This window comes from Eschrichtius robustus, chromosome 5, assembly GCF_028021215.1.
Source record: "Eschrichtius robustus isolate mEscRob2 chromosome 5, mEscRob2.pri, whole genome shotgun sequence".
Classification (NCBI taxonomy): Eukaryota; Metazoa; Chordata; class Mammalia; order Artiodactyla; family Eschrichtiidae; genus Eschrichtius; species Eschrichtius robustus.
In genome coordinates this window covers 76,669,722-77,823,154 of record NC_090828.1, presented here as the reverse complement: position 1 = coordinate 77,823,154, position 1,153,433 = coordinate 76,669,722, and the positions used below count along the sequence as shown (strand labels likewise).

General features: G+C 36.2%; 2 protein-coding genes, 2 non-coding genes and 1 pseudogene across 5 annotated transcripts; 2 read left to right on the top strand and 3 right to left on the bottom strand.

The window, feature by feature from the left end:
- Positions 1–79,307: 79,307 nt before the first annotated feature.
- RPRM (reprimo, TP53 dependent G2 arrest mediator homolog) lies at positions 79,308–79,637 on the bottom strand. Its single transcript, XM_068543986.1, has one exon. It carries the CDS (start codon positions 79,635–79,637, stop codon positions 79,308–79,310), a length of 330 nt encoding a protein of 109 aa, XP_068400087.1.
- A 72,033-nt stretch (positions 79,638–151,670) lies between these two features.
- LOC137765549 (U6atac minor spliceosomal RNA) lies at positions 151,671–151,796 on the bottom strand. The gene has a single exon (XR_011074198.1). It is a non-coding gene; the product is annotated as a U6atac minor spliceosomal RNA (small nuclear RNA).
- Positions 151,797–356,541: 204,745 nt separating this feature from the next.
- GALNT13 (polypeptide N-acetylgalactosaminyltransferase 13) lies at positions 356,542–925,567 on the top strand. 2 transcript variants are annotated; one of them, XM_068543984.1, is made up of 13 exons: positions 356,542–356,615; positions 391,357–391,427; positions 430,342–430,587; positions 579,005–579,173; positions 685,807–685,973; positions 686,596–686,803; positions 689,541–689,711; positions 710,459–710,576; positions 745,464–745,644; positions 854,156–854,295; positions 874,374–874,472; positions 905,626–905,760; positions 925,366–925,567. In XM_068543984.1, the coding sequence occupies exons 3-13, from the start codon at positions 430,446–430,448 to the stop codon at positions 925,504–925,506; spliced, it is 1,671 nt and encodes a 556-aa protein (XP_068400085.1). In that variant the 5' UTR covers positions 356,542–356,615; positions 391,357–391,427; positions 430,342–430,445; the 3' UTR covers positions 925,507–925,567. The 2 variants fall into 2 exon arrangements, with proteins under 2 accessions (XP_068400085.1, XP_068400086.1); XM_068543985.1 differs by lacking the exon at positions 874,374–874,472.
- Positions 925,568–979,035: 53,468 nt separating this feature from the next.
- LOC137764921 (lysocardiolipin acyltransferase 1 pseudogene) lies at positions 979,036–979,792 on the top strand (annotated as a pseudogene).
- A 90,601-nt stretch (positions 979,793–1,070,393) lies between these two features.
- LOC137765518 (small nucleolar RNA SNORA72) lies at positions 1,070,394–1,070,527 on the bottom strand. The gene has a single exon (XR_011074172.1). It is a non-coding gene; the product is annotated as a small nucleolar RNA SNORA72 (small nucleolar RNA).
- Positions 1,070,528–1,153,433: the final 82,906 nt, after the last annotated feature.

Below are 1,153,433 nucleotides of genomic sequence, written 5' to 3'. Positions count from 1 at the left end.
AGATGAAGAATACAATAACTAAAATGAAAAAACACATTGGAAGGAATCAATAGTGGACTAAATGATACAGAGGAATGGATCATTGAGCTGGAAGACAGAGTAGTGGAAATCACTGAAGGTGAATACCAAAAAGAAAAAAGAATTAAAAGAAATAAGGACAATTTAAGAGACCACTATGACAACATTAAGCTATAATGCAAATGGATCCAAAGGAGAAGAGAGAGAGAAAGAGCCTGAGAACATATTTGAAGACATAATAACTGAAAACTTCCCTAACCTGGGAAAAATAAAACAAATATCCAAGTCCAGGAGGCACAGAGAGTCTCAAACAAGGTAAACCCAAAGAAGAACACACCAAGACATACTGTAATTAAAATAGGAAAAATTGAAGATAAAGAGAGAATATGAAAAGCGGCAAGGGCAAAGCAACAAGTTACATGCAAGGGAACTCTCATAAGGCTATCAGCTGACTTTTCGTCAGAAACCCTGCAGGCCAGAATGGAGTGGTATGATATATTTAAAGTGAAGAAAGAGAAAAACCTGCAACAAGTACTCTATTGGGCAAAGCTCTCATTCAGATTTGATGGAGAGCTCAAGTTTTACAGATAAGTAAAAGCTAAAAGAGTTCAGCACCACCAAACCAGCTTTACCAGCAATGTTAAAGAGACTTCTCCAAGCAAAAAATAAAAGGACACAACTAGAAACATGAAAATTGCAAAAGGAAAAAGCTCATCAGTAAAGGAAAATATACAGTAAAGATAGTAAATCTTCCACATACAAAGCTAGTAGAAAGGTTAAAAGGCAAAAGTAGGCAAATCATTTATATCCACAACAAGCAGTTAAGGGATACACAAAACAATTCAATATATAATATGATGTCAAAAATAGTCATCATGAGGGGAGGAAAGTACAAACACAGGGTTGCTAAAATGTCTTTGAAATTAAGAGATTAGCAACTTAAAATAATCAAGAATATATATAGATTGCTATATATAAATTTCATGGTAACCACAAAGCAAAAATCTATAATAGATGCACATGCAAAAAAGGGAAAGGATTCCAAACATAACACTAAAGGTATTCATCAAATCACAAGGGAAGAGAACAAAAGAAGAAAGAAACAAAAAAGAATAACAAAAACAACCTCCCCAAATTAACAAAATGGCAATAAGTATATACTTATCAATAATTAATTTAAATGTAAATGGACTAAATGCTCCAATCAAAAGACTTAGAGTGGATGAATGCATACGAAAAACAAGGCCTGTATATATGCTGCCTATGAGAGACTCACATCAGATATAAAGACACACAAAGACTGAAAGTGAGGATGGAAAAAGGTATTCACGCACAAACATGCAAGCAGAAATCAAGAGAAAGGCAGGATAGCAATACTTATATGAGAAAAAATAGACTTTCAAACAAAGACTGTTCCAAGAGACAAAGAAGAACATTACATAATGATCAAGGGATCAAGCCTAGAAGAAGTAATAATAATTGTAAATATATATTCAACCAACATAGGACCACCTAAATACAGAAAGCAAATATTAACAGACATATAGGGAGAAACTGACAGTAACACAATAATAGTAGGAGACTTTAACATCCCACTTACATCAATGGACAGATCATTCAGATGGAGAATCAACAAGGAAACACTGGCCTTAAATAAAACATTAGATCAGATGAACTTAATAGATATATAGAGAACATTCCATCCAAAAGCAGTAGAATACACATTCTTTTCAAGTGCTCAATCTCCAGCATAGATCACGTGCTAGACTGACCACAAGACAAGCTCAGTAAGTTTAAGAAAACTGAAATCATATCAAGCATATATTGTGACTACAACGTATGACACTAGAAATCAACTATGAGAAAAAAACTGCAAAAAACCACACAAACAGGTGGAGGCTAAACAATATACTACTAAACAACCAATGGATCACTGAAGAGATCAAAGAAGAAATAAAAAAATACCAGTAAACAAATGAAAATGAAATCACAATGATCCAAAATGTATGGGAACAGCAAGAGCAATTCTAAGAGGGAAGTTTATAGCAATACAAGATTACCTCAGGAAACAAGAAAAACCTCAAATAAACAACCTAACTTTACAACTAAAAGGACAAGAAAAAGAAGACCAAAGAAAACTCAAAGTTAGTAGAAGGAAAAAAATCTTAAAAGATCAGACCCAAAATAAACAAAATAAAGACTAAACAAAACAGGGCTACCCTGGTGGTACAGTGGTTAAGAATCCACCTGCCAATGCAGGGGAGACGGGTTTGAGCCCTGGTCCGGGAAGATACCACATGCTGCAGAGCAACTAAGCCCGTGTGCCACAACTACTGAGCCTGCATGCCACAACTACTGAAGCCCATGCACCTAGAGCCTGTGCTCCACAACAAGAGAAGCTACCACAATGAGAAGGCCATGTACCGCAACGAAGAGTAACCCCCACTCACTGCAACTAGAGAAAGCCGCACACAGCAACGAAGAACCAAAGCAGCCAACAATAAATAAATAAAATAAATTTTAAAAAGACTAAAAAAGCAATAGAAAAGATCAATAAAACTCAGCGTTTGCTCTTTGAAAAGGAGCAAACTTGATAAACTTTTAGCCAGACTCATCAAGAAAAAAGAGGGCTCAAATCAATAAAATCAGAAAGGAAAAAGGGGAAGTTACAACTGATACCACAGAAATAAAAAGTATCATAAGAGATTACTATGAACAGTTATATACCAATAAAATGGACAACCTAGAAGAAATGGACAGATTCTTAGAAACGTACAATCTCCCAATACTGAACCAGGAAGAAATAGAAAGTATGAACAGACCAATTACCACTAATAAAACTGAATCAGTTAAAAAAAAAAACTCCCAACAAACAAAAGTCCAGGACCAGATGGCTTCATAGGTTAATTCTACCAAACGTTTAGAGAAGAGTTAAAATCTATTCTTTCAAACTATTTCTAAAAAATTGCAGAGGAAGGAATGCTTCTGAACTCATTCTATGAGGCCACCATCACCCTGATACAAAAACCAGACAAAGATATCACGAAAAAAGAAACTTACAGGCCAATATCACTGATGAACACGGATGAAAATCATCAACAGAATGTTAACTAACTGAATCCAACAGTATATTAAAAGGATCATATACCATGATCAAGTGGGATTTATCCTAGGGGTGAACGGATGGTTCAACATCTGCAAATCAATGTGACCACATTAACAAATTGAAGAAGAAAAACCATATGATCATCTCAACAGATGCAGAAAAAGCTTTTGACAAAGTTCAACATCCATTCATGATAAAAACTCTCCAGAAAGTGGGTATAGAGGTAACATACCTCAACATAATAAAGGCCACATATGATAAGCCCATAGCTAACGTCATACTCAACTGTGAAAAGTTGAACACATTTCCTTCAAGATCAGGAACAAGACAAAGATGCCCAATCTCACTACTTTTACTCAACATAGAAGTCCTAGCCACAACAATCAAACAAACAAACAAAAAAGAAATGAGAGGAATCCAAAATGAAAAGGAAGAAATAAAACTGTCGCTGTTTGCAGATGACATGATATTATATATAGAAAATCCCTAAAACATCACCAAAAAACTGTTAGAACTAATAAATCGATTAATGTGGCAGGATATAAAACTCTTATTCAAAAATCTGTTGTGTTTCTATACACTGATAATAAACTATCAGAAAGAGAAATTATGAAAACAGTCTCATTTACAATAGCATCAAAAAAGAATAAAATACCCAGGAATAAATTCACACATCAAGGTGGAAGATGTGTATACTGAAAATAACAAGACATTAAGAAAATAAATTTAAAAGACACAACTCAATGGAAAAATATTCTATATTCATAGATTGGAAGAATTTATATTGTTAAAATGTCCATACTACCCAAAGCAATTTACAAATTCAATTCAATCCCTCTCAAAATTCCAATGGCATTTTTCACAGAAATAGAACAAATAATCCTAAGATTTGTATGGAACTTCAAAAGACCCTTAGTAGCCAAAGCAATCCTGAGAAAGAACAAAGCTGGAAACATCATGCTCCCTGATTTCAAATTCTATTACAAAGCCATAGTATTTAAAACAGTATGGTATAGGCATAAAATGCACACATAAATCAATGGAACAGACAGAGAGCCAGAAATAAATTCATGCATATTTGGTCAATTAATTTTTGACAAAGTAGCCAAAAATAAACAATGGGGAAAGGACAGTCTCTTCAATCAGTGATGTTGGGAAAGATAGCTTCATGCAAAAGAATGAAACCAGACTACTGTCTTACACTGTACACAAAATTTGTCTCAAAATGTATTAAAGGCTTGAATGTAAGACCTGAAAAAATAAAACTCCTTGAAGAAAACCTAGGCAATAAGCTCTCTGACATAGGTATTGGCAATGATTTTTTGCATTTTATTCCAAAAGTCAAAGCAACAAAAGAAAATACAAGCAAGTGGGACTACATAAAACTTAAAGCTTCTGCACAGCAAAAGAAAACATCAACAAAATAAAAAGGCAACCTACTGAATGGGAGAAAGTATTTGTAAATTATATATCTGGTAAGGAGCTAATACCCAAAATACACAAAGAACACATACAATTTAATAGCAAAAAACATACAATCTGATTTAAAAATGGACAAAAGACTTGAATAGACAGTTTTCCAAACAAGACATACAGATGGCCAACAGGTACATGAAAAGATGTTCAAAATCATTAATCAACAGGGAAACGCAAATCAAAACTACAGTGAGATATCACCTCACACCCGTTAGGATGGCTATTATCAAAACAACAAGAGATAAGAAGTGTTGGTGAGGATGTGAAAAAAGGGAACACTTGTGCACTGTTAGTGGGAATATAAATCGTGCAGCCACTATGGAAAACAGTACAAAGTTTCCTGAAAAAATAAAAATAGAACTACCATATGATTCAGCAATTCCACTTCTAGGCATTTATCCAAATAAAACAAAAACACTAACAAAAAAAATGGATGCACCACCATGTTCACTGCAGAACTATTCATAATGTATGATATGGAAACTACCTAAGTATCCATTGATGGATGAATGGATAAAGAAATTGTGATACACACACGTGCAGGCACACACACACACACACAATGGAATATTACTCAGTTATAAAAAGAATGAAATCTTGCCATTTGAGACAGTTGGGTGGACTTTGAGGGCATTATGCTAAGTGAAATGTTTGACGGAGAAAAACAAATACCACATGATATTTCTTTTATGCAAAACAAAACAAAACAAAAAAGCTCATAGATACAAAGAGCAGATTGGTGGGGTTGGGGGGTGGAAGAAATGGTGAAGAAGATCAAAAAGTTTTAAAAAAATGTATTCAATGTCAGAAAAGAGAGAAAGAAAGCTAGGTATTTATCTTTAATCAGTGAGGAGTTATTGCAAGTATTGGTCTAGATAAATGGGATCACCAACGTTGTACAATTAATCAGCTAAAAGGCATAGAGTGACTTAGGTGGAGAATATTCTAAAGACAGGGATATAAGTTTAGCAAGTAAAATCGGCCGTCATATGGTCAAATTTTTTTTTAATTTTTAAATAAAAATAAAAAGATAAAGGCTCTAAAGTGTTGATTTTTGACTTAAAAGTTATGACTGACAATTTGGATGACTATCAACTTGAATTTATATTTTATTCCACTAATAGTATAAAGACAAGTACATTCTCTACTGTTTGACTTATTACAACAGTGTTGCTTTGAAGCTAGTCAGGTCTGTTTTAGTGATTTGTCAGCTATCTAGTGAAGGATTGCATAATCATTTTAAAATTTGAATTAAATTAAATTAAATTAAGGAATTTTTACTTTAAAAAGTGCATTAGAAGTCAAGCTACAAAGTGGGAGAATATATTTCAATACACACAGATGACAAAAGATCTGAATTTAGAATATATAAATAACTAAATTCAAATCAACAATAAAAAGCCAAAAGAACCCAACTTAAAAATGGGCTAAAGACCTGATAAAGGAGAGGATATTCAAATATCCAATAAACATAAGAATATGTGCTCAACTTTAACTGGTCATCAGAAACTACAAATTAAATGTGCACTGTGTCTTCTAGAGATTTGAGACTGTATTAACAAAACAAGAAACAGAATAAGAAATTTCATATATATGTAGACATTTCGTTTATGAAAGGTGACATTTCACTTATGAAAGGTGACATTTCAAATTAGTTTGAAAAGGAGAGACTATTCAGCACATGGTGTGGGGAAAATTGGCTATCCATTTAGAAAACATATATTTAGATCACTACCTCACATCATAAAGAAACTTAAATTCTTTTTTTTTTTTAATTATTTTTTAAGTTTTTTAACATCTTTATTGGAGTATAATTGCTTTACAATGGTGTGTTAGTTTCTGCTTTATAACAAAGTGAATCAGTTATATATATATACATATGTCCCCATATCTCTTCCCTCTTGTGTCTCCCTCCCACCCTCCCTATCCCACCCCTCTAGGTGGTCACAAAGCACCGAGCTGATCTCCCTGTGCTATGCGGCTGCTTCCCACTAGCGAGCTATTTTATGAAGAAACTTAAATTCTTGACTGATTAAAGACCTAAGTGTAACATTAAAATTATTAAAAGAAAATATAGAAGAATATATTTTATTTTTCTACTGCGCAAAGTTTTCCTATATAAAGCAAAAAAAAAAGTATAAAAGAATAAATTTTAATAAATTTAACTAATTAAAAGTATAAAGCTTTCCTATGCAATACAAAGTGTAAAGACAAGTGATAGACTGGAAAGGAAAACATTACAATATATAATAGACAAAGAGATTTTATCAATAATATATAAAATTAATTTATAATCAGTAAGAAAAACACTGATACAGAAACAGGCAAACACTAGAAATAATAAACAGGAAATGAAATGCAAATGACATCTAAAAATATGAAAAGACACTCAAACTCATTAACGTTCAGAAATGCAAATTCAAACAACAATGAAATATGATTTGTTATAATTTGGGTAAAATTTAACAAATAAATGATAGCCCATATTGGTGATGATGTAAGGAAACAAGTACTCTCATAAACTCTTTTTTTTTTTAACATCTTTATTGGAGTATAATTGCTTTACAGTGGTGTGTTAGTTTCTGCTGTATGACAAAGGGAATCAGCTACACATATACATATGTCCCCATGTCTCCTCCCTCTTGCATCTCCCTCCTGCCCTCCCTATCCCACCTAGGTGGATACAAAGCACCGAGCTGATCTCCCTGTGCTATGCGGCTGCTTCCCACTAGCTATTTATTTTACATTTGGTCGTGTATATATATCCATGCCACTTGGTAGGAATATGATTGACACTTTGGCAACTTCAGTGTTTCAATTTCAATGGGAAAGATCAATAAAAAAATTTTGTCTGTATTTTAGCCCCAAGTTTCACTTCCTGGAATCTACCTTACAGAAACACTGACACATGTATATAAAAGTATGCTATTTGTAATGCCAAAAAACTAGAACAAACTCACACACTTATTAATAAATCAGGATATAGCCTCATCATGGAATACCTTCTCTCCATTAAAAAGAATGATGTAGCCAGAAGACAAAAGGATATCCTTTTGTTCTATTTACTTTGGGTAGATACTATCTGCCAGATTTCTCCACTGTTAAAGTAATTACTGTTCCCTTTGCAATTAATAAATATCTTGTGGGGAGGTACTCTGAGACTATATGTATTCTGTTTCCCATCAAACTTTTACTCATTAAAAGTTTCGATTTTGAAAAAAAAAATGATGTAGCAATATCTATTGAGACATGAGAGAGAGAGATGTGAAGTAATCTCCAAGACATATTGTTATAATCAAAGAGAAAGTTGTAAAGGAATAGTTTGCTGTGATGCCCTTTATGACATTTTAAAAATCCCTAAGTTAAATGTGTGTGTTTCTATTAAAAAGGCCTGAAGAAATGCACTCCAAACTATTACCAGTAATTACTTTTGAGGAACCGGGGTAGGAGGAGTATCAGAAGTTAGAGAGAACTTGATTTTAAATTTCTTACTATTTGACTTGTTTATCTCTATCAGGTATTTCATATATTGCATTTATAATTTAAAAAAGAACATACTTGCAGTTAGAAATTTGTAATTTACCAAATGATTAATGATAGAAAGAAAAGAATGCTAACATGCCAAGTCTGGTTGACCACAGTGTTGGTAACACCTACAGTCTTTGGAAAGATGGAATGTGGGCAACATTTGTGAGACAGTCTTCATAGTGTATACCTTAAAAATCCATTGACCTGAAGGCAACAAGAGGTGGAAGTGGATAAGATGCTGAGAGTAAGTGGAAGTAGAGGACATGAGGTCTTTAATATTATTCAAACCTCTGGTAGCAAATGAAAGACCAGGGAGGTGAGAGCAAGGAGAATGCGTCCATACCTAGAAAACCAGGAGGTTTTGACAGGAAGAGGAAAGGTTCCAAATGCAGAGTCTACCAAATACAGGAATTTGGATTCCCAGCCCCAAGCTGTAGAGAAGCCAGTATATGGAGCAGTTACAACTGACGTCTGGTACTGAGGTCCCAGATTTATTTTATCACCACATCTCCCCCCGGCATCTCCTCTTCAGCAGTTGTCTACAGAACTCCCCCACCGTAAACATCTCCTTCTCCTTTGCAGTTACTCACTCTGCCCACTTCTGCCTGTTAGAAGCAAAATGGAGTTGGCTAGAGAATGTCCTGGTACAAAACAGCAAGAACAGAAGAAAGGTCGTACCCATTTCTAGCTGACCACTGCTTCAATCTCATAGTGCCCACCCCCAGTGTGGTGTTCTTACAGTGAAAGACCCAGTGGGCCAGGTCTCAAATAATGGCAGGCAGGCCATGATTGAAAGATATAAATTATCTTAACAACATTTATGAGAATTACCAGAGCTACTCCTGCTGAACATCCCCAAGGGGTCCTCCTAGATGCTTGCTATGGTAAACAATAAATAATAAACTGAGCTAAAAAGGAAAACAGTCTAATCTTCATGCTATTTCTGACCTTTATTTCAGAAACTAATTAGAAATATAAAAAGGATGAAATTTAGTTTCAAATATTATATAAAATTAAGAATCTGAAAAATTTATGTAATCACACATACACAGTATATTTGACCAACAACCATGACATTTGTTTGTTCTCCAGTTGAGACAACTAAATGAAAAACTCACCCTCCTGTGACCATCCTTGAAAACCAGCAGTAGCTTAATATAATCCTCCATGTTACGTCTTCATGAGCAAGGCCATTTTAATTCCCAAATTTGATCATGAGCAATATATAAATATTTCTGCACCAACCATGACTCTTCAGACACTTTTTAATTATCATAGTTAATTATAATAACTATGACCATCATCAATATCACCTTCAGTTCACAGCATTACATCAGCAGATGACAAATCCAGCCATCATGGAGGGCCATTCTTCGGACTCCAGTAAGTAAGAAGTATAGGGTAAGAAGCATTATACTGGAGACAATTTAATTAAAACCATAAAGATGACTCTATGCAAAGGACAAAGAAGCAGCACTTCTTACCAAATTTCTACCTAGTACCATTTAAATCAGTTATTTTTACCTCATATAATCTAATCTCTTTCTCTTTGTTTTTTGCACGTGTTCACTTTTTAACAATCATGACTGTGTGTCTCTGCAATTTAAATTGCATTTGGAACCAAAGCAAAGGAAACTGGCTAAGAGGTAGACACTACATATAGTAGGTGAGAGTTTAGGCACTGAAGTCAAACTGCCTAGTTTTGATCTCAGCTCTATCACTTGCTAGTTCAGAATCTTAAGAAAAGTTACTAAAACTCTAACTACCATCTAGGACATGGGGTTGATGCTGGAATTAAGTGAGCTGATTTGTGGGGAGAACTGAGTTAAATGCCTGGCATTAGACTGTTAGCCCATGGGAATAGAAGTGCTGTGTTACTCAGCGTGATCTTTTCAGTACCTAACATGTCTGACACAGAGAAGGTGCCCAGAAAGTATATAACATGTTGGAATGTTTTTGTGGAAACCCAGTTTGCGTACATGTGCAGATAACTATATATGGACTGCAGATTACTTGCATCAGGAGTTGAAAATCAGCTTTCAAAACCAAATTCTAGATCTCAAAAACTGGGTCTTTTGAAACAATCATGTGAATAAATAAGGTTTTCCAACCCTAGAGACCCATACTCCAGTGTAATTAGCTTAAGCTTCCTTCTAAAGATCCCTATCTCTCTGATTCAGAGTTACATTTGGGGGCTGTAAGACTGAGTAAGGGAAAGAACTTGATTAGTGGTGTAGAGACGTGTCTTTTCCTAACTTGGTCAAATATCTCAAATCAACATTCCAGTTGAAAATCTCACATTTCATTGAAGCACCGCTATCATTCGTTTTCAAATAGATATCAGACAATAATATCAAAGTCACGGATTTCATTATTTCATATAATTGAAATTTAGCTTTATATGCCTTGATTGGGCAACTATGAGATAGGATTATTCTGGATCCCAGTGACCTTTCAAAATTAGATGTGAAGAGGAATGCCCAACCTCAGGACAGTGTGCTGTGCTCTCTGAAAACCCAGGTAGGCCTCCTTAGGAAGCATGAGAGCACATTATGAAAATGAGGCTCAAGTAGACCCATGTTAAGGACAGATGAAAAATCCCTTGTGTAGATGACACTAAGGTAATACATTGGGATGCTTATTAATATAATTCCTGGAGCTTTAAGTTAGTTCCTTTGAAGAATTACTCCTAATGAACCTGTTAGCACCATTGTTGCTATTTACCCAGCTCAGATATTTTTTAACCAGACTGCTCCAGCCACGTAGCACTCTTCTTATGCCATAAAAGTGGAACCTCAAATACCACCTAGTATTCAGAACAGTTGCTCAGGATGCTGCGGCCCTGCCCTCACTGACTGACTTTCACCTGACCTAGATCCTGAACTTAGCTCTGATTTATCATCACTTCTGCTCCTCCCGCCTCAATTTGGCACTCAGCAATACTCTCCTCATGCACCTGGAGCTTACTCTGCAGCTAGCCCCTCTCTTTCTCCTGGACTGTGTTCCAAGGTAGAGACCCAAATCCATGGAATGAAACCCCCTCTCAAGGCAAGCAAGCCAAAACCTGATCCTACATAAAAAGAAGAAAAATTTTCAAAGCAGAATTTTTCAAATTTGAGCATTAAATGGATGCTATTCAAGGAAAATATTTATTTTCCTGAATCGTAACTTAAAGTATTTTTAAATAGAATGTGACTTTAAAAAGTACGGACATGAGGGTTTCCCTTGTGGCTCAGTGGTTAAGAATCCACCTGCCAATGCAGGGGACATGGGTTCGAGCCCTGGTCCGGAAAGATCCCACATGCCGTGGAGCAACTAAGCCCATGCATCACAACTACTGAGCCCGCAAGCTGCAACTACTGAAGCCCGCGGGCCTAGAGCCATGCTCCACAACAAGAGAAGCCACCACAATGAGAAGCCCGTGCACCACAACAAAGAGTAGACCCCGCTCGCCACAACTAGAGAAAGCCCGTGTGCAGTAACGAAGGCCCAACGCAGCCAAAAATAATAAATAAATAAATTAATTAATTAAATAAATAAATTGTTTTAAAAAGTACAGACATGAAATTAGGTATATGCTTCTTTTATACCTTTTTGTAGCTATTCCTCAACATCTATAAAACCAAATTAAGTAGAAACTACAAAACAAATACAATTCAGATTAACAAAATTAATATAATGTGACTTAATATTGTTTGGCTGAAAACAAATTTTTTGCTTTTGGTATGAATATAACACTGACTGCTTCAAGGCAGATTTTCTTGGGATCTTCCACAATCCTAATGCCATGTGATGATTCAACTCTATCATCCCCTCTTCCAGATTAAGTTATTATAAAACCTTTTGCATAGAGCACCATATGACATTTGGCCTTCATTTCATACAAATATATCATTTACCTCTGAGTCTGCGTATATTTTTTTATGTTAACTCATAGAATTTAAAGTAGTTTTGGAATAGTAGGTAAGTATTAAAGGCATCATCCAGGTAATTTCACAGATAGATCAATAGATCAATCGATAAATAATCATTGAACTAAAAGAAAACAAATTAAGCTCCTGCCACAGGTTGAATATTTGTATCCTCCAAAATTCATATGTTGAAACCTAACCCCCAATGTGATGATATTAGGAGGTGGGACCTTTGGGAGGTGATTAGGTAATGAGGGCAGAAGCCTCATGAATGGGTTTAGTGCCCTTATAAAAAGCTTCCAAGAAAGATCCCTTGCCCCTTGTGAGGATACAGTGAGACAATGGCTGTCAGTGAGGAAGCAGGCCAGACACTGAATCTGTTGGTGCCTTGATCTTGGACATCCCAGACCCCAGGACTGTGAGAAATAGATTTTTGTTGTTTTATAGCCACCCAGTTTATAGTATTCTGTTATACCATATACACAGCCTGAACAGACTAAAACAGTTCCCATCATAAATTCATATGCCACTGAGAATAAGTCCAAGGGCACTGAATGGGTCCACAGACTCCCATTTGAGATCCTGTGAACTTCCCTTTAGAGACAGAATTTTGGTAAGAATCCTACATAGATTTGAGTACTTACAGGAATCAAAAATATTGACACAAGTAGCATTAGCTCAGAAGTAATCCTAAGGGGTGTGTGATCTATCACACACTAGAGAGACAAAGACCTGCCTAAAGAAGAAATTGCCACTCACCACCAGAATATGGTGGCCATGTAAGAACCATGCCATCTTTTAATTTTGCATGGATTTCAATTTTTTTAAAAAAAGGAGAAATGGAAATCAAGGTTTTTATGTGAAACCTTCTAACTCTAAATCTTGTAAAGTAGTTAAAAAATGTTAAGCCCTCTATGGGCCAAACAAATTTATATTTGTAGGCCAGATGTGCCCTGAGAACCATAGTTTGTAATCTCTGATTAGTGCTGACCGGACACTATTCAGAACTGTTCTGCAGGTCAAGGGTTAAAGGTGACCCCATGGGAGTCATAAAGGAAAGGTTTTTAGACGCAGCTACTTTGGAGAGACATAACCAATGCTAGCCAGTAGGAGAGACCACTGTGACCTATGGCACTAAGCTGGTAAGAACTTGAGTTAAGAAGAGTCTCTAGAAGCCATTGGTTCAGAGTGAGCCTCCTGGGCAGAGAGTAGCTGCCAGTACTACCAAGAAAGATGATCTGCTCTGGGAGAGGCAGATAAGAGGGTTAGGTGGGGGAAACACAGTCCAAGTATTGAGGGTCTTACAACGAACCCTTTCATGTGCTACTCCCACACCTATCTCCAGCATCTCAGAATGAGTTACCATTGATAGCTGAAAGCTGTGAGCTTTGCCGTTTTTCCAATATACAGCTCACTGTGGAGATTAATGAATTTTTTTATGAGAAAACAAGTAGAATAAGATTCTCTGGAATTATGAAGAAACCTTAAATGATAGGGACTTTCATTGTGGTGGATGTGGCCTAAGAGAAGAGCTCTATATATAAAACAAGCAAATTCACTTTATTAGAGTTTCTACCCAGGAAGTAACAGAAATGAAACACTCTAACCTAGGAGGTACCATGTGACCAATGACAATTATACACTCTCTAGGCAGCCTCTGATGTTTTTAAACAGAGAATCTGTGGTTTTAAAATAGCTTGCTTTGTTCAGCTCTGAATTTAAGGTTTAGGTTTGTGCCCTTGCAACACACATCCTGTGCTATGAATGAAGTATCACGTCCTATGTCTTTACCACAGATTATTTTACTACAATCTGTTAATTCCTGAACATATCAAAGCATGTGTTTGTGTTGCTTTGAAATTGATTTAAAAAAAAAAAAAACAGGTGCTGAAGTTGGAATTAAAGGTTAATGTTATTCTGACATCCTTCCCGAGCATTGACAAGGGGCAGTGCATGTTTTGGCATTTCCTTTTCCAGCAGTTGAAAACCACCACTCAGCACCATAGAAAATAACAGGACATATGCAACTAGGGAAGGAGATCTTTTCTGAGAGTCAGGTCCTTAAGAATCACAAGTACAGCTGCTGAAACCAATCTAATTTAACCCTAAATTAAATATTCCCTTGCTAGTGGGACCTCTGCATAAAGAAGAGGTAAATTGTCCTTTCTTTCTCATCTAGGAAAAATACACCTTGTTTTGAAGTTCAGGACAATAATAGCCAGAAATAAAATTTGCTATGTCTATATTTCTAAATAATCCTTCTTATGAACTACTTCTTTGTGATTTCTTCAACAAGAGAAAAATTCTGAAAAGGGAGAATAATAGAGGTAATAGCTGATAATTGATGAGTTTGTGTCATTTATTTCACAAGATAGCTTAAAGGAACCATATTTGCGCAACTGAAAAGTATCTACCCTATTGTTAGTGTACATGTTTAGGCTAGAATCCTAAGAGTCTACTCTGATGTTTATTTAAAAAAAAACAAAAAACTTTCTATGAATTCAACCATTAAGCTGTTCTGTTTGCCTCTCATGAATAAGATGCAAATGCAATGCAGAATCTTAAAAGAACATGACTTTATCATGTCCAAATGAGAGCCCTATTCCATACTAACAGCACTATCACATCACTTCACCATCTGCAAATTCTTCCCTGAAGAAGAGAGATGTGAGAAACCAAGGAAGACGTGAACTCTCTGTGCCCTAGAGCTAATTTGCCTCTATTTTTTTTAACTGAGTTCAAATTTCAAAATTCTCATTTAAAAACTTCAGACAATTGGTTTGGGGTGGGAGAAGAAACCTAATGCGTCTGCTGGCATTGTTCCAGCCTCAGTATCATTGGCCTACATTCCTGGGAGTATCTCCATTAGCTAGAGGTGAAAAAGCTAAAGTGCAGTTTAAACCAAAGAAAGAGATTGGAGAAGGAAAATGCCTAACATGCAAAGCAGTGGAGGAACATTAATCAATCTCTCCCGCCAGCCACAGGTTAGGACAATCAAGAAAAGCATCATGAGTTTCCATGCCCAGATCTAAAAGAAATTTGGATGAGCCTAAAGCAAATCAGGAAAGAAGATTTTAAAAGCTGGGGCTTTCCTTAGATAAGTTAATAAGGTCTATAGCTTATCTTGTAGACTTCATGGTACTGTATACATGGGGAAACCCTCCAAATTCAAATCCTGAAGACTGAAAGCCTGTATTCTTCCTTTCTAAGTCTAGAATCAAAAGGGAAAATTGAAGAGGAAAATAAAGAGGATGTGGGAGTGGCCTGTCAACTTGCTAGGGGGAAGATGGATATAGTTTCTTAATTTTGAAAATATTCCTAGATGTGTATGTATCTATTTAAATCATGAGTTGTAATCATTCTCGGAGAAGGTTGCTTTACTGCAGTCCTGAGTATCTGACTGCCCTCTATCAGCCATTGTGAGCAACATAAAATAAATTAGTCATAACATCACGATGAATTATTTGGGGCTCCTCTGTGTCACAGCTAATAAGATTGTGGCTTCGTGCCATTATTAAGTCAGCATCAGGCAGAAGCTGATTTAAGGCAGCAAGATACATCTTTGTCATAAGAGGAGCTGCTTAAGAATGGTGTAGAGTGCAGGAAAATATTCACCACTGTTGGCCTGAAAGGTAAAATTGTTCTCTAAATCCTAATGCTTCTATATTTCTGAGTATGTCAGATTGATTAACCCAAAAAGAGAATCATACCCAAGGTTCTTTATCTACTTACAAGGAAATTTTTAAAAGAGTAATAATAAGAGCAACTCTTCCCCAAATTCCACTAGAGACCTTGATTCATCCCTATTCCAAAATTACATTAATCTTCAGCACATAGAAATAAAATTAGCAGGTCTGATAATTTATTGCTTAAGTCAATCCCTCCCGACACCCACTTCCTCATAACCACCCAGCGTGTACTCAGAGGCTTCTGGAGAGAAACCACATATGAATTCATTTGACCAAATATTTAATGTCTCTATCAAATTTCTTAGAATAGAGAGTCCAAAGCTTTCTAATATCATCCGACAACTGGAACATACTTTAGTGGGCATCGTGGTACCAAAGTGCTGAGTGAACGAATGTATAGCAATGAAACTCCATTAAGAAAAGAGTTTAGCAAGTGTTCTCTGCTCTCTTACCATTTAAGACTGTCTTCTCCCTCTGCTATGCTATAAAACTGCGATAGTGTTGACATCTGTCAAATGTCATGGCAACTTGTGAAATGGAGGAGAGATCAAAAGACTTTCCAGGGAATTTAAGTGCTTTCTGGGCAGATAGAAATTTGGAGGTACTATTTCCTGACTGAACACTACTAAATGGATACTTTTCAGACTACTATCAAGTCATCAGAAGAAAAAATATATATATACCAGTCTAGAAATACTATTCATGCTTATAATAAAAGGAACAACTAAAAATGAGTGACAAAATTAAGTGTATCATGTACAGACCCATTCAACCAATGATTATTTTCAGGAAATAGAATTGGTTTTGCCTCAAAAATGGTAGATGATTGCTCCAGATAAGTGGTCGGCAATTTACTTGCACTTTACAAAAGGCTGCTGATTAAACACCACATAAAGAATTTACCCAGAAGGTTAATAAATATGAACTCAAGAAAAAGATCATTTGGCATGATAGGAGGCAGCCTGGCTAAGGTACAGAGAGGGTAATGAAGAAGTTTAGCCTGGAGATGAGTGACCAGCCAAATGTCACAAGCTTCAATATTAGAACCAGTTTGCTTATTTACTTGGAAGATTAAAGTCTTGAAGAAGAAAGGTGTGAGAGTGATGACATTTCTGATATAAAGCTGGAGAACTCTCAAATTCAAGTTCCCTTTCATGGAGAATAAGATGAAGAAGGAGGAAAGCTATGCTTTAAAGTGCGTGCACCACTCACATCTGAAAATTAGATCTGGTACAAAAAGCATGAACAGAAAGAACCATAACCTTGTAGAATGGACTCACTCAGAGAAAGCAGTGGGTAGAATGAAAAAAAAAAACCAAAATGTCAGTTCACACTCTTTAACTATATTAGAGAGCCTTTGGACCCTTGTTCCCTGTATTTTACTGAAAACAAAGTTGGTCAAAGTAGTTTTCTGCCTCAAGTATCTGGATTTGTATACAAGGTAATTAATTACAAGTCATTTCTACATCCTTAACCATCTCTTACTCAGAAATTCCTAGCACTGGTCAAAGAATTTAATTTTTCTACCTAAACACAGAGAACTTTTAGAGATGGAATAAAATAAGTGCAAGTATATGTTGGAATTGAAAGCTGATAAAGATTAGTATAATTGTGCTTTGCTGATATCCTGGTATTATCTCCATTCATGGAGGTACCCAAAATAATTAAATGCAGGCATTTTCAATATTAAAAAAAAAAAAACTAATCTATGCCCTTGACATAGGACAGTAATAGAATTTCAAAGTTAGAAAAGATCTAAGATATATATATATATTTAACATCTTTATTAGAGTATGATTGCTTTACAATGGTGTGTCAGTTTCTGCATGATAACAAAGTGAATCAGTTATACATATACATATGTCCCCATATCTCTTCCCTCTTGCATCTCCCTCCCTCCCACCCTCCCTATCCCACCCCTCTAGGTGGTCACAAAGCACCGAGCTGATCTCCCTGTGCTATGCGGCTGCTTCCCACTAGCTATCTATTTTACGTTTGGTAGTGTATATATATCCATGCAACTCTCTTACTTTGTCCCAGCTTACCCTTCCCCTCCCCGTATCCTCAAGTCCATTCTCTAGTAGGTCTGCATCTTTATTCCCGTCTTGCCCCTAGGTTCTTCTGACCATTTTCGTTTTATTCTTTTTCTTTTTTTTTTAGATTCCATATATGTGTGTTAGCATACAGTATTTGTTTTTCTCTTTCTGACTTACTTCACTCTGTATGGCAGTCTCTAGGTCCATCCACCTCACTACAAATAACTTAGTTTCATTCCTTTTTATGGCTGAGTAATATTCCATTGTATATATGTGCCACATCTTCTTTATCCATTCATCTGTTGTTGGACACGTAGGTTGCTTCCATGTCCTGGCTATTGTAAATAGAGCTGCAATGAATATTTTGGTACATGACTCTTTCTGAATTATGGTTTTCCCAGGGTATATGCCCAGTAGTGGGATTGCTGGGTCATATGGTAGTTCTATTTTTAGTTTTTTAAGGAACCTCCATAGTGTTCTCCATAGGGGCTGTATCAATTGACATTCCCACCAACAGTGCAAGAGGGTTCCCTTTTCTCCACACCCTCTCCCGCATTTACTGTTTGTAGATTTTTTTGATGATGGCCATTCTAACCAGTGTGAGGTGATACCTCACTGTAGTTTTGATTTACATTTCTCTAATGATTAGTGATGTTGAGCATCCTTTCATGTGTTTGTTGGCAATCTGTATATCTTCTTTAGAGAAATGTCTATTTAGGTCTTCTGCCCATATTTGGATTGGGTTGTTTGTTTTTATGATATTGAGCTGCATGAGCTGCTTGTATATTTTGGAAATTAATCCTTTGTCAGCGGCTTCGTTTGCAAATATTTTCTTCCATTCTGAGAGTTGTCTTTTCATCTTGTTTAGGGTTTCCTTTGCTGTGCAAAAGATTTTAAGCTTCATTAGGTCCCATTTGTTTATTTTTGTTTTTATTTCCATTTCTCTAGGAGCTGGGTCAAAAAGGATCTTGCTGTGATTTATGTCATAGAGTGTTCTAAGTTTTCCTCTAAGAGTTTGATAGTGTCTGGCCTTACATTTAGGTCTTTAATCCATTTTGAGTTTCTTTTTGCGTATGGTGTTAGGAAGTGTTCTAATTTCATTCTTTTACATGTAGCTGTCCAGTTTTCCCAGCACCACTTATCGAAGAGGCTGTCTTTTCTCCACTGTATATTCTTGCCTCCTTTATCAAAGATAACCATATGTACATGGGTTTATCTCTGGGCTTTCTGTCCTGTTCCATTGATGTATATTTCTGTGTTTGTGCCAATACCATACTATCTTGATTACTGTAGCTTTGTAGTATAGTCTGAAGTCAGGGAGCCTGATTCCTCCAGCTCTGTTTTTCTTTCTCAAGATTGCTTTGGCTATTCGGGGTCTTTTGTGTTTCCATACAAATTGTGAAATTTTTTGTTCTAGTTCTGTGAAAAATGCCATTGGTAGTTTGATAGGGATTGCATTGAATCTGTAGATTGCTTTGGGTAGTAGAGTCATTTTCACAACGTTGATTCTTCCAATCCAAGAACATGGTATACCTCTCCATCTGTTTGTATCATATTTAATTTCTTTCATCAGTGTCTTATAGTTTTCTGCATACAGGTCTTTTGTCTCCTTAGGTAGGTTTATTCCTAGGTATTTTATTCTTTTTGTTGCAGTGATAAATGGGACTATTTCCTTAATTTCTCTTTCAGATTTTTCATCATTAGTGTATAGGAATGCAAGAGATTTCTGTGCATTAATTTTGTATTCTGCTACTTTACCAAATTCATTGATTAGCTCTAGTAGTTTTCTGGTAGCATCTTTAGGATTCTCTATGTATACTATCATGTCATCTGCAAACAGTGACAGTTTTACTTCTTCTTGTCTGATTTGGATTCCTTTTATTTCTTTTGTGTTTTCTTTTTGCTTTGCATCCTTCGGCAACTCTAGGTACTGTATCTTAAAGCTCAGTATTCTATGTTACATTACTGACTGTCTGAGAGCTTTGTTGGACATTATATCAATCCACATCCAGGTCCAATTTGTAAGAAATATAGCAACTTGAGTCTTTGTTGAAATTTTTGTCATTCCTATAACTGGCCTTAATTATGCTTAGGCTATGAATAGAAATAATGAATTTTAAATTTCTCAGATTCTGAATTTATTCTACATGAGCCAAAAGAATATGCCCATTTACTCTAGGATTCACCAATAATTCTGTCAAAGCATAATATGTAGGAAAATGGATCATCCAGCAATTTTTCATTATCTTGTTTTAGCCAAAATCCCCACAAAGTCAGGACTATCTTTTATTACAGTCCTTGAATCCTATTGGATTCCTAGAAAAACTAGAATATGAGTACATCATCTAAAGATGCAGCCAAGCATATATTAAAGTATAAGAAGAAGTTGAAGGCTTTTACATACAGATTTAGTTACTGTATTTAAGTGAGGTTGGGGAAAATTTAAACAAATTTTTAAAAACTAGCAATGGGATTAAACCATATCAGCTCTCACCCATGTTAACATAATTCTTTGCCAACTCCTGACATCACCCTAAGCAATTACAGCAACCATGTGGTCTATTCATTCAAGTCCTTATTGTTCCTTTACCTCATCAACTCTAATGGTCTTCATCTCCACTCCAAGTACCATGGCTGATTCTCTAAAAAATTCTCTAAAAAGCAATCTCACCTTCCTTACCCTCTCTCCTCTACTTCATTGGCCCTAAAAATTCCCAGTCAGAGGTCAGTCCTATAATTTGCCTGCTCATATTCATCTACCTAGGTGTCTTAGCAAATACGATACAATCACTTGAGTCAATGCCATGACAGATTTGAGAATTATAATTTTGGTGGCCCACTCAAATCTCTTTTGTCCCCATCTGGCAAATTTCATTCTCATTTCTTTGATGTCTTTCCTAAAACTTTACCAGTTTATTCAAGTATCTTTCTCATCAAATGATACGATCTCCTACTTCACAAAGATAGCATAGATGAATCAGCGTAATCAGGTATGAATTGTCCAAATGCACATTCTTAAGAAAAAAAGCAGACCTCTATTTGTACTTGTATTATTCTCCAGTTTCAATGGATGAAATAGCCATGTTGCTGCTCGAAACTACCTCTGATCCCAAGATTCTTCACTGCTCCCCCTTTCTCTTCTGAGACCTTCCTACATGAGTTATCCCTTCCCTTTGTATATCTTCATCCCCTCCCTGTCAACTGATCCTTTCCCTCAGCTTGTAAAACTGCCCATATTCTCTTGAACTTTTTAAAAACAAAGCCATCCTTTGATTCTGTGAAGCTCCTCTTTTCTCTTCTTCCTATAATGGACAGACTTCTTAAAATTGTCTTCACTTATTATCTTCATTTCCTTCATCTCCTTATACCCATTCCCTTAACTAGACTCAGGTTCTGCTCCCTCTGTACTTCAAGGCAAAGGTCATAAATCACTTCCTTATTACCCTCACTTGAAACTGCCCTTTTTGAGATTAGCAAAGTCATAATGTCCAAATCCAATGGGCATTTTTCAATCCTAATCTTACTAGCCTTCCCCCCAACCTTAATTTCTGTTATTGACAACCACCTTGTTCTTGAAATTCCCTCTTCTCTTGATTTCTACAACCTCCATCTATTCCTGGTTTTCCCTCAATCTCTCTGACCATTTACTCTTAGGCTTCATAATAGACTCTTTTTAATCTGTCCCTTCTTTATATGTTGCTCCACCCCAGGAGACTGTCACCTCCCCACTTATTTCCTCATTGTACTTTGTATCTCCAAAGGCATCTTCTCTATTCTCTTGATTTTACTGCACTTTACCTGCTTATGACTTATACTCCTAACTTAGATTTGCTATCTACCTGGGCCTTTCTCTGTTTCCCTAAGGTGAAAACTTAGGTTATGGATTTTAGGTCTCTTTTCTAACATATCTATTTAGTACTATAAATTTCACTCTGAGCTCTGCTTTCATGTTATGCCACAAATTTTAATAAGTTTCATATTCACTTAAATTTAGTTGACAATATTTTTAAATTCCTTTTGAGACTTCTTCTTTGACCCATGTGTTCTTAAAAGTGTTTTGTGTGATTTCCAGAGATGTGGGGATTTTCCAGCATTCTTAATAGTATTGATTTCTAGTTTAATTCTGTTAAGATCTTTGTATGATTTCTATTCTTCTACATTTTTATGGTGTAAATGGTGTATTTTATGTTCAGATTGTGTTGTATCTTGGTGAATGTTCTATATGAGCCTGAGAAAATTTTGTATTGTTACTGTTAGGTGGAATATTCTATAATGTCAATTAGATCAAGTTGATTAGTAGTGACGTTCAGGTCCTCCATATGCTTACTTGTTATCTGCTTGGTCTATGAATTACTGACTGAGAGCTATTGAAGTCTTCCACTATACCATTGGATTTGTCTGTTTTTCCTTTCAGTTTTATCAGTTTTTGCCTCCTGTATCTTGATGCTCTTATGTTAGAGGCATACACATTCATGATTGTTTTATCTTCTTGTAGAGTTTACCCCTTTATCATTATGTCATGACCTTCTTTATCTTTGAAGTCTGTTCTGAAGTCTGCTTTGTCTAAAATTAATATAACTACTCCAACTTTCTTTTGATTAGTGTTGTCATGGTGTATTTTTATCCATTCCTATGCTTCTAACCTATCTGAGTCTTCATATTTTTAGTGGTTTATTTGTAGGCAACATAGAGTTGCATCTTGTTTTTTTAATCATACTGACAATGTCTTTTTATTGGCTTATTTAGACCATTCACTTATAAAGTGATTATTAATACAGTTGTATTAATATCTATCATGGTTGTTACTGTTTTCTATTTGTCATTTTTTTCTTTTCCCCCTCATATTTTCCTTCTCTGTTTTAAATCGAATAGTATATATAATTCTATTTTATCTCTTTTCTTAGTCTATCAAGTATACTTCTTTTCAAAATTACTTTATAGTCATTGTCCTAGAGTTTACAATATATATTTAAACTAGTCTGGTTCACTTTCAAATAACATTATACTGCCTCACGTGTAGTTCAGGTACCTTACAACAGGATATTCCCAATTCCTCCCTTTGATCTATTATCACATGGCTGACATTGATTTCTCTTATCCACATCCTTTAATCACCAATCCACTATTATCATTATTGCTTTAAATAGTTATCTTTTATCCTATGAATGAAAAAAATATATATATAGTTTATTTAACCTTCACTCATTACTTCTCTGATGCAGACTTTTTAAATGTAGATTCATGTTTCTGACCCATATTATTTTCCTTATGCCTGAAGAACTTCTTTTAACATTTCTTGCAGGAAAGGTCTATTGGTGATGAGTTCCCTCAGTTTCTGCTTGTCTGAGAAAGTTCTTATTTCTTGTTTGCTTCTAAAGAATAATTTCACTGAATGTTGAATGCTAGGTTGGTGATCTTTCTCTTCCAACACTTAAAATATTTCACTCCTCTGTCTTCTTACTGGCATGATTTCTGATTAGAGGTCTGCTTTAATTCTTATCCTTGCACCTCTATAGATAAGATATATTTCCCCTTCTGCCTTCTTTCAATATTTTTCTTTTGTCTTTAGTTTTCTGCCGTTTGAATACGAGATAGCTGCATATGTTTGATTTAGGTTGATATTTGTCCTGTTTGGTGTTCTCTGAGCTTCTTGGATCTGTGGTTTGTTGGCTGTCATTAATTTTGGAAATCTCTCAACTATTATTACTTCAAATATTTCTTCTGTTCCATTCTCTCTTCTATTTCTGGTTTTCCAATCACACATACGTTACACCTTTTTATACTGTCCCTAAATTCCTAGATGTTCTGTTTTGTTTGTTTTTGTTCTATTTTCTCTTTGCATTTAAGTTTGGGAAATTTCTACTGCCGTATCTTCAAGCTCACTGAAGTCTGCATCGTACAGCTCTTCCAGCTGTAATCCACTCTTTCTACACTAGGGCCTTGTTGGTATAATGGTAAGGTGTGGCGGAAGTGAGCATTCTGTAATCTTCAGATTAAATCTCAGTATTGAATCAGCCCTGTATCTCTGGCCTGTGAATTTCACATGGGTTTCTCCAATGCCAGCCCTACCCCCTTCCCTGGCAGCAGTGTTCACAATCCATTTCCTTGAAGCCCTAACCCATGTTGACTTTTTCTTCCCTTAACTTAAAGAGGAAAGCTGGAAAGGCCTGGCATTGAAAAAAACTCCCTTCCCTGAGGTGGAATAAAACTTAAAGAGCAGATTTTGTTATGGAGAATGCTCTAGATGTGTAGCATAACTACTCATTAGCTCCCCTTGTCAGAGCCATGAAAGGATATTTCTCAGATCTTCACCATGAATTCCTGACAGTAGAACCCACAAAAATGTGTGTGTGGGGGTCTCCCTAAAACTTTGTGCCCCAGGAGTTTAAACTGTCTCCCAAAGTAGTTGAAAGCATTATATACGATAATGTACCTAAACCACTGAGCTTATTGCTGAAACATAATACTCAATAAATGGTCAGTTTTACTCTTATAGTAATAACAGCTCTAGGTTCTACATTATAGTTAAGGAATACAAGAATAATTAAACTGCCCTCAAGGAGCTAACTATCTAGAAGGAAAAAAAGAGTTGTAGACAGATGATTAATATATATTACAATAATTGCTATAATATGTACTAGCTGCATCTAACTGCAAGAAAAGTTATATTGGGGATATGTTATATGCTATTTCCTAATAAAGTTATTAATAAATTAGCCAACCAATATTTATTTAGCACCTGCTACTTGGCTAGCACTGGATTAAGGCTTTGTTAATACTCAGCCAAGGTCCTAACTTGATTTTTTGATCTTCAAAAGCAGAAAGAGCAAGTAGTGTTTTCATTCAAAAACTGGGTGTCAAAGAGAACAAGTGACTTCCCCAAGTTTTCACAACAAGCTAGTGTTATAAGACAGACCATAATTCAGGACACATAAATTTTGGAGCAACCCCTATCAATTATACCAGACTAAATATATTTACTCCTATATAAAAGAAATGAGGCATTCTGTATTATTTTTCTCTCAGGTTCAGCAATTACTCAGCTTAGAGCACTTTCAAACAGAAAAGGATGAGATTTTTCCGTATCAATGATATGTTTTGAAACAGATTTGTTATCTAGAGCTTTCTACATCAGCTAAAAAGTTTCAGTTGAGAAATGATCATATTGCACAAACTAGTTGTTCTAGTATATTTTTCCCAATCCTAAACTGAATCATACCTAAAGTAGAGACTAGACTGTACACTGTAAAATGAATGGGTAACTTGATATCACAGGAGTCAAAATACCAAAACAGTCTAAAGTGGGTATAAAATTGGAAAATTGGTACTCACTAGGCTCAGCACTTAAATCACCTACAGTGCAGAAAAGGCAGTTCTAAAATCCTTGAGACAGCTGCTCAGCTGAGAAATAATGGATTAAATCACCGGTTGGTTTCTCTGTATTGAGGATCATAATACCCTATATACAACACAGAAATGGCTTATAGATCTGCCTTGAAGTGAGTGAGAAAAATGGTCTGAATTTCAAATGGAAGTTTCCCATTTTCTGCCAATGAACCAGAGCATATTCAGTGCTCAGGGAGATTACCAAAAACATTTTCTTCAAAACTTATTTTATAAGTTTCCATTTGTGCATAGTAATATTTACTATCAACTCAGAGCCCTAGCTTCCTGCTGGTTTCTTGAAGAAAATTCAGAGATAATGACTGAATAGGTAAAGGATAAATTCTTCATTGGATTGGATGCTTTGGGACACACAGTTTATTATTTATCCTATTAGGTGGCCATCCCAGAAAGAGACTCTGAGATTAAATCTGATTGAAACTGCAACTGTTCTGTTGTATGTACACGTAAACTGAAATTAAGGTATATTTCTAGTTTCTTCTTGGAATGTAGAGAGCTGTAAAGAGTGTCACTCCCTTCCCCTTACAACAACAGTAAGAAAGACAAAAGCCAAAGAAGCTGCACATTTTTTACTTTTTTGAACTTATCAGAGAGTCGAGGTCACAGGGCAAGCAACTAGCCCAAAATCTAAGGAGATAAAATACAGAACATGTGTACTTTCTTACCAGAGGACAGTTAGAAGAATTTAGTCAGAATTGTTAACAAATTGGTAGAGGTCAAGTGTGTGCTGGAGAAAGTGTGGACTCTCTGGGGACTGGAGATACAGCATTTCACAGATACTTGTAAGCTCTTCTCCATGGACCTCATAAAAAAAGAGAAAAAAAAGAAGAAAAAACAAACTGGGTGATTCCAAAGAGGGCATCCCTCGTGGTGTAGGTCTTGCAGAGGGGAACATAAGCCACTGTGGGAAGAGAATGAAGCCTCACTCAGATCCTTCTTCCTTATTTTCCTTATCACGTCTAAGGAACAAAAGTCTAAGCGTGGGAGGGAGGACAAATACTGTTGCCCTCAGCATTCTGGTGAAAACCCTTTCCGTCTGGGAAAGAAAATAGGAAAAAGCTGTTAAGAGAGTGGATCTTAAATGAGACTACCACAAAAAAAAAAAGATAATTACTTGAGGGGATGGAGGTGTTAACTATCCTTACTGTGTTAATCATTTTACAATATATACATGTATCTAACCATCACATTGTATATCTTAAACTTACATATGTTATATGTCCATAATACCTCAATAAAGCTGGGGAAGAAAATAATAAAATAAAATTATTGAATTAGAATCTGGAAGAAAAGATAAACAAACGGATCAATGAAACAAAACAGATTCCAGAATACATGGGCATATTGATTTGGGTCAAAAGTACAAAAGGCAATTGAGTGGATAAAGATAGTCTCTTCAACAAATGGTGTTGAACAGTTGGATATTTGTATGCAAAATAATAAGAAACAAAAGAAAATTTGATCCTTTTCTCACTCTATATACAAAAATTAACTCAAATTGTAGCTCTAAATGTAAAGCCTAAAACTGTAAGATGTCTATAAGAAAACATACCAGAGTAATTATTATGACAGTGGATCAGGCAAAATTTACTTAGATATTATATTTCATCAAAGTATTAGCCATAGAAGAAAAAAATTGAACTTTACCAAAATCAAAACTTTTGCTCTGTGAAAAACAATATTAAGAGAATTAAAAAAATAAGGGCTTCCCTGGTGGCACAGTGGTTGAGAATCTGCCTGCCAAGGCAGGGGACACGGGTTCAAGCCCTGGTCTGGGAAGATCCCACATGCCGCGGAGCAACTGGGCCCGTGAGCCACAATTACTGAGCCTGCACGTCTGGAGCCTGTGTTCTGCAACAAGAGAGGCCGCGATAGTGAGAGGCGCGTGCACCGCGATGAAGAGTGGCCCCCACTTGCCACAACTAGAGAAAGCCCTCGCACAGAAACGAAGACCCAACACAGCCATAAATAAAAATAAATAAATAAATAAAAATTAAAAAAAATAAGCCGTAGACTAGTAAAAAATATTTACAAGTCACAAACTAGATACTAGACATTTGTATCTAGAATACATAAAGAACTCTAAAGCACAACAATTAGGAAACAACCCAAAATAAAAATGGTCAAAAAATTCGGACATTTCAATGAAGACATTATATATTGTAAAGCAATTATACTGCAATAAAGATGTTAAAAAAAAAAAAAAAGATGTTATACAGATGGTAAATAAACACATGAACAAAATGTTGAACTTCATTAGTAATTAGGGACATGTAAATTTAAAACACAATGAGATACTACTACACACCTGTTAGAATGGGTAAAATTTTAAATTATAAAAAGACTTACAATACCACACACCAGTGAGGATACAGAGCAACTGTAGGTCTTACTTACTGCTAATAGAGATATAAAATGGTACAGCTGCTTTGGCAAACAGTTTGGAAGTTTCTTACCAAGGAAGACAAATACCTACTCTATGACCCAGCAGTCTCACTCCTAGATATTTACCCATGAGAAATAAAAACGATGCTCTCACAAAAACCTATATAGAAATGTTTATAGCAGCTTTATACGTAATCACTAAAAACTGATACAACTGGTAAATGGATCAACAAACTGGGGAACAGTGATACAATGGAATATTACTCATCAATTAAAAAGGAATGAAATATTGATACATGAAACAATATGGGTGAATTTCAATGCATTTGCTAATTTCTAAGAAGCCCAACCAAAATACATAGTGTGATATCTGATTTATATGACACTCTGGGAAAGATAGAACATAATGGATGGAAAATATTGCTGGTTGCCAGGGGTTGGGGTAGAGGGAAGTGCTTACTTCAAGGGGGAAGCCTGAAGAAATTTTAGGGGTTGATGGAACTCTTCTGTATCATGATCATGATGTAAATACAGTACTCAAAGTATTTGTCAAAATCTGTGGAATGGTACATCACAAAGTGTGAGTTTTACTGTTTTGTAAATTAAAAAATATTTAAAACTATGTTGAAATAAAATTAGATAAAGCACTTTTTAAAACCCCATGGGGTGGAAAAAAATGCTAAAAAGAGTTATTTTGAATTTTCAATCTAATGGAAAAACAGGACATACAGAAATTAACACATACCAACAGAAAATTAAATATCTAAACAGACTGCATGATGTAATAGAAATAACATTAGAGAAAACATCAGAAGATTGTCTTTTTTTTTTTTTTAGAAGATTCAGTCTTAATCCTGAACCTGCGCCATCTTCCTATATGTCCTGGGAAAGGTCACGACCTTCTCAGTTTCATCCACGGTAAAGTAAGATGTTAGTATTTTGTAGCGGAACGACATGGATTTTTCTTTTAGACAAACAGGCCTCATTTCAAATCCCCTCACTTTCAATTTTATGTTATATGATATTGAGTAAGTTATGAAACTTTATGGAGTGACAGTTTTATCTATAAAATGACAATAAAAACACTAACGCGTAAATTGTTTTACATTTAATAAGGCACTGTATTTGGTGCGGCTGTGTGGAATATGCACCTTCTACATTTGATTGCATTTTTAAAAAATCTCTGATGGATAATGAGAAACTAATTACAGTGACTACTTCTGTGGGAATTTGGGGAAAAGGAGCAAAGAACAAGAGGGACACTTTTCAGAAAACTTTGGTAATAAATCATGTGAATGAACTCATTATCTAAAATACAAATTTAAAAAATTAAATAGACAAGATATAAAGAACCCATCTCGGGACTTGGCACTCAGAAGGCCTGTATAAGATATTCCAGGAATAGCGGTGGTGACTTCTGGCATTGCTGTAATAAAGCTAGCTTAGAAAGGATTCGAGAGGATGGTGTTTGTTCCAACATGTAAATACTTTCACAAGAGATAAGCATAGTCTCATTGGTGGATGGTATTTGGGGACTCAATATCTTTAGGTAACTTTCAGGGATATTTACAAATTAAGACTTCCCTAATAAAACATCCTTATTAATCAAACACTTTCATTTTTCTAATATCTCATTTTACAAATCTAGCAGGCACATTACGTACCTTAATTAAAAGTTTTTCACAAATCAACTTCTAAGTCTTATTCTTAAATGATCAAACTATGCTATTCTAAATATTAAGATACTGGCCTTACTATTTAAAATTTTGAGCAAATGTTTGAAGTCCCATTTACTTAAAAGTAAAAACCCGACTTTATATAGTAGCTATTAAAAGAGAACATTTCAGCATGGTGGCCTGTCATATAACACAGGACAAGGCAGTTTAAAGTCACCTGCTGTAATTCCTTGTGACAACAGTATGCAATCTGCTTTTCATAACAATTGATTTCACAAAAAGTGGGTAAATTTATGCAATAGGAATTACAATGATTGAATATCTGTTTTCTTATAACCTCCTGGCAAATGTTCCTTTTTCCATTTCAAGTTGTCATTGAGTCATCATAAATGTGCTCCCATACAGAAGGGCTGCATAGGATGCTGTCATTCATCAGCTACTGTCAGCTGCCCTAAAAGGCAGATGTTTCCCTGGTTTAGCTTTGCCAATATAGAATTCATCACTGGAGTCTACTATCACCAATACCATTCATGAGTATGATATGCTGTGTGGCGTTCCATTATCCAGGGCCCTGTTCAACATTTTACAGGATTCCTAACCACTATTTAGGACAAATGACTCTTTTAAAACACTTCATTCATTCAAAACTTGGTGGACAAAAGAGAAAAAATTAAATTAAACCAATAAATATTTTTAGTGCATACAATTCTAGAGACCTTCTCTCACTAGAAAAGAACACATGGATTCATTCTTGTCTGACATCAGTGTTGCATCATGACTCTGAGATTTCCTTCCTTCAAAGATAAACTGAGTTATGTCCAGCATAGGGTCTTATCTTCTTCTCTGTTTTTATTTATATGAAAGCACTACTCTTTTTAATGAACAGTAGCTCTCATTAGCATCTCAATACTTCCATTGTCTGCTGATAAATGCTCCACAGTTCACTGTATATTTATTTCATTTCATCCTCAAAGAAATCCCAGAAAACAGATATTGTGTCCACTTTACAGATGAGAGAACTGAGGCGCAGAGAATAAAGAAATTTGACCAAAATCACACAGCTGTAAATAGCAGAAATTGGATTGGAACCTCCATCTGTGTGATTCTCCAAATATGCTCTTTCCAATACATTATGTTTTCTCCCCTCAAGACCAAGTCACATAATTGGTATCTTCTCCCTTCTCTTACACCCTTACAGCACCTGTGTAATAAGTACATAATGCTGAGAGACAGTTCTTCATGGCATTTCTGCACATCCTTGGACTATCTTTCTGACGTTTGTCTAGCAAACAGCCTTGGAAGATACAGGTAGTGTCTCCTTCTGAGGCAGAGGAAGATTTGTTTCCTGTCCAGAATAATAAAGATCATGTGTCCCTGTGTAGCAAAGGCAGTTTTGCTAACAAGTCTCTTTACAAGAATGAAGGGAGTGGGGTTTCGAAGCTCAGCGTCCTCAACTATGACACAAACCCACTGTGTGTGCTTCATCCATTTGGGCTGCTTTCCACACCCACGTGGGACTTGTGAGGTGGGGCAGAACCGATCCAATGAAAATATAACCTATGGAAACAAACCAATGATAGAAGCTCATGCTTCCTGCTGTGCTGAATGACGAAATCCCAGTGGTCTGGCATGGCTGGCTAACTTGTGAGCTTGCAAGCAGGGCAGAATTACAGCCCCTCACAGTTCTTGACTATAACAGGTACTCTATGTATACCTGCTGAATTTTTAAAGTACCTAAGGCAGTATTCAAATATTTTTCAGTTTAGTGAATCATGGATGTATAAAAACTCTGCTCTGAGTAATATTTCACTAAAGAATATTTTACTTAGACAGGTAACCTATTTTCTGACACAGTAACAGAACTTGATATAACCAACTGAGCAGTCACACAAATGCCTTATCTCTTTTATAATACTAAAGAGTCATTTCTGTAAGAATAAATAAATCAGGTAAGTAAGTAAGTAAGTAAGTCCATTTTCTATTCTGAGCAGCCAGACTACAGTGTAATCTAATTAATGTTATCAGATTAATAATTATAATAATAAATAAAAAGAATCTTTGATTCCCACTGTCCAAAGCCAATGAGATTAAGTTTCAGATTCTATTTTGTTTAATTATGAAAAGACAGTATGTAATATTTTGCTCTGAAAAAAAAAATGTTTTTTCTAACATCATTTCAAATGTACTTTTTGCCTAGTGAAGATTCTCATATCAGCTGAGTCACAAGTTACCTGACATTGTTTTTAGGAAATTTAAACTGCAAATACCAGCAAGAATTAATCATCCTCTCTTTTCTTTTGCTCTCAGATTATCTTCCTAAATTAGAGCCTTCTTATTTTTAAACTCCCTTAACTTAATTTATGAGCTTAATGATGCAATGTGTGCAATGAGGTGAGCACACTGTGCTTTAGAAGACGATACAGAGTGATAAAAATATTAGAAAAGGTTAAGGTAAGCTAAGATGGGGTTTGAGCAGAGGGGAGATAAAATCAAATCAAGAAGCTGGTATTAAAAGATTTTTGCATGGTTCATGTTTTCCTTACTAGGTTAGGTTTTGAACTATTACCATGTTTGTAAATTCTACTAGACTAGTAATTTGAAGAGGATTGGAGAAGGAAGTGTACCTAGAAAGAAAAGAATAGGCCCATTAAATACTGGCAAGTTTTTGAATGTTCTTCGGCATTTGACAGTTGAATATGCCGGCTGTTCGGGAAACTACAGGATAGGCACAGCACCCAGATTCCTGAATACCTGGTTTTGGAGCAAATTTCTCTATTCTCTCCATAAAGTCTGTTTTTTCCCTCAGGGTCACTTTCTGCAGATGGCATAAGTGGGGAAAGAAGAAGCGGGAAGATGTTCTTGAGCGTGTTACCTGTTGTAAGTAACCTCTATCTTTTTCTATGGTTCAGACTGCAGCTGACAACACAGTGTATTTTAAATCAATAGAGGGGAACCAGCCCTCTTCTTAGTGTACCATGTTTAACTCTTACTGTTTTCCGCCACCTCACACCCTGCCAGCAGTCTGCTCAGCCAGTGCTCCTAAGCTCTAGTGAACGTCAGAAACACCCGGAGAGCCTGTTAAATCACAGGCTCGCTCCTCTGCCCCTTGATTTATGCAGGGTGGGGAGGGGACGTGGATTTGCTTCAGGAACAGCTCCTAAGTGATGCCAATGCTGCTGATTCTGCAAGCACCACTGGGGCACACAACCTTATCAAGAATGCAGAGTAGGAAATGTACCAGACTTGAGGCTTTTCGCTTCTACATTTTTCTCCTTATGAAGATTAATGTTAAGGTTGGGGGAGAGGGGAAACTATGGCTTTTATGCTATCTTATCACTCTGATGGCCATAGAGAAAAATGTTGCATTTTGGAAGTTTTAAAAAGAATTGTTAATGTTAGAATTCCAAGGGCTATACTAAAGTTATTTTTTACCTTTAAAATTCCATTAAAGCCAAAATGATTATTGCCACATAACTGAGTATAAATGTGTTGTGTCTGGTCTCTGAGAAGTTCTATATAAAACCATTTTCTGCATAGCCTAAGGTTCAAAGTATGGTAGTTAGTTCACTGTAATTATTTATTATTATCATTATCAGTACCTAAGATTTATCAAGCATCTACTAAGGATGAAGGGCCAGAATGAGTGCTTTCTCAAATATTATATAATATAATGTCACTAAATATCATCACAGTAGAAATAGAAGACGCAATTTTTATTTTGGTCATATGATATGGTCTGGTTCTCTACAGGTATAAAGTTGCCTACTAAACCTACAGAACTCTATTTAATTGTGTGTAGACATAGCCTTTGAAAAATTATTACATTCTGAACCCATTTTTTTAGGCCGGCATTATCCTGATACCAAAACTAGACGAAGACTTCACCACAAAAAAATTACAGACCGTGTTCCTGAACATAGACACAAAAGTCCTTAACTATAAAACTTCTGAAAAAAAAACATAGAAAAAAATCTCTTATAACTCAACACAACAAAGAGATACCACTGCGAACCTAATAAAATCACAAAAATTGAAAAGACTGTACCAAGTGCTGCTGAGGAGGCAAAGCATAGAACCCTCATATATTTCTGATGGAAATGCAAAATAGTACAACCACTTTGGAAAATAGTTTGATAGTTACCTATAAAATTAAATACACATTTATATAACCCACTAATCTCACTTCTAGATATGTACTCAAGAGAAATGCAAATGAATTCTCACATAAAGACTCACATTCAAATGTTTACAGCAGCTTTATTCATAATTGCCAAAAACTGGAATCAGGTAAAATGCTCACCAGTTGAATAAAGAAAGTACGCTGCAGCAGCGCAATGGAAGCTTACTCAGCAGTGAAAATAACAGCCTACTGATGCATGCAACATCCTGGATGAATCTAAAAAGTATTATGCTAGATAAAAGGATCCAGACATGAGAGGCAACAAAAATATTCTATGTTTCCATTTATGTATTTTATTTATATGACCTTTTGGAAAAGGCAAAACTGTAGGCACAGAAATTAGATCAGTGGTTGCCAGAGACTGGGAATGTGGGCAAGTGATTGATTGTAAATGAGTAGGGGAAAACTTATTGGAGCAATGGAAATATTTTATATTTTGTTTTTGGTGTGCTTATTACACAACTGTACAATTATTAAAGTCATTGATATATACATTAAAATGTGCACTAAATACAACTTTTAATATTTTTATGGTTTTTTATTTTGGTGGGGGAAAAGTGTTGTACTGAGAAGTGTTTTTGAGCGGCCCAGATGTTAGGGGTTTCCCCATCTCTTCTGGTCCTCCCAGAAATCTACATTTCAATTGTCAAGAGCCTAGTCATGGTCAAACAGTGCATTAACTTTAGTCACAAAAATCTAGTATGGCAAAGAATTTGGTATGGCCTAGAATTTGACAAGAAAAGGATTCATTCTCCTTAACCTAGCCTTAAGTATTTTCACATTACAGGAACAAAGTGTTTTCTCTAACAAAATTACATAACTGCACTGTTATTTTCCCTATGCCTTTTCATCAGAGAAACCTGGAACAAAATGATCTCTTTGGGGATTGTACATTTCCTAAGGCTCTAAAGAATAATCACCACACTGTACTATACTTCCATTTTTCTAACAGAGCCCCCAGAGCTTTACCCTCTCCTGGTTTGACTTTGTCACTGATGACTTCTCAATCAGGACTGGCTTACTCCATTCCAGCCAGTGTCACAGTTCCACTGACAGTCTGTGATTTGCAAACCCACTGTTAGTTATCAGTTTCTTTTCCAATTGTATAAATAGCCAAGGATCACTGAAGCTAGCTCACATAAGTGAGGACAGGAATTGAAATTTTAAAAATCTTTTTCTTTTTCTTTTTTGACTCCCTTCATCCATTTCTCCCACCTCGCGCCTTCTACCTCTGGCAATCACCAGTCTCTTCTCTGTATCTGTGAGCTTGGTTTGTTTGTTTTTTAGATTCCAATTATTAAAAAGACCATATGGTATTTGTCTTTCTCTGTCTGATTTGTTTCACTTAACATAATGTCCTGGAGGTCCATCCATGTTGTCACAAGTGGGAAGATTTTATTCTTTTTTTAAGGCTGAATAATATTCCATTGTGTGTGTATATATATCAAATTTTCTTTCTTTTTCTTTTCTTTTCTTTTCTTTTTTTTTTTTTTTGGCCATGCCATGCGGCTTGCAGGATCTCAGTTTCCCAAACAGGAATTGAACCTGGGCCACGGCAGTGAAAGTCTGGGATCCTAACCACTAGGCCACCAGGGAACCCCCAGTATATACCAAAATTTCTTTATCCATTCATCCATCAATGGACACTTAGGCTGTTTCCATAATTGGCTATTGTAAATAATGCTGCAATGAACATGGGAGTGTTTTTAAAAAGTAATTATAAAGAGTTTTCTTTTTTTGCCTACAGCCTTTATAATTCAGGAAAGCTTATAGGTATTCCTTCATTGAGACTGTGTGCTTGCTTAGGTATTTCAGTCCTTTGTCACAAGCAAAACATTCTCCAAAGTTCTAGAAGGAGCATGAATTTTGAAGGGGGAGGAAGGTTGCACCTTTTCTCATCTTAGATATACAAGTTGTACACAATCCTTGTTTAATAGTTGTTTAATATTTGTTGCTGCCAAATACCTGAATGACACATCAAAAGACAATAAAAGTCACATTCAAAACATATTTTTATTTGAGCATCAATAAGGATAATAATGCTAATGAACAAACACACTTCAAAAAAATTTAAATAAGAGTTTATAATTATACAAATAACCAGTCACCGTGGGAGCATACCTGTAAACCAAATTATCATTTTGAAATGAGTAAATAAATAAAAGAATTAGTCACTTATTCTGTATTTCCTATGTGAACAGTACCACTGGATAATTTAAAGGTAGATGAGAGGAAATTTAATAGAAGTATTGCAGCTGATAAATGAAGAAGAAATGATAGAATTAAAGTATCACCATTTAGCAATATGTTATGGATCTAGAAATTCGTCATCAATGGCTGTAACATCACCAAAAAAGATAGACAACAAGACTATCACTATCACTATTATGTGTGTTCTCAAGCAAGAAAGAAAACGTGTATTAAAAATAAATACACACACACACACCACACACAATCTGAACATGAATCAGATGCTTTGGTCACTACAAGGGACTGAGGAATACGTAAAACACACATGGAAAGGCAAACAACACAATTCAGGTTGTGGGAAATAACTTTCAGGAGAAAACTGTTCCATTTCTTTGACAAATTAGTTATAGGGGGAAAAAGAGAGTGGGAGCAGTCTATAGATTGAAAAAGCCTTAAGAAATATATCAGCCATTTGCAATGTGTAGTCCTTATCCAGATCATGATTCAAACTATAAATGAAATATGACATTTGCAACAGAATAATGTAAACAGTGGATATTAAGTATCCTTAATAATGTCTGACAACTGTATTGAATTTATGATTATAAAAAGGGTCTTGAGCCTCTGAGAGAGTAAGGCAGTGTTGAGACCGTCGGCACTGAATATGCAACTGAAACACAGTTAAAGCCTCTATATAAACTTTTAAGATTCTGGCGGGCAGGTGCAGAGAACTACTTGTCTTAACAGCTGCAGGAGACAAGTCTCTTACGTTTACAGGCCAGGAACATGCAAGAATCAAGAGCAAACGTACTTTCACCCGTGTGGCTGACAGGGTCTTGGTGCTCTGGCCTGGTGTCAGGCCTGAACCTCTGAGGTGGGAGAGCCGAATTCAGGACATTGGACCACCAGAGACCTTCCGGCCCCACATAAAATCAATAGCTGAGAGCTCTCCCAGAGATCTCCATCTCAATGCTAAGACCGAGCTCCACTCAACGGCCAGCAGACTCAAGAGCTAGACTCCCCATGCCAGACAATGAGCAGACAGGAACACGACCCCACCCATTAGCAGAGAGGCTGGCTAAAATCATACTAAGTTCACAGACACCTCAAAACACACCACTGGATGCGGCCCTGCCCACCAGGAAGACAAGAACCAGCCTCACCCACCAAAACACAGGCACCAGTCTCCTCCACCAAGAAGCCTACACAGGCCACTGATCCAAACTCACCCACTGGGGGCAGACACCAAAAACAACAGGAACTACAAACCAGCAGCCTGCGAAAAGGAGACCCCAAACACAGTAAGTTAAACAAAATGAAAAGACAGAGAAATATGCAACAGATGAAAGAGCAAGGTAAAAACCCAGAAGACCAAATAAATGAATAAAGGAAAAGAATGGAAAGAATTGGGGACAGTCTCAGAGACGTTTGGGACAACATTAAACGCACCAACATTCAAATTATAGGGGTCCCAGAAGAAGAAGAGAAAAAGAAAGGGTGTGAGAAAATATTTGAAGAGATTATAGTTGAAAACTTCCCTATTATGGGAAAGGAAATAGTCAAGTCCAGGAAGTGCAGAGAGTCTGATACAGGATAAATCCAAAGAGAAACACACCAGGACACATATTAGTCAAACTCTCAAAAATTAAATACAAAGAAAAAATATTAAAAGCAGCAAGGAAAAAGCAACAAATAACATACAAGGGAATCCCCATAAGGTTAACAGCTGAACTTTCGGCAGAAACTCTGCAAGCCAGAAGAGAGTGGCAGGACATATTTAAAGTGATGAAAGGGAAAAGCCTACAACCAAGATTACTCTACCCAGCAAGGATCTCATTCAGATTTGACGGAGAAATTAAAACCTTTACAGACAAGCAAAAGCTAAGAGACTTCAGCACCACCAAACCAGCTTTACAACAAATGCTAAAGGAACTTCTCTAGGCAGGAAACACAAGAGAAGGAAAAGACCTACAAAAACAAATCCAAAGCAACTAATAAAATGGTAATAGGAACATACATATCGATAATTACCTTAAATGTAAATGAAAATTAAATGCTCCAACCAAAAGACATAGACTGGCTGAATGGTACAAAAACAAGATCCATATATATGGTGTCTACAAGAGACCCACTTCAGACCTAGGGACACATATAGACTGAAAGTGAGGGGATGGAAAAAGATATTCCATGCAAATGGAAATCAAAAGAAAGCTGGAGTAGCAATTCTCATATCAGACAAAATAGACTTTAAAATAAAGACTATTACAAAAGACAAAGAAGGAAACATTATGTAGTTACATAATGATCAAGGGATCAATCCAAGAGGAAGATATAACAATTGTAAATATTTATGCACTCAGCATAGGAGCACCTCAATGCATAAGGCAACTGCTAACAGCCATAAAAGGGTAAATCGACAGTAACACAATCATAGTAGGGGGTCTTTAATACCCCACTTTCACCAATGGATAGATCATCCAAAATGAAAATAAAAAAGGAAACACAAGCTTTAAATGACACATTAAACAAGATGGAGTTAATTGATATTTATAGGACATTCCATCCAAAACCAACAGAATACACTTTCTTTTCAAGTGCTCATGGAACATTCTCCAGGATAGATCATATCTTGGGTCACAAATCAAGCCTTGGTAAATTTAAGAAAATTGAAATCGTATCAAGTATCTTTTCCAACATCAACGCTCTGAGACTAGGTATCAACTACAGGAAAAAAACTGGGTAAATCCAAACACATGGAGTCTAAACAATACACTACTAAATAACCAAGAGACCACTGAAGAAATCAAAAAAGAAATTAAAAAATACCTAGAAACAAATGACAATGAAAACACGACAACCCAAAACCTATGGGATGAAGCAAAACAGTTCTAAGAGGGAAGTTTATACCAATACAGTCCTACCTCAAGAAACAAGAAAAATCTCAAATAAACAACCTAACCTTACACATAATGCAATTAGAGAAAGAAGAACAAAGGAAACCCAAAGTTAGCAAAAGGAAAGAAATCATAAAGATCAGATCAGAAATAAATGAAAGAGAAATGAAGGAAACAATAGCCAAGATCAGTAAAACTAAAAGCTAGTTCTTTGAGAAGATAAACAAAATTGATAAACAACTAGCCAACAAAAAAAGGGAGAAGACTCAAATCAACAGAATTAAATGAAAAAGGAGAAGTAATAACTGACACTGCACAAATACAAAGGATCATGAGAGATTACTACAAGCAACTATATGCCAATAAAATGGACAACCTGGAAGAAATGGACAAATTCCTAGAAAAGTACAACCTTCCAAGACTGAACCAGGAAGAAATAGAAAATGTATACAGACCAATCACAAGCACTGAAATTGAAACTGTGATTAAAAATCTTCCAACAAACAAAAGCCCAAGAACCAGATGGCTTCACAGGCGAATTCTATCAAACAATTAGAGAAGAGTTAACACCTATCCTTCTTAAATCCTTCCAAAATATAGCAAGGGAGGAACACTCCCAAACTCATTCTACGAGGCCACCATCACCCTGATACCAAAACCAGATAAAGATGTCACAAAAAAGAAAACTACAGGCCAATATCACTGATGAACATAGATGAAAAATCCTCATCAAAATAATAGTAAACAGAATCCAACAGCACATTAAAAGGATCATACACCATGATCAAGTGGGGTTTCTCCCAGGTATGCAAGGATTCTTCAATATACGCAAATCAATCAATGTGATACACCATATTAACAAATTGAAGGATAAAAACCATCTGAAAATCTCAATAGATGCAGAAAAAGTTTCGACAAAATTCAACACCAATTTATGATACAGTCTCTCTAGAAAGTAGGCATAGAGGAAACCTACCTCTACATAATAAAGGCCATATATGACAAACCCACAGACAACATCATTCTCAATGGTGAAAAACTGAAAGCATTTCCTCTAAGATCAGGAACAAGACAAGGGTGCCCAGTCTCACCACTGTTATTCAACATAGTTTTGGAAGTTTTAGCCACAGCAATCAGAGAAGAAAAAGAAATAAAAGGAATCCAAATCAGAAAAGAAGAAGTAACACTGTCACTGTTTGCAGATGACATGATACTATGCATAGAGAATCCTAAAGATGCTACCAGAAAACTACTAGAGCTAATCAATGAATTTGGTAAAGTAGCAGGATACAAAATTAATGCACAGAAATCTCTTGCATTCCTATACACTAATGATGAAAAATCTGAAAGAGAAATTAAGGAAACAGTCCCACTTACCACTGCAACAAAAAGAATAAAATACCTAGGAATAAACCTACCTAAGGAGACAAAAGACCTGTATGCAGAAAACTATAAGACACTGATGAAAGAAATTAAAGATGATACAAACAGATGGAGAGATATACCGTATTCTTGGATTGGAAGAATCAACATTGTGAAAATGACTATACTACCCAAAGCAATGTGCAGATTCAATGCAATCCCTATCAAACCACCAATGGCATTTTCACAGAACTAGAACAAAAAATTTCACAATTTGTTTGGAAACACAAAAGACCCCGAATGGCCAAGGCAATCTTGAGAAAGAAAAACGGAGCTGGAGGAATCAGATTCCCTGACTTCAGACTATACTAAAAAGCTACAGGAATCAAGACAATGTGGTACTGGCACAAAAACAGAAATATAGGTTAATGGAACAGGATAGAAAGCCCAGAGATAAACCCACATACATATGGTCACCTTATCTTTGATAAAGGAGGCAAGAATATACAATGGAGAAAAGACAGCCTCTTCAATAAGTGGTGCTGGGAAAACTGGACAGCTACATGTAAAATAATAAAATTAGAACATTTCCTAACACCGTACACAAAAATAAACTCAAAATGGATCAATGACCTAAATGTAAGGTCAGATACTATAAAACTCTTAGAGGAAAACATAGGCAGAACACTCTATGATATATATCACAGCAAGATCCTTTTTGACCCACCTCCTAGAGAAATGAAAAAAAAACAAAAATAAACAAATGGGACATAATGAAACTTAAAAGCTTTTGCACAGCAAAGGAAACCATAAACAAGACGAAAGGACAATCCTCAGAATGGGAGAAAATATTTGCAAATGAAGCAACTGGCAAAAGATTACTCTCCAAAATATACAAGCAGCTCATGCAGCTCAATATCAAAAAAACAAATAACCCAATCCAAAAATGGGCAGAAAACCTAAACAGACATTTCTCCAAAGAAGATATACAGATTGCCAACAAACACATGAAAGGATGCTCAACATCACTAATCATTAGAGAAATGAAAATCAAAACTACAATGAGATATCACCTCACACCAGTCAGAATGGCCATTGTCAAAAAATCTAGAAACAATAAATACTGGAGAGGGTGTGGAGAAAAGGGAACCCTCTTGCCCTGTTGGTGGGAATGTGAATTGATACAGACACTGTGGAGAACAGTGTGGAGGTTCCTTAAAAAACTAAAAATAGAACTACCATATGACCCAGCAATCCCACTCCTGGGCATATACCCTGGGGAAACCAAAATTCCAAAAGAGTCATGTACCACATTGTTCATTGCAGCACTATTTACAATAGCCAGGACATGGAATCAACCTAAGTGTCCATCGACAGATGAATAGATAAAGAAGATGCGGCACATATATACAATGCGATATTACTCAGACATAAAAAGGAACGAAATTGAGTCATTTGTAGTGATGTGGATGGACCTAGAGTCTGTCATACAGAGTGAAGTAAGTCAGAAAGAGAAAAACAAATACCGTATATTAATGCATATATATGGAATCTAGAAAAATGGTACTGATGAACCTAGTGGCAGGGCAGGAATAGAGATGCAGAGGTAAAGAATGGACTCGTGGACACAGTGGGGGAAGGTGAGGGTGGGATAAATTAAGAGAGTAGCATTGACATATATACACTACCATGTGTAAAATAGATAGCTAGTGGGAAGCAGCTGAATAGCACAGGGAGATCGGCTCGGTGCTTTGTGATGACCTAGTGGGGTGGAATGGGGAGGAGGGGAGAGAGACTCAAGAGGGAGGCGATATAGGTATACATATAGCTGATTCACTTTGTTGCACGGCAGAAACTGACACAACATTGTAAAGCAATTATAATCCAATAAAGATGTTTAAAAAAAGGTAATATGCCAATAAAAAAAAAAGGATTACTTTTGCCAAAGAGACCCTCACTGAAACCAGGCAGCATGAATGTGAAGTAAACAAGATCTCTATATTTCTAGGATGATCTGAAGAAAAATTCTATTTTAAAATACTCTTTTATAAAATTCCAATGTTGAATGAAAAATTGAATTAGAGATGATTAATATGAAAAGGAATTGAGTAGTGTAGGAAACTGACAAAGAACAAGCAAAGTTTTCCAGTATAGCCAGAAGGCTAGTGAAGATGGTAGTCTGGGTAATCAGTTGACAATTGAGTCTAGTGAAAAAAAGAAGCTTCAGTGGGTCTGGGGAAGTAGAAAACTATGTTTAGAAAAGGGAAGAACTAAGTTTGATGAGGCATGGATGGTGATCAAATGGAGTTTGTCAGTAGACTCTAAAACAAGAAAGGTAATGTGCGTCTCCTTTACTGTGAGAGAACATTGCCTGTATTGTAAGAAGCTAGGTTCCATGGAAGTAATCAGTATTCTTTTCCAGTCATCAAACATTTTCTTCTTCCTGATGAGCGTAGCTACTGTGGTTTAGGTACATTTTTTTTTAGATTCTAGTAATCCTTACCCTGCTGTACACAGTGCCCACATAAATTATCTCATATGATCAATAGGATAATGTTTAAAAAAACAAAACAAAACACAATGGTCATCAAATATCTCCTGGAGTCCACTCATCACCGATTAAAAGAGTAAATGGAGGGACTTCCCAGGTGGTGCAGTGGTTAAGAATCCACCTGCCAATGCAAGGGACACGGGTTCGAGACCTGGTCTGGGAAGATCCCACATGCCACAGAGCAACTAAGCCTGTGCATCACAACTACTGAGCCAGTGCTCTAAAGCTGGCAAGCCACAACTACCGAGCCCACGTGCCACAACTACTGAAGCTCACGCGCCTAGAGTCGGTGCTCCTCAACAAGAGAATCCATGGCAATGAGAAGCTGGCACACTACAACGAAGAGTAGTCCCCTCTCGCTGCAACTAGAGAAAGCCTGCACGCAGCAATGAAGACCCAATGCAGCCAAAAATAAATAAATAATTAAAAAAAAAAAAAAGAGTAAATGGAAAAGTTGTTTTTCTTTTTATAGTGCAAGGATTTTAGCCTGAAAAATAGTTTAAATCATTATTATATATTTTTTTGTGGCAACATCAAAAATATGCAAGCAAAGCTTTGTTGGCCTAAAGTTCATTTTAGGAAGTCAGAGATGTCTATTTCTTTTGAATGTCCTGATTCCTCTCCTTTATTTGTTCGTATATCATACAGGCATAACAAACATAACTCCTGTGAATTACTGTGGACCCTTAGTGAACTGGAGAGATTTTAATGTGAGTTTTATCTACAAAAACAAACATAATTAATTTATAGAACTTTTATTTTGTATAAGTTTGGAGTTAATTTGACAAAAAAGACTTCTTTATATAAAATATGTTAAGTGATCAGAAAAGTAACTTTAAAAGAAAACATAGTGAATTTTATCTTAATTTAGTAGATGATAGTTATAGCATCTTGGCAATGCCATTTTACAATATCAACTACCTTACAAAAATGGAGGCAGCAGTATTAGTTAAAATCCCAGAGCAAAATTAATCTCAGACTTCAAAAACAAACAAAAAAAATATTAGTTTTCTTTATTTACCTGCTGCAGGTACTTATCTAAAGAAAACTAGATATTTTTTGTGTGCCTTCTATTTAATGGAATGACTTCATTTCATGTACTGTCTATTTCTTTTTGAAACTCAGCAATCTTTTAACATCATAAAATATTTAATAAACTTTGAAGTTTAAAATTTCTCTACCCCGTATTATTGCTACTATATCTTGCATTTATAAAACACATTTGCCTTCCTCATCCAAATGCTTTGACATGTATTACCTCACTCTGCCCTCACAATTATGTATTTTTTCAAAAGGTTTTACCCAGATTTCAAATATAAAAATGGTAACAATCACTTAATATTACTTTTAAAGTCATCACAACAAATGTAAATTGTATCCTCACGAAGAGAGTGAAATACTAATAGATACAAGAATATGTTCTGTGTACAAGGAATTTCATAGGAATTTCTTTGCATGCATTTATACTGCAAGTGGGAACTGCAGTCACTGGAATTGTGTGAATCATTAGGTTTTCACAGTATGAGAAGACTTGCCTTAATGTTGAGTGACAAGTTTTGGATTGGACTATTAAATGTGTAATTCTATAGAGAGACAGCAGTATGGATTATTGAGGTTTGAGAAACAAATTTACGTACTTTAAATCCTAGAGCACATGACTTCTAAGAAAAGACTGGAGCCATGATTTTCAAAATGAATAGCCAATTTCAGTCTGAGTTTTTCTGTAGGGGAAAATGATGTTTAAATATTATAGTGAAAGCTTGCTAAAAAATTATAGCTATTACTTTAAGGAAATAGTCTCTTAGTGATAGTGGTTATGATACTGTCTGCTGTTGTAAGCATCATGATTAGACATTGAAATAAGTAGCATTAATAATTGACTCTTTATGTATGTGATTCACAGAGTGTTGGGGTAATTGTATTCTCTTGAGATTCTCATGAAAACTAGGAGCCTCTTTCCCCTAAAATATAGGTGAAAGATAAACCGGTAGGTTGGTAGGTAGATACCTAGATACATAGATAGATACTATATCTAGTTTATATTTCTAGGGAGTCATAGACCACTTGAGTCTTTAAGTATCCATTGACCTCCTATGACCTTTGCTTCATATATTTGCATATGTCAGTAAACTGCTTAGACCCTGGGTATAGAGAACTCACCTGAAGATAGTTATATTATCTTGATATGAGACCCCTTGATTGACCTACTCAACCATTTAATATTTTATAAATGAAATATACTTATTTTAATCCAAATTCTCACCCGTTACTCTTATATTTTTATATAGAAGTTAAACCATTTATAAAGAGGAGCAATATTTAAAAGTCTTGATACACTTAGGAACATTCTGTTTTATTAGGACAGTTTTTATTGATGTTATTAACTTAAATTAGGCAACCCTAGGATTGCCTAGTTAAAGTTAATAACCTACTTTTACCCTTTCTTTTCTTATGCCTCAGGCATTGTTCCAGATTTTCTCTGTTGAGCTCCCCGTTATTTTGGCTTTGAGATTTAACATGTTAGAGATAAGCATGGGGGAGTCGTGTGTCGAAGTCTTCCAACTAATAAATGACAGTCCTCAAACTGAGCCTGTAAGTGGTGGCTGTGCTGATAATGGCACTGATTCAAATTGCAGTTGCACAGAAAGGTAAAGAAGATGGCAGTTGTTTTGTCCCTGGGTTGTCGAGGCCATGTTTTGTCCCATTAAAGGAGACACAGTATGTGTGAGTCATCCTCCGTTCCCCCTTGGGGCTTCTAGCCCCTTGGTTTTTGCTTTAGGTGAGAGCTCTGCTGAATAGACAAGTAGCAATGGGACTAGAGTAGGTGGTTCTCCAGTTTTCTGCTTCTGCCAAAGTCATGGGGAAGAGTTGCTTTTTCAGTTCTTTCTTAAAGGATATATTTTAAAGGGGTCACCCACTTATTTTGAACATCTAGTATATTCCACATGCAATGGCTATGAAAAACTAACCAGTTAACATGCATAACACTATTGTTTTCTTAACAATTGCTGAAGACAGTTGGAAATACAGCCAGAAGACAATCACATTATATTGAATGGCATTTGCATACTTCATTTATTTCCCCCTCAAGCACTGCAGCTGGAATAGCTGTTAAGAAGCTTTAAAAATATGCAAGAACATTTTAAACCTCCAGGAACACTCAAGACTTCAAACTACTTTTTCTTCTTGTATAACATCTTTAAATAATTAATTATTTCTTTTGTTTCTTTTTTAGTCTTCTGGTTTGGGAAACATTAAGGTAACTGGAAACGAAAGGAAAAATCACAGAGGAATTTATCTGTGATTTTTCAATTTCCAAAAAATCAACAACCTTGCTTTTGAGACTGCTGGAGCAGATTCTGACCGAGGTCAAGAGTACACTTATGTGTCACTGACATTTGTTAGCACTCCTACCTAAAAGCCACAGGACAGCATTCCGAAGCCTCTGCGAGCAACAGCACAATGGGTCCCCAGGATTCTCAGTTTCTATTACCATCCATGTGTTTCTTTCAGAAGCATTTTTGAGAAATGGTCATAAGCTAGCATCAAATGGTTTGGAACGAATCTGTTTTGTTGGAGGAAGGGGTTTAATTAACTTTTGAGCCACACGAATTAATCTGGACCTGAGTGAGCACTCAAAAATTGATTAAACTGGGAGCACCTATTCAGAAAGTATTTGACCAGTAAATAAATTCATTTCTTCAAGGTCAGTGACCCTACAAGTTGATGGGTAGCTTAGATTAACGCACAGGGAGTTTCCAGTTTCAACCACTGCTTGGCAGAGCTTCCCACCCCCTCACCCCCCCACTCCCCTGCCCTCCACCCCCACCCCATGCTGCTGGCCGTCTACCTGATCTTGCTGTCACTTTTTTCTCTGGACCAACATTTTCTCGCAGAAAGTTTTAGCACCGTTTTGTTTTATGGGAGCGGGGTGTGTGTGAAAAAGGCATTGCAATCAGTGCAGTGTTTCATTTTGATGTTTCACTTTATCCAAGGATGAATCATAACAGGTAATGATTAAAAATAAGGCAGAGAATGGTCTTACTCAGATTCATTTTTCCTTCTGAAAAATATTAAATGGACATCAAATAGAATGTGTTTATCAGACAGTTTCATAAAATCCCACTTGATTTAATGGTCTGCCTATTTTTCAGCAGTATCTTTTTTTTTTTTCCCTTGAGGCTAAACGTAAACAACACACACAGAAGCATTTGGAGACTCTCTGTATATTATCTAGTAATGCAAGCTGGCAGGTCAGGTATTAACTGTAAGAGAATATTGAAATAATTAGAGAAATTTTGTTTAAGGAATGAGTGAAAAGACTCACTGTTTATTCTAAGAGGAAAGGAAATGCCCACCGCCCCCGGAAAGTCTCATTAAGTTAAGAGAATTCGAAACACAGTTCAACCTTGCTACCCTCTTTTAAAAAATATTAAACTGTGGTCTTATAAGGTTCTCATCTACTATATTCTTCCATAGTTTACATGAAGTGGCAATGGGATGATTTAAGGTGTTTCTGTTTCCCCTTGATGTAATGTCAAGTATAATTTAGCGGACAGTTATATACAATACCTTTGATAATTAATTTCCCACACCAAATTAGGTTTGGCAACTCTTATCGTTGTATAATTTTTCTTGTAGAATAATATACACTTTCCTTTTTTTCTCTTTCTGTATATATTTTTAATTATTTTTGAAATAAACATTAACTACTCCACACAATTTCTAAGCAAATCTTCATATTTTAATAATAAATTTGTTTCTTAATACAGAGTGAAACATATTCTTTGCAAAAAATAGTTAGCAATACCTCAGAAGTAAGCCAGTTTAGTAAAACAAAGGTTTTCTTTTTTAAATTAAAAAGGTTAAATTAAAAAACTCTGTGTACTTTAACAATTTCTTGCTCTGCAGGGGGAAGAGTTTTAATATGGCTAAAACAAAAAATACATTTGAAAAAAGTAGAAATAATGTCCTTATCAGATTTTGATATTTATGCTTTTAAAACAATTCAAAAAATTCCTATGAATTAATGAAAGAAGTTATAACTTTGTTTTTCATAAAATAACTTCTGCTGTCAATAGTATCTCCAGTCTATGGCCCAAAGTGTCTGATTAAATGTTGTTTTACTTCCTAATTTTTATTCCAAATATATGACTTGTGTCCCCAGTCAAACTGTAAGTTTAAATCAGAGACATGGCATAACTCTTTGGATTTCCTATTGCGTTAACATGGTGCTCAGCAGATAGCAGATTCTCAATAGATTTGTGAATTTAATTGAAGAGGCTGGGATAGCACTGAGAAGCAGTGAGCAGCTGGCCAAATGGGTAGCTGAGGTCTCATAGCTTTGGGCTTCCAAACTACTGTGCCAAGTCAAGGAGACTGGTGAGATACCAAAAAAGATGAATGGCGTGGGGTACTAGCAATGATTAATTTTTTATAACCTTTTTTCCCTCGGAAGTATTAGATGGTCAATGTGAAAAATATACACCCCAGACAAAAGGAGAAAGGGGAAAAAGACATCCATAATCCCCAAACTCAAAGACAACCACTGTTAACATTTGTAACATTATAACCTAAATATTAACACTTGCTGCATTCCACCCTGTTTTTTCATATCACATTGCTCTGGTAGTACTTGTGCAGCACCATGTTATAAATTATCTTTATAATTACAGTTTTTATTGATTATATAATGGTCCGTTATCGTGGCTTCTTTAAGCACTCTCTTACTGTCAAAAGTGCTAGACTATTTCTAATTTGTAATATTATGAATAATGACTTAATGAACACTTCTATGTGTAAAGTTTTTCACACTTTTTATTTCCTTAGATTCCCAGAAATGAAATCAATGCATCAAAATATATGAACTTCTAAATATATGAACTTGGATCATTCATTGAGATCAAAGTTAAATGAGAAGGCACCATGTTCTAGGAAACCCCACTTAAAGGGCCACTGTACTTTTCATATGGATTGATTGTTGTTGGTTCTGATTAGCCATATGCATTGCCTCCTTTGTTACCTGAAACAGTATCTGCTGAGTGTAGTCTAAAACTGCCTTGACTGATCTACAGAGCAATTGTAGCTTCTCCTACTAAGGGTTTGCAAAGCCAGCATAACTGGAAGTTAGGTTTGTGCATTTGTATTTGGATTTTGTGTGACTTACCAGATTTAGAGTACTGATTGGGATAAAAGACAATTATAACAGACTTTCTTGTGTTTTGATCCTATTTAAGTGAGAAATATTGCTTTTCTATATTTGTCAATAGCATCTGCAACCATATGAGTGGGTGGGGTGGGGGGATTCATAAGGAAATCTTGAAATCAACCTATTTTATGTGTTTTCCAGCTTATTAGAATAGAATCCTATTTTTATTTTATTCCTATAATAGTTTATCGTTTTCATCAGGCAGACAAATCTTTGTTGTGTAGAAAGAAAATTTCTATAATGCTTCAGTAATCATAAAATTTCAGGTTTAGGGGGAGTTATTTTTAGTGATAAATTAGCCACTTTCTGTAGCTGAGATTTTGATCACAACTGTCAAATTTATGAGTGTATACTGATCTGCCATTTATAGTAATTAAGGAACACATATTTCACCAAATTATATTATGTCCACTCAATGCTACTATTTGTTTTTCTCCAAGTTTCATTAAAAATCAGATTAAAATAATTCTGAATGCAATTTTACAGGTTAACACCCTCAGATCTCTTCTGCCCCTCCCCTGTTTCTATATCTCAGAACATTTCCTAAGGTCCCTTGCCCACTGGCATCTCAGAAGATTCAGCCAGAAGCAGTATTATGGACTAAATGTCTCCCCCAAATTCATATTTTGAAGTCCTAACCCCTAATGCAGCTGTATTTGGAGATGGGGTGTCTAAGGAAGTAATTGCGATTAAGTGAGGTCACAAGGGTGAGGCCCTGATCTGATAGAATTAGTGTCCTTATAGTCAGAAGGCAACAGAGAGCTCGTTCTCTTTCTCTCTGCCTGTCCATGCCCTCTGAGGACACAGCAAGAAGGCGGTCTAACAAGCCAGGAAGAGCGATCTTACCAGAAACCTTGACCTTGTACTTCTAGCCTTCAGAACTGTGAGAAAATAAATTTGTTTTTTAAGCCACCCAGTCTATGGTATTTTGTTAAGGTATCCCAAGCAGACTTATACAGGCAGGCACTGCCCAAAGATTAGAGGGCAGAAGGAGGAGAGAAGTCTATCTGTTTCTGCCCCTTTCCTTCTGCTTCCTGTGGTATGTCTATCAGTGACTGCTTCTCCATAACTCCAGTTCCCTCCAGGAAGCCCTTCACTCTGAGGTTACAGTTCTGACCAAGACATTTCCACTGTGACTCTGGTTCCCACCAGGAGGATAACACTACCTGCCATGGTTCCTCCTGCTCTTGAGGTAGTAATGGCTTCCTGCTATTGCCTTACTTGCCTCTGTTTGCTCCTCAACAACTCTATCATCTGTGAAACAAGTTTCTATATAAATATTTCTGAATTAAAGACCTAGAGTGGCTTCCACTTTCTTGGATAGGGTTTGACTAATACCCTAATACCAGGGCCTTTTACTTAACAAAGCTTATTCTTTCAGGGGTTAGAATGAGTCTTTTAGGTAATACATCTTTCAGGCAATAATTGTTGGAAGGTCCTTGCAATCCACTTGGACTTGATTAGTTGGTAATGTGAAATATGTTTCTCATTTTCTGCTAAAGTCTCTCTCTCTCTTTTTTTCTCATAACTCATATGCATTAAAAGAGCAAAACAGCATAAATTATGGTGTTCACTTTTATTTTCTTTCATGTTCTTCCTCCTTCTTGCTCACTTATTTTTGTTATAAATATGTCAGTTTGAATAAAAAAATGATGGAACCAAAATGATCCATGATAAAATTTACTGCTAAGAGACTGAAAAATCATGAACTCAGACACTGATTTTGTCACTGTGATTGCTTCTCTAAACAATGGTCCTTTAGCTGTTGCACTAGGTGATGAGTTCTGATTCCCATAGATGGTTTAATTTTTTTTTTTTTTTGTCCACACTTTAAATGTACCTAGAAAATTCTCTGGATGGAATTTGATTGTAGATGTCTATTATATTCTGATGAATGCATATCCAGTCAGTCTTCTAAAGCTTTTTCTATTAGCATGAAGCTAACCTTGTAATATAACAGGCCACTGAAATGTCTCTCTTATGTAACAGTAGCCAGTCACAATTGACTAGGAGAAACTTTGATGGGGCTCTACTGGAAACTTGTCTGAATATGTTCTTCACTTTGATTTCTTTCTTCAGGACCTTGAGTTTTCTTTAGCATATTTCCAGTGAGGTCTGCAAGGAAATGTGATACAAGATTTTAAATAAGACCTAGCTGTCCAGTGTCCCACAGAAAATGTTTTCTATAGATTTTGGCTATAAATACAAAGCGTTTATTATACACAATTCATTATCATATTTCAATATTTATCAATACCCCTGAGAGATGTGGTGTGCTTTCTTCTCAGTTGCTATATATTTTTAGCCTCATTCAACCAAAAAGGCATTGTTTAATTATATAAATGTTAATAAACCAATACTTTAATTGAAACTATAAAAATAATCTAATTTATACCCTCATAAAATATATTTTGACCTAAAATTATTAGCATTTATTAACAAATTCTGTGCTCCTTTGTTCTTCCAAATTTTCATCTAAACAAATAGGATTCTTTTCTCAACTAGTACTGGAATTGGCATTAGCTTGGCCTCAATAACCTCTTCCAATCCATATGTGACACCATCTATTGTCACAAAGACCCAGTTAGCTAAACTATCAGAATTTTAAATATATAGAACTCTTTTCTTCTCAAGCTTGGGAAGAGGGTACCAATTTATCAATACCATTGATACCATCCATACCATTATCATTATCAAATAATACTTATTGCTCTCCCCCAAGTTCATGATGCTGGGCTGGAGACAACTAATTATGTTAACTGCCTCTGTCCCTTTTTTAGTAAGAGAAGTTTGCCCTACTGTTATGCAGTATAAACAGAGAAAGTGAGAGTTAAATATCAGATCCAGATCATGTGTTCTGATGTGCCCCACCACAACCAGTATTTTACAATAATTCAAGTATACGGTATGTTTTTATTTTGAGTTAAAACTGAGCTTGGGAGAAATTTTTACTTTCTACACTGTAAATTTGCTATGCAAGAAATGGGAAGGAATGTCCCCAGGCAGTGTCAGAATGACTGCTGTTTCCCTTCTCACTGCAATTAGAGCATTCTGGCCCCAGGTGACTAGGTAGGTACAGACACAGGTGACTCATTCTTGATTGACAGGCTCTTGAAGCCAGATGTTTGGGGGATTCCTGGGAGTAAGTGGAGGATTCCTTTGCCTTCAGGGCCAGTTTTGGAATAAGCCCTGGCTTCCTGACTAAATAAAAACTTGGATTCTCCTTCATATCAGTCAGCATTAGAGTTAGAGTTGGAAAGCACCTAAGTGACAACCTCTTAAAAAGCCAGCATCACTTATAAATCTTCTGTAGCAGATACTGATTCTGTCTCTGGCTGACATGGTTCTATGAGAATTTTAAAACTTTGGGTTTGCGGTTTCAGTACTTGATTCTTTTTTGCCTGCTTAGAAGTTTCCCTCCAACTGGTGCTGTGGACCAAACAACAAAACATATGGCATAAGAGTATGCCAATTTTCCTGAAATTAACATGTGGGTTTGTGACCAAATTGAAGAATTTAGGGTATAATCTTTCCATAATTTAAACGTAAAAGAATATAAGTATCAAAAAATATGAATTTAGGCTTAGTAAGTGAAATACATGACTACTATATAGCAGTAAATCTTTTCAAGTTGGAAGTAATCTCCTTTCATCTTATAAGTATTATTATTCAAACCATAATAGAACCACACTCTTCCTTTCTGACTCATCTAGAAGCCTACTTTAAGTAATTCCTAGACCAGGCTACTAATTTCTGACACTGTTCATTTTTACAGTCTGCTACAGAACAAACTTGGCAGCCAAGACCTATTTCTTGAATTTCAGGCAATTATATCTAATTACTTACTGGAAAGCTCAACTTGGACGTTCCATAGACTAACTGAAACTTAACCTGTAAAAAGTTGAAGCCATTATTTTCCCCTGTGAAAACTCTTTCTATGCTGGTATTCCTTAGTTCAGAGAGTGTCATCCCATATAAGATGGAACCTAAGAAAGAAATCTGGAAATTGCCCCTTTGTATATTTCCATCTCTCTTGCCATCTCCACTGTCAACAACTTAGTTCAGGTCTCCTGCATGTCTTTTTTTTTTTTTTTTTTAATTTATTTATTTATGGCTGTGTTGGGCCTTCGTTTCTGTGCGAGGGCTTTCTCTAGTTGTGGCAAGCGGGGGCCACTCTTCATCGCGGTGCGCGGGCCTCTCACTATGGCGGCCTCTCTTGTTGAGGAGCACAGGCTCCAGACGCGCAGGCTCAGTAATTGTGGCTCACGGGCCCAGCTGCTCCGCGGCATGTGGGATCCTCCCAGACCAGGGCTCGAACCCGTGTCCCCTGCAGTGGCAGGCAGATTCTCAACCACTGCGCCACCAGGGCAGCCCCATCCTCCTGCATGTCTTGAATGAAAAATATACCAAGATGCATGAATACACACACACACACACACACACACACACACACACACTGTAACATTATTTTAATGTCCAATAATAGAGGATTTGTTACATAAATCACGTACGCATGTCTCATTCAATTGAATACAGTGCAGCCATTAAAATGTTGATGTGTATATAACATTTACATGTAAAATTTTACAGAAAGAGATATGTGGTATAATTCCATTTGTAATTAAAAACGCATACACGGGGGCTTCCCTGGTGGCGCAGCAGTTGGGGGTCTGCCTGCCAATGCGGAGGACACGGGTTCGATCCCTGGTCTGGGGGGATCCCACATGCCGCAGAGCAACTAGGCCCATGCACCACAACTACTGAGCCTGCGCTCTAGAGCCCGCGAGCCACAGCTGCTGAGCCCGAGTGCCGCACCTGCTGAAGCCCGTGCGCCTGGAGCCTGTGCTCCGCAGCAAAGAGAGGGCGCCGCGGTGGGGGGCCCGCGCGCCGCGGTGAAGAGTAGTCCCCTCTCGCTCCAACTAGGGATAGCCCGTGCACAGCAAAGACCCAACACAGCCAAAAATAAATAAATAAATTTATGGGGAAAAAAAAAAAAACGCACACGTGTATAGTTGAATGAAGTTGATTTTTTGGGGGTGAAGAACATAACCTAAAACTGACAAAGTGGTTATATTGGAGAGCAGAATGAAGGATTGGGTGAGGAAGATTTTCCTTTTTCTTCTCTTTGTTTTAGGTGATGCTTGAATTTTTTTTCTTAATACAGTTCTTCCTTAAAAAACTATTTTAAAAATTCCAGTGGACTTATTCATATGATGATAATTTATAAGGGTTAACAAATAGGAAACAAAGTTTAGTCTCAAGGAACATAACTATAGGAGTAAAACACATTACATGGGATGAATGAGATAGGAGGGTGGCTGGTAATTATCAATATCTTTTCAGAAATACTGAAATTGCATCAAAGTGTTGGCCCCTTTTTCTAGAGTCACTAAAATGGGCTCTATCTAGGCTTTCACAGAGCCCAGATTTGAGTCATCCTCTGGAAGAAAAAACAGAAAACATGAGTTGCAAGTGCCAAAATCCAGATGTGCTGATAAGGTGTAGCTGAGTATTGATAAACCGTGGTTAAGGGAAGCTCCAGAAAGTGAGTGGTGTTTACTGGGAGTGGCTTTCTGAGAACAGTTGTACCTCTGAAAACATCCATTTGTATGTACTCTCAGAAGAACACCTAAGAAAAATATTACTCACTTCCTCACTACCCAGCCACGAGCAGTAATCTGTTGTCACATACTGTCCTATGGGCTTTATATATACATTATGCTTTTAATCCACATGACAACTTTTAAATTAAGTAATTAGGGTCCCTATGTTACAGATGAAAAAGATATAGTTTAGAAAGGTTAAATAACTTGCCTATGGTCAGATATGAAGAATCAGAGTCAGGATTTGAACCCAAGTGTTAGAGAAAGAAAAGTCTGGGTGACACACTTAGAAAAATGCAGGGTCCAGGCAGGTAGTACAAGTGAACACAAAGGACCAGGTGTAAGGTGTCAAGCAGGAACTGGTGGGAACTATGTGAACCAGAGAGCTGAAAGCAGATCTGGTGTTGTCAGATCTCCTATTTTCTATGAAAAGCCAGAACCCAGAATGATCCCCTTAGAGCTGTTATGTTCAGGCCTTATTGCCTTATTTTGGGCTGGTGCTTGCTTTCTTGGGTATTTTGACACAGGATAGCTAGGCAACTGGCTGTTTCTTTGGCATAAACCAATTTGCCACAGCCTGAAAACTTTCATTCCTCCTGAGTGCCATGTATTTGGATGTATTGTCAAAATGACAGCTATGTTTTGTGTGGAGACAGTTTGGACAACTTTCATAAAACAGGTCAATAATTTTTTAATCTCAGTCTCAAAATTTATGTTACTGCAGCACGTGCTAGGAAAATGCCAGCTTGCCTGCTGGACTAGTACTCAGAGAACATACTTAACTCACAAAGGTCTTTGGAGACAAATCATCTAATCTCCTTCTTTCTTTTCCCAAGCATCTGAAATAGAGACTGTGATAAGCAATATATAAGGTTGCAGGTCAGATTGAAAATGGGACCTCGTTTCTCTCTCCCTTTACTCTTAAGAAAAAAAAAAAGGTTATTAAGCACTATTGAACTAGACACTTCACCCATATTATCCCATTTAACCCTCATGAGGATCCTATGAGTGGATAGAACTTTATACTGTTAATGTGAGAAAACCAAGACTCTGAGAAGTAGTTGTGTATCTTAAAACATCACCAAGTATGTGTTCATACACAGCCTGGTTGTGCATGATTCTAAATATCACTGCCTGAATTACAGTCACTTTTTTTCTGCCTCTTCCCAACCCATTTAATTTTCATTTTTATCGCACCCATCTCCATTAGGCATTTTCAGCTGCTGCCACGTTGATATCATTGTCATCACCTGCATGTACAGTCCATTCTCAATGACTATGATAATGTCATGAACAGAACTCATGATCGACTTCTGCTCCATACCCTCCCCATCCTGTTGAAGAGGCCAGAAACCCTGGAGTACTTCCTTGACACATCCATCTCTTTCTCATCCCATATCCAATCCATCTTAAAGCCCTATTGATTTTGCCTCTTAAATATTGTTCCACTACAAATTGTTCTTTCCATTTCAATGCTACCATGGTAGACAAAACTACTGTGATCTCTCAGTTGCACTTCTGCAGCAGCCCCTTCCCCTATGGCTTCTCTCTATGCCTTGAATCCATTATCCATAGAGGGAGAGCCACGGAGATCCCTCCAGCTGGAGGGATACTCCTAAAATGCAAATATTGATCAAATCAATCAACATCATTCTACCCTCAAGTCCTCACTCTATTTAAATATTTCAGTAGTGTTTCCTATCCTTTTAAAGACAATGATCAAAATCTTTAACCTGACCTAAAATGCCTATCTTATCTCGCTCTAGTATACCTCTTACTGCTTCCCATGACATGTGACTCCTTTCTCTTTTCATTCAAGCTTCAAAGAGAGGTAGGACAGGCCAGGTGCCCCCTGCCTTGGAGCCTGAGCCCACACTGTTCCTCTGCCTCATAAGTACCCTCCCACCACTCTTAATTTTGACCTCAGTTTAATATTTGTACTTTGGGAAAGCCTTTCCCGCCTGCCTAACCAGATTTTCCCTCCTACTGATGATCCAGCACTTCACTTTTTGGGTACAAAACTTAATTTTATACCTGCTCAGATGATATAATCTCCTGATAGACTCTAAGCTTCATTTTATGGAACCATTGTTGTACACTATTGTATTTCCAACACATCTCAATTCTTGGAAAAAGTAGTCGCTCAGTCAGTGTTTGTTGAATTGAATGAATTGTTGAACGAATGTTTTCGTTTATGTTATTCCCCATAAAAAAAACAAAATGGTCTTCCTTTCATTCATTAACTAAAAAGGTCCATGTAGTTCATTCTGACTATTCCAGTAAGCATTATCTTCCTTCTTTGAATGTCACACATATTATAAATTTCTATTGGCATTTACTTGTTTTTCTTTTTCTCTAGGAGATATGCCCCTTAAAATCAAGGGTCATATTTTACACTTTTTTTGATTCACCCCCTCCACTGCCTCTCTCCATATTATGCTACTTCTTGTTGCACAAATACTGCTAATTTAGATTTGGTATTAAATAAATACTAATTGATGTGAGGTTTCATGAAACTCATTAGGAAATGGATGGAGGGAGTATGAGGGAAACAACTTTGGCAAATTAACATGACTCTCTTTTTGGAATTTTATGTGTACCCGACTTTGGAAGTTTAAAAAAATAATATGGCAAAATGCAAAGATTTATTGAAAAGAGAAAAATGGAAAACTACATAATAGACAAATGCCAACAAACAAATTAAGGGTAGAAATATGAAAGTTATACAGAATGGAACTTAAGGGAAAATTTATCTTTAAATAAAAAGGAATAGTTTATATTGATTAAGAGCCAATCCATTAAGTACTTTTTGTATGTAAACTCATATGCACTGAATATAAAATCAACATAAATATAGTACAGACTGACAGAAGTACAATGAGAAACTGAACTAGCAATAATTCTAGGAAGCTTTAACCTATCCTAAAAATGGTCATGCACACACACAGACACACAGGAACACACACCTTCTCGCATACAACATTGAACCAAATAAGTAGGGACCTCACATCATTTGCTAATGCTTTCATGGTACTTATAGAAGTTTTTCATATGCTAGGGTCAAAGTAAATTCCCATAAATTGCTAAACCTAGATACTATTAAAGCTATGCTGTATGGAGATAGTGCAAAATAACTAGACAGTATAGTGAAAAGTTATCTAATCACTTGGAAAAAGCACAAATTAATTTCTTAAATCTTAAAGACGAAATCACAAAACCAAATGTGTGGAATATATAAGCAAATTATACTGGATGCAAAAAGGTGGTATTTAGAAGAAAATTTATTGTATCACATGAGGACTTTAAAATTAAAATAAATGTATTTAAATATATAAGATAAAATATACTGATATTTGGACTAATGTTGATACTTTGTGATATTTACTATAGATCTTTTTGTGATAAATAAACAACTTCAGATAAGGTTGAATTTCCCCCTGTTTCCTCCAAGGTCCATCACCCTCTATCACAAATTTGATGTGCTTAAAGTACTTATTTTTATACTTATAATAATTATTTATAGTATAAGAAACCATAGTATAATTTTGCTTTTAATTACATATATGGTGGGTAACAAAATTCAACTTGCTTTTATGCTTAACATTATATTTTCAGGATCAACACAACTGATAAATGCATATAGAGATCACATTCACTCATTTTAACTGCTCTACAATATCCCATTTAGTTTATTTAATCCATTTTTCTACTCTTAGTCTTATAGGTAGTTTTTATTGTTTTTGGTTAGAGACAACATGGAGAAAATGATCATTGTACTGATTCCTTTGTTTACTTGTGAAAGAATTTCTCTATACCTAGAAGTGGATTTATACTTAAGAATTGGCATTATTTAGGTATATATCATACTTAAAAAGTGAATTACAGTGTAATTACAGGATGGTGGAGTACACGTTCTTCCACTTTGCTAGTTATTGTGAAATTGCTCTCTAAAATAGTTGCAACAATTTATACTATAGTGTGCAGTTCCCATTTCCTCAAATCCTTAAGTCAATGTTTTTAACACATTTTTATTTTTGCCAATTTTATAGGTACACAACTATCTCATTGTTGTCTTAATTTGCATTTTCCCGTTTACTATATGTTGAAACGATTTTCTTGTGCATATTGTTTTTTTGTGTTTCCTCTTCATATACTTTCATCATTTTAAATCATATTATTTTTCTTATTCTTATGAGACTGTTAGTTACTATGGATTCTCATTTTTTGTTGTACAGATTGAAAACATCTTCTCCTAGATGGTGGTTTCTCTTTCACCTTTTATATGTTATTAAATATAAATCTCCATTTTAGTCTAGTAAATATGTTTACTACAAAAAGAAAAAGTCTGAAAACACTCTACTAAGTGTTCAATTAGAGAAACTATTTTTTAAGCCAAAAGGAAACTATAAGAATAAAACAAAATCAGAAGTGAATTAATCAGAAACTAGAAAACTTATACAGAGAACAAGAACTGCTTCTTTGAAGATACCGGTAAAACTGACAAACTTCTTGCATGCCTGAGTAATAAAGAAGAGGGCAAATACAAATGATATTAGAAAGAAAAATAAGATAATCATAGAAATAAAATTAACAGATAATGAAAGAAAAGCATATGTAATATTTTACTAATGTTTTTAAAACTATGAACTAAAGGGACAGAACTCTTCAAAAATATAAAGGATAAATTTGACTCAAAAGAGTGAGAAGACTCAAATAGATCAATAACCATAGAGGACACAGAAGAAAATAGACAAAACATAGGTATCCTCCATCTCCAAAGGCACCTGACACCAGTGGTGTACGCTGTTTTATCCCAGTCTTCAAGGAGCAGTTAATTATGTTATTTATGCTTCTCTCAATCACTGGAAAAAATATAGACATTCTCAAAATTGATTCTATGACTTTAACCCTGAAAAATTAATTCTAAAGTTCAAATCTAAGAGGAAATACAGTTGATCCTTGGACAATGTGGGGGATTAGGGACACCCACCCCCTGCATAGTCGAAAATCCACCTACTGCTGTCTCTGCCTCAGAAACAAAGGAATTAAAAAACCTAAGGGGAAGGAAGCTGAAACAGTTTGGATAGAATCAGGATTCAAATGCTAGTTCTTTAGATTCTACATACTGTGATCTCTAATCAAACACAAACTTTTCCCCACACTTAGTAACTTAAAGATCTGTAAAATAAAAATGCACGTACTGTATTTATTAAAAAAAATTCACAGACGTCCCTGGTGGCACAGTGGTTAAGAATACACCTGCCAGTGCAGGGGACACGGGTTCGATCCTTGGTCCGGGAAGATCCCACATGCCGCGGAGCAACTAAGCCCATGCGCCACAACTACTGAGCCCGCGTGCCACAACTACTGGAGCCTGCGTGCCTAGAGCCCATGCTCTGCAACAAGAGAAGCCACCGCAATGAGAAGCCCGCGCAATGCAATGAGGAGTAGCCCCTGCTCACTGCAACTAGAGAAAGCCCGTGCGCAACAAAAAAGACCCAACACAGCCAAAAATAAATAAATTTATAAAAAAAAAAAAAAGAAAAAAATTCACATATAAGTGAAACTGTGAAGTTCAAATCCTTGTTATTCAAGGGTCAACTGTACTCCAGAATTGTTAAGCATATTTAGAAAAAGTAATGAATTCTGACTTGCTCTAACCCATATCAGAGTATAAGAAATAGTTACAGTAATTTAAGCAGCTTGGTATTTTTCTTAAATAGACAAATATCTTCATTTGGAAGAATATGCTAATTATCATTTCAAATCAGTTGTGAAAATAGTATAAGATTTGAAAAACTATTGGGATAACTTGGGGGAAAACATGTTAGCATTCACTTCACACCATGTCCAAAAAGATCTGTCAAAATTCAAGATCTAAATTTAAGAACCAAATATTATAAAATAATTTTAAAATGAAAGATTTTTAACTAACACAGGAAATACAACAGTTAAATAGAAAAAAAAATAGATATGACCTTTCAGAAATATGAAAGTTTTATATGAGGCAAAACACATAAGTAATTGATAGACTCAGGGAAAATATTCCCACATATATAAGATTCCGATAAACTTATATCACTAACAGAGAGCATCTATAAATCAATAACAAAAGTCAAACAAACAGAATTTTAAAAATAAATAAATAAATAAAGCGGTAAGTTTGAGAAAAAGTGTCCAAGTGTCCAGAAAACACAAGCCCTGTCATACTAGAATAAAAATTAAAATAATAGCTAATATTCTTCACCTAAAAATTGGTGAACATTTAAAAAATTATAATATTCAGTGCTATCAAGGGTGTGGACAATGGGGCATACCCATTCTTTTGGTAGATAAGTAATTGGTAAAAATGTTGGAAGATTTTAAATGTGCGTACCATCTGACCTTCTGAGGTTCTGCAGGGAGGGACCTATATGAATCTACCACCCAGCACCGTATTAGACAAGAATCATCTCAATAGAAGCCACAGTGGAAAGATAAATTAGGATGAGAACAGGATGCCACCATTGCTCTTCCCAAAGCTTGGCATTTTGTAAGCTCACAGCTGTGGGCCCAACTCTGAGGAAAGAGGTGGGGTGTGATTGAGGGGAAGAAGTTATTCAGTAGTAGGGAAGCTCCTATTCTAAGTTAAGTGGTTGTAGGAAAAGAAAATTATCATTTTGATATACTTGAGTTTGTAGAGTGAAATTTGTGTCCGTCATCACCTGAATCGTTCTCTTTCTTCTCTCACTTTCTTTAAATGCCAAACTCTCACTGTAGTAGCGTTCCCCCACCAAGAGTTTTTATGGAGCAGGTGGAGATTTTCACTATTTTCCTTATAAACATCTATGTTGTGTTGAACTTTTTACAGCAGTACACATTTCTTCTGTAATTAAAAACCATAAAGAAAATAATAATTGACATTCTCCCACCCCCATACACATAAAACAGCAGGGTAAAATAAATCTCAAATGACCTGAAGGTTACATGTTTCCAAGGTAAGCATTCCTTTCATTATTAGCTGCAGTAATTGTTTGTATTTCTTCGTTTAAATGTAAGTTAATTGACCAAATAATATAGATGAAGCCTTTCAAAAAAAATGAATACTATGAAATGCTTTAGTTGGACCTTCTTCTTTTCGTAGCTTCAATTTTCACAGCAATTGAAGTAACTTTTAACTCTGCTCATGCCTGTTAATGACTGGATGCAGTCTTTCAGAATTTTCTCCCTAAGACAGCAGGGCAGAATTAATGGCAGTTTCAGCTCTCTTGAAGATTGATGCAGCATTGCAGTGCTTAGCAAAACATGTGATCTTTTAATCAATCACTGAAATAGATCTATGCAACTGGTGTCAGGAACGAAAGTCATTTTACACTCACCTTCCCAATTCCCTGGAATCAAAGGAAATGGAATCCAAATTAGACTCACTGAGCCACACTACTGAACCTCCACTCCCAAAAGGATTTCAAATTTGTCACTGTTCAGAAGACTTGTCTTGCAATGAAAAAATGGAGGTTGGCACATTTATCTATAAATACGAAAGTGATGGAGCATTCCCTTATGGTCCTGGCTTATAAATAGGCCAAGTCAGAATATTATTGCATGAATCCATACTTCCTAATCGCTGCCATGTAGACTGTATCTTTTCATAGGCTGCTAGAAATATTTTGCAGAAATCTTATCATTCATTCCACTCACGTAAGAGTTAATGAATACTTCTACACAGATTATTTTTTTACTTTTAAATATCTTGAGGAAAGAGGTTTCTCTGAAGGTATAATTTATCGCCTCACCCTCTTTACTTCTAGTAATTCCTTCCACATAAAATCAACTCTTGATTTAACCCAGGTAATGGAAAACATGAGTGAACCAGTGAGTACAGAAGATAAATACTTTAAAAAGTAATTTAACCTTGCCCTGCAGTGTGGTGGGACCATTACGTAGTGAAGAACAATGTAATATTATCTTAGTAATGTTTTTAAGAGCTTTATTAGTTGACCCACCCAAAATTCAAGTGTGTATTAAGGGAGTGGCCATATTCAGCGCTCTTCAAATTCAGGGCCAAAATAGCATCTTAAATCATCTTCTTGGCCTCTGTGTCTGAACACGTAGCCTCTCCCTGAACACTTTGTTATTTGCCTAGGATCTCACTGAATATGCAGGTAGAGAAAGCAGCACAAATGTATGGTTGACATGAGGAGATGTAGCTCTCAGGCTTACATTTGTCCTTTTTCTTTTGATTCATATCAGTCAGCATGGCATACATATAGACCCCAGGATGAAAAGCACACTGGGGTCTTCATAGCAGATCAGAGGAATGGAAAAGAAATAGGGAACAAGTGACCAAAGTTGGGAAGCTAATTCAACTGTAATTTTGGCTCCAGATGAGAGGAGCCATCAGCTGTCCAAATCCCTGTATACATAGAAATATGGGTAACTTGAATTTATCCTGACTATCATAAGTACCCAGAGCACATGCTGTAATTGTTGAGACATAATAGAAATAGTTTCAAAGGAACATTATGCTCTATGTAAAGAGCATTACAATACTAGATTGTCACAGCAACAGCTAGAAGTATATCCAAACAAAGTTCCAGCTTCCTGAGAGAAAAATTTTGGCTGGGTATCAGGATCAGTGCAATTCTGCAGCAGAAGCCAGGAAACTGGGCAGAAACCAGCTATGTAGACTAGACAAACAAGTGGACTTCAGGGGAAAAGCTGTGGTTCTCTGGAATCAGGATTGTCTGGGCATCACCTTGAACACACCAGATATTGTAAGATCCCACCAGCTAGTCCTCTGGGAGCTACTATGATATTCTCTAATCGTCTCAGAAACTGGGCAGAAATGAGCCTTTGGTGGAGGGCTTCAGGGCTAAAGATTCAGCATAGTTGAGAAAGTCAAGAGCATCAGTTATTTCTATTAGCCAGATGTTTAGAGTCCTCTCCCACCCAACCATTGTGCTTCCAGGTGCCCAAGAGACCTAGGACATGGATGAACCACAAGATTCTTTCTATGAAGCATGTCTCTCCCCATCGGAGTTTAACACCAAATCATCTGTTTTTTTTATGTCTAAGTTTGAAGGTGATTTATTGTCATTTCAAAGCATATGCTACTTTGTGTTTTATAAATGGACACTCGGTGAGATATATCCTTTGAAAGACATTCTTTAAGGCTATGTTTAATCAGACTCTAGCACTCAGAATGATGGTGTTCTTGGCAGAATTTCAAAATAAAGGCCACTCTGAGGACAGGGCATGATATTATATTATAGCAAGGAGTATCTAAGCAAGATCATAAAATGGCAATGCCAATTACAGCGACTTTGGAATACAGGAATGAGAGGGCACACGAGGCTGTAAAATTAGGTCATTTTTGATAATAAGGTATGTTTAAGAGCGGTGTCACTTAGAAACATAGGCAACTCAGGTTTTAGGATTAAATGATTTTTCTCCTTTTATCATAAAATGTAAAACATATGCCATTAAGAAGACATTTAACCAATGTTAAGTGTATAACATTTTCTTTATTGAAATAAATGATAAAAACCAGATGATATGTGGAGAATATTATAAACTTTCCCAAAACTATAATAGATATTTACATACTAGAAAACCCATAGCTAAGGCTTTTGTGCCAGGGATCAGACAAGCAGCACAGTGACACAATTCCAACAGGACTGATTTTAATTCAGGATGAATGAGTAGTCTCCTGCTCAGTGAAACTTATTACCGCCTCTCTTTCCAGTGAGATGAACAGAATCAATCTGTATTCAGAAAGGCAGTCTTCATGTCTCCACTGTGTCTGTATCAACTAAGAACATCTCTGCCATCTGGAAAGAAGTCTATCCGAAAACATTACTCTTGTTGGAAAAATATTTTTAAAAAAACTTTTAGGAGTCATGACAAACTAAACTATAGTATTGTGGAAAGGTATTTTGGAATTTGACAGCACACTGGCGAAAACCTCATATCTATTCTTCAGAGCAGTGACTGTGTCTTTGCAATGCTGTGCAGATTCTGAAATACAATGCTATAATTACAGGCGTGGATTCTGTGTGTGTTCTCAAGGCTTGAGACATAAAAGTATTAAATTTTCTTCTCTAGAAACAATGAAAGGTTTCTTAAATCTGATTATTTGGTGTGGCAGAGACCACATCTTATGCTGTATTAGAAAGAATGATTTATCCATTAACACCTTTCACCCATACAGTAAGGAAACAAAATCCTGCCAAATCTATTAGAGTCTGTACCTCAGGGATCCTTTTGTTTGGGATAAATAGGTGCCCCCAAGCCAGCTTAGTTTTTCTTTAGAGGCAGGGAGCTTAATGGAAGAATTAGCCTTTGAACTTGAAGAAAGCTGAGAGGCTATGTCTGCACCTGCCTCAGTAAAATAATCTCAAAGTCATTTTGAGTGTAACTTCTAGACGAACCAATTAGGAGTGATCCATTTAGAACTGAGGTCAGAAACTTATATTTATGGCCAAGATATAATGAAAGATGGTTTTAGCACAATGGGAGAGTTATGAGAAAATGCGGGCATGTGAGTGAGAAAGGAGGATTCAGCCTTCGTATTTGTACCTCAGGTCTGGTTACTTCTGCCAAAATCCTGTAACTCAGGCAGGCTTCCTCCCAAGTCCCTAAGCAGGCTGCTGCTTGTTTGAGCCGGACAGCAGAGCCACCTGCTAGGTGCCTGTGCTCTCCTGTCCCCCCCAAAAAAGAGTCGAGAATAATGAAAGCACAGGATTGGAAGGTGCCTCACCGATCTAGCCTAACCATCTAATTCTTGAACCTCCTGTAATATCCCTGCTGAATGGACATCCAGAAACAAGAAATTTATTCTTTCCAAAAGCGGTTCACTTCATATTTGTCCAGCTCCAATTATTAGAAAAATCTCGTCTGTTAAGAGTTGAATTCTCTTTGCGTGTAGCTTCCTCTACTCCTCACTGTTGCCAGTTTTACTACTTGAATTCATACTAAACAAAAGTAAGCCTTCTTGTTTGTGGCGGTTTCTCAGATGTTGAAGCACAGCTATCTTGTTATCCCCGAAGCTTTATTTATTTATTTTTCTTCAGTGGTAAACACTGCCAGCTCTTTTGACCATTTTTCATCTAACATGGTTTTAGAACCTTTCCCAGCATAGTTGTTTTCTTTTGAATACACTGACTCTGTTTACAACTTTTTAAAAATAAGGCATTAGGACCAGAACCACTCTAAAACTGGAAAAATCTAGAAACAAGAGAGTTGCCCTCTTGCTCCCCCTTATAAGATTTTTTGTTTCCATTAATGCAGATTAAGTTCACACTATATTTTTTTTTTCTTTTTTGGCAATCTCAATAATTCATTGGCCTGTCCAGAGATTCTTCTTGAACAAAACTCTACATCTCTTATATTTATGGTCTGTTGATAAGCCACATCTTCCCCCATTCTATACTTGCACAGTGGTTTTAGACCCAAGTACACGACCTTGTGTTTTTCCAGATTAAATTTTATCTTGCTAAGATCAGACTATTACTAAAATCTCTCAGAATCTTCTGGCACCCAGATTTAGTCAGTCAATATATTCTACTTCTACTCCTCAGTTTCCTCATAAATGAAAATACAAACTACCTCATAAGATGATTGTGAAGACTGTGTGATCCAACACATGGAGAGTGATTAGCATGGGGACAAATATATAGTAAGTGCTCATTAAAGCATATTATTATCATTTTGTAAGCAAGCCCAGTCTAAAAACAAGTCTTTTAACCTTAAAGTACACTTGTTGACATCATCCAAATAAGGCCCAACATTTTAGAATAAAATATTTTAGTCAAAACTATATTGTAGGCAGAGTTTGAATGAAAAAATTTTAGAGCAACATGAAATAAGTGAATTCTAGAGGCCTTTACAATTACAGAATTAGAAGAGAAAAAAAAAAATTAAATCTCTATGCATTTCCAAGTAAGAAGGCTACCTAACTGGATGAGTTGAGACTCATTTTGAATTGCCTCCTAAAATCTACATTTCCACCTCCTAGGGCCATCTGCTACTGGCAAACTCTAAATCTACCAAAATGATAAATTGCTTTGCATTTCCTCTATGTGAAATCATTACTCAAAGCTATAGGGGTGAGTTGTTAATGACAAATCTCCATGTGTGTGAGAAAGTTGAAATCTTCCTTACTGTCAATTCATTACCAGAAGAATTAGCAGGATGACATATTGAAAATGCTCTTGGCTTGTAATGCTTTCAGATCTGGGTTCACATCGTAGCACAAGATCATTTTAACTGTGTGACCTTGGAAAATTTACTAACCCTCAGTCCCTCCATTTTCTCATTTATGGGAATGGGGTAGCAGTAACTTCTAGAATCGTAAGGAATTTGAAGTAACATATGAAAAAGTAACAACTATGATTAATATTAGCAGTTTTATCAATCACTCATATGCATGATGATGACAACAATCAACTAGAATTTATGTGATGCCTACCCAGTTTCCATGAGCAGAATTTGAAGATCAGCCATGCCAATAATATAATCCAATAGAATATAATAGTAAGAGAATATTAAAAATAGGAATATATTGTATTGTGTTTAAGTGCTTTGGAATCGGTGTGAAAGTAAGATTCTCTTAAAATAATAACTTTTCTTAATTGAAAACACAGGATAGAAGAAAGCCAGATGAGCTTATAGAATGGCCTAATATTCTGGCACGTAATTTCATTAAAACATGGGAATACTAAAATTTCGTAACTTCACTCAACCTTTCTTAAGTGACTGCTTCATGCCAGGTAACCCACACTCTAAGAAGGCAGTGTCCTTGGTGGTCATAAAACCTTTCTCATAGCACTCTTCAAGGTCTAAAGCACTCTTTAGGAATCCATAGAATTGTAAATTGAAAATATTTTATCGGAAATCATTGAATCATGGAACACTGTTAACTTTTCCTTTCTTTTACTACATAGCACTTTAAGCATGAAATGAAACAATACCAATAGCAAATGTTCATCCTTTGAGTAGCTTTTCTTTATCTTAATAGTCAGTGAAGTCTTTATTTGCTTTGTAGAATGAAGTATGATGTTGGGAAATTAAAATACATTTAACAATTGCAAAGAATTCAATAAAATTTAATCTCTGTATTATACTATTTGAGGTGTACAATCTCATCCAAAAGATAAACATGGATTTAGTGTAATTTTTAAATAGATGTTTGTCCAAAAGCTAAAGGAATCCTTTAACAAATCTCCTTTAAAATGAAGAATACATTTCAATTGTAAATTTTCAAATTTGGTTCTTTATATATGATCATTTTAAAGTGAAACATCTCATATTTACCAGAGTTAATTGTTTTGCCAACTCTAAAAGTTTTTACTTATAAATATTCCAAATAGTAGGGAATTTTAATAAAGAAACATTAAAAAAATATATTTATTGGGGGTGTGGCCAAGATGGCAGAGTAGGAAGACTTTGAACTCACCTCCTCCTACGGGCACACCGTAATTACAACTACTTACAGAGCAACTATCTATGAGAATGACCTGGAGATGAGTAGAAAAGATTTTGCATAACTGAAGAGATAAGGAAGGAGCCACAGATAGACATATGGGGGGTGGGGGGTGGGGACACTGTATAGTTAGGACCCACCCTCCCAGAGTTGGTGACCCACAAACAGGAGGAATATCACAGCCACAGAGGTCCTCCCCAAGGAGGGAGGGATTTGAGTCCTACATTTGGCTTCCCAGCCCAGGGGTCCTGCACTGGGAAGACGAGCCTCCAGAATATCTGGCTTTAAAAACCAGCATGGCTTACACATGGGAGAGTTGGAGGGTTAAAGGAAACAGAGACTCTACTTTTAAAGGGCACATACAAAATCTCACATGCTCTGAGTCCCAGAACAGAGGTAGTAGTTTGAAAGGAGCCAGAGTCAGACCCATTTGCTGATCTTGGAGAGCCTCCTGGGGAGGCAAGAGGCAACTTCGACTCCCCCTGGGAATGGAGACACTAGCAGCAGACAGCTTTGGGAATTCTACTGCAATGACCCTGGTGCTGGCAAGTGCCATTTTGGAATCTTCCCTCTAGCCTATTAGTGCCAGGGGCTAGCCCTGCCCATCAGCGGGTCCGCGGCAGCTGTGCACCACTAAGCTATGCAGCTAGCCATGTAGGGATCCTGCTCTATGTGGCAGCAGGTCCAAGGTAGCTGCATGCTGCCAGACTGCACAGCCAGCCACGTGGGGAGTCGGGCCCATATACGAGCGAGCCCACAGCTACTGCACAAGGCAGGGCCTTGTAGCCAACCAGGCCAGGGGCCAGTCCCACCTGCCCCCACACCCACAGTAGTCAGCCCCACCACAAAAGAAGGGAGCATGCAGCCCACATACGGGGCATACCTAGAGGTGAGAATGCTACTTGGCCCCATAGGAAATCTCCTACATAATGCCACTTCTGCAAGATTGGGAAATGTAACCAGCCTACCAAATACATAGAAAGAAACACAGAGATTTTGCAAAATGAAGAGACACAGGAGTATGTTTCAAACAAGGAACAAGACAACACTTAAGAAAAAAAGAACTAAATGAGGTGGAGACAAGCAATCTACTTGATAAAAGAGTTCAAGGTAATAAAGATGTTTACCAAACTTGGGAGAAGAATGGATGGACACGGGGAGAATTTCAACAAAGAGTTAGAAAATATAAAGAAGAATCAAATAGAGCTGAAGAATACAATAACTGAAATAAAAAATACAATAGAAGGAATCAATAGTAGATTACATAATACAGAGGAACAGATCACTAAACTGGAAGATAGGGTCATGGAAATCACCCAAGATGAACAGAAAAAGATTTTTTAATGAGGATAGTTTGAGAAATCTCTGGACAACATCAAGTAGAGTAACATTCACATTATAGGGGTCTCAGAAGGAGAAGAGAGAGAGAAAGGGGCAGAGAACTTATCTGAAGAAATAATAGCTGAAAACTTTCCTAATCTGGGGAAGGAAACAGACATCTAGGTCCAGGAAGCACCGCAAGTGCAAAACAAGATAAACCCAAAGAGATCCACATCAAGATGCAATTGCAATTAAAATGGCAAAAGTTAAAGACAGAATCTTAAAAGCAGCAAGAGAAAAGCAACTAGTTAGGTATAAGAGTACTCTCATACTACAATCAGCTGACTTTTCAGCAGAAACTTTGCAGTCAGTCCATAAGAGAGTGGCTTGACATATACCGAGTGATGAAAGGAAAAAACCTACAACCAAGAATACTCCACCAGGCAAGGTTAGCATTCACATTTTAAGGAGAGAGAAAGAGATTTACAAGACGAGCAAAAGCTAAAAGAGTTCAGCACCATTAAACCAGCCTTATAAGAAATGTTAAAGGGACTTCTCTAAGTGGAAAAGAAAAGGCCACAAATAGAAAATTATAAAAAGAAAATTTCACTGTTAAAGGCAAATATGTAGTAAATGTACTGGATCAACCACTTATGAAGCTAGTTGGAAGGTTAAAAGTAAAAAGTAGTAGAATCATCTATATCCACAATAAGTAGTTAAGGGATACAGACAACAAAAACATGTAAAATATGATGTCAAAAACATTAAAGGGGAGAGGGTGGGCAGTAAAAATGTAGGGTTGTTAGAATGTGTTTTACCTTGAGATCATTGACTTAAAATTATATACTATAAAGACACAGTAATCTAAACATGTGGTACTGGCATGAAAATGGACACATTGATCAATGAAACAGGAAAAAAGAGCCCAAAAATGAACCCACACCCATATGGTCAATTAATCTATGACAAAGTATGCAAGAATATACAATGGGGAAAAGATACCCTCTTCAATAAATGGTGTAGGGAAAACGGGATAGCTACATGCAAAAGAATGAAACTGGACTATCTCTCACACCACATAAAAAATAAACTCAAAATGGATTAATGACTTAAACGTGGGACCTGAAACCATAAAACTCCTAGAACAGTGGTCCCCAACCTTTTTGGCACCAGGGACCGGTTTCGTGGAAGACAATTTTTCCTCAGACCAGGGTGGGGGGGTGAGGGGATGGTTCAGGTGGTAACGCGAGTGATGGGGAGCGGCAGATGAAGCTTCGCTCGCTCGCCCGCCACTCACCTCCTGCTGTGCGGCCGGGTTCCTAACAGGCTGTGGACCAGTGCTGGTCCATGGCCCTGGGGTTGAGGAACCCTGTCCTAGAAGAAAACATAGGCAGTGAGCTCTTTAACATCAGTCTTAGATGTCAAATATTTTTTTTTGAATCTGTCTCCTCAGGCAAGGGAAACAAAAGCAAAAATAAACAAACTAAAAAGCTTCTGCACACCAAAGGAAACTATCAACGAAATGAAAAGACAACCTACTGAGTGGGAGACGTTATTTGTCAATGCTGTATCTTATAAGGGGTTAATATCCAAAATATACAAAAAGCTCATACAACTCAGCATCAAAAAAAAAACTCAATTGAAAAATGGGACCTGAATAGACATTTTTCCAAAGAAGACAAACTTATGGCCAACAGTCACATGAAAAGATGCTCAACATCACTAATCACAAAGCAGCTGGAAACCCCCCCAAAATGAACAATGACAGTTCAATTTCTATACAGATAAGAAAGTTAAGCCAACTGTCTGGGCTAGACTGAATTTAGATGAGGGGCAGTTAAGGAACAGAGAATAAGGAAGGATTCAAAGAAAGGCAATAAAAATATCACATGTACCTATACGGCAGCAGCATTTCCAAGCAAGATGGGTCATGGCAGAGGCTTCATCAAAGTGAGTTTGTCAGCTCACCTTGGGAAATGCTAAATATTTTCTCTATCCCATGGAGAGTCATGAAGCCTAGAAGAGAGATCCTGCAGCAAATGAATCTGCCTAGTTTTGTCTAGTACTACTTTATCATATTAAAGACACATTTTAGCACAAAATTTACCATCTCATCTTGAAGACATTTTGATGCCTTGTCAGGTCTACGGAGGGGGGATGATTTTATCCTCACAAACGAACAGAGATGTCAGATAACTGGTAGAAATTCATATCACCAGGTACAAGGTGGTGGCAATGCCTGTCCTCCAAATCCAGGTTGTTGTCCGGGCTCCTAGAACATCAGCTCAGACACAGAGACTCTTGGAAGAAATTATAAAAGGCTGCTGAGCCTTGCTGAAAGACAGTTGACAGAATAAATAGAGTAAATAATTTTAAAAGGAATGCTAAATTAAGAGTCAAGAGATGCAGGTCCCATTACTGGCTTCACCACTGGCTGGCTGTGTAGAACCTTGGGGAAAAAATTTACCTTCTCCAGGCTTTGGTTTCCTTGAACGAAGTGACAATCATTTTAGGCCACGCAGCAACATCCCTACTGCTTCTTCTAATAATAGAATCTCTTTCTCATGTAAGGACTCGTGGCCTTGTGGTTTGACTCTTGTGGAAGTTGAACTGACTCTATTTCCCCTTGCTACCTCCGCTCTCACCACATGGGTGGTATTGGCTGAGCACACCCTTCTTCTGGCACCTACCTCAGTCACAGAGATTTGTTCAGGGATGGATACATGACCCAAACAGGCCAGAGTTTGCCCAGGAAAAGACAATTTCTTCCTGCTATGGTTGTTAAGCTGGTATATATGGTAAGATGTGAGTGTGAGCCTACAGGAATCACTTTTATTCTTTTCTTTTTCCTGCCATGTGGAAAGAGCTTTACTGAAATATGGAGAGAATGGAAGAATCTGGTAACATCATATATCAGCTTTTCAGACAGCTGAAGCACCTGTATCCTTGGACGTGGAAGTCACAGAAGTCAGTAAATTCAGTTTTGTTTTTCTTTTTTAATTAGCTTGAATTGGGTTTATGTTGGTTGCGACCCAAAGAATCTTAATTAATCCAGCCCATTCTCGCTTGAACATTTCATGAATTTAGAAGATACTTATGTTACTTAAAACAAGGAGAGATTGTTTCCTTAGAAAGTTCATCTATGAAGTTGGGGAGGGAATTTCACACTTGATCCTTTTGTTAATTATTCATTCACTGAAAATTCCTGGTAAGGGCAGTGAATAGAACACTCATTCCCAACCTGAATTTGTAGAAAAATATAAGTAGCCTCCAGAAATTCATTTGCAGCAGTTTCTTCCAGCTTCCACCTTCATGCTCATTTTGAGCTTGAGTATATAATGTACAGTGAGCCTTGTGTATGATACCTAAAGACAGGGAAAAGTCAAATTAAGCTGAGTAGGTCAGATCCCCCAAATCAATATAGAGAAGAATGGAGGATACTTCATGTGTAAGGGGAAAAGTCACAAGTGTGCATGGCTCATACAGCTGGATCTCCAAGGACACATGGGCACAAATCAAGCAGAAGATAGGATGGAAACGTAGAAGGCCCCTTTAAATTCCATGATATTTTGCAGTCAACTTCCAAGATCTAAGTTAGTACCCAGTGCAGAGTCATGCCATAATGGACACTAAATAATACATATTTATTGATGATAAAGATAAGAAGATCTGGCAAGTCCTCTTTGACCTCTGGGTATAAGAAAATTGAGCTGGCTAACAGGATGCTTGCAATTAGTCCAAGACTTTGCAGAGTAGAAGAGAGAAATGGAGAAGGAATTAGCAGTCTTCCACATTCTGCTCACATTGCTGAGCTCAGTAGTCTTTGATCCTTTTATTAAGTCCTCTAAATGTGAAATTTTTTAGTCACTGTTTTGAGAATTCAGAATCTGCCTGTCAATTTCTAGAGACTTAACTAGATAGGTTCTTTTTGTTTTCATCGATCTTCTTCAAATTTAGGGTCCCCTCTCATTTCTCTTAGCTTAGCTTTTAAAGATTTTCAAGCTTGTACAATATATTATCTTTGACTTTTCTGTTCCTTGGGGATTTAGCTTCTTTTTCTTTCCAATTCTTAGATGAAGATTGAAACATATATCTCAAAATATAGATGTATTGTAAGACTCCAGGCACCTTCTATAAATCTTATTTACTGAACATTTTGGGAGTATTTACTTGCAACTTTTTCTATGCATTGTTTTATTGTAAGCAAGTAAATAGTGTAAAACAAAGAACTGGGGAATATGTGATGCTTACATTTAGTCTGCAGCGAAATGGATGTGTTTCATCGGTATACAATACGAGAAACACAGAGTGTGAGTGTGCGCATGTGCGCCTGCCTCAATCAGTACTATTTAAAATATGAACTACAAGATCCCGCTCAATTTATAGGAAAATAAATAAAGCCAAAGAGACGCTCTGTATCCCAGAGGGATTCTTTTCCCAAAGCAATCAGACATCAAGAGTCTTGGTCTGATAAAAATCAATGACTCTTTCAGGGAAGTAGATCTTTAGATGTGGGTCAGGGAAGGAGTACATAATGAGAGAGGAATTGGTGAGGATAGAAGGCAAATACGAAAAAAAATTGGTAAGAGAAACTGTAACATTGTCTCACTGTAATTAACCGTGTCAGTGCATGGGCTATGGCATGATTACGTATGTATACTGATATCACTGTGACTTCCAGACATAGTAAATAGAAACAGTTTATTTATTATTTGACTTTGTGGGTAGATCATATGCCTTCCCTTATGTGTGTTTATCTGTGCCTGTGTTTCATGGCTCAAATGAATAGAAATCATCTCATTTTTTTTAGTAATAAGTTGTACCACATACACATGGGTGCTTGACAAATACTATCTAATTGTTTGAATTACAAGTTCAAAACATATTACTATCTAATAGAAACCACTTTTAAAATGGGGGCAGGGCAGACTTTGGTTCCAACATTATCACAGATCGTTTGACCTTCTATATATTGATCACTCTGTGCCTGCATTTACCCACACAGAAATATTCAGCAACTGAGCGCTTACATGTATTTAGGAAACTATTTACCCATAATCCCTTCAAAGTATATATAAACAGTCAAATAAATGAAAATATAACTTGTTTATTCTCATTTAGGATGGATTGTTATTTGAGTTGGCAGTAAGCCACTGTTTACAAGCTTACTGAGGAATATTTTAAAATGCATTTAGTTATCCTTACAATAATAGTCCTTGTAGAGCTCCCCTCCGATATATTCTGAATTTCTCAAATATAAGTAATAAAGTTAGATTATTCTATTATGATCACCAGAAATGTTACATGACTTGCTGGTAATATTATATACTTTATTTTTTCCTGAACTATACTTTGCAAGAATTTTTAAATCTAAGCTGATGCCATAAAATTAATCCTGGACTTTTAAACCTTTTAAGCATTTAAAACAATACAAAAATATCTGGAAAGAAGGACAGAGTGATATTGGCTATGAAAGCAGTTAACCATTGAGCCTTTAAATTCAGACATTAGGTAACTATTACTACTGTTGGAGCGGACATTAAAACACATCCCATTTGAGCTATCGTGCACATATCTAAGTGGAATTTGTCAGGTGGGTAAAAGATGTATTGTTTCCTGTTTGGGGTATTGCTGTAGACTTACTTCTTCAACAGGCTTTCAAAGTAGATTTGAGTCTTCCAGAACAAACTGAACCCTGGATTCCTTTCCTGGCATTGCAACCCCCAAAGTGACAAGTCTAATAAGCCAGGGCTAAGGAAGGCTATAAACTGCATGCGAAACAGCTGTTGTGTGCTCTTGCAGAAGCTCAAAGGGAAAAAAAATGCTTTGAGGGAGAAAAATTGGCTGTTAATTAATCTTCGAACACCCAAAAAGTTTCTATAAACAACAATGCATATTAGTCTAAATGTATATGGACCTAGAGGAATCATTTGTTGATTATGTGCTCCCCGGTTCACGGGGCTTTCCTTTCATTGCTTCGTCCAGTGACAACACAGAGATCTGGGATATTTAAGGCACCGGTTAGATGATGTGTGATCTGTCAGCATAGAAACTGCTGTCTACCTAGGCCTGGCTAGGTGTCTGAAATTTTGCTTTGGCTATTGTAAATAACATCCCGAGTTGAGGAGCACTTGACTTTAGCGGGAGGGTGTTTCCTACCTGAAGGACCAAGATTGGAATGACAAAATATATTCTAAGATACCTATTGAAATGAGCTAAGAAACCTCTTAAGAGACAAGGAAATATTAAACAAATTAATTCAATAGAATCGTTGAATAGGAGTATCCTTTTATAGATAGAATCTATCTTCCTCATTTTAGGGCTGATGCCACTCAGTTATTTAGAGACCAGAACCAAACTTTGTTACATCATAAGCCAGTATGCTTTTTCCTCCCTCACTCAGAATTAGTGTAAGAAGACACAGTAACAGACTGGCCCAGGATCCAATGAGAAGCCAGGGTGGCTTGAAAATCAGAAAACAGGCACAGGGAGGCTTAGACTTAATACAGTAGTGTGACCTTTATGCTTAGACTCCCTCAAGCAGACTTGAAGGTGTTCAACACTCAAGTCCTTATACATTTTCAGAGAAAGTGGGAAGATTCATAACAACAGTCTTAAGAAAAATAACATGTATTAACAATTGGCTAAGCTACTTATGTAGAGGCCACCCATTAGGCTCAGAGGCATCAGTGGCTATCTGCACAGCCTGAGAGGGGTTACAACCCTGCTAAGCCACTTGCTGTGTCTCACAAAAACCTCTCCCTGTTTCTGCTGTATTTCCAGAAGGTTTTCAGGAAGTATCAGATGCCTCCCCATGAACCACATGCCAGATCCAGCAAGCTTTTACAGGAAGCCATCTCTCTCTCTCTCTCTCTCTCTCTCTCTCTCTCAGGACTTCCCACTAATTACTGACCACATGGTGGACTTAAGTGTGGGATGATAAAATCTGCCTGTTTGCATCTATCCCTCTCAATTCCCAGTCTCTTAAGGCTGACATTGTTTTCTTATATGAAACCCAGAAAGTGACTTTTAAAATTTACTTTCCTTGTAGCACATCTGCGGGAAAGGATCAACGTGCCATAAACTCTAGGCAGGCTTTAAAAGTTTCATTTAATGCATTTGTTAGGATCAGGAATAAAGACAGTCAAAGGCAGAGTGAGACAGGGAGCGGTGTAGGGCCCGAGAAAGTGGTTGCCGTGTGGCCACTTGGGAATAGGGAATGTAAAAAGCTTCTTGCACACATCACCTCATCTATAAAAACCAGAACCACTTGGCATCTCTCTAAGTAACAAATGGATCTAAGGGCTGTCGAGAAGAGTTGGCAGGAAATGGTCCCCAGGGCTATGATATTTTCAGATCATGTGCATTTCCCTATAATGCATAGTTCATGGATTACAGAACTCTGTTCACATGTCTTTTCTATCTAAGGACTAAATTTTGCAGGTTATGATTTGTCTGACTATCACAGTTTCTGGTGGTAAGAGAATAAATCTGGATAGTTGAGATAAGGAGAAACTGTAAATTTTGCTTTCGAGGTGCAGGGAAGAGGAAAGCAGTGTGAAGAAGTATTAAGAGGAAAAAGGATGGAGAGTGATCGTAGTGATAGTGGAGATAAAGAGTATTAGTAGAGGAAAGAGTAGTAGGGGCCTTGGGCAAGCCCCTCTCTCAACTTTCAGGAATTTGGCTTTTAATGGAAACCTCTGTTCTATACGAACAAATACAAATTGACCTGTAGGTTTGAGACCTTTCTGTGTCTGACATTCACTGTAAGCAGGTACCTTGTACTCAGCAGAGCACAATGTAAGATTCCTACACACACACTCTAGCTGATTGGTTTTTGATCCTAAATCAGTTTCCACTAACAGCACTGTGGGCTAATAAATCTGTGGGAAGAAGAGATCCTCAGCAAGACATTGCAGCCACAAAACCCAAAAACTAAAACAAAAACAAAAAACTGAGTTCAATTTTAAAAGTCTGGTTTGTCCTTGAGTGAACTGGTTGTTCTGCTTTGTTTCTTTCTTTGAAATATGGAGGCCACAGAAACTGTCTACAAAATAAGAAGTCTCCGTTTCCTATCTTACTCATTAAAAAAGTAAACTGCTTTCCACGACTCACTCTTGACTACATGTTGACCCTGGTCCCCTGCCCAGACATAAGTAAACAAGCAAACGCTACCTGCTGAAAATACAGGAACAACAGGCAAAACTTCAAAATCCTTGCTTTTGCAAGCCTGATATCTATTAGCAGTCAAAAAACCATTCGAGGTCATAATTCCTGACAAGATTTACTTTGGGAGTGAAACAGACACTTTAGGCAGACAGGATGTCAAAGGACACTCAAACCTTTCGATCCCAACCCTTGATCACTGACATTGTTTATACCAGTTGTGCCTCTTCCCAATTAAATGGGACACTTCGTTGCTTTTTTTAAAATTTTAGTCCATCTTATTATCTGCTATTGTGAAGCCTTTAATTGCTATAGCATAGTAGAGGATTCTTTATATTCTTGAAAATAATAAGGATCCTACCCCAGGTGTAAAAATAAACTGCTCAAAACCTCTTGTCAAGTTTAAGCTGGAAGCTATTGTATCCTTTGGGTTATTTTCACATTCACGGTTTTCCAGGCTCTTCTTTCCAGATTCCCTTCAATTTCTGAGCCCAAAGACCATCTGTAGCTCCCTCCTGCCCAACTTTCCCAGTTTCCCAGTTTTAACACATCTCCTGTATTCAGGACCTCGGCTAACTCCTCTGAACCTTTTTGCCCGGCTTGGGGATGATAACCAGGCCGGGTTTCTCTTTTTATGCCCTTTAGCTAGAAACGTAATATGGCAAAGACAATGCATGTCTTGTTTTAGTAACAATGGTTTACCCCGGGGAGAATTAGCGTCACTATGTACTTTAGGACCTACTTTTCTTCGTTTTTTTTTTTTTTTTTTTTTTTTTTTTTTTTTTTTGATCAGCATCCTGACGCCGTCTTGCTGACGTTGGTCAGGGGAAAGATGCCCTCCCTGAAGGCTGGACAAGCCGTCTCTTCCTTTCATTAGCGGTGTAACCCTGTTCCCACCGGAGCCCTGCACGGAAGTGTAATCTTCCCGCGGGGGCATCCCGTCGTCTCGCCTGGCTCAGAGAGCTGAGCCTAAATGAAATATAAAATATTAACTGTAAAGGAAAACAAAGGATGCTGCCTCCAGGACGGCTCCTGTGCTGCGGCTTGGCCATGTCTCACTCGTCCCTGGGCCTCTCTGTCTCGCTCCCACCCTCGTCCCTGCGTAGGATCCACGAGTTGAATCGCAGCTCTCCAAAGCGAAATCCACCCCGGACCGGTAACCCGAGTCCTCACCGTCGCCCGTTCCCTTCTGCCGGGAGCGCAGAATGACCACCAGGAGGCCAGGAACAAAACACTTAAATGTTGCATTTATTAAGGAAATGTTAAATAAGGCGGGGGGGGGGGGGGGGGGAAGTCAGAACGGTGTCACGAATGTCAAGAGCACTTTTGTGGCGTAAACCGTGCGGTCACGAGCTTGGAGTTCTATTCCGAGTCTTTGTCCCGGGGCCAGCTGGAGGGCCAGCCCCTCCCCCCGCCCCCCAAAGACCCAGTTGGAAATGCATGAAAAGAAACAACTCACCCCATTCACATTCACAGGCTCCCCCTCCCCCCACCCCTTCTCCCAACACAAAACTCTAACCCCCAGGCAGGCAAACAGGCCACTAGGGCGGAAAAAGACTTATCAAATATTTGTATTCAAGCAAACAAACACAAAACCCCTTAAAACGGCACGTTACAATCAATCATAGGTATTTATCGCCCCTCCTGCCAGGGCTGGGAGCAGCGGGAGGGAATGGGCGCGAAGCCGGACACGGATTTGTGTGTCCCCGTTAGTTCGGTTAAGTGGAGTATACGCGGGTCACTTTTCCGGTCACCAGGCAAGCGGTGCCGTTGGTCTCTCCCTGCCCGCCCTCTCCACCTGCCCCCAGAGCTTGGCCCACCTGCGGGTGGAAAGGGGCCTTGGACCGGCCGGTGTCCCCGCATCCCGCGCCAGCGGCAGCTTCCAAAGTTCTGCGCCCCAATCGCCTTCTTCTTGCCACTTGCTGCTGGAGTCCAGAGTCAGGGCTCTCTTCTCCTATAGCCAGGCCTGGGGACTTTCAGAGAGCCAGCGAGCAACGGGTCGCTTCATCCCGAAAGGCAGAAGTCGAGAGAAATAATTGACTCCGACAGGTTTGCTTCGCCCAGTCTCGGATGGTGAGGGGGCGCGGCCCGGCTGGTGAAGTGGGGAGGCGTGGGGCGGCTGCCGCGGGGGCCGGGGGCCGGTCAGTAGGGCCCCACGACCACCGCCTCCACCTCCTTAGACGGTCTCCGGTCCTTCACTAGGAAGTTGATCATGCCCTCGGACTTGATGAGGAGGTTGCAGCCAAGGAAGAAGATACCGAAGACCACGGTGAGCGAGAGCACACACATGACGGCGATCTGCACCACGCGCATGATATACAGGCTACGCTCGTCCGGGCCGCCCTCCGCGAAGCCGTCGTCGGTCACCACGGATGCCTGGGTGCAGCAGCGCACGGCGCGCTCCAGCGCCTCACTGCTGTTGGCTAGGAACAGGCCGGCCACATCGGTCTGGTTGCCCAGCGCCGGATTCATCGCGGGAGCGGGCGGGCACCTCGGGAGGCGCGGGTCCGAGGGGTGGGAAGGCGGTGGCGCGGGAGAAACAGGTGAGCTGAGCGCTCACTTGCAGACTTGAGCGCGCGGGGACAGCTCGCTCTCTCCTTTCCAAAGTCCCCGGGGCCCTGGGAGTTTCCCCGGAGCCTTTCCGACGAGCGCCGCAACCTGGGCTGGTCTGCGCCGTCTGCTCCTGCCCGGGCGGCGCTCGTTCCCGGCGCTTGCTCGACTGGGGGCTGTTGGAACTTGGCGGGGCTGGGCCAGCGGGGCCGTGGGAGGTGCGGACGGCGGCGGTAGGGCGGCTGCTCTGAGCGAACAGCGGCCCCTTCCGGCCGTGCCGCAGCTCTGCGCCCGCCGCCGTTGGGCGGTGCGGGAAGCAAAGGGGCGAACCTCTTCCTGCTTTTCTTGCTTCGCCTATTTTCCAGCTCCAAAGGCTAGGCAGAGGTCACTGTACATTTCTGGGCTTGATGGATGATTGAAGCGTTTCGGGTGGGGGAAGGGTTGCGACCAGCTGAAAGTTTCCTAAGAACTGGGTCACACCAGCTCTGCGTGTCCTTTGCCTCCCGCCCCTCTCACCTCCAGGAGGTGGAAAGTGGCGATGAATCGCAGGTGCCAGATGGTGCTGGCGAATGCATGGACCCGCCGCCTGTGCCTGACTCTGTCTTGCATGCGACGTATGTCTAGTGGTGTAGGGGTGTATTTTTACAAAAGCAATGATTTTAGGAAGAAAGAAAGAAAAGCTGGGAGGGAAGGACGGAGAGAAAGAAAGGAAGAAAAGGAGGGAGAGAGGAAGCGATTGGAAGACAGAGTAAAGCAGGCTTTATAGTGACTTTTGAGGCAAAGGAAAGGGGATTAGGAGAAGGAGGGGTTCTTCCGTGGCCTTTGTGTGGAGGTGGTCGCCAGCAACAGGGTCACCTCTCTGGTGAGGGAGGGGAAGGTGGACAGAATGGCTACCCTTGTAATCTCAATTGCAAATGAGTTTTTGGATGTGCTTCCAATGTTTTTCTCTGTTGGCAGTAAATCAGTTGTTTAAGGGAATTGCTCATCAACATCCATCACCTAGAACACTAGCCAGCTGCTGGAAGCCCTCCCCATTTTCCGTAAGCTGATATATTTCACCTTAGTCATTTTAAACAAAGCTACATATGTTGTAGGGGCCTGATTGAGACTTCAGTCCGTTATGATTCTGCTTCTGGTTTCAGTGAAATGTTACGAACCTGTCAGATTGTTTCTTGAGCTCTAGAAGAATACTTCAGGTTTTTGTTTTATTTTTTTAAATCTTTTCTACTTTTTTTATTTTCTTCCCCCTCTCTTCTTCTTCCTCTCTCCCTTCCTTCCTTTTTTCTTTCAACTGTGACAGCTGGAAACCAGTAACTTGAAGCCCAGTCCAAATTTCTGATAGACTATATTTACTAAATTTCTATTAAAACAAAGCAGCCGTCTTGCCATTTTCAACTCTATTCTCAATTCCATTATATTTTCTTGTTAAACCCTGTGATTTTTGTCTCCCCAAACATTTACTCCATGTTCAAAGGTTTCCTTAAATGTTTTCATAGTACTTCGTGACCACAATAAAACAGTGAACTGTATTTTACTGAGGAGTTTTCAACTTTTGGATGTTGATTGTATATCAGCCTCAATAAGTTTAGACCCTTCCAAATAGCTGTTTTTGTTTTGAAGGGACGTTTAATAGCTGAAGACCCAGGCTTCTGGGCCTCATCCTCAATTCACCTGATTTATTGCTCTACTTTCCCATGGTTATAATTGCCTTGAAGAAGGCTTCCACTCCCAACAATTTCTTCTTTGGACAAATTTATTATTTATTGATTGGAAAAAAACCATTTAAATCTCACTATACAGACTATCTTAGTTAATATGGGTGATACTTAACAGTAAAACATAATGCATATGTGAAAAAAATTATAGGAGATTTTAAGATAATGTAAACCAATACTACCATGAATGGTAGAGGCAAGTAGTAGAAATTTAGAAAAACAAAAGGTGGAGAATAGAGGTCCACTTCCAGGGATATTAACTTGCACAGGATTGTATGTTTAGTAGAAGTTGGGTGCAGATGATTAGAGACAACAGCCCTCTCTTTATGTGACAAAAACAAAGAGAATTATAGTACATTTGTAAGGTCCGGTTACAAAAAGTTCCTATAAGTGTTAATTGAATCATTTCAGCATTTGAGTATATTTATTGATATTAACAGTACTACTGTTTTAGTCAGAAGTCATTGTTAAAAGGCTCAAATTTTGGCGTCCAGTAGAGGTTATATATCTTTAAACCTCTGGATTTGAGGGGTATGTTCTTAAAAGAAATAACGTAACACTCTGACTTCATTTTGTTTCAGCTTTACTCCCAGCAGCCTCAGAGCTGTGGGTAAGATAGCGCTCTTCCCATCAGCTAGTTCAGATCTCTCTTTCGTTTTCTTTACGCCTCCCGCCACCCCCACCCCACCCCAACCCCGCTCCCACCAACCTGATTTTGTTGGATAAGATTGCTTGGAGTATTTAGATGGAAATTAACTATAAACCTAGTGGTACAAAACTTACATTTATCACTCACTTATTACTGGATTTAAGGGGATATGGATGGCTAGAGCTTCTCTACAGAAATTGTTTATCTTTCTCTTGTATTTGGAAAATTTTTCTCTCAGCTTTACTCCAGTTATTCACCTATTTCCTAGAAAAATCTTAGAGATGTGGAAAAGAAATGTTGATATAGAAAAACTTAATTTCTAGAAAAACAGATGGTGATGTGAAATGAGGTAATGTATTGATAACTCACTTAAAATAAAAGGATTTTGATACATACAATGACTCACTGTTATATTTATTTAACTAATAACCTCTCCTACTTTATTGGAAAGAATGTTTGATTTCAAAAAAGTAAATATAGTACTCAGCATTTCACAATATACATGTTACACAAGGAAGGAAACATTTGTCTATTCTTTCCCAAAAATATATCTATGACATAATAAATTCTATAAAGATACTCCAGGCTGTTATTGATGGGCATCTGTGATCAGTAGACGTTGGATCTATAGTTTGAATAGTCTTGCTATAGGACCAGAAACTTTCAATATCAAAGGTCTTTTCCTTGATTCTCTCTCTGTGTATATCATGAAAATAGTAAGTAGACATTTTTAAAAAGAGAATATCAGATATTTAAAGGATCTTTATAACTTTGAAGCAAACTTTTTAAAAGATAAATTACGCTATATTACACAAGGTAAGTAGAAGTAAGAGTAAGCACTCATATTCATTCATAAAGGCAGACTCAGCACCTGGAACACAAGAAGAAAGCCAGAAATAAGCCAAATAGGTCATCGAACCACCAAAATAGATATCATGAAAGCCAAGTACCTAAGCTTGTATATTTTTCTCCTGAGGTTGATCCCTCAAATTCTCTCAAATCTATGCATTTTTACTTCTCACACAGTTTTAACTCTCTCTTTTATCTCTTTTTCTTGATGACAGGACATCAGTATCAACATGTGGGTTGGAGAGGAGGAAACAGCCAGAGGTAGGTGCTCTTACAGCCACAAGGAATAACAGCAACAACCAGAAGGAAAAACATTAAACAACATATACAAATTTTCCAAGAGTGTACAGTATTGGTTTGGGGACATTAAATATAGAGACAGACATTCTTAGATGGTTAGGAGTCTAGCAAAATGTGTAAAGACATGGACTTTGAATCCTGCTGTCTTCACTTACTAGCTGTGTGATCTTGGAAAAGTTCCTTTACTTCTTTGTACCTCATTTACTTATCTGTGAAATGGGGTTGATATTTCACAGGAGGTTGAAAGGATTGATCTAATCTATGGAAATATCTGAGAATAGTTATTAAAAAAAATAGTTATCAAACAAAATAGTTACCAAATAAAAATATATTGCAATAGCTCCCGAGGAGGCATCAATTGTATAGTTCTTTTAAAAAAGGCTGAATTTTGTTCAATATATTCTTTTTAAGAAGGCTGGAAAGTGAGTGATACATTTTAGAAATATTGCCATATGAAGTGATTGACCTTGTTAACGAAAAAAATTGCAAGGATGTGGAGAAATGAAAACTCTTGTGAGTTGCTGATGGGAATGTGAAATGGTGCAGCCTCTGTGGAAAATAGTATGGCGGTTCCTCAAAAAATTAAACATAGAATTTCCATATGATCCAGCCATTTGACTTTAGGTATATTCCCCCCAAAATTGAAAGCAAGGGCTTCAACAGGTATTTGTACACCAATGTTCATAGCAACATCATTCACAGTAGCCAAAAGGTGGAAACAATTCAGATGTCCATCAGTGGATGAAAGGATAAATGAGATGGTGGTATATACATACAGTGGACTATTATGCAGCCTTAAAAAGCAATACAGTTCTGATACATGCTGTAACATGGATAAATCTTGAAGGCATTGCGCTAAGTGAAATAAGCCAGACACAAAAGGACAAATATTGTATGATTCCATTTATATTAGGATAGTCAAATTCATAGAGACAGATAGTAGAGTACTGGTTACCAGAGGCTAGGGAGGGAGAGGAGGTAATGGAGAGTTATTGTTTAACTGAAATGTACAAAGTTTCAGTTGGGGAAGATGAAAAAGTTCTGTAGATAAATGATGGTGATGCTTGCACAACAGTGTGAATATGCTTAATGGCACTGAATTGTACACTTGAAAATTGTTAAAATGGTAAATTTTATGTTATGCATAACACAATAAAAATTCTAAATATTTTAATTAGATCTAACATAAATACTATATAAATTTCTGCAATTCAGGGAAGTTAGAAAATAACCCCCAGAAGTCACTATTCTTCTCCCCATAGCTCAAAGCCCTTAGAAATTTAGAGTATTTTCCTCCTGTCTTTTGCTATGGTTATTTTAACTTAGTCTTGACCATGCAGTAAATACAGTTTATACATTACTTTTTCCCCTTAACCCTATATTTTCCCATAGCATTAAAAAATTATTATACGCACATTTTTAATGAGTGTATAGCACTTCATTATTGAACATACCATTGTTTATAAACCATTACTTTGCAGCAGGGCAGTTATGTTCCTCTCACATATTGTTATTGAATCAATTACACACAGAGAAGTTCTTGCTCATTAATGTTTCTATATTTAGATTACATTGATAGGATAAATTTGCACAATTGAAATTTTTGGTGAAAACAATATTTTTTTTAAAAAAACAGCACACAGCCAAATCGTTTGTAAAAACGGTATTACCAATCTTCACTCTCATTTGAAAAGCATACAAACACACATTTTATCACGCCCTCTAGGTATTCTCAACTTCAGCTACTTTTAGAAACACCTAAAGTACTTAAGAAATTTTTGATATCCAAATCAAACCCACAAGGATTAAATCAGAATTTCTGAGGATAGGACCCGTGTCTGTATTTCTTAAAATTTCCCAGGTGATTCAATAGACCAGCTATAGCTGAAAACCACTGTTCAGAGCAGTGTTTTCAAATTTCCCCTATCTTAAGCTCACCTAGATTGGGCTGGGAAATGACTGATTCCCAGGTCCTACTGCAACCCAATTGAATTAGAATTTCCCTAACTTGATTTCTGGGTCCATCCACTGGGATTCTGCTTTGGTGGGCCTGAGATGGGCCCCATAAATTTGAATTCTTAGCAAGTACCGTTCGGAAATGCTGTTCTTGAACACCAAGTATGATTTTAAAAATTATCATTGCATGCTTGATAGGGAAAAAAACAGTACCTTGTTTGAAGTTGTGTATTATCAATTATAGTGGACTATGTTTCTACATATGTATTATAAAGCTGTATGTCCTACTTGGTAATCTTTTTATTCAGGTTCAGGTCCTTTGTCTATTTCTCATTTGACATTTTATTGTTCATATTGATTTATTGATTTATAATAAGTCTTTATCAAGTATATTAACCTTAAGTATGGCGTATTTATAAATATTTTTCCAGTTCATTTGCCTTTTAAGTTGGACTATATCCTTTTTGGGTACATGGAATTTTCTTACATATGTAAATACTTCAACATTTTCATCTGTGATTTCTTTCATTGCTTTTTTTTTTTTTTTTTTTTAAGGGGAAAGCACATATTTATTACATCAGAGAAAGTTCTTTCACATAAGACCCATCCTGGGGACACAGGTTCAGGCAAGTCTCTACCACAGCTGCTTTTGGCAGGTGACTCACTGGGGACATACACTTTGACCTGGCTCAGCTTTAATGATCTTGCAGAATGCTCCCGTAATATCTGCCAAGGCATCAAACTAGGATGTGAAAATGTTGCAAATTCATGTATGGGTTTTTCATCTTATGAACAATCTAGCATTGCTATCATAAAATTAATAGTTTCCCTAATAAAACACAATATCTACATTTTATATCCAACATCAGCTCCTTCATAGCCAGCATTTTGAGTTTGCTTCCTTACTAGGTGCCAGGTACAGGAAAGCCATTCTGAATCTCAGATTATATAGGTTATCCACAGCCATCCACCAGAAGACATTTAGAAATAACCCACCCTCGGAGACCTTTCACATCCACCTTGTAAATTGTTTGGCTGATCTTGGAAAAGAATGGTGAGCAGTGGATGATGTAGGCAGATGGTCCATTCACACCGGCAAACAGATCTATGGTCTCATTCTCCTGGTCAGCCATAAAACTTTAGCACAGAGATGAAAATAAAATGAAATAAAATGAATCCCTATGATGTACAAAGTTTAGCCAACGCTAGTAATACATAAAGCCCATCTCAACTAAGTGAAATAAGCCAGTCACAGAAAGACAAATACTGTATGATTCCATTTATATGGGGTATCTAAAATAGTAAAACTCATAGAAGCAGAGAAAACAATAGTGGTTGCCAGCCGCTGGGGGTGGGGAAAATGAGGAGTTATTCAATGAGTAGGAAGTTTCAGTTATGCCAAATGAGTAAGTTCTAGATATCTACTGTACAACATAGTGCCTATAGTCAGCAATATGGTAATGTGCACTTCAAAATTCATTAAGAGCATAGACTCACATTGTGTTCTCACCACAAAACAAACAAACAAAACCCAAAAAACAAAACTAAGGGATACAAGGGAACTCTGAGAGGTGTTAGATATGTCTGTCACCTAATTGTGGCAATGGTGGTATGGGTGTTTGCATATGTCCAAACTCATCAAATTGTACACATCAAATATATGCAATTCTTTGTATATAAGTTATACCACAATAAACCTGTTTTTTTAAAAAGAATTAATTAGTTGTCTAAGAGATAGAAAGAAGAGTGTCTCCCAGAATTCACTGAAGAAAGAAAAACAGGCTGAAGCATTTTGCAGAGATAGGTCCCTGACCCCATGCAGAAAAATTATCTGGTGAATTGTTACCATCAGCAAAGCTAGTGTGTGCTATGTATTTGGGAAGTTATGGATGGAGGGGGGATTTTTTTTATTGCTTCTAAACTTAGAAAATTTACCCTCATCCAGAATTTATTATTTATGTATTATTCTTTTATTTTTAAAACATTTTTTGTATTTGCATTGCTTTATATTTAACATAATGATCTATCTGGGAGGCATTTTGGTATAAGTTTGCTCCCACCCTAAAGGGACCATAATAGGTAAATAATAACACTGACAAAATGTTAAAGTTTAGAACTTAAGGGATTTCAGGTATCAGTTTCTTTATAATAGAAAATATGCAAACTCATTTTTTTTAATATCTTTATTGGAGTATAATTGCTTTACAATGGTGTGTTAGTTTCTGTTGTACAGCAAAGTGAATCAGCTATAAGTATACATATATCCCCATATCTCCTCCCTCTTGCGTCTCCCTCCCACCCTCCCTAGCCCACCCCTCTAGGTGGTCACAAAGCATCGAGCTGATCTCCCTGTGCTAATGAAAACTCATTTTTAGTGAAAATTTTAAACTTTAAGCTTCTAAAGTATAGAAACTATATCTGCTTAATTTATCTTTTGATTTTTGCATCTACTTTGTTCAGAGGAAATACAGCCAGCAAGTGAAGGAAACAGTAACAGTTAAACCAAGTGTCTTTCCCTTCCTCTTGTATTTAAATACACTCCCTGGATCTCTGACCTGAGGCCATCTGGTGACAGTCAACTTCTTTCTGTGGAAGGAGAGTGAACACTGTCCTTGTGTTACACAGGTGACCTCTTTGAGTCAGAGCGTTCTTTCAGTGCATGGGCACATGGAGTAATATGGTGAGTAGCGAGCGGCCACAATGTTCTCATCTGTTAATACCTTTTTACTGCTGTTGAGTTAAAGGGCCAAGAAAAGCATGCAATAACTCACCCCCAAGCTTGATTAAAAAACCCTGAGCACTGAACATGCTGAGAAGTTCTCAGAATGATACATCGTAGGCCTAAGGTATCCTATTTTTAGATGTGCAGCATAGACAACTTTGGTCTCCATGGAATTTTTTCATTATTTCATTCTGATTTTCTGTCCACTTTTTAAAGTCTGCATGATTTAGACTTTAAAGTGAAAAAGCTACTGAGCTGCTTAAAGCCTTTAGTGCCGCTGGTGCATCCCTTCCCACGTTAGAGAAACAGGACCTGTACCAGCCTCCAAATGGGGAGAAGCAGGTGGCTGCAAAGAGGCATGAAAAATGCAATTTCTCCAATTTCTAAGCTTCAGCTCAATCTGAGGCAGGATTATATCTCTCATTTCCATAGGACAAGTGTGTACTGTTTTCCGTGACTATATAAAAATATGAAGGAGAAATCAGACTGGAAGTAAAGGATGAAAACAAAATCTTTCCCATAGCATGTTGAATTTAGACTTACATATCTGAACTTATAAGGATTTATGTCTTCTGCAAATTTGTACACACAATGGAAGGAAACATTGAAAGTCACTTATTTTCAAATAACAAGTGGTGGTGTTTCTGTTATTCAGACACTGATAATAGTGGTAACAGTAGTCCAACATTTACTATATTCACATCTGTCACTTACCAATATCACTGCTCAATTTCCTTACCTGTCAACCATTTCTCTTTCCCCTCCCAAGACTTTTATGACAAGTAATTAGTGTACTTACTTGGGAAATAGTTATGGACTATTTTTTTTAACATCTTTATTGGAGCATAATTGCTTTACAATGGTGTGTTAGTTTCTGCTTTATAACAAAGTGAATCAGCTATACATATACACATATCCCCATATCTCCTCCCTCTTGCATCTCCCTCCCACCCTCCCTATCCCACCCCTCTAGATGGTCACAAAGCACTGAGCTGATCTCCCTGTGCCATGTGGCTGCTTCCCACTAGCTATCTATTTTACATTTGGTAGTATATATAAGTCCATGCCACTCTCTTACTTCGTCCCAGCTTACCCTCCCCCCTCCCCGTGTCCTGAAGTCCATTCTCTACGTCTGTGTCTTCGTCTTTACTCCTGTCCTGCCCCCAGGTTCTTCATAACCTTTTTTTTTTTTTTTTTTAGATTCCCTATATATGTGTTAGCATACGGTATTTGTTTTTCTCTTTCTGACTTACTTCACTCTGTATGACAGACTCTAGGTCCATCCACCTCACTACAAATAACTCAATTTCGTTTCTTTCCATGGCTGAGTAATATTCCATTGTATATATGTGCCACATCTTCTTTATCCATTCATCGGACTACTTAGGGTTATATAGCTGCTAGGGACTGAATGTGTCCCCCCAAAATCCATATGTTGAAATCCATATGTTGAAAACCATCATATGATGGTATTAGGAGGTGGGGCCTTTAGGACGTGACTAGGTTATGAGGGGTCCACCCTTATGAATGAGATTAGTGCCCTTATAAAAAAGACCCCAGAGGACTCCCTTGCCCTTTCCACCATGTGAGGTTATATGGAGAGTACAGCCATCTCTGAACCAGGGAGAGGGCCCTCGTCAGACACTGAACCTGTCAGCAACTTGATCTTGGACTTCCCAGCCTCCAGAATCATAAGAAATACATGTTTGCTGTTTAAGTCACCCAGTCTATGGTATTTTTGTTATAGCATCCTGAAAGGACAAAGACAAGAACTAAGAGATGCAGTCTCTGCCCTCCACTAATTGGGAAGGCAGGCCAACAGAGAGACCAATATTGTAGACTTTGGTTCTGTGGGAGATACATGAAGAGCACCTAATCCAGACTGGGGCATTGGGAAAGTGGTAGTGAGCTGAGCCTTGAAGGATGAGTAGAAGAGGGGTTAGCCGGGTGAAGTATGCTGAATACACCAAGGTTTGAGAGAAGGTGTATTTTACTGTTTTGTATCTTCAAGTAATTCTGTATTTTTGGAGTACTGACCACTGCAAGATGGAGAATGATTAAAGAGTTCAGAGAGGCCAGACTGTGGAGGGCTTTTATGTTATCTTATGGAATTTGGATTTCCACCTGAAAACCATGGGGGTACACTGAATGGTTTTTAGCAGCAGACAGAAAAAGTCATATTTGCAGTTTAGAAAGAATCTCTGCAGGCAGTGCTAAGGATTATTAAGGTAAATGAGTCTCCATGAAGAGCATACAGTCCTGTGATATTAAATAAATCACACCAAAGATGCCTGGTAGAACAATGACAGAGGTGGCTATTCCTTTTTAGAACTCATTTAGTAATTCACAGAAGATAGCATCCAGAAGATAAACATTCACTTTTGTGAATGTTTGTGCTGGACACTTTTGTGAAAGAGGACATTGTCTCCACAGCGAACCTGACTAAAATGACCAGAGAAGGCATTTTCACCCTGTGAACTTCAGTTCTTCCTCTGTCATGACTGCTCCTCTTCTTGCAGTTTGTCTGCATCCAGCATGTCACATACACTCACAGTGAGCAGTGACTCTGAGTCCTTCCTGCTAGGGTGTTCTTTTAGACGCTACTTGTCTCTGAGCAAACCAGAGCTGTAATACTCTGCTTCAAGTGGAGCTTCTGTGATGCTTTCCAAATCATTTTTTTTTCAGTCTGCTGTGTGACCCACTTTCACTGTGATAGTTACCAACCAGTTCCTTGTCCTGCTCAGCTAATGATGTCTTTGGTGGTTCATGAATCCATCTAGTGGTCTGACTGCATTCTGCAAAGCCATTGCTGGAGAGCCTGCCTTGTATTTAATCTCTATGGAGCTGATGTAGTAGCATTGTTGAAACTCATCCAAATTCTGGATGATGCATCTGTGATACATCCAAAGCTATTTTCAATATTAGAAGAGTTAGACAATTGAGAATCCCAAGAAAAAACATAATGGAGCCCCATCCCATCCCTCTTTTAAAATTGTTAATCCTTAAATGTTAAATACCTCTTCATGCCCCCTATTGTCCAAGGATTTTTTGGATAGCACTTAGACATTTAGAGAAAAATTGGTGGGGTATATTTACTTTTTCTTAATCCTAGCTTATATTTTATTGTTGCAGGGTAGACTGTCAGTAGTAATTACTACATACAAGTGGAATTACTAACCTCCAAACTTATTTTTTCCCAGCTTTGTTGAAGTATAAATGACAAATAAAAACGGTGTATATTTAAGGTGTACAACCAACATGATGTGTGGATATACACATACATTGTGTGATGATTACCACAATCAAGCTAATTAATATGTCTATCTCCTCATATAATTACCTTTTTTGGGGGGAGGGGGTAGTGAGAACATGTGAGATCTACTCTCTTAGTAAATACCAAGTCTTCAATACTTTATTATTAACTATAGTCACCATGCTGTACATTAGGTCTCCAGAATTTATAAACCTTATAACTAAAAATTTGTGCCTTTGGATGGATATTTCCCCATTTTCCTTACCCCACCAGCCCCTGGTAACCACTCTCTTACTCTGTGTCACTATGAGTTTGACTTTTAGTTTGCACATATAAGTGAGATCATGCAGTATTTGTGTTTCTCTGTCTGGCTGATTTCTCTTAACATAACATCCTCCAGGGTCATCCATTTTGTTGCAAATGACAAGATTTCCTTCTTTTCTTAGGCTGAATAATATTCCAATGTATGTATGTATATATCTGTGTATATTTAACAATTTATTTATCTATTCATCCATGGATGGGCACTTAGGTTGTTTCCATATCTTGGTAACTGTGACTAATGCTGCAATGAACATGGAAATGCGAATATCTCTTCAAGATAGTGATTTTATTTCCTTTGCATATACACCCAGAAGTAGGATTTCTGAATTATATGGTAGTTCTATTTTTCATTTTTTGAGGAACTTCCATACTGTTTTCCATAATGGCTGTACCAACTTAGATTTCCACTAACAGTGCACAAGGGTTCCCTTTTCTCTACATCCTTGCCAATACTTGTTATCTTTTGACTTTTTTGATAATAACCGTCGTAATAGGTGTGAGTGATATCTCATTGTGGTTCTGATTCGCATTTCTTTGGTGAATAGTGACGTTGAACACCTTTTCACATATCTGTCATCCATTTGTATGTTTTTTTTTTTTTTTTGTAAAGTGTCTAGTCAGGTCCTTTGTCCATTGTTTTTTATTAAATATGTGACAACGGGTTAATAGCTTTATTTTATTTTGTTAACTAATTAATTAAGTTATTTATTTTTGACTGCATTGGGTCTTCGTTGCTGCGCATGGTCTTTCTCTAGTTCCGGCGAGCCGGCGCTACTCTTGGTCACGGTAAGCGGGCTTCTCATTGTGGTGGCTTCTCTTGTTGTAGAGCACGGGCTTTAGGCATGCAGGCTTCAGTAGTTGTGGCACGCGGGTTCAGTAGTTGTGGCTTGCAGGCTCTAGAGCGCAGACTCAGTAGTTGTGGTGCACGGGCTTAGTTGCTCCATGGCATGTGGGATCTTCCCGGACCAGGGCTCGAACCCATGAGTCCCACAATGGCAGGTGGATTCTTAACCACTGTGCCATTAGGGAAGTCCCCCTTTGCCCATTTTTTAAAAGGTTATTTATTTATTTATTTGCTACTGAGTTGTATGAGTTCCTTGTATATTTTGAATATTAAACCCTAATCAGATATATGGTTTGCAAATATTTTCTCCCATTCCATAAATTGCCTTTTCATCTTGTTGATTGTTGCATTTATTGTGCAGAAGGTTTTTAGTTTGATGTAGTCCCACTTGTTTTTCCTTTTGTTGCCTTTGCTTTTGGTATCAAATACAAAAAAAAAAAAAAAAAAAAAAATCATTGCCCAGACAGATATCAAGGAGCTTAATGCTTACGTTTTCTTCTAGGAATTTAACAATTTCAGGTCTTTGTTCAAGTGTTTAATACATTTTGAGTTTATTTTTGTGTATGATGTAAGCTCATTCTCATTCAGAATAGACCACATGTCCTCTGGTGTACTTAAGAATTTAAGTGAGAAAATAGAACTATTACAAATCAATAGGAGAAAGGATGAGTTATAGAATAAATGGTGCTCTAATTTGGATTAAATTAAGTCTAATTAGATTTCTATTCCATGTCATATATCAAAATAAAACCCATTCCATAAATGAGTCATAATATCTAGACTAAAATAAAAGGGATTTCTCATAATAAAAGTAACAGAAACTGAACAAATAGCATTTGACTACATTGAAACTACAAAGAAACAAGCCGTCAGCACATTTTTTGACCACAGTGCAATGTAATTGCTCTAAAAGTTAATTTAAAAGAATAATTTTACAATCATAGTGTGGAAATTGAAATGCCCCTGCAAATTATGTCTGTGTCCTGATCCCCAGAGCCTTTTTTTTTTTTTAAAATTATTAGCACCTTTTTATTATTTATTTATTTAATTTATTTTTTGGCTGTGTTGGGTCTTCATTTCTGTGCGAGGGCTTCCTCTAGTTGCGGCAAGCGGGGACCACTCTTCATCACGGTGCGCGGGCCTCTCACTATCGTGACCTCTCGTTGCGGAGCACAGGCTCCAGACGCGCAGGCTCAGTAGTTGTGGCTCACGGGTCCAGTTGCTCCGCGGCATGTGGGATCTTCCCAGACCAGGGCTCGAACCCGTGTCCCCTGCATTAGCAGGCAGATTCTCAACCACTGCGCCACCAGGGAAACCCCCCCAGAGCCTTTGAACATGTTACCCTACATGGCAAAGGGGAAAGTTGCAGATGGAAGTAAGGTTCCTAAGCAGTTGACCTTAAAATAGTGAGGTTATCCTGAATTATCTGGATAGGATTAATGTAATCACAAGGGTCCTTAAATGGGGAAGAGCGAGGCAGAAGAGGCCAGAGTGATATGACATGAGAGGAACTTTAATCACTATTGCTGGCTTTGAAGATGGAGGAAGAGGGACATGAGCCAAGGAATGTGGATAGCCTTTAGAAGCTGAAAAAGTCAGGGAAATGGACTCTCCCCTGCAGCTTCTAGAAAGTAAAACAAGCCTGTCAACACCTTGATTTTAGCCCAGGGAACCCCATTTTGGACTCCAAGACTGTGAGATAACAAATTTGTATTGTTTTAAGCCACTAAGTTTGTTGTAATTTATTGCATCAGTCAAAGAAAACTATGATCTAGAGGTAGTTTTCAAACTTATAAGAGAATATTGTAGCAGTTTTATTCAAATACAGTTTAAAGCATTGTTGATTTGTTAGACAAATGTAAATTATCAAAATTGGCCCAAGAATAAGAAAACCTAGCAGGTCAAAACTCAGGTACTATATTTGAAAAGTAATCAAAATTTTCCATTCAAGAAAGATATCTGTTGCATTTTTATACACTAACAATGAAAGATCAGAAAGAGAAATTAAGGAAAAAATCACATTTACCATCACATCGAAAAGAATAAAATACCTTAGGAATAAGCCTACCTAAGGGGGCAAAAGACCTGTACTCTGAAAAGTATAAGACACTGATGAAAGAAATTGAAAATGACACAAACAGATGGAAAGAAATGCCATGATCTTGGATTGGAAGATCAATATTGTTAAAATGACCATATTACCCAAGAAAATTTATGGATTCAATACAATCCCTATCAAATTATCAATGGCATTTTTCACAGAACTAGGACAAAAGAATTTTTAATTTGTATGGAAACACAAAAGACCTCCAAATAGCTAAAGCAATCTTGAGCAAGAAGTATGGAGCCAGAAGAATCAGGCTTCCTGACTTCAGACTATACTACAAAGCTACAGTCACTCAAACAGAATGGTACTGACACAAAAACAGACAATAGATCTATGGAACAGTATAGAAAGTGTAGAAATAAATCCACACACCCATGGTCAATTAATCTATGACAAAGGAGGCAAGACTATATAGTGGAGAAAAGACAGTCTCTTCAACAAGTGGTGCTGTGAAAACTGGATAGCTACATGTAAAACAATTAAATTAGAACATGCTCTAACACCATATTCCAAAATTAAACTCAAAATGGATTAAAGACCTAAATGTAAGACAGGATACTATAAAAGTCCTAGAGGAAAACATAGGAAGGACACTCTTTGACATAAATTGCAGCAATATCTTTTTGGATCTGTCTCCTAGAGTAATGGGAAATAAAAACAAGAATAAACAAATGGGACCTAATTAAACTTTAAATCTTTTGCACAACAAAGGAAATTATAAACAAAATGAAAAGACAACCCTCAGAATGGGAAAAAATATTTGCAAACGAATCAATGGACAAGGATTAATCTCCAAAATATAAACAGCTTATGCAGCTCAATACTGAAAAAACAACCCAATCAAAAAGTAGGCAGAAGACCTAAATAGACATTTCTCCAAAGAAGACATACAGATGGCCAAGAAGCACATGAAAAGCTGCTCAACATCACTAATTATTAGAGAAATGCAAATCAAAACTACAATAAGGGGCTTCCCTGGTGGTGCAGTGGTTGAGAATCCGCCTGCCGATTCAGGGGACACGGGTTTGAGCCCTGGTCTGGGAAGATCCCACATGCCGCGGAGCAACTGGGCCCGTGAGCCACAACTACTGAGCCTGTGCGTCTGGAGCCTGTGCTCCACAACAAGAGAGGCTGCGATAGTGAGAGGCCTGCGCACCGCGATGAAGAGTGGCCCCCACTTGCCGCAACTAGAGAAAGCCCTCGCACAGAAATGAAGACCCAACACAGTCATAAATAAATAAATACATTTTTTTAAAAAAAGAAAAGATGACTACTGTCTTTAAAAAAAAAAGAAAAAAAACTACAATAAGGTATCACCTCACACCAGTTAGAATGGGCATCATCAGAAAATCTACAAACAATAGATGCTGGAGTGGGTGTGGAGAAAAGGGAACCCTCTTGCATTGTTGGTGGGAATGTAAATGGATACAGCCACTATGGAGAACAGTATGGAGGTTCCTTAAAAAACTAAAAATAGAATTACCATATGACCCAGCAATCCCACTCCTTCGCATATACCCAGAGAAAACCATAATTCAAAAATTCACATGCACCCCAATGTTCATTGCAGCAGTATTTACAATAGCCAGGTCGTGGAAGCAACCTAAATGCCCATCGACAGATGAATGGATAAAGAAGAGTGGTACATATATACAATGGAATATTACTCAGCCTTAAAAAGGAACGAAATTGGGTCATTTGTAGAGACGTGGATGAACCTAGAGATTGTCATACAGTGTGAAGTAAGTCAGAAAGAGAAAAACAAATATTGTATATTAACACATATATGTGGAATTGAGAAAAATGGTACAGATTAACCAGTTTGCAAGGCAGAAGTAGAGAGTCACAGATGTAGAGAACAAATGTATGGACACCAAGGTGGGAAAGCTGGCGGGGGTGGTGGTGGTGGTGGGATTAATTGGGAGATTGGGATTGACATATATACACTAATATGTATAAAATGGATAACTAATAAGAACCTGCTGTATAAAAACATAAATTAAAAAAAGAAATTGTTGCTGGGCAACTGGATAAATTTATGAGGAAAAATGAATATTGAACCTTACTTTATACTGTACAAAAAACTAACAAGAACTGGATTATTGACCTAAATGTAAGAAATATAATATTTTAAGAAGGAAACATCTCTGTGAACTTGATGTAGGCAAATAATTCTTTGACAAGACACAAAATACATAAGCCACAAAAGAAAAAAAAAGTTAAATTGGACTTTATACAAATTTAAAACTTTTGCTCTCTGCAAGATAACTTTAGCAAAACAGAGGTAAGCAAAATAATGGGAGAAAATATGCATGTCCAAAATATGTACAATACTCTTACAAATTAGCAATAAGGAGACTGGAAACCTAATAAAAATGGACAGAGGATTTAAATAGACATCTCCCCCCAAAAATGTATCAATGACCAATAAGTACAATGAAGAAGATTCTCAACATCTCAGCTGGCAAAATGAAAATGAAAACCACAATGAGATGTAACCATACAACCTAATCAATCGTGTCAAAAAATAGACACAGTTTTACTTCTTTTTCATGATTATTTGGCTTTGGTCTTTTTTTTTCTTCCCTTATTGTAATGGTTAAAATTTAAAAGGTGAAAATACTAAGTTCTGGTGAAGATGTGGAAAGGGACAACTAGAATTCCCATACACCACTGGTAGGACTGTACAATGCTACAGCTACTTTAGAAATCTATAAAATGTTAGACATTCACCTACTGTAGGACTAATCCCTTCTGCTCCTTGGAATTTACCCAAGAAAATAAAATATTTGTCCACAAAAAGACTTATCCAAGAATACTAGTAGTAGCTTACATCATGTTAGCCCAAACCTGGAAACAACCCTACTTTCCATCAAGATATAAAATGGGTAAATAATTCTTTTCTATGCATACAACAGAATACATCTCAGAAAAACAAAACAAAAAGCACAAAGAAACCTATTGATGCAAACAACAAATTGGACAAATCTCACAATGCTAAGTGAAAAAACCCATACACAAAAGAGTACATAATATTTGGTGTTATTTGTTTAAGATTCTAGAGAATGCAAACTAATTCATAGTACCAAAAAACAGAACAGTGATTTCCTGAGGCCAGGAGGGAGTGATGGAATGCAAAGGGGGCATCAGGAATTTTTTGTCTTGGTGTTGTTTGTGATGGTGGTTTTCTGTGTATATATAATACATGTGTCCAAACTTACTGAAGGCCGACCTGAGAGGAGCAATGACTTTCCACGGAGGGAAAAGTTAGCCTGAAGTAACCTTGCAGGGAAGGAGCCAGGAAAATAAATATCCTGACCTCACTCTTCTTCTTTCCTTCGTCTCTTGCCAGACAACACTCCCATTGACTAATAAGTGACAGGAAACTGGAGGTTATGGTAGCCCTGTTGATGTTGTCCGTACAGACCAGTCTTTGGCAGCAGAAAGCAGGGTGGCAAAGGGAGGAGTAGAAATGAATGGGGCAAATGAAAGATACCTGGCACTGATCGTTTACCAATGTTCAGACAAAATATTAGGACTTGACTCTCCCTAAGCCTCAGTAACAGACTCTGTTGCAATGTATTTTTTCATAGCACCGCCCCATTTTTCTTTAGGTCAACAAATTCACATCAACCATGGTTTCTCCGAAGACAATGCTTTTTGAATCTCTTCTTTTCAAGGATCCTTAATGGCAGAGGAGAATCAATATTTACCCCCAGGAAATCTGGGAGCATAGCTTAAAGTTTATTGTGCACGTGAAATTTCTTCTGTTTCTTTTTGTTTGTTTCGGTTAAATAATTGATGTGAGTTTTGAATTGTACTGCATAAAACATTTATTTGTTTTTATATCAAAGCTACTTACAAAAAGGAAGAAAAAATCAAACTAAAAAATACCCTAGCTTTTTTATATAGTCTTTTCAGATCTGTTAATTTCCAATAATTAAGTAAAATTAAGATCATGTTTTTTCTCAAATCTATAAAATATTAAAAGTCATAAATATTAAACCTTCACATTCCAAGCATCTACTGCCATTTCTTCTACTGCTTTTCAGCAGAACTCTGTTCAGTGAGAGACCAGTATTCCTTAAGATGGTATCATTTGTTAAATAAGACATGATAGGTACTGCATTCCCCTTTTAGAAATTTACAATCCATATTTAAATATTAGAAACTGAGAATTCCTAAAAATGTGCTTCAACAAAACCAACTTTTTAAATAGCCAAATGTTTCTCAAACTTATTTGATATTGTGATTCTTTTCTGCTGAACACCTATTAAAATCTCACAGAGCACTAAATATCATTGATAAATATTGCTATAAGCTAAGGAAGGACAAGTAATAAACCACTTCAAACATAGATGAGTTTTTTAAAATGAAGACTAGCTATATTTCTTTTGGGCCTGATGTCTATGGTTTAAATCCCTTATGAGCCTCTTCCTCTATGTTCCCACAGATTTTGTTTATACCTCCTTCATGTTTCGATCTCCTGCTGCCTATGATGTTTGTCATATAGAAGGCACTCAATCACTATATGTTGAATTAGCTAATTTTTACTTTCTTTAAGTCTTTCCCAATCCCAGCATTTTTTAGAACAGGGACCATTATTTACTCATCAAATGCAAACACTTCTATTTGATATTAGAATTTGAGAAGGAGGGAGTTGATGATGAATAGAAAAACTATAATGTTGTTTTGTAGTTTAATGTATAGAATTGCTGGGGAAGGTGAAAAGAATTTATTTTTATGGATACAATTGACCAGATACAAGCAACAGTGCCTGCTCTTTGGGAAATATACCTTGAGATTATTGTGTACCATGTGCTAATCTTGCCTATAAGGATAGTAAAGAAATAGATCAAATTACAGCCAATATTTCAGGTCATACAGTGACCCCTAGTGTGTGTAGGAGACAGTGTGCTGGATTCACATATCCATCTGACTCTCCAAAGATAGAACTTTTTATTTTTTAACCTTTAAAGATTTTACCCTGAAGTTGTAAAGTAAAGGTAGTGATAAGTTTTGCTAATATAAGAGCTTGAAACTGTTTGTCATAAATAATTAGAAAATTTTAATGCACAGGCAGTAAAGAAAAAGCCTGGATAAAATATTTAAAGAAGTTTTACAAATAAATTGAGTTGATGGAATTCGCTAAAAGTACTATTGTAGTGTCAGTTGTGCAACAGAAACTAACACAGTATTGTGAAGTAATTATACTCCAATAAAGATCTATTAAAGAAAAAAAAAGTATTATTGTAGATGGTCATTTAGTTGCTACCATGTAAATAGGAGGTATCAAATTTCAGAATTCAGCACTGTGTTTGGGTGTGTATGCGTGCGTGTGTGTGTGTGTGTGTGTGATCTTATTTTAGCCAAGGGAGTAGCTAACTCTAACAGTCACTAATTACAACTAATTACAACTAGTTTCTTCCTCTCTCAGGGTTATAACATGCAAATCTTTGGTCCCTAAGAGATTCTCAGAAGTGACTCTGGCAAAAGGTCTTTATTTTTTGGCTCAGTGGATTATAAAGTTTTTCTGGAAGAAGTCCAACTTCATTTCATTAATTGCAGGAGATGGAGGGGCAGATATAGGACTGATATATTTAGTGCAGATATAGGACTGAATTTGGTTTTTAGTGAGACTTATTTTTACTATCCAATATATTTTTATTTCATTTTTACCCTGCACTGTGTTATTTGATTTTACTTATTTGATGAATGTTTTGTACTAGTACCAAGACTTATCTCTCAGGAGCTGTGGTTCTTTGGGGTCTTAAAGAATTTCAGAAAAAGACAGAGTATTTAAATGCAAGCAGAAAATGTTCCAGCTCAAGCGTGACTCAGAGAATACAAATCTCACAATGATTTATTTTAAGCCACAGAAATGCAGTATCTTTTTTAGTCTTGTCCCAATCTCCCCACCCAAATCAAAGGGATAATCCTAATGAAAGGGGCAAGGGCAAAGGTTTCTGAGGTGTATCGTTTCCAGAAGCCATGTCTGGTCTTTTGGTGTTCCATGACTTACGATAGCACCACATAGGCTATGGCTAGAATCCTTAGCTTCCCAGCTGGACTCATTTGTTCAGAAAGTGATTACTGAATGTCTAGGAGAAGCCAAGAACCATTTCAGGCTTAGCCTCGAGGCTCCTGCCCTCGAGGAGCTTGTATTTTATTTGGAAAGACTGAAAACAAACACACATACAAAGCAAAGATGGATAATAGGGAGTATAGGTTGAGGAGATGCTATTTTATTTAGGGTGGCCAGGGAAGACCTTGGTGATAAAATGGCATTTGAGTGAGTCAGGGGAGATATTTGAGAGAAGGACGTTCCAGGGAGGTGGACCACCAAGTACAAAAGCAAGAGCGTACCTGTCATGCTTCAGGAATAGTACACATACCTAGTGTGCTTAGAGTGGAAGGTGTAAAAAGAGAGAGAGTGGAAGGAGATGAGTTCAGAGTGGTCACAGGGGCTCATATCATAAAGGAGTTTCGGTGATTGATGCCATTAGATGTTTCTAAGCGATGGCATGACATGGTCTAAATAATATAAAAAGATTACTCTTGGGCTTCCCTGGTGGCGCAGTGGTTGAGAGTCTGCCTGCTAATGCAGGGGACACGGGTTCGAGCCCTGGTCTGGGAGGATCCCACATGCCACGGAGCAACTAGGCCCGTGAGCCACAACTACTGAGCCTGCGCGTCTGGAGCCTGTGCTCCGCAACGAGAGAGGCCATGATAGTGAGAGGTCAGCTCACCGCGATGAAGAGTGGCCCCTGCTTGCTGCAACTAGAGAAAGCCCTCGCACAGAAACGAAGACCCAACACAGCCAAAAATAAAAAAAAAAAAATGATTACTCTTACTGCTGTCTTTGGTACAAGGATAGGATCAAGAAGACCAGCTATAAACTATAGCAATAATGCAGTAAAAGAAGATAAGGGCTAAAATCAGAGTTTAACATGGAAAGTGGTGAGAGAAGTAATCATAGTCTAAATTTATTTTGAAATAGAATTGGCTGACAGTTTGGAGATGAGACAGAAGAGTAAGAGAGGCATAAATGATGGCTCCAAGATAACAACATTTACCTCTGCATGGGTCCCTGTGGCTGGAAAGATGGAATTGCTAGTTACTTAGACAGGGATGAATGCAGAAGGACATGTTAACTTTGGGAACTATATTATACATCCAAATGTAGATGGCAACAGGGAGTCATATATAGAATTCCACAGTTCAGGAGAAAAGTTTGGGCTGCAGATATAAATTTAGAAGACACCAGGTATTTATGGTATTTGTAGCCAGGAGGTTGAATGAGATCACCTAGGGAAGTAGATGGAAAATACTCAAGGTCTGAGATGGAGCCCTGGGGGAACTCCAAAGTTTACAGCAGCAGGTCTCAGCCTGGCTGCACATCAGAATCACCTGGGAAACCTTTAACAAAATTGTCTATGCCTGTCACCTCGCCCTTAGAGACTCTGATTTAATTAGTCTGGTTGAGGCCTGGGCATCAATGTATTTTAAAAAACTTACCAGGTGATTCTTATGTGCAGCGGGAATTGAGAAGCCTTGGTTTAGAAGCTGGAGGGAGTAGAGTGTATCAGCAAAGGAAACGAAGATAGTGTGGTATCAGCAAAGGAAGAAGCAAATGACAGAGCTGCATTACAGGTTTCAACTGAAGAAAATGCTTCAAGAAAAAGAGGGTAAACAGTCAGATACTGCTGAGAGCAGAGAATTGACTGCTGCATGGTATGCAGCAACAGGAGGGCACTGCTGGAGGCACAGACTCGTCAGAGAGGTAAGGATGAAAGCTCGCTCTCTCTCCCCCTTCCTTCCTTTCTATCTCTTTTGACAGGAGATATTAAAGTATGTTTGTATGCTCATGGGAATGATCCAGTAGAAAGGAAGAAATTGATGAGACAGAACAAAGGAGACATTTTGAAGAGAATGTCCTTGCATGGGGAAGAGGGGCTGGGATCTGGTGCAAAAATAAAGGGAGTGGTTGTAGATGGGAGCCCAAGCAGATCATCCACAGGTAATAGGCAGAGTGTATGAGTGCAGATTCAGAGGGCTTGCAAGGGACAGTGGAACTTCTCTTCAGACTATTTCTTTTGTCTTAATGAAATAGAAAGCCAGAGAGTGGAATGTGTTAGATGTCTGAGGCAAGAGAATAACATAATTCTAGGAGAGAGGGAACGTGAATGGACCAGGACCACATGAGATTAGTGGTTACGAATTAAGTTTATGCCAGTTAGCATGGTTGTGTATTTTTCACTAGCCACTGTCAGCTACGTTAGTGTAGGTGCAGAGTAAATGAAGTAAGTGAATTTGTAAATGAAGTAAGTTGATTTTTACCAGGGTTGGGGTCTTGCCAAACACATACTACAAAATGAGGGAGGAGCCTGAGTTTCCTGCGTGAATACAAGAAGGTGTTTATAATGATGATCGTTTTAATCTCATATTGGTAAGAGAGAAGCTAAAACCGGAAGGAGAGGTGGGGTCAGGAATACGTGGTCAGTAAAATAAAGCAGATTCCAATGAAGATGAAGAGTAACTGGAGTCTGGGTGCTAAAATTAGTGTGCTGGAAAGATAAGAGGCTGTGGTCATAGAGGAGACTTCGTGGATATGAGATGATGGGGGAGATGGCAGTTATTGTTCATCTATGCATGACCTCTTGCATGACCTTGGGTGAGAGGGGCTGAGATATGTTGGGCACAGGGTGATTGGAGGAGTCGGGATAACTGAACTGAGAGGCCAGGGAGTTGGAAGGGTTATGCATACAGACACTGGGACCACTGAAACCCATGGCCGGGGGAGTATTGGTGAGACTGCAGTGGTCAGGCTCTCAGTTTTTGAGGAAGGGAGGAGGACAGAGTCTGGAGTTGACTGTGCAAAGCAAAGGAGCTTATGGTAGACACTGATACGTTTTGAACTTAAAACTGGGTTTGGGGGGAAGAAGGAGGGTCAGTTGTTTGGAAGTAATAATGAGGGACGTGAAGAACACCTATGCCACTTTCAGGCATAATGAATGAAGCCTGTGGAAGAAAAAACAGCCGCCACTTGAGAAGGCTACAGACTTTTTACACCAGATGAGAATAAAAGCAACCTTTGTGAATCCATTGACAGCAGGGATATGTAATGATGGTTAAGGGCATGAGCTCTGGAGCCTAATTGTTTTATTCCAGTCATAGCTGCTTTACTTATTAGCTTTGTGATATTAATGCCTTAGTGCCTTGACTTCATCTGTAAAACTGGGAGAATAACAGTATCTGTCTCATAGGGTTACTGTGTAGAGCAAATGAGTTAATAGACATTAAAAGACTTAGGATAACACCTGGCCTGTGTTAAGAGTATGCAGTTGATAAACAAACATAGTGATTATGACAATTACTCATTTTTAATTTGCCTTTGAGGAGCAAAAAAGATTATTATTGTTATTATTATTATTATTATTCATTCTTAATTTGCCACTGCGGAGAGAAAAACAGATGCCTGGCAAAGAAGAAGTGAAACAGTTTTCTGCCCAGCTGAGTTTACTCCAATGTTGTTTAAACATTTGGCCTCCATATGATATATATTAGGCATCTGTAGCATCAGACTTCTGTAATATTAATTAATAGTCCTCAACATGTTATTTGTTAATTTTTTAAAAAAATATTCTAAAATCTTCCAAGAAAAGAGATCCCAAAATAGTGGACCATCTGTTGGATGCCTGAGCCTCGGACATAGTATCGAATTTTAACCCATAGGATAAAGTAAATATCCACTGAATACATACTGATAAAGATAAATAATTGAACAAATATACTATTCCCCCTTTTTTATTTTCAGTCTCTCTGTCTTCTTTTGAGTTTAATATGTTTCCTACAGACAACGTATTCCTGGTCCTTTCCTCCTTCTAATTTGAGAGCTTCTAATCTTATTTAGTTACTTTTATAGATTTATATTTATTGAAATTGCTGCTCTCCTAGAACCTAATTTTGCCATTCTATTCAGGGAATTTATTTTCCATAATTTCTCTTTCTTGCCTTCCTCATTCCCTTGAACAAATCAAATTCCTCTGCTTCTTCCTAAATTTTTTGGTCTAAATTACTCAGACCAAAACTTTTGCTTATTTTCCTTATTAATCTCTAAAGATTATCAATACCTCTATCTAGTGAATAAGAAAGTAATCTGAGCAGATTTTCACTTCCCTCAGAAAATTTCCACCCTTTTTTTTAAAAAAACCACTTTATTGAGGTATAACTGACATGTAAAAAGCTGTACATATTTAATGTATACAACTCAATGAGTTTGGGAATAAGTATACACTCGTGAAACACTCACCATCAAGGCCATAAGTATATCACCTCCCAATGTTTCCTCTTACCCTTTTATTAACAGCATTCTTCTTTTGTCAGTTCGGTGCCTGAGTTTTGGTTGTGTTTATTTTCCCACTGGTTGTCATTCATCTAGAAAACAAAACACTTTATTAATTCAGTTACTGTACTTTCCAAATCTGTTTCTTCCTCCTGGACAATCCTTTCTTCTTGCTAGAGAGCAACCTCTAAATATGAGAGAAAAAAAAAGACAAAGGAGTTTACTTTGTAAATTGCCGAAGACCTTATTATGCCAGAGAATATCTTTGTTTTACTTTTAAGTGAAATTTTAACTCTAAATAAAGATGTAAATTCAAAGTCCTCTTCCTCCCAAGCTGTGAAAATAGTGTTCCATTAGCCTCTTGTATCCAGTTTTGTTATTGATAAATTTGGTGTCACTTTTCTTTATAAGTGATCTTCTTTATCCTGGAAGCTTTTATATTTTGTCTTTGTTTTGCGTGTGTGTGTTAACAGACTTTATAGTTTAGAGCAATTTTAGGTTCACAGCAAAATGTAGTGGAAGGTACAGGAAGTTCCCATACATATATTCTCTGCCCGCACACATGCATAGCCTCCCCCTTTGTCACCATCCTCTACCAGAGTGATATGTTTGTTACAACTGATGAACCTACGTTAACACATCATAATATCACAATCACCCAAAGTCCATAGTTTACATTAGGGTTCACTCTTAGTGCTGCACATTCTATGGGTCTGGATAAATGTACCATGACATATACTCACCAATATAGTATCATAGAGAGTAGTTTCACTGCCCTAAAACTCCTTTGCGTTCCACCTGTTCATCCCTCTCCCTTCCCAAGCCACTTGGGAAACACTTATCTTTTTACTCTCTCCATAGTTTTGCCTTTTCCAGAAGGTCATATAGTTGGAATCAGATAATATGTAGCCATTTTAGATTGGCTTTTGGTTAGTAAGGTGCATTTAACTATCCTCCATTTATTTTCATGGCTTGATAACTCATTTCCTTTTGGCATTGAATAATTTTCCATTGTCTGGATGTATCACAGTTTACTTATTCACCTACTGAAGAACATCTTGGTTGCTTACAAGTTTTGGCAGTTATTATGGATAAAGCTGCTGTATACCTCCATGTGCAGGTTCTTGTGCGGACATAAGTTTTCAGCCCCTTTGGGTAAATACCAAGGAATACATCTCTGGTGGTTTTAAAAATAGCTATACTATTTTATTTGGTGGTGCTAGGGTGGTGGAGAGGATGTCTTCTATCCAGCTGGCATTTGTATTGGCTCCAGTTTATGGACCTTCCCGGATTTGTTTGGCCCCTCCTGTCCACAGTTTTTGGCTACCTGCTTGTGGAACATCCTGGACTCCACTAAGGCTGATAGCTGTCTCAGCTTCCCCAGATTAAGGCCAGAGCTTCAGCACTGCCTGGATTATGCCAACTGATGTGGTTTTCTTGATCAGGGTTGACGTGATGGGATTCAGGTCGGCTATGAGTTTTCCCATTACTTTCAATCTCAGAGGAAGTGCAGAAGTGTAGGGTGAGGCATCCAGCTGCCCTAGAGGCAGCCTGGTTGGAGGGTAGGAGGAGCACATAACACAAACCAGAAGTTCAGGGAAGTTTATGCCTCGTGAGGCAATGAAGGACGGAAAATGGGAGGGGTTGGCAGATAAATCCTATTGCCTGAAACACTTGCTTGTCTGGAATACAATGTGTATACCCAAGCGCCAAGCTCTGATTTATTTTTGTGAAGCTGTGGTGAGCTTGGAAACACACCACCTTGTATTTGTTTTCCCTCTTTCCTTGCTTCACTTCCCTTTTTCACTCATTCTTGCCACCCTCGAATTGCAGTTGCCAAAAAATCTTCAGCCTATGAGTGTTGCTTTAAGCTCTGTTTTCTAGGGGATATTTATAACATTGCATTATTTCCAATCTAAGCTCTTTTATTTTTCTCTAATGCTGGGGAATTTTTTTCATTATCTTCAAATAATTCTGTTTATTCTTCTCACTCTGGAATTCCTAATGTTGACATTTTAACTTAATCCTCGTATTTTATCTCCATTTTTCCTCCCTCTATCTTTTGCTCATTTCTTTTTCAAGAGTTCCTTGCCCTAATCTTCCAGCTTATGAAATCATTTTTTAGGTCTATTAAATTATTAAATCTTTTTTTAAACACATTCATTGAGTTCCTTACTTCAAGGACTTTATTTTCTAAGCCCACCATCACCAATTTGTTGTTTTCTTGCTTCATGTTCCTTCTTTATCCTGCCCATATCTTCCCCAGCTCTCTGAAAGCAAATGGTTGTTTTATATTCTTACTTTTCTCTGTTCCATAGTTCTGCTACTCCTGTTTCAGACTTTTGTAGTGACTGGCCAACTTATCACCCACTTCTTGCTAATAATAGTAACTTTGGAAGAAGGAGGTAAAATCCTGGGCCCTGGCTTCTCCTCCTCTAGAAGAGTTGCAGGGTTTGGTGATGAGGGCCTTTTAATGGATGAGCATTTCTAGAGTTAGAATCTAGGTTCAAACCATCCCTTCTCTTCTCCTCCCCATCGTTCACCTCCTCTCCCTCCCAGGGAACTTACCAGGACTTCTACTTCAGTCCTTGCTGTTATCCATGGGCCACCATTCATGTTGCAATTGTCCATGGATTTGTAAAGAAGTCAGAATCCAGGACACTCAGATGCTTGTTTCTTTGTGCTATTAGCTTCTTCCTTCATGCTGTTAGATGTCTATGATTCTGCTGCCTCTAGAAGGTGCTATGCTTAGAATGTTGATTTCCTGCCCAATCATCCTGGTCAATAATCAGTCCAGGGCAACGTAGGAGAAGAAAAGTTCAGTTGACCCTTCAACAACGCAGAAGTTAGGGGCGCTGACCCTCCACTTAGTGGAAAATCTGGGATATCTGCAGTTCCTCCACATCCTCTGTTCCTCCGCATACGTGGATTCAACCCAGCTTGGTTCATGAAGCAGTGTAGCATTTACTACTTAAAAAGATGCACATATACGTGGACCTGCACAGTTCAAACCTGTGTTGTTCAGGGGTCAACTGTACACAGACAATGCTTTTCCTGTGGCTATTCACCCCCACGCCAATCTTTCTAGTCTCATGTCTCCTGGCCTTCTCTCAGAAGTAGACATCTTTTATCACCCCTCACCCCAAGATCTAGGGGTTTCTAAATGTTACAGTTAAATGCTAAGTATCACCCTAGGATCCATTGTCCTTCCCATCTTTCTGGTCCATTTCCAGGTTGGATTTTGGGGAAGGGATTGTAGCCCCAGCTTCTTCACTATCTTTTCTCCATTAGCAAAATTAAAGGGGTTTAAACCCTTCATGACTTCCTAAAGATACTCTCTAAAGTATAAATTGCTTAATAGATCATCATTTTTTCTGGTCTATCTTGTTGCCAGCCAAACACCCCCACTGCTCTGGCCTAGCGCCCTCTGCTCCAGCAGCAGGGAGTCCTTTGCAGTTCCTGGAACACATGCTGCTATTTCAGGCTTCGGTGCTTTGCACTTGCTAGCCCCTTTGCTGTGAAAGTCTTCCTCTTTTCTACAAAATTCTTAGAAAATATTTACCCTTCCTTTCACAGCCAGCAAGCAATGAACAATCTTGATCATTGATCAAGATAAATCAAATCAATCAAACGATCTTGATCATCAAATAAAAAGCATGTAATTTTCAAAAAAAAAAAAAAAAAACAATGAACCATCTTGATCATTCATTTAGTTAACAATATTTGCTAAGCAACAACCATGTACCAAAAACTGGGATATATGCTAAGACAACAAGGTGAGAAAGATGTTTCTTAGAACCTCATTTGGTGAAAAACGATAGCTCTTAATATAATGAATATAAAATCATAACACAATGTGACATGTGCTACGATCAGTATGTGATTCTGTAGGATCACTTAGTGCTGGTTCCCAGTGTAGCATAACCAGGGGAATTTAGGAACCCTTGCTGCTTGAAGTAACCTAAATATTGATTAGGAGTTAGCTGGACAAAAAAGATCCAGAGACAAAGGGACTACTATTTTATGTTCAAAGATCCTACAGTAAGAGGAAAAATAAGTGTCTGAGAAATTAAAAGGGCTCATTTTTTGTGGGAATGTATGCTGGAAGAGTGGCGAGAGGCTAAATAGATGGACCGGTGCCAAGTCACTGTGAACCCTGGTGGACACATGAAAGAGCTCTGCCTGTATCCTACCAAAGGGCCGTGACAGCAATTACATGATTACATTTATTATTGAGGAATCCCTCTGGCTACTGCATACAGAAAGAACTGTGGGGTCGGGGTGACTGTAAGGGAAAGACCAATTGTGAAACTGTTGCACTCTAGTCCAAATAAATGATATGACTTGAATTAGGGTAGGAAGGGCAAAGTTCTCCTTCCTCGATGCTGCTTCTGACTAGATATGTGCCATTATTATCATATTTAGAGCTCAGTATTTTAATTATCTGTTTAACACGTGTGTCTCTAAAATTTAGACTTGACCTGCTTAATGTAGCTATTATCTTTTTTTTTTGGACCATGAATTCTCGACGCCGAATATACAATAAATCCCCAAGAAATATTTGTAGAATGAGAGTGAATTACTTTACTGGATGATTAATTTGGCTGAATGGTTTAAGGAGGTGAAGGGTCTGAAGGCAGGGACCTAATCAATTAGGAGTTAGGGAATTTGCAGTAGTTGGGGGATGGAAGAGGTTGAGTGGTAGCCTTTTATAGGAACAGAGACACTTTATTCATAATAACAGGAGGAAATGAGAAGTGTGAATATAGCTTTGGGTAGATTGCAAGTTAGGTGGTGGGCAGAGGAGGGATTTCCTGTGTGGTTGCTTCTATTTTCTCAATGGAATATAAGGAGGAGGCATCAGATGGGTATGGGTGGACGTAGGATATTTGGGGTAAGAGAAGAAGACGTGAAATAGCCATTCTAGGCAGAACATCCTAGAAAATTATAGTAGAATTGCCGTGCATTGAGTCCTTTTTATGTTTGAGAAATTGTTAAATAACCTAAATATTTATAAATGAATTCCGTCATTTACTCATGTCTATAGAAGAACATAAAGGATCAAATTCAGGGCCCACAGAAATACTAATGGACTCCCTTGATTCTTACAATTTTCTTGTTCACAGTATTCAGGTGGGGGTCTTTTATTTTCTCCCCACAAATAAACAACTGGTCCTCTTATAAGGTGTAGTTGTATCTTCTACGCTTTTCTCAATTCTTTATTTTTTAAATTTAGTAATCATTCTTCTATTCTAGGTCCTTAGTATCTTCTGTCCCTGTGACTAGCCTTTTCTGCCCAGGCTTCGATTCTAGGTCAGAGGAGTAGCTGATCTGGATAAGAGGCTGGGAGAGTCTGGGAAGGGAGATACATTGGGTTTGCTATTAGAGGATTCTCTACCAGTGGGCTAGTGGTAGTAGATGGATAAGTCTATGAATATTTTCACCTTCATTTTTATTGTTATAAAAATTGCAGACACTTCCCATGCTGTTCAGGATCATGAATCTCAACCAGGAAAATGCACATACTTACCTGTATACCTTTTTAAAGATTCAGGTATCTTGGTTGCATCTTCAGAAATTCAGATTCAATAGACCTTCAGTTTCAAAAGCCCACAGGTGAATCTAATATGCACTCTGAGTTAAGAATTGCTTTTATTATCCAATAAAAGTAACCAGAGATTCTAGGCAAAGTGGTTGGTTTCAGGGCTGGGACAGGAAAAATATAAGTCTGGAACCCTTTGTGGTTCCAGATAACAAAGAAGTGCTCAAAAGAGATAGAGGCTTGTCAAAACAACACAGGAGGCAAAAATGAGGGAACTAATGGCCAAAGATGGAACAATTTGAGCAACAAAAACTGATAACAGTATTGAATTTTAACCCATAAAATAGAATAAATTTCCATGAATCCTTACTAATATAAATGAATAAGTAAATGGGAGTTAAGAGCATTTCCTCACAGTAGAATTTCAGTTAATGAATGTAGAAAGAAAAGAAAAATAGAAAATAACCATTAGGCAAGTACCACAATAATAAATATTGCAGACAAGATCCACCAATGGATGCTAAAATTAGTGGGCAAAGGCTGAAGAGAAATGGGATTTGTATCATCTCCAAGTATCTCCATCAAGATAACTATCAACTACGGAGGGAAAGTAATACATGTACATTGAAGTGATCCAGCACACCGCAACTTAATGATGTGATCAAGGTAAACATCACTAGTGATAAGACATATAGACATCATGAAACCTTTGATATGATACACTGAAAAGGACACATCATTTAAAGTTTTTTGACAGAAATGAGTATTTTTTCTACAGCCATGAGAAAACCTGATAGTTCTGCAGTCACACATGTTTTTTTCTTGAATGGACTGTCCTGTTTCCAGATCCCTGCCCAACACACATATTTTGTATTCTTGCTAAGGTTGGTTCTTTCTCATTTTTCAGTTCTTTTCTTCCATGATTCAGACATGTTCTCTGACTAAACAACCTAAATATCCCCTATTTTTTTTCATAGTTCTTTCTTTTTAGTTCTTATAATAATGAGACTCACCCTGTCTGTTTACTTATTTAGTGTCTACACTCTATGCTTCTTGATGGAAAGCACCATTTTAGTTTTATTCATCAAGGTACATGGCATACATTTTTCTGTGAAAAAATGCCATTAGAATTGTGATAGAGATTGCATTGTATCTATAGATGGATTTTCACAATATTAGTTCTTCCAGTTCATGAGCATGGAATACCTTTCCATTTATTTGTGTCTTCTTTAATTTCTTTCATCAAAGTCTTGTCATTTTCAGTGTGCAGATCTTTCATCTCCTTGATTAAATTTATTCCTAAGTATTTTAAATTATTTTTGATGCAACTGTGAATGGAATTGTTTTCTTTGTTTCTTTTTCAGATGTTTCCACGTTAGCATATATAAACACAACTGATTTCTGTATTTTGATTTTGTATCCTGCAACTTCAATGAATTTGTTTATTGGTTCTAACAGTTTTTAGTGGAGTTTTTAGTATTTTCTTGATAAAAGATCATATCATCTGCAAACCAAGGCAATTTTAATTCTTTCCACTTTGGATGCCTTTTATCTCTTTTTCTTGCCTGATTCCTTTGGCTTAGACTGCCATAACTATGTTGTGTAGGAGAGGTGAGAGTGGGTACTCTTATTGTCTTTCTTATCTTAGAGGAAAAGCTTTCAACCTCTCACCATTGAATATGATTTTAGCTGTGGGTTTATCATATATGGCCTTTATTATGGGCAGGTGCAGCTGTTAGAGAGAATGTTCTGTATATGTCTATTAGGTTTATTGGGTCTAAAGTACAGTTCAGTTCTAATGTTTTCTTGTTGATTTTCTGACTGGATGATCTATCTGTTGATGCAAATGGGGTATTGAAGCCCTCTACTGTTATTATATTGTTTATTTCTCCCCTCAGAGCTATCAGTATTTGCTTAATATATTTAGGTGCTCCAGTGTTGGGTGTATATATATTTTTGATTATTATATATGTTTAATGAACTGACCACTTTATCATTATATATTGACTCTGTCTCTTGTTTCTGTTTTTGGCTTAAAGTCTATTTGTCTGATACCCCAGCCCTCTTTTGGTTTCTACTTGCATGGAGTATCTTTTTCCATCCCTTCACTTTGAGCATATGAAGTCCTTAAAGCTGAAGTTAGTCTCTTGTAGGCTACATATAGTTGGGGGCTGTTTTTTTATCCATTCATCCACTATGCCTTTTGATTGGAGAATCCAATCCATTTACATTTTCAGTAATTATTGATAGGTAGGAACTTAAACAATATTTTAAATTGTTTTCTGGCTGTTTTGTAGTTCCCTTGTTACTTTCTTCCTCTGGGGCATTCCTTTGTGAATTTATGTATTTCCATAGTGGTATACTTTGATTCCCTTCTTTTAATCTTTTGTAAAAATACTGTATGTTTTTGCTTTGTGGTTATCATAGGCTTACATAACACATCTTACAGATAGAAGAGTTTATTTTACACTAACAATTTAACTTCAGTTGCACACAAAAACTCTATCCTTTTACTCCCTCCTTTTATATTTTTGATATCACAATTTATATCTTTCTATTTTTTATTCACAAATTATTGTAGCTATAGCTATTTTAATACCTTTGTCCTTTAACCCATAGAGTAAATTTAAGTAATTAACACACTACCATATTACAAGTGTTAGACTATTCTGAATCTGACTCTGTGCTTACCCTTACCAGTGTGTTGTATATTTTCATATGTTTTCATGTTACTAATCAGCATCCTTTCATTTCGGTTTGAAGAACTTCTTTCAGCATTTTTTGTAAGTCAGGTCTAGTGATGATGAACTCCTTCATCTTTTGTTTGTTTGGGAATGTCTTTGTCTCACTTCCTTTCTGAAGGACAACTTTCCTGGGTAAAGTGTTCTTGGTTGGCAGTTTCTTTTACCACCTTGAATATATCATCCTGCTCTCTCCTGGCTGACCAAGTTCTCTGCTGAGAAATCTGCTTATAGCCTTATGGGGGTTCGTTTGTATAAAAGATATTTTTTTTCTCTTGCTGCATTTAAAATTCTCTCTTTGTCTTTGATTTTAGACAGTTTTATTATAATGTCTCAGAGAAGGTCATTTTGAGTTGAAATTTTGGGGTAACCTTCATGTACTTGTATGTCCACATCTTTTTTTAGGTTTGGGAAGTTCTCAGCCATTATTTCTTTAAATAAGCTTTCTACCCTTTTCTCCTTCTGAGACTAGAGCCAGTTGTGTGCACACACCCAGCTCTGGGGTCCTGCTGCAGGTACCTGTGTAATGTCAGGGACAGACACATATGTAGTGGTGTGTGCCAGGGCAGATAGCAGGGGCTGGGGCCAACCATGGACTCACAAGCACCTGCAGGGGCCCTGGCTGTTGGCGTGCAGTCCTGTGGCTATTCGGTCTCACCAAGGATGCATGGTAGTGGAGGCTGGTGATGGGGTTCAGGCTGAAGGTGTGCAGATGCACAGCGGCAGGGACTAGCTGCAGGTGAGCACAGTGGTGCAAGCCAGTGACAGAAGACAGAGACTGATCTGGGCCCACAGGTAGCTGCACTGGTCCTGGCTATTGGTGCAATCTCCCATGGTTGCACAATCTCCCCTTGGGCAATGGCATGCAGTGGAGACCAGTGATGGGTGTCAGGACTTTGGCATACAAGTACTTTCAAGGGCTAGCCCCAAGCATGGTGATGGGGGTCAGCCAGAGGTGTCTAGGCTGGCGTCTTGCATTCACATAGCCACAGAAGTCTGGACTAGCTGTCAGTTCAGCTCCTGGGCTCCAGTGGTAGTGGTGGGGGTGGGGAGGGACTCGGGTGGCTGTTCTTAGTGAATGTGAACACCTGTGGGGTGAAAACTAGTGAAATCTGCAAAGGGTCATGGAGGCTGCTGGTCATTGGTTTCTTCGGTGTTGAAAGCTGCTGGGTGTATCTGTAGAGCAGGTCACTGTGAACCATGATTGTTCCTGCTGTGTGGCTGCTACTGGTAGCTCCTGCTTTTCTTCCTCATTCGTGTTTGTCCCTTTTTGTCTCGGTTTTGCCAGTCTAGGTGGAGGCAGGAGCTTTGTGCAGTGCCCTGAAAGGCTATGGGAGCTGGTCACTCTCCCTGCTCTTGTTTTCCTGGTGAGGGGAACACTTTGTAGCTGGGAAGTTCCCTGATGGCACTGAGCAGTGCCAGCCTGGGGATTGGATGATGCAGGCAAAATTAAGCTGTCTTCCTTCTCTTCTTGTACAGTTGTTCTCAGGCTTTTTGTTCCACCACATTGCTATAGTTCCTTAAGTGGACTCCAGAGCTCTCCCAGAGCTGTTTTTGTTCTTGGATAGCTGTCTAATTATTGATCTTTGTCAGGAGATGAAGACTGGGGTCTCTTATGTTGCCATTTTGGTGATATCACTCTGGGCCTTGTTTTTCTTATCAATCCTAGGGATGACAAATTGATTTCATCTTAATTAAGAACTGTATTGAAAAAAAGAGGCTTGATTTAGCTCAGCACAATACAGTGCTATAATTGGTTATTGATTTCTGCCTTAGACACATAAGGGTGCATAATATTCATATGTTAGCCAGATCATTTTGATCCTTGGACTAAATGACTTATGTTCCTTAATTTTCTGTTAATTATGTCATTCTATACATGTTAAATTGCTTACATCTATAAGTGTCCCTAAGGCATATACTTAGGAGTTAATGAGTGAGTCTATTGTGTCCCAGGCTCCTATGATTGTTAGCTACCCATTTAACCTAACTTTACACTGAAGTGGTGCTAGTTCATGCATGTTAACATCTAAATAGGATTCTTTTTATGAACTGTAAAATAGATATTTTCCAAAGTTTAAGTGGCTTTGCCTACTAACCCACAGGGCTGATAACATGTTTATTATAAAATATTGACAGTTGACTTTGTTAGCAGAGTTAATCGATCAGTCCTGGAGGTTTAACAATTTCCTTTGAGTTCTTTGCTTATTTGGAAAAAAATTGGGCACAGCATGACATAATGCCCCAAGTTAAAAAGATAGGAAAAATTCAAATAGGAAAGTAGACGTAAGTAAACAGGATCGTGAAAGTAGTTCATAAATCTCCAATGGCTAACAATGGTGGATTGCAGCGCCACCTGCTGGTCAGAAGTACTGTTTTATTACTGTTTCATGAGTTCGTTGCTCTCTTCCCAGGTTGTTCCAAGTACCTTATCTTGAAGGGTTTATTCACATAAAGTTTCTTTTTCAATTAATTGTAAAATCAAGCCATTCTATTGCCAGCTCTTTCTTGCTATAAATTATACAGCAATAGGCTTGAATGGGAAATATGTCTGTGACAAAAGTTCTAAAACCGATTTTTCCCCCACCTTATGCCACAAATAGAATGCCACTGTCAGAAGCTAAAGTTGTGGTAGTTAGAAAACGAAATGACAAGGCACTGACATAATCTATTACATTTAGTCGCTCTGGGTTTATTTTAGCACTTTTGTATTATTTCTTAGATGAATCTAGAATACCTAGAGTGTTCTGGATCTATCATAAATGATGACTAGCATCCCAGCATCACATAATGTGGCCTGAAGATCTTTGCTTTTTAGAGCATGACTGCTTTTGTGGCTATTAATAACTGCAGATGTGGTCAATCTTTAGCCTCTCTCCTTGTTGGGCTGCAAAAGCAGCAGATGCTAAATTGAATACGTAAACATATGATGATGTAAGTATGAGCTGGACACCCACCTGTATCACCAGAAAAAAAAACTCACTCATTTAAAAAATGATATGTAACAATGAATTTGAGCTATCATTTATATTAATTATTTTGTTAGGTATAGTGACTTTTATTTTAGGCAGTAAGTCACCTAAGGAATGGATAATTGTTGCATCTTTCTCTCCAGGGATCATAAAGATAAGATGCACACTAAGCAATCCAGACAGGTTGAGTTGCTGATTTGTTGGAAAGATTAGTGGCTGAATTTAGTGACCTCAGGAGAGTCATTGAACCTTATAATTCTCCAAAATTTTCTGGTGACTAAAGAATGAAGATCTTTTTTCAAGCTTAATTTGAGCTCTCAAAACTTTAGGGATTGTTAGCTTCGTTGAGGATCTAAGGATTTATACAAAAATGCAATATGAAGGAGTCTGAACTCAGTCTGTCCTCAGTAATGCTTCTTTTCTTTTTTTACTCTGTGGTAAGAGAAGGAGAACTCATTAGTGGTTCCAAGGATGGGTTTCATCTTGATGCTTGAGAAATAAAAGTAAACACTGAAGGGCTAGCATAGTGACTTTTCCCATTTCCTGGTACTGCTACCCTACTGCTTTTCATTTCTCTTATTAAAGACTCATTTTAAAGACATTTTCTCTTCTATTTTGATAATTTCCAAAACAGTTTAAGAGCACTTTTAGTGGCACGTTATTATCTTGATGGGAATTACTAGAATATAATCATCAAATCTGAGTAATTCCCTGGCTGTAGACAAAAGTATGTGGACAGAAGAGACCATGAGATATTATGTAAATCACAAATAGGTTATTTTATTGATAAATATGAGCTCATTGAGATAATTAAATGGAAATTGCTTTTAAACTGCACATTTTGTCAGTGGATTTTTATGACATCCATTATAGCTTCAAAACTTTCCTTTTGGTATACAACAGATTTAATTATAATCCTGTTTTATACTCTTAAATGTGCTTATTTTCTTTTAAAGGAGGACAGTGACGTTTAGGAAATATATCTAAAAATCACCATATAAAGGGTACTTGCAAAGAGTATTTGGTATAGATAGGTATCTCAGTGCATAGTGCTTCCTACGATGGAGCTCCAAGCATTTCTTAAAGCAGTCTAATTAATTTATGCAGGAACACTATGTAAAGTGGATGATAAACACTATTAGATAATTTTTCTAATGGAAAATTTACAGCATAAAATTTAAGTTCCCTGCTTAAGTTTATATAGTCTGAGGGCATAAAGAATATCAATTTTTAAATTGAACAAAACAGATATTTGCTTCTTATTTTTTTCACATTTTTATATATGTATCTTTAATTAGCAAACTGTTATCAAACTACAGTTGTAGAGTTTGAAAGCATTTTTAATAAAACCAAAATGTTTGATTAATAAATTTTATATTTAAAATTTTCTGCATACTATTTCCATTACCATGTTTGCATTAACTCTTAATACATAGGCTATCAAATAATTTTAACCATAAATAATAGAAGCAATAAAAACATCTAGATTTATGATAATATTTTTTTTTTAAAAGACTTTTTTTTTTTTTAATTAATTAATTTATTTTTGGCTGTGTTGGGTCTTCGTTTCGTGCGAGGGCTTTCTTTAGTTGCGGCAAGCGGGGGCCACTCTTCATCGCGGTGCACCGGCCTTTCACTATCGCGGCCTCTCTTGTTGCGGGGCACAGGATCCAGACGCGCAGGCTCAGTAGTTGTGGCTCACGGGCCTAGTTGCTCCATGGCGTGTGGGATCTTCCCAGACCAGGGCTCGAACCCGTGTCCCCTGCATTGGCAGGCAGATTCTCAACCACTGCGCCACCAGGGAAGCCCCTATGATAATATTGTAAATAAACTCTAAAGCCCATTTTTTTCAATTGAGAAGCTGAAAAAATTGTTACTCTCACCTATTAATTAGTTTAGATATATTCCTTTTTTCTCCAAACTCACAATATTCCCTGAAAGAATATGTTTACCAGTTCCGATATTTATTATTCTGGGTGTTCTTGCCTCTCCATATCTGTGTCTCTAGCTTCAGCCTTAGGTAAACTTCTGAGCCCTGTGTGATAGAGGAGTGGAACCAGCTTCCACTCTGCTTATCTCTCTTTTTCTTTTACTAAGGCACCTGTAGATCCAGAGTCTAGTCTGACTCTTTTTCTTCTAAAACATTCTCCTTTTTTTTTCTCTCTCTCTCTATTTTTTATTATTTTTTTATTGGAGTATGGTTGTTTTACAATGTTGTGTTAGTCTCCACTGCACAACAAAATGAATTAGCCAGACACATACAGATATCCCCTCCCTTTTGGACTTCCCTCCCATTTAGGTTACCACAGTGCATTAGGTAGAGTTCCCTGTGCTATACAGTATGTTCCCATCAGTTGTTTATACGTAGTAGCAATAATGTGTATGTGTCAATTCCAGTCTCCCAATTCCTCCCACCCCACCCCTTTCCCCTTGGTATCCATACATTTGTTCTCTACGTCTGTGTCTCTATTTCTGCTTTGCAAATAAGGTCATCTCTACCATTTTTCTAGATTGCACATATATGCGTTATTATATGATATTTGCTTTTCTCTTTCTGACTTACTTCACTCTGTATGACACTCTCTAGGTCCATCCATGTCTCTACAAATGACCCAATTTCATTCCTTTTTATGGCTGAGTAATATTCTAATATATATATGTACCACATCTTCTTTATCCATTTGTCTGTCGATGGACACTTAGGTTGCTTCCATGTCCTGGCTATTGTAAATAGTGCTGCTATGAACATCAGGGTGCATGTGTTTTTTTGAATTCTGGTTTTCTCTGGGTATATGCCCAGCAGTGGGATTGCTGGGTCATATGGTAGTTCTATTTTTAGTTTTTTAAGGAACCTCCATACTGTTTTCCATAGTGACTGTATCAACTTACATTCCCACCAACAGTGCAAGAGGGTTCCCTTTTCTCCACACCCTCTCCAGCATTTATTGTCTGTAGATTTTTTGATGATGGCCATTCTCACTGGTGTGAGGTGATACCTCATTGTGGTTTTGGTTTGCATTTCTCTAATAATTAGTGATGTTGAGCAGCTTTTCATGTGTTTGTTGGCCATCTGTATGTCTTCTTCAGAGAAATGGCTATTTAGGTCTCCCGACTATTTTTTGATTGGGTTGTTTGTTTTTTTGATATTGAGCTATATGAGCTGCTTGTATATTTTGGAGATTAATCCTTTGTCAGTTGCTTCATTTCCAAATACTTTCTCTTAGTCTGAGGGTTGTCTTTTCGTCTTGTTTATGGTTTCCTTTGCTGTGCAAAAGCTTTTAAGTTTCATTAGGTCCCATTTGTTTATTTTTGTTTTTATTTCCATTTCTCTAGGAGGTGGGTCAAAAAGGATCTTGCTATGATTTATGTCATAGAGTGTTCTGCCTATGTTTTCTTCTAAGAGTTTTATAGTGTCTGGCCTTACATTTAGGTCTTTAATCCATTTTGAATTTATTTTTGTATATGGTATTAGGGAGTGTTCTAATTTCATTCTTTTACATATAGCTGACCAGTTTTCCCAGCACCACTTATTGAAGAGGCTGTCTTTTCTCCATTGTATATTTTTGCCTCCTTTGTCATAGATTAGGTGACCATATGTGTGTGGGTTTATCTCTGGGCTTTCTGTCCTGTTCCATTGATCTATATTTCTGTTTTTGTGCCAGTACCATACTCTCTTGACTACTGTAGCTTTGTAGTATAGTCTGAAGTCAGGGAGCCTGATTCCTCCAGCTCCGTTTTTCGTTCTCAAGATTGCTTTGGCTATTTGGGGTCTTTTGTGTTTACATGCAAATTGTAAAAATTTTTGTTCTAGTTCTGTGAAAAATGCTTATTTTTCTTTTTGACTATGATAATCCTTTCCAATTTAGTTTGTCATTTGTTTATTCAATTAATATACACTGAGCATCTAATAGTATAGAACTCTTTATTATGAAATAAATGATGATTTCTACTCTTAAAGTACTTACACTTTGGTGGGAAGACACACAGACATGTAAATCAGGAATTTTAACAATGAGATAAAGGTTTTAGTCCAAAGATAATATATATAATTACAAAATTGTGCAAGTAAGACACACTTATAAAAGAATGTAAAGTAAAACATATTAAACTGTAAAAGACATTATATATAATAACCTATGAATAAATACATACTTATGAAACAGTGTAATTAAGGCTTTGACATTATTTTGCCTACAGTGCTATATGCATTTAGTTAAAAACTAACTACATCTGACTGGAAAATCACTACACACACCTTTTTTTCCAGCTTTGAGAGGTAATTGGTGTATAACATTGGAGGTGAATATTGAGCTGCCTTTTGAAGAAGTGTAGGATTTAGTAGGCACAGTAGGGAAAAGATAATCCAGTAAGAGAAATCAGTGTGTATGGATGCTTAGAGGTGTGTAATGTCTCCTGTGTTCAAGGAACCACAGCTGGTTATCTCTGGGTACATGAGAGGAAGAGATGAGGCTGCAGGAGCTGGCAGGACATGAAGATGAACACTAAACTTGGCCTTGGAAACTTGGGGGTGATCACTGAAGTATTTTTAAATGGTTCATAGTTGGGTTTTCCAAAGAGCACTCTGGACTCTGTTGAACACTGTCCCTACCACAAGGCAAGAGCCTGAATAAGGCTGTAGCTGTCAGAATGGGCGGCTGTCAGAATCTGTTCATAGGAAAAAAGTGTTCACATCTGTTTGTAGGATAGATTCTTCGGCAAGTGGGTGATTGTGCCAGAGGAGTGTGCCCTCTGTCTTGAGTGGCTGGTGAATACTGGTGTCATTTGCCAAGTTGGGGAAGTGATCAAGAGGAACAGATTTGATGAGAAAGGTTATGACTTGTACCCCACTGGGGAGGCAGCAGATATATTTTTTATTTTGCATATTTACCACCTCATCAATAAAAATACATATCCAATGAAATTCTGAGCTTGCATCCAACTTTATATATGTTTATCATGACTTAAATACCTATACATTTTGTGTGCAATGCACATTATAAATAGAAATTATAAAAGACTGAGATTGAAAAATATCCATAGATAGAAGTTCTGATATTTTCTTTCCACACTCCATTGATTGCCTTGAATATTGCAATTTGGAAGCCTCTGCTTTAAAACAAGTCTGTAGATGAGGTCCCCCAAGAATAATTGTTGAGTGAAAAGGCTAGAGAGGTGAAGGTGGATGCTTGGCAGTGCCCACATCTAAGAATTCAGTTAAGAATTGAACGGAAGGAAAGGAGACTGACTACCAAGGTGACTGAGATGGTGTGGCCAGAGGCTAACGCACAATCTCACAGAAGCTGAAGGGAGACAGTGCTTCTTGTGTTTATTGCACCAACCGACACTTTATTAATGAGTGCATGCTCTGTGGCAGAAACATTCGGAGGGTGAAGGGCTGGAGACTCAGTGTAAAATGAGACATTGTCTTTGCCTGAGAGAGGCAAAAAGTGAATCAATGATAATATTACAGGGTAATAAGTGCCTTAATTTAAAAAATACACATTCTGTATTCTTAATGGAGGTGTGCTTATGTGTGTTAGGGAGGTGAGATGCTTAAGAAAGTTTCTTAGAGGATGTAGTAGCTGAACTGAGTTGTTTTGTTGTATTGTAGTTGTTGAGCAGTAGTTAGGCAGAGAAAGCTTAAAACATCTGTGACTCTGATCTTCTCGAAGAACAAAATTTTCAATACAGTACAAGGAATCACCTTCCTCCTGTCTGTCATCATCGTGAATACATGCAAGTACTGGCTCATTTATATTCCTGAAGAGTATTACATTCTTGCAAATTGTTACAGATGACAGTACTCACATTTAAATGAGAACTTTTAAATACCTTTCTCTATTTATAGCAGGAAAGGAAAGAAGTTTCCTGGTTCTACTCCCTGGAGGCGTTCATTAGGGGAAGTTTAATGAAGCAGGCAAACAGGTGCTTTTTATGTGCCTCTTATAAAGGGCTGCAACCGTGCCTTTCCCATCCCTTCAGCTTCCAACTGAGAGCACACGTCATCCACTGAGCTAATAGCTCACAGCAGGGTCCTTTCCTGTGCTCCACATAAATATTCAGAGGTTTATCGTCCTCTGCCTGGTGATTGATCATATGCGCAATAGAGAGAGAAAGATGAAAAAAATAAATACAGAAATGTATGATTTCTGTAAAGAAGTTAGTTTTGGCACAGTATGATTTAAGAAATATATACTGAATATGGGGTTCATGTTTGAATTTAATTAATAAATGCTGATGATTAATATTAGAGTTCCCTAAATCCCCAATATCCAGGGGAAAGTAATTCTAGTTTGTGGCCCTCTCTCTCTTCCATTGCTTTTTGATCTCTTCCCCTTGCTAACAATTCATAAGTCTGTGGGCACTTGAACATTTACAACCATTCTTAGCAGGTTGGACATAATATAAACATTGCATAAACTCTTTATTGGTTTCACTTAAGTCAGGAAGTTATTTTAATCACTTGGATACTTGAAAACCTGTCAGTTTGCTAGTTCTGTTTCCTTATAACTTCCAGAGTGGAGAGTCACTTTAATTTGTTTCCCAAGCTCACTGAAGAAAAAGCCTGAATGAGGGAAATTAACAGAAATTATTGTCCAGTTTAGATAGCAACCCATGATTCAAGTGAGGTTTCTCATTATTTATTTAGGATTGACTTTGGAAAAATTTCCTAAACAATTTCTACTGGGTTACAAGAACGAAGTGTTCTGTAGCTGAAACTCAATTTCTCTATAATAGTGGAGACTGGAATATGTAGTTACTCCTAAATGGTCAGCATTGCTACTTCTTTTCAGGAAAGGAATCGAATCTTAATAAGAGCAATTACAATCCTGTTGAGTCATATAAGGTAAGATAAAGCTATGGCAAAATGCGAACATTGAAGAATATCCTTCTCAAATAGCTTAAAGAAAGACATTGATAAGGCAGGGGTAGAGGAGGGAAGAGGTCTTAACGGTTAGATGTTATCTTCCCAACAGGGGTCAGTGGTGAGCGCAGTAGCATAAAAAGCAGACTATATCTTTTATGCTATGCTTGGGATTACAGTTTGTCTGTGAGAAAGAGATCCAGAAAAGAAAGGCTTAAATGTTTAAGTTAGACATCTCTATCTCTTTTCCTTAAGATTGGTGGTGGGCAGTCCACAGCTGGTGAGGTGTCTTTGTGGCATGAAATCCTGAGAAACTCAAGTCCTTTGAGCTTCCTGCTCAGTCATCCCTGAAGTATGGCCCTTGCAGATACTGATTCCATTCACACATCATTAGCCATGACTTAGTCACACTGCATAATTATCTGCAAGGCTGACTGGAAAAATGCCTGCTTTACCCTAGGTGTCCTTCTGCCCAGCTAAAAGTCGAGGGGTCTGTAACTGTAGAAGAAGGGGAGAATGGATATCAGAGGGCAAACAGCAGTCCCTGCCCAGGCTGGAAACGATGCGTTAGTAAGCAGAGCTGTTTCATGGGTGTGGACCCGTGCAGTGCCTAAGCCCCCAGGGATGAGTTCCAGGTTGCTCACTTCTCCATGCTCTGGAACCCTGGACACCATCCGGCCTTCTCCTCTTTACCCCACCCAGTCACTGCTGCCACCCTGCCCTACAGAGAGGGCCTGGATATGGCTGTAACAAGGGCTGGGGTAATGACCCTGCATCTGCATCACGGTAGCAGCCATCCCCACCCTGGCCCGGCGTCACCACGGCAGCCTCTCCTCCACCCGACCCGGTACTCGGGTACTCAGCACTGATGTTGTGATGGCCTTGGCTGTGATGGATTGGAGCGGCAGCACTTGGGGAGAGCATATGCCTGACTCGACTTCCCCACCCTGGCCAAGGCAGGGCTTATCAGTGTGGTGGCTGGCAGGAAGCAGAGCCCAGCTGTGGTCGGGTCCCAACGTGTTAGCCCTGGGGTGTGAGCTGAGTCCCTGGCAGCTGTGGGGATCTGCACTTGCCCCATGAGTATTCAAGTTCGCCTTGGGGGATACTATCTTCCTGAAACTGTCTTAAGGTCTCTTCTGGTCAGCTCCAGGTACTCTCAAGGAATAAGCCACAAAATTAGTCTTAATTTCAGTCATTCCTCGTATGAGTTAAATGCTCTGTTAATTGCATTTAAAACCGGCATTTCCTCAAACTGTTAAATTTAGAGTGGATAAACAACAAGGTCCTACTGTATAGCCCAGGGGACTATATCCAGTCTCCTGGGATAAGCCATAACTGAAAAGAATATAGAAAAAGAATGTATATATGTGTATAACTGAGTCATTTTGCTGTACAACAGAAATTAGTGCAACGTTGTCAATCAACTATATTTCAATAAGAAAACTTAAATTAAAAAAACTGGCATTTCATCACATAAGGATGAATGGTAAAATCATGCTAATAATTAAAAATCTTAATATTCTTTACTAAGAGTGAAATTAAGCAGAAAATATAACAACAGCATGACAAATTGGAAGAGAGACTGCAGGAGAAAGGAAAAAGCCTTATATTTAAATGCCTTTAACGGCATTCTCTCCCCTACCTCGACCTCTGCATTTTTGAATAGGAAGCTCCACACTTTCACTTTGCACTTGGCCTCACACATCATGTAGGTGAGTTTCCCTACTGAAATATAAGAAAATTTTGCTTTTGAAGTTTTGGACGCAAGTTTGTAGAATTCTATGAAAGGACTAATTAGAACATCTACCCTTTGGCTGTGCAGGTGTGCCCTTCTTGTCAGGTGTCAAAAAAGATTATATGCTCACCTTCATCTCATTACCTACTTAGCCATTCACCATCCATGGCCAAATGAGATAGTCTCATTAATGCCAATGACTTGTGTGCAGATCAAATTTGATATTAGCATTAGATACAAAATAGCCTTGTCAATAAATCAGTGTGTATATTGCCTAGATAACCATAATGAAATTTCCAGCATGTCTGATATAGATTTATCTCCTTTTATTATATTAAAGAAATACTGAAGGTCTTCTGTGTTTTCCTAAGTATTTTTGAGTAATTGCACCCTTTCCTACCTCTCTCGGACTAATTCTGGCAGTTCCCATATGTATAAATGGAAAAGACAACTTCTGCTCTAAAAGATGAGATTACATAAATAAATTTATTCTCTTGTTTTCCTTGGGCTATGGCCCACCTATTCAGGGTTCTATTTATAAAGCTAGCTTGGCATGTAATTTGGTTACCTAATGAAATGGAGGTGAATAACAAGTGATCCCACTGTAAAATAATCATGTGTAAGATGGATGAAGTAGAATGTCTGGTTTCAAAAATTTCCTGCACTATTAGTCCCTTGGGTAATACATCATAACTTCTCCCAGTGCATATTGTACCACCAGTATGCTGCACATTTTCAGTTCTTGCAAAATGCACCAATGTGCCAGGTCCAGACTGACATTTACACATTGATGTTTTCTAAGAAAACAACAACTGACAAGATATATTTTCAGCCACAATACAGCTCCTTCAAGGTTGTACTGTGTCAACATTCTCTGCGATAAGACGGCATGGTGAGGAGTTACTGCCTATGTACAACACCATATTACTTCTGTTTTCATAGAGGATAAATGCATCAGTGCCACAACAAAACAGCCATTTGCATTCATGTTACAGGTAAAGTCGAAGGCTGAAAAATTGGAAAAGAAATAAGTAAAGATGAAATTTTGCTCATTTTAATAAGCCATAGGTGAGGTTTTGATGCATAAATTTGTTTGCTCATTCAACAAGTCTAGTGAGGACTTAATACATGTTAGGGTCTATTCTAGATACTGGCAGTGACAGGGACAAAAATTCCTACCTTTATAGCGCTTTAGTCCTCATGAATAGGTAAAAACACATGTAACTAGTTAAGGAAGTTTAGAAATTATATGGAAAGATCTTACTTATTTTTCTTCCTTTTTATGAATTAGACTCTGGAAATACTATTTGCAGGAATTACTGGGAAAGATAGGGTAATGGCGAGGAGCTTGAGCTCTAGAATTAGATAAACTGGAGTTTGACTGCTGGCTCTTTCTCTAAAAGCTGTGGCTTCTGGCAAGAAGCTTGAGGTCTCTGAGCCTTGATTTTGATATCTGTAAAACAGGGCAAAAGTAGTTGATTGCCATAAGGATGGAATAACAAAAGGCTGGGAAAGTACATGGCATAGTGACTGAAGCATAGTTGATAGTCAGTAATTATTCTCTGTATTATTGGTAATAATAGTATTTAATGTCTGTATTCTCACAGAAGACTTTGACTAGGAGACTGAGCCTCTAGCTCTTTTTTCTATAGGAGCTCGATGAATTAAGATTGCTATATGGCATTGCTTCTCAAACTTTGATGTGCATGCAAATTCATAGGGATCTTGTTCAAATGCACTTTCCTATTAAGTATATCTAGAGTGGGGCCTGCCATTCTGCATTTCTAAGAAGCTCACAGGTAATGCCTGTGCTGTGCCTACTGCTCTGTGGATCATACCTAGGTAGCAATGTTATAAAGCACCTTGATTTGACAATGATAAGAGAAATAATAAGACCTGACACTATAGGTTGATGTTAAGCAAAGTGTGTGCCTCCAAACAATAGGGGATATCAATGACCTCAGTTGATGAGGTATATTAATAACACCAAAGACAGTAAGGGAGATACCTTGTTTATTGTAATATATACATATGTGAGAGGTGGAGTATGCAGAGGATTGAGAGTCATGGGAACAGAGATCACTGTCCTCTGGCTTCTTCCTCTGGTGGATTGTCCTGTGCTAATTACCTTGGATCACACTAGTGAATTTGAACTTGCTGGGATAAGGGCCCGTACTAGAAACATATATCAACATGGACTTTTGTTCTCATCTCAGTATCTATAAGAATGTATAAAACACATTGGTATGCCTCAATCAAGCATCCATCTAGGAAAAACTACTGAGTATTACAGTATAGCAAGACCCAACAATCCCACTTCCTATGTATACTCCAGAGAATTGAAAACATATGTTCATATAAAAATTTGTAGGCAAATGTGTCCATAACAGCGTAATCATAATTATCCCAAAGTGGAAACAACCCAAATGTCCATCAATTGATGAATGGATGAACAAAATCTTTATATTAATACAATAGAATATTATTCAGCCAAAGAAAGGAATAAAATACTGATACATCCTACAATATGGATGAACTTTGAAAACATTGTGGTAAGCTAGACACAAAAGGCCACATATACGATTTAATTTATATAAAATCCAGAAAAGGCAAATCCTTAGAGACAGAGAATAGTTTAATGGTTGCCAGGGGCTGTGGGAAGGGGAGAATGTGGAATGACTGCTAATGGGCATAGGTTTCATTTTTTGGGTAATAAAAATCTTCTGGAATTAGATCATGATGATGGTTGTGGAACTCTGTGAAGATATTAATAACCACTGAATTGCACACCTTAAAATGGTGAATTTTATGATATGTGAATTATATATCAATAAAAATACAAAAAGTAAAAGTATATCAAGTGCTAGATGCCTCAACAGCTGGAGACCTACGAACAAAATACAGGAAGACTTTACCTATATTCTTTAATTCTGATTTAAAGGACCCAGTTTCATTATATAGGTCAATGGTAGAATGAAAATACAAATACGTTCTTTGCAATTCCTCAGCTCAAGAGGTGGAGTCTATTTCCCCACTCCTTGAAACTGGAATGGTCTCTTGGCTTGCCTTGTCCAGTAGAATTGACAGAAATTGATGTGTGAGATATTGATGGGCCTCAGGAGAACTGTGCTTTCACTCTTGTTTTCTTGGAAAACTACAGGCATGTGACCAAGCATAAGAAAGAGAGAACATGTGGGGAATAGCCTTAGCTTTCCCAGCCATCCCAGCTCTCTTAGCTGGTGGCCCAAATACAAAAATGAGATCAGCAGAGACAAACTATCCATGAAGAGCCCAGTCCTAATTGCCTATCCATGGAATCTTGAGCAAATAAATAGTAGTTGTTTGAAAACACTCAGTTCTGGGGTCATTAGTTACATAGCAAGTTCCTATTTGGTGGGATGGCTATCATTTCTTAACAGGACTTTGCTGAAAACCATACTAAAAATAAGAAAGACTAAAATATCTGGCAGCATCTGACTAGACATTTTTTTATATCTTTTTTATAACCTCCTTCTTCTCTCCAACCTTGGTTTTACAAGACCTTTCTAGCTCAGTCTTCTTCTGATTGAATAAAGGCCTGACCTCTAAAAGACCACAGCATCTTTAAGAGATTTCATGGGATAGGTCCAAATGGGCACCTGGTCTTATGCCAGAGAGAAGGATCTTGACTGAAAGACATGGAGGTCATTCCTTTTCTGCTCCTTGTTTCTTAGAATACCATTTGAGAGCCTGGCTCTACAAGATGCCAACTAGCTAGCAGCAAAATTATATATAAGTTTATTTTGGGCAGTTATTTCCATACATATTTGCATGCTGACAATATATAAAAGCAGTCTTGGTAACTGATTGGTCTCTTAACTTTTGATTTAGCCATTAAGATCTGCAGAGCAGTGTTCACTGGTCCTTGGGACATTCAGTAGGTACTACTGTAATGCCCGTCACTATTACCATCACTAAAAATAGGTATTTCATGAATGCCTAGTACATGTAATGAACCTTATCTACATCCAAGCTAGTCTCCAAATACTTCTATCATTGGTAATGCTCAACTTTATGCAATTTATAATTCTTTATCTTCAATGACAATTAACATTATCATTGAATATATGGAACAATGATTGTTATATAATTGAATAAATTATCTAATTTTTCAACCTATTTAACAAATATTTATTGAGTGACTACCAGGTTTAGCAATTTTCTAAATTTTCTAGGCACTAGGGATACGGCAGTGAGCAAAAAGTTACTGCCTTTCTGGAGAATATACTGTAGTTGGGGGTGGAAGGGGATTACAGATTAAATCTGTAGATTAGAAGATATGTCAGATAATGATAAATATTATGGAGAAAAATAAAACTGAGGTGGTTTAGAGAGGACTGCTGGGGGAGATGTTACAATTTTAAATGGAGAAATCAAATGGTGATGCAGGCTCAACAAAACCTTGACCAACCCAGTTAGGGTCTCCAGAGCAAATATGGTCCATCAGAGTTGTCCCACATCAGGCCAAAATGACCCTGCTTTGCTTAGTCATTGGATGCAGGTGAAGTTGAAGCAGATCCTGAGGGAGTGACAACTTGAAGCTGCCTTCTGACCACACTCTCTACATGTGGGCAACAATTTCCTCATTAAATGGGATCCTGGTGGTGCATCTTCATGTTTATCCCAGGAGCCAATAGAGCATTTGGGTAGAAGAGTAATGAGATATGACTAGTATCATAAAACAACGTGCTGGCTTCAGTGTTGTGAATAGTCTGTGAGGAGGCAAAGAAAGGATTAAGGAAGGCAATAACTGAGGGAAGGAGACAGGGTAGGGGACTGTTTAATACAGATGAGATGTGATTATGGCTTGAACCAAGGGAGTAGCAATGGGGGTGGTAAGGAGGAGTAAAATTCTAAATGTTTGTTAAAGTTTGTGCTGACAGTGTTCACTGACAAATGTCAGATATGAGAAAAAGAAAGCAATCAAAGATAACTTAAAATTTGGGGTGCTGAACAACTGGAAAAATGCAGTTTCCATTTACTGAGATAAGGAAGTTTGTGAGAGGGATATCAGGAATTCGGTTTAGGACACATTAAATTTGTGATGTCCATTCTATGTCAGAGTATAAACCTTGGATAGGTAGCTGGACATAGAAATCTGTAGATCAGGGCATAACTGTCGGCTGCAGATGTAAGTTTTGGAGTCATTAGCATATAGATGATAATTAAAGGCATGAATTGACTGAATCATCAAGTTAGTGAGCATAGATAGAGAAGAGAAGCATGAAGCCAGAGCACTGGGGTGCAGCACTACATAATGGTTATGGAGATGAGGAAGAATCAGCAATGGAGCCTCAAAAGGAGAGGCCACAGTAGTAGTAAAATATGTAGGACAGTGGGAGATCCTGAGAACCAAACAAAATGGTGTTGCAAGGAGGAATAGTCAGTTATGTCAAATGGTTCTGGTAGGTCAAATTCCAAAGTCATTTTCTATGGAAATAGATAAAACAGTTCCTAAATTCATATGGAATGACAAAATATCCCAATTGCCAAAACAATCTTGAGAAAGAAGAACAAAGCTGGAGATTTCATACTTCCTGATTACAAAGCTATAGTAATCAAAACAGTATAGTACTGGCATAAAAACAGACACATAGGACAATAGAACAGAATTGAGAGCCCAGAAATAAACCCATACATAAATGGTCAAAAAATATTTGACAGGGGAGCCAAGAATACTCAATGAGGAAAGGATGGTCTCTTCATTAAACGGTGCTGGGAAAACTGGATATTTACGTGAAAAATAATGAAACTGGCCCCCTATATTATACCACTCACAAAAAATGACTAGAAATGGATTAAATGTAAAACCTGAAACTGTAAAACTTCTAGAAGAAATCATAGGAAAAAGCTCCTTGACATCAGTCTTGGCAATGACTTTTGGGATATGACACCAAAAGTACAAGCAACAAATACAAGAATAAACATGTAGGACTGCATCAAACCAACAGCTTCTGCACAGCAACAGAAACAATCAACAAAATGAAAAGGCAACCTACAGAATAGGAGAAATATTTGCAAACCATATATCTGATAAGGGTTAATATTCAAAATATATAAGGAACCCATACAACTCAATAGCAAAAAAATAAATAAATAAATAAATAAACATATATCCTGATTTAAAAGATGGGCAAAGGACCTGAACATATTTTTTTTCCAAAGAAGATTTACAAGTGGCCAACAGGTACATGACAAGGTGTTCAACATCACTTAACCCTCAGGGAAATGCAAATCAAAACCACAATGAGATATCACCTCACATCTGGTAGGATGGCTATTGTCAAAAAAATAAGAGACAAATGCTGGTGAAGATGAAATAAATGGGAATTCTTGTAGGCTATTAGTGGGAATGTAAATTGGTATAGCCACTATGAAAAACAGTATGAGGGTACACAAACGATTAAAAATAGAACTACTATATGATTCAGCAATCGCACTTCTGGGTATATATCCAAGGGAAATAAAATCACTATCTCGAAGAGATATCTGCACCCCCATGTTTATTGCAGCATTATTTACAATAGTCAATACATGGAAACAACCTAAGTGTCCATGGATGGGTGAATAGATAAAGAAAATGTGGCATATATATACAATGGGATATTATTCAGCAGTAAAAAGAAGGAAATCCTGCCATTTGCAACAACATGGATAAACCTTGAGGGCACAATGCTAAGTGAAATAAATCAGAGAAAGACAGATAATGCATGATCTCACGTATAGGTAGACTCTTAAAAAATAAACTCATAGAAACATAGAGTAGATTGGTGATTGCCAGAGGGCAGGAGAGGGGGTAAGGTAAAGGATGAAGGTTGTCAAAGGGTTCAAACTTCCAGTTATAAGATGAATAAATTCTGGGGATCTAATGTACAGCATGGTGACTATAGTTAACAATACTGTATTGTATATTTGAGAGTTGCTAAGAGAGCTTAAAAGTTCTTAAAAGTACTTCTTAAAAGAAATAACTATGTGAAGTGATGTGTTAATAGATGTGTTAATTAATCTTACTGTTGTAATCATTTTGCAATATATATGTAATCAACATGTGCACAGTGAATTTACAAAATTTGACATGTCAATTATATCTCAATAAAGCTGGAAAAAGTGTTTCTTGTTAGGTCAAATGAAATGATGATCAAAAATTTACCTCTGGGTTTAACAACATGGATGTTATTTGTGGACCCTGAAAAAAGAGTCTACCTAATCTACCCAGGTTTCCCAAGTTGGGGAATGGGTGATAGTCCTGGGGATGAGGGTTGACCTGGGCATTGCGGGTTTCTTGTGATGTTTGGCATAAACAGGGATAGAGGAACTAGTGAGGGCTAGCTGCTGTGTCTTCTAAGAACAAGCTTGAATATCAAAGTTCTGTGATACTCTCAAATTAAAAAGAAGCAAAACTTGGTCATTTGCCTCTAATGTGGTGCTTTGTGCTACACAAGTGAGAAAGCCAGTGGTGACAGAAGCTGGGAAGTCCTCCAAGATAAGGCTCAGGCAGATTCAGTGTCTGATGAGGACCTGTTTCTGGTGCATTTTTGCTGTGTCCACACTTGGTGAAAGGGGAGAGGAGTTCTCTTCAGTCTTTTTTATAAAGGCCCTAATGCCACTCATGACCTAATCACCTCCTAAAGACTCCACCACAAAGTACCATCACAGTGCAATTTAGCCTTTCAACATACGAGTTTTCAGGGGACATAAACATTCAATCAGTAGCATCTCCCAAAAATATTCTGGTATCATCTTGATTATAGTTTTATTAATGGGAAACGGAAGCTTCAATTTTAAATAATAACAACAAAAGTAATAATAAAAGACACCAATTAGGGTTTATTATATCTAGGCATTATTCAAAGCACTTTACTTGTGGTGATTAATTTGATTCTTTGACAACCCCATGTGGTAGTTACCATTATTATCCCATTTTACATATGGGAAAACTGAGACATAAAATATTAACAATTAAACAGTTGGAAAGTGGCAGTATTGGACATTGGAACCCTGGCAGTCTGGACCTTTACTGTGCCTGCTTTTAACTGCTTTGTTACAGTGCTTCTGAATGATCGTTCTTAAGAACAGATTTAATTTTCTTCTTATTTATAATTCTACCAATTTACAGTATTAAAAATAATGGAGAAAAATGACTATTACATAAGAAGATTATTATTAGCATATAACTAATTTGAATATTTATTAATTCATTGCATTAAACACAGCATAATGCGTTTGCCTGAAGCTGGGGAAAATAAATTTATTGTGAAAGGACAAATGCCACTATAAATTTTTATTATAAAGGTTGCAGATGGATGATGATTGTCTGTCATTCTAATATCTCTTTCTATAATTATAGTGAAATAACTTTTTTCAGTCAAGTGCTTCCACACATTTCCAATATCTTTTATCCATTATTCTCTTTTCATAGATGGTGATGCTTGAAATTCTATAATGACTTTCCAGTTTTTTTAAATTAGACTATGCTGGAATAAAGAATTATATATGATATCCTAATGAAACAATTTCTATTATATTTAAAGTTTAGATTATTCTAATTAGAAAAAAATGACAGTAAGATGCAGTTTAAATTTTTAAAAAATTGTACATCATTTAAATGTCTGCTTCCCTATTAGACTACACATTTTATATCCTTTGCACATCAGAAAAAAAATCATATGAAATTTAAAATGAATATTTATAGTACATAAATGGTCATAGTTCAGATACTATAAAATACATCTTTAAGTAAAAATATCATGTTCATAATAAGATTTCTTGGCTAACCCTTCCCACTTCAGCCATTTTCTCAATCTCCTTTGCAGGCTTCATCTGTCTCTACCCAAATGTTCCATATATAACGAAATTGCTCAAGACTATCCTACATCCTTTTCTTTCTCAAGCCATATTGTGAAAACCCAAATGCCTTCAAAGCCAGCAGGTATTGCAAATGTGTTAAAATGGCAGAAGAGAGGGAAAATTGTTGAACTGGAAAATTCATGCAATATCTAAATACTATTAAATTCAGAAAAATTTAAAACATTTGGCTGGTAAAATTCAAACAGTTTAAAAAATTAAATAATTAACCCTCTCTGTTGGCTTGATTCAGCTCATTGAAGGCCTCCTCTACTCCCTCCCTTTAGGAAATCTCATGTCTGCCTCTGGCCTCATTTACCATTTGGCTAATGGCACTCAAATTTCTAGACCTTTTTTTGAGCTACATATTTTTATATCCATTTGCCCATTTGACATTTCCAGTAAGATATCCTATATTCAACATATCTCAGACCAAACCTCTCCAAATCTAGTTTTCTCCAAATGTTCCTTATCTCCACAAATTGGCTTCCACCCATTCAGCTGCACAAACAAGACATCATTAAAAAGTCTACAAATAACAAATGCTGGAGAGGATGTGGAGGAAAGGGAACCCCCCTACACTGACGGTGGGAATGTAAATCGGTGCAGCCACTATGGAGAACAGTATGGGGGTTCCTCAAAAAACTAAAAATATAGAGAGTTTCCATTTGATCCAGCAATCTCACTCCTGGGAGTATATCCAGAAAAATCTATAATCTGAAAAGATATACGCACCCCTATGTTCAATAGCAGCACTATTTCCAATAGCCAAGAAATGGAAACAACCTAAATGTCCATTGACAGATGAATAAAGAAGGTGTGGTACATATATACAATGGAATATTACTCAGCCATAAAAAGAAATGAAATAATGCCATTTGCAGCAACATGGATAGACCTAGAGATTATCATACTAAGTGAAGTAAGTCAAAAGCTTATATGTGGAATCTAAAATACGACACAGATGAACTTATCTATGACACAGAAGCAGGCTCACAGACATAGAGAACAGACTTGTGGTTGCCAAGGGGGAGGCGGATGGGGGTGGAATAGATTGGGAGTTTGGGGTTAGTAGATGCAAACTATTATATATAGAATGGATAAACAACAAGTTCCTATTGTATAGCGCAGGAAACTATATTAAATATCCTCTGATAAACTATAATAGAAAAGAAAAAAAAAGACAACTATGGGTTTCCTTGATGACTCCCTCTGCCTTACCTCACTTCCCTCCTTCTACTTTCCCCTATCTGATCCCTTACCAAGGCCTGTGAGTTACACCTTCTTAACATGTCTTTTCAGCCTTCTCTTCACCTCCACTGCCACCAACTTTGTTTCATTGTTTATAATCTCTTGCTTGGACTTTTGCGACACCCATTTACAATCTTTTCATCTATTCAGCTATTACTCAATCCAGTTCTCTACACTGAAACGAGAGTAGTCTTCTTAAAATATAAATCTGATCTTATTACCCCACTGCTTAATACCCTTCTATGGCTTCCCACTGCTCCTAAAACAAAATTCAAACTCCTTAACGTGGCTCCAGTGTTCTGTAAAGTTAGGTTTACCTCATCCTCAGACTTCATCATTCTCCTCTTAGTTCTTTGCACCATAGCCCAACTGGCCTCCTGTAGCGGCGACTTTACTCCTTCAGTCCCTTCTGCCTCAAAAGTTTCTGCTATACTAACCTTGCCCAGAGCACACTCTTCTTTCAACCCTCAGTTAAGTGTCATTCCCTATGAAAGCCTTTCCTGAAACTGCCCAGCCTAGAAAAGGATTCCTTTGATATATACTTATGAAGAAATATGTCTTTTCTTGTCACAGTTTGTGAGCATGTGTGTGATGATTTGGTGAAAGCATGTCTCTCTCAGTTAACTGGAAGATCCAGCAGGGCAGAGTTTTTCTGCTTTTGCTCAGAGATGACATGCATCGTAAGTATTTTTGAGTGAACATATGTTTAAATAAAGTATAACCTAATGCTCAGTACAACCAGTGATTAGAAAGACTTTCAACTTAGAAAGACCGTAGGAACACCTAACAAGCAGCCGAGCTTCTCAGGCATTTACCGTTAGGGGATGCTGTTATTTTCCACTGCTCTGCTTGAGCCTAAGGCAACTCCATATATCCTCAGTGAGCAGAGTTTGCAGATAGACCTAACTGGGGTTCTCTGAGAACAGAGCCAGCAGCAGCGTAGGAAGAGTTTTTCTGTTATTTGCAATAGCACCTTCAGCTGCAGCCCACGTATCTTAGAGATGGCATCGTAAACATCCAGTGCTGACCTCCTTACTGTGGTTTCCAACAGTGGTTTGTACTTTAAGTAGCAAATTGAGCTCTGCTGTCTTCCCCTTCCCAAGTTTGTTTGTAGGTTGGCATTTGTAAATCCACACCAAGTTCTATTGTTTTTAACAATAATCCTAAAACAGGTGTAGGAAAAATCAACTGCTTTCAGGCAATGACCCTCCCCAAATGGGAAATAATTCTACAGTATTCCTAAACATGCATACCTTCTGTTAAAATATATTGGTCGCATATTTCTCAAAGTATGTGTTATAGCTCCACTGAAAAATCATAAAATCTTACAGGTCAAGTGATCATCAATTTCACTTTCATTTCTTTTCCAACTGACAAATGCAGTGTTTTGAACACAGTGGAAATTTCATAAATATAGATAACTAAAACATCAGGAACACTGGACAATTATAACAACAAGATATGGTAGTCTGTCTGGGAAGCTGGATATTTTAGCATGTAGAAATTTCATTATATTTTGGTGGTGATAAAAATGAATATTAGCAACTCTGAAAACCCTACATGTATTACTTTGTTTTCAGGACTGTATTAAGGCAAATCCCAAGCATTATGCGAACTCACCCTTAAATATATGCGTATGCATCTCTAGTGAATAAAGGCATTTATTTTTGTAATATAACCAGCATTATTACAGCTAACAAAATTAACGATAATTCCCTAATGCTAGTTAGTACCTAATTTGTGTTGAAATTTTCCTAAGTGTCTTAAAGATGTCTTTTTACAGTTTGTTTGAATATGGATCCAAGCAAGATACCACATTTCTTTTCATTTTTATGTCTCTTAAGTGTCCTGTGCTCTAACAATCCCCCCTCCTTTTTTCCTCCATGCCACAGTGTAGTTGAAGAAATTGAGTCTTTTATCTTGTGGAATGTCCTATACCCTGACTTTGGCTGATTGTTTCTTTGGGATATCATTTACCTTGTCTTGCTATCCCCTGTATTTCTTGTAAAATCATAGTAATATAGAGAGAGATAGATTCAGATTCAGTTATGACAAGACATAGGTTGTGCTCTGTACTTCTAAATATATCACCTTAGGAGGCTTCACTTTCATTAATGCTTACAGTTAAGTAGTAAAAGCTTGACTCTTTCACAGCAATTTTTTACCTAGTAATTGAAATCCTTGATTATTGCCCATATACAGTATTTAATTAGTTTGTAAAATGGTGATGTTCTAATTTTATAATTTTATCTGCATTTACGAGCTGTAACTTCTCCAAAGAACTTACTTTATTTGGCTTTTATTTGACTAGGAGGTTTTTAATTTTTCTCTTTTCTTAAAAAGATCAATTTTGAAGCTAATAAGATGTATTCTAACAAGTTTTGTTATATCTAGTCAGTTTTAAAGATATTATTTCTTACAGGTTTTACTATATCAGGTGTTTCAATCCATTGCAATTTTTATACTGTCTGATGCTCAATCGCATGTAACTTAGACCAGTGGGATCCCATCACGTTGGCTCCTACAATGTTTAGACATGGTACCCTGGGATCATTTTCTACATTTCCCACCCCAGACCTGGTATCAGCTATTTCTCCCAAAGAGCGCTACTTCCTTTTAGTGAGAAACAATATTTAGAAACCACAATCTGGGCCTTGAAGGTATCCTTTGCTGGTGAGTTGATATTGCTCTTAGGCTTTCTCAATGGGCAGAGCTGGACAATGTAAATATATTAAGGGAAAATTTTTGAGTGTATATGAGGTTTTATATTCAAATGTACAATTACAAGGTTTATACATCTCTGTTTTTTTTTTTTAGTATCTAAGTCCTTGAATGCTGGGTGGGTGGATGAATGGATGGATAGATGAATGACAGATAAATAGATAGGTAGGTAGATAGACAGAAATGAAAATGTTTTCCTCTCCCAGGTTAAAAAACAATTTCAGGTTTTCTAGTAGTTTTATAACTTTATTTTTTATTTTGAAATTTCTGATCCATTTGGAATTTATCCTAGTATACTATATGTGGAATAGATACAATTTTATTAATTTCCATATGCTTATCCACTTGTCCCAATACCATTCACTAAAAATTGATCTCCCATTGACTTGAGATGACACTTTTATCATTACTAAATTCTATACATATCTGATCTTGTTTTGCATATTCTATTTATTTTCATTGGTCTTTCAGTTTATTAGTAAAATAACACCATGCTGCTTTAATTCTGGAGGCTTTGAAGTGTTGTAATATTAGGTATAAAATTCCTTCACTGCATACTTTTTCAGGATTTCCTTTGCTGACTTTGCTTATTTATTCTTTTTATGAACTTTATAATCAACCTGACTTTTTCCAAAGAACAATGTCATGGTATTTGGTGGGGTGTTGATTATATTTACACAATTAACTTAGAATTGACACCTATATGAAGTTGAATTTTCATACTCAAGAATAAGGTATACATTTCCATTTGATCATGTATCCTTTGCTTCTTTGATGAGTATATTTTTTCTCATATCTTTTACTGCACTTTTGAAAGTTTCTACCTAAATACATCATCATCATCATCATCATTATTTTATCTTAAATAGAGCCTTTCTTTCCATTATATCTTGAAAGTGGTCATTGCTATTGTTTGTAAATACTAAGGCTATTGTTTTAGGAATGTTAATTTTATATCCTGGCACGTTACTAAACTCATTTATGGTTTGTAGTAGATTCTAATTGATTCTTTGGGTTTTTTTTTTTATAATACAATAACTTCTGCATATAATCTTCTAGATTCTTATGAGATAAACACACACACCCCAACCGGGTTAGATAATAGCTCCAATTTAATGTGAAATACAACTGAAGATGCTAGGTACACTTGTCTTGTTGCAGACTTCATTGGTAATATTGTTGGAGTATTCCCATTGATTAAGTGTTAACTTTTGAATTGGAGTAATACAGATTTTATTATATTTAGGAAATTTCTTTTAACTATTCATTTAGTAAATTATGTTTTTCTTAGATCTATTAATATGTATTGTATTAAATTTCCAAATTTTGAATCAAACATATAGAACAATAATATTTTGGCCATTGTATAAGAAACTCCTATTTTCCCTTTATCAGTATTCATCAATTTTTTACACTTTTGCCCCTTTGTTTGTCATTCTTCCCCTTTCTCTCCCTCTCCATACATATGTATTGATATGTATATATGTGTGTGTGTGTGTGTGTGTGTGTGTGTGCATGCACACATGTGGATGCGTGCACAGGGCATATGTATATATATTTTTACTGAACCATTTGTAATTAAGTTGGAGGTACTATGCCCTTTATTCAGTGTGTACTGACGGCTAGTGTTTTTCCTTAATAGTTACCTTAATATGTACACTTAGTCCATTATTTTACCAATCTACCACTTACATAATGTAACAATAATGGAATTAGTGAGTAAATTCCTTTTCATTCTTCTCTCCCTTTCCCCCAGAATTGAATTAGACATGATAACCTCTAACACAAATTCACATCCTGTGAGCCAGCAAACTTGTATATTCCATACACTCTGCTTTTCTTACCCACTGTTTTTAGCTGTAATACATTTCTTTTGTCAGAAAGCATATTTATGCTCTCTTTGTCATATTATCCCTATTGATTGCTGTTAGCTTTACAGTTACGTATATTCAATTTATTTTAGTCATAATTTTGCAGTGAAAATGCTAAAACTTCACCTGAATTCGTGGTGGGCTCCTTCTCTAATACATTCTCAGGAATGGATCATGGGATCAATATTCCCTTGTCCTTTTGCAAATTTATAACAGTATGATTTAAAATGAGTTTGGCTCCATTTAAGACCTGAGCCCATACTTTTTCCTTGAGTATTTACATCTCCATTGTCTTATGTTATGAAGTGTTGCTGATGATGTCTGTTGCCAATCTCATTATCTTTCCCTTATACATGATTTGGTCTTTTTGCCTATATGCTCAAGAATTCTTTCTTTAACTTTAAACCCAATAGCTTTACTAGCAGTTGACTCAGTAGTGACCATTCACCAATAATTTTCCCAACTGCACGATGTACCCTTGTAAATATGTAGGTTCAAGCCTTTTATTATTCAAGATTATATGAATTATTAGTATTTGTGATATTTTTTCCTTCTTAGAATCACCTATTATATCTATATGACATCTTCTTGTATTCTTTATCTATCTAACCATCCATCCATCCATCCATACATACATATAATTTCTGTTTGTTATTTTTCCTCCTTTTTATCTTTTGTTTTCCTTACTTTACCTTCCATGGTATTCATTCAAGTTTATTCTAGTTGAGCTTTCCTTACTGAAAAAAATACTTTTCTTTTTTGTTCTAATTTTGTACTTAGCTCTGAAAACTCTATTTTCAAATCCTCCTCTTGTTTTATAATCTCATTTTTGAGATTTTTGAATTTGTACTTTCAATTAAGCACATTAGAGTTTTCTTAATTTACATGATTTACTTCTGATTTGTAGTCAGACTTTTTAGTGGACCTTCCTTCATGTTTGTGTATTTATAGTAAGTTCATTTTCTTTCTTTTTTTTCTTTCAACTTCTTTGTATAAAGTTTGATCATAATCCATTTCTGTTATTCATGTTAATTGACATGGGTTTTCTTGTACTTTAGAGGGATGTTTCTGTGATGGTGTGTGGGTCAGGGTAGCTTTATTTCTTGATAGCCCTCTTCCATCATAAAGCATTAAAAATATGTCTTCTTTGTGTGGCCATGTCCACAGTTCTAAGAACTACCTCCTTAGGACCTTCTCCCATCTACTACTCAGAATCTGAAACTTCTTGCACCTTTATGCCTGAGATTTTTGCCTCACTCAATTTTCCATCTAGTCACAGAAATTTTTTTAACCCCCTTGGGTCTCTGTTCTTCCATAAGAGAGTTTTTGTTCAATAATTCCAAACTCCTTCATGGGCGAACTTAACTAGCACCTTCTGATATTTTCCTTGTTTTGGAACTCACTCTCAAATTGGAGCCAGTGTATCCTTATTCAACTTTCATGAATATTCTTAGCTCTGAATGGCTAAGGATTCCAGAAAAAGAGAGTTCTTTCTTTTTGCACGTGAATCTTTTGGCTTACTTATTGTTTCTGAGCTCTTAGTACCACTGGAGCTCCCTTTCTGTATACTATCTTTGTCCTGTACAGATCATGCTACCGGTGATGGTTTGACACCACCAATTTGTATTCTCAAAAGTTGATAGGGATATTTTGTCACTAGATTTTTTTCAGCTGTTTATGGATTTTGTTTTTCTTTTCACTACTCTGATTATTTGTTTTATGAAAAGATTGAGGAGATTTGAAGACTACACTAATAAATCTCCTTTTTACACACTGCACTCTCAATTCTCTATCCTCTCCATTTTCACAACTTTCTGCAAATACTAATACTGTACTAAAATAATATTCATCTTGGCTTTTAAAAGAAGTGGAGAAGTATATCTTCATTGTCATTATAAAGAACAACTTTTCAGTATAAATTTTAAATAAAAAAGCAATATTCTCGTGAGATCCATGCTGTTTTTTGACAGCATAAATATTTTATAAAGTGCTTGTCAATCAAACTTGTGAATACAGTAGGTGTAAATATTTAAATGACCCTGTGGAGGTAAAGGTCAAGTGTGGTCAACATATTAGCATTAGTTTCTTTTTTGAAGTTAGAAACATTGTTTCTGATTTTAAAGAAAACTCAGTGGACCCTATTCTAAGGCTGAAGTTCAGCAGTGTGCGTTACTAGTGATCTTTGGAAAAGAATTCTAAGCAAATTACTATCATACAGTGTGGCAAACACACCCTAAGTGGACTCTCAGTGAATCACATCCTCGTGCCAAAGGGCATTCCCTTGATTAGGTTATATTATATTGCAAAGGTGTTGGAAAGTTCCTCCTATGGTTATGTTTATGTTGTGTAAGATTCTGTATTAGCAGAATTTGACCAGAGATTCTTCTGATGGCCTTGAAGAAATAAACAGCTAGGTTGTGAACTGCCTATGGAGAGGGCCCCACAGCAGGGACCTGTGGGCAGCTTTTAGGGCATGAGGGTGTCTTCCAATAGCCACAAGGAAATGCATTCTTCAAACAGCTGATGCTTGGATGCAGATTCTTACCTAGTTGAGCTTTCAGTTGAGAACCTGTGAAAGCCTGAGCAGTGGACCTACCTAAGCTGTTGTGCCTTGACTCCTGACCTACAGAAGCTGTGAGATAAAAGATGTGTGTTGTTTTAAAGTGCTAAGTTTTTGGTAATTTGTTCTCCATCAGTAGAAAACAAATACACAGAGCATTACGAAGAGAAAAGGTGAAGGGAGGAGAGAAGGGAAAAGAGAGAGGAGAAAGGAAATATACACTGACATGAATGTTTTGACTATGTGATCTCAGTAAGGGTTAGAACCTCTCAAATCCAGTGGCTTTTCTTCAAATACATTAGAAAATGATAGTGAACTTTCAGAATTACATTAATTACTAGGCAGATATGTTTTTTTCTTAGTGGTTGGCATATCTTGTGTGTACTATCTCTTTGCTTGCAGATTATTTTTTAGCAAGTTTTAGGGCCTAAAAATTGTGTGTGTGTGTGTGTGTGTGTGTGTGTATAGATAAGAGCATGGATTTATATCTCTATAATATATATAATATCTCTCTAATACATCTTGTGCATAACCAAGTATGCACATACACATACATATATATACACCTTTATACATATGCACACATAATTTAATCTGAAGTTACTTGACATTCAATTCCCTTATGGCTTCTAATGAGATTTCTTCTCTACAAGGTTTATTAATTACTTTAGGCAAAAACAACTGAGAAGAAAATACAAATTCAAAATAAAGACTGGTAGGTAAAAAATGTATAGTGAAATACATGCAACTATATTGTACTGACGCTTTTAATATAGTTTTATTTCTGCCTTTTTTATGCCCCTTGATTATATGGTTTCAAAGTTTATTCAGTACATCTTTAATAATAAAATACTTCTTTTGTTATTTTAAACAAAATTATTTAGTAAACCTGGCAGAAAGAACAGCATGATAAATATAAACTTCAACATATCATGGTAAATAATATTTTAAAACAGAATTCTTTATTTGGAAAATACATTTATTATAATATGGGTTCCTGGAGTTCTTATGATAAGTCTTGGTGCTGAACTACAGTAAGGTAAGATTCAGTCCCTACTGAGCCCCACAAATATTTAAAGACTTTTTCCAAAATAACAGGCTAGGTAATTATAGCACGTAGAATTGGAAGATACCTTAGAAGTTTCTATTCTAATCACGTTTCATAGAGGAGGAAGTGTCAGGTGAAGTCACTCATCCAAGGTACCACAGTGGCCAAGTAGCCAAAGTAGGATTTGAAACTGTGTCCTGATTTATTTGTACTTCACTGTTCTCAGCATTATTCTGAAACTTTTCTAGTTAGACTGGTAGATCTCAAAATAAAAATTTTTAGTGGCAAATATTTATTGAGTGCCTTTTATGTTCTAAGTCATAACCCAGTGGAGTCAACCCTAATATTATCTGTGTTTCATAGATGAGGAAACTGAGGCTGCTTGAATCTATGTCTGACTATCATGGTGAGTAAATGGGAAAGCAAGGATTCAACCTCTCTTTATCTGGCTCTGGAATCTGGAGTACTCACCATGGTTCTAGCAGTCAGTCCTCTGTCCCTCATTTCACTCCGACTAAGTCAGGGACACACCCTAATTATTCTCATGAACTTTATGACTTTAGTAAATAAAAGGAATTTTACTCTCCTAAATAAAGAGAACTCCTGATCTAATCCAAACAAGCCATTTTAAAATGAGGAAACCAACAAGAGTTAGTGATATTTCCAAAGTCATGTGGTTAGGTCTGAGGATAAGTCAAGGTCTAGGACAACTAAAGCCTGATCTTCGTAGTTAAAGAAAAAATGCAAAGTTGAATGGACACCCAGTGATTGATTAAACAGGGCAAAGCCAGAATAAGCAAATAGTGGAGAAAAAGGCTATAGCAGTAATGTCCTCTGTTGAGTTGGCTAAAAAGTTCGTCTGGGTTTTTCCATAAGACATTATGGAAAAACCCTAACGAACTTTTTGACCAACTCAATACAAAGGAGACTTCAAAGTAACAGCTGAATAAGTAACAGTGCACAAATTGCTCTGACATATTCTTCCTTTTATCTCATACTCTTCTTTTTGTTTCTTGCATCTTCTTTTGTTTTCTCAGCCTTTCCTGTCTTTTAGTTCCATCTCAATGCTCTGATGCATGCCCAAGTGGGGCAGGATTTGGTAAACATTGTTAAGGATGGAGAATTCCAGGCTGTTTCTTGTCTTGTCACATCCTGAGTCTGACTGAGTCAAAAATAAAAGTATTCTGTTCTTAATTTCTGCCACCTTCTTGCTGCAGTTTTCACAAAGGCCTGGTTGAGACGGTTGCAACTCAGAGGTGAGAAAGATCCACTGGGCTTGTCATGCCCCTCAGAAATCAGCACTGTGAGGGATTCTAGAGGGAGGAAGCATAATGCATGTCAGGCTTATGGCTACCTTAGGATACCTTCCCAGGTGAGGTGAGATGGTTGAAAAGGAGGTTTGGAAACTAGCATTGGTAAAAGTCCGTGCAGGGACACAGAGGTCTGGGTGAGGAGGAACAGGTGAATGTCCTGGCTTGCAGGCAAAGCAGGGTTTTGGTAAAGCTTGGGAACAGGCAACGGTTCATTGTCCAGGAACACACTGGCAATCAGCACCAAGCAAATCCAGTGAGAACCACACAGACTGCAGGCCACAGGAAAAATAGAAGCACAGTGAGACTTCTGTCTAGAAAGTGCTCTGAAGTGAGGCAGGACGTCAAGCAGGACACTCCACGGATCACTCAAAGCAGAAACCAGTGAACAGGAACTGGGTTACTAGGCAAGAACTGCTTAACAAGGAAAAGGCAAGAGCTGGTTATAAAAACATGTTATATAAAAGAAAACGAATTATAAAAAACAAATAATGCTAGTCTAGAGAAATATCGAGGACTACAAGACTGACATTATCAAACTACTGAATTCCTGGATAGGATTCTTTAAAGAGCTCCCTACATTTGATTCCAGAATCTGTGGCAGGGCGAGCATGTAGGTCACAGAGCTTAATTAGCTTTTGGTTTGGGCATCTGAGGAATGCAGGACAGAGAAATGCTTCAGCTTCCGTAAGGCTTCCATTGAATTGTTGCCACTTGTTCTAGCCAGGTGATTTCTGTTATTTCTAACTGCACCTAAGGAAATTTTCAAATGATAAATTGGGCCTGAAATTCTACTTTTGGGTTTAGTCTCATGAGGGGAAAGTTTGTTTAAATTTGAACTTCAAATCTTAAACATAGATTAATTTATGTCATGAGGCCAAATCATCATTTGTTTCTTTGAATATGCTATTTTATATATTAAAATTTAAATATTTTATCAAGGCTTTTATTAACAAGATATATCTCACAACAAAAAAACTAGCCCTTAATCTAATATAAAAATAAATGTATAATAATAAATACATATTCTTTATTACATATTTTTGTATTATATATTAATAGAATAAATTTTCCTTATTAATATATGTATTCTTTTGAGTCTAATTTTTTTCTCTCAGCATCATTTGAAATTCACCTATAATATCGAAACATGTTTAAAGTTCATTTATTCTCATTGTTGTGTAGTATTTCATTTGGCAAATGTGCCCGAATTCATTTATATTCATGAGCATTTGGGTAGTTTCTGACTTAGGGCTATTGTGAATAGTGCTGCTATGAACACTTCAGTGCATGTTTTTTTGGAAAATATGTAAATGTATTTCTGTCAAGTGGAGTGGAATTCTGGGCCATAGGTTATGCTCATGTCAGTTTTAGGGGAAGCTGACAAATAAGCAGTGCTTGAGAGTCTGAGTTTTTCTATGTCCTTGTCAACACTTATTTTCTGTTTTTATTATTTTAGCCATTCTGGAGCCTGTGTACTGATGTTTTGGGTTTTAACTTTTATTTCTTTGATGACTGGTGAGCTGAGCAGCTTTTTCTCTGTTTATTAAATAGTTGAATATAATCTTTTTTTTTAATTTGCTTCAGATTTTTTGCATTTTTATGTTTGGTTGCCTTTTTTGTTTGTTTTTTGATTTTGAGTTCTTTATGTAATTTTATATGAGTCTTTTGTTGAATATACATGGCATAAATGTATTCTCCCACTCTCTGTGGTTGCCTTTTCATCCTTAGTGGTCTTTTTTGATAAGCAAGAGTAATTAATTTTAACATAGTTAAATTTATCTATTTTTTTTGTCATTGTTGGTGTGTTTATATCCTATTTAAGAAATCTTTGTTTACTGTAAGGTTCAAAAGACGTTCCCTGTTTTTCTCTAAATGTTTCATTGATTTACTTCCCAAATTTACGTCTGAAAACCATTTTGTACTTTACTTTTTGTGAATGGTATGAGGTAGAGCATCAAGATATTTCCACACCACTCATATGGACATTAATTGCCCCAGAACTATTTATTAAAGACACCATCTTTGCCCCACTGTGTTGCAGTGATGTATTTTGACATGACATTTCTAGAGGAATTTTTAAAAGAAAGACATGTTCAAGGTACATGCCATTACCTTTCCCATTGTTACTTAAACTTTTTTTGACTTATCCTAAATTGTAGATTGCAACAAAAAAAACCTTAGCTAGTAATGTGTCAAAATTATAAGGCCATGGTGTCAAAGCGTTGCTGGATTGCTTAGCTTTTAGAAGCCAAACATCCTGTCTTTCTCAGACACAGTCTGTTTCCTTATCACTATTCTTCCAGTCAATTATCTAATTTCATTTAATTTGCCTTTCTAACTCGCAGAATAGCTACTTCCTTTATTTGAAGGAGAAAAAAAATTAAGAAATATATAAATATTCATATTAAGCCTTTGGAAACATTAAAAAAAAGAAAAGCTTGCTTTTTTTGTACTCCTTTCCTCAGTTTTCTTTGTTGGGTACTACAATCTCTCTCTCTCTTTCTCTCTCTCTCTCTATATACACGCATATATATGAATATATATATATATTTATTTATATATATACACACACATATATATGTATATGTATATATATGTATATATAAATATATATTTGCACAAGATGCTCTTGTTTTAATCACAGTCTTGGACAAAATTGGACTAGTGGCTTTAGGCCACTAACTATTTCAAACACAACATTTCTTTCATAAAAGACTGCAACCTTGTAATGGACAAAATATTTTTTTTAAAAGTCAAAATGTCTTAAATATAAAATATTGTGTTCCTATGTCTGACTGAAAGTTTTTACTTAAATATACTCAACAAATGTATATTGACTGAAATTTACTCTATACTCTAAAGATTGTGACAATCCATCTCTGTATGTATGTTTATAAACATACATACATATATATTCACATAAGCACATATAAAAGACTTTTATTCAAGGAAAATATAATCAAAATGTATTTCTGTGCATACATTTATATGCAATTTTATACACATGCATATTATTTTCTAAGTATTGATATGTGCTTAGAGTCTTTTTTTAATGTTTTAAACTCTAAATTCCTAAGGGAGCCTGGCTTTAAAATAGTTCTCTTTGCACATTTATCACAACACCAATATATGTAATAAATGATTTTTATGTCAATTCTTGAGGTTAAGCCTCAAGGTCTGATCCATAACTGAGTCGATAAAACATTTTTACTTTCATGCTAGATTGTTATAGTTTAATTTTATCTCCAGGAAAATAGTATATACAAAACTAATTTTAATCTTAAGTCTTATTCCACTGTATGACCTAAAATTTAAATTCATAAGCTGTAATGTCAACACTAAGAAAACACATTTGGCATAGAGTGATTTTAATAGCAGCCTAGGAGATTTGATAACATTAGACCATGAGGAAGTTAAATTACCCAGAGCAGAAAACGATGAATCACTTGTTAGGTCAAACCTCTTCTCCAGCTGAAAATTCACAAAGGGAAAATGAAGTGTATGAAGAAGACTGATTCTCAGCAACATTGACGGTAGACCTGTCAGAGTGGAAATAAAGACTTAACGATTCTGAAGACACAAAGGCAACAGCTTTAGCTGTTTAAACCTAGCCAGAAGACACAGGATGAGAACAAAAGGTGGCTGTTATTTCATCCCAGGGGATTAAAACCATTTCATCTGTGGATAGTAGAGATCCAGGGACTGTAAATCAGCAGAGCAGTATGTATGGTCTATTGCAATGGTCAGAAAGTAATATTTTATAGAGTTAAACTCATAAATGCTAAGATTGATCAGGTGTGTGAAACACATGGACATTACTCCTGGAATTATTAGCAGTCACCTGCAATTTGAAATGGAGTTTCACAGGAGACCATAAAATAGATGTAAATGCTATGAGCACTTACATGATAAAGTTTTCATTGCTAACATGACAATGAAATCAGACAATGAACAAAAGCCTTGGCTGTGCTAGTTATCTGGCTAATAAATTCTAGTCAGTCTCAAGTAACAACCTTAACCTTAAGGTTCTACTGTCTAGTAGGGTCTCTTAGGCATATTGGTTTGTATTGAGTGGGAAGCAGGAAAGCTGCAGCTTTCCCAGAGGTTTTAGCTCATGGCATGGGAAAACATAACATCCCTGTTAGGTGATGGATTTTTGTGCCACTCTCCCTGATCTGGGGATTAAGATCTATCCTGGGTGTGGTTGACCCCATATTTATTGGAAAATCTAACCAGGACATCAAAGGGGCTTTGCCCATGAGTATTCTGGCTTTAAAAACAAAAAGACATGGAAGACTTTTTTTCTAGCACAGAATTCCAAATTTTTATTTGCTCATATAGGCTTCCAAGTCTTATGGCTTTCTATTTACAATTAAGATGATTATGAAACATATTGTTAAGGCATCAATAGAAGTGAGGTCAATCAGATACAGAAAGTCGTACATCTTTCAGAGGAACCATATGGGGAGGGAATATGCTTCTGTTCTGACTGTAATGTTATTTTGAATAATTTTTTTATTTTTAATTTATAAAATAACCACATGTTAAAAATGATCTGTAAGGCATAATACAGAGATGATGGAGAGTATACTTTGAGACAAGGAGTAGAACGGCACTGATGCTTTCCTGTTCATTCTTTACAGGATTTTACATAATTCATTGACTTCAAGTGAATTGTAACCTACCTCCGTCTTTGTGATTTCTTGAGATAGGGAAAGCATCCTATCTAGAGCACCCAGGGAAAACGCCCATGAATTTTAGCTTAGCTCAGACACTCAAATTTAATTTTTGGTATTTTCTCATCTCTTCAGGGAAACAAAGTGTCATAGTCACATGAAACACAGAATGGGCGGTAAAATGAACCATTTACGTGAATCCTAACAGTTTTCTGCAAAGTAAGCCATCTTTACAGAGTACCTGAGTTGTCTGTAAGTTATTTCATTTTGTAGAAAATTTCATGGTTACAGAGCAATTTCTAGAATAGTCAACTTGAACAAACGCTTTCTAGCAGCAAACAAATTCATTTGACCAAGAAAAGTGCTGCTAGAGATAAGCCACACCATCTTGTTTCCAGTTCTCATTGGAGAACTGAGTGAATAATCCATAGGCCCACCTAGAAACTCAGCTTTAGCTGAGGGACTCCAACATATCCACTGATACACCAGGTAATAGAACCAAGACAATGAAGTATGGACAGTAAGTTTTTTGCTAGAAAAATCTAAACTTAAGTGGACAACTGATGCAGGAGGACTGAGAGGGGACAGAAAGGACCATGAGTTTAAAAAGACAATGCAGAGAAGAATAAAATGAAAATCTATTTTTTCTGGTTTTATTGCGATATAATGACATAATGTATTAGTTTAAGTTGTGCAACATAATTATTTGATATACATATATATTGCTAAATGATTACCACATAAGTTTAATTAACGTCTATCACCTCACACACCTTGCAAGTTTTTCTTGTAATGAGAACTTTTAAGATCTAAACTTAGAAAACTTCAAATATACAATACAATATTGCTAACTATAGTCACCATGCTATATATTACATCCCCAGAACTTATTTATCCTATAACTGGATTTTGTACTTTTTGAGCACCTTCACATATTTCTCCCACCTACCCCCTGCCTCTGGCAACCATCAGCTTGTTCACTTTTTCTGTGAGTTTAATTTTTCAGATTCCACATATAAGTGAGATCATACGATATTTGTTTATCTCTAACTTATTTCATTTAACATAATACCCTCAAGGTCCATCCATGTTGTTGCAAATGGCAGAATTCCTTCCTTATTATGGCTGAATAATATTCCATTGTATACATATATATACCACAATTTTTTAATCTATTCACATATCGATAGATAGTTGTTTCCATTCTGTGACTACAGTAAATAATACTGCAGTGAACATGGGGGAACAGAAAACTCTTTGAGATAGCGATTTTGTTTCCTTTGGCTATATACCCAGAAGTGGGATTGCTAGATCATGTGGTATTTTTAACTTTTTGAGTAACCTCTATACTGTTTTTCCTACTGGCTGCATCATGTTACATCCCAATCAACAGTGCACAAGGGTTTCCACTTCTCCACATCCTAACCAGCACTTGTTATCTCTTGTCTTTTTGATGATAGCTATTCCTACAAGTATAAGGTAATATCTCATTATGGTTTTGATTTGCATTCCGGGATGATTAGTGATGTTGAGCTCTTTTCATGTACCTGTTGGCCATTTGCATGTCTTATTTGGAAAAATGTTTATTCAAATCCTCTGCCCATGTTTTAAATCAGATTGCTTGGGGTTTTGTGCTGTTGAGTTGTCTGAGTTTCTTATATACTAACCCCTTGCCAGATATATAATTTGCAGATATTTCTCCCATTTCATATGTTGCCTTTGCACTTTGTTGATGGTTTCCTTTGTTGTGCAGAAGTTTTTTAGTTTGATGTCATCCCATATGTTTATTTTTTATTTTATTATCTCTGTTTTTGGTGTCTAAGCCAAAAAAGTCATTGCCAGGACTGATAATAAGGAATTTACCTCTGTTTTCTTCTAGGATTTTTATGGCTTCAGTTCTTATATTCAAGTCTTTAATCCATTTTAAGTTGATTTTGTGTATGGTGTAAGATAAGGATCCAATAACATTCCTTTGCATGTGACTGTCCAGTTTTCCCAACACCATTTATTGAAGAGATTATTCTTTCCCAATTGTATATTCTTGGCTACTTTGTTGAAAATTAATTGACCATATATATATGGATTTCTTTTTGGGCTCTGTATTCTGTCCCATTGATCTATGTGTCTGTTTTTTTAAATTCAAGTATAGTTTTTTACAATATTATATTAGTTTTAGGTGTACAACATAGTGATATATTTTTATAGATTATACTTCATATAAAATTATAAAATATTACCTATATTCCCAGCACTGTATATTACATCATTGTATCTTATTTTAGACCTAGTAATTTGTACCTCTTAATCCCTTTCCCCTATCTAGCTCCTTCCCCCACCCCTCTTTCCTGTGGTAAACACTAAGTTTGTTCTCTGTTTCTGTGAGTCTGTTTCTGTTTTGTTATATTCGTTCATTTGTTTTATTTTTTGATTCCACATATAAGTGAAAACATACAGTATTTGTCTTTCTCTGTATGACAGTTCACTAAGCATAATATCCTCTAGGTCCAGATATGTTGTTGCAAATGGCAAAATTTTATTCTTTTTTATGGCTGAGTAATATTCCATTGTATGTATGTGTATATATATATAATCTTCTTTATCTATTCATCTGTTGATACAAACTTAGGTTGCTTCCATATATTGGCTATTGCAAATAATGCTGCCATAAACATTGCTGTGCGTATATCTTTTCAAATTAGTGTTTTTGTTCCTTCAAAAACAGTGGTTAGAGGTCATGAAGTAGGTGGTAATGCCTTAACCACATGAATATTGTCAGGCCTGAGAGGCTCTGCCATTCTTGTCAGGGGCAGTGCTAATCTTCTCTCCTTTTATACAATACTCTATGTGTCTGTTTTTATGCCAATATCATACTGTTTACTATAGTTTTATAACATAATTTGAAATCAGGACGTGTGATGCCTCCTGCTTTGTTCTTTTTCAAGATTTCTTTAGCTATTTGGTGTGTTTTGTGGTTCAATAAGCTTTAAGATTATTTTTTTTTCAATTTCTGTGAAAAATCCTGTTGGAATTTTGTTAGGGATTGCATTGAATCTGTAGATTGCTTTGAGTAATATGGGCATTTTGACAATGTTATGAACATGGGATATCTTTCCATTTATTTGTGTCTTCTTCAATTTCTTTTATTAATGTCTTACAGTTTTAAATAAACAGACTTTTCACCTCCTTGGTTAAATTTATTTCTAGACATTTTATTCTTTTTGATGCAATTGTAAATGAGATAATTTTCTTAATTTCTCTTTCTGATAGTTGTTAGAGTATAGAAACACAACTAATTTTTGTATATTGATTTTGTATCCTGCAACTTTACTGAAATCATTTATTAGTTGCAGTAGTTTTTAGTGGAGTCTTTATGGTTTTCTGTATATAATATCATGTTATCTGCAAATAGAGACAGTTTTACTTCTTCCTCTCCAGTTGGATGCCTTTTATTTATTTTTCTTGCCTAATTGCTCTGACTAGGACTTCCAGTACTATGTTTTAATCAAAGTGGCAAGAGTGGGAATCCTTGTCTTGTTCCTTTTCTTAGAGGAAAAGCTTTCAGCTCTTCACCATTTAGTATGATGTTAGCTGTAGGCTTGTCATATATGGCCTTTATTATGTTGAGGTATGTCCCTCTATACCCACTTTGCTGAGAGTTTTTATCATGAATGGATGTTGAGTTTCATTAAATACTTTTTCTGCATCTATTGAGATGTTCATATGACTTTTATCCTTCATTGCCTATGGTGATATATCACATGGATTGATTTACAGATATTAAACCATCCTTGCATCCCTGGAATAAATTCCACTTGATCATGTTGTATGATCCTTTTAATGTGCTGTTGAATTTGGTCTGCTAATATTTTGTTGAGGATTTTTGCATCTGTGTTCATCAGGGATATTGGCCTATAATTTTCTTTTCTTGTGGAATCCTTTTCTGGCTTTGGACAGGGTAATGCTGGCCTAATAAAATGAGTTTGGAAGTATTCCCTCCTCTTCAGTTTTTTAGAAGAGTTTGAGAAGATTTGGTATTAGTTCTTCTTTAAATGTTTGGTAGAAGTCACCAGTGAAGGCATTTTGATCCTGGAGTTTTCTTTGTCAGTGGTTTTTGGTTACTAAATCAATCTCCTTACTGGAAATTTGTCTTTTCAGATTTTTTGTTATTACTTTCTGATTTCAATCTTGATAGATTGTATGCTTCTAGGGATGTATCCATTTCTTCTAGATTGTCCATTTTGATTGTCCATTTGTTGGTGTCCTTTTTCGTATTAACATCTATGATTTTTTGTATTTCTGTGATATAAATTGTAGTGTCTCTACTTTCATTTCTAATTTTATCTATTTTAGTTCCACCTCCTCCGCTTTGGTGACTCTAGCTAAAGGTTTGTCAATTTCTTCAAAAAAAACAGCTCTTAGTTTCACTGATCTTTTCTATGATCTTTTCTATTGTCTTTTCAGCCTCTATTTCATTAATTTCCACTCTGATTTTTTATGTGCTTCTTTATACTATCTTTGGGCTTTGTTTATTCTTCTTTTTCTAGTTCCTTGAGGGGTGAAGTTAGGTTTTTAATTTGAGCTCTTTCTTTTTTCTTAATGTAGGCCTTTACTGTTATGAATTTCTGTCTTAGAACTGCTTTTGTTGCATCCCATAATTTTTGGTATGTTGTGTTTCCATGTTCATTTGTCTCAATATCTCATTTGATATTTTGATATCTCTGTTTTGATTTTTTTCTTTGACCTATTGGTTGTTCATGTTGTTTAATCTCCACATATTTGTGAATATTCTACTTTTGTTTTAGTAATTGATTTCTAGTTTCATATCATTGTGTTTGGGAAAAAAATGCTTAATATGATTTCAATCTTTTTAAATTGACTTGTTTTATGGCCTGGCATAGGATCTATCATGGAAAATGTTCCATTTGTGCCTGAGAAGAATGTATATACTGCTGCTGTTGGGTGGAATGTTTTATAAATATCTCTTAAGTCCGTCTGGTCTAACGTGCAGTTTAAGTCTAATGTTTTCTTATTGCTTTTCTTTTTGGATGATGTACCCATCATTTAAAGTGGGGTATTGAAGTCCCCTACTAGTATTGTATTATTGTCTATTTCTCTCTTTAGGTCTGTTAGTATTTGCTTTATATATCTAGGTGTGTCTATGTTGGGTGCATTAATATTTACAAATGTTATGTCCTCTTATTGGATTAATCCCTTTAGCAATATATAATGACCTTTTTGCTTATTATTAGTCTTTGATTTAAAGCGTTGTTTTGTCTGATATAAGTTTGGCTATCTCTGCTCTCTTTTGGTTTCCATTTGGAAGAATATCTTTTTCCATCCCTTTACTTTCAGTCTATGTGTGTCCTTAAAGTGAAATGAGTATCTTGTAGGCAGCATATATTTGGGTCTTGATTTTTTATCCATTCAGCAAATCTGTGTACTTTGATTGAAGAAATAGCCCATTTACATTTAAAGTAATTATTGATAGGTATGTATTGCCGTTTTGTCAATTGTTTTCTGGCTGTTTTATTTCCTTTCTTCCTTTCTTCTTCCCTTGCTCTCTTACATGGTGATTTGATGATTTTCTGTAGTAGTATGCTTAGATTCTTTTCTATTTGTCTTTTGTGTACCTACTATAGGTTTTTCTTTGTGGTTACCATGTAGCTTATATAAAACATATTTCTAACAGTTTATTTTAAGCTGATAACAACTTAACTTCAGATGCATACACAAGGTCTACATTTTAACTCTCCCCCAGTGCATTTCATGTTTTGATGTCACAATTTACATCTTTTAGCTTGTGAACTCATTAACAAATTATTGTAGTTATGGTTATTTTTAATACTTTTGTATTTTAACCTTCATACTAGATTTATAATTTACCCACAACCATTGCACATTAGAGTATTTTGAATTCAACTTCATATTTACCTTTAGCAGTGAGATTTATACTTCCATGTGTTTTCCTGTTACTAATTAGCATCCTTTTGTTTCTGCTTGAAGAAGTCCCTTTAACATTTCTTGTAAGGTTGTTCTAGTGGTGATGAACTTCAGTTTTTGTCTGTCTGAACAACTCTTTACCTCGTTTTAAATTCTGAAGGACAACTTTTCTGGGTAGAGCCTTCTTGGTTGGTAGGGTTTTTTTTTTCAGCACTTTGAATTTATTCTGTGGTTATTCCCCTTAAATACATTAAAATCTCCTTCCTAATGACTCAAGAAGCACTCACACTTCACTCATACTCTGATCTGGTTGTTACCAGTTGGAAACAATATAAATGAACATCTCTTCTTCTCTCTCCCTAGTCTGTTCTCTCCTTTCTTCTTCCTGTGTGTTGTTTATAAGTAAGGACCTGATAGATATTACTGTTGCAGTTGTAACTAGTCTTTTCAAATCTATAATAATAAGGTTAAGGAGAGAATTTATTTCAAAACTTATACAATTAAATCAAGATTTCTATAGTAGGCATTGTGAAAGAAATTAAGTCATGTGTGGTTTTATACAAAGTTTTGAATATTTAAAGTATAGTACATGAGAAACTTAAAACAGGATCACAATATTTGTATTGTCATTTAACCCAGTTAAGGAAAATAATAAATATTTTGACTGCAAAAAAAAAACAAACAACTTTTTTTTGGGCTGTAAAGTTTCTGCTGAAAAATTTGGTGATAGTCTTTTGAGTATTCCCTTGTATATAAAAAGTTGCTTTTCACTTACTGCTTTTAAGATTCTCTCTTTGTTTTTAACTTTTGACAATTTAGTTATAATGTGTCTTGGTGTGGTTCTCTTTGGATTTTTCTTTTTGGGGACTTTCTGGGCTTCCTGGATCTGCATCTCTTTCTTCCCCCAGATTAGGGAAGTTTTCAGCCATTATTTCTTTGAATAAATGTTCTGCCCCGTTCTCTCTCTCTTCTCCTTCTGTGACCCCTATAAAGTGACTACTGGTCTATTTATGTTGTCCCATGTGTCCCTTGAGTGTCCCTATTGTCACTCTTTTCTTTTTGCTCCTCTGGATTAATTTCACTGCCCTGTCTTTGCATTCACTAATTCTTTCTTCAGCTTGATATAGTCTACTGTTGAACTCCTCTAATGAATTTTTCACTTTAGTTATTGTATTCTTCAGCTCTCTGATTTCTGTTTGGTACACTCTTATATTTTCTATCTCTTAGTCAAAATTCTCACTTTGTTCATGCATTGTTTTCCTGACCTCAGTGAGCATCCTTGTGACCATTATTTTGAACCCTTTATTGGGTAAATCACTTATCTCCATTTCATTAAAGTCTATTTTTGGAGTTTTATCTTGTTCTTTTATTGGTATAATATCTCTCTGTTTCTTTATTTTCCTTGACTCTCTTGTTGGCTTCTGCACATTAGATAAAACAGTCACCTCTTCCAGTCTTGATAGAAAGGTCTCATGCAGGAGATGAAATTTATTGCTTAGCCCAGTCCAAGTTCTTTGTTGTCTCTCAAACAATTGTGATTGTCCAGAATACCTTCTTTGTTCTTAGTAGGTCTCAGTAGTGGAGGGCATGCCAAAACCTGTCCATGTCCCAGTGGGGAGGATCTCAGACCTAGGTGTAGGCTGATCGGAAGCCAAAACCTCAGGCAGTAGCTTCTGAAGTAGGCCTGTTTCAGGGAAAGACTGAAGGATGGGCTTTTCTGTCTGTCGCCTATGTGCTGAGCTCAGGAGGAATAGCTGGTTAAGAACTCATCTGTTTGCTACAGTTGTATGAGGCCTGTGAACATAAGCCCCACTGGCCACCAGAGCCAGGTGATCAAGGTGCATCCCCTGGTAGTAGTTGCAAAAACCAGGGTGCCAGACATGTGATAATTTCCCTCTAAGGAGACACTGGTGTCCTATTGTAGGCCAGAGGGAAAATGCAGAGGTGGTGCCCCTCACCATGACCCCCAGTCTCCCAAGTCTCTGGGGAGGCTCACAGTCAGCCCCTATATATGTGCTAAATCAGAAGCTTGACCGTTAAACAGCAGCTTTTGAAGTACACAAATAGGCCTGTTTTAAGGAAAAACTGGGAGTAGGAGTTTTGGTCTGTTCCCTCTGTGCTGAGCTCTGGGAGGATAGCCTCAGCAAGGACTCGTGAGCCCATCAAGAATTGTTTCTTTCCGCTATGGTCTTATGGGTCTCATGGATGCAAGCAAGCCCTGTTGACTTTCAGAGCTAGGTGTTCTGAGGGCCCATCCTCCAGGTGGAAGTTTTAAAAATTGGGGCCCTGTATGTTGGTCCAAACCTTTCACTCTTCAGGAAGAAGCTGGCAGTTGGAAGTTCCCTCCTGATTGCATGTTGCTGTATTAGGGATGGGGTTTATGGCAAGAGTGTGTCTCAGCCTCTCCAACCATTTTGATGTGAGTATTTTCTTGTTTACCCAATGCATATGATATGAGTCTCTCAGCCAGGTTCTAGATTTCTTTCAAAGGGAATTGCTCCATGCGTAGCTGTAGATTTGGTGTGTCAATAGGAGAAAGAAAGTTCAGGAGTCTCCTATGTCGCTATTTTGGACCAGAACTCTGAAAATTTATAAAAATCAAAGAAAGGGGTTTTGTGGTATCTTATTAGAGAAATAAGAATGGAAATATAACCTTTCAGTAAAAATGCTTTTAAAATTATGGATTTTTTTGTGACAAATGCTTAAAAAGAAACAACTTTTGGCACAGAATTACTAATAATAAGACTAACAGCAAAAATGTACACTGTAGTAGTAATAGCAGTTCTGGCAGTAGCATATACTCCAGTCATTCCTGTTTAGGTATATACTTGGTTGCGTATAAAGGAATTATTTTGGTTACCTTTTTTCTGAACTATTAAATATTGTTGTCCATATGTAAAATTCCTGTCACCCTTCAAAGCCTAATTCCAAATGACACCTCCTCTCTTGCCTTTATTGATCTAATCCAGATCCTTCCCACTTAGAGATCCTTAGGCATCCTCTACGATAGTGTTCAACTTCTTATAAGTCATTGTTACATGTCTTTGTCTTCCTCATATCTTATGTCATGTTTATGACCTTTCTTAATGTCTTGTTTGTATCTTCAGTATTGGGCAGTGTATAGGACATTGAGTTGCCCAATAAATGTTCATTAGATTACTAAATAGATTGAAAAAGGTCTCTTCTCTAGACTGGCACCTAATTTTTTAAATAATTCTCTTTTTGACTCAGAGTAATTTGATCAGTGAATAAATATTAAGTACCTAGAATTTTCAGGCACTCTGCTACTCTAGTGTGTTCACCATAAGTATCTTTGACTTTTTTCTTACCTTTTCCATTTTTTTTTCTTCCATGTTTCTTTCATTGGCAAATACTGAACTGTTCATTTGTCCTTTGTCTTTATTCATATTCTCTTTACAAGCTGGCATAAAATAAGTACCCCAAAATGAAAATAAAAGCTAATACTTCTTTTCAAAAATAAGTATTAGTACCTAAAATTTCCATCTTCTCTGTGTGTGAATGTGTGTGTGTCTGTGTGTATGTTTTACTGTTTTCTCTTGTAATATCCCTAAAGACTGAATCTGCTGTAATTAAAAGTAAGATCCTGAATCTTCTTTATATAAAAGTAAAGCTTGGTGTATAAGAAAAAAGATACACAGCCTTCAATTCATTCATTTAACAAAGATATATTGATGACTTACTATTTGTAAGAAACTAGAAGCATGCAAAAGGCCTAGGTTTTATCCTTGGAGATCATTTGATTCCCTGTCTCTCCCTTTTTTTTGCAATAATGGAATATGCAAAAATTTTGGTTCCATTTATTTATTTTCTCATTCCTTTGGCCTTTATCTCTTCATACATGGAAAATATTTAGAATTTATCGTTTATAAAACTGAGTCCTGGAAGAACTTTAAGTCTTCTTTTCAGCTGTCACTTATAAGGCAAAGCAGAACCTCCAGTTCCTGTAAGGAGAGGGAAGTTTGTTCTATGTACCTTTTAGTATCTGTATGTTTATTTAGTGGGAACTCCTAAAATATTTGGGAAAGTGCTCAAAATTTCCTGGGTATTTGCCAAAATATTTCCAATTCCACTGCATGCTTACCACGCAATGCAGAATCAATCAGCCATTTTTCAGCTTAGTCAAGAGAATATTTGTAGTTCCTAAGCCATTAATCGCCTTCAGTTTTCACTTGACTTGATTAACGTTCTACATTGATGACCATCTCAGAAGTAAATACACACTTGCCTAGTTTGGCACATTGTCATTTCTAAGGGATTTTATTTATCCGTGTAAATAATTATTCTGCTATATGCTATTGAATTTTGAACCATTTGAATACCTGAACAGAGTGTTTTTAAATTAGTCTATTAGAATTGATTATAACTGAGTAATGAGTCAAACTCAGGTGATAACAGCAATTCAATAACTTCAGTTGCCAAAAACCATTTAAAGTTTTTGGCCAAAAGAAGTATACTTATCCTGTTTAAAATAAATCAAAAACTTATTTTAATAACTAAAATTCAATTAAAAATTTTTAACAAGCATTTTCTACCATTTTAATTATCTTAAAGATATTTATAAGAATATGGTTTAAAAATTATATGTCTAAAATTATTTGTGCCTGTAGAATTGCTATCTTTGATAAAGTATCTACAAATAACTCAGTCTTTTGAGTCAGATTAACTTTACATCTCCTTGAAATAAAAAATAATAGACTAGAAAAATAAAAATTCATTTTCCTATTACTAAGAAAGTTGAATGTATAAGGTACTTTAAGCTTTTTCTTTACTGTATTGTATTTTGTAACTTTAATGGGCATAAATTTTTCAGTGCAGAGTACATTTATTGAATATGAAAATAATTATTTTTAAGATTATTCATTTCATCCATCTCACAATTATTTGGCATATACTACATGCCAGGTGCAGTGCTGGGTACTGGAGATAAAATGCTAAACAAAACCAGACACGGTTTCTACTTTCATGTTGCTTAAATTCTGATGGGCAAGCTGGGCATTAATCAAATAATCACAAACACAATTTTAAAATTATAGCTGTGATACCTGCTAAAGGAATGTGTATGAGCATCCACAGTAGGGAGATTTAACTTATCATGGAGGATGCTATGGTCTGAATGTTTGTGTTCCCTCAAAATTCATATGTTGAAACCTAATCTCCAATATGAACATATTTTGAGGTGGGGATTTTGGAGGTGATTAGGCCATGAGACTGGAGCCCTCATGAATGGGATTAGTACCCTTATAAAAGAGTCTCCATAGAGAACCCTGCCCTTCTGCCATGTGAGGACACAGAGAGAAGACAAGAGTTAACGAAGAGGCAGGCTCTCACCAGACACTGAATCTGTCAGTCCCATGAACTTAAACTTCCCAACTTACAGAACTGTGAGAAATAAATGTTTGTTGTTTACAAGGCACCCAGTTTATGGTATTTTTTGTTATAGCTGTTCAAATGGATTAAGATAGAGGTCAAGGAAGGCTTCTAAGAGGAAGCATCACTTACACTGACATCCAAGAATTAATAGGCTTCATGGAGCTAGTAGCTCCATCTTTACGTTCTTCCAATCTTATACTCCCCAATAAGGGAGACTTTCTCAACTAAAATTTAAATATTAAGGCTTTAAGTCCTGGTGCCTTAACAAATTCAATGTTTCAAGACAGTGGATGTATCACTCATAAACAGTTAACTTTCTTATGCAACATCTTAGCTGGTAGTAGTGGGGTACTATTTTGGGGAGAACTGAGAAAGTAGACATTGAAATCATTTTCTATGCTGTGATTCAGAGAGGAATCCCAGCTGTGAAAGGCTGAGGGAATTCTAAAAATATCCAGATCTAACTCTTAATTGTTTGAGTTATGCCAGATAATCCTCCATGATTCAATCATTATGGCCGGAAGCATGAAATATACAGATTGGCCAGACCTAATGCATCTGAAGGTCATAGGCTGGGTGGCTTAAACTACAGAAATGTATTTCCTCACAGTTCTCGAGGCTTAAAGTTTAAGATCTGGATGCCAGCATGGTCAGGTTCTGGTGAGAGCTATCTTCCAGGCTTTCAGATGGCCACCTTCTCTTTGTGTTATCACATGGTGGGAGAGAGATGGCTCTGTCCCCTCCTCTTCTTATAAGGACACTAATCCCACATGGAGAACTCCACCCTCATGACATCATCTAAACTAATTACCTCCCAAAGGCTCTACTTCCAAATACTATCACCTTGGTGGTTAGGGCTTCAACATATAGATTTTGAAGGCACACAAACATTCAGTCTGTAACAATCAAGAAAGGAGTCAAAACTAGCCAATCATATACAAATTGTGAAAGGAGAAATAATGGTTCTGGGAAAGAAATACAAGGCATTGTTAACCACAGAACAGAAAAAGATGTTAGATGCTAAATAGAACAATAAATCTTTACCACACCATATTTAGATCTATTCCATGTCTTTTTTTTTTTTTAACATCTTTATTGGAGTATAATTGCTTTACAATGTTGTGTTAGTTACTGCTGTATAACAAAGTGAATCAGCTATGTGTATACATAGATCCCCATATCCCCTCCCTCTTGCATCTCCCTTCCGCCCTCCCTATCCCACCCCTCTAGGTGATCACAAAGCACTGAGCTGATCTCCCTGTGCTATGCAGCTGCTTCCCACTAGCTACCTATTTTACATTTGTTAGTGTATATATGTCAATGCTACTCTCTCACTTTGTTCCAGCTTACCCTTCCCCCTCCCCGTGTCCTCAAGTCCATTCTCTACATCTGCGTCTTTATTCCTGTCCTGCCCCTAGGTTCATCAGAACCTTTTTCTTTTTTTTTTTTATTCCGTATATATGTGTTAGTATACGGTATTTGTTTTTCTCTTTCTGATTTACTTCACTCTGTATGACAGACTCTAGGTCCATCCACCTCACTACAAATAACTCAGTTTCGTTTCTTTTTATGGCCGAGTAACATTCCATTGTATATATGTGCCACATCTTCTTTAACCATTCATCTGTTGATGGACACTTAGGTTGCTTCCATGTCCTGGCTATTGTAAATAGTGCTGCAATGAACATTGTGGTACATGACTCTTTTTGAATTGTGGTTTTCTCAGGGTACATGCCCAGTAGTGGGATTGCTGGGTCATATGGTAGTTCCATTTTTAGTTTTTTAAGGAACCTCCATACTGTTCTCCATAGTGGCTCTATCAAATTACATTCCCACCAACAGTGCAAGAGGGTTCCCTTTTCTCCATACCCTCTCCAGCATTTATTGTTCCGTCTTTAAACTTACTTCTTTTGTAAGGTTTTTTGTTCTGCCAATTTATAGTACAATGTTGGTTAGAAATTTATTTCTAAATCAAGAGCTGTTTTAAGTACCTTGCCCACAGTTGAGTTTTCCTACCATGATTTTAATAATACATATTCCTGAAACAGAGTTTATATTAGTAATGATGGCAAAATATTGTCTTTAGTGATTTGACACTATACAACTTGATAAATACACATTATACTTAAGTGAACTATAATAAATAACTTGCAAATGATGCTGACATTTTTAATTGGTAAAAAACATGATATATATGCTTTTTTCCTTGAGGAGAAGGCAAAGAATGGTATATTTTCTTTGAGAAAATTTCACTGTTTTTCTTTTCTCTCTCTCTCTTTTTTTTTTTTTTTGGTTTCAACCCTTCCACATATTTCCTTTCACTTCATGTCAGATGCAATTTTTCAAACTGAGCAGGAGTAAACTCTATTCATTTCCACAATGTCACTCCTGTTCAGTTTGGTTATAAATGAAATGAAAGCATATTGTACAATAGACCCTTACATGTGCTGTAATGCCAGAAAGTGATTTCAATGCACAGAAACAAATGTTACATATACTTAGGCCTTATATGACTTTTTAGTATCACATGGGCACACATAAGATGTTCCTTACTCTAAAGAAAAATGCAAAAAAGACTCCACCAAATAATAGAAGACAGAATATAAATTGAAGAAGAATATACACCAAATAATCTTAAGTATCTAGGCAAGGAAGAGTTCTAGAATGCTGCATGATTCCTATGTAATCAAGGGACTTAACCATGGTAAATTGCTTGATTCATTCAGCCATGTGTAATAGGTCAATTAAAATGCATACACTGGCAAATTCTCAAAAAAGCAAATATCCAACAGATCTGTTACTACTGCATAAATAAAACAAAAATAGGGAAAGGCAAAGAGCAAACCAAGGGAATTTATAGATCAGTAAGTCTCCATTAATTATGCATCTGGCTTAGCAAACAGAAGGGTAGATAGGCGGAGTCCGTACAGGTCGTTTTATGCTTTTTAAGCTAAGATATAACATGTTATTAATATTATAATGCATCTTCTATGTTATAAGTACTGCTCTAGGCACTAAAGATGAGTAAAAGCCCCCCCACCCTGAAATTCCTGCTTTCATGGTGATTATTGCTAGTTTGAGGAAACAGAAAATAAACCAAATACATCATGTCATAGTAGTTAGTTGGTGAAAAGGGCTTAGGAGAAAAATAAAGCAAGAAAGGTGGATTTAGATTATTGGATGGGTGAGGGAGCTAATTTTAAATAAGGGGTCAGATAATACCCTACCAGAAAGGTGACATTGGAGAAAGACTTGAAAAAGGTGAGGGGGTTAGCCGTGTGAATATATGGGGCAAGAAGTTTTGAGGAAAAGAGGATAGCAAATGCAAAATCCTTGAAGTAAGAGCATTCTTGATGTGCGTAAAGACTAGGAGTAAATAATTGTGGTTGACAGGAGTGAGCACGGGGAGACTACTAGGAAATACGAGGAAGTGATAATGGGCAACCTGATTTTATAATGTTTTGGAGATCATAGTGGAGACTAGTTATCTGAGTAAAAGAAGAAGGCATCAGAAAGTTACCATCATAGGACTGACATGATCTGATTATTAAATATTGTCTGGCTTCCGTGTGGAGTTAGACTGAAGAGCCCAAGTAATTTGCTATTGGATTGGATATGGAAGTGAAAAAAAAAGAGGATTGAAGGATGACTTTAAGACTTCTTGGCCTGAGACACTGAGAGATGGAGTTATTATTAATATAAACTAAAAAGACTATAGAGAAGTAGATTGGGATGAGGAGAGCCAAAGTCTTCATTTGGACATAATAACTTTGAGATGCCCATTTGACATCCAATAAAAATACTGAGAAGGCAGTTGGATATACAGGTCTGGAATTTAGGGGTAGATCTAGGTTGCAGATACAAATTTTGGAGTCACTAGCAGATTGTTCTTAAAGTCATAAAACTGGATGATATCACCAAGTGAACGGGTATAGATAAAGATAAGCAAAGATCCAAGAAATGAGCTCTGGACCACTCCAATGTTTTGTGGTCATGGAGACAGTGTATAACTAGCAAAGGAAAAAAAAAAAGGATAAGAGACCAGTGAACAAAAAGAATGACCAGGAGAATATGGAGTCATGGAAAACAAATGAAGAACGTTTCTAGAGGGAAAGAATAATCAACTTAATACATACTGCTGATATAGCGTGCTGTGATAGAATCTGACACATATTGTCCTTTTGAGTATAATGGACTTACTGATTCTCTGTTAGAAGAATATTAATTTTAAAATGGTTGATTTTGTGGTGTGCTAAATTTGAAATTCTGACCTGGTTTCCTTTATGATTAATGGAATGCATTTATGAGATGGATTTTGGGTATTGTTTGCTTTTAAAAATAGAACCAAAGAAACTGACACTTAAAGGGACATGATATCTGGGCATTAGTGTTATTAATGTCATCCTTTAATCAAGGAACTTAAGAATGGGTTCAGATGTTGGTAATTAAAAGACAGGTCTATATTCAATACAACTTGATTGTCATAGCTATGCAGTTATTATATCTTGGGTAGTTTAATAGCAGATTATATTTATGATTCATCTCAAAAATAAGTGTATTGTTATAGTCTTCTAGTTTTCCCCCTTACGTCACATGATTTACAGGGTCATATGACAACTTACAATAAAGACCATGTTTTCCAGCTATGTTTACTGTCAGGTGTAATCTTGTAATTAAGTTCTGACCAATGGAACATAAGAAGTAGTATGTATGCATCTTCTGGGAAGTATCTTCTAAAGAGGGGATGTATCCTTATCGTTCCTTTCCATAAGACATAATGACTGGAGAAAAAGAAGCATTTTTTAAACATCAGGTAACGTTGTGAATGCAAGCCACTAACGACACAAAAACATGAGGAAAATACCTGGAATCCTGAGGAATTTATGAATCAAAGCTGCCATATGTAGGTAGCCTACATCAAGATTAATTCTAACTTAGTTAGATCCATTTTGGAATGGATATCCAGATGTCACCATATGTTTGTGTGTATAGTGTGTTTAGAAAATAGTTATCTGACTCAAGATAATAATAACCCTAGTCTTTTACATTTTTGTATAGATGGGACCACAGTATTATCTACAGACTAAAATTTTTCAAGATTTCATTCATTTTCAGTTTTTGCTGGTTAAAACTACCATAGGCTTTGGTATGAAAATAAGTACCCCTCAATTTTTCCTATTAGCAAAGAGAAAAATATGTTGTAATGTCTTGAATCTTGACAACCGAAATTCTCCATTAGGCTATTTTATTAATAATATTTTAAAATCAAAAAGCTTGAGGTGAGATTATACTTGAAGTAGAAACAGTAAAACTCCATGTAAAAGAGCCTGAGGCTTAGGTCTCAAGAAAGTCACCAGGTGGTTTAGAGTCTTGTCTCAACTTCTAGACCCATATTTAAAACTCTGGATATAAGAAAATTCAAAAGAAGTCCTTAAGTCTTCTGTGTATTCATCATTATCTGTTGTATCTTTGTTAGGAGAGCTTCCTCTTCAACACAAATACCTTTTATGTTTGTCTTTAATATTCATTTCATTGGTAAAATGGTTTAATCACCATCACCATCAAATGAGTTACTTACAATGTAAGGATAGCCAGAAATCAAGATATTATTGACCAGGGAAAACACTTGGAGAAGGTGTAGCATTTGCAATGATTTTCCCCTTTCCTTCTGTCATTGTCTCCCCTTGTGTCTGACTGTCTCTGAGGCCATCACCCTATGTCTATAGCCCTTTGGTTATATTAAGTGTCACAAATGACAGCACCATACTCCATCTCTTTGAAAGGGACATCAGTATAAACTGAAAATTTGTGAAAATAAATGGCATACTATTATAGGCATGTGAAACTTTTATGCAAATATCGTTTTTACCAGTTCCCCTCTCTCTTGTATCTGGATGGGACCTACAGAAAAAAAATAATTGCTATTAGACTTCAGTGCAACCAATGATTTGGTCTCATCCTTCAGTTATTTGGCTTTTGACCATTTTTAACATTAAAGTCTCAGCTGAAACAAATTTCACCTCGTGAGCAAGATACCTATTTAAATTGATATCCAGACAAATCTGCTGGAAAATATTCATTACACTTACTAGTTAGAGCCTATGTCAAAGTGCTATTTCAATTAAGCTTAATATTTCAAATTATGTGTGGTTACTTCAGTTATGTAAATTGATATTCTAATAACTCAATGTATATTATCAATATATTTTAATAATTATTTTAATCTCTCTATATACAATACATGAATAAGCATGATGCCTTTCTCTGAGAAGAAATTTAACAAATAGTTTTTCTATTCACATAAGGAGTATTTATTGGGTGCCTATTGTGTGCCAGGCCCTTTGCTAGTTACAGAGGCTAAGAAGAAACACTTTGTCCTTGTTTTCCTGAAGCTCATATAGTTGAGCTTAGAGACTGTCTAGTTCAATTGTTCATTTTTATGGCTGAGAAATACAAGACCCAGGTAAGTTAAATGACTTTCTTAAGATCATACAATTAGCCAGGACCAAAAGTCAGGTCTTCCAACCATCTGTCTGCTCAGTGCAATTCTACTTCTACAATATTTTGACTCCCTTTGTCCAATCTGGGTGCTTTAAAGCACAGAAAAGAAAAACTCTATATGCTCAGTCCATTTTCCTCCATTCCTGAAATTCCAAATAGCTTTTTGGCAGCTGTCAATTCTGCTCAGTCTAAATCCCATTCTTTTTGCTGTCAGGTAGCAAGTAATAGATAGGCTCTTTACACAGAGCTGGTAATCACTTCTTGATTGACTCCAGACCAAAATTAAACTCTCTCTTGTTAAGCAAGCTCATCTGGCCTTATGGACATAGGCTTTTCAATTATCCAAGACCATCGTACCTGCTCTTAAAATTGTCTCGTTTTCTCTGTTGTTAAGAATTGCCTCAGCATACAGCAGTGAGCTATTAGCACTCAAAAAAAATTGAAAAAAACTTTGACTTCTTACGTATAAGGTTGTTCTTTGAGAGACCATGGCATATTTGATGAAAGTTTTTTAGTAGATTTTTTTTCCCTTGACTGGTCCAGATTCAAACAGTCTAAAATCAATTCCTCTGGAGGCACTTGTCATTTCTTGTCTTCACTTTAGCAATGTGGGTGAGCGTATGTCAGACTTTACTTTTACCAGAGTAAAAAAAAAAAAAATCGGTTATCAGTTCTTGGCCTCTCTTCTACTGCTGTATAAAAATAAATTGGCTTCTTTCCACACATTTAAGCAAAACTGTCTTCAAGAGAGGTTGGTCAGAGTTTTGAGGATAAGGTAAGTAAATATATTTCTATGTTTAGAGAATTCAGGAAATTTAAGCTGTTCTGAGTTAAACCACTTTGAAAGGAGAAGATCAGAGGAGAAGAGGAAGCCAAATTTGCATTCATGCTGAGATTTCATGCAGCATCCTTATATGTCATGGACTTCATGAATTCTAACAATAGAGGGTCTGTGATATGCTGTGAGGGTCCTCATAATTAGAACAATAGTGAGGAAGAGGAACATGAAAAGGAGGGGGAAAAGGCAGCCAGAAGGCCAGTTCTAAACCAGGCAGTATTCAATTTCTCATATTTATATTCTTACAACCATCTGTTGAGGGCAAAAATAGTGAAGGAGTTTCATGCAAGAGCAATGAGTACCCATTAGATCCAAAGCAGGACATGTTCATTCTATGTAGAAGCCACCAATAAATACTACCCAATGATGAAGGGATGAAGGCATGGAACTACCCTTAGATTTACTCTAGGGAGGTTGCCTAACCTCTGATGTCACTCACCAGAGATTATATGATATATATCATCAAACATACACACATAATATCTATCTATCTATCTATCTATCTATCTATCTATCTATCTATCTATCTATCTACTACTCTGCATGCAGTCAAAGCCTTGGGAGTCTATTGAAGACATTGTTTCCATAGGCTATTTCTGGCTATTAGAAACACAGACTTTTAAGAGAAGTCTGCTGCATCAGCCAATAAACCCTACTCTAAGATGATATTTTGGAGACTAAGAAGACATAACTTTGAACTCTCAGGCCAAACCAGATATCCCTAATGGATTTCCCACTGTGAACCCTGGACTAGTGACCTTCAAAGTGGTATGACTAGTCACATGGCCCAGACTTGAGGCTTCTATCTCTTCCTCAAGTTGGAGATCTGGTTCCTTCTCACCTCCGTAGTCTCCTCTTTCGCTTCTCTCCTCCTCACATTCTGCTCTCCAGACTTATTGAGCTGCTTAAATTACCCTAAACATCCTGTGTTATCTTTCTCCAAGTATTTTTCATATACCAGATGGGTTCTATCTCCATGCCCTCCATCAACCACTTCTGTTCTCTTTATCTCTTCACCTGAATAACACTTATGTAGGCTTCAAATTTCAATATATATACATCCACTTCCTCTGGCCCAGTGTGTGAGGTGCCGCTCAGTGTGCTCCCATAGCACTCAGTGCCGTCTATGTATGGGCAGTTACTGAAGTTGCTTGTCAGATTTTCATCCACTAGGACCCTGTGTTCCATGAAGCTACCATGGCTACTTTGCCATGAAAGTCTCAGAACACACACTGTAGGTGTCCAGTATTTATTGCTGAGTGACACCAGAAGTTAGGCAAGCCCTTAGAATAAGTTTAATGGTGTCTCCATTCCTTCATCATTGATATTTATTGGTGCCTTGTATATACGAAGAATCATTCTAGACACTGGGTAAACAATGACTGAATAAAAAGTAAAGTCAGACAGACAGTAAAACAGACTGCCTTCATGATATGTGTAGTCTTATTTTCTAAATACAGAAAATCATCAGAGAAAATTCATATTAAATGAATTATTCTGTGGTTTAAGGCAAAAATAAGAAAAAATACACAGCAAAGTTTCAAGTATGACTAAAGGCAGAAAATATTCAAGTAGGATGTCTTCTAATCACATCTCTTAGCACCACAAAAACAAGACTAACAAAATTATTGTTATTTTTTATTTCAACTGAAGTATTATAAATGTTATCTAAAATTTTTTAAAATTCCTAGAAACTACAAAATTGGGCACAAAGCCTAAGTTGAATATAAGTATATATTTGCATTAAAATAGACAAAACTCTGTTCTTCTGTTTATTTCTTTTAATTTAATGAACTCAGCTATCAGGTATTTTTAGCAGGAAAAGGTGGTGGTGTTTGGTATTAATAAAACTATCAAATGATTATTGGTAGTTTTGTAGCTATGATCTCCATAGCTCTTAGATATACCCCTATTTTTTTGGGAAATCTTCATAGATATTCCCATAATAATTTTTAAAAACTATATTATGGAATTGGGAATCAAGCATATGAAACAAATGCCCCTAGGAGGGTCTTCCAGAAAAAGAGTTATGAACACTTACCAGAAAGGGAAGACAAGTAGAATTTAATATCATTATCTCATTTTGATCAGGATAATATTAGTTTTTTTCAACTCATACATATATGAGCTCTTGTTTAAATTTAAGGTGCTTAGCACTTAACTAGAGCAAATAGCTACATGTACTTAAAGTATAACAGTTATTTAAAGGAAAAGCCACACATATTTAGCTAGATTCCCTAAAGTTTTCCTTTGTTTGTATCCAATATATATTTTTCTTCTTTAAAAATGTTTTCCTAAAGGAAACACTCCCATTAACCATTGCAACAAAAATAATAAATTACCTAGGAATAATCCTACCTAAGGAGACAAAAGACCTGTATGCAGAAAACTATAAGACACTGATGAAAGAAATTAAAGATGATACAAACAGATGGAGAGATATACCATGTTCTTGGATTGGAAGAATCAACATTGTGAAAATGACTATACTACCCAACACAATCTACTGATTCAGTGCAATCCCTATCAAACTACCAATGGCGTTTCTCACAGAACTAGAATAAAAAATTTCACAATTTGTATGGAAACACAAAAAACCCCGAGTAACCAAAGCAACCTTGAGAAAGAAAAACGGAGCTGGAGGAATCAGGCTCCCTGACTTCAGACTATACTACAAAGCTACAGTAATCAAGACAGTATGGTACTGGCACAAAAACAGAAATATAGATCAATGGAACAGGATAGAAAGCCCAGACATAAACCCACACACATATGGTCACCTTATCTTTGATAAAGGAGGCAAGAATATACAATGCAGAAAAGACAGCCTCTTCAATAGTGGTGCTGGGAAAACTGAACAGCTATATGTAAAAGAATGAAATTAGAACACTCCCTAACACCATACACAAAAATAAGCTCAAAATGGATTAAAAACCTAAATGTAAGGCCAGACACTATAAAAATCTTAGAGGAAAACATAGGCAGAACACTCTTTGACATAAATCATAGCAAGATCCTTTTTGAGCCACCTCCTAGAGAAATGGAAATAAAAACAAAAATAAACAAATGGGACCTACTGAAACTTAAGAGCTTTTGCACAGCAAAGGACACCATAAACAAGACGAAAAGACAACCCTCGGAATGGGAGAAAATATTTGCAAATGAAGCCACTGACAAAGGATTAATCTCCAAAATTTACAAGCAGCTCATGCAGCTCAATATCAAAAAAACAAACAACCCAATCCAAAAATGGGCAGAAGACCTAAATTGACATTTCTCCAAAGAAGATAGATTGCCAACAAACACATGAAAGAATGTTGAATATCACTAATCATTAGAGAAATACAAATCAAAACTACAATGAGGTATCACCTCACACCAGTCAGAATGGCCATGATCCAAAAATCTACAAACAGTAAATGCTGGAGAGGGTGAGGAGAAAAAGGAACCCTCTTGCACTGTTGGTGGGAATGTAAATTGAAACAGCCACTATGGAGAACAGAATGGAGGTTCCTTAAAAAACCAAAAATAGAACTACCATATGACCCAGAAATCCCACTCCTGGGCATATACCCTGAGAAAACCATAATTCAAAAAGAGACATGAACCACAATGTTCATTGCAGCACTATTTACAATAGCCAGGACATGGAAGCAACCTAAATGTCCATCGACAGATGAATGGATAAAGAAGATGTGGCACATATATACAATGGAATATTACTCAGCCATAAAAAGAAACGAAATTGAGTTATTTGTAGTGAGGTGGATGGACCTAGAGTCTGTCATACAGAGTGAAGTAAATCAGAAAGAGAAAAACAAATATCAAATACTAACACATATATATAGAACCTAAAAAAAAAAAAAGCTTCTGAAGAACCTAGGGGCAGGACAGGAATAAAGACACAGACATAGAGAATGGAATTGAGGACACGGGGAGGGGGAAGTGTAAGATGGGATGAAATGAAAAGTTGCATTGACATATATACACTACAAATGTAAAATAGATAGCTAGTGGGAAGCAGTTGCATAGCACAGGGAGATCAGCTCAGTGCTTTGTGACCACCTAGAGGGGTGGGATAGGGAGGGTGGGAGGGAGATGCAAGAGGGAGGAGATATGGGAATATATGTATACGTATAGCTGATTCACTTTGTTATACAGCAGAAACTAATACAACATTGTAAAGCAATTATACTCCAATAAAGATGTTAAAAAAATTTTTTTTTTCCTTTAGCAACCTATCATCAACTTTCTTTCTGTTCTTAAAGGGGAGAGGTGGCCCCTGGGTGGATCAAGACGTTTCTGAACAAGCACCAGCGTCTTTAATCTGAAATGTTTATAGCAGAAGTGTCAGATTCTAAAAGCCTTCTAGATTGTTCCTTGTTCGGTGACAGCATACTGCAGAGGAGGTTAAGAGATTAATAGCAGATGAATCACATTTTAAATATCTTCTAACAAGCTGTATTTAAGCTTGTATCTGGTTCTGTAACATATTTAAAGGTGTTTCATTTCTCTGAGGGATTAATAAAAGTAATGATGACAAGTGTTATTTTTTAAGTCCCACAACTTTTCTCTCTTACATCACACCCATGGTGGTGAAATGTATTGAACATAGATTGGGAAAGAAAGAAGATTATGTGGCAATTTCAAAACAGGTAGAAGATTAAAAGGGAAATATTTTGTTCGTTTTTAAAAAAACATATTCACACTCAGTGTTTGGTTTAGTTGCTTCTGAAATCTAAAATGATACCTGAGTACCCATAACAATGATAGTACTTTATGCTTTAGCAGCAGCTTTTGTCTGAAAAGACAGAAGGGTTTTGAAGATAATTATTTTTGTGCCTTCTTTTTCATATGTGTGTGTGTGTATATATGTGTATGTGCATATATATGTATATATATGTGTATATATGTGTGTATATGTGTATCTACATATATGTGTATATATATCTGAGACTATATATTTATATTGATATATTATTGATGTATAGATATAGGTATCTGAGAATCCCAGAGGTGCTTACAGGCTCAAAGAAATGTTCTTTAAGCCATGCTAATTTCTGGGTCTTGGGTCACTCTCCTTCACTGAGGAAAAAGTGTTAGCGTAAAGGGATGATGATTTTACTCATAACCAGATATACTGCCTGCACTTCTAAAGCTTCCCTGTGCTACAGTGTAGGAGTATAGCCAACCTTCTGCTCTGCTGTCTATTGTTGACTGCTGGGAGTGGGATGAAAGTCCCAGGGGATACGCTCATATTTTATCATTTGTAGTGAATATTAGTTAAAGAATATTATCAAAGTTGATGAAAAAATAAATAAGATTTTAAGTGTATTATATAAGGTTGGCACTATAGCCAGTAGAACTGAAACCAGATGAGAAAGTACCTAAAGTATCATACTAAACGTGCACATACAAACACATAAGGAACACAAAACAAAAATCTTCATTTATTAAAATAAAGAAAATAAAGGATTAGAAATAGGAAACTTGACATTAAAGAAAACATTTTAATATGTGTAAATAAACAGATTGGGTAAAAAATCAAAGCCCAATTGTAAGCTGCATGTAATAAATATAGCTAAATGAAATGTTTCAGACACATGGAAAGTAAAAGATTAAAGTGAGAATAATGATATACTAGGAAAATGCCAACAATAAGAAAATATGAATCGTATCGTTAATATTAAAAAATATCAATGCCAAGACAAACTTTTTCAATGAGAGAAAGAGGAAAAGGAACTTTTAAAAAGGTTACAGTCCACATTGGGCCTCAAGAATTTTTTTGGACCAAGATGCATAGTATTGAAATAAAGGGAAAACTACAGGAAATACAAGGAAATGTGACAAAATCGAAAGCCCAGAAACAAATCAGGTAAGGAATGTAATTATGATAAAGGTCACATTTTAAATCAGCAGAAAAGAATTATTATTTTACTTAAATGGTTTTGGGACAATTGGCTAACCATTTGAAAATATAAAGTTAACTCCCTAAGTTGTACTCTGTACAAAATTAAATCCAAATGGATTGAAACTTCACCTGTAACATATATAATAAAAGTACTGGAAGAATAGCCAAGTACTGTAGGTTCTAAGTGACTTGGTATTAAGTCAAAATGAATTTAATTGAATTGTCTTAAATGACACACCTAATATGTAGCTGACTGAGATTTGAACCTAGGCAAACTGGCTCCAGGGTCAATGCTTTTAAAGTACGCTTTGGGTAAAAACCATAGACAAAGAAACCATATATAATCCTAGGATGGAAAGTGCATTTTAAGAGTAACATGGAAGATTGGCCCTTTAAGGAAAACTTGATGAATTTGACTACATGAAACCTGCATTTCTTCTGATGTGAAAAAATGCATAACAAAATTGAAAGTCAACTGAGAAAATAGTTGCAATATATATGAAAAAAATTATTAATATCTTTAGTACATTAGAGGTCTTTTATCAATAAGAAAACAAACCTGAAGAAAAATAGGCAAAGAAAATGCAAGAAAATATACAAATGGTTAATAATTTTAGTAGTCACAAAATTAATAGCCAGTCAGTAAAAATGTTGTAAGAGTCTATTAATTTTCACGGAAAGATGAACAATCTACTGTTAAAAGAAAAATGACAGGCTATAGAAACAGTAGGATAATATTATATTTATGCATTATTGTCCATGCTATATAAACATATATACATATATGGCATAGAAAAATTGTGTATAGTTGTTTGTAACTTCATCTCTCCTTGTCTCCTTATAGAGGATTTCATTTGTAGGGTCTTTTCGTAGGACTGAATAGGAATAATGAATAGTGGGATATTGCAAGAGTGAGAGAGAAGCTGCGTAGAAAGGGCAGGTAATAGCGACTAATGGTTTCCTACTCAAAAATATGTCTCCTCTTCTTTCTGAACAAATCAGCATTTTGTCAGGTACTCCATGGGCTCCTCTCCAGCCTCGTGACTTGAGTTTTGATTAGACCAGCTAATAATAGTTATTCCATTCCTATTACCTGTGATTAATTTATCCATGAGCACATGATAAAATCCTAACCAATGAGACATTAGAGTATTAGTGGGTGTTTCTGAGAAAATGTTCTTCATTCTTATAAAGGGACATGACTAAGGGGCTTAGTCCTATTCTTGCCTTTAGATGCTTTGGGATAAGAGTGTGGTATTTGTAGTTGGTGCAACCATCTTACTGCCATGAAAGGAAAACAGAAACAAACAAAAAAAATTGCAGAACAACCAAACTGAAAGCCTCACATTGGTGAGCTGTTAAATAAGCACTGTGAACTTACCTTGCCTCCATTCTTCTTATGTAGGAAGATAAATTCCTCATTATTCATGTGATTTCTGTCAAAAAATATATTTATTTACCTGCAGCTGAAAGCATCCTGATACAGACAGGGAGAAACTTATGCAGAAAATTAATTTGGAAGTTGACAGGAAGGAGAAGGAGGGAGAAGAGAAGGGAATAGAATCAGGGCAGATCTGAGATTTTTCTAGAGCATTTTGAAGGCAAGAAAGCAAATAGATTTTTTTTTAGCAGATAGCATGGGAATTTGACAGAGTACACCAACAGGGTGTGGAGGTTTTAAACAAGCTTTGCTGTATGTAAATTTAATATAATTACCCCTCTGTTGTCAATTTTAGAGTTCCATAAAGATGTGCATTACTTTCTGAATATTAAGTTTGGATTTGTCTTTCTATGGGATGCAACACCATGCAAAGAGTGGCACTCAGATAATTCAGCCTATTCGGGTTATTATCTCTTAAGTGAGATGAGAAAGTATTTTCCTTTTAATATAAGCTTAAAATATTTTCTGGGGAGACAGATTTCATAACCAAATTAGTTCAGGAAAATATATATCCTGTTAACTTCTTAGAACTTCATAATGCTCATGTTTTAGAAAAAAATAAGAAATCCTGACATAAGAAAAGCGTTTAACCAGGCATTCCCAAACTGACAAATGGTTATCACTGAAGGAATTCCAGGAACTATTATCTGAGTGGTTCCTAAATGGGGATGAGGAATGAATGAAGGCATAATTATTCTTTTACAGTGATTTGTAAATACTCATTGTCTAGGACTGCTCTACAGATGACCAATGCCAAATCAATAATAACATTAGAGTGAAGTCCCGTCTCAGCTTTAAAGACGTTATGCATAAAATGAAATTCATACAATCCTTACTTGATAGGATTGTTGTGAGAGTTAAACTGGATTATTATGAAGATTAAAGGAAATATTTCATTTAGGAAGTACTTGGCCCATTATAAATATGCATCATAATTATTATTAATATGATTACTACTATTATAATTATCATTTGTGAAGAAACTAGTAAAACAATGTGGATTTCTCCAGCACTTTGGGGAAAGTGGTTTAGCATCCTCCAGAAGACTGGAGTTGATGCCACAAGTCAGAGGTCAGCTTCCTACTTTGAACTGAAGCATAGGCACAAGGACTTGAGTGGTGACTAGTGTTCCAAGGACATTTGGGAACTTTATTTCTACTTTACTTTTATGGCTATTTTCTCAAAATATTTTTGAATTTCTGTTTTGGAAATGCTATCAATGCTTAAACACATTGCTTTTGGTTTTTTTGTTGTTGTTGTTGGTTTTGCTTTTTACTTTTTATACTGGAGTATATTTGATTAAAAGTGTTGCATTAGTTTCAGGTGTACAGCAAAGTGATTCAGTTATACATATACATGTATCTATTCTTTTTCAAATTCTTTTCCCATTTAGGTTACTACAGAATACTGAGCAGCGTTCCCTGCCAGTATACAGTAGTTCCTTGTTGGTTATCTATTTTAAGTATAGCAGTGTGTACATGTCTATCCCAAACTCCCAATATATCCCTCCCCCCACCGGGTAACCATTAGTTAGTTCTCTAAGTCTGTTAGTCTGTTTCAGTTTTGTAAATAAGTTCATTTTTATCATTTTTTTTTAGATTCCACATATAAGTGATATCATATAGCCCCTCTTTTTGTGGATTTCCTTCCCATTTAGGTCACCGCAGAGCAATGAGTGGAGTTTCCTGTGCTATACAGTAGGTTCTCATTAGTTATCTATTTTATACATAGTAGTGTGTATATGTCAATCCCAATCTCCCAATTCATCTCACCCACCCTTTCCTCCTTGGTATCCATATGTTTGCTTTCTGCATCTGTGTCTCTATGTCTGCTCTATAAGAACATCTTTACCATTTTTCTAAATTTCACATATATGTGTTAGTGTACTATATTTGTTTTTCTCTTTCTGACTTCACTCTGTATGACAGTCTCTAGGTCCACCCACGTCTCTGCAAATGACACAATTTCATTCCTTTTTATGGCTGAGTAATATTCCATTGTATATATGTACCACATCTTCTTTATCCATTCCTCTGTTGATGGACATTTAGGTTGCTTCCATGTCCTGGCTATTGTAAATAGTGCTGCAGTGAACACTGGGGTGCATGTATCTTTCTGAATTATGGTTTTCTCTGTGTATATGCCTAATAGTGGGATTGCTGGGTCATAAGGTAGTTCTATTTTTAGTTTTTTAAGGAACCTCCATACTGTTCTCCATAGTGGCTGTATCAATTTACATTTCCACCAACAGTGTCAGAGGGTTCCCTTTTCTTCACACCCTCTCCAGCATTTATTGTTTGTACCTTTTTGATGATGGCCATTCTGAACGGTGTAAAGTGATACTTCATTGTACTTTTAATTTGCATTTCTCTAAAAATTAGTGATGTTGAGCATCTTTTCATGTGTTTGTTGGCAATCTGTATATCTTCGTTGGAGAAAGAAGGTCTAAAGAAGACCTAAAGAAGACTTTAGGTCTTCTGCCCAGTTTTTGACTGGGTTGTTTGTTTTTTTGATATTGAGCTGCATGAGCTGTTTGTATATTTTGGAGATTAATCCCTTGTCAGTTGCTTCATTTGCAAATATTTTCTCCCATTCTAAGTGTGGTCCTTTCATCTTGATTATGTTTTCCCTTACTGTACAAAAGCTTTTAAGTTTAATTAGGTCCCATTTGTTTATTTTTGTTTATATTTCCATTACTCTAGGAGGTGGCTCAAAAAAGGTCTTCTTCCTGCAATTTATGTCAAAGAGTATTCTGCCTATATTTTCCTCTAAGAGTTTTATAGTGTCTGGTCTTACATTTAGGCCTCTAATCCATTTTGAGTTTATTTTTGTGTATGGTGTTATGGAGTATTCTAATTTCATTCTTTTACATGTAGCTGTCCAGTTTCCCTAGCACCACTTATTGAAGAGACTGTCTTTTCTCCATTGTGTATTCTTGCCTCCTTTGTCATAGATTAGGTGACCACAGGTGTGTGGGTATGTCTCTGGGCTTTCTATCCTGTTCCATTGATCTATATTTCTGTTTTTGTGCCAGTACCATACTGTCTTGATTACTGTAGCTTTGTAGTATAGTCTGAAGTCAGGGCGCCTGATTACTCCAGTTCCGTTTTTCTTTCTCAAGACTGCTTTGGCTATTCAGGGTCTTTTGTGTTTCCATACAAATTGTGAACTTTTTTGTTCTAGTTCTGTGAAAAATGCCATTCATAGTTTAATAGGGATTGCATTGAATCTGTAGATTGCTTTGAATCGTGTAGTCATTTTCAGAATATTGATTCTTCTGATCCAAGAACATGGTACATCTCTCCACCTGTTTGTGTCATCTTTGATTTCTTTCATCAGTATCTTATAGTTTTCTGAGTACAGGTCTTTTGCCTCCTTAGGTAGGTTTATTCCTAGGTATTTTATTCTTTTTGTTGCAATGATAAATGGCATTGTTTCCTTAATTTCTCTTTCTGATCTTTTGTTGATAGTGTCTAGGAATGCAAGAGATTTGTATTAATTTTGTATACTGCAACTTTACTAAATTCATTGATTAGCTCTAGTAGCTTTCTGGTGGCATCTTTAGGATTTTCTATGTATAGTGTCATGTCATCTGCACACAGTGATGGTTTTACTTCTTCTTTTCCAATTTGTATTCTTTTTATTTCTTTTTCTTCTCTGATTGCCGTGGCTAGGACTTCCAAAACTATGTTGAATAATAGTGGCGAGAGTGGGCACCCTTGTCTTGTTTTTGATCTTAGAGGAAATGCTTTCAGTTTTTCACCATTGAGAATGATGTTTGATGTGAGTTTGCCATATGTGGCTTTTATTATGTTGAGGTCGGTTCCCTCTATGCCCACTTTCTGGAGAGTTTTGATCGTAAATGGGTGTTGAATTTTGTCAAAAGCTTTTTCTGCATCTATTGAGATGATCATATAGTTTTTATTCTTCAGTTTTTTAATATGGTGTATCACATTGATTGATTTGCATATATTGAAGAATCCTTGCATCGCTGGGATAAATCCCACTTGATCATGGGATATCGTCCTTTTAAAGTGTTGTTGGATTCTGTTTGCTAGTATTTTGTTGAGGTTTTTTGTGTCTATGTTCATCAGTGATACTGGCCTGTAATTTTCTTTTTTTGTGATATATTTGTCTGGTTTTGGTGTCAGGGTGATGGTGGCCTCATAGAATGTACTTGGGAGTTGTCCTCCCTCAGCAATTTTTTGGAAGAGTTTGGGAAGGATGGGTGTTAGCTCTTCTCTAAATGTTTCATAGAATTCACCTGTGAAGCCATCTGGTCTGGACTTTTGTTTGTTGGAAGATTTTTAATCACAGTTTCAATTTCATTACTTGTGATTGATTACTGTTCATATCTTCTATTTCTTCCTGGTTCTGTCTTGGAAGGTTGTACTTTTCTAAGAATTTGACCATTCCTTCCAGGTTGTCCATTTTATTGGTATATAGTTGCTTGTAGTAGTCTCTTAGGATCCTTTGTATTTCTGCATTGTCAGTTGTAACTTCTCCTTTTTCATTTCTAATTTTATTGATTTGGGTACTCTCCCTTTTTTTCTTGATGAATCTGGCTAAAGATTTATCAATTTTGTTTATCTTCTCAAAAAACTAACCTTTGGTTTCATTGATCTTTGCTATTATTTTCTTCATTTCTATTTCATTTATTTCTGCTCTGATTTTATGATTTCTTTCCTTCTACTAACTTTGGGGTTTTTTGTTCTTCTTCCTCTAGTTCCTTTAGAAAGTTAGGTTTGAACACATTGGTTTTGATGGTAATACAGAGTGAAACCTGCAGGGTGACCTTAATTTTTGGAAGCAGCTTAATATTAATTAGAAGAGAGTCTGGTAAAATGTGAGTGATAGATTGGACATACCATTTTTTTTAAAGTAAGGTATGACTATAAAGGGAGCCCATTACTGATGAGTATTTACACTGATATCTGCGGTGTTTTGAAAAAGGTAACATCATTGGAATTCACTTAAAGTGTTTAAGGTCACAACTTTGAATAATAGCATTTCATGGATATATAAGTTCTAACATATTAATTATGAATAACTATTGCTACTTTTCAATACTCTCACCCATACATACACTTGGATTTTATAGTGATATTAGAAATAAGATATATGATTTAACTTTCAGAGATCAAAAGGTCTTATTTACAAAGATTTTAAGTGATTTTGACAGGGAAGTGAGTCATACTAATTTATAACTAAGAGGCAAGATTAAGGTCATATCTTAAGATATTCCTGAGATATGCTGAAGTAGTTGCTTGAATCATGAAGCATTAAAATTGCCAGAGAAGCACATTTTATGGCATTTCTTTAGAAACAGAGTGAACATGCCCTCTCAAGGTTAAGGTGAGGCAAAGATGATTTGTGTATTTAATTTATGGTCTAGCCCGAGGGCCAAGGCACTATGATTACTGGTGCCACAGTCACACACAATAGATATGAAAATGGAGATATTCTATAAATTTTCCTAGAAAAAGTGTCCAAATGTCTCAGGAAAATCCAAGCACAATGTCCTTTATCATTCTGCTGGTGATCATATTCATATTTATTATGCATGCCCAGAATTGTACACAAAATTTTAAAGTTCTTGTTAATAAAAGTTATATCTTTAATATATAATGTTCAACAGTCTCATCCTTCATAAGTTTCCACAGTGAGCTCGTCAGTAAACTATATTTTGCTCTTATCTTTATCCCCAATATTAAAGTTACATTATATGGCAGATAAATAATAATAAGAATTTTTAACCTTATATATGAAATTAACACATATGTACTCTGGCCTTGGAATGACTTCTTGGTAAATAAATGAATGATGTGGCCATCCCTGTTGAAAATAGAAGAGCGTAGGCACATCGTGAGTTCTGTAATAATATAAATTTTCTAGTTTTTATGTTTAATATGTGCATTGAAGTGATGTGGGTATTGTGACTGTTCTCTATTAATTTTGAGGCTCAGCTACTTAAATTTGTACTCCCCATACAAATTAGATATGTTTAATTTAATCCCATGGATGAGGCTATTTATTCCTGCAATAGAAACACTATAATATGAGTGAGAGGTTTATAATTTCTATAATTGTCTTTTTTTCACTGTAATCTATTAGGGCCCTATTCCAAGATCTACTTCTGACTCCTTTGACATTGGGAAAATTACTTTGCACTCTTCCTCAGCCTTGCTTTCCCTCATCTGTAGAATGAGTATACTTAGCACTACTTATCTCAACAGGAAATGTGTTTTATTAAAGGCATATTAGCTTCTTGAAGTATAAAATTGTAGTTTTGGTGGAGTTTGCTTTACTATGGCACTTGACATCAGATTTTCTTTTGAAATCTTTATAAATGGCTTTCTCTGTAAATGTGCTTTCCAAGCACAAATGAGAAGTAGTTTGTTCTGCTACAAAAGAAGAAACCGCCTTTATTCTAACAACAGCTGAACCTAAGCAGGTTCCTTCCAAATGATGGCAATTATTTTTTAGGCCCTTAACATAAAATAAAAATGGAGCAGTTATATAGAGAGAATAGGGTTAAATATAATTGTTATAGAAATATATAACCTGTGTGATAAAGAATAATATGCTTTGGTTTATTTAAAATCTTGTGTAATGTGGAGAATTCATGAAAATGAGAAACAGTTGAATTTCTAGGGAGAGATATATATAAGGGATGATTTAAAGATCAGGGATAAAATTTTATATACCCTTAAAAGTGAATTTCCTACTTGTTTTTTTATATCTTTACTGATATAATTCTTATTTAGGGTCTAGTAAGGCAGGTACTTATTTGACAAGTGACGAACTGTAGAAATTTCTTTAGGGATGGTACTCTCCACAGAGCCCATACACAGATTGACCTAAATATAACACCTCTGCCTGTGTTATGTGGAAGTCATTTAGAAAAGCTCTTTCCCATTACAGGTCTTCAACTATCTGTTTTAATCATGAAAATGTTTTTATCTTCTCTAATGAAGATGGTGTAGAGAAGTTGGGTGAAGGAGATGGTTAGGAGAGGAGAAGAAGAATATGAGATATTTAACTTACTTCAGATACTATCTTGATTATTTGAGCACATTATCCCAAAGGATTACAAAGTTAAATGAAAAATGGAAAGTCTTATTGTGATTCTTTCTACCCTATTTCAGAGCTTTTCTTATGATCCAAATAGTTACTCATTCACGAAATGTATCTCACGAGGACCTTCCTGCTACACAGCATTTGTCTGAAACTGTATTACAGGCATATTGCTGCCTCTCTTTACCTCTCTGCCCATTGCCCTGTGACTTGGTGCCTCCCTCTAGTGGGAGATACTTCCCTGCCCTCTTTGGCCGATAGATATGAGCAAATGTGACAGATATTTTGAAAGAGCTTTTATGGTTCATCTCAGCCTCTTTTGCCCTCTGCCATAAAAACATGTCCCAGACAGGAACTGTACCTCCACAGTGAGGCCAGGAATGAGAAGGCTCACAGCAGAGCCAACCACAGTTAAACACTGTCAAAGCAGCCATAGCCAAACCCCAGTTTGCATGTAACGTGAGAGAAATAAAATGCTTCTGAGGTAATCCACTGAGCTATGGGGGTTGTTTGTTACAGCAGCAAAAATGTCCAGTTGAGAAAATAACTGCTAAACCTTGTGGGTTGATGTAACAAAAATGCCGAATATATGTGACAGAGATTTTTCTGGACGCCAGGAGATGGAGAAACTATTATGGGAAACTGGAAAAGTGTTATACAGTGGCAAAGTGTTTTGTAATATTTTTGTTTGAGATTGTTTGGAAGGCAGTTGATGTACAGTGAAGAGCTGTGGCTTTGGGCAAAAAGGTTTCAAAACAGTACATTACTAGCATGAGTCGGTTGTTATTAGGTGCATTTGAGAAAGCACTGTAAGAAAGCTGAGGTCGGAAAAGAATTGATGTGTTTGAAGGTGAGGATGAAAGGAAGTACAGATCTCAGCAATTCTGGAAATTGCAAAATTGGAAAATGGAATGATTCCTCAGTTCCAATCAGTAAAACATAAAATTAGGAAATCTTTTGAACTACAGTCTAAATACCAAACATGGCTGTCATACACCATGTTAAGATTTCTGAGTGGATTAAGGTGGTCTTTCAGTTGGACTCTGAAAATGGCTCTGGTAAAGAGAAGGGCATAATTCTACAAAAATCCGATAGGCTCAAAGTACCTGAAATTAAGTCAGGAGAAAGAGCTATGCTCAAAAGAAATTGTAGAGGTAGTGATTGCTTATGGAGCTGACTGTCATGAAATAGAACTTTAAAAAAGTAACCTGTTTTTGACAAATTGTATTGGCAAAAGTAAAAAGAGACTGGAACAAAGACCCTGTGACTGTTCAAGATATCAGTAAAGCTTGATCCTCCAACTTTTATCTTTATATCATTATTATTGTTATTGTTGTTGTTGTTATTATTATTATTCTCCTTGGTTACATCTAAAGAGAGCAATGGAGAATGTTTAGACATGATTGCTTGATTCATCTTGGTCTTTTTTTCAGTCCTCTGCCATAGGAACAAAATATCCCAGATAGGAGCTTTTTCTTCAGTCTGGATTTCAGACTGAAAAGTTGGCAGAGAACTGATCAGTCCCAACACAGACATAGCCTACCTACAGCCTGCATGTCACATGAGTGGAAAAAAATGATAATGTAGGACACCCACTGAAATCCTGGAGCTGTTTATTGTCCAAAACTGATTAAGGCATCATTCATCTCTTTTATTCACAAGCCGTTACTCGTTTCTATGTACTCCTTCAATTTTGCAAATTGGAAAACTTGTTCTAAAGTGAAATTATAAGCTTTCAAGGGTATGATATATACACCCTCATAAGAGATGTATACCATAGAGATAACCATCCCAATGCTCCACGAAGGTCACCAGCTTCCTAATTCCCACATAAGGAATTGGTTCCTAGCTGCAGATATAGAGGTTTTCCCAACCTGCTCAAAGGAGAGATATAAACGTACTCCTGGAGCATATAGAAGGTGAAAAGTGAAAAGAGGAAGAACCCAACAAAAAGATAAATGTTATCATAACGAAACACATAATTCTTCACACAGGCTTGCACATGAAGATAATCAAGGAATGCATGGTATTTGAAAAAAAGAGCTAAATAAGAAACATATTCTTCTGAATATGAGCTTTTCTTAAAAAAGCAAAATTTCTGAATGCTGCTTTCTCTTTTATAAGGGAGCCTCTGGAATCTAAAGATTCACTATATTCAGTGATTTCCTCTAATTATATAATTACTTTCTCAGTTCAGTACTTCTTTTTTTTTTTAACATTTTATTTATTTATTTATTTATGTATTGGCTGTGTTGGGTCTTCGTTGCTGTGCGCGGGCTTTCTCTAGTTACGCAGAGCGGGGGCTACTCTTTGTTGTGGTGCAAGGGCTTCTCATTGCAGTGGCTTCTCTTGTTGTGGAGTACGGGCTCTAGGTGCGCGGGATTCAGTAGTTGTGGCACACAGGCTTCAGTAGCTGTGTCTCATGGGCTCTAGAGCACAGGCTCAGTAGTTGTGGCGCACCAGCTTAGTTGCTCCGCGGCATGTGGGATCTTCCCTGACCAGGGCTTGAACCCATGTCCCCTGCATTGGCAGGCGGATTCTTAACCACTGTGTCACCAGGGAAGCCCTCAGTTCAGTACTTACTGTCTGAATAGGAACCTGGCTCACTTATGCATGGTTGCATTCTCAATGCCTGGCACATAGGAAGTGCTCAACAATTTGTTGAACTGAACTGTATTCATGATAAAAACATAAAACATTGTATAGTTTACCATCGTTATTGTTGAAAGCCAGTTTTTGCTCAGCCTTAAAGCTAAGAATAGCTTTTACATTTTTAAAGAGTTGTAAAGAAAAACAAAAACAAAACACAAGAATATGCAATAGAGACCCTATGTGGACCGCAAAGTCTAAAATTTTTACTCTCTTCCCTTCTACAGAAAATGTTTGCTGGCCCTTGGTCTAAATTCAAAGACTATTTCCTGGTCTTAGTCCCAGACATCAGGAACTTATGCAATGACACATGCAATTTTATTTAAGATTATGAAACAATATTACAAATAGAGGAATATGCATATGGAAAGAGGAAGTTGCTGGAAAGTTATTTTCAGTCTTAAAATGGGACAAAGAAGAGATGCAGTGTTTCTCCTTTATTCTTGTGTGGGGATATAATGCTTGAGGGTGCTTGCAGCCATCTTGAGACCATGAAGGGACAAGCCTATTGATAAAAGCTAACACACTAAGCATTGTAGAGCAAAAAGATGAAGAAAACCTGGATCCTTAATAATGTCATTAAACCTCAGAATTGACCATACCTAGAAGTATCATAATTATGTATCTTGCTATGACTGATAATAATTTTCCCCTATTGTTTAAGTCAGTCCATTCAAATTTTATGTTCCTTGCATCTGAGAGCATTCTGAATGATGCTATAATCGAAATCTGATTGTAAAGTAGAATAGTCAGATATTCTTTGAAATACCTTGTTGGGGTTTGTGAACTGCTTAGATAATAGAGGACAGCTAGGCAAGTGAGCATGTCAGGTACTTTAGTTCTACACCAAGCAAGACTTGGTGTGATTTATTCAGTTGTTGTCATGTTATTATAGTGAGCGAGTAAAAAACAGTCCCAGTAACATCTAAGCCACGATGGTCCCAATTAAAATAAATGATCATAAAATATAGACCATACTTGGGCAAGTCCTCTCTATAGCCATGTTTGGGAAGACAGACATGAGGCTTTAACATAACCCCCAGAATGACTTAAACATTCCCCTCTTTTGACTAACATAAGTGACTACTGCTTCTTTACTAATAATATCTGTAGACTAGCTTTAATCCCCCACCTCTTGGATTTAAAAATGATTAATATACCTGTTGTTCCCACCTCTGATAGCATTCAATCCAGAAGTGGCCCAAGATTCCCTAGTCCCTCTTTAAAATTATCAAGCTCAATCTTATAATAAGCCATTCCCGAGACCCTATTACTGATAATCTCTCAAAGTTTCTCTGGTTTATGTTTTTCTTGCTGTAAAAAGTTAATTCTAAAATTTTTTACTACAAATATTTTCCTGGTGACTTTTTTATTAGTTTTTAATCAATAGACTTTATTTTTTAGAGCATTTTTAGGTTTACAGAAAAACTGAGCAGAAAGTACAAAGAGTTCTCATATATTCTCCCTCACCCCTCTTCAGTTTCATCTTGCATTGGTGTGATATGTATGTTACAATTGTTGAACCAATATTGACATATTATAATAAACTAAAGTCCACAGTTACATGAGGGTTAACTCTTGTTGCATGTTTCTATAAATTTTGCCAAATGCATAATGTCATCTAGCCACCATTACATTATCATACAGAATAGGTTCACTGCCCTAAAAATTCCCTGTGTTCCACTTATTCACGCTCCCCCCCACACACCACATGCCCTGGAAACCGCCGACTGATGTTTTTACTGTTTCTATAGTTTTGCCTTTTCCAAAAGGTCATACAGTTGGAATCTTATAGCATGTAGCCTTTTCAGAATGGCTTATTTCACTTCATAATATGCATTTAGGATTCATCATGCCTTCTCATGACTTGGTAATTCATTTCTTTTTATCACTGAATAATATTCAATTTTCTGGACATACCACAGTTTATCCATTTACCTACCGAAAGGCATCCTGGTTGCTTCATATTTGGGCAATCATGAATAAAGTGACTGTAAATATTCTCATGTAGGTTTTTGTGTGAATATAGGTTTTCAACTTATTTGGGTAAACACCACGGAGTATGATTGCTGAATTGTATGGTAAGACTGTGTTTAGGTTTGTAAAACCTGTCAAGATGTTTTCCAAGGTGGCTGTACCATTTTGCATTCCATTTTGCAGTCCCAGTAGCAATGAGTAAGAGTTCTTGTTCCACATCCTCGCCGACATTTGGTGTGGTCAGTGTTCTGGAATCTAGTCATTCTAGAAAGTATGGAGTGGTATATCATTGTTTTACATCTGTACATGATTTTGGTGAGGTGTCTGTTCAGAAATTTTGTTCGCTTTTTAATTGGGTTGTTTGTTTTCTTACTGTTGAGTTTTAAAAGTTCTTTGTATATTTTGGATGCGAGTCCATTATCAGATATGTGCTTTGCACTTGGTGGTCTTTTGTTGTTGGGCTTTAACAACAGAGAGGAGACTTACCTTCTGAACAAGCAGATGCAACCAAAATTAGAAATTATGAAAGAGGATTGGTATTGGTGGTGAAGGACAAAGGATATTTTCAAACATTAAATCATCACAGTAACAAATCTAAAAATATCTCACTTCTTTATGTCTATATTTCTAATGGAGAGCTGCTTGAGTTCTTCCCAGGTGATAGTCTCTTGCTTAATGAAACCTCTTGAGAGGCTTTTAATTCTATCATTACTAGCACTTTCCTTGTCTGTCTGTTCTAGAATTGTAAGAAAATCAGCAGGGTATAGAATAGCTGTGTTGATATGAGAGAATGGTCATGCCTTTTGCTTCTCATCAAACCATCCAACCGAATTTCAAGGAAATTGCTAAGCATAGTTTTAATTTCCAACATATATAAAATAGGAAATACAAGCTCTGTCATCCCCCACAAGGTTGAAATTGTGTACAGTTCAATGCATATTTGTAAATTGCATAGCTGAGAACATAAAGCCTTCTTCTTAGAAGAAATAAATGTGCTTAAGCTAGAGGAAAAAAGGCATTGTCTCACCAAGCGGTCTTTTTTTTTTCTCATTCAATTTACTTCCTTTCATCATTGCAGATGATAATAAACTTGAGTAAATATTAGGTCTTTTTCCCTTGAAGGTTTTAAGAATGTTCCAATTATAAAGAGACTAGAAATATATTTAGAGAGTTTCTGTTATTTTTAGACACCCTAAAACCATAGCCTCTTCCAAGAAATGTCTTCTTTTTGTTTGCCTGCTACAATATTCCCCCTCTGCCCCCAGGAAACATTCATCACTTGGTGGTGAGTAACCTGCTACAGTTTCTTAAGAAGTTGGTCTTTACCAGGTTTTTAAGGAGTGACTAAGTAATGGGTCCAGTGGGTAATCTATTTATAAGTATAGTGTTCATTGCTTATTTGTAGAGTACACCAAGCTTTTGAATTCTGATGCTGGAGATTTGTGAAAGCCTTTAACATTTCCTTGGCATCCTATATAAAAACTCCTGAATTTTTCATAGCAAAATATTTATAGTACTTTTTTTTTCTAGTGTTGTGGTCTTATAAACATCTTATTGTAATCAATAAAGTCTGTAGACAGAACTGTCAGTCTCTTTTCTTTTAATAATTCCTGATGTCTGACTTTTCAATTCTATAGATCCTAAAGATTTAAAAATCTAATTAGTTATCTTTTGAGTGTTGTTGACGTAAAGATCATGATTTTCCATCATTTTATTGAAAGATGTCAGATGCAATGTAGAAGAATTTCCATAACTTTGTGTGGTATATTGACAAATTGTCAGGAAAATAAACAGAAGTTATATAGGGACTCAGTAGTCCAGAACCACTGGGGAAATTCTTAAGTAAAAGTCATACATAATTGTGAGTTTTATGATTTTACCCAGGAGAAACACATGTTGAGCATAAATAAGTAATTAAGTATAAATAATTAATCAAACTAGAATTTTTACCTTGTATGTTACCTACAATTATACATCTAGAAGGGCATTTTTGTTGAAAGTAGTATGAATGTTGCAAGTAATAGAATGTTGTAGCTGCCCATTCAATTCATACTCTTCTCTGATAATGAATATGCTGTTGGGGCATTTTTATAATTGTTCTTTATAATATCCACTCCAAGAGGTAAATACATAAAACCTCTACTCTTATAGACTCTCTTCGTCCATACATCCTTGAGAAAAGTCACATATTATGTCACTAACTTGTGAGTATGATTTAAGGATTGGAAAACGAAAAGATCTTTATTGAGCATAAATTACACACTAAGCACTGTGATAGATTTCTCACATGCATTATCTCATCTTCCTCTGGGAGGCAGGCATCTTTAGCTCCAATTTGGAAGTACGAAAATTGAAGTTGAGAGATATTAGGCGCTAAAGCAGTGTGATTTTGAAAATCAGATATTCTAGGAAGCATGAGACTGACAATTACTTTGGAGGAAAGTGGATGTTGAAAGAGAAGAAAAAATAATTTCTAAGAAAGGGAATGGAGGTGAGACTCTTGAAACAAAACATATGCTTTATTATTTTCCTTTGTCCTTTAGTCCTTTCCTTAGAGTCCTTTAAGTAGACCCAGTTCTGGGTGTCTACCCAGCCGAAAATTATTTTTTTTCTGAGAACTTTTACATTATTCAAGTGGTGGTCGTGGAGCACAATATCCTTCACAATACATTTCTTTTTCTTCAGGTAATTTGAAGTGAGTTCCTGGTATTTGTAATCAGAGGACCTTATACACATGATTTTTTTTCTACCCGTAGCATAGTTGAAAAAATTTTGTTTTCATTTTACCTTTTCAGCCTTCAAGATCAAACGAAACTATTATTTGGATGACTATAAGAAATTCCATGACACTAAAACTAAGCTAGGGAAAGAAGTTGGAAATGTAGATATTTAAAATCTTATACCAAGGTATTTAGCCTAAGGATGAATTTTGCAGAGTTAGAGGGGTACCTCTCACTCCCTTAAGAGTCATTCATGGGCTTCCCTGGTGGCGCAGTGCTTGAGAATCTGCCTGCCAATGCAGGGGACACGGGTTCGAGCCCTGGTCTGGGAAGATCCCACATGCCGCGGAGCAACTGGGCCTGTGAGCCACAACTACTGAGCCTGCACGTCTGGAGCCTGTGCTCCGCAACAAGAGAGGCCGCGATAGTGAGAGGCCCGCGCACCGCGATGAAGAGTGGCCCCCGCTTGCTGCAACTGGAGAAAGCCCTCGCACAGAAACGAAGACCCAACACAGCCATAAATTAATTAATTAATTAAAAAAAAAAAAAAAAGAAATACTGGCCTTCCATTGGACCTTCCCTTTAAAAAAAAAAAAAAAGTCATTCATATCTTTGCCATGAGGAGGTCTGGTGGTTCTGTGTCCATGCCTGCTCTCCCCAAGACTCTACTAATTTAATGCTACTGACTAGAGATCTATGAATTATATGCTTCTATATAGTTTCCATATTTTGTAGGTTAATGAACTTCAGTGGACTCAAAGGACTCACAGGTTATTTGGGGGTTCTAATTTGTTTCTAGTATCATATTCTCGTGCGCGTTTTAGAAAATGAGTTTTTAAATATCAGATGACTTGAGACAGGGAGAAAAAGAAACAAGAGAAATGCTTCATTTGAATAACATATTAAATAGAAACTAAATGTGTAACCATGAGAGGGGTGCGTGTGTGTGTGTGTGTGTGTGTGTGTGTACGCGTGTGCGTGTAAGATGGGAGGACTGTAAAGAGGAAATTCCAGACTGTGCGTTTCTATATCACATTTGGTGATTACATTTTTAGAGTGCTGGGAAGGAAATCAACCACAAAACACCCATTACATAAGAAGATTTTTTTCTAATTCCCCTGCACCCTGCTGAATACATACCCATTTATGTTTAACTCCACACAATCAAAACATAGTCACATCTTGAATGGGAAAAGAGTTTAAACCAAGACAAGCAGTTACCTAGTTATCTTTTTATATTCCTCTCTCCTCCCTATTATTGCCTTTAACAAAGACATGAACAGCACAATACACATTTTAAAAAATTAAATATGTCTTTGTAAATAGGTTCAAAGAGTCATATTTTATATGATAGTCTAAAGGGAAATTTTGCCAATTAAGTAAAAGCCACAGGAGGACTTTTTACACACTAATATCTGAGAGTACTAATTTTCTGTTTTTAGGAGAGTAGCAAACTATGTTTAGCCGGAAATATAACGGTATATTGTTACAAAATGCTTTATATTTCAGGAAGCATTTTCCTACCCCAAAGTCCCTATTAGATAAAATGGGATATTTCCCTGGTTTTTAAAACTTGGAGAAATTAGGGCTCAGGGTGGTAAGTGCTTTGCCTAAGGCAACTCTAGTGAATGATTGAAATTGAACTACAATCCAGGCCTTTCATCCCTTAGGTCAGGGCTCTTACTGCTTCTCATTGTGCATCATTTAAACCCTCTGAAATAATGTGTCCAGTTATTTGTTCCTAACTATCTAGAGATTTAAGAAAGAAGAAAAATTAGAACTTAAGGAAATTATTACAGTAAGAAAGCAAAATCTGTGAAGGAAAGATAGAGCAGTTGAGATAGTTTAGCCTGGAGAAGAGGAGGTTGAAAGGTGACTTGATATGTATCTTTAAGTAAAATGGTCCTGTGAAGAAGTGGTCTATATCTCTGTCAAGGAGATGGTGTAATACAGTGGTGAACTACTGGGTCACATGTAAGATAACATGGGGTGCATTAAATTCGAGAATAGGTGAGAAAAGGGGTGAAATTTCTGTTTACATTGAAGTAAAGAAAATAAACTCTTAGGATCCTTTTTACTTGATTATAACATTGTTTGTGGTTATTCAAGCTTGTCATATACCAAATTACCGAATTTCTAAAATGCTTAAATCTTATGTATAAAGATATTTATATGATGTGTTAATTTCCTTTGAAGTCGACATTGCCTCGTCCCAATTGAATGAGTATTCTAACTGGAAGGAAGCTCAAGATATTGCAATCTATCACGTGATGTTTAGTTAACCAACAGTACATCAGGGTAAATCCAAAAGATCTGCTCATGCAGTAGGAATTCCAATTCTGGTTTCCCTTCTGCCTTTTTTCTCCTTTTGCTTCAGTTATTCTTCTTCCACATTTCATCACTGATGAAATCCTCTCTGGATTATAGGATAGAACACAGAAGAACTGAGAATTTAAGATTTCCTAATGAGATTACTTCTTAGCTGACTTTGTTTAAAAAAATAGCAGGAGGGGGAAGAGGGAAATGACTTTGTTTAAAAAAAAATAGCAGGAGGGGGAGAAGGAAATGAAATTTGTCGCATTTTCTTGGAGCTTTTAGATCCATGCTATCAGTGAGTATTTTAATCTATACACAAGATTTTATGAGCAGCTATCAGTAATTGAGCAGTAATTAAAAGTACTGTGGAGAATGTAAGAGAAGTCTAAAATATGGTCTCTATACATGAGTTCTTAGTAGTAGCTATTGATAAAAATAACTTTATAATTAGATGCTACTGACATGATACAGACTTTATGTGTTATAAATGCTTACAGGAGAACAGGATTGATCACATTGTGCATTAATATTTGAGCACATACTATGTTCATTCACTCATTCAATAAACTTTTATAGAGTGCCTACTAAGTGTTATGCATAGAGGACAGAGCCATAAATTCCTGCCATCATGAAGCTATGGTTTTAAAGAGGGTTGAAGTGAGAAAACACATAATAAACATGTAAATAAATAATCAGATATTGGTGAATGTTATGAAGGAAACTAAAGCAAATTAAGAAGGCTAGGGAGTATTGGGGGGCATGAAAGAAGGGTGCCATTTTATGTAGGTGGCCAGGAAGGCCTCACTGATTCCTTGAAGAAGCTAAAGGAACAAGTCTTTTAGATACCTTGGTAGGGTCATTCCAGGTAGAAGGAGGGAAAAGGCTCGGAGACATCTGAGGTGACTGGAATGGAGTAAACTTGGGTCAGAGCAGTGCGGGGAAAGGGGAGGAAATGTGAGGAGTACTGATGGGCAGATCATCTGGGTCCTTGTAGATCATTGTAAAGACGTTGGCTTGATCTCTATGATGGGAAGTTATTGGAGGGATTTAAGCAGATAACTGAGATCATCCGACTTATATGTAATACAGTCCTTCTGGATGTCCATTGAGAATGGGCATCGGGAGGGTGAGAGGGAAGGCAAAGCAAGGAGACACATAAGGAGTTACTGTAATAACCAGACTGGAGAAAAGGGTTGCCTGGGCATTGAAGGTAGCAGTAACAATGGTGAAAAGTGGTTAGATTATATTTTAAAGTTAGAATGTGCATCAATGCTGATAGATTGACTGTGAAGTAGGAGAGAAACAATGAAATAAAAAATAAACTTCAAAGTTTTTCATATGGTCAAAAGAAAGATAATGTTTCAATTTGTTGTGTTTGGGATAGTGGTATGAGGATCAGATTTGTGGTGGGTGGAAAAATCAGAAATTGGATTTTTGGACATGTTTAGTTTACAACACCTACTAGCCATCCAAGGAAGCATATTGAATAAATATTTGTACATACAAGCCTTGAGTGCAGAGAGAGATCCAGGCTGGAAAAATAACTCTGAAAGCCATCAGCTTAAAAATAGCTTGGAAAACATAAGACAACATGATATTATCAAGGGCTTGAGTGTAGAAAGAGAAGAGGTCTATAGACTGATATCTTGGGAGAATCTACCATAATATGCAGACTGAGAGAAGAGCTCACTGAGGTAGGATGAAAATCAAGAGAGTGTGGCACCCAAGGGGAGAAAGTATTTTGGGAAAGATAAAGTAATTGATTATGTCCAATGTTTGCTGATAAGTACATAAGATGAGGACTGATCATCGAATTTAACACTATTAAGTTTATTGGTTACCTTAAAAATAGATATTTCAGTGAATCGGTAAGAACACATAATTTTTTGTTAGTAAGTTTGAAAGAGAATAAGGAGTGAGAAATTTGAAACATTAAATATAAATGTTTGAGGAGCTCTGATGACAAGGGGAACAGAGAAATGAGGCGGTACCTGGAGGAGAGTTGAGAGAGTTGAGATTATAATATTTTTGTCGATGGGAATAATCGCTAGAGGATGAACAACTGATGAAGTAGGGACAAGAAAGAAGAATTGCTGGAATAATAGGTCTTTGCATACGTGAGAGAGGATGAAATCTAGTACACAAGCGGAGGGTTGGTTATGAGCAGTTCTTCCATACTAAGAGCAAAGGAAGAGTAGCTTTCATAACCCTAATCCTAACCTTAAACCTAATTTATGTGGCCACAATGATAGTTAGGTGTATAGGTATGATAAGTATAGTGATGGGAATGGTAGAAGTTCTCTTCTGATGCCTCTGCTTTCTCAGTGGCATAGAAATAAATGTAATTGCCTAAGGGTAAAGACTGGCAAAAATCCCAGTGATTTGAAGAAAATGCAAAAAGTGCATTTTTCCTTAAAGGGAATGGGAGAATAAATGTACTGGTACAATGAAGCAGGATTGTTGAGCAACATTAAGAGTCACTTGAGGTTTTGGTCATGAAATGAATGTAAACTAGAGAACACATCTATGTGTTTTCCTCCAGTCATATTTAATTGCATGTGTCTAGATGAAGAGTATTTAGAGAATTAGATTTAATCAGAATTGTGTTTTTGCCAGGTACTATTGTGAAGAGAGGAATGCTGAAGGCAGCAATAAATAGAAGAGGGTGATTGTAATTATGGTACATGGTTTTTAATGGGTGAAAAGGAAGGACATGAAGGCTACTAAGGCCAATGAAAAGGAGCTTAGGATCAATAGGTCTGTATCTTGGTTTAATTAAACACTTACTGGAATTGAACAACAAAACTGAGGTAGCTAGAAGGCAAGGAGTTGATAGGTGGAAGAATTAAGATGCAAGAAATTACAATTTTGGAGGGAATAAAGTAATTGATAATGCCAAGATTTCTAAGAATATGATTGTGAAAAGCTCAATTTTTGGAAGAGAAAAATTCAAGGAACTGGATGGCCAAGAATTTGAATGACCACATACATGAACTTGGAACCACCAAGAAGGGGATACAAGGGGATAAAATTATCAAGGAGTGAGAGGAATTTACCATGACAGCTCTGGCAGGAGATTCAAAGCTAGGAGAGTATAGGGCTGAGGAAGAATGCTCTGAAAGTGGCAATGAGGAATAATCCACTCCATCCCAAACACTGGAGATAGGAGAGGTGTGAGGGTAAACTTTCCCTACTTGTGAGGATTATGGGCTTAAACTGATTTTGGTTAAAACAAGGAATGGAAGGAAGAGTTCAAAGAGGGGTTTGAGGATGTGGGAGATTCTGCTGATGACTGGCCACCAGTTCAGAGAGTACAGCTGTGAAAGTGTTTCAGGAGATGGACAGGTTTGGAAGATGGAGCCAGAGTTGGTGTACAAGGCAATCTGAGGGTTAGAGTTCTGAGGATGAGGGATGGTCTGGGAATTCTCAGCTTCTGCTAGTGATGATACATTCAGGGATAAAGAGCACAATGGGATTTGTCCTGATGATCTCAAGGCAGGCGCTGTTGGAGAGACTTGAGAGCTGATAGGAGGGTCGGTGAGGCAGTTTCAAATTACGCTGGGTTCTGGAGGCCTGACTTCACCTAGTAATGGTGTTTGAGAGAAGTAAACTGGTCTTAAATGTGACATCGAAAGCTCTGTGGCTTCCTCTTGTCTCTAGCTCTCAAAGATGAGGAAGCTGGAGAAAGGCAGTCCTTAGCAAAGCTCAAAGAGCACCAGTATTCCTTCTTGTCTCCTTCCAGTGGAGACCTGGTGGCCAGAGTAGGGTTATCACATCTTTAGCTCATGGACCACTCTAAATTTCAGGGATAGGAGGTGGTATGGGAAACATCCAAGAAAGAGTAGTGTTCCACCCTGTTTTTGAGAAAGTGTTCATTGTGGACTTGCTTACAACTGAGCTTAAGTATTGACTATATTTGGAAATAAAAAGTCAGTATAACTCAATGAGGAGACCAGAATCAAAGGCATTGTGGGGAACATGAGAAGTTTGTCAGATGCAAGGTGGTCTTTACTGCAGTGGAGGGCACATGTTGCCAAGTAGTGGAGAATGATGTTAGCTTAAAAAGTGGCAGCTTTCATATTAATCTTGAAAAATCATAATAGGTAGAGAGAGTAAAATAGCATTATTTCTTTCCAGCTCTTATCATCATGGCAGAAGACAAAAGACTGTAGGAATTCTCTTTGGTGCAGTCTAAATGGTAACCCTTTGTGTATTTCTAGTACAGGAAGAAAAGTGAAGTGTGTGAGATGGCAGTGCTTCAGATGTTCTTTCTCAAATAATCTTTTCTTGTATCTAAACTTGTATTCAAGTAATCATTCCTTACAAACTTAATAATGATAAGCACTTCAAATATTATCTACTTTAAATCTTACCTTAATGCTCTGAGTTATTGTACAGTTTGGGAAAGTAAGGATCTACTCTAATGTAAATATCATAAGAACTAGAACTCTCTTGTTCATGCTATATCTTATGTCTGATAGTGTCTCACAGTTAGTAAGTTCTTTATAAATATTTGTTAAATGAGTAGTTTTATTCAAACTTATCCAAACTGACACACAGATAGAAAATAAAAGAGCATACAACTTTACATGGGTAATAATCTAGATTTTCATGATTTATTAAAAAAATATTACTATCATGTTAACCTTGACCATATCATCTCTATGAGTATTGCTTCCTAATTCTCACTCATCCTCTCCACCCCATTTGGAACTGCCCAAATTAGGAAGGAAGAGTTAACAATTTTTGTTAGTTAAATGCAATGTTAGTGCTTGCTCTGTATTTACCTGTGATTGGGGACATTGCATGTTAAAAGATTATACTTATGGGTATAGCTCTCAGAGCAGCCCTGATAATTTATATGGGTCTCCTTTATTATTGCTTGCTTCTGTTGTCATGCTTAGAAAATACACACCTTTTCTTCTAGTTATATCATTTTCTTAATGATTACTTAGACACTCTAACAAATACAAAATCTACTTGGGAATATAGCATGAGAAAAAGTACAAATCAAACTGTGTATTTCTTTTCAATTCATTAAACAGTTATTCCTGTTAGTATATTCTATCATTTATAATATTCTAGTTATTAAATTTATATCACAATTATTCTATTTAATAACATTTCTGAAGGACTTAACATTTCACTTCAATCGTACATCAAATTCTTACACTTATTTAGGTGTTTGGGGATAGAGTTTCTGTTTTCTTCAATTGATTAGGTTGGTTATTCTGATGGGAATACTAAGCTATTTAAATTATTTTATCTTCATACTGCCATGGATTAAAGTCTGGATTTTAAAAGTCTGGATTTTCAAGCCCTCATTTATTGTTATTATTTTCCCATATTTTCTTGGCTATTCTAGCTGATTTATTTCTGGGCTTGTTGCCTTTTGATAATTTTTAATAAATTTTTGATGTTTTTCAAGTTTCTTCTTATTAAGTTGAGGTGACCTTATTTTGTGTATTTTTGTGTATATATGTTAATTGTGATAGAACACATTTTTACTCCAATTCTATATGTTGTTTACAAGAGACATTTAATATACAGGAATGTGGAAAGATTTAAATAAAAGAATGAAAATATATGTAGCAGGAACATACTACCCAAATAACAAGTACCAATTTTCATCAGATAAAATAAATGCCAACAACGAAGTCATTTCTAAAGAACAAAAGTCACTTCACCACAAAATGATGAAAGGTTTAATTCTCCTGTAAGATACAGCAATTCTAAAATTGTATGTACCTAATAATATATCTTCAAAAACATATACAGCAGAATTTTACAAGACTTCAGGGAGGAAAAGACAAATACACCATACAGCAGGAGATTTCTACAGCATTTTGTTAATTATTGAAAGGACAAATATTCAGTAATTATTGAGCAAAACAATAACAAGTTTGCCTTAATTGAACCTACAATTAAGACACATGATTTTACTGCATAACTGAAACCTTTACAAAAATTGCTCATGAACTAGGTAGTAAAGAGATTTTCACAAAATTCAAATATATTATCACGCCAGTTCTCCAATCAAATGCATTTGTATTAGAACTTGATAAAAAATATATAAAAACCCTCACATTTGTTAAGAAATGGATCTCAGTAATTGAGGCCAAGAAATTTAATAACAGAAATTTTAGAAATTATTAGAATTTACTAGTAATTTAAATACTACCTATTGTAACTTGTGGGGTGAAGCAGTCCTAAATTCCCAAATGTTAAACTTTATGTTAAAAAATTCAAATAAAGAAGTTAGAACAAATAAAGACGTTAAAAAAAAAAGAAAAAAAGGACAAAAAAAGAAGTTGGAACAATGTAAAGAAATATAAACACAAAGAAATTAGAAGTAAAGATACGCAAAATTTAACAGCAGAAATAATAAAATAGAAAATAAACATATGATCAAGTAGATCCACAAAGAAAAAAAATTCTCTGTAAAGACTGGTAAAATAGACAAATCTCTAGTAAGACTAATTTGGGAAAAGATGGAAAAGGCAAAACTAAGCAATTCATTAGGGTTTTTATTTTTTAAAGGGGTCATATCTATAAATAGAGCAGCAATTAAAGAGTCAATAGAAGAACATAAATAGCTATATAGCAGTAAATATTAAAACAGAATAACTGGAAAAGTTCTGAAAAAAATATAATTTAACAGAGGTGACTCTTGGTGAAAAAGAATGTCTATATAGTTTTATAAAAATTAAATACATTGAATTTATTTTCAAAATCTTAGCCCAAAGAAACCACCAGATCCATATTCTATCAAATTTTCAAAGAACAAGTAATTCCAATCTTATAGAAAATTTCCATATTATAGAAGAGTAAAATTCTAAAAACTACTGTAAGATATTAACACCACCTAGCAATGGTTAGAAAAAATAAAAGTGGGTGGAAATTTTAGTCTAATCTCACTCAGGAATATAGATGAAAACATTTAAAAATATTAGCAAACTGTGTCCAGAGTATATCAAAAGATAAATACATCACAATCAGTTTTGCTTTATCCTAACACTGGAATGGTAGTTTGATATTACAAAATCATTGAATATAATTCATTGTATTAGCATATCATCTCAATAGACACAAAAAAATGTTTGATAAAATTCAATAGACGCTTACTATAAAAGATCTGGCAAACTGGCAATAGAAGAGAATATTTTTAAACTTCATAAAAATATCTAACAAAAACCTAGAACAATTATTCTTAATAGTTTTCTGTACTGTTCTCTTCAATATCAGGAAGAAGGCAAGAACATCTATTGTCAACATTTCTTTTCAACGTTTTTGAGGAGATCTTGGCCAGTAAGGTAAGACCATAAAAGAAACAGAAACTATGAGGGTTGCAAATGAAGGAGAGACACTGTCATTATTTGTATATGATATGATTGTTTAAGTAGAAAACTAAAGTACCAACAAAAATTATTAAAATCAATGAAAAACTTCAGTAAGCTGCTGGATATAAGAAAATATATATAAGATATATTTCATTTTCATATATAATTAGTACGAATATTTTGTTAATGCAGAGAGCATCCTAATATATGCAAAATACAGGAAATAAACATATTCTGAATGACAGTTCCTTAACTTTTTCCCCTCCTGAACAATGAGAATGCATTCTTCTTTGGCCCTTTCACTGTTCAGTTTGATTTTATTAAAATCCTTTCCTCATCTCTGAAGCTTAAGGGCTGGATAATTATAAGATCAGTTCAGTTATCTCTCAAACTTAGGTAAGTGGGGAGGAAACTGGAACTGTGGGTAGTACTAGTAGGAGGATGTCCAGAATTTTGGGTTGGTTTGTTTGTTTCCTGTGATTGTTGATACCTAGGATCCAGGGACATTGTATATAATGGTTTATTTGTCTTGGTCTCCACTCTAGCTATGAGGTGTAAAACTACCTGACTTCCCTTCTTCCACTCCCATCTCCAAACCTGAACCTACTTCTTGACTCACTGGCTATACTCTCAGTCTTTCTGGTCCTGTACAGTTCTCCTACATTAGAATCCAACATGATGTATAAGTGCATTTTCAAGATCAGATAAAGTGTATAAAAATTCTACATTCAGATTGGGACCAAGCCAATGATAGTACCAATTTGTCACTATTAAGATTCACTTCTTGGGCTTTTAACAGTCTTTCTGTCCACTTTGCTTCATGAACAAATGTGTCCATGGGGCAAAATCTGTGGCCATGATATTCTATATGTCCCTTTGCTGTGCTTACATTCCGATTTTTACTATTTCAACACTGCTATGAAACATTTGTCAGTGTGCTTCTTTTAAAATTCATGTCAGAGGAAACTCTGTCTGCATGTGGCAAGTTCCCAGCTCCTTACTCTTGTGAAACATTTTCCCTAATTAAAAACATTCATAAAAATTAACTGTAAAGAGTTAGAGGCAAGGTTACTTCCGATTATATCCTATAAGAATATGAAGAAAAATGTGTGCTTCATGGTATAATGCTCTCTGCTGAGCAAGGGACCTGATGTGGCTTTGCTCAAAGCTTGAGTTATATACTTAATTTTACACAGTAAAATTTAATGATATTTTAAATGTAATATGCCTTTCCCAAACAGAATTTTTTTCTTTTTCAGTAGCCTAATTTCATAGTATTGCAGGAATAACATTTTGGAGTATAGTTGATAGGGTTTTCTTTCCCAGTATACATTTAACTATTTTTCATCGGTTTTAAAAAGCTTTTTCTTTAATAGCACTGCAAGTTTTTTCCAGTTCTGACAAAATTCTGAGGCAAAATTGTTTAAAGCAGGATATTATGCTTCTTTGGCTTGGAAAAAATTTTTAATCATGCAAGTACCTACTTTTCTTTGACTGATTAAATCTATCTTCATATGTACATACAAAGCTGGTTTTCACTCATCAAAATTTATGGGTTTTGGGGACTTCCCTGGTGGTGCAGTTGTTAAGAATCCGGCTGCCAGGGCTTCCGTGGTGGTGCAGTGGTTGAGAATCTGCCTGCTAATGCAGGGCACACGGGTTCGAGCCCTGGTCTGGGAAGATCCCACATGCCGCGGAGCAACTAGGCCCGTGAGCCACAACTACTGAGCCTGCGCGTCTGGAGCCTGTGCTCCGCAACAAGAGAGGCCGCGATAGTGAGAGGCCCGCGCATCGCATCGCGATGAAGAGTGGCCCCCGCTTGCCGCAACTAGAGAAAGCCCTCGCACAGAAACGAAGACCCAACACAGCCAAAAATAAATAAATAAATAAATAAAAAACAAACAAACAAACAAAAAGCTTAAAGAAAAAAAAAAGAATCCGGCTGCCAACGCAGGGGTCACGGGTTCGAGCTCTGGTCCGGGAAGATCCCACATGCCGCGGAGCAACTAAGCCCGTGCGCCACAACTACTGAAGCCCACGCACCTAGAGCCCGTGCTCCACAACAAGAGAAGCCACCGCAATGAGAAGCCCGCGCACCGCAACGAAGAGTTGCCCCCGCTCACAGCAACTACAGAAAGCCCACATGCAGCAACGAAGACCCAACACAGCCAAAAATAAATAAATAAATTTTTAAAAAATGTATGTGTTTTGTAAATTAAGATAATCTTGTATTAGAGAAAGCATATCTTGAAAAAAAAATGCCTCCAGAAAATTTCAGGGACAAGTAGATAAGGAAAAGCATCTTTATAGGGGGTGGGGGGAAAGCTTGTTTCCCAATAATGCACTTATTTCCAAATGATCCTGGCAAGACTTTCACAGGCTCTTAATTTTACATTCCTTTCTCCTGTGCACTTTTTTATTTCCCATCCAACAAATGAGGTAGTGAAAAGAGGTTACAGAGCAGCAGGGAGGCCTGTTGTTACACTAGGTATCTAGGCAACCAACATCCATCTAGTGTTTCACACAATGTGCTACTAAAATCTTAAATTTGTGGAGAGTGCTTTACACTTTACAAAATGGGTTCACATTTGCATGATCTCACTTGACCCCTGCCTTGTGGGGTATGCAGGAAAAATATTATCATTATTTCTATTTTGTGGTTAATAATGCCAAATATGGAGTAGATTGAGACTATTTTGGATATCATAGTGAAAGGTGAAGATAAAATTTGACCCAGGAATTCTGATTCCATATCTGTTCTTCCTCTACCTCACTGCATACAGTGAACTTTCAAATAGTTGTTGGCTGACTGAATAATAATATAATATTTTCTTACAGCTTAAAACCATATATAAATAATTTTAAGAAAATTTTAATGACCTCTCAAAAATATTATTCACTAGACGATTATAATGTTAAGATTTTGGCCTCTGCATTTCCAATAAAATTATTATTTACTCCAATAATAAAGAAAAATGTTCTGCAACTGAGAGAAAAAAATCTACAAAATGAAATAACTTAGAACTCTGGCTAAGTATTACAAAGTTTATGTGATACTGGATAACTGTCACAAAGTTTCTTAACTGAGGAGCTGTGTTTAAACTATTTTAAACAAAGTGCTATGCCATTCAAGTTTAAGAATTATAAGATTAAAACTTGGGTGTGGTGCACATTCATATTTCCTGTTATCAAACTTGTTGAGATAATGGGTTGAGAAATGGGGGTTGATAGCATCCATTACTTAAAATGTATTAGGTGGTGGTCTTACAGTTTTTATCAAGGGAGAAGATGTAGTATCTGTATATCTCTTATTGTTATATTTGCTTCTGGTTACCAACATCAACATAATTTTTGCATAACTTTTTCAGTACTAGTGGGTGTCTTCCTGAGTAAATGACCTGTAAGCTTTCCATTATCTAGCTGATAGGGTTACAGACTGTGAAAAAAAAACAATGACTGTCATAACCAAAGACAGAAGCAGGAATAGTCATCATTTCAAAATCCTTTTCTACCTCTTTTTAGTCTAGTCTACACTAGTCTATAATAGATGGCAGTTTTGTTGTATGTGTCACATAGGTCATGTATAATGTTCGACTTGCTAAATTTTTCATTTTGGTGATATCTTGAGAGTTTAAGCAAATATATTTTGTAATAAATTTGTACATTCAAATATCTGAACCCATTATCAAAACTTGTAAAAGTATTTTACAATGAACTTGAACTTGATAATGTATAAAACAGATGTAAATTTATAGGCAAAAAACCAGTGACTATGATTAATATATGTTCCTCTGCACTCTTGCCATTAGTTTAAAAATAAAATGCAAAATGATACCAGTTCTTCTAAATGTAATTAGTCCTATATGCATTTAGAAATTCCTTCTAGTTTCTTTACCATCTGAAGCTGAAATTCTGATATTCTAAAATAGGAAAAAGCTATATTCAGATTAATACTATGTTATCAAAGAATTCATGATTAGGCAATAGAAAATTCATAGAAAGAATAAAAATGTTCATTTCATTTTCTTTTAAAAAAAATCTTGGGTGTAGCTATTGATAATAAAAATAAGGTAGTCTAAATTTTACATATATATGAACTTATAGGCCAGAAATACATATCGTAGGTAGAACATAATTTTGAGAGATTATTCTTGCAATTGGATCAAATTTGAGGTTCAAATTCCTGGAGTATTTGTGCCATAGTTTGGCTTCCCTGGGAACAGATACTGAAATAACAGTTGGGGTGAAATATGTTTATTAAGGACCAACACATGTGAAGGGCAGGAAGGAGGAGCATGACCGGATAGAGGAAAAAATTAACTGACTCAGGCTCAACAAAGTCTCCATTAACCCACTGGGGAGCTTTGAAGACAGAACTGCCCTTTAGAGACTCCCACACTGAGTCAAAATGGCTAGACCTTTATAAACCTTTCTCATTTTGTCATCAGATGTGGGCTTCCCTGGGAAGAACATTACATTGTGAGGAATTATTGTGAAATTATTTGTTCTAAATATTGTGCTTATGTTTGAAAAAGAGTCCTTATTTTTAAGAAATACTTACTGAAATATTTATGAATATAATGGCATATTGTGTGAGATTAAGATAAAGTGGAAATGTTCATTGCAGCACTATTTACAATAGCCAGCACATGGAAGCAACCTAAGTGTCCATCAACAGATGAATGGATAAAGAAGATGTGGCACATATATACAATGGAATATTACTCGGCCATAAAAAGTAATGAAATTGAGTTATTTGTAGTGAGGTGGATGGACCTAGAGTCTGTCATACAGAGTGAAGTAAGTCAGAAAGAGAAAAACAAATACCGTAGGCTAACACATATATATGGAATCTAAAAAAAAAAAAAAAAAGTGGTTATGAAGAACCTAGAGGCAGGACAGGAATAAAGACATGAAGACGCAGATGTAGAGAATGGACTTGAAGACATGGGGAGGGGGAAGGGTAAGCTGGGACAAAGTGAGAAGGTGGCATGGACTTATATATACTACCAAATGTAAAATAGCTAGCTAGTGGGAAGCAGCTGCATAGCATAGGGAGATCAGCTCAGTGCTTTGTGACCACCTAGAGGGGTGGGATAGGGAGGGTGGGAGGGAGACGCAAGAGGGAGGAGCTATGGGGATATATGTATATGTATAGCTGATTCACTTTGTTATAAAGCAGAAACTAACACACCATTGTAAAGCAATTATACTCCAATAATGACGTTAAAAAAAATAGATAAGGTAGAAAAAACAAGAGAAGAACCAAGTTCAAGTGGTTTCCAATGACCAAAGATGGGACAATTTGAGCATGACACCCTGCCCCCCCAAAAGACAATAAAGTATCAAAATACCTATATATATATATTTTTTAATGATAACCTTTTTAAATACCATCATATTGGGAGGTTACTTGGTCGCACCTACTCATTATTTTGAAAATAAATAAAGGAAACAACCTAGCACTTTTTCTGCTTCTCTTGTACAAATATATTTCAGAGTAACCAAACATTTGAGAACAATTTTTTTAAATTATCATTTATTTATTTTTTATGGCTGTGTTGGGTCTTCGTTTCTGTGCGAGGGCTTTCTCCAGTTGCAGCAAGCGGGGACCACTCTTCATCGCGGTGCGCGGGCCTCTCACTATCGCGGCCTCTCTTGTTGCGGAGCACAGGCTCCAGCGAGCAGGCTCAGCAGTTGTGGCTCACGGGCCTAGTTGCGGAGCACAGGCTCCAGAGAGCAGGCTCAGCAGTTGTGGCTCACGGGCCTAGTTGCTCCGCGGCATGTGGGATCTTCCCAGACCAGGGCTCGAACCCGTGTGCCCTGTGTCGGCAGGCAGATTCTCAACCACTGCGCCACCAGGGAAGCCCTTGAGAACAATTTTTATAAGACAGTTTCAGGTAATTTATGCAGAAGGAATGGTTGAATAGAAAAAATTATCATTTAAAAACACAATAAAATAGTGGATTTAGGAAATGATCACCAAGGAATGCTCAAACATTAGGAGAAAGATTGATGGAGAAGCTAATTGATGAATCAGGTTTAAACACCTGAACCAGCTATTCAGTCTTACCTAGCTGGACAAATATATTCCTCCTGGTAAGATGCATTAAGGCATACATGGTACCTCCTAAGGAGTAGCCGCACCAGTAATTAACCCTGTGTCTGATTACATCTCTAGCTCTAGTTGAGTTTATAGGAAATAGGAAAGATAGAGAAACAATATAGATAACAGCCAAATGCTAAAGCAAGAATGTGGAAAATATTATAAGACAGTTTTTTTCAACAAGTGACTAATATGAAAAAGAAAGGGAAGAACTATTATAAATTTAAAAAGACTTTTAAGATGTATAAACCAGATGCAATTGTGCAAATCTTGTTTGGATGCTGACTTGAACAGATCAACTATATATAGAAATTTTATCATGGAATAAGTATTAGATGATATTAACAAAATATTGTTAATTTCGGAGGTATAATAATGTCATTGTAGCTTTAAAAGTTTATTAGAAGTCTTATTTAAACTAACACACAAAAAAATGTCACAAATGACAGAAACTATGTTGTATGACAAATCTGGTTCAAAGGAATCTTGGCAATCGTCATTGTAAGCTAAATCCCACAAGATAAAATTTAACAGGAATAAATGCATTGCAAACTGTCAGAATGAAGGTAAGCTAACTTAACTGCAATTTGTGAAAAAGAGCAAGCCCACATTACTTGAAATGGATTACACTGTGTCTCTGAAGATTTTTTTAAACAGTCGATGCAAAGTAATTTTTCTTTTGCTCTCATTTCATAATAACTGAGGTTGCTTAGTTCTGCAATTTTAGTTGTATAATTAACGGGCTTGAAAATTCTGGTTTTTGCTTTCTTATCATCTTAAGATGTTGAATCAGGTTGTATTGGGCATAATTTGTGCACTATCTTGGTGTCTAACGTCACTGTTGCTCATCAAACGTACTTGCTGTAATATGCGTGATGATCCCTCTGGATACTAGGTTGGGTAGAAAAGTTTGCTTTACAGTAGCTAGTCTGCTACTCTTACTGCCTCCTTGGTTCATTGCTAAGTTCTCACTTCTTAGTATTTCAGCTCCCCAGGCTCCCTCCCCAAATGCCCAAATAATGGAGCTATCCAGCTCTACCTTTCCAAGTCATAGTTTAGTTTGAGTGTAGATCTGTTTCACAAGGGTAATTTCTTTGGGAGGGCCCTATTTCTTCAGAGTCTCCCTCCTTCCCCTGCTAAAATTGTATTCAGCTAGCTGAAATTGAGAAAAGGCAACACCTCATTTGAACACAAAAAACAAGGGACTATTACTGAATATAGTAATCATTTGCACAGTAATACATTTTTTTCCTATTGGATTTAAGTCTCTGAAAGTTCAGTCTTTGGCTTGGAAAATCTGAGGGTTGAGAGTAACATTTGATGCTTGCCAGTCAAGGTTTCCCAAACTTGAGTCATTAGTATAAAATCCTTCACAATTTTTACTATATGAGCACAATTACTTATAAAATACACTTCATTAAATTAAATCCATTTTAACATAAATTTATTTAAGTAGAAAAATGTGTATCAGCACCATGATTGTATCTTTTTTTTTTTTTTTTTTTTACAAAGTGGCTTTGAAATATTTACAATGAGCGAAAAACAAATTTTCAACTGTGCGACCTAAAATTATCTTGCTTACTACTGCTGGAGGAAAATTTAGTGTAGTAGATCCACATGTTACCTGAATTTTTGCCACCTCCACATTACATGTAAATTCCTGCTGTCAGAGATATTTTACTCTAGTTCCCAGTCACCTAGCATGCTGTCTAGCTTACATTAGGACTCAGTAAATGCTTATTAGACATGTTTATTGAATGAATAAATGCACCTAACTAGAGACATCATAATTTGAAAATCCATGTTATTACCAACTTTGATAAACTTTCACTTTGAGGAGTGACATTATTGAAATAATTGCCTTTTACATCATTCCACACCAAATTCTCTGACTGTTCTATTGGCAAACTCTGCTCTGATTTCTCTTGAGAAATAGCACAGATTTAGATTGTAAAGTTGACTTATTCATCACCTGTAATTCATCCACCCCAAAATACTTGAGATATTAAACATATTTGTGTTTGTTAGTAGATAGAAGGTAACAGTAGCAGAAAGCAGACAATTTCTTCATAATTGAAAGTGTTCAGTTGACTTTTAACTAAAATATGATTTCACAGGTATATTTTTCCTGTGTAAGTCATGTTTTTAAATTTTGGTATTCCCTAACAGCAACTTTGACCCTTTGATTTAAGAGATGTATAGATTTTTTGATGTTAAATGATGTTGTAATGCTCTAAAAAGAGAGATTTTTATGACTACCAATAAATAGATCCAAATTATGAACATGAGAATTGTAGATAGCTATGGATTTGAAAACTGCCACCCTAAATATCAGGAAAAATGGCCCAAGTGAAGGAACAGCAGGTTATGTAAAGCCGCTTAGAGTTATTGGTGCCTTGAAGATCTGGGAATAGAATATTTGTGTATTTTTGTCCAGGAGGAAACTGAAAATCTGACGTTTTATAGAAGCTGGGACATTTAGAAGCTGACAGCTTTTAAACCTTATTTCATATAAGAAAAAAAATCTCACTCTTATTTATAGAATATTTGAAAAAAATGCTTATTTCCTTATAGTATTATGTCATTGATTGATGGGTGGGGAAGGGTGACTGAAATCCAGGAGGTGAGATTAACGTAGATGCCACAAAGTGAGCAAATATACAGCCACAAAGTGAGCAAATATATTACAAGGAGTGTATAGTGTAATTCAAGAGACATCTTAAAGTAAATCCTTTAATAGGTATAGTGATTTCACATATAAAAATTTTCTATCAGTATTTCATTTAATCTTTATCATTGGAAGGGCTTTCCTACTACGTTCAACAAAATGTAAAAGTCTCAGCAATTAAACATTTTAATTAGCTTATGAATTAAATTTAAAATGTCTTAGTAATAAAGAGCTAATTTTAAAATTCTACCAACAAGTTTATTACTTCTGTACGTATTTATTTAGCACCGAATTTACAGATGATGCTCTGCCAGATTCTAAAGAACAAGATGGATAAGACAACTAGACAGTGTGCATACATTTTGCCCACAGCGATTGTCACAGTGCACTGTGATTGCTTTTTTGCATGTTTGTCTGACCACCTTTGCTCTTCCATTGTGTGTGTGTGTGTGTGTGCGTGTGTGTGGTCATAATGTAAAAAAGTATTCTAACTGGGTAATAATAAAAAAAAAAAGGCTTGAAAAATATTGCACTTAACTGAGTTGCCTCCGAACAGGGAACTGTGGGCTGTGTGAGAATAGAGACTCTTTCCTCTGTTTCTCCTGCAACCCACCGTATAGCTGGAATATTGTATAGACCCTCAATGTTTGTTGAGTCTTAGGCAAGAGAAAAAAGGAAACATTGTTACAATAGTGATAAAGTTCCTCTAACCATTAAACCTCAAGACAAGTGATGCCATAAGCAATAAGGTGGGATTATTTTTGTTGTAAATGCCATCTAGGTAATTTTAAGGCTTCTGTATAGGGAAAAGAAATGTTAGGGGGAAATTCCATGATAATGAAGAATGTTTTTTGAATGGGTTGAAATTTATTGGGGAAGCGGGCAACACTCAGACCTTGGGATGTTTAAGTGAGGTTAGAGTCCTAGGGTGCAGATGGAATAGGATGTGCAGCTCCAGCTTTAAGTGGCATAGACATATACACACTACCAAATGTAAAATAGCTAGCTAGTGGGAAGCAGGCGCATAGCACAGGGAGATCAGCTTGGTGCTTTGCGTCCACCTAGAGGGGTGGGATAGGAAGGGTGGGGGGGGAGGGAGATGCAAGAGGGAGGAGATATGGGGATATATGTGTATGTATAGCTGATTCACTTTGTTATAAAGCAGAAACTAACACACCATTGTAAAGCAATTATACAATTATATATAGCAATTATATAAAGATGTTAAAAAAAAAAAGACGGCAAGGGTTTGGAAGCTGTCGCAATGTGAAAAAAATTAAGAATGGCAAGAGTCTAGATCCTCAGCTGGCTCAGTGACCACATGATGATGAAAAAATGGAGAAAAACGGAAAAGGGGTGAATGAATCTTGTAGTCGGGTTGCACGTGGTAGTGATTCTTCAGATGAATCTCTATGAAGTTATTGGCTTTCCCATAGGAAACCCAGAGCATATTGAGAAAAATGTAAGATATGTTACATTTGGTTCAGTGAAGATGTTCTAGAAAATTACACAGCAAAGCCAGGTCTCAGATGGAAAGTCCAGGGTAAAGAATGGAGGATGTTATTTTTAGGCATTGGGGTAGTTATTAAATTTTTTGAACAGAAGAGTTAAGATCAGAAGTATGCATTATGGCAGTGCCCAGAATGAGCAAAAGAGGGAAGGGAATTAAGGTCGGAGTGGTAGGGAACCATTGCAATAGGTAGTAGAAATAATAACCTTGGCTATGTGAGAGGCAGAGTACTAAGCAATTTATGTGTATTGCCCCCATTTGATCTCACAGTAATCTTATGAGGTAAATAATAATTTTATCTCCGTTTTACAGTAGAAGAATCTGAAGTACAGGGAACCTGTGTGACGCACTAAGGTCGGAGTGCTAGAAGGTGGGAGGGTACAGTCAGGAGGCAATGTCTGTTTGAGTATTAAGACAGAGCTCTCAATTACCAAGCCACGTTACCTCCATGGATAGCATTCTACATCCAGAGTTATAATCATTACACATTTTAGAACAAAATAGCTCTGTGAATCAAGTTTTTCACAGTTTAACTTATTTTTTAATCTCTAATTTGTTTCTTATTAGCATAAACCAATTAAGCATATGTTTGAGACCAATTTGGCAGATTTCACTGTAGTGTAACAAGCCTGGGCTCTTATTATGCCTTCCATGGTGTGTCCTTTAGAGCCTTAGACACAGCCTCTGGCTGACTTTGGGTATTGATTCCAGGCAGATCTATTAATATACCCAAGTCTACGTTCTGTAGCACAGGCTTGAAGTTAATTTTTAAAGAATGAGCTTGCAGGCAGCTGTATTTCTTGGCCTTTCACATAGGATCATCAACAACTTATTGTCCAAAAATATAGACACCAGTCTCATTCAGGACCCCTCCAGAATTTTGTCTTATAACACTTCTCTAGCCACATCTTCTCTATTATTTTATATAAATCTTTAATACTGTCATCTGACCTAACTACCCTCTATTCTTTAAAATGCTTGAATACTATGTATCCCTTTTAATATATTCATTGCATAGCTGAATCCCACTCATTCCTTCAAAATCAAGATCACATCCCACCTCTGCTGGTGGCCGACCTCCTAGGCCCTGGGGTTGCCTCTCTGCACTCTCATATCTCTGATTAGAAGTAGCATTTATTAGTAATTTCATCTTTGACTCCTTTATGTGGTTAATCATATTTTTATGTGACCATATCAGTTTTAGTTCAGTAGATTATAGGCACCCCTACCCACCCAACTAGAGCAGGATCTTAGCCTTAACATTTATTTATATTTTTGAATACTATACAACACAGTAATTTCCGCATAAACCTCCAATAAGTATTTTTATTGTATCGACATATTTAAAAGTTATCAAATTGTTTTTATTTATTATTATTAAGTAACAGTGTATATTTTATATGTATTGTTGGAGCCCCAAACTCAGGAATGAGATAGATAAGAGTTTAGCAAGTCATTTGGAGATTACATGCCTTACCTAAAATGGAAAACACTACTTTATAGTGGCAAATTATTCTAACGCAGGAGTGAATGTTCAGCTTTACCAGACCTTGTTTATTTTTCAAGACAATCCAGAAATCCACACTTTCATGAGAAATTTCTTCAATGTTGAATATTTGCTGAAATAAGTTTTAAACACCCATGCAAGGCAAAATAAACACATCTGTTGGTCCATCTATCAGCCCACATGTTTTGCCTCCTAATGTATGTGTATCTGTCATTTCAACATAATATTTAGAACATTGTACTCACAAGCATGATCATCATAATCTAATGCATTAAGATACATTATTTGTTCCTGCAGACTAAAATGTAACCTAAAATAAAACAGGACTTAGCACTATTACAAAATTCCATTCCATACATACATTTCAATGAGATTTGAGGAACAATTTCCTATTGCACTGAAATGCAGTAGTGGTGGGAAATGCAACCATCAATTCTAGCATGAATTACTATACCATTTATAGAAGTATTAATATAGATATTTGTCAGGCCCTAATAGCAGTTGCCAGATTCTATATCTGCAATAATTAAGCATTTCTGTGAAAATCCAAGAAAATGTAATTATTGCTCTCTTTTTTTCCTGAGTTTAGGTTTCAGTTCAATTCAACCAAACATATATTGAACGTCTGCTTTGAATGAGACCTAACAGTAGGTACTGTAGAGAACACGAAAATGAGTAAAATGATTTACCCTCTGTGCACCTCTGTTCTCATCTTCTTTGCCTATCTAAATTCTGCCTATTCCCTCAAAGCCCAAATCTTATCCAACATTCTTTGAGTCTAGTTGAGAGGTAAGACCAATACTCAAATAAGTATTATACAAAAGATATTATGGCAGGTTCTTTAAAGGAATTAACAAAAAGTTATCTGGGTATATAAACATTTTAGTATATGAAAATAAGCATAATGTGATAGAAAGTATCTAGTAGGAACTGAAAGCAACGTTATTTAGGTTGATCATACAAACTCTCTTTTTGGAGATGATATTTGAGCAGAATTCTAGTAATAAGGGGTTAACCAGATATTTTACCAGGGAGCCAGGCAGAGGGCACAAATTTGGCATATTCTATGAATAGAAAGAAGACAAGAGGGATAAGAATCAGGGTCAGCAAGGAGAAGAGTGTTAGGAAATAAAGGCAAATCATACAGGGTCTTGTCGAGCATAAAGACTTTGGAAGTCCTTTGAAGTGTAATGGGCAGCCATTGAAGGGTTTTAGGCAAGGAACTAATACTACATAATTTACATATTTAAAAGTCCACTTTGGCTTAAGTGGACTGAGTAGATGGTATTCATTTATTGAGATAGAAAATGTGGGCGGGAGCAACAGCTGTAGAGTGTATTAGCTCTCCTGTGGTAACCAACCCCTAAATGTCTATGGTTTACCAAACCATTTCTCATTCCATGTTATCTGTCAGTTGCTGCAGTTCTGCTGTTGTGGATCTGCTCTCTGTGCCTTTTTATCATTTGGCCAAGTTGAAGGAGCAGACCCTATTTGGGGCATGTTATTCTCAAAGCAGAGAGCAAAGAACAAGAGCTGGAGCTTAATTTTGAAATTGTTCTTAAAGTTTCTGCCCAGATGTGGTTTAAACACATTCACTTCCATTGGTCAAAGCAAGTAACATGGCCAAGCGTGACAATGGGATCACTCTCTTCTTCTCTAAGGAGCTGCCGGTCAAACAACAACACATGAGTTTATGTAACCCTGTTACAGAGGAGGGAGTGAATAGTTGGATATACATGGTAGTAACATAATCCATCACAAGAGGTAAAGACGACAGGTTTAAATGGGAAAATGAAAAGGTGTTCATGAGAATACAGAAGAGTACAAATCATGTAACAGGAGGAAGAGTTACCTGGGATCTAAACTTGCTTTACCACTAACAAACTTGTGACCCTGAACAAGTCACTTAACCTACCTGGGCTTTATTTTCTTCATATGCAAAATAATAAAGTTATACTAGAATTAGGGAAGAGTAGCTTGGCTTTTGAGAGGCCCATCTCCCCTAATATTATAGTTATATAGATAGTTATCTTTATGTTGTATTATTTGACTATGTATATTTTCTGTGAAAAGGATGTTCAGCTGATCAAAACACTGGAACCTGAAGAAAGATACAAAAAACAACTAGGGAAAAATGACTTTTAATGTGTACAGTCAGCTTTTAAAATTCTGCATACATACCTACTGAGGCACATAGAATCCCCAAGTTTAATAAATCCCTTTTTTCCATTTCTATTTTTTTTCAATTAAAGCATACTGATATAACAAGAAAACCAATACAAAGGAACAATTAATAGTCTCTAAACAACCCTGTAAATAATTGATGTTTACTCCCTGGTATGAATCCTTCCATGTTATTTTACATGAATATGCAAGCATATATAGCCACTTCTATAATGCATAATTTAAATCATGCTTACTCCTTACAAAAAGGATGATGCAAATAAATTTAGACCAAACATATTTTCCACAACGGTTTTCCTCCTATGTAATATATTGTGAAGATCCTTTCAGAGTAGTATACATTATGTACTAATTTATCTTCACTAGCTTTATAATTGTTCATTGTGTGAATACACTGTAATGCATTTGACCAATCACCTGTTTAAGCACATTAAGATTTTCTTCATAAATTTTTTATTATAAAACATTAATATAAATATCTTTGCACATAATTCTTTACGTGTTACTGCCTCTATTTTTTTATGATAGATTCTCCCAAGAGGGATTTCTGTGCCAAGGGTATGTGCACTCTGTTTTGTTGGAGTAGTGAATGTCATGATTCATCGCACAGATCTCCCCTCCAGGACTATGGCATTCATTTCCCAGCTGCTGGGAATGTTGATGGCCAACTTCTCTCAGCTGAGTTCCTCTCTGGATGAACAGAGCTGAATAACCCAAAAATTATTGGACTATGACCCAAAAGTTATTGGGTTATGAAAGTTCATGCCCCTATCAAGAGTGCATTTCACATCTCATGACTGATTGATGCAGGGGTATAAATGTCTAGTCTTCTTGCTCCAAACTGGGACAAGTCTAAAGGACCATCCCAGCTCTAGATCTCCCAGTATGGTTGGCTGGGTCTTTGTTGCAATTGCGACAAAGTTCAACTACTCCATTTGCCCAATTTGGCTTCCTTCATTCCCTCACATGTACTTATACCGAGAGTATTCTCCAACAGACTGCTGCATGTTAATCCCACTAATCTCCATCTTTGCTCCCCAGGGTACCCAGCCTGTGACAGTGATGGATTGATTTCCGTATTGACTATTTAGATCTTTCTGATAATCAGGAAGTCAAGACTACAACATTGCTCTGTAGACTTCTTAACAAAGTGCAGTTACCATAGAATGGCGCATCCTGTCACCCAGACTTCCTCAGCAGCAACTTGTCTCTTGGTTTTACTGAGTCTTCTCTAATGAAAATTCACTGCAATAAATGATTTGTTCACTTTGTCCAAATAATAATCATCTTCAGTAATCAAAGTGCCTGGTTTAGGATATTTATATAAATCATTTATTTGATATCAGTTTTCTTCAGAGAGATAAGGGTTTACTACTTACAATAAATGAAGCAAATGTTTACAAAGTATTTACAAAGCCAGAATTTATATTTATTAGGTATACAAAACCAAAAGATAAAGTTTTTATGATTACCCTCATTTTTCTGTGTTCAGCTAGATTTCTATCATTTTGTCTGAAACCTCAATACTATTTCCCAGAGTCAGACTATTAAGTAGGAACTTTCTTAATAGTGGGAAGCAATCCATTCCCATAGCAACCCTTTCAAGGTGCTCCCCAGCTCTCCTGTCAGTGGTACATATAGACCCACTCAGGGAGACATGTGAAAGGAAGATGGAGGGAAAAGAGCAAGGGTGGGAAGAAGGAACTCTTAAAAGCAACAATGAAAATAAACGCCGGGATTGCTTTTACTGTGGGATTGAATATCTGGCAATAATTTTGTTAAGATAATTTGATGTTCCAATAGACACAGCTAATTTGAGAAGTTTCTATAATTGTTAACTTTTCCCTTTAAAAGTGTAATGATAATACAAAATGAGCGTATCCAGAAGCATATAAAATGTACTCAGTAAAATCAGCAGAGAAGTATGGTATAATAACTACAATGTTATAAAACTAGACTTTTCAAGATTTCCTTTAGTGGGTAAGAGGGGGCCGATATGGAAAGACTCTACTTTAACTTGATAAGCTTCTTTGCAATGTGCTGACAATAAATCACTAATTAATTTTGGCCATGTCAGAAAAAAAGTGAAAAGAAAATGTTTACTGAGCTTTAAGCTATTCCGTGTACTGCACAGAAATACAATAGATCGATTTCATTACCTGAAAGCAAATGATTGGCATTTTGAGTGTCAGTTTGAAATATGACTGCAACAAATCTCATCCAGTTAAAGAATTCCCCCCCAAAGAACAATCTTCCGTAGCTCTATGCTGAGGGACAGCATCGCGCTTATGATAATAAGCTAAATGGCAGCAGCTGACGGTAGAGTGTTCTTCCTTTATTATCAACATCTTGCCCTGCTAATGAGCTCAACTTCACCCTGGGAGAGCTGTCTATTTGGGGCAGGGGAAGTTACTCTTTCTCCTTGCCAGCTTGTTTCTAATTCCTTCCTGAAAAGAAAATGTCAGTCATGCTTAATTGCATTAAATTAGGCGTGATAGTTTAAAACAGCACCAGGTCTTTCTAAAGTTCAACTAAATCACTCAAATTCTCACTTCTTTCTGAAGCCCCAGGTTGGGGTTTTAGGTCATGTCTAAGAGGTGTCGCTGTAGGGAATTAACAAGTTGTATGTGTCCAAGGCACCTAACTTCATTTTCTGACCACATGTCATAATCATTGTCAAGAGGAATTAAATACCACCATGTGTACGGAGCTCTTCTAGGGACAAGCCAGAACAACAGACACCTGGTATGGCTCTTTCGCAGAATTCTGAACCAGACAATAGGGTTGGTCACATGCACAAGTGTAGTGATGAATATAAAGTCTTTATTAATTTGAATTTGACTCATTTGGGATCACTAATCATTCATGCCACAGATTTTATTTCATCTTTGAAGAAAGAATTGCTGAGAAGAGTAATACCAAAGATTTCACAAAGCAAGCTTACCTACACAGAGAAATATGCTTTCCAAACATGGATGTATTTATTTCTGCATTCATTTATGTATGAATTCATTCATTCAACCTTAGTTCTAAGTGTTTATTGAATGCCTTCAATGATCATATAGGGATGTTAGAGGATCTGAAGTGATATACACTAAAGTAAGGTGAAACAACTATAGTCTTCGAGAAGCTGGTCATTTAGCTAGAGCTTATAGATATTTGTTGTTAATAAAACTGACTTGAACTAATAGGACATATTCTTTCAAAGTTTTTTTGATTTGTTTACTTTTGAGTTTAAAGTTTGGTTTTGCAGAATAAAGTTTTGTTTTTTATGTAACCTGAGCTGCTTCATTCTAGCTGATATTCACAATTAATTCCAAGAGATGTATTATTTATTATTATGTTATCTGAATTTTACAGATGCAGGTAACAGATTCTGAGATAAACAACATTCACAAAAAATGCATATGTATACTGTCCAAATATAGGTATGCATTAATTTTGAGAGCATTTATCATAGTACCAGGTACAAAATATACATTTAATATGTTGATTTTGCCAGTAAAATTTTGAAAGAAAAAATACTTTATCTTAGTATTGCAGTCAACTAGCTCAGCTTAACTTATAGAATTTTTCTCAATTTATTTTCCATAATAGACTTTGAACTTTCTCAGAATTCTCATTTCATTTTATAACCTAGTCTCTCTGTCCCATCTGGGTATACACCTGAAAGAGGCGTGAGTCTTAGGAAAGGGGTCATTGTAGCATGTAACTTCTATATTGTTGATAAAGACAGTCTCTCTACTAGACATTCTATCTAAGACATTCTGTCTATACTACAGCAGCAAAAGTAAAGCCACTTTTGAACTTTATCTGTTTCTGCACAATTAAGGCATTAAAGGAAGATCTTAATTTCTACTAAGATAAATGAAAATGAAGTCATTTATATTCCTTAGTTCATCCAGCTGTCAGTCTACCTATTTGTCCACCTGTCCAGCCAGGCAGCCATTCAGTCACCCAGCTATCTATGCCACTAATAACGTCTGTTCAATAAAGTGTTGTAACTTTAGGGGTAGAAATACAAGATACATTCACTGCATTAAAAAAAAAAAAAACATATAATTGGGGTAGAGGGAGAATAACATAAATCAGACTTGTTATAATTTAAGACAGTAGATAGGACAATTTGAGTTTAATGAATAACTTGATGACTCAAGAAAGGGAAAAATTCACCTCTAGGAAAAGGCATTTGGATATGCTTTTTGAAATCTAAAGTACCTTAATATTTGTTGAATGAGTGAATGAATGAATGAAGAAAGGAATGAATAATAATTAAAGCACAATCTAAAAATAAAAGAATCTTGATAGGAAGAGACACAAGCTTAAGATGTCACTGGAGCAAAAAGCAATGTAAGTACTACCGCTCATACTTTTGAAAACACACGATAATTGGAAAATTGTGAGTAGTCTAAACAAACAGGAGTGTAAAGAATGTGAAAGAATCAAAGTCTATTACAGTTTTTAAAAATATGGTCCCAGGTTCTTCAACATTCTTCCATCAGAAGTTAGGGTCGGTATACCCTTTCCTCGAAACAAGTCAAGCTTGTGACTGCTTTGACCAGTAGAGGACAGTGGAACTTCTGAAGCCAGGTCGTAAACGACCATGCAGCTTCTTCCTAGTTCTATTAGGATATTCACTCTGGTGAACGCCAGCCACCATGTAAAAAATATGGCCAACCAAGACTTGGAGTTGATAGCCCACCTGAACTCCAGCCTCACCTACCAGCCCTATAAGCAAACCATTTTTTACAGCCCGGGCAGCCCACTGCCACCCCTGCCAACAGCTAACTGCAACCAAATGAGAATTTCCCAAGTGGGCCCTTCCCACCTTCCTGACCCACATATAGTGAGCAAAATAAAATAGTTGTTATTTTACACCACTAGGTTGTGCACTTTTATAGGCAACAATAGTAACTACACTAGTAACTACAATAAGATTTTGGTACCAAAAATTGGATCCAGACTCACACAAATATTAAATACCTGGCCAGTCTGGGCTTCTCAAGCCAGTCAATCAACAGGCTAGGAAGAGGTTTACTCTGCTGGCTGGGTTGATTGATCCTGACTTTTAAAGAAAAACTGGGATGCTTTACATGCCGAAATTAGGGAGGAGAATGTTTAGAATAAAGATCCTCTGAAGTCTCTCCTCTTATGTACTGTAGTAAAAGTCAACAACAACAAAAAAGCTACAACCCAACACAGGCAGTACTACTGATGTCCCAGTACTACTAGCGTCCCAAATGAGAATTTGGGTCACTCCACCTGGCAAGAAACCGTGATCAGCTGAAGTGCTTACTGAAGGAAAAGAGAACTTAGAGTGGGTAACAGAAAAAGAAGGTGATAAATATCAGCTCAACCACATGATAAGTTGCAAAAATCAGAATCTGCAATAGTTACGAATATTTATTAATTTTTATGTGAATATATATGGGTAACATGAGTCAATTCTCTTCCCCTACCACATCCCCCTATTTAACATAGACTGTATTAACAGTTGCCAACGTCATATCTCTTTATTTAAATGACAGATATCAAAAGGGAAGGGTGACTCAGAAGAAAACTAAGCATTGTCCAAAGATGGATAAAGGGACTTGATATCTTTTTTTTAGGGAAGAGGATCAGACGTTTTTGGTTGTATGTGGCGTAATTGTATCATACCGAGTAAAAACACAATTTGGCTATTGTATTTACTTGGAACTTTTAGGTATGATTAAAAGAATGGTTTAAGATGGTATAATGCTGAATTGTCAAGGGATAGACTCTGGTGGCTTTGTGTTATGTCAACTTAGCTAAGTTGGAACTATATTTTCCAGAATTCCCTTCCTATATGCTTCCTAGTGGGCCACAGGAGAAATTAACTCAGGGTTTGGAAGCAGCAGCCATCTCTTTCCGCTCAGTAGGTCAAAATAGAGCCAGGAATTGTTGGAAGCCCACGCACATTGCTGAGTCTACTGGTTCACCTTGTTTGTGTGAGGCAGTGTTTGTTTCAGCAGCTTCCCAGGTCCTGTTGGAGATCCTCCTGTTGGATCAGTTTCTTAGAATTCTGAGCCAGGTGCATGACCAGTTGTGGAGGAAAGAGAGCCAGCTTATCATGAGTACCATCTCTATCACCATGATTGGAGATTGTGAGAGACAGGCATGGGTACCAGTTTGTCTTTGGGAGTTCCTGTTTGTTTTCTTTTTTTTTTTTTTTTTTTTTTCTTTTTTTTTCCATGAATTTCTTGAAGATGAAACCCTTTTATAGGAACATATTTGCAAAATCATCAGAGTACACCCAGAACTGTCTGTAAATGACAAAAGACTTAAAAATGACCACAGTTAAAGATTTGACGAAAGTTCATAATAATGCAGTTGACAAGAAAATTAGTTATTTCTGAGATATACATTTTAAAGTAATAACTAGGATTATTACTTATAACATTATACCAGAACATATAAGATTTTTAAAACTTTCATGTAATGTCTGAAACATTTATATTAACATATTTCCATACATATTTCCATACAAATACAAATATAAGATTTTTAGAAATTTCATGTAATGTCTGAAACATTTATATTAACATATTTCCATACATATTTCCATACAAATACAAATATAAGATTTTTAGAAATTTCATGTAATGTCTGAAACATTTATATTAACATATTTCCATACAAATAACCCAATGAAAGTTTAGTATTAGTTGTTTTGTTTGTTTTTTTATACTGCAGGTTCTTATTACGCATCAATTTTATACACATCAGTGTATACATGTCAATCCCAATCGCCCAATTCAGCACACCACCATCCCCACCTCACCGCAGTTTTCCCCCCTTGGTGTCCATATGTCCATTCTCTACATCTGTGTCTCAACTTCTGCCCTGCAAACTGGCTCATCTGTACCATTTTTCTAGGTTCCACATACATGCATTAATATACGATATTTGTTTTTCTCTTTCTGACTTACTTCACTCTGTATGACAGTCTCTAGATCCATCCACGTCTCAACAAATGACTCAATTTTGTTCCTTTTTATGGCTGAGTAATATTCCATTGTATATATGTACCACAACTTCTTTATGCATTCGTCTGCTGATGGGCATTTAGGTTGCTTCCATGACCTGGCTATTGTAAATAGTGCTGCAATGAACATTCGGGTGCATGTGTCTTTTTGAATTACGGTTTTCTCTGGGTATATGCCCAGTAGTGGGATTGCTGGGTCATATGGTAATTCTATTTTTAGTTTTTTAAGGAACCTCCATATTGTTCTCCATAGTGGCTGTATCAATTTACATTCCCACCAACAGTGCAAGAGGGTTCCCTTTTCTCCACACCCTCTCCAGCATTTGTTGTTTGTAGATTTTCTGATGATGCCCATTCTAACAGGAGTGAGGTGATACCTCATTGTAGTTTTGATTTGCATTTCTCTAATAATTAGTGATGTTGAGCATCTTTTCATGTGCTTCATGGCCGTCTGTATGTCTTCTTTGGAGAAATGTCTATTTAGGTCTTCTGCCCATTTTTGGATTGGGGTGTTTGTTTCTTTGATATTGAGCTGAATGAGCTGTTTATATATATTGGAGATTAATCCTTTGTCCGTTGATTCATTTGCAAATATTTTCTCCCATTCTGAGGGTTGTCTTTTCGTCTTGTTTATGGTTGCCTTTGCTGTGCAAAAGCTTTGAAGTTTCATTAGGTCCCACTTGTTTATTTTTGTTTCTATTTCCATTACTCTAGGAGGTGGATCAAAAAAGATCTTGCTGTGATTTATGTCAAAGAGTGTTCTTCCTATGTTTTCCTCTAAGAGTTTGATAGTGTCCAGTCTTATATTTAGGTCTCTAATCCATTTTGAGTTTATTTTTGTGTATGGTGTTAGGGAGTATTCTAATTTCATTCTTTTACATGTAGCTGTCCAGTTTTCCCAGCACCACTTATTGAAGAGACTGTCTTTTCTCCATTGTATATCTTTGCCTCCTTTGTCATAGATTAGTTGACCATAGGTGCGTGGGTTAATCTCTGGGCTTTCTATCTTGTTCCATTGATCTATGTTTCTGTTTTTGTGCCAGTACCATATTGTCTTGATTACTGTAGCTTTGTAGTATAGTCTGAAGTCAGGGAGTCTGATTCCTCCAGCTCCATTTTTTTGCCTCAAGACTGCTTTGGCTATTTGGGGTCTTTTGTGTCTCCATACAAATTTTAAGATGATTTGTTCTAGCTCCGTAAAAAATGCCATTGGTAATTTGATAAGGATTGCATTGAATCTGTAGATTGCTTTGGGTAGTATACTCATTTTCACAATGTTGATTCTTCCAATCCAAGAACATGGTATATCTCTCCATCTGTTGGTATCATCTTTAATTTCTTTCATCAGTGTCTTATAGTTTTCTGCATACAGGTCTTTTGTCTCCCTAGGTAGGTTTATTCCTAGGTATTTTATTCTTTTTGTTGCAATGGTAAATGGGAGTGTTTCCATAATTTCTCTTTCCGATTTTTCATCATTAGTGTATAGGAATGCAAGAGATTTCTGTGCATTAATTTTGTATCCTGCAACTTTCCCATATTCATTAATTAGTTCTAGCAGTTTTCTGGTGGCAGTTTTAGGATTCTCTATGTATAGTATCATGTCATCCGCAAACAGTGACAGTTTTACTTCTTCTTTTCCAATTTGTATTCCTTTTATTTCTTTTTCTTCTCTGATTGCCGTGGCTAGGACTTCCAGAACTATGTTGAATAATAGTGGTGAGAGTGGACATCCTTGTCTCGTTCCTGATCTTAGAGGAAATGCTTTCAGTTTTTCACCATTGAGAATGATGTTTGCTGTGGGTTTGTCATATATGGCCTTTATTATGTTGAGGTAGGTTCCCTCTATGCCCACTTTCTGGAGAGTTTTTATCAGAAATGGGTGTTGAATTTTGTCAAAAGCTTTTTCTGCATCTATTGAGATGATCATATGGTTTTTATTCTTCAATTTGTTAATATGGTGTATCACATTGATTGATTTGCGTATATTGAAGAATCCTTGCATCCCTGGGATAAATCCCACTTGATCGTGGTGTATGATCCTTTTAATGTGTTGTTGGATTCTGTTTGCTAGTATTTTGTTGAGGATTTTTGCATCTATATTCATCAGTGATATTGGTCTGTAATTTTCTTTTTTTGTAGTGTCTTTGTCTGGTTTTGGTATCAGGGTGATGGTGGCCTCATAGAATGAGTTTGGGAGTGTTCCTTCCTCTGCAATTTTTTGGAAGAGTTTGAGAAGGATGGGTGTTAGCTCTTCTCTAAATGTTTGATAGAATTCACCTGTGAAGCCATCTGGTCCTGGACTTTTGTTTGTTGGAAGATTTTTAATCACAGTTTCAATTTCATTACTTGTGATTGGTCTGTTCATATTTTCTATTTCTTCCTGATTCAGTCTTGGAAGGTTATACCTTTCTAAGAATTTGTCCATTTCTTCCAGGTTGTCCATTTTATTGGCATAAAGTTGCTTGTAGTAGTCTCTTAGGATGCTTTGTATTTCTGCGGTGTCTGTTGTAACTTCTCCTTTTTCATTTCTGATTTTATTGATTTGAGTCCTCTCCCTCTTTTTCTTGATGAGTCTGGCTAATGGCTTATCAATTTTGTTTATCTTCTCAAAGAACCAACTTTTAGTTTTATTGATCTTTGCTATTGTTTTCTTTGTTTCTATTTCATTTATTTCTGCTCTGATCTTTATGATTTCTTTCCTTCTGCTAACTTTGGGTTTTGTTTGTTCTTCTTTCTCTAGTTTCTTTAGGTGTAAGGTTAGATTGTTTACTTGAGATTTTTCTTGTTTCTTTAGGTAGGCTTGTATAGCTATAAACTTCCCTCTTAGAACTGCTTTTGCTGCATCCCATAGGTTTTGGGTCGTCGTGTTTTCATTGTCATTTGTCTCTAGGTATTTTTTTATTTCCTCTTTGATTTCTTCAGTGATCTCTTGGTTATTTAGTAACGTATTGTTTAGCCTCCATGTGTTTGTCTTTTTTACGTTTTTTTCCCTGTAATTCATTTCTAATCTCATAGCGTTGTGGTCAGAAAAGATGCTTGATATGATTTCAATTTTCTTAAATTTACTGAGGCTTGATTTGTGACCCAAGATGTGATCTATCCTGGAGAATGTTCCGTGCGCACTTGAGAAGAACGTGTAATCTGCTGTTTTTGGATGGAATGTCCTATATATATCAATTAAATCTATCTGGTCTATTGTGTCATTTAAAGCTTCTGTTTCCTTATTTATTTTCATTTTGGATGATCTGTCCATTGGTGTAAGTGAAGTGTTAAAGTCCCCCAGTATTATTGTGTTACTGTCGATTTCCTCTTTTATAGCTGTTAGCAGTTGCCTTATGTATTGAGGTGCTCCTATGTTGGGTGCATATATATTTATAATTGTTATATCTTCTTCTTGGATTGATCCCTGGATCATTATGTAGTGTCCTTCTGTGTCTCTTGTAACATTCTTTATTTTAAAGTCTATTTTATCTGATATGAGTATAGCTACTCCAGCTTTCTTTTGATTTCCATTTGCATGGAATATCTTTTTCCATCCCCTCACTTTCAGTCTGTATGTGTCCCTAGGTCTAAAGTGGGTCTCTTGTAGACAGCATATATAGGGGTCTTGTTTTTGTATCCATTCAACCAGTCTATGTCTTTTGGTTGGGGCATTTAATCCATTCACGTTTAAGGTAATTATCGATATGTATGTTCCTATGACCATTTTCTTAATTGTTTTGGGTTTGTTTTTGTAGGTCCTTTTCTTCTCTTGTGTTTCCCACTTAGAGAAGTTCCTTTAGCATTTGTTGTAGAGCTGGTTTGGTGGTGCTGAATTCTCGTAGCTTTTGCTTGTCTGTAAAGCTTTTGATTTCTCCATCAAATCTAAATGAGATCCTTGCCGGGTAGAGTAATCTTGGTTGTAGGTTCTTCCCTTTCATCACTTTAAGTATATCATGCCACTCCCTTCTGGCTTGCAGAGTTTCTGCTGAGAAATCAGCTGTTAACCTTATGGGAGTTCCCTTGTATGTTATTTGTCGTTTTTCCCTTGCTGCTTTCAATAATTTTTCTTTGTCTTTAATTTTTGCCACTTTGATTACTATGTGTCTTGGCGTGTTTCTCCTTGGGTTTATTCTGTATGGGACTCTCTGCGCTTCCTGGACTTGGGTGGCTATTTCCTCTCCCATGTTAGGGAAGTTTTCGACTATAATCTCTTCAAATATTTTCTCTGGTCCTTTCTCTCTCTCTTCTCCTTCTGGGACCCCTATAATGCGAATGTTGTTGTGTTTAATGTTGTCCCAGAGGTCTCTTAGGCTGTCTTCATTTCTTTTCATTCTTTTTTCTTTAGTCTGTTCCGCAGCAGTGAATTCCACCATTCTGTCTTCCAGGTCACTTATCTGTTCTGCTGCCTCAGTTATTCTGCTATTGATTCCTTCTAGTGTAGTTTTCATTTCAGTTATTGTATTGGTCATCTCTGTTTGTTTGTTCTTTAATTCTTCTAGGTCTTTGTTAATCATTTCTTGCATCTTCTCAATCTTTGCCTCCATTCTTATTCCGAGGTCCTTCACTATCATTATTCTGAATTCTTTTTCTGGAAGGTTGCCTATCTCCACTTCATTTAGTTGTTTTTCTGGGGTTTTTTCTTGTTCCTTCATCTGGTACATAGCCCTCTGCCTTTTCATCTTCTCTATCTTTCTGTAACTGTGGTTTTTGGTCCACAGGCTGCAGGATTGTAGTTTTTCTTGCTTCTGTTGTCTGCCCTCTGGTGGTTGAGGCTATCTAAGAGGCTTGATGGGAGGCTCTGGTGGTGGGTAGAGCTGACTGTTGCTGTGTCCCTGTTTGTTTTCTTCATGGATTCCAGCTTTTCCTTGTTTCCAACTCTGTACATTACATTTCCTTCCCAACCTCCAGCCCTGCTGACGACAAGAAAACACCAGATGCAGGGGCAACAGCATTACACTAGATTGCCTAAGTAGCTCCCATGACTGCTTAGAGATTAATTTCTATAATAAATCTCATATTCTGTAATACCCATAGTGATTCTGCTTCTCTGATCAAACACTGACTGTTAAAATTTCAGAAACATATAACAATAGTTTGATGAAGAAAACTCTAGACTTGTATTTTTCTCCTGTCTGTATCATTGATCCACTAAATATATCATGGCAAACATGTTTGCCTCAATTTCTTCATGTGTAAAATCAGAAGATAAACTCAATCCATCCCAGAAATATGCACATTTTATGCACAATCTACATCATTCATTTGTATATATTCAGTTTTGACAAATCTATCCAATTCGAGTCCTTTTCTGAGATTGCCTTCACCTGGTTATCCTTCCCACAAATTCAAGATCTTCCTTTTCATAAATCTTCTCTTCTGCCTTTTTAAAAAATGAAATATAGGTGACATATAATATTATATTAGTTTCAGGTGTACAACATGGTGATTTGACATTTATATACATTACAAATTGACCACCATAAGTTTAGTAACCATCTGTCACATACAAAGTTATTGCAATATCATTGACTTTATTCCCTATGCTGTATGCTACATCATTGTGACTTATTTATATTTTAACTGGAACTTTGTACCTCTTAGTCTCCTTTATCTATTTTGCCTAACTTTTCAGTCCTCACTCCCAACTCCTCTGGCAACCATCAGTTTGTTACCTGTACCTATGAATCTATTTTTGGTTTTTGTTTGTTTTTTTTTAGATTCCACATATAAATGAAATCATATGGTATTTGTCTTTGTCTGACTTATTTCACTCAGCATAATGCCCTCTATGTCTATCCATGTTGTCATAGATGGCATGATTTCATTCTTTTTTATAGCTGAGTAATACACCATCGTGATACACAATATATATACACACCACATCTTCTTTATCCATTCTTCTGTTGATAGAAACTTAGGTTACTTCCATATGTTGGCTATTGTGAGTAATGTTGCAATGAACATGGGAGTGCAGATATCTCTTCTGGCCTGTCAAGTTGCTGCTGAAAAATCAGCTGATAGTCTAATGGAGGTTCCCTTGTACATAACAAGTTGTTTTTCTCTTGCTGCCTTTAAGATTCTCTCTTTATCTCTAACTTTTGACATTTTAATTGTAATGTGTCTTGATGTACATCTTTTTGGGTTCATCTTGTTTGGGAGTCTCTGTGTTCCCTGGACTTGGATGTCTGTTTGCTTTGCCAGGAATTTTTAAGGAATTTTTCAGCTGTTATTTCTTCAAGTAGGTTTTCTGTCCTTTTCTCTCTCTCTTCTCCTTCTGAGATCTCTATAATGTGAATGTTAGTATACTTGCTGTTTTCCCAGAGGTCCTTTATAGTATCCTCTTTTTTTTTAATTAAAAAGAAGTTTTTTAATATTCCAATTAGTTGATTTCCACTACCCTGTCTTCCAGATCACTGATCATTCTTCTACATCCTCTAATCTCCTGTTGATTCCCTGAAGTGTATTTTTCATATCAATTATTGTATTATTCAGTTCCAATTGGTTATTTTTTATATTTTCTATCACTTTGCTGAAGTTCACACTGAGTTCATCCATTCTTCTCCTGAGTTCAGTGAACATTTTTATAACTATTACTTTTAACTCTGTATCTCGTAAATCACTTATCTCCATTTTATTTCATTCTTTATCTGAGGTTTTGTCTTGTTCTTTCCATTGGAAGATATTCCCTTGTCTCCTCATTTTGCATAACTCTCTCTGTTTGTTTCTATGTATTAGGTATACGACCCCCAGCCCTGCTGTCTATGAGGCCTGGCCGCAAATGCTGCAGGTGCATGCTGATATGTAAGGTTGGCTCTGGTGCAACTGGCTGTGACTTTGTAGGGACACCAGTCCTGGCCAGGGTTGCCTGCTGGGTGGGGCAGTGTGGCAGCCAATTTGGAAGGGCAGGTCCTCAGGGGAGTGCTGGAGTGGGATGCATAGCGTTAGCTAGGATGATGAGGAGTGAAAGAAATGGTGTCCACCAGTACCTGGGCCAGCTAGGTGAAAGGAGATTTAAAAAATAAAAAAATGAAAATGGCCCTAGTCCCGCTTCTATTCCCAGAGAAAATTCCACCAGCTCCCTGCCCTTCCAGCACACACCCTAAAATTATTCAACAAATCTCCTTCTCATATGACCCAGGCACTTTCAAGGTGTTGCCTCTATGCTGGGGCTTGGTGCAAGTGAGTTTGTTCACAAGCCCTTCAAGAGCAGAATCTTGGTTTCCCATAGCCCTCTGGCTCTCCCTGACATAAGCCCCACTGGTTTTCAAAGCTACATATTATGGAAGATCATCTTCCTGGTGCAAGTCCCCAGGATAGGGAGCCCAACATGGAGCTTGGACCCCTCACTCCTGGAGGGAACTTTTGCAGCTGGTGATATTTCTCCACTTGTGGTCACTGCACCAGGAGTGCCTAGACCATGTGTCTGCCCCTCCTACCCATATCAATGTGGCCTTTTCTTTATATCCTCAGTTATAGAAAATCTGTTCTGCTCATCTTCAGGTCATTCTCAGGGTGTGGTTGTTCTATATGTAGTTGTAGTTTTGTGTATCTGTAGGAGGAGGTGAGCTCAGGATCTTCCTACTCTGTCATCTTGAGCTGGACTCCTCTTCTGCCTTTTTTTAAAGCTGTTAATTGTGTCACTCTTTTCCTAGTAGTCCAGACCTCAACAGATGAGTTTAATTTTGCAAATCGTTGTCAGTTTGGTTCTGCAAATCCTTTAAATTTGGGCTATGATATGGTGGTCTCTCATGTTCATTCTTTCCCAGTTATCTCCCTATCCCCACACTCCATCCTTCAATCACAGTCTAAACTCAGTTTCTTTCATGAATCTTGCTTAAACTTCCTCAATACACTCCCATACCTGCACAACAATTCCACTCTAATATAATCCTTCATTATTCTAAACTCCATAACATAGGTTTTCTCTTATGCAGAGTTTATCATCTGCCCAAAATTTTATTGTTTTATGTATTTATCAGCTGTCCTCTACCTCCATCCCAAAAGACTATGGGTAGAGATCACGTTTCATCCTCGATTAAGAAGGCACTAAGTAATTTTTGAATGAACAAATGAATGAATAAATGAATAAATGTAGGAAAAGATGTGGGAAAAGAAAATAAGTTTAAGAATAAAATGAGTGGAGTACATTGTGTAGTGAAGTGGGTAAATGTTATATCATGCCACGTGGTAAATGAGAAGTGGAGTTATGAAAAGATAACTGCTGTTTTATCTCTTGTCCTATATATAGAGAAAATAAATGTGCCTATTTCTACTACCCCAAAGAAAGTCAACAAAAAGATTTCTCCCCAACCTGGAGAAAAAATAGATTAGAATTTTTAAAAATAGAATACAATAAACAGCAGTTATATGTATTATATATATATATGTGTGTGTGTATATATATGATTAGAATTTGTATAAAATAGAGTGGAAATATGCTCAATGTGTAAGTGGTAAGAATACCGAAATTATGGATTCCTCTCCACATAAATTTTGCACAAATGCATAGCCACCTTCAAAGAATAACAGAATGCCCATAGGCTGTCTTAAACTTGATCACCTCTGACTTAAGCGTGAATAAATGCATTTCCAGACAGCTGCTTACAAAGTCAGTTAGAGTGACCATGAAAATTCTAATTGTCTTTATGGGATTTTTTTTTTTTACCTCTCTGCCCATGTGACCCATATTCTGTATGTTCCCAGACCAGCCCCTTTCTTTCATTCAAGACTATAATATTTGCCCATCCTATGAGAGGGCTGCTGTGTATGAATATCTTACCATGTTGCTATTTTTACCATGAGTCCACACAATTAAAACAATGATTAGAAATACACTGTACATAAAACGCAGATACAATTAGTATTAGTTTGCTAGGAATAATAGCCTTTCGTGAAGCTAGATAACTTCTTTTTACTTCCCAGGCCTTTGGCCAAAACACTACCTCTGACCCTGAGAAGACAAGGTTATAAAGAGAAGTCCTCCAACAAACTGGTGCAACTCCACCAAATTTCCTGGGGACATTCACTACAGTAAATCCTTGATAAAGCTAGAAGAAATGCTCCATCCTGTCTGTCATGGATAGAGACACTTTGTGAAGGGGAAAATAAGAACAGACCCTCAGTCCTGCAGGGATTACACCTGGCATAAACTGAGAAGTTTTTTTTTTATAAATGGTACCTCTCAAGGGTTTAAACAAACCAAGTAGTTATAGGATTATGTGCTGAAAAGACCAGATTCTGGCCTTGGATTATGTCATAGTAATATCAGTCTTAGAGATATTTGGAAGACTAAACTACTTTTCTGCAGTTTTGTTATCATTCCTGTAATCTTCTCTAGAATATTATTCTACCAATTATTTCCTCACTTTAATATTTTCTTCAGGAGTGATGACATCCCTTGAATCTACAGATATGCTCACCTCCTCACTCCTCATCATTTAAAAAAACAAGAAAAAAACAAAAAAAGGCAACAAAACTTTCCTCTTCATGCTACTGCACCATTCTCAATTTCCCTTCAATGTCCCTCCTCAGAATATTCTTCATTCACTATCTCTGTTTCCACATTCTGCTCCTCTATCACCCACTCTTTGACACTTTACAATCTATTTTCTCTTCTCAACATCCTACTAAAATGTTCTTCTTATCAGTCAGCATCATGATCTCCTGTGAAACCTAGTGGCTGTGTGCTAGGATCTGAGCCTCATTCCAAAAGTTCACATTTAGGAGATACACACCAAAGGAATGATGTCAGGTTTTCCTTCACAAGACAAAAATGGTCTGGGATTAAAATGCTACAGAGCATAGAGTTCTTATACACATATGCACAAGCAAGTCTCTATCACTGAATCCTCAGTTTCAGGAGATAATCCTTGATACAGTTTTCAAGCTGTTTCTCCTATGCACCAGCACTGGATGGTGTGGACCACGTTCTGTTGAATAAGGTTATTGGGCATTCTTGCTCTAGCATCTAAACATCATCCTGAATGTTCAGTGTTATGACATTCACACTAGTGTGCACTATATGCTATTTCTTTTTAGAGAATTACATTGAGATCATCAGAGTGCATGTTTGGAGGCTTGCCTATAGATGCCTCATAAACTCTTCTTTATCCATATCTGTTTTGTTTTTTTGCCATATTTGTGACATTTGTTTAACAGTGGAAAGTGTTAATATCCCCTTTGTTGAGTCTCCAGTTTCTCTTCTTTAAACTTCTCTTGTTACATATGATCACCCAAGATTGTATAATATCTGAGTAACAATTACCTCTTATTTTATACTCACTCCCTTGACTATTTTATAATTCAGCCATCACCTTTATACAGATTCCTACCTAAATCAGTATCTTACAAAGGTCTTCCCTTTTGAACTCCAGCTCAGACTTCCAACTGCTTACTTGACTTACCCACATGTGTATAGTACTACTTGTGCAAACTATGCACACTTCTCTATCCTCCAAAGGCAGTAGGAAAACCCGACCTCATATAAATACATGTAAAACAAATTGATCGTGTAGTTCCTTAGAAATTTATATTCAACATTTTCATCAATGATTGGGTGAGACCCCAAGTGACTTTCTCACAAAATCTACAGATAACCAGATAGTGTACCATTGTTATGTATGACCAACTTGTTGTCTTGAAATATTTAGCAGGTTGAAATTATTTGATTTGTATAATAACATAAGATGTAATTGGGAGAAAGTTTAAATCCTACTTTTGGTTCTGAAACATACGCCCACACGCACACACACACACACACAACTACAGAATATGTTGTCATGGTTGAACAGTATGGCTCAATGGTCTAAAGCAACAAGACTCCTGTCCAATTTAATTAGAAATGCAGTGACCAGAAGGGAGAGCATGACCTTCTCTGTGCTGGATCGATTACAACACATCTCTATTAATATATTTAGTTATAGTTTCTACACTTAAAGATCTTGCACAGTTGGAAAGAAATATTTTGTGAAAGCCAAGTAAATGATTAGGAAAAAAGGAAAACAATGCTGAGAATACTTTGCTTGAGGGAGAATCACAAAAGCTCCATTAACTGATTTCAAATACTTAAAAGGTTTTGATATAGATCAGGGAGATGTACAGCATACTAAATAATGCTCAAGTTCTGATATCAAGCCATCTTGGTCATGGCCTTCCATAGTTGTATGAAATTTGAGCAATTTATTTACATCTCCAACCTTTAGTTCCTACAACTTCATTAAATGACTGGAAGAATTAAAATGAGAAATATAGGTGAAGTTCTAGGCATTGTGCCTGACATGTATTAAGTGGTCAATAATTGTTAGTTATAATTATCAGTGAGTGAAATAGCTTAAAAAAGTTTTCATAAAAAAGTATAGTTTGTATGCACATAATTGGAGAGTTTAACTTCAAGAAATTTCTCTTTATAAAGTTCAAGATTATCTTCATCTCAACAACTTCTCAGTGCTTTTGAGGGGATTAATGAATTGTATTATACAATATCTACTGTGTTATAATTATAATCTATTATGATTCTCCAATGTTAGTTATCTAATATATTTTTTTGGAAGGAATAAGTAGATAAACATAATAACAAATCCAGTGAGAGAAATGTCCTTGCCCTTTTGATGCCTCTTAAATTGTACCACCACTCCAAGGAGGCCATCTCTGCCTTCAGGTACAATCTTCTTAGGTAGGTTTGAACTCAATGGTAAAAATATCTTTTGCCAGTCTTTATGATTTCTAATCTTTTGAAAATAACTTCTTCTAGGATCTGTATATCCTCAGTGGTATGTTTTGACACCTCCTAGGAGCTTTTGTGTTTTCATTTCAAACCTGTGATGTTAGAAAGAAGCAAATAAATGGATAAAACTAAGTAACAACATAAGGAAAAAATATATTTTTTTTTATATTTCTTTAATTTTGTATATGTATGATGGATGTTCACTAACCTTACTGTGGTAATCATTTCATGATGGATGTAAGTCAAATCATTATGCTGTACACCATAAACTTATACAGTGCTGTATGTCAATTATACCTCAATAAAACTGGACAAAAGAAATAAAAATTTCAAATGTATAACAAAATTGAATCATTTTGCCAGAAGAAGCGCCTAGAAAATTTTAAAAAAGTCATAAATTGTCCATACTGAATAATAAAATGTTGAAAGCCAACTTCAAAGAGTAAAAACAAACAAACAAACAAACAAAATTAAGTAACAAGAAAAAATTACCCCTCACATCTAACTACCGCTCTCCTTCAGAAACTGGAAATCAGCATTTAAAAAATCACCTGGTAGGAGCTTTTGATGAAATCATCAGCTCTTACTGACATATCAATATTTCCTCTTCACAATAAGAATACACAGGCCAGTAAAATAGTCAAAGCTTTTATTTATAAAGCTTTATATCATTTTATAGTTAGTGTGGGAGAAATTAAAATTTGACATAGGTAACACAGAAGTGATACAGTGGAAGCAATGGAATCAAATTTGTTGTGATAATTATTAGTGTGAATTTATGTATGTTTTCTTCATGTTGTTTTCCCACTGTTCATTGTTCCTAGCCTATTTCCATAACAGCTGTCTGGGGTATTGTTTCTGTATTATGCCTCTTTTGACTATCATTATACATGAACTCCTCATTGCTTCACAGGGGAAAGTGGGCTATTTTATTCCAACTAAATGCTACAAAAGGGATAATTAACCTAATTTTTTTTTTCTGCTTGAGAATTGCATCACATTACATATGAAAATATTTAACTTGGGTATCAGGGAGCTCCATTAAGCATTCAACCGTGCAGGATGGTGACAAGTGGTGTGAAACAAAATTAGAACACATTTATTTTGGCTTCAATGATTCTCTCAAATTATTTGTTTGTTCTTGATTGACTTCATTGTTGATAGTGTCAGAAGAAGAAATATTCACCACATCTTCAAAATTCACTGTATTTCTTTTCTACCTTAAAAAAATTTTCTTTTTATGGAGCCTGGCACTCACTCATATCAGTATATTGTTTTCATCTGCATAACGATTAATAGTAATTTACTAAATCTTTGATCCTGAGGGAACTTCAGTAATTCTCTAGTGCAATAATTTGGAGCCGAGTGAAAAACACCAACCCTATCAAAAGCAAATGATTTAGCATATATGGAAGAATCTCTCTGTCAGCTTCCAAATGTAAGTACCTTAAGATACATCCTAAAAGCACAGATTGCCTTTAAAAGTTATAAAATATAGGAAATAGGAAGAAAAGACAGTATGGGGTATATTCTTTATACATATCCTTTCACATTCTGGTTTATGAAAATTACTAGTTACTTTTCAAGGTTGCATATTTACAAAAAAACATAGGAGACACTAAAGTAAGTACGGACATTACCCCCAAATGTTGAAAATATGCCAAAGTAACTACAGAGTTGTTTTTGTTGCTCTTAATCCCAGTAAAGTTTTCAAATTCTTTTCAGGCTGCTACTTTAATTGAAAGTAGAGGTCAGCAAACCATGGCCTCCCACCTGTTTTTGTAAGCAAAGTTCTGTTGGAACATAGCCTCATCCATTCATTCACTTATATGGTATCTATGCTGTTATCCTGCTGTGGTGGCAGAGTCCTGTAGCTGCAAGAGACTGTATGGCCTACAAAGCCTCAAGTATTTACCATCTGGCTCTTTACAGAAGAAGTTTTGCTGATCTTGTCTTAAAACCTTCTGATGGGAGAAAATTTTCCTAGAATAGCTTGAGGAGTCACCATGTTCTCTAACTTTAACAAGATGGTAGATTCCCAATATCACTAAGTATTTTTACCCTCTTCTTAATTTTTTAAAAAGAGATTTTTTTTTAGTGAACTTTATATTGAAATATAGCACACACACCAGAAGAGATGAAAATGAAAATGATAAAAATGATAGAAAATAAGTCTTGGCGAGGATATGGAACAGCTAGAATCTCATACATTGCTAGTGATTGTGAAAATCAGCACAGCCACTTTGGGAAAAAAATGTTTGGCAATATCTGGTAAATCTGAACATATACATGCTCTATGAGCCAGAAATTCTGTTCCTAGATATATACTCAACAGTATACTGATATTCTCCAAAAGACATGTATTAGAATGTTCATAACAATGCTATTTGAATTAGCAAAAAACTGGGAATGGCCCAAACACCCACTAACAGTAGATTGATAATATAACATGTAATATATTTGCATAATGGAATACTACACAATGATAAAAATTAAACATCTCTAACTCCACACAACAGTGTAAATAAATCTCTCAAATACAATACGGGCTGAAAGAAGCAAGATACAAAATTGTACACATTATTCCTTTTATATAAATTATATAAACAAGGAAAAGTAATCCATTTTGTTAGAGGTGAGGATAGTGGTTACCTTTGGCGTTGGTAGTGACTGGAAAGGAGCACAAAGGAGGTTTCTGAGATACTAGTACTGTTCTGTTATCTGGCAACTGGTTACATGGCGTGTTTGTTCTTTAAAATTTATCAAGGTGTATACTTATAAGCATTGTAGTTATGTATAATTTTTTAAATAAAAAAATAGTGTATCCCTGGAAATATCAAAGGTTGGTGCCATCTTCAGAGACTTGAAAACCATATATATATGACAATTCTTTTTGGCCCATACAGGAGAAAAATAGGTTCTTAGAGAATGACAGTGTATTATCATAAACTTGATCAGGTCTTGATTTAAGTTGTTACTACTATTTCAGATACCGCTTCTTTGGTTGGACTAAATCAACTCAGGCTCTGGCTTCTGGTATGCAGCTATTGATCTGGCAAAAGCTGTTTTCTCTATATTGATTAGCAAAGACCACCAGAAACAATTTGCTTTCATCTGGCAGGACAGCAGCACACCTTCATTGTCTTCCCTCTGTCTCTTTGTCTTAATCTAATACCCAGCAACCTTGATCAACCTGACATCCCACACATACTGGGGACATCTATTTGTTGTCTTACCTCTGGATCTTTGTTTTAATCTAGTACCCAGCAATCTTAATCAACTTGCCATTCCACATATATTGGGGACATACGTGTGGTCTACTATATTGATGTTATTTTATTGTTTGAAAATGATAAACAGGTTTCCTGGGTGCTTTTATAAGACACAAGTGTGCCAGAGGGTAGGGAAGATTATGCCTCATGAAAACTCTTGCACTGCTTCCTTGGGAAGTTTCTAGAGCTCCAATGGCAAGGCTTATGTTGCGATATTATCTTCTAGTGAAAACAATGTTGCACATTGTACTCTCAACACTAAAAGCTTGGTGGGCATTTTTTTGTATTAGAGGCAATATATAGGATGTCTGAATGTGCTCTACAATCCATTTAATATTTAATCCAGCTTTGAGAGGATGCCAGAGCAAGAAAGTGCTGTGAAGATGGTTCTAGATACAGTGTAAGCTGCTCTACACTGGAATTTTCTGACCCAGCATATCCAATGGTACTTAAAATTTTTGTGGTTGTTAGAAATGCTGACTATCATATCTTTCGAGGCCCAATAGTAGAATTATAACACAGATGCTTTGGATTTGGGGGAAAAAAGTCATGCCTTCTTCAAATAACTGTTCTATTTTTGTGAAAGAGATTCAGCTTTACTCCTGAGCCCTAGGAGGTCCAAGAAGCCCCTGCTCAGTGGGTATTTTCCCTCTCATTATGCCATAATATTGGGCAGGTATAACAGCCCAAGACCAAATGCATCTTAAATTGGGCTAAGCAGCTCCTAAAGGTGCAAAGAGATTGCAAGTGTAGGTGACTCTTAGGATCCCATGTGTGTATGTGTGTTGCTTTGCCTATCTTTAAACTACATATATGACCTCAGAAGAATTTCCTAAGATCTGTAGACAGAAGTTTAAAAACTAGTGCTACATATAATAATACTAATCTCACAGATATAATGAATAAAAGAAGCCAGACACAAAATGGTATATACTATATGATTCCATTTACAGACTTTTTAAGAATAGACACAATTATTCAGTGGTGTTAGAAGTCAGAACAGTGTTTAACTTTGGGAAAGTATTTATGGATAGCACACGGAACCCTCTGGGGTGTTAGAAATATTTGTTATCTTGATATGGATGAGTTATGCATATATTGTAAAACTCACTGAGTTAAACACTTAAAATTTGATTTGCTCAAGTAAAAAAAATTTAAATATTAGAATGAGAGATCAGAAAGAATTTTCACAAATCTGCTCCTCATTTCTATATGATGGGTCTATCTAAGATGTTATAATTGGATAATAAGTTTTAAAACATGGTTTTTAAAAATAATAAAAGATCACAGCCATGGTATAGGGTCCCCAAGACAACCTCCAGGTTCAATGATTCGCTAGGAGCGCACACAAAACACAGCATAATGTTGTACTCACAAATATGATTTATTGCAGCAAAAGGATACAAAGAAAAATTAAAGAGAAAAGGCACATGGAATAAAGTCCATAGGAAACCAGGCACAAGCTTCCAAGAGTCTCGTCCCATTGGAGTCACACAAGATGCACTTAATTTCTCCAACAACAGATTATAACAACACATGTGAAATACTGTCTACCAGGGAAGCTCAACAGAGACTCAGTTCCCAGACTTTTTATTGGGGGCTTGTCACTTATGCATCTACTAGATATGTAACAAAAGTCCAGACTCTTAGGAAAAAAGCAGGTGTTCAGGATAAACCACATGGTTTGAAAAAAAGGTATAGGTACAGTGAGCCATCCTTATCAGGTAATGGTGGGAACACTTCCCAAAATCCAGGTCCCCAGATATTAGCCAACCAACCTTGCAAGCAGGCCTTTCTAAAGATAGCAGTCTCAGGCCTGAAGAGTTAATTATTTTCTGCATAGCAATGAAATACGGGCAGGTCCACTACAGTCTCCAGTACTTGAAGGATGGAGATTTGATTTAGTCTACTAAGGAAGAATCATGCCTAGCTGAGCTGATGGATGAAGGGTAAGGATACTCAAAACATGTGGTAGAAAACAGAAGATAAAATATCAGTTATGGCCTCATGATCAATTTCAATTTCAGAAAGGAGGAAATTAGTAGTTGTGGATGTTCTTTTCCTGCCATTATAATAAAGTTATTGTTGATTTAATCCATAGATTAAATTGTATTTTTATGAATGTGGGTTGTAACTAAATTGGAAGAAGTTATCATCACACAGAGGATGGGACTTGGGGTCTCCTTTTTGAAAAGAAGTAAGCAGATTTTTATTTTACAAGAGTTGATTGCATGATGTTAGGCAGAGGCAAGTTGTTTTAGGTCTTTTTTGTTTGCAAGGATAATATGGTTAGAATATAGATGCCGAGTAACCAAAGTAGGGAATTATGCTACTTTTTTTCTTGGCAAACTTATCCCTTTATAGATCTTCCCCTTTTCTGGTGGGCTGAAAATGTGGGCCTACATTTCTCAGAGTCTCTTGCCTCTAAGGATCTGAATTCTGCCACACTTTGCCAAGGAGATGTACTCTCATAAGAACTGAAAGGGGAATAGGGGTCAGAAGCCATTTTCTAAAAGTAGTAACATAGAGTGATGGGCTCCTGAAACTGTGAGAATTTGCAGAAGCCTTTATGTGTTTCCCTGAAAGTAACCTGCTCCGTTGCCAGGGCGTCTGATTTCAGAAGTAGTTCCCACAAGTCTAACTAGCGTAGGAAGAGCAATTTCTTTCTTCTTAGCACCACAGTGATGGTGGTAAATCTCAAAGCTAGCAGTGGTCTCTTCTGTCTGTTTCTCCTCTAGCACTTACACTGGTTTTGTAAACACCTAATCCCCTACGTTAAATTCTTTCTGCTTATAAAGCCAAGTGTGGCTTCTGCTTTACTTGACTTCCTGTCTATGCATTTTTTTGGTTATAAATTCTAAAATCTTGTGCCTTCCCCAAGTCAACACAGTTATTTCTATATTTACCACAGCAAGAGAAAAGAAAGACAAGAACATCATGCAGGGCTTGACCCAGAAATGACATCACTTTCACTCAGATTTAATTGCCTGTAAATAGTCATATCACCCTGCCCCCATCCACAAACAACAGGGACCCAGTGAGGTGTAAGCTTCAGTATGCTTAGAAAGGAATGGAGAACTAGATGTTTATGAGCATGACATGTGAATATGTGGGGAGAAAAATATTCCAGATAAGGATAAAATAAATTACTGGGAACCTGAGGCAGGAAAATATCTGACATATTCAAGGACCAGTGAGGATGCCAGTGTGGTTAGATCTGAGTGACTGAGAAGAGAGTCACAGGAGATAAAGTCAGAGGTAATGGTGGGTCAGATCACAAAGTGATTCCAAGGTCCTAATGAAGGTTTAGGCTTTTAATCTGAATAACTCGCAAATATACTAGAGAGTTTTAAACCTAGGAGTGACATGATCTGACCTGTATTTTAAAATTGATTTGCTTTTGTCACTCTGGCAAGGAGACAAGCAGTTTGTAGTTTACTGACATAATCCTGATGAAAGATAATGGCTTATACCAGGGTGGCAGCTGTGGGAGTAGTGAGGAGTGGTGTGCTTCTGTGTATATTTTGAGTATGTAGTCACAGGATTAATTGATGGACTGAATGTGCTATATGAGAGAAAGGAGTGAATTAAGGATGACTTCAAGTTTTTGGCCTGAACAACAGCAGGGATAGAGTTGCTTTTAACTTGGGTGGCATATTCTTCAAAGGAAGCAATTTGGGGGGACATTAGAAGCTTGGTTTTAGGTGTGTTATGTTTGAGATGAAAATTCCAAGTAAAAAGATTAATATGTGAGTTTGATGTGCAGGACTAAGATATATTTTAGAGAGGTACATTTTGGAGTCATCAAAAATTAGATAATAATTAAAGACATGAAACCAGGTGGGATCACCTGGAGAGTGGACATAGACAGGGAAAAGTAAAAGAGCAAGGACTGAGCCCTAAGATGCCTCCACATTAAGAAGCTGTGGAGATGAGGAGGTACCGCAAAGAGACTGAGAAGCAGAGGCCAGTGAAATAAGAGAAGAGCAAGACAAGTAGGGTATCCTAGAAACCAGGTGAGGGAGATGTTTCAATGGGGAGAATGAATAGATAAGTCAAATGATGCTGCTAGTCAAGTAGCAAGAGGCTTGAGAATTGACTTTTAGCTTCAATGATATGAAGCATCTTGATAATAGCAATTTCTATGAAATGATGTGAGTTAAAGCATGATAACAGTTTTCCACACACATTTTATGCTTTCCAAATATTTTACCATCATTCTTTTTCCTCTTCATTAAAGAAGTCATCTTAGTTCCTTATTCCAGGTTACTGACTCTACTCCTTACTGTATCTCATTTATTATTTCTTAATGGTGTAAGTTTTGTCTTAAATTTGCTTTCTTCTTTTATTCTTGTTTCATATTCTTTAGGTGGTTCTCTTCCATTCCTAGAGGATATAAACTTAATTGGCATACTTTTTTCTTCTATTTCCTGAAGGTATATATTCTTTCTAGAACATATTTTTTAATCTTTCCTTTCTTCCTTATTCCTTTCCCTTTCTGCTGTCAATCTGTCTGCCTGCCTACCTTTCTTCGTGCTTTTGAAGAGTTGCTTTTCACTGTATCTAGCTTGTTCATGAACATCTCTAGTTGGAATTTTTATTTGCCTAAATGTAGCATGGTTAGATAGTGCTTGAAATCTGTTTCCTCTTTGCCCAACTTGTCTGGTTCTTACTTATGTTTAGCTTCATCAATCTAAGATGAAAGTAGAATCAAATTAATTGCATCCTACACTTCCTTTTATAGCAACTATCAAAAAAACAGCTCACAGACAGCAGTATACACTCTGCTTAGTTAGAGACTGTCAAATAATGGAGAGAACATGGATTATATTATTATGGTGTAACACTCAAGTCACCTGAATCACTGTGGCACAGCTTCTCCTGAGTGAAATAAGGTATTAGATTCAATTATTTCTAAAGCCACTCTGCATGAATATTTCTGTTTCTGATTACTTTAACATATGCCTTGACATAGAATGGAATATTCCATTTTTTTTCAATTCCACAAATATTTTATTACATTTTTCAATATATCAAATCTTAAGGACACCAGTGCACTTTGTTCTGGTTAAAAACTCACTTTACAGAGATAGTAATATAAATAGAATCAGAGAACATGGCTGACTTTTACATATAAGGCATTATAATACCCTAAACTTTCTTTTTTCTCATCACCAAAACATTAAAGCACAAATTCACTCAACGGTTTCACTCATAAAGAACCATTTTTTAGTCCAATTACAAAAAGTTATGATTAAATGCTAGCCTATTTGTAGACATATTAAGTAGGTTTAAAAAATTTTTTTTTTACTTAAAAAAAATTATGGTTAAGGAAAATAAGCCATTCACTTGACTGACACTAAACACAACTGTATTATTTAAACATCATATTAACTTTTCCTTAAATACCTTCAAAAACTACCACTAATTTTATTCTAATTTTCAGTGCACAGTGAGTGGCATGAGTGTAATTTTCTGATTGAAAACACAATGCACTTCCCTCTCAATGTACAAATGCACTTCAGTTTTCAATACAGCAGAGTAAAATCTTCCTTCCTAAAACTTTGGAGCTTATTGCAATTATAATGAAATAGGCAAGGTGGCTTTTGTTTAAGTGCACGTGTGACTTTGGAGAACTACTTTGGAATGAATAATATTTTCATTTTTCTGCTTCTCAACAGCAGCTACCTCCTTTCTGGGACATAAATACCATCTGAACCAATGACTTATTTCCAGTCAGATAGCAAATGTAGACTGAATTCTTGCAGTTAGGATAATAGAAACCCAAATATTTTCATACAGATTAACAACACAAGGATTTATTGCAGCATGAGAACGGAACATTATCTTTCCAATATTTATTTTTAAATGTAATAAACAGATCCCAGTGACTGCCACTAAATTAATTCTTGGATCCACTTACTAGTCCTATGATAAACACTAACAGTAAATTTCCTAGAATTGTGGGGAAATTCAATAATTTCATTTATACTGATTGAGTTAATTTTGGAATGATCATGTCACCCACTGATCACTGCATACCTCAGCATTCTTTAAAGTATCCAAGTATATTAGACTGTACTAAATATTATGCCATATGTGTAGATTTAGCAGAAGATGTTGATTTGGTACAGAAATTTGTTTTTGTACTGTGTAGCTAACACAAATATTGATAAATAGTAGGGTTTCTAATAGAGCCCTGAAGTGGGAGTCCAAAGTTGGTTTTGAATTGTGACTCCTGCATTGGCTAGTCTTGGGAGAGTCACTTGACTGTCCTCAGTCTCTGCTTTCTCCCTGTAAAATAAAGATTATAATACTATCTGTCCTAACTAGGTCATTAGGTTTGTTGATGAGAGCCATGGCAGCACTTCCAGGAGATTTTATGAAGAAATGTCTAGTCTTTAATGGAAGTATCACTATTTAACAAGGTGATGAAACTATTACAACTAATACCATAGCCTACATTAAATGACATTAAAATGCCAGACATTATACCAAATGACGTTTGGTATAATGGAAAGAAAGAAATCCACAGATATAGGGAGAAAGAGAGCAGTAGATTGGAGTAGATTCAATATATTGAAAAAGTTCTTTCCATCCCCTTTGTCTTCCCCCATAGAGGGAAATCTGGTTCACTTTTACATTTCCAATTCTATGTTCTGTATAAGGCAGTCCTTGGACAATCTTTATTTTGAAATGAAAAAAAAGTAATTACCATTAGAATAGAAGTGTAGACTAGAGGACAGAGGACCTCCTGCAGCAACTGGTGTATGTTTGTTCTCTTCAGAAACAAGAAAAAGCCTGGATAATGCCAGGGTATGAGTTCCATAGTCTTTGCAAGGACTTCAAAGCAGCTTTATTCTGCCAGACAATCCTAACCCTGTAGGGGGCGGGGTGTGTGTGTGAGAGAGAGACAGAGAGACAGAGAGAGATAGAGAGAGAGAGATTGAATATAAAATAAAACTATTATCTATCCTTAACTATTATACAATTATGTAACAATTATGCATTTGATCAGGTATGTATCAATTAGCTTTATTTTATGTATAAGCAACTCAAAATGTTGCTATCATGTCATTCAGTCTTCCAGTTTCATCAGGTGAAAGAATATCTGCTAATAACATTTAAAAATGGAAGAAGTGTTAGATTTAATGTAAATCAGTGGTTCTCAGGATCCTTTACATACCTAGCCTAAATTCTTTTGAGGACTCAAAGAGCTTGTGTTTATACAGGTTTATCTATTCATATTTATCAATTAAAAATTAAAACTGAGAACTTTTTAGAACAGAAAAATATAAAAGTGTTCATTCCACTTGCTGTCACAGAGGTGGTATTATCATACATCATGTAGCCTCTGGAAATTGCACATGCACTCACTCAAATACACTCATTTCACTTTCACAATGAAAGTGAAAAAGGAAAATATCTTGATGTTATTTTGAAAATATTTTTGACCTTGTGGACCCTTTAAAAGGTCTCGGTGACACCTAGCATTTCCTGAATCACACTTTAAGAACAATTGGTGTAAATCTTTCTCCCTTTATCTGAACTGCACACATTAACCTTAACGGAAGAAGGAATGTGTATTTTGATTTCTCAGTTAGATTACAGCTCCTGGAGGAAATATCTTTGTTTTATGCTTCACTCTACTGCACAGTAGTAGGCATCCAACCATCCAACAATCTCAGTTCATTTACTCTGTGTGCCTTGCTTTAATACTGTTATCAATTTGTCAATAAAACGATTATCATAGACATTGGGAACTATTTAAGCGACCTTGTTATGGTAAATGAATATATCAGTCACATTAACAAGTTCATACATTTCTTATTGCCACTGTGAATTTGATTACTTTTAAGAATCAAGTGGTCTCCAAGAGTACAAATATCCAAAAGCAATGCCATCGTATGCTGCAAAAAGTCACTATTCTTCAGTCTATTTTTATTCTTAATCTGTTTCCTTTAATAATAAACATCTTGGAAATTGGCCTTGATATTATTGAAAAAATAAACAAGAAACACTTGTACTGTGAGTGAAAAGACCTGCCTTTAAAACAATATTTTAAGGTCCTTTTTTTTCTGAGCTTTTTTTCATAGGAGTTTCGTTGTATAATTACTCAGCTCTAAACACAGCTCTCTCAACCATTTTAGTCACTAAAGCCAAGTTTTTGAAGGAGCCATTTATCAAAATTACTAAGCTCAGGATGCTGAAATGGATTCATAAAAATTACTATCATAATTTGGCCTAAATCTGTAGCTTTATAACATTCATAGTGTGCATGGGGTTACATTAGTGGAAACATTAACTGAAAACCTGTTAGAACTTGATGTCATCATAAGTAACCTGAAATAACTTAAGCTATAGTTTTCTCTAGAAGGTAATTATAATAAAAGCTACCATGTATTGTGTAGCTTAATAAAATACGCTAGGAACTGTGTTCAGTTCTTATATATCTCCATTGTAATTGATTCAGTCATCTTGGGATGTAGCTATCATCATACCCATTTCATAGATGAGGAAATGAAAGTTCACAGAAGCTGAGAACCATAGCAATGTCACCCAGCTAAAAAGTGACAGAATCAGGATTTGAACTCCCATTTGTTTGACATTAAAGCTGTGTTTTCTAATAAACGCCCTGGTGCAAAGAAGTTAAGCAATTATACTGATCAGGAGAACTTCAGTTAGTAGTAACAAATAAATCCATATTTGCAATGTCTATAATGCAACTAAACCTTGTTGCTCACTCATGCTATATGTCCATCATGGGGCAGCTGTGGGCTCTGCTCATGTTGTCCTTACTCAGAAATGCAAGTTAAAAGGGGTCCACCCTTTGGATTATCAGTGTTTGCTGTGCCAGGGAAAGGGGACATGGAGAATTGTGAACTGACTGTTAAAGGCTTCGATTTTATTTGCCAAGGCAGATGTCCACACCTAACTTTGAGGGGTTGCTGAGGTGCAATCCTCCTGTACGCTGGCAAGAAGAAAAACCATAATCATAGTACACTTTTTGAATTTTTGAGTAAAATGCCTCTATTTCTCCAAATGTCAGTTTTTTTGATACCACTAGAAATAAAGAATAAAATTGTTTGGTGGTTTGTGATTATTTTTGAGGCGATAGACAATTACACTTGCAATTATAATTTTTTTTCCTTCTTTAGAAACTTCAGGGATAAGTAATGTATCTAGAAAATATAAAATATCCAGAAAAATAATTGGCAGTGCTTATACCTCCAATTTTTATTGACATGTTTAGAAGTACAGTGTTTATATTATTTCAATATGATAGTTACACTATTGCATATGACATTGTTAGAAATTATGGCTTGCCTTTTGAAAGAAGCTACTACTTTATTAGTCCTTCAAAGAAGAATAAGCTCATTGTGATTTAATAAATCCATGTTTTTTCCTGTCTCCTTTCTCAGCCCTTAACTAACGTCACTTCAGTCTGTATCCAATCTACCCCTCAGTTTGTATCAAAGCTCACGAATCACTGTAACACATAATCTTTTCATTTACAAAAAAGGAATCTCATTATATCATTGAAGTTGTAGCCAAGTTCATTTATTTATTATAATTAGAGAATAAGTTATTGGTTTGAAGAGAATGGATAGGACGTGGTACCAGCATGGAAAATTCTCAGGCTTTTTGCCTGGTGATTTGTGTTAAAACCTGTTCCTCTTGCACCCACAGAGGTGAGGAGGGACAGAGGCCTGCCAACCCAGCACATGATTATTTCTGGATGCATTCACATGCAACTTGGAGGCGTACTATATGGAAATGGCCCGTTTTAAGTGACGAAGACTGCTTTCATGCATGGCCGTCTCCTCTACCATAATTTTGAAAATCATCAGTGACAGGTAGCTGGTATCTAATCACTGGAGCAGACATTTGACAGTCAGCCCAGGCAGAAACCCCTGCCCCCAGAAGTCAAATATATTTTGGTCCACCATTTTGAAAAGGCTGTCATCCTGCCTCACAGGGGGATCTAGATAAATAGATCCATGTCAGCCTTCTTGTGAAAGGATGGGTGGAGGCTAACACAATAAGCAGTCTGTGCTGTGGTGACTTGTTGTCCAACTGTGCAGAAGCTCCTACCGAGGCCGACATATAGATGAGTCACTCCAGGCGCTCTGTTAATGGCATGAACCAAGATTTATGATGGATATAGAATTTAAATTGCAGAGATATAGAGGTTAAAGTTGTGTTGGTAAAATATTAGCATTTCTGAAACCAGAACAAGTACTACTATCAAATAATTTTATCTTTTAGATAAAATATAAAATATGTTTTAACATTCTACTTTATATGCAATAGATGCTACCCTTATTTAGTTCCTTTGAACACATCGGCTTGAGAGCCAGCAAAGCTTGAGCAGCCATGGCAGTGCTATCGATTCCCAGTTCTCCGCCATCCACTCAGGAACATCATTGGAGCTACAAACATCCTGAGCCCTGGGTTTCCTCCTTGCTGGTATCTCAGTGCCTCTCACAGCTACTTGGCTAAAGTCAGTTCTCTTCTACTACTATCTGTCTCTTATGGCTCTGTGCTCTTCCATAAAGAGGCAGTGTCCTTCAGTGACCACAGCCAACAGGAACAAAGTCAAATCTTAGACAAAAACTGCCAGCACCCTGACAGCTATTCTGCCACCACTTAGATCTCCAACTTCCCTCCTTGCTAAAATTATATTATTCACTGCCTCTTCCACTTGCTGGCTACCGGCATCTCTGAAGTTCTTAAAGAGTGCCTCCTCTTCTCTAGCAATAAATACTGCCCTAAATAAATTGTTCTCTCTCCTCCAAGCGACCTCTCCCAAATTTTAAGTCCCCATCACTGAGTCTGGGGAGAGTTCCTTTAGAGAACTTTAGAGTTGTCTTTAGAGACTAGACATAAGGCATTGAATGACACCAGTGTTGTATTGGAACATCACTTCTCCCTGTAGTTCTGTATCCCACGACAAACTCCTTAAATCTATCCTACATCATGATGAGTTCTTGCTAACCTGGGACCCTCCTCCAGAGATTTAGACACATTGGTTGTCTTTTTCATTTAGATTTGATATTTCCACTGAGATAGAACATATTTATTATTACCAAAATCCCCTTGACTTTTTCACCTAGGAGAGCCTTCATGTGCAAATGAAAAAACTGAAGGCCTGTTCTATATCACTGAGTTTTCATGGTAGGTTTTTGATTATGTAATTAAATATAATACTTTATAGGCATGTATATGGCTATCATATTTTAAAATAATGAATGAAGTCCTGCCTTCACTCACTCAACTATTTCACCATAAACTTCCAAAATTTTCCCATTATTTTGCCATATTCAAGACACCACATTCTAATGTGCACCCCTAGGCTCTGAAAGTCATGTTTCCCACTATCCTAAAAGTAACAAATATATCATAGCCATAGACCAGTTTTTTTAATGGTGAAACACTGGAACTGTTAAGCTTAAACAATTTGCCATGTTATAATTAAGGAAGTGGAAAATAGGCAGTGATCAAGTACTGCAATAAAAAGCAATTAATGTATCTATTCAATCTTCCCAAGAGTCTCCACCAGCCTAACTGAAGCAAGGCAAAGTGAAAATGGCAAAATTTAAAATCATGGGTCTCCACAGTTCTAAGGCTTGTCTATTTCATCCTACTATTTAGTCTGAGTATTAATGGTCAAGAAACAAACAAACAGGGGATACTACTATAGACTCAGCCCTTACCTCCTTCTTTTCATTCATTTCAAGTCTCCTTCATTATACCTTTTCTCAAATGCCAGTGGTAGAGAATATCGCCATGAGCTCTTAATTGAGAGCTAATTAAAATTTCAAGTGCCAGTTGGGAGTTTCACATTCCTTATTTCACTAGTTTATCCATGAATATAAAATTATGTCTGAAGTAGTTCATTTTCTCTGTCATTGTCTAACTGTCATTCTATTTTGCCATGGCTCTGAGGGGTATCGCTTTTAGGGAACAATCAGCTTTCAAGGAAAAGGAGAGCTCAAGATGTCACACTGGTTTCACTCAAAATCCAATTGTCAGGCTCACACACCTCAGTTGTAAACTTCACTGGGATGTGTGCAATTTATTATTTTAACTGATCTATAAAGGGTTAATTGTAATCAAGGGTATTTTCATGTGCCTACTAAGTGTTAATTGCTACCAATGGCTTTGCCGGTGATTGAATCCTGGAATGAAGTCTAGAACAAACTGTCTTTGGAAATACACAGAGCCCCAGAGGCAGTGGCTGATTGCTCTGCAGCCCTTCAGTCTCCTTGGCTCCCGGGGGTTTTGGCTGGCTTTGGCCCCTCTGCAGTGTATCGGCAGCTCTCTCAACTGTGACCGGTGCACTGCTTTTTTTAACAGCCTTAAATGGTAGATGCTAATGGCTTTGCAGTCTTGCAGTTCTCCCAGCAGGTTCTGGTGCCTCGTATTGCTTTAAACACAATGTACTTTGAAAACATACATAAATTAAGGCTATAATTCCATCTCCAGGCTTTGGCATGTTTTACTTGTCAACTTTTCAAAAAGCAAATGGCTGACGTAAGGCATTCCAGCAGACTGGGGTCAGAGTATTTCCCCACTCTGCTTCCCAACTATGTCCTGGACCTTCTGTCTTTAATCCATCTGTTGCTCTTTTCTTACCCTACGTTTTCACCCTCAACCCGAAATTCACAGCCTTTTTTTGTTTACCTTTTAACTCTCCCTTTTCCCTGTCTTTGTTTTGTCTGATTTATGGCTTGGTTCTCAGAGCTGAAAGTGGCCACAATTTCACACTGATGTTTTTCCATTTTACACACATATAGGGAAAAGGGCCAGGCGATGGTTTCACTGGGGAAAGGACTTTGGGGTAACTGAGTATTCTTTTCGTTCTCTTATCATTGAAAGGGCAGTGATTGTTTCATTGGTAACAAAGTTTTGAGAATTAATAAGAGATGCGGGAGATGCAAAGAAAACCCTTGCTCTGTAGGGTATCAGTTGGGCTGGTTACTTTCTCACCTGTGGCCGGACCTACTACCATTATGTAAAGGAGTGAGTGGGAGCCAGAGAGAAAATGAGATGGAACTTAATTTCCTCAAGGAGCTTTGGGCTCACTGAATATCTCAGATCCTCGAGAGCTTACTCAGTGTGGTATTTTCCAGTCAGCCAAAGTAGCCAGTCATGACATTTAATTCTGAAATTCAGAGATGATGGTTTTCGTTAAGCCTCTATGAGTAGGAAATATTCTGTATTACATACATCTCAGATTAAAATTTTTAAGTAAGGTGTTGCATTATTGTGCATTGGTCTCCACTGAAGACCTAACTTGCATATGACTGAATTTAGGGAACATTACAGTGACTGCCAGAGACCTTTTAATGGCTCACTAATGATGTACTGAGTTTCAAATGCCATACCAACACTACAAAAGAACTGCTATATCTAATAAGCCAGACTGTGAGTAGTAGTGACTAGTAAAATTACTCCTAGATCCATAGAAAGGGAGCTGAAAAATAAACAGCTTCAAGCTTCTCTGTTCCTAAACCAAGCGAACAGGAACACCTTCTACTCAAAGCGTAGAGTAGAGGATAGTATTTGCATGTTCTTCATAAAGAGACTCTGTTCCTTTCAAGATGAATCCTGAATCCTAATAAAACCACTGACTCGAAAACATTGGTTTGCCATCTCATCTGTCATGCTCTGAACCACACCCTTGTCACTTCATCTATAGCAGTGAAGATTAAGGGGATAAAAAGTGTTTTAATAACTTTGTTCAATAATGCCGGGGCGCTTTGGAAGAAATGAAGCCTCGCCGCTGGGTGGCAGTGTTTATTCCCCTGAGGTGAAAGCATTCCCTGATGAACCTCTCAAAATAATCAACATTCTGCTTTGCCTTTTTTTCCCCCCTCTGTTGGTTGGTTGTTGTTTCTAATTGCTAGCAATGTTGCCACTTACAGGAAATAAAAGTGCATATTAGTGAGTTCCACTTCCATTCCACAGGGATTCCATTCCACTTCAGCGTTGTTTCAAACAATAGGTGAAGCAGACTTTCTGCTACTATTGTGGCATTTTTAGTAGAGATTTAAGCATCTATAGAAGAAATAACTCCTACATTATTCCAAAATAGCAATTTATACATTTTAGGTTGGATTTATGCATTTCAGGTTTGGCTTTTAAATTATTTGGATTTGTGTGTGTGTGAGTGTGTGTGTGTAAAAACTCTTGAACATGGTGTTATGCAGAGAAAGAACACAACTCAAAGAACTATTACAATATTATCACTTACATAAGATACCAAGAATGCCTGTATTTAACCTTTACAGTTAATTTTTAAGTTTCTACAGGCAAATTTTAAACCTTTCTGCTCTGGTAGAACATTTCATAGCCAAAAAAATAAAAAGGAAGAAGAAGCACAAATGTTTAATGTTTCAATAACGTGCTAATTTTTAGTGATTGAGGGTTTTATAATGACTGTTAAGCTAATCTAATGGCAGTCTGGTAACTGGCTTACTCTGAATAAGAACGGAACAAATTGTATAGCAACAAGCCAGAAGTCATATTTAATCATCAAGTCGAAACTTTCTCAACATTTAGCACTGAGTCATCAATTATTTACAGGTAAATTTACTTACTAAGTCCTCAAACCTAGTAGAGATGAGAAATAAAAATACCTAAAAATTAGTAAATTTTTTACTCAAAGCCACAGGAGGTCTGTAAACTCTTCTTTTGGTGTTTCTCTGGAATCATTTGAAATTGTGAGAATACTGTTTACCTCACCTTTTCCCTTAACCACATCAATAAGATTCAATGCTTTTTTTTTTTAACTTACTGAAGAAGTCCATGATTTTCAAAAAGTAATTTTGAAAATAAATGCAGCTTTATTATTATTACTATCATATTGCAAACCTAACATAGATGCTTAAAAAATAAGCTAGGATATCATATGAGAGGTGAAGAGATGAAACTGATTGATAACAGTCAAATGCAAAAAAAGCAAAACTAAAACAAAAACAAAAATCAGAACTGAGACTGATTAAAAGCTAGTACCAGGACACAAAGTAAGATAGTGAAATTTGTCTTGGTTGTCCTTCACTGTCTCCCATAAACTGTCTTCCTGCTACAAGGTATTCTGGTGTAAGGTTAAAATTCGTTTTTGTTTTGTTTTGTTTAATTTTACAAGTTATTCTTAAAAAGTTAGAAAGCTTTTAAACTCCACAAGAATAAATCCCTATTTTGGAGTTTGAGGCTCACAAAGGTAATGGAGTTGATCTTTGCAGCTATGGGCCTTCTAGGTGTCCTTCAAAGCATGTGCCATAATCCTCTGCACATTTGTTTACCTACATGATGTGAAAAGGCAGGAAAGTGTGGTCAGAATGAGCATGAGAAGAAATCCTGGGTGGAGGATTTGTTTTCATTCCCCACCCCCCCACAACCAACTGTGAGAACTTGTATTCCCTTTACCTCTGTGAACCCTAGCTTTCTCATCTCTATGTTGTCAAGAACAATAACACCTATTCTGCTGACCTCTTGTGAGGATCAGGATTAGAATGTACTTTGAAAAACGAGAGGCACTATATAAACACAACGTGCTGCTATTGAACAGGATGTTTAAAGTCTGTATCTGAGCCATGTGTTTTTATACTCAATATCTCATTAAACTCTGGGATTCCATGTTTATGAAGGAACGAATACCACGGAGATTTCCCTTGAGTTCCAGGGAAGAATTGTCTGTTGGTTGTAATTAACTAGATCAGGTTAACTCCCACTGGGACCTCTTCTGGGGTTTTTATTCCACTGAATATCTGACAATGATGGCAGGGAACCTAAGCCTTAGTTTTCTGTCTTTACGTTTGGTGCAGATACTATTAGGATGATTGCAACAACCATCTGATCAGTAGTGGTTTAAAGAAGCTGAGAATGTTTGGCTTGGAAAAGGGAAGACTAGGATGATAAGTTGAGACAGAAATTATGGTTTGGGTGTTATATTATTCAGGGTTCTCCAGATAAATAGGACCAATAGGATATATAGAGACACAGAGATATATATATAAGAGGAGATTTATTGGAGGAACTGGCTCACAAGGTTATGGAGGCTGAGAAGTCCCACAGTCTGCTCTCTGCCAGCTATAGAACGAGGAAAGCTGGTGGCGTAATTCAGTTGAGTAAGGCTTAAAAACTGGGTGATGTGGTTGCAGGAGGACACAGGGAGAGGTACTGGTGTAAGTCTCAGAGTCCAGAGGCCTGAGAACCAGGAGCTCTGATATCAGAGGGCAGGAGAAGATGTCCCAGCTCAAGGTGAGAGAGAGAGAGAATTATCCCTTCCTTTGCCTTTTTGTTCTATTTGGACCCTCAACAGATTGGATGATGCTTGCTCACATGGGTGAAAGGGGACTTACTTTATTCAGTCTAGTAATTCAAATGCTAATCTCTAATCTTTTCCAGAAGCATTCTCACAGACACTCCCAGAAATAATGTTTTACTACCTATCTGGACATCCCTTAGTCCAGTCAAGTTGACACATAAAATTAACCATTACAGGTGTTATCCAATGTTAGAATTCCTGTCACATGAAAATAGATTGGATTTATCTGCAGTCCTCTCCAACTCATTAGATTCTGTGTTCAGGTGGCTAGCTTGCAAAAATCCTTTATCTGGGGGCTTAATTGACATTGACTGAAAGGTACCTCTTTACTATGTAACTGATGATGTGGAGGTATCTGCTTCTGTATTTGTCCAAAATCCCTTTGAAAAAGCTAATATGACTAAGATGCAGATGTTCTGCCTTTAAATTCCAAGATAATATAAAGTCATGGAAAGCTTTCAAAAATAAATGGATAAGGATAGGTCGAGAAAAGTTCAAGGAGACATTTTTTGTGGGGAAAAACATAAAGCTTATGATACTCTACCCCATAGCGTCCAAAACTCTGGCCCCATGCTGCCAGCTTCACAGATGTTACTTTTGAGGAAGATGGATGCCACTGGCAGTTGTTTCCAAAAATGTAATTTGAAACTTTAATTGGCATTCTTAATGTGCTGCACAGTTTAATCATATGAAAAAAGGGGTGTTTCTTGAATTTCCACTCTACAGAGTATTCACATTATGCTGAATGTTTAAGAGGTCTTTTTTTCCCCCTTTTGTTTGGAGTAAATTATAAAACATTCTTCGTACTATCTTTTGTGTGCATATGTGATAATCTTAATTAGTAATAATTTTTTAGTGTACAGCATTACTAAGAAATGCTTAGAGCCTCTATTTTTTCTTTAATAATGTTTTTTTTTGTTGATACGGAGTTATTATTCTGTTGAGGATTTTAATTCCAACATAATAAATCTTAAAATGAAGACTTCTGAGGAAAATATTAACATATTTCCTGTCTATTTGGAATGGTTTTTATAGTCCTTTGCTGGAAGTGCACACACAAACACACATACACATATATGTGAAAAAATGACCCAAGTGTGGTACACATCTCCATGTACATGGACATCATATGTTAGTTATTCTAAATTATAACTTGAGCCATTGTGAAGGTTCAATTTAAGTGACTGATTGGAATGATAAGCCAATGCTGTGTCTAGTTACTCTCACAGACATATCTTGTGTAGATTTTAAAAATTGCAAATTTATTTTTTTTTCATGGAGAATCAATACTTTAGGTTAATTTTTCTTTAGGCATTCCCTAATGCAGCCATAATTTGAGTGTAATGAAATATGGCTTAGCCAGCCATATTGCATGAAATTCCTGCAAAAAGTAAATTTGATAAAGGATACTCCAAGCTAGGGGTTGATAGACCAAATAAAACTCATTCAGACAATGAAGGCCCAAACTTCTGCCCCTTCTATTTTCTACATAAGAAATTTCTTCATTTTAAAGTTATGTACAACCAAAGCGCAGCATTTAGTTCACACGCTTTCTCCCTCTTTTTTCTGTTAAAGAAATGCATATTAAGTAGCTTGTTTCCTGTTTAGAAGAATAGTAGCAACTCATGGGGTCCCTGCTGCTGACTTGAAATCACAAAATTAGAGCTTCTAAATCATAATATTGAGACCTGTGTAACTTTAGCTAACTATCATATGAATTTCAGTTTTCTGATATAGATTCTAAAGCTTACTTTTCTCAGAAAACTGTAATCGAAAAGACCACACTTAGGGTTATTCTGAACTCATTCATTTCTCTTGCATTTTCTGAAATCCTGATCCATTGCCATATTAACTTTGCGATGGGTAAACATTGCTCTGATTTCTCACAGAAGAGATTGGTTTTGTCTCTTTAGAAGCTTTGCATGAATAGAATTGCAAGGTATTGTTTCTGGATTCTTTTGATCAAAAATAGATTTATTATATTTACTCATAGTTTTAAGCATAGTTGTACATCATTCATTCTCATTGTTGTATACTATTCCATTGTGTGAATGGGCCACAATTTATCCATTCTGTTGATGGATTACTTGGTAGTTTTTTTGTTTTTTCTTTTTCCCTTTGGCTATTACAAATACTGCTGCTATGACCATTTAACATTCATTTCTGTTAGGACTGGAGTGCAATGGAGTTGCGGGATAATAGTGTGTGCATGTTCAGTTTTAAAGATACTGTCACAGAGTCTTATAAAGCAGCTTTACCAATTTCCATTTGTACCAGCAGTCTATGAGCATCCGAGTTTCTCCACAGCCTAACACTGGGTATTTTCTGTAGTTTTCATTTTCGCCAAACTAGTAGGTGTGTAATATTATCACACTCTGGTTTCACCTTATATTTCCTAATGACTAATGTAGTTGAGCCCTTTTTGTGTGCAGTAAGCATACAGTAAGGTCATCTGGATATTTTCTTGTATGGAGTATATGTAAAAGCCTTTCACCACTTTCTCTCGTGGATATTCTGAACTTTTCTTATTGATTTGTAAGAGTTATTTAAGATATCCTGGATACAAATCTTTTGTCAGATGTATGTATTATGAATATCTTTTTCTTTTTATGAATTGACTTTTTACTCTTAATACTACCTGTAAGAACATAAGTTCTTGATTTTAATATAGTATAATTTATCATTTTTAATTTTATGGTTACTGTTTGTTGTGTCCTGTTTCAGAGATATTTGCCTATTCCATTACAAAGTTATTATGCTATGTTTGTCGCTAAAAGCTTTATGGTGTTACCATTCATATTTAGATCTGTATCCCTCTGGAGTCAAGTTTTATATAGGGTGGGGAGTCAAGATCAACTATTTTTCCAGTGGATTACAGTTGACCCAATACCATGTATTAAGAAGATTATCCTTCTTCCAGTGTACTGTGTTATACCTTTGTCACAAATCAGATAAATATGTTAACACCATGTATGATATACATATACATATTTATCATATACATATGTTTACATAAATACATATACTATATATAATTTTTAAATTTGTAGATTGTATTTTCTTCTGCTGGTCAGTTATCTATCTATGCCAATAACACACTATTTTAACCACCATATTTTATCAAAGTTTTTGTTCTCTGATAGATAAATCATCCAGTTTTGTTCTTCTTCAAATTTGCCTTGACTATTCTTGACTTCTCTTCCATGTAAATTTTAGAATCAGATCTTAATTTCTACAAAAAGTTCTTGCAAGGATATGCTTTTATGTATTGGATCCAAGAGCAGTTAATTAATTTAAGATTGAGACTTCCAATCCATGAACATGTTACACTTCCATTATTTGTTTTCTTTAATTTTTCTCATGTTTTGTCATTTTCAGTATAAAAGTTTGGTTAACTTTTAACCATGCTTTCAATGCACAGAAGATCCCCCAAGTAATTAGCCCTTCGTGAATTGAATTTTGTGCTGTTAAAACAACAACAACAGAAACAAGCTATGATCTGGGTACAAGAATTGGGTTTTAGTTTTAGCTCTGCTCCCAAATTGCAAGAAAGTCATAAACAGTCCTCAGTCTCTTCAACTATAAAACTAGTTCAAATCTGAAACCTTGTCTAGCTCTATGATTTTAAATATATAAATTTGGAAAATTTATAGGAAGCTGGGAAGGTACATGGTTGCTGTTTTCTGAAGTATAGAAATACTGGAAATATTTCTTATTAAAGAAAGTAGGAATATATTTGATACACTTCAGGTCATCCAGATTGCCTTATTCATGTCTGAACATGGCAGAATCAGCTTGAGGCCTGAGGTTAATATCAAAATAACATGTAGTTTCAGTGGTCACATTAACTTACTCATTTACCAGGTCCATACCTGACTGATAGTGGCACATGGCATTGCTGAAGTGTATTGTATAAATATAAAAGTAGAGTGATATAAATATGGGATTCAAAATTTACCATGGAGGAGACTAATTCTATTTTTGTTGGTTAAATCTATTTTTTAGATAATTATTAATTGCTACTGTGACACTAAGGTTTCAAGTTAAGGATTGAGGTTAAGAAATAGTTTACATTTGTCAGTTTCAAATTTTGACATCATTTTGTCTGCAGTGTGGAGCTATTCTAAACGAATGTGAGAAAGATACCCTCTAAATAAAACTGGAGAAAAGATTCTTTGGTCGGTGAAGAGACTAAATGCACATAAGCATTTTGCATTGTTTTGTTTTGTTTTAAGCAATGTGCTTTACCGTGGTATGTATCAACAGCCACTCACACTCCCAGTGCTAATAAATAGTGATAGGGTCATGTGCTTCTTTTTGAAATGAATAGAAGACTCTTTTTTCTCATTTTAGAAAAAAGAAATATATTGAGACCTTGAATTACCTGATACTCTGTAGAGGCAACACAGTGAGATCTCAGGAAAATTTATCATTCTAAAAGTTTTTCTGGGCTGAAAATATCACTGGATTGTGTGCTAAATCCATAGTAGATGGTTAAGTGGGGTTCAAGGATACATCCCTAAGTTTTTGAGACAGCATTGTAAAGAGAGCCAATAACACCATCTTGTTCCAACATCTTTTGATTTCACATTTAGTAGTTTTGAATCATTTGCCTAGTTCATGTGAGCATGTGAATGTGTGCATTAATTCTATTGAAAGAATATAAATAGAACATTATACATTATAATTGTGTTTGGGAACAGTTATCACAGTTGGTTATCATAAAGGGCTAATGAGGCAGAAGGCATGGGTTTAATTTTTGGATAGACCAGTTTTTGTGTTGTATTATAATCATGAACTCTACTCTAGCACCTTCCAGACTTGAAGATGAGTACAGTGGCTGAATCAAGGTCCATGTAGGAGGATACAAATTTATCTTCTATATGGAGAAAATAATTAAAAGTGCATATTTTTCTATTAGTAAATGAATGGGAACATATTTGTATAAGAGAAACCCATACCATTGAAGAGTCCGCATATGGGTATTAAAACATGTGCAGAATCTGTGGTTGCTTATCCAAGTAGTCTTTCTTTCTTTACTAAATAAACCCTGATTATTTTTTAGGTAAATGAATGGAGGACTGAATTTCAAGAAAGGTGGATTTAGCCTCCATACTGGGCATGGACATATGACCCAATGCTAGCCAATGAAATATAAAGAAATATTTGTCAGTTGGAAATTTTGAAATATTTTTCTCCCTAATGAAAGCATAGAGACAGAAAAGTTCTTTCTCAGCTATGGCCATTCTCCTACCCTGTTTCTTTTAAGGTGTTGTGTTGCTTGGAGTTGTAATAGCCATATTGTAACCATGAGGCAACAAGCCCAAGGTTAAAATTCAACACGTAGAAATGGCAAAGAAGAAGAATGGAAAGGCGTTGGGATCTTGAATCACTGAGGACATGAACCAATGTTAGTCACTGCTTACCTTCATATCTCTTCTAATGCAAGGAAAACTGAACCCTTATTTGATTAAGCTGTGAGTTATTATGGATGAAAACATTCCTACCTAATAAAACATAAACATTATTGGGTTGTAGATAATCTATCCTTTTCATCCATCATGTGTTCATTGATGTAGATTAGACTATGCAAGAAATTGAGCTAGTGAAGTTAGCTTGCCCCTTAAGTTGTCCTGTAAACTTCAAGAGGGCAGGACCTGTGTTTGTTTATTCATATTCAGCTCCTGATACAGTTCCTTACAGGTAAAAACATTTCAGCAAGTATTTGTAGAGTGATTTTCTTTAAGCCACAGTGATAGGATCAGTTGAGTGCAGCTCCTCTTTTTCCTAATTATCCCTTTTCATATCCAATACCCACATGCATACATATTTGCACATTCATGCTGCCATGTTTCTGTTCCCTATAAAAGGACTAATTCCAGCAACCTTGCAATACAGCCCTTTTCAGTGAAGACTTTTAGAATTAGTGTTATTAATCCCAGAAGTAGTTTCCTCTCTGTGTAAGGCATTTACAGCTGCTATTGAGCTAATGGTTATTGGCAGTATCATGGTGGTCTAAAGTGGAAGCCACTGCAGGCATGTGGTGGTAAAGTGTTCATTTCATAGCAGGTGAACTTGTGGAGTAAAACTTAATGTAAGTTAAATCCTTTTGAGATCCCCTCCACTATGCAACCGTGTTCTCTTTCATATTGCTGAATTCATCTTAGAGCCGTTTCTTTTCATTTCGTCAATGTCTGCACTTTCTTCCTTCACAGGAAGGTAGTAGGTTGTTTGATTGTCTCAGACACTCTGGCACAACTCAGGACCATATTGGGTGTCTATTTTATGCTTAGGAAGATGTTATTTAATTCACAAAGGCTTGTGACTACCTTAAGCTATGTAAGCCAGAAACCATGTTTCAAGTACTTCAATTAAGTTTACTGGCCTCTGCTCGCCTCCACGTGCACCCAAAAAATGTGCTTGTTTTCTTTTCCTGTACTTGGAGGCCTTTTCCTCGGCCCTGTAAAACATTTACCAGGGAGAGGTTTTAATTTTCTGTTTCATATGTTATAATTAACATACCTTCACATAAATAATTGTTTTCCCTTTTCTCTCATGTGTGAGCCCCTTATGATATTCTCCACTAGAAAACTTATAGCTGCTAGTGAGAAAAATAAGACAGTCACCTGAATTGTTAACTGTTTTGACTTACTGACTTATCAAAACACAGCTTTGCCAAGTCTCGTCTCCTGAATTTACTGTATGCAAACAAGATTGGAGTGGAATCTAAAGGGACATAAACAAGGGCTCAGGGATACGTTTGCACACAGGAGCAGCTTGCTTAAACTGCAGGCTGTTAGTAGTGCATAGTCGGTGTCACGCACATCTACTAACATCCTAAAGACTGATGAGTTTTGATTGGTTACAAAAGGGATGGATCCTAACCAGTAACTTGCACTGCTGCTTCTTTAGGAGCAACCATGGGGTTTACATCTGCATAACATGCATTCCTCTCTAGGCTGTAACTTTAGATAGAGTTTGTATTCTGTGCTACTTTTGAGGTCAGAAATTACACTCTGATCAAGCTAATATATTTTGGCCCAAGTCAGAGCTAAACGTTTCGGGGTCATTTTGTTTGTTTGTTTGTTTGTTTAAATTTTTCCATACACATTGGCATTCTGTTTTTAATTGAAAATACCAGCTTTTGAATTTTAGATGGTAAGTTACTAGAAGTCCACAATCAAGACGTAGATCTGTCTTTTCATTTGCACCTCCCTGAGTATCTGGGGACATGACCTTGAACCAAGAATCTCCATCAGGACCTGTAGTTCCCTGGCTGTCTGGCAGAGTGACAGAACCACTGCTTGTTATTACCTGAAGGACAAAACATAAGTGTCACAGCTGCAGGGATTCTTTACAGTGTGTTCTGTGTCATGTTTGGAACTGCATTTCTGAATTTTTATTTTCAGAGAATTGTTAATTAACACCCATAGGTGTGCCCTACCTGCTTTTATTTCTGAGAGCAATTCTTGCTTAATGGAATTTTTAAAATAAAAGAACTTTGAATTTGGTCTCTTAGAGCTTACTATTTTTAAAAAAGATGGTTTTAGGTTGTTGTTCTACAGAGAGAATAGACTTTTTCCCCAAGCTCTCATGTACCAAAAACATTAAGTTGTCAGACACATAGAAGTTTTTGAGTGACACACAAAATAAATTGCCTTTTTAAGAAGTTGCAATTTAAAAATAGGTAAAATTGATGTTACTGGAAAGAAAATCTAAATATAGTTTTTTTTTTTCATATTATCATGCCAGTAGGCCATCTCGATGATGACAGGCATTGAATTTGCCTCTAGTAATAAGCTCTGATGAGAGAGATATTACTACCATGCATTCCACAGACCCCCTCAGGCCTCCCCAGTTGTCCTAACAGTGCTCTCCATAGCCAGAGCATCCAAACCAGGATCATGTGCCATGTTTTGTTGTCATGTCTCTTTAGTCTCCTTCAGTCTAGAAGAATTTCCCAGTGCCCCATTGGGAACAATTTTTAAGATCCCAGGGCAATAATTTTGCAGAATGTCCCTCAACCTGATGTTTTCGTATGATTAGATTCAGGCCATGCGTTTTTGGCAGAGATATAACAGAAGTGATGCTATGATCATTCTATTGCTTTCTAGCAGGTAGAATATGATTTTGATTTGTCCCATTACTGGAGATGTTAACTCTGATCACTTGATTTCAGTTGGCGGTTGCCAAGTTTCTCCATTGTAACATTATTCTTTTTATATTTGAAATAATAAGCGTTTTATGGGGAGGTGCTTTGAAATTATGTAAACATTCCATTCCTTATCAAACTTTCACCCTCTAGTAAAAGCATCCATTGGTGATTTTGGTTACCAAAGATGACTTTCCATTTCCTCTATCATTTCTCCTATACTTGTGAACTGGCACTCCATCTCAGACAAAAGCTTTTTCCTCTCATTCATTTATTTATCCATGCATTTAAATCTAGATGAAGTCATGGATTCTCACTCTACTCAATGGATTTTAATCCATTGCTATCATTATTTATTTTGATGTCCAAATTATCTCAGATTTGGTCAGTGGGAGCCCCTTTGAGAGAGCTCCTGTGTCCTTTGGACATGCCCTACTAATCTTTAAGCTGTTATAAGTTCGCCTTGTTCTTTCCCTCCTCCAACCCTGGAATCAGATATTTCTCTCTCCCAAGAACCTCGGTTCCTTTCAGTGTTGAATTGTATTTAGAAACCAAGATCTAGGGACCAGATATGCCCTGTCAGTAGATAGAATATGGGATCATATGTATATGTTTACGTGTGTATTCACAACAAAACACCAACATTTTCATGTGTATCTCTCTCATCTATCTTTAAAACTTTAGTGTAACACTGATACATCCAATTGTAATCCACCTCCAAAGGATGCACTTTACATTTCACCTTTCCAGCTACTCATATTTGTTCCTCTTTTCTTTGACAGCGACAAATCTGTTACATTATTTTACATCTCTCTGAATGCAACTTAGACCTCTCACTGCTGTCCTTGATGCCATGTGCTGCCATGTAGATGTCCCTGTCAACACATGCAGCCTAGCTCTGGGGCTGCTGTTATTACTGTGTTCCTCTCTCCCTCCCAGGCATGCACTCTTTTTTTCTGAATGATCATTCATGTTATTCTTTCCTTTTTTTGATTAACTTTTTATTGGAGTATAGTTGATTTGCAATGTTGTGTTAGTTTCTGCTGTACAGCAAAGTGAATCAGTTATACATATACATATATCCACTCTTTTTTAGATTCTTTTATAGACTTAACTTATTCAGGAAGGCAGGAGGGAAGGGAGATAAGGTGAAAGGAAGAGAAGAATTTTAAAGAATCAGGGACCCAAGAAATCTTTAGGAAATTATTTTTACATTTTCTAATGGGACATTTTTTTTGATTTTTTCTACCCTTAATATCTTCGTTCAATTGTATTGTTTTTCAACAGGCTTTCTATGTTTCACTGGAATGTATTGGGTCTTTTAATTTTTGGTGGCCTAGCATATTATCAGGTTTTTTTTGACATTCCCCATGTGAGTTTGAAAATAACGCACATTTTCTGTTTTCATTGTAATAAAATTGATAAATATCTACGAGATTTTATATATTCCTTAGGATATTCAGATTTTCTTCTTCCTTACAAAGACTTTAAAAACGTATCAAAATTTTATATAACAATTCTATTTCAATTTCTCCTTTACATTCAAAGAGTTTTGTTTATATATTATAAAACAATATTATTTAGCATGTGAAGATCTAGGAGAATTTCCCACAGGGATTAAGAACACAGAGTAGGAGTCACGTTTACCTACTGTATTAAACTCTACACTTTCCTCATCTGCAAAACTGAGGTAATAATTTAAATTCCCACATGGGTTTGTCGTTTGTATCCGACAGCTGTAAAGTTTTTGGAATAGTGTCTAGTTTCTAATACATGCTACTTATGTATTTATTATAAAAATAAACGTAAGTAATATGCTTTGGGGATTATATATTTCATAAATATACCAAACCATCTTAATCATTATTGTCCTACTTAATACCTTTTGATTTATACTTTATCTGATGTTAATCCTTCTATCTCTTTTGTTTTACTTTGCTTTGGTTTTGATTTTTATTTTTCCAGTATGTTTTTGTTAATATTTTAATTAAAAATTTTTTATTGATCATTTTTTCTCAAATAGAACATTTAAATGGGTTTGTTTAATCATTTAAGGGCCTTTGACTTTAATATATGATTTGTGTATATCAATGCTTTATATTTATAACAAATATTTGGACTTCCTATTTTCATCATAATTTACATTTTCTGTTTTTATTCTTACTCTCTTTTCTATTTCAATCTTTTGCTATATTGCACATGTTTTCTTGAAAGTGATACTACCTTCCCATTTCCCCAACCTAACAATTTGAAAGTTCTATATTTCACTTTTTTTTTTTTTTTTAATTTTTATTTATTTATTTATTTATGGCTGTGTTGGGTCTTCGTTTCTGTGCGAGGGCTTTCTCCAGTTGCGGCGAGCGGGGGCCACTCTTCATCGCGGCGCGCGGGCCTCTCACTGTCGTGGCCTCTCTTGATGCGGAGCACAGGCTCCAGACGCGCAGGCTCAGTAGTCGTGGCTCACGGGCTTAGTTGCTCCGCGGCACGTGGGATCTTCCCAGACCAGGGCTCGAACCCGTGTCCCCTGCATTGGCAGGCAGACTCTCAACCACTGCGCCACCAGGGAAGCCCTATATTTCACTTTTATTAGTCCCATAATTACTTTTAAAGCATTACAAATTGCTTAAAATTATATTTTTTATTTATCAGCTTTTGAAATCTTGCCTCCCCCATGAATTCCTTTAAAAATTTTATTTTTATTTCTTCCTACTTTCTGTATATGTACCACCTCTGACTTCTGAATGATATACAGTGAGCTTTCTGTTTTACACTATTATAATTGTTCTCATATTTACATTAATTTGTGTTTTTAAAACTATAATATTTACAGTCTTTATAAATGTAAATAAACATGATAGCTATATATCTTTTTTTCTCTGTTGTTTGGATTATGTCTGCAAGTTGATTTTTTAGGATAGATAAATGAGTGATATACTCCTTGGGCTCTTTCATATTTGAACATGTATATTTATTGCCTATGTGTTTTACAATCAACTTATCTTAGTATACAATCCTTGAGTCATCCACTTTACCCTCAAAATATTATAGATATTGCTCCATTGTCTTCTTTTTCCCCCAGTATTTTGTAATGAACATTTTCAAACATAGAGGGAAGTTGAAAGAATTTTACAGTGAACACCCAAATACTGACCAGTTAGATTCTATCATTAGCATTTTACCATGTTTGCTTTATCATATATCCATCCACCTATCCACCCCTGTATCCATTTCTTAATCCATTTTATTATCTGATGATTTTGAAATAAATTGAAGATATCAGTACATTCGTCCGTCCAAATACTTCACATGTAAATCACTAACTACATTTCGATATTTATTTATAATTTTTAAATTACAGGAAATAAAATTTACTGTAAATCACAGTCAATAAAATGCACTAATCTTAAATGTATGTTTTCAATATTTTGACAAATGGGTACCACTGTATAACCCAAATCCCTCTTTAGATGTAGAATATTATCCCCCACCCCAGAAAGTTCCCTGATGCCTCTTCCAAGTCAATCCCAACCTCACTCTCTGAGGCAATAATTTCCAGCTGCTCTTTTTCACATCAGTATAGATTTGTTCAATGTATTTTTTAATTTAAAAAAATAGAATTATGCATTCAGTATTTTTTGTGTAAGATTTTCTTCATTTGGCATGCTTTTAAGATTCAGTCAGTTATTGCAAGTATCAATATATGCTTTGATTCGTATTTTTTAATTTGATTTTTGTTCTTTTTATTATTATTTAGTTGTAAGTGTTCTTTTTTAACTTGCATACTAGTTCTCCTTCTATTTGTGTCTGTACACATACCTAGATATATCATGAATATTTTATACCAGTTAGTGTCTGCTTATTCCTTTCCCTACAGGTGTTTTTAAAAGCATAAGAATAATTTGTCAACTCTTTCTTTTATGGTATTGCTTTCTTTATGGTATTGGTGTGTCTTTAAGAAACGTTGGCCTATCTCCAAGTCAGTAAGATATCCCCCTCTAAATGCTTAATGGTTTTTGATTTTACATTTAAGACAATGATCCAACTTAAATATACTTCTGTATGTGGTATGAGGTAGAAGTCATATTTGCTTTTATCCCCTATGGATTTGAAGCTATTTCAGCACCATTTGATGAAAAAAACCTTCTCTCATTGAATTGCTTGGTACCTTTGTGAAAATGATGATATACATGTGAATCTATTTCTGTACTCTTTTCTGTTCCACTTATTTGTCAGTCCTTTTATTTTTCTTTTTTAGTAAACCATATCTCATTGTCTTAATTTCTGAAGTTGTATAAGAAATCTTAAATTCAGATAGAGCAAATATTTCAACTTCATTCTTTTTCTAGAATGCTTTGGATATTCTAGGTTCTTTGACTTCCCATATTCATTTCAGAATCAATCTGTTAATTTCTACAAAATATCTGAGACTTTATCCTTATTTAAAGTTAGATTTTAGGGCTTCCCTGGTGGCACAGTGGTTAAAAATCCACCTGCCAATGCAGGGGACACCAGTTCGAGCCCTGGTCCAGGAAGATCCCACATGCCACAGAGCAACTAAGCCCGTGCGCCACAACTACTGAGCCTGTGCTGTAGAGACCATGAGCCACAACTACTGAAGCCTGTGCGCCTAGACCCCGTGCTCCACAACAAGGGAAGCCACCGCAGTGAGAAGCCCGCGCACCTCAATGAAGAGTAGCCCCCGCTCCCCACAACTAGAGAAAGCCTGTGCGTAGCGACGAGGATGCAATGCAGCCAAAATAAATAAGTAAATTCATTTTTAAAAAATTAGATTTTAGTTTTAATTTAATTGAATCTACAGAATGATTTGACTACAACAGTGAGTCCTCCAAACCATGAAAATGGTTTATCTCTCAATTTATTTAGACCTCCTTTTATTTATCTTAGCATTATTTTTAAATTTTCTAATCAGAAGTCTTGTACAACTTCTGTTAAATTTTTTCACATTTTTTATATTTTTGATGCTATGGAAATGGAATTTACTAGTGCTTAATTTTTATTTTTCAATATATTGCCTCTACTACATAAAATTCAATTAACTTCTGTTACTTTGAAACCTGAAATTTAAAAGAACTCATTATCAATTCTAGTAATATTTTTTGTACATTCCTTAGGAAATTTCATATAAATTCATGTCATCTGAAAATAGAGGCAGTTTTCCTTCTTTCTTTTCAATCTGAATACTGCCTTTTTGTTTGTTAGTTTGTTTGTTTTGCTTCTTTTCTTGCTTTATTGCAATGACTAAGATCTCTAGTATCATACTGAATACAGGTGTGAGAGAGGGCATCCTTGCCCTGTTCTCAATCTTAGAGGAAAGCATTCTAGTTCACAATTAGTCATGATGTTAGCTTAATAATTGTTTCATATATGTCTTTGTCAGACTGAGGAAGTTCCCTTCTAGGCCTGGTTTTAAGAGAATTCTTATCATGAATACATCTAAAATGCTGAAATGATGGTGTGATTTTTTTCAATCTTTAATCTTTTCATATGATAAGTTACATTGATTTATCAATGTTACCACATAAACTTCCTGGAGATAAACTCTACTCCATCATAATAAATTATCATTTTTGTATGTTGCTGCCTTTAATTTGCTAATATTTGCTAAATAATTTTTGCACTCATAGTCATGAGGGATATTGGCAGCAAGTGTATATACTTTTTTCCAGGACATGGAACCAACCTAAATATCCATTGACAGATGAATGGATAAAGAAGATGTGGAACATATATACAATGGAATATTACTCAACCATAAAAAGAAATGAAATTGAGTTATTTGTAGTGAGGTGGATGGACCTAGAGTCTGTCATACAGAGTGAAGTAAGTCAGAAAGAGAGAAACAAATACTGTATGCTAACACATATATATGGAATCTAAAAAAAAAAAAAAAAAGATACTGATGAACCTAGTTGAAGGGCAGGAGTAAAGAGGTAGACATAGAGAATGGACTTGAGGACACGGGGTGGGAGGGGGAAGCTGGGGCAAAGTGAGAGTAGCATTGACATATATACACTACCAAATACTTTTTTTGGTGCTGTTTCTATCAGGTTTTGATAGTAGGTTTATACTAGTCTCTATTTTCTTATAGAGTTTGCATAATGTTGGTGGTTTTCATTTATTAAATATTTAATTGACTTCACCAGTGGAATCATCTGTACCTAGAGTTTTATTTGTGGAAAGACTTTTGATAACAAATTAAATATGCAGTTTCTTCAATATATATAGGAATATTTAAATTTTCTCCTTTATGTCAGTTCCAGAAAATTGTATTTTACAAAGAATTATCTATATTATCTCAGTTTTAAAATTTGTTGCATTGGAATTCTCTAAGATTCTTGAATATTTAAATGGCTTTTTCACTACACTTGTGAAACTATTTTTAAATACATTTTCTGTTTCATTATTTCTCTTCTCTCCCACTTCAATTCCATTTATGCTTTGCATTTTGATATTACCCCCACAGGTTCCTGAGGGACAGTTCATCTTTTAAAATTATTTCTTTTTATTCATATTGGATCACTTCTATTAATCCATCTTCAGATTCACTGATTCTTTTCTCTTCCATCTCCATTCTGCTGTTAAAACCATCTTGTGAATTTTAAATTTCAGATGGGGTATTTTTTTATCTCTAGAATTTATATTATATATATTTCTATTTTTAATTGAAAATTCTTATATCTGTATTCATCATGGGAATATTTTTCTTTACTTAATGGCTTCTTTTAAATCCTTCTCTGCTAATTCTAGCATCTGGATCATTTTGGCATTATTCTTTTCTTTCTAGACTTATTAAAATTTTCCTGATCATTATATGTTGAGTAATTTTGGATTATAGCCTGGACATTATGAATGTTTTGCTGTGAAAACTTCGAGTTTCATAATATTCCTTCAGAGAGGCTATTTGCATTCAAGTAATCAAAGAGATATTGTTATTGTGTTAGAAGGCTATTAACTTTATTCAACTTAAATTGAAACCACTATCTCTTGGGTGGCAGTTCACATCTCAGTTGGGCTGCTTTGTGAATGCCCTATATACGCACAGTTCGGATTCAGCCAGAAACTTGAGGAGAGTTTCTGTATAGAATTTGGGAAAGCTTCATGCTAGTTCTGTCTTCCAATATTTCCCTTTCAATTTTGAGTGGTTTTCCTCTTATCTTTAAGACCAGAAAGACTGGATTTTCTACCACAGTTTTAGCATTCCCATGCAGTACCTTCACTTTAAAAGTTTTAAAGCTGGGAACCTTAGCTGCCCCAGAAGCAAAAGCCCAACTGCCTTGTATTCTATCATTTAATGTTGATTAACAGAAATTGGCAAATATTCTATATTTTTTCTATGCATCTAACTTCTTCCATCTAGGTTTCTTAAGATTCTTTCTTTGAATTTGAAATTTGTCGAATTCATCAGTATATGTCTCAGTATTATATTATTATTTTTCTGGATTATGATGAGCCATTTCAGTCTTTATTCATTTAGGAGTGTTATCTTGTATTATATGTCTAAATATGTTTTTCTTTTTCACTATTTCAGTTTTCTTCTCCAATCATGTCAATTATCTGTATGTTAATCTACCTTCCATTATAACACTGGTTTCAGTATTGTTGTTGTATTTTCTCTTTTTAGTTCTCTATCTTCATTTCAAGCTGTTTTATAAAGGAAAATTGTGAATCTACACATATGTTATAATTTTCCCCAGAAATGGGGCTCGTCAGTTTTCCCTAGAGCATCCTACTCTTCATAGTTAGCAATTTAGGTATAATGAATATTCAAACTTTATTTCTTTATTTAACTGGACTACATTTATTGTGGTTGGTTATTTTTAAAATATCTTACAGTAAGTGCCCAAACCCTCATCTCCCACTTACCCACTTCACCAGAGGGTAAAGTAATGAACATTTCCTGTAGCCTTAAGTGATTATTCCTGATTAATGTTTATATCATATTGATTTTGAAAGAAGTTGCTTCCTGTTATTCACTACCACATTTCCAACAGAGAATGATCTGTAAGCAGGTTGTTGGAAAAGTATGTTCCTACAAAAACCTTCAACCTAAGGAGGGAGGGAGACGCAAGAGGGAAGAGTTTTAGGGATATATGTATATGTATAGCTGATTTACTTTGTTATAAAGCAGAAACTAACACACCATTGTAAAGCAATTATACTCCAATAAAGATGTTAAAAAATAATAAAAAATAAAAATTAAAAAGCAAAAAAATAAGTTATAAGATTATATAGTAAAATTGTAGAAGTCTGGTTAATATACATTTTATATTTCTTAATTTCTTAAAGTTGATTGAGAATAAAAAGCATTTAAGCATGAAGTATATACAAAACATTATCCTCAGAGGGCAATCATATAAATAAGATCACATACATGAATAATTTACTAGGATCAATTTAATGTCTTTTGTGGAAAAGGTGATTATCAAAATAAATATTTTGCCTTGTTTAGATAGAAAGGGAAAAATACTTTGGTGACAAAACATATTTATAAGCCATGTCAATAAATATGTTAATTTAAGTGTTTATATGCTGTGCTTTGCTTTGTTAAATGAATCATTTCAGATGACACATTTGGTTGCAATAATTGTTTCATACAGTTAAACAGATTTCAATTTACTTTTGTCTCCTTGTAGTAGAACTAAATAAGACCAGTAACTCATATTTTATCAGCCCAATTTATTTAAATTTGAGCTTGCTTTTAAATCATACCTTAAGATTTCCCTTAAAAGAAAACTACTATACAAACAAACAAAACATGCTTCAAATACCTTCTTTTTATTTCAGTACATGTTGGGTACATATATTTTCTAACTAAGAAGAACATTTGCTCTGTATTTCAACAGACTTTTCTGCTTCCCAGGCATACCATTTTCGAACTCACCATTGACTGGGCCTTCCATTCTAGACCAGTGTTTTCACAATGCTTTGTGAAACTTAGCAGGCCAATGTTTCATCTCCTTAGGGACCACAGGTGGGCTTTCCTCAGAAAAAATTTAAAATACATGCCCCAGTGCCCTAGACTTTATTTCTATTTTCCTTTTATATTTTTAGAACACCCAGAGCCAGGAACACCAAATGTGCATGCATTCATTCATTCATTCTTTTATAATTATTGATATTAGTTAATATAATTGATGATTAATAAATAAATAATAAATTGATGATTAATTTATAATTATATATTGCTGATGGGACAGAATTTAATTGTTTTTAATAAATTTTTTTATTTATTTATTTTTGGCTGCGTTGGGTCTTCGTTGCTGCACGCGGGCTTTCTCTAGTTGCGGCAAGTGGGGGCTACGCTTCACTGTGGTGCATGGGCTTCTCATCATGGTGGCTTCTCTTGTTGCGGAGCACGGACTCTAGGTGCACAGGCTTCAGTAGTTGTGGCTCACGGGCTCTAGAGCGCAGGCTCAGTAGTTGTGGCAGACGGGCTTAGCTGCTCCACGGCATGTGGGATCTTCCCGGACCAGGGCTCGAACCCATGTACCCTGCATTGGCAGGCGGATTCTTAACCACTGCATCACCAGGGAAGCCCTAGAATTTAATTTTTCATGAACCTCTCTGGAAAGGTAGTTGAAATACATAATGTTGACTCTTATGTTAAAGTATATAGACTAACATATTTATAGTTTTCAAATTATACATATAAATAATTTTAATAATGGGGAAGGTAATTATAATATATCTAATAAATCATAAATATGTATAAATAAATCATGATAAATGTTATCTTGAGAAAAATCAATTAAAACATTCTGAAATATGGCAAAACTTGTTTAGTCTACATCACTGAACTATGGGCTTATAGGTGATGTTTCTTTTTTTTCTCCCTTTTAATTTTTTTATTTTTCCAAATTTCCTCTGATTTGTATAAATTAATTTTATAATCAAAAAATATTATTTAATAGATGATGTCACTGCAATTATCAGGAAAAATAGAAGATAAATTACACATTTAATTATATCTTACATAAAGGAAGCTGTACGTGCTTTTCAGGTAATGCAGAGTTTACTTGATTCAGCAAACTATTTATAAAGGTATAAAATCCAAATGTGCACTTTTCCCTGATCCCTTTGGCAGAAAAATTCCTCTTTTTGTAAACTTACCCATGTTAAAACTTACTGAAGAACATAAATAATTTCCGGTACTTACTTCTGATGAAATTCTGCAAATGTGCAAGCATATTTTCTGAAAGTAGAAAACATATGAATCGTGAGTCATTTTTTACAGAAATGGAATTAATTAATCCAAAAAATTTTTACAAAAAGGTAATTGGCTTAATGGGTCAAATAAGAAATAATGCGATATTTTAAAAGAAGTAAATACAGGAGGATGGGGAGAGGTAGAGACAGAAAAGGAAAGTTTCTCTGCTCATTAGGACACCGAATGTATTACTAAAATAATGTCATGCAGAGTTTTAAAAATAGGTCACGATGCTTTCACCTTTTTAAAACTTATTAGGACATTAATTTGGATACAGTACATTGACAGAAACAAAATAAAGTCAAATACTGACACAGAACATAACATAATTGAATAAGTATTGGTTTATTTACTATGGCAAATTTGAAATTTAGTTTTTCAATGTATTGTTAAAACCCATAAGGAGGGTTCATAGTAGCTCCACACTGCCTCATTAATACTTTGATATAGTCTACTCACTTTTTAGATTTCTATTAAAGGTAGAATTCGCAGGTATGAAATGAAAAGCACTCATATTATCATACAAACTATTCAATTACTAACAATACCTCACCTCTTCCCTGTAAACTTTCTTCATTCTTTCCCCAAACATGAACCTACCCTGGACCAAAATATATTATTTCCAAGATTAAGAACACTAAGGTGGATGGACCTAGAGTCTGCCATACAGAGTGAAGTAAGTCAGAAAGAGAAAAACAAATACCGTATGCTAACACATATATATGGAATCTAAAAAAAAAAAAATGATCATGAAGAACCTAGGGGCAAGACGGGAATAAAGACGCAGACCTACTAGAGAATGGACTCGAGGACACGGGAAGGGGGAAGGGTAAGCTGGGACAAAGTGAGAGAGTGGTAGTGTATATATGGATATATATACACTACCAAATGTAAAATAGATAGCTAGTGGGAAGCAGCGGCATAGCACAGGGAGATCAGCTCGGTGCTTTGTGACCAGCTAGAAGGGTGGGATAGGGAGGGTGGGAGGGAGGGAGACACAAGAGGGAAGAGATATGGGGATATATGTATATGTATAACTGATTCACTTCGTTAGAAAGCAGAAACTAACACACCAAAAATGCTTTACATAATTGTAAAGCAATTATACTCCAATAAAAACGTTAAAAAAAAAAAGAACACTATGTCTAACATCTTTTTTCTTCATCATGTACTCAGCTCGTATCACACTACTTATATTTAATTTTATGCTGTCTTAAAAATATTCAAAAGTTGTACATTTATCTAAGACCAAGAATCGTATCATCTTTCTAGAGCCTTCCTCAAACACCATGTAGTGCGCTGAATAATACTGAATAACTAAGTCTTGTACAATTGCCAGAAATTGTCCATGCTAAATATGCATCTCTAAGATTTCTTGGAATTTTTTCTTTTTTATTCCACTGTTTGCTTGTACCTTTAGTAAAACCCTAATATTATTCATTGGAAAGTTTGTTCATAATAAATTATGAAATCATCCTTCAAATGAGGTGATGACCTCCTAACTGAAAATACAGGTGATTGAATAGGAAACAAGAGAAGAAAAATTTTATTACAGATGCTAGTATTAAAATAAGGAAAATCTAGCCTGCCTGTTCAAGCACTTTTGTATTTAATACGGAGCTTTTACATAGGTGTGAATATTATGGAAAACAAGCAAAACACAAATTATGAAATCTACTATTTCCTTTGAAGTGTGCTTTCATCTAAGAAGGTGGTTGAGAATAAAATACTTTTAAAGTTTGTATCCAGATATTTTTAAAAATCAAAGTGCAAAAAGAGAGTTGTTTGTGTTTTACTTGTCACAGCTGGTTGTATGCATTTTTTGTAAACATCTGTACAAGACTGGTGATCCTACTCTAAGTCAATTTTTAAAAGCTCCAAAAATTTCCCGTGAAATATGTGCCATAAGGCCAAAGAACACCAACACTTTAGGTTCCCCCCACACCCCCGCTTTATCCTCCCCATGGCACTCTGCTAGTTTTCTCCAAGGGCAAAACATCCTCAGTGCTTCACTGCAGCTATTAAATGACTTTCTGTAGCTCTAAAATGTCAATTCCAGCAAAGCATTAACATCTGAAAGATGCTTCTTCAGTTTCTCAGTTGCTCACGCCTTTCATTCCTGATGCTCTCTATCCCAAAGATTTCTGAACTAACTACCTCTAAAGCACATATTTACTGAAAACAGTTGAAAAGTGAATGTTTAAAAAAAAACAAAAAAAGCCTGTCACCCTCTATAAGAATCTTTGTAGCTTCCCTTTGCTGTGCAGCCCTGACATTTCAGTAATTGCTTCAACCTTAGTGCCACCAGGCTTTGTGCCTTCCCTAGATGAAACATTTACTAGACTCCTTATTTTAGAAGTTCTCCGCTTTGATTACTAAGGCACTAAGTTTCTCCTCTGCCCTGGCCAAGGCTGCTTTTAGCCTGTCAACATGTCTGAATCAAGTTTTTTTCTCAGTGAAAATGGAATACCCATGGCGAAAAGTGGTTTCTTCATTTCCTGTCGTCTTTTAAGGCTCAGTCTGGTGAGCTAAATTTACTTGTGGAAGTTTTTGTTTCTTCTTCTTCTGCTTTTTTCTTTGTTTCTGTTTTGTTTATGTTTTTGTTTTTTTTTTTTTTTGAAGAGGCTGATTGGCATTTTGTAATAACTGCAAAGCTAGTGGAAAAATGTTTATAATAAGTACCTCTGAAAGTTAGTAGCTTCTTTATAAGGTTTGTTGGCAATCAAGATTGTTTCAAGTTGAAATAAAACACTGTAAGGAATTATAAACACTTAGGGAGGAAATACACCAAAATTAAAGGAAAGAATAAGAAGTTACCCCTATTATCTTTCTTTCAGTGCACCAAACACTTTTCAGTGTTTCTGAGTGTTACCTGTTCCCGTGAGAGGTGGTGGCACAAGGAAGGGAGTGGAGAGGACTTAGATGCTGTACATTTCAAGAATAGTAGATTTTCTAGAGCAATCTAATGCAATCCTCTAATAATTTTGAGGGTAATAAAAGATGAGATTGAGATACTAGTTAAGCAACTAGTTATCTGATTAAGGGCATGGTTACAAAACCTCTAATGGCAACAGTAATTTAGAAAATTTAAAATTTTGAAAATTACTTGAGTATTTTATTCATACTCCTTCATACTACTTTATTTTTATTCATGACTATTTTCGCATGCAATCAGGTAAGCATTCTGCACCAGGCTTCAAGGAAGGGATAAGCACTGTAAAAGAAAGAGGAAACAAGAATAGAAGTCCATTCTTGGGTTTTGAATTTCATAACCTAGGCTACAGACAAATAAGAAGCATTCAAGCTATGAGCAATAGATTTCAGATATCATAAAGAATCTTGGCAAAGTTTCCCTGCCACAAACTCTACTTCTTATTCCTACCCTATTCTTGACTGTAAGGGGAAGCAGATTGAGGGCTAGTGAGGGTGGAGAAAAGAGCTTAAATTCTAAACTTAGTGATTCAACTTATTTACCAAGCTTATATACTAAGGTGTGAGCCCAGAAATTACTACATGATACTTCTAAGCCAAAGGGGCTTGAGACAGCCTCTCAGAAGTACTCCATACCCTGGCATTGCCCAGGATCGGTGGGTCTATTCGTGTGCACTTCAGGGTAGCAAGTGAGTAGTACAGCCATTTCTGCCCTCTTTTGTTACTCTTGAGAGGAACAGAAGTGTAGGACAGAAAAGGAATAGATTCCAAGATGGCTTAAGGCCAAAAATAGGGACCACTCAGCTTATACTTTGTGAGTTCCATTGGTTGCCAGTGAGCACAGATAGTAAGATAAACCAGGTGTGCCCACCCAAGTTTTGTGGTACCTAGCCCACCTCTTAACCTGAAATCCCAGGAATTAAAGATGAATAAATGGTCAAGGGTAATAATTCTAAAATGTCTTGACTGAGAATCCTCAATCCAGTGAGAGGTGGAGTGAGAAATCATGCTAAAATTTAAGTATTACCAGAAAATAAAGTTATATTTTCTTCTCTGAGTTAGTGAACTAAGACTACATCAACATTTGTTTATACAGTGGCAAGCAAAATTCCTTGGTGTATGTATAATACAGAACCATTACTTCAAATTGTGTCTAAAACCAAAACTGAGAGACTGTTCTAAGAACAATCTTAATATCAGAAGAAAAAAAAGCAAAATTTTTATATAATTTTCAGAAGCATAGAGGTAATATATTAGATTCACTGCTAGCCCTAGTCTAACCAAAGAGAAGATGATAGCTATTTCCCTTTTTTTGGCAGACATTTTGAGTTCACAATACATAAAGAAGTCAGAAGTGTTCTCCTTTGTACTAAATTTCCTATTTTTGTTTCCAACTCTATTAGGCTGTGGACAAATGCAGCAATAAAGTATTATCATCATGGTTTTCTATTTCCTCCCTGATCACTGCTTTCTTCTCTTCCTTATTTGTTTTTGTTTCTAGTGCATTTGTATGTATCATCTTTATCTTACTTCCTGCTCATTCAGTTTCTACATTTCTTTCTTCTCCCTCCTGTCTTCTCATAAATCAACAAGATAAATGTAAAAATATAGCACAGAACAAAATGGATTTAGATACAAGATAACTTATTTTTTGATAAGCTAAATAAACCTTCTCCACTTACATTAATTACTTTAAATAAATGACTACAAATTATTAACAAATTGTTGATAAAAATTTAAAATGAAAGCATAAAGAAATAATCTCATTCATAATTCAAGGACAGCAAATCAGTGAAAGATATTAATTTTTACATACAAGAATTGCAAAATTTTAACATCAGTGAAATTATTCACTTAAAATAACTTACAATTTTATTTGTCAATTATATATAACTCATTAAAACTGAAAGTTGGCAAGACCTAGTTCAGGTTAAGTAAGGGATGGAGAAACAGACATACACATATTCTTTGGTGGAAGAGTAAATTGATGCAACATTTTTTGGCAATATCTATCCAACTTGCAGAAATTCCTAAATTCAGCAACTCCAGGTTCTAAGAATTTACCTCAAAGATGTATTTTCAAATTAATGACAAGGTATATGAAAAAGGATATCTATTATTATATAATATTTTATATATTGCAAAACTAAAAACTCGTGTCCTCCAGTAGAGCACTGACTGGTTGAATTAAATGCTTGGTGACTTTATAAAGGTGAGATATGTGCTGCTATGAAAAGCTTTCCATAGTTATTATTATGAGAAAAATAATCAAGGTATTATCTTTGTATGATGTGATGCCTTTTCTATAAGTACAAAGAATATATATGTATATCTAGGATTGAATAAATAAAAATCTAAATGAAGATAGACATGGAGTTAGATGCTGTTATATGACAATAATTTTTCAGAAAGATATATGAGAATTGGTAATAGCAGTTAACTTTGGTGAAAAAGACAGAGGGCTGGGATGAAGGGGATCAGACTCTAATTTTGTGTTTTTATTAACTATTTGAGCATTCTGTGCATGTGTATGTATCCCTTTTTCCTGTCAAAAGCGGTTGTCTGAGCTGGGACATTAATGCACATTCATATTCATTTAAAACTTTTCTGTATTAAATAAAACCACGTAAATGTCATTTCTTTTTTTTAAAGGTTGAGCAGTCAGAGATTAACTCTCCAAGATTATGTTTTGCTGTTCTTTTGGTGTGGGTCAATTTAGCAGCTACTGTTTATTTATTTATTTATTATTTTTTAATTAATTAATTTATTTGTTTTTGGGTGTGTTGGGTCTTCGTTTCTGTGCGAGGGCTTTCTCTAGTTGCGGCGAGCAGGGGCCACTCTTCATCGCGGTGCGCGGGCCTCTCGCTGTTGCGGCCTCTCTTGTTGCGGAGCACAGGCTCCAGACGCGCAGGCTCAGTAGTTGTGGCTCACGGGCTTAGTTGCTCCGCGGCACGTGGGATCTTCCCAGACCAGGGCTCGAACCTGTGTCCCCTGCATTGGGAGGCAGATTCTCAACCACTGCGCCACCAGGGAAGCCCAATGTCATTTTTAGAATGAAAAAATAACCAATTTCTACCTCATGTCTCTCATGCAGTTTGAAGTATAAATTTTTAAACAATAGAATCTTTAGTACAATCTCATTTGGGGCCCTGCACTGAAATTAACTTTTTATGGTTTTCAACACTCCTCTTTTTTATCATTCTTCTAGATTCTTTTAATATAAACCATTTTGTACATTCTTCCTGTCCTCATTCTGACCAGGAATTGCCCAGACACACCACATGCATGCCTAATATTTACATGGAATTACTGTTAGCTAGAACTATTTAATGTACACTAAAATGTTGGTAATTGATAAATTTTTATGTATCATTCTTCCAAAAGTATTTGCATTTTAAAGACAAAAATGATTAATAACTCATATTGTCTGTTTTGGTAGAATTTCAGATATGATTTATATGTTGAAAAGGTATGTGTGTTTTAGAGGGAATTCCTATTCTCCCTGAAATGGGGTCATATAAGAATAGCATAGTCAGTTTAGGAGTAACAAACAGGGTCCATACAGGTCAGAATACGGTAAGGTTTTGCTAAAGTACAATAACAAAATGCAAAAATGTCACTGGCTTAATACAATAAAGCTTGTCAAATGAACTCTCTTGACAGTGATGGCAGGAAAGAGTCGGCTGCAGAACTGAGCCAAGATAAGTCCATAGACATAACTGACACATTCCTCTCCCACTCACATTTCATTGGCTAACACAGTCACATGGCAAGCCTAACTCTAAAAGGCATGGGAGTGCAGTTTTCCTTCCATAATGGGAAGAGAACAGGATATTGGAAACAGTAGAAGTGTTTACTAAAATAGTCTTTTATTTAACCTACCAAATTCTATCTCCAAGTATTTGAAAGCTAGTAGTAGAAGAAACTTAGCACAAAAATTATCATATTAAAAGACTTTTTAGTCCTATTCGCTTTGCTAAATTATTCCAACTCTTCTCAATCTCTATTACAAACTCTATTTCTACACTTTTAATTGATTTTTCTTTATTTTTTTTCTGAACTCTTCTTTGAAAGCTAGAAGTTAATCCATATAGTAAAGCAAGGACGGAAAATAGAATAGTGATAGGATAGCAAGTATTCAAGGCAGATCCAGATTAAAATCTCAGCTCTAAAATTTATTAGCTGTGTGGTCTTGGACCCATTAATTAATCTCTCAGAATCTGGTTTCCTCAGCTAAAGTTTGGAATGACCTATTACTAGGGTTTTACAAAGGCCAACTAATGTTTATGAGTTCTTAACCCAGCCTAGTACGTAGTAAGTACTCATTAAATGAATTGACTTCAGAGATGGGCACATATATAGGGCAGTGATATTTTTTTCCCCTTGTTTTCACTGTAAAGAATTCTATGCATAGAGGGGAAGAATGCAAGTTCATTTATGTTTTTCATTGAAAATTCGACCTGAGCCTGTGAAGAGATGCTAATTAGTAGCTAAAGTGTTAGGAGTGTATTGTCTTTCTATTAAAAACTGAGCCAATGGCACACAATTTTTAAGTTATGGGTTTGATACAGTTACTACAAAGACAATTCTGATTCTCAGGTGTCTCTTTTTAAAAATTCACTGCTGTGGTTTAATTCTTCAAGTGCACATACCATATTATTAGTAATTGGATTTTAAAACTTCAGTAAAATGGAATATAAAATACAATTCATATAAAGCATCTTTTAACTTCATCTCCCATGATACACAAGAAAGATTTTTTAAATAGTACATTTATTATTTCAGTATATTCTTATGAGCATTATATTCTTATGATCTCAATGTAAGTCCCAAATGCATTGCTATGTTCAATTTTTATATTATAAGATAATCTGGAAGGCAAAGCTAATCTGTATATCTCCAGGCTCACAGTAAAAAGAAAAGGTGTAATTTCTCCTGAGTGATGGTTTTACTAGAGACTGCAGTTTTCGTAAAACATCTGGATTACAATAGCTAAAATGGTTTCGATTTTTCTTAGATGTAAATATAACATCCATACGTAGCATAACAGGATTTTCAGCTTTTCTTTCTTTTTGTCAGCCCCTGTAATCGCTGAATAAATCATGAACTGTTTACATTTTGTTCACTGTTCAGCTTCATTTCCATCTAGTTTAACATGTGTGGTGAATGTAATGTATTCATTTTTCAAGAAAATTCTCTGTTCTTCTGACACCATGCATGATTCAGCAAAACACCCTCAGAGTCAATGATAGTTTTGGTGAACTGCCCTTCTATCTCGGTCTGAATACCATAATAGTCTTACAAAGTAGCTGGCATTTTTTTCTCTTCCATGCCATATGATCCATTATATAATGTTTCCATACAGCTCATATCTTAAATCACAGCTTCTTTACTAGCATCGTCTTCTTTTGGACAGACTTTTAACATTTATACATTTGAAGCTACCTTCCTACACATTTGACCTTAATCTAATTCCTCTTAAACATCACTTTAACCTGCTTCTCAAACAACGAAAGTCATTTAAATTATCAGTGTGGGCTACAGCTGATCCCTCAATGCTATAAACTGTAATCACACTGGGCAGTGCTTGCTTATACCTAACCTCTTATTGCTACAAATCTTACCCAACTTCAAACTTTTTGTCCTGTGTTCCCAAGTTTAATCATATTTCTGGCCTTAGGGTTTAGTATAAATCTTTGCTTTTACTAACAGACTCTTATATAAAAGAATCTCTTGCTCTCTCTACTTACAATATCTTCTTGATGCTTACAGAGTCAAGCGCTAACACCAACCACTAGATAAAGCCTTGTAAGTTAGAGAAATAAGAGAAATAGTTCTGGGTGGGAGGACTACAGGCCACACAATTAACGTTTCTTCAGGAGATGTTTTCTTTTTTAATGATATGCCAAAAATATAGACTACTTTTCACCCAAGTTTGAGAGCAAAAAAATACTGTCCACTCATTTGTTGCAGTAGTTTGAGGTCCTATCACGTGCCAAGCAGTGAACTAGGTGCCAGGGATACAGTGATCACTGAGAGACATGATTTTTCTGCCTCCCAGAAGTTTATAGTTTAATGGGAAAATGGGTAACTGAACGTAAGACTACAATTCAGTATGATAAAACATATTTGTTGGTGAATATACAAAATGGTCAGATGCATGTTTCCAAAGCACAATCATAGGACCTGAGAGATAATTAGCTGTTAGCTCAGTGAAGTGGCAGTGGTGTGAGCATTCTTGGCAGAGAAAACATCATGTGCAAAGGGACTGAGGATTTTTGTTCATGTGCTTTCAACAAGTCTTGTTGCATAAAACATTAGAATCATCCAGTAGCCTTAATATTACACTTTTCCATTTTGGAGGGCAGCATATTGGGTTGAAAGCAATTGTAGTGTCAGAAACTATAAAGTTGTCACATTAGCTTTGTCACAGGGCAGGTTCAGGAGTGTGGCATGACTTTCTATTGCCTCATTTTCCTGATTCTCACCCTGCCATCTCATATTGTTACAAGAAAATGCACTTACAGACTTCTCGGTGTCACAGAGTTAGAATGCACACTTCTGTAGAGAATTGATTAGTTTTCTTTCTAGTTGAGATGTACAACATGCGCTGGATGATGAAGCTTTGGCGTGCTTGCCAGACAAGAATAAGTAGGTAGTTACCACCCAGAGCGCGGATATCTCTTGGTGACGAGGAAAACTGCCATTTGAAAAGGAGGCTTTCGTTTAGCCAACATATGAAGTAGGTATTCTTGATTGTCACAGATCTCAGAAAGAATAAAAATGGGGCACTTCTTTGCCTTGAAAAACCGTCTTCAATTTTTTTAAAAAAGCCAAAAAACTTAAACCTAAATGGAACAGGATATCAGATGTGACATTTTCTGTTGTTGCAGAATGAGTCAATAGGAGTCAAAGTTGAGACAAGAGGTGACTATTGCTCCAAATTCTACAGAGAATTACAAACAATTGGGGTTAGACACTGCTTCTTAAGAATAGAATATGGCAAAAGCGATAGGGTGTCACATTTCCAAGATCCAGTTGCAGAAAGACTCTGGCTTCTGTTTTACTTATTCTCTCTCAATTTTTAGTTTGCTTGCTATGAGGAAAGCCAACTGCCTAGTTGCAAATTGCCCATGGACAGGCCCTGAGGACAAGGATCTGATATCTGTGGGCAGCAGCCAGTGATGACTTGAGTCCTGCTGTTATGGGCTGAATCGTGTCCCCTCACCAAATTCATATGTTTTAGCGCTGTAACTCCCCAAACCTCAGAATGTGGAAGTATTTGGAGGCAGGGTTTCTCAGAGGTAATTAAGTGAGGTCATTAGCATGGGCTCGGATACAATGTGAACCAAGTCCTTATAAAAAGAGGAAATTTGAACACAGCTACAGAGGGAAAAGGATGTGAAGACAAAAGTATACGATAGCCACCTATAAACCAAGGGGAGAGGCCTGGAACAGAGCCTTCCCTCAGAAGGGACCAACCCTGCCAACACCCTGTTCTCAGACTTTTAGCCTCCAGAACTGTAAGAAAGTAAAATCTCTTGTTTAAGCTACCCAGTCTTTTATACCTAACAAACTAATACACCGGCCAACAACCATGTGTGTGAGTGTGCCAATAGATATTTTGAGGCCTGTCAACAGTCAGATGAGTGAGTTTGGAAGAAGGTCCTCCCCCAGACTGAGACTTGAGAAATGGTTGCAGATCTACTGGAAATAGGCAAGTCAGGAAGGGGAATCCAGTGTGTGGTGAAAAATGATGGATGTATTTGGCTGTGGTGTAAATGTGGAAGTGATTTCATCCAAAGGCGTCACAGCTATTTGAGACTGGGGTTTAAGAGTGAGATGACTTCACATTGATAGAAACATCTTTGAATACATTACATATTTGATGCAGAAAATACATAGCAAGAATATCAATGTGGCAAGAATAAAACTTTGGAAAATAGCATAAACACGGAAGAAAGGATCTGGCAGGAAAGCCCAGGAAGGACAAGTTCTAGAAGTGAGATAGCTACAAATGTATCTTGAAACCAAGGGGAGATGACCTAATCTTGAGGTTAACAAGACAAAAGAAGAAATAATCCCTGGAGCAAAGGTTTCTGTTTCTTTTGCTAGTTGAGTATATATACCAGAAAAATCTTCTACAACCCTCATTTTCTCCACTTCCCTTCTTTCATCAGTCACCTTCAATGGCTCCTTATTGCTTTGAGGGTACATTTTACTCACAACCTGGATTTCCAACCCTCCTTCTAATTGGCCAGGACCAAGCCTTATATCTGTCATGTGTATGTCATCTCTCTGCTCTATTTCATCATATCTCCTTATTACTGCCTCCTATATACAGTTTATTATTTCTAATTCCATAACTCAAAAAATTGACATATGCTACATTTGAGTGTGTGCCATTTGTATTGTTTTCTGTACATTTCTGTGTATGAAATATTTCATTATTTATAAACTAAGCCAATGAAAAATATTTGGGAGCCATGGGAAATAATTTTTTATTAAATAGGAATTGTTCATAATTCTACTACCTGTTGGTAACCACTATAAAATGTTGGCCCATATCTTTTCAGTCTTTTTCTATATATATGTCTGTATGTAATTATTTTATTGAGTGTTTAGATTATTTATATTGGGATTATGCTTTATAGTGTACTGTAACTTACTGTTATCATGTAAAGGTCATGCTGAAAGTTTTACAAAGCTTTATTTTTCCCAGCATGATTTTTGAAGGCTACATGTTAAAGTTTTGTATGCCCAAGTTTATATAATCAGTCTGCTACTATTGGTCATGAAAGTGATTTTCCTGTATCATAGAAATGCTTATTTGAATCACACTCTATCTTTAAGATAAATTTCTAAAAGCGGATAAGCATGTTCTTAAGGAATTTGATTTGTATTGTCAAAGAGTTCTCCAGGAAAGTTGTATATTCAATTTGGGAAGAATTGGCATATTTACAATATACGTGCTTCCTGGCAGAAACATAGTAGATTTCTTCATTGATGTGACTTGGTGTTCTGAAGTAATATTTTACAGATTTTTTAAACAAGTTTTATACAATTTTCCTGTGCATTTTTAATACTCTTCTTTGAGATAAAATTGTTCTTTCACTTTCTCTCTACAATCAAAACCCAGGACATTCTTCAGAAAATGAGCACAATATTCTATAATCTATAACTCAGCTTCCTAATCCTTTAATTGTATAGTAGAATGTTTCTCAACTGATAGTTCCTCAAATGACAAAGATAAGCTATACTACTTCCTACTGCTTGTTCACTCTGCTTTCTCACTTCTGGAATCAAAACTGTAAAACTGAAACCTATTTTGAAAATACTCTTCCAAGGTTGGACAATGGCGTTGTTAGTTTTCTTTGTTCTTTTCCACACAAGAAAATTGCCTTCCTGTTTGACATGTTATGTATCAAAGGAAATTTCACATCTTTGGATATAAGGACTAATAATCTAACCTGGCAAGTAAAATGAAAGAGAGCATTTACTTATATTTTATACCAACAGTATTTCTTGCATCTCCATAAAACCTAAAATGCAAGCAAGATAGAAACACTAGTTAAACAGATGAGTGAATACTCTAGAAATTTGGCAGTTTCAGGATGTAATTTCCCACAGTGTACATAGATTTTCTCTTCTAAGGAAGTTGATCCTATTAATGCTATACTTATTGTGATACCTCTTAGCAGATCACTTTGAATTTTCAGAAGGTGAAAGAAATGTCCTTTTTACTATGAAATGTCTGTTTTAGCAGTCAGTATCAAAGTGTTGAGTTCAATCTTGAAGACAGGAAACAAAGATGGGCAGCTTCAATCTTGGAATTTAAAATTACCCATCAAAAAGGACTTTTATTTCTCTTTCTTAAGATCTAAGTTATAATAAACTTTAAAATTAAATCTCACCTAAAATTCAAAAAAAATGTTTCTTAAAAATCTTAACATTAAAATATTAGGTGATAATTTAGTGTCCTACCTTTATTTTTTTTTAATTCAGAGAATTTCACTGGAATTTTCTTTAAAATTTCTCTCCTTTCAATTTTTTCTCTTTTAGAATTAGTTTATCATCAGTTACTCAGAAAGATCTCTAGCACCATAAAAAATAATTTAATATAGCAACGTGCAGCTAAACAGATCTGTGCCTAAAATTTTTTAAACCAGCGAATGTTAGCTTAGGTTCTCAGAACATATTCTGTTAAGTATATTAGGAAAACTTCACATAAAAGCAATATATCAGAAATTTTTTGAAGCAGAAATAAGACAGATTTAAGCAATGATAAGCATAGTAAAAAGATGTGTTATTTATATTTCTGGTAAAGAAATCTTTCACTTATAGATAAAATAATGCTTTAGCACAGTTCGTTCCATTTTGTTCCTTACCATAGTTTCAAAACACAGGTGACACAAATGAAAAAGAAGGTAAGAAAAGGTTAAACAAGCCTAGCAAATTTGACTTTTATCTGAGGGTGGTGGTGAGGGGCCTAAATTTGTTTGTTTGAAACTTTCCTCACTGTGTCAGTTTGCATTCATTTCTCTTTTTAAAAGAGTCACACAACTAACATCTTGCAATTGATTGACAGTCTGTTTATAATATTATAATTTATAGACAAAATAATCCTCCTGCATTATTTAAACTTGTTGGTTGGAAAATTGGCTGAAAATTGGGTCAACTTGGGGGAAATTTTAACACAGTAGCTAATTTTGTAGAAACCTTCCTTACAAAGCTAGTAGGAAATGCACTCCCTGTTTACCGCCATCAAAGCTGAAGGGATTATTCTCAGTGGAGGAAACAATGAGCCGAATTACCTGACCTTGGACTTGCTACACACCTGCCAATGATCACAGGAACTACCTGATGAACTCCTGGACACAAAACAAGAAATATATTCAGAAAAACAAATCCAGTTAGACATCTTTTTTGTCCCATTCATAAAAACCAATCTTTGGAAGTTTTCTTTATGACTTCTACAAAAAATACAATTTCCTCTTGGATTCCACCCAATTTAAGGTTACAGCTGATTGCTCAAAGAGAGCCAGTTGTGGATATTCACTATTAGAAAATATTATTTCACGTTTTTATCACTGGGTCTGTTTCTTTTTTCTAGTTAGTTAAAGGCTACTCTCAATGTCATAAGCTTCTTAAGTTCACCTGCTATGTCAAGGATGAAAAACCATGCCCACAGGCAGTCAATTCACAATTATTTACTTAAAATAAACTATCTGTGGTCCATTTTATACCCATAATAGGGTATGTAGGTTGGAGTGCTCTCTTCTAAGCATGGGCTCTTTCCTCCGCCCTTGACTGGCATGCACTGGCAGATAAAATTGTACCAGAGTGCAAGGAAGACGAAAGCCCTCTCTTACACTCCGTAGATCAGAGAGTACAAAATTCACTTGACTCCTTTCTTGCACACATGCAACTTTAGTAATGAGGGCATTTCTGTGCAGATGGGGAGTTTATATAGATGATGTGTTTCATGCAGGAAAGAACCCATTACAGTGCACATCATCAATGTTTTCCACTCGACTTGTGGCCCATGGTCAGGCAGATTCTGGGATGCCACAGATTGGGAGAATGTGAGGCCAGTTACTGTGGAACAGAGGAGAGAAGAGAGGGTAGAGTGGGAAACGTTTCCTCCCGAATACAATGTGAATCTCAAAAAAAAAATAAAGAAAAGAAAAGAAAAAGGTATCTGTGCTGTGATCTGCACTATGCATTATTTAATAAAACACATTATATCTGTCATAATGAACTCCAATGTTTATATTCCGCAAGCAATCTAGTGACACTGAAATTGCTCATATGGAGTAACTAATTGAAGCCCTGGCTTACCAATTGCCATGGCAAATGATCTTTTACAACAATAAAGATGATCAGTTAAGCATAACAGAAATTATATCATGAATTTAGTACACTGAAATTTAAAGAAAACATCTTTGGCTGTATAAAATGTTTGAAATTCAATGCATGTTTCCAAATAAGCATAGAAGACATTGCTATAGAATACATTTTTTGGCCAAAATATTCTGTTTCCAATGTAATGAGGTGTCTATTTATAGAATTTTGTATAATATCTCATGAAGGTGAAAGTGGCCTTGTTGCCTCTCAATATTTTCTTTGGTGCCATAAACTTAAAAAAAAAAAAGTTAATGTCGATTCTTTCTCTACTGCCTATCTGGTTACTGAGCCCTTCTATTGTGAACAAAAAATACGTTTTATATTTTCGGCAAATAAATGTAAATCATTAAAGAGAGTAAATTTCTCTTCCCTTACATGTTTGGTGTAATGAATTAAAAGGTTTATTTTTTACCATTAATTTCATTTTAGTCACATTTTTTTCACAAATGGACAAAAATGTTTTAAGCTTTAGTTTTTTATGACCTGTATTATCAAAGGAAGAGTTAATAATGCATTTGATGATCATTAACATGAAAGCTAGAACACGGGCCACAATTAAAGCTTACCTAGTCAGCAGACACAGAAGAGAGGTGAATAGAAGACAGCCTAATGGCAAGTCTGTTAAGTGTGCCATTGACAGAAGGCTTTAAAAATTTTTTTTAGACAGTAAAAGCATCTAGTACCCAGCTTCAACCTGAGAGAGAAAAATGTCCAGAAGCATTGCCATTAGGCTGTAAATCACTATTGGAAAGAGGTAAGCTGTGTTTCCATAAGTAGTTTAAAAAAAACAAAATGGCTTGGTGTTGCTCTTGGTCTTTTAAAAAGTGTTAGGTTGTCATCGGACCAAAGGCCTTTTTTGAACCACTCTCTGAACTGACAAAATAGCATTCACTTTGCACAGGTTAGAGACGATCAAACTCTCCTAAGAATTAATCACATTGGCTAAACATGTTTAATCTCATGGGATCCCTCTAGGACGTTTCCTATGACTCTGCTTCCTATTTCACCTCCAGTCGGCAGGGGTAGAGATCAGAGGCTTAATGTGTTTCCCTGAAGAGCCCGCCAACTACATTCTTTTTGGTCACTAGTAGTACATTATAAAAGAATTACAAACCTCCCCTTACAATCAGAGGTAGAACTCCTGTGGGATTCAGTTACACCTTTGAAATGAAGTAAAGATAAAATTACAACAAAGGCAAGCAGTGCATAGGCCTGCCGTCTGACCTTACTGAGACCCCTCTCTCATGCTATTGTTGGCCTATTGAAGTATTCTCGTAAGCATATTAGAAATACACTGATATTTGGCCTAAAGCCAGTGGAAGCATGTGGTGTAGAGTGCCTTCTATACTCTATTGTGTCTTTTCTGGAGTAATTCTGACATAGGTTCTACCATCATCTAGCCCCCAGCTACTTGTGGGCCACACCACTGGAATTACCTGGAAGCTTGTTAGAACTGAAGAATCTCAGCCCCTTCCCAGAACTACTGAACCAGTATCTGCATTTTTAAAACATCCCCAGGATATTTGTATGCACATTGAAATTTTAGAAGCCCTATTCTGTTTTCCCTATTTGATTTAAATCAATATATAAATTGCTCTATGCTAATCAATAGTTTCTCTTAATCTTACAATTCAGGGTTTCCTGTGATTTTTCTCCTGCTGCCTTTTTACTTTTCACTGGATGCATAGAAAATCACTTAAACTCTTCAGTTTTCAATTAAATTTTTTTTTAAAATAAATTTATTTATTTATTTTTGGCTGCGTTAGGTCTTCATTGCTGCACACGGGCTTTCTCTAGTTGCAGTGAGTGGGGGCTACTCTTCGTTGCAGCACGTGGGCTTCATCATTGCGGTGGTTTCTCTTGTTGTGGAGCATGGGCTCCAGGCGCATGGGTTTCACTAGTTGTGGCACGTGGGCTCAGTAGTTGTGGCACATGGGTCAGCTGCTCTGTGGCATGTGGGATCTTCCCGGACCAGGGATCAAACCCACGTCCCCACCATTGGCAGGCGGATTCTCAACCACTGCACCACCAGGGAAGCCCTCAATTAAATTTTGAACAAAGTTTACTGGTGATAAATGTAACAAGGAGTAGAATAATTAGAGGTAAAACAGAACATATAAGTGAATTATATATTTTCTGAGTTATTCCTGAGTGTGTGTGTGTGTCACTGTTTAATCCTATGTTTTATGTGTACTTATCTCTTAAGATAGATGCAGTGTTTACTACTGATGATTCAGTAGTAGTAAATTGGATTCCAAAATCTTCAAAAATGAACTGGGACTTTAACACAACATAAAAATGTCCTGTTAGATTTCATAAAGATATACTTGCAATCAATTAGCTCCTGTTTCCTAGTGAATAGGGAATAATTAAATTTCCAAAAAGACTCCTTTAAGAACCAGTTTTAAGGGGAAAATTCATTATAGTGTTGTTGCATGGGAAAAGATTCTTTTACCTAAGTTATTATAACAGATGTATTAATTTTCAAATTGGACTCTTTAAAAAGTTATGTTTGGTATCTTTCCACGGTATAGTTAAACCAACAGTTGTTTAGAGTTTACTACCTTTTACTTAAAAATAGTTAAGCTGATTTTTCCACATTTCTATCTGTATAGCACTGAGTGCATTATTGCTGATGTTTTAAAGAGGATATTATAAATGTTTCTGAATAAGCATGTATGTGCATCTGAGAAGTACTGGTAGATTATTTTCACATCATACAGACACCAACTCTATATTTATTAACTAGTTCTAACAGGTTTTAATTTTCCAGAATGCAAAATGCCAGCTCATAAGCCTACCCCATCTATTGGATGACTTAATAAGTGTCCATATGGAGAAAAATGAGGATTATGAATGCCATAAGAAAAGCCAAACACAGTTACAAATAAAGTGAAACCTTGGTGGATATTTTCTGTTAAAAGTCAATATTTATTTTATCAAGTTGTATGTGTTCTTGTTAAATTTAAAACATCAATCTTGCTTCATTTCCCTGAAAGGATTAAAAGGGCAGCTGCATAAGCCAGAGCTTCTTGGGGCTTCTTAACCTCTTATTTAGGTGGCTCCAGACTCTGCTTACCTCCCCCCAGCCTCCCTGACCAGAAAGCCTCCTAGAGCTGCTGGAAATTCCATTCATTTCTCCGCACTCAAACCCTGAAAACATTCGTATGTGCTAATGAAACAGGGAGTGATGTAAAGGAACTGGACAGACACCCAGGAGTCTCAACAATCGCCAAGCCAAACCTCTTTCAGAACCAAGAATTGTCAAGTAGCTATCCATTGCTTCCTATTCTATTGCACTGCCATTAAGGTAACTGTCCTCAATCATGTTATTGTTCCAAATTACTTACTGTCTATTCCTATGAAGAACATATATTTCCCTATCCCATATCCCTATATCAGGCTTGATTGTATGATTTAGTATGGCCAATGAAATGTGAACAAAAGGTGACAAATGCTCTTTCCAAACAGAAACTCTCCCTCTTTAGAGGAGATAAATGCTATCTCTCTTTATACTTGCCCAGGACAGCGGCGTGTACCTGAATCCTAGAATGAAGAAATGGAACAAAGCTACAGCTAACCTATGACTTATGTTGTACATGATGTGAAGGAGAAATAAGCAATTTTTTGTTAGGCATTGAAAATTTCGGTTGTTTGTTATGGTAGCATGATCTTGACGAGGCTGACTGATAAAGTGATCAGCTATCCTCTGTCGCTGTCAACTAATTTCTCTTCCCTTTAGTGCTCTCCTTATTCTTGCTCTCGTGTGTTCTCTTTCTCTCTTTTATATATAACATTATATATATATATATATATATATATATATATATATTTTCATTGTTTCTGCTTATGCATATAGTATCATGTCTTCTCCTATTGTGACTTTAGTTATTTTTGGACTTCTACGTCTTTCCTCTTCTGTTTCTAACACCTGCTACCAACCCTCTAAGATTCTCATTAAAATGCCCAAGAGCATAAGTCATTTTATCATCCTTGTTGAATGGAACTCTCATGTCCAGCCGGTTAACTGGCCACTAGTCAGCCTTTATATTGGTATATATAAGGAATCTGTTCTGGCATGGCATTTGCTATGTGGATATTATTTTGGTATCAATTTCTATGATTGAAAAAATATTGCATAGCTTTAAGTTTTCTTAGAAATAATGAATAGTTATTAGAGTCTCCCTCTTCAAGGCTTTTTCGAAACATTAGCATCTATTTATGGAGTAACTGTATTATATTACCATGGAATTTATTAAGGAAATCCAGAAGTAACCAGAAGCTATAATAAAATTGCTGTGTTATGAGTCCATCTAATCCTTAAAACCACCTTCCAGGTTTACAATTCTTAAAACGTCAGTGGATATGGATGCCAATTTCATGAAACATCCCTGAGAATAATACATCCTGAGTTATTTTTATAACTTAGAGTGTTCATCCTGCAGAGGAGAAATAGCTTCAATGTTCTTTCATTTGTGTTCAATCAATTTTTCACAAGTTAATATTCCTATACAGGCCTGTTTCATTTAGTTACAGCATTACAGAAACCAAACGTTCAAAATACCTCTAGGAAAAACCCTCAGAAAAACTGTGAAGTTTGTAATGACAGCAGAGGGAGAAAGAATGCTTTAGAAATAGTACTGGGTCTTGGCCTTAAATGTTTCTGCTATTTTTTGGGTGTGTGATCTTCACTTCTCTGAATTTCAGTGCTCAAAACCATAACACAAATTAGATTCAGTATTCAGTACAACTAATTGGAGACTCTCATTTTGATGACATCCTATATTCCCCTAATTCAATGTCTACAATTACAGGCTGCCTCTGTAAACTTAGTCTTCCTCAGGACCCATGTTAGCCTATTAGGCCAAACAGTGTCTCACACTTTCACCTTTCTCAAACTCAACTTTCCCCTGTTCCAAATCCAGATGAATATTTTCATTGTCTTATTTAAGAAATTAATTTATTTCATTGTACTAATGCTATGGACTGAACTGTGTCCCCATAAGTTTCATACGTTAAAGCCCTAACTCCCAGTGTGACAGTGTTTGGAGATAGGGCTTTCTGGAGGTAATCAGAGTTAAATGAGATGATAAAGGTGAGTTATAATCTGATAGAATTGGTGGCCTTATAAGAAGAGGAGGAAGAAGAGATTTCTCTCTCCCCGTACATACAAAGAAGAGGTCTTGTGAACACAGCAAGATGGTAACCAATTGCAAGCCAAAAAAAGAGGTCTCAGAATGAAACCTACTTCCCTGGCACCTTGATCTTTGGACTTCCCAGCCTCCAAAACTATGAGAAGTTTCTGTTATTTAAGCCACTCAATCTGTGGTACTTTGTTACGGCACTCTGAGCTGACTTCGTAATTAATCACTATATTACCTCCCATCCTCCTAACACACAACCTGCTGGAGTGGAAATGTCAGCTTTTGTCAAAAGCCTCTTTAGACATCCTTAAACCAGTGAAATGGCATAAATAGTAGGGATGGAATGTCTGGCTAGGAACATGCAGCAGAATAAAATTAGCGTTAATGTGATGATAATAAAGAGCAGATAAAAGATTCTGCCAACAAGGGGAATGTGTCAGAGGTGACAAGACTTATGTGGAAAACCCTCAATCTGATGATCCTCTTGTTCTCCTTCCTTGGTTTTCAAAAAAGCTAGTGACTAGTTAGAATGGAAAAGGAAGAGTACAGTTATTTCTTTCTTAATTATTTAAAGAAAATGTTTAATTTTTTCCCTCTGGTCTGAAGAAGTTCTGAGTAAATGATGTAGAAATAACTAGAAGAAAAATGTAATTATTTCATGTTAAAATAGGGGACAGAAAAGTATAATGTCAAGCCCCATACATTTTTATAATATAAAAGAATGGATCGGAATGACATCTACAGAGAATGAAGCAAATCAGAAAGATATACTCAAATGAAATATGAACAATTTCACATTTTATTTCTAAGTGAATTCAAAGACATAAAAATGTTATAAAATAAAAGAAATAACTTTAATAAGACTTAGAAAAGCTTGGAACATGAGTGACAGAATTTAAGAAAAAATTAGATATAAAAGAAAAAATTATTAGAAACTAAAACTAGACTAAATTAAACACAAGAACAAATGAACATAAATTTGGAATATAAGTATATATGTAATTACGTAACATGTATAATATAGCATATGAAATATAATGTATAATGTATGTGAAATAAAAATGAGAGAGTAAAAGTAGAAAAACTAAAAATCAAAAAGAAAAGAGGAGTGGGATAGGGAAGGTGGGAGCGAGATGCAAGGGGGAGGAGATATGGGGATATATGTATATGTATAGCTGATTCACTTTGTTATAAAGCAGAAACTAACACACCATTGTAAAGCAATTATACGCCAATAAAGATGTTAAAAAAAAAAAAAGAAATGGAAAAGGAAAAAAGGATTAAATTAGGAAGTGGGAACTATTAACAGGTAAAGAAAAGCCAATATATGCATAACAGAAATCTCCGAAAAAAAAATCAGAGCAAGGGTATAGAATAAATATAGCAAGTAACTTATACTGAAAAGAAGAACTTATATTGTCATTAAACTTTTCCACACCAGTGATTTATATCAAAAGAAAATTGGGCAATATAGTAAGATACTCAAGATATGAAAATGTGAGCCACAAATTTTACAGCAAGCACAACTTACTTTCTCACATAAAGGTGACAGACTAACTGTTGTTGACATGTATAAATTCAGGGAAAATTGTTCCCTTTTCTGAGGAATCCATTAGAGGGCAGCCATTCAGAAAATCAAAATGAGTAGGGAGACATTGACATAAGAACTAGTGATGAACTGTAAACCTAGTTATTTGTAGAATTAATTTTAAATGAGAGTTAAAAGGGAGAGACTATAATATCTTCAGACCATCTATATATAGTACACCTATCCCAAAAATGAGGGGCGGGGAGTATGAGAATAATATATGCAAAAATATTTTTTGAGAATTATCCGTGGAAGTGGTGATATTAATATTGTTATTATAAGACTTTAGTATATGTAATGTGTGGGAAAAATTAGTAATTGTGGAATTTTTCATTTCTAAAATCCCCTGTGTTCTTTAAAACCAGGATTCTAATTCATGGTGAGGAAGAAAACATATTTAGATGTAATACAAATGATTAATTTTAAAATCCTGTAGTACTAAATTTGAAATGGAAGTATGAAATCAAGAGTATTTATCCTGATACATATTATATGTATATATGTAGTGTGTACATACATGTGTGTATATATGTACATATATACACAAATAGTATGTGTATGTGTGTGTGTATATACATATACATACATACATATAAATATAAATGTATTCATAGCTTTAGCACCAAAAAGTCTAGAAACAGTGGCCAACTCAGGAATAATTAGAATCTTTAGCACCAAGTATGCAGGTTGTAGTCTTGAAATATCTCTTACCATCAAAATACTATGCTTGGAAAAATATCTGATGGCAGATCTGGGGCAGCCTATGTACCAGCTAAGCCTAGAACTCTTCGTTATACCAGTTGGTTATGAAGCTATCAAAGTTTACTAGGGTAATGTTTAAAATGACTAAGGTTATGTCAAAAGGAGCAAATTTGAAGAAGCTCCCACTGGCCAAAGATGGGATAATTTTTACTTCAATAAGGATAATAATTGCAATTGATTTAAATTTATAGATAAACTATCTTTAAAATAGTTAAATAAGGGGAAAGAAACAAGCACATATCTTGTACCACTGACTAACTAAATAATAGATGAGGAGTATCTCTTTTAGTAATACTTCAGCTAAAAAATAAGCAATAAATGATGGAATTGAGATACTATTAATTTGGCAGCTGTTGAATGGCTGTACAGTATTTCTTCAAAGGATCATAAAATTATTTTAATTGTTTTATCAAATACTATGTATTTACAAACATTTATAAAAATATGAAAGATATAAAGAATAGTGATACAATGGAGACTTGTGTTCTATCCCCCAGTTTAAGAAATATGTTAGTAACTTGGAAATTCTCTATATGTCAGACCTCCCATTCTTTCTCATAGGTTATTTCATAAATCAACTTGGCTACTGTCAAAGTTTCTTGTTCTGTGCTATTTCCAAGATTTTATTCCATTGCTTTACATATATTATATACAGTTATTTTAAAGTCTGTGTCTAATAATTCCAATATCTAGTCTTGAGATCTTGAGATTATGCTGTCTAGAATTTCCATTTGACCTTGGGATCTTGTCTTCTTGTACATTTTGTAATTTTTTTTCCATGAGTCCATAATTTTTGGATCTTTATTCATGAAAATGCAGTTTGAAACTTAGATTAAAGGTGTCTCTTTTCCTAATGAAAAAGCATTTTTTGCATATGCTTTTGATAGATGCCTGGCTAAACTATTAACCTGGAAGCATTTTCAAATGAACTCTCAACTTGAGATTTTTAAGGCTGCCCTACAGAGGTGAATTTTCTTATCACTGGCTCTTCAATGTCTACTTAAGAGTACATGGAACAAAGTAAAAATCAATACAAACAGCCAAAAGAGCTATATTTAATATTGTGGGTGGCACTTTAAAATGTGAGTTATAGGGATATGACTATGTTTTTTGTCCTATAATACTGACAACGTTCTTGTGTTTTATATGGTATCTCATTTTATCCTCAAACTACTCTAGACAGTTAATATTAGCCACATTCTATAGTTAAAGAAACTAAAGTTCATAGAATTTAGCTAACTTTTTCCCACAGCATTATCAGTTTGTGCCTGGTTTTTCTGTCACATTCCATTACTGTAGGACTTGGAGGTGGAATAATTTTCCTCCTTAATTCTCATTACCAATTTCAGCCCATTTCTCTTTTCTGCTCCCTTTTCTTAAAGACAGTCCTTTGGAGTGCCTGATTTCAGACTAGATTTCCTATTAGTTCTCAATTTTGCTGTCATCCAAAGTTTTGAAAGTTCTTCTCTTAGTTGTTAAATATCTTAGTACCTAGCTCATTCCCTTTGCAACTTTATGCCTATCATTTTCCCATGATTTTACCCTCCATTTTATTGATGTGTTTAGTACTTAGCCTCTCACAAATGTCATATATAAGCACCCTCCTCTGACCACCTCCATGCTCTTTTGAATTCACTTTAGCTTCTCTCCAGCAATTCTTTTGCCTTCACTGAAGCATCCAATCTTTTGACCCAACCTATTATTCACTGTCATCTGCCTTATCTTATTCTCAATTTTCTCTTTAACCATGTTAGCTTCCATGATTAATCACTTTAATCACTGCCTTGTAGAAGCCCTCAACTCCTTTGCCTTTCTGCAGTGCTTTCAAAACTTGCCTGGCAAAATGCCAAACCTGATTATGCACATCACTCTGCTTACTCTGTACACGCACCTGAATATCTGAACATGCCTGGAGAGAAAACAGAACCATACTGACTGTTTTGCACTTTAGATTTCTAGTCACTAATCTTCAGTGGGCACTCAGGAGTGCTAAGCAATCCTCTAATTCCCTAGTAAATTTGCTGGTCTACTCATCAAGATGATTCTTTCTTATTTCCCCTCTCTCAAACATCTTAATCCCTCTCATTTTCCTCGAGGACAGTCAGTAACATCTATTCTTGCTTCACTGATAACATAGAAGCCACCAGGAGACAATTCCCTTGTCTTTTTATCATCAAATCTTTCAAACTCCATGCACATGCATCCAATACTCATTGAACCAGTTAGGATGCTTTTGCCAGCAAGCAGCAAAATACACTATTAAAACTGTTTTTTGGGTTTTTTTAACATCTTCATTGGAGTATAATTGCTTTACAATGTTGTGTTAGTTTCTGCTGTATAACAAAGTGAATCAGCTATACAGATATATTATATCCCTATATCTCCTCCCTCTTGCATCTCTCTCCCACCCTCCCTATCCCATCCCTCTAGGGGGTCACAAAGCACCGAGCTAATCTCCCTGTGCTATGCAGCTGCTTCCCACTAGCTATCTATTTTACATTTGGTAGTGTATGTATGTCCATGCCACTCTCTCACTTCGTCCCAGCTTACCCTTCCCCCTCCCCGTGTCCTCAAGTCCATTCTCTATGTCTGCGTCTTTATTTATTTCCTGGCCCTAGGTTCTTCAGGACCTTTTTTTTTTTTTTTAGATTCCATATGTATGTGTTAGCATACGGTATTTGCTTTTCTCTTTCTGACTTACTTCACTCTGTATGACAGACTCTAGGTCCATCCACTGAACTACAAATAACTCAATTTCATTTCTTTTTATGGCTAAGTAATATTCCATTATGTATATGTGCCCCATCTTCTTTATCCATTCATCTGTTGATGGACACTTAGGTTGCTTCCATGTCCTGGCTATTGTAAATAGGGCTGCAATGAACATTGTGGTACATGACTCTTTTTGAATTATAGGTTTCTCAGGGAATATGCCCAGTAGTGGTATCGCTGGGTCATATGGTAATTCTATTTTTTGGTTTTTTATGGAACCTCCATACTGTTCTCCACAGTGGCTGTATCAATTTACATTCCCACCAACAGTGCAAGAGGGTTCCCTTTTCTCCACACCGTCTCCGGCATTTATTGTATGTAGATTAAAAAAAAATTTTTTTTTAATTTTTTAACATCTTTATTGGAGTAAAATTGCTTTACACTCGTGTGTGAGTTTCTGCTGTATGACAAAGTGAACCAGCTATACATGTAGATTTTTTGATGATGGTCATTCTTACTGGTGTGAGGTGATACCTCATTGTAGTTTTGATTTGCATTTCTTTAATGATTAATGATGTTGAGCATTCTTTCATGTGTTTGTTGGCAATCTGTATATGCTCTTTGGAGAAATGTTTATTTAGGTCTTCTGCCCATTTTTGGATTGGGTTGTTTGTTTTTTTGATATTGAGCTGCATGAGCTGCGTGTAAATTTTGGAGATTAATCCTTTGTCAGTGGCTTCATTTGCAAATATTTTCTCCCATTCTGAGGGTTGTCTTTTCGTCTTCTTTATGGTTTCCTTTGCTGTGCAAACGCTTTTAAGTTTCATTAGGTCCCATTTGTTTATTTTTGTTTTTATTTCCATTCCTCTAGGAGGTGGCTCAAAAAGGATCTTGCTATAATTTATGTCAAAGAGTGTTCTGCCTATGTTTTCCTCTAAGAGTTTTATAGTGTCTGGCCTTACATTTAGGTCTTTAATCCATTTTGAGATTATTTTTGTGTATGGTGTTAGGAAGTGTTCTAATTTCATTCTTTTACATGTAGCTGTCCAGTTTTCCCAGGAACACTTATTGAAGAGGATGTCTTTTCTCCATTATATATTCTTGCCTCCTTTATCAAAGATAAGGTGACCATATGTGTGTGGATTTATCTCTGGGCTTTCTATCCTGTTCCATTGATCTATATTTCTGTTCATGTGCCGGTACAAAACTGTCTTGATTACTGTAGCTTTGTAGTATAGTCTGAAGTCAGGGAGCCTGATTCCTCCAGCTCTAGTTTTCTTTCTCAAGATGGCTTTGGTATTCGGGGTCTCTTGTGTTTCCATACAAATTGTTGAAATTTTTTGTTCTAGTTCTGTGAAAAATGCCATTGGAAGTTTGATAGGGATTGCATTGAATCAGTAGATTGCTTTGGGAATTATAGTCATTTTCACAATGTTGATTCTTCCAATCCAGGAACATGGTATATCTCTCCATCTCTTTGTATCATCTTTAATTTCTTTCATCAGTGTCTTATAGTTTTCTGCATACAGATCTTTTGTCTCCTTAGGTAGATTCATTCCTAGGTATTTTATTCATTTTGTTGCAATGGTAAATGGGAGTATTTCTTAAATTTCTCCTTCAAATTTTTCATTATTAGTGTATAGGAATGCAAGAGATTTCTGTGCATTAATTTTGTATCCTGCTACTTTACCAAATTCATTGATTAACTCTAGAAGTTTTCTGATGGCATCTTTAGGATTCTCCATGTATAGTATCATGACATCTACAAACAGTGACAGTTTTACTTCTCCTTTTCCCATTTGGATTACTTTTATTTCTTTTTCTTCTCCGATTGCTGTGACTAAAACTTCCAAAACTGTGTTGAATAATAGTGGTGAGAGTGGGCAACCTTGTCTTCTTCCTGATCTTAGTGGAAATGGTTTCTGTTTCTCACTATCAAGAACGATGTTGGCTGTGGGTTTGTCATATATGGCCTTTATTATGTTGAGGTAACTTCCCTCTATGCCTACCTTCTGGAGGGTTTTTATCATAAATGGGGGTTGAATTTTGTCAAAAGCTTTTTCTGCATCTATTGAGATTATCATATGGTTTTTATCCTTTGATTCGTTAACATGGTGTATCACAATAAGTGATTTGCATATATTGAAAAATCCTTGCATTCCTGGGATAAACCCGACTTGATCATGATGTATGATCCTTTTAATGTGCTGTTGAATTCTGTTTGCTAGTATTATGTTGAGGATTTTTGCTTCGATGTTCATCAGTGATATTGGCCTGTAGTTTTCTTTTTTTGTGACATCTTTGTCTGGTTTTGTCATCAGGGTGATGGTGGCCTCGTAGAGTGAGTTTGGAAGTGTTCCTCCCTCTACTATATTTTGGCAGAGTTTGAGAAGAATAGGTGTTAGCTCCTCTCTAAATGTTTGGTAGAATTCACCCGTGAAGCCATCTGGTCCTGGGCTTTTGTTTGTTGGAAAATTTTTAATTACAGTCTCAATTTCACTGCTTGTGATTGGTTTATTCATATTTTCTATTTCTTCCTGGTTCAGTCTCGGAAGGTTGTGCTTTTCTAAGAATTTGTCCATTTCTTCCAGGTTGTCCATTTTATTGGCATAGAGTTGCTTGTGGTAATCTCATGATCCTCTGTATTTCTGCAGTGTCAGTTGTTACTTATCCTTTTTCATTTCTAATTCTGTTGATTTGAGTCTTCTCCCTTTTTTTCTTGGTGAGTCTGGCTAATGATTTATCAATTTTGTTTATCTTCTCAAAAAACCAGCTTTTAGTTTTATTGATCTCTGCTATTGTTTCCTTCATTTCTTTTTCATTTATTTCTGATCTGATTTTATGATTTCTTTCCTTCTGCTAACTTTGGGTTTTTTCTGTTCTTCTTTCTCTAATTGCTTTATTTGTAAGGTTAGGTTGTTTATTTGAGATTTATCTTGTTTCTTGAGGTAGGATTGTATTGCTATAAACTTCCCTCTTAGAACTGCTTTTGCTGAATCCCATAGGTTTTGTGTCATCGTGTTTTCACTGTCATTTGTTTCTAGGTATTTTTTGATTTCCTCTTTGATTTCTTCAGTGATCTCTTGGTTATTTAGTTGCGTATTGTTTAGCCTCCATGTGTTTGTATTTTTTACAGGTGTTTTCCTGTAATTGATTTCTAGTCTCATAGCGTTGTGGTTGGAAAAGATACTTGATATGATTTCAGTTTTCTTAAATTTACCAAGGCTTGATTTGTGACCCAAGATATAATCTATCCTGGCGAATGTTCCATGAGCACTTGAGAAGAAAGTGTATTCTGTTGTTTTTGGATGGAATATCCTATAAATATCAGTTAAGTCCATCTTGTTTAATGTATCATTTAAAGTTTGTGTTTCCTTATTTATCTTCGTTTTGGACGATCTGTCCTTTGGTGAAAGTGGGATGTTAAAGTCCCCTACTATGATTGTGTTACTGTCGAGTTCCCCTTTTATGGCTGTTAGCATTTGCCTTATGTATTGAGGTGCTCCTGTGTTGGGTGCCGAAGTACTTACAATTGTTATATCTTCTTCTTGGATTGATCCCTTGATCATTATGTAGTGTCCTTCTTTGTCTCTTGTAATAGTGTATTTTCAAGTCTATTTTGTCTGATATGAGAATTGCTACTCCAGCTTTCTTTTGATTTCCATTTGCATGGAATATATTTTTCCATCCCCTCACTTTCAGTCTGTATGTGTCCCTGAGTCTGAAGTGAGTCTCTTGTAGACATCATATATATGGATCTTGTTTTTGTATCCATTCAGCCAGTCTATGTCTTTTGTTTGGAGCATTTAAGCCATTTATATTTAAGGTAATTATCCATATGTATGTTCCTGTTACCATTTTCTTAACTGTTTTGAGTGCGTTATTGTAGATCTTTTCCTTTTCTTGTGTTTCCTGCCTAGAGAAGTTCCTTTAGCATTTGTTGTAAAGCTGGTTTGGTGATGCTGAGTTCTCTTAGCTTTTTCTTGTCTGTAAAGGTTTTAATTTCTCTGTCGAATCTGAATGAGATCTTTGCTGGGTGTAATCTTGGTTGTAGGTTTTTCCCTTTCATCACTTTAAATATGTCCTGCCACCTAAAACTGGTTTTAAGATAGGGTTTTTGATATTTCCTTAAGGAAAACCAGAGATATGTGGTTTCAGGAATGGTTAATTAAACATCCACCCCTCTACTTATCTACTGGATCCCATCGCCTCTTAACTTGCTCAAGGATTTTATCCCTCAAATAACCCCCGTTTCTTTTGCATCAGCAATTTCTCCCTTCTAAGTAATTATTCCCCTTATCATACAAATATGCTTTAATATTACTTCATTGAAAAATTCTTCCTTTTAACCTGAAGATCCCCACCAATTACACCAAAGAAACAAAAATTTTTGAAAGTTGTGTATGATCACTGTCTTCACTTTCTCTTTATTCCCTCTAATGAGATTAAATTATTGGCAATTTATGGTACATTTTAAGAACTTTTATCTAGTTAAAATTTTTGTATTATTATGGGTTACTGTCATCACAGGTGTTCTGAATGTGTTTCACTAAGTTCCATTGACTTTGTCTTCTTACTTATATCTTTGTTATTTTATAATTGCATCCATTATTTTAATTAATACCAAATAGAAAAGAAAGAGAGCTGGGAAAAGAGAATTGAAGAATAAGGAGAGGATAATGAGCGTATGGAAAAGATCAGCAAAATTCTTGGAAAAGTGTAGGAAAGGATGGAGTGAAGGGAAGACATCTTTATATGAGGGACTGTCATGGCCATTGTCTTTAGAGTCATGACCTTTTATTAAATCAACGCAGAGTACCATTTACATCTTTGTGGACTGCAATTTGTCTAGTAAAATGCCTTGCTTATAAATAGGTACAAAGTAGTTATTTGTCCATTTAAAATTTTCAAATTATAGAGTATTTTCAGAAAGACTAACCAAACATCACATGTAATTTGCACAGTCACTTGGTGAGGAAAACTGAATAAGAATGACTATCTTTGTTTTATTGCATCTGTGATTTGGCACCAGTCATTTAACCTCTCTGAGCCCTAATTTTATCATCAGTAAAATGAGTATAAAGGCCCATATTAATAGAGCTTTAGTGAGGATAGAATTAATTTAGCACCCAGCACATAGCAAGGGTATTTGTGTTATCTGTTTTTTTTGTTTTTTTGGGTTTTTTTAAATTTTTATTTATTTAGTTAGTTAGTTAGTTTTGGCTGTGTTGGGTCTTCGTTTCTGTGCAAGGGCTTTCTCTAGTTGCAGCAAGCGGGGGCCACTCTTCATCGCGGTGCGTGGGCCTCTCACTATCGCGGCCTCTCTTGTTGTGGAGCACAGGCTCCAGACGCGCAGGCTCAGTAGTTGTGGCTCACGGGCCTAGTTGCTCTGCGGCATGTGGGATCTTCCCAGACCGGGGCTCGAACCCGTGTCCCCTGCATTGGCAGGCAGATTCTCAACCACTGCGCCACCAGGGAAGCCCCCGTGTGTTATCTGTTAATATTATTATCATTATTATTTTAAAGGAAGGTTAGACTTACCCAACTGGAGAATGATGAATTCTTGATTGTAGTCCAGGTATTTTCATTTTTAAATGATCTTCTGCTTTACCATATCGTTGGATTCAGTGGGTATCACTTAGCGTGGGTTTAAACATAAATTTAATTCCAGGCAAATTTTTATTTCCTTTGGGAGATTGATATTTGTCTTCTTTCGAGATAACGAGAATTAAAAAACTGATTAGCTTTACCTCTGTTCACTGGCTGCTGAGAAGCTGAATCAAATTTAAAGTGTAATCATAGCAAATTATCTGTCTTTATTGCCTTTATCTTCATTGCTTTTATCTATTTCTTATTAGTATTCTGCTTTTCCCTGGTAATTATTTTTTACATATATTTTCTTATTAGCTGTCCTTCTGAATTTCTTAGAAGAATTACTCACCACTGTTGAACAAATAAATCTCTGCTACTACTATTGTTGGAAGTTGCAATGTAGAGTTACCCATGTGAGAAGTAGGTAAATTGCAAGCCAAAGCCTACAATTTGAAGCTTCCACCCTTGTGGCTTTTTATTTAGGGCTCATAATTGAAACCATTATTTGTTTTCTCTGTCTGTGATGTCTTAATATATGCGGAATAGTTCTTCCAATTGTCAGTTACACAAGCCTTTTTTGTTTCTCAGGCTCAGCTGCTCTGGGGGATGACAGTCTTTCTTTTGAAGTGCTCACACCAGGGTTCTTCAAAATTAACACATTTGCCACAGAACCTGTACCTTTTTTCAATCTCTATCTCTTTCTAAATTGAGATATATAATATACATAGTAAAGTGTATAAACTACAGTACTCTTAATTATGCAGTTTAAGAATTATTTGCATGTTTACACCTTTTAACCACCACCCAGATAAAGATATAAAGCATTTCCAGCACTCCATGAGATTCCTTTGTGCCTATCTTGTCTATACCACTTCCCCCAAGAGGTAACCACTATTCTGATTTCTATCATCATCAGTTAGTTTTGCCTGTTCTTGAATTTTCTGTAAGTGAAGTCATACACAGTATTAACCTTTTTGTGCCTCTGGCTTTTTTCTTCCCACTTCACATGTCTATGAGATTCATCCATATTTTTTCTTGTGCCTGGTATTTGGCTGGTGTTATTTGTTTGCTTGCTTGCTACACCTAAAAGGCTCTACTTAGCTAATACAACAGATTGTTCTATTTTATTATGTCCTATTCCATTGTATGAATATACCTCAATGTATATTTCAATTCTCCTTTTGATAGACATTTGGGTTGTCTCCAGTGTGGGAGTATTATGAGTCAAGCCAGTTTGAGCACTATATATTGGCTGTAAAACCATCTCCATCTAGGTATTTATATGATGTAGAAGAGACAAAATTACAGAAACATACATTATTTTACTTTCCTTCACTCCTGGGTTTTTGTTGTGAAACTCCTCGATTCTTTGTAAAAATATGATGAAGATGGAAGTCTTGCAAAGGAAGAGGAAAGGAAACTAAAGGACATAAAATACCAGTTAGAAGGATAGAATGGGAGAATTTCATTTACTATGAAAAATATTTCTCTACACAATTTCTTCAGAATCACAAAACTAATAGAAATTTTAGTTTTCTTTACACCATGTTTTACCTTATTACTTTGCACCCACAGCATAATAGAGGGAAGAAAAGGCTTGTTTAGCTGTGGCCATCACCTACAGATTATTTTCCTCCCCAGTCCTAATTTATATTCCTTTCTCTTTAACGTTGGCCCCTTACTCCTTTGCTTATCTGAGGTAGAGGCAGAGAATACCCAATGGTTTTCCTAATCTGACCTTATCTGGCAAACACTGGCAGTTTCTCTATAGTGTTTGTACTGCTTTCTCTATGCACAGAAATTGTTCCCTTCCTTATATAAATGATGATATCTTATAGGAATGTGACTTTAAAAGATCCTCCAGGTTTTCTTCATCCTTACAAAATTATCTGAACCATTTTACATGCAGACATATAGTTATTGTGTTATCTTATTCAATGATATTGCTGATAGATTAAAATATATTAAAAAATTCAAAATGGTTTTCCCCTTCATCTTACCTTTTCTCTTTTTATCTATGTTTCATTTCTTATCAACTTTGTACAGAGATCTGATTTCTTGTTGAGTTTATCACCACATTATCATTCTTTACTTACATTAGAGTCTGTATATGAGTTTTGCATTCTTATCTATTTTCTTTACAGGGATTCAGAATCTAAGTATACAGTTCTCTATTGCAAACCAGTGGAATAATATTACCAAACTGGAGGTAGAAAGAGAGTGAACAAGTGTAACACTGTTTTTCAGGATTTGGGGGGACTGAAGCATTTATATATTGATAAAACAAACTTAGTATCATGTAATATTATTACTTAAAATATATTTTAAATATTTATTGGCTATCAAGAAAACTAGAAAAATGTTCTCAATTTTCCTAAGTCTTAAACCTAAGCAACTTTGAGTAAATTCTGGAATCAGAAAGTAACAGATCACCCAGACCAATTCCCCTGCCTTAGTCAGCTCAGGCTGCTTTAAACAAATACCGAAGACTGGGTGGATTAAACGTAAGAAATTTATTTCTCACGGTTCTGTAAAATGGGAAGTCCAAGATCAAGGTTCCAGTCAGCCAATTCGGTTCCTGGTGAGAGCTCTCTTCTTGGCTTGCAGACAGCTGACTCGTAGCTGTGTTCTTACTTGGTCTTTCCTTAGTATATGCGCGCAGAAAGAAAGAAAGAGACAGAGACAGAGGGACAGACAGAGGCAAAGAGATGATTTGTTATAAAATCACTAATCCCATCTTGAAAACCCCACAGATTAGGGTTGTTGCTCTAACTGCATATTGTCAATGAGGTCATTCACTTGGTTGCCTTCGTCTGGAAGCCAGGCTGGGCCTGAAGATTCACACAGGCAATTTGGTACTTCCCCACATCATCTCTCTTTCCTTGTGGTGTCTCATCCTTTAGTCTCTACATGGTCCTCTCCCCAACAAGCTAATCTGTAACTCCCTGTAGCACGGCATCTGCCTTCCAGGAGAGAAGACAGAGCTGCCGGGCATCTTAGAGTCCAGATCCAGAACAGGCACATTGTCACTTCTTCCACATTCTATTTATTGAAACAAGTCCCGAGCAGTCTAAATCAAGGAGTGAAGTGGGGGACAGTAAAAATAGACTCCATTGCTTGATTAGAGGAGCCACAGAGTCTCATCACCAAAGGTTGCAAGATAGGATATCATTGCAGCCACCTTTGGAAACATTCAACCACATCCAGAATGTAATAAAATGGGCCAGGACTACCTCTTCCCTTACCCTCTGCCAATCAATGTTCCTGATTGTTTTCATTCCCATGTTCTCTCCACCCAGTTTCAAAGACCTTCTGACTCAGGCTTTATGAATTCTAATCTTGAACACTAATTCTGACCCAACTGAATTTTTTATAATATGTTAATAGACTTTAGTTTTTAGAATGATTTAGGTTCATGACAAAATTGAGTGGATGGTACAGTGATTTTGCCTGCTCCCACTCATGCATAACCTCCCCCATCAGAGTGATACATTTGTTGCAACTGATGAACCTACATTGACACATCATTATGTTTGGACCCAAAGTCCATAGTTCACATTAGGGTTTGCTCTTGGTGTTGTACATTCATTGATTTTGGGCAAATTTATAATGATGTATGTCTACCATTATAGTATCAATTGATAAACACTTGTGTTCTTCTGAAATACAGTTTTGCTCATTCTTTTAACTGCCTGAGGTTGAAAATCCCACCTCACTGAGAGGAAGTAGGGAAGAATTGATCAGTGTTGAAACACCTCTGCTTGTCAGAAAGATTCTCCACAGAGTGAATCCAATTCAGTGCCTTATAAATATTATTAATTTTTCTTAGTTTTATATGTAAGCTCTATTTAAGTACTAAAGACCATTACCACACTCCCATCTAAGCTTTTGCTTGCTCTTTTCTAAACACTCCTATCCTCTGTCATTGTTTCCAAACCCTTCACTAGCCTGACCATTGTCTTACCTATGGGCTTCATTTGGCTGATACATCTCTTAATGGGAACACAGTTCATTTGGAGAGTCTGGGCAGTGCAAAATAGAGAGTGTCATCTATGCCCTAGTTCTGGACACTATAAATCTATTGACACTCTTGTCTTTGTTTGAGCTTGTGAACAAACAAAAATTCTTAGGTTTTGTTCACACTTTCTGTCCAGTCGTCTCTTCCTCCACCTAGAGACAATACATCCATTTTTCTGTGTACAAACTTAAGTGAAGTGTCTGGGGACATTTGAAGAAACTATTGAAAATTTACATTCACCTCACTCAGGTAGAGCCTGACAAAAAAATTGAGGTATATACATCTTCAAATAAAACTTCTAAATGAGAAACTCATAATTTTTAATACTGTTAAAATTTACTCCTTCAGACTCATTAATCTCCAAATATACACATTTTGATACTGTTAAGTAATAGCTATAAGCTACTTCATAATGGGGGCAATGCAGATCTGGTTAAGTAAGGTCATTAACTCTGCATGTCTTAAAATAAGAATGGTTCCATTCTTAATAAGTTTTTGCTAAACATAATGGAGCATTTAGAAAAAAAATGTTCTCAAATAGTTACTTGTCATAAAATCCTGAGGTAAGATTTTGTTATAGGTCTCAACTCCTATTATTATGTTCCATTAAAATGTGCTGAAGGTTTATTCTTTTGTATTAAGAAAAGTCTTCACACCTGAGATTCTTCATTCTAATACCCATCCAAGTTTTTAATCTTAAACCCTGATATACATTTATTTATTCAGTTAAAAATGTCAGTTTCTTCTTTCTATAAAATGACTATCCATGATAATCCCTCTATTTTCTTCATTCCCTCATTCAACACCTGTGCTAGATGGAAGGCATATACCAGTGGTCCAGGCAGGCAAGTTCCATGCTTCTGTGGAGCTTACATTCTTATGGGAAAAAATAAATAACTAAAAATATGTTATAATTTTAAATATAAGTTCTATAAAGAAATGAAAGAGGGGATTAGAATGAAAAGTAATGCAAAGCAAGGAGAAGTGAATGGAGGGAAGAACTATTTTACAGGCAGTCCGGGAAGGGCTCTCTGAATCTGTGGTGGTATCTGAACAGAGACCTGACTCCTGAGAAGGAAACAGTCTGAGGAGATGTGTAGGCATTCAGGTCAGAGGCACAGAATGTGTGAAGGCCAGAAGGTGGACCAAATTTTGTAAGAAAAGGGGGAGTGATAGGAGCTGAGGTCGGGGAAGTGCGGAAGGACAGTTCATGAAGTGATTTGCATGCCATGCACATATTGTTCAGCTTTTAGTTTTGAATACAGTGGAAACTGTAGCAAAAACTGCTGGTGCCACACTTAGAAGTATTCTTAGATCCATTTATCAGGCTACTTAAAAGGCTGTCATTTTTTAGTAGGATCTACAGCAAGAGACAATTTTGTGACAAATTCAGATTGTGGTGCAAGCAGTCTTGCCACTTGATGCACAAGGTCTGGCAAATTCCAGAGTTCTTTAAGTATTTGTGGTAAATAATGGCAACATGTTGAGTCTCAGGCAACCCCCAATAAGAGATTTCAAAGCAGAGTCTTTAGCTTCTAGAGCAAGATCAGACATTATACAGAAGAGAAACCTACATTGTTCAAAGAGCATCTCCTGCCATGGTATTGGGCCCTGGTAGAGAAAGTAACTGACTGCAGAATATCAAATGTCTGTGCAACCAGAGTTTCCATCATAAATTAGTTTTTTTCACCCACCAAGTTATAATGTCTGGCAGGAACAGCAACAAACCACCATATAAGAGGAGTGCTACATGTGGGATCAGCCCTTAGCAGATGGCTCAGAGCCCAATGACATTCCTGCACCAGTGACTCTCCCTCAGTATAATTACATACAGAGTTTAATAAGGTGCTTATTAAGTCTGTCTGATAGAGGAGGAAAACTCCTGGCTGGGTTCAAAGGTGTATTGACCCACACAAAAATCTGTACATGAATGTTCATAGCAGCATTATTTATAGAAGCCAAAAAGTGGAAACAACCCAAATGTCATCAACTGATGAATAGAGAAAAACATGTGGTATATCCATAAATAGAATATTATTCAACCATATAAAGGAAGTAGTACTGATATATGATACAATATAGATTAATCTTGAAAATATTATGCCAAGTGAAAGAAGTCAGTTACAAAGGACCACATATTATATGATTCCACTTATATGAAATGTACAGAGACAGAAAGCAGATTAGTGATTGCCCGTGGCTGGGGGAGATGGAAGGTTTGGTGGATGATGGATAGCACTTTTTTGGAGGGAGGGTCATGAAAATGTTCTAAAATGGCAACATTGTGATGATGAATGCACAATTTTGTGCATATACTAAAAGTCATTGCATTGTATACTTTAAATGGGTGGGTGAATTGTATGGTGCATGCTTTATATCTCAATAAAGCTGTTTTCAAAGAAGGTGGATTGGCTTGTTAGCATGCTAAAAGCTTAAAATTGGTTACTGATACATTATAGCTATAAGTAGCAGTGGTCCTGAAAGACAGTGATGAGGGGGTAATCCTCCCAACTGGCAGAACCTTGAGCAGGACTCCTAGTCACCAATTTAGAGGGGAGAGAGAAGTGGTTGAAATTAAGGATATACACAGATACTTCATCAGTGGCAAATAGTTTGGTTGATTGTTCAGGGACATGGAAGGAGCAGGCCTTGAAGATCCAATGCAGGAAGGTCTGGGAAAGGAGCATGTGGATAGATCTATAGGAATGAGCACAAAATGTGTGGATCTTTTTGTGTCACATTAATGACTACCACGAACATCCACCATACTGAAAATCGGTGGACAGAGTGATCATCCCACAGAGATCAGCCAATTTCTGCCCTCAACCATTTCACTGCTTGCACAATGGGCCCAAATTGGAGAGGCTCTGGGAGCAAGGATGGGGAATATAAATAGGTCCAAGGCTGACCTAGCTACCGTTGTTGCCAAACATCTAACCAGCCTCAGAAAAAACTCTGAGACCCCATTCTTCCAGGAGATGAACAAGTAACTTGGAACAAGTTGATCACATCAGACCTCTTCCATCTTTAGAGGGGCATCAATTCAACATTATTTAGGTGGATACATATTATGAATATGGGTTTACATTTCATGCCAACAGTGCCTCAGCTAGCACCACTATTCAAGGGTTCCGAGTGTTTGATTTATCAAGATGGGACTCAGCATAATACAGCCTTGGACCAAGGAATCCACTCTTTTTGAAGGAGGTGTGATAATGGGCATATGACCATGGACCCCACTGCTTCTGCCTTATAACATATCGTGGTGAAGCTGAGAGATTGATAGAACATTGGGATGGTGCGATAGGCAGAATTCTAAGATTGGTCCCCAAGAGTTCCATCCCCTGGTGTATACAACACATTTTCTCCCACTTATTCAATCAAACACTACTCTAGCTTTTCTATAAAGGGATTTGCTTATGTGATTAATATTCCAAATCAGTTGATCTTAAGATAGTGTGATTATCTGGATGGATCTAGTCACATGAGCCCTTAAATGCACACAGTTTTCTCTGGCTGGTGACAGAAGGGGAAGTTAGAGATTCAAAACACCAGAATGATTTGGTGTACTGTTGCTGACTTGAAGATGGAAGGGACCACTTGGCAAGGAATTCAAACACCCTTGATGAGCTGAACATAGCACCACGATGACATCTAGCAAGGACTTTACAGGGGACTTTAGTCCTAAAACCACCAGGAACTGGATTCTGCCAATAACCTGAATGAGCTTGGGAGTGGGTTTTTTGTCCCTGAGCCTCCAGATGAGAACTAAGTGCAACCAACTCTTCGATTTCACCCTTGTGATACCCTGAATCCAGCCAAGCTGTATTGAACTTCTGACCTACAGAAGTGAGCTAATAAATGGGAGTTATTTTCAGCCACCAAGCTTGCGGTAATTTGTTACATAGCTATAGAAAACTAATACAGATGGCCTCCGAAATGTATACCTAGAATGCCAATCTTACGGAGTTGGGACATTTTCTTTCAAGCTGCAGCATATACTTTGAATTATCAGCTATTATATGGCGTTGTGTCCCAATAGGTAGAATAATTAGGTCTGGGAACAGAGAGGTGGAAGTAAGAGTGGACTATCTAATTGTCAGTTTGTACTTTTCATCTCTACAACTTTAGGCTCGTTTGGACTAGAGATCTTGGTTCCAGGCATGACGTGATATGGCCTTCCACCAGGAGATGCAGGTAAGGTTCCAATAAACCTAAAGCTATGGTGGCCACCTGGTCATTTATCGATCCTCACACCAGTAAGTACAGATAAAGAATGGAATCGCTTTACTGCCATGAAGAATTGAGCCTGATTTTCATGAAGAAATAGTGATGATCCTATATAATGGAGGTAGACATGATTATGCTCGGAACTCAGGGAACCTATTAGGGCTTCTCTTGTTTTATTTTTGCCCAGTAATAGCCATGATTAGGCAATTACAACAGCTACAGCCTGCCAGATTCAGCCTGACAAGTGTACAGTAATGAGAGGTTCAAACCCCTAAGGGTAGAAGGTAACGATGACCCAAAAGGCTATTCACCTAGTGATTCTCAACTTGGAGAAGGGGAAAATTTTGTCCCCTGGGGGACATTTGGCAATACCTGGAGACTTTTATGATCACAACTTGGGGGAAGGGGTACTACTGGTATCTGTGGGTTGAGGTCAGGGATGATACCTGACATCCTACAATGCCCAGGGCATTTCCCATAACAAAGAATTATTTGTCCCAAAATGTTAATAGTGCTGAGGTTGAAGAACTCTAACTTAATTCAACATAAATGCTGACCAACGTTAAATGGAATGTAGAAGCAGTGATAGAGGAAAATGATAGATATTAATCTCCACCTTGAGATCAATTTCAGGAATGGACTCGTACTGTTGTATGTCTATATGTATGTAAAGGATACAAGCCATTTTCCTGAGATTAAGTAAGTCATGCATGGATCAGAGTGGTACAAAAGGTGCAGTATCATTTAGCTCTCAGGGTTCCATCCTTGATGGAACTTAACTTTTCTAGGCCCTCAGGCCTGCCTTCCAGTTGTCAGTGTCTATGACTCTTTGCTTGAGTGCTCTCTCTCTCTGTCTCGGTCTCTCCCTCTTGGTCCACGGAGGCTGTTCCACATGAATGAGTGGCAGGCCAGAAATGCTGGGGAATCAATGCCTACGGTCCCCAACCACCATCCCTTGTAGGAACAACCTCAACAAATGTCTAACAAGAACTGACTTCTTTGCTCAGCCAAGTGGGATTACATGAGGCACATGTTCTATGCTGGCTTCTAGAATTCCCTACAGGATTCATCTTCACTTGCTCACAGTGGCAGTTTGCTTAGTAATACACTGTTTATGGCTTCTTCCCTTTTTCTGTCTTATGTCCCCAGTCTGACTGGTATTCCTTGGGATCAGCTGTCAAATAAATTCTTTGTACTTCATCCCTTACCAAGGTCTGCTTCTGGGGAAATCCAAATTAAGACAAACTTTTGGAGATTTTTAAGGCGGAGAATGATGTCATCTAACTGACATTTTTAAATAGCTGCTGTAGCTGTTTCATAACAAATGGGCAATTGGGAGGGTGAGCCATAGTGTAAGCAAGAAAAGCAGATAGAAGGCTGTTTCAGTAGTTCAAGAAAAATGCTGGGGCCTTGGACCCAGATAGTAGCATTGGATTCGGTTACAGCTGGGTAGATTAGGGAGAGAGCTGGAGATTGAGAAAAATGCGAAAATTTTGGCATGAATAATTAGATGTGTTCTTAAGAAAATGAGGAAAAGGAAGCTGCCGACGCATGAGTGCTGAGGATATAGAACATGGCAGAGGGAATAAAAATTTCTTTTTTTTACACGTGGTCATTTGGTGAACTTTAACTTCTAAGGTTAGGTGCTGGGTAGACAGTTAAATGTGTGAATCTGGAGCTCTGAGAAGAAGTCAAGAAATTAAGCTTGAAATAATAAACATATGACTGGCATTTAACCTATTAGTTAACCTAGAAAATAGAATTTGATAGTTGATATCTGACAAATGCTCAGAAAAATGCTTGTATACTACTGAACTTTAGAGAACTGGCAGTTGAAGTCTGAATTTAGAGAAGTCTGAATTCTTGTATTTTGCTATTGTAGAAGAAGTCTCAAGTCTCTCCAAATTTAGTTTTGGGGGTAATGAGGAAACCTATTGGCTCTAAGAATGATGTTCAAGTTCTGAGTAAATATTTCCTTCTTATATGAAAAGAACAACTATACCTTAGCAGTCTGATTTTATAAATGGCAACTTTTAAAAAATATTTTAAGAAGTAAAACAATCACTAATCATTTCACCATACTGAGACAATAACTATTAATTTTTTGTATATTATCTAACATCATACCCGAAACATTATTTTGTATTTTGCTTTTAATTTTTACTTTGCATGTTTTGAAAGGTTTCTGAGTTTATCAAATGTTTATTTTTAGAACACTAAAACATATCAGTGCAACATATTTCATCACATAGCTCTACTACAATTTACTTATTGTAGACATTGAGTTTATTTACAATTTTCTATTACTATAATAGAATATACCCTTACCAAGCCTTTGACTACACCTCTGTTCATTTTCTCTGGTTAGATACCTAGAAATGAGAAAGTTGTTTAAGGTTGTAGGCACATATTGTTATCATGTATTCTAAGCAGGCTGTGCCAATTTAATACTGCCAGCTGAGTGTGCGAATGTCCTTATTATCGCCTTGGCAATTTCATACAAAAAATATATATAAATTTTTCATCTTATCTGCATTTCTCTAATTACTAAAGAGAATTAATTTTTCATATATTTTTTGCCATTTTTATTTCTTCTTTCTCATTACATGTTCAGATACTTTGCTCATTTTTCTAAGGAGAAATGTTTGTATCTATCATTTGTTTGTAAAATTTTTGCATGACGAGAACTGTGTCTCTTTTTCTGTACAAATTTGCAAAATTGTCCCTATGTACCATCACCCTTTCATTTTTGCATGTAATGACTTTGTTTACAAAATTTGCATATTATAGGTAGTCAGTCGAACTCTTCCTTTGAAGTTGTCCTTTCTTTGTGTGCTTATATATTATTTCCATACTCTGAACAAGTAAATGGTAACCATTATTTTCTTCTATTTTTTAGTGTCCTTATTTTACATACTTGAAATTTTAATTCAACTGAAAATAAATTTGGTTTCAAGTGTGATATATAAAATAAAGATATCTTAGATTTCTTCCTAACACCATGTATTGATTAATCATTACAAATTTGAAGATATAACAGAGTCTATTTCTCAACAGTTTGTTTTCTTTAATTAATTTCACTGTTTATATTGTGGAGTATTGTTTGCAGTATTGTTTATCATGAATTTTCATGTTCATACTATAAAGTCACTTTTATTATGTTGGTTGATTATCTTTGCCAATTTTTTTAAAATTACAGTTGAACTCTAAACTTAATTTAAGTTACCATCATTCTGCCACCCAAACCATTTATATCTATAAAGGTACTTGGGGAAAATGGACATCTGTTGTACCATTTACTATGTTATTGTCTCTCAAACCCAAACCCACCTTTCTACACCGTGCTTTGTGATGCTGGAGCTCGGGCTCTACAAGCCACATTTCCTCTTTGTGTCAGCTTCTTGGAGGGAGGCTATAAATCAAGAGAAGGGTCAAGGAACTAGCTCCTTCTTATCTGCTTCCTGTGGGCTCCAGGTATACTTCCGTTCCTGTGAGCATCTCCCTAGCAACACTTCTCCCCTTTGGCAGCAGCAACTGTATTCATTTTGCAGATTTTCCCACCTTCACAGAATCAGCCTAACTATGTCCCTTCCGAGACCTCAGCACCAACTGCCAGTGCCCCCTCCTCAAAGGTCTTTCAGTTCTGTGAGACCTCCGCAAACGTCAAAGTATTAATAAATCCAACTTCTTTCCTTTGTTTCCTCAGCCCTAGGAGTGGTATCCTTGTGAATTATAGAGTTCTCTTTTTACCTCAGTGATCTAATTAGGGGCTTTATACCTTTCTCTTTTAATTGGGTTGATTATTTTCCTGACTGGGCTCTAATAACTGGAACAAAGTATTTCTCCTCTGTATTCGTCAGGGTTTTCCAGAGAAACAGTACCAATAGGATGTATACTTATATATGATTATATACAGTTATGAGATGGGTGAGTCCCGAGATCTGTAGGGTGAGTCAGCAAGCTGAGGACCCAGCAGAGCTGCTGGTTTAGTTCCTGCGTACAGGCTGGCAAGCTCGAGACTCAGGAAGAGCCAGTGTTTCAGTTCAAGTCAATCAGTCAGGAAGAATTCTCTCTTACTCGGGGGAGTATCAGCATTTCTATTCAGCCCTTCACTGGTTGGACGAGCGGCACCCACGTTAGGGGGCAATTTGCTTTACTTAGTCTATTTAAATGTTAATCTCATGCAAAGACACGCCCACAACAACACCCAGAGTAATGTTTGACCAACTATCTGGGCAACCCAATGCCCAGGGAAGTTGACACATAAAATTAGCCATCACATCCATATTTATTGACTTAACTTTTAAGTCTTTCAACAGAATTTCATAGTTATATCTATACATTCTGTATTATGCATTTCTAGTTAATTATGAAGTATTTTATACTTTGTTGTTTGTATGCCGGGAGTAGCTTTCCAATATGCTTTCTAGCAGATTATTGCTGGGATAAAGGAAAACTTTATTTTCATTTTAAGTGTTTTTTTTTTTTTTTCTGCAGTTAATGAAAAAAGAGAACTATACATTGAGAGGACAATTATGTTTCTAACAGGATATATTAAAGCCTTTGCTAGCATAAATTGAAACTACCTGTTTCATCAATGCTTGAACAACCTGACTGTCTAGGTGAAGGTCTATATCGTAATACACATTCACTGGTAAAAAAAAATGGGGAAGGCTTAGTGGAGACTAGTAAAGGCAGGAAATGTCACAGAAGGCATTGCTAGAACTGACAATTATTTCCAAAAGAAATTCTATTTATAATGAATTACGAATGTTATTGGTGGATGTGAATTAGAATTAGAATTAGAATTAGTATTGGCTGTTTGCTAACAGAGTTCAATATGAATAAATGTCATTGGTGATATTGTGTTATAGTCCTTCATTTCAACCAAAGTCAAAATGAAGGGATTAAATTAAACTGAGCCAGAATTTAGATTAGGTAGGAGAAGAGCCATTCTCCTACCTAATTGCATTAGAAGGGCCATTTTGTAATATATTTATATAACATATTTGTAATATATTTATTTAGTATGTCTTTCTTTAGAATAGGGATAGGCAAGCTTTCTCTGTGAAGTGTCCCATAGTAAACATTTTAGGCTCTGTGAGCCAGTCAGTCTGTCACAGTTACTCAACTCTGACCCTGTAGTGTGAAAGCAGCCACAGACAATAATAAACAAATAGGCAGAGCTGTGTTCCAGCAAAACTTTGTTTACAAAACAGGCAGCAGGCCAGATTTGGGCCCTGGGTTGTAGTGTGCCAACCCCTGCTTTAGAATATTAGAAGAGAGAATGTAAAATCTACTTGCCAGGGAGAAACATTTTGGTTTTTTAGCAGCTCTCAAAATATGGTGAGAGTTCAGGGCTTTGTACCACCAAGCTTTCTCTTCCATGTGATCCCCTTCTGAGGCTACTACTGGGTATCTGCACCCTGCAGTCTTCTGACTTATCACCCTGAAAAGTGTTGTATGATTTCTAAGTCATGTTACTGATAAAAGTTGTTGCATCTTCCTCCAATGGAATTTTTCTTTTGTTATTTAAACATACTTAAGTTTGTTTTCATTATGATAAATTAGCTATGTTACTATATTGGCCTGCCTATCCTTACTCTCTTGCAAGGGAAATTGCATCACCTGTAGCTTCTTTTAGTTACGTAGCTATATTTTCTGCTCTAAAGCCGCCCTCACTTTCTGGATCAGGGGCCTGTGGTTTCTTCTAGAGAAGCTCAGTCACAGACTGGCCACTGTGTTGCGATGTACCTAGTGTGCCAAGATGAGATAAACCAGGAGATGCAAACTGGAAAGCTCCCAGAGGCCAGGCAGATAATATAAAAGACTGAAGGAGGCCAGAGTAACAAGTAGTTTCCTTTCTGCTGCTTAGAGGTTCTCCTCTAAAATAAGTCAGTGCATAAAGACAAAGGTAAAAGGCAAAAGAATTTCAGCTTAGTGTGGGACACAACTGGGAGAGGTGGCAACCTGGACACACAAGCTCTGTCTAGAGGGCTGTAGCTAATCAGCCCCAAGTCATTGTTACTTTGAAAAGAATGTCTAGTGTTGCCAGAAATTCTCCCTACCCCCTTCCTCCAAGGGATAGCAGAAATTAAATTTTTTTTCTGGAAGAAGTTTTCAACTTGTAAATATCAGGATAAAACCCTGTTATGGGGCCAATAATGTGTCAGTTTCAAGCAAAACAGATCTGGATGGCTTGAAATAACCCTTGAGCCACAATTTACAGCTTCTGTAGTAGAGAGCAAGTTTCTTTTTGGAGAATTTAAATTTGGAAACATAAAGAGGCAGGTAATAGGCTTGTGTAAGAGGCATAAGAGGAGGAAAGAAACTGACAGAAAATGAGACAGAGTTGGAGCCATGGCAAAATGAAATCATCTGCACCTAGAACACAGGTTGTGCTTAGTAAATATTTGCTTTTCAAATTGAATAAACAAATCTTCAAGTTAGATATTTGAGCTACCATAAAGTATGAGTCAGTAGAGTAAGTCAATTGGCAGTGTCTATTGAGAGAAGAGCAGAAAAGACATGCAAAGAAAAATAGAAACTCAAAAGGTGATCATTTACTCTATGAGAGAAAAAGGAAGAGAATGTGGTCACTGGAGTTGCCTCTTTTCATGATGCTTATTCATTCTAGTTCTGGACCTTTACCACGCATAAGCTTACAATAAAGTCTTCTTACCCTGGGCTAACTTCAGTGGATTTCTTTTCTTTGTAATTAAAGAATCTTAACCAAGCATATAACATTACTGAGTATAGCTGGTTGTTGTAAAATCAGTGAATATAGGATCATGGTGGTTCATCTTATCTGTGGGGTCCAAAGAAAGCCCATAGGCAAAATATGTTCAACTCCTAAACATAGGAATTATTCATCATCCAATGATGTACATTGTTGTCAGTTAATTTAAGATTATAAAAGTCGTTACCTATCATTCAAAGACTCTTATGCAATCTTTGGTGAAAAATTTCAAAATACATAAATGCTTTGTTATCCAATAAGTGTATACTTCATAATATAAAAAAGACTATCCAACTATCACATATATTTATATCATTATTTTAGTGCTATCATTTCATGTCATATTAAAATATTTTAAATATACATTTAAAGAACAGATTTTAGATTTATGGAAACTGATGCCAAAAACTCAGCCTCTGTACACCAGTGCTGAATTGAATCTGGCAGACAGAATTTTGGGTGAAGTAGAAAAGAATAGCTTTATTGCTTTGCCAGGCAAAGGGGGACACAGTGGGCTCCTGCCCTCAAAAACTGTGTGTCCCCACCCGGGGGATTTGGTGAGGAGTTTTATAGCAATAGTTCAAGGGTGGGGTTGCTGATAAGATTAGGTTGTGTGCAGGGCCTTCACTACTTTAATTTGGCTTCAGGTAATATCTTGATGAGCTTCTCTGGTTCCTTTAATCTGGCCTCAAGTGTTCTTCTCTGGAATGAAGAATGCTACATCTTCCAATTGGGGGTTTTAGTTCTATAAAGAGCTCAAAAGATATTATTATGTGTATCCCTTGAAGGGGAACCAGGACCTTGCTCCAAGGCTGCACTATTGTTTCTTGGCTGTTCCTCTCTTATCTCTGCATCCCCTCCCTTCCCTGATTAGCAACTGTTTGAATCTGCCCTCTGGAATTCAGGGAAGGTCATGGAGGCTGGAGTCTATTCCCTACAAGAAACGGGGGACATGTAAAGTCTTCCATGCCCAGGAGCCCCACAGGGTCCTGCTTGGTTTCAAAACTAACAGATTAACTCAGATTTTGATGGGTAATGAGGCCACTTGTTCCACGTGACTTGAGACAATTTGGCTACTCTAAGATTGCATATCAGATTAATCTATACTAAGTCCATTTTAGTCGTGCCACTTTTTGGAATAGTGAACTTAGCAAGAGCACTAAATTCACCTTAATGTGCTGAATAAAATAAAGCAGTATGGGTTGATTTTTTTCCACCAATCCTTGCTTAAGATAATATAATTTTAAAGACTTTAATTTTAGACTTCCATTTCCAGTTGACAAATTATCAAAAAAAATCTGGAGAAAACATGCAGCTTTAGCTATGGCTTTAAAATCTGAATGCAATGAAGGTGAGATAACACAAGAAGAATTTATTGATGTGATAAGAAAAAAAGTATTATAAATTTTTATTTTAATTATAAAACCATCTCACGGTATTTTTAAACTTGAAATCCATATACCTAACAGATTACTCATAATTTGTAGCTTCATTCGATGCTGAACTTTTCCTGAACTGTTTTGAAATGTACATTTTTATTATTTTTTAATATTAATAATACAATTAGAAACTGGAAAATCTGGGCCCATGTTAGATGGACTTTCTCTTCTGAATCACCATGGAGACTTTGCATGTTCATGAACTAAAATACTCACAACTTCAAGACAGGGAGTAAGGAGCAAATAAAACACAATTTTAAAGTTAGTAAATGTACTGAAACAATCATGAAAATCTGGCTCTATAAAGAGTTTAAATTTGCCATTAGAAGATGTCTTAGTAATGGTGAGAACATAAAACATTTTTTTCAAAAAGTGGTGGGATAGGAGATGGGGTGAAATGTACTCTTGGTAAGTGATTATGCATATTTTTCTCTACTGCCAAGTAATGTGGTTGGCACGTAGAGCTATTGCGTGTTCATTTACTTGCATTTTTCTATGTAAATTTGCCCCAATGCACTGAAGAACTTTAATTACAAAAAAGTATATACAAATAAAGTAACACATAATATAATATAAATCCATTGGTAAGAGCATTTCACTGGACTGTTTTGGATACATTGTTTTTCTCAGGGTTTTGAAAATTTTTGGCATTATGTAATTATTATCCTAAAATATCTATTTACATAAATTTACTTTCACAATTAAAATTACATGTTAAGAAACAAAATAGGAATATGTGACATAATGCAAGAGTGATTGGCCTTATGAACATACTTGAGGATCAGAACATTCTATGTAATCTATGTAGTAAATCAAAAACTTTTCAGGAAGCAACAATCTGATCATACTGAGAAGCATAAAATGTTTAGTAAAGAACCACAAAATTCTGAGCTTCCAGTTAAAGACTTTCTGTATGTATCAGGGTCCAAACAGAAAAAAGATGGAGCATGCAACTGGGTAACTTGAAAAAAGCTTAATAAAGGGAAGAACAGAGGTAAACCACAGGGATAGTGCAATACCCTGAGGCTTGTAACAGCAGCTTTTAACAGCTATGTTGTGAGGACTGCCTGGCAAACAATATATAAATAAAATATAACCTTAAGCAAACAATAGAGTCAGCCCAGAGTGACCATGGAGGGAGGCGATACAAGGATTATATACATTGACCTCACTCTCTTGCCTCCCTCTAATCTCCTGATAATGTTGCCCATTGGGTTAAGTCAACCAGAAGCCTTTCAGACCACAGTTCAGATTACACAAGAATGGAGAGTGTAACTGAAGAGGTAGATCAAAGGTATTCAACACAAGATTCCAATTTCTTATTTCTCAGCCTTTGTATGTGTGTAACCTTGGAAAGTTACTTAACCTTTCTAGGTCTGATAATCTTTTAAATACCATCTTTTAAATACCACCCCTTACAGTTCTAAGCTATCATGATTCTCTGAACACAACTTTAGAATCAGTTTTGCTTTAATTTGCAAGGTTTTACACTACTTAAAATCTATTTTTAAAATATACTTTAAAATCTCATAACAATTTAAAGGTTTACTTTCAACTACTCCTAATTTTGATATGCCTTTATGACCCTATTACTTACTCGTGGCAATTAACCTAACCTTAAGTACAAAGGTTCTCTAGTAAGAACTTTAGCTATTTAATATTTTTCCTTCCTATAAAGGAATTCTTTTGAGCCTCAAATCATTTCTCCTCTATAATTCATTTTTAAAAAATATATATATATGTTTACCTACTTTTCTTTCTTCTTTTTATTAATTAATTAATTAATTAATTAATTTTTGACTGTGTTGGGTCTTCGTTTCTGTGCGAGGGCTTTCTCTAGTTGCGGCGAGCGGGGGCCACTCTTCATCGCGGTGCGCGGACCTCTCACCATCGTGGCCTCTCGTTGCGGAGCACAGGCTCCAGACGCGCAGGCTCAGTAGTTGTGGCTCACGGGCCTAGTTGCTCCGCAGCATGTGGGATCTTCCCAGACCAGGGCTCGAACCCGTGTCCCCTGCATCGGCAGGCAGATTCTCAACCACTGCTCCACCAGGGAAGCCCTTCATTTTGTTTTATATGTAAAAATTTTCATCACATTTAAAAATATGTAGATATTTAACCTAAAATAATCTATTCCCTTATGATTTTAAAACCCAGAATTCTAGTGTAATTCTAATTTATTGCTAGATACTTTCACTTAGCATGAAAAATTATTTTCAAAGAATATGAATAAGTGACTAATATTGATTGAGCAGTTTGAGTCAAGCAAATTTTGAGTTACACATTTTATACCTATTTTTTCATTTAAACTTACAAAATCCTCATATTACATATGTTACATATGTTGTTACATATGTTGTTACATGTTACATGTGTTACTACGTGCATAACATATGTTGTTACACATGCTACGCATGTTGCTGCACATGATACATATGTTATTACATATGTAACATGTTGTTACATATGTTACATGTTATTACATATGTTGTTACATATGTATTAATGACTGATTTAACAGAAGAGGAAATTGAGGAGTAAGGATTTTAAATCCTAGGTCACATAAGTAATAAGTGGTCAAGCCAGGATTTGAGCACATATCCATCTCATCCATCTCACTTCCTGAAATACACAACATAGTATTTATACTCTTCTCCAGCTTTCTCTAATAATTTTTACTATACAAGATATGCCTATGTTTTGAGAAAATCACATGAACATCTGTGTTATGGTTAGATTTAAAGTTTAAAGCGGAGCATCTGTAAGTACAGAATTATATTGAGGTCCTTTTTTAGTAAGTGATCTGTGTCTATAACAATGTACTTTTGAGATCTAGAGAGTTCAACACTCAAAGTACACAAAAGATGGTGTTTACATTTTTAATTTTTATTGTTGACATATTTCAGGTTTAAGATTTAAGCTTGTTGATCCAAGGGAAAACAAATGAGGCAAGTACAAAAATCTTAGGGAATGTGTTTTCCTATACAAAAGAAAGTACAATGCATGTAGAGGAGGAGGGTAGAAGTTTAGAGTGATTATATTTCCAATAATGGTAAAATAGCTTGTTGGTGAGCAACTACACCACTGAGAACAACTAGAAAAGATGAGAAAACAAAAACAAAACAAAATCTGACCAGCAAGGTAGCCAGAATGTGAAGAAAGGGAAATAAATTGAAATAAGCCCGATATTTAATCCCTTTTTCTTTTAAAATTATTTGCCAATTCATGTCATACAGAGGTGAGAGACCAAGAACTTAAGCAAAAAGAGGCATTTAATGGATAAGTAACTGCACAGATTTTCAGACGTCTCATAAACTGATGAGACAAATATTGAAGAACAGAGAGTATCGAAGAGAAGAGGTCCTGGATAGTACATTTGGGAACCTGAAAGTGTCACAACCTGAGAGCAAGAGTGACCTGGAAATACACCAGCTTTCACAAAGGACTGAAAAATATCTTCAAACTAGCTCAGTCCCCAACTGGATGAAGGTCATCTTTTCTTACTCAAACTGCCTGCAATAAATCAGAAGTATGTATTTTTTTCTTATGGAAAGCGACTATATCAGTTAGAACCTGATTAATTTTTTAATTTTTATTTTTTATACACAAGGACTGGCATATAATAAAAAACAAAAATATCAACACTGCCAAAAGAAAGGCAAATTATAAAATAAAAATCAGAGGAAAAGGAAAACAAATTTCTCCACCAAATAATCCAAATATTGGGGTAATCATACATGGACTTTAAAATAACTGAGATTAAAGTGCCCTGGAAAATGTATCACAAAATTGAAAATGTCACCAAGAAACTGGAATATATAAAATGGAATATATTGGACATTCTAGAACTGAAAAAAATACAATAGATTTTATTAAGAATTTAATACATATATAAATATATAATAGCAAATTAAACATAGCAAAAAAGAAGATTAGTGAACTGGAAAATATGTCAATAGGAACTATCTATACTGAAGCACAGAGAATAAAAAGAATGCAGAGTATGTAAAAAGAGCTTATGAGACATGATAAAAAGATAAAGCACTGGTATTTTGGAGGTTCCAGAATAAGAGAAAGGAGAATGGGCAGAAGCAATATTTGAAGACATAGTGGTGAATATTTTCCAAAATTGGCAATAGATATTGTGATGGTTAATTGTATGTGTCAACTTGACTGGGCCATGGAGTGCCCAGACATTTGGTCAATCGTTATTCTGGATATGTCTGTGAGGGTTTTCTGGATAATATTAACCTTTGAATTGGTGGACTGAGTAAAGCAGATTGCTCCCCCTAATGTGAGAAAACCTCATCTAATCAACTGAAGGCCTGAATAGAGCAAAAAGTCTTAGTAAGAGGGATCTCCTCCTGCCTAATGGCTTGAGTTGGAACACTGGTATTTTTTTGGCCTTCAGACTCAGACTGAAACATGAGTTCTTCTTGGTTCTTGAGTTGGCCAGCTTTCAGACTGGAACTTATCCCATCAGCTCTCCTGGTTCTCAGGCCTTTGGACTCAGACTGGAACTACACATTGTCTCTCCTGCGTCTTTAGCTTGCCAACTATATACAGATCTTGGGAATTCTCAGCCTCCATAATCACAGCATGAACCAAATTTGTTTTATACACATACGCAATCCTATTTGTCCTGGAGAACACTGACTAATATAGATATTAAGCTATTCAAGAATTTCTTTGAAACCCAAGCAGGATAAATATAAATTATCACACTTCAGTATACTACTGTCAAACTTTTATAAACCAAACACAAATCTTAAATGCAGCCAGGGTAAAAGTGTATTATTTTCCAAGAATAAACAACAAGAGAGCTGATTTCTCAACAGAAATAAAGGAAAAAATAAGACAGTAAAATTACATCTTTAAGGTGCTGAGAGAAACTGCCAGCCTAGTAAAATATCCTTCAAGAATAAAGGCAAAGTAAAGGAAAGGCTTTTCCAGACTAACAACAATTTAGAGACTTCTGTATCAGTATATAGGTACTAAAAAATTACTAAAGAAAGTTCTTCAGGCAGAAGCAAAATGATTCAATATAAGAATAAAGAAATAAAGGAAGATGCATGAAAAATGATAAATAAATGGGGAAATCCAAATAGATGTTTTATAAAACACTGATAATTATTGTTTCAGGGGTTTAAATATACGTAGAATTCAAATAGAGGATTAGAATACATACAAGGTGGGAGGGAGGTAAAGAGAGAGAAAGTTGTCAAAACACTACCATTGTCAGAGAAGAAACAAAAATAGAATGTGTGTTGTAATATATACAGATATTCATCAAGAAAAAAAAATAAATGCATACTTAAAAAGTGAATGAGGGGCTTCCCTGGTGGCGCAGTGGTTGAGAATCTGCCTGCCAATGCAGGGGACACGGGTTCGAGCCCTGGTCTGGGAAGATCCCACATGCCACGGAGCAACTAGGCCCATGAGCCACAACTACTGAGCCTGTGCGTCTGGAGCCTGTGCTCTGCAACAAGTGAGGCCGCGATGGTGAGAGGCCCGTGCACTGCGTTGAAGAGTGGTCCCCACTTGCCGCAACTAGAGAAAGCCCTCACACAGAAACGAAGACTCAACACAGTCATAAATAAATAAATAAATAAATAAATAAATAAATAAATAAATAAATAAATAAATAAAAGAACGTGAATTTCTTTAAAAAAAAAAAAAAGTGAATGAGATCACAGCAAGATCTTTTCTGACCCACCTCCTAGGGTAATGGAAATAAAAACAAAAATAAACAAATGGGACCTAATGAAACTTAAAAGCTTTTGCACAGCAAAGGCAACCATAAACAAGACAAGAAGACAACACTCAGAATGGGAGAAAATATTTGCAAAAAAATCATGGACAAAGGATTAATCTCCAAAATATATAAACAGCTCATGCAGCTCAATATCAGAAAAACAAACAACCTGATCAAACATTGGGCAGAAGACCTAAATAGACATTTCTTCAAAGAAGACATATAGCTGGCCAAGAGTCACATGAAAAGATGCTCAGCATCACTAGTTATTAGAGAAATGTAAATCAAAACTACAATGAGGTATCACCTCATACTAGTTAGAATGGGCATCATCAGAAAATCTACAGACAATAAATGCTGGAGAGGGTGTGGAGAAAAGGGAACCCTCTTGCACTGTTGGTTGAAATGTAAATTGATACAGCCACTATGGAGAACAGTATGGAGGTTCCTTAAAAACTAAAAATAGAATTACCATATGACCCAGCAATCCCACTACTGGGCATATACCCAGAGAAAACTATAATTCAGGAAGACACATGCACCCCAATGTTCATTGCAGCACTATTTACAATAGCCAGGAAATGGAAGCAACTTAAATGTCCATCAACAGAAGGATGGATAAAGAAGTTGTGGTACATATATACAATGCAATATTAGTCAGCCATAAAAAGGAATGAAATTGGGTCATTTGTAGAGATGTGGATGGACCTAGACTGTCATACAGAGTGAAGTAAGTAGGAAAGAGAAAAACAAATACCATATATTAATGCATATATGTGGAATCTAGAAAAATGGTACAGATGAACCGATTTGCAAGGCAGAAATAGAAACACAGATGTAGAGAACAAATGTATGGACACCAAGGGGGTAAAGAGGGGCGGGGGGGTGGGTGGGATGAACTGGGAGATTGGGATTGACATATATACACTAATATGTATACAACAGATAACTAATAAGAACATGCTGTATAGGACAGGGAACTCCTGTGCTATACAGCACGGGAGTACACTTCACTGTACAGTAGAAACTAACACAACATTGTAAAACAACTGTACCCCAATTTAAAAAAAAGTGAATGAGGATTTTAAAAGTGCTGAAAACAGCAATTAATCAAAAAAAAAAAAAAAAGGAAAATAGGGGGAAGAAATAGAAAACATTTGTAAGATAGTAGATTTAAACTTAAGTAGAAATCACATTAAATGCAAATGGTCTAAGTAATTTAATGTGAAGATGATAATAGATAATTCTCATAGCAAATTAACTCATGAGTCTAATATAGAAATAAAAAACACTTATTATTAAAGAGTTTAACTCAGATTCATGAGTAAACTTGGCATATGTTATAACCAGTTCAAAAGAGAATTCTAAGAAGAGGCATATTTATAAATCAGGAATAATAAAATCAATACGTATATAGTGGGAAACTTTTTTCCTCAGTATGGGAGGAAAGATAAATCTCCACCAAACCAGACATCATTTGCATATATACAAATGTACTGATTTACGAAATAGCTCAAAGATAACGAAAGGCTAGAATTAGTTAACCTGGAGAGATGTCCACATTAAAACAATTTTTTTCCAGTAAAGATTTCTAAAATAAATATAGAAACAAAATATAAGTAATGCTGTTTATAAGAGAAACAAATACAAGGATACACGAAAATTGAAAGTAAAAGCATGAAAAAATATATTGCATGTAAAAACTAACCAAAAACCCAGTGTAGTCAAATGATTATCAAAGAATTTAAGAAAAAAAGTATTAATATAAATAATATATTTCACAATGATAAAGGGATCTGTCTACCAGGATAGGTTATTTATATTGCAATTGTAAATTTTAATGCGTCTAATACTAACCTCCCCTCAAATTATATAGAAAGAATTGACAGATTTGAATAAATAGACAAATCTACAAGAATAACCAAGGATTCTGAATACAAGTCTCTCAGTAACTCATAGAAGCAGACAAAAAAAAAAAAAAATAGAAGATTTGAATAACATGATTAACAAATATATGTGCTCATTAACACACATACCCAACACACATAATATTGCACCCCAAACTAAAAAAGAGTGATGTAGACATGGAACATATACCAAAGTTCTAAAAAAAAATTGAAAAAAATGAAATCATACAGAATGTTTCTCTGATCATACTGGAAATAAACTAGGAATCAGTAATAGAGATATCATGAAAATTCCACATATTTAGAAATTAGGCAACATAATTCTAAATAATCCAGGGGTAAAAATGTAATTATAATGAAAATTTGAAAACATTTTGAGCTAAGTGATAATAAAATTAAGGTATGTGTCAAATTAGTGTTATCCAGCTAAAGCAGTGCTTAGAGGAAAATGTGCAGTATGTATTAGGTTTGATTTTCCCAGAAGCTCTCCCTAAGCCAAGGATGTATTGGGAAATGCTCCAGAGAGAAACTGATAAAGGAGTGAGTGAGAAAGCAGGTTGCTGAAATGTAAAAAGCCACAAAATATGTGATTTCCTCTAAAAACTCAACCTCAGTCTGATCCTGTGAAGAACTCTAGAGAGAAAATTTCGTCTCAGTGTGAGTCTCCTCTGGAAGCCAGAGAGAAGGCCTCTGGACCTCTGAATCAGTTAGCAATTGACTAGTCTGTTCCAGGAAGGTGTAAACTTCTAGGCACTTCAACCTCTCCAAATAGTCAAGGTGGCTTAAGTATTCCAAAGGGAATTCTTTGAGGATGGTCTCAACTGCAAGCCAGAAACTGAGAGATTCAAAGGCACTGGTAAAAGGTATTTGAGGGAATCTATGTACCATACAAGAGGGATTTAAGCTCCTGGGCACTTATGGATCTTCATGGATGAGGTAGTTTCAGTATCCTGAGGGTAATACTCAGAGAAAGATTATAGCTATCCACAGTAAGCAACAAAGAAGATAGAAACTAGGTGATGGGTATATAGCACTGGTAAAATGAATACAAGAGGATTTGAGCAAGGCATTGATGGTGTCCACCAGATACACTTAGGCTGAAAATTAGTCTCTAAGATTCCATCTCAAGAAGTCAGAAAACTATAAGTAAATTAAATCTGAACAATGTAGGAAGACAAAAATAGTAAATATGAGAATAGAAATTAATGACTAGAAAGCAAATATGAAATAGAGAAAACCAACTAAGCCAAATGTTTCTTGGAAAACACTAGTGAAATTAACCTGGTAATATTACCTATCAAGAAATCTGAAGAAATACAATTTACCAATAACAGGAATTTTAGAAAAGGTGAGTATCAGTACAGACCTTACAGGTAATAAAAACATAATATGAGGAAATAATGAAAACAAAAACCCTATGCCATAAAAATTAAAATTTAGAGAAATACACAAATTCTTAGGCTGTTACCCCAAATGGAAACAATATGAAATAGATAATCTGAAGTTTTCATAGCTATTAAAGTAATCAAATCTATATTTGAAAACCTTCCCAAAGAAATTACTGGCTCAGATGGTTTTATTGGTGACTTCTACAATATATCAAAGAAAGATATTGTACTAATATTATGAAAATTCTTTCAGAGAATAGAAAAATTTATTTTCCAAGGCCAGCAAAATCTTGATCTCAAAACCTGACAAGGACATTAGAAGAAAGAAAATTACAGGTCATTCTCTCTCATTTATTTAGCTGTAAAAGTATTTAAATACAGTATTAGCGGGCTTCCCTGGTGGCGCAGTGGTTGAGAATCTGCCTGCTAATGCAGGGGACACGGGTTCAAGCCCTGGTCTGGGAAGATCCCTCGTGCCGTGGAGCAACTAGGCCCGTGAGCCACAACTACTGAGCCTGCGCGTCTGGAGCCTGTGCTCCACAACAAGAGAGGCCGCGATAGTGAGAGGCCCGCGCATCGTGATGAAGAGTGGCCCCCACTTGCCGCAATTAGAGAAAGCCCTCGCACAGAAACGAAGACCCAACACAGCCAAAAAATAAAAAAATAAAATAAATACAGTATTAGCAATCAAAACCAATGAAATATGGAAAAATACTATATCAAGATCAGGTTGGATATATTCCAGGAGTGTAAGATTGTTTTAATATTCAATTCACTGCACTAACAGAATAAGGTAGTAAAAACTATATTGTTATCTCAATGGAAGCAGAAAAAGCACATGAGAAAAGTTAAAATATTCAGGATGAAAGTAGGAATAGAAAAAACTACCTTAAGCTGAAAAAGAACATCACAAAATTCTACAACAAAAATCGTACTAAATAGTGAACTATCTAGAGCTTTCCCTTAGAAAATAGAACAAGACAACAATGTCTGCTCTTAAGTCTCTTATATCAATAATGAACTGAATCCAATATTGTATTCTTGCTTAGCAGTGAAATGAGGCAGGAAAGGGAATAATGTTCAAAGGGTTAGAATTCTGCTTCCAGCAAAATGTATGAAAAAACAGTTTTCAGACAGCGATGACTAGGCAATGGAAGGTACCGATCTATCAGAAAGGGGAAAACAACAAGGTGAGTTCTACAATTACCACAGTTTGTGACCTTGAGAATGTAGGGAGGGAAAACCGAGATAGGTCTCAGCAGTCTCCCTGAGTTGAGGGGACAGAACTGGGAGGACAGGGAGGGCAGAGAGGCCAGGCTAGTAGAGTTTGCAAAGCAGACGTCTGGAGAGCTGCACAGAGAACTCCAGAAATCTGTAACGGGCTCTTTAAATAGTCAGCTGTGTACTAATAAGCATATATGTGTAGAACCTACCTGGGGCTGCCAAAGCAGAAAGAGCAATCCTTGGAGTTCACACAGGTCTGGGAATGGATTCTGTTCCTATTAGTAGGATGCTGGATAGAGTCATCAGAATGGTTTCATCTCTGTAATGGGGAAAAAGCCGAGAATAAAAGCTGTTCTGGTCCTGTCTAACAAATCTCAAAATCTAGCCTTGAAAAATATCAGTCTATCGCTAGACAAATTAGCTGTGTTTCAGAACAAAGCCCAAGGAAATGTATAGAAATACAAAAATTTCAGCATTCAATGTCTGTCATCCAAGCAAAAATTACCAGGAAAGAAGCTGGAAAATCTGATTCATAATGTGGTGAAAAATCAATCAGTAGAAGCAGAAACAGAGGAGACATGTATGGTAAATGATAGACATGGACATTAAAACAATTTTTATAACTATATTCCATATATTTAGATGATGGGGAAAGATTGTGCATAATTAGGAAATGCGAATATATATTTAAAAAAATAACCAAATCAGACACCTAGAGGTGAAAAATAAAATTTCTGAGATGAGAAATGCACAGGATAAGAGTAAATGCAGATAAGACAATGTAGAAGAAAATGTAGAAGAGTAACAGAAACTAAAATGATACAGGAGATAAAAGACTAACAAAAACAGTGGAGGAGCATTAGGATCTATGAGACATCTTCAAGTAACCTTGGTGTAACTAGAGATCCCAATGAGGGTGGAAGGAGGTGATAGAGGAAACAGTAAGAAATATTTACAGCCTCCCAGTGCCCCAACCCCTCCCAGCACCACCAGACATGGACGTGCCCACCAGAAAGACAAGATCCAGCCTCATCCACCAGAACACAGACACTAGTCCCCTCCACAAGGAAGCCTACACAAGCCACTGAACAAACCTTAGCCACTGGGGGCAGACACCAAAAACAACAAGAACTACAAACCTGCAGCCTGCAAAAAGGAGACCCCAAACAGTAAGTTGAGCAAAATGGGAAAACAGAGAAACACACAGCAGATAAAGGAGCAAGGTAAAGACCCACCAGACCTAACAAATGAAGAGGAAATAGGCAGACTACCTGAAAAAAAATTCAGAATAATGACAGTAAAGATGATCCAAAATCTTGGAAATAAAATGGAGAAAATAAAAGAAACGTTTAACAAGGACCTAGAAGAACTAAAGAACAAACAAACAATGATGAACAAAACAATAAATGAAATTAAAAATTCGCTAGAAGGAATCAATAGCAGAATAACTGAGGCAGAAGAACGGATAAGTGACTGGGAAGATAAAATAGTGGAAATAACTACTGCAGAGCAGAATAAAGAAAAAAGAGTGAAAATAATTGAGAACAGTCCCAGAGACCTCTGGGACAATATTAAACACACCAATATTTGACTTATAGGGGTCCCAAAAGAAGAAGAGAAAAAGAAAGGATCTGAGAAAATATTTGAAGAGATTATAGTTGAAAACTTCCCTAATATTGGGAAGAAAATAGTTAATCAAGTCCAAAAAGCACAGAGAGTCCCATACAGGATAAATCCAAGGAGAAACACGCCAAGACACATATTAATCAAACTATCAAAAATTAAATACAAAGAAAAAATATTAAAAGCAGCAAGGGAAAAGCAACAAATAACATACAAGGGAATCTCCATAAGGTTAACAGCTGATCTTTCAGCAGAAACTGCAAGCCACAAAGGAGTGGCAGGACATATTTAAAGTAATGAAGGAGAAAAACGTACAACCAAGATTACTCTACCTAGCAAGGATCTCATTCAGATTCGATGGAGAAATTAAAAACTTTACAGACAAGCAAAAGCTAAGAGAATTCAGCACCACCAAACCAGCTTCACCAGAAATGCTAAAGGAACTTCTCTAGACAGGAAACACCAGAGAAGGAAAAGACCTAAAATAAAAAACCCAGAACAATTAAGAAAATGGTAATAGGAACATACATATCGATAATTACCTTAAATGTAAAGGGATTAAATGCTTCAACCCAAAGACATAGACTGGCTGAATGGATACAAAAACAAGACCCGTATATATGCTGTCTACAAGAGACCCAATTCAGACCTAGGGACACATACAGACTGAAAGTGAGGGGATGGGAAAAGACATTCCATGCAAATGGAAATCAAAAGAAAGCTGGAGTAGCAATTCTCATATCAGACAAAATAGACATTAAAACAAAGACTATTACCAGAGACAAAGAAGGACACTACATAATGATCAAGGGATCAATCCAAGAAGAAGGTATAACAGTTGTAAATATTTATGCACCCAAGAAAGGAGCACCTCAATACATAAGGCAAATACTAACAGCCATAAAAGGGGAAATATCAACAGTAACACAGTCATAGTAGGGGACTTTAACACCCCACTTTCACCAATGGACAGATCATCCAAAATGAAAATAAATAAAGAAACACAGCTTTAAATGATACATTAAACAAGATAGACTTAATTGATATTTATAGGACATTCCATCCAAAAACAACAGAATACACTTTCTTCTCAAGTGCTCATGGAACATTCTCCAGGATACATCATATCTTGGGTCACAAATCAAGCCTTGGTAAATTTAAGAAAATTGAAATTGTATCAAGTATCTTTTCCGACCACAACGCTATGAGATTAGATATCAATTACAGGAAAAAAATTTGTAAAAAATACAAACACTTAGAGGCTAAATAATACAATACTTAATAACCAAGAGATCACTGAAGAAATCAAAGAGGAAATCAAAAAATACCTAGAAACAAATGACAGTGAAAACACAGTGACCCAACACCTATGGGATGTAGCAAAAGCAGTTCTAAGAGGGAAGTTTATAGAAGTACAATCCCACCTTAAGAAACAAGAAACATCTCAAATAAACAACCTAACCTTACACCTAAAGCAATTAGAGAAAGAAGAACAAAAAACGCCCGAAGTTAGCAGAAGGAAAGAAATCATAAAGATCAGATCAGAAATAAATGAAAAAGAAATGAAGGAAACAATAGCAAAGATCAATAAAACTAAAAGCTGGTTCTTTGAGAAGGTAAACAAAATTGATAAACCACTAGCCAGACTCATCAAGAAAAAAAGGGAGAAGACTCAAATCAATAGAATTAGAAATGAAAAAGGAGAAGTAAAAACTGACACTGCAGAAATACAAAGGATGATGAGAGATTACTACAAGCAACTATATGCCAATAAAATGGACAACCTGGAAGATATGGACCAATTCTTAGAAAAGCACAACCTTCCAAGACTGAACCAGGAAGAAATAGAAAATATAAACAGACCAATCACAAGCACTGAAATGGAAACTGTGATTAAAAATCTTCCAACAAAAGCCCAGGACCAGATGGCTTCACAGGTGAATTCTATCAAACATTTAGAGAACAGCTGACACCTATCCTTCTCAAACCTTCCAGAATATAGCAGAGAGAGGAACACTCCCCAACTCATTCTACGAGGCCACCATCACCCTGATACCAAAACTAAACAAGATGTCACAAAGAAAGAAAACTACAGGCTAATATCGCTGATGAACATAGATGCAAAAATCCTCAACAAAATACTAGCAAACAGAATCCAACACACATTAAAGGGATCATACACCATGATCAAGTGGGGTTTATCCCAGGAATGCAAGGATTCTTCAGTATACACAAATCAATCAATGTGATACACCATATTAACAAATTGAAGAATAAAAACCATATGATCATCTCAGTAGATGCAGAAAAAGCTTTCAACAAAATTCAACACCCATTATGATAAAAACCCTCAAGAAATTAGGCATAGAGGGAACTTACCTCAACATAATAAAGGCCATATATGACAAACCCACAGCCAACATCGTCCTCAGTGGTGAAAAACTGAAACCATTTCCACTAAGATCGGGAAGAAGACAAGGTTGCCCACTCTACCCACTAGTATTCAACATTGTTTTGGAAGTCTCAGCCACAGCAATTAGAGAAGAGAAAGAAATAAAAGGAATCCAAATCAGAAAAGAAGAAGTAAAGCTGTCACTCTTTGCAGATGACATGATACTATACATAGAGAATCCTAAAGATGCTACCAGAAAACTCCTAGAGTTAATCAATGAATTTGGTAAAGTAGCACGATACAAAATTAATGCACAATCTCTTGCATTTCTATACACTAATGATAAAAAATCTGAAAGTGAAATTAAGAAAACACTCCCATTTACCACTGCAACAAAAAGAATAAAATACCTAGGAATAAACCTACCTAAGGAGACAAAAGACCTGTATGCAGAAAACTATAAGACATTGATGAAAGAAATTAAAGATGATACAAACAGATGGAGAGATATACCATGTTCTTGGATTGGAGAATCAACATTGTGAAAATGACTCTACTACCCAAAGCAATCTACAGATTCAGTCCAATCCCTATCAAACTACCACTGGCATTTTTCACAGAACTAGAACAAAAAATTTCACAATTTGTATGGAAAAACGAAACACCCCGAATAGCCAAAGCAATCTTGAGGAAAAAAAACGGAGCTGGAGGAATCAGGATCCTGCAATTCAGACTATACTACAAAGCTACAGTAATCAAGACAGTATGGTACTGGCATAAAAACAGAAATATAGATCAATGGAACAGGATAGGAAGCCCAGAGATAAACCCACACACCTATGGTCACCTTATCTTTGATAAAGGAGGCAAGTATATACACTGGAGAAAAGACAGCCTCTTCAATAAGTGGTGCTGGGAAAACTGGACAGCCACATGTAAAAGAATGAAATTAGAACACTCCCTAACACCATACACAAAAATAAACTCAAAATGGATTAGAGACCTAAATGTAAGGCCAGACACTATCAAACTCTTAGAGGAAAACATAGGCAGAACACTCTATGACATAAACCACAGCAAGATCCTTTTTGACCCACCTCCTAGAGAAACGGAAATAAAAACAAAAGTAAACAAATGGGACCTAATGAAATTTAAGAGCTTTTGCACAGCAAAGAAACCATAAACAAGATGAAAAGACAACCCTCAGAAGGGGAGAAAATATTTGCAAATGAAGCAACTGACAAAGGATTAATCTCCAAAATTTACAAGCAGCTCATGCAGCTCAATATCAAAAAAACAAACAACCCAATCCAAAAATGGGCAGGAGACCTTAATAGACATTTCTCCAAAGAGGATATAGAGGTTGCCAACAAACACATGTAAGAACGCTCAACATCATTAATCATTAGAGAAATGCAAATCAAAACTACAATGAGATATTATCTCACACTGGTAAGAATGGCCATCATCAAAAGATCCACAAACAATAAATGCTGGAGAGACTGTGGAGAAAAGGGAAACCTCTTACACTGTTGGTGGGAATGTGCATTGATACAGCCACTATGGAGAACAGTATGGAGGTTCCTTAAAAAACTAAAAATAGAACTACCATATGACCCAGCAATCCCACTACTGGGCATATACCCTGAGAAAACCATAATTCAAAAAGGGACATGTACCACAATGTTCATTGCAGCTCTATTTACAATAGCCAGGACATGGAAACAACCTAAGTGTCCATTGACAGGTGAATGGAGAAATAAGATGTGGCATATATATACAATGGAATATTACTCCACCATAAAAAGAAACGAAACTGAGTTATTTGTAGTGAGGTGGGTGAACCTAGCATCTGTCATACAGAGTGTAGTAAGTCAGAAAGGAAAAAGAAATACCGTATGCTAACACATATATATGGAATCTAAAAAAAAAAAAAAAAAAGGTTCTGAAGAACCTAGGGGTAGGGCAGGAATAAAGACACAGACATGGAGAGTGGACTTGAGGACACGGGGAGGGGGAAGGGTAAGCTGGGACGAAGTGAGAGAGTGGCATGGACATATATACACTACCAAATATAAAATAGATGGCTAGTAGGAAGCAGCCGCATAGCACAGGGAGATTAGCTCGGTGCTTTGTGACCACCTAGAGGGTTAGGATAGGGAAGGTGGGAGGGAAGGAGATGTAAGAGGAAGAGATATGGGGATATATGTATATGTATAGCTGATTCACTTTGTTATAAAGCAGAAAGTAACACAGCATTGTAAAGCAATTATACTCCAATAAAGATGTTTAAATAATAATAATAATAAAAATAAAATAAAATAAAATAAAGAAATATTTACAGATTTACCACGTTTGATGGAAACTCTCTACCCATAATTTTAAGAATCTCTGCAAGAAAGAAGAAAACTACACTGTAACTTATCATAGTCAAATTGCTTAAAATAAGTAATAAAATCTCAGAATTACCAAGAGAAAAAAAAAAGACACATTACATTTAGAGGGATAAAGAAAAAATTTCTGTGTAATTCTTGTTGAAAAGAATTCAAGTCTAATGTAATAAAGCAATGCCTTTGAAATGCTGAGAAAAATGAAACCCCACAATCAATCTTGAATTCTATATCCTTATCCTATGTGAGGGAAAATATCTTTTTAAAAATGTAGCCAATTGAGGACTTTTAGAGAGAAAGAAAAGCTGACAGAATTAGTTGCCAGCACATCTCCACTATAGCAAATTATAATGAAACCTCTTTAGGCAGAAGAAAAATGATGCCAGATAAAAACATGTATCTACTCAAATGAATGAAGGGCACCAAATATGTAAATATATAGATAAATATAAAAGACCATTTGTCTTAGTTTTAATATCTTTTTTTAAGATACTGAATGATTTAAAGCAAAAGTGATAACAATGTATTATAAAATTTTCAACATATGAAGAAATAAGATGCATAACTTGAATAGCACAAAGGTTGGAAGAAGGGAAATAAAGTATACTGTTGTAAGGTCTATACTATATGTGACATATAATGTTACTTGAAGGCAGACTGTGGTAAGTTAAAGATATATACTATTAATCTTAAATCATTTGTCAAAATAACAAAGAATTACAGCTAATAATCCAAAAAACGAGATATAATGGAGTCATAAAATTACTCAATCTAAAAGGAGGCAGAAATAGAAGAAAAAGGAAACAAGTAATTAATACATGCAATAAATAGAAAACAAAGAGCAGGATGATAGATTTAAATCCAACTGTATTAATAGTCACATTAAATGTAAATGGTCTAAACACAAAAATTAAAAGGCAGAAATTGCCAGACTGGGTAAATTAAAAAAAAAAAAAAAAAAGACTTAACTATACACTGTTTACAAGAAAGATACTTTAAATATATATCAATACTATGCAAACATTCAGGCTGCAGTGGTGATGGTAATATTAGATGAAGTAGGCTACCTAGTCAACAAGGTTTTCGGAATTTCAAAATACATAAAACAAAAATGCAAAGCAATGAAAGGAGAAATAGACATATTTATAAATATTTAAAGATATCAACAGTGCTCATTCTATAAGTGATAGAAGGACATGGAAAATCAGTACTTATATAAAAGACTTGAAAAACACTATCAACTGAATTGACTTAATTAAAATTTATTGAACAACCCATGTAACAACAGTGGAACACACACTGTAAAATGGTATAAGTACTGAAAAAAAACACTATGGTGATTCTTTAAAACTCTAAACATATAACAGCCATTTAATTCTCAGGTATTTAGTCAAAATAAATGAAAGCATATATCCACAGAAAGACTTGTACACAAATGTTCATAGCAACTTTATTTGTAAGAACCCAAATCTGGAAACAACCAAGTATCCATCAACAGACAAATGGATAAACAAATTTTGATATATATATGGAATACCCCTCAGCAATGAGAAAGAATGAACTACTGATACATGCAACAACATGGATTAATACCAAAATAATCAGACAAAAAATAATATAAACTGTGTAATTCATTTATATAAAATTCTAGAAAATGCAAACTAATCTATGGTGACATAAAGCAAAATAATGATTGCCTTAGAAAAGGAAAGGGAGTTGGTATGAAACTAATGAGGGAGCAATTACAAAAACACATGCAGAAATTTTGTGGGCTGATGGATATGTTCATTATTCATTGCAGTGATAGTTTTAAGGCTGTACACATACGTCAGAATTCATCAAATTGTACACTCTAAGTCTCTGAAGTTCATTATATGTTAATTATACCTCAACGAATCTATAAATATATATGTATTGGAAAGAAAGAAATACAATGGTCATTATTACAAGTAACAGTTAAGGACCTAGAAAATCCAAAAGTAACCACAGATAAACTGTTAGAAATATGTTGCTAGATATAAAATTAATATATAAAAAGCAATTATGTTTCTAAATTTCAGAAATAATTTTAAAATAAATATAAAAATACAATTTATATTATCAAATAAAGTCAAATTCCTCAGGATGTAGTAAAAAATGCACAAAATATTTGCAAAGACAACTTCAAATATTATTGAAAGTAAACAAAGGAAACAATAAATGGGAACATATAACATATTAACAAATAGGAAGAGTCAATATTTTAAAGATTCTTTTTTTTTTTTTTTGGCCGTGCCACACGGCATGTGGGATCTTAGTTCCCCAACCAGGGATCAAACCCATGCCCCCCTGCATTGGAAGTGTGGAGTCTTAACCACTGGACTGCCAGGGAAGTCCCTTTTTTTTAAAGATTCAATTCTTCACAAATTAATATATGGTTTCAGTATAACTCAAACAAAACCAAGCAGATTTGGAGGGAAAATGGGCAGAATGATTCTAAAATGTATACGGAAATGCAAAGGGCTAAGAATAATCAGGTCAATCCTGAAGAAGAGGAAGAAAAATGGACAACTTCAGCTACAGAAATCAAAACATTATCATACTACATTAATTCTGACAATGTGATATTACTATGAAATATATCTTGCAATGATATAGACTTTAGAAACAGTTCTACATGTATATAAACACTATATTTGTAACAAAGTTAGAATTTAAGAATGGTGAGAAATAGATTGTTTTCCCAATAAATGGTATTGAATCAATTAAATATCCACATAGAAAGGGTTAATCTTGACCTATATCATATATTAAAAATTAATTCCAACATAATATAAATTCAAATGTCAAAGATGAATCAGTAATGCTTCTAGAAATTAACATCAGAGAATATCTTCATGACCTAGGAGTGGGGAAAGGATTCTTGAAAAAGACATCTAGAGGAGATTAACCAAGATGGCGGAGTAGAAGGACGTGCTCTCACTCCCTCTTGCGAGAGCACCAGAATCACAACTGGCTGCTGGACAATCATCGACAGGAAGACACTGGAACTCACCAAGGAGGATACCCCACGTCCAAGGACAGAGGAGAAGCCACAGTGAGACGGTAGGAGGGGCGCAATCAGAGTAAAATCAAATCCCATAACTGCTGGGTGGGTGACTCACAGACTGGCAAACACTTATACCACAGAAGTCCACCCACTGGAGTGAAGGTTCTGAGCCCCACATCAGGCTTCCCAACCTGGGGGGTCTGGCAACGGGAGGAGGAATTCCTAGAGAATCAGACTTTGAAGCCTAGTGGGAATTGATTGCAGGACTTCGACAGGACTGGGGGAAACAGAGACCCCACTCTTGGAGGGCACACACAAAGTAGTGTGCGCATCGGGACCCAGGGGAAGGAGCAGTGACCCTGGGGGAGACTGAACCAGACCTACCTGCTGGTGTTGGGGGGTCTTCTGCAGAGGCGGGGGGTGGCTCTGTTTCACCGTGGGGACAAGGACACTGGCAGCGGAGGCTCTGGGAAGTGCTCCTTGGCATGAGCCCTCCCAGAGTCTGCCATTAACCCCATCAAAGAGCCCAGGTAGGCTCCAGTGTTGGGTTGCCTCAGGCAAAACAACCAACAGGGAGGGAACCCAGCCCCACCCATCAACAGTCAAGTGGATTAAAGTGTTACGGAGCTCTGTCCCCCACAACAACAGTCAGCTCTACCCACCACCAGAGCCTCCCATCAAGCCTCTTAGATAGCCTCAACCACCAGAGGGCAGACAGCAGAAGCAAGAAAAACTACAATCCTGCAGCCTGTGGACCAAAACCCACAGTTACAGAAAGATAGACAAGATGAAAAGGCAGAGGGCTATATATCAGATGAAGGAACAAGAAAAAAACCCTGAAAAACAACTAAATGAAGTGGAGATAGGCAACCTTCCAGAAAAAGAATTCAGAATAATGATAGTGAAGATGATCCAGGACCTCGGAATAAGAATGGAGGCAAAGATTGAGAAGATGCAAGAAATGATTAACAAAGACCTAGAAGAATTAAAGAACAAACAAACAGAGATGACCAATACAATAACTGAAATGAAAACTACACTAGAAGGAATCAATAGCAGAATAACTGAGGCAGAAGAACGGATAAGTGACCTGGAAGACAGAATGGTGGAATTCACTGCTGCGGAACAGACTAAAGAAAAAAGAATGAAAAGAAATGAAGACAGCCTAAGAGACCTCTGGGACAACATTAAACGCAACAACATTCGCATTATAGGGGTCCCAGAAGGAGAAAAGAGAGAGAAAGGGCCAGAGAAAATATTTGAAGAGATTATAGTCAAAAACTTCCCTAACATGGGAAAGGAAATAGCCACCCAAGTCCAGGAAGCGCAGAGAGTCCCATACAGGATAAACCCAAGGAGAAACACACTGAGACACATAGTAATCAAAATGGCAAAAATTAAAGACAAAGAAAAATTATTGAAAGCAGCAAGGGAAAAACGACAAATAACATACAAGGGAACTCCCATAAGGTTAACAGCTGATTTCTCAGCAGAAACTCTACAAGCCAGAAGGGAGTGGCATGATATACTTAAAGTGATGGAAGGGAAGAACCTACAACCAAGATTACTCTACCCGGCAAGGATCTCATTTAGATTTGATGGAGAAATCAAAAGCTTTACAGACAAGCAAAAGCTAAGAGAATTCAGCACCACCAAACCAGCTCTACAACAAATGCTAAAGGAACTTCTCTAAGTGGGAAACACAAGAGAAGAAAAGGACCTACAAAAACAAACCCAAAACAATTAAGAAAATGGTCATAGGAACATACATATCGATAATTACCTTAAACGTGAATGGATTAAATGCTCCAACCAAAAGACACAAGCTTGCTGAATGGATACAAAAACAAGACCCATATATATGCTGTCTACAAGAGACCCACTTTAGACCTAGGGACACATAGAGACTGAAAGTGAGGGGATGGGAAAAGACATTCCATGCAAATGGAAATCAAAAGAAAGCTGGCGTAGCTATACTCATATCAGATAAAATAGACTTTAAAGTAAAGTCTGTTACAAGAGACAAAGAAGGACACTACATAATGATCAAGGGATCAACCCAAGAAGAAGATATAACAATTATAAATATATATGCACCCAACATAGGAGCACCTCAATACATAAGGCAACTGCTAACAGCCATAAAGGAGGAAATTGACAGTAACACAATAATAGTGGGGGACTTTAACACCTCACTTACACCAATGGACAGATCATCCAAAATGAAAATAAATAAGGAAACAGAAGCTTTAAATTACACAATAGACCAGATAGATTTAATTGATATTTATAGGACATTCCATCCAAAAACAGCAGATTACACGTTCTTCTCAAGTGCGCACGGAACACTCTCCAGGATAGATCACATCTTGGGTCACAAATCAAGCCTCAGTAAATTTAAGAAAATTGAAATCATATCAAGCATCTTTTCTGACCACAATGCTATGAGATTAGAAATGAATTACAGGGAAAAAAACGTAAAAAAGACAAACACATGGAGGCTAAACAATACGTTACTAAATAACCAAGAGATCACTGAAGAAATCAAAGAGGAAATAAAAAAATACCTAGAGACAAATGACAATGAAAACACGACGACCCAAAACCTATGGGATGCAGCAAAAGCAGTTCTAAGAGGGAAGTTTATAGCTATACAAGCCTACCTAAAGAAACAAGAAAAATCTCAAGTAAACAATCTAACCTTACACCTAAAGAAACTAGAGAAAGAAGAACAAACAAAACCCAAAGTTAGCAGAAGGAAAGAAATCATAAAGATCAGAGCAGAAATAAATGAAATAGAAACAAAGAAAACAATAGCAAAGATCAATAAAACTAAAAGCTGGTTCTTTGGGAAGGTAAACAAAATTGATAAGTCATTAGCCAGACTCATCAAGAAAAAGAGGGAGAGGACTCAAATCAATAAAATCAGAAATGGAAAAGGAGAAGTTACAACAGACACAGCAGAAATACAAAGCATCCTAAGAGACTACTACAAGCAACTTTATGCCAATAAAATGGACAACCTGGAAGAAATGGACAAATTCTTAGAAAGGTATAACCTTCCAAGACTGAACCAGGAAGAAACAGAAAATATGAACAGACCAATCACAAGCAATGAAATTGAAACTGTGATTAAAAATCTTCCAACAAACAAAAGTCCAGGACCAGATGGCTTCACAGGTGAATTCTATCAAACATTTAGAGAAGAGCTAACACCTATCCTTCTCAAACTCTTCCAAAAAATTGCAGAGGAAGGAACACTCCCAAACTCATTCTATGAGGCCACCATCACCCTGATACCAAAACCAGACAAAGACACTACAAAAAAAGAAAATTACAGACCAATATCACTGATGAATATAGATGCAAAAATCCTCAACAAAATACTAGCAAACAGAATCCAGCAACACATTAAAAGGATCATACACCACGATCAAGTGGGATTTATCCCAGGGATGCAAGGATTCTTCAATATACGCAAATCAATCAATGTGATACACCATATTACCAAATTGAAGAATAAAAACCATATGATCATCTCAATAGATGCAGAAAAAGCTTTTGACAAAATTCAACACCCATTTCTGATAAAAACTCTCCAGAAAGTGGGCATAGAGGGAACGTACCTCAACATAATAAAGGCCATATATGACAAACCCACAGCAAACATCATTCTCAATGGTGAAAAACTGAAAGCATTTCCTCTAAGATCAGGAACGAGACAAGGATGTCCACTCTCACCACTATTATTCAACATAGTTCTGGAAGTCCTAGCCACGGCAATCAGAGAAGAAAAAGAAATAAAAGGAATACAAATTGGAAAAGAAGAAGTAAAACTGTCACTGTTTGCGGATGACATGATACTATACATAGAGAATCCTAAAACTGCCACCAGAAAACTGCTAGAACTAATTAATGAATATGGTAAAGTTGCAGGATACAAAATTAATGCACAGAAATCTCTTGCATTCCTATACACTAATGATGAAAAATCGGAAAGAGAAATTATGGAAACACTCCCATTTACCATTGCAACAAAAAGAATAAAATACCTAGGAATAAACCTACCTAGGGAGACAAAAGACCTGTATGCAGAAAACTATAAGACACTGATGAAAGAAATTAAAGATGATACCAACAGATGGAGAGATATACCATGTTCTTGGATTGGAAGAATCAACATTGTGAAAATGAGTATACTACCCAAAGCAATCTACAGATTCAATGCAATCCCTATCAAATAACCAATGGCATTTTTTACGGAGCTAGAACAAATCATCTTAAAATTTGTATGGAGACACAAAAGACCCCGAATAGCCAAAGCAGTCTTGAGGCAAAAAAATGGAGCTGGAGGAATCAGACTCCCTGACTTCAGACTATACTACAAAGCTACAGTAATCAAGACAATATGGTACTGGCACAAAAACAGAAACATAGATCAATGGAACAAGATAGAAAGCCCAGAGATTAACCCACGCACCTATGGTCAACTAATCTATGACAAAGGAGGCAAAGATATACAATGGAGAAAAGACAGTCTCTTCAATAAGTGGTGCTGGGAAAACTGGACAGCTACATGTAAAAGAATGAAATTAGAATACTCCCTAACACCATACACAAAAATAAACTCAAGATGGATTAGAGACCTAAATATAAGACTGGACACTATCAAACTCTTAGAGGAAAACATAGGAAGAACACTCTTTGACATAAATCACAGCAAGATCTTTTTTGATCCACCTCCTAGAGTAATGGAAATAGAAACAAAAATAAACAAGTGGGACCTAATGAAACTTCAAAGCTTTTGCACAGCAAAGGAAACCATAAACAAGACGAAAAGACAACCCTCAGAATGGGAGAAAATATTTGCAAATGAATCAACGGACAAAGGATTAATCTCCAATATATATAAACAGCTCATTCAGCTCAATATCAAAGAAACAAACACCCCAATCCAAAAATGGGCAGAAGACCTAAATAGACATTTCTCCAAAGAAGACATACAGACGGCCACGAAGCACATGAAAAGATGCTCAACATCACTAATTATTAGAGAAATGCAAATCAAAACTACAATGAGGTATCACCTCACTCCTGTTAGATTGGGCATCATCAGAAAATCTACAAACAACAAATGCTGGAGAGGGTGTGGAGAAAAGGGAACCCTCTTGCACTGTTGGTGGGAATGTAAATTGATACAGCCACTATGGAGAACAATATGGAGGTTCCTTAAAAAACTAAAAATAGAATTACCGTATGACCAGCAATCCCACTACTGGGCATATACCTAGAGAAAACCGTAATTCAAAAAGACACATGCACCCGAATGTTCATTGCAGCACTATTTACAATAGCCAGGTCATGGAAGCAACCTAAATGCCCATCAACAGACGAATGGATAAAGAAGATGTGGTACATATATACAGTGGAATATTACTCAGCCATAAAAAGGAACGAAATTGAGTCATTTGTTGAGACGTGGATGGATCTAGAGACTGTCATACAGAGCGAAGTAAGTCAGAAAGAGAAAAACAAATATCGTATATTAACGCATGTACGTGGAACCTAGAAAAATGGTACAGATGAGCCGGTTTGCAGGGCAGAAGTTGTGACACAGATGTAGAGAACGGACATATGGACACCAAGGGGGGAAAACTGCGGTGGGGTGGGGATGGTATTGTGCTGAATTGGGCGATTGGGATTGACATGTATACACTGATGTGTATAAAACTGATGCCTAATAAGAACCTGCAGTATAAACAAACAAACAAACAAAACAACTAGTACTAAACTTTCATTGGGTTATTTGTATGGAAATATGTTAATATAAATGTTTCAGACATTACATGAAATTTCTAAAAATCTTATATGTTCTGGTATAATGTTATAAGTCATAATCCTAGTTACTACCTTAAAATGTATATCTCAGAAATAACTAATTTTCTTGTCAACTGCATTATTATGAACTTTCATCAAATTTTTAACTGTGGTCATTTTTAAGTCTTTTGTCATTTACAGACAGTTCTGGGTGTACTCTGATGCTTTTGCAAATATGTTCCTATAAAAGGGTTTCATCTTTAAGAAATTCATGGAAAAGACTCTGACAAGTACAGGTTTCTGGTAACTGACTGTACTGCTGAACTGAATGAATAAGCATTTTCAGAACTCTAATGAAAAACTGATGAACTCATAAAACTGCTAACAAAAGATCAAGATGAAAAAAAAAATTAATTACATGGGACTGAGTGAAGTGATGAGGATGAGTATAATTTTTGTGACTTTCTGTCTGAATTAAAAAAAAAAAATCCCACAAGGACTTAGAGGCAAAGAATATACAAATCAATTTTCACTGCAAAGTAAAGGAGCTGCTACAGTGGAGGATTACTGGACTGAATGTCAATATTATGACATAGTATGAGTGTGTTTCATGTTTGGTAATTGCAATCATTGTTGCTTTTGTTGTGGTCATCCATGTACAATGCTTGGTGTCAGTCTATTTATCTCTTGTAAAAATAAAATACAGTGTGTGTGTGTGAAAAAGACATCTAATGCATTAATCATAATAAAGATTGAGAACTCTTAGAACTCAATAATAATAAGAAAAATAATCTGATTAAAAAGTGGGCAAAGGAAAAACAAAGAAAAGATGGGCAAAGGACCTGAATAGACATTTCTCCAAAGAAGATTACGAATGCCAATAAACACATGAAAAAATATTCAACATCATTAGCCATCAGAAAAATGAATATCAAGGCCACAATGAGATATCACTTCACACCCACTAGGATGGCTATAATCAAAAAGACATAATAACTAGTATTGTCAATGATATGGAGAAATTGTAACCTTCACACACTGCTGGTGGGACTTTAAAATGTTGCAGCTGCTTTGGAAGAGGGTCTGGCAAATCCTCAAAATGTGAAACATGGAGTTACTGTATGACCCAGCACTTCTACTCCTAGGTATATACTCAAGAAAAATGAAATCCTATGTCCACCCAAAACTCATATATGAATGTTCATAGCAGTATAATTCATAATAGGAAAAAAAGTGACAACAAATTCAAATGTTGAATGAATTAATAAATATCATGTAATGTATCTATGCAACTGAATATTATTCAGCTTTAAAAAAGAATAAAGTACCAATCTGATCTCAGCAGTCATTAGGGAAATCAACTGAAATCCAAATGAGATATATCATGCCAGAATGCATAAAATTTTAAAAGACTAAAAATTTCTTGCCTAGATAAAAATGTGAAGAAACTGGAATTCCCACACACTCTAGTCAGTAGTGTAAATTCATGCAATTACTTTGGAACCATTTTTGGCCATTTCAAATAAATCTGATATATCCTCTGATTCATCAATTCTTCTCTAAGGAAGAAAGTGTGGCGAGTATCAGCCCCCAGAAATGAGTGTATGTGTTTACCAAAGGACATCCATCAGAATTTTCATAGCAATATTATTTGTAATAACCAATGACTAGAAACACACTAAATGTTTGCCAACTCTAAAGAAGAGTATAAATCATAGCATCATACAGAATACTATACTGCATTGATAATTAATGATCTACCAGTACTTTCAACACATGGGTGCCTTTCATAAACACAAAAATGAGAGAAAGAAACCCTATGTGAAAGAGTGTGTATGATTACTTTATATTAAGGTTAAAAAATAGGTGTTAGAAATCAGGATACTGGATACCTTTGGGAAAGAGGGAAGTAGTGATTCGAGGAGAAACATGATAGAGCTTCTTGGGTTTTAGTGATATGTTGCAACTGCGTTGCATCAAGTTGCAAGAATTGATTGTTAAATTTTTTAATTTTGCAAGCTGGTTGGCATCAATTTGGTAGCTTGAAACTGGCCATGCTGGGAGTATTCACATTATGGATGTTGTGTTTTTTCAATGTGCTTTTGTTTTTTGTTTTGTTTTGTTTTGTTTTGAGGTGGGGGGATTAGTTGTTATATATTTACCAGCATAATACTGGTCCAAGATGTGCTCACTTTGTGAAATTCACAGTTATGCACATGTGATTTGTGAACTTTTCTTTACTTATGTTCTACTTCAAAAGATAATTCATATTTCAAATGAGAAAAAAGTGTAAGTCACTATAATTTCAAACAAATATCCTTAGTTTAGGTTACTCCTAATCCAGAGAAAGTGGAGCAGGAGAGCTAGGTAGGCAGCTGTGAGAAGCAATGGGGCCAAAGCACTAATACAATCATTGATTTATCCATTTTCACTACTTAAGTCAAAGGTCATGACCTTTTATTTTTAGAGGTCAGACAGGTGACATAAAAGAATGAAGATAGAGTTTGCATATTTATGCACATAGGAATATTCTGTACCTCCACACAGAAATGTTTTTCTCTATTTTCCTTGAAAATCACATACTTCTTCTTGATATATTTGTAACCTGATTATTAGGATATTGAGCCCTTATATCAGACTGACAAGGTTTGAATATAGCTTTTTTATTTTTTAGTTATGTGATCTTAGACAAATTATATAACTCTAGCTTCTAGTTTCCTCATTAGCAAAGTAGTGAAAATAATCATACCCCATCACTTATTCATTCAAAGAAACTTATGGAGCAAGGGCTATGGGCCAGGGATGATTCTTAGGGAATGGGATATAGCAAGAAGTAAAATATACAGAGATTCATTATCTAAAATTCTTTCTATTATAAGATGGACACAAAATAAATAAGATACATAAGTAAAATCTGTATGTGGTGATAGCCATGAAGGAAAGTCAACTAGGGAAGGGAAATTGGGGTGTTAGTGGCTTAATATTCAATTACCTGGTTAGTTTTCACAGAGAAGATGACATTTAAGTCAAAACTTAAGATACAACTCTTTGGGGGAAAGGTGTTATAGGCAGAGGGGACAGGAAATATACAATCTTGAATTATTTGAGAGATAGCAAGGAGGCCAGTATGACTGGAGTAGAGTGAGAAAGTGTCAGAGATATAGGCCACCACAAGGATTCTGAGATGCGGGTGTGTGCAGAGTTTTGAGCAGAATAGTAACGTGACCTAACTTGGGTTTAATGGGATCAGTTCAGCTGCTTTGTTGACAATAGATTCAAGGAAGGCAAGGATGGAAAAAGGAGGCTGTTACAATAATCCACATGAGCAATGACAGCTGCTTAGTCCAGTGAAGTAGCTCCATTTTGCATTTAGCAAAGTAGGTTCAATTTTTCTAGATCTTCTAATTTTGTTTTAATTAATTAATTAATTAATTAATTAATTTTCGGCTGTGTTGGGTCTTCGTTTACTGTGCGAGGGCTTTCTCCAGTTGCGGCAAGCAGGGGCCACTCTTCATCGCGGTGCGCGGGCCTCTCACTATCGCGGCCTCTCCTGTTGCGGAGCACAGGCTCCAGACGCGCAGGCTCAGTAGTTGTGGCTCACGGGCCTAGTTGCTCCGCGGCATGTGGGATCCTCCCAGACCAGGGCTCGAACCCGTGTCCCCTGCATTGGCAGGCAGACTGTCAACCACTGCGCCACCAGGGAAGCCCTAGATCTTCTAATTTTTAAGACAAGCCACATATCAAGATTTTTAGTGAAAAATGTCCTAATTTTCTAATATTGAATTAATTTGTTTTGTTTTTTTAACACATGAAGACACATATACAAAACCTATATCTACAGATGTTTTACTGGAATCATTGTGTTGCTGGAATACTGCTTCTAGTTCTCATGACTGCTCTTTGCAGCTAGGTCTATTCTTCATAAACAGGCGAGTCTCCAATCAGGTTCTGGCTTGATGTTTCTCCTTACTTATTCCCTACTTTTTGGTATTGGCTTTCATTTCCGGTACTGAATCTTGAAATATGACACATTATTAGAGAAATATATCCCTTACTAGAAGAAACAAATAGGAAACTTACTAGTTTCTTTTAGCCCTGGAGAGCTATTTTTGGCAATATTTTTTTCTTGGATATTTATCTCAAAATATGAGAGGTTAATAACTGACAGAGGAAGTAGATGAGTAAAACACTATCCAACTATTAATATTAGAAGAATAAAAGCAACAACATAGATTGGTTCTGAACCACAGATAGTGACTCTAAAGTGCAGATTGGGGAACACTTTCTAATGTTATTGACATACCCATCTAAATTTCTATTTAAAAGTGGATATTTATTTTAAAATTTAAAAATCATCATTTCAGGGACTTCCCTGGCGGTCCAGTTGTTAAGACTCTGTGTTCCCACTGCAGCGAACAGGGGTTCAATTCCTGGTCGGGGGACTAGGATCCCACATGACACGCGGTGCGGTCAAAAAAAAAATCATCATTTCAGAACTTTCTAATGGGAGACTTTGCAAAACCTTGTAGTAAATTCTGCATTATTATTCAGTATTAATAGAATAATTGGCTTAGAATTCAGTTCAGATAGTTCTGTAGCATGGTTTATCATGGTGAAGTTTATAATTTATATGTGTAAAATTGGCTCTTCTTTCCTTTGGAACCAATAACAAAAAGTCAGTAGTTAAAAGGTAGATTTAAAAAGTGGGAAAAAGAAGTCCTAGATATCTACTTCTCAATAATGGGTAAATAAATCAAACTAGGGATATGAGAGAGAGTTACCTGCTTATTTACTTGGTCCTAAATTGGTTGGATTGTATCCTCTTCTTCTATGTGCAAAGTTACAGAGGATTCAGCAGGTGGTTGTTGGCAAGATGTTCTTCACAGAGGAGCATTCATTGCCTAATTAGGGGCCATTAAAAAGGTTGATCATGAAGAGACTGATAAAAAGCCAGTTTTCTCCTGGTATGCAGTGGTTATTGAGGAGAGAAGAATATAGGCCTATGTGATGATACTTGCTACTTATTGGGCCCTTATTAAGTGGCAGGCACTCAGTTCTGTCTACTGGGACATTTTTATGACCAATGCAGACAAAGCCCATGGAGCTTACATTTTAAAGTGGAATCTGTATGCATACGTGTGCTCAAGTAGGGTTGTGTGTGTGATGCTTGCACACGTGCACTTGTGCAAATGATAGGGGTAGCAATTAAGACTCAGCAACTTTTCATACTGCAAATGTTTATTCTGATTCTTGGTTAGAACCATTACTGAGTTTAGAGATTTGAAGAGGGGGAAAAGCAGTGAGAGACTTTCTGATATGTACTCAGTTTTGATCACCTTAGCTCCTATCCCGACACTGTTCCCAAAGCAGGGAGCATGAAATCTAAGATTCACCTTAAGAACCCATTATATTTGAAAATTGATAACAACAGCATTTAAAATACAGGAAACTTAGAAATAGTATCACTTCTTGGGTACCTAGTATGAGCCAGGTATATATATACTGCATCATTGAATTCTTAAAACGTCTACTTTGATATATAGTGCATACCTATTTTACCAAAAAAGTGACTACTTCTCAGAAAGGTACATGCCCAAGGTCACATTGTTGCTAAGTGTCAGAACATTTACTCCATGTCTGTTTTGCTTGAAAGTCGACAAACTGATTGTGGCCCTCTGAGCTTGAGAAGAAAGATGATGTATATATGAAAACACATACACACGCAATTTTGTATAGGTTGATGAGTAAATATGAGTGTGATTTTTTCATTTACTAATTTCTGTGCTTTGTTTATGATGGAAATGGAAGCGGAAGCACCCCCTTTTGAAAAGCTGATTCTAATATAGTTAACTTTTGATGTGCTTTCCTTTCTTCAACGGGTTTCTAGAGGCCATGACACTAAGTTTTATATCAATTTTTAAAATCTAGCTACTGGCAGCTCACATGGCTTGTGGATTTGGGGGGAAGGAAGTATTAATTTCAATTTTTCACTCTGAAAAATTTCATCATTGAGTACTGAAGTATCCTTGAAAGTCAATATAACGCCTACATGTTACGTGGTGTACTTAGTCCCATTCTGTGTTTAATGAGAGGTAACTCTAAAAGCTGATTTTCACATTCAAGAATCTTAGAGGAATTAGAAAGATAACTCTGGGCATTCATAAAATTAAAAGTTATAAAAGTTAATTGTGCTATAATTCATAGATTCACACACACAGACACACATATACACACATACATATGTACATATATAATGACATTTTGTTCAGAGAAGCAGCAAAAATATGTCAATCAAATTTATATAGCTGAAAATATGGAAAGATTTTGAGAACTGTTTTGTATATTCTTGGAGCAAAGATACACTTAAATACATTAAAATCTATCTTCTTTTCAAACTTGAGTAATTGTTAACATCTTAGTATATAAATCGTGAAAGGTCAACTCCCTTGTTTATGAAATTCTTCTTGGAGTCTATTATTATTCTCTTTATGGCTAATAAAATTGATTGCTTTTATATGATACTAGTGATTGTTCCAAGACAATAGTACCTTAAAACATCATTGCAAAGCAGCCGCATAGCACAGGGAGATCAGCTCGATGCTTTGTGACCACCTAGAGGGGTGGGATAGGGAGGGTGGCAGGGAGACACAAGAGGGAGGGGATATGGGGATATATGTATACGTATATCTGATTCACTTTGTTATACAGCAGAACTTAACACAACATTGTAAAGCAATTATACTTTAATAAAGATGTTAAAAAACAAAACACAAAAAAATAACATCACTGCATACTCTACCCTAACATGTCTTCCTTAATATTGTCTATTAAGTTTAAAATCATGGGGCCTATTGTTTAAATGTTCCATAATTTTTCTTATTCTTAATCTGTTAAGTTTTAATTCTATACTTATTACAATACCTTACATTTGTAAAATGCTTTCTATTTTTCAAGGAAATACATATATATATACATATATACACATATATATATACTTCCTCTTTCTATATCATAATATAACTATTACATATTTCTGACTTAATAGATTATTATGCATTTCAGGCTAATTAATGAAAAATCATAATAACATGTTCACTTTTTATATTTAACCGGTAATATAATATGAACTACTAATCTTTCAAAATGAAGTGAAATATATCTTTATTTAAATTTCATAAATTCCTCACAGTTAATTGCAGTCCCCTTTCTTACTAAATGATAGTCATTTTTCTGTCATTTAATGTTGAGACAGTTGCCTCATCACATAAATTTGGCAACACAAATGGATTTAAAGTGAAACAGATTCTCTCCTTTTATCCAGACTCTAACTGGATATTTAGATAGAGTTCAAGACAAAGAATTTGTGACACTCTACTGAATACTTTCTACTTCCTGTTCCCTGTTAAACACTGAATAATTTATGAACTTGACTATTTAAAATTTTCTTGTCCAGTACACATAATTTTTGTTTTCTACATTGTGTAGCAGCATAAATAATTTGCCTTGAATAGGATAGCTGAAGAAAAATGAGGCTGAAAAAGAAAACATCATATGATTCTGGGAATCATTTTTTAATATTTAAAATTAAAAATAGTGGCTTTGATACTTTTCTTTGTTCCTTATATCTGACTTTCACTCTGTAAGACGATAGCTTTTACCTTTGTGCATTGATGGAGTAGAGAGCTATGGTAGCTATTTGTTGGCTAAAATATTCTGTGGTTGTTACATTAATATGCTGGAGTTATGAGTAAAGCTTCAAATAACTAATTAAAACACACTGGAAAATTCTTCATTACAAGAGGGTGATGTTTTAAATATAGCTTTAAAATACAGAAATCAATAAAGTTTACCTGCCATGTAGTTGTTTCCAATAAGCATTCATATTCAAATTTTAAATAGAGAGTACTAGATTCTTAGATGTGAAAATAGTTTTGCCAATATAATGGATTATTCCTGACCTTTAACAAGCAAGTGAAATATTATTGACAGGATGATATAACTTAGTACATATATTTAATGAATACATGGCTAATACTCATTATGTGCCAGGCATTGTACTCAGTGATACAGTCCCTGCTTTCCAGGGATTTATCTTCTAAGAAAGGTTACGTCCACATGGTATATATATAAGTGAAAAACTCTGAGGTTGTGGATATGTGATTGCTTCATGTTTTGAACTCTGATGGTACTTAACATTTTACTTCATGTTTGCCTTTTGATTTAATGGAGATACAGAGAGGTTAAATGATAAAAAACCCACATTCCCTTAAGTGAATGCCAATGATTTTCCACATTGTCCTGCTTTCCGTCTACTTATTTATCTCTATTTATGAATGCTGAATAGTGGCTTAGTTTCTTCCACATTGGCCTGCTTACTATCTATTTACGTATCCCTGTCAATGTATGTTAAATAATAGCATAGTCAGGCTGGTGTGACCCCTAAGTTAGGTGGGAGACACTCATTTGTCGCTCTCCGTGGTGCTGAAAGATTTTAGTGGGCTAAACATGAGTTGTTTCCCCTAATTCTTTGGCACTAATGATTACTGCCCAATCAAGAATTCAAAACAAGGAGAGAAAAAGTCTAGGAAAGGGAAGGAAAGATAACATAGGACGATAAAGGAAAGGGAAGGATAAAAAAGAGAAAGGTTTACAGGAAAGGCATAGCTGTTGATTAATAGGTGGTTGGATTGATTTATTCATTAACAACAAAAGTTTATTGTACAACAGGCACCCTGCTTGGAGTGAAGTTACAACAACTCCCTCCACCCCCACTGCCACCTTATAAACCTATACTTTACCCTGGTGTATCCTACTGTATATTGGAAGAAACAGACATAAATCACACAAATATGGAAAACTAAATTTGCAACTATGTTAGATGCTAAGAAGGACACAGGTCTTTGTGGATCATGAGATAAACTAGAGCAAATATTAGTGTATCAATATGGAGCTTGGTTAAAAATTAGTTACATTTTCTTCACATTATTAAATTATTATTATAAAAATGATATATCAAGGAAGATGAGATCTACTGAATTGTTTGACTTCCAAATAAAATCTTTAAAAAATATTTTAATGAGATCTTGCCTCCATGAACTCAACTTTATATTTATGCTTGCAATAGCTATAATATTTCCTAATCATGACATTTTCAATGATGATATAATAGTTGGTCAACATCAAAGGTGAGAAAATTTGTTTGCACAAGTAGGTAAAAAGGAGTTTAAACATTTACTTTTATGACCAAATATTTATATCTGTTAAAATGGTATTTAAAATATATAAGCTCTACTTTTATTTCATTAATAGTTGTGATTTTGAATGTTTGTGGATATAAATGGATTTCAAATATATTCAAAATGATTATCAGAAAAATAAAAATAATTATAAAGTTTGAGTTTGAAGAATACCTAAGCATTATTAAAATAGCCAATCTGCAGTTGACATGGCTACCACAAAAAGTAGCAAATCAGCTGCATACAGAATAGGATTATCTGTTATTTCTGTTGCTAGAGCTTTGGGTCATTAACTAGAGCTATGCTCACTAGAAGTTCCTGCCCAACCTCCTTGCTCCCCCATCTGCAGTGGGTCACATTTTGAACTTCATGTGATGTTCCTTTGCTCCTGAAAAAAAAAATCCTCAAATCATTCCATGAGCCCTTGTCAGTTGTTTGCAGCTGAATGCTGAAGCAGATGTCCAGAAGTAAACACCTCTTTATCTATGCCACAGGAAGAATTGAACACACACTCAGATACCACTTGCTTAGGCCATTATCCAAAGAGCTGTGAACAGTCTCTTATGATCAGAGGCTGCCTGGCTATGGACTCTGGCAACTTGAGGCCACCCTACATGGCAACTCCTGATGGGTGAGGTGATCAATATATCATGTGATATCTAAAAATCATTTGTGGCAAACTAGTTTGAAAGCTCAGCTCTTGGCCTGTTTCAATTTTCTTCTGAGAATTTGTTACCACCTGCCATAGTTATATACTTGCTTATTTGTTTAGAACATAGCACAACAAAACGTAGCATTCATGAAAGCAGAGTCATTGTCTTTTTGCTCACTGTTGTAGTCAAGTTGCATGGTCTAAGTATTCCATACATATTCATTGGATGAAGGACTAGACTCTAAGTTCAATGGGGCTGTCTTTATTCTTTATCTTCAGTACCCACCCCAGTGCTTAGCTCATCGTAGGTACTAAGGAGGTAAGTAGGGCCCAGATTATAAAGGTTTTGTAGGACATGTTAGGAATTTTAGACTATTTCTTAAAAGCAATGAAAAGCCACTGAAGTATTATAATTAAAAAGAAGCATTATTAGGTTTTCACTTTAGAAAATAAAATTCTTGCTTTCTGATTCTCTTAACAGAGAAATGTTAGGCATCTCCTTTCTCCTACTCATCCAATCTTAACCTCTCTGAGTTATATAATACATTTTTCCTTCTCCTTCACTGCTAATAATTTGCCCAAACCTGACAATTTAATTTCAGCATATATATATGTGTATATGTAATTTTCCTTCTTGGTTAACCACAGGATGGGCAAGTGTACCTGATAAACTCATATTCATATCTTCAGTATATTCTCCATCTAAGTCACTCTGTGCCTTATAACTGATTAATTGTACAGTGTTGGTCATCCCATTTATGTAAACAAATACTTGCAGTAACTCCTTATGGATTAAGTATAAATTTTTAGTGTCCTATTTGAAACAAAGTACAATATAAATTTTTATTATGTTTAACGCTCATTTACATAAATTATTACATCTAAACTTCTTGTAAGATAAGCAGACTGTTTCTCCTCTCATTTGAAAGAAAAAGAAGGAAAGAGAAAGGAAGGAAGGGAGGAAGGAAGGAAGGGAGGGGAAGGGAAGAAGGGAGGAAGGAAAAGGGAAAGAAAATAGCAAATGTTGGCAAGGATGTGGAGAAATAGAAACCTTTGTGCACTGTTGGTGGGAATGTGAACTGGTGCAGCTGCTGTGGAAAATGGTAGGAAAAGTTTAAAAGAGAATTACCATAAAAAATAAATAAATAAATTCAAACTTAAAAAATGTTGCAAACTTACTACAAAGAATTCCCTTATATTCTTCACCCAAATTTAACAACTGTTAATATCATTCTCTCTATAGATGTTTCTGAATCATTGTGAACAAACTGTAGCCACTAGGCCCTTTTTATTCCAAAATATTTCATTAGCGTAATCACAGTATAATTAGCAAAACTAGGATATTTAATATTGATACAAAAGTAGTTGTAATTTAACACAGATAAAAGATGAGATATTACAAAGTTTATTCATATTTTGCCAATTGTTCCAACGTCCTTTATAGTTATGTATTTTTTCCAGTTGAGTATTCAATTCACGTTGTATTACATGTTGCATTTAGTAGTCATGTCTCTTTAATATCCTTTAGTCTATAACAGTTCTTCAGCCTTTTTTTTTTTTTTTAACTTTCATCACAGTATCATATATGAAAAGTACAGATATTTTGTGGAGTTTCTCTGTTTAGGTTTGTCTTTTGCTTCCTCATGATTATAGTTGATTATGCTTTTATTTTTTGGTCTGGAATACTAAATAAATTATATTGTGTATTACTTAGTGCATCACATCATGAGGCTCATAATGTCACCTGATCCCATTATTGGTGATTTTAATCTTGATCACTTGGTTAAGGCGATGTCTACAAGATTTATTCACTATAAGGAATATTTTTTCCTTATAAATTTCCCTTGTAATTGAGAAGAAACTATGGATTACAAAAATGGCCTCAGGTACTTCCTTCCCCTTTGTGTGTACATTCTTCTCTGCAATATGATTTTGCAGTTTCACCCATCAAGACATGGAGTATATTACTTCATCCTTTGAATCTGGGCTTGGCCATGTAACTTCCTTGGGTAAATGTGTGTCAGCAGAACTATGAAAAATGCTCTACATTGGAGTTTGCACTCTTCTGTTGCTTTTCGGAACAATTTGGAAATTATAGATGTTTATTGTTTTAAGCCACTAAGTTTGGGAATGGTGTGCTATACAGCAAAAGATAATAATTCCCAGGGAGATACTTTGGGACTACATAATTAACTGCATGTATAACTTTTACCAACTAGTTTTATGATTCTTGCCTTAGTTAAATATTACTACAAAGCTTGCAAAATGCTATTGCTATCTTTTTTAGAGATGAAGAATGTAAGAATGGGGGCTTATATGTTTTTCAAGGACATATGTCTAATAAGTGGCTCTGCCAGCATTAGAAGCTCAATCTTTTACCTGCTGGTCCATAACTTTTCTCAATATGCCATACAGAGGTGAGTGATGTGATGACAGAACTCACAAAAGCAAGCAATAGAGAAAAAGACCAGTGTCCTTGGTGTTATGAGTGGCACCCTGTGTCCTCACACATGCACAGAAACCCCTCTGGTAGATGCTCCCTAATTGATGAGATGGGGGCAGGGGGTTGGGCAGGATGGACAGTGTAGGAGGAAACATTAAATATAGTTATTTTCATACCAGTTTAGATAATAATTGATTCATGAAAGGATATAAAGATAACATCTCTAAAAATTGCCTTTCATGAATATAATCAAGAATGTCATTGACATACTAGATTAAAATTAATATATGTTTGTACAATATGGCTCTTAATATTTTTGGAGTAGGTCTCATATCCTCCCCTACTTTTGCCACATAAACTAAAAAGAGGGAGCTAAGACAACATGAAGTGACCCTGTGAGAGGAGGAAAGGACCCCTATGTTACCCCCTCTCACAAATAAGAAAACTGAAACTGTATTAAGTCAAGAACCAAAACTAACCAAGAGCCAAAAGTGAATAAATGGCAAAGCAGAGACTTGAACTCAGCAACCCCAATTTCCTAGAAGAGTCCCTCCCACATGGCAGTGGGGGATAGGTCCCAAGTCTCAGAATGCTAATAATACCTCAGTCTTAGTATATGTGCTGCCGAAGCGAGCATAATACCTCAGTCTTAAATTTGTGCCTTGTTCCATGCACTGTTCTAAAATCCTTACATGTATTTTAACTCATTTAGTATCATGGACTTTCTATGACACTACACAGTAACTTTACTCTGAAATGCAAGCATTTAGGCGCCTGTGTGTGTATGTGTGTGTGTGTGCATGTGTGTGTGCGTGTGTGTGTGTGTGTGTGTGTGTGGTGTCAAAGACCCTATCTTCCTGACTGAGAAAGGAATTCAAAGCCTCGCTTTTTTCTTTACCGCTCCCTAAAAAATTCAAGAGCACAAGGAAGCGCTTTGCGTTTCCAAGTCTCTTACAGTGCTTTTGGTGGCAGCAGCTGTCGCTAGCCAGAACACTAGGATCCTGGCAGCGTAAACGAACTGTAATGGACAGGAGGTCAAACTCTTGTCTGTCCTTTCTGCTTCAGGGCGCCTAAACCTCAAGTTCCCCGCAGCCTCTCTCCACTGGAGAGCCGACAGCGGGGGTGACGTTGCTAGAGCGTTCCCCGAGGGCCGTCTGCGAGCCCCTGCACCCCCCCTCCCCACGCCAGTACCCCTCTAAGAGGCGCTCTGGTGCACTGGGCCGACACAGTGCACGCAAGCCTGTTTTCTCACGGTGGGGCCCGGGGGCGGCCAGGGGTCGCCGGACGCTCTCGGCGGAAAGGAGCCGACCCCTCGGTTGCAGCTGGGGGCCGTGACTGCCAACTATCGCGGGACTTGTGCACATCGCAGGAGCGGCAGCTCCAGAAGCAGCTGGAGCGCGCTCTGTGCGCACCGCCCAAGCCCGGGGAGGAGCGGGAGCCGGGAGGGAGGAGGGCCGGGGGGGCTGGTTACGTAAATGATACTAGCCCAGTGAGAGGCCTTCAGGCTGTGGCTACGGGAGGGGGAGGAACCACGCGAGGAGGAGGGGCTGGGAGGGAGCGGGCCGGGGTGGGAGGGGGGAGGGGGGCGAAGTGACCAGGCGGTGGCGGCGTCTCCGCCGAGGTGACAATGTGCTAGGAGCCCTCGCTCGTTCTCCTGCGCCTCCTCGGCCTCGGCGCCCGCTCTCGCGGAGCCCCTCCAGCCCACCGCTGCGCTATGAGGGCGCCTCTCCGGGGCTGGCCGAGGCGGGAGCCGGCTCGCTCTGCTCGCAGGGAAGTGTGAAGAGAGAGGCGCGGGCGGGAAGCGGGGCTGCGCGCGGCGCTCGCGGGCCGGCGCGGGTTCCAGGTGAGCGCGGGCTCCGCGCGCCCCGCACTCGGCGCGGCCGGCTGGCGCCTGCCGGTCTGGGTCGGAGGCTGAATTCCGTGCGTGGACCGCCGTTCCCTCTTCGCGGGATCCCTGGCCACGATAGCAGGTCTCCGTCTCTCTCTTGCTTCCCCTCTTTTCCTCTGATTGTCTGGGGCGAGTCCTCTCTGGGCGGCCCGGAGTGCCCGGGTGGGCGCCGCCAAGTCCCGCAGCGGGTGGCAGGGCTCAGAGCCGAGCGCCCCGGGTCGGTCCCGGGGCGGGGGCGCCGGCGAACCCGGTAAGGCGGCCTCCCGGGCTCTCGAAGCGCGCTCTCCCGTTGCTGCAGGTGCCGAGGGAGGACCGCGAGGCGCGGAACTTTCTACCGCCGCCCGCCCTCTACCCTGCTTTCTCCGCTACCCGGCCGAGCTGGGGGGCGCTGGCCACCCTCTGCGCTCCGGTGGCGCTCGGCGCCGGGGGCGGCTCGGCCTTCCCGCCCCGGCAACTTTCTCCCACTAGCTGCGGGCGGCCGGGGGCTGCGGTGCGCGGGCGCTTCTACACCGTCCGTCCGACACCGGGGACGCGCTGGGTCTCGGGTGTCTTCCTCGACGGTTGCCTTCCTCTCTATTTCTGCTTTCCTTTGCCTCTCAGTCTCTCTGTCTGTTTCTGACTCGGTTTCTTTCTCTGATTCTTTCTCTGGCTCACCGCACCCGCTCCGGGTCTCACTGTTCCTTTTTCGTTCTCTTTCTCCCTGTTTTTCTTGGGATGTCCCCGTGTGCCTGTTATTCTGCCTCTTCCGTTGTCTCTCCGTCTTGCCGTATTTTCTCTTTCTGTTTCTGCCTCTCGCTGCCTGTCTCTGTCTCCCTCTCTTACCTCTCCTGCCTGGTCCTCCCGAACACCACCAGCTCCCAGATCCCGAGGCTCCTTGTCCAGGAGAGCACACCCCGGCCGGCCCACCTTCTGGGCACCTCCAGGTACAGAGATCTCCAGGTACGGAGACCTCCCTTCTCGGGGCCGGAAGGGACGAGGGGATTGGAAACAGAGGGCTCTTGTCTGGGCTGTCATAGAGTCGAGGGGCTGAATGAGGGTCGCGAGGGCCGCCTCCCCTCCCTGGGTCCGAGGGAGCTGCGCTGCCACGAACCCGGGCGCACGGAGGCTGCTGGTTTGGACAGCGAAAGCTGCGGGCGCCCCTCCCCTTACCCCGTTCTTTGACTAGGATCAGTTGAATTTCCAGGTGGAGAGCCTACATCTCCAACCTTTACAGGCAGCCACAGGAGGAGACAGTGGGCAGATAAACACAGAAGCTTCGGGATCCAGGGAAAACTAACCTGGAAAGGGTGGGAGCTTTCCTGAGGCAAAGGTGTTGCTGACGGAGGAGAGGAGCACTGGGGATTGCCTGCTTTCGACTGTCATAACACTCAATCCTTGAGCGGTTTCCTTGGGAGAGAGCGCGGTCACTCTTCCCACAAATACAGCATGAAGATTTTATTTGCAGGGGTAAAGACACTTGGCTGCCCGAGCCCCCTGAAATTTCGAGCATCCTTGGGGCCCCCAGATCTTCAGCTTTGTATGAAGGCTGCTTTGCTCAGGGTTGCCCCCACCACCGTGTGTGTGTGTGTGTGTGTGTGTGTGTGTGTGTGTTTGCGTTCATGCCCTCTAGTGTTAGAGAAACCTGCTGGTTTGAGACTATTGCAAAGTAAGGTCAACCTATTGGTGACTTACTTTTGATCTCTCATCTTCCCAGATCATTCTCCTTGCCTTCACCCATCCTTTCCTTTTCTTCATCTTGACTTTTCTGTTGCATTACTAATCTTTCCTTTCTCCGGATCTCTGCAAACTCCTCCTCTCCTGCAGAATTAGAACCTTAATACTGAAACCGTTTGAGTGATTTCAGAGGTGGATAGATTTGGAGAATTTTCACAGCCTAAGGCGGGCTTTGAACATAAGAAACGTGCATTTCTCTGCACCATTCACCACAAACCAGGATTTCACATCTCTTCCTTATGCCCCTGCCCACCTTCAACAACATTGAGAATTTTCCCTGGCTGCTTTTGCTTGTTTAGTTAAATGTTTTTAATTCACCATTTCTGTGATGCTCATCCCATTCTAGGGCTTAAGCTGCTTGCTTAAGTAGAGGCACTGTGTCTCAGATAAGATTTGGGGGAGAAGAAAAGAAAGCTTTTCCAAAGGAAACACAGTGCTGCTGGTATAGATTAATTCTGGATCCCAGTGTCCAGAGTGGGACAGGTGCTGTTTCAGATATGCAGGCCCTAGCACAATGTAGGAAAACTAGTAAATGCTTGCTGGAAACTTGTTGGTTGATTGATTACCATGGAGCTAATTATTGGCTTTGAAGTTACCTAGCTATGCTTATAAGCCTACATACAAGAACGTGAATTCTGCCTCTCTTTTTTGTTTCATTTAGTCTTTTATGAATGGGAATTGAAGACTAGTAGAAGGGATGTAGAAACGTGAGTCCTCTGTGTCGTTTTAACTCATTTCGCTGCTTGAATTTGCCCCTCTGGACAAGTGTTTAACTTGACTGATATTCTTTAACAGTCACTGCAGAACTAAAGAAATGAGTTTAGAGGCTCTGATGGGTGGCCTCTCTCAACCTTCTTACCTGAAAGTGAACTAGGGCATGACATCATTTGCGAGTGAATACTTTCCTGTGTGTGTGTGTTTGTTTTTTTTTTTAATTAATTAATTAATTTATTTTCGGCTGTGTTGGGTCTTCGTTTCTGTGCGAGGGCTTTCTCTAGTTGCGGCAAGCAAGGGCCACTCTTCATCGCGGTGCGCGGGCCTCTCACTATCGCGGCCTCTTGTTGCGGAGCACAGGCTCCAGACGCTCAGGCTCAGTAGTTGTGGCTCACGGGCCTAGTTGCTCCGCGGCATGTGGGATCTTCCCAGACCAGGGCTCGAACCCGTGTCCCCTGCATTGGCAGGCAGATTCTCAACCACTGCGCCACCAGGGAAGCCCTTTTCCTGTGGTTTTAACAAGTGAAAAGTTCTCTTTTTTAATATAAAGAACAGATGTATCAGCTTAAAATATTTGGGGGCTATAAACTGATCTTCAAACTGAATCACTTACCGTGAATAATTTATAGGTTTCCTTACTGCTTCAAATATATATGAGAGGTGTGATACTACATGTATATGAGAATTTGCCAGAGTACCTGGAAATGTAATGCCTCCTGATACAATGTACTAGTAGGAATCCCTGTGCTGCAATATTGCTGTTTTGATGATATGTTAGTTACTTCTTAAAATAGTTGGGGATTTACCATGAGTATTGTTCAGGAGCATATTCAAGGCAATTTTGCTTTAAAAATATTACTTATAAATCAACTCATACTCTATGCAGTTTTTTTTGTATTTAAAAATAGCAAGGACATAGTGAAGGTGGACATGCTGATATTGGTTGAGTTACATTCTAATTTCTAACTGATAAGAATATTGAGACACATTTAACTTTCTAACTTAATGTACATTACTTTCAGGTTAAAGTTATGTCAGAGTGAAATACAGTGCTTCCATTTTGCCACCTTGATTTTTAGAAGTGGTAGTTGTACTAGGAACATTTCCATGTAATAGAGATTTTGCAGCTTTTTAAAACTTTGGCATTTTGGAAGAGGGTGAGAGAACATGAAATAAATGAATATTTTTATTCTTTCTAGTTAGGAAAATGAAGAAGATATTGGTGTTTCTGAATAACAAGAAAAGTATAGAAAATGGCTGAGAGTAAAGTATGAATAAAGTCCCACCATGTGAAATAAATAACAATACTACATGTCTCTGATACGTGTTTATTGTGCTTTATGAAAATGAACAGATCCTATAGTTTTGTCCTTTAATTTGCCTTATTAAACATCCTGTTTTCAAGAGGCACCTTTTGCAATAAACAACAAATTCTGGATTGTGACTTTTAATACATCACGTTTTTGGGCTTATGTCGCCATCAGTAGTAGGAATGTGTAGACATCTTAAACCTATTGAGATCTAGCAGGACCACTACTTTGAAATCTGAGTGACCATATGCCTAATTATTCAAGAATTTTAATTGGGCTTTGGTTCTAAATGCTTCCTGTCATCAGAATAAACACATGTGAAGCATCAAATCAAGACTTAAGGATATTTATACTCATATTGACTCTGAAGTCTATTTGATGACATTTCTTAATATCCCCCCTGCCCTCTCCACCAGATACATACTAAGCATATGTTTGGACACATAAATCACATTTAAAGATCCTGTACTGTCTGCTTTGATAAACCATTTACCATTTTAGCAGATTAGACTTCTATTTACAATTTCTATCTTAAAGCACATTGTTTAGTTAAGTATTTCTGCCATTCAGTTACAGGCATACATTTTTTTTTCAGGGTTTAGGTGGTGTTTTTATTTATTTTTTTAAATTAATTTTTATTGGAGTATAGTTGCTTTACAATGTTGTGTTAGTTTCTACTGTACAGCAAAGTGAATCAGCTATATGTATACATATATTCCCTCTCTTTTGGATTTCCTTCCCATTTAGGTCACCACAGAGCATGGAATAGAGTTCCCTGTGCTATGCAGTAGGTTCTCATTAGTTACCTATTTTATACATAGTATCAATAGTGTATGTATGTCAATCCCAATCTCCCAATTCCTCTCACCACCCCCCCTTACCCCCTTGGTATGGATACATTTGTTCTCTACGTCTGTGTCTCTACTTCTGCTTTGCAAATAAGATCATCTATACCATTTTTCTAGATTCCACATATATGCATTAATATACGATATTTGTTTCTCTCTTTCTGACTTACTTCACTCAGTATGACAGTCTCTAGGTCCAGCCACATCTCTACAAATGACCCAATTTCATTCCTTTTTATGGCTGAGTAATATTCTGTTGTAAACAGGCATATATATTTTTGAAGAGTCCAGCTTTCCATTGCGAAATTTAGTACTTAGAGAATTCAAAGAAGTTTGTGAAAATGAATACACATATGAATTTAGTAGTAGTTGGTCATTCATTGAGGGCATTATAAGCAGTTATCTTTGGGAGCAAAGTATAATCAAATAGGTTTTATTCATTTGATACTTCTTCTTGATTCAAATTTATATCTATTTGTATGTTTTCAAGGTAGTTTATTTATAATAATATGTTTAATTGGTCCAAGATGATTACCAAGAAATAATTACAGGTGGCTAAAGACCTCTGTGTGATTAATATGTATTCTAATGTCCCTTTTAAATACAATAACTAAAATTCATTTTTAGCTATGAGTTTTCCAATTTTTTTTTTAGTATATCTGGGACCTATTTATTGAAGCTGAAATTCTTAATTTTTAAAAGTTATTACTGCAGGTTATTAAGAGATTACTGGAGCCTAACTTTCCTCTGAGGGCCCAGCTTTACTCAAATGTCCACATAATTACAGACCTCATGAACTATCAGGTTCTCTCTTAATGTTTACTATAATTGTCCTCCCTTCATAATAGACCTAAAGCAAGATGCAAAGTATCAATTGTTAAAAATTGTTCCGTATTAACGGTTAATCCTCCCAACATAGCTTGAGAGGGATGTAGGGAAAGTAGTGACTGTTACCATCATAGGTGTGAACATATTTGTGATTCTATTTTCTGTTATGTGAGAAAATTAAACACACTGTCCATATTAAATACTCAGGCTTCTTTCCTGTTTTTTTTCAGGAGTGCTTACTGTTAAGATATATGGGAACTGTCCAAGATATATCAGGATTTTTAACATGATGTAGAATTAATTGGGACTCTGTTTAGTACATTAAACTACATTGAATTGTCACTTAAATCTTATTTAAGATCTTGTAGAACATTATAGGAAGAGTGTGATTAAATTCTTCGTTGGCACTTTGGTGAACATAATACATGTGCTAAGTAGCCACTGTAAATAGAAGAATTTAAAGCACAGCCTGCACATTCAAAATCTTCTAAATTACACCTCAGAGACTGTAGTAAATGTCAACTTAGTCTCTTGCCTAATATTAATTGCCTTGATATTGTAAGCACAGTGCTTTTTTTTGGTTAAGAAATGAATTTTGACATATGGGGAGAATTATCTTATTGTAGATCACAAGAATAATAACTTAATTTCCTCTTGAGATTTTTGTTATATAATTAGTTTTACATAGAGAGGATGAGATTTACATGACTATCAAGACCCGCATGCAGTACTGCCATTAGTCGAATGAAAAAAAATTGGGAATAAATACTTGGAAAAAAATATATGTAAAGTTACAGCCATTTCAACTTATTTATGAGGGAGTTAAAAATGAAGAGTTACAAACTGATAAAATAACTAAGATTTATTGGATACATACTTTGCACTTGTATTGTGAGTAAGTAAACATCTAATAGCTTGAACTACATTTTATCCTCATAATCGTATGAGCTGTAAGTAGTTATTACTATCCCCACTGTATAAATGAGGAGTCACTTGCTCAAAGTCACACAGCTAATATGTATCATTAGGGCCAGGGATCACATCAGTTCTGTCTGTCTCTGAAGCCAGTGCTCTGATAGTTCCCAGTCTGACATTTTCACTAACTAATAAAATTAAAAAAAAAAAAAAGAGCATCAACCTCCATGTGAACATGTTCTTTTGCATGGTAAGAATGATTTTTAAAAGTCTATTATCACCATCATTTTATGAAAGACTGCACATTGTAACACCAACTAAGGTGGCAGTACTAAATCTCAAAATATAGTTCTTAAAATAGAATAATTTAGCTCCCTGTGCATTTTTCTACATTGCATTTATTTTTCTAATTTAACAAAGACTGAAGAAAATTTCATCACAGTCTGGTAATTTATTTCACCACATTCTGTAGCCTGCGATTGGGAACACTTCCTTAGTCTGAACCACTAGATGTACTGCCTACCCAGTGGATCCCGAGCACCCAAGCAGCACAGGCCAGCATGGTTGTGATACTCATGACTTTGTCCTTATAGCTATTCCCTTCTCTTTCTACTTGGAAGTTTGGGCAATAAGATTTGTACCTAGGAAGGATGCTAGCAATTACACTAGCCTCAGTTTATTGCATCAGTGTTTATTGAAAGGATTGGAGAATTGGAGGCAACTTGCTCCGTCGTGGCACTTAACCACAAATCACTGTCACTAAGATGGTGCCAATCTGTGTCCTTGAATAAAGAATGAATGCTGGGCAAAAACAAAAGGAGCATGTCTTAAGAACTTATTCTGTCCTTCCCTTTAACCAGTATGTCCCAGCCTTTAGGGATCAGTTTGCTCCTTTTTTACGTCTTTGTTTGCCTTGGTGAGGACAAAGCAGCTTTGCTTTAGGTAAGAAAGAAAATTCCAAAGCTAAACTTCTGCTCTTGGAAAACTGGCTGATGCTATTAAATTCCAAGTTGCTTTGGATAGTGACTATTGCGGCCATTGAAGAGGAAAAGGACACTGATGGAGTGTGTGAGATGTAGTTAAACTGACCTGTGGCATCGTATAATGTCACTGCTGACAAACCAGTTTGGAAATTGAAATTACCTCAAGAGATTTTTGTTTGTTTGCTTGTTTTAATACAGGTTGTCAGATCCTACTGATACAGATTCTCATTTGCCTGGGATGGATCCATAACGATCTATCTTCATAAACATTTTTCCAGATGAGTCTGTTGTACAGTGAGGTTACAAGCAACCAAACTACATCTAGTACATTTTTCAGATTTATTTAATTTTTTTTCTTTAACAAAATATAGAAGCTACTATGTTCTGGACATTGTTCTGAGTGCTTTACAGATATTAATTCATTTAATTATAACCACCCTCCAAAGTAGGTTTTATTAGTACCTCTATTTTACAGGCAAGGAAATTGAGACCCATAAAGGTTAAGTAAGTTGTCCAGGGTAAGCTGATGAGTGACGGGGTACGGACTATGCTATTTTGATGAAATGATTTAAATGATCTGCTTTAAGTCACAAAGTATGAAGCAACAGAATTGGAAATGGAACCTGTGTTTCTATGTTTTGTTTCCTATTTGAGTAAGTTTTGCCTTTGAAAGTGAAGGAGGAAAATCTGACCAACAAACTCAGATTTGTAGAGTTGGAAACAAAAAATATTTACCTTTTAGAAGTCATAGCACCAGATTAAGAAAGAAAACTAATTATGAAAGGGACAATAAAATAAATATGGAAAAATCAGAGTGATTTTCTTCAAGTAGATTCATTCTTGTCTCTTCATAGGTGCAGGCCACCCTCCCCGCTCCCCGCCCCAGTCCCCAGTAAAAAAGAAAACAAAAAACAAGTTAACACACAGTGATGCAGACCAAAGAAAAAAATTTAAAATCTATAAGTAGGATTTCTATATATAGACTTCAATCTATAACTAAGATCTACATCTGTAACTAACCTAATAAGAAATAGCTTATTTTCCTGCAGTACTATTCATAAATTGTTTAAATTACATTAGGAAATACTAATAGTTTCATAAATATTAGTATTGGAAAAATCCTCCTGAAACTTCCGGATTTTTTTCTCCAATATGTTTTTTGTAAGCTTTATACATTATAGAATATCTATATTAATTTGTAATCACTGTTAATCTGTAAAGAACTGATGTATTAATCTTTGATGAGGTACATTTTTCTCCTTACTTCTGGCCTTTGGTTGATTTTTAGCAACTTTCTGTTACTTAGTTTGGTTTAATACACTCCTGCAGTGTTTAATGACGTTTCTTCAGTCTTAAAAATATTATTTTAGACTGACTGATACTTGATTAGATTGTGTAAATTATTTGAATTCGATACCCTAGTAATGAGTCACTCTGGTTTTTTTAAAAAATAAAAATCTACTTAAAAACAGTTCGGTTTTCAGATTCTTTAAGTGAAGTGAGGTTTATGAGATTACTGACTAGCTGAGTTTTAACACTTAGTACTGCAGTCTTTTCTCTTTCTCTCATGGCAAATTCCACCTCTTTTTGAATCCTCAAGACTCATGTTTCTTTGATTCTCTTGATAGTTCAGTCTCAAATGGGACTATACATCCCTCGTCCTGAAAATTATTAGAAACCAGCCTGTGTCTGTTCATAATTCAGATTTCACTCATATCCTATAGATTTTCAGTGCAGCTCTGCGTTTTCTTCTCAAGTAAATACTGTGTTTCATCATTTCTCAATACACTTTTTCTTCCATATCTTTTTCCCGCTCCTCTTTCCCTTTCTTCCTTCTTCATGATGCTCTCGACTTTCAGTTGCCTTTCTTCTGTGGCTTAATACATCCTCATGTAGCAGGCCTGGACTATCTAACTATCTATTAGTTCTCTTGATTCTATATAAAAATGTAAATAAAAAAGAGCTCCTGTTCATTTCATCATTTAGTCCCTGAGTAGGTCATAGACAGACTCTCTAGCTCTTGCATCTGGGTCATTTAACCGGAGGATGGGGATTCTAAATTCGCATCTCATTACCTTTGTCTGCTTTTAGAATTGTGTGCTTGGGCCCCGTGGTCAGTTGGCAGGCCCTGGCTCCAAGGGACCACTGTATTATTTGAGGGGATGCCAATTTCAGTGGCCACACAGTTCTCACATTCCTTGGTCAGATTTTCCTTATAAAATTTCCAATATGTATTTCATTATTAACTCTAGACTATTGACTTCATGTCAGAAATTCGTTGTGATATTAATTGATAGATTGTGATGGATAATTTTTATAATTTATGTTCTGTGGCTCCTACTCCCATTTCGGGATAGTATTTTTCCTATGAGTTAAACCTAGAGCATATATTTTGTCACAGATTTTTAAAGAATTTTATTGTTGTGCACTAAGTTGAGATGAATTGTAGGTAATTGGATGGTGCAGCTGAATTAACACGTTGAATTGCTGGTTATGAGATACTTCATTTGCTGTTGCAGACAACAGTAGGCCCATTTTGCTTCTACAATGCACAAATTCTTATTACCTATATAAAATTCTAATTCAAGTGGGATAATATGTATGCATCATTTCCATTCCTTTTGTAGGGAAAAATAACCTCCACCAATATAAGATATTTGCAACTATCTCATTAAATAATTTTGAACTTCAATACATCTTTTTTTTTTAGAACGTTAGTGAGTTATTGCCCACAAAAAGGACATTTCAGAAACATGAAATCAGTAGTCCTTTTTACCCTGTGTACCCTAAGATACATGCAGATGTGCAGTTTGCATTTATTTCAGTACAGAGCCTTGTCTGAATGATTCTTAATAGCAGTGTCGCCATGATGACTATGGTGATGTGCAACAGTATAATAATTACGCTTGTTCTTGGGTTTTCTTCATTTTAGGTGTTTTAAGGGCAGCTTCTCCAGGTCAGTGAAAAGGCTTTTAAACAGGCGAGTATTTATTTTACAAGGAAGGATTGAGGCGTACCTTTATCTAAACTTCCTCCTGAAACCTCATTAATTTATGCATTAAATTAAGGAGTTAAAAAGATATCAAACTGTTACAAATTGGATGCAATGAAGCAAGGCAGAGGAAACTGCCAAAGATGGGGCGAGGAGGGAGCCCTTTTGCCCGAAACAAGCACCCAAAGGCTTAAGGTTCAACAGTGCCAGGAAAAATAGAGGACAGAAGTGAGACGCTGGGGCTGAAACAAAATCATCGACGTGGATAGATGGACCAGCCACCCTTCTATTCACCAATTCTACTTCCTACACAAATATCCTTGTAGCAAGATTTTTTTCACTGCCCCTCCTGACCATCCCCCTTAACATAGACTAATGAAATTACATGGACTGCTAAGGGACAATAAGGGCAATTAGGAATGCATCTTACAACGGTAGCATAAATTCTCTTTTATTTTGATACTTAGGGACTTTAAGCCTAATGATTAGCTGCTGGCTTACCCTAAAGTAAAGTCTTCTAAACAACAAGACCCACTCAAGTACAGAGGGCTCAGCCATTTCTGTTCCTTTATTCTTAAATATAAAACAGCAACCAAGTATCACCAGACATTTAAGAAATAATTTAAGAAAAGAAATTAACAAAAATATGCAACATGAAAAAGAGACAGAGCCTTGGCTTCAAGATGGTGGAAGTGTAAGACACGGAGATCACCTTCCTCTCCACAAATACATCAGAAATACACCTACATGTGGAACAGCTCCTACAGAACACCTACTGAATGCTGGCAGAAGACCTCAGACCTCCCAAAAGGCAAGAAACTCCCCAAGTACCTGGGTAGGACAAAAGAAAAAAGAAAAAACAGAGGCAAAAGAAAAAAGAAAAAACAGAGACAAAAGAATAGGGATGGGACCTGCACCAGTGGGAGGGAGCCATGAAGGAGGAAAGGTTTCCACACACTAGGAAGCCCCTTCGTGGGCGGAGACTGCTGGGGGTGGAAGGGGGAAGCTTCGGAGCTACGGAGGAGAGCACAGCACAGGGTGTGGAGGGGAAAGCGGAGAGATTCCCACACGGAGGATCGGTGCCGAGCAGCACTCACCAGCCCGAGAGGCTTGTCTGCTCAACCACCGGGGCGGGCGGGGGCTGGGAGCTGAGGCTCAGGCTTCGGTTGGATCTCAGGGAGAGGATTGGGGTTGGCGGCGTGAACACAGCCTGAAGGGGCTAGTGCGCCACGGCTAGCCGAGAGGGAGTCCGGGAAAAGGTCTGGAGCTGCCGAAGAGGCAAGAGACTTTTTCTTGCCTCTTTGTTTCCTGGTGCGCGAGGAGACGGGATTAAGAGCCCCGCTTAAAGGGGCTCCAGAGACGGGTGCGAACAGCGGCGATCAGCGCAGACCCCAGAGATGGGCATGGGACGCTAAGGCTGCTGCTGCAGCCACCAAGAAGCCTGTGTGCAAGCACAGGTCACTGTCCACACCTCCCCTCCTGGGAGCCTGTGTAGCCCGCCACTGCCAGGGTCCTGTGATCCAGGGACAACTTCCCCGGGAGAACACACGGCGCCCCTCAGGTTGTTGCAAAGTCACGCCGGCCTCTGCCGCCACAGGCTCACCCCGCATCCGGACCCCTCCCTCCCCCTGGCCTGAGGGAGCCAGAGCCCCCGAATCAGCTGCTCCTTTAACCCCGTCCTGTCTGAGCGAAGAACAGACACCTTCAGGCGACCTACACACAGAGGCGGGTCCAAATCCAAAGCTGAACCCCGAGAGCTGTGGAACATTCTCCAGGATAGATCATATCTTGGGTCACAAATCAAGCCTTGGTAAAGAAAATTGAAATCGTATCAAGTATCTTTTCCAACCACAATGCTATGAGACTAGATATCAATTACAGGGAAAAATTTGTAAGAAATAGAAACACATGGAGGCTAAACAACACACTACTTAATAACCAAGAGATCACTGAAGAAATCAAAGAGGAAATCAAAAACACCTAGAAACAAATGACAATGAAAACAAAATGACCCAAAACCTATGGGATGCAGCAAAAGCAGTTCTAAGAGGGAAGTTTATAGCTATACAAGCTTACCTTAAGAAACAAGAAACATCTCAAATAAACAACCTAACCTTATACCTAAAGCAATTAGAGAAAGAAGAACAAAAAAACCCCAAAGTTAGCAGAAGGAAAGAAATCATAAAGATCAGATCAGAAATAAATGAAAAAGAAATGAAGGAAACGATAGCAAAGATCAATAAAACTAAAAGTTGGTTCTTTGAGAAGATAAACAAAATTGATAAACCATTAGCCAGACTCATCAAGAGAAAAAGGGAGAAGACTCAAATCAATAGAATTAGAAATGAAAAAGGAGAAGTAACAACTGACACTGCAGAAATAACAAAGGATCATGAGAGACTACTGCAAGCAACTCTAGCCAATAAAATGGACAACCTGGAAGAAATGGACAAATTCTTGATTGAATGATGAACCACCTTCCGAAACTGAACCAGGAAGAAATAGAAAATATGAACAGACCAATCACAAGCACTGAAAATGAAACTGTGATTAAAAATTTTCCAACAAACAAAAGCCCAGGACCAGACGGCTTCACAGACGAATTCTATCAAATATTTAGAGAAGAGCTAACACCTATCCTTCTCAAACTCTTCCAAAATATAGCAGAGGGAGGAACACTCCCAAACTCAATTCTATGAGGCCACCATCACCCTGATACCAAAACCAGACAAAGATGTCACAAAGAAAGAAAACTACTGTCCAATATCACTGATAAACATAGATGCAGAAATCCTCAACAAAATACTAGCAAACAGAATCCAACAGCCCATTAAAAGGATCATACACCATGATGAAGTGGGGTTTATCCCAGGAATGCAAGGTTTCTTCAATATACGCAAATCAATCAATGGGATACACCATATTAACACATTGAAGGAGAAAAACCATAAGATCATCTCAATAGATGCAGAGAAAGCTTTTGACAAAATTCAACACCCATTTATGATAAAAACCTTCCAGAAAGTAGGCATAGAGGGAACTTTCCTCAACATAATAAAGGCCATATATGACAAACCCACAGCCAACATCGTCCTCAATGGTGAAAAACTGAAACCATTTCCACTAAGATCAGGAACAAGACAATGTCGCCCACTCTCACCACTATTATTCAACATAGTTTTGGAAGTTTTAGCCACAGCAATCAGAGAAGAAAAAGAAATAAAAGGAATCCAAATTGGAAAAGAAGAAGTAAAACTGTCACTGTTTGCAGATGACATGATACTATACATAGAGAATCCTAAAGATGCTACCAGAAAACTCCTAGAGCTAATCAATGAATTTGGTAAAGTAGCAGGAAACAAAATTAATGCACAGAAATCTCTTGCATGCCTATACACTAATGATGAAAAATCTGAAAGTGAAATTAAGAAAACACTCCCATTTACCATTGCAACAAAAAGAATAAAATATCTAGGAATAAACCTACCTAAGGAGACAAAAGACCTGTATGTGGAAAATTATAAGACACTGATGAAAGAAATTAAAGGTGATACAAATAGATGGAGAGTATACTATGTTCTTGGATTGGAAGAATCAACATTGTGAAAATGACTCTACTACCCAAAGCAATCTACAGATTCAATGCAACCCCTATCAAACTACCACTGGCATTTTTCACAGAACTAGAACAAAAAATTTCACAATTTGTATGGAAACACAAAAGACCCTGAATAGCCAAAGCAATCTTGAGAAAGAAAAACCAAGCTGGGGGAATCAGGCTCCCTGACTTCAGACTATACCACAGAGCTACAGTAATCAAGACATTATGGTACTGGCACAAAAACAGAAATATAGATCAATGGAACAGAATAGAAAACTCAGAGATAAACCCACGCACATATGGTCATCTTATCTTTGATAAAGGAGGCAAGAATATACAGTGGAGAAAAGACAGCCTCTTGTATAAGTGGTGCTGGGAAAACTGGACAGTTACATGTAAAGTATGAAATTAGAACACTCCCTAACACCATACACAAAAGTAAACTCAAAATGGATTAGAGACCTAAATGTAAGGCCAGACACTATCAAACTCTTAGAGGCAAACATAGGCAGAACACTCTATGACATAAATCACAGCAAGATCCTTTTTGATCCACCTCCTAGAGAAATGGAAATAAAAACAAAAATAAACAAATGGGACCTAATGAAACTTAAAAGCTTTTGCACAGCAAAGGAAACTATAAACAAGACCAAAAGACAACCCTCAGAATGGGAGAAAATATTTGCAAATGAAGCAACTGACAAAGGATTAATCTCCAAAATTTACAAGCAGCTCATGCAGCTCAGTAACAAAAAAACAAACCACCCAATCCAAAAATGGGCAGAAGACTTAAATTGACATTTCTCCAAAGAAGATATACAGATTGCCAACAAACACATGAAAGAATGCTCAACATCATTAATCATTAGAGAAATGCAAATCAAAGCTACAATGAGGTATCATCTCACACCGGTCAGAATGGCCATCATCAAAAAATCTAGAAACAATAAATACTGGAGAGGGTGTGGAGAAAAGGGAACCCTCTTGCACTGTTGGTGGGAATGTAAATTGATACAGCCACTATGGAGAACAGTATGGAGGTTCCTTAAAAAACTAAAAATAGAACTACCATATGACCCAGCAATCCCACTACTGGGCATATACCCTGAGAAAACCATAATTCAAAAAGGGACATGTACCAAAATGTTCATTGCAGCTCTATTTACAATAGCCAGGACATGGAAGCAACCTAAGTGTCCATCAACAGATGAATGGATAAAGAAGGTGTGGTACATATATACAATGGAATATTACTCAGCCATAAAAAGAAACGAAAGTGAGTTATTTGTAGTGAGGTGGATGGACCTAGAGTCTGTCATATGGAGTGAAGTAAGTCAGAAAGAAAAAAACAAATACCATATACTAACACATATATATGGAATCTAAGAAAAAAAAAAAAGTCAAGAAGAACCTAGGGGCAAGACAGGAATAAAGACACAGGCCTAATAGAGAATGGACTTGAGGATATGGGGAGGGGGAAGGGTAAGCTGTGACAAAGTGAGAGAGTGGCATGGACATATATACACTACCAAACATAAAATAGATAGCTAGTGGGAAGCAGCCGCATAGCACCGGGAGATCAGCTCTGTTCTTTGTGTCCACCTAGAGGGTGGGATAGGGAGAGTTTGAGGGAGGGAGATGCAAGAAGGAGGAGATATGGGGATATATGTATATGTATAGCTGATTCACTTTGTTATAAAGCAGAAACTAACACACTATTGTAAAGCAATTATACTCCAGTAAAGATGTTAAAAAAAAAAAAAGAAAAAGAAGAGACACCAAGATAAATGAAAACCGATGACAAAAAAATGACCTTGCATGGTACAGATCGTTTAAAAAAAATCATAAAAGAGACCAAAAAATTAAAATTTTTTAAGAGATTCAAGAAAATATTACATTCATAAAACAAGAAGATGATAGGGAAGAGACAAAAACTAAACGAGAAAAACTGTTGGAAATTAAAGATTTTCAATCAGTAGTTTTAAGGGACATTTGTAATTTCAAATAGAGAAAATCTCTCAACAGTGCAAAGAAAAAGAACAAAAAGATGAGAAAGATGAGTCACTGAATCTCCCTGAAGTGTGACTTCCTGCTAATTGGAGTTCTGATTGTAAGAAAAGAAAAAAATAAAGTCAGAACATGTTTTAAAAATTAATAGAATAATTCTCAAATTTATGAAGGAAGATGATTTGCAACTCAAAATTCCAAAGAAAACTAAGAGAAGGAATAATTGACTATATTAATAGGAAGAGTATGGAGAAATGTGGAGTGTGGTATGTGAGATAATTTAGATAATGTCTAAAGTACTCTGGGTCTATTTGTTTGGTCAATGTTTTAACTTGATTTTTTAAAAAAATATGGTTTCTTTAGGTGTGTCTGTACTAAATCTGTACCAGATTTCCAGAGATTCCAGTCACTCTCTGTTGAATCCCCCTGGTCCATAAAGACATTTGAATTTAAGCTTTTTGTTGTGGAACTAATAAACAATTAAAGGTGATTCCTTCTGAGGAAAGAAACAGGTTGGGGTTCGGGGAGGGGGCTCCACTGTATAAAGAAATATAAATCCTTGGAACTTCTGTTACTAAACACAGTAGCAGTCATCCCTTACAGTATGATAAAGATTATGGGACTAAGAGGAGAGAATTGGATTCTAGTCCTGGTAAAACCATTACTAAATTCTGTAGCGTGTCATTGAAGTTCTTTGGATCTCCGTTTCCTCATCTTTGAAATGATGCAACTGGTAAAAAAAAAAAAAAAAAACCTAGTATGACTCTATATTCTAGTGTTTATTTATTTTGCAAATATAGGCCTATCATTTTCTTTGAGAATGAAATGAACTATAAATTTTCTAGGTCTTATTTTCTTATAATTAAAAAAATAACTTTTATTTTTGCTGATGTAAAAATGCAAAGCCTTACCGAATGATTCTCTAGAAGATTTTATCTCCATTCCACCTCTGTTTTCCTGAACATTTTAATAGTACTAAACAATAATTTTAAACAACATTTTGTAGTGGTTTCCAGATAGAGACGGTAAAATTTATAGTCCTCTGCGTTATTAAATTATACCAGTTATTCTGATTACCTGATGTGTCTGCAGATTCACAGAGGAATTGATAGATGAAGGATGGCCATTTCAACATTGCACAGATGTGAGGATATTGCCAACTTAGATCGGCAGCTGCTCTGGAAGTTCTCACTGCTTCTTATTATTTGGACTAACACTTTAATTTTGTAGCTCATCAGAAATAGTTGCTTTAAAGATGCTAGCTATTCCTAATGAATGTGAGAACACAGATGGGTCCCATAAGAAATGTCTAACCTGCTGGTTGTTAGATTTCTCTGTGTGTGTGTGTGCATGCATGTGTGCTTTAGCATCTTTTAACTACGAATATCAATTCAACAAACCAAAAGAAAATTGTAATAGCTTTCTATAGATAGATAGAAATAAAGAGATTGACAGAAAGAGAGAGGGACTGAGGCAGAGACAGAGACAGACAGAGAGGGAGAGGAAGAGAGATAAGGAGGAATGAGGAAGTTTCCCAGTCTCTCCCCACCACCAACTTGGGGCTTGTATACCACAATAACGTATTGTGAAAATTGAGAACACAAATTACACATTAAATAATATGTTAAGATCAATTACGTATTAAATAATATGTTAAGATCTAGTATTTTTATGATTTGGAAGGATAGGGGATTCTGAAATGAGAAAAAAGTTAACAATGAGAGGCATTCTTTAAAGCTGTGGATATCTGGTTTCTGTTGACAGGTTGTGATAATAATCCCTTGGGTCCCCTCCTTTTACCATTTGCTGAGTGATCTGGTTTTTGGACAGTCACTGGGGGCAGTGAAGAGCTCCTCTGTCCTGTTATCTCACCTGGTTCGATGAATCGAGGGTCCATTAAATTTCCTTTTAAAGGTGAAGTTCTTGGCCATTAATTAGAACCGTTAGCATATGAACCATCCCTTGATTCTAAGATAAGGAAAATGCCTGGACTCAAGTTTGGAAGAGGCAGTGGAACATGGTTGTGCTAAAGCTACAAGTTTAAGACTATGGTGCCTGCATAAATGCAGTTCACAAGTTCTGAATTATCCAATTACTTAGCAGAATGACAAAGCATAGTTAGATAGCCTCTGTGGGATTTAGTTACTTCATCTTTAAAGTGAAGGTAATAGTAATAGTGGCTAACACTAATACGACCCAGGTTTCTAACTGGTTTTGCGGGTTTCTTTTAAGTGCTTTACATAATATTAGCCCTTTTAATTCTCACGATTCTAAGAGCTAGATGTTTATTTTCATCTACCTAATAATTATAACTGCTTTAATGTGTTGAGGTGACAATGCATGTAATGTACTGATTATTGTGCTTGGCACTTAGCATGAGCTTAACAAATACTAGCTGTTATTAGTGTATCTCCTCTTCCAGGGTCCTCTATGGGCATTTAGTATGGCAGGTGCCTAGTAAATCTGGCCTGCTTAACCGATTTCTGAAATAAAAGTCTCAGACCTGGAAGAGTTATTGTGAAGAGTAACTGCAAAATCAGATCCCAGGAGGCAATAAATAAATACCAGTCAAAGATAGGATTGAAGCCAAGCAAAATAGAAACACAGTAAAACTGTATTAGTGAAATATTTATAAATCTTGTTTAATAGAGAGGTGAAGGTAAAAGAGGGAAGGCAAAGGAATATCATCATGATAAATATATCATAGTATTGCACACGTTGTACACAGTGCTAAACACTGAAATGCCACTTTGCAGAAAGTGCATCTAGCTTAAAAAAAGGGTGGTAAGATTCTTCTATTTCCTTTAACTTCTAGTTAAAAAATTCTAGTGTCACTGCTGATTTTTGTTAGGTGTTCTTGGCTATGTTGAGCGGTCATCCTCCCCCTTTCCCCTTAGTTTTTTGATCAGCTTTGACTGTTATTTTTTCTTGGCTGATTCTTAGAGAAATTGAAAAGTGAGTGCTTTTTTTGTGTGTGTGAGTATGAAAAATAGTAACAATTTTAAAATGTTTCCAATCCTAGCCTTAGTCCCTTGAGTGAAAAAGATGAAACATTATTATTTTTTGTTCGTTAGAGACACAGACTTCATTTTTAGTATGTGATGTCTTGTTGTTTTTAGTGATTTTTATAAAAGCTTAATTGGAGAATTTCTATTTTTGTATGTAGAAGGATATAATTTGAGATAACAAATTGCAATTGATTTCTTATTTAGAAATATTTGAATTCCAGTTCTCTTTTCTTGTCATATGAGGAGAATATGTTGTTTTGAACACTGATAGTTTGTCAGTTCCTTCACAATAATTTGTACAAATGATAATTGTACATAAATTCATAAACTGCTGGTGGGAATCTAATGATGCATCATGCTGTTTTTGATTTATTTCTGAATCATTTGCAGTCTGTTGAAATGTACCAGGACTAATTGTTTAATGTAACCTGTAACTTCCTCAATGCCAAAAACATGTTCAGTAAAATAGAATATTTATTTTTAAAAAATGATGAAGGACTAGCTTATCTTTTGTGAGAGTTTATAAGAAGTGGGTGTATGGGTTATTAAATAGTTTATGTGTTTTATCTGTGTTTAAAAATCCTTTGCATATTAAAAATAATGAAATTAGTTAAATAACCTTTTACTACTTTTCTTATTGTGATCCAAACAGTTTTCTAGAGCTGCCTAAAATAACGTTGGGTCCTTAGCTTACATTTGCCTAGTACTCCTGTTGCCTCCCATTCTGAAGTTTTGTGTTTGAATATTTTTTAAAAGTGATTAAAAAGAAAAGTTTAACTTAAACTTCAACAACCTTTCAAGAAATTTCTACATGAGAAATAATTACAATCAAGTAATAACTCCTTCTGTGTCTGGGAACCATGTATGAGGTTAACCATTTTCAAGCAAGGTTACATTAAGTCACAGACAGACAACTGATTTTTTTGTATTGTTGCATCTATCTGCCAAAATACTCCACTTGTAATTATTTTATAGTGTGATAGTCCACCGATAATTAACCTTGTAAACTCACTTTGTGAACAGTTTTCATTTTATTTAAAAGTGCTTTGGAAGCTAGTAGCTCACAAAAATATTCACCATCATTGTAAATATAAAACCAAGATATAGAAAGATTTAGCATTATCATTGGTTTTGCAGTGTGTTTTTGACTAACACTAAATCAAAGATATATGCTCTTTCCTGTCACAGAGCAGGGCTGATGCCCACTATGTGTGTGTGTGTGTGTGTGTGTGTGTGTGTGTGCCCGCGCGCACACGAGCATGCATGTTCCACAAAGGGCTTCTACTGAAAGTTGAGTTTTTCTTTTTATGGGTTTCCTGGGTATTTATTTATTTATTTTATGGAATATTGATTTACAATATTGTGCTTTAGGTATACAGCAAAGTGATTCAGTTATACATACATATATACACATACAAATTATTTTTCAGATTTTTATCCATTGTAGGTTATTATAAGATATTAAATATAGTTTGCTGTGCTGTACAGTAAGTCCTTGCTGTTTATCTATTTTATATATACTAGTGTGTATCTGTTAATCCCATACTCCTAATTTATCCGCCCCCCCACTTCCCCTTTGGTAACCATAAGTTTGTTTTCTATATCTGTGAGTCTGTTTGTTTTATAAATAAGTTCATTTGTATCATTTTTTTAGATTCCACATGTAAGTGATGTCATATAATATTTGTCTTTCTCTGTCCGACTGACTTCACTTAGTATATAATCTCTAGGTCCATCCATGTTGTAACAAATGGCAATATTTCATTCTTTTTTATGGCTGAGTAATATTCCATTGTGTATATATACCACATCGTCTTTATCCATTCCTCAATTGATGGACACTTAGGTTGCTTCCATGTATTGACTACTATTGTAAGTAGTGCTGCTGTGAACATTGAAGTGCATGTATCTTTTCCAATTAGAGTTTTCATATTTTCCGGATATATGCTCAGGAGTGGGGTTGCTGGATCATATGGTAGTTCTATTTTTAGTTTTTTAAGGAAACTCCATACTGTTTTCCATAGTGGCTGCACCAACTTACATTCCTGCCAATAGAGTAGGAGGGTTCCCTTTTCTCCACACCCTCTCCAGCATTTATTATTCGTAGACTTTTTGATGATGGCCATTCTGACTTGTGTGAGGTGATACCTCATTGTAGTTTTGATTTGCATTTCTCTAATAATTAGTGATGTTGAGCATCTTTTCATGTGCCTGTTATCTATATGTCTTCTTTGGAGAAATGTCTATTTAGGTCTTCTGCCCATTTTTTGATTGGGTTATTTGTTTCTTTGATATTAAGCTGTGTGAGTGGTTTGTGTATTTTGGAAATTAAGCCCTTGTCGGTAACATCATTTGCAAATATTTTCTCCCATTCTGTAGGTTGTCTTTTCATTTTGTTTATGGTTTCCTTTGCTGTGCAAAAGCTTATAAGTTGGATTAGGTCCCATTTGTTTATTTTTGCTTTTATTTCTTTTGCCTTGGAAGACTGATCTAAGGAAATATTGCTACTATTTATGTCAGAGAATGCTTTACCTATGTTCTATTCTAGGATGTTTATGTTGTCATGTCTTATATTTAAGTCTTTAAGCCATTTTGAGTTTATTTTTGTGTATAGCGTAAGGGAGTGTTCTAACTTTATCGGTTTATATGCGGCTGTCCAGCTTTCTCCTGGGTGTTTTTAAGTGTGGCTCTCCATGATCTCTTGGGCACCACTCAAGTTACTTATTTTATGATAATTCAGATTTATTCTTGACTGTTAGTTGTTTTATTAACTTTAGAGTTTGTTTTGACCTTTTGTTGGACCAAATTAAGTTTTGGTCTAACTTTTTTAAACTTCCCTATCTAAAACCTTATCTTCATTATAACTTTCTTTTCAGGTTTAATTCAATAGTTTTGAGTTTTTAGCCAATCTTCCAGGTTCACACCTTCTACTTATTAGAAAGTTCATGAATTCCTATCTTTTTGCTGATACCCATATATAGAGCTCCCTTTGCAGGGCCAGGTGTGTTTATTGAAATGGCCTGATGCCAACAACATTTCACCACCACCAACTCTTCATATACCCTTTCACTTTCTCACTCCTCTTCACAATAACACACCCTAAAACCCCCCCATTTAGTCATTTTTTAGCTGATGTTATTTTCTGTCCATCTATTTTTTTATCATGTATGTATTTAGCACTTGCCTAGGAAAAAAAATTATGTGATTTTAATAAAGTTGTATGCATCTGTATTTTATTATAAATCTCTAAATACCCATGCACTTTTAATTGGCCAGAGGGCTACATCTCACAATAACTTGATATATAAAATTGTGGGCTAATAAAATGTTGCCACATTTTAATACGGAAGTGCACTTCATTGCTGCATGAAATGATTCCTGCTTAAGCAGTCAGTATACATAATCAGTTAATAAATCTGGCTAGTGGTTTTGGGGTCTACTTGGTTTAAGACACTATGTAAATGCAAGATCAGGAGCTTCCAAAATTTCGTTAAGAGGCACATACTTACAGATGGGTTTTCAGCAAGGGGTTCATGTGCACTGCATGCAATTACTGAGTGCTTTTGCAATTCTAAAGCCCTGGGGGGTCCACGTGGCAAAATCCTTTTTTCTTTGGGTCTGCCCTTCTTTCTTTCTGTCAAGTCTCTGCCTTACTGAAGTCTCATACTATTAAAAAGATGACTTTCTCTTTTCTGCTTCTAGGGGTTATGTCCTCATTCGAAATGAACAACATTTGCAAAATAGAGCTACATATTTTCATAAGGCCAAGCCATTCTGTCAAGAAAGGGTCTCTTATACCATAAAAAATATAAATGTCAAATCTTTCCATGTGAACAATATTACAAATTTATTAATAAGGGGCATTAATTAGAGACATTGTTATCGTGTAGAATGTTTACTTTTTCTTCTCTGTGTTTTTCAGCTAAGGCATTCAGACTGTGTTATTCGTGGCTGTATTCTATAGGAAAATGTGTGCCTTTACCACTGTGCGGGGGCTTCAAGGACAGTGAGCTTCTTCAGTAGCTAAAATTCTCATCTGATGATATACTTGGCTGATTGCCATCAAGCAAGTCATTCAGAGTACTTAAGAATTCTGATTTCACACACTGTGTGTCAGTCTCAGGGGTAAAATTCACACTGCACCCCAACTTCAAACTTTTTCACGTGTTAACTTTCTCAATCCAGGTTCACACCTTCAAGTCATTAGGAATTTCATGAATTCCCGCCTCCTTGCTGACACCCATATATAGCGCTCCCTAGGCAGGGCCAAGTGGCCCAATACCAACATCAACAACAACAGAAAGGAAGGAAGGCAAGAAAAGGAGCTTGTATCCCTGGAATGATTCCGTGCTGTGGTTGGCCTGTTCTCCCTCCCTTTAAGCAGCTGCAGTCCTGTGGCTTGTTGTGCCTCAGACCCCTTCACTGACCTTGGCTTACAGTGCTGTTAAATCTGAGTAAGGCAAAGCTTTCCTTTTTCCTTCCAGCAAGTCTCGGGAGTGAGATCGTGTCACTGGCATTTATCCTCTGACCCTTAGCTCTGTTTCTCCTTGAAAGGGCACTAATCAAGTTGTCCCACTGTGGATGCTCATGAAGCATTTAACATAAGTACATACATTTTTCTTTCTGCAGTTTAATGAATCCTTCCTTTCATCGTCCTAAATTGTAGATGTATATCTACATCCATCTGTCTTTAATAGATTATGAAATGCGAGAAGGCAGTCAAACGTAGTTCTTTTTGTGCTGTACCTAGCAAAGTGTCCTACACAGTTAAGTCCTTCCTACATGCATTAATTAGATTGCACATGTACAGAGAGGTCCCCTAGGCCTTCCAAAGCTGTAGACGCTACTTTGGAAAATGATGCAGGCCCAGAAGGATTTGGGTCAGTCAAATTTTTATCTGGCTTTCCCAGAAGGATAGTTGAAAATGCCTTTCTACTGTGCTGTATTAATCTCTTCCTTGTGATGTTCTTCCCTCTCACGTTCCATTGTCAGCTCGTCAAAGATTGTGCACTTTCTGTACTTCTTGTCAAACTCATTGGGTATTTGAAATAGCAATGTCTTTGTGATTTTCACCAGAGTGGCCCAAGAGTTCTGCCACCTCTGTCATTTTAAAGAATTTGTCTGCAACTTGTTTCCTTTGCAAGGGACATAAGTCACAGAGTTTAAGATTGAAAGGGATCTTGAGGGTAATCCTGTCACCCCACCTTCCCTCAGTCAAAGTGGTACCTAATCTAAACCCAAGACTGACATCTTTCTTTAAAATAAAGTTACTCCACATCGTGTAGTCCATTACCTACTCCACACTGCCAATAGGGGGATCTCACTACATATAATTCTGGGCATGTAACTCCTGGGTGTAAAAACCTATGAAAGTTCTACAGGTTAAATTTCAAATTCTTTAGTATTGATATATCATTCAAAACCCTTCATAGAAATTTATCCCAATGAGCTTTGCAGCCTCACTTCTCGTTTGTTACCCTCTCCTAATCTATTTCAAGGATTCACTGAATTATCTCTTTGTTACCTGGACATGGCATAGATATCCATGACTGTTTATTTGCTCACACTGCTTTGTAGCCTTGAATTACCTATCTTGTCCTTTCAAGGATCAGCTTAAATGCTAACTCTTTTTACAGGATTTCCCCAATCTCCAGGGCAGAATTTTTTCTATTCCTTTTTCCAGTTCCCACAGTACTTTGTTCTTACTGCTGTTGCTAACTTATATACCATGTTATCATGGTTTTGTCTTCCTCTGTCTCCGATTTTAAATTATAATCTTTTTCACAGTGGAGGCACCACATTCCTCATTGTTCCCCCGAGGCCTACTAAAGTCCATAATATAGCTAGTTATTCAATAAATGTCTTGAAAACATTGATTCAGTAGGATAAAGGGCCGTGAATTTAATGATGCTCTATTGAATGAATCTTTGTGACACTCCTCATATCTGTTTCTAGAATATGATGGGAATATAAAAATATTAGCATAATCTATTCCAAAGATAATCACCACAAATTTATCAAAATAGTGGGTTCAAGAGGGTATTTAAAAAACATTTAATTCCAGCAACAAGCCACAACTTGAAGTCCCTTTCAGCATTTCTGGAGAGTGGACCTTCAACTTCTTGAATTCTTCATTTGGCCCTTTCTTAGGGAAGCCCATTCTATTTTGTCATTCTTTATAGTAAGAGGGCTTTTCCTTATGCTGAGCTTAAATTCTATTCCTTGTGACTTTTCTCATTGGTCTTATTGGTCTTAGTTCTGCTTTTTGGGAGTGCAGAAAACAAATTTAAGCCGTTTTCCACATTGTCAGTTCAGCCTTCAGGTTTCTGCTATATATTCTGTTTTACAGGCTGAATGGCCCCGAATTCCACTGTGTGTGTGTGTTTGTATGTGCACATAAATGCACACACACACACACACACACACACACACACACACACACATATATATATCTCCATGTTTTATACATATATATATATAAAACTTCTGTGTTAGTGCACGATCAGCCAGAAAGCAATCGGAAATCATTTTAACTGGATGTAAGATAACTTGCTAGAGGTAGAGACAGAGACAGAAAAATAGGTTACCATATAAACAATTCATATTCTGGTCAGTATATGTTCATATATATAATTTTAGATTTTACATAAAGGATGACAAATATTGCGTTATACTTCTAGATTTTAAATTCTAGGATGATCACATTTTCTGGTTATTTTATTGCTATGCAAGAAATTATCCATACATTTAGTGGCTTAAAAATAGCAATTTATTCTAATCTCTCATTGTTCTGTGGGTTGACGGAGCTCAGCTGGGAGATCCTCATTTGGGGTCTCTCATGTAGTTGCCATCAGGTGGTGGCTGGGACCGGAGTCATCTAAAGGCCGGATGAACTGGACGCCAGTATGGTTTCTTTACTCACATGTCTGATGCCTTGCGCTCCTCAAAATGGCCACTCTCTCCAGCAGAGTGACCTGAACTTCTTCCATGGCAGCTGAGGTCTCCAAGAGGCAGAGGACAGAAGATGCGAGTTAAGGGTTACTCCTGGTCTGGTACAGTGTTGCTTCTATCATATCCTCTTGGTCAAAGGAGTCCTAGTGTCTGCTCAGATTCCAGGAGGTAAAGAAATAGCTTCATCTTGTGATGGGTGAGTGTCAAGCTCACATTGCAGAAGACCATGCAGAATGGGACATGTTGTGGTCGTGTTTGGAAGATACAACCTGCCACACTCTATATTTGGATGGTGTAGTGGAGTTAAGGATGCACTTTCAATCAGTTTTAACTTATTCTCAGAAGAAGTAAATACAAATGTGTACATTTAAACAGTGGTGTAAAACATGAAGAAAGCACCAAAATTGACCATAAAACATAATAGAAAACTAACTCACATCCGCTACCTAAAGTTCATCACATATTTACACTACATTTCTAATTGGATCTCATGACTTGAAAAGTCCCAGTTCTAAATTTAGGTTCAAAAGAAACTTCACTTAAAAAAAAGCTAATATCTAAATAATCTTTAGTTTCTGGAAATTCATTTTTAGTGTGTAATATAATCTCTCCTGCTACTGTTAAAGCAATTTCATTACTTGGAGTCTAACTTTAAAAATAATCCTTCATACAATTAAATATAACTAAACTACTAGGTATTTCCTTTTATGAAATATAAATTTTTCTATTTGAGCCATTTTTAATGTATTGTAATTTCCTAAATGTTAATTCTTTCCATTTCTCTCCTCTGAATTCCTTTGAATTTTTTTTCATTTTAAGTATTATTTGACATATGAACCCTAACATTTGCTAATATATTCTGGTCATATAATCATTAAATCCTTGACAGAGAAACACTTTCTTTATTCTTACCTGCAAATTCTCAAGTAGTTGTATGTGTCACTTAGAAATTGTGTCCAGTGTTTGCCCAGAGTGGCCTGAAGAAATTAGTGCTTTATTTTTCCCTCACAAAATATGAAGTCTTGGTGTCAGCAGTCCAAGCCTGAGAAGCCTTGGCTCTTTAATGTCACCAGGGATCTTGGATTCTTGTAGACATTTTAAGATCTCAAAATACCTGCCAGAGTTCCAATCATATCTACATGTTGGACAGGCAAAGGCCAAAGAGCATAAAGTACATATAGCATCTAAGGCAGGAGAGAATAAATATTGGGGAGGCAACTGGTAGGTCCAGCCATATCACATCAAAAAAATCACATTTTATTAACTTTTTGCAAATTTAATCTTACTGCTTATTTATGCCCCAATTTTGTCTATACTAGTCTCCAGCTCTTTTAATGCTGAAGTTCTGCCTGATTTATAGCTCTGTATTTGGTTCTTGTATATGCAGTGTGTTGCTTTTGTTCCCTCTGAGTTTTCAAACTAGTATTCTTTCTTTTTGAATTATAAGATTTTGTATATATATATATATATATATATATATTTGCAGAAGGTTTGCAAAATTAAGTAAAATATTAAAAAGTAAGTTCATATTACTTATATTTTTACATTATTCAGAGATCATAACTATTAACATTTTGCTGTATAGTCCTCCAGTCTTTCTGAACTTTATACATATATTTGTGTATATGTAAATACATGTGTATATACATATTTATAATTATTTACACAATTGCTACTTTATTCATCATGTTATTTTAGAAAGTATATTGTTTTAAAAATATATTGATATATTGAAGATTTCTGCATATAAATAAATACTGTTTGAGACGTGAGTTCTGTGGCTGCCTGGCATTCTATCATCTACACAAACCACACCTTACTTAGTTGATCTCTAATTGTTAGACACTCTAGTTGCTTTTAAGGATTTACAGTTATAAATATTATAAATGACACTGATGAAGTTCTCTGAACATAAATCTGCCTGAATCTCTAATCTGTTCTTGGAAAAACTTCATGAAAGTGAAGTGAGTCAAAAGATAGAGATATGTAAAGGAAGAGGTGAAATTTTTACAGTGAGTAGAAAGTAATGAGGGAAGGATATAAAATAAGTCATGCTTTACTGTGTGTTTGCTGAGAGTGGGGTTAAGTGAGTTAAGCAAACATGTTTCACCTTTCATCTCTGAGGATGAAGGAACAAACATCTTCTCATATCTCTGCTGGTGAAGCAGGGGATGAAGGTGAAGGCATTCAGTGTTCTTTACAAGAGAGGCTAGTGAATGTTTGGAACAATCACTTTGCCAGTTCCTTGAACACTGAGTGGAAAAAAAGTGAAATAAAGTAAAGGGAACAAAGAATTGACTGAGAACCCACTTGAGTTAGGAAACAGGTCTTGACTTCTCAACTGGATGAATAGAGAAGAGGGACGGATGAAACAGTCTTCAGTTAGGGAATGCCACAATGTAGACACTGTCTGCAAGGTAAGCACACTGTCAAAAATCAAGGGGTGAGGGTGTTCAGGATCTTGGTCAAGGCATTGCCTACTGTTTGAACCATGGAGTAGACCCGATATAGAATTATGCAGTGACTTAAATTGGCTAATGGACTTCAGGAGAATTACATTCTTAAATGCAATGTTGAGGAGATCCTGATTCGGCATGCTGTTCATGATAGAAGTTATCATAGGATTATTACCAAGCCGTATTTACAACAGAAAGTGTACAAGGAGTTGACTTAGGGTTCTTGAATGCCAAATGAAAATGGGGAGGGAGAGAGAGAGAACACAGTGATGACTTTAGAAGTTATAGATTAATCTGCTTGCTTTGATATCTAGGAAAATAGAATAAATCAAAAAGACATTTGATTTTTCATACACCTCAAAGAGCAGAACAAATGGGGGTAACAACCAGCATGGCTTTAAAAGAAGTAAATCACTGCAAGTTCATCTAATTTTATTATCTGATACAATGACAGGACTTAAATATGAGGGGAAGCAAAAGAGTTCATATATCTTCATTTCAGTAAGGTTTAGTTTTTATCTCATATGACATTCTCATCAACCAGTAAAGAAAATGTAGTCTTGGGTAAAGGGAGGCATGGTTTGTTATGTGTTATTGAATCAGTGACCTGCCAGGGCAGACCAACTGAGACTCCAGAAGGGTTGATTGGGTGCTTATACTGAATAATATTTGTATTAATCTCCAGAACTTAATAATACAAAGTATGGATTCTACAGACTAGGAAAGTTGCTAAATCTGTGTGAATTTGCAAGAATACAAAGTAAATATAGGAAAAAAGAAAGGTGGCTAAAGTAACTTAAGACTGATGAAAACTATCAATTAAAGTGGTACTTAAAATGCTAATATCTAACATAATAAAATGTAAATGGCAGTATCTAGACATACTGATGCATTGTTGCTATAAATTAGAAATGAGACGTGGTAGAGGGGCTTGGATTATTCAGGGGGCTCTGTAGTGTTTTCTGTCTTTGCTTGCATCATTCGTCATGTAGTAATCAATCCTCTTGTATGTTCTCAGTTACAAGACTGTAACATATCTTCATCTATTTTCTTCCTTAGGTCCTGTAAAATCTCAACTGTTGCTTCTTAAGAAAATAGGAAGTGTTAATTCCTCCAAAAATAAATAACTATTTTACTAAAACTGCTCTGTTTCCATGCTTTTCCATACGAACAATTTTTTATTTCAAGGTCAAATTTTTGGCTAACCTCTTTGTAGACATTTTAAAAGGTAAACTCAACACTTGTAACACCAAGAATGCATAAAACTCAATTCAAGACATGACAATATGAAGAACTAGGGCCAAATCAGGACACAAACACGCAAAAAATACTGTGTCACAACTGCAAATGGCTGCAGTGACTGTAAAATATAAACTGATTGTGGGGTTGTTCAAATATGAAAATTTTGTGCATCTGTGTTAATAAAATATAGTTGAGCAAATTTTAACAGCCTCATGCTATTTGATCTAGCAATTTCCCTTCTGGGTATTTTATCCTGAGGAAACAGTCATGCTATGGCAGAAGATACATTCAGAAGGACCTTTGCAGTGTTTATTTTTTGGTAACTGATACTTGATAACAAGTTATAGATAAAAAATATTAAATCAATGATGGCATCTATGGGATACCAATCAGTGAAATAATTTTGCATTGTAATGATAAACAAACATAATGTTGTCACGGAATGAAATTCACAATAGAGTAAAAAAAAAGAATTAATTATGAGTTTATATTGTATAATTCTTTAAATAATGGTTTGGAAATAAAGACAGTAAATATATTGTTTGAAATGAAATATATTGTTTTAGGAATTAAGGGCGATTTTTATTTTTTTATGTTTCTTTTTTTTCCTGAATTTGAAAAAAACAGAAGTTGGTAATTTTGATTTAGAAAAACAGTCATATAAGGAAGAAACACTTACACTGATGACCTTCAAGGACTGTTTGATAATCTTTTTTTTTTTTCTTTAATTGCTGAACACTTTTATTTGTGCATATCACTTTATTATTTAACTTTACGTTACTGAATTCACTGACTGTAATATTGTTTGTATGGTTTATTTAAAAACCCAAAGCTAAATTCCATATTTACTTTCATTCTCCTTTATTTTATGAATTTAATATGTATATATAAATATATGTTATTAAAAAGATATCTGATTTAAATATATGCATATTTAATATATGAATTATATATAATATATAAAATGCAGGAGAATGTGTATATATATCTGGATTTTTGTTATTTTAGTTGTCCAAAAACATTGAGCAATGATTCTGATTTGTTTATTAACTTCTTAATTTTTTTCTTAATTTAAAAACACTTCATTGATTATCTCTTTGGCTATTTTTCTGTGATCCCAAAATATCTCAATGAAAGTAAGACATTTATTTATTTCTACCTATTTCCTCTAATTTAAAATTTTGATATAGCTTCAAACATACAGAAAATTGTAATTATTATACTTAAGAACCCTGAATACTCTCTGTCCAGATTCGTTAGTTATTTACATTTTACCCCTTGTGCTTTATTATTTCTGTTTCTGCTTGCTCTTTCTCTCTCCATATATGCTCATATATATATATAGATAGATATAGATATGCGTTGTATAATTACATAATTATATATACATATACGTATGTATATATGTACATATATATAATGTTTCCCTGAATCCTTTGAGAATAAGTTACATGCAACATGCTTCTTTACTTGAAGGACTTTAGTGTGTATTTCCTAAGAATAAGGACATTTTCCTATATAACCACAGTACAGTTGTAAAAATTAAGAATATCATTTTTAACAAAATACTATTATATAACTCACGGTGCATCTAGGATCACACGTGCATTTGGTTATCATGTCTTTTTAAAATTTCCTTCAATCTGGAACATTTCTTCAGTTTTTAATGACTTTGAAGAGTTCAGGCCACATATTTTTAGACTTTCATCAATTTGGGTTTTCCTGATATTTCCTAATTATTGATTCAGTTTACACATTTTTGGCAGACATACCACGAAGTGATGTTGTGTCCTTCTCAAGTGCATCATACTTGGAGACTTGTCACGTGTGTTTGTGCCATTTTGATGATGTTGTCTTCGATCATTTAGTTAAGGTGATCTCTGCCAAGTTTCTCCATTGTTTTCTCCATTGTAATTAGTAAGTGATTTGGGGAAGATACTTAAAGACTATGGAAATATCTTGTTTGTCAACACACTTTCACCCATGAGTGCTGATCCGCAGGTGTTTTCTTGACTAAATCAGTTAACAATAATGTGTGCTTAGTGGTGATTTTCGAACTCCAAGGTATATTCTACAGAAGGGAAGAGTTTTCCAATTCTTCCTTACATACTTTCTTTTATTTATATTTTATATTCTGTAATGAAGTTTAATTCTTTATAATTATTTATTCTGATTTTCCAATTGTCCCAGATTTGACTTGTGAGAATTTCTTGAAGCTGGGGCCTAAGTCCTTTTGACTTAGCCCCATCATTTTAAAATGCCTTATTCCTCCCCAAGAAAAAAAATGTTGTCACCTTGAATTCCGTATACTTTTTTTTTTTTTTATTAATTTATTTTTGGCTGTGTTGGGTCTTCGTTTCTGTGTGAGGGATTTCTCTAGTTGTGGCAAGCGGGGGCCACTCTTCATCGCGGTGCGCGGACCTCTCACTATCGCGGCCTCTATTGTTGCGGAGCACAGGCTCCAGACGCGCAGGCTCAGTAGTTGTGGCTCACGGGCCTAGTTGCTCCGCGGCATGTGGGATCTTCCCAGACCAGGGCTTGAACCCGTGTCCCCTGCATTGGCAAGCAGATTCTCAACCACTGCGCCGCTAGGGAAGCCCCCCTGTATATTTTTAAGTCTTCTCCCTGTGTTCACATTATAATATGTCAGGATAATTTTTCAACATTTTCACAGTTTCAGTGGACTTTCTGAGAGTGAATTTTGTGTCACTGTTAGGACCTTTGTTTTCTTCTTCTCTCTCCCTCAGTTTCTAGACCCTTTAGATAGATCACTGTAATACATATAGTGGGAGCTTGAAAGGTAGCTCTGTTAGAAATTGCTGTTTAATTTTCTGTTTACAGGTAATCTGACATTTTTATTATCCTCCAACTTCCAGTTATGCTGAAGGCCTAGGATTTGTGTGTTTTTATTTGTTTTTGTTGGCCGTATATTTTACAGCGTGTGTGAAGAATTTCAGATTTAGGTGGCTACTGTTACCACAATTATCCCAAATTACAGGTCCATATTTTTTAAGCATTCTACAAAACATATTGATATTTTAAGTTATTTGCAATATGCCATGATATAACCAGAATGTGTGGGCTGCATTGCTTTACCTTTAGTGGTCACTGTTCTCTTAATCTAGTTTATTTAATTAAATTAAAGGTTTTTTCTTTATCATTATAATTATTTTGTCGAATAGTACACCTATCAACCCAGGAGGTATCTCTCTGAAAGATGTGTCCATTGTAAATGAAAAATCATGATTTGAGATGATTAATGCTTATGACTATGTACCAGTCAACTGTGTTTTAAAATTTCTCCTTTAGCTTTAAAAATTATCAAATATATATTTAAATACCTGGAAATTCAAGCCCATGAAATTTAAAATTGTATATGTAGGTTAAAATAAGGTAATCAATAACCCCTGATTAGGAGAGTATAGTGAAATGTAGATAGAAGCAGTCACTTCAACTCATGAAATATGCTCTTGGAGGATAATTAATATTATTCTTCCTGTTTCACAGCAAAGAGGTCTGATTGTAGTTGGTAGGTAAAGGGGTTTTTTGGATCAGGAGCAAAACTCTCTGGTGCTTGACAACTGCAGAGTAGAAGACAATTTGCAAAAGTAGGAATTAGATGAGTGCAGGAGGCATGTCCCATGTGAGACTGGCAACCATTTCTCTGCTCTCTGGAAGCTGTGAACCCAGCCTTAAGATATCTTTGCTCTTTCAAAAAAAAAAAAAAAAAAAAAAAGAAATTAGAACTCTTATGAGAAATCTCTTGCTTTTGAATATTTTTTAACATGCCCCAGTTTGCAACTTCTGCCCTGAATGAGGTGTAGGCACTAGTAGGTGTTGTAGTGGAAGAAACTGGGGTCGGAAAAGCTGGCTCTGAGTCCAGGATCACCCCTATTAGCTGTGTCAGATTGGGCAAGTCATGGAATTAACTTCAGTTCTCTTGCCTAAGAGGATGACTATACTAAAGCATGAAGAAATACACAGATCTGCTAATTGTTATAACTTTATAATTCTATTGAAATTATGTGTGGACATGAGTTTGTGTCTTCTATTAAGCTCTGAGTTTTAAACTTAGAAAAATGAAATTTATAAAAATACATGGTTTCTTAAAAACTTTTTGACTTACTTTTGACCTTTAACTATAAATTCGCTATCTCTAGTTTCCTCCTTTTGAGAAGCTCTCTGTTGAGGATTAGTAAAATCATTCATTCCTGTAGCAGGTAGAGGCCAGTGCCATCCTGTTGCCTTTCACACACTAGAGGAAGATAAAGTAATTAGACGTTCGACTCAGAATGCCTGTTCTGCTGTTGAACTGTTGATTTGGTAAGCTAGTATTTCTGCTTAGTCCTATAAACAACTAAATATCTGGGCGGAAATTCTGCTGGTTGCTGAAAACTAATGTCTCTCTAAAGATGCTTGCTACTTTGTATTGTCCATAGTGTGTTTAATCTGTCTGAAACAACATGTTGTACTTTGAAGGGTTACTTTAATTATCATTACGTTGTGTTTTGTTTTGTTTCATTTGAACAGTTCTTTTATAAAACAGTATACCCAGAAGCATAAAATTCACTTAAGCTGAAATATTTTGCACTTTGAAATTACTGTGCTTTCCCTAACACCTCTCCCCTAAAACGAACACATTAATTAATGAAATCTGATTAAATAACTTTCTCCTTATAATTGGCCTTCTGAAAAAAAAAGAAATGAATGTTTGTCTATTTTTGTGAGGTGTGCAAGTGGCATGCCTGCATTTTTCTCAGTACATTGTTTTCAATTAGAATTGAAACGCAGTTACAAAGTGAATTGGTGTAATTCTCTGCATAAATCAAGCAAAATTCTCCTCCGACTCTGATCTTCATATATTAGACAAAAGTACATTTGCAAAACTTGAATTATGTAATAACTACCTAAAATCTCCAACTAAATTTACTTATAAATATCTCATTTTTGAATTGCTTTTATGTTATTCTGGCTTGTTCTGGGGGCCTGTGTTTTTTGCCCCCAGAACATTGGAAGCCAATGTGCAGATTCATCTTAAGAGTGTCCTCCTTGACTGATGTATAGAATGTTTGCATATAGTTGGGAACATTTCTGTTCATCAGCCCATTATAATATACTAGATGTATAATCTATATTTTGCAAAAGCTCATTTCGGTATGTTAAAATATGTGGTGTCTAAGTGAGTGTTGTTCTGGATTAGTTTTTCTGTGACCTTGGCAAATTGCTTACTCTTTTGCATTTCTTTCTTTTCACAGATGCATTTTGTAGGAGTATTTTGAGGATGAATGTTTGCAAATCATTTTGAAATTGCCAAGTGCCACATACAGTAAGTAATATGTATTTTTATTTTTCCACTCAATTGCAGTCATGCTGAATAAATTTGGCAGACAGTCAGGAAGAATACATTTCTATTTACAGTTCTTGATATTTGTGAATACTGAGGAAAAATGTATATAAAAGATAAAGATTTGAGCTATTTGCTAGTCTGAATTAAGTTGTATAATTTCAAGATTTCTAATGACTGATTTTATATTTGTTCTATGTACATAACTGGTACATAATATTTATCACTTTTTATTTAAGTGAGTTTTTTTCCTTTTAATCATAAGTTGACAAGCATGAAGAAAAATTAGTGTTATTAGCCAGTGTTGCTATGGAGATTTTAAATAGGAGTACAGAATTAAATATTTGGATTTGCTGAGGATTAAGATTTGCTGTGTATCAGGCATTTATATATTTTGTCCTAATTCTCCCCAAAATATTTTAAGATTACTATTTTTATTCCCATTTTATAAATGAGAAAACTGAGATCCAAGACGTTTTAATAACTTGTTCAATATCTATTCAAAGTGAAGACCTGGGCTTTGATCAAAACACACAGCTTTTCAAAAAATATTACCTTCACCAACAACTTAGAAAAAGTTAAATTAATTTTATTTAAGAGCCTGAATATTTAAATATTTATTTAATAAGAATACAAACATTTTCTAATTATTTCTTTGGATTTTTGTTTTGCTTAAGCAGTATCATGGAAATGTTGCAAATTTTTTTTCTGTATCGTCTGTCATGTCATTACTTCCATTTCAAATGATGCTTTCAATTCCTGACTTGGATGGCTTTGAACTAGTAGGAAATAAGTGAAAATGTTAATTCTGAAAGAAAGTTAATGAATCACCTAAATTATTCTTTGATGAAAAGTGTTTAGAATTAGAGTTCTGAAATTCTCTAAAAGTCATCTTTCATTTATTAAAAAAAGCAAGTGCTCTTATATTATTATTTTAAAGTTGGAAGGAACCATAGAATCATAGAGTCCTAGCCTCTGCATGCTCAAATTCCTTGTTTGATGAATTGGGATAATCTGGAGGACAGTTCGAAATTAAAATTTCCAAAAAATGTAGAGGCAATGATGTCAGTATTGATGTTTGTACATTGTCTCCCAGTATAACTACTTCAAAAAAAAAAAAAAAAAAACAACAGGTGGCATAGTGTAGTGTTTTAAGAATCTTGACTCTGGATTCAGACTTCCTGGGTTTAAATTCTGGATTTATCGCTTTTTAGCTGTGTGACTTTGAATAAATTACTTTAAAATGTCTCTTTAAAATGGATATAAGATTAAGAACTACTGAATTTGTGGTGAGTTAATACATGTAAACTATAGCACGATTCCATCTACATGGTTAATGCTCGATAAATGTTCATGGTTATTAAATTGGAATTGATTCATTTGGATATTTCAATTCAAGTATGTTTGTTAATAAGCATCATAACTTCATGATCACGTCATATAAAATATACAGCAAAGGTACTCAGTGAATACTGTTGATTGACATGCTCAAAAAGAAACTAAACTTCAGCTTTCTTCATACACAAATCAAGATGCTCTTAGTGGATACTTTTCCTCCTTTGAACTCTTAGTGAAGAAACAAGCTATTTAGTCAAACACTATGTATATCCTATTATGTGGTGATTGCAAATCTAGACTGAAAGTGTGTTTGTGTGCTTTTTGGAGAAAAGAGGGGGAAGTTGTGTGCTTATGGAATCTGAAAAGCTTGTTTTGAAGGAAGCCAGGCAAACTTATAGATACAGAATAAAGAGAATTGTTAAAATGATTGTCAAATAATTTGGAGGAACAACCTCATCCAATGTTTTGTTAAACGATTCATGGAAATTGAAGGGATGTGGGCAAGAAAAAATATATATTAAGTATCGACTCTATCCCATGCACTTTGCATTCAACATCTAAGTTAATGTAAGCAATAATATCATGAGGTAGATATGATATTATCTCAGTTTTCATGTGAGGAAAATGCACCACAGAAAGTTTAAATCTGTCATTCATGGGAATGAAGCTTGAGGTTTATCTAACTTTTTATTGAAGCATAATTGACATAAACATTGTGTTAGTTTCAGGTGTACAACATGATTCAATATTTGTATATATTGCAAAATGATCACACAAAGTCTAGTTAACATCTATAACCACATATCCTTATACATTTTTCTTCTTGTGATAAGGACTTTGAACAGCTACTCTCTTAGCAACTATCAAATATGCAATACAATATTATTAATTATAGTCACCATGCTGTACATCACATCCCCATGACTTTTTATTTTATAACTGGAAGTTTGTACTTTTGACCCCCATCACTCATTCCACCCACCCTTCACCCTCTCCTTTGGCAACCACCAATCTGTTCTCTGTATCTGTGAGCTTGGGGTTTTTGTTTGTTTTTAAATTCCACATGTAAATGAGATCATATGGTATTTAGCTTTCTCTGTCTAACTTATTTCACTTAGCATAATGCCCTCAAGGTCTGTTCATGTTGTTGCAAATGGCAAGCTTTCATTCTTTTTCACGGCCGAATAGTATTCCATTGTGTGTATATATACATCTTCTTCATCCATTCACCCATTAGTGGACACTTAGGTTGTTTCCATATCTTGATCATTGTAAATAATGCTGCAGTGAACATGGGGGCACATATATCTTTTCAAGTTAGTGTTTTCGTTTTCTTCTGATAAATACCTTGAAATGGAATTGCTGGAGCATGTGGTAGTTCTATTTGTAATTTTTTGAGGATCTTCCATACTATTTTCCACAGTGTTTGTACCAATTTACATTCCCACCAACCATGCACAAAGGTTTCCTGTTCTCCAGATTCTCACACACATTTGTTATTTCTTGTCTTTTTGACAATAGCCATTCTAATATGTGTGAGGTAATATCTCATTGCCGTTTTGATTTGCATTTCCCTGATGATTAGTGATGTTGAGCATCTTTCATGTGTTTGTTGACCATCTGTATGTCTTCTGTGGAAAAATGTCTAATTTGAATCTTCCACCCATTTTTTTTAGAGGTTGATCTAATTCTAAAGCTTCTTTTCTTCATCCTCTTAACCTGATATTGAGCACTGAGATTCAGTGACTGATCTTTCTTTTATTTGCCTAAAAACCTTACTCTCAAACCTCAGATCATAGATATTAATTCTTTAGTAAATAAGTAGTTGATAATTGAATTTCAACTAAATAAATGACAATTGCTTTATATTAAGTGTTGGTAGGACCACTCGGCAACCCAAAACTTATTACCTTGAAAAAAGTGCTGTTTGAGTACAGAAAACTTGAAAAATATCAAAGTTTCTTCCCTAAGGCCAGAGATCATATCTTATGCTTCTATTAATCTTACTTCATAGAATCTGAAGTGACTGAATGAACACACCTTTTTCTTGCAGTTCTTCAGCCACTTCATGCAATGCTGAGAGTTTTGAAGAGTCCAGCTTGACTTAATCATTCTCCTCCCTAGTCATCATTTTCAGGTGTGTTCAAACTCAGGGACATCCTTAACAAAACACCAGCCACACTGATACTTTCCCTTTCACTCTTTGGTGATCTTTTTTTTTTTTTTTTTTTTTCATGTAATGTCTGAAACATTTATATTAACATATTTCCATACATATTTCCATACAAATACAAATATAAGATTTTTAGAAATTTCATGTAATGTCTGAAACATTTATATTAACATATTTCCATACAAATAACCCAATGAAAGTTTAGTATTAGTTGTTTTGTTTGTTTTTTTATACTGCAGGTTCTTATTAGGCATCAATTTTATACACATCAGTGTATACATGTCAATCCCAATCGCCCAATTCAGCACACCACCATCCCCACCTCACCGCAGTTTTCCCCCCTTGGTGTCCATATGTCCATTCTCTACATCTGTGTCTCAACTTCTGCCCTGCAAACTGGCTCATCTGTGCCATTTTTCTAGGTTCCACATACATGCATTAATATACGATATTTGTTTTTCTCTTTCTGACTTACTTCACTCTGTATGACAGTCTCTAGATCCATCCACGTCTCAACAAATGACTCAATTTCGTTCCTTCTTATGGCTGAGTAATATTCCATTGTATATATGTACCACATCTTCTTTATCCATTCGTCTGCTGATGGGCATTTAGGTTGCTTCCATGACCTGGCTATTGTAAATAGTGCTGCAATGAACATTCGGGTGCATGTGTCTTTTTGAATTACGGTTTTCTCTGGGTATATGCCCAGTAGTGGGATTGCTGGGTCATATGGTAATTCTATTTTTAGTTTTTTAAGGAACCTCCATATTGTTCTCCATAGTGGCTGTATCAATTTACATTCCCACCAACAGTGCAAGAGGGTTCCCTTTTCTCCACACCCTCTCCAGCATTTGTTGTTTGTAGATTTTCTGATGATGCCCATTCTAACAGGAGTGAGGTGATACCTCATTGTAGTTTTGATTTGCATTTCTCTAATAATTAGTGATGTTGAGCATCTTTTCATGTGCTTCGTGGCCGTCTGTATGTCTTCTTTGGAGAAATGTCTATTTAGGTCTTCTGCCCATTTTTGGATTGGGGTGTTTGTTTCTTTGATATTGAGCTGAATGAGCTGTTTATATATTTTGGAGATTAATCCTTTGTCCGTTGATTCATTTGCAAATATTTTCTCCCATTCTGAGGGTTGTCTATTCGTCTTGTTTATGGTTTCCTTTGCTGTGCAAAAGCTTTGAAGTTTCATTAGGTCCCACTTCTTTATTTTTGTTTTTATTTCCATTACTCTAGGAGGTGGATCAAAAAAGATCTTGCTGTGATTTATGTCAAAGAGTGTTCTTCCTATGTTTTCCTCTAAGAGTTTGATAGTGTCCAGTCTTATATTTAGGTCTCTAATCCATTTTGAGTTTATTTTTGTGTATGGTGTTAGGGAGTATTCTAATTTCATTCCTTTACACGTAGCTGTCCAGTTTTCCCAGCACCACTTATTGAAGAGACTGTCTTTTCTCCATTGCATATCTTTGCCTCCTTTGTCATAGATTAGTTGACCATAGGTGCGTGGGTTAATCTCTGGGCTTTCTATCTTGTTCCATTGATCTATGTTTCTGTTTTTGTGCCAGTACCATATTGTCTTGATTACTGTAGCTTTGTAGTATAGTCTGAAGTCAGGGAGTCTGATTCCTCCAGCTCCATTTTTTTGCCTCAAGACTGCTTTGGCTATTCGGGGTCTTTTGTGTCTCCATACAAATTTTAAGATGATTTGTTCTAGCTCCGTAAAAAATGCCATTGGTAATTTGATAGGGATTGCATTGAATCTGTAGATTGCTTTGGGTAGTATACTCATTTTCACAATGTTGATTCTTCCAAGCCAAGAACATGGTATATCTCTCCATCTGTTGGTATCATCTTTAATTTCTTTCATCAGTGTCTTATAGTTTTCTGCATACAGGTCTTTTGTCTCCCTAGGTAGGTTTATTCCTAGGTATTTTATTCTTTTTGTTGCAATGGTAAATGGGAGTGTTTCCATAATTTCTCTTTCCAATTTTTCATCATTAGTGTATAGGAATGCAAGAGATTTCTGTGCATTAATTTTGTATCCTGCAACTTTACCATATTCATTAATTAGCTCTAGCAGTTTTCTGGTGGCAGTTTTAGGATTCTCTATGTATAGTATCATGTCATCCGCAAACAGTGACAGTTTTACTTCTTCTTTTCCAATTTGTATTCCTTTTATTTCTTTTTCTTCTCTGATTGCCGTGGCTAGGACTTCCAGAACTATGTTGAATAATAGTGGTGAGAGTGGACATCTTTGTCTCGTTCCTGATCTTAGAGGAAATGCTTTCAGTTTTTCACCATTGAGAATGATGTTTGCTGTGGGTTTGTCATATATGGCCTTTATTATGTTGAGGTAGGTTCGCTCTGTGCCCACTTTCTGGAGAGTTTTTATCAGAAATGGGTGTTGAATTTTGTCAAAAGCTTTTTCTGCATCTATTGAGATGATCATATGGTTTTTATTCTTCAATTTGTTAATATGGTGTATCACATTGATTGATTTGCATATATTGAAGAATCCTTGCATCCCTGGGATAAATCCCACTTGATCGTGGTGTATGATCCTTTTAATGTGTTGTTGGATTCTGTTTGCTAGTATTTTGTTGAGGATTTTTGCATCTATATTCATCAGTGATATTGGTCTGTAATTTTCTTTTTTTGTAGTGTCTTTGTCTGGTTTTGGTATCAGGGTGATGGTGGCCTCATAGAATGAGTTCGGGAGTGTTCCTTCCTCTGCAATTTTTTGGAAGAGTTTGAGAAGGATGGGTGTTAGCTCTTCTCTAAATGTTTGATAGAATTCACCTGTGAAGCCATCTGGTCCTGGACTTTTGTTTGTTGGAAGATTTTTAATCACAGTTTCAATTTCATTACTTGTGATTGGTCTGTTCATATTTTCTATTTCTTCCTGATTCAGTCTTGGAAGGTTATACCTTTCTAAGAATTTGTCCATTTCTTCCAGGTTGTCCATTTTATTGGCATAAAGTTGCTTGTAGTAGTCTCTTAGGATGCTTTGTATTTCTGCGGTGTCTGTTGTAACTTCTCCTTTTTCATTTCTGATTTTATTGATTTGAGTCCTCTCCCTCTTTTTCTTGATGAGTCTGGCTAATGGCTTATCAATTTTGTTTATCTTCTCAAAGAACCAACTTTTAGTTTTATTGATCTTTGCTATTGTTTTCTTTGTTTCTATTTCATTTATTTCTGATCTGATCTTTATGATTTCTTTCCTTCTGCTAACTTTGGGTTTTGTTTGTTCTTCTTTCTCTAGTTTCTTTAGGTGTAAGGTTAGATTGTTTACTTGAGATTTTTCTTGTTTCTTTAGGTAGGCTTGTATAGCTATAAACTTCCCTCTTAGAACCGCTTTTGCTGCATCCCATAGGTTTTGGGTCGTCGTGTTTTCATTGTCATTTGTCTCTAGGTATTTTTTTATTTCCTCTTTGATTTCTTCAGTGATCTCTTGGTTATTTAGTAACGTATTGTTTAGCCTCCATGTGTTTGTCTTTTTTACGTTTTTTCCCCTGTAATTCATTTCTAATCTCATCGCGTTGTGGTCAGAAAAGATGCTTGATATGATTTCAATTTTCTTAAATTTACTGAGGCTTGATTTGTGACCCAAGATGTGATCTATCCTGGAGAGTGTTCCGTGCGCACTTGAGAAGAACGTGTAATCTGCTGTTTTTGGATGGAATGTCCTATATATATCAATTAAATCTATCTGGTCTATTGTGTCATTTAAAGCTTCTGTTTCCTTATTTATTTTCATTTTGGATGATCTGTCCATTGGTGTAAGTGAGGTGTTAAAGTCCCCCACTATTATTGTGTTACTGTCGATTTCCTCTTTTATAGCTGTTAGCAGTTGCCTTATGTATTGAGGTGCTCCTATGTTGGGTGCATATATATTTATAATTGTTATATCTTCTTCTTGGATTGATCCCTGGATCATTATGTAGTGTCCTTCTTTGTCTCTTGTAACATTCTTTACTTTAAAGTCTATTTTATCTGATATGAGTATAGCTACTCCAGCTTTCTTTTGATTTCCATTTGCATGGAATATCTTTTTCCATCCCCTCACTTTCAGTCTGTATGTGTCCCTAGGTCTAAAGTGGGTCTCTTGTAGACAGCATATATATGGGTCTTGTTTTTGTATCCATTCAGCCAGTCTATGTCTTTTGGTTGGGGCATTTAATCCATTCACGTTTAAGGTAATTATCGATATGTATGTTCCTATGACCATTTTCTTAATTGTTTTGGGTTTGTTTTTGTAGGTCCTTTACTTCTCTTGTGTTTCCCACTTAGAGAAGTTCCTTTAGCATGTGTTGTAGAGCTGGTTTGGTGGTGCTGAATTCTCTTAGCTTTTGCTTGTCTGTAAAGCTTTTGATTTCTCCATCAAATCTAAATGAGATCCTTGCCGGGTAGAGTAATCTTGGTTGTAGGTTCTTCCCTTTCATCACTTTAAGTATATCATGCCACTCCCTTCTGGCTTGCAGAGTTTCTGCTGAGAAATCAGCTGTTAACCTTATGGGAGTTCCCTTGTATGTTATTTGTCGTTTTTCCCTTGCTGCTTTCAATAATTTTTCTTTGTCTTTAATTTTTGCCACTTTGATTACTATGTGTCTCGGCGTGTTTCTCCTTGGGTTTATTCTGTATGGGACTCTCTGCGCTTCCTGGACTTGGGTGGCTATTTCCTTTCCCATGTTAGGGAAGTTTTCGACTATAATCTCTTCAAATATTTTCTCTGGTCCTTTCTCTCTCTCTTCTCCTTCTGGGACCCCTATAATGCGAATGTTGTTGCGTTTAATGTTGTCCCAGAGGTCTCTTAGGCTGTCTTCATTTCTTTTCATTCTTTTTTCTTTAGTCTGTTCCGCAGCAGTGAATTCCACCATTCTGTCTTCCAGGTCACTTATCCGTTCTTCTGCCTCAGTTATTCTGCTATTGATTCCTTCTAGTGTAGTTTTCATTTCAGTTATTGTATTGGTCATCTCTGTTTGTTTGTTCTTTAATTCTTCTAGGTCTTTGTTAATCATTTCTTGCATCTTCTCAATCTTTGCCTCCATTCTTATTCCAAGGTCCTGGATCATCTTCACTATCATTATTCTGAATTCTTTTTCTGGAAGGTTGCCTATCTCCACTTCATTTAGTTGTTTTTCTGGGGTTTTTTCTTGTTCCTTCATCTGGTACATAGCCCTCTGCCTTTTCATCTTCTCTATCTTTCTGTAACTGTGGTTTTTGGTCCACAGGCTGCAGGATTGTAGTTTTTCTTGCTTCTGTTGTCTGCCCTCTGGTGGTTGAGGCTATCTGAGAGGCTTGATGGGAGGCTCTGGTGGTGGGTAGAGCTGAGTGTTGCTGTGGCGGTCAGAGCTCAGGAAAACCTTAATCCACTTGACTGTTGATGGGTGGGGCTGGGTTCCCTCCCTGTTGGTTGTTTTGCCTCAGGCAACCCAACACTGGAGCCTACCCGTGCTCTTTGGTGGGGTTAATGGCAGACTCTGTGAGGGCTCACACCAAGGAGAACTACCCAGAACCTCTGCTGCCAGTGTCCTTATCCCCACGGTGAAACAGAGCCACCACTCGCCTCTGCAGGAGACCCCCCAACACCAGCAGGTAGGTCTGGTTCAGTCTCCCCCAGGGTCACTGCTCCTTCCCCTGGGTCCCGATGCACACATTACTTTGTGTGTGCCCTCCAAGAGTGGGGTCTCTGTTTCCCCCAGTCCTGTCAAAGTCCTGCACTCAATTCCCACTAGGCTTCAAAGTCTGATTCTCTAGGAATTCCTCCTCCCGTAGCCGGACCCCCAGGTTGGGAAGCCTGATGTGGGGCTCAGAACCTTCACTCCAGTGGGTGGACTTCTGTGGTATAAGTGCTCACCAGTCTGTGAGCCCCCCACCCAGCAGTTATGGGATTTGATTTTACTCTGATTGCGCCCCTCCTACCGTCTCACTGTGGCTTCTCCTCTGTCCTTGGACGTGGGGTATCCTCCTTGGTGAAGTCCAGGGTCTTCCTGTCAATGATTGTCCAGCAGCCAGTTGCGATTCTGGTGCTCTCACAAGAGGGAGTGAGAGCACGTCCTTCTACTCCGCCATCTTGGTTAATCCTCCATGTTTTCTTATCTCTTTGGTGATCTTCATCTTCTTCCATTTCAGTCATCCATCAATCCCAGTCCCTTTACACATCACTTCTTGAAACAAACCATTAGCAACATTTTACCTCAGGGATATTTTCAAACTTACTAGTATACAAAATATGATTGCTCTAAAAATGAATGGGTCAAGTCTTTGGTTGTTCTCACACTACTCTTGGTTTTGAGCCTGAACGACTTATGGAATTCTCCTACTTTCAATTTCCAGAGTTGATCTCTGAAAGACAAAGCTAGTGATTACATTTAATAATTCTATTTCACTCAATTCAATAAATACTTATCACATGCTGCCATAATATGAGAGGCACTGTGTTGGTTAAGTATGAGAGCAGGTGGGAGGGAGAGACAAAAATGACTTTCAAGAAAATTCTGTCTTCAATTTGAGGAAATAAGGTATGCCCAGGCCTAAATAAAGCAGAGGATGTGGTATTAGTTTATGATATCATCAAAATAGTCTAAACTAGTCAAATTAATAAAGTCATTTCAAATAATTTGAGAAATAATAAGGTTATATTAATGTATACATATATATGAAAAATAAAGCATTAGAGGAGATTTATGAAAGGAGATACAATTCTAAACTGCATTCATTCAAGGTTTCACCATGGAGATTGCATTTGTGCTAGATCTTTATGCAGGTAGAAAATATTAACAGAAAAATCAAGGAAATGACATATCCAGGGTTAGAGGTGAAAAGGTATACTTCACATTCAATGAATGGTCAGTTAATTAGTTTGACAACAGAATAAGTTTCTTGTCTTGGACTGAAAACAGAAAACACTGGAAAATAAGGCTGGAGCTAGTTTGTAGGAAATACTGATCATCAGAATAAGAAATTTGAATTTACTAGGCAATTGACAAAACAAAGAGAATATTTTGTAAGGCCAATCCTGTGAACAAAAGTTTCTTATTTGAATATTAATCTGGTGTTGTCTTCACGAAGGAGTCCAGTCGTAGTCAAGAAGAACAATTTATAGGAAAATGTAGCACTATAAGAATGAAGGAATGAAGGTGAGAGACCTAGGTCATAGCAGTGGGAATGGAGAGAAAGGAATAGATGTGGGTGAGATTTTGAAGGCAATAGGTCAGGGAGTAATAATAGTAATGAACACTTGTGTAGCATTTACTATGTACTTGGCTCTGTTTTAAATGATTTACATTTATTATTTAACTGAAACTCGAAACAGCCGTGAGCAGTAGACGCTAATGTCATCCCCATTTGCACAATAGAAACTGAGGTAGAATTAACTAAGTAAATTGTCCCAGTTCAAATAACTAGAAAATAGCAAGGCTGATACTTGAGCCCAAACTCCAAAGGATCCATAGTTCACCACTACATATCATTCCTCTAAAAAATAACAGATTTCCGGGTTGACTGAACTGGAAAATGATGTTACCAATAATCAGAGAAACATATTTTTTTTTTTAAGAGTTTTCCCCTTGTTTAGTTAAGTCTTTGGTAGGGAGAAAACTCTTCTAACCTTTGGGGAAAAATATCCCTATGGTTGGGATGAATCTTCTATACATATTCACTTCTATGCTGGGCAACAGGAACAGTGTAATTTATGATATTGCTCAATTATAAATGAGGAAAGTAAATATGTCATCTTAATGTGATTTGTCTCCCTCCCTTAGCAGAGCTTACAGTGAAACAAGGATAGAGTGCTAAATTATAGATTTAATATCTTGTATCCATGAAAGATTAGTATTTCAGACTTAGTTTACCTACCATACTAAACCGTAATTTTGACAAGAGAAGAAAACTAACACCTAGCATAGGGAGTATCTCTCTTTTTCTATATTGGAGACATAGTAGAATGCACTACTTAAGAGCATGGACTCCAGAGCCATACTAATGCATGGGTTCAGATCTTAAAATGAGACCTCTGTAGCTGTGTAACATGTAAGCTCTCTCTGCCTCAGTCTCTTCACCTCTGAAATGTGACAGTAATAGTCACATATGTCTTCTGAAAATTGTAAAGATCAAATGAGATAAGGTACTTACAGTGGCTCCTAACACAGTAAATTCTCAGTAGATGTTAGTTATAGTCATTGAACTATGTCTCATATACAGTTGACCCTTGAACAACATGGGAAGGAAGTTAAGGATGCCCACTCCTGTGGAGTCAAAAGTACGCTTACTGCTATCTCTGCCTTAAAAATAAAGGAATTGATAAATAATTCAACCAAAGGCAGGAAGCTGAAACCGTGTGGATAGAATCAGGACTCAAACACTAGTTCTTTTTTTTTTTTTATGGTTATAACTTTTATTTTATTTTATTTTATTTTATTTTTTTAAACATCTTTATTGGAGTATAATTGCTTTACAATGGTGTGTTAGTTTCTGCTTTATAACAAAGTGAATCAGTTATACATATACATATGTTCCCATATCTCTTCCCTCTTGCATCTCCCTCCCTCCCGCCCTCCCTATCCCACACCTCTAGGTGGTCACAAAGCACAGAGCTGATCTCCCTCTGCTATGCGGTTGCTTCCCACTAGCTATCTATTTTATGTTTGGTAGTTCATATATGTCCATGCCACTCTCTCACTTTGTCACATCTTACCCTTCCCCCTCCCCATATCCTCAAGTCCATTCTCTAGTAGGTCTGTGTCTTTATTCCCGTCTTGCCACTAGGTTCTTTGTGACCTTTTTTTTTTTTTTTCTTAGATTCCATATATATATGTTAGCATACTGTATTTGTTTTTCTCTTTCTGACTTACTTCACTCTGTATGACAGACTCTAACTCCATCCACCTCACTACAAATAACTCCATTTCGTGGCTGTATCAATGTACATTTCCACCAACAGTGCAAGAGTGTTCCCTTTTCTCCACACCCTCTCCAGCATTTATTGTTTCTAGATTTTCTGATGATGGCCATTCTGACCGGTGTGAGATGATATCTCATTGTAGTTTTGATTTGCATTTCTCTAATGATTAATGATGTTGAGCATTCTTTCATGTGTTTGTTGGCAATCTGTACATCCTCTTTGGAGAAATGTCTATTTAGGTCTTCTGCCCATTTTTGGATTGGGTTGTTTGTTTTTTTGTTATTGAGCTACATGAGCTGCTTGTAAATCTTGGAGATTAATCCTTTGTCAGTTGCTTCATTTGCAAATATCTTCTCCCATTCTGAGGGTTGTCTTTTGGTCTTGTTTATGGTTTCCTTTGCTGTGCAAAAGCTTTTAAGTTTCATAAGGTCCCATTTGTTTATTTTCGTTTTTATTTCCATTTCTCTAGGAGCTGGGTCAAAAAGGATCTTGCTGTGATTTATGTCATACAGTGTTCTGCATATGTTTTCCTCTAAGAGTTTTATAGTGTCTGGCCTTACATTTAGGTCTTTAATCCATTTTGAGTTTATTTTTATGTATGGTGTCAGGGAGTGTTCTAATTTCATACTTTTACATGTACCTGTCCAGTTTTCCCAGCACCACTTATTGAAGAGGTTGTCTTGTCTCCACTGTATATGCTTGCCTCCTTTATCAAAGATAAGGTGACCATATGTGTGTGGGTTTATCTCTGGGCTTTCTATCCTGTTCCATTGATCTATGTTTCTGTTCATGTGCCAGTACAAAACTGTCTTGATTACTGTAGCTTTGTAATATAGTCTGAAGTCAGGGAGCCTGATTCCTCCAGCTCCATTTTTCGTTCTCAAGATTGCTTTGGCTATTCGGGGTCTTTTGTGTTTCCATACAAATTGTGAAATTTCTGTGAAAAATGCCAGTGGTAGTTTGATAGGGATTGCATTGAATCTGTAGATTGCTTTGGGTAGTAGAGTCATTTTCACAATGTTGATTCTTCCAATCCAGGAACATGGTATATCTTTCCATCTATTTGTATCATCTTTAATTTCTTTCATCAGTGTCCTATAATTTTCTGCATACAGGTCTTTTGTCTCCTTAGGTAGGTTTATTCCTAGATATTTTATTCTTTTTGTTGCAATGGTAAACGGGAGTGTTTTCTTAATTTCACTTTCAGATTTTTCATCATTAGTATATAGGAATGCAAGAGATTTCTGTGCATTAATTTTGTATCCTGCTACTTTACCAAATTCATTGATTAGCTCTAGTAGTTTTCTGGTAGCATCTTTAGGATTCTCTATGTATAGTATCATGTCATCTGCAAAGAGTGACAGCTTTACTTCTTCTTTTCTGATTTGGATTCCTTTTATTTCTTTTTCTTCTCTGATTGCTGTGGCTAACACTTCCTAAACTATGTTGAATAATAGTGGTGAGAGTGGGCAACCTTGTCTTGTTCCTGATCTTAGTGGAAATGGTTTCAGTTTTTCACCATTGAGGACAATGTTGGCTGTGGGTTTGTCATATATGGCCTTTATTATGTTGAGGAAAGTTCCCTCTATGCCTACTTTCTGCAGGGCTTTTATCATAAATGGGTGTTGAATTTTGTCAAAAGCTTTCTCTGCATCTATTGAGATGATCATATGGTTTTTCTCCTTCAATGTGTTAATATGGTGTATCACGTTGATTGATTTGCGTATATTGAAGAATCCTTGCATTCCTGGAATAAACCCCACTTGATCATGGTGTATGATCCTTTTAATGTGCTGTTGGATTCTGTTTGCTAGTATTTTGTTAAGGATTTTTGCATCTATGTTTATCAGTGATATTGGACAGTAGTTTTCTTTCTTTGTGACATCTTTGTCTGGTTTTGGTATCAGGGTGATGGTGGCCTCATAGAATTGAGTCTGGGAGTGTTCCTCCCTCTGCTATATTTTGGAAGAGTTTGAGAAGGATAGGTGTTAGCTCTTCTCTAAATGTTTGATAAAATTCGCCTGTGAAGCCATCTGGTCCTGGGCTTTTGTTTGTTGGAAGATTTTTAATCACAGTTTCAATTTCAGTGCTTGTGATTGGTCTGTTTATATTTTCTATTTCTTCCTGGTTCAGTCTCGGCAGGTTGTGCATTTCTAAGAATTTGTCCATTTCTTCCAGGTTGTCCATTTTATTGGCATAGAGTTGCTTGTAGTAATCTCTCATGATCGTTTGTATATCTGCAGTGTCAGTTGTTACTTCTCCTTTTTCATTTCTAATTCTATTGATTTGAGTCTTCTCCCTTTTTTTCTTGTTGAATCTGGCTAATGGTTTATCAATTTTGTTTATCTTCTCAAAGAACCAGCTTTTAGTTTTATTGATCTTTGCTATTGTTTCCTTCATTTCTTTTTCATTTATTTCTGATCTGATCTTTATGATTTCTTTCCTTCTGCTATCTTTGGGTTTTTTTTGTTCTTCTTTCTCTAATTGCTTTAGGTGCAAGTTTAGGTTCTTTATTCGAGATGTTTCCTGTTTCTTGAGGTAGGCTTGTATAGCTATAAACTTCCCTCTTAGAACTGCTTTTGCTGCATCCCATAGGTCAAACACTAGTTCTTTTGATTTTACATACTGTGATCTCTAATGAAACCCAAACTCTTCCCCACACTTAGTTAAAGAAAATACAGGTACTATATTTATTGAAAAATATCCATGTATAAGTGGACCCACATAGCTCAAACCCATGTTGGTTAAGGGTCAACTGTATCATATTTTTTCATTTGTAAAATTTAATTACAGAATTATTGCCATTTTAAACTTTTTTACTGTGAATTTTTATACATTAAGCACACAAAACAATAATTTTTATAAGCAAATTTTTATAAGCAAAGCAAATTTTAACATGCATCCATCATACAGATCCAGAAGTAGAACATTTTCTGCATTCCAGAAATGCTGCTTTTTCTTCTCCTAAAGATTAACCCCCCCTTCCATCAATTCCCTGACAGATAACATTTTTGTGAGTTTTGCTGTAATCATTTCCTTGCTTTTCATTATAGTTTTAACCTTTCATTATGTGTCGCTAAATACAAAATTTTAATTTAGCTTGATTTTTGAATTTACATAGATAATAGTCATATAACATGTATTCTTTTTTGTTTGGTTTCCTTTCCTGAACATGTATTTCTATGTTTCATTAATTTTTTTTATGTGGTTCATTAATTCTCATTGCTGTATGGTATTCCATTGTATAAAAATACTACATAGTATTTATCCACTGTGTTGTTGATGGACATTTGGGCTGTTTCTAGGTTTGGGCAATTATGAATAATGCTACTATGAACATTCTTTTAAATGTTTCTTCTGCACATGTACATGCATTTCTATTGGATATATACTTGCCAGTGAAATTGCTGTTATATTTTATGCAAATTTTCAATTTTAGTAGCTATTTCCAAACAGTTTTCCATAGTAGCTATACCAATTACACTCCAGTCAGTAGTATCTGAGAATTCATAACTGTTTCATCCTTACCAATACTTGATTTAATCAGTCCTTTTAATTTTAGCCATTCTGATGAAAATATAGTTTACATTTCCTTGTTGAATAAGGCAGTCATGCTATGTGGTTGAATTGCCATATGTTTATTATTACTTGTAAATTGTCTGTTCAGGTGCTTTTGCTTATTTTTCTGTTGTGGTGATTTTTAAAATTGTTAATATGCAGAAATTAGTTATATTTGGATTAAGAACCCCCTATAAATTAAATGTTGCAAATACCTTTTCCCTCTCTGTGACTTGCTTTTTCAATTTCTTAATGGAGTTTTTGATGAGGAAAAGTTTTTAAGTTTAATCTTGATTATATTTTTGCCTCTTTGCATTTAGATTATTCCAGTTCAATTGATTTTCATGAATGGTTTGAGGTAGAAGTGAAATCCTATTTTCCTTTCAAATGGATATCTAGTTGTTACAGAATCATACTGAAAATTCTCTCCTTTGCCTACTACTCTTCATTGCCAACATCATAAATTAAATGTCCATATGTCTATGTTTTGGGGGCAATTATTCTTTTTAATTGGTCTTTTAGTGTCTTCTTACTACTTATGACACTATTTTAACTATGGTCACTTTTTCATTATTCTTGTTATCTGTTAAAACACACTCTCTGTCTGACTTACTTCACTTAACATAATACCCTAAAGGTTCATCCTTGCTGTCGAAATATACGTGGCATATAAAAAATAAATAAATACATGAACAAACCAAACCAAACCAAAACCAAACACATAGTTACAGAGAACAGAGTAGTGGTTACCAGAGGGGAAGAGGTAGAAGGTGAAATGGGGAAAGAGAGTCAGCAGTACGGCGACTTACGGAAACTAAACTTTTTTGGTGGAGACCACACTGTAGTGTATACAGAAGTCGAAAAACAATACTGGGCACATGAAACATATAATTTTACATACCAATTAAAAAATATTCTCACACAATATTTTTATTCAAGGAATCTTGACTTTGCCTTATTTCATATAAATTCTAGAATTCCGATGTCAAATTTGACAAAAAAGTTAGGATTTTAGTTGGGATTACATTCAATCTATTGCTAAATAAATTCTTAAAGAGTTGCCATAATTACAATGTTGACTCCTTTAATCTATGAACATATACAAAGTACATACTTTATATATTTAGGTCTTTTTAATTTCTCCTAGAAGAAATTTGTTCCTAGAAGTTTTACACAGCTTAATATTATTATGTATTATATATTTTTAAAAACTTAATTTTCTTTCTGTTCCTCATATAAAGAAATGTAATTTTTATATTGACCTTGCATACAGCAGGTTGTAGACTCACTTATTAATTTTAATAGTTTTTGAGTGGATTATTTTGGATTTTCTACATAAAGAACTATGTTGTCAGTGATCAAAGATAATATTATTTAATAGTTTTCAAATTTTATACTTTTCCTTTTTTTTCATATCTTATTGAATTAGCTAGAATATTCAGAACAAGGCTGAATGAAAGTGGGAAGAAGAGTGGAAATTCTGTTGTTATTTCCAAATCAAAGGGAATACTGTCACCATTTTGCTATTAAGCATGATGTTTATTGTAATGGATTTTGTAAATATCATACATTAGATTGAGAAATTTATTTTTATTCTGATTTTGTTGGGATTTTTAATCATAACTGGGTTTTGCATTTCATCAACTGCTTCCTCTGTATCTATTGAGATTATCGAATGATTTTTCTTTTTTTCTTTGTTCATCTAACAGTTTATACGGATGGGTGTTTTTTTTAAAGACTTCCAGTTCCAGCAGCAGTGCTGCTGCTTCCTTGTGCTTAGTGTGGGTCCTAGAGGGCCAGAGGAGTTTTCTCGGCGTCTGTTCTCTACCCTCCTACGCTTGCAAAATGCAGGAAGCCTCGTGTCACATCTTGTACCTCCCCAGGGTAGACTGCTGGTGCTTGTTACTTGGCGCTGTGCTCCTGGTGGGAGCAGAAAAGTTCTGGGTTACTTTGCTCCAGTCTTAATCTTACAATGTCCTGTGCATCTGGGCCTTAGTTGTGTGGCTTTTTCAGTATTCCTACCCATTCCTCTCATCATGCTCACCTTCTTCCTTGATTCTGGGGTTATTTGGTGAGAGAAAGTGTCCTGCTCTTCCCCCAGTGGGAACAGATCTCTGCGTTGCGTTAGGGTGAGATTCTGGGCTCAAGAGTGTTACCTGCTCCTCCAGCAGGGCCTGATGACTTTTGCTTCTACCTCTTTCCCAGAGACTGTGCATCTTTTCCAGGGCCCTTGGGGGTATGAGGGTCTTCTGTCCTAAAAGGCCTAAATATTGCTTTTTATTAGAGAAGGGTGTGGGGGAAGCAGAAAGGGTTTTGTGCCTTTGTGACACCAAAGTGCTCTCTCTGGCTTTCTGCCCTGACCTTAATCTTGCTGCTGAGCTGCCAGGAGATGCCTAAAAAAAAAGAGCTTATGAATGAGTGTGTATGCCTTTGTGTCTGGGAGATCCCAGGGTGTCTATACTATTCTGTCAGCCCATTCTGGCCTTTGAGTATTTGTTACCATTTTAGCTGTTTTCTTCTTACCCACTTTCAAAATGAGCACCCATCTCTCTCATGTTCTGCTAAAGGTGAAATCGTTCCTATGTCCTGTCTCTCCTCAGAATGGCTGTTACCCTTTGAAATTGAGTTAATCTCTTGGCCTTGTGACCCCAGCTCTCAGATGAGCTCAAGAAAAGTTATTACATTATAGATTATCTGGCCCTTTCTCATTGTTACGATAAGAGTGATATTTTGTTGTGGCTTTTCACCTTCTAAGTGGTAGCAAAACTGCAAATTTTTTTCATATATGTATATTTTAACCCAGCTTTTTAAGTTTACCAAAGCAAGATGAGTTGTTTTTTTTTTTTTCTCTATACATTACCTAGTCTGCACGTACCAGAGCCAGAACTCTTGAGTCAATACTATTTTTAGTAGTCTTTCCACACAAAGCAAATTGTTGCTATCACAGTTTTGTGAGCAATTGAGGCTCAGTGGGTTATGTATAACAAAATTTCATTGGTTTAAACAAGGTAGAATTCAAGTTTTCTCCTGCATAAAGGAGTCTGGTCACTGGCATGTAGGGCTGGAATTGTGGTCCTTTGGTCAGTAGGGAATCAAGTTTCTTTATCTAGTTCTGTTCCAACATTTTAGCAGTATGACTTCATCCTCAAGGGTTTTCCAATGGCTAAGCTGACTCCTGGATCCCAGCCATCATATTTGGGTTCTATGCAGCAAGAATGAAAAAATAAGACACAAGAGGGAGGAGATATGGGGATATACGTATATGTATAGCCGATTCACTTTGTTATAAAGCAGATACTAACACACCATTGTAAAGAAATTATACTCCAATAAAGATGTTAAAAAAGAAATGCAATGGCAAAAGGGCATGCTACCAGCTGGTTTAGCCCCACTCAAAAATATTCCCTGGAAACTTTACCCAATATTTTCTACCTGACCATCATTACTCTTTGCTGCAAACAAAACTATTATGTATAGTGTTTTAGCTGCACACGCGACTCCTCTGAATGTGTCCCTAGTAAGGAAGGGGAAGATTAGTATTGGGTAGGCTCTTAGCAGTCTTAGACACAATTAGAGGATGGGGACTACATTTAAGTAATCAGATTTCTGAGGCAGGATGGTGTGGATTAAAATACACAGCTTCTATCATCAAACAGAGCTGGGTTCTGATCTCAGCTCTGCAAATTACTAGGTATGTGACCTTGAGCAAGGTCCTTATCCTAACTGGTCCTACTTGCTCAGCTGTAAGAGAGCATGATAGCAACTACTTGAAACATTTTTGTGAGGATTGAATATGATAATTCATGCAAAAGGTCTATCACGTAGGAGAGGATCAATAAGTGGTATGTTTTATTGCACCCACCTTATATGAACATAAATTCAGTTATTTAAGGGAGGACAGAGTCTATTCTTGACTAATACTGATTGAGAGTGTAGAAAGGCAATTTGCCTTGTTTCTCTTGGGTAAAGCTTTACCTTTTAGCTGGGATGGAGAGTCTCAATTTCTACCCTTTAAATAGATCCATTATATTCTTTGAACTATACTGAAATATTGCTCAAAATTTAGGTTTATGATAGTAATATGTATGTAATGTCAAACCGAGAAACAGATAAGAGGAGTTCTAGTTTGAATTCTACCGCTAGAAGTTATGAAACTTGTGAAAGTCATCAGAACTCGCTGGACCTCAGTTTTGTCAGCTGACAATGAATTAGGTGGACGAGTGGACCTCCACTACCTATTCCACAGCTTTAAAGCACCACAATTCTGTGCATTTTTATTTGCCCCAGACAGATCTTCTTGTCAAAAGAAATATCCTAAAGACCAGGAAATAAGTGATAAAGACATATTTAGTCAAACTAAAGTTGAATTTTTACAGGAACTGGCTTGGTGGGGAGGTTTTGCCAGTTCTGAAAGAAACAATAGGTATTCGTTAAACAACATGGTGTGTGTTAGAAAACTGGCTTCAAATTCTGGTTGGGAAGATGCTGGCTTAGATAAGTGTGTCATTTGGGGCAAGTCACTTAAATTCTCTGAACCTTAGATTACTCATTTATAAATTGGGCAATATTTATTAAAGCCTTGATGAGCATAAAGAACAACATAAAAGTACTTTTAAAAGCTGTGCAACTTTAGTGCTAAGCTCTTTAGAAGGTCCAATGGGTAAAGTACAGAAAATACCCTCACTCTTTGGTATGGAGATTGTAAGATAAAATTTTATAAATAAAATACAGCAAAATAAAGCTACTAAGGACCACTGTTTTAAAGTTTGTGTTAGATTTTGCCAATGTATTTTTCTGTCCATGTTATGTTGTAGGAAGTGGTACGTCTAGCTCACCCCAGAGAGGCCAGACCAGCAAGGCATGTGTATGACTTGTGTATGAAGTCTCTCCTTGAGGTGAATTTCTAGATGTGATCTTTCTCTCCATAGGCATTCAGCTTGCGATCCAGTGAAGCTGAAACAAAAAGCAAATCATCTGCAGTGTGTGGCTTTTAGGGCTGCCTACTCTCCTCAATTTGTCCAGTCGAAGTGACAGTTAAGGCTCCTTCTCTATAAATAGCAAGTTATTAGTAAAAGCATGGTTGCCATATGGCAAAACAGTCTCTGTTGTTAAAATGATTAAATGCAACAACAGTGTCTGGTCTTTAAGAAGATGTTATATTCTGTGATAAAAGCCTAGAGATTATTTTTGTTTTAAAACTTATACCAAGCTTATAGAGCTTCTGTTTCTGTATGTGTATGTGTGTTTATTCATCTTGTCAGCACCTTTTAAAACTCTAGAAGTATGCCATATGTATATTAAAGTGTGTAAAGTGCACTAATATTAAGTATACAGATTGATGAACTTTTACATAGTTATGTACTTGTGTTACTACTACCCAGATCAAGATACAGAACATTTCCAATCCCCAAGAAGTTCCCCTTATATCTCTTCCCCATCAGTAACCTTTTGGTTTTTAATATTCTTTAAAATTTTGGCTTTATGATAGTGCATATGAAAAGGTAGGAAGTCTTCTGGAGGGCGATCCAACCTCTTTAAAAATGTTGGAAGTATTAATAATAGTTTCAAAAAATAAAAACCTCTAAACAATGATGAATAATGCAATGAGCTATAGTAATAATATTGTAAGCAATAAACTTCATTACACATTCACTGGAATGAAACAGAATTGCAATGTGGAAACCTTATGAAGTTCTATCCAGATCTCCCACCCGCGAACCAAAAAATAGAGCCACCACACAGGCTGGTGAGTGTTCCGTCGGTCATGTTGCCAGGCAACCTCAGTCAGTACCAGAGACACCCAATTGAGCAGCAGAGAGTCAAACTAGAAGGTATCTTGGAAACAGTAGGGTCCAGGTGAAAAAGAGGGAGGGAGGAGGGAGAGAGAGAGAGAGAAAGAGAGAGGGAGAGAGAGGGAGAGAAATAGAGTCACTTGGGCATTTATCCATGTTAGTCACGACCACAGTTTCCCTCCCCCCCCCCCCCAGTAACATGCAGCTAGCTTAGAGCAAAATTCTTTGGGTTTCTACTTACTTCACTGTGCTTTCCTCCTTTGCTGTGTCTGTAGGTATGAGTGCAAAGGTTTGGCAAGATGCATCATCATTAATTTTTAGGAAAGAAGGGTGTTACAAGTCATTTTCAGCCCATCCAAATCAGGTTAACTAAGAATTCATTGAGATTTGAATCATACAGTATTCTGTTTGCTTTAGTCATACTTAATTAATCTGATTTTTAAATTGATATACTTTGTTAAAAAAAATGAAAAGTATAAAATAAAATACCTACCACCTGGAGTTAACCCCTTTCGTGGAAGGCATAAAGGAATAGCCAGGGAGGCATGCCTGAGTCCCTCTGGACAGGCATCAGAGGTGATATACCCCAGGCAAACAGGGTGAGAATCTGGGATGACAACTTTGGCTGAGCCCTCTACTCTGAGATGCAACTTCTATGTATTTTTCTAGAGAGATATATCTTCCATTCTCCATAATTTGGTATAAAACATTTTCTACTGTCCTGTGCTCTAACCTCACACTACTCTCCTTTTCTCCTTCTTAAAAGATGCCATACAGAGAAAATAGCATCTGTGAACTGCAAGGTTCCTGCTAATTTACTTCTATCCATAAATCCTTTCATTCTTCCCTTCTGATGTGTCTTCCTCCGTGAGCCAGTGCCATCATGCATGCTCTGGACCTTATACCTGTATGTGTCCTAAGAGCCCTATAACTCAAATGAATATTTTCTTCCTCTTCTGTATCTTCAATCTTCTCCCCCTTTCCTGATTTCCTTCGCATTGGCATTAAACATGTCAAAGTATCTTTCTGCTTAAAAACAAATAAGCATCTATGCACAAATCCTCCCTTCATTCCAAGTCCATCTTCAGCTATACAGTAACTCTTATCTCTACTTACGATTAAACATTTCCAAGAATTGTTTCCATTCTCTGTCCCAAATCCTCATCCTCCATTCACACCTCAACATACGGGGGCTTGCTTTCCCTGCTTGTCTGAAACTGTTTTTTCTTACACCACTGAAGTTAGTCCTGGGACTACATATAGACTATACTTCTTTGATCTCTTAGCATGATCTTGTACCATTAATCATGCCCTCTGTTTTACAATATTCCTTCTATTGGAATCTTTAACACTACACTGTCATGATTTTCTCTTCCCTTGATAGACCTCGCCCAATTTCACTTGTGGGCTTAACTTTCTTTTAAATTGGACTCCATAGGATTCTTTGTGGAAATTTTGATGCCTTTAATTAACATTGGTTTGCTAACTCCCTCATCTTTATCTGTCCTAAAATTCAACTCCTATACTCACCTGCCTTCTGGACAGTCCTACTTTATGTCTCATAGGTGCCTCAAAATCGTCAAAGTCTACCAGCGAATTTATGAACACCCCTAATTTTTTATATAATAAACTTAATTAAGAGATATATAAAGTGATGGAATGCATAAAGAACAAAGTAAAAATAATAAAATGGGTACTCTTAACAGTGGACCTGCTCTTAGCAGGTCTTTGATTTTATCTGGAAATACTGTATTAAAAGCTCTGAGAGGAAAGATGTCCCAAACATCTAGCATAGGGTTGAGAGACTTTAGGTACTTAAATTTGCCAAATAAATGAAATAAATAGCTTATATTTGAAGGAATCTTAAATGCTTTTCTCTTTCTGAGTTGTATTAACAAAATTTTTTGCTCATCATAATATTGATCACAATAGTAGCAATGACTAAAATGTACTGATTAGTTACTATGTGCCGGTTTCTCTGATTCTCATTTTATGTGCATATTCTTTCCCATGACCTCTTAAGTAGGGAGAGCTCTTATTGCTATTTTATAAATCTGGAAACAACTGGACTTAGCTGGGCAAATTAACCTCTCCAATATCTCCAAATTAAAGGATGGCAGAGATAGGACTTGAATCAAAGTCTGTCTAATACCCCTAACCATACTGCATATGGCTGAATTTTTAGAAAAAACAACACTTTGTATGTTTCTGGCTCTTTCATACAAATGTTCATTGTTCTGGTATTTTTGCTATTATTTAGCCTCTTCAGTGTCTTAGTAGTAGCACATGACTACAAGTACAGTCTTTCTTAGGGATCATCAATTGTCATTTTGGTTTTGGTTGGAATAAAGAAAGAACTTAAAATATGCATTCAGGCGCTGGGTAAGAGAAAAGGAGCTTCTCTGTATAATGGCAAGTGGAGATTATAGAGAAATATTGGGATGGTCAAGAGATATGGTGTTTTCTCCATAGAAGAAGAAGAAAATACAAGAAAGCTGGAAAAGAATGGGAAAAATAATTGACATGTGAAAAAAACAACTGACAAATATATCCTGCAAAACCAACTGTAAATTGAAATGAAAAATCCTGGTTCGGTGACTTTTATAACTGGAAAAAGAGGAGAATATGGCGAGGAAATGAGATGAATAAAAAAGGAATATACGAACTATAATGAAGAGTAACATGATTAAATCTGATCAATGAGAAATGTAATTTGATACAATGAGAGAGTGTGACTAACCAGGAATTAAAATTGGTATAAAGAAAAAAATCCCATGCAGCAGTTAATAGGTTTCATTGATTCAGATTGCTGCCTTTGTACCTATCTGCCAGAAATGTGAAGCAAAAAGAAAAATAAAATGTTGATTGCTGTTCTGCAGGGATGGAGCTGAATGGATGTGGGAAATCTGATAATTTTTATATTGATTATGGTTTTTTGCAGGAGAAGAATCATACCAGCATTTTCTTTCTCAGTTTGAACACTGTTTCATTTCACAGAAATTAATAGATAAGAGATTTTGATGCAGAGCACACCTACTGATTTGTTCGGAGGTCAATCACTGGTTGGAATTATTTATTCTGCTTATCAAAATCAAAAGAAAATATCATAAACATTCAGCCACATAAATAGTGGAGCTTTTCCTTGTAGTAACAGATGTTATTGATCTTGAAGCTTTATACTTTGCTGTTTAAGCTATGAAACTGTAAAACCTTTGCAGAAAATTTATGAGTTGTTTGCTTTTAGAATTTGACTCTAAAATTTTGACGTTGACTCGAAAATAAGCTGTAATAAGAAAAACTGCCTATTAATAACATTGTTTCTTACTGCTATGATATAATCTATAAAAATACCATTTCTAGAAAGGAATCTAACAATTGAGATAAGTTTGAGTAGGGTGATAATCACTTTTCTCCTGCCCCTTACTACTCCCTAGCCCCCCACCATATTCCCCATTGCTAATTTCTGGTGAATAATACTGAAAGAAGAATTGTTTCCAGAAGTTGATTTAATTGGCAACAATAGGCACAAAATGATAAATGGACATACATTTTTTTGTACCCCAGAGATGTAGTGTTATTTAATTATTGCATTAAAATGATAACTAAGGTCACTTAAGACAGTATTTTTAGATTGGTTGTTGAAAAACAGACTGTAGGATAGATTGTATTAGCTGTATACTACATCTGGTTTTTTTTTTTTTGGACTCTGAATAAAAACAAATACTGGGGTGCCTTGCTTTTAACAGGGAGGTTTTCTTGCTCGTGGTAATTTGATTTTTCAATCTAATCATTTTTGCCATTATCTCAGTAATGATTTTTTCAAATGACAGTATACTATTGATAGGAGACTTTTTCTAGAGTAGCAATCACTGTAGTTCTCAGGTATTTCACTTAACATGCCATTTCAACCTAAATCATTTATAAGGGAAGAACATTTTGGGGTCTGAATAGGTATGTCTTCAATATATTACAGTTTCCTTACATAAGTGAAATACAAAATCCATTTGTGTTGTTTCTTTCATAAAAATGTAGTTGGATTTGATGAAATGCAGGCTGCAACACTGAGAGTGATTAGAAGTCCTTAGTCTTCCCCAGTTTCAGTAATTGCTTTTAAATATTGGTCCTGATGGTTTTAAGAGGGTATTTATTTGGAAGAAAGGCCACAAATGCAAACAGAAAAAAAATAGCTCCTGAATCTTGGGTGAAATTCCAGGTTTGGAAAGTTAGCCATTTTTTTAAAAGGAATGTGGAGGTTAATAGAATATGACATGTAGGGTGAAATTTTATCTTTCCAGAGTCACATAGATTCTCTAATACTGGAGACCAGTAGAAGAGAGAAATTCTGAAACAGAATACTTAAATCAAGCTTTATTTTTAATGGGAGGTTCTGCCTTCCTTTTCTTTCTTATTTATTCTGTTTTGTGAATAACTTTTGACAATCCTTTGGGTCTCTCTATTTGTTATAATTTATCATAACTGTGTATACCTATGTACTCTTTTTATAAATAATGCTGTCATAACATTGTCCATGAAGCCTTTTCTTTAGTATGGCGTTTTAACAGGAGAGTTTTGCAGTGGAGAAATTTAGGATTATTTTTAAGAAAGCAGGTCAAAAATCATTTTTATTTTTAATAAACCACATTTCTCCCCAAAAAAGTTTTTACCAATTTACATTTCTACCTGTAAGGACCCATTTTATCCTATCTTTGAGAAAACATAATTTTCTCAAAAACAGTATTTAATTTACAGTTTTTTAATTGGCATAATCCCTAATTAAATGAAATAATAGTTTCCCCAGATGATAGGGGAAATGTAACCTTGTTTTCCGCTTGCTTATTCATGTGCTTATATATCATGGTAATCTCTGCTCAATTTTTAAATTTTGTAAAGAGGCATATTTTTCTCTTTCTCATGTATTTTTGGCAAATATCCTTACTTTATAATATTTCTGTGTTTTCTATTATTGGATTACATACCTCGTTATATTAGATTGCTTTATATTGATTAACAAGTTACAGTTTTTAGCAATTTCCTATGATAATATTGCTCTGCTAATAAGCATATGAATGTTAATTGTTGGGGGATATAATAATTTTACTTTACTTTTAATTAATTGGGGGCTAATTATTCAATATCCTGATTTTTAACTCTTTATTTACTTCTTTCCTCTAATTGCCTGTCTTTTATGGCACTTAATTTATGTTTAATAACTTTACCAGGAAGGTTGCAGAAAAAACCCCGACAAAACTGAAGCTGCAAATCAAACTAATAAGTAAGGATATAGTGGCTTTAATAAAGTGTTTTTTGGTTTTGATTTTTGCTTCTTTTGAGTGGAAGAAGTTGAATATTTTACTTGTTAATAATTTTAAAAATAGTTTTAAGAAAGGTGTGCATTTCTCTCATGTATCAATTATGGTAAAAATTTTACTAAATTAAAATATTCAAGCCGACAAATAAAATTTTATTTACATTTGTGTAATTTTAGGATAGAATATCAGAAAGCAGCTTTATTTAGTCTATTTTACTTTTGGAGTTTTCCGTAACCAAGACCCTTCTGCATCCTTTCCTTTGTGCTGCTGGGATCCTTTTGTGCCCTAGAGTTCTGGGCTTTTGTTTGATGATACTTCACTCTCTTTTTATCTCGCACTAATTGCTTGTTGAAACAGAGTGGCTGTGATATAATTTTACAAGCTAATTTAATATTATTCTTCATTATTTTCTACAAATAAACACCCCTGTTTTGAAAAGAATATCTAGACTAGAAATAGCCACATTACCCTGACTATTTCAAAGAAGGAACACTTGTAATTCATTCCTTACATCTTTTGTCATGAAGAATTCAAAATCCTTAAGGCCAGCTAGGAAGTAGGAAGCTGAGGTTAAGATTTTCTAATGGTTTAATGTCTCAGGGGATTCATTTATTTTCTTTTTAATCATGTGATTTATGGCAGAAGATGGCCAGCTTGCTGGTGAAAGTCTACTGGGAACTGTCGAAATGCTCTACTGTTGTCTTAAATCTCTGGGTTTTATATCCAGTTGAACACTTTGGATTTCTGTTTACCTCTCTTGGCAACTATTAATGAACAAGCTTAAACCACTGGTATGTCATGTTATAAAATGAATACTGAGCAGTTATTAAATACCTTAAACAAATGAAAGATGAGCAGTTTTTAGGTTGATACAGTTTTTACAGCACTTCATTTCATTATTTTTTGAGGGTCATGTATTGCTTTTTATAAGCTTTTTTTAAATGAAGACTTAATTTCATTATGTTTTAATGAGACTCTATTGCTTATAGAGTCTCATTAACATATATTTTAGGCTTTGACATTCACAGTATCTTCATAGAATGGATATTGCTATACCCAAGCGTGACTGAAAAGACCAGTGTGTAAAAAACTGCCTTGAAAAATGATGTCTGCCATATACACATTCTCTATAAAGCTTCACCTTTCTTTCACTCTCTCTATGCCCAATTATCCTATCTGTTGCTGTATTCTCTTAACATTAATAATTACACATTATAACTATCTGTTGAAAAGAGTTCCACATCTTGGAATCACTCCAAATGTTTCGCTTACCTCTTTTCTTATCCCTACTCTGACGCTCTTGTCTATCTCCCCTACTGGATCGGAAACAGGAAGGCAGAGATTGCATCTTTGTATCTGTTTTATCTTTGGTGCCTAGCATAGATGTTGGTATCTGTGTAGATACTCAGTTTTGTCTGTAGGATAAATGAAAGGCGTACATTACTTTTTATAATTAAAGTGGTAGTTTTATTCTGGAAATAATACATGCTTTTATTAAAAATTCAGAACTACAGAAGACTATAAATCAATTCTCCTCCTAGAGATTATCACGTTTAGCGGGTACATCCTTTTAGAAAAATTTCTATATGTATGAAAATCCACACAACACACATACACACTTCCTGATTTTTCTGTGTGTGATGATTTCAGGTCTATGAAGGGTCTGGAATTTGATTGTACTTAATTAAACACTACTAAGTTAGATTGTTACTGTTTCATGGCCGTTGGCAGAATAGACTCCTGTGTCAGGGCAAAGGACATTTTTAGTCATGGCACAGCAAGTAGCTTAAGTTTCAACATGTTTGCCTCAGCTCCCCTTGCCTCCCAGATGCCACAGAGGTAATGGGGACTGCACCAGTGGATGCCTGCACACATGACAGGCTGCATTTCAGGAAAAGAACGATAACCATAGGGAACCCACCCTTTTATCGAAAGCAGTAAAAGGTTGCTCTTTGTCCCAGGGAAAGACCTCACCTCATTCTTTAAGTTGCTCGCTGTAAACACAGCCCTGAGAAATGGCCTGTGTGAAGAGTGTTTGGGGCCCTGCCTATAGGCGTACACAGCGAGAAGTGTAGGAGTGTGAGAGACCCTAAGGAGGAGGGTCTCCCAACAATAGCTACCTTTGGGTCCTCCATCATTTTGGCTTCTGGTGAATTTTCACATGAGTCTGCCATTCCGTTGAACATCTTGATTAATCTGATAGAGGCTGGGAACGATTTCATTCAATTTTTCTCATACTGTATTTACTTAAGGTTATTATGAGCAAAACTTAAAACAGCAGGATTAGGCAAACCTGCAGTTTTGACTTCAATCATGTCTCCCAGGGTCCTCGACTCAATCGTTGTAAATAAGTCTCAGAGGGTATCAGTGGGTCTTATTTTATGCAGCCCAGATGTAGTCTAAGGCCACCTTATTATCCAGGGTGACTAGTGCAAGAGAATTTAGCCCGATTTGCTGATCCTTGGTTGTCATTGCAGTAGGCAATCAAGTACCTCAGTCCCCAATGGCAAGATAGTCCATAGGCCATTCTGCCCCAGATCCAAACATGAAGTCCAAAGGGACATGGGTTACTCTAGTTCAATATTTGTTGATAAACTTGATTTGGATCACCATTACATTGATATGGTTAAGCATGTGCCATGTCACTGAAGACTTATTTATAGCCTGGATTGCCATATAGAGCATAACCCAAAGCTGCTCAGACATCAGGAGAAGCAGAGAAAGGGTCTCTTTTTGGTAGCTGCCATTGAGGGCATCAGGCACAGCAGGCTAGTTCAGGTCTGGTCATGCCCATATGAGTGTTTCGGTTTTATAGCATATGGATGAGGTGACAAAGAGATAGTAGTTCAGACTGCCAGCTGCGGAAGCTGCTTCACTCGGGCAGGCCATGTGATTATATTGCCAGGCTCTAATGTTGGGGTGACAAAGAGTATGAATTGACCGCCCCCTGCCCACCGCTTCCCTCCACCTCTTTGGATACAATTTGTTTTCTCCTCAGATATCAGGGTTGTTAAGCTCCCTCCATAGCCATGACATTTTGTGTGTCCTAGCCTAATAAATATAACATCATCTCTTTTTTTTCAACATCTTTTACTGTGACCCAGACCTTTCACACGCAAGGGTTAAATATGAGTGGGACAAGGGCATTTTTACAAAAACTACAGATACCACCTATGTTGGCTCACATTGTCCATTGTAGTTGGATTCCATTAGCAGTGTACACAACAAAGAGCTTATTACCCTCATGGTCTAGGACCATGTCAGTCCAACACAAGAATCCAGGTGGTGGAGTCAGAATTAAGATTTAATGCTCCAGGCCTCTCTGTCGCTGCACTGCCCGTTAGAGGTATGCCAACCGGACTGACTTGAGGTTGTTGTTGGGGAGAGAAAAATGCACCATGTTCAGGAATGGACAGGGTGGAATCCATCTTTTCAAAAATAATTTTATAAAATTCCCCACCCATTTCATCCTGATCATTAATCAGTAGGCGGCCAAGAGAAGATGAACTTTCTTTTGGGAAGGCCAAATTTAGTAAGCCACTGTCTTGCTCAGGTGGGTGGACCAGGAGTTGATTAAAAGTTTGGTCAGGTGTCTTTTTCAGTCAGTTTCTGAGGAGGTCATTCCAACATTCAGCAAAAACTTTGGTAGAGTTTATGGAAAATCTAATACCTTTACTATTACTCCATCATTGAGTGGCCTTTGCGACAAAAGACACAGCATTGTAAGACTGTAGGCGGTCTGGAAATCAGAAAACCGACCCAGTTTAGTTTCATGGGCCACAGTACTGTTGCCAGAGGTGGCTGATTGGACGAGAACAGCAACAGTGTAACCTGAGACTGGGTAAGATGATGACTTGGTGCCTGTACCAAACAGAGCCATACTCAAACAGAGCTGTAGGTGGAAATTCTCCTCCCACCATCCCCCCTTAACTTCTGAACCATATTTATACAGGTACATATGAACTTCAGTCTGCTCTGGTGACAACCTACCTCACCTTCACCCTTAATCATATTTTTGTCTTAAAGCAGTTGAAGTCAGGATAGAGGGGGCCAGAGGTATCAGAGGGCATGGAGCAAGAGAGCAGCTTTATGCTGGTGAACAAGTTATTTTCAGTTTAGAGCACCATTCACCCACAGCTCAGCCAAATGAATGTTTAATGTTTTCCGTTTTCATTATTATGACTGCCAGGGTTTGTTTAATTTTCCCCACATTTTTACCAGACCTTTTACTTCTCGGTCCTTCTTGCATTGATTCATTTAACAGGTGTTTATCAAGCACCTATTTTGTGCCAGAAAAATGTTTTTGGTGTCTTAAGGATAGCACAGAGAATAATAGACATAATTCCATGGGGGGAAGCAGGTAATAAATAAATTAACAAGTACTAGTGATATGTATTCCGAATAAACCACATAAGTGTATTGCATAGATGGTGGAAGGGCATTATCTCAGATAAGTTGGCCCAGAAAAGAAGACTCTGGGGATGTTTGAGCAGAGATCTGAATAAAGGGTGAAGGGTTGTGCCATTGGATTACTTAGGGGAATGGCGTTCTAGAGGGTACTTCAAGCACAAAGATTCTGGAGTGCATTAAGTAAAGGAGAGAGAGTTAGAAGAGGAAATCTGAAAGGTAGTCAAGGTCCAGATTTGTTTGTGTTATAACGAAGTTAGGGATTTGGAATTTACTTTAAATGTGATAAAAAAGCCATTTGTCAATAATGATCAGAACATAGAAGAGATGTGATCAAACTTAAGTTTTAGCATGATCAGACTGCCTTCTGTGTGGAGAATAGATTTCTATGGGGGTGTATTTAAGAAAATAATTGAGTGATCCCACTCCTATGTATATACTTGAGAAACAAATACATATGTCTGTATAAAAACTTGTACATGAATTTTCATCACCAAATTATTCATGATAGCCAAAAAGTGGGAACAACCCAAATGGGGATCAACTGCTACATGGATAAATAAAATGTGATATATCCATACAATGAAATATTATTTGTCAAGAAAAAGAAATAAAGTACTGGTATATCCTACAACATGGATAAAGTCTTGAAAACATTATGCTAACTGAAGAAGACAGTCACAAAGGACCACATATTGTATGACTTCATTTATATGAAATGTTCAGAATGGGCAAATCTATAGAGACAGAAACTCAATTAGTGGTAACTTAGAGCTAGGGGCAATGGGAGGGTTGGAGGGTTATAGCAAAGGGGAGTTGCTTTCTTTCAAGGTAATGAAAGTGTTCTAAAATTGATTGTGGTAATGAATGCACAACTCTGTGCCTATACTACAAGCCATTGCATTGTACACCAAATGGGTGAATTTAGTAGTATGTGAATTATATCTCAATAAAGATGTTTAAAAAAAAAAGAAGTTGAAACTATATGTCAAGTTGGTGATGGTGGCTTGGTTTAGAACGGCAGCAGTGGAATTGGTGAGAAGTGTGTTAAATCTGAAGGTAGAGCCAACAGAATTTGCTGTAAGATCAAATAGGGGATGTGAAAGAAAAGAGTTGCCAGAAAAGAGTACAAAGTATTTTGGCTAATTTACGTTAAATCCTGCCTAGGAGTTTTGTAAGATGATTGAGAATTGACAATTGGACTTGGCCATGACTGTATCCAATATGTTTTCCATATAGTGGAAGGAGCTTAAGCCTGTTGTGTTTAAAAGAGAATGGGAGGATAAGGATATGGGATGTGTAGACAGTGATTATACATAATTCTTTGCAGAATTTTGCATTACAGGTGAGCAGAGAGCTGGAAGGATCGCTGAAGAGGAATGTGGGTGGGGTCAACTTGGTTTAAGATGATTTTGCATATAGCATCTTTGTATTGATAGAAATGACTCATTCGAGAAGAAAAACTGGTGCAAAAGAGACAAGTGCATCTGTAAAATTCGTGAATGTGTGGGAGCGGAGGGTGTTGTACTCCTAAAAGAATAGTTCCTCCATTGTCACACTTGGACTTGCAGATTTAGGGGTGGCAGTAATAGGAACCAGCAAGTTGATACACTCCACGTGGCAGTATGCAAAATTCTCTTCTGATTGTTTATATCTTCTCTGCTAAATGAATACATGTAGTGATGAGCTGAGAGGAAATAGTATGGAGATGGCAGTCTGAAGGCAAACAAGGTGCAAATGTTATCTGAGGGATGGAGATTGATCTGACTAGAACTATTGCAGGATGGCTGCCAGGCACTGCAAGTCCAGTGTGAATTCATAGATTTAAAATGAGAACAGGCAGCATATTTTGGGGGTTTCTTTCTAGTCATGTTCATCTGTTTGCATGTAGGAGTGGTGTAGGGGAAAGTTAAATTTAACCAGTGTATTGGTTTGCTAAGGCTGCCATAACAAAGTATGACAGACTGGGTGACTTAAACAACAGAAATTAATTTTCTCACAGATTTTAGAAGTCCAAAATCAATGTGTCAGTAGAGTTGGTGTCATTCTGAAGCCTCTCTGTGTTGTGTGTAGATGACCACCTTCTCTGTCTTCATATGGCCTTTCCTCTGTGTGTGTCTGTGTCCTAATAACCTCTTCTTAGATAGATACCAGTCATATTGGATGAGAGCCCATTTGTATGACCTTATTTTTACTTAATTACCTCTTTAAAGGATCTATCCCCAAATACAGTCACATTCTAAAATACTGGGGGTTAAGACTTCACATATGAATCTTTTGGGGGGAGGGAGGAGTACAAGTCTGCACATAAAACACTGCTGGAGTTTTAAAATTTAAATATATTGAAGTGAGAGAGGGCATATGTAAGAGATATGAAACCTTGTTCTCATACAGCTTACTATTTAAGAAAAAGGGACAAATAATAAACAAATTACAAAAAAACTTTTTTTAATATGCTGGGAGGTTGTTAATAGGTACCAAGAGAAAAATAAAGTGAGCTAAGGAAATATAGAGTGATTAAGTTGTGTGCTCTTTTATATAGGTTGGTAGGAAAGCTCTCCGTGTGCTAGAAGCTAAGATTTGAAGGAAGTAAGAGCAGGGAGCTATGACCATATCAGTGGGCAGAGAAAAGGGACTGGTCACTTGGTAAGAAATGAGATCAGAAAGGTCATAAGTAGAAGCACTCTTATCTGATGCAATTGGACTATAATTTCTTTAGTTAATCAAAATGTCATTAAATCCGGGAATCATATAATAGGTGCATAACCATTTTGGTTTTGCCTTAAGAAAATGAGCTATAATTTACATAGAGTGAAATGCACAGATCTTAAGTGTACAGTTCAATGAGTTTTGGCAATTGTAAAATCCTGTGTAACCCATACTCCATCAGCAACTACATCTGTTAAATATATTTTTCATAATTAAATATAAAATATATTTGTAATGCTCAAATATTGAATATATTTAACGTTAAATACATTTTCAATTTAATATAAATATACTTTAAATACTGAATATATTTGTGATGCTCATCTTGTCTCCTGACCCCCTAAACATACATACTGAACATACACTGCTTCTAGAAGGATTGGGGAAGAGAATTCTCATTCTTTTTTTCTTGTTCTTTCTATGCTGTTCATGATGATAATATTACTACTAATAATAACTAGTGTATATTGAACTCCTCCTATGTGCCAGGCACTGTTATAAGAGCTTTATGTGTATTAATTCATTAGATACTCAGAGTCTTATGAGGTAGCGCCTACTGTTCATATTTTGTGAATAGAAAAATGGAGGCATAGAATATCTAAGAAACTTGAATTAAGCCTTACAATTAGTGAGTGTGGGAACCCCGATTCAGATCATGGCATTGTAACTCTGCAATATAGAGTCGTAGGTCTTATGCTTGGTTTCATCCTAATAGTCAAATTTTATGAATATTTGAAATTTCCTTAGTTTAAATGCAAGTGAAGTAATTTTTTTTTCTTCTTTTCCACCATCTTTCCACATGAGGCATTCATTTAACATTATCATTGACTGCTTCTTTGTCTCTTAGTGTATCTTTCCTTGTGGCATGGGTTTTACGCTTTACAGTGGTTTTTATGGTGGACTCTGGTTTAGGCTGCAGATAGATTCCTCTAGCCCACCTGAATTTTAAATCTTCATTCATGTGAAGATCAGACTTTCTGTCAATAAGACCTGTAACTAATTCAGGGTATTTTTTCAAAGCTTACTCACTAGATGTATCAGTCCTTAAACCAAACTGCATAATTGTTCAGTCATCAGCTCTCAGAAGCTCCTGCCTAGCTATTTAAAACATTTAAAGTGTGTTCGGTCCCTGAAAGTTCTGGAAGTACTGCCCACAGTCTTCCACGAGCTTCATCCTTTGGCAGCCTTAAGTATAGCCTCATAAAACAGATTTAATAAATTTGCACCTATTATGCAGTTTTCTACAAAAGAAAATATTTGGCTACAGATAAAAATATGTCTAATAGCAACTAGAGTAGATTCCCCGGGTAAGTGATAACTTCCTAATTAAAAACAAAAATTTCTTTCTTATTTTAAAAACATAGTTACCAAACTCCTAAGCTTTACTTAGATCTTATTTTTTTATATTTGAAATACATTTTTTTATAGAATAGTAAAAATGGTGTATATTTTCAAACAAAAATTCTGTAATATCTCAGCATTTCTGGCTAACACCATTATCTAGTGGGCAAGAAGAAAAGGAAAGGCAATATGACTAGCAAGATGGCACTTGAGGGCTTCCCTGGTGGCGCAGTGGTTAAGAATCCGCCTGCCAACGCAGGGTACACGGGTTCGAGCCCTGGTCCGCGAAGATCCCACATGCCGCAGAGCAACTAAGCCCGTGCACCACAACTATTGATCCTGCGCTCTAGAGCCCGCAAGCCTCAACTACTGAGCCCACGTGCCACAACTACTGAAGCCTGCACGCCTGGAGCCTGTGCTCCGCAACAAGAGAAGCCACTGCAATGAAAAGCCCGCGCACCGCAGTGAAGAGTAGCCCCCGCTCGCCGCAGCTAGAGAAAGCCCACGCGCAGCAACGAAGACCCAACACAGCCAAAAATAAATATTAATTAATTGATTAATTAAAAAAATAAAAAGATGGCACTTGATAGCTTTCTAACTCCTGACGTTTTCCTATCTAGAGAAATATTTTTAAAGAGGGGAATAACTGTGCTCAAAAGATTTTGAAACGATTAGAAAAGGGGTCGTATTTTTGGATAGAAGAGCCTGTAGTTTATGCAAAGTTAGTCATGCTGCACACTGATTTGGCAAGCCAGGGATATTGCAGAACTTGGATTTGGCTTGAGAAACAGAGTAGTGTTTGCAAATAAATAGGGACTTACTGGAATAAAAACATAATACAGATGCTGATTCTCTTAAATAAACCTGGGCCACCAACTGTGCTTATGTTGGTTAGTGTTACTTTGTATATGGTACCATGCTTCTGCTCAATCAGTTTTGTTCTTATGAAGACGAGTATTGAAACAGTGTAGGAGATTACTATTTTACAAGTACCACCAGATAAAGAATGACAAAATTTAGTATGTTTTAGGTAGAGGTGTTTTCACAGTAGATAGAATTAAAAACTTGAAATATATAAGGAAAGGTTGTTTCATAAATAAACAAAAATGATTACAGCAGCTTAGTTTTATCACATAAAATAGTAAAGTCAGAGTTTTCTCAGTGTTAATATCTTGACATATAGATGTACCAGGGTATGAAGTTAGAATAATTTGAATGATGCTTGAAGTGGCAATAAGATGTGATTTTCACTTTCTATTATGGCTAAAGTTTAAATTAAATTCTCAATAACCTCTACTGTTAGGCTTTTATTAGGAAATGACTTATCTTAGACATTTTAATATTTAATATTAAGTGATTTCAGGTTTTCTATTATAATAATATTCTTTATATTTCTTTTAAAAAATGTTCTCATTCGTTATTTTGCTTAAGCCTTACAAGTTTGTGAGATGGATGGGGAAGGAAATATAAGTAAAGAAAATGAAGCACAGAGAGGCAAAATGCCTACCTAAACTCATGTTTCCATTTTATGACACAGCCAGGGATGGTTCTTTTTATGTCTTTTATTATAGATCTTTATGATAAAAAGATCCTGTAATATATAGATCTTATATAATATATAGATTTTTATTATAGGATATTTTATTTTAAGGTATTCCTTCTAAATCTGGGAATGGCCATCTAGTTACCATTAGTGTTATATATGCTTTTCCATAGGACTTTTTTCTACAACAAACTGAAGGCACCTGTTCCATCTTAGGACCAAAGAAAGACAGAAAATTTAACAGCTTGAATTGTTTCAAATATCATATTCAGTGAAATATACATAAAGTAACAGGAAATATATATATATGGGAATCCTTCCCTTGTCGTCAGGTTTAGAGGTTGAGTTCCAGTGTTTAGTTATAATTTTTACAGAAAAATGAAGTTGAAACGAAATAAAATAATTAGCATGCCATTTTTTCAAGAAAAATAACAAATAAACCTCAGATATCATGCATTCCTTGGATTTGTACATTTTGTATCTTTCTGTTTTAAATATATGTTGAATAAATGTAAATTTTATGTAGACATTGAAAGTAGAGTCTTTGTTATAATAATTTTTTAAATTGTCACTTCATGTAAACTTTGAATTTGTTACTAGTCTGGTTAGATTTGTAACAGGCAACAGCATTTGTGTTGCTTTATGATGCAAAGTCAGCTGCCATTAATTTAAAGAACTTCTGCCTCAGCAAATTGTACTTTTATTTTGAGACAAGTGTTTCTGAAATAGTCCAAGTATCTTTGTATTTAATAGCTGTGCTCCTCAAATATCTGTCAAAACTGTTACTTATCTTATTCACATCAATAAATATATAGTTCAGTTTCTATTATTTTAATGTAGCAAATTATATGAGACTTTTATTTTGATATAGTTACTGTATAGATAGAAATGAATTAACCAGGTAGTTATTGTTCTATGTAGTGTAAATAAAACAAATAGGTGTATGGTATTGAATATCTCTCAATAATTGCACACATGTCTTTGTTATGCCTTTAGAATTCTTGCTCTGGTTATTTTAAGTCACTTTATATTAATGTATTATCCTCTGATAATTTCTTTGAATTTGTACTGCCCATTCTCAAATGCACATTTGTAGTGGATACTTTCTATGCAGACCAGATGGGCTTTTTAAGTCTAAATAACTGGTGACTTATTCCACGTAATTGCCCTTTTTGAGAATCTGAGAATTTTTTGTGTGTGTTTGTTTTATATCTTAACATTAATAACTATGTGTTCTGCAGGACAGTTTGCAAGTGTTATCGTATTTGGTCCTCATAGCAAATCTTTAAGTTTGGCATTATTATTTTCATTTTATAGATGAGAAAACTGAGGCTTTAGAAAGTCTCCCCTACATAGGAAGTAAATAGGCCCAGGCCTATCTATGCATAAAGTCCAGCTCTTAGCCACTGCAATATATAGTAGTCCAGGATGATTTCTAGTTCAGCAGTATTGGCTCCTTAAAAGTGCTGAATCACAGTAAATTTAGAATTGCACTAGTTTACAACCTGGTGCTTTACAGAATACCATGAAAGGACTTTAAGAAAAAGGCAATACAACTTGAAGAAATCAAGTAGTTGTCAAGGGCCCAGCAGAGTAGTGGCAGATCTAGGATTAGCTGTTAGAATTTTAGCCACCTGGCTTATTTACAACTTTCATTTATTTGGGCTTTTAATTCTGAACTTGAAGGCCAAGTGCCGGTATATATGGGAGCATTAAATAAGTCATATATTTCATGTTATATCACATTTATGCAAAATAAACTGTTCAATAATTAATTTTTCTTCTTCTTTTTTTTTTTTTTTTTTTTAAATACAGTGGGATGCATCCTGCCTTTATCCTGGAGTTCACCCCTGTGGCTTGGATTTATCACAGTTGTATCTGTCTTCGATCTCTGTGTTAACTAGAAATCAAGGAAAGACATGAGGAGGTTTGTTTACTGCAAGGTGGTTCTAGCCACTTCACTGATGTGGGTTCTCGTTGATGTCTTCTTACTCCTGTACTTCAGTGAATGTAACAAATGTGATGACAAGAAGGAGAGGTCCCTGCTACCTGCCCTCAGGGGTAAGTGCTTATGAAGCAGATGTTTCTTTCATAGCAATAAAAATGGTGGTGACTCATGACAAAGCATGAAATTTCAAAATAGAAGTTTATTGACTCAGAAGTACATTTGGGCAGAACTATTAATGTACATTTAACCATGGGAAAGCTACTTTACGTTTCTTGGCCTCAGGTGTCTTGTCAGAAGAAATGAGGAGTTAGCTAACCTCTAAGGTACCTTCTAATTCTAATAATTCCAATGTTTTGTGACTGTAGTGAACATTCAAATTGGACAGAATTTTAAATTTAGGCTTCCAGAAGCATAAGCCTTTAGAGTCCAAACACATAACATAAAAGAGGAAAACTACTGAAGTGAGATGGTGAGGATTGTAGCAAAATGAGACTACACATGACAGCCCTTAAAACTTCCAAAAGCAATGCAAAAAAAAAGGCACAATGTATTTTTAACAAAACACATGTTGGTGGCCAGATTTAACCTGTGGGCTACCAGGTTGTTGCCCTATGTTAAAGGCAAAAGATAATTTCAAGTGTATTATAAAGTCACTTTAACTCAATATTCCCTATTTAGGAACCAGTTTCAATGACTAGATAAGAGTGAATGCTAAAGAAACATAATAATTTATATAAATGGTGATTTATTAAGTAAAGTCATAGAGATTCATTTCCTGAAGTTATTCCAAGTAATTTTTCTATGCTTTCTATTGACTTAAATACCTATTAATTTACTTCTAAAATATTCCTAGTAAATGAGTGCTTCTAAAGTACTTAAGCATGCTTGAAATTAGTTTTATTCTCATTGAATTAAACATTTAAAAAAAAATCTAGTTTACATTAATTCTCTACTTAGCAAAATGTTTCTTTATAAACATGACAAAAGGTAAACTTTGAGTCCCTGTTGATATGTTTGTATCTTTTGGAAAAGTGGATCTAAATTACTGACTTGAGATTTGCATTTATTTAATGAATGTAATCTGCTTTTAATGTTACAGATATTTTTGAGGTTATTTATTAATCAAAATATGCTAATGAAATGAATTTCATTGATACTATCAGTTGCGTGAGGTTTAGGGAAACAGAGAAAAGCATTTCCAAAAATTAATTTTTGTCAAAAGAGTTTGTTGGACATCTTTAGTTTGCTTTGCAATAATGCTCTGGCCCAACTGGAGAAATTCTGATTATCTTCCTCTTTTCAAAATGAGTCTAATTCTCTCACTACAGTTTTTGACTAGTACAAAGAATTGAGAGAAAGTACTTTGGAACTGACAGAACTTAGACCCATTTAGGTAGTTTATATACATTTTTTATGCCTTTAACTAGAATTATTCAAAGAGGAGAACTTTATGAGTCCATCAGTTTTTGATAAATGAATATTGGGATTAATTTGCTGAACTTTGGTTAGGATCCCAGAATAAATCAGCCTTTTTTGTTTTTTTGTTAGAACCAGTTGAGCTGATGCTTGGCTGAAAGTGGAAGTGTGTTTTGATGGATCACATCAGTTTAGAATGATCACTTTGTCATTTGTTGAACGGAGACTTCTAGATTGGTCACAAAAAATGTTATAATCCGATTCAGCAAAACTATGACAGCCTTTTCTGGAAGTACCAAAAAAGCAGTTTTGCTGATTTAAGTGCTTAATGCTCAGTTTCAAATCTCAAAATGTAAAATTTAATGATGCAAGGCAAAAATAGTAATTTTTCCATGTACTTAAAATGTAAAATTAAACAATACTCTCTTTATTTTTAAGACTTATTTAATGTTATACAGTAATGTTTGTCTTGAAAAAATGAAAATTAGGCTTTATGGTTTTTAATTTCATCTTCTACTGTTACTTATTATTTCAGAATATTACTTTATTTAGGAATTTGTGCCATGTATTTCAAATAATATTTTATTTACAGGTAGGTGATGTTGTGCAAAGTGCACTTGACTGAAACTTTCATGTTCTAGATATGTTAAAAACAGGCTTTTTTGACAAAAAAGTTGATCTTTCCGGACCTTTGTGTCTCCATTATTAAAACAAAGGGCTTGGAATAGGTGTTTTCTGAGATCCCTTCTAGTTCTAAATTTTAAACAATTTATAAATACCCCATATTAGCATACACTCTGAATTAATTTTTGAGATATGTTCATTCATTCACCAAATCATCAATTATTTAAGTGCCTCTCAAGTTAACATGTTGTACATCTTAAACGTACACAAAGTTGCATGTCAATTATATCTCAGTTTAAAAAAAAAGAAGAAGAACATAGCCCAGTAATGGGCAAAGAAAAAAATCCCAAGCATCAGGACCTCTGGCTTCATAGGTGGTATAACAAGATTACCCCACAGTTAAAAGCCCAGCTTTGTTGACCAACCTGGTCCTCACCTCCTCCGCCTTGAATTAGTTGTGTGACTTTTGGCAAATTCCTTAACAAAATCTTGGTGATCAAGACTGTAGTAATTGGCACAAAGGGCAGACAAACTGCACAATGCAACAGAATAGAGACCCTAGAAGTACACACACACACGTTTGGAACATTCAGTATATGACTGAGGAAGCACTACAGATCAATGGGGGAAAGAAGAGCTCTTCAATAAATATAGCTGAAAATAAAATAGTAATCTGGGTGGAAAACAGATAAAGCTGGATGCTTAACTCATGTCATAAACCAAGATATACTTTGGAAATATTAATGTCACAAGAAAACTTAACTTTCAGCAGAAAAAAAATAGGCGTTTATAAGACCATGAATTAAGGAACAGTTCTAAAACACTATACAAAATCATTGACCATAAAAGAAAATATTGATAAATTTGACTATATTAAAATTGAGAAAGTTGATTCACTTAAATATACCTTAAAAAAAGAAAAAAGGGAAGTTACAAACTGTAGAAGATGTTCAAAGAACATGTAACTGAGAGGTTATTGTCAGGTATATATAAATAACTCCCTTTATTAGTAAGAGAAGCCCACATAGGCCAACAGGACAAAATGGGCAATAAACATGAATAGACGCTTCTTGGAAAAGGAAACAAATATAACAAAACTAAAAAAGAACCTTATGGAAAAATATTTAACATTAATTGTGATGAGGGAAATGCAGACCAAGACTTTAATGATATATTTATATTCATTCAATTGGCAAAAGTTAAAAAGGCTGATAATACCAGTTGTTAGAGGTGATGCATCTCTACATTTTTACAGTAACTTCAGATAATGGTTTGGCATCATCTCTGAAATCTAAAAAATTCATGGATGACTCAGCACTCCTAGTGATATAAGTTTTTCCATATAAACAAATGTTTCATAGTGCTACTGTTCATAAAAACAAAAGCTGAAAATAATCCATAGGTCAGTCAAAGGAAAAGCTGATGTATGACTAGTGATATAAAATGAAATAGAATAGTATATTTTAGTCAAAATGAATGAACTACAGCAACCTGTACCAGTATGAATTAATCCTCATGATACAATAGTAAGTACAGAAGTTATATTGGTATCTTTCAGAGATGATATATGGCATGGTACAGTTTGAAAAGCTAAAACTAACTAAAAATTTAAAATATACACTTTAGGACTCTACAGAGATACGACAAGACTTTTCATAAAGCAATAAAGCTAATTATGAACATAGGATTTAGGATGTCGTTTGTCATGTGTAGGGGGCAACAGTGGCATGGGGTGGGTGTGAGTACTTTGACTGAATGTGGGGCGTAATTAGGGTCCTAGATTTGTTTTGGATGTGGGTTTGATGTATCTGTTACCTAATACAGATAACTAAGCGAGTGAATAAGAGCCACTGAATGGATTTGAAAAAAATGGGAAGCCACTGAAGAGGTTTAAAAGACAGCAGACATGATCACCTCTGTGTTGTGGAAAGATCACATGTGGAGACTAGATTGGGGAAGAGCCACCTCTTCACGGAGGCAGGGTAGGAAGTTGTGGTAGCCTTTCGTGAATTCTCTGTGGGAAGTGAGGCCTGCTTAGAGTGGAGTAGTGCCAGTGAGTTGTGAGAGAAGTGGGTAAAATGAAGAGGTATTTGAGATACTGGGAGCTTGCTTGACTGGCTCTGACAGGTGGAGGAGATGGAAATGTCAAGGACAGATCTCAGGTTTCTTGCAGGGCATCATTTGATCCAGGTTCCTGAGAGCGGAGATGGAGGAGGAGACGATTTGAGGGTGGATATTGAGTTTATTTTGGACATGTTGAGTTTGAGACACGTGTTGGGCAACTGAATGGAACGGTTCAGTAGGAAGTTGACTACATTATTAAACTCTAAATATCAAACTTAAAAGCCATCATTATTCTTTCTAAAATGGATTACATTCTTCTCTTCCTTATTAAATCGGGTATATGGGATATAATTAAATCTTTGCTTCTGAGTCAGCATTATCATTTCATTCCTCAATTATTGAACGATGCTGTAAAAAAAAATGATTATTTTAGGGACTTTCATGGGAGCACAAAGACTTGTTCCAATATTAGATACAGACCCATGAATCCTTTTCCTTTTCCTATTTTCCAGAGGATTGCTTTTGGGTCACAGAAGTTCTTGTTAGGGGAGTGTGTTAACTCTTTTATGCCACTCTGGGGCCACTTAGAGCTAAAATGCACTGAAGGATATTTCTTTCTTATTTATTTATTTATTTATTTATTTATTTACTTACTTACTTACTTATTTATTTATGGCTGTGTTGGGTCTTCGTTTCTGTGCGAGGGCTTTCTCTAGTTGTAGCAAGCGGGGGCCACTCTTCATCGCGGTGCGCGGGCCTCTCACTATCGCGGCCCCTCTTGTCGCGGAGCACGGGCTCCAGACGCGCAGGCTCAGTAATTGTGGCTCACGGGCCCAGCCGCTCTGCGGCATGTGGGATCTTCCCAGACCAGGGCTCGAAGCCGTGTCCCCTGCATTAGCAGGCGGACTCTCAACCACTGCGCCACCAGGGAAGCCCTGAAGGATATTTCTAACTCCTAACTGGTATGGAGTACTAAGTGGTGCTGCTCTCAAGTTGGAAGAGTTAGAATAGCTATTTGAGAGAACAGGTATTTAAAAGGACCAGTGCTGCTGCAGTGCACCCACAAACGCTTTGGGGACGTCTGAGGTCACGTGGCCAGTCTGCATGAGCACCATGCATAATGAGTCCTCCTCCACCTCCTCCGCCCAGGGCCGCACGTCCTCAGGCAAGTTAATTTGTCTCTCTGGGCCTCAGTCACCATCTGTAAAACGAAATGGATATGAGTCATGGTTTTAAATCATGCTCATCTCCAAATGAAGAATTATGTTTCTAGCTATTTTTTTCAATAAAACTATGGAAAATGAACTATTTTCATATCTGGCTTTTGGTCAGTCCATAGACAATGTGTAGTCTGCTATGAGAACTGGTGATGTGGAAGTGACATGGGGGAGAGGTCTGCTTAGAAACCCCGGAAGAGCCTTCTCATCATCACAGAAGACAAAAGGGATATAAAGTTATGAAGGGAAGGAACCTGCAATTCTTTAACTGATCTTGAATCTTGAACATATTACACATACTTGGGAAATGAAATAAAATTTACCTTCAAGAAAAGGGGAGGGAGAGGAACATCTAAGAAAGAGTTGTTGCTTGTATATAGACAAAGATAAGTACATTAGCCAATGATAACAAAAATAATTATAAGCTATGATTGTTCTAAATTATTTACACATGTTAACTTAATTTTCACAAAAAATATGTGACGTAGACGTTCTTCTTCTTTTACATATAAGGAAACTGAGGCAGAGTGAGCATATGGGGAAATCACTTCTGTGTTTCTCTTTTACTCACACACGCAATACTTCTAACACCAGATGTGTGGACTTTTCCCCCACACCAAGCAATTCTCTGCGACATCAGCTGAGTGTCCTACAATTCTGACACTGCCTATCTGGAGTGAGCACCAGACCCCACAAGTTAAGGGCTCAGTCCCACAAGGATGCCCCCACTTCATACACGGATCACCGGTCCCAGGTTGTCACCAGTACTTCTGATTGACCAGCTATAACTTGGTGTTTCCTTGACCTCTTCCTGAGTTTGATAATTTGCCAGAATGCCTCACGGAACTCAGGGTAACATTTATTTACATTTACCAGTTTATTATAAAGGATATAGTAAAGGATATGTGTGAACAGCCAGATGAAGAGTTACATAGGTTGACGTCCAGAAAGGTCCCAAGTGCAGGAGCTTCTGTGCCCATGGAGTTGGGGTGTATGACCCTCCTGTCATGTACATGTGTTGACCAACCCAGAAATTCTCTGAACCCTATACTTTTGGGATTTTTATGGAGGTTTCATCATATAGATATGATCAATCACCAACTCAGTCTCCAGCCCCTCTCCCATTCCTGGAGGATGGGAGGTGGAGCTGAATATTCCAAGTATCTAATCATGGCTTGGGAACTAATCACTGAACTGCCAGGGAATTCCCTCTTTTGTTTCTTTCTAAATGATCTCCTCGTAACATTAACACCTAGCCATGTACTTATTTATTAAACAGTAAATGTTTGTTGATTTTGTTTGATTAATCTTTAGTGCTTCAGGGGAGAGTTCCTGTGAGTAGGTGTGAGAGGAAACTGAAAACTTGTGAATTAAAGTGTTAAAACTAACACCACATTTGGGACTTCCCTGGTGGTGCAGTGGTTAAGAATCCACCTGCCAACTCAGGGGACACGGGTTTGAGCCCTTGTCTGTGAAGATCCCACATGCCCCGGAACAAGTAAGCCCGTGCGCCACAATTACTGACCGTGCACTCTAGAGCCCGTGAGCCACAACTACTGAGCCTGCGTGCCACAACTACTGAAGCCCATGTGCCTAGAGCCTGTGCTCCACAACAAGAGAAGCCACTGCAATGAGAAGCCCATGCACCACAACGAAGAGTAGCCCCCGCTCGCCGCGACTAGAGAAAGCCCGTGCACAGCAACGAAGACCCAACGTGGCCATTAAAAAAAATAATAAATTAATTAATTAAAAAGAAAAAAAAACTAACAACACCACATTTTTCTTGTTTTTTAAAAATATGACTTTACCTTTTGCGGGGAGGATAGAAGAGTGTGATTGGTTAAAATGCACTGTCAGTATTGGAATTGCCCCGCATAAATTATGATGACCACTGGAACTTTCAGGTGATAATATTTATAGTCATACAAAAAGTGGGACACATGGACAGTCACCTTGGATTAAAGGCATGTATGTCCCAGATAATTTTCGATCAAGTTTATAAATAGTTTTCAAAAGTTAATAGACTTTATAAAATTTTGACCTTTGATTTTGCTTTTGCCTTTCATAGTTTTATTTATAATTCACTCTGAGCCCTTCTCCAGTCCACATGGACATAGCAATGTCAGGAAGAAAAATAAATTGTAATAATGAACAATTATGAGGTTTACTGTGCCAAGTGCTTTATAGATACACTGTTTCGATTAGTTCTCACAGTGGCATTGAGGGTAGGTACTATTATTGTTCTCATTTACATATAAGAAACTGAGATCTGAAAAGGTTAATTAATTTCCCCAAGGTTGCAAAACTAAGAAGAGGGAAGAAAGGGCTCACAGCCTGGTTTGTCAGACTTTTGAGCCCACACTTTGAACTACAGTGTTATGCCGTGTCCCTGACTCAGGTGCCTAGACTCCTTTAAGGGAAAATAATCATGACATTTGTATAGTATTTATAAAATATTTACGCATATAGGAATATTTCTGGAGGACAAAGAAGGAGGTGGCCACGACCTTGGGTAAAAAAATGTCTTATTTGATTAGGAGAAAAGTACTCTGGCAGGCTTACCCGTCTGAAACGTAGGCTTTCAGACTTCAGCAATTTTACATTTATTGAGTTTCTACAGTATACAAATTAATTTAGGTTGCAATTTTCCTCAGCAGTTTCCTTTGGGGCCAAGCCTCTGAAGTCTTACAAAGAATGATTAAAAGTTCTGAACAGTAGTGAAGCACTGTTTTTTCCCAAGACTTTAATAAAAACAATTGATATAATTTTTGCGTCCATTTATTCAGTGGTACTGGGCTAGGTACTATGAAATATCCAAAGTTTAATCAAATAGAACATCTGTCTTCAGGAATCACACAGTCTACTGGAGACATGACATGTACATTACAAGATAGAGAGTGGTGGCTGCTATAAGAGAGATACCAAGTAAACTGCTGTGAGAGGCCCTGACAGATATAAATTATGTGGACATCTGAAAATTGGGAGGGAGCAAGTACCAGGAGGGAATAAATTATCAGGGGAAAGCTACTGGCTTTCCCAAAATGAGGATGTAAGAAATCAGTGAATTGGTTGATTGGGGCAGAGTCAGACTCAAAGGGGATTTCTAGATTTTAGGTTGAAAGTTAGGATAAAGACAGATTTTAAAGGACTTTGAGTGCTGGGGAAATGAATTTTTAACTTTGTTCTTTAGGAAATGGGGAACCGTTGAAGGTTTCTGGAAAAGAAAAGATGTGTTTATCATCAGATAAGGTTTGGAAGGGTAATGCAGTGCTGTTTATTAAATATGCAAGAGAGTAGCACTAATACATTTTTATTTTTTTTTATTTTTTATTTATTTATTTATTTTAACGTCTTTATTGAAGTATAATTGCTTTACAATGGTGTGTTAGTTTCTGCTTTAAAACAAAGTGAATCAGTTATACATATACATATGTTCCCATATCTCTTCCCTCTTGCATCTCCCTCCCTCCCACTCTCCCTATCCCACCCCTCTAGATGGTCACAAAGCACCGAGCTGATCTCCCTGTGCTATGCGGCTGCTTCCCACTAGCTATCTATTTTACATTTGGTAGTGTATATATGTCCATGCCACTCTCTCACCCTGTCACATCTCACCCCTTCCCCTCCCCATATCCTCAAGTCTATTCTTTAGTAGGTCTGTGTCTTTATTCCCATCTTGCCACTAGGTTCTTCATGACCTTTTTTTTTTTTTTTTTTCCTTAGATTCCATATATATGTGTCAGCATACTGTATTTGTTTTTCTCTTTCTGACTTACTTCACTCTGTATGACAGACTCTAACTCCATCCACCTCATTACAAATACCTCCATTTCATTTCTTTTTATGGCTGAGTAATATTCCATTGTATATATGTGCCACATCTTCTTTATCCATTCATCCGACGATGGACACTTAGGTTGCTTCCATGTCCTGGCTATTGTAAATGGAGCTGCAATGAACATTTTGGTACATGACTCTTTTTGAATTATGGTTTTCTCAGGGTATATGCCCAGTAGTGGGATTGGTGGGTCGTATGGTAGTTCTATTTTTAGTTTTTTAAGGAACCTCCATACTGTTCTCCATAGTGGCTGTATCAATTTACATTCCCACCAACAGTGCAAGAGGGTTCCCTTTTCTCCACACCCTCTCCAGCATTTATTGTTTCTAGATTTTTTTTAATCTTTATTCAGATAGAGACTCAGACGCTTAAGTTTTATTTATTAATAAAACCACTTGAATTAGATGGTGACTAAATGGAATATTAATTCATTTAAATTCTTTGCTCTGTAAATTAACTGGTAGAACAAGAAAGTTTTCTGTTTTTGTAAAATCAAGTTTAGATAGTGTATAAAAAAGTAACTCTTCAAAATCTTTACTTATTTAGTATGAAATAAAATGAGACAATCCATTCAACAAACATTTGAGTGCTTGATTGTGTCAGAGCTGGGGTTAGAAAAATAATCACTCTTATTTTCACGTTTAGAGGGGGAGAAAGGAATTCAGAATTGTATGAATGAAATGTCAGCATATCAATGCTGTGCTATCAGGAGGAGTGAGAATATATGAAATAAAGAGAAAAAACATCAATAAGCCAATATCTGCCTTTTGAGGACAAGATCTAATTTTCAATTCCATAAAGACTAGAGTAGACTGAGCAGAGAATGGAGGACAAAACGTATTACCAAATAGTCCACCAGTAAAATGGAAATGGACAAGTTTTATCTCTACCCACTGGAAATCATGGTCACTAAAGGGCTGTGTTGCAGCAGAGACAGGTACTCATCCTGGGTGCTCAATTAATAATTGTTGAATGAATGAAGAACGAAAGCACAAGCAGCGTGGCACTTTCTGAGTGTTCTCATGATAATGGAGTATCCAGTATAGGTGGATGATTAAGCAACTTGAAATAACTCAATTATCATGGCAAACATATTGTTGTTGTTGCTACTGTTTACACACATAGTCCAAACATTTTCTTTTACTTTTTATTGGCTTATGTAGTTTGATTTACAGCCCCAACTGGCAAATGTATAGCCAAGGGACTCTCTTTTTTTCCTTCAGAATGTGTCTTGCGTTGCACTGTTATACACTGTGATGCAGGGTGTCTAAGAACACTGCATATTGACACATGAGAGTGCTGTCATTGAAGAGAGCTCTGATGGAACAGGCAGATCAGGTAGGATGTGTGGAATGAACTAATACATAGAAGACCCAGAGGAACATTTATGAAAGTTCGACTGAGGAATATTGAAAAAGATGTAAGTGTGTGGTAGATTTTATTCATCTGTTAAAAGAAGATGGGAAAATGGAGATGATGGAAAATGAATAAAAGAAAGTAATACTGGACAGGTTTAAAAGTGAAAAAAATCCAATCAAAAGGGAAAATTACCAAGAATAAAGTGATGGAGTTGTAGAACAGGACCCACGGTTAGTCAATAAGTAAGGCTCTACGTAAATATAGCTTTGGGAATGATTGAGGATAGTAGCTAGATAAGGAATATTATTTTTAAATAAGTTTTATTGAGGTATAACATAATGCTCCCTTTTAAGTGTGCAATTTGATGAGTTTGACAAGTGAATCCCAGGGTTCAACCTCACAAGGATGATCCCCCCCTAAAATGTTCCCACATATCCAAAGCAGTCAATCCCTCCACTCTAGCCCCAGACAACCACTGATAGGTCTTTTGTGACTATTTGTTAGTTTTGCCTCTTCTAGAAAATCTGACGATGACTATGCATTTTTGTGTGTCTGGTTATTTTTGCTCAGCATATGGGTTTTGAGATAAATCTTTGGTGTTGAGTGTATCAGAGCTTCTATTGCTGATCAGTATTCTGTTGTATGTATATATTACAATTTGTTTATCCTTTCACCTGTTGATGGACATTTCCATTCTTTCCATGGCTGTTGTGAATAAAGTTGCTACATTTGTACACAAATCTTTGTTTACATATGTGGACATATGTTTTTACAACTCTTGGGTAAATATCAAGGAGTGGTAGAGCTCAGTCATATGCTAAATGTATTTTAATTTTGTAAGATACTGCCAGTCTGTTTTCCCAAGTTGTTAGACTTTGCTATTCCCATCAGCAACATAGGAGAGATTTAGTTACTCACATCCTGGCCAACACTTCCTAGTCAGTGTTTGTAATTTTAACCATTTTTGTGAGTTTGTAATGATATATCATGGTGGTTTTAATTTGCGTGTCATGATAACTAGTGATATTGAGATTTTTTTCATGTTTTTTTTTTTTGGCCAGTTTTCTTTTATGAAGTGTTGGTCAGATTCATTTGGCTATTTTGTAATCGGGTTGTTTATGGTTTGCCTTTTAAAAATTTTTTAAAGGTATCTTTCAAAGAGCAGAGATTTTTTATCTTGATGAAGTCCAGTGTATCTTTTTTTCTTCTTTTATTGTTCTTTTGGTATCCTATTTAAGAAATCTCTGCCTATGCCGAGGCCACTCTGTATTTGTTCTAGAAGATTTATGGTTGTAGTTTATAAGATTTGAGTTAATTTCTATGTATGATGTGAAGAGAGTCAAGGTTATATTTTTCCAAAATAAAAACTCAGCTGTTCCAGAAACATTTGTTCCTTTTTATGTTTTATTGTATTTACATTAAAATTTTACTATTAAATACTGAACATAAATATATGCTGTCCTCATGTTCAGAGTTTTGAAATGTAAAGATAAATGGATGAAGGCTTAAAAGATGTGATATATTAGACATTGTAGAATGTATTAAGCAATTACAGAATCTGGGTGTTGGTAAAATTCTGCTTCTAACTATGACACATTTGGTGGTACCAGTAAACTCCATAGAGAAAGGAAGATAAATATAAAACTTTGGGCTGTAATTGGAAGAAAGACCTGTTCAGGACTAAACTGAGAGGTTCTTGTCTTCACAAATTCTTTGAGTTTTTCTGTTTTTAATTTTTTTCACATTGAATGATTTGATCTGTATGTATTTTATTTTTGTGTAATAATGAGGATGTATTTTTTTCAGTAATTACTTGTGACGTCTTTCCTCTCATTACTGATTTGTAATGTTAAAATTGACATGTAGAAAATCTTTATATCTAGCAAGGTCTTTATATGGTCTATTTATTTGATTCCGTTGATTCCTTTCCATATGACTAAAAATGATACGATTTTAAATCATATTCCAGAGTTAAACTATTTTAATTATTTAGCTTTATATTATCTGATGAAACACTTGACAAGTTGCAAACTGCTGTAGTCAGGAAAATGAGTACATTATAGTTCTAATCTTGGCTTTGCTACTTTTAGTGTGTCTCCCTCTCCCTGTATCACTGTGCCTTGATCTATAAAATGAGAGGCTTGGAGCAGACCTACTCTTCTCTGTATCTAAACTTTATGATTTTTTTTCATGATAAATGAATGGAAAGTACTGTGTTATCATTGAATCTCACCATATTTCTAAATAGAATCAGGCTGTGGAAATGTGCTAGAATATTCATCTAAAAATTATATTTGGCATTACTAGAACCAGTATCCTTAATCTTTTTTATTTCATACTTTTTGGAAGTACTTTCACATGAGCTTTCTTATAGGTCTGTCTCACTGATTCTATTGAGTTGGTATAATGAGTGGGGATATTGGATATAAAATAGTATAGTGGCAAGAACACCTGTCCTGTGGTTGGAAGATCTGGACTTTATCATGGCTCTGGCCTTAACTAGAAGTCTTATCCAAACAGAATCTCACTTCCTCCATCTTTTGAGGATTAAATAGCTGCACTAAAAAAATGCTTTAGGAATCATAGAAAACTCTACAAAAAGAAATTAGTGCAAAAAGACCCCTAATTTACCTGAAGTTTAATAGTTCTCAAAACAAAATCTTATTCCTTTAAATAAAAATACTTTACAAATATTGTTATTATTAAAAATCCCTTAGGACTTCTCTGGTGGAGCAGTGGTTAAGAATCCGCCTGCCAATGCAGGGGACACGGGTTCAAGCCCTGGTCTAGGAAGATCCCACATGCTGTGGAGCAACTAAGCCCGCGTGCCACAGCTACTGAAGCCCGCATGCCCTAAAGCCCGTGCTCCGCAACAAGAGAAGCCACCGCAATGAGAAACCTGGGCACGGCAACGAAGAGTAGCCTCCACTCTCCGGAACTAGACAAAGCCCGCACACAGCAACGGACACCCAACGCAACAACAACAACAAAAAATCCCTTAAATACAATACATGATTTCCTCTTTGGAAGATTAATTCTTCTTTCAAGTTACAGTAACACACAATCTTTATTTAAAAAATTTTTTTCAATGTAGAAAAATATAAGAAAGGATATAAATATACCTATAAGCGAACCACATATAGATTATTATAATTAAAGTTTTGGTTTTTTCCTTTATATTTCTAATAGGGATCCTACTTTATTTCATTTTGATATTCTGCTTAAGTCTTTGAATTTATATTTTGGACATTTTCCTGCCACATCAAATATTCCTTAAAACAATTTTACTGGCGGTACAATATTCTATCTCATACATCATAATTTGTTTTCCCCCTAGCTTTTAAAGGGAGGATAAAAAGTATCAAAAGTCTTTATTAGTTCCTCACTTATAACTGTCTTCATTATTTGCTGCTGTGTAGTATGTTTCTATTGTAGTTTTGTCTTTTTCTTTAGGGTAATTGATGAGTTGTAATTTATTTCATTATTAATGTACCCATTTTGGGCATGCCTAATTTACTCATTCTTACATGAGATATAAACTGGATCTCAAAAGATAGATTCCTGGAGGTGAGAAATTGTTGTTGAGGAGATTGGCACTCCTATAGAATTAGAAGTTTTGTGTGCATAATTAACAACATCTTTACCATCATTAGAGCTACTGCTTATTGTCTACTGTATGCCGAGCCTTCCACTCAACCATGTGCTGTATCGTTTAGTCTTCAGACATCTTCATGAAGAAGTTAAGAGAAAATTATCTTAATAGAATTTTCTGAACTCACTGTTTTGAATTATTGCTTTAAAATATAAACTACTCCAATCAGTTTCTTTCCACTATGACTTCACCAAGAAGACTTTTTATGAAGACAACTTACCTCCTCCCTCTTACTAAAATCCAATGGCCAATTCTCAACTCGTATCTTACTTGACTATGAATAACATCCGAAACACCTTAATCATTCCTATCGCCTTGTAATACTTTTGTTACTTGTCTTAGAGGGTATCACACTCTCCTGATTTTCTACCTCATTGACTGCTCCTTCTCAATCTCCTTTGCAGGTGTCCTCCCTTCATGTCACCTTTTAATGTTGAGGTAGCTCAGAAAATGGGATTGGATTTATCTGTTCTTTATCTATACTCACTTCTTTAGTGATCTCATCCAATCTGATCTCATTGCTTTATATGCCATCTTATAATTTTACAACTTGAAAATTGATAAATCCAGCTCACACGTTTATCTTAATTTTTAGATATTTACAACCAAGGCTTACTAGATATATTCTTTTGGATTCTGAGACCTCTCAAACTTACTGTGTTTGAAATTGAATTATGAATCTTCCACCAAAGACTTCCCGACTTGCAGTCCTCTCTACCTCAGTTTTTAGCAGTTCCGGCACTCCAGTTGCTTAAGCCAAAAATCTTAGTCATTCTTAACTCTTCTCCTTCTCTCACATTTTATATTAGCACATCCTATTTATTCTTCCTTCAGAATATATTCAGAATTCAAGCACTTCTCACCAGTTCATTGGCCTCCCTGTTTCTACCCTGCTCACCTATAATCTATTCTCAACAGTTCAGCCAGAGTGATTCTTTTAAAACTTAAGTCAGATAATGCCTTTCCTCTGCTCACACCACTTTGTTGTCTGTCACTCACTCAGCTGGAAGCATCAATGATTATTTTCCTTTTTCATATAACTTTATAACATTAATAAAAATTTGTGCCGTGATATATATGCTAATTTATATAAATTGGTAGAATATTTCATAACTGCTTTAATAGGTTGAATAATGTCTGAAAAAAATTCATGTTCACCTGGAACCTTGGAATGTGACCTTGTTTGGAAATGGGATCTTGGCAGATGTAAGTAGTTAAGATGAGAGTTACTGCCTTAGGGTGGACCCTAAAGGCAATGAACCGTGTCCTTCAAAGAGAAAGAGTAGACAGAGAGAGACACAGAGGAAGAAGAACACCATGTGTAAATGGAGGCCGAGATTGGAGTTATGCTGCTGCAAGCCAAGAAATGCATTCCAGAAGCTGGAAGAGTCAAGGAAGGATTCTTCCCTAGAGCTTTTGAAAGGCTCATGGCCCTGCTGACAACCTGATTTTGAACTTCTAGCCTCCAGAACTGTGAGAGAATAAACCTCTGTGTATAAATCTCACGTCAGTGCGGCTTCAAACTTGGCAGAGGAGCTGCTGGTCACATTTGCTATATATTCCTGGGCTTCCATTACAGGAATGCATTTGCTTTTTAGCTTCTCTGGATTTCCACATTCAAAATTACCCGCTTGGATGGCAAGAGAATAAACCTGCCACCAGGTTTGTGGTAATTTGTTAATGGCAACCCTAGAAAATGAATACAACCACTAAGAACCATTTTTAAAATGTTCCATAGTCTTGAAAGCATAGAAAGAGTGAAGACATGGCTTGTCCCAAATCACAAAGTAGCTCAGTCAGGATACTGACAGTGATATTAAGAAGTCTTCATCTCTGGTTCAGGTACTATCGCAAATATAATTCTCCATCTTTCTAACTTTGATATAAAGATAAAAATAAAATATTTTAGAGTTATGTAGGAATACATATTTCAGAAAGTCACCTCTGCTAGAAAAAAAAAACTTAAGAAATATTGAGACTATATAAACTTTTACCAACTTATATTAGCAGATTACTGGAGTGATTGTCTTATTTCATAATTTGAAGTTCTCATTTCTCATGACAAAAGGAGCTACAATGAATTGGGAGCTATGATATCATAATATGTGCATGTAACTCTTTATAGTAGATACGCAGTGTAAATCTCACTAGTATGGATCACTCAGGGTTATCTATAAAGTGGCCTATTGGTAGAATTTATATTATATAGCATTTTAGAATTGATACCCATATGACTAAGAGCAAATGAGAAGTGGTTACTGCTTCATAGACTTTTTTCTTTCTAACAAAGAAATGAAGCTCCAAGGAGGTTATATCAACTATCAAACTTAGACAAGTAGTAGAGGCCAAGGTAAACCTACTGAGAGTCTTGAGGATTCCAACCCAGAACCCTACTTAAAAGTTATAGTGACCATGAAAGGGCCTGTACAATTTGCAGTCTTGCTTTTGGCCTCATGAGTTTTACAATGTCTCTTCCAGAAATGCATCACGATCGTTATATTTTTTTGTTCCCAGTGTCATTAAAAGTTATTTATGTTTACCAAGAATTACACACAAAATCCATTAATGCATTATTTTGGATGTACTTTGGTGGAATATATTTTATAGCTCAGTTACTAGCAATTCACTGAAGATTTCTGCAATCCCAAGTTTAAGGTTATCTGTTTCTCCTCTCAGTTCACATAGTACTTTATCTAAACTTCTTCCATCATAATCTCTTTATTTTCAGGCTATTTATGTGCATTTTGTTGTTGTTGGTATTGTTCTTACTAAGGGCACTTTGTATTCGGGGATTAAGATCCATTTCTGACTCAGGAAATAATCTGAGTGTCTTTCATAGAGCAAGTACAGAACCAACATTTGGTGAATGAATAAACTTTTTACTACTTTGGATATCCTTTTCTACTTTCACTTTTATTTTTACTGTGGTTCTTTGAAGATCTTTCAGTTATCTATGCTATTCACATGCCCACCAAGTGGAATGAAATGGACATGACCATGTACAGATGATCTTGTCTTATTACTTGACATAAAATGTTTGATAGAACCTGTTGATGACTGTTATGAACATTGTGTGCCCTCAATAAATATTTGTTGAATGAACATTTATAACAGGTCTGCATTTCACAGGTGAAGAATAATTTGATGTTCCCAGTGATTTATAGACTTTATTTTGACAAGTTCCTAAAATTATCTGGACGTCGTGCTTTTTTCTTTGAACTATATTGCTGCCTTGTTCTTCTCCTTCCCATCTATTCTCCACAATGATGGCAGATAAATCTTCTTGAAACACTACTTTGATGCTGTTACTTTCCTGCTCAGTGTCCTTCAATAACTTCCAACTAATGGCAGCTCAAAGTCATAACTCCTTACTCTGGTACTAGAGGCTGTCTGCAGTCTGACCACAGCACAGAATTCTAGTCTCAGCTTTAAATGCTTTACTAAAGATTAGTGTGTAGTGGTTAACACACGGACTTTAGGGTGAGAAAGATGTGCATTTTAATCCTAAATTTGTTATTTCCTAAGGATGTGACCTTATACACTTCATTTGCCATTTTGAGCCTTAGTTTCTTCATCTGAAAAATAAGAATAATGACCACATCTACTTTCATTCCATTCTTCAATAAATATTCATTTATTGAATCATGAACTATGTGCTAGGCACTTCTCTAGATGTTGGGATAAATCAATAAACAGATTTGACAAAATTATTATGGAGCTTGAATGCCAGTGGGGAGGATAGACAAGAAATGGAATAAATGAATGAATAACCTAAATAAAAAATAAGAAATCTTATTTCAGAAAGTATAAGTGCTATGAAAAAATGTGGGTAAGGAATTTTAAGAATTGGGAAGAGGTGGCAATGAAGAGGGAGGATGGAAATCAGTCGTGGAACTACTGAGGTATTTTTCCTGCCTTGCTTTCCAGAAGTCACAGAGCTACCAGAAGAATTCAGATTTTAGAGATAAAACGGATTCAAGTTTCCTATTACTTGTTGGTCAGAGGGTCCTAGGACACTGGAGTTATGTGTCAGGAAAAGAAGTTGGTTTTGACACTTTAATCTTCCTGAGTCTTTGTAATGTAAAATAGTCTAGATGAAGAAAAACATGAATGTTTTTTTCTTATGTGATGAGAAACTTTCAGAATTCTTGATCAGTGTATTATATGGGTATCACCATTAGAAAGAATAGAAAATGCTTTTATACCATTCTCTGCTTGCACGTGACCATCTTTATTTTCTCTGTGTTTGTGTATAAATACACAAATTAGGTAGAAGGAAAAACACATGAAGAATTTGGGCAAAGTATTTATTCTGAATCTTAATTCAAGGCTATATACATCTTCATGACATTATTGATTTCCCCCTGATAACCCTGACAAGGCATTCATTGGCATTCATTGACTAAAACCAAAATTCTTATTGTGCCTTCAAGTCTGTGGATCATTGGTTCTTAACCTGGAGGACTTAAAAACAAATGCTTCTGTTTGAATACCACTTCTCCCTCCCTCTGCTGATGGGGCTTCTGGTGGGGCGTAGGCACTGGTGCTTTGTAAAATTCCTCAGGTGACTGACTTAACGTGCAACCTGGCCTGAGAACTATTGATTTAACTGATCTAGATTTTGCCTTTCTTCAACCTCATCTCCTACCATTCTCTCCATAGATTACCTTTCTCTGCACATAGGCCTTTTTTCCATCCCCTGAAAACTGCAAGTTACTCTCATCTCAGGATCTTTGCATTTTCTACTTTACTGAAAATGCTTTCCCACAGATGCATTCACTTAACATTTCAACAAATGTTTATTGATCACCTTCTCTCCCTACTGTGGATAAAACTGAAAAAAAAAATCCCTCTTAGCTTGGCTGCCTCTTTCTCATCATCAAATGATTCAATTTAAATATCAAATCCTGATGCACCTTGCCTAACCATTTTAGCGTAAATAGCCAGTTCTAAACTATTCTCTATCTCCTTACCCTTTTAAATTTATAGCCCTTATCTTTTTATGTATTCTGGATTTGTCTAATCTATTTATGTATTATTGTGTCTCTCACCTTTAGAACATATGCTCTAGGAAGATGAAAATTTTGTATGTTTCATTCAACATTTCATTCTCAGTGCCTAGAATAGTATTGGTTATTCTGTAATATTGGAACATACTATTGGAACACAGTAGGTACCCAATAATTAATGAATTAATCAACAATTATATAATATTGTACAACAAAATTTGGGCTCTAGAGTTCCTAAACTGAATCTTACTGACCATAAAGCTACTGAAGCATAAGCTTTAGGGTCCATATGATCAGGAACCATTTTTGATTTTATATTCTTTGTAAAGACGTCCTCCAAAATTAATACATTTCAAGCTTTGTAAAACCTGGATGTCACATGTATCTCAACTAAATTTTCTGCCAAGCTAATCAGATATTAATCTATCAGAATAATATTTGTATTACCTTAATTACACAAGTAAAATAATTCTCCTGTAAAGAACAGGCTGTGTTGGAATCATGTGAGGTGAGTGAATAAAACATTTGGAACCAATAATAAATGTCTGAGGTAATAGCTCTCTTTGGAAAACAAGAGGAGTTCATTTTAGCTTTTATTTCAGAAACAGGTTTTTCTGTCAGTCTTCTATGTTGGGCTATTTACAATAACTTACTTAGTAAATATATTTAATACCATACTGTTAAGTAATTAATTGCTGCAGAGCATTTGATATTTGTATATTTAGTAGAACATTTTCGGTAAAAAATGAATGACATGGAAATATGTGAATTGGCAGTCTTCAATGCTTGATTGAGAGTGGTGTGGTACTCATACGCATGTTAAAATTACAGAAGTAAGGTTCAGTTTTTGAAATTCTAACTTTTTTTCAAGATCACACTCACATCCGTACCTGTTGAAGTCTTCCCTGAATCCTCTAGAGAAATATAATGTCTCAAACCTAGGAATGATTGTATTTTTAAAATATTGCCTTTAATTACTATTATTTGTATACAGCGTTCTTCCTTGAGGATACTATTCATGCCTAAATCGTCCTGTAGCAAAATGGGTTTCATAGATTTCCTAAAAATGTTCTGTCAGTAATGTCTATGCTTCCCAGAACTTTGCAAATGGAATACTGAATTTAATGCAAACTAAATTTCTCTGAGGTAAGAAGACAGAGTATTGTTTATAAACTCCATAAGCTATTGATTAATTGCTGGCATTGCTGGTTCCGAGTCAGAAACTTTCCACTTTCTCCCTCCCTAAGATGGAAAGAAAAGTTGAGGAAAGAAAAGCTGCAGAAGCTCCCTACATTTTCATTATGGCCGAGGCCCTATAGAGTTATGCTTGTATCATCATCTCTACTTGCAGTGAGGCAGCCTGGGTGTGAATTCTTGCTTTGTGTGATTTTTGGCAAGTTTATTAGCTTTGTAAGTCTTAGCTTCCTCATCTATTAGATAGGGATAATAATAATACATTAATATACTACATACTTCATAGGGTTATTATTAGAATTAAATTATGTAATATCTGCAGAAAATTTTGCATAGTCCTGAGAACATTCTGAAATTACTATTATTAATTAAATTAGTAGTAGTAGTAGTATTTTGTTATTTTAAATCTAGGTTACTTTAGTGTAGCTATCCAGGGAAAGCTCATGCAAAATTTCTTAACATTAAATTAATTTATATTCACCTTTAATAAAATTATACAAAATCAATGGTTTCGAACTTTAAATACGGATAATTTCATGAATCTTATCAGTAATTCAGCTAACCACACTTACTTAAATAATTGCCAGGTTGTTGAGGGGCAGAGGATCAAAAAATTAATGTGGTAATAAAGGCTTCCTTGCTTTTGAACAGATCAATATCTGTAAGTGAACAAGAGGCATTTACGGCTAAATATTTAGGAATGAAATAAAAATAGATTCACTGTTGTTGGATGGAGCTAGGGATCTAAGATTATGGTCTCTGCCAAAACTTAGTGGCCTGAATACATATTCCTCTTCTACCATCCTCCCTTTCTGTAATTCTTGTTAATATCAGTAGGTATTGATATGCTTGGATGCTTAAAAGATATTAAAGAGTCAAGCTCTTTAATCAGTAAAAGCTTTGAAAATACAAATGCAAATCATAATCATTCTCTAGTAGAATCTTTGTACATAACATCATATGTACAAATAAAACATTTGTATGTATGATTCTAGACATTCTTCAACCTCATTAAATGTATAAGATAGCGGAAATAAAATAGAGAAGAGCAATTTCAGAATCTAAAATGAGGCTGATCTGCTTCTTGAAAAGAGACTAAAAGGATTTAAAACTTTAAATCTTATCAAAAGTCTACAAAAATCAAATGAAAGATAGGTCATACTCTTCTCCAGATCCCAGATTATCACTTACAAATGCAGCCGATAAAGGCTCATGAAGCTCTATTATGTGCAAGGCATTATGCTATGTGCTGGGATATGAGCATAAGCCAGACAGTCCAGCAAATATGAACATAAACTTTAAAAACAGAATTGCATATTGATTTACAGTTGTGATAAATGCTTCTAATCCAAAGTGATATGACAGCATTTAAATAAATGACCAGATCTTATCTGCATCAAGGCCCTGCAGCAAACAGGAACTGACAGATTTTCAAGACTGAGAGAATGGTAATATTGCTGGAGGACAGAGCCCAAGGAAGCTAGTGGTGTGATCAAGTCATTCTAGGTTATATTAAGAGGTTTGCTTTTAATTTTAAAAGCAGTGGGACACCACTGAAGGATTTTAAACGGGGAAGACCTAAGGTCATAACTAACTGCTGTGTGAAAAAATAGATGAGAAAGCCTGAGGAGTGGGTGGGAAGGAAGACCTGTTGGGAAGTAATTGCTGAAGGACACATAATGGTAGTTTGAACCTTTTAGTAGCAGTAGAGATGGAGAGTGGGAAAAATAGATGGACTTGAGAAAGAAACATCTAAGAAGAGTAATGGGCATAGCTTATAGACAGTTGGAAATTGAGGATGAGTGAGAGGGAGGTGATGAGGACAATACCAGGTTTCCTTCTTGAGCTAGTACACGGGTGATCGTGATCTTTGCTAAGAAAATGAGTTTAGTCTTGGATATGTTACACTTCAGGTGCCCTTGAGAGATTCATGGAAGAGTGTTGAGTAGGCAGTTGGATACATGTTTCTGAGGCTTAAAGAACTAAGAGGCAACTTTAAAATTTGAAAACTATCATTTTAAGGCAAATGAAAGGAAATACTTCTGTACTCATCCTATGAACCTAAGAAACTTGTCATCTTACTTTTCTTGAAATGTGAGTAGGAAATAGTAGGCTTGCAAAGGATTTAGAAGCATGCAGTGGTTTGCAAGCTTATTTTTTTTCTTCTTCTTTTCTCAGAGCTCTAAGGTATTGTGAAGGAGCCTCAGAGCACCCTGTGTACTAAGGTAGTGCCTGGGCATAGGAAGCTAGGCCCTTAAACTCCTTTTCAAGGAAAGGAGTTCTCTTACCTAAAATGTGAGTTGCAATTTCAAATATTATACTTTTAAAAGGATTCATTTTTTAAATTAAAAAATACTTACATTCCTGGATGGAAATGCTCTGATCCATTATTAAAGATGAGTGAGGGGTCTCAGTTCACATCCATAACACATGAAGATGAAGTCATGAAGGACAACTACTCATAATTATCTCCCAAATTATTTCTTTAGAGACTAAGTATTGGATTGGAAAGACTGTTTGGTCTCATGCAAATTTATTTTCATCATTGTGATAGTTTTGAAAGATAATTTTCAGAAATGATAGAGCAAAAGTAGCTTCAATTTGCAGGTTCATATTGTGAGTTTTGCCTTGTCACCTGAGATTAGCAATTCACTGAACCAGATTATCGCCTTTCAGCTTGCAGATTTTTTCTAGTTGCATGGATTATAGACTAGTGATCCATATCCAGTATTCCTCTTCTTGAGATGGAATGGCCTATTTTGTCTTGCCTAGTTACTTTTTTCTAAAGTCTTATTATTAATATACTATACATTTTATCATGTCTATTAATGTCATGTCATCTGCAGGATTAGTGAGTCGTCTTGCCCTTTTTCTTGCTATGAAGGACAATTACCACACACGGAATACCCCTCTACTACAGTACCTGTAAAGGTATAATTTCAGCTTTCTGATGTTCTTTTAAACTAACACGCAACTCTAACAAATCTATGCTGGGAGAAATTAACATTTTTTTTCTCTCATATTTCACTACAATCCACAAGAACAAACACAGTTTCAACGTTGATCATTTTAGGCCAGTGAAACATTAGGACTCAAAGTGACAGGCTCAAAGAGAAGTTATACTGTGGAATTAAACTTTATGATCCATTTGCAAGGATGAAAATGTACGTGGCTCATCTTAATACGTAAATACTGCTAAATTTATTTAAATATTGATCTGTTTTCAGTAGAAGGATTAAATGAATTTCAAAATGGGGAAGTTATAAATAAATATATGCAAAACATTTTCTACTGTATACAAATCCTGTGCCGTTTCCCTTTACAAGTCTGTAAATAGATTGCTGATAACGCAAATTCTGTTGTAGGTTGTAACCATCATCTATCACCAAGTTTATATGTTGAAGTCAGTGTTCCTAAGAAAAGATAGTGACAGGGGCAGATTAGTTTCTTCATAGCATCTGTCAGTATAGATAGCTACCTCATTTTATAGGTGAAAAGCTTAACTATCTTTAGCAGGTATTATAGGGCTGACTCTAAGGTCCACTCTCTATTTCCTTTAACAGGTAGCATGATGAAGCTATAACTTCTAACTTGACTTTCAGAGATAAGTTGAATGATCTTAACCACACATGATGTTTTGTTTATCAAGATGATGTATAGATGATCACATAAGTATAACTTTATACAAAAATGAAACAAAACAAAACAAACACCACACAGACAACAGCAACAAAAGCCCCCAAAACAGATAACAGTAGTTCTTAATCTGCCTGGAGAAAAAAAAAATGTATTCGATAAAAAGTTTTAGTGTTTTCTGTACCAAGGTGCTGAGAGTATTTAAGGTACTGGGTATATTTAAGACGCTGAGAATTTTTGTTAGCACTTGGAAAGAAAAAAAACCAAGAAGACTAAATTTACTTAAATTATTGAAAGGTGAGCTATTTCTATCTGGAAATAATTTAGGTAAAAATAAGATGTATTTTCTAGAGTTAATTTTTCAGAAACAAAAAGAAAATTTGATATGTCTATTCTATCTATAAACTGTCTAATTTTCTCTATTATGTACAGAGTGAAATTTGGTATCAGTAGTGTGTAGTGGGATGTGCTATAGTTTTCTGCAACTTTTACTCTTTTTAAAATAAATACAAATGTTACTTTAATCTTTATCAATTCTGAGCTGGGGTAGAACGTCCAAAGGAATTTGATAACAGGCTATTACATTAGCTTAAAAATATAATTATTTATGGCATTGAAATGTTATCATCTCCACATTATGTAATTTTAAGAAAATTATTTTCTTTTTCTTTCTTTTAAATATATATCTCAGTTTTTTCTACCTAAAAACTAAGGTATGTTAATCAGGCTAAGATATATATTTATAAACTTTGTAAATATTAGAAACTACACCTTAGATTATAAATTTAAAATAATGTAATTTAGTTCCTTTCACCCTCTTTCCTCCATTTAATTTTTGCTTTGGTTAAGATTATTTGGTAAAGTTAGTCTGTGATCATACACTGAAGTGTCCATTAGATGGTTTATGTTCATAGTAATGAAAGGTTTAGGCTTTAAACATTCTCTCAGACTGATTTCCAAATATGACAAACTAAAATTCATTTGCATAATGAAGTAATAAGAAAGATTTTGAGTGGGATTTATTTCATTGCAACCCTTTATGTCCTTGGCATTCTATTTTAACTTTTAATGCCCATTTAACATGTGGCAGTGTGTATGGTCTAAATGAAATAAACATATTTCATTCTGTGCCCTTTGTAGTGTGACATACTGGCAATTTCAAGAAAGGTGGTGTCACTTACCTTGTTCCCTTTAGAGAAAATATTGGGCTGAATCCTAAAAGAAAGGAAAGATAACATGAGACTAGAAATAGGTAACTGTTTAATGGTGTCACAGAACTGCAATAAATTTTACTGTTTAGCTTAAGGAAAGATCTATCATATTTGAGTATACCTGTCATCTTTAATTTTAAAGTTTTATTTTTTACAATAAAATGCTTCTTTAAGGAAATACATTGAATGCTAATTTTTTATTTATAGGGACTGCAGCTTTAAAAATTTAATGACATACCTAATTCTTACATTGTATTGTGGTCAGGGATGATTTCCAATAATATAATGCTTTCTTTGAGTTCTTATGTCTTAGGATTTATGTGGAATTTGAAATTAAATAAAATAGAGGCCACATTTATGGAAACCTTATTTTTGCGATTGACTACTTAGATCACTGGCAATAGTTCTGATGTAGAACACAACCACTGTGTTTGTAGTTTCATCCTAGATACTTAAAAGTATATTTGGAGGCTAGTATAATAAAAGGTACTATACTAGCTCCAGAAGACTTTGATGTACTGAAGGCAGCAAGAGAAGTTAACATTCACATATATGTATATTAAAAGTGAAATTTAGAGAAACAATTACCTTTAATATTATCTAAATATTACTAGTAATAATATTAACATTAATATTAGTAATGTTTTAGTAATATTGTTTAGTATTACTATTACCTTTAATAATATTTAACTCTTACTAATTGAATTACATAAATTCCAACTTTTAATTTCCATGAGATGTATCACAGTCTTTTTTTAAGCCAAATGGTAAGTTACCCCCTTTCAGTTTTTCCTTTAATCAGCTTTATAAACAATTGCATTCACCAATTTTAAGGGTGCACCATGATGAGTTTTGACGAACATACACAGTTGTGTAGTGACCAACATGGTCCTCTCCCCTCACCCCAGCCCCTGGAAATCACTGACCTTGTTTTTGTAACTATAGTTTATGTCTAACATGTCACTGATGATTCTGTTTACTTCTTAAGGTGTTTTCTTTTCCTCTCTTTGTTTCATTTTGGATAGTTTTCATCACTATCAGTTTCACTGCTCTTATCTTCTGTAGTATTGAAACTACTGTTAATTCTACCCAGTTCTATTACTGTATCTCTATAGGGACTTCAATAATAAAATATGTATAATTTTTCAAATGACTATGCAGGATCAAATCCTGTCTCTGACGTTTGAACATGGGGACTTTCATTTGTAAAATGAAAAAAAAAAATGATATGTGCCTCATAGTATTAAATGCAATCATTTATTTATGTATAGCCCTGAACAGTAAATAGTAAACTCTCCGTGGGTACTCTCCATGTTATTTTTATTATTACTCAGTATTCACGACTTATTAAATGACGATTCTTGGATAACTAAATATGTTCATTATTTCTAGTTGTCAGGTCAGAGCATCGCTTTCCTAAGAAAAGGCCCCTTGCTTCCTGGTTAATTCCTCTTCCTTCCAAGGTTCGAATGTCAATTTCTTTTGAAGTCCTCTTGACAGCATTCTGCTCAGATTTCTCTCCTCACCTCCACATATACAACATAGCTTCTCTACTGGTAGTTGAGTTTTGTGAAGAATTCCTTTCCTATTCACTTGGTATTCTTTTTTATATCAATTTTTATATTAAACTTAGATTTATTTATGAATTCCTCTCCTTTGGACTGGGAACTCCTGGAGAAATCGGGTTTTCATCTTATTTGTTGTATTTTCAGTACCAAACATAATAGCTGGCATAATAGTTATATAATATTGAAGGGCAATAGGTAACAAATTCTGGAAAAACCAATTAACTTTCACATGTGTCATTTTCATTTTAGCAGTTTTGATGGAATACATCAGCTTCACACATTAATGGGCTTCCTTCTTACCTATGTTGGCAAATTGCAGAATATGAAGAATTAGCCCCAACAACTCCTTGACAATACATGAAAACATATCCTGACCAGATGCCTCCAGAAACATTCCAGGCCTGTTTGCCCAATGCATTTCTCTGTTTCATTATTTGTAAAAAAGCTCTTCAGGAGGCCAGATTTGGTGATGGTTTGCAAAGCTGTGTTTTTATTGGAAATCTTTGGCTGTATATAGTTTCTTTGGTATAACTTGTTATGTGATCTCAGCACAGTTGGACAGGTTAGAGCACTTTTCTACTCTTGTGGTAGTTCTAAAACTGGCCCTCAGCCAGATTATCAAGCATTATCTACAAGTAATGTGAAGTTGCTAGATAGCATTTCCAATGATGAGGTACTGAAACACTGAGCAGGAGCCCCTGGGACCTAGCTTTCTCCTACTCTTTGATTCTGGCAATAAAAAGACAACTATATCTCTGTGACTTTGCCTCTTTGCCAAAGCATTACCTTACATTTGCTTTTTAGAGTTAATAGTTGGCTTCCAAATATCAAATGCTACATGCGTTGATATGGAGGTTGATTTATTCTTGGAAGAGTGTCACTTAGAGATTACAATATTTTCTTTTTGACTCTGGGCTTTCGAATCAGAGGAGAAACATGACATTCTCAAATAATGTATATATATCTTATTCAAACAAAAGGGAAAGATTGCTACTGTTCCAAAGGAGATGTTCCAGTTTTAATTAGCTGTAATATGATTAATGGGTACTTGAACTACAACAATATATTTGATCATATAACAACCATCAGCTATATAAATACCGGGATTTAGTAATCACACATTTGAAAATCATTAAGATGGAGACATAATCTTGGCATCCCCATTTGAATTTATGGACATTTGCAATTGTAAAATTGCCTTGGTGTTTATTTTTAACCCCTCAACCCTGAAAACCTTTTATCTCAAGTTTATCCCAATAACTTGTGGCTAGATTTTCATGTCAGAGTGGAAGACTCAGTGTTCTGTACTAGTGTTTTTAAAAGTAAAACACCCTCTAATTGTGGAACCTCTACAAAGAGCCCAGCCTGCCCCCCCCCAGATTAAGGCTATATTGGGTTTAGCCCAGTGGATGAAGGGGGGAAAGTGAAAACTGTAGAAGGTTAGGCCAGAGGCAGCAGGATCTTCTAGGTCCTGATAAACTTTGGATTTTATCTGAAGTATAGTGGAAGCCATTGAAGAATATTGACAATAGAGGAAGGGCATGAGAGGGAAATGACATAATTAGCTTTACATTGAAAAAATCTGATTGTGGATAGTATTTAGTAAAGAGTTGGAGGGAAATAAGAGGAGAAGCATGAGGACCAATAACTAGTCTATTACAGTAATCCAAGGGAAGAGAAGAAGGGGGTTTGAACTTAGGAGGAAGAAATGGAGATGGAGAGAACTGAGTGAAGTTGAGATACATTTATACACAAATGTGTCTTGTTAATAGATTGGATCTGAAAGATGAATGAGTGGGAAGAATCAGGATGAGATTCAGAACTCTGGCCTAAGCAATGTATAAATGCTGAAGTCATTTAAATAAAATTGAACAACCTTGTGGGGAGAGGAATTGATTGGGAGTAAGGGGAAGGAGGGTTCTTGTGAGACCCCAGTTTGGTGTTGGCTATTAGATTTGAGAGGCTCATAATCCGTCTGAGTGGAGTTGTTAGGTAAGTGGTAGAAAAATTAGTCTGGGCTTAGTTAAGAGGACTTTGCTGCTTCTACCTTGGAAACAAAATAAATGCTTCACAAGAAAATAGGTACATATCCGAACATTAAAGGGGATCAATATTATTAGACACAATCTTTGTATTTAAAGATCTTACATTTTAATTGGAGAGATCAAATGTATATATACACATTTAAAGAGTCCCAGGATAGAGCCTATGTTGTGCTTATTGTAAGGAATTTGGGCATGTTAACTCATGCCAGAGCAAAACATAGGGATTATATTAGTGTGAGGTGTCTTTGAAGAAATTATACTACAAAAGTAAGTGCTGAAAGATGACCTCAAAGTCTTGGCCTCATAGAAAAATCATAGAAATAAGATTTGCCCCTTAATTTCCTAGGCATAATACCAAATGGAATGGAACTCATCCTGAGTTTGGAGATAACTGACTTTAAGCCAATGGAAATATATTTTTTGCAGAGAAGGATGTTATAGAATCATTCATTTGTTTTTCTAACTCTGTCGCATCTTTTGCAATAGAATTAAATGGAAAAGATTTGGTCAAATAAAAGAATTGTAATATTAAGGGCTCTTTGGCAATCCGCAAAGTAAGCACTAAGTTCCATAAGAACATGGTGGGAAAGAATACTGTGAATCAGGAATTAAAAATATGGGCAATGTTGGAATAAAGCACTGGCAGTGATGTCTAAGTCAGCTGACATCGTGTAGTTGTGAGAAGCAAGGACATTAGTGGCCCTCTGAGTAGTAGGTGTCCACCTCCACTCTTGAGGAAATTGTAAAATTTGAGAGGACAGTGAGGACCTAAAGCCTTAATATGTAGTAAAGGCTATACATATTTTTTTAAAAAACCTTTGAATTATTTATTAACTTTTTTTTTTTTTACTGACCTCAGGTGACAAAGTGAGAAGGGTGGTTTATGCATAAATCAGGAAATATATTGAGTCAATGAAAGAGTAAATGCCAGAGATGGTAGTGAAAAAGGATGAGCCCCTCTCCCTGAGGGAGTTATCATGTTGGATTTAAATTGAATCCTACCAGATGGGGTAATTTATGTCAAATTTGATTAATCCTGGCCATGGTACATGCTTGCCATGATAGACAGAGGTGTGATTATGGAGCAACTATTAGATATTATTGTTAAAATAGCTTGACCAGTATATCCGGAATCCCTGAATCCTCTCTTAGTCAAACTTTCCCAGAAATTTTCTAGGGAATTAATGCATAATGATTCAAACCAAGGCAAAGCAATGTTTTATGAAGATAGATTTGGTTCTGTTGAAAACTCCATTATCTGACTTGTGGCCTTAATAATATAGATCAAATTACAATGATAGGTCTGCATTGTACATTTCAAGGTCTAAGTATAAAGCTAAGTCTCAAATCATACCCCCCTATTGCTTGAAAAGGCCACATCCTTTAGGGCCAGAAGGAAAGAAACAGAGAGTGGAGAGTTCTTAGTCTTTGCCTGATTATTTATATGCCTTCATCTAAGCCATCAGTTATTAAATAAATGTGGCCCAATTATGACACTAAAAATCAATCCATTTAATTTTCCCCTTTGGGGTGGTGCACAAGGAAGCATGGAGATGAAGTGAACTTTGAAGCAAACTGATGGGTAGACTTTGGATATCTGTAAAGATGTGGAATGGTCTTGGCCAGTTGGATTGTGTGAGGAAATGTATATGAATGTAGAAAGCCCAGGACAATTTCAGGGAGAGAATGAATATCACAGAGAACTCTCTGCTGAGCATTTTCCATATCTATTCACACTATAAAATACTGCAGCAGTAAAAAGATGCCTTAGGAACTTAGTTAGAAATGTTAGGTAGTAAAAGATACTGATTGAAGTAATATTTTAAGGCATGTTGATAGGATCTCAGAACTCATGAAGTTTTGGACAAAGAAAAGTCTAGAGGTAAATAAACCTGTCAGAATACAGGTAAATACACTTGTCAGAAGACAATAATATTAGTTCCTTTATGAGAAGTATGATACCTGTAGAGAGAAAACAAAACAAAAAAGATCAACAGTGTATCAAAATATGCTCATTGAAATGTAGCAACACATCAGAGTTTAATCTTTCTTGGGTCTAGAGGAGGTATACTATTGATAGCAAAATGACTAGCATTTATTGAAGGCTTCCAGTGAACAGTTCTATACAGCACAAGTATTATTTTATTTACTCTATCTATAGGTTGGTGCTTCACCCCTCCCCTATTTTTTAGATGTAAAAAAATTAAGTCACACAGAGCTTCAATAACTTGCTCAAGATCATACAATTAGTAAATGGTGGAGCTGGTATTCTAAATGAGTCAGCTATCATTTAAGAAAAGATGAAAAATATGTAAAAATGTGGCAAGCTGTCGCAGAGGAGCAAGAGAGAAGATATATTTACCAACAATGTGTTCTTGTATCATAATTTGTATTTAGAAGACTTTCCACACTTAATTATATGGATTGCCAGTGTTAGAATCCTAAATCTCTGTGGTATACAGCATATTTGGAATAAATAAATGAGTAACTAATATGTGCTTTCAGTTTCTTAGAATAAAGTCTTTCCACATTTAATGTAGAAATGAAAATGAGTCACTGGAGGATGATAAATTTTAGAGATCCCTACAAGGGAATTAGCTTCACTTAATCATATTTTAAAAATATGTTTCAGAGTCTGGCGTGACATTCATTACAGAGAGTGGTGCTCTGTTACTTTGGAAAGTAAAACAAAAGAGTAGGCTTGAGAATATGGAATGATAAATGATAAATAAACTGTGCTGGAAGCCAGTTTAAATGAATAATCTAATGTGCACTTTTCTAGTCATACAGTTTACGAAGCAGAACTTAAAGCTTTCTTCTGAAACTTTGAGCTGGTTCAGACTAACATTTTAGAAAATTGTTGTACAAATGATGAAAGCTATTGTCTCAACATTTGTTGAGCAGACTGAAACACAAAATCGGCTATTAGCCTAAAGCTTAAATACTTTCTAGGAGGGGGAAAACAACTGAAGCTAGCAAATCGACTTCTGTTTGGGGTCGGTGCCCAGAGTTCTGCCTAAATTCACCTGTGGTAACTTTCAAATCTCTGGAGACATGTGCTCAACTGACCTTTAGGAAATGGAGCAAAGAGAAGCAGGGCAGATTTATAGAAAACCACACTCGGAGTTTCACTCAGCAAATCCTTCTCCGGGATAGTCAACCAGAACAAATCATCACATACATTTCATAGAAATTGAAGCCTAACTGGGAGAAGGACAGAACCATTCTTCTCTAATGTTGGGAATAGTGTACAGCTCGTTCCAATAAACCATTTGGCTGGGGCAGGATTGTGCTGGGACAAAGAACGTGAGAAGGAGCTGACTCCTGGCTGAGAGGAAGGCTGGGGGTGGAGAGGACTGAGCATGAGCCTGAATAGGGTAGCAGAGAGAGAGACCAAGAGTACAGAGGGTCAATCCAAAGCAGAGAGATTATGAGACCTGAGCCTGCACTGCAGGACGTGGGCAAGATTCAGAAGAGAAAGGGTGAACTTTTTCCCAAGGTGCAAGTCAGGGAGGAGTCTACGGGCAGGGGAGTGTAAAGAGCGTTTCTCCCTCAGAGGCTGGTCTTCACTCTTCAAAGAAGGAACTATCATTCAAGCACTGTTGAGTTATGTTACAAGAAAAGAAGGAATTTGGGGGACTTCCCTTGTGGCGCAGTGGTTAAGAATCCGCCTGCTAATGCAGGGCACACGGGTTTGAGCCCTGGTCCGGGAAGATCCCACATGATGCAGAGCAACTAAGCCCATGCACTACAATTACTGAGCCTGTGCTGTACAGCCTGTGAGCGACAACTACTGAGCCTGCGTGCCACAACTACTGAAGCCCGCGTACCTAGAGCCTGTGCTCCACAACAAGAGAAGCCACCGCAATGGGAAGCCTGCGCACCGCAAGGAAGAGCAGCCCCCGCTCGCCGCAACTAGAGAAAGCCCACACGTAGCAACGAAGACCCAATACAACCAAAAATAAATTAATTAATTGTTTAAAAAAAAAAGAATGGATTTGGTGTAGTTCATTCTATTGAAGAGTTTAGAAGCTAGTGGTGAATATAGACCTATACACATAATTACCGTATAATGTATTAAACAGAGACATTATCATGTAGTGGTCAAGGGCATGGGCTTGTCCCTCATTTGATTCTTATTTCTGCCACTCCTGGACAAGTTAACCTTGAGAGATTATTTAGTTTTTAAACTTCTATTTCCACTTCTTTAAAAGGGGTTAATAACATTACTGATGTTATTGGGCTGTTGTTGTGGATCAGTGTTTTGAAGATTATCAAACCCTTCCACTTTACTAGGGTCAAGATTAGACTTAATGCCAAAGATAGAAGTAAACTTTGTGGAAGGCTGATGGCATCAATAATGTTTGAAATAATGCGAGAGTGAAGTCACACTACTGAAACATTAATTTCATAATTGTTACACTACTTGGGAAAACTAAACCTTTTACAGAAATAATATTATTTTTCCTAAAATTTGAAGAATGAGTCAATTATCATTGGTATATTTTTATGCTATGCTTTCAATCCATGGGTTCTTCTAAATAACGACAATCAACCGCTGTGTTTATTTAAATATTTGAATATCACGGGGTAGAAGAACTCAAAATGAAGTGATAAGTAATAGTTCAGTGTATTTTAATATCTCATATGCATGTTTGCAATTAGTGTGGTAAGATAACATATACTTGTTCATCTGACTAATTTCTAAAGGAAAAGTTCCGGCACAAACCATGCTTTGATGAAAATAAAATAACAGTGAATATCAGGAATATTTAAAGCTATTTAGAATGCATATTGCAAACTACCTCAGTCTGTAGAAACATATCTGGAGCTAAAATAGAATAAGACCAAGTAATTTAATACTAAATTATTCATTTTATATCTAATTCATTGAAAAAACATGTATGGACAAAGTTGGATTCAACCTGAACACTGAATGACCTGATTTTACAACTTCCTTCTGGGCTTCTATGGTCACGGAACTGTTTTCTTAGTAATAATGGTGATTCTGGAATAAGTGTATCTGTTTCTAGTAACTTTCCTAAAATACAAAGTGCATTTGTAATATAATGTCCTGGATTATCATTTTAGTTTGGGAAAATATGACAGTACTCATAATTTTTTCTATTTTAGAAAACAAGGGGGAATAAAAACTCCTGGCAGCACTAAGAGCAAAAAAGTCAATGTGTTCTAACTGCTGCTTCATCACCCATGCCTATTAGTCAAGTTAATTATTATCCTTGAAGCCCACAGAAGTAAACTAATTTTCATGATTGTTTTCCTTGCACACCTTGTATCTTTCCCTAATTCTCAATTTTCTCCCATCATTAAAACTTTAAAACCTTACAAATGTCTACTTTATAAGAAAATATACTGTGAAATCAGACATGATATAATTTGGGGAAGCATTTACTTGATTAGGGAAGGTTAGTCCAAGCTTTTCTTTACAGGGTAATTTTGAGAAATTCAGAAGTCCTCTATTAGGACTAATATATTTTATATTCTTACCAAGTATGTAAAGTCAATTTTTAAACACACACCAAAAAGTTTAGATAATTCAAACACCAAAGTGTTACAACAATTAAATATTTTAAGTTGCTATATTTAGCGACTATAGATTTTTGCAATAAATTAAATATCCAATTCATGCTGAATAGGTGGATACATTTTTTAAATGGCTGTAAATTCACTAAGTAAAACAGATTAAAATATTAATATTATTTAATATACTGAATTGATTACGGCTATACTAGAAGAACTAACAAATGGTTTTTTCCAAAATTCACTGTAGAAGCCAGCATTAATATGGTTAAATTCTACTAACATTTTAGAAGAAATGCTGTAAAAATGCAAACATTTTGTGGTAATGATTTTTATCCTCTTGCTTTTCAAAAAATGTGTGTAAGCCCACTGTGCATCCATGATCATACTTTAATTACTTAGAATAAAAGAAAAATTTTCTTATTATTTAACTCATGTATTTTAAGAAAACATTTTAAATAGTATAAAATATCAAATAATTTAAGAAAGTTGAAGTCTAGTGGAATGAACCCATATATATCTAATTAAGATAAAAAGTATTGTCATGGATACCTCTTAGGTTAGTATAGATGCTTTTGAATTATTTGCACATGCAAAATTATTATTTATCAACTTTTAAATAGATTTGTTATAAACATTTGCTTATCTATTTGAACCTTTTCATTTTTTAAAGTTCATTCATATATTTAACAATTTTAAAACACACATTGGTAACTTGTGTAAAATAAGTAAATCAACTCTTGAATTGCTTAAGTGGTAAAAAGAAAAACCAAACTTTAAAGACTTTCAATTCATTTTAATTAAAACACATTTCACTTTATTTTACTCTTCCGAACTTAGTCCCGTGTCAGATATACAAATAAACACCAACTGCATATTAATTTTGGAACCAATAAAGCATTTTTTAATAAATTAATAAGATAAGACATTGCTGTTGCTCTCAACTTAGAGGCAACTTAGACATATTTTCAGTTATTTCATAACTGACATTTTAATTTTATTTTAATCATGTTGAATACATAGTATTCTTGTCTACGTAGTATTCTTAGCTACATTTGATTTTTTTTTCCCCACAGGATTATGCCTAATTGTTACTAGTTTACTATAGAGTATCCAAATAAATTATTCAATTCCCCTGAAATTATAAACTATTCACTATGGACCTGACTTCATAAAATGGAGTTAAATACAGTACATTGAAAATGAGATTAGTTTCTAACAGAACATGGAATTAAAATAAATATGGGTCAACTTTTCTTGCTATGTATTTTAAATTGGTCTTTCAAAAATTTTTTTATTCGCCGCTACCATCTCAGTGGGTCCAAAGATTAGTACTTACCTTTAATGGTATCAGTGCCACAAAAATTGATCTGCTTTCTCTCAGTTAGCTCATTGATGGCATAGGATGAGCAGCTATTACAACTTTTCCATTGGTGAGAATACTTATAGCATAATTATCTTTCAAATGTGTATCCTTGATTGTGAAGAGAATAAATCTTTACAAAATTCTAATAAGCAAATAAACATACCAGGTGGATAGTGGCTCAGTAATATCTGGATTTTACATATTATTTTATTGCTTGTAGTCTCAGGAAAATATTTAGTCACTAAAGAGTTATATTTCAAGTCAGAAAAAAATGGAATGGCAAATTTAGTCATTTTAAATTTAGGATTTACATAATATGTAGCTTTAGAATTCAGTCACTGTGAGGAAAGATGATCATATTCTGTGTGTGTTTCATTTTGACCTTAGGTTTTACTGCTTTTAATTTCTGTGACTACTACATATTTTTGAATTTTGTCTTTTTAGGTCATTTTAAATAATTAAACTTTAAATTTATATCACGGTTTTATTGAAAATGATTTAAGTTGTTGGTTGGTGAAATGGCTGTCATATTGATATTGCTACACAAGCAGTAATTAACTTACCTTTTAGAGGAATTCCAAGCAAGATACTACTATATTATTGTTTGGAAGCTTGATTACTTATATCATTTTTTTTTTATTGGTTGTGAATTTTATTTTCAGGGTTATGCTTTTACTCTGTGAGATTCTTGGTGTGTTGGAAACTTGTACCCACTATTATATTTTTTAAAATCCACTTTAAACTCTTCACTACATAATCTGCGAGACTGAAGTGCTAGTATCTCTGATTTATTGTTCAGTTGTTTGCACTGTGACAGACTTTATGGCCCCAAACCGTCATGTGGAAATGAGAAATAACACTGGAATCTACATGCAGTCTGGGACCCTTTGCCCTGTGTCCCAGAGGTGTATCCAAGCATGGGGTGGATTTATTATCCTCTTTCTTCTTGATGGGACCGCTTATGGACTAATTCAAAGATGGGCACAAATATAAGGGGGAAATTTCACATATACGCTTTGATCTCTTTGTTTGGTGGTTGTTAAAAATTCCTGCTGCTATCGAGATGAGCTAGATTAATGCTTCTCAAACTTTAGCATGCCACAGAATCACCTGGAGAGACTGTTAAGACACAGATCCTTAGCTCTAAGCCCCAGAGATTCAAATTCAGTAGGTGTAGGCTTAGGGTCCTTAAGCTCCCAGGTGTAGCTGATACTGCCTGTTCATGGACCACTTGATGAGTAGCACTGAGGTGGATAACGTTAACCAAGCAAAGATATCAACCAAATGTTTAAACCTTTGAGGAGAATGAGTACATTTATTAATTAGGCACACAAAAACATCTTCCACATGTTTGAACGTTAATAATTAACAGAACTTTAAGGGCCCAAATTTGGTGGTAATTATGCTGAACATCTATTTTTTGTTTCATAAAAATTTTACATTAGACTAATCCTGTGAGAGTCTTAATTCCCAAAACTCACTGAACTAGTTTAAGCCTCAGAATAAAAGCTGTTTCTCTTAATGATCACTTATCAAAGAAAAATAATAACATGCAAATTATTGATGATTTTAAAGAATATTTTAAAAAATATCATGTCTGATGCATACACTAAAATTTTTGCTTAATGTCCTTGGTGGTGTGAATTACAATTAAGTAGAATGCTTAACATTAAGAGCGGATTTTTAAAATCTATTTTCTAATTAATTTATCACAGATGTTACTGATTAAAAAAGCAGCTTTTTTTCAAACTTTACAACTTGCTAGCTTATTATTGTTATGCTACATCTTGTAAATTCACCTTTTGCAAATAAAATCTCATAAGATACCCGAATAAACAATTTCGGGGTCCAGTGATGGTGGACCATCTTGTTGCAGATTAGCATTCCTAATAAGAACAACCAGGAAACCTGGATGCTATTTTTTTTTAATAAATAAATTTAGCTAACGTGTTTGAAAATCAGGCCAAGGCAGGGATTACACGAGGGGCCAAGGATCCTGGAAAGCAGGGAAGCTGAGATGGGAGCCCAGCATTCAGATTTATTTCTCCGGTAATTGCTAATTTGCAAGTGATAGTTACTAGACTAGGAAGTCAAGCAGAGCTTCTGATAGTTTTCCAGGGCTATGGAGTATACCAAGCACCCCAAGGAGGAGCTGTGATAAATATGCAAGCTTTCCACTTGAAGCACTGAAGGGTGCATCTTGGATATAAGGGTTGTGCTACGCAGGATTCTAAGATCACTCCCCAATACTGGGGTCAGCAGAATTCTAAGCTGGCCTGAATGATCCACATCCTTGTATCATCCCCTCCTCTTGAGTGTTAGAGAACCTCTCAGTATGATAGGATATCATCCTGTGATTCGATTTAACTGTGTGACAAAGGTGAAGAGATTTTGCAGATGATTTTGAGTTAATCACAAAGGAGATTTTCCTGGGTAAACCCAACCTATTTACATAATTGCTTAAAAGAGTGACTAGGCAGTTTCTAGTGAGAGAGCTTCTCCTACTGGCCTTGAAGTAAGAAGTAGCCATGTTGTGAGAGGGCTTTGGGGCCTCTAGAAGTTGAGAACCGCGAGAAAACTGGGACCTTACTCTTGTAACTGCAAGGAACTGGATTTTGTCAACAATCATGTTAGCTTAGAGGAGGATTCTAAACTCCAGAAAGGCACGTGGCCTGGCAAACAACTTAATTTCAGCCTTAGTAAGACCCTGAGCAGATGGCGTAGCTCAACTTTGCCTGGAATACTGACCCATGGAAACTGTGAGAATCTTCAAAGGTAAGATGAAAGGTTTTGATTAGATAATTTGTATAGTGCCTTTCATTTCTAAGTGTTATATTCCCTAATTGTGTTAATATTACATCCTGAATTGAGGTTTTTAGAATGGACTCTGTGTGAAGAGATTTGTTCTTTGTTTCACTGAAAAGGATTTTATATACCTAGGAAAAGCCCTATGAGAAAATTTGCCGAATCCTTAACGTTTGATGTCATTTTGGCTACATTAGGCATAGGATTAGAAAGTGCTGGATGGGAGAAAGAGAAGAAAACTCTAACATTTTCTTTATACACTTCTATACTTTTGACTTTTTGGTAGGAGTGTTTACTCTTCAGCCTCTTGCACCCTGATATCAACTTTGATATCCACACTAGGGCCAAAAATTATTTCCATGTGCAGTCCTGAGGGAGTCCATTACCAACTACAGCCTAACCTCGATTTAATGCTAGTGAGGAATCCATTCTGTATTCAGTGAAAAGAAAGAGCCCTCATGTTGCACTTCTTCCCCATATCCACTCCTTCTTCGGTGCTTCCCAACTACAACCATAACCATCAAATTTTGGTTTCTGGATGTCTAACCTCAGTTTATAATTTACTTCATTATTCTTTATTAGAATCTTATTATAGTTGGTAGAGTGATCCAAAATCTTTCTTTCAAGAAACAGGGAATTGAGTCTGCTTACTTACTCCATGCTCCTTTATGGACATTTGGGTTACCCATTATCTTGCAACATAATGCCATATTCTCTTCCTATCTGACCTTAGTGTATTACCACTTGTGCTAATGATTTATTCCTCTTTGGGGTCAATTTTCTAGTTGTTTTTTCTGCAACTTTTTATCTGTCTGACAGTTACCTGTATCTACCCGACTAAATATACCAATAGAAAATATATATGATTTCCTTTTATTGACATATATATGAAATAGAAAAACAAAACAGAACATGCACATACTATGTACAGAAAAATATTTATCCAATCTTTAAGCCAGGAAACAAGCATTCATATATGTCAGCACAGGAAATTTAAAAAGATAATAGGTACTGCTTTTCCAACATCAGGGTTTGAAGTGCTTCAATTTTTACATAACTTTAAGATTTCCCATAATAACTTAAAATATAAAATCGCCATCAAAAGAAATCTAATTTAGCAGATTTAAGCATCTTATTTTTAAGTTGTGAGTGGAGAGTATGAGAAAAAAAATTTACAAAATTACTTATTTCCTGATACTAGATAAGACCCAAGGCATGGCATCACTGATTAATTTTTTAGGAAATCCCTTTGCTGAAGTAAGGGTTTGCAGTTAATAGGTGGGATTCTGCCATTTATATCAGTAAGGGGTATCTGTAAACTGTGGCTGGTGACATCGCCATGTTCTCTTCTCCTTAACGATACCTCCGTGGTTTCTCAATTCCTCTATGAGAAAAGCCATCTCTCAGTGAACAACGTTATTTATTCCGGATTTTAAAAACTAATTTTTTAAAATTTCACTTGGAAACATATGTTACTCACCACATTGCCTTCTTCTACACTAGTCGCCCTGAGGCTTGGAGGAAATGAACAAAAGCTTAAATTTAAAAAAGATAACGTCTACAGGGAGGATTTTACTCCCAGATATTTTGAATGTTCCTAATTGCAATCATGTTTTTTTCCCTCGGGTATTTAGCTTGTTAGTGCCATAACTTTGTATTCTTCTACCTGAAAAATAAATCCTATGTTCTTTCTTTAAACTTTTAAATCTTTGTAGTCCCCCTAACATCTTACATAACAAAAAGCAAGTACCTGTAACTATGCGAATTCTGATGTGAAAATGTGAAAGTTTTAGGTACAGCCTCAGGTGCCAACCAAAATGAAACTAATTAGTATCTACTTGTTCTAGGCAGTTACCAACGCATATATAGCAAATTAGGTTATTCTTTGTCTTAAGATACATTGTTGGCCTGAAATAAATAGCCAGATATTTCTCCAGCATAGATGAGTTTATTTGGGATCAGCATAGAATTGCAGTAGGGGATCCGCAACTATTGTGAGCCACGTGCAAGTCCCCTCACTATAAGGGAAGGAGAACTCTTCTACAGAGAGGAAAAGGAAGTTGGGAGGGCTATAGTAATCAAAGAGTCCCAAATTATATGTGTCCCACTCTGGAGAGATACCTGACAGACTGACATGTACCACTTGAGAAGCATGTGCCTTTGATTGATAGTGGAATGGGAATATTGAATATTATAACTATAAATTAGCTTAATACAGTCTAAATAATTTTAGATGGCTCCCTCTCAATTTTCCATGAACAGTTGATCTCAGTTTCCAAGATTGGAAGCTGGGACAAAGTGAATGAAACAAATTAAGTTGCATATAGGATTATAATATTGGATTGTTTTGTTCATGAACGTGGAGGCAATTTTTACAGTTTTAGTTTTTGAAATTTAAGTTTTTATTGTTAGCCTCCTCAGAAGAGATTGGGCAGATTGTCATTGTGCCAGACCCTTAAATCAACAAATCAAGCCAACCAGATGATTTGAATAACTTATATGAAACAGCTAGGAAACTGAATAACAGTAATAATTTCTACTTTTAAATGAGATAAAAAATCAGTAACTGAATGCTAATGGGTGTGATGTAGATGATTATTATTGAAAGGACAAAGTGATAAGTCAAGGAGAGGTTTTTCTTAATGTGCTAGAGCTTAAGAATGAAGAAAATGGAGTTAATAGGAATTTCCTGAGAGTGTGGGTAGAAAAGTACAAGTAGAGACATGAAGAAGTTGTATAATGTATCTGGCAGGATTATCACATAGATAATAGAAGATTGGTGAGGAACCCATGATCTTGGGACGAATGGTGTATCCATAGGCAGCGTGGTATCCCATAAAAAGCACCTCCTTTTTTAATTCATAAAGTGGGAATTGTTGATTCTGTTTATTCTAATATGAATTTTTGAGTGTATTTTTAAAACTGTAAGTTATGTGAATGTTATAATTGGTATTATTAAATGTAAATGAACTTGTATCTGCATATACTCTTAACTTACCTGTATAAGTGGGAATGGGAAGTGTGGAAGTACTAGCTTTGGAACCATAATATGCTCACTGGTTTAAAAAACCATCAAAAGCCATTCTCTTCTTAAATAATTGCTATGATATTACAGTGTAAAATGAAGAACACTATCTTTGGAAATAACAAACACACTACTTTAGGTCTTATTCAAAGCTTTGTTATTTATAAATTACTAAGGTGTTATTTATAATAGTAACATTTGGAAATCTACATAGTTTACAAGTAATTTGGCACGGATGTAATGACTAGTATTTTTTATTGCCTAGATGCACAAAAATTAACTTCCTATATATGACTGACAAAAGTATTTAAATCTCCTGCCAAGCATGAGCAAAACCAGCACTCTTCTGAAATACAGGGTTAACTTTTCTTCTCTAAATAACCATTTTTAATACGTTTGAAACTTATTGTGTTTGTATCTTGCCACTGCGACTTGACGTGCACAGTGTGGACTTTATTTTGATTCTTCATATGGACAATATTTGGCATTGCATTATAACTGCCTTCTGAAATGCTGAAATGAGCTTTAGTTATGACATGTACTGTCTTCAAATTCTAACTTGTATCTTTAGTACATACAGGTGAAAATGAGGTTATTTGCTGACACTTGTCATTGTGTATTGCTCTTTTATGCCCCCCAAAGTTGTTCTTTTTAATCAGTGTACCTTTATTCCACTTCAGTTTTCATAGCAATGTAAAGATGTAATCATGTCAGATTTCATTCTCTCCCTTTTGCAACTGAGGAAACTGCTAATTAGAGAAATTATTGGATTTTATCATTGTCACATATATTCTAAATGGGAAAACTGGTTTAGACTCAAGTTCTTATCTCATGTCTTGTGGTCTTTATTATATATCTCTCTAATTTGTTATAATAAAATTTGAGTGATTTTTAGAGGATTAGGTAGTTGTAGTCAAACAGAAGAGCAAACAATACTGACATATCACTATTTTTGTTAGCAATATTTGCTCTATTGTTTCTAATTGTTTTTATTTGTTTTTTAAAAAAATTGAAGTATAGTTGATTTACATTGTTGTGTTAGTTTCTGGTGTACAGCAAAGTGATTATATATATATATATATATAAACATATATATGCTGTTATATATATAAATATATATATGCTTTTCCATTATACTTATTACAAGGTATTGAATATAGTTCCCTGTGCTATATAGTAGGACCTTGTTGTTTATCTATTTTATATATAGTAGTATGTGTCTCTTAATCCCATACTCCTAATTTATCCCTCCCCCTGCCTTTTCCCTTGGTAACCACAGTTTGTTTTCTGTGTCTGGGCATCTGTTTCTGTTTTGTAAATAAGTTCATTTGTATCATTTTTTTTTTAGATTCTACATATAAGTGATATGATATTTTTCTTTCTCTGATTTACTTCACTTAGTATGATTATCTCTAAGTCCATCCATGTTGCTGCAAATGGCATTATTTTGTTCTTTTTTATGGCTGAGTAATATCCTGTTTGTGTGTGTGTGTGTGTGTGTATATATATATAAAATCTTCTTTATCCATTCATCTGTCGGTGTACACTTAATTTACTTCCATGTCTTGGCTATTGTGAATAGTGCTGCTATGAATGCTGGGGTGCATGTATCTTTTCCAATGAGAGTTTTCATCTTTTCTGGATGAATCCCAGGAGTGGGATTGCGGGATCGTATGGTAACTCTTTTTTAGTTTTTTAAGGAACCTCCATACTATTCTCCATAGTGGCTGCACCAATTTACATTCCCACCAACAATGTTCCCACCAACACCCTCTTCAGACTTTTTGATGATGGTCATCCTGACTGGTGTGAGGTGATACCTCATTGTAGTTTTGATTTGCATTTCTCTAATGATTAGTGATGTTGAGCATCTTTTCATGTGTTTATTGGCATTCTGTATATCTTCTTTGGAGAAATGTCTATTTAGGTCTTCTGCTCATTTTTTGATTGGGTTGTTTTTTCTTTGATATTGAGCTGTTTGAACTGTTCGTATGTTTTGGAGATTAAATCCTTGTCAGTTGCATCATTTGCAAATATTTTCTCCCATTCTGTAGGTTGTCTTTTTGTTTCTATTTTTATATGTAAATATTCAAGGGTGATAGCAACCTGAGAATTATCCTTTTGGAAATCTCAGATGGTATATTCCCAGCTATAAATTCAAAATCCTAGTAAATGTATGAGTGAAAAACGATTTTTACATTTTCATTTGTTTTGCTATTATTGCATTGTTATTTATTGCTTGGGGTTTATTCTCTCCTATAAACTGGCATTCACAACTGTAGGAGGAAAAAAAATGTATTTGTAAAATGTAATCTGTTAGCCCCTCCCCAGCAACCTAGACACAGCTGATTGGCCACACATTATCCAAGCTGAGCCAGTCAGATTCTTTCAGAAGTTTAGAATTGGGATTCATTGATGTTAGTCTCTATGGTCACTCAAACTAAAGTAATATGAACTCAAAATGGAAGGGTTCAGCCTTGCTTAGTCTATGTGTACAGAAAAGCACAGAAAGCCAACCCAGAGAGAGAGTGAGGAGAGGGGGATATTCTAAGAAAAAAACAAACCAGATGTATGGAGAACAGCATGATCAAGAGATTAGGTATCCTCAGAGAAATAAAGATTCAGGTTGCAGACATCTTTTTATTCCCTTATTCTAGTTCCCAGCATCTTGACTGAACACCTTGCTCTTGGCTTCCTTGAGTTGCACTTGTATTGTTTGTTCATTTATTTTGCTTCATTCTTACAACCCTAAGAACCTTAACTAAGACATAAATTAAATCAAAGCTTTACCAGTCTCATATTTTGAAAATAAACACATGTTTAACAAAAATAAAATTTGCCTCTAATCCCACCATCTGGAAGTAGCTTCTGTTAACGTTTGGTATATTTTGTTGTAATCTTCTGTGTATGCCAGCATGCACTTGAGCACACACACACACACATATTAATTCTAACTGAATCATGATCAACAGCATGTATAGTTTTATGTTTTACTATTTTTATTTAACAAAATTATTTTTGGAGATGGTTTTTATTTATGTAACACCACTTAATGAACCATTTTCCTGTTTATGATCATTCTGATTTTTAACTTAAAGGATATTAACTGTAACCTCATTGGTTCTTTGACTTTTTTTAAATTTCTTTTTTATTCAACAAATCTTGTGTCCACTGTGTACCAAATAGTTTGATACAACTAGCTAATAAGATATGTTTGCTTACCTTGTGGGGATTAGAGCTTTAATGTAAAAGAGCAATATGTTCATCAAATTTAGATCAGTCATTTCTTTGAGGGAAAAGAGGTGAAGAAGTGCTTCTTAGGGGGAAACTGGGTCTTGAAGTGAATATTGACACATGAATAAATGACTGGAGAGGAGGGTACATGTGAAGCAACAAGAGATAAATTAGAAAGGTAAGCAGGGCCCAAATCATGGCCATTATATAGGCAATGGATAAAACTGACAGTTTCAAGGAGGAGGGGGGCTTGGGAGATTTGCATTTTCAATTGATTATGTGACAGCAGAAGATGGATTGCTCAGGTGTAAAACTTGATGTGAGGAAGCTACTCGAAGTGAGAAATCTGCTAAAATAGTCCATGTAAAAAAAAAAAAAAAAAAAAAAAATGAGATCCAATATCACCACATTAGGAGTGGAGAGAGATTAAGTTATGGATATATTGAAAAGATAATTTATGGTAGTTGATGACTGTCAGAAGGTGAAGGGTAAGAAGAATCCCAGATTGTTCTCAGTCTTCTGGCTTGCTACTATTACTTGTTACATAGAATACAAGAGAAGGTGCAGGTTTAGTGAAAGATGATGAGTATTAATTTAGACGTGTTTGGCTTGAGTTACCTGTTGACATCCAGGTAGAGATGATCAGTAGTCAGCTGTGTACTTGTCAGTTCAGGCTGATTATAAAATTACCATAGACTTGTGGCTTAAACAACAGAAATGTATTTTCTCATAGTTCTAGGGGCTGGAAGTCCAAGATCAGGGTGCCAACATGGTCAGGTTCTGGTGAGAGCTCTTCTCCTAGCTTGCAGTGCCCACCTTCTCTCTGTGTCCTCACATGGTGGAGAGAGAGCGAGCAAGCTCTTTCACTCCCTCTTCTTCTAAGGCCACAGTCTTATCAGATTAGGGCCCAGCCCTTATTACCTCATTTAACCTTAATTATCTCCTAAAGATCCTATCTCCACATACTGTTACCTTGGGGCTTAAGGCTTCAGCATATTAATTTAGGGGAGACACAATGTAGTCCATAGAAGCTAGATATAAACCTAGAATTTAAGTGACATTTTGGAACTGGAGATATAGTTGAGTATGCCTCATGAGAATAGATGAGTATGCCCAGGTTGGACATCCAGAGTAAGAAAGGAAATGGGTCAAGGACTCAAAGATTCATGTTGCGCTCTATGATTCTGTGTTACATTGTTTGTAATGAACATTGTTAACGGCACAGCATTTAGACTTGCCAACTATATAGAAATGTTGTTTGATGTCTACTCTTCCATAGTCAGCAGATTACAATTTTTTAATGTTAGATCTTTTAAAAAATGGTCATTGATGAAAGTTTGCATGGGATTAGTAGGGACAGATTGTCGAATAGGCAGACGATATCCACTTGGAGAAAATCTGTCACAGATGTGTCCTCCTTCAGATGCCAAACCATGTTGGTTCTCTATTTGGAGTCATTCGAATGATACATGAGATATATAACTCAGAGGACATGAGCTTAGAACTGTTCAAGCATGAACTTTCCTGAAAGAAAAAAAATTTTAAAGAGTTTGTTTTCAGAAGGAAAGATATTGAGAGTTAGTGTTAAGAGAACTTAACATTTTTAGTGTTATGAAAAGAATGTTAGGAAAAGATTTACAAAATAAATTCTGTATAATATATAGAAATATAATGAAGGAATGTATAAGTAGGAACTGGAAATCTGTCTCCAGATATTCCACAGAACAGTTTGATGACAAAGGCATTTCCATAAGCTTAAATTTAACATTATGTTGAATTTAAAAAAAGAAATTAAACAATATTTGTTAAAATTCATCTCATATGTTATTAAATATTACATATCAAAAGTATATGTGAATGACATGAATATTATATATCTTCTTTTTTGGTAAACTTTGCCTATAAAATTTTGGTTTTTGCCATCAAACATGAACCTTGGTTATCACATGGTAATAGCCGTATCTCTAGAGCATTGTGGCCAAAGAAGTGTGGCAGACTATTAGTTAATACTGAACCTCCTAGCATGTAAGGACGTTTGGTATTTAGACAATGATATGAACTGAAGGGAATATTGACTTTGTCTTAAACATTACTTTCTGGATTTTTAAAAGTATTTAATTGAGGCCCAAATCAGAAGCTATGTAAGGTCACAGTATATTATAGCTTATTATTTTGCCTATAATATTTTGCTACAGAAATAAATTTGATCGTTTGATAAATTTATTCTTCACAAGGGCATGATGATATTTTTTTCTTCAATAGCCTGTAATTTTATTATAGCTTGCAAATTGATTTTTTGTTTTATGATTTGCACCAGTATATTTGCAAGCATGAAACTTTAGTATCCCTATCAATTGGGGTGTTATTCCTTCATTTGCTTCTTTCTACATAAACATATGGTTTTAGGAAATGCAACATAATTGCCCATTTCCAGTCTTCTAACATCTCAATAATATTCCATGAGTTCTAATAAAAGGTAACTTTTCTGTAATTATTTTTACCAATTCTTTCAGGTAATTGGAGCCTTGCCCAAAGTACATAAAATTTATTTATAATTTAACCTGACGTGTTTATGAGAATTTGCTTATACTTTAGTTATGGCTTTTAATTCTGCTGCGTTTTAAGGGACATGATCATGCCTTTATAAAGACATATGATACAACGTATGGATCAGTAAGTAAACAAGAGACTTCTAGTTTCTGCTTGGGATGTAGAGATCTGGATGGAACATTACTCTAACCTTTAAAACAGCAATAATAATAAAAGCTGGACAATCTGCAAATTCACAGTTTTTCTTGGACACAGCAGAGAGCTGAGGTGATAGGGCAACCAACTAACTTGAAACTTAAGACAGGACACAAGCACTTGTTTGCTTGGGTCCGATGCCATCAGTCAGAAGTCATGTATGGAATCAGTTATATGTGGAATCTAAAGCAGCTAACTCATAAAAACAGAGTAAAATTGTGCTTACCAGGGGCTGGGGGTTGGGGGGATAGGAGAGATGTTTAAGTGTACAAACTTGCATCATGTAGAAAGTAAATCCTAGAGATCTAATGCACAGTGTAGTGAATATAGACAACAATATTGTATTATAATCATCAAACTTGCTAAGAGACTAATCTTAATTATTCTAACCACTAAGAAGAGATGGTAATTATTTGATGTGAGAGGTGCTAATTATTGCTACAATAGCAACCAAATTACAAATATAAATGTGACAAATCGATGTTATATACCTTAAATTTACACAAAGTTATATGTCAAATATTTTTCAGTAAAAACAAATTTAAAAATGAATTTAACTGAACTCTTTAATTAATAAAGGCAATGCAGGTTAGAAAGAGAATATAGTATACCCAGAGGCCGCAGATTTAAGGGGGATTTTTGTTCGCTTGTATGCTTTTCTCCGTGGACCTTAATGGATGCTCATTAAGAAAAATAAAGGTTGGCTGGCTGGAGTCCTCAGAAAGCATCTATTCTAGCACAGGCTTAGTGTAGGATGCAGCAGCCACTCTGGGAAGGGCAGGAAACACCACCTGGATTTTTCATTCCTCCTTCTTTATAGAAGAAAAGCCTCAAGCTGCTAGGGGAAGGGCAAACCATGACTCATAGCGTCCCAGCTGAAAACCCACTGAAGCAGGGGAAAGGCAGCAGAAAAATACCCTCTTTCCCTAGAGAAAAGGCAAGAATACGCCTAGTTTCAGATCTACAGCTGGAGGAAGAAATTGAAGTGCTGAGAGGACCACAACCCCACAACCTGTAGGCCCAGAGCCACAGAATCTAGTTAAGACTGAAGGTTAATCAGAACAAAAGAGAATACCCATCATCCCGGTCTGCCACCAACCAGGCTAACAAGCTTCAAATAAAAGTAACAGTGCAACACTGCTAGGTGAGTAAAAGAACATGCAGAGAGACTTTCTCAGAGGCACAGAGCAAAGGGAAGACTAAAGTTGAGGGTTGAGAAGCTATTGAGGAAAATCCCTCCATACAACTAGTCCCTACCCTAAACAAAGATAATACTTGAAGAATATGAGTCCTGTGATGCAGACAGTAAACTTGGTAACAATAAATGCCAAATCTGGCTCAACTCCTGAGCATATTGATCCAAACCCTAGCACTAACAGAAGGACAGTCACTCTCATTTAAAAACATAAAAACTATTTACTCAGTCTCTAACGTCCAGCTTTAAAAAAAATTTGTGAGGCACACAAAATGAGACAATAAAATGGACACACTGCCAAGAAAAAAAATTCAACAAACCAGACATATGACCCAGATAATAGAACTATCAGACACATTTTAAGTAACTATTATTAATACTTTAAAGACCCTAATGTAAAAGGCAGATAATATGCATATCACATAGGCAATTTTAGCAAAGCTGGAAACCATAAGAAAGAATCAAATGTTAGTAATGAAAAACACAGTAATGGAATTGAAGAATGCCTTTATGGGCTCATCACTATGCTTGGTACAGCTGAGCAAAGACTTATTGTACTTGAATAGTAGGTTCATAGAAATTACTCCGACTGAAAAACCAAGAGGAAAAAAAGTTTAAAACATAGAAAAATCAGAAAAAAAACAAGAGTTATAATATCAAGTAGTGCATTTGTAATACCAGAAGTAGTTTTACATCTGTGTAATTGTAATCCAAGATGGAGGAGAAAGAGAACAGAACCAAATAAAATTTGAAGAAAGAATGGCAAATAATTTTTTTAAATTAATAAGAAAAACGTTGAGAATTTAATGAGAAAAAAAACGAGAAACACCAAAGCACAGATTGAAGAAGCTCAAAGAAGAAATTACAACCAAATGACAAATTAAGACCATCAGAAAATCTTGAAGACATCAGGAGGAAAAGACATATTATACACAGCTGACTTCTCATCAGAAATAAATCCAGAAGACAAAGGAGTTGGAAGTCAAACATCAGGATTTAGTATAATCTAGAACTTTAAAATGGCCCAGAACTAGGTTATATTTCACCTACGCTGGTTAATGTCACTGCAAGTTGTCTCTCCATCACTGAACTATATATATAGTAAGAAAATTAGCAGATGTCTAGTGTGCTGTGATTGAACAGTTATTTTTTTGGAAGTAGGAAAACTATTTCAAAGTAGAGTCATTTAAACTACTGATTGATTTTAGTTTAAACAGTATGTTTGATCCATGGAGGCAGACATATTTTGATCACTGTGTTATTTATTAGTGCCTACATCAGTGATTGGAACATAGTAGATATCTGATGCATATTTGTTGAAAATTTTGTTAAATGAATCCGTAATGAGAACACATCATAACTAAATATAACAAAACCATTTTTCTAAGGCATGCTTTAGTAAAATCTAGAATACACACACACACACACACACACACACACACACACACACACACCCCCCTTGAACATGTTTTAGGATTTTAGTATTATTGTGCTACAACTATTGATTGAACCTTACTCATAGTTGGGGGACAGAATAGTGAAAAATAATTCGCTTTTAGGTGAAGACCTCCTTCCATGCCTAATATTGTAGGTACCCAATAATCTTTGCTGTTGATAGACTTATAAACCTGGCTTTCTATTATGTCCTTATTTTTTTGATGATTTCTTTGTTCTGGTGTTTCTAATTTGTCCCTAATAAGAGCTGTATGGTTATTTCTCCTAAATATATATATATATATATATATATATATATATATATATATATATATATATATTACACACATATATATATAAATGTATCTATTTTGAAGAATTATTGATTAAGAAAAATTTTTGTCCCATTTATGGATGCAGTTTCCCAACTCTTAGTGTCCAACTTAAATACTGCTATAGCAGCAGTGACTTCTCTAGAGACCTTCTTCAATCTTAAAGTCAGAATAGTAAATATTACAGCTCCTTTGTTTACATTTATCTCTACTGAAAATAGCAAAATTGATCCCTCGATATATTCTAATTGCCTAGAATGTGACCACAAATTCTGCATTGCAGTTACCGTCATGGTAAATGCTGTTTACCTTATGCAAAATTTATAGAATGATGACAAAACAAAAGCTTCTGAGAGAATAATTGTTTCACCACAAGGCAGTTTATACATCTCAGACTCCATTCCTAAAGTGGAAATCAGCCTTGACTTATCATTGACTCATTTGATGCACACAAGTAATGGCAAGAAAATATACAGTATTAAAGAGACATTCTATTCTTCAAGTCCCATGTGTGTGTGTCTGTGTGTGTACACACATGTATATATATGTATATTTTTTCACATAAACTTTCTTCTTTTAACTATTTTTTTTCATTTTTCTTTACACCATCATGTGTTGTTGCTTTTACCTCTACAACCTAACACAAATCTGCCCTCTAATCCAATAAGGGGAGAAAGACAACACTGCCAGAGTTGATGAAAACTCAGAAGTCCACAAACTTGGCTGCACATTGGAAACACTTGTGGGGTTTTAAAGAAATATTGATGCCTTGGACACAGCCCCAGGGATTCTAATTTAAAATTTCTGGTGCGTAGATGGGATATTAGGATTCTAAAAATATCAACTCCCCAGATGTTCCTAATGTGCAGTAAAGTTTGAAAACCACTGCTCTAGAAAACGTAGTATATATAAGTACCTAATAAGCAAGGCTTCTTGTGTATTTTAAAACAAGAAGCAACCATTTTATTAATGTTTTATGATTTACAAATGTGCTGAAGTTATTTTTATCAGGAATTTAAAGTGATTTGATGTACCACAGCAATCTTCAAGAAGGGGTATGAATTAAAGTGTAACTTGTTCTTTTTGTGGAGTGTATGTAAGGGAAAATGACCCGCATTAAAAGTCAGAAAACATGGGTTTGAGTGGTGATTTTACCAGTTCCTAAGTATATTGCTTTGGCTGGGCTTCTTATGAAACTTCCTTATGTATAAAGTACAGGTAGTATTGTAGTCCTTATGGTATTTTGCAATTTCAATGGAGTACGTGAAGGAAATTCTTTTTTTTTTTTTATTTTTTATTTTTTTATTTATTTTTTATTTATTTATTTATTTTTTTCACACACACACACACACACACACACACACACACTGTATTTTATTTTTACAAGAGATAAATAGACTGACACCAAGCATTGTACATGGATGACCACAACAAAAGCAACAATGATTGCAATTACCAAACATGAAACACACTCATACTATGTCATAATATTGACAGTCAGTCCAGTAATCCTCCACTGTAACAGCTCCTTTACTTTGCAGTGAAAATTGATTTGTATATTCTTTGCCTCTAAGTCCTTGTGGGATTTTTTTTTTTTTTTAATTCAGACAGAAAGTCACAAAAATTATACTCATCCTCCTCAGTTCACTCAGTCCCATGTAATTAATTTTTTTTTTCATCTTGATCTTTTGTTAGCACTTTTATGAGTTCATCAGTTTTTCATTAGAGTTCTGAAAATGCTTATTCATTCAGTTCAGCAGTACAGTCAGTTACCAGAAACCTGTACTTGTCAGAGTCTTTTCCATGAATTTCTTGAAGATGAAACCCTTTTATAGGAACATATTTGCAAAATCATCAGAGTACACCCAGAACTGTCTGTAAATGACAAAAGGCTTAAAAATGACCACGGTTAAAGATTTGATGAAAGTTCATAATAATGCAGTTGACAAGAAAATTAGTTATTTCTGAGATATACATTTTAAAGTAATAACTAGGATTATTACTTATAACATTATACCAGAACATATAAGATTTTTAGAAATTTCATGTAATGTCTGAAACATTTATATTAACATATTTCCATACATATTTCCATACAAATACAAATATAAGATTTTTAGAAATTTCATGTAATGTCTGAAACATTTATATTAACATATTTCCATACAAATATAAGATTTTTAGAAATTTCATGTAATGTCTGAAACATTTATATTAACATATTTCCATACAAATAACCCAATGAAAGTTTAGTATTAGTTGTTTTGTTTGTTTTTTTTTATACTGCAGGTTCTTATTAGGCATCAATTTTATACACATCAGTGTATACATGTCAATCCCAATCGCCCAATTCAGCACACCACCATCCCCACCTCACCGCAGTTTTCCCCCTTGGTGTCCATATGTCCATTCTCTACATCTGTGTCTCAACTTCTGCCCTGCAAACTGGCTCATCTGTACCATTTTTCTAGGTTCCACATACATGCATTAATATACGATATTTGTTTTTCTCTTTCTGACTTACTTCACTCTGTATGACAGTCTCTAGATCCATCCACGTCTCAACAAATGACTGAATTTCGTTCCTTTTTATGGCTGAGTAATATTCCATTGTATATATGTACCACATCTTCTTTATCCATTCGTCTGCTGATGGGCATTTAGGTTGCTTCCATGACCTGGCTATTGTAAATAGTGCTGCAATGAACATTCGGGTGCATGTGTCTTTTTGAATTACGGTTTTCTCTGGGTATATGCCCAGTAGTGGGATTGCTGGGTCATATGGTAATTCTATTTTTAGTTTTTTAAGGAACCTCCATATTGTTCTCCATAGTGGCTGTATCAATTTACATTCCCACCAACAGTGCAAGAGGGTTCCCTTTTCTCCACACCCTCTCCAGCATTTGTTGTTTGTAGATTTTCTGATGATGCCCATTCTAACAGGAGTGAGGTGATACCTCATTGTAGTTTTGATTTGCATTTCTCTAATAATTAGTGATGTTGAGCATCTTTTCATGTGCTTCGTGGCCGTCTGTATGTCTTCTTTGGAGAAATGTCTATTTAGGTCTTCTGCCCATTTTTGGATTGGGGTGTTTGTTTCTTTGATATTGAGCTGAATGAGCTGTTTATATATTTTGGAGATTAATCCTTTGTCCGTTGATTCATTTGCAAATATTTTCTCCCATTCTGAGGGTTGTCTTTTCGTCTTGTTTATGGTTGCCTTTGCTGTGCAAAAGCTTTGAAGTTTCATTAGGTCCCACTTCTTTATTTTTGTTTTTATTTCCATTACTCTAGGAGGTGGATCAAAAAAGATCTTGCTGTGATTTATGTCAAAGAGTGTTCTTCCTATGTTTTCCTCTAAGAGTTTGATAGTGTCCAGTCTTATATTTAGGTCTCTAATCCATTTTGAGTTTATTTTTGTGTATGGTGTTAGGGAGTATTCTAATTTCATTCTTTTACATGTAGCTGTCCAGTTTTCCCAGCACCACTTATTGAAGAGACTGTCTTTTCTCCATTGTATATCTTTGCCTCCTTTGTCATAGATTAGTTGACCATAGGTGCGTGGGTTAATCTCTGGGCTTTCTATCTTGTTCCATTGATCTATGTTTCTGTTTTTGTGCCAGTACCATATTGTCTTGATTACTGTAGCTTTGTAGTATAGTCTGAAGTCAGGGAGTCTGATTCCTCCAGCTCCATTTTTTTGCCTCAAGACTGCTTTGGCTATTCGGGGTCTTTTGTGTCTCCATACAAATTTTAAGATGATTTGTTCTAGCTCCGTAAAAAATGCCATTGGTAATTTGATAGGGATTGCATTGAATCTGTAGATTGCTTTGGGTAGTATACTCATTTTCACAATGTTGATTCTTCCAAGCCAAGAACATGGTATATCTCTCCATCTGTTGGTATCATCTTTAATTTCTTTCATCAGTGTCTTATAGTTTTCTGCATACAGGTCTTTTGTCTCCCTAGGTAGGTTTATTCCTAGGTATTTTATTCTTTTTGTTGCAATGGTAAATGGGAGTGTTTCCATAATTTCTCTTTCCGATTTTTCATCATTAGCGTATAGGAATGCAAGAGATTTCTGTGCATTAGTTTTGTATCCTGCAACTTTACCATATTCATTAATTAGCTCTAGCACTTTTCTGGTGGCAGTTTTAGGATTCTCTATGTATAGTACCATGTCATCTGCAAACAGTGACAGTTTTACTTCTTCTTTTCCAATTTGTATTCCTTTTATTTCTTTTTCTTCTCTGATTGCCGTGGCTAGGACTTCCAGAACTATGTTGAATAATAGTGGTGAGAGTGGACATCCTTGTCTCGTTCCTGATCTTAGAGGAAATGCTTTCAGTTTTTCACCATTGAGAATGATGTTTGCTGTGGGTTTGTCATATATGGCCTTTATTATGTTGAAGTAGGTTCGCTCTATGCCCACTTTCTGGAGAGTTTTTATCAGAAATGGGTGTTGAATTTTGTCAAAAGCTTTTTCTGCATCTATTGAGATGATCATATGGTTTTTATTCTTCAATTTGTTAATATGGTGTATCACATTGATTGATTTGCGTATATTGAAGAATCCTTGCATCCCTGGGATAAATCCCACTTGATCGTGGTGTATGATCCTTTTAATGTGTTGTTGGATTCTGTTTGCTAGTATTTTGTTGAGGATTTTTGCATCTATATTCATCAGTGATATTGGTCTGTAATTTTCTTTTTTTGTAGTGTCTCTGTCTGGTTTTGGTATCAGGGTGATGGTGGCCTCATAGAATGAGTTTGGGAGTGTTCCTTCCTCTGCAATTTTTTGGAAGACTTTGAGAAGGATGGGTGTTAGCTCTTCTCTAAATGTTTGATAGAATTCGCCTGTGAAGCCATCTGGTCCTGGACTTTTGTTTGTTGGAAGATTTTTAATCACAGTTTCAATTTCATTACTTGTGATTGGTCTGTTCATATTTTCTGTTTCTTCCTGATTCAGTCTTGGAAGGTTATACCTTTCTAAGAATTTGTCCATTTCTTCCAGGTTGTCCATTTTATTGGCATAAAGTTGCTTGTAGTAGTCTCTTAGGATGCTTTGTATTTCTGTGGTGTCTGTTGTAATTTCTCCTTTTTCATTTCTGATTTTATTGATTTGAGTCCTCTCCCCCTTTTTCTTGATGAGTCTGGCTAATGGCTTATCAATTTTGTTTATCTTCTCAAAGAACCAACTTTTAGTTTTATTGATCTTTGCTATTGTTTTCTTTGTTTCTATTTCATTTATTTCCGCTCTGATCTTTATGATTTCTTTCCTTCTGCTAACTTTGGGTTTTGTTTGTTCTTCTTTCTCTAGTTTCTTTAGGTGTAAGGTTAGATTGTTTACTTGAGATTTTTCTTGTTTCTTTAGGTAGGATTGTATAGCTATAAACTTCCCTCTTAGAACCGCTTTTGCTGCATCCCATAGGTTTTGGGTCATCGTGTTTTCATTGTCATTTGTCTCTAGGTATTTTTTTATTTCCTCTTTGATTTCTTCAGTGATCTCTTGGTTGTTTAGTAACATATTGTTTAGCCTCCATGTGTTTGTCTTTTTTACGTTTTTTTCCCTGTAATTCATTTCTAATCTCACAGTGTTGTGGTCAGAAAAGATGCTTGATATGATTTCAATTTTTTTAAATTTACTGAGGCTTGATTTGTGACCCAAGATGTGATCTATCCTGGAGAATGTTCCGTGCGCACTTGAGAAGAACGTGTAATCTGCTGTTTTTGGATGGAATGTCCTATATATATCAATTAAATCTATCTGGTCTATTGTGTCATTTAAAGCTTCTGTTTCCTTATTTATTTTCATTTTGGATGATCTGTCCATTGGTGTAAGTGAAGTGTTAAAGTCCCCCACTATTATTGTGTTACTGTCGATTTCCTCTTTTATAGCTCTTAGCAGTTGCCTTATGTATTGAGGTGCTCCTATGTTGGGTGCATATATATTTATAATTGTTATATCTTCTTCTTGGATTGATCCCTGGATCATTATGTAGTGCCCTTCCTTGTCTCTTGTAACATGCTTTATTTTAAAGTCTATTTTATCTGATATGAGTATAGCTACTCCAGCTTTCTTTTGATTTCCATTTGCATGGAATATCTTTTTCCATCCCCTCACTTTCAGTCTGTATGTGTCCCTAGGTCTAAAGTGGGTCTCTTGTAGACAGCATATATATGGGTCTTGTTTTTGTATCCATTCAGCCAGTCTATGTCTTTTGGTTGGGGCATTTAATCCATTCACGTTTAAGGTAATTATCGATATGTATGTTCCTATGACCATTTTCTTAGTTGTTTTGGGTTTGTTTTTGTAGGTCCTTTTCTTCTCTTGTGTTTCCCACTTAGAGAAGTTCCTTTAGCATTTGCTGTAGAGCTGGTTTGGTGGTGCTGAATTCTCTTAGCTTTTGCTTGTCTGTAAAGCTTTTGATTTCTCCATCAAATCTAAATGAGATCCTTGCCGGGTAGAGTAATCTTGGTTGTAGGTTCTTCCCTTTCATCACTTTAAGTATATCATGCCACTCCCTTCTGGCTTGCAGAGTTTCTGCTGAGAAATCAGCTGTTAACCTTATGGGAGTTCCCTTGTATGTTATTTGTCGTTTTTCCCTTGCTGCTTTCAATAATTTTTCTTTGTCTTTAATTTTTGCCACTTTGATTACTATGTGTCTTGGCGTGTTTCTCCTTGGGTTTATTCTGTATGGGACTCTCTGCGCTTCCTGGACTTGGGTGGCTATTTCCTTTCCCATGTTAGGGAAGTTTTCGACTATAATCTCTTCAAATATTTTCTCTGGTCCTTTCTCTCTCTCTTCTCCTTCTGGGACCCCTATATTGCGAATGTTGTTGCGTTTAATGTTGTCCCAGAGGTCTCTTAGGCTGTCTTCATTTCTTTTCATTCTTTTTTCTTTAGTCTGTTCCGCAGCAGTGAATTCCACCATTCTGTCTTCCAGGTCACTTATCCGTTCTTCTGCCTCAGTTATTCTGCTATTGATTCCTTCTAGTGTAGTTTTCATTTCAGTTATTGTATTGGTCATCTCTGTTTGTTTGTTCTTTAATTCTTCTAGGTCTTTGTTAATCATTTCTTGCATCTTCTCAATCTTTGCCTCCATTCTTATTCCGAGGTCCTGGATCATCTTCACTATCATTATTCTGAATTCTTTTTCTGGAAGGTTGCCTATCTCCACTTCATTTAGTTGTTTTTCTGGGGTTTTTTCTTGTTCCTTCATCTGGTACATAGCCCTCTGCCTTTTCATCTTCTCTATCTTTCTGTAACTGTGGTTTTTGGTCCACAGGCTGCAGGATTGTAGTTTTCCTTGCTTCTGTTGTCTGCCCTCTGGTGGTTGAGGCTATCTGAGAGGCTTGATGGGAGGCTCTGGTGGTGGGTAGAGCTGAGTGTTGCTGTGGCGGTCAGAGCTCAGTAAAACCTTAATCCCCTTGAGTGTTAATGGGTGGGGCTGGGTTCCCTCCCTGTTGCTGTGGCGGTCAGAGCTCAGTAAAACCTTAATCCACTTTACTGTTGATGGGTGGGGCTGGGTTCCCTCCCTGTTGCTGTGGCGGTCAGAGCTCAGTAAAACCTTAATCCACTTTACTGTTGATGGGTGGGGCTGGGTTCCCTCCCTGTTGGTTGTTTTGCCTGTGGCAACCCAACACTGGAGCCTACCCGTGCTCTTTGGTGGGGTTAATGGCAGACTCTGGGAGGGCTCGCGCCAAGGAGAACTTCCCAGAACCTCTGCTGCCAGTGTCCTTATCCCCACGGTGAAACAGAGCCACCACTCGCCTCTGCAGGAGACCCCCCAACACCAGCAGGTAGGTCTGGTTCAGTCTCCCCCAGGGTCACTGCTCCTTCCCCTGGGTCCCGATGCACACATTACTTTGTGTGTGCCCTCCAAGAGTGGGGTCTCTGTTTCCCCCAGTCCTGTCAAAGTCCTGCAATCAATTCCCACTAGGCTTCAAAGTCTGATTCTCTAGGAATTCCTCCTCCCGTAGCCGGACCCCCAGGTTGGGAAGCCTGACGTGGGGCTCAGAACCTTCACTCCAGTGGGTGGACTTCTGTGGTATAAGTGTTCGCCAGTCTGTGAGCCACCCACCCAGCAGTTATGGGATTTGATTTTACTCTGATTGCGCCCCTCCTACCGTCTCACTGTGGCTTCTCCTCTGTCCTTGGACGTGGGGTATCCTCCTTGGTGAAGTCCAGGGTCTTCCTGTCAATGATTGTCCAGCAGGCAGTTGTGATTCTGGTGCTCTCGCAAGAGGGAGTGAGAGCACGTCCTTCTACTCCGCCATCTTGGTTAATCAGGAGTTTTCTGTGAAGCAAATTCTTAATCTTATAAGTACTGCACTGATTTTAGATGTTATTATTCACTGTTATCTCTAGCCTTTTTGTGTACAATGTATGTTTTTGAGATCATTTTACTGACGTATTTACTGTTAACTCATTCATGTATGTTTTCATTAAGTAGTCCTTTATTCAAATGCCTGCTATGTGTTTTTCAGACCCTTGCTGGGTATTGTAGATACAGAGCCACACCTGGTTCCTGTCTCAGTTGAATCACTGTCTAATGCAGAAGAAAGATACACACACACACAATTGTATTTTTGATGGTGAGAGAAAGCTAAAAGTCCAGGATATGCATCACTAAAATATGAAAATGCCAAATCCAGAAGGTCATTTTGGAGTCCTTTAAAGCCTAAACCAAATGTATTCAAATATAAGACATTTTTCTGATGTCTCTTGGGCACTGCCGTTTTGGTCCATGGAGTGGAATGCACTGTGATTAAGAAAACGTTTTTATTGGGAGGTAGTATAAACTACTAATGGATAAAGGTGTAGGCTCTGAAATCATGTTGTCTTGCTTCAAATCTTTGCTCTACTGGAAGTCAGCCACACAACCTCGGGCAGATTTTTAAATTCTGTTTTACTCTCCTCATCTGTAAAATAACAATACCTACCTCTCAGAATTGTGAGAATCAATGAGGTAATACCTATACATTTCTTTGAATGATGTGTGACACATAGGGAATGGGCATTAGTCACAATTTATTGTAAAATTGTTCTGATGATATTGGTTAGTCAGGGAGAATATCCTTTCTGCTTTTGTATGTGTCAAAATATTTAAGTGGAACTATATTACTCTTAAGGTAGATGCGAGCCATTACTGAACTAGAGAGAAAATGATTTCATTAGCAAGATAAAGGAAAAAGTTGGCAAATGTGAAATACTTTTATTTTAAATCATCATATCAGTATTTTCTTTTTCTGCTTTCTGACTCAAACCTATTCATTATTATTCATAAGACACTCGTATCCTTTACAGTACCATGTGGTAATTTTAAAGAGAACATCTGTTTTTGTAGAAAGAGCTGCTATGAAACTTCATCAGTAGAAAAATAGTAAACCTCCTATAAAAAGTTTAGGACTACTGCTAAGGCATGGGATTTATATTGATTTGATTTGACCATTTATTATGTGTAGGACACAGTTATAAGCTAAACTACACATTTCAGATGGATTGGTATTGTAAATTCAGTGGTTATCTTGTTCTTTGATAAAAATCTTTATTTTATAGATTTCAGGGCTTCTGAAGGGTCTTATGAAATGTGGCTTCCTCTTCCCTGGCTGAATGTGTTTTTTTGTAAAAATTACTCAAGCTAACTTAAATGGGGAACTCTCTGGACATTTTTTAGACTATGGTATTTTGCTTGTTTTTTCCAATAAGTACATTGTTACTTTTAGGCATTACACTCTTGCTTCTTTTATATATATATATATATATATATATATATATATATATATATATATATATATATATATATATATACGCATATATATATATATATATGTATATTATGAAGGAGTCTCTTGATAGATTCAAAAAATGGAAATTTTTCATTGCCTTTTTAAAATAATTTTTATTGGGGTATAATTGATTTGCAATGTGTTACTTTCAGGTGTACAGCAAAATGAATCTGTTATACAAATACATATATTCTCATTGCCTTTTAATTGTAATTTTTGTCTTAGAAAATGTGCTGTGGTTTTCTTTCTGGGCCAGTTATTATGACAGAATTGAACAAAACCAATGTAAACACAGTATTAACTTTACACATGAGAGAAGAAGTATACCATGAATTAATTTACATAAATCATCAAGAAGGCCATAAAACCTATTGAAAAGTGAGAATTTCAGAATTCCTTCAGCCTAGCTTATCCTGTTGAGAGTACATATTTTTAAACTGACATAAGGATTTATACAGATACTCCAGAAAATTTCTCTTACAATATAAAATATAATTTGTATATAGTTACTGCTGATATAGGAAACCTCTAATGTCTTCCAAAATCATCATGATGTTGGAGATGAGCTTTATAATACATAGCTAATTCAGATATAGATTTTATGACTTTTTCTTCTTTGTTTCTACACAAGCTGCTACACCAATCAAAAATAAAATTGAACTAAGGTATGATTTTTTTCCTCATCACAAGGCTATGTCTAAGACTTAATATTAAATCACCATAATACGTGTACAGCCACAAATCAACTGCTAATTTTATTTTTTTCCTGACATTTAGAAATAAAGACAGAGAAAAAGAAAAACAATTCAGAATAGGTGAAACAACTTTATCAACAAGAAACATCTAATTTATTCAGTTAAACAGTTTATTGGTGCATTTTCCCCTTGGATTGTAAGCTTCAATAAGCCTTTTAGGGCTAAAGCTTGTGTGTTTTCTTTTGTTCTGTACCTTGAACAGTTCTTTGAACATTTGGATGCTAACTTCTGCTGTGTTTCCATCAAACTTCATGCCTTATAGTGTTTATAGTTAGTTTTTCTCATGTTTGTCTTTCTGACTAGTTTTTAAATCTCACAACAATAAAATAATATTTCTTTCTTTCCATGGCATTATATAAACTAGGTGTTTGGTGAATTTATGGAACAGATTCAAACCGAAAACTTTAAACTGCAATGTTTTCTAATTGATTTAAACACATCACAATGCAAGTGGTATTCTTTCTATACAATAACTGTACTCCATCTACTACAAATATATCAACTCTGTGACTTGATACGGAAGACTTACTGGCAGTATATCATAGCTTTTAAAAGGAGGAGCAAGGTCAAGATTTTGATGGGTAAAAAGATTGGAGAAGCAACTCAGGCAGAACTTGGGTTCTACTCTGAATATCCATTATGATTTAACTTCTTTGGATCTCTTACCTTGCACAGAAATTGGAAATGATCACATTTGCCCCATTTAATCAGTTTTTTTTTTTTCAGCCACCTTAAAAATAGGTACTGAGTACTATTATGTGCTACCCATTCTTCAAAGTACTAAAGGTTTAATCCCTACCTTCAAAGAAGGATCTTACAGTCAGTGGGGTAGACAAACTAGCAGACTCTTTTATTACAGGGTTACATGTTACAGCATTATAATTTGAGTTTTATTTCTTGGTCACAGCTTAAATGACACATCTTCAGAGAGGAGATCCTTGACCACCCAGTCTAAAGCAGTCTCCCTGACAATATCATAATCATTTTTAAAGTGCACAACACTCTCTAAATCTTCCTTCCTTCCTATCATTCGTTTGTCTGTCTATATCTATCTATCTATCTGTCTATCATTTATCTATCTATCTATCTATCATTTATCTATCTAATCATCTGTTTTGTTTCTCCCAAATGAAATGTCAGTCCTGTAACAGCAGATGCTATTTTATTCACTTTTTTCCCAGTTTTATTGAAAAATAAGTGACATACATCACTGCATAAGTTTAAGTTGTACAGCATAATAGTTTGATTTACATATATTGTGAAGTGATTACTATAATACATTCATCTAACTTCCACCTTCTCATACAGGTACAATAAAAAGAAAAGAAAAAGATGAAAAGAAAAGGAAAAAAAAACCTTCTTATTATGATGAGAAAAATTAGGATTTACTGTCTTAAAACTTTCCTATATATCATACAGCAGCATTAGCTACAGTTGTCATGTTGTACTTTACATTCTAGTACTCACTTATCTTATAATTGGAAATTTGTATCTTTTGACTTCCTGCATTTCTCCTTCCCTCACACTTCGCTTCTGGTAACCACAAGCCTAATCTCTTTTTCTCTGAGTTTGGTTTTTATTTTAAGTGAGATCATAACAGTATTAGTCTTTCTCTGTCAGACTTATCTCACTTCGCATAATGCCTTCAAGATCTACCCATGTTGTCACAAATGGTAGGCTTTCCTCATTTTTAATGGCTGAATAATATTCCATAAATATTTATACAACAACTTCTTTATCCATTTATCCATTGATGGACACCTAGGCTGTTTTGATGTCTTACCTATGTCTTGCCTAAATAATGCTGCTATGACCATGGGAGTGCAGATATTTTTCCAAGTTAGTATTTTTGTTTCCTTTGGATATAATCCCAGAAGTGGAATTACTGGATTATATGGTAGTTCTGCTTTTAATTTTTTGAGGAACTTTCATACTGTTTTCCATAGTGACTCTACCAATTTACAATCCCACCAACAGTGCACAAGTATTCCCTTTCCTCCACATCCATTCTAGTGTTATCTCTTGTCTTTTTGATGATGGCCGTTTTAACAGATATGAGTTGATATTTCATTGTGGTTTTAATTTGCATTTCCCTAGTGACTAGAGATGTAGAGCATCTTTTCATGTACCTGTTGTCCTTTTGTATATCTTTTTGGAGAAATGTCTATTCAGGTCCTTTGCCCATTTTTAATTGGGTTATTGTTTTTATTGCTGTTGAGTTGTATGAGTTCCTTATATATTGTTGAGTTATATATATATAAGTGGGTATTAACCCCTTATCAGATATATGGTTTGCAAATATATTTTTCTATTCCGTAGGCTGTCTTTCACTTTGTTGATCGTTTCTTTTGCTGTGCAGAAGCTTTTTAGTTGGATGTAGTCCCACTTGTCTATTTTTTTATTTTGTTGCTTATGTTTTATATGTCATATCGAAAAAATCATTACCAAGACCCATGTCAAAATCTTTATTTTTATGTTTTCTTCTGTGATGTTCATTGTTTTGGGTCTTACATTTAAGTCTTTAATCCATTGCAAGCTAATTTTTGTGAGTGGTGTAAGATATAAGTCAAGTTTCATTCTTTTACATGTGAATATCCAATTATCCCAGCACCATTTATTAAGGAGACTATCTTTCTCCATTGAGTATTCTTGGCTAGCTTGTGAAATATTAATTGACTGTATATGCTTGGGTTTATTTCCAGGCTCTCAATTCTGTTCCATTGGTCTATTTGTCTGTTTTTATGCCAATACCTGTATGTTTTTAAGACTACTGCTATATAGTTTAGTGTGAAATCAGGAAGGTTCTCCTCCTTTGTTCTTGTTTCTTAGGATTTCTTTGGCTTTTTTGTGATTCCATATAAATTTTAGGAGTGTTTTTTCTACTTCTGTAAAAAAAAAAAAAAAAAAGAAAAAAAAGAAAAGAAAATGCCATTGGAATCTTAATTGAGATTACATTGAATCTATAGATGACTTTTGTTAATATTGACATTTAAACAATATTAATTCTTCCAATCCATGAACATAGGATACCTTTTCATTCTTCAGTTTCTTTAATCAGTGTCTTTTAGTTTTCAGCATAGAGATCTTTCATCTCCTTAGTTAATTTATTCCTAAGTATTTTATTGCTTTTGGTGCTATTGTAAATGAGATTTTGTTTATTTCTTTTTCAGGTAACTATTGTTAGTGTATAGAAACACTACTGATTTTTGTATGTTAATTTTTTTATTCTGCAACATTATGGTATTCATTGATTAGATCTGGAATTCATTGATTGGATATGGCAGTTTTTTTTGCTGAATCTTTAAAATTTTCTATATATAAAATCATATCACCTGCAAAGAGACAATTTTGTTTCTTCCTTTCCAATTCTGATAACTTTTATTTATTTTTCTTGCCTGATTGCTCTAGCTAGGACATCCAATACTTTGTTGAATAAGAGTGGTGAGAGTGGGCACTTTTGTCTTATTCCTGGTCTTAGAGGAAAAGCTTTCAACCTTTCACCATTAAGTACGATGTTAGCTGTGAGCTTGTCATATATGACCTTTGTTGAGATATGTTCGTTTCTTCTATGCCTAATTTGTTGAGAGTTTTTATCATGAATGGATATTGAGTTTTGTCAAATGCTTTTCTGCATCTATTGAGGTGATCATATGATACTTTCATTCTATTAAAGTGGTGTTTCATATTGATAATTGTATAGTGACCTTCTTTTTCTCTTTTTACTATTTTTAGTTTAAAGTCTATTTTGTCTGATATAAGGATAGCTATTCCTGCTTTTTTTGGTTACCGTTTGCTTGAAATGTCTTTTCCCATCCTTTCAGTTTCAGTCTGTGTGTGTCTTTAAGACTAATATAAGTCTCTTGTAGACAGCATATTGTTGGATCTTGTTTCTTCATCCATTTAAGCCATTCTCTGTCTTTTGATTACTTTCATTCATTAACATTCAAAGCAATTATTGATAGGTGAAGACTTACTACTGCCCTTTTGTTAAATTTTTGTTTTTTTGTACATCCATTGTTCCTTGTTTCTTATCTAGCTGTCTCTTTTTGTGTTTTGATGTCTTTTGGTATCAGTATGCTTTGACTCTTTACCATATTGTGTTGTATAATTACTACAGGATTTTCCCATGGTTACCATTAAGCTTACATAAAATATCTTAAACAAATGAAGCCCTATTTTAAACTGATAACAACTTAACTTCATTAGAATTCATAAACTTTACACTTTCACTTCTCCTTCCCTTCACATTTTAGGTGTTGCTGTTACGATTTATGTTTTTTTATGTAGTGCAGCTAATAACAAATTATTGTAATTATGGTTATTTTTACTACTTAAACGTTTAAGCTAGAGTTTTGACTTATGTACCGCTTTTACCATATTGCAGAATTTAACCATGACTGTGTATTTACCATTACTAATGAGATTTATGCTGCCTTTTTATACTTTTATGATGTTAATTAGCATTCTTTTACTTCCACTCAAAGAATTCCCTTTAGCATTTCTTGTAAAGCAAGTCTGGTTTTAATGAACTCCCTCAGCTTTTGATTGTTTTGGGGATGTCTTTATCTCTCCTTTGTTTCTGAATGACAACTTCACTGGATATAGAATTCTTGGTTGACATTTATTTTCTTTTAATATTTTGAATATGTCATCTCATTTCCTGGCCTGAAAAGTTTCTGTTGAGAAATCTTCCCCTAGTCTTATGGGGTTTCCCTTGTATGTAACTTTTCTCTTTTCTCCTGCTGCTCTTAAAATTTTTTCTTTGTCTTTGACATTTGCTAATTTAATTATAATGTATCTTGGTATAGCTCTATTCAGATTCTACCTATTTGGAGTATTTATGGATCTGGATGTCCATTTTCCTCCCCAGGTTTGGCAAGTTTTTAGCCATAGTGCTTTACATATACTTTCTGTTCCTGTCTCTTTCTCTTCTTCTGGAATTCCCATAATGTGATTTGTTTTCCATTGTGTTTCATAATTTCCATAGGCTTTTATCACTCTTTTTTATTCTTTCTTTTGCTCCTCTGACTGGGTAATTTCTAACGTCCTATCTTTCAGGTCACTGATGCTTTCTTCTGCTTTGTTGAATCTACTTTTGAAGCTCTTTTGAATTCTTCAGTGCAGTGACTGTATTTTTCAACTCCATGATTTCTGTTTTTTGTTTTAGTTTTTTTTTTTATGGTTCCTATTTCATGGTTGAACTCATGCATTGTTTTCCTAATTTTGTTTAGTTGTCTGTTTGTGTTTGCTTGTAGTTCACTAAACCTCCTTAAGAGTATTATCCTGAATTCTTTGCCTGACAGTTCATAGATCTTCATTTCTTTAGGGTCAGTTATTGGAGCTTTCTTAGTTTCCTTTGGTGTCATATTTACCTGACTTTTCATGATCCTTGATTTCATATGCTGGTATCTGCACATTTGAGTAATGGGGCTCCTCTTCCAGACTTTACAAGTTTGCTTTGACTGAGACAGTTCTTCATCAGTCAGCTCAGTTTGGATTTCTGGGTGTGTCTGCTGTAATGTCCTTGATCAGGTGGGGCCTGCTATTATGGTCTATTTTGGAGCAAGGCAACTGTTCGAGCTCTGTGGACAGAGAAAGGGAGATGTGGCATTGGCTGAGAAAGTTAGATAGGACTGCTGGCTTGGTTCCCTGCCCAAATGAGGCTGTAGGATGAGTTCTGGGATCGCCTGGAATCTCTAGTCAGACGTACTAGATGGTCAGGACTGGATACTATATTCAGTAGTAGATGGGACTATGAATTAGCTTCCCTTCTCTGGCAGGACAGCAGGCCAAGTCCCAGGGCCTGTACAGCTCATTGTTTGGGGACCTGAATCAGGTCCTGAGTGTGCAGTGAATTCCCTGATTAGGTGAGGCCATCAGTTTTACTCTGCAGTTGGGAGAAACTACATGATGTTCTCTCTGTTCAGGTGTCACTGTATGTAGGGCTGGTGAATGGGCTTTGTAGCTTCCTGTGTGCTCTGTTTAGGTTGCCTAGTCAGACCCACTGAAAGATGTATTTAACAATGAGTAGGGGTATGGATTAGATTCCCTGCCTGGATGCAGTAAGAGAAGCAGCTCTAGAACCAGTAAAGCACTTTGTTTGTTGTCTTAACTCAAGCTGACCTGCACCCCAAGTTCCTGGCTGAACAGGGCTACTGGCTTTGCTCTGCAAAACTATTGGATCTGCCTTCCTTTCTCTGTTATGAGCACTGCTGGGTCACACTGCTTTCAGGTGTATTCACCAGCCCTTCTGGCAAATAAATAAGCACAGATAAAGCAACTTCATTCATTGAATGGGTATTTATTATGTGTTTACTGTGTTTCAGAAACATAGTACTTGCTCCTGGGAATACTGTGTGAATCTTAGCTTGCTGCGGAGACAGACGTCAACCAACTATATAATTACAAATAATTGTAAATACAATGAATGAATAATCCAGGGTGGCATACAACCATGTAACAAAATATAACCTAATATGAGAGATCAGAAGCCTTTTGAGGAAGTTTCATTTGGGCTAAAACTTGAGTGACTTGAGTTAACCATGCAAAGGTAGTGATACTGTCATACGCAAAGGCACTGTGGTGGTGGTAGCCGGGGTCGAAAGTGAAAGAAGTATAGATGACCTCTAGGGAGCACATGGTACAGTAGGAGAGATGTGACCAAGATCTTGAACCCAGGACATGTAGAGCATTTTGCTCCATGTTAATAGTTAATATCAAAAAGCAAAATGTATATAGAGGAAATAATATAAGCAAAGGAAAAGAGAAAAAAGTCAATGATACATATAGTCCTGAGCTATAAATGGGTTACTTTGAAAGATCAACATTTTCAAAATCTCTTCTCCTACTTCTACTGTAAGGATTTAAATGTGTTACACACACACACACATGCACAGGCACACACACCCATTGCACACAGAAATAAGATATCTATGAAACAGTTGTCAACAGTTATTTGCTAGTCGCTTATATTTAGATGGGTAAATCTTTGAGAAAGTAAACAGCTATCTGTCCAACTGAAGTAAAGTAAAAGCAATAGAGAATGGAAAATTGCAAATACATTTACAAATAAGTCAAACTATTTATTGAATATCTACTTGGCATAGAAGGAGATAAAACAGCTAGTTCTACTTTCAAAAAATCAACTGAGAGCTAAAACTTATATACGTAAAAAGTATCATAGCAAACACAAGGCTGATACATAATTTAAAAGGGAAGACATGAGTAAGATCTGGGCTTAGTTAAGTATTTAAAGCTCTGAAAGGGGTCAGATTTGAATTTGATTTTGAAAAAAAAGGTGTATATTAATGAATAAGTGGGGAGAATGGGAAAAATGTTAATAACAAAGGCACAAGGTCCAAGTCAAAGAAGTAAGAATTAGCTAGATGTGTAAAGTTAACGTAGATTGATTTTTATGAAAAGACTAAGTTCAAGAGTATAAAAACCAAGACCTTAATTGAAAGTTACCTTGACAAAATATTATAATGAAGTAGATCTTGCACTATGAATTACAAAGGGAAAATAAATCAACATCTAGTTAAAATTCTAGAGAAACTGGCTAAAAAGCTTTCTAAAGCATAATATTATCATTTATGTATGAGTTGAAACTTTGAATTATCTTCAAATATAATATAAATTGATCTCTTAAAAATATTGCCTTCAAAGTAATTTTCCTATTTTTGAGATAAACACCTTTCTTGTTTCATGGAATTGCTTCTTAACATCCTACGTTTTTATTTTCAAAAATATTGAGCCTAAGTAACAATTTTTGCTAAAACATGTACAAATACTTCTTCACAAGGCCCTTTAAAATAGCAAAATATTGCTTTTCTTTTTGTTAAATTGGTTACAAGCTAGTTATTTACTGATATAATGGACACTTTTGCTATGGATATTACTTTGTATCAATTTTATATCTCATGTAATGGTAAGGTATTTTCTTCTAGGATTTCTGTGGAATATTTCACAAGATATCATGTCACATGTAGTAACATTGTTTTTGCTTAAAATATTGTTAGAGTATCATTAATATACTCCTACACATTTTAATATAAAAAGATACCAAGGCTTACCATTTTCTTAAAACTCTGAAGTTAAGTAATGCTTTAGGTTTTTAAACATCAGAATTACTCTTACATCTATAAAAGTTGTTTGTGGATTATCTGTTTTTATAATGCTTCCAACTAATATGGTACTATACATATATTAGATGATTAATCCTTGTTTTGTCAATCAGTTATCATGCATCTATTTGGAATCTTCTGTGGAATAATTACTTTGATATATTCTAGGAATATATAACTGAAAAAAAAACTGCATGATCCAAACCTTCAAATTGCTCACAGGCTACTTGCTGGGATAATGTACAAGGAATATGTTTTAAGATTATCAGTGTAAAAACAGAGTTTGTACAAAATAGAATTTTGGAGAAGATGTGACCAAGTCTGCCTGGTGAAGTCAGGGAAGACTTCATCAAATAGGTGCAATTGAAATGCTTTAACACATATATAAGAATTTATGTGAAGGATAACAGAAGAAAAGGCATTTTAGATTGAATCTCCCAATGTAATAACTTGGAGACATTCACCATCAGTCATGTGCCAGGATGATATTGCTGGCTTGGGGATGTCACAGTGGTAGAAGTTGACCACTACTCCAGGTGCTAGATCAAGATGGGCCTTGGTTCCCCTGCTTAGAGCTATAGTTTGGTGCATTAAAAAAGGATGGAGTGACAAAGAAGAGAGTTAGGATGCTAACACACTGGGCTAGGTGGGGGATGATGAATAACATGGTGAAGAACACAAAGAGGCAGTACTAGATGTGAGAGGCTTTTAAGGAGTCAGTTCAGTAGTATTTAATGAATGACTGGATGTGGGGGAGGGTGAAGTGGAGATATAGTGGAGGTTGATTCTTGGGTCTGTCTTGGCTGAGTATGTAAAGGGAACCCTGGGACAAGAGCAGCTATTTTTGGAGGAGATAATGAATTAACTGTTATGTTTAACCCGAGGTAATTGTGGGAGATACAGGGTAAGATATCCAGAGGGTAGATGGATTGTTAGGTGCAGCTCTGGTATTATCCATTTGGAAGGCATCAAGTGGCAATGGACTGGCTATTAGCTGGGCTTCAGAAGATGAGGTGTCTATGGTCAGTACAGGGGAAAAGAGAAGACATTCTGGGCTGACTGGTGACATGATCTTAGAATAATGAGGAGACAGGCATTACTAAACTGAGTGTGTTTTGGAGTAATGAGTAATAAGGATGGATCGTGGACCTACAGGGCGAGGCCAAATTATGCAGAGAAGTAATAGAATGATTGAGTCCTTTTTAATTGAAGAGACTTTTAGAAAAGGGGAATGAAATCACATGATGGAAGAGCTGTTTAAGGATAAGTGATCAAGTTGAGGTTGAAGGGGGAGAGCTTATTACAGTCAAACCCATGTGAGTTTTGGTTCCTGTGCTTAGAAGAGATAGAGGAACATGACAGACATGATACAGGAAACTAAGAAAAATAATGAAATGGAAATTTATATTAAAATGACACAAGATTGATAATTATTAGTGATTTGCTTATACTTAACAAATGTTCTTTGTTGTTATCATGCTTCTTCTTATCTTGCTCCAATTAGCCATTTTTCTAAGAAAACATTATGATGCTTGCTTCAGTCATCTCTCCATTTGGTCTTTTCCTTCTGTTCTGCTTGACTCTCACTCATCTTTTCCTCTTTGTTTTTGCTGTCCTGCTGAGTAGGCAGACAGCTCTGGAGGCAAGTTGTGTTGCTTCAGGAGTATGGGGAAGAAAAACATGTCCTGCAGTTATTATCTTGCTTTCTTGGCAGGCACAGAGAAGCAGGCTTTAAATTCTAGTGAAAACAACTCCCTTAGTTTCAAGGCAGCAGTTCTGAGGTTCCTGTGAGTTTAGGGAAATTAAAAAAAAAAAAGCAAGAACAAACAAACAAAAAAGAAACCTAGCTGAAAGCAGAGGGACTCCAGATTGCCTTTATCTCTTCCTCACTGACACAAAGATCCAATACACTTTGACTGTCAGTGCATTTTTGCCATTAAGGTCTTTCATTTATTAATTTATTTTTCTGTCTAGTAATGTGGGGAAAACATTACAGGGCTATTGATGAGACCATGATTGCCATTTGTAGACACAAATTTCAACATGGGTCTGGAAAAAGTTGAATCTTGGCCATCTCCCTTTAGGTTTAGTGCCTGTGGTGCCACCTTGGAATGACACTGTGCTATTTATTCTCATAACAGTTTTATAGATTTTTCCTAATATCTGACAAACTGTTCTTTTAATCCTCCATGAAAGAGTTCTGGGCAGGTGAAACCCCATGTGTTCTCAGAAATTGTCCTTGGTAGTTTGGCAGAATTATGTACCCCCAAAATCTAATGTTGAGGTCCCAACCCCCAGTACCTTTAGAATGTACCATATTTGGAAATAAGGTCTTTAAATAAGTAAAAATGAGGCTGTTAGGGTGGGACCCTAATCCAATGTCACTGGTATCCTTATAAGAAGAGGAAGTGAAACAAGTGTTGTGCACACAGAGGAAAGGCCATGTGAAGACACAGCCATCTGCAAACTAAGGAGAGAAGCCTCAGGAGAAAGCAAACCTGCCAACACCTTGATCTTGGACTTCTAGCCTCTAGAACTGTGAGAAATAAATTTGTTGTTTAAGCCACCAAGTCTATGGTATTTTGTTCTGGCAATCCTAGAAAATAAGTACACTGTATTTTCCAGTTAGTAAGTTTGTATTTTTCCTGAGAGAACTTTTGGTAGCCTATAACTTATCTCTGCTGTACTGAAAATATGAGACCTCCTGATGATTTGATGAGGCTTTCTCTTATCCTAACTTGCTTTTACACTTGTAGTATTATACCAGAGCTAAGTGTTTTCTGTTCTCATTTTCTTGTTAGTGTGATGTGTTTCACTTAGTTGCGTCTTTCATTCTTCTAGACATTGTGAGTACATTTGCTAAAGCTGAAATGGGAATCTCAGTAAATGAATAAATAATGATTTAGTGACATCTGCAGTGTCTTAAACTTTTATTGATCTTCAAGAATGGGATTTTCTAGTAGAGAATAATACATCAGAGTTTCTATAGATTTTATTAAAATATGATGCATTTTCAAAAACCTATGTCAGAAAGCATGTTCTCTGATCAACACGAAGACTATACAGTTGACCCTAGAACAACGTGGGGGATGGTCTGTGCAGTCAAAACTCTGAGTATAACTTCACAGTGGGTCCTCCGTATCCACAGTTCTGCATCTGCAGATTCAACCAATTGCAGGTGGTAGTACTCTAGTATATGTTTAGGGAAAAAAATCCATGTACAAGTGGACTGGTGCAGTTCAAACCTGTGTTGTTCAAGAGTCAACCGTATAGTGATGTAGTCGAGAGTATATGATCTAGAGTTAGCAGGCTGTGGTTGAAATCTTGGCTCAGCTTCTTGGAAGATGGGTAACACTGAGCAAGATAATTAAGTTAAAGTCTCATTTTTGTCATCCATAGAAGAAGGTTGATAATAATGGTGCCTAACACATAGGACTGTGGTTAACACTGATAAGAGAATTAATAAAACAGCACTGGCTCATGATAAATACTCCCTACGTCTAAGCTATTATTATTATTTTCCTGAATCCTATTGCTTGCTGGTCTGAAAAATCATTTTGTATTAATATTCCTATTAGAACCTTATTGTGATATTAACTTAAGGCAGGGTTTCTCCCCCTTGGTTCTGTTGACATTTTGGACTCGATAATGCTTTATTGTGAGGGCTATCCTGTGCATGCAGAATGTCTAGTAGCATCCATGAACTCTGTGTATCAGATTCCATTAGCCAATGCCAATGGCCCCTAGTTATGACAACTAAAAGCACCTGCTTGACATGGCCAGATGTTCCCTGGGGGACAAAATTGTCTCCAGTTGAGAATCACTGGAAAATATTTGATTGACAAGTAAAAACCTGATTTGGAAAATATTACATCTATTGCCTGCTGCTTAAGTAAGCTAACCTGATGCTTGATTTATTTTAAATGTTACTATTGGGATTTTGTAAGACAGTTTTTCTTTTAAAATACAATTAAACTAGGTCAGCTGAAATGTAACACATAATTTCTTTTATTGTGGCATAAGGCCAAAATATCTTGGTATGTCTTTTTTTAATAATAATGTATAGTAATGAAAAAATATAATTGACTTAATAATTGATCAGATACATTGTCATGAAGATCTCTATTTGGATAAAACAAGTTATACCCACATCTTATCAGAGTAAACTCAAATATTATCAGCAATGGAAGTAACTACTGTCTGATGTTTCTCATGTACTGTAGAAAATTTGACTAAAGTAGTATTGGGTGTAGGAGAGAGAAATTTAAATATTCATCAAAGTGTGCTGCCATATTTCATGGTCAAAGGTGTAGAAAGATGAAGTATGTGGGGAATTTTAGAAAGTACCATAGATGTATATTTTGTTAGAGAAATAAAATACATGGTGGTTATATAGATATGAATAATTCCATCCTCTACATTACAGTATTAATGTGATGTTCTTGTGTTTTAAACAATAGAACCAGTAAAACAATAGAAAGTTTTTTTTAAAAGTCCAATGTATTTGTGTAAATCCCAAAGTTTAATATATCAAATCTTATCTCTGACATTTCTTTGGGATCAGTCAAAATGATTAGCACCTGTCAATTACCATCCATTACTCCTTTGCCCCTTGGAAGTTGGGGTGTATCATTACCGTATACTGGTCCATGGAATAGTAATATATGTGTGTGTGTATATATGTGTGTGTATATATATACATATTTCTTTAATACGTGTATCATACAGCTTTTGTCATTCTCAGAATTTTAAACTTACTTCTTTTATTTTCATTTTCTTGGATACATTTTCTCTTGGACCAATTGCAGCAGGTCTTTCCAAAATAAGAATATAGCTCTATCTAAACATATCTTCCTTCCTCAGTTATTTTAAATGTTTATTATTGGTTTGGGTTTTTTCTCAATGTTATTCTAATTGTGCCATCAAAAAATTAGACGCAAAATTTTTTTCAATCCTACTTCCTTTCTCCTTTCTTCTTTTTGTCTTATAGAGTCAACATTGAAATCAATAATAGAAAGAGAAACAAGGGATTTTAAATGTAATGGTAATTAACATTTGTATAATTTCCCATGCATGACTTTTTTAAAACTTTCATAACTGTACGGTGATGCAGATGTAATTGCTTGTGGTGGGAAAACTTGAGCCTGTGGGTTGAACAGGGCTTGGTAGGTGGAGCAGAAAGAGGCAGAATTGGTATTTGATCCTCGTTTCTCCAACTCCATAGCTGGTGCTCTTTTGTTGCACCACAGTGTCTGCTGGATAAACTTCTCTCACATTTGTTGCTGAGAAAATGAACTTGGGTTCCTTATTGTAATGTGTAATTCCTTTTGGTGGAGTCTTTGAAAGACCAATAAAGAGAGCCACAAGGTTTTGGAGGATGGTGAAGTACTGCTCCCCCCAGCTTTTCTTCATTTTACAAAGCCTTGAGAATCTCTCCTTCTGATGCTGAAAAACACAGCAGCCAGTTTAGAAGGGAAATAATATTGAAATATAAATATTCATTTTAACAGTTAAATATCAGATATGGTGGAGTGCTCAAAGAGGGAATATGTGAATAGATTGCTGCTTTATTTTCAAGGATTAACAATATTAGGAGATATACATGTAAATATATATATTACATATATACATACTATATATGATATTTATACTATATATATACTATACTATCATACTATATGATATTTATGATATGTATATATGATATATGTTATGTATATATGATATATATTATGTATACTATATATGATATATAGAGAGATATATAGTTTATATACTATATATATAATAGAGAGAAAAGTGAGTTGTTTTACTTCATGGGATCCAGCATAGTGAAATATTTTAATGCTTAATATTTTCGTTATGGCATTTTTCTACATACTTATCATCTTCAAAATCAATTAATCGTCATTTCAGAAATACTGTGTCCTTATATTGTACTATACTGGAAAAGCCCTGAATACATCATTGAAAAGTTTAAAAGAAATCACATGTCATTTGTTTCAATAACCAAAGCTGAGTATTTTCTGTCTGTTTTATAGCACAGACACACTATTTGACCCCCACTGTGAGGACATAGGACATTATAAACTCCAGAATAGAATTTCTCTCGGAAACTTTGGGAGCATTGTGTCAGACTGAGGGGTGGTACTCAGATAAGAGCCAGCAGTAGTTCTCACTCTCAGTAACAATATCTGTCTGATCATCTCATGAATCGGGCATTGTCTGAGTGGAAATCAGAAGATAATGCCAAGGAGACATCAAATGCGCAGAATGTTCTGTAGAGTAAAACTTGTTAAATTTCACTCCTGTTTAAATCTCAATTACTGAAAGAAGCAGGTGGTGAAAAATTATCTCCTTTCTAGAAGTTAAGCCTTTAACAATTAAATATTAATTGGGGTTTGAATCTAGTTAAAGAATCTATTTAATTTAGCTTTTCTCCTCTAAATAGAGTGTACATACTCATTGGTACAAGTATTATTAGGTGGATGGAAGTCATTAAGGTGTTTAGATACAAATTACTTTTCTTTCTAGATTAACATATTATAAATTCCACTCCACTATATGAACTTTATGCTCTATATGTAAACCTGCTTTATTTTCAAGGTTTAACAATATTAGGAGATATACATGTAAATACATATTACATATATACATACTATATATGATATTTATACTATATATATACTATACTATCATACTATATATTTATGATATGTATATATGATATATATTATGTATACTATATATGATATATAGAGAGATATATAGTTTATATACTATATATATATGGTACTCAGATAAGAGCCAGCAGTAGTTCTCACTCTCAGTAACAATATCTGTCTGATCATCTCATGAATCGGGCATTATCTGAGTGGAAATCAGAAGATAATGCCAGGAGACATCAAATGTGCAGAATATTGCACATTATAATGTGATTCTCCTATTTAGCAAAACATTTTATTCAGGGTACTGTCCCATCCAAACTAAACGTTCAAAGGTCTATTTAGAAATGATTTTCATTTATAAAACACTATATATTTCTCATTGTTCACACTTTTTAGCAAAATCAAAGTTAGGATGCAAAAGAAAATAGTTTGAATTTTTTTTACTTGTTTTCCTGGTTATACTAATATTCCTCTACCATCTCACCTCCCAAAACCAGCCTGACTGCTTGAAAATCTTCATTAAGAGCCATTGCTTCTTTTTTTTTTTTTTTTGTCCCAGCTTACCCTTCCCCCTCCCTGTGTCCTGAAGTCCATTCTCTATGTTTGCATCTTTATTTTTTTATTTTATTTTATTTTTTTTTGCATTTAAGAAAGCTGTTTAATTTTGTTAAATCTAGTATTTACCAAGTTTTTTTTTAACATCTTTATTGGAGTATAATGGCTTTACAATGGTGTGTTAGTTTCTGCTGTATAACGAAGTGAATCAGCTATACATATACATATATCCCCATATCCCCTCCCTCTTGCATCTCCCTCCCACCCCCCTATCCCACCCCTCTAGGTGGTCACAAAGCACCGAGCTGATCTCCCTGTGCTATGCAAGAGCCATTGCTTCTTGAATAAAGTCCAAACTCCGGAGCCTCTAGACTTTGCCTTCATGAGGGCAAGCACCTTGTGTGTCTTGTTTGTGGCTAATATTGTCAGTGCCTGCTGTTGTGCCTGTCTTTTGGTAGGCACTCAGGAAATATTTGTCATAGGAAGAATAAATGTCATAGCAAGGCATGCATTATCTGACCTCGGTCTACTTTCCCAAGGTTATCTCCCATAACTTATCTCCACATATTCTATGTGTTAACCCAGTGAGCTTATTCTTTCTGTTCCCTGCACATACCCCCACTTTCTCCATGCATTTTAAGTGCTCTTTCTCCTTAACATGGCGTGTCATCATATCTGCTTCTCGTTCTAAGAACCAACAGCTCAAGTGTAGTCTGTTCCTACGGTTTCTCTAATCTTCCCATTTAGATTTTTTTCTTTTTGTCTTCTTAAAACTACCTCAGCATTTTGTTTGCATTTCTTTTACTAAATATTTTTCTCTATTCTTTCAAATCATGGTTACTGGATATATCTTTTCTCACCTCCTTGAGGTGCCTGAGTCTAAGAGGTTGGAGTGTGTCTTAACTCCTCTTGCTTCAGTGGTACCCAGCATAGGCCCTTCAGTGTGCTGATGCTCAATGATTGTTGAATGAATGGACACATGGCTTCCTTGTCCACACTTCACTACAGAATTGATTATCTTTTAGTTTGTCACTTTTTTCCTGGATATCTTAAAAACGTCCCACAGTTCATGTGATTCATTAGGAATTCAACAGAATTTGGCTCTTAAAGTTATCTGAAGAATAACTTTTGATTTGAGATACATAACAGGATTGAACATTGAACTGGGCAGAAGAATCTTGACTTCTATGATTGCCTTCTCTACAAACTGGTTAAATAAACTGGTATCAGAAACAATGATTCAAAATAACTAACATCACATGAAAAAACACCTAATATGGTGTATGGTAATAATAGGTGCTCAATAAATGCCCCCCCCTTTTTTATCATTTTCTATTTTTCTTTCCCTTCACTTTCCTATTCTCCTTTCCTTTCCTTTTCTGTCATCCCATTTGAAAATAGTAATTTTCTTAAATAAATTTTAATCCTTTTAAACTTTTAACTCTTTGAAAACTTCTATGACCTGGATTTTATATCAATTCATCTTTTTTTCTTTTAGAGCCTTAAAATTTGTCCAGTTTTTGCATATGGGAAATCAATTTGTTTTATGTTGACTATATAAAGCAGAAGACTAGTGAAACAATACTGCTTTAAGCTCCTAGGATGAAGTATATGAACACAACTATTTTAAAAAACATTATTGGTTGGCAATACCTAGATATGCTTCTGGCATCTACTTCCTAAGTCTCCTTCAGAATGAATTGCTTAAATAGAGAGGCCAGATGTAGACTCACACATGTATGGTCAATTGATTTTCAAAAAAGGTGAAAAGGCAATTCAAAAGATTACATTAGAACAATTGAACATCCATATGCTGAATAAATGAACATTGATCCATATTTTGCACCATATATAAAAATTAACTAAAAAATGGGTCATAGGCCTATATCTAAAACCTAAAACTATAAAACTTTCAGAAGAAAATGTTGTAGAAAGTTTTTGTGACCTTGTGTTAGGCAAAAGGATTTCCTAAATAAAACTCCAAAGCATAGCCCATAAAATGAAAATACTGATAAATTGACCTTCATCAAAATAAAAAAATCTGCTATTCAAAGACACTGTTGAGAAAATGAAAATACAATCAACCTACTTGTAAGTTATCATATACCTGATAAGGTTCTTTTACCCGGATTATATAAAGAGTTCTCAAAACCCAATAATGAAAAAATCCAAACAACCCAATTATTAAAAGGTCAAAATATTTGAATAGGTATTCAGCAAAAAGGTATACACCAAGTAAGCGCATGAAAACATGCTCAGCATCTTTAGTCTTTAGGGGAATGCAAATTAAAACCACACTGTGATACCATCTTATGCCTACTGGAATGGTTAGCAACAACAAAATTGATAATACCATGGAGAGCAAATTGGACTTTTAAATCCATACATTGCTAGTGGGAATGCAATATAGTATGATCACTTAGGAAGACTGTTTGGCTGTTTCTTAGGAGGTAAAGTCACAGTTACTGTGCAACCCAGCAATTCCATTGTTAGGTATTTACCCAAGGGAAGTAAAAACTTAGGTTTACCCAAACACCTGTATGCAAATACTTAGAGCAACTCTGTTCCTAGTCACTTGCAGACAACCCAAGTGTCCTTCAACTAGTGACTGGATAAACAAACTGTGGTACATCCATTTAATGCTATACTTCTCGGCAATTGAACTAACTACTGATAAATGCAACAACTTGAATAAATTTCACATTCATTATGCTAAGTGGAAAACTGGACTCAAGAGGCTATAAACTGTATGATTCTTTTTATATGACATTCTGGAAAAAAAAGATGTTTATAGAGACAGAAAACGGATCTATAGTTGCCAAGGGAAGGGGACAGAGGGTGAAATTTTCTACAGAAGGGCACAAGAGAGTCTTGTGGGGATGGAACTGTTTTATGTCTTGATTGTGATAGTAGTTACACAACTGTGTGTGTTTTCCAGAACTGATAGAACTATACGCCAAAAAGGGTGAATTTGGGGGTAGTGGAACTACTATTTTATAACTCACTTTTGGTGGTGATTACATGGCTGTAACTCTTAGAACTGTACATAAAAAGTGGTAGGTTTTTCTGAAGGTAAATTATGCTTTAATTTAAAAAATTAATTATTTCATAATCATTCGGAGAAAGTTCACTTCTGGTTACCTTGGAACCAAAATTACATAAGTCAGTGCTAAGTAAACTCTGGTTTAAATAGAAGATTGGAGGGTAAGGACCGGTGTTGCCACAGCTGATGCGATTTCTGGGTCCTATTATGGGTATTTCTACCTCTACTAAGATATCTGGGAGGTTAAGAGTTATTGGGTGTGGGGTCCGTGTTTCTGGTTTGATGCAAAGAGTGAGTAGGCAAAGGAACTCTGGCTGGAGGACCCTGCAGGAGGTACATTGGCCTTGGCCAATTTAAATGACACTCATAAACTTTGTGGGTTCCTTAGTGAAGAAACAGAGTCAAGTCGTTTGTGGCTTCTTTCTTTATACTCATGGATTCAGGAAGAGAAATATTGTTCTTTCCTATCCTCAGAGACAAGTACGTGTGAATAAATATGAAGAAGAAAGAAAAAGTATTTTTTTAAGAGAAAAGATCTCTTATATCATCATATTGCCTCATAGGATGACTCACTCAATGATGGTGCTTAATTCAAATTGTTTTTATTTGAAACCTAGAGAATTTAGCTATTGTGAAAAACATTTAAAGTGACTTTACAATTAAGGAAAATTGAGGCATGGCAAAAAACCTAAATAATTTGCTGGTGGTTGCATAGCTAGTTAGTTGCCAGGTCAGCCCTTTAACATAGGATGCTTCATGAGTAAAAGCTCAGCCTTATGAGTTTACCCACATCAGGTTTATATTATTCTCACCTCCCCCAACTACAGGACTTAAATCCTTGGACAAATTACTTAACTTTTTGTACCACAGTTTCTCAAAGTAATTGTAATGATAGCACTTATCCCATAGGATCATTGTGAAATAATACATGTAAATAACAGTGTTTGACACATAATAAGTGTTCAATAAACTTAGCTTGTTTTTATTTAAAACAAGTTCTCTTTCTATAGGGCTATCTTGCCTCCCTGCCTGAGACAAGTATCATTTCTAACATTGAGTTCTTTTTGTGTTAAGGTATTTAGATCCCGTGTCAAACAGTAGAGTGGATGTTTTTAGATATTAGAGTATTCGTAAAGGAGTTTAGATAATTTGCAGTTTTATGACTTCGATTTTAAAGAAATAGGGTTTAAAGAAACTTGTAGTTTGAATTTGGGCTAACAGTGGATGAAAGGCCAGTGTTGAGAGTCACTTTTGAGGTAAATGCTCTTTTTTGGTTTCTTTTTCTGACTTTCCTTTTCTTATAAAATCAAAGAGTATATCTGTTCTACTATGTTTTGGGTGATGATAAACATTTAACAGAATGGGTAGATTTTCCTATTAGTGTACCTACAGGTAAAACACTGGGTTCTTGACACTTCTCTTTCTCCTTTTACCGCCTTCTTGCATGAGGAATTGATTATTTCCCTTTATTTTATAATCACAGTAGTTTTCTTCTTTGCTTTTACTCTCTTCATATGAATACAATGCATTGTTTTTGCATGAAACTTCTCTTTTACGTTCACTTTTAATATTTTATCATTTGAATATCTATTATACTGATGGGAGGTTTTCTATGTATGATTGTTTCCTTTTTATAGTGCAGGTTCAGTGTCTGTAAATGTAATATATATATATATATATATATATATATATATATAAAAGTTTCAGGTGTACAGCATAGCATTATAATTTGGCATCTGTATACACTACAAAGTGATCAGCACAAATCTAGTTACCATCCATCACCATACAGCTGACCTCCTTCCCCATTTCACCCACTGTCCAACCCCCTTCCCCTTTGGAAACCACAAATCTATTCTCTGTATCTATGAGTTTGTTTGGTTTTTTTTTTCTTTTTTAGATTCCACATATGAATGAAATCATATGGTACTTGTCTTTCTCTGTCTGACGTATTTGACTTAGTATAATATCTTCAGGATCTGTCCAGGTTGTTGCAAGTGGCAGGATGTCATTCTCTTTTTTTAATGGCTGAGTAGCATATATATAAATATACCACACTTTCTTTATCCATTCATCTGTCCATGGACACTTAGGTTGCTTCCATATCTTGATTATTATAAATAATGCTGCAATGAATATTGAACATAGAGGTGCATATATCTTTTTGAATTAGTGTTTTCATGTTCTTTATATAAATACCCAGAAGTGGAATGGCTGGATCATACAGTATTTCTAGTCCTAGTTTTTTGAAGACTCTCCATACTGTTTTCAATAGTGGCTGCACCATTTTACAGCCCCCATCAACCGTGCATGAGGGTTTTCTTTTCTCCACATCCTCTAATATTTGTTATTTCTTATCTTTTTGATAATAGCCATTCTAACAGTTGTGAGGTGATATGTAATTGAGGTTTGATTTGCATTTCCTTAATAAGTAGTGATGTTAAATCTTTTCATATGCCTGTTGGCCATCTGTATGTCTTCTTCGGAAAAATGCATATTCAGATCCTCTGACCATTTTTTAATTGTTCATTTGTTGTTGTTGTTGAATTCTATGGGTCCGTCCACATTTTTGTTATTAACCCTTATCTGATATGAATTGCCAATATCTTCTCCCATTCAGTAGGTTGCCTTTTCATTTTGATGTTAATTTCCTTCTCTGTGCAGAAGCTTTTTGCTTTGATGTAGTCCCATTTGTTTATTTTTGCTTTTGTTTCCCTTGCCTTTGGATTCAGATCCACAAAATCATTGCTAAGTCTAATGTCAATAAAGTTACTGTCTGGGTTTTCTTCTAGGAATTTTATGTTTTCAGGTTTTACATTCAAATCTTTAATCCATTTTGAGTTAATTTTTGTGTATGGTATAAGATAGTGGTCTAGTTTTATTCTTTTGTATGTGGCTGTTCAGTTTTCTCAGCACCGTTTATTGAAGAGACTATCCTTTCTCCATTGTATGTTCTTTGCTCCTTTGTTGTAAATTTATTGTCCATATATGTGTGGGTTTATTTCTGAGCTCTTAGTTCTGTTCCATTGATTTGTGTGTCTGTTTTTGTGCCAGTACCATACTGTTTTGATTATGGTAGCTTTGTAGTATAGCTTGAAATTATGGAGCATGATACATTCAGCTTTGTTCTTTCTCAAGATTGTTTTGACTATTCAACATCTTTTTCTTGGTTTTCTTTTTGGTGCCCCCCCACCCCCCCGGACTGTGAATGTTTTCCATGCTACTTTTTTCTTATTTTTCTTCCAGAATGCTTTCTGAACAATTGTGTTGTGAATTTCAAATAATATACTTTTATTTTCATGCTCTGAAGCAACATTCTCTGTCTTTGCTACTATCCATATGAGAAACAAAGATGGAAAAGTGATAAAAGAAACAGAAACTCAACCATCAAAGTTGCTGCCAGTTGATTACTTATTCTAGTATTTAAGAGATTTATTCATGAAATATTTTGCATTTCACTTAAAAACCCATGATAAATAGGGAAAAAATTCTCAATATTCATTTAAAAAAAATTAAGGTGTAAATCATGTGTGCAAGCATATGTACTATTCCTCAAAATTATATTTGTGTACAAATATTCACAAGAATAATTTCCCCATTCTGTACTGACTCCCTTCTTGGCCTTATTCTTCCATTTATAACATCCCTAAGTGCCTTATTTCCATTTATAACATCCCTTGAGGAATGTATGCTGGTAGCCAACAGAGCAACTTCTGTGTAGCAGGAAAAAAGCAATCAGGCTGATCAAGTTGACAATAAAAATATTGGTAGAAGTTTCTTTACAGGAAGCTTTATGAAGTGAAAACTGTATCCATAATAAAATATCTAAGCAATTAGAAATTATGAGAACACCTTCAAATGGTCTTTAAATGCTCTGTATAATTTCAGTGGGTTGTATGACATGTTCAGTGTCTAATTATATTGCTAAAATGTGATGTGGGACAAATTTTGTTAAAAGTAAAAGAATTCCTATTTAACTCTTTGCATATGTATGCCAAATTACTCTCCTCAGGCAAAGTTAAGTGGAGGTTTGATCAAGGATCTAGACTTTTTGGGTCACTAAATCCCACATAAGTATTTCTCTACTCATATGATTTCCCTTATAAGTAGGAATTTTTGCCATACAGTATTTTACTTTGCTACTTATGTAGATACAGCTATCACTCTGAAGCAGCAGTTCTCCCTATGAGAAGGCAAGATACTATCTTTGATAGGTTTATCCACAGCAGGAATCCTTCTTCTTGAGCCACATTTTCTAGCCTGTAACCTGTAGATCTTCTTTTTTTCTTTTTGTTTCAACCAGTATTGTTCAGGAAATACAGACTGAAATAAATACAATGCCTTTTTTATGGGACTGTGATCAGTCCATTAGTCATCTAGTATTTATAATCTCACCACAGCATTCACAGCAATTCAAACATATCCCTTCCTCTGCAACCTGTACAGAGTTTCAGAAACAAAACAAATGTATAATCATTAAAACAGGGATAAGCACATAATTACAAGATTGCATTGAGTTTCAGCTATAAGAATGGGAGTGACTATTTAGCGGAAGTATCCTAGGTACAATTTTAGGGAAGAAAGCTCTATGGATAGGAAGAAGGATGCTGTTCTATGGAATTAAAACAGTCTGAGTAGACTAGAGGAGGTTCACTTTTAAAAATAAGCAGCTAACTACAAAGACAGCACAAAGGCAAGTTAGTGTCTGTATTCATAAACATATGCTTGTTAAATTTCCAGTTTCAGCCTCATTCTCATTAAGAATATTACATTTCAAATAGGCTTTTAGAGGCTTGTGACCTAACCAGAACAAAGGCAATAGGATATGATCTAATGGTCATTCTCCAACTTTAATGCATAATATATCTGTCTACTGGATCAAGCATTGGCTCTTCCGTCAGGCAAAGAGATTAACTGAAATCTAAATTTTATTGTTAAATAAACCAATAAGAAGTTTTATCTTTGTAGTTATAATTCTGTGATAGGCTTTTCTTCATGACAGAATTACTGATCCCACATAAAGGCAAAAGCTTAGGTAAGAAAAATGTGTTAAGCTGATTTTATCCCTATTTCTTAGAGCTGTGCATCTTTTTCTATTGTCAAGTTGAAAAGAAAAAGAAAACCAATGAGTTATTTTTCTGGATAAAATAATTGGAAAACATGTTGGCTAAAGTCAGTACAACTCTGAGTTTTTCTCTGAAAATGCTCTCCAATTTGAAAATAAATAAATAAATAAATTCCTGAGTTGATGATACATTTTATTTGCCTATAATAATTTAAGTGTTACTGGAGAGTTAGGTTTATCTTATTCATCATAGAAATATCTTAGTAGCATCCTTACATTTTTAATCTAAGGCAAAATATTGATCAGCCTATCCTAGGATGTAGTTAATACGTTAGCTGATCAATTTAACTGTTCTGATAGCTTCAGATTCATAGATGAAGTGCTTTTTATAGTACTTAGAAAATCTTGAGTTCTTGATTCTTGTGCTTGAATTAATTTTCAGTCTTGTTGCTGTACTTCAAGTTATTATTGGTAGAGCCATCATTAAATAAATGGGAATTTGAAATCAAACCCATAGCTGATACTGAAGAATTGCTCAAATGTTAGTTAAGCTCTTAAATATGCCTTTGCTTAAAGCACCATGACCCAGGATCCCTGAATTTGTTACAAACACTAATAAAATTTTCATGGTACTCTAGGGGTGATAAAGAGTGTTAAAACAATAAAAATGTTAGCATGTTTATGCGACATTTTGAAAACAGTCAATTACCTACATGTAGTAAAACTAAAACATTAGAAAAATTAATTCATTTTAGTCTTAGGTTGAGTTTTCATTCTTTTGTCTGGGCTTTTATATAGGCTTCTTTTATCTGACTACTTACAACTGAAGAAAACTTTAAGAAAAAGGCAAGAAGGAAACTTACTTCTTCTTTTTCTCAATTTTGAAACAATTAATACTTTGACAAGTTGCAAAAAGATATACAGGGAGGTCTGTGTGCTTTCTTATTCTTTTCTTTTTCTCCTTTTTATTCATTAAACATTTATGCAGTACCGACTTTAAGTGCTGGGAAAACTAGGGTGAATGCAATAGACATAGTCCTGGAAAATTTCTTAATCGATTATGGGATAGAGACACGTTAAGAGATAACCCCAATCAAATATATTAAGTGCCATGGTGGTACAAAGAGAAGTAGAACCACATAATCCAGCTTTGGAGCTGAGATGGGAGTGAAGAGCAAATATAAAGGGGAGTAATGACAAGATAAATCTTTCTGTTTTGGTATGTTTGAAATATATATACAGAAATATTTGAGTAGGATTTACTCAGAAATTAGAAATTCCTTTTTTGTGAAAAAATTGTATTATGATTTTAATACATTTAGATATTCAATATCATTAACCTACAGAATATATATTTTTGTTAGAAAAAAACTTTTAGAGTACCTAACAATTTTGGAGGCATTCAATACATATTTTTTTTGCATGTATTAATTCATCAATTCATTCAACAAATTTTTATTGAACACTTGCTTAGTGCCAGTGCACTTGAGTCACAGGAGGCCATAAATAATAAATGGAATATGTAAATGGTATAGAAAGTTATAAGACAATAATTCTTGTGAAACAAAGAAAATAGAAAAGAGTGGGGGATAGGATGTTGGGGATGAGGGACATCTTAGAAATATTAAGTAGGAGGTCTTAGTAGACCCCTTGAAAAGGTGCCATTTAAGAAAATACATGAAGTTTATCTTGTGGATCTTTGGAAGTTGAGCATTCGAGGCAGTGAGCATAGCTAGTATAAAGGTGGCAATCATGCCTGCTGCATTTGTGGGGCAACAGGGAGGCCAGTTTGGCTAGAGGAGAGAGAACGTGTTGAAAATTAGTAGGCAGTGAGTTTTGAGAGGTAATGGGAAAAAGATCACATAGGGCCTTTTAAGCATGTGTAGACTTTGGGTTTTACTTTGAGTGAAATGAGGAACCATTGTAGAGTTTTGAGGAAAAGTGTGACATAGTCTGTCTTCTTTTTAAAGGGATTGTTCTGGCCACTGTGTTAAGAAGAGATATTAAGAGAGGCAATTGGAAGGATATTATAGTAACCTAAGTGAGAGGAGAAGGTAGTTCAGATGAGGGTGGAGCAGTGGAGAAAGTGATGAGTAGTCAGATTTTATATTTTGAAGTCAGAACCAATAGTTTTTGCTGATGGATAGGATTTGAGGTACAAGACAGAGATAGGAATCCAGGATGACTCCAAGATTTTGAGACTGAGCAACTAGAAGATGGAGTTAACATAAACTGAATGAAAGAAAATGTCCCCTTTTACCTAACCTGCTGATATTAATATTCAGTGGTAGAATTCAGGTAGATTTTGTTAAAGAATATGGACAGAATATTTTGAGAAAAATGGAGGGAAGATAAAGAAAAATTAGGGAAAATAGCCGTCTTTTGTATTTAAATTGCTTTTAGTTACTTTGACCCTTCCTTTCCCTTGAATGGTCTTTAGGATGTTAACCATGGCTGCAAGGAGAGTGATAAAATTTAAGTGATAATTTATAATGTAAATGGTCAGAAATAGCATGGGCTTCATTTCGTGTTTAAGGTATTGCTTCTGGTATCCATACATAAATATTTAATCCCTACCAAACTATATATGCACCATTACGTTAAGCTACTCTGTAGAAATCTTTTGAGAAAACATATGATGCTTTCTTAACACAATTAGTTTCATCCTTTTTTCATCTGTGAAACAGTCCATGTAGATATTTCAAAATGATTAATGTTACATACTATTTCACTACTTCTACCAATAATTGCATTTTTTGTAATATACAGTTTTCAGAATATTTTCAGCATTTAAGTACATTCCACTTTTTTGTAGGTTTTTTTGTTTTTTGTTTTCCATTAGTATTATGTACCATACAAGATCCCTGCAAGAAAGATACAACACTCTCAAAAAAGAGTGACTGCGGAAAAGCTTAATAAAGGGAATATTTACAAAAGTGTGGGCAGGGTTAATGGAAACCAACAAGCGACAGTGAAGCTTGGGCAGTAGGCTCACAGACTAAGGTTGCTGTTACATCCCCTAAGCAAGGGAAAGAAACAGTTTTGCAGGTTCCTGAAGATAGAGTTGTAGCTTTAAGTACAGTTGTGTCTGTTCAAAAGAACCACTCAAAAGAAATAGTAAACTTTAGTAGAGGAACAAAGGAAGCTTGACCTAACTTATATCACACATGGTGATCCTACTTGCATATCTCATTGGATAAACACAAGAGAATACCTTAGGAAAAGGGAGCCAATTCATTCAGTCCATAAATGTCAGCATCCAGAGGGACACAGCAAACTGCAGAGAGCCAGAGACCAGATTTGGAGGAACAGAGAAATCCAGCCAATGTGAAATTATATTTTGTAAGGGAGGAATTGATTTATATTGAGATCCAGAAAGACATCAAATGTTATGACCCCTCATTATACTCCCCAGTAAATACATTTTGTAAATAATTTTACTTTTTTAGTTTATACGTATTTTTGAATTTTTATTAGAAGATATTTTCAAACATAGAAAAGTTGCAAAAATAAGAGTATTATGAAGAATATCTGTATATCCTTTAACCAAATTTATTCTTTGTAAACATTTTACTGCTTTTGCCTTACCATATGCTCTTTACCTCTTTCTCTAATATATTTTATGTTATACTATTCTGTTCTAAGAACATGGCCAGCCAGTAGGACCTGGGTCCTTGACTAACAACTTCCTCAGAGACTGCAATGCGCTGGCATCCACCAAGTCTGGTGTGGGCAGCTTTCCCCCATGAGGCCTGAAAGATCACACACCCAAACACCGGACTTTGGCCAGGAGCCAGACTCTTCAATACTTTGTCATAAATTATAATTTCATGAATATTATTTTTCTACCTGTGATTCCACCTTTGTTTTAGTCTTAATTCTAAAAGAAAACATATGGAATGCTCACCATCAGCGCCTTTGCAAGTTTTTCCAGTCCTCTCTTGGTTAGATGAAGCTCATCCTCAAGTAGACTCCTCAGGAAGTGTACACGTATACAATATTCCCCGAGTCCTTCACATTTAAATCTGTTTTTCTATAGCCTTGATACTTAAAAAAAGGTTTTGACTAAAGATAATGCCTTTGGCTCACGCTTTTATTCTTTAACTTTCTCAAAAATAGCACTCTACTTGTGCCTTGCTTTGTATTTGTTTTTGAGAAGTCTATTAACATTCTAATTCTGTTGAACTTGCATCCCTTTGTTTGAAGGTTCTGAGGACTTTGTCTTTAAACTTTAGTAGCTTTGCTAGATATGTGCCAGAGTTTACTGTTCTGTTCGGAGTAAATTCAATATGTGGAGTCAGGTATTCTTTTGTTTTCAGAATGTTTTTTGATTATCATTGTAAATATTGAAATATTAATTTTTATTCTTTTGATTTTCCTTTTTATAGACTATAATTATACATGCCTTGGACTATTGGTTTTTTAAAAATTTTATGTATTTATTTATTTTATAGAGCACGTTCTTATTAGTTATCTATTTTATACATATTAGTGTCTATATGTCAACCCTTATCACCCAATTCATCCCTCTCCCACCCCTGCCTTGGACTATTTTTGATTGTCTTCCAATTCAAACACTTTCTCTCTGGCCCTTTTTACTTTTTTTAAATATAATTTTTTATTCTCCTGGGGATTTTACTTCTTTTATACAATGGCCTTTATTAAATTTTCATTTGAACCTCTTTTCCCTTGGGAATCTTTTCCTTTAGTCTTTATTTCTGATATGTTACTCTTTTTCTTTTATTTCTTTTGTGAGTTCATTCAGTTCTCTTTTCTTCTAATTTGTCCATTTCTGGTATTAGTTTTTGTATTTATAATTCAAGGTGTTTTTTTCATGGCCCCAAATACATGTTTTAGGATATTTAAATCAACTTGGAATGTTTTTGTTATTTCTTTTAGCTTCATGTTTGTTTCTTAGGAGATAGTTTTCATCAGTAGAATTGCGACTAAAACAATTAAAAAATTTTAAGTCATTTTATATTGACATTATCTGCTTTTTTCTATTGTTTATTCTATGAATAGCATTCCTAATTCAAAAGTACAGTTTGTCATTTTTGCTCTTTTCTGTTCAGTTTTTTAAAGAATGTTGTTGTTGATTGGTGTTGGAGAGTTGGAGAGTTGGTGTTTTGTCACCTTTTTCTGCAAGAAGCATTAATTTTGCCCTGTTATTTTCTCATATTCCTTCATGCCTCATTCCAGCCTCTTTATATTTCTTTCTCTTCAGGAAGCAGTGCTTCTTCCAGGCTGCCACTGCTGATCCTATATACTACCAAGCCCCTTCTCTATAGCTAGTGTCATGATCAACCACATTTTACCTGAACTTATTATTTTGGAATATAATGCTGCAGTTTGTTTTTTGGGAATGATTTGGTCTGTGTTTCATCTATGTCCTCTGCTTCCTTCACATATTTTCTTGGAGTCTCTTATGCCTTTTCTCTCTCGCTCTTCATACCTGCAGGCTTAACATCAGGTGGAAACTCTGTTGGAATCTTCTTTTCTCTGTTTTTAAAGATTGTTGTATTCTCTGTCTCTTAGTGATGTTGAAGTCATGGGTTATTTTTGGATTTATTTGCCATTATTGTCATTTTTATGATTTATTTGGAAGGGTGTGTGGGGGAGATTCAGTGTCAGTTGGCCATCATTGTTCTCCAAGCCCAGCAGTATTCATTTATCTTCATTTTAAAAAATATCAACAACAGCAGCAAACGTCAAAAACTTTAGTTATTTTGTTTAAATAATCACAAAGTTTTACTGTTAAAAATGCTGATTATGAAATGAGAGATCTGGTTTCAAAAGCAAGGGATTTTTTGCAGAAATATGTATTCTATAAAAGAACAATATATAAAGTTTCTTATTAGCATAAGACAAGTAACAAGAGACATACTTTTTTAGAATTTTGATACTCTAATGACATTAAAATATTTGTGACACAAAGCTAATCTGCTGCTTAGTAGTGATATAATTAATCATGAATAACATTAAGAAAAATGTTTAGTAACCAGCATGTATTTACAAGTTTCTGAGAAAATGTTAAGTATTCTAATTTATCTCTGATTTTTTTCTAAAACAGTTGGCATACTTACTGTTTTGACTAAATTGACAGGGCAATTTAGTCATTCTACCAGTTTGATAGACATTTTAATGTAATTAGCCACTTCTTTGAATAACATCATTATAACTTAGAGTATTTAGAAGTCAGTAAGATCTAACTTTAATGACTGTCAAAAACTGAACACGAGTTTAGGTGGGATGTTCCTACCTTGAAAAAATGAGATAAATTTTCAGATAAATTTCCACTATTTGGTAGAATGAAGTTGATGGTAGCATGCCATTGTTGTCACTGAGAGAATTTGGGGAAGAAAATGACAGATATATTACAGATTCCTATTTTTAAAGGATGTCAGAAAGCTGTGAAAACAAAGAGTAGTTGAATTAAAGTTTCAGATAGGGAAGAGCCTTTCTCAGGTGTCCTGAAATTATGTCATTGGCTTTTCTTCTCTTTTTCTCTTCTTCAATCTCTCTCTCTCTCAATCTTTCTCTGTTCCTCCCACCCACCCTGGACATAGGGTGGGTTTGGGTTAGACAGAATTAGTCTCATGGAGGAATGAAATATCAGAGCTTTTCATATTTTGTCATGTCACAGATCAAAAACTAAAGGACAGCCAAATGGCAGCTCTTCCTATCCCCTCCCTCATGGGCATGTGCTGAGCTCTGGGATCGTAAAGGAGAATAGGTTCTTAGTTAGGAAAGTCAGAATCAACTTCCCTTCTTATTATGTTGCTTGGGAAACAAAGTCCCACTAGAGGGAGGAGCCTGAAATAACCACGAAAGAGATTTCATCCTTTTGATAATTGAAAATAGAGGGTGGGCTAAGTGTAAGTAAAGTTCCAACCCAGCCTCGACTCAGCTTCTCAGTCTACCTGCCTAATGGAAGAAATGCAGCCCACTTGAGGAATTATTGTAGGAATTTTATCTCAAAGTTATTTTTAGTGTCTACATAAACTAATAAGAGAAAAATACTAGACATGCTAAGAGGCAAGAAAATGTGGCCAGTAAGAGAAAAGGCAGATAATAGAAGCAGAACCACAGGTGATCCAAACAAGGACTCACACATGACTATTATAAATATGTTAAAGAAAATAGAAGGAAGAATGGAAAAAAATCAATGACAAGAGATCTTAATATCCGAATATATATATGTGTGTATATATATATATAAAATATAAAATCAAATGGACATTTTAGAACTGAAAAATACAATATATAAAATTAAAAATTCATTGGATGAGGATTAACTGCAATCTTGACAGAATTAATGAGCTCAAGTCAGGCCAGTGGAAAACATACAAAGTGAAGCTCAAGATGAAAAACTGAAGAAAAAGAAAATATATTATAGGAGAGATGTATTATGTAGTCAAAAGGGTAAAAAATGTAAATGATTAAAATCTCAGAAAGAGAAGAGATAGACAGAATGGGAGAGAAACAATATTAGAAAAAAATAATACATGAGACATTTTTAAATCTACAGATTTAAGAAATTTAGTAATCCCTAAAAGGTATAAATGTGAAGAAAACACCACCAAGACATAGCAGGGCCAGATATTTGATGCCAAAGGTAAAAAGAAAATCTTGAAAATAGCCAGAGTAAAAAATATACATTACCTTTGTAAGAGCAACAATAAGACTGGTAACTGACTTTTCCCTGTTGCAGCAAGAAAACATGAAATGATGTATTTAAAGGGCTAAAAGAAGAAAAAAAGTCAACATAGAATTCTACACTTGACAAAAATATTCTTCAAAAACGTGTACAAAATAAATACTTTTTAAACAAAACAATGTGTCTATAGCAACTTTCACTACAAGAAATACTAAGAAAGTTCTTTGGCTTGAAGGAAAATAATTCCAAATGGAAGCACACACTGCAAAAATAGTAAAACAGCTCCAGAGTGGTCAATTATAGATACAGGTCAGTATATAAAAATCACTTCTATTTTTATATACTAGTAACAAACGCTTACAAAATGAAATTTTAAAAATACCAGCTATGATAGCATAAAACCACAAAATACCCAGGAGAGAACTTCACAGATGTGTGAGATCTCTATACTGAAAGCCTGAAAACATTGCTTAGAGAATTTAATGAAGAGCTAAATAAATGAGGAATATAATTGATCTATAGATTTATTACTATTCCAACTATAAATATAGTTTTTCATTTTGGTGGATATTAATTAGATAATTTTCATGTTTATATGGAAATTTAAAAGATATAGCATAGCTAGTACAATCCTTAAGAAGAATACATGCTACCAGATTTCAGGACTCATCATAAAGTTTGAGAAGTTAATAGAGTATGGGATTAGTGCAGGGATCAACAGGTCAACCAGTAGGACAGACTGAAGTATAGAAATAGACCAACACATATACACTGGGGAAAGGATGATCTTCTAATGAAAATAGTGATTCTTTCTTTCCATACATAAAATTAACTTGAAAAATGGCAATTGACAGAAATATACAGTATCATTCATTTTCTATCCCAGGTGACTCACACAGTTCAAGGAGTATATTAAATAAATAGTTGATAAATCAGTGACACTTAACATAAACCTCATTACTGAGAAAATTTTATTAGAATGCATAGTTAAGACTAGCAATATGGCTGACCCAGAGTTTAGCCTCCTAGAACCTTCCCTATTGAGGGTTAGAGGAATATAAATGAGGGCTGTTCCTACAGGTGCTTGATATATGACCCCAGGTTTAACTTAAGGAGATTCATAACTGAGCTGTCATCCAAGGATTTATAGTTTTGCATTAACTGAGCCTATCACAAAGCAGAGTTGTTTACTTGGTTTTGAGGCTGGTAGAGCAAAGAAGAAGTGGAAGGGTAGTCTTTCGTGTTGCTTCTCTGTCACTAAATAAGGGAAACTTCATCATATAAGATGATTTCTTAAATTTCTGAGATTTAACATTATACTATCATATAGTTCCACATATTGATAACTCCATACAAATTAGTTGACTCAAGAAGGTTTAATCTAACTTACCATGAAAACCAGATATAGGAGAGACTAATATGGATGAAATAACATGGGGCTGGTATATTTTAAAGAATATGAGAGGACTTGGAAAAAGAAACAAAGAAAAACTGTTAAGTCACCAAAAAAAAGAAAAAAAAACTACTACTTTTTCCTCTTCATATTGTGATAAAGCATGATTCAAGTTTGAGATAAGAAAAGTTGTAGCATTTAGCCATTATTAAGGAGATCTTAAAATACTTATGGATGATTTAAAACGGATAATAATGAGGTTTTTCTATAAATTGTGTTTCTACATTTGGTTGCCTTCTCTAAAACTTCTGGAATTAATCCTAGTCAGGGAAATTGTAATTTTCCAAAAATGAATTTTCAAAATAAAATTGAATGCTTCATAAATGTTTTCTGATTTATTACTTTTTTATTCAAGTTGGCACTTTTTCTGAATTCAAGCATCATAGCTTTTCTACCAATATTCCATTCAATACTAAAAACTAATATCTGAAATGTATTTTCTTTCATTGGACTTATACTGGGAATTGATGCATTTGGATGAAGAGCTCATAATTAAAATTGTTCAGAATTTCTGGGTTTTTAATGTTACACCATATGTAACAAGCTAATTTAATATCCTTAATAGTAATACAGTGTCATCTCTAAACATTAGAAATTTATAGGTGAACACTTTCATTACCGAAAGCAAAAAAAAAAAAAAAAAAAATACACTTGCAGTTTCATCTTTCTGTTCTTGGTTATATCTTTTTTATAATTCCAAATACCTTTGAACTTTAAATTCTGTGTAAGTACAGTAAACCCTCATTATCTGTGGATTTTGTGTTTGTGAATTCACCTACTCACGAAAATATACTTGTAACCACAAAATCAATACTTACGCTGGTGCTTTTATACTTATTCTTGCACATATGCAGAGCAGCAGAAATTTTTAGTTGCCCAATATACACATTCCCAGCTGAGAAGGTAATGCCCGCCTTCTTGTTTTAGTTCTTATGCTATAAAAAAAAGCATCCTTTTAGCAGTCTATTTAGTGCCACGTTCTTTGCTTTTTTTTTTTTTTTTTTTCTTGGTGCTTTTGCTGCTGAAAATAGCCCTCAAACATAGTGCTGAAGTGCTGTCTAGTGTTCCTAAGTGCAAAAGGCTGTGATGTGCCTTACGGAGAAAATACATGTGTTAGATAAGCTTTGTTCCACCGCGAGTTATAGCGCTGTTGGCCGTGAGTTTAATGTTATTGAATCAACAATAGGGTCCACCCAGAAAAAGGAAGAGAAAGTTCACTGATCTGTACATGAGGCCACTGTACAAAGTGCCAAACTAACGTGTAGTGCATGATAAAGCTGTGGAAAAGACGAGAAAGTGGCTAAACTTGTACATTCATGAGATGATGACCTATAGAAAGCATAGTGGGCAGCACTGTTGTGAGGCTGATAGCCAAAGAAATTTACCGTCAGGTTACCCAGGGTTAGGAAAACGCTAAACACTTCTCGGCTACTGCTAGCTGGCTTGCTCATTTCAAACGGTAATACAGCAAGAAAATGTTAAACTCGCAAGTGAGGCAGGTTCTGCAGATAGGAGGCTATAGAACAATTAAAAAAAAAAAAAAACCCTGCGAAAAGGGTTATGTAGAAGAGTGGATTTTCAAGGCAGATATGTCTACCTTATTTTATAAGGAATTTAGCAAACAAACCTATATGATGCAAATAGTGTTTTGAATGACAAAAATGCTGTGACCACAGGTTTGCAGGTACCTAACTCTGTGTTACCCCTGAGAGCAATAGTTCAGTATTGATTAATTCAGTATTCACAGAAACTCTATAGAACATAACTACTGAAAATAATGAGAATCAGCTGTACTTTATCTATTACATATGTGCATAGTAATCGTACTTGAGCATCAGACTTCTGTATGGGACTGTTTTTCATATCTAGGGTGGAAAACAAAACATTGACATATAGCTTACAGTCTTTTGTTCACTGTCAAAGACACTGAAGCTAATTGCAACTTTTTCTCTTTTCATTACCATGTATTCAAGACTTGGCTAAAAAATCACAACCTAGCCCTACAGCTCATAACTGTTAGTAGTTGATCAGAGCCCATACCTATACTTCCTTGTTTAATGCTCCCTCATCTACAGCATTTCACCCAAGAGATTATGTCATGCTTTAACAGAATCAGTTGAACATTGTTGCCTTTTCATAAGTAAGCTTCATAAGACTGAAGCTACCCATCTGTCTACCCCTGGGAAACCTTAGGACAGGTAGAGGTGGGTCTGCAGCTTCAGCATGTAGATGAAGTTGATACGATGAGACTGAAATCTGCTAACAAATTTTTTACTGGAAAATTATTCACTGGCTCTCAGGAAAGTGAAGAGTTAAATGATGACAGGAGAAATTTCTCCTAGAAGGATAAAGTGCAACAAATTCCTCCCTACCTTGGAGAAGTAAGAATATGTAAACATTTGTATGACTCCAGGACTTGTATATGTTCTATGTTGGTGATTCTGAAATTGAGGTCTGTGGACCTCTGGAGATTCCTGAGACCTTTCCAGAGGGTCCATGAGATCAATATTTTTTTTTCACGATAATACCAAAATATTCTTTGCCCTTTCATTTTGTTAAATTTGCTCTTATGGAGATAACAAATAGTGAGTTGAGTAGAACTGCTGATAACCTTCATAAGAATGAAGTCAGTGAGTATATATCATTTATGATAAAATGGGACGTAAACATAAAGCACTTATACCTCATACTGTCTATGCAGTGGCTGTCTAGAGTAAAAGCTCTCGTGCAATTGTTTGAGTCGTAAGCTAATCTAACTACTCTTTTCATAGCATCATTTTAAACTGGAAGAATGACAGAGAAACTGTGGGGATTCAAAGTTGGTTATTTGGCAGACATTTTCCTTGAAAGATAAAGTGAGTCATTCACCTCAGAGAAAACAATTAACAGTATTTATTGCCAATGATAAAAGTCGAGCTTTCAAGTGGAAATTAGAATTTTGGAAAACTTGTATGTCTTCTACTGTGAAGTTCCTAGTTCCCTAATACTTAAAGGATTTTCAGAGGAGATCAGTGATGATATAAGCAGATGTGATTTTTTTAATATTCTATATGAAATGTCCCAACATTTGGAAGATCTGCATAACTCAAACCAGTATTTCCTATGCATAATGTTACAGTGCGTGATGTTACAAAATTATTCATAGATTTAAAAAGCCAGTTCAAAGTGCAAGGTGGACCAGCAACTTTAATCTACCTCTAGTATCAAATATTCATTGTATGGCTTCCATTTCCTCATTGCAAGTAACCTTTCAGAAACTATTACTTGTTGAATTTTGATGTAGTATCAAAGAAGCGTATCCACAATTATTGGAAAAATGCTACAAAAATACTTCTGTTTTCTAACTGAATATATGTGTGCAGCAAAACAGTGTAACCAAAAATAACATATTGCAACAAATTGAATTCAAAGGCAGATATGAGGATTCAGCTGGCTTTTCTTAAAGATAGATACTATAGAGATTTTTTTTTTAATGTATAAAAATGTTACTCTTCTCACCAGTTTTTGGAAAATATTATTTTACATTAAAATATTTTATGTGTTAACATGTATTAGGTTTATTATTATTTTACATTAAAAATAATTTTTGAAATGGGTAGGCTTAATTTGTAATACAGTAATTGTTGATAGCTATGGCCAAAACAAACAAATGCTCTTTGGGTCCTTAATCATTTGTAAGAAAGTAAAGAAGTCCTAAAAGCAAAGTTTGAGAGCTGCTATACTACATGTTGAAGATATCTCAATATGCGTATAAATTTTCATTATTAAGTTATGCTTAAAAGTAAAGATGGCAATTATACAGAGTAATCAAAAGGAAGGTCTCGAGACTTAGCTATTTTATTACCAATTGAGGTAGTACTGTTTGACACAGTCCCTGGAGTAAGTACATGGGAAAAGAATGACAGCAAAATTCTTATTCAGTTGTTATGTGGTGAAAGGATGTAGACAAACCACAAGAACAGAAGAAATATTTTGCTTGCTTGAGGTCTGGAGAATCAGTCAACTGGTATAGCGTAACACCTCTTCTTATTCATGAGTGGGCAGTAAGATGCTAACATTTATTGAGAACAGTTTTTACATATATGATTTTGTTTCCTTTCCACACAACCAGTTGAGGTGGATACTACTATCATCATTTGGTAGATGTGGAAAATGTGGCTCATTGACTAAGCTGAAATCACACAGAAGAGAGTGAGTTAAGCCTCAGCCTAGGTATTCTCAACACCACAGTCCTTGCTATTTCTGTTGCACCACATTGCAATGAGACGGATTTCTGTTTTTTTCCTTTTTCGGTTTTGAGCCATATACATACAATAAATAAAACCTGGTATGTTTTAATTTTAAATGATTTTTATTATTATAAAATTAATGCATGTAAAAATTGAAAATATAAAAGGCAAGAAAATTACCCATGTTTTTCTGAAACGGAGTTACTGTATACTCCATTTAATATATGTCTATAATATCTTTATAAATATATATATATTTAACATTCTTATGTATCATTGATATTCCTCTATATTCCTCTGTAACAGTTTACTTTCCTAAGAAGAATTTAACTGTATGGCTATACCAGAATTTATTTAATGGATTCCTCTTATTAAGGGTCAATATGCTTCCAGTATTTTGCAACTGTAAATAATGTAGCAGTAGATACTCTTCAATTAAAATTTAGAATATATCCATCATTCCTTCCCCAGAAAAATATTGAATCTAGAATTACTGATATATACCTCTGAATTGTACTGCAGAATACATTAATATAAATCTATTCTGATATCTATTGTTAGGTTACTACTGCAATAAATATTTTTGTTTTAATGTTAATTTTTTATTTTTATCGCTAATATCACAGTGAGCTTTACATTGTTTCATATGATCATAAGCTATTTACAATTAAAAATATTTATTAAGATATTACTAGAAGTAAGCATCATCAATTATATATTAGTTACTGTGTGCCATGCACTGTTCTAAATGTCATATATATATGTATGTATATACACAAATATATATATTATACCGATGTAACAAACAACCCAAGATCTCAGGAGCATACAACAGCAACCCTGTTTTATTTCTTGCTCACATTACATATCTGTTGTTGATCAATAGCAGCTCTGCTCTACCTTTTCTTCATTATAGGACCCAGGCTGAAGAATTAGTCTCTATTGGGATTTTGTCAATTTTATGACAAATGGGAAAGAGAAAAGGCTTAACCATACAATGACTCTTAAAATTTCTGTGTATAAGTCACTTTTGTTCACATGGCTTGACCGAAAGAATTAAATGGCTAAACGTATCTTAATGGGGTGAGAATGTATAATCCTTTCATGTGGAGGGGCAACACAAATCACAGATCAGTCATACTTTCAGTGGGGAATGGAAAATATTACCTTCTTCATAAGGATGGGTGGAAAATACTTAGGAACAAAAATGTCTGTCACATTAGATACTATCACTTTCCACATTTTATGGTTGAGAAAACAGAGTTCTAATGTTTCTAACAGCAAGCTTAAGTAACTTGCCCATACTCAGAGATTTAGTAAGTGTTGGAGCCGGGATACAAGCCCAGGCACTCTGGTTTTAGAGACTATGCTCTGGTCCAATGATACAAAATAAATTACATCCAGTAAAAATCACCTAGCACCTCATAGTATTTTATAAATATGACAGATCTATAATTTATTGTCCAAACCTGGGCCCCTTTTCTGATAATGCTTAACTGAATGGGCTATATGGACCAGTTTTAACCTAGGGCTATCCCAAGGAAACCAAGATGAGTGGTTAAACTAGAGACAATTTTTATAAAACATTGTACTATTTGACAGTAATTAAGGGCTTTGGCAAATTTGGATAAGGAATATTAATCATGTAAACCCAGAGGCTTCACTGCAAAATACATGAAGTAATACCATTCAAGGCATAGTAAATTTCTAAGTTGGCTTTGCTTGTTTGCTGTACACTGTAAGTGAAACTTATTAATCTTTGTAGTGTTTTCCAAGATGGTCTCTAAAATTGGCTCTATTTTAGTTTAACTACTCTGAAGTAGTAAATATCCCTAAAGGATGCTAAATAATAGTTCCAAAGTTTTAATATTTAGAGTAGAATAAATAATCAAACCTAAACTAAGAATTGATTAGTGTAACAATGAAAAGGACCAAGATTTTCTGACCTGAGATTCTGTACCTATTGTTGTGTGTGCTTAGTGAAGGGATTTATAAATGTAGCTGAGTATACAAACTATAAAAGCTTATTAATTTTAATATTGCTTATTCATGTACTAGAAACCTTTAGGGGAGTTTTGGTTTACAAGCATTTATAAGCTTACCAGACTCATTAACTGCCCTGGAGAACTTTTATTTACAAGGCTTCTATTGGCTTCTAACCTTCAAAATTGGAAAATACAGGATCTGAAATAAGCAGAATATTGCCAAAAGAAATATAAAATAATAGTAAACAAAAATATATTCCATATCACTTGTGATGTTATTTGTGAATACCCCTTTAAATTACGATAAGACACCATTTTCATCTACCAAACCGGAAAAAATTTTCAAAAATATAACATTCAGTGTTGGTGAGGGTGTGGTTAGATGAGCATTCTCATATACTGCCAGTGAGAGTTTAAATTGACACAACTTCTGTGGAAAAAAATCTGAAATAGTAGAGCAAGCTTTTATAAATATTTCTACACATTGACAGCAAGGAATTTATCCTTTGGAAATACTCATAAATTTGATGAAAATGTATCTACCAGTATTATTTATAATATTGAAAAACTGGAAATAATATTGAATGGTTAAGCAAATCATGCATCGTCTGTTCATATGATATGTCTTGTTGTGAGTGTCTTTATGTTCATCTTATTTGGGATTCTGTGTTTCCTGTGCCTGTAGATAAGTTTTCTTCTTCAGGCTCAGGAAGTTTTCAGCCATAATTTTATCAAACACACTTTTGACCCTTTTCTCTCTGTCTTCTCCTTCTGGGACCATCCCCACCCTGACCTCGTCCGATGCAAAAGTTAGTATGCTTGTTGTTCAGAGGTTCCTTAAACTCTTCTCATTTATAAAATTTGTTTTTCTTTTTGCTGCTCTGATTGGGTGATTTCCATTATTCTGTCTTCCAGGCCACTTATACCTTCTTCTGTGTCACCTAGTCTGCTCTTCATTCCTTCCAGGGTGTTTTTCACTTCAATTATTGTATTCATCAGCTCTGACTGGGTTCTTTCTTTATATTTTCTAGTTCCTTGTTAAAATATTCAGTTAACAGCTTTATTACTGATGCTTTGAACTCTTTATCTGGTTAATTATTTATCTCTGTTACATTAGTTGTTTTTTTTTCAGGGTTTTTTCCTTGTTCTTTCATTTGAAACAAATTCCTCTGTCTTTTCATTTTGTTTAACTTTCTCTGTCTCTATGAAATTAGGTGAAACAGTTACCTATCCTGGCCTGGAAGGAGTGTCCTTGTGTGGGAGCATCCCTATGCAGTCTGTGTGTGCCCAGTGGCTTTGGTGGGAGAGCTAGATCTGAAGTGGGCATTGGCTGTGTCTTCCCCCCAGGGTGTGCTGGCAGCTATCATGTTGGTGGGAGGTGGGGCTGGATATGGAGGGGCTAGAGCCAGAGCCAGGTGTGAGCTGGGGCTTCTTTTATATTCAGTGGCCATCACCACCTTATCAGTGGTGGGGTTGGGTCCCAAAGTGCTGGAGCAGAAACCATGAATGTAGGGTCTAAGCAGGGTCTGCCGTTCCCTCTAAGTGTGCACTCTCCCCCTCCCAGCAATGGCAGCTTTGCCCCAGAGGGAAGCAAGAGGGGCTGGAAGGGACACCTTGTGCAGGTTAGGGCATGCCCTGGGCCAATCCCTTCACAGGAGAGTTCCAGACAGCTCCAGATCCACTGCCTCTGTGAGAGCCAGTAGTGGCCACACTCACCCCATTCGGATGCAGTGCCAGATCGAGCTGGCTCCGTCCCTCCCAAGTGTGCACTCTTCTGGGCAAAAGCAGCCTTTAACCTAGTGGAGAGCTATGCTGGAGATAGAGGAGCCAGAGTCCTGGGCAGTGTCAATCTGCTTCCACTGCCTTGTTTCCAGGAGTAAACAAGCATGTGTGTGCTCTTCGCAAGCTGAGTCTAGGTTTCTTACAGCCCTCCTGTAAGTCCCACTGATTTCCAAACCAGCTAAGGGGACTCGTCTTCCTGGTGTCAGACCCCAGGGCTTGGGTACCCACCATGTGGCTCAAACCCCTCACTCCCCAAGGAGGGTCTCCAAGCCCTTGATATCCTTCTCCTCCTCTGTGACTCTTCCTAGGAGGGTGGGTTCTTAGCTGACTGCTCTCCTCCCTTCCTACCCGACTCTGTGTGGACTTTTCTTTACAGCCTTGGTTATAGAAAAGCCGTTCTACCAGTCTCTGGTTTGTTTTCAGTGAGAGCTGCTCCACATGTAGATGTATTTTTGATGTGTTCATAAGGGAGGTGAGCTCAGGGTCCTCCTACTCTGCCATCTTGATCTCTTCCCTTTCTGTATCTTTCCAAGCTACCAAATACATTGCACATGTGAGATAAATGATTGAGACTAAATTACTAACACATGTTTGCATTCACACAGACAGGCAGTATATAATGCTTGAAAGAGCAAACTCTGGACCCAAATTGCTTGTGTTTGAATCCCAGTATGTATTACTACGTGACCTAAGGAAAATTACTTAACTTCCTGTGCCTCAGTTATCTCAAGTATACTTATATGGGGAAAACAATGCTACCCATCTCCAGAATTGTGAGAATTGCCTGAGTTAATGCTTACAAAACACTTAGAATAGTTCCTGGCACATAGCACGTTTAGTTATTATTACTGGAAGATAATTTCCTCTCTCAATGACTACAATGATTGCAGTATAAACATAAACATATACAAACCTGGGAATAATTTGTTGGGAGCTCTACTGTTATATGTAGGGATGTTGGAGATAATCGACATGTAGGCTAATCAGGAATGTGTGATAACCTGATTGCTTATTGATTAATTTATAATTAGATAAAACTTTTTAATGATATCCCATAACATTCATGAGCTTTTAGAGGATGATACTCTTACAGTATGTTGATAAATATTCGTGGAGCAGGGTAAAAGCAAGTCTTTAATCTCGATAGAAGACATTACGCAAATAGTTTTCCTTAATTGAAATTTTCTTTTTTAAACTTAGATAATTGATAAATAAGAATACTTTGAAGTACAGAAAATAACCTTTTAAGTAATTTACAAATGTAAGTTGTTACTACTTTTCTTATTAACTATCACTATCAAACATAAAAATTTAATACAAAAAATCAAATAACTTTGAACCCTCTTTAATAACATTGAAAATATTGAGAAAGAATATGGAGCTAAATGAACATTACATTTTACACTTTTGTTTATTTTTAAATAGTTTTTTTTTTTTTTTTTTTTAGGTAATCCATATTATGGACTTGAGAATATTTGAATATAATGTGCCCCCAAAATACTTCGGACTCCTTCCATCCCTTTGTTTTCTTAACAACCTTTAGTTAATAGAGTTGATGATCTGCACAAGTATTATTTCAACAAAGCATGCTAGGAAGGAAGTATACTGTGGAAGTCTTTATCTAGGCAACTTGGCTGCTTTACTTGGCATCATTTATTTATTCTATAAAAATTCACTGGGTATGGAAGTGAATATGGGTGACTCTCGTCCATTCCTCCCCACTGATGATTGAATGAAACTAAGGGGGGAAAAGAAGAAGAAGAAGAAGAAGGATTAGGGGTTATCTTTATGACCAAGGTATTGAAATGGTTGCTTTAGCGTTTAATGAATAAATTGGGAACAGAGAGTTAAATAGCAATAAGGAAAAGTTAAAATGCACCTGGACTAGGATATCAGTCTGTAAATATGATTAAATTCTAGACCCAGCAATCAGTAGAAGGAAATTTTAGATTTTTTTTTTCCCCTTAGGGTTCTTAAAAAACATGGTTTTCCTATAAGGAGGTGGCAAGGGGAGGAGCGTTTACTTGATTTCTAACTTGGCACCCTCTATAGATTCTCCTGACATATTACATTGCCAAATTCCTGGATATCCAGAGCCCAAAGCATCCTTCCATACTCCAGAGGCACCTGTATATTCACTTTCTCCCTAATCCTTAGGCTCTTCTAATGATGTTATCAAAGCGTGATGATTTCAGCTATTCGTCTCTGTGCACTGGGAACCTACGTCAGCAAAACTAACTACTAGTGTTAGTAATTTTAAGGTTCCTTGGGTAAATTCAGAGATCAGTCTCTCTAAGCAGAGCATCACATTTATTCTCTGAAACAGAGCAGAAAGTGTTGGATTTTGAAGAAAGTTTATTTTTTATTCTTTCCATGGCCTCTAATATATGTCACCATGTTATGTGGTCACACTGAAACATTTGATATTATATTTTATGTTGCTGTGCATACAGGATTCCCTGATACTTCTCATACATCCTGAGTTTTATGCCCTCGCTGTCTGGATGTGCCTGGGGAACCTCTATAATCCAGTTGATTTTAGTATAAACTCCACGAAGAAGTTATGAAGCCTGCAGACTCATCCTCTATCTAAATCTCTTCTTCATTTCTGGATACTGATCTCCACCCTAGCACCCTTCTCTTGACTTTTTCATTTCTAATTTCCTTCTACATTCTTTTCATATTTGATACCACCTCAATATTAGCATACACACTTCTTTTTGAGACAGAAGCAGGCATTCTCTTAGACTTCTATGTCTGCTCTCTGCTCCACGACTGCCTCTGTTCAGGACTCACCTTCTTATAATGACTTGCATCAGTTTTAATTAAGCAGTGCCTTTGTGTCCTCTTACCAGAAAATCCACATCACTGCCCATGAGTTCCTTTTATGTAGCAGAACCAGCAGTTCTATTTTAGTCCTTGCTATGAGTGAATGATAGTAGAAAAATGGACTCTGATGGACCAAACTCAGGTCATAGACCCTGGACACACCCTGAATTACTTGCTACTGCTATTCCACACCCAGATTATACCCCTTTACCCCACATTGCAATGATTTTTCCCGTACTACTGAGTGACTTCCCATGGATATGAATGTTATCAGAAACCGAATGCAGTTTGCTTTGAAAATAGTCCATTGTCAAATGACCATTGATTTATCTTATTCATGTTTGGATAATATGTCTGGTGTTTAACAATATGAGGTAGCCTCAACCTTAAATGGACACTTGTGGTCGAACCACAATAAAGCAGTGTGCTTGAGCCTTGGGTTCTCTTAGTCTCTGGGCTCTAATTCAAGCAATTTCCTGTCTCTACAACCAAAAGATTCTTTAAACATTTTATAAATGAGACAGATTTCTTCTCAACTAACATAGGTTATTAGTACCTGGCTCCAGGGTAAAATCCAGAAACCAGTATACTATTCCCTGTCCAAACAGATTTTCTGGGTACAGCCTTATTCTTAACTATTAGGAGTGCCTTATATCCACGAGTGTAAAGAAAAAGAACACGATCATGGTTTTATGAGCTGACATTTGGCCAAGTGCTGTGTGTCTTCAAAGCAAGAAGCTTTCTCTACCATGTTTCAGAGCAATTGAAATTTCTATATGACATTAAAAATCTCTTCATATATATTTCATAAACTTTGAAAATTAATTTGATTATTGATTCTATTAATTTCCTTGTACCTCTGTTTCCTCACTTCTTAATTTGGGTTGTTGAACACAATGGTGTCTAAAGTTCTTTAATGCTCTCACTTTCTGAATTAGCAGGAACGGTTGTGTTTTGAACATACCTTATCTGCACCTCTGTTATGATGAATATCATGAAATGTAGTAAATAATTCCTTCCCTCAAAGGAAGAAATGATAAATATCAAATGATTGGTAAAAGATATAAGTGGTGTTGTTCAGCTCTCTAAGTTGGAGAAAGAATAGGCTTCCTTGAGGAGTGAAAGGTGAGAGAGACATCTTCCTTCTGTCCTCTGCTGTCTGATGCATGTATGCCTCTTTTTGGGACTCACCTTTTTATAATGACTTGCACACTGATAATTAAGCAGTGTCTGTGTCCTCTCATCTGATAGTCGCATTCTGTGTGCCATTTCCCTTTCTGTGGGAGCAACAGTTCTAGTTTAGTCTCTGCTGAAGTGAAAAAGGCAGCAAAGTAATGGTGGGGGAGGTACAGGTGGCAATGACAGGCTTTAGTATCAAGAGGAGATGGCCAGGACAGGGGAGTCCTGGAAAATAAGTGTTAAATGTCCTGAAGAATAACTCAACCTTGATGTTTTCATGGATAATAGGAAGGGAGAAAGGGCTGTATTCTGAACCCAAGGGCTGAAGGGGCAGCTATTTTGAGACTGTCCATCTGGTGGAAGTGGAGAGCAGATTGGAGGGGTTTGAGAGAGTTACCATGTATGCAAATGGCTGCCTCAGGAATACTAAAAATATATGCTTTTCAGTTTTTACTATAGGAGAGATTTAACTTAAACGCTATCTGTTGGTGGCTATTTTTAGAGGCCCAAGCAGTAATGGTCCATAAGTAATATTTTAACTATAAATGTCGCTTTTTATTGTAATAGATTAAAGGATATGACAAAATCATTTTTATTAAGTTCCTTATATTTGTTTTCCTGGGATTCTCTCTATAATCTAATTATGAATTTATTACAGGAAATTTGTTACTGAACTGGTTAACAAGATTCTTGGTTTATATAGTTTCTACTATACAAATCCGACTTGGATTTTATTTTAAAAAATTGGTTGATATATTTGAGTATGAAAAGGACTGTTTAAAACTAAGTTAGATCCATAAAACAGTATTACAACTCTAAGGTAAGCTCACTAAATTTCAGGAAATTAACTTTAAGTATAACGTAATCCCTAAATTATTTAAATATTCTTAGAAAGGTCATATTTTATTTAAAACTGCTTACTATATAATACTAATGTTTTCACTTGCCTCTATCACAAATGCTGACAAACCCATGTATGAAAACAAATTCATCTTTCATGCCAACTAAAACAAAGGTATTGGTTTTGGCTAAAATAATAGGTAAGCTTGCTCTTAATGTTCAGATAAGATTTCATGCTATGAGTACTAAGATAAACTAAGATAAACTTCAGTACTAAGATATTATGAATATTTCCTTCGTCATTCTGAATGTTATTCTTTCATTTTTACTCCTCTTCATAGACCAATGATTAGTCACGTTTTATTTAAAATTGTTCAGAAATCTTTTATATTTTGAGTAATTTACCACAAGCATCAATTTTGAACATTCACATCAAATTTTGTGGCTAAGAATGAAATTCCTATATTGTCTGTCATGGTTCAAATTTTTTTTTTTTTTTTTCTCACTGAGGCAGTTTAATTGCTTTCAAGCAATTTCAAGGTCATGCTTAGTTATTGGTCCTGTGCCTGGTCCTACAGAGGATTTTCGGAATGAAAATGCCAGAGAACCCAATTCCACACAATTGATTTATATTTATATTCCTGCTGAGCTGTGTTAGTCCCCTTTCACCCACCCCTCCCCTTGCTCAGGAAATAGAAATATTTGGCAGGACTAATTCTCAGAAGATAAAAACACTCTAATGGAAGAAAAGTGCCAATTTAGATAATTTCTTTGAAGAAGAAAAATGTTCCTTATTTTCTTGCTTAGGTTTGAAATAGTGGGAACTGAAAATTGTGGATTGGGACTCACTGTTATAACAATGAACAATTATGATTTTAATATAAGCTGAAAGTACAGTATATGAATGACTCTGTTTCTGTAAACCTTTGTTGTTTTCAGGTGCAGCTTAGCCTCACAAAGCTAGTTGTAGTAATAATTACATCCAAAGGAACAAATTGGAGAAACCACACTTAGAGGTTTCATTCAGAATTCCTTGACTTTGTGAGAGACAGGAGGGTGTGTTAAGAGTCTGTGTGCCCTAACTGATGAGGTACAAAGAAGGCACTAAAGCCTGGAGAGTTCCAGAGTCTTGGGTTTGATTTCTGCTTCCATCATTTAATTGAAGTAAACTTCAGGCAAATTACCTAAACTCTGAGCCCCGCTTTCTCATTGATCAAATAACAGAGTTTCTATGAGGATTACATGTGATAATATATTTTAAGCTTTAGGCATAAATAGGGTTCATCTCCCTCCCACCTTCTGATTTTTTCAAATGAAGATTAATTCATGAAAATTTTATTTTCTCAAGTCCTTTGTAATTTGGTTTGTTTAATTTTACAGTGTCATTATTAGTCTATGTTAAAAAGTTATTTTACTGTGTTTGTTGCCCATTGTCAGTAGACAAACTTTCAGCAAGCTGTAGTATGAAACTGACCAACCCTTTTTCCCTTTGCCTTTAGTGAGATGTATACTTTTCTCTTTGCACAGAAAAATCTTTTTATATGTACTTTTAAGGTTTTGTCTCAGCTAAAGATATGAGTACTTGTAAATTTATAATCAGTATTCTACATACTCATCTACTTAAACTTTTGATTGTGTGCATCTTTATTCAGAGCACTAATTTTTTTTTTTTCACCCAATAAATGTAACTCTGTCCACAGAAGATTTACCTTTGAATTTGTTTTTGGTGATACCTTAAAGTATGAGTTAACTTTTAGAAAACTGCTGTTTAGATTACAACTTGGGAACTAAATATTTACTAAAGCAAGGTATACCTATTTATATTTCTAAATGTTATCAACATAACATAGAGGGAACTGGCAGATTTATAACCTCAAGAAAGTGACTTTATTAAAGAAGATGGAATTAATTTACAGACGTACTATTAAACACAACTAAAACAGCTTTCTGGATGTAAAAAACAAATCTAGCTTGTGATGAAATAGGTGGAATTTGTTCACTACATGCACTCTGTCATCGTCATTTGTTTTTCATGAAAGAATTTAGTTATCTGTATAGAAACCTTAACTGTTTGTCAAAAAAATTGTTCTTCTAACAGTGTTACCTATACCATTGGCTCATAGGCTAATTTTTCAGAAGTTGTACAGATTAGTGGAGCCTTAGATAAACACTATGGTACATGATTTTTTTAAAAAAAGTCTCTGAATCATTAAGTATCAAAATATGTTGCATGTTAACTGAAGGCACATCGTGTGTGTAATTCATAGCACTTATATTCTGATTATACAGACCTTTTTTATTTTTTACAAGGTCCTTTTTTACTTTAACATTCATAAGTCTGCCTTGGAGTTTCTTCAAATTCATTTTATTTTAATGAGACTATGATTTGATATCATAATCTATTATAAGTTTACTTGTCTAGGTCTTGCTGTCAATTTGTCACCATCGCTTCTTTTTTTTTTTAAATTTTATTTATTTATTTATTTTTGGCTGTGTTGGGTCTTCATTTCTGCACGTGGGTTTTCTCTAGTTGCAGTGAGCGGGGGGCTACTTGTGGTGTGCAGGCTTCTCATTGTGGTGGCTTCTCTTGTTGCAGAGCCCGGGCTCTAGGCGCGCGGGCTTCAGTAGTTGTGGCATGCAGGCTCAGTAGCTGTGGCTTGCGGGCTCTAGAGCATAGGCTCAGTAGTTGTGGCGCACGGGCTTAGTTGCTCCGTGGCATGTGGGATCTTCCCGGGCCAGGGCTTGAACCTGTGTCCCCTGCACTGGCAGGCGGATTCTTAACCACTGTGCCACCAGGGAAGTCCACGGGGGCCGCTCTTCATCGCGGTGTGCGGGCCTCTCACTGTCGCGGCCTCTCTTGTTGCGGAGCACAGGCTCCAGACGCGCACGCTCAGTAGTTGTGGCTCACGGGCCTAGTTGCTCTGCGGCATGTGGGATCTTCCCAGACTAGGGCTCGAACCCGTGTTCCCTGCATTGGCAGGCAGATTCTCAACCACTGCGCCACCAGGGAAGCCCATCACCATCACTTCTTGACTCCAAACAGTTGAAAGACTTTATTCTTCTAAAATGTGATTATGTTTGCTTGACTAGTAGTCTCCAAATATATTTATTCATGCACCCCCTAAAATAACTGAAATTGTGTAAATTCGATAATATTTTCAAATTTGATAAATTCAATTTAGGATGCTACTATATTTATGGTGCACTTTCCTGTCGTTACTCAATATTCCCAGAATGAGGACTTGTTGGACATGTTTCTGTCAGACCTCAGTGCTGGGATAGGCTGACCTTCAGAGCAACAGTATAATTTTCTTGGAATAAAAATGTGTAACTAAAACTCTTCATGTTTTTCTCTTTTCTTTGTCAAAAAAAGAGTCAGAACTAAATCTGTATCTTGACTTCATAGTTATTTTGAATCTTATAACATTTTTGCAGGAATTATTCATGGCTTTATGCTACTGATTGTTTTCCACTTTCCATTAATGCTTTTGTTTTGGAGAGTTTTCGAAGTGTTTCTGTAAATTGTCTTATATCCTTTTTGAATGAAGTAGATTATAAATAAAAAATAAACAGAGAACTATAATACAGTGTGAAAAGTTTTACCATTTGGTGAAAATGTATTAACAGAAGTGGTCACAGGCTGTGTCCTTTATACTTGATTCTTTACAGTAGCCTTGAGGCTCTAATTTTGTAAAAGTAACCCCAGACTTCATCTCTTCTGTTCTATCCTATTATTCTTTTTTCTTGTTTAATCTTTAGTAGATATGAAGAAGAAACTATTCTGTACTTTCATTGAACTAGATTCAGATCCTATTTCCTTTGCCCTGTTAATCTTACTTTAATCGTCCATTTTCTATGTATTTTAAAAATATTTGTCCACCTTTTCTATGAGTGTTCTGTATATAGTTAGTCATTTCTATATACAGCAAAAAGTAGAGGTAACCATGCTTGTTTTAAAATAAATATCAGGACAACGTTGGGAAGCATTTTGCACAAAGTATTAGAGCTATGTTTGTTGTTCAACACCAGTTGCCAGCTGATTGCTCTATTGTTTTTAAAAATGCCTGGGATTATAAATTTCTGCAGAGTCTGATCCAATTACATTGACTCCTTTGCAGAGGTAATGTTAGAGACTAGTCTTTGAGATTTGTTCTGAACCCAGGAGGACTCTTCTTGCCTGTTTCTTTATCTGGTTTCCTGCCCCCTCCAGTTCTCACTTGCCAATAATTCTCGTTATAGAGAATGCCTTTAGGCTTGATCTTCTCTGCACTCTGTTCTAAACAAAGCTTGTTCCTTTGGGAAGAACTTTGGAGCTCTCTGTTTTTATGGCCTGTCTTCCCCCTGGCCAAAATCTCTGTGCCTGTCTGCTCTGAAGCTGAGGGTGGGACAGTGGTCTACTTTTCTTAGGAGTGACACTCCTGTTTCACAAGAAGGATACTGATGGAGGTGGTAGCTTCTGGTCTTCTTGGTTTGCCTCTCCTAGCATAGAACTTTTGGCCTATGGGTGTGTGTTGGGGCAAATGTGATTAGGCCCCCACTGTTCTTGGCCTGCCAGGTGTTTTTCCACCCTGCCATACCTGGGGTATGGGGTATGGCATACCCAGGCCACTCAGCCATTATTGTCTGGAATAGAGCTTCTGCAACACAGACCTTTGGTGGGGGAGGGGTGATGAGAATGTTGTCTGTCTACAATTTAAAATTTATTTTATTAATTCAAGCCCCAAATGTAAACCCATTAAAAATAGCAAACTTGTATTACTCATTCTATCCTTTTGAAAACCCAGACTTTCTATGCTGCAAAATGTACCTTCAGCACTTTTCCCAGTCTATTTTAAAATAACCTCTGTGGTTGAGCTTATTCCACAGTCTCAGGAAGCTGTTCCATAATTCATTTTATTGTTCGTAGTCAGGAAGTTGCTCTGGATATTCTGAGTAATATTGAGTAAACTCAATATATTGAGTTTAAGTAAACTCAAATTTAGTTTAAGTAAAGTTTAAGTTAACTCAAATTTCCTTTACTGTTATAAAAATAAGTTTTCTCAATTAGGATAATTTATATTTATCCTACTCCCTTTTATGCCCCTGTTTCGTTCCCCATTTTGCATAAACATGCATGTTACAATTGTCCAACAGAAATATCTATACATCAGCACCCTTTGAAATTTAAAAAATCTAAAATGCAGCATTAAAGAATGTAATGCACCGTATTAGATTTCTTTGATATAGGAAGAAAACAGCAAATGTTCTCATTAGAATCTTTTGCATAATGGTTTAGGTTCTTAATTTGATGGGCCAGACTAAATATTAAATATAGAATTATCAAAATTATTAGCAGGGATGAAAAAGGGTAATTCAGTAAGAGCCAACTGTTGTTATAAAAATTGCTTAAAATGATTTAGACTACATAAATAAACTATAATATTGTAATGATATACAATAAATAATATTTTCCCCATTTTATTGCTAAGACTGTATTTGAAGTCTAGGGCTCAAGGTATTTGAAGTCTCTGATAATATTCTTTTTTTTTTTTTTTTTTTAATTAATTAATTAATTTATTTATTTATTTTTGGCTGTGTTGGGTCTTCGTTTCTGTGTGTGGGCTTTCTCTAGTTGTGGCAAGCAGGGGCCACTCTTCATCGCGGTGCGCGGGCCTCTCACTATCGCGGCCTCTCTTGTTGCGGAGCACAGGCTCCAGACGCGCAGGCTCAGTAGTTGTGGCTCACGGGCCCAGTTGCTCCGCGGCATGTGGGATCTTCCCAGACCAGGGCTCAAACCCGTGTCCCCTGCATTGGCAGGCAGATTCTCAACCACTGCGCCACCAGGGAAGCCCTCTGATAATATTCTTGTTGAGAAGATTTCACTTTAGAATGGAGACAATACAGTATATGCTGAATGACATATTTATATAGGTTTATTCACCTATGTCTATATAGTTTTATTAACTTAGTTAACTGATAGTTTTATTTTTAATATTTATATCATTTTATGTACTTTCATAAATGTATAAATAAATTTGATTTGTATTCAGTTTTTAATCTTCTACTCTTATTATTGATTAGAATGATGATAAAAGGGCATGCTTATTACATGTTAAAAGATGGCCACCCTGGGGAAGATATTGATTATGTGGCTCAAAAACTCAAGACTCTCAAAATAATCTTCACAAGCTGAAGAAAATGATCATATCAGTATATACATATAGTCTGTATTAAGCATTAAAATATGCTGAATAAAAGGTATGACATTACCGTTTATCATTTTTATAGCATACATCATGTTTTCTGGTTGTATGTTATTAAACTTGTGCTTTCAACAGTTTTAAATAGAAGAATTGAAGACCATTGATTAAGAACTTTGCATTTTCAGTATCTTTTGTAATAGGGGATTATTATATTAAATTATTTTAAATAATCTAATTTATATATAAAACTGTTCATAAACCCTTTCCTCGGAATTATAAGTGTTTCTGTCAGACAATGACACATAATGGTTAAACTGAAAGTTTTTATTTTTCACTCTATTGGGGTAATTATAAATATTTATTTAGATATTAATTAATGGCTTAATGAGATCAAGTGATCAGTGTAAGGCTCTATAGTCAATAACTAAATGGATCAGTTAGATTACAGAACTGATTTGAGCTAATCAGATATTTAATAGTATCCTGAGTGTTTATTATCAAAACTTAGATAGGCAGAAGCCCTGCCTGGCAATGCTGTTATCACAAGCTAAGTATAGAGAATCTTGCTGTCAGGGGAGGCATTTTATGCTTCATGTCCGCAAAAAATGCTGTAATTTAGTTGTGTACGGTTGTTCAGATGGTTTCGAGTCGGCGCTTTGACAGTCTAAGTTCCAGCTGCTCAGGCCTGTGAGTCCTCCTGTGAAAAATTGTAAACTCCCAGCCAAGTTAACTGCAGTAATTTTTGACAGATCTCATTTATATTGGTAGGGATTACTCTACACTGCTCTCTTTAAAACTAATTTGGTTCTAAAATAAGAGCCAATTAAAATTATTAAGAAGAAAATTGAGGCAACGTTTGACGTTTTGTATGCATTAGAAGGCCCTATCTTTTCTGTGAAGGTGTTTTGCTAGACTAAATGAGATATGCAAAATGTCTGTTATAATATGGATCTTTTGGAGTTTAAAAGCAACTACCCAGTTTGAAATGCCTGCTCCATGTAGGCTATATCTCCTGGAATGCTGAAAATATCTCTTCCAATTAACTTAATTAACTGAAAACTGTCACTGTTGGAATTGCGCTGGCATAGTCAAATACTTAAAATGTACAATTATTCTTGCTAGAACCAGAAGTTGCTTTAAGAGGACCTAGGACTGTACTTAGCATCAAGACTAAGAAATTTATGGTTGTACAGAAGGATCGTTTACTCTATAATCAGCACTACCAATGGTAACTGAGATGAGGTTAGGTTAGCACCTAATTTTCAATAAGAAAAATAAATTGTGTGTACTCGGTAAGAGGCATGAAACATGAGTACAAGGAACATTGTAGGATGTAGGCAGCTGAAGGTACTTCTTTACTTTAAAGGACTCCTTGCAGAGAAAAATGACTTGTTTCTGTGCTGTGCCCAAGTAAGTATCTGGATTGTGTCCCACTGCTTGTTCAAAAAATATAGAATATTCAACACATCTACTTTTATAGCACTAAGTAGAAAAATTTAAAATATAAATTCAAGTACTTAAAGGCTCAAAAGATTTCATGTCCCATTAAATGAAAATAATATAGTCCTACTTATGTCTCAATAGAATCTCAATTGTAGAAGAAATAAAATAATATGAATAAAGAAAATGAGATGTGATATAGGTAGTAAATGATGAATATTTCTTTTAAACTGTATTTTTATCAACTATTTGAGGACAGAGGATTCTCTTTTATCTTTTTCTTTGGTGCCTTTTCTTTAAGTGATATTTGTAACCAAAATATTAGTGATTGTGGAGATTAAGAGAAACCCAAAATACAATTAATGCTTATCTGTAGTCAACACTAATCCCCTTAAGCATTTAAAAAACATTAATTTTAGCTTAATGCAGTTCATCAGTATTTGTTTAGCATCTGTAATATACTATGCTGTGCCAGTACAAAAATGAATAGTACATACTTGCTGTGGGTTTGGTGAGGAAGATGAATTAGTTACTCATTTGCACTAGCTTTGAAAAAAAGTCCAGACTGAAAGTTTAGGGGAGACTTCTTGGAAGAGTTGCCACAATAAAGGTAAAACAGTTAAAGAAAAATAAATACAGAAAACTATTTACAAAATATCCTGTTAACATTTAAATTATTTTGCCAGACTTTGTTTCATTTGAATCTCATGGAGATTCCAGACATTTCACAGGATAGTTTCCTCATTTTGCAAATGAGACAATTTCTCATAATATGGTAAATATCCTTGCTCAATATCTATATACTTCAGTATACAATTAGTATATCATAAAACTTAACTCCAACCCAGGAAATCTTGTTCTAAATACTTCCCCCCCGACCCACAAACTACATCAAGCTGTTTGTTAAACTGAATAAAAGTAGTATATAAATGTGACCACGTAAGGCAATAAATGGAACTGCCTGTTGACTTATTTTAAAAGTAATATCTTTTGATGTGGTGGTTTTGTGCCCATTTGCTACATGTAGAGTCTGTCACTGTTTAGAGGTTGGCATTTAATTTTCCCAAGATGTTGCAGAGAGTTATCTCCGAGTTCATAAATATAAAGTGTCTTTAAAACTGGGTACATGTTCTGTGTAGATAAGTTATTATTATTGTTTTTCTCAAGCTTGTTTCTTCTGTATAAAACTCAATGCTATTGAGCAGCCTGTTAAAGCCAGCTGGACAAGTTCCTATAAAACTAGGCCACCAGGCAGTTTCCAGGGTAGCAAAGTATAGTAGCTTCCCAATGAGACGAGCAAAAAGTGCAGTCACGAAAGGAAATATTTGGGCAATGAGGTTCCCTTCTGTGAGATGGCTTGCTGGGCTCAAAGCCTTGATGTAATGCTGTGCAACTTCAGCATATACTCTTACCATCCTTTATTACACTAGTCGCCTATGATTACTAAGGCATTGACTTTAAGACACAGGATAGCAAATGTGTAAAAATTATTTGCCAGCAGTAACTCTTGTCTTAAAATTGCCACTTCAGATAAACTCTAAAGACCTATTTGGTTGAAGAATAAATGTATCTTTTAAAATAAAAAGTAAGATATTTCATTTTAATTGGTACATATCATAATCTTGTATTCAGTCAATTTTTCTTTCCTCTCTCTCTCTCTCTCTCTCTCTCTGTTTCTCCCCAAATACATTTCAATATTTAACTTGGCACTGAGTAGTTATGTACAATACTTAATTGGCTGACTGATTTCACTTCCGAAGGAAAATATTTATTTAACACATTCTCTTGGTTTACACGTTAACTATTTCTCTCCCAGTTAATTATCTTGCTTGCCCTCATCTTCAGTATTTCTATTTTCAGAGCTCTCAGTCTTATATAACCTAATTTATTTGTTGGATTAAGGAGAAAAGACGAATAAAATAATTTTATGTTCAAAATAATATAATGCATATTACTATTTTTGTTACTATACAGTGCTTTCTGTCAGTTAATTTCCCAATACCTACACTTATTTCATTGACTCCAGGTCTAGTTTTAAAAGCTGAATATTTTTGGAAAATAATATGAAAAAGAATATATATATATATGTGTGTGTGTATATATATATATATATATATATATATATATATATATATATACACACACACACACACACACACACACATAAATATAAGTGAATCACTTTGCTGTGCACCAGAAGCTAACACAACATTGTAAATCAACTATACTTCAGTTTTTTAAAAAAGCTGAACATTTTTTTGTTTCAATAGAAAAAATACTTATTTACAGAGGATGAATGTCTGGCAGCTCTACCTGATGCAAAATTGTCTGATGTGAGCGATGTTTTCGAAGTGAGAATTCCCATCGCAAACGTCTAGTACTTAATAAATCTGACCTGTGTTGTTCAGATATAGCCAATTTAATGGTGCACCGACAATTTTAGTGGCTAGGTCTTTTCTGTGATTCTTTGAGCTGTTAGTTTATTGTCCAGATGTTCTGATATCTTTAAGTATCATTTAGTCTAATCACTACTTCAAAATTATTGGAGATAGTAGATTTGGTACTTCGTCATGTTATATGATGAGTAGAGAAGAATTTATATTACTGTATCATAAATTTTCTTTTTTAATATTTTTATAACTGTATTTCAGTAGAATTAATGTCTATTATAACCCTATACATTTTATTTTATATATTTAAAACATTAATCTGAAAAGAGCTATAAGAGCTTCACTGGAATGCCAAAGGGATGTATGGAACAAATGAAGGGTGATGATGACTCCTATTTTTAAAGGTTTAATTTAATATTTACTTTCAAATCATTGCCAAAAACAGGCTAATTTTTGCACTCCACTCCCAATTCATTTTTGTCCTCAAATCTCTTTCTTTATGCATAATGCATATGGTCTCTCTGCAAGAAGAGAAAAGGAAGAGAACAGCTTTTTCTTTATATCTGAATAGAATTCAGTTCTATTTATTTAGTTCTATTTATTCATGGGTTGTGCCCAAAAGTGTTCTATTTATTAAACTTAGAAAAGAAGTGAATAACATGGATTACTTATGGGATTATTTAGAATTTGCATGTTTTTATCTGAATAAATTTTAGGAAATTAAATCATATTTTATCATATTTTAAAAGGCACTGGCTTTAATATTTATAATATTGAATACATTGATTTTGATTTTGTACCTTATGAAAGATTTCAGGGTTAATCATGAACCCCATAAGTTGAATACTGTCTTTTTTCAAAGTATGCTCATCAGCTCCTATAAACCATAAAATATGTAGATTCAATAACTGATTTTATTCTCTCCAGATACCACATCTGTTGATAATGTTTATCTTCTCATTAGCAACGTGCTAGACCCGATAATGATTTGAAATTTCTCTCATATCTGAGAACAGGTATTCTATTCTATATATTATTAGTGTATGTATAGTAAAGAAAATTATATTTATCCTTAAGATATCACTTTTATTAAAATACATATTTTGTAGACAAGCAAATTGAAACAGGATTTGAAGTCTCCCAGTGAAATTTATGTAACATATTGAAAGAAAATAAAATCACAAGAAAATAAAATCACAAAATATTGGTTTTCATCCTCATTCCTGATACCATTCTTGGCACTAGGTACATACCTACTCCTCTTCTGGCTTCTGGCTCTAGAACAAACTCAACTAGCATAATCAGTAGAGTGGAGAAAAGAGACAAATACTTTTGTTATGAATCAGAAGAAGTTCATAAGAGACATGCCATCTTTCCAACTGGCTGTGGGCAATGACATAGAAATGGCTGTAGTAATCTCAAACTGAGTTAAAAATAACAAATATGTCTCAACACTGAAATGGTTCTCAAGCCTTCTCATCGCATATATACAGTGGCTCAGAGACTTGGATACACAGAAATGTTTATCATCACTTACAGTATTTTCTCCAATGATATTCTTGCTTTTCATTTTTATCATAAACAACCATTCCCTTTGCTAACACTGATTAGTTATAAAATACTATATTTACACCATGTAGTTCAAATACGATTAATAACTTCTTCTTGCTTCCAGGATAAATCCAAAATTAGTAGCGTAGTTATCAAGTTCTTGCGGGCAATGTCTATGAGGAATACCAATAAATAGCAGCCCTCTTCCCTGCATGGGTCCTAAAAAACTGGAAAATATAAAAAGGTGTTAGTATTTTCAGGTTAAAATAGGACTTCTATTAATGATAAAGATTAAATTGCAAGACAGAGCTTCGTATGAGAACCAAATGGTCCTATTAAATGAATCAGAGAATCAAGCACACCTGTCCAGTGTGACCCAGGGTACTTTGGGAATACATATCTTGTACCATCAACATAAGTAAGTAAGTAAATAAATAAATAAATTTTTAAAGCCTTGAAACAGCAGATCACATCCAGAGTGATCTTGTTTCTTGTGATTGTTAGGTCTTTAACAGGGGATTTGCTGTACATTTACACAGTTTTTTTTCTTTCAAATTAGTGCTAGATTATTGTTTTATTGAAATTTTATTTTGTGCTTACTCTGTTGAAAGCATCGTACTAGGTTTAATGGGGAAATAGAGACTAGGAAAGTCTCTGTGCTCCCGTAGTTCATAAACTAGTGGGTAAGATGGATGCACAAATAAAAACAATAACACAAAACCTCTGGGATGACACTAAATATGGGAAATGCTATTACATGTGAATGATGTGCTATGACAGTAGGAAGGAAGAAAGTTAAATTTCTGTTCAACAAGAGCTCCTACTTAAAAGAAAAATGTTTGAAATAAATCAGAATTAAGAAAAAGCTTGTTTCTATATTTTTCTTGATAAACCTAATATGGAAGATAATATACACTATTCATTAAAATAATCATATTATTGAAACATCTCTCAGGAAATATTCTGAAATTTGAAACTTTAGTACCTGTTCCATTGTGACCCTTCATCAAATACTGCAGTACTCATCATCTCTGTTAAATATGCCTAATACAATAACTGTTAGGTTGTGAAAGGTCCTTCAGATTTAGATTTTGCTTAGGAAAAAAATAAGAAGCTTAACAACATCTTATTTTTTCATATTATAAAGAACTTGGACAGGATTTTTAAAAGTTTATTTGGACCAGTCTAGAGAATCTAGATAGTGCTGTCCCATACAACTCTCTGAAAAGCTAGAAATATTTTAAATTCTCACTGTCCAGTAAAGTACCTACTAGCCCCATGTGAATCTTGAGTACTTGAAATGTGACCACTGCAACTGAGGGACTGAATTTTTATTTTATTTCAATTAATTTAAATTAAAACAGCTACATATGGCTAGTGGCTACTATATTGCACAACACAGCTTTAGAGAGTATTTATGAAAACTATCTGGGGTATTCTTGGTTAATTTATGAGACAAGGAAGCCAGAATGACAAACCAAGGGAGAAACTGTTGAAGCCTCTCCTAGTCCCTGGAGCCCATTCAGCACTCACACTTCTCGTTCAGTACATAACTAATGAGGTAGGTTTCCCACTTGATGTAAAGAACAAGTAAAGGAACAAGTGATCCAGACAATTGGAATCATGAAAAATGATGCATGTAGGAGGTGGCGAAGTGAAGCCACCTGCATCAGGAAAGTCACAGCTAATGGATTTCATAGTTTCCTTATCTATGTGCATGTCCAATAGGAAACACTCGGTTCTTTGCTGAGTAGATCCTCAAAGTGAATTAGCTCTATAATCAGAAAGGAGTAAATAAATGGGAAAGATGGCAAGTAGAGTGCCTAGCATTTGGAGTTAATGGAATGGAGGGGCTCTGGAGAGATTTGTTCAAAGTTGACCACAAGAAAAATTGGGAGCCATTAACAGAAATACCCAGGGAAAGAGGTTGGTTTGAAGGACAAGATGATACTGTTGTAGTCCTGGAATTTACTTGAAGGACCTGGTTATGCTTGCCTACTTTGGTAATGTTTACTATCCACGTTATTAAAAACAAAATAGAAACCATCCCCCGTATTTTGGTTAAATCAAACACTAACTAGATTGGGTATTTTTCTTGTATTTTTTGTTTTAAGACTACCATTGTTGTATTTTATTCACAACTATGAGGTACATGAAGTGAAGTAATAACATCAGTTTTCTTTTTTTTTTTTTAAATCTTTATTGGAGTATAATTGCTTTACAATATTGTGTTAGTTTCTGCTTTATAACAAAGTGAATCAGCTATACGTATACATATATCCCCATATCTCCTCCCTCTTGCATCTCCCTCCAACCCTCCCTATCCCACCGCTGTAGGTGGTCACAAAGCATCAAGCTGATCTCCCTGTGCTATGCAGCTGCTTCCCACTAACTATCTATTTTACATTTGGTAGTGTATTTATGTCCTTGACAAACTCTCACTTTGTCCCCGCTTACCCTTCCTCCTCCCTGTGTCCTCAAGTCCATTCTCTACGTCTGCGTCTTTATTCCTGTCCTGCCCCTAGGTTCTTCAGAACGATTTTTTTTATTTTAGATTCCATATATATGTGTTACCATACAATATATGTTTTTCTCTTTCTGCCTTACTTCACTGTATGACAGACTCTAGGTCCATCCACCTCATTACAAATAACTCAATTTCATTTCGTTTAATGGCTGAGTAATATTCCATTGTATATATGTGCCACATCTTTTTAATCCATTCATCTGTCGATGGACACTTAGATTGCTTCCGTGTCCTGGCTATTGTAAATAGAACTGCAATGAACATTGTGGTACATGACTCTTTTTTTTTTTTTTTTAAATTATTTATTTATTTATTTTTATTTATGGCTGTGTTGGGTCTTCGTTTTTGTGCGAGGGCTTTTTCCAGTCGTGGCAAGCGGGGGCCACTCTTCATCGTGGTGCGCGGGCCTCTCACTATCGCGACCTCTCCTGTTGCGGAGTACAGGCTCCAGATGCGCAGGCTCAGTAATTGTGGCTCACGGGCCCAGCCTCTCCGCGGCATGTGGGATCTTCCCGGACCAGGGCTTGAACCCGTGTCCCCTGCATTGGCAAGCAGATTCTCAACCACTGCGCCACCAGGGAAGCCCCATGACTCTTTTTGAATTATGGTTTTCTCAGGGTATATGCCGAGTAGTGGGATTGCTGGGTAGTATGGTAGTCCTATTTTTAGTTTTTAAGGAACCTCCATACTGTTCTCCATAGTGGCTGTATCAATTCACATTCCCACCAACAGTGCAAGAGGGTTCCCTTTTCTCCACACCCTCTCCGGCATTTATTGTTTGTAGATTTTTTGATGATAGCCATTCTGACTGGTGTGTGGTGATACCTCACTGTAGTTTTGATTTGCATTTCTCTAATGATTAATGATGTTGAGCATCCTTTCATGTGTTTGTTGGCCATCTGTATATCTTCTTTGGAGAAATGTCTATTTAGGTCTTCTGCCCATTTTTGGATTGGGTGGTTTGTTTTTTTGATACTGAGCTGCATGAGCTGCCTGTAAATTTTTGAGTTTAATCCTTTGTCAGTTGCTTCGTTTGCAAATATTTTCTCTCATTCTGAGGGTTATCTTTTCATCTTGTTTATGGTTTCCTTTGGTGTGCAAAAGCTTTTAAGTTTCATTAGGTCCCATTTGTTTATTTTTGTTTTATTTCCATTTCTCTAGGAAGTGGGTCAAAAAGGATCTTACTGTGATGTATGTCATAGAGTGTTCTGCCTATGTTTTCTTCTAAGAGTTTAATAGTGTCTGGCCTTACATTTAGGTATTTAATCCATTATGAGTTTATTTTTGTGTATGGTGTTAGGGAGTGTTCTAATTTCATTCTTTTACATGTAGCTGTCCAGTTTTCCCAGCACCACTTATTGAAGAAGGTGTCTTTTCTCCATTGTATATTCCTGCCTCCTTTATCAAAAATAAGGTGACCATATGTGCATGGGTTTATCTCTGGGCTTTCTATCCTGTTCCATTGATCTACATTTCTGTTTTTGTGCCAGTACCATACTGTCTTGATTACTGTAGCTTTGTAGTATAGTCTGAATTGCGGGATCCTGATTCCTCCAGCTCTGGTTTTCTTTCTCAAGATTGCTTTAGCTATTAGGGGTCTTTTGTGTTTCCATACAAATTGTTGAAATTTTTTGTTCTAGTTCTGTGAAAAATGCCATTGGTAGTTTGATAGGGATTGCATTGAAAATGTAGATTGCTTTGGGTAGTATAGTCATCTTCATAATATTGATTCTTCCAATCCAAGAACATGCTATATCTCTCCATCTGTTTGTATCATCTTTAAATTCTTTCATCACTGTCTTATAGTTTTCTGCATACAGGTCTTTTGTCTCCTTAGGTAGGTTTATTCCTAGGTATTTTATTCTTTTTGTTGCAGTGGTAAATGGGAGTGTTTCCTTAATTTCTCTTTCAGATTTTTCATCATTAGTGTATAGGAATGCAAGAGATTTCTGTGCATTAATTTTGTATCTTGCTACTTTACCAAATTCATTGATTAGCTCTAGTAGTTTTCTGGTGGCATCTTTAGGATTCTCTATGTATAGTATCATGTCATCTGCAAACAGTGACAGCTTTACTTCTTCTTTTCCAATTTGGATTCCTTTTATTTCTTCTCTAATTGCTGTGGCTAAAACTTCCAAAACTATGTTAAATAACAGAGATGAGAGTGGACAACTTTGTCTTGCTCCTGATCTTAGAGGAAATGGTTTTGGTTTTTCACCATTGAGAACGATGTTGGCTCTGGGTTCGTCATATATGGCCTTTATTATGTTGAGGTAAGTTCCCTCTATGCCTACTTTCTGGAGGGTTTTTATTATAAATGAGTGTTGAATTTTGTCGAAAGCTTTTTCTGCATCTATTGAGATGATCATATGATTTTTCTTCTTCAATTTGTTATTATGGTGCATCACATTGATTGATTTGTGTATATTGAAGAATCCTTACATTCCTGGATTAAACCCCAGTTGATCATGGTGTATGATCCTTTTAATGTGCTGTTGAATTCTGTTTGCTAGTATTTTGTTGAGGATTTTTGCATCTATGTTCATCAGTGACATTGGCCTACAGTTTTCTTTCTTTGTGACATCTTTGTCTGGTTTTGGTATCAGGGTGATGGTGGCCTCGTAGAATGAGTTTGGGAGTGTTGTTCCCTCTGCAATATTTTGGAAGAGTTTGAGAAGGATAGGTGTTAGCTCTTCTCTAAATGTTTGATAGAATTTGCCTGTGAAGCCATCTGGTCCTGGGCTTTTGCTTGTTGCAAGATTTTTACTTACAGTTTCAATTTCAGTGCTTGTGATTGGTCTGTTTATATTTTCTATTTCTTCCTGGTTCAGTCTCAGAAGGTTATGCTTTTCTAGGAATTTGTCCATTTATTCCAGGTTGTTCATTTTATTGACATAGAGTTTGGTTTATCAATTTTGTTTATCTTCTCAAAGAACCAACTTTTAGTTTTATTGATCTTTAGTATTGTTTCCTTCATTTCGCTTTCTTTTGTTTCTGCTCTGAACTTTATGATTTCTTTCCTTCTGCTAACTTTGGGGTTTTTTTTCTTCTTTTTCTAATTGCTTTAGGTGTAAGGTTAAGTTGTTTATTTGAGATATATCTTGTTTCTTGAGGTAGGATTGTATTGCTATAAACTTCCCTCTTAGAACTGCTTTTGCTGCATCCCATGGGTTTTGGGTTGTCATGTTTTCATTGTCATTTGTTTCTAGGTATTTTTTTATTTCCTCTTTGATTTCTTCAGTGATCTCTTGATTATTTAGTAGTGTATTGTTTAGCATCCATGTGTTTGTATTTTTTACAGATTTTTTCCTGTAATTGATATCTAGTCTCATAACATTGTGGTTGGAAAAGATACTTGATATGATTTCAGTTTTCTTAAATTTACCAAGGCTTGATTTGTGACCCAAGATATGATCTCTCCTGGAGAATGTTCCGTGCGCACTTGAGAAGAAAGTGTATTCTGTTGTTTTTGGATGGAATGTCTTATAAATATCATTTAAGTTCATCTTCTTTAATGTATCATTTAAAGCTTGTGTTTCCTTATTTATTTTCATTTTGGATGATCTGTCCATTGGTGAAAGTGGGGTATTAAAGTCCCTTACTATGATTGTGTTGCTGTCATTTTCCCCTTTTATTGTTGTTAGCATTTACCTTATGTATTGAGGTGCTCCTATGTTGGGTGCATAAATATTAACAATTAAAACATCAGTTTTCATAGGCAGAAGAATACATTAAAGCTTCAAATGAGAAGTTTGATTTATTGTTAACAGAGGATCAGCAAAAAAAATCAGTATCAGTTACATACATCAGTGGGATCATATTCAAAACATTTAAGAGCTCTTCCCAAATTTATGTATGTGTGTATGTATATATGTGTGTGTGTGTATATATGTATGTGTGTGTATATATATATATATATATATATATATAAATTATACGATGAACCTGTATATAGAAACTTCTCAACACCTTTTCTTTTTTTGACATCTGACACCATATCCTTTCATTTATTTTTAGAAAACTGTAGGGGTGAAAAACTTTTCCTTTCTCAATGCTCTTTGGGTGATTTAATAATTATATTGTCATAAGCCAGATTAATGAGAAAAATTTAATTTCGTATGTACAGGAGCCACATTAAAAATATGAGACTTAAGGAAGTGATCAAGGCAGACAACTTTTATATCCTTTAGTCAAAGAAACAATAAATATGTGAAGAATTTAGAAGACAAAGAAATTTGGGCTTGGTGTAATAAATTAGTGAGGAAGTAACAAGGTTTATTTATATGGCCTTCTTGCCCCTAAATTCCCTATCTCTGGTGATAAGGATGTCTCTCTTTTTCCTGGTACAGGAGGGTACCTTTTACATGGGAGATTTATTTCCTGTTTTCAGGGGCATAAAGAAGGGTCAGAGTATACTTCTTGCACTGGCTGTTTCTCAAGCAACTTTAATTCAAATAATCCATATGCCAAAGTAGCAACTTTGGGGATACCATATTTTGCTCCACTTAAAAACAAAGGATAACAACGTTTCATGAACATAATATGCAAAAGAATGTATTTCAGATTATCTTTAGTCATCTTAAGCTTTTTAAAATGATTTTGCTTTGTTAGCAATGATCTCATTTTGGCTCAATGGAATTAATGGATATACTGAGGTAGACTTGAAAAGGATGTTTGAGAGTATGTTATATATATTTATTTCAGTTGGGATTGTATGATATGTTTATCAGATCAAATTGAATTGAGGCTTGTTAGTGTTGCTTTGGTCAGACGTTGTTTATTTCATTGTTAACAAGGGATAAACTCTAGGACAAGGCAATGCTCAGACTTGGGTTGTTTAGCAGTTATACTTCAGATAATAAGCTGAAGCTGTTTATATCACAGCACAGGAAGTACTGTGAGAAATGAAAAATATATGGGTAGAAACAAATACTCAAAATTATGTGGAAACTAAAATCTGCTCTTCTCTAGCAGAATTTGTCTCTGGCAAAATACTTGGAGTCAGTAAAATATACTAAAATAATATGAATTATTACTATAAAATATAGTGTCATGTAATTGTAAAAATGTTGCTCATAGATTTTGGTGACTATAAATAAATCTGCTGTAAACATTCACACACGGGTTTTTATGTGAACAAAAGTTCTCAAATCATTGGCTAAATACCCATGAGTGTGATTGCTGGTTTTAAACATAGTGTTTAGTTTTGTAAGAACCATGTTACAGTCACTTGGAAGCCAAACTGTCTTCCAAAGTGACTGTACCGATCTGACATGTGAGCTTGAGAAGAATGTGTATTTTCCTGTTATTAGAGTATTCTATAAATATCAATTAGATCAAATTGATTCATAGAACTATTCAGGTCATCTGTATCCTTACTGATTTTCGGCCAACCAGATCTATCAGTTACTGAAAGAGGAGTGTTGACATCTTTAATCATACAGTGGGTTTCTCTATTTCTCCATACAGTTCTATCAGATTTTGACTAATTTATTTTGGTGTTCTTTTGTTACATGCATATATGTTGAGGATTATTATCTCTTTTCAGACATTTGACCACTTTATCATTATGTAGCACCTTTTTACCCCTGATAATTTTCCTTGTTCTGAAGTCCACTTTGTCTGAAATTAACATAGCTAATTCAGCTTTCTCTGACTTGTGGTAGCATAATCTGTCTTTCTTCATCCCTTTACTTTTAACCTAGTCTTTATATTTAAAGTGGTTTCTTGTAGACAGCAGAGATGCAGTTCCATTTTATTAATCCACTTGGACAATTTGCCTTTAGTTGGTGTATTTAGACCATTTACACTTAAAATGTTTATTTGTAGTGTTGGATTAATATCTTCCATGTTTGTAACTGTTTTCTATTTATTACAGTTGTGCCTTGCATCATTTTTTCTCTACTACTTCTGCCTTCTCTTAATATAATTGTGGTTTTATATGATTCTATTTTATTTTCTCTTACTGTATATATACTTTTAAAAATATACATTTCTCTAATAATTAGTGATGTTGAGCAGCTTTTCATGTGCTTCTTGGCCATCTGTATGTCTTCTTTGGAGAAATGTCTATTTAGGTCTTCTGGCCATTTTTGGATTGGGGTGTTTGTTTCTTTAATATTGAGCTGCATGAGCTGTTTATATATTTTGGAAATTAATCTTTTGTCCGTTGATTCATTTGCAAATATTTTCTCCCATTCTGAGGGTTGTCTTTTTGTCTTGTTTATGGTTTCCTTTGCTGCACAAAATCTTTGAAGTTTCATTAGGTCCCATTTGTTTGTTTTTATTTCGATTACTCTAGGAGGTGGATCAAAAAAGATCTTGCTGTGATTGATGTCAAAGAGTGTTCTTCCTATGTTTTCCTCTAAGAGTTTTGTAGTGTCCGGTCTTACATTTAGGTCTCGAGTCCATTTTGAGTTTATTTTTGTGTATGGTGTTAGGGAGTGTTCTAATTTCATTCTTTTGCATGTAGCTGTCCAGTTTTCCCAGCACCACTTATTGAAGAGGCGTCTTTTCTCCATTGTATATCTTTGCCTCCTTTGTCATAGATTAGTTGACCATAGGTGAGTGGGTTTATCTCTGGGCTTTCTATCTTGTTCCATTGATCTGTGTTTCTGTTTTTGTGCCAGTACCATATTTTCTTGATTACTGTAGTTTTGTAGTATAGTCTGAAGTCAGTGAGTCTGATTTCTCCAGCTCCGTTTTTTTCCCTCAAGACTGCTTTGGCTATTCGGGGTCTTTTGTGTCTCCATACAAATTTTAAGATGATTTGTTCTAGTTCCATAAAAAATACCATTGGTAATTTGATAGGAATTGCATTGAATCTGTAGATTGCTTTGGGTAGTATAGTCATTTTCACAATATTGATTCTTCCAATCCAAGAACATGGTATATCTCTCCATCTGTTTGTATCATCTTTAATTTCTTTCATCAGTGTCTTATAGTTTTCTGCGTACAGGTCTTTTGTCTCCCTAGGTAGGTCTATTCCTAGGTATTTTATTCTTTTTGTTGCAATGGTAAGTGGGAGTGTTTCCATAATTTCTCTTTCAGAGTTTTCATCATTAGTGTATAGGAATGCAAGAGATTTCTGTGCATTAATTTTGTATCCTGCAACTTTACCAAATTCATTGATTAGCTCTAGTAGTTTTCTGGTGGCATTTTTAGGATTCTCTGTGTATAGTATCATGTCATCTGAAAACAGTGACAGTTTTACTTCTTCTTTTCCAATACAATATATATTTTAAGCTAATCTAAGTATATCTTCAAATGATGCTATACCATTTCACATATAGTACAGGTAATTTTTTTTCCGTTTTAAATATGCGTTTTAATAGAAAGTTAAAACCTAACTACAATAGCTGGTTTTCCTATACTCTAAGACATTTATAGTACAGGTAACTTTTAACAGAGTATTACCAATACCTCCATCCTATGCCTCGTGACATTTCTTTCATTCACTACTCTTATCTATATGCTATCATCAACCAGTATCATATTACTATTATTACTTTAGACAGTTATTGGTCATTTTAAACAATCTTGGAAAGGTGATTCAAAAGAGATAGGACAGTCTTTCCAACAAGTGGTGCTAAAACAATTGGCTATCCACATGCAGATATAAAACAACAACAGAAAACTGAACCTTAAACTAAACACTTATCTATTAAAAATTCATTTTCAATGGAGTATAGAGCTATATGTAATAGGCATAACTATAAGAATTGTAGGAGAAAATCCCGTGACTTAGGGCAGTTAAAAATTTCTCAGGTAGGACACAAATGAGCAAATAATAAAGGAAAAAGACATTGATAAATTGGAGTTGATAAAAATTTAAAATTCTGTTTTTCAAAAGATACCGTTAAGGAAAAAAAATATCACAAAGTGGCAGACAACATTTGCAAAACACATATCTTATAATGTACTTTATCCAGAATACATAAAGAACCCCTGTAACTTTATAATGAGATGACAGACTACCCAAGTAAAACAAGTGGGCAAAAAATTTGACCAGACGCTTCACCAAAGAAGATCATTTGATGGCACATATGCACATAAACAGATGCTGAACATCATAGCATTAGGGAAATTCAAGTTAAATTCAAAAGAAGAACACACATGTACTAGAGTGGCTAAAGCCAAAAGACTAAAAATACCAAGTTCTGGCTAGAATGCAGAGCAACTAGAAATCTTATTAATTGCTGGTAAAGATGGAAAAAAATACACTTTGGAAAACAGTTTGATAGCTTCTTGTAAATTTAACCATGTACTTACCATATGCTCCACCAATCCAATTCCTTAATGTTTAACCAGGAGGATATGTCCACAAAAATACCCATGTGCAAATGTTTATAACTGCTTTATCTTTAACATCTAACAATTGGAAATGATCAAATGTCCATTAACTAGTGAATGAATTAAACAAATTTTGATACATACTTACTGAGAAGTACTACTTAATAATAAAAAATAAATTAATGCACAGAGGAACATGGCTAAATATCAAAAACATCATGCTAAGTAAAAGGAGGCAGATACACAAAAAGACACAGAAAACTGAATAGTGTGCAGTTCGATTTATATGAAATTCTAGAATAGTAAAAATTGTAGGAACACAAAACAGTTACAGTGGCTATTGGGCTGGAAGTGTGAGAAGTGGATTGTCTGCAACTGAGCACAATGAAACTAATTGAAGTCTGGAAGTAGTGTATATTTTGATTTTGGTGGTGATTATATCTATATACATTTGTCAAAACTAATCTTAAGGATGAATTTTATTGTATGTAAATTATATTAATATATCTGATTACAAAAACTTTAATGGGATAGATAGAATAAACATCAAACAACCCAACTCTTGACCAGATTCTCATAAATTCTCACAGTAAAGGCCTATTTACTTCAGTATTCATTACCCTCTACAAGTTTGCCTTTCAACAAAAATTTCTAAGGTGTGCCAGAAGGCAAGATAAAATATATTGAGAAGCAACAAAGTCATCATCAGAACCAGACACAGATATGGTTCAGATGCTGTAAGTATCAGATATGGAATTTAAAATGATTATGATAATGTTACACACTCTAATGGAAAAGGTAGACAACATGCAGCATCACTTGGATAATGTCAGCAGAGATATGGAAACTATAACAAAAATTTAAAAGGAAATATTAGAAATTAAAAACACCATAACAGAAATATAGAATGCATTCAGTATGCTCCTGGCAGACTTAACATAAGCAAGGAAAGAAAGAACAAACTTGAAGATAGGGCAGTAAAAGTTACTCAAACTGAAACACAAAGAGAAAAAACATTGGAAAAGTTTTTTAAAAATCCAAGACTATAAGAACAAGTAAAAAGTGTAACATTTGTGTTATTGGAATAACAGAAAGAGAAGAAAAGGAAAACGAGCAGATAAGATATTTGAAGAAATAATAGTTTCCTTGAAACCACAGATCCCACAAGCTCAGAGAACCCTAATAGGATAAATAACAAAAACACACACCTAGGCATGTCATATTAAAATTGCAGAAAACCAAAGACAAATAGAAAATGTGAAGGGGGAAAACCTTACAAAGGGATAAGAATTATAACAAACTGCTTATCAGAAACCACGCAAACAAGAAGAGAATGGAGTGAAATCATTAGAGTGTTGGGGGGAAAAAAAAACCTACTAGTGTAGACTTCTATATCTAATGAAATTATCCTTCAGTAATGAAAGTGAAACAAACATTTTCTTAAACATAAACTGAGGAAATTGATTGCTTGCACACCTGTACTGTAAGAAATTTTGAAAGTTCTTTTAAAGAAGCAAAATAACATAGCAGAAAGTTGGATCTACATAAAGGAAATGTGTCAGAAAAAAAGCTAATGAATATCAGTATATTGATAGTGTTCTACACACAAAAGATCTATTTTTACAAACAAGGACCACGAGAGATAGAGGTGATATCTATTGAAATATCTGAGATCAGCAAAAATTGGAAATGGGATCATGTGTGACTGACACACAGAGAAGCATAAGTCAGCTTTTATGATGTCCATCTAGAGAAAGAAATTTTTGTCATGTGGACACAAAATGTATTTCTATAGTGTCCTCTCTAGAACTGTGTAGGGGAGTTGAAGCTAATTGTTTCCTTATTGATGCCCCTACAATGCCTCAATCTAGGCTCACCTCCAAAGGTTTGCCAGATGGAGCTCAAGACAACAAATATGACACTCATACTATTTGTCTAAATATTTACAATTTATAAATCAATATCAAACTATCAAATAAAATATATTTTACCCTTAGAATAAAAGCTACAATGAGATGTAGCTGCATACTCATTTTTAGGCCCAAATCAGAAATGATAACAACATCTAGTAGTGGTGAGGATGTGGAACAACTGGAACTCTCACACATTGCTGGCAGGAATGTGATTTGGAGAAAGATTTGCAATTTCTTATAAATTTAAAAATACTCTTACCATACAATCCAACAATTTTATTCCTAGGTGTTTACTCAAGAGAGATGACTACTGATACACTCAGTAGTCATCTCTACAGACGCATCTTAACAATATGCTGAGGGAAAGAGATCAGACACAAAAGGCTACATACTGTATCATTTTATTTATACAGATGCTATAAAAAACAAATCTAAACTCTATTGACAGAAGACATAGGAGCAAGTTTGAGCATCTGTGTGGGCTTGACTGGAAGGGCACATGGGGACTTTGGGAATGATGGATATTCTATGTTTTGGTTGGAGGGGTGGTTAAATAGATATATACGTTTGTCATAATTTGTTGAACTGTACACAAAATGAGTGTATTTTATTGTGTTTAAATAATATTTAGATAAAGTTAGTTTTGAAAAATATACCTTAACTATGAGGGCCAAGAATTAACCTTAAAACTAGTGGCATTTCTGGGTTTTCTTTTCTTTTTTTTTCTCTTTTTTACCTGAAGATGGACATAACTAGAATCTACTTCATTATCTCAGGAGATATTTAATCATCCAAAAGAGGGCAATCTCATTTATACGGAAGTTAGGGAAACTATATTTGTATCTAATAAGTATATAGATGTGATAAAAAAGAAAGAGATATCCAGCATTCACAGGTTTCTAGCCAGGAGAAATATGCTCACAGGCTTGGAACAATGATTTAGAATAAGAACCAGGTACATTTGTCATTAGGTATTAAATTGATTAACTTATTCTGACTCACTAAGGTTTGCTCTTTTATGTTTTATTATATGTTTGTGTCAAATTAACAATATGCAAATTAAGCTACTATCTAAAGGGACTTTATGTTTCCTTCAGAAATAATTATACAATTATTAGAATCATTTTGTAAGGATGAAATATTTGGTTGTATAGACTGCCTATGCTTTGTCACAAGGCAGAAAAGTCATGGCATTAGGGAGTAGTAAAATATATACACTATTCTCTTAATACAATATATCTCTCACTTGTAGGGAAAATTTAATTATTTTTAACAGATGTGAATTCTCTGAGTTAACATGAAGAATATCAGTTCCGTATTAAAGAGGGACATTTTAAATCAGTGACCATGAGATTAAGTTAAATTGATTACAAAAAGGAAAAATACTGTGCTCTGAAAATTATTCAGTAGAATTTGATGCCTTTAGATTGATTTTAAATATACAGCATATTTTCAGCTAAATCAGAGATCCTGAATTGAGTTTTGGATTGCTTTGCTATCAAACAGATAATTAAAGTAAACCACATTAAAAGGAATGCTGTAAAAACCTTTCTGGAGAGATTTTGGGCTGATACGGGTGTGTGTGTGTGTGTGTGTGTGTGTGTTTACTGGTAAATAGCACAAACTCTGAGGTTAAGCTGCCTGGGTTTGATCAGGACTTCACTTATTAACTGGGCAAGCTTTGACATTAAGTTTTCTCTATTTCTGTGTTTTCTCTTCCATAAAATTGGGATTGTGATAACTAGTGCACATTCCATAAACTTGTTATGCAGATTGAGTTAATGTATTCTGCTAACAACAGTGCCTAGCACATGAACACAGCTTAAGTTTTGCATGTTTTGTTCTTGTTTATATTGGACAGTAACACAACTTTCCAACGAAAATTTTCTAGTGGTACTGGTAAGAAAGATATCGTAGAAGAAAATGAAAACTGTTGGTGGGTGAAGCAGAACTGTGGAATGTATAAGATGTAAGAAACACTAGGGTAGAAATTTTTTCTGTATTGTTTACTGACATGTGCCCAGCATCCCAAATAGACCCTGGCATAGTGAAGTCAATACATGCTTGTTGAATTAAATTGAATTGAATGTGAGGAGATGGTTCCATCATATCTTATAAGAGTTAAGTGTTCAGTTATATCTCAACAATTATAACTAAACATGCAATATACATAAAAACAGAACTTGAAACTGTTTAATGAAATACTACCCCACACATGGGGCTTCCCTGGTGGTGCAGTGGTTAAGAATCTGCCCGCCAATGCAGGGGACTTGTGTTTGAGCCCTGGTCCGGGAAGATCCCACATGCTGCGGAGCAACTAAGCCCGTGTGCCACAGCTACTGAGCCTGCACTCTAGAGCCCCTGAGCCACAACTACTGAGCCCACGTGCCACAACTACTGAAGCCCACATGCCCCAACTACTGAAGCCCACCCACCTAGAGCCCGTGCTCTGCAACAAGAGAAGCCACCGCAATGAGAAGCCCGCGTGCTGCAACAAAGAGTAGCCCCCGCTCGCCACAACTAGAGAAAGCCCGCGCACAACAATGAAGACCCAATGCAACCAAAAATAAATAAATGAAATAAATAAATTTATTAAAAAAAAATACTACCCCACACTTGAAAAAGGAAATCTGCATGAACTGGATAATTTGTAGGCAGGAAGAAAGGCTACAAAATGTCTTGATAAGTTGTTGGGATCTGACAGGACAAAGAGAGGGTGACAATAATTCACATTAGATGAGAAAAATGGGAAGAAGAGGAAAAACTCTAAGAAGAAAAAAATTTATTAATCTATGAAGTTCTGAGTTGTACTCTGTGGGGAAATATATCCTGAACCTTGCACAGTTAAACTTGACAAAGTTTGGTTCTGTCTTCCCTGCTTTCTTTCTTCTAATCTGCATAGTTTAAAATGAAGATTACCTAAATAATTACAGTTAAATAATTATAACTTCTGCCTTGCACCTCCTCTTAAGCTTGCTTTAAATTTATGGGAACATCTTTTAGCAAGAGCAGAATGCTTTCACATAATGATCCCATATTCTTTCTTACAAGGGAGATATCGTACCATCTTTACCATCTCAAGCTGGGGATCCCTAAGTAGTTTTCAGTGAGTGAACATGTTATGTCAGTTAATGCAAGGCAATAACAAGTTGCTACTATCACATGATTCTGCTTATTTGGATGTGATACTCAGTATGTAAAGGAACTTTACTGCATTAGTCTACCTGCTTTATTTTCCCATGAATCTATTTTTCCTGAGACACTTTTTATTGTTAAGATCATAGAGATAAATTTGCAAAACATTTGTAAGCTAAACTCTGTTTTTTATCTCAGATAGCTGAGGTAAACTGGCTCTAAACAATTCTCTGTTGAAAACACTTTTGTGCATTCAGACAAAACACCTAAATTTCCAATCTTGAGATATTGTGAGTCTATAATTTTATAAGCTATGTAGGTGTCTGGATTTTGATGAATGCAAGTCAGTATGGCAAAACGTGATGCATATAACCTATCCAGATTAAGTCTTTTCATCCAATTGGTCTCCCATTTGAGACTGTATGAATTAGCAGAGTACATAGGAAAAAAGAAGCCAGAACGAAGAAACAGAGCTGGAAGGAAACGATATTCTAAAGGATAGTGAAATTTTTTTTTGCTGTGCCACAATGGACAAGGAACTAAAATATGGTCAATAAGCAAACTTAAAGTCCACTTATTAAAAAACTCGTAGCTGCACTTCAATAAAAGGAAGCAAAACCACCTCATTTTGAAATCACTGGAGTATTTTTACCTCTTTGAAATATAAAATAAGAAAGGTAATAATTCAAATCAGTTTATTCATGCAGAGGAATAAATATAAAATAACTGAAAATAAAACAATATAATGATACATATGAAACTAGCTGCCCCTTCCCAGTAGCATGAATAAAGAGCTATTAACCATAAATTGCAATGGAATTACCTATTGGATGACATTAACTACTAAAGCAAACAAATTTTAAAGTTGTTTCCTAAAGTGACTGCTATTACTTATTCTTACAGAAAACTGGATCTATTACAAACGTTGGAAGGCAGCTATGCCAGAGTAAACTGCTTTTCCTTCAGGTTAAAATAATTTCATGGGAAAAATTACTCAAAAGATTCATAGTTACCTTGAAACTCAAGTCCTAGGGCAGAATCTCCATAAATAAATTTTAACCTCAATAGGTTTTATGTAGTAGAGGATTAAACTAGCAATGTGTATGTAATGAAAATTAAACACTTCTATAGGTAGTTATGAAAAGGTGACAATGAAATTATTAAATAACGAAAGAAAAAAGTAGTATCGGTAAAGATATTTTAAAACATTACCATCCCCCCAAATCTGTGTATGTATGTGGTTATTTTTATTATTATTAACTAACAAAATGCCTGGAGGCAATGGAAAACTCACAACTTAGTATAAAGTAATGCTAAGTAATAAGATTTATAATAACTGTGAATAAATGCAAAGATCAGCAGCTGGTTTATACAGATGGCCAATAAAATGTGTGAATGCCCAAAACATATAAGGGGTAGCGGCAGGAGGCAGGTAGTGATTAGCTGTGTGATCACTGAGGTTAGCTTTTAGTTTGGGTAGAACATTGGACTTTTTTTTCCTTCTACCAGAAATTATCTCATGAAAAATAATTATCAAAATATTACATTTCACATCATGATGCCTCTTGCAGCAAATTTACATCAGTTTGTTTTGATGGCCTGAAATTATTGCTGGAGCTTCTGAAAAAGATCTGATTTAAAAATCAAGTCACCATTTAGGTAATAGGAAATCTGAGTCCATTACTCGACAGCTAAATTGAAGAATTGATGTAATTTCATTTTTCGGAATTTACTGATGAAAAATGCAAGCTTCCTGTGAGGGTTACATCTGATAATTCTGAAATGCAAACCTTACAAACCTTCAGTTAGCCCCATGATGTTTTTAGCATCATAGAAACTGGCAGTATTTCCTACTTCAAGGAATATATTGTGATTAATACTTTAAATGAAACAGGAAAATTTACTTTCATGGTTTCATGCTATGTGCCTCACCATTCTAATCTTCCTTTTTCAGTTTTTGTCCTCCCCACCAACCCCACTCACCATTCCACATCAGAATATATACATATATACAACACCTTAACACACCTTATGCCATGAAATGTGACAATGTGATTATCAGTAAAGGCAGCAGAACATGTCTACCATTTGAACTTAATCCATATATTTGCCCTAAGAAATCCTATCCAGTAATTTTATTTTTTTCTTGATATTGTACCATTAAGAATAATCAGTAAGAAGGTCAGCCCTATGCCTAGCATCAAGAGGTGAGTACCAAAATGAAGTAGTACCTACATAATAATCAACCAGCGATGACAACAGACAACATCTTTTGACAGCAAAATGTCTTGAGACAAGAAGAAATGCGTGTTATCATCACTGTATTTACAGTAATTTGCAAAATGTGCTATAGGCACCCCATGTTACTTCATTGGAGTGGGAAAAGAAAATATTACAATTTTTCTTTATTTTTTACCTTACCTCTAATTTTTTATTTTGGTTTGCTGCGATACCTATATTCATCATCAACAAAAAACATGAATTATTATGAATACATGCTCGTACAGTTTTTAATTGATTAGAGAACATGGCTGCAAAAGAAAATGTTGAAGACCGTTAGGAAAGTATATTAGAGAGTTAAAGTAGAATTCAATCCAGAGAAAATGATGGGTTAAGTGCTAGTTAAACTGGTCAAACCATAAACTTCGTCATGTAAGTGGGGAATCCACTACAGCTCCCACATACCTTTTTAAACTTTTATAAGCAGGAAACAGATGGCACTTTCAAGCAAGTAGCCAAGGAGAGTATAATAACAAGGCTGTTTACAAAAGAATCAACAGAGTTTAGAGAATGCAACAAAAGATGGTTGTACACTGGAGCTAGTAATCAGGGGTTAAGTCATTACCACTCCTGGACTTTAAGTGGGAGGGGAGGAAGCAATTATATGAACTCGTAAAAAATACCTCTATGGAGAGGGCTACCTGAGAAACTATGGCCTGTAGTTTGAGGACATAGCCAGTTTGTGGCTACTACACAAGAAAAACCCAAGGGAGTAAATGTCTTGATTTTATTTTGTCTTACTGTCCAACTTCTTATTGGTTAGTCTCATTGGCCAAATCCAATCTGAAGCCAGAGAAGACGGTGTATAAAAGTCAGCCTCGAGCTTCCCTGGTGGCGCAGTGGTTAAGAATCTGCCCGCCAATGCAGGGGACACGGGTTCGATCCCTGGCCCAGGAAGATCCCACATGCCACGGAGCAACTAAGCCCGTGGGCCATAACTACTGAGCCTGTGCTCAAGAGCCCATGCTCTACAATGAGAGAAGCCACGACAATGAGAAGCCCATGCACCACAACATAGAGTAGCCCCTGCTCACCACAACTAGAGAAAGCCCGTGTGCAGCAATGAAGAACCAACACAGCCCAAAATAAAAGCAAATAAATAAATAAATTTATTAAAAAAAAAAAAAAAAGTCAGCCTCCTGGGGCATAGTTTGAGAAAGGTTAAGAGTGGAACGTGAATCTGGAGGAACAAATGGAAAATTTTCTGCATTCCATTCCTCTTTTTTTTTTTTTTCCAGCATATGCTCTTTTCCAGGTAAAAAGTGTGTGTCCCTAGTAGGGATATGTGAATCATATTAACTACCATATTCTTATGAATTGATATCAGTTTTATCATATTCCCAAACAAAATCTAAAATGTTAGTAAACCTCAGTGCTCTTTGTATAAGGTTATCTAGAAAAAAAAAGTAAGGAAAAAAATTCTTAACATAAAATATAGCTGCTATAGTCTTATGACATGTAGCTGCTCATGAGGTCTTAGATGATAATTATACATTCTTTTAGCTACAATTATTCTACGTGTATCCTAAGCTGTGTCAGTAACTAGTCTGTATGGTATGATCAGACTAGTTACTGGTGGTATGATCCTGTATGAGCCTGATTGGTCTACCTTTATTGTGTTGCCTCATTATTCTATTACCCAGTGTATCACATAAATAAGACACTCCAGAGAAACCTCTAGGTTCAGAAATAGTTCTCCTTGCCCCCATTATGTGGCAGCAATCTAATTTCCTTCTGGTAAATAATATCAATCACCTCAACCACTATTGTTGTCCCTTTCTCTGTAGAGAAGGTTAGACAGCTTAAGGAGTTCATAATGGCCAGAGGACAGACTCAATTTCCGATATTACAGATCCTTGATTGTGTTCTCTAGTGGAAGCATTTTTTCCCATGGAAACTAGTACCCTTCTCCCCATAAAGGCTAGGTTGTAGGCATAGAAATTTTCCTTCAGTGACTTAGCTGGAAGAGGCCACTCTCACATCCTCCCTTGGTTCCTGGACCTGTGCATTCTGTCTTAGGAGATATGACATTATGCATTGGATAGTGCTTTAAGGTACATAACATCCTGTGGGATGGCATCCCCAATCCACAAGATTTTTCTCCCCAAAGTTTCTATAGTAATCTAGCACATTATTCCATTCTATCAAGTCAATTGCTTCTAGATGTTGAGGGCTTGAGATTTTTTTCTTTTGGTGAGCCCGTGGTCATTTTCTTTTTCCCCCCATAAATTATTTCCCCTGGTCTGTGGTAAGATTATGTCAAAACCGAAGTAAAATAAAAGTTTTGTAAGTCTACAAATGGTGGTGCTGACAGAACTGTGGCCAGACAAGACAGATCCCAGATATCTGTTTCTCCCTTTAAGAAGACTTTTTTTTTTTTTTTTTTCTCACAATGATGAAAGGGGTCCAATAGAATTGACCTCATACAAGTTGGTCAAGAATGGTGCCATATGATTGGCTGTGTGTTGTCTTTTACTATTGGCAAGTCGGGTGGCCATAACCATGTCAACTGTGGTGAGAAGTTCATGTTGTCAAATCAGTGCATAGTGTGCATTTGTGCCATCCTGGCCTATTAGTACTTCTCCCATTGAGCAAGCACTGGATTAATTGAAAAAAAAAAAAAAAAAAAAGAGAATGACAGCTATAGGAAGGATAATTTTGTCCATGTGATTATTGAGAGGCTCCTCTACCATGGAAGCCCTCTCTAGGAGATTACATGCGACCTGAATCTCCATCTTTTGTGCCCATTTCAAGGGGACCACTCATATACTCCTCCATCAGACCTCTTTGCCATTGATTTTCCAGTCTTGGTGTTTTAAGTCCCCTATCAGTTGTCCAACCTGTTAGACACTGCTCATGGATGAGTGTAGATCCCTAACTCAAGCCATCTCTCCTGTCACACAGTATTCAGCCAAATTTCCTCTCTGACTTTCTGCATGATGGGAGGATTTCCTTTCACCCACTGACTTTCAGGACCACCCCTGAGTAGAGCTGTAAAGTAGCAGCTTTTAACAAGGACTAGTAGATTCTTAGTTAATCCAGCCTTGCACTGTTTCTTCCTTCATTAACTGGTCATAGGGCACTCCCCATGAAATAAATTATAGTTGTGAGTGAGAGAACCAACCGTCAGCAACCCCACAGAGAAGGAACCAGGGAAATAAATACCTCAACCTCTTTCATCTCCTATCCCCTAATATCTGTCAGTGCCTTCCCAACCAGAAGTCAAAGGACAGGGGAACCTGGATGATGTGAAATAGAGGTCAGCAACCCTTGAAACAGCAGGCTGGAGATGTTGCAGAGGGAGACCTAGTGGACCAAATAGACATTCAGCACAACTGCCGTCAAAAAAGCACAATCCAGCAGTAAATTTAATTTTATGGCTTAAAATACTTTAGGGTATTTGAGATGAACCATTTTTCTGCTCACAGTATTATAATTTTTAATTGCAGACCTTTGTGAAGGATTTTTTTTTTTTTTACTTCTGACATGTGGAATCATAAGAACCTCCTGAGTAATATTTGCTTCACATTTTCTGTGACTAATAGTAGCTAATAAATTTCGAGCTTTATCGGACATCTTATGCAGTTTCATAATAAGTAAAATGTTACATTCAGAAATCATTTTAAAAATATGTATCTACTACCTCAATTAGATGTACAGTCAATGAATGCAGTGCTTTTCTTTTTTTTTTGGCCAAAGTGGGTATATTTTTGCAAACTTGGTGAATCATATGTGTGATGATATATCAAATGCTGAGAGTTTATTATTGTGTATTTTAGGAATAATTTGTAGTGTTGGGTTATGTAAGGGGCTTCTTTAAAATGGCCATTGTCCAACTGCAATGTCTCCTTACAAAGGGCTTCCCAATGCATCTTGAAGCCAAAATTCGTGTTCTGTTTCCAAAAAAAAAAAATTTTTTTTTTTTTTTTTGGCAGTGTAGGCAGAAGTTGGGGAATGGGGAGATTTCCTATTTAAAGCTGAGACTAAGGTTATTACTAGAGCCATTGCAAGCTGAGGACCTTTTCAATACTTTTAATGAGGAATCTCATTCTTAATGCAGAAGAAAATAATTTCATGTTTCAGCATTATTATATTACCTTAGTGAACATTTTAAAAGTTGGGTCCGTTGTTTCCAGGAAATATTTATGACTGTAACAGGTCCAAACAACCTCTTAATGTACAGAAGAATAGCACTGGCTTTAATAGACATGTAGATGGTTTTGTAAGGACGATTGTGAAAGGAGAGTGAAAACATTTTATACTAATAAAGAAATTTGCTTTTTCCTAAAAGAGGAACCAAGAACTTTGCTATCTGTCCTTACTCAAATAGTTTTCCTTATCTGTAAATTATAGTGAAGCTCCTATAATTTCCTTATCTGTAAATTATAGTGAAGCTCCTGTGAGAACTTTCCTGCTAAAACAAACCATAATTCTTTATGATACTCTTCTACCTGCTCATCATCTTAGGTACATTATGTAGCTTTCTTTCAGGAACTCCACTCAACACTGATCCCTTCTTTTTCATTCCCCCAACATCCACTAACTTCACCTTTTGTATCTGTCGCTGTAAAAGCCATGTTATATCCATCATCACTGAAACCAGAGTTTTGGTTAATATGTAGCTGAAATCCCCTTATTAAGTACAGTTGAACTGATTCCAACAATACAGATGATGCTAAAGAAAGAATGTAAAAGTTCTTCTAATCTAAGGAACCACTGCAAGTCTCCGTTGGTGACATATGTTTATACATCATATAAATTTTTTTCATAAAAATGGGCTTATTTTTTAGTATTGTTTCATGACCTCTTTTTTCACTTAAGTATAATATGAACATCTACATAATTAAATATTTTTCTATAGTGTAATTTTAATTACTTTATGTTTTCTGTATGTGGATATAACATAATTTATATTGTATTTAAAATGTAGTATATATAGTATTTAGTATAATATGTAGTATATAGTATCTATATGGAGAGGGAGAAAATATACATTTATTTTTTTCTTGCATGTAAAAACACATAATATTACTTTAATTATCTATGCCAGTAAAATTTGGGGCATATCCATATTTCCTTAGAATATATTTTTATAAAAGATTTCTGAGTCATAATTTATAAGCTATGTTTCATTTTCTTTTATAGAATATTACAGGAATGTGTGATACAGGCATCTACTGCAGTACATATATGCATTGGCATATAACTTCCATTTATATAACACTGTGAAGTTATTTAAATATTTTACAAAAGAAGAAATTATGGACAAGAAAGGAAAGTCCATTATTGTAAGGCTAATAGCTGCCAGTATTTAAGCAGCCATACTTTGTATTGAGTTATTATTGAGAACCATTTGTAATAGTTACACAAACTACTGTTTTTATTAAAAATTACCATTGGGGTCTGAAATAGATTAATTGCATACTCCACTTTATTTAAATGATTTCTTTAACTATCTGCTTAGGGTCTGATTTGTGATCTAATTAAAACCTCTTATGGCCATAGTCTTCACACATTTTAATTGTGTGCCACTATCTGTAGAAATTTTTCAGCTTGTATTAATGTATCTAAATTTATTTATTATGCATACATATATTATTCTCAACCTAAATATTAAATACTAGTGAGGACTAATTTTTAATATAAAAAAATAGGTATGAAGCAGAGATTTTGCTTTTTTTTAAATACCACATGGATCATTTTATACATCTTTGAGGTGGGAAACACCTCTACTTTAATTGCTCTGTTCATCAGTCTCTCGATAGAACTAGATTGTCTCAAAGTTTCCTTCTACTTTTTTGAACTTATTCACTGATTGAATGAATGGTGTCAGGCACTGAGCTGAATCAAAGTTGAGGCAGAATACATTGGTGAGTCTTCATAGACCAAAGGGGAAAGAACAAAGTGCTCTAATAAAAATAACACTACCAGGTATAACAGATAGGTCTGCAGTCCCAATGGTTTAGCAAAATAAAGTATTTTTGCTCTCATATAAATTATGCAGTGGGCATACCTGATCAGCTGGTGGCTGTCGTCCAAGTGGTGATTCAGGCATCTATGTTACCGCCTCCTTGTGATGGCTCTGCCGTTTTCAACACGTGGCTTCCAAAGTTGCTATAGCCAAGGAAAGAGCATGGAGAATTGCACATGGGAAATTTTTATTGGCCAGGCCCATAGCATTTCTATCCTCAGTTACAAAACCACACTTAAATGTAGGGGAGGCTGAGGAAGGTTGTATATCTGTGTATCCAGGAGGAAGTAAAATGGGACAGTTGACTAGGTAGACTCTCTGCCATTACATGTAAACAGATAGTGGTAATGGAGTATTATAAAAGGCGTAATGGAATAAAGTAAAAGAGCTATAAAAACAGAGAAGAGAGAGTGTTTACCTTATCTGAAAGTTGAAATTGGTGAACAGAGATTATTTCAGTCATCAGACATAGGAGGAAATTCCTAGCCAGAGGAATATCAGAAGGAAAAGTCAAAAAAGATGAGATAAACAATAATTATATTATAGCATGGTTAATCTGTAATTTCCTCATTAAATTTCTACCATATTTTCAAAACAAATTCTTAAACAAATTTTTAAAGATGTAGACTAAGGAAGAAAATTAATTGAATCATCATTTATAATAGAGATTATGGAAACAACATAAGTGTTCAAAGGCAAAGAATTAGTTAAATAAATCATGGTAGAGCCATGTTATGCTATATTTTGCAGCCATTATAAGGTAGGTATGGATTCACATATTTATTTGGGTAGATTTTCACAATTGCTTTTTAAACGATAAAAACAAGTATGTATGATAATGATAAATGAAGTGATAAAATTCAGCATGCATGAATGGTCATATTTTAAATACATAAGTATGTTTCTGAATAAATTAAAGTTGACCATGCAAGCAGAAGTTTAACTGATTTTTCACTTTTTTTTCATCGTGGCTACCTACCTATCTCTCTCTCTCTTTCTTTCTCCCTTCCTTCCTCCCCTTTTCTCTCTTTCTTTATTCTTTCTTTTAAATGAGCATGTGTTATTTTTATATATAATAAAAAGAATATATTTTTGATTTAAAAAATAAGTAAAAGACAGTTTTAGAAATTAGTGTTCCCTTGGTCCTGTGAATGATCTCTCACTTAGCTGGTGGAAAATGCTGCCTTATTAATATCTAAAAAGGGGTACCACCCTACTGGGAAATAGTAGCTAATATCTGCTGGACTTGATCCCATTGGAGCTTGCTATTTGCAACATTCTTGCTGCATAAAAATCTAGTTACTGAAATGTAATGGGCAGAAACCAGAACACCACATATGGCCATGTTAAAATTTTTTAAAAAGTATTATTGACAGATGTATCAGATTTATAAAAATGCATAGTTTTTTTCAAAAGTGTAGTAAATGAATTGCCATTTATTCCCACATAAAATAGAATGAATTTTGTTTGATATATATATATATATATTAGGCTCTGTATTATAATATTGATATTTGAAGTCTATCATTGTTTCTAATAGAAATGGGCCAAAGTAAAGATATACTGAGTTCCTTTACTTTAACAAGAATTATTCTTTATAAACTCAGGGTCTGTAGATTTGCAAAAGAGCATGGCCCACGGGACACTGAGTGGAAGGCAAAATGGTTTGGATGGTGGGATGGTTGGTGATCCAAGGGCTAGTGTGATTTCCTCATCTTCTGACTCCACTGCAGACTTGTTTATGATTGACAAGACAAACAACATTGTCTTAGGGAAACTGATTTATTAGCAATGAAGTATGAATATTCAAAGATGAGAGAGATTAAAAGTCAAGGTTTTAAATTTATTTCAATTGACGATTTGGAAGAGATGAAAATTAGAGAAGAGCTGCAGTATCATAGAAAAGAAAGATTTTAAAGGCAAATATACAGAAATTAACAACTGAGTAGATCTGAGGATAGAAATATAATTTGAGGTAATTTTTTGGAAAGTATGGCAGATGGGATAACATTTAGATTTTGGTCCAATGTCATGCTTTTACCAATATGCATCATATATTACTGTGTTCTTTAACATAATAAAATCATTACTTTAAAATGACCTAAATTTTATTTTACTCAAGTTTGTTTTTAAATATAAACTGTCTTATCTCTCTTTTTTCAAATAGACAGTGCTTATTGTTTTTTTTTTTTTTTGACAGTGCTTATTGTTAATGGGATATTTCTGCAACTGAAAAAATGTTCATAATGTACATAAGCCAATAATGCAATTAATATGTAGTCTTCATTTTGGTAGACTGATCAGTTGGTTTATTTATATTTTGGTGGCCATTATTTTATCAATGGGAATTCTATGGTAAAAATAAATCTCATTTAATCTATACGGTATGCACTATGTTAAAGAAAATGAAAGATATATGTTATATATATATACATATATATAATGATTCTGCTTTTATATTTCAACAAGTTTTATAATGTCATATTGAGTCAAATTATCTATCATTTTAAATTATTTAACCATATAATTAGGAAGAAAATACCTTCCAGCATAGTATATTAATTTATTTTTACAGTCCAAACCAGATTTGGAATTGGGACATTTCCATCCATATTTAAATCAGTAGTCAAGGTATAATGTAGATTTAGTTGCCTTCTCCATTATATTTGCCTATTAAGAGTGGAAAAGTAACACCAAAACTTCAATGACTTTTCTTTCTGTTTTTTTACTTTGGCTGTGGAGGAACATGGTATCTTGTAGGTGTGTGGGTGGATTTTCTTTTTCTTTAAACTATGTAGAGGAGAGAAATAAACAGGTGAGAAAAAAAAATAAAAGTTGCTATTTAAAGGTACTGGAGATCAGAGATAAACTACATACTAAACTGCACAATCTTTTCTATTTCCTATTTATTATTTGAATAAAAAAAAAAAACAAAACCTGCTTCTTCTAGCAATATGTATTCTTCCAGGTAACAGCCAGGAAAAGAAAAAGGCTGGTTCCACATTATAATCACTTAGCATTTTTTCCTTGAGCAAGGTGAAAAATACCAATAGGTCTGCTCATGCATAAGAAAAAACATTTTATAAAATGTCAAATATGCATTCATTAGAGGCTATTATAGAAAAATATATTTAACTTTGGGGAGGAGACACTTAACCTGATACACATTAAGTTGTCATCTATTCTTCACTAAGAAGCTGAGAATAATTAAGGAGAATGATTATATGTGCTTGCAAACTAGTTCTAAGTATACGGATACTGTTTATGACAATTTTATTTTTGTTGATAACACTACAAGATGATATACTTACTCTACCACTGACAAAACTATAATTTTCATAATGCTAAGCAAAGGAAATGGTCACAGCTTTGAATATATTACAAAAAACAAGTACTTCAATGTGCTATAACTTGATCTTCATTCTCTACAATGATGGAGTTGAGCCCCATGGTTTTTCTATATAGCGTAAAAGTCATTCCTATCTATTTCGTAGTCTTGGTAGCATTGCATTGATGCTAGCGCCTTTCTCTGAAATGTAATGTGTTTTTGTTGGAATTTATAGAGGACATTTTAAAGAACTGTGAATGGTGAATGAATTGCTTTCTTAATTTCTAAAAATTCTAATTTTTTAACCTCAAATTCTTTAAGCTCTCTTTAATGTATCAAAAATCAAAAATTCTTTTTCCCAGAAAAAATTAATCCTATATTTTCTGACATTAAGGTTACAGACCAGAATATGTAAAATATCTATCATCTACCTATCTATCTACCTATCTATCTCTACCAATCTAGATTGAGAATCTATTTCCCTCTAGACAGATATAGATATAGATACAGACACATACATAAAATATCTATGGTTAGTGGGTAGTATTATATAGCCTGATTACATCCTTTACTTCAGAATTAGAAGGACTCCTATGGAAACTATAAAAATTCTTTTTAACAGTTTCTATGGAATCAAAACTTAAAGAAATCCTAGAAATGAAAAGTACTTTAAGCCCTATCTAAGTCCAGCATCTCACCAACAGCACAAATTCACCCAAAGCCAACGCCAACAACTCCATCTGATTTCAGGGGCAATAGGCTTACTAACTCCTGAGGGAACATATTACTGTTAGAATTCTAATTCATAAATTGAACAAAACATGCTTTTTCATAAAATTCCTGCCATCATTTCTATTTTTGCTTCTAAAAGTGAATGAGAGTCTTCATAAGCTTTAAGATAACTTTTTAAAATAGTTTTAGGTTGAATACATATATCTTTTTCATTTAAAAATTTCCCGGTTCTTACCATTTTTCTACATATAAGAGGATTTACAGGCTAATTACCTTCATGATACCCGTATCTGAAGTTCCCCAGAGATGCCTAAATCTCTTTTATAGTTTGACTCCTTCCATTCCAAAGTCAGAATAACCTTTCACAGAAAATAATCTACTGGAAGACCCATTGTATATTAGTACTAGTAGTATCAGTCTCGATGTTTTATAACTATGGTCAAATCAGAGGAAAGTCTCCTTATTGTGTTCTACCCTAGTTTTGACCATATTCTTATATTATATTAGAATTTATATTCCATGAAATGCTGTAATATATGAATTATTTTCACCTGCTTTTTATCCTCTAATTTTGTATTGAAGTATAGTTGACTTACAAAATTGTGTTAGTTTCAGGTATCCAGCATAGTGATTCAATTTTTTTTTTTTTTTTTGCAGATGATATTCCATTTTAGGTTATTACAGGATATTGGGTATAATTCCCTGTGCTCTACAGTAAATCCTTGTTGCTTATCTATTTTATACATAGTAGTTTGTATCTGTTAATCTCATACCCCTAATTTGTCTCTCTCCCCCTCCCTTTCCCCTTTGGTAACCCTAAATTTGTTTACTATGTCTATGAGTCTGTTTCTGTTTAGTATGTACACTCATTTGTATTATTTTTTATATCCCACATATGAGTAATATCATATAGTATTCATCTTTTTCTGTCGGTCCTATTTCACTAAGCATACTATTCTCTAGGTCTATCCACATTGCTGCAAATGGCAATATTTCATTCTTTTTTATGGCTGAGTAATATTCTCTATATATATATATACATATATATACACATATATATGTGTGTGTGTATATATATATATATGCTTGCCACATCTTCTTAATCCAGTCGTCTGTTGATGGGACTTGGGTTGCTTCCATATCTTGGCTGTTATACATAGTACTGCAATGAACATTGAGGTACAGTGCATGTATCTTTTCAAATTATTGTTTTAGTTTTTTCTGGATATATACCCAGGAGTGGAATTGCTGGATAATATGGTATTTCTAGTTTTAGTTTTTAATATTCTTTAATTTTTTAAATACATTTTAAAGTAATCTGGGTCCAAATATTTGCCCTTTAAAGTATATGGAAATTAAACTCAGTAAGATTAATGTGTTAGGTGCTATAATACAGCAAAATGTTGGAAGAGTCAAGACCAGAACTACGTTTCTTTCATGGTAACCTAATTTAATATCATTATGAAAAGTAAGTTAAGGGTACATTAGGATTAACTGGAACCTTGGCTTATTACTATATGTTAGCATACATACAGACATATGCATGCATGCATGTATCTACACAAACACACACATTGAACCATGTATTTTATAGCTAGAAGGGACATTTGTGTGGTGATAACTTGGAGGAAATGGCAAGAACATTAGCTTGTATAGACTCCTGAGTGTTCTTAATAAAAACAGTCAAGCCCAGAATATTGCTCTGAAATTCCAGTTATGGAACACATAGCCTCCAAATCCAACTTGACATTTAAAATTACATGTCACTGCTATGAAAGTTCTTTTCACTTATTTGAAAATGATTTGACAAAGAAATCAAATTCTGATGGGGATAAAGCATTGCCAACCTTACTTGCTTTTATAAAGATATAATGGCAGTAGATATTTGAAATACCAAAATATTTAAGTGGATGTGAAAATAAATTAATCTTGGTAAATTTTTAAAATTTCTCTTTTATCATTTTGCACAACTTAGTCTGCCCAGAGCTCAACTTCATCCCTCTCTAATAAGTGTATTAAAAAACATGAAAGAGAAGTTTTAAGTTTGGGTGTTTTGTGTTGCTTAATTATTAAGTCTTAATGATTAGTCAGATCATATGATATGTGATAGACTTGAAGCACAACATGCAGCTTTGAGTTAATGAATTAAAATAAGTTGTTTCTTTAGTGCATGGTTTGTAAGTGGCAAGAGAGATTTGATGATTGTATTATTAAGCCAGTTTATAAGTGATACCCTTTAGAATCTAACCCAACACATGAGTTTATATTTTCAGTTCATTATCTGTATGTTTGTATGTATGTGTGTACCTGTGTGTGTCTTACAGCTGTTATTTCAAGAAACCAAGAAGGGCCAGGAGAAATGGGAAAGGCTGTGCTGATTCCTAAAGATGACCAGGAGAAAATGAAAGAACTGTTTAAAATCAATCAGTTTAACCTTATGGCCAGCGATTTGATTGCCCTTAACAGAAGTCTGCCGGATGTAAGATTAGAAGGGTGAGTTTACATTTGTTTTATAATCTTATATATTAGCAATCCCCAAAGTTCAGAATATCTCAGAACTTCAGTTAACTCAGATTATTTGAAATCTAGAGCTATATGGTTCTGAATACCTTTGCCATAGCAGGAATTAACTGTGCATACATATGATGAGAGATATGAACTGTCTTTCTCTGGCAGAGCAAAATATGTTACTTGCAAAGACATTGCAGAATACACAAACCTAACAGGTTTTTTCCTTCATGAGATGTCTTTTTGTTTTGCTTTGCTTTATCTTGCTAAAAATAGAGCAAACATGATCTTTGATAAATTATTTTCTTGCCTGTATAAAAAGCTCTTATACTTTGCTTTGAAAAACTATATGCTTTGCTATTCCAGCATAAAAATAGCCAACTACCTGTGTGATTCTTTGACCCTTTAAAATTATTTATTGTGGGCTCTTTAGCAATTTATGATGCTATTTATCGATATAATTAGAAAGCTCAGTTAATCAGCCATGGAGGAAATACTCACTTGGAAATAATAATACTGCATGAAAAATTATGTTGAAGAATTCAACACTTATGTGATTAACTGTAAGCCATGCTCTAGATAGTTGAACATATTTTAAATGGAGGTAATAAAAATCAGAATATTTAGTGGGAGTATTGTCATCCTTGTATATAGTCCTTATAAAGAAAACTCTTGGCACTTAGAAAAGATATGTCCTCAGTTTGTAGAAAATCTCCAAGTTTACAAATATCCTCCAGAACACACTTCCATTGAAAACGAAGTTGTTCTTTTAGACATGTAATGGCCTATACATAGTTCACGCATACAAAGTTGGCTACATATAATGGCTTATATTACATTAGTGAGATGGTGACATTGACATATTTACTAAACATGATTTTTTCTCCTTTCTGGATTACTTCAAATAAGACCAAAATAAATTAATCCAAGCCTTGTTGAGATGCTGGCCTGGGTTGTCAGAAGGTTCATTTGATAGCTAAGTAACTGGTTTTGTATACCCCTGTATGCTTTTGAAATGTCTCTCTCAACAAAACCACAAATAACTACATATTATGGATATTTTTGGTTCCTAGCAAATAGCTTAAGCATCAAATTTAACATTTTTGCATTCCAAAGGCCTAAATAATTTTACAGGTAATTCTGTCCTTATTTGTATGTGTGTGTTTGTATATGTTTAGATACATTTGAATTTTTAAAGAAATACAGTAAGCATATTCTTCTAAGTAATTTTGAGCATTTTATATGCGGAGTTCATAATGTTATAATGTTGCATTTATTACCTTGTTTTATATACTATGTTGTGATAAAATGGGAAAATGTGATACTTACGTGTTCAGGAAAACCATGTACACACTATTTCAAATTTTTTTAAATCTTCATTTTCAACTATCAGAACATATAAAATTAAATTTTATATCAGATCTGGTATAAAATTAAGGTAAGAACTATTTTAATACAGAGCCGTCACAAAAGAAAAAAAGAAGCAACATCATTATTGAGCATCCATTTAAAATATCTGTGGCCAGTGGTATTACTTGTTTTAAGAATTACTGAGTGTATTAAGTACTTGAAGATTTAAGTCTTAAACTGTGGAACAATTCAACATTTAAAAAATGTAGGATTCAAATCTCAGTATAAAAACTATAAAAAAATGCCATACCTACTGTAGATATTATTGCTTGAATTTTGAGATTTTGCAAATAATAGTAGTGAAATAAATCATTTTCTGTTTTATTCTTATGACAGCACAGTGTATGCAATTAGTAAAAAAAAAAAAAAAAAAGAAAAAGAATAAAAGAAAGAAATACCATCTACAATTCCTAGACAAATCATAAAGTGTGTGTGAAGTTCACTGAGGACATTTGCAAGTCATCTTGAATGACTCAATAGTGACTGCCTGGGAACAACTAATGTTGAGAAACACACCATGAATCAGATATCCAAACTTATTTAAAAGATGTAAAAAGCTGTTAATACTCATTTGATGTAGAAAACTATATTTTTTCCAATTTTGGTATTACAGTTCGGTTTTTGGATAGTTACATCTCAAGAGATGACGCATAAAGCTAGCCTCAGTGATGACTGAAATATCAAGATATAAAAAGATGGGATTTATAAATAATTAGTTTAAAAAGATCTTATTTTAGTGAAAACTAGAGTTGATATTTATTTAGAAAGGGTCTGAACTGCCCAAACTGTGAATTCATTAAAACATCTCAGCATATTTTATGACTGCATTCAGAAAATTGTCCAAATAGTTTAATGTTGTGTTTGGCTTTAATATCAACCTACAAATATTTGAAGATGTGTTCAGAGTGTTGACCTGAAACAAATAGACTGCCAGATATTTCTCCAGCAAAAATGGGTTTATTTAGGATCAGCAGAGAATTGCAGTTCAGGGTCTGCGACCATGGCAAGCCACATGCAAGTCCCCACACAGCAAGGGAAGGAGAACACTTTTATAGAGTGAAAAAGGAAGTTGGGAGGGCCATAGTAAACAAAGAGTCCATGGCATTTCAATGGCTGAGTTCTTGCCAGGAAAGAAGTCTTTCTTTGTCCAGTTGGGCTCTGCTATTCTTGCAGGGTATGAGACTCCCCTTTCTGATGCCCAAGCTCTATTTAATTGAGGTTTCTGTTTATTAATTTTTTTACATATCCCTCTTTTGATCATGATCTTTCTCTAAAAGCATCACTGATCAAGAGTCAGGTTTTCAGGTTTCAGTGGCTTTTTGTCCCTCAGTGTCAGGAAGGATCTTTCCTGGGTGGTGTCTCATGTCAGAGGGAAAGTGCTCAGATTGGAAACCTATTAAAGTCATATTCAGGTAACAAGGAGGGTGAGGAGGGAGAACTCTCAGGCATTATTATTTAAAGTCTCTATGTTGTCAAGATCATAGACATTGGAGATCATCTGATGTGTTATACCATTATCAAAGGTTTAGCAACAAACTTCCAACAGGCCTGTTCTGGATATCTTGGGAAAACTGTCTCATCAGATGTCCTCTCCTTCAATACCGGGAATTTTTTTTACTTTTAGGCCACAAAATTATGTGCGGGTCCAGTCAGTGCTTGGCGCTCTTTTTTAGGTGTGTGTGTCATGGAAATCCAAGAGTCTATTCCTTGGGGGTTGGTGGCACAAGGGTTGCTTAGCAGTAACCTGATAGTGACCTTTCCAGCAAGGTTGAAGAGAGTACTTCTGGAAGTGTCTTTTTCAATAGACAGAATCTCAGGTTGCAAGGTGTGATGCTTGAGGTCTTCGTCTCACAAGGGTGCACTGTAAACAGATTGCTCTACGAAAACTCATAGTGATTTTTAATAGAACGAATTAGGTCTTTGCAATATTGGAGGGTCTCTCCTTTTAGCAGTTGTGGGTCAAAAGAAACAAGAGCCAAGTGCACTGGCGTTCTATCACTATCTCAAAGGGTGAGAGTTTATGAGTTCAAAAAGGGGTGAATCTGAGATTTAGAAGGACCAACTACAGTGCTTCTGGCCAAGCTATTTGGAGAGCCTCTACAAATTTTGCCCGTTGAGTCTTAATGATGCACTGAGTGTGTTCTTCTAAACCAGAGGATTGAGGCCACAATCCACACCAGTGACAGTACTGTAAAACCAGCCAAACAGCAAAGACTTGGCAAAGCACCTGGCCAATAAAATGGGTTACTCGAACACTATGAAACTCAAGAAGACTTCTTCCGGGAAGGAATAATCTTTCCCAACTTTAGCCACAGAAGAGGCAGTAAATGGTCTGCAAGGGAAGGTTTCACTCCACGGCGAAGACATATAGACTGTGACTGAGACATATTTATATCCATTAGACAGAGGAAGTTGTATGAAATCCAGTTGCTAGACCTCAAATGGTCCATTTGGCAGTTTCAAATGTCTGGGAGCAGTAGGAACAGACTTCCCTGGGCTATACTTTGGACAAGTGGGACAGTGAGGTAGGCACTTTTTGTGGCCCTGTTAATGTTTCCCCACCAATACTGATTCATGAAGGTCATCATTTTTGTCAGTAGATCAATGGTTTAATGCACCTACAGTAGTGAGGAGTGAGCATTTTAGAGTCTCAGGTAGGACTGCATTATTATTTGGTTCAAGCCAGAGCCTTCTCTTTTTATCAAACCAACAATAATTGAATTTCCATTCTTGTTTTTCCTTTTCTGAGGCCAATTGTTGGACCTCTCTAGCCAGTTTTTCTAAATTATCATTTGGATAATTTGGAAATACCTTTTGGACCATGACAGAGGTTTGGATGCTGTTGGTCCCTTTAAGGACAGCATTTCTTGCAGAAATATCAGCAAGGTGATTTCTCTTAGCGACCAGATATTTCAAGTTTAGAATATCCCAGAATCTTAATAATAGCTAAAATGGCAGGTAACATTATTGTGCACAATAATTCCTGAACATAAGGGTCATTTTTAATGTTATTTCCACTGGAAATAAGGATGTTGTGGAAATGTTGCTTCCACAACGTTCCAAAATCATGAGCTACTTCAAAAGCCTATCTACTGTCAGTATGAACAGTTTTGTCCCTGGCTAAAGTTCAAGCCCATGTAAGAGTGTGTAATTCAGCCTGTTGAGCTGAAGTAGCCACAGATAAAGATGCTGCCTCAACAACATCATAACAAATTATGATAGCATGCTCAGAGCACTATTTGCCATTGTCACCTTTAAAATAAGAACCATTGGTGAACCTTCAGAAGTCAACATTACCTAATGGAATTTCTGATAGATCATTATGAGGAGTCAGGAGGTGGTCCATCAGTGTTAAACAGTCATGAGGAACTTTGTGGGTGATGGAGGGGAAAAGAGTAGCCAGGTTAAGGTTATTATAACAGAAAAGAGTTATGTGAGGGGCAGTTAACAAAAGGACTTCATAGGAGGTAAGACGGCTGGTGGAGAAATATTGAATGTGGTGAGAATTCAGGATAGCTTCTAATGCATCAGGTACAAAAATAGTTAAAGGGAATTCCACAACAATTTTCTTGGTGGCTTTAACCAAAAAGGCAGTGGTTGATATGGCACTAAGGCAAGACAGGTATCCCGGTGTCAGAGGGTCTCGTTGCTGGCTATAATACCTTATGAGTCGATGGTGGTCTCCATATTTTTGGGTGAGTACCCCAAGGGCATTCCCTTCCTTTTCATATACAAAAAGGAAAAAGAAATCCGATAATTGGGATGCCCAAGGACAGGTTGCTTCATCAAACTCTCCTTTAGGGCCTTGAAAGCTGTGTCTTCCAGTTCTTTCCATAAAACTGGATAAAATTGGGTTGGGGTTGTTATTGTTGAGGAAAACATGCAGAGGTTTGGTCATAAGAGAGAAATTTCAAATCCAATCTTGGCAAGAATCAAGTAGCCCAAGGAAACCTCACAGTTGGTGCTTACTTTTGGTTTTGGGGAAACTTAGGATACCATGAAGTCTCTGTGGATCTAGGTAGAGCCCTGTTTTTGATAGCATATGCCTGGTGGCACAGTGGTTAAGAATCTGCCTGCCAATGCAGGGACATGGGTTCAAGCCCTGGTCTGGGAAGATTCCACATGCCATGGAGCAACTAAGCCCGTGCGTCACAACTACTGAGCCTGCGCTCTAGAGCCCGTGAGCTGCCTACTGAGTCTGCGTGCCACAACTACTGGAGCTTGCACACCTAGAGCCTGTGCTCTGCAGCAAGAGAAGCCACCGCAGTGAGAAGCCCATGCATCGCAACGAAGAGTAGCCCCCAATCGCCGCAACTAAAGAAAGCCCGCGTGCTGCAACGAAGACCCAATGCAGCCAAAAATTAAAAAAAAAAAAAAAGAAAAAAGAAAATATCAAACCTGGGTTTGGCCAAACTGCAATTTTCCTTTGGTGACCTTATGTCCCTTTAAGACTAAAGGCTTTAACAAGCAGATGCTGTCTTCCTGTGAGGGCACTTGAGAAGGAGAGTAAAGAAACAAATCATCCAGATATTGCAGGAGAGTAAAACCTCTAGGGAACTTGATGTCATCCAGATCCGCCTTCAGGATTTGCAAGAAATAAGAAGGACTCTCAGTAAAACCTAAGGCATTACTGCCCAGGTGAATTGTTTTTTCTTCCCAAGTGAAGGCAATAAGTACTGGCTAGCTTCATCATCTGGAATACTAAAAATAAATTGCATAAATCAATTACATTAAAGAATTTACTTCCAGTGGGAATGGATGTTAGTAAGGTATGAGGGTTAGGAACAATAGGGTGTCCAGGGATAACAATGTTGTTTATTGCTCTGAGGTCCTGGACAAACCTCTACCCTCAGCCCTTAGGTGTTCTCACCAGTAAAATGGGAGTGTTACAAGGGATAATGAGTCCTTGAGCCACGTAATCTTCTGTTATGGACTTTATGCCTTGAAGGGCTTCTTTACTTATAGGATATTGATTAATTCTGGGAAGAGGTTTTGAGGTATCTAATTGAAATTTGACTGGAGGTGTGCTGTGAATTTTGTCACATCAGTTGGAGATTTTGCCCATATGGAAAGTGGTAGTTGATTCAGTAGGGACAAGTGACCAGTGTTTTCAGAATCTGCTTTAGTACCATCAGAGTAGGAACAAATAAAAGATGTCAAAGGGCTATTTAATTCACCTGGGGGTTACTTTGATGACTACTGTCAATTTTTAGAATTATTTCCCCTCTGGGAGAAATAAATTCTGGCATGATACTTCTCTAAGCCTCAGCTTAATAAGTGAATAGGGGCAGAGGAACTAAGGATAAAAGAGTGGGCATCTCTCAAAGGGCCTAAACAAAAGGGAATAGGTTCAGAGACAAGAACCTTTTGAGATTCATTAGAAATCCCCACTATTTGAACTATTTTAGTACTCCGAGGGAGGGGTTGCTTTATAGTAGTGGGGTTGAGCCCTAAGCATGTGGCTGTGGTGTCATTTAGGACAGGAAGAGATTCCTCCCCAATCGGAAGAAATGTTTCTCCAAGTCAGTTAGGAGGGAGAACTGGGAAGAGCCCCTGTAGATCCCCAGAGCCCTGTCATTGAGAATAAGGACGTTGGGAAGGCTGGTTAGAGGGCTGAAGGTGCCTGAAGTGCTTAAATTTGTAATAGTCTCTTTTCCAATGTCCTGGCTCTTTGCATTAATAGCAGAAACTAGAGGGTTTCGGTTTTGTGTAGGAGCTTCCATTTGCTGGAGTTGAAGATGAAGAATTTCGGTGGCCTTCTTTGGAGGTGACTCATCTAGAGTAAGAGAGCTACTTTCCAGATTAAGTAAATGTGGAGTGGGCATAGTTTCCCATTCCATCTGGGTCCTTTTTATTAGAAGGAAGAGGTCCCAGTTCAGCCCATTAATAAACTAGAGTTAAGAGCTACTTGGATGGAATCAACATCTGAAGGAAGACCAGAATTTTCTTTGAAAACAATCTGAATTCAATAATAAAAAATCACGAACAGGTTCAACATATTTTTATGTGCAAGCCTGAATTTTTTTCTAATCAACAGGTTTTGGAAAAACTCTAGGAATTGCTCAATGATGTCATCTAGCAATTGTCTGAGACTGATCATGTAATAAGTTAGTGGGCTGTTCTCCTGGTTATAATTCTAGTGACCTTGCAGAACTTCCCCAGTTAGTGGTTTTCATCCAATACTAGACCTGACCTTAATTGACAAGCATATGATCTAGCTGATATAAGTCAGAGAAACAAGGGTGATAAGTTTGAATGACTATAATAAATTTCTCCACCATCCGAGAGGATCTTTGGTTACTTTGGGAAAATCTTTGACTATGGCTCCTAGTTCAGCTTTAGTCAAGGGAAGATAAGAAACTAAGGGTTTAGCCTCTGGAACCTCAGAAAGCTTATTTTAAAGGTACATGTTCTGACAACTTTAAGAGGAAAAGGGAGTGGGGAGAGTTTCAGAGAAAAGGGAAAGATTGGCAAGAAAATTAAGTATGGGGGAATTGAGGGTATATTGGAGGCAGCGTAGAATGGATGGAGGAAGATGGCACCAAAGGTGGAGTCTGGACATGAGGAGAAGAGGAATCGAGACAAGATGGGACGAGAAGCAGAGCCTAAGACAAAGAAGCCAAGGAAGGAGAGCCTGGGGCTTTGGGAGCCATTGTTTCTCTCTTTAATCATTTGTTTGCCTTAGTTAATCTTAAAATCATATTTTGCAGAGAGGCAATTTTAGATACCTGATAACATTGGGAAGCCTCAAAATACCAATTGAAATAAGTGTTCCAGTCAGTTTTGGAAATTTTTGAACCAGTTCAGTTTTAAGGAAATTAAGTTTAGGGATTTCAAAAGTTCCCCATCATGGCCATTGAGATTCTAAATCTCCTTTGGTCTAGTCAGTCCATTTATTTAGAAATTGTGCATGGGGAAGGACCTTGGTTTTAAAAATAAAATTAGCCAGAGTCCCTGTAGGGAAGGCACTCTCAAAAAAGCTAGATAACTGGGATCCCATTTCCTAGAGGTTTTTCCTTTAGAGCAAAGAAAATTTTCAAACAGTTTAAACAGTTTGTAGAACAAATGGCTAAATTCAAAAGCTTGCAAGCCAGTCCTAGCCAGTCCTTAGAAAACATTGGTCCTGGAGGAGCCAGGCTGAAGGCTTTTTTTGTTTTTTAGCCAGTCTTCAGAGGACAGCCCTTCTAAAGGAATAGGCCAAAAGTTGAAAAACCAGAACAGTTTCATCTGAAGCAGTCCCTTCCTGAAAGAACTGAGCCAAAGGCATTTTTAGACAGGTTCAATTGAAATAGTCTGATCTCAAGATCACACCAAAGTGCCAAAGGAGTAGTTACACACAGAACAAAACCTTAACCAGAAAGACAAAGCCTTTAAATAGATCCTGAATAAAGCCTGCAGGGCTTCAAACACAAGAGGATGTGAGCTGAAATCCAGGAAAAACTTCGCATTCCCGTGCTGGCGAGAAATGCAGTGAGAAACAATGGGCTCAACTGTAGGTACCACCCCTGTTTGTTCCGCAGCCCTGGAGCCATAGGGATTCTCCTCTGGTCCCTGAAGGAGCCACCAAAATTTTGACCTGAAGCAAATAGACTGCCATCTCCAACAAAGATGTGCTTATTCAGATCAGCAGAGAATTGCAATTCAGGGTCTACAAACATGGCAAACCACAGGCAGGTCCCTGCACAGCAAGGAAAGGGAGACACATTTATAGAGAGGAAAAGGAAGTTGGGAGGGTGGGAAAAAAAAGTCCATGGCTTTTCATTGGCTGAGTTGTTGCTGGGAAAGAAGGGGAGTCTCTCTTCTTCCTATTGGTCTCCACTGTCAATGCGGGACATGAGAGCTCCCCCTTCTGATATCCTGACTCTGTTTAATTGAGATTTGTCTTTATTAATTGTTTTACAAGAGGAATAAATCTAAGTAAATATCCCATGTTTTCAAAGAGAAGAAACTAAATAAAAAATGTTTTTCCATGGAGGCAATTGTGATGAAACATCAGGACAAATTAGAGTTAAGTTCTAGAATGTCCATCCCTAGGGATGTTTACATTTTTATATTAATTTGCTTATTTACTTAATATATTTATTAAATTTTATATTACACTTACATATTATCTTTAATTATTTGAGGGACATAAAATGATAGTATCACAAATAATCATGGTACTTGGATATTTTAAGTACAGGCAAGGCTGAAGCACTTACCAAATTTCTTACTTTTTTGAAGGCCCTCAGTTTCTGGGATTCTTGTGGTTAAATCTATATAAATATAAATAAAATTCCAGACAGCTATAACCAATCCTCTCTCCCCTTTGCCCATCCTCCATAAATTAAAAAAAAAAAAAAAAGTACAATGTCATAAAATTCTATTCAGAACTTTGAGAAAAATGACTAGCAATTTGCGTCAATGGATCAGCATTAGGGATTAGTTAGCATGTTTCTCATCTATTACGGGTCTAATATTTTGTAAATTGATATAGTTTGAATTTAAGAAACTGGGCCTAAATATTTCTGTTTAAAAAAAGCAAGTAAATAAGTGTCATTTTGTTTGGTTTTCAATGTAAGAGTTTTCAAGTAATATTTAAATAAGAGAGAGAGAATATATTACCAAACTAAAGAAACCCATTAAGTGATATTAAACACATTATTTTAGCACCTAATATGCTGGTATGTGCCAAATACTGTTCTGTGTGCTGGGGATATAGCAGTAAACAAAACTAAGTCTCTGCTTCATGGAATTTATAACAAATAAAAGAATGAAGAATGGTAAGCGATAGAGAATAGAGCAGTAAGGGGAGGCCTCTTTAAGAAACTCTCATTTGAGTAACCTGAGTGGACCTTAAGCAACTAAAATATTATAATTTCCCTTTACTGATAAACAGAGCTGTTACATATTTACTGGGATCCTGAAACAGACAATGCTAGAAATATAGCAGACCTATGCATATATAAAACTCCATAAAGATACAAAAACAATGGAACAAATGTTAAGCAAATGCATAGATATATGTTTGTTTGTGCATGTGTATTTGTATCATTTTTTGAAAAGAGTGTTTGAGCTATATTTCCATGAAATCCAGCAAAAATCACAATTTGGTTTGCAAAAGCTGTCTGCAGCCAATGTTATCCCATGCCTCTAGGCTTTTCTGAAGCAGAGAAAACAATATGACTATGATTATAATCAATGACGTACATGACTCTATTCCATTATATGCGAAACAAATAGGTGGAACAAAAAGCCTACTGTGGAGAAATTTTTCAAATAATTAGGGGGAAAATCTCTAGATATGGAGCCAAAACACATAGGTTTAAGATCTGGCTCTGTGGCTTTCTACTGGATCTTGGGTAAGCCATTAATTTTCTAAGCCCCAGTTTGCTTTCACTGATGAAACCAAGTAATCAGTTAGTCAACCAACCAATCCCTGTCATTTACCTAATATAGGTTTAGCCTTGAGAACAAGAAAATGGATATAATAGCCCCTGACTGTGAAGAGTAAAAAGAATATATTTACATAAACAACAAATTATAGTATCATATGAACACACCAAAAATGATGGATAGAACTGTGCTGAGTTCCTAGTGAAATTTTTAGATTCATTATCATTATTATTCTGTGGAATTCTTTTATGTCCTAACCTTCTTTTTTGGACTAAGCAAGGAAACTTTTTAAGCAATTGGCTTCTCCCTTTACTCTGCCATTCTTTTTGAATAAGAAATTAACGGTAATTATTGGGTGAATATTTATAAAATAGCTGTGGCCAATTAAAACAAAATGTTAAGGTTTTTTAGCATTTACTTGTATTCAGACGTTTAATAGCACTTCAAGTTCTGGTATTGAGTTGTTTGAAGGTTATAATGCAGCTGGCATTTAAATATATTTCATCAGGGAAAAAAATGAGGAAATAGGAAATTTATTTCAGCTATTTATATCCTAGACAAATAACTGCTTCTTACGTATGCACACTTGCAAGCTGATAAAGAGAAAAAGGCTCTAGTGGTCTTGCGATATTAGTGGAAAGGAGCTGTAGCATACAAATTCTGAATAAGATGCTCTCAAAGGACAAAGAGTCTATTTACTACATCAAACAGAAATAAACCATAATATATATTTTTTCTGTGCTTAATCTCATAAGTGTACCTTTATATGGATTGTCTTTCCTATGAATTAAAATACAATAAATGTAGCATTGATTGCACAAGGAGACATAGAAAATGAGACTATTAATTGGATTTCTGAACTCTGTTCCACATCTTTTCTTTATAATTTGAGAATTACTATAACTTTCATATGCTGGCAAAAATTTTGCCTCTGAAGATAATAATAATTTCTATAATACTTTGATTTATGTAATGTGCTCATGTGTAGAATTAATTTCACTTCCCCAATTAGAAGTGGTGTGTAAGAATCTCTGTCTCTGTGTGTTTGTGTATGCACATAAATATATACATTTATATATATTTATTTGAAGAAGATAGAGATGATAGGTATTATTATTATCTTTGAAATAATAATACTGTTTCACTATAACTTTCCTTTCAAATAAGAAAGTTGATTACAACATGTCTAGGTATGTTTTCAGGGACACATTTGTGTACCACTGTAGGCAGAAAGCATGCTGCGTAACTCCATTTACACCTGAACTACCCCTCGACAATCTATTTAATTTTCTAACAACTATTACTTTGACTTTTTAAAAATTATAATAAGCTATACAAAACATAAAATTTACCATCTTAACTATTTTTAAATATATGGTTCAGTAGTGTTAAGTATGAAGGGGATCAGAATATGCCATCTTTAAATATACCACTTTGGCATGAAGATTATTTTGACTAAAGGCAATTTAGAAAAAAAGGCACAGGAAAAGCTGTCTTCCCTCCCTCGTCTGCCTAAAAGCAAGGCAAGTTTCCCTCGTGAAGATGCCCCTGTCTCTTGAACAAGAAAAGGAACAATAACCTTTATCACTGGTGATGGACATGGCACTGAGATGACTGCATAAACTCAACCTTACTAAATAACGCTTATCTTCTTTCTGTTAGTTTCCCCCATATATTTGCCTGCCCACATTTTACCACCCCTAAAAGCCCAAATACCTTTTCCTTTGTCTTTTCCATGATTCATCACCATTAGTTAAAATGACATCTAAGACCCCCCAACCCCAGCCCCGAGTTTAACCACTCCTTTTGGGTCTTCCTTTATTTTCTAAAAGACCTCCATATACATAAAAACCAAAACATTAACATCAAAATAAAGTTTATATGCATTTTCTCCTGTTACTCTTTCTTTTGTCAGTTTAATTGGCTGGCCTCTGGTACTAACCCAAGGTGAATAACCCAAAGTTTTCTCACTACCCTACAAGTATATGCGCACTGTTGAGGGACCAGTCTCCAGAACTCTTTATCTTGCAGAACTGAAACTCTATACCTATTAAACAACAACTCCATATTCTCCACTATCCCCAGACCCTGGCAACCACCATTTTAATCTCTGTCTGTATGAATTTGGATATTCTTGGTAACTCATATAATTGGAATCATACAGCATTTGTCTTTTTATGAGTAACTTATTTCACTTAGCATAATGTCCTCAAGGTTCATCCATGTTGCAGCATGTGTCAGAAATTCCTAACTTTTTAAGGTGAATAATATTCCATTATATGTATATACCACTTTTGTTTATCCATTAATCTGTCAGTGGACACTTGGTTTCCTTCCACCTTTTGCCTACTGTGAATAATTCTACTATGAAGATAGCTGTATAAATATCTCTTTGAGATCCTATTTTCCGTTCTTTTGAGAAATGGAATTGCTGGATCATATGCTAATTCTATGTTTTCAGGAAGCACCATACTGTTTCCTGTAGCAGCTGTACCATTTTATTTTATTTTATTTTTTGACATGAAATAAGTCTATGACTTTTTTTTTTAAAGTTTTTTTTTTGATGTGGACCATTTTTAAAGTCTTTATTGAATTTGTTACAGTATTGCTTCTGTTTTCCTTAATGTTTTGGTTTTTTGGCTGCGAGGCATGTGGGATCTTAGTTCCCCCACCAGGGATCAAACCTGCACCCCCCACATTGGAAGGAGAAGTCTTAACCACTGGACCACCAGAGAAGTCCCTATGGCTTTTTTTTTTTTTTTTTTTAATATATATTGATGCTAATTTTATTTTTTTTTAAATTTTTATTTATTTCTTTATTTATTTTTGGCTGTGTTGGGTCTTTGTTTCTGTGCGAGGGCTTTCTCTAGTTGCAGCAAGCGGGGGCCACTCTTCATTGCAGTGCACGGGCCTCTCACTGTTGTGGCCTCTCTTGTTGCGGAGCACAGGCTCCAGACGTGCAGGCTCAGTAGTTGTGGCTCACGGGCCTAGTTGCTCCGCGGCATGTGGGATCCTCCCAGACCAGGGCTCGAACCCGTGTGCCCTGCATTGGCAGGTGGATTCTCAACCACTGCACCTATGGCTTATTTTTAAATGAGAAAAACAAATTACAGGGCAGTTAAAAAACAAAAACAACTGAGAAAAGTAAAATTACTGATCACTTCTAGCTTAGAAATGAGGCCTTGCCTCATCACCACTGTAATACTTGTTAAATGACCACCTCCAGCTGAACCTATATACTGACCTTTTTTGTTACAACGGAACAAACATTTCATTATAGATATGTGGAAAAAGTTCTCCAGAAGTAGCTGAAATAGCTTGGTTGTGAGAGCCTTAGACTGAAGATCTAAAGGTCCCTGGTTTGATCCTGGGTTTTGGCAATGGTTTTATTATTTTTATTTATTTATTTTTTATTGAAACATAGTCGATTTACAATATCATATTAGTTTCAGTTGTACAGCGTAGTGATTCAGTATTTTTACAGATTATACACCATTGAAAGTTATTACAAGATAATGGCTATAATTCCCTGTGCCTTGTTTCTTACCTATTTTATACATAGTAGTTTGTATCTCTTTATCTCATACTCCTAACGTGCCCCTCCTCCCTCTCCCCACTAGTAACAACTAGTTTGTTTTCTATATCTGTGAGTCTATTTCTATTTTGCTATAAATGTTCATTTCTATCATTTTTTAGATTCCCCATATAGGTGATATCATACATTATTTGTCTTTCTCTGACTTATTTCACTAAGCGTAATATTCTCTAGGTCCATTCATGTTGCTGCAAATGGCAGAATTTCATTCTTTTTTATTTTGATTTTTAAATTTTATATTGCTTGTTTCTGTATTATGGTTATTGTAAATAGTATTGGTATGAACATTGGGGTGCATGTATCTTTTCAAATTTGTGTTTTTACTTTTTCCAGCTGTATATCCAGGAGTGGAATTATGGTAGCTCTAGTTTTAATTTTCTGAGGAACCGCCATACTGTTTTTGATAGTGACTGCACCAATTAACATTCCCACCAACCATGTTCAAGGTTTTCCTTTTCTCCACACCCTTTCCAACATTTGTTATTTGTCAATTTTTTGACGATAGTCATTCTGACAAATGTGAGGTGATACCTCATTGTTGTTTTGATTAGCGTTTCACTAATGATTAGTGATGTTGAGCATCTGTTCATGTGCCTGTCAGCTATCTGCATGTCTTTCGTCTATTCGAGTTTTCTGACCATTTTTGATTGGATTGTTTGTTTTTTTGGTATTGAGTTGTATGAGCTGTTTATATGTTTTTTTGATATTAACATTACAAATATTTTCTCCCATTCAGTGGGTTGTCTTTTCATTTTGTCAACAGTTTCCCTTGCTGTGCAAAAGCTTTTAAGTTTAATTAGGTCCCATTTGTTTATTTTTGTTTTATCTCCTTTGCTTAGGAGACAGAATAGTACAATTTATACCAAAGAGTGCTCTGTTAATGTTTTCTTCTAGGAGTTTCATGGTTTCAGGTCTTACATTTAGGTCTTTAGTCCATTTTTAGTTTATTTTTGTATATGATGTGAGGAAATCTTCTAATCTCACTGTTTTATATGTGGCTGTCCAGTTTTCCCAGCACCACTTATTGAAGAGACTGTCTTTTCTTCATTGTATATTCTAGCCTCTTTTGCCATAGATTAATTGCCCAAAGGTGTGTGGGTTTATTTCTGGGATCTCTGTTCTGTTCCATTGATCTACGTGTCTGTATTTATGCCAGTACTATGCTGCTTTGAATCCTGTAGCTTTGTAGTATAGACTGAAGTCAAGGAGTGTGATACCTCCAGCTTTGTTCTTTTTTCTCAAGATTGCTTTGGCAATTCAGAGTCTTTTTTGGTTCCATATGAATTTTAGGATTATTTGTTCTAGTTCTGTGAAAAATTACATGGATGTTTTGATAGGGATTTCTGTAGATTACTTTGTGTACTGTGGCCATTTTAATAGTAGTAATTCTTCTAATCCAAGAGCATAGGACATCCTTTTATTTCTTTGTATCATCTTCAATTTCCTTCATCAATATTTTATAGTTTTCAGAGTATAGGTCTTTCACCTCCTTGGTGAAGTTTATTCCTAGGTATTTTATTATTTTTGATGTGATTTTAAGCAGGATTTTTTTTTTTTTAACTTTCTCTTTCTGGTAGTTTATTATTGGTGTATAGAAAAGCAACAGATTTCTATATATTAATCTTGTATCCTACAACTTTGCTGAATTCATTTATTCTAATAGTCTGCAGATGGAGACTTTAGGGTTTTCTATGTAAAATATCATGTCTTCTGCAAATAATGACAGTTTTACTTCTTCCCTTCTAATTTGTATGCCTTTTATTTCTTTTTCTTGTCTGATTGCTGTGGCTAGGACTTTCAATACTATGTTAAACAGAAGTGGCAAGAGTGGGCATCCTTGTCTTGTTCCTGAATTTAGAGGGAAGGCTTTCAGCTTTTCATCACTGAGTATGAGATTAGCTAAGGTTTGTTATAAATGGCCTTTATTACATTGAGATATGGTCCCTTGAAATCCTTTTTGATGAGCATTTTTATCATAAATGAATGTTGAATTTTTTCAAAAGCTTTTTGTGTGTATGTTGAGATGATCATGTGATTTTTTTTTCTTTCTTTCTTTCTTTATTTATGGCTGTGTTGGGTCTTCGTTTCTGTGCGAGGGCTTTCTCCAGTTGCGGCAAGTGGGGGCCACTCTTCATCGCGGTGCGCGGACCTCTCATTATCGCAGCCTCTCTTGTTGTGGAGCACAGGCTCCAGACATGCAGGCTCAGCAATTGTGGCTCACGGGCCTAGCTGCTCTGCGGCATGTGGGATCCTCCCAGACCAGGGCTCGAACCCATGTCCCCTGCATTGGCAGGCAGATTCTCAACCACCGTGCCACCAGGGAAGCCCAATCATGTGATTTTTATCCTGCCTTTTGTTAATGAGGTGTATCACGTTCATTGATTTGCAAATATTGAACCATCCTTGAGTTCCAGGAATAAATCCAACTTGATCATGGTGTATGATCCTTTCACTATATTGTTGAATTTGGTTTGCTAATATTTTGTTGAGGATTTTTGTGTCTATATTCATAAAAGATATTGGCCTGTAACTTTATTTTTCTGTACTATCTTTGATTTATGGTATCAGGGTAATGGTAGCCTTGTAAGATGAATTTCGGAGTGTTTCATTCTCTTTGGTTTTTTGGAATAGTTTGAGAAGGGTAAGTATCAATTCTTCGCTTTATGTTTGGTAGAATTCCCCTAACCATTCTATGCTAGGCTTTTGTTTACTGGGAGAATTTTTTATTACAAATTCAATTTCACTACTAGTGATCAGTCTGTTCAAATTGTCTGTTTCTTCTTGATTCAGTCTTGGCAGGTTGTGTGTTTCTAGAAGTTTGTCCATTTCTTCTTGCTTATCCAGTTTGTTGGCCTATAACTATTCTTATTCTCCTATTTTTTGGTATCTCTATGATATCAGTTGTTATTTCTCCTCTTTCATTTTTTTTTATTTTTATTTTTATTTTTTGGGTATTCTCTCTTTTCTTCTTGGTGAACCAGACTAAAGGTTTATTGATTTTGTTTCTCTTTTCAAAAAACCAGCTCTGGGTTTCATTGATCTTTTCTACTGTTGTTTTTTAATCTCTATTTTATTTATTTCCTCCCTGATCTTTATAATTTCCTTCCTTTTTCTGACTTTGGACTTTGTTTGCTTTTCTTTTTCTAATTCCTTTAAGGTGGGAGGTTAGGTTGTTTATTTGAGTTTTTTTTTTTTTTTAATCGAGGAAAGCCTGTGTAGCCATAAACTTCCCTCTTAGAAACTTTTTTCTGCATCCCATAGATTTTGGAGTGTTGTGTTTCCATTTTCATATATCTTGAGTTAATTTCTTATTTCCTCTTTGATTTCTTCATTAACCATTGGTTTTTTTAGTAGCATGTTGTTAATCTTGTTGTTGTTTAGTGTTTGTTCTTTACCATTTTTCTTCCTGTAATTGATTTCTAGTTTCATACCATTGTAGTTAGAAAAAAAATGCTTGATATAATTTCTGTTCTCTTAAATTTGTTGGAACTTGTTTTGTGGCTAGCATGTGACCTATCTTGGGGAATGTTCCATGTGCACTTTAAAAGAATGTATATTCTGTTGTTTTTGAATGTAATTCTGTAGCTATCTATTAAGTCCAACTGGTTTATTGGGCCATTTAAAACCACTGTTCCCTTATTGATTTTCTGTCTTGATGATCTGTCCACTTATGTAAGTGGGCTGTTAAAAGTCCCCTACTATTATTGTAGTGTTGTCAATTTCTCCTTTTATGTCTATTAGTATTTGCTTTATATATTTAGGTGCTTCTGTATTGGGTGCAGATACGTTAACAAATGTAATATCCTCTTCTTGTATTGATTCCTGCATCATTTTATAATGCCCTTCTCTGTCTTTTGTTATAGCCTTTGTTTTAATGTCTATTTTGTCTGAAATGAGTATTGCTACCCCCACTTTCTTGCTGTTTCCATTTGCATGAAATATCTTTTTCCATACTCTTCCTTTCAGTCTGTGTGTCTTTAGCTCTGAAGTGAGTCTTTTGTAGGCAGCATACATAAGGATCTTATTTTTTTACCCAGTCAACCACCCTATGTCATTTGATCAGAGCATTTAGTCCATTGACATCTAAAGTACTGGGTTGGCCAAAAGGTTTGTTCAGTTTTCTCTATAAGATAGCTCTAGTAGCACTTAGTTCTCTTTAACGTCATTCAAGACAATTTTGTTAGATTGTGTGTGACAGCTGTCATATCAGTGTGCACCTAAAAAAAGACATCAAAATTGGTGAATTTGTGTGTAGCCATTTTAATATCAAAGATGGAAGACAAAAAGCAACATTTTCGGCATATTATGCTTTATTATTTACAGAAAGGTAAAAATGCAACTGAAACGCACAAAAAGATTTGCACGGTGTATGGAAAAGGTGCTGTGACTGATCGAACATGTCAAGAGTGGTTTGCAAAGTTTTGTACTGGAGATTTCTCGCTGGACGATGCTCCGTAGTCGGGTAGACCAGTTGAAGTTGATAGCAATCAAATAGAGACATTAATTGAGAACAATCAACATCATACCATGCGGCAGATAGCCGACATACTCAAAATATCCAAATCAAGCATTGAAAATCATTTGCACCAGCTCGGTTATTTTAATCTCCTTGATGTTTGGATGCCACATAAGTTAAGCGAAAAAAACCTTCTTGACCATATATCCCCGCATGCAATTCTCCACTTAAACGTAATGAAAACGTCTCTTTTTAAAACAAATTGTGACGGGCAATGAAAAGTGGATACTGTACAATAATGTGGAACAGAAGAGATAATGGGGCAGGCAAAATATACCACCACCAACCACACCAAAGTCCAGTCTTCGCCCAAAGAAGGTGATGTTGTGTATATGGTGGATTGGAAGGGAGTCCTCTATTATGAGGTCCTTCTGGAAAAGCAAACAATTAATTCCAACAAGTACTGCTCCCAGTTAGACCAAGTGAAAGCAGCACTTGATGAAAAGCATCCAGAATTAGTCAACAGAAATTGCATAATCTTCCATCAAGATAACGCAAAACTGCATGTTTCTTTGATGACTAGGCAAAAACTGTTACAGCTTGGCTGGGAAATTCTGATTCATCTGCCGTATTCACCAGACATTGCACCTTCAGAGTTCCATTTATTTAGGTCCTTACAAAATTCTCTTAATAGAAAAAATTTCAATTCCATGGAAGATTATAAAAGGCACCGGGAACAGTCCTTTGCTCAAAGATAAAATGTTTTGGGAAGATGGAATTATGAAGTTGCCTGAAAAACAGCAGAAGGTAGTGGAACAAAAGGATGAATACATTGTTCAAGAAAGTTCTTGGTGAAAAAGAAAAATATGTCTTTTATTTTTACTTAAAAAACTGAAGGCACTTTTTGGCCAACCCAATAATTATTGCTAGGTATGTAATTATTGGTGTTCTCCAGTTGTTTATGTAGTTCTTCTCTGTTCATTTCTTCTTCTTTTTGTTTCTTCCTTGCAGTTTGATGATTTTCTTTCATAGTATGTGGTGTTCCTTTCTTTTTAGTTTTTGTCAATCTATTGTAGGTTTTTTTAAAAAAAATATCTATTGGTGTATAATTGTTTTACAGTGGTGTGTTAGTTTCTGCTTTATAAAAAAAGTGAATCAGCTATACATATATCCCCATATCTCCTCCCTCTTGCGTCTCCCTCCCACCCACCCTATGCCACGCCTCTAGGTGGTCACAACTGTGGTTGCCATGGGGTTCATAGTTGTTGACCCATAATTATATCTACTTGTTTCAAACTGGTAGTCATTTAATCTTGCTGGGTAGAATATCCTATGTTGCAGGTTTTCCCCCTTTCAGCACTTTGAGTATATTATGCCACTACCATCTGCCCTGCAAAGTTTCTGCAGATAAATCAGCTGATAGGCTTAGGGAGGTTCCCATGTATATAACTTTTTGCTTTTCTCTTGCTGTCTTTAGAATTCTCTCTTTAACTTTAACTTTTGCCATTTTAATTATGATATGTCTTGGTGTGGATTTGTTTGGGTTCATCTTGTTTGGAACTCTCTGTGCTTTCTGTATCTGGATATCTGTTTGTTGTTTCTTTTTTTTCCTTCAGGTTTGAGAGGTTTTCAGCCGTAACTTCCTCAATACATTTTTGATTTGCTTCTCTCTCTCTCCTTCTTCTGGAACCCCTATAATGTGAATGTTGGTATACTTAATATTATCCTAGAGACCTCTTAAATTCTTTTCATTTTTTTATAAATTTACTTTTTCTTTTTGCTGTTATGATTAGGTGATTTCCATTATTCTGTCTTCCAGATCCCTTATGTGTTCTTCTGTATCACTTAGTCAGCTATTCATTCCTTCTAGTGTGTTTTTATTTCAGCTATTGACTTCTTCATTTTTGATTGGGCCTTTTTAAAATATTTTTTAATTTTTTTTATATTTTCTAGTTCCTTGTTAAAGTGCTCACTGTATACATCATTTTTTCCCCTAATCTTTTAACATTTTTATTACCAATGCTTTGAATTTTTTATCTGGTAAATTGTTTATTTCTGTTTCATTATTTTTTCAAAGGTTTTTCTCTTGCTCGTTCAGTTGAGAGTAGTTCCTCTGCCTTTTCATTTTGCTTAACTTTCTCTGCCTCTTTTAATTTAGGTGAAACATTTACTGATTGTGGCTCTTGTGTGAGAGCATCCCTATGCAGTCTACATATGCCCAATGCCTCTGTGAGAGAGCTGGATTTGATGTGGGTCTGGAGGTAGAGGGGATAGAGCTGGCATCGGGTGTGAGTTGGGACTTCCTCTCAGTTCAGTGGCCATCACCACCCTATAGAGGGTGTGGTCTGATCCCAAGTTGCTGGAGCAGAAACTCTGAGGGATGAGTTCAAGCTTGCTCTGTTCCCTTTAAGTGTGTGTTTTCCCTTTTCCCTGTACTGGGACCCTTGCCTCAGAGGGTCATTGTGCTGAAACAAGTGGAATCCATGTGGACTCTCAGCTCATGTTGGCTACAGACCAAAGTCCTGTTCACTGCCTGTGCAGGTGACCACAGCTCTGCTCAGATGCAGCCTTGGGTGCAAGTCCCTTTTGTGCTTCACAGCAGATAACTGCCCCCAGCCTCCATTGCCCCCGCCCTATTGTGAACTGTTCTGCAGGGAAGGTGGGACCCTTGTGGCCTCTCAGTGTGTATGGGGCAGGTGAGCTGAAGTTTAGTAGCTGCCATCAGAGATCTGGGCCGCTTTTTTTGCACCGGGTAAGCTCCAACAATGCCACTCCCTCCCCATCGATGCTAAGCCCTGGGGCCAGGTCGCATCTGTGTCCCACAGTCGAATCTTCTCCCCGGTCATGGCTGTCCCAGATCCAGTGCTGCACTGTGATGTGGAGTGAGTGGGGCCAGAATTTTTGCCCAACTTGGTCTGAGGTGTGCTGTGAGGCAGTCTCAAGAAACTCAGCAGCCGGTAGAGCAAACCTCTCTCCTCCCTGCCTCAGGGGCAAGCCAGTGTGCGTACTCCCTATGAGCAGAGTCCGGGCTTCCCACAGCCCTTCCGTTAGTCCCAAGGGTCCTCCAACCAGCCAAGGGGGCTTGTCTCTCCCACATAGGACCCCAGGACTGGGGTGTCCAGTATGTGGCTCAAACTGCTCACTCCTCAGTGTGGGTGTCCCCCCCCCCTTGTGATCTGCATTTTCCTCTGAGTCCGTTTCCAGGGGCACAGTTCCCAAACTAATTGCTTTTCTTCCCTTCCTATCCAATTATGTGTATATCTTTCTTACAATCTTCATTGTACAGCAGTTCTTCTGCCAATCTCCAGTTAGTTTTCAGTGAGAATTTTTCCATATGTAGATGTATTTTTGATGCGTTCATGGTGGGAGATGAGCTTCATGCCCTCTTACTCCATCGTCTTGATCTGAACCTTGGGGCTGTACCATTTTACATTCCAGTGTGCAAGGGTTCCAGTTTCTCCACATCCTTGCCAACATTTTTAAAAATTTTCTTTTTTTCTTTCTTTCTTTCTTTTTTTTTTTTTTTTTGATAGTAGCCATCCTAATGGGTGTGAGGTGGTATCTCATTGTAGATTTGGTTTGCATGATTAGTGATGTTGAACTTCTTTTCATGTGTTTTTTGGCCATTTGTATGTCTTCTTTTGAGATATGTCTATTCAGGTTCTTTCCCCATGTTTTAATTGAGGTATTTGTTTTTTTGTTGTCACTGAGTTGTATGAATTCTTCGTAAATTCTGGATATTAACCCCTTATCAGATATATGATTTGCTAATATTTCCCCCCATCTACAGGTTGCCTTTTCACTCTGTTGATTTTATCCTCTGATTAAAAACAGAAGTTATTAATTTTGATATAGTCCAGTTTATCTATTTTTATTTTTTGCCTGCACTTTTGGTGTCATATATAAGAAAATATTGCCAAATCTAATATCATGAAGCTTTTCCCCTATGCTTTGTTCTAAGAGTTTTAGAGTTTTAGCTCCTGTGATTAGGTCTTTCATCTACTTGAGTTAATTTTTCTATGTGTTATAAGGTAAGGGTCCAACTTCATTTTTCAGCATTTATATATACAGTTTTGCCAAGATTTCTTGAAGAGTGTTCTGTCCCCATTGTGTAGTTTTGGTACTCTCGTCAAAAACAATTTGACTGTATCTGTAAGGGGTTACTTCTGGGCCCTCTTTTTATTCCATTGGTCTATGTGTCTGTTTTTATGCCAGTGCTAGAGTTTTTTGATTACTGTAGCTTTGTAATAAGTTTTGAAACCTGGAAGTGTAAGACTTTGATCTTTGAACAGTTTTTTTAAAGGTAGACACTTTCTTCCCAGAATTGCAATTATAGTTTTCAGCTTTCATTCACAGCCTCATCTTTGTATAAAACAAAAATCTTTTATTATCTTATGTATTTGCACTTATCAAGATCTAGTTGTGTAGCCATGAAAACCAAATGATACAGTTCTCCATTAGAGAATGTTACACATGCAAGACAGAAAATGTATTAAAAAATATGGTATATGGAAATATGAGTTTAGAAGTACCATTGTATGGAGGTGAGGTGAAGGAAAGCTTTATAAGAGGGTGTATTTGGAGCCAGGCTTTATAGGGTGGATGTGTGTGGAACCACATTAGATAGAAAGGAGATAACATTTTGGGCAGGAAGAAAAGCATATTGAGGAGAAAGCCAGTTCTGATTAGATCAAAGACAGTGAAACTACTTGTTAAGAACATGGATTATAAGCAAACTGGGCTTTGTATCTGGCTATTATTTCATTTTTACTCTTAAGAGTTTATATATTCAAGCTGACCAAATACATTTTTTCTTTTGTTTTGTAAATTGTGATTGAGAAAGCAGAGAACTTAATTTTTATTTTCTAAATCTACCATGGCAATTATATTTTTATTTATATGTTTCCTCACATAATTTAGGACTAAAAGGGTTTTTATACTTACCCACTATTATGGCTGTTAATATTTTCTTCTGTGTGTGTGTATATATATATATTATATATATGTATACATATACACACACACACACATATATATATAGTTTTCTACATATGGATTCTCTGTAATTTGGGGCAGAATGTTTATTTTTTAATCTTCATTAAAAAATAGAGCTCATATAAATAAAATGAGATAGTTTTTGTTCTAAAAAAATAAAGAAAAAAATAAAAAGGTAATGAGAAAAGCAGTCTTTAAAATGCAGAAATTTTGGATGATTAAATGGAAAAAGGTGATAGAGTCTAGACAGAAACTGTATGAGGCCTTGTTACACCTTGTGCAACTAGAATGGAAGTTGTAACAGCCATTCTGGATCACAGGCCTAGAGAAGATGATGAAGAATCTTAAAAATAATACCTCTGCCTTTGTTTAGACATGTCATGGTAGGCAACGTGGAGGCGTTGGAGCAGAAATATGCCATGAACAAAATGATACTTAGGAAGAGATATATCTGAAGTTTTATATGGCAAATATTATAGATAGGAGAATCTTGAATTTAACAGGATTCCCTACTGGCTATTATATTCATGTAGATATGATTAGATAGGAATTTGTCTATAGCAGTTGCCTTAGAAATATAAAGCAATGTGTAGTAATATGCTAAAATGAAGGGAAATGATAAAGAACAAATTCAGGATAGCTTCAGGAGAGATGGGCATGTAATTGAATTTTCAGTTGTATGTGTGTGTGCATGTGTCTGTGTTTTGAACCTGAAACAGATAAGGAGGAGGGACAGGAACTATAAGTAGAGATGATCCCAAGTATATTTTGAAGTGACATGTCAGAACTGGTGACTGAATACAAGGCAAGAGAAAACAGAGGAGTCACAGATGACTCTAATGTTTCAAATTTGAGTGACCAGGAGATGGGTGGTATTGCTGATTTCATACACACACATAATCCCACTCACACATACACTCTCTCACATATACAGAGGCATACTTACCACTTTTAATCTGGGTAGTGAAATTAAAATGTACACATTAGATAAAACCAAGGGTTATAGAAACTATTGTTATCTATAGTTTCTGTAAAAGTTTTTGCCAGCATATGAAAGTTGTAGGAATTCTCAAATTAAAAAGAAAAGATGTGGAACAAAGATTAGAAATCCAATTAATATTCTCATTTTCTATTTCCTCTTTGTGAAATCATTACTATATTTATCTTTACAGTGTTAGCAAAATTGAGTAAAATATAAATTAAGAAAATTTTGAGATTCTAATATTCCTAAAATTGGCCCTTGCAAGTTGATTTTCTCATTAAAGTGTGGAGGTTTTTCCTTACTATATGAAAAAAATCCGATTTCAAAAGTAAAGAAAGTTTCTTAAGAAACATTTGCATATTGATTCAACTTAAGAAAGTATGTAGTTCTACTATTGCTACAAAAATCCTATGTGAAAGGAATATATGACTTCTATATAAAAATCTTCCAATTTTTTTTCCATGGACAGATTTTTTCTATACACATATTAGTGCCTTAAGAGAAGGCTAAATTGGTCTAATGCCAACTTGCAATGTTATTTTTCTGAGGAAGAATTTGATTTCATAGTTAATATAATTTAACCCATGAAAGTAAGACAGTTTCATTGACATGGAGATGTGGCATGTCTAAAATTCTCATAATATATTGCAATTAATATTTTCATGACCTTGAAATGTCTCCTATAGAAGCCAGTCCACTTTCTGAATGACAGTTGCTTTATAAATAAGACAATTTGTGCTTAGTCTTTGAATTTAAATGTTTAATATCTTAAATGCTATGTAATTTTGTTGTATCAAAACATATTGAAAACAATGTCAAAAATAAATTTCACTATGTATACTCCAAGTTCAACTTGAACTGTGTGGAGCATATGTAATTGTTATAATTTTAGGACAGAAAATATATGTGTACAAATACATGTCCCACTATACCCTTATTTATTGCATTTAACGCATCTTGCTTTATTTTTCCCCCGAGGAAAGGCATTCTTTCTGTTCCTTTTTTGTCTTTTTCTTTCTTAGCAGTGAAAAAGTATACACATAGATGGAGACATTTTCACTGAAATGTCATAGGAAGCTATCTGGTTATACTTTATGAGATAATTTTTTAAGACGGTATTCTAAGAAATTCAAATGGAAAGATCCAGTATAAAGTAATTATTTTATCATCATACTAAGTAAGATAAAGTTAAATTTTACAATGTAAGTTAATAAGTAAAATTCAATTTCATAAACACTCATCCAGTGCCTCCTTTCTGATGAGTATTTTGTGAGAAATTTGAAAGCAAATATAGCACACCATCCCTATCCTTAATGAGCTTACATAACATAGTGGTTAGGGAAAGATTTTTTTCTCCCATGACTCAATTAATATACATGAATTAATAAATTCTGTAATAATAGTAAATGTAGCTAACAGTCAATATTTGTTGAATTTTTACTACCTGACAGGCATTGCATTAAGTAGTTTGCCTGCATTAGCTCATCAAATTCTCAGTGAAAGCCCCATGAAGTATATCCTATGTTTTATTGTGTTTGTTTTATGGATTTAGAAACATACCCAAGAGGTGAAGGAACTTCTCCAAGGTCATGCAGCTGACATTTGAATCGAGGCAGTATAACTCCCAGTGTGTGCTCTCAACCACCAGAGAACACCAATGAATGTAACAGGGGAAAAAACAAGATAGGGAGTTATGTTACAGAGAGCTTTGTAGAAAACATGAGCCATGGGTTAGCCCTTGAACAATTATGTGGGACATACAGATATAAGAGAGCACAGAGTTTCCAAGGGACGAAGAGATGAGGAGTGGACAAAATACGATGACTATATGGTGTGCTGAAGAGAATGACCTAATACAATAGTGGGTTATTTTAAGGACTACTTGTGTAGTCACGCTGACTCATACAGTTATGGTCACTACATTCAAGGAAGCCCCTGATGCTATCCATCAATTACATGAAACTTCCCTTGTCTATTTTCTCTTCCACTTTGTGCATTATTATTTCATAATTTCAGCACTCCCTTCACACTTTCGATACCTCTTCTCCAATCCTCACTCTCAGCTTATGATATTACTTTCTTTTTTATTGAGAAAAATAGAAGGAAATAGAAGAAAACCTCCACTAGTCCCACCATCACATTCACCCTCTTACTTGCATTTGCAGCCCTGTACTCTGCCTTCTGTCCCATTATTATGAATGCATTGTCCCTGCTTCTAATGACAGGCAGCCCATCTATTGCACACTGGATGCCCTCCCCTCTAAATTATGCAAGTGCGTTGTTCCAACAACTCTGCCCACCTCTTCGACATCAATTGTTTTTTCTCTCTTGGTTATTCCTAGCAGCATGGAAGCAAACTGTTTATTCTCCCTTAAAAGCAAACAAACATATAAATAAAATACCTCTTGAGACAACACTTCTCACAGGTACATCCACTTCTCTTCTTCTTCAAAATCTTGAAAGAATTGTCTACATTCACTGTCTTCGACCACTCCCCACCTCCATTTTGTCCTAAACCCACTTCAGCTAACTTTATTCTTCACAATACCAGCACTACTGCTCTTGCCAAGGCTGTTGATGATCTCTGTGTTGCTCCATTTAATCATATATTCTCAGATTTCATAGTTCTTGAGCTAGCAGCATGGTTTGACACAGTTGATTTCTATTTCCTTTTTGAAACAAATTTTTCACTTGGCTTCCAAGTTACTATGCTGTCCTAATTTTCTTATACCTCTATGGCCTTATATCTCTTTGTTATTTACTGGTGCTTTTTTGTTTTCTCTCCCTAACCTCTAAATATAGGTATGTCCCAAGAATAAGTCCTTGGAGCGGGCCTATTTTCTGTCATTACTCACTCCCTTGGCAATTTCTGTAGTCTCTTCATTTTAAATATCCTCTTGACCTCCAATCTAGACCTCTCCTCTGACATCCAGAATTGAACATCTAATGGTGATCTCTTTACTTGAATATGTAACACTCATCTGAAACTTAACATCTCCCAAACTCAGCACCAGATATTCCCATGAAACCCCCTCTTTTCATGGAGTCCATCATCTTAGGAAATGGAAACGTCACTCTTCCAGTTGCTCATGCCAAACCTTGGAATCTCATTTGAGCCTGCTCTCTTGCAACCCACATCTGACACATCAGCAATTTCAAAATATTAGCTCTCTTCATCATCCCCACTGCTACCATATTAGTCAAAGCCACCAACAGTTTTCCCCTGAATTATTGTAGTAACCTACTAAGTGCTTTTTGTTTTGTTTTGTTTTGATTTTTGCTTTTCCTTTGGTGTACCCTACAGTCTCTAATTCGATATAATGGTCAGAGTGATCCTATTAAAATTTAAGCTAGTTTTTGCTACTACTTTGTTTAAATCTCTCCAATGCTTTGCATCTCCTTCAGTGAAGAAACCAAAGTCCTTTTAATGTCCTACCAAGCTCTACATGATCTAGCTTCCCATTACATCTCCCACATCCTGTGTTAGTAGTTACCCACCTTCTCTCTCAGTTCCAGGTACAGTGAACACTGGAGCACACGGGGAGCACTCCCACTTCAGGGCTTTAGAACTTTCTATTCCCTCTGTCTGGGATGTTTGTTCCCTGAATATTCTTATGGTTTGCTCCCTTACCTTCAAGGTGTTTGCTAAATGTCACTTGCTCTCTGGGGTCTTCCTTGGCCACATTATATAAAATTATATACCCATGACACATTCTATCTCCTTTCTCTACTTTATTGTTCTCCTTTATACTACTGGCTACTTAACATAGAGCATGTTTTACTTATTTATCTTCTTTATTTTCTGCTTCCCACACTAGAGCATAAGTTCATTGAATGTAGAGATCTTTCTATGTTTTATTCACTGCTGTATCCCCAGCCCTTAGAAGAGTTTTTGCTGTATGATGGGCACTCAATAAATATTTGTTGAGCAAATTTATAAATTAATAAATGATAGGATATATTCTGATGGTATATAGGGGATGTGACAGGCGGAAAATCTTGACTTTGATTTTGTAATCAAAAGAGAGCTGTTACAGGTTTTCAGAGGGAAACTGACATAATGACAGAAGTATATAGATCTGCACTGGGCTAAGCTGGCATTTTTGTCATCTTTTCTTTCAGCAGGACAGTTAGCCTGGAGCAGAATAAGAAAAAAATGAAAATTGGAAATAGTTCCATGTTGGGAATACTACAATGTGTTCTGTGAAAAAAGATCAGAAATAAATGAGTAGCTAGAATTTAGTGATAGCTAAGACAGTGCTAACAAATTGTTAAATTTTAAGTTGAAGTGTCCTCCTTTTTTTAGTTTCCATTTATTGAGAAATTACTGGGTGCAAATCACTATGCTAGGTACTTATAAACCATCAGCCTTTAGTTCTCCTTCTCAATACTCAAATTGGGCTTTAAAAGTAAGTGGCATTATTCCCATTTTACAATTAAGGGAACTGACGGGGAGAAGAGACTTTTTTGTTTAGACTAAACTATTGGAAATGGCTGTTTTTCCATAATTTCTTCTAAACTTGCTGCCAGAACTGTCTTCCCAGTCTTTGGATGATTGATTTAGTTGCATCTTCTGGCTATTTTCAACTAGTACAAAAGCCACATTTTCAAATAGTAATGGTGTAACCTAGTTTTTGGGTAAAAGTGAGTGGCCATCATATTCTCCAATGTGGCAGGCATCCATGTTTTCATTTTTAGTGAGGGGTATTTTGGAGACTTCTTCACTGAACAGTTGTCAGCATGGACCAAACACCTCAGCTGACATCTTTTTGTCTCCCGCCCCAGCCCAGGTTTCTGCTTCAGGCAATAAACCAGCCAAAGACTTGCTTCTGGGGCTCCCTGCCTCAGCAGAGAGTCCCATAGTGCAGAGCCCAATCTAGAGGGCTTGAATCCAGCTACCTTTTACCCTGTCCAGTTGTTCTTAGAAACCCGTGGCTCCTCGCCACAAGAAAGTGTGGAAATGTACTTCTTCAACCACTGATAATTCTTTTCCCCACCCAGTCCTTCAGACTCCTCTAGAATATTTCCTGCCTCACATATCTCCAAACATCAAGGAAGTCATGCCACAGTTCCCCAAGTGCTTTCTCATTGTATGAGACCAGCGCATTACTACAGGTTACAGTTTCACGGCCAATAAATATCTATGCAAGAGTGAGGTGCTGATCTCTAAAAAACAGTCACAACCTCTGAAAATTAATATCTTGGGATCCCTGTCATTTGGCTTGAGAAGTGAAAATTACCTTTCTTCCCTGCCCCAGAAGTAGGAAATACCACCACATATCCAATGCCTTTGAATTTCTTTACTTCATTGAACACTTCTTCAAATTCCTACTCTTCTCTCATAGAGTCTGGAGGAGGGTGATAGAGATTCAGAGTCACAGTATCCGCTCTGATATCTTTCCAGCAGTTTCTTTTAGAATTTGGGTTACCTATCACTTTCTGGCTTCAGTTTTGAGACTTGCTGAAATTCCAAAAAAGTATTTTTCTTATGCCATTATACCTATCTATATTTATCTTTTATCAGACAGCATACAAGTTGTAAAGCCAGAATTTGTACAAGGCTCTAAGACTCCAAAGTTGTACCCTTCCTGATGTTCCTTACTTGAGTTCCTGGAGAGGGCAGAGGACAATGAAATATGTGTAGAACAATGAGGAGGCAATGGTAAGAAGATTGAGATTATAAAGGGCAAGCATACATATCTATGAAATGCTGCAGTGTATCTTGTTCAATGTAAACTTGAGGTCCAATTAATGTGTATTGTACTATTAACGAGTACTCAGCTAGAATGGATATGTCTGCATTTAAGGCATCTAGAAGTTCATGCCAAATGCATCTCAAGACCAGATGATTTAAGTGGACTCTGGAATAGAAAGGAAAATGAATGTGAGTCCTACAGTGGTACCATTTTAGGGAGTCCAGAATTGACATGCATTGTGGTGGGAGTGGGGCAAGAGGCACAACAGGACTGATTAAGTGGGTGTCTGAGACAGATGGTGCAGACTTCAAATAAAGAAATCCACAGGGCGGTGGGTAAGTAATGAAGAGGGTAGCATTGAGGAGTAAGGAAAAACTGGCCATGGACAACCCCATTTCAAGAATTCAGGGAATGTAGGATGAGATAAGATCTTTAAATATTTACTACCTTTGACAATAAAAATTATGCAAGATCAAATAACACTTGGAAGAATGTTTTTTTCAGTGTTTTTGTTATAACCTCTTATTATAGTCAAGAGGATCAGGCAATAAGAAAAGATAAGACTGAGCAACATATCAGAATCAAGTATATCTTTTTAGAAAAAATTGTTGTTTTTCCATCCTAACATAAATACTCCATCAGAAACAAACAATAAACTGAAGTTGAGTGAGAAAAATTGTCATATACCTGGAATTTAAGTAATAAAGAAAATTTCATTGGTAGAAGAGCCACCAATGTGCATATGTGGGGAAATGTCAATTTAATTGTGAAATTTTTGTCATGTACAATTCCAAAATAATATAATAACTTAAAAACAAAAGACATTTAGTGCCTTTCATAAACAGTTTCAGTCATCTGAGAGTCAGTTCAGCTGTGAATGATTTTAACAGAAGTAAATTGCTTCAACTGTGTGTTTAATAGACCGTGTCACAAAACTGCAACTTGAAAACAGGAGGCTGAAAGACATGAGGCAGACATGAGATGCATATGTTTCAGCCATAGCCTGGCTGTGGCAGATACCTCCTGGGAGAGCCTGGCTGGGGCTACACAACTATCATGTTTTAATATTTATTCTTGATAATATAAGGGGTAGACAGAGATAGGGTCTCCCTAATAAAGCATATTCCTTTGTTTTTATATATGCGTGGAATATTTGTGTCTTACAGAAAACATTGTTAGAAAGAGATAAAGTAACACAAGGTACCCATTTTCACTATGCTTAAAAATGGCAACCCAAAATACTTATGGATAGATTATTAATTTTACCTTTATGAAATTATAATGATGAAAGTTTTAGTTTGGTGCCACTTTTAAAGATGTGAGTAGATTTCACATGGCCCTTGTTGTGTTTGTAGCGACCCTTACCCTTACAATTATGTTTGCCACTCACATGTTTTATTACATTCAGTACACAAAATGTCAGATGAGTTAGTGTCATCTTCATCACGTATAATGGTTAGCTGAGTTTCCCAAAGTCATTTATGTAAAAGGACCACACTATGTCTCAACCCACAGTCTTTGAATACATAGGAGCTCCCTCTTCATCTCACTGCTGTTGTCCATTTGACACCCAGGCTGTGGCAGCTATGTGACCATTGGGGCAGTTTTCCATTTGACATACGATAGCTGTGCATTCTTTGGTACAGAGCACACCAAACGAGTTCAACTAACTCATCCAAGAAATACATGTTATTAGAGCCTAATACATGCTGGGAACTGTGCCAGATCCTATGACTGCAAATATGAGTTAGACATATTCCCTGCCACTGTGGGATTTAAATTCTAGTTGAGGTAAAGAGAAACATACACAAGAAACACCTTGTATGTTTGAAAACTTTTTGCATGATCAATTGATCTGCTTCTCTAACACACACATATAGCACTTTTAAAAATTGTATTTTTCGGGCTTCCCTGGTGGCACAGTGGTTAAGAATCCACCTGCCAATGCAGGGGACACGAGTTCGAGCCCTGGTCCAGGAAGATCCCACATGCCGCGGAGCAGCTAATCCCGTGCGCCACAACTACTGAAGCCCACGCGCCTAGAGCCCGTGCTCTGTAACAAGAGAAGCCACCGCGATGAGAAGCCCACGCACCACAACTACTGAGCCTGCTCTGTAGAGCCCGTGAACCACAAATACTGAAGACCGCACACCTAGAGCCCGTGCTCTGCAACAAGAGAAGCCACCGCAATGAGAAGCCCACACAGAGCAGACAAGAGTAGCCCCCGCTCACCGCAACTAGAGAAAGCCCGCACGCAGCAACAAAGACCCAACGCGGTCAAAAGTAAATAAATAAATTTTTTTAAAAATTGTATTTTTCAAGGGCTGATAGGAGACTTTTAATACTAATTGAGCTTTTGATGATTAAGCAACTTTGAGGAATTAGTTTAAACGTCTGAAAGTTTAAAAAGAAAAGGTAAAATTTTCTTTGAATGAGCTTTTGGAAGTAGTCACAACAGAAGCAAACTTCTCCTTTGCCAACAGCAAACTTCTCTTTTCCATTCAAATAAAGGAAAAGGCTTTTTTCTTTTTCCTTTCCTGCTCATTCCCCTTCTCTTCCTAAACATTTTGGTCCAAAAGCCATTAGGTAGGGCTGAGCCTGGGAGGAGGGCCATGGTCAGCCAATCAGAGTGAGAGGCCATGCAGGATGAGGAAGGTGTCCGTGTGTGGTGCTAGTGTCCGAGCCTGTGGAGTACAAGGAGGACAAACACACGGGCATCCGAGCCCAAGCAGGGTGAGGAGAAAGGCCTCATAGCTAAGTGCACTTGTATGGGGTATCAGAAGCTGGGTAAGTTCAGATGCCAGTCCCGTGGGAGGTGGCCTGGAATGGCATATCAGAATGTGAACAGCACTAAGAAAGCATCCTCACAGGAGAGCTACCAAGAATGGTTAGCGCCTGATTGAGGTGAACAGTGCTTTCACATGAGGGCCAGCCTGTTGGAAGATTCATAGCCAAGTCAGATCTGCAGGACATCAATGCATGAGGAGAGGCATTTTGCATGAGGAGTCCAAGTGGGGTGAATAGGTTTCCATGCAGAAGCTGGCTCAGGGCAGGATGCTGGATCCTAGGTAAGGTTGAGGAGGACTGCTGGGTGTCAGGGTAGTCCAGAGCTGCATGGATAAGGTGTGGAGGCAGCTGGCCACATAGAGTTAGGGCAGCACCCTATGCTGAGTTTCAGAGGTCATGTGTATGGGGGAGATGACGACAGAGGTGATGGGAGATTGGTTTCATACAGTGGGATTGATCAAATAAATCAGGATTCTTACTGTCGAAAAAGGGAGATAAAAACATGGAAAGGGAAAATTTAGAATGAACCCTGTGGAATTGGAATGGAATTGGGGATATCAATATTAACTTCTAGATTCTATTATAGAAAGAAAGGTAAAAAGATATTTTAAAGGCAAGTGTGCATGTGCATCCTATGTGCTTGGGTATGTGTGTATACACACACACATACACACACATATATTCCGACTGCTGTCCACTGAGAGGGCTTGGGAACAATGACATCCCAATAACAGTGAGCATACCTATCACCCATATCTTGAATTTCTTAATAAATCTAAAAGGAATCAGAGCTCCTTAGAGAAATGCCTGATTGCTGTCTTGGGTCAGGGGTAGTGTAAGTGAGTTTAGAACATCTTGTACCGAGAGCAGGGGAGGGCAAACAGAGTGATGGAGGATCCAGAAGCCAGGGTGAAGGGGCTCCAACTACCCCAATTTGGGACAAATTTAACGTCAAATAAATAATGATATGAATGGATCATAACCTATTGAAAAAAAAAAAAAGATTCCATGAATCTATACTACTGCGAATAAATGAATACATAAGTAGACATTTTGGTGAGCAATGGAACATCTAAACAGCTTTAATTGTCCTCCATACAAAAATACTTATTAATTACAAAGAGAAAATAGAGGATACTGTGTTAATTAATGAAAGTGAACACCATCAGCAATCGGATGAGTCAAAATCTTACCCCACCTGATTGTGTGTAGCAGCTCTTATTCAATATTCCTGCCAGAGATGTATAATTTGAATCTAATCATGACAGACATTAAACACATCCAAGCTGAAGGACATTCAACAACAACAAAAACTGGCCTGTAAACTTCAAGATGTCAAGGTCATAGATGTCAAGGTCAGCCTGAGTTTGAAGAGCCTAATGAGACATGACAGTCATATGCCACTCATGAATTTGAACTTGAGCCTTTTGCTATAAAGATATAAAGACTTTATTAGAACAGTTGGTGAAATTTGAATAGTGTCTGAGGATTAAGTGGTAGTAATGGATCAATTCTAATTTCTTTATTGTAATTGTTATATTGTAGTTATATAAAAGAATATCCTTATTTGCAGAAAATTCTAAAGTATTGAAGTTGATGGCTCATCATGTGAGTAACTGTATCTCACATCATTTGTGCTACTTTGTGTTTTTGAAAATACAATTTTTTTAAGTCGACTTAATTGAAGATGGGTCATTTGTTCAAAATTATTTCAGAAGCTGAAAAAAATGTTTGTAGTATCTTAAGTATTATAGATTAGTTTCCTTATGAAGATTATTTTACAGTAGGTTTATTAGGGAGTGCTCTTGGGATTAATATTTTTGGGCAGGAAGAGAAGGAAGCAGGATTGTGCAAATGGAAAATTCCAGTGGTTTGCTGATAAATGTTTAATATATGGTTCTCTGAAATAATAGTGATATTTTTAAAGCCCTGATTTATATTGTTTATACTTTCCCATAGTGTGAGTACTCTCACTGTGGCAGATTTTAAGGTACCCACTTGACATCACTGGATGTGAAGTAGAGGAACAGTTAGATGCACAAACCAGCTCTGGCGTGCTGGTACTAGCCAGTTCCAACACATCACTGAGTTGAGCTGTGATGCAGTCTGATTGGAAGCTTCAGCCAGTCCTATGGGAAGAGTTTTGAAGATAGAACGCACTTTCAGAATGGTCCCAGATTGGCACAAGTGGGCCAGATCACTATACCCATGGATTAATCAACCATTGAATACAGGTGCCTTAGGAAGAGGGCATGCCATTGAGAAAAATCAGCTCTCTTCCCCCCAGGCAGTCTTCAAAGCCAGCCTGGCAACTGGGGCTATTTGCCAGCAGCACTCAAGCATTTGGATGTTTGTTTGTTTGTTTGTTTTCCCCTGTATGAAGAATCTAGGTAGCACATCATAGCACCCATCATGTTCAGTGACGAATCCTCATATTTGGGTCTTACTCAATTCATAAGAAGAAATCAGGGACCATATATATATATATGGACCATATATATATGTAGAGAAAGAGAGAGAGAGAGAGAGATAAATAGAGAGAAAGACAGACTCTAAGAAACTCTTCTCACTCCCAACTCTGTATCTGCTCACACCATATCAGGAGTTCCAATCAGTTTTACTTAAAACTCCTAACTTTAGTGCATTCAATGACATTTAAAACAAAAAAAGTTATGAAAAGTGTGCATTTTTTTAATTCTGAAGACTCTTTATAAATAGAATGATAATCTGGGATATATAGAAAAAGCAATTTCTTTCCCTCTTTGGAGGTAGCTTTTTGCAATGATAGTCCATCTTTATTCCCATAGTGTTTCATTAAGTTGCCAGCTTTCGGAGGCTGAATGGTGCCATTCCTCCCTCCCCCTGCCCCATATGTCTACATCCAAATCCCCAGAACCTGTGAACATTATCTTATATAGCAAAAGGGACTCTGTGGATGTGATTAAGTATATTGAGATGGGGAGATTATCGTGGATTATGTGGGTGGGCCCAGTGTAATCACAAGGGTCTTTAAGAGGCTGCAGGAGGGGTCAGAGTGAGAGAGAAGGCCATGTGACAATGGAAGCAGAGACTGGAGTGACACACTTTGAAGAGGGAGGAAGGAGTTGCAAGGCAGACTGCAGGAGCCTCTCCAAGCTAGAAAAGGGAAGGCAGTGGGTTCTCCCCTCAGAGCCTGCAGAAGGAACCAGCCCTTCTGATGCCTTAGCTTTAGCCTAGTGAAACTAATTTCAGGCTTCTGGCCTCCAGAACTATAAAAGAATAAATTTGTGCTGTTTTAAGCCACCATGTTTGTGGTAATTTGTTACAGTAGCCATAAGATATGAATACACCAACCTACCCAAAGGAGAGCCCCAGAGTTGAAGGTGTTCTTCTAGGTCTGGCATTCAAAATCTGCTTAAGGATTACAAGGACTTGAGATGCTGATTGTAGGTGATGAGCAGCTTTCGTGGGATGTAAGGAGTCCTCTAGGTTGACCTTTGTACCAACTATTTTTCTTTGGTTTCAAGGATGAGAAGCCATTTCTAACTGAAACACAAGCTAAATATATTTATAGTATGTGAAGTAATACACAGAATCCAAGGGAAGAGGAAAAGTGAATGTCTAAATGCACAGAAACCCAAGCATGTCCAGAGATTGGGGGAACAGGAGCATGACTTCTGGAATGAATGAAGCTCACCTGGTTTTTGGGCAGGCCAAGATTCCGATTCCCAGAACAGGCTTTTTATTGTCCAACTTGGGTCACAGAAAAGGTGTACTTTTAACTGATAGGTCTACCAAGACTATGGTCAATGGGGGGGACGTAGGAGATATCATTCTTGACGGCTCTCCACTTTGTCTATGGTGACCATAAATCTGATTGACTCAGGTCTATACCTGCTGCCTGGAATAATTATTAATTATTAAGAGCCCAGTATGGACAATAAATCATATAGTTATTATAACTCTATTGCTTCTGCCAGAGAGGCAGTATAGCGTCATGGCTAGTGTCACAGACTTCCTCTTTCATCTGTAACCTGGAAATAATAATAATGCCTACCTTTAAGATTGTGGTGAGATTTAAGTGAGCTAAAATATGCAAAAATATGAATGCTAAAATGTTGGAACAGCATCTGAGTATTATTACATTTTCCTCGTGATGTCATTTTATATTCTCCCGAAATGATTAAATAATAAAACAACCCTATAATAAAATTCCAACATGAAAACATCCAGCACTGGTGATTAAAGAAAGGTTTAACTTAACAAATGATGCCTCCAGAACAACTTGTGTAATTTGCTGGGAAATCTTTGGATTCAGAAGGCCTTAGTCAACTCCAAAATTGAACAAGCAGTAGTCGTGCCTTGGGTATTTTACTTAAACTTTCTCAGCCTCGCTCTTCTCAACTGTTGGGTTGTTAATGATCAAAAATGATATCTTTAAAGCACATAGTATCTGGCTGGACTTATTAGACACTCAGCCATGTTGATTTCCTTCTCCTGGCTGAAAAAACTGACTAAGCCTAGAAATATTTTTTCAGACTGCACAACTACATAAAGGGCTTGGAAGGAGTCTTCTAAACAAACTTCCCCAGACAGAGGAACCCCAACCACTCTTTATCAAGTTACAAAATTCTCATTCACAGGGTGGGACGCGAAGGGGTTAACACTACCTGCCATTCTAGGAACTCCTCCTCAATCCCACTTGCTTCCCACCATTTCCCTATAACTTGAAGCATAATAACCTATAATAACTATATTATAAATTTGCATGCTTTCAATCTGTAAAATGGTTTCACATACTACATCTCAAATGAATTTCATAACAGCACGTGAGTTGGCAAGTTAGATAATAATCCCATTTCACAGATGGGAAATACGAAATTCCAAGAGGTTAACTGACTTGACATAGCCAATATCGTTAATAATTGGAAGAGACAGGCAGGATAGGAAGCTAGTTTTCTTGACTCCAAAGTGTCTGTCTACTTTGAACACTCTGAGGTCCTTGACTCTGAAATAGAAGCTCCTGGACGTCTTATCAAGGTGAGCAGCAGTGAAGTATGAACACATAAGTGCTAAACTGTTTCTCAGCTTCACAACTTGTTTTATCAGCTATTTCAAGATTATTCCACTTGAGAGTTTTGTACTTCTGCCCTGCTGTGAGTCACTAATGATATAATCCATTTGTGGAAGTGGTGGTAAATTGTGGGTTATGATAACTTCGCTAGGAGTTTCTTATTAATTACTTGCCCTCACTTTCCATCTGATACTTTGTTGTTTAGTAGACATGGTATTTGTGCTCAACATAGAATGAAATACAGAAACACATACATATACACACACAGTGTTAAGCTAAGCAAGTGAGGTTTTACTTTACTTGACCTTGAGTTTGAATATCAACTATGAATCTGGATTCCTTAAAACTGAGTTTTAAATTACTTAAAAAGAATTTTGAGGGTCAGTTTCAAATGGCCATTCCCAATAAAAATCTTCTTTGAACTTAAATTAGGCATAATTTAATTGCAACAAGTTTACAGTATATGATTTTCTTAGCTTGTTATCTTCAGGAAGGAGATTTAAGGTGCCTTGAAATTGTGCAGACTCAGTCTCTTCTCTGATAGGTTGAATGATCGAAGAGTAGCTAGACAGTGTCAGCAAACCTCTCATCAAATACCAGTGTCCGCGTTAAGGGGACGTGGAGTGAGGCAGTTGCAGCCACTGTGGGAGCTAGGATACATAGCCCTAGCCTAGAGCACAAAATCTGTGGAGCCACACAGAAAGCAGATACCAGTCTATAGAGTAAAAAAGGCTGAGAAATCAGGGAAATATGGGATATAGGGGGTATGATTAAATAAGAAATTCAGGGAAATAAATTTTAGGATTTTCTAAGCTTGCATCCAGTTCTATGAGCATGTTAGAAAGCATTTAATGGAATAGACACACATAAAATTTGAAAACTTGTCTAAATAATCCTTTTTAGTCAAAGGAAGTTTTTAAGCAAGACTAATAGGAGTTTTTGACTTTTATTAGATTTACTTGAAGGTATAACATATATTTTAGCCTCTATGTAAGGATACACAGGAAATTTGACTTTTGCTTTACTCGCTTTCTAGATTTGGCATTGAGAAATAAAGCTGAAGCTTTTTGAAAATTCTACGCAATTGTGAAAGTGGGATTTTGTTTTTGTTTTGCTCTCTCATTTTTTATTGTTGACCACAATAGATCATCACCACACTTTTCTGGCTGCATATCTATTATCACAAGGAAATGTTTTTAGTCTTAGGGAAATAAGGAAATTCTTCTTGTCAGCATAACTACATTGCTGCCCATATGCTTCATTAAAAAGTCTCTGCATATTAAAAAGAGATTTATCATGAGTTCTTGTGAAAACTTGAGCTGATATTATTTCATTTCAATTTGGTTGTAATAACCATTATCTTTTTCCTAAGCAAATTGTGGTAATATTTCCTATCATTTTGTTAGTTTGATTAGAGAAGTTGTAAATTCAGGTTTTCTAGTCTTTGAAAAGAACCAGTGGGCCAAACATCTGCCTAGTCTTACCAAATAAATCTACGACATCATTAGGAATTTAACTAATAATTTGAAAATTTTTACTTTTAGCTTTCTCTCCTCACTTTCTGAGGAAGCTTGGTTTATGCAACGAATATATCTGTGTGTGGCATAACTAATCTGTTCATTTCAGCTATTCTCCTGATCAATACCCTGGTCAACTCAATTTATAGAGAACCACATCAATCATATCACTTTTGACATCCAGAAGTTCATTGAGAAAGATCTGAGTCTTCCTATTGCCTGAATAACCACATTTCTAATGTACATACCAAATATAAAAGGCAGTAATCAAATGGCAGGATTGAGAACTATTCTGGATGGAATAATTCAAGCCAATGGGATCCTTAGGGCTAACTCGGAACAGGAAGAATATTTTTACCAAGTTCTGCAGGGTTTCTCAAACTTTAGGTGTCATGGACTCCTTGGGACATCTGGTTAAACCTATGGGCCCTTTCTCAGAATGTACAAAAATATGAAGAAAAGGAAAAAGAAGCCAATTACATAGAAACATATCCACTAAACTATTTTTAAATAAATTTTGTAATAGAATAATATGGCCTGCCACGTTACTTCTATCTTGAGGTACTTCTAATAACTACCATAATTTCAAAACAGTGTCAAATATAGATGCAACTATGATATGCTTATGAAAATATCTATGATTACTATTAGAGTCAAAGTAACAGGTACTACAGTATGTCCATAGTTTGTTACCTACATTTATAATTAAAGTAAATGCTGTTTCTCATTTAGAAATATGTATTTTTTCCTATCCAAGTTTATGAAACCCTGATTTATATCCATGCACCCTCTTTGGGGTAATAGAAAGCCACAATAGGCAACCTTGTGTCAATCGTTCCTCTGAGAGGTAGAAATTATAATAAAAGTCTTGGACTATGCTATTTAGATTACACACACACACACACACACACACACACACACACACACACACACACACACACACACACACACACACACACACCACTGTCCCATACACACGCAGGAAAAAAAGGAATGTTTCCCATTTTGTATTTGAATTTCTGTCCCTCTTTTATGAGGCTATATGCCTCTTGGAAAGTCTGCGTGATCCAGAATATTTTTGTTGAAGTTCTAGTAGAGGAACATATAATTTAATTAATAAATAATCATCTTAAGTAACCCTGGTATCAAAAGAATGAAAAGCAGTTACTTTGGTTTAAGATACAAGTCTATTAGGAACACTGGTGTGAATGCTTTTATATGAAGTGGAAAAGAGGAAACAATTCTGATGGAGATGTTTCTTTATTCTGTAGTGTTTCTGTTATGGTTATTGCTGTATTCATATTCCCCTAAAAATGTGGATGTTGAAAAATAGTGTCCGTTATGTCTCATTTAACATGTCAACTAAAGCTAAGGAAAAATTCTTCATGAGAATACTATCAGTGACTTAATTTTATCCAAAAATTACTCTTAGGCCATATTTATAGTTTGGATGATCTAGACCAGTGTTACTCAAACTGTGGGCCAGGGACCAGCAGCATCTGCACTGGCTGGGAAAGTGTTAGATATGCAAATTCATGAGCTCCCTTATGATCTGTTGAGTCATAATTTGGGGGAGTATGGCCAAGGGATCAGTCTTTTAACAGACACAGAGAATGGTAAACAACAGTAACAACAACCTGAATTAGTTGCCAATATCTAAACAATAAAAAAATTTCACATTATAAGAATCTAGAATTCTAGTTTCATGGAAAAAAGAAAAAGGGAAAGGCCAAACTTCTGTGTTACATCCAGGCCATAGAGTATTATTTAGTGATAAAAACAATGAGCTTTCAAGCCGCAAAAGGACATGGAGGAAACTTAAATGCATAATGTAAAGTCAAAGAAGGCAGTCTGAAAAGGCTACATATTATATGATGCCAACTACATGACATTCTATAAAAGGCAAAACTATGGAGACAGTAAAAAAAAAAAAAATCAGTGGTTGCCAGGGCTTAGGGCCTAGGCAAGGAGGGATGAATAGGTGTAGACCAGGATTTTAGGGCAATGAAACTATTCCGTATGACGCTATAATGGTGGATACATGTCATTATACATTTGTTAATAATGATGTCTCTCTACTGGCTCAGCAATTGTAACTGAATATCCCACACTCATGCAGGTTGTTAATGACTGGAGACACTGTGTTGTGCAGGTCGGGGGTGTAGAGGGAAAGGTGGTATAAGGGAAGTCTATATTTTCTGCTCATTTTTTCCGCAAACTTAAAACTACTTTAAAAAATAAAGTCTGTTAAATATGTATGTAGACACCAGACCAAAAAAAAGGATCTGGCAACACTGGGCTAGATTTTTAGTATAATAATACCCCGCAGCTGAGTAGTAGCCATTCTGTTCTGAAGGGCTCAGACACATCAGTTTGCCTTAATGCCCAACTTGCCATTTTAGGAATTTGATTTATATACTCCAAGCCCTCCCACCTTAATCACTCAAATAATCCAAAAGTAAGTTTTAAGAGCAGAATTGTCATTCCATTCATTCCATAATTGAAGTCCTGTCCTCTTGAGGACTCTTGGTGAAATGACCTGCCGCCACATCTGCTACTCCTACACCTCGCTGTGATCATTCCTCGGATGGACCAGGAAATGCCTTGCTTATTCTAGCTGGTTTACTACTCTTAGGTTGACCTCTATGAATTAGGTGCTAAAAGATAGAAGCTACTTGCTTGAGGTCATAGGAGCACTAAAAGGAAGAAGTGGTAGCACTTGTCTACCTGCCTACCAGCATACAAAGCCAGTGCTCAGAATTGCCCGCCTTGACCAAAACGTCCCTGACAACTTTTGCATTTGACAGGTTTGACAGGGCTTTTTCAAATGGGAAGTAGAATATGGAATGAGGAAATAATGTCTAAAACATGGGAACTGCTAAGTTTGAGAAATAACTCAAAACTTTGCATGTCTTCCCTCTCATGACTATCTCATATTGATAGTCACTGTGTCCTTAATTCTATCAATGACATATTCCTCAAGTCTCTCTCCACTCTTCCAGTTGCACTGTCCTCATCATTTGCTGCCTGAGGGTTTGCAATAGCTTCTTAATTTATCTCCCTGCCGTCAGCTTTGCGGTCAACTTCCTTCCCCATTCAGCCAGCTCCAATTTCTTTCACAAGTCTGCTAGAATTATCTTCTAAATGCAAATATGATCATATGGCTCCCTACCTAACATCTTTCACTGACATCCTAGTCGAAATGCCTTGGCATCATTTAAAACTCCTTCAGACACCCTTTCTAAGTTCATCTGCGGCCACTGCTCCAAAGGTGCCTCAGGATCCAGACATACAGGATGCACTTGGCGTTTTTAAAGCACTCAGTTTTCTTTTACAGACATAACCTTTTTACTATGTTGTTCCCTTTTCTAGAATTTCCTTCCTCACCAAGTCTGCCTGATAATCTCCCACTCATCCTTCACCACCCAACAAAAGCATCTCCTTCCTCTAAAATCTTTTCTAATTCCTTCCACCCCTAATTCTACCCCAGGTCTGGTAAGAAGTACCCCTCACCAGAGTACCCTCTTTACACTTTTTAATAGCACTTATTATACGGTTTATTATGATTATTTTTTTTACATTTCTGTTTCCCTCCTCTAAAGTACAAATCAGGGACTATGTTTCCTTCGTTTCTCTTTTCCTAACGTATAGTAAATATTTAGTAACTGTGCAGTCAGCAAACAGATACATGCATACATAGGTGAATTAATCTGCATGTGAAATCCATAATGTTATTTTTTTCAGCCTGATTTCATTACAGTTAAATTACAGAAAGGGAAATTTTGTGGCAAATTGCACATATGATTTAACTTCTTGTAGGTTTTCTCATAGTCACTTTAAAATTAGAAGTGTGCGTAAAGTTTTTCCAAAGTGAGAGAGGATAGGGAGAAATTATGTAAAATGTGGAAGATAATCCCTGAAACAGAGTGATTTTTCCAGGGTTGTAGGATTGAGTGTCAAATGACTTTACTAACACACTTGTAAATTTTTTTTTTTTTTTTTTTTTTTACTCTGAAATAAGCCCTGAGGATATGCTAAATGTTAATTTTTAAGGGCTGTTCCTTTCATCTGACATTTATAACTTAAAGAGGCTTCAGCAATACTTTCGTATCCAGGCTGAACAGCGTTTCAAGAAAAACATTTAACTGTCAGTGTTGTTGGGTTTGGGGCCCTCTTTCATGATGAAAATTTTGAAGAGTGTTTTTGGCTAACTCTGACATAATTCTATTTGTTACTTGACTGCATATCCAATTAGATACTTTGGGAGGCAGATATTTTTGGACATGCATTTCTCTATAGCTGACTTAGAGTGCATTTTATTATGTGCTTGATTTGAAAACAAATATCACAGCAAAATTTACAGAAATATGCTGCTTAGTTTGTAGTGTAATTCACATACTCAGCATGAATACCCGATTTATGAAGGTGTCATCAAGCTGCTTAAACCAACCCAAACACACATAATACAGATGGCATTGAAGGCATCAGTGCCTGAAAAATAATTTGTGACATCTGTAGCCTTCTCATAATCATTTCAGGTTTTTGTGATTTTTGTTCAGTGACTATTTTAAGCTATTTCAAATACATGGAGATTCATAGCAACATGGAAATTGTTTTCCTGAGCATTAAAAATTAAAAAAAAAACTGTATATAATTATTCTGTAATCTTCTATTACTTTAACATAACTAGTATGTTAAATATGTTTTGGTAGTTCATTTTCTTTCCTTGTTTGTGTGTGTGTGTGTGTGTGGTTTTATTTCTCAGTCAGTTCAACAAACCACTTATTTTGAAAAATCAGTGTAAATATTCCTTCTGAATATCTACAGTTACAATTTCTTAATGAAAGGTACACATTTCTATCATTATGTATTTGTTGAAGCAAGTAGATTTATTTCTGCTTATAAATGTAATAAATGCATTTGGGAATTTTTCTAAAAAATTTATAACCACTTAACAAAAAAATCTAAAAATTACCACCCAAAATAAGCATAGTTAAACATTTGCTATTCATGATTCCAAACTTCTTTTTCTAAACTAATATCTCATATAACTATCTCTATCTGTACATGTAACTAGGCAATTCATCTATGTATGACTTAGTCAGATTTTATGGATACTTTTTTAAAAATCTGCTCTGTGTATTTAATTTCGTGGCTATCTTTCAATATCAATTAACTGTAGATTTTCATAATTATGATAATGATAAAAGTATTCAATAGATATACTCTTATTTAATTACTCTTTTATTGTTGTATATTGAGTCATTTTTATGTTGTTGTAGACCACATTGACAAGCATTTAATAGGAGAATAGGCTTTAGAAGTAAGATCAGAATCCAGAAGCACATTAAGAAAATGAGAATCTAGTCTTTAAAATAAAAATACTTTATCTTTGAAGAGAAAGCATTTTAAGGCTTAATGACCAATAAGGCATTTATTTAATACTCATATTTGTAGCATTTCTCCCATTTACATTAAAATTTTCCTTTCTGGTAAGTACTTTAGTAAAATAACAATTTTAGGTTTTATTACGTGATTTAAATTGAATTCGTGCTTTTCCCAAAAAGATAATTAAAACTTGAAGATGAAGCAATGCCATTTTGCTTTTTTAAAGCCAGTACTTTTGATAAAATTTCACAACATGAGATATCGCCGTTTTTTTTTTTTTTTTTTTTTTGGCCCTGCGGCACGTGGGATCTTAGTTCCCCAACCAGGAATGGAACCTGGGCCCTTGGCAGTGAAAGGATGGAGTCCTAACCACTGGACAGCCAGGGAATCAAAGATATGTTCTTTTTTTATATATATACAATTTCATTTATTTATTTTTGGCTGCGTTGGGTCTTCGTTGATGCGCGTGGGCTTTCTCTAGTTGCGGTGAGCAGGGGCTACTCTTCCTTACAGTGCGCATGCTTCTCATTGCAGTGGCTTCTCTAGTTGCGAAGCATGGGTTTTTGGCACGCGGGCTTCAGTAGTTGTGGCACAAGGGCTCAGTAGTTGTGGCGCGCAGGCTCAGTAGTTGTGGCACACAGGATTAGTTGCTCCGCGGCAGGTGGGATCTTCCCGGACCAGGGCTTGAACCCGTGTCCCCTGCACTGACAGGCAGATTCTTAACAACTGCGCCACCAGGGAAGTCCCAAAGATATGTTCTTTTTAAAAACTGGGGTATGGGGGTATATGGGCATGTGGGGGAGAAGGAATTCATTATAATTATTTTTACCACAGAGTTCTTAGAAATACACTTGGAAGCTTTTCTTAACAGTTCCAAAATTTTAATAGATGCAATGTACAATAGACAGTAAAAGAGAGGGAGAGAGGGAAGACACAGAGAGGGGGTATAGACAGCGGCAGAGAGGGTGTAGACAGATTCAGAGTAGAGACAGAGACAAAGAGAGAAGACACAGAGGCAAATGTAGATGGGACAGAGTGTAGACAGATGCGGAGACGGTTGGACAGGGGCAGAAAGCGTGGCTGTATGTCATTCACCGCTCCCAAAACCAGAAGGAACCCCCTACCTACTGCTGAGAAGGTTGAGATCTCAAACCTCAGAAGGTCCAGACACGCCCCACTCTGGGTGCCAGCCTTCCCCGTTTCCATTTCTGTCTCTCCGTTTTGAACTTACGATGTCACCCTCTCTTCTGTGACAGGGTCCTTCCCTGCCCCACCCCCTCCAGGGCCCACCCCTGCATCTTGGGGTGGAAACTTGTCCTTTTCTCTAAGTCTTGCCCCCTATCCGTAACTGCCTCTACATCTCCCTCCCCAGCCTGAGCGATCCCCCCACCCTTCCCTTCCCTGTGAATAATCTTGGGCCCGCCATTCATTCATTCATCAAACATTTATAAGCAGTTCCCATGTGCCAGGCCCCTGCTCAGCAAGGTCAGGGACCCCTTGACCTAGGCCCTGTCTTCCCCCACCGCCATCTATCTAGGAGGGGTGGGGTATGGGAGGGCCATGTAAGCAGTGATAACAGCGTGCTCTGAGTTTGATGGGGGAACGTAAGACACTGTCAGCCTCAGAGAAGATACCTAACCCGGCCTAGACGAGAGAATGGGACAGGCCTGAGTCTCCGATGTGACACCCGGACCACCCAAAGCCCCGCCCTCAGCACAGAGCCGGGCTCAGAGAAGATGTGGTCCCTCAGCCTAAGGGATTTGTGGCCACGCCCCTTCTCAGACCCAACCCATTAGCGAGAGATACCGCCTTTTAAGTTTTCACTGCAAAACACTTTTTGCAGTTCACTATAAACAGCTACTAGATTTCATATGTAAAAATAGAAATCATTTATTTTCTTATTTGATCCAGGATAACTGCAAGTTACATTTACATGTCTCTTGGAGGTTGTCAACAATTTTTCTTACTTTAGAAAATGCATTACAGATAAATACTTAATATTAACAGTATTTCATCATTTTAATCATTCCCTTAATATCTAAGCCAATATTATGAATGTCGAAGTCCACTAATTAGTGTATTCTTTAATAACATTTTTAGACGTTCTCTTTTTTTACTCCTATATTATTAGTAAGTATCTCTCCTCTCTCAGAAAGTCTTTTAATCTGGAAACCTAATAAGAACAATAAATAAGAGTGAAAACATAATTGAAATACTGACTAATACTTAGAGGATTCTTACTGACTGTGAGATGCTATGCTAAATATTTTATATGCATTGTCTATTAAATCTTCTTGGGGCTGTTGAGGCTGGTACTATCACAGCTCTCTTTGCTTATAAAGAAACAGACTTATTATATAGAGGTCAAATAAATGGACCAGGCTGACAGAGTTAGTAAATTGAGAAACAGTTTCAAACTCAGGCTGTCTGGCTTCCAAAGTTGTGCCCATCATTTGACTACCAATTCATTCTATGACAATGTTTTGTTTCTTCCATGCATGTGTAGTTACCCAAAGGGCAAAAGCACAGAGTACTACAATTGTTTTGTGAATATGGTGGTAGTATTTCTAGATATTTGAAAGTTGTCATCCTATTCTACATACCATGATCAGAACTAGTCTGAGCCTCAAGGGCTGCTCTGGTTTACAGTGATGTCGGTTCTATTCTGGAGTCATTAAGGATCTTTCTTTCCCACTATCAATGTGGAGAATAAACCAATAGTTCTCAAACTTTAATCTTAAAATTTGTTAAAGGACCCTCAAATGGTTTTTATATGTCGATTATAACGAATGATATTTATTTTATTAAAAAATAAAACAGAAAATATTAAATAAATATTTATTGATTCATTTAAAATGACAATAAACCCATTATATGTTAAATAAAATGTTTTTATGAAAAGTATTTTACAAATTTAGAAACTGAGTAGTATTAACCTCTTTAATAGCAGTCTTAGAAAACTACTGAAATCTTATATCTGCTTGTGCATTCAATCTGTTGGAAAGATTGGTTTGGTTTAAGTATATGAGGAATATTAGACCTCACAGAGATGTATAGTTGGAAAGGGGAGATGTATTTTAATAGTCCTTGAAGATAATTATGGATATTTAAAATTTAATACTCTACCAAAACTCAAAGATGCTACACCAAAACTTTAAGAAAGGTAGTTTCTTAAAGATCACCTGCGATGTAGCATCTGAAACAATATCAGTGAACTTTCTCTACTCTGCTGTATTAAAGTCTTCTACTCATGCAATATTGGTAACATTATTTATTGTTTACTGGGGAAATATTTGTTCACTGAATTATGTTTGTTTTCCAAATTTAACCCATTTCCTATCACACAGTTTGACAGATTTACAATAGCAAAAAATCTCATTGGTAAATATCACAACCAATCTCATCATATAACTCTTATGTAGCTGTTAAGCTATTTATGAAGCTGTTGAGCTCAAAGAGATGGATCCAAGTTCTCCCAGATTGTAATTTTTGCTCTAAGTCTTGACTTTTTATCATTGGCAAAAATCTACTACCGTCATTTGTCTTCCTTGAAAAAGGCAATGATTTTTGTTAATTTTCAAGAAAACGTCAGGCAAATTCCCAGTTGTTAAATGATAGCTTGTCTGTCAGTTGTTCCTTCAGGTAACTATAACATTCCATGAAACAAGCAGCTAGTTAATTTGCAACTCAGGTGGTCTCAAGAGTGCTTTTCTTTAGACAACCATTAAATTTAGGTATGTTGCAGGAGTGCTTTAGGCATTGTATTAGTCTGGATTCTCCAGAGAAATGGAACCATAGAAGGTGTGTGTGTGTGTGTATGTGTGTGTGTGTGTGTGTGTGTGTGTGTATAGAGAGAGAGAGAGAGAGATTTATTATAGGAATTGACTCACTCACTTATAGAGGCTGAGAAGTCCCTCTGTCTGCTGTGTGCAAGCTAGAGAACCAGGAATGTGGGTGGTGTAATTCAGTCTGAGACTAAAACTTGAGAATGGGAGTTGGGGGGTGGCGGCAAAGGAGGCTGATGGTGTAAATCCCTATCTGAGTCCAAAAGCTCAAGAACCAGGAGTGCTCATGCCCAGGGGCAGAAGAAGATGGATATCTTAGCTCAGACAGAGAGAGAAAGCAAATTCTCCCTTCCTCTGCTTTTTTGTTCTATTCAGGCCCTCAACAGATTGGATGATACTCACCCACATTGTGGGGGGGTGGGCATCTGCTTTACTCAGTTCACCAATTAAAATGCTAATCTCTCCTGGAAGCATCCTCACAGACACACCCAGGAATAATATTATATTAGCTATCTGGGCATCCCTTCACCCAGTCAAATTGACACATAAAATTAACTATCAGAGGCGTACTTTCCATTTCCTGACACAGAATATTTAAAAGGTATTTGTTATTGTTTGTATTGCTTGTTTGCTGGGAGATGTGTTACTATTGCTTTTTACTGGGAGGTATATTGAAGGATTTAATGTTCTCTCATACAGTTTGGTGCTGAAGGAGCCAACAATTACTCACCATTGATTTTAAACCATCAGTGCAAATGTCAACTCTGAAATAAAGGCAAATAACATCTTAGTTTTGTTTGGAAGCTATTTGAGAAACACTGCAACAGTCCATCCACATTTCTTCACTTGATTCTCCTTGAAATTAGCTATGGATATTTGTGAGCTAAAGTTGTAAAATTGTTTTTCACAGTTTTAAGGAGATTTTCAAATTAAACCTATGACTTTGATCCTGAATGCACAGGAGGACTAATTTAGAATAATGGGTTGCATAAGAACCTGCTGTATAAAAAAAAATTTTTTTAATAAAAATAAATAAATTAATTAATTAAATAAAATTCAAAAATAGAATAATGGGTTGCATTACTTGTAGCCCCTCTCTTTGTCTTCAAACTTAAGCTAAACCATATAGGAAGGCAGATATCAAGGAAGTGTTCCAACATCTCTTCAAAATTTATATAAACAAACTGTATATTAGGCAAGCACTTTTCTCACTAGCCACCATATTAGCCTGAGTAAATGTAAGAAGCATGATAAAATAAGAGAACCAAAAGAGACTGAGTCTATTATGAAAATGATATTGCACCTAAGCAGTCTTGCGATATTTCTAGTTTTATACATTTTACAACAACGATCTGAATTGGTGAATTTATTGTTCTACAGAAAACTGTCATGGTTATATGAGGAACAGCAAATTCTGGACTACCAATCCATGTTGCTTGATCAAGACATAATAAAATCCTTGAACTTGATGCTTTGTGTCAAATATATATGATTTTAAGTTATTTTAAACTGTCCACATAAATGTGGTTTTGATTATTTAAATATAATTTTAATAACTTTTTCTGTTTAATCATTCTTAGAAACTTCTTGAAATAGATGAGTAAATGAATAAGAACAAGATAGAAAAAATTTTTTGAAACGTGTGTGGAAACCTCTAGTGGAATCAATTCTGAGTGGCTTGAGCCAGAGCAAGCATCTAATATATCAGCGCTCACCTCTTGGTGATTTTGGACATTTCCCTCTTTTGAAAATGCTGGTTGAGGCAAGTAAGTCCAGTGGTACATTTATAAATGTATAAGTATAGATAATCTATCCTTTATAATTACTACAGCACATGACTCAGTAATCATGCTAAAAGTTCTAGTAGAACAGGGATACATATGAGTTCAAAACGATTAGATTTGAAGCTTGAACAACTACCTGAGATCACACTTAGAAATGAAAAACTGAAAATGGGGGAAAGAAGTACAACTAATTTGAAGTACATATTGACTATATTAAAGATGGAATTTTGTTTATATTACAGTTAAAAATAAAGTAAAAATCTTTTCTGTTCCTATGGCATTTTTATTAGGGTTCTTTTGACTATAAATAACAGAAATACAACTCATATTAGTTCACCAGTATGAGGTAAATAATGTACATTGTCGTCCTCTATTAGTGTTGATGAGAAGAATTTCCTTATTTTACAGAATAATTAAGCCAAGGAAAGAGTAGTGATGCAGCTGGGAATTGGGCATCTTTCTCTGTTTCTCATTTCCACTCTTTTCTCTGCACTAACTTCATATGTTCACACGGTTGTACCACTTCCCCAAACAGTGGAAAACATGGCCTTCCAAATTTTTATCTTACAGTAACTTGACTCCTCTGGAGAGATGGCCAAAAATTAACAGGGAAGGGACTCATTGGACCACCTTTGGTCAGACAAACACTGTGGACCACACAGAATAATGACCAAGAACTAAAATCATGGAAGTCCCCATTTGTACTAAATGGATAGAGTATAGGATGATGACAGTATCCAGATAAAGAATAGCATTGTCCCTGAAGAAGGGAGTAGCTAGTAGGCAGAAAAATAAATGTATGCACTGCAGAGATTCATTGTTACAAGATTTTTTAAATTAGTCTATTAAAAGTTATTATAAATTATAGTCATAAAATGTATCCATTATGAATAAAAATAAAATCCATTACTAGGCTGACTACCAGCTGAGGAAAACAAAAACACAAAAAAATGCTATGATTATTAGCCCAGCTGAAGCTTTGCATGTAAGTTAATTAGTACTTATTAATGTTAAAGCAGGAAAAGATAAGCATATTAATCTCCTAACAGCAAAGAACATTTGATAAACAGCAGACTATTTCGCAATTAGATTGGTGAATGTTTCATTTATACTTGCATATAACAAATGGAGTAAGATGTGACTTTTATTATTTTTGTTTACTTTTGAGTTGGAAACAAAAAATCATCATAGGGAAAACAAGTATTTTATTTCATTCTTAAAATACAAAGCATTATCTCACACTCAAAATACGGCCTTTCATTTTTCTGCACCTTGCCTTAAATTGAAATTATTTTTAAGTCTCTGCTTTCTCCACTTACTAACTATAATAGTCTTGAATCAATTATTTAAATGTAGTGTGCCTCAGTTTCCTAATATGAAAAACAGATCTAATAATCCTATCTCATAGGAGTGAAAGTTTTGAATGAGGTGATATAAGGGAAACACTTTGAACTGGGATGATTAAAGTGTTTCTCTTCATACATAATTCTTCTTCCTGGCCTTTCTTTTTTTTTTTCTAACCTTTCTGACAGTAGCACATATAGAGAGAATGGAAACATTCTCAGTCATAAATAGGACATATAAAACTAAGAAGTGGGATAAAAATTAGAAGTTAATTTAGAAAAAAATAGATTGAGACTAAATATGTATGACTAACAGCACACATCACCCGCCTCTTACTAAGGTGGAGTGCAGGGAAAATGTTTTAGTGATAAGTAAAGCTGTTTTACCAACATTAGTAAAAATTGCCTCACCTCAGAGAAAAAAAATAGAGAAAGAGGCACATTTTTATAACTACAATAGTGCTGCTTGAATTCTTCTGTCATTAGCTTTAACTTGAAAAATGCAAGGGGTAATCAAAAGCATAAAAAGTATGAAAATAAAAGTTTTAAGCCAAGGTGTCCAATCATAAAAGAAACTTTGTTTTTCTTCTTGTGTGTTTGTGTTTTCACTGTCTTGTTCTCAGTGAAATTCTCTCAAATGCTCCTTAGAGGCAGGCTTGCTTGCAGCAGGTTCCGTGATGTGAGAGAACTGTAACTCAATTTTCTGATTTCATAGTGCAGGGCTATTCAAGCATGAAACTAACTCCTTCATGTAGAGCAATCCCCTTTGCCTGGCAAGTCAAGGCTCAAAAACTTGATGTCTACTGTGATTACAGCTGTTGACCCAACCAGTTGTTGCTGGAATCAGAGTTAAGCTTTTCTGTTTACCCTACTGAAGAAAATATGCCTCTTCAGACAGTTACAAGGTGAAAATAGATATGGGGCTTTTATTAGAATCTAAGCACTATGTGATTAACATGCTGGGTTAAAAAGAACCAGATAGGATTATAGCACAGATGGAAAATGTTGTATTTTTTAAATTGACTAGAAAATGTTTTCATTAGGTATAAACAAGTTTCTTTTAATAAAAATTCTACCAGGTTTAAAAATTATAAAGGAGGCAAAGTCTAGCTCAGCTTTGTCTCTGACCATCTGCTATGCTAGAAACAGTCAATTTGTTTCTTCCTCATTAACTTAAACACCCTAAGTGCTGTTTGTTTTGTTTTGTTTTTTCCACTGAGGCCTGTGAAGTCTGAAAAAGGTAATAGTGTACAGAGCTGTTCAGTAGCAATCTAATTTGAACCACAAATGCGAGCCGAATATGTAATTCTATTTTTTCTAAGGGGTCACTTTTAAAAAGTAAAAAGAAACAGGTGAAACTCATTTCAATAGCATATATTTTAATTCACCCAATATATCAAATACATTTATTTCAATGCAATCAGTAAAAACCATGTTTGATGAGAGATTTTATATTCTTTTTATACACTAAGTCTTTGAAATGTGGGATATAGTTTACACTTATTGTAATCTCAATGTGAAGCAGCCATATTTGAAATACTCAGTAGCTACATGATCCTGTTATTGGGTGGTACAGATCCATTATCCTTAAAATCCTAAAACAATCTGGACTCAAGAGTTCTTGGAACCCTTTAATAAGTGGCAAACACTGGAGATGTGGAATGGTTGAGAGGAAATGACAAGGATACTTACTTTAGTTGGGGCCTTTTTCAATATGATAAGGCTATAAAGGATGTTTCCTTTCATGTACAATGGAAACAATAGCAAATATTCACACACACACACACAGAGCACTATTTCCCTGGCTCACTTACTTTTCTGGTATTGAGCAAAATATAGATTAAGAAGTTTAGATTTATTTAAATTTTAAAGGATAGAAAACTACTGTTTCAGAAGAAAATGAAGATCTGGAAAGGTTACATCTGGAAGCAAGAAAAGTGTCATTGTTGGATGAGATTTAGGGAGAGTGATGGGAGAGGTTGAAGGAAGAGAACATTTCCTTGTGCGATAGGACTGTAATCACCCTGAATTATCCATTCCATTGCCTCTGGTAAAGACTTACATCACTTTTCAGCGTGATGAGATGTTGAATTAATGGTTTTTAGAATGTGACATGATACCTAGATGGCTTATGAAGCTGGCTAGGTTTATTTGGGTTACGTTTATATTCACAGGGGTTAAGTGATGGACGGAATAGCTTTATTTTTAACAAATACTGAATGTGCCTGTCACCAGTTAAATAGTGTACACAACTGTCTATACTTGACAGAAATACGAACTAAAATTGTGTTTTGCCTTTTTGTTTTTGTAAGTGAACTTGGAAAAACACTACGTTTATCTTTATAAAATTTGCTTTTTCATTATCCTTCTTAGCCAGAAATTAGGTTGATGTTCATAGAGGTTTCTAATAAATAATTTCCGTTTATGTCAAATACATAACATTTTCAGAAACACCTTTTAAATTTTTTAAAGTCAGTACTTGGAAGACGAGGAATTTTCTCAGCAAATTCTAAAAGTTTTAAGGTTGTTGTTTCATGATTTACTTAAGACTTAGGTGTAGCTTGAATAAAATGTTAAAATACCTTTGTTGCCAAGGCCTTGTTTCAGTATCTTAGAACCACGTTAACTTAAAAATGACATTAATAATTCACATTCACAGCAACACAAATTGAAATTTGTCAAGTTCTTTAAATTGGCTTTAAGTTCCATGCCTTGCATAAAAGAGCTATTGACAAACATTAATTAAAGTAGTTAAAGAGTAAATATCACACATGCGTTTCTGAACAAAAAAATATAAGCATCATGCATGTGTTTTGCTTCAGATCACGATAAGAAATCAGATGTCTCTGGCTATTTCTGAACAACGATGGCAAATAATTTTGTTTGAAAATACCTGTAAAGAACTTATAATTCTTGCCCACAGAATCAGATAAGCATAAATATATGTATATACCCATGTGATTCACCCCATCTTCTCTCCAGCAAACTTAGATGGTACTGATATCTCTAGCTGGTTGTTTTTCATTATTACTGAATAGAACCCATGGGCTCAGGCTGGAGGTATCCAAGTTTGTGTCCTTCAGTTGTCTCTCCAGAATTAGGGCGACCATCTTTCTGGGACAGTTGCTGGCCTTCCTTAGTTAGAGCTGACCAGCCTGCTATAGGCAATTAGTTCCTGAAGAACCATGACTAAATATCACTTGAACGTTAGAAGTTTTTCTCCTTCTACAACTTTCCTCAGGGGCCTGATTTCCTCCAGACACCTGGTCTGTGGTCAGTCACTGTGCTATCTTGACAGGGTCTGACAGAAACACACTGCTCCGTCCAAAGAAACTCCCACTGTAGTGCTGCACAGAATTCCCCTTTGCCATAGAGATAATAACTAACGACACATTTCCTCACCTAATTTACCTCCACTAATTCCTTGAGGGTGAATGCCAAAAGTTTGCTTTGCTTTCTAATGCTTCCAGGCAAGAAGTGGCCTCTGGAGCCAGACTTTCTGGGTTTCAATCCCAGCTCCACTTCGTACTAGCCATGCTGCTTTGGGCAAGTTGGTTAACCTCCCCATGCCTCAATTTTCTCATCTGTGAAATGGAATAACAATAGCAGCCTACCTATTAGGATAATTGTGAGGATTAGGTGAGTTGAGGGTCAAATGAGTTAATTCATGTAGACCACACTGAATAGTGCCTGGCACTTGGTAAACGACCAATGGATGTCAGTTACTATCATTACAGGATAATAGTATTCTCACAGCAGTGATTTTAGATTGCACATCAGAACTACCCAAAAAAATTTTTTACATCACAGTATTTTAGCCTCAACCTAGACTTACTGAATTAGCATCTTGAGAAGTAACCTCCATCGTGTGTTCTTTTTAAAAAAAGTTCTACAGGTGTTTCTGATATGCAACCAAGTTGGAGACTGACTGCTTTAGGAGACATTATCATTCTAATGGATGTCCAGTTTTGAGTGGTTATAAACTGATCATGTACTAACAGCGAGCACGCTGTGTTTTGATTCTAGACCGCTATTTAATATCTGTATTTACCTGGAGATCTCAAATGAGGTGAGGAGACTAATTTTATCTATGCCATACACATGTAGTGAAAACAGTGGAATTAGCAAAAGGTGCACAAGCGGTCAAAGTTTAGCCATGAAAAGAAAATGTAGACAAAGAGAGAAATCAAGATTTCTGTTAAGCGCCTTGGAATGAACCATCATTTCCTAGGGGATTGATGGTGAACTTGTTGGGTCTATTTGAACCAGATGGTGCATCTAAATCTTTTTATGTCTTTCTTTTCCCCTAGACTTCCACAGTTCCTTACAGAGTACAACTGCACTCTACTCAGGATAAACTTCTTGGGTTATCCCCGTTATTATTGTTAGCTCAGATTTATTAAAGGCAGTCAAACACTATTTATTGGGAGTCAAACACTATACTTGTATGGGCTTTGCATGATTTTATCACAACAATGCAATGAACCAGGAACTAGTAATATCGCCATTTTACCTATAAGGGATGTGTGACCAAAGAGCTTAAGCACCTTGCCCAAAGCCATACAATTTAGAAGTGATACAGCCAGGATTTTAAGCATTTTAACCTTAAAGAGTCAACCCCAGAGCCACATTTTTAGCTGCTGCTCTGTGCTGCTCTCTCCCCCAACTTCAATTCCTCAGCAAGATCCTTCTGAGATAATGCATCCCTTTCTACAGACTACTGTTTCTGAGAAATGAAAATATTCTTACTTAGGAATTTCCCTCTCCTGACTTTTGTCTTTAGCTCCCAGATTTGGCCAATACCATACCTCCTTAGCTGAAATGGCTGTTCTTAGCATTTCAAGTCTGAATGCTATTGAGAACTGTTTTCCATTTTCTTCTAAAAACTTACCACGGGAGAAATACAGCCATTTCTCCTTCAGGGTTCTTTCCTTTAGACATGCTTAAATCAATATATGTGCTCAACCAGGTGAAACAGGGAATTCCTAAGAAACCATAATTCTCATAAGTTTTAAAGCTGCTTCTCACTTCAAATTGTTCAGATAAAATACTTCACCTTAAATTCAGCTTTAATCATATCATTCCAATCTTCTCTGCCCTTAGCACTTCTCAGATTTTCAACACTTTGGTCTGACAAAGAAGGTTTCATATATCTTTCTTTGTTTAGTGCTTAAGGCCTTCCAACAGATGGGGAATATAGCACATAGCTTCTTAGTGGTAATTAAACATGGACTTCTTCAAATTTTGAAAAAGTCACAGCTATTAGACTTGAATTATTCTGTCTCAACTTTTAGACTAGTGGATAATTATATGTGCAAACCAACCCTGCACAGCTCAGTTCTTACAGTGAAATGATTTTGCCACTGGCAAACATTCTTCCTGCTGCCCACACCCACTTCGTGGTAACAGAACCCCAACATCACTCTGAAGAACTGTACTACTTCTATTCATAGAACTATGATTTGGGTAATATTGACCCAACCAGGCTTGAAGCTGAATTTATGAAGTCCACTCTCCTGCCCACATTCATTTCATCAGGCCTGGGTCTGTGAGTCAGTTTGAACCAATAAGTTTGAAGCATTGCAAATATTTGCTGGTGTTCTCTGAGTATGAAAGTTCCTCTTTCCTCTGAGGAAACATGGGGAAATATGGGCTCTTTTCTTTTGGACATTGGGATATAAGATTGTAAAGGGACTGTTGCAGCTATTTACTACAGAGAGAGAAAAGCCAGTCCTAGAAAGGATATGATATTAAGAAAAAAAAAAAATATCTCTAACAGCGTTGCGAGAATTCAGATCAAACCATATGGGAAGTCAGGGAACCCTGAACTTTTCTTGCTTACGGCTATGTTGTCTGGGAATTTGATTACACACAACATAAAGAGTCCTAATGATACTTCAAGAGAGAAAAAGGGGAGTTCATTCTTAAATTTTAAATCTTTACAGTAGTTCTTTTATTTGTTTTTAATTTTTTTTAATCTACCAGTGTTAGTCACACCAAAGACACAGGGAAGTGAATTCCTTATCTAATCATAGAGTCAGCGGTAACATCAAGACAGAAATATGTAATATAATATAATTCGATTCCTGTTTAAAGGCTTTGATTAAATCAAACAATCGATGTGTATTTGAAAACAATGGTGAAACTAATAGGAGGCTACTACTGGTCACTGTTGGTAAGTTTACTTTTCATTATATCAACTGTGATCATTACAAATAAAACCATGTTTGAATAGTTACATTGTAATTGTAGATGTGGACTTTTCTGTTTTTTGATGCTCTTTGTATTCCAATTTCAAATAATGAAGTTCTCTTAAAACCATCATTTCATGAACTTTCTTTTGAATACCTTTGGCAATGTAATTGCCAAGGGGTCATCAGCCTATGTTTAAGCCCCATGAGTTCTAGTTTTGACTGGTTCTGTTATTCTTCTGCTTTCTACATCAAAACATGAATTATTCCATTGCTATTCCATTCCCTTGGTGCCCAATAGAAATTCTATTTACACATGAAAGCCTTTTAGAAATTTAAAGATATATTTCATAACTCTTTTTTCCCCAATCTCTATCTAACATCTTCTTCAGGATAAATTCCCTCAACATTCTCAAGTTTTTGATTACTTTTTCAATGTGTTATAAATATAACAGGGTGCTTTCCCCTTAAGGATGTGACTACAATCTTGGAACAGGAAATTGGGATGGAGAAGGTAACTGAAAGAGACTGTAACTTCCTCCACTTTTATGGAATGCGACTTAGAGTTCTAAGGGATACTTTGAGCATATAGCCCTTTCAGCTGAGATTACAGAACAGAATATAAATGTTATTAACCTCAACAAAATAAATAGTAAAATGACAGCAACAAGAAGACAGAATGGGGTAGAGTTCAAGGGTTGAGGCGTTAATATGCTCATTTTAAAAACTGGAAAATCAAGATATACTGTTTGTGGTTGACAGAGCAAGAAATAGAGATTTAAATATGGTACTTACAAATATACAAATATCACTAATAGAGTAGTTGACAATAGTATTAAAACTATATTGCAAAGAGGAGCGTGATATAAATGAACTAAATATTAACCTATTATAGCTGAATTCAATGGTTATTGTTAAATAACTGAATAAAAATGAGCATATATGTTCAAATTTAAAAAAATAATAGTTTATTGTTTGCAGCTATGGAAAAATAACAACAGAAAGGGGCTTCAAGTATATATATCTGAGGAGCTGGACACAGTGGGGAGGGTAATCAGGAGATTATGGCTTATAATTGTAAGTTCCTCTATAATTTCTTTAACCATTTACATGTGTTGCTTTTATTAAAAAAATTTTTTTTTCAGTCATCATTTTTATAAGTTCAGAAAACTGATTCTGTTCTGCCACTAGTGACTCTCTTAAATGTGTGTTATATCTAAATTTTAATATTTTTTTTGTTAATGGAAGAGTATACCTATTATAGGATTACTGTAAAAAATGGAATGCAAGAGGAAAGGGGAAATATTTTCACTCTAAGAAGTAGAATAAAATACATTATAAATAAATGTTTTTAGGTTTAGTATATTGGAAATACCTTGATTTTAGGGAAGATTTTAAGCTGTATTATGCTTTCTTTATAATCAAACACAAGCACACAGTGTGTACATTAAACTTCAGGAAGCTTGAGATTTAATCACTTTGCTTTCCTTAACACTTTATCCAATATCACAATGGTTTACTTAATTTGATTTTTAACTTTTATGCAATTTAAGACAAAGTAGTTAGTGAGATGGTTTTGCAACTATTTAACAGTAGAAGCTAAACAAGATATGTCTGAGTGGAGTAATTTTTGCTTATTTATATGTTAAAATATTTTATTCGTGCAAAAATAATCAGTCTTATAATTTTGTCGTAAAATTTGATTAGGGACATAAAACCGGAGAGTGTAATACTATTAGAGTTCGGAGACTCTGCATTTTTTTAAAAATCTAATTTTAAATGTGTCTCTTTTGGATTCCAAAACAATATTTTTTGACCCCAGGGTAAGAAATATTTTATCTGAACTCTGTCTTGAATTTTCTAAGACTTGTCATAATCAAGGCTTGGACTGAAAGCATAATACATTATTCAGATATGCAGTATGTCCTTCATCTTATAATTGCAGAGCAAGAAGCCCAGAGACATGCACAGTTGCCATATTCCACATAGCCTCCTCAGAAATCATATCTTCAACATACGTAAAATGATTTCCACTAGCAAGACATTTTTTTTGACTGAAGGTGGTGGAGGGATTAACTCAAAGAAACTTAAATATTAAGGCATTGAAGTTTCTATAAATTGTTATCCCTAAAGATTTTATTTTAGGAATCATAATGATACGTTGGGCAGTGAGCATAGAATTGCACGTTTTCCTTGCATATTGAAGTCAATTCTCTAGGTATTAAACTTAGGCGTGAAGAGTACTTTTTCTTGTCTCCTTTACTTCGAATTAAAAGCTCTTGCTACTTAAACCATGGCAGTGGGTGTGGCGAATAAGGAGAGGATCCCTCCAAAGATAGCAATGTGTGGTTTGGTGAGGGTGTGGCACGAGGATGGAGGAATGCCACTACACTACTTTTAAATGCGTTTTCCCATGGACTCTATGCTATACAGTTTGGCTAACGTATATGACGATACTGTTCATCTTTTTACCTATACTGTGAGCTAAAGAGGCTTTAGGGGCTTAGCCTAGAAAATTCAACACCTTATATAATTTTGTTTTTCTAAGAAAATGCAATCCAATTTTGCAACAACTAAATGAACTTTAAAAAGATGTTTTGGAATATTTTCAGTTCTTACATTTGAGGTCACTGTATATGTGTGCGTGTGTGTGTGTGTGTTATCATATTGGGTGGTATATGTGTAAATAATATGTTTTGTATTAGTTGCTGAGAGTTTTTATCAAGTTCAACTGCCTGATTGAAGGAATCATGGTCGGCCTATGAAGAGTTGTCATAGGTTTTAATAATTTAATCTGAATGACTGTGCAGTGATGAAATTATAATGACAGTAGTTAATAAAGACAATAGAAAGTCTTGCATGAATGTATATCGATGACAGCTGTGGGAGAATAATTCTCTCTAGGTGCACTTTTGAAACCCTGGCATGTCATAGAGGCTTTGTCTGATTTGTTGATGTTGCTTTCTTGACAGAAATTCAATTTAGGAAGGAAGTTCTAAGACCAACGCATCTGTTACTTGCTTTGTGAAGCATAGCATTGAAAGCTGTCTCACACCTATTAGCAGTCATGACAAGAAGACATTTGGGATGACAGCACACATGTGTATTGTCAACCTCTAACTTTATTTAGAGTGACATGGGATTGGTCCCCTCCAATAACTATCCCAAATGGGCTTAGATAATTTTGCCACTTCAACACAAAGACAATCAAAATCATAAGCCATAAAATGTTCTTTAGATCACATTTTTTTTAAACATCCTTCATTATCTGCTCCTTTCACAGGCTTCCTTTATCTTCATTTGTGTTCTGATAACGGTTAAGAGTCAATGCTAAATGTTTTTTGCCACAAGCATGTGTATTTGAGAGTTCTTTGTTTTTCACTTACACAACTGGCATCTAGTTGAGCAGGTATGTCCAGAAAGGTTGATTTGTCTGTCAGTGGTTTCCTTTTACCTAAGCTCTTGTTCAGCTGGAGTGACTCATGTTGAAGGATACTGGTGCCGTCTGTGGTTGGTGCTTGACATCTCAAAGACTGAGAGATTTACCTAACTTTATTATTGCTGTTTACAATCTGTCTCTTGACAGTCACATTTTCACAACTAACCTGCATGGAGGAAAGTAACCTGCTGGCATTTATACTGCTGGTACTGCTTACCCTGAGATTTAATTCAATCCAGAATGCTTTTATGAAACACCGACTCTATGTCTGGCTTCAAGACAAGTTGCTCTATGTCTAGCAGGGAAGACAGATAGATAAATACATGACTGAAGAAAAATGCAGACATATATAAAGTGTTAATGGAGTATCTGTAGTGGAGAAAATGAGAACTTTGCCTTTCAGTGGAAGAGGCTCAATCAGGGTAGTCAGAGAAACCCTAGTAAGGTAATATTTGAACTAGATTTTGAAGGATATATGTATTTAAACTGTATATAGTAAATACGGCATGTTCCCTGATTAAGGATCTTTTTTTCAGGGAACACTGCATCTCTGAATGTCCTTGAGAACACAATTCTGCTTTTGGATTAGTATAAAAATTAATGAAAGCAACATTTTTTTTTTTTTTTAATACAGATCCTTCAGGTGGACTCTTCACAGGTTAGGATGATGGCTAACGGTATCCTCTTTCTTTGACCAGTGTCGGAAACCCAGAATAACTTAAAACCATATGGTGAACTAATAGATTATTAGCTTAAGAGAATTTAGGAGTTTTATTGGCAACCTGATGGCCAATACCAAGGTCCAAGCTTCTGTCACTGAAATATTTACTAATCTCATAATTTTATCCATCTTTCACCACCATGACATTCTATATAGAGAGATGCTTTGTTTATGTTTAGAATCTAGACTCTTGATATTCCAAATAGGCTAAGACCATATTCCTTAGCACTTCATGATATATATTAATAATCCCAATTGACCACTGTGAGTGATTTCAACCTAACTGGGCATCAGATTCACCCAGGGAAATTAATAAAAAGGCAGAATCTTGAGGCTAGCATTGAATGTTTTGCTGTAGTAGGTCTGGGGAAGAAAAATAAAGTAAGGACTTTGAATATGTAATTTAGGTGATTCTGATTGTTAGTCTGTGAACTGGGCCTGAAAACCATTGACTTAGATTTTGTATACCAGTTGGTGAAATACGCATTTCTTACATTTTCTAGTCTGTGCTTTTGTTCTCAGGGGCTGTGATTAGCCCCCAAACAAAAATATCCCAGCACTTAAAACTTACTGCAACCCAGTTAGGGGAGATACTTCATAATGAAATTCATTGTGAGTACTCATAACCATTCAGCCATTTTTGTCTTGAGCAGCCCTGGCAAAAGATGATGGGGGAAAGAATGTGAGTGTTTTATATTCCTTCTTGTTCACTTCCAATTCTGTTTTCCTGTTAAACCTCTGGATGATTAATAACTTATTAATATTTTGCCTTAGGAAGCTCTTAATATCTCAAGGTTGAAAACCATGCTGTCAAGCTATCAGGATTGGCATCCCCAGTTGTAACTGAATTGTCTTTTCTGTGATATGTCGCATGTCACATTTCTACATATATGTATATTTTTAATGTCAATTTTTCCTTTTGCTTCAAAACCACCTCCTAGTCTTGTAATTTCTTTCAAAGTCATTCACACTAGAAGCCTGAGGCTTGCCCTAACTTCTAAATCCTAGGGGACCCCCTTCATCTGTCCAACCTCCGGTCTTCCCTACATGAGTGAGTAACAACACCATCCACCCAGTGCTTTGGAGAAAACTCGAGGACTCTTTCTAGATACTTCTCTTTCAATTATACCCCATCCTCAATTTCAACTATCTGAAACACTTATTCATCTAACTCCGTAATGCATCCTGAGTCAGTCCACTTTTCTCTGACTGTTAGGCTGTCACCCTACATCACTGCCATTGCCCTTGTTGCCTATCTCCAATCCATTATCCACAGAGTAGCAAGAGGGAGGAACCTCATAAAAATCACATATGACAATGTCACCACTCGGTAGCGACTTCCCAGTAGATTCTAAATACGTTAAATGAAATGCAAAATCTTTACCTACTAGGTCATCAACAATATGACTCCACCCACTTCTTTGAACATACTTACCACAGTCCCACAAGCTCACTGTGGTCAGACGTACAGGACATAGTACTGTTCTTTGGACATTGAAGCTCATACCCTCTGGACCACTGCCCTTTGTTATCCTCTGAGGCACTTCACTCCTGACTGACTCCTTGTTAATCAAGTCTAAGTTCAAACATCAACCACCTCAGATAGCCTTCTCTAAACAGCCTAACTATAGTGCTACCGTTTCATTCTCTCTCTCAATACTTTACCCCATCTAATTGTTTCATGGAATTTAACTTTTTTAGATTGTACATTGATTTAATCAAAACTTGCTCCCCTTGAAATGTGGGATTTTCTCTGTCCTGTTATTACCATATCCCTCACCCTGGAAAAGTGCCTTATACATTGTAGGTACATAATAAATATTATTTGAATAAATGAATTAATACATTAATGAATTAATACATGAATTAATGAATTAATACATTTCAGTGCATGAAAACTTGAATTCTTGACTTTTTTTTCCATTCTAAAATCTCCTGTATTATGAGAGGACTTTAGTATGTTTTCTTATTTTAAAACTCCCAATTATTAATATTCTAACAATTCTCCTTTCTCCAGTTTTGATTTCTCTGCAGTCTCTCTTCCACAGAGTTGCCAAAAGTTAAATTTCTAAACCAATAAGATGATGGACTTTTACAGTTCCCCAAATCCATGAGATAAAGTCCAAAGTCCTGAGCACGGCCTAAAGGCATTTTGTAGTTTAGTCTCCATCTTTATTTCTACATTCATTTTCTGCTACTTCCCCATATGAACCCTACTAACCAATCACATAAAACTATGTATAGTCTCAGACATACCATAGTATTTTGTGATCCATGCCTTTGCCCATGTGAGTACATTATTTCTACGGGCATTCACCTCATTGTCAGTTCTCCCCTCTTCATGGGCAGTTAATGGCTTGTACAAGTCTCCATTTTAGCATTTATTATGCCAAATGGTCATTAACTCTTTATGTGCTACTGTAGCTCTGGAGACTAACATAGTGATCAGCATATGTTCCAAATGTGCAAATTGAATGAGAGATGGATGGGTGGATGGAAGATGTCTTCCTAGTAATCCATGATTATCATGTGGACAGGATCCTTTCTAAATCATCTGAGTTTTGCCTAGACACAGGGCTTTAAATATGCTAAGGTCTTAAAACTCTTTATCAAACGAGTGTATAAAATATCTAATTACTTATATTTTTATGTTTTTTTTTAATTTTTAAATTTAATTTTATTTAGTTTTTTATACAGAAGGTTCTTATTAGTCATCAGTTTTATACACATCAGTGTGTACATGTCAATCCCAATCTCCCAATTCATCCCCTCCCACCCCCCGTCACTTCCCCCGCTTGGTGTCCATACGTTTGTTCTCTACATCTGTGTCTCAATTTCTGCCCTGCAAACCGGTTCATCTGTACCATTTTTCTTAGTTCCACATATATGCGTTAATATACGATATTTGTTTTTCTCTTTCTGACTTACTTCACTCTGTATGACAGTCTCTAGATCCATCCACGTCTCAACAAATGACCCAATTTCGTTCCTTTTTATGGCTGAGTAATATTCCATTGTATATATGTACCACTTCTTCTTTATCCATTCGTCTGTCGATGGGCATTTACGTTGCGTCCATGACCTGGCTATCGTAAATAGTGCTGCAATGAATATGGGGTGCATGTGTCTTTTTGAATTATGGTTTTCTCTGGGTATGTGCCCAGTAGTGGGATTTCTGGATAATATGGCAATTCTATTTTTAGTTTTTTAAGGAAACTCCATCCTGTTCTCCATAGTAGCTGTATCAATTTACATTCCCACCAACAGTGCGAGACGGTTCCCTTTTCTCCACACCCTCTCCAGCATTTGTTGTTTGTAGATTTTCTGATGATGCCCATTCTAACTGGTGTGAGGTGATACCTCATTGTAGTTTTGATTTGCATTTCTCTAATAATTAGTGATGTTGAGCAGCTTTTCATGTGCTTCTTAGCCATCAGTATGTCTTCTTTGGAGAAATGTCTATTTAGGTCTTCTGCCCATTTTTGGATTGGGTTGTTTGTTTCTTTAATATTGAGCTGCATGAGCTGTTTATATATTTTGGAGATTAATCCTTTGTCTGTTGATTCGTTTACAAATATTTTCTCCCATACTGAGGGTTGTCTTTTTGTCTTGTTTGTAGTTTCCTTTGCTTTGCAAAAGCTTTTAAGTTTCATTAGGTCTCATTTGCTTATTTTTGTTTTTATTTCCATTACTCTAGGAGGTGGATCAAAAAAGATCTTGCTGTGATTTATGTCCAAGAGGGTTCTTCCTATATTTTCCTCTAAGAGTTTTATAGTGTCCAGTCTTACATTTAGGTCTCTAATCCATTTTGAGTTTATTTTTGTGTATGGTGTTAGGGAGTGTTCTAATTTCATTCTTTTACATGTAGCTGTCCAGTTTTCCCAGCACCACTTATTGAAGAGACTGTCTTTTTTCCAATGTATATCCTTGCCTCCTTTGTCATAGATTAGTTAACCATAGGTGCATGGGTTTATCTCTGGGCTTTCTATCTTGTTCCATTGATCTATGTTTCTGTTTTTGTGCCAGTACCGTATTTTCTTGATTACTGTAGCTTTGTAGTATAGTCTGAAGTCAGGGAGTCTGATTCCTCCAGCTCCTTTTTTTTCCCTCAAGACTGCTTTGTCTATTCGGGGTCTTTTGTGTCTCCATATAAATTTTAACATTTTTTGTTCTAGTTCCGTAAAAAATGCCATTGGTAATTTGGTAGGGATTCCGTTGAATCCGTAGATTGCTTTGGGTAGTATAGTCATTTTCGCAATATTGATTCTTCCAATCCAAGAACATGGTATATCTCTCCATCTGTTGGTATCATCCTTAATTTCTTTCACCAGTGTCTTATAGTTTTCTGCATACAGGTCTTTTGTCTCCCTAGGTAGATTTATTCCTAGGTATTTTATTCTTTTTGTTGCAGTGGTAAATGGGAGTGTTTCCATAATTTCTCTTTCAGATTTTTCATCATTAGTGTATAGGAATGCAAGAGATTTCTTGCATTAATTTTGTATCCTGCAACTCTACCAAATTCATTGATTAGCTCTAGTAGTTTTCTGGTGGCATTTTTAGGATTCTCTATGTATAGTATCATGTCATCTGAAAACAGTGATGGTTTTACTCCTTCTTTTCCAATTTGTAGTCCTTTTATTTCTTCTTCTTCTCTGATTGTTGTGGCTAGGACTTCCAAAACTATGTTGAATAATAGTGGCAAGAGTGGACAGCCTTGTCTCGTTCCTGATCTTAGAGGAAATGCTTTCAGTTTTTCACCATTGAGAATGATATTTGCTGTGCGTTTGTTGTATATGGCCTTTATTATGTTGAAGTAGGTACCCTCTATGCCCACTTTCTGGTTAGTTCTTATAAATGGGTGTTGAATTTTGTCAAAAGCTTTTTCTGCATTTATTGAGATGATCATATGGTTTTTATTCTTCAATTTGTTAGTATGGTGTATCACATTGATTGATTTGTGTATATTGAAGAATCCTTGCATCCCTGGGATAAATCTCACTTGATCATGGGGTATCATCCTTTTAATGTGTTGTTGGATTCTGTTTGCTAGTATTTTGTTGAGGATTTTTACATCTATATTCATCAGTGACACTGGTCTGTAATTTTCTTTTTTTGTAGTATCTTTGTCTGGTTTTGGTATCAGGGTGATGGTGGCCTCATAGAATGAGTTTGGGAGTTTTCCTTCCTCTGCAATTTTTTGGAAGAGTTTGAGAAGGATGGGTGTTAGCTCTTCTCTAAATATTTGACAGAATTCACCTGTGAAGCCATCTGGTCCTGGACTTTTGTTTGTTGGAAGATTTTTAATCACAGTTTCAATTTCATTACTTGTGATTGGTCTGTTCATATTTTCTGTTTCTTCCTGGTTCAGTCTTGGAAGGTTATACCTTTCTTAGAGTTTGTCCATTTCTTCCAGGTTGTCCATTTTATTGGTATAGAGTTGCTTGTAGTAGTCTCTTAGGATGCTTTGTATTTCTGTGGTGTCTGTTGTAACTTCTCCTTTTTCATTTCTAATTCTTTTTGGTTTGGGTCCTCTCCCTCTTTTTCTTTTTAAGTCTGGCTAATGGTTTATCAATTTTATTTATCTTCTCAAAGAACCAGCTTTTAGTTTTATTGATTTTTGCTATTGTTTCCTTTGTTTCTATTTCATTTATTTCTGCTCTGATCTTTATGATTTCTTTCCTTCTGCTAACTTTGGGTTTTGTTTGTTCTTCTTTCTCTAGTTCCTTTAGGTGTAAGGTTAGATTGTTTTTTTGAGATTTTTCTTGTTTCTTGAGGTAGGCTTGTATAGCTATAAAGTTCCCTTCTAGAACTGCTTTTGCTGCATCCTATAGGTTTTGGATCGTCGTGTTTTCATTGTCATTTGTCTCTAGGTATTTTTTGATTTCTTCTTTGATTTCTTCAGTGATCTCTTGGTTATTTAGTAACATTGTTTAGCCTCCATGTGTTTGTGTTTTTTACGTTTTTTTCCCTGTAATTCATTTCTAATCTCATAGCGCTGTGGTCAGAAAAGATGCTTGATAAGATTTCAATTTTCTTAAATTTACTGAGGCTTGATTTGTGACCCAAGATGTGATCTATCCTGGAGAATGTTCCAAGCACACTTGAGAAGAAAGTGTAATCTGCTGTTTTTGGATGGAATGTCCTGTATATATCAATTAAATCTATCTGGTTTATTGTGTCATTTAAAGCTTCTGTTTCCTTATTTATTTTCATTTTGTATGATCTGTCCATTGGTGTAAGTGAAGTGTTAAATTCCCCCACTGTTATTGTGTTACTGTCAATTTCCTCTTTTATAGCTGTTAGCAGTTGCCTTATGTATTGAGGTGCTCCTATGTTGGGGGTGCATATATATTTATAATTTTTATATCTTCTTGGATTGATCCCTTGATCATTATGTAGTGTCCTTCCTTGTCTCTTGTAACATTCTTTATTTTAAAGTCTATTTTATCTGATATGAGTATTGCTACTCCAGCTTTATTTTGATTTCCATTTGCCTGGAATATCTTTTTCCATCCCCTCACTTTCAGCCTGTATGTGTCCCTAGGTCTGAAGTGGGTCTCTTGTAGACAGCATATATATGGGTCTTGATTTTGTATCTATTCAGCAAGCCTGTGTCTTTTGGTTGGAGCATTTAATCCATTCACGTTTAAGGTAATTATAGATATGTATGTTCCTCTGACCATTTTCTTAATTGTTTTGGGTTTGTTTTTGTAGGTCCTTTCTTGTCTTGTGTTTCCCACTTAGAGAAGTTCCTTTAACATTTATTGTAGAGCTGGTTTGGTGGTGTTGAATTCTCTTAGCTTTTGCTTGTCTGTAAAGCATTTGGTTTCTCCATCGAATCTGAATGAGATCCTTGCTGGGTAGAGTAATCTTGGTTGTAGGTTCTTCCCTTTCATCACTTTAAGTTATCATGCCACTTCCTTCTGGCTTGTAGAGTTTCTGCTGAGAAGTCAGCCGTTAACCTTATGGGAGTTCCCTTGTATGTTGTCATTTTTCCTTTGTTGCTTTTAATCATTCTTCTTTGCCTTCAGTTTGATTACTATGTATCTCGGCATTGTCAATTTGATTACTGTGTGTCTTGGCGTGTTTCTCCTTGGCTTTATCCTGCCTGGGACTCTCTTCACTTCCTAGACTTGCGTGGCTATTTCCTTTCCCGTGTTAGGGAAATTTTCGATTATAATCTCTTCAAATATTTTCTCTGGCCCTTTCTCTCTCTCTTCTCCTTCTGGGACCCCTATAATGCAAATGTTTTTGTGTTTAATGTTGTCCCAGAGGTCTCTTAGGCTGTCTTCATTTCTTTTCATTCTTTTTTCTTTATTCTGTTCCGCATCAGTGAATCCCACCATTCTGTCTTCCAGGTCACTTATCCGTTCTTCTGCCTCAGTTTTTCTACTATTGATTCCTTCTAGTGTAGTTTTCATTTTAGTTATTGTATTGTTCATCTCTGTTTGTTTGTTCTTTAATTCTTCTAGGTCTTTGTTAAACATTTCTTGCATCTTATCGTTATTTGCCTCCATTCTTTTTCTGAGGTCCTGGATCATCTTCACTATCATTATTCTGAATTCTTTTTCTGGAAGGTTGCCTATCTCCATTTCATTTAGTTGCTTTTCTGGGGTTTTATCTTGTTCCTTCATCTGGTACATAGCCCTCTGCCTTTTCATCTTGTCTATCTTTTTGTGAATGTGGTTTTTGTTCCACAAGCTGCAGGATTGTAGTTCTTTTTGCTTCTGCTGTCTGCCCTCTGGTGGATGAGGCTATCTAAGAGGCTTGTGCAAGTTTACTGATGGGAGGGACTGCCTAATTACTTATTACGTGGTTAAAATAATGGTATTCTAATATCTTTATCTGAAGGAGAATTATCTTCCTCTTAAAAAAGTATATTTTCCTATGTTTTACACCTGTGTTCTCTAATATAGTAGCCACTAGTCACTTGATTCTACTGACCACTTAGAATGTAGCTTGTCCAAACTGAAATGTGCTATAAGTATAAAATACTTGCATAGACGTAGTAAAAAACAAAGAGTGTAAATTACCTAGGTAATAACTTTAAGTGGATTACATACTGAAATGTTAATAATTTGGATATATTGTGTTACATAAGCTAAATAATTTAAATCAATTCTACTATTGATTCTACTTAAATCAATGTTACTTTTTTCTTCTTTGATTTGGCAACTAGAAAATTTAGAGTTACATGTATGACTTGTGTTTTATTTTTATTTTATTACAGCTATAGTTGTCTTTTTCCAACATGTCTCTTATTTGTTAACAGCAGTCATTTCTGACACATGCCATGTTTATGCCCATGATGCTATTCTGTTTCTAGGAGTTCCTCTTTTCATCATATTTTCTTTTTGTTGAGATTAAATAACGAAGTCAGATGAGTGTCTCTATCAGTTACCCTCCCAAGTCATAATAACCAAGTGACTCAGTTTCATTTTTACCTCCACCACCTGAAAAATCTAGAGATTATTTATTTCCAAAATTTTGGAATATGCCCAACTTTAGTATCAGAAAACAATTTACGGCTTTAGTTTTCTTTATTTAAATTTCATTCAGCTTTATTTGTAAATGTTTTATTTTGCATTGTGTCCTGTGTATAAGATCTGCCTTACATGGTTTGGGACATTTATGATTTTTATGTTTACTTATAGTAAGGCAAGTTCTGTTTTTGAAAACTTTTATGTATTTTCTTTATTTGAGTGAGAGTCATGGTTCTAAAAAGGTCTGCTTATTCAGGCACAGATATTTACCTACTAAACATCCTATGTTTAGGGTCACATTTGTCTTGGAGTGAAAGAGGAAGTGGACTTTGAAGTTAAGGAGTAAGTATAAGGTCAATAGTAAAGAGTCTACTTCACCAGGTAGAATCAGCCATCAGGATGCATGTATAAAATTTGTTCATCCGCCTCACCTCTGATAGCATGTCCTATTCTAGGACTTTCTTATCTTTTACCTGGATGACTTCAAAAATCTCCTGACTGCTACCCAGTACTCTCCTCATCAAATTTATTCTCCATACACATGACTACCAGAGAGATGATTAAATATTTATAACCTGAAAATACAACTTTTCTATGTAAGAGCCCCTCTTAATCATTAACTATCAGCTCATTAAGTACAGAGATGAAGTCTAAACCCCTTGATAGAGCATTCGTGGCTCCCATGTAGTTGAACTTGTGGCTGCTTCTCCAACATTGTGTCTTGCTGGCTACTCTCTACTTCCTGACATTTTCTAGCAACACAATAACATCTTTCTCATCTCCACACTCTGCTCCTCTGTTTGCCATTACTCAGTTCTACTGTTGCTCTCTCCTTATTAACCTGTTACTTTATCTGTCATTTCCAAACCCATTTTATGTATCTGTTTATTATAAATCTCCCCACTTGACTTTTCTATAAGGCTGAGATCTTGCCTTATTTTCTGTGGCTTAGTTTCCTCATAAGTGAGAATGACACATTACTTACCTTATAGGAGGATAGAGTGAGTTAATAAATGCACCTGGCAAATAGTCAGTGTTCATTGTGTTAGTTATATTGAGATTATGTTGTCATTATTATAATTATCAATAGCAGTAGTAGTTTGTAATTATCACTTTGTTGACACATAGTAGGCACTCAGTAAATGTACGTAGACTGAATAAAATTAGGTAATCAACTTCACCGAGGAACCCAGGAATAAGGAACAGGAAGAGAACTGATTGAATTAAGAAAGACAGAACTGTGGTAAGAAAGTTGGAGGCCCGAAAACCTCAGCTAAAACTAGTCATGCCTCCATCCTTGTCTGAACCTTGATCACTCAGTTCGACGGTCCCCTGAGGACTCATTTTTCACATAGTCATTATAAGTTCCCTCAGAGACCATAGTAAGTATTAGCTGATGTTGGATAGGATTAAGGGAGCATATGTAATGATGAAATGGGACTTTTCAGTGTACCCTCTATAGCAATATCCTGATTTACTTCCTACAGTTCTGTACTACTAATTTGACTCTTTTCTACTTAAACAATAAATACTGTAATTTTTTAAGCAACCGGTGCAATTTTTTAGCAATTTTTACTAAATTTTCAATTAGATGAAAGAGGAACTATATCATGTAATTTCTAAAAACAGCATTAATTACCAAAAGATCATCCCAGAAAAAGCCGTAAAAAGAATAATTCTATATTAATTAATAGTTGGTTTTTTCTTTGTGCCTGGCACTCATTCAGTAAACGTAATATGTTGATTTATAGGATAGGACTAGTTCCTGGGCTTTTGAGTGTTTATTATGAGAAAAATAGAACTTAGAGTCAGAAAAAATGAATCTGTATATTGTATTTATTAAAAAATGAATATAGTAGTATTGAATATATATTGTTATAAATGTAATATATGAAATGGTATGCAAAATCTAATAATATTAGATCATTTTATTGATTATTTATTATGTTTTCTTATTTAATCTTTACAATAAGATGGGGCTAAGGTTAAGTATGTTTCCTAGAGACATGAAGTCACAAAAACACAAGGTCCAACCTAGATCTGTTTGACCCTGGAGTCTGATATTTGAAGCACTGCACTATCTTCTTTTAGTCACTTATGTGTGTATGTCTGTGTGTGTGTGTGTGTGTGTGTAGCTTATTGAATATTTATGCCTAGAACAGTGCTAGTCATACTTTAGTTGAGCATGATATGTTTTTATCACCACAAATGCCCTCAAGTGTTGTAGCTTTTCATAATCACTTATTATAATTTCCCTTCATGATCCCTTTGAATCTACATATATTTTATATCCCATCTGAATATTTTCTATAAGGAGACCATGACTGTGTTACTTGTATTGAAGTACAAAGAAGTAGAAATTCTTTTTATTTCAACTAGGTCTCTGTTGTGCTGGAAGGGGTACCCATAATAATAGTACTTAAGAATTTGATGAGTAGGTCTATATATCCCCTTTATATTTTCTGTATGACTTTAAAAACAGTGATCAAGTCCCTACCAACCTGTCCTAATTCCAGATCAAAGAGTCAGAATCTTCGGTGTGTTGATGTATTAAAACAAAAACAGGAAGAATTAAAGGGAAAAAAAGGAAAGGAAAAGAGTTTGTGAAAGTTCAGGAAAAAGAAAATCAATAAAGGGGAGTAAATAGTTTCTGACTGGATAAAATGAGAATACCCAAATCCTTCATAAAAGCCAATTTAATTAAATCTCAGGATACATGGGGTTCTGCTGTTATGGTTTGTTGACCTATTTTTAGGTCACAAATCCTCAACGGAGGATTTAATGAAAGCTTAGATTCTTTTCTCCCAAGCAAAATGCATGCATGCAAATAAATACAAATTTTTTTCATGTAATTTCAGGGAATAGGACCCAAAGGATGGACTTTAGGTAAATAACTTCTGACCATATCTATAAATTGATTCACTTTACTGAAGTGCACTCAGCTTCCACTCCCTCCTGCTAAAGATGTTTTCCTTCTAAGCTATAACTTTTTTTTTTTTTTTTTTTACTGCTTTAGCACTCATCTCCTCCCATCATTTACATAATGCTGATGTTAGAAAGTTTGTTCCCAGTAAAAAGTTTTAGAAAAAAATCCAACCTTTCAAATATTGTCCTACATGCCTAGGACAATATTTGAACATCTTCTGAGTGATCATTGCATGTTTCTTCAATTCTAGTCATATGTCTATATATCTCTCATGACAAAATCAGTAAATTTAAACTTCTTGAGGGATATTAATTATGTCAACCTTCTATCCTAGTTTCTACACTAGAGTGATATACAGTCTTTCTGTATTTTAACTTTCTTACATGTTCATGTAAAACATTTAGATCATTAAAATTCCTTGAATATTCAGGTCGTTTATCTTAACAATGGTGTTCATAGGTTTTTTTCCCTGTTTTTTGTATTTTCCTCATATTTTATGAATATTTAGTTATTGGAAAATGCTACCAACTTTTGGTGATACGGTGTAAAGTGCATTTTAAATAACATTTTATTAATTTATGTACTTACGGAATATATGTACCCAGGAACTTGCTACATTCCTGGAATACAATGTGATTGATACAAAATAGACTCTGCCCCAGTGAGGCCTACAGTTTAGAAGAAGATAGCTGATAAATCATTAAGCCACAAAAGGGACCTGTAATTATAATTTATAACAAGTGGAAATGAGGAAATGTCAGGGTATTATGAGATAAGATAATTTATGAAGGGACTTAGTTCACAAATATATCTGGGATAATATACGTTTATAATATTTGGGGGAATATATATATTCAAGCTGAGGACAGTAGAATGACTAGCATCTGACCAGATGAAAATGGAGAATAAAATTTGCATTAAAGAGAAAAACCTGAGTTGAAGCTGGAAAAATCTTGGCACATTTAAGGAAGTAAATGAAGGTCCATATACCTACATATATAAGTTATTGGGAGAATGTCAGACAACGTGGTTTGAGAGATAGGCCTATTCCATATTATGCAGGGTCTTGAGGGTTATGTTGAAGAGTTTGTATTTCATTTAAATGTAATGCGGACCATTTAATGGTTTCACACTGGGGAATTATATGATCATAATTCCATTTTTAAAATATTGTTTGGATGGTTTCTGAAAAGTGGGTTGGAATTGGACAAATATGGTGGCAGGGAAAGCCTTTAGGAGGCTATTTTTCTACTATTGGTAAGGGAATTATGGTGATTTGAACTAAGAAGGTATAGTGATGGTAGGAGCAGATAGATTCAAGATATATTTAGGAAATATAGTTGACAGAATGAGGGTGGGTGGGGCAGTATTAGAAATGACTCATAGGTTTCTAGTTTAAATAACTTAATGGATATGGGTATCATTTGTAGAGATACTGAAAACTAGAAGCGTGGTAGGTTTGATAGTTGAATTTTGGGCCTGTTAATTTTGAGATGTCCGTGGGACATCCAACAAGAACTGTCCATTCTTTGCCCTTGTCCTAAGCTTATCTTGAATCCAGCTCTAATTTTCCATCTCCTTAGTGTAAAGCCTCATCATTTATTACATGGTTTACTAAAACCTTCTCACTAGTGATCCACCATACGGACCTAGCTTGTTGTGCTTTTGTTTTTCCTTCTCATCCTCACTCTCATCTTATTTAAATAACATTATCCCAGCTCATAATAAGGGGAACCATCCTTTCGCTACTATCAGTCTATGTTGATTAGAGTGGAATTGCTGCCAACTCCCTGCCTTGAGGGGTGGGCTTGTGATGGGTGTGCTGTTAAAAGCAGTGTGTTCCTCTAGCCACAGTGTTGGATTCAGGAATGGCACTTGACTAAAGATGATCTATGAGAACACTCACTCAATTTGAATTTGGGCTTCTTGGGGAAATGCCATATTTTTCAGAAGTATTGCTGAGCTGGGTGGTGTATATAAGTCAAAAGTTTCTGGTGGCTAATTCTGCAACCACATGTGGAAAGAGAAATCAACATAGAGGAAAATTGAACCTAGATGGAGGAGAGGGTTGCAACTTTCAACCCCTTTCCCTGACCTCCATGGAGGGACGAGGGGCTAGAGATTGAGTTCAGTCACTATTGGTCAGTGATTTAACAAATCATGCCTATGTAATGAAGACTTCATGAAAACCATAAAAACCCAAAAGGAGAGAGAGCTTCTGTGTTAGTCAACACATGGAGATGTGGAGAGAGTGGCACACCTGGAGAGAGCATGGAAGTTCCATGCCCCTTCCTTCATACCTTGCCTTTGCATCACTTTTATCTGGCTGTTCCTAAGTTATATTCTTTTATGATATACTAGTAATTCAACAAGTAAACTGTTTTCCTGAGTTCTGTGAGCTGCTCTAGAAGATTAAGTAAACCCGAGGAGGGGGTTGTGGGAACATCTGATCTAGAGCAAATCTGTCAGAAGCACAGGGAACAACCTGAACTTGTGATTGGCCTCTGAAGTTTGGGGGTAGGCAGTCTTGAGGAACTGAGCCCGTAATCTGTGAGATCTGACTCCCAATTCCAGACAGCTAGTGTCAGAATTGAGTTAAACTGTAGGATATCCAGCTGTGTGCAAGGATTGCTTGATATTTGAAAAACTATCCCACATTTGGTGATCAGAAGTGACAAAAGTGAAGCTGAATATTAAGAGTAGAGAAGACACCCTGGTTGAATGTTTTTCTTTTAAAATTTGATATTCAAGACTAGATTTAGAGTATGTCATCATTATAAACTGTGGCATCTGAAGGAGTGACTGAAGGCTCTTCATTCTTATAGAGCAAAAACCTATTTATACTGCAGATACCGCATAATATTAGAGAGCTGTTTTCCTTATATATTTCCATATTCATCACTTTCCAGGTATAAAAACTGATTGGCTTTTGAGTATTTTTTCAATAATATTCAAGAAGTCAGTGAAATAGAGTACCACTGTCCACATGAGGTTATCAAGCAGTTGAAATATGGCTAGTCCTAACTGGGATGTTCTATAAGTGTAAAATATACACTGATTTTGAAAACAGTGCAAAAAAGGTATGTAAAAAACCTCAACAATTTTAATTTTGATTATGTGTTGACATGATGATATTTTGGACATACTAGTTTAAATAAAATATATTAAAAATAAAAAAAGAGAACTATATGTTAACTATCATTGTTTTGGAGTGACAATATAATATATGCGTAAGATTTTCTATATCATTTTCAGCATTTTCGACGTTTTCTACAATGGATGTCTAATGCTTTCACAATCAGAAATAACACACACACACACACACATGCATGCACACACACACGTGCACGCACACAAAAGAAAGAGAATGTCCTCCAAGGAGTCTTTTTCTTCTTAGCTAATGGAAGCAAGAACAACGCTTGCTTTGGTGGAGGGGAAGGAACAGCATTTGGTTTTTTGGGTTTTTTTAAATCTCTGTAGCTTTTAAAGAGAAAATGAATGCTGCAAAACACTCATTTCTTCTATGCTAGTTAAATTCGGCACTCAGGGCAGAGGCTAAAGATCACATTGTTAATTTTGATTTTGATTTTTCTGAAGGGCAAGAGATCAAAAACCTTTTAAGGAATTAATGTCCATTCTCAATTCTGTTAAGAGGGTGATGACTTATTGGGTCAAGAATGTTGACTTTCTTCTCCTGTTCTTCCCTCAGTTTCCTCATCTGCAAAATGAAGAGGTTGATGCAGTGATCTCTAAGGTGTCTTTAAGATCTCACTTACAGTAATTCTAAGATTCTTCCTGCAACTCATTTATTTACCATTTGAAAATGCATGCTCCAAAGTGAAAGGTCCAATTCTTTAATTTGCTTTATACTGACATTATTCTAGTAACTTGCACAGAAGCCCACATGGGCAGTTCTTTGAATATTGTTTTCTAGTTGTACAAATATTAATGTGTATAATAGAAATTTAAAAATATAGAGAAAAGAAAATAAAAATCACCTACAATCCCACCAGTGTAAGAAATCCCAACCTTTCACAGTGTTTCCAGTATTTTTTCAGTGCATGTGTAATTTATTTTTAGAAAATTGATCTAATTTTTAATTTTATCTATTGTGACATAGCCCCATGCAATTAAGTTATCTTCTAAGTAAGCAGTTATCTGAAACGGCTAGATAAGATTTAATAATTAAACATTTTTCTTCATTAACTATAAAAAAAAAACTAAAAAAAAGAACTTAGTAAGAATGTAGTTGTTTTATAGATCCTATTTCCTCCATATGAAAAAAGTTCTAATTGTTTTTCTGATTATTCATTATGATAACAAATTATGGATTTGAAATGTAAATGACTTCCATTTCAAAAATACTCCAAATATTACCCTTCTATTTATTAAAATGAGACTAAACCAGGAAGATCCAAAATATTACAATATTAGTTTACTTTGTTTTTATTTTTTTATAAATTTATTTATTTATTTATTTATGTTTGGCTTCATTGGGTCTTTGTTGCTGCGCGTGGGCTCTTCTCTAGTTGTGGAGAGCAGGGGCTACTCTTTGTTGTGGTGCACACGGGCTTCTCATTACGGTGGCTTCTCTTGTCGCGGAGCACAGGGTCTAGGCATGCGGGCTTCAGTAGTTGTGGCATGTGGGTTCAGTAGTTGTGGTGCATGGGCTTAGTTGCTCCACGACATGTGGAATCTTCCTGGACCAGGGCTCGAATCCATGTCCCCTGCATTGGCAGGCAGATTCTTAACCACTGCACCACCAGGGAAGTCCCACTTTTCTTTGTTTTTAAATCATTGCAATTTTGTATAGGTAGAACTTTCAGGATAACCACTTTCTATAGATCTTTATCAATGTTTTTGCATATATGTATTAGGAAGAAAATACAATATTAATCTACTTCCCTTCTTTAAAGTGCTTTGTAAATGGCAGGTATATTAAATATCTTCCATTTATTTTTATTTCTATTTTTTAAATTTATTCAATTTGCTTCTATCTTCCTAAAAGACTTTTATATTTTATACTAATGGAGAGGGTGGGAGATAGGAAAAGTCTTTATCATTTATCTTACCTCTGGTAAACACTACCTTGAAGAACATGTCAAATATCAAATAAAATTTAAAATTCAGTTTCTAGTGATGAAATTCTCACTATTTAGTACATAACTCACATTTAGCCTCTTATTTTGAAACATAAAATTGAGCAAAGTACTGTTTCTGGAGGGGATTATATCTGGCCATACACTTGGAAACCAGCCTGGTGTGCTTAAAGAGAAAATGTAATTGTGTAAGTTAGTGGAAAGAAAGGTTATCAACATTTTAAAATGTATATGTTAATTTAGTATATTATATGTTTTATTCTAATTTATATACCTCTTGATTTCAGTGGCATCAAATGATATTATACACACGTTCTGGCAGTTGTTAGCTTCATGAATTTTATAGCCCAAGCTGACTCTGATAATTCCCTTACATACATAAAGCTTTGGAAATAGCTATCCAAAAAAAATCCCTTGCTGAGGAATTAGCACTCCAGTAATATAAAAATTATGCAATGTTAAGATTAAAATAATTTTCATTTTTCATGATTCTAAGCAAAGTGAATGCTCATGGCTAAAAATAAAAAAGCAACAAATTAAAACTGCACAGTATTTAAAGTGGAAAGTAAAAAAAACAAACAAAAACCCTTTTCAGAAAAACATTTCAAGACATTTTCAAAAGAGTCTGTGTGAACAGAATTTGTTAGACTAAACCTCTGGCCTTAGTTGACAATAGAAAAATCATCCAAAGCAAGATCTCACCTAAGCAGTCTAGGAGGTATACACTACAAGGAAAGACCAGGAATATTCACCAAAACAGGAAGCATCTAACAATGACATAGTGTGGGGATATGAGGACATTTCAGCTTCCAGGACACCAGAATATGACAGCAGATATGGTTCAGATACTAGATTCCAGGAAATAATAGAAATCTGATGAAGGAGCTAGTCAATAGAAGGTCAAATACATAGATCAGTGAACCCAAACAGAGAATGATCTGACGGTGGAGTGTCAGTAGTCAGCCTGAGACACTGGCATTCAAGCAGGATTATATTGATATTTACTCAATTTACTCAGAGACTGTGAAGAGGTGATGCTATCTATACATTCTGGTATCAGCCATAGACAGAGATGTGTCAGTAACCACAGTTCTTTCCTCATTCTTTGAACCCTCCTTCCCTACTCACTCCTTTGACAGCCTATAATCACTCTGACATCACTTCTATCATATAAACAACCAGGTAAATAAGCCTACATACAAGAAATATGTCCTCAACCCCCAATCCTCCAAATGTTGCACTATTTCTCACTGTTCCTTAGCAGCCAAAATTTTAGAGAAAGTAGTCTTCACTGACTGTCTCTACTTACTTACCTCCAATTTATAACTCTATCTAGTGTAATCTTTCTGTCCCCAAGACTCTGTATTGAAATTTCTCTCAGTAGGGTTACAGAGGGTCTCTGTGTTGAGACATCCAGCAGGGACTTTTCAGTCTTTGTCTTACTATGTGCTACTGACTGTGCCTTCCATGAAAGCACTTTGTCTTGAATCTTATCTAAATTCTCTGAGTTTTTCCAAGGCTCCTCCATGAATTCTTCTTTTGCCTCTCACATCTTGACCATTAGAATCCATTCTTGACACATATTTTTTCATGCATTATTACCAATTTGTGAGAGATTATCTGTTGATAATTTCCCATTATCTGTCTCAACATTTGACTAACCCCAGAGTTTCAAGGTCAAATATTTTATCTTTTGCTTACCATATCTTCTTGTATCTATCAAAATCAAAGTCAACAAATGACCTAAAATGATGCATGATCTCTCTCTTTGCCTCTTCCGTACCAGTTCCTCTTAGGGTATTGCTTATGTCTGTTAGTGATACTTGAAAATCTGAGGTCTTCTCAAACTCCTCCATATCTTTCCCCACACATCAAAATTAATCACCAAGACTCAAATATCTACTGTTTGTCTTTAATTTTTATCTTCTTCCTAGCCTATTTTAATAATGATTATAATAATAATATCTAACATTATTAGCTATGTTCTCACTATGACGCAGTCACTGTGCCAAGTGCTTTACATGTTTCAATTCGCTTGATACAACATCTTTATGTGTTGTAATTAATTCCATTTTAAAAATGAGAAAAGATGAGAGATGATAAGGTCACTCTACCAATTTGCCATCCCAAGTAAATGATGGGGTCAAGGTTTGAGTCTAGGTGTTCTGATTCCAAAGCCTGCCTCCTAATCTCCTTACCTGTCTCCATCTTTCAAATATTACCACTTCCCAAACTTAAATCTAAATCTATATTTAAATCTTGCTATGCATATTTTTAAGGCAATACCAGTTGGAAATCCACATTAATAGTATGTTTTACACCAGTAGCATGCCTCAAGTTTAGTTTCACTATTTCAAAAGTCTCTTACAAACAAACCACTTCAGCTTCTACTGATGATGAAGTCACGCCTCACCTGATCCTGCTCCCAGTTGAGCTGTTTTGAGATGGCCTTGGCCTTGGGAGCGCTTTGGGAGCTAACATTTTGCCAACACACCTCTATGGTCTCTGGCCCCAAATGTGCCATGATCAGACCCTGTTCCCTGCTGAGGTAGAAGAATGCCACTCTCCACCTGAGAATGATGGTTTTTAGCAGAGTTTGTGGTTTTCTAAAACAATTAGTGCTGAAATCTCAGTCTGTGGGCACATATGACCTCTAGATGCCTGATGCACTGAGATAAAATTGTGTTCAGCGAGAAGGAAGCTAATTTCTGATAAGTGAGGAATGATGAAATATCTCATATACTTCATACTCAGCTTCCAGAGCAGATCTATGTTTGTGGCCCTTGAAACAAACTATTTGGGGGTCTTCTTTAAGAGAAAAATAATAAAAAATGAGATTATAAAATTCGGTAGCGTGCTGAATAGGCTGTGCAATGGGCTCTGATGCTTGATCTTCTTTGGCTTTATGGTACGTCTGCCTTGATCCACTTCATTAAGTATCAGAATCATGTTGACTCAACAGTTACCCCCATGAGTGAATGTTCCATATGTTCCAAGAATAAATTTTATCCATGAGACATAAATGAGAAGTTTGCCTGTATAGTAAAAAAAGACTTGAAGTGATTTTAGAGGTTACAATGTAGAATAATAAACTGAAAATAAATATTAGGATTAGGAAAATCTTGAAGCTCAAAAAACTGATGAGAAACCAAGTTACTCAATGATGTACTCCCTCCCCCCCAAAAAAAAGGAATCACCCACTTTCCAGTACTCACATTCTCTCAGAAATTATCAAATCATTTTCTTCTAGATCACAGGCTCTTATGTTAATTTCCTTTATGTTTATTTCTTCACTTGAGATCTAAAAAATACATGTGCATATATGCATACATGTACATGTGCATATAAACAAACATATATGTATTTCTGAAGAATCAAATGTTATTTTAACTTGGATATTTATATTATGACCTTGTGTTAGAAGTTCTTAAAATGTTAGTATTATACAAAATCCTACACTGGAATTTCTTATTATGAATTCTACTATTTTGGTGTTAATAACACTAAAAAGCAAGCTGTAACATCAGCAGTCAAGCATGAATCATCTTCATCACTATGTTCAAAGCCAGTATCTACTGTAATTAGGATTCTTATGAGAATAAATCCTTGACTTAGTACTTCACCTAATTGAATTGTTCTGTTTTGGGGGTGGGTATTTCTTTTGACTGTTGGCTTGAGGTTAATTTTGTTTCCTAAAATTGGAATCCATAATGTACCATTTGAGATCTGAGAGAGGAGTGACATTGAGTATGTAACAATTTGACAATCACACTGCAGTAATTTCTCCTTGAAGTATGAAAGGCAGTAAATACTAGTTGAGGTTTCTAGTAACAGATTCTAGTGATAACTCACTTATTCCTTCAGCATGTGGAAAAAGGAATTAGATCTGACCCTAACTCTACTCACTGCTCTTGAAACCTTTCTTACGACATGGAGACATTCTCTTTCGGAACACAAAGATTGCTGTTAACAGGAAGTTTGTTCTTGTCCTGGCTAAAAACACCTCTTATTTCTCTTATTATAGCAAATCATGTGTTTTACTTTTTATTAGTGTTTGAAGTGGGGCACAAAGTGGCCTTTCCTTTTTTCTAAGAGGCTACTATAGTCCTCCAAGAGATGGGATCACCCCAACATTTCTCTGTAATAGTTTGCGGTTCCTCCATAGTTGTCTCAGTTCAAGCTTTGTTTGTTATATTGGGAAAAATTTTAAATGCTAGGTATGACTGCCTTTTACTAACATTTCAGGAACATTTTAATCTTTTCTCTTCACCATTTATTCTGTATATACCTTTGTTCTATTCCTGCCTGCTCCCTTTGTACAATTTACAGGTTGATCTCACTCTCCCTAGAGAAGAAAGCATTGAGTATTTACTCTATAAATCCTACACAGGAAGTCTTAATGAAATCAAGTATCTAACCTAGATAAAATTTAAATTCCTAAAAGAATGCTATAATAAATTCTACAGTGAATTATAAAAATTATTGGTCAATGAGAAAAGCTTTTGAAAACTTTCACTCCTTTTCCTAATCAGTACTATGTTGTTTCAATGAAAATATGTATTTTAAACAGCCAACATCATGAGAGATAAACAAGGTTTAATAATAAGAAAACCAGACAAGGATAGACTATACAAAAATGAAAGAAAAAGTACCTTATAGTAATCCCTAAAATTATTTTTGAAAAACCACTGAATGAACTTTGACCTGGCCTGTTCCTTTGGTTTTTAATATGTTGCTATATGTTTCAAAGGAGGTGAAATATGTAAAGCACTCGTATTTTATGGGTGAATTTCCCCCAGTAGCTCCTAGATATACTGAAGAGACAAGGTCACTGTTCAGGGATTTCAAAGACCTAGAATTTGATCACAGCACAGCCACCAACTATTTGAGAGATTTTGTCAGGTTGTTTTCTTTGTCTGTGATTCAGTTGCCCCATCCATAAAATTAAAGTTATTAGGTGGTCTGTAAGGCCCCTTCTTTGTCTGTGATTCTGCGGATACTATTACAAATATAATATAAAGCAAGGGAATAGGAAATATACACTCACACATAGCTTTGCTCATGTGGCAAGAAGCATGGTTTCTTAAGGGTCTTGGTTCCTTAGTAAGACCCAGTCTTGATATCAGTCATTTCCCCCTCCTCTTTTGCTAGCTTCCACCTCTGCTTCCTACATCATGGGGCCAAATGTCTCTATGGATATAATTCTTCAGAAAGGAAATTGGGTTAACTGTCCCAGGGAGTAAATTCCATTGCTGGTACCAGGAGTCTAAGCCATATGAAAACTAAATGAAACAGGGGTTGCAATGAGAAAATAGAAGCTAAACCTCCCCAATGTGGTTCTCTCTCAGGAGGAGAAGTTAGGAAAAAGAGTCAGTGCACAAATGTTGTCTCTTCAAGTCGGGACTGATTGAGCAAATGTAAGTGTATGGAGTAGCTTTATGAGCAGGAGAGCACCACTGATGGAGTAGGAAATACAGATATGAACAGAAGAGAGAGGCAAACAGATTTTTTCCCCCCTACTTTATTCCCAAAGGAATAAAAGCAAAAGAGCGTGTCAATTAAATAAATCATAAAGAAGACTAAATTATGAAAAATTTCCAGGCCTAGTCCAGAGCTTATGTGTGGCAGAGCAGAAATACTTATGTTAAGTATGTGATTTCTATTTTTTAAATATAAAATTGTAGCTTCTGGTTAATTTATTTGAACATAATATCTATAATTTCTTTAACATATAAAACTAGAAAAGTATTCACCTTTAAGTATTTAATCAGGTGGTCTAAAGTCTTAAATATGACTTAAAAGAGAAACCCATTATACTGATATTCAATTTGTTTTATGGAATACAGATCTGAATTTTTTAAATACTGAAATTAAGTGAACACGTACATGTTTTAGATAGCTCAATACAACAGACACCAGCAACATGCAAAGGCTGCTGGACGGATAACAAACCTCTTGGGCAGTAATTATAGTCACTATTTCTCTTCACTCAGTGATTGTAGATGAATAGTGGTCTACTTTGCTAGAATTCCTTACTTCATTTTTAATAAATCATTTGGAAATTATCTTATTACAGGTAAAACTATTTATCACCCAGGATTCTCATTCTTTAATAGTAATAGCTGCTCTTAACTAACATTACATTGAAATTAAGAATAGATGTATTTGACATTTTGATATTGCTTGCAGTCACTGAAGCATGATATTTTATGTTACATTTAGCAATAACAATTGAGGCTCAGGACATTTATGAAGTGTAATGATGAGAAGGGAGTAATTGATATATGGAGATTGCTTTGACTTCAGTTACTCATTACAATTCAGGAAATGCTTGGTAATATGTTGTTCTTCAGATTTTTTAGGTAGAAAGAGAAGTTTACTTTTTTTTTTATTGGGTGTGTGTGTGTGTGTATAAGAGAGAGACAGAATATAATGTCTTATACAAAAGAGCACATAAGATTTACATATTTCATTGTATTTAAATTTTATACTAAAAGGAAAAAAAACTAAGAAAAAAGTAATTAAAAATCAAACTCTAATAATTGTGCTGCAAACTTTAAGGGGGAGTGCACTTATACTTTGAAATGCATTAACATAAGATGGATAGGGAATAAACATGCCAGAATAACGATGCAAAAAAAAAAAAAAAAAAGCTGTAAGAGAGAACTTGGCTTACCATACAATAAAACATAGTATAAAGCTCTATAATTAAAACAGTGTGATAGTGAAACATAGAAAAACAGACAATGAAATGAAATAGGATGTATAGAGATAAATAACAAGAATAAATGGAAGTTTAATATAACAAAGTGACATCTCAAATCGCTGCCCTGCTCCTAATAATAATAATTGGTTAGTCATTTGGAAAAAGATATAACTGGATCCATACTTCACACCATGCTAAAGAATAAGCACCATATCAATCAGCAATCTAAATTTAAAAAAAAAAAGGTGAATTCCTCTATAACCTTGATGAAGAGAAATACTCTTCTATTTGTCATTATAATGCATGTGCATAAAAGAATATATTGATACATTTGAATACATGTAATAAAAAGCCTTTCACATGGAAAAATATAAGTAAAATAAAAATATAACTATCAACCTGATAGAAAATATTGGCAGATATATCACAAATAAAGGGACCATTATTTCTATAATTGAAGATTTCTGAAGAATCCAAGAGCACAAAGCAAAACAAACAAGCAAAGAAACAAAAAACCTTCAAAACAAAAACGGACAAAAAACTAGAACAGATATTTACACACACCACACACACAGATGGAAAGTTGACTTTTAAACATATTAAGCACATTGAAAGATGTTTGACTTCATTCCTCCTTCGAAAAATGCAAGTTAAAACTTCTTTGAGATATTTTTACTCACCTATCAGACTGGTAAAAATTTTAAAGTTTGATAACACTTCCTGTTTGCATAACTATGGGAAAACAAAAGCTGTCAAGCATTGATGATGGGAAAGCAAATTGGCACAGCGTTTATAGTCAGAGATTTGTCAATGTCTAATAAAATTGTATATGCATTTACCTTTGAATCAGCAATTATACATCTAGATATTTACCCTGAGACAACCCCTTGAAATATATGAAAAATATACATACACAAGACATATATTAGAGGCAATAATCATCAATGGATGGTATAACTAGTGAGTGAAATTTTGATAAAATAGAATATTTTACAAAATCTCAAGTTATCTCCTCACAAGAGATTACAATGGGAAAATACATTGGGGAAACCTGGCAGACTCCACCCTACTCAAGTGGTCAACATTAATATTAGTAATGACACAAATCAACATCATGAGCCTCCTGTTATGATGCACTAAGAATGACACAACATCACTTCTGTTGTACTCTTGCCCCCAGATGGTGACCTAATGATGTGGAAACACCAGACAAAACTCCCTTCCCCCAAAATGATGTGCCTGTTGTTGCCATTGATAAGAATGGTTGTATTTAATGGGAAATAATGGGGACAGAAAAGAAATTATTTCTTATTTAAAACTGGGTGGGAGAAATATTAAAAAAAAGAATTTCATGATGCATATAGTCTTTCAATTGATACTTAATTTAACAGCAATTAAGCCTTGCAATTACTATTTGATATTTTTAAATTTTTATCTTAGTAGATAATGAAACGGTTTCTATTATTTAATTTCTTCACTTGTTTCATACATGAGACTTTGATCTTAATTTTGTTCTCATTCATGGATTTAAAATATTTTTGTAAAAATATATAACATATGGTATTTATGTTCTGTGATAGGGGAACAAAGTATAGTTGTTGCCTGAATCATTCCTTCAGTGTCAGAAATCCATGATATTCAATTTCATAGAGTATTATTGAGTATAACTTATACTGTTTTACTTAGGTATTTATATAAATAAATATAAATATAGATATAGATAGGTATATAGACATGTAGTGCATTATAGCAAACAAAGCTAGAAATAAGTGAAAACACTAAGCCAAAGGGAAAAAAATAAGTTCTTACAAAGCCCACATACTTTACTCCATACAGATAGGCTTTGCACATTGACCCCATTCAAATAAAGTGCAATGACCTGCCTGAGTTTTTGCCCCACTATTCATTATATCCCCAATTCTTAATCTAAAGATACAACTGTGCATTTGAAAACAGAACTAATCACCTCTGTAGTTAGGATAATTAAAGTATTTTAAGGCTTAGGGCACCCCTGTAGAGTTGTCCAGTGTGTGCACTGCACAAAGTCATCCTGCTGAAGGAGTGAGTGGTGCAGTCTTACGATGCTGTGGACCTCAGTGAGGGGCTGTGTCTCACTGGAAGAAAGAGTGCTTCTTTCTGGGTACAAAAGCCAAATTTGCTAATAAGTCTGTTGTAGCAGGACTCCTCTGTCCAGAAGGCACACATTTTTCTAATCACACAGTGTAAGCTAGTTGTGTCCCTGATTCAAGTTCAGCAAGTCCATTTCACATCTTTCCTCATCCTGTGTATCACTTTCAGATACCACGTTGATACTAAGACGTAGTTCCTATGTTATACCCTAATCCATGAACTGAGCATGCTTCCTGTACTTGTGTGTCAATACATTTAGCCCAATAAAGCAGAACCCCAGTTTTTTCATGAGTGAATTCTTTACTTTCTCTGACCTTTCAGGGACTATGGTCTTCTATTTCTGAATATATCCCCTGGATTTGACCCTTGTTACTTGATACTATTCCCACAAATATCACCGATTTCTCTGTTAGTATCTTTCTTTTGCTTGTTGCTAGGCATCCCATGGCAGTGCTTTCACGCCTTGCCAACACTGCATTGTTCTTTTTTTTTTTAATCTTTTTTTTTTAACATCTTTTTTTTTATAACATCTTTATTGGAGTATAATTGCTTTACAATGGTGTGTTAGTTTCTGCTTTATAACAAAGTGAATCAGTTATACATGTACATATATATCTCCATATATCCTCCCTCTTGCATCTCCCTCCCACCCTCCCTACCCCACCCCTATAGATGGTCACAAAGCACCGAACTGATCTCCTTTGTGCTAAATAGCTGCTTCCCACTAGCTAGCTATTTTACATTTGGTAGTGTATATAAGTCCATGCCACTCTCTCACTTCGTCCCAGCTTACCCTTCGCCCCTGCCCGTGTCCTCCAGTCCATTCTCTACGTGTGCCTCTTTATTCCTGTCCTGCTCCTAGGTTCTTCATAACTAATTTCTTTTTTTTTTTTTTAAGATTCCATATATATGTGTTAGCATACGGTATTTGTTTTTCTCTTTCTGACTTACTTCACTCTGTATGACAGACTCTAGGTCCATCCACCTCATTACAAATAACTCAATTTCATTTCTTTTAATGGCTGAGTAATATTCCATTGTATATATGTGCCACATCTTCTTTATCCATTCATCTATCGATGGACACTTAGGTTGCTTCCATGTCCTGGCTATTGTAACTAGAGCTGCAATGAACATTGTGGTACATGACTCTTTCTGAATTATGGTTTTCTCAGGGTATATGCCCAGTAGTGGGGTTGCTGGGTCGTATGGTACTTCTATTTTTACTTTTCTAAGGAACCTCCATACTGTTCTCCGCAGTGGCTGTATCAATTTACATTCCCACCAACAGTGCAAGAGGATTCCCTTTTCTCCGCACCCTCTCCAGCATTTATTGTTTCTAGATTTTTTAATGATGGCCATACTGACTGGCGTGAGGTGATACCTCATTGTAGTTTTGATTTGCATTTCTCTAATAATTAGTGATGTGAGCATTCTTTCATGTGTTTGTTAGCCATCTGTATATCTTCTTTGGAGAAATGTCTATTTAGGTCTTCTGCCCATTTTTGGATTGGGTTGTTGGTTTTTTTGTTATTGAGCTACATGAGCTGCTTGTAAATCTTGGAGATTAATCCTTTGTCAGTTGCTTCATTTGCAAATATTTTCTCCCATTCTGAGGGTTGTCTTTTGGTCTTGTTTATGGTTTCCTTTGCTGTGCAAAAGCTTTTAAGTTTCATTAGGTCCCCTTTGTTTATTTGTGTTCTTATTTCCATTTCTCTGGGAGCTGGGTCAAAAAGAATCTTGCTGTGATGTATGTCATAGAGTGTTCTGCCTATGTTTTCCTCTAAGAGTTTGATAGTGTCTGGCCTTACACTTAGGTCTTTAATCCATTTTGAGTTTATTTTTGTGCATGGTGTCAGGGAGTGTTCTAATTTCATACTTTTACATGTACCTGTCCAATTTTCCCAGCACCACTTATTGAAGAGGCTGTCTTTTCTCCACTGTATATGCTTGCCTCCTTTATCGAAGATAAGGTGACCATATGTGCGTGGGTTTATCTCTGGGCTTTCTATCCTGTTCCATTGATCTATATTTCTGTGTTTGTGCCAGTACCATACTGTCATGATTACTGTAGCTTTGTAGTATAGTCTGAAGTCAGGGAGCCCAATTCTTCCAGCTCCGTTTTTCTTTCTCAAGATTGCTTTGGCTATTTGCAGTCTTTTGTGTTTCCATACAAATTGTGAAATTTTTTGTTCTAGTTCTGTGAAAAATGCCATTGGTTGTTTGATAGGGATTGCATTGAATCTGTAGATTGCTTTAGGTAGTATACTCATTTTCACAATGTTCATTCTCGTTCTTCCAATCCAAGAACATGGTATATTTCTCCATCTATTTGTATCATCTTTAATTTCTTTCATCACTGTCTTATAATTTTTTGCATGCAGGTCTTTTGTCTCCTTAGGTAGGTTTATTCCTAGGAATTTTATTCTTTTTGTTGCAATGGTAAATGGGAGTTTTTCCTTAATTTCTCTTTCAGATTTTTCATCATTAGTGTATAGGAATGCAAGTGATCTCTGTGCATTAATTTTGTATCCTGCTACTTTACCAAATTCATTGATTAGCTCTAGTAGTTTTCTGGTAGCATCTTTAGGATTCTCTATGTATAGTATCATGTCATCTGCAAACAGTGACAGCTTTACTTCTTCTTTTCCGATTTGGATTCCTTTTATTTCTTTTTCTTCCCTGATTGCTGTGCCTAAAAATTCCAAAACTATGTTGAATAACAGTGGTGAGAGTGGGCAAACTTGTCTTGTTCCTGATCTTAGTGGAAATGGTTTTAGTGTTTCATCATTGAGAACGATGTTGGCTGTGGGTTTGTCATATATGGCCTTTATTATGTTTGAGGTAAGTTCCCTCTATGCCTACTTTTTGGAGGGTTTTTATCATAAAAGGTGTTGAATTTTGTCGAAAGCTTTTTCTGCATCTATTGAGATGATCATATGGGTTTTATCCTTCAATTTGTTAATATGGTGTATCACATTGATAGATTTGTGTATATTGAAGAATCCTTTCATTCCTGTGATAAACCCCACTTGATCACGGTGTATGATCCTTTTAATATGCTGTTGGATTCTGTTTGCTACTATTTTGCTGAGTATTTTGTCATCTGTGTTCATCAGTGACATTGGCCTGCAGTTTGCTTTTTGTGTGACGTCTTTGTCTGGTTTTGGTATCAGGGTGATGGTGGCCTCGTAGAATGAGTTTGGGAGTGTTCCTCCCTCTGCAATATTTTGGAAGAGTTTGAGAAGGATAGGTGTTAGCTCTTCTCTAAATGTTTGATAGAATTCACCTGTGAAGCCATCTGGTCCTGGGCTTTTGTTTTTGGAAGATTTTTAATCATAGTCTCAATTTCAGTGCTTGTGATTGGTCTGTTCATATTTTCTATTTCTTCCTGGTTCAGTCTCAGAAGGTTGTGGTTTTCTAAGAATTTGTCCATTTCTTCCAGGTTGCCCATTTTATTGGCCTAAAATTGCTTGTAGTAATCTCTCATGATCCTTTGTATTTCTGCAGTGTCAGTTGTTACTTCTCCTTTTTCATTTCTAATTCTGTTGATTTGAGTCTTCTCCCTTTTTTCTTGATGAGTCTGGCTATTGGTTTATCAATTTTGTTTATCTTCTCAAATATCCTGCTTTTAGTTTTATTGATCTTTGCTGTCGTTTCCTTCATTTCTTTTTCATTTATTTCTGATCTGATCTTTATGATTTCTTTCCTTCTGCTAACTTTGTGGGTTTTTTGTTCTTCTTTCTCTAATTGCTTTAGGTGTAAGGTTAGGTTGTTTATTTGAGATGTTTCCTGTTTCTTGAGGTAGGATTGTATTGCTATAAACTTCCCTCTTAGAACTGCTTTTGCTGTATCCCATAGGTTTTGGGTCGTCGTTTTTTTTTTATTTCCTCTTTGATTTCTTCAGTGATCTCTTGGTTAACAAGTAGTGTATTGTTTAGCCTCCATGTGTTTGTATTTTTTACAGATCTTTTCCTGTAATTGATATCTAGTCTCATAGCATTGTGGTTGGAAAAGATACTTTATTATTTCAATTTTCTTAAATTTACCAAGGCTTGATTTGTGACCCAAGGTATGATCTATCCTGGAGAATGTTCCATGAGCACTTGAGAAAAATGTGTATTCTGTTGTTTTTGGGTGGAATGTCCTATAAATATCAATTAAGTCCATCTTGTTTAATGTATCATTTAAAGCTTGTGTTTCCTTATTTATTTTCATTTTGGATGATCTGTCCATTGGTGAAAGTGGGGTGTTAAAGTCCCCTACTATTATTGTGTTACTGTCGATTTCCCCTTTTATGGCTGTTAGTATTTGCCTTATGTATTGAGGTGCTCCCATGCTGGCTGCATAAACATTTACACTTGTTATATCTTCTTCTTGGATTGATCCCTTGATCATTATGTAGTGTCCTTCTTTGTCTCTTGTAATAGTCTTTATTTTAAAGTCTATTTTGTCTGAGAATTGCTACTCCAGCTTTCTTTCGATTTCCATTTGCATGGAATATCTTTTTCCAACCCCTCACTTTCAGTCTGTATGTGTCCCTAGGTCTGAAGTGGGTCTCTTGTAGACAGCATATATATGGGTCTTGTTTTTGTATCCATTCAGCCAGTCTATGTCTTTTGTTTGGAGCATTTAATCCATTTACATTTAAGGTAATTATTGATATGTATGTTCCTATTATCATTTTCTTAATTGTTTGGGGTTTGTTTTTGTAGGTCTTTTCCTTCTCTTGTGTCTCCTGCCTAGAGAAGTTCCTTTAGCATTTGTTGTAAAGCTGGTTTGGTGGTGCTGAATTCTCTTAGCTTTTGCTTGTCTGTAAAGGTTTTAATTTCTCCATCAAATCTGAATGAGATCCATGCTGGGTAATCTTGGTTGTAGGTTTTTCTACTTCAGCACTTTAAATATTTCCTGCCACTCCCTTTTGGCTTGCAGAGTTTCTGCTGAAAGATCAGATGTTAACCTTATGGGGATTCCCTTGTGTGTTATTTGTTGTTTTTCCCTTGCTGCTTTTAATATTTGTTCTTTGTATTTAATTTTTGATAGTTTGATTAATATGTGTCTTGGCATGCTTCTCCTTTGATTTATGCTGTATGGGACTCTCTGTGCTTCCTGGACTTGATTAACTATTTCCTTTCTCATATGAGGGAAGTTTTCAACTATAATCTCTTCAAATATTTTCTCAGTCCCTTTCTTTTCTCTTCTTCTTCTGGGACCCCTATAATTCGAATGTTGGTGCATTTAATATTGTCCCAGAGGTCTCTGAGACTGTCCTCAATTCTTTTCATTCTTTTTTCTTTATTCTGCTCTGCAGTAGTTATTTCCACTATTTTATCTTCCAGGTCACTTATCCATTCTTCTACCTCAGTTATTCTGCTATTGATCCCTTCTAGAGAATTTTTAATTTCACTTATTGTGTTGTTCATCACTGTTTGTTCTGCTCTTTAGTTCTTCTAGGTCCTTGTTAAACGTTTCTTGTATTTCTCTATTGTATTTCCAAGATTTTGGATCATCTTTACTATCATTATTCTGAATTCTTTTTCAAGTAGACTGCCTATTTCCTCTTCATTCGTTACGTCTGGTGGGTTTTTGCTTTGCTCCTTCATCTGCTGTGTGTTTCTCTGTCTTCTCATTTTGCTTAACTTATTGTGTTTGGGGTCTCCTTTTCGTAGGCTGCAGGTTCGTAGTTCCCGTTGTTTTTGGTGTGTGTCCCCAGTGACTAAGGTTGGTTCAGTGGGTTGTGTAGGCTTCCTGGTGGAGGGGACTGGTGCCTGTGTTCTGGTGGATGAGGCTGGATCTTGTCTTTCTGGTGGGCAGGTCCAAGTCTGGTGGTGTGTTTTGGGGTGTCTGTGGCCTTATTATGATTTTTAGGCAGCCTCTCTGCTAATGGATGGGGTTGTGTTCCTGTCTTGCTAGTTGTTTTGCATAGGGTGTCCAGCACTGTTGCTTGCTGGTCGTTGAGTGAAGCTGGGTCTTGGCGTTGAGTTGGAGATCTCTGGGAGATTTTCTCCGTTTGATATTATGTGGAGCTGGGAGGTTTCTTGTGGACCAGTGTCCTGAAGTTGGCTCTCCCACCTCAGAGGCACAGCCCTGACACCTGGCTGGAGCAGCAAGAGCCTTTAAGACACATGGCTCAGAATAAAAGGGAGAAAAAAAAGAAAGAAAGAAGGAAAGAAGATAAAATAAAATAAAGTTAAATAGAATAAAGTTATTAAAATAAAAAATAATTATTAAGAAAAAAAATTTTTTAAGTAAAAACAAACAAACAAAAAAATGGACAGACAGAACCCTAGGACAAATGGTAAAAGCAAAGCTATACACAGAAAATCACACAAAGAAGCATACACATACACACTCAGAAAAAGAGAAAAAGGAAAAAATTATATATATAGTTGCTCCCAAAGTCCACTGCCTCAATTTTGGGATGATTCGTTGTCTATTCAGGTATTCAACAGATGCAGGGTACATCAAGTTGATTGTGGAGATTTAATCCACTGCTCCTGAGGCTGCTGGGAGAAATTTCCCTTTCTCTTCTTTGCACAGCTCCTGGGGTTCACCTTTGGGTTTGGCCCCGCCTCTGCGTGTAGGTTGCCTGAGGGCATCTGTTCCCTCTCAGACAGGACGGGGTTAAAGGAGCAGCTGATTTGGGGGCTCTGGCTCACTCAGGCAGGGGGGAGGGAGGGGTACGGATGTGGGGCAAGCCTGTGGCGGCAGAGGCCGATGTGACGTTGCACCAGCCTGAGGCGCACCGTGTGTTCTCCCAGGGAAGTTGTCCCTGGATCACAGGACCCTGGCAGTGGCAGGCTGCACAGGCTCCCAGGAGGGGAGGTGTGGAGAGTGACCTGTGCGTGCACACAGGCTTCTTGGTGGCGGCAGCAGCAGCCTTAGCGTTTCATGCCCATCTCTGGGGTCCGCGCTGATAGCCATGGCTCACGCCCATCTCTGGAGCTCGTTTAGGCCGTGCTCTGAATCCCCTCTCCTCGTGCACCCTGAAACAATGGCCTCTTGACTGTTACACAGTTCCAGACTTTTTCCCAGACTCCCTCCTGGCTAGCTATTGGGCATTAGCCCCCTTCAGGCTCTGTTCACGCAGCCAACCCCAGTCCTCTGTCTGGGATATGACCTCCGAAGCCCGAGCCTCAGCTCCCAGCCCCACCCGTCCCAGCGGGCAAGCAGACAAGCCTCTTGGGCTGGTGAGTGCAGGTTGGCACTCGTCCTCCGTGCGGGAGTCTCTCTGCTCTGCCCTCTACACCCCTGTTGCTGCGCTATCCTCCGTGGCTCCGAAGCTTCCCCCCTCTGCCACCCACAGTCTCTGCCCGTGAAGGGGCTTCCTAGTGTGTGGAAACCTTTCCTCCTTCACAGCTCCCTCCCACTGGTGCCGGTCCCATCCCTATTCTTTTGTCTGTTTTTTCTTTTTTCTTTTGCCCTACCCAGGTATGTGAGGAGTTTCTTGCCTTTTGGGAAGTCTGAGGTCTTCTGCCAGCATTCAGTAGGTGTCTGTAGGAGTTGTTCCACATGTGGATGTATTTCTTATGTATTTGTGGGGAGGAAGGTGATCTCCACGTCTTACTCTTCCTCCATCTTGAAGGTCTACCCCACTGCATTCTTCCTGATACAGACTTGTACTCTGAAACACCATCCATCACAATTCATTCTGGATATAGAGCCCCACTTGACCAATTGAACTTTCTTTCGTTATCTATAACTCCATCTTTCCTCAAGAATATATGGTTTATAATATATATATGTATGTACTTGATACACAAATGAATATTTTATATTCAGAGAATCCTTTAGCTAGAAAGTCTCATTAGAAGAATACTGAGAAGAAAGGGTTCTTTTCTGGGAACATTTCAGACCTTTTCTTGAAAACAGTAGCTATAGTATGATAGGGAGTTTTCCACACACTTCAGAATGACTCCATTCTCGATAGTTAAGTAGGTTACATTGAAACTGGAAAATGTTTGACACAGTGAAAACCCAAATTTTGCAATGTGGTCATAATCATGCAAAAGATGTAAATGCACAAAAACCAGAAAAAAAAAACCCTTGTGAAAATGAAAAAAAAGAGAAGGAAAAGGGAATAAATACATAAAATGTTCTGGGAGTTTAGGAGAGTGAACAGTTGGATATCCGTGCAGGAAATACAGTTTCATTGAGGAAGTGTGACTTGAGTCCTACCATGAATAATGTGTGTGAGCACTTCAGGGAAGACAGCATTCCAAATACGAGGAATTCTAGAGATTGAGGAAGATAAAGGCATGAGAGAGCTTTGTTTCCTGAAGGAACTTTGAGATGTTCAGTATTGCAGAAGAGTTAAATGACATGGTGAGAGGAGAAGGTGACATGTGTGAGACTAAGCCAGGAAGAGCCTTTAGATTTTAACATTAGGCAGCGAAAAGCCATCAAAACATTTGAATAAAGGAGTGGCTGCTTAGATCTGCATTCTGATCTGCAATGAGAAGGATATACTTTGGGGGTCAAAATGTCCCCCAAATGCACCATATTGTTGCCATGCAATAACTTAGAGAAGGGATGATAGTCTATGCAGAGGACATAGTAACAGCGAAGGATAAGAAAGATACTGAGGGAGGAATCATCAGGATTGGTGACTCATGATGTCAACATCACCACCATAATGTCAACATCAAAGTTTCTGCCTGTGAACCTGTACGGTGGTTTCATTGTCTAAGAGAAGTGAAACCTATAAGGCTTAGGGTGGTCAGTTGACTTGGATAAGGCCATGAATGAGGACAGAAGCAAAGCTTGTTCCAGATTCCAGGCCTTATTGAAATCAGTGTTATTTTCACTAACAAATGTGAGAGTTTAAACTTATGAATGACAATAGTGAGTAATTTTGTTGCAAAGTCACTTTAATTATAGTTACTGCATTCAACAAGCACATTCATTTTAGACAACTCACTGTTAAGTACTTTCAATAGCATGAAAGAATTATATTCAGAGGTCATAGAAAGAGAACAACCTTCTAAATTCACGTTCCAAAACAACAAAGGCCACAACACTTACTTGAATGGTGTTCTTTTACTTCTAGATACAGAGTTGAATTATAGTTCATTTCCAAAAATGAGAGTTCTTCACAATAGAAAAAATATAATACTTGCTTGTACAGTGCTTATTTTTATGTGCTGGAAAAAAGAGATTGTTTAGCAACTGTTGACATGGAAGTAACTCCAGTGGGAGTATACGGTTGCCATTTATTTGGTAGAAATTAGACTTATGATAAGTTTTATTTTTTAATATAAAGCAGATGTCAACTTAGTGTACCCAGTCTGTTAAAGTCAAGATAAGTCAGCTTAAACCCAAAAGAATCGTCCTCCCAAGATTTACTCAGTTCCCTGGTAGACATTCTTTTGTGATTGCTTTTGCGACTGCTTTCTCAGTTCCTCACAGTGCAATCCAGATACTACACCTGGCTTCTTTCTTAAATGAGAGACATACTTATGTAATTACCAATGCAGTGCATTTATGAGTAGGGCAAATTTAATGGATAATAGGAAGGGAGGTGGGGTTGCATTATAACACTGTAGTCAAATATGAATTTTAGACATAACTCATCTTTACAACATCTTGCAGTTGTCACATCACTGAGGAAAGTCCACTGGCCACTTTAGCCTCTCATCATTTTACTTGCTCATCTCCTCTCCCTAGTCCCTTTTTACTCCTTTCTTTAGTCTTTCCCACCTCAAGTGCCCACCCCCCTGGAGCAAAGCAGAATTTCCCCTCACCTCATTCAAAGCAATTAATGTTTTCCTTTGTTTTCTGGGAATGCATACCTTCAGGCTCCCCAAGTACCTATTCTAAGAATTCTCCCTAACAAAGGCAGTTTCTTCTCTAAATGAGAAAGGGCCTTATCCTATCAGGAAAGAGGTTGAATAGCAGCTATTAAAGTCAGATTTCCAGGGTTTGAAACCCAGCTCTGTCACTTAGAAGCAAGTTACTTAACTGATCTGAACATTATGTTATTATCAAATGGGAGTAATTTAGACTATTATAAGCATTGTAATTATAATTATTATAAGAATAATTATTATATGATTATTATATAATAATTATTAATGATTATTATAAGAATATTATAAGGACTCCACAAAAGATCACCAGAATCACCACCACCTTAACAGACAGTTCTGATGAGTTCTAGTAGTCTTGGAAAGAGAGGCCACGTTAGCGATTTATCGAGATTGGGGATCTGGGTTTAAGTGGCTTAAGACTGGTCTTTTAATGCAGGAATCTTATTGAGCCTGGTCAGTGTGTGATGTAATAGTTTAGGATTGGTGGACATATTGAGGAAAAAGTCTTGAGGTCAACTGATAAGCAGTTTGTTTAGTTAAGATACACGTTGTCCTGAGAAGACAACCAAGCAACATACTCTCCTTAAAAGGGGATTGCTTGAGCAATTAATTGTTTGAATAAATTTATTTTCTGGAAGTTCTTGAAGCATGCAGTGAAGCTATTTATGAGTTCATAGCCTTCTCTTAGTTCTGATATTTAACCTGTGAGGTTGCAGGAGATTTCAGTTCTCAGGGTCAAATGACATGATACATAGAAAACATATAGTACAGTGTCTGCTACGTAACTAAGAGTTCAGTAAATGTTCGCCACTTAGTACTAGCTTTCTTATTATGATGTTTCTTAAATCGGAGCTTGACTACAGGAGGAGATGGCCTAACCGTAGCTGAGGAATGCAGGATTTGATCATCAGACCGACCTATAGGGTGGGGATCTATTCCAGCTTTGGTAATAGGAGGGAACACAAGTTGATAGACTTAACTCATGGATATTCAAGAGCAGGCAAAAAGCAGAGATCTCAGCAGAAACTGACCCTTTGAGATCTTCCAGCAGAAAATAATAAGCAGAGATTAAGGTGAGCAGGAAGAGTTAATAGCAAGCAGCCACAGCCAGCAACAGAAATTTCAGATTACGGCAATAAATGATTTTTATTTATTTATTTATTTATTTATTTATTTATTTAATCAGTCATCAGTTTTATACACATCAGTGTATACATGTCAATCCCAATCGCCCAATTCAGCACACCACCATCCCCACCCCACCGCGGTTTTCCCCCCTTGGTGTCCATACGTTTGTTCTCTACATCTGTCTCAACTTCTGCCCGGCAAACCGGTTCATCAATAATAAATGATTTAAAAGAACTAAAAGGGAAAGAGGCAGGACCTTTATTCCACACTGCTACACCGGACAAAGAAGTAAACAGTTCTCAAGCCAGGATGGTCTAGACACCAGACCTGTTATTGAAAATGCATTGGAAGTAAGGAATAAAATGGATGCTTGGCCACAGAAACTAAGAATAAAAGACAAGTTAATATAGCTATCGTCAGAATCCTATCAGCAGCAAGGCCGAGCCAAATAATTATAAGACCTTACTCTAATATTTCATATAGTGCTTGATAATATAAGAATAGTATAATAATAAATTACATTCATATAATTCCTTAATAATTCCATTTGTTTCCTCAAAAGTCCTGTGATATAGATGTGGCAAGCAGTTTTACTCCAATTTAGGTGATGACAGAACTGAAACTTCAAGAGTTTGCTCATAGATCCTAATGGCAGAATGAGGAGATAAACATAGATTTTCCAGACACAGAGCCTTCTCCAGTATATCAAAATAGAATGATGTTACTTATGTTTGAGGGGAATGTGTTATAATAAAATGACTTGCAGACCAATTTTCTGATACTCCTCCCCTTTCCTATCCCTAGCTCATTTATTTGCCCTGGCTCTAGAAGCTTGAAAACCAAAACCAACTGAAAATATAAAAAGATGTAGAAAAACTGGTATTTCTACACCTCTAGTTCAGATTATAATAGTGTAGAACTATGGTTGGGGGACTTCTCTGGTGGCACAGTGGTTAAGAATCCGCCTGCCAGTGCAGGGGACACGGGTTCGAGCCCTGGTCCAGTAAGATCCCACATGCCGCGGAGCAACTAAGCCCGTGTGCCACAACTAATGAGCCTGCGCTCTAGAGCCTGTGAGCCACAACTACTGAGCCCTCGTGCTCCACAACAAGAGAAGCCACCGCAATGAGGAAGCCTGCGCACCACAACAAAGAGTATCCCTGCTCACTGCAACTAGAGAAAGCCCATTCACAAAAACGAAGACCCAACACAGCCAAAATTTAATGAATAAATAAATAAATTGATTTTAAAAAACTACGATTAGGAAGTTAATCTGATAATTAATACAATAGCCTGCCTCTTGGTGAAGTTTTCATGCGTCAAGTCCTTGCTAAATATATTTTGTGACATGCAGAAGGCTAGTTTCTGGCGACAGAGATAAATAAGATTAACCTTCCCTCTTCTTTTTAAGAAGCCCCTAGTCTACTGGATTAGATGTATTTGTTGTGAAAGAGTATAATAAGTAAAAGGATTGAGGCATATATGAAGTACAAGGTTGGGGGAGGGGCTGAGTAGTCTTCTCTGGGATTAGGGAAGTAGAGAGGAAGAAATTCCCTGGCTCCCTCTTCCTCCTTTCTGCTGCACAGCGCTTTCCACCCAAGGTCCTCATGGCATATTTCAAAGAGAAACTGACAAGCAGGGGCGTCTTGGAAGAGCATCCTGCTCAATAACTCTCCTGCTCCGCCCACCCCAATACTTAGAAGAAAACAGAAGGAGCAAAGAGTAGATCTGATAGCAAATAGGCAAAGGATGAGTACAGGGTCTACCTGGATGTTAAAATAAAGGTGATTGGGACAGGTGAATAACAATTTGATTTTGTAAAAAAAGAAAAAAAATTGAAATAGTCAAGTAATTATGACTTACAGGAACTTACTTTTGGAAGGTTTAACACAATGGAAGTACAAATCAACATACAGAAACCCATGCAAAAGTAAGTGCTTCATTTTACTGAGGCACCAAGCTTTCAATTATGAAAGAAACACTTTCCTGTTGCCCAAGTTTTCTTTGCAGGGGTGCATTGGAAAATGATGGAATTTCTCTCTGTGAATATAAATGTTAATGATGGGGAAACATGGAAACCACACATAATTCTGCAAGGTTCAATGCAATTCCCACAGCTCTTAAAAATAGGAAGTATATAGAGGACTTGTAAGTCTTTATTTTAAATCACTGTTATTACTCTTCTTTGTTTGAGGCAGTTAAAGGTATTCACTGAGCAGCAATCCAAAAAGGCATGCAAACTACAGTGTTGACAGCCTTTGTTTGGAGTCCAAAATGCACTGTGTCTAACTAAACCACTGTGTAATTACGGATCCTGTGTGATTTCCCATTCTCATCTTATAGTCAGTTTTTCTTTGATATGGCATGTTGTGTTCAGTAGCTTATCTGAAATCATCAATATGGTTTTGAAAAGGATAAAATCAAATTGTAACAGTCTGTGTTCCCATCATGTGTGCATAGCCAAAGGAAAAGATGGTAAATAGGTACACTATCTCACTATTTCCATGTTCCAGACAGTGGAAAAATGATTCTACCCCCGAATTATCTCCAAAGAAGAGCAGTTGCATTTATTTCTCATATATTTACAAATCAACAGCTGATACACAGAAAACTGAATGAACATTAATATGTATCCAGGTGACAGAAGAGATTGTAAATGAAGTAGAGACTTTCTGACTCCAGTACTTATAATTAAAGGAAATAGTGCCTTATTTTAGTTCATATAAACACAAAAAGAGATACTAACCTTATACATCCTATTTTAAAATGTTGATGTAAGCAAAAAGAAGGTTTTACATACATATATATGTATGTATATCATATCAGTGTTTCTGTTAAATACATTTAGGTAACAGTTGTCAGCTTTGGCTGCACATTTAAATCCCCAGGAGAGATTTCTTTTTAATCCCATTACCCATGGCCATACCCCAGACCCCTAAATCAGAATCTCTGTGGCTGAAACCCACATATCAGTAATTTTTTTTCAAGCTCATGGGATGATTCCTATGTGCAACTAAGAATTAGAGCCAGAGATATATTATTACAGAATTAAAAGGAAATAAACTTTCATTTTCTTTCAACTATTATAGATTTAGAATGTCAAAATACAGTGCAAATATGAAATGCTGCTGTGATAAAGCTTATGATCTTATTGGAATACCAGATTTCAGGACCTTAATTTGAGTATTGGGTATCAGATATTCCTTTCAAATTGATGAAAATTGCTGTTGCAGTCTGCCACTTTTACTCTCAAAGTTAATTACATATACATTGTGTTCCCACAATTATGTCAGATTTTCCAGTTCTATTTAGATGTTTACATAAAAGAGAAATAATGTCTTTGAAAGACAGGTTGCTAAGAGTATTTGATCTATATGTACCTAATTTCAATGAAAGCTGTCTTTCTATGCTTAGTTTTAATAAAATGATCCTAGGAGAATCTACTTCTCTTTTTGACTTAAAGATAAATATTTATAAAGATATAAATTATTTAAAAAAGCATAAAAATGCTTTTTTTCTAATTTTTCAGACACCAACAACATCATTTAAGACATCTAGCATATAATATGGAGCAGAAATCATTACTATTACTAATATTATTAAATAATAAATTATTTTATTAGTGGTATTATTTATTACTTTATTATGCAGAGTATTGAACTAGCTCTGTGACTTGAGACTTGTATTCTGTGAAACAGATATTTGAATTAGTCAACTTAGAAAGTCCTTTGCAATTCCACCTTTTGGAGCTTTACTCTGCTGTGTAGACCAAGCAATGTCTACCACACATTTCAGAGTACATACTTTAATCTTATTATGAGAGATGTAAAAGCTGAGGTGAACAGTGGTGAAATTCTTCCTGTAATACCACAGAGAAGAAGTTTGTCATGTGTGAGGGTGAAGAGATTATTAGAGAAGTCCAAACTATCTATTTATTTTAAGTACTTACCTCCACCTACATCATATAGGTTCCTTGTTTTGTTTTGTTTGTTTTTAACTATTTCTGGAAAAATCAGCCAGTTAAAAAAACTCTGCCAGTTTAGATACTAAAGGCATTAAAAAAAAAAAAAAAAAAGTGAAAAAATCAAACAACACTTTAGTACTTATCTGTGGCTAAAGAAAAAATTATTGTATTCACCTGTTTTAAGTGTACGCTTTATACCTTTTATATGTCTGAAATCAGGATGAGTTTTACAATTAATGATTAGTTACAAACATTGTCTACCAGCTGGCAGTTGTCATGTAGGCAATATTCCTTAAGCTGTCTGAATGTGGTCATGGCCGTTTACATAGTCAAACTTCAACTAAGTTATGTGCACTATTTGTACTGTATGTGTAGAGTTTGTCATTCAACATTTCTTCAGAAAGATTACAATATGATTCAGTATTAGAACAAAAAGTTATTGTCTGAACAGAAAGGCAAGGAAACAGTGGCAAAAATTATATTTCATTTGATGAAGCCAATATTTATGGTTGGAGCAATGACTGCAATTTCATATTTTCTTGTTAATCAACAGCTGACTGATTTATAGAGCCTTGTTGCTTATCATGTCAACCCAGGACCAGCAGTGTCCACATCACCAGGCATCTTATTAGAAATTCAGAACCTTGGGCCCATCCCAGATCTACTAAATCAGAATCTGAATTTTATCAAGATCCCAACATAATTCTTTTGCAGCTAAAAGTTTACAAAGCACAGCTTTATAGTACCACGGAGGAGACTCACAAGATGAAGTTGTTTTGTATTTTGTTACTGAGGTATGTGCTAAATGCATGCCTCTCATTTGTTATCAATACAACCTAAAGCTGGAGAAATCCCCTTAGAATAGATGAAAGAAACTTCAAAGCAACAAGAAACTCGTGTGACTGATTTATAAGCAAGCCTGAAAATATTGATAGGAATCTATGTCCAAATAAGTTTAAAAGCTTTTTCTATAGGCTTTACTTAGGTATTGAATAGAGCCTATTCAAGATAAGAAAGCATTATATTTTAGTTTATTTGACAGCATTTTTCTAGTGGAACGTAAAATTTTTCCTAGTGAAACATTTTTCTTTCCTAGTGGAACATAAAATCATGATGTATCTAACCCTAGGTGAAACAATAGGTTTGATGAATTACGGGCAATAATTCAAGTTCAGTGTGTCACAAATCCATTAAAAACCATGAAAATAAAAACTCTTGTTCATACGTATCTATGCACTTGAGATAACTGGGTAAACTGACATAGAAAATGATTAATTTGTGTAACAAGAATTATCCTATGAATTATTTTATTATTATACAAAGTTTTCTTTGCTAAATAACAGTTTACATAGGAGGAAGAGGAAGAATTAATAACATATTAGCCACATTTTATTTGTATGCTACATTAAATAATGACATGGTGGAAGTTTTCTCTTAAGTAAGCAAAATAGCTACATTAATAGTAAATTAGTTCATTAGAACTTTGTCACATATTATGAATATAAAATTAACATTTGTGAGTGGACTTTTTTTAACCACAAAAATAAAGCATGCTGGAAATAGTTTAAGAAGCTGGATCCAAATGTCTGCTTTTATTTCGATATTTTAAATGATTTATCTAACTTAATATCTCATGCATTTTTTCTTTATTAGCACTTAGTGTAACATGTGAGAGATTTAATTTAAAAGAAATGATTTGTATCCAAATGATACTAAGTAGACTTTATAGACTGTTATCCTTGGGTTAAACCAGTATTTGTTGACTGTTGGACAGATTTCAGCCTGCTTTTCCAGCTTTACTTCTTTATTGATGATAGTGATTATCTTTATGATACATTTTGTTCAGCATGCTGAAAGTGAAGGGGGTATTTTGCTGAGACAGAAGAATGGAGGTTTGAGGAAAATCATGGCAAGAACCTTTCTGACTTACCAAGACAGCTTTCTTTTTTTTTTTTTTTTAAACATCTTTATTGAAGTATAATTGCCTTACAATGGTGTGTTAGCTTCTGCTTTATAACAAAGTGAATCAGTTATACATATACAATATGTTCCCATTTCTCTTCCCTCTTGCATCTCCCTCCCTCCCACCCTCCCCATCCCGCCCCTCTAGGTGGTCACAAAGCACCCGAGCTGATCTCCCTGTGCTATGCGGCTGCTTCCCACTAGTTATCTATTTTACATTTGGTAGTGTATATATGCCAAGACAGCTTTCTAAGTTCATTTAGTGATGAACTGCCTGGAGGCACAAGTCAAATGATGGTGAAGCATATAGAAACCATTTGAATCTTGCTACCAGAATGGGAAGAGATGACTATGAATCAACCTACTTTTCACCCCCTACATTTTGATTTTTCTTATATACACAGTGTCCTATATAGTGTGTCTGCTTAATGAATGTTATTCAAATAAATATATGCTGAAAAAATGTTATGGTTAGACACATGCACATTCTTATCTGGCTATATTGCAGAGCACTTCACTGAGTAGGTGATATTTTACACTGTTTTAAAAGATGATTAAAATCTCAGCAGGCATGCAGTCAGTATTTGTTTTATTACATGCCTTTGATGCCCACACTTTAGTGGATTTTTTTTCACTCACCTGTGAAGGAGACTAATTTTAACGATGCTAGTTTTGTGTCATAGATTAGGTCATTTATCGGTGGGAGGGTGTATCTGGTTCATTTTACTTTATGGAATTATTTTAATTTTCTAGCTCTTTAGAATATTTTACAGGAAAAAATAACCTAAGGTGAATAAACTTCTATTCCTGTTCTGGATACCCAGTGACATTCTTTTTTTAATATTCTGTAATCACGGTGATTTAACATTACGTGACAGAAATGTCTAAATGTTGAAAGTTGATATGGGTGAGAGCCATCTGTATGTTAAATTTGGGGTGACCACCTAGAACATGCTGCATGTTATTTATCAAAATGTACCTTTTTCAATTGATGGCTTGAAAAGTAAAATCTGGAGTTCTTTTAACTTATAAGCAAAATTAAAAGTTTTTCTCAAAATGTCAAGTTCTAAAAGTAATAACAATTCTGATGTAACCTCTTACTAAATAGTGTGCTCCAGTGATCAGAAGCATCTGAATCATCTGGAAACTTTAAAAGCGGCATATTCTCAGGCTGCACCCCAGATCTTCTGAACCAGAATCTGCATTTTAACAAATCCCTAGGCAATTCCTCTGCACATTAAAGTTTGAGATGTTCTGGTAGCCTATACCCTTTCATAATCTCTGATTTTGATTGTATAGTACTCATTGAGAATCTGTAAAGTGTATCCTTGCCCCTAAATCTTTACCTCAAAGTAGACATGAATTATGGCATTCTCAAACAGAATAGAAAGCATACGTGACTATATTTTAGAATAGAAAAAATCATTTCAGTTTTACAAGCTTCAAAACCCTGTGAACATATGCCTTTTTATGTTCTTAAGACTTTTTGAGTTATACAATAATTCTTCTTCTAAACAAAGAAGACAATTATATCTACTAAGTGAATTCATCTGTCCCTGTTGTACCTGGTCTTCTATTGATAGACTCAGAATGCTATTTTAGCTTTCTTAGACTTGTGTAAACCATGCCTCTTTGTTCCCTGGAGTCAAGGTAAAATTAGTCAAAAATAGAATCAGTTAAAATAATATTAATAAGTATGCATATTTAATTTTCAAAGTGCCGAGTGATTACTCACAGCAAATATTAAAGGGAAAATAATTTTAGATAATCATAAAGTGTTTCTGTAGTAAGGGGCTTTCAAGTCTAAAGTTGTGTCATAATGGATATTTTTATTACAATGATCAGAATGAAAAATGAACTTCTTAGCATGTCCCTCTTCTTTCCTCTCTTCCAGATGCAAGACAAAGGTCTACCCTGATGAACTTCCAAATACAAGTGTAGTCATTGTATTTCATAATGAAGCTTGGAGCACTCTCCTTAGAACTGTTTACAGTGTTATAAATCGTTCTCCACACTATCTACTCTCTGAGGTCATCTTGGTAGATGATGCCAGTGAAAGAGGTACAAATATTTTTTTTGTATATTTTTTTAATTAGAAAGCTTTACTGTGTTCAAAAAGATAAATGGGCAGTGATCTGTATTTTCCTTGTAATTATACTAACTCTCTAACCACCCATCAAATTTTCGTTAATATACCAACTCCAGAAACAAGTAACTAATTCTTTGTTTATCTCATGATTGCATGGTTCTTACTAACCTAAGGAATCAGCCAAAATGACTTTCATAAGTGTTTCTTTTTTTTCCAAGCTCAGTTGATCTTATGACTGAGCATTTATATGACTTCATGGATATTTGTCTTTTTATTTTTTTTTAGTGTAGGTAAAAGAAAAGTAACTTATAATTAAGGAGATTGCATTTGCCAATGTGGCCCAGTTTCTAAATTAGATTCTGGTATATTAACTTCCTAGTATATCCTTATCCTTGTCAGCCAAGTGACAGAGTCATAATGAACTGTATACTAATTCACTGATGAAATCTCTACATCTTTATTTTGTACAATGCAAAAAATGTTGATAGGAGTTTACCACCATTTCTGCGTGTTGAATTTCCATCTGGGTAGCAGTATCTCTTCTCTGTCTTAAAACAGTTTCAAAACTGTATAAATTCTTATTGCACGTTACAGATTTTCTCAAGTTGACATTAGATAATTATGTGGAAAATTTAGAAGTGCCAGTAAAAATTATTAGAATGGAAGAGCGCTCTGGGTTAATACGTGCCCGCCTTCGAGGAGCAGCTGCTTCAAAAGGACAGGTCATAACTTTTCTCGATGCACACTGTGAATGCACGTTAGGATGGTTGGAGCCCTTGCTGGCAAGAATAAAGGAAGACAGGTAAGAATTATGTGTTATGTCTGTCTGGGTTTTGACTGAACCTGTTAGGACATTTTCAGCTGTCCATCAAAACTTTTCTTCCAAGTTGCTATTTTCAGAATGTTTATTTCCTAGCTTTTAAAAAAGTAGGCCCCCTACTCCGTATTTAATAAAGATCTTGGCTTATTTATGCTGAACCTGAATATTTGATTAAGAAATAGTCAAACAATTCAAATAGTAAAGATGTGCTGAATATTCATTTTATAGGTGACGGAAATCAGTCCAATCAAAAATAGTATCATATTTTATAAAATACATTTTCAAAGCACCTTTGTCTTCACCATCACCCTGTGAGGTAGGTAATAAAGGTATTCTTGTCTGTATTCAATAAGAGGGAGGAACAAATGAGTTAAATAACTTGTCCCAGTTATTGGAAGTGATGGGAACAACAGTTTAGTTCTTCCCACTCCCAGAACAGTCTTCCCTCTACTACGTCAGTGCCCTTATTCAAAGTCTAGTCCAAAGCCACCCTGAAGATCTTAAAAATAAACTCACTCATGCACCCCACTGAAATGAAATCAGGATTTAAAAAAAAAAAAAAAGCATAGAAAGCACAGCTGTAAGAATGTTTAATTATTTAAATAATATTGTCCTTTTGTACAGACATATTATGAAACCTGAAAAGTTGAAGAATATAGAAATTAAGAACCCTCATAGTTAGCTGAAATTCTTTCTGATGATGATGGTATGAAGTGGGTTTTTTGCAGATACTCGTAAACATGGGTGGTAAATGAGTATCATTCCTAAGCGCCTAACGAAGACAGCTATGCTGATTGCTGTCTGATATAGTAACAAAGCATTGCATAACACCTTGCTTGCATAGTCATTTCACCTACAGTAGAAAGGTCTTTTTAGAATTGAAGTTTTTAATTAAGCTTCCAAGACAGGGGCTGCTTAGTGTGAGCTAGTGCAGCTGTATCACATAAATGGCAGGATTTGGTAATTGCCAGGAAGATGGATAGAAGTTGTCAGTAAAATGAACCATAGCAGTTGAAGAAATCAGTGGGAACCTTTTAGTCAACTGAGTCTAATATATGGCTAATAACTTTTTTCCATTCTGTGTATTGTACAGTATGCACAGGAAGGTAAGGTTGGCAAAGTAAAATGAACTTAGAACATCTTAAATTCATTTCCTGGCAGCTTTTCATATATTATGCTGCTTTTTAAAACATGTGTTTCGTATTCAACTTAGTGAGTTTTTAATATAGTGTTGTTTCACTATGGTCATGAATGGATCATTTATTTTTTCATCTAACAACATATTTAGGTTGTATTTGCATGTAATGAACTCTAATGCCTTGTCCTGCTTATATGTTCTAAAGTTGCCATAACTAGATAATAAGGTCCTATTCAAGGTTATTAGATCTAATTTTATCTCTCTATAATTTAAATTATTAAATGTAATGAAGAAAGAGAGAAAGATATTGCTTTTATAAGGACCAAAGTTACCAAGAAGCTTTTCCAAGGCTAAATTAAATCTATTAATTTCAGAGAACTCTACGCTTTGGCCAATTGTGTGGCATATAAGACCTAATAGAAAATGAGTGTTGGTGATGCTGGTGATACAAAACCAGAATAAATAATGGACAGCGTGTCCTTGCTTTCCACATCTATGGGTGATTCAATTGTATGTTTACCTTCTATCTTATATGAAAAGGAAGCTCTACCCTTAGGAATTAGCTACAAACAAGGCACAGTTGTTTGAACATTTACTGTGGAGATGACAAAAGGTTGATCCCATAATAAAACATATAAGCCTGGAATAGGGGAAGACTGGAGAAAGCACAACATGGATTAAAAGAGTACCTAATGATCTCCCACGGTGAAAAGTTCCTTACCCTAAAAAGCCACCATCAAGAGTATCAAATCTGTATATGTATAACTGAATCACTTTGCTGTACAGCAGAAATTAACACATTGTAAATCAACTATATTTCAATAAAATAAAAAAAAAAACCAAATCTCCTGGCTCTTCCTCTTACTTTAAGAAAAAATGGGTCATGAAACACCAGAAACTGAAGTTGCTTATCTTTTCCCATCTTAAAATATGTAGATTGTTAGTGTAAACTTTTTTTTTTTTTTTTAGTGTAAACTATAAGTGCAGGACAATTCACTCAGAAATTGTCATGACACTAATGTCATTCATAGGAAATATTTACTTATACTGATGATCATGATTTTTATCGTTGCTTCTTGGATTTTCATTTGGTTGTTTTTCTATGAAGATTTTCTCTGAACTATCTCTTTAAACGTACCTATCGCCTTTGAGAGTCAAACTACCAGATCTAATTTGCCATCATTCATTCTTCACTCCCTGCATGCTGTTGCTTTTCAGTGGTCTATAGCTAAAATGATGCATAATATCAAAGCAGCTCTACTAATCATGCTGTGAGTGGAGGTTTTATGAAAAATAGACCATGTTCATCCTGCTGAGTTAGTATTTAGAATGCATTTGAAAGTCAGTTTGAAGATCAATTAGTATATTTGATTAGATTATACATGATAGAATAAAAGTAGACTGAAGTAAGATGCAGTAAAAGGAAGTGATTTTACAGAGAAAAAGGATAACATGAAAATAAAGGCAAATTAAAGTCACAAAATAATTAAATTTCAACATATCAGCTATATTAAGTTTAAAGAAGCTAAGGTAACATTTAAATTATTATTTATATGTAAACTGATTTTAATTTTTCTGCAGGAAAACAGTTGTATGCCCCATCATTGATGTGATTAGTGATGATACCTTTGAATATATGGCTGGGTCAGACATGACTTATGGGGGTTTTAACTGGAAACTGAATTTCCGTTGGTATCCTGTTCCCCAAAGAGAAATGGATAGAAGGAAAGGAGACAGAACATTACCTGTTAGGTATGTAGAGCATATCTTCCAAAGCATAGCATGTATATTCCTATAATAATTAAGGAATATTATCAATTTGTATGCTCATTTTTTAGACTTTTGAAGACATACTTTTTATTCATATGCATATATGTATTATCATGTTTTACATGATCATCTAAGAATCAATGACAATATTAAATCTAATTTAAATTGCACAGACAAATTAAGTACTGGAAGAAGTGCCAATTTTTTCAAAATTGTGTATTCTTACATTCAAAATATATGTATTGTGAATTTTCTATGTGACAGGTATGTGTTAACCTTGATACTTCAGGTAGATGTAATATAATTTATAACAGAGGTATAACCAAAAATGTTTTAGTAAATATTTTAAATTTACCAACCTTAAAGAGCTATCTTCCCTATAGATACAAAAGAAAGATCCATTTGGAAAATTTTAATATATGAACAATTATGAAGGATTTATAGTTTGTTCCAAATTATTTAAAAAGCTACTTAATTTGAAATATTTATGTTTAAAATATGTGTTTGCCCTTAATACAAAATAAGAACTATCATATAAATATTTAGTTGTCTAGATAAGCATTATCTACTTTATTAACATAAAATTATCACCTTCTTATTTTAACATATTATTGTGTACCTCTTGCCTGCAACCAAAAATTGATTTCCTGAACAATACTTGGGGAGGGAGTTCACTAGTTTAGCTCTTTAAAGATGAATTTGGTAAATCATCATTTGGTTGGAACAATAAAGAAGTACCCTAACATTCTAAAACAATATATATAACCCATTATCTAGACAAGAATGTCTCCTAGCCTACTGAGAGAATGACTTATCCATTGGCAAGACTACTTATATAATAATTAATTAAAACTAGCTCAAAAAATTGCCTAATGGAAGTGAACAGCTCTAAATGCTTGTTATTGGACAATTAAATATTGGGACTGTTAACCCTCTTAAGGATACATAAACTACATCAAAGAGAAAATAACATGTAGTTCCAAACAGTTGCGTAAGGATGCAAAATTATTATGTCAATATTTGGAGTGTAATTTAGCAGTCCTTAACTCTTGCTGTCATCTTCACATTCACCTTGTATTATTGATCCTTGCCTCTAACAACTTGAGGAAATACAATGGCTCATATTACCATTGTTTGTTAGAAATCCTATTTTCTTAGATCTTGGTTTCATTTAGTGTTAGATAATTTTTCAGCTTCAGATCCCAAGTGAAAATTATCAAAATACATGACCAATACACTCAAATATAGACAATATGTTATTTATTTGAAAAAGAGGTTTAAAAGATTGCATGTGCATACTTATTTTTTTAACACATTGGCAAAAGACATACTTTTTTAAACTTTATCTTCTCACAGAGTCAAAAGGTAAATAATTAAGAGCTAGCCAACATTCATAGTAAGAAATTGCTCATCTTATTCATAAAAGTAAAGATCTACATAGAAATCTACCATTATTTCTCATCTTTCATTAACTAAAGCAAAAGAGGAAACATCCAAATTGCTATATTTTCATCACAGTTTATGTGATTTTATTGTAATAACATGGAGAGATTATGAAATCTGAGTATATTTTATTTGTTTGCCTTAGTAACTGCACAGTATTTCACTGTGAAGGAGCAGTGTTTCAATGTTAAGAGAGCTGGAGCAAGAGAAAGAGAAAGCTCAGTCTTTGCTGAAGTTTCTAGATTCTTATGGCAAAAGGTTAATTAATTCACTGGCTCTGTTGTAACAGCCTGCAGGTAATTTTCATCAGCATAGCTGTAATGTGAACTTTCTTTGTACTTGTAATCTATTACTCGAGGATGTGATCATTTTTCTCACATTCATACAAACAGATAAATCATTCTAGGTGTTAAAGACAATTTTTTTCCTACTTGATTAACAGAGTTCTGAATAGCTAAAGTGATTAAAATTAGGTTGAAATTTTGGTTTTCTTAGCTGAATGCTTTATTTAAAATGTCAGTTATGACAGAACTTTCTAGTGACTATAATTGGCTAGTTAGTCATCATTTAGAAATACAATCATTCATTTGCATACATAGAGGAACAACTTGAACTTGTAACCTAACCTTAGTTATACCTCACTTAAAGTAAAGTTTATAATGGTTATACTTATTATTCTATTCTCAACCTCTGGGCTTTGATATTTTCTTTTTGATAATAAATGGAGTTTGCGAAATGCTTGGCAATTGTGAAGTTATGAGTATGGAATAATAGCATAGCATACATAGTCCAGCTTTGTTCTTCTTTCTATTTAGTTTTCTTTAATCAGTAAACTGTCCTTGATATTAATTTAGTAGTCAAATTATATGACTTTTCAGGAATATCTCAATTATATGTGCAACAATACAGTAATCAAATCGTTAAACCAGAGGTCATAAACCAGGAGCCTGTGTGTCAAATATGCTCTGTTGATGTGTTTTCTTTAGCCTACATAATGTTTTGCACTTATTAAAATTACCAACATTTAAAAAATGAGATATTTTAACTGGTAGCATAAGTTATCTGGTAGTGCAGATAATCTCCCAAATCATTTAATTAGTTTGGGGGTGTAGTATGCATTTTTTCTATATAATAAATATAGCTGTTCAGCTGATTTGGTTCAGGCTATTGAAATGAGTTGGATTCCACATGCAAAAACACATGCGCGAACACTGTTGAGCACTGTGTTAGGTTCTACACATGCAAAGCTGAATAGAGCTATCTCTGCACTAAAGTTGCTCACTATCTGGCGCCAGCTGTAAGTCTGCTGGATAAGGGGAAAAGGCCAGCACAACTGGCTAGAGAGTGGATGTACAGGAGTTAAATTGTGTCAACTGATAGAGTGGTGTGTGCTTCTGGAAAAGAACCTGCCTCTTTAATCTTGTTGATGGCGTTAGTCTCCTAATTATGCTCTGTAAGTAACCCTAAATAAATAGTTATAAAAGTATTAGTTTCTACTTTAATTTCTCACTGATTGAAATAGATTATTTAATTAAAAGCCTATGGGTTATTTATCAAGTCTATTTATCTTTCTTTACCCTTTGTGTCTTACCTTATGGACTTTTTTCACATTTAGTCATTATTAATATTCTCAGTATGGCTCCCCTCTTTCTTACATTGAGTACCATGTTCAGTATTTTTCTAAAGTAAAACAAAAGAGTTTTAGATTTTCTTCTAATCCATGCTAGCATAATAAATGAAACATAGATGTATTGATAACTATGAGTTTTTATTTCTGACACATTTGACTCTGGTATCCATTTTTATTAACATTTGTCTGATCTCATTTATTTTTCTCTCAATTGGAATTAGGAATTTATAAAGAAGATCAAATAAATTAAACAATGGTATTAATAACAACTTGGATTACAATCATTGTGAAAAGCTCTTGGAATATTCACATATATTATTTCCTGTATCCTTCTAGTATGATATCATAGAAGAAGTATTAAAGCTGGCTTTGGAGGATCTGGGTTTTATTTCAAGCTACTCCTATTGGGAATTTACCCAATTCTTCTCAACTATAAAATGGAAAATTATTCTCCCTGCCTTGCTTAACTGGTGAAGTGCTATAAAATATTAAATGAAATTTGAAACTATTTGCAAATAGTTATTTTAAATTTATTTCTGGTAATATAAGTAACAGATATATGCATTGAAAAATAAATGTGACAAGTATCTATAAGTTTAAAGAAGCAGAACACCAATGAACCAGCTCTTTTAGTATTTTGTTATATTTACTTCCAGAGCATTTCTTTCCAGATACATTTCCCCACAATTTAAAAATTGATATATCATTAGTATTTTTCTATGCCATTAAAATTTTATCACAAATAAAAATTTTAATGGCTGTTAATATCTAAATTTTTTACTAAGCCCTGTCTCTATTTTTAATAGTCTAAAGTCAACTAAGAGTTTTACACTTTGTTTTTGCCATGTATGTCTGTGATCTACAGTTTTTGCAATAATGTAATCTCTTTAGAATTATGCAATCAAGCAATATGAAATTTGTTTTAGTATTCTTGATACCTTTTGCCAATTTGATTTTCTCGCCCCAAATCATCACTGACTCCAATTTATAGCTCCTCTAGGAAGTATAATAAATGAAAAACACCTAGTTTATTCTGTAAAATCTTATACAAATATGACAATGTTTGTAATTCTATAATACCAACTAGTAATATATTTCTTAATTTTTATCTATCAGGTTTTCTTTATTGTATTTTCCTCAGTCTAATGAAAATACACTTTTAAATTGGAGGAAAGAAAGCAGAAACAGATAAAGCCTGTGAGACACTTCTTTACAATAGGAGATACTAAAACAACAGCACAGGGAAAGGTCAAGGCTGTGCATAGAACAGACTTTGAAAGGACTTTAGAATGTTCAACGGTTCAACATTCAACCCTACTTGTGTTAAAATCTAATATATGTTGACTTTGAGAAAAAAAAAATTCTACCTCAGGTGGAATCTTTAAATATGTATTCTTTGGAGAAAATAGTACATTTACAGTATATTACTTCCTAATGGTTTAGGGGATAATTTACAAGACTTTCCTAGCAGTCTGTTGAGATGAGAAGAAAACAGGAGTGGTATAGAAAGATTGCAGGGTGATGAACTAAATATCACATTTATATACTGAATAATTGTATCACATTAACAAAAACATTTTAAAGCATCTGGCCCCATTGTTATTTTGACCCCTCTGAAGCATTAAATGAAAGCAAAAGGAAAGGTTAAAATTTGCACCATTTACTGTACATTCTCTTTGGAAGCTTAGAGTTTTATCAGGTGGTGAGGATTATGAAAAAGGATTAAGGAAAAAGGAAAAAATAACTATTCCTTTTTTGGTAATATAGGTCTTTAAGCACAGGTAAAGGTATTTGATTCCAATATTTCATGGTAAATGGATTCTTTGGCAGAAAAACGAGCCATTTGCCCATACTAAGCAGAACTATCCTTTAAAAATAGCTTTGATTAGGCTTGGAAAAGGGGCTGGAAAAAGTTGCTGCTTCAGGCAGCCTGACTTTAGGAAGACCAGCTTTAACTACATGTTGAAAATTTTATCCCATAAAACAAAAACCTAGGTCTGAGGGGGCTAATGGCAGACTCTGGGAGGGCTCATGCCAAGGAGTACTTCCCAGAACTTCTGCTGCCAGTGTCCTTGTCCCCATGGTAAGCCACAGCCAACCACTGCCTCTGCAGGAGACCCTCCAACACTAGCAGCCGTGTGGCTGACAGGGTCTTGGTGCTCTGGCCGGGTGTCAGGCCTGTGCCTCTGAGGAGGGAGAGCCGAGTTCAGAACATTGGTCCACCAGACACCCCCCTGGCTCCACATAATATCAAATGGCTAAAGTTCTCAGAGAGATCTCCATCTCAACGCTAAGACCCAGCTCCACTCAACAACCAGCAAGCTACAGTGCTGGACACCCTATGCCAAACAACTAGCAAGACAGGAACACAACCCCACCTGTTAGCAGAGAGGCTGCCTAAAATCATAATGAGGTCACAGACACCCCAAAACATACCACCGGACGCGGTCAGCCCATCAGAAAGACAAGATCCAGCTTCATCCACCAGAACACAGGTACCAGTCCCCTCCACCAGGAAGCCTACACAACCCACTGAACCAACCTTAGCCACTGGGGGCAGACACCAAAAACAACGGGAACTATGAACCTGCAGCCTGCAAAAAGGAGACCCCAAAAACAGTGAGTTAAGCAAAATGAGAAGACACAGAAACACACAGCACATGAAGGAGCAAGGTAAAAACCCACCAAACCAAACATAAGAAGAGGAAATAGGCAATCTACCTAAAAAAGAATTCAGAGTAATGATAGCAAAGATGATCCAAAATCTGGGAAACAGAATGGAGAAACTACAAGAAACGTTTAACAAGGACCTAGAAGAACTAAAGAGCAAACAAGCAATGATGAACAACACAAAAAATGAAATGAAAAATTCTCTAGAAGGAATCAATAGCAGAATAACTGAGGCAGAAGAATGGATATGGCACATGGAAGATAAAACAGTGGAAATAACTACCACAGAGCAGAATAAAGAAAAAAGAATGAAAAGAACTGAGGACAGTTTCACAGACCGTTGGAACAACATGAAACACAGCAACATTCGAATTATAGGGGTGCCAGAAGAAGAAGAGAAAAAGAAAGGGACTGAGAAAAAATTTGAAGAGATTATAGTTGAAAACTTCCCTAATATGGGAAAGGAAATAGTCAATCAAGTACAGGAAGAGCAGAGAATCCCATACAGGGTAAATCCAAGGAGAAACATGCCAAGACACATATTAATCAAACTATCAAAAATAAAATACAAAGAAAATACATTAAAAGCAGCAGGGAAAAAACAAATAACACACAAGGGAATCCCCATAAGGGTAACAGCTGATCTTTCAGCAGAAACTCTGCAAGCCAGAAGGGAGTGGCAGGACATATTTAAAGTGATGAAAGGGGAAAACCTACAATCAAAATTACTCTACCCAGCAAGGATCTCATTCAGATTTGACAGAGAAATCAAAACCTTTACAGACAAGCAAAAGCTAAGAGAATTCAGCACCACCAAACCAGCTTTACAACAAATGCTAAAGGAACGTCTCTAGGCAGGAAACACAAGAGAAGGAAAAGACCTACAATAATAAACCCAAAACAATTTAGAAAATGGTACTAGGAACATACATATTGATAACTACCTTAAATGTAAATGTTCCAACCAAAAGACATAGACTGGCTGAATGCATACAAAAAGAAGACCCATATATATGCTGTCTACAAGAGACCCATTTCAGACCTAGAGACACCTACAGATGGAACGTGAGGGGATGGAAAAAGATATTCCATGCAAATGGAGATCAAAAGAAATCTGGAGTAGCAATTCTCATATCAGACAAAATAGTCTTTAAAATAAAGAATATTACAAGAGACAAAGAAGGACACTACATAATGATCAAGGGATCGATCCAGGAAGAAGATATAACAATTGTAAATATTTATTCACCCAACATAGGAGCACCTCAATACATAAGGCAAATGCTAACAGCCATAAAAGGGGAAATCGACAGTAACACAATCATAGTAGGGGACTTTAACACCCCACTTTCACCAATGGACAGATCATCCTAAATGAAAGTAAATAAGGAAACACAAGCTTTAAATGATACATTAAACAAGGTGGACTTAATTGATATTTATAAGACATTCCATCCCAACACAACAGAATACACTTTCTTCTCAAGTGCTCATAGAACATTTTCCAGGATAGATCATATCTTGGGTCAAAAATCAAGCCTTGGTAAATTTAAGAAAATTGAAATAGTATCAAGTATCTTTTCCGACAACAACACTATGAGACTCGATATCAGATACGGGAAAAAATCTGTAACAAATACAAACACATGGAGGCTAAACAATACACTACTAAATAACCAAGAAATTGCTGAAGAAATCAATGAGGAAATTAAAAAATACCTAGAAACAAATGACAATGAAAACACGACGACCCAAAACCTATGGGATGCAGCAACAGCAGTTCTAAGAAGGAAGTTTATAGCAATACAGTCCTACCTCAAGAAACAAGAAACATCTCAAATAAACAACCTAACGTTACACCTAAAGCAATTAGAGAAAGAAGAACAAAAAAACCCCAAAATTAGCAGAAGAAAAGAAATCATGAAGATCAGATCAGAAATAAATGAAAAAGAAATGAAGGAAACAATAGCAAAAATCAATAAAACTAAAGGCTGGTTCTTTGAGAAGATAAACAAAATCGATAAACCATTAGCCGAACTCATCAAGAAAAACGGGGAGAAGACTCAAATCAATAGAATTAGAAATGGAAAAGGAGATGTAACAACTGACAATGCAGAAATACAAAGGATCATGAGAGATTACTACAAGCAACTCTATGCCAATAAAATGGACAACCTGGAAGAAATGGGCAAATTCTTAGAAAAGCATAACCTTCTGAGACTGAGCCAGGAAGAAATAGAAAATAAAAACAGACCAATCACAAGCACTGAAATTGAGACTGTGATTAAAAATCTTCCAACAAACAAAAGCCCAGACCAGAGGGCTTCACAGGCGAATTCTATCAAACATTTAGAAAAGAGCTAACACCTATCCTTCTCAAACTCTTCCAAAATATAGCAGAGGGAGGAACACTCCCAAACTCATTCTACGAGGCCATCATCACCCTGATACCAAAACCAGACAAAGATGTCACAAAAAGAGAAAACTACAGGCCACTATCACTGATGAACATAAATGCAAAAATCCTCAACAAAATACTAGCAAACAGAATCCAACAGCACATTAAAAGGATCATACACCATGATCAAGTGGGGTTTATCCCAGGAATGCAAGGATTCTTAATATATGCAAATCAATCAATGTGATATACCTTATTAACAAATCGAAGGATAAAAACCATATGATCATCTCAGTAGATGCAGAAAAAGCTTTCGACAAAATTCAACACCCATTGATGATAAAAACCCTCCAGAAAGTAGGCATAGAGGGAACTTACCTCAACATAATAAAGGCCATATATGACAAACCCATGGCCAACATCGTTCTTAATGGTGAAAAACTGAGACCATTTCTTCTAAGATAGGAACAAGACAAGGTTGCCCACTCTCACCACTATTATTCAACATAATTTTGGAAGTTTTAGCCACAGCAATCAGAGAAGAAAAAGAAATAAAAGGAGTCCAAATCGGAAAAGAAGTAAAACTGTCACTGTTTGCAGATGACATGATACTATACATAGAGAATCCTAAAGATGCTACCAGAAAACTACTAAAGCTAATCAATGGATTTGGTAAAATAGCAGAATACAAAATAAATGCACAGAAATCTCTTGCATTCCTAGACACTAATGATGGAAAATCTGAAAGAGAAATTAAGGAAACACTCCCATGTACCATTGCAGCAAAAAAGAACAAAATACCTAGGAATAAACCTACCTAAGGGTACAAAAGACCTGTATGCAGAAAACTATAAGACACTAATGAAGGAAATTAAAGATGATACAAACAGATGGAGAGATATACCATGTTCTCAGATTGGAATAATCACCATTGTGAAAATGACTATAATTCCCAAAGCAATCTAATGATTCAATGCAATCCCTACCAAACTACCAATGGCATTTTTCACAAAACTAGAACAAAAAATTTCACAATTTGTTTGGAAACACAAAAACTCCGAATAGCCAAAGCAATCTTGAGAAAGAAAAACGGAGCTGGAGGAATCAGGCTCCCAGACTTCAGACTCTACTACTAAGCTACAGTAATCAAGACAGTATGGTACTGGCACAGAAACAGAAACACAGATCAATGGAACAAGATAGAAAGCCCAGAGATAAACCCATGCAGCTATGGTCAACTAATCTATGACAGAGGAGGCAAAGATATACAATGGAGAAAAAGTCTCTTCAATAAGTGGTGCTGGGAAAACTGGACAGCTACATGTAAAAGAATGAAATTAGAACACTCCCTAACACCATACACAAACATAAACTGAAAATGGATTAAAGACCTAAATTTAAGGCCAGACACTATAAAACTCTGAGAGGAAAACATAGGCAGAACACTCTATGTCATAAATCACAGCAAGATCCTTTTTGACCCACCTCCTAGAGAAATGCAAATAAAAACAAAAAACAAATGGAACCTAATCAAACTTAAGAGCTTTTGCACAGCAAAGGAAACCATAATCAAGATGAAAAGACAACCGTCAGAATGGGAGAAAATATTTCCAAATGAAGAAACTGACAAAGGATTAATCTCCAAAATTTACAAGCAACTTATGTAGCTCAATATCAAAAAAACAAACAACCCAGTCCAAAAGTGGGCAGAAGACCTAAATAGATATTTCTCCAAAGAAGATATACAGATTGCCAACAAACACATGAAAGGATGCTCAACATCATTAATCATTAGAGAAATGCAGATCCGAACTACAGTGAGGTATCACCTCACATCAGTCAGAATAGCCATCATCAAAAAATCTTCAAAGAATAAATGCTGGAGCAGGTGTGGAGAAAAGGGAACCCTCTTGCACTGTTGGTGGGAATGTAAATTGATACAGCCACTATGAATAACTGTATGGAGGCTCCTTAAAATCTAAAAATAGAACTACCATACGACCCAGCAATCTCACTACTTGGCATATACCCTGAGAAAACCATACTTCAAAAAGAGTCATGTACCACAATGTTCATTGCAGGTCTATTTACAATAGCCAGAACATGGACGCAACCTAAATGTCCATCAACAGAGGAATGGATAAAGAAGATGTGGCACATATATACAATGGAATATTACTCAGCCATAAAAAGAAATGAAATTGAGTTATTTGTAGTGAGGTGGATGGACCGAGAGTCTGTCATACCGAGTGAAGTAAGTCAGAAAGAGAAAAATATTGAATGCTAACACATATATATGGAATCTAAAAAAAAAAAGTAAAAAAGGTTCTAATGAACCTAAGGGCAGGACAGGAATAAAGACGCAGATGTAGAGAATGGACTTGAGGACACGGGGAGGGGGAAGGGTAAGCTGGAACGAAGTGAGAGAGTAGCAGTGACATATATACACTAACAAATGTAAAATAGATAGCTAGTGGGAAGCAGGTGCATAGCACAGGGAGATCAGCTTGGTGCTTTGTGACCACCTAGAGGGGTGGGATAGGGTGGGTGGGAGGGAGATGCAAGAGGGAGGAGATATGGGGATATATGTTTATGTATAGCTGATTCACTTTGTTATAAAACAGAAACTAACACACCATTGTAAAGCAATTATACTCCAATAAAGATGTTAAAAAATAAAGGAAAAAAAAAAGTAGCTTTGATTAAAAAAAAAAAAGCAAATCAAAAAATGGACAGAAGACCTAAATAGACATTTCTCCAAAGAAGACATACAGGTGGCCAACAAACACATGAAAAGCTGCTCAACATCACTAATTATTAGAGAAATGAAAATCAAAACTATAATGAGGTATCACCTCACACCAGTTAGAAAGGGCCTCATCAGAAAATCTCCAAACAACAAATGCTGGAGAGGATGTGGAGAAAAGGGAACCCTCTTGCACTGTTGGTGGGGATGTACATTGATACAGCCACTATGGAGAACAGTATGGAGGTTCCTTAAAAAACTGAAAATAGAACTACCATATGACCCAGTAATCCCACTACTTGGCATATACCCAGAGCAAACCATAATTCAAAATGACACATTCACCCCAATGTTCATTGGAGCACTATTTACAATAGCCAGGACATGGACACAACCTAAATGTCCATCAACAGAGGAATGGATAAAGATGATGTGGTACCCACATACCATGGAGTATTACTCAGCCATAAGAAGGAACGAAATTGGTTTTTTTGTAGAGACGTGGATGGACCTAGAGAATGTCATACAGAGTAAAGTAAGTTGGAAAGAGAAAAACAAATATCGTATATTAACACATATATGTGGAATCTAGGAAAATGGTACAGATGAACCGGTTTTCAAGGCAGAATTAGAGAAGAAGATGTAGAGAACAAATGTATGGATACCAAGGTGGGAAGGTGGGGTGGGGAATGGGTGATGGTGGTGGGATAAATTGGGGGATTCGGGTTGACATATATACACTTATATGTATAAAATAGATAACTAATAAGAACCTGCTGTATAAAATAAAATAAAATTCAAAAAAACAAAAGTAAATTAAACCTTGTCAAAACCATAAAATTAAAATAAACAAAATAAAGAAAGAATAAAAATAGCTTTGAAACTGTGTTCCATAAACTCTACAGGATTTGAGCAAGCTTCCTTTTCTCAGAGCCTAAGCATAAACTTTTAAAGTAACAGTTTCTTCTCTACCAAAATCTGCATCACCTTACTCAACATATGTTCAAATGAGTGTTGTGGTGTGCAGTATTCCACTAAACTTCCCATTTTTTTCTCTGAAAAAACCTTTAATTACATTCAACATGCAATTATTCGTTACTCTAGTAAAAGAATGGCTATGCCTTTGATTCCTTTCTTCTGTTTTCTATATTGAGTATAGTTGACAGAATATGGAAGGACAGAGAGATACTCACAGCATCTAATTTTCCTTTGGTTTCTAAACCTTCACAGAGGTTAACAAAATGAAGTCATTGTATTTTATGATTTGAAAAAATCAAAATTATGGCAATATTTCAACTATTTGCCTCACATTTGTGTAAATAATAAAATATTTATGCTTATCATTTCTCTTTATCATGGTTTATAATATATGGGAAATGTTATTAATACAGAGCTAAACACTAACAGTCTAGATATTGTGTAATTTGACCATTTCAAATAACAGCCTAAAGCTGTGCTATGGTCTCACAAATCTTCTTTACACTTTTTCTCCAGAGATCTTGGTTATTTGCCAAGTAAGATTAAATAGAATCCTGATATATCAAAGGATGAGTGAGAAGAAATGATGTTTCAATAACTTTAAAAGAAATTGCTTTGAAGAGCAGTACTAACATTCACAGGAAAACATGGTACATAAATTTGGAGCTTGAAATCAGAAAAAGTGTATTTTGAATTAGCTACCTCAAATCCTTTGTTGTGTGAGTTATAAGGATAAATTGAGAGATGATGGATTGGCAGATGATTAGATAGCTAGCTAGCTAGCTAGCTAGCTAGCTAGCTAGATAATTTATATGTAGAAAGAAATTGTTTTCCTAACTGGACCACTAACTACCTGGGGGGGTCCTTGAACAAGTCATTTAAATACATTGCAATTAAATTTGGTTGACCAAATCTGTAGGGCTTTTAAAGCTCTAAAATATTACAATTCTATTAAAAATTGATTAGACTCTGAAAACAATAAGATAAAGCTGATTATAATCTTGATAAACAGATGTTTTCCTCTTCTTCATTAAAATTAGTATTTAAATGTGTAGTACTTGCTTTGTGTTGATACTATTCTAAGAGTATTACATTAAAACGTATATCCCCATTTTACAGACGATCAAATTAAAGCATAGAGTTTAAGTGACTTGCTGAAGGTCACACTGTCGGACTGAGTTTTGAACCCAGTCAATCTAGATACAAAGTCTATACTCCTAAAAACGAATTGGCTGCCTCTTAGAGTCTCTTTACTGTCTGTCTGCTTTTCACACACATGGTGGTTATCCCAGTGTGAAGTACGGGATATATTGTCTTATTGGAGAAAATGCAGGCCTTGCATTTTAGCATTACTGAATAATCAAATGTATTCTATCACAATTTCTTTGGACTTATCAAGTTCTGCTGAAAAGCTTCAGTATTTTTCCAGGTCAAATGCTTACTTTTTGAGTTCTTTACTACTCTACATTGTTATATAAAGCTTTATATCTGTAATTCTAAAATACTATCAAACTCAATCCCCAGAACTCTAAGTAGAGGATAAGGTCTTTAAACACCCTAGAATTAGTGAAGGCATCTTTATTATCAATTTAGCAGATGTAAGCAAAGAATTTTTTTTGCAATTTCAGAAATAAAATTGCAGGTGATTTTGACTTTCAAACATGGAAGGCAAATACTCAATATTCATAATACTCAATAAGAAGTGACAATTGCCTTGAGAGAAACAGAGTGCTATAGTACAAGGTAGAAGGGAAAGATTACAGCCAAACTGGAGGGAAGGGGCTTGTACTAAGGCCAGCCTGTATGGAATATATAAACTTTGCATTGACCTAAGAATGGAGCAGGTTTGAACATATAAGGGGAGTTTACAAAGGAAAATTCAAGTGGCAAATTGATGTGAACAAATGCACCAAGGTGGGAAAGTATGAAGCATTTACTGGTATAACTAAACACTTTAAGTACAGATAAATAGTTAAAAGGAATGGAGGAGCTCATTGGGTAGGTCCAGATCCCTGCTGCCAAGATAAAAAGCTGGAATTTATTAAAATAGGTTTTGGAACATCTGGTTAACAGTTTCAGAGGAATTCTGATTTAGAGAAATTAATCTGGCAGTGATTTGTAGGATACATTTTAGAAGTAGCAGACTCTAGAAGCAAGAGAGTTCCATTAACAAATGGTTAGAAATAAAAGGACTAAAATTGGAAAGTGACCATGATAACAGAGATAAGTGTCAAAAATACTTAAGAAAAAAAAAGGAAGTATTTGGGAAATGACCGAATGAGGCAAAAAAGAAAAAGGTGCTGGAAGGTGGTTTGATGAAATAAGGTCTGATGAATAAAGTCTTAGGACGCTAGAAAAAAATAGAGGACTTTGAAAGAGAAACAGATGTGGTAGCACATTCTCAGTTCTATGTTACATACACTGAGAAGAGTCAGAAGGAGTTTTTTAAGTAAACATCTAGTGAGTACTTAGAAAAGCACAACCAATGCAGAGGAGGGAAGAGAGAAAAGACAACATAGATCAGGAGTCATCCTCATAGAGGTGATGGTTAAAGGCATATGACCGATGATCTGATACAGGTAAAGAGTTAGAAAGAGAAAAGTGCCACTGAGAGACCCTTGAGAAGACTATATTTTGGGGAAAATAAGATAATTATTAAGCACATATATCTGCAAAACAATACTGTAATGGTATATTATACTCATGTCACAGATGTGAAACTAAGAGCTTGACTGAGATCTGATAGCCAGCAAGGGAAAGGAAGAGGAAGGGGAATCAATAAGCATCATAAAATAAATATTTAAACTGATAGAATGAAAAACCTCTCTAGAACAATGCAATGGGAGTCAGAAGTGCAAAGAATTTAAGCAAGGAGGTCGGTAAATTGTGTTAAATGCTTTCAAAGGAAGAAGGCAAGGAAAGGCTGTTGAAGTTCATAATCAATGGGCCCTTTCAGAAAGAGGTTATTATAGAGATGGGAGCAAGATCCAGATTCTAGTGAGAAGGTCAAGAGGAGTTGAGGGAGTATGTAGAAAGTATCCTTTCAATAAGGTCACCAGTGAAGGGAATAGAAAATATATGTCCCTGGTTTGAATGAGTAGCAGGATGGAGTGAAGATGTATTATGGTTTAGGGTAGAACTTAGTTGAGCAGTTTTGTAAGCTCAAGGGGACAATCTAGAAATCAAAGACATAAAACACAAATGTAATAGTCAATGAACAAGTAGCTGAAAGAGTACAGGCATAGCTCAGAGATTGTGGGTTTGGTTCCAGACCACTGCAATACAGCGACTATCACAATAAAGCAAGTCACACAAATTTTTGGTTTCCTGGTGCATTTAAAAGTTATGTTTACATTATGCTGTAGTCTTTTAAGTGTGCAATAACATTGTGTCTAAAAAAATATACATACCTTAGCTAAAAAATACTTGCTAAAAAATGCTAACCATTATCTGAGCGTACAGTAAGTCATAATCTTTTGGTGGTGAAGGGTCTTGCCTCAGTGTTGATGCCTGCTGACTGTGGGAATTTCATAAAATAAGTGACAGTAAAGTTTACCCCATTGATTGACTCTTCCTTTCACAAATTATTTCTCTGTAGCATGCAGTGTTGTTAGATAGTATTTTATCCATAGGACTTCTTTCAAAATTGGAGTCAGTCCTCTCAAATCCTGCCACTGCTGTATCAACTAAATTTATGTAATATTCTAAATCCTTTGTTGTCATTTCCCAGTTTTCACAGACTCTTCACCAGGAGTAGATTCCATCTCAATAAACTATTTCCTTTGCTCATTCATAAGAAGCAACTCCACATCTGTTAAAGGTTTGTTATGAGATTGCAGCAATTCGGTCACATCTTCAGGCTCTATCTCTAATTCTAGCTCTCTTGCTATTTCCACCACATCTGCAGTTACATCCTACACTGAAGTCTTGAACCTCCCAAAGTCATCCTTGAAGGTTGGAATCAACTTCTTCCAAATTCCTATTAATGTTGATATTATGACCTCTTCCCATGAATCATGAATGTTCTTAATCGCATCTAGAAGGGTGAATCCTTTCCAGAAAGTTTTCAATTAACTTTGCCCAGATCCATCAGAGGAATCACTGTCTATGGCAGCTATAGCCTAATGAAATGGGTTTCTTAAAGAATAAGAATTGAAAGTCAAAATTACTCCTTGATCCATGGGCTGCAGAATGGATGTTGTGTTAGCAGGCATGAAAACAACATTAATCTTGTTGTACATCTCCATTAGAGCACTAAGGTGACCAGGTTCACCTTAGTAAGTCTCAACAGTGGGCTTAAAACATTCAGTAAACCATGTTGTAAACAGATTTGCTATCATCCAGGCTCTGTTGTTCCATTTATAGTGCACAGGTGGAGTAGATGTAGCACAATTCTTAAGGGCCCTGGGATTTTCAGAATGGTAAATTAGCATTGGCTTCAACTTAAAGTCACCAGTTTCCTTAGCCCCTAACAAGAGAGTCAGCCTATCCTTTGAAGCTTTGAAAGTCAGGCATTGACTTCTCCTCTCTAACTATGAAAGTCTTAAGATGGCATTTTCTTCCAATATAAGGCTGTTTCATCTACACTGAAAATCTGTGTTTTAGTGTAGCCAACTTCAATAATTATCTTACCTAGATTTCTGGATAATTTGCAGCTTGTACATCAGCACTTGCTGCTTCACCTTGCAGGTTTATGTTATAGAGACAACCTCTTTCCTTAAACCTAATAAACCAACCTCTTCTAGCTTTAGAAGCATTCTTCTGCAGCTTTCTCACCTCTCAGCCTTCATAGAATTGAAGAGAGTTAGGGCCTTGCACTAGATTAGGCTTGGGCTTAAGAGAATGTTGTAGCTGGTTTGATCTTCTATCTAGACCACTCAAACTTTCTCCATATCAGCAATAAGGCTGTTTTGCTTTCTTACCATTCATGTGTTCACTGGAGTAGCACTTTTAATTTCCTTCAAGAACTTGCCATTTGCATTCACAACTTGGCTGTTTGGCACAAGAGGCCTAGCTTTAGGCCTATCTCGATTTTCAACACGCCTTCCTCACTAAGCTTAATCATTTCTAGCTTTTGATTTAAAGTGAGAGATGTAGGACTTTTTCTTTCACTTGAACACTTAGAGATCATTGTAGGATTATTAATTGGTCTCAGGGAATAAGGAGGCCCAAGGAAAAGAAGAGAGACGGGAACAGCCGGATGGTATAGCAGTGAGGACACACACAACATTTATTGATTAGGTTCACTGTTTTATATGGGCGTGGTTCGTGGTGCACCTAACTACAATAGTTAACATCGAAGATCACTGATTACAGATCAGCACAACAAATATAATAATAATTTAAAAGTTTGAAATAGTGTGGAATTACCAAAATGACACAGAGACATGAAGTAAGCAAATGCTGTGGGAAAAATGATGCCGATAGACTTACTCAACTCAGAGTTGCCACAAACCTTCAATTTGTAAAATACACAATATCTGCAAATCTCAGTAAATCAAGGGGTAATAAAAACAACAAAAAAGTATGCTTAGAGTCAGAAAAGAGCTGGCTGAGGGCAAAAGGGTGAATGCTATCCCACAGTGAGAGGAAAGGAGACATTCTTTTCTCTGAGACAAGAGGAAGGAAGAGGCCCTGAGAAACACACATATTAACGTAGAGATTGAGGGAGGTTAAGAGTTCATGATTGAGAGAGTTTAGATTTTATGCATTGCCTCAATCTTCAATTTCTTGAGAAGAGTCCAAAACTTTTGGAAAATATTCAGTTAAAAATGAGACAGGTGAACAAATAGAGGTAAAAGGATTGTTAGATCTTTGTGGACTTGCAGAGGGTCAATAACATGGACTTGTAGCGGGACCAGATGACCTCAGCTTATTACTTTTTTAGTGATTCTCTAGGTCTTAGGAGCAGAGGTAGATGAGGAAGGGTAAGTTTACCCAGGAACTAATATTTATAAAAAGAGAATGGAGTCAGTCAGGCAAGGACAGAGAACCTAGGGTGCTCAGCTAGGTGCTCGCTGACATGGCAGGGTCTTGGAGAAGGGGTGGGAGGAGGGAAGCAAACAATTTCTGCAGGGAGTTATTCTGTGAGAATATGGAGTAGCTAAGGAACGATAACCATCAATGAAGGATAAAAAGTGACTTCCATAGGATTGAAATAGGAGGGGTTAAAAAATTAAAAGGTGTGTTCAGAGAGGCAGATTTCAGAGTTCAACCTCTTGGATCTGAAGTGTTTTTAAATGATTTTGAAATCCAAAATGAGAACATGTATATGGGGAGCCAAAATTAATTGAAGGACACTTAAGATTTTGATTGAATGATTAACATCAGCAACAACAAGAAAGATGTATTACCCAGCCTTATTAACCATTTATAATGTACCAAGCGCTGTGCCAAGTGCTTCAGTTCTATTAACTCAATTCATCTTCACCTACTTACTGTGTGGTAGGTAATATTTGCAGCCATTGGGCTGATTATATTTTCCCCAATAAAATTGATGGAATTGATTGGTCTGACATTGCAGAGACGCAACCTTAAAAAGACAATTTTAGCTAACTCAACTATAATCAAGGTTTTTAATTTTCTAGGTACCCTGAAAACTTAAGGTCTGCACAGGAATATGTAAATAGTTCATGGGGGGACATTACAGAGCAGTTAACTTAGAACAGAACATGCTACACAGCACTGTCTGTGGCTGTAGATATTATTTAAGGCACCATCTCCGGACTGTTTGAGAGAGCTAACTGACATTGCAAATACAAAAAAAAAAAATTCTCCCTAGGAACATCCATCTTCAGAAAATACAAGAATTTTTTGAGCAATATTTTTTTAAGCTTTTGTTACTTTTCAACTAAAAGTAAAACTTGAGTCATTTTTATGGTTAAGTATATAAGTAATTGTAGCCATTTATAATATATTTCTCACATATTTGTAGGAATTATCACCAACTCTAAGATGAAACTCAATACATGTATTTAAGTTAAATGCATTAGTCCCCTATTAGTAAATAGATAAGTGAACAGGCACTCTAATCGTAAAAAATGCATCCTTAACATTCTTAATCACCTGGTTACATTATGATAGGATAATTGCAGCAATTTCTGTTCCTCATTTCATTAGACTATTCAGCACTATAATACCTTATACAGTTATTTCCATGGAGTTCCAAAACTCCAATCAGGTGAGGGTCATGGCTAGTCCGTAATTACCATCTGCTTAGCTTTGTTAGTGTTTCTCTTTATTACTCGGTAGGTCAATGATACTGTTCTTGATAGGAAGCCAGCAAGACCAAAAGTAATAAAACAGCTCGGACCAAGTGAGGCTCTGCTACTCCAACTGATGGACAATTAATTATCTGAGCATAAAACAGTGAGAGCACTGGGAGAAATAGAGAACTCTGTGATATGGTAGATATCCAAGTACAATATTATTTGGTGGTTTTTCAATGAGCTGCACTGTTCAGTTAGAGGACATGATCATATCCTGTGGCAGAAGAGGATATAATTTTGAGAAAAATAGAACATTTGGTTTTCTAACAGTCTCAGACTACCCTTGAATAACTCAGGGGTTAATCTGAGTATAATTTATAGTCAGCCCTTGGTATCCAAGGTTTCTCCACATCAGAGCATTCAACCAACCATGGGTTGTGTAGTATTGTAGTAGTTACTGTTGAAAAATATCTGCATATAATTGGACCCGAGCAGTTCAAGTCCGTGTTGTTCAAGGGTCAACTGTACCTGGATGAGCATTCCAAATCTAAGTTACTGGATCAGTTTCTCCTCTTTAGCAGCACAGTAGACTCACCTGGGAACTTTATACAGTATCAAAGATCTGGCCGCACTCCTGGCCAATTAAAGCTAAATCTGCAGAGAGTGGCACCCAAGCATGGAAATGTATTTTTTAAAGTTGCCTCAGGTGCTGCTAATGTGCTACAAAGGTTGAAAACCTCTATTCAAAAATAATCATTGCTAGTATAGATTCATTTGTGAACAACTAGAACTTTCTTTTTCAGTTTCAGTTCACATTGCTTATACAGAAAGACTTGTGTGGTTCACACATTAACCACTGATTTTAATGAAACTTTTCAAATTAAAAATTAATTATTCTTTTTGAAACTTAACACCTGACTTAGTTTCTATAGAGGAAGTTTGAATATGAGAACCAAAAGTATTTATTCCTAGTAAAAAGTTTTGGATCTTGGCCAACTGTCCTTCTAAACCTGTGAATAGCATACAGGATTTATGTTTATCCATAGGGTTATATGATTCATTCTATCATTTTAATTAGGTAAACAGCTGTAAACAATTAGATATAAAGTTCTATGGTACTTATGATACTTATGTAACTATCATTAGATACTTATTGCCTGTAAACATTTTACAGCATTTAATATTTTTCATATTTAAATAGGCTATAGATCTTTTCATAGAGAAACCACTTCCATATGTTTCTAGAGTTCATATTAAAATAATTTATAATTAGGTGACAAAAGACAATTGGTAGTTTCATGACCAGTTCATCTCTTTACGAATAGTGCTAAGAGCCCTAACTTCTCTTCACTATGCCTTTCAGAAAGGATGTATATGCCTCTGTCTTAAATGGCCAGTGTTCCTTCCTTGTATCTGTTTGATCACCTATAAGAAAAATATAGACTAATCTAAATTTAGTTTTACAGAAAGTGTGAAATAAAATGCTATTTACTAATTTTAAAACCTCTAACAACTTGGCTTTATGTTTCCAGTTTGAGATTTTTGAATACTATTTTTTTAATTTAAAATGTCTCAAAAATATTTGCTGTAGTCTCATGAAACTCCACACATTGTTTTCAAAAGATATTCTTTTCTTTTTGTTTTTTTTTCAACTAGGACCCCTACTATGGCTGGTGGCCTATTTTCTATTGACAGAAACTACTTTGAAGAGATAGGAACTTACGATGCAGGAATGGATATCTGGGGTGGAGAGAATCTTGAAATGTCTTTTAGGGTAATTGCATTTTACTTTATTTTTTGACTCTGAACATACTATGCTGTAGCATGCACATATAGACTCAGTAATTTACTGTCAAATCTTTTTTGTAAAGTGATACAAATTACTGATCAGTTGGCCATTTTAATACTTGTTTAGAAACTCTGCTAGAGTCTTTTTGCATGCAATATTTACTGTTAAATGGGAAATTAGAGGCAATTTTTAAGTTTTCAAAATAATTCTTTTATACATAATTCAAAGACACTAGGGCTTTTCTAAAAAGACGGGCTTTATTTTTTAATAAAGCATTATCCTATGAAATCACTTTGTGTTTTTGAACTGAAACTTGGAAGTGTTTATGATATCTGAATTTGCAAGTGCTGCTTGAGGTTATTCTCAAATACCTTTAAGAATAACCTGTGGCCAGAGGAATTCTGGGTAATTCAAGTAACATGACTGTTTTCACAATCATAGACATTATTGTTTGATAAATCAGTTTTAATAATGCAAATGCACTTATTAAACGGCCTTCCAAGTAAACGAAAGTTAAGAATTAATCCCTCGTATGACCAATACTAGGAAGCATATGAATAATTTTAATATATTATTACATTCAAAAATTTTAAATACACATAAATGTTCCTTCTTACTAAGAAACAATAAGGGATAGCATACTGTTTTTTTTTTTCAAACCACATTCAGTATCACTTAAAAAATGAGTTAAATTAATAATACTGTTGTATTTTCTTTCCTATAATTTAACCTGAATGATTTGAAACACTGTATCATTTTGCTGGCATTATTTGCACAACAAAATTATTAGAGTTTAAATATATTAATCTATGAAGTTCAAGAGTTATGCCTTTTAATTTCTTATTTAGAAAGTAAACTTTGTTTTTCACAAATATAAATATGTTTGATGTTGTGTAAGCAAATGTTAAAATTTGAGAATAAGAATTACTTTGAATTTATATAATGTGGAATTTAATGGATCTTGGATAATCTGAATTATTTTAAAAGGACTAGGATGTCCTTGTTATACAACTTTTTGCCTATAAATCTTCCTAATAGTCCAGTGTCTGAGAAGATCATTAGTTAATGAAATTTTATTCTTCCCATATTTGCTTATACACTCATAGTCGGATGGAGCTTGCCCCACAAGACTTAGTAGCATACCCAGGAATGTCTTCTTGTTATGAAGTACAGAATACATCTTTGCACAATCTTTGGGACATTTGGGGACCCAACTTTTTTACTCAGTGTAGTTCTCAAAGTACAGAATATAAGAGCTGACAGTTTAAAAAGGAAGAAGAAAAAAGAAAGAAGGAAAGGAGGGAGGGAGGGGGGAAGAAAGGAAAGATAGTATACTCAAGACCTGAAAAACAATTTTCTCTTACCCTTAGATTTAATGAAGAGAGTATTTACACATTCATTAACCAATATTCCTTGGATGCTGTGCTGGAAATTCATAAGGAAAAAATATCAACATAGCAATACTACTCTTACCTAGTGATCCTATTGCCCATCTGTTTTTCCTTCTTTCCTAACATTCTTATTCACCTCTTTTCTGCTCACCTGTTAAGCTTGATTCTCTGCCAGTAGACTCCCCTTACTTTCATCACAGAGCTCCCAGATTAGATGGATGCTCTTCATCTAACTGATGGAAAGATGTGTCAGGGAGGAATGTATTAGGAAGGAATTTAGTGGAATAATATGATATGCCAGGAGAACATGATCAGGAAATACAACAGAGATATTAAAGTATCAGAAAGGAAGATTTGAAAATATGGTATGTGATGCAGATACCAGGTGAACAGAGTGAAAGCAACTAGTGGCCATAAGAATGATCAGATCACTAAATAAGAACACAGGAGGTTTTCTGTGATTGGTTGTTTGAGATTATTAAGAGATAAAGTACTCCTAAGTAACTGGTCTTTGATTTAGTTTCCGTATGCTATCAATAGAAACAAAATCTATATTTTGCTTTTTATTAGACTCTTGATTCATGTTTTACTTTACTTTTCTTTCTATGACATGAATATGTGTTAGCTTAATAGTTGGTACCCTGGCTGAGGAAGATATTGAGTGAGAGAAAACGCTGGAAGAGTACATTAGCAAAGGGATGACATTCTCCTTTAGATTAATTTCATAACAAGATGGGTGACTTCAGGAAATGAGAATATGTTGGAGATTTATAATCAGAAGATCTCTGTCTAATATCCAGCTTAATTATTATACAACAAACATATATTGAACATATAGTATGTCCTTTACACTTTCCGGATCCTGAGACTGCCAAAGTGAAGAAGACCTGATGCTTTTACTCTCAGGGAAGCACATCTCAAAGAAGAGATACATAGGTATCAGTGACGGTAAAATGTGATCATTTCTTTTGTAGATTTATGTATGAGGTTTTCTTGTCTCCATTATGTTAGTATAGGCGAATTACTTAACCTCAACTGTGAAAAGGTGATTATAATAATGGTAAAGTTATAGTTGTTTTATAGCTCTGGTCTATGTAGATTTGAGGATGAAAAACATAGAAATATTAAATTCCTGCAAAAAATTAGTACTCTGGCTGGCCTTATGGGAGTTTAAGCCAATTCAAAAGAATACACTTTGGGGGATTTATTTATAACAGTATCACTTGATCTTTGATGCCCAGAGTATTGTAAGTACTGACAGACCTTGAATATCTGATGAAAACTGTAGACCCCCCAAGAAAGATGCATCCATCTCCTACACACAATAGGTTTGAACACAGTTTCAAAGTGTTGAAAAATCCCTTGAAGTCTCTGGATAAAAATTCTTGGCATAAAATAATAGTGACTTCTAATATTTATAGAGCTAGTAAGTAGAATAGTTGAAAATTGAACCCCAGCATTCTGAGACCAGTGGCCGTGCTGCTAATTACTGTACCACTACCTCCCCTATAAAGGTCCATCCCTCCCTAACATGACAGCCCTGACAGCTGATGGTGTTATCAGGAGAGAGGGGAGAAGCTAACATGCAAATGCGATCTTCCTGAACAATGCCGAGACAGTTGTCTCATCTACTGACTTATCTTCTTCTTATACGCTTTAGCCTCTTACGGGTAATACATGTCCAATAGCAGTGAAAATATGTACAAGTAGATCCTAATGCTCCTGAAAACTTAGTCTCAGATACTGTTCTCCACTCCTTTACACAACAATCATCAAAATAACATAAATTCCAAGATGTAAATGTAAATTTTAACTGATATTATTGATTTCCTACTCAATAGGTACAGGGCATACAGTTGTGAACAAAATAGACAAAACCATGTGTCCTTACAGAACTTATATTTTAGTGAAGGAGACAGACAATAAACAAGAGAAGCAAAATACATTAATATATTAGTGATAGGGCTTCCCTGGTAGCGCAGTGGTTAAGAATCCGCCTGCCAATGCAGGAGACACGGGTTCCAGCCCTGGTCCAGGAAGATCCCGTATGCCACAGAGCAACTAAGCCCGTGCGCCACAACTACTGAGCCTGCACTCTAGAGCCTGCATGCCGCAACTACTGAAGCCCGTGTGCCTAGAGCCTGTGCTCCGCAACAAGAGAAGCCACCACAATGAGAAGCCCGCGTACCACAACAATGAGTAGACCCCGCTCGCCGCAACTAGAGAAAGCCCGTGCGCAGCAACAAAGACCCACTGCAGCCAAAAATAAATAAATAAATAAATAAATTATATATATATATACACACACACACACACACACACACACATATAAACTGGTGATAAGTGTTAAAGAGAAAAAACTAAGGAAGAGAAGAGGAATATGAAATGGTAGATCTTGCAAATTGTTAGGGGTTGAAATTTTATACAGGAAGAACTCAGAAATGAATATTCATATAAAATAGCTTATGACAAAATTAACCCAGTATAGTATGAATTTATCATCAAAGGTATCATCTATCTTTAGAAGTCCAATGCACTATCCATTGCACACAGAGCCACTCATCTGTCTTTGAATAATATCCCTGATGTTATCAGTACCAGCCAATAAGCATCACCACCTGAAATCCTTGCCTTGCATGAGGCAATAGCACAAGAGCATTATTTCCAAAAGCGCACAATATGTGAGATAATCTGTCACTGTAGAACCAACTGAGGTCATTAAAGAGTCAGAAGACAGCAAAAGACTCAGAAGAGTGTCCCACTGCCCTGAAGCATAGACTAGTGGTTACAAGAATGGTCTGGGAACGAGGCAGCCTGGGTTCAAGACCTAGCTCTAGCACTTATTAGTTGTGTGAGTTTGGGTAAGGTAGCATGTCTCCTAAGCTCTAGTATGTTTGCATCTAGGCCTTAACCATAGATAATCAAATGAGAGAATGTTCATGAAAAGCCCTTTAAAGCCAGAATATGCAATACATATATAAAATACTGCTGCTCTAAGTGTTAGTCAGTATGTGGTTCTAAATCTCTCCTGACCAGAAAGAGATTAAATTTTAGAAAAAAACAAACAACAACAACAACAACAACAAAACCTTTCTTTTTAGATTGCTGCAACATCCTCTGAGATAACCACTGACATTCTAAGAACTTACAGTGTAAAATGTTTACCTACACTCATAAAATGGCTTAAATAAAACAACTGAGTTTAAAAAAAAAACAGGAAAGTGTCATCTAGAGTTGGTGTAACAGGTACTGAATTTATACATACACACACACAGACTAACCTAAGTCAATTTTTTAAACGGACAAAATATATATGGAAAAAGAGTTTCAAGACATCAGACAGTAAGTCATAAATGATGATGGTCTCTGAGAGATGGGAAACAAACAAGGAGGGCCCTTGAGTTTCCTTGGCTTACTGCCTTGAGATAGTGTCTAGACTTCAGCAATGAAGGGAGACTTAGCCAGATCCCAGTGGACTCCATGAGTTGAGGAAATGGGCCTGAGTGTCTGGAGAGATCAAGGCAGCTAGAATTTAGTGGACAGAGTAACGGAGAGGAGAGAGCTGCACAGACAGAGAACTCATGAAATATGGAATACTGAACAGTGCACATGTGTGAGAAGATGACCCAAGTTTGAGGAAAAAACTCATAAATCTTAGAGGTCTCACTGCCCCAGTGCTCACTTAGGACCAGCAATAATGCCTGTACCCTCCAACCACACTGATTTGTGGAGCATGGTGTAGAGTAAATATTGGGAAACTACATAATATGCTTTGACATAGGCCATGCAACAGAAAGAAGTCAAAAGTAAGAGTAATAGTATTTTGGACTGAATAAAAATTAACATAAAGCATATCAAAGTTTGTGGTGCCACTAAAAGCAATACTTAGGGGGAATTTATAGCACTAAACGTCTATATTAAAAGAAGAAAATATAAACGATCTAAAATCAATGACTTCAGCTTCTTCCTTTAGGGACTGGAAAAAAAGGAGGAGAGTAAATTCAAAGTATGTAAGAAAGGAAATAATAGAGATCAAAATAGAAATTATGAAATATAAAAGAGGAAAAGTTTAGATAAAAGCGAGTAAACCAAAAGCTGTTACCTTGAGAAGATCAGTAAAACTGATAAATTTCTGACCACACTTAATAGGAAAAATAGAAGATACAAATTACCAACATTGGAAATGACAGCAGTCACATCATTATGGATTCTACAATTTTGTAAAGGATTAGAAAATAATATTATTTACAGTGTTATGTCAATAAACTTGGCAACTTTGATAAAATAGATAATTTCCTTAAACAACAAAGACTATAAAAGAAGAAGAAATAAATCACAAGAAGAAATAAATCAACCCAATAATCATATATTCAGCAATAAATAAATAAATTTGTAGTTTAAAAATCCTTTTCACAGAGGAAACTCCATTGCCAGCTGACCACACTGGTGGATTCTACCACACGGTTTGGGTGGAAATAAGAACAGTTCTATACAAAGTTTTAGAAAATTGAAGAGGAGATAATACCTCCTGACTCATTTTATGAGGTCAGCAGTTTCAAAGAGCAAAACTTGACAGAGACATTACAAGAACTGAAAATGACACACCAATGTCCCTCATGAATATAGATCCAAAAATTCTAAATAAAACTTTAGTAAATCAATCTTCTCAATATGTAAAATGAATGTACATCATAACTAAGTGAAGTTCATCCCAGGAAAGCAAGGCTGGTTTAACATACAAAAATCAATCAACTTAATTTGCCAAATTAACCAAAAAAAGAAAAATCAAACAACCATTGGAACAGATGCCGAAAAGTATTTGATGAAACCCAAATTCTATTCCTGATTAAAAAATAAAAAGAAAGTGAGAAAAAGCCCTGAGCAAACTAATTATAACAGGGAATTTCCTCAACCTAATAAAGGACTTTTGTAAAAATCCTACATCATATTTAATGTTGAAATACTGAATGCTTTCCCCATAAGACCAGGAAAAGATAAGGGCATTGGTGTTTACGTCTTCTACTTAACGTTACGGCGGAGGTTGTAGGCAGTGGAGTAAGGCAAGAAGAATAAACAAAACATTAGAAAGGAGAAAGTAAGCTGGTCATTACAGGTGACATGATTGTCTAGAAAATTCAACGGAATGTATTTTTAAAAAGCTACTAAAACAAACATGGTCTTACCATGTTTGCAGGATACAGGAATACTATAGTTGTTGTATTTTTATATACTTGTAACAAACAATCAAAATAAGTCATTTAAAATAGAATCAAAAATATGAAATAGTGATAAATCTGACAAAAGATATGCAAAGAACTTTACTCTGAATACCACAATATATTGCTGAGGGAAATTAAAGAGGAACTACAAAAATGGAGAGATATATACATTTATGATTTGGAAGACTCCATATGCTATTAAGATGTCACGTATATGGACACCTAATTTAAAAGAAATAGGCAAAGGCTATTAAGTGGAAACAGGATAGTATTTTTAATAAATAGTACTGGAACAACTGGATATCCATGTGGAAAAAGTATCTAAAATGCATACCTCACACTATATAAAAAGTTAACTTAAAAGTAAAACCTAAAATTATAAAATTCTAAAGAAAACATAGGAGAAAAATTTTTGTGACCTTTGATTAGGCAACCCATAAAGGTAGAAATCAATAAACTGGACTTCATCAAAATGAAAAAAAATTTGCTCTACAAAGCCACTGTTAAGAGATTGAAAGGACAAGTCACTGACAGGAAGAAATTGTTAGTAAATAATATATCTGATAATGGACTTGTATCCAAAAAAAAAAAAAAAAAACCCAAAGGTTCTCAAAACTCAGTAATAAAACAACCCAAGGAAAAATAGCTCAAAGATTTGAAGAGACACTTTACTAAGGAAGGCATATAGATGGTGAATAACCATGTGAGAACATCTTTAACATTATTCTTTATTAGAGAAATGAAATTAAAATAATGAAATAGCACTACACATCTATCAGAATGGCTAAAATTAAAAAAGAACATGTTGGTGAGGATGTAGAAGAAGAGCACATACAATTGAGGTGGGAATGGTACAATAACTCTGGAAAATAATTTTACTATTTCTTAAACAGCTCCTAGGTATTTCCCCAAGGGAAAGGAAAACATGTCCATACAAAGAGATGTACAGTAATTCTCATAGTAGCCTTATTTGGAATAGCCAAAATCCAGAAACAATGCAAATCTCCATCAAAGGTGAATAAGCTATGATTTATCCATACATGGAATTCTAGTCAGAAAAGTGAGTGAACTATTGATACACCCTAGAACATTGTGAAGCTTGAAATAATTACGAATGAATGAAACAAACCAGACAAAAGGATAACATACAATATGAGTCCATTTACATAAAATTTTAGGAAATGTAAACTAACCTGTGAATGGCAGGAAACAGATAAATTGTCTGGGGTCTGGAGATTGGGGTGAGAGAGGAGAGCTGGAGGGAAGGATTACAAAGGGTCATATGAAAACTTTGGGGGCTAACAGAGATATGCATTATCTTGATTGTGGGGATGGCCTCACAGATTTCACATATGCCAAAACTTATCAAATGGTACAATTTAAATATATGCAGTCCAATGTATATTAATTATACTTCAGTAAAGCTATTAAGTATTAAAACACACACACACACACACACACACACACACACACACACACACACACACACACACACACAGGCATCTTCCAAAGAGAAACAAATGAAAGAAAATTGTAATTGATGGTAACTAGTCAGCTGTAGACCTCTATAGTTTAGGGGAGATTCTCATTATATCTTACCCTGGTTTCTTTTAAATACACTCAATATGATTCTAACAATCTACTTCTCAGGACAGCTATGTGGATTAAATAAGACAATACTTATTGAATTTTTCATAAACTGTACCATACTGTGGACATTTTAATTTTATTATTATCACTACCCTTAAAAAATAAGCTGTTTTGTCAACAACCAATAGTTTAATTAACAGGGTGGAATTTACTTTAAATGCCCCAATTTTCTTTCCTTCCAAGTCACTATGTAAGCAGCAATATATTTATCTGAAGAACATAACCAAGTGAAATGTTTCATGATGTGAAATCCATTTATTTCCAAATTGCACAAGCAATGAGGTAGAAAAGAAATGAGAGTTGACATAATAAATAATGGAAGAATGAAAGGCAGAAGTTTTCATTGAACAGAATAGCATGGTAAATGAGGTGAAAATATTTGTAGACTTTTTGGGGATTGTGGTACCCAGGCTTTTGAAAGTATTAAAAGAAAGTAAAGAATTTTCTAGAAATGTCCATGCAGTTCTAATTTTGACAAATGAAAATGTCAGTCATAATAATTTGTTAAATAGAAATCAATTTTGACAAAAGTCTAGTTGAATTATTTCTGTTAGCACTCTTTGCTTTTATTTAAACTTAATTCATGCAAATCTGAGCATACTGGATTGTCTATCAGTATATAAAACTTGACTGTTTTTGTTTTATTTGGCTGGTCATAGAAATCAGACTATAAAAGAAATCTTTTAGTTAAGTTAACTTAATCTAACTAAGTTCATGTGTTATCCACGATTTTGGTGGAGATGGTTTTGTGAAATAGTTTGATTTAAATATAATAAAGTACTCTCTTAATATTAACATAGAGATTTCTTAGCCTCTTTTTCCCCCCAGATTTATTGAGGTATAACTGAAAAAAATTGTATATATTTGAGGTTTACAACATAATGTTATACATATGTGACGTGGGAAATGATTACCACAATCAAGCTAATTAGCACGTTCATTACCTCACATAGTTATCTTAAGATCTACTCTCAGCAAATTTCAGGTATATAATACAGCATTATTAACTATAGTCACCATACTGTCCATTAGATCTCAGAATTTATTCATCTTATAACTGAAAGTTTGTACCTTATTGGCCTCTTTTTTTAAAAAGTCTAAGAGGTCATAAACTTAGACATAAAAGTCCAAGAGATCATGTTCATGTACAGCCCCCATAAAGAATATAAACCAATATCAATGATTTAGTCCAGCAAACTACTCTAAGGTTACCTATCTGGTGCAGGATAAACCTTAAACACATTGCAGGTGGCTTAAAATTTTTGCTTCTGTGCTTACAATTAGATTTTCTGGCATGTGGACCACCACTCTAACTTAATGGTTTAAACATCTCTCTTTATTCAGTCTCCTTATCCTTTGTTTAATTGATATTATTGAATAAAATATTTCTAGATAAGGGATAGCTGAGACTTTGTTTCTAGGGACTATGTTACATCTATTATATATTTTTAGAACATTGGGTCAGTAGGATCATATAATGGTATTTAATTAAGGTGTCTATAGAGAACTCTATTTTTCCAAAATAAATGGGTTAGAATTTTATTTTGAATGTTAAGTACAATACATACCTGATTTCCTGTGTTCCCTTAGAAAGCACAAGTTAACGACAGGAAAATTAGATATTAATCAAACTTTAGGATAGTGTTAGAAAATGTTAGCAGAACTTGTTTTGCTTTTAAAATTATAATAGCCTAAGTCTTGGTAATTTTCATAACTATACCTCTTCACTTGAACTTTCTAGTTCACTGAAGCAGAGTATGAGAACAGACTTACACTGGATAGTCATCTATGTGATGTTTCACCTCGTAAACATACACTACATGGAGACATACTTAGTTTTAGAAATATAAGGCATTGTAGGAGACTTAGGTACACTAGAACTTGTTATTAATCTCTGGTTCCCTTTTACGGTCACTTAGTTATCTCTTAAAGTGATTTTTTTGAAGAATATTCTTTGGGGTTGTTAGTACCACTCACAGTTTTGTACCTTCTTGAACCAATAACATTCATTGCTTCTTTTTCATGACCTCATAAAGTCTTATCATATGAGTGTTTCTCTGAAAATGTAAACATATACTATATATGTCAACCTGCAAATATACTCATCTAATGTCCAACTTATTCTGTCTGCTCTCTGTTTATTTTATCCATTTATCTGTCTGTCAATCATCTATCGATCTACCTATCTATCTAAATTTATGTGTTTGTGAGTTTGAGTGCAAATAATTAAATATTCATGAAGATTCAGAATGCAAGTCTCATAGTTATTGTAAAGGATATAATGTGACAATAAATATATGGATTTTAAAGTTTACAGCTTAAAGGATCTCTATTGCAAATGAGTGTTGAGAGATACTCACCAGACATCCTGAAGGAGTTGGGACTCAGATAATTAGGAGAATTAGTGAACTATGAAACTGAAGATAGATAGAAATGAAATGCATAAAATGAGAAAGAAATGGAATGAAAATGATATAAAAATAGTTATCTGTAAAATCTACATTTTTATTTCCATTAATATATAAACCAGAGTTGAGTGATATTTTTACAGGGTTTATTCAGAAGTACTCATTGGGAATAAATTTTACTGCAAGATCACTCTAAATTTTTCTTCTGTCTTCTTGAATTAAACCATTAAATGGAAATAAAGATACAGGAAAGAGAAACTATTGATTTCTGAACTATGATAGAAACATTTTTGATGATGTTATTCTTTAACAAATGCAGCTACATTTCAGAGATACTAAGAGGAATTTCCCTGTATATAGCAATAGCAATAAGCCAGATGTACCTAGCTTTTTACTGAGTTTTAGCACATTAAGAAACCAACAATCTTTATTAGAGACAAATATCTGAAATGTCACTTTTGGGAAACACACTACAATTCTTTGACTGTTTTCTGATCCTTCTCTGCTAATGTGCTGATATCCCATGTGTATTCACATTAACTACAAAAATCTTTATGATCCTTCTGGTGCTAAATATGAAAGACTTCAATTTAACTGTTTGAATTTATGGTGATAAAAAGCACTTTTCGAAGAATTTAATGTGCTCAGAATTATTGCAAAGAAAAATTTGACACTCTCTGCCATGGCCATATTTTACTAAAGCTTCCCATTAAGTGTACTTAATCATACAAAATGGCGCTGAGAATTAAGTCAGTTATCCTGCTGATTTACATTTAAAGTGTGCCTAAAACATTCTGATAATGAAATGTTTTTTTTTTTAAACATCTTTATTGAAGTATAATTGCCTTACAATGGTGTGTTAGCTTCTGCTTTATAACAAAGTGAATCAGTTATACATATACAATATGTTCCCATTTCTCTTCCCTCTTGCATCTCCCTCCCTCCCACCCTCCCCATCCCACCCCTCTAGGTGGTCACAAAGCACCCGAGCTGATCTCCCTGTGCTATGCGGCTGCTTCCCACTAGCTATCTATTTTACATTTGGTAGTGTATATATGTCCATGACACTCTCTTACCCTGTCACATCTCACCCCACCCCCTCCCCATATCCTCAAGTCCATTCTCTAGTAGGTCTGTGTCTTTATTCCCGTCTTGCCACTAGGTTCTTCATGGCCTTTTTTTTTTTCTCCTTAGATTCCGTATATATGTGTTAGCATACTGTATTTGTTTTTCTCTTTCTGACTTACTTCACTCTGTATGACAGACTCTAACTCCATCCACCTCATTACAAATACCTCCATTTCATTTCTTTTTATGGCTGAGTAATATTCCATTGTATATATGTGCCACACCTTCTTTATCCATTCATCTGTCGATGGACATTTAGGTTGCTTCCATATCCTGGCTATTGTAAACAGAGCTGCAATGAACATTTTGGTACATAACTCTTTTTGAACTATGGTTTTCTCAGGGTATATGCCCAGTAGTGGGATTGCTGGGTCGTATGGCAGTTCTATTTGTAGTTTTTTAAGGAACCTCCATACTGTTCTCCATAGTGGCTGTATCAATTTACATTCCCACCAACAGTGCAAGAGTGTTCCCTTTCCTCCACACCCTCTCCAGCATTTATTGTTTCTGGATTTTTTGATGATGGCCATTCTGACCGGTGTGAGATGATATCTCATTGTAGTTTTGATTTGCATTTCTCTAATGATTAATGATGTTGAGCATTCTTTCATGTGTCTGTAGGCCATCTGTATATCTTCTTTGGAGAAATGGCTATTTAGGTCTTCTGCCCATTTTTGGATTGGGTTGTTCGTTTTTTTGTTATTGAGCTGCATGAGCTGCTTGTAAATCTTGGAGATTAATCCTTTGTCAGTTGCTTCATTTGCAAATATTTTCTCCCATTCTGATGGTTGTCTTTTGGTCTTGTTTATGGTTTCCTTTGCTGTGCAAAAGCTTTTAAGTTTCATTAGGTCCCATTTGTTTATTTGTGTTCTTATTTCCATTTCTCTGGGAGCTGGGTCAAAAAGAATCTTGCTGTGATGTATGTCATAGAGTGTTCTGCCTATGTTTTCCTCTAAGAGTTTGATAGTGTCTGCCCTTACACGTAGGTCTTTAATCCATTTTGAGTTTATTTTTGTGCATGGTGTCAGGGAGTGTTCTGATTTCATACTTTTACATGTAGCTGTCCAATTTTCCCAGCACCACTTATTGAAGAGGCTGTCTTTTCTCCACTGTATATGCTTGCCTCCTTTATCAAAGATAAGGTGACCATATGTGTGTGGGTTTATCTCTGGGCTTTCTATCCTGTTCCATTGATCTATATTTCTGTTTTTGTGCCAGTACCAAACTGTCTTGATTACTGAAGCTTTGTAATATAGTCTGAAGTCAGGGAGCCTGATTCCCCCAGCTCCATTTTTCGTTCTCAAGATTGCTTTGGCTATTCGGGGTCTTTTGTGTTTCCATACAAATTGTGAAATTTTTTGTTCTAGTTCTGTGAAAAATGCCAGTGGTAGTTTGATAGGGATTGCATTGAATCTGTAGATTGCTTTGGGTAGTAGAGTCATTTTCACAATGTTGATTTTTCCAATCCAGGAACATGGTATATCTCTCCATCTATTTGTATCATCTTTAATTTCTTTCATCAGTGTCTTATAATTTTCCGCATACAGGTCTTTTGTCTCCTTAGGTAGGTTTATTCCTAGATATTTTATTCTTTTTGTTGCAATGGTAAACGGGAGTGTTTTCTTAATTTCACTTTCGGATTTTTCGTCATTAGTGTATAGAAATGCAAGAGATTTCTGTGCATTAATTTTGTATCCTGCTACTTTACCAAATTCATTGATGAGCTCTAGGAGTTTTCTGGTAGCATCTTTAGGATTCTCTATGTATAGTATCATGTCATCTGCAAATAGTGACAGCTTTACTTCTTCTTTTCCGATTTGGATTCCTTTTATTTCTTTGTCTTCTCTGATTGCTGTGGCTAACACTTCCAAAACTATGTTGAATAATAGTGGTGAGAGTGGGCAACCTTGTCTTGTTCCTGATCTTAGTGGAAATGGTTTCAGTTTTTCACCATTGAGGACAATGTTGGCTGTGGGTTTGTCATATATGGCCTTTATTATGTTGAGGAAAGTTCCCTCTATGCCTACTTTCTGCAGGGCTTTTATCATAAAAGGGTGTTGAATTTTGTTGAAAGCTTTCTCTGCGTCTATTGAGATGATCATATGGTTTTTCTCCTTCAATTTGTTAATATGGTGTATCACATGGATTGATTTGCGTATGTTGAAGAATCCTTGCATTCCTGGGATAAACCCCACTTGATCATGGTGTATGATCCTTTTAATGTGCTGTTGGATTCTGTTTGCTAGTATTTTGTTGAGGATTTTTGCATCTATGTTCATCAGTGATATTGGCCTGTAGTTTTCTTTCTTTGTGACATCTTTGTCTGGTTTTGGTATCAGGGTGATGGTGGCCTCGTAGAATGAGTTTGGGAGTGTTCCTCCCTCTGCAATATTTTGGAAGAGTTTGAGAAGGATAGGTGTTAGCTCTTCTCTAAATGTTTGATAGAATTCGCCTGTGAAGCCATCTGGTCCTGGGCTTTTGTTTGTTGGAAGGTTTTTAATCACAGTTTCAATTTCAGTGCTTGTGATTGGTCTGTTCATATTTTCTATTTCTTCCTGGTTCAGTCTCAGCAGTTTGTGCATTTCTAAGAATCTGTCCATTTCTTCCAGGTTGTCCATTTTATTGGCATAGAGTTGCTTGTAGTAATCTCTCATGATCTTTTGTATTTCTGCAGTGTCAGTGGTTACTTCTCCTTTTTCATTTCTAATTCTATTGATTTGAGTCTTCTCCCTTTTTCTCTTGATGAGTCTGGCTAATGGTTTATCAATTTTGTTTATCTTCTCAAAGAACCAGCTTTTCGTTTCATTGATTTTTGCTATTGTTTCCTTCATTTCTTTTTCATTTATTTCTGACCTAATCTTTATGATTTCTTTCCTTCTGCTGGCTTTGGGGTTTTTTTGTTCTTCTTTCTCTAATTGCTTTAGGTGCAAGGTTAGGTTGTTTATTCGAGATGTTTCCTGTTTCTTGAGGTAGGCTCGTATTGCTATAAACTTCCCTCTTAGCACTGCTTTTGCTGCGTCCCATAGGTTTTGGGTCGTCGTATCTCCATTGTCATTTGTTTCTAGGTATTTTTTGATTTCCCCTTTGATTTCTTCAGTGATCACTTCGTTATTAAGTAGTGTATTGTGTAGCCTCCATGTGTTTGTATTTTTTACAGATCTTTTCCTGTAATTGATATCTAGTCTCATAGCGTTGTGGTCGGAAAAGATACTTGATACGATTTCAATTTTCTTAAATTTACCAAGGCTTGATTTGTGACCCAAGATATGATCTATCCTGGAGAATGTTCCATGAGCACTTGAGAAAAATGTGTATTCTGTTGTTTTTGGGTGGAATGTCCTATAAATATCAATTAAGTCCATCTTGTTTAATGTATCATTTAAAGCTTGTGTTTCCTTATTTATTTTCATTTTGGATGATCTGTCCATTGGTGAAAGTGGGGTGTTAAAGTCCCCTACTATGATTGTGTTGCTGTCGATTTCCCCTTTTATGGCTGTTAGTCTTTGCCTTATGTACTGAGGTGCTCCTATGTTGGGTGCATAAATATTTACAATTGTTATAGCTTCCTCTTGGATCGATCCCTTGATCATTATATAGTGTCCTTCTTTGTCTCTTGTAATAGTCTTTATTTTAAAGTATATTTTGTCTGATATGAGAATTGCTACTCCAGCTTTCTTTTGATTTCCATTTGCATGGAATATCTTTTTCCATCCCCTCACTTTCAGTCTGTATGTGTCTCTAGGTCTGAAGTGGGTCTCTTGTAGACAGCATATATATGGGTCTTGTTTTTGTATCCATTCAGCCAGCCTGTGTCTTTTGGTGGGAGCATTTAATCCATTTACATTCAAGGTAATTATCGATATGTATGTTCCTATTCCCATTTTCTTAAATGTTTTGGGTTTGTTATTGTAGGTGTTTTCCTTCTCTTGTGTTTCTTGCCTAGAGAAGTTCCTTTAGCATTTGTTGTAAAGCTGGTTTGGTGGTGCTGAACTCTCTCAGCTTTTGCTTGTCTGTAAAGGTTTTAATTTCTCCATCACATCTGAATGAGATCCTTGCTGGGTAGAGTAATCTTGGTTGTAGGTTTTTCTCCTTCATCACTTTAAGTATATCCTGCCACTCCCTTCTGGCTTGCAGAGTTTCTGCTGAAAGATCAGATGTTAACCTTATGGGGATTCCCTTGTGTGTTATTTGTTGTTTTTCCCTTGCTGCCTTTAATATGTTTTCCTTATATTTAATTTTTGACAGTTTGATTAATATGTGTCTTGGCGTGTTTCTCCTTGGGTTTATCCTGTATGGGACTCTCTGTGCTTCCAGGACTTGATTAACTATTTCTTTCCCATATTAGGGAAGTTTTCAACTATAATCTCTTCAAATATTTTCTCAGTCCCTTTCTTTTTCTCTTCTTCTTCTGGGACCCCTATAATTCGAATGTTGGTGCGTTTAATGTTGTCCCAGAGGTCTCTGAGACTGTCCTCAGTTCTTTTCATTCTTTTTTCTTTATCCTGCTCTGTGGTAGTTATTTCCACCATTTTATCTTCCAGGTCACTTATCCTTTCTTCTGCCTCAGTTATTCTGCTATTGATCCCATCTAGAGTATTTTTAATTTCATTTATTGTGTTTTTCATCGTTGCTTGGTTCCTCTTTAGTTCTTCTACGTCCTTGTTAAATGTTTCTTGCATTTTGTCTATTCTATTTCCCAGAGTTTGGATCATCCTTACTATCATTATTCTGAATTCTTTTTCAGGTAGACTACCTATTTCCTCTTCATTTGTTAAGTCTGGTGTGTTTTGACCCTGCTCCTTCATCTGCTGTGTGTTTTTCTGTCATCTCATTTTGCTTACCTTACTGTGTTTGGGGTCTCCTTTTCACAGGCTGCAGGTTCGTAGTTCCCATTGTTTTTGGTGTCTGTCCCCAGTGGCTAAGGTTGGTTCACTGGGTTGTGTAGGCTTCCTGGTGGAGGGAACTAGTGCCTGAGTTCTGGTGGATGAGGCTGGATCTTGTCTTTCTGGTGGGCACATCCACGTGTGGTGGTGTATTTTGGGGTGTCTGTGCCCTTATTATGATTTTAGGCAGCCTCTCTGCTAATGGATGGGGCTGTGTTCCTGTCTTGCTAGTTGTTTGGCATAGGGTGTTCAGCACTGTAGCTTGCTGGTCATTGAGTGATGCTGGGTCTTGATGTTGAGATGGAGATCTCTGAGAGATTTTTACCGTTTGGTATTACGTGGAGCTGGGAGGTCTCTTGTGGACCAGTGTCCTGAAGTTGGCTCTCCCACCTCAGAGGTAAGGCCCTGATGCCTGGCTGGAGCACCAAGAGACTTTCGTCCACACGGCTCAGAGTAAAAGGGAGAAAAAATAGAAAGAAAGAAAGAGGCTATAATATAGTGAAGTGAAATAAACCTATTATAAAGCAAAGCTATACAGACAAAATCTCACCCAGAAGCATTTACATATACACTCACAAAAAAAGGAAAAGGGGAAAAATTAATATATCCTGCTCCCAAAGTCCACCTCCTGAATTTGGGATGATTCGTTGTCTATTCAGGTATTCAACAGATGCAGGCACATCAAGTTGTTTGTGTAGCTTTAATCCGCTGCTTCTGAGGCTGCTGGGAGAGATTTCCCCTTCTCTTCTCTGTTCGCACAGCTCCTGGGGTTCAGCTTTGGATTTGGACCCGCCTCTGCGTGTAGGTAGCCTGAGGGCGTCTGTTCCCCGCCCAGACAGAACGGGGTTAAAGAGCAGCTGATTCCGTGGCTCTGGCTCACCCAGGCCGCAGGGAGGGAGGGGTACAGAGGAGGCGGGGCGAGCCTGTGGCGGCAGAGGCCGGCGTGACGTTGCAGCAGCCTGAGGCGCGCCGTGCGTTCTCCCGGGAAAGTTGTCCCTGGATCACGGGACCCTGGCAGTGGCGGGCGGCACAGGCTCCTGGGATGGGCGGTGTGGAGAGTGACCTGTGCTCACACACAGGCTTTTTGGAGGCAGCAGCAGCAGCCCTAGCGTCTCACGCCCGTCTCTGGGGTCCGCGCTGATAGCCGCGGCTCGCGCCAGTCTCTGGAGTTCGTTTAGGCGGCACTCTGAATCCCCCCTCCCCGTGCGCCGCAAAACAAAGAGGCAAGAAAAAGTCTCTTGCCTCTTCGGCAGCTGCAGACTTTTTCCCGGTCTCCCTCCCAGCCAGCTGTGGTGTGCTAACCCCTTCAGGCCGTGTTCACGCCGCCAACCCCAGTCCTCTCCCTGCGATCCGACCACAGCCCGAGCCTCAGCTCCCAGCCCCGCCCGCCCCGGCGGGTTAGCAGACAAGCCTCTCAGGCTGGTGAGCGCTGCTCGGCACCGAGCCTCTGTGCGGGAGTCTCTCCGTTTTTTCCTCTGCGTCCCTGTTGCTGTGGGGTCCACGCTGATAGCCGCGGCTCGCGCCCGTCTCTGAAGTTCGTTTAGGTGGCGCTCTGAATCCCCTCTCCTCGCGCACCAGGAAACAAAGAGGGAAGAAAAAGTCTCTTGCCTCTTCGGCAGCTGCAGACTTTTTCCTGGACTCCCTCCCGGCTAGCTCTGGTGCACTAACCCCTTCAGGCTGTGTTCACGCCGCCAACCCCAGTCCTCTCCCTGCGATCCGACCGAAGCCCGAGCCTCAGCTCCCAGCCCCGCCCACCCCGGCAGGTGAGCAGACAAGCCTCTCGGGCTGGTGAGTGCTAGTCGGCACTGATCCTCCGTGCGGGAATCTCTCCGCTTTGCCCTCCGCACCCCTGTGGCTGCACTCTCCTCTGTGGCTCCGAAGCTCTCCCCTCCACCACCCGCAGTCTCTGCCTGTGAAGGGGCTTCCTAGTGCGTGGAAATCTTTCCTCCTTCACAGCTCCCTCCCACTGGTGCAGGTGTCGTCCCTATTCTTTTGTCTCTGTTGTTTCTTTTTTTCTCTTTTGCCCTACCCAAGTACGTGGGGATTTTCTTGCCTTTTGGGAGGTCTGACGTTTTCTGCCAGCATTCAGTGGGTGTTCTGTAGGAGCAGTTCCACGTGTAGATGTATTTCTGCTGTATCTGTGGGAAGGAAGGTGATCTCCACGTCTTACTCTTCCGCCATCTTCTCTCTCTAATCAATGAAATGTTTAACTTTCTTTTTGTATCTAAATATGTGCTCAGTGAATTAACTTTGAACTATTTATTTTACAAATTAAGGTTCCATTTTTTTTCTTAATGGAACAGGAAAGTTAAAGCAAATAACTTCCAAAAATATTTCTAGTTTTGAAATTTTAAGGATCATTTATATATCTTGGGTTTGGTGAAATGAAATAAACCTGCCATTAAATTCAAACAAAGTTTGCAAGTAAATTTAGGTTGGAGAATTCACTAATTAACTCAGAAATATTTGTTAGTAGTTGGACATACAGACATGTAGAAGATTAGTCCCTGGTCTGATAGAACTTGTGGTAGAGGAAGATGATAGGCAATAAATGAGTAAGCAGAAAAATGGTCTGTTAAATTCAGATCAAGATGAGTGCCTTGAAGAAAGTAAAATGAGAGGTAGAGCATTGCATTACCTTAGAGTGGTCAGGGAAAACCATTCTAAGGAAGCATTTTAGCTGAGACCAAACTGACAGGAAGAATCCAGCTGTGCAAGGCTTTGCAAAGAGAACATTCAATATAGAGCATAATGCAAGACAGAGTATTACAACTCTCATTCCAAGTCTGTAGGAGCACAAATATCCTAATGCTTTGGGGGAGGGAAAGCTTTCTTATTCAACAGTTAAGAACAGTTTATTCTCTCAGAACAATATTTGCTGAACAAACTAAACTCCCCTAGGAGTTTATTTTTTGATGAGGCGAGGCTTTACATTTGAATAGTGCTTTATAGAATTCTTTTACACATATTATCATAATGGATCTCAGTAGCTTTTCTCCCTCCATATATTTGGTTTTAACTTTAATGCATTTGTAATGTTTGCATTATACTTCAGATTACCTCTCTATAGCAGTCAGGTATCAATCTACCTTCATCTTATCCATCAATCAGTATAAATAATTATATACCTAGACCTGCACTAGACACTCTGGATGGTATATCTGCAAGGTATACCATCTCCAAATTGATTGAGAGTTTGGAGAGTATAATGGCATCTAGGATCATTTCAAGTTGCAAACATAAAACTCATTAAGTTCAAAGAAGGGAGAGATTTCTGTGATCTAAGATAACCAGGGAAGAATTTATAAATGAAAAATTCAAGAGTCTTGCCTTATAGACAGCAGGGCAGAAGAGGAACAGGGGCCAGAAATCAGTGAAATCTCAGATCTTTACTCTTGTGATCCTACTTTGTGCTTTGAGCCATTCCTATGTTTAGGCTAGAATGTCTGGTTCCCCCGCCTTTTGTTTTCCCTCTTGAGAATAAAATATCAGTAAGCCATTAAATATGTATTTTGCCAAACTAGACTTCACGTGACAGAGTTAATGAAGTATCCATTAAAAACTCCAGAAATTGAACCTATTATTTTTTTTATATACCTATATTTGACCCCTTGAAGATTTCTAGGACAAAATTCCAAAACTGTTGTTTCTATATATGTTCATTCAATTAGGAAACCTAGTGTACCTTGCTAACCAAAATGAACACACTCAAAATCAAATTCATGTACTTTTTATTAAAGAGCCAAATTTAAATCTCTATGGTAACTACTGCAGTAAATGTACAACATCTTAAGCTATGATTATACTGTCACTCTTAGTGATATCTGTCTTAAGTACATGACTACCAGTCGTTTCACTGTTGTTCTAGTCAACCAGAAATGTAGTTTAAAAAGGAAACCTATGATGAGATTTATTTAAATAAGGCTGAATGATTTCAGCAATAACTGATTCTAGATGCCAGGAATGATTCTTTTGAGGGTGTGAGATAATGTGGAGGGAAGACTTTGATCCAACTGTTCAGAATTTGAGTATTATGTACCAATGAAATTGAATTTTAAGTGCCATTGAAAACGTAGTTGGAGTTTTTAAATAGATTTTTAAATCACTCTTAAAAATATATCTATGTTGAAAAATTTCACTATATCTGCAAAAATTCAAACTTGATGAATTAAAAATTCTTAAAATATTTTATTATCAAACTACCACTGGTTTACACTGCAAAGACGCTAAAATTGAAATCAAAATTTGGTGTAGCATTTCTCTATTGCCACCATGATGTGCCTGGATACTAAAACATATTTCTACATGAGCTTCTCCATTGTCAAAGATTTGACTACACTTTTCTACTCATTTTATTATTTCATAGTTCAACGATATGCAGTCTTGATCTTATATATTTTCTCTATTTTAATTGGTCAACCGAAATTTTATTTGTTTTATTTTAATCTTTTTATTGAAGTATAGTTGATTTACAATGTTGTGCCCATCTCTGCTGTACAGCAAAGTGACTCAGCTATACACATTAGACATTCTTTTTTTTATATTCTTTTCCACTATGGTTTATCATAGGATATTGAATATAGTTCTCTGTGCTATACAGTAGGACCTTGTTGTTTTATTTATGTTTTTAAATTCTGTATTTTAATTGGTCAACCAACTTTATATTCTATATTTTTATTTGGGTTTGAGAAATCATCTTAACCTCTGGAATTCCTGAATTAAGATAGGAATCTATAAATAAATTGTTTAAGGGTAAAATGTCCCACACTAACCCTGTAATGATGAATGGTAATTAGACCTGATGAAAGACTAGTGCTCCTTGATCATTTCCCTGGCCCTGCAAGAGAAGACCCCAGGAACTATAAGCTTTCTTTTCATTTTGGGGGGACAGAATGGAAACTTGACTCTTTAAGGTCATGGAAAGTTAAAGGTGTACCTGAGGAAGTTGGAAATGTGTTACAGAGTGGAGGCAAAGTATAAGGCAGGTGACAGATTTGAGAGTTAGCTTTACAGAATTGATATTTTAATGAGCATTTGAGAATGGATGTTTGCCAAGAAAGAAAATACAGAGGGCGGAATAGCAAGGCATGTCCTTAGGTAGCACCTACATTTAGGGGTGGGAGAAAAAAAGAGAAAGCAAACGCTAGGACAAAGCTGTCAGGGAAGAACAAATATATATATCAGAAGAACTTAGAATGTTATGGTGATTGTCAACAGTGTCAAATGCTGCAGAGAAGTGAGAAAGAATAATGAGAGCTCATAAAAAGTTTCATGTGTAGTTTCAGATGATAGAATCGAGACACTAGAATATAAGATGTTAAGAAAATTGAACTGTAAAGATAACGTAGAGAAAAGCCAAACTTTTTAAGAAGTTTCTCAGCAAACAGGAAAGAAAATGCATGGTAACTTAAAGGGTAAATATGATCAAAGTAATTATTTTATGTTTGCTATTCTTTTATTTTATCATAGGAGATAAAGTAAATGTAAGATGATAGAAAGGATTTAAAAATCTAGAAGGTACTGAAGAAGAAAGAGAAAGGAACAACTGATGAGATAAATATCTACAGATGTTGGAAGAATATTCTAGATATAATAAAGTACACCTGTGTAATACTTTTTAGTTTACAACACAATTTTATGCTCACTATTTCACTATGTTCTTACCAGAGCACTGTGGATGGGTCGTTGTTATTGTCTTATTCTATAATTAAAGGTTTTGAGTTGCGAAGAAACTAAGAAACTAAGTCGTGTGGCTGGAAGTTGTAAGGGCTGAGCATCAAACCCACACCTTCTGCTTCTACTCTAGAATTCCTCTATTTGAGTTTAAGGTCCTAAAGGCAGGATATTTAACTTTGGAGAGTTGACCCTCTTTCTTAAAATGGAGAAAAGAAGCTAAGGCTATATGAGATATTTCAAGGTGGAAATGAATAGAAAGTTGGAGCAACTGTTTCTGAGCTCAAGAAAAGTGGAAAGCAGAAGATTATGTACAGAGAGGATGGGACTGATATTGGGAGCTTGATGAGAGGAGACAGTTTTGGATTAAAGGCAGCTTCTTCAGCAAGCACCTGAATGAGCAATGATGTTCTCTATGAAACAACCTTTAAATGTCCTAAGAATGACCTCTTGCAATTGTAATGAAACAGAGAAGAGGAAATTATCTTCCCTGTGCTTTGAGCATCATATCTGGAGAAATAAACCATGCACTGCCTTCTCCTGGTTTGTGACGGATAAGTGAGCGAAGTAACATTCTACGTGTTGCTATTTCATGGTTCCTCCTTTACTCTTCTTCTAAAGTGTAATGTAACCTACATTGACTACTACCAATTTGTTTTTAAAAAATTAAAAACTGTCAAAGTAGAGTACAACTTCCCTTCGTAGTGGGTTTTGTGGGTATTTGTAATGAGCGCTTGAGGTGATATCAATATGGATATTTTTATATGTTTCACATTTATCTCACTAAACATTTTACAGCAAAAAAAAAGATACCTGTAAGATGATTTTTGGAAGGGAATCAGTGTTCCATAGATGGCATTCGAGTTTTATAGGTGTTGCCAAGGGAAATTCTTTATCTGAAGCAAAATGTATAGCTTTGTATGAAAATGTCTCAGGTCCTTGATAAAAAAAACAAAATGTCTCCAGCTGATTAAAAACCAGGAAAAGAAAATTCTGTCCATGAAGGGATTATGGTTGAAGTGAGTACCTCTTAAGACAGTCCTTTTCTTGTAGGCATGAGAGACTGTTCTTCAACTGTCAAGTGCAAACTGATGACTAGACATTAATATGCTCAGTCCTAACACTCACAACACCTAGACTGGCCTGTGAGCTACTTGAAGACAGAGAGCCATGTTTTATTGTCCTTTCTCTATGCCCCAGAGCCCAGCATGGTGCTTGACACAAAGTCAATGGCTAGTAAATATTTGCTCGGTAGATGCCAGCCAAGTTCTGAGGGAAAATGCTTGAGAGGAGAGAGGTCATTCCCTCTCCTCAAATTTATCACGGGCCTTCGATTTGAAAAGCACTTGACAGCTTTGCAAGTTATACAGGAAGTTTCATTTAAACTAAAATGTTATAGCTGCAATCAGGGGAGGTGGATGGTTTAAAGATGGAGAAATTGAGTCACTGAAGGATAACTCTTTTGGAGGTACCAGGTTTTCTTTTCCTACCCCATCCAAGTTCTTTTTAAGTATCTCTGGCGTTCGTAAAGAGCACGAGATGTTGTCACGCACTGTAGCTGGATACCCAGGTGGTCTACTGGTATTCAGAGGGGACCGTTCTGGCGTGAATTCTAGGGCAGCATCACACAGCTGTCATGCGCTGCTCTGTGGCTGCAAGCTGCAGATGTTACTGATACCTGACAGGCGGTCAGATCATCAGACACAGGAGGACACCAGTGTAAAATGCAAAATATCTGACCCAAATCTCAGTTAATAATCACAGACCCTTTCCATCTAGTTCTCAAAAATCTCATCTACATACAATTTTTCACCGTTTAAATGTATTTGTAGGATTAATTATACAATGAGGAACACACAAATTCCAGTCATTCTAGATTTTTCTTAGTCACTAGTCCCCTTAAAAGCACTAACAATATTCCAAAACCTCCAGTATTATCAAACTTTAAGATTATTGATTATTGAAAGATGAAAAAGTGTCACTGTATTGCATATTATTTGTGTTCTTTTTTCATGAATTATCTGCCTGTGACCATCTATGCTAATAAGACAGCAATACTTTATTGTAAATATGAAAAACTAGGCCCTAATTTTCTCAAGCACAACCACCTTATCTTACATCGGAGTTTCAATATCCGGTAGGCTACTCGATGGTCTTCATTTTCACATGTCATTTAAGCAGCAGATGGTAGATTTGCCGTAACACAGTCAGGACTATGTGTTGCTCTGTTGACCTAAAGGGGAACTGGGAAATTCTGCAATACCAGCCGTCCTAATAAGATGTGGAATAACGACAGGTAACAATTCTCCTGATGCCAGGAAACACAGTGGCCATAATGTGTGGTAATTCTGAAGGTCAGAATGCTCCAAGGCTAAGAAAGTTGTTGAGAGGCAAAAAGTTAATAGTGGAATTTATATATTAAAATGTTGGCCTGTGTACATTTAAAGGTATTTCACTATTCTTTTTTTTTTTTAATTAATTTATTTTTGGCTGTGTTGGGTCTTCGTTTCTGTGCGAGGGCTTTCTCTAGTTGTGGCGAGCGGGGGCCACTCTTCATCGTGGTGCGCGGGCCTCTCACTATCGCGGCCTCTCTTGTTGCGGAGCACAGGCTCCAGACACGCAGGCTCAGTAGTTGTGGCTCACGGGCCTAGTTGCTCCGTGGCATGTGGGATCTTCCCAGACCAGGGCTCGAACCCGTGTCCCCTGCATTGGCAGGCAGATTCTCAACCACTGCGCCACCAGGGAAGACCCATCCACTGTTTATTTTAACTGCTGATAATGGGTGTTTGTGTTTGAGAGGAGTGGGAGAGGAGGTTAAAAGGACTCCATCTGTGACCACAGCTACCTCACTATACTTGTGATGCACACTGGTTCATACACAGACTGCCTCAGTTCCTTTTCAGAACAATTCCTCCACTTCGTCACATCCAGTATGAGCACACCTTTTCGTGCTTCTGCTCTATGTTGCTTCTCTCCCTTCCTTGTACCTCATCCCCTACACCTCAACCCCCAAGAATCACTTGCTAAGTCTTTGGCAAAGGAAGAAGATGAACTGGCTTGGGAGACTGCCCTTAAACTCATTTCAGGATTAATTTGTTAAGTCCTTTATCAAATGAGTAGATATAAGAGGGTCCATTTTGAATTTGGGGCTTTCAGGAGGTTCAGTTCTAAGTTAAGAGACAAAGTATAAGGGAAAGCAGTTGATAACTGGATATTTTTAGAACCAGATTAATGGGATATATGAAATGGTATAGATTCAACTCAGAATTTTCTACATTTAATGCCAAGGTGAAAATAAAATCTTCAAACAAATTACTCTAATATATGGCTATTTCTTGAAAAACTCTTGGAGAACAAAAGTGCTTTTGTTGTTTTCCTTGTTTTCATAACATTTGTGACCTTTCTAAAATAGAATTCCCAAACTTGAAGGGAGAAGACATATTGATTGCCTCATAATAAGTTTTGCAAACTCAGACTTTCTCTTGTTTAGAGAATGGCATCTTTACCATGTACTTCTAATACAGCTAAAGTAAAGTAAGCTCATCTAAGGAGGAAAATGTGGATTCAAATTTTGGAGAGTTTTATCATTCCCATCTAAAAATCTGATCTCTGAAAGTGGTATTTACTCTATACAAAGAGATTAATCTGAATCCTAGAAACCCAGGAGAAAACTTAGTCTTCTTTTACATGTGAATTTTCTGAGGACTGTCAAGCTTAAGTGACTTGTTCCAAATCCTGCAATCAATTTGTGTTGATTTCAAGTCCAGAATCCAGCTTTCCAATTTCAAATCAGATGCTTGCTTCTCTTTTTCATACAAATAATAATTCTACTTAAAAAATTAAATTATCAAGTACTGGATAGATTCCTCAGACATGTTGAATCTGTGATCTCTGGCAACTCAGGTGAGCACTTAAAGGCCACAGCAGCTTGATGTACAAGAGTCTTTATCTTGAGTTGTTATGGTGATATCAGGATATGACTTGAGCTCTAGAGACCTCTTCCAGATCGCATAAATGGCCTCAATTACACTATGAAGTGAAAACTAGGTTAAGAGACGAACCAACCAATTAAAGAAGACATTCCCCAAATCAAGCTGACTATGAAGAATAACTGGGAAGTCTCTTGTCCAGAATGAATAGAAAATGCCTACTGAGCCCCTTATCATGCCTTCCATACCTCGTGTGTTTCTGCCAACTTATCAAGGATCACAGCGCCTTCAGGATGTCACTGAAGGCTCTTTTAGACTTTGTTTCAACTGTAAGAATTAAAGGATTTGTCATCAGTCTACTTGAATACATATAAACAAAGTGGAGACTTGAAGTGCTGAAGGGGATTATTTGAAACAAACAATGAATGTAGAGTGAGATAGGTTGAAAACTGAGTCATAGTAACTTGTTTCATTTTTCGCTTTGCCAGAACTAGGAAAGTAATAGCTTTTGTTCCCAATTCCACTTTATAATAGATACATTTTGTGTACACTCTGTAATTTTCCAGATTTCTCTATATCAATATTAAGAGATCAATCAGTTAATATGTACTGAGCACCAATATTTCAAGCATTTCTTAAACTTTGCACACACACATGTCACAGTATATGTAAGCTGTGATTTTTTTCACTATGTGTGAATTATACCAGTTACGTAAAGTGAAACACGTGATGATGAAATTCAGTTTCATAAAGTGACTTTCAATTTCATGTGACGATGAAGTTCAGTTTCATAAAGTGAAATGTGTGATATTTTTTCTCAAAGAGATAATAATGTGGTCAGGGAGATAAGACTAATATATACAAATAATATATTTATGTCAATATGCACACACATAAATATACATGCCCACACACAAATATTTATCAAGATGGCATACTATATAGAACTGAGAGCTAAATGGGGTAGAGTGGGATGGATGTACAGTAGTAAATGCTATGAGTCAGTGAAAATTAAGATCAGTGAAAGATAGCACAGTTAAGAACTGGTTACTGGAAGAAAATGTACATGAAATGAGCTTATTAGAGAGGACAAAATAGATAAGGGAAAGCACATACACTAATTCTTAATTTTAATCCCCCAAATTATGTCAAGTTATTGAATTCCCTTCTGTTTCCCTTGTCATCACTCTGGTCCCGGTCATTCTCATCTCTTTCCTAGATGATTACAATAACCCCTTAATAAATCTCCCCTATTTGCTTCCTTCCAATTCTTTTTCACATAAAGGCTAAGTATTGTTACGTGCACTGCTTTGCCTCGCTCCTCACAACAACCCCCTGAGGTGGCTTCTTCAAGACATGTTATTACCTGAACCCTGAAGCACAGAAAGATGAGTTCACCCAGCTGGTAAGTGGCAGAGCTGGGATATGGTCTCAGGAACTAGAGCCTACACACTCATAACCATTGTGCTTCATGCCCTCCGTGATATATTGTTGTGGTGGTTGCTATTAAAGCCATATTAAGCAGTGACTTTGTGCCAGTGACAGTACGTGTGTGGGCCGGGGGTGGGGGGTGAAGGTTAGTATAAAATAAAGCAGCTGCATGAGTTTGGCATAACATCTGGACAGCTAGAAACCATTGTAGCACCAGAACTGAGATTGCAAAGTTGGAGCTTGTGAAGTTTATGAACCTTAATTAAAATGTCACTGATGGGAATAAAGATGCAGACATAGAGGATGGACTTGAGGGCACGGGGAGGGGGAAGGGGAAGTTGGGACGAAGTGAGAGAGTGGCATGGACATATATATACTACCAAATGTAAAATAGATAACTAGTGGGAAGCAGCCGCATAGCACAGGGAGATCAGCTCAGTGCTTTGTGACCACCTAGAGGGGTGGGATAGGGAGGGTGGGAGGGAGACGCAAGAGGGAGGAGATATGGGGATATATGTATATGTATAGCTGATTCACTTTGTTACACAGCAGAAACTAATACAACATTGTAAAGCAATTATACTCCAATAAAGATGTTAAAAAAAAAAAGTCACTGATGTAGGTACCAAAAAACATGAAAAGGATAATGTATGTTAGTTAATTGTCTTCTTTCTAGGGGAAGAAAATCAGGTACATAATCAAATGAGCAATGGGCATTTTGCATTTTGATTAATAACCTTCTCCATCATCAAAAGACTCTCATAAAAATATCTGGGAACAAAGACAAGTTACCAGCTAGCTTCAATCCTCTGTGGATAAAAGGACAGTTTGTATGTTACACATGGTCAAATTTATTTGAGAGAAGTAATATACAAATATTAATCTTTTTGGAAGCCTAGAAAATAACAATCAGATATGCTCAATGATACAAAGTAATTCGGACATCACATGTTTATGTGGATGAGACATCATGTTTTATTCAGTTTATATTGTATGTTTAAACATTGTAAAATAATTTCAGAGAACAAAATGTAGTGTTCTAATTGGGAATGAATTGGCAATTCTTTTAAACTCCTCACCTAAGTCCCCAGACATTGATATTGCAATTTCAAAAAGAGGCAAAACTCACCAAAATGTAGCTAAATATTTTTTAAGAAGCAAGAATCAGCTAATAATCTACATATATTGGTTTTCCTGAACAGCAGGAACTAATATACAAATAACATTTTATTTCCTCCCATATGAGGTGTCAGGCATGGTGCTTGATACACACAATCTCATTATGGTCTTAGGAAGCAGTTATTATTATCCTTGTTTTCCAATGGGAACATCAAGGTCTTGGAGATGTAAATAATTTTCACCAATGTACATAGATAGTAAGTGAGAGAGCCCCTAGAAAATTCTGTTTGCTTATTTCCAAGCCCAAATTCTTAATGACTGTGTCATACTCTTCCTTCCTTTTTTTCTACTTTCTTTCCTTTCATCCATCCTTCCAAAATATTTATTAAAGATACACTAAGGGAAATTATCATGGTAGTCATTAGGGACTCCACTCAATTTGAATTCTCTCCACTTTAATATTTAATCATATAGTTTTCTGGGAACTGTTTATTTTTTAATTATTTCACATTACCCAAATGTCTACTAAGTACATAGCAACTGTCTGGTCAATATTTGATCAATTAAATATTTTGTTTTTATATTAACTGGGTATTATCATGACCAGATATCAGCCTAATTAATGCATAATGTTATGCTTTTCTACCTTGATCTTTTTATTTTAGTGTAAATTTGGGGGAGATGCTTTACTTTGGAAATGCAATATGAGTATTTATTCACACATTCTATGAGCACAGATGGCAATGGGAAAAGTACGCATTTTATTCCAGGAGTCAGTAGAGTATGATCCACAAGCAAAACACAGGCCAGTATCCACTGAGTTATAGAACAGTTACCTCCACCTCTGTTATCTCTCCTAAATATACTAAAAAAATCTGCCTCCATCTGTGAGAATCAACATCAGGGGCAGGTTCTCCTTCTGTCTTGTAAATCAACAGTCATTATTGAATTATGCCTTTACATGTACACACAAAGATCTCATTGCAAGTTAGAGGATAACCAAAAATCAGCACTTTCATATAAGGAGTGAGACCACTGGAACTCTACTTTTAAAGGATTTCAAACTAGATGTTTTTTTTTTTCTTTTCTGTGTGCAAGCTTGGGCCATAGAAGCCATAAGCATACAAAGCCAGGGTAGGGCCGAGAAGTGGCAGAGTAGAAATAAAGTGCCCTCGCACAACCACAGTGCTAATCCATATTTGCAAAAAGGCAAATTGGGAACCCTGAGGACAGCTGTAAATCACTGGTTTGTTTGCAGTAGGGCTTATTGCATAGTCTGAATTTAGTAAGCACACACACTTAAAATGGTTTTCCTTTTTCTCCAATCATTGCTTCATGCTCTGAAGAATATTCCTTTCCAATCTGACATCATTTAGCACAGATTCTATAGCTTTCTGGTCACTTTCAGTTATTAAAAATACTAGTAATGTTCAGCTTAAAGGCTTTGATTTTGTAAGCAATCACAGTTTACGTTCTCTTCTCTCCCCAGGACAATGCTGATAGAAGCTCTTGGAATGGGGAAGGGCAGGGTTCTTTGGGTTGCCACTTCTACAGTGTATGGGGTCAAATAAGAGGGCTAGAGAAACAGCAGGTCTTACCTGAAATATTTTATGATGTCTGCCTGTTGTTGGCTCAGTGTGGTTCCACTTGCTCCTAGTGGCCTCCATCTATATGATAGGCTTCTATACATGGTTTCATTGTTTTCTTAAAAGTGTTCTGAACTTCACCTTTTACCGCGTCTGTTATCCAAGGCCCTTTTGAAGAGGGAAATCTTAGTCTCCATCTCTCACCCTGTAAGGTCCCCAGCTGCCTTTTTCAGTGGTACATCTCCTTGCTGATCTGCCATATTGCTAGTCCCACAGATCACTCTTTTCTAGTCTATATTCCATGCTCTATAGGGTTTTGAAACCACTGAAGTCTTGTCCAGTTGTCTCCAAAGACCACTCCCTTCCAGGGTCACTGCATCACTGGACCTATCAATTTTGCTGGAACAAGCTTGTTCAATAAACCCCAACCCACCTTCAGGATTCTCTAGACTAGAGGTGGTCCCTATTTTACTAGGATCATGTTTTTCCCCACACTTGAGGCTTTCCCATAGACTCACTCACCATATTCTGCTATGTTCCAATGGGAACACCAGGCTAATCTGCTGAGTTTGCTGCTCAGCAAGTGTCCAGCCAGGAGTGAAATGCCAGTCTCTCCTTCATTCATTTAGTTCCCTTATATGACTTGGGTGAAGGAAGAAAGGAGCTCTTTAGTCATACCTAATCCATAGAGGAGAAGGGAAAGCTCTACGACTCACACTGTGCTCCTCACAATAAGGGAAAGGTTTTCAATTCCCCCTCAAGTATAACATATCATATGCTAGTTCTTCTGAATTCAGGGCACCTTGCTGAATGGTGTGGTCGCCGTACAAACACCTGAGTACTTTACTAAATCATGTTTTTAAGAGAGAGAGAGTATGAGTTGGACCGAATGGTTACTTTGAAAACACATTGAAAATTAAGACTGTGTTATTGAGCAACCTTGTTTGCCATAAGCCATCAACCATTTCTGATGTTTATTTGTTGTGTTGTGACCTCCAAAGTCCTTCCTCAGTTCCCAAGACATGTGGAACAGCAGTTGCATATCATTTTGCTAGACTACTCTGCCTAGTTTGGCACTAAAAACATTTCCTTAAAAAAATGCAATGTAAAATCCCTCCAAAAATATGTCTGTTTAAATCTCGTCATTCTGCCAGGGATGCTTTTTCAATGTTAGTCTTGGTAGTTAAATTTGAGTTTCCATTCTTCCATTCAACCAACATACAGTGACACCTACCATGTAACAAGCGCTGGGCTGGGCTCTGGGGGTGCAACCATGAGTAGACCTCTCCACTGCCCTTTTCGAGTCTACATTCTAGTTGGGGGAAAATGTGCATAGCCAAACAATTAGAGAAATAAATTGCAGATTGTGATAAGCAATGAAGGAAACAAATAAGGTGCTATTAGAGAAAATAACTTGGGTGGGGCACTTTAAATATGGCAATTAGGGAAAATCTGATGAGGTGATATGTTAGCTGAGATGAGAAGTATGGGAAAGAGGCAGTCCAGTGAAGGGCTGACAGAATTGTTTTCCAGGTATAAGGAAAGCACATGTTGAGGCTTTGGTGTGTGAAAAATATATGTGATTTGTTATTCTAGGAAATGGCAGAGGGCCAATATCATCGTAGTTTATTGACAGAAGGGGAGAGTCATGTAGTTCTTAGAGGTCCTGACAAAGGATTTTATTTATATTCACAGTGCAGTGAAAAACCATTGCAGGATTTGAAGCAGGGAAGTAAAATGACATGATTAAGAATTTTAAAGACCACTCTGATTTCTCAGCAGAAAACAAATTATAGAAGAGCAACAGTGAAAGTAGAAAAACAATTAAGAGCCTATTACAACTGACAGACAAGAGATGTTGATGATTAGGACAAGGATGGTGGCAGTAGAGACAGAGAGAGATGGATATACTGAGAATTGTTTTATAGATAGCACCACCAGGATTTGTTAATGGATGGAATATAAGTGATGAAAGAAAAGAAGAGATCAGTGATGATTTCTAGGTGTTTTTTTGGGGGGAGAAGGGAGTTCTGTTGTCATTTTTGTTCCATTTTGTTTTTGGATTGACTGCCTGGGTGAATAGTGGCTCCATTTATTGATGGTTTACAAAAAAAAAAAAAAAAAAAACTGAAAGAAAATAAGATCTGGCTGACAAGGTGGAGATAAATTAGCAATTCCACTTCAGACACGTTTATTTGGATGCCTCTGAGTCTTGCAAGAGGAGGTATCAAGTCGGTGTTTGGATACACAAGTCTGGATCCCAGAGGAAAAGTCTGGGCTGAGATGTTACTGCGGGGGTTTTGTGTATTCAGATCATGCATAAAATAATAAGAACAAATAAGACCACCTAGAGAATGAATAAAGAAGGAATAATGCCAACATTTAAATAAAAATTTAGAGTGAAAATGTATAAATAATGAAGTAGTAGGATGGAAAGCAAGAGGATCCAAGAAAGGAGTCGGCTAGATATTCATCAAAGGAAAAATTTGTGATTTTCATCATGGCAATATTGTGGGACTGCGGAAATAAACAGCATTTCACAATGAGTAGAAAAACGGATGAAAATTGAGGAAGGGATATAACGTATATCAGTAAAAATTTTATATTAATTATAGTGAGGGGAAACAGAAAAAAGAGATATGTTGGATGAGGAATATAGATCAAGGGATGAACTTTTTGTTGTGTTTTGTAATTTTAAAAATTTGTTTATCTCTATTTTAAATCTGTTTGAAAGATAGGAGGTTTAGGAGGTATTATGCAAAGATAGGCATAATCCAATTATGAGGGAAATGATTGATGTTTCAGGAGAAACTCAAGGGGAGGACCAAATCAATGAAGTCGTTAAGACAGACTTAAGTAATATGCTCTAGACTGACATATAAGTATTGATTTGTCTTTGGTAGGAGAAGGATCAACTTCCTCCATTTTAATAGAAAGGAGGACTGTAAAGAGTTGTGTAATTACAAGAAAGTTTATAGACTTTATGCTAGAAAGATGAGAAAGTTACCAATCAATTAAGTAATTTGATTATTTAAGAATGAGCCACCCGTCTTTCTAGGGAAATGGTGAATTCCATTCCTCTTTTATATTGTCCATCATTTCAGTGTTGGGTTGGAACATCTTTTCTATTAGCATCACACTGTTTAAACAATTAGAAAATGAGATAGAATAGATTGTACATGTAATGCACAAACATTGTTGATGAGTACAACTTATTTATCATCTTTCATCTTCTAGAAAAAATGTCTCTTACTGCTACCCAAGACCAATAGCAGCCCTCTTCTCAGATGAATATTACTTGAGGGATCAATAGGAGAAAACCTTTTCTTCCAAAATAAGCAGATCTTCTTAAAATAAGAATAATGTTATTTATGGTATAAAGCCAAGTCCTTCCAATTACAGATGGCAATAATTATGACTTTCATTTATTGGGATGAATAAATGTAGTATATGTGTATATATATATATATATATATATATATATATATATTTTATATATTTATATGTATAATATACGTATATAACACACACATACACATACATACTATTATTGTAACCTATGGCTATATAATATAATTTTATAGAAATGAATGTTTTATGGATACTTAATACCTATCCTCAACTGAACAGTAAATCTAGGATACCAAGAAATATATAGCATTTGTCTTTCAAGGGTTCATAATTTTAAGGGAGCAATAGTGAAGTAAACAATTTAAAATATTGAGTTGGCCAAAAAGTTCATTCGGGTTTTTCCATGCAATGTTACAGAAGAACCCGAATGAACATTTTGGCCAACCCAATACATTGTAATATGTTCTTAATACAACTGTGTTTAAAGTACAAAAGTCACACAATACTAAATCTCCCCACAGAGCTTCCTAGAAGAAACGATCTTGGAAGTGGGCTTTAAAGGATACATAGAAGTTGAATAGATGTAAAGGATACTTAACATGCTTTAATAAAAATAATAGTGTATTCAAAAGCCTAAGATACAGGAGATATGGAGAGGTGAAAATGAATGGTTACTTGAAGTTCCAGGTGGATGGGGTATAGCAGATTCATTTTCTGCAAATCAGACTTAGTTATTGACCATGGCATCCAACATGTACAAATTCATTTATTTATAGAAAATTTTGGATACCAAATATCTATTAAATAGAAATTAGGTTAACTATTAGAAACTGAAAATTAGGTAGTCTAATAAAGGCACACAAAAATAATTACATCTTCCTCAATTCCAATACTACAATATTTAAATACATCAAACTCTTCCAAATTAGAATCCTTTGCCAAACCCAAGTATACCCATTCTAAATTTTGTGTTCATCTGATGTTTGTTCGAACCATGTAAGATCTGAAGATTTGGTCTTAACTGAGTTAGCCTCAGTTGCTTCTCAGACAGTATTACTGCATTATCTGCAATGATTGCTATACAACAATTGCTCTTTTTTCCAGATTTGGCAATGTGGAGGCTCATTGGAGATTGTGACTTGCTCCCACGTGGGTCACGTTTTTCGGAAGGCAACTCCATACACTTTCCCTGGTGGCACTGGTCACGTCATCAACAAGAACAACAGGAGACTGGCAGAAGTTTGGATGGATGAATTTAAAGATTTCTTTTATATCATATCCCCAGGTAAGCAATTCTGGCATTTTCTTCCTCTGCAGGGTAAAATAAAATATTAAACATGCTGAGTATGTGTTGCATTATTGCTCCTCTTCTACTAGTTTAAATAAGATATTGTTTATCACCATAATATTGTAGAAAATTGTGTTTGAGAAGTTGTCCTATGAAGTCAATTTTGACCTAAAATGAGAAAGACTATACTTATCTCAAATGCCTAAATATTCTTTTTTCTTTGTTTCTTTCTGGGCACAAGTATTATGCTTAAAAAAAAATGAAGTAATCAATATATAAGGCGATCCAAATTTAACTGACATGTACCAGCTCAATTTAAGAAAAAAATTTTTAAGGGAAGTAAGTCTTTATTTCTATGTTACACACATAAGGCTGACTGAGTTGGTAAGGAATTTTTTTAATGTTTATAAAGAGATGTTTTCTACTGCCTTATTTTCTTAAATATCTGAGTAGGGAAAGATGAAATGATTTCCTACAGAAACAAGATGGAAAACTGTGCAGATATAAAAATTTTTATTTTTAAAGAATATTAAATGACAGTAAATTAGTCATCGATAAATATGTGAAAAAGCATAATATGGGACAATAAAATATTATCCTACTTTAGTTACAGAGAAGGATAGATATGGAAATAGAAGTAAATTTAGGCTATCGCTGGGTAGTGAGATTATGAGTAATTTCATTATTTTCCTTATACTTTTCTATATTTTATAAATTTTCTTTATAAAACAATTATTTTTCAAAATTCATTAAAAACAAATTTTAAAAGAAAATAAATAATTAAAAAATTTTAAACATCATTAAAAAAGAGAAAATAAATAAATCATTGTGAGAAAACCCCATTACTGGTTGGCATCATTATGAGTTATTGCATTCTTTAAAATTTTCTAGGATTTCTCCAACAGTCATATTAATTATTAAAAAAAACCTCTGAGGTATTACATTTTTTAAGGAAAAAAAGAAACATATGAGAAGATACAAATAAGAGGAAGACACAGGTATGTCTTCAAGATCTCAAAGTCCAGACAAAGAAACCAAAGCATAAATTAATATAACAGGAATTCAGCTGTATTTATAAAATAATTTGTAATGTTCTATTTTTGATAGTTTATGATAGGCCTTACAGTCATCAATGCCATTATTATGTAACCTGTAAGAACAACAACAAAAATCCATGCCCACATCCTCTTTTCTACATTATCATCTATCACAGGTTTAGAAAAGTCAGTGTGGGTTCTAATTGACATGCTCTGGTTCTGAAAGTATATATGAGGCTGTGAACATCCTTCTTTTATAGATGAAAAAGGGAATGAGCAGTATGAACTTTCTTATTAAGATCCAACATTACTCCACAGAAAAGAAAAATTGGGGCAATGCATGTGTAAATGTGTGATTAGGAGATGGATTTTTTTCACACATTTTTAACCCTCCTCTGTGTCAAGAAGCTATTTCCAGGAACACTATTTCACATATAGATGTATTTCTCTTTACAGTAGAAACCCAGTCCAGATGTTATATAACCTTCTCATTTTCTTTTGATGATACTTTTTGAATTCAAATCATTACTTGTAGAAATATATAAGCTCAAATATGAAAAAAGAATTAATGGAAGAAAGAAATGTGTTGTGTGTGATTATATACAGCGTACATTCGGGAATGTAAGTAATTGAGAATAATTGTAACCATATGTATTCTATTCACTCATGATGACTATTATTTGTAAAAAGTCAGGTGTTAGTCTTTTGTATAATTTCCCATTGAGTGAAAAAGGCAGGTAAGTGGTAGAACCATTTCTCAAAACGTAATGAAATGTCAAGCTTTAGAGTTTAAAGGATGAAAAAGAATGCCTGCTATCTGGAACTAATGACTTGCTGCTCAAGAGGGACTGTTTGTATATTCTGGAAAATGTAGTTTTTACGTTACAATAAATATCATTTGGAAGGTTATTATTCTTATAAAATGGGCTCATTTAAGCCCAGAAATTACTTTGGAAAGCAGTAAAAGGACATTTGGGGAATATGCTGAAAGTATCTGGGAATTTCCTAAGGGGCATTTATGCTTCTGGATGTCTCAGAGACAGCATCGCTGAGTGTGGAACCTGCCTGCTGTGTGTGGGCAAAGAGGGAAAACCAAAAATGTGAAACAATAAATTGCTTCTCAGTGGAAAAGGAAGAAGGGAAGTAAACTGGAAACTAGAGTTGGATGCCTATAAACAATGCTAGCCCTAGCAGGTTTCAAATCATCCAAAAATCAGATAAAGTAGGTTGTATTGGGGAGGTCAGGAATCTGTCATTTGTATGATGGCAAGCCTTTGTTGAGTGGATAACTATTTTTGTCATTACTGGCAGTTTCTGTTACTCTTAAAATCAAAATCATGGATTTCTTCGCTATCATCTAAAATTGTTGGGTTTCTAGTTTTCATCTAAGTTTGTAAGAAGAGAAGTTGGTATGGGGGAGATTGGAGGGACACATGCTTGCACATTTACACTTAGAATTATACCTTTTTCTATAGTATACATAAACACACACGGAAACACACACATGTTTACGAAAAACTTAAAACAGTTTATATTGAGTTTTGTTTAAGTCTCCAGAACCTCCATAATAATCTGGCTAAGGAAAATGTTACAGTTCTTTCTAGAAGCACCTCCATGTATCTGTTCATTTGCCCAAGATGTTTTATAAGGAGACTCCCATTTTTTTATACCAGGGTTTCTAGTACCACATCTTATTCTCCACTTATGCAGTTGTTCGAAATGTGATCTTTAACTACTGAGTCTTTCTGATTGAATTTTGACAACAATTTTGCTTCCTTCCAATATGCTCCTACCTACTTTATTTTTTGGTTTCAGGGATGCTTCAGTTCTGTCTTGAACTAACTGGGTATTCTTTCTCTCTCAAAGGTGTATTTCCTGCAGTTTCGATACCATGGCCAATCCATCATTGCTATGTCTTGCTATTGTCTTATTTTTATTACCTATATCTATTGCCAAAGTAGTTCAGAGACTTGTATTTACCATGCTTAGCAACTTTCCTGTCACTTTGCAGTCCTTGAAAGAAAATATGTGTTGAATACTTAGAAGAATAAGTGAATGACTAAATGAATGAGTGAATTTTTGAAGGGAGCCACTTTTGTTTCTTCTTTTCTACTGAATTCTCCATGGATATCTCCTCTATACCAGGGAATCTCTTCGTAAGAATTACAGCAAATCGGAACCCTTTGTCCCACTTCTCTAATCCAACCTGAGAAAGGACCCACTGATAAAAGAGAGGTGAAAGGTATCCTTCATATGCCTGCACTATCATTCCTCTGAGTCTGCCATCAGAAAAGAAGGTTCCACTGGCTTATCCGTGTGCTTTGGGTTCTGTGATTCCACCGTAATCACTGGCACACATAGTCATATAATCTTACCTTCCAGGACTAATACAAAAGTCTAATAGGCACAATTTAGAAGGACAATGACATTTTCTAATAGAGCAGCATAATACAAGAGCTCATAAACTTAAAATAAGATACTTTTACACATGTTGATTTGTATTTTTCTCATGACCCCCATTAATTTAAAGTTAAAAGGAGTCATATAAATAGCTACATGTGTGAATTACTTTTATCTGATTTTTTTCAAAATATTTACTCTATGTCCTAATCGTCTTGCCCTATGTCCATTAGCCATTGGCAATATTGATAGAGTTGCAGTGTCTAATTATGTCTCCTAAATGGGCATATGAATGAAGAGTAGAAATACTTTGAAATAGTGTTGAAGAATGCATTTTCAACATTTGTTTAGTTTGCTTTTCGGCTGTATTTTTAAGGATGCAAATACTATAGCATCACGATTTTTAAAGCCCTGTAGGCTCTTAAAGCCTGAGGCAGTTTTTACTAGTAATTGGGATGTTTCAGCTTGAGCCAACCTGATTGTCCTAGCAAGTCCTTTGAAATGATGTGATGTAAGCAGAAACCACTCAGCACAGAACACCCCATTATAAATGGCAACGTTTTTTTCCTATTGGTCACAGGTAAAAAGCTGAAGAATTTTAAAATAGAGTGTAGTCACAGAACTAACCATATATTTGAAATGCTGGCTGTTCTATAAATATTGATTTTCTTTCTTTGGGGAGGTAGATTTCTAACAGTGTATCAATTGACATGGTGATTAGATGCAGCTGTCCTTACATAACCTCCGGTTGTTCTTTTTCCTTTTCTTTATGGACAGCTGTACTCTTGTTTTGAGCACAAATTGAAGACAAAATGGTAAAGACTCCCCAAACATATCTTTAAAGGTATTTATATGTAACTGGGAAAACAGCTTATTTTCCTTGACATTATTGTAGTATTTTGATCTGTATTCCAAGTAAGCATTTAAAGAAGGATCCTTGAACTTATTTTGAAGGTTAACTCTCAATTGCTAACCTTTCAAAAATGCTTTTGAAAACTCAGCTCATCAAAGGTAGTCTTTGTTAATAGCATCTTTGGATCATTATTAAAGTTTAAGGACTTTATTCATTTCTATCTCTTGAAATTTGTATCTATAAAATATAAATGTTTTTCAACACGCTGATTTTTTAAAAGATACAATATTTAATAACCAGCCCTTTGCGTTTAGGGCCTAATTTCTTTTATGAGTCATAAAAATGTGGTTCCAGGCTGATTTCATAAGCACAGGTTTTGATGTTTCCAGCAAAATGTGCAGCATGTAGATATATTTTTTTTTAAATAATCCAGAGATATCAGATTTTGGTTGGGTTAACATGAATTCATCTGAAAAGAGTGTGGCACTTCTGAAAGTAAAGTATGTTTGTACCTATGAATATTGGATTTTTATTACTTAATAAATGCTTTTTTAGCAGTATCAACCATGGTATCGCTGAGCGAATATGATATTATGAGGAGGAAATTCTAAATCATTTTGATATGCTATATTGTAATAACACAATTCATATACCTGTGTGATTCCCTTGAAAAGCTAAATGTTGAAGTTAATGATGACACCTACATTCAGTATTGTTGTAGTGGACAGACAACTGCTTTTCCTTGCTGTAGTCGATCACTGGTCAATTTTTTTTTTTTTTATTAAAATAGTAATTTATTTACAAATGAAGAAGTTAAGATCTACAGTAACTCCCCTACATAGAAACAAGTTCTGTTCCGAGAGGATGTTCATAAGTATAATTTGTTCTTTTTTTTTCACACACACACACACTGTATTTTATTTTTACAAGAGATAAATAAACTGACACCAAGCATTGTAAATGGATGACCACAACAAAAGCAACAATGATTGCAATTACCAAACACAAAACACACTCATACTATGTCATAATATTGACATTCAGTCCAGTAATCCTCCACTGTAACAGCTCCTTTACTTTGCAGTGAAAATTGATTTGTACATTTTTTGCCTCTGAGTCCTTGTGGGATTTTTTTTTTTTATTCAAACAGAAAGTCACAAAAATTATAATCATCCTCATCAGTTCACTCAGTCTCATGTAATTAATTTTTCTTTCATCTTGATCTTTTGTTAGCACTTTTATGAATTCATCACTTTTCCATTAGAGTTCTGAAAATGCTTCTTCATTCAGTTCAGCAGTATAGTCAGTTACCAGAAACCTGTACTTGTCAGAGTCTTTTCCATGAATTCCTTGAAGATGAAACCCTTTTATAGGAACATTTTGCAAAAGCATCAGAGTACACCCAGAACTGTCTGTAAATGACAAAAGACTTAAAAATGACCATGGTTAAAGATTTGATGAAAGTTCATAATAATGCAATTGACAAGGAAATTTAGTTATTTCTGAGATATACATTTTAAAGTAATAACTAGAATTATGACTTATAACATTATACCACAACATATAAGATTTTTAGAAATTTCATGTAAAGTCTGAAACATTTATATTAACATATTTCCATACCAATAACCCAATGAAAGTTTAGTATTAGTTGTTTTTTTTGTTTGTTTGTTTTTTTATACTGCAGGTTTTATTAGTCATCAATTTTATACACATCAGTGTATACATGTCAATCCCAATCGCCCAATTCAGCACACCACCATCCCCACCCCACCGCGGTTTGCCCCCCTTGGTGTCCATACGTTTGTTCTCTACATCTTTGTCTCAACTTCTGCCCTGCAAACCGGTTCATCTGTACCATTTTTCTAGGTTCCATATACATGCGTTAATATACGAGATTTGTTTTTCTCTTTCTGACTTACTTCACTCTTTATGACAGTCTCTAGAACCATCCACGTCTCAACAAATGACCCAATTTCATTCCTTTTTATGGCTGAGTACTATTCCATTGTACATATGTACCACATCTCCTTTATCCATTCATCTGTCGATGGGCATTTAGGTTGCTTCCATGACCTGGCTATTGTAAATAGTGCTGCAATGAACATTGGGGTGCATGTGTCTTTTTGAATTATGGTTTTCTCTGGGTATATGCCCAGTAGTGGGATTGCTGGATCATATGTTAATTCTATTTTTAGTTTTTTAAGGAACCTCCAGACTGTTCTCCATAGTGGCTGTATCAAGTTACATTCCCACCAGCAGTGCAAGAGGGTTCCCTTTTCTCCACACCCTCTCCAGCATTTGTTGTTTGTAGATTTTCTGATGATGCCCATTCTAACAGGTGTGAGGTGATACCTCATTGTAGTTTTGATTTGCATTTCTCTAATAATTAGTGATGTTGAGCGGCTTTTCATGTGCTTCTTAGCCATCTGTATGTCTTCTTTGGAGAAAAGTCTATTTAGGTCTTCTGCCCATTTTTGGATTGGGTTGTTTGTTTCTTTAGTATTGAGCTGCATGAGCTGTTTATATATTTTGGAGATTAATCCTTTGTCCATTGATTCGTTTGCAAATATTTTCTCCCATTCTGAGGGTTGTCTTTTCGTCTTGTTTATGGTTTCCTTTGCTGTGCAAAAGCTTTGAAGTTTCATTAGGTCCCATTTGTTTATTTTTGTTTTTATTTCCATTACTCTAGGAGGTGGATCAAAAAATATCTTGCTGTGATTTATGCCAAAGAGTGTTCTTCCTTTGCTTTCCTCTGGGAGTTTTATAGTGTCTGGTCTTACATTTAGGTCTCTAATCCATTTTGAGTTTATTTTTGTGTATGGTGTTAGGGAGTGTTCTAATTTCATTCTTTTACACGTAGCTGTCCAGTTTTCCCAGCACCACTTATTGAAGAGACTGTCTTTTCTCCATTGTATATCTTTGCCTCCTTTGTCATAGATTAGTTGACCATAGGTGCATGGGTTTATCTCTGGGCTTTCTATCTTGTTCCATGGATCTATATTTCTGTTTTTGTGCCAGTACCATACTGTCTTGATTACTGTAGTTTTGTAGTATAGTCTGAAGTCAGGGAGTATGATTCCTCCAGCTCTGTTTTTTTCCCCTCAAGATTGCTTTGGCTATTCGGGGTCTTTTGTGTCTCCATACAAATTTTAACATGATTTGTTCTAGTTCCATAAAAAATGCCATTGGTAATTTGATAGGGATTGCATTGAAAATGTAGATTGCTTTGGGTCATATAGTCATTTTCACAATATTGATTCTTCCAATCCAAGAACATGGTATATCTCTCCACCTGTTGGTATCATCTTTAATTTCTTTCATCAGTGTCTTATAGTTTTCTACATACAGGTCTTTTGTCTCCCTAGTTAGGTTTATTCCTAGGTATTTTACTCTTTTTGTTGCAATGGTAAACAGGAGTGTTTTCATAATTTCTCTTTCAGATTTTTCATCATTAGTGTCTAGGAATGCAAGAGATTTCTGTGCATTAATTTTGTATCCTGCAACTTTACCAAATTCATTGATTAGCTCTAGTAGTTTTCTGTTGGCATTTTTAGGATTCTCTATGTATAGTATCATGTCATCTGCAAACAGTGACAGTTTTACTCCTTCTTTTCCAATTGGTATTCCTTTTATTTCTTTTACTTCTCTGATTGTTGTGGCTAGGACTTCCAGAACTATGTTGAATAATAGTGGTGAGAGTGGACATCCTTGTCTCGTTCCTGATCTTAGAGGAAATGCTTTCAGTTTTTCACCATTGAGAATGATGTTTGCTGTGGGATTGTCATATATGGCCTTTATTATGTTGAGGTAGGTTCCCTCTATGCCCACTTTCTCGAGAGTTTTTATCATGAATGGGTGTTGAATTTTGTCAAAAGCTTTTTCTGCATCTATTGAGATGATGATATGGTTTTTATTCTTCAGTTTGTTAATATGGTGTATCACATTGATTGATTTGTGTATATTGAAGAATCCTTGCATCCCTGGGATAAATCCCACTTAATCATGGTATATGATCCTTTTAATGTGTTGTTGGATTCTGTTTGCTAGTATTTTGTTGAGGATTTTTGCATCTATATTCATCAGTCTTATTGGTTTGTTATTTTCTTTTTTTGTAGTATCTTTGTCTGATTTTGGTATCAGGGTGATGGTGGGCTCATAGAATGAGTTTGGGAGTGTTCATTCATCTGCAATTTTTGGAAGAGTTTGAGAAGGATGGGTGTTAGCTCTTCTCTAAATGTTTGATAGCATTCACCTGGGAAGCCATCTGGTTCTGGACTTTTGTTTGTTGGAAGATTTTTAATTACAGTTTCAATTTCATTACTTGTGATTGGTCTGTTCATATTTTCTGTTTCTTCCTGGTTCAGTCGTGGAAGGTTATACCTTTCTAAGAATTTGTCCCTTTCTTCCACATTGTCCATTTTATTGGCATAGAGTTGCTTGTAGTAGTCTCTTAGGATGCTTTGTATTTCTGTGGTGTCTGTTGTAACTTCTCCTTTTTCATTTCTAATTTTATTGATTTGAGTCCTCTCCCTCTTTTTCTTGATGAGTCTGGCTAATGGTTTATCAATTTTGTTTACCTTCTCAAAGAAACAGCTTTTAGTTTTATTGATCTTTGCTATTGTTTTGTTTCTATTTCATTTATTTCTGCTCTGATCTTTATGATTTCTTTCCTTCTGCTAACTTTGGGTTTTGTTTGTTCTTCTTTCTCTAGTTCCTTTAGGTGTAAGGTTAGATTGTTTAGTTGAGATTTTTCTTGTTTCTTGAGGTAGGCTTGTATAGCTATAAACTTCCCTCTTAGAACTGCTTTTGCTGCATCCCATTGGTTTTGGATCATCGTGTTTTCACTGTCATTTGTCTCTAGGTATTTTTTGATTTCCTCTTTGATTTCTTCAGTGATCTCTTGGTTGTTTAGTAACGTATTGTTTAGCCGCCATGTATTTGTGTTTTTTACGTTTTTTTCCCTGTAATTGATTTCTAATCTCATAGTGTTGTGGTCAGAAAAGATGCTTGATATGATTTCAATTTTCTTAAATTTACTGAGGTTTGATTTGTGACCCAAGATGTGATCTATCCTGGAGAATGTTCCATGTGCACTTGAGAAGAAAGTGTAATCTCCTGATTTTGGATGGAATGTCGTATAAATATCAGCTAAATCTATCTGGTCTATTGTGTCATTTAAAACTTCTGTTTCCTTATTTATTTTCATTTTGTATGATCTTTCCATTGGTGTAAGTGAGGTGTTAAAGTCCCCCACTATTATTGTGTTACTTTCGATTTCCTCTTTTATAGCTGTTAGCGGTTGCCTTATGTATTGAGGTGCTCCTATGTTGGGTGCATATATATTTATAATTGTTATATCTTCTTCTTGGATTGATACCTTGATCATTATGTAGTGTCCTTCTTTGTCTCTTGTAACATTCTTTATTTTAAAGTCTACTTTATCTGATATGAGTATAGCTACTCCAGCTTTCTTTTGATTTCCATTTGCATGGAATATCTTTTTCCATCCCCTCACTTTCAGTCTGTACGTGTCCCTAGGTCTGAAGTGGGTCTCTTGTAGACAGCATATATATGGGTCTTGTTTTTGTATCCGTTCAGCAAGCCTGTGTCTTTTGGTTGGAGCATTTAATCCATTCACGTTTAAGGTAGTTATCGATATGTATGTTCCTCTGACCATTTTCTTAATTGTTTTGGGTTTGTTTTTGTAGGTCCTTTTCTTCTCTTGTGTTTCCCACTTAGAGAAGTTCCTTCAGCATTTATTGTAGAGCTGGTTTGGTGGTGCTGAATTCTCTTAGCTTTTACTTGTCTGTAAAGCTTTTGATTTCTCCATCGAATCTGAATGAGATCCTTGCCGGGTAGAGTAATCTTGGTTGTAAGTTCTTCCCTTTCATCTCTTTAAGTATATCATTCCACTCCCTTCTGGCTTGTAGAGTTTCTGCTGAGAAATCAGCTGTTAACCTTATGGGAGTTCCCTTGTATGTTATTTGTCGTTTTTCTCTTGCTGCTTTCAATAACTTTTCTTTGTCTTTAATTTTTGCCAATTTGATTACTATGTGTCTTGGTGTGTTTCTCCTTGGGTTTATCCTGTATGGGACTGACTGTGCTTCCTGGACTTGGGTGGCTATTTCCTTTCCCATGTTAGGGAAGTTTTCGACTATAATCTCTTCACATATTTTCTCTGGTCCTTTCTCTCTCTCTTCTCCCTCTGGGACCCCTATAATGTGAATGTTCTTGCGTGTAACATTGTCCCAGAGGTCTCTTAGGCAGTCTTCATTTCTTTTCATTCTTTTTTCTTTATTCTGTTCCGCAGCAGTGAATTCCACCATTCTGTCTTCCAGGACACTTATCCATTCTTCTGCCTCAGTTATTCTTCTATTGATTCCTTCTAGTGTAATTTTCATTTCACTTATTGTATTGTTCATCTCTGTTTTTTCTTTAATTTTTCTAGGTCTTTGTTAGACATTTCTTGCATCTTCTTGATCTTTACCTCCATTCTTTTTCCGAGGTCCTGGATCATCTTCACTATCATTATTCTGAATTCTTTTTCTGGAAGGTTGCCTATCTCCACTTCATTTAGTTGTTTTTCTGGGGTTTTATCTTGTTCCTTCCTCTGGTACATAGCCCTCTGCCTTTTCATCTTGTCTATCTTTCTGTGTTCCTCCTTTTCACGCACAAACTTCAAAGTCAAATGAATATTGAAGTTCTTTCTATTCTACCTGCTAAGTTCTCTCAAATTTATCAGTTATCCTCATTCTCACACTCATCCTGCATCCTGATAACCTCCTAACTTTCCTGATGGCTCTCCCTGCCTCAAAGCTTGCCCTCCCTTCACTCACCCTTACTGCTGGAGGACCTTCCTAAATTTTGTTCTCTCACTTACCTAAGGACCTCTTAACACAAAGTCAGAAGTCTAGAACATGGCCAACAAGGCTCTATGTGATCTGGTACTTGTCCAGCTTTCTAGTCTTTCACCCTATACTTTCAACCCTAGCAGTCCACATACCAACCATGTAGAACTATATTCAGATCCAGAGCTCAACACACTCCCCCCTGCTTTTAGGTTTTTGCATATGTCTAAAACAGTATTTGATGTGCTAATGAATGCTGCTACATGTGCATAAAGTACCATCATCATCCATCTGCATTCATCATTCATGTATCAAGTTTGATATAATTTCCCCCCAGGAAATCCAAGGGCTCCCTGTACTTCCCCTGTTGTAGCATTTATGCATTTTTTTAAAAATTTTTATTTATTTACTTATTTATGGCTGTGTTGGGTCTTCGTTTCTGTGCGAGGGCTTTCTCTAGTTGCGGCAAGCGGGGGCCACTCTTCATCGCGGTGCGCAGGCCTCTCACTATCGCGGCCTCTCTTGTTGTGGAGCACAGGCTCCAGACATGCAGGCTCAGTAATTGTGGCTCACGGGCTTAGTTGCTCCGTGGCATGTGGGATCTTCCCAGACCAGGGCTCGAACCCGTGTCCCCTGCATTGGCAGGCAGATTCTCAACCACTGTGCCACCAGGGAAGCCCGCATTTATGCGTTTTTAAAGTATTTTTTCTCCTCTACTAAGCTATACGAGTAAAGGAACTATCTCTTTCTCTCTTTTTTTAATGTGTTTCTTTGGTTCTGTTTTTATTTTTATTTTTTGAGTCAGTCAACAAATATTTATTGAATGCCTATGATTTTTCTTTTTTTTCAAATTGGAGTAACAGTTGATTTACAATGTTGTGTTACTTTCTGCTGTACAGTACACTGAATCAGTTATACATATACATACATCCACTCTTTTTTAGATTCTTTTCCCATATAGGTCATTACAGAGTATTCAGTAGAGTTCCCTATAGAGTAGGTCCTTATTATCTATTTTATGTTTAGTAGTGTAAATATGTCTACCACCATCTCCCAATTTATACCTCCCTCCTTTCTCACCTGGTTCCCATAAGATTGTTTTTTACATCTGTAACTCTATTTCTGTTTTGTAAATAAGTTCATTTGTACCATTTTTTAAAAATTCCACATATAAGCAATATCATATGATATTTATCCTTCTCTGTCTGACTTCATTCGGTATGACAATCTCTAGGTCCATCCATGTTGCTGCAGATGGCATTATTTTGTTCTTTTTTTATGGCTGAGTAATATGGTTCTGTTTTTAGATACAGTTCATTAAGCTCAATATTTTTTTAAATTTTATTGCATATGTCCAGAGGCAAATAAAATGTGTTTCCATCACCACCCCTGTCACCCTTCATTCAAATCCTTTTCCTATGCACTTGCATAACTATACATACATATACACACACATATATAAGTAAATAAGATCATACAATGAGTACTATTTTGATTTCCATTCTTTTAATTTAATAATATGTGCTGCAGTATTTTATACATAATTCACAAAGGATTGTATCATTTGACTTTGCAGATAAATAGTATTATACTATACAGATTTATCAAAACTTATCTAATCATACCAATATCAACAAGTGTTAGGTTTCAGTTATCTGCTATTATAAAAAATTATAGAAACATTCTTTTTTTTGTTTTAACATCTTTATTGGAGTATAATTGCTTTACAATGGTGTGTTAGTTTCTGCTGTATTACAAAGTGAATCAGCTATATGTATACATAAATCCCCATATCCCCTCCGTCTTGCTTCTCCCTCCCACCCTCCCTATCCCACCCCTCTAGGTGGTCAAAAAGCAACAAGCTGATCTCCCCGCGCTATGCGGCTGCTTCCCACTAACTATCTATTTTACATTTGGTAGTATATAAAAGTCCATGCCACTCTCTCACTTTGTCCCAGCTTACCCTTCCCCCTCCCCGTGTCCTCAAGTCCATTCTCTACATCTGTGTCTTTATTCCTGTCCTGCCCCTAGGTTCTTCATAACAATTTTTTTTTTTTTAGATTCCATATATATGTGTTGCATATGATATTTGTTTTTCTCTTTCTGACTTACTTCATTCTGTATGACAGACTCTAGGTCCATTCACCTCACTACAAATAACTCAATATTGTTTCTTTTTATGGCTGAGTAATATTCCATTGTATAAATGTGCCACATCTTCTTTATCCATTCATCTCTTGATGGACACTTAGGTTGCTTCCATGTCCTGGCTACTGTAAATAGAGCTGCAATGAACATTGTGGTTCATGTCTCTTTTTGGATTATGGTTTTCTCCGGGTATATGCCCGGTAGTGGGGTTGCTGGGTCACATGGTAGTTGTATTTTTAGGTTTTTAAGGAACCTCCATACTGTCCTCCATAGCAGCTGTATCAATTTATATTCCCACCAACAATGTAAGAGGGTTCCCTTTTCTCCACACCCGCTCCAGCATTTATTGTTTCTAGATTTTTTGATGATGGCCATTATGACTGGTGTGAGGTGATGCCTCATTGTAGTTTTGATTTGCATTTCTCTAATGATTAGTGATGTTGAGCATCCTTTCATATGTCTGTTGGCAATCTGTATATCTTCTTTGGAGAAATGTCTATTTAGGTCTTCTGCCCTTTGTTGAATTGGGTTGTTTGTTTTTTTGATATTAAGCTGCATGAGCTGCTTGTAACTTTTGGAGATTAATCCTTTGTCAGTTGCTTCATTTGCAAATATTTTCTCCGATTCTGAGGGTTGTCTTTTCATCTTGTTTATAGTTTCCTTTGCTTTGAAAAGCTTTTACATTTAAATAGGTCCCATTTCTTTATTTTTGTTTTTATTTCTATTTCTCTAGGATGTGGGTCAAAAAGGGTCTTGCTGTGATTTATGTCATAAAGTGTTCTGCCTATGTTTTCCTCCAATAGTTTTATAGTGTCTGGCCTTACATTTAGGTCTTTAATCCATTTTGAGTTTATTTTTGTGTATGGTGTTAGGCAGTGTTCTAATTTCATTCTTTTACATGTAGCTGTCCAGTTTTCCCAGCACCACTTATTGAAGAGGTTGTCTTTTCTCCATTGTATATTCTTGCCTCCTTTATCAAAATAAGGTGACCATATGTGCATGGGTTTATCTCTGGGCTTTCTTTCCTGTTCCATTGATCTATATTTCTGTTTTTGTGCCAGTACCATACTATCTTGATTACTATAACTTTGTAGTATAGTCTGAAGTCCAGAAGCCTGATTCCTCCAGCTCCGTTTTCCCTTCTCAAGATTGCTTTAGCTATTCGGGGTGTTTTGTTTTTCCATACAAATTGTGAACTTTTTTGTTCTAGTTCTGTGAAAAATGCCAGTGGTAATTTGATAGGGATTGCATTGAATCTGTAGATTGCTTTGGGTAGTATAGTCATTTTCACAGTGCTGATTCTTCCAATTCAAGAAAATGGTATATGTCTCCACTTGTTTGTATCATCTTTAATTTCTTTCTTCAGTGTCTTTTAGTTTTCTGCATACAGATCTTTTGTCTCCTTAGGTAGATTTATTCCAAGGTATTTTATTCTTTTTGTTGCAATGGTAAATGGGAGTGTTTCCAATTTCTCTTTCAAATTTTTCATCATTAGTGTATAGGAATGCAAGAGATTTCTGTGCATTAATTTTGTATCCTGCTACTTTACCAAATTCATTGATTAGCTCTCATAGTTTTCTGGTAGCGTCTTTAGGATCCTCTTTGTATAGTATCATGTCATCTGCAAACAGTGACAGCTTTACATCTTCTTTTCCAATTTGGATTCTTTTTATTTCTTTTTCTTCTCTGATTGCTATGGCTAAAACTTCCAAAACTATGTTGAATAATAGTGGTGAGAGTGGACAACCTTGTATGTTCCTGATCTTAGAGGAAATGGTTTCAGTTTTTCACCATTGAGGATGATGTTGGCTGTGGGTTTGTCATATATGCCCTTTATTACGCTGAGGTCAGTTCCCTCTATGCCTACTTTCTGATAGATTTTTATCATAAATGGGTGTTGAATTTTGTCAAAAGCTTTTTCTGCATCTATTGAGATGATCATATGGTTTTCATCGTTCAGTTTGTTAATGTGGTGTATTACTTGTTTGATTTGCGTATATTGAAGAATGCTTTCATTCCTGGGATAAACCCCACTTCATCATGGTGTATGATCCTTTTAATGTGCTGTTGGATTCTGTTTGCTAGTATTTTGTTGAAGATTTTTGCATCTATGTTCATCAGTGATATTGGCCTGTAATTTTCTTTCTTTGTGACATCTTTGTCTGGTTTTGGTATTAGGGTGATGGTGGCCTCGTAGAAGTTTGGGAGTGTTCCCCCCTCTGCTATATTTTGGAAGAGTTTGAGAAGGATAGGTGTTAGCTCTTCTCTAAATGTTTGATAGAATTCGCCTGTGAAGCCATCTGGTCCTGGGCTTTGTTTGTTGGAAGATTTTTAATCATTGTCTCAATTTCAGTGCTTGTGATTGGTCTGTTTATATTGTCTATTTCTTCTTGGTTCAGCCTCAGAAGGTTGTGCTTTTGTAAGAGATTGTCCATTTCTTCCAGGTTGTCCATTTTATTGGCATAGAGTTGCTAGTAGTAATGTCTCATGATACTTTGTATTTCTGCAGTGTCAGTTGTTACTTCTCCTTTTTCATTTCTAATTCTATTGGTCTTCTCCCTTTTTTTCTTGATGAGTCTGGCTAATGGTTTATCCATTTTGTTTATCTTCTCAAAGAACCAGCCTTTAGTTTTATTGATGTTTGCTATTGTTTCCTTCATTTCTTTTTCATTTATTTCTGATCTGATCTTTGTGATTTCTTTCCTTCTGCTAACTTTGGGTTTTTTGTTGTTCTTCTTCTTTGTCTGATTGCTTTAGGTGTAAGGTTAGGTTGTTTATTTGAGATGTTTCTTGTTTCTTGAAGTAGGATTTTATTGCTATAAACTTCCCTCTTAGAACTGCTTTTGGTGCATCCCATATGTGTTGGGTCATTGTGTTTTCATTGTCATTTGTTTCTAGGTATTTTTTGATTTCTCTTTCATTTCTTCAGTGATCTCTTGGTTTTTAAGTAGTGTATTTTTTAGCCTCCATGTATTTGTATTTTTTACTGATTTTTTCCTGTTATTGATATTTAGTCTCATAGCATTGTGGTTGGAAAAGATACTTCATACAATTTGAATTTTCTTAAATTTACCAAGGATTGACTTGTGACCCAAGATATGATCTATCCTGGAGAATGTTCCATGGGCACTTGAGAAGAAAGTGTATTCTGTTGTTTTTGGATGGGAAGCCCTATAAATACCAGTTAAGTCCATCTTGTTTAATGTATCATTTAAAGCTTGTGTTTCCTTATTTATTTTCATTTTGGATGATCTGTCCATTGGTGAAAGTGGGATGTTAAAGTCCCCTACTATGATTGTGTTACTGTTGACTTCCCCTTTTATGGCTGTTAGCCTTTGCCTCATGTATTGAGGTGCTCCTATGTTGGGTGCATAAATATTTACAATTGTTATATCTTCTTCTTGGATTGATCCCTTGATCATTATGTAGTGTCCTTCTTTGTCTCTTGTAATATTCTTTATTTTAAAGTCTATTTTGTCTGATGTGAAAATTGCTACTCCAGCTTTCTTTTGATTTCCATTTGCATGGAATATCTTTTTCCACCCCCTCACTTTCAGTCTGTATGTGTCTCTAGGTCTGAAGTGAGTCTCTTATAGACAGCATATATATGGGTCTTGTTTTTGTATCCATTCAGCCAGTCTATGTCTTTTGGTTGGAGCATTTAATCCTTTTACAATTAAGGTAGTTATCGATATGTATGTTCCTATTACCATTTTCTTAATTGTTTTGGGTTTGTTTTTGTAGGTCTTTTCCTTCTCTTGTGTTTCCTGCCTAGAGAAGTTCCTTTAGCATTTCTGGTAAAGCTGGTTTGGTGGTGCTGAATTCTCTTAGCTTTTGCTTGTCTGTAAAGATTTTGATTTCTCAGTTGAATCTGAATGAGATCCTTGCTGGGTAGAGTAATCTTGGTTGTAGGTTTTTCCCTTTCATCACTTTAATTATGTCCTGCCAGCCCCTTCTGCCTTGCAGAATTTCTGCTGAAAGATCAGCTGTTAACCTTATGGGGATTCCCTTGTATATTATTTGTTGTTTTTCCCTTACTGCTTTTAATATTTTTTCTTTGTATTTAATTTTTGATAGGTTGATTAATATGTGTCTTTGCATGTTTCTCCTTGGATTTATCCTGTATGGGACTCTCTGTGCTTTTTGGGCTTGATAAACTATTTCTTTTCCCATATTAGGGAAGTTTTCAAGTATAATCTCTTCAAATTTTTTCTCAGACCCTTTCTTTTTCTCTTCTTCTTCTGGGACCCCTATAATTCGAATGTTGGTGTATTTAATGTCCCAGAGGTCTCTGACACTGTCCTCAATTCTTTTCCTTCTTTTTTCTTTATTCTGCTCTTCTGTAGTTATTTCCACTGGTTTATCTTCCAGGTCACTTATTCGTTCTTCTGACTCAGTTATTCTGCTATTGATTCCTTCTAGAGAATTTTTAATTTCATTTATTGTGTTGTTCATCACTGTTTTTTTGCTCTTTAGTTCTTCTAGGTCCTTGTTAAATGTTTCTTATATTTTCTCCATTCTATTTCCAAGATTTTGGATCATCTTTACTGTCATTATTCTGAATTCTTTTTCAGGTAGACTGCCTCTTTCTTCTTCATTTGTTTGTTCTGGTGGGTTTTTACCTTGCTCCTTCATCTGCTGCGTATTTCTCTGTCTTGTCACTGTAACTTACTGTGTTTGGGGTCTCCTTTTCGCAGGCTGCAGGTTCGTAGTTCCCATTGTTGTTGGTGTCTTCCCCCAGTGGCTAATGTTGGTTCAGTGGGTTGTGTAGGCTTCCTGGTGGAGGGGGCTGGTGCCTGTGTTCTGGTGGTTGAGGCTGGATCTTGTCTTTATGGTGGGCAGGACCACATCCGGTGATGTGTTTCGGGGCGTCTGTGACCTTATTATGATTTTAGGCAGCCTCTCTGCTAATGGGTGGGGTTGTGTTCCTGTCTTGCTAGTTGTTTGGTGTAGGATGTCCAGCACTGCAGTTTGCTGGTCGTTGAGTGGAGCTGGCTCTTAGCACTGAGATGGAGATCTCTGGGAGAGCTTTTGCCATTTGATATTACATGGAGCTGGGAGGTCTCTGGTGGACCAATGTCCTGAACTCGGCTCTCCCACCTCAGAGGCACAGGCCTGACACCTGGCCTGAGCACCAAGACCCTGTCAGCCACACGGCTCAACTTGGTACAAGGGATGCTTGCCAGTGAATTAAGGTGCGAAAAAGACACAAGGCATAAATACCTCAATCTTATACTTTAAGTTTTGAATAACTCTGGCAGATAGAAATCCAGACTTTAATGAGAAACAACACACACCTTATGTTCCAGGCACTTTGCTCTGCTTTGATTTCTTTGTCCTTGAGTAGCACACAGTCCACAAAAGTATTGCGTGTGGTGCCAACTCTCTGTGTCCAAGGACCAGAAACATTCTTGAAGCAACATTTTTGTGAACTTGAGAGGTTAATTCTAAGAAATGTAGTAGCATTAAGGAAGAGAGCTCTAGCAGAATTATAGATCAGTGGAACAGGATAGAAAGCCTATAGGTAAACCCACACACCTATGGTCACCTAATCTATGACAAAGGAGGCCAGAATATACAATGGAGCAAAGACAACCTCTTCAGTAAGTGGTGCTGGGAAAACTGGACAGCTACACGTAAAAGAATGAAATTAGAACATTTTCTCACATCATATACAAAAATAAACTCAAAATTGATTAAAGACCTAAGTCTAAGGCCAGACACTATAAAACTCTAAGAGGAAAACATAGGCAGAGCACGCTTCGACATAAATCTCAGCAAGATCTTTTTTGACCCACCTCCTAGAGTAATGAGAATAAAAACAAAAATAAACAAATGGCACCTAATTAAACTTAAAGGCTTTTGCATAGCAAAGGAAACCATAAACAATATGAAAAGACAACCCTCAGAATGGGAGAAAATATTTGCAAACAAATCTACTGACAAAGGATTAATCTCCAAAACATAGAAACAGCTCATCAATATCAAAAAAACAAACAACCCAATCAAAAAATGGGTGGAAGACCTAAATAGACATTTCTCCAAAGAAGACATACAGATGGCCAACAAACACATGAAAAAATGTTCAAAATCACTGATTATTAGAGAAATGCAAATCAAACCTACAGTGAGATATCCCCTCACACTGGTCAGAAAATGATCATCATCACAAAATCTACAAACAATAAATGCTGGAGAGGGTGTGGAGAAAAGGGAACCCTTTTGCACTGTTGGTGGGAATGTAAGCTGGTACAACCGTTATGGAGAACAGTGTGGAGGTTCCTTAAAAAACTAAAAATAGAACTACCATGTGACCCAGCAATCCCAATATAGGGCATATATCCAGAGAAAACCATAATTCAAAAAGACATATTCACCCCAGTGTTCATTGCAGCACTATTTACAATAGCCAGGACATGGAAGCAACCTAAATGTCCATCAACAGAGGAAAGGATACAGAAGATGTGGTACATGTATACAATGGAGTATTACTCAGCCATAAAAAGGAACGAAATTGGGTCATTTGTACAGAGATGGATGGACATAAAGATTGTCATACAGAGTGAAGTAAGTCAGAAAGACAAAAACAAATATCATATATTAACACGTGTATGTGGAATCTGAAAAAATTGGTGTAGATGATCTTATTTACAAAGCAAAAATAGAGACATATGTAGAGAACAAACATATGGATACCAAGGGGGAAGGGGGGAGTGGGATGAATTGGGAGATTGGGATTGACATATATACACTATTGATACTATGTATAAAGTAGATAACTAATGAGAACCTACTGTATAGCTCAGGTGCTCTGTGGTGACCTAAATGGGAAGGAAATCCAAAAAAGAGGGGATATATGTATACATATAGCTGGTTCACTTTGCTGTACAGTAGAAACTAACACAACGTTGTAGAGCAACCATACTCCAATAAAAATTTTTAAAAAAAAGAAGAAAGAAAGCTCTGGTGGCAGACTGCCTGGATTAGTTCAAATCTTTGTTCCATATAACCCCTCTATATTTACTAAACCTCTCAGTACTTAGTTCCCTTACTGTCAAATGGAAATATTATAATAGGGCTTTCCACATAGAGTTTTTTGAGACTTAATTGAAAAAAAGATACATAAAGCACTTAGAACAATGCCTGGCAAATATTAAACATTCAATTAGTGTTAGATATTTCTGTAGTTATTGACCAGATTGATTCATAGAAGCAGATTTATTGGATCAATGGATATGTACATTTATATTTTGGTAGACATTTTCAAAACTTCCATCCCAAAAGACTGCAACAGTGCTTGAGCACTTACACTATACTATTAATATTCCAGATTCTCAATCCTTATTTTTGCAAATATATTTCTGTGTGTACATATATGCATGCATTCATTTATATTTGCATATATTTACGTGTATATACAGTTTCTCTTCTCACACTGCTGCTAGAAATGAACGTCTTTCGCCACTTTTTTTATTTGGATTTCTTCTTTTCATTCATATCCTTTGTTCATTTTACTCTTAGATCTCTTTTGTTCTTTTATATATTCATAGATCTTTATGTATTCTGGGAATTCATCTTTTGTTTGTTATATACATCTCAAGGGTTTTCTCCCAGAGTATTACACATGTTGTAACTCAATTGATATAAAAAAAGATATTTTAAAAAATAATTTGTTTATGTAAAATCTGTTTATCTTAGCCTTTATGGCATTTGGGATTATTTGTTTTTGTAAAAACAGTTTCCCCCAAGCCTAGTACATTGTATGTGCCCCGGAAGTATTTGTTGAATGATTTAGGTTTTATTGAGTAAAATGCATGCTTTTTTTTTTTTTTCAAGTGGTCAGTGAGCTCTCTGGGCAATAAGCATGAGCAGAATGCCAGAAACAGATAACACTCCTTATACAAAAATTGTTATCTTTATCCATGGAACATAAATAAAACTATCAGCCATAAAAGTTATGATTTTAAATAAATCTATTAATATGATTATATCAGTTCCCATTACAGTAATTCTTTCCAAGTGTCTTGAATTGTATTCATGGTTCATAAAGTTAATAAACAGATGGTATAAACAATATTTATTGAATCTTACAAAAATATTGAATTGAACAGTAAGAGTGGATCATTGTATGGTCAAAGTCTTTGATTAGCAATTCAACAACTATTTCTGATAATTAACCCCTTATATAATGTTACTATTATCAAATCTGGGCAAGTTCAAAGTATTTCTAGAGTGAATAAATATAACTTAAGTTCTAGTATAGATCTGTTCACAGAATAATCAGTACCTTCTAAGGTTTAGATACCAAAATCATTTATACATTTAGTTTTTGCACCCCCCTCAAACAAAGTGTGTATAGCCCTAGTCTAATCAGTGTGTGTGTATATGTGTGTATGCAACCAATGTGGTACTCTGAAGTTTCCAATTAGTAAATTCTACCCCAGTTGGATTGGATGGATCATGATTAATTTTCATTTCCTTAAGGCTTGTTCAACTAGTCAAAGTAGAAGATGTCAATGTTTTTTAAATTAGTACAAATGATCAAGAACACTTGTGTAAGATTCATGGGTTTTTACTGTCAGGAGTTGGCTGAGAGTTTTTGTTTTATGTAAGAGCATTAAATATGAATCAAACATGACTCAGGTGCATACAGAGGTTTTTATCATACCTACTTTCATCTTGTCGTCTTCAGAGTGCCCTAACTTCATTATTTAATTTTAGAATAACTAAAACTGAACAGCTTAAAAATTATATAGTCAGTACATTGCATTTCAATCCTAATTCTTAACTGAATTAAGTGGATCACTCAATACTCAGCAGTGGTCATTACATAAATTTACTGGTGGTCAGGTAGTTACACATTGCAGATTTCGTATTTCTAATACTCTCAGTTTAAGTCCCCCTCATAAGGTGTTCTGGCTGACCATCTTTGCCTTATTTCTATGTTATCATCATCCTTTAGCTATTTTAAAATAAAATAGTAAAATATGAGTTTAATTCTGGAATTACTTAGTTACGTCAACTCATGAAAGTGAGCAGTGTCAAGGATAACTTTTAGAGAATTAGGAAACCCAATCTTTTCTAGATCCAGTAATGATATATCAGGTAGTTTAAACTTTTCAGATGTGCTAAGTTGAGGCTCTTTAAATAGTCTCCTGAAAAAATAAGACAAAGCCAAAAAAAAAAAATAACCTACCCACATACTTGCTTACCAGACATTCAACTCTAATGAAAGACTACCTCAGCATCCTAATAATTTACAATCCATTGCCCTTGGGAGTAGCTCTTCTTTAGCATAATAACACAGATTCTCTAGAAAAGAAAAATTTTATTTTTAGTAGTTGTCTTTATCTAGTGGGGTTATGAGTTGAAGAGAGCTTTGCATCAAGTCCTTGGTAGGAAGGAATGCTGAACAATGGATATAGACCAGGATGAAAAGGTGCATTAGGGAGAAAAGGGGAGGGCTTTGCAAAGGGAAGGGGAGACAGTTTCTGAAAAGGTAGGATGCCTGTTTAACAAATAGGCTTTCTGCATAATTTTATCAGAAGCAGCAGTAATATGGAGTAGTTACTGTAGATGTGGATTGTCAATGCCTCAGAGCAGGTGGCTGCCATATTGATAACTGTCTGGCTCTGACTCACTTGATGGAAAGCTCTACTTTAGCATCTACTTGGCTCTATTTTATTTCACTGGGCTTTCCTGTCTTTAGAATCACTGTATTTTATTAACAAAGAAGTGAACAGGAAGGAAAGCAATGAGGTACAGGCTTCTTGGCAGGCTTCCAAGTGCATGTACCACAGGGAAGTTGTCCAGAAATGTTTGTGTCACATGCCACAATGTGTGCACAGAAGTCTTTTTCCTCGTGGCTGTCAGTAAAGAGCAGTAGAGGAGGTTGGTGGCTACGTGGTAAAAACTACAAATGCATGGTCTAACGCAAACCATACCATAAAAGCTTTATTTTATTTGTAAATATACTAACGTTCCCCAATGACGAACCTTCTCCACATTCAGTCTCCACAGCTTTCTTAATTATCTTACACGGCCAGTCTAGCCTGTCCTAGGCATGGAACAGAGAGATTCAAGAAGGCTCTTTTTTTCTTCTACTTTCAGATGCAATCTCATTCTGGTACTGAAAGCTGGATGTCTCTCTGCACAAACCTAGGTCATCCAAGATTCTAAATTTGATTGCTAACCTCATCCCAGATTAGATTCCTGGGGACATTAACACTGAAAGGATGTTTTTTTTTTTTACCTGTAGAACCTTTTCCAGTAAGAGTTACTTGATGTTTTGGTTCCCCATTTTCTTCTGGTATTTATTGGCCTCACTTGGGAAAAGCCTCATATCTAGGTGGGAAAGACAGTAAGTAGAAAACCAGCTCAGGGAAAAGGTATTAGCTACTAGCATCATAGATGTGTTTTGCTTAAGAGTGGTCCAGGTAAGTGGAAGATGAGAGGGGATGCCAGGATCTAGCATAAGCGATTATAGGCCAGGGAGGAGCAGAGATGGAAGAGGAGAAAGAGACCCTAGGGTTGTAACCCAGGAGTCAGCTTGGCTACATCATGATGAAGGGCACTACATCTGGATGAAGAAAGAGTTGGAACAATAGTAGCTGTCTCTTACAGGTGGTGTTTTCCATTATCAGCCTTTCTTCCTTTCTCCTAATCCATGATCCTTGTCAAGTGACCCCTATTTTTCCATACCTGCTTCCAACTGCTTTTATTCTACCATCTTTTTAAACTGCTTAGTTAGTTGAATATAATCAATAACTGCTATTTCTTCTCATCCTTTTGTCTTCTCTGCAAATTAAAACATTAATAGAGAAAATATTTCAACTTTTTTGATCAAACATGTATTGATATAGAAGCAAAGTCATAATCCAGAATTAGCTATGTAACCTTGGACAAGTATGTAATCTCTTTATGCCTCAGTTTCTGCATCTATGAAGTGGGAATTTTATAATATTTATCTCACAGAATCTCTTGATATTTTGAGATTCTCGTTTATCTCACATATTCCATTTTTGTGAGCAATAATGAGATAAATTATGTAAAGATATTGGAACTGTATCTGAAGCATACTAAGGACTTAATAAATTATAGATAATAATAAATATCTGAAGAAATAATAAAAGAAAGCACTGGCCCAGGGTCAAGTATTTTATACATAAATATATGTGTATTCTATTATTTTTGGAAAAGTTATTTAAAATATTGTTGATAAATAACATATATGTGACAAAATATTTGTATAATAAAATGACATCTTTTTTGATATAAGAATACACTTCTGGCTTACTTTAAGGCAATGTTTGTCAACTTGGGGCAGAGATCACAAACTGCTTTGAAAATCTGTGAAGTATATAATAAACTATTCCCAGTCAGATACATAAATACACAACCTTATTCATACAGATTTGGAATTTATGGAAGCTTTCATTCCTATTTATGGAATTTGAAGGTACCTAGAGCCCAGGACCCTGGGTCTAGGACTCTAGCTTTAAAGGCAAGAAGGTAAATTAGAAATCTTGTATTCGAATTTAAGATCTAAACATGTAGATTTTTTTTATTATTTTGGGAAAGTGACAATCTCTGGGGTATTGAATATTTTCTTTAAATTAGCAGCTGAAAATGATGATCTCTAACTTTATTTCTAACTTTCTATATTCTTATGAAACAACTAGCTTCTCCACTCCTTTTGAAAGATGAGACCATTTTCAGCCACCTGATTATGTTGATATAAAGGGGATGATTCAGCAGCACTCACTAAGGAGGTACGCCTTCCTCCGACTCAGGTCTTTTAAATTGGGACAAGGCACAGGGGGCAAGAGCCAGAAACAGAGAGGATCAAAGCCTTGCTCTCAGAGACTAGGAAAACAATTAAGTAGGAATATATCTGGATGTTGTGGCAGCCTTAGTTTGAAAGGCTCTGACTCAGGGTAGAAAGCAGTTTCAGAAGTTATAATACCATTTTGTTTATCTTTGTCTTTTAGTCCTTCATAATTTTATCCTTGATACCTAGACTTTAAAATTGGTGGTAGTCAGGTGTTATTATTAGTTAGTGTTGATTCTTGTTTTCTATTACCGCATAGCAAATTATCCCAAAACTTAGTGGCTTAAAACAGAAGATTTCATTATATCTCACGATTCTGTGGGTCAGGAATTAAGGCAGGGCTCAGCACAGTGGCTCCTCTGCTCTGTATGGCATTGACTGAAGTTAGGCAGTGGTATTCAGCCGGCACGTGGGATGGTCTGGAGAGTCCACCATGGCTCCTCTTGCATATCTGGCCCCTTGCTACGATGGCTGAAAGGCTGGACTGAGGTAGGATGGTCAGCTGAAGTGCTTATCAGCGGCCTTTCCAGCATAATGGTCTCAAGGTACTCAGATAACTGTCAAGGAAGCTGTCTTCCCCTAGAGTAAACGTTTCAAGGGGCCTGGGCAGAGCCGCAAGTATTATAACTTATAAGAGCTTTGAGAATCCCAGAATGGCCCTTCAGCTACATTCTGTTAGTTTAGCAAGTCACTAAGGCAGACAGAATCAAGGAGAGAGATTTTAGACCCTATGTCCGTCTCAAAGGAAGGAGTAACAAAGTATCTGCGACCATCTTTAATCTATCACAGATTTTCCCCCTAAACTTTGGGTAAAGAGGATTTAGTTAATCATACTTTTTGGTTCATGGCTATGGCTTTCTTTCTTCTTTTCATTCTTTCCCTTCCTCTCTTCCTCCTTTCTTCTTCCTCCTCCTCCTCCTCTCCCTCCTCCTCCCTCTCCTCTTTCTTTCTTTCTTCTCTTTCTCTTTCCTTCCTTCTTTTTGTCTTTCCTTTATCCCTCATTATAGATAACATAATTTGTTTAATATGTATATTTTGTTTGAATGATTTATTGAACTGTGTATTGTTAGGGGTTAATTTATTTTTAATTAGTATAAATGGCATTGAGTTATATATGTCATTTTTTTCTTCTCTTTATAACATAAACATTGTGATTTTAACACCCATTCCAGGTTTTTAAGCACACGTCTATGTGCCGCAAAGCACTCAGTGGTGGGAATCCACTGGATATTAACTATTCACTTTCTTAATGATGATTACTCAAAGTAGCTCCAGTTCCCTGCCACCATTAACATTACTTTCTTCAACAAATAGTATCAAATATTAACTGTGTGACAGACACTGTTCTAAGTACTAGCAATATACATGTTTTTATGAACTTATATAAGAATGGGAAAGGGGATTTATGCTCTGGAGTAAAATTTGTGAGTCATAGAATTTCATCGGATGTTTTTCAGAATCCCAGTATCTTATTCCAGGTTCCTATTAACTGTCCATGTTTTTTTCATTAAGCAGGATTCATTTTTTAAAAATTTTTAAATGTTTATTCTATTTTGAATACATAATGTATTCAAATAGTTCAAAAATAAAAATAATATAATGAGGTCAATATGGAGAAATCTTGATCCAACCCCATTTCCACCTATCCCATTCCTCTTCCATTCTTTGTCTTAATTTCTTCTGCATCATTCCAATGAGAAATCCTTGATTTTGATGTAACCAGATTCGTTGATTTTTTTTTTTTCCTGCCTTTTGGTTTATGCTCTTGAAGACTTTTTAGAAAACATTTTCTAGTATTTTTTATTCTTTAACATTTCATTTCTTTATCATCTTATTAGTATGAGATATTGTATTGTCTTAAATATTCTCAACTATGTCTTGTTCTTACTAACTTTAAAATCATGTGCAAAGGGTACAATTTTACTTTACTAATTTTTTGATACATGGAATCTGATCTTTGTCCTCTGGAGGTTATTGAGCAGCACAATGCATGAAGATTTTTGTTTTTATATTGTGCTATATTTAAATGACACTTTCTGAGAAGCTTTTGCAAATGACTTGGCAAATGCTACATCAGCATCTTTTTTGCAGCTCTGATCTGTGGAGATAAGGCAGATTGATTTGCCTCCGGAGCCCATGGTCTTCCTGAAGGGAAAGAACCAATCCTCTTTCAAGTTCCACAATTAAGGGGTTAATTGGCCCCTGTAACAGATGCACAGGTTTTTATTCAACATTGAGCCCCTTAATTCTAAGATCAAAGCACTAAGCTTTATAATATGATTTCTCCATATACAAAGGGATTCCAGGCCCCCTCCTCCCAAAATAAGACTCCATGTTAAATTTGAATGTCAGATCAACAACAAATAATATTTTAATGTTCTGAGTAATACTTGATACTTGGGTCATATGTATACCAAGAAATTAATTGTTGATAATATGAAATGCAAATTTAACTGGACATCCTGTATTTTTATTTTCTACATCTGTCAACTCTACCTATAGACCAAAACTCCCCATTGTAGAACTAGTAATTTCTGCCAGCATCAATATGAATATTTGCTAAAACAGTTGTATCTTTTTATGTAACAGTTTTTCAGTTCCTTTCAGACAGAAATTGAAATCCTGGTCTCTGCCCTCTACTAAGCCAGCATCTATATGCCTTTGTATACCTACAAAAGATGTCATTGAACAGAGCCTTATTATCTTAAACAGGAACTGGCCCTGAGATACAGAACACCCTACTTTCTAACATTTGTCAGAAGAAAGGACTGAAAATTAACTATGAAAAGCCAAAAAATCCTGTTTTGAAAATATTCTCCAACATAAAATATCGGTAGCAACTAACTCTCTGCAGTAGATTAAATCTTTCAGGTGCCAAGGGTACATGTCACAACTAAGTCATTATGGCATGCCCATCAGGAGTCCCTCTTGCTTTAAATGTGATACTCTCCCTGCTGGATCACTACTAAAGGTTAATCTAGTCTTGGCGGATGACTGGTAACACCTGCTTTGAGTGGGTTTTTTAAGGTCAAAATTGTCTCTGCTATAATCTGTGCTGGGAATTTGCAGTTGAATACAGGATTGGTGCTGGGGGGTAACTAAGACGTTTTCCTGAAGAAATCTTTTATCGTTCGTCCTTGGGCCCAACTCTGTGTGGAGATGAAGTGCACTTTTATTTGAATGAAAGTACTGGATGAGAGCACTCTTTAATTTCAATAATGTAAAGTCTGTCCCTGCTCGCCAGGTTTCCAGAACTTAGGTAAATGACCTTAATCAGCAATATTATTACTGCAATTTAAACTCTGACTATAGGAGTATTATTGATGTATAATTTGTAGTTTCTACCAAAAGTCTCATAGAAGATAATTTAAGGCATATGCTGCTAACAGTGCACCCCTCTGTATATTTAAAGTCTATTTTTGGATCAAATTAGAACATCAGAGTGCTATAAATGTAATCATATCACTGGTAGAATGGCCCCTTCTGAATTCTCTTTTTAGGTTTTGTCTTCAAATGTTATCAATTGTCATATAAGATATGGTCGCATGCATTTTTAAATTTTCACTTTTTAGTCTTGTTAACCTCATTTTCCCCTTTTATATTACGTTTACATAATATTTATATTAATATATATTGATATTAAGGACCTAGTGTAGAAGATTTTGTTTGTTTTTATTATGCAAACATTCATGTGATAAAGTACAGTTGAAAGAATAATATCAAAATAAACATCTTTGTACACAAATGCTGTTTAAAAACTACTAACTGTACATTAAAAGCACCTGTGGGCCTCTTCTTAACTGCCTCAAATTGGCCATCCTGCTGCTAGAGTTGGGTGGTATCCTAAATGTTGTGATAAATATTCTCTTGCTTCCTTCCCTTACTGATTTTTACCACATACATGTTCATTTGCTTGCTTTTGATCTTTTATATAACTCGAATTATTTTGTATGTATTCCTCTGAACCTTATTCTTTTGCTCAGTATTATATTTTTAATGTTCCTCCACACTGATTCATTGCCACTGCTGCATAGTATTCTATGGTCTGGCTATATCATAATGTGTTTATTCCTGCTACCAAACATGGCTATGTGGGTTGTCTCCAACTATCTCATTGTAAATGATGCTGCTCTGAACATTCTTTGACGTGACTCCTGGTGCACAGGTACAAGAGATTCTGTAGGGCTTGGTACCAAAAATGTGTGGTCCAAGGATTAGCTGCATTACCTGGAGCTTGTTAAAAATTCCTTGCCCTAGATCTACTGAATCAGAATCTGCATCTTACTGTATCTTCTATGGCTATTAAAGGTTGAAATGCACTAGTCTGTGGGATATATCTAGGGGTGAAATTGCTAAAGCCCAGCGTTTTTCCCAAGTTAATGTGCCAATTCTAATTGCTACCAGCAAAGTTCCCCTTGCCCTAACACTTTTACCAGCAATGGCACTGTCAGGCTTTAAAATAGTATAACATGGAGAATGTGAGACTTGTGTTATTTTTATATTTTTCTGATTATCGGTACTTTATATAAATGCAATTGATGTTTACATATCAATCTTCTATTGGGTCTTCTTGTTAATGAGGTTGAACTTCAGTTATTTGTTGGCCATCAATATTTCTTCTCTTAAAAGCTTGTTCATAATTTCGTTCATTTATTTGTTTGCTTTTTATTGTTCCCTTATTGATTTTAAGGTATTCTTTATATATTCTGTTTATTATTCCTTTGTTGCCTAATAGGTGTTGAAAGTATTTTCATCCAGTTTGGGCCTTGTAATTTTAATCTCTTTATGAGGTTGCTGATTAACTGAAGTTCTTATTTTTAATAATAATGAAATTATCAATTGTTATAATGGTCATCAGTGTGTGTGTGTGTGTGTGTGTGTGTGTGTGTGTGTGAGAGAGATTGTGTGCTTTGCCAGTTTGGTTCCTTTGGGCATCTAATTCTTTACATTTTTGGAAACAGAAGTCATAGTGAGGTTCCCATACCTGGACCTTCCACCCCCTTCGTATCGTAGCTAATGAGTTCTTAGTGGTAGTAGTGTACAGACAAGAAAAAAATAGCCATATGGGAAACAAAGATCACATCATAGCCAGGCAGATGATTTGCACCCATCTTCAAAGCAAGATTCCAGAGAAGACACAGTCTTACTAGGAACCCAGTCAGAGGCAATTAAAACACACACACACACACACCTGGAGCAAATGCTGTCCTATAGGAGAATGGGCAAGTGGTAAATGAATGAACAAATGAACAAAAGTTGTATTTAATTTTTCGAATATATTTGAACACTATGTATTTATAATTTATGTCTAATCACCCAATATTGTCCAGCATGTAAGTTGCTTCAGACATTATGACCTCTGAGAAAAGCTGAAGGGTTTGATGGTATTAAAGAGAAAAGAATTGAGGTTGTCATTAAGTGCATGTGACTATGAATGTTGTATATGTATATTAGTGTTGTATAAAAGATAAAGAGATATTGTTTTCTACATCAGCCGAATCTAGATAACATAAACCCAGACTTTGTAGCCAGATGGTTCAAGACCTGGTTTTACAAGACTTGTCTAGTTACAGTAAATCTTTGAATCTTAATGGGTCTCAGAAACCCATCTGGAAAATGGGAATAATAAATTCTGTCCTAGATACCCCACAGAAAAACTGACTATCTAACCAAGTGAGACATTAAAGGAAATGATAAGTTGTCTATAAAGCCCTGTTTCGTGGTTTGCAAAGGAGATCTCTTTTTTTAAGTAATATTCTTTACTGGGCCCAATATTCTAGATGCTGAGAATTCAAACAAACAAGTTGAGGAGACGCTTTACAATAACACACCTACCTATTCTAGTTGCTCGCCCAGCAACAGAGGTATCACCAGAAAGTGAATGGATCTCCCTGTGCTCCAACTTGTCAGTAGCTGCAGCCTATGCTTCCCCACTCCCAGAGCCAGATGTCTGGTAAGGTATCTGTTGAGATCTGGCAGAGTTATGAAAGTATATTCAAGCCTAAAATCAAATGAAGAAAATTCATTTGTTTTCTTATCTGGCAGCAAAAGAAAATGAATGAAAAATAAGAAATCTATTTACCATATATCTGTTTTCTATTACTCAAATATTCTGTTGTAGGAAAATAAAAAGCACAGAGGTATGTGCTGCCTCCTTTGGAAACTTTTCTACATCTCACGTCTCCTTTTCCTAATTCTTCCTGAGCAGAATTAGGCATTTCATTCTCAATGCTTCTGTAGAATTGCTCAAACCTTGGATTGGAAATGTCGTACTGATTTGAAATGATCTGTTTATGAGTTTGCCTTCCCCACCAACAGGGACGTGTTTTAGGAAGCCAGTCTTTTCCTCTTTGTATGGCCAGGACCTGCATAGATCTGCACCTGGGATTCAGAAGGGCCTCAGGAAACACTGACTCTTGAAAAATAATGAAAGTCTTAAACTTTTCCTTCAGACCCTTTAGTATGAAGTATGTTCTGAAAGAGGCAAGGAGAGAAGAGAGCTTGAATACATGGCAGAAAATGGAGAGGTTTGGGAAAAGAAAAAGCACATGACTTTATTTTTCAGAAAGCTTGGTAATAATAGAAGGCTATGTCGCTGCTTCCACTTAGCCCTGAGCAAATGAGGATTTTTCACTTGTCGAAGCAATGCTCTCTGTTCATGTGGATTCATTTATGGAAGGGACATAGGAAAGAGAGAGCTACTCCAACAAAGGCCATTACAGAGAAGGGTCCTAGGAGTCTGTTATTAAGCTTAATATCCTCGGTGTTCTGGCACTGTAAGGGCTCAGCTATAGAACAAATAGGAAACATGCTTGTGAGAGAAAAATGGATTTTATTTCTGCAGAAAGCAGAAAATAACCCAGCCGTTGAAAGGGGAGAATAAGAAAACATTGGAACAATAGAAAAGAAGTGGGATGCCTTTGGAATGATATTATTTTAGACACTTAGGATAGGGCTAAGGAGTTTAAAGCCCTGAGCTGGAAGAAAATTAGGTAGTTCTGTTTATGTGGCAACAAATTTGAGTTGTAATGAAATGTATATGAATAATTTTTGCTATGAAATCTTGAGTGCATTTTTTTCATGAAGAAATGTTGAATTAAAAATCGTACTCCCCATTCTCATTAATTTTACCACATAGAGGTGAATGAAGGCAAGTAAATAAGGCATTAGGATGCAGTTTAAAAAGTAGGATGGGGGATGGAGAGATGTAGAACAGAATGTATAGAAAGTCTTCTGAAAATAGCTTTAGGGAGCCAGGGCAGTCTTTCTGAGTGAAGCGATTTCAAAGCCAAAACATAAATGATAAGCAGAAGTTAGCCAGGGACAAAGGAGACAGTGGGGAAAAATAGAGTTTTCCTGACAGAAGGATCAAAGTTTGTCACTGCAGGGAATTAAGAGAGAGCATGATGCTTTCCAGGAACTGAAAGTGAGAACTTTAATATGTTTGGAAGAGTTAAGCAGCAACATGGGAATTTATCTCAAAGGGCAACGGGGTGTCATTGAAGGACATAAGTGAAAAGTGAATTATTTTGAGAGATCACTCTGACTGTTATATGGTAAAGGAATTGCAGTGGGGATGAGACTGAAGTTTGCAGGATGTATCCTAAACCAAGTGTAAAATGTTGACCGCCTAAATTTGTATAGTAGTGAGAATGGAGAGATGTACAAAAAGTCCAGGGGTACTGTGAAGTAGAAATAACAAAATGTAGTGAATGCTTGAAAGTTTTAAATTAAGAGAGAGGAGGAGTCAAAGATGGTGGCGAGTCTTCTGAAGCAAGCAACTAGATGGACAGTTACTGCCTTTGTTTGAATGGGGACCCCAGGAAAAAGTTCTGGGGTAGTGGCTATAGGGTTTAGATGACAAGGACTGAAAATCCACATCCATTACCCAACATTTTTTGCTGTGTCATATTTATAGCTCAGATGTATTAAGTGCTTAGAATGCTTCTAGTTCTGATTCAGTTTTAAGATTGTTTATTGATTTCTTAGACATCAATGAGTTATCTTGGTGGATGTTATAGGAATCCATATTGAACTTATGGTGTGTCGAATACTATGATATCCTACAGCGTTTCAAAGTGCAGGCAAGAAAAAAAATCTCAAGATGACAGGGAAAATGATTTCTAAAAATTTGAGATTAGCTTGAAGAATCATATCTTGAACACTAATGGAATGAATGTCTTAGTTTTCTGTTATGGCAAAGAAAATCTTATGGGAATCTTCTAGAATGTCATTTGTAAGGAGACGGAATGGAATGTTTAAACATCTTATAAAAGAGAAGAGAAAAAAAATGTCCATGAGGAAACATGACAATGAGAGTTCAAAAGCTATATAAATGACTGGCTGTGTGATTGGCACCCCCAACATAATGAACTCAGCTGTCTTTGAAGCTTTGCAAGTTACTACAATTGTAGATAAAGGCCTCTCTGATATGATCTTTCATGATTAGTATCCAAGCAAAGGCACTGGATAAGTTTCATTTGTTAAAACAAAAGGCTAGTTTCAAACAAAGCATCAGCTGCCACTTTCAGATTTGGTAAGAGAACAACTCACTTTTTCCTTTAACAGAGAGAAATATTCATCATTTTAATTTGTCTAGGAGAAGGGATAAGCTGCTAATTGCCTTTACAATAGCAAGAACTATTCATTTATAACTTAGTCATTGCTCAACACTGATGTTTTGAACCATTTTTGGCATTTCTTTTGTAAATCAGAGATATAAAGAATTCATTGCTATTTTAAATGAATTCAAAATTAATATTATAATATGAAATAACAGAGGAAAGTAGGACAGTGTTACAGAAAATAAATGCCTGCACAATTGAAGACTTGCAAAATTATTTGCTTCCTTCAATGACTTTGTTCAACAAATGGCAAATGCTAAACATCATTATTTTGAACCCAATAATATAATTGTATTTCTTACTTTCAAAGAATAAAGCTTTCTAGATAAAGCATTTTCTTTAATGCAGCACTAGAGCAACTAGATAAAGAATCACTTTGATCATTAAACCACTTCATTTAATCATTTTTAATAATTTATATTTCTGTTATCATAAAAAGAATATGTCTGTGCAGGAAAAGTAGAAATAAAAAGAGTTTTTTGAAAAAAGCAATGAGAAACAACTATAAATCTAATACCAGTGATAATCACTGTGAACATTTTTGTATATACTCTTGTAATCTCCAGATAGAAAACAAGAAAGAAAAACAAGTAATCTACATATCTTGAACATCTTCCAATTCAGAAATTATATTTACACTTCATTATGACTACATTATGTTAAACTATGTGGATTAATCAAAATTATTTATTCAAACCCTAATTACTGGGATTCTGGGTCATTTATTATAAATGGTATAGCAGTGAACTTTTTGGAATTAAATCTTTACCTAACCTTAGTATAAACTATTAGAAATTAAAATTTTGGGATATCTAGTAAAATAAAAGAATCACGTTTCCTCATGATCTGACAGCTTCCTTTATCTCTTTTATTTCCTTTAAGTCTACATTTATGTCTTTTTGTGTCTATTCATTAAGTATCTACCTGGTACTTTAATTTGTTAGGAAACCTTAGGGATTCTAATATGAATAATGTATAGATAATGGCTATAAATAAGCATATGTATATCAAGATGAATGACAAATACACAATAATACCAAAGGGCAGAATAGCATGAACAGTGGGTCAGAGAAGGAACTGAGTGCCGTCTGCATACAGAACTATTAAGCACACCTAGAATTTTGATTCAGTGAGCTCCTGCTATGTTTGGGATTAAAAGAACAGACTATGAGACACAACTGGAATGGTTAGTGGTAAAAAATATTTTAAATTAGAGGTACAGTTTACATAGTCAACAGCCATAGACTTCGCTTTTCTTTTAAAAATGGCCCTCACCTGGCCAACACAAAGACCATCAGGGAAACCAGAAAGCTTTGCCAACCCAGGCAATTAGAGACCGTGCACATGGGTGATAACTCCTGCGCTCTAATCAAGGATATTCTTGGCTCCTAGCTCATTTGTGAGACCACAGGGGTCCATTTCAATTTCAAATCATCAACTGAGGTTATTTCACTTGTAGAACCTCTCCTATTAAGCACCAAAGGAGTACAAAGTTATTCAATAGGCAGAACATTTTATTTACAGTGTGGTTATATTTAAATGATGCTTTTAGAATTCAGAGATCATGGACAATTTCTTTTGTCTAAGCAAACTAATAAAACCACAATCTTTTAAATATATTTATAACATTAGTTTGAAAATGATCAAATTCATTTTCTAATTAAAAGCCCTTGTTTGTAATTATAGCTTGGCAACTAGTTTAAAAATTTAACGTCCCAATATTTATTAGTAAGGGAAGCTACAGTGAAATTAACTGAGCACTCCTCTGCAGTGGGACTTCCTACTGCAAGAAACTTCTGGTATACCTAACCGTGTAAATCCCTGGAGCAACAGTTCTAATTAGTTCAGAGTGTTAAAGTGCTTTTCTGGGGGATATGACCAAAATGGCAGAGTAGGAAGACCGTGAGCTCACCTCCTCCCAGGGGCACAGCCAAATTACAACTATTTATAGACAAATATCTTTGCGAACAACCTGAAGACTAGAAGAAAAGATTTTCTACAACTAAAGGTATAAAGAAGGAACCACAACAAGACAGGAAGGATGGGCAGAGACATAGTAGAGTCAAGACTTACACCCCCAGGTAAGTGCCCACAAACAGGAGGAAAATCACAATTGCTGAGGTTCTCCCCAGAGTTACTGAAGCAAGCTAAGTGTTCATCAATAGACAAATAGATGCAGATGATGCAATATATATATATATACAATAGAATATTACTCAGTCATTAAAAAAAATGAACTCTTGTCATTTGCTACAACAGCGTGGGTAGACCCAGAGAATATTATGGTGAGTGCAATAAATCAGACAGAGAAAGGCAAATACCGCATTATCTCACTTATATGTGGAATCTAAGAAAACAAATAGAACAAAATGAAAACAGATTCACAGATACAGAAAACAAAAGAGTGGTTGCCAGAACAGAAGGGGTGGAGAGGTGGGTAAAATGGGTAAAGAGAATTAAGAATTACAAAACTCCAGTTATATAATAAATAAGTCACTGGGATGTAATATACAGCATAAGGAATATGATCTATAATATTGTAATAACTTTGTATGGGGACAGGTGGTTATCAGACTTATGATCATTTCACAATGTGTGCAAATGTCAAATCATTATATAGTACACATGAAACTAACATAATATTGTATGTCAACTATATTTCAATAAGTAAATAAATAAATATAATGTTCTTTTCTGCTTCCATGCTCTAAATGTTATCTAAGCAAAAAAGTTATAATCAGTAACTTTGCAGATATACTATCTCTAACTATTAATAAATGAATATAAATTTTAAATGGTTAAATATATTTTACTATAATGACTTATGTATGTATTTCCATCAAAGAATCCCTGAAACGCCTGGCAGCCTCTGGTGGAGTTTCATGTCCCATATGTTAAGCATTCCATGTTAGGGCCAAGGTTTAAGTGGAAATGCTACTATTTAAAATGTAAAATGGTGATGCAGATTAGTTCAGTATGAAGAGACATTAGAATGCCACACCAGATATATTTAATGCGATTTTCCTAATTACGAAGTAATATATGTTCACTGAAGAAATTTTTTAAGTATAAATGGACGATAATGGCATTATAGGTAAATTATGGGGAGGCAGGAAAAGAAGAGGGATAAGTGGGGCGTTTAGCTGTGTAATATTTTGTTTTTAAAAAATAGATCGCAAGGTAACATGGTAAGTTATTTGCCTTTGTTATACCTAGATTTTGGGTACATGGTTTAACTCATCTATTTTTTAACATTTAAAAACCTAAAATAAAACATTTTAAAAGACCTGTAAACTTACCACAGTGTTACTCATTCAGCATTTTAGTGTTCAGCCTTCCAGCCATTGTTACATGAGTAACCAAATACATGTTTTGTTATAAATGTGGAATTGTAATTTTTTTATCTTTGTGTTTGAACAATGTGTTATGTGTTTCCATGTAAGATATATTACATATTATAGGTTATATATGTACATATATGTACATATCTAGACAGAGATAGATAGATGATAGATAGATAGATAGATAGATAGATAGATAGATAGATAGATAGAATTAACATCACTCTATTCCATTAGGCATTTTAGTTAGTTGTAGGGCGTTTTTTTCTATCACACATTGAGTTAATTGTTGCAATACTGATTTAAGTACTTTCAAAATGTCTTTTAGGACATTTGCGTGAAACTATACTCAGAATGATCAGTTTAAAAATCTTGGCCAACTTCATAGGTGAAAAATCTCTCATTGCTTTTATATGAAATTAATTTTTTTCCCAATTGTGGAGTTGTGTTTAATTTGCCCATAGTTTAAATGGAAATACTGTCCCAAAGAAATTGTGTTTTAAGGATACCGGTATGTTTTAATCAGGTATAGTAAAACGTGGACATGTAAACGACTGTCATGAAATGTTTGTTATACTCACAGATCCCTAGAAACAGGAGGCATGGCATACCATACAGGGGGGCAACTTGGGAAAGTTCCAGAATCAGTCAGGAGGCAGAGGGAATGAGAAAAATGTGGACAAGAGCCTCAATTGTGGTTTCCATGGGAAGGCAGGGTGAGCAGGCTTAGGATTGGCTGATTTGAATATTTTCATTAGGCTCTGGTATTAATATATATGGACTGTCCCTAGTTGTCTGGTACCTGGGTGACTGGAGCAAGTGGTAGTAGTGGCCACAGAGTTTGAGAGCCCTGTGGAAGAGGTGGCTGGGGTGTGAGCTCTGTACTTGTTGGTTTGCACTTGGCGGGCACACATCCTGCTAAGTTGTTTATCTCTAGAAAGTAACTGACCCTGGGAGGGTCAGTCCATCCAGGGTCAGCAAGGTCTCAGATGTCAATGCATCAGAATACAGAAAATAAGAAGGCATGGTTAAGACAAATTAGTATAAAATGTGGTGCTTTTAAAGAATGAGCAGGTGTGCGTAATGCACTTGGTGGATAAGAGACCTAGACCAAAGATAAGGTGGTTGTGAAAAGTATTTACTCATTCATTAGGCAGTTCTTTTCTGAGCACCTACTACATGTTAGGCATTCAGTCATGGGCAAAACCAAATGCAGGCCCTCCTGTCATATACTCTGAACTTCATTTTCAAACACGTTATACTGGAGTAGCTTTCTCATAGTTTATATTAATAGAAGAAGTTTCAAAACCAAGTGTAACTAACATGTAGTTGGTACATCTACCATTATTTTCTATATCCTCTCTATATGAGAGTTTTTCAAGTTTGTCTTGCTCTTTAACAGAGACAATAGTTTATAATCTGTTGATCACAATTTGGAGGAATTTTAGATAATTGCAAGCTTTTTTTTGCAGTGACTCCATAAACCAATAAACATATTTTAGGCTACTATTCCATTATACTAGGAATGAAACTGCAGGCGTTTTTTCCCTAATATAGAAGTTTTTACACAGACATATTTGACTGGAAATAATGAATAATAAGGGTTAACATTTGCTTTGAGTTTTTAGGGAGAGTTTTAGCCTTGAATACTATTCAGTTCACATGCAGAAATGGATATCCACTTTAATGGCATTGGGAATTAAATGATTAGGTTTTGCCAATTACTGATTTAAATTCTGATTCCCTAAGAATGATTGCAACCCCATTTAGTAGTGAAAACTCTATTTTGATAATCAGTTTTGGTTCCTAAGCCTTCTCTCTCTGTATACATCAGAGTTTCTCAGATTGATGGCATGATTCCCAATGACTAGAAGGGATTTTTATGTTCAATCTACTAGAAGTTTATTGGTAGATAAAATATACTTTCAGTTGTAATACATGTCTTATAAACATATGTTTCATGTTTGTTTATCACAGGAATATTTTGCAGGTACATTAATACCTTGATATAATACAAACTGATTTTAAAAGCAGCTATCCTATATCTGTTTTTAAATGATAGACAGGGAAAGAATTGGAATGTTGTATGACTTTGAAGTAATAGAACCTGTTGACACTTTCTAAGCCAGCCAGCAGAGTATTGTGTTATTCCCATTGCCTGTCTCCTAGCAGATCTCCATTGCCCCAACTTTCTAACTTAATTAGGAGATGATGGTTCCCTCATCCCCCATCTTCTGCTTATGACTCCATTAACTGTCCTTGAACCCCTTTATCCCTTCTCATCCTTCCTTATGTGCATAGTACACGTATATTCTTCAAATGCAGTACATGAAAAGCATTTAGCTCTTAATGCCACTCGACACTGTTTCCATAATGACTTCAATTTAATTTTTTTATTAATTTTTATTGGAGTGTAGTTGATTTACAATGTTGTGTAAGTTTCAGGTGTACAGCGAAGTGAATCAGTTATACATATACATACATCCACTCTTTTTTTAGATTCTTTTCCCACATAGGCCATTACAGAGTATTGAGTAGAGTGCCCTGTGCTATATACAGTAGGTCCTTATAGTTATCTATTTTATATATAGTAGTGTGTATATGTCAATCCCAATCTTCCAACTTATCCCTCCCCCACTTACACCCTGGTAACCATAAGTTTGTTTTCTACATCTGTAACTCTCTTTCTGTTTTGTAGATAAGTTCATTTGTACCCTTTTTTTAGATTCCACATATAAGAGATATCGCATGATATTTGTCTTTCTCTGTCTTACTTCACTCAGTATCACAATCTCTAGGTCCATCCATGTTGCTGCAAATGGCATTATTTTGTTCTTTTTTTATGGCTGAGCAATATTCCATTGTGTATATGTACCACATCTTCTTTATGCATTCCTCTGTTGATAGACATTTAGGTTGCTTCCATGATCTGGCTATTGTAAATAGCGCTGTAATGAACATTGGGGTGCATGTATCTTTTCGAATTATGGTTTTCTCCGGGTATATGCCCAGGAGTGGGATTGCTGGATCATACAGTAGTTCTATTTTTAGTTTTTAAGGAACGTCCATACCGTTATCCATAGTGGCTGTACAAGTTTACCTTCCCACCAACAGTGTAGGAGGGCTCCCTTTTCTCCAAACCCTCTCCAGCATTTATTGTTTGTAGATTTTTTGATGACGGCCATTCTGACTGGTGTGAGGTGATACCTCAGTATAGTTTTGATTTGCATTTCTCTAATTATTAGTGATGTTAAGCATCTTTTCATGTGCTTTTTAGCCATCTATATGTCTTCTTAGGAGAAATGACAATTTAAATCTTCCGCCCATTTTTTGATTGGGTTGTTTGGTTTTTTAAATATTGATTTATTTCTTATTTATTGTTCCTTGTGTCACCTGATGTACTATAGTGATGTTGATGGTGAAATTGAATTTTTTCAAGATTCTTCTTCCTTTGCTCCTTCCATATCTGGAGAAAACTCACTATGCCATCACCTTGAATTTAGATTCAAAACTAGTCCTTCATTAAATTCAGATTACAGAGGCCATGAGACAGAAATAAATATGTGAGTGTACTTGAGTCTATTGTTTATCATAAAATGATTAGTAGAAAAATATATAGTAACCTCTCTTTGTAATGATCTCATGTTGAGCAGCCTTTATTTTATAAAATATTTTCAAAAACATTTATCATATTTTATCATCACAATAATATACATATAAGTTAGGCAGTTATAGAATATCTTTTTGCTTTATCATATATATGTATATATAGGTATATATGCATATATAGGTATATATATGTACACACGTGTGTGTATATATATAATAGATAACTTTTTATCTTATTTTAGTCCTACAGATAAAAATTCAAGTTATAGACTTTTGAACTTACTGAAGTTCACACAGATGTAAAGTGACATATTCAAGACTCGAGCCCAATATGTGTGTCTCTTGATCTAAAGTCTGCCCTACTTTTTCTTCTTTTTAGTAGGAAATATAGGCATGCACAAAGAAAAGAAATAGAAATTGCCCACAATTCCATCACCAAAAAATGCTCAGTTATCCAACAAATACATTTTGAATTCTTACTATGCCAGGTACAATTCTACTCCACTAGGGTGAACTACAGTGAAAGAAGCAAATAAAAATGTGTACTCTCATGGAGGTTACATTCTAGTAAGGTGATTTAAATAGTTAAAATGTGCAGTATTTGTCAAATGGTGACAATGTGATGGAGAGAAGCAGGAAAACAGGAACATACTGGGATTGGAGATATGGGATGTAGTATGAAATCGATCAATAATCAAGAAATACCTCATTGAGAAATTAACATTTGAGCAAAAACCTATGTTCCGAGCATTAGATACAGTATTCCAGACAGAGGTGTGACTGTCATGCTTCAAGCGCCACAAGGAGACCAGTGTGGCTGCAGCAAGGTGAGCAGCAGCAAGAGCTGAGGAAGATGAGGTCAGACAGGTTGGGAAGGGGGAATAGAGGGCATGGGGAATGTAGGGAAATTATGTAGGACACAGCAAGGACTCTGGCATTTTCTCTGAATGAAATAGAGCCATTAGAATGTTGTGAACCCATGAGTGACATGATCTAACTTAGATTGTAACAGATCACTCTGAATCTTGTATTGAGAATAGACTGTAGATGGCTGAGGGGAGGGGACATAGTGGCACCAATTGGGAGCCTACTGCAGTAATGGTAATGGTAAATGGCATTGATGGTAACAGTAGGGACGACATGAAGCGATTATATTCCGGGTATATTTTGAAGTTAGAGCCAAGAGTATTTGCAGGTGGAATAGATGTTGTGCTGTAAGAAAAATAAAAGAATCAAGGGTAGACTCAGGTTTTGGCCTGAACAAATAGAAAGAGGAGTTGCCATAAATTGGGATAAGAGGACTATGAGAGAAACAAGTTTAGGAGAAAGATCATGAGTTTAGTTTTGGACATGTCAAGTTTGAGATGAACTTTAGATATCCAGGTGGAGATATTAAGCAGGGTTTTTGAAATATGAGTCTAGGGTTCAGAAAAAAGTTCAGGTTGAAGATATAAATTGGAAGCCATCGACGTGTAGATGATTATCAGGTCAGAACACTGGATGAGCTCACCAAGAGAGTAGGTGTAGAGAAAATGAGATCTAATAAGGAATGAGTGCTAAGGCAATTCAAAGACACTAATAATAGAAGAGTTAATTCACCTCTCAAAAGGTGATTGAGTTATTAAGTCAGCATATAAGGAAGAAAAACTGTCTGGTAAACATTAATCTTAAAAATTCCCTAAATCACCCATAAATTTCAGTATACATGGCTTGGTTTATGCCAGAGGTTGGCAAACTATGGCCATGGGACAAATTCAGCCTGCTGTCTTTTTTTAATTGAGAGCTAAGAATGTTTTTTACATTTCTAAATGACTAGGAAAAATCAAAAGAAGAATAATATTTTATCACACATGAAAATTCTGTAGAATTCATATTTCAGTGTCCATAAATAAAGTTTTATTACAACATAGTCATGTTCATTTTTTTTATACATTATTTAGGGCTGCTTTAACACTCCAAGAGCAGAGCTGAATAGTTGCAACAGAGACTGAATGTCCCACAAAACCTGAAATCTTTACTACCTGGCCCTTTACAGAAAAGGCCTGGCTCGTACAATTCTATACAGTTGTATGTATGTATGTACAGTAAAGTGCATTATATAATTAAGAGTATATATATATATATATATATATATATATATATATATATATATATGCAAGATATAATTCTTCAGTGTTTTTAAAGACATTTAAAACATTTTTTTCTTTTGTAATGAGCATACATTTAATTCACCTGAGTTAAGCTCACTGCACTTATTATCATGTCTTGAGCATCTGCTATGTGCCTAGTGCTTTGTAAGTTATCACATTTAGCATGAATTCGCTATCCCCGTTTTACAGACAAGAAAGTTGAGGATCAGAGAGATTGAATATGTTATCAGAATACAAGCTCAGGCTGATCTGGGTTTTAAGTCTGAGGTCTCTTTTATCCTACCACAACCCTGCCATGTGGAGCTAAGCATATGGGGTGTCGGCGCCTGACATACTGTATGCAGATCCAGAAGGTCCTCACAAAGGAGATCCAGAGATTTGGAGAATATTCAGAAATTTGGAGAAAGGTGAGAGAAATGGTTTTTAAGGTGTCAATATTAAAGAGCTGTTACCTGACTCAGAAGACTTAGAACTATGTGTTTTAGTGGGGACTTGAGTACTATCAGTAAGTGCATACATTTACTCATTCCTAAGTTCATTCATTTTAAGAAAATGGTTTCAATATATGGTATTAGGCAGTTTCCTGAGATCTGGAGATAAAAGAGGTAAATGACACGTTCCTTGACTCCAAGAAATTTTCAAACCAGTGAGCAGATAAACAGGCAACTTTATTACGAATATTAAAAGAGGTAAATGACACGTTCCTTGACTCCAAGAAATTTTCAAACCAGTGAGCAGATAAACAGGCAACTTTATTACGAATAAGGTACAAATAAAATGTGATCTCATAGGTCTGATGCATTAAAATATGAAACATTTCATTTTTTTAAAGTGTATTTAGATATTCATTCCTAACCCTTGACATTTACAAGAAGTCCGTCAACAAACTACAGCCATACCTTTCCCACCATGCCTTTTGTGGCATCTGTCAAATGGCATTCTGACTTGACTGAACCTTACATATGATGACATCCTGGAAGTCTCAGGTAATCTTGAACGTGCTATCCCAAACTGTGGATACAACATCATGCTCAGTAAAATGCACTTATAATGACTGGTATAATTAGAAAGAGACGAGTCCTCCTACAGGTTTTTGGTTGCTTGAAATGAGATAGTAGATTATGAAAATATTTTGAAAAAAAAAATTTCATGAGCTATTCAAGCTTGGGAAGGTGGTTGTTCTTATTGATGTTACTGTACTTAATCCACCCCTGAGAAGAACATTTTTCATTTTGAGAAGACATGTGATTCTGTCACTTGTCTATTTATAGACGATATTTCAATTTTTTGAGTGGCCCCTTAGTGGCTTGGAAATACGAATACAGCTGCAAATATACACTCTTTTCTCTTCCTTTTGAGAGCCTTATGACCCTTTACTTGATAAAATATGTTTTTAAGAAAGGTTTTATGCTTCCTGTCTCCATGATCTTTACAAATTCTTTATTAGGCAGTGACAGTAAGCTCACACCTAAAACTGTCTGCTTTTAAAACACAAAAGACTTTGTTTGCAAACTCTATAATCACATGGTGTAAATTTATACAATTTAAAGTAAATTAACTCATACTACACAGCTCCAAATGGAAGGGGTTCTTGCTTGTTGACTGGCCTGACAAAGACTTTTAACATGCCATTATGTTGCTGTTATTGTCATCCTTTTATCTTCGAACTAACATAACATTCTGACAGTGTTAAAGGACATCTGAATTTTTCTGCAGAAAGCAGCCCTGAGCTGACATCAGTGCTTTCACAAAGGCATAAAATAACACTGGCAAAGATATTAGCTTGACATCATGGGGAAAAATTGTTAGGATGGATTTATATCGAAATCCATCATCCCATTTAATCTTCACAGAAACCATGTGTTGTAGGCATTATTGTCCCCATTTTTCACATGAAGAATTCAACTCAAGACAGTTATATACTATGCCTGTAGCTACATAATTAAGAGGTGGTGGAGGCAGAACCAAACTCAGGTTTTCTTATTCCATTTTTTTGTTCTTTCAGTGATATAGTCTTGGGGAATTCCCTGGCGGTCCAGTGGTTAGGACTCCATGCTTCCACTAAAGGGGGCCCGGGTTTGATCCCTGGTCAGGGAATTAAAAACAAATATATATATATATATATATATATAGTCTTGGAATACTACTCCCCACACCAGAAAATCCAAGTACTCTTATTTCTAAGGTGTTCTCATTTTGCCATCACCATTAATCATTAACTACACAGACAAGAATTAGTTAATGCACTTAGCTGGAGAGAATAGAATTCTAGAAAGGTGTATTCTGTTGGCCAGTGGAGGGTAGAGGAGGCAGGATAAATTTTAAGCTTGGAAAGAGTTCACTAGGATCAGGTGATAGGCTTCAGGACCATGGGAGGATATTGTATGGGCTCCAAGAATAGTGTGGTTTAAAATATGGAAAAATAGAGAGAGAGAAAACAATAGGGGACTGTTGCTAAAAACAAACTCCACATTCTGTAGAACTTTGCTCCAAATTGGAAATGCCTTGGGATCCACTATTTGGGGAATGAAGTCAACAAGGGTAGGATTTTCCCATGAGCAGCCTTTGTGTATCTCCTGAGATAGGACTCTCCAAAGAACTCTTAGATAACTACGCACTTCACTCCTAATAGTACATATTATTGATTGAGAGTGATTCTTCTATCCTTTGCTGTTCTTTCCTGACCGCTTAGTAGGTGGAAAGTGCATAAATAATTCCCAAACAGCTGGAGCATGAGACAGATGGTCCCCTGAGACCAAGAATAATCCCACAGAAAGAATCCAAGCTCACCAAATGGTTCAATAACTTCCCATGTTCCCTGAGTTGAAGGTTTTCGCCCAACAAAGAAGTAGCCAGTCTGTAGGAAATTTGTTGCTCAACAGCATAGTCTGCAGAGATGAAAATGCTCTATAATCCTGCACTGTTCCATAGGGTAGTTACTAGCTATATGTGCCTATTGAGCACTTGAAATGTACCTAAGATGACTAAGGAACTGCATTTCTAATTTTATTTAATTTAAATTAATATAAATTTAATTATGTGGACAGCACAGCTCTAGAATAAAGACAGGATGAGGCTTGACCCAAAGCATAGCCCTAAAATCAAGTCACTTTTGAGACCTAGAATGCTAGTGTCACAAACTCCCGATAATTATAGACGTTCAGTCTCTTCTGGGATCCTCACTAACTCTGGAATGGACATTCTCAGAGTCTCTGTTGTAAAGACTTTCAAGTCAGCATTTACTGACAATGCTTCTAAGCTTCACTGCAGTCTAACTCCTCCTTTAGCCATCAGTAGGACTTTTTATCCCAATGTTGTCAAAACAGCAAGTTTGAGAAAACTTCATTTATATGTGTTCACTTTCTATTTACCCTCATGCTCTGTCCAAAATCTCTATGATAGTCTACAGTAACACTTGATTCTTTATCATTGAAGTTCATATAGTAATACTTTTTATATCCAGGTCAACATAGTGGGAAGCAGAGAACCTTCATTTGGGAGACTTAGGTCCAAGCCCTAGCTGTAGTTCTTCTGGTTTCTGAGCTTGGGGCAGGGAATTATTTAACCTCTTTGAAACTCAATATCCTCGTCTGTAAAAATGAAATAATATATATTGTACAGAATCATTAGAGGGATTAAATTAGAGAAATATATATGACGGTGCTTTCCAAGAAATAAATAGAATACTAGGAAAATATCAAAAATTATAATTACTTTGTCAGTCATCTACTTTCTCACAGACTTCCCCCTTCCTCCCATTTCTAAAGTTGCATCCCTAATATCTTATATTCACAGCAGACATTATTTTTTCAACATACTTTTAAATATAACACCATGTATTTACTGCCTAATGCATAGATTCTCTCTTAGACTCTGATCAAATGTCTGTGCAATTTAGAGTTTCCAGAAATATTCTCAAAAAATATATAATACATAATCATTGTACACAGCAACCGGCTGTGCATTCCATGGTCTCATTCTGGTATGAAAATTGTCCACTACTCCTGCATCTGTTCATCTATTATCCAATTATTTATTGTAAATTTACAGTTAAGAATAGTATAACCTCATTCAGAACATTTAAAACGGGAAATTCAGTGTTAGAAAGTTAGAGTTTTATTAGGCATCAACACCAGCAGTAATCATCATTAATTTAAATTTTAAAATAATTAACGGGTGATTAATCCTTTCTCAATATTTTAGTTTGTATCCTTGGATTAATAAAAATTCTGGATATTTTGTTTTATGTTTATTTAATAGTTGTATTTCCCCTTTTGTAAAGTCTGTCCTTTTGCCCATTTATTTATCAAGACCTTAGTGCATTAATTATCATTTATGTGAGCACATACTATATAAAAGATAATAACCCTTGATCTCTCATGTTTGTTATAAATATAACGTTTTATTCCAAATTCCTTTTTTGTTCTTATTTTGGTAACAGATACTTTGAAGATCTGATTTTTAAATTTTTATGTATTCAAAACCTGCAATTATTTTTCTTTTTTTTTAACATCTTTATTGGAGTATAATTGCTTTACAATGGTGTGTTAGTTTCTGCTTTACCTGCAATTATTTTTCTTTGTAATTTTTTCTATATCTTTTCAACTTTATAAATCATTCATCCTTCTGTGGTTTAAAAAATTACTGTGAAATCTAGTCTCTCCATACCAATCAGTCGCCTATACAGTGTATTTTGTTTGTTCCTAACTTTGTTTTTGCTGCTAATATTGAAGCTAATAGAATTAAGAGGTTATATTGCCAGAAGAGAGTCATGGAAGAGAAATGTCTAGTCTTTTCATTTCTGCCCAACTGAAATGACGGGCAAAGATTACAGCAATAGGTTTCCAATGAAGGCACAAGGGACTAGCCAAGTACTACAGTAGGTACTTGGCATGTGTGACCTTATTTCGTGTTCACCACAGCTTTCAAAAGTAGGTATTATTCTTATTTACAGTGGAAGCAACTGAGGCCATGAGAGGCTAAGTACAGTGGTAAAATCATACAGCCAGGTAAAATCTGCCTAAGCCAGATCCAGCTGGCTCAAAGTAAGTATTCTCTTCACCAGACAGGTATTTCTGAAGTCTCTAACCTTACCAGGACTTTCTGTTTATCCAGTACCTTCATGTTAATAATAATTCAGAATAATGATTCAGAAATAGCTAATAATTATTGACCCTTCCTAGGAAGCAGGCACTCTGCTCAAGATTTGTCACACTTTATCTTATTTGATAATGACCACAGTAATGTAGAGTGGTATTATATGTCTATTTTTAAAATGAGGAAATAGAGACTGAAGGTAACAAAGTTATGAAGTATTAGAGGCTTATTACCATGGTCTTGTTCCTAACTCTTGGCCCTTAACCACTCAATAATCCTGCCTCATACTTACTCTGTACTTGACTCTTGTCTCATACTTTAAATGCCTTCCCAGTCATTGAGAGTGGAAAAAACCTACTCTTATGAATCATTGCTCAAATAATTTTTTAGCACATTTCTTTGATTAGGCACTCAATATATTCACTGCCAATTTAATAGTGTTAGTAGTGCTTAATAGTTTCGCAGTGTTAAAATGTGCTTTCTTTGTTTGCTTGTTTAAGTGTATTTTTACCAGGCAGAATTTACAGTCAAGAGGGTAAAAACACCCACACCAGTGTTAGGTTTCCTAGCATGTCCTAGAGCTCCTTTGCAAAACAGCATGCAGTCCCTCCACACAGGAGTGTTGACCCTGAAGTCTGCCATATTCATAACAAAGCCACAGTGTCTGTTTCATGTTTGGGCCTGGCCTGTCTCTGATGTGCTATGAGCTGCCTCCTGACCGTGTGTCCCGGCAGGGGAATCTATTTGAGGAAGTCCCAATACTATTTTATACTAGACAGTCGGAAAGCCTTCACAAAGCAGACCCTGACACTTTTAAATCTGCAAGGTCTTGGAAATGCACTTGAATATCTGGCTCTCTGGAGTCTGCACGTTATTCAGAGGTGAGCATTAAGGATGAAAGAGCATAGTCAGAATCAAACAGAGCCTTTCCAGAACTTTTTAAAGGGTCATGGAAATGAAAAGACTAGTGGATTCATTCTAATAATTCTTCTTTTCTCCATTTTTCACTAAATTTTTAGAAACACATAGCGTGATTTCAAGATCACCACTGTTGCAGGTTCACTAAAATACTTTAGATACCAAATTATTTGAAGTTATCATAGTATTTTAAAATATCATAACAAATTATACTGGTTCTATTAATCAAATGCCATTCTAGAGAGTACCAAGAATGTCCCAAAGAATGTTCACATGAACAATCATCAATAAACTGATTTGTATAATCCAAGGAAAGAGCCATAAAGTGGGAATCAAAGGATCTCCATTTAACTATCATCAATAATTAAACACATAAATGAGGGAACAAGTCACTGGATTTATCCTGTTATAATTTCCTATCCATGAAATGTGGGTAAAATAACACTATCTTATCTTGCTTACAGACACATTGCAAGGATCATGTAAAGTACCATGTAAAATAATTTAAAGCAGTTTTAACAAAAGGGACTATCTTCCAGGTCTTCCTGCTCCTTGGCCAAAATATAGATGAATGTGACAAAAGTTTTTAGTTATAAATATTTCCCTTAGAAGTTGGAAGAAATCAAAATGTTATTTGCATAAAATCAAATTATTCACAAACAATACTGTGTTAGAGCCAACATTAAAATTGTCACAAGTCATGTTTTAGGATGTGGCTGACCATGGCTCAGTTTACTGTGAAATCATTCAAATTGGTAAACACCTGAGAACTGATATAAATCCAAACACTAGGGTGACACAGGTGCAGAAAAAGAAGCCAAGAGGGAAGGAGATGGGCGTATCCAGAATCTGATGCTAGCAAGTGTCAAATCTAACAAACAGACTTAATATCCTAAATCTATGGACTCTGATAATAGGTGGCCACCCAGGCCCAAAGGAAACATAAAATGGATCCAGCATTAAGTAACTCAGTCTTGCTCATGATTGAGGAGCATAATGAAGCTAGATGAAAAGCAGGAGGAGGACCGCGCCAGTCGAGTCTGCTCAAAGTGTCAGGGCTCTGCTCATTAGACTGTGTGCAGATCAGAAATAGAAGTCAGTTCTCTTAGGTGTTACTAAGAGCAAGACAGACACTCAGTAACCTAGAGCCTCTGAGATTCAAGGACAAAAGAATAAAGCTGTATTAAAAATAGACCGTTAATTCAGAGTCAGAACAGCAGTAAGAATGACTTTTGTTTATTTGTTTGTTCATTCAAAAATATTCATGAATTCCCTACTCTGGACAAATGAACATACTGGTTTCAGGAATGTAGCAATAAAGGGCACAATAGCCCTTACATGCTCACATTCTAGTTAGGAGACATGCAGGCAAACAGACAGGAAGTAGCATTGTGTGGCAGGGAGCACAAGACATGTGGGGTTGAGGCAATGGCTTCCCAGAGAACTTGACACCTGCATCATGTCTTAAATGACAAGTAGAAACTAGTAGTGACACTTCAAGAAGAATATGTAAGACAGAGGAAATGTGTATATATGTATGTGTGTGTGTGTGTGTGTAGAAGCTTGGTTTATTGGAGTATTGTAAATACTTTGCTATTCCTGAAGATTAAGGTGCATGTATGGGGAAAGGGGTTTGAGCTGGAGGTGTGGATGCAGAATTTGAAGCTGAAGAGAAAGAAAGTTTACAGTTTCATGAAGGTCCATGTATGCCACATAGAGAGCTCTAGTCTTTATCATGAAGAACATAGGGAGGCATTGAAGGACTTTTAACCACAGGAATGACAGCACAGTTTTCATTCTGAGTCAGTCTAAGCATTAATGGCAAGGCCATGCAATATCTTTTGGAAATGATGTAAACATGACATTATTTTTTGAAAGATCTCAGATTTAATAAACCTGAAAAATTTTCATTTGGAACCATGAGTTATCATTATAATATTTTTTGCATCTTGCTGTAGAAGTTTTCAGTTGTGAGCTTCTAGAGCTGAATTGAAAAAAAAAAAAAAAAATTCAGTAAAGACCAGAGTTCTATTTCATGAGATCATTCATTCAGTCCCTAGTACACAAATAAATCTCTTATAAAATCATATTTATCCGTGCTTCTCTATCACAAGGAAAATATAGTTCTAAACACTTTGATCAATAAAACAAGTAGTTTTATATAAGCATATAAAAAGGAAAAATAAAATACACATATTAATAAATCATAGAAATCATAAAAACTTCACCATAATGTCATTTTTCTTTGAAACAAAGTATTTACTAAATGCACCATCTTTCGGGAAGTCTAATTATTTCATGTGAAATTTTTCTACATTTCAGTTCCATGAGGATATTTTTTTTCATACTTTTTCAGTGGTGGTTGACAATAATAATACAAAGTTAGATTATATATTATTTCAATTTAAGGAGTGTATTTACACAATTTTATTTGGTTGTAAGTCTTATAACATTCTATGAAATAAGAATCACTACCCCTTTTAATAAATGAGTAAATTGAAGCCAAAGGAGGAACAGAGACTCACCCAGTGTCACTCCATGTACATGCCTCAACCCCATGGAAGTCAGCCGGCCTCGCCTTTGCTCTAATAAACAATAAAGTGAACCACTGATGTGTCATTGTAACTGCCCTCCCATAGCTCTACCCAACCTGCTCCTCTTCTGGGCCAGTCTCTCTCTAACTTTGTACCAACTTTGGTTTCCTTAAAACTTGTTTTCAATTCTCAGGTAAATGAAATAGGTGTTACCTTTACACATTGTCTGAAAAGTAAACTGTGTTGCCTCCTAGTCAACAAATGCTACTATTTATTTAGTGTTTGTTAATACTGTCAGACATAGTTCTATGCGCTGTCCATGCCTTATCTCATTTAAGGCTCATAACCCATGAGGTAGGTCCTTTTTTATTTTTTTAATTAATTAATTTATTTATTTTTGGCTGCATTGGGTCTTCGTTGCTGCACGCGGGCTTTCTCTAGTTGTGGCGAGCGGGGGCTACTCTTCGTTGCGGTGCGCAGGCTTCTCATTGCAGTGGCTTCTCTTGTTGCGGAGCATGGGCTCTAGGTGCACGGGCTTCACTAGTTGTGGCATGCGGGCTCAGTAGTTGTGGCTCGTGGGCTCCAGAGCGCAGGCTCAGTAGTTGCGGCGCTTGGGCTTAGTTGCTCTGCGGCATGTGGGATCTTCCCAGACCACGGCTCAAACCCGTGTCCCCTGCATTGGCAGGCGGATTCTTAACCACTGCACCACCAGAGAAGTCCCAAGGTAGGTTCTTTTCTTTTTCTCACTTTACAAATGAGAAATTTGAGGTTCAAAAATGTGGAAGAACTTCTGATGACAGTCTGCCACATAGGACGTGGTGGAGCAAAGCTTGAATTGAATCCAAGTCAGTCTGACTCCAGGGCTGGTGTCCTTGCCAATGCCACATTGCCCCTCTCTTCTATGGCCACCATTAAAAGAAATGATTCTCAATCCTCCTACTTATGTTCCTTCTGTGTACCTACTAGTGTAGGAATCTTCAGTGTCCCTCCTCCTCCGTGTCTCCACTTGCTCTTCTCCAGCTCTGCCTACTAAAGCTTATTTAGCCTCCCTAGGCGCTCTGAGGACTTAACAAGTCCAGTGCAGAGTCCAACTGAGAGCGTCTTCTCTGGGCAGCATCCAGTTAGTCTTACCAGTAGTATCTTTACTTATCTTGTTGCTCTGGTCCTCTGGCAACTAGAGACCAACTTTGAATGACAGCTACTCAGGAATGAGTGCTGGCCTTTTCTCTGGTGAATGGGTAATTTTCTTGTATAAAGTCATGGAAAGATTGTGAGTTTTGCATTACAATGCCCGGTTTCAAACATCAACTCAGCCGTTTACTAGGTGTGCAACTTTCATCAAGTGACTTAAACTCTTTGAGCTCAATTTTACTATCTGTATAATGGATATTACTATAAAATATAGCCCATTAGGCTTATTGTCAATTCAAATTAAATAATGGATAGAAAGGACATTAGCATAGTGCCCCGTGTATACAATAGTTAGGCTTCAAAAAGCCCTTCTTATCATAATTCTTAACTCTAGGTTTTCACCAATTCTCTCTTCTCTACTCCAGCTCTTTCATGCCTGGGTTCCTGTACTTGAATACTAGTGTTTCTATGCCTGCGACGTCCCATTTGTTTCTATGATACCAATTCTCTAGCTGTCTTGGTCTCTGCTATAATCCTTCAAAGACAGAAATTAGACTGGAATTACTAGTTGGAATTTAATAATAATCATACAATTCCTAACTTCTGTGGACTGATTTTGAATCTATGAACAACTTTTAAGCTTTAGTCCCCACTCACCTGCCAGCAGAATAATGCACTCCAGGCTTGCACCCATACTGACTCCTATGTCTTGCCTCTTCCCAAGCTCAGGTTGTATTGCCTGTAGATATAGGTACTAAGTACTTTCGGATTTGCCATCTCATTTGATTGTTTCAATAAGTCAGTTAATGGCTTGTAAAGGGTCAGATGAAGAAATAGAGACCTGCCTTTTTAAAATAATATTTAATCGAACCGTATGAAATTGCCGATATTTGAACATTTTTGACCTACACAGTCTCTTATGATTCAATCTAATACCTTCTTAAACATGCAGGATGTGAGTTCTTTTTCTTGGTTCTTGAAGTGCATCAGCACAGTTACCTGTAAATGTCACACTTCATCCTGACGTTATGGTATTTGCCACATTGAAATGAGAGAAGCCATCTTTAAGCTTTCTACTTTGGCACAAAACACGGGATTCCAAAAGACAGATGCTGTCTTGATGTCATCAACTGGCACAACATGAAACCCTCCTCAGCTTATTGCTTCTCTTCTAGAACTCAAGAAGCTAAATTCTTGGCCATACTTAGAAGGTTGCCTAGATGTTCTTACCTAGTCTTATATCCACTAATGCTTCTGTTAAGTGTTCGATATGAGAAGGACTGGTAACCTTTTGTGGAAACCTATAAAGCACAGTATTAACCAATATATCCTTCCTAGCACAGTTAAGTGACACGTTGTAAACTGCTTAATAAATCTTCTTTAACTGAATTGATAAATAAAATAACTTAATCGGGTACAACTTAATGAGTAGTGTAAGTGTATTAATATTTTATTATGTAAAATAGTTTCATATCTATTCTGTTAAAAATAAGAACCTGAAAGTAAATGATTTCTGAAATATATTCGTTCTGAGATATTCTCTTGTCTGAAATTAGCTAAATCATGTTACCAAAACATTAATTTTCTCAGAATAGATAAAATAACATACATCAATTAGACATTGTGCCTTGGGCACTTTACTTAAAAGTGTTTGTATTTTTACTGATTTATTTTATAAGCACTTCTTAGCACTACTAAACAAGATTCTTCAGAGTCGCATAAGTTTTTTTTCTAAATGCAAATAATAATTATGATTATATTCTTTTTTTTTAAACTGTGTGTTTTTTTTAAAAATTAATTTATTTATTTTTGGCTGTCTTGGGTCTTCGTTTCTGTGCGAGGGCTTTCTCTAGTTGTGGCAAGAGGGGGCCACTCTTCATCGCGGTGCGCGGGCCTCTCACTGTCGCGGCCTCTCTTGCTGCGGAGCACAGGCTCCAGACGCGCAGGCTCAGTAGTCGTGGCTCACGGGCCTAGTTGCTCCGAGGCATGTGGGATCTTCCCAGACCAGGGCTCGAACCCGTGTCCCCTGCATTAGCAAGCAGATTCTCAACCACTGCGCCACCAGGGAAGCCCCTATGATTATATTCTAATTAAATTCAAAGCTTATGTTTAAAATGAAAGAGAAAGGTAGTTTTTGTATGAACACCCTTTCACTAAAGTTGTGATCAAAGATAACATGGACAATTACTACAAAAATACTGTTTATGCTTTAGTTTACAAAAGCCACTGGGTGCCTCTAACCTTCTCATGAGGATGTTATTACAGAATTTAAATGATTTTAAAAATCTTGTTGGTGAGTGTGGTGTTTAATGAGGAACACAGAAGTCTTTGTCATTATCAAACCAACTTTAATCAATAATAGCACTGTCCTTATAGTCTCCATATTAAGCTAAAACACCCTAAATAATTTTGTTTTGTGGTGATATGCTATCCAATAAATTTTTTGTGTCCCAGCAGTGATTTTACCTGTCTACTATTCTATCTGTGGATAAAATAGTATTATTTTTTCCTCAAAATTTTATGAAAATTTTCAAACACGCAGCTAAGTTGACAGAACTTTACAGAGAACAACTGTATACCCAACCACCTACATTCTGCTATTAACATTTTACTATATACTTCCTTTATCACATACCTATCCATCTACCTAGCTTTCTGTCTAATAATCCATCCTATTTTTAATCAACTTCAAAGCAAATTGAAGACATCAGTACACTGCCCATAAATACTTAAATTTAATACTTTAAGTATGTAAATACTAAATGTTTAATATTAAACATTTAATACTTAAGTACTTTAAAAGCACTGAACACTTAAATAGCACCAACTAAAGTCAGTATTTGTTTAGAGGTTTTTTTGAGGTGAAATTTACATACAATGAAATATAAATATCTTAAGTGCATATTTCTGAGTCTTGACAAATGTATACAATTGTGTAAACCAAGACTCTATTCAAATTATAGCACATTAACATCACTGCAGAAAATTCCCCTGTGCCCTTTACTTGTCAGTCCATCCTCCCAAAGGCTGATGTTTTTGAACAATGGATTAGTTTTGCCTGGTCTAGAACATCATATAAATGAAATCATATAGTAAGGCCTCTTTTATTGTGCAAGTTTTTTTAGACTTATCTATGATACTGCATGTCTCAGTGGTCTCTTTCTATCGCTGAGGAGAATGCCATTGTGTGAATACACCACAGTTTGTTTATCCATTCTCCTATTAATGAATGTCTGGGTAGTTTCCTGTTCTGTTTGGTCTTGTTTTGCCATTATGAATCAAAATGCTATGAACATTTATGAACAAGCGGTGCTAAGGCAGCAATCAGGTAGCTGGTGACACTTAAGATATTTATATTTCACCATTCCGGGGAATGTATGGTGGTATCTCATTGTGGTTTTAATTTTTATTTCCCTGGTAACTAATGTTATTGAGTACTTTTCTTGTGTGCTTATTGGCCATGTGAATGTCTTTATTTGAAATATCTCTGTTCAGATATTTTCCAGTTTTTAATAGAGTTGTCTTTTTATATTATTGATTTGTAGGAGGGCTTTATGTATCTTATATATCAGTCCTTTATCAAATATGTTTTGTAAGTATTTTCTGTTTGTGGTTTGCCTCTTATTTTTTAATAATGTCTTTTGATGAGCAGAATTTTCAGAATTTTGGTGAAGCCTAATTTGTCAGTGGTTATTTTATAACATCCTAAGAGTTTTTTCCCTACACCCATGTCACAAAGTTATTTTCACAGGTTTACTTCTAAAAGCCGTATGGGCTTAGCTTTTATATTTAAGTCTGTGATCAATCTTAAATTATTTTTTATGTGTAGTGTGAGGGAGGGGTTGAGTGTTTTGTTTTGTTTTGCCTGTAAAGTTACTCAGTTATTTCAGCACCATTTTTGAAAATATTTTCATTTCCCCATTGTGTTGGTTTGGCACTTTTGTTGAAAATCAAATGTCCATTTAAATATATGACTATTTCTGGACTCCTCGTTTTGTTCCACTGACCTGTGTGTCTGTGCTTTTGCCTACCACACTGCTTTGATTACTATAGCTTTACAAGTCTTGAAATCAGGGAGTTTAAATCTTCTAAACTGGTTCATTTTCAAGATTGTGTTGGGTAGAGTAGGTCCCATCATTTTAATTGTCCATTTAAAAATAATAATTGGCTATTTTACACTGTTGGGAGGTACAGCAGGAACTGGCAAAAAATATTCACTTTATGTGAATACTTTTCTAAAATAACTCGGTTTTTGTTTCTCTTCAGTGTCTATATATCTAAAAATTTAACTAGAGTTTTGTCATTAATGGATTGGTCATCTTAGGAAGATGTAGTGTTTCAAAATATTTCCCTAGAAGGTAGGGATTCTTTAAAAGTTCCTAATAAGATACTCTTCAATTATTTAAACATAATTTAAAGTAGTAAAACATGTGAAACTTCTCAAACGTTGAAAGTAACATGATTTCTGTATAAGAATGGTTACAAGAGACTTCTGATTACATAAGCGTAGTGCTGATTCTTGTAATGTTCATGTGTGTCTGGGCTATTTCCTTTTTAAAAATTAATTAATTAATTTATTTATTTATTTTTGGCTGCGTTGGGTCTTTGTTGTTGCACACGGGCTTTCTCTAGCTGTGGCGAGCGGGGGCTATTCTGCGTTGCGGTGCGCGGGCTTCTCATTGCGGTGGCTTCTCTTGTTGTGGAGCACGGGCTCTAGGCACGTGGGCTTCAGTAGTTGTGCAGTAGTTGTGGCACACAGGCTCAATAGTTGTGGCTTGTGGGCTCTAGAGCACAGGCTCAGTAGTTGTGGTGCACAGGCTTAGCGGCTCCGCAGCATGTGGGATCTTCCCGGACTAGGGCTTGAACGCCTGTCCCCTGCATTGACAGGCAGATTCTTAACCACTGCACCATCAGGGAAGTCCCTGGGCTATTTCTTATTCATCCCTGTACTATGGTAACTCTTAAGATGCCTAACAACAAGTTGTCTATGGACCTAATTTATTGGCCTTTTTGGTTATTTTAACTATTGAGCTTAAAAGAAGATGCCATGTATTCCTAATGAAATTGATGGGACAACCCAGGCTTTTGAATAAGACATGTTTAATTCTAGGCACCTAATAGGTATTTGGGATATGTTCTTAGGTACTATTGATGAGAGCCCCAATTCCTTGAACCATCATCACTACTGCAGATAATTCCAGATTGAATTTTCATTCTTATTTTAGATAATGTGATTATTGTCTCTCTTTAGGCAAATGTAGTTTTCCTTAAGCCATATGAGATGCATTGCAACTCTTTTTGGCATTGTTTAAAATTTGTCTTTAGGAAATATATTTCAGATTTTGGTGGATGATTCCTCAGAATATATGTTACATAATAGAGTGCAATCTGCCTTTTAAAATCATATGTGAAATCATATATATGAAACATAATCATAAAACATATGTATGCTATAGTAAAAGTTTATTATACAACCGTGAAAAGTAAGTTGTTCAATTTCATTATTGCTGATATGCTTAACTGATAACCCCAGAGTTTATTTATAAATGTAATAATAAAATCTCACAGCACCCACAGGACAGCTTTCAGTTTGAGAGACTGCATAAAATGAGTTCTTTCCTCAAGCAAAACTATCTACTTAATAATGTTCTAGAAAGTAAGACACTGTGTTCTGAGGTTAAATTGTTTTTGATAATGGACTGTGAGGTCACATTTTCTTCTTGCTGCAAGCGGCCCAAAGAGAGGATTTAAAATTTTACTGGTTAGAGCTAAGAGTCTCAGTCTCAGCGTTCTGCCTTTCTTCCTGCCAGTATCTTTAACTGCCAGTTGTTCTTATTGAGAGCAGAATTTCTTGTTTGTCATCACATTCCCCTTGAAATTAAAATGGTTTCAAATGCCTCAAGTGGACTTCATTTAGGTCTGATATTGTTCACTAAATCCCTACTAAACACAATTTCTAGAGATTTCTCTTTGATCACCGTTCTATTATTATTTGTGAGCAAAGCCTCTGAGTTGGTTGAAAACCTTTTTACTTTATTTTCTACAAAGTTATCTACAGATTTTCCCCTTAGCTCTCTACTGTTAAGCATGTAAATTTAAATCTAACTGCTATTAAGTAGATTTTTCTTAGCACTCTTTGGAAAAAAAAAAAAAACTTGAAGAAATGTGTCTCTGGTGTATTATTCTGATTTTCTAAACTCAGACTCTAAAATCCTGTGCTTTCACTTAAGAGCCTGACAACTGCCAGTTTTCAGTATGTTCAGATTAAATTTTAGTTGTGAGAAATCTAGATCCATGGAAAAAGTGCTTTTTAATCAGTTCTTGAAATCAATAATGCAATAAAGCAATACATGAGAAAAATTATTTTTAAGAAATTTATAGGGTAGATATCATGGAGTATTCTAGCTCATTTCATATTTAAGTAAGTTATTTTGTCCCTTACACTAAATTATTTTATTTAGGAAACCCCATCACTGGTACAACTTCTGGTAAATAAGTACTCTTTTCAATTTTATATGGCCCATATATTCTACTTTAGATCAGTATTCCCCAAACCTCTGTCCTTAATTTATCTCTTTCATTACTTTTGCCATACCATAATCTATATTTACATTTTTAAAAATTGATTTTAAATCTCCTTACAATTTAACTGAGCCTTAAACTATGAAACTGTAGGTTGATACGTGTTAAATAAATACTTAGCTATCAAGATGTAAATTGATATCCGTATACCACCTAAAAGTCATCATTTTTTCCACTAGTGGTACAGGTATCTCTGTTTAAGAAAAGCTTTCAGTTGTCTTATATGATCTATTATATATAAATGCATGCACTTGACAATACATGTTTTTATTAACCTGGGGGTTGATTGAAAATAAAGATGTGGAGATTCAGGCAGTATGTTGAAAATAATATTGTATTGGAAATTAGATAAATTAGATCTGCCTTCTAATTGCCTTTGTATCTTTTTTTTGTGATATAATTTTGAGTACATATTTTTCTGAGGCCAAATCAGTTGTTTCACCTCCACATTAAAAGTATATATTCACTTACATAATCTTTAAGGTCCCTTCTAGCTTTTAACTCTCTAGGGGAGTCAAAAATACTTTATAGCACTCTTGAAAGATGGGTGCTTAATATTTGGCAATGCATTTTTTTTTTAAGTTGTATTACTATTACTATCTTTTTGGTTTTGTTTTTCTTGTAGTACTGATAAGAGTGCTACCCTTTGTTTTAATAATCAATCTGAGTTCTTGTAACCTCATTAGAGTTCACTGTCTGCCTTGGGATCCCAAGTCGATTCGTGGTTTCTCATTTGGCTACATGTTCAGTTTAGGACATAGCGCTTCTGATATTCAATGAATGCAAGTTCTTTAGTTGGCTGAGTTCAGTCACTACCAGGAGGCAATGATGAGGCACTGTGCTTTGGCAGAGAACAGTTGGAGAAAGACTTGACTTTGATATTCTCTGTAACATTGGGAAAGCTACTCAAATACTCTGGTCTTCCACATTCTCCCCTGTAACAAAGCTACATTTATTAAAACTGCCATGAAAGTATTGCTCAAGGGATAGCTGATCATTAAGTGGTGCTCAGGACACTCTCTAATACGCCAATATCAGTCATGTTTGACATTCAGCTAGAGTGATGGCAGGAGTAGGTAGATATCACTGGTCTTTTGGTGTGTGCCTTATAAAGGATAAAGAATGACTGTGAACCTCTGTTATGTTCCAATGGGCCTTATAAAAGAGACTGCTAATTAAATGACTAACTAAGATAAATTACAAATATTTTAACTTTTCTCTTTTTATTTAAATTTACTAATTATTCTTTGGTCCTCTATATTGAGGTTCCAACTTACTCATATCAGTAAAGTTTGAGTATATGTGAGCTTTAAGTGGACTCTGCCCTTGCAAACTGTAGATATTTCTGTAAAATGTGACTGTTTTTGCATATTGCTTAAGGAATACTTGACTTATTAAAATCATCCTCTGATTTGCTTTGCCCTGACACAAATTACATGGTGTTCTAAATATACATATTAAAAATAAGAATGCTGCTCTTCCAAACAGCAAGTTTTGTTACCATAGAAGAGTGATCCAGTTATCTTTGATATTATTTTTCTTCCCTTATTTCCTTTAGAGAATTACTCAACTTAGAAAAATCTGTCATTTTTTTCATAAGGTGATTTCTTTTAGGTGAATTGTGGTATTTCAAAAAAAATTTGTTCTCTCTTCTTCATAATGTGAACTCAGAGCTGGTTATCTTTTACTAGATACTTTGGTTAAAGATCAGCAAACTGAGAGATCACTTATAATGCTAAGCCATTTCTATAAACATCCATAGAACTATGTTCACTTTTATGTAAAATTTTACATAAAAATGTCAAGGTTCAAAATCACTTAATTTGACATTTCCATGTTATATAAGAACTTACTCTAAACAATGGGAAAAGGTTACACAGGACTGAAAGTAAGAATCATAATTGGTGCTGTCTTGGTTTTGTTTACTTGTCTGCCTTTTTTTTTGGCTTTTCAGAATTTAAAGAAATGAATCTTACTATTTTTCAAACTATTTCCTCACTTGCTGATTTGATTCACAAATTTGTGTGATCTTTTAACAAAGGGCCTGCCCATTTTCTTTGTGTTGTTCCAATTTTCATACATCTAACTTTAGTACTTAGATACTTGCCAAGTGCAGTCTTCAGCATTTTTAAATCTACAAGTAGCTACGATGAAAGAAATGCATGGCCTTCATTCACAGTACTATGAAGTTTTTTTTAACTCACTGAAATTCACTAAAAACAGAACCTATTTTCCGCCATTCCTTATTTCAATCTGCATTCCTTGCCTGAATAACTGTAATAAAATAGGACAAAACAAATTTTGATGGGCAATTTCACCACAGCCCATCTGTTTAGTTATGCTGTGAGGCAGAAACCTGGGCTTATCTGTCCCACTGCTTGTAGGGCTGCCTTACTAAAGTGTGGAGAATCAGAATGACAAGATATTCATTTATTTCTATTTCTGTGCTGTTGGTTGACTCCCCTTCCCGCCCTTCACAGCAGCACTAAGGCAGCAATCAGGTAGCTGGGTGATACCAGAGATGAGAGCTCAGATGGAGTTGGAATAGACCAGGTATCCTGTTCAAGGCGGTCCTGACCAAAAAGCATTAGTGGAATGAATCCAAGCTATAATCCGCTAGGGAGAACTGAGATTCAATCACTAGAGAGACCAACTATATACTCCAAGTTCAGATGACAAGAGGGATAATTAAAGTGAGGGTTCAGAGCCAACAGTGAGCAGGTGGGCAGAGACCAGATCGGCATCAGAGCTGGTCATAATCCAGCAAAGAGGATTGCTGCCTGGAGCCATGGTGACTGGAACTACTGTTTACCAGCTGGAGGTTTCCTAGGATTAAAAGATCATGAAAATGTTGACAGCTGCTTCAGTACTTGAGGACTAAAACTAGGCAAATGTGAGAACAGGACTTTCTCCTTACTTTCCTGGTAAAATTCCTCAGATATTCTGCTTCATTTGACAGACTGAAGGGAGACAATCTGCTTGTGATTCATGGGTCGCTTGTTCTTTCTCCAAAATGGCCTTGCACATTTTATTATATTTTATTTGAATGTAAACACAATTACTGAGCAATAAATAATGATTTTCCCTACCCACTGATTACTGAGTGCATGTTGATGGTAGAGATGCATTGATCTGTACAAGCCCAGCTTAAAATGGGGCAGATGGGTATGTAAAGGTTTACTCAAAATCAATGTGAATTCGATTGCTGCTCCCCAGTAAAATGGATTATAAGTTAGAATGGATTATAAGAAAATGGCTATTTTCTTAAACCTAATGTGATAGAATGCTGTCTAAGGCAATCTGTAAAGGTGGACTGACTCAAAATGTAGCCCTTGATCTTAAAAGTCAGCATTCCAAAAGAAACGTATGATTTAGTGAGCAGAGACATAAATATCAGATGAAGGGACCATATTGTGTCTCTGAAAGTGTAGTTAATGAATTTCAGCAAATCTCTGGGAAAAAAATGCTTGGCAATAAATCTTGTACAAAAGAAAGATAATCATGTTCTTTTGCGTTAAACGGTATTACATTGACTGCTTTTCTTCCTAGATTGGGTGTTTGCAAATATTCACATATATATATATATATATCACAGTAGTTTAGTCATTGTACTGTTCTGAATGCAAGAGTGCTGACGGGAGGGCTTCGGTTAAAGGAAAGTCATTAACATTTATGTCCTTGTTTACTGCTGTCGCTTACAATGTAAAGAAAATGATAATCTCTGTACAGTCCATTGGCTCCCTATTCAGGCTACTTCCTTCTTTTCACACAAAAAGGTCTAGCCATTCAAGTCCCTGAATATTAAGGGAATAGACTATTCTTTGTCCAGGTCTTTTCCTAGCTAGATCTTGGAGGTTTGGAAAGGCCAGGCAGGAGAGGAAGGTGCCAGAGGGGGTGCAGCCAACAGGGTTTTAGCCCAGTACAGTGTGCTGCTTTGGCAGAAAAGCGAAACGCATTCTAAAATGATTGTGGGCTTCTGGTTTCCTACCAGAGATGCACATCAGATGGGTTATGCTTATGATCCCATGTCCGTTTTTAGAGTGATTTGCAACAGTGTACCTATGTGTGGATAGATATCCCCCCAAAAGTCCATTTTCATAAATGAGACTGCTCAGTAAATCTTTATTGAGTATATATTTTGTACCAAGTAGTATACTGTGCACTCAGGATTTAAAGAAACATAAAGCAGAGCTCCTGCTTTCAAGGAACCCCCAGTTTGTTGTGGCTCCATGATAACCATCAGGCAATATAAACCCTATGCAAGCTGTGTGAATACAATGCTCCAAGAACTCAGAGGAGAGAGTGTGATATTAATCCAGCCAGGGAGGATTGTAGCATTTGAGTTGGGTTAAAGATGAATCATACTTTGCAGGATTGGAATAGCAGGGAGAAGATGGGATTGGTGAAAAAGCTAGGGAATTCAAAAGAGAGAAATGAAGATACAATGCAAAATTTGGAAGGGTGGGTTAAATAAGTAATTAGAACATAGAATGGTTGGTGGGAAGATAACCTAGAGGGATCTTGAATATACAGCCTGTTTTCCCTGTATGTTTTTCAGATTAAAACCTAAAGGAAAATTATTTATTTTTGTCTGATTATTTGAGATAGATTTTATTGAGCAGAATATGCTCACCACTGTGGGGTGTAATAAGGAGTGGGCATATTTGTAGATCAATAGATTTAACCATGTATTTATATACAGTTTACATACATTTATAGTATAAACATTCCTTTCAAGGAATGGTGTGTGTGTGCGGTGTGGCCTTAATTAGATTTTGCAATGGTGTGTTGGTGTGTGTGTGGCCTTAATTAGATGATAGTTCCAGTTCTGACACTGGCCAAATAAGTAATTTTTGCTTAAGTTATTAACCCTTTTGGAATGTAACTGGATGGTCTCTAATATTTATTTCAGCTATAACCTTCTTTGGAGTGACCATATAATTTTTTGGTTCAAAGCAGAATATTTGGAGTCAGACTGTCTTGGGTTCAAATCCTAGCTCTGATGCTTACCTGCTGTGTAAATCTTTTCATTTTGCTGTTAATATGGGGTACTCTCTGATCCTCAAATTTCTCTTGTATAAAATAGGATTAAAAATAGTGCCTACTTATAAGGTTGCTTTCAGGTTAAATGTAAAGTGTTTGGGTTACTTTATGCCACAGAGTGAGTCCTTAACCAATGCTACCTATTATTATGATGACACTGGATTGGTTAGTAAAATAATAATGTCGACTTAATTTCTTAGCCTTTGAATGTAGAAAACCTGCCTTTTTATCAATATTACTCACCTCAGCCTTGGTCAGTGACTCCTCAGGCTTGCATTTTAGTTCTGGCTCTCCTAGGACTTCACAGTTTAGCTTCTGTTACTCCCCTAAGGTCTGATTTATTTTTGGAAAACTAATGAGACCCGTTTCTTAAGGTAACTCTCCCTTGACTGCCAAACTTGATCTAGTTGTTCACACCTCGAGGTAAGAGGCACCACCACTGTTAGCCTAGTTGCATGGAATTGACACTGACTAGGCTATCACTTCAGAAATAGAAAATAAGGAGTAAAGTAGGCAGTGAGGATATGTAAAGAATTGAGGGACCATAGAGAAATGGGGCACCCTATTATTTTCACAGAAACAAAAGAATGGGAGTGGTCCTTAGAAGTTCCTACTCTAACATGCATTGTGAGAGAATGGCAAAAATGACCACAGATTCTTCCCCTCCCATCAAAAGTGAGTCTAGTTTTGCACCTCTTGAGTATGCACTTTGCCTTTGTGGCCTGAGTGACATAGAGTAAGTTCTGAGCCTAGGACTGAAGAGGCCCATATGCCTCATCTCTCTCTTTTGAAAGGGAGAAGGCTTGCTGTGTGAGGAGGCCACTTCTAGCCCATTGGAGGCTCTGAGAGACGTGTGGAGAGACGCTCTGTTACATCCCTGCCTTCCTAGCCAAAGTCATCATAAACTAGCCAGCCCTCACCAACCTAGCAGCTCCTCACAAATGCAAAAGGAAGGAAAGAAAGAAAGAAAGAAAGAAAGGAAGGAAGGAAGGGAGGGAGGGAGGGAGGGAGGGAGGGAGGGAGGAAGGAAGGAAGGAAGGAAGGAAGGAAGGAAGGAAGGAAGGAAGGAAGGAAAGAAGGAAGGAAGGAAGGAAGGGAGGGGACAAAAAGCCCAGCTAAACCCAGCCAGATTACTTACTGACTTGCAGAATGGTGAGCTAAACAATCGGTTATTGTTTTAGGCACTAAGTTGGGGACGATTTGTGCTATAGCGAAAGCTAACTGCTACATTTACCAATGCGTGAAGCACCTCTAGACCATCCTCCACAAGCGGCCAACTAGCTTTTGCATTCAAGAAGACATTCCATTCGTTTTCCCCATATTCATTTTCATGACTGAGGAGACTGTACTGGCTCAATAATTAGTTTAGGTCAATCTTTAAAGTCCTTTAAAATGTTAAATACATTAATTGAGTTTTCACTATAACAGATTTTTTTTCCCCCCAGGAGATTGCTGACTAGATGGCCACAGTTTGTTGGCCCAGTTTGGGAATATTGAGTTGGGAGATCACTGAGCTAGCAGGATTTAAACTCCACCTCCCCTCTGGGTCTCCTGCTACTTTCCTGCCAGGCTCCTCCCTCCACCCCTGTCATATTCCATCCCCAACCTCAGAATAAGAACTTTATTCTCCTTCCTTCGTACCACCTGTGGGGTTGGGTGATGGATAGGGGCACTATAACAGATTTAAATCACAAAATGTGCAGTCTGTTTTCGAGCTACTAAATTCCATTGTGCAGCTTTTAAAGTGTCATTGTCTTAGTGTTCATTCTGATGTCTGATTTACTTTAACCCAGTAATATTTTCTAGGCTTAAATGCATTCAAAGCTTGTTTTTCTGTTCTGTTTGTTCGCTTTCTCGCCAAGCATTTCAGGTCTCTGGGGTGCTGAAGTTTTCTGAAGCCAGTTTTTATTTTTCTAACTCTCTCTGGTTGTGTCATACCTTAGTTTTGTCAAAAACCCAATAGGCTTAGTAAACTAGATGTGTGCCTGTCCAGCCAGCTCACCCCATTTTGAATCACTGCTCTTTCATCACCCATCTTCATGTTATGGCTTTTTTTTTTTTTTTAAATTAATAGCTACTTTATTTATTGATTTATTTATCTTTGGCTGTGCTGGGTCTTCGTTTCGTGCGAGGGCTTTCTCTAGTTGCAGCAAGCGGGGGCCACTGTTCATCGCGGTGCGGGGGCCGCTCTTCATCGCGGTGCGCCGGCCTTTCACTATCGCGGCCCCTCCCGTTGCGGGGCACAGGCTCCAGACGCACAGGCTCAGTAGTTGTGGCTCACGGGCCCAGTTGCTCCGCGGCATGTGGGATCTTCCCAGACCAGGGCTCGAACCCGTGTCCCCTGCATTAGCAGGCAGATTCTCAACCACTGCGCCACCAGGGAAGCCCCATGTTATGGCTTAGATGTGCTCAAACTCTGGCTTGCTTCCAGCCTTTTCGGAGTGGCACTCTGAACTATGTCTATGGCATTTGCTTCATCTTCTTTTGGGTAAATGTCCTGATCATTTATTTTATGGATTTCTGTGATGGACTAGTGAGGATTCTGCCAGCCATAGTTATCTCTATCAGTGCATCAGCTAATTGCACGACCTTTTCTTAAAAATGCAATTTCGCTGCCATCACTGTTCTGCACACTCTGACCCATTATAGTAATGAAAGAAAATTAAACCATGCTCCGAAATATGAAAAAAAGCTAAGAGCAGCATGTTGAAATGAAACGGTTATGTCTGTAGCCTAAAATTTAAATGTTGGGCAAATTCTTTGTCTGCAGGGAGTTTTTACGTGAAGCTCTTTTACTATAAATATAAAAGATAAAGACTGGAGTTAAATAGAAGTGTTGAATTGACTCCCCAGGCCTGTGCCTTCCACATCATGTTTATGCAATCATGTTTTTAAGTCAGTGTCTTTATTCATCTGAAAATATCACCCAAGTGCGTTATCCCATCTACAAAGGAATCACAGTTGAGCACTGCTCAGTGGGTTGGCATAAAAGTTTTAATCCCTTTATAGCCATCAGATGAAACTAACTGGTGGTCTAAAAAGTGAAACAGTCTAAATCATTTACCTTTCACTAATTATTTTTTTATGTAAAAATCATTTAAAATTCACCATCCTTGAGCTGCAAATAACATAAGGTGAAAATCACACAGGTTATGTATTGAATGGAGTACAATGGAAAGTATCTTATATTGAGCAAATAGAGGTGAGATACTGTTTTCTATCTTTACAGAATTCAGATGATAACAGAATATCTATTTGTAAGCAAGCAATATTGCATTGAGAGACAAGGAAATAATTTACAACTCTTATAATTATGAAAAGGTCATTTCTAATTTTATCTCATGGAGTTAAAATAGAAACTTAATGTTCAATTAATTAACCTCAGTTCTGGGAACATTAATAATACAACCTTGTTGTTGGCAAGAAGACATTTAACCTAACGTAACTTTATGATGTATTAACATATTGTTCAATATTACTTCTCCTGTGAGAAATGAGCAAAACTTGATGGTTATGGAGGAGTGGGCTTAAAGGTTCAAGGGATAGCGTAACATTTCCAGGAATTCCACCAAAGCTATGAGAATAGTGTGATAGCAATTAGAAAGTACAGCAAAGTAACATCCTAGAAAGACTACTTTGGACCCAGTGAAATCAGATCTTACCTAAAATGCTTTGTTTTCTAATGATGTGTTTTAGAAATTAGATTTTAATCCATTTTCCTCTATGACTGTTAAGTATTGTTATCTTACCCTTTCTTTGCGCATTTGCATTTTCTATTTTCTGCAAAAATATAACTGCCAATTTTGTACCTCATAGATAATCTAGTTCAACACCCCCTTACTTTACATATGAGAAATAGAATCCCATTTAGTTGCGGTGATTTTCCCATTCTGCTCTACTGCTTTCTTCTTCTTGAATGGGTAAAATCATTAACTTCATCGAGGCTCTATTTATCCATTTACTTCATTCACTAGACACCTTTGTCAAGTCTGTTACTACATTAGGTTCTGGGAATACAAGAATAGACATGTTCTTCCCATAATCCAATCAATTGTTGGATGTAAATAAATAGTTTTTATACAAATCATTCCTGCTGTAACCTTCAATTTAAACAAACCAGAAAAACACAACTATACCATTATCAAAGAATAGAAAGAAAAATATAGTTGTTCTGTTTATAAGCTTAAAATATTTAGAAAAGAGAATAAAAAATGTTTCAATACATGTAATTAGATTGATTGACTGACTAAACAGTCTTTACTGCACTGAAGGAACTATCTCTATAAAAGGAACCCCCTTTGTAGCCAAATCTTCTGAACGATGTCTTCAGTGCAAAGAAGAATGAGTATTTCCCTCCAGAGAAAACTGATCTAATATCTTGGTGAAGAGACCTAGACCTATGTCCATTATTCTAAAGTCAATGCTATTGACATCATCAAATGCTTTTATTCTTTCCACTAGAGTACTTAAGAAATAAATATCATTGATGAGAACTAAAGCCTGTTGATGTGTTCCTGTAATTAATCTTAATTAATAATACATTAAATATTTTCCTGATTGTGTGCACATACATCACTTAACATTGATTTATGCCAAAGCCATTAGGAAGGATTTTGTGGCATATCACAGCCAAGGTTATTCTTTTCTTTATTTTTTTTTCTTCCTTACCCATCAAAAAATGTCACAGTTACCAAGAATAAACTAATCTGATATTTTTATTTGAAATGAAAGTATGGCTCCTGCCTCCTTTAAAAAAAAAAAAAGATTTCAAAAATTGTGTCTTTGTCTAAAATATATAGTTTAGAAAGTATGTGTATATGTATGTGTATACATATGTATACATACATATACACAATAATGCATATATATGTGTGTGTGTGTGCACGTTTCTCTATATGTATAAATATATATATACAAATTTTATACATTTGTCACATATGTATATATAACAGAGAGAATTTAGTCATGAACACCATGCCTGTCATACATGCACAGTTTCAGACAAAAGTCATGCTAGGTTCACCTACTAAAGAGAGGAATGTGATACTGACAACCAGAACCCAGTAGGAAGACTGGGTAAACCAATAGACATCTCCTCTTTTGGACTAATGGGATAACAAATGCAATGACTTAAACTGTTAAAACAAATTCACATCTGCTCCAAATCAGCATCAATTTCCAAAACATGTTATATAACATCAAGACTTCTGAGCACGGTTAATCAAGTGAAAATTATCAGGTGAAAATTAAGGTGATCTGTAAAGGGACTAAGGAGAAATACACACACAATGGGAGGAACCCTGTCCATAAGATGGATAGAGACTGGGATGAGCAATGACCAATGTGTTAAAAAAGGTCACTAGGGAGGAGAGAAAGAGAGAATAGTTACACAAGAAAAGCAAGGCCAAGTTTGAGGTCAGACAGTCATAAATGAGTCACTTCCAAGATGTCACTAAAGGTGCAGGAACCCTAACAAACTGGGTCAAATATTGAAAGTAAGCATATGGGGACTGATTAGTTTGGATTATGGGTGATGTAAATCAAGAAATACCGTGCAGTACTCTTTCCCTGATGCCTGGTTGGATACTATGAGAAGAAGGAATTTCATTGCAACTACCTTTTATCTTCAATTATTTAAGTACCATAGGTACTGTGATATCTTTTTTAAATTTAGGCTATCCATAACTAAGTTATATATTATATTAATAATAGAGCCCAAAGTTGATTTGGTCTGCAAAATAGAATTTATCCTTGGAGATGAATAGCATAGTATTTGACTATATCCTTGGAGGAATCAAAATAAAGTAGTTAAGAGCACAGGTCAGGAACATCTGCCTTTACATCCAGACTCCAATCAGTTATTAATTATGTGACCTTGAGAAGGCAATATTGCCTTTTTCATCCTCACTTTCTTTATATATAAAATGGAGAAAATACTTTTATCTCAAAGATTTGAAAGAAGATTAAATGAATTACTATACATAAGGTGATTTTTCACCACAGCTTGGAACATAGTAAAATCTCAATAAACAATTGTTGTTGTTGCTGTTTATTAGTGGTGTAACCCTCTGAGTTATGACAAGGTTTTAGAGATCACCATTAAAAATACATATTAAGAAGATTAAAGAGGGGCTTTCCTGGTGGCACAGTGGTTAAGAATCCACCTGCCAATGCAGGGGACATGGGTTCGAGCCCTGGTCTGGGAAGATCCCACATGCCGTGGAGCAACTAACCCCATGCGCCACAACTACTAAGCCTGTGCTGTAGAGCCCGCGAGCCACAACTACTGAGCCAGAGCGCTACAACTACCGAAGCCCGCGCGCCTAGAGCTTGTGCTCCGCAACAAGAGAAGCCACTGCAATGAGAAGCCCGCGCACCGCAACAAAGAGTAGCCCCTGCTCACCACAGCTAGAGAAAGCCGGCACACAGCAACGAAGACCCAACACAGCAAAAATTAATTAATTAAAAAAAGAAAAAGAAAATGGACTTAAAAAAAAAAAAAAGATTAAAGAAAGATTGAATCCTAAAAGAACAGGAGAAAACATGTTGCAAATCAAAGAGAAACATATCAATAAAAGATGGTGTTTGAAGGCAATAAAATGAAGAAATGAACTTTGTTTTTTAAATAAAATTTCTGTAATGGGGTAGAAATAGAATTTGCTTTATACAGTGTGGAAAGTTCCTGGTTTGAGACAAGGGATGTTTAAACCGTGAATGAAGAGATAAAACACAAGTGATGCAAATCTAAGCAGGATCATTTGGCTTACTGACAAGGAACAAAGGAATTCAAGACTTTAAGAACCTTCCTATATGCAAGGAAAGGGAAGTTAACCATATCAACAACCTCCCATCTGGATGTGGTACCTGGAAATAGAAAAATAATCGTAAGAAATTAAAAGAAAATTAAGGGAAGGAAATGATAATGTAGACAAAAGTTCCAGAAATGAGTCAGACAACAGAAACCATGATTTTGTTAGCCACTAGTTACATAGAGCTGGTTATTTTTGTCCCCAACTGAGTAGTCAGAAAGTATTCCTGAAAACCCTAGCTGGTTACCAGTAAATTGTGAAGAAGATGGTTTACTCTCTGAAATCAAAGGTCAGCATTGTTATTTTTTAACCTGATATACAATTTCATTGTTTACAATTTCAAGAGTAAAAAATAACAATGGAATTGGCTGTTTTCCCATCTGCATATTTTGGAAAATCACGTTTTCCTGGTTTCTATTGCAAACATGAATAAGGATGGTCCTGACTATAAAATAATCAAGAGGCTATAATTTCTATCTTAATGAAAAAATAAGGCTAAATTTTTAGGACCTTGTCAATTTCTCTATTGATAAAGCAAGAGTAGGAAGGGAAGATATGATCCAGAAACATTTTTAAATGACAGGTATGGATAAAAATTGTTCAAAGTAGAATAACTATGAAACAAAAGCATTTAAGGATGAAAACATTTGTCATAGGAAATGGAAATACTGGGAGATAAAAAGAAAGTTCAATAGTAAAGTGTGAGAATTTATGATAATAGAGTTTCACACAATATTTTCTGAAATGGGGTTGAATAAAAATGAGTAGTAGTAGATTGTAGCAGTCAATAAGCCAGTAATACAGATAGGAAAGGTTGAGTTTTGGGAAAGAATGAATTTTAAAAGGTTGGTGTTTGTTTGTTTGTTTTTGCTTAGAATGAACTATTTGTATATGTCTCTAATGAATTCACTTTGATTAAAAGAAAATCCAATGGATAATAAATTGGATAAAACATGTAACAAAATGTTTCTGGCTCTGATGAAAAATCTCACAGATTTGCTACCACAACATATTATAACTTCTTGATAATGAGAAGTCCACATGAATTTTTTTACTAATATTCTTAATAAGAGCTTGTTCCCATAGGAGATTAGACAACGAAAATGCCCAGTATTGCTTAGAAAAAGCTGGCCACAACATAGAAATCCCTGCCAACATTGAGAAACTAGCAAAGCCCTCTCTGGGTGAGTGGCTGACCAGTGCAGACCAATCTTTCTCTTAAGGAACCATGGGTGCTGCTTACGCGGGGTGAAGAAAATTCTTTTATGAAGGATATTCAGTTAGATGCTTCCCTAACATTACCTTGTTTATGTTTTCTTTGTGGAGTAAAAACCTCCTGGGTTTTAACTTTGGAGGAATTGGCCAGAGTCAAGGAGATGGCTTCAGTTGGCCTAACTGTGGAGCTTAAGAGCCAGAGCTCTGAAGTCAGATTTGTCGTCTTGAATCCTGTTTCTGTCATTGCCTTGCTGTCAGATGGCTCACAGTTAGTTGATTTCTCTGAGCCTCAGTTTTCTCATTACTAAAATAGAGATAACACTTGCATGATACAGCTATGGGAACGGGGCCTGGGACAGAGGAAACTCTCAATAAATGTTGACTATTGTCATTATTACCTCAGTGTAACATCCCAGAAAATTCTCCACCACTTTCTGGCAGCTAGTAAGAGATGAGGGCAACAAGATGTTACTGGGGGACCATTCTCTTTAACTTCCATCAAAGGTCAGATCTTGCTGGTTTTGTACCACAATTCATCAAGTGAATGTTCCATTGTGTTCTAGAATCATAGAGTATCTGGTGGAGACTTTAAGGGGCCACCAAGTTTACTTTCTTGAGGGTTGTGCTTAATTTATCCAAGGCAAATCTTTCCTTGGCAAGCCCTAAAAGCCCGAGACAGAATTTCTTTCAGATGACACTGTGTCTAGTTGTATCTAAAAAGGACTTTGAGAGAGGCTGCATGGTGCTGTTGAGTGAGCACACACTTTTTTTTTTTTTTGCTTTTTTTTTAAATTAATTTTTATTGGAGTATAGCTGCTTTACAATGTTGTATCAGTTTCTACTGTACAGCAAAGCGAATCAGCTATATGTACACATATATCCCCTCTGTTTTGGATTTCCTTCCGATTTAGGTCACCACAGAGCATTGAGCAGAGTTCCCTGTGCTATACAGTAGGTTCTCGTTAGTTATCTACTTTATACATAGTATTAATAATGTATATATGTCAATCCCAATCTCCCAATTCATCCCACCTCCCCTTTCCTTGGTGTCCATATGTTTGTTCTCTATGTCTGTGTCTCTATTTCTGCTTTGCAAATAAGATCATCTATACCATTTTTCTAGATTCCAGATATACACGTTAATATACGATATTTATTTTTCTCTTTCTGACTTACTTCACTCTGTATGACACTCTTTAGGTCCATCCACATCTGTACAAATCACCCAATTTTGTTCCTTTTTATGGCTGAGTAATATTCCATTGTATGTGTGTACCACATCTTCTTTATCCATTCCTCTGTTGATGGACATTTAGGTTGCTTCCATGTCCTGGCTATTGTAAATAGTGCTCCAATGAACATTGCGGTGCATGCATGTTTTCAAATTATGGTTTTCTCCAGATATATGCCCAGTAGGGGGATTGCTGGATCATATGGTAGTTCTATTTTTAGTTTTTTAAGGAACCTCCATACTGTTCTCCATAGTGGCTTTATCAATTTACATTCCCACCAGCAGAGGGAATGTAAAGCAAGAGGGTTCCCTTTTCTCCACACCCTCTCCAGCATTTACTGTTTGTACTTTTTTTAATGATGTCCATTCTGACTGGTGTGAGGTGATACCTCATTGTAGTTTTGATTTGCATTTCTCTAATAATTAGTGATATTGAGCATCTTTTCATGTGTTTGTTGGCCATCTGTATGGCTTCTTTGGAGAAATGTCTGTTTAGGTCTTCTGCCCATTTTTTGATTGGATTGTTTGTTTTTTTGACATTGACCTGCATGAGCTGTTTGTATATTTTGGAGATTAATCTTTTGTCAGTTCCTTCATTTGCAAATATTTTCTCCCATTCTGAGCATTGTCTTTTCGTCTTGTTTATGGCTTCCTTTGCTGTGCACATACTTTTTAAACAGCCTGGGCTAAATCCTGCTCACTTACCTGTAACTTCGGTTAAGGTTCACTTATATGAGCTTCAGTTTCCTTAAATGAAATGATATCATGATACACATGTGCCTGAGTTTTGTGAAAATTATTTAATAAACAGGTATATAAGAACTATACAAAATGTTTATCCAGTCAGCTCTTGGGAAAGGAGGGAAGTTGAAGACCTCTGTTTAATTATTGTGTGTTTGCCAGCACTGTATCAATACCTCACATAGCTCTTTGAAATCATTTGAATGTTTTTCAGATCATGGAATTTGTCTCCTTTTACGCAAGGCCTTTTGGCTTTATTAAATTTTGGTTTGAGTTCCAGATATTTACTCATTCAACAAGCATCTGTTAAGCTACTACTACATACTAGGCATTGTTCTAAATGCTAGTGATGCCACAGTGAACAGGGTAGATACAGTTCCACCACTCATAGAGTTTAAATTTAGTGGAGTAGATGAATAATTTACGAGTAAGAAAATAAATAGGACAGTTTCAAAGACAAAGCGCTGTTGAGAAAATAAAATAGTGTAAGAGCAACTGGAAGAGATGGCTGCTTTTGATTGAATGATTCAAAAAGGCCTCTCTGTGAAAGTGGCATTTAACCAATGAATAGGTGCAACCATATAGCAATCTGGGAGAGAATGTTTAAGGCAGAAGACAAAGTGCAAAACCCTTAGATAAGGATAAGCTTGATATTTCTGAGGAAAAGGAAGAAAATCTGTCTTAGTCTTCTCAGTCTGCCATAACAGAATACTATAGACTGGGTGGCTTAAACACCAGAAATTTATATTCTCACAGTTCTGGAGGCTGAGTAGTCCAAGATAAATGTGTCAGCAAGACAGCTTTCATTCCCAGGCCTCTTCTCTTGGTTTGTAGGCAGCTTCCATCTTGCCGTGTGTTCCAAACCTCTTTGTGGGTGCACGATGAGATCTCTCCCTCTCTCTCTCTTCCTCTTCTTATAAAGTCTATAAGATTATAATCCCTATTGGAGTGGGCCCCACCCTTATGACCTATTTAACATTAATTACATTCTAAAGGCTCTGTCTTCAGCTATAGTCATATTTGGGGTTAGAGTGTCAACATATGAATGGGGGGGTAGGGGAGGGACATCAGTCTGTAGCAGCTAGTGAGGCATAATTAGTGAGGGAGGGATTGATACAAGATACAGGTGGAGAGGTAGAGAGGGACTAGGTCATGAAAAGTCTTCTAGATTATTCTAAGGAGTTTGATTTTATCCTAAGTGACGGGAACTCATTGGAGGATTTGTAAAGCATATTAAAATATGACTTACGTTTTTGAAAAATTACTGTGGTGGCTCTGTGGAATATTGAACATAAAGGGGAAAGAGAATAACTAAGAAAACCAGTTTGAAGGCTACTTCTACAGTCAAAAGGAGAACTGATGGCAGCTTCAACTGGGACAGTAGTAAGAGGGAGGGCATACGTGATCTGAATTAATATATGCCATAGAGGTAGAGTCAACAGGGTTTGCTAATAGATTGGATGGAGAGGAATGTTAGGAGAAATAAGGTAAAAATCTTTAAGATTTTAGTTACTTATGAGCTTACTGGGTGGTTGGAGGTGCCATTTGCTAAGATGGAGAGACTGGAGGAAGGGCAGTTTCAGGTTGGGTAGGGCTGAATCTGGAGTTTTGTTTTGGACTTGTCGAGGTGCCCCCCCTAGATATTCAAGTGCAGATGTCAAATAGGCAGTTGGACTCAAATCTTGAGTTGTTAGGATTAGTGTTAACAATTTGAGTGTCATCTGCTTATGGATAGCATTTAAACCCATTGAACTGAATGAGATTTCCTATGAGAAAGCTTAGATTAAAACAAAGAGAGTCTACTTGCCTGGTGGTCCAGTGGGTAAGACTCCGAGCTCTCAATGCAGCGGCCCGGGTTCAATCCCTGGTTGGGGAACTAGATCCTGCATGCATGCCGCGACGAAGATCCTGCGTGTTGCAACTAAGACCCGGCACAGACTAAATAAATAAATAAAACAAACAAACAAACAAACAAAAAACAAAAAAAAACAAAGAGAGTCTCAGAATCGAACCTCAGGGCATAGCACCACTTAGAAGGCTAGCATAGGAGGAGGCACCAGAGAGAATCTAGGGTAGCTGCTGAGGTAGAAACAAAGCCAGAAGAGTGTGGTGTTGTGGACGCTAAGAAAAGATAAGCTGGCAGAAAGAGAATAATCACTTGCCTGGAGTGCTGCTGAGAATATAAATTGAGGATAAAAAGTGACTAGTATATCTGGTAGCGTGGAAGTGATTGGTGACCTTGCTGAGATTCAGTGGAGAGCTGTTGATGGAAGCCATCTTAGAGTAGATTGAAGACCGAATGGGAAGTGTGGAATTGGAAACAGAGAATACACACCCATGTTTTTCAACCCTGGATTCACCTTGGAATCACCTGTTGAACTTTGGAAATTTCCAATACGTAATCTCAGAGTAGGCTAATCTCAAATCAATCATAAAAGAGCTTCTGGGAGGGAGGGGGAGGACCTCGGAAGTATTTTCGGAGCTGTGAGTATTTTTAGAGTTCCCCAGATAAATCTAATATGCTGCTGGCATTGAGAATCACTATAATCGACAAATGTTTTCAGAAGTTGTTTTGTGTGTGTGAAAGAGAGCAGGGAGGTGACTATGTAGCAAGAAAAGTGTTTGTTTTTGTTATTATTGTTGTAGTTTTGACGATTTTTTTTAATCAAAAATACTGGAGGATACTTATGTACCCATGAGAAGATCTAGTAAAGAGGGAGAAATTGATGATTCAGGGTAAAGGTAAACAATAGCAAGAGGAAAGTCCTTGAGGAGGCCAGAGGGGACCGAAATTGTATAATTTCAAGCATCTTTTCTTCTGTTGGCAGCAGTAGACATTTTTATTTCCCACCACTGGAGGAATAGATTTTGCCCAATTTGCAGCTATAGTCTGATCCTGAGTGGGGGAAAAGGTATGAAACAAGTCCTTAGTAAAAAAAAAAAAAAATGCTTTCCCCGAAACAATTTTAAAGGCTGTCTCTAATTTTTAATATCTTTTTAAAAAAATACTTTTAAAAAGACAGTCCTCACACATGTTAGTTCTTTAGTTAAATATTAATTTCCCATAGAAACATTAGTCTTTTGGGGTCATTATGATCAAGAGCCTGGGCATAACATATAGAAATACTCATCTATCCCATATTTAGTTAATTAGGACTGAACTATTTATTTGATACAGAGCTTTTCAAAGTTTAAGAGCACAAGCCTAAGACCGTATACCTCACCCAGACAAATACATAAACAAAATGAATATCCATTACCTAAAATCAAATTTGATAAGTATTATAACGTATTAGAAAAGAAGAGATGCTTTCATCAAAATTGGCAGATATAGAAGGCTACTTTTTGGTGAATAGTCCAGACATCTTTGTGAAGATTCTAAAGCTTAATGGCTTTATAAAAAACAAATAAGCCTTTTTTTTTTTTTCAGTTTATAAGAAAATTACTTGGATTTATACAGATGGTTTAATTCAAAACTTCCAAGAGTCATCAAATTGAGTGAGGCTTTATTGTCACACTAACTTGAAGCTTGTTTAATTAGAGAGGAGAATAGAATTTGCTCAGACTAATAATCCTAAAAGTCTCAAGATCTTAGGGTGTGTAAGAATTCACTATTTCCTCTGCTTTGCTGATATATTTGTGTGGTTGTACATTTTCCCTAGTAACTAGAGGCAATAGAAAACAGATTTTTGGTCTCTGAAGCCCTATTAAGAAAGAGGTTATTACAAAATTCACACAAATATTTATGCACAAATACATTTATCACAGTGTCGTTTGTAATACTGTTCAGGGATAAGATCTGACAACAGTAGGGACCTAAATAACTAAATAATGGTACATTTAATAGATTATCATGCAGCCATTAAAATATTTACAAAGTGTTTTTTATTAGGAAATTGCTTAGGAAACAAAGTAAGATAAAAATGCAAAATACAGTAGGTTTTCAGCTAGGTGAAAAATACATAGATGATAAAGACTAAAAGGAAATGTCATAAAATGTTTCTTTTGCTCATTTCTGGGTAGTGGGATTATATGTGATTATTACTTTATTCTTCCTTTTCTGTATATTTTCTGTATATCCTTCCTTTCCATATATTCCACTGAAACTTTCCATGATGACTGTACACTTCCCCATGTTAAAAAAAGGTCATGACTTTTATAGGTGAACTCAAATCATGGAAATGTTATAAACAACCACACTTACTTTTTATTCCTTTTCAATATATGTTAAAATAAGTTAAAAGATGGATTCCATCTTTCATATAAACATTAATATATGTCTAAAAATATTTTAGAACTTTTTTTAAGGACACTATTTCCAGGAACTAAAGTAAACTAAAATTGAATTTTGGTTTTATAAAGTCAAAACACTAATTTTAAAAAGTATTTTAAAACCAAAGAGTCATGAAAACATTATAAAAAATGAATACTGTGCAAAAAGGATTCCTCAATTTATAATAAAGCTTCACCACCTGTAATTTATTACCAGATGCTAATGCTAAGATCAAGACATCTGGCATAATATATGAGAAAGCATACTAATTAAAAAGGGAAAAGAACATTGAATTTAGCTGTTTTAGTAATCAAACTAAATACAGGAATGACATGACAAAATTGAAGTTGTATTATATGTAAGTTCTTCAGACTTGAATCTGAATAACACCAGAATTTTTCTGTCCCTTTCTTCTTTGATTCTGTGTGTTCATGTCTCTATAATTCAAAGCCTTGAAGGTAATTTAAAGATCATTGAATCCAGTGCCCCTCCCTAATTTACTAAGAAAAAAAGCAGTGTCCCAAAAGTCATATTCCTTATTGAAGATCACAAAGATTATAAGAGATAAACAGAGAGCTCCCTCAGTAGACTTTTTTCCTTCAAAATCTTATTAAAAAACCATACCTATTTTTAAATTTTATTTATTGAAGTACAGTTGACTTACAATATTATATTAATTTCAGGTGTACAATGTAGTAATTTGATATTTTTATAGACAACACACCATAAAAAGTTGTTATAAAATATTGACTATATTCCCTGTATGGCATATTACATCCTGTTACTTATTTATTTTATAACTGGTAGTTTTTACCTCTTAATCTCCTTCATTTATTTTGTGCCTCTCCCCACCTCTCTTCCCTTTGGTAACCACTAGTTTCTTCTCTGTATCTGTGAGTCTCTTTCTGTTTTATTATATTTTTTATTTGTTTTGTTTTTTAGATTCCATATGTAAGTGAAAACATATGGTATTTGCCTTTCTCTGTCTGACTTATTTCACTAGGCATAATATCCTTCAGTCCTATCCATGTTGTCACAAATGGCAAGATTTCATTCTTTTTTATGGCTGAATAGTATTCCATTGTGTATATATATCACATCTTCTTTATATATTCATCCGTCAGTGGGCACTTAGGTTTCTTCCATATTGTGGCTATTGTAAATAATGCTGCTGCAATGAACATGGGGGTGCAGATATCTTTTCAAGTTAGTGTTTCATTTTCTTCAGATAAATACCCAGAAGTGGAATTGCTAGATCACATGGTAGTTCTATTTTTAATTTTTTGAGAATCCTTCACACTGGTTTCCATAGTGGCTGCACCAATTTACATTCCCAGCAACAGTGTACTAGGGTTCAAGCTACAGTATTCAAAATAGTATCCTACAGGCACAAAAACAGACACAGACCGATGAAACAGAATAGAGAGTCCAGAAATAAACCTACCCACATGGTTGATTAATCTATATGAAAGGAGGCAAGAATATACAATGGGGAAAAGACAGTCTCTTCAATTAGTAGTGTTGGGAAAACTGGACAGCTACATGTAAAAGAATGAAACTAGAACATTTTCTCATACCATACACATACATAAGCTCAAAATGGATAAAAGACCTAAGACTTGAAACCATAAAACACCTAGGAGAAAACATAAGCAGTATGCTCTTTGACAACTGTCTTAGCGATATTTTTATGGTCTGTCTCCTCAGGCTAGGGCAACAAAAGCAAAAATAAACAAGTGGGACCTAACTAAACTTAAAAGCTTTTGCACAGCAAAGAAAACCATAAACAAAACAAAAAGACAACCTACAGACTGGGAGAAAATATTTGCAAACAATGTGATGAACAAGGGCTTAACTTCCAAAGTATACAAACAGCCCATACAGCTCAATATCAAAAAAACAAACAAACCTATCAAAAAATGAGAAGACCTAGATAGACATTTTTCCAAAGAAGACATACAGATGACCAACAGGCACATGGAAAGGTATTCAACATCACTAATCAGGGAAATGCAAATCAAAACCACAATGAGATACCGCCTCACACCTGTCAGAAAGGCTATCAACAAAAAGACAAGAAATAACATACCTGCTTTTAAAATAAGCATCCTATGTTTAATTTTTTTTTAATTTAATTTTTTTTAAATTGCTTTGTCTTACAAAATAGCTGAGTCAAAGACACAAAATCAGTTTTGATCACAGAGTGGTAACAGCAAATGCTTTTCCATCTTAAGTATGAATCTCACCTTGGCCTTGTAACGGTGGCTTACAAGTGTGGCAGGAGTACTGCTTTGACAACTTTTAAGGATTTATAAATAGAGTGTGAGTAATAACAAAGATATTCAGAGCTCTGTGTGGTTTATGTGTAAGTTGCTTTGTTTGTTTAAGGCAGATTTCATACATCTGAGCGCCAGTTTTGGTCTCTTAAGTTGTGAGACGACAGTTGAGTTCAGATATGCTATAACTCCCCAAAGACTTTTGTGAGTTCTTCCTCCAGACTTGTCAACTGAGACAGTTCGCCAGTTATAACAAAGTATTATCTTTATTTCTGGCCTCCTCCCTTTTCCTCTTTCCTTCTTTCTTGGCTCTTGTGCAGTATAGAAATTGGGGCTCTGGGGGATGAAACCCTCCATTTTGCAAAATGGAACATTATTTCACTGTATTGCTATGAGCCTTTTAGATACATGGCGAAGCTCCAGTATTCAGTAAACAACATCCAAATAGTTTATCCAGATCTCTTCCTGCTAAAGAAAGGACACTTACATACTGTTAACCTAGGGACGTTGTTGTAGTTGCTGCTTTCCACATCTGAATTCAGTATATTGCCTTTTAGACCTTAAAAGTATACAGGAGGTGGTTAAATGAGTTTTCAATGAGATGTGACCTGATGACTCTTGCTTAGTACAAGGAAAAGTGATGAGCAGTTAGAAGCCATTACCAGAGATAAGGCTCTAAATTAAAGCTCAACTGTACACTTTAAAACTGAGTAACGAAAAGGGAGTGGGTGACCCAATACCTAACTGTGATGCAGTTCAGTGGAAAGAGGGTGGTACTGATGTCAGGTATCCTGGCTGCCCTTGCAGAGGTTGCCACCGTACATAATTGTTACATTAGTTCGACTTATAAAAACATGGAAAAACCATTCAATGACACCTTTAGAATTAAAGAAAAGTGTGGTTTTTCTGTCAAAGTGTAAATTCCTTATTGAGATTTGAACTGAAAAAAAAAAAAAATACCCAGCTTAGACTGTACATTGGAATGCCCCAAACCCAGACTTTTTATTTTTTATTTATTTATTTATTTATTTTTAATTTTTTTTGGGGGGAGACTTTTTAAACTACCCTGGTTTTTCATATATTTCAAAGAGACAGAGAGCAATCTAATAGACTAATAGTGATTTAATTCATCTAATGATTAAATCTGATCAATTATTTAGAATGCAATCATTCATTCCCTGGACAGTCAAGTGTAAGGATAATCTACGGATGTTCTCAGAGATAATGCTCAGAACTCTGGTAAGAAGGCAGAGGTGACCAGCCTAAGAAAGGCAGAAAGAGGCCATAAACAGGGACAAAGAGAAAACACTGTGTGGCCACGCCCACGGGCCTCACCCCTCAGAACACTTTGCTCATCCCAGAAAGCCTAATTCAGAATGTCTTTCTCTGCTCAGATTGCTCCAAAAGAACTCTAATGTAAGGAAACAGATGTAACCACTAGCCTAAGGAATGTATCACTGAGAAAGGGCAACAAGAATGTGGACACTAATGCAGGAAGACAAGCAAGATTGCAGCCACCAAGAGCCCGGCTTCAGGAGTCAACGATTTATTTATTCTTTCCTTTCTCATTCAGCTCATAGGGGTCAAAACAACTTGACTTTGATAATGAAATTTTCAAACCACTTACAAAGCAGGTAAATTGTGGTCTTTCTGATATGCTCTCAGGAGAGCAAGTGCTTTTTTTCCCCAGCTATTTCCAGCTACTCTTTCAGCAGGAATAGCAAGTCCAACTGCAATTTGGAAGCAGTTTGAGTTTTCAAAGGGAAAGGCTTCCATCTACTGGATTCTTTGAGTAACAAAGAGTATGAGAGTCCACAGCAGATTTTCTTCTGGTGTTGGCCATGCATAACCTGGCATGTCCACTTAGAGGTTTCATAATTCTTTTAACTTGCATTTTGTTTGAAGAATCTATCGGTTAATGAATACATTCAGCTTTTACAAAATATAAACCCCACTTTATGTCACACAAAGGAGTCAAAAGGAATATATAACTTGCCTCTCTTTTCACTTGGAAAAAGTGATACGGAGCAGTAATATAATCAACAAAAGTTATATTTATTAAGAAAATTCATAATAAAAATAACCTTCCCTGCAATATCAAGATGATCGGAAAAAATGAGGCGTTTTATTTATACAGACAGTCACTTCACTTTTTTTCATTTCTGAAAATTATCTTTTCATGAACAAATCTCATCTTCATTAGAGTGCCCCTACTTTGAGTTCAGCTAATGCTACTTAATGACATACCATCTTGTTCATATGTTGCATCACCCAGTTAGATAATAGCAGGAATCTTTTGGGGACATACTTTGAAGTACACTAGAGGGTATATATACAGTTTAAGATAATTCATGTAATATTTCTTTTCTGTAATCTTTCACTGAGTCAGTACGAAGAGGTAAAGATCATTTTTTCCTCGGTAGAGTTGGATTCTTAAAAAGAATGTAAGAGTTTAGAGCTTTTATTTAAAACGAATTACGTAACAGAATGAAGATGTGGGTGCAGCATAACTTTTGGGTGTCTGGTCTTACTGAACTCTCATGAACTTGTAATCCCAATTTATGTCAAAGTCATACTGAATATCTTTTACACTGAATAAAAATAAGCAAGAATTGGCAGATTAATGTCCATTTATAACTATGGCCATTATATGAAAAAATAGACAAAATTTTAAAACCATGACAATTTTTTTTTACTTCAAACTCATAGATATCGAAGACAGTATTGTTTGTGGGTTTTCCATTGTCCTATGAGGCCAGATTGAAGAAATAAAGCAGAAAAATCTTAATATCTGTCTCCTAAGTTACAACAAATATCTAAGGATTCCCAGATGGGTTCTCTATGGCTTTAACTAATTCCTTCCCTTCTAAAGTAGTGAATATAAATTTTATACCTAGAAAAGAATAAATCTTGGGAAAGTAGAATTCTGTTAGGGTTGCTATAGACTTCATTTTGAATACTCCTAGCACCAGAATCTGGAATATACTAGAATGTTAGGATTGACCCAGTCAAGATAGGACCTTAAGTGTACCTGCAGGATTTCCTAAAATAGTACTTTTGAAGACAGTGAAATGATTTGCTGAGAATAATAGGCAATGTAAATAGTTTATGTTCACATATATTAGCTTGGTAAGTATATGTAACAGATATTAAATTATAAAATGATGTAATAGTAGTTCCTCTTTAGTAAGGACCTATTTTACTCCTGTGGCTTCCTCTTTTTGATTTTTCTGTGTTCTGTTGTCTTTTTTTTGTGACCAACCTTTTCTCATATCTGTGACTCACGTTGATTGACACTGGGAATTTTTTTTTTAAACTTTGTAAGTATTTTAATAAAGCTTAATTTTTAAAATACAAAACCTATTGCTTTTTCATATGTAAAAAGATCAATTGAAATTTTTAAAAACCAAACATATATATCTTATTTATATTAAGTGAAATATTTATATTAAACATGTGTTCCCAGACACCAAAATAAATTTTTTTAATTCTACTATACTAATAGACCTATCTCACGTATGTCTTTTTTTTAAATAAATTTATTTATTTATTTATTTTTGGCTGCTTTGGGTCTTTGTTACTGCACACAGGCTTTTTCCATGCAAATGGAAATCAAAAGAAAGCTGGAGTAGCAATTCTCATATCAGACAAAATAGACTTTAAAATAAAGAATATTATAAGAGACAAAGAAGGACACTATATAATGATCAAGGGATCGATCCAAGAGGAAGGTATAACAATTGTAAATATTTATGCACCCAACATAGGAGCACCTCAATACATAAGGCAAATACTAACAGCCATAAAAGGGGAAATCGACAGCAACACAATCAGAGTAGGGGACTTTAACACCCCACTTTCACCAATGGACAGATCATCCAAAATGAAAATAAATAAGGAAACACAAGCTTTAAATGATACATTAAACAAGATGGACTTAATTGATATTTATAGGACATTCCACCCAAAAACAACAGAATACACATTTTTCTCAAGTGCTCATGGAACATTCTCCAGGATAGATCATATCTTGGGTCACAAATCAAGCCTTGGTAAATTTAAGAAAATTGAAATCATATCAAGTATCTTTTCTGACCACAACACTATGAGACTAGATATCAATTACATTTGGTAGTGTATATATGTCCATGCCACTCTCTCACCCTGCCACATCTCACCCCTCCCCCTCCCCATATCCTCAAGTCCATTCTCTAGTAGGTCTGTGTCTTTATTCCCGTCTTGCCACTAGGTTCTTCATGGCCTTTTTTTTTTTTTTTCCTTAGATTCCGTATATATGTGTTAGCATACTGTATTTGTTTTTCTCTTTCTGACTTACTTCACTCTGTATGACAGACTCTAACTCCATCCACCTCATTACAAATACCTCCATTTCATTTCTTTTTATGGCTGAGTAATATTCCATTGTATATATGTGCCACATCTTCTTTATCCATTCATCTGTCGATGGACATTTAGGTTGCTTCCATGTCCTGGCTATTGTAAAGAGAGCTGCAATGAACATTTTGGTACATGACTCTTTTTGAACTATGGTTTTCTCAGGGTATATGCCCAGTAGTGGGATTGCTGGGTCGTATGGTAGTTCTATTTGTAGTTTTTTCAGGAACCTCCATACTGTTCTCCATAGTGGCTGTATCAATTTACATTCCCACCAACAGTGCAAGAGGGTTCCCTTTCCTCCACACCCTCTCCAGCATTTATTGTTTGTAGATTTTTTGATGATGGCCATTCTGACTGGTGTGAGATGATATCTCATTGTAGTTTTGATATGCATTTCTCTAAAGATTAATGATGTTGAGCATTCTTTCATGTGTCTGTTGGCAATCTGTATATCTTCTTTGGAGAAATGTCTATTTAGGTCTTCTGCCCATTTTTGGATTGGGTTGTTCGTTTTTTTGTTATTGAGCTGCATGAGCTGCTTGTAAATCTTGGAGATTAATCCTTTGTCAGTTGCTTCATTTGCAAATATTTTCTCCCATTCTGATGGTTGTCTTTTGGTCTTGTTTATGGTTTCCTTTGCTGTGCAAAAGCTTTTAAGTTTCATTAGGTCCCATTTGTTTATTTGTGTTCTTATTTCCATTTATCTGGGAGCTGGGTCAAAAAGAATCTTGCTGTGATGTATGTCATAGAGTGTTCTGCCTATGTTTTCCTCTAAGAGTTTGATAGTGTCTGCCCTTACACTTAGGTCTTTAATCCATTTTGAGTTTATTTTTGTGCATGGTGTCAGGGAGTGTTCTAATTTCATACTTTTACATGTATCTGTCCAATTTTCCCAGCACCACTTATTGAAGAGGCTGTCTTTTCTCCACTGTATATGCTTGCCTCCTTTATCAAAGATAAGGTGACCATATGTGTGTGGGTTTATCTCTGGGCTTTCTATCCTGTTCCATTGATCTATATTTCTGTTTTTGTGCCAGTACCAAACTGTCTTGATTACTGAAGCTTTGTAATATAGTCTGAAGTCAGGGAGCCTGATTCCCCCAGCTCCATTTTTCGTTCTCAAGATTGCTTTGGCTATTCGGGGTCTTTTGTGTTTCCATACAAATTGTGAAATTTTTTGTTCTAGTTCTGTGAAAAATGCCAGTAGTAGTTTGATAGGGATTGCATTGAATCTGTAGATTGCTTTGGGTAGTAGAGTCACTTTCACAATGTTGATTCTTCCAATCCAGGAACATGGTATATCTCTCCATCTATTTGTATCATCTTTAATTTCTTTCATCAGTGTCTTATAATTTTCTGCATACAGGTCTTTTGTCTCCTTAGGTAGGTTTATTCCTAGATATTTTATTCTTTTTGTTGCAATGGTAAACGGGAGTGTTTTCTTAATTTCACTTTCAGATTTTTTGTCATTAGTGTATAGAAATGCAAGAGATTTCTGTGCATTAATTTTGTATCCTGCTACTTTACCAAATTCATTGATTAGCTCTAGGAGTTTTCTGGTAGCATCTTTAGGATTCTCTATGTATAGTATCATGACATCTGCAAACAGTGACAGCTTTACTTCTTCTTTTCCTATTTGGATTCCTTTTATTTCTTTGTCTTCTCTGATTGCTGTGGCTAACACTTCCAAAACTATGTTGAATAATAGTGGTGAGAGTGGACAACCTTGTCTTGTTCCTGATCTTAGTGGAAATGGTTTCAGTTTTTCACCATTGAGGACAATGTTGGCTGTGGGTTTGTCATATATGGCCTTTATTATGTTGAGGAAACTTCCCTCTATGCCTACTTTCTGCAGGGCTTTTATCATAAAAGGGTGTTGAATTTTGTTGAAAGCTTTCTCTGCGTCTATTGAGATGATCATATGGTTTTTCTCCTTCAATTTGTTAATATGGTGTATCACATGGATTGATTTGCGTATGTTGAAGAATCCTTGCATTCCTGGGATAAACCCCACTTGATCATGGTGTATGATCCTTTTAATGTGCTGTTGGATTCTGTTTGCTAGTATTTTGTTGAGGATTTTTGCATCTATGTTCATCAGTGATATTGGCCTGTAGTTTTCTTTCTTTGTGACATCTTTGTCTGGTCTTGGTATCAGGGTGATGGTGGCCTCGTAGAATGAGTTTGGGAGTGTTCCTCCCTCTGCAATATTTTGGAAGAGTTTGAGAAGGATAGGTGTTAGCTCTTCTCTAAATGTTTGATAGAATTCGCCTGTGAAGCCATCTGGTCCTGGGCTTTTGTTTGTTGGAAGGTTTTTAATCACAGTTTCAATTTCAGTGCTTGTGATTGGTCTGTTCATATTTTCTATTTCTTCCTGGTTCAGTCTTGGCGGTTTGTGCATTTCTAAGAATCTGTCCATTTCTTCCAGGTTGTCCATTTTATTGGCATAGAGTTGCTTGTAGTAATCTCTCATGATCTTTTGTATTTCTGCAGTGTCAGTGGTTACTTCTCCTTTTTCATTTCTAATTCTATTGATTTGAGTCTTCTCCCTTTTTCTCTTGATGAGTCTGGCTAATGGTTTATCAATTTTGTTTATCTTCTCAAAGAACCAGCTTTTCGTTTCATTGATTTTTGCTATTGTTTCCTTCATTTCTTTTTCATTTATTTCTGACCTGATCTTTATGATTTCTTTCCTCCTGCTAGCTTTGGGGTTTTTTTGTTCTTCTTTCTCTAATTGCTTTAGGTGCAAGGTTAGGTTGTTTATTCGAGATCTTTCTTGTTTCTTGAGGTAGGCTTGTATTGCTATAAACTTCCCTCTTAGCACTGCTTTTGCTGCGTCCCATAGGTTTTGGGTCGTCGTATCTCCATTGTCATTTGTTTCTAGGTATTTTTTGATTTCCCCTTTGATTTCTTCAGTGATCACTTCGTTATTAAGTAGTGTATTGTGTAGCCTCCATGTGTTTGTATTTTTTACAGATCTTTTCCTGTAATTGATATCTAGTCTCATAGCGTTGTGGTCGGAAAAGATACTTGATACGATTTCAATTTTCTTAAATTTACCAAGGCTTGATTTGTGACCCAAGATATGATCTATCCTGGAGAATGTTCCATGAGCACTTGAGAAAAATGTGTATTCTGTTGTTTTTGGGTGGAATGTCCTATAAATATCAATTAAGTCCATCTTGTTTAATGTATCATTTAAAGCTTGTGTTTCCTTATTTATTTTCATTTTGGATGATCTGTCCATTGGTGAAAGTGGGGTGTTAAAGTCCCCTATTCTGATTGTGTTGCTGTCGATTTCCCCTTTTATGGCTGTTAGTCTTTGCCTTATGTACTGAGGTGCTCCTATGTTGGGTGCATAAATATTTACAATTGTTATAGCTTCCTCTTGGATCGATCCCTTGATCATTATATAGTGTCCTTCTTTGTCTCTTGTAATAGTCTTTATTTTAAAGTATATTTTGTCTGATATGAGAATTGCTACTCCAGCTTTCTTTTGATTTCCATTTGCATGGAATATCTTTTTCCATCCCCTCACTTTCAGTCTGTATGTGTCTCTAGGTCTGAAGTGGGTCTCTTGTAGACAGCATATATATGGGTCTTGTTTTTGTATCCATTCAGCCAGCCTGTGTCTTTTGGTGGGAGCATTTAATCCATTTACATTCAAGGTAATTATCGATATGTATGTTCCTATTCCCATTTTCTTAAATGTTTTGGGTTTGTTATTGTAGGTGTTTTCCTTCTCTTGTGTTTCTTGCCTAGAGAAGTTCCTTTAGCATTTGTTGTAAAGCTGGTTTGGTGGTGCTGAACTCTCTCAGCTTTTGCTTGTCTGTAAAGGTTTTAATTTCTCCATCACATCTGAATGAGATCCTTGCTGGGTAGAGTAATCTTGGTTGTAGGTTTTTCTCCTTCATCACTTTAAGTATATCCTGCCACTCCCTTCTGGCTTGCAGAGTTTCTGCTGAAAGATCAGATGTTAACCTTATGGGGATTCCCTTGTGTGTTATTTGTTGTTTTTCCCTTGCTGCTTTTAATATGTTTTCTTTATATTTAATTTTTGACAGTTTGATTAATATGTGTCTTGGCGTGTTTCTCCTTGGGTTTATCCTGTATGGGACTCTCTGTGCTTCCTGGACTTGATTAACTATTTCCTTTCCCATATTAGGGAATCTTTCAACTATAATCTCTTCAAATATTTTCTCAGTCCCTTTCTTTTTCTCTTCTTCTTCTGGGACCCCTATAATTCGAATGTTGGTGCGTTTAATGTTGTCCCAGAGGTCTCTGAGATGTCCTCAGTTCTTTTCATTCTTTTTTCTTTATCCTGCTCTGCGGTAGTTATTTCCACCATTTTATCTTCCAGGTCACTTATCCTGTCTTCTGCCTCAGTTATTCTGCTATTGATCCCATCTAGAGTATTTTTAATTTCATTTATTGTGTTTTTCATCGTTGCTTGGTTCCTCTTTCGTTCTTCTACGTCCTTGTTAAATGTTTCTTGCATTTTGTCTATTCTATTTCCAAGATTTTGGATCATCCTTACTATCATTATTCTGAATTCTTTTTCAGGTAGACTACCTATTTCCTCTTCATTTGTTAGGTCTGGTGTGTTTTGACCCTGCTCCTTCATCTGCTGTGTGTTTTTCTGTCATCTCATTTTGCTTATCTTACTGTGTTTGGGGTCTCCTTTTCACAGGCTGCAGGTTCGTAGTTCCCGTTGTTTTTGGTATCTCTCCCCAGTGGCTAAGGTTGGTTCAGTGGGTTGTGTAGGCTTCCTGGTGGAGGGGACTAGTGCCTGTGTTCTGGTGGATGAGGTTGGATCTTGTCTTTCTGGTGGGCACGTCCACGTCTGGTGGTGTGTTTTGGGGTGTCTGTGGCCTTATTATGATTTTAGGCAGCCTCTCTGCTAATGGATGGGGCTGTGTTCCTGTCTTGCTAGTTGTTTGGCATAGGGTGTTCAGCACTGTAGCTTGCCGGTCATTGAGTGAAGCTGGGTCTTGATGTTGAGATGGAGATCTCTGAGAGATTTTCGCCATTTGGTATTACGTGGAGCTGGTAGGTCTCTTGTGGACCAGTGTCCTGAAGTTGGCTCTCCCACCTCAGAGGCATAGCCCTGATGCCTGGCTGGAGCACCAAGAGCCTTTCATCCACACAGCTCAGAATATAGGGGAGAAAAAAATAGAAAGAAAGAAAGAGGATAAAATCAAATGAAATAAAGCTATTATAATAAAAAATAAGAAAAAAAATTATTAAGAGTAAATGTATTCAGAAAAAAATTCTTTTTAATTTTTAAAAATAGATTTATTAATTTTTATAGTAAAAAATAAGAAAAAAATTATTAAGAAAAAAATTTATTAAGAAGAAAACATTTTAATTTTTTAAAATAAAAAATATGAAAAAACTTATTAAAATTTTTTTTAATTTCTAAAAATAGAAAATACGGAAAAAATTATTAAGAAAACATATATTAGGAAAACAAAATTTTTTTAAGTTAAAAAAAAAACGGACGGACCTAACCCTAGGACTAATGGTGAAAGCAAAGCTATACAGACAAAATCTCTCCCAGAAGCATACAAATATACACTCACAAAAAAAGGAAAAGGGGAAAAATTAATATATCCTGCTCCTAAAGTCCACCTCTTGAATTTGGGATGATTCGTTGTCTATTCAGGTATTCAACAGATGCAGGCACATCAAGTTGTTTGTGGAGCTTTAATCCGCTGCTTCTGAGGCTGCTGGGAGAGATTTTGCTTTCTCTTCTTTGTTCGTACACCTCCCAGGGTTCAGCTTTGGATTTGGACCCGCCTCTGCATGTAGGTCGCCTGAGGGCGTCCATTCCCCGCCCAGACAGAACGGGGTTAAAGGAGCAGCTGCTTCGGGGGCTCTGGCTCACTCAGCCCGCGGGGAGGGAGCAGTACGGAGGAGGCGGGGCGAGCCTGAAGCGGCAGAGGCCTGCGTGACGTTGCAGCAGCCTGAGGCGCGCTGTGCGTTCTCCCGGGGAAGTTGTCCCCGGATCATGGGAGCCTGGCAGTGGCAAGCTGCACCGGCTCCTGGGAGGGGCGGTGTGGAGTGTGACCTGTGCTCGCACACAGGCTTCTTGTTGGCGGCAGCAGCAGCCTTAGCGTCTCCTACCAGTCTCTGGGGTCCGCGCTGTTAGCCGCGGCTCGCGCCCGCCTCTGGGGTCCGCACTGATAGCCGCGGCTCGCGCCCGTCTCTGGAGTTCGTCTGCACGGCGCTCTGAATCCCCTCTCCTTGCGCGCCGCGAAACAAAGAGGCAAGAAAATGTCTCTTGCCTCTTCGGCGGCTGCAGACCTCCTCTCGGGCTCCCTCCCGGCTAGCCGAGGCGCGCCAACCCCTTCAGGCTGTGTTCACGCCGCCAGCCCCAGTCCTCTCCCTGTGATGTGACCGAAGCCCGCGCCTCGGCTCCCAGCCCCCACCCGCCCCGGCGGGTGAGCAGACAAGCCTCTTGGGCTGGTGAGTGCTGCTCGGCGCCGAGCCTCTGTGCGGGAATCTCTCCGTTTTTCCCTCTGTGCCCCTGTTGCTGTGGGATCCGCGCTGATAGCCGCGGCTCGCGCCCGTCTCTGGAGCTCGTATAGGCGGCGCTCTGAATCCCCTCTCCTTGTGCGCCGCGAAACAAAGAGGCAAGAAAAAGTCTCTTGCCTCTTCGGCAGCTGCAGACTTTTTCCCGGACTCCCTCCCGGCTAGCACCGAAGCCCGAGCCTCAGCTCCCAGCCCCCGCCCGCCCCAGCGGGTGAGCAGACAAGCCTCTCGGGCTGGTGAGTGCTGGTCGGCGCCGATCCTCCTTGCGGGAATCTCTCCACTTTGCCCTCCGCACCCCTGTGGCTGCGCTCTCCTCCGCGGCTCCGAAGCTCCCCCCTCTGCCACCCGCAGTCTCTGCCCGCGAAGGGGCTTCCTAGTGCCTGGAAACTTTTCCTCCTTCACGGCTCCCTCCCACTGGCACAGGTCCCGTCCCTATTCTTTTGTCTCTGTTATTTCTTTTTTCTTTTACCCTACCCAAGTACGTGGGGATTTTCTTGCCTTTTGGGAGGTCTGACGTCTTCTTCCAGCGTTCAGTGGGTGTTCTGTAGGAACAGTTCCACGAGTGGATGTATTTCTACTGTATCTGTGGGAAGGAAGGTGATCTCCGCGTCTTACTCTTCCGCCATCTTGCCCCTACTTCCGTCCTTTTTAAGAAAGCTTTAAATTGGATTTTATTAACAAGGTTTGATCAAATGTTCTTAATCTTTTGTTAGTGTTACTATTAACCATCTTTAAGAGTAGAGACCTTGGTTATGAAGCTATGAGTGAAAGTTAAAATATTGCTTTAGTGTAAATAATTTTAAAGTAATTCATCTTTGGTCTATTACCATTGTCAATATTCTCCCACATTTTCAGTTCCTTAGAAGCCTGTTGGATTCTCATGTTGTATATCTAAAAGAAACTTAATAATCACCTAGAAACTATTTAAATGTAAAAGCATACTGATGTGTTAATAATTACTGAATATCACTTAATTACCTAATATTACATAAGTCCTGTAGTGTCTGTATTCTGTAAATGTTGAAAGAGCATTGGTTTATTGTCAAGCAGAAGTCTATAATTATACCATATAGTAAGTAACCATACAATTTTAATGTTCTTAAAAAATTGTGATGAATTTGGTAATACTGCCTTGCAGAGTATTTCTTAACTCAGTAAACACTGAACATTGGGAAGGAAAAAAAATACAAGATTGAAGACTACCTAAAAAAGATTAAAGGGATTAAGATTGGTGAGCCCTGTGAAAGTATTAGTAAGTAATAACTATTATCTGAAGTAGCAAATATCTTAATACATGACTCAAATCACTGAAAATTGCTTTAAAATTTTTCCAAGCCAGCAGAAGGAATGCAATTATATTAAAAAATTTTCCCATTTGTATCTAAAAATTCAAAAAGTGGAATAAATAAGACTGTAATCTATTATTAGATTATGAAATACTTTACTGCAAAGTTTATATAACTGAACAAAAGGCATTTATAATTTTCTGACATAACAATAGTTAAAATATTTGAGCTCTCACTTTGTGCCAGGGTACTTTGTATACAATATCTCATTTATTTTTTCACAATGATTCTATGAAGTAGTTACAATTATTACGTCTATTGTACCTTATACAAGTAAAGTAATTTATTCAAGGTCATGTGGCTAGTATGTGGTGGATCTGGAATTCATAGTCAGGTGGATCATTCACACATGCAATACTGGAATTAGTCATCTAAGTTTCTGTTGCTCTAGTTTTCAGCCTAATCCTTTTTAGACTCCAGTACGATATTTCAGAAAAATGGAGTTAGAATATCTTTCTTTATGTATTCTTAAATGGATCATGTATTAATACTTCCAGATGTTCAACTTTAAAAGACTTTTTAAATGTATATATTAAGAAGTAAGTGATTATCTAAATAATTTCAAAATATTCTCCCCTAATTTTTTTTTTTTTTAGTTTTTTGTAGTTTTCTAGGAAGTTTTTTTAAGGTGATAGATAAAGAAAACATTTCAGATACAGTCTAAAATGACACAAAAAGGCAATGGACTATCTATTGATGTGTAATAACTTACCACAAACCTAGTGGCTTAAAACCACACACATTTTATTGTCTTATATGTCCTGTGGGTCAGGAGTCTGGGCAAGGCCTAATGGGGTCCTCTGCTTCAGGGCGTTTCACATGGCTGCAGTCAACATCCCAGCCAGGGCTGCTGTTTCACTCAAAGCCCAAGTGGGGAAGGATCTGCTTCCAAGTTCACATGATTGTTGTCAGAATTTAGCTCCTTGCAGATTGTCAAAGTGAGGGGTTCAGTTCCTTGCTGGTTTTGCCAGCAGTTTCATGCCTCTCCATTGAGAGAGTTGCATATTGCAGCTTACAACAAGGCAGCTTAATTCACCAAAGCCAATAAGGGAGACAGCAGCTTAATTCACCAAAGCCAATAAGGGAGACATCTTGCCAGCAAGGTGTAAGTTATGATCTTAATGTAACGTCATCACCTTAGTGACATCCCCTCACCTTTGTCATATTCTGTTAGAAGCAAGTCACAGGTTCTGCCCACACTCAAGCAAAAGGGACCACAACAGGGGCCTGAATTCCAGAAAGTGGGGGCAATCAAGGCCGTTTTAGAGTCTGTTTGTCACAGAAAATAATACATAAATAAAGCATGATTAATTCTTGGTAATAGCCAAACAACTTTTATTTCCCTAAATATTCCTAAAAAATAAAACCAGATGGCATTTTGTGTAATGCCCATCCAATTCACTCTCCATCTCACCCCACCCATAGTTGATTAACATTTCAGCTCAATGATCACTTCCTTGGAGAAGCCTTCCTGACCTCTCCTCCCTAACCACCAGCTAGGATCAGCTGCCTATTCTATGCTTTTATACTCTGCACATATCTCAGATACATTTGTAATTTTACATTTGGTAATTTTCATTTGTGTTGGTTATTTGATTAACTACTGACTAAGCCGTGAGGGAAGAAACTGTAGGTAGTTTTTGTTCAACACTTTATTTCTATCACCCAGTACAGTATATAACACAGAGAGAGAAACAATGAAAACATATTGGGTGAAGAAACATGTTAAAAGCACTGAACTGAACTCGAGAGACCTAGGTTCCAAGCCCTTTCACTTGTCAGCTGTGCTACTTCATGCAGGTCCAATTAGCTTTCTAAGCCTTAGGTTTTTTTCATCTATGAAAGGTCAGTTCTAACTCAGTTACAATTTTGATGCAATTTTGTGATTTTATACCATTCTTAATCAGTAAATATTTACTGCATTGAAATTTTTTCCCCGAGTTTTCAGTAACTACCGCCTTTATTTTCTGACCAATGATGTTGAGGTTTTAACCTATTTGCAACAAGCAAAGTCAAAGGACAGGAGAAATAATGTGAGACACTCAAATCAACATTTGCAAGTTTATTTATATTTTAAGAAACACTCCTGATATTCTTCAGAGTTTGTGCATTTGAATACCATAGCTATGGTATGATTCAAAATGCTTTCCTTTCCCTTAGACAAATCAAACCTTCACCAGAAAACAAAAAGCTACATTATACACATGCTATTCCTTTCAAGATGTTGGCATCCTGCCTTCCCCTTCAGCTGCCCAACCCCCACTGTGGACCCAGAGGGTTTGTTGAATTAGATGGTAGCGTAGACTTAGACCAGTGACATCCTAAGAAAAATATGAAGCTCTAAAAAAAAGAAGAGAGGCATCTTAGAATTCTCTGTGTAATAGAGTACTAGACTCTAATGTAGAAGAATATTTTAGCATCACAATAGTACAGCTGACACACTCGGCCTGTTTTCATCATTACTGAACGTTGCCCTTACTTGGTAACTGCGGAGAAGTTCTCATACCAAGCAGTGTTAAGTGTGGTTTGTGAACTGTATCTTTTGTATGCAGTAAATAAACTTTGCTTTGCTTTCACTATCAAGTCTTTGACATGACTGGTGCTAGAAGAAGATAAATACTGCATGGGAAACCCAGGAACAACATGTTACTCTACCTTTCCCCCCAACCATAAGTCAAACTCATGCTTATTGAAATTTTTGTCATGGGTTGCTCCATAGTAAGAGTGCACAGTGTCCCTGGGGTGACTAATGACTCTTCTGTAGCCTTTTTCAGCTCACTCATTTGTAGTAGTTCAGGACAGAAGGGGGAAATTTTGTTGCTGACAATGGAGGTTGAGAATATTTTTATAATTTTTATTTCAAAACAGAAATCGATATGTTCTCTTAGAACAGTTTTTTTCTTTTCTTTTAATCTGAATTCCTACTGTTTTTAGTAGTTTTCTTCTTAACTGAAAAACCATGATTACGGAATTGTGTTTTTCTTGTGTGGCGTATGTGTCAAAATCACCATAATGCACAAACGTACGTAGGGGAAATATAAGTACAGAGATGTGTGGAGCTTCAGCTTCATTTTACTAGTACTTTGGGGTTAGAAAAATGCTTGGATTGAGACCTTAAATGATACCTGTAGGAGTGCAATTCTGAGAAGTCTTGAAAGTGAGGTATGCTATGCTTCTCACTGAAAGGGCATCAGGGCCAATGTTAAAGCTGTGGATTCCCACTCCATCTGATATACAACAGAAGTGCACAGGCTCAGAGAATTACTAGCCTACTCTTCTGTGATTGGATGATGTGCCCCTTGAGGTCCATATCCACATTAAAACAATTATCCACATTAAAACAATAGCAAACATAATAGGTAACATTTAGTGAACACTTACTATGTACCATGCACTGTTTAAGTGTTTTACTTGTTAACTCATTTAATAATCACAATAACACTCTAAGGAAGATGCTATTATTATGCCCATCTAATAGAGGAAAAAACTGAGGCCCTATGAGGTTATGTAAATTGCTCAATATCACACATCTAGTACATTGCAGAGCAGAATTCAAACCCAGGCAGTGAGAACCAGTCTCTCTCTAAGTGAACTGTTATGTTCTTAATCTCCTTTAATCATATCTCCATATATTCAGAATTATTTTCCTTTGCTGAATAAACAAATATTTAAAAGATGCAGAAGTCATTCCTGTTGAAATACACACACACACACACAAACACACACACACTGTAGGTTTACATTTTGTTAGCCTAAATAATCAAGAACTGACTATGTGTACTTAGTATTTCTTCTGTTTGAAACGTGCTCCACAATATAATCTCAGGTATTGCTTTAGTTTATAAAATGTAATAACCAATTCACACTAGTCTTCCTGGGCCATATTAGTTTTTTTTTTTTTTCTAATAACTCACAATCCAAAAACATAATTAGATTTACTTATTGGCTTTGCAGACAAGGCTGACAAAATACAGACTAGGAAAATGCACTCAAAGGTTTAAAATTGTTAATGATGTTCTTTGTTAATGAAACCAGGTAATGCTCTGGAGCCAGGTTTTGTATATAATTATTTCTCTCCCCACCCCCCCCTCCCTCTCTCTCTCAACACTTTCAGTAAGTGTAAAGTAGTAATTCTAAGTCATGAAAGCAAATAGAGGCATACTTCTTAAATAGAGACATACTTCTCTCTTTTTTTAAATTTTTATTGCAGTATAGTTGACTTACAGTGTTGTGTTAGTTTCAGGTGTACAGCAAAGTGAATCAGTTATATATATACATATATCTACTCTTTTTTTTTTTTTTGATTCTTTTCCCATATATGCCATCACAGAGTACTGAGTAGAGTTCCCTGTGCTATACAGCAGGTTCTTATTAGTTATCTATTTTGTATATAGTAGTATATATATGTCAATCCCAATCTCCCATTTTATCCCTCCCCCTCCCCCTTATCCCCTGGTAACCATAAGTTTGTTTTCTATATCTATGACTCTACTTCTGTTTTATAACTAAGTTCATTTGTACCCTTTTTTTTAGATTCCACATATAAGCAATATCATATGATATTTGTTTTTCTGTGTCTTACTTCACTTAGTATGACAATCTCTTGGTCCAACCATGTTGCTGCAAATGGCATTTTCATTCTTTTTTATGGCTGAGTAATATTCCATTGTATATATGTACCACATCTTCTTTATCCATTCCTCTGTTGACGGACATTTAGGTTGCTTCCATGTCCTGGCTCTTGTGCTGCAATGAACATTGGGGTGCATGTATCATTTCGAATTATGGTTTTCTCTGGGTATATGCCCAGGAGTGGGATTGCTGGATCATACAGTAGTTCTATTTTTAGTTTTTTAAGGAACCTCCATACTGTTCTCCATAGTGTCTGTACCAATCTACATTTCCACCAACAGTGTAGGAGGGTTCCCAAGACATACTTCTTATACATACATATATGGGAGAAAGTGAGAGAGAGAGAATGAGATGGAATGAAAAAGAGGGAAGAGAGAGCATGTGCCAGAGATTAGTACAAGTAATATTTAAAGAATAACTATTGGCACCAGGTACTGTTCTAGGAACTGAACATAAATACACCCATCAATGAATATATGTGTTTGTATTTACTACCATTGTCTTGGTTTAATTAAAATCTTGCAATGGAAACTTGCTAATGAGAAAATTTGAAAAGCATATAGAATTTTTCCCCCCACAAAAGTTTTTCTCTAACAGGATCAATTTATGTCCTGTGAATGACTAATTTTTTTGCTTAGGCATAGAAAATACAATAAAGCTATGTTTCTTAAAAAGTTTTCAATGGAATATTATTGTCACAAAATTTTTCAGAAAGGACAGTTAAATTTGGGAAATATTACTTTCGATATTCAAAACGCACTGTAACATAGTAAAGGTTATGAGAAGTCTTGTAGTAAAGATACTTATTTGACTTTAACTCATTGTTTCTATTAAAATATGACCAGCTAATAAATGTTTAAATACTATATTTCGTCTAATTTAAGCTGTCATCAATTTAAAGATCACCATTTTCTTATTTGCTGCTAAGAAAAAGTCTCTACTTTAAGTATAATGTATCACTTCCTTTTCACTTAAAATTATTTTGTCCCTATTACGGGAACTCTTTCAGACATAAACTATTCAGATAGTTTTTTGATCATATGTCATTCTTGTACTACATAGAATTAGTTTTAAATAAGCAAAATAAATTGGTCAAGCAACTTCTTCATATTTGGAGGCTGACTCTTTTGAATCACTTTTCAATGCAGATTTACTGCTATGTATGTGTTTTTCATCCACTGTCATTCTCAGTACCATCAAGATGACTGATAATGTGGGCTTTCTTAAAACATTGTTATTCCTGGGATTTTCTTTAAAGTCCCTAAAACCATTCACGAAATTTTCATCTTAGCACTTTCTTGATCTTACCAGAAGTATCAAAGGAAAGTTTTTCAGACAATAATCAGGATGCATTTAAATGCCTATTGATTTAAATTTGCATTAATTAATTACTGAAACTGCAATTGGCTTGTTATTCTACAAAGAGGAAAACAAGTTTGCACATGTTCAAGCAGCATCAGTTACAATACAATGTGTTCTCTGCTCGAGCAATTGTAAGATGCCATTGACTATAAAATATATCACTACTTCAGAGAAGATATGTGTCAAGAAACTGAAGAAACAGTTATCTCCAGCATCCTGCAGAACGAGGAATGGATAGTACAAAATTTGTGAAGCATTTTATGGGAATATTTTGGTTGATCCTTCAATTGCACACTGAAACTTTCTGGCTTGTATTTAATTGTCAAATCAATAGGAAAACTCCCAATTATGTCATTACTGATCATTTATTTCTATGAATTCAAGTTTGTCCTGGATCTTGGATCACATTGATCTGTTAGGACTGGGAGAATTTGCCAAGTGGATCCTGTCCTTCAAGGAATGATAATTACCATGTCGTGTACCATTATCCAGGGAAAGATATCTCTGTACAGGTTTTTCAAAGTTTCTCCAGTTTTTCGATGTTACTCTAGTAGAATGGGCAAGAGCTTGGACTGTGATAAATGGATGTGAATGACTTCTAATCCTCCTCCTGATATTTTCTAAGTAAGCTTGAGCATGTTATTTAACCTTTTAAAGTCTCAATTCTTTCATCCTTAAACAAACCAAAAAAAAAAAATAATAATAGATAGGGATATTACAGAGATTTAATGAGAAAGTATGTATGAGAGTATCTATAGTGGACTTAAGGAAAAAACATGAAGTGAAAAAATTTAAGAATTACTTTACGTTTAAAGTAATTACTGATAGGTATGTACATACTGCCATTTTGTTAATTGTTTTCTGGTTGTTTTTGTAGTTCTTTTTTGTTCCTTTCTTCTTTTGCTCTCTTCCCTTGCGATTTGATAACTATGTTTAGTGTTATGTTTGAATTCCTTTGTTTTGGGTGTGTATCTACTCTAGGCTTTGGATTTGTGGTTAGTATGAAGTTCATATATAACAGCCTTTATATATAAATATTTTAAGTTGATGATCTCTTACGTTTTAACGCATTTTAACAGCCTGCATTTTTACTCCCCCTTCATGTTTGTTATTGACATATTTTACATTTTTTTGTTTCATGTATCCTTTAATTACTTATTGTGGATATAGATATTACTACTTTTGTCTTTTAACCTTCCTACTAGTTTTATAAGTGGTTGATTTACTGTGTGCTTGCCTTTACCAATGAGATTTTTCCTTTTGTAATTTTCATATTTCTAGTTCTGGTCTTCTCTTTTAGCTCTTGCTTGTCTGTAAAACTCTTTATCTCTCCTTCAAGTCAAATGATAGCCTTTCCATGTAGAATATTCTTTATTGCAGGTGTTTTCCTTTCATCACTTTGAGTATAGTGTGCCACTCCCTTCTGGCCTGCAATGTTTCTGCTAAAGTCAACTGATAGCCTTTATGGGAGTTTCCTTTAAAAATGTAACTAGTTGCTTTTCTCATGCTGCTTTTAAGATGCTCTCTTTAATTTTTGCCATTTTAATTATAAATTGTCTTGCTGTGGACCTCTTTGGGTTCATCTTGTTTGGGACTCTCTGTGCTTCCTGGATCTAGATGTCTGTTTCCCAGGTTAGGGAAGTTTTCTGCTATTATTTCTTCAGATAAGTTCCCTTACCCTTTCTCCTCTTGGGACTCCTATTATGCACATGTTAGTATACTTGATGTTTTCACAGAGGTGTCGTAAACTATCAGCATTTAAAACTTTTTTCTTTCTCTGTTCAGCTTCAGTGATTTCTACTCCTCTTTCAGTCCACTGACCTTGTCCTCTGTGTCATCTCTGTACTGTTGATTCCTTCAAGTGTATTTTTTTATTTCAGTTACTGTACTCTTCAGCGCATTTTGAGTCTTTATATTTTTTAACTCTTTGTTAAAATTCTAAGTTCATCTATTCTTTTCCCAAGTTTGTTGAACATCTTTATGATTATTACCTTTAAGCCCTTGTCAGGTAGGCTATTTATCTTCACTTCGTTTAGCTTTTTTCTATGGTTTTATCTTGTTTCTTTGTTTGGAACATATTCCTCTCTAGCCTCATCTTGCCTAACTTTCTGTGTTTATTTCTATGTGTTAGGGAGGTTATGTCTTCCAATGTTTGAAATGTGGCCTTATTTAGGTGGCTTCCTATGGGGCCCAGCAGCACACTCCCCTCTGGTCACTAGAGCTTTGTGCTCTTTATGCTCTATGTGGGCAGCATGTTGCCTTCTGCTGTGGCAGAGCCGACTACTGTTGGCTTGCTGATAGGCAGGGCTGGTCCCTGGCCAGGTTGGTTGCCAGGCCTTGCCTGGTGTGGTGGCTGCTGGCCCCCTAGTGGGCAGGATTGGGTCCTGGAGTGGCTGGCTGCAGAGCCCAGTGGGGTGCAGGGCTGGTTTCTGCCTGCTGGTGGGCAGGGCCAGGTCTTAGAGTGACTGGTTGATGACCAGGGATGCCAGGGTTGGTGCTAGCCCACTGATGGGCTGGGTCCCAGCATGGCTGACTGTGGGGCCCGGGGGTCATGGGAGTGGTGCTGGCCTGCTGGTATGCACGGCCCAGTCCCCACTCAGCTATCTGCATACCATGCGGAATCGGGGCTGTTGCTGGCCCCTGGCACTTACAGGGTAGAGGGAGGATTTCAAAATGTCACTTGCCAGCAATAATGTTATAGGAGTAAGATGATCCCCCCAAAATAGCGGCCTCCAGTGGCCATCTCCTTCTTCATCCCCAGAAGGAGACCCAGTTGTCTCCTGCCTCTCCAAGATCAGCAAATGGGTCTGACCCAGGCTCCTTTCAAACTACCATCTCTGGGCTTTGATTTGGATTGTATGAGATTTTGCATGAGCCCTTTAACAGTGAAATCTCTGTTTCCTATAGCCTTCCCACTCTCCTGAACATAAGCCCTGCTGGTCTTCAAAGCCAGACATTCTAGGGGCTCATCTTCCTGGTGCAGGATCCCTGGGCTAGGTGGCTCAATATGGACTCAGACCCCTCATTCCTTGCAGAGAACCTCTATAATTGTGATATCCCTCCCATTTGTGGGTTGCCAACCCTGAAGTTTTGGATTCTGACTATACTGTGTCTCCATCATTCCTACTAATCTTATTGTGGTTCCTTTTTTTTTTTTTTTAATTTTTATTTTATATCGGAGCATAGTTGATTAACGATATCGTGTTAGTTTCAGGTGTACAGCAAAGTGATTCAGTGATACATATGCATGTATCTATTCTTTTTCAAATTATTTTCCCATTTAGGTCATTACAGAATATTGAGCAGAGTTCCCTGTGCTATACAGTAGGTCCTTGTTGGTTATCTATTTTAAATATAGCAGTGTGTACATGTTAATCCCAAACTCTCAATCTATCCCTTCTCCCCACCCAGTAACCATAAGTTCGTTCTCTAAGTCTGTGACTCATATCATACTATGTGGTTCCTTATGTCTTCAGTTGGAATAAATCTTCTGGTCATTTGCACAGATAGTTATTATGCAAATAGTTATAATTTTGGTTTGTCTCTGGGAGGAGGTGAGTTCAGGGTCTTCCTACTCCACGGTCTTTGCCAGCTTCTGACCTGCCCACACTTTTGACTATAAAGATCAGATAGACTTAAATAAATTGAGAAGTTGTCTGATATTTGATTCTTCTATGTGCTACTGCTCTCAGCAGAAGCTGTGATCTTTGTACAATTCATTATTTCATTTTTATTCCGTTAAAATAAAATTGAAGTAATAATAGTAAATGATAAATTTAACAGATAATCACTGTGTTTTATTAGCTGGCATGGGTCATCAGCCTCTTAATATAGTTCTATCCAGTGACTTCCTAATGAACGGTTATGAGCCTGGGTAACTTGTATGCAAATTAAGAATGGGTAAAAATTAAAATGGCAGATTAAAAGAGTATTTTTAAATTAAAAAAAAATTCCAACTAATCTGCTAAACATCTGACACAATATAGTACTTAGATGCTCTAGAATACAGTAATCCTTAGTTGGCTTAAAAATGATCTTTTTATTACACTTGAGAAGAAAGAAATGTAGATCCTTATTCAAAAAGCTTTTGATGACAATTTTTCAAAGAAAATAACAAAATAAGGATGATTTTTCTCTTTATAAGGAATTTTGAAAATATCAAAAAATTCTTAGCTGAAACTATGTATATTTATCTATAATAAGCAAGTATATTGTTAATATATCATTGTACATAAAAAACTTGGGCTGTACAGTTTTAACTTTTGTGCTTAAGGAAAAAATAGATTTTTTAACGTTTTTTTTTTCTTTTTTTAGTAGCAAAGGGAATGTACTGTTTTTATTTTTCAGTTATTTTTGTTGTTCCATATATTTTCATTCTACTCAGTTATAATGACAGTGTAATAAAAATTCTTTATATTTTATTTACTTTTCCCATATTTTATAGACATAATTATTTCAATACAGCAATTATATTTTGTCAGTTAGGTATACCATTGATTTACTTAAGAATTCCCTTATTGAAGGAAATTATTTCCCCTTTTCTCCACTTTAAGCTATGCTGCAATATGTATTCTTATGCACAAAACTCTAAACTTTAGTCTATAATCAGGCTATTCTGTCATCAGGCACTTTGATTATAGGTAACCAGAACTATTAGGCTTATTAGGTATCTACTTGGGAAGAACTTAACTGAGATTATTATGACCTTCTATTATCTATTTAAAGAATTAAAGCATAATTGTTCTATGTATCTAAATTTAATACTACCATGAAATAGATTTTAAAATGATGAATGACAGGTTATTAAATAAAACTGACCATAAATGTTATCATTTACCTATTAATCAAACCTGCAAATGTAGAGTTACTTAAAATACTTTTCATTCTAACTAACTCATCATGAAACTCGGTCAGAGCTTCTCCAGCATTTGTGCAAGTCCCATTGAAAAACTTACCTTAAAAACTTGCAACTCCTGTAAGTTGCCTTTGAAAAAAATCATAATTCACTGATTCCTTCTATTGCAACCTTCTTCCCTCACCCTATTCTATTTTTGTCATAGCACGTATCACCTTCTAATGTATTACTGTTTGCTTATGTTTCCTTACCCTAGAATGTAAACTCCATTGAGGAAGATACTTTTGTTCACTGATGTATCCCAAGTGCTTAGAAAAAAGTGCCCTGTATATAGCTGGAAGATGATAAATATCTGCTGACTTAATGTTGGCCTGGCTTATGCTCTCTATCTTTGCCTGCTTTTCTTTCCATGTTTATCTTACTCCTGTATTGGCTTCACTGTCTTAGGCATTCTCTCTATGGCAGCCTCAGCAGCTCCAGCTTTAATCATCTTTACAGTTAGCAATTCCAGAAGAAACAGAGCTTCAACTTCCTAACAGTCCTAGAAAGTTGTCAGAGTATACTTTTATTAGCCTGGATAGTTCACGTGCCCATTCCTGAGCCAATCATTATGATGGGTTGTTGAGTAAGGCTGAGAAACGGACTGCTTTGATCGTCTTGGGTGTTACTCAGAATTTGGCCTGAGCACAGCAGCATCCCCTGGGAACTTGTTAGCTATGCGGACTCTCAGGCCCACCTCTAGACCACCTGAATCAGAATGTGAATTTCAGCAAGATTCACTGGTGATAATGCCTTTATTCTATGATCCCAGTGGAGCTGGAAAGGCAGGAAGGGGAACGCGGTCACCAAGACACACAAAGTGAAAGTGGGGCTGTGATGGTTGCCCAAAGAAAACTTGAATGCTCTTACCAAAATGCAGAATGGATGTTGGGCAGGCAAAAACAACAGGTGTCCGTTACAATACATAATATGTATTCAGTAATTATTATATACCACGTACTGTACTATGCCTTTTTCAGACATTATTTAGTATTCACAACATCGTACAAGATATCATCAGACAGAATACCTTAGGCTTCAAGAGATTAAATAATTTGTCCAAAGTTTTCGTTGGGGAGGCAATGAGAGAATTAACCTGTGATATGATATCACATACTAACAAGTATGCTGGAGAACAATTAAGCAGGATAGAGGGATAGAGCATTACCAGGATGATAGGAAGGGTGATCAATTTAGATAGGAAGGTCAGGGTGAACCTGAGGGAGTAAAGTTTGAGCAGAGATTTGGACAAAGTGAAGGACAACTCATCTAAGTTCCAGGGTAATACCTTTCCAGACAGGGGGGAAAAAGAGAAAGAGAAAGCCAGTGTTGCTACAATAAAGTGAATATAGGTGATTAATTCAGAGAGATAACCAGAGTCATTTCATGAAGAAGCTTTGGCCATGGCTAGGATATTGTCAATTATTTTTAGCACAATGGAAAACTACTGGAAGCTCTGGAGCAGAGGAGCACATGATTTTATTTATATTTCAAATATATTGCCTAGGGAGCAGGCAACAGTAAATAAAGGATAGATGCAGAAATGTAAGATGTCAGGAGGACGAGTGAAGAGGCTATGGCAATGCTAGTCTAAGCAAGAGATGAGAGAGAGTGGGACCAGGATGGTGACGGGGATGGTAGAGGGGCTGGGGATATACAGATAGTCCCTGACTCATGATGATTCAACTTAATTTTTTGACTCTACTATGGCATGAAAGCAATATGTATTCAATAGAAACTGTACTTCTCAAATTTCAGTTTTTGATATTTTTCCTGGCTAGCAACATGCAGCGTGGTGCTCTCTTGAGAAGCTAGGTGGCCCCAGCTCCCAGTCAGCGTGCAGTCAGGAGGGTGAACAACTGATATACTTAAAACCATTCCGTACCTACTCAATCATTTCTGTTTTTCACTTTCAGCTATTCCGTATCCATTCAATCATTGTTTTTCACTTTCAGTACAATATTCAATAAAGTACATGAGATATTCAATAATTTTTTATAAAATTGGATTAATGTTAGATGATTTTGCCCACTTGCAGGCTAATGTAAGTGTTCCGAGCACATTTAAGGTAGGCTCAGCTCAGCTATGATGTTTGGTAGGTTAGGTGTATTGACTGCATTTTTGACTTAATGATATTTTCAACTTATGATGGGTTTTTCAGGATGTAACCCCACAGTAAGTAGAAAGATCCATATTGTGAATTGCTAATGAATTGAAAGTGTGTGCGAGATAAAAGGAATACTCCCGTATTTTTGCCTTGAGAAAAATGGGTGGATATTTGTGCTACTTTCTGAAATTTAGAACCTTGAAGATGGATCATGTGGGAAATCAAGAGGACCTTTTTGGACATGTCAAATTTGACACACCTATTAGAAATCCCAGTAAAATTGCTGGGTAAACAATGGGATAAACTACTTCAGAGAGGTTTGGGTTGGCAATAGTTTAGGAAACAAGTGAGAAGGTATTTTAAGCCATGGAAATGAATAATCTAATTCAGACTCTGTTTCATAGTCACTCATTGACACAAACTAACAAAGGTCTCACCATCTTGTAGCTGCACACACAGGAGTATGAGGCCTGTGGCAGAGGAAAAGAGAGCTGACGGGTCTCATACAAGTCCTTCTATTCTTACAACCAGAGGGACATTGGTCAGAACCAGTCAGATGTCCTTGCCTAACTGCAGCGTTCTGAGAAATGTGGAGGAATTGATGAAAGTTTGGTGAGCACTTCTGTGTCTTACCTAATACTGAATATCTTACCTCTAAGTAGGAAAATATCCATACAGAGGGGAAAAGCAATGCTTACCAAAATATCAAGTCCATGGTATTTTTGTGCATTTCTAACGGTAATCTCAATAAGCTCTATCATTCTCCACCAACCACCCTTTGAAAATCTGATGTGGGCAATTAACATTTTCTCTTATCTCATGTAAAATATATGCAAATGAACCTTTAAACTTTCTTCCAATCAGAAAAGTGCTCATAAAAGCCTCCTAGGAAAAAATTCTGGAGCCAGGAATACTAAATCTGAACATGATGAAAAGGGAGCGTACTGATATATAAATAAGCCACTTTGAGTAAATTTGCCCACCTCGAAAATGAAACGAGAACCGTAAAACTAACTGTTGAACTAAGTCCTTTGAAGCAGCAGTGCCTTTTTTTTCTGGGTCCAATAGCATCTTTTTATAAGATTTTCAAGACCATATATTTGTGTAGCTCTTAACACAAAGAGAAATTCTCTTAGTGATCTATTTTGTAAATGTTTTTGAACCTCTTCTTTTGAAAGCTGCACTCCAGATTGGAAGTTCTGGATAGAATTATTTTGAAAGGAAGTATTTATCTGTCTAAAAAGCCCAAAGATCACGTTGTTTTCATCCAAACACTAGCTAGAAAAATCAATATTTTATCTTAGAAGGAAATGGTTTGGCTGCTTAAGCACAGCAGAATGCTTTCTAACAACAGTAAGACATTTAATTTTGAGAAAACAAAAATTCTGAAAGAAACAGGGGTGGTGGGGGTGGGAAGGACGGGCAGGTGATTGAGCTTCAAGAGTATCGCCTCATTTGAAAATAGTGACCCAAGTAATGGTATTAGTTACAGACATTTCAATTTCCTAAACAGTTGTTCCTTTCTTACAAAATGACTAATTGGCTTTGCTGCTTGGTTGGGACAGAATATACTAAATACTGGGCCATTTTTTTCCTGTGCCAAAGTCTGGTTGCTTACTAGTCTTAAACATGTTAAACAGAGACCTTTTCAAAATAATCTAAGAAATAATTGTCATCTTATCACAGTTATTTAGTCACTTCAATTGTCATTTTAATATTAATGAGCAATTCATGTCACCGTATCTTTTATATAAAACTTAGTGGCATTGTTATTTTTCTCAACTAAAGAGCATTCTTTTATGATCTTCAATGGAAATATTCATTTTAAATTCATATAGTCTATTATATGAAGTACAATTAAGCAATTTTAATATACACATGTAAGTATATTTCATTTACTTATGTTTCTTTATGCTTATATATTCACTAACTTACTCAAGGATTTGAAGTGGTTTACGCTAACTTGTAAAATAAGATAGGAAAAAAAAATCAATAAAAAAAATATTAGGTCCATGGTAAACCTAGATAGAATAAAAATTCAAGAAGAAGGAAAATTTAGAACACATATGTGCCGTCCATTGTGAGGACTATATTTATGTAAATTTCTCATGAAATCCACAAGTGGTGAATAAATGACACTAAAGGGAAAATATGAGCAATAATAAAAATAGTGGAGTTACTAAAATTTTTATTAAAGAGAAACAACCATGTTATCACACAGCTCAATTAAGCTTTGATTATGAGATACTAAATTAATACCAAATTACACTTAGTTGATTAATTATTGAATCTAGGAAGTACAAGTACTTGGTGATAAATATTTGCATTTGAAAAGTCATAACCAATGGAAAACCTTTTAATATCCATTTAATGTACTAATTGGATGATAGTAAGAAAATCAGTGTAGTAGCAGCTGCATATGCAATTCAATTTGATGAAAGTTTAATTACAGAGAAAAAAACTGATAGCAAAGTAAACAGTGAAACAGTGCTGAAATGAAAATAGCACAAACTGATTTGTGTGTTTCTCTGCAAAATTGCAGGTGTTGTCAAAGTGGATTATGGAGATGTGTCAGTCAGAAGAACACTAAGAGAAAATCTGAAGTGTAAGCCCTTTTCTTGGTACCTTGAAAACATCTATCCGGACTCCCAGATCCCAAGACGTTATTACTCACTTGGCGAGGTATGGATTATTTATTTTGGTTAAGTTATAAATATATTTTGCAAAAGGAGCAATTTCTAAGGAGCTCAATATTTTTTTTTAACATCTTTATTGGAGTATAATTGCTTTACAATGGTGTGTTAGTTTCTGCTGTATAACAAAGTGAATCAGCTATACATATACATATATCCCCATATCTCCTCCCTCTTGCATCTCCCTCCCACCCTTCCTATCTCACCCCTCTAGGTGGTCACAAAACACCGAGCTGATATCCCTGTGGTATGTGGCTGCTTCCCACTAGCTATTTTACATTTGGTAGTGTATATATGTCCATGCCACTCTCTCACTTCGTCCCAGCTTACCAATCCCCCTCCCCATGTCCTCAAGTCCATTCTCTACGCCTGTGTCTTTATTCCTGTCCTGCCCCTAGGTTCCTCAGAAACATTTTTTTTTTTTTAGATTACATATAATATGTATGTGTTAGCATATGGTATTTGTTTTTCTCTTCTGACTTCACTCTGTATGACAGACTCTAGGTCCATCCACCTCACTACAAATAACTCAATTTCATTCCTTTTTATGGCTGACTAATATTCCATTGTATATACGTGCCACATCTTCTATATCCATTCATCTGTATATGGACACTTAGGTTGCTTCCATGTCCTGGCTATTGTAAATAGAGCTGCAATGAACATTGTGGTACATGACTCTTTTGGAATTATGGTTTTCTCAGGGTATATGCCCAGTAGTGGGACTGCTGGGTTGTATGGTAGTTTTATTTTTAAGGAACATCCATACTGTTCTCCATAGTGGCTCTATCAATTTACATTCCCACCAACAGTGCAAGAGGGTTCCCTTTTCTCCACACCCTCTCCAGCATTTGTTTCTAGATTTTTTGATGATGGCCATTCTGACTGGTGTGAGGTGATACCTCATTGTAATTTTGATTTGCATTTCTCTTAACGATTAGTGATGTTGAGCGTCCTTTCATGTGTTTGTTGGCAATCTGTATATCTTCTTTGGAGAAATGTCTCTTTAGGTCTTCTGCCCATTTTTGGATTGGGCTCTTTGTTTTTTTGATATTGAGCTGCATGAGCTGCTTGTAAATTTTGGAGATTAATCCTTTGTCAGTTGCTTCATTTGCAAATATTTTCTCCCATTCTGAGGGTTGTCTTTTCGTCTTATGTTTTCCTTTTCTGTGCAAAAGCTTTTATTTTTTATGTTATGAATAAAATGCTTTAAGGGTTTTTAAACAGATCTATTATAAATGACTTCTCATAAATTACAAAGACCATAAAGGTGTATATCACTGGGATTTGTAAAAAGTAAGAACATAGTTGAAGATGGAATAAATAATAGTATTTTCTTGTTTCTTTAGAGAACTCTAAAAAGTTCTCTAAAACTTTTTAGTCATATGGAGCTTACACTCTTAAAATTTATTGTAAACCATGAAGAGCTTTTATTTATGTGGGCTCTAATTATTAGTATTTATTATGTTGAAACAAACTGGAAACTTTAAAATTTATTAATTTATTGAAGGTAATATGTAATAATCCATTACACATTAATATAAGTAACATATTTTTGAAAAATATAAAGCAAAACCAAATAGTAAGAAGAATTTTTTTTTAATTGCATTAAAAACTGGCCAAAAAAAGATAGTTGGATTCTTACAAATGCTTCTATATTCAGTCTAACACACCATGTAGCCTACGGAAGACTCCTTGTACATTCATGAGAAGTGAGTGAAAAGTATTATCATTATTATTATCAAAATCATATAGACTTTGTGGACACACTGAGAACCCTTGATCTGCACCATTCTTTTTCAAAATATTTTTTTATAAATATTTTCACTTCTTTAATAAAAGTTTTTCACTCACACTCATCCAGAAAGCTACTTTTTCTAATTACCATGTGCAATTCAGAGAATAACCCTACCCTAACTTTATTATCTAGAGAAGAATAAAATGCCTTTGTCTTATTTCTTCTTTCTCTATGACTTTTAAAATTTTTATTGGAGTATACTCGATTTACAATGTTGTGTTAATTTCAGGTGTACAGCAAAGTGAATCATACATATACATATATCCACTCTTTTTTAGATGCTCTTCCCATATAGACCATTACAACATATATCCACTCTTTTTTAGATGCTTTTCCCATATAGACCATTACAGAGTATTGAGTTCCTTGTGCTATATAATAGGTCCTTATTAGTTACCTATTTTATATATAGAATTGTGTTAGATATCTTTCCCAATCTCCCAATTTATCCCTCCCCCCTTTTCCCCCATGGTAACCATAAGTTTGTTTTCTACATCTGTGACTCTGTTTTGTAAATAAGTTCATTTGTACCTTTTTTCAGATTCTACATATAAGCGCTATCATATGATATTTGTCTTTTTCTTTCTGACTTACTTCACTCAGTATGACAATCTCTAGGTCCATCCATGTTGCTACAAATGGCATTATTTTCTTTTTTATGGCTGAGTAATATTCCATTGTATGTACATACCTCATCTTTATCCATTCCTCTGCTGATGGACATTTAGGTTACTTCCATGTCCTGGCTATTGTAAATAGTGCTGCAATGAACATTGGGGTGCATGTATCTTTTCGAATTATGGTTTTCTCCAGATATATGCCCAGGAGTGGGATTGCTGGATCCTATGGTAGCTCTGTTTTTAGTTTCTTAAGGAACCTCCATCTGTTTGCCATAGAATGTACCAATTTACATTCCCACCAGCAGTGTAGGAGGGTTCCCTTTTCTCCACACCCTCTCCAGCATTTATTGTCTGTAGATTTTTTGATGATGGCCATTCTGACTGGTGTGAGGTGATACCTCATTGTAGTTTTGATATGCATTTCTCTCATCACTAGTGATGTTGGGCATCTTTTTCATGTGCTTTTTGGCCATCTGTATGTCTTTGGAGAAATGTCTATTTAGATCTTCTGCCCATTTTTTGATTGGGTTGTTTGAGCTGCATGAGCTCTTTGTATATTTTGGAGATTAATCCCTTGTGGGTCTCTTTGTTTGTAAATATTTTCTCCCATTCTGAGGGTGGTCTTTCTTTTCATTTTGTTTATGGTTTCCTTTTCATTTTGTTTATGGTTTCCTTTGCTGTGCAAAAGCTAAATCAGGTCCCATTTGTTCATTTTTGTTTTTATTTTCATTATTCCAGGAGGTAGATCAAAAAAGATCTTGCTATGATTTATGTCAGCGAGTGTTCTGCCTATATTTTCCTCTAAGAGTTTTATAGTATCTGGCCTTACATTTAGGTCTTTAATCCATTTTATTTTTGTGTATGATGTTTGTTAGGGAGTGTTCTAATTTCATTCTTTTACATGTAGCTGTCCCGTTTTCCCAGCACCACTTATTGAAGAGACTGTCTTCTCTCCATTGTATATTCTTGCCTCCTTCCTCATAGATTAGGTGACCATAGGTGCGTGGGTTTATCTCTGGACTTTCTGTCCTGTTCCATTGATCTATATTTCTGTATATGTGCCAGTACCATACTCTTTTGATGACTGTAGCTTTGTAGTATATTCTGAAGTCAGGGAGTCTTATTCCTCCAGGTCCGTCTTTCTTAAGATTGCTTTGGCTCTTCGGGGTCTTTCTGTGTTTCCATATAAATTACAATTTTTTTGTTCAAATTCTGTGAAAAATGCCATTAGTAATTTGATAGGGATTGCACTGAACCTGTAGATTGGGTAATATAGTCACAAAATATCTATTATCTTTAGAAATTTAAAAGTTGGCTTTATCATAACTATACAGGCATATGTGCCTAATACATATTCAATTGCTCAAAATAAGAATTATTCCTTTATGAATTATATGTTCCATACTGTTAACTTCCCACCTAATGGGGATTAGGTTTGAGAATCAAAACTAATTTAATATTGGTTGTAATTAAAGCATTTCAACAGCAATAATACATGCATTTCAAAAATATTTATTACATTTGTTGAATCTGCCGTTTTTATAGGTCATAACAGTAGAATATCTGAAAATTCAGTCTAATGCTTTTTGGTGCATTTGCTAAGATATCTATGACTTTATCCACTCCATAACTATAAACATCACTTGTGATTAACTAGAAAATAAAGAAAAAAAAAAATGCAATTTGTTCCTAGCTGAATTGTTTTTAAAGGCTGTTTGTTTTTCTGTGCCTTATCCATGCACTGTTTGTTTGCCAAATCTTCACTTACTCATCAGCCAGGTAAATATCTCTCTATAGAATTTTTCAGTTTACATCTATTCAACATTAATCTGAATACTGCAGTGCAAAGGTTCATGTGTAATAACACTGAATACACTACTTTCTAGGTGTAACTTTAGTCACTAGTCCTGTGCCTCTGGTGTTTTTGGTTTTGTTTGTTTTCATTGGGAGGGTGTCATTGCTGTTGTTTTCAAATATGCAGTATTCCCATGTTAGCACTAATGTCACAGGGATTTATTTATATTCAGTACATAAAATATATGAGAGTGTTTTTTAAACTGGAACACTGTTTGCATGCGAGTTATTATTATAATCTAGTTCCACTGAAGATCCCCAATAAAATACCTAACGTTCATTTCTTTACTGAAAAGTTAGTTTGTTGGATCAAGCGTGAATCTGACTGTACCTTTAGAAGAAGGGAGTTTTTCTATTCTTGTAGTAGAGTATTTCTCCCACCGTAATCAATGGACCCAGCTGATGAGTAAACACTGATAACTCTTTCTAAAAGAAGGTATGACCAGGGCCTATATAACAAGACAGATATGAGTAAAGAGGGCTTTTTGGAAATTTTCTGAGGCCACCGGGGTGACTCCTGAGAAAGATTCAGGGCTCTGAAATGGAACCTAGATGTTTACTTCCATGTTAAAAATTCAGTTTTATGCTTTCCTGCACTACATCAAGAAACCTAATTAATTGACTTTCTGAAAAAGTGAAAATGAAGTGTGGGAAAATTCCTTTATACAACCTACTGATTTTAAAGTAACTATCTTCTGTAATGAATCTTATAGAAATCGTTTGAAAAACTTTTAAAGATAGAGATTACACCTTTCAGGGTTTTTGAAACATATCCAGAAGAGGCAGCACGTTGTACTGAAAAAATCCCAGGCTTCGGAATCAAGCAGAGGAGGGTTTAAATACTGACCTCACAGTTTAGGACTCAGGTAGCACTAGGTCTTCTCTCTGGTACTTGTCAGCAGCAGGAGGGTAATCATACAAGGTTATAGTGATGACTGAGGATACAGAGCATCTACACCACCACCTAGCAAGAATTAGTAGCAGCACCAGTAGTTACAGGTATTGTAATTATTATAGCTACTATTTACTGTTTTCTTACTATGTCAAACATTATGCTAGATGCTTAATAATAATTGCAGTATTTAAAAATCACAATTCAGGTTTTGTTATTATCCCCAATTAAATATGGAACCTATATGGAGAAAGTTCATGTGATTGACCTAATGGTTATAGAGCTAACTAAATATTGGAGTCAGGATTCAATACATTTTAGTCTGACACTAAAGCTCACTTTTTCTTATAACTAGAAGGAGAAAATAGATTATATTACTATATGTTATTCATTCAAAATGCTTTTATTAAATAAGAGATTAAGCTAGAACCTGTGTTATATGCTAACAATGCAAAGTCAATAAGGAAAGACCTTTACTCTTAAGCCATTCTACTGAAATGGGGGTGGGGGATGGCAAAAGAGAATCAAACAAACAGGTAAGAAATTAAGTAGAAATAAACATGTGGTATATAGGCATGCTATAAGCTGCTGTTTCAAAAACCCAATAAATTCAAAAATCTATGAGATATATTAAGTTTTGAACTTTCTGGAATATTAATGTACTGCAATTTTCCACTTTAAAACCATCCTTAAAGAGATGCAATCCTGCACCTGTTTCCTTGGAAACAGAAGGACAAATTCACCAAGCACTGCTTTCTAATTCGATTTTGCCTAGTCATGTATACATAATTTGATGGACACTTTGATAATGAGTTCGGGATGAACTGTTAATGGACAACAGTCATTTACTTAAATCTTTTTCTTTCTTACTACCTGTCATTAACCATCAATTAAAAAGACGTAAAAAAACTACCTTTCCTTATATACGAAGGTACTATCTCTCAAATAGTTAGTCTCAAAGTGGTATCAGGTGTCCAAAGCTACTTATCTAGAGGACAAAGTTATTTCTTTGTAGTAATTCATATGTACTCCTCACTTAATTTCAAATGAAATTGTTAGGATTTAACAATTTACAATATCCTTGAGTGTCAATGTTTTTCAAAGCCTAGATATTTAATATTGCAGTGCATTGGTGAATATAAATATTTTCATGTCAATTTCTCTTTATAACTTTCCTAGTTTTATTGCAAGATAGAGGCAAACATGGTATTCAGTTTCTATTATCGTGTATTATCACCAAAATAATCATCAGTATTGATATCAGATAGCTGTCTTAATTTCTTACATTTGCATTTTACTCAGGTAATTGAAATATTACTTTACCCAGCCCGTGAATTACATGCAGCTTCCAATGGGAAATTAAAAGCTGTGTAATTGCTTTGAACTAAAACCTTTAAGTAGCTTAATGAAGCATATGCCTTTTAGACTTAGTAAGCAGATCATAATGGAATAAGGAAGTAGAGCTTCTTGCAGCATTAAATTCTCTCTTAAGTAGCCCTTTAGCTTATGTATATTTAGCATGTCAGCTTCTGATCTTGTAAATATAAAAGCTAATTCAAGTATAAGATTGAAAAATGGCTTTCTAAAGTAGTAAGGCTTCACCCTAAATTTTTGGCCTCAGACGGGCCAGCATTTTGGAAAAAATGTGAGCTATGTAGAACACAAGAATAGAGAGGGCAAGAAGGGAGAGAAGAGGATTGCTGGAGCCAAGTGACTTTTAACTCCTGGGGCTTAATATTTGCATTTGCATGCTGCTTGGAAGACGTTTTGACGTTAGTCTCTGCATTTTGTACTGCCTGCTTGACCTCAGCACTTCCTTTTCCTCTTGTATTCTTTAACCTTATCAGCTAGTTAAGATCCTTGCACACACTGACACTGTGTTCCTTAAATATTGTTAAAGAGCAAATTTAAGTAACTAAAAATAGACATCATCTATTGAAGCTGCTAGGCTGCAGGGATTAAGGATAAAATCAGTTACTGCCAAATGCAGAGGCTAAAACCCTGAGAGTGTTACACTTTCTGTTGGTGATCAGGAGATCTATTTATAAATTCACCATCTTCTTGACCCTTTAATAGGATAACCAGTAAGAAAGCCTCATTTTATACAGCTTGGCACAAGTGGGGGCATTCTCTCTGCCCATGATGATATTTCCAAAACTCCTTGGGACCAGTAGCTGATTTTCATCCCAGTGTAACTAAATATGCACATATACAGGCAGAATATATTACTCTTCATCAGATGTTAACCTTAAAGAATGTTGGGCTGGGTAACCCACCTATGGACAAAATGAGTGAGTATCTTACTAGAAAAAAATTTTTTTTTTTTTTACTTTACACTGCTGATAAATAAATTAGAATCAATTCTATCACTTAAATATGTATTGGCACAAAACAACTGCAACAAACTATATTCCAGTTAAGCATTTAAGAATTCTCCTAGGATTCTTGTTTGCTTTTGTTATCCACCAAAATAAATGAAATTGTTCAGTTTTCTGTATTCTTTACTGTTTTGTTGAAGGAGGTTAAGATATCACATACTCATAATTTTTAAATCTCACAGTCAGGACATTCTAAACCCAGGTTTACATAAGAGAAGTCAGCTTGGGTTTGTTAATTAAATAGATTTTGCAAATCTGTGTAAAATCATCCTTCTGATTTATTCATAATTTGGTAAAGAGAAAATATACTTAAATGCATATTCACTGCAGCAATTAATTACATGGAAATATTAACATTAAACTCTGGAATTCACTGCAAATGTGCCTATTTCCTTCTTTACAAAGTAAAGAGAAACCAAAGGAGGTTGACATATTTAAAATAATGATAATGAGTAACAATGTGCAGTTGAAAGATAAGCATGTGCTGGAGTAATTAAAGCCCAAAAAAAGCTAGTTTAAGTTTAGACTCTTATTTTAGAATGAAGTTTACCTGTTAGTTTTGAAGTTCAAAGGTGGTGAGGGTGGGAGTTTATGACTCTTTTTTAGAATTGGAGTTCTCATTGTTGCTTGCTGTTACAATCCAGTAGAGGGAGCAAAAGCTAATGAACAAACCATGCAAGTGGTAAGAACATTACCAATGATACTACCAATGAGTAGAAACATTTAGAAAAAGACTTGCTGATTTCAAATATTAAAACACAAGTGGGAAAAATACTCCCAAGTTTATGTCATGAAAGATTTTTCTCAGGCAATAAAAGATTATGTGTAAACAAAGAAATGTCCAAGCAGACAACAAAGTTAAAACTACATTGGCCCTACACCATATATTCAAAGCTATACCACAACATAAGGAATGAGTCACAAGAATTTCTCAGAATGCAGAACTACCTGTATGTTCTACTTATGTTGATACAGGTTGGATTCTGTAAGGAGTTTCTATGGATGAAGTTCCTCCATGTTTGTTTGCCTAGATTTTTCTCAGGATTAATGAATGGCATGATCAAGCAATTGGTGTTGTCAGGTAATATGACAACAGTGACAAGATCAGGATCTTTCCTGATATTTCATTTCTTTGCTTAAATAACATTCTTTGGGAATATATATATTTGCCTCAGTTCCAGGGTGTTCTTACAATGGTTCTGATTTTAAAATCACGCAAAATCATCCTATATCTGATCATCCTTTGCATCTCAAAAGATGAGATGCATAGTTTGAACTTTCCTGTATGCCAGTATCTTATATTGTGCATTAAGATTTGCTTGTTGAGGACTGTCAGAAGACACTAGTGACTATTTTTATGTTTGAAGAAAATATTACAGATTCCCACTGTTAGGCTCATTGACTTGAGAATAACCTGATGTACATCAGGCTGCCTTCTAGATGTACATGCATTTTTTAAAAAAATCTGGATATCATAGGACTACTCACAAAAACCTCTCAGAGATTGTCTCTATCCAGATGATATGTCCTTCTCAATTTTTTAAGATGGGTATTGATAGCCCTGTTCCCTGACACTCCATATTGGTATCCAATGTCATGATAGCCAGAAGTCATTTTCATGACCTGGGCCCAACAGTCTGACAGACACTCAGCATGGAAACCACTTTGCTTCTAGACTTTTTGACCTGGTTCCTCAGGTCTGATCCTAGGCCCCTTTCATGTTCCATGTGTCTTTGCCACTGTCTGGATGACCTGTCATTTACCTTTACCTTTATTCAACTAGAACTTAATCCTCCCTTCCTCCTTATAGGACTCCTTTCTGAACAACACTGCCTACCTGTCTGGATGGCAGGACTAGGCAATTCCCAAACTCACTATAATAACTTTCAATAACTTATTTGGACAAACTACTTAACCTCTTTGTATCTTAATGTTTTCATGTGTAAAATGGGGGTAATAGGTTGGTTTTGAATTAGTTATTACACATAAGTGCTTGGGACAGTTCATGGCACATACAATTACAATTATAAATAATAATTATTATTGTGGTGATTGTGGTGGTTGCCATCCCTGTCTCATTCTGACAGCTTTCCTAAAACCACTGACTCCTAATTATTTCTAGTCTCCTAGAACCCATGTCCAGCCAGCCTCACCAGATTCGACTTGGGTTCCTATACTATATCCTCTTAGCACCTGCTGCATTCTAAGGGGCAATTAATATTACATGTCTGGAAACCATCAAACCAATTTTTAGAAAAGTTAGAACATGTCATGAATAAAACAGGCTCCTTTTCATGAAGTCCCCAAAATGAGTCTATTCTGGAATTCTGAAAAAATAGCAGCAGCAGTGACACTGTTTGAATCTCTTTGAATTCCTCCACTGAGGCAGAGAGAGCATCCAGGTTAGCAAAACCAAAAACTGATGGACAACTTTAACGATAAAATTAGGTGACAAGATATTCTCACCAATCCCAAAATATGACCTGTAAAATTCATGACCATATGATAATACAATCATTGCAGCAGGAAAAAAGGGAAGCAATGGGGTGTCATCTGACGGAAATGAGACCAGGATAACACCTGAGTTGCCAATAGATACTCATGAGAAACTGTTTTATGCCAATTTAATAATAGTAGTTGAAACTGGGAGAAGTGTTTTCATAAAATCCAATGTGCAAGTCAGTGAAAAGTCCCCTCTCTAAATGTCTGAAGGGTCTGAAAACTCTGCAGCCTGTGAATTCTTACAACTCAATAGCTGAAGCTCTTTCTCAGCAGAAACTTCAGGGAATAAAGCCCAACTTAAGGAGGTAGGGACAACAGTGACAAAGTCCAGATAAAAATGGGAGAGGTCAGGGTGGGGCAGGGGGGTGGCAGTAGAGACAAGATAGCAGAGTAGAAGGACTTGAGCTTGCCTCCTCTCACGAAAACACCAAAATCACAAATAACTGCTAAACAACCACTGACAAAAAAGACGAATGTACCAAAAAAGATCGTCTACATCTAAAAGACAAAGAAGCCACAATGAGACAGTAGGAGGGGGCCCATGTGCAAAACAATCAAATCCCATACCCACTGCGTGGGTGACCCACAAACTGGAAAATAATTACATCATAGAGGTTGTCCCACAGGAGTGAGAGTTCTGAACCCCACATCAGGCTCCCCAGTCTGGGGGTCTAACATTGGGAGAAGGAGCCCCCAGAGCATTTGGCTTTGAAATCCAGTGGGGCTTCACTGCAGAAACTCCACAGGACTGGGGGAAAGAGAAACCACCCTTGGAGGGTACACACCAGGACCCATGGAAAAAGCAGGGACTCCATAGGCGCCTGGGCCAGACCTACCTGCTAGTCTTGGTCTTCTGGAGAGCAGGGGGGTGGCTATGGCTCACTGTGGAGAAGAGGACACTGGTGGCAGAGGTACAGGGGAGTACTCATTGGCATGAACTCTCCAGGAGTCTGCCATTTTGTCACCAAGTCCTGGCCCCACCCAACAGCCTGTAGGCTTCAGTGCTGAGATGCCTCAGGCCAGACAACCAACCCGGTGGGAACACAGCTCCACCCATCAGCAGACAGGCTGCCTAAAACCTTCCTGAACCCACAGCTATCCATTAAACACACCCCTTGACACAGCCTGCTCACCAGAGGGACAAGACCCAGCTCCACCCACCGATAGGCAGGCACCAGTCCCTCCTACCAGGAAGCCTGCACAAGCCTCTTAGACCAGCATCACCCACCAGGGAACAGACACTAGAAGCAAGAGGAAATACAATCCTGCAGCCTGTGGAACTGAGACTGGAAACAGAGAAAGTCAGACACAATGAGATGGAAAAGGAATACGCACCAGACAAATGTAAAAGATAAAACCCTGGAAGAACAACTAACTGAAGTGGAGATAGGCAATCTGCCTGAAAAATAATTCAGAGTAATGATGGTAAAGATGATCCAAGATCTTGGAAAAAGAATGGAGGCACAAACCTAGAAGATACAAAAACAGTTTAACAAAGAGATAAAGAACAAACAGAGTTGAACAATACAATAACTGAAATGAAAAATACACTAGAAAGAATCAATAGCAGAATAACTGAGGCATAATAACTGATAAGTGACCTGGAAGACAGAATGGTGGAAATCACTGCTGTAGAACAAAACAAAGAAAAAAGAATTAAAAGAAAAGAGGACAGTCTCAGAGACCTCTGGGACAACATTAAACACACCAACATTTGCATTACAGGGGTCCCAGGATGAGAGGAGACACAGAAAGGGCCCGACAATATATTTGAAGAGATTATAGCTGAAAACCTCCCTAACATGGAAAAGGAAACACTCACTCAACTCCAGGAAGCACAGAGTTCCATACAGGATAAACTCAAGGAGGAACATGCCAAGACATATATTAATCAAACTTACAAAACTTAAAGACAAAGAAAAAATATTAAAAGCAACGAAGGAAAAGCAACAAGTAACATGCAAGGGAATCCCTATAAGGTTATCAGCTGATTTTTCAGCATAAACTCTACAATCCAGAAGGGAGTGGCACAATATATTTAAAGTGATGAAAGGAAAAAACCTACAACTAAGAATATTCTACCCAGCAAGGCTTTCATTCAGATCTGACAGAGAAAACAAAAGCTTTACAGACAAGCAAAAAATAAGAGAATTCAGCACCACCAAACCAGATTTACAACAAATGCTAAAGGAACTTCTCTAGGTGAAAAAGAAAAAGCCACAACTCTAAACAAGAAAATTAGGAATGGGAAAGCTCACTGGTAAAGGCAAACATTTAGTAAACATAGGAAACCATCCACACACAAATGATATCAAAACCAGCAATCGTGAGAACAGAACAATACAAATGCAGGATATTGGAAACACATTTGAAATTAAGAGAACAGCAACTTAAAACAATCTTGTATATATATATATAGACTGCTATATCAAAACCTCATGTAACTGCAAACCAAATATCTATAATAGATATACACACAAAGAAGAAAAAGGAATACAAACACAACACTAAAGAAAGTCGTCAAATCATAAGAGAAGATAATAAAAGAGGAAGGGAAGAAAAAGACCTACTAAAAGAAATCTAAAACAATTAACAAAATGGCAAGAAGAACATACATATTGATAATTACATTAAATGTAAATGGATTAAATGCTCCAACCAAAAGATGTACACTGGCTGAATGGATACAAAAACAAGACCCGTATATAAGCTGTCTACAAAAGACCCACTTCAGAGCTAGGGACACATACACACTGAAAGTGACAGGATGCAAAAAGGTACTCCATGCAAATGGAAATCAAAAAAAGACTGGAGTAAGCAACACTCATATCAGACAAAATAGACTTTAAAATAAAGACTGTCAGAAGAGACAAAGAAGGATACTACACAATGATTGAGGGATCAATCCAAGAAGAAGATATAACAATTATAAATATTTATGCACCCAACATAGGAACACCTCAATACATAAGGCAAATGCTAACAGCCATAAAAGGGGAAATCAACAGTAACACAAGAATACTGGGAGACTTTAACACCCCGCTTACACCAATAGACAGATCATCCAGACAGAAAATAAACAAGGAAACACAAGCTTTAAATGACACACACAACAAGAGACCAGATGGGCTTGATATTTATAGGACACTCCACTCCAAAGTGGCAGAATACAGTTCTTCTCAACTGCACACAGAACATTCTCCAGGTTAGAGCACATGCTGGGCAACAAAGAAAACCATGGTAAATTTAAGAAAATTGAAATCATATAAAGCATCTTTTCCAACCACAACACTATGAGATTAGAAATCGAACACAAGAAAAAAAATGTAAAAAACACAAACATGTGAGGCTAAATAATATGCTACTAAGCAACCAATGGATTGCTGAATAAATCAGAAAGTACCTAGGGACAAATGACAATGAAAAGACGATGATCCAAAACCTATGGGATGCAGCAAATGCAGTTCTAAGAGGGAAGTTTATAGCAGTGCAATCTTACCTCAGGAAACATGAAAAACTGCAAATAAACAACCTAACCTTACACATAAAGCAAATAGAAAGAAGAGTGAACAAAATCCAAAGTTAGTAGAAGGAAAGAAGTCAGAAAAATCAGAGCAGAAATAAGTGAAATTGAGATGAAGAAAACAATAGCAAAGATCAATGAAAGTAAAAGCTGGTTCTTTGAAAAGATAAACAAAATTGATAAACTTTTAGCCAGACTCATCAAGAAAAGAAGAAAAAAAAAAAAGAGGGAGGGCCAAAATCAGTAAAAATTAGAAATGGAAAAGGAGAAATTACAACAGACACCACAGAAATACACAGGATCATACTAGACTACTACAAGCAACTATATGCCAATAAAATGGACAACGTAGAAGAAATGGAAAAACTCTTAGAAAGGTGCAACCTTCCAAGACTGAACCAGGAAGAAATAGAAAATATGAACAGACTGATCACAAGTACTGAAATTGAAGCTGTGATGAAAAAACTCCCAAAAAACGAAGTCCAAGACCAGATGGCTTCACAGGCAAATTCTATCAAACATTTAAAGAAAAGCGAACATCTGTCCTTCTGAAACTATTCCAAAAAAACTGCAGAGGAAGGAACACTCCCAAACTCATTCTTTGAGGCCACCATCACCCTGACACCAAAACCAGACAAAGATATCACAAAAAAAGAAAATTACAGGCTAGTATCACTGATGAATGTAGATGCAAAAAATCGACAACAAAATACTAGCAAACCTAATCCAACAATACATTAAAAGGATCATACACCATGATCAAGTGGGATTTATCCCAGGGATGCAAGGATTCTTCAATATACACAAATCAATCAATGTGATACACCATATTAACAAACTGAAGAATAAAAACCATATGATCATCTCAATAGATGCAGAAAAAGCTTTTGACACAATTCAACACCCATGTATGATTTAAAAACTCTCCAGAAAGTAAGCATAGAGGGCACAAAGACCATATATGACAAACCCATAGCTATCATCATTCTCAACTGAAAAGCTGAAAGCATTTCCTCTAGGATCAGGAACAAAACACGGACGTATGGTCTGGCCACTTTTATTCAACACAGTTTTAGAAGTCCTAACGACGTCAATCAGAGAAGAAAGAGAAATAAAAGGAATCCAAATTGGAAAAGAAGAAGTAAAACTGTCACTGTTTGCAGATGACATGATACTATACATAGAAAATCCTAAAGAGCTACCAATAAACTACTAGAGCTCATCAATAAATTCAGTAAAGTTGCAGGATACAAAATGAATATACAGAAATCTCTTGCATTCCTATATACTAACAATGAAACATCAGAAAGATAAATTAAGGAAACGATCCCATTTACCACTGCATCAAAAAGAAAAAAATACCCAGACATAAACCTACCTAAGGAGACAAAAGACCTGTACTTGGAAAAGTATAAGATGCTGATTAAAGAAATCAAAGATGACACCAAGGGATGTAAAGATATACCATGTTTCTGGATTGGAAGAATCAATATTGTCAAAATGACTACACTACCCAAGGCAATTTACAGATTAAGTGAATTCCTATCAAATTACCAATGGCATTTTTCACAGAACTAGAACTTAAATTTTTAAAATTTGTATGTTAACACAAAAGACCTCCAATAGCCAAAGCAATTCTGAGAGAGAAAACTGCAGCTGGAGGAATCAGACTCCCTGACTTCAGACTATACTACAAAGCTACAGTCATCAAAAGTGTGGTACTGGCATAAAAACAGAAATATAGATAAATGGAACAAGATAGAAAGCCCAGAAATAAACCCACACACCTATGGTCAATTAATTTACGACAAAGGAAGCAAGAATATACAATGAAGAAAAGAGAGTCTCTCCAACAAGTGGTGCTGGGAAAACTGGCCAGTTACATGTAAACGAATGAAACATTCCCTAACACCATACACAAAAATAAACTCAAAGCGGATTAAAGATCTAAATGTAAGACCGGATACAATAAAACTCTTAGAGGAAAACATAGGTAGAACACTCTGACATAAAACTGTAGCAATATCTTTTTAGATCCACCTTCTAGAGTAATGAAAAAATAAATAAATAAACAAATGGGACCTAATTAAACTTAAAAGCTTTGCACAGCAAGGAAACCATAAACAAAACAAAACGACAACCCACAGAATGGAAGAAAATATTTGCAAACAATGCAACGGAGAGGGATTAATCTCCAAAATATACAAGAAGCTCATGCAGCTCAATCTCAAACAAACAACCCAATCAAAAAATGGGCAGAAGCTCTAAATAGACATTACTCCAAAGAAGACATACAGATGGCCAATAAGGACATGAAAAGATGCTCAATGTCACTAAATTATGAGAGAAATGCAAATCAAAACTACAGTGAGGTTTCACCTCACACTGGTCAGAATGTACATCATCAAAAAGTCTACAAGCAGTAAATGCTGGAGAGGGTGTAGAGACAAAGGGAACTCTCCAACACTGTTAGTGGGGATGTAAATTGGTATAACCACTATGGAGACCAGTATGAAGGGTTTCTTTAAAAACTAAAAATAGAACTACCATATGTCCAACAATCCCACACTCCTGGGCATATATCTGGAGAAAACCATAATGCAAAAACAAACATGCACCCCAATGCTCATTGCAGCACTATTTACAATAGCTAAGACATGGAAGCAACCTGAATGTCCATCAACAGAGGAATGAATAAAAAAAGACGTGGTATATATTGATATATACAGTAGAATATTACTCAGCCATAAAAAAAGAATGAAATAATGCCATTTGCAGCAACATGGACGGACCTAGAGATTATCATACTAAGTGAAGTAAGTCAGACAGAGAAAGACAAATGTCATATGATATCACTTATATGTGGATCCTAAAAAATGATACAAATGAACTTATTTACAAAACAGAAACAGTCTCACAGACTTTGAAAACAAACTTATGGTTACCAAAGTGGAAATGTGGGGGGAAGGATAAATTATGAGTTTGCGATTAACATATACACACTACTATATATAAAATAGATAATCAACAAGGACCTACTGTACTGCACAGGGAACTCTACTCAAAGCTCTGTAATAACTTATATGGGAAAGAATCTGAAAAAGAATATATATATATATATATAAAATATAATTTTATATATATATATATATATATATATATAACTGGACCACTTTGCTGTACACCTGAAACTAACACAACATTGTAAATAAACTATATTTCAGTAAGCATTTAAAAAAAATAAAAATGGCAGAGTTGAACAGAACCAAGAGATCTCAAAAAACAGAAGGCAATTTTTTTCAACTCTTTCAAAAAATACAGGAACAGATCTAGATTAGTGAAGTTAGAAATGGTCTCCAGTGTAAACATTTCCTGTAGGTACAGCTGGAAACATTTATTCTTAAACATACCCAATGGGTAGCAGGGAAATCAGCTTTGCTACGAAAACCTCCTTACCTTTCCACCAGCACTCAGAGTTTTCAAAATGATTCACAGAATTAACAGGCTTCTAGTTACCAACTACTCTATTGTGTTTTCCTGATAAGGGGAGTTTCAGCCCTGATTACACATTTGAATTATCTGGGGAGCTTTTAACTGTATTCTGGTCCTACTCTAGACCATCTGAATCAGAATCTATGAAGTTCACTGAAGCAAAGTAGGAGTACATTCTAAAAGCTTTCCAGGTGAGTCTACAGGGCAGCCCAGGTGGAAACCACTGAAAAAGAAGTTACTCAAAAAAGGAAAAGTAACTGTAATGTCACCATTCAATATCAAGACATGCTATACCTTCCTCCAGAATGGTGTTTGCCAAACTCTGTACATTTTAATCACCTGGGGAGATTTTACAACACCTGATGGACAGGTTACACCCTATACCAATTAAATGAGAATCATCTGGGCATAGATACCAGGCATCAGAATAGTTTAAAGATGTCAAGTGATTCCCCCCATCAGGAAGGAAGGGAGGGAGGGACAGAAAAAGGGAAAGAAAGAAAGGAAGAGACAAAGAGAGAAAGAGAAAGAGAAAGGGAGGGAGGGAGGGAGGGAGGGAGGAAGGAGGAAAAATTACTTCCTAATCAAATTCTCCCTCTTAAAAGATCCAGAGAATTTGTTTCCTGAAAGAAAAAAAAATAAAAAGGAAAGGAAAAGAATAGAAAAGGATCACTACCATAAGAATAAAGATAATAAAGAGTAAAATGATAGCTCTACAAAAAATGAAAGCACACCAAAACTTTATGCTCATAAGACAGAGGAAAATTGTAAACTAATATTTCAAAACAAGCCAAGGGAAATTTTATAATGATAAAATAAGTAAAAGAACAATATAAATCAAATTTAGAAAAACCTCTGAAATGAGGGCCTGAAATGCAGGGAAGAATTAGAAATTAAAGAATGAATCATTTCAGAAATGACAGATAAACTTAAAGAACAGATGAGTCAATAATCCCAGGAGAAAATGCCATAAGAGTTTTAGAGGGGGGAAAGGAGGAAACTTTTAAAAATAAAAAAGAAATAAAAGACAAAACTATTGAATAGAAAATGACATATAGAGAAGCAAGAAGATCCAAAATAATAGAATTTCCTAATGAGAAAAAGCAATGAGACAAAATGAACACTAAAAATTATAACTCAATATTTATTGAATTATATATAATTCAATTATATATAATACAATATTATTCAACATTTACCCTTGAAAATAAATTTGGAACTACATATTGAAACAGAACACCATATACCTGGGCAAGTGATACAGAATTAATTTTAAGATATGTTGTGGTAAACCTACTGAACTTAGTTTGGCATTCAGGCAAACAGACATTTGTAAGAATAAGGGAAAGAAAATCAGACTATCATCAGACTTTTCAAAAGCAACTATTTACGCTGGAAGTGAATAGAGTAACATTTTAAAGATACTCAAGGAAATATATTGTAAGCCAAGGATTTCAGATCCACAAAATGGATTTTCAAGCATAAAGACCACAGACACAGTTATCAATGTGTAAGAACTCAGAATATTGTTCCCAGTAAATGGAAACATCATCTACCTATTTGCTCAGGCCAAAACCTTGTAATGCTTCTTGATGCCTTTTTTTTCTCTCCTAGCTCATTTCCAATTCAATTGCAAGTCCTACTGGCTCTACCTTAAAAACATCCTAAATTTGACCTCCCCACCTCCACTGTTATCCTATTATTCCAAGTAACCATCATCTCTTGCTGGCAATGACTCAATAGTCTCATTATTTGTTTCTCTGTTTCCACTCTTGCCTCCCTCTAATCATTGGAACAGGGCTTGACCACACTGCTCAGTTCTGCCCAACCCCTTACCAAGTGTGAATTCTACTCCCCACTAATTTCAGTTGCTGATTGGGGTTTACTGCAAATGACAATACTTTTCCTAACTCTGGGAACCACTACCTGACCATAGGGTTCTGTACCATACAAAAAAGTTGAATTGTATAAACCTACTCCAGCCTCTATAGAAGTTTCTAATCATATTCATTTGCCAGTAGGGAGAAACATGTACCTAAAGCATAGATAACTATTATAAATAAATATATCCAAGTAACGTGTGAGTGAACAGTAATATGTGTCCAAATAAGAGTCAGAGGTAAGAACTTTTCGGAAGCAGAGTGGACAAGTACAAAACATACTACTTGGAGGTAAGACTAAGGAAAAAATTCTAAAACATTCCATCTACTAGAAAGGTTTTTCTTTTTTTACATTCACTTGTGCTTGATTTAGTAATCTGGGCATCTTTAAACTCAATAAATGGCTTTTGTAATTGCATCTGGCACAAATATGTATTAATGTTATGTTAATTATAGGACTAATGCAGTGTTTGAGTGTAAACCATGAATCTTATGTTTACAGTTGGCAATTTAATCTTGGTTTTGAAGAATTTTCATGTGAAATCACCATTTAGCCTTGTAATAGCTTTTCTTAGGGTCAGCTGCTTTCCACTAAGTTTGGCACTGGGAATGAAAAAAGATGTGTATATTTTAGTTAAAGAAATAAACAGTGTAATTAATCTTTATAAATGTACAGAATGGAGCATCTAGTAATGAAGCAACTAAAAATACATAAATTTGAATATTTGACCAATTTGTTTCTATTCCTTTCTCTATAGGACATCACGAATACACTATAGTTATCTGAGTGGCATTTGGAAACCGTCCTAATTTTAAAAGGATTTTGGGAAGAATTCCTAATTTATAATATGTAGAGGTTTTCTTCTTTTCTGATACTATGCTATAAACAAAGAGTGCCTCTTGACTGGATGGTAATGACAATGCTCACGCTATTCAAGTTTACTTGAATGAGAGTTTAGAATCTTATATAGATCTCAGAATGGACACAGAAAAATAAAAATAAATATTTAAAGCAATGTATTCTCCTTGGAGAAATCTCCTTACGAACTCATATTATTTTGTTACCAATTTGCAATTTGAAAATACCAGAAAGACTTTCTGACTTACATTTTTGTGTGTTTCCTTTAGATAAGAAATGTTGAAACAAATCAATGTTTAGACAACATGGGCCGCAAGGAAAATGAAAAAGTGGGTATATTCAACTGTCATGGTATGGGAGGAAATCAGGTAAACTCTCCCTTTTTTATCAGCTTCATATTTGGGGGGAGAAATGTTGTGTAAACTATTCAGGTAGACGATGGCTTATGTTAGTAAATTAATGGGCATTCTAATCAAGAATTTGCCTATGTTATTATCCCAAGTATTGTAAGAAAGCACTGAAGAATTTAATAAAAAGAGCAACATCTTCAATGAGCCCATGGTGAATGAGGACAGCCAGATGTTTGAGACTCATCTCATATTACCATGTATGAGTAAATGAGGACTACATTTTATTCTGTTGTTAACTGAATCATATAATCACTCAACAACTATGATGTTTTCCCGATGGTGATTATCCTAAATTTCTTTTTCAAATGTTTACATATGTCATGTTTTCTATGACTTTTGGTGGTTTAATAAAATTTTAAAGTGCATAGATAAGCACATCTGTTACAACTTTGCTTTGGCTATCTGAAGACGCCCTTTGGACCAGGTAAAAATGTCTTTAAACAAGATTTATACTTGACTGAAATTCTAGGACACCTTTTTCTGTGTGACAGTCCAATTAATTATCAGAAACTTATACTATAACAAGGATTCTTGTGCTCTCTGTAAGCACTGGAAAGTGGCACTGCAAGGTGGGCCACGTGGAGGCTACTTGGCTGTGAGTCTTGCTGCCATGGCTACTTTCAGAGGCCGAATTTGGAGTTCGTGGGAACTTATAACAAAGCACAGTTAGAGATAACTGCTCCTCTGTACACAAGTTGTCTAAAAGGGTCAAGATGAAGCACAGGAGTGAGTTGTTTAGTGCTTTAGAGTGAGCTGAGGAAGCAAAAATTATTCTGATCAGCACAACACGATGGTTATATTTGTAATGCAGCTGAATGTATCAAGAATTCATAGAGAGATCTTAGGGATCAAGATGGCAGAGGAGTGAGTAGGACGTGGTACTCACCTACTCCCACCAATACATCAAAAATACATCTGTAAGTGGAACGATTCACACAGAACATCTACTGAACACTGGCAAAAGACCTCAGATTTCTGAAAGGGCAAGAAAACCTCCCCTGGAGGTTGGATAGGACAAAAGAAAAAAGGGGAAAAAAAAAAGAAAGGAACTGGGATGGGAACTGCACCCCAGGGAGGGAGCTACGAAGGAGGAAATTTTCCTGCACCCCGGAAAGTCCCCTCTACGGTGAGGAGATCAGCCAGGATGGAGGAGAAGCTTCAGAGCCTCAGAGGAGAGTGCAGCAACCAGTCTGAGGAAGGCAAGATGGAGGGTGACCTGCACAGATGGTCACCGCCGCCCTGTGCTCCCCAGCCTGAGACGCTTGCCCACCACTGTGGGCAGGGGCTGGGTGCTGAAGCTCGGGCTTCAGAGGTCAGATCTAGGTAAAGGACTGGGACTGGCTGTGCAGAGACAGCCTGAAGAGGCTGGAGTGTGGCAACCGAGGGTGTACTCAGAAGAAGTTTGGACACACCAGAGAGACAAGGTGCCACTGTTGGGGAAACGTGCAAGGAGAGGGGTAGGACCGCCATAGGAGCTTCTTTCCCTGCGCACACTCTTAGGCAACAGGACACCACCTACATGAGCTCCGGTGGTGGGCGCGAGCCACCACCGCCACTAGGAGACCCACAAGCAGGTGCCAATCGCTGCCCCTGCTGTCCCGGGAGTGCGCAGACTGCCACTGCTGTTGGGAGACCCAGGAGTGGGCACTGTTCACTGCCCCTGCCGTCTGGGGAGCACGCATGGGCAGCAAGCAGTCACCAATCACTGCCCCTGTTGCCCCGGTGGTGTGCAGGATGCCACTACCGTTGCGAGACCCAGGAGCAGATGCAAGGATTCTTCAATATCCGCAAATCAGTGTGATACACCACATCAACAAACTAAAGAATTCAAACCACATGATCATCTCGATAGATGCAGAAAAAGCTTTTGACAAAATTCAACACCCATTTATGATAAAAACTCTCCAGAAACTCAGCAAAGAGGAAACCTACCTCAACATAGTAAAGGCCATATATGACAAACCGACAGCTAACATTATTCTCAACTGTGAAAAGCTGAAAGCATTTCCCCTAAGATCAGGAACAAGACAAGGATGTCCACTCTTGCCACTTTTATTCAACAGAGTTTTGGAAGATGCTCAACATCACTAATTATTAGAGAAATGCAAATCGAAACTACAGTGAGGTTTCACCATCATCAAAAAGTCAGAATGGCCATCATCAAAAAGTCTACAAGCAATAAATGCTGGAGAGGGTGTAGAGAAAAGGGAACTCTCCTACACTGTTGGCGGGGATGTAAATTGGTACAACCACTATGGAGAACAGTATGGAGGTTTCTTTAAAAACTAAACATAGAACTACCATATGTCCAGCAATCCCACTCCTGGGCATATATCCAGAGAAAACCATAATTCAAAAAGATACATGCACCCCAATGTTCATTGCAGCACTATTTACAATAGCCAAAACTTGGAAGCAACCTGAATGTTCATGGACGGAGGAATGGAAAAAGAAGATGTGGTACATATATACAATGGAATATTACTCAGCCATAAAAAAGAATGAAATAATGCCATTTGCAGCAACATGGATGGATGTAGAGAGTATCATACTAAGTGAAGTAAGTCAGATAGAGAAAGACAAATATATGATATCGCTTATGTGAGGAATCTAAAAAATGACACAAATGAACTTACTTACAAAACAGAAACAGTGTCACAGACTTTGAAAACAAACTTGTGGTTACCAAATGGGGAATGTGGGGCAGAGGAATAAACTAGGAGTTTTGGATTAACATATACACACTACTATATATAAAATAATCAACAAGGACCTACTGTATAGCACAGGGTACTCTACTCAATATTCTGTAATAACCTATATGGGAAAAGAATCTAAAAAAGAATGATGTATGTGTATAAATGAGTCACTTTGCTGTACACCTGAAACTAATACAACGTTGTAACTCAACTATACTCTAATATAAAATTTAAAGAAAAAAAAAAAAAAGGATCCATAGAGAAAAAGCCAGAAGGAAATGGCCCTGTTGAATTTTGGCACCATACTTCAAATCAGACTTTTGTATGATTCAATGGAGAACACTAAAATGAAGTTTCTCCCTAAAACCAAGCAAACAAACAAATAAAAACAACTTAATTATTAAAATGTTAATTAGTGCTACACAGTTTGAATTTAAGCAAGAAAATATTTGAGTCAAACTTTCTAAATTGCAGCATGGGAAAACGACCATATGAAAGAAGACGACAGAAACAACAACATAGCCAGAACAATGACAGCATTCAAAAATGGTCCAGCTTACTATACTGATTCACGAGTGTGAGAGGCTTCTACTACCAAAACCCAGTGGAGTCCTGATGAATTCAGCCTCAAATGGCAAAAGCTGTCAGAGGACTAAATATATAGGGGTTTAATTTTTTCACATAATAAGAAATCTGAAAGTAGTCAATTGTTGATAATTTGTTCCAGTCCTCAATAAGTCCACCAAGAAACCAGAAGCTTTCTATCTTTCCATTCTTCTTAAAGTTAACTTTTATCATCAGCTGATCACAGGAGGGCTGCTGAAACTACAGACATCATGTCCACATTCAAAGCAGGAAGAAGTGGGGGTTGAAATAGCCATGTCTGTCCTTTCATTAGGCAAAGCAAATGCCTTCCTAAAGGCTCAACACATCTCCATGTACGTCTCTTTGGCCAGAAATGTGTTACTTGGACACCTCATGGCACAAAAACACTAAATACTTCACCTCACACTCATGCACAGCTTCTCCTCACAGTTTATTTACCACGGGTATTGGGTGGACATTTAGAAGTGTCTCCCATAATGTGTTTCAACAGCTTATGAAAAAATCCAGCTCATCACCTGCACAGTGATTACCTGCAGAATTCAAAAAAGGGAAACATTATTTATGAAATCACTCTGATTCTAATACAGATGAAAATGAGTGAGGAAGATCCTTCAGGTGAATTATCCTCATGGAATCATTAAGGTGCCAAGGTTACTGTTAAAATGGATAACCAGGGGCTTCTCTGGTGGCGCAGTGGTTGAGAGTCTGCCTGCCGGTGCAGGGGACACGGGTTCAAGCCCTGGTCTGGGAGGATCCCATATGCCGTGGAGCAACTGGGCCCATGAGCCACAGCTACTGAGCCTGCGCATCTGGAGCCTGTGCTCCGCAATAAGAGAGGCCGCGATAGTGAGAGGCCCGTGCACCGCGATGAAGAGTGGCCCCCCGCTTGCCACAACCGGAGAAAGCCCTCGCACAGAAACGAAGATCCAACACAGCCAAAAATAAATAAATAAATAAATAAATATTTTTTAAAAAAAGGATAACCAGTCATATACTTAAATTTGTCTAAATGACATGGTACACCTAGATCATAAATGTGTAAAATTACATTATTCATTTACATGAATAATAACCAGAAATAAACTATCCTACTCTACTGTAAACTTCCTATTGGCTGGGGCTATGTCTTACTCCTCTCTTCCTCCCCAGCACGTGGCACTTATAATGATAGGCACTTAATAAATACTAGTCAAGTAAATAGATGAAAGACTTCATGGTCAGAATAATGGATTTAGGGCTTCCCTGGTGGCGCAGTGGTTAAGAATCTGCCTGCCAATGCAGGGGACACGAGTTCGAGCCCTGGTCTGGGAAGATCCCACATGCCGCGGAGCAGCTAAGCCCGGGTGCCACAACTACTGAGCCTGCGCGTCTGGAGCCTGTGCTCTGCAACAGGAGAGGCCGCGACAGTGAGAGGCCCGCGCACCACGATGAAGAGTGGCCCCCGCTCACCACAGCTGGAGAAAGCCCTTGCACAGAAACGAAGACCCAACACAGCCAAAAATAAATAAATTAATTAATTAAAAAAAAAAAAAAAGAATAATGGATTTATACCTTAGTACTATGTAGACATTGCCAAAAATGCTGTTATTATCATAGAAACCAAAAGTATAGACAGACACCAATCTCAGGGATTCATAAATAAAGGGAACAAATAAACAGCAAGTAAAAAACCCATACCTACATATTTTCTAATGTCTCTGTTATCTACTTAATAAGATAAAATTTAAAACCAATATTTTTTCATCTATGTGAATACTTATTCATGCTACAAATGTTGAAAATGCTTATTGAAGCCCATTTTGTTACAACACAAATAATGGAAACAAATATGTACCAAGAGGAGAATGTTTAAATAAATCATGGTGTATCCACAGTTCAGATTACTACATAGCCACCAAAATGACTGAGAGGTCTAAATGTACTCTCATCAAACATTGAAAAGAGGGAAAAATAACGCACAGTACAACTTACTTTGAATTTTGAATGATCTCATTTGTGGAAAATGTATGTGAACATTTTCCTCTATATAGTATCTGTAATATATATATGTAAATGCTATACAATTTATTAGAAATGTATATCTATTTGGAATACAAATGACCTCTGGAGAGACGATTAAGCTGGTATAGGAAATTTTACTTTTTACCCCATATTTTTCCATATATATTTACTACTTTCATAATTAAACAAATAAAAATGGAGAAACTGAACTGTTGAGAATAAAAGAACATCATTTTATAACACTATTCAGATCTGATTAATTGGGTAACTTATCATGATAAGTTACTTAGTATTTTTTGAGCTTCAGTATTTTATCTATAAAATGCATAAAAATTTTCCCTCAATGTTTTTCTCTAAAGATTAGTAAAAATTTATGAAACAACTAACATTAGCATGGCATATACTAAATAGTACATTTTGGTCTACTGCTATTAATTATTCTCTTTATTATTTCCATTTGTGTTCTCAATTATCTCTGTTTTTACTTCTAAAAGTAAAAAATAAAATGTTTATTCAGTGGCTAATGCCAGAGGCAAGATAAAAGCACAAGACACTTCATGGTATTGTTAAGCTCAATAAAATGCGCTGCCTCTCCTGTTATTCTAACAAATATATATTATGAAAAAAATTAAAACATCACATAAAACCCTATTATGGTATCTTTTTGATGGAACTCAATATTTCTAGCATGATTAATACTAGGGACATGTTTAAAATTTTGACTTACTTTTAAAAAGAACAGATCTTAGGATTTTACTGAGAATGAATAAATTATTGAGAGAGCTACCTTCTCTGTCTTTTATTGCTATTCTTTTATGTTACTGTGGAAACAGCATCTATTTTTATGGTTATTTAGTTTTGAATTTTTAGAAGTAGCCCCAACTCCTAAAAATATTCAAATCTCGGACTTCCCTGGTGGCACAGTGGTTAAGACTCTGCCTGCCAATGCAGGGGACACAGGTTCGAGCCTTGGTCCAGGAAGATCCCACATGCCACGGAGCAACTAAGCCCGTGCGCCGCAACTACTGAGCCTGCGCTCTACAGCCTGCGAGCCACAGCTACTGAACCATATGCCACAACTATTGAAGCCCACGTGCCTAGAGCCCGTGCTCCGCAACAAGAGAAGCCACCGCAATGAGAAGCCCATGCACCACAACAAAGAGTAGCCCCGGCTCTCCGCAACTAGAGAAAAGCCCACGCACAGCAACAAAGACCCAAAGCAGCCAAAAATAAATAAATAATTTTTTTTTTAATTTAAATTTCTTTTTCCTGCTTTTACACAGAAGTCAAAACAAATGTTAATGCTTTTTTTTTTTAAAAACATCTTTATTGGAGTATAATTGCTTTACAATGGTGTGTTAGTTTCTGCTTTATAACAAAGTGAATCAGTTATACATATACATATGTTCCCATCTCTCTTCCCTCTTGCATCTCCCTCCCTCCCACCCTCCCTATCCCACCCCTCTAGGTGGTCACAAAGCACCGAGCTGATCTCCCTGTGCTATTCGGATGCTTCCCACTAGCTATCTATTTTACATTTGGTAGTGTATATATGTCCATGCCACTCTCTCACCCTGCCACATCTCACCCCTCCCCCTCCCCATATCCTCAAGTCCATTCTCTAGTAGGTCTGTGTCTTTATTCCCGTCTTGCCACTAGGTTCTTCATGACCTTTTTTTTTTTTTCCTTAGATTCCATATATATGTGTTAGCATACTGTATTTGTTTTTCTCTTTCTGACTTACTTCACTCTGTATGACAGACTCTAACTCCATCCACCTCATTACAAATACCTCCATTTCATTTCTTTATATGGCTGAGTAATATTCCATTGTATATATGTGCCACATCTTCTTTCTCCATTCATCTGATGATGGACACTTAGGTTGCTTCCATGTCCTGGCTATTGTAAAGGGAGCTGCAATGAACATTTTGGTACATGACTCTTTTTGAATTATGGTTTTCTCGGGGTAAATGCCCAGTAGTGGGATTGCTGGGTCATATGGTAGTTCTATTTTTAGTTTTTTTTTTTTAAAGTTATACAATTTTTATTTATTTATTTATTTATTTATTTATGGCTGTGTCAGGTCTTCGTTTCTGTGCGAGGGCTTTCTCTAGTTGCAGCAAGTGGGGGCCACTCTTCATCGCGGTGCGCGGGCCTTTCATTATTGCGGCCTCTCTTGTTGCGGAGCACAGGCTCCAGACGCGCAGGCTCAGCAATTGTGGCTCACGGGCCTAGTTGCTCCGCGGCATGTGGGATCTTCCCAGACCAGGGCTCGAACCCATGTCCCCTGCATTGGCAGGCAGATTCTCAACCACTGCGCCACCAGGGAAGCCCCTATTTTTAGTTTTTTAAGGAACCTCCATACTGTTCTCCATAGTGGCTGTATCAATTTACATTCCCACCAACAGTGCAAGAGTGTTCCCTTTTCTCCACACCCTCTCCAGCATTTATTGTTTCTAGATTTTTTGATGATGGCCATTCTGACCGGTGTGAGATGATACCTCATTGTAGTTTTGATTTGCATTTCTCTAATGATTAATGATGTTGAGCATTCTTTCATGTGTCTGTTGGCCATCTGTATATCTTCTTTGGAGAAATGTCTGTTTAGGTCTTCTGCCCATTTTTGGATTGGGTTGTTTGTTTTTTTGTTATTGAGCTGCATGAGCTGCTTGTAAATCTTGGAGATTAATCCTTTGTCAGTTGCTTCATTTGCAAATATGTTCTCCCATTCTGAGGGTTGTCTTTTGGTCTTGTTTATGGTTTCCTTTGCTGTGCAAAAGCTTTTAAGTTTCATTAGGTCCCATTTGTTTATTTGTGTTTTTATTTCCATTTCTCTAGGGGCTGGGTCAAAAAGGATCTTGCTGTGATTTATGTCATAGAGTGTTCTGCCTATGTTTTCCTCTAAGAGTTTGATAGTGTCTGGCCTTACACTTAGGTCTTTAATCCATTTTGAGTTTATTTTTGTGTATGGTGTCAGGGAGTGTTCTAATTTCATACTTTTACATGTACCTGTCCAATTTTCCCAGCACCACTTATTGAAGAGGCTGTCTTTTCTCCACTGTATATGCTTGCCTCCTTTATCAAAGATAAGGTGACCATATGTGCGTGGGTTTATCTCTGGGCTTTCTATCCCGTTCCATTGATCTATATTTCTGTTCTTGTGCCAGTACCAAACTGTCTTGATTACTGTAGCTTTGTAATATAGTCTGAAGTCAGGGAGCCTGATTCCTCCAGCTCCATTTTTCGTTCTCAAGATTGCTTTGGCTATTCGGGGTCTTTTGTGTCTCCATACAAATTGTGAAATTTTTTGTTCTAGTTCTGTGAAAAATTCCAGTGGTAGTTTGATAGGGATTGCATTGAATCTGTAGATTGCTTTGGGTAGTAGAGTCATTTTCACAATGTTGATTCTTCCAATCCAGGAACATGGTATATCTCTCCATCTATTTGTATCATCTTTAATTTCTTTCATCAGTGTCCTATAATTTTCTGCATACAGGTCTTTTGTCTCCTTAGGTAGGTTTATTCCTAGATATTTTATTCTTTTTGTTGCAATGGTAAACGGGTGTGTTTTCTTAATTTCACTTTCAGATTTTTCATCATTAGTATATAGGAATGCAAGAGGTTTCTGTGCATTAATTTTGTATCCTGCTACTTTACCAAATTCATTGATTAGTTCTAGTAGTTTTCTGGTAGCATCTTTAGGATTCTCTATGTATAGTATCATGTCATCTGCAAACAGTGTATCAAGTATCTTTTCCGACCACAACGCTATGAGACTAGATATCAATTACAGGAAAAGATCTGTAAAAAGTACAAACACATGGAGGCTACACAATACACTACTTAATAACGAAGTGATCACTGAAGAAATCAAAGGGGGAATCAAAAAATACCTAGAAACAAATGACAATGGAGACACGATGACCCGAAACCTATGGGATGCAGCAAAAGCAGTTCTAAGAGGGAAGTTTATAGCAATACAAGCCTACGTCAAGAAACAGGAAACATCTCGAATAAACAACCTAACCTTGCACCTAAAGCAATTAGAGAAAGAAGAGCAAAAAAACCCCAAAGCTAGCAGAAGGAAAGAAATCATAAAGATCAGATCAGAAATAAATGAAAAAGAAATGAAGGAAACAATAGCAAAAATCAATGAAATTAAAAGCTGGCTCTTCGAGAAGATAAACAAAATTGATAAACCATTAGCCAGACTCATCAAGAGAAAAAGGTAGAAGACGCAGATCAATAGAATTAGAAATGAAAAAGGAGAAGTAACCACTGACACTGCAGAAATACAAACGATCATGAGAGATTACTACAAGCAACTCTATGCCAATAAAATGGACAACCTGGAAGAAATGGACAGATTCTTAGAAATCCACAACCTGCCGAGACTGAACCAGGAAGAAATAGAAAATATGAACAGACCAATCACAAGCACTGAAATTGAAACTGTGATTAAAAATCTTCCAACAAACAAAAGCCCAGGACCAGATGGCTTCACTGGGGAATTCTATCAAACATGTAGAGAAGAGCTAACACCTATCCTTCTCAAACTCTTCCAAAATATTGCAGAGGGAGGAACACTCCCCAACTCATTCTACGAGGCCACCATCACCCTGATACCAAAACCAGACAAAGATGTCACAAAGAAAGAAAACTACAGGCCAATATCTCTGATGAACATAGATGCAAAAATCCTCAACAAAATACTAGCACACAGAATCCAACAGCACATTAAAAGGATTATACACCATGATCAAGTGGGGTTTATTCCAGGAATGCAAGGATTCTTCAATATATGCAAATCAATCAATGTGATACATCATATTAACAAATTGAAGGAGAAAAACCATATGATCATCTCAATAGATGCAGAGAAAGCTTTTGACAAAATTCAACACCCATTTATGATAAAAGCCCTGCAGAAAGTAGGCATAGAGGGAACTTTCCTCAACATAATAAAGGCCATATATGACAAACCCACAGCCAACATTGTCCTCAATGGTGAAAAACTGAAACCATTTCCACTAAGATCAGGAACAAGACAAGGTTGCCCACTCTCACCACTATTATTCAACATAGTTTTGGAAGTGTTAGCCACAGCAATCAGAGAAGAAAAAGAAATAAAAGGAATCCAAATCAGTAAAGAAGTAAAGTTTTTTTTTTTTAAGCATGTTTTACTCAGTTACCTTTCTAAAAGAATGTACTTTATATTTCTAGACAATTATACCTTTAACCATTTCTCCTTGCAAGGGTGTTTTTGTAGTTTAGGTTTTTTTAATTTTGGAGATATCAGAAAGAAACTTACTTTTCAGTAGTTCTTAGAAATATTTTTCTTAAACATTTAGATAATCAAATATCCAGCATACTCTTCTCTCCTCATTCCTAGCACCTGGCACAGTGCTTGGGATACTGTAGGCACCTAATAAAAATTAGTCAAGTAAATAGATGAAAGAATGCATGGATGTTTTTGTATCAGGAATACTGTAAAAACAGGGTAGCAAGTGGAGAATTATTATTAAATTCAACACTTGATCATCTTGAGGTGGTCTCTTTAAAACCTTAGTAATAAAAGAGTTCTACCTCAAAGAATAATGACAAAATTTGATACTCCATCCCTATCTGCTTTCGAAATGCTTTCTTTTCATTAGCAAGTAATATCATGATGATCATTAAACACATTCGAAAGAATGAAAATAAGAATATGATTAAAACTTGAACATAAATGTCTACAAGTGAAAGAAAGAACTTAACAATTTACTGGTAGAAAGTGTGTTACTAGAAGTTATGGGATTGTCTTCTTTATACTTCTGAAAAGATGATGTGGATTCCTGGAAGCAGTTTCATGTCCCCTACAGTACTAATGACTCAGATTTATATCTTCATTCCCAACCTCTCTCCTGAGCTCTGGAATCTACTGCTAATTAATAACTGGGATTCTTTACAGGCATCTCAAAATCAAAGCTTTCCAAACTGTACTCATTTTCTTCCCTTTCACACAACCATCCAAAATTAAAATCTGACATAGACACTTCACTTCTGAAATTTCACTGGCCACCAAATCCCCTATTTCTATGAAAATAATGTCCCTTGACTCCTACCTCTAAGTCCCTTTAAAACTAGGACCTCTGTCTTTGTCCTAGCCTACACCTTCTTTCACCTGTATGGTAAAAAAAACAAAACAAAAAAACCCAACTCATTATTTCCATATATCATATGGAATTCCATAAGTACATTCCATACATGGCATATTAGAATTAAAATCAGATTAAAATCTCCAGCAATTCTTCTCTGTCCAAAAATAAAGTACAAATTCCCTAGTTATGATATTCAAAGCCCCTCTTAATTTCATCCCCATCTGGCTTTCCCGCTTAATCTCCCTTGACGTTATAGTTCCTGTGCTCTAGACATGTTTGATAATTCTTTATTCCTTGCATGCTCTGTGCACATTCATGTCTCCACAGTTCACTAGTACTGTTCTAATTGCACTATTGGCCAAATACTGCTCCACTCACAAACTTAAGACATGCTCACTGTTTAAAACCCAAATAATTTAGCTTCTTTTCTGCTACCTATTGGCTAACAACTTCTTACCCTAAGCAGGGCATATTTTAATGGATAAACTATAATTTATTTCATCAATCCTGTACTGTTTAACACACAATGTTATTTATGACTTTTCATTGTTATACCCCAGGCTCATCAATACCCTTGTAGCTAAAATCTGGTGAGCTTCCATCCATATTTACTTCTTTAGAAAGAATGTCTACAAGTAAGTTTGCCAGATCAAAGGCTATGCAACATTTTAAGGTTTTTAATATATAGTGACAAATTGTCCTCTTTAATGTTTCACCAATTTAATAGGACAAATAGCTAAAATAGGAAGAGGTACTATGATATACATTTAACATGCATTATCCTCTTTGGTTTTTACAACAATCAATGAAGTACATGGTGTTATTATCCTGATTTTACTCATGAGTTTAATGGAAACCCTGAGATTAATAATGTGATTGAGGTGGTAAAGCCAGTCTGAACCTGAATCTGCCGACTCCACACCAGTTTTACATTCACCGCATCTGTACTGATTCCCAGTCACGCTCCCCCAGGACTGTGATTACAGTGGCCAACCCTAACTGGATACTGTCTTTTCCTTGTTTCTCATCTTAGCCAGTTTAGTATGGAAGAAACATTTTATCTTACTTTAAATCATATTTCTAACATTATCAATGCACATAAGCATTTTTAAAGTTGGCATTAGTACTTTATGAATTTCACAGTCATGTTTTTGCTTATGTTTTCATTGGAGTTTGAGGTGGTTCTTTATTCTCTTCACCACTTATAAAAACACTTCATTAAGATTATTATCTTCTGCCATACACATTACAGATATTTTTCTGACTTGACATTTTGTTCACATTGTGTTTTCACATACAGACTTTTAAACAGTTTATCCCAATGTTTGTCTTTATGTTTTCTCTTTTTGATGTCAAAATACCAGTCTTTTCTAATGAGGTGCTTTTACATGACATTTAACATCATCTTAAAGGAGCCAATGGTAAATAGGTCTTAGCCTCATTGGGCATATACTAGATCTACTCAAATACTGACACTAATTTTTACTTAAAACTTATATAAATTTTACTTAAAATATATATAAATTTATATAAGTGGGTCAAATTAGATTAATATACTATTTATAAAATAAACATTTTTCTTTGATAAAATGTACATATATCATATACATATACATAATATATAATGTATCAATATAAAATTTTTTAAAACCAATGGTATTTCCCTTTGAACTACAATATATCTTTAATCAAAAATAGGGAGAAAAGCAGCCTTTGTACATATTGTACTTATTCCTTCTAAAGACCAAAAATATAAAGTGATGGAAAAACACTCACATTTTAGCAAATGCATTTATAATGTTTCTCTTTCTCCCTGTAGCCACTCATTTGGAGAGAGCTAGAAGGCACATGGAAACATTCCATGTAATTTATTGCAGTAAATGATTCAGAGCCATTTTTCAAGGTAGCAAGCCTTTAGGGAAGCTTATGCTAGCCATTTATTAAAACCCCATTGTCTGCCAAGATAAAGAAGAGATCATTAGGTATTATCTATACTTTCATACAAATGTCTCCTCTTCCTCTAAAACATGATTATTTATACTTAAGAAGAATCTAACCTTATGACAGGTACATTACAAATTTTGAAAGTGAACAAATACCTTCTCTCCTCATTACAGACCCTCTCCTAGAGAAAATTATTTTAGTAATACATTCTAATATACTCATAGATTGTAATGGATATATTCATTCAAGAGATATGTATTCATTTTAAAGTTTACCTTTTTATAAAGTTTACATCTTATAATTACTTATAAGCCATTTCTACACTAGTTTGGTCCCCTTTTAATAACGTGCACACTGGAATTAAAACTCACCAGGGATTTCACAAAGTAAAATCCCACAACGGCCTGTGAGGAAAAAAAAGAACATTTACCGTTCATTAAATGTTTAAATGAGTTGGATACATGAGAGCTAGAAGAGAGCAGTTATTATAACCTCTATAGAAATTGGGATTATTCCAAGAGCCTTTCAGTCTCATTAATGCTTGGCTGGGAGAACTTCTCTTGACTTTGGTTGGCTTATGCTCCTACCAGGAGACTAAAATATACTGAGGATGGAATGGTAAATTGTCTCAATCACTCATCCAACAAAACCTGGTTATGCTAGCCTATAATAGATACTCTAGATGAGGTTAGCAGATGATGTTAGTAGGAGGAAATATCTAAAGACATACATTTCACATTGACCTGGTTTTTCAGGGGGTCATGTGGTATCTGTTCATCAAGTTCATCAATACAAGAGTTAGTTCCCTTCCAAGTAAGTCTCAGCAGGGCCTGCTATCATGGGATCAGTCTGGTATCAAAAAACTCTTTGGGATACATATACAAGTCAATGAGACCATTATTTCTATGCTACTCTGTTTATTCTTGATTCTTTTCATTCTATTTTCCCAGGAAATTAAAGCTCCAAAATCATACCAATTCCTGGGCTTACACCCATTGCTTCAAACTGACTAATGCACATTTCTACTTGAATGACCAAGTGTAGCCTCAAACGCAGTGTGTCTATAATTAACTCATCTTTCATGAAAAGCCCTTTTTCTTCAATCTTTGTATTCATCTATCTTTTACATTTTCTTCTTTTATCTCTTATCACACACCCTGCCCTTCTCGAACTAGGCACTAAGCCTTGTGGATTCTTTCTACAAGAAAGAATTTCCCTAGTCCTTCTTTTCTTTTATTAATAGTTCTACTTTCCAAATCTTGGCCTTGATTGCTTCATATTTGAGTTACCACAATAGTTTCAATATAGTTTCACCAGAGCTCCAGCCTGTCTTTACTCCACCCTCATTAAATAATGAAAACGCCTTTAAAAATACCATTCCCAACTGGAAAAACAAAAAACTTTAGAGCCCCCAGTTATTACAAGATAAAATTAACATTCTTTACTAGTCAAAGCTCTACACAGTCTGACTCCTTCTTACCCTTGTAATTTTATCTCCTGTTGCTCACCCATACAAACTCTCAACTCTATCAACTCTATTGAGTATAGCCAGAACAGACATTTTAAAAATTGTTACTGTAATCCATTTTTTAAAAATCATATCCTTGCCTTTTCTTTTACCCACCTGATATCACCTTTCTCCACTTTTCTAACTACATAAATTCTAGTTTATGTAATTCCATAGTTTACATTGTTCTAGTTCCACTTCAAAATTCACTGTCCTCCATATAATAATTTGTTTTTTTCTGATTTTCAATATACATTGATACTTCCTTTTTCTGAACTCACAATACTTTAATTTTTCGCATTTGTTTTTTACTTACTCATATACCATATCTCGATGTTTCTCTTTTAACTCTCATAATTTCATTCAATTGTGTTTATTCAACTCATTTCCAAAAACAAACTGTAAACTTTTCTTGAAGCAAGTATTAGTTAATTTCCTTTTCTTAATCCTTCTACAGTAATAAGTGCTTATTGAAAGAATGAATGGGTAAACAAATTCATACAAAATTTTCAAAGTTACTCAAGGATCTGCTGTTAACACAGAAATAGCTTCAAAATTTTAGGGAAACCACATAAGGGAAAATCTTCCTGGAAGATGAAACTGTTCCTATGAAAATGCCTAGATTTGAGGCTGTAATAGGCTGAAAAATGACCCGCAAACATATCCACATCCTAAGCCTTGGTACCTGTGAATGTTACCTTACATGGGAAAAAGAACTGTGCAGATGTGATTAAGGATCATGATATAGGAGATTGTCCTGGATTATCTGGTTGGCACTAAAAGCAACCGCATGTATCCTTATAAGAGGAAAGCAGAGGGAGATGTGACACACACACAGACAAGGAGAAGGAAATGAGACCACAGAGGCAGAGATAGGAGTGATGTGGCCACAAGCAAAGGAAATATAGTCTGTTGCCAGAAGCTAGAAGAGGCAAGGTACAGATTCTCCCCTAGAGCCTCCAGAGGGAACACTGCCTTGCTGGTTCCTTGATTTCAACCTAGTGAAACTGACTTCAAATTTCTGGCCTCCATAACTGTGAGAGAATAAATCTCCATTGTTTTAAGACATCAAGTTTGCGATAATTTGTTTCAGCAGCCACAGGAAACTACTGTAGGTCCTCACAAAGAAAACTCCAGGAAGTCTCTAGCTCAGTGTTCTTAAGCAATCCACCCCTTCGGAGGTTTAAGATATAAGATACGAAACCTTCCTCAAAGTTAAAAACATATATTACTTTATCTTGCTACTTCAAGAAATCAAGTAGTAGCTACAAAGAATGGCTCTAAATTATACTGGTCCTACAGAATATTTTAATTATAGAAAATTTGATTTTGGATATTCCATTTTAACTTGAGTATTTGTATTCTATTTTAGTGCAATTGTAGTAGTAAATAAAATTGTCAATAGCTCTAAATCCTATATTAATAAAAATTTTAAAGTATAAAATAACTAAAAGTGAATCCATAAATATTAAATGATGATGGCCTTTTCCATTAATAGTTAATAACTTCTGCACAGAAGTTTTAAAATTGTTTTTTCAAATCTTAATTCAAGAACTGAGTAAACAATCAACAGGTAACATTTTCTTAATTCAAACAAATTACATTATCTTTTGTATTAAAGAAACACGTATTAAGCTTGGAGTTGATTAAAACTTGCAGGAACTTAAACTAATGATCTTATTCTGCCTAGTTTTGCCTGGCCAGAGTGTTTCCTGGAATAGAAATAAATGGCAAATTTGTTGTGTTCAATCCTTTTCTTTCCCCTTGTAGGAGTTACTCAAGAGATTGTGAGATTGTTTTCTTAATATTTCCAAAAACTGAGCACTAGTATTGTCTATTTCTTAGATCTATCTTTTCTTCTAAGTGTTGTACAGTCCAATTTTATGTATTTCTGCTTAATGAGAGTTAACATCTATCACATTTGACACTTTTTTTTAAAAGCTATGGAAAAATTGACAATGCAAGTCAACCTAGAAAGCACTTTTACTATTTTACTGTAAAGTGTTTAAAATTAATACCTGAAATCCTACATTCATTTAAATAAGCCACAACTTTGGCTCCAAGCTTTCTAGCTGTAAGTACAACACTGGTTATATGATTTATTGGGTCAATAATATAAAAACAAACCAGCTTCAAAAAGGTTCAATTATTTCTGGTGTTGAGATAATAAAAATGTCTACCCTGATTCCTGATAAGGAGAGCATTATATGGAAAAGGAAAGGCACTGGACTAAACTTGGAGGGGACAACAGTCTCTAGGAGGGCATCTAAGGAAATGATGATGATATCAAAGTATGTGCACATAGTGGGACAAAAGAAATACTTATTCTATTGATTAATCAATTAAAGTGTATCATGATATCAACCCATGCTCTAAAAAGCTTAAAATTAAATTTCTATAAAGCTTAAATATTAAAATACTTTAAGATCTTTGGGAAAATTCACATAAATTTGTATTCATTTTATTAATGGAATTTCCAGAATATTTTGAAAAACCCCCTTTGAAAAGTGAAATATCACACACTTTCACAAAGCAGAAAATTTAATACTACTGTATTTTTACAAAATACACACACACACACAGGCATATGTACTTCTCTTATTGCACACCATCAACAGAACTTTTCTTACTGACAAGGGTAGACTGTTAACCGAAAAACTTACTAAAAGAAAAATATTTTGCTACTAGCAGTATCAGTGTGCTCCCTCAGCCCACCAGTTTCTCTCTTCTGAAGCTTCTATTACTTAGAGATGGACTATAAGCTTTCTGCTAACTTCATCATGATACGTTTGTCTCCACTGAACAATTCAGTCCCAGAAGAACCTTCCTCCTCTGTATTTTTTCAATCTTCTAAACCTCACTCCTTTCTCTATTTTATCTTCAAATGCTTTCATCCTGTCTTAATACATAATTCTTGACCTAACACCCTGGTCTTAATCATTACCCTGAGCTGCTTGCTTGTTCAAGTCATCTTCCTGCCAACATTTTAGTATATTTAATATTAAAAAATTTAATGGATTGAATGCATGAATCTACTATATATGAAGAATATTAAGGTCCTTTGAAATGATCCCCTCTTCTCCCTTAGACAGTGTGTGCGCCTAAATTTTACTGAGGACATAAATAATTATTTAATATTACCATTTGAAGCACTCTGTAATAGCTAAAATAATATCTTGGCTTACTCTAGTAGAAAAAGCCACTTTATTAGTTTCTAAGTAAGGTAAATAACGTCTGTAGTTTCTAAATTAACAGTGTTGGCTACCCCAGTTTTATATTCACCAGAAGCCAAGCAGAGCCCATACTTATGATTATATGCTTTGCTATACCTAAGATTTTCTTCATCTTACTGTATTCCCAATTCTATCCTAGTTAATAAATTCTTACAGTATTGGAAGAAAGTAACAAGTAAGGGTATACCTAGGGTTTTTTTCCCTTCCAAATATGAAAACTTGTTTTTTGGGGAAGGAAAAGATAACACATGAAGCCTAGATAACAAAAAACTGGACAAGAAATTTATGTTCAAATATTTAACTAACCAATGCAAGGAAGAAAAACAAAGTTTAGAAAAAGGAAAAGTCTAAGAAATCTGCAAGCCAAATAAAATGTCAGGTATAATATTTTTATAGCACCAAGATTTTTAAGGCATTCTTTGCTTAAAACTCACCAATTTTTAAAAGATGTCATCATATACAAGATTTTATTGAGGATAACCCAAAATGAGGAGACTAATCAAATGCAAGCTTATACACTTACATGGCTGAAAACAAAATGTTTTAAATATTTCATTTGTTCACAAATAACTATATATCCCATATATATTTTGCCTTGTTAGAAATCCTGATATAACAATAGTGACAAGATAGCAACAAAATATCTTCCATATTTTAATGACCTTAATTATACATTCTTTGTATCAAATAAAATATTATACCTGAGATATCATGGAATTGTCATCATTTTTCTGTATAAACTATGAAGAACAAATCTTTCTAATTTTTATTAGGTATTTCTCCTAGTTAACAATCTAGCCTCATCTTTACAAACTATTGTTTTTATTTATATGGAAGCCAATATTTTTCTTCTTTGCATGAAACAATTTTTTTCTACATTTTTCTAGGATTAATTGCATCCTACACTAAATTAAAGCATATATCCACAGTATGAGTTGGTTTAGTTATTAATATCTTTTAAGTTCTTTCTGGGTATATTATGAATGCTTCTTCCCAAAAGCCTATGGCAGTGATGGGGGTGGAAATTATATTGAACACTACTCCTATAGTAAACATTTGCAGGTGTTTTAAGTATGTATATATAATTTGAGTCTCACAATAACCCTGAGAGGAAGGTATCATAATTAGGTTACATACTTCATATACCCTACTACACTACACCATACTTGATCTGAGTCAGCTTTGGTGAAAAGTTAAGATATCATCAGAGGACCTGAGTGTCAAAATCCCTCTGTGACTCTTAGTCTGCTTGGACTGCTATAACACAATACCATAGACTGGGTGGATTAAACAACAGGCATTTATTTTCTCACAGTTCTTGAGGCTGGAAGTCTTAGATGAGGGTGTCAGCATGGTCATGTTCTGGGGAGGGCCCTCTTTCTGGCTTGCACACAGCCACCTTCTTGCTGTTTCTTCACATGACAGAGAGCAAGCAAGCTCTGATCTCTTCTTCTGCTTATAAGGGCAGTAATCCCATCACAGGGCCCCACCCTCATGACCTCATCTGAACCTAATTACTTTCCAAATACACCACCTCCAAATACCATCACACTGGGAATTATAGCTCAACATATGAATTGGGGTGGTGGGGTGACATTCAGTCCATAGCACAGGTGTTATGAAGTCCCTTGTCCTTTCTGGTCCTCAATTTCTAATCTGTAAATTGATACGGTTGAACTAGATGTTCATCAGTTAATATTCTTTATCTCTATTGCTAGATAGGCAAGAGATAAGTCCAGATGATTTGTGTAACCTGCAGTCTAGTGACGAGGACACGAATTTAGAAAGCTTGAATTTAGGGGAAAAAAATTTAGAAAACAAATGTTTTTAGAAGATAGAACAATGTGAAAATTTTGAGCAACCTGCCAGTCACAAAAAACTGATGATTTAAAGAAAAAAGAACCTATTAATCAGTAATTCATTGAAAACCATATATATATATACCCAGTAATATATGGGCACCAAGAGGAAATAAATATACACTTAAAACTCAAACTTCTTTTTGTGTATAAGGATGTAGGGAAGATGCTGTTTGTTACATGACATAGAGTCCTTTCCATGAGTAACCCTAAGAGAATTTCATGCTGCACTGAGTATTGGAAGAGCTGTTTGCCTCCTGAGAAGCAGGTTTTTCTTTTCTTTTTTACTCCAAATAACATGGTTCACCCAGAAACAATAATTTTATAATATTAATTATAAAATTAATAATATTCTATGGACAAGTATTTATCCTGGCACCATACTTGGATTCTTTTTATTATATTACCATTTTTATGTACATGGATTTTGTCTCATCTCTCTCTCTCTCTCTCTATATATATATATGTGTAAAATTCTGTTTAAATCCACTTCTACTTTTTAATGAGATTAAATATAAATAAGTAAATGGGCACACAATCCCTACCCTCCATCTCAATGGGAATACAAAACAATGATTCTTGAAACAAAGAATATTTGTACTATTATACAGAAGGCATTCAGAAAAAAGGTCTGATACGGACAGGAGTGGGTCTAAAATGCTTCTCAAAGCTGTCAGGGAGCACAGAGAACAGAGCGTGTGCAAGGACAGCGAGGACACTAGCCTAAACGGAGTGGAAGGCCTGGACTAGGGAGAGTGGAAAATTAAGCTTTATAAGTAGTGGAGCTAAGATTTTAATAGAATGTAAATGTCAAGCAAGGAAATTTTGACTTGAGGGGACAAAAGGAGCAATAATCTTTCAGAGTGCAAAGGTTGCCAAAGGAGATCTTGTAACCTATTTCTAATACAACCTCATGAGAATACTTGCACATGCACTTTTGTTATTAAAAATGGCATGGTGAATGTGGCCAAAATGAAAAGGGCTTTTTATTCTTGTTATTTAGTACCCAAGTATAATTTCACCACAAGCAGGGACAGACTACAGAACTTTTTGTCAGTTCCTTTCTTTTATTCTATTATCAAAGGACTTGATCCAACACTGAGCAAGAAGCTACATGTGGTATGTACAGAAATGATACCTTTCCATTAAAGGAAAAAAGGCTTCAGTGGGTTACCATGGAAACAGCCTACCGTCCATTCCAATTTCTAGTAAAGAATCTTAGTCTTCTAATGAAAACCTACCAGATAGATATACTTCTACTCCATCTCTCTAGTTGCTAACTTTCTAAACGGATTTTGCAGTGTTCTTTTTATTTAAAAGAAGTAAAATGTGCTTATTTGGCTGGGATATGCAGAAATTGTTTGTTTTAAGAGGCACTTTTCTCACCCCCACCCCAAGAAAACAGCAGCTAGCAAATTCAGAGGTGCACCGTACAGTCCCTGTAACACCAAAGAATGATCAAAGTGGTCTCCCTAGGTCACGGTGGCCAGTGTTCAATCCACATCTTACACACCGATAAGACCAAGTGCTATTTCTAGGTGGTGGAAATCATTACGTTACAATGTGCTCACTAAAGAGAACTTTTCTTCCTTCAGTGGCCCAAACAAGTGGCCCATGAGCTAGATTTATTTTTTACTATGAGAATCTTAACGTGTTACATATAAATCTGATATAAAGACATGGCCCCCAGTTTTAGACTGAAGTTTTTAGAACATGTTAATATTGATCTCTGAGATCTCCTATACAGAAGAATTCCAAATAATTTATGTAGACAAGTCCCCCTCCAGAAGATGGAATTTATCTCTCCTCCCGCTTGTGTGTGGGCTGTGCTTACTGACTGGCTTTCTAAGAGTAGAATATGGAAGGGGGTGGTGGTGACTTTGCAGTGGAGAAACATGGCAAATGCTGCCTTGGGTGAGTGATCAAGGTTCTACACTGTGAGTCATGTTAATACCATGCACCCTTGATAAAACGTGAGGAGAATGGCACTTCACTTTTGTGATCTTCCCCCAAAAAATCTATAACCCCAATCTAACCATGAGGTGAATATTAGACGAACCCAAACTGAGGTACACGCCACAAAATACCTAACTAATGCTCCTCAAAACTGTCAGTCATCAAAAAGAGTAAAGTCTGAACATCTATCAGAGTTGGCTAAGGAGATATGATGACTACATGTAACGTGGTATCCTGGATGGGATCCTGGAAAAATGAACATAGGACCATATGGGAAATTTAAGGAAAAACCTGTGAAACCTGAATAAAGTTTGGAGTTTAATTTTTAAAATATCCCAGAAGCAAAATGTTAACTGTGTGAAAAGAGCATGGGATTTGGAGCCTGACAGACCACAGATCAAAGACAGGTTCTCCCACTTGCAAACTGAGTGACCTGGAATTTATCTAACCTTTTTGAACCTCACATTCCATATTTGAAAAAAAGAAATTATAATACTAACCCTGGGACTTCCCTGGTGGCGCAGTGGTTAAGAGTCTGCCTGCCGATGCAGGGGACATGGGTTTGAGCCCTGGTCCGGGAAGATCCCACATGCCGCGGAGCAACAAAGCCTGTGCGCCACAACTACTGAGCCTGTGCTCTAGAGCCTGCGAGCCACAACTACTGAAGCCCGCGTGCCTAGAGCCCGTGCTCCGCAACAAGAGAAGCCACCGCAGTGAGAAGCCCATGCACCACAAAGAAGAGTAGCCCCTGCTGGCTGCAACTAGAGAAAGCCCATGTGCAGCAACGAAGACGCAATGCAGCCAAAAATAAATAAATTAATTAATTAAATAAATAAATAAATAAATAAATAAATAAATAAATAAATAAATAAATAAATGTATTAAAAAAAAAATACTAACCCTGAAAAGTTACTGAAGAAACGTATAATTTATGATATATGCTATATCATATTTAATATACTAATATTTAAAATGACTGCTATCTTGCCAAACACACGGCAGGTTATCCCAAAATGTTGGCTTTCTCTCCTTCCACCTGCTTCCAGCCCAACATCCAAAAGGCCAGAATCTCTGTCCCTTTGCCTGCTGGTTTTCTCTGCCAGAGGCTGCTTTGCCCACCTTGTCACACCTGGGGAATTAATCAACTCTACTCTCTGGAAGCACACCTCAAGCAAAAGCTGAGGGCAAGTGGTATAATTATCCCAGGTCCTTCACCCTTCCAGGGAACTGAATCTGAGGCTTGTTCCATCTGGTTGCCAGTTTCCCAACAGGATAAGGCTCCAGTTACCTACAGTGTAACTAATTTGTAATATACCCTTTATTGGCTGCTTTGCCTTCCCTGCACTCCTACTGGTCTTTCTTGGGATCATCTACATAATAAAAACTACTTGCACTTGAATCCTTGTTCAATATCAGCTTCTGGAGGAAGCCAAACTAAATTGATCTTAGTTGGCAGCAATGATGAATGACATAAGTAGGATTTCTTTAAGCTTGAAACCACCTAGAAAAGTTCAGTATTATTTGATTCAGTGCCAATGTTGTGCTAATAATATGGAGGTGAATTTTTAAAATTATGTCTAATTTAAACTAAAGGGTAGTTTACCTTTACAGATAAGATGCAGTTACAACAGATACACAATAAGAGTTTCTTTGTGCTATCTTAAGGACATTATAATTTGCCTTTTGAGACTTAATATATTTAATATAATTTTTCTCTAATTATATGCAACATACCAGTTTTAGGAAGTGTCTAATAATACAATGTATGTGGAAAAGTTTCGAATATAAAATACCAGTAAAAATATATTCAGAAATGATATCACAAAGTCTTTTATCATTAATTTGTGGCTAATAAAACAAACACTAAAATGAATATATAGCCTATATATATATACATATATATGTCATGTGAATAATATATATTATTACTGCTATGTTTATTTTACATTCACAGGCATAAATGAGTAACAACCTCAAAGACCAGATATCTTGCTGCTCCATGGTTCTAACTAATGATATAGTCATAAAGGGAAAGTATGTATTAAATTGCCCATGACTGAAGGAGAATATCCCATCCAGGAATTTACTTCCCTTGCAATTTATATGTGTGAAGGCCAGTTCTTCAGATAAAAAATATTTAAGGAATAATTCAGTGGGGGAGAACATAGGAAAGAATATCATCAAGAGAAAGCTAATTTGTTACAGAAAATCAATACAATGAGAACATCAAGAACAGAGTTCAAGCAGGTTGGAATAGTGGAGGAAACTCTTACAGAAATGTTGGCACTCACTTGGATGTCTGCATATCAAAGTTTCATGAATGGCCTATATGGTTTAGATAAAGCCTGAAACATTTAACATTCTCAAAAGTATCAATGAATAAATAGATGGATGAATCACTGAATGAATAGATAAATGATAGAGACATAGCATGGGAGAAGGTGTTCTACATGGTGAGAATAATTTAGTTTTTGCATGCATCTCCTTTAACCTGATGGTCACTGTATTAGTTTCCTATTGTTGTATAACAAATTACTACCAATTAAGTGGCTTAAAACAACACAAAATTATTAACTCACAGTGTTATAGGTCAGAAATTCAGGCACAACGTGGCTGGGTTCTCTGCTCAGGGTCTCACAGGACTGAAATGAAGGTGTTGGCCAGAGCTGTGATCTTACTGGAGGCTCCAAGATTCCTGGTTATTGGCAGATTTCAGTTCCTTGAATTTGGAGGACTGAGGGCCCATCTTTCTCAGTCTGCAAAGACACTGTCTTATGTAACATAATGTAATCATGAAGTGACTTTCCTGTCATGGTCACAGTCTCACCAACATTCAAGGGCAGGGTGTTAAACAGGGCATGTACACCGGGGGACAAGAATCTTGGGGCCATCTGAGAATTCTACCACAGTCACATAAAAAACAATATCTGCCATTCAAGTGTTATCTCTTGAGGTATCTTTTGGAAGGAATTCCTACTAGGCTTATATTTGCAATTTATATTCTTCAATATTACAACAATACAACATACAACAATATGAGTAAACATAGTATGAGTTTTATGAGTATTATGAGTATGAGTAAACAATACTCATACAACAATATGAGTAAATATTTGGAAAATATTTGAGTATAGATTCCTGAATTGCAGACTTCCTTTAAAACCCTTCAAGGCAGAGTAAGTTATTAAACATACATAAACTTTAACACCAGTAGTGTTTAAAATGGGAGGATTTAGCAATGAAGTAGAAAGAAAATAGAAACAACAGTCACATTTTATTATATTAGTGCATCCTGCTTATTTTATTACCTTATTCTCTTGCTCTGTTTTCCATAAAGTGTACTAAAGAGCTCCAAAGAGAAATTGCTTTCATTGAAATTCAGCAAGTAATTACTGGACACATACTCTTCTCCTAGAATTGTTTCCATAGGTATTCAAAATATATCTCTAGCATTATTACTGGGGCAGCGAGGTTTAAAAAATAAAACAAAAAGATGAGACCAACTGTAATCAAATGTAGATTATATGCCTGGATTTTGCACAGATAATTACTGATACTGAGATGTCACTTGGGCTAAGTACTGTGTTTAGAGTTTAGATGAATTACCTCATTCAGCCTCCGAAATAGCCCAGGAAACAGGAGGCATCTTTATCCCTTTTCCCAGATAAGGAAGCTAAGGTTTGGTCAAAGTCTCACAGTAATTCTTTCTGAATCGTGTGGAGGAAGGTCTCAAACCCTGGTTGTGTCATTTTCCAAAGCCCACTGTGTTAGCGCTGTTCTGCTCCAAAGATATGCACAGATGATATCATACCTACAATAAAGTGCAGATAAGCTATCAGGGTAAGAGTAGTTACAAAAACGCAACATGAAGAAAGTGACAAATGTACTAAGACTTTAAGGAGGTAGTCTTTTCCTGGGCAAAGTGGAATGGATAGTCCTAATGATATGATCAGCACATACCAGGTCAGGGATGGAAGAATGAGGTGACTTGCTGAGCACCAACAGGGAACTACCAGAGTGTTACATACAGTTATATTGAAGTGAAAGGGGAAAGAGTTAAGCCTTCATAGGTGATACTGAGGACAGACTGGGAATACTGAACTTGAGATACACACTCACATCTTGTTTTTAACAAGTCTTTTAGAACATTAAAACTGTAAAAGACCATAGATGCCATGTAGGCATGTAAGATAAGAGTACACAGCTAGAAGCTACCTACATCTCCTTACCCTCTTCTATATAAACCACTGGGCTAACAGGCTATAAACAGAATCTGAAATCAATTAAGACAGAAAAATCTTTTGTCTGAGAGCAAAAGTCTCTTTGCTTGGCATCTCCATTGATGAATTCAATTCCATCTCTGCATTCTCCATGCTAATATCAGGATGGTGTGATATATAGTAAGAGAGAACGTGTTAAAAAATAAATCACACTGCTAAATGTTGAATTTTTATTGCTAAACAATTTTCTTTGTTATTTCAATAAAAATGTTCCTGGGCTATTTTTACAGAATGAGGAAAAAACTATTATGATATGTTTATTTTCTTATAATTTGTCCTTCTGGATGGTTGTTAACAGATTTCTCAAACTGACTGTATTTCAAATACCTAAAGGGATTCCCAGAGGGCCCAAAGCTCCAAATTGGGTATGTAAAGGGCAGTATGGTGAAGGGAAAGAACAGTGGCAATGAGCCTGGGGTCCAGAGAGACCTCTTTCGCTAAGAAGCTCTGGCAAATTGGGTGAACCCTGTAACTTTACTGACCTCAGTTTCTTCATCTAGAAAGTGAAGCAGTTGGCATAGAGTAACATATAGAGTCTCTTCAAACTGTGAACTTTTATAGTAAATACTGTCCTGAGGAACTCAACAGGAAAAGTATTTTATAAATTCAGAACTAAATCTAGGGAAATCACAACCTGTATAATTAACAAAGCTGAATCAAATACACATGTGAGCCTTTTAAATACACACATATTTTTTGGCAAAATATTTCTTTATCTACAGATAAAAGAAGGAAAGAAACCTTATGTTGAGACAGAGCCAGCAGAGGGCGTTTAGTCCCCAGGCCTCTTGCTGAAGGAGGCGTGGTCCAGGTCCCAGTAACACAGAACAGTGTCCTTGGTTTGCAACTTGGGCTGCTCTACAAGGTTTTGTGAATGGCTGCTATGCTGCTCTCAATTATTCAAAGGGGTAAAGGTATAAGAGTATTTTTAAAGAAACAGCTATACATTAGGATTTTAAGCAAGATACAATTTTTAAAAGAATGTATTGACACATTCTTTCATTGTGTGAAGTAAAGTACTAATTTACTGCAGAATATTTTAGACAATTCTCACACAGTCCTTAAAAGATGTTTAAATGTTGTTTCAATTTTAGATATTTGAAGAATCATAAAATACCTTTGGACATACTTCCCAAAAAGAAAAATCCAGAACAAACTGTATGCATGTGTGATATAATGAAAAAGTTTACCTTCTCTGAAAAAATATTAAGATTAAAAGGAATTGAGACTGGGCTTGGCTATCATCTTTCATATGTTGGGAGTTATTTCTAAACTCATTTGAGTGCATCAGTTCAGAGACAGAAATCAATCTAACCTCAATAAAGTATACATAAAAGTAAATCATCTAGTCATAGTAAAGAACCACTTTACAAAGATATATTTAAATGGAAAAATGATTATGAAAATGATTGCTCTGATGCTGTTGGAAAGTATAACTGGATGTTACAATTTTAGGCCCAGATATTGAGATACAATAGATTTGAAATCTAAAATCCAACTTTTCTATGCAAAATTTGCGGTGACATCTGGAAAGGCTTCAACCAGCATTAGGAATAAAAGGAAGTGTATTCGTTTCCTCAAACTGCTATAACAAACCATCACAAACTGGATGGCTTAAAACAAAAGAAATTTATTGACTCACAATTCTCGAGGCTGGATGTCTGAAATCAAGGTGCCAGAAAGGGCATATTCTTTCTGAAACCTGTAAGGGAGAATCATTCTTTGCTGCTTCTAACTTCTGGTGTTTGCCAGCAATCGCCATGACTTGTAGATGCATCAGTTAATTTTTTTTCAATTGCAAAGTCCAAAGAAAGATAATTTCATATATAGGGCCAGAGAGTATTCTACAGATATCTTTCTTAAATGTGATGTAAATTACATATCTATTAATTGACCCAAAAATGAATCAAAATTAGAAACTGAGGAACAAAGAATGCTTTGTGGACTTCTCTCTAGAACTTTCAATAGTTAAAGTTGCCAAACTATCATTAGAGACCTGAGGAGAATTGATGCTCAGGCCATGATTATACTCATTATGCAAAATTAATGGTGAATATGGATGCTTTGGTATCTCCATTTACATTGCCATCTGTATACAACTAAAATAAAGCAATTTCAAAGTGGAAAATTATCCTTCACATTGATATAATGGGCAAAAGAAATTTCTCCAGAAATTACCCTCTCTCACATCAAGGTTTACTACCAGATTCATTTATTTAATTAAATATGCTTGTAATTGTATTAAAAAAAATACTAACCATGTTTGGGAAGGATACAAATACTTATCTTAGATGGGTGTTTCCTTTATTCTTCTTTTGGTTACTCTTTTTCCATGAAAAGTATATACATTGAAAAGTATAAAAAGTATACACATATACATGATACTTCAAAGATAGGAAAATCTTTTCTGAATTCGATACACGAAATCTATAATATATTTTATACTGTTTAAATAAATGAACTTTATACACTTCCCAAGTTTTTATATTGTTAAGGAAAATGTATAACCTTTGTGAAAATTTTCCTTTTAAGATATTGGCTTAAGAGGGTACTTGGGTTCCATCACTGACTTGTGCATCTCCCTCTTACCACTACTTGTGATCTTCCTAGAAGCCCTGAGTAGCAGTGCTACAGAGGCAACCATTTCAAGACTAACTTAGTCAGCTTACAGGCTAGGACTCAGAGTTTATAAGTGATTTGTAGAGCTGACTTCCTCAGATTTCATCAGGTTGCTTTGGGAAATGAAAAGACCTTGAAATGACCTTCCTCATCATACTCCCTCTCGATATTGCAAAGAAAAAATAAATACCCACAGAATACTGAAGCATGCTTATCATAACTAACAGAAGAAAACAACTTTTATAATTATGTATTTAATAACCCTCACAAAACTTTAATAATCAACATTATAAATAAATTATTCACACTAGGAACAAAATAATAGAGGTTATTATATCAGTTTGAATTAGCTAACAATGAGTCTTCTATCTACCTTGACATTTCTTGGATATTTTGAGAAGAATTATAGTCAAGCCCAGCCAAAACCACATGAGAAAGGTAAACATAGAGCCTGCCTTTAAGGAGATCTCTAAAGATAATTCTACAACCTTCAGAAACCCACTGACAATATTTAATAAAGTTTATGTGATGTACTTATGTTATAGAAAGGAAACTGATGAAAAACATCATTGTCCCTAGACTTAGGGAATTGGTCATATGGTGGTGGCAACAAGGACTGCCCTTTACGGAGCTCCATAAAGTTTACAAACTTTATTTTATTGAACCTGTTGTGTAAGTTTTATAAGGCAAATATAGTTCAGAAAATACAATGCCACCAAATAATAAGAATTTAATAATGTAGTTAACATCCTCTAACACCATACAGAAAAATAAACTCAAAATGGATTAAAGAGCTAAATGTGAAACCGGATACTATAAAACTCCTAGAGGAAACATAGGCAGAACACATAAATCGCAGCAATACCTTTTTGGATCCATCTCCTAAAGTAATCGAAATAAAAGCAAAAATAAACAAATGGGATCTAATTAAACTTAAAAGCTTTTGTACAGCAAAGGAAGTCATAAACAAAAAGACAACCTACAGAATGGGAGAAAATATTTGCATACGATGCGACCTACAAGAGATTTATCTCTAAAGTATACAAACAGCTCATACAGCTCAATATCAAAAAAAGAAACAACCCAAACAAAAAATAGGCACATCTAAACAGACATTTCTCCAAAGAAGACATTACAGATGGCCAAAAGGCACATGAAAAGATGTACAACATCGCCAATTATAAGACAAATGCAAATCAAAACTACAATGAGGTATCACCTCACGCCAGTCAGAATGACCATCACCAAAAACTCTACAAACAATAAATGCTGGAGAGGGTGTGGAGAAAAAGGAACCATCCTACACTGTTGGTGAGAATGTAAATTGGTATAGCCATTATGGAAAACAGTATGAAGTTCCTTAACAAGCTAAAAATAGAACTTCCATATGATCTGCAATCCCACTCCTAGGCATATATCCAGAGAAAACTGTAACTCGAAAAGATACATGCACCCTAATCTTCACTGCAGCACTATTTACAATAGCCAAGATATGGAAGCATCCTAAATGTCCATCGACAGAGGAATGGATAAAGAAGATGTGGTATATAAATACAGTGGAATTTTATTCAGCCATAAAAAAGAATGAAATAATGCCTTTGCAGCAACACGGATGGACCTAGAGATTAACATACCAAGTGAAATAAGTCAAAGAAAGACAAATATCATATGATATTGCTTATATGTGGAATCTAAAAAATGATGCAAATGAACTTACAAAACAGTAACAGACTCACAGACATAGAAAACAAACTTGTAGTTACCAAAGGGGAAAGGGGTAGGGATGCGAAGGTATAAATCAGGAGTTTGCGATTAACATATACACACTACTATGTACAAAACAGATAACCAACACAGACCTACTGTATAGCCCAGGGAATAATACTCAGTATTTTGGAATAACCTATAAGCGGAAAGAATCTGAAAAAGAATACATAAACATCACTTTGCTCTACACCTGAAACTAAACATTGTAAATCAACTATTACTTCAATTTAAAAAAGGAAAAAAAAGTTAGAATTACAAAAATAATAATTTAGTTTGTTAAACTGAGTCTTCACAAAAAGCACATGACACTGTACATATTTTGTAGTTGAAGAAAAGGACGCAGAGAGATGAACTAGCTTTCTCAAGATCACACAGCAGAGATCATTTGAAAATACAAGTTTATCTGATATGAAAGCTTCCACAGATAAATCTGCTATACTGCAACTTTTTTTTTTTAAAGAAGATATTACTTTATTGGCTGACTCTTATATTTTCAGGTATTTTCTTATACTGCTGACAAAGAAATCAGAACCGATGACTTGTGCTTGGATGTGTCTAGACTCAATGGACCTGTAATCATGTTAAAATGCCACCACATGAGAGGGAATCAGTTATGGGAGTATGATGCTGAGGTATAGTATTTTCTTAATTTATTTCTTATTTAATGCTTTAGACTCAGTTATGTATTTCAAATAAATTTAAATCCTAAGCTATTTTTTCTCTGCATTGAAAGAATTGTATTTTCAAGCATGCATGCTCATAGCTGAAAACATTAGGATGGTATATCATATAAATAGGTTTTTGCCAAACTAGGCCATTAGTATAAAATATAAATAAGGAAAATAAAGTCATTTTTATGTGCTTAAACTTTGTTATCACCATGTACATGCTCAACATAAATTAGGTAATGGGCAGGCCATGCCTATCTGAGAGGTGTGTGTGTCCTGTATGAAAATGTGCATACAGGACAATATCACTAATATTCTCATATTTTCAAATTTTAAATTTTACATAGTTGTAATCGGTGATATTTATGCTTCTCAACTTAAAGGAAAAAAGAAAATAGCCACAAGAATTAGCATGAATTAGTATTCTTTACATTAGTAAATACTTTGCAGAATTCAATGAATTAATTAGATACATAATCAGCTAAGGAGTATCTTCACAATATAGCACATTTTTCTGATAGAAGAGAGGGATAGAAAACAATGAAATTACTGTTGGGAATTTATAGCCAGGCAGTGTGTAAAAACCAGATCAACCATCAGATGGAGCTAATAAAAAAAGAAATATTTTCCTCTGCATAAGGAAGGTGCATTGAAACAGCTGCATTTCTTTCAGTTCTCTTTGCTTAGCAAAATGAATTGGTCATCTTTGCTACATTTTCCACATCATTAAATGATCGGTGACTTATTCAAAGATAAGTAAACTTTGTTCTTACTAGATAAATAATACAAGAGAGATAAAAGAATTTCACAGATGCAGTGTTCTATGCAAGCTTATAATACTCTGCAAGAGTAACATTTTAAAAACCAACCTTCAGAGTTGTTGGTATTACTGATAGTTTAACAAGATCTTTTTAAACACTTTTTGAATGTCAATTTTATTTGCAAGACGTAGTTTCTTAAGTGGAATATCAAGAAAACACTGAATTCTAATGTGATCTGAAACTAGTTGTGTAGGGTTAAAATTGGGCCCTAAAATTTATACAAAATTACCAAGCTCCTTAGACAACAAATATTTTTCTTCTGGGACATTATTAAAGACAAACACCCTGAATCCTTCCTATATTGCACCAGTGTGTTCCATTCAGACTCTTGCCTTCCTAATACGTTGTTCATCTTCTCTGTCTGACCATCAAGTTTTCTCTTCAACTGTTATCATCCATCACCATCCTTTATGTTAAGACTGGGGATGGATGCTGTTTCCTCCAATAATATGTGTGGGTCATCCTGGACCCTGAGCTCCCTACCTCTTCAATGAGGAAAAGTACAGATAAATGTACAAATAAAGGAGAAACAATGCAAGTTTTAAAATAAAAACTTTAGTTGTTGTTGCTCTTTAGTTTTCACTAGGAAACAAGGACTTTACTGGGCTTGTGCTAAAAAACAAAGAAATCTAGCATATATTAAAAGGAAAGGGAAAGGAGTGTACATATTTTTTATATGATGAAGCAGAATTTCAGAATACCACATCTAATCTTTAAACTTTTCTATAATTTTTGAGTGACAACGGCTTCTATAGTCATAATTCAAATTCCTTCATATTTGAAATAACTCTTTTTGGTAATTCTGTATATTTGTTTATATTTTTATCAGCCAGTAGCAAGATTACTGAATATTAGGGGATTTTGAAAGAAAAGTGAAAAAAAATAGCTAGCTTCAGCTAAGATATAGTTTTTTGTAAATTTACTATTTTGGATAACTAGTAGTTAGTCTGTTGCAGTATTTTAGAGCACTGTTATATTTTGTGTCATGTAAACTTTATTTCTAAAACACACACGATAAAGCTTATGTCATAAATGTTGAGAAATGTTTATTTTTAAATAAATAATCCAATCATCTTAATAATTATATAAGTTTAATTTACTCTCCTATATGTTTAGGTTTTCAGAATTAAATTGTGATGTTCAACTTGTCTAAATTTAAAATTTTAAATCATAATGTAGATTTTTTTTGCCAAATTAAAAAATGTAGAAATCATAATGTAGAGAAGACACATGAGAATAGATTATAGAAATAATGCACTGCCTTTCTGGAAATTTCAACTTTGAAAGAAAACACTGATTTTATTTGTGAAGAAGTCAGCGGAAAGACATGATTTTTTTTAATGAAACTGAAATACAATATTTATTTTTTATAATTACCTTTTCTTTAAGTTTTAGGTTTATGATCACTTTAAGTCTACAAAATAGTCTCAACAACTGCTATCCAAAGTGTAATTCTAGGACTAGTGCCATCGCCTGGGAACTTGTTGGAAATCAGGAATCTGAGAGACCACCCTAGACACACTAAGTCAGAGTCTGTATTTTAGCAAAATCCCCAGGTCATTTACGTACATGTTAAGAGTTTAGGAAGGACAAGTCTAGACAGTGGCCAAACATCTGCTTATCTTTCTTAGTCTTTTTATATGCACTACTGAAAAATATTGCAAAGTTAGGAAAAAGCATAAATACGTTTTGGAAAATGACAAGGCTTCCAGGAGAGAGGGAGGAGGGAAATGGAGCATAAGGGTGAGAGGTGCTGAGATGAGAAAGGGGAGTAACTGCCAAGCAGCTCTAGTTTCATATTACAACCAGTGGAAAGTAGAAATAGCACTTGCTATTTTTTAAATTCTTTATCTACGGCTATCAAGGGCAAATTAATACTTCTTTGAGAAACCTCTGAGGTGGCGCACTTTCAAAGCAGAATAAGGAGTTCACAGAATTACAGAGCTGAAATTTACCTTTCAATTCTCTCCTTTTAGCCTTTATTAGGAGGAAGCTAAAGTACAAAGATTACACCACCCATGGCTGAGGCAGGATTTAGGTCCTAATAAAGTAATCAAAGAAAGCTAGTTATCAATACAATTGTGGATCTCACAGTGTGAACAACTGAAACATCCCATCACCTTATCTCACATAGTCCTTTCAATCTTAAAAAAGCAAGTCATAAATGGGAAAATTGTTCAAATATCCAGAGAAAAATTGAAACAGTATTGGTACAGGAAGGGGGAACCCTTCCAGGGCCCGAGAGTGGGCTCTCGTCTAACACTTGGAAATGAATTGTCTGAGGAGACACACATGCTGACAAAGCAAGAGTCTTTACTAAGAAGGGGCACCTGGGTGGAGAGCAGGAGGGTAAGGGAACCCAAGAGGACTGCTCTGCCATGTGGCTCGCAGTCTCGGGTTTTATGGTGATAGGATTAGTTTCTGGGTTGTCTCTGGCCAATCATTCTGACTCAGGGTCCTTCCTGGTGGCAAGTGCATTGCTCAGCCAAGATGGATTCCAGCAAGAAGGATTCTGGGAGGACATGTGGACTAGTGTCCCCTGTCTCCTTTTGACCTTTCCCAAATTCTTCCGGTTGGTGGTAGCTTGTTAGTTCTATGTTCCTTACCAGGACCTCCTATTGTTAAGATAACTCATGCAAGTGGTTACTACTGGGCCTGGCCAGGGTGGGTGGTTTCAGTCAGTGGTTCCCCTAACAACTCCCCCGGTGAGACTTCATACTCAAGATACTTCTTGGGAATTGGGGTAGAGGGTCTCTTTCTTCTGTAACTACTTCCTGCTGAGAATGGGCATAGTCCTGCCTAGTAGAGTAGAAGTCTCTCTCCAACTGATCTAAATCAAGGTATTCTGTGCCCAAAACCAGCATTCACCCTCGTGGTAACAACAGTTTAGCCTGAAACTCTTGGAGCCTGTTGGAGATGAAACAGACAGGGGCCAAACGGGAGGTCCAACAGGATGGTCATCACCAGGCCCAGAAAAGGAAGGCAAAATCTGGGGTGAGAGCTGCACGGTGTGTGACTTCCTTCTGATTGGTTGGTGGTGAGGTAACAGGGTGGTGGCTCCAGGAACCTTGTGCTCAGCCTGAAATTACCATCCTCTACCTGGGTGGGGGCCTTAGTTCCTGCAGAAGAACTCAAAGATGTTGTTATGCATACTCCTTAGGAGGAACCAGGACCCTGCCCCAAGGCTGTACCACATTTGACTGCTCCTCCCCTGTTCTTGCATCCCCTCCCTTCCCTGATTAACAACTGTTTGAATCTGCCCTTTGGAGCTCAGGGAAGGTCTAGGAGGCTGAATGAAGTCTATATCCTATAAACAAGAAACAGGGGACACAGAAAGGATTTGTATTCCAGAGCCCCACAGAGTCCTATCAGTTTTAATTCAGGAAACTGGGTGATGACAGCTCTGGCCACTTCCTGCTAAAATGGGGCATAGTCCTGCCTCAATTTGGAAAACAGACACTGAATTGGAAATATTTCTGAGTTCCAAGTCCTGGATCTGAGTCTTGTATGACTAAAATCTCAGTCCCTTGATCTGCCATTGTAGTGTAACAGACCAAATTAGAAGTAGTTGGAAGAGTGACAACTGGAATTTTAATAGGCAAAAAAAAGCTCATTTCTTTTCAGGAGAATAAGCCTGAAACCCAGTCTGGATCAGGCACTTTGGAGAGACTTGTAGCCACGTAGCCAGTTGTCTAGTTTTATCTAAGTAGGTTTTAACTTTTAAGGTGGTGTTAACACAAAGATAACAGGTGCTACTGGTCACCATACATGTCTCTTTTTTTTTTGTTAATGTATGATCTAAAGCAACTCCATTGTCTAAAATGTAACAGTTACAAGAGGAGACCTTTAAAAAGTAAGGTTGCAGTTACCAGCTGCCAGCAGACATTGTTTTGAGAATGGCTGGTAGCATCCAATTCTGACACAGCTCAGAAAACTCAAGTTCTTAGCAATACAAGGACTTGTCTGAAATCACACCCATAGTGTCACCTAGTTATTCCACTGGCTATCTGAACCACAGCTACTCCATTTTGACTTTTAATTGTAATACTATCCTTAATAAAGCAGATGTCACCGTTAATGATGTTAGTATTTCTCTAGCTATGGGAAGACACAAGAATTTGGGCTCATAAAATCTCCTGAAAGTATTTAACTATCTAAAGGCCTGTTCTACCAGTTTTTGTCAGAGCACAGAGTGCCTCATTCCTGATCTCCACTCTGAATTCCTTTCAGGGGGTGCTGAAGGTCAGTGGCCACAGTGGCCATTGACTTAATCCTTGCAGAAGCAGATGGCAAGTGCCAGTTTCCAGTCAGCAGGGCCCCTTCATGGTCATAAATTTGGTAAATTCGACCATGGTTTGGGGGGGTATTTCATGACCATTTCGTCCCACGGTGCTGGGAATGCTCATTCCCAGGTCTGGCAAAGATTTCACTGATAGGCCACTCAATGTGCTATTACTGGACTAGGTCTTATTAACAGTGCCAAAAATCTCTGTACCACCTGTCTTACTAGCCTCTCACAGTCCAGAAAAACATTCCCTCTTGTTGCTTCGTCCCGTATCTAGAGTTGCGCTATTACAATCATTGATCTCATATGGAACTACATATCATCATTTTATCAGAGGCTCAGTCACACATTTGGTAATACAAGAAACAACAATGTTGTAAAACAGGCAATATAAAAAACAATATAGCTAGCAGATTAGTGAGGTCATAAGTAGGAATATAAGTCAAGAACTTCCATTAGGTGAAGCCCAGTATATCGCAGGTCATCTGACTTAGTCTGTTCTGTACCAATCTCTATCTTTAAGGGAAATTATATATTGGCATTGTCCATAAGGCACCCAGTGCAGTTTCCTAGTATTACTAGACTGATCATCCTTAGTATGATTTATTTGTTCCCAACAGAGAGGAGCTTTTTACCTTAAATTACCATAGCCTGGTGTTATCTACGTAAATCCGTCCCATAATTGTGGGAGATTTTATTCCTTGGCTGAAACTTTGCTTGTTGCTCTGACTGAGCTTGAGTAATAGAAGAAAACTTGTATTTATGGCCAGGGTCAGAGCAGGCATTATTAATTGACCAGGTGAGGGGATTCCATCTAGTAATATCAATAGTAACCTGAACATGACTATAATTTTTTTTTGAAAGTAAATTTCCTCACAGCTAACCAATTAGAGCCCTGGAGTGGAGAAATCCACCAAGGTAACCCAGAAGTACTAGACACAGGTAACTGGCCACAAGCCCAACAACTGGATTGATTTTTAAAACTAGCATAGGATCATGCCTATGATAGAAAGGCATTTGATTCATACGCAAAGGTCCAAGAATCAAGAAAACATTATAAATGATCATACGAGTCAGGTCCAGGATCTTGGGCTAGCTATTTCTGATAACGTCTTTTTCTCATCCTAGGAGGAATGTAGTTCCTCCTCTGTTTGAGCATTGTTTTAAGGTGAGTTTGAAGTCAGCAGGCCTCTCTATAGACCAGTCCGGTGCAGGGGCCCTTTGTAAGTGGAAATTAATCCAAGAGTCAATTCCCTTCAGTTTCACTGTGCATGAGCTAGTTAAGAGTACCTGATAAGGGCCCTTCCGTCCAGGTTGGAGATAGTCCTTTCAATTATGCCTTTTCCAGCATGCATAATCCCCTGGTTGCTAGTTGTGGGGCATCTGATCTTCATCCAAAGATAGATTACTGAGATAAGCTTCAGAAACAAACTTAGAGTGTCCTTCAATTAAACTTTACATTAATATAACATAACAGCAAGGAACTATCTGGGAGGTGAGTCTTAGTAAATACAGACCGCCATTAACAAAACTGGAATTTAATATTCACTGAAACATAATCTTTTTCTCTCTAAAGTTACCCTCGTTTTTACCAAATATAACCAAATTAAGACTAGTCTGTTTGCAAAATAAGTCTGGTCTCAATAAACTTGGCCTGATGATTTATATAACTGTAATTGATCATATGGGCTTTTAGCTTGCTGAAACTTTTATAAGGAGTCTCAGACTGAACTTTTAAAAGTCCTCTCAGGACTAGGAAAGTCATGCCAAGGGCTTATCACAGATTTTGCCTAACAGATCTAGGTGAATGCCTTCCTTTTCAAGGTCCCCAAAATACCTTGAGATTTCTGTACCTGTTATTGAGGTAGCCTTCCTAATTTATCTGATAAAGCTGCTGGAAACCTAAGGGTTTTCACTCTTGAAGGAGCAGATAGAAAAGATAAATGTTTCAATTCTGCTTACAAAGGTATAATTTACCAAATTACTGTAAGTCATAATTAGTGTAAGGGGGAAGGTTTTCCTTACACCTGGAAAACACAGATTTAAACCAGTAATTTTTCACATAGAAACCATAAAAATTACAACCATATCAACCAGTTCACTCAGTCCTGTGTAAGTAATCCTTTTTGTTAACAGCTTTACGAAGCCATCAGGCTTCCCATTAGAATTCTTCAATTTCTTACCCAGTTCAGCATTATGGTCTGAAAGTCAGAAACTTGTATTTATCCAAAAGTCCTTTCTATAAATCTTCTTGAAGAGGAAGCATTTTTGCAAAGGCATCAGAATGAAACCATATCTGTCTATAATGACAAAAGACTTCAGGAGGTACGTTTAAATCTGTTTACAATGCAACTGACAAAGTAACTTGGTTACTGCTGTGACATACACTTTCAGATAATAACTAGAATTATGACTGATAACATTTTACCAGGACATATCAGATTTTTAGGAATTCCATATAATCTCTATATCTATATTAGTAACATGTACCACACAATATAACCTAAGAAGATTAAGTTCCCATGTAATTTAACGTACCAAATGAACCTAATTAATTTACATCTCTCTTTGGGATGTTTCAGGGGCCCTTTGAAGCATCCCAAAGTTAGCTAGAGGTCAAAAGGACTTCATTAGAATTTGATTTAGGAACTTTTGTCAAAAAAATATCAAAAGGGTTTAAAACAGTCAGATAATATCATAGGTCACTGTGAAACAATAGTTATTCACTTAGCCAAAGTAACAATAAAAGATTTCAAAAGCAAATACAGATCACTCAAAAGGTAAAGAAACTTAAAATCTGTTATCAAAGGCAGTTCAGCATTTTAGGAAAACCTGTCCTCTTAACAGAGAGAAAAGCCAAATTCAAGTTTTGCACCAGCTTACTTTTAAAATTTATTTACTCAATCAAATTTATTTCAAACTCAGTCAGCCCTGGCCATGCACAAAACTCTTTTCTTGGGGTCCACTTTCCACAAAACTTTTTATCATTTCTGTATCCATCACTTTATTTGTCCATTCAGAAACAGCCACCTGTAAGTCAGACCTACTTCCTTTTCCCTTAATAAAATGCAATTCCATGCCTCATACCTTTTTTTACTGAAAACACACATCCTACTTTCTTTAAGCAACCATGGACTGTCCTTTATATCAGCACTCTGCAGATTGGTAAACATAAACCCAAATAATTTCTTGAAAAATGTGCTTTCTTATAGAAAATATCTCAGTGTGGCACCAAACATATTTATTAACAGTCCTAAATACCTTTTGTTTCTCTGCAAAAGGAAGCCAATGTTCAGTAATTAATGTTTCAGTATCTTATTTGGGAATGACCTAGCTATTCAATAACCTTCCATCACTTAATTTAGCACAACTCTAGAATTTCAAGTTACCAGAATCTGGAGAGACTATTTTAGACAGACATTCCTAAAGCATAATTATTCTTAATAGAGTTTATCTAAAAGCTCTTATCTCATTTACATTTTCTTTCCTTAAAAGTTTCTTTACATTGAGTTTTGTTTTGTTTTTTGCTGACAAATTTGTAACAGATATAACAAGATTTTATTTAGCTTATATTAAACCTAGGTGCAGTAAAAGTATTACACTTAATGTTGATAACTCTGAAGACATGTCTATATCAATTAGATTGACAAACTTATACATTAATACCAGATATTAATTTAATACTGAATATTTCCCAGTTCACGTGAACCCGAAATTCATTTACTTTTAAGTCAGTTGAACAGAGCTCATTTACAAATTAACCTCAGCAATATTATCCAAAGACAAAGACACATACTGAGACATACAAATATCCAGACAGACACAATGAAAGATTTAGCTTCATTTTCTAAACTTAGTCATAAATCAGTTATCACAATATAAAATTCACTAGTTTATAAATAACAGTTGGAATAAGTAAAATTTTTAAAGGCTTCTTCCCATTTTCCTCTCAGTTGCAGGAGTTAGAGATGGTCTAGATAAGGGTTCCTGAGAGCCCTGGTCTCAAGGCACAGAGAGAGAAAAATCATGTTCTCCTAGTAGGACTTGTTCCCTTAGGGTCAAAATTCCGAAAAGACGTTTGATCAAGCTTGCTTTTACTAACTGTATATGCAAAAAGAACCAGTTTTCAAGAGTTTTACCTAAACCAACTTTCTCTGGAGTCTAAACAATATGGGCCACACATATTCCCATTTCACAAGGCAGAAGGGCCATCACAAGTCACAACACAGAACACAAAGTATAAAACATACACAGGCCCGGCCATCCTAATCAGACACTCCCTTAAGTACAAGATTGCAGTCTCTCAGAAAACCTCCTATAGAGACACAGAACTTCAGATCCGAGTACTAACAGAGTAAATGGAACTATCTCAGGTCTTCAAAAATTTCAAAGGAAGGAAAGGAGGCCAGGTTGAAGGAAGAGGGGAAGGAAAGGGGACAAAAGGGGTGGCCTTATGGATGTCTCCTGCCACCTGCAGACACCCAGGTGTCATGTGACCCTTCCCTGGGCTTCTAGGAAGGGAGGACGGGAACTCAACCCTACCAGAAACAAGAGACCAGACCAGAACCAGAATTCGAGTTCTCTGCCCACCAGAGGTGATCAGGCTCCGACCCTCAGTTCAGGCTGAAGCCCTTCAAGCAGACTCCTGCGTACAGGACCAGGACAGAAGAAAAAAGGGTAGGACAGGAGAGGTTGAAAAGAGGAAAGAGAGGGAAGGGGAAAGAGGTCAATACAATCTCTTGTTCCTTACCCTGTTGGGGCACTCTGGCCAGTCGTCCGCGTCAGGAGGAGACCAGGGAAAAAAGGGTCCCGGTTGCGGCCACTGGGTCTGGTCCGTTGGCAGGTGAGCTGGTCCCCGCGTACCCTGAGTGGTCAGGATGTCAGTCATAGCAAAGAAGAGGTCCCACCAAAGTCGCCATTTGTTGCAGGAAGGGGGACCCCTTCCAGGGCCCGAGAGTGGGCTCTCGTCTAACACTTGGAAATGAATTGTCCGAGGAGACACATGTGCTGACAAAGCAAGAGACTTTACTAAGAAGGGGCACCTGGGTGGACAGCAGGAGGGTAAGGGGACCCAGGAGGACTGCTCTGCCATGTGGCTCACAGTCTCGGATTTTACAGTGATGGGATTAGTTTCTGGTTGTCTCTGGCCAATCATTCTGACTCAGGGTTCTTCCTGGTGGCACGCGCATCACTCAGCCAAGATGGATTCCAGCGGGAAGGATTCTGGGAGGACATATGGACTGGCATCTCCTGTCTCCATTTGACCTTTCCTGAATTCTTCCAGTTGGTGGTGGCTTGTTAGTTCCATGTTCCTTACCAGGACCTCCTGTTGTTAAGATTAACTCATGCAAGTAGTTACTATCGGGCCTGGCCAGGGTGCAGTTTCAGTCAGTGGTTCCCCTAATGGTATCATAAAGCCTCAAAACATGGAGTCTTTCCAGCTGCTTTGGTTTGTTTACTTCTTAAGTGAGTGGGGGGAGGAAAGAGAAGGAAATAAAGTTTACTGAATGTCTTTAATTCTATCTGTTTTCTCGTGCAATTCTTACAACAGTTCTGTACGATATTATTATTTGTATTTTTCACATCAATCAAGTAGAGATTAGTGTGTTTAAATTCCTTGTGTGCACAGCCCAGGTTTCTGGCAGTAACTCCAGCAATCTTTCCACTACACTACCTTGCTTCCTGAGGTCACTGAAAAACTAAATATAATTGGATGCTTTCAAATGATGACTGATGATCTTTAGACAGGTGGGACCTGGAACCCTCTGCTGCAGTGCTTGCACCTGGACAAATGTCTCCTCAAGCTACAAATTACAAAGAAACTAAAAGGGACTAAAAATAACTGTGTGCATGTGCAGCTGGGGCAAATTATGGACAAAAAAATACAAAAAGACCGAAAAACCCAACTGCCACTTCTAAAGAGCCGGGAGCAAAGACAGGGTACTGCCCATGCCCCCTGCGCACACCAGCTCGCGCCCCTCCCCCTTGGAAAGGCCACAGGAGTGAAAAGGTTCCCTTGCTCGCTCCCCCAAGGTGGGGGGGTGGGGGGTGCGAGCTTGTTCCTTATATGGGGTGAGGGTAGGGGTGTGTTCAGGGGTCGGGCCAGAGGGGTGGCTTAGGTGTTTTTCCCACCCCTTTGGTGGTGTTGTGCACAGGGGGCATGCATAGTACCCTGCTTTTGCTCCCGGCTCTTCAGAAGTGGCAGTTGGGGGTTTTTTTTGGTCTTTTTGTATCTTTTTGTCCATAATTTGCCCCACCTGTGCATGCACACAGTTATTTTTAGTCCTATATAGTTTCTTTGTAATTTGTAGCTCAGATGTTTGTCCAGGTGCAAGCATTGCAGCACTGCAGCAAAGGGTCCCAGGTCCCAGCCTGTCTCAATTTGATATGTTAAATGTACAGTATTACAAATGAAAGAAATGGTTAAATATTATCAATTATTTGTGGTACCAAATTGTATTCACACAGAATTTCTCCTTTCCTTAATAACTGGAAAGATGTACTGCAATAAATTTTGTCTATTTAGATAAACAGGCAGTCATAAAACTACTCTGTCAGTATGGTCTGATTGCTTATGAAATTTAGCCACATGTATTCATAATATAATTAATTAATATCTAATTGTTTCACCTTTCATTTGAATGAAACTAAGAACTTGTTGGTAATAAATACATGTCTTTGGCCAATTCTGATTTGAAATATGGAGTTTCCCACTTTCCTAACTAAATATTTCTTAAACAACACAACCATGCATTTAATTCAGTATCACTTTATACCTGGCCAAATATGTTCATTTTGGGGGCAACCTGAGCATCATTAGCAAAACTGGAAAATCCCCACCTGGTCTAGAATCTCTTGAAAAAATTACTTGAACACTTTGGTGCTTTGAAAGCCCATTGCCACAAAGTTAAAACAAAAGAAAAAAACCCTATATCTCATCTCACTGAAATATTTTAAAGATTACTGTTATAAAGGTCTGTCATCCATCCATTCTCTTTTATTCAAGTTGTCTTATATTATTCTATTTCATTGCAATTGGGTTCCAATCCATTTGAAATCTGTATTTTCCTGCAATAAGTGCACATAATCACATTTCTTTTTGAACATTCAGGCGGCTACATACAGTGTGAGAATCTAATTTTAGAACAGAACACTTATGCTCAACAAACACTATGCAACAAAGAAAAAAAAAGGAAGCAAAACATGGTGCTAAAAATAAGTCTTGTTTTTCATGTGACTGAGCAAGTTGACTGAGAAAATGCTTGTTATGAATTTGATATCCATCTGTGTCAAATGTTTCTCAGAGACGACACATCAGGAATTTTTTTTCAGTAGGTAAAATATATGGGATTTATATTTACTGAAATCACAGAAGCTTATATTTAGATTTTACTTAATACCTCCTCTTTTATTTACCTTTATCAGAAAGCAGGTAAATGGGAATATAATTTCAAGGTAAGTCATCTATAATTGCCAACCCAGCCATTTCCCTGACTAGGATTCCTAATAAAAATAGTGGCTTGATTTACCTTTTGAAGGCTGTGTATATCAGACAAGTATTATATTTCCATAGTCCCACTGACCCAGAGCTGTGATTTCTTATGTAGAAACAATTAGCAAATAGGAATTTCAGTAGTTTAGCATTGCGCTTTTAGTTCTTGTTTGTTAAATATCTTCACTTGCACACTTATTTTTTTTAATATTCATATTCTATTCTAACAAGTGCACAGATCACCTTGTCAGGAGATCATACTTAAAATTTTAAATAAGAACTTTATTATATTAATATTTAAATAATTGTTATTCTGTACTTGATCAATAGGGGAAATCCTATTGTTTTTGCTATTAAATACCTATAACAGTCCAAATTCAGTCTTTATCATTATATATAATAAAATTAACCAAGTTTCATTTTAAACTTTTCGTATGGCATCTTTTAAACTGACACCTGTATGATTGGTTCTTCAATCAACCATACAGTCACTTCTATCTGTTCATTAAAATATCAATTTTTTTACTTAGTGCTTTTTCACCCAAAGGTATGACCTCATTTTATAATTTTATGATTCTTATTTTGTCACCAAAATTGTTTCCCTAGCCTGATTCCAGTTGGCTTTCAGTAGTAATTGTATCTTTAAAAGGGTAGATTTAGAGATACTCCATGACACATCTTGTTTCAGATAGCAAAAATATGTTTAAAGGCAGGAAGTATTAATTTTTTCTTATGCATCTTAAAATAGTATGATTGAAATTTTGTAAATCCCAGGAAATACTAATGCTTTATATTTCAACAGAGAACAATTAAGTAATGCTATGTTATAAAGAGAAACCAATACCAGCCTAGGGTTCATATTATCCTGTTTTCTAGTCAATATTTTAAATAATGCTATAGGAAATGATATTTGGCAGTATGCTGCATGTCAGCCTGTATGTCACATTGCCTTCAAAACTGAGTTAATATGACAGTTTCCTACAGTTGTGAGAGGCATTTGTAACAAATATGACAAGCGCTGGTATGCTTAAAAAAGAGCATTTAAAAGAAAAAATATAAATATACAATATATTTATTTATATTTTATATATATATATATATATAAATATCCAATATTAAAAAATCCAATATCCAATATAAAAATATCCAAGGTCTTGAATACAGCATAGGAGAAATATAAATTAACCAATGAAAATGAAAAAAAAAGGTATTTAAATAACTATAAAAAGCCATTAAATAACTGTAAAAAAAGTCATTTCATATGTATTCTTTTATCCATTTCTTTCTTTATCCTGTCCATATGTCAAGAAATGTTTATAGTGGCAACACACAATACTGATGCAGATGCAGTGAAACTGACACAAATACAGTATTCTGGAATAGAGTAAGCACAAGAAAACTGCTGTTGCTATTATTGCAAAATAATTATTTCAGATTTTTTTAAAATTTACTAATATGTATTAAAATGTTCATACCTTTTGATCTTGTGATTTCACGTCTAAGAATCATCTCTAAAGAAATGATTATAGATGTGGAGAGAGATGTTCAGAGATGTTTATCACAGCATTATTTATAGTAGCTCCAAATTGGCTATCCCCCAACCCCAATGGAAAAGTTAAATGATCTCCTTTGTAGACATTTTTTATTTTTTAGGTTTTTAGAATATTTAATTATAAGAATGATGCCCACAATATAGAGTGAAGTCTATTTAACTAGATGAGCTCAATTACATAAATTTGCATAAGGGATTAAAAATACTAGAAAACCAATAAAATCTTAACAATTGGTATCTCTTCTAGACAGAATACTCAGGTAAAAAAAAAAACTATACTTTTTTTTCTGAAACAAATGAAAGCACTACATGTTTTTGTGGGTTTTTAAAAATGAAAAATAATTTTTTATCTCAAAGGAGTTGTTTCAGATTTCTAATTTCTTCTGGTTTATGGTTTTTCAAAAGTACCTAGAGTGAAATTTCTTTGAATTTTTTTTCATTGTCATTCATGTGATGAACATTTTGGGGGAAAATATTACAAATATATATTTTTTTCAACAAATATATTTTTAATGGAAAAGTTTATACTGTATTCACGTTCTGGAGGTACATTTCCTGAGTATAAGTAAAATCAAGTTTTTATTTTTGTTTTAAACCAAGGAAGACTTTATAATTCATTTTTCTTTTTAATAACACATGAAATTCATAATCACTAACACTGCGGTCTTTGATGTTAACATGACATTTACCAAAAAAATGTTCATTGCAAAAAGAAATCACTAAGGGTAGAGGATTATCAAACCCAGAAATTTAAAACAGTATAGATAGGAAAGGCAAGCTTGATTTCATAAAAAGCCCAAAAAACTAGTCTCCTTAACAAATCAACTATATGGTGAACAGTATCATTTCACAAATAAAATTTATTATATATGATAATGTTACCTTTCCTATCTTTGTAAATCATTTATCTACCATTTGACTGTAGAAAGTAAGTCCTTGAAATGGAAAAATCCAATGATTTGTATCCAGTAAGCTGCCCAAGAGATGTAGTTTAATTTTATCAGAATTTATTTTCTGCATTGGTCTTCCACTAAATATTTCAATCAACAAACTTATAGAGTACCTCATGTTAGCAGGCACTGGACTTCATGATGTAGATAGTCATGGTCCCTGGCATTCCTGGAGCTTATGTTCCTGTGGAGGAAATAGATGGAAAACAAGAAACAGACAAATAAATTAATTACAAATTAATTAGGAGAATTATGTCAAATTAAGAGCCCAAATGGAGTTAATCATTTTCTTTTTCCTCCCTTCATTAACTTTCTAACTGACATTTAGATGAATGTAGCAATGCATATGTGGAACACTTTTAATGCCACCAGGTTAGCCCTGTGAAAACACAGTGGAAATAACTTGAGTACCATACTGTACAAAGTAAAGCAAAGCCTTAAAGCTAAGTTATCCCCTAGATTCTTCCCTGGCATCCACTCAAGTTTAGGGCAAAGGAATGAGGGAGCCAAAGACCACAATCAAAAACTCACTGCACTAATCAACGGTTTTGAATACGCACTCACAAAATAACTCATTTAATGCTAAGAACATTTTATTGCTGGAATGAACACTAAGAATATAACCTTTTCTATCCAAAATAAACTGTTGGCCCCAAATGTTTCATCATTTGATCTCAGGCTCTTCTCCATATTCTCAGTCTTATCTTCAGTTACTCCTACTGAATACAGTTGACATGAAAGTCAGCTAAAGGGATGTGGCTCACAGCTCCATGGATGCAATTATTGTGACGTGTGCTTTCAGTGCTTATCCAGTAGAAATTGTATGTTGCTGAGAATGATTGATTTATTACTGCCTTTGTACTAGATTTTGTCATTACTCATTATTTTCTTTGTCAAACAGACCCACACTCTTCTTCACATACTCACCCAGTCCTGTCTCTCAGTAAGCAAAGTAGCTGATGGCTCCCAACAGCCCACTGTGGAAATATGTAATGATAACCCTTTGCAAAAATGGCATCTAAGAAACTATACAAGAATGGAAATTTTTAGAAACATTTTTAAGAATTCTACTGATTACTTTCTCAAATAATTTCGGAGGTTTGTGTTGCAGACTTTATTAAATTTATTTTAGTGTTTTTCTTATGTTCTGTTATTGAAATCTAAACTTATTTCTTTAAAATGTGGTTTAAAAAAACCTTTATGTGCTATTTCTCCGTGGAGTAATTTTTCTGTCTTTTACTTCTTAGCTGCTCATTAATTTGGAGGCTGCATATATTAAGTGGTTTTTGTCTATTATTAATTAATAGGTATTTTCCTATTATTCATAGGTGTTAATAGGTATAATAGGCATATATTAAGTGGTGTGTCTATTATTAATTAATAGGTTTGTCTATTATTTATTAATAGGTATTTGTGTATTATTTATTAATAGGTATTTTCTTTATTTCAAATATACACATGCATAAGTATAACTGATGGAATACATTATGACATATTAGCGCTTTCTAACTATAGCCATGTCTATATGACAATAGGTTTTGTAATAGAGCTGAAAAAACCAATAAAAAAAACTAACATAGCCCAAAAATTGTTTTTGGAACACTGAAATTATTAAATTTTGTTAATTTTTATTTAGATACTTTGTGTGCAGATACAACATATCCTTTCTAAAATTTACTATTTTAACCTGAAACTTAAAGCAAATGCATTATTGAAGACTAAGATGTAATTTTCAATAACTTTATGAAGTAAATTATTTCTGAGCATTTCTTTGTGGTTGGTTAAATGATATAATTATAATAATAAAAGCTTTTAAAAATTGTACTTTTCTGACTTGTATGATTTGTGAATATCTTCTCAGTAGGCAGTAAAATGAATTATTATTCAGTTCAAGTCCAATACGTACCTGTCCTAGTTCTTGATCTTAAGGGGATTATTGTCCTGTAAATAAAAGCTATTATATAGTCCAATACCTCGCTATGAGAACACATGGGAAGTTAGGGAGTTATTCTGGTTCAGATGAATCAGTTAAAGGTTGAATTGAGCTTGGGATACTTGTGACAAGGCTGGGAATGGAAGTATGGAGAGGAGGGGGAAGAGGGATGTTGTTTAGATTAGACTTACATTTGAGACAAGGGCATTCCAAACATACATTGGAAAGCTGGAAAAGTCCGGACCTTTTGCACAAGGCAATTTGCATATATTATCTTAGTTTGTTTTCAAAGAAACCATACCTGGTAGGTGCAATGCCCACCAAGTGGTCATCTCAGATTTAACTATTTAGTCTCACAAAATTACAAGTCTTTTGCACTTAAAGAGGCCCACTATTTGCCTTCCTATCTGGCATTATAATGCAGTTTATCAGATGCAGATGCAGTTAATCAATCAGAGGTCATTTTTACTGTAAGTCATTGTTGCCTATAAACATAGTTAACAATTTTACCCTTAGGATGCAAGGGATCACAGATAGCTGACTAAAGGTCAAATTTTTTAAGCAGTAGGGGAAAGAGCATTTTTCCACATTAGTAAGTATAATTAAGCATCTGACAAAGTACGTCCTCAGAATGATTTGATAGCTTGCCCAAATTTTCATGGCTAGTAACTTGGGAAGCAGAAATTCACACTTATTCACACTTATGGCTATCTAACCCTAAAATGTCTGATCTTTCTACTCCACTACACTGAAAAGGAGAGTATTTTCCTTGGTTGGTTATCTTAACAGCAGCGGCTTTTGACTACTAATGAATTCCTTCAAAGAAAATATTTATGCATTTTTTAGAAAGAACAATACTTACTAATATTTTAAAAATTATAATCATATATGTAATTGACAACACACATTCAATCTAATCCTTAAAGTCATATACGTGTTTTTTAAAAGGACCTAATAGAAGCAAACAAGGGTAAGTGGCTTTTTTGGAAAAGGACATATATACACAAAGGACTCAGGTACGTAATAAAAATGAACATTTTGATTTTTAACTAGAACTTTCTAGAAAAAAATGCTTGTTTTCTTTTGTATCTTTTTCCAAGTTGGCTTTTGGTTCATAAATGAACAAAATAATTTCTGGCATCATAAGCATAAATCAACTATCTTCTTGCCTATCTTTGGCCATTTCTTCTTTTGTCCATTTTTCAGTATGAATGGCTTGATTCCATGTATTGAAAAGAGCAACAACAAAGGCCTAAATCTTCGAATCTTCACATCTAATAGCCTTGCTCTTTTAATTTCCTGTTTGTTGTCTATTAAGCATCCTTTACCACAAGCCTATTTTCCATTCTATCTTTTCGCAGGACAGCGCGGTTCGGGGTGTTTGTAGTCCTAATCCAAAACAAATTATAAGTGTCTAGGCAGTGTTTCACCACCATTTTTTTGCATGCCCCCTGCATTTTTTATCTTCTGACTTTCAATATAATATCAAGAGCCCACCCCCCCCAAAAAAGTATTTGTCTACCTTTAATTTTGGTAATTTGCAACAAAAGTATAATATATGGATACTTTTTTCAAGATATATCTCCAAATCACCTCCCATATTCAAACACGTCTCTTCTGGCTGGGGAGTTTTTCATGTAGTATGGTTCTAGGCATTGCCCATGAAACTGAGCAGAACTATATATGATAATGTATACAATTAGTGCATAAGTTAGTATGTAAAACCATGTGGACTTAAAATGTATATCTGAAAAGTCCAAAAATATGACTTCAAAATGTAAATGTGAACTCAAAAGAGAAGACTGGTTAACCTGGTGCAATTATTGGAATTACATTTCAGCATTTGGGTACTGAGAGGATGATTATTAATATTGTTGTTATGAAAATATATATAGGTATAATATTTTAAAATATATGTCCATCACATCTCTGTTTTTATTTGATGCTGGTATTTTTTAAGATCCTTAAAGATGCAAACTAAATATGGTGAGCACACCATCAAGTAAGACAGATCTTTGTTGCTATGGTAATTACTCTTCTACAATGAATGTCTCACACAGATACTATGGGTTGTATAGTGTTTTGAAAAGGGAACATCTCCAGCAGTTTTGTTCATCTGGGTCACAGCTGTGACATCTCTTTTCATATTTACCAAATGGTTACTAAGTAACACATGCCTAAGAAAACTAAGATTCTGTAAAAGCTTGTTAATATTTGCACTCCTCAACTGAACTCTAAGCTCACAAATGGGCTTTTTGCAAAGGAGCCTGAATTCTTGGCAATGCATGATAAATGTCGGCCAATTTCTTCAACCATCTGCAGATAAAGGTGCATTAGACAATGATAAAACCATAACAGTGAAAGTTGTATAATAATTAATTCAGAGCCACCTGTACACACAGTTCCTTTTACAAACATATCGCAATGTTTATACCAAAAAAAAAAAAAAAAAGGATTTTTTAAAGAGATTTAATCCAATGTGCTAGTGAAGTTTAAGATAAAATATGTTGCACTGATTATTGGTTATCTTTTACAGAGACTCACCTTGAGACATGTTAACAGTAATCAATGTCTAGATGAACCTTCTGAAGAAGATAAAATGGTGCCTACCATGCAGGACTGTAGTGGAAGCAGATCTCAACAATGGCTGCTAAGGAACATGACTCTGGGGGCATGAAGACCATTTCCCCTAAGCCATGAAAGTGTCTACACTTATGCTTTTCCATTATTTCAATTAGGAAACAATATTAACTTTGTTGAATTGAAAGTTTTAAAATCCTTTTAGTATTCTAAAACACAGTTGTTTATAATTCATTTTTAGGAATGTTTGCTTATTTCCCTACTAAAATTTGTATCTGATTAAAAAGCACACAGACAGAATAAATAACAGCAAACTGTTATTAAACATCAGAACAACTTGAAAAACAAATTGTGTTTGCTTTTCAAAAAAAAATTATTGCCATCATGTCACAGGATTAGTTTGGGGGGGGGGGGTATTTTTATTTTTTTCTTATAATGTGGAAAAAGGGACAATGTAAATGCCTTATAAAATAACTTCATTATGAAATGTTATAAATTGTTTTATAAACTCTGTTTCTACTGGACCTTCATGGAAACATGTTGAATTTCTATGTCAACAGCAAGGCCATACACTGAATTACTTCTGAGCAATGAATTTGTTGCTCAAAAATCAGTTCCAAATTTTGTACCAGGAAAAAACTTAAATTGGATATTGACATAGAGTTCTTATAAAAACATCACATTTAAACAAAAAAGTGGAGGAGAATTTGAAAATTCAATTTAAAGTACATGAAATCAGAAGAAACTAGCTAGTCATTGAGGGGAGCAAAATGAAGCTAAAAAACAACAATTGAAACATTTTAAAAAGATATTCTGTTTGGGTTGCAATCACTTCTAACACAGGCTGAGTGTAACAATCAGCTTGGTCCCAGAATTGATGTGGGAAACTCAATTTTTAACCACTTTGTCTCATAAACTATACAGTTGTTTCTCTCTTCACTCTAGAGACTGGGACTTGTCACTTAGGCTACACAGAATTGTAGGTGAAGGGTAGAGTATTAGCCCTAATTTTTAATTCTTTGGCATTTAGGATTTTAGTTAAGTCGCTGTGACTACTTTATTTTTATATTTAAATAAAATAATGCATTACTATCAGAATTTCATTGCTATGCCAGAATATCGAAAGTTTTCATCACTGGGGGAATGAACTCAATATATATCCATTAAACTTTTAACTGAAATGCTAGATATCATTTGCCATAAATTATGACTCAAGGAACACAGTCATAATTAGGCTACCTTCACATGTTCTTTTTCCATCTTAAAGCACTCTGTGTTCAAAATACATAAGTAGAAAACATGAAAAAAAAGAAAAATCTGTGACACCATTTGACACCATTTAAAATGCCCATAAACTTGCTCTCTACATACGTATTTTATTCATTGTGAATGCACTCAGCAGCTAAGAGAAATTTTAGGCAGAGGGTGGTGGGGGAATGGAAGACGTGACCTCTAGAGTAGAGGATGTCATATCGTTGGCTCTCATCCTTTCTTTAAAAGCTCTAATAGAAAATATTAATCAGTTTGATCAGGTTGGCTACAGGCAATCTCTCTCTCTCTCTCTCTCTCTCTCTCTCTCTCTCACACACACACACACACACACACACACACACACACACACACGGAGCTCACTTTCTAAAAGCTAGTAATATCGTGTACGATTTTCTCAGCTAGCATTCCTTCCTTTTTTGGCTTTAAACTGGTATAACTCTAAGGAAGAATTATACTACATGGAGCATTTCAGGTTTACTCCTTAAAGTGTAGACATCCCTCACCTCAAAGTCTCTGAGAATACCTGAATTTTTTTCCATCTTTAAAACCCTTTGTGTTCAAAATACATGAGCAGAAGACACGAAAAGGAAGAAAAATCTATCCGTGAAATCTGTGCTGATATGTTTTAAATTTATTTAAATTTAAAATTATAAACAAAATTTTAATGTCGGGGCATTTTTTTCTGATGAGAGAATCCATTGCTTACAGCAAACTTCTAAGGAAGCTGTGACTCCTAAGAGCTAGTAAACCACTGCCGTAAATTGACAGTGGTCTCACAAGTCAACTGAGGTCTGACTTGACAATCACATTTTCCATTTTAACTCTCTTCTTCCCTCTTTTCCTCTCGTCCTGACTAAAATATGACAAAATGTCCCTGCAAGGCATTCTTCCTTAAATTTAAAAAGCTTAAACACTCAAGAACTCTTTTATACAATCTGTTTCACTTATTATGGACTTGTCAATCAAAATGCATATGTTATCTAGTGAAGAGTCAATGACAAGTTTTTAAAAATATAGCTACTCCACTGAAACTGAATTTGACACATTTTGGAAGCATTTTAAGTATTTGAAAGTTCATTATGGTCATAGCAAAAATACAGGAAATATGAAAACTGCCTGAGCCTGAATGCCAGAGAAGAATTTTCAAAGAATCCTCATATGGTTTCAGCAAATGCTGTGTCTAACAAACAAAAAAAAAATATTAAATATTACAAACCACCAAAAACTAATGACTAATTAAATTTTCTTTTCAAAAATACTGTATTCAATACAGAAAATTAAAATCATGAGTGGATTCACAATGCATTCATCTAATACACTCCTTGTCTATGGAGCTAGACTAATAAATATTTCAAATGACTTGAATCTTCCTCATCTGAGGTCTTCCCCATTGAAGTTAATGTCAACTCCAGGCTTCCAGATGCTCAGATCAAAACCCTAGAGTCACTTTTGACTCCTCTCTTTCTCTCTCAACTTTAATTCATCAGCAAATTCCCTTGATTCGGTATCTGAAATATAACCATGAACCAATGACTTGGCACCACATCCACTGTGTCACTACCTGTAACATTTTAAATTGAAATATGCATATAATTTGGTTTCCTAATTTCCCAATCCTTGCCCCTAATTGTCTTTTTTCAATACAACAGCCAAAGTCATTCTGTTAAACATAAATTTGATTGTTTCACTTCTCTGCTCACAACCCTGTGACTTCATGTTTCTCCAACCAAACTTCTTACAGTGGTCCTCAAGGTCCTTCATGAATAACATCCCTCTACACACATACACACACACACACATTTCTGACTGCCCCTTACTTATTCTACTGTGACTGCCAAGCAAATTTCTGTCTTAATGTTTTGTTCTCTTGCCCAACAGAACTCTCACTCATTTCCTTTATGTCTCTGTTCAAATACCTCATCATTAAGGCAAACCCTTCTCCCTCCTGCCCTCTCTATTCCTTGTACACTCTTTGACAAACTACAAATTTGCTTCTTTATATTTTGTCTATCATTCTACCTCCTCACCCCCCAACATCCCCATCTCATACCCTAGAATGTAAGCCTCCTAAAACCCTGCACTTTGTCAGTTTTATTCACTGTGATATTCCCGGTAGAGTTCTTGGCACATGGTAAATATTCTTTAAACATTTATTGAATTAATGAACTGAAAAATGTGTGTTAAATTTGCTAAGTGCTACTGTATCATATTTTTGGCATATTATTTTATATTTTAAAGTAAAGTCTAGTAATATATTTAGACAGGATTTGCATAACTGTCTCCAAATATAATTTTCTTACTAATACTCTTCACATTCATGTATGGACTATGTTTTGTTCTGTATGATAAAATATCCTGCCTTATGGAAAGGAAACAAGACATTTTATAAACATGCTACTGTATTATATAAGTTGCTCTATTAAGATAAAGTAATTTTTATTTTTATTTTTTGGTTGAGTTCGGTGGCCATTTGAAGGCAAAGATTTTTATTTCTAGAGGGGAGACATACCATTCTCTTAAGAATCATATGTATTTTCATGGTTTCACAGGAGCAATTACTAAATTTATTTTCTATGAGCAAGTCTATGAAAAAAACACAATTGTAGAAACTTTGAACGGACTTTACAGATGACCTAGCCTTAGTTTACCTGTTAACAGATAACAAGCCTGAGACCCAGATGTGTAACGTGGCTTGCCCAAAGATCATATAGCTGTAATCAGTGTTGCCAGGACTCATCATTGTTAATATCACCTAATATTGTCTTCAATTAAAAAGCACTCAAAAAAGGCACAATAATGAGAAAAATGTCTTTGTTAAACATTTTATGGTAAGTACATTGATTATTCAGAGATATATAAATTCTCACTACCTTTCGTGCTTAAATAAGATTAGTTCTATAAAAGACTGCTATAGACAATAAATAAAGACCTGCAGCAAAAAATAAAGAGATTAACAGGAAACAGAATGATTACAGAATATTCTAGTATTACTGGGCAATAGCCTCTTCCGCAGTAACTAACAGAGCATCCTCCCCCCTCACTTCTATTTTCCTTATAATTATGTTCAAAGTAAAAGATTGGCCTACAGCTTGCACAGAATTAGACCATCTATTACTGTGACCATTGGGTAGGTTCTAGGTTATGCAGCTTCAAAGACTGCAGGGTAATAGGCAGAGACTTATAAGCTCCCCAGTGGAGCTCTGCAGACTGTCATAAACACAACCCACAATTTCAATTTTGCCATGGTGCTTAGAAACAGCCTAATAATAAAAAGGGGAAAAAAAGTAAAGAGAGAAAAGAATACAACAATAAAACAACAGGAAAGATTTCACCTTTTTAATTTTTTGGTGGGAGGTTAAGAATATAGTACAAATTGGTTCCGTAAAACTTAAAATTTTGGCTACCCCCCTACATTGTTTTCACCACTTGTGAAATGATGATCTTATCTGATCACAACCATTTTATTGGCATCTTATTTACAGATGCTAAAACTAGTTTCAGAAGAGGCAAAACTTGTATGCATTCTCAAGCTATAATGCATGCTGATTTAATAAATATGAAGAATTTAGGAAATTCAAGATCTTAATGGATGTGTCATCATCTACAATCTGTCTTTATGCACAGCTGATATCTACAAATCTTGAATAAATTTCCAATCAGTTGGGCAGCAAAAACTTGGTTAAGTCTTAAGACAGTTTGTGTTTCAGGATTCAGCCACTACCTAACATTTTTTCTCATTTTTCCTCAATATGTCAAAATACGGAATCAATAAAATCAGCTACTCTTCTGTATAGCACACAAACACATCTGGTGTGACTTACACCATGTTCAAATTGCTATTAGGTATAAGGTATTGTATGAATTTAAGGTACTGAATGAACACCAGCAATGTGTTTTAAATAGTTTGTATAAATTTGTGTCCAACTTTTGTTTTATATTGTTCAATAAGTTCTAAAGGCAATTTTAATTGTATTTGTTTAAAAAAATCCTTCTGAAATACTAGTGATGCAGGGCAGCTTTTTTGTTAACTATCTTTTAAGATAAAGACCACTTCTATGATATTTATATCATCATTATAAAAAGTTATCATTTTGCTTTTGTTTTTAGCTAGGGAGAACAAATCACTTAATATTCTGTTTTTAGTGAGTAAGAATGAGGACGGGAAATTAGATGATTAAGGCTATATCTATAATGGTTAAAACATGAAATTTTCATCATGCTTTTAATTTGGGATAAAATGAATGTAAGCTGCTGCTTGGTTTCAGTTGTACTTTCAGATAAAAATAGCACAAGTGGGAAAAAAAAAGGACTTGATGATTTTATGATTTTTTTTTTTTGGAGCTTTTGCTTTTTTGGTCAGTGTAGCCACAGCTAAGGAGAAATAATTTCAAAACTGTTTTAGATTCATGCTTGGCACACAGTTCTTTAACATTTATAAAAGTAGACTGTGCATCAAGAATTACACATTTTAAATGTTGTAAGCATTACTAAATAATTGTTCCTCTGCTATAAATTTCAATATTTATACATTTTTGTAGAATTAAAATATACTAGTTTAGTCTTCCTTTATGTTGTCTTTTTAAAAAATTTTGTCAGCATTTCAAACAGACAAATAATTTCAATATTTATGCTTATGTTCCATTTTGTAGATTTTAAATAAATAATAAGTGCCTATGGATATCTCTTGGCAGTAAGAAAATACTGTGGTCCCAGTAAAATTTTGATACCAAAAATACATAAAATAGAAACATTAAAATGTGCATATTTTAAATTTATCATTTTATTTACTGAAAATTGTTTGCTTTTTTCTTTTTCTGTTTATAAAAATGACTTGAAATAGAAAAGTTAACATTTGCTATTATATGATGAAAATTATTTTTCAGAATACTGTGCATCATACCCAATTCCTTGATTCGTGTGCTGGAATCCTGGAAGACAACTCTTGTCAGAGTTTGGAGGAGCAGATGGAGGCTACCCACACTACAGTGAAGTGATTCCCCAGGATCAGCCCTACATTCCTAGCCACACACAGAATCAAGGGATAAAACAATAAAATACCATTTCATTTGCTAAGCTAAAAGAAAGAAGGAAGGAGGAAGGAAGGGAGGGAAGGAGGGAGGGAGGATTCTAATATCTATTTTCGTAATTTTATTCTGAAGAAAACTCACCTAAAATATTGCATTATGTTTGCATGATTGAGAAGCTCACTGATTTGAAAACATTATGAATAACACATTGGTTCCAAAACTTTTTCTATAATTGTCAGTAAGAGTAAAGGATATTGTCTAGATTTTATATCTTACACCCAAAAAGTCCCTTCTTGGCTTTCTGTAACCTGGTGGGACTCCAAGTTACACCTTTTTTTCTGCTACATTATTTTCTGTTACTCTTGTCCAAGAGCACAACCTTGTCTTTCAAGTGCACCCCAATGTTTATAGCAGCACTATTTACAAGAGCCAGGACATGGAAGCAACCTAAATGTCCATCAACAGAGGAATAAAGAAGATGTGGTACATATATATTGAAACAATGGAATATTACTCAGCCATTAAGAAAAATAAAAATAATGCCATTTGCATCAACATGGATGGACCTAGAGATTGTGATACTGAGTGAAGTAAGTCAGAAAGAGAAAGACAAATATCTTATGATAGTACTCACATGTGGAATCTAAAAAAAAGTTACAAATGAACTTATTTACAAAACAGAAATAGAGTCACAGATGTAGAAAACAAACTTATGGTTACCGGGTGGGGGGAAGGGGAGAGGGATAATTTGAGAGATTCGGATTGACATATAACACACTACTATATATAAAATAGATAACTAATAAGGACCTACTGTATAGCACAGAGAACTCTATTCAATACCTTCTAATGGCCTATATGGGAAAAGCATCTAAAAAAGAGTAGATATATGTGCATGTATAACTGATTCACTTTGCTGTACACCTGAAACTAACACAACACTGTAAATCAACTATATTCCAATAAAAATTTTAAAACAAGAATATAAAAAAATTTACTTACTGCTTTTAATGCTCACTTACTTACTGCCTCCTTCTCTCCACCCTCCACGCCCACCAAGCACCCACCACTTGAATAAAAAATACCAAAGAGCAGGGATCTCAATTACATTGTGATAATGCATGTATCTAGAACAATGCATGGCACATACTAGGTACCCAATAAATATTTTTTGTGTGCCAAATGAATTCCATATTTTCTCCCTTCTACTGGTGTACTATATTCCATGCCTAGGGTGAGGGGGAGGCAGAAAGAAAAGGACTTTGATATTTTTCTTGTTCTTTTTATGTTGATACATTTTAACCTCCTCTTTACTTTTTAAATGTCCTCCTACTAAGATTACACTGTCTTTCTTCACTGAAAAACTATTAATTTTTAAGGGAATGGATGTATTTGGAACTTAAGACAACTCCATAATTATATGAGTATTAGAGTAATTAAATTTGGTATGACTCAGATGGGCACTTTTCCTCTAACCAAAGCATGGTATTTTGTGATAGGATAATGGAATGTTAGGATGACAAGGCAGCTGGAGATGTGATCAACCCCTGAATCATAAAATAACATTTGCTATCACAGACTAACTTTATTTGTACATTATATATTGTTATTTCTCTCTAAGGTTTATTTGTAAAGACTACATACATACTACTTCCACATTCCTAGGAATATACATTTAAAATGAAGACATAAATTTATAAATTCCAAATTTAAAAAATACTGATAATTAAATTCTCCCTACAGCGCCCTTTATTAGGGTCAACATTTATGTGCACGAATCTCTGGAGTTGAGTAGGGAGATGAGCTTCTCCCTCTTATGTTTCTCAAACCTGAAGTGGTATCAGCTCTCCACCTTGACACTCTCTTCTCTTCCACCTACCACCAATAGATCCAGGAGGCCCTAACACTGTATCATTTTTGGCAAGAGGTAGAAGTGCTGGTGGCAGACTCTGAAGACCTAAGGACAGTTGATTGCACCCAACAGAAATCTCTTTCATTACCAGTCAAGCAGTAGACTGGTACTCTTGCTTTGCCACTCTTGTGAAGTTAACCACTCAGGTCAGTTTTTTTAACCTTGAAATAGATCCTGATATTTTAGTCCTATAATTAGAGTGTGGTGGGAAGAGTAAGAATTTTAAAACCTGGTGACTTACATTGCCATCTCTCTGTGGGCGGAGCTGGCAAGCTTCTTGGTCCTTATCAGCCAACATGCCCACTAAGGATATTCCTTGAAGGGCACTTGAATGGATTAACAATGACTCAGGTAGAGTGCCTCTTGAAAAAAAATATGAGCTACCTAAGGGCAAGTTTATGGTATGTATGACATGTTGAGTGTTGATTCCTCCATCTAGAAGAAAAGCTGATATAAAGGATGGTTTTGATGGATAAGAAATGTCCAGGCATTTTGAAACACAGGAGAAGAAGAGGACCTACAAAAACAAACCCATAACAATTAAGAAAATGGTAATAGGAACACACTTATAGATAATTACCTTAAACGTGAATGGATTAAATGCTCCAAACAAAAGACACAGGCTTGCTGAATAGATACAAAAACAAGACCCATATATATGCTGTCTACAAGAGACCCACTTCAGACCTAGGGACACATACAGACTGAAAGTGAGGGGATGGAAAAAGATATTCCATGAAAATGGAAATCAAAAGAAAGCTGGAGTAGCAATACTCGTATCAGATAAAATACATTTTAAAATAAAGAATGTTATAAGAGACAAGGAAGGACACTACATAATGATCAAGGGATCAAACAAGAAGATATAACAATTATAAATATATTTGCACCCAACATAGGAGCACCTCAATACATAAGGTAACTGCTAACAGCTATAAAAGAGGAAATCGACAGTGACACAGTAAGACTGGGGGACATTTAACACCTCACTTACACCAATGGTCAGATCATCCAAACAGAAAATTAATAAGGAAACACAAGCTTTAAATGACACAACAGACCAGAGAGATTTAACTGATATTTACAGGACATGCCATCAAAAACCAGCAGATTACACTTTTTTCTCAAGTGCACACAGAACATTCTCCAGGATAGATCACATCTTGGATCACAGATCAAGCTTCAGTAAATTTAAGAAAATTGAAATCATATAAAGCATCTTTTCTGACCACAATGTTATGAGATTAGAAATCAATTACAGGGAAAAACACGTAAAAAACACAAACACATGGAGGCTAAACAATACGTTACTAAATAACCAAGAGATCACTGAAGAAATCAAAGAGGAAATCAAAAAATGCCTAGAGACAAATGACAATGAAAACGCGACGATCCGAAACCTATGGGATGCAGCAAAAGCAGTTCTAAGAGGGAAGTTTATAGCTATACAAGCCTACCTCAAGAAACAAGAAAAATCTCAAATAAACAATCTAAACTTACACCTAAAGGAACTAGAGAAAGAAGAACAAACAAAACCCAGTTAGCAGAAGGAAAGAAATCATAAAGATCAGAGCAGAAATAAATGGAATAGAAACAAAGAAAACAATAGCAAAGATCAATAAAATTAAAAGCTGATTCATTGAGAAGATAAACAAAATTGATAAACCATTAGCCAGACTCATCAAGAAAAGGAGGGAGAGGACTCAAATCAATAAAATTAGAAATGAAAAAGGAGATGTTACAACAGAAACCGCAGAAATACAAAGCATCCTAAGAGACTACTACAAGCAACTCTATGCCAATAAAATGGACAATGTGGAAGAAAGGGACAAATTCTTAGAAAGGTATAACCTTCCATGACTGAACCAGGAAGAAATAGAAAAGATGAACAGACCAATCACAAGTAAGGAAGTTGAAACTGTGATTAAATATCTTCCAACAAACAAAAGTCCAGGACCAGATGGCTTCACAGGTGAATTCTATCAAACATTTAGAGAAGAGCTAACACCCATCCTTCTCAAACTCTTCCAAAAAATTGCAGAGGAAGGAACACTCCCAAACTCAATCTATGACGCCACCATCACCCTGATACCAAAACCAGACAAAGATACTACAAAAAAAAGAAACTTACAGACCAGTATCACTGATGAATATAGATGCAAAAATCCTCAACAAAATACTAGCAAACAGAATCCAACAACACATTAGAAGGATCATACACCATGATCAAGTGGGCTTTATCCCAGGGATGCAAGGATTCTTCAATATATGCAGATCAATCAATGTGATACACCATATTAACAAGTTGAAGCATATAAACCATATGATCATTGCAATAGATGCAGAAAAAGCTTTTGACAAAATTCAGCACTCATTTATGCTAAAAACTCTCCAGAAAGTGGGCATAGAGGGAACCCACCTCAACATAATAAAGGCCATATACAACAAACCCACAGCAAACATCATTCTCAATGGAGAAAAACTGAAAGCATTTCCTCTAACATCAGGAAGAAGACAAGGATGTCCACTCTTGCCACTATTATTCAACGTAGTTTTGGAAGTCCTAGCCAAGGCAATTGGAGAAGAAAAAGAAATAAAAGGAATCCACACTGCAAAAGAAGTACAATGTCACTGTTTTCAGATAACATGATACTATACATAGAGATTCCTAAAGATACCACCAGAAAACTACTAGAGCTAACCAATGAATTTGGTAAAGGTGCAAGATACCAAATTAATGCACAGAAATCTCTTGCATTCCTATACACTAATTATGAAAAATCTGAAAGGGAAATTAAGGAAACACTCCCATCTACCATTGCAACAAAAAGAATAAAATACCTAGGAATAAACTTACCTAAGGAGACAAAAGACCTGTGTGCAGAAAACTGCAAAACACTGATGAAAGAAATTAAAGATGATACAAACAGATGGAGAGATATACCATGTTCTTGGATTAGAACAATCAATATTGTGAAAATGACTACACTACCCAAAGCAATCTACAGATTCAATGCGATCCCTATCAAATTACCAATGGCATTTTTTACAGAACTAGAACAAAAAAATCTTAAAATTAGTATGGAGACACAAAAGACCCCGAATAGCCAAAGCAGTCTTGAAGGAAAAAAACAGCGCTGGAGGAATCAGCCTCCCTGACTTCAGTCTATACTACAAAGCTACAGTAATCAAGACAATATGGTACTGGCACAAAAACAGAAACACAGATCAATGGAACAGGATAGAATGCCCAGAGATAAACCCACGCACCTATGGTCAACTAATCTATGACAAAGGAGGCAAGGATATACAATGGAGAAAAGACAGTCTCTTCAATAAGTGGTGCTGGGAAAACTGGACAGCTACACGTAAAAGAATGAAATTAGAACACTCCCTAACACCATACACAAAAATAAACTCAAAATGGATTAGAGACCTAAATGTAAGACCAGACACTATAAAACTCTTAGAGGAAAACATAGGAAGAACACTCTTTGCCATAAATTACAGGAAGATCTTTTTTGATCCACCTCCTAGAGTAATGGAAATAAAAACAAAAATGAACAAATGGGACCTAATGAAACTTAAAATCTTTGGCAAAGCAAAGGAAACTTCAAACAAGATGAAAAGACAACACTCAGAATGGGAGAAAATATTTGCAAATGAATCAATGGACAAAGGATTAATCTCCAAAATATATAAACAGTTCATGAGCTGAATATTATAAAAAAAAAATACCCAATCCAAAAATGGGCAGAAGACCTAAATAGATATTTCTCCAAGGAAGACATACAGATGGCCAAGAAGCACATGAAAAGCTGCTCAACATCACTAATTATTAGGGAAATGCAAATCAAAGCTACAATGAGGTATCACCTCACACCAGTTAGAATGGGCATCACCAGAAAATCTACGAACAACAAATGCTGGAGAGGTTGTGGAGAAAAGGGAACCCTCTTGCACTGTTAGTGGGAATGTAAATTGACACAGCCACTATGGAGAACAGTCTGGAGGTTCCTTAAAAAACTAAAAAATAGAATTACCATATGACCCAGCAATCCCACTACTGGGCATATACCCAGAGAAAAGCATATTTCAATAAGACAGATGCACCCCAATGTTCATTGCAGCACTATTTACAATAGCCAGGTCATGGAAGCAACCTAAATGCCATCAACAGACGAATGGATAAAGATGTGGTACATGTATACAATGCAATATTACTCAGCCATAAAAAGGAATGCAATTGGGTCATGTGTAGAGACGTGGATGGATCTAGAGACTGTCGTACAGAGTGAAGTAAGTCAGAGAAAAACAAATATCGTATATTAACGCATATATGTGGAACCTAGAAAAATGGTAAAGATGAACCGGTTTGCAGGGCAGAAATAGAGACACAGATGTAGAGAACAAATGTATGGACAGCAAGGGGGGAAAGTGGTGGGGGGATGGGTGGTGTGATAAATTGGGAGATTGGGATTGTCATATATACACTAATATGTATAAAATGAATAACTAATAAGAACCTGCTGTATAAAAAAAAAAAAATTAAAAAAAAAAATGTCCAGGTATTTTGTATCTATCTTTTCCCTCATTTTCCCAGCACGTATGAAAATTGGCTTCTGTTTTGAACCATAAACGGACTAAAAGCCCTGTGCTTACCCCTTGTGGGCCCCCAGTCAGTGCAGTAGGATTTAAACTAGAACATCCTGGGGCAGTCACATTCTGGATTGTAGGCACTTTACGTAAGAAACTCTTCACATCAGCTTCTCTGAAAATTATCACTTTACATTTGTAGAAGTAAGCCCAGAATGAAATCATTTTTGGCCATCTCTCAGTAGCTACTGTACTGAATTTAAAAACTCTGCTTATGATAAGCTCTATTGATCCTGAATTCCGGGTTTCACAGATGAATATTTTAAAATGATATCCAATGCTATTAGGGTTATTGCTGCATGGTTTGTCAAAAGATGCAATTATGGGCTTCCCTGGTGGTGCAGTGGTTGAGAATCTGCCTGCCAGTGCAGGGGACACGGGTTCGAGCCCTGGTCTGGGAGGATTCCCACATGCCGTGGAGCGGCTGGGCCCATGAGCCACAATTACTGAGCCTGCGCGTCTGGAGCCTGTGCTCCGCAACAGGAGAGGCCGCGATAGTGAGAGGCCCGCACACCGCAATGAAGAGTGGCCCCCACTTGACGCAACTGGAGAAAGCCCTCGCACAGAAACGAAGACCCAACACAGCCATAAATAAATAATAAATAAATAAATAAAGATGCAATTAGCATCAAAGTTCATATTAATGTACATGTGCCTGTACACGAATCATTATATAAGTTATTTCTAACTTTAAGAGCTGAAGTTGCCAATAGCATTGAAGTTACAAATATTAATTAGTATCAAGGATCAAAAATTAGACCATTAACTTTTCCCATGACTTCTTAGCATATTTTCTAATATTTAATAAGTTCTAATACTAAGGTGAATTTTAAAAAGCTGAAATCATATCAAGCATCCTTTCCAACCACAACACTATGAGATTAGAAATCAACTACAACAAAAAAAACTGTGAAAAACACAAACATGTGGATGCTAAACAATATGCTACTAAACAACCAATGGATCTCTGAAGAAATCAAAGAGGAAATCAAAATATACCTAGAGACAAATAAAAATAAAAGCACAATGATCCAAAACTTATGAGATGCAGCAAAAGAAGTTCTAAGAGGGAAGTTCACAGCAATACAATCTTACCTCAGGAAACAAACAAACAAAATTCCAAATAAACAACCTAACCTTACGCATACAGCAACTAGAGAAAGAACAAACAAAACCTAAAGTTAGTAGAAGGAAAGAAATCATACAGATGAGAGAAGAAATAAATGAAACAAAGACAAAGAAGACAATAGCAAAGATCAATGAAACTAACAGCTGGTTCTTTGAAAAGATAAACAAAATCGATAAATACTTAGCCAGACTCATCAAGCAAAAAAGGGAGAGAATTCAAATCAATAAAATTAGAAATGAAAAAGGAGAAGTTACAACTGACATCACAGAAATACAAGGGATCATAAGAGACTACTACAACCAACTGTATGCCAACAAAATGGACAATCTGGAAGAAATGGAAATATTCTTAGAAAGGTACATGCTCCCAAGACTGAACCAGGAAGAAACAGAAAATACGAACAGATCACAAGTACTGAAAGTACTGAAATTGAAACTGTGATTTAAAAAAAAACCCAACAAACAAAAGTCCAGGACCAGACGGCTTCACAGGCAAATTCTATCAAACATTTAGAGAAGAGTTAACACCTATCCTTCTGAAACCGTTCCAAAAAATCATAGAGGAAGGAACACTCTCAAACTCATTCTGTGAGGCCCCCATCACCCTGATACAAAAGCCAGACAAAGATACCACACACACACACACACACACACACACAAAATTATAGGCCACTATCACTGATGAATATAGATGCAAAAACCCTCAACAAAATACTAGCAATTCGAATCCAACAATCCAACAACACATTAAAAGGATTATACACCATGATCAAGTGGGATTTAACCCAGGGATGCAAGGATTTTTCAATATCCACAAACCAATCAGTGTGATACACATCAACAAACTGAAAAATAAAAGCCGTATGATCATCTCAATAGATCAGAAAAACCTTTTGACAAAATTCGACACCCATTTAAGACTGAAACTCTCCAGAAAGTAAGTGGGCATAGAGGGAGCATACCTCAACATAATAAAGGCCATATACGACAAACCTACAGTTCAAATCATACTCAATGGTGAAAATCTGAAAGCATTGCCTCTAAGATCAGGAAGAAGACAAGGATGACCACTCATGCCACTTTTATTCAACATAGTTTTACAAGTCCTAGCCACAGCAATCAGAGAAGAAAAAGAAATAAAAGGAATCCAAATCGGAAAAGAAGAAGTAAAACTGTCACTGTTTGCAGATGACATGATACTATACACAGGAAATCCTAAAGATGTTATCAGAAAACTACTAGAACTCATCAATAAATTCGGCAAAGCTGCAGTTACAGAATTAATACACAGAAATCTGTGGCATTTCTATACACTAAAAACAAAAGATCAGAAAGAGAAATTCAAGAAACAATCCCATTACCAATGCATCAAAAAGAGTAAAATACTTTGGAACAAACCTACCTAAGGAGACAAAAGACTTGTACTCCGAAAATTATAAGACGTGATCAAAGAAATCAAAGATGACACAAACAGATGGAGAGATATACCATGTTCTTGGATTGGAAGAACCAACACTGTCAAAATGACTATACTACCCAAAGCAATCTACAGATTCAGTGCAATCCCTGTCAAATTACCAATGGCATTTTTCACAGAATTAGAACAAAAAAACTTAAAATTTGTATGGAGACACAAAAGACCCCCAATAGCCAAAGCAATCTTGAGAAAGAAAAACGGAGCTGGAGGAATCAGGCTCCCTGACTTCACAATATCCTACAAAGCTACAGTCCTCAAAACAGTATGGTACTGGCACAAAAACAGAAATATAGATCAATGGAACAGGATAGAAAGCCCAGAAATAAACCCACGCACCTATGGTCAATTAATCTACAACAAAGGAGGGAAGAATATACAATGGAGAAAAGAGAGTCTCTTCAATTAGTAGTGCTAGAAAAACTGGAGACCTATATGTAAAAGAATGAAATTAGAATACTCTCTAACACCATACACAAAAATAAACTCAGAATAGATTAAAGACCTCAATATAAGACCAGATACTATGAAACTCCTAGAGGAAAACATAAGCAGAACTCTCTTTGACATAAATTGCAGCAGTATCCTTTTGGATCCACCTCCTAGTCATGAAAATGAAAACAAAACTAAACAAATGGGACCTGATTAAACTTAAAAGCTTTTGCATAGCAGAGGAAACCATAAACAAAACAAAAAGACAACCTGCAGAATGGAAGAAAATATTTGGAAACAAAGCCACCAACAAGGGATTAATCTCCAAAATATACAAACAGCTCATAAAACAACAACAAAAACAAACCCAATCGAAAAATGGGCAGAAGATCTAAACAGACATTTCACCAAAGAAGGCATACAGATGGTCAAGAGGCACATGAAAAGATGCTCAGCATCACTAATTATTAGAGAAATGCATATCAAAACTACAGTGAGGTATCACCTCACACTGGTCAGAATGGCCATCATCAAAAAGATCTACAAACAACAAATGCTGGAAAGGGTGTGAAGAAAAGGGAACCCTCCTACACTGTTGGTGGAAATGTAAATTGGTACAGCCACTATGGAGAACAGTATGGAGGTTCCTTAAAAAACTAAAAATAGAGCTACCATATGATCCAGCAATCCCACTCCTGGGCATATATCTAGAGAAAACCATAATTCGAAAAGACACATGCACCCTAATATTCATTGCAGCACTACTTTTAATAGCCAATACATGGAAGCAACCTAAATGTCCATTGACAGAAAATTGGATAAAGAAGATGTGGTACATGTCTACAGTGGAATATTACTGAGCCATAAAAAAGAATGAAATAATGCCATTTGCAGCAACAAGGATGGACCTAGAGATTATCATAATAAGTGAAGTAAGACAGAGAAAGACAAATATCATATGATATCCTTTGCATGCGGAATCTAAAAAAAACTGCACAAATGAACTTATTTACAAACAGAAACAGACTAACAGACTTAGAAAACAAATTCATGATCACCAAAGGGTAAAGGTGGGGACGAGGGATAAATTAGGAGTTTGGGATTAAATATACACACTACTATATTTAAAATGGATAACCAACAAGGACCTACTGTATAGCACAGGGAACTCTACTCAATATTCTGTAATAACCTACATGAGAATAAAATTTGAAAAAGAATGTATATGTATAACTGAATCACTTTGTGGTACACCTGAAACTAACACAACATTTTAAATCAACTATACTCCAAAATAAAATAAAAATTAAACTAAAAATTTTTTAACGTTAACTAAGAATATCAGTAATAATGTGATTAACATGATTAATAATATGAATATTAAGTAACAGTCATCATTTAAACTATTTTTAAGCACCTATTTTCTGAGGACTAAAACTAAATATTTTTAAATGATTTTAATAGACCCACTACCTACTTTTTATGAACTTATGAGTTAATATGATTGAATAATAATATTTTTGTAGTAATTTTTGAATTTTCATCAGTTTCAAAAGTTTCTATTCAGCTTCCTTTCATATCAGCTTAAGATCCTTCTTCTTCAGTTATTGTAAACTTCTTAGATTGCTTAACACCTTAGAGTAACTTAGAATGTAAAAAAAAAAAAAAAAAAACAGCAAGGAAAATTATCAGTTTCAGTTTTTATAGCTGAGTTATATATACTATTTTTAAATGAAAAGTTCAATGAAATTGGCACTTGCAGACTTAGATTTAACAGGTTCAATCAGTTTTGTACTTGAATCATAGGAAAATCTTCATTTCACAGATGAAGATGTAGTGTGATGTTTAGGTGATCACCAGAGAATTAGTTGGACCAAAATTCAATCCCACTTTTAAATAGATCTGAAACATCATGGATCACTGTTTTCTGCAGTATCCCATGTAGTCAAAAATGTCATGCTGACTCCCAACAAATCAGTACTACTTTTTAAAAACTTTCTCTTTTTGTGGACTTCTTTGAGCAGCTAGAAGGATTAATCTTCTTCTTCATCAAGGTACAGATAACACAATACTGCATAATGAATATTCTAATATAGTTGTTTACTCAGTGATTGCTTCTTTGTTATGTAATATGAACTATAATTTCAAAATATGTCTGGGATATCATTCAATGTATATTATATAACGTTAATTAATAGCCAACAAATGCATTTCTCTAAGAATCTTTAAATAAAAGGGGCTCATCTCAAGGAAAGAACAGAATCTTTTGTTCCTTGAACTGTACCTGAATCAAAAAAGCAAAAGGAAAAAATTTACAGATGCACACTTTTTCACGCTGAAGATACACACAAAAAAAAAACAAAAAAGAAATGACTACAAACAAGGCTAGGCATTACATCATTATTTGTATAAAAATATTTTTGTATAGCAAAACTGCTTTGTACACCAAAAAAATTAAAATATCCATCATTAGGGAGCAGGTTGAATGAGCTTTGGTATAATCACATAATGGGATATTATACACTATTGGAAAATAAGCAAGGATTGTCTATATCAGGGGTCCCCAACCACTGGGCCGCGGACCGCTACGGGTCCTCAGCCTGCTAGGAACCAGGCCGCAGAGCAGGAGGTGAGTGATGGGTGAGCGAGCGAAGCTTCATCTGCTGCTCTCCATCACTCCCCATTGCTCACATTACTGCTTGAACCATCACTCACGTTACCGCCTGAACCGTATCCCTCCCCCCCACCCCCCCCCCCCCGTGGAAAAACTGTCTTCCACGAAACCAGTCCCTGGTCCCTGGTCTATATGACTCTGTAATGATCTCAGTTGAGATAAAAATTAAATAGATAAAAATATCAGGTTGCAGAAGAAGAGCCGGTTATATTTTCCAGGAATTGTGCAACATATTTTTCATCAAACATCCAACATGTTCATCAGAACTCCGCTACTCCTCCTTCAAGAGGTGGAATATACATATATTTATCCCTCCCTTTGAAAACTGGAGGACTTTTTGACTGTCTCAATTAATAGAGTATGGTGGAAGTGGCATTATGTCACTTCCAAGATGATTAACTTCTACAGCCACCAGGTTATTTTTTTTTTTTAATTTTTATTTATTTATTTATTTATTTATTTTTAATTTATGGCTATGTTGGGTCTTTGTTTCTGTGCGAGGGCTTTCTCTAGTTGTGGCAAGTGGGGGCCACTCTTCATCGCTGTGCGCGGGCCTCTCACTATCGCGGCCTCTCTTGTTGCGGAGCACAGGCTCCAGACACGCAGGCTCAGTAATTGTGGCTCACGGGCCCAGCTGCTCCGCGGCATGTGGGATCTTCCCAGACCAGGGCTCGAACCCGTGTCCCCTGCATTAGCAGGCAGATTCTCAACCACTGCACCACCAGGGAAGCCCCCACCAGGTTATTTTTGACCACATTCACCATGGATGGGGTGGCACTAATCCTGGATGTGGATTTGCCTTCCTTTCCACAATGCTTCTTCCAAAATTACCATCCTTGGATTCATAACATGCCTTATTTGCATTCATGATATTCCACACAGTATCACTTCTGATCAAGAAACTCATTTGCAGCAAGTGTACAATAGGTTCATGCTTATAGTTGGATTGGCCTTTTGAAAACTCAGTTATGGAGTCAAATGGCTTACAACACTTTGTGGGGTAGAGGTGTATATTTTCCAGGATGCAGTATGTATTCTAGATGAGTGTACGGTTTCTCCCATAGGTAGGATTTATGAGTCTGGGAATCAAGGGATGAAAATAGGAGTGGCTAGTCTCTCTGTAACCTCTGAGATATTTTAGTTGCTTCCTATATCTGTAACACTGGACTCTGCTGGTATAGAGGTCTTAGATTAAAAGCGAGAAATGTTTCCACCTTCAATGCATACAGCAATGAATAATTAAATTAGAATTAGCAGGCAAGAAAGGGATTGATTTATGGTACTTGCTGGATAGACTGATCCTGAATATCAAGGGAAATTTGGGTTGCTACTACACAATGGGGCTAAGAAAGAGGACAGCCGAATTCAGGAGATCCCCTAGGGTACTGCTGAGAACACCCATGTCTCCAATGAGGCACTGATTCTAGTAGCCCAGACATTCAGGAATAAAGATTTAGGTCCAGGCAAAGAACCACCATTCATCAAGGTGCTTGCCAAGGACAAGCGGAAATAGTAGATGTAGTGGAAGAGGGATATATATTGGATGACAAGTTGACAAAAGATGGACTGTGGTGGCTTTGTATTGTTTCAACTTAGCTTAGTTGGAACTAAGTTTCCCAGTATTCTCTTCCATGCACAGTTCTAGTTTAGGGTTGGCCACAAGCAAAACTGGCACAGGATTTGAAGACTGATCAGAATCAGCTGCTAGGTTCACTCAGGTCAGTGTGAGATCAGACACTGTCGCAGCTCAAACAGTTTATGACATTGTGGTGGATCTGCATAGGGCAGCTGTTTGACAGGCAGCTCCTCCAACTTCCCCTGGACCTCCTCTTTCAACTTCTCTGAACACATGCTGGGTGCTAATGTTGTGGCAAAGTGTCCTAGTTCTTTTGCAGGTTGCCCACACCATCAAAGTCAGGGGCTTGGAGATGCTGACACCCCACTGCTGGTTCAGGTTAAGAGATGGATGTGGATCTTAATAGGTCCTGGTTTGCCCTCCCCACCCATCCACCCCTGTTCTCTTAACTTTATGTGAATCATTCCTTCCTGCTAGTCCTGCTGACTTCAAGCCCAGACCCGATCCAGGGGAACTGGGCTTACACAGACAGCTAAACCAGGTTTTGTAATGTCTAATCCTCACAATAAATCCTTTATATCACTCACAGTGGTTCTGCTTCATTGACCAAATCCTAATAGATTCAGGAAGAGCTTGTATAGTATGCTGAATTTATTTTTTTAAGAGAAAAAGTGGAAGGACACAGTGAGGGAAACTATCAACAAAACAAAAAAGGTATCTTACTGAATGGGAGAAAATATTTACAAATAATATATCTGACAAGGGGTTAATTTCCAATATATATAAAGAACTCATACAATTAAATATCTAAAAAACAAACAATCCAGTTAAAAAATGGGCAGAGGACCTGAATAGACATTTTTCCAAAGGAGATACACAGATGGCCAGCAGGCACATAAAAAGATGCTTAACATCACTAATCATCAGAGAAATGCAAATCAAAACTACAGTGAGATACAGACGTCAATTGAAACCTGTCAGAATGGCTATCAGCAAAAGGACAACAAATAACAAGTGTTAGGGAGGATGTATAGAAAAGGGAATCCTCATGCACTGTTGATGGGATTGTAAATTGGTACACCCACTATGGAAAACAGTAAGAAGATTGCTCAAAAAATTAAAAATAGAAGCACCATATGATCCAGCAATTTCACTTCTGGGTATTTACCCAAAGAAAACAAAAACACTAATTTGAAAAGATATATACACCCCAATGATCATTACAGCATTATGTACAATAGCCAAGATATGGAAGGAACCTAAGTGCCACAGAGAGACGAATGCATAAAGATGTGGTATACATATACAACGTAATATAACTCAGCCATAAAGAACATGAAATCTTGCCATTTTTGACAACACAGATGGACCTAGAGGGCATCATGCTAAGTGAAATGAGTCAGAGACAGACAAATACCACATGATCTCACTTATATGTAGAATCTAAAAAACAAAACAACAGACTCACAGATACAGACAACAAACCTGTGGTTGCCAGAGGGGAGGGAGGTGGGGGTTTAAGAGTTACAAACTTCCAGTTATAAAATAAATGTTATGGGGACATAATATACAGCATAGGGAATATGGTCAATAATATCTTAATAACTTTGCATGGGGACAGATTGTTACTAGACTCACTGTGGTGATCATTTTGTAAAATATTTAAATATACTATATTTTGCACCTGAAACTAACATATTGTATTGTCAACCATATTTCAATTTTAAAAAGTGGAAGGATTATCTGGAAAGTAATAAAAAATGGTTACTCCGTCGGAAGGAAAGAGTAAGAAAGGGAGAAGGTGAAGCTGGAAACCTAAAGTATTTTGGTTCATAGTTTTGACTTTGGAATTATGTCAATATTTTTCATGAATTAAAAGCTAAAATTAAATAAAAACAAACAGAAAACCAAAGCAATCCCTTAAAATGGAAATGAACAAAAATAAAATGAACAGTATATAAGGTTGGTGGAATAACCAGATAGGAATAACCAGATATAGAAGGATTATTTCAAATGATTTTTTAAAACACAATACTTTTTTTTTTTTTTTTTTTTGGCCACACCGCACAGCTTGCGGGATCTTAGTTCCTCCGACCAGGGATTGAACCCAGGCCATGGCAGTGAAAGCGCCGAGTCTTAACCACTGGTTCGCCAGGGAATTCCCAAAAAAAAAACACAAAACTTTAAATAAAAATTGTAGAATTACATATTCTAAGGTCTGAAAAGAACCACACAGATTTTAAAATGCTTTCAGTTGGCAGGTTTATTTTTAATGACAATGCAGGTAACTATACTTTGTGTATATACAAACTATTTTATATACATATGTATTATTGTAAAATAAAGCAAATATAATTATGTTAATGTCTAAAATTTTCAGAAAGGGAAAAAATACACATATTTTAAAAATCAAGTAAAGTTTTATACATTAAGTAAAACTCTGTAATGCCAATTCCAAGTATCAGTATGAATTCAAGATTTATTGTTTTCCTAAAATGTGTATACTTTCTGACTCTGTGCCCTGAAAAGTCCTAGAAGCAAAAAGCATCTCTAATGCTCATACTGTCATTTCTTACTGCAACTTCCTATGAGAGGAAGCAGGACTCCTTGGACAAATGGCTGACTCAGAGTCTAGGGCAGGAAATGTAAAAGATGAACCTGAAATATCCATTTGTACCTAAAAAAGGAAGAAATCCATCAAAGAAAGAGGAGCCAAGAACCTCTGGCATTGACAGGACAGCTTGAACATCAAAAAGAATAATGGCTGCAATGGACTGAAATCATAAAATATGTTAAAATCCATGAGTTCTGAAAACAAAACAAAAATTAAAAATGACAAAGCAGAGCACAAATTAGTGGTCTCCTTAAGAGTATACAAGGGCACCACATCATTATTTTGAGAACTGGCAAGGAGGAAGAATCAAGCATCTAGCCTACCTGTCTTCAATAGAGTTTCAGAGTCATAAAATTGGATATAAAGATCTTCTTTATGTAAGAATCACGGCTAATAAATGCAAGGATAATGATAGAACTACCAAGTCACTATTTTGCAATATCAAATAAAATATCTAGGCAATACCATTAATAGATGCTAAAATCCTTAGGTTAAAAATTTGATAGATATATGAGAGAGAGATGGCACTGTGGGAACCTATTGATGAATCTTTACAATAAATTTAGACAACCAGGTAAAACGTGTCTCTTGATGGCGTGCAAGAGGATGCTCAATAAGTAGATCTAGCTACCTATTCATAGAAAATAAAGAAAATCATTGATGAAATAATCAGAGCAGAAAGTTTAGCATTGTTGAAGCTTGGCTATAGGAACATGGGAGTTTGTTTTATTATTCTCTTTATTTCTATGTGTAACACTGGTAAAGAAATATCTCTATATTGGTGAAGAAACATTTTAAGGAGCAGCTTAATTTAAGGTCCTTTGAAAATCTGCAAATTGTATGATTCCATACTTTTCTTCCTTCTCTATCATTTTACAAAGAATGGTATGTATACGTGTTACTCTATAATGAAAACAAAGTATTATAATAAGATGTTGCCCTTGAAGTGAGAAATTTGGCAATATTTCTAATATTTGTGTAATGTGTGACTTACTAAAAAGAAAATAAAACACTATTCTGGTTTTAAAATGATGTTTTTAAATTCATGTTTTGTAACAGAACTACAAAAATGAAAGACTTCTGCTTTTTTAAACCTTAAAAAAATCTTACTGGTAAAAAACTACTGAATAGGTGTGTCACTACGATTAATTTCGTTTGGGTCCAAAGTTCAGATTTTGATTATTTCTTCCTTTTGAAAATTTCTTCTAGCAGTGAATTTATGAAAGTGCATGTCATTTTAAATCAATGAGTGAGTTTTATCTAATGAGCTCAGAATCATAGGCATATGATATAACAATGGCATAATAATAAGCTTAAATGAGTTTGGGAAACTCTTCCCTAGAATTCCAAGTTCTCGGTTTCCTTGTAACAGGTAATGGGTGGGCAGGGGCAAGCTTCCTAACAGCAGTAATCAACAAAAGTCATTTGCAAACCCATTTTTCTCTAAAGAAACTGTATCTTGATGATTTTCTTTTACGGACAGTAACTGTGCCTTTGTGGCTTGCCCTTTGTTCTCCAGTCCACCTGAAAATATTATGGTTAATGGGTGGACAATAAGGAATGAATGAAGTAGGAGAAATCAGAGATCAGAATGCCCAGACCAGCTCTAAGAGGTTAAGCAACTAACAGTTAAAAGAGTTGCTGAAAAAGTGAAGAGCTGCTCACCAGAGCCCCATCAGGGAATGTTTTCCAAGGCAGCTGCACAAATAGACCCATCAAGTAGGGCAGCTTTCACCCTGCAAAGTTTGGAAAATACATCCTCTAGGCTTCTGCCTCCTGCTGTAGATCCATACGGTATATTAATGGCAGGCAAATAGTAGCGTGCTGTGTCCAAATGCTCAGGGCATTATTTTTTTCCCTAAAGTCTGCATCACGGAATATCTTACAAAATGTTTCTAAAGGTCATTTGGAATCTTCCTGAAACCAAGAAAACAATGAGATGGCTGGAAATGTTCAGACACCTCCTTTCAAATTGATAGCTGAAAATACAATAAGCCTATATATATGTCATTATCAAGACAGCCTTCATTTTCCGCAGAGATGGTCTCTCCCAAAGGAAGCAACATACCTTCCTTCAGTATAATCAGTGCTGAAGTTCTTAAGATATATGTTGTTAAACTCCTATCCCAAACCATTTTGCATATTTCCAAAAATACTGGGTTGGCCAAAAAGTTCCTTCGGTTTTTAAGTAAACATAAAGGACACGTTTTTCATTTTCTCCAAGAACTTTATTGAACAACCTGTTCACCATTTTGTTCCACTACCTTCTGCCATTTTTCAGGCAACTTCATAATTCCACCTTCCCAAAACTTTTTATCTTTTTGAGCAAGGAACTATTCCAGGTGCCTTTTACAGTCTTCCAAGGAACTGACATTTTTTCCATTAAGACAATTTTATAAAGAAATAAATGGAAATCCGAAGGTGCAATGTCTGGTGAATACAGTGGATGAAACAGAACTTTCCAGCCAAGCTGTAACAGTTTTTCCCTGGTCATCAAAGAAACATGTGGTCTTGTGTTATCCTGATGGAAAACTATGCGTTTTCTGTTGACTAATTCCGGGTGCTTTTCGGCGTGTGCTGCTTTCAGTTGGTCTAATTGGGAGCAGTATTTGTTGGATGGAATTAATCATTTGGTTTTCTGGAAGGAGCTCATCATAGAGGACTCCCTTCCAATCCCACCATATACACAACATCACCCTCTTTGGATGAAGACCGGCCTTTGGTGTGGTTGGTGGTGGTTCATTTCGCTTGCCCCACAATCGGTTCCATTCCACGTTACTGTACAGTATCCACTTTTCATCGCCCAGCACAATTTGTTTTAAAAACAAAATGTTTTCGTTACATTTCAGTAGAGAATCACAAGCGGAAATATGGTCAAGAAGGTTTTTTTTCGCTTAACTTATGTGGAACCCAAACATCAAAGCGATTCACATGACCAAGCTGGTGCAAATTATTTTCAACACTTGATTCGGATATTTTGAGTATGTTGGCTATCTCCCGCTTGGTATAATGTTGACTGCTCTCAAGGTCTCAATTGGATCGCTATCAACTTCAACTGGTCTACCCAACTGTGACGCGTCGTCCAGAGAGAAATCTCCAACACAAAACTTCACAAACCACTTTTGACACATTCGATCAGTCACAGCACCTTTTCCATATACTGCACAAATCTTTTTCTGCGTTTCAGTTGCGTTTTTATCTTTCTTGGAATAATAAAGCATAATATGCCGAAAACATTACTTTTTCTCTTCCATCTTCAATCTTAAAATGGCTACATAAAAATTCACCAATTTTGATAAGTTTTTTCAAATGCATGCTGATATGACAGCTGTCACAATACAATCTAACAAAATTGTTTTGAATGAAGTTAAAGACAACTAAGCACTACTAGAGCCACCTTACGGGGAAACGAACGAACTTTTTGGCCAACCCAATATAACTTCATTCCTGTCACAGGTCATTTCCAATAATTAGAAAACAGTTACTAAAATGTAGAAAATCAAAATCCTCACAAATGTGCAGCTAAAGATTCACCCAATGTTAAGATTCTTAAACACAAGTCTCATTTTTCCCCAATAAGCAGCAACACCGTTTAATATAAAATCCTCTGCAACCAATTCTTTTCAATTCTAATAACATTAGTAATGATGTTGATTAAAATAATCATAATGGTCAGAATTAATATGCTTCCATTTGAGAAATATAGTTATTTACCTGTGAACAAGTTAGTGGTATCTACTGCTTATAAATTAAGACAAAATATTTACTGTATAATATTGTAATTATTAGCAAAATAAAATTTTGCTTAATAATTTTGACATTCATGAAAATCATGTCAAAGTATTCCATTCTGAGGAGTGTGTGAGAAGGGAGACTTATAAAATAATAAAACTTTAGAGCTGAAATGAACTGAGATCATTTCATATAACTTCTTAACTTTTTCACAGAAGGAAACAAGAGGCTCACGAAGGCAGGAAAGCAATAAGGTCAGCAGGCATCACTACCTTTTTTAGGAGCATGAAAATTCTGGCCCTCCAACTTGGGTAGAGAGGTGTCCATTCCTGTCCTCTCTGATTTGCATTCTTCCTTTTGTATACTTATTCTTCATGCCATTTCCAAGTATATGGTATAAAAACAATTTGGGGCAGTAGCATTTAGGTCTGGGGTGACCAATTAATTTAAGGTGAACCTGCTCTCTCTGTACTCACAATAAACTCTGATTCCTCTATATCCAATCGGGAGATTCATGGGCACCAGAGGCTACTCCATATCAGGATAAGATGAAATAAATATAATACAGGTAACAGCTTCCTAAGGATCAGACACTGTTCCAAAACCCTTTATATGAATAATCTCATTTAAGCTGCCTGCCTTCCATGAGCTGGTTATCACAGATGATGAAAGTAGAGCACATAACATTTCAAGTGATTAACCCAAATCATATAATCAATGTAAGTGTTGGATCCAAAATTTCAATCCAAAGCTTATGAATCTAGACCCTGTTCCTGACAATTATTCTATGCGAAATATGAAAATTATGCCAAATCGACCATTAAACATTGCATTTGCAGTTAATTTTTTAAAGTTTCGTTTTGGTTAAGTTCAACTTTAAGAAGCATGTGTTCTATCACAACTCATAAAAAGTAAATAACACTGATAGGATTTTGTCTTGGGGATGGGAGGTGATTCCTGTGGAAACAGAAAACATCAATCTATTCAACAAATAGTATCTATTTTGCATATCACGCATCAGGCATGGAGATACAGTAGGAAGCAAGAAAGACGTAAGGAACACAAGTTGTATGACAAAGAAACAATGAAAAATAAAAATCCAATTAAATTTTAGATTTTAAAATTTTTCATGAACTCTCTTTAAAAAGTAGAAGAGATGGTAACTTGATGATTAGAAAGAAGAAAACAAGATAGCTTCTACAAGCAGAAACATGAAGACTGACTTTTAAAGAAATATTGAGCACTGAAAACACTTGACGTCAAAGACCTTTTTTCTCCAATATTGATTAGTGTAGAGGAAAGACCAAATTCTCTTTTGAAGGAATAACCTTGAAAGAGATTTCATTGGGTCAGTGAGTGAGGAAAGAAAGAGCATCTCTTTCTTTAGCTCTCAAGAAAGCATCCATTTTTATTTCTTATTCTTCCCTGAACAAAGAAAAGGTCAAGGGAATTTTTTTTAAACCTCTGCTATACAGCCAGTAAAAGAAGATTCTTCCATATTTCTTAAGTATGGCAATGAGATTAACAGACAATAAGACCATCCAGAACATACAACGTGGAATGTGATTTAGTCTTTTTCCCCCACAAGATAAATCAGAATATTAGAAGGGAAAAATGAAACTTATTAACACTACAATGGGAAACAGCAGTGAACTTGGCACTGATTTATTTTTATTTATCTCATTCTTCTAACACAGTGTACTTCCCCTTGATCAAAATTAGAAGCAAACAATCCATGTAATATTCATATAAATTTGACTGAGGACTTCTGGGCTATATTCTTACAAAATGATTGTGTATGTCCATATTAACACATTAGTCTTATATAGAAAAATCTGCTGGGTTAATTCTCTTCGTGCTATTCTAGACAACACATGTAATTAGCTCTGAAACTAAAGCTTGCTGAAGAGGGTGACTCATATGCAAATATATCTTTGCTCCAGTGTGCAGCAGTAAGGAAAACCTCATCATCTCCAGTCTCTGCCAACTGCTTTAAATCTCAGCACCTAGATACTTGTTAGACATTCTTCCCTGAGGTCAAGAGATCTTTTTTTCTTCAGGACCAGCTGAGGAGGCACCACAGTGGCTTTCGGACAAAGGCTCGTGTGTGGTCACATCCTCAGGAAAAGAGTGCTCCTGTCTGGGTCCCAATATCTAAGGAGGGGCTGTGCCAATTCTTATCCAGGACATTTGTTTCTTAAATAGCAGCACAGAGCCTTCCTATTCTGATGCTCCCACGTGGTTTACTCTCTACTTTCTCAGGGCTAGAATATTTTGTGAGTGAAAACTCAGAGAAATACAGGTGGCACCTGAGTTCTTGACAATGCAATCACAGAATTACAGGAGGGGAGAGACAAGATGGAGACGTAGAAGTACGTAAGCTCACCTCCTCTCCCAAAAACACCAAAAGCACAACTAAATGCTGAACAACCAATGAAAAAAAACATTGAAACCTAACAAAAAAGATATTCTACATTCAAAGACAAAGGAGAAGCCACAATGAGATGGTAGGAGGGGTGCAAATGCGATAAAAATCAAATCCCATACCCACCGGATGGGGAACCCATGAAGTGAAAAATAGTTATATCACAGAGGTTCTCCCACAGGAGTGAGAGGTCTAAGGCCCAAGTCAGGCCCCCTAGCCTGGGGGTCTGGCATCAGGAGGAGGGGAGGAGGAGCCCCCAGAGCATTTGGCTTTGAAGGCCTGCAGGGTTTGATCACAGGAACTCCACAGGACCGGGGGAAACAAACTCCACCCTTGGAGAGCACTCGCAAGGTCTTGCGCGTACTGTGACCCAGGGGAAAAGCAGTGACTTCAAAAGGAGCCTAAGGGCTTCCCTGGTGGCGCAGTGGTTAAGAATCCGCCTGCTATGCAAGGGACACGGGTTCGAACCCTGGTCCGGGAAGATCCCACATGCCGTGGAGCAACTAAGCCCGTGCACCACAACTACTGAGCGTGCACTCTAGAGCCCGGGAGCCACAACTACTGAGACCATGTGCCACAACTACTGAAGCCCGCACGCGTAGAGCCTGTGCTCCGCAAAAAGAGACACCACTGCAATGAGAAGCCCGCACGCCACAATGAAGAGTAGCCTCCACTCACCGCAACTAGAGAAAGCCCATGCACATCAACAAAGACCCAACACAGCCAAAAATAAATAAATAAATTTATTTAAAAAAAAAAAAAAAAAAAAAAAAGGAGCCTAAGCCAGAACTACCTGCTGGTCTTAAGAGGGTCTCGTGGCGAGGTGGGGGGGCAGATGTGGCTCACTGTGGGGATGGAGACACTGATGGCAGTGGTTCTGGGGACTGCTCATTGGCAAGAGTGCTCCTGGAGGCCACCATTTTCTCACCAATACCTTGCCCCGCCAAAAAGCTTGTAGGCTCCAGTGCTGAGATACTGCAGGCCAAACAACCAACAGGGCAGGAACACAGCCCCACCTATCAGCAGACAGGCTGCCAAAAATCTTCCTGAGCCCACAGCTTCCCACTAAATCCACCCCTTGACATGGCCCTGCCAACCAGAGAGACAAGACCCAGCTCCACCGACCAACAGGCAGGCACCAGTCCCTCCTACCAGGAAGCCTGCACAAGCCTCTTAGACCAGCATCACCCACCAGGGGACAGACACCAGAAGCAACAGGAAATACAATCCTGCAGCCTGAGGAACTGAGATTGCAAACAGAGAAAGACAAACAAAATGAAATGGCAAAGGAATATGTACCAGATGAATGGAAAAGATAAAACCCCAGAAGAACAACTAACTGAAGTAGAGATAGGCAATCTACCCAAAAAAGAATTCAGAGTAACAAAAGTAAAGATGATCCAAGATCTCAGAAAAAGAATGCAGCCACAAATGAGAAGATACAAGAAATCTTTAATTAAGACCTAGATAATCTAAAGAACAAACAAACAGATATGAACAACACAATACCTGAAATGAAAAATACACTAGAAGGAGTGAGAAGAATAAATAAGGCAGAAGAACGGATAAGTGAGCTGAAAGACAGAATGGTGGAAATCACTGCCATAAAACAGAATAAAGAAAAAAGAATGAAAAGAAATGAGGACAGTCTAAGAGATGCCTGTGACAACATTAAACATACTAACATTCGCATTACGTGGGGTCCCAGAAAAAGAAAACAGATAGAAAGGAACTGAGAAAATATTTAGAGATAGTAACTGTAAAATTCCCGAACATGGGAAAGGCAACACTCACCCAAGTCAAGGAAGGGCAGAGAGTCCCAGGCAGGATAAACCCAAGAATGAACATGCCAAGACATATGGTAATTAAACTGACAAAAATTAAAGACAAAGAAACAATATTAAAGACAACAAGGGAAAAGCAACAAATAATGTACAAGGGATCTCCCATAAAGTTATCAGCTGATTTCTCAGCAAAAATTCTGTGGGCCAGAAGGGAGTGGCAAGAAATATTTAGTGATGAAAGGGAAGAGCCCACAATAAAGAATACTCTACCCAGCAAGGTTATCATTCAGATTTGATGGAGAAATCAAAAGCTTTACAGACAAGCAAAGTTAAGAGATTCCAGTACCACATAAGCAGCTTTGCAACAAATGCTAAAGGAACTTCTCTAAGCAAAATAGAAAATACCACTACTAGAAAAAAGAAAATTATGAATGGAAAACCTCACGGGTAAAGGCAAACATAAAGTAAAGGTAGGAAATCAACTGAACACAAAATCACATCAAAACTAGCAACTGGGGCTTCCCTGGTGGCGCAGTGGTTGAGAGTCCGCCTGCTAATGCAGGGGACACGGGTTCGAGCCCTGGTCTGGGAAGATCCCACATGCCGCAGAGCAACTAGGCCCATGAGCCACAACTACTGAGTCTGCGCGTCTGGAGCTTGTGCTCCGCAACAAGAGAGGCCACGATAGTGAGAGGCCCGTGCACTGCGATGAAGAGTGGCCCCCGCTTGCCACAGCTAGAGAAAGCCCTCACACAGAAATGAAGACCCAACATAGCCAAAAATAAATAAATAAATTTAAAAAAAAAAACAAAAAAATTAGCAACTGTGAGAGGACGAGAGCACAAATGAAGGATATTGGAAATGAATTTGAAATTAAAAAAACAGCAACTTAAAGCAATCTTGTTTTTATATAGACTGCTTTATCAAATCCTCATGGTAACCACAAACCAAAAATCTACAAGAGATACACACACAAAAAGAAAGGGAGGGACTTCCCTGGTGGCACAGTGGTTAAGAATCTGCCTGCCAATGCAGGGGATTCAAGTCCTGGTTCAAGTCCTGGTTCAAGTCCTGGTCCAGGAAGATCCCACATGCCGTGGAGCAATTAAGCCCGTGTGCCACAACTACTGAGCCTGCTCTCTAGAGCCCACAAGCCACAACTACTGAGCCCTCGTGCTACAACTACTGAAGCCTGCATGCCTAAAGTCCGTGGTCCGCAACAAGAGAAGCCACCACAATGTGAAGCACATGCACCGCGACGAAGAGTAGCCCCTGCTCGCCACAACTAGAGAAAGCCCGTGCACAGCAACAAAGACCCAATGAAGCCAAAAATAAATAAAGTTTTTTAAAAAGTAAAAAAAAAAAAAAAAAAAGGGAATCCAAACACAACACTAAAGTTAGTCATCGAATCACAAGAGAAGAATGAAACAGGAAGTGAAGAAAAAAGACTTACAAAAACAAATCCAAAAGAATTAAGAAAATCGCAGTAGGAACACAGATATCGATAATTACCTTAAATGTAAATGGATTAAATGTTCCAACCAAAGGACATACACTGGCTGAATAAATACAAAAACAAGACCCATATATACGCAGTCTACACGAGACCCACTTCAGATGTAGGGACACATACAGACTGAAAGTGAGAGGATGGAAAAAGGTATTCTATGCAAATGGAAATCAAAAGAAAGCTGAAGTAGCAACACTCATACCAGACAAAATAGACTTTAAAGTAAAGACTCTTACAAGAGACAAAGAAGGACACTACATAAGCATCAAGGGATCAATCCAATAAGAAAATATAACAATTGTAAATATATATGCACCCAACATAGAAGTACCCCAATATATAAGGCAAATACTAACAGCCATAAAGGGAGAAACCAACAGTAACACAATAATAGTGGGGGACTTTAACTTCCCACTTTTATCAATGGACAGATCATCCAGACAGAAAATCAATAAGGAAACACAAGCCTAAAATGATACATTAGACCAGAAGGACTTAATTGATATCTATAGAGCATTCCATCCAAAAGCAGCAGAATACACATACTTCTCAAGTACACATGGAACATTCTCCAGGATTCAGCACATGCCGGGCCACAAAGTGAGTCACAGTAAATTTAAGAAAACTTAAATCCTATCAAGCATCTTTTCCGACCACAATGCTATGAGATTAGAAATCAACTATAAGAAAAAAAACTGTAAAAAACACAAACATCTGAAGACTAAACAATATGCTACTAAACAACTAAGGGATCACTGAAGAAATCAAAAAATGCCTAGAGACAAATGAAAACGAAAGTGCAATGATCCAAAACCTATGAGATGCAGCAAAAGAAGCTCTCAGAGGGAAGTTTACACCAATACAATCTTACCTCAGGAAACAAAAAAAAAAATCCCAAATAAACAACCTATCCTTACACCTAAAGCAACTAGAGAAAGAAGAAGAACAACAACAAAAACCTAAAGTTATTAGAAGGAAAGAAACCATAAAGATCAGAACAGAAATAATTGAAACAGATGAAGAAAAAAATAGAAAAGATCAATGAAACTAAAAGCTGGTTCTTTGAAAAGATAAACAAAATTAATAAACTTTTAGCTAGACTCATCAAGAAAAAAAAGGGAGAGCACTCAAATCAATAAAATTAGAAATGAAAAAGGAGAAGTTACAATGGATACAACAGAACTACAAAGGATCATAAGAGACTACTAAAACCAACTATATTCCAATAAAATGAACAACCAGAAGAAATGGGCAAATTCTTAGAAAGGTACACTCTCCCAAGACTGAACCAGGAAGAAATAGAAAATATGAACAGAACAATCACAAGTAATGAAATTGAAACTGTGATTAAAAAAAACTCCCAACATACAAAAGTCCAGGATCAGATGGCTTCACAGGCGAATTCTATCAAACATTTAGAGAAGAGTTAACACCTATCCTTCTGAAACTGTTTCAAAAAATTGCAGAGGAAGGAGCACTCCCAAACTCATCCTATGAGGCCACCATCACCCTGATACCAAAACCCAACAAAGATACCAAAACCCGACAAAGATACCAAAAAAAAGAAAATTACAGTCCAATATCACTGATGAACATAGATGAAAAAATCTGCAACAAAATACTAGCAAACTGAATCCAACATCACAATGAAAGGATCATACAACATGATCCAGTGGGATTTATCCCAAGGATACAAGGGTTTTTCAATAACCGCAAATCAAACAGTGTGATACACCACATCAGTAAATTGAAGATAAAAACCATATGATCATCTCAATAGATGCAGAAAAAGCTTTTTACAAAATTCAACACCCATTTATGATAAAAACTCTCCAGAAAGTGGGCATAAAGGGGACATACCTCAACATAATTAAGGCCATATATGACAAACTTACAACTAAAATCATACTCGTTAAAAGCTAAAAGCATTTCCTCTAAGATTAAATGAACAAGACAAGGATGCCCACTCATGCCACTTTTATTCAACATAGTTTTGGAAGTCCTAACCTTGGTAATTAGAGAAGAAAAAGTAATAAAAGGAATCCAAACTGGAAAAGCAGAAGTAAAACTGTCACTGTTTGCAGATGACATGATACTATACACAGAAAATCCTAAAGATGTTACCAGAAAACTACTAGAGCTCATCTGAGAATTCAATAAATTTGTGGGATACAAAATTAATACACAGAAATCTGTTGCACTCTATACACTAACAACAAACATCAGAAAGAGAAATTAAGGAAACAATTGCATTTACCATCACATCAAAAAGATAAAATACCAAGGAATAAACCTACCTAAGGAGGTAAAAGACCCGTACTCCAAAAACTATAAGATGTTGATGAAAGAAATCAAAGATGACACAAACAGATGGAAAGACATAACATAGTCTTCGACTGGAAGAACCAATATGTCAAAATGCCTATGTCACCCAAAGCAGTCTACAGATTCAAAGCAATCCCTATCAAATTACCAATGGCATTATTCACAGAACTACAACAAAAAAATTTTTAATTTTTATGGAAATAAAAAAGACTCTGAAGAGCCAAAGCAATCTTGAGAAAGAAAAACGGAGCTGGAGGAATCGGGCTGACTCTACTAAGACTACTTCTTCAGACTATACTACAAAGGTATAGTCATCAAAACAGTTCGGTACTGGCACAAAAACAGAAATATAGATCCATGGAACAGGATAGAAAATCCAGAGATAAACCCAAGCGCCTATAGTCACCTAATCTATGACAAAGGATACAATAATATATAATGGAGAAAAGACAGTCTCTTCAATAAGTGGTGCTGGGAAAACTGGACAGCTACATGTAAAAGAATGAAATTAGAACACTCTCTAACACCATACACAAAAAATAAACTCAAAATGAATTAAAGACCTAAATGTAATGCCGGACACTATAAAACTCTCAGAGGAAAACATAGGCAGAACACTCTTTGACATAAATCGCAGCAAGATCTTTTTTGATCCACCTCTTGAGTAATGAAAATAAAAACAAAAATAAACAATTGGGAACTAATTAAACTTAGAAGCTTTTGCACAGCAAGGAATCCATAAACAAAAGAAAAAGAAAACCCTCAGAATGGGAGAAAATATTTGCAAACAAAGCCATCAACAAGGGATTAATCTCCAAAATATACAAACAGCTCATACAACTCAAAAACAAAAAAAACAAACAACCCAACTGAAAAATGGGCAGAAGACCTAACTAGACATTTCTCCATACAGATGGCTAAGAGGCACATGAAAAGATGCTCAACATCGCTAATTATTTGAGAAATGCAAACCAAAACTATGAGATATCACCTCGCACCAGTCAGAATGGACATCACCAAGAAATCTACAAACAATAAATGATGGAGAGGGTGTGGTGGAAAGGGAACCCGCCTACAATGCTGGTGGGAATGTAAATTGGTACAGCCACCATGGAGAACAGTATGGAGGTTCCTTAAAAATCTAAAAATAGAGCTACCATATGATCCAGTAATCCTACTCCTGGGCATACATCCAGAGAAAACTGTAATTCCAAAAGATATGTGGGGACTTCCCTGGCGGTCCAGTAGTTAAGACTCCGTCCTTCCAATGCAGGGGGCGTGGATTCGATCCCGGGTCAGGGAACTAAGATCCCACATGCCACATGGCGTGGCCAAAAATATATGTATTTTTGATTAAAAAAAAAAAAAAAGAAAGATACATGCACCTCAATGTTCATAGCAGCACTATTTACAATAGCCAAGACATGGAAGCAACCTAAATGTCCATCAACAGAGGAATGGCTAAAGAAGACGTGGCATATATATACAATGGAATGTTACTCAGTCATAAAAAAAAAAGAATGAAATAATGCCATTTGCAGCAACATGGATGGACCTACAAATGATCGTACTAAGTGAAGTAAGTCAGACAGAGAAAGACGTATATGGTATCACTTATATGCGCAGTCTAAAAAACTGATTCAAATGAACTTATTTACAAAACAGAAACAGACTCACAGACTTAGAAAACAAATTTATGGTTACCAAAGGGGAAAGGCAGTGGCGAGGGATAAATTAGGAGTTTGAGATTAACATATATACGCTACTGTATTTAAAACAGATAACTGACAAGGACCTACTGTATAGCACAGGGAACTCTGCTCAATATTCTGTAATAACCTAAATGGGAAAAGAATTTGAAAAAGAATCGATATATGTACACGTATCACTGAATCACTTTGCTGTACGCCTGAAACTAACAGAACACTGTAAATCAACTATACTCTAATATAAAATAAAAATTTTTTAAAAAGAAAAAATAAAGTCTCAGCACCTAAATGATTGAGACACTTAAAAGTTCTCTGTTTCTCACAGCGCTTTTGGATTGATCCATTGTTATTTTAATCTTTATAAAATAAACAACTCTTAAGGGTGGTGGAATTATTTGCTGTGATTCGATTGATACTGGAAGGGCCTTAATACCAAAAAAAAAAAAAAAAATTCTAACAGAGCCTGGGTCATACATAATATTTTCACATTTAGCAACAATACATGGCAGGCATTGCAAGTGTTGAATGAATGGATGAATCCCTTTTGGTCCAAAAGTTCAGAAGAAACCTATCAAAATGAGATTAGAGCTAATTGAAATCAAGGCCCTTTTTAAGTGGAAGAGCTTAGGCCTTTGAAGGGACAGAGAAAGGAGAGTGGAACACCTGGAGGTCATTCACAGGCCATTAAATCCAGAGGAGAAGGTCTCAAAGACCAACTCTCCAATTAACTGCTTTGTACAGCACCTTGGATAGAAAGTCATAAAATTATGTGTGTAGACCTTATATATTGAAACTATCAGGTAACAACGCTGATATTGTTATTATATAAATGGGAATTGTGTCAATTATGAATTATTGCTCTGGCACAGTACTAACAATGAATTATCAGAAATGAAGATTTAGGGACTTCCCTGGTGGCACAGTGGTTAAGAATCCGCCTGCCAATATAGGGGACACGGGTTCGAGCCCTGGTCTGGGAAGATCCCACATGCCGCGGAGCAACTAAGCCCATGCGCCACAACTACTGAGCCTGCGCTCTAGAGCCTGCGAGCCACAACTACTGAAGCCCACGGGCCTAGAGCCCGTGCTCCACAAGAGAAGCCACCGCAATGAGAAGCCCGCACACTGCAATGAAGAGTAGCCCCCGCCTGCCACAACTAGAGAAAGCCTGTGCACAGCAACAAAGACCCAATTCAGCCAAAAATAAAATAGATAAATTTATTTTAAAAAAAGAAGTGAAGACTTAATAACCTTCAGAAAAAATCGTTAGTAAGCCTCTGTTATTTTAGGCATTGCAAAAGATCAAAGAAATATAGGGAGAGGGCTCCCACACTTTATGATGCACATTATTTGATGCTTATGACAATAAATGGGTATTATTTTCTATTATGTTACAGATGGGCAAATGAAGCTCAGACAGGTTAAATATTTTGTTTACTGTCACATAAATAGCAAGAAACTAAACTAGAAAATTTACCAGAAGCCCATTTCCTTTTTATTATTCTACTCTGAAAACCCACGGTAGAAAAAAAAAAAAAAAATGCATAGTAAGCACCAACACTCTTGTAGAAATCAGAGGACAGAAAAATTATATTAGCAGTGTGCCTGGCTCATAATAGCTCACCTAACTAATGCGTAAGGAGTCTGTTAGCGAATGAGTAACACATTTAACACATTGATCTTTAAAATATTTTTATTGGTTTGTATCCAATTTATTGGTCTGTATTCGCTAACAGACCATTAGAATATCCCCTCAACCCTTACCACCCTTTTGCCTAAATTAGCTGCATGGTTGCTTTTAGTCTCTATTTTCATGGCAACTGAAAAGATATGGTGAACAGGGTCTTCTTTTTTCACTACAGAATCTGCAAGTCTAGCCACAGAGGAGTGACTTATTAAAGATTAAATTAGAAAAGTGTTTTCTCATCCTCTGTCCTTCAAACAATTTTGGGTTTGAATCTTCAGACTTAGAAACCAAGTTTTGCAAGTTCCAAAGTTACATGAGAACATGGAATGCAGTCTTTAAAAGACAAAAAAGGGAAGAGAGTGCATCCTAATCTTCAGAACATTCTCAGGGGTTTATTAATATTTCTCCCAACAAGCTGAAACTATGACTTCAAATGCCCTTGAGGAAATCTGTTACAAAGCCAGGGATGTGGGTGTGGACTTTGGTCTCTTTTTATTCCTTCCTGAAAATTCTCTTTGGTTTTCACAACAAAGAAGTGGTGGAAAGGATGGCATTATTAATTACTTTCTCCGTGGTTTATTTATGTTTCATACCCAGCGGCTACTGGATTGAATTTCTGGGGAGAACGTGAAACATGTCAGAGTCCAAGAATGGTGTGAATACCCACCTGGAGATTCTAAGATAGTGAGCCTGCACAAAAAACCTATGGAGCAGGTATAGTGACTTGTTACTTGAATTACCTCACGATACCTGGAAGGTGAGGGCCTGGGAGAATGCTACCTGGGAAGTTTCCTGATGTAAACATTTGAGTTTATAAATAGAAAAGAGTACGCTGAGAATTTACCTTCCAATTCAGCATGCTTTTTTTTTTTTTTTAAATGCAGCTATAGATAAAGAGTTATATAATTTGTTCTAGATTCAGAACCCAGACTCAAGATAAAATACCGGCTCTAACACTTACTAAATATACCACCTTGAGAAGTTGGTCTCTTTAATCCTTAGTTTTTTTAATATGTAAAATGGGGAAAGTAATAATATCTACCTCATACAGTTGTCTGGATAGTTCAATGAGATAATCTATATTTATTACTTAATAACAGAAGGTGAGGCACAGGAGTGCTCAAAAATTATTTTGTTGGTGATTATATTCTTATAGCACTCAAGTTGTTCTCACATTTATGATCTTAAGTTTCTTCAGATAGCTACAAAATAAGTAGTAGCCTCAAATTCCTGGAGAATAAGGTTTCATGAAACCAACAAAGGAAACAAACACTTCATCAATTAATTAAAAAACGATAAAAATTAGGAAGAACAGAGTAGAGAAGGAAGGTTTTCTTGCCTCGGTGCATTCAAGGTTGAGTTATTCTATCCTTAAAAGGTATAGGAAGAGCAAAATAATAACCCCCTCCTGTTACTATCAACGGGGATATTTAGTTGACTAGAATATGTGACTTTCTCAGGATCATAGAATGATTTAGTCGCAGATGGAAACCAGAAGCCTCGTGAGTGTTAAATCCCCATGGTCAAGGCTGGCTCTTTTCCAGGCTTTTCCGTTTTTACATTGTTCTTTCTACTACTTGACAATGGCACATTAAAAACACTAAGAGGGCTTCCTTGGTGGCGCAGTGGTTGAGAATCTGCCTGCCAATGCAGGGGACACGGGTTCGAGCCCTGGTCTGGGAAGATCCCACGTGCCGCGGAGCAACTAGGCCCGTGAGCCACAATTACTGAGCCTGCGCATCTGGAGCCTGTGCTCCGCAACAAGAGAGGCCGCGATAGTGAGTGGCCCCCGCTTGCCGCAACTAGAGAAAGCCCTCACATAGAAACGAAGACCCAACACAGCCATAAATAAATAAATATTTAAAAAAAAAAAAAAACACTAAGAAATTTTAAGACTATTTAGGGAATTCTCTGGTGTTCCAATGGCTAGGACTCTGTACTTTCACTGCTGAGGGCCTGGGTTCAATCCCTGGTCGGGAAACTAAGATTCCACAAGCTGCACAGTACGGCCAAAAAAAAAAAATATTTTAAATTTTACTACATACTTATGAGGTAGTTTCTGTCATCACACAGTAATGACAACACAAATGATAGATAACGGTAGTTACTGCTCTTCGGGAACCACAAGGAACATGATCCAGACCAGGGCTCTATTCACGGAGCCCAAGCTTAGCCCATATACCTGATAGAACTTACCGGAGGGAATCAAGCATATTTAATGTAAAAATTTTGACTACAAGCTATATTCTAAGATTGTGTCTGCCACTTTAACCACATTTTACTTCTTATCCTTGTAACAGTGATCGTTCCTATTGTATGTGATTATAAAGATCAGATTGTGGCTGAGGCTGAACTGCATCTCTTTGCAGGGATATTTTTTTCAAACTGCAGAGGTTCTGGTGCGTTTCAATTAAAGTTGAGTTACTCTTACCTGGTTACCTTCTTTAATCCTTCGCTCTCTCCCATCCTGTCACCTCCCCAGGATGTTCTTGCCTGGGTGTCAGTCAAAGCCAGGTAACTAGTTATAAGTGCAAGCTAGGGCTCTTTTGTCCTGCAGGGCACTCTCCTCTGTTAGTAATTCATGTTTGTTACTGAGCTTATTTCATTAATGCTCAACGACCTGCACTAAGCTATAGTTTCAGCTAAAGCAGAGACCGTGTTTCCTTTACTCAACAGTATCTCCCCAGTTCATTATAGTGCTGGGCACCAAATGACATCCAACAAATATTTGGTGACTGAATACTTGTTTTGAATTAGGTGGAGAAATGGTTCCCTGGATTGTCATAAAAAATTTACCCCCTGTTCATTTTTGGATAAAAGATTTATCTGAAAGTAATATCAATAGTTCTAAATTTTAGTTTTCATGAAACTTCTGATCAGTGACATTTTTAGGCTTTTATCCAAAAATAGATTTCTTATGTTGGGTGGAAGGAGTCACTGAGTTTGTGTTTATAGTGGATAAGCAGATAAATTCAAGTGTCAGGTTGGTGACTGGTTCTGAACTTTTAGAGAAGGGTGAAAACTTTCTGTCACACCTGAAGTCGCCACATGAGTTTTGTATGCAAGGCCAGCCCTAGACAGCCTGGTCCTTACCAAGGTCCTCTGTGGACAGCTCCACAGCAAACAGCTTGATGACTGGTCCAGGCATGGATATCTGAGAGGGAGTAGCAGCCAGCACAGATCAACCGGCCTATGCCTTTCTTAAGAAAAATGAGCTCTTGAATGTTTTTGTTTTTGCTAGTTAATTTTGGTAATTCAATTACAGTTTTAACCCAGAAGTTTTGCTGACTTATAACCCCTCACTCAGGACTAAGGGAGCACAGCTAGGCGCTCCCCAGTTGTCTCTAGGCATTACAAAGGGGTGCCTCACCTGTACCATCAAATTTTTTTGTTAGCTTCAGTACCATTGTGGTTTTTTCCCATCCTGCTTTGTCTCCCTCTTGAGTCTTGTCTGACCCTGTTGGGAAAATTTTGCCATTTCCATGACATACATGGGAATGCCTATACCCAATGCCAAGAGACGCTATCTCTCTCTTTCTATATACCGGTAGCTTAAGTGTGGAAACAGTGCTGAGTTCCATGTAGGAAGAGGAAGAAGGTTCTCTCCAACTTCTAGACATGTCACTCATGCTGTGCAGCCTAGGTTCCAGTTGCAGAAACTGTTTTTAATCGTATAGACTGTTTGTGTTTTATCAACGGGATGCCACAAAGGCCCCCAACAAAACCAGACTGAACCTCCTAGATCCAAGATATCGGGCAAAGTAGGCTAAAGGTCACAACTTTCCTTGCCCTGATTTAATGCTGTGTTTGTTTCAAAATTACCTGGTGTTGGGCAGAGATGCTTTGCAGCTCTACGTTGAGAGATATACAGTAGTCAATGGCCCTAACTGGCTGACTTGACCACAGGAACACACCTGTGCAGATGAAACCTAGAGGTGTCAGAAAGTCACCTTTGCTTCATTACCATGCTAAGATCTTTGCCCAAAGGGGGCATCTGCCCTCTGCTAGGTACAATAGGGGCCTGAAGGACTGCGCACTGCACAGGCTATTCCTGGAAATCTCCACCCTTTCCCCCAGTTTCTGATCCTGCACGTGTCCCTTACCCCTTAAAAGTCCCCCGCTTTTCACCCTTCAGAGAGAAGGTGCCTTTAGAGCCTGAGCTCCCTTTCTCCATTCTCTGGCCATTGAATGAAAGTCTGTTTTGCTTGCACCAAACTCAGTTTCCTTACTGGCAGCGTGAACCTGAGCAGGAAAGAACTCCCTGACCAGGCAAGAACTCCCTGACCAGGCAAGGGGACTTTGGTTCAGCTAGGGCCCCAAGAGGAGGGCTTCATGTCTACTTCGGTAACAGACCTAACCTCCTACCTGAGAACTGAACTTTCACAAACCATCCAAGGAACTGTTTCTGCAGATCTGGCCTATAATTCCCATTCACAGATAACCAATTCTATGAAAATTATATGCTAGACACACTGCCCTAAACTGACACTGAAGGAGAGAGAACGATGCAGGTTCCCATCTCATCAGTTGTCTTCCTGCTCCCCATCCCTTCCTGCTACAAAGAGGGCAAGATGTGAATGTAGAAAACTGGGACTTAGCTTAGGGTGACTTAGCTAGTCTTAATGTCTTCTTACCTAGGCAGCAGTACTGATAAGAGGAATTTTCAGGGGCACCCTAAAAAATTAATATTATTTTTGCCACCCTCTCTTCTCCATCTCTTATCCCAACTTCTTCTCCGTGGAAATTAAGAGCTTCTTAGTGTTCGGTGGCTAAATATTATCCCCCTGTTTCTTTCTGGCCATCCTAATAGTTTCATGTCATTGCTTACCCTTACAAAGCAAGAGGCTGGGAAAAGAATTACATACATTTCAAAGAAGCAGAGGAAAAATGTACAATCACAATTTTTCTAAACTAAATGCTTTAAGAAAAGGGAGGGCAGGGACCTATGATCAAGAAGAAACTTGCTTAAGCTGAGGGGAATGTTAAGACTGCCTCGGTCAGTTACAATTCAGAGTTGTCATGGGAAATGTAAAACCAACCAACCAACCAACACCCAAACCAAGAAATCCCCAGACCCCAGCTGAGATCAATTAAATCTGTATCTTTAGTGACCTGGGCATCAATATATGCATTGTACTTTGGTAAAGAACGTACAGCATGAAATCTACCTTCTTAACAAATTTTGAAGTGTAAATACAGTACTGTTAACTATATGCAAGTTACTGGACAGATTTCTACAATTTTCTACAATTTTTACATCTTGCATGGTTGAAACTCTAACCCATTAGAAAATATGGTTTATATATATTATTCAGGCTTAAAAGAGAAGGACATCCTGTCACATGCTGCAACAGGGATGAAGCTTGAGAACATTAGGTTAAATGAAATAAGCCAGCCACAGAAAGATAAATACTGCATAATTCCACTTAAATGAAGTATCTAAAATGGGCATCAGTATTTTTAAAAGCTTCTCGGGCAACTGTAATGTGGCTTGAGAATCACATGTATAGTGCTGTTCCCATAACACCCATACTCCAAAACCCCTTGACTGAGCTATGAGGATATTCCTCATCCTTCACTATTTTACCTTCCTTGCTCCATGATTTCTTTACTGGAAAGGATTATTTTAGATTTGGTGATGGTGCAGTCATTTCAGTTTTAGTGATGGTGTAAGTGTTAGGGAACCATTGACCAAAACCACCCACCCTGGCCAGGCATGATGATGACTGCTTGAGGGAGTTATCTCACAACAGGAGGTCCCAGTAAGGAACACGGAACTAACCAGCTGCCACCAGCCAGAAGAATTCAGGAGGGGCCAAAAGGAGGGAGGAGACGCCAGCCCATAGTATGTCCTGCCTACCTCCCAGAAACCTTCACATTGGAATCCATCTTGGCTGAGAGATGTGTGCACCACCAGGAAGGACCCTGAGTCAGACCAAATATGGGCACAAGCAAGATGATTGGCCAGAGACAACCCAGATATTAACCCCATTACCATAAAACCTGAGACTGCAAGCCACGTGGCAGAGCAGTTCTCCTGGGTTCCCTTACCCCACTGCTCTCCGCCTGGGCACCCCTTCCCAATAGTCTTTTGTTGTCGGTACGTGTGTCTCCTCAGACAATTCATTTCCGAGTGTTAGACGAGAGCCCAGTCTTGGGCCCTGGAAGGGGTCCCCCTTCCAGTAACAACTGGTGACTCTCTGGTGGAACCCCTTCTTTGCTACGAATGACATCCCAACCACTCAGGGTACTCAAGGACCAGCTCACCCGCCGACAGACTAGACCCAGCAGCCACAACCGGGACCCTTTTACCCCTGGTCTCCTCCAGACTCGAATGCCTGGCCAGAGTGCTCCAAATGAGTAAGGAACAAGAGACTTTGTTGACCTCTCTTCCCCTCCCTCTCCCTTTCCTCTTTTCAACACCCACCTATCCTACCCTTCTTCCTTCTATCCTGGTCCTGGATGCAGGAGTCTGGTTGAAGGGCCTCAGTTATCTGAGGGCCGGAGGCTGATCACCTCCGGTGGGCAGAGAACTCGAATTATCTCATATCTAGTTTCTGATTGGCCCGAGCTCCCATCTTCCCTTCCTGGAAGCCCAGGGAAAAGTCCCGTAATGCCTGGGCATCTGCAGGTGGCAGGAGATGTCTGTAAGTCCACCCCTCTTGTCCCTCCTCCTTCCCCTCTTCCTTCAACCTGGCCCCCTCTCCTCCTTTTGAAATCTTTGAAGACCCAAGATATTTCCATTTACTCTGTTTGTCAGTACTCAGATCTGAAGTTCTAAGTCTTCATAAGAGATTTTCTGAGACACTACAATCCTTCCTCCCTGTCAATTGTGCTTTCTGTTCCTGGGGGTATAATTGGGTGACAGAAGCCCTCCATCAGACACCCTGTTTCTATAAATTCAGTCATTTGGTTGTCCAACTGACCGAGTGTTTCCAAGTGGAAGTGGTTGACGGGGTTCCAATACAGTCTCACCTGGTCTTGGATGAAAGTTAACACCTTAGACGTATGTCTACAGGTTAACTTACCAACTGGGACCAGCCCTACAGGCCCTCTGATTGTGCTTACCACTGAGCATTTCCTTTGGCACATACACAATCAGGCACTCTGGGACCAAGAGAGAACTTACAACCTCTCTAGAGGTTGTAGAAGCTGGCACTGGTCCTCTGGCGACAGGATACAAACTATACAGCCATCAAAATGGGAAACAAGCCTAGTTTCCCTTCGGACACATCACTGGGTTGTCTTTTAGTTCACTGAGAGGGATACCGGCTGGATGGACTAAAAAGGAAAAAAAACGTATCAGATGTTGCACCCAGGACTGGCCTACTTACTCCTTGGGGTAAGAGGAAACATGGCCCCCTTCGGGGTCACTAGGATTTAACACCATTTAACACGAGGGTAAGAACGATGAGGTTCCCTGTGTCCAAGCCTTTATGGCCCTCTTCCAAGATCCCGAGAAAAGGAGAAAATGTAAGCTCAGGGACCCTGATAAATGCCCTTTCAAAGTACTTTTGGCAAAGGTTGGGACGGAAGACACCCTCTACGTTCTCCTGATTCCCCCAAGGCAGATGGGGAGGGCAAGGGAAGGGAAATTCTGGCTGCCCCGGAGACCATAAGATCTGGGGAAAGTCTCCTAGCCTCAGCTCCGCCTCCTTATACCCTTTCCCCCATGAGATTACAATCAGGAAATAAGCTTTACCCTCCACATGAGGAAAGGTCTTCCTCAGGCAAAATTCGTCCATGAAGAGAAGTACCAGATGGGGAAGGGAGAACCATGCAGGTTCATGTTCCCTTTTCCATGCAAGACATCACCCAATGTGGGGAGTAAGTGGGTTCATATTCTGAAAACCCCCAGAATTTAGTGATGAATTTGAGCGTCTTAGCCTTAACTTCTCTTTCACATGGAGGAAGGTGATGGTCATTCTCACCTGGTATTGTAATGAAGAAAAAGCTAGAATCCTAGATCAGGCCAGAACAGTGGCTGACGAACTGCGGTGGATGGATGCCGACCTGGCCCCTGCAGAAGAGGCAATCCCCTCTGCAAAGCTGGATTGGGACCCCAACACAAATGCAGGGAGGTAATCCCTAAGACACCTCATTATTAGCCTACTGCAGGGAATGATCCAGGGGGTCCAGAAGGCCATTAATTATAATAAGATAAAAGAGGTTACCCAGAGAAACAGTGAAAATCCGGCCCTCTTTTTGAGAACGCTCATGGAGGCCTTCAACAATTTTACCCAAATCGATCTACAAAGTGTTGAAGGTACAGTCCTACCGGTCCATTCCTTCATAACCCAGGCAACCCTGGACATAAGGAGAAAATTACAAAAACTAGAAAAAGGACCAGAGACCCCATCTCTGAGCTAGTGGATGAGGTAAAAAAAAAAAAAAAAAAGGTGTTTCTAAATAGGGACCAAGAGGAGGAGGCCAAGAGGGAAAAAAGAGAAGCCTGAAAAGATAGGAGGATAGAGAAACAGACCTGATTCTTCGCCAATCTACAGGCTAAAGTCTTGACCTTGGTTCACCCTACCACTGGGTGAGGCCCATGGAGAGAGTGAGAAAGGGAAAAACACCTTAGGGGTCACTGTGGCTGAGACGAACCCAGTGTGCCTACTGCAAAGAGGACTGACATTAGAAAGGGGAGTATCCACATCGCCCTAAGGGAAGGCATGTGGAGACCCGTAAACCTGCCCTGTCTGTGTTAGTCCTGGGAGACCAGGACTGAAGATGCCCAGCAGCTCGACAAGCCCCCTCAAATGGTGAGATCCAAATCACACTTCTTAATCCTTGGGTGATTCTGCAAGTAGAAGGTAAGGATGTGAACTTCCTTTTGGATACAGGGGATGCCTTCTCTGTTTTTCCTTTCCAGCTAGGACCTTTAAACTCCATGACTAAAACGGTGACAGGGGTACACGGAAAACACCAAAACTCAAATTTTACTAAGCCCCTCCACTGTAAGGTGGGCAACTGGCAAGGGACCCTTCTTATATATCCCCAGTTGCCCTGCTCCCCTATTGGGGAGAGACCCCCTTTGCCACCTCCAGACCAGAGTGACTTGGGGAAAGCTAGAAACCAATAACTTTCTTTGTCTGGTGTCTGAACACTTGCAGTCAGACACAGGAAAGAACTCCCTCCCTTTCTCGGATGAAGTCAATCCCCAGGTGTGGGATGTCTCTAGACCGGGACTAGCTATAAATGTTTCACTAGTAAAGATCCTCCTGAAGCCAAATGCTCCCTACCCCTGGAAAAGACAATACCCCTTGAAACCAGAAGCTCTTGAGGGCCTTAGACTGCTAGTTAACAAATACTGGGATTTTGGAATCCTAATCACCTGTGAGTCTCCCTGCAACACCCCAATCCTGCCTGTTAAGAATCTGAATGGATCTTATCAATTCGTCCAGGATCTAAGAGTGGTCAACAAGACTGTGGTTCCCATCCACCCCACAGTCCCAAAACCAATATACCCTTCTATCCCAAGTCCTGGGAACCTCTAAGTACTTTTCAGTGCTGGACCTTAAGGATGCTTTCTTTCGCATTCCCTCCATCCTCAGTCCCAAAAGCTCTTTGCCTTTTTGAGTGGCAAGATCCAGAAACAAGGTAAGCCATACAACTTTGCTGGACGCAGCTACCACAGGATTTCAGAGACAGCCCCCATATATTCGGGACTTCCCTGGGGAGAGAACTAAGACAATTAACCTTAACAAACAGTAACCTAATACAATATGCAGATGACTTGCTCACAGCAAGCCCAGACTTTACTAGCTCTCAAATGGATACTATTAAAACCTTAAATTTTCTTTATGAAAGGGGATATCAAGTGTCCCTTAAGAAAGCTCAAATAAGCTTAACCCAAGTAAAATACCTTGGGTTCATAATTACAGAAGGGAAAAGAATGCTCGACCCTCAGAGGAAATCCTTTATCTTAAATACCCCCTGTCCCCAAACTAGAAAACAGCTTTTAGGGATAACTGGGGTTTGCCAGATCTGGATTCCCATTTATGGGAATCTGGCCCGACCCCTATATGAAAAACTAAAAGGGAAAGAAGGGCCACTTGACTGGGATAAGACCTGTAAGGTGGCCTTTAATACTCTGAAAGAGGCCGTCACTATAGCCCCAGCTTTAAGCCTCCTAAACCTAGAAAAGCCTTTTAGGTTGTATGTCTCTGAACGGGTGGGAACCGCTTTGGGGATGTTGGGACAAATGGTGGGGCCTGTATTACAGCCTGTGGCCTACCTCTTGAAACAACTAGACAAGGTGGCCAAAGGCTGGCCCGCTTGCCTCTGGGCAGTAGCAGTCACCGCTCTTATGGTTAAAGAGGCCTCTAAATGGACCCTGGGTCAACCCACCACAGTGCACACGCCCCACCAGGTGCAAGCAGTCTTAGAGACTAAAGGGGATAGAGGAATGGCGGGAGGGTGGGGGAGGGTGGGGGAGGGATTACCCAATACCAGACCCTCCTCCTTGTCACCCCAGAAATAAAACTAAGCATCTGTCAGACTTTAAATCCAGCCTCCTTAAAACCAGATCCCCATACTTCCCCCGTAGACCACCAATGCATGCAAGTTATAGATGAATTATACTCTTCTCGTCCCAACCTATCTGAGACACTAGTAACTGACCCAGAAGGAGAATGGTACAAGGATGTCAGTAGTTTCGTGGAAAGAGGAGAGAAGAAAGTGGGATATGCCACAGGGAGCCTAGAAGAAACCAGGGAGAGGGGGTCTCCTCCCTCAGTCACCTCAGCCCAGAAGGCTGAACTTTTCACCCTGACAAGGTGAAAGGTTCACCACTGCTCTCCACCTGGCCGCCCCTTCCCAATAAAGTCTTTTGCTTTGTCAGTATGTGTGTCTCATCTGACAATTCATTACGGAGTGTTAGACAAGAGCCCATTCTTGGGCCCTGGAAGGGGTTCCCCTTCCGGTAACATAAGCTCTGAGTGCTTAGATACGTGGATATGTTCTTGCAGATGCTGCTGGTAACGAACTCTCCTTCTCCCTCCTTTTTGGCTTACATATTCTCAGTTGTGTTTGGGCAGTGACATGCGCAAGGAAAGCAGACCCCCACACCCACAGATGCAGGAAATGGGATATGATTGATCAAAGACAAGTAAGCTGAGGGCTACCCATCTGCTTAGGAGTAAACATGACCCAGTGCTGGCAAATAAGATGTAAGAGAAATTGTCCTGGGTTGCTACTGGGCAGGACTTTTCTCCCTGATATAAAGAGTGAGAAATCTTGCCTTTTCTTCTTACTTTGGATGGCTTGCATAGCAAGTGATGCTTAGAGCTGAAGCAGCCCTCTTGCAACCAGGAAGCAACAAGCTAAAGGATGAAAAATCACTACTGAAGATGACAGAGTAGAGAGTTAAAAAAGAGCCAAGTTGTTAATGATACTATGTGACTGTACGTCGCTTAGAATCACCTACTTCCAGATTACTTTATGTGTATATAAGATTTCTTTTTCTCCCTAAGCCAATGTTAGTTAATTATTATTGTACTTACAACTTCAAGTATTCTATCTGATGATATATCATAACATGATGAGCAAAAACAGACTTATGAAGAGGTTGCAGAAGTCATCAGTACAAGAAAAGTGCTATTTTTACATCTTTGCACATAGCCACAATTCATCTCTCTTTCCACAACACAGTAGAAACACTTAGCAGAGATTCCCTTGTTTTAAAATTATTGATATGTGTGCCTCTCTTCCCTATTAGACTGTGATCCCCCAGAAGGTAAAGGCTATGTTCTCTTTATCTTGGAATCCCCTCCAGCCCTAATTTAATGCTTTGCATGTGCTAGCTCAGTAAGTGTTGAATTGAGCAAATTGAAGTTTCAAGTCTGTACCTGAGTGATTTATGAAGAATGGGATAATGTGTGAGTTGCATGAAGTTCTCATGGAGATAAAAATGTAAACATGTCTTCAAAAAACACTTTACGAAATGAATGTCAAGAGATCTTTTTATAATAAGTTGGTCTTTGTACCATCACCATTTTCCCATAAACACTCGAATTATTAAGTTTAGGTAGAATAATCACACTAGAAAATCCTTGTAACTTTGCTTCAGTGATAAACATTTGGTATTCCTGATTAGTTCACTAAAATGGCTGTTTTATTTTATTTATTTTATTTGGATTGTGATTCTTTTTTCAATGTTGTCTACGACCTTAAAGGATCATGTGAAAGTACTAGCTGCCCTCCATCTCTCTCACCTCAGCAACAGAAACATCACAGCAGTTTGGCTCACTTGCCCAGCAAGGACAGTCATGTGCACTGATAATGGAGTTAAAAATAACTCTCTCTGTTTCGAACTCAGGATGGGTAGGAGACCCATCAGCCTCCAAGGCCACAGCCTTTCAGAACTGTCAACTGCCACTCAAGCAACTTAACATAGCTGCGAGGCATTTCAATAGCAAATATGTTCCACACAGCCAGAATGATTCAAGAGTGTGCAAGAGAGAAGGAAATCCACTTAGGGTGGCATAAACTCAAAGGGTCTCCTTTGTTAAAGTTATGTGAACTCTCATTTAACATTATTATTTAATTGTACATAGAGCTCTAAGGTGTCTTAGGAGGCTCTGTAGTCATGTAGCCCTTTGACTCTAGGAAGGTCAGTGTCTGCACCATCCACCACAGATTATTAGCTATTCAATTTCTAAAGGTTGCCAGACATGGGGATTTCACTGACATTGAACAGAACCTGACCTGGTGTTAATCAGCGTTAGAGTAAAGCAGTTATTTCATCTGATCTGTTAATCACTGTGATATGAAATAAATGGTGTATCTATCTGAACTTGCCAAGGAGACATGAGGAGCCATTTTAGACCAGCCTAAGAATAAAAATTTAAACTTCATCACTAGAAAAATTAACAATTCTGTGCACAACAGATTCCTAAACTTTATTCTCTTTTGACCATCAGTCTCACTCTAAATCCTTCTCAAGAAGACTCATTCCGGGACTTCCCTGGTGGCTCAGTGGTTAAGAATCCGCCTGCCAATGCAGGGGACACAGGTTCGAGCCCTGGTCTGGGAAGATCCCACATGCCGCAGAGCAACTAAGTCCGTGTGCCACAACTACTGAGCCTGTGCTCTACAGCCCGCGAGCCACAGCTACTGAGCCTGCATGCTGCAACTACTGAAGCCCACGCGCCTAGAGCCTGTGCTCTGCAACAAGAGAAGCCACCACAATAAGAAGCCTGCGCACAGCAACGAAGAGTAGCCCCCGCTCTCCACAACTAGAGAAAGCCCGCACGCAGCAACAAAGACCCAACACAGCCAAAAATAAATAATTAATTAAAAAAAAAAAAAAAAAGAAGACTCATTCCAACCCTAAGCCTGATGCCACCCATCCTTCCTACTCTTAGCAACTCTAGCAACATGAACCACAGTCATTTTTCAGGAGACTCTATTGTCTTATTTTGTATACAAATAGTTGTATGTGTGCTGAAGTATGGCTCCTTGCTTTTACTGCAAGGTAAAGTCTATAGTTCTCATGTCTCAGAAAACTTTTCACTTTCATGTGGTCTCTTAACCAGATAAGGATAAATCTGAAAAAATATGCAAGGTCTGTGAACACACTGCAATCTACAAAATATAGCTGGGAGAAATGTTAAAAGATCTTTAAAGATGGTCTTTTTTTTTTATTAGTCGAAAGCCTCAATATTGTTAAGATGTTAGTTCTCTCCGAGGGCATTCTCAGATTTAATGCAATCTCAATCTAAATCCAAGAGGGAATTTTTGTAGAAATTGACAAGTGGATTCTAATATTTTTAAGGAAATTCAAAGGACAAAACATCTTTAAAAATGAACAAAAAGTTTTGGAGCATTAACACTATCTGATTTTAAGACTTATTCTGAAATGACAGTAATTTTGGAGTGTGGTGTTGCTATCAGGACCAACAATACATCAATGAAACAGAGCAGGGAATCCAGAAATCAATCCAGATATATTTGGACAACTGATTTTTGACAAGGTGCAGAGATAATCCAGTGGAGAAAGAATTTTTTTTTAATAGTGAGGCAACAAATGCAGCTCTAGATGAAGAAGATGAACACAAAGAAGAAAGAACTTCAATCCACAGTTCACATCTTTTACAAAAAATTATTCAAAAATTTAGTAAGTTTGGAAACTAAAACAATGAAACTCCTAGAAGAAAACAAAGGAGAAAAATCTTTGTGACCAGAGTTAGGCAAAGATTTCTTAGATGACACTAAGATGATACTTAGATGAACACATACAAGGGAACAGTTGCTTCTGCTGGAGTGGTCCTGTGCAAGAAAGGAAGGGAGCTGACTGCAGGATAAAGGAAGGAAGGGCTTCTAGCCAAAGGAGAAAGCAATGCAAAGTTAGGATAAGTGAGAGGGCATGGGTGCCCAGGGGTCAGACTAGAGTTTTGCACGTGTTGCTGAGAGAGAAGTCAGGAAAGGTTAGAGCAAGACTGTGAATTCTCAGCTCAGAGACTGACTTTATTCCGTGGGCAGCGGTACATATAGAAGGATCTTAATCAGATGAGTGACATGATCAACTTCATGTTCTGGAGAGGGGACTTTGGTGGTGACAAGGTTAAAGACAGAATGTAAGGAAGAGACCAGTTAAGGGCAGTTTCCATGCTCCAGACCATGAGAGATGGCATGAGAGGTGGTGAGGGAGTGATCCAGGGCATTAACTAGGACAGAGCAAAGTTCACATCCGCCACACACATTTTGAAGGCAGAATGGAAGATTGGCTGGTTGTGAGGACTAATGGGGTGGGGTTGGGGAGGGGAGCACCTACTGAGCAAGTAAAGAGAAAACTAAGGTGTTTTGTTTGCTTTGATTTTTTGATAACTATACTGTTGGAGATTGGAGATACCATTAATTAATTTAAGAACAAGGATAGAACAGGGAGTTCTTTGTTACTGAGTTTCGGGAGAACTGTAAACCCCTTGAGGTTGTTGGGTCAAATAAGGTATAACAGAACCAGGCTTTACAGAAACCTCTAGGCTTCTGATTTCTGAGACTACAGAACACTTAATTATATCATCAAAGTCAGCAGGGTCTAGTGTAAACGTGGCCCACTGTAGGAAAGGCACTCAAAGGGAAGAATCATCTAAGGCACCACTGAGAGAATGAAAGGCAGAATACAGACTAGAAGAAGAAATTTGCAATTCATCTGTCTGACCAAAGACTCACATCCAGGATAATCATGGTATCATGGAGAGGGATTTACTTTATACTCACTCTATTTTGGGGAAGCACTTTTGGAGAGGGATTTACTTTATACTCACTCTATTTTGAGGAAGCATTTTTGGAGAGGGATTTACTTTATACTCACTCTATTTCAGGGAAGCATTTTTGGAGAGGGATTTACTTTATACTCACTCTATTTTGGGGAAGTATCTTTGGAAGCATTTTCATGTTAGGTCCCTTTTCACCTTTGATGTTTGTAAACCCATCTTGGTGTCACTGGATCAACAACTGCCTTGTGGCAACCCGGCTCACACTACCTGTGGCACTGCTGGAGACCATGTTTGGTGTAAAAGTGATTATAACAGGTGAAGCATTTGTTCCTGGAGAAAGAACTGTTATCATGAATCCTCCAACAAGAATGGACTGAATATTTCTGTGGAATTGTCTGATGAGACATAACTACCTCAGATTAGAAAAAATTTGCCTCAAAGCCAGTCTCAAAAGTATTCCTGGATTTGGTTGGGCCATGCAGGCTGCTGCCTATATCTTCACTCACAGGAAATGGAAGGATGACAAGAGTCATTTTGAAGACATGACTGATTATTTTTGTGATATGCATGAACCACTTCAACTCCTCATATTCCCAGAAGGGACTGATCTCACAGAAAATTGCACGGCTCGAAGTAATGAATTTGCTAAAAAGAATGGACTTCAAAAATATGAAAATGTCTTACATCCAAGAACTACAGGCTTTACTTTTGTGGTAGACTAAGAGAAGGTAAGAACCTAGACGCTGTCCATGACACCACGGTGTCATATCCTCATATCATTCCTCAGACAGAGAGGCAACTCCTCCTCAAGGACTTTCCCAAGGAAATCCACTTCCACGTCCACCGATACCCAGCGGACACCCTCCCCAAGTCCAAGGAGGACCTCCAGCTCTGGTACCACAAGTGGTGGGAGGAGAAAGAAGAGAGGCTGCACTCCTTCTACTGGGGGCAGAAGACTTTTTACTTTATGGGACAGACTGTATTTCCACCTTGCAAGTCTGAGCGCAGGATCCTTCTGGTCAAATTGCTCCCTATACTGTACTGGACCCTGTTCAGCCCTGCAGTGTGCCTGCTCATCTATTTGTACAGTCTTGTTCGGTCGTATTTTATAATCATCATTATCATCTTCGTGCCGCGGGACAGAATATTTGGTGAACTGGAGATCACTGAACTTGCATGTTTTTTAGACAAACAGCCACATTTAAATACAAAGAAAAATGAGTAAGATTGTAAGGTTCAGTCTAAAAACCTAGGAGATATTCTGTAAATGTTTACAAATGTCTAAGTCTTTGTAAAATGAGATGCATTTTTGCACAACTATGTCAAATATTTCTTACTACCATCATTATTTGTTAAAGATATTTTGCACTTAGTTTTGTGGAAAAATACTGCTACACATACAATTTTTTTTTTTAAATCTCTGAATGTAATTTCAACATTGCGTAGCAGGGAGCGACCCCTGTGAAATAACTTAGGCCAGAGTATTAGTAAACAATCGTCAGGCTGTTAGCAGACAAGGTACACACAAGATTGTCTTCAAGGCCCAATCCTACTTCCTAACAAACTCCCCAGACTAGAGGCAGATTTGGGGCTCCTGGGCACTTGCCCGCGGAGGTGAGGGCCCTTCCTCCTGGCTTCCTCTCGGCACTTTCCCCACACTCCTTTCTATGCCAATCAAACCCTTGCATTCTTCCTTAAGACCAGAAAACAGAAACCCTTTGTCCTTAAGCTGAACAAACATTTTGATAGGAAGCCCTTAATTATTCATAAAATCTTGGCATTTAGCCTTGCGCTGACCTAGACGTCAGAAGACCACCAGTGCCCTCTACTCACCAGAAAATAAGACCTAGATGAGTCTCACAGAGCAACCACAGGCTCTCCACTCAGAAACCTTAGTTTGAATTTTTAATGCTAGGAATTCATACAGTTTAGTTCTTCCACATCTGCATAACCTCGCATGTTTAGTGCTGGTTTCTTCACAGCTTATCGGCAGGTGTCGCTTTTCTGCATTAAAAACGGTGCTCATCAAGTCATTTACCATTTTAAAGGAACGCGTAGAAGAACGTTCTGGTACTGCCATCAGAAACTCTCTTTTGAAGTTATGTCTCGGTTGACACAAAAAGGAAGGTTATTGTATTTTCTAAATGTCCATGGGTGTTTAATTCCTGCCATTAAAACAATAACAACAATGCTTACACACAGGGCCCTGTGGTTTAACCTAAATTATTCAACCGTTGTAGCTCTGACAAATTTTATTCTTAAAACCAAAACGGTCACGCAAAAGTGAATTCTTTAATTATAGTGAGGGATCTCTCTCTTTTTTAGTCCCAGGTTTCCTCTTTCATTAGTAAAATTTAAACTCACTTTTGACCAATTGTTCACCTAAAAATTCCTGTTTATTTAGAGTCAATGGAAAATCCAGCAAACCAATGGCACCAATCTCCTTCTGAGGCAAAGAAATGTGGTCATTGTTTCCACTCCACTGAAGCCCTACAACTACTTTTTTTGTCATTATGGGAAGGCTGGTCTGAGCAGCAGAAAATATGGGGCAGTTACAAGTCTTTAGCAAACAGCAGATTAAGCAAACCTGTCAGCTTATTTCTGCCCTGAACCAGCCTAAAACGCTGTTTCTTGCTTTGCGTACTCTTTTGGCGAGTGCCTTCTCATTAATTACAACTCACTTTTGCTGGACAGTGATTTCCACCCTTCAGTGGACACGGCTTCGCTGCGAGCTGGACTTACCGAGCAGACTTCCAAAAAGTCCTGGTTCCGGCAGCACTCTGTTGGCACACCATTTTTACTGGAAGAGTACTAACTGGCTCTACTGAAACGCACCAATCTATATTTAACTCCTCCCCCCAAAGCTGTTTTTAATCCTGCCAGGGGCTACTAATTAGTTATTATGCACATTTGCTCCAAACCCAGCTATTTAACTTCCCTGGGTTTTAAGGTGGTTATTTTTTAACATTTTTTTTCCTTAATAAAAGAGGTTTCTAATTTAGGTCTCTCTCAGACTTAATTTTGGTTAGATTTGGAAACCAGAAATAGTTTAACAGTCAGGATTGCATTTGTCCTGGGTCAGAGAGAAAAGCTGTGCGTTCTACCCCACAGGTGTTTGTAATGCAGCCTCTCCCCCCCTTCCTCCAACTTCTCATGGCTTATTTCATTCAAGGTTTGACTTTAAAGGCATGTCCTCTTTAACCCTCTGAAACCTGTAAAAGGAGAACTTTTTTCCTTTTTAAAACACGTTTTCCTTTGATCGTAAAAAATAGGCTTAAGATAAAATGCAAACTCTTTTTTACCTAACCAGAATTCATAAGCACTGAAACTGAGACATTGTACTTGCCCTAAGAGTTAGAAATGATAATTTCAAAAAGAGAAAATTTGCCTTTTTTGTTTTTTGTTGTGGGTTTATTTTTTTTTCAATAAGGCTTCTTTTAAAATTGTAATTATTTGTGTTTTCCTACACAGCTTTTTCTTCTCTTATTTAAAAAAAAAATTTTTAAGAAATATACAGTCTATGATTTGAAATCTAAAATTGATAACAAAGTGTCAAGTAGAGCTTAATGCAGCTTCAATATTGTGCTTGGCCTCAATATTGATCCCCCTCCTCACCTCCCACTCTTGTCACTCTGGACTCAGCAGCTGCTTGTCTGGCTGCATCTTATTTTTTCCACTTTGGAAAACAGTATGAAAGTTTCTAGAAAAAAAATACACCTACCATATTATCTAGCCATTCCACTCCTAAGTATTTATCAAAGAAAATTAAAGTATATATTCATACAAAGATTTGTGCAAAAATGTTCATAGAAGCCTTATTTGTAAAAACCCTAAACTAGACACAATCCAAATGCTCATCAACAGAATAAGCAATTTGTGGTATATCTATGCAATGAAATATTACTCAGCAATACACACTATTGATAAACACAAAATTGTGAATGAATATCTCCCCAATTATGCCATGCAAAATTGAAACAGAAAAAAAGATTATATATGATTCCATTTATATAAAATGCAAATTCATTTATACAGATTGAAAGTAGATTAGTGGTTGCCCGGGGAGAAGGTTAAGGATGGGCAGAAGGGAGGGATGGATCACTGGGAAACTTTTGGGGTTGATGGATATGTTAATTACCTTCATCCTCGTCATGATTCCTTGTGTATACATATGTCAAAATAGCAAATTGCATACATGAATGTGTACAGTTCATTCTATGTAAATTAAACATTTACTATTATAATCAGTAAGAGCATCACCAGTTTTATATGTGCAGTAAGTTAACTCTAAGTTTCTACTCAAATATTTGAGTCAGCAGTGATGCACTTAGCTTAAAAAGAAATAAATTAAAAATAAAATAAAAACATGAAGAGGAATAGAGTAGTTGGCAGTCATGAGCGAATAAATGAGTGAATCCCAAATATGCTCCTTCCTGGCAGATTCCATTTGAGAGCAAAGAGCAGAGAGGGAAGAGTGCTAATGTAGAGTCTTGCCTTTGCAGGTACTAGTTATCCAGCTTTGGGAAAGACAACTGACATTTTTTAAGACCTAGCTTCTTCATCTCAGAAAGGACAGCAATGATACCTATTCTGGCATCTGCAGGTTTTTGGTGATGATCAAATTTGATAACTACATAAAAGCATGTTAGAAGCTGTGAAATACCGCATAAACGTAAATAGTGAAAACCACAAAACCAATTTACCAGTGGATCAATGTAAGGAAACGCAGTATGGGCACATTAGAAAATGGATTTATTTTTTTCCGTTACTATTTTCAAATAACTTTTGTCAAATCCTTTTCCTTTTTTCTGCATGCTACCTCTCAGATGCCTTAGATTTTTTTAGACAGTCTCAGGAATTAATTTTTCCAAGTATAAACATATTAGTTCAATTGAAGTACAATTTTCACTCTCTCATTTGACTGAAAGCTTGCAGGGGAAGTGAAACCGAGCAGGACCCTGTGGGGTTCCTGGGCACAAAAGCCTTTCTGTGTCCCCCATTTTCTTGTTAGCAGGAAATAGGCTTTATTCAGCCTCCATGACCTTCCCTAAGTTCCAAAGGGCAGGTTCAAACAGTTGCTAATCAGGGAAGGGAGGGGATGGAGAAACAAGGAAGGAGCAGCCAGGAAAAACAAAAAAAGCAATAGTGCTGCCTTGCAGCAGGGTCCTGGTTTTCCCCCAAGGGATATTCATAACAATATGTTTGAACTGTTTTGCAGACACTGAACCACCCACCAGGTGGGAGAAGTTAACTGTATGCTGCCCACAAGCATGTAGACCCAGACCAGTTGTAACCAGAAGGTTGATGACGCTGACTCCCACTTACCTCACCCCCAACCAATCAGAAGAATGTCCCCCAGCTGGTCATGCCCTCTTTGAACCATTACTATAACACTCCTCACCACCCCCTCCAAGTCGGGGACACACAGTTTTGAGGGCATTAGCCTGCTGTGGTCCCCTTTGCCAGACAAAGCGATAAAGCTGTTCTTTTCTACTTCACCCCAAACTCTGTCTCCGAGATCAATTTGGTACTGGGGTACAGAGGCCGGATTTCGCCTACAGAAGGACGGTGAAAGGTTAATGTTGCTCTGTATCTTTTCCACCTGCTGGCTCCCTGTCTCGTAACTCCACCAATTGCAAGCACGGGTTGACCAATTCTAACTCGAATGGTGCTCTCTAAATTTGGCTTTGGCGTTCTCGGCGACATGCCCAAATGCTATTTTTCTCATGGAGTGATTTTGTGACCTCGTAGAAGATCCACTCACCTGTGACATCCCACAGTCGACTGTCTCCTCATAGGCGACTCCTCCCTCAGCTCCTGGCTTCTACTGAGTTGGCGTCCACCATCCCTTGAGGCCTTGCATGTGGGGTGCCTTTTAGCAGGACTCAGTTCTAGCTCAGTTCTGCAGGGGCCACGACTGACTCTTGAAAAACAAGCACCTCTGGCCGCCCGTGGTAGATGAGTGACTCGTTCCTACTGCAGACTTCGTGTTTCCTTTTACACGAGCAGCTCCAGCCAGACTTTGACTTTTAGAAGTTGTTTACATACGAGACATACACAGTTGTTGTGGCCACCCAATTTCAAAGGACACATGTCAAGTTCTCCAAGGGGTTCTTTTTCTTTTTCTTTTTTTAAGAAATGTTTATGGCAGCCGTCGCAATGTCTCCGTGCTCTCCGCCGGCTGCTTGAGTCCCGCAGCTCAGAGTGCCAGAGCGCTGCGAAGCACCGCACAGACAGGCTTCTTTGGCTTCAAACACCCCTGCAGGAATGCAGGGCAAAAGACGCGACCGCAGGGCAACTGCACCGGCTGCTCGGACCCCTCTAACCATACGGGCCTCGTGAAGCGGCCCAGGAGGCCCTCCACGCCACACGCGGACCAGCGGCTGCATTGCCATCTTGCTGCCTCGGAGCCGCAGTGCTAAAGCGGCCGGAAAGGAGGAGCCGGAAGGGGCGGGGCGAGGGCCTCCAAGGGGTTCTCTTGAGTGCCGGGCAACTTGATTAAGGGAGGTGAAAAACCTGTCCTTTCTCTGAACAGGTGGACAGGGAGAAAAAGACAACCCTTTGACAGTCTTCACAAAGAAGTTTCCCCGTGCATTCTTCCTCCTGATGTTCCTCAGCCTTCCTTTCGGTAGTCTTGAGGTGGTAAGAGGGCTGGTCTCTCTCATTGCTTTGGAAAGTGAGGGTTCTTTGACAGAGCTTGTTCTTAGTTTAGCCAGAAATTTCCAAACAGGAAAAGGCTTTTTAACCTCCTATTAAAAAGACTAAAGTTTGATTAAAGAATGGAGAAGAAAAAAAAAAAAAAAATGCAAGGAATGATCTGTTGAAAGTATGTTGATATAATTTTTAGGTCCTGGTAATGAAACAATACAACTATATGTCTTTTTATTATTTTTATTTTTGCATTTTTTGAAAAAGAAAGCATGTCTTTGCATACTCTGATCATTTGTAAGCCAGAATAGTTTGTAAGGACTATTGAGTATGTGATGGTTTTCTCATCAAGAATATAAAATGGAAGGAAAGTAATGATTATGGGAAGAGATGTACTCATATAATTGCTAATTTGACTTGTGTGCTCGTCTTTAATAAAAAAAAAAAAAAAGGATAAATCCGTTGCTTTAATTTTCAGAATAAGCCTAGGCTGTGGAGTTCTTCTCTTCAAAGTTAAAATTATAATGATAATTTTGCTTACTCTGAGTATAGCTTTTCAAAAACCATGAAATTATGGGAGCAGATGTCAAAGTCAATAACCGTTATTGTAAATAAGACTATTCATCTTTCCTATCCTTTTCATGTGCTATGATCAGAGAGTTTCCATATGAGGGAATGTACCTATGATTGGAAAAATAATTTATATCCAATATCTCAAAATCATTAGTGTATATACATATTTAACAATTTAATTAACAAAAACAGAATAATCATTTTAAAATATTTATGTGTAAATACTTCAAAATGTAAGAGTTGTCCTGCCTTAATTATACATAGTAAAAACAATACTTAAAATCACTTTATATATAATAGTTAAAATTTTGTCTGCTATTCTTCAAATCTGTTAATGTGAAAACTGTGACTTGTTTACTTTCTTCGCTAGTCCTAGAAGAAATATTTATAGCTTAGTTACTGAGAAACTGTCATTCTGTATTCTTAGGAGGCCACTTGTTGTCAGACAAGTAATGCTAGGAGGGTAAAACATATGCTGAAAAAAACTACACACAAACAGGATATTTGTTTTATTTTACTTTTGACGAGTAAAGTTACATGGTATTAACATCTAATAGCTCTGACTCCATACAGGGAGTATTTTAATGTCTTCATATATAAAACAAAACAAAACTAAGAACCAAGCAGGATATTAAATACAAAGGGTGTTACATATGGTTGTAAATATTTTATATCTGGATTCAGAATTGGATCAAATACCCTAAGACTGCTTAGTCCCCACATCCTAAAAATGTGTCAGTAGTTTATATATTATTTTGATTGACTTGGGCAATGAACGGTTAGGTAAAATTTGACTCAATCATTTAAAATGCTTTCTAAAAAATTTAAAGAATTAGAAGCTTGAGAATTTATTTTATTCTTGGAAGGTTGTTAACAGTAATTAAACGTGTATTTAAAAATAATTAGATTATTCATGTACGACGTAATTCTTCACATTCCCCGTGAAGCAGAATTGGGATTGCCTGCAATAGCTAAACCAAAATACTTAACCCTCTAGTTTTCATTTGTTCTATCTCCATCTTTTGCTTCTACTTTGATTGTCCATCTCCTCTTCCCTTCTACATTTTATTATAGATGCTAAAGTGCTTTTGCTCTCTTCTTATCTCTTCATCCTTTCAACAAATGAGGCATTTAGGTAATCTTTTTAAACTTGCTGATTTATAAGCTGATGACCCATTCATTTTAAGAAGTTTTAGCCAGTGCCTTAACTCTACCAGTGCTTGGTCTTTTAAGCCTTTCTAATTGGGAATGTTGACATCTTCAAGCATAATGCAAGGTATTTTAAGCGGCTGACAGATCCCTGAAATTATCCTAGAGCAATTAACAAGAATCGTTTTAAAGATCAGGATGACGGTGATGTAAGGATTGTCAAGGAGATATAAGGCAGAAAGAACTTGTTCCCAGATAATCTCTTCAGAAGTCAAAATTGAGACCAACTGCATCCAGAGTTTAATTGCCAGGATTTGGACATGAGATCACCTGTGTCGACTTGACTTAAGCACTTTTTCCAGGAAATTCTTACCCAGGAAAATAATGCTGTAAAATTACAAATAACTTCAGAAAATTCCTAAGAACCAATTTGTCCAGGCAAATATTTGTCTCACCTAAGCAAACAGCTAATTTATCAAATAAAAATTTAATTAAATTTGAATTAAACTACTGAGACGAAATCCAAAGCCTTATAAATATCTTTATCTGATCTCGCTCTTCTGAGATCCTATTAAGACTGTCAAGATGTTGTTCACCCAGAAATAACTTTGATAAACTTTGCTTTGCTTGATCAAAATGTTATTTTGATGGTCTTTTCAAGGGAGTAGACAGTTGGCAAATCTTAAGTTCTGCTTCTGGAGGGGATTGTTGTTATTTTATTCTAAGCTGACCTGTCCTGCCCAGATGACCCATACGATATCCACTGTCCACTCTCTGCCATCCTCCCTATCCTCAGAGGGACACTGTGGGTCTCTTCTGTGCTCCAGTACCACAGGGGAGATATTCTGTTTGTAAAACTATGTACAATTTAGTTTTTATTACCATACCCTCACCAGAAACTGTGATTTCTACCATCTTGGAACACTTTCTTATCTCTGATTGCTACTTCTAGAAACTACATTTCTGATAGAATTGTCTAAATTTAGGTAATTTAATTAATTTTAGCACAAGACTTTGGGAGTAGATAACAACTGAAGTGTCTGAATGCAAATATTCCAAGATTCTCTGAATCTAGCTTGTTCTTGGATTGTGTTCTCTTTATGACTAGGCAAGACAACAGGACTAGAGTATCTGCCATTCCACTAATTATCATAGTTGATTTAGCAGATTTGCCTGGCACATCGTTTTTTCTTAGAAGAGCTACATGGAATTTTACTGAATCTCAGAGTTTGTTTAAAAGTATAACCTTCTTTAGTAGTGATCTATCACAGTTATTGGAGTTCAAAGAGCAGAACAGTGGGCTTCCCTGGTGGCGCAGTGGTTGAGAATCTGCCTGCCAATGCAGGGAACACAGGTTCGAGCCCTGGTCTGGGAAGATCCCACATGCCGCAGAGCAACTAGGCCCGTGAGCCACAATTACTGAGCCTGCGCGTCTAGAGCCTGTGCTCCGCAACAAGAGAGGCGGCGATAGTGAGAGGCCCGCGCACCGCGATGAAGAGTGGCCCACACTTGCCGCAACTAGAGAAAGCCCTCGCACAGAAACAAAGACCCAACACAGCCATAAATAAATAACTAAATAAATAAAAATTAAAAAAAAAAAAGCAGAACAGTAAGAGTGAACTCCAGATTAGCAGTCTGTGAATACAATGAATTTATTCATTTACTTTATACTCTGAGGTCTTAATAAGATTATGATGAGGAGACTTTCCATTCCAAATGACTTCTAATAAAAATAATTTAGAAAGTTATCGTTATTAATGTGACCTAAAAACCAGTAAAGAATGGACAGACTTAAATAAAAACTTTGTCAGCTGCACTCAGGATGACCAAAAATTTCATGAAGTCATTGGGCTTTAATGTATTGAGTTCTGATTTTAGGTTGATAAACACATGTATGATACTTTCCAGAAATGAAAATGGATTGTAGAATATGGTAAATTGGGTTTTAAGACAGTATAAGTAAAATATTTACAGATTTTATTTTCTAAAATTTAAAGTGTTTGTATAAAAGATACTTACATAATACTTAAACATTTAATAAAACTGATTAAATTACAAGCTAGGTCAGCATGTATAACTTATTTTAGGGAAAATAATTAACATCATGATGTATAATAAATCCTACAGATAACAATATGAACTTTCAAATGTAAAATAGGCAAAATAATTACATTTGAAACATACATAAATTGAAATATAATGGTCAATAATGTTATGAAAACATTCCATTTTGCTAACAGTCAAATAAATAAAAATTAAAATACCAATAAAATATAACTTTTCAGCTGTCACACTGGTAAAATCTTTTAAAAGTCTGATTGTAGCCAATATAAAGGCTCATACACAGCTAATAGAAGTCTCAACTGATGCCACTTTTTAAAAAAGAACAATTTGGCAATGTATATCAAGTATCCTTAAATGTATCCTTAAATATATATCAAGTAAGCTATCCTTAAAGATATTCACACTAACACATAAGTATGCAATGCTATAGAATCAGGATACTTTTTGAAGCACAGTAATTGCACAATAAAATGACACAAAATAAATATTTACCCATAGAAATTTGATTTTTTTGAAAATGGATCATCCATACAATGGATTACCTGCAGCCATTAAAATAATGGCATAAATCTACATATACTGACACTAAGATATGTTCACAATTTATTGTAAATAAAAGTGCATGCTACAGAACATAGTATATAATCTCAAACTGCGAAAATTAAAAGTATAAGGAGGTAAGGAGTTAGATATGGAGATAGGTAGCCCCCTGAAGACTAACCATCTAGTTTAACAATGGTTGTTTCTGCAAAGTGAAATTGTAAGAACAAGGTGGGAGGGGTTCATTTTCTGTTTTAAACACTTCTTTATTATTTAAATGAGCCTATTTTATTGGTTTTATATCAGAAGAGAAACTTCCATATTAAGAATAAACTAATTTTGGAATCCCTCTCTGGCTATTATCCAATTTATAGTGTTACTTCTATATGCTTTACCAGTTATTCTTTGTCTGAAAATTGCCATTCCTATCTACCCCAGTCATTCAGATATTTTTCCAGTACTGCTTCTTTGAAAAGGCAAGTAGGAATACTTACCACTTTACCTGGAAATTTCTAATATCTGAACCTTTGCTGTTGAATCCCCCAAGATGGTAATGTAGAAAGTGGAAACAGGGCAATATCAACTCTCCAGATACCTACTCTGCACAGTTAACGATGGTGCTGAATTGACCCTGGAGAAAAAGTCTTTATAAAATACCATACACTATTGTATATCAGAGAAACTCATGGATGCTTATCATTCCTTCTTAGATTTATGAGACTTTGAGCCTTGGTCACCCACTTCGGGTGGTTAAATGCTGTTCCTGGCAATTGCCACCTGACAATGCAACCACCACCAGTACTAGGTATAATGACCCACCAGGGTACTGTCCTTACCACTTCCATGTTTTACCAAGCAAGCAAAATGGCATAAGCCCTTCTGCATTTATAGAAGATGGTTGAGTTCTCAGGGTCAGACATCCAACAGGTTTGAGTTTAATTCCCAACTCTTCCACGTAACAGCTCTGTGGATTGAGACAGGCTATGAAGCCTCTCAGGCTCTGCACCCAATCTGTAAAATTGCAGTAATAGTAGTACCTACGTCATAGAGTTATTGTAATAATTAAATAAGATAACACATGCAAAGTAGTTATCACAGTGCCTACACATAGAAACACTCAAAATATTGGATCTTATTGTTTATATACAGTAATAATATATACATATTCATATGATGGGGCTTAAAGTATGCTTATGAAATTTTAGTGTTGACATAAATCCATAAAAATCTTCTTAAAATTCAGGTTATTATTCACCAGGTCTAGGAAGGACCTGAGAGTCACTGAGTATCGAAGCATTAAGGGACACTGACAACCAGCTAACTATAAAGACTAAAGTCTGAAAATAGTGTCTGAAATCCCACACATAAGTATTTCTTTAGGTTGATTAATTGGACCCAGGAAGGCTAAATTAGGTTTTACCAAAGATGGAGGACATTTTACCATGGAGTCTCATGAATGAATTAGCATTAGAGTTCATCAGATTAGCTAGTATTCACTAAAACCTGGTCTTAAGAGAATGAGACACACAAAAAATGCATGTTTACATTGGAATATGAAAAAAAGAGGCAAAGATCTAGAACGCAGAGATGTGTCTGGGTAGAGGGGCTAGCCGGGGTCTTTGCGGCAAATGACATCAGAGTCTGCAGAGTCTGTAAACGGGATTATCTAAAGGAGAGGGGAGCACTGTTAGAAACAAGAAGGGTGTTGGAGATGAATTCCCATCCTTGACTGTTCAGCACAGAGACAGCCCTGAACATGTGAGTATGATATAAATACTGGGAATTTAAAAGATAAATAGCATTCTGGTGGCATTTGGTCTTAAAGACAATTGTACAATTTTGTTTCTTTTAAAAGGGTTTGGAATATGAAAATTATTCTCTAAAAAAAAATAGAAATTCTTTGGTTCAAAAATACTGAATTTAATAGAATTGTTGATTGATTTATTTCCATGCTGGAAAAACCTAATTGCCTACACTAATGAAAACTAAACAATATAAGTAATTAATAGCACTATTCAAGTTGTTTAATAGTGTCTTATTTCTCAAAAGTCTTATGTCTACAGGCAGCTTCAATCCAGTTTTTCAAAACCAAGTTTAGATCCATCATGTATTGTTACCCTCAAAAACCCAGTTTAGTAGATACTGTGATTCTCTGAAATATTCAGCGTCAGCCCCCATCAAGGGCAGTTCTACTCTGGTTGGTGTGGCATTCCAAGGAAAGTAAAAGGAGAAGAGCAATGTCCATTTTCTGGTTTTTGCCTATGTTACATGCTTCTGATTAAGGGGGTATTGCACAGTAATTACAAAGATGTTAAACAATCTCATTGTCTTTCAGAGAAGGCCTGTCAATATTCTTTTGAAACAGAGCTATGCCTATGCTGTGCAGTGCGGCCAAAAAAAAAAAGAAACAGAGCAATGAATTAAAAGCTAGCTGAGGGATAAAGAAAATGTTACAGGTAATGATCATTTTTAATGAATAAAGGGGAGCTATCAAGTGGGATGCTAAAGAAATTGTGTGAGACCTCACAATAACCATCTCTCACATTAATCACCCAAAAACGAGAGTAAACATACTTTAATTAAATCTGCAGATAGTACTAAATAAAGTTCATTGTTAACTCTGATGGAGGACAGTGTTTTTGTGAAAAGGACTCTCTCAGTTGGAAATAAGGTAATAAAATGCCTGAGATATGATTCCCAAACAATCCATATTTATCAGGATATTAGCATCTTGCAATGTAAAAAACAACTACCTTTTCTTTTTTCTTTCTTCTTCTGCTTCTTTTTTTTTTTTTTTGGTCTCTCAATTTTTCATTATGCAGTGCTCATTATGGACAAAATTGAAAATATACATAATTAAAAAGAACAAAAATTAATAGCTACTATTAACATTTTGTTCTGTGTTTCCAGATAATTTTCCCTTAGGTATATAACACATTCACTACCATGTTTGCAAATGGATTGACTTCTCTAATTTTTAATTTTTAATAGCAATCTATTTCTCCATTTTCAGGAATCTGGAGCTGCCTGTTGCTTCAGCTGATCAAGCACAGGCTTTTGCATGGACACCGCTCATCATGGAAGCTGCATCTCTTATTTTGGTTATGTCCATAGCTATTCCAGTAGCTGGCTGAACTCTGAAAAAAGTCAGGCAGGTGGAGCAGAGAGAGTGCAAGGGAATTTTTAACCAGTAGAAACAAGGTGACCACATTTTCAAAGATGTTACTTTAGCTGTAAATACATATTAATATAACCAGAAAACTCAACGATCAGATTTGAGTCATACAGGTACTTTATAAGAAAGAACAACTATTTTAAATCTTATTTCACCATTTGAAAAATTATTATTTTATTTATTAAGTGGTAAAATATACATAAAATATTTTACCATTTTAACCATTTTCAAGTGTTCAGCTCAGTTCCTTTCAGTACATATACACTGTTGTGCAGCCATCGCCACCATCCATCCCCGGAACTCAGTTTATCTTGCAAATCTGAAACTCTTTACAATAACGCCCCATTCCCCTCCCTTCAGTCCCTGGTGACCACCATTTCATTTCCTGTCTCTATGAATCTGACTACTTTAGGTACCTCATGTAAGTGGAATCATATATTATTTGTCCTTTTGTGACTGGTTTACTTCACCTAGCATAATGTCTTCAAGGTTCATCCATGTTGTAGCATTTGTCAGAATTTCCTTCCTTTTGGAGGCTGAATAATATTTCATTGTATGTATAGACCACAGTTTGTTTATCCATTCATCCTCTCATGGACATTTAAGTTGCTTTCACCTTTCAGCTATTGTGACTAATGCTGCTTTGAATATGGGTCTAGTCCCTGCTTTCAATTCTTTTGAATATATGCCCAGAAGTAGAATTGCTGGATAATATGGTAATTCTGTTTTTAATTTTTTGATGGATGGCTATACCATTTTCCAAAGTAGATGTACCATTTTATATTCATGCTACCAGGGCCCAAGAGTTCCAATTTCCTTGCCCACACTTATTTTCGATTTTTATAGTAGCCATCTCAATGGGTGAAACTTTATTTCACTTACATTTGACAATGTATTTTAACTGAGTTATAATTAACATACAAAATTATATTAGTTTCAGGTGTACAGCATAGTGATTTGATATATTGGTATATTATGAAATGATCAATGCAATAAAAACAGTTACCATACAAAGCTGTTACAATACTATTGACTACATTCCCTACGTGTACATTACATCCCCTGACTTACGTATTTTAGAGCTGGAAGTTTGTACCTCTTAATCCACTTCACCTATTCATCCATTCCTCCATCCCCTTTCCTCTGGTAACCACCAGTCTCTGTATCTATGAATCTGTTTCTCTTTTGTTTTCTTTGTTCCTTTGTTGTGTCTTTTAGGTACCACATATAAGTGAAATCATATGGTATATGCTTTTCTCTCTCTAACTTATTTCAGTTAGCATAATACCCTTTAGCTCCATCTATGCTGCCTCAATTGGCAAGATTTCATTCTTTTTTTCTGGTTGAGTAATATTCTGTTGGTGAGCATCCTTAGGACCATTTCTTTGAACTCTTTATCAGGTAAATTACTTATCTCTGTTTCTTTAGGGGGTTTTTTCCCCCCCTGGGGATTAATTTTTCCTTTCATCTGGAACATGTTCCTCTGTCTCCTTATTTTGTTTGACTTTCATTTTTTGTTTCTATGAATTAGGCAAAACAGCTGTCTCTCCTGGTCTTGAAAGAGTTGTCTTGTGTGGGAGTGTCGCCTGTGTAGATTGCTTGTGCCTGGGGCTTTGGCAGGCCAGCTGGAGCCAGAACAAGCATGGTCCAGGAGGAGTCCCTCCAGGACTCAAACAATGGCGCTTGCCAGCACCCCTGACTCCCGAGACAGCTCCAGCAGTTCCCTGCCTGTTTGGCAGGAGCTCTAAGGTTAGTAAATGGATTTCCTTCCCTTAGAGTCTAGGTGCCCTTTAAACTGCTGGGTTTTTGTTTTTTATTTTTTCTGCTGTGTCCCAGAGCAGGAGACTCTGCCCTTAGGACCCTCAGCAATATCCCTCCCCATTGCAATTCACTGCATTGGGGGTGGAGTTCCCCTGGATACTCTGTCTGCATCTTCCTTACCCATTTCTCTTGGTCTTTCATGTGCAGTAGCTGTTCAATCAACCCTCAAGTCTTCAAGAGAAATTGCTCTATATGTAGGTATAGATTCAGTGTGTCCATGGTAGGAGGTAAGCTCAGAGTCTTCCTACTCTGCCATCTTAGACCACTCTTGACAGTGTTTTTAATTTAAGCTTGAAAAAGCATGGCTCTTAGACATGTTAGTTTTTGTTTCCATTTCAGGGAAGGACAACTGTTATTGATAAAATAATAATTTGGTAGATTATTTTTGTAAAATGAAGTTACTAATTACTATTCATTGAAAGAGAGAAGTAGATTTCCATTTCCCTACAAATATATTATGGAACGCTTTCTTCCTAATTCTTTATACTGTCCATTAGAATATTATATTTGATTTAAAAGAACACTACATTTTTGCAGAGACAAAAAGGAATTTGTAAATGATAAAGTCATGCAAATGTGACATATGTCAACTCACCATTGCTTCCATACTGACCTGCTGTTCTCTACTTTCGAGTTTGCCAAATATATCATAGATATTTCTGTTAGCAATTAGAAGCATGAAGTTTTATGATTAAGTATTTTAAGTCTTTAAAGAAAAAGAATTCATAGAAAATTTTAAATACAGGAAATAACCTTTATTTGTTACATGTCCAACTTTTACTCACTGCCAAACAGAAGCAAACAGAATGTAAGCAAAAGAAGTAAATAATACACCAGAAAATAAAACAACAATAAGCTTGATGAAATCTATTTTGTTTCTCTCTATTATTGCATAACAATACATAAGCACAACCGTCTCCCAATCACTCGAACATCCCTTTCTCTTCAAGGCCCTTCATAATAAGCCTATATGCTAGTGCAGGTATTGACTGCATACTACAGAACAAAGGAATAAAGAGAATGCTGATCTCATACATTTACCTAGTATACATATCATTCAAAATTATATCAATTCTTAGGGAGAAGTAGTACAGTGTGACATTATTAGATTGCCAAACACATAAAATCTCTCACTTATTTCAGTGATTGTGAGCCATTTCAACAGACACCTGTGATTGCTGAGAGCAAAGTACAAAGGAAAAGAGTAAGAATCGAATGGGAGGCTTCAAACAGAACTGTGGTCAATGAACACATCAGTAAAGTGAAAGTATCTAATTCTCCAGTTGCTGCCCACAATTAAAGAGATTTTAAGATCTTGACTTTTGCTCCTTACCTAAAATTGATGTTTGGCTTGATTTACTTAATTTACTAGTCTTTAATTCTAAGCTCTCAAAGTCTCATAGTCTCCTAGTTCTTTCTGAAATGGAACCAACGTATGTGGAGCATGTGGGATTTGTGAATAATGCACTTCGTTGGGCCAACAGCCTCAATGCCAACCTAATTGTTCCAAGTAGTGATTTGTTCCTTAATGAAGATTCCACAATGCAATTGTTGTAGAAAAATAATCATTACTTTAGGACAGATGGCAAAGTGGCAAGATGGGGAAATGGTCCATATAATTCTGACTCTCAATCCTGAGTCTGATGAAGGATAAGAGTTTGAGTACTCCAGGAGGTGTATTTATATAGCTCTGAATCACCCACTTATTGCTCAGCAATTCATTCTCTCTTCCTTAAATAATGCAAACTTTGCCTATGGGGCTGAAAAAGTAAATGACAATGTTTATCCTTTAACTAATTAAATACTTTGAGTAATGCCAAAGCATGGTTATGTTTTTCCCTCTGTGTGTATGTGTTCTAAATTCTGAAATACAAGGGGAAGAAATAAAACTGGAAGTCCAGATAAGTATATTTCTAAAATTAAAACATAAATGACTCAACCATCTGTATTTTTTTTGATTAAATGTGAATAGCTCTGTTTTTTGACTTTCGCATTTGTTGCTGTAGCTGTAGATCTAAATGCAAATATCATGTATGTATCTACTTCCGCAATATGCCTCTCTGGGACTATGAGCTTATGGACACATATCTTAATTTAATAATGAAAATCTTTGGTACATTGCATCAATTAAACTAATACTTAATTGACTTATTATTCTATTACTTATTATTATCAATCATTTTTTGATTCAGTCATCTACTAGAATATATAATACTGTTGAAATTTTTCTTGACATAACATTTAAACCTCACCTAACCAAGCATTAGCGAAATTAATGATTGATTGTATCAGGAACTTTTAAGCCAAGCTCAGTAAAGCCTTGTGAAAATTTTACAGAAAAATTTGTGAATGCGAATACACTTTTCTTCTAAGTGATGTTATTTGAATAAAGCACCTAAATACTGTATATGGCTATGAGACTTTACGTTGCCTGGCCCCTACATAACTCTTTATCCTCAACTTGTACAAGCTCTCCCCCTCCCCACCCACATTTATTGTTCCTTAAACTTGTCTTCCTGGCCTGCAAATATAAAGGCCACTCCTATGCCCCAAATTTATAATTATTCACCCTTAGTTCACAATTCAAAATCAACTGTCATTCTCTATGGATTTTTCTGTAACCCTAAAAATGTGCTTTGTTTCCATGTTTGATAGTCCCATGACATTACGTAACTTCCCTTCAAAGCACTTATTATGGTTAAAATTAGACTCATGGTTGGTTATTTGATTAATAGCTCTTCCCTCCTTTGGACCCAGAGTTCCACGAGGGCAGAAAAAACAGTTTTTTCTTGCCCATCATATAGTCCCCAAGACCTTTCAAGGAGGCAATAAATATTCTTTCAATAAATGAGTGGATAAGTGAACCAGTGTTGATAAATGTTATGAGGAGAATCAGTATTTTCTATAATATTTAAAATAAAATAATAACAACAATAATAATTTTTATAGAGTAATTAAATCCCAACTCTCAGGATTTTCTTTTCTCTATCCAAGGTGTCAGGTTGTATTTTACAAACCTGCATAAAAGAAAAAAAAGGCCTACTGGAGAATATGCTATATGTACATGTAAATAGGAAATTAATCTCAATTAGTTGAGGGCTATTTAACTACTAGGAACAATCATTTAATGAACTGGGGGGGTTCATTAAATAGCACTTTCTTTTTTCTATGCCTTCTATAATGAACCAGAAAAGGTCTGCAAGGGAAAGTAGGTGACTCTTGCAAACCCAGCTGTAATCTGGACCATCCTGATGGCAGTGAATTATTCTCTTGCTAAAGCGTTTTATCACCACTGCTGAAAATATGTTTCTGACTAGGATGAACTATCTCCTTTTGCTCCAGTTTCCCCCAAAATGCTCAAATTAAACTGAGTACATATTTCCAATTACAAGTAAATTCTAGTGTTATAATTTGCCTGCTACGCTAAAGGATCTTACTAACTAAAATTAATGAGCTGGAAATGCTGCTGCAGCTTGGCCTGTGAGGGGGATGTTGAGGGGCTATGGATACAGGTGCTGATAGCGAGCAGCAGCCTGGCCCACTTCTAGGTGGGAAATATTTGTGAACACGTGAGTTAGCTGCTCAGCATGAAAATTTCCTGAAAAGTATCGGTCTCATGCTATAGTAGTTTCCTACTGTGGGCTTCCAACTTTCAATACCTAGAGAACTTGTGAAAAATGATGATTCTCAGCCCCATATTCAAATATTCTGATTTGGTTGCCTTCACAAACATCTCAGATCATTCTGATACCAGTCAGTGTTCTATGGACTACAGTTCTGGGCACACTGGCCTCCTCAGCAACCTGCGATTGACTCCTGTTGGACTCTCTAGTCCTGTTGACGCTAGTCACTCACCCTGCTTCGCTTCCAATCTACTTTCTAGTTCCAGAGAGTGCTAACCTTAACACTGAGGCTGTTTGATAACGTTTGCCTTTTTTCATACGTTTTCCTCTTCTTTTTTTTTTATATTTATTTATTTATTTTTGGCTGCGTCTGGTCTTAGTTGCGGCACGCAGGATCTTTCATTGTGGCCCGTGAGCTCCAGAGCACATGGACTCTGTAGTTGTGGCACACAGGCTCTCTAGTTGTGGCACGCAGGCTCAGTAGTTGCGGCACGCAGGCTTAGTTGCCACACGGCATGTGGGATCTTAGTTCCCCAACCAGGGATCGAACATGTGTCCCCTGCATTGGAAGGCAGATTCTTAACCACTAGACTACCAGGGAAGTCCCCATTTCCCGCTTCTTTGATTGACCTTAACCACCTTCGCCGTATTGAGGTCCAATTTTCAAGGCTCTTACAGATGTCAACTCTTCTCTAAAACCTCAGATCACTACCCTTCTCTGTGTAGAGCTATTGTATACCACACAGCAGAGACAGCAAATAGACAGCATGCAGATGGACCTTCTTCATCCCATATCTATGGTAATCATCACTAATTGATCATGCTTTTGACTCAGTTCCAAACCCTTCTAAACCATGTTCCAGAAGCTACAACCTACCTATGAGGTTTGGCGGCTGAAATGAAACCTGTTGGTCATTCTGGCTGTTAGTTTTTTAAATTATTATTATTATTATTATTATTGCTATACTATTCTATAACATTAATTTGTTTATATGTGTGTCTCCTACTAGGCAGAAACAGGGATCATGCTTTATCTTTGTACACCATCAGCTCCTATCCTAGTACCTGGCACAAAGTAGGCCCACAGACTTCCCTGGTAGTGCAGTCATTAAGAATCCGCCTGCCAATGAAGGGGACATGGATTCGAGCCCAAGTCCAGGAAGATCCCACATGCTGCGGAGCAACTAAGCCCGTGCACCACAACTACCGAGCCTGCGCTCTAGAGCCCGTGAGCCACAACTACTGAGCCCACATGCTGCAACTACTGAAACCCACGCACCTAGAGCCCATGCTCCACAACAAGAGAAGCCACCACAATGAGAAGCCCTCACATCACAATGAAGAGTAGCCCCCACTCTCCACAACTAGAGAAAGCCCACGCGGAGCAACGAAGACCCAACACAGCCAAAATAAATAAATTAATTAATTAATAAACCTTAAAAAAAAAAAAGTAGGCCTACAATAAATGTTTGAATGAGTTCATAACTGAATGATACTGCTTTCTTGAGGAAGGTAAAGATTTTCTGTGTTCACCTACTCTTCAGAAAGAACTTCTGCTCTTTTAGCGTTAAGATTATAACTTCACTCAATAAGGTCTTTATAATCATTCAAATGAGGGCAAAAGCTAGATGTAAATTAGTCTGACTGAGAAATATTTTAATTATATCATTTGTATTAATATGCGGTGAAGATCTCTAAACCAAGACATATAACCATGAACCTTTTCTTACTGATATTTTGAGTAAAGAATTGGATACTGCTCTACCTCTGATCATCAGGAATTAACAGGTGATGAGAAATCTAAGGCTAAAGTCTCCTCTGTCAATTCTTGGGCAAATGTCATTTTATCATCATAGCAATAGCATTTGTTAAATATCCTCTAAGCTTCTGACTTTAATATACAAGAGTTTCACTCTACTGACCTGCTCTTAAAGAGCTTCAATAAAGCTTATTCCTCTTAATGGTGTGCGATAAGATTGCACTGGAATGGAATTGGCATAATCAGAAAGAAGGAACCAAGAGGAATAAATGTTCAGAGTAGAATAGATACAATTAATAAATATCTTCAAAATAGAAACAATAAATTTTCTAAAGTCCTTGTTATTAACAAGAATACTATCATTCATAACATTACTGTTGGTTTATATAACAAGTATCCTCCAAAGAACTCAAAATAAAATAAATGTACTGAAGATAGCTGTTCAGTTTTATGAATTGACTCTCCAAATAAGTTATTAATATGGGTGAGAAAAAAATAACCTATAGGACTAATTAGTCTAGCTTCCAGAGCTCTTTAAAATATGTCTAGTCATCATGCAAATGTTTGGTGAGAGAATTAGCTGGCAATATACATGCAGTATATTAGCTGGTATATACATTTATGGGAGGTCAGTTTCAAAGAATAACACTGATGTTTTTCCTGAAACATCAGGAGATTCATTATTTTAAAAAGATCTCTTTATGGCTATTCTGATTGTCACCCTTGAGTTTGTAAAACTCTGTTCACCCTTTTTTTCTTTTTTAAACATCGTCCGCATTCATTCTATTGGTTTAACAAATGCTCTGAACTGAGCATTTATGTTTAACCTCCTTGCTTAATAGGAAATACAACAGTGAGAGATTGGCATATCTCAAAATGCTTTTACTTAAAAAAAAAAAAAAAAGAAAGAAATCTCAGAGTTGTAATTGCCAATAAGGATGATGTGGGTCCCTCAGAGAGGCAGCATGGTATAAGAATAAGACTGACGGGCTTGGGAGAAATGCAAGATGAAGTACAAGGTTGTTAATTATAGCAATGGTTATAATAGCAATGACTGGGAACAATCTAAATGCCTAATAACAGTGGACTGGTTAACAAATTGTGATACATCCATGTAAAAGAAGACTAGGTAGCCATAATAAAAAAACACGTTTTTTTTCTAAGCTGATAATGAAAATTAATAACTTTTTTTAAAAAAGCAAGTTGTAGAGGAACATATATTACCTGATAGTTTGTGTTTTAAAAAAAAACAATTATATATGCACATATATACGTTTTTGCTTATTAATGCTTATAATTTTTCTTTTAGGACACATCCAAAACTGTTAACATTGATTACTAACATTTAGAAATTGAACAATGTGATTATAAAACATTTTCAAAAAATAAGCAAATACAGTTTTAAATCATTAGTTACATTATAAAGGATATGGACACCAGACTTTTTTCTGGGTTTGAAGCTTGGCTCCACTGCTTGTAGGCTATGTGAATTTGAGTAGTTTCACTTTGTGGATCAGAGTCCTTGACTACACAGTGGGACTAAAATAGTGCTTATTCCACATCCTCTGGGAAGGACTAAATGAGATAGTACCTTGAAAGCATTGTCTGACACATAACACCACTCAGTAAATGATGCCACTATTATTAAAGTATAATACCTCACTGAGCTCATTTGCCTGGTTTAATAGTCCTTTCTCTTTCAAAAGTGGCCCAGAGTTAAAGAATGTTTTCACTTCCCATCAGCTAAGAATTAGAAGGAAAATAAAGAAAAAATCTATAAATTTTAAAGTCTGATTTTTTTAAAAGCTCTATTGTGGTTTCTTGGTTACATACTCATTGAAATGGGATTTCTCACTCTATGAATTTGCAATTCTTAAGGTTTCAAATGACCTACTTGCTAAATGTAATTCCTTTCTCCGTTTTCTTTCTTCCTAGCTTTTGCAGCTTCAAATTTCCTTTCTCATTCTCTGAATTCCAACAAATGACCATATTTACACAAACGAGAAGTGATACGGAATCCTTGCTGTACCATGTACAGATTCCTGATGCTCAAGCTTCTCAAGCTTTCCCACCATTAAGTTCCCTGTAGTGGATATTCTCTACTTTGCTGCTATTTTCTGAGGATCAAATTAGGCTGTCAGTGTGAAAAGGCCTGGCTTACATTAAATGTCCTATTTCCTTTCCATGAACAATTCGATTCTTACTGAGTCTGTAATTAGTTATTTTTTGTTTTTATTTTGCCTTCTTTGCTGGTTTTTTATCTTCCTTTACATGCCACTCTTTCTACAAACCCAGGCCAAATGCAGACTTTCCCAAGCTTAACACCTGGTCAGTCTGTTTCCATAATGAACAGGTGAAGACAGTGAGTTAACACCATGCTGTATCATTGGTTATATTTGTAAATAGTTGTATATTCATTTTCTCCATTATAAAATACACACTTCTTGAAGATACAATCGTCCTATCAATTTGTTTTCTTCAGGGCTATTTTACCTCTCAGACAGCTGGCACTCAGAAATGATTTGTTGATTGTTCCTTGTAAGCAGGTGAAATCTGAAGACTATATTTTTATGAGAATGTGGTATTTCTTTTCAAAACACACTTCATACTATTAAAAAAAAAAAGGACACCGAGCTTGAACAAAGGATATTTTTCTCTAATTTGTGATTTATATAAAAAGTTCATAAAGGAATAACCATTCAAAACTGAACATTTGTAAAAATATCTTTATTGCATCTAATTACATGACATGAAGTCTGTCTGAGACAAATATGGAAGAGTGGTCAACTATTTCAGTGATTTATTTCTCTATAACAAACTGGTTATATTGATTCGGGTCTTCCAAGAAGCAGATACCAAGATGGGATTAGATGCACAAGACATTTCTTGGGAGAAACACCTATGAAGTAAACAGAAAGGAAGCCATGGAGGGTTTGCCCCTGTGAAGGACAAGAAAGGAAGGAGGATTGGGTAAAAGGAATTTTAGATTGTAGCACAGTTCTCATAATGTTTTCACTCAGCTGATAAGGAATCCTCAAGCCAAAGTCATAAGCTAAAGCATTCCTACGCCTCTGCATTAGCGCCCCTGCCAAGCAAGATAGTTTCCACCTGTTGATGGTGAAGGAATAAATAATTTGTGGCCATCTTTAACTCCCCACTCTTCGCCCTCAGTCTGATGACTCTCACTTAACTTCCCTTGATTTGACAGGCCCACCCTTCAAATCCCCTTCTTTGTATGGTTCTGGATTACGTTGGCCAACAGGGAAATATGTGTGAGCTTTGGAAAGTGGAAGTGAAGTAGCACTCCCTCCTCTCTGAAAGTCTGGAGTATTAGGTGCCGTGACAACACAGAGCCATGGGTGGTAAGAGGTTCCAGCTTCTCCTTGCTCTCCCCCACTCCATGTCCAGCTTCCACCCAACTGCTGATCTTATTGACCAACAGTGGTCCAGAGCTCATCAGCAGACTGTGGGCTGAAGACCAGAGAGGCAGCAGTTTCCCTTAGACTTCTCCACCAGCTCACCCTTCAGAGTTCTACCTCAGTGGCTGCACTTGCTGGCTTCTCACATTGACTGACTGGTAGGCATCTCCTCTGATCCTCCTACTCTCACGTTCAAACCTTTCCTTGCCCAGTGTTTCCCCTAATTGTGTAAGGTCTGATTTTTTACAATAAATCCTTTATCACATAACTCCTAGGAGTTCTGCTTCTCTGATTAATTCCTGACAGATACACCATGTAACTCTCTTCCTTACAAAACTTTTTAATTGATCTTTTAAACCTCTGAAATGCAACACTTTAAATTTTATGAGGAAGAATTTTAGATCATTATCATTGATTTTATTTTTATCGCATTACATTTTCTGGGACCAATTATGCTTATGAAAAAGTACACAAAACAATAAAAGGCATGTAGTCAAAAGTATTTATTGACAACATTTGTGTAGAAGTCTATACAGTATACTGTGGAGAGAACCATAAAATCAATTAAAGAAATGGTCCCTTACCGAAAGTCATTTGACTAAAATTGAAGACTGTATTCTTTAGGTACAAACAGTAGAATCTCACTGGTTTAACACACAAAGGTTTGTTTTTGCTCTCACTATATGTCTGGCTTAGGCCACTAGGGAGATTTGCCCTATAGCATCAGTAGGGGACCCAGGCTAAAGTAGATGTCACCATTTGACACGTGCATTCTTCTAGTGGAAGAGACAATTGGAAGGTTGAACTCTTCTACGCTTTTGCTCAGAAGTGACATATCACTTATTCTTCAGCGCATTAGCCAGAACTATTCACGTGTCCTTACCTAACTGCAAAGAGGCTGGAAAATATGAGGGAAAAGATGGAATGTTTCATGAGGACCACTCACTCGGCCACAAGTGGCAAATGATCTGCTGAGCAAGGATGAGTGGTTGTAGATAGGTCAGATTTCCTAGTAAAAGAAGAAAATTAGAGATTGTTGATTAAATGCTGACAATTAAGTTGAAATCTCATGAGTGAGAAAAATGAATAGAAGGGAAAATAGTGAAAGAGTAGAGAAAGCTTAAAAATCAGCTGAGGGGATGGTTAGTAAATAATAAATAAACATGAATAGATAAAAGAAGATAAAGATAGATAAAGGTAAAGAAGATACAGAAGAGAGTACTATTATGAAATTATGCACAATGGGTAAATTTACAGACATAAAATTAAAGACTTTAATGCTTGGCTATAATCTAGAACAAATTTTATTTGTTCTTTAGATGAGAGAACTGAGATCCAAAAAGGTCGGGACTTATGCAAGGTCTTACAAGTATTTTCCTGCAAAGATATAGGATATGACATGTCTTCCTTGATTGGCCTCCATAATACACTGACTGACGATTGGCCTTTAATGCAAATGAGACATCAACACAAATAAGCATTTAGTGTTAACTATACCCTGGAGGAAAGTAACCAGTGAGTATCAACCAAACACTTGCAGTGAAGTAATGACAAAATAGATCTGATAGTGCAGCCAGGAGGAGTGGAACTGGTTAAGAGAGGGAGAGATAGCAGATAAAGACTATCTATTTGCAGGGTTTAGACAGTATTAAATATCAAATTAAGAGATACTGGTACCTAGGACATCTGAGCTGAATTGTGGCTTAAGCTTTTTAAAAATTACAATTTGTGCTTCATAATTTTAGAACTTTGCAGTTTTATTTCTTCCAGGTTTTCTTTTGGCGTAGCCTGTCACAAAACTCAATTTTAAAAAGGTCAAATCTATTAAAAAGCAAAAGTGCTTGAGCTATTTTCTTGTTCTTCCTTTATACATTCTTCCTTAGTTCTGAATGGTTAATTGGAAACCAGCTTCAACTTCAAATGCCCAGTTGTAGTTGAAGACAGCTACCCTTGTAACTGTTGCTAGCTGACTGTCAGACCTCCTCTAGAGACCTGTCCTTACTGATTTGGGAAAATTTGAGAGCTGAATTAACCAATTGTACCCTGTGTAAGGGAGAACAACAAGGCTTTTAGCTTTGGTGTCAGCAGAGCAAGTAGGAAGTGATCCTTTAACAGTTCCCTCTTGATAATGTTAGAAATTCCTTTGATCTCATGTGTCTGGTTCTTCTTGTAATTAGGAAGGCTCACTTCTTCTTGTCAGCCCCCAAATAACCTTGAAATCCATTTTGCTATCAGGTAAAAGGCTAGGTGGGTATACAACCAATGTGTTGTCTTTCTGTATGTTTAATACACCTCTCTCTGGGTAAGACCAGAGCTCTGGCTCTCAAGAAGGGAAATCCTGGCCCCTCTAGTTACCAGCTTCTATCCTTAAGTAGACTATCCAGGCTTCACTTCCTTTAGTCTTAAAATTGAGCTAATAAGAGGCGCTGTCATGCAAGGTTGTGTTGAACATTAAATGAGATAGCACTTGTGAAGTCTTTAATATACTGTCTTAGAAATACTAAGTAATTTGATGAAAGCTAATAAATGATGGAGTCTGGATTTAAACTGGATTCTATATCTTTCCTCCACAATAAATATAATGGTGGGCCCATAAATGTATCTGGTTATCATCACTATTATTACTGTCTTCAAGAAAATCGGTTAGTTCCTGTGGAATTACCAAAGTTATGTGAAACCTTTTACTCTCCTCTCTATTGCCTTAGTGCAATACGGTTAAAGGGAAAGGACCTTCATACAAGTGACAAATACTATTCAGTAGCCCATAATATGTGCCAAGTGAACAGTAAGTTTTAAGTATATTAAGGTTTGGGTTGAGGGAGAAATTTCTTAAAACTGATGTGAACAGGCAAACTTCGTGAAGAAGGCACTTGACTAAACTTTGAGGGATTAATCAAGTGTGGATAAGCATAATAAGAAATAGAGTGTATTCCAAGGAGAAATTAAATGAACAAAGACAAAGAAGCTGGTATGGATGGGGGATAATTAACATATTTGGCTGCTGGAATGATTTGTGTAGAGAAATAATAGGAAATGTATTGAAAGAGAGAGACAATGATGAATGGGAGAGCACTTCGAATGCCAAGCTAGAGTTTACGGATAATGGTAAATTGATGAAAGGCTTAGGACCTTTGAAGAAATATTTTATATTCTGATCAAATTTGCTTAAAAATGCTGTCTGAAATTGTGCCATGTTTTCAGCTAACATTGGCTCAAATTTCATTAGTTAGATAAGAATCTCCCATTTTTCTCAGTTTAGTAAAATCTATCTTTCCATCTTTTTTACAATGAAAGAAGAAATCAGAATGCCTATTTGAAGCTCCTTAGGAAATATTAAAATAAACACCAAACACATAAAACTTATAAACAAAAAAAATCCTGACAGAAAAATTTTCAGTAGAAAAAATAAGACAAATCTTTATTTATAGAATAATTAGAAAATAATTTATGTCTAATATTATCTTTACTATTATGAACATAATAAGACTATATCAAATCTAAAGCCTGGAAACATGCTATTGTTTTCATGGCCACAGAGGATGCTATATTATTGATGTAGAAATTGACATTCTGTAGGCTGTGGGATGGAACTGTGGGCTATATAGCTTTCCTCTTCTGGTCTTCTACAGACTCTGCCTTTGTTAACCTGGTAAGTGATTCATAAAACTAATTATAGATATTACTTGATCAAAAAACCCGAAATACTACCTCTAAACCTACACACTCACACCCTCTCTACCATGTTCTATCATTCTTTTCTAGCGTTCTCTATTTTAACAAATAGGACAGTCTTCTATGATTTTTAAAGTCTGGTCAGTGTTTGTAGGAACATAATCCAGCTCAGTAGTTAATGCTTACCAACATTTCTTTTTTATAAATCTCTGTTTTTAGAGGTTTACCAGTTAGCTTTAAAAATTCTGTTATGGTTTAGAACTTGGTGTACATGAACTCTGTCAAGACAAGGTGGTTTGACCTCTTTTTGTTTCTCTTTAAAACAAGCTATTTTGACTACTTCTTAGTTTCAGAATAGCTGGGCTAAAATGAGATTGTAATTTTTATACTTACTCTCTCACAGCTACAAAAATGGCTTCATTAAATGAGTAAAACCGTTTTAGGTCATCACACTCTTATGTGAAGGGAAATATATTTAGTAGCATAACAAGAATTTGACATTTTAAATGTAGTCAAATTCTAAAAAGTATTAAGTTGCTGAATGACTGCCAATTATACATATATTAGGAGTGTTTAAACAAAAGTTAGCATTTCTTTCCAGATTTAGAGAATATTTTTTTGACAGTCTCAGACTCAACTCTTTTTCAAGATTCGCTTACAGCCACCCATGCTTGGATAAACTTTTTAATTCATTTCTATTTTTTTTTTTTACTCACAGAGTCTTAAATTTATTGAAAAGTATTAGAAGGATATTGTTTGAATCTCAGATATAGCGTAAACCTTTTTTGTTATTAAAAGAGACATGACAGTATTAAAAAAATTATGACAAAAAGTAGCTTATCAATAAATTGCAGATATTTGCTCGTTTAAATGTTAGTAATAAGAAATGTTACTTACATTTTATAAAGCTTAATAGCATTTAAATCACTTTCTAAGAAGATTATGTAACTTTATACTCACAGTGATAAGAAAGGGAGGAGAAATGTTATCTCCATTTTACAGCAAGTAAAAAGAAAAGCTTCGGAATTTGTATTTCTTTTGATTCAATCGCTCTCACCTCTCCCAGTAATCTTAATTGTGAAATCAGGGTGCATTTCTGGGGATATATATTCATTGCTCTGTCTGACATCAATACTTAGCTCTCCCTATTTCACTCACAGCTCCAAAGTGAATTGGGGAGTGAGGTTGCGACCTAGCTTCTCCGAGTAGCTGTAGCACTGTCACCTTGCCATCCAGCCAAGAACAGCATGGCCTGAGCAGGAGGTGGGAGCTGCCCTAGCTGTTGGGTCAGTTTCTTCTGTCCTCTATTTTGCTTAAACTTGCTTTTTTGGATTAGTATCAAATTTCAAATCCCCTTCGTTTTCACTCTTTCTTACTGCATTTCCATCCATTTTTAAATTACCTGATAATACTGTGAACACAGACATATTCATCAGTTTGAGGTTGTGGGTTTTGTTTTTGAGTGTGTGGTTAGTAATACTGCCGCAGTGGTTGTTATAGTAACCAGTTCTCTTCAGCAGAGGAAGGAATATGGGCATTTGACAATGCCTAAGATTTAATAGAAGGAGATGAAGTTCCTAAATTTCATATTTCACTAGGAGATGAATCCAGGGCAACAGCTATCTTTTAAAGTCTCTCTTTTTAAGTAAAGGATAAAGTAGATGCAGGTGCCAACTTCCCTTTTTCCTGAATTAACTTGGATAAATTGTCTCCATCGGGTAGTTTGTTTTGTTTATGTAGTTATTCATCTAATGTGTGTCCAGAGATATTAGGCAAAAGTGCCCGAGTTACCAGGAAAAATGAGCACATTACATAAAGCTGCAAAGTTAGTTTTATATGACATGGCCACTCACAGCAGGCAATTTGCAAAGAACAACATTCTCAGTGGGCTCTTCCGTCTTGCTTCTTGGTTTGATTTAGCTCATTTGTTTTAATTATTCTTTATTTCATCTGTTGGTTTGAAGCACATTCCTTCTTTACTCTCCATTCTCAGTTGTTTCCCAGAAGCGGTGTCACTAACGGATTTATTTTGGTGCAATAATAAGAATATCAATATACATACTCCTGCTTAAATCAATGTTCATACACATATATAAGATTTAAAAATATTTTATCATAGAGTATCAGAGTTACTTTTATTCACTTAATGTACTATGGAATACTTTCCAAATTAATACATGACAATATACCTTATTAAAATTAAAGAGTGCATAGTCTGTTTGCCTACTAATGAGAAGTTAGGTGCCTGCCAACTTATTGCGCTGAGTAACCAGTGTTGTAATGAGTGTTCTCATCTGCAGAGTAAGCATTGATGGAAGAGAAATGGCTGCATCATGAAACAGGAACATGACATGTTTTATAAATATTGCTAAACTGCCATCCAAAGGATGTCACCACTTAAAATTCTATGAATGACATCAATATAAATGTGCCAATTTCTTTACATCCTCATCAATGACAGATATTATTTCTCTTTCAAAAGTGTGTTGCCAATCTGATAGGCAAAAGATGGTATTACATGGGTGGCTTTATTTTGGAGAAAATAGGGGAGTGAAGACCTCTTTATAATTCTAAGTATGGATGCCAACCTTGAACAGGTTTATCATACATATGGAATACGTATATATATATATATATATATATATATATATAAATATAAAAATTACAAGAAATTTTCTTGTAATTTTTATACAATATCGTTCATTACACAAAACTACATTTTTGTGCAGTCAGATCTGTCTGATCTTTACTCGGGAGCTTCTCTGTTTTCATATGTTTTAATACCAGTATTTTATTTTGTTGTATCATTTTAAACTTTACATCTTTAATGGAACTTGAGTAAATTTTCATATATAGTATGACATACACATATAATTTTTTCCCCAAATTGAAAGCTAAATTTATCAACACATTGAATAATTCATCCTTTTCAAATGGCTAGAAAAACACTTTACTATTTACTAATTTCTACATATAAAAGCATCTACTGTTAAACTTTATTTTCATCGATTGATTCAATTCCTGTAACAGCACTATTATATACACACGTACACACACACACAATTTATAGAGTAATATGATATATCTTTACAATATTGTGTCTTCCCATGCAGAAATGTATTATTTTTCTCTAGTTTTACAGAAAGTCTCTTATGTTCTTAAATAAAATAGTATATATTCTATTAGGTAAGTCTAGCATATTTTGGGTTACATTCACTTTCAGTAGGTTATAGATTTTGTTGCTACTATGATAGGGACAGTCTTAAAAGTATGTCCCAATTTGTCTTATCTGTGTGTAGAAAATTTTAGATTTTTATTGGTTATTTATCCAAATAACTTTCTAAATTACCATGTTAGCTGTATTTGTACTTTACAGGGTATTCGTTAATGAGTACGCTTCTCATGTTTTACCATTTAAATACAGATACTATAAGTTTCTAGATGATACATTTTATCAGGTTAAGTAAGTTGTTTTTGTTGTTAAAATACTTAGAAAAACTTGTTTGGTGTTAAGTATTGAATTATGTAAACTTTACAAAATGTATCAAATGCTTCTGGGACAATTTAATGCAAGATGTGAAAAATCTACATACTGAAAATTATAAAATATTTCAGAGAAAATAAAGAACCAAACAAATAGAGATATACACCATGTTTATAAACTGGAAGACCTAATAGTGTTACAATGTCAATTTTTCACAAAATCTAAAGATTTAAAGCAATGTCAGTGAAAACCCCAACAGGTCTTTTTTTCTAGAAATGACATGGTAATTTAAAAAAGTATTTGAAAAGAACTAAAATAGCAAACAAAATTTTTAAAAAGAACCATTGGAGATTTTGCCTTATCTGAAATCAAGACTGAATTTTTAAATATAGTAAGAAAGACAGTATGATATGGGGAAAAAATAGATCGATTACTGGGACTTAATATAGAAACCAGAAATAGACACAAGGCATATATGGTCAAATGATTCTTTTTCCAACAGTCAAAAGCAATTTCTTTCAATTAAAAAAAATCTCTGTAATAAGTGGTACTGATATATTTATGGAAAAAAAAGAAATCACTTTGATTCTTATCTCAGACAATTTAGAAAAATCAGTTTGAGAAGGATCATAGGCCTAAACATAAAGTCTAAAATACAGAAAAAATAGAATATTTTCATGATCTTGGCAAAGATTTTCTCCTTCCTTCCTTCCTTTCTTTTTTTCTTCTGTTCTTTCATTTTTCATTTTTTTAAGCAAGACGTCACAAAATAGGAAACATCATATTTACAAATTAGACTACATCAAAATTATAAAAATAACTGCTACGGAAGTCCCATTAACAGTATGAGAGTAAAGCTACAAATTCGGAAGGATTTCTATATAGACTATATATTTGAAAAAAAAATTCCAGCAACTCAATGATAAAAAGTCACCCAAGAAAAAAATGGGCAAAAGACACACTCAGACACTTCCTCAAAATTAACATACAAAATGAAACATGAATGGCCAATAAGTACATGAAAAACTATTAAATATCAGATAATGTAAATGAAAACTTCCAGTAGATACTACAACACACCCATAGGAATTCATAAAATTAAAAAATGATTGACAAAATCCAAATATTATAGAGGGAGTGGAACAACCAAAACTCTCATCCATGGGTGATGAGAGTGTCAAATTGTACAACCACTTTGGAAAACTGTTCGACAGTTTCTTAGAAAGTTAAAATACAACTTACCAATACCACTCATAGGTATTTATCATAGCTACATATCTACAAAAAGCCTTACACTAAAATGTTCATAGTAGTATCATTATCATAGCAATATAATAGACAAATACAAGAAAAGATCCAGATTTCTATCAATGGATGGACAAAAGTGGAAGCTAAGCAGCAATATAATAAACAAGTGATAATGCAATAAAAAGGAAAGAAATATTGCTACATTCAAGACCATAGATAATTTTAGGAGTATTAAGCTAATTGAAAGAAAATGTATGAGTCCATTCATATGAAATTTTTGAATATGCAAAACAAACTTATGATAGAAATCAGATCAGTCGTTGCTTCTGTTGGGAAGGGTTTGAAGTTGACTATTAAATAGACATCAGGGCACAAGGAAACTTCCTGGGGAGATGGAAATGTTTTATATTTTGATCTGAGTATATCACTATATGTAAATATCTCAATTAAACATACATTCTTCTCATCAGGAGGCACTATCAAGAAAGTAAGTAGACATGCTAAACCATGGGAGAAATTATTCTCATTACCTTATACCTGACAAAGTAACTTTTATCCGGAATATATAGTAAGCTCATTCAAATCAATTTTAAAAATAAAGACAACTGAATTTAAAAATGGGCAAGGAACTTGAATGGATACATCACAAAAAAGATGTATGAATAACCAATTATCACAAGAAAAATTTCTGCATATCATTAATGATCAGGGATTGAAATTAAAATCACAATGAAATATCACTATGTACACGTTAGAATGACTAACTCTAAAAATACTGAAAACGTCAAAAGTTGGTGAGCATGCAGTGCAATTGAACCCTTACATTGCTGAAGGTATTGGAAAATGGTACAATCACTTTGGAAAACTCTTTGGCACTTCCTGATAAAGTTAAATATGCATCTACCTTACTATCCAGCAATTCTACTCCTGGATAGTTACCTGAGAGAGATGAAAATCTATGCCCACAAAAAGGCTTGCACAGGAATATTTATAGTGGCTTTAGTCATAACAATCCAAAACTCAAAGCAGCGCATATGTCAATCAACAGGGGAATGTGAAAACAAAGAGTGCACTGTTGATACAGAAAAACAAAATAGATAAACCTCAAAAGCATATGTTGAGTAAAAGGCCAACACAGAAGAGACCCTATTGCATGATTCCTTTTATACAACGATAAAGAATAAGAAAAAAGAATCAGGGACTTCCCCGGTGGCACAGTGGTTAAGAATCCGCCTGCCAATGCAGGGGACTGGGTTCGATCCCTGGTCCAGGAAGATCCCACATGCTGCGGAGTAACTAAGCCCCTGTGCCACAACTACTGAGCCTGCGCTCTAGAGCCCACGAGCCACAACTTCTGAGCCCACATGGCTACAGCCCGTGCTCTGCAACAAGAGAAGCCACTGCAATGAGAAGTCTGCGCACCACAATGAAAAGTAACTACAGCCCCGCTCACCACAGCTAGAGAAAGCCCGCGCGCAGCACCGAAGACCCAACACAGCCAAAAATAAATAAATAAATAAATTTATGAAGGAAAAAAAAGAATCAGAACAGTGTTTGGCTATTGAGTGGTAGTATTTGAAACGGGCATGAAGAAACTTGGTGGGGTGATAGAAATGTTCTATATCTTGATGGGTTGGTAATTATATGAGTGATTACATCAATCAAGAGTTATTAAATGTTTATTTAAGGTCTGTGCTCTTCGCTATATGTAAATATTACCTCAGTTAAAAGATATATGTAAATATTTATTGCTCTGCTACATGTGATGTTAATATTTTGAACAAAACTTATTGCTAAAAGTTAAGTGGTGTACCAAGCTTATAAAATATTATTCTGACCAAGCGTGCCAAGGCAAGGATGAGTGATAAGCAGGACAGATTATTCTTTTGTGACTATTAAAAGTACTAAAGTGAGAAATCTGCAGTTTAAAATAGAAAACAAACAAATGTAATCAGTGTTTTCGTAACAACAAATGTTGGAACCATTGTGTTCTCCCGTGAACTGTCACAGAGTGGTTTTGTGTTTCTGGGGTAATACAAGTGGCAGTAAGTGGTAACTACTCTTGTCTAGTTAGAAAAAACCCTTCTGTAGTTAACCATTTTCTCCCTCTTTCAACCTTGTCTGAATATAATGTATTCTTTCCACGTCAGTGCATTTTAAAGTTTTCAAAAACCATTTTTTAACCCTAATAGTTCTATCCAATAACACTGTTACATTTGCTATGGATTTTTGGATTTTGTTGGGGATTGAGAGGAGCAAGAATTTGGAATCGATAAATGTTTCAATCTTGGCTAAACAAGTTAACTCTGGGGGTCTTAGGAAATTAAATGAATATACCGGAGCTATAGTAAGACTGAGTTGCTTTAATGTACAGTTACAAAATATATATGTAAAGTACCTTGGTTTTGGTAAAGGCACAATAAATGTTGGTTACCTTTTATTCCATTTCTACGCATATATATGAGGTACCAAATCATTCTGCTTTATTCATTCATTTATTAAATGATTTACTTAAATACCAATTATCACACCTATTCAGTACTGCAGAAAAAATTAGTAGTAATATCAGAGAGGAATATAGAAAAATGAGAGAAAACAGGAAGAAATAAAGATTAAATTCTAAAAGCAGGTAACATGCCTTTATAAAGGTTTTCATAAACTAACTTAAAATAACGTAGTAACATATTCACAATTGTTTGTGAACTCCATAAAACATTTAAAAATAAATAAAAGGATGCTTTTGAAATAAATTCTGGGATTCCAGTGTAAACAAAGTTGACAGACCCTGTGTACTTACTTCCAGTCATTTCCCAAATCTCATTGAAACGACAGAAAAGAATATGATTATGAGAATAAATTCATAATGGTACCAGCAAGAAAAGGTGCCACCCACAAGCCAGAATAGATAGGAATTCAGAAAATTACAAAGCAAATGTTATCAGTTTGAGAAAGAAACCCAAGAGAACTAAGGATTCTGCAACCTCAAAGTGGAAATCTCTCCAAAAGCTGAATTTCCTCGGTACAACCACCATAATCCCACCGTCAGAGGCGGCGGTGCAAGCTGACCAAATGGAATGGCCATGTGGAAGGACTTATCTGTTTGTTGCATGATTTTCAGATTAAATCTGTGCATATAATTCTCCAAAAAAGAAGGATGTGATTACCAAGGAGTCTTCCAGACTTGGCAAGAGAGACAGAACAGTGTCACAGCTACTGAGGCCACCAGAAGGTAAGTCATCCTTCCTAGAATAAAAGGCAAGTTACCTTCAACCCTAGAGGGAAGGCTCCCCAGGGGCAGACCTTCCTCTCCCTTGTGCAGCCCCTGGCTTTGGGTTTCTTGTGAGTCTTCATCTACCCCACATACAACCAGCTCTTCTCATGGTGAGCTCTTCTCTAATTTGATGTCCCAGATAACATCATCTCTTCAGGGAAGACTTCCATGACCAACCTACATCGAGTAGACCCCCCCCCCCACACACACTTTGTTAGTCTCTATCTCAGCCCTCATTTTTTTTTTAATCAGAGCATTTATTACGACTATGACTTGGAATTATTTTATTCGACTGCTTACTTCCATTTGTCTCCTTCAATTCAAATGTAAGCTCCATCCCTGTGACACTGTTTCTGGTTCATGGTGCTATTCCCTGCCTTTTCCAGAGCCTGGCAAAAACAAGTAAGTTGCTCAACAAAAGTTTGTTGAATGAATGAGTGAATTAGAAAGGTACCCATGGAGCAATTAAAAATAAGCCATAGTTTTATCTACAAGGAAAAATTATTTCCTTAGAAATAATATAGGATATGTTCTTTGAAAGCAATGCAATACTCTAGAAATTAGTCACAAAACGATAGCAAGAAATGAAGCACAGAAAATCTATCTCTATGTAACTAAACCCCTTATAAGTAACTCAAAGTAAAAAAAAAAAAAAAAAAAAAATACCACTGAAATTACAGATATTAGAAATGGATGGAGAGCAAAAACTACACAGATAAATGGTTGTTTATATGCTTTAAAAACTATCTTATTACTGAATAAAGCATGGGATCAACAGAAAAAAACAACTATTTCCAAGACCTTGTTCTAAAAGAAGACCTTAATAGGATTGACCATCTGACCATCCATAGTTTGTATTATAGGTTCTATTTGCCACCTGCAGCAGCTTCAAACCTAATAGTGGTGAGATATTTAAAAAGCAGTTGAATGCTAGTTATTGGACACACATTTGCTCATACAATCCTTTGCTGTTTTTAATAAGTAAATTATTCCAGTGCAGACTAAAAGCTGTTGAAAGGGTCTGAGGGTCTATCAATAGCAACCCAACCCTACAGATACTCGTGTTAGAACCCTGCTTCTGATGACCACACCAACTGCCCACACTTTCTATATGATATGCTGGTCCTTCCAAAATAACTCAATTTTATTTTAATAATTGCTCAATGTCTCTCTAGGAATGTTGCATAAATAACGTGCCTAATATTAATCAGAGTTCAGTCTCACACTTAACTTGTGCGATGGGCTGGAAACTGAAAATTACATTTCTTAGACTCCTTTGCCAGCTGTTCACTGGTTAGGTTCTGCCAAAGTGAGGCACTTGTGCTAGACTGGAATTTAAAAAGAGAAGAAGTCATTATTATTTCTGCTGTGGCTTCTGCATAGCAGCTACTAGCGACGCTCCGGCAGCAGGGAAGGCTAGCACTTCAGACGGAGAAAGGACTCCAAGCTCCTGCGCTATCGGTGCGTGGCCTCCTAGCCGCCTGCCTGTCTAACTTAGCGGCATTTGCACTGCACTCCCTGCGGGCACGGCAGCCCGCTTTAGAGACGGGCTTTGAGTGAAACTCATTCCTCTTTCACTCCCTGACCCTTCTAACACTTTTAGAACCAGTTCCTCTACTAAGTACTGTTTCAAATAACTAGGGTGGTTTTGGTTTCTCAGCCTGGATGGATACAATATGAGATACACAGGAATTTGAAGACTTAAAAGGGTTATAGAATATAGATATTATTGGGCTGTGCCCCACAGTCTCGCGATCCTTGTCATTGCCCAGCCACTAGACCAAAGAAAGAACCCAGAGTCAGCAACACAGACGTCAACGATTTATTGGATGGGGAAACTTACAAGTCAGAGGCAAAGGTCCTGTAGCAACAGCCCACCAGGTACAGCCTGCAGCAGGCACGACTCAGAAGCAATATTGGCTACACAAGGGAGGAGGAGGCTATCAGTTATAGGGGGCATAGCATCAGAAGGGTTCCTTGGTTGCCAGGGTGACTGCTGGACAACGTGTTCCCACAACTCTTTGGGTTAGCAAACTTTGCGAGGGCTGCTGTTTCCTGTTGATGACCAAACGTACTGGAGGGCTAGAAAAATCATTAGCTGGGGGTCTGGCTGATCATGTAGGTGGTTACTGATTAAACTTTCAACTTAGGAGGGGAAGGTGATCACGCCCTTAAGGTAAGGGTGAGGCAAGACCAGGTCGGACAGGCGTTGTACAGAGAACAAGAGAGCAGCCATCTTATTGGGCCTGATCTTACGGATATGAAATCTTAATAAACTATGAAATATTGTGTTGTAGTTAAGAGCTTGGGCAAATAAGTGCTAAATAAATAGTAGTGGCTATTATTTATTCTGTTTACTGAACAATAGTAACATTTAAAAATTACCCTCAGCTAGTATTAACTACAGGGATTTGTTAGCTTTAGGAGGAGTAAAACTTGGAATGTCTAACTATATATGGGCTCTTCTGTTTCTTTCATTATCTAACTAACTGGATTAGGACAGCTCTGGTAATCTACTGCATAGTTTTTGCATATAGCCCTTACTGCTCTATCAGGAAACTAGGTTTCCCTTTGGCATGTAAAATTTCTGCAGGTTAGGATTTTAAGAACACCATCCTAAAATTAGCTCTTGAAAGAAAAATATTCTTGGAAATATATTTACCAAGAATACATGACTCAGGATAACTATTTCAGTGATGTTATTTTTGTAATCATATCAACTTGTATCAAAGCATACTCCTTGGAGAGCTTCAGACATCACCTTATTCACTGCCAGAGGGTCCATTAATTCTGAAGAGGTTTAACTTTTGACAAAAATTAACATTTCCTAGCTTTGTCTTTACCATTTGTAGATTACACCAGAAACCAAAAGATGCCATGATTACTGGGGCAGGAGGTTGGGAGTGAGTGTGGAGTGAGGTGGGGATGATTTTTTAACAAGAGGTTAAATAGAAGAATTACAACGTGGAGTTTTATGTGAAATGAATGCCATAAAAGTGATAAAATGCATAGATTTTTGCAAGTAAAAAGCTTACTTATTATTTGAAATTGTGTATTATTTTTTAAAGTATGTACTTCATATATACAGATCTATTTCAGATCCCTAGTGTTTGTAAGATAAGTACAGAAATATAATACTACACACATTACCCAAAGAACCATACACTTCAACCTAAAGTGTAAGAATTGTCCTACTGAGCAAATGATTCCTGGCAGATGAAATAATGTTATATGAGCTATTTTTAAAGTGGTTAGATGTATCACAAAGCTTTTCAAGAAATACATACTTTAAAATCTAAAGTTAAAAAAGTGTGTGCTGTTCCTCTAAATAGAATGTCTAATACAGAAAATAGAAACAAGTTAATTTCAGTTCTAAAAATTTCACATAACAAGTCTGCTGGAAATTTTTGTAGAGTTTAGTGATAAAAGCTTGGCACAGGGATTGGGAATTTATATTCTAAAGATGTCTTGCATTCTTTCTTATGGACCAAACCAATTGTGTTGAGGGGAAAAAAGAATCAGCCTTCTGTTTTCTGGATGCGGATTTGAAAGCTAAAACAAACTCTCTTATTAATGTTTAATTCTTATTTTTTAAATTGATAAAAATTCACACAAGTAACACTATAAAATAAAACTTGATTGAACTATGAGAAATCTAAATTTATTGTCCCCAAACAGCTCATAACTGGGGGTAATATCTTAATCCATTCAGAGTCTTTATTCTGGATTATAGGAGACACAGGCAGTAAGAAACCTCTGTTAATAGGGTACCCCAACTCTAGTCATGAGCAAGTAAAATCTGCAGAAGTCTCTAAGACCTTCTGGCTTAAAATATCTCTGGCCTTGTTCAACAGCAGAAAGAGACACTGGAAAATGGCCTTTTTCTCAAGGGGAGAACCACCTCTCCCTTGGCTTTTCAACCATTGATGAAACCTAAACAATACACAGAACTCTAGCTAAAATGCATATGGGGGGTAGAAGTGTATCAAAGGTGTGGGAATGAAGATACTGAATGATCACACAAAGCACATGTGTAGGACAAGAAGAATGTAAATATAAATCACAAGGAGTTGAAATATACACTCTAAATTCTCTGTCATTTTCCGTAGTTGATTTGTTTGTTTGTCTGCTTTTTCAGCTAATAGGAGATTTGTTATGGAGTGCTTTTGGGGAAAACACCTGTGAGAGGTAAGGAAAGGGAGCAAGATTGGGCAAAAGGAAATAGTCTTAAGGAAAGTATCAACTGACTTTACTGGGAATCTCAAAATGGGATAACCTTCAGAGCTGTCCCAAAAGTTGGGTCAAAAAGGCCAGTTCTTTACCCATGTCAATTAAGCACTGCTTGTATTCTGCCTCAGGAAGGAAGAATGGCCTTGGGTGAGGCAGATCTCAGCTAAGGCAATCCTCAAAGGAGACTGCTAGGTGAGAGATGTCTGCTGGCAACATTTTCAACAGTTGAGGTAATAAGACCTTTAATTCTGAAGAGAGTCTGGTGATATAGCCAGCCTCCCGTACAGGCCACTCTCTGTGTGGCTCAGATCCATTTCTTCAAATAAAGTCTGAGACACCTCTTATGGAATTCTAATGGACCTGTCTTCCTGATGTCTTGAACTTCATTTCTGAGGGTTCTGGACCTCTGGTCACCATGGCTTTCTCAGTCTATTTACTGCTAAAATTGACAAAGGGAGCAAAGAGTGGCCCCCAAGTTGGTCACTTAAGCACTGCCCATATTCTCAAGTGCTCCTGCTGTGTAGTAGTAGCCCAACTCTTCTTCTTACCTGCTGGTCCCTTGACACAAGGAGCTTAAGCACTCAGGTGGCGATTATAGTTATAGTTTAATGGGACTCTTGCCAAGTCCCTGACAGAAGTATTCCCTAGCAGAAGCATTTATTATTTTATTAGAAATTAAAAATATTTTTTGCAAGAATTTTCCAACCCAGAATCTTTTAAGAGTGAAAGGGAATAATAGTAGGCAAAATGTGCTATATGTTTACTGTAATCACCTATGACTCAGTGAAAACAATTATGCAACTGTTGCTAGGGAAGAAAATCTTACTTAACATAATAACACACAGAGTTTTATTTTAATGGAGTGGTTGACTTTTTCTGTACTGTTTTATTGTTATGGATGATTATGAAGGGCACATTAACATGGGGTAAAGATATCGTTCTTCTATGTGTATATGTATGTGTATATTTTAGAACAACTATGCAAATGAACCTTTTGGTAGGTAGATGAGCATTCAGGATTTCTCAACTTTCACCATAATTAAAAAAAAAAAAAACTTTAGAGAAAGATTAATGTCATTATCTCTAACTTGTAGAAGAGCAAAATAACAGAAATAATGAATCCATTATAAATAATCTAAGAAATTCCTGCTCTGTGCATGTGCTCTGAATGACTACTAAAAATAAGATATTTTTCCTTGGTCAGAATATTTTTTTATATTGCTCATCCAAGATCAATAGGGCTAATGCTTTGGAATATCCTGGAATGTTGAATGGGTCAAATTTTGTCTTTTGGACAATGAGGGAAAAAGGAAGAAAACTAAAAGACTACAATATTAAAAATTGGGTATGACTTGTTGACATTTATGTATTTATGAATGCTACATAACTATCCATGTTTATATGTAAAGAGAAATTGACTTTTTCTGAAAAGGTGGATGTACCTTGTTTTATTCACTGTAGACTGGGTATCTAGGAGAAACCAATGAGTAATATTTTCTGTGTATTCTCAAGGGTCAATTGCACTGAAATAAAATCTCTTACACTTTAAGGAGTAAAGGTTTAGAATATTTGACTACTGAGTTATCTTTATAATTTTCATATTTTCTCATATTTTCACATCTTTCCAGTGGATTTATTTTCATTCTTCCATTCTATTCAATTACCACATCAAGTTAACTATCCAGTTATTTCAGTTTTTTGTACAAATAAGCTTCCCCACAAAGTTTATTTAGAGTCATGGCTGCAGAATATTAGCAATTTGCCAGCATTTAGGTGCTAAATGTGACTGTTGCACTCTCCCAGCATTTCTTACAAATGCTTTGTGTGTAACTATAGAAAAATAATGTATTTGTGCAATTAGATATTCTGTATTTTGCACCCTTAACTTTTGGGAATGAACATTCCTATAAAGCCAAAAAAACACAACTTGGAATTTTCTTAGCACATGGAACTTTAAAAGTCTTGTTATTTACCCTTACAGATGGGTGAATTAAGTGATTGTAACTAAAAAGAAGTAACCCAACACCACTTACCACTTGTTTTAGATTTCAAATTTTAACACAGAAAAGTGATATCATCTCTATTACTTTTAGGGGTTCTCTATTGTTCTAATTCTTTCCTGTTTTTTCTTATCCTTATTTTGATATAATTTTCTAAAACTTTTTCAATAAATTGGATCTCTAGTATAGTTATAAGAGAATTTTCATTGAGGAGTCTCACTAGAAAATTCTAAGCATTTAAACAATTTTTCCTATTTAGAGTTCAGTCATTGAGTCTTAACAACAAGGTGCTTATAACAAGTAGCTTATGAAAAGCATTATAACAAAAAAAATCTATCATTCCTGTTAGGTGAGAATGCATGAGGTAGTTTCACATGAAAAAGCTAAGGCAGAGTCAGAGGTATAAACAAGGCAGCATTTCTTCACAGGCATAGATTACAAGTACTCATAGATGGAAAGATGCATCTGTTGGAGCAGTAGGTCTGGGATGCTCTTGAAAATTATGATTCATTGCTGTAACATGATGATTTGTGAATAAGAGAATCTATCCTGGGATGTTCGGATTCCACTAAATGTTTTAAAATCAACAGTAACAGTCTATTTCCATCATTGGTGATCTAATCACAGGAAATGACATCAATCGAATATTTACTATGGAATAATTCTTCCATGACTTGTATAATATATTTTCTTTTTCAAAGCAGCATGAAACTTAGCTTTTCCATGCACTATGCATTATTTAGGCCTCAACTCAACCATCAATAACTCAGAAAACATTTACTAACCTTAGTGATCAATTCAACTATGTAAATGTTACATTATTATAGCTTCATTGATATCCACTTCTTAATACTTACCACAGCTATAATTTTACATTTTATCAAATTATTTGATGGCTACACTTCTACTAGATTGTGAGCTACATGACAGGAATTTTGTTCTTTGGTTTTATTTTCTTTCTTTTTGGGGGCAATAAGATGGTGCTTTCATCATTCTACAACCAGTGACTAGTAGAATGCATGGCAAATAGAAGGCAAATAAAATGTATTTAGTACCTCAGGGAATGAATAATGAATAAGAGAAGAATTGAAAATCATTACTGATTTTAATGATCTTGGTAGTTGTCAGGTTGAAAAATGAAGAGAACCATGTCAACATGGCCTTATGTAGGTTAATTTTAGCATCTCCTCTCAAAACAACAGAAAAAATACCAGTGAAACATGAAACACATAAACAATATTTTAAAAGGATTAACTGTGCTAAATAAAACCAATAACCAACAAAATGTTAAACACCTCTGTACACCAAAAATGGGAAAAAAAAAAACCCATAATGGGTGAACTGGGCAGATGCCTCACTGAAAGCTGAAAAAAATGATGGCTGTGGGTGGGATAATGGAGATCAAAAGCACCATACAGGTGACAAGGTCCAAAGCTAAGGGGGAAATTATGAAAATAGGGGAGTAATGGCCTGTGCAAGACAAATAAAAAGATTTCAATCATCATATGAGATCAATAGTCTGGGCATAGATACTTTTAAAGCTTCCCAGGTGATTCTATTGTATAATCAAGGTTGAGAAACACTGACTAAGAAAAGTTATTTTCATAAATAGACATACCTTGTTTTTAATGTGCTTTGCAGACAGTGTATAGTTTATAAATTGAAGGTTTGGGCAACCTTCCACCAAACAAGACTATTGGCATCATTTTTCCAATAACATTTGCTCACTTTGTGTCTCTGTGTCATATTTTGGTAATTCTCACATTATTTCAAAGTTTTTCATTATTATTATTATATTTGTTACGGTGATCTGTGATCAGTTATTTTTTTTTATGTTTTACTTATTTTATTTTATTTATTTATTTTTGGCTGTGTTGGGTCTTCATTACTGTATGCGAGCTTTCTTCTAGTTGCGGTGAGCGAGGGCTACTCTTTGTTGTGGTGCACGGGCTTCTCATTGTGGTGGCTTCTCTTGTTGCGGAGCACAGGATCTAGGTGCGCGGGCTTCAGTAGTTGTGGCACGCAGGCTCAGTAGTTGTGGCTGGCAGGCGCTAGAGTACAGGCTCAGTAGTCGCGGTGCAAGGGCTTAGCTGCTCCATGGCATGTGGGATCTTCCCGGACCAGGGCTCGAACTCGTGTGCCCAGCATTGGCAGGCAGATTCTTAACCACTGCACCACCAGGGAAGCCCTGATCAGTGATTTTTTGTTTTTTTAATAAATTTATTTTATTTATTTATTTATTTGGCTGTGTTGGGTCTTCGTTTCTGTGCGAGGGCTTTCTCTAGTTGCGGCGAGCAGGGGCCACTCTTCATCGCAGTGCGCGGGCCTCTCACTGTCGTGGCCTCTCTTGTTGCGGAGCACAGGCTCCAGACGTGCAGGCTCAGTAGTTGTGGCTCACGGGCCTAGTTGCTCCGCGGCATGTGGGATCTTCCCAGACCAGGGCTCGAACCCGTGTCCCCTGCATTGGCAGGCAGATTCTCAACCACTGCACCACCAAGGAAGCCCTGATCAGTGGTTTTTGATGTTACTATTGGAAAAAGATTATGATTTGCTGAAGGCTCAGATGATGGTTAGCATTTTTTAGCAATAAAATATTTTAAAATTAAGGTATATGCATTTTTTTTAGACATAATGTTTTTGTACACTTAATATACTACAGTATAGTATAAACGTAATTTTTATATGCACTGGAAAACCAAAAAAATTTGTGTGACTAACTTTATTGCAGTGGTTTGAAACAGAACCCACAATATCTTTGAGGTTTTCCTGTGCTTAACAAAGTATGCACAATCTCTGTGAAATACCTGCTAGAAATAGAAAAATGGACTCTACATGCTCATAATTCAGAGAATAGGAAATAGGGATGGCCATACAGTGAAATAATCGTGTAAAAATGTATTCCAGTTAAGTAGTATTCAGCGAAATGAAAATTAAAGCATTGTTGAAAATTATTCCATATTCAGATATTCATAAGTGTGAAAGAAAGAACCTTAAATGTTAGACAGGGTGTGGAGAGATAGAAACATTTATAGATTACTAATGTCAATGAGATAATAAAATGACTGAGGAATGTTCTGAGTTAGTACTAAAGGCTTGAATAGTTTTTTAATAAACTTTGGGCAAGAATATTTCATTGATAATGCTCTATATCTTATATTGGATCATAGCAGAAAGCATTTGATTTTAGGTGGTACCATTATTAGTGGTTTTAGTTTTGATCACTTGGCTGTGGTAGTGACAGCCAGATATTTTCTTCGGAAAGGATTTTCTGTTGCGTTTAAAAGTAACCTAAGAGGTAATGTGCAAATATTTGCTTCTCATCAGCCTTTCATCTCATGGTTTATCATTTATTAATGATATTTGTATGAATCAATTATTTCATTGGGGGTGGCAAAATTGTAATTTTTCTAATTCTGTCACTTTTTCTTTATTAGCTGGCATTATTACCTAATGATAAGACTTTGATCATCCACTGTGGTGAACTCCAGTGCCTTATAAAAATGCAGGGTAAATCGTTAATTTTTTATTTTTAACTCCAATTTTGGAGTATTGTGTGTGGGCAGACTACTCTTTTGAGAAGCTTCATGGTTTATAAAAAAGTGAAGAAAAGGATATAATTACTTTTTCAAATAGAAATATAACATTTATTTATTTTTTTAACATCTTTATTGGAGTATAATTGCTCTACAATGGTGTGTTAGTTTCTGCTTTATAACAAAGTGAATCAGCTATACATATACATATATCCCCATATCCCCTCCCTCTTGCATCTCCCTCCCACCCGCCCTATCCCTCCCTTCTATGTGGTCACAAAGCACCGAGCTGATCTCCCTGCGCTATGCAGCTGCTTCCCACTAGCTATCTATTTGACATTTGATAGTGTATATATGTCAATGCTACTCTCTCACTTCGTCCCAGCTTACCTTTCCCCCTTCCCGTGTCCTCAAGTCCATTCTCTACGTCTGCATCTTTATTTCTGTCCTGCCCCTAGGTTCTTCAGAATCATTTTTTTTTTAGATTCCATATATATGTGTTAGCATATGGTAATTGTTTTTCTCTTTCTGACTTACTTCACTGTGTATGATGGATTCTAGGTCCATCCACCTCACTACAAATAACTCAATTTTGTTTCTTTTTATGGCTGAGTAATATTCCATTGTATATATGTGCCACATCTTCTTTATCCATTCATCTGTCAATGAACACTTAGGTTGCTTCCATGTCCTGGCTATTGTAAATAGGGCTTCAGTGAACATTGTGGTACATGACTCTTTTTGAATTATGGGTTTCTCAAGGTATATGCCCGGTAGTGGGATTGCTAGGTCATATGGTAGTTCTATTTTTAGTTTTTTAAGGAACCTCCTTACTGTTCTCCATAATGTCTGTATCAATTTACATTCCCACCAACAGTGCAAGAGGGTTCCCTTTTCTCCACACCCTCTCCAGCATTTATTGTCTGTAGATTTTTTGATGATGGCCATTCTGACTGGTGTGAGGTGATACCTCATTGTAGTTTTGATTTGAATTTCTCTAATGATTAGTGATGTTGAGCATCTTTTCATGTGTTTCTTGGCAATCTGTATATCTTCTTTGGAGAAATGTCTATTTAGGTCTTCTGCCCATTTTTGGATTGGGTTGTTTGTTTTTTTGATATTGAGCTGCTTGTATATTTTGGAGATTAATCTCTTTGTCAGTTGCTTCATTTGCAAATATTTTCTCCCATTCTGAGGGTTTTCTTTTCATCTTGTTTATGGTTTCCTTTGCCATGCAAAAGCTTTTAAGTTTCATTAGGTCCCATTTGTTTATTTTTGTTTTTATTTCCATTTCTCTAGGATGTGTGTCAAAAAGAATCTTGCTGTGATTGTCATAGAGTGTTTTGCCTATGTTTTCCTCTAAGAGTTTTATAGCGTCTGGCCTTACATGTAGGTCTTTAATCCATTTTAAGTTTATTTTTTTGCATGGTGTTAGGGAGTGTTCTAATTTCATTCTTTTACATGTAACTGTCCAGTTTTCTCAGCACCGCTTATTGAAGAGGTTGTCTTTTCTCCATTGTATATTCTTCTTTTTTTTTAAAGGCACAGGCCTTTTTTTTTTTTTTTTTTAAAGATTTATTTATTGATTGATTGATTACTATGTTGGGTCTTCGTTTCTGTGCTAGGGCTTTCTCTAGTTGCGGCAAGCGGGGGCCACTCTTCATCACGGTGCGTGGGCCTCTCACTATTGTGGCCTCTCTTGTTGTGGAGCACAGGCTCCAGACGTGCAGGCTCAGTAGTTGTGGCTCACGGGTCTAGTTGTTCCGTGGCATGTGGGATCTTCCCAGACCAGGGCTCGAACCCATGTCCCCTGCATTAGCAGGCAGATTCTCAACCACTGCGCCACCAGGGAAGCCCTCCATTGTATATTCTTGCCTCCTTTATCAAAGATAAGGTGACCATATGTGCGTGGGTTTATCTCTGGGCTTTCTATCCTGTTCCATTGATCTATATTTCTGTTTTTGTGCCAGTACCATACTGTCTTGATTACTGTAGCTTTGTAGTGTAGTCTGAAGTCCAGGAGACTGATTCCTTGAAATATAACTTTTAAAAGAGTACCTTCATATTCTATGAATACACACTAAATGTCCCACGTGTTTAACTTACATAGTGAAAACCTTATGTCTTGTATACCAAATGCACTTTGCTAATCAATTAGCTATGTTAGATTGTAATACACTAAAATTTTGACTCCAGTAATGAATTTCATTGTTTTTCCATTTGCATTGCTCAAGTAAAGTAGCATATGGAACAAAATTCAGTGATAGTGTCCAACAAAATCTCTTTAGGTATGTTGCTTATTTCAGGAGCTTCTTTCAATAAGCAATTTCAGGATCAAGATTAGATTCTTATAAGTTATCCTCTAATTTCCTTTTTCAAACAACATTGTAGTTTGAGTTAATTATTTCTGAAACCTTGGAATTTACTAGAAGTTGTTTTCTAAAAACAAATGTAAATGAACGTATTAATTATTGCTCTAACTTTTATTGCATTAACTCAGAGTGGGTAAATTTACAGTATTTATGATTCTGATTTTATCTTCATCATCTTTTACCTTCAAAATGTTTTCTACACTTTAACTTATCTTGCCACCCCACTCTCAAAATATGGTTTTCCATTATTCAGTGCATGTGTGTGAGAAATGCCCTGTTTTAAATAATTAGACATCTTATTTACCTTTCAGCAACCAATGTCTTATTAGTCTCTTTGGGGACTAACTGACTTCATTAAAATTTAAACAAGAGTCTTTAAAAAATTCTATAAAAGTAGCACTGATTAGTCAAAACAAGAAAAAGAAAATTAGCCTTACTCTGTTAAACATTAGCATCGAGAAAATTGCTTAATAAAGCTACATTAAAATTTTAATTTAATAGTCAAAACATGGCAGAATTCCATGCACACTTCATTTACATTTTTCTCTCTCAAACACATCATGGGAATTAAATAAAATTGATATGATGATAGTCTACTTTATCTGCAGTCAAATTTTAAAAATTAAAAAACACATTACTTTTCAATTTTAAAAAATTAGGTCTTTAAAGAAATCTCAGTTCTTTTACCAGTTAAGGAAGCACAGGACCCAGGTATAATGGATATATTTTCGAACATCTTCCATTTTTTTCTATTTTATAAAATTTTGTATGCAGGTTATTTCAATAATGAATTTAATTTGCCTAATCCATATTTTTTTTGTATTTGAAATTTGTTATTCAGAACTAGTTACAATTTTGCCATAAAGGAAATAAAGACAAAACAATCATAAGCTTAATTATAAATATGAATTTATAAATTAAATTTTATAGAAATCGTTGCTAATTTTGCAAAAATTTTCCCAAATAATATTTGCAAAATGTACGTTTCTTATTATTTTGCTATATATTTTGCAATTCTGTTGCAAGCATTCACCTTTCAGTTCATATAACACAATGATCCTTATGGTGTCTGAACACAGAAACCATATTGGGAGTTTCTAAACTTTTTACCCTTCCTCACAGTGTGAAAATGGTCTGAATTTTTCTCACAAAGAAATGTGATTGAGAGATATATTACCACTTTACTTCAAAATTCAAAACCTTGGGCTCTAAGAAAGACATAAGCAAAGTTAGTATTTCAGGTTAAAGAGAAGATGGAAAGGGCTTGAATGTATATAACACTGGTGTTATGTAATACTTATGGCATATAACATAAATAATATGCTAATATTACATATTAAAATGTGTTTTCCACAATTCCATAATAGAGTAGAAAGAGCTAAGATCTGGAAGATATGAAAGCCAGAAAAACTATGCTTCAAATCCTGCCATATTTCTCACTTGGGCAAATTTCTTAACTTTTTCCACTTTCTTTTCTGTAAAATGGGGCAGAAAGATACCTAATTTACAGAGCTTTTTAGGATGGTCTGAGATAATACTTGCAAATAAAAAATACCTGACATCTTTGTGCTAGGATAGCAGTAAGTACTTTCCATATACCAAATTTCCAAAATCCTTTATTGCAGATTGTATTATTATCCCAAATTTACAAAGGACGGGAGAAAAAAAGACCAAGGCTCTGTGAGAGTAAACACATGGCCTGAAGTCACCCAGCTTGTGTAAACAAGGATCCAAATCCAACTTAGCTTGGCTTGCCACCTACTTCCTTTAATACACATCAGCTTCCACAGAGCTAGGTATACAGTAGGTGCTCAAGAAATGCTGACTCCTTTCCTCACTCTTTCCTAAAGTTAAATATCCTGAGGAAGTAAATTCATTTAGACTTTTGCCAGATGTCTTGCATTTGCTATGGAACTGAGATACAGACAAACAGTGAGTGATATAAAACTTCACTATCAGTGTTAAAAAATAGGAACACAATTGTGGAAAACAGACAATATAAGGGCAATTTTTGCACTCACCCCAGTGCTTTATGATACACCTGGGACAAAAGTTTAGTGGGCAATAAAGTTCTCTGCCCAGTGTTATTACCCACAGCACAATCTATGATCATTTTCTGTCTGTAGTTTGTCATTTGGGCTGAATTTACTACTAAAGAAAAAGACATATTGTCAAGCCAGGAACATAAGTCGTTTGTTGGTCTTTCCAGCAGACATGGTAATATGTGCTGGGATCCCCACTTGGTTTCATCAGCCCCTAACAGGAGTATTCTCTGTCACAGAAGTGATTTAAATTTCCTAACTAGTTAACTTTTTTGAGAAATCATGTACTTGGTTGTTTATTTTGACAAGTCTTATTTGTTATCCTTCATTTTCTTATGCTTACTTATTCCTTCTCATCTCAGAGTCTTTTGGCCTCTGTCACTGAGTGAGGATGATTTAAAAATACAGAACCCATGTGTCCCATCCATTGGTATTCTGTTTGGATCCTCAATTTACTCATTCTTAACATGCGTGTGTCCTGAGGCTGTGCTTTCTTTAAACCAGAATTAGAAACTCTCTGCCCCCTTTAAAACCTACACTTGGGAGAATGTGCATGAGAGTTATTAACACGGATATTACTTTCCTACATTTCTGTACTCTTTGTAATGCAAATTTAAAGCTTTCACATGCCTTTTATGCTCTTAACTATACCTTAAATTAGAAAGGTAAGTAACATTATCCAAATTCACAAACTGAGAAATTTAGGAGTCAATTATTTGTAAGGATACCCAGCTGGTAATTAATACTCAACACTCAAACTTGAGTCAGGATTTCTAATCCACTCCTTTTTTCAGCAGATAACAAAAGAAAGAAATTATCATAGTTTCATGTCATTTATTTCTTAGCTGCTTTAAATAATGTTGAATAACTAACTTAAATAATTTCTTGGCAGTTTCCTAAAAAAAACTGAGATAATATTTTTATATCTTTTTATCTTACATTTTAAAGCAAAATAAAAGCACATGGTACTGTATGAATGAACTGCCTGTCATCCCACTCCTAGGCTGAGCAAAATTTTCTATAAAAAGCAACTTCTCAGTGTAATTCCATTGAATCTGGAAGCTACTGTGAATATGTTAAGCTTGGCATGAAACTAAAGTCAGCAGAACAATTAAATATTGGTTGGAGACATCTGGTTTCAATCCTGACATGTAATGAGGTTAGAAGTCATCACTTCCTTCCTTACAACAAGAAAAAGCTGAACAGATTGAAAATCAGTAACTTTTCTTGGGCCCATCAGAGAACTGTGGCTGTAAGGAAAATTGCCACCCTGAAATCTGGAGAGACAACTAACTCCATGGAGCTACGGGTTGAGATTTGCTTACCTGAAACAGAAGTCTCTGGAGCCAGGTATCAGCCATGCCTTCTATTTTATATATTCTGATGTCTTGACGTCTGGGGTCTTGCTGACTCCGGAGGGACTCCCCCTCTCAAGGTTAGCTGATTCCTAGAGATAATGAGCCACCTGCCAGCAACTCTGCTTTTCAAATGCAAACCAACCAATTCAGAGAACACACACAACCACCTCCTTTCCTAGGCTCTTAGATCTATTAAAGAAATTGAACTAAATATTAATATACAGTTGACCCTTGAACAACATGGGGGTTAGGGGTGAGACCCCCATGCAGGAAAAAATTTACATATAACTTTACAGTCGATCCTTCATATCCATGGATCCACATCCAAGGTTCCATATCCTTGGCTTCAACCAAATACAGATCATGTGGTACTGTAGTACGTATTTATTGAAAAGATTCCCTGTATAAGTGGACCTGCACAGTTCAAACCCATGTTGTTGAAGGGTCAACTATATTCCAAAAAAGAAAGCAAGAGGCTCAGATTTTTTTACTGCTGAATTTTACCTTACATTTAAGGAATAAATGACATCAATTCTCTACAATCTCTTCCCGTAAATAGAAGCAGAGGAAACCCATTCTAACTCATTTCATGTGGCCAGCATTACCCCAACACCAAAACCAGGTAAAGACATTACTAGAAAAGAAAACCACAGATCAGTATCTCTCATGAACATAGATGTAAAAATCTTCAAAATATTAGCAAATCAAATCCGATAATGTATAAATTATACACCATACCCCACACACCACTACCAAGTAGGATTTTTTTCAGGTGTGCAAGGCTGATTAAATATTTGAAAACTAATCAGCCAATATAATCTATTACATCAGCAGGTTAAAAAGGAAAATCATACGATCATATCAATCGAGGCAAAAAATATTTGACAAAATCCAATAACCATTTATGATTTTAAAAAAGTCACAGCAAATTAGGAATAGAGGGGAATTTGCTTAAGTTGATAAAGAACACCTAGAAAAATTCCTATAGTCATTTTGATGGTATGGATCCTTGATATGCGATACAAATGGCACTTTACTTCTGTGTTTTTCCTTTCAAAAACTATAACCTCAGACTAATTATGAGTAAAACATCAGACAATTATCAGGTGAGGGACATTCTACAATCTATCTGATCAATATTCCTCAAAATTGTCAAGGTCATTAAAAACACGAAAGTCTGAGAAACTCTTAACAGCCTAAAGGAGCCTAAGGAGATATGATGACTAAATGCCATGTGGTGTCCTAGAAGGGATTTTGGAACTGAAAAGGACATTAGGTAAAAATTAAGGAACTCTGAATAAAGTATGGGCTTTAGTTAGTATGTATCAATATCCGTCTTTAATTATACCAAATATATATGCTAAGATAAGATGTTAAGGATAGGGAAACTAAGTGTAGGCTTATGGAAACTCTCCGTATTATCCTTTTAATTTTTCTGTAAACCAAAAACTACTCTAAAAATAGTTTATTTTAAAAAAGATATCAAAGGTATCCGATATCAATCTCAACATTTTCCAAACAGCTATGTTTACAAGTCTTTGTTGTAGACTGCTCCTTAGCTTGCTATTAAATGTATATAAACTTTGCTCTGTACTCAGATGTTCTCTTTACCTTTATTGTTCTGTGTTTCCTTGTTTGTCACTTGGGTAGAAAGGACTGAACAATTTGGAAAACTCTCTTAGTACTTGTTTCCTATTGAAAGCATGTCTTGTTTTATCAGAAAAATCATTTAATGATATAATTCCCATCCGTTCTCAAAAAGCAAAGAACATTTTTTTTAAAATAGTGATAAAGCACATTTTCAAAAATATTGAAATGAAATGTTTCTTTCTGTCACTTTCTTCCATTATGCCTTGCCTACTCTAGCCCTTTTCAACCATAGGCACTGAGGCTGTTAAGTGCCAGATTTAGTCCTGCCTTCTTTCTGAGCTAACCATTATGTATTAGTCTTTTGGTCTGGACAAGGTGAAAGGCAGGTTATTCATCCTTGGGCATAGCTAGACAGCAAGTCAAGTCCTGTAGATTTGATTCTCACATGCACTGGCTTCTTCCTCTTTCCAAACTGGCCCAGGTAACCCAAGTGCCATGATGTCTTCAGGCTTAGCCTGAAGTGGAAGTTAAAATACTAATACAGCAGAGAATATTCTGTCACAAATAATAATCCAATCCCAGTCTCCCATGAGGATTATTCAATATTTGAAAACAGTCATCAAGTCACCCAGAAATGTCCTGATGAATATATACATTTTCTCCAGATGAAGTATATACACTTCTGGATCCTCCAACACCTTGATTATCCTTTCAGAAAGAGATCTTCCATTTGGATGTGGCCCCCAAAGACAGGACCATTATCCCAGTGCTAAACCCAATTATCACCATCTTCACTATCAAGTGCCTATGAAAATACTAACATGACTACCACATAGAGTGGTTTGTGGAGTACAGTACATAGAAATACCAGACAGTGTTCTGACTTTTAAGTTCTAAAACTTTTATAAAACAGTTAGAAAATATGAAGCATGTGATAAATCTCCACCGAGTATCTAGCCATGAAGATTCCTGGGAATTAAGAAGAATCAGAGGTCACTTAATATAAATAGAGAAGGCTTTAGGGAGAAGGTGGTTTAAAGCTGGACCTTGAAGGACATAAGAAATATTTTTTTCAGAGGAAGAAAGCTATTTTCTTTCAGAAAGGGAGAGAGCATGCTAAAGTCATTATCAGGGGCTCATCTTCTGATCAGAATTTTAGTATATAGCATGAGATTAGTTGCTTCAAATATGAGAAGTTTGAGAAAAAGGAAGATGATTCTGAGCACAGAAATCCTTATATAAGGCTCTTATACCAGACCTTACAGAACTTTCAGAAGATTCAGGGACAATCATCTTATTCATCCCTTAAGTCTCAAAGGACTCACTCTCAGGACAGCAGAAATGTGGTTTGAATAACCAACATGGACACCAAAAAGTTCTAAAGACACTTATAGTCTATAATAATAAATCTTGAATCCTTGAAACTCTAGAATCATACATCCTAAATGTGGGGCTAATCTGGCATAAAAGGCTGTGGATAATGAGAAACCTTAATCATAACAACAAAAGTTTTCTAATCTTTCTGATATGACCTTATACCTATACAATTGCCTTTTTTTTAAATATATTGTTTTAAAATTGTTATGTTTGAGCTTTCCAGGATAGAACCTGTGCTTTTTTCCTCTTTGTATTCTGAGGATATAGTGGAGCCCTCATCACATAGTTGATGCCCAGTAAATGAATCTTCGGCAGGTGATCTACTGAAAGTTTTTTAGCACAGGATGAGTGAGATCAAAACACTATTTGGAAAAGATGACTTTGGCAGTGGCGAGACATGAATTGGAGTGAGGAAGACTAAAAATCAGAGATGTGCTTGGAAGGTTAAGTGTGTGAACCAGGAAGACTACAGAAGAAATGCCATCCAAGGGTCCATGGAGAAAGAATCAACAGAACTTGTTAATAATCAGATGTGATAGAAATCCTTGCTACATAAAGTGTGAAGACTGAGCCAGCAATATTGGCATCTTGGAAGCCAATGTTGTTAGAAATGTAGACTCACAGGCCCCAGGGGAGACCCAGTGAATCAAAATCTGCATTTGAACAAATTCCCCAGGTGATCTGTATTCACATTCAAGTTTGAAAAGCACTGGTCAAAGAGGAAGGAAAATAAAAGATGACAGGCTTCATTCTTTTGTTTCCTAGTCAAAGGATGTCTCAGTATTTTCTTCTTTTACAGATCTCTTTACAGATTCCTATGAAGTGACACTAGGCCAGGAACAGGTGAAACATATTGGTTGTCTCAAAGATCCAGAGAAACAATTGAGAATTTTTTTGTGGAAAATAAAGCCCCGTTATCCACAGAAGGTATGTATACCTTTAGAAAACTCATAATGAAACATGAAGCAATGAGGTTTGTTTTCTAGTGCATTTTTGTGGCAAATGCTTCTTAATATCTTAGAGAATGCAAGGTCCATAGTAACCTTAATTCTCAGGTACTCCAGTGAGGCCCTCAACTCAAGTTTATCTTTCCCATAGGAACTTAAAAAAATCTTCTCTATATCTTTTATTTCTAATAGTCTTGTTCTTCAAGACCATTCCTGAGGCTAAATTCTAATCAGTTAATCCAGTAGATTACTTGTAGTGTGACAAGGTTAATGGTAAGAGTACATAATATACATAATGCTTATAATATGCCAGGCACTCTTCTAAGCACTTTATCTATACCAACTCATTAAATCTTCATAACAACACTATGATGTAAGTAGTATTCACGTAGCCTTCTTCATTTTACAGGTGTCACACTTGGAGAATCATTTCATTATGTGATTTCAAACTACCTCTCTATGTTTGCTAATTTTTAGCTTACATAATTATGTTTTTAAATTGTTTTTTTGTAGGAACAAAAAAACCTAGACCCTTATGAATTGTCTGAATTGAGAATCCTCAGATGGTTTGAAAATAGCATTTTTGAACTAAGTGAAAACTCTTTTGGAATGTCTCATACCAGATACACACTTACCATCTTTCCTTTAAACAAACACTTTTCCATTAATTCTGTTCAGACAATTTTGTTGACAAATTTTTTTTTTTTTTTTTTAAAGGGAAACTCACTAGAGTGGGAGATATTCCAGCTAGGATTTTATTAATTAATTAATTAATTTGTTTATTTTTGGCTGTGTTGGGTCTTCGTTTGTGTGCGAGGGCTTTCTCTATGCGGCAAGCAGGGGCCACTCTTCATCGCGGTGCGCGGGCCTCTCACTATCGCGGCCTCTCTTGTTGCGGAGCACAGACTCCAGACGCGCAGGCTCAGTAGTTGTGGCTCACGGGCCTAGTTGCTCCGCGGCATGTGGGATCTTCCCAGACCAGGGCTCGAACCCGTGTCCCCTGCATTGGCAGGCGGATTCTCAACCACTGCGCCACCAGGGAAGCCCGACAAATTTTTTATTATCCCAGAAAAAATAATTTTCTAAATGTTTCACTTCTGAAAGATATTAAATCTTGGTCCCAAAATAAGGTATATAAAAAATTTCAGAACTTTTATAGAAGTGGTAGGATACCCATGAAACCGAGTTCCCCTAAAACTGAGTTCCCCTGCCAAGTTTATGATTGACCCCTCCCTATTCAAAGCTTTATTCTTTTGTGTTGTTCCCTTTCTTGTCCCCCTCTGACTTTAATCCTGTGCTAACTAAACAATAATCAACCAGAGTCAGATGTCTAAAATTGCTGTTGTCTATAACATCGTTAATGTATAAACTCAGGTTGTTTCTCCAAGGCAGGATGAGCTTACACACCCCTGGGTCAGGGACAACCAGACTAGAGACTTGTAAGCCATAGAGGTTCTTTTTTTTTTTTTTTTAATTTTATTATTTATTTATTTTTGTCTGTGTTGGGCCTTCGTTGCTGTGCGCCGGCTTTCTCTAGTTGCAACGAGGCAGGGGGGCTACTCTTCGTTGTGGTGCATGGGTTTCTCATTGTGGTGGTTTCTCTTGTTGCGGAGCACAGGCTCTAAGCGTGCAGGCTTCAGTAGTTGCAGCATGCAGGCTCAGTATTTGTGACACACGGGCTTAGTTGCTTCGCTGCATGTGGGATCTTCCCGGACTAGGGATCAAACCCATGTCCCCTGCATTGGCAGGCGGATTCTTAACCATTGTGCCACCAAGGAAGTCCAACCATAGACATTCTGACTCCCAAGACTATTATCAAGAAATGTCACACGACCATGATTAACCTCAGCTTCTTTGTTCTTCCCTTTTAAAAGACCCCTAAGTCAAAGACCAACTTGGAGTGGATCTGAAACTTGTCTCCCACTCCCTTGCTTGGTGTTCTGCAATAAACACTTTGTTACAAACACCCACTGTCAGAGTATGGCTTTCTGTGATGCTGGCGCAGGAGCTCATTGCTCGGTTTCATCTAGATACTCTACTTGTTTCTGCTTAGTCATTAATTACCTGCCTGCCCTCTGACTCATCACATGACCTCTATTGCTTCATCTGTAAAAGGAGAGTCTCGGACTAAGTGTAATTGCTTCCTTTGTCCTAATCCTGTGGATGGACAATTCAAGATGGAGGGCCAACAACATCCCATCAGAGACCAGATTAGAGGACCTACTGCTGAGCCACTTTATGATGTTGCAAAGATGCCCCTGGCTTTCTTGTTACTAAAAAGGAGGAAATAAAAGAGAACTCTGCCAGCAGTCTACTCATCATGAATCTATGCAATGGTGACAGTTAATCTCCTCTTCCTATTAATAGATGCAGATGCCTAGGGGCTTAACATTTTCCTACTAGCTTAATAAGGAGAAAAATATTGAAGGGGAGGCAGACAGAGATGCCTAATTGCATAGCCAGCAGCTATTGCACTGTTGCTCAAAGGGACAGACTCAAAAAGAAGAGAAAAAGGAAAAAGAGGCAAAATGGTAATTCAACATTGCCCACGCCAGCAACTTGCCCAAAGGAAATTAAAAGCAAGTCATTCTGATCTGTTTTGGTGCATCTCTAGGAACACATTCAATTAAAAACCCAGATGAACTTTCAGTTACCATCATGACTGCCCAGCTATATAAAACAAAGCTAAAGCTATATTGATCTCCCTGAATACACCATGGAATACTTACTTCAAGAATACAAAAGAAAAAAAAAGCTAAGTCCCCCTGGTTTTGCAAAATCATTGTGTTTTTCCAGTTCAGGAAGTTATCAGAGCTCATTATGCTCATATGTTTCATGGACATTTGATCACAGGAAGCTTGTGATAGGGAAAGGGTCATATATGTTTGTAAAGTGGAAAAACATTTCATATATATGTGAATTATTGCATTTTTTCTAGTTAAATAGATTTCTAACCCATCTAAAGTACAACACCCTAAGAGTTACTTTGAGTTCTTCAAATAATTTGTTCCTGGAAGAGAAAAATAGTACCTTGAAAATAAAATGTAAATTGAGAAGAAATTAAAGGTTATATAAAATAGGCCAAATCTTGCACACTGAATGAATTTATCTTTGAGGACCTTTCTTTGAATGATGTTTATTAAGCTACTATTCTGATATTACAAATAATGTCTTCATAAACCACATTGCAAAGAATCTAATTTGTACCTGGGAACTACTCAGTACTTTGAAATTGATCACTCTTGTTTGAGTGCTTACTATGAGCCAGGTTTCTACTAGAGGCTGAGCACACAGGTATGAAAAGATCATTGTTTTAACCTGAGTAAGTCAATGAGGAATCGAGGTTGTTGCTTACAAATAACAAAACCTCTGGTTAACTTCTTGCATTTCCCCAAAGAGGGTAAGTGCGTTTGGATTCTGGGAAGCCCTGAGGTAACTAATGTCTGCTGTAACTCTAATGAAAGTTCATGTAATTTAGCACAAATATGAGATTTGCCTCAGACTGTTTGGAGAGTCAGAGAAAGGAATATAGAAGTCATAGCATTTGAGCATAAGTTGAAGTTAGGGCACTTTCAACTTTGCAAAATTTTATCAGGTTGTTTGCTAAAGTGGTTGTCTCAATCCACACCCATCAGCCATATATGAGTTCCTGTTGCTCCACTTTCTAGCCAGCAGTTAACATTGTCAGACATGTAAAGTTTTGCCAATAGGATAGGTATGAAATTATAAAACATATGATTTTATTTTGCATTTTTCCATTTAATAGTGGAGTTGAGGGGGGACCTTCAAGATGGTGGAGGAATAAGATGTGGAGATCACCTTCCTCCCCACAAACACATCAGAAATACCTCTACATGTGGAACAACTACAGAACACCTACTGAACGCTGGCAGAAGACCTCAGACTTCCCAAAAGGCAACAAACTCCCCACGTATCTGGGTAGGGCAAAAGAAAAACAAAAAAACAGAGACAAAAGAATAGGGATGGGACCTGCACTTCTGGGAGGGAGCTGTGAAGGAGGAAAAGTGTCCACACACTAGGAAGCCCCTTCACTGGTGGAGACGGGGTGTGGGCAGGGGGGAAGCTTCAGTGCCACAGAGGAGAGCGCAGCAACAGGGGTTCAGAGGGCAAAGCGGAGAGATTCCCGCACAGAGGATCGGTGCCGACCAGCACTCACCAGTCTGAGAGGCTTGTCTGCTCAACCGCTGGGGTGGGTGGGGGCTGGGAGCTGAGGCTCAGGCTTTGGAGGTCAGATCCCAAGGAGAGGACTGGGGTTGGCTGCGTGAACACAGCCTGAAGGGCTATTGCACCAGAGCTAGCCAGGAAGGAGTCTGGGAAAAAGTCTGGATCTGCCTAAGGGGCAAGAGACCATTGTTTCAGGGTGCACAAGGAGAAGAGATTCAGAACACCTCCTAAACGAGCTCCAGAGACGGGTGTGAGCTGCGGCTATCAGCGCAGACACCAGAGATGGCCATGAAATGCTAAGGCTGCTGCTGCAGCCAACAAGAGGCTTGTGTGCAAACACAGGTCCATACCTATCCATACCTCCCCTCCCAGGAGCCTGTGCAGCTCACCACTACCAGGGTCCCGTGATCCAGGGACAACTTCCTTGGGAGAACACATGGTGCGCCCCAGTCTGTTGCAACATCATGCCGGCCTCTGCTGCCTCAGACTCTCCCTGTATTTCAATTATAACTACTGTACCCCTCCCTCTCCCTGACCTGAATGAGCAAGAGCCCCCTAATCAGCCACTGCTTTAACTCCCTCTTGTCTGGGCAGGGAACAGATTCCTGAAGGTGACCTACACACAGAGGTGGGGCCTAAACCAAAGCTGAACCCAAGGAGCTGGGCAAACAAAGAAGAGAACGGGAAATATCTCCGTGCAGCCTGAGGAACAGCAGATTAATTCCCCACAGTCAACTTGATGTACACTGCATCCCTGAATAGACAACGACTTATCCCAAAATTGAGGTGGTGGACTCTGGGAGCAACTGTAGACTTGGGGTTTGCTGTTGTGACTGGTTTGTTTCTGATTTTTATGTTTATCTTAGTTTAGTGTTTAGCGCTTGTTATCATTGGTGGATTTGTTTATTGGTTTTGATGCTCTCTTCTTTTGTTTTTAATGATTATTATTTTTTAAAATAATTTTTTCTTTTTTTATTTATTATTTTTATTTTTTATTTTTTTTCTTTCTCTTTTTCTCCTTTTTCTTCAGAGCTGTGTAGCTGACAGGGTATTGGTGCTCCAGCCTGGTGTCAGGCCTGAGCCTCTGAGGTGGGAGAGCCAAGTTCAGGACATTGGACCACCAGAGACCTCCCGGCCCCATGTAATATCAATCGGTGAGAGCTCTCCAGAGATCTCTGACTCAAAGCTAAGACCCAGCTGCACCCAACAGCCAGCAAACTCCAGTGCAGGACACCCTATGCCAAACAACTACGAAGACGGAAACACAACCCTACCCATTAGCAGACAGGCTGCCTAAAATCTTACTAAGTTCACTGACACCCCAAAACACACTACCGGATCCGGCCCTGCCCACCAGAAAGACAAGATCCAGCCCCACCCACCAGAACACAGGCACCAGTCCCCTCCACCAGGAAACCTACACAAGCCACTGAACCAACCTCACCCACTGGGGGCAGACACCAAAAACAATGGGAACTACAAACCTGCAGCCTGCGAAAAGGAGACCCCAAACACAGTAAGTTAAGCAAAATGAGAAAAGTGCAACAGATGAAGGAGCAAGGTAAAACGCCCCCAGACCAAACAAATGAAAAGGAAATAGGCAGTCTACCTGAAAAAGAATTCAGAGTAATGACAGTAAAGATGATCCAAAATCTTGGAAATAGAATGGAGAAAATAAAGAAACTTTTAGCAAGGACCTAGAAGAACTAGAGAGCAAACAAACAATGATGAACACCACAGTAAATGAAATTAAAAATTCTCTAGAAGGAATCAATAGCAGAATAACTGAGGCCAAAGAACGGATAAGTGACATGGAAGACAAAATAGTGGAAATAGCTACCACAGAGCAGAATAAAGAAAAAAGAATGAAAAGAACTGAGGACAGTCTCAGAGACATCTGGGACAACATTAAATGCACCAACATTCGAATTATAGGGGTCCTAGAAGAAGAGAAAAAAAACAGACTGAAAAAATATTTGAAGAGATTACAGTTGAAAACTTCCCTAACATGGGAAAGGAAATAGTCAATCAAGTCCAGGAAGCACAGAGAGTCCCATACAGGATAAATCCAAGGAGAAACATGCCAAGACAAATATTAATCAAACTATCAAAAATTAAATACAAAGAAAAAATATTAAAAGCAGCAAGGGAAAAGCAACAAATAACACACAAGGGAATGCCCATTAGGTTAACAGCTTATCTTTCAGCAGAAACCCTGCAGGCCACAAGGAAGTGGCAGGACATATTTAAAGTGATGAAAGGGAAAAACCTACAACCAAGATTACTGTACCCAACAAGGGGAGAGTAAATCTGATTACCCATTCAGATTTGCTGGAGAAATTAAAATGTTTACAGACAAACAAAAGTTAAGAGAATTCAGCACCACCAAACCAGCTTTACAACAAATGCTAAAGGATCTTCTCTAGGCAGGAAGCACAAGAGAAGGAAAAGACCTACAATAACAAACCCAAAACAATTTAGAAAATAGTAGTATAAACATACATATCGATTACTACCTTAAATGTAAGTGGATTAAATGCTGCACCCAAAAAACATAGACTGGCTGAATGGGTACAAAAACAAGACCCATATATAAGCTATCTATAAGAGACCCACTTCCGACCTAGGGACACATACAGATTGAAAGTGAGGGGATGGAAAAAGATATTCCACGCAAATGGAAATCAAGAGAAAGCTGGAGTAGCAATTCTCATATCAGAAGAAATAGACTTTAAGATAAAGACTATTACAAGAGACAAAGAAGGACACTACATAATGATCAAGGGATCAATCCAAGAAGATATAACAATTGTAAATATTTATGCACGCAACATAGGGGCACCTCAATACATAAGGCAAATGCTAACAGCCATGAAAGGGGAAATCAACAGTAACACAATAATAGTAGGGGAATTTAACACCCCACTGTCACCAACAGACAGATCATCCAAAATGAAAATAAATAAGGGAACACAAGCTTTAAATGACACATTAAACAAGATGGACTTAATTGATATTTATAGGACATTCCATCTAAAAATTACAGAATACACTTTCTTCTCAAGTGCCCATGGAACATTCTCCAGGATAGACCATATCTTGGGTCACAAATCAAACCTTGGTAAATTTAAGAAAATTGAAATTGTATCAAGTATCTTTTCAGACCACACACTATGAAACTAATCAATTACAGGAAAAAAACTGTAAAAAATACAAACATATGGAGGCTAAACAATATGTTACTAAATAACCAAGAGATCACTGAAGAAATCAAAGAGTAAATCAAAAAATACTTAGAAACAAATGACAATGAAAACACGACAACCCAAAACCCATGGGATGAAGCAAAAGAAGTTCTAAGAGGGAAGTTTATAGCAATACAATCCTACCTCAAGAAACAAGAAAAATCTCAAAAAAACAACCTAACCTTACACCTTAAGCAATCAGAGAGAGAAGAAGAAAAAAAAAACAAAACCAAAATTAGCAGAAGGAAAGAAATCACAAGATCAGATCAGAAATAAATGAAAAAGAAATGAAGAAAACAATAGCAAAGATCAATAAAACTAAAAGCTGCTTCTTTGAGAAGATAAACAAGATTGATAAACCATTAGCCAGACTCATTAAGAAAAAAAGGGAGAACACTCAAATCAATAGAATTAGAAATGAGAATGGGGAAGTAACCACTGACACTGCAGAAATACAACGGATCATGAGAGACTACTACAAGCAACTATATGCCAGTAAAATGGGCAACCTGGAAGACATGGACAAATTCTTAGAAAAGCACAACCTACTGAAACTGAAACAGGAAGAAATAGAAAATATAAACAGACCAATCACAAGCACTGAAATTGAAACTGTGATTAAAAATCTTCCAACAAACCAAAGCCCAGGACCAGATGGCGTGACAGGCGAATTCTATCAAACATTTAGAGAAGAGCTAACACCTATCCTTCTCAAACTCTTCCAAAATATAGCAGAGGGAGAAACACTCCCAAACTCTTTCTATGAAACCACCATCACCCTGATACTAAAACCAAAGAAAGATGTCACAAAAAAAGAAAACTACAGGCTAATATCACTGATGAACATAGATGCAAAAATCCTCAACAAAGTACTAACAAACAGAATCCAACAGCACATTAAAAGGATCATACACCATGATCAAGTGGGGTTTATCCCAGGAATGGAAGTGTTCTTTAATGTTTGCAAACCAATCTATGTGATATACCATATTAACAAATTGAAGGAGAAAAACCATATGATCGTCTCAATAGATGCAGAAAAAGCTTTCAACAAAATTCAATGCCCATTTATGCTAAAAACTCTCCAGAAAGTAGGCATAGAGAGAACCTACCTCAACATATTAAAGGCCATATATGACAAACCCACAGCCAACATCATTCTCAGTGGTGAAAAACTGAAACCATTTCCACTAAGATCAGGAACAAGAAAAGGTTTTCCACTCTCAGCACTATTATTCAACATAGTTTTGAAAGTTTTAGCCATAGCAATCAAGGAAGAAAAAGAAATAAAAGGAATCCAAATTGGAAAAGAAGAAGTAAAATTGTCACTGTTTGCAGATGACATGATACTATACACAGGAAATCCTAAAGATGCTAACAGAAAACTACTAGAGCTAATCAATGAACTTGGTAGAGTAGCAGGATATAAAGTTAATTCACAGAAATCTCTTGCATTCCTATATACTAATGATGAAAAATCTGAAAGAGAAATTAAGGAAGCATTCCCATTTACCATTTCAACAAAAAGAATAAAATACTTAGGAATAAACCTACCTAAGGAGACAAAAGACCTTTATGCAGAAAACTCTAAGACACTGGTGAAAGAAATTAAAGATGGTACAAACAATGGAGAGATATACCATGTTCTTGGATTGGAAGAATCAACATTGTGAAAATGACTATACTCCCCAAAGCAGTGTACAGATTCAGTGCAACCCCTATCAATCTACCAATGGCATTTTTCACAGAACTAGAACAAAAAATTTCACAGTTTGTATGGAAACACAAAACCCTGAATAGCCAAAGCAATCTTGAGAAAGAAAAACGGAGCTGGAGGAATCAGGCTCCCTGACTTCTGTATGGTACTGGCACAAACACAGAAATATAGATCAATGGAACAGGATAGAAAACCCAGAGATAAACCCATGCACATATGGTCACCTTATCTTTGATAAAGGAGGCAAGAATATACAGTGGAGAAAAGACAGCCTGTTCAATAAGTGGTGCTGGGAAAACTGGACAGCCACATGTAAAAGAATGAAATTAGAACACTTCTTAACACCATACACAAAAATAAACTCAAATTGGATTAAGGACATAAATGTAAGGCCAGACACTATAAAACTCTTAGAGGAAAACATAGGCAGAACACTCTATGACATTAATCACAGCAAGAGCCTTTTTGACCCACCTCCTAGAGAAGTGGAAATAAAAACAAAAATAAACAAATGGGACCTAATGAAACTTAAAAGCTTTTGTACAGCCAAGGAAACCATAAACAAGAAGAAAAGACAACGCTCAAAATGGGAGAAAATATTTGCAAATGAAGCAACTGACAAAGGATTAATCTCCAAAATATACAAGCAGCTCATGCAGCTCAATATCAAGAAAGCAAGAAACTCAATCCAAAAACGGGAGGAAGACCTAAATAGACATTTCTCCAAAGAAGATATACAGATTGCCAACACACACATGAAAAGATGCTCAACATCACTAATCATTAGAGAAATGCAAATCAAATCTATAATGAGGTATCACCTCACACCGGTCAGAATGGCCATCATCAAGAAATCTACAAACAATAAATGCTGGAGAGGGTGTGGAGAAAAGGGGACCCTCTTGCACTGTTGGTGGGAATGTAAATTGATACAGCCACTATGGAGAACATTATGGAGGTTCCTTAAAAAGCTAAAAATAGAACTACCATACGACCAAGCTATCCCACTACTGGGCATATACCCTGAGAAAACCATAATTCAAAAAGAAGCATGTACCACAATATTCATTGTAGCACTATTTACAATAGCCAGGACATGGAAGCAACCTCAGTGTCCATCTACAGATGAATGGTTAAAGAAGATGTGGCACATATATACAATGGAATATTACTCAGCCATGAAAAGAAATGGAAGTGAGTTATTTGTAGTGAGGTGGATGGACCTAGATTCTGTCACACAGAGTGCAGTAAGTTGGAAAGAGAAAAACAAATACCGTATGCTAGGCGTATATATGGAATCTAAAAAAATAATGGTTCTGATGAACCTAGGGACAGGACAGGAATAAAGACGTAGACGTAGAGAATGGACTTGAGGACATGGGTAGGGCGAAGCATAAGCTGGGACAAAGTGAGAGAGTGGCATGGGCATATGTACACTACCAAATGTAAAATAGATAGCTAGTGGGAAGCAGCTGCATAGCACAGGGTGATTAGCTCGGTACTTTGTGACCCACCTAGAGGGGTGGGATAGGGAGAGTGGGAGGGAGACGCAAGAGGAAGGGGATATGGGGATATATGTATACATATAGCTGATTCACTTTGTTATACAGCAGTAACTAACACAACATTGTAAAACAATTATACTCCAATAAAGATGTTAAAAAAAAAGTGGTGTTGAAGATCTTTGATGGTTATTTCATTTTCAGTTCTCCCAATTTCACCTTCTGTGATGTCTGTTCATGTCTTTTGCCTGTTTTTTTTCTACTGCATAGTTTATAGTTTTCCAATTGAGTTGTAAAGCCGTTTATTATTAATTCTGGTTATGAATTCTTTGCCTATATTACTGATGACAGGGTAGACAAAATCTCTATGAATTATATCAACAGTTTGTTTCTGGCACAACACAAATTCTGCTTGGTGTCTAGGCAACTTTTTAAGGATTTAAGTTGCTTTGAATTTGTGGTACCTTTATGACTATGTTGGGGAAAGAAAAATGGAAAATTGTCCATAGGCCACTCATAATCTTTTGGGTGTAAGTAGTTATATGGCTCTGACTGGGTATGGGAAATATAGGGGAACATGGAACATTTGATCAGCATACTGCCTCTATCACCAATACATTTTATCACATATGAAATAAAATATTAATGTACTAATAATTCTCATGAGTGGGTGTTTCATTTTATAAAAATATTTCCCAGTGATTATTAAGCTGTTCATATGTGTTTGTCTTTTATATGTCAATGTGATAAATTATATTAACCAATGTTTGATTGTTCAATCAACCTAGCATTAGTGTTAAAAACCCAACTTTCTCATTATCTACTCTATTTTTATATGTTGAAGGACTCAGATCACTAGTATCTTGTTTAGAATTTTTATACTATGTTCATCATATTGAACTTTAATTTATCTCTCTTGTAATTTTTTGCTGAATTCGTCATGAAATGAGTTGGTAATTTAGTATTTCCTGAGAGAACTTGAAGGCAGGTGAAATTATCCATTCGTTGGATAATGTGTAGTGAACTTGCCTGAAAACTCTATATATTCTTGTGTTTTGATTCTGGTTTGTTTTTTGTTTTAGGGTGTGGATGTGTAGGTTAACATCTATTGATTTAATTTCTTAAATAGTTACATTTAAGTATTCTACTTTTGGGGGTCAGTTTTACTAAGTTTATTTTTCTTGAAAACTTTCCTTTTCACCTATGTTTTGGCATGAAAGCAATTTTAAAATTCTCTTTCACCTATACTGTGTCTATAATTGTTGTCTTTTTGTATGCCAGTCAGAGTTTTGGGTTGTTTTATTTGTCTAGCTGACTTAAGAAAACAAGGCTTTTTACTTGTTTGACATTTTTTGTTTTCCTTTTATTAATTTCTGCTCATATTTTAATTATTCTGTTTGTTATCTAATGTCTTACATTGAAAGCTTAGCTCATTAATTTCTTTTTGTTCTCTTCTAATATAAAAACTTTCAGAAAACAAATTTTTCTTTAAATTCCTGGTAGCTGTGTGCATCACATTTTGATTTGTAGTATTTCTTTATCATTCAGTTCTTTGTCTTTTTCAATTTACACCATCAAAGTCCTTGTTTTGTTTTTGGTTTTTTCCCAGTGAGATATTTTGAGGTTGTATGTTAGTTGTACTTTGAGGTATATGGGTTCTTTCTGATGACTCTAATTTTCTGATATCTATTTCTAGTAGCATTGTAATTTATATGAATCAATTATAAACTATTTTTGAGATTTTATGGCTTAAAATGTGATGCTTTATTTATTAATATAAGCTTGATAAATATGCATTCTCTAACTTTGGAGGTAGAGAAATCAAGTTGATAAATTGTATTGCTAAAATAGTTTCTATAAATTTGTGTCAGCTTGATCTATTAATTTAGTAAGAAAGTTAAAAATCTTAGATGGTGAATGTTTGCATTATGAGGCTGTGTTAATAAGCTTTCAAGTTTAGAACAGAACAATACTTCTGATAAAATGAACCTTTTGTCCTTTAGTAGTGACCCTCTTGCTCCCTGACAGCGCTTTGTTTCTTAAAGAATAGCCTCATATTAATATAGCAACAGCAGCATTCTTTTGCTTATATTTGACGAGGTATCCTTTCTTTTTCTTTTTGACTTTCAAGACGTGTTTTTAATGTAACTCTATAAAACAATATGCAAGTGAATTGTCTTTTGTATCCAGAAAATCTTTGATCACCAAACATTCTTATTCTATGCACATTTGTTGTGATTACTGATATATTTGGATTTATTTCTATCACATTATTGTGCCTTCTGTAAGACCTGCTTTTGCTATTTATTAACCTCCTTTCCTGTCTTCTTTGTATTACTTAGTTTTCTACAACTGTTTGGATATTAAATACTGCATTTGTATTCTTCTCATGGTTACTTTAAAATTTTCTGTACTTACAAAGTTTAAATCAAACCAATCTCTACCTTCTTTCTAAATAATAAAAATCTTAAAAATGTCTTATATCTTTCCTGTCCGTCCTGACTTACATGTTATTGTTGTCCAGTGTTTCAGTTCTTCCCAACTTTTATTCCCCGAATAGACGTTGTTATACTATTATTTTTTTAATTCAATTACTCTTTGATTACATCTTAGTAATTACTTTCTCATTTCTTTGTTCACATTGCTGTGTTGAATGTTAGATATTTCTACAGGATCATTTGCACATTTTCCTTATTCCTGAAGTACATCCTTTAGAAATTCCTTTAGTGAAAGTCTGTTGATGGTAAACTGTTTCATTTGTCTGAAAGTGTCTTAATTTTACCCTTGTATCACAATGAATGTCTTTATTTCATCCATGTTTTTCAATAAGAATTTAACTGAATATGTTTTAACTGACTTTCTTGCAGCATCTTGAAAACATTTTTCCCTCTCTTTTGTCTTCTGCTGTTATTAAGAAGTCTGCATCAATATACATTCTGAATCAGACTGTTGCAACTCAAATTAGACCTCTGGAAGACCTTTCCACTTTTTCACATTGCATGAGCTCTTTTTATTTTCTATCTTGTACATTTTGGGTTGTACCTTCAGATTCATATTTCCATGTCATTAATTTCATCTTCAGTAGTGTAAAGTGTGCTGTTTAACCTGTCCTTGGAGTTATATTTTATTTTAAAGATTGCATTTGTTTCCTTAAATACACTCTAATTTCCTTTCAAATCTGCCTAGAGTTTTAAAATTGAATCCTGTAGAAAGAACCAATGCTCCTTGATCATGTTCTTATTCTCTTATTAGTAATTTAAGCACTTATTTCATCATTTTAATTAATCAGTTTACTTTAAAAATCCTGTCTTTCTTTTTCTTTAATATACTACTAAATTTCTATTTAATATACTATTTTGTATTCCACATCTTATAATTTAAATGTACAAAACCCTCGTGGGACTAAAGTGTGTTGTTTTTGCAAATTCTCATTCATAACACTCATTCCATATCGGTGTGAATTGTGAGCTGATGTTCAACTGCATGACAAAACACTGAATGTCAATCCAGTGATGATGAATTCTCGGAGACATTTTCTTGCACTCAGAGCCTTGGCCAGGATAGATGTAGTCCCAATCCATTCCCTTTCTTGGGCAATAAATGGTCTTTAGCCTCTATTTTAAGGATCTGATTTTTGTGGGGTATGCCAACTCCCCAACCTTGCTTGCTTTCAGAATCTTGTCTCCTGTTCATAGTGTGCCTGTTAAGTCAGATGTTTCTTAGCCATGGAGATTGGCATACCCCTGACAACTGATTAAAACTCTTGTTTACACTCTGTTGTCATTTTTGACCCTGGGCATATCACTTAATTTGGGAGAATGTTTGTTGTATTTGTTCCAGTATTTCTAGATATTTGGTAGTAGGAAGCATTTTTAGGCAATAGTGACTCCTAGGTTACCAGAATAGATACCAGTCTTATGTGTTCTGTTTAAAAAAGTAATCACGTTAGGAACTGCACCTAACTATGGAAATGCTCAGAAGCAACAGAATGTAGTGTCAGGTACCAAGCTGCTCGGTTTCTCATTCTGATCCCATCACTTAATTTTTTCATCTTCGATATATTGCCTAACTTTTCTCTGCCTTCGTTTCCTCATCTGTAAAATGAGGATGATGCTTTATGGCTTACTTTGAGAAGTGAGTCAGTAAACCCAGCAGCGCTTGTGTGTGCATTAAATTTTAAATAAATATGAATTGATCAGCATATCATATGTAAGTAGAAGCATTAAGTTACTTTCACAGGAGTTGAAAATGGAATTATCATCTACTGTGCTGCTGGTCTCCATAAGACACTATGTAGCTTCTGTACTATGTTGACAAGTATAATCCTCACAAGAAGTCTATTAAGTGTGCAAGTATATATATATATTTTTTTAAAATTAATTAATTAATTAATTTATTTTTGGCTGTGTTGGGTCTTCGTTTCTGTGCGAGGGCTTTCTCTAGTTGCGGCAGGCGGGGGCCACTCATCATCGCGGTGCGCGGGCCTCTCACTATCGCGGCCTCTCTTGTTGCGGAGCACAGGCTCCAGACGCACAGGCTCAGTAGTTGTGGCTCACGGGCCTAGTTGCTCCGCGGCATGTGGGATCCTCCCAGACCAGGGCTCGAACCCGTGTCCTCTGCATTGGCAGGCAGATTCTCAACCACTGTGCCACCAGGGAAGCCCCTGCAAGTATCTTTTTATTCCTATTCTATATATGAAGAAAACTGCTCACCCAAAACTCACACTGCTTTCGCATAGTTGAGTAAGAATGAAATCCAGGTTTGTCTTGCTCCAAAGTCTAAATTTGACATCAGAAGATTTAAGTTCAAGTCTAGACTCCGTCAGTTACAGTTTTAAAATAATAATATCCAATACTTATGTTGTACTTTCTATGTGCCAAGAACTGTTTAGGAGCATTTAAACTCATTTTGTTTACCATAATAAGGATTTGAAAAAGGTGCTATCATTTCCATCACTCCACTTTATGGATGAGGAAACTGAAGCACAGAGAGTTCGAGTAGCTTCCACTAAGTCTCCCAATAAATGAAAAGTAGAGAAGAATTTGAACCCAGTGTCTAGTTCTCAAGTCCATACTTTATTAATTTGTGCTATAGAACTTGTGCAAGCATCCTGTTCTGCCTGAACTTTAGATTCCTCATCTCTAATATGAAGATTAATGTACATTAAGAGATTTTTATGAGGATTTAATAACGTCATACAGATGAAAGGTTTGTTTTGTTTTATTTTTTTAAAACCCTACAGCATCTTAAAATGAAGGTCTTTACATGAAAAATTTTTGTACTATGGGCAACAATTTAAGCTCATGAGATGAATAAATTGCAATCTTGATAGCTTAATATTTACTTTGAATTGTCTTTTATCCAAAAGAGGTTGTCAACACTGAAATGATTATTTCATCAGCTTTTGTGGAAAAATGAATTTCATCAGAGTGATCCCATCTTGACTATCATTTATAAATATTTACTTATATCTTCCCCTTTCATTATAACAATGACTAATCATGCATCATCTAATCTTGATTATATGAGTGATTTAAGAAACATTGAATTATTTTTACATGATTGAGGGTTTGGATATTCAAGAGAGTTGAAAATTGTCAACAGAGGCACCTGTGAATTGAAGAGATTAGAAATTGCATTGTTCATTTTTGAAATTTTGAGGCCTAAGATAGATATGGATATATTATAAATATCTGCGTAAACTTCTTATTCCAGCCCCTTCAACTTCTCATGAAGTGAAATATCTGTATGGATATTACTTTGTAGTAAAAAAGAAACTTGGGGAGGTGCACTTTTTTTTAGTGTCACCACCAGCTAATGGGAAGAACTGACTTTTGACATTATCTGGATAGAAATGTCCTGAAGACCATAAATGGGGATGACTTTCAAAATGAGGTTAATATTAATCTTTTTTATTTAGATGCTTCAGATTGAGTATGTCCTCTATACTATGTGTTATATTTTTTCATGTAAGAAATACGACAAATTTGTTTTGATCAACTCACTTGCATGACGTAGATTTTATCTCAATTCCTCAGTTTATATTAACAGGTCAATTATAGTAGTGTTTAGCTGCAGGGGACCCATCAGAAGACTGATAAAACACCTTGACTGTGATGAGAGCAATTATGAATACAAGCAATAGCAGCTTATAGAATAGGTGTGAGATTCATCTGCAATATAATTTACAGTAGTGGGAAATCAAGCAGTTCACCAGGGCACAGTCCTTTTCCTAAATGACTCAGAGAGAAAATAGTTACAAGTAAGAAATGTTTTGTCTGAAGCAGTTTCTTCAAGGGTAGATGTTTCTTCACTTAAACTGAAAGCTTGATACATTTTTCTGTTCTTTTATTAGCATTGTCTTCTTATAATTTTCTATTCTTTTTACACTACCAGTGTGTGAAACTATTTCCCCAATATGCATGATTGTGAAAGATAAAGAGGGTTTTTAAGCATAACAATGTATTTAAGCTATATTTTCATTCCTATACAAAGATATTTACCTTTTTTATTGAATGGCTGTGTAATATTTCACAATATTATGATCTAATGCCATTCTCCTATTAAACTTTTAGGCTATTACTATAATTTTGCTACTAGAAGCAATGTGACGATGAACACTTTTGTATTATTGTGTACACACGGCTGTATAGAATCTTAAATAATGATGTTTCTGGAGGTAAAAACTATGCCCATGTTAAATATCACAGACACTGCTAACTTTCCCTTCAAAAGGCTTATGCCAATATATACAAACATAAGCAAGTGAAGGAGGAGGGTTTCTCCCCATGCCGCCAACATTCTCAGTCTATCTTAAGAAATTTTTAAAAAATGTGACTGTATTTGTCTCTCCACACCCCTTATTGATTCAGGTATAATTGATTTACAATATTATATTAGTTTCAGGTACACAACATAGTGATTAGCTATTTTTATACAGTACAAAATGATCACGACAATACGTCTAGTTCCCATCTTTGACCATACAAATTTACCACAATATTATTTACTATATTTCCTATGCCGTATATTACATCCTGTGACTTAGTTTATAACTAGAAGTTTGTACCTCTTAATCTCCCTGACCTATTTCACCCATGCCCCCCAAGTCATTCCCCTTTGGCAACCACCAGTTTGTTCTTTGTATCTATGAGTCTCTTTCTGTATTTGTTTGTTAGTTTTCTTTTTAAGATTCCATGAATAAGTGGGAGTCCCCTGGTGGCCTAGTTGTTAGGATTCTGGGCTTTCACTGCTATGGCCTGGGTTCAATCCCGAAGATTCCACCAATAAGTGAAACCATATGGTATTTGTCTTTCCCTGTGTGACTTATTTCTCTTAGCGTAATACCTTCAAGGTCCATCCATGCTGTCACAAATCAACATTTCAGTCTTTTTTATGGTGGAGTGATATTCCGTTTTGTGTGTGTGTGTGTGTGTGTTTATATCACATTCCATTTTACCCATTTTTTTAATATCCATTCATTTATCTATGGACACTTAGATTGCTTCCATATCTTGACTATTCTAAATAATGCTGCAGTGAACATAGGGGCACTTATATCTTTTCAAATTTGTGTTTTTGTTTTCTCTGGGAAGATAACTAGAAGTGGAATTGCTGGATAATATGGCAGTTATATTTTTAATTTTCTGAGGAACCTCCATACTGTTTTCCATAGTGGCTGCACCAATTTACATTCCTACCAACAGTGCACAAAGGTTCCCTTTTTACCACATCTTCACCAACATTTGTTATTTGTGGTCCTTTTGATGATAGCCATTCTGATAGGTGTGAAGTGATATCTCATTGGGATTTTGGTTTGCATTCCCCTGATGATTAGAGAGTATTTTGATATGAAGACTGTGTTTGAATTATTTTTTTTAAATAAATTTATTTATTTATTTATTTTTGGCTGTGTTGGGTCTTTGTTTCTGTACGAGGGCTTTCTCCAGTTGCGGCAAGCGGGGACCACTCCTCATCGCGGTGCGTGGGCCTCTCACTGTTGTGGCCTCTCCCGTTGCGGAGCACAGGCTCCAGACGCGCAGGCTCAGTAGTTGTGGCTCACGGGCTTAGTTGCTCCGCGGCATGCGGGATCCTCCCAGACCAGGGCTCGAACCTGTGTCCCCCGCATTGGCAGGCAGACTCTCAACCACTGCGCCACCAGGGAAGCCCCTGAATTATTTTTTATTTTATTATGTTTTACTGCAGTTTAACTTGTCCCTCAAGAAACAGAGAGAGAAAAATCAAGTTATATTGAACAAACTAGAGATAGTGCTCACAGTTATTATTCAGATATAGGAAAATAAATTTATTGCTATTCATTAAAATGACAATTTTTAAATTGACCTAACTTCTATATTTATATCTTTATATACATATATTATTTCATAAAGAAAGACTTTCTTTCCAATTTCCTGGGAATGGAGGATGAAACAACAATTAAATAAAATGGGAGATGAGAAGGTTTTTCAATGAAACTAAAATGATTTTTAAAGCCCAGAGTAGCTCCTGGCCTTAGAAAATTGACTCATTTGTGCAAAAGATAATTCTCTAGCTGTGGTAGTTGACTAATATTATGACACTAAAGACCAGTTGACACTGTATAGTGAATACATGTAATAGTGGCTTTCTAAATATGTTGTTAATTTCCCTTGAAAACCGCTTTACATTTTAGAAGTACCAGCTATGAATAAATGTTTCTATAATATACTCTTACTTTCAGCTTTTTAGAATTATTTATAACAACTTGCTGCATAAAGAGTTGTCACATTTCCAAGTTGCTAAACAATACATAAGTTGCTAAATAATTTTATATAGTATTAGTTCTACTATATAAATTTTAAATATGTTTGAACTAAAAATGGAGTGTATCAAGTATCAATACATTACATTTCATAAAATATTGTTTTAAAATTTTATTTTGTAACTTAAAATACTAAATAAGATCCCCAAACAATATAACAAATATAGCACCACCCCCTAAAACCTAATTATTAATATTCTGTGAAATTTAATTCCAGTATTTTTTTTAGAAGAATAAAACTGTGCTTACGTAAAGGATTAAATTGTCAAAGCAGACTAGTGAGAATCACATTTAACCAAAAGAAACAACCTTTCACTGGTATTGCATCTACATGTGTTCAATAACTGGAATTGTGACTAGTTATGGTTCTGTAAATTCTGGATTCCATCAACGTTTCTATTTCTTGTTGACTTAGTTTTTATAAGTTGGAATTTTCTAGGAATTTGTCTATTTCATCTATATACATTTTCAGATTTCTTGGTGTAATGTGCATAGTCATATTTTGATATATTTGTGATGTTGAAGGTTCGGTAGTACTCCACCCTTTCCATTCCTGAAATTGTTTTATGGTGTCTTTCTTTCTTAATCAGTTTCACCACAGGTGTGTAAATTTTATTTATATTGTCAAAGAATTAACTTTTAGCTTTGTGAATCTTTTATTATACATTTGTTTCCATTTTGTTATTTTCTACTTTGGTGTTTATTATTTCCTTCCTTTTACTTTCTTTGGGTTTATTTGCTGATTTTGTTTTATTTCTTTTCACCCCAGCTCTTAGAATGAATATTTTATTAATTTAAAAGTCCTTATTCTTTTAATACTTACATTAAGCTTGACAAATTTTCTTCAAAGTAATCTTTTAGCTGTATCCTTTGTATTTTTATATGATCCAGTTTAAAATATTTTAAAATTCTCATAATTTATTTGTTGATCCATTTGTTACAATCGACCCTCAGTATCATGGGAGACTGGTTCCAGGACCCCTTGCAAATCGGGGATTCTCAAGTCTCTTATATAAAATGGTGTAATTTGCATTATAATCTGCAATTTCCCATATACTTTAAATCATCTCTAGACTACTTATAATACCTAATACAATGTAAATGCTATGTAAATAGTTGCAAATACAATGTGAATGCTATGTAGATAGTTGCCAGTGTGCAGCAAATTCAAGTTTTGCTTTTTGGAACTTTCTGGAATTTTGGGGCGGTATATTTTTGATCTGCAGTTGGTTGAATCTGTGGATACAGAACTCACAGATTAGGAGGGCCAAGTGTATTTGCATTTGTATTGTACACTTACAAACATGGGATTTTTCTAGTCATATTTTCTTTTTTTTAATTTTAATTTAATTTAATTTATTTATTTATTTTTGGTTACATCGGGTTTTCGTTGCTGTGTGCGGGCTTTCTCTAGTTGTGTCGAGCAGAGGTTACTCTTTGTTGCAGTGTGCGGGCTTCTCATTGTGGTGGTTTCTCTTGTTGTGGAGCACAGGCTCTAGGCACGTGGGCTTCAGTAGTTGTGGCATGTGGGCTCAGTAGTTGTGGCACACAGGCTTAATTGCTCTGCAGCTTGTGGGATCTTCCAGGACAAGTGATAGAACCCATGTCCCCTGCATTGGCAGGTGATTCTTAACCACTGCACCACCAGGGAATTCCCTAGTCATATTTTCTTATTGTTTTCTAGCTTAATTTCATTGTGTTCAAAGAACTTCTAATGAATAGTATTCCACCATGTAAATATACAAAGCAATTTACTCTTTCTATGGTTGACATTTGGGTACTCACGGATTTATATGTGTGTGTTTTTATTCTCCAGATTTGTGGATTTATCTTTAGACTTATATAACTGTAGCCTTATAAAACTTGATCATTTATATAACTTTGTATGTAACATATATAAGTTTATATGTAACATATAATATTTATTTAGCCTGGTATTACTATATACATTTACCTCATTTATTTTGAAGCTGTTTTATTAGGTACAGATAAATTTAACATAGTTATATCTTTCTGGTTAACTGAAACTTGGGATCTGGTCTATTTAGAGTATTCACGGAGATTGTTTTTCTCCTTTGCTAATTTAAAATAAAAATATTTTAGATTTCTAATATATCTAAATGGTAAATTTTCTTATATATCCATTCTTGTTTCTCTTGATTCTTAATCCCCCTATTCTTATTATAAAGAAATTTTTCCATTATTTATCTCTTTGATGGTTTGTGCCTAAATCACAACTCTGAAGTCCCTTTTGTAACTTAAGGTAACATTCACAGGGATTAAGATATGGACATATTTGGGGTGGTGGCATTATTTGGTGCATTAACTCCATTTTGTTTCATTCACCTATTCCTCTATCATACTGTCTTATTTACTGTATATAATAGATCTTGTTATCCTGTAGAATAAGTATAAGAATTGTTCTTCTTCAATATTATCTGTTATTCTTTGCCCTTTACATTTACATCTTAATGATTATCAACTTGGCAATTTCCACATGTACACACACCTACTGAAATTTTCTTTTGATTGTAAAACATCTATAAATTAATTTGGCAAAATGTAACACCTTTATATTTTTGTCTTCAATTATTCCATGGATTTAGAAGGTACATTTAAATTTTCTAAACAAATACATCTATTTAAAAAACAATTCTGTTAAAGTAAACTAAACTTGTGTAGGTCAGAATCATTCAGTGTATGCCCTATTAGTTTTAGAATATTAAATATACCTGACTCCAGTTACATATGCACTTACTGATTCAATGTTAACTTGAAATAGTTCCTGCTGGTAATCAATTTGCTTATGTTGTCATCTTTTCTATTCATTAACTTGCTGAGGCCAACTTTCTTCCTTGGATCTTGGTTCTCTAGCTATAATTTTTTCATTTATATTTATTCCTAGTTCTTCACGTGTGCTTCTGATGAGTATAAAGGAAACCAAAGACGCTCAGCATAGTTGTAAAACAAGAAAAGCCTGATTTGTAAAGAGATATTGCAGACATATTTTCCAGAATGTAAAATGTTAATTCAGAGTCTTTGCAACTTCACTACCTGCACAAAATATGTCTAGAGATGCCAGGGACTTTAAAAGATATTTTAAATGATTTATATCCTGTATTGAGTCAGGTTCCCTAGAAACAGATTGAAATGAGTATTTGTGTACATGAAAGAGACTTGTTAAGGGCAAAAGCTATAAGGGAGTTAGGGGTGCTAGATAGGATAGAAGTAGCAATACAACTTCCTGTTGTCAGGTGAAGTCCAGCCTCACCCTATTCCTCAAGGAACTCTGGAGCTTATACTGCAATGCAGATTCTGTTTCAATTTTGGGCAATAAAGCAAAAACTTTTGTAATCTCCACCAGTCTTTCACTGAACATACATCTGGTTGTATACTCTCAAGGCAACCCCCAGAGAGATGGTTTCAATTACCCAGGCAAGACTCAGAAGTTACTGGAGAAGTTACAGGTGTGAGCCTTGAGCAACACTTGTGGCTGTTGAGGGATGGGCATATTGAACAAGTACAAAGGATTCTGGTGGATGTGGTTAGGGCCACCATCATGTGTCACATCTTTATTCCCTTGAGAGCTCTCTTTTACATGAACCAATGCTTATAACAAATACCTATGTCATTATTAATCATGATTTCTTAGAATATATAGTATTATTTTATTGTTTAGAATGAGTCATAAGAAATTCACTAGTCTGCAGGTACACATAATTTTAGAAGAATGTTCTTTGATTTCTTATGTGGGCTTAAAAATTATATCTGGGTATCAAACATTTTGAAAGGAACACATATTGAAATTGTATTGTGAATTAAGGGGATATTAATAGAATTAAAGGCCTACAAAAGGCACTGGTTAACTATCTACCATAAAGACTTCCCTGTTTTTTCTTTTCTTCTCAGGCTATTTCAAAGCCTACCTTTATTGCGACTGAGTTATGGCCAATAAGATGTGCACGGCAGTGATGTATATGACTAACAACACTGGCCTATAAAAATCTCTCATTTTACCCTTCAGGCTTTATTTTGCTGTGTATGTTGGATGGATGTCAATGTTTAAGGTGGCCTTGTGGGATGTGCATTCTAGATGCAGACCTTCCATCAATCTGAGTTCCTGAATCACTAAATACTGCATACCCCCTCCTTGCCTCTAGTTGAATTTTAAATAAGCAACAAATAAACTTCAATAATATGAAGTAGTGGAGATTTCAGGGTTTATATAATACAGTAGCTAATGTTAATTTACTTAACATGCATACCAAAATATATTTTCAGCAACATATAGATTATAAAAATTGTTAACCATATTTGTGTGTGGCAATAAACCAAGTTTAAAATCTTTCTAGTCTGTCATTATTAGAAATGTATTTTAGGTATTCTCCAATAGTAAATAGTATTGCTTAATATCTTGAAGCTAAATCTCCTTTGGCTTTATATATTCTGCTTAGTCTTTAATATAATTATTGAAGATGAAGAAAACAGGAGTAATTTTAGACAATGTAGAATGTGAACATTTTAAGGGTTCTGAGGGCAGTTGTAAAATTTCCCAAGAAGTTTTTTTTTTTTAAATTTACTTTAATTTTATTTTCCTTTATTTTTTGGTAAAAATTGTTATAAATTGACCCTGAGCCACAGTTGGTATTGGATCTATTTACTTTTCTACTCTCAGCTTATATAGCCAAGCTGCAAACCAACTTCTCAGGGAAAATCAGAAAATATCTATTCTTTCAGCTACAAATTTGATTACAGTAAACTCACCAGGTACTGAGGTGAGCTTTTACTGGAAAGATTAAAGGAAACGTGTCTGCTCAGATGCAATATTTTATGTTACTGATATTCTTCCAACCAAAACACTTTTCAAGAGCCTAGAAATCTCCAGAAATATCATATCAAAAATAGGAAGGTTAATTAGTAACTCAATAACATTCATTGTCACAAGAGCTTGATTTACCAGGGAGATTATCATCAACGAAGAGCAGATATAATTCAGAGAGGTTTTGAGAAAGAGAAGACAAAAGTGAAAGCCTATGTTGGATTTCTTTTTGTTGATATCCTAGGAATAAATGTGCTCTTTGTGAATAAACATTCTGCTGTGTCCGAACAGTGGAAAGGGATGAGTTCATCCACCGTGGAGGACGAGACAACACCAAAAGTTCCCACTATAGGTTGCAGCCAGGGCCAATCTTTTCTCAAAACAAATACAGAACTTAGATGGGTTTGTTACTACATTATCTTTAAGGCATTTTCTTTCTTATAGCCATGCTTACAAATCTGATGGGTTTTCTGGGGGGAAAATTCTATATAACATGATAAAAGTTGTGGTGCTGTTACCTGGGTCATTGTGCCTTCAAAAAGAATGTTATTTGAGGAATAATTTATCACAGTCTTTCCTTCTTTTCCAGGCTACTATCTCCCAGAAACATAACTGTATTCATAATTATGCTCAAGCATTATGTTTGAAACTCAGGAAATTAAATGTATGTTCTACAATATTTTCAAAAGTCAAAGCATGTGTACCTAACAATAAATATTTATTAATCACCTATTTAGTTAAAGACATGTTAGAAGAACAGTATAGAATTCTAAATGTGTTTAATTTTATTTCCCGTATTTAAATATGATTGTGGTGATCTGAACTATTTCTTCAAAGGCTGTTGTAATAAGGCTTCCTTCAATGGAAGATTTCTAAAGATCTAAATTGTGGATTATTATTATTATTATTTTTGCTTTGGAAAGTAGTAATTGTCTTTCTTTATTGCTCATGCCAGTAAACTATGTGTGATTAATCCATACATGTTTTCCAAAGAGCTAAAAAAAATTTAGGTACTAGGTTACAACTCCTTTTTTAGAATCATTATTTGAGATTGTGTAAAATAAAACAAAAGTTTACCTGTAATTATTTTTTATTCTATTGGTGATGGGGGTCATGCAGAGTACTTTTGTTCATTTGAGTTTCTTAAAATCCTCAAGGTCATCAAAATTCCTTAGCAAATTGCTAAACTGAAAATGAAAACACTCCAAGATTGTCATTCAGTTTCAAACTGCATCTATTCTCTTAAGTAAAATGACATCTTTTCCAATCACATACAGAGATGTTACTCAAGTGTTCTTTCAAAGGTGGCTATGAGATACGGTGTGGTTTAGATACTACCTGAAGATTTGATCCTGACTAACCATACAGTTTCGAGGCGCATCATGGAGACTCATTTGCTCTCCTAAACCAAAAGATTTATTTAGGTAAAATTCGGATTTGGTGAAGTAAGTTAAGATGTGGAGGGAGGTTGGACATTTAGGGTTGAAGGAAATACTTACACATATTTAGCCCGTAGTATTTGCCAAGTTTTGGACTAGGTACCTCATGTACAGTATTTTACTGAATCTTCATAACAGCCCTGTGAATTAGACATCATTTTCCCTGTCGTACAGCCAGTGGTCTTCTAGGGTTACAGTGAGAGAAATGCAGAGATAAGAATTCCAATGGGCTATTTTACTTGAGATCACGGTTGCCACCTTACTTAGTGCCTTCTAAGAGTCTTACTCTGCACCTTCTCCCGGAGACAAAGCACATCTCTCTGAGCGCTCCCGGGACCTTCATCTCTCAACTTTTCTTGCCTTGTGTAAAGCACTGAAGTGAGAGAGGGGAAAACCATCTGGGGTAAATAGCTGTGAAAACGTGGATACAGGTTAAGGCCTGAGGAGCTATCAACCACTGAGGAGAACTCGAAATCTTAAAACAGAGAAACAAACCTATTTGTGGGTTGAATTCCTAGGTGTTTCCCTCTTAGGTGGCCAAACCAGCTCAGCAGGAAGGGTAGCAAAACCATTGATATGCAAATTCCCCATATCGGTGTCTCAGAATAGCAGGTTTCTCACAGTAGCAAGACCAAAACCTTGACTAAAAAGCACTACTTGTCTTCTAACTTGATTGGTTCTTCCCAGCCCCACTCAAATCCTTGCAAACCTAAGAGACAGCAGGGGATGAGATTAGTAAATCCATCATAGTAAGTCCAGCCTTGGCTGGCCAATGTTTATCTCTCCATGTCATCCCACCAGCCCTGTGCCTGGGAACGTCTGTTTTGAGATATTACTGTATATTATTTGTGCTGCTTAGTTTCATTCTTAATTCAAAAATAGCTTGATGGCAGTCAATGTGGTTCAGGACACCCCCCCCCCCCACCCCCAGAGATGGCACCTTGGCATATTGTGTATTTCAAGCTGAAGGAATTTGAGAAATGGTATGTGCAGGAGGAACTTTCTGACTGTCCCCTGAAGCAGGTCATAAGACTCCTATGTGAGGGATGCCTTCTCTATATCCGAAGAAAGGAGCGTCCTTATCTCCAAAAATAAAGAGACACAGAGAAGAATCTGCACAGGCCTTGCCTCACCTTTGTCCTATCACATCTTTCAACCACTTTTCATTCTTCATCAAACTAGCATAAAAACACTCAGGTTTCATTGTGTCTTCATTCCCTTATGAAGGTCCTGTGTGGCTTAAAACTTATATTAAATAAATCTGTATATTTTCTCTTGTTATCTGTCTTTTGTTACAGGGACACCAGTCAAGAATTTAGAAGGGGAGAAGAAAAAGATATTTTCCTCCCCTACGAAATTATTCTCCTCATCCTGGTTGCTTGTAGAAACATAGGCATAACTTGGGGCAGCAATGGCACTTGCAGAATTCGAGAGGCAAAGCTCAGTATTGATTACCATCTGTGTCAGAGAGAGGGGAAACTTTCTCTTATACCATTTGTTTTTACCATTGCTTAGCTTAGCACTTCATATTTTAAATGGGAAAATTCCAAAGCAAATAAAATATCTAAAAAGCCGCCACTGCATTCTATGTAATAAGAAGGAAAACTAGCAGCAGAAAGGTGAGATTTATATTTCTAGAGTCTACCTTCCGAGTGACATCTGCATTAAAAGAGGTGGTAGGTAGGGAAAGAGACACTTCTGTTATATAGGGTAAAGTTCACGGAGTTTTTAATTGAGAGAAAAGACTGATGAAATAGCAGAAGGCAAAACTTTTGTCAGTATCAAAATTATTGATGAGAATAGAAAACAGTCTGTGTATGCCTTATTCAATAATTTTTTTCTGCACTCTATATCTATTTATATTACAGCTGTCAGAGTAGGTGCAGGTTTTCAAACAAATAAACCCAGGCAACGTGTTCACTCATGTTCTGTCTCACTATTTATTTCTCTCAAGTGCAGGGTTACAACTCGCCCTCAGACTTGCATCCTGCCTCTTCATAACCATGGCATTTCTAGCAAAACTGGTGTCAGTCTACTTGAAAGTGCATTTCCATTTCTTCAGTGGACTAATTGTCTCCTTCAATGCCACATACACTTGCAGAGATTGTAAATTAAGCCCTAGAAGATAAAACAAGTTATATAGTTATTAATGAAATGACATGGTACCAGAATACATCAAGAATTTAGCAAAGTGGAAATGCTTTACCAGGCTATAGTATGTATAATCAAGTAAATCTTGCAAATGGTAAAAGTCGAACAGAAAGCTATATATTTATTTCATTGTGTAGATGTCAATATGATGACACTTGTTAGTATGTATGAAATGGTGATTTGGAGTCTTTCCTAAAGCAGTAAATGATCATTATCCATAGATGCCTCCATTATTTCCCTATTGACTGGCAATCTGATATTTAACTAAACTAGCTTAAACTGAAATGAATTTCAATTGCACAATTTCCTTTGTGAGCTTGAGCAGATTGCAATTTTAAAATTCAGTAGGCTATATTACGTCTGATATTAACATATCACAGGAGGAAACTGATTTCTTAACCAATTGTCACTTAAAAAGAGAGACAAAGAGTTAGAATAAACCTTGGACTTGCAGACTGCAGGCATAGAATATTTGTTCCAAAATAACAACAACAACAGCAGCAACTAGAAAACTGAATCTTGACTTAATGAAAGTATATTGAGATCTGGCTAAACAAATTACTAGGCTTTGTTAGACAATTTTTAAAGAATACTTGAAACTAAAATAATACTGTTTCTATGGCAAAAAATGAAGGGTTTAGTATTTACTTGGTTATTCACTTACACACTCATTCTTTTTTTTTCTATTTATTCATGAATAGACATGTATTAAGCACCAATCCCTGGGACCAGATATATAAGTTAAAACAGATTACTGGCAACAAATTTTATCAGGTTGCTAGTATTTAAATTGGTGGGAATTATATGATAACCACATAATAGAGGATAACTTTTTTTTTTAATTTGCCAAACAGTGTCTATGAATTGCTTTTCATCGAATATATGTTTGTAAATACACATTGATATCAATATAAATAGAGATTTGACAGGACTTGATTCATTTTGTTAAGTTTGAAAATTTTACATTTCATTTAAAGAGAGATTGCTTCTAACACAGTATCTGCTGAGAACATTTTCAGCACCAAATATCATCACCCATGTCCAGGGCCCCAGAAATGCTGATGGAAACTAAGTAGTGAAATACTTGGGCTTTTCTTTTTATTTCCTGATGTCATGGGCATCCTAAGACTCTTTGGAACTGAATGGTGCTATTTTCAGAAGACCGTATATGTGTGCCTCTTCAAAATTTCTTCATCGTTTGTTTCATCTTTACCATAATAATATTTTTATGTTTATTTTATTTATGTATTTATTTATTTTTTGGCCGTACTGCATGGCTTGCAGGATCTCAGTTCCCTGACCAGTGATTGAACCCAGGCCTCAGCAGTCAAAGCCTGGAATGCTAACCACTAGGTGACCCGAGAACTCCTACTATAATAATATTTTTAAAGCATTTTGGTATTTGCGTTTCTTCTTTTCTACTTCTACTTCAGTTTTCACAAAGTCGTGCAAAATTTCCCCAGTCTGATCAACACACTCCAAATTCGGGTGCATAAGTAGACAGCCCTGCTGCCCAAATTCTCCTGTGTGTCTAGCAGACATAAATAAGTAGCTCTCTTTAAAGCCTTCACTGCCACCTTACTTGTTAATATAAATCATTAAGAAAGGGAGCAGCTCTGTTCTCACAAATGGTTCCACTGACAGCTCTAAGAAAATTAGAAAACATTAGCCAACGTAAAGCTAGGAAGGGCAAAGACTTTACATGTATTTCCTTCTTTATTTCCTAAGCCATAAATCTATGTCAAGTGTCTACTTGATATTTGATCTTTACTGCATTGAAAAACTTCCATAGTATTTTCATCAACAGTTTTTTATTCCTCCCAATACATTCTGGTTGTAATGAAATAAATTCAATCAAATTCTATCTTTAAATTATTTTTCAGAGTTAAGGAGACAAAAGTTTGGCAACCCCATATTTTTCCTTTAACTCCTTTTCCCCCCATCTTTATCCACCTCAGGAACGTTAGAACCCTCTAAAGTTTGTTTGTTTAATTTACAAGTAATTTATTTTCCTATCTTTTCCAAGTGAATCGTATCTTACGCTACGTTCATGAGTTGCGATAGTCAAGTGTCACTGATGGGATTGCCAATGTCTGCTCAATGTGGCCACTTTAGCACCTCTAACCCCTCACCCAGAAATGTTTATATGACCATAGACCTTCATTCTTTGTCCTTAAGCAACATGATGTCAAAATAGGCATTTGGTAGATCCAAATGATTCTTGAAAAATAAATCAATAAATTGCTTGGTTCCAGTGGCCAGGCAATGAAATATTTAATTCTTTAGCATCTCACTTTTGTCCCCTTGAGTTTGTATATTTGTCTAGGTATGGGAACTGTGACCTCAAGCAGTCTCTTGACTGCTGCCACAAATTGTGCTGTAGTTTGACTTACCTAAAATGATGGCTATCCTCCCTTTTCTAAGAAAAAAATCAGCTTTTAAATACATAGATTAAAAAAAAAATGGTATATTGATTTTGGCGGTTCATTACACGAGTCTTTGTGTTTGAAAATTTTCATAACTGAAAAAATAAGATAAAGTCCAGTTGTTTTATGTGAAAAACAAAATAAATACGTAGATAAATCTGGCTTTAAATAAAACATAGTAATGGTAGCTTTAACTATTCAAATAATTCAGAACCCCAGTTATGTTCTTGTCATCTGAGTCAACATATTTGAAGAGGGAAAGGGGAGTAGTTTTGAATTTAACAGGATGAAAACTATGTTTTTATTTTACTTTTTTAACCTTTTGCTTTGATGTGGGCCTATCACGTTTTTCAGTAAAACCCAGATCTGCTTTACCTGTTACAATCAGCATGTCTTAATGAGCCCCATGCAGCTGTTTTAAGAACTGGAGGGCTTGGGGAACCAAACCTTTGACTCCTCACTTTCATAACTTCCTGCCAGAGAATCTTCCTTCGCATAAAAACCATAATTTAAAAAGCTGGTTACTGCTCAAATCAGGTTTATTTTGGAACTCATTAGATGAAGGAGATTTGTGACAACAGCTGAAAGAACAAAAAATATGGGGAAAAAAAACCCCTAGCAGCTAAGAAATAAATAAAACTGATGATTATAAAATATCTGCTTTATTTTTAAGAATAAAGGACTATTATTCCATGTTAAATGTGGCTGCCATTCTCTGTGAAAGCATTGAAAATTCTAACATATTTTATTCCTTAAGTTTTTGTTCTACTTACATTATTTCCAACTTAAAAGCCAAAAGCAAGTCTTTTAAGACAAAGCAAGCATATAATTTACCTGATAGGTAATTATTGCAGATAAGAAACAAAAGCTGGAGTTTTTTTTTTTTTTTTTAGAGAATTTTAATGGTCTTACCCTCAGATAGCTTATAATAAGATGCCAGATTAAATAAATAATATTTTTAAAGAGTGCACTTGATTGTCTCTAAAACCAAAAGGAAAAATCTACTCACCATATTTACCCTTTGTATCTAAGCTACCCTCAATTAGCATTTTCCTAATTCAGGAGGTTGTTTGGAAAGGCCAACACATCACAGTTGTCTTGTACATGCTCTGCCCTGCACTTGCACTGGAATGCTGAGGTCCATTTCTCCCAGCCATTTTCCAAAAATCTTTTTGAGGATATCGTCCATTCATTCATGCTTTCATTTTTCAACAAATATGTATTGATCTCCAACTGTGTTTTATGTTCTGTGCTGGGGATATAGCAGTAAACAGGAAAGACAAAGTCTGTCTTGCCCTCAAGAAGTTTAATTTTAATCAGGGAAACCCACAGCAAGCATAAAAACAAATTAATAATTAAAATAATTTTAGTAAAATAAAATCTTGGGTGCTATATTAGTCACGATGATTTGGTAGGACCATGTCAAGGATGTGTTTAAGCTGAGAAGTGAGTGAGAACATGAGCCAGCTGTACAAATGGCTGGTGTAAGAAGACTCCAGGCAGAGGAAACTATAAGAACTAAACCCCTGAGGCTGGCATGAGCTTAATGAGGAGCTGCAAAAAGGCTGAATTTTGGAGCCTGATGAATGAAGTGTGAGGGAAGAGGCTGAGGTAATGAAGCTGCTGCAGCAGCAGCCAGATTGAAAGGAATCACTCAGGCTGTGGAAGGAAGGAGGGGTTTTTTGTTTGTGTTTGTTCTGTTTTTCTAATAATATTATAGTGAGGATTTTTATTATGGGAAATATAAGATCTGATTCATACTTTTAAAAGATCAGGGATGAAGAATGGGCTCTAATTAAACCATATGGAGAGGGACAGGCTCACACACAGGTGCGTCTATCCTACCACTGCTTCTATTTAAAAGACAATATGCTGCATCGTGTGTAGCATGATACTTTGCGGAATCTTTCATATTAAAGTTTAAAGAAAAGTTTCAGTCAGAAGCCTCTAAGTTTGTTCCTTATAGCCACACTTTACTAAGGTGTCTTCTCATTGTTTTCTGGCCTTTCTGGCCTGAACAGGGAAGAGCTTCCACTCAGTGACACAGAGACCAGTTGGTCCACGTGTCTAGTAAACTCTCCTCTTCCTCCAAGACCAATCCCAAATGACAAGGTGCCAATTTAAAGATGTATGATTTGTGACCTCAGCGAGCTGACAGTCACATTTATAGCCAAAATCATTGCAAGAGATACTCTGAAAAGAGCTATACCTTAGTGTAGACACATTACAACAAGGACAAAAAGAAGGAGAGAATATTCCTGACTCGAGGATGTTAGGGAAGATTTCATAGAGGACGTGGCATTTGAACAAGAACTAAAGATGACTTGAAGAAGTTCTAGGCAGAGAAAACTTGAATATGAAATTATCCTTAAATTATAATAGGAAAGCATTATGAAGTAATGTACGTAAGTGTGAATACATTAGATTTTAAAAATAAAAGGAAAAGCCCAAGACTTCATTAGAAAATGTGAACATTTCTATGTCACTGGCAATGGTAGGAAATGAAATTGAAAATCTTGATACTTGATACTTGATACTTAGTAGACTAGAAATTCCTCCACATCCTCTCATAATCATACTGATTTTCCATTTGCATCATGAATGCGGACTCTCTTTAAGCAAGGTGCAGTATGCTTTGCTCTTTGAGTTGGAAACATGTCTCCCACATATTAGTTTTGTCAGTGTATTTAATGTTTGTTGTCTCCTTCAAAGGTGAATTCATTTTGACTGAGCCGTTGCTCCTAACAGGCAATAGGTTCACATATTGTTTTAGGTTCTGCTTCATAAAGCAGCTGTAGACTTTACTTACTGCTGATTCATATTTTATACTCATGAATTTAGTTATCTTCCATCCACTTCAATTATTCCAATCTAAAGAAGGTATGGAGTTGCAATTCTATACCAGTACTATAAATTGGCTACTACATAAAATTAAGATGTGCTCAGCTACAAATAACAAAAACTCAACACAACTATTTTTTAAAAGGAGAGATACTTATCTCATAAATCCAAAATATAGAGCAACTACTAGGTTGATTGAGAGGCTAAACATCAAGAAGACAGTTTCTTTCAATCTTTTTGCACTGCCATTCTCATCATACTGAGTTGTCTTTTTAGACTGGCTACACTCATGGCCTCAAGAAGATTCTCAGTTCCAGACATCCAGAAAAACTGGTGGTTCTAGCATTGTGTCCCTTTATAAGAGTTAAGAAACTTTACTAGGTGCTACCAGCCAGACTTCCTGTAACATCTCGTTGGCCAGAATTGAAACACTTGCTCTGTCTAAGCCAATCGAGTATAACGGCAAAAGTGATGAGACCACCATGATTGGCTTAGACTTATCTTCCTCAGAAACACATGACCTTATCCTTCTCAGAAACACAGAACCCTGAACAAAATCAGGGTTCTGTCTGCAAGGATGGAGGAGCATGAAGGATGGTCTTACAGGTAGGCAACCAACAGTATTCACCACTGCAGCATTCCCGAAGGATGTTTCTTCTGGAGTATTTTGACATTTGTTAATTACATAGTATGATCTCTGGGTAGATAACACTCCCTTAATACCTGCCTGAACCTTGGAGCTTCCAGTATCTATTGGTCACTCATTTGGAGAAAGTGGAGAGGACCAGATATCAAGGTTGCTACCTTTTGGAACATAGTCTCAGGAATTTGAACTGAACATTGGAAAATTTTAATATTGGTCCTTGCTCAATGCCTTTTTCCGTGCCAACCATTTTGCTATTAGAATCTGTTGAATTCATGCTGTTCTGTGACTGCTCAGATATTTTTTTTTCCTCATCTAAGTATTTTCTCCGATTAGTAGATTTATTTTTCAAGCTTCTCTTTCATCAAAGTGTACCTGTCATATCTTCTGAACCATTTCTGATTAATCTAAGAAACTAAACTTTATCCTTGTATCCACTGGAACTAGTAGCTTTTTTTTAGAGGCATCTCTCAAGCAACAGAAGTGTATTTTGACAAAGGTATGGAGATTCTAAAGATTATTCCGAAGAGGACACTCATTGGAACAGAATCTTCTAGTCTGCTGCCTACTTGGCATTTGATATTTGACCATGCACTGGTTATACCACATCTCAAAATCAAACATTCCTACCTCCTTCTCTTTAAGGACCAGGTGAAACAATATGTTTAAGAGGGTGCTGTCATTGTGAGGTGCTGCCTCATCTGCCAGTAAGGAATTCTTCTTGGGACCTGGGGCAAAAGGTACAATCTGAGAGCCCAGGACCATGATGAATGGTGCTCCAGGAAGCAGTAGTTTCAGTTTCAGTTTTCAACAGAGGCAAAGAGTGGAAACTCTGACAGGTGATGGTGTCAAAAATCTCTGGGAAGCCAAGGAGTAACTATTTTACAAGCTATTAATGTTTGATGTCCAGCTACCTAAGAAAAAATCTCTTTAATTTCTATAATTGATGAGCAGCTATGGTATAGTGACATCAGTCAGAAAATAAATATTATAATGATTATGCCAAATGTCAACTCTTTATACAGAAACATAGCATTAAAACAACTAGAGATCACCAGCTCTGTATATATGTAGAGGCATAAGGAAATTCTGATGAATCTCACACTGGTGTAATAAATGTATGGCTTTACAATCTACATACAGAAAGTGGGTCTTCAATGTCCTGAGTATTTAAAACAACAAGAAAACTTTATTTGAAAGGTTTTGATGATAGAAGAGGGGAGTTAAAGAGCTTCCATTTCTTTAATCTTTTTTCCTCCTTCAGTTTTTCCAGATTTCATATCTGTCTTTCTCTCTGAATGCCAAAAATATTTTAACTTAATAGGGTCTTGAAAAATGATTTAAATTATTAAAATATAGCTCCTGCAGGTATAAAATGTTCATCCAGGCATTTTATTCTTCCCTATTTCAGAATGACTTTCTGCTCTTCTCCCCACTTCTTGGGTTTCTCCACTTGTCTGAACACAAGTGACATCTCTTATGTGTAAAGACTCAAGTGAAGTACCGTAAACCATTTCCTTTTTAATGTTTTCCATTAAGCAGTGCCTCTCACTGTCAAATAGAAACCCGCGTTATTCTCTTTTAGGCTTAAGCCTGATAAGTTGTTTTTTGCTTGGAGTACTTTTCTATTTTACTTTGCTTCTGCATTGCTTCTTACATCAGGTTATTTTGCTCCATGACTCCATTAGCCCACAGTACTTCTTTGTATTTTGGCCTTGTTATCCAGTGGAATAGGATATTCCAAAGCCCTAAGCATCTGAAAACAGGATGATTTAATAACAAACAGTGTAGCGAGCCTAATAAAAATATGATTGTGAATTATAAAGTGTAAAATTTAACAAATGTAGTTTGAGAAGGAAACATTACAATGACCAAGAACAAAATAAAAGTTTCATTTCTTTGTCAATCATAGGTAGAGTGTGATAGGACAAACACTAGCTCAGGAGTCAGAAAAGATCACTAACAACCTTTCTCATCTATTTTTTTTTTCTAGAAAATAAAACACAATAATTTTTTAATTCATTTAATGGCAACTTGTAATCATCAAATTAGCAATGGTTATCTTCAAAAGTTATTACACTAACAGTGCTGTCATTTCTCAAGGTTGATCGGATACCTAGAGTCACAGACATTTCCCACATAAGATGTATCATATAAATCAGACTTTATCACCAGCATTTATACAACCAGACCTAAGAAAAGAACTAGGTCTGGGGACACATGCTTGATCTTAATATAGCGAATGTTTAAGCCTGCCCTGAACCTCTGTCATCTTATACAAGTCACTTTATCCTCCTGACCCTCTGTTTCCACATTTATAAATATGGAATTTTGAGCTAGATGGTCACTACAATCCCTTTCAGGTCAAAACAATCTCTGATTGTTAATATAATAGATATCTCCTTTAGGTTATATTATTTTATCTTAATATGTAGGAAATAAAATTTTAATGTTCTTCTTTCCTGAAAACAACTTCTAAAGCACAATTTGTAATTATAGTTCAGGAGAGTCTTATCAGAGGGTACAGATATTTTAGGCAGTTTTCTATAATGAATCAGAAAATTTCCCAGGAGAGTTTAGGACAGGGGCAGCTGCATACAATGTTTATTAGGGAATATTGATTACATCTCAAAGAAAGGAAATCTACTTGAAAGGATATTGCTCTATATTTCCACTCCATTTTTCAGTCTTTAATTCTACAATTGCAGTCTGAGTCTTAATATAAGATTTTTTGCTCCTCATACAGAAAATGTATTTGGTAACTGTCCATTTGCTACCCAATCTGGTTAATGCTGTAGAACAGGTTCATTGCTCATAATGTATCCCTTTCTATCCAAATCAATTTGTCTTTTTATTTTAAATAACAACCATTTAGATAAACAATTTGGATAGAAAGAGATATCAGTAACTTTATTTGGTTCTAGAATTTTGGATATCAAGAGTCCAGACAGCGAGATTTGAACGTGAAGGATGTGGAAGGTACTATGTATACTTGGGGAAGCAGAATTACTTACTGAAAAGGGTATGAGAATTCAAGTAAGGAGAGTCAGGTTCACTCAAGTCGTTTTTCGGCCATTTACTATTTAGGTGACCTGGAACAAAAGAATAGACAAGATATATATGTTAGGATTCATGGTTGTAAGTAACAGAAAGCAGCAACTCTAGCTAATTAAGTGAAATTTGATTTATTGCAAGGATCTGGGTAAGGCTTGGGGACTGAAAAGAATAGGCGGGAACTAATACCTGTTCTAAAGGGCTAGAAAGCAAGAAAAACAGAAACTGTTTCAAATCTGGGACAGCTGCAGGTATAAGACAAAAGACATAAGCAGCTACTGCCCCCTTGTCCCACTGGGATAAATCACCTCTAAATATTCTCCCACTCTTGCCTCAGATGCTCAAGATTCAGTGCCTTTGAAGGGAGACCAGGATTGTGACATACGTGGAGCCCAGGTGTTGTCGGCCAACATAAGGGAGGATGTGGCACCTTTGACAGCCACAATGTCAATTGTTCACTCCCTGCAAGATGACCAAAATGGGGCAGAAGTAATTCCTTAACAGGAAATTTAGGTGCTATGAGGAAGGAGGCAAGGATCCTCACAGAAAAAATTAATTAATGTCCATCGCATAGCAAACAAACAAACACAAAACATTTAATTTCTCTGATCTTTATCTTCAAAATTAGTTATTCAGAATAATCATCACAGTATATTGTTTAGCTCTAGACTGCTATCAATTCTACTGTGATTTCTATAAATGTGTTATAAGTATAGCTATTACTATCTATACTCACCAATGAAGATACTTTATAGAAAAAGATAAAATATAAATTATCAAATAAAAACTATAATTTATTTCTGGAAACGTTAAAAAAGTGGAGAGTTCTTTTGACAGTTTATGCAAGTGTCATAACATCATTGTAGTAGGTAGGAAGGTGTCCCAAAAGGTCTATAATTTTTCCAGATTAAAAGATAGATATAGACTAAACAGCATAACAAGAAAATGGTTGAGAAATATGATTATATTCTTACCTCTTAATAGAGGTAAGAGTCTGAGACAACCGTTAAGAACATGGGCTTTAGACTGAGTCTGAATCTTGCTACTTGCTGACTTACCATCTTTGTGACCCTGGGCAAGGTCCTTAACTTTTCTATGCCATAATTTTGCTTAGCTCAAAAATGGAGCTGACAATAGTCAAGTGTACCTCATAGAACTATCATGAGGATTCCATGAATTAGTATTTGTAAGCACTATGCAAATATAATATTAAAACAGACTTAAATATCATTCTTCCCAATGCAGACTCTCACTAATTCATATAAATGATGTATATCAAAGAGTTGTTTCTTTCTTCAGTTCATTGAGTGTCTACATAAAACTCCACGTTATTAGATGCTTAACAAATATAGATGAAAATTCAATGGGTATGTATATAAGCTAAATAAATCAGTTTCCAAATTTGAGTCATTGTGTTACATTTCCATTGTAACTGCCTGGGATAGAGGTGATATGTTGTAAATATCATACAATTTCTGAAGCTGATGTTATACTAGTGCTTTTCGGCTTCTAGTACTAATACACTGTTAAAAGGCTATTTCATAAGAACATGAAGAACTTAAATCGATCAGTAGGTAGTGAAAGACTAAAAATCCTACCAGGATCTGTTCATTTAATTTTGTCTTGTTCTTTTAAACAATGAATCCATAATGTATAGCTCTCAGGTGAGAAAACAATATTGAAATCCTTGTGTAGCACTGTTGAATCAAATCTCATTCAAGGGATATAGATGTTAAAACAATTTTATAATAAAATGATCTCTCTCTTAAGATGGTTGCCAGAGACCAAGACCTCACCAACTTTTTAAAAATTTGTTTCTTTGTTTTACTTTTCCCCCTTAGTTATTTACCAATCTCTGATTATTACCTATTCTACCTATAGCCATCTTACTCAGTTTTAGCCATACACATTTATTCTGAATCTCATTAAAAAAATTAGGTTGTTCAGTATATGGCTGTTTTCTTTTTATATGAGCTTTACAAATAACAAGTGACAGGATTGGCCATCCAGTAAACCACAGTTAAAGGATATGGTTTATTCATAACCATGTTAATCAGTTGGCAGAATTTTCTAGTTAGTCTTCTGATAAACCAGTCACAAAAATGACCAAAACCCTCTTTGGTATAAAGAGAGGCAAGGCTAATTTGTTAAAATATTAGCCCTAGCTTGAAAAATGTAGAGTCTTAGTCATTATGTTTTCTAAAACGTTTGTAATAATTTTAAAAATTATTCTGTAATTATCACTTTGATGTGAACTACTTGAATTCTTGTATCTTAAATATGAAAATAAAAGAGAATTAGCTTATGGTCTGAGATCTGGACTTCAGAATTTTTCAAATTTTTGACTACCTAAAATGAAAATGAAGCATTCATTATACACAATCCTTATCATTGTGACAATTTTACTTGATGATAAATAATAAGGAAAAAGTCATTTTTTCCCATCAAACTGAAGTAGGCATATTGATATATAACTAGAGGAAATAGTAGTCAACTTCAATATTAATATATTTGATTTCCTTGTTATAAATGCAGATTTCTGGTTGTCACTTCCGGAGATTCTGATTTGTTAGATTAAAAAAAAACAACATTAGGACATTCTGGTGCAGAAACTCGAGCACCAGATTGGAGAACAGTGCCTATATCAGACATTTTTCTTGATTTTTTACAACTCCATTGGTAATTATAATAGGGTGGGTGACCCCTTACCTGAGATGTAGTTCTCACTTCAGCCTCACTCTTGGCAAAAATCCACCTTGTTAACAAGGTTTTGACTGTAATAGCAGGTAGCATTCTCCTCAGGCATCTTTGCCTAAACAGTGACAGTCAAGTACTTTAAGTGATGTTTCTTTGCACTACCCATGACCTGTGAAACTGCTATTACTGTCAGTGAAAAGATGGAGGAAATCAAGTGAACATAGAAAGGAGAAACCCCTTACTTTTAGCCACCAGCATGTTTTTATGATGAGATAATCTGTCAATGGCTGCACTTGTTATCTCAGCATAAATGACAATGTACTGATTCACTCACATCAGATGTGCAAATTAGAGAAGACCAAAAGCTAGCATCATTTTACACCCAAGTTTCAGAGGAGAGATGCATTGACTCTATTTCTTACATGGCTAATTTGCTGAGACCACTTAATATTAACATTGTGTATGTTTTACTGTCATGCAGCTTTCTGCCTTGAGTTCTGCCAGCAGAGGCAGTTCAGTTACCCTCGTCCTCAGGTGCCTCAGCCTTGCTATTGGAGCCATCACCTTTTTCCATAAAAAATAGACATGCACAAGTTTAATGATGCACCAATACATGGCTTTTAAAAAGCCCTGTAGAAATGTATAAACTATTCTTTAGAAACACACAAGAATAAAATGTCATATGACAAAACTAGTCAGTGATGTGATGCAATTAATGGTCTGTGCTAGAACTGCCATAACAAGGCTTTTCATACTCTTATAGCCACCAGGCATTGAATAGATATTAACACAATACATCTATTTCCTTCTTTACATATTATTATCTATATAGTTGGAAGGTATAAGTCAAAATAAAGTGTTTTGGTAGAAAAGACATTCTAAATTCAAACAGACCTATGTTTGAATCTTGACCCCTTCTGTTACTAGCAAGTTTACTTAGCCTGTATGAATATGGGTTCTACCTCACGGGATTTTTCTGAAACCGTGACACATTAATAATCTTAAAGTGACAAATTGAATCTCAGTAAATCTGGGTCTCTTTTCTAGGTGCGTAGATGTGGAAAATGTGCTATTTTGTGATGCTCTAATGCAGATATATTTATGGTGTAGACTCCCTGTAGACTGAAATCACATCAGCATAAAAAGACTTGATGGCAAAGACAGAGCAGTGATTTTGATGGCCTGGGGTTAACATAAATAAGATTAGTAGCTTTACTCTATATATAGTCCTATGCCCTTTGCATAATCATATTTTGTGATTTTTTAAAAAATTACATAGCTCCCAAAATTATTTTCACTTTAAAATTTATTTATACTTACTTTTCTGTAATGAGACTTTCAGTCACATACACAAAAATCCCAATGAAAATGTTAATAAAAATAGAGTTAGAAAATCATAACTGAATAATACAGCAAATGGCCAATATGGTAAATGCAAAAAAATAAAAATCATTCAGGCCTCATGTTTGTTTCCAAGTTCCTTTTAGCCAGGGTAATATTTGTAAAACAAGTTACAGCATTTTATCATCATACTATAGGATACATATCATTTCTTCAGTTGAAGTAAGAAAAATTTTCAGATGGGCCTTCAAAACAGACATTTGATGATAAAATGGGCAATATTATTGACAAATTCTTGACAAATATAGAAGCAAATTTTCTATGACTATTTCAGATCTTTAAGGATCTTAAGATACGATAAGTATTCATAATTCAGTGAAAGTTATCCTAAGAAGCCCTAAGAAAATGTGATCCACACATGCATTTTTCTAGCGGTCTAAATAATATTTATAGAAGTGGATAAAGAATGGAAAGCATTTTGCTTAAACAACTTCCCATGAATATTACTTCCATAAGTTGAGATTTTAAGACTGGGTGATTTGATGTGGGTTAGTAATATCAGTGTTCTCAGTGCTGACTGATAGTAAAATCAGATTCTTTAGAGATCAGCTGAGCATAAGACAAAACTGATAGGACATTAGGAAAGGCACAAAGTGCATCCATGATTTTCTCTTCATTAAATATCTCCCTACTTCCACACATGTGGTCTGAGAGACTCCAAAACTTACGTTTGGCGATGAAAATACTTATAAATTGCTTTTCTGTTCTCTTCTATCTTTTGACCTTATGTATGATTAAAGCATAATGTCCTTGATTGTCTCCTTTTCCAATTCCCTGTACATCTCTCACTGAACTCTCTCTCCTTCGACCCTTGGGGATTATCTACACCCTACTTAATCAGAAGATGAGGCCTTTATTCTTTAATTCATCAACAGCTTCCACTTCTAATGACAAATTTATCTATTTCTCAACTTTATCTTCTTGCCTCTAATCACAAATGATACAAGACATGGCTTTTTCTCAGGTCAGTCCAAAGGTTAACCCAGATCAACCCCATGTATGCCTGACCTCCATGTCTTACTGTGAGCTATTCACTGCACTTCATACAGCTTTGGTGTTCTGTAGCAGACTTATAGGTGGCCTGCCCATGTCCCCCTGGGCCTTACTATTTTAATGCACTAACCCCTACATCTCTTTGCCTGGGCTTTCTCCATGGGCAGGGCTGCTGTGCTCGCATGCACCTCATATGGAGGTCCTAGAGAATTAATCACCCCTTTCCCTGACCTGGCTTCAGCCCTCAAATGATGACTTAAGAAAGCTAGTATATAAATAGTCCAGCCCTCTTGCCCCACAGGTGGGAAAAATATTAGGCGCATGCTCTACACTGCCTTCCAGAGTTTGCCAGCAGGATTAAATTCTAGCGACCCAGAGTAGTAACTGACTTAATTATACACCCTTCATTGGCTGCTGTCCCTTCTGTCTTCGTTCCTGCCTGACCCAGGTGCTTCCTGAGATCCCTTCCCAAAGAAACAACTTAAAGCCAAACCTTAGTCGCAGAACTTGCTTTTTGGGGGAGAATAAAAAAATTTTCCTTGCATCTAACTCTGAGTCCATCACATAGTAAGAACTTTATAAGTGACTATTGAATGAATGGATGAATAAATAAGTAAGGTTAATGAACCATGAATCTTGCCATGTTATTGGATTTATTTTTAAGGTTTGGAATGACTCAAAGACTGCTCTGCCCATATTTTTGCACTACATGGAATTCAGAATCATGTCTAGAATGTAGTAAACTTAGATTGTCTTTGTTAAAATTGCTTCACCTGGGCTTCCCTGGTGGCGCAGTGGTTGAGAATCTGCCTGCCAATGCAGGGGACACGGGTTCGAGCCCTGGTCTGGGAAGATTCCACATGCCGCGGAGCAACTAGGCCCGTGAGCCACAACTACTGAGCCTGCGCGTCTGGAGCCCGTGCTCCGCAACAAGAGAGGCCGCGATAGTGAGAGGCCCGTGCACCGCGATGAAGAGTGGCCCCCACTTGCCACAACTAGAGAAAGCCCTCGCACAGAAATGAAGACCCAACACAGCCATAAATAAATAAATAAATAAATAAATAAATAAATAAATAAGTAAGTAAGTAAGTAAAATTAAAAAAAAAATTGCTTCACCTTCTCCGTGCATATTTTTCCATATTGATATTTTTCTAGATTGTAAAATATTTCCAGAAGGATAAAGCATGTGCAGTCTACACACTATAGTTCTCAAATAGAAATTTAGGATAATGATGCCAGCTCTATTTTTAAAACAGATCACGATGACAATTGTAAGCTTCTCCTGTTGGTGTGAAAAACACATCTTTGCTGCGCCTCCTAAATAAAAAATAAAACCTAGTCACAAGAAGGCACAGCTGAGCTAGGGACAAGCTTCATTGGAATCCCTTATTATTTCTCAGCTTTGCTGGACCATCACGCCCCTGAGTTTTTTGTGATATTATTTGTCTCTCCTAGCTTCTCAATAAATGTAAATAAAATTAGGTATCGTGTCAATAAAGAAAATTACACACGCAAAAAATTAGGTACCATGTCAAACTTTCGGATTTGAACGTGTTTTTCTCCTTGCCCCACAGTCCAGTGGAGGGAGCAGTGCGTCACCCAGAAAAGCCTCAGCCACCTACGTACCTGAGTATTGGACTCTGAGGTAGACAGATTCTCGCATTTCTATATGAGGTTATCCCTGGCAGAAACAGAGCAGAGGCTCAAACAGCAACGCTAGTGAAAATGGAAAGGACAGTCACTTTGGTAGAATTTGAGAGATTGCGCCAAACATTTCTCAAGCTTAAATCTCTTTCATGATCAGTTCTTTTACTGATGCATTACAGATTCCTCTGAAAAAAGAAAATAGCTTTCAGAAGAAGAGAAAGACACTCCAGGGCATTACAGGTCACAGACGTCCTCACCAGGGTTAGTTAGCTGGGAGCAATAGGTGAGATGGTTCGGAGCGTGAAGCTTGAGCTCACACACCAAGGGAACCAGGTTCAATCCGGCTCTTGCACATATTATTTGTGTGTTGTTATGCAAGGGATGGAAGGCTTTTAACATTCAAATTCTTCACCTTAAAAACAAAAAATGATAGTATCCACTTCATAGTGTGGTTGTGAGTGTTGAATGAGATAATGTTTATGAAGGGCTTAGCATAAACAGGCCAATAGTATCTTAGCGAACATTAGCCCTTTTTATTAGATTGATTGAAATTATTTACCAGGGCCCTGAGGAAAAGGGACATGTTAATGTAAATTTCAGTGTGAATTAAGAAAAAGAGGAAATTACATAGAAAGGAAATTCTAGGGAGGAGATAAATGATGGGTATCGAATTTTGGAGGTTGCCCGATGTGTCCACTGGAATTAGAAACCTGAGAACTGAGGTAGGAAGGGAGGAAAGAAGGACACAACAGAAGGCTAGACTTTACTTCCAATATTCCTTACCTCTTGATACCCACCTGAGAGTCACATTTAGAAATCATAGCTTTTCATAACGTGCTGAGTTCATGACGCTCTTGGACAGGACAGATTCATCCAACAGAGGAGCCAATCCATCTTCTGTAGATGGTAGTTTTGTTTCATAGAGAGGACTTCAGAAGAGGAAAAAGGAAAATTGCGAGTTAATATTTATTGTAAACCAAAGAGACTAAAGAGAGAGACACTTATTATAGCACACACTGAGGAATACACTCAAGAACAACTGTACCAGATGCCAATTTGCAGTATGTTCTAGGGTAAAATGGGGAAAAATGGAAATGGTTTTCCGAACCCAAGGTAAAAATGAATACAAAGAGTAATAACACTAATAATATTTGTAAATGAGGAACTCAATTACAGAATATTTTTACACTCTGAGTCCTGGTGCTTCTTAATTTTGAGATATAAATTAGGTTAAATTTCTTCTACTTTAAAAATGATTCCCTCTGGTATAATCTTCTTTAATATATAGTAATAGAGCAGCTCGAAAGCTTCCTCACAGAAGGTTGCCACAGCAATGCCTCTTCAATATACATGCACAGAACCAGGGGGTTGGGAAGGGGTAGGAGAAATACAGGTGAAATATGTTGGACTCTAGAATGTAATATAGTTGATTTTCAAGGGAAAAATAAGAAATCCGAGAGGAAAGGAGAAAAGGGAAAGCAGCAAACCGTGAGAATGTGCAGATTATTTTAGCATTGGTCATCTCTCGTCTCATCTCGTATAACTCAGAATATACCTCCGGAAAACCTAAAACAGAGAGACATTGCTCCTTGAAAGACTGGCAAGGAGCGTGGACACAAAGATCATCTTTAAGGTATGAGCAGGGGAACAAACAGAGCTCATGTGAGATTGCCACACCAAAAAGGATGCTCATCACCTTTATTCCCAGCTGCATTTTATGCCCAGTGTTCACATCTTTACTAATATTTTTGTGCTTTTTACACTCTAAAGAAAAATTGACTTGAACATAGTTCAGCATTGAGTTTAGCTATTTCATTTTTGTCTTGAACATTTTGGTCTTAGTGAAAGAAGTAGTACTTGGCAGAATCAAGCCAGTTAAGTATATAAAGAAGGCAGTGCTTGACTTAAATATCACCCCCGCCTTGCTTCTTTTGGTGACCTCTCCTTCCTTTCCTCCCTTCCTATGTCAGTTCTCAGATGCCTAATTCTAGTGGACACATTGGGCCACCTCCAAAGTTTGATACCCATCATTTATCTCCTCCATAGACTTTCCTTCCTGTGTAATTTCCCCTTTTTTCTTTATTCACACTGAAATTCACATTAACATGTTCTTTTTCCTCACGGCACGGGTAAAGAATTTCAATGAATCTAATAAGAAGGGCTATTATTTCTTTAAATAAACTCTCTGCTCCCTTCTCCCCCCACCCCTTTTTCTTCTGGGATATCCATTTTCCTAAAGTTTCCCTTCCTAAAAGAGTTCAATAGTTCTTATAGAATTTTGTCATTTTTTGAGATCTTAATTTTCTCTCCTCTCCTACCTGTATCACTTCTAGATTTCTATCTTCAAGTTTGCTAATTCTCTCTTCCATATGGTCTGCTCTTTTTAAAATGCTTTTTAACGCATTCTTTATCTCATTTATTGAATTCTTTAGCGCCATAATTTCTGTTTAGTTCTTTTTTAGAGTTTAAATCTCTGGTCAAGTATTCCTCCTGTTCATGAATTTTATTCCAAATCTCATTGAACTGCCTTTTTGAGTTTTCTTGTAGCTCATTGAGGTTCTTCATGATAGTGATTTTGAATTCTCGTTAGATTGACTTTAAGTTTAGTTTCTAGAGAATTGCCATTTTATTTTTGTGATACTGTGTTATAGGGATTCTTCACAGTGTTTGATGAGTTGCTCTTCTGCCAGTGCATTTGAAGTAGCAAACATCTTCTTAGGTAAAGCCTTTTTTCTTTCTTTTTTCTTTTTTCCCACTTCATTCTATTCAGCGGGTTAGAATTAAAGGGCTTTCTATTGGTTTCCAGTAGGTGGCGCTACAGTACAAGTTTTTGGTTTCTCTTACCTGAGCTACCCCTGGTTATATTTGAGAGTTGGCACTTTCCACCCTCTACCACCTCTCTCAGAGGTGTTGCCTGGTGCCCTTGTTGTCCCTGCTTGTGCCTCTGGGGTCATTGGTACCTTTCTGCTGCTAGTGTCAGTGGCATCCCCGCCTGCGGCACAAGGATGGCAAGCCCTAATGCCACATCTGGGGTCTTTTGTGTTGCAAGCTTTGCTGCCGTGGGAGGAGGGTGAAGGTGAGGGAGGAGCCAGGGTAGCGGGTGCCTCTGTCATGTCTGGGATTGTTGGATTTGTGGGTGCCACTGTTGTGGACAAGAAGGGTGGTAAGAGTCATGAGCACCTCCATCACTGGAGGGACAGGGTCACCGGCCCCACTGCCACTGCTGCTTCATTCCCTGTGGCCACAGACATCACTATGGCCGAGAGGCTGGAATTGTGTGCTGCCTACCCTGATGCTACTGTGTTCTCTGGAGCAGTAGGTTCAGACACCACAGCTAAGGATCTGGGATTGTAGCATCACTGGTTCCCCTGTCCCCTGGTTCTACTTTCTCTATGTGTTTCAGTCTACCCACCTTTAGATATACAGATGTGTGGAATTCTCCAGTGTCCTGGTGTATTGAGTAGAGGCACCTTTGTTGAGTTGTGGATGTTTCACTGGTTGCAGATTGAAGGGGAGAGACAAAGGGAGTGTCTCATTCTACCATGATACTGACATTACTCCCTGCAGATATCTTTTAATGCATTTAATCTATAGAAGTCTAATACAGAAGTGGTTATGAGGAAATGGATTTTTATTGCCTGTAAGCTGTTACACTTAGAAGTAAGAGAATTGAATCATTTAATTCATCATATGAACGGTAAGTCTATGTATGACAATAGAACTCTAAACTACAACTTCATCAGCAACAGGCCTGGGAAGCCAAAGCACAACCTCTGTAGACCTCAGCTTAGAATGGTCAAGACTTGGTCAATGACTTCCAGCTTCTCTAATTTTTGCCTTCAGAGGAAGCCAAATATATTCCCCTGATCAAGCACATAAGATACCCCACTTGTAGTTAGCCCACCTTCTCATGTCAACAACTTCCAATCAATGCATGCCTGAAGCATTCTTCTTATTCTTTTATTTTTAATTTTTTTTCACTATAAAATTTTCCCACTTTCTTGCCTGCCTTTAGGTCTCTGGCAAATACTAGTGGTGGTGGCTGATTCCCTTGCTATAGTAAGCTCTGAATAAATAGGGTCTTTGTTCTCACTTTGGTAGTCTTTATTTATTTCCAAAGTGACATGTTTTTGAGCCTGGATACATTGTGCATTTTTGTTTCTACATTTGAAATTAAAAAAAAAATTATTATAATAGTCCAGTTATAGATTGGTCTTTCTTGTTAGTTTTGTGTGGAATTCTGTGGTTACTATTATTAAGTACATTCAGTCCCTTTTACATTGCCAGATATTTTTTCCATATTGTATCATATATTGTTACTTCTCGTTCTGTTTTTGTACTTCTCACTTAGAAGTAAATGTCATTCTTATTTAGGTCTCAGTCCTCAGAATTCCATATCTTTTATCTTCTCTGTCATGGTTCCCACAGTATATCTTTTATTTTCTTATTCTGTTCTGTTTTTTCCCCCTTTGCTTTTAGTCTACCCTTATTAATGTAGGTTTGATTCTACCACTGTCTTTTGGGATTTCTCACATTCTTTTATTTCTTCACCTATCTTTTCCGTGTCTCTATTCCTATTTAACTTTGTTTACATCTTACAAACATCTGCACCATGTACTTTGCAATGTTTCTGAAGACTTCAGCCAGAAATCTTCCAATTTTTTTTCTATTTACTTATGAAAATAGTTTTCAAACTACTAATCTTAACACTGGGGAAAGAGTATATATCAATGAGTATGAAAGAGATAGTCTTCAATTAGCACATTCACTTTGATTCTTCCTGATTGTGCTGAGTTAGTCAGATCTCTTAACTCCTGTTTCTTAATTTTCTCACCTGAGAGTGGGAATAATAATATTTACCTGTTTTGAGCCATTGCAAATTCTTCTTTTGGAGTTAGTTCGTAGGGTAAGCATGAATCGAAAAAATTTTCCCTGTCTTCTTTGTGTTTGTGCCAGTGGTTCTTAAATTTCAGTAGGTATGAAAATCACCCGGAGAGCTTGGTAGACCACAGACTCTTGGGCCCACCCACAGAGTTTTCACAGGTTGGGGTCTGTGAATATGCTGTATTTGTGTTTCTAAAAAATTCCCAGGTGATGCAGATGCTGGTCCATGGTCCCAGGACCACACTCGGAGAATCTCTGCAGTGTGCCTTTTTTTTTTTTTTTTCCCTGTATTTTGTTTCTGTTTGTTTCCCAAAGGTAAAACACATGATGCATAACTCAGGTCTCTGCTTCTCAATGAATTACCATCAATAATAAAGTCCAGGAACTTTTCTCTGCCTATGGTTTTAATCTTATTTTTGGCTCCAGTGCTACTGTTTGTTTTCGGTTTCTTGGATATATTCATAGACATTTTAACAGAAAGTGTAGAGGACAAGTATTAAAGCTAGAAAATCTTGTAACCATATTCATCCAGGAGTCCTATATTTCTATATACAATTTCACCATATGTAGCCAGTTAATTTGCCTCTTCTGATTGTAAGTTCAGTGTTCCAAAACCCATGCTTTAGATTCAGAAAATGATGGATTATAACTTAACCCTGACAAATGATAACCAAGAATAATTTTTACTATTATTAGTACTATTTGCCTAGCACTTTATTGTTTACAATATAGTAACAAGTATGGTTACAAGTTGGTTTCACACATGCAATCTCACTTAATCTTCATCACAAACAGGCTATTTTGGTTTTATTTTCCCCATTTTAGAAGTGAAATTACTATTGCTAAATGATAGCACATGGCAAGGCCAAACTTCGGCCCATGTTTTCTGATTCTAATTCCAGTGCTCTCTCAAATACAGAACAGGTAGTGTGTGAGAAGAATGGATGAACAGACGGGACCTTCAAGATGGTGGAGGAGTAAGACGTGGAGATCACCTTCCTCCCCACAAATACATCAAAAATACATCTGCATGTGGAACAACTCCTACAGAACACCTACTGAACACTGGCAGAAGACCTCAGACTTCCCCAAAGGCAAGAAACTCCCCACATACCTGGGTAGGACAAAAGAAAAAAGAAAAAACAGAGATAAAAGAATAGGGATGGGACCTGCATCTGTGAGAGGGAGCTGTGAAGGAGGAAAGGTTTCCACACATTAGGAAGCCACTTCACTGGTGGAGACCGGGGATGGGTGGGAGGGGAAGTTTTGGAGCCATAGAAGAGAGCACAGCAACAGGGGTGCAGAGGGCAAAGCAGAGAGATCCCCACACAGAGGATCGGTGTCGACCAGCACTCACCAATCTGAGAGGCTTGTCTGGTCACCTGGTGGGGCGGGTGGGGGCTGGGAGCTGAGTCTCTGGCTTCAGAGTTCAGATCCCAGGGAGAGGACTGGGGTTGGCTGTGTGAACACAGCCCGAAGGGGGCTAGTGTGCCACAGCTAGCTAGGAAGGAGTCCAGGAAAAAGTGTGGAACTGCCTAAGAGGCAAGAGACCATTGTTTCGGGATGCACGAGGAGAGGGGATTCAGAACACTGCCTAAACAAGCTCCAGACGGGCGTGAGCCACAGCTATTAGCACGAACACAAGAGACCGGCATGAAATGCTAAGGCTGCTGCTGCAGCCACCAAGAAGCCTGTGTGCAAGCACAGGTCACTATCCACACCTCCCCTTCCGGGAACCATTGCAGCCCGCCACTGCCAGGGTCCTGTGATCCAGGGACAACTTCCCCGGGAGAACACGGGGTGCACCTCAGGCTGGTGCAACGCCACTCCGGGCTCTGCCGCCGCAGGCTCGCCCCACATTCCATAACCCTCCCTTTCCCTGGCCTGAGTGAGCCAGAGCCCCCTAATCAGCCACTCCTTTACCCCTGTCCAGGCTGGGTGAGGAAGATACGCCCTCAGGTGACCTACATGCAGAGGCGGGGCCAAATCCAAAGCTGAACCCCAGGAGCTGTGCGAACAAAGGAGAGAAAGGGAAATCTCTCCCAGTAGGCTCAGGAGCAGCAGATTAAATCTCCACAATCAACTTGATGTACCCTGCACCTGTGGAATACCTGAATAGACAATGACTCATTCCAAAATTGAGGCGATGGACGTTGGGAGCAGCTATAGACTTGGGGTGAGCTTTCTGCATCTAATTTATTTCTGGTTTTATGTTTATCTTAGTTTAGTATTTAGAGCTTATTATCAATGGTAGATTTGTTTATTGATTTGGTTGCTCGCTTCCCTTTTTTTTATATATATATATATTTTTCCTTTTTCTCTTTTTGTGAGTGTGTATGTGTATGCTTCTTTACGTGATTTTGTATGTATAGCTTTGCTTTTACCATTTGTCCTAGCATTCTGTCTGTCCGTTTTAAAATTTTTTTTATTTTTTAGTATAGTTTTTAGTGCTTGCTATCATTGGTGGATTTGTTTTTTGGTTTGGTTGCTCTCTTCTTTCTTTCGTTCTTTCTTTTTTCTTTAAATTATGTTTTAATTCTTTTTTATTGTTAATTTTTTTGTATTTTTTATTTTAATAACTTTATTTTATTATTTCTTTCTTTCTTTCTTTCCCTGTCTTTCTTTCTTTCTTCCTTTCTTTCTTTCTTCCTTCCTTCCTTCCTTTCTTCCTTCCTTCCTTCCTTCCTTCCTTTCTTTCTTTCTTTCTTCCTTCCTTCCTTTCTTTCTTTCTTTCTTCCATTCTTCCTTTCTTCCTTTCCTTCCTTCCTTCTTTCTTTCTTTCTTTCTTTCTTTCTTTCTTTCTTTCTTTCTTTCTTTCTTTCTTTCTTTCTTTCTTTCTTTCTTTCACACTTTTCTTCTGAGCTGAGTGGCTGACAGGGTCCTGGCACTCCAGCCAGGTGTCAGGCCTGTGCCTCTGAGGTGGGAGAGTCGAGTTCAGGATATTTGTCCATCAGAGACTTCTCAGCTCCATGTAATACCAAATGGCAAAAGCTCTCCCAGAGATCTCCATCTCAACACTAAGACCCAGCTCTGCTCAACAACCAGCAGCTACAGTGCTGGACACCCTATGCCAAACAACTAGCAAGACAGGAACACAACCCCACCCATTAGCAGAGAGGCTGCCTAAAATCATAATAAGGTCACAGACACCCCAAAACACAACACCAGTTGCAGGCCTGACAACCGGAAAGACAAGATCCAACCTCATCTACCAGAACACAGGCACCAATCCCCTCCACCAGGAAGCCTACACAAGCCACTGAACCAACCTTAGCCACTGGGGGCAGACACCAAAAACAATGGGAACAACGAACCTGCAGCCAGCAAAAAGGAGACCCCAAACACAGTAAGTTAAGCAAAATAAGAAGACAGAGAAACACACAGCAGATGAAGGAGCAAGGTAAAAACCCACCAGAACAAACAAATGAAGAGGAAATAGGCAGTCTACCTGAAAAAGAATTCAGAGTAATGATAGTAAAGATGATCCAAAATCTTGGAAATAGAATGGAGAAAATACAAGAAACGTTTAACAAGGACCCAGAAGAACTAAAGAGCAAACAAACAATGATGAACAGCACAATAAATGAAATTAAAAATCCTCTAGAAGGAATCAATAACAGAATAACTGAGGCAGAAGAATGGATAAGTGACCTGGAAGATAAAATAGTGGAAATAACTACCACAGAGCAGAATAAAGAAAAAAGAATGAAAACAATTGAGGACAGTCTCAGAGACCTCTGGGACAACATTAAACGCAGCAACATTCAAATTATAGGGGTCTCAGAAGAAGAAGAGAAAAAAAAAAGGGACTGAGAAAATATTTGAAGAGATTATAGTTGAAAACTTCCGTAATATGGGAAAGGAAATAATCAAGTCCAGGAAGCACAGAGAGTCCCATACAGGATAAATCCAAGCAGAAACATGACAAGACACATATTAATCAAACTATCAAAAATTAATACAAAGAAAAAATATTAAAAGCAGGAAGGGAGAAGCAACAAATAACATACAAGGGAATCCCCATAAGGTTAACAGCTGATCTTTAGCAGAAACTCTGCAAGCCACAAGGGAGTGGCAGGACATATTTAAAGTGATGAAAGGAAAAACCTACACCCAAGATTACTCTAGCCAGCAAGGATCTCATTCAGATTCAATGGAGAAATCAAAAGCTTTACAGACAAGCAAAAGCTAAGAGAATTCAGCACCACCAAACCAGCTTTACAACCAATGCTAAAGGAATTTCTCTAGGCAGGAAACACAAGAGAAGAAAAGACCTACAATAACAAACCCAAAACAATTTAGAAAATGGTAGTAGCAACATATATATCGATAACTACCTTAAATGTAAATGTATTAAATGCTCCAACCAAAAGACATAGACTGGCTTTAGGGATATGAAAACAAAACCCATATTTATGCTGTCTACAAGAGACCCACTTCAGACCTAAGGACACATACAGATTGAAAGTGGGGATGGAAAAGATATTCAATGCAAAAGGAAATCAAAAGAAAGCTAGAGTAGCAATTCTCATATCAGACAAAATAGACTTTAAAAAAAAGAATGTTACCAGAGACAAAGAAGGACACTACATAATGATCAAGGGATCAATCCCAGAAGAAGATATAATAATTGTAAATATTTATGCACCTAACATAGGAGCACCCCAATACATAAGGCAAATGCTAACAGCCGTAAAAGGGGAAACTGACAGTAACATAATAATAGTAGGGGACTTTAACACCCCACTTTCACCAATGGAAAGATCATCCAAAATGAAAATAAATAAGGGAACGCAAGCTTTAAATGACACAATAAACAAGATGGACTTAATTGATATTCATTGGACATTCCATCCAAAAACAACAGAACACACTTTCTTCTCAAGTGCTCATAGAACATTCTCCAGGATAGATCATGTCTTGTGTCACAAATCAAGCTTGGTAAATTTAAGAAAACTGAAATTGTATCAATTATATTTTCCAACCACAATGCTATGAGACTAGATATCATTACAGAAAAACGTCTGTAAAAAATACAAACACATGGGGGCTAAACAATATGCCACTAAATAACCAAGAGATCACTGAAGAAATCAAAGAGGAAATCAAAAAATACCTAGAAGCAAATCACAATGAAAACAGAATGACCCAAAACCTATGGGACGCAGCACAAGCAGTTCTAAGATGGAAGTTGATAGCAATACAATCCTACCTCAAGAAAGAAGAAACATCTCAAATAAAAAGCCTAATTTTACACCTAAAGCAATTAGAGACAGAAGAACAAAAACACCCCAAAGTTAGCAGAAGGAAAGAAATCATAAAGATCAGATCAGAAATAAATGAAAAAGAAATGAAGGAAATGATATCAAAGATCAATAAAACTAAAAGCTGCTTCTTTGAGAAGATAAACAAAATTGATAAACCATTAGCCGGACTTATGAAGAAAAAAATGGAGAACACTCAAGTCAATAGAATTAGAAATGAAAAAGGGGAAGTAACAACTGACACTGCAGAAATACAAAGGATCATGAGAGATTACTACAAGCAACCATATGCCAATAAAATGGACAACCTGGAAAAAATGGACAAATTCTTAGAAACGCTCAACCTACCGAGACTGAACCAGAAAGAAATAGAAAGTATAAACAGACCAATCACAAGCACTGAAATTGAAACTGTGATTAAATATCTTCCAACAAACAAAAGCCCAGGACCAGATGGCTTCACAGGCGAATTCTATCAAACATTTAGAGAAGAGCTAACACCTATCCTTCTCAAACTCTTCCAAAATATAGCAGAGGGAGGATCACTCCCAAACTCATTCTACGAGGCCACCATCACCCTGATTCCAAAACCAGACAAAGATGTCACAAAAAAAGAAAACTACAGACCAATATCACTGATGAATGTAGGTGCAAAAATCCTCAACAAAGTACTAGCAAACAGAATCCAACAGCACATTAAAAGGATCATGCACCATGCAAGTGGGGTTTATCCCAGGAATGCAAGGGTTCTTCAACATACGCAAATCAATCAATGTGATACACCATATTAACAAATTGAAGGAGAAAAACCATATGATCATCTCAATAGATGCAGAAAAAGCTTTCAACACAGTTCAACACTGATTTATGATAAAAACCCTCCTGAAAGTAGGTACAGAGGGAACTTACCTCACCACAATAAGGGCCACATATGAGAAACCCACAGCCAACATCATTCTCAATGGTGAAAAACTGAAACCAGTTCCACTAAGATCAGGAACAAGACAAGGTTGCCCACTCTCACCACTGTTATTCAACATAGTTTTGGAAGTTTTAGCCACAGCAATCAGAGGAGAAAAAGAAATAAAAGGAATCCAAATTGAAAAAGAAGAAGTAAAACTGTCACTGTTTGCAGATGACATGATACTATACATAGAGAATCCTACAGATGCTACCAGAAAACTACTAGGAGTAATCAATGAATTTGGTAAAGTAGCAGGATACAAAATTAATGTACAGCAATCTCTTGCATTCCTATACTCGAATGATGAAAAATCTGAAAGAGAAATTAAAGAAACACTCCCATTTACCATTGCAGCAAAAAGAATAAAATACCTAGAAATAAACCTACCTAAGGAGACAAAAGACCTGTATGCAGAAAACTATAAGACACTGACGAAGAAAGTTAAAGATGATACAAACAGATGGAGAGATATACCATGTTCTTGCATTGGAAGAATCAACATTGTGAAAATGACTATACTCCCCAAAGCAATCTACAGTTTCAATGCAATCCCTCTCAAACTACCACTGGCATTTTTCACAGAACTAGAAGAAAAAATTTCACAATTTGTATGGAAACACAAAAGACCCTGAATAGCCAAAGCAATCTTGAGAAAGGAAAACAGCTGGAGGAATCAGGCTCCCAGACTTCAGACTACACTACAAAGCTACAGTAATCAGGACAGTATGATACTGGCACAAACACAGAAATATAGATCAATGGAACAGGATAGAAAACCCAGAGATAAACCCACACACACATGGTCACCTTATCTTTGATAAAGGAGGCAAGAATATACAATGGAGAAAACACAGCCTCTTCAATAAGTGGTGCTGGGCAAACTGGACAGCTACATGTAAAAGAATGAAATTAGAATACTCCTTAACACCATACATGAAAATAAACTCTAAATGTATTAAAGACCTAATTGTAAGGCCAGACACTATAAAACTCTTAGAGGAAAACATAGGCAGCACACTCTATGACTTAAATCACAGCAAGTTCCTTTTTGACCCACCTCCTAGAGAAATGGAAATAAAAACAAACATAAACAAATGGGACCTAATGAAACTTAAAAGCTTTTGCACAGCAAAGGAAACCATAAACAGGATGAAAAGACAACGTTCAGAATGGGAGAAAATATTTGCAAATGAAGCGACTGACAAAGGATTAATCTCCAAAATATACAAGCAGCTCATGCAGCTCAATATCAAAAAACAAACAACCCAATCCAAAAAAGGGCAGAAGACCTAAATAGACATTTCTCTAAAGAAGATATACAGATGGCCAACAAACGCATGAAAGGATGCTCAACATCACTAGTCATTAGAGAAATGTAAATCAAAACTTCAATGAGGTATCACCTCACACCGGTCAGAATGACCATCATCAAAAAATCTACAAACAATAAATGCTGGAGAGGGTTTGGAGAAAAGGGAACCTTCTCTCACTGTTGGTGGGAATGTAATCTGATACAGCCACTATGGAGAATAACATGCAGGTTCCTGAAAAAACTAAAAATAGAACTACCATACGACCCAGCAATCCCACTACTGGGCATGTACCCTGAGAAAACCATAATTCAAAAAGAGCCATGCACCACAGTGTTCATTGTAGCAATATTTACAATACCCAGGACATGGAAGAAACCTAAGTGTCCATCGACAGATGAATGGATAAAGAAGATGTGGCACATATATACAATGGAATATTACTCAGCCATGAAAAGAAATGAAATTGAGTTATTTGTAGTGAGGTGGGTGGACCTAGAGTGTGTCATACAGGGTGAAGTAAGTCAGAAAGAGAAAAACAAATACCACATGCTAACACATATATATGAATCAAAAAAGAAAATTCTGAAGAACCTAGGGGCAGGACAGGAATAAAGACACAGAAGTAGAGAATGGACTTGAGGACATGGGGAAAGGGAAGCCTAAGCTGGAACGAAGTGAGAGAATGCCATGGACATATATACACTACCAAATGTAAAATAGATAGCTAGTTGGAAGCAGCCTCATAGCACAGGGAGATCAGCTCGGTGCTTTGTGTCCACCTAGAGAGGTTGGATAGGAAGAGTGGGAGGGAAACGCAAGAGGGAGGAGATATGGGGATATATGTATATGTATAGCTGATTCACTTTGTTATAAAGCAGAAACTAACACACCATTGTAAAGCAATTTTACTCCAATGAAGATGTTAAAAAAAAAAAAGAAATTGATGAACAATACCACTGAAAAGTTGATTAACAACATAATCAAACCTCTAAGACGTCAGGGCACAGAACTTCAGTTTAGTACATCACACTTGACTCCTACCCTCTGCAAGCTATCACAGCAGAGAGCATTCTACTGCCTTCTCTTATTTGGTAAACCTATTTAACATTGAATTTTGCGTTTATGATGATGGACCTATAAAATTTGAAAATGATTGCTGAAGAATTTAGCAGTCTTTACTTGAAATCCAAAATGCCGGTTAAGACTCTATACATGTGTATTTATGTTTATTTTGTACACATTATTTATATTATGTATATATACTGTGTACCTGTATACTATCAATATCTATATCTATATCATATTTTTTTTCTTTCTCTTTTCTCTCCTTTGGAATACGCTCAGATTGCTTCCTTTGGTGGTTTAGCTAAAGCAAAGGGAGAGAATTACACTGCATTGAACGGGTCTGAAATTTGTCTCTATTTCCTTCAGTCTTCTTTGGAACTAGCTGAGTTTCTGTGCCAGAGTGCCTTCTCCCATTCCACGCAGTGTTGACATGGAAATTCCATTTCTAACCTCTCCTCCTTGCATTGAGCCTTCTACTCTATAAACATTTCATTTTCCTCCTCAGCGTGACTCATATAAAGAGCTTTTGCCTACCCAATGTATTAACCGAAGGTGGAAATTGTACTTGATAAATTATGAAAGGATAACATTAAAGCTAAGCTTGTTTTACTGATAAAAGGGATTTTCAAGCTTTAATTGTATGTTTTCTATCTTAAGCTCCTGGGTTTTTTACCATTTAGCTTTTGAGATTTGATGAGGATACATGGTTTTTATTTGCTAACGAAAGATTAATTTGGTTGCTACGATATCGATTTCATTTTACTTTCTGAACATGTTTTACTTCTCAGCTCCTGTAGGAAGTTGAAAATTGGATAGCATTTCCTCTCATAGTGAGTCGGCAAGGGTCTCTCAACTTGATATGAATATATTCTAGCAGTGTTTTAATTCATATCTTCTAAGCTGAAAATCTATTTTTCAGAGTTCTTTTTTCACAGCTTGTAATAATAAGGTCAAGTTGGTCATTGCAATCCATTAAATGTAATTTTAATTGGATGACTTTATTGCACCTAAGACGTTGCAGACTCGATTTTGGGGTGACCGTATAGCCCACTCCTCTCTCTTCTGAAAGCTACTCCTTGCAGTTTCTTTTGTACCTTGAAATATTGTCCACCTGACCATGACATTGATTAAGTTGGCTTTTTGTTGGATTTCAAAATAACCTTAAACAACTTGTTTATTATTTTTTGGAAGTATTCAAATTAGCTATTTGAAACTTCCAGGCTATGTTTGTTCTTGTGTATTTTCTGGATTACTTTCAAATACACAATTCAGAGATTAAATCATGTTAAATTAACAAAAGTTAGGTAAAGGTAATTTACATGTAAATGACTCCTGATTGTTCAAGACTAGGTCATGCACAAGTGCTAATGGCATGATCAAAGGGTAAAATAAAGTAAATTTTATAATTGGCACTATATCTTGACCTCAGGGATGTGTAAGTCCGGTTTTCACCTTTTTCAGAAGGTCAATTGTTCTCTTTGGATAATACTAAAACAGAGAGGCAATTTGCATAGTGATAAAATATATAGGCTGTGAAGCCAATCTGGATTCCATTTCTAGTTCTGCTACTTCCTGCCCGTGCGTCCCTGGAGAAGTTACTTTTATATCTGTTTGAGGAAGAAATCCGAAGGATGTGACCACCAGTTGACCCTCGAGCTGGATCTGGGCAGGGCAGTTGGAGGCTACTTACCCCTGTCCCTGTCTTTGTGATGTATGCTTTGCTCACCATTTCCACAGTAGGAGCCATTTTCAAGGACGCAGCCTTGAGAGAATAAGATGTTGGTGAGACCATCTGGATGATACACATGACAGCCCAGTTAAGATCTCTATATAACCTTTTAAGATTCTGGTGGGCAGGTGCAGAGATCTACTTGTCTTATGGCTGCCCAAAACAAGACTTGTATGTAAGTTCCTTTGCTAATTAAACCTGCCACCTACCAATCTGGTGTGGTCTGCCTCTTTCTTTGGTGTCTCCTGGTCCTCTGTGTACACCAAGACTCCATAATTCAATTTCTCTAAAATGAGTGTAATAGCAGTGCCTTGCTTCATAAGATTCTTGGGATATTTAAATGCACTAATACCTTCAAACACATAGGAAGCACTCAAGAAATGATGCCGATGATGATGATTATGAACCCAGAACTATTTATTCTAGATTTTCTCAATTGTTTTTCTCACTAAACAAGTTTAAAATGTGATTACAATACAGAAATATGCCACACATAAACTGTTGTTTTACAGCTTTATTTCAGCATAGGTTCATCAGGGAACATGTGTTTTATTCAGAATTGTCTCGTGATGACAATTTGGATTCCATTTCAATCTAATTAATTTCATCATATTCATGAATGTGCCAGACCTCCATGAAACTCAGAAATTACATTCTCATAAACCCTGCAAAGCCTCCTGATTCATGTGCCAAGACCTTCATACAAGAAAGGGCAAAGCAACACTTTAAAAGAATGTAGCACCATTGCAAAGCTACTTGGAAATACAGCACATAATGCTTGGCTGCAGGCCATCATCTGTGTTAGGAAGCTTGGAAACAGAGTACCACTGTGTCCCACAAGGTGTTACAGCACATATGGTGAACTGCTCTTTATGAAGGCTCCTGAGAAGTGATCCGTGGTTGGGTCGAAATAAGTTTGGCTCTGCATTCTCTGCCCTGCTCTGGCAAAACTTTCCCTTTACCTTAAAACAACCCCTTTACTCTGGGCAAAAAAAAAACCCCCAATACAGCTGTAACAGAAGACATAAAAAGCATTATATCAATTTATGCCTCTCTATTGATTTTATCCAAACCTCATTGCATGTTGTAGATGTGGATATCATGAATTTTTCACTTCTAAGAGCTTTAGGATGTGATGGGTTGTTTATTAGAAATGAATTCATGATTATCTTTATTCTTCCATTTCGATCTAGGACATGAGCTATGTATTTTTCAGCTTTTGGCTGGAAGAGGAGCTTCCAAGTTATTTGTCTTTGAGGATAACCTGGAAAGTGAAGCAGAATTGCCAGGTGATAGACAGATGACAGAGTATGAGTGTACTTAGCACAAACCACAACTGATACAGAATCTATCCTTTCCTGAGAAAACATTCATTTTCCATCGAGTGCGGCCCTGAGAGATCCTGCTGCTTTTCCTTTCATAGACTTTTATTAAAACATTATTATATGCCAGACACTGTGTTAACTAGTCTGAGAGATTCCCAGGTGAATCATGCATTCTCCCTTTATTAAAGTGCTAATGGTTTAAGAGCAGATCTAGACTCACAAGCTACAAATAATACCATGATGTGGAGAATACTATATGAGAAGTTCTGTATACCATGCTTTGAATACAGGGCAAGGAGAGATTAATTCGGGCTGAGAGCTTAGGTTGCTGCTAAGGATAAATATTTAGGAGATTACTGAGCTGAATGTTAGAGAATAAATAATAGTTTTCCAGGCAGAGAAATGAGGTCAGGGCATTTGAAGCAGAGGAAGAAACACTTATAGCTCTGCGGTATCAAGAGGAAACATGGTATGTTTGGAGAAAAGTGAGACATCCTCATCACACATTTCTAGATTGGAGCCTGGAAATGTGTGAAAGAAAGACTAGAAGAAAATCAGCCCAGAGAGGTGGAGTGGGGTCTGGTCATGAAGAGCTGTGGAAGATATGCTGAACAGTTTGATTTTCCTGCAGGGAAAAAGGGGAAAATCACTTTTTGATTTAGAAACATAGTACTTTGTATCTCGAGGATAGATGGAAGGAGGAGAAATTCATGGCTGGGAGTTCAAACAAGAGGAGATTGCAACACCCCATATGAGAGATGAGGGAGAACTTTGCCTACAGAGTTACACAATGAAGACAGAGAGGAAATAAATTCAGGGCTCCTTTCGGAAGGAGGAAAGACAAAGATGCACTGCTGATGGGATAGGTGCTAGAAAGAGAAGATGAGAATGCAGTCTTGAAGTTTCAAGTTAAGTGGATGACAATACAACAAATGATGAGAATATGGGTAGAGGAAGAGGTCATATTAACATAGATGAGAATTATAAGATTAGGATGCTAATTTGGAGACACTTGTGGGTGACTCAGGAGGAGATAACTAATGACATTTGGAAATATGATTTTGGTGCTCAGCAGTGAGTTCTGACTTGAATATATCAATACCTAGAGGGTCATTAGGACCACTGGCAATGGATGAAATCAACCAAGGAAGCATGGAGATCAAGAAAAGAAAAATGACTGTTATCAGAATGATCTGATCTGATCAGATCTGCTCAAATGATTAGAAAAGAAACAAAAAGAAATGCAGAGAATGGTTTTTGTCAGTTGAGATGCTTTTGGATGCAATGAATGAATAAACCTTATTTGGGATGGCTTAATAAGAAGAATTATCCCGAATGGGAGAATTCCATTCCCTGGACCTTACAAATACGGTCAGATGATTTTTCAACTTTAAACTCTTCCTCAGGCCGGCTTCACTCATCAGCACCAAATGGCTGCTAGAAGCAGTTTAGGTTATATGCTTGGGAAGAGAGAGAGAATAAAAATACTCTCTTAACCATGGAAATAAAAGCTGTTCCCTTCAGATTGATAGAACCAAGTAAAGCCTGTGCCCATCTCTGGTCAAATAACAATCACTCGGGAAAGGCCATTTTGGCTCACCCACATGAGGTATAGGATCCCATAATTGGCTGGGAATAATTAAGACCTACTGAATATGACCCCCCTCTGGAGGTGAACATGCTGTCAGCTTCCCTTGAGTGAGTTGGGAGAGGTCTGAACAAAATGGTGGTTATATGAGGAAGGAGAAAGAAAGAGAATGGTTTCCAGATAAACAAACAACAGTCTCTACCACACTGGTATTCAAAAAGACAAAATGTGGCAATTTACACTTACTGACAATTACTAAAATTCAGGCATGTTGGTGTGCACTTTATATATGTGATCAGATATGTTTCCTAAGGAATGATTATTTTTGTGGTTGTTTTAGGACAGAAAGGAAATAGGACAAACTGTGGGGCAACAGCCTCATAGCACTGGGTTAGTTTTCTGAGAGTAGAATCTCAGGCAGCACTTGATATCTAGCATTTGCTAAATACTTAAAAAAATTTTTTTTATTGAAGTATGGTTGATTTACAATGTTGTGTTAATTTCTGCTGTACATCAAAGCGATTCAGTTACTTGTTAATCCTAGGTAGTTTGCTGGATTCTTTGTATGGGTTTTCTCAATTAACCCTATCAATACTTCAATGAAATAGTCAACCCTGCACAGGATCACATCAGTATTATACGGTGGAATCAGTGCTCAAACTCAGTCCTTAAAATTCCACAGATCAAAAAATCAGGGTCTTTTTCCACCTCTGGCACTCCTGTCATCACACACCACCCCCATCCGTCAAGGGCAAATGAAACAGGGGTTTGAAAGCTATGGGAGTTGTCAGGTACTCTAACGATTGAGTTGGAGTTCCGATAGTTTGGACTGAACTCTAGCTGACAAAACAGGAAGAAGCCGAGAAGGCTGAGGCTAGGAGAAGGATATTGCTTGTTAGGCACAAATGTTCCCATGGCTTAGCCCCTTATTTGAGACCAATGGCTGCCAAGACTAATGCTAAATCTTCTGTGGAGGGATAAAAGTTCCTGTTTGAGTTGGATTGGCTTAAAGACTTGTACAGAATTTTTGTGTAAAGAACATAAATGCCTGTGGTTGAGAAGGTGTAGGAAAGGTGGGTTTTGGTAATACTGCTCATCCGCTAGCTGCTAAGCATCTCCGACACTGGCTAATCGACAGTCATCAGCATTCACCCTCTCCTATAGAGGAAGTTTGCTAAAACCTCACCAAACAGGCTTGAACTCTTACCAGTTCCCAAACCAAATCTTTTAAAGCACTAACTGTTTATGATTTCTTAGCCTCTTAACTCTCTTGCTTTTGGTTAGGACTTTAATATTTCATCTACCGGCATTATCTGTATGGCATAGTGTATGTAAGACAGGTTTCATTTTGATGAAGTTCTGACTTGGAGTTTCATATTCTAATGCTCTCTGGGAAGTCCCACATCGTTTCCTGAGCTACCTTCAGAGAGAGCCTCTTCTGATATTTTGCTGCCAGCCTCTCATGTTCCTGAGCCTGAATTTTCCTGCGTATAGGGTTCAGACCCTATTTCAAGATTCTGTTCCCAAAACCTGCAGTGTTCCTCAATCTGCCTTTCAGAGCAGAATTCTTCCTGGTCTCACTAATTATTCTCCTCAGGAACTTGAACCCTGACTCCTACTAGTTCAACTTGCCCTGGGTCTGAATAGTGAATGGAGTTACCAAACAGCTCACCTCTGTGTTGAATATTTCAGGTAGCCATCCTACCCCTGTGGGCAATTGACCCAGAGATATCTGACAATAAATAAACTGCCCTGCCTCCCAGATGGACACTGAGTGAGAACATGTACCACTCTCAACTCCACTTCCTCTGTAGCTTTTAGTGGAAGCTAAAAAAAATATAATCCAAAAAGTTTATATATCACCGATTTAAAAAAAAACATATTATTTGATATGTATTAATGGCTTCATATCTTATTTATTTATTAGCATAAAATGTAATTTACTTTTCAATCAAATCCAGAAAATATACTGTGATAATTCTGGAAAGGAATTCCGACCTTGCACTCAGCCTATAATTTATGTGATTGAAAATGAACTACTTATGCAATTTGCAGTTAATACAAATTCAGCCTAGCTTGAACTATTGAAAAATCGTGACTATTGACAACTATCAGTTAAGAAATCTTAAAACCAAGGCAAGCTACAAACTCTAGAATCCCTCTATGGGTTATAAAGAAAAAGATACATTTCCCCAAATTACTTTTATATTTTCAATCTGTCAATCTGAATTGATGTCACTAATTTGGTAACAAATTCATCTGTATTACTTCTGGCTTGATAGGAGCTCAGGCTGTAATAACCAGCTCTTCTGGGATTCTGATGCTATCAGGAGGCCAATTTTGTGAAACATTTTAGAGAAATAGTACTTATATAAAATGGGGACATTGTTCATGCAATTGATTGTACTTGGTTTATGTTCCTCTCTTTTAAACCAGGTAAATGTCTGAAACTGAATGCTTTTAATGCTTTTCCTCTCCCAGCTCCCCATTATATATAAGGTGGTTGAAAAAGAAATCAAACACTTTAGAAAATATATTACTCAGTAAGTTAGATATAAGAATATGTTGTCAAAACAATCTGAAAAAAGGAAACGTGAATATCATTAAACATGTTCAATAGGACTCCGTCATTTCACAAGGCACACGTCAATTTTGTGGTCTAATTCTTCCAAGATCCCTCTTTTGTGTGTTGTCTTCCATGATTGACATGGGTTTTACCATGTGTTCCTTCTTTTCCTTAAAGCTGTGAGAAAGAAGTCTTACCACATCAAGGTTATTAATTTATCCCTCTCAGAGGAGTCTTATAATTTGCTACCTGGGGATCTGGGCATCGACTCTTCAATTATTCATTATATATATGGAGTGTGTATATATATATATATATATATATATATATATATATATATATATATATATATGTATATTTTTGCTTTTCAGATATTTATTGTAATTAATAATTATTATATCATGTTAAAATAAAATTAAATAAAAGTAAAAGTTGTTACATTTCTTGACCACTGTTAGAAGATATTAAACAAATGTTTATCTTTCCGATTTGGCAGACAAGGTAGGTTAATTACAGCATTATTTTATTCTAATTTTGAATATTTTACAAATGGCAAGAACAAAGAAAATAAGGAAGCTATAAAAAGTAATAAATACTTTTTGAGATACTCTCAGAAATTAGCACTTTTTCACCCTATGTAGATAGATCTAGGAGGTCTTAAATATGACATTTCTCAATAAAAGTTCTGATGCAAAAGGTGTTTTTTAACATGGATTTAAATAACAGAAAACAGGAAAATTGCATTATTTCATATCACATAGATCATTAGTTTGTCCGCTGCAGACATAATGTAGCTGAAAAATATTAAAAGTTAGCAATGCAAAGATAACTGAGGAAAATCAAATTTGTTATTAAAATGCAGAAGAGAAGTATATACAATGTACCATGATTTATAAAGAAGGCTTGATTAATAGGCATGTCTCAAAATTTCTAATTTTCATACAAGTTATTTCATATAACTAAGTGATGCACTGGATTTCAGAAATCAGTGTTTTGGTATAGTAGTTAAAACACACGGATAATAGTATGAGAGGCAAGAGAGAAGATGTTTTTGAATCGACTTCAACATTACAATATAACTCCAATTATCATATATGCTTTATTCTTTGATGATTTCCTTAAAAGAAAACTAATATCTAGATTTAGTCTTTGAATGACCCAATGTCTCAGCACTGAATATCTTAAAATTATTTTACCTAATGTTTACATTCATGTAATAACATGCATGTAGTTACAAAATATGGTTGATATCTGTTCTATATCATGATACAGTATCCCTAAGAAGAACATTTTTAAAAGTCACAATGTATACATTAGAAGAGACTAACTCTAGATGTCAGAATAATATCTAAAGGCCAAATTAATGAATTTAGCTTTCATCATGTTTCATGAAAGATGCACATTTCTTTTTTTTTTGTTTTAACATTTATTGGAGTATAATTGCTTTACAATGGTGTGTTAGTTTCTGCTGTATAACAAAATGAATCAGCTATACATATATATATATATATATCCCCATATCTCCTCCCTCTTGTGTCTCCTTCCCAACCTTCCTATCTCACCCCTCTAGGTAGACACAAAGCACCGAGCTGATTTCCCTGTGCTATGCGGCTGCTTCCCACTAGCTATCTATTTCACATTTGGTAGTATATATAAGTCCATGCCACTCTCTCACTTCGTCCCAGCTTACCCGTTCCCCTCCCCATGTCCTCAAGTCTATTCTCTAAGTCTGTGTCTTTATTCCTGTCCTGCCCCTAGGTTCTTCAGAACCTTTTTTTTTCTTTAGATTCCATATATATGTGTTAGCATATGGTATTTGTTTTTCTCTTTCTGACATACTTCATTCTGTATGACAGACTCTAGGTCCATCCACCTCACTACAAATAACTCAATTTCATTTTTTTATGGCTGAGTAATATTCCATTGTATATATGTGCCAAATATTCTTTATCCATTCATCTGTCGATGAACACTTAGATTGCTTCCATGTCCTGGCTATTGTAAATAGTGCTGCAATGAACATTGTGGTACATGACTCTTTTTGAATTATGGTTTTCTCAGGGTATATGCCCAGTAGTGGGTTTGCTGAGTCATATGGTAGTTCTATTTTTAGTTTTTAATGAACCTCCATACTGTTCTCCATAGTGACTCTATCAATTTACATTCCCACCAACAGTGCAAGAGGTTTCCCTTTTCTCCACACCCTCTCCAGCATTTATTGTTTGTAGATTTTTTAAAAAATTATTTATTTATTTATTATTTTTTATTTTTGGCTATGTTGGGTCTTCATCTCTGTGCAAGGGCTTTCTCTAGTTGCGGCAAGTGGGGGCCACTCTTCATCGCGGTGCGCGGGCCTCTCACTATCGTGGCCTCTCTTGTTGCAGAGCACAGGCTCCAGACACGGAGGCTCAGCAGTTGTGGCTCACGGGCGCAGTTGCTCCGCGGCATGTGGGATCTTCCCAGACCAGGGCGCGAACCCGTGTCCCCTGCATTGGCAGGCAGACTCTCAACCACTGCACCACCAGGGAAGCCCCTGTTTGTAGATTTTTTGATGATGGCCATTCTGACTGGTGTGAGGTGATACCTCATTGTAGTTTTGATTTGCATTTCTCTAATGATTCGTGATGTTGAGCAGCCTTTCATGTGTTTGTTGTCAATCTGTATATCTTCTTTGGAGAAATGTCTATTTAGGTCTTCTGCCCATTTTTGGATTGGGTTGTTTGGTTTTTTGATATTGAGCTGCCTGAGCTGCTTATAAATGTTGCAGATTGATCCTTTGTCAGTTGTTTCATTTGCAAATATTTTCTCCCATTCTGAGGGCTGTCTTTTTGTCTTGTTTATGGTTTCCTTTGCTGTGCAAAAGCTTTTAAGTTTCATTAGGTCCCATTTGTTTATTTTTGTTTTTATTTCCATTTCTCTAGGAGGTGGGTCAAAAAGGATCTTGCTGTGATTTATGTCATAGAGTGTTCTACCTATGTTTTCCTCTAAGAGTTTTATAGTGTCTGGCCTTACATTTAGATCTTTAATCCATTTTGAGTTTATTTTTGTGTATGGTGTTAGGGAGTGTTCTAATTTCATTCTTTTACGTGTAGGTGTCCAGTTTTCCGAGCACCACTTATTGAAGTGGCTGTGTTTTCTCCATTGTATATTCTTGTCTCCTTTATCAAAGATAAGGTGACCATATGTGTGTGGGTTTATCTCTGGGCTTTCTCTCTTGTTCATTTATCTACATTTCTGTTTTTGTGCCAGTACCATACTGTCTTGATTACTGTAGTTTTGTAGTATAGTCTGAAGTCTGGAAGCCTGATTCCTCTAGCTCCGTTTTTCTTTCTCAAGATTGCTTTGGCTATTCGGGGTCTTTTGTGTTTCCATACAAATATGAGATTTTTTGTTCTAGTTCTGTGAAAAATGCCATTAGTAGTTTGATAGGGATTGCATTGAATCTGTAGATTGCTTTGGGTAGTAGAGTCATTTTCACAATGTTGATTCTTCCGATCCAAGAACATGGTATATCTCTCCATTTATTTGTATCATCTTTAATTTCTTTCATCAGCATCTTATAGTTTTCTGCATACAGGTCTTTTGTCTCCTTAGGTAGGTTTATTCCTAGGTATTTTATTCTTTTTGTTGCAGTGGTAAATGGGAGTGTTTCCTTAATTTCTCTTTCAGATTTTTCATCATTAGTGTATAGGAATGCAAAAGATTTCTGGGCATTAATTTTGTATCCTGCTACTTTACCAAATTCATTGATTAGCTCTAGTAGTTTTCTGGTAGCATCTTTAGGAAGATGCACATTTCTAAAAGTTCTTTTCTAGAGTATGAAATTCAGTGCAGCTATTAGCAGAAGGGAAGGGGCACACTAATACCTAGAAATGGATTTTAAACACACGGGAGGTAATTGTTATGAGCCAAATCTACCAAACTTGGCAAAAGTGGAAAATCTAAAATGTTCTCTAGAAGATGAGAATAAATGGATGGTTATTGAAGTATAATGGTGGAAAATGAAAACATAATTTTAGTATGGCAAGAGTATAATAATGAGAAAAATTAGAGTTATTGAAATGGAAACCAGTACGACATATCTGCAGAATGTACATTTTTGTCATTTCTTGTGTTATGGGGAGAGATGCCATGTCATACAGGGTTATCAGAAAATTGTCATGCAAATCAGGACACATTTGAGTATGAGTAAGAGTGCTAGTAGTAATGATCAGTGCTACAGGTAAACTGGGACATAAGTTTACCCTAGGTGGCAAAGGTATTTTCAAAGAATGCCTCGGCCGAAATTCTACTCCGACTCTTATCAGTGCTATAACCTCTCTGAATATGTTGCTTAGTTTCTGTATGCCTGTTTCCTTCCCAGTGTAACAGGAATAATATTAGTATTTAGGGTTGTTGTGTGGAAGTCTTCTAAAATTACTATATAGGTTTCTAATATTGCTGCATAGTATTCCATTAATAACCGCACATAAATTATTTAAGAAATTATGTTATTTCTAATATTTTACTATTATAGATAATGCATCAAGTCATTTCACATATATGTGAGAATATATGTATATTTCTGTAAATGCCCAGGTTTGGTATTGCTGGGTCAAAGGGTATATGCATTCAATGTGTTTCTGAACTCTCAAAAGTTTGTTTTAGAACACAGGAAGATATACATTTAATAATATCAGAGATAATCAATATAAAGAGCAATGTCACACATATACAAATTTCTGAAATTTCCCTCTTATAATGATTATTTAATTACTTACATCCAGAGAATTTCTCTGTGGCTTTAACGTTTCATTGGTAAATGACAGTGTCTCATTACATTTTTCTCCTAAATTTTTGTCACTTCCTAGACTTCCATTTTAAGTTTTTATTTTAAAGAAGCAGCTGATAGAATTTTGTGTTTGCAGAGGAGAATAAGGAATAGGAAAGAAAGGTAAAAGAACATGGCAAATTGGTGTTAGTAGAGGGAAGATGATTTGATGATAATGTTCACTGTCTTTTTAATTCAGTTGAAGCACAGAAGCAATTCATTTTCCTCATGCTTAACAGAATCATTTACATTTATTAAGTGATTTATTGAGCCTTGCTTGTATCACTCTTATTTTGATACTCTCATCCCAATGATGTACTCTTCAACTAAGTACTAATTTCCAGCAGATCATGGTAATTAATGCGAGTTAATTATTTAAAATGAAGCAAACATGCTGAGAGAAAAATCAATATGTCATTATTATTACCCAAGTAAACTTTAAAATGCTGGAGCAAGCCCTGGAAGGACCTGAGTCCAGTCACATTTATGGCCTTTCTGATTGGATTTCTTCTTATGCTTTTAAGGCTTGCTTTTAAGCTTTTAAAATGGGGTCTGGAGTAGCCCTTACTCTAAGGCTGGTTTCAATCCACAATCGAGGTGCAGCCTGCATTGGATCTCTACTGAATGTCCCTTATGTTCAACATGTGTCTCTATTCTGACTTCTGGGGACTCAATGACTCCTGACTATATGATCTCTTGAAATTATTTGACAAACTGTAGCATGATAATTTTCCATTCTTTTAAAGTTTTCTCTACTCTGCTTTGTGGGCTTTCACTCTATATATGTACAAATTAATGTTTATTCATATACTCTAGAATATGCTGTGGCCCCCTTGATCTCTACCACTTGGTGGTATGCCATATATAATTCCCTCTCCTTGAGTGTGGGCAGGATATGTGACCTGCTTTTAGCCCCAGTAGAATATGGCAAAGATGCTGAGGTTTCACTTCTATAAATTTTACATTATACAAGATCCCCTCTGAGCAGACTACAGGAGAAACTCACTCTTCTACTGGTCTTAAAGAAGGAAAAAGCCATGCTGTGAATTGCTTTTAAAAAATGCCATGTGGCAGGAAGTTGAAGGTGGCTTCTAGGACAAAAGGGCAACCTCTAACCAATGTAAATTTAGAAGCTAGGGCCCTCAGTTCTATAGCCAAAAGGAGAGAAATTCGACAAGCTGAGGAAGATTTAAAGCAGATCTTTCGCCAGTTGAGACTCTGGATTTTGCCAGTAGACACCTGGATTGCAGCTGGTGACTGAATGAAGCAAAGAACCTGGCTAAGTTTTGTCTGAGCGTCCTATGTACAGAAGCTGTGAGAAAATGATTGCATATAGTTTTAACCCAGTAGTTTTGTGGTAATGTATTATGTAACATAGAAAACAAATACCCTAATGTAAAGTTCTGGAGCTCTTTGCATAGCTACCTCCTTTCTGGTATTCTGCCCTGCAAATTCTAGCTACCTCAGGTACTCCAATCTCCAATATCTGTCCTTGCAAGTCATCAAGTTAAGATTGCTTAGGTATATTTTGGCTCTCCTTGCCTATTCTGCATTCTAGAAGTTGCCTCCGTATAGATAGCTGAAGCAAATATAGGGCTCACTATGTTTGTTTTCCTTACAGCAGGGATCACATTTCCACACTGCTTGTTGTCCAATGTTTGAACATAGTTGTTTATGTATTTGCCTATTTTTTTTTTTTTTGGTTTACAGCAGGGTTGTAAGTTCTAGTTCTGTTACTCCCTTATGGAGAGTTTATATTCATTTTTGAAAGATACATTTTCTGAGTGCAGAATTTCAGGTTGAAATTTCTTTCCTATCAGTGTTTTAAGAAAATCCATATATCCTAGCTTCCATTTTATCTGCTGACAATTCAGCTGTCACTTTTGTGGTTGCTCCTTTGAAGACAATGTCTCTTTTTTATTCAGTTGTTTTTAAGATTCTCTCTTTGGATTTGTTTTCAGTGATTTTACTATTATCTTATTATTTTGATTTTCTTTGTATTTATTGTACTTATGGTTTTCATTGCTTTTTAAGTCTATTGGCTTCATGTCTTTCATCAGTTTGAAGAAATTATAAGCTTTATCATTTTTTTAAAATTTCTCCAGCCTTGTGTTATGTCTCCTCTCTGTCTAAAACTCTAGTTACATTTAGACATTTTCATTGAGTCTCATAGCTTATATATTTTTTCTGCATTCTCCATTCTTTCGTTACATCAGTTATCAATATGGATATTTCCTTCTGACCTACATTCAAGTCCACTAAATCTCTTTTCAGCTGTATCTAATTTTGTATTAAACCAATACTCTGAGATTGTTCAGTTTTGTGTTTTTCAGTTAGTTATGGACTTTGCATTTGGTTATGTTTTATAGTCAAGTTTCTGCCAGACCTCTAAGTCTTGTCTTTTGTTTCCTCAAGCATATTAAATACAGTTATATTTAAATCCATTGTCTGTTAACACCATTATATGTGCTTCTTAGGTAACAAATGCTGTTAGTGCCCTGCCCATATGTCTTAGGCATTTATCTCTTCAGGTCCAAGCACTCTTTTGCCAATATCTTTTCCTCCCTGCCTTTTCAGTTTAATTTTGCTTATGGGAGCATGCTTGGCCTAAGCAAAGTGCAAGCTGGAAAAGTTAAAGAGATAACATCTGCAGAAGTAGCATTCATGTAATGATTGTTTAGAAGTTGATGGATAAAGCTCCAGCTTCCTCATCCTTTGCTTGGGATAACTGTCAGACATGTTTTACAATATCTCCTTAAGTTCTCTAGGGAGATTGAACTTCAGTTATCCTCAGAGGTAATTAGCTCAATAATGCATCCTTTATTAGTTTTCTTCTTTTCCCTTTCTTATATCTCCACTCTTCTGAAAAAGTTATCTGGAGTCATATCCCTTCAAAAATATTTTTACTCAACTTTCTTTCTCAGAGTCTACTTCTAGGAAGAACTCATTTCACATACCTTTTTTTCTCCCTTTGTTTTTTCTTCATTTTGATTGAGAGTTAGTTGTGTTTTAAAAATTATAGGAAAAACTTAAAAGTGAGAATGATGTTATATTACTCTAAAGAGGATTTCAGTTATTTCCTGGCATGAAACCTGTATCTAGAGCAGGGATTGGCAAATTTTTCTCTGTACAGATTCAGATAGCAAATATTTTAGGCTTTGAGGGCCATGTGGCCTCTGTTACAACTACTCCAGTCTGTCACTGGAGCAAGAAAACAGCCATTGACAATATAAAAACAAATGAATGTGCTGTTTTCTAATGAAAGTAACTTCAGTTAATTTACAAAAACAGGTAGCAGGCCAGATCTGACCCATAGGCTATAGTTTCCTGACCTCTGGTCTATAGAAACATGCAATCCCAGCTCTTCTTTGGTTTTCCTGCCTATCTCTGGTCATGGCTCAAAAATCTCCACTCCTTTGGTAGTTCTCTAGTATTTCTAAATACTTTTTACAAAATATATTGAACAGCTCTTCTAGATCTTCTCAGTGGGAGAGTTTGTCCATATTATCTACTCTTCTGTTACTGAAACTGTTACCCCTATACTTTACTTGTAGTTATCTGTGGTCAGTTTCTCTCATTCTTTGAAAATTTCCTAGTTTATTGTCATTAATTCTTGTACTTCAAAATTCATATACATGGTTCTTCCATTACACTGACCTCCTAGACACTTCATCTTGTTCCCACCAGTGATCGTGTCCATTATGAATCTACTGCTTACTCTCATGGCTATATCTCATCTAGATCTTGTCATTATTAATAAATGTTTTAACCTGAGACCAATATCTCCTTTGTTTCTCTAGAACCCCTTCTTGACTTTTAACAGTCTGTTTTGCTCCTTCCTCGTCTCCCAGACCAAGACTCTACTGTATAAGAGTTCAGCAGCCTCTCTTCTATCTACACTCACTCTCGTCATGACCTCTTCCAGTCTTGTGGTTTCTTCTCAAGGCAAGGCAGGAATCCACAGGAGGGTGGGTCAGAACAAGTCAAAGGAATTGTCCACAACCCAGAAGCTGGGAATAAATTTTGGAGTTGTGGATTTAATTCATGGCCAGTTGTGAGGCCAAATGCTATGAAAGGAGACAGTAAAGAAAAGAAACCTTGAAACTGGAGGAATTCTGGCCTCAGAAAGAAAGCTTTCCAGACACTTTCTTTTTCAGTGGAAGCAAATTACGGAAATCTTCCAGGCATTACTCCAGGATAGGAATAGTTTAAATGCATTAGGAAGATAATGAACAGACTTAAGTAAAATTATAGTGGTCCTAATTGTTTGCAAGCAAATTTCCTTTTTCTTTCTTACTCTTTTAAAAAGCCAACTAGGGCTTCCCTGGTAGCGCAGTGGTTGAGAATCCGCCTGCCAATGCAGGGGACACGGGTTCGAGCCCTGGTCTGGGAAGATCCCACATGCCGCGGAGCGGCTGGGCCCGTGAGCCACAACTACTGAGCCTGCGCGTCTGGAGCCTGTGCTCCCCAACAGGAGAGGCCGCGATAGTGAGAGGCCCGCGCACCGCGATGAAGAGTGGCCCCCACTTGCCGCAACTGGCGAAAGCCCTCGCACAGAAACGAAGACCCAACACAGCCATAAATAAATAAATAAATAAATAAATATTAAAAAGCCAACTAATTAGGAAGAATCTTCTTCTGTACTTTTGGTCCATGGAATTCCAAGTATATCCTATTGAAGATAAAGAAAAACATTGCAGATATTATCTCCAAGAAGCTTGACAGCTACATTGGAGAAAGTGCTGAGACTTCTGTATGTTCTGAAAAATTCTTCCATTGCAACATCTGGAAACTTTTGTTCTAGTTTAGTTCCTTTTCGCTATCATGATAATAAAACAAAACCAGCCTGTAACTTGTAATTTGTACCATCTGGAGACAAATAAGAACTAAGCTCTCCATTGCACCTCATTTTGCCCCTTCAGGGATATTTACCCTTGTAGTTTTCAGTACAGAATCTTGCCATATTCGTGTGAAATTTTGAAATTTTATGACACGTAATACTATTCCTTCCACTCTGGGAAAGTTCTACGTCCATTTAGGCACTCTTAGAACTTGGCTCTAGAGGTTTTCCTAGGAATACCAAACTACTAATTCCTACATGTCAAGTTGAAGATCAAAAGAGAATGAAGATTATTGTCTTTTACTTCTATTTGAAAGAGTATAGGGTTATATAGAAATTTCTACATTCTTGTTCTTACACAGAAATATCTACATTCATATTCTAATGGATAATAGTCTCTATTAGGTCTCTATAGTTAAGTTATAATTATTTAGAAAATTACTGTATAACAGCCGGTAAGACCTGGTTACATCACATAATAGCTCTATGCTTGAGAAAATATTTAAACTCTCTTTGCCTAAATAACCCTGTAAATGGGTTGTGAGGATTAAATAAGATAACTACCCCATAAGACTTCCAATAGTGCCTGACATATAAGAAGCACTCAACTGATAGATTCATTCATCCTCCCCATCTTCATAATACTTTTAAAATTTTCATTGCATATCAGCTTTTGTAAAGAGTAGATAAAATCTTACAAATATATTTTAAATACAGTAACTGAGAAAATCAAAATAAAGTATACTTAATGCAACTCTATAAAATGTTAGCTGGTAGGAAAGGATTATACAGCTATTTGCAATATCCAAAGTAGTTGCATTTTCATGAATTTTTTCCTAATAATATTATTTTTGATAGATTATTGTTTTAATTTAAAAAAGAGTCTCTTATTGCTTTTAAACTAATCTTCCTCTCCTGACAATTAGTCTAGCCCAACTTTGTTCTCAGTTTGGTCGGTGAAAATGTGCACAGAAAAATCCTCTTAGAGGACTGGCACTATTACCTACACTGATCTCTATTGATCATCCTTAAAAGATAGTTCAGCCTCCTAGTGAATTCTCCCAAGTCACTACATCCTAGGGCAGAGAGTTCTAATTGTTAGAAACTGTCTCCTACTGAGTTTAAAGCTGTCTCCCAGTTATGGATACCAGTTGATTCCCGTTCTGCCTTCTAAGCTTGACCTGTAATTCTAACATATTTTCAGGAAAATATCCCTTCATCCTTGTGAGAGGGGATTTAAAACAAGCCTAATCAAACAACACGTTTATGAATGTACCATCTGATTTATTCTGAGCTTAATCTTGAGTAAATAATAGAGCATTTACATAAATTTTATGGCTACTTTTTATTTTAGTATTCTAATTTTAATGTGATTTATAATATTAATTACATAAATAAGTTATTTCAGCGATTGCTATTGGTAAAATACATTGCTCTGTTTTAAAACTGAATTTAAATTCAAAACTGAACTTAGATAAACAGTTGAAATATTTTAAAAGCATTTTCTATTATTAACTATGTATGATGTTCATATTAGGATATATATTACAAGCTTACAATTTATAGGCAATGAGGTTTTTTATTATCTTTAGTTTTGGATTTGTAAAAAATATATATATATATATATATATATATATATATATATATATATATATATATATATATATATATATTTTGAGCTTTTGAAAGGAGAAATGCTTTTGGGTACAGTAACCGTGCAAATATCATTCCAGCAGGAGAATTTTTGGAGAGCTCTGAATAATAGAAAACACAGCTTAGTAATCATAGTTATCTTTCTGGTAGGGTTTTCTTTCCCAAACACTGTTACACAGAGTTCCAAAGATTACTAAATTACAAAAAATGGTCATAAATGTGGATCTGAAGTAATTCTCTTCTATTTTTTGGTAGTTTATCTTTAACCTGATTTTTATTTTGGAGTATCATAAAATGCAACACTATTTGAACTTAAAATACTTATTCTATAATTATAGTGTTTTATAGTTTTTAAAATTTAGAGTTTTAGTGTATTGAGCATTTAAAAAAGAGGGCCTTTTATTTAGTTACCCATTTTTACAGTTTTTAAAATTTAGAGTTAATTAACTGGAGTATATACAAAATGGTACTCAGCATGGTGATTTTACTTCTTGCCAAGATTCTATGATCCTTAAGTCATATTTAGAGATTTAAGATTATTTTTCCTTCCTCAAACATGTGAAGATAAAACAGAGTGGAGAAAAGGTAGAGTTCTAAAACTATATTCCCTAACAGTTAGTATTTTAAGGTATAAGCCTTTATTTCACAGTTGAGGTGACAGAATAAAAGGCCATTATTTTCAACCTCATGTTAGAATTATCAGGTGTGAAGTGTTTATTTTCTCTAAGTTTTTCTTCTTCCAATTTGCTCCCCTATTTAGAATTTGGAAGAAGAATGAGCAAATTAGCCAAGAAAGAGACTTTTATGTGCTTTCACAAAGTAACTAACGCTTTATTCAATAGATCATTGGATACAAACAGTATTTATTAGCAACAGCTTTGCGGTAAACTAGGCATTTCCTTAAGTATATTTAACCCTATGGGTGAATGCTGTTATTTCTATTATTTGGATAAAGAAACTAAGGCTAAAGAATTATACAATTTACCTGGAGTTATATAATGCATTGAAGTTGCAATTTTAAAATAAGTAAGTCTTAATTCTTCTGTAGTTGTGGCATTTCCCACATTACTGTGCTGCTGCTACAATAACAAGATACCAGATGATCAAATTAGTTATGTACGAAACCAGAATTCATATGAGACATTCCTGATGTAAAACCTTTGGCAACTCTATATACTCAACCTAACACTCTTTTAAACAATTATAGTATGACCTAATATTGAATGTATTATATTGACACAAAATACGTTTGCACATAAATTGATTACCGCAATAATTCAGTGAATTAGGTGGGATGATTATGTACTGACCACATAATTAATAGATAAGGAAGTGGATTCAAAGAAGGCTTAGATTTATAGGTATAGAAAGAGAAATGTAAGAAACTCTCAAAGCTTCCCTCCCCCGTCCCTTTCCCTGTTTAAAGGCCCTAGACCATTCTGCATAACCATCATTCGCCCTAACAAATGCAGACTGAGAATTTCTCTCACACACACACAGTTTTCTGTTTTTTTGTTTTTTTGACTTTGTAACTTGAATTAGGACATGGTACCAGACTCGGTACTCAATAAGTTTTGTGGTAAGGCTCTATAGGAGATTTGTAGAATTTCTTCCTCAGAAGTTATAATTTAAACTAGGAAGGAATAGAAGCAAATTTAACATGCCTATGTTTTTAAGTTGATATTTCAATCTTCAATTTGTATAACTTTGAAAAATTCATTATGATTTTTCTAAAGCAATTAAAGAGGAAGTAATTCACCATTGATTATTTTTTTTATATAAAAATACAAAAAAAGTGCTGAGAGCTATTGTGGCTTGAGTAGTTATAACATTGTTTGATTGTTCTTTTCTTCCCCAGTATTGTTCTGCATTTGGCCACTTTTGCCACAATGTGATGCTGACATAATATTTGACAGTGAAGGGTGTTTAGGCCAACAGGTCCAAGAGCCATGAAACAAAACTGGGTAACAATTAAAAAGGTTTCTTTCATCTTCACAAGAAAACTGGAATGCAAAATGACAACTGTGCCTTAGGCATAATTTTTGAAATTTCTCTTTCTTCCTCTAAGGACTATTTTTCTGAATATGATTTCTCATCAAATAGCCTCCCCTTGTAGACATGATTGAGCAATCCAACCTTTTACTTGATTCAGTCATTCCCTAAAATGCCTCTATATTCCAAATGTAAGTTTTAGTGTGGCTTACCTCTGGGCTAGTGAACCTCAGGTTTTCATCCAGGAAAGTATAGAACTTAGATTATTCTGATACACTGAGCCCGTCATGTAATTATAACAGACATAAAAAATTCAGATTGCCTTATTGACTTTTAAAATTATATACAAGCAAGCACTTGCCACTCACTGTTGTTCCCTTACCCATTCTTAATATTCTGGGAGCAGAATATTCTTTTGAGATTAAAAAGTGAGGCAAAAGCTATCTTTTGTTGTCAAGGAGTGCAAGTAAAAAGACTGTCCAAAGACAGTGTTCAAACTACAATGATGCACAGAAATTTTTCTTGGTACTTGGTCCTTTTTGAATGTTGGAACAAAAATAAAAGAATGACATCTTACATGTGGATGTTAAATGGCATTATAAATATGGATTTTTCAATAGAGAAATTCTATCTGTCTATTTATCTATCCATGTATCATCTACCTATCTAGAGAAATGAACAGGAATAGGTACAGAGAGACACTTTCTTATTTTACAAATAGGTAAAATAAAACCATTTACTACAGCTGCAGATAACATTAAAAGGATACCAGCTGAACAGTGGTCTCACAGAAGGTAAAAGACAAGCTAGTAAATGATTAATAAATAATAGTTTTAATAGCTAATATGTAGATTATGCCAAAATGTACAGAGATGATACATACTTTATATACATTATCTTATTTAATATAAAAGTCATATGATAGTTACTACCATTGTCCTGCTTTTCAGATAAGACAACTAAAACATAGAAAGATTAACTACGCTGCTCAAGTTTTATTATGAACTGAATGCTTGTGTACCCCCAAATCAATATGTTAAAACTCTAATCCCCAAAGTGATGGTATTGGAGGTGGGACCTTTGGGGGGTAGTTAGGTTTAAATAAAATTTGAGGGTGGGAAGCTCATGATGAGATTAGTGCCCTTATAAGAAGAGGAAGAGACACAAGATCTCTCTCTCCAGGAGCACACCCTGGGGAAAAACCATGTGAGGACACCGTGAGAAGGCAGCCACCAGCAATCCAGGGAAAGAGCCCCTACCTGACTCCAAATCTTCTGACACCTTGACCTTGGACTTCCAGTCTCCAGAACTGTGAGAACTATAACTCTGTTATTTAAGCCACCCCTTCTGTGGTATTTTGTTATAGACCAAACAAGTTTACATGCTAGTAAGTAGCAGATCTAGGACTCCAAATTCCTCTCTGCCATATTCCAGAGCATATGCACTTAACTATTAAAATATAAACTTGGATAAATCATGTTTTATCTTCCTACCACTCTGGCTAACATGGTTTTGTTCCAGTTCCCAAGATAAAAAAAGAGTGGATGGGATGAATCAGGGAATCTGTTCAATAATCTACCTTATTTCTGGGTCATTCCTAGAAGATCCTTAAGCATTTGCTACTTTTGTATTTACTTCAGAGATTTTTGAGGGTTCTAAGGCTTTGCCTCCTGGCTGCCATAGAATTAAGGTTTTACCAGAACACTAATCTTCCAGATACAAACTCTTTGTTGCAAGGAATGTATAGTATTCCCCATTTTAAATGCTACATATTACATTTAAATGAGCATAACATGGTGGTTGTTATTGACTGCATGTTTATATCCCCCCACCAAAATTATTATGTTGAAATCTTAACTCCCAAGGTGATAGTATTAGGAGGTTGGGTCTTTGGGAGGTGATCAGGTCATGAGAGCAGAGTCCTCATGATTGGAATTAGTTTCTTTATAAAAGAGGCCCTAGAGAGCTCCTTCACCCCTTCTACCATGTCAGTACATGGTGAGAAGACTTCTAGGAAGCAGGCTGTCACCAGACACTGAATCAGCAGGTACCTTGATATTGGACTTCCTAGCCTCCAGAACAGCAAGAAATAAATTTCTATTGTGTATAATCTATCCAGTTTATGGTATTTTGTTATAGCAGCCCAAATGCACTGAGACAGTGGTCTTGGATAAAACAGTGGCTATAAAGTTTGTCAGAGAGGATAAAACAGATATTAAATCAGAGGCAATTATTTTCAGTTAGAGTCATCCTAAGTGAATTAACCAGTTAGTATTTTAGAATGTTGGTAGACTTGTAGTCTTGTTCTGAGGCAGATTCAATTTGAATACACATTCATTTGTCACTCATTAGATTAACAAATATTTAATGGGCTCCTACTACATTCAATACATTGCATTCATCATAATGAGAATGCAAATATGAAGACTAATGAGTTTAAGAGAAAAACTTAGCAAATATTAATGTCATGAGTTTTACATTTGAATATCTTTGGTAAAATGGGACAAAATTATAACAAATGACAAAATACACTCTGGAAAATCCAATGCTTTTATTTCAGTCATGTAAAAACCTTCTTTTATGCATAAACTTTACTAGCTCTGCTACAATGAGACACATATATTTGATCTGAATTTCAAATTCTATGCACCTTCTCATGAATATTAATATAAATATTGCTAAGAAATTACCAAGGTGAGTGAGAGTAGGAAAAAAGGAAAAAATTACTGGCTTGAATAAACCTTAGATTTACTAACAGAGTGAATCAAATCAAGGAGCAGAAGTCAGACTCTGATTTGTGGTGTAGGATTTCAAGGTTTCAAGCTCACCAACAAATGGAAGAAGACAAAGGAAATTACCTAAAAATTTTTTTACAGTGAAATGATACTTTAGAATTTTTATTGGGACCTTTAGTCTCAAAGGTCTAATAGGCTAATTGGGAGAAAAAGAACAGCAATGTCTTAAGCAGACAATAAGTATATCAATTGTGTGAGTGGAGTAGGAATTTTGGGCTTGCTAACCAGATACCCCTCTGAATTTGGCCCCATCTTCTCCAAGATTTCTACAGTGAGGAAGAACTAGTGGAAGGCAAATCCAAGATCAAGGTACTGACGATGCATTCTAATGCTTATGAATGAAAAACACAATTACACAACATGGTACCACTCCCACTAAAAACAAGCTCTCAGGATCGCAGATCTGTTTATTGCTGAAGTCCCTTTGCTTTACTTCTGCCTTTGCCCTATTCTTATGTGTAATTGAATAGTGAACCTGAGACTTTGACTCCTGTCCTTTATTCTTTGCCCATGTTCACCCTAAGAACATTTTTCCTCTTTTGATCTATTAAACACTGTATCTGTGATAATGTTTCTGGTCCCATTGCATTTTTTTTTTTTCTGACAACCCCATGTAACCAAAATTGGAGGATAAAAAACCACTCTTGTGTCAAATCCTACTTTTTTGTCATTCTCAGCAACCCACTGCTCTTCCCAACCTCAGCAGCCTACCACCTCCCTCTTCCACTTTCATTCTCTCCTCCTAGAAGTGATCATATATACAACTCAGTGATATCTCTGAATATTCCAGCATTCCCAAAAAAGGATGAAAAGGATTGTGGTGGGAGATAAATACTTTTGGGGAGGTAACCAAAAAATGATGAGTCTTGAAGGCAGCAGGTAGGATTGATTTGATTTGAGAGGTGATTGGGAAAGTTCTGCAGAGTAAAGATTTCCAGGTATATACGTGTGCATATATTTAGGGACATTTAGCAGGAACTACATTCACAAGCGAGGCCAGGCTATTACAGTAGATGATGTTTGAAGTGATTAGGAATTAGACTAAATATGTGACTGAAGAATTCAAGAAACTTATCTAAATAACTTGAACTCTGAAACAGTTTTCATGTTCTTTTCTAGCTACCGATTTCTTTTCTCCCTTTCTGGGAGAATAGAGTCATTTACATCTAATCCTAAACTGCTTTGGCAAAGTACATCCTAGGCAGACTTTGATAGTCAACCTAATTCCACACTTGGAACATAAGGATTTTATTTTTATTGCAATTAAGTTAAATAATTAATTAATTTTACAACATCACATGTCTTTTTATTTTATTATTATTATTTTTTCTTTCCCTGTGAGACAGATTTACTCTGCTCCCCATTCGGGAGGCCGGAAATTAAACTTCTTCACCTCTTGTGCTTGTTTCCATCCCTCTATGATCACCCAGGACTTCTGGGACTCTGTGAGGCAGAAATCAAAGATATTTGCTGGGTCCCTGCTCCATTTGCTTTTTACCTATAATGTCACTTCTCTGCCACTTCATGCTGAGGTTCAGCCCTGCAGTCTACCCTTGTTTCTTGGACACTTTCCTATAGAAGGGTTAGAAACACCCCTGACAGCAGCCCTCCTTGCCAACAAGGACATGGGCCTGTAGCCATTCCATTTGCTTTTCTGCCCAGTCTTGGGGAAGTGCTCATTCTCTCCATGATCTACCTTGTCCATCTCCCCTAATCAAAGCATTTCCCTCCTTCTACATTCCTTGCAAGACCTTTGTACAAAATCCCACTCAGGGGACCTTTAGAAGCTCAATGCTAGCTTCTTCTAGAGTTGGGTGGAAATTCTAAAATTAATATGGAAATCCAAATGTCATGAATAGCTAATGCAATTCTGAAAAAGAACAACAAAACTGGAAGACTTATACAACTAGGATGAAAGACATACTATAAAGTTACAGTAGTTAAGTAAATGTGGTTTTGGTGCAAGTGTGTGTGTGTATGTGTGTGTGTGTGTGTGTGTGTGTGTGTAGGGGGATACGGGCAAATGGTCAATGGAACAAAATGGAATCTAAAAAGACACCCTCATGTGCAATTACCTGATTTATGAAAATGCAGTGTTCTTGATGTGCTAAATCATTGGATATTCACATGAGAAAATATGCTCACTCTCCACACCTTCATCAAAACTTAACAACCTTTTTTTCTATTTTCTTTATGCCATATTATTTTTGCCCTTCTGATTTCAAGACTGGGGTCTTCTACAACTTACATCTTATAAGAACCTGCTGTGTAGCACAGGGAACTCTACTTCACCTCGCTGTACAGTAGAAACTAACACAGCATTGTAAAACAACTCTACCCCAATAAAAACAAATGATAGAAAAGAATATAAATATTTAGAGAGCTGATCTAGAAGACAAGAAGGGAAATACTAGGCAGACAGATAGCTGAGAAATCCCAACCAGAATTAATCCTTTCTACTCATTGTTTTTCTTCCAGAACATTGCTTGAGCCTATATTCTGGCATCAACTTCATTCTTGTTACTAGAGTTGGACAGTTTTACATCTATCTGCTCCCATTAGTTAATAAGAAGGACATCAAAACCATGTTGCTGTTTTTATCTGGATCTACCAAATATACAATAGAGTTCTGCCCATTTTAGACCTGCAATAAATATGTGTTGAATAATGTAACATTGAGATTGAGGAGAAATCTTTCAAACAGGATATACTGGTTTTACAGGTCTGTGAATGAACTTCCCAAAGCCTATTCGTTTGTTATAATTCAAAAACAAAGCTAGTATTCTCCAAGAGACTGTACAAAGTCATAATCTTTTGCTCCATAGTATTAAAATAATATATTTCTGAGTGGGTAATCCACAGAAAAAGGAAAACACAATTTTAAAAAATACCTGTTTCAAATAATCCTGTAAATTCATTTTTTACAAGCAAAATTTGCTGATAGGATTTGAATGTCCAATTTGTGATGTTAGGCTATGGTAGGAATATCTGTACAGCTTCTAGAGAACCCCTCTACTGTAGACTTTTCCAATAAGTATTTTCTCAAAATATCCATAAATATGCAGCACACCACAACTGAGATAGGATGAGGAAGACAAGGTGGCTAATTGGATAAAGATACATGTTTAAGAATCATCATTGAATATTTAAGTTGCTATTTTGGTCTCCAAATTGTGACCTAAAAGTAAATTGCTCATGTATCAATAATAGTCTATTTAAAACATATTTAATAATGTTGCCCCAAAGGGCTTATTAACATATCACACAAGACGTGGTTTATTTTAGAAGTTATTTTAAAAGCATGAAAAGACAGAAAAGGAAGTTTCTAGTCCAAAGAAACATTATATTTTCAGCTCCATAATTATTGTCATTTACAGTGCTGTAAAGCTTTAATCCAGGGGAAACTCATCAGTGGAATATGACTCAGTTTGATCTGAAAGTCCTTGAGAGGAGGAGAAATATCTGCAGATGGTGGTTCATCTGCATCGTGTAATTACAGTATATGTTCACACTCTAATAAACCTAAAAATATATGAACACCAATATAGCCAATCCTCTGAATAAGCAATAACTAACGAACATCTGGGAATGGCTGCATGACTTATAATTGAGTAGATAATTTCCAAATCAGTCAATGAAGTGGTGGCTGTTAATTTCTTAGGGTAAGTACATACTCCAGTGCCACCTAGGCATTTAACAAGCACTAGACCCATTTGAAACATTTATTTGTGCAAGTTATAATATTATATAATTTTAAATAAGTCTGTGTGTGAGAATGTACTTCTTGGAGATAAACCGTCACACGGTTGGGTGAAAAACTGCGAACATTGATAAAATGATTCTAGGAAAAGCAGGAAAGTGGGAAAATAAATAAGTTCTGTTAATATACTTACTGTAACCATAGCTGAGCCATAGGGAAAAAAAAAGCATTCTCAGGAAAAAAGATTCAGAAAGGGCCAATTAGTACTAGCCTCAGTTCCAAAGACATCTCATTTTCTGTTGCGTTTCTAATTCAGCTACACTTAGCATTTTTGTAACCTTTGCAGAAAATGAATTGCTGAACTTATTCACTGGAAAACATTACATTCTTTAAGACAGTAGTATTCTAAATTTGCTATTTTAGCTTAGTGTTCTGGGCTCCTCGTTCCCTGAGGCTGCTTCAACAAGCGTAGCTCTGTTTTTACTTTTGTATTTCAAATGCCATTAATGCTTGTTTTAATAATGCACTGGGCTACCAAAGAGAAAGGTTTGAAACCTACTTTTGTAAGAATATTTTATTGTAAAAAAGCTAGATCAGAGAGGACCTTCAAGATGGCAGAGGAGTAGGACGTGGAGATCATCTTCTTCCCCACAAATACATCAGAAATACATCTACATGTGGAACAACTCCTACAGAACACCTACTGAATGCTGGCAGAAGACCTCAGACTTCCCAAAAGGCAAGAAACTCCCCACGTACCTGGGTAGGGCAAAAGAAAAAAGAAAAAACAGAGACAAAAGAATAGGGACGGGACCTGCACATCGGGAAGGGAGCTGTGAAGGAGGAAAGGTTTCCACACACTAGGAAGCCCCTTCGTGGGTGGAGACTGCGGGTGGCGGAAGGGGGAAGCTTCGGAGCCACGGAGGAGAGCGTAGCCACAGGGGTGCAGAGGGCAAAGCGGAGAGATTCCCGCACAGAGGATCGGTGCCGACCAGCACCCACCAGCCCGAGAGGCTTGTCTGCTCACCCGCCGGGATGGGCTGGGGATGGGAGCTGAGGCTCAGGCTTTGCAGGTCAGATCCCAGGGAGAGGACTGCGGTTGGTGGAGTGAACACAGCCTGAACAGGACTAGTGCGCCACAGCTAGACGGGAGGGAGTCCGGGAAAAAGTCTGGAACCGCCTAAGAGTCAAGAGACCATTGTTTCAGGGTGCGCGAGCAGAGGGGATTCAGAGCATGGCCCAAACGAGCTCCAGAGATGGGCGCAAGCTGCTGCTCTCAGCACGGACCCTAGAGACGGGCATGAGACACTAAGGCTGCTGCTGCCGCCACCAAGAAGCCTGTGTGCAAGCACAGGTCGCTATCCACATCTACCCTCCTGGGAGCCTGTGCAGCCCGCCGCTGCCAGGGTCCCGTGATCCAGAGACAACTTCCCCAGGAGAACACATGGCACGCCTCAGGCTGTTGCAATGTCAGGCCGGCCTCTGCCGCCGCAGGCTCGCCTCACATCTGTACCCCTCTCTCCCCCTGGCCTGAGTGAGCCATAGCTCCATAATCAGCTGCTCCTTTAACCGTGTCCTATCTGGGCGAAGAACAGATGCCCTCAGGCAACCTACACTCAGAGGTGGGGCCAAATCCAAAGCTGAACCCCAGGAGCTGTGAGAACAAAGAAGAGAAAGGGAAATCTCTCCCAACAGCCTCAGGAGCAGCAGATTAAATCTCCACAATCATGTGATGTACCCTGCATCCCTAGGATACCTGAATAGAAAAGGAATCATCCCAAAATTGAGGCAGTGGATTTATATGATTTTGTCTGTATAGCTTTGATTTTACCATTTGTCCTAGGGCTCTGTCTGTCCGTTTGTTTGTTTTTTTTTGTATAGGTTTTAGTGCTTGTTATCATTGGTGGATTTGTTTTTGGTTTGGTTGCTCTCTTCTTTCTTTCTTTCATTTTTTTAAAATTACTTTTTAATTTTTGAATTTTCAATAATTGTTTTATTTTTTATTTTTAATACATTTATTTTATTTTATTCTTTCTCTCTTCCTGTTTTTCTCCCTTTACTTCTGAGCCATGTGGCTGACAGGGTCTTGGTGCTCCAGCCGGGTGTCAGCCCTGTGCCACTGAGGTGGAAGAGCAGAGTTCAGGACACTGGTCCACCAGAGGCCTCCCGGTGGACCAGTAATATCAAATTAGTAATATCAAACTAAATATTTATTACTTAAAAATTAGTAATACTGATATTACTAAAAAATTTAGTGATATTACTAAAAAATCAGTAATATCAAACGTAATATCAAATGGTGAAAGCTCTGCCAGAGATCTCCATCTCAACACTAAGACCCAGCTACGCTCAAAGACCAGCACACTACAGTGCTGGACACCCTATGCCAAACAACTAGCAAGACAGGAACACAACCCCACCCATTAGCAGAGAGGCTGCCTAAAATCATAATAAGGTCACAGACACCCCAAAACACAACACCAGTTGCAGGCCTGACAACCGGAAAGACAAGATCCAACCTCATCTACCAGAACACAGGCACCAATCCCCTCCAACAAGAAGCCTACACAAGGCACTGAACCAACCTTAGCCACTGGGGGCAGACACCAAAAACAATGGGAACAACAAACCTGCAGCCAGCAAAAAGGAGACCCCAAACACAGTAAGTTAAGCAAAATAAGAAGACAGAGAAACACACAGCAGATGAAGGAGCAAGGTAAAAACCCACCAGAACAAACAAATGAAGAGGAAATAGGCAGTCTAACTGAAAAAGAATTCAGAGAATGATAGTAAAGATGATCCAAAATCTTGGAAATAGAATGGAGAAAATATAACAAACGTTTAACAAGGATCTAGAAGAACTAAAGAGCAAACAAAAAATGATGAACAACATAATAAATGAAATTAAAAATTCTTTAGAAGGAATCAATAGCAGAATAAATGAGGCAGAAGAACGGATACATGGCCTGGAAGATAAATAGTGGACATAACTACTGCAGAGCAGAATAAAGAAAAAAGAATGAAAGCAATTGAGGACAGTCTCAGAGACCTCTGGGACAACATTAAACACACCAACATTCGAATTATAGGGGTCCCAGAAGAAGAAGAGGAAAAGAAAGGGACTGAGAAAATATTTGAAGAGATTGTAGTTGAAAACTCCCCTAATATGTGAAAGGAAATCGTCAATCAAGTCCAGGAAGAGCAGAGAGTCCCATACAGGATAAATCCAAGGAGAAACATGCCAAGACACATATTAATCAAACTATCAAAAATTAAATACAAAGAAAAAATATTAAAATCAGGAGAGGAAAAACAACAAATAACATACAAGGGAATACCCATAAGGTTAGCAGCTGATCTTTCAACAGAAACTGTGCAAGCCAGAGGAAGTGGCAGGACATATCTAAAGTGATGAAAGGGAAAAACCTACACCCAAGATTACTCTACTCAGCAAGGATCTCATTCAGATTCAGTGGAGAAATTAAAACAGTTAACGACAAGCAAAAGCTAAGAGAATTCAGCACCACCAAACCAGCTTTACCAGAAATGCTAAAGGAACTTCTCTAGGCAGGAAACACAAGAGAAGGAAAAGACCTACAATAACAAACCCAAAACAATTAAGAAAATGGTAACAGGAACATACATATTGGTAACTACCTTAAATGTAAATGGATTAAATGCTCCAACCAAATGACATAGACTGGCTGAATGGATACAAAAACAAGACCCATATATATGCTGTCTACAAGAGACCCACTTCAGACCAAGGGACACATACAGACTGAAAGTGAGGGGATGGAAAAAGATATTCCATGCAAATGGAAATCAAAAGAAAGCCAGAGTTCCGATTCTTATATCAGACACAATACACTTTAACATAAAGAATGTTACAAGAGACAAAGAAGGACACTACATAATGACCAAGGGATCAATCCAAGGAGAAGATATAATAATTGTAAATATTTATGCACCCAACATAGGAGCACCTCAATATATAAGGCAAATACTTACAACCATAAAAGGGGAAATCGACAGTAATATAATCATAATAGGCGACTTTAACACCCCACTTTCACCAACAGACAGATCATCCAAAAGGAAAATAAATAAGGGAACACAAACATTAAATGATACATTAAAAAAGATGGACTGAATTGATATTTATAGGACATTCCATCCAAAAACAACAGCATACACTTTCTTCTCAAGTGCTCATGGAACATTTCCCAGGATAGATCATATCTTGGGTCACAAATCAAGCTTTGGTAAATTTAAGAAAATTGAAATCGTATCAAGTATCTTTTCCGACCGCAACGCTATGAGACTAGATATCAATTACAGGAAAAAATTTGTAAAAAATAAAAACACATGGAGACTAAAAAATACACTACAAAATAACCAAGAGATCGCTGAAGAAATCAAAAATACCTAGAAACAAATGACAATGAAAACATGACAACACAAAACCTATAGGATGCAGCAAAAGCTGTTCTAAGGGGAAGTTTATAGCAATACAATCCTACCTTGAGAAACAAGAAATCTCAAATAAACAACCTAACCTTACACCAAAAGCAATTAGAGAAAGAAGAACAAAAAAACCCTAAAGTTGGGCTTCCCTCGTGGCACAGTGGTTGAGAATCTGCCTGCTAATGCAGGGGACACGGGTTCGAGCCCTGGTCTGGGAAGATCCCACATGCCGTGGAGCAACTAGGCCCGTGAGCCTCAACTACTGAGCCTGCGTGTCTGGAGCCTGTGCTCCGCAACAAGAGAGGCCGCGATAGTGAGAGGCCCGCGTATCGCGATGAAGAGTGGCCCCCGCTTGCCACAACTAGAGAAAGCCCTCGCACAGAAACGAAGACCCAACACAGCCAAAAATACATAAATAAATAATTTAAAAAACCATATAAAAAAAAAAAACCTAAAGTTAACAGAAGGAAAGAAATCATAAAGATCAGATGACAAATAAATGAAAAAGAAATGAAGGAAACACCAAAGATCAATAAAACTAAAAGCTGGTTCTTTGAGAAGATAAACAAATTTGATAAACTATTAACCAGACTCAGCAAGAGAAAAAGGGAGAAGACTCAAATCAGTAAAATTAGAAATGAAAAAGGAGAAGTAACAACTGACACTGCAGAAATACAAAGGATCATGAGAGATTAGCACAAGCAACTATATACCAATAAAATGGACAACCTGGAAGAAATAGACAAATTTTTAGAAAAGCACAACCTACCAAGACTTAACCAGAAAGAAATAGAGAATATAAACAATCACAAGCACTGAAATTGAGACTGTGATTACAAATATTCCAACAAGCAAAAGCCCAGGACCAGATGGCTTCACAGGCAAATTCTATCAAACATTTAGAGAAGAGCTAACACCTATCCTTCTCAAACTCTTCCAAAATATAGCAGAGGGAGGAACACTCCCAAACTCATTCTACGAGGCCACCATCACCCTGATACCAAAACCAGACAAAGATGTCACAAAGAAAGAAAACTATAGGCCAATATCACTGGTGAACATAGATGCAAAAATCCTCAACAAAATACTAACAAATTGAATCCAACAGCATATTAAAAGGATCATACACCATGATCAAGTGGAGTTTACCCCAGGAATGCAAGCGTTCTTCAATATAGGCAAATCAATCAATGTGATAACCATATTAACAAACTGAAGGAGAAAAACCATTTGATCATCTCAATAGATGCAGAGAAAGCTTTCACCACAATTCAACACCCATTTATGATAAAAACTCTCCCGAAAGTAGGTATAGAGGGATCTTACCTCAACATAATAAGGGCCATATATGAGAAACCCACAGCCGACATTGTTCTCAATGGTGAAAAACTGAAACCATTTCCACTAAGATAAGGAACAAGACAAGGTTGCCCACTCTCACCACTATTATTCAACATAGTTTTGGAAGTGTTAGCCACAGCAATCAGAGAAGAAAAAGAAATAAAAGGAATCCAAATCGGAAAAGAAGGAGTAAAGCTGTCACTGTTTGCAGATGACATGATACTATACATAGAGAATACTACAGATGCTACCAGAAAACTACTAGGAGTAATCAATGAACGTGGCAAAGTAGCAGGATACAAAATTAATGCACAGAAATCACTTGCATTCCTATACACTAATGATGAAAAATCTGAAGGAGAAATTCAGGAAGCACTCCCATTTATCATTGCAAGAAAAAGAATAATATAGCTAGGAATAAACCTACCTAAGGAGACAAAAGACCTGTATGCAAAAGACTATAAGACCCTGATTAAAGAAATTAAAGATGATACAAACAGGTGGAAAGATATACCATGTTCCTGGATTGGAAGAATCAACATTGTGAAAATTACGATACTACCCAAAGCAATCTACAGATTCAATGCAATCCCTATCACACTACCAAGGCATTTTCACAGAACTAGAACAAAATATTTCACAATTTGTATGGAAACACAAAAGACCCCAAATAGCCAAAGCAATCTTGAGAAAGAAAAACGGAGCTGGCAGAATCATGCTCTCTGACTTCAGACTATACTACAAAGCTACAGTGATCAAGACAGTGTGGTACTGGCACAAAAACAGAAATGTAGGTCAATGGAACAGGATAGAAAGCCCAGAGATAAACCCACACACATATGGACACCTTATCTTTGATAAAGGAGGCAAGAATATACAATGGAGAAAAGACAGCCTCTTCAATAAGTGGTGCTGGGAAAACTGGACAGCTACATGTAAAAGAATGAAATTTGAACACTCCCTAACATCATGCAAAGAAAAAAACTCAAAATGTATTAAAGACCTAAATGTAAGACCAGGCACTATATTACTCCTGGAGGAAAACATAGGCATGACACTCTATGACATAAATCACAGCAAGATCCTTTTTGATCAACCTCCTAGAGAAATGGAAATAAAAACAAAAATAAACAAATGGGACCTAATGAAACTTAAAAGTTTTGCACAGCAAAGGAAACCATAAACAAGACGAAAATACAACCCTCAGAATGGGAGAAAATGTTTGCAAATGAAGCAACTGACAAAGGATTAATCTCCAAAATTTACAAGCAGCTCATGAAGCTCAATATCAAAAAAACAAACAACCCAATCCAAAAAAGGGCAGAAGACCTAAATAGACATTTCTCCAAAGAAGATATACAGATTGCCAAGAAACACATGAAAGGATGCTCAACATCACTAATCATTAGAGAAATGCAGAAATGCAAATCAAAACTACAATGAGGCATCACCTCACACCAGTCAGAATGGCCATCATCAAAAAATCTACAAACAATAAATGCTGGAGAGGGTGTGGAGAAAAGGGAACCCTCGTACACTGTTGGTGGGAATGTAAATTGATACAGTCACTATGGTGAACACGATGGAGGTTCCTTAAAAAACTAAAAATAGAATTACCATACAACTCAGCATTCCCACTACTGGGCATATATCCTGAGAAAATCGTAATTCAAAAAGTGTCATGTACCACAAAGTTCATTGCAGCACTATTTACAGTAGCCAGGACATGGAAGCAACCTCAGTGTCCATCAACAGATGAATGGATAAAGAAGATGTGGCACATATATACAATGGAATATTACTCAGCCAAATAAAGAAACGAAATTGAGTTATTTGTAGTGAGGTGGATGGACCTAGAGTCTGTCATACAGAATGCGGTATGTCAGAAAGCAAAAAACAAATACCGTATGCTAACACATATATATGGAATCTTAAAAAAAAATAACTGGTTCTAAAAACCTAGGGGCAGGACAGGAATAAAGACACAGACGTAGAGAATGGACTTGAGGACATGCGGAGGAGGAAGGGTAAGCTGGGACGAAGTGAGAGAGTGGCATGGACATATACACACTACCAAATGTAAAATAGATAGCTAGTGGGAAGCAGCCGCATAGACAGGGAGATCAGCTCGGTGCTTTGTGACCACCAAGAGGGAGGGTGGAAGGGAGATGCAAGAGAGAGGAGATATAGGGATATAAGTATACGTATAGCTGATTCACTTTGTTGTACAGCAGAAACTAACAGAACAATATAAAGCAATTATACTCCAATAAAGATGTTCGGAAAAAAAAAAAGCTAGATCAATACTTGACATCAACAGGTGAATCTTTTAATGTGAAAATTTCAGGAAAATAACAAAACAGGATTGAAGAATAGATATTTTTTGAAAGAGGACTTTTCTGGTACTTATCTATAAATGTTGCATTGAAGACGATCTTTTTAACCTATAGGAAACATTGGGGCTGCTCTTACATAAAGGAAAGGCACACGAACCAAAATAATAAAAATAATAATTTTGGATTTTGGTATGACTTCATCATTTCTGGTTTCCAAAGTTCCAATACTACCCTTTCCTTAGTTTTTGGATTAGAAAAAAAAGAATGTGAATAAAAAGAAGGAGCCAGCGTCCTTTCTTTTATTCAGTTGTGAGCATTGAGCTAAGCACTTAAGCATTATCTTATTTAATCTTTAAAACAATTTGTCTAAAGTAGGTACTATTTTTGTTCCAATTTTATAGAGAAACTAGGCCTGGACAACTAGATCCTTAAAAATCTGTGCTCAACACCATTCTTGTTCCAAACTCACTTCCTTTTCTTTCTTCATCTCTACAAGGAAATGATACTTTGAGACAACTAAGGGTGTGGCATTGTGTAACTAAACTAGCCCTACTCTCTCTTCTGTTCATATTTTTCTTGGGAATGTGAATAGCAGCAAAAATAAATGCTGTGTATTTCAGTAAACTCAAAACAGAAGTACCTATTATTTAGATATACACGTATGATTAAGAAGAATTTTTTCAACTTAGTGATCAACGATTATTTTCCCCCAAGTAGACGCTGCATCATTTATTTTGGTGTAACAGATGATGCCAAAGCCCTTTTCCTTCAAACAGTGTAAATTAGGTTATTATGAATTTGAACGTATGCATTGCTATTAACTTATTTTCTAATCTCTTGACTAGTTTCTAAGAAATAAAAAGGATTGGCTCTATTTCTTCAGAAAGAATTTTTTTTTTTTTTTTTTTTTTGTTGCCTTCACAAGGTGTCATCATTTGGAACTTTACAACAGACTTTAGTCAAAATGATTTTAACATCTTTCATCTGATATTTTGTACTTGGTAGTCAAAAAATCATATGAGTTGCTATGACAGTAGACTTTTTTTTTTAATGAATTAACTTTTTTTTTTTTTAACATTTTAAAGACTCAATTTTTTTTTTTTAAACATCTTTATTGAAGTATAATTGCCTTACAATGGTGTGTTAGCTTCTGCTTTATAACAAAGTGAATCAGTTTTACATATACAATATGTTCCCATTTCTCTTCCCTCTTGCATCTCCCTCCCTCCCACCCTCCCCATCCCACCCCTCTAGGTGGTCACAAAGCACCGAGCTGATCTCCCTGTGCTATGCGGCTGCTTCCCACTAGTTATCTATTTTACATTTGGTAGTGTATATATGTCCATGACACTCTCTTACCCTGTCACATCTCACCCCACCCCCTCCCCATATCCTCAAGTCCATTCTCTAGTAGGTCTGTGTCTTTATTCCCGTCTTGCCACTAGGTTCTTCATGGCCTTTTTTTTTTTTTTTTTTTCCTTAGATTCCGTATATATGTGTTAGCATACTGTATTTGTTTTTCTCTTTCTGACTTACTTCACTCTGTATGACAGACTCTAACTCCATCCACCTCATTACAAATACCTCCATTTCATTTCTTTTTATGGCTGAGTAATATTCCATTGTATATATGTGCCACATTTTCTTTATCCATTCATCTGTCGATGGACATTTAGGTTGCTTCCATGTCCTGGCTATTGTAAATAGAGCTGCAATGGACATTTTGGTACATGACTCTTTTTGACCTATGGTTTTCTCAGGGTATATGCCCAGTAGTGGGATTGCTGGGTCGTATGGTAGTTCTATTTGTAGTTTTTTAAGGAACCTCCATACTGTTCTCCATAGTGGCTGTATCAATTTACATTCCCACCAACAGTGCAAGAGTGTTCCCTTTCCTCCACACCCTCTCCAGCATTTATTGTTTCTAGATTTTTTGCTGATGGCCATTCTGACCGGTGTGAGATGATATCTCATTGTAGTTTTGATTTGCATTTCTCTAATGATTAATGATGTTGAGCATTCTTTCATGTGTCTGTAGGCCATCTGTATATCTTCTTTGGAGAAATGTCTATTTAGGTCTTCTGCCCATTTTTGGATTGGGTTGTTGGTTTTTTTGTTATTGAGCTGCATGAGCTGCTTGTAAATCTTGGAGATTAATCCTTTGTCAGTTGCTTCATTTGCAAATATGTTCTCCCATTCTGAGGGTTGTCTTTTGGTCTTGTTTATGGTTTCCTTTGCTGTGCAAAAGCTTTCAAGTTTCATTAGGTCCCATTTGTTTATTTGTGTTCTTATTTCCATTTCTCTGGGAGCTGGGTCAAAAAGAATCTTGCTGTGATGTATGTCATAGAGTGTTCTGCCTATGTTTTCCTCTAAGAGTTTGATAGTGTCTGCCCTTACACTTAGGTCTTTAATCCATTTTGAGTTTATTTTTGTGCATGGTGTCAGGGAGTGTTCTAATTTCATACTTTTACATGTACCTGTCCAATTTTCCCAGCACCACTTATTGAAGAGGCTGTCTTTTCTCCACTGTATATGCTTGCCTCCTTTATCAAAGATAAGGTGACCATATGTGTGTGGGTTTATCTCTGGGCTTTCTATCCTGTTCCATTGATCTATATTTCTGTTTTTGTGCCAGTACCAAACTGTCTTGATTACTGAAGCTTTGTAATATAGTCTGAAGTCAGGAAGCCTGATTCCCCCAGCTCCATTTTTCGTTCTCAAGATTGCTTTGGCTATTCGGGGTCTTTTGTGTTTCCATACAAATTGTGAAATTTTTTGTTCTAGTTCTGTGAAAAATGCCAGTGCTAGTTTGATAGGGATTGCATTGAATCTGTAGATTGCTTTGGGTACTAGAGTCATTTTCACAATGTTGATTCTTCCAATCCAGGAACATGGTATATCTCTCCATCTATTTGTATCATCTTTAATTTCTTTCATCAGTGTCTTATAATTTTCTGCATACAGGTCCTTTGTCTCCTTAGGTAGGTTTATTCCTAGATATTTTATTCTTTTTGTTGCAATGGTAAATGGGAGTGTTTTCTTAATTTCACTTTCAGATTTTTCGTCATTAGTGTATAGAAATGCAAGAGATTTCTGTGCATTTATTTTGTATCCTGCTACTTTACCAAATTCATTGATTAGCTCTAGGAGTTTTCTGGTAGCATCTTTAGGATTCTCTATGTATAGTATCATGTCATCTGCAAATAGTGACAGCTTTACTTCTTCTTTTCCGATTTGGATTCCTTTTATTTCTTTGTCTTCTCTGATTGCTGTGGCTAACACTTCCAAAACTATGTTGAATAATAGTGGTGAGAGTGGGCAACCTTGTCTTGTTCCTGATCTTAGTGGAAATGGTTTCAGTTTTTCACCATTGAGGACAATGTTGGCTGTGGGTTTGTCGTATATGGCCTTTATTATGTTGAGGAAAGTTCCCTCTATGCCTACTTTCTGCAGGGCTTTTATCATAAATGGGTGTTGAATTTTGTCGAAAGCTTTCTCTGCATCTATTGAGATGATCATATGGTTTTTCTCCTTCAATGTGTTAATATGGTGTATCCCATTGATTGATTTGCGTATATTGAAGAATCCTTGCATTCCTGGGATAAACCCCACTTGATCATGGTGTATGATCCTTTTAATGTGCTGTTGGATTCTGTTTGCTAGTATTTTGTTGAGGATTTTTGCATCTATGTTCACCAGTGATATTGGCCTGTAGTTTTCTTTCTTTGTGACATCTTTGTCTGGTTTTGGTATCAGGGTGATGGTGGCCTCGTAGAATGAGTTTGGGAGTGTTGTTCCCTCTGCAATATTTTGGAAGAGTTTGAGAAGGATAGGTGTTAGCTCTTCTCTAAATGTTTGATAGAATTCACCTGTGACGCCATCTGGTCCTGGGCTTTTGTTTGTTGGAAGGTTTTTAATCACAGTTTCAATTTCAGTGCTTGTGATTGGTCTGTTCATATTTTCTATTTCTTCCTGGTTCAGTCTCGGCAGTTTGTGCATTTCTAAGAATCTGTCCATTTCTTCCAGGTTGTCCATTTTATTGGCATAGAGTTGCTTGTAGTAATCTCTCATGATCTTTTGTATTTCTGCAGTGTCAGTGGTTACTTCTCCTTTTTCATTTCTAATTCTATTGATCTGAGTCTTCTCCCTTTTTCTCTTGATGAGTCTGGCTAATGGTTTATCAATTTTGTTTATCTTCTCAAAGAACCAGCTTTTAGTTTCATTGATTTTTGCTATTGTTTCCTTCATTTCTTTTTCATTTATTTCTGACCTGATCTTTATAATTTCTTTCCTTCTGCTGGCTTTGGGGTTTTTTGGTTCTTCTTTCTCTAATTGCTTCAGGTGCAAGGTTAGGTTGTTTATTCGAGATGTTTCCTGTTTCTTGAGGTAGGCTTGTATTGCTATAAACTTCCCTCTTAGCACTGCTTTTGCTGCGTCCCATAGGTTTTGGGTCGTCGTATCTCCATTGTCATTTGTTTCTAGGTATTTTTTGATTTCCCCTTTGATTTCTTCAGTAATCACTTCGTTATTAAGTAGTGTATTGTGTAGCCTCCATGTGTTTGTATTTTTTACAGATCTTTTCCTGTAATTGATATCTAGTCTCATAGCGTTGTGGTCGGAAAAGATACTTGATACGATTTCAATTTTCTGAAATTTACCAAGGCTTGATTTATGACCCAAGATATGATCTATCCTGGAGAATGTTCCATGAGCACTTGAGAAAAATGTGTATTCTGTTGTTTTTGGGTAGAATGTCCTATAAATATCAATTAAGTCCATCTTGTTTAATGTATCATTTAAAGCTTGTGTTTCCTTATTTATTTTCATTTTGGATGATCTGTCCATTGGTGGAAGTGGGGTGTTAAAGTCCCCTACTATGATTGTGTTGCTGTCGATTTCCCCTTTTATGGCTGTTAGTATTTGCGTTATGTATTGAGGTGCTCCTATGTTGGGTGCATAAATATTTACAATTGTTATAGCTTCCTCTTGGATCGATCCCTTGATCATTAAATAGTGTCCTTCTTTGTCTCTTGTAATAGTCTTTATTTTAAAGTCTATTTTGTCTGATATGAGAATTGCTACTCCAGCTTTCTTTTGATTTCCATTTGCATGGAATATCTTTTTCCATCCCCTCACTTTCAGTCTGTATGTGTCTCTAGGTCTGAAGTGGGTCTCTTGTAGACAGCATATATATGGGTCTTGTTTTTGTATCCATTCAGCCAGCCTGTGTCTTTTGGTGGGAGCATTTAATCCATTTACATTCAAGGTAATTATCGATATGTATGTTCCTATTCCCATTTTCTTAAATGTTTTGGGTTTGTTATTGTAGGTGTTTTCCTTCTCTTGTGTTTCTTGCCTAGAGAAGTTCCTTTAGCATTTGTTGTAAAGCTGGTTTGGTGGTGCTGAACTCTCTCAGCTTTTGCTTGTCTGTAAAGGTTTTAATTTCTCCATCAAATCTGAATGAGATCCTTCCTGGGTAGAGTAATCTTGGTTGTAGGTTTTTCTCCTTCATCACTTTAAGTATATCCTGCCATTCCCTTCTGGCTTGCAGAGTTTCTGCTGAAAGATCAGATGTTAACCTTATGGGGATTCCCTTGTGTGTTATTTGTTGTTTTTCCCTTGCTGCCTTTAATATGTTTTCCTTATATTTAATTTTTGACAGTTTGATTAATATGTGTCTTGGCGTGTTTCTCCTTGGGTTTATCCTGTATGGGACTCTCTGTGCTTCCAGGATTTGATTAACTATTTCCTTTCCCATATTAGGGAAGTTTTCAACTATAATCTCTTCAAATATTTTCTCAGTCCCTTTCTTTTTCTCTTCTTCTTCTGGGACCCCTATAATTCGAATGTTGGTGCGTTTAATGTTGTCCCAGAGGTCTCTGAGACTGTCCTCAGTTCTTGTCATTCTTTTTTCTTTATTCTGCTCTGTAGTAGTTATTTCCACCATTTTATCTTCCAGGTCACTTATCCTTTCTTCTGCCTCAGTTATTCTGCTATTGATCCCATCTAGAGTATTTTTAATTTCATTTATTGTGTTTTTCATCATTGCTTGGTTCCTCTTTAGTTCTTCTACGTCCTTGTTAAATGTTTCTTGCATTTTGTCTATTCTATTTCCAAGATTTTGGATCATCCTTACTATCATTATTCTGAATTCTTTTTCAGGTAGACTACCTATTTCCTCTTCATTTGTTAAGTCCGGTGTGTTTTGACCCTGCTCCTTCATCTGCTGTGTGTTTTTCTGTCGTCTCATTTTGCTTATCTTACTGTGTTTGGGGTCTCCTTTTCACAGACTGCAGGTTTGTAGTTCCCGTTGTTTTTGGTATCTGTCCCCAGTGGCTAAGGTTGGTTCAGTGGGTTGTGTAGGCTTCCTGGTGTAGGGAACTAGTGCCTGAGCTCTGGTGGATGAGGCTGGATCTTGTCTTTCTGGTGGGCACATCCACGTCTGGTGGTGTATTTTGGGGTGTCTGTGGCCTTATTATGATTTTAGGCAGCCTCTCTGCTAATGGATGGGGCTGTGTTCCTGTCTTGCTAGTTGTTTGGCATAGGGTGTTCCGCACTGTAGCTTGCTGGTCATTGAGTGATGCTGGGTCTTGATGTTGAGATGGAGATCTCTGAGAGATTTTTACCGTTTGGTATTACGTGGAGCTGGGAGGTCTCTTGTGGACCAGTGTCCTGAAGTTGGCTCTCCCACCTCAGAGGCACGGCCCTGATGCCTGGCTGGAGCACCAAGAGCCTTTCGTCCACACGGCTCAGAGTAAAAGGGAGAAAAAATAGAAAGAAAGAAAGAAAGAAAGAGGCTATAATATAGTGAAGTAAAATAAAGCTATTGTAAAGCAAAGCTATACAGACAAAATCTCACCCAGAAGCTTATACATATACACTCACAAAAAAAAAGGAACAGGGGAAAAATTAATATATCCTGCTCCCAAAGTCCACCTCCTGAATTTGGGATGATTCGTTGTCTGTTCAGGTATTCAACAGATGCAGGCACATCAAGTTGTTTGTGGAGTTTTAATCCGCTGCTTCTGAGGCTGCTGGGAGAGATTTCCCCTTCTCTTCCCTGTTCACACAGTTCCTGGGGTTCAGCTTTGGATTTGGACCCGTCTCTGCGTGTAGGTCGCCTGAGGGCGTCTATTCCCCGCCCAGACAGAACGGGGTTAAAGGAGCAGCTGCTTCGGGGGCGCTGGCTCACTCAGGCCGCGGGGAGGGAGGGGTACGGAGGAGGCGGGGCGAGCCTGCGGCGGCAGAGGCCGGCGTGACGTTGCAGCAGCCTGAGGCGCGCAGTGCGTTCTCCCGGGGAATTTGTCCGGGGATCACGGGACCCTGGCAGTGGCGGGCTGCACCGGCTCCCGGGAGGGGCGGTGTGGAGAGTGACCTGTGCTCACACACAGGGTTTTTGGAGGCGGCAGCAGCAGCCCCAGCGTCTCACGCCCGTCTCTGGGGTCCGCGCTGATCGCCGCGGCTCGCGCCCTTCTCTGGAGTTCGTTTAGGCGGCGCTCTGAATCCCCTCTCCTTGCCCGCAGCGAAACAAAGAGGCAAGAAAAAGTCTCTTGCCTCTTCGGCAGCTGCAGACCTTTTCCCGGTCTCCCTCCCAGCCAGCTGTGGTGCGCTAGCCCCTTCAGGCTGTGTTCACGCCGCCAGCCCCAGTCCTCTCCCTGCGATCCGACCGAAGCCGAGCCTCAGCTCCCAGCCCCGCCCGCCCCGGCGGGTGAGCAGACAAGCCTCTCGGGCTGGTGAGCGCTGCTCGGCGCCGAGCCTCCGGGTCGCTTATTTCTGCGCTTCATCCGAGATTTCGTGAATAGATGTCGCAAAGATGAGCCCTAAGTCTGAATTTTTAAACAAGCTTCTACCACCATTTTGCTGCACCTCAAGTTCTGGAAAACACTGCTTGGAACCCCACTCCTCAGGACCTGAATTTACTTTTGAGACAACATTGGTTTATAACATTATATAAATTTCATGTGTACAACATTATACTTCTACTTCTGTTTACACTACAACATGTTCACTACCAAAAATTTCATTACCCTCTGTCACCGTACAGTTGATCCCCTTTAGCATTTTGCCCTTCTGCCCCTAACCCTTTTCTTTCTGGTAACCACTAGTCTCTTCTTATTATCTATGTGTTTAGTTTTGTTTAGTGTGGTTTGTTCATTTATTTATTTATTTATTTATTATATTTCACATATGAGTGGAATCATATGGTAACAAGGATGTGGAGAAAAGGGAATCCTTGTACGTTGTTGGAGGGAATGTAAGTAGGTGCAGCTGCTGTGGAGAACAGTATGGAGATTCCTCAAAAAATTAAAAATAAACCTAGTGTATGATCCAGCTATTCCACTTCTGGGTATTTATCCATAGAATACAGAAACACTAATTTGAAAAGATACATGCACTCCTGTGTTCATCATAGCATTATTTACCGTAGCCAAGATATGGAAGCAACCTAAGTCTCCATCAACAAATGAATGGATAAAGAAGATGTGGTATTTACATGTTGTGGAATACTACTCAGCCACACAAAAGATGCAATCTTGACATTTGTAACAATAGGGATAGACCTTGAGGGTATTATGCTGAATGAAATAAATCAGATGAAGAAAAAGACAGCAGATCTTAAATGTTCTCCTTACAGAACAAATTACAATTATGTGATGGATGAATTAGCTAACCTTAAGTGGTAATCAGGTTGCAATATACATGTGTATCAAATGACCATGTTGTACACCTTAAACTTACATAATGTTGTATGTCAATTATATTTCAGTACAGCTGAGAAAAAATAAAAATTAAAAAAAATAGAAATACTATGTTTGGTTTCTGTAATTACATATGTTCTCCTGGCCACGTGATACTTCTTTGTAAGTTATTTGCCTTGATTTCAGGAAACTGAAATAAATAATGAACACCTCTTATAATTCATAATTCATACAATTTATTAGAATGGTTATTGTTAAAGTCTGAATTCTAAACCCCCAAAGTTCATATGTTGAAGCCCTAACCATTAGTATCTTATGATGTGACTGTATTTGGAGATTCCAGGGATGCATGCTGGCACAGAGGAAAGTTTATTTTATTTATTTTTTAATATCTTTATTGGAGTATAATTGCTTTACAATGTTGTGTTAGTTTCTGCTGTACAGAGGAAAGTTTATATAAGACACAGGAGGAAGGCAGCCACCTGCGAGCCAAGGAGAGAGGTCTCAAGAGAAACCAAACTCGCTGACATCTTGATCTTGGATTTCCAGCGTCTAGAACTGTGAGAAAAAAATGTTGTTTAAGTCACCCAGTCTGTGGTAATTTGTTATTGTGGCCCTAGAAAACTAATACAGGGTTTATTAAGATTCTTTGTTGTATAAATATGTCTGGACATGGGAGAAGAACAGAATTCATTTGGACAGAGCAAATTGACAGCTTACCTCTTCTTTTCCTCACTCAGTCGCTTACAACTGTTTAAGCACTATGGAAGGATAGCCAATTTAAAAAGTGCTCTGAATCTATGAAATGAATATTTTATTATTATTTTTCTGTCCAATTTTAGAGAGGGTAATCATCATAATCACTATACTCAATTACTTATTATCTAAATGATATGACATTAGTCAGATTCCAAACTCTAATCATGACAAATCATCAAACATTAGAAAACAATTACCTGATAATGAGTCAATCTAAATAGTCTGGATCATAAAACCTTCTATCTCACCCCTTCTCTGCTTCTATATTTCCTCGAATCCATTATTCTCACTCAAAAGAGTGACCTTTCCAAAATGCATTTGATCGTGGCACTTTTGGGAAAACACTTTTGAACTGTTCTCCCATCCATTCAAGATAAATTTCAATCTCTTGAGCATGTCACAAAGGGTCTATGGTAACTTGATGACTGCTGCCTTTTCAACCTCCCTCCCATCGCCCCCAACTAGTTCTCTGCAGTCCAGCTCCCCAACCTGCTGCGTTCCTGGGTTTTCTCACCTGTTTGTCATTTCACCTGCTTCTCTCTTTGTTTATTCTTTCTTAACCACACCATGTTTGACAAATGAGTGTAGTGGCTAAGATGAGGGACTCTGATGTTAGACTTTGTACCTTCAAATCCCAGTTCTGTCACTAATTACCTGTATGACCTGTCTCTGCTTCAGTTTTCTCATCTGTATGTATCTGCATGATAAAATTCATATCAAAATTAACATCCTTGGATTGTTATACTTAATAAGTTAGTATATGAAAAGAGAACATTATTTGACTCATTATAAGCATTCAATAAGTTTTAGTTATCAAGATTTAGCATAGGGTCTCCTCCTCTGGGGAACTGTCCCTGACTGGGGTAGCTACCCTCCATGTGTTTCCATGTTATCAAGTCCATACTACACTCTATTTTAATTGACTATTACAGTAGCATCTGTGATACAAACTAGAAACAACTTGAAGAGAAGAATAAGGTCTAGTTTTCATTGCATTCCCAGAGCACATCTTTGCACCAGATATACAGTAAGTGCTCTATAAATATTCAGTGGATAAGTGAATAAAAAAATGAAAGAGCTGTGTTCGACTCAAAGATTAAAAATGCTTCAAATAAATATCTGAGAGAGATGTTGTTCTTATACATAAATCGATTTGTCTATAGTGACAATTTCCATTTCTTCTACCAACAAGTGTTTTTAAATATTGACTCAATCGGAAGCAATTTTTCATTATGAAGCCATCAAGTTTATTAATAAAAATTTTGAAAATATGAAAAAGGAAAAATAAACGTTAAAAACACCCATAATTATATTATCCAAAGACCAGTGTTATTAATATTTTAGCATATTTTTTGTCCTTTTACTCAACAAAAAAACTAATGTAAATATTTTCTATGTCATTCCAATATCTTAGTGAACATAGTCCATCCAATAGATACACCATTTGTTACTTAGATATTTCTTATTGTAGGTCATTGGGTTTGACCAGTTTTGTTAGGTTGTAAGCAATGTAAGCAATGAACATCTTTGTATATGAACCTTGTTTCTGCTGTAGAATTACTCCTTGGAATGCTATCTGAGTAACTGAACTTCCAGTTTAAAGTCTGCAGACACCCTTAAGATACTTGAAATCTACTCATAGATCGGTTTTCAAAAGATTTATATTAACATATGTTTTGTGAATTTTTCTAGAGTTTCAAATTACTGTTATAACTGTGGAAATTTTTACTTATCAAATAAATATCTTCCTTTGAATTATTATCTGCACTCTCCTAGTCTCCTTTGCTGTTTACTCACATCTTGCTAGAAAATAATAATTTTCTTATAGTTTTTGTGAATTAGCAAATACGACAAAACCATCCTTAATGATCATTTGTCCTTTGGTAAATGGGAGGGAGAGGTAAAGAAAGTCAGAAAACCAAAGGCACAGAGGGAGAGAATGGGATGTTACTTGGGAAGGATGTCTTGATGCTAGATGGGTCTCCTCATTGCAAGGTCTATTCCTCCTTCTCTCAGGATTAGAAATTAACTTAAATTTAGAGATCACAGGATTGTGGGGGACAGTTTCCTGTTAAATACGCTAAAAGGAGCTGACGCATAGAAACCTGAACGTCAAATGACTGATAATCAATGATAATAATAATTTCATTTACTGCTCAAGAAATTTTACAGGAGAAGCCAAATTATTATAAAAAATTACTGGGTGACCGTGAAGTTAGAAAACAGAGAGTTAGTTGCAATATCTAGGTGAGCTATGTTAATATTTACAAGTTACAGAATCTAGTTCAACTGTCTGATAGTCATTTTGTCTTATGATGGTGACAGTGACGACCATGATAATGGTGATGATGTTGAAGCTAAAATGATGACGTAAAACTGCTTTGTGTTTTTCTGCTTTAGTCCTCTATAAATTGTATCTATAGTGTAACTCAATAATCACAATCTTTCGTGTGTTTTTTTATTTATAAATTCATGGCTAGGATGAAGAGGGAGATACCTCATTCCCATGTACTAAAAAAAAACCCCGTGAATATTATACAATTTCTTTGATTGTCAATATACAATTGACATGATCGTATACAATATGGTGTAATAAGTTCCTATTTTTTTTTTTAATTATAGGAAGTCAGGACCGTATAGGTAAGACCATTTATTCCCTTGCTTAGTTATAGAGTAAGCACAACTTCTGTCTTTAGAACTCTTTCATACCCAGCACCAATTTTGGATTTGTTCATGGCTGTCCTTGAAATCTCTCAGATTCTGCTGAATTTCAGAATTCAGTTGATAACTCAATCTTATATGTCTGCCACTGACGTCACCCAGATCGCCTGAACCATCACTGAACTTTGTCTTTCTGCCTTTCTCTTTGGCTGCTGTGGCTGCGATGGATTTATCTTTCTATTGTGTCGTAATTCCTGTTTCCCAGTTGCTGTCAAGCATGAGCCTGGCAATGGGACCCACACATCTCAGCAGAGCGCGCAGGGCTCGGCGTAAGCCATTACTCTGGCAGCACGTGTGGGCACTTTTAGGAACAGCTTTGCTGCAGTTGTTCTGACTACAAGGCGAGGATAATGAAGCAGCTCCAAGAATTTTTTGTAGCGAAAGCAATTACCTCGATGTGGGGTCTGAACAAGAGCAACACGACCTTCCATCATGACACTCTCTTTATTAATATTTTAATTACTTCTGTGCAGATACCCAGTAATATTGGCAACATTTTATGTGGTGAATTTGTCTTGCTGCAACCCCTGGATCATAGGTCAAAGAAACTGTTGTAGCAAAATTTGGGAGAAAAGATTCGTTATATATTTATACTTACCATCATATTCCAAAAAAATGACAGCATTTTTTTTCGCTTCATTAACTTTGCTGGCTGCTGACTTCTTTTTGCCCTTGGTTCTAACATATACAAGAAAATGGCTATTACTTAAATAATACAACAAAAGAAATACCTATAAAGGACATAAGACTCTTCTGAATATTTCGCAATATTGACAATGATGGCATGCCATTTTGAGTAATACGATTATATAAAGATAAGTCTAATTTATGGCATTTGATTTATTTTCATTCATTGATAATGCCGTTTGTGGTTATCTTTCTTCTAATCAAAATTTGTACGCTTCTTTGTACAAAAAGATTTAATTTACCTCTGACTGAAGCACAAAAGCTTAAGTTACTAGAACTTTTGAGGCTGAATATCCCAGTATTTGAGATATTCCCACTTTCATACAGGCTGTTCTCCCAGGATTAAGTGAATCTTAACTCATAACATAGACGTTACTTTTGTCTTCTTGTCATGTATTCTGTGAAAATATACAGCTCAACTGAATTAAAATATAGCAGATAACATAGATTGGTGGCGTGTGTGTGTGTTTGTGTGTGTGTGAAGAGAGAAGTGAATGTGTGTATCGACTTGTGATTATCTGTGGTGGAATTCTGCTTTATATTCATTGGCAACATTTATATTTTAACATAATTGACAGTTCCTAATCAGCTTAATTACCTGTTTGTTGACTTACTGTTTTAATTAGAAGGCCTGGAATTGCAAATAACAGAAAACTCCACTTTAATTGGCTTAAGAAATAAAGGAACGTTTTAGTTGAGTAGATTTATTGCTGGAAGGAGAAGGGCAGGCTCAGGATTGGCTTTATCCTGAGGTTTGTAATATCATGAGGGATCCAGCTCTGTGTCTTTCAGCTCTGTCCATCTTTATATATTGGTTTTTCCTCATGATGACTTTATTAAAATGACTGCAGCAGATTTAGGCCTCACATCTATACGCGAAATCATCTAAGGAAGGGAGCCCAGTTGCAACACTTCAACAATCCTAAGGTTTACCATTATTGTGTCAGTTGAGAATGAATATTCAGGTCTGAACCCCATGACTGTGGCGAAGAGAACGGGATGTACTGTGTCAAGGTCACATTCCCGCACCTGAAGCTTGGAGGATGCCCAGGTCCCATTACCCATACCTGAAGCTGGGAGGGGAGCCAGTTTTCCTGGAAACGCTGGGATCTCTAAATAAAAACCAGAGACTGTTGGAAAGGATTAGGATAAAAAGAAAATGCATACTGAATACATAATCCACCAATATAGTTATTTTTTAAAAAATCTGCATTGCCTGCTGCAAAAAAAAAGTCTGTGGTTCTCACACGCTCATCTCTCCTTTCTATATGGACTGACATGATTCTAACCGACATTTGAGCTATTCCTTGTGGTGTCCGAGAGTGGGAGTCAAAGAGGAGTTCGGCAGGGAAGCAGAATGAAGAGAAAGCTGGACCATTTCCCAGCTCTCCTGAGTCAGGTCTTCACAGTATGGCTTCATTAATCTCTTTGAAGTCATTTCTCAGAACATCAGACACACATTCAAATGTTAGTACAAAAATACATTTCAAAGACAAATAGGAATGTTTTTCACACCACGTATCATTTTGGATTAACCACGTCTCTTTGATTAGGTGTAACTATTCCTCCAGGTTTAAGCAAATAGTGGCTTCTGGTAGGCCCAGGAGAGATAGTCAAAATATTTAACAAATGCTATGTCATGGTCTTCTGCCAATCACTGCACCCCCAGCCGAGAAGATGGGCTGCCACCTACTGTCCCTAACCTGTGAGTCCTGGTTAAATGATAGCCTGATTAGCTTCTTCCGCAGGGAACCCTTGAGTAGTTGCAGTGGATTTTTAAGATTTAAGAAAGATTTATTATTTAAACCATGCAACTCTAGCGGTAAAAACGGATGTCAAATGGCTTGATATCGGTGAGTGTGAGGTCTCTTCCGTCTCTTTCACTATTGGTCTGAACTTTTCTGCTACAATCAGTAAGTATAAGTTGCTGCTGTTGTTTAAATAGATGGTTTATCAAACACACTTAAGCTTTATCATCACGAGGAACAAATAAATCCACCTACTAATTATAAATTATTTCTCCTATACCTATATGACCAACTTATTGTTTTACTTTTCATCTGTTGCTTCAATGTCAATGATCTGTCAATTATCTTTTATTTTATCTTCTGCGAGAATGTTTGCTGAAAAAAAGCCATCATGTCTTTGACTGCCATCCACCAATTGTTTGTCTGCATTCACAGCTCTGCCAGTTTTAGAGATGAGTAATTACAGGGCCCACACTTGAGATCTGCCAAGCCTTAAGAGAAGGATCATTCTGTTAGAAAACTCAATTTTTCTCAGAGAGGCACTGCTGGTAACTTCTGGAAAAATTTTAGTAACTACTTTTCTCTAGTCACTTATAGTTTCCTGAGGCCATAGTCACTGTTTTCAGATTCACCATGGAAGTAATACTCTGGAGCCAAGAAAATCAATCCCCTTCGTAGGTCAGACAACATTTAGACATATTTCTCTAACATCAAGAATAAGCAATATTGGCATATGTAGATCTGTTAATAGCTAAAATAAAAATCAAAGAAACTTTTATTGAAATGATTAGAACTGGATTTCCATTGACTTTAACTGCTACTAGAAACTGCTTCTTAACTGAGTCTTCCCTTAAGTTCTAAGCCAGAGAACAGAAAAATAAAACTGCTTTGAAGGATCATTTGGAAACTATTGATCTCTTTTTTTTTTTTCTCCTTCTCAGAATAGGCAATGCAGTATCTTAAGCATAGCTAAAAGAAGCATATATTGACCATACTTTAAATAAGTTTAAAAAATTCTTACTGCAATATTTTATACTTTCTTTTTAATTCAGCCCCTTTCTCATCTCTGTAATAATTGATAGTCCCTAGAATCAATGTGTTGTCAAAGAAGAGAGAGTACTGAGCTTGTCAGTATGACAATTATTCCCAAATTTATTTCTGTATTCTAGATATACATACTCAACTTTTTGCATTTAAAACTCAAATGCCCAAGATGGAATTAAAAACTTGATCCTCTTACATTGTTTCCTATTTAGTAAATGGCAGAATCTTGTTGCCATCTATTGCTTGTAGAAACCCAGGAGTCACCCCTCACTCCCTCACTCTTCACCCACACCCAGACAATCAATTGATAATTTCCTGTCAGTTTTATCTCTTAATGTACCTTGAATCCATCAACATTTTATTCTTCACTGGTATTTTCCTCACCCAAGTCACTTAATCTTCTTATATTCACACTTTTCCCTCCCTACTCAATTCATTCTGTCCCAGCTGTCAGCATGAGTGTATAAAAAAAAACGTTCAAACCTGATAAGGACACCCTCTTATTTAAAAGCATTGAGTGGCTTCCATGACTCCTAGGATGAAAAACAAACAAAACCACTGGCCTTGACCTTGCACATAGGACTTATATCAGTGGTTCTCAGTCCTGGCTTCATATTACAAATATCTGGGATGGATTTTTTTAGAATATTTCAGGCACCCCTAGGGAGATTGATTTCACTTTCTCAATTTTATTTCTGATGTTCTAGGGACAGAGTTCTGTTGGTTTAACCAGACATGCAGGCTGGAGTAGACAGGTAGAGGAATAAATGGAATGGAAGTTACCAGAAGATTACAGAGTCCTGGCAAACCAATCAACAGGGATTCTATCACCCAGCTTGGGAAATGTTGGGAGTAGAGTTATTGGACAACTGCTGACATGGTTTCCCCTGTGTATTAGTCAGAGTTCTTCTGAAAAACAGAACCAATAGGATTGGATCTATCTACCTATTTATCTATCTATCTATCTATCTATCTATCTATCTATCTATCTATCATCTATCTATCTATCTGTCTATCTATTGGAGCTATCTCCTATAATTGCAGAGACTTAAGTCCAAAATTTGATGGGAGAGGCTAGCAGGTTAGAGACTAAGGAGACCTGTAGTTCAAGTCCAAAGGCAGCCTTCTGGTGACCCAGGAAGAGGTGTTGTTGCAGATGAAGTCTGAAGGCAGTGTGCTGGAGAATTTCCTCTTGCTCAGTTGGGAGTGGGGAGGTCAGACTTTTGTTCTAGGCAAGTCATCAACTGATTGGATAAGGTCACCCACATTATAGCAGGCAATCTGCTTTACTTAGAGTCCACTGATTTAAATGTAAATCTCAGTCAGAAACATCCACACAGAAACATTCAGAATAATGTTGGACCAACTATCTGGGCACCATGGCCCAGCCAATTTGACACATAAAACTAACCATCACACCCTGTTTGTTCACTTTCTTTTGTGTAGCCTTTTAATAGATTGTTATAAGTGAAGGCAGGGTATGTAAAAGTGTTATCTGTTAATTCTGGACTATTTGCATGAGAATTACGAGGAAAACTTTTTAAAGGACAGATTTCCTGAGTCCCAGTACAGGTTGATGGAGTCAGAACTTGCCTCTTTTACTAACTCAGCAAATCATTTTCTACCTAGTAAAATTTGAGAATAATTTGTGTTTCTTCTGTAATACCCTAATCAAAAAGTATTTATTATTATTTCCTTGGATTGTTTGCTTTGCTATGTACACAGTAATGATCAATGTGCTTGCTTTCCATTGTCAGCATTACCCAGAGTTCTCAAGGGCCTGAGCCAACAATTTTGTGAAGGATATGAATACAATCCAAGAAAAAAATATGACTTTATTACCATTGTTGTTGTCAGGAATAGGAAATCATACATAATATTTGCTTGGAATGGCACTGGAAAAGTAACCTTGCCCTAAGTTGCTTTTACCTGCCTTGCAGAATAGTTTAAGTTTAAAGAAAACTGTATAACCTTTGGATCATACTATATATTCTTCTGATGAATAAAGATGTACATGAGATGAACCTGTCTTTATTATCTTCTTACAGTGAATTAGTGAACCTGCATATAAAAGCATTTTCAAAATAATTTCCTTAGAATGCAACTCATTTCAAAAATTGGTTTGGAAGCAAAAAGTTCAGTGAATATTTTTATACTACATTCCTTTTTAAGATGTATTGTGTACATTAAAGAATATTAGTGATTGTGAGAACTAGTCCAGTTAAAAAATTATTTCATTTGTTTTTCTAAAATGTCCCAAACTGGTTTATCTACAAAAGCATATTTTTATATAACAGTATTTAACATACTTCTGAAACATATTTTGGAAGATGCTAATTTAGCAGTTCCTGTCTTTAAGTATTCATTCAATAATAACCATTTTTGAGATCCTACTCTGTTCTAGGCAATAGCTTATGCTCTGGGGCATACAAATATGAATAATATAGAGTTCTTATTCTGAGGGAAGGCACATTTTAGAATTTCCAGAAACATAAATGGATAAATTGCAAAACTATGATGTAGATGTTTAATAGATGCCTGAACAGTGAGGTACAAGGAGTTGAGAATTATATATTTGTCTTCTAGGTAAACGAGGTTAAAAATATTGTTTAAAAAAATAATCCTTCTGCGAGAAGTGGGAACAAGGGAGGTTTTAAAACAGGAAAGGGACATGATCAATTAAAAATGCTTTCAGGAAGATCACTTGGCAGGAATTTGGTGGAGGGACTATAGTAATAGAGCCTAGTGAGAGAAAGAACAGATGGGAAGCTATTGCAATATTTCAGATGAGTGATTCTAAATTTCTGAATTAAGGCAGTTGCAGTGGAATTAGACAAGACAAGCCAGACCCAAGAGACATTCTGAGAAAGAACTGACAAGAGAAGCTGATGTGTTGAATATGGGGAAGAAAGGAGTCAATGATGACTCTAAGATTTCCATCTTAGGGCATGGCAGGGATGGTACTCAAAACAGAAGAAGGGGCTTCCCTGGTGGCGCAGTGGTTGAGAATCTGCCTGCCAGTGCAGGGGACACGGGTTCGAGCCCTGGTCTGGGAGGATCCCACATGCCGCGGAGCAGCTGGGCCAGTGAGCCACAACTACTGAGCCTGCGCATCTGGAGCCTGTGCTCCGCAACAAGAGAGGCCGTGATAGTGAGAGGCCGGTGCACCACAATGAGGAGTGGCCCCCGCTTGCCGCAACTAGAGAAAGCCCTCTCACAGAAACGAAGACCCAACACAGCCATAAAATAAAAAAATAAAAACAAACAAACAAACAAACAAACAAAAAAAAAACAGAAGAAGGAGCACTCATGCGTCCTGGGAAAGGGGTACTGATTTCAGATCTGAACCCACAAAGTTTGATGTGCTTGTAAAGCAACAACGTGGCAGAAATATTTATATGGAACTCAAAAGAGATCAGGGTTGACAAAGTAGATCTGGAAGTCATCGACCTACAGATAATTGCATTTGAGAATGTCGACAAGAACATTCAGAGAGCACAGAGTGAGGAGGAAACAGAAACAAGACAGGGATCTGGCAAACCTAACACGTATAGTACAAACTAATGGGTGAAAGCTCTCGGAGAAGACCAAGAGAATGCAATTCAATGACACTGAAGGAGAACAAGGAGAGGGTAGTGTTTTGAATTACAGGGAAGGAAAGAGCTTCGAAAAATATATCATTTCATCCCTCAGTGCTGCACAGAATTTGGACTTCCCTTAACATTTTTGTTTTCTTTGCAGCCTCCTCCATTCCCAGTGTGCTAAGAAGCTCTTCTTTAGGGATGAATATGCATCAACATCACCTTCTATTTGATATTTTCATTTTCTATATTCTTCAATCTACTGGCATTTATTTTGGGGTAAAATGTGGCATATAGGTGTAAGTTGATACCTGCCTTCCACACAAAAGTAATTTCTTTTTGGTTTCAGGTATGCACTACATCAAAATAGTTCTGCCGCAACCTTTCTGTCTCACCTGTTTCACTTGTTCCAGCCCCAGTATCTATAGCCAGGACTAACTGGGGGTAGACTATGACCAACTTCACAACACAGGCCTCCTGCCTCCTGCCCTAAGACTTCCTTATTGAAGAGTAGTGATGTAGAGGCATTTCTATTTGATGTCAAAATATGTGTAAACAGGCTGTGTGTGTGTGCACGGGCACAAGCACACATGTGGGCATGTTGGGGGAACAGGAGTAATTAATCTCTTTGGGGCACATCCTTGACTAACCAATAATGGATGGGAGGAGGGGGCAGCTAGAGATCAATTTTTCTGCCTCATGAGAAGCCGTTGTCCATACTGCCTCTTAGAAAATGGGCTTTAAAGGTGGAGCAGTCAGTCAACTCAATCCTTGCATCCTCCATAGGCTTTCCCCCTTCCTGGCCTCATTTTCCTTTCCTTCACTCTTGCTATCTGGGATTAGATTCCCTTATGTAAGGGTATCGCATAAGCCTTTGCCTCTGAATCTACTTTCCACTGACCCCGAGCTAAGACATTCCTCAACAATAACAACAACAACAACATTTATTAAGAACCTGTTGCTGCTTCACTGGTTTGGAATTCTTTTATGATATAATAGATTTTTAGGTGGCTTCTGGGTATATAATGTGTCCAGTTGGTATCTCCTTAGCTTATTTATTATAGTTATCTAACATATTTTGGTATGAGATTTACCAATTATCTTCACAGTATCCTTTATTTTCCAAATGTTCTTACTTCTTTCCGTTGATGCATAATGTTATCAATGTATAATGTGATCACTGTGTCATGTGATCCGTGTGTAATGTTATCAAAGTTACAGCTGTGCATCATTCGTCAGGAGCCTGGAAAGTCATGAACAAAGGAGTAGTTACCGAGTCCCTACATTTCTGAAATAAAGTGCCAGACCTCTTTGAGACATGCTCGGAGATTATGAAACTGGTTCAGTCAACATTATTTCACCTGCCGTTTAAAAGGCTGTAGCGAGACAGCTTTTTAAAGAGTTGACAGATTATTGTGTGTCCTCCTCACAATTTCCCATGAGGGAAAAAAATAAAAGATAAAGCCAGATGGTAGGATTTTCAAGAGAATATTTTGTAAAGCTTGACATAGATTCCCTGGAGCTTGAGGGACCCTGGAACAAGAACCTGAGTCACATCTGGAAAGGGGAATGAACAGCTTTGCTTGGATAAGGCAGCTGAGGCAACGAGGTAAGAGGTCTCTCCCTGGGAGCAAGCGGCAAAGTACCTGTGGGGAGTGGAACTGGCTGTGGACCATTTTGAAAAGTCTCCCAAGGGTGCTCCTGCTTGGAAAGCAAAAGAGAAGAGAGATGTACTCCCGAGGCAGGAAGCTGAGGAAGGAACTCAAGGCAGCCAGCACAGTCCGTCTGCAATCGGGGGGCAGCCGTAGGGAAATTCTGAGGATTCTCAAAAAGAACACTCAGAACATCTTTAAAAGAGGAAATCTTCAATCAAGGAGGCTAATGGCCCGAGGTTCAAGTCCTTTAGTTCTCTGTCACTTCATGAACAAGACTCGGACTACGGTGGATGCCAGTAGTAGGGCACATTAGAGCTGCTGAGGGGGACCAAGGTGGCTCAAGGTGAGGCACTGCCTGCCTGAACCAGCACCTGAGAGTTGCCTCTGGAGCACACCTAGGAGACCGTTTTCTCTACCCAAGGTTCCAGTTCTGCTGACTAAGATTTTCTAATCCTATGTCTGGCTACCTCTGAGGAAGACAAATCTAGTCCCATGAGCACTGGATCAGGGTAGAAATCAGCTTCCTGCCACCTCGTGGACACAGAACACGTGGCTTCTGTTGCATTATCTCTCAACCACATGGGACCACAATCTTTACCAAACTAAGGCTATGGCCTCCTCTGTGCATAAGGAAAGCAATTCCCAGTGATTCCAAGATGGGTTACCTTTCCCAGCAACGTTATCCTCAGTGATTCCACAGTAACTTCCTGTCTTGTAATGTAGCACCGGCTTTTCACACTAAAGAAGAAAGAAGGGAAATGCACACATCTAATCTCTTGTAAGGCAACCAGACTGAAATGTACCTATTACATGTGAGCTCCAGAGGGCCGCTGAGCTCTACTTAGCACAATGATTGGAATATTCCAATCAGAATGATTGGAGTACTCCAGGAGGGGCAAAGACAGAGTGTATAAATGAGTAGAGAAGAATTTGATCAATTATTTTCTTAAAACTTGAAAGAGTAAAAGTTATGCAATCTCCTTGTCTGTAGATAACCTCTTTTTTGTTGCCACTTGATCCTAGCATTTTCTTTTCCAACTAATGCAACTTCCACCATCCATCGCATTTTTGATGGGAATCTTCTGGTGGTCACTTAATGTTGTTGAGGTATAAGTCTAGGTCTGGTCAAGTAGCATAGGCTTATTTTTGTTTTATTTTTCCTGCTCTGTCTCCTCTCAGGAAGTGGAAGGTTCCATACAGAGGAGGAACCTGTGTGTGCTATCAACTTGTCACTTCTTGGGTCCCGCCTGAGGAATGGCACGTGGAGCTGCCTCTATTGGGCATTTTACTCTCCAGCTGTGACAGCCTCTATTGTGAAATTGGGATCAAGATCACTCCATCTCACAGCAGCCAGGCTAGGCATTTTTTGGATACACTAATGTTCGGAAACCAAGCTTTTTCATAATAGCTCTCTCCTGCAGTGTTAATACTGTTCCACAAGGGTACCAAAGTGTGCTGTTTATACGCAACATTTTTTCCTCCCACAGAGGTCTTAATGAAACAGCTTATTCTTTTAAATTTAGAATCTCATCAATCCTTCCCCACACCTGCATATTTGTAAGACTCATGCATTATATTAGATCATTAGCGCCTGGATAAGAGATATTTTGTGTGATAGATAACCTACGGCAGAATTGCTCATCCCACTATGACTAAGGCTTTGTTATAGTACTAGCTTCTCGGCCTCATTCCTTCTTCTCTTGGAAGGAAAGAACTTCCTTTCATGAGGCTTTTAAGTCCTTCAAGGAATTCACTTTCATCAGCTCAACCTCCTCATTCCAAAAATGTCAGAGAATTCCAGAAGTGGACACAGTTTGGGGTGAAGTTGGCATCTCTCCTTCACCTTGCCTCCCTTCCATTCCGTTGATTAAATTCCAGAGTCAAGGAGGATGGACTATACCTCTCAGAGTGCCGTAGTTTCTCAGCTTGCCTGGGGACCACCATGAGAAAGGAGGAAAGGTCTGTGTTGATGAGGTTCTGTGCCCCGATCCAGCTTCAACAGAAGTAGCTCTGCTTTTACCTCTTTTATTTTTCCTTTCTCGTAAGTTTTCTTTTAAGAGGAGTTCTAAGACTTTTATTCTTCCCCACCTTCAATTACAGTTCTAGACGGTACATAGGGTCATGAGTTATTTAGCATTAGAAACTATTCAAAGTAACCCTGGTGTTAGTGCAGCCAATCATACTTTATTGCAAATAGATGATGAATACTATGCAATTCTAGAAAACAATATAAATTTTTCTTCTTTCCACAAACTCATTGTGACAGTTTCATGAAACTAATTTATTACTTATAGGTGTCCTGGCTTTTGAAAATAAAATTCCCTTGCGTTATAATGTCTGTATTAAGATGTTTCTTAGGAAATCGTATATATATATTTTTAATCACTGCTACAAGTTTTTGCTTTTATTTGGGGTAGACCCTGAAGTTACAGCTTTTCATACTGTTTGAAAGACATGTAGAATTGAAGTATCAGTGTCACTTTTTATAGTACAGCTATTTTGCCTTTAAATAGCACCAATTTGTTCATTCTTATGTTAGGTGGGTTTACTTTCTAAAGTCATTACTTGAAATACTCTGCTAGCGTTTCTAGATATTTGCAGTTATTTTATTTACTTATTTATTTTTTTTAAGGATTTATTTATTTATTTATTTTTGGCTGCGTTGGGTCTTCGTTGCTGCACGCGGGTTTTCTCTAGTTGCGGCAAGGGGAGGCTACTCTTTCTTGCGGTGCGTGGGCTTCTCATTGAGGTGGCTTCTCTTGTTGCAGAGCACGGGCTCTAGGTGCGCGGGCTTCAGTAGTCGTGGCTCCCGGGCTCTAGAGCGCAGGCTCAGTAGTCGTGGCTCACGGGCTTAGCTGCTCCGCAGCATGTGGGATCTTCCCGGACCAGTGCTCGAACCTGTGTCCCCTGCATTGGCAGGCGGATTCTTAACCACTGCACCACCAGGGAAGCCCCTGCACAGTTATTTTAATAGCCTAGCCCCTCCCCCCAATCTCTGAATTTCAAAATGCTCTCTTCTCACTTGTGTCATTTTGTGACCCACACAGAACATAATGCAAGGTTAATGGTGATAAAGCTGATTTGGTGTAGCCGCCGATCTCTTTGACTTAGTGAGGAAAATGTTTTCAATAAACCTGCAAAACAAAATCGGGATTATAAACCGAGAGTCATTTTGGAGCCTCGTTACCCTTCACAGAACTATTCCAACTTGAGTTAAACGTTATGGTTTTGCCCAATCCAAAGCCCTCAAAGAGATTTCTCTGATTTTAGGGGTTGTTTCTCCCTGCATCTTTTTACCTTTCAGCTCTTGCAGTTGCAAGGACCACCTTGGTTTTGCCTTATGTCAAGGGGAGTATGAATTCCAGGCACTTCATTGGCTTCAAAAACTATCATCGTACCGGCGAACTTGGTGAATTTTGAAGACTGTCATGGGGAGGAATGATACCTCCCAGAGTGACAGGTCCCCCAGCCCAGTGCTGAGGCCTCTCTCAACTCTTTCTTTCTTCCTCTTGTCCTCCTTCCTCCCTCCCAGGACTAACAACCACCTCTTGAGGCCTGACCTTGAAACAGTTCCATCTACTTTCACATGTCTCAGAGGCCGCTCAAACACTTTCACTTCACAAAAAGTGTTCTGGTGAATAATTCTTTCACCATTTCGATACAGGAAAAATTTAAGGAAGGTTTTCGTTTGCTTTGCTTCCAGCAGGAGTTTTGTTGTTGTGGAGAGTGAGTGGGGGCTATATTTTTGTTGGATTGTTAAGGAGACAATTCTTTTCTTACGTAGAGGCAAGGACTTGGGTGGTGGTGGTGGTGGTGGTTGAATGAGATGGTCGGTGGATTTCTCCTCCCATCAATAGGCAAAGGTATCCTGAATAAGGATAAGAGTGAATGAAAGGGCCTATTAGAACACAAATAGCAGAGCCAGTGTAGGGTAACTTCAGATACTGCCAACATTGACAGAGAAGCAAGAAAATGGGAGCGAGTAGGGAACGAAAGTAGGCACGCTCATTTCTGTTGAGTTGAGAAAACAGAGTCTGTAACTTGTGACCCACAATGTTATTATAAAGGAGGGTCAATATGTTAGAAATCTTTTGAGTTTAGTTATTGGTTTAATTTCATAATATTTCTGTCGTGGCATGCGGCCTCAGTGGTGACTCATGGGCTCTAGAGCACAGGTTCAGTAGTTGTGGCGCACAGGCTTAGTTGCTCCGCAGCATGTGGGATCTTCCTGGACCAGGGCTCAAACCCATGTCCCCTGCATTGGCATGTGGATTCTTAACCACTGCGCCACCAGGGAAGGGCTGTAAAATCATCTGTAAGCTAATAGCAAATTAGAAGTTCTCCATGTCGATTTTTTTTTCATTTAAAGACAATCTTTGAATTTGTTTTTCACTGAATTTGAAAATATTTTGTGCCAGATATTAGACTCTTTGCTTTATGTAGGTTGTCATTTAATTCTCACATCACTGTACCTCAGTGAGGTAGAAGCTATATCTATTTCATTTTAACAATGAGAAAAGCCAAGAACAGGGAGGTTAGTAACTTGCCAAGGTCACAAAGCCAGAAATTTCAAAGTGAGGATTCATATTCCAACAATTAGGGGCAAGTGCAGAGGTCTTAGTCAAGACCCTAAAAGCCTAACGATTTAGGGAACTTTGAATTGTCTTTTGAGCATCCAATGTATCAGTAAGTATCAGGATGATTAATAGAGGGAAATGTTAGTAGTTTGTTATCCCTAATAAAACAATGCCTTTTAATTATTTTTTAATATTTAAAATGTATGATGACAGATTTATAATCACCTTACAGATTTTACTGATTGATTTAATAAAATATTTTCACAGTATATGTTTTTGTCCCACTGATCTACCTTTTATCTCGCTGAGTAGAGTCGGAACAGGAGACAATATGGGGATTCAGGAACAAAGGGGCTGGATATCTTAGTCACTTTGCTTATAAATTGCAAAGATTTTTATCATTGTGTCATTTGGGTTTGTTTTGTGTTATCCAAACTTCATTAGTGATTGCAGTCTCCTCTAAATATGTGGACTTCATATTCAATTTCAGAAGAAGAAACATTTTGAAACAATGTGCAAATAAAGGAGAAAAATAAATGACACTTCTCTTTCGGTATGACTACTTGATAGTAGGGATTCAGAAAGGCATTTTAATTATTAAATGCTTTGCATTAAGATGTTTAGTCGATATTTTTCTTTCAGGAGAATCACAGTAGTGCGTGCTGTGTTGGCCACTGGTAACATAGCTAATTTAATGGCACAGTTTAAATGAATTCTGCTGTCTACATTGTCCTTCATCTATGTTACCTCTAACAATTGGTATGCAAACTTTCACAGCTATAGAGGCAGCCTTGTCATTCATTGGTATTGTCAAGAAGCATAAATAATCACTATGTGACATTTTGACACAAGGGTTTATTTAGTGATGTTTGCATACTGACATTGACAGAATATGTGAGGACATTTCATCAGCGGCAACTTTAGCCTCACAGAATGCAAAAAATAATATGTACTTTACTGATGGCTAGAACTGGGCTGTGACCTCCCTCTTCCATCTTCTCTTTCTCCCCTTCTCTAATTGTTAATCCTTATTATTTGATTTTGCTAAAACCTACTGCGGAAAGAACTTTATTTCTATGTACATGGAAAGTTAATTCATTATTTGGTCATTTCACAGCATGTTTAATTTCTTTCTTTGACTTTTCACCTTGATGCAAACCAAAAACAATACAGAGATGTAACTGTTGAACAGCAGGCATCTTCTTTATATTATATACACAATAGATTGCTAATACCCATCCACTCTCCCTATAGAGAAATCCACTAATTAAAAAAATTTGTCAATCACCTAAGCTCTTTTTTGGAGAA

Bases quoted from the DNA above. Each gene is read 5' to 3' on its own strand.
- RPRM (XM_068543986.1), bottom strand. From the start codon at position 79,637: ATGAATCCGGCGCTGGGCAACCAGACCGATGTGGCCGGCCTGTTCCTA.
- GALNT13 (XM_068543984.1), top strand. From the start codon at position 430,446: ATGAGGAGGTTTGTTTACTGCAAGGTGGTTCTAGCCACTTCACTGATG. The intron at 689,712-710,458 runs GTATGTAGAGCA...TTTTTCAACTAG, and splicing joins GACAGAACATTACCTGTTAG to GACCCCTACTATGGCTGGTG. The intron at 745,645-854,155 runs GTAAGCAATTCT...GCAAAATTGCAG, and splicing joins CTTTTATATCATATCCCCAG to GTGTTGTCAAAGTGGATTAT.